The sequence below is a fragment of the Pleurodeles waltl genome, chromosome 4_1, assembly GCF_031143425.1.
Source record: "Pleurodeles waltl isolate 20211129_DDA chromosome 4_1, aPleWal1.hap1.20221129, whole genome shotgun sequence".
Lineage (NCBI taxonomy): Eukaryota > Metazoa > Chordata > Amphibia > Caudata > Salamandridae > Pleurodeles > Pleurodeles waltl.
The window spans coordinates 598,948,313-600,046,485 of NC_090442.1; the positions used below are offsets into that span (position 1 = coordinate 598,948,313).

Here is a 1,098,173-nt window from a genome sequence, read left to right on the forward strand (position 1 = left end):
CATCTGTTTGATTTTCATAGGCGGGAAAGGTGCACGTAAGAGCACTTGAGGTCATTTAGACAGCAGATACATGTTGGCAGTTTGCATTCCTAATGCAGTTGCAAGCTAATAGATCTAACACAGCCTGAGGTGCTGGCTGCCCCTCCATCCAGTCTGCCACCAGTTGCTCTGCACCCTTGTGTTTTTCCAACTTCACCCTCTCCCAATTGGACGAGGTGTCTTTGGATCATTCAGAAGACATTTCTTGCTTATAGCGGCTTGATAATGTGCACATTCAGAGTGTTTCTTCAGACAGTCCCTGCAAGGTGGAAGTTGTTGACTGTTTATCTCACCCTTCTTTGCGCAGAATAGGTGCTATCTGAAGTCATTCATTTGATGAAACGAAGATTTTGGTGTATACAGAACTATCTTTTTCACCAAAGTCTTTGATTCCCTTATCAGCTCTGACTGTTTCAAAATTTCAGAAACAGTTGTCAACTCAGTTGCAGGGGCATTAACGGTGGGCAAGTAACCAATGGAATCCATTGATACACTAACTAGGTCTCTAGTACTGATGTTAAATCCTATCCAACTCAGTATTATCTGTGCGAGGCTCGCTTCTTGTTTTGTAACAACCTAGATAAGTAACAACCCAGATTATGTTCGTATTTTGGGTAAGCTTCAATTGGGCAACACATTCGGGCATGACTTCGGTACTTGTCATCAGCATCTGAAACCCCATTTGTTCACCAGAAACATACATGAACAATTCTTTAGCATTTGTGGTGGTCAATGTTCTTTGCTTTTGTTTCTCAGTGCTTGGAAGAGGAACTTTTAAAGGTTGTGGTCCAAACAATTGGAGCTGCACAGCTATATGGTTGACTCGATGAGTTGTCCCCTTACCAGTAAGAGTCTCTTCCAGTCTATCAATGTAATCCCATGTTAAATTAGTGAAGACATGAGGCTGAATGTCAGCTGGAAGAACAATTTTCTTTTTTAAGGTAGCAGCAAGTTTCTGAAGACACAAGACAGTATCATTTTCTTCCAGTTGTGAGTAAGAAATCCCATGACTAAGACCCTCATTACGAGTCTGGCGGTCTGGAGACCGCCAGACTCGCCGTGGCGGTCTCTTCGCAGAGCCTTCCTTGCTTGATGAAGGCGATTAATGCATAAGTAGATAAGCAAGACACCAACCAAACTGTCCCTGACATTAAGGAAGAGAAAAGATCCAACGTCGGACACCCAATAGAAGATCCAAAGGGAATTCTAGCAGTGAGGAGCAAAAATCAGGGCCAAAATAGTAGTAAGCTGGTGATGCATATGGGAAAAAATAGAGGAAAAATGTTTGATGCTTTCATCATTCTTTGATATCTCCTTACATATAGTTCAAATATGGACTGACATCACATGGATAGATACAAGTTTATCTTGGATTGAAAATACAGGAATCCTAAAATAGACGACCATCTTATAAAGGGCATTTCATAAGGCGTGTTGACTCCCTTTTCTTCCACAAATGAATGGCATCAATGAGGCACAAAAAGAAGACCAAGTTTGACAACTTTCTTCCAATGCTGAACTCTGCAGTCCTACCTCAGTTCTCCCTGTCTGATGTTTTATCGCACATGGAGGAACACCCTTCTGGTTGAAAGCGACAATGGAAAGACTGGTGAGGTTTAAGCTGCAAGGGCACCCAGCCATACATTCAGCATGGATCCCTGTAACACTCTGCCTGACTGTGCAGTAACCACCCCGTGCTCTCCAGCATGCTCACCCCCAAATGGATGTAGCGCTTAGGGACTTCATTGAAATTACTGGCTGTTACCTGCTAGTGCAACTACACCATATTGTCACACACCCTTGAGACATCCTTTAACCTCAGCCCAGTGCCAATTTCCTATGCCCATCTTGCATTCAGTGCTGCATTAGTTAATCCTTTCTGTCTCTTCTCACCTTTTATTCCACATCATCTCGTTCTTGGTAAATCACTCCTAATAAAATCTGTGGCTCCACTGGTAAAAAATGCCTGGCACACCTCCCTCATAAAAAAGGGGGTGGGTCTTCCAGGCAGCATGGCTAATATATGGATCTATTACATAGAATTGGGGAATGATTGCATATGCAGTTGCCATGTGAACCAATATTATGTTGTTGTTTTGGGAACTGAGGTATCAGAATGCCTCACAGTGCACCACTCGGTCATCACTGGAAGACCCTCTCAAGGCTTGTGAGGACTGGCTCCCAGCCGAGCCTCAGTGAAAGGGTCTCCCTCCGCACCGGGGGATCGTGTCATCATGGTTCATGCTTAGTGGAGCATCCTTACACAGGGCGCATTGTCCTTTGACTGGGTTGGTGCCCTGGGCTCGTCTTACCTGGTTACCAACTTCCCAGCTAACTGAGGATGTGTGAAGACATCTTTGGGCTTCCTGGAGAAGGATAGCCATAGAAACAGAAAGAGTATTTACCCCGCATTTTGACAGAGCATGGGTTATGCCTAAATTAAAGTGATGAATTGAACTTATGTGCTGGAATTCTAAATATACATGGTGACTCTAAGTGAGCAACTTTTCTTTGATGATTCTCCATGTGCTGAAATCCTGAACAGTCATGTACTTGAATATATAATAATAATATCCATGGACACTGCAAGAGGTATACCTTTTTACAAAGCACCTCTACATAGTTGAACTAGGTGCTGGTACTATGAATAGCCATGTGCTTTAATTTTGAATGTCCTTGGTCACTGCAATTTCTTTGATGAAACTTAATGTGCTTAAATTATGTGCATGAGTTTTGAACAGCCCACAAACCTCAAATTTGTGACTGCACCCCTCCTACTTCAAAACAGTAGGCCTGCTCAAGTGATACAAAGAAACTTACAAAGGATCCCTTTAGAAGGCTGCAATACATATAGAGCCTAAGTAACCACACTCAACATACTCATCTGATGTTCTTCTCAAAACAAAAGACAGACTCTCAAGCTACAACCTCCCTCCCACTGAGACTTTCCACAGAGGCTCAGTCTGCTGTTTTCTCTACGGCAATCTATCTCCAGCTGGTCCTAACTCATACTTTCCTCACAATCTCTAGAAGAAAGGTTCAGAGAACTTCAAATACATAGTCACTAGAGAACTACTGGTGATACTGTTCCCTGACCAATTCCACTAGAGTTGTAGAGGATGCCTAAAACAGACCTCTTATACTTCCCCCGCCAACCATCACTTTAGGAAGAAATTCTCTCCAAAGAAATGGCAGAGGTAGAAGTTAAACAAAGTCCACATAGAAAACATGTGTTATTCCCCCCTCCACACCCTTCAGTGGAAAGTAGTCAATCTCAGTCCTGGCAAGATAGTGATTCAATCAAGGGAGGAAGCTCAGGCATTTTTTACTTGAAATTTCAGTCACTCTGACTACCCTCTCCATATGTGCCTCCTGTCACTAAACTCACCCAACGCTGCTTCACCTTATCCACCTTTTTCCTCTAATACTCTCTCAATCCCTCACAACCAGCACTCCTCATATCTCTTCCCCCTACCTACAAAGGCTCTTTAACCCCCCCCCCTTTCTCCTTCTACCTCTATCACCTCTTCCCCATCTCTTTCCCTGATTCTCCCTCCAGAGCAAACTCATACTGGCGAAGTCTCCACCATCTTGTCTATCATGTTCTCGATAGAACATACTCTTGTTCCCAAAACACTTTCACCATGTCTTCTTTACAAAGACACACTAATGCAGATCAGACCCTCACAATTCCAACTAAAGAAATATATCCCACTATCTCTCAGATAGAATGATCTGCAGCTCCTGAACTTCCTCTACATCTATAGACTCCTTCACCAGATTCACTCCTCTTAGACACTCTAGCACAGATCTAGCACTCGGACTCCAACCAAAGTAACTTGTCCTCCCACATATAGTTGAATCTCCCTGTATTGCCCTCTTCCATCCTAACTGGTCTCACAAAATCAGTAACATACAGCCCTACTATCCTGACTCCCCCTGCCATATAAACACTGTTCTGACACCCATTAACAGAATGTCCTCATTGACAAAACAGACTCTCTTCTCTCCAAAATAAAGCTATTGTCCTTGTTCAATCTGCCTTTGACCAATGCTTTAAAGTCCCTTGAAATAAATATCAGCAATCATTTTCTCTCTCAGATCTCCCCCAATCCCTCTGATGGATCTCTAGAATCCTGTTCCCAGTCCAATACAACCACATTCTCCATTATGTCTCACCACACTGTTGCTAAGGTTGACACCAACTCCCTGAATTGTTCCTCTTAATTCCTACAGATTAAGTAGGACTGTTTATCGGGTCAACAAAACTTCAGGATATAGGGACTCAGTCTGTCTATACCATCAGGAAATATTGACACAATTCCTAGCTAGCTCATAGTGCCCCATCGGAACCCCTAAACTTACCAGGGTATCAGATGGTATTGGCAACCTCAAACATGACTACTCGGAATGCCAAGGAAATCTTGGAAACAGATCTACCCTTTCATTGTTACTTTGCATGCCCAAGGTAAGGCACAAAAAAGATACAAAATTGCTTTTTCAAACATTTATTGAAACAATCATATTCTTGTGTACAACCCACGAGCTGTGATTATTAGGCAGATGAAACAAAGCATGGTGACCAGCGTTATAAAAATGGTAAAAAAGATAACCAATTCAAGCATGATAACGTTATTCCGTTGTTACACTCCTACTTGTCATTACCAACATTATGGAGAGCAAAGTGGGAGTTCCCTTTGTCAGATCAATTGAGATAGCGTACCCCCCCAACCATACCTGGGTGAGATGTAACAGGAAGTCAGTCTGGTGTAGTGCAGGCTATCATCCTTTGCAGGATAGAGTTCAGAGTCAACAGGGCTGCATCTCAGTCACAGTGCAGCATGTTCCAGGATAATCTCAGCAGAAGTGATCCTCTGCCGAATGTAGCATACAGGCAGTTTATATAATGAAAGCACCGTTCATATCGCACTGTGTCAGAGGTGCTGAGCTGATGGAGTGATTTGTCTGTAGCTTTGGAGCTGTCTCCAACTGACAATCATGATACAAGGGCATCTCATTCTGGGTGCCTACCATTGCACAGAGTGTACAGCCAGCATGGCAGCAATGCGTACAAGGAATAAGCTGCATGTTTAGTGTCTTCTCACTACATTATTGCATAAGTGTAAAACCATGTAAAAAGTCACCTTCAGAAAAAGATAGCAAGCTAAAATGTAGTATCAATCTGCATGGGCCATAACATGCTTCTCCACACCCTCTCCTTGGCTGTTGGCGACTTAGCTCAAATTAAAATAAAAGCATAATATTAGTGTTAAATTAATGTAGATATAAAATGTAAGTGTAAACATACTTTAATATTAAAAGCAGATGAAAATCATATTAAAAACATAGCAATTAAAAAAGCACGCCACCAATAAAATCTAATAAAAACAAACTGCTTAAAAACAAGGGGCTGCATCAGAAGACTAGGAGGCTCCCGAAATGTTTCCATGTCCAGTGTCAGTTGGCTCCAGGATAGAACCAGCATCCACAGATGACAGGTCCACAGTGACCTGAGAAACAAGTTCCAATGAACAAACATGGTAATATCCAGCCCAGTCAGCATATGCTGAAGGCAAGGTAGCCGGTAGTTTAACCATAATGTTAGAGCCAGATCCCAGGAATCCAAGGGCTGAAGCATGTATGTTGACTGGAAGTATTGGCTCATACTTCACTTCCAGCAACAATGGCAGCCTCATAGGACAGCACTGAAGTTGGGTCCTCAACAGATGCACATGCAGATCAATATCCACAGATTGAGACAATTGCATAGCTAGACACAAGTCTAGTGCACACTTGAAAAGGCACAACACAGAGCTGAGCACAGGCTAGACACATTGTAACCACGTGGGTCTAAAGGCCAACGACCAGTTCACTTTCAGCTCCTGGATCAAAGACACTCTGAAGTACCAAAGTACTGTATCATATGTTCAAGACACAGCAGGACGTGTGGTGATTCATCACCAGTTGGCCTCAAGGTGGAACATCCATTGTGGAGTAACAGAAATAGGACGAAAATAACAACGACGAGGAATAATGCAACCAGTATACCTACAAAAACACTGCAAACCAAAGAGTTCAGACATGCTGGTATCACTCTGAATACAGTCTGGAACATGCTCACAAAGCCATATCCAGTCACTTTAAAAAAAGTGTACCACTCCTGTGGTATTTGAAGAATTACAAGTTTACCAAAATGCTGCAGCAAGTTTGTGCACAATAGCGATTGAATTTCAGAGAAGACCTTGCAACTTGAAGATCAAATGTTTCTGAGGCAGGTGTTAATGCAATGTCCTTCGGAAACAATGAGGCTTTCAGTCAGCTCAGCTTATCAAAGTTAACATTAAAAATAGAGATGGAAGGCCATAAGGTAATTTCCATAACCATATGTGTGGGTGGAAATAACATGTTATTAGAGCAGGTCACGACCCTGGAAACAACCACCACATATGGGACGCCCAGTTTCAACCACAACCTTGGTCATCCAAGACCAAATAATAAGCCAAGTTGGCAATGGGAACATTACACACCATGTAGTGTCACCTCTTTACAAATTAATAAATAGCGGAACGAAGTTTCACATTCATTTCCACTAACGAATACTACAGTTTCCCCACTCACACATTTATAATCGAAAGGTAAAACCCAGGACTCGTGAACAAAACTCTCCCCCATAGCTTCATATGTGCCTAGTTGGGAATGTGTCAGACAAGATGTAAACTGGAATGTAGAGATTGGCAGCGATATAAGGCGATGGATCAACCACACAGCAGATGGTGTTTCAGGTACAGAAAACTGCAATTTTTCTAAAAGCTCAGTAGTCAACTTTGTATAAGTTGCATCCTTTTTTGCCATCAGTCTTTGTGTGGGTGTTAAAGTTTATGGCAAAAACAGCTCTGTTGCATTCATATATTTCCATGGAACATGGCTGGAATTTAAAACCAAAAACACTGTTCCCCAGAAAAAAAGAAGAACAACACAGGGCAACCTTTATGCTAGAAGCAACTGCCCTCACACATCCAATTGGATGACATGCTTCATCATCGGGCAAGCTCCACGTCAGACCGGCGCTGCAATGTCTGACGGGCACCCTTGTAAGAGGGCTCTTTGCCGGAGATCTTTTCTCAGTGGCCCTGTGCCGTGGTGAAAAAAAGTAGAGAGATCAATGCCCACCTACAGGCACTACAGAAAGTAGAAGAGAGAAAAACGGAATTAAAATTGGCTCAAAACCCAAACAGGACACCACAATTTAATGATCAAAGAAGGGTGATGGTCAAAGCAATAAAAACACAGAAAGGAGAGTAGGGAATGAGATAATGCTCAGACACTCTCATAATACAAGTGAAGACACGGGGTAAGGAACTATCTTAAACCCCTGAAGACAGGGTCAACATGTTTCGTGTCTCAAGGGTCCATATGGATCCATCGACACTTCAGTCAGGACCAAAAAACTATACTCAACACTTCTCCTATTGATTCAATCTCAAGACCTCAATGTGTCACAAACTGTCAGTCTAATTAAACTTCAGTCACTTACTACAAGTAAACTGCATGTCAGGCTAGTCTAATGCAAGGGTCGACCGTCTCACATCTAGGATCCGGCTCCATAGGTAATCACAAGCCAAGGGGAAAGCATAGTCAATTAGAGTTGGCGTTCCCCAGCACGGGACCTACCCGTGGCTGTGCTCCTGGATATCCAGATCTTGGATGGGTGAGAAAGCAAATCCTGATGAACTACACCAAAGTTATAGTTTACACAACATTTGGCGCCCAACGTAGGACTTGTATCTTATGGTTATGCCCTGAGTAGTTTTTTCAAACACATGTGAATTATTACATCATTACGAAGACATCCATAGTAATCATTGTTACCTCCTACTGGGGATAAGAGACCACCTATTTCCATAGGTTTGTCAAGCTTGATTTTTAAAAGGTTATTCCTGTTCTGTGAGTTTTCTTATTCTTTATTTCCAATTTCTATGAAACTGTTCACCATGGCAGCACCTATTGTGATAGGGGCCTATTACATGGAAGCAGATCTCAAAGCTCGAGGTGTGCTTGATGAAGGTGGGTAGTTACTTTTGTAACAACTACACATGTGGTATATGCGTTCGAGAGATTTTACTAATAGGCAGAGTTTAAGCCTCTTGATGCTGCCTCACAGCAATTTCCTGCCTATACAGCAGTAGACCCACTAGCACATTATAGGGCTTACCAAGGTTTGGTAATCAGTTTGACTTACCAGAAAGGGTTTACTGATAAGTTGCCACATAGGCACAGAAATGTCCATCTGGGCCTCTGAGCAATGAAGGGGCTATGTGGCCGGTCTTGGCTGGCTACACGAGCATTCCTCGCCCCATCAAGCTAATACTCGCTGAGGTGGTTTGGGTTCTAAACTACACACCTGCTTTATACAGGACACTTGTACAGTTTATACAACATAATTTGAGCTCAAGACCTGATCTTGCACCAGGACAAGCCACTCCTATACAACTACAAATCCTTAGTCCTCAGGCTAATAACGGTATCGTGGGAAAGGCACCCACAGAGTGTGACAATGACAAAATGTCTTTCTGGATTCCTTGCAAGACCAACCAGCTAGCAGAGTGTACCCATACACTAAAGCCCAAGACAAACATAGGTGGTCATTACAACCCTGGCGGACGGTGTTAAAGCTGCGGAAATACCGCAAACAGGGCGGCGGACAAAAAAAGGGAATTATGACCCTGGCGGTACCCGCCAACAAAGACAGCCACTTTAACACACCGCCCGCCACGGTGGTACAGACAAGCAGCGCGGCGGTCACCGCCAACAGACAGGCGGGAGACAATGTACCGCCCACACTATTACAACCCGCCAATCCGCCACCTTTTCCGGGGCGGATTCACCGTGGATAAAAACACGGCAGAAACATCTTTTGCTATGGGAAAATGCTCACCTCAACATACTCCATGAGGAAGGAGGACACCATGGAGGCCGAATTACAAATCCTACCTGCCCTTGTCTTTCTGCTCCTCTACGACCAACAGCTACGTAGGCGCCGAAGACACCGGTGAGTACTGCATCTATGACACGGGGGAGGAGGGAGGCAAAAGTTAGGGGGACACCCACTAAACACCCCCACCCTCGCATATTACAACATACACACCAATGCATTCACAAAAATGACAGTAACAACCCACAATCCCCCCGGAAGAATGAAAAGACAATGCGAAATTCGGTCAAACATTGTAATGTGCCAATATACATGTCATACAAAAATATACAGATATATATATATCTCAAAATCTCTCTTATTTACACATACAATCCAAGAAGTAGTGCAGATATGTACACAACAATGTCCGTGCACCAACAGTCCAAAAATGCATGGGCGAGGCCCACAAACTATACCTGACCAAAATCGGAGAGAACACTGCCGGGGCATCAGATAGAAACACTACAGGCACCTCAGGGGGAAGGAAAGGGGGTCACCTCAGCCAGATGAATGCGAAGCCAGATCCACGACGGGGCTCCATGCCCATTGATGTATCCTGGGGAGTGCAAAGCCACAGTCTCTCAAGTCTCTCCAGTGGGTGGGTTGCCCATTATGCCATCCTGGGGAGTGCAAAGCCACAGTCTCTCAAGTCTCTACAGTGGGTGGCTTGCCCACTGTGCCATCCTGGGGAGTGCAAAGCCACAGTCTCTCAAGTCTCTACAGTGGGTGGCTTGCCCACTGTGCCATCCTGGGGAGTGCAAAGCCACAGTCTCCCAAGTCTCTACAGTGGGTGGCTTGCCCACTGTGCCATCATGGGGAGTGCAAAGCCACAGTCTCTCAAGTAGATGCAGTTCTGTACTGGTACTGGGGGGGACTGGTGCCCAGACTGGATGAGTCTCCCCGTGAAAGTTCATGTCCGGTCACTGTCCTAGCTGCACATGGGAGAAGGATGCCTGATGTGGCGGCCTTTTCATTCCTACACGGTGCATGCCCTGTTCAGCGGTGCTTTGCCATGGCGGTCTTTGCCCTGTTCAGCGGTGCTTTGCCATGGCGGTTTTTGCCCTGTTCAGCGGTGCTTTGCCATGGCGGTTCTGGACTGTTCAGCGGTGCTTTGCCATGGCGGTCTTTGCCCTGTTCAGCGGTGCTTTGCCATGGCAGTTCTGGACTGTTCAGCGGTGCTTTGCCATGGCGGTCTTTGCCCTGTTGAGCAGTGCTTCGCCATGGCGGTTCTGATACGGACATTGGTGTGTGGAATGACGATCTCTACACTGGGCATTGGTGTGTGGCATGACGTTCTCTCCAATGGGCATTGGTGGGTGGCATGACGTTCTCTACAATGAGCATTGGTGGGTGGCATGACGTTCCATCATTGCCCAGCGGGGCTGTGGCATCCGGGCCCCTCCTGGGCTGTGACTCCGGCGGTGGTTTCTTGACCAGTGACGATACTTGGGCCCTCCTGGGCTGTGACTCTGGCGGTGGTCTCTGGACCAGTGATGATACTTGGGCCCTCCTGGGCTGTGACTCCGGAGGTGGTCTCTGGACCAGTGACGATACTTCGGCCCTCCTGGGCTGTGACTCTGGCGGTGGTTTCTGGACCAGTGACGATACTTCGGCCCTCCTGGGCTGTGACTCTGGCAGTGGTTTCTGGACCAGTGACGATACTTGGGCCCTCCTGGGCTGTGACTCCGGCGGTGGTCTCCTGACCAGTGACGACGGTGCTGGCGGTTGTGTCTGGACCGCCGGAAATGATGGCGCACTTCTCCGCCGTGACACTCACAACAGGCTGGGCAGACTTCCTCTGGACCTTCCCCACCTTTGTTGGAGTTGCAGCTGACTCACCAATCCCCTTCAAACCCATGTCACTTGTTGTCCCACCAGGAGTCTTAACACGGTCCCGTCGTCCACTCTCCAATTTTGGAGCCTTTACAGGGGGTGGGCTGCCAGTGCCTTGTCTCCGGGTCCTACTGCCTGCCCTGGTGGCCGGTGCACTCCACAAACCTTGAACAGGCACCACTGGTATTGGAGGCTTTTTGGCTGAGGCGCTACGACGGAACTGATGAATTGGAGGGGGGGCGCAAAAAGGTAAATTTGACATAGGGACAGTTTCTGACGAACACTGGGATGGGTAGCTGGAGGGGGTCTGGGAGTGGAGGAAGAGGAGGTGGTTGTAGGAGGTGTCCCTTTAGGTGTTTTGGGTGCAGGTGCAGGTACTGGAGGCTGTCGTGAGGTGGATGGATGTTGGGTGAGGGATTGCCGGCGTTTGTGTACTTTGGGAGGGGGTGTCACAGACACACTGGGAGAGGACACAGGGGACGTGTAAATGGCAGTGGTGAGTGCAGGTGAGCGGCTTGTGGTGCTGGGTGTCCTGGTGCGAGTCCTAGTGCCTGTAGATGTGGTGCATGCAGGTGTGTGTGTAGACGAGACTGGGAGGGAGGAGGGAGAAGAGGAAGAGGGGGACACAGTGGAGACAGTGGATGTTGCTGTGTCTGTATGTGGGTGAGGCTTGCGTGAGTGCCTGTGGTGTGTGTGGTGCCTATGTTTGCTTGAGCTACTTGTGTGTGTTGACTTGTGTGCATGCTGGTCTGTAGGTGTGCTTGGGATGGGCTGGGGTACAGGAGATTGGGTCTGGGTGGAGGAAGTTGGAGGGGGGAGGCTGGACACAGGGACAATGGCTGCCATCAGTGCTGAGGCCAGAGATTGCAGGGTTCGCTGAAGGACAGCCTGACTAGAATGAATGCCCTCCAGGAATGCATTACCGCGTTGCAACTCTCGTTCTACACCCTGGATGGCATTCACAATGGTAGACTGCCCAACAGTGAGTGACCTGAGGAGGTCAATGGCCTCCTCACTGAGGGCAGCAGGGGTGACTGGGGCAGGGCCTGAGGTGCCTGGGGCGAAGGTGATGCCCACCCTCCTGGGTGAGCGGGCACGGGGCGAACGCTGAGGGGCTGCTGGGAGGGCGGTGCTGGTAGGGGAGGTGGCGGCTGTACCTGTAGAAGTGGGACGCACAGATGGTGCCACCACCACAGGGGAGCTCCCATCGGCGGACGAGTCCGTGTCGCTGGTTGGTGATCCGGTGGCCGACGTGAAGCTCCCCTCGCCCTCCGTCCCACAGGTGCATTCAGAGTCTGTGGTGTGGCCCTCCATGGCCATATCGGATGCAGCTCCCTCGTGCTCCGGTGCCACTGTACCTCCGCCTGATGATGCTGATGTACAAAAGGACAGGGAGAGCAGGAAAAGGGGGGGAGACAGAAGAAAGAGAGTTTTAGTGCATGGCATTCCGGTACCGTTGGCGGACAAGACAGACACAGCAGCCCCCTGCATTATGCCGTGCTCCTGCCCTCTGCACATGCAATTTCTGGGATATGGCCTACATCGCATTGGTGATCATCTGCGCACATGGATGCCACAGGTGCAACTATACCTCATCTTGGCACTCTGGTGAGGTGGGGTAGAGTGCCACATGGCCTACATTACGGAGGGGCCTTGCCTACCGAATTCGCCCTGGCCTAGGGACACCCACAGCCCACCTCCCCCACCCAGACCCCTCCACTGCACGCAAAGTCCGCTGAATGAGGTTGTACTCACCCCCTTGGGTCTGCTGTGATGCCCTCAACCGCCCATCCAACTCCGGGTAGGCCACCGCCAGGATCCGGAACATCAGGGGGGTCATGGTGCAACGGGCACCCCTCCCACATTGGGAGGCCATCCCCAGCTGAGCCTCCGCCGTCTTCTTGCTGCAGCGGCGAATGTCCTCCCATCTCTTACGGCAGAGGGTGCCCCGTCTCTGGTGGGCCCCCAGGGTCCGGACCTCCTTGGCGATGGCACACCAAATGTCCCTCTTCTGGTGGGCGCTGGCCTACATGACATGCACAAGGGAAGAGGTACAGTCATTACCAACTGCACCGTCAATGTGAGTGGCCCCCTCCCTTCTCTGGCCATGTGGCCCATTCATTCCCATGCATAACTGTTCTATGTACTCTGCCCCCTTCCCTCTTCCACCCAGCCCTCTCCACCCAGGCCTAGCCCATACAACGTGCTCCCTGTGTACTAACCTGTTGGTCTGGAGGACCGTAGAGTAGCGTGTACTGGGGGAGGACCCCATCCACAAGTTTCTCCAACTCCTGTGCAGTGAAGGCAGGGGCCCTTTCCCCAGACGCAGCAGCCATCGTCGCTTCCAGACCGAGGTCACAGCTGCACTAGCAGTGTAGGTCCTCTCCTGTCGAAGGTCAGGTATCTAGTGAGTAAACAGATAGAAAATGGCGGTGACGACCGCGGCGGTGCGCATCATCACCGCCAGCGCACCTGTTCATTGGCTGCTGTTGGATCCCTATTCTACTCACCGAAGAAGGTGTGCGACATCATCGTCGCCTGCTCCATGCTCCATAATTTGGCATTGCAATGCCAGGTGCCTTTTCTGCAGGAGGATGATCCAGATGACGGTGTTGTAGCAGCTGTGGAGCCTGTGGAGCCTGTGGACAGTGATGAGGATGAAGCTGAGGAAGAAGAAAACAACAACAGGGATTCAGTCATACAGCAATATTTCCAGTGACACACAGGTGAAAACATTTTCTGGTTTAACATTACATTAACTTTCACACGTCTACCTCTATCCTGTACCTACATTTCACTCACTATTTGTTAATTGAGTTGTACCCTTCCATTTCAGTTTCACAAGTGTGGTAACCTACGTGTCAACTGCTTGCATCCTTCAAGGGCTTTTGATGTGTGACATAGGTATGTTAGCCTTACAATGGGTAACCCATGATGACACTGTGATTGATAATACAAAGTACCAAATAATAGACTGACTCCAAATTTTTGTGTGTTTCAAGGGTGTTTATTTAAGTGCTCAAAAAATGAAGGGGGGTTGTAAAATGGTGATGGGTGATGGTGGAGGAATGTCCATGGCAGAGTCCAGTCTATTAGTCTCCCAGGTGCACTGCCCATCTTGGCATAGGAAGTGGAGCTGGGGCATTTCGAATATGGACAGGGTAACAAAGTGGGACAGTGGGAGGACAATCAGGGTGGTCTTATTTCCTGGCGGGGGTCTTGCCATCTTGCTCTGTCCTGTTCCTGGATCTCAGGGACCGCTTGCGTGGTGGTTGTCCATCTGCAGGGGGTGGGGTGCTGGTGTGGTGGTCCTGTGGCGGGGCGACCTGTCCACTAGCGCTGGCGGAGGTGGTGGGCAGTTCATCGTCCATGCTAGTGTCAGGGGCCCCTTGGAGTGCCACAGTGTCCCTCAAGGTCTTTTGAACCAGGGCCCAGGGCGGAGCCGATGGTCCTGAGCTCCTCCCTGAACCCCAAATACTGCTCCTCCTGCAGGCACAGGGTCTCCAGCAACTTGTCCAGGACCGTCGCCATCGTCTCCTGGGAGTGGTGGTATGCTCCCATGATGGAGGAGAGGGCCTCGTGGAGAGTTGGTTCCCTTGGCCTGTCCTCCCTTTGTCGCACAGCAGCCCACCCAGTTCTCCGGTGTTCCTGTGCCTCCGTGGACCGTGTGCCCACTACCACTGCCCCCAGGTCCCTGTTGTTGTTGAAGTGGTGGGTTAGCCTGGGTGCCCTGTAGTGGTGGACACACCGCTGATTGACCTGCCCTGGGTAGGGAGGTTTGGGCCCGCTGGTCATCAAGATCCAGTGGGGCAGATCTGCTGTCGTCACTGTGGGCCTCTTCTGGAGGTGGAGTGGTGTTGTCTGGACCCTCTGGTGTGGTGACGGTCCTTCGGGTTCCTGCAGGGGTATGAGAACATGATTATTGCATGTGTGTGTTTCATGGTGTGCAATGGGTGGGTGTTTGTGTACCCCAGTGCAAGCATTCCTGTGTGGGGGCTTGTGTGATGATGGTTGGGGGGGTGTTCTGGGTATATGCAGTGAGCATGCTTTAGTGAGGGGTGCCCATGCTTAGTTGTGTCATGCAGGGCTTGGTGTTGGGATGGGTGGTTTGTGGTATGGGTAGATTAGTGAGGATTTGGGGTGATAGGGGAGGGTGTGAGGGTGGGGGTGTGTAATAGCATGCAGGTAGGGTGGGGGATGTGATAGTTAAGATTTGACTTACCAGTGTCCCATCCTCCACCGACTCCTCCGAGGCCCTCAGGATGCAAGATGATCAAGACTTGCTCCTCCCATGTTGTTAGTTGTGGGGGAGGAGGTGGGGGTCCGCCGCCAGTCCGCTGCACTGCGATGTTGTGCCTGGATACCGTGGAACGCACCTTCCCCCGTAGGTCGTTCCACCTCTTCCTGATGTCCTCCCTATTTCTTGGGTGCTGTCCCACGGCGTTCACCCTGTCCACTATTCTGCGCCATAACTCCATCTTCCTGGCTATTGATGTGTGCTGTACCTGTGAGCCAAATAGCTGTGGCTCTAACCGTACGATTTCCTCCACCATGACCCTGAGCTCATCCTCAGAGAAGCGGGGTGTCTTTGGCGTGACATGGGGTGGTGTGTGTGAGGTGTGTGGTGGTGTATGTGGTGATGAGTGTGGTGAGTGTAGTGGTATGTGGATGTTGTGTGGGTGATGGTGTTGTGTGCCTCTGTGTGATGGGGTTGTCAATAGCTGTGCTCTCTCTCAGGCCTTCTCTCAGAATTTCTGGTTGTAGGGGTTTGTGGGTGATGTGGGTGTGTGTTTTATATTGTGTTGGGTGTGTGGGAGTGTTATTTGTATGTGTATCAGGTGTGTGTATTTGGAATTGTCCAATGTGGCGGTGTTTTGTAGATGTGTGTGTATTTTGAGCGCGGCGGTGTGTACCGCCAATGGAATACCGCGGTTGAAAGACCGCCGCGTGGATTCGTGGGTCGTAATAGCATGGGCGTGTTTCTGTTGGCGTGGAGGTGGAGGATTTGTTTCCGCATGTTTATCGCTGACCTTTGGTGTGGCGGTGTTGTGTGGGTGTCTGAATTTCGGCGGATTCCGTGATGTGTGTCATAATAGCTGTGGCGGTCTACCGCCGCCGCCGCGGTGTATTGGCGGTCTTCTGCACGACGGTAAGCGCCTCTTACCGCCAATGTTGTAATGACCCCCATAGAATATTAACTATGTGCCTTCCTCCTGTGATGGTACCTCCCGTAGAAGAGTGTAACGCCTGAAGAAGCATCTTTGCATGCATTTATACTAGCACACATGGACATACCTTAATTGGCAGTTCTGTCTGACATACTTAAGAAGGAACAGAGTGAGCATGGAGCTGCACTAGCTCTGGACTTGGGAATGAAGTTAATGAGGAACTGTCTCCTCCATCATCTTAAGTAACATTAAGGGAGAAACCTCCGTTTTGGGCATATGACTGAGACTGGACACAGTTCCAGTTCAAGATAGCAAACAGGAACTACCAAAGGTAATTGCAGAAGTTTATATCTTTGTTGGGTGTGATACCTTGGGTACACGACCCTATAAAAGATATTTGAAGCCTACCTAAGAATGACACTGTGGGTGTAGTTAAAGAAAACTCTGCAGCAGAAGGGAAACAGAACAGAAGAACAAAGAGAAAAGATGTCTGGCTCGCCTGCTTCTCAGGAATTTGGTTTCGGTGGTTACAACTTAAGAGACTGTGAAAAGAGTAAAATAACTTGAATAGTAGCAGTATTCTGATAGCCAGTCTTCATGTTCTTTTCAGGACACCAACGATAAATGAATAGAGAGGGGGAGTTGATCTGAGTACCGAAGAACAAGGGGTACAGTAGGAAAAGTGAAGCAGGACGCAGGACTGACATCAGCGTAAAGAGAGAGGAGAACGGATTGGACCCCAAAATCCCATTAAAGAAGAAAGCAGCAGGACTTTCTAAAAAGCATGCTGATACAGCTAAGAGTTCTCCTGCAAAACAGAACTTGGGTGAGAGTGCTTCTAGACAACACAGAGAAGTTACAGTAGTGCATCAGACACTTCAAAGGTTTCTGGATGCAAATCCAACTGATTATACAAACTGAAACCCAAATACACATTTAAATCCTCCTGATAGGGTTTATAATTTCAACATACAAATTGCAAGGGATATACTATGTACCATTAAAGCAGTCGTCTGGTCACATATGTCTGATGATTATGACATCATCCTAGCCGAAGAAGACTGGCCTCCAGTCTTTATTATTGAAGCACCCCACAGTAGGAAGTATTAAGGGTAGCTTTCTCTCCCATAGTACCTGAAGACATTAGGGAAATCTACAGCAGTGTATAGTATGTAAGACAGGCTCCGGCCATATACAGAAATTAAGCATGGTGGGACAAACCTTCAAATCCACATCATTCCCTTACGCAACGAGCCTCAAGCGCAAGCACAATACCCTTCAAAGCCAGAAGCAAAACATGAGATAAAAGCAATACAGATCAATGATAATAATACCATAGCATAATAGTGCTGTATCAGTCACCAAAAAACACACCCCTTTTCCCCCCATCTTCGAACCAGACGGTTTGTATAGGATAGCTTTAGACTATAGGAATCTAAATTCACATACGAAACTTAGCAACGCAAAATGCGCATAGCACAGGTTGAATGACTAACCTGGTGCAGAAATAAAATTCAGAAAGACCCTGGATATTTCCAATGGGTTCTTCAGTCAAAATATTTACGAATTATGAAACTTTTAGACTTTCCAACTGGCTGGTAATTCTTACTCACCTACTTTCCTCCTGTCAACCCTGCAGCTAGTGTAGAAAAACCTGTCTCTGCAACATCAAGATAGAGTTGTGCTGTTCCTCAACTGAGGGGATCTCATTGTCGGAGAGCGAGGACTAGTTGATGTTTCTCTCATTCCCTGTTTTTCCCCAGATTCCTACCAGAGGCAGCAAAGATCACAGTTGCCTACCTGCATAGGTATTTGGGGACTGGAGGGGCTTCAGCGGGTTTACATATCTGGAATCTGGCATATACCTAGGGATTCTAGCATCTTGTACCATTGCTGTTTTAAGGGGAGTTAACCATTTGAAAACTTTAATCAGCGTCAGTAGAAAGACTAAATGATGGCTTACAATATAACTGTCAAAGATTGCCCTTATTTCAAGTTTAAAGGCTGTTTTGTTCCCCAAACATTTGTTTATATTTCAGAATGTCCCCATCTGGGTCCAGTAGAAGCTTTATTGAAAAGGTTTGAACATCACTGACTCAAGTGAAATATAGGCAGGTGCTCAGGTAAGGGTTAGTTTGGAGGTACTGGTAGAACCATAACATCGAGGTGGATTCACTGCCTCCAATTTAGAGGATGACTGTATAGTAACAAAAAGGCAAAATGTGAGGTTATGCTACACTGACACTTGCAAATACCACAAAATGGGGCTAGTGCTAGAGTTAAGGAAGTGAATCAGAATCTGGAATCCTATGGAGTTGTAGGAATATAAAAAGAACACTAGACTAAATGATACTCATGAATGTAACAAATAGAAAATCTAATGTGGAGGGAGGCCATGCAGGGAGAAGGTATTCATCTGTAGATATTGTTGTTGTATACAAGTTCATATACTTCATCTGAACACCCTACATTCTACTTAACAAGACCATGCCAGGGCATTGTTGGATATTAACTGGCATGGATCCCAAGTATTATAAGGAGCACATACCCTCTGTGATCCATTTAATAGTGTGCTATAAGAGCAATACACAGGGTCACTGGAATTATGTGCTAGTGCAGCCGCGTGTTTTTCGCATAATTATGGATCTGCTGCATTTGCCACATCCTCTGCAGATTTTCAAAAAAAAACTTGTTTCTAACTCAAACAGTTCAAAAGTTACTAAAATCAAAGCGGCACGTTGTTGCACAGTGAAACATCCTTTGCAAAGGTTAACTAATCACCTTTCTGTTGCTTATGGCTATGTTTGGGGGTTGAACTGAGGTGCACCCTATGCTCTGACAGTGTTAACAAGTGTAACAAGCATTTGCTATACAATGGGTCTCGCGTTTACTCGAGTTAAAGCTTTTAGCGTTGTAAACTCCTAACCTGACTTTTCTTGCCACATAAACTGAAAAGTAAAACAGTTTCACAAAAAGTCAGCTCGACTATGGCAGAGGGTCGGCGCCCCCCCGCCAGCAACAGGAGCTGCAAAATGAAAAATTAAAATGATAATAAACAGTGTTTATTATATTTTTATTTTTATGGAGGCGGGGCCATGGGCAATGACAGGGACGGAGGGGAAGTGCACAGCACTCCCCTCAATGCGCATGTATGTTTGGCCGTCTTGGGCCAGCCAAACACACATGCACACCAGGCTCTGTCCAACACGGCATTGTGTTGCCAGGTTGGAGAGAGCAGGCAGAGGTTCCCACTCTGCCTTGGGGCACCAAGCCAGGGCACTCCGGCCAATCCTAAAACTGCTCTCATGCGAGAACAGTATTAGGATTGGTCGCTGAGCAGGCTGAGAGCCTGTGCCTGCAGCGAGTGGAGCGGGAGCCAGAAGAGCAACAAGGTTGCGGCGGAGGAGAGTTTCTTTTTTTTAAAATCAGTTATGTCGTTGTGCCCAACCCTGCAGCTTTGCCCCTACAGTAGCCGCCCTGGCTGGCACATATTGTTAAAATACATCATATGACAAGCAGATCGTATGAGAGTGGCTAAAGCGGCAGTGGAAAAAGAGATCAGTACAGATTGGTATGATTAATAAATGAGAGGAACATAATATTTTGTAAATTTTTTTACATTTTTGGGGCTTTCAAAACAGCGATGAAAGAGAGTGTGTGTACTCGGTCAGTGTGTGCGTGAATAAATCCCAGGTGAAACCCGACAGACAAATCACCTTACCCAACTGAAAGCACCTGTATCCAACAATTCATTGGAATATACATTTATTAGTAGGGGGTGTAACACCCCAAATACCACCCTGAAGCTATGCCCCTGAGTGGGAGTGAGGATGAGTAAGTGAGAGAATGTGAGTTAGAGTGAGTGAGGTACCTGACAATTTAGAACTGCAGAGACAGAAAGCGAGGAAGTAAACGTGGCTGCCTTTTCCCAAACACCCTTTATGAAGCAGAAGCAGGTCTAGAACATGCAGGACACATTTTTAGTGTTCTGCCAAAAAAAAAGGAAAAGATTGAAACAAATTGCATCTACTAAAATATCAAAGGGGCTGATCCACCTAAAACTGATAGCATGCGTGTGTACATGGACAAAGAACAGGGAAATACTCAATAAAAATCCTGAAATGCTGGACTTGTTACAGCATACAAAATATTATTTTATGAAAATGAAAGCGTGTCTTTGCCGGGGCACAGAATGGTTTAACATAAGAATGGATGCAGGAAAATGAAGCGCTTGGTGTCTCTGCCACTTGAGAATGCTACAGTCCTGTCTGTGCCAAGGCCTGGGTCGGACTAATGGACAGGGCAGGCCCTTGCATTGTAAAGTCCAACTGGACCACCATGGGACAGAGTGGAAGAGTCCTGGTCCTCCAAAATATGTACTGGGGGACTCACTGGCACCCCAGGCGCAATGTAACCACTGGGTTAAAGAGGGGGCACTGTATGGCCATAATGATAGGGTGGTGGGTAGTTATAAAGTAAGATTTCATTTTAAGGTGTAGGTTAGTATAGGGTCAGTACACTTACTCTTGAATCTATTTTACTCAATGTAGTGGTAATCTCAGAAGTGGTAATCCCTGCAGTGGTAATCTCAGCGGTAGTAATCACAGTAGTGGTTATCACAGTAGTGGTACTCTCAGCAGTGGTAATCTCAGAGGTAGTAATCACAGTAGTGGTAATCTCAGTCGTAGTAATCACATCAGTGGTAATCTCAGCAATGGTAATCCCTGCAGTAGTAATCTCAGAGGTAGTAATCCCAGGAGTGGTAATCTTAGCAGTGCTAATCCCTGCAGTGATCATTTCAGCTGTGGTAATCTCAGCAGAGGTAATCCCAGCACTGGTAATCTCGGAGGTAGTAATCACAGTAGTGGTAATCTCATCAGTGGTAATCCCTGCAGTGGTAATATCAGAGGTAGTAATCACAGTAGAGGTAATCTCAGCAGTGGTAACCCCTGCAGTGGTACTCTTAGAGGTAGTAAACACAATAGTGGTAATTTAGCAGTGGTAATCCCTGCAGTTGTAATTTCAGAGATAGTAATCACAGTAGTGGTAATCTCAGCAGTGGTAATTTCAAAGGTGGTAATCTCAGCAGAGGTAAACTCAGAGGTAGTAAGCACAATAGTGGTAACTTCAGGAGTGGTAATCCCGGCAGTGGGAATCTCACAGGGACTCATTGCAATGTATTAGATTCTATGTAGAAGTATATGGACTATGTTGTATTTTGGGTGGTGACATACAACCCTTCGTGCTGGGTCCTGGGTCTGATATGTTCATTGCATTTGCGTATGAATAACGCTCAAACATTTTGGGTTTAGAACGCGCTTACCTGAAGAACATGTTTTAAACCACTTCCTCTAAGCGAGAAAAAGGACCTCTGAACTAAGCACAGCACAGCGCCTTCCTGAGTGGCACCATCCTCATCTAAAGGGAAACATCTTCATCCATTTAATTTTTACTCAGCAGACTAGGGCCTTATAAAACAATGGGACTCAGATAGAATCTATTTCACAAGCATTTGCAATGTAATGGGTCTTGCGTTTACTCGAGTTAAAGCTATTAGCATTGTAAACTCCTAACCGGACTTTTCTTGCCACATAAACTGAAAAGTAAAACAGTTTCACATAAGCGAGCAGACGGCCACCATGAGCACAAAGCAAACACACAAAAGGAAACAGAAGTCCGCTAGCAGCTAAATTTATTGGCAAAAGTGCAATTATAATTCATATAGCCAGGTAACAGGGTCGATGTCATGCAAAGCGCTCAACTTCTGCCCAGCGAGATCGCGCTGCCTACGAAATAAAGAGAAAAAATAATGAAGAAACCATGCTGAAAACATGGAGCCTCGTATGTTTTCAGTAGTTGGATGGTGCTCTTGAGGCAGGCTAAACACCGGAAGAGGCATGATGTATGCATGCCTTCCACTAATGAAATCAAGCTAATTTTAAAAGGCAATCCAACCAAACGAGGGGCTTGACATGGGTGTGGTTAAAAGCCCACAGAGAGATTACACCAGGGACGGAGCGCTTTGCGCTCAACCCTAAAAATGACATAAGTAATGTAGTAATAACTATTGGAAAATAAGCCACATTACACACCTAATTTGACTTTTCCTGCCACATATTATAGTCAACCCTTATGCATAATATGGCCCTCTTCTGACGCATAATTCCAGTTGCCCTGGTAATACATCACAAATGGGCAAAAATTTGATAAAGTGCTTGGGGGCATATTACTGAACATACCAAACCAATATTCGAGAGTGGCCTCAAACAAAAAACTATAAGAAATGCAAGCCAGTATCTCAGAAGATACGAGAAATTCGTTCATGCAGATACCATAAAGACTGCCTGTGTCAACTCCACACCATTACTTGGTTCAACTAAATCAGGTGGAATATTTTTTTTTTTAATTGGATTCCAATACATTCTTTAAAACTGTGCCCTGATGACAGTGGCTAGCTTGAGGAAAGATGAAGAGTAAAGACTTAACACTCTAAACCTGAGCTTACCCAGTGCCTGTACTTAGCTGTTCACACATAGAAAGGAAACAGATGTCCCTAAGGTATCCCAGACTACACATCTGATAGACTGACTGCACTGATCAAAACACATAATGACCATCATGTTTAGAGAAAGACACTTTCAACGTAACATGGATAACTGCTCTTCGCAAACCATAGTAATAGTATGGTTATGGTGTGATCTGCAAAATAATGGTTTGTTTTTGCAAACCTTTAAAGACATGTAAACGTGTTTGGCCATCTTTGGTACTGTACCCAGCAAGCTGCAGTGGTTCGGCCCTTCTGGTAGAGATTTCTTTTTCGACTATTAATTGATCTGAAGTAAAGTAATTTTGTGCAGAAATACGAGGCTGAAGGTGTCCGATGATGGCACAATGTCCAAGGAATAACTGCAGGCAAGTGCCTCGTTTTGTTGAAGAAGCATAAAAAATGGACTGTAAGCATGAATCTTATTTTAGAAGTTGTCCATAGTAGATTCAGGTTCTCTGCATCTATTTGATAATAGCTCCTGGTTTCTCTGAGAGCGTATATCTTCTTTCCAGTGGGAGTTGTTGCTGAAATGATCCAGTAAAGAAGCAAGGTCTTTGATGGAAGCCCATGATACCTTTTGTCAGTTTCAGGAGGTTGGGCCAAAGTATTAAACAAGGTGGGAAGCTAGTACCAAAGCTGTGGATCACCAGGATTTCAAAACATACCCTCTGAAAGAAGAGCATTTAGGTAACCTTGCTGTCAATTGCTAGTCTCATAAGGGGTAGTCTGCCTTTCTTTCCAGTGAAGAATGTTATCTGCATCCAATAGCCAGTATGATCCGCTGAAAAGAAACACGGAGGGGCAATATGGAGCTAGAAAATATACTGCAGAATGGTTCCAAGAGGAGGATATACAAATGGAGTATAGAAAAATCCTAGAGGAGGAGCAACGTTACAAGAAGTTAGGAAGGGAACCATGAGTCTAGCCAAGAGACCAACAGCAGAGTAGCACGTCTGTGTCAGGGTACAAATAGGTCAATAAGGAAGAAGTGGAAGTGAGCAGTAGCAAACAGAACAAAATGCAGCTGAGATTTAACAAGACACAGTGTAGTCTTTCTATTGTAGTGCTGATTGCCCATATTGATCTAGGCATGTATTTCTGTCATTTTGAAGTGGTAAGAAGTACAGCATAATGAACAAACAACAAGCATGTTATGGTATTTTCTGGTAATCCTGTCTTTAATAGCAAATAGTGCCTCTGCCAGGCAAGAGGCTGAAAACACCATCAGAAGAATACGTTTTGGAAACCTTTATGAATAAAATCAAGACAAAGATGCATTTGAAACATAGATATGACCTAGAGGTAACAAATACAACTGGAGCCCAAGAAACACATTCATGTGCATTTTTTCTGGAAATGCCGGTCTGCTACAACTACAGTAATTTGTATTCGTATGAGCTTTAACTTTTGGAACAAATAGGCTGATATGTTTTAGCCAAGCCAGGAGGTCTAGCATTAATGTGCTAAAACACGGAAATACCATTTGTGGAGGTCTGTGTTATCACATTACAGCTTGACCTATTGCCTGTGCCAATAAATGTTTATATGATAAACCATGGCAAAAAATGTTTATCAGCTTGAGCTTTTGAATGGTTCATATTCTAAGTTTGTTGTGTGGTTTCAGAGAAATTACTGCATCTCGTTGCCGAATACACATTAATGCTGTAGGCAAACTTCACAGTGGAAAATCCACGAACACAGATACATTTCATTTGTACAATAATATGAAGTGATCAGAGTACCCACCTCTATCAAAGTGTGTGATAGTGATAACGCGTCCACCCCTTATAAATTACCTGTACCTGGACACGTTGGAGGTCGGTGAATCTTTTAACCGAGTCGGGCTCTCCTCATCCTAAAATAGTCGAGTCACTCAGATCAATAATCAATAACTATTGCAATCGGTAATCAATACTCAATTAATAGATCAATATAGCACATCAGAAATCAATAACAGTTGGTATTTTGGCGTACCATGACCTTTCAGTCATGAATAACCACACCAGTTTATTAAAAGTTAGTGAATTTATTTCCCTATATTAACAAAGCTAACACAATGTATATATGTCTCAAAACAAAATGATATATGTATATGAACATTACTGGCTGTCCATAACGGCGGAAGAAATGCAATCTACGCAAAATCTGGATAATGATACACTCAGTTATCGCAATGCAAATCACTAATATGACTAACTGTATTTGACTAATTTCATACATTGGTCAGCATAACAAGATTTCAATTTAGCATGGTACATTGAATGAATACCTCGACTAACCTCTAATTAGCATTGGCATGTGGGGCTTCATGCAAAACGAATTTAGTCAACACAAATTTGGAAAACTTCTAGCTAGGACCCTATCAAAATAGCAGTTGGTACCTAAAAGGGAAAAAGAAACAATGCATAATACATTTATCCTTTCATATTTACCAAATACAATCAGCATTCAAGAAAAGTCTTCGTCTTCAGGTACCGGTTCGATCAGCATGGGGCAAGTTTCAAAGGGGCAAAGTTAAGGGCAAGCTTCCTTGCAGCGGCAAGGAGAATGGGGCAAAGTTACTGCATGGGTAAGACGGGGCAAATCAAAGTTAAAGTCTCTAGGGTGAGAATTCTTAAAGTCTCTTTCTCTCAGTTAGAGAAAAGGGCATCAGGGTGTCATCCAAAATGGAGTCTGGCATCTGGCTTCAAACTGGCATCGAGGAAAATGGCTGACTTCTCTTTGTCCAGTGGGTTTAAGTAAGAAACATTCCAAATTCTGCAGGGTCTTCCATTGGAGGGTTCATAGGTTGGCTTCAAATTGTCCAATGAAAATTGTCTTTTACTAGCGCTCATTTATGCATACACTGTCCTTGGGGCCTTGGAACACAAATTGTAACATGGTTTGCCAATTATTTTACTATCTGTACCTTCATTGTCCGCACCTGCAGACTGACCTTGTATCAAAGGGGATGAAACCGGCCTAGTATGAAACCTTGGAGATAAGTGTATCAGTCAGCTCTACTGGAAAAAAACAACTTCAAGCAAGAATATATGTTTCATTAGTTCAAGGAAAAGCCACGCAGTTAGAATTTGAGACCAGGCAACTAGGCCAAAGCCTGTACTAAATTTAAGCTAAGCAAAACAGTTTTCAAACAAGAAATCATGGCATACATTTGCAATTATGACGGATTACTACATTTTCAATACTTCATGATTAATAAAGCTCGTTTACAATGATGGCGAACTACCCCGAGGGCACAATTTCTCTCGTACTTTATTTTCTTTACTAAAATCACACTACATTATACGTTTTGATTACACGATATGCATGAATATATGTTGGACCCTCTTTTTCTGCGTCATCAATCCCTCCTCTGATTACTAATTATGTCATCACATCAAATCTACCCACAAATTTTATTCCATTAAAATTCTGTATAGTAATTTGCCACTTCAGTCAATTCCCTTTTTCTTTTAGTCCCTTTAGATTTTTCTCTATATATTTCCACCATTTTGTTCTCTATTTTCTCTTCTCTTTTCCTTTTGTTCCTTGCTTTTAACATTTTGATAGCTTTCCATATTCCCCAAGACCCTAATAGACAAATTAATATTATTAATATTCCCTTTACTATTTTTAGTAACAATCCGTTCCAAACGTTGCTGAGCCAATTTCCCACAGAAGCAAATCCTTTTCCAACTTTCTCCCAAACTCCTGGTTCTTTCAATTCCTTTAAATCCACACTTTCTTTAGTTAAATTTGTAAGCATCGTTCTAATTTTCCCACTGCTGTTTGGTATATATGTACAACAGTGACGTGTACCAAGCATTTTGCAAACGCTGCCATCCTTTGCTAAAAGAATGTCTAAGGCAAGCCGATTTTGAAGAGTCATAGCTCTTTCTGCAGCGAGTTCAGCATCCATCAGGATTATAGCTCCTGAAAACTTAGTCAGCATGTTATCCACAATAGTAGACAACTTTCGTATTTTGATTGAATTCAATATGACTCCCACTGAAGGAATCAATGCTCCAAATATATATCCTACCACACCAGAAGCTGTCTCTCTCTTCTCAACATGATGTGATTCAGACAGCTTTGGAAATTTTGTTAAGTCATCCAGTTGGTAAATCTTTGGGAACACTATTCCCAAGTAACATCTCCCATACCATCCTTTAGGAAGACGATAATAGGCGTTGAGTCCACAAATATAATATATCCCAGGAATAACTGGGTCTTGTCCATTCAGCATGAACGTCCACTTAGGTTGAAACAAAAACGTATGTTTGCATTCACTCGTTCCCACAAAAACTGTGTCATAGTATGATTTATGTCTATGTATACAAAATCTCCCTACATGCAATGTATCTAAAGCTATTTTCCCTTGTGTCTTTATTGCGGCAAAAGCATAGTTATCTACGGATTTCCTTTTGTGTAATTCCTTTTCTAATTCCTCCTTCATTTCTTTCCTCCTATCATCAGTGCGGTCTAAGAAGTTTATCTCTACCTGTGAAAGCAAGCATGTAAGGTTCTCTCTATGTGCGTGTGCTGTGTGAAAAGGTGACAACGGCTCAAAGAATTCCCTCATTAATTTGAAATAATAATCTCTAGCTATTTTACTCCGGTACTCAATTATGGGGACATATGCAAATGTAACATCATAATTAGAGTAAAAATAATGAATGTACGTCTGACCATAAAATCTGGACGTTATTATACTACATGTAATTCCGTAAGTAAGAGGCATGCTGTGATACGTTACCCCTTCCACTACTGAGGTAGGTATTTGTGTACACACATAACAATCTTTCGCATCCATGGTCTCAACATACTCACTCAGCAAGCAATAGAAAACGTTAGATGAAAGTTCCTTCTTATCATGCAAATGTCTCTCGTCTTGTTCGAGTCTCTTCAGAGCTGTTAGTTCAGTAACAATAGTAGGTTTAGAAGTAGAAGCATCATTCGTCTCACTCTCATTTTTACCATGCATTCCAAGAACTATTGCTACAATGATTAGTACGCATGCGGTTATTAAACCTATACACACGTATTTACAACACTTCATTTTACGCCCCTGTGTAGTGAAGCTAGTCATGATCTGTATAGAATCAGAAAGTTGAAGACACTTTATCAAAACGGATTTGCAGATATTTACAAAGCTGAACGAGTTCAATGTTCACACAGTTTTCTTTAGCAGCTTAGTCTCTTATCGGTTAGCAGCGTTGTCTCAAGATCGGTTTCAAAGTCAATCAAGTTAGCAATGTCTTAGCCGGTTGAAAAGTCAATCAGGTGATCAATGTCTTTAATCAGTAAAGTTCATGAAGTTTTATTTCTCATGTGCCAAAATGAAGTTCTGCCTCTTCGTTCTCGAGACTGAGGGATACGAATTCGGCTGACCAATCGTTATTGGTTAAGTATGCCCACTCCGGACCAGAATATCTTTTGCTCGGTATCCTTTTTCTTTTCAATTTTGCATCTCTCTTTGATTCTTTCTCGCTGTTACTTTCTTCCTTGGCCAAGTCTTTCTCTTCGCTTGGTGCTGCTATTGCGTCAGATACTTCCTTTCTTTTCTCTTTCACTCTTGGCCCTTCACTGTCGTTCAACGTTTCTCTAATTCTTAATTTTACTGGCGATATGCTTGGTCTTCTTTTTGCACTGTGCCCACTTGATGGACCTACAATCTCTTCTGAAGGAGTTTGAGCAGTTTCGTTCTGTTCTGCCTTGTCCCCTCCTTCTGGGGAGTCAATCAGGTTTTCCTTTTCTTTTCCTGTATCGTCTGCTTCTGGGAAAGCCCTCCTCTGATCAGGCTCTCCTGCTTCTTCACCTGTTTCGAGCCCTTTGTCACCGTTACTTTCTTCAGGCTCTTTGTCACTTTCAGCTGTTTCAGGCTCTTTGTCACCTTCCGGGCCTTCGTCACTCTCTGAGGCTCCTCCTTGGTCTTCCCCAAATGAATCAGTTGCTTCGTCCTCAGAGATTATTTCTCCCTCCTCTATTTCTGCCTGTTCGCTTCTAGTTCCCTTTCGTTGTTTCTCGGCGCTTGGCACTTTGTTATCAGACACTGGTGATTTCAGCGCTTCAACTTCTTCATCTGTGGGACACAATACCCTCTTTGTGTGACTGGCGTGAATCCAGTTGGGAACTCCCGCACACTTTACAGCGGTGGTAGTCGTCAGAATCACTTGAAAAGGTCCTTTCCAACAGGGTTCCAAACACGACTTCCTCACGTGCTTCTTTATCACGACCCAGTCACCTGCTTTCAGGGCGTGTCCTGGACCTTGGATCGGTGGCAAGGTGGTTGCCTCCACCTGGTGAGAGAAAGAGCGGACCACATCAGCTAGACCTTTGCAATAGTCTAACACCATATCATCTGTAATATTCAAAAGAGCATTTGCAGGGACTTCTGGAAGTCTCATGGCTCTGCCCATGAGAATCTCGTGCGGAGACAACCCAGTCTTTCTGTCAGGGGTGTTTCTCATTGACATTAGCACCAAAGGCAATGCGTCAGGCCATTTTAAGTTTGTTGATACACATATTTTCGCCATCCTTGATTTCAATGTGCCATTCATTTGATCCACTAGACCTGAGGCTTCAGGGCGGTAGCTACAATGCAACTTTTGCTCAATGTTCAGCGCTGCACAAAGCAATTTTTATTACTTCGTTATTGAAGTGACTTCCCCTATCTGATTCTAAGGAGATCGGAAATCCGAAACGTGGTATTAACTCTCTCAAGAGTAGTTTTGCAACTGTGAGACTGTCATTTCTGCGTGTAGGGTATGCTTCAATCCAGTGACTAAAAATACACACAACCACCAACACATACTTCAAGCCTCCATGCACAGGCATCTCAATAAAGTCCATTTGCATCCTGCTGAAGGGACCCCCTGCTCTTCCAATGTGGCTCAAATTTACTACGGTTCCCTTCCCTGCGTTCATCTGTTGGCAAATGACGCAACAATGGCAAACTGCTTCAGCAACTTGACGGAATTTGGGGTTAAACCAATCAGTTTTAAACAATCTAATCATGGCATCCCTCCCAAGATGAGCTTGTCCATGGTAAAATCTGGCTATCTGTGTCAAAAGGCTGTTTGGTAGAACAAATTTCCCTTCACTTGAAACCCATAATTCATCTAGTTTCTTAACACATTGTGATTTGGTCCATGAGAGTTTCTCATCCTCACTGACATCATTCTGTAAGGATTTCAATTCGTCCATTGTATCTACAACCTTTAGAGCAAAGATTTAGCTTGGTTCGAGTTCTGGCTCATTTATCAAATTCCATTCATCCCTGAGCAATATACAGTTCAATGCGCAAAACCTTGCGACTTGATCCGCATATCCATTTCCCAGAGAAACATAGTCTTGTCCCTTCGAGTGTGCACTGCATTTTACCACTGCTAGTTCCCCTGGCAATTGAATGGCATGTAACAATTCTCTTATTCTTTCACCATTTTTCACTGGTGATCCTGAAGAGGTCATGAAGCCTCTCTGTGACCACAATTGTCTAAAGTCATGCACTATTCCAAATCCGTACTGACTGTCAGTGTAGATGGTGACTTTCATCAATGCAGAGAGTTGGCAAGCTCTAGTAAGGGCTACCAATTCCGCTACTTGTGCAGAGTAAACTCCTTGAAGCCAAGATGCTCCCAGAACACCTGTTACCGTGCATACAGCATATCCTGCTTTTAATATTCCCAGGGCATCTCTCAAACATGAACCATCAACAAAAATGACTTGATCATTTTCTTCCAATCGGGTATCTTTGATATCAGGTCTTGGTTTGGTGCAAAATTCAGTCACCTGAAGACAGTCGTGCTCGATGTCTTCAGCGTTCTCAATTTCGGCATTTTCACTGGGAAACAAGGTTGCTGGGTTCAACGTAGTGCACCTTTTCAGCTGCACATTAGGTGATCCCAGAATTATTGTTTCATACCTTGTGAGTCTAGCACCAGTCATGTGTTGTGTTCGGGAACGTGTCAAAAGTATCTCGACTGAGTGAGGGACCATGACTGTTAAAGGGTGTCCCATCACTATTCCTTCACTCTGAGTGAGGCTGATACCAACTGCGGCTACGGCACGCAAGCACCCTGGCAGTGCTGCTGCGACCGGATCCAAAGTAGCTGAAAAATATGCTACTGGTCTGTTTACGCCGCCATGGGCTTGGGTCAAGACAGACAAGGAACACGCATCACGTTCATGACAAAACAATGTGAAAGGCTTTGTGTAATCAGGCATACCTAAAGCTGGAGCCCTGCACATGCACTCTTTCAATTCAATAAAAGCATCCATCTCATCTCCTTTCAGCTCTATTTCATCTAGCGCATCCTTCTGGGTCAGTTTCAGTAAAGGTTTTGCTAGGGTTGAGAAATTGGGGATCCATTGGCGACAGTAGCTCACCATTCCCAAAAACTTTCTCACCTCCCTCCTCGTCTTTGGGGGACTCATTTGAAGTACACTTGTTATCCTTTCCTTCATAATTCTTCGTGACCCTTTCTCTATTTGGTGACCCAAATATTTCACTTTCTTCTGGCAGAACTGTAATTTTGAAGGAGACACACCTTGTGTCCATTCCTTCCCAAATGGTTCAATAGGGCAATGGTGTCAGCTGTGCAGTCGCTTTCTGTCTTGGATGCAATCAGTAAGTCGTCAATGTACTGTACTAGGGTTGACTCGAATGGCAACTCCAACGCTTCCAAATCTTTCTTTAGAATCTGATTGAAAATTGACGGTGACTCCGAAAACCCTTGAGGAATTCGACACCAACTGTAAACTCTGTCTAAGAATTTGAAACAAAAGAGAAACTGGCTGTCCTCATGTAGGGGCACAGAAAAGAATGCTTGTGATAAGTCGATAACTGAGAACCACTCAGCATCACAGGGAACTTGAAACATTATCACAGCTGGATTCGGTAGTACGGGACAACATTTGATTATTATGTCATTTATTTTCCTCAAATCCTGAACAATTCGGACCTTCCCACTCGGTTTTATTAGTCCCATAATTGGTGAATTACATGGACTGCTTAACACCTCTTTCAGTACTCCCTGTTTTACAAACTCATCAATGAGTTGGGCGACTTTCATGAGGGTGTCTTGTGCCATATGGTACTGTGGGGTCTGGGGAAAGGTTACATTGGGTTTTACAGTCACTTTCACTGGTTCCACTCCTTTCACCAATCCCACCTCTTTTCCTGTCATATCCCACACTTCTTTTCCGACTGTTTCCTGTAACTCAGCAGGAATATCTGCTTCAGTGATCATCGGATAAAGGGTAATCAGAGGATACTCTTCATCGACAGTCTCTACCTCATCCCCTCCTACACTGTCCTCTTCTTCCCCATCACTGCTTGTCTGAATTTTAATTCCATCGTTTGAACACATAATCGAACATCCCAATTTGCACAATAGGTCTCTCCCTAACAGTGATATTGGGCTTGAGTCACATACCACAAACTTATGTGACCCTTGGTAGTTACCAATTCTGACTTGAACTGGATCTGTGATTGGGTTCGTCAGGTACCTGTTTGCTACTCCCACTACTTGAACTGTTCTCCCTGAAAGTGGCAAATTCGGTACTTCAATGCTCCTGACAGTGGAACGTGTAGCTCCTGTGTCAACCAAGAACGAAACGCGATGACCCATAACTCTTCCCTCCACATACGGACCCTTTTGATCAACTTCCAAGGATGCTGTAAGCACACAATTTTCCTTCTCATCTGAACTTTCACTCTCCCATACATCGTTTATTCCATTCTCGCTGTGTAGTGGAAATTGGTGTACTGTGTCATTTTGACTCATTTCCTGACCCGTGACCTGTTGAGGAAGCATTGCTTGCTGTTGATTCATTGGTGCTAAGGGTATTTGCATTTGCTGATTAGGTACCATAGGAAACTGCTGTTGCATTGGCTGCAATTGTGTGATTTGCACACAGGGCATTTGCACCTGTTGCGGTTGCATGGGTTGTAAACCCTGCAGCTGGTTTATATTGTTTTGGAAATTTGGATTTGGACCTCTCAGTTTCGGTCCTCTCATAGTCTGGAATGCATTGACATCATTGTTTTGCTGACCTACACCTTCCTGCACCATCATTGGGCACTCCCGTTTCCAATGCCCGACAATTCCGCACGTGTGACATGGCATCACCTTCTTCATTGCCTGTATACCATTTGGAATCATAACGGTATTCAAATCAGGACCATTATTCACAAAACCTCCTCGGCCTCTGCCTCTCATCTGCAGCTGAAACATAGCATTTCCCTGCTGCTGCTGCTGCGGCATCTGTTGTTGGAAACCTTGTAAACCTTGCAAACCTGTCTGAGCTGCTCTAAGCTGCATCACCATCACCTTTTCTTTCAATCTTTTCTGCTTGGTCTCAATCTCATCACTGCAGTATTTCGCATAATTCAACACTTCATCGATCGACTTCGACTGCCAACAAATCAAATGCGTTTTAATCATCTGGCTGATTTCGGGTCTCAACCCTTCCACAAACCTGAACACAAAATGGAGCATGTCCTTTGCCTCAATCGTTTCCGTGCCACTATAATTCTTAAACGCTTTCAACAACCTCTCATAAATACACATGTATAGACTCTTTAACCTCTTGGGCGGTCCTGTCAATCCTTTGCCAATCCACATTTTTCGACGCAACCTTGGGTTTCAAGTGCTCGATCACCTTGTGGTACAAACTCATTACCGTAGGTGAAGGCGCACCTGTGTCCCTATCTCTCTCTGGTTCACTCGTCGGCCAACCTACAGCCCTTTTACAATCTTCCCACAAATCTGCCGGAACCACGATTTCAAATAAAGTATTCAGGTCTTCCCAGAGACATTTCGCGAGTTTCACAAATCTATCTGTTTGTTGATACCACTCAATCGGCTTCTCTCTCAATTTGGGAAAGTCATCCGTAAAGGATTGAATATAGCACCTGTGCCATGGTACATGTACAAGTTTTCCCCCTGCTGTCTCTCTCATTGGTAACATAGTTATCAGATCGTCATTCTGTTGTTTTTTCTCATTCCGCTCTGGAGTATTTTCTTTCTTTTTGTCCTTTTTCTTAACCCACCTGCTTTCCCACTTGTCTAAACATCTCCAGACCTGTGCACTCTGCAGTATCTCTTTAAGGTGTGTTTTCATCCCTGCGGATCTCATGTGTTCAAAATCTTTTGTCTCAAAGTCTAACCTGTAACTTCTGCTCAGGTGTTTAGTCTTACTTCTATCGATCTCGTTTCTGTCTGCAATTTCTTGTAACTTCTTATGTATGCTGCTTACTTCTCTTGTAATCCTAGGGCACATGTATCTTAGTTCTTCCTCTGTGTATGATTCTAATCTGTTCAAACCCATTGTTCCCTCTACCAGTTCATCTGCCTCCATACCCAACCTTATTTTATTCAGGTATTCTTCTCCCTTCCCGCTGGATGTACTCTGTGGGGAGTTCAGGCTGTTGAACCATTGTGTTAACTGTTGCGCGTTCAGTCCCATCAGTGTAGCAGTTACATCAACTGCTACTGATGGTTTCTGTAATGTTTCAGTCTCTGAGGTTAACGGTACTAATAGTGGTGGATGTGACCTTACCACGGTTGATGGAGCACAAATTGGAATTGGACTGAATTCCGACAAGGACCCAGATCCATTTGGCAGTGCTGCTATCGGAGTTGTCTCTGGAGTGGTTTCTATGCATCTTCTCCCTGTCCCATTCTGTATCATTAACCCTTGGTCGATTGCGCTTGAATTTGCCTGTATGTACAGTGGTACTGGTGGACCTACAGTGATAGGCAGAGGTATCGCGTCTGGATTCTGTCTGTTCCCCGAATTCTGTGGCATGTTAATCCCCACATTGTGGTTCATCATTGCTGGCATACTTAACTGGCTTTCTATTACTCGCACTTCTTGTGTCTGCTTTTGGGGCATCGAGAACTGTGTTGATTCAGCGTGAATCAATGTCGGTCTCTGATAGTTTTGTCCTCCCTGCGCCATTGAATCAGAAGTCATTCCCATGTTATGCTCATCACAGCAGTGCCTTTGAACCTGTGGCTGATAGTTATCAGCAGGTTTCAATGTAGGCACGTCTGGGTATATTCTCTGAATCTGTGGTATTTGTGGTGAGAAAGGCATGTCGGAGCTGCTCGGCCTCTGAGATATTCTCAAATTTGGTGTTACATTACCCTGTACTGGTTCTGGAGGGGCAGTACTAATGCTTGAGCCTTTTTCGCTTTCCACATACGGTGGCGGGCGATCATTCAGCAATTGTATAATGAACTCCTCATCATCTGACTCGTCTCCCCTTTTCGAGTTTCTATTGTTCTCTCTCTCTCTGGACTGACTCCTGTTTGTCTTATAGGTGGCTTTCCTTCCTTCCGTCTCCGCTTCATCAGTAATCGCTGGAAACAATTTAATCCCCTGCAATACGTCTGATCTCCAAACCTTTTGTGTGCTGTCCCATCTAGCATCCGCTAGTGTCTTTTCTACTTTTCTTATTCTGGTCTCGAACTTCTTTTGTTGTTGGTTTCTAGCTATTAGCTCCCAAATTGCTAGTGCCTCAAACTGTGCTGGTCTTGGAGGTACTTTCATGTCGTATAGCGCAAATCTCAGATTTTCTAAAACTCTTAGATTAAACGACCCGTGGATAGGGAACGCTACACTTCCATGTTTCTCTGTTAATTTGCACCATTGTTTTAACCAAAGACATGGTGCTACACCCTTTTCTTCAATGACAATGTAAGCTGGTGTACCCTCAGGCGGTGTTTCTTCTCCTACATTTGCTTTAATATAAACATCTCCCCTCATGGCACTCTTAAATGCTTTGAAAAATTTCATCTTTCCGTCTTTTGTTTTTTTCTAAAATATGTAATCAATAAGCGACTTTAATTCCTGGAATACTCTTCGCTTGCCTTTCCCCTTCCAATTGCGCTTCACGGACTGCGTCCAATCCGTGCGCGACCCTTCTCACCAACCGACCTATCCCAGCGTGGCTCCTAGTGACGTCACACTCACACACTGCGGCTGACAAAGTCCCGCGGCTTGTCCTCTTTTCATTCAGCTTCACTCATAAACTAATTTCTGCAATATAACGCGAGCACTTAACCAAAAGAATAAACAGATCTGTCTGTTTACTACAGGAAAGGTAATACAATCGCTTCAGAAACCTTAGGGATTTTTCACTAGCCTCGGCAGTTATTCCATCTTTCTCGGTTTCCCACTTTCGCAAGCAAAATTTGACCCGCAAACTTTACTCTCAACTGATCAATGAACTATTAAAAGCGCTACACACACGTGAAGTTCGACGACTTCCCTACTCTCACACTTTTGGAGTAACACTCCTCTAATATCTTTTAACCCCCCTAAAATCCTCACAAACTTCTCAATTGATCTGCGGCGATAAGCTGTGCAAGCGCGAAACCCTAACTTCACTCATACCGTCACTAGAAACGCCGAAACCATTCTCATACCTCCATGTTCTTCATTCGCAAGCTCCGAGATTCCGGGAAAGTCATTGGGGACTTAGGGCATCATCATCCCTCCAACTTGTTTTATCAAAGAAAATTCTAACTTGACTCTGTCTATTGGTCGGATGGGGTCCCAAAGGGCTAAACCATCAATCTCTGCTACCATCTACTGAAAACGCGTCCAGCCCTTATAAATTACCTGTACCTGGACACGTTGGAGGTCGGTGAATCTTTTAACCGAGTCGGGCTCTCCTCATCCTAAAATAGTCGAGTCACTCAGATCAATAATCAATAACTATTGCAATCGGTAATCAATACTCAATTAATAGATCAATATAGCACATCAGAAATCAATAACAGTTGGTATTTTGGCGCACCATGACCTTTCAGTCATGAATAACCACACCAGTTTATTAAAAGTTTGTGAATTTATTTCCCTATATTAACAAAGCTAACACGATGTATATAAGTCTCAAAACAAAATGATATATGTATATGAACATTACTGGCTGTCCATAACGGCGGAAGAAACGCAATCTACGCAAAATCTGGATAATGATACACTCAGTTATCGCAATGCAAATCACTAATATGACTAACTGTATTTGACTAATTTCATACATTGGTCAGCATAACAAGATTTAAATTTAGCATGGTACATTGAATGAATACCTCGACTAACCTCTAATTAGCATTGGCATGTGGGGCTTCATGCAAAACGAATTTAGTCAACACAAATTTGGAAAACTTCTAGCTAGGACCCTATCAAAATAGCAGTTGGTACCTAAAAGGAAAAAAAAAACAATGCATAATACATTTATCCTTTCATATTTACCAAATACAATCAGCATTCACGAAAAGTCTTCGTCTTCAGGTACCGGTTCGATCAGCATGGGGCAAGTTTCAAAGGGGCAAAGTTAAGGGCAGGCGTCCTTGCAGCGGCAAGGAGAATGGGGTAAAGTTACTGCATGGGCAAGACGGGGCAAATCAAAGTTAAAGTCTCTAGGGTGAGAATTCTTAAAGTCTCTTTCTCTCAGATAGAGAAAAGGGCATCAGGGTGTCGTCCAAAATGGAGTCTGGCATCTGGCTTCAAACTGGCATCGAGGAAAATGGCTGACTTCTCTTTGTCCAGTGGGTTTAAGTAAGAAACATTCCAAATTCTGCAGGGTCTTCCATTGGAGGGTTCATAGGTTGGCTTCAAATTGTCCACTGAAAATTGTCTTTTACTAGCGCTCATTTATGCATACACTGTCCTTGGGGCCTTGGAACACAAATTGTAACATGGTTTGCCAATTATTTTACTATCTGTACCTTCATTGTCCGCACCTGCAGACTGACCTTGTATCAAAGGGGATGCAACCGGCCTAGTACGAAACCTTGGAGATAAGTGTATCAGTCAGCTCTACTGGAAAAATACAACTTCAAGCAAGAATATATGTTTCATTAGTTCAAGGAAAAGCCACGCAGTTAGAATTTGAGACCAGGCAACTAGGCCAAAGCCTGTACTAAATTTAAGCTAAGCAAAACAGTTTTCAAACAAGAAATCATGGCATACATTTGCAATTATGCCGGATTACTACATTTTCAATACTTCATGATTAATAAAGCTTGTTTACAATGATGGCGAACTACCCCGAGGTCACAATTTCCCTCGTACATTATTTTCTTTACTAAAATCACACTACATTATACGTTTTGATTACACGATATGTATGATTATATGTTGGACCCTCTTTTTCTGCGTCATCAATCCCTCCTCTGATGACTAATTATGTCATCACATCAAATCTACACACAAATTTTATTCCATTAAAATTCTGTATAGTAATTTGGCACTTCAGTCAATTCCCTTTTTCTTTTAGTCCCTTTAGATTTTTCTCTATATATTTCCACCATTTTGTTCTCTATTTTCTCTTCTCTTTTCCTTTTGTTCCTTGCTTTTAACATTTTGATAGCTTTCCATATTCCCCAAGAGCCTAATAGACAAATTAATATTATTAATATTCCCTTTACTATTTTTAGTAACAATCCGTTCCAAACGTTGCTGAGCCAATTTCCCACAGAAGCAAATCCTTTTCCAACTTTCTCCCAAACTCCTGGTTCTTTCAATTCCTTTAAATCCACACTTTCTTTAGTTAAATTTGTAAGCATCGTTCTAATTTTCCCACTGCTGTCTGGTATATATGTACAACAGTGACGTGTACCAAGCATTTTGCAAACGCCGCCATCCTTTGCTAAAAGAATGTCTAAGGCAAGCCGATTTTGAAGAGTCATAGCTCTTTCTGCAGCGAGTTCAGCATCCATCAGGATTATAGCTCCTGAAAACTTAGTCAGCATGTTATCCACAATAGTAGGCAACTTTCGTATTTTGATTGAATTCAATATGACTCCCACTGAAGGAATCAATGCTCCAAATATATATCCTACCACACCAGAAGCTGTCTCTCTCTTCTCAACATGATGTGATTCAGACAGCTTTGGAAATTTCGTTAAGTCATCCAGTTGGTAAATCTTTGGGAACACTATTCCCAAGTAACATCTCCCATACCATCCTTTAGGATGACGATAATAGGCGTTGAGTCCACAAATATAATATATCCCAGGAATAACTGGGTCTTGTCCATTCAGCATGAACGTCCACTTAGGTTGAAACAAAAACGTATGTTTGCATTCACTCGTTCCCACAAAAACTGTGTCATAGTATGATTTATGTCTATGTATACAAAATCTCACTACATGCAATGTATCTAAAGCTATTTTCTCTTGTGTCTTTATTGCGGCAAAAGCATAGTTATCTACGGATGTCCTTTTGTGTAATTCCTTTTCTAATTCCTCCTTCATTTCTTTCCTCCTATCATCAGTGCGGTCTAAGAAGTTTATCTCTACCTGTGAAAGCAAGCATGTAAGGTTCTCTCTATGTGCGTGTGCTGTGTGAAAAGGTGACAACGGCTCAAAGAATTCCCTCATTAATTTGAAATAATAATCTCTAGCTATTTTACTCAGGTACTCAATTATGGGGACATATGCAAATGTAACATCATAATTAGAGTAAAAATAATGAATGTACGTCTGACCATAAAATCTGGACGTTATTATACTACATGTAATTCCGTAAGTAAGAGGCATGCTGTGATACGTTACCCCTTCCACTACTGAGGTAGGTATTTGTGTACACACATAACAATCTTTCGCATCCATGGTCTCAACATACTCACTCAGCAAGCGATAGAAAACGTTAGATTAAAGTTCCTTCTTATCATGCAAATGTCTCTCGTCTCGTTCGAGTCTCTTCAGAGCTGTTAGTTCAGTAACAATAGTAGGTTTAGAAGTAGAAGCATCATTTGTCTCACTCTCATTTTTACCATGCATTCCAAGAACTATTGCTACAATGATTAGTACGCATGCGGTTATTAAACCTATACACACGTATTTACAACACTTCATTTTACACCCCTGTGTAGTGAAGCTAGTCATGATCTGTATAGAATCAGAAAGTTGAAGACACTTTATCAAAACGGATTTCCAGATATTTACAAAGCTGACCGAGTTCAATGCTCACACAGTTTTCTTTAGCAGCTTAGTCTCTTATCGGTTAGCAGCGTTGTCTCAAGATCGGTTTCAAAGTCAATCAAGTTAGCAATGTCTTAGCCGGTTGAAAAGTCAATCAGGTGATCAATGTCTTTAATCAGTAAAGTTCATGAAGTTTTATTTCTCATGTGCCAAAATGAAGTTCTGCCTCTTCGTTCTCGAGACTGAGGGATACGAATTTGTCTGACCAATCGTTATTGGTTAAGTATGCCCACTCCGGACCAGAATATCTTTTGCTCGGTATCCTTTTTCTTTTCAATTTTGCATCTCTCTTTGATTCTTTCTCGCTGTTACTTTCTTCCTTGGCCAAGTCTTTCTCTTCGCTTGGTGCTGCTATTGCGTCAGATACTTCCTTTCTTTTCTTCACTGTCGTTCAACGTTTCTCTAATTCTTAATTTTACTGGCGATATGCTTGGTCTTCTTTTTGCACTGTGTCCACTTGATGGACCTGCAATCTCTTCTGAAGGAGTTTGAGCAGTTTCGTTCTGTTCTGCCTTGTCCCCTCCTTCTGGGGAGTCAATCAGGTTTTCCTTTTCTTTTCCTGTATCGTCTGCTTCTGGGAAAGCCCTCCTCTGATCAGGCTCTCCTGCTTCTTCACCTGTTTCGAACCCTTTGTCACCGTTACTTTCTTCAGGCTCTTTGTCACTTTCAGCTGTTTCAGGCTCTTTGTCACCTTCCGGGCCTTCGTCACTCTCTGAGGCTCCTCCTTGGTCTTCCCCAAATGAATCAGTTGCTTCGTCCTCAGAGATTATTTCTCCCTCCTCTATTTCTGCCTGTTCGCTTCTAGTTCCCTTTCGTTCTGTCTCGGCGCTTGGCACTTTGTTATCAGACACTGGTGATTTCAGCGCTTCAACTTCTTCATCTGTGGGACACAATACCCTCTTTGTGTGACTGGCGTGAATCCAGTTGGGAACTCCCACACACTTCACAGCGGCGTTAGTCGTCAGAATCACTTGAAAAGGTCCTTTCCAACAGGGTTCCAAACACGACTTCCTCACGTGCTTCTTTATCACGACCCAGTCACCTGCTTTCAGGGCGTGTCCTGGACCTTGGATCGGTGGCAAGGTGGTTGCCGCCACCTGGTGAGAGAAAGAGCGGACCACATCAGCTAGACCTTTGCAATAGTCTAACACCATATCATCTGTAATATTCAAAAGAGCATTTGCAGGGACTGCTGGAAGTCTCATGGCTCTGCCCATGAGAATCTCGTGCGGAGACAATCCAGTCTTTCTGTCAGGGGTGTTTCTCATTGACATTAGCACCAAAGGCAATGCGTCAGGCCATTTTAAGTTTGTTGATGCACATATTTTCGCCATCCTTGATTTCAATGTGCCATTCATTTGATCCACTAGACCTGAGGCTTCAGGGCGGTAGCTACAATGCAACTTTTGCTCAATGTTCAGCGCTGCACAAAGCAATTTTATTACTTCGTTATTGAAGTGACTTCCTCTATCTGATTCTAAGGAGATCGGAAATCCGAAACGTGGTATTAACTCTCTCAAGAGTAGTTTTGCAACTGTGAGACTGTCATTTCTGCGTGTAGGGTATGCTTTAATCCAGTGACTAAAAATACACACAACCACCAACACATACTTCTAGCCTCCATGCACAGGCATCTCAATAAAGTCCATTTGCATCCTGCTGAAGGGACCCCCTGCTCTTCCAATGTGGCTCAAATTTACTACGGTTCCCTTCCCTGCGTTCATCTGTTGGCAAATGACGCAACAATGGCAAACTGCTTCAGCAACTTGATGGAATTTGGGGTTAAACCAATCAGTTTTAAACAATCTAATCATGGCATCCCTCCCAAGATGAGCTTGTCCATGGTAAAATCTGGCTATCTGTGTCAAAAGGCTGTTTGGTAGAACAAATTTCCCTTCACTTGAAACCCATAATTCATCTGGGGCCAGATGTAGCAAAGGTTTTTACCCATTCTGGGTCTATGGGAAAAAGTGTTCGTACATATGGCCCCTAGTCTCTTTACACATTGTGATTTGGTCCATGAGAGTTTCTCATCCTCACTGACATCATTCTGTAAGGATTTCAATTCGTCCATTGTATCTGTATTTCGCTTGGTTCGAGTTCTGGCTCATTTATCAAATTCCATTCATCCCTGAGCAATATACAGTTCAATGCGCAAAACCTTGCGACTTGATCCGCATATCCATTTACCAGAGAAACATAGGGGGTCATTCTGACCTCGGCGGTAAAAGGCGCTTACCGCCGGCCAGAAGACCGCCATAACATCGCCGTGGCCGCGGTAAACCGCCACTGTCATTCTGACCCGCAACTGGCAAACCGCCAAAAACCCGACATCCACAAAAGTCCGCCACACCAAAGGTCAGCGAAAAAAAGGCGATGTCCAAACCTCCACCGTCACGCCAACAGAAATACGCCCATACCATTCCGACCCACAAATCCACGCGGCGGTCTTTCAAACGCGGTATTCCATTGGCGGTACACACCGCCGCGGTCAAAATACACACACACATATTGAAAACTCAGCCACATTGGTCAGTTTGAAATACACACACCTGATACACATACTAACACCACTCCCACACACCCAACACAATATAAAACACACACCCACATCACCCACAAGCCCCTACGACCTGAAATCATTACCGAAGGCTAGAGAGAGCACAGATTAGACAATCCCACAACACCATCACCAACACAGAATCCACGCACCAAACACCACACACCACCATACGCACCACACTCATCACCACAAACGCCACCCCACACCTCAACCACACCACCCCATGGCACCCCAAAGACACCCCAGGTTCAGTGACGCAGAACTCAGGGTCATGGTGGAAGAAATAGTCTGTGTCGAGCCCCAGCTCTTCGGGGCACAGGTGCAGCACACTACAATTGCCAGGAAGATGGAGCTATGGCAAAGGATAGTGGACAGGGTCAACGCGGTGGGACAGCATCCACACAATCGGGAGGACATCAGGAAGAGATGGAACGACCTACGGGGGAAGGTGCGTTCCATGGTATCAAGGCACAACATTGCGGTGCAAAAGACTGGCGGCGGACCCCCACCTACTCCCCCCGAATTTACCGCATGGGAGGAGGAAGTCTTGCACATCCTGCATCCTGAGGGCCTCGCAGGAGTATCTGGAGGAATGGACTCTGGTAAGTCAAATCTTCACTACTGCTTCCCACCCCCACCCCACCTGCATGCCAGCACATACCCCCACCTCACCCCCACCCCCATCACCCCAACTCCTTGCAAATGGCTCACCATCACAACCCACCCATCCCAACACCAAGCCCTGCATGCGACCACAAAGCATGGACACCCATCACCAAAGCATGCCCACTGCACACACACATCACCCCCACAAGCCACCCTCACAAATGCCCCCACAAGGAAATGCCTGCACATGGGTACACGGACACCCACCCATCACACAAAATGCCACACACAGAAGCAATAACCATACCTTTATACCCCTGCAGGACCCGAACGCCACCACACCGCCACGGAGGGTCCAGAGATGTCCATCCCACCCCCAGAAGAGGCCCCCAGCGATGACAGCAGCTCTGTCTCCCTGGAGCCAGACGACCAGCCCGGCCCATCGGGGACCTCGTTCAGGGGGCTTCTGTGTCTGTCCTCTCCAACAACGGTGTTGCCAATGCATGCACTCAACCTGTCTTCATTTCTCCCCCCCCCCCCATTTTCTATGTCTTCCTGTTCATGTGTGCATTAGCATCATCAGGCGGAGGAGAAGTGGCATCGGCGCACGAGGGAGCTGCATGTCACATGGCCCCGGAGGGCCATACAACAGACTCCGAGTACACCAGTGAGACGGAGGGCGAGGGGAGCTCCACAACGGGGACCCGTGGAGACGTCAGCGACACCGACACGTCCTCGGAAGGGAGCTCCCTAGCGGTGGCGGCAACATCCGTGCCCACCGCCACAACAGGTACAGCCGCCACCCAGCGCACCAGCCTCGCCCTCCCAGCAGCCCCTCAGCCTTCGCTCCGTGCCCGCTCGCCCAGGAAGGCGGGCATCTCCTTCGCCCCAGGCACCTCAGGCCCTGCCCCAGTTACCCCTGCTGCCCTCAGTGAGGAGGTCATTGACCTCCTCAGGACACTCATTGTTGGGCAGTCTCCTGTTCCTCTGCCTATCCCATCCACACCATCAGACCAGCCTGCACACACCTCAACACCCAAGGGCAGCTCATCCAGACATAAGCACCACAGATCACACAAGCATTCACCCAAGCAACATCCAGATGCAGACATGCCAACAGTCACTACCACCTCTGTGTCCCCCACCTCCTCATCTCCCTCCTCCCTCCCTGTGACGTCTCCACTCACACCTGCATGCACACCACCATCAGCCAGTACTTCCTTCACCAGCACACCCTCCATTACAGTCCGCACACGTGCAGTCACCACCCCCACTGCCATTTACACGTCCCCTGTGTCCTCTCCCAGTGTGTCTGTCACCCCCTCTTCCAAACCACACAAACGCAGGCAGCCACCCACCCAACAGCCATCCACCTCACGACAGCCTCCGTCACAGGCACCTGCACCCAAAGACAGCACACTTGACTCTCCTACAATCACATCCTCTTCCTCCACTCCAAAACCCACTACACCTACCGTCCCTGTCCTTCCCAAATCCTTTTCCTTTCCAACCTTGAGCTCCTTCCAATCACTGACCCACCCCCTCCATCTGGTAAGAGTAAAATAAGCACCTCAGCCACCACCAGCCCTGCATCTACTGTCACCAAAGTGCATTGCTATTCGAGTCCACCAGATCCTAGGGCAGGAACATCGGCCAGCAGCAAGGGGACAGCCAGCCCACCCCCTGGGAAGAGGACAAAAAAAAAAAGGCCCGGCGCGACAAGAGTGAGACGGCTGCCACCAAGGACAGTAGCCTTGCCCCATCACCTGCCACATCATCCAAGGGAGGCAAGGGCCACAGAGCTTCAGCGAAGGAGGGCAAGGGCAGCAGGGCGGAGATGTCAGGCAGGAGGCGAGCTGCCCAGGAGTGCCCCACCAGCCCCATTCCGGGTGTGATAGACGACACCCACGGGCCCAGGACTCCATCACAGGAGGGCGCCGCGACCGCAAGTTCGGATGGTGAATGAGCGGGAAGTCTTGCCCAGGTCTGGCTCCCTAGACACACAGGACATGCACCGCTGAACAGGGCCCCGCCGGGAAGAGCACCGCTGAACAGGGGCCCGCTGGGACGAGAACCGCTGAACAGGGCCCCGCCAGGACAACATCCGCTGAACAGGGCCCCGCCAGGAGGAGCACCGCTGAACAGGGCCCCGCCGGGAGGAGCACCGCTGAACAGGGGCCCGCTGGGACAAGAACCGCTGAACAGGGCCCCGCCGGGAGGAGCACCGCTGAACAGGGGCCCGCCGGGAGGAGCACCGCTGAACAGGGGCCTGCCGGAACAAGAACCGCTCCGCTGGGGCCTTCATCTCAAGCACCGCTCCGCTGGGGCCTTCATCTCAAGCACCGCTCCGCTGGGGCCTTCATCTCAAGCACCGCTCCGCTGGGTCCCGCCGTCTCTGCACCGCTCCGCTGGGTCCCGCCGTCTCTGCACCGCTCCGCTGGGGCCTTCATCTCAAGCACTGCTCCGCTGGGCCCTTCATCTCAAGCACCGCTCCGCTGGGCCCTTCATCTCAAGCACCGCTCCGCTGGGTCCCGCCGTCTCTGCACCGCTCCGCTGGGGCCTTCATCTCAAGCACCGCTCCGCTGGGGCCTTCATCTCAAGCACCGCTCCGCTGGGTCCCGCCGTCTCTGCACCGCTCCGCTGGGTCCCGCCGTCTCTGCACCGCTCCGCTGGGTCCCGCCGTCTCTGCACCGCTCCGCTGGGGCCTTCATCTCAAGCACCGCTCCGCTGGGGCCTTCATCTCAAGCACCGCTCCGCTGGGTCCCGCCGTCTCTGCACCACTCCGCTGGGTCCCGCCGTCTCTGCACCGCTCCGCTGGGGACTTCATCTCAAGCACCGCTCCGCTGGGGCCTTCATCTCAAGCACCGCTCCGCTGGGTCCCGCCGTCTCTGCACCGCTCCGCTGGGTCCCGCCGTCTCTGCACCGCTCCGCTGGGGCCTTCATCTCAAGCACCGCTCCGCTGGGCCCTTCATCTCAAGCACCGCTCCGCTGGGGCCTTCATCTCAAGCACCGCTCCGCTGGGGCCTTCATCTCAAGCACCGCTCTGCTGGGTCCCGCCGTCTCTGCACCGCTCCGCTGGGTCCCGCCGTCTCTGCACCGCTCCGCTGGGGCCTTCATCTCAAGCACCGCTCCGCTGGGCCCTTCATCTCAAGCACCGCTCCGCTGGGGCCTTCATCTCAAGCACCGCTCCGCTGGGTCCCGCCGTCTTTGCACCGCTCCGCTGGGGCCTTCATCTCAAGCACCGCTCCGCTGGGGCCTTCATCTCAAGCACCGCTCCGCTGGGGCCTTCATCTCAAGCACCGCTCCGCTGGGGCCTTCATCTCAAGCACCGCTCCGCTGGGTCCCGCTGTCTCTGCACCGCTCCGCTGGGGCCTTCATCTCAAGCACCGCTCCGCTGGGGCCTTCATCTCAAGCACCGCTCCGCTGGGGCCTTCATCTCAAGCACCGCTCCGCTGGGGCCTTCATTTCAAGCACCGCTCCGCTGGGGCCTTCATCTCAAGCACCGCTGCGCTGGGGCCTTCATCTCAAGCACCGCTCCGCTGGGCCCCGCCGTCTCTGCACCGCTCCGCTGGGGCCTTCATCTCAAGCACCGCTCCGCTGGGTCCTGCCGTCTCTGCACCGCTCCGCTGGGGCCTTCATCTCAAGCACCGCTCCGCTGGGCCCTTCATCTCAAGCACCGCTCCGCTGGGGCCTTCATCTCAAGCACCGCTCCGCTGGGGCCTTCATCTCAAGCACCGCTCCGCTGGGTCCTTCATCTCAAGCACCGCTCCGCTGGGTCCCGCCGTCTCTGCACCGCTCCGCTGGGTCCCGCCGTCTCTGCACCGCTCCGCTGGGGCCTTCATCTCAAGCACCGCTGGCCCATTGACAGTGCCGGTTCTGTGTCGACCAGGGCTTCAGGAAGCACTCTGGGCACCATGCCTCCTCCATTAACAGTGGAGTCGGTAATCCATCTGATGGACTGTGGCTTTGCACTTCCCAGGATGGAACAGTGGCCAACCCACCCACTGTAGAGACTTATGAGACTGTGGCTTTGCACTCCCCAGGATGGAACAGTGGGCAAGCCACCCACTTTAGAGACTTGTGAGACTGTGGCTTTGCACTCCCCAGGATGGAACAGTGGGCAAGCCACCCACTGTAGAGACTTGTGAGACTGTGGCTTTGCACTCCCCAGGATGGAACAGTGGGCAAGCCACCCACTGTAGAGACTTGTGAGACTGTGGCTTTGCACTCCCCAGGACGGAACAGTGGGCAAGCCACCCACTGTAGAGACTTGTGAGACTGTGGCTTTGCACTCCGCAGGATACATCAATGGGCATGGAGGCCCCTCGTGAATCTGGCGTCAAGGACTCATGTGGCTGAGGTGCCCCTCCTTCCCTTCCCCCTGAGGTGCCTGTAGTTTTATCATCTGATGCCCCAGCAGTGTTCTCTCCAATAGTATCTGGTCTCCTGTGTGGGCTTTGCCCATGTGTTTGTGCACATTGGCCCACGGACTATGGAACTTTGAGGGTATGTGCAGGACTTATTGCCTATGTATATATTGTTGACTCTGTTCATTCCTTATTTTTGTATCTTTTATATGGCATATTTCACATACATTTAATGGAGCTATTTCTACATATATTTTATAGATCATTTTAATTGTGTCTTTGCATTATTCCGGTGGGATTGGGGGGTGTCACTCTGACTTGTTGCTCGGCATTGGGGTGTAGGTATTTGTGGGGGGGGGGATTGGCACATGTGTGTGCGCGTAAGCTTTCCTCCTCCCCCCTCGCCTGTGTCGTAGGTGCAGTACTCACCGCTGTCGTCTGCGCCGGCGTTCGTACTCCTGGTAGATGAGCAGGTAGACAATAGCTGGTAGGATGTTTAATTCGGGTTCCATGCTGTCCTCCTTCCTCGTGGAGTGTGTATAGGTGAGCGTTTTCCCGTTCGTAGTCTGTTTCCGCCGTGTTTTTATCGGCGGGGCTCCCGCCCCGGAAAAGGTGGCGGATTGGTGAGTTGTGATAGGGTGGGCGGTACATTGTCTGCCGCCTGCCTGTTGGCGGTGACCGCCGCGCTGTTTGTCTGTCCCGCCGTGGCGGTCGGAGTGTTAAAGTGGCGGCCTGTGTTGGCGGTTCCCGCCAGGGTCAGAATTCCTTTTTTTGACCCGCCTGCCTGTTGGCGTGTTGGCCGCCGCTTTATCACCGACCGCCAGGGTCAGAATGACCCCCATAGTCTTGTCCCTTCGAGTGTGCACTGCATTTTACCACTGCTACTTCCCCTGGCAATTGAATGGCATGTAACAATTCTCTTATTCTTTCACCATTTTTCACTGGTGATCCTGAAGAGGTCATGAAGCCTCTCTGTGACCACAATTGTCCAAAGTCATGCACTATTCCAAATCCGTACTGACTGTCAGTGTAGATGGTGACTTTCATCAATGCAGAGAGTTGGCAAGCTCTAGTAAGGGCTACCAATTCCGCTACTTGTGCAGAGTAAACTCCTTGAAGCCAAGATGCTTCCAGAACACCTGTTACCGTGCATACAGCATATCCTGCTTTTAATATTCCCAGGGCATCTCTCAAACATGAACCATCAACAAAAATGACTTGATCATTTTCTTCCAATCGGGTATCTTTGATATCAGGTCTTGGTTTGGTGCAAAATTCAGTCACCTGAAGACAGTCGTGCTCAATGTCTTCAGCGTTCTCAATTTCGGCATTTTCACTGGGAAACAAGGTTGCTGGGTTCAACGTAGTGCACCTTTTCAGCTGCACATTAGGTGATCCCAGAATTATTGTTTCATACCTTGTGAGTCTGGGACCATGACTGTTAAAGGGTGTCCCATCACTATTCCTTCACTCTGAGTGAGGCTGATACCAACTGCGGCTACGGCACGCAAGCACCCTGGCAGTGCTGCTGCGACCGGATCCAAAGTAGCTGAAAAATATGCTACTGGTCTGTTTACGCCGCCATGGGCTTGGGTCAAGACAGACAAGGAACACGCATCACGTTCATGACAAAACAATGTGAAAGGCTTTGTGTAATCAGGCATACCTAAAGCTGGAGCACTGCACATGCACTCTTTCAATTCAATAAAAGCATCCATCTCATCTCCTTTCAGCTCTATTTCATCTAGCGCATCCTTCTGGGTCAGTTTCAGTAAAGGTTTTGCTAGGGTTGAGAAATTGGGGATCCATTGGCGACAGTAGCTCACCATTCCCAAAAACTTTCTCACCTCCATCCTCGTCTTTGGGGGACTCATTTGAAGTACACTTGTTATCCTTTCCTTCATAATTCTTTGTGACCCTTTCTCTATTTGGTGACCCAAATATTTCACTTTCTTCTGGCAGAACTGTAATTTTGAAGGAGACACCTTGTGTCCATTCCTTCCCAAATGGTTCAATAGGGCAATGGTGTCGGCTGTGCAGTCGCTTTCTGTCTTGGATGCAATCAGTAAGTCGTCAATGTACTGTACTAGGGTTGACTCGAATGGCAACTCCAACGCTTCCAAATCTTTCTTTAGAATCGGATTGAAAATTGACGGTGACTCCGAAAACCCTTGAGGAATTCGACACCAACTGTAAACTCTGTCTAAGAATTTGAAACAAAAGAGAAACTGGCTGTCCTCATGTAGGGGCACAGAAAAGAATGCTTGTGATAAGTCGATAACTGAGAACCACTCAGCATCACAGGGAACTTGAAACATTATCACAGCTGGATTCGGTAGTACGGGACAACATTTGATTATTATGTCATTTATTTTCCTCAAATCCTGAACAATTCGGACCTTCCCACTCGGTTTTATTAGTCCCATAATTGGTGAATTACATGGACTGCTTAACACCTCTTTCAGTACTCCCTGTTTTACAAACTCATCAATGAGTTGGGCGACTTTCATGAGGGTGTCTTGTGCCATATGGTACTGTGGGGTCTGGGGAAAGGTTACATTGGGTTTTACAGTCACTTTCACTGGTTCCACTCCTTTCACCAATCCCACCTCTTTTCCTGTCATATCCCACACTTCTTTTCCGACTGTTTCCTGTAACTCAGCAGGAATATCTGCTTCAGTGATCATCGGATATAGGGTAATCAGGGGATACTCTTCATCGACAGTCTCTACCTCATCCCCTCCTACACTGTCCTCTTCTTCCCCATCACTGCTTGTCTGAATTTTAATTCCATCGTTTGAACACATAATCGAACATCCCAATTTGCACAATAGGTATCTCCCTAACAGTGATATTGGGCTTGAGTCACATACCACAAATTTATGTGACCCTTGGTAGTTACCAATTCTGACTTGAACTGGATCTGTGATTGGGTTCGTCAGGTACCTGTTTGCTACTCCCACTACTTGAACTGTTCTCCCTGAAAGTGCCAAATTCGGTACTTCAATGCTCCTGACAGTGGAACGTGTAGCTCCTGTGTCAACCAAGAACGAAACGCGATGACCCATAACTCTTCCCTCCACATACGGACCCTTTTGATCAACTTCCAAGGATGCTGCAAGCACACAATTTCCCTCCTCATCTGAACTTTCACTCTCCCATACATCGTGTATTCCATTTTCGCTGTGTAGTGGGAATTGGTGTACTGTGTCATTTTGACTCATTCCCTGACCCGTGAACTGTTGAGGAAGCATTGCTTGCTGCTGATTCATTGGTGCTAAGGGTATTTGCATTTGCTGATTAGGTACCATAGGAAACTGCTGTTGCATTGGCTGCAATTGTGTCATTTGCACACGGGGCATTTGCACCTGTTGCGGTTGCATGGGTTGTAAACCCTGCAGCTGGTTTATATTGTTTTGGAAATTTGGATTTGGACCTCTCAGTTTCGGTCCTCTCATAGTCTGGAATGCATTGACATCATTGTTTTGCTGACCTACAACTTCCTGCACCATCATTGGGCACTCCCGTTTCCAATGCCCAACAATTCCGCACGTGTGACATGGCATCACCTTCTTCATTGCCTGTATACCATTTGGAATCATAACGGTATTCAAATCAGGACCATTATTCACAAAACCTCCTCGGCCTCTGCCTCTCATCTGCGGCTGAAACATAGCATTTCCCTGCTGCTGCGGCATCTGTTGTTGGAAACCTTGTAAACCTTGCAAACCTGTCTGAGCTGCTCTAAGCTGCATCACCATCACCTTTTCTTTCAATCTTTTCTGCTTGGTCTCAATCTCATCACTGCAGTATTTCGCATAATTCAACACTTCATCGATCGACTTCGACTGCCAACAAATCAAATGCGTTTTAATCATCTGGCTGATTTCGGGTCTCAACCCTTCCACAAACCTGAACACAAAATGGAGCATGTCCTTTGCCTCAATCGTTTCCGTGCCACTATAATTCTTAAACACTTTCAACAACCTCTCATAAATACGCATGTATAGACTCTTTAACCTCTTGGACGGTCCTGTCAATCCTTGGCCAATCCACATTTTTCGACGCAACCTTGGTTTTCAAGTGCTCGATCACCTTGTGGTACAAACTCATTACCGTAGGTGATGGCGCACCTGTGTCCCTATCTCTCTCTGGTTCACTCGTCGGCCAACCTACAGCCCTTTTACAATCTTCCCACAAATCTGCCGGAACCACGATTTCAAATAAAGTATTCAGGTCTTCCCAGAGACATTTTGCGAGTTTCACAAATCTATCTGTTTGTTGATACCACTCAATCGGCTTCTCTCTCAATTTGGGAAAGTCATCCGTAAAGGATTGAATATCGAACCTGTGCCATAGTACATGTACAAGTTTCCCCCCTGCTGTCTCTCTCATTGGTAACATAGTTATCAGATCGTCATTCTGTTGTTTTTTCTCATTCCGCTCTGGAGTATTTTCTTTCTTTTTGTCCTTTTTCTTAAACCACCTGCTTTCCCACTTGTCTAAACATCTCCAGACCTGTGCACTCTGCAGTATCTCTTTAAGGTGTGTTTTCATCCCTGCGGATCTCATGTGTTCAAAATCTTTTGTCTCAAAGTCTAACCTGTAACTTCTGCTCAGGTGTTTAGTCTTACTTATATCGATCTCGTTTCTGTCTGCAATTTCTTGTAACTTCTTATGTATGCTGCTTACTTCTCTTGTAATCCTAGGGCACATGTATCTTAGTTCTTCCTCTGTGTATGATTCTAATCTGTTCAAACCCATTGTTCCCTCTACCAGTTCATCTGCCTCCATACCCAACCTTATTTTATTCAGGTATTCTTCTCCCTTCCCGCTGGATGTACTCTGTGGGGAGTTCAGGCTGTTGAACCATTGTGTTAACTGTTGCGCGTTCAGTCCCATCAGTGTAGCAGTTACATCAACTGCTACTGAGGGTTTCTGTAATGTTTCAGTCTCTGAGGTTAACGGTACTAATAGTGGTGGATGTGACCTTACCACGGTTGATGGAGCACAAATTGGAATTGGACTGAATTCCGACAAGGACCCAGATCCATTTGGCAGTGCCGCTATCGGAGTTGTCTCTGGAGTGGTTTCTATGCATCTTCTCCCTGTCCCATTCTGTATCATTAACCCTTGGTCGCTTGCGCTTGAATTTGCCTGCATGTACAGTGGTACTGGTGGACCTACAGTGATAGGCAGAGATATCGCGTCTGGATTCTGTCTGTTCCCCGAATTCTGTGGCATGTTAATCCCCACATTGTGGTTCATCATTGCTGGCATACCTAACTGGCTTTCTATTACTCGCACTTCTTGTGTCTGCTTTTGGGGCATCGAGAACTGTGTTGATTCAGCTTGAATCAATGTCGGTCTCTGATAGTTTTGTCCTCCTTGCGCCATTGAATCAGAAGTCATTCCCATGTTAAGCTCATCACAGCAGTGCCTTTGAACCTGTGGCTGATCGTTATCAGCAGGTTTCAATGTAGGCACGTCTGGGTATATTCTCTGAATCTGTGGTATTTGTGGTGAGAAAGGCATGTCGGAGCTGCTCGGCCTCTGAGATATTCTCAAATTTGGTGTTACATTACCCTGTACTGGTTCTGGAGGGGCAGTACTAATGCTTGAGCCTTTTTCGCTTTCCACATACGGTGGCGGGCGATCATTCAGCAATTGTATAATGAACTCCTCATCATCTGACTCGTCTCCCCTTTTCGAGTTTCTATTGTTCTCTCTCTCTCTGGACTGACTCCTGTTTGTCTTATAGGTGGCTTTCCTTCCTTCCGTCTCCGCTTCATCAGTAATCGCTGGAAACAATTTAATCCCCTGCAATACGTCTGATCTCCAAACCTTTTGTGTACTGTCCCATCTAGCATCCGCTAGTGTCTTTTCTACTTTTCTTATTCTAGTCTCGAACTTCTTTTGTTGTTGGTTTCTAGCTATTAGCTCCCAAATTGCTAGTGCCTCAAACTGTGCTGGTCTTGGAAGTACTTTCATGTCGTATAGCGCAAATCTCAGATTTTCTAAAACTCTTAGATTAAACGACCCGTGGATAGGGAACGCTACACTTCCATGTTTCTCTGTTAATTTGCACCATTGTTTTAACCAAAGACATGGTGCTACACCCTTTTCTTCAATGACAATGTAAGCTGGTGTACCCTCAGGCGGTGTTTCTTCTCCTACATTTGCTTTAATATAAACATCTCCCCTCATGGCACTCTTAAATGCTTTGAAAAATTTCATCTTTCTGTCTTTTGTTTTTTTCTAAAATATGTAATCAATAAGCGACTTTAATTCCTGGAATACTCTTCGCTTGCCTTTCCCCTTCCAATTGCGCTTCACGGACTGCGTCCAATCCGTGCGCGACCCTTCTCACCAACGACCTATCCCAGCGCGGCTCCTAGTGATGTCACACTCACACACTGCGGCTGACAAAGTCCTGCGGCTTGTCCTCTTTTCATTCGGCTTCACTCATAAACTAATTTCTGCAATATAACGCGAGCACTTAACCAAACGAATAAACAGATCTGTCGGTTTACTACAGGAAAGGTAATACAATCGCTTCGGAAACCTTAGGGATTTTTCACTAGCCTCAGCAGTTATTCCATCTTTCTCGGTTTCCCACTTTCGCAAGCAAAATTTGACCCGCAAACTTTACTCTCAACTGATCAATGAACTATTCTAGTGCACTTTAGAATTCGTCAAATCTCAAAGTCGAAGTTTTCTTTCACTCCGCAACATTCATACCGACTTGTTGACCACGCCCGATCAACCTATTAAACCTGACCAGATCACAACATCAAACAAGAGTCACATACACTTTTCAACATACTCCGGAGTCTCTTGACCTCGCAGAGCCCGTCTCAACATCAACAACCACGTGGACAATTTTTCTGCTCAAAGCGCTACACACACGTGAAGTTCGACGACTTCCCTACTCTCACACTTTTGGAGTAACACTCCTCTAATATCTTTTAACCCCCCTAAAATCCTCACAAACTTCTCAATTAATCTGCGGCGATAAACTGTGCAAGCACGAAACCCTAACTTCACTCATACCGTCACTAGAAACGCCGAAACCATTCTCATACCTCCATGTTCTTAATTCGCAAGCTCCGAGATTCCGGGAAAGTCATTGGGGACTTAGGGCATCATCATCCCTCCAACTTGTTTTATCAAAGAAAATTCTAACTTGACTCTCTCTATTGTTCGGATGGGGTCCCAAAGGGCTAAACCATCAATCTCTGCTACCATCTACTGATAACGCGTCCAGCCCTTATAAATTACCTGTACCTGGACACGTTGGAGGTCGGTGAATCTTTTAACCGAGTCGGGCTCTCCTCATCCTAAAATAGTCGAGTCACTCAGATCAATAATCAATAACTATTGCAATCGGTAATCAATACTCAATTAATAGATCAATATAGCACATCAGAAATCAATAACAGTTGGTATTTCGGCGCACCATGACCTTTCAGTCATGAATAACCACACCAGTTTATTAAAAGTTTGTGAATTTATTTCCCTATATTAACAAAGCTAACACGATGTATATAAGTCTCAAAACAAAATGATATATGTATATGAACATTACTGGCTGTCCATAACGGCGGACGAAACGCAATCTACGCAAAATCTGGATAATGATACACTCAGTTATCGCAATGCAAATCACTAATATGACTAACTGTATTTGACTAATTTCATACATTGGTCAGCATAACAAGATTTAAATTTAGCATGGTACATTGAATGAATACCTCGACTAACCTCTAATTAGTATTGGCATGTGGGGCTTCATGCAAAACGAATTTAGTCAACACAAATTTGGAAAACTTCTAGCTAGGACCCTATCAAAATAGCAGTTGGTACCTAAAATGAAAAAAAAAACAATGCATAATACATTTATCCTTATATTTTCCAAATACAATCAGCATTCAAGAAAAGTCTTCGTCTTCAGGTACCGGTTCGATCAGCTTGGGGCAAGTTTCAAAGGGGCAAAGTTAAGGGCAAGCTTCCTTGCAGCGGCAAGGAGAATGGGGCAAAGTTACTGCATGGGCAAGACGGGGCAAATCAAAGTTAAAGTCTCTAGGGTGAGAATTCTTAAAGTCTCTTTCTCTCAGATAGAGAAAAGGGCATCAGGGTGTCGTCCAAAATAGAGTCTGGCATCTGGCTTCAAACTGGCATCGAGGAAAATGGCTGACTTTTCTTTGTCCAGTGGGTTTAAGTAAGAAACATTCCAAATTCTGCAGGGTCTTCCATTGGAGGGTTCATAGGTTGGCTTCAAATTGTCCAATGAAAATTGTCTTTTACTAGTGCTCATTTATGCATACACTGTCCTTGGGGCCTTGGAACACAAATTGTAACATGGTTTGCCAATTATTTTACTATCTGTACCTTCATTGTCTGCACCTGCAGACTGACCTTGTATCAAAGGGGATGAAACCGGCCTAGTACGAAACCTTGGAGATAAGTGTATCAGTCAGCTCTACTGGAAAAATACGACTTCAAGCAAGAATTTATGTTTCATTAGTTCAAGGAAAAGCCACGCAGTTAGAATTTGAGACCAGGCAACTAGGCCAAAGCCTGTACTAAATTTAAGCTAAGCAAAACAGTTCTCAAACAAGAAATCATGGCATACATTTGCAATTATGACGGATTACTACATTTTCAATACTTCATGATTAATAAAGCTCGTTTACAATGATGGCGAACTACCCCGAGGGCACAATTTCCCTCGTACATTATTTTCTTTACTAAAATCACACTACATTATACGTTTTGATTACACGATATGTATGAATATATGTTGGACCCTCTTTTTCTGCGTCATCAATAGACTACTGAAATTTACAGGAGCTTGCCATCCACGGACAAAACTCTTCTTTCTTCTGATATTCTGTCACTGGCACAGAATCGAAGTTAGTCCCTTTTCTCTTTTTACTCAACTTGGCTTGATGTCACCAGCAGCTGAAGTGTAGATACCTATTAGCACACCATGCCTCTGTCTCCTTCAGCTCAAAAAGTTGGTGTGAGCTCATAGGTCAGCTAGGGATAGTGCACGTTGTCGGCCATGCCTATGACTAAAAGATAAAAGCTGAAAGGTTTAGCTGGGACTAGAACACAATGCCACCCCAACTCCCTTCGTCCTTCTACTCCCTGTCAGTGACAGAAATGCAAATCAGGGTGCAGAGGGAGATGGGGAGGACGGCATTTGGAATTGAAGAATATGAGTCCTGTGGTCCTATGGTACCAAGTGGCAGTGAGTGATTTAGATACGCCTTCTCCATGCAGCCTATATGTTGTTACAGTGGGAGGGGACTAAAAAATGCAATCTTGTTTTCATAGCTAAGAATAGTACAGTGTTTGGGGAAGCGCTGCTGCAAGATACAGACAATAGTGTTGGAAGAGCTTAATTTATGGAAAGAATTAAGTGCAAGTACCCAAAATGTTTCTTAGGAAGCCGCCACCCACTTCCCCTTATTGCACTGCTCACTGCTGGCTGGCACTGCCCATTCACCTGCTGGCTCTGTTGCTCCTCTAACCCTAGCCACACCTCGTGTCTGCAATTACAATGCCCAACGTTGAAGTGCAGTGAATGAGCAACCCTGCCTTTCATATAGGAGGGCTGGAGGCAAAAATGGAGAAAAGTAGGGCAATATGCACCCGAAATCTCGTTTGTTTGCTGAAAGGCCATTAGCTCTGAAAGGGTACCCTGAAAGGGCACTCATGAAATATTTCAATACTTCTATGGTTTATTTAGGGGAAGACAATGGCTGGTGTAAATGAAGTCTATGGTGCTGTCTTGAGGTCCCACCCCCCAGTGAGAAGCCAGCAGTGCAGCTTGGAGTACACCCATTGCATACATATTCACAGTGTTGCTAACTATTAGTAGGAAGTTCCTGGGACTTGGACACAAGTGCATCACAGAGCAGTACATGAGGAAATAACTGCAGGTTGAGGGAGTGACCAGGGGTGGCTCCTTCTCAATGGCGAAGGAGCATCCCCCTCTCTGGCTAAGGCAGGAGCTGAAAAATTAAACAATATATAATTGTTTTATTTTTCAGCTCCTGTGTCAGCCAGGCGCATCTGAAGGGAGGGGCGGAGCTGGGCCAGGGCCACCTGAGAAAGGAAAGGGGAGGGGGAGTGGAGTCTGTGCACTTCTAAGTGCGCATGTTTATTTGGCCAGCCATCTCAGGCTGGCCAAACACACATGCACACTTAGGTTTCTCCAATCTGGCTGTGCTACACTGTGACCATGGAGACTGCACCAATTATAGAGCAATGAAAATCTGCCTGGCATGCAGTTAGGATATCAGATGCTCACTGGTGAGCTGGGCTGTTGTGGGATTGTGGCTTGTTATTATTCTAATGTATGTCCTGATTCCAATTATGTCATTCACATTCAAAAAAAGAATGTGGTGGACGGAGGAGCTGTGTAGATGGCTCATAAATTGCTCCTGCTGTGGCTCTGTACATTGGGAATAAAGTAGTGTTTTGTAAGCACCTGTATGAAGTGATTCAATACAAATTAGCAACGAGGAGCCTAAGGTGCAACTGCGAACCCACTGGGTGATTAATGGGAGCCTTATTGTGGGAAACTGCCATTGGGTGGTAAATCTCCATGGCAACTGCCACATTTGAAAGCCAATGAAGATGAGCCTCCTCAGCTACACTGCTAGGCAAGGTACCATTAAAGAATTGTTACATTCATCTTTTTGTTCCTTCTTTGGGGCTTAAGAGCTGGCAGAGTGACGGTCATGCGCTAGCTATTTCAGTACTTAACGTTGCCACACAGGTGATAGAGCATCTTTTCCAACAGCCCCGTGGGCATATTCGGCTCGCGCAGACAATCACTGATTATGTGCTGCACTTTGCTTGAGCGCTGATGCATGGATCCACGCTGCTGCGAATACTACGAGATCAAGCTGTGTGACCCCCCTGTAAGCACACTTTTGGAGGAAGGTGCGGGCTTGGCAGCATTGGTCATGTTGGAATTGGGAAGAGTGGAGTTCTTCCTGAACAACTGGCCACGGCAGGCAATACTTTTTTGAATATACTTTTACAATAAGCTACTTTCTTTTGCTTATTAGGGCAATCTGGAATGCAGTGCTGAATGGTATAGCATGGACAGTGTGGAATTCACTTTACTAGTCCATTTACAAACAGGAGCACACAGAGCATCAGTCCCCCTCAGGCATCCTTCTCTTATAGTTCAGAACCATCGTTAAGGTGGCCAGAATGAAAGGATTATTTTATAAACTATATTGTGGCTATTGATGATGCAGAAGGGATGTCGGCTGAGTAAAAGAAAATGATTTTGTTACATTTTCTTGGACCCACAGGGTTAAAAATGTATAGTTGCATGTCCAAGACACCTGTTGTTGGGGACATCAATGTATTTGAGGCTGCAATTAATGGTTTAGTTGAGAACGTGTGTGTGTGTGTATATATATATATATAGATATATATATATATAATATTATTTTTGTTCAATGAAAAAAACAAAGGTTACAGGGACGTTATAGTTAGGCTCACATTTTAAACATAGAAAACCATAGAAATTCACCTTGCGGGCTAAGCCATACACAGCTTTTTCTTCAATAATTTGTCTTCTAATGTTTCATTGATATTTTTATTGATGTTATAAAAGTTGTCTTGAGTGCTGTAATATCTTGGGTAATTAGCAATGCATGGTGAGGGAGCGTGTTATAGTTACCTTAGGCCGTGAGTCATAGTTACCTTTGTTTATGTAATTGAATTTCAATTTGAAAAAAAATTCTATTTCTTAACTATGATGTCCCTGTAACCTTTGTTGTTTTTTTCAGTGAATTTCTTAGTTTTTTTTTAACGTAAAGTAATTTCCATTACTATATGTTAATACAACCACCAGTACGCACAGCCATTGTCCATGCGTGGTGGCAGTTGGCCACAGGGTGGCAGGGCCAGGCTGATCTCAGCCCCAGGTACCCCATTACCCAGGGCGTGGCCTAAATATTTTATTAGGAGGGGCAGAGGGCCGTGTGGACCACCTCCCCAGGTCAATCTCAGCCCGGGGGACCCCAACCCCTGGCGCCAGGCCTGAATATTTAATTGTCTTTTGGAGAGGGAGCTATGCGGCCCCCTCCCAGTCTGATTTTGGCCCCGGGGACCCCATCCCCAAGGGCCCGACATTCATATTTATTTTTTAGGGAGGGAGGGGGGCCGTGTGGTCCTTCCACCCCAGGCCAGTATTGGCCATGGGGCACCCCTCCCCAGGCCAATCTCTGCCCCGGGGACCCCTGTCCTCTGGGGCCTGACCTAAATATTTCTCTTTTTTTTAAGGCAGGGGGGCTCTGTGGACCACCTCCCCTGGCCGATTTCGGCCCGGTGATCCCATCCCCTGGAGTCCAGACATCAATCCTGGGTGCCCTTCAGGGCACACAGTGTGCATTGGGGAACACTGGGGAACCTCAAGGCCCCTGCGGGCCCAACTGACTCCCCGCTTCCTGCGGAGGCCAGCACTGCTTTTGCACACAGGGAGTTAGAGCTCCCTGTCTGCAAAAACTATTGTTTCCTTTGTTTCCCTGCCCATGGGCAGGAAAACAGCGGAAAGCTCCGCAGGAAGCGAGAGCTGTTCGAGAGCTCTCCTTCACTGCAAGTGGAGTGTTTGCTGTGACTTAGCAGGAGCTGTCAAAGCTGTCACCAAGTCACAGCAAATAGCTATGTTCCGGAGGTGGGCACCCCAGAACACAGAAGGAGCTGGCACTGGGGGGAGGAGGGTCCCCAGGGCCATTAATGGCTCCGTGAGGGGGGCCGCCCAGCCCCCTTCCAACAAGGAAATAGCCCTGGAGAGGTGGCGATCCCCAAAGCTGGGAGTCCGCAACGGACCCCCTTCATTCTTTTATTGACACCCCGGGGAGGTGGCTGTCCAAGGAGCTGCGGGGGGCAGGCGCCCCCTATTTTCTACTTTACTAATGTCCCACGAAGGTGGGGAGGTGGTGGTCCCCAGGGTGCAAGTGCAGACATTGGGCCTTCCCTACACACACAAATAATTTTTGTCTGGGGAGGTGGTGGTCCCTGGGTCGTGGAAGGGCCATGTGCCCCCCCCTTCTATAACATAAATCGTCTCTGGGAGGTGGTGGTGATTGGGGCTAATTAAAGCCCAAGGAGGAACGGGGTGTGCACTCCCTGTCCTTTCTGAATGCCCCTGGGACCTAGTCCACCCAGGGGTCACATAAAACAAAAGGGCGGGAGACTGCCCTTTTTTTATTTTTTTTAAATCTCAGAATTTTCAGAGATTTTTTAAAAAAAAATGCTTTTTAGCCCGGGTGGAGGTCCCTCCGGGACCCCAGCACCAAAGCTAAGTGGTCAGGGTGACTCTACCCTGGCCACTTTTCTTAATTTTTTTTACTTTTTTACTTTTTTCCCTGGGACTTGGCTGAAGCAGAGTCCCAAGATGGCTGCCAACACTTCCTCGTTAAAGTGTTGGCAGCCAATCATAAATCAGCACAGGGGCTGTTGGATCCATGGAGGATCTGCATGCCCAGATATCTATATATTTTTTTCCTTCAATATTACTAAAACTACTGAACGGATTTACACCAAATCACCAAAAGTGTGTTTTCGGGACCACGTCCTAGCTTTCTGCCAAATTTGATGTAAATCCATTCAGTGGTTCAGGATGTAGTTGTGTTCAAAATTTTAAAACGTTCCATTGACAAAGAATGGGGAAAAAATGTTTTGGGACCACCCCTTTTTCCTCGGGCCCCGCTTGACAGTTCACTACAAAGCTTTCAACACAGCAGCTGAATGGACCATAGCAAAGGTTTTGAACATTTTGTGAAGATTTGTCAAGCGATGCCAAAGTTATTGGCAAAACAAAAAACGCTCTGGAAAAAATGGTTCTAACTATAACTACCTAATGGCAACCACCACTACGTCATATATATATATATATACATATATCTATATATATATATACATATATCTATATATATATATGCATATATATCTATATAACAAGATACAAATTCTTCCAACATATACAGACCAAACTTGAAACAGCAGAGGAGTATGTAGACGTACAACGGAAATACAAAATCTGTGGTCCTCATTATGAAGCTGGTGGTCCTAGGACTGCCAGCTTTGCAGAGACTGGTAGACTGCAGCAACTGTGTCTGTCTAATCGCCACATTACAACCCTGGCATGCGGACCCACCAGGGTACTGCTGTCCCCGCCGGGAACATGGTTCCCGATGAGGGGACGGCTGTCGGAGTTGCTAGGGTGGCGCTGAACTCCACTTTCTGCCAGCTAGCTGGTGGAAAACCAGTACCAGGGACCACAGGGGGGGCTGCATGGGCAGTGCAGAGGCCACGCCTGTCCAGCACCGTCGGGATGAGCACTGTCCCAATCCGAGGGTGCTGGAGTGCTACAGTATTGACCTTGGCTCCCTTAAAGGAGCCGAGGTCAATATTGTAGCACTGTTCCCAGCAGTCAGCCTGACGGGAACAATGTTCCCGCTGGCCAGCCCATTGTAATATGCTGGGGAGGGTGCCACTGGTATGATGGTGGTGTCCTCCCCACAGCTTTGGCGGTCTGCTTTTAGGACCGCCAGAGTCGTACCGAGGCGTTAAGTTTTGATTGCAAATTCCGTACCTTGCAGGAGGATATGATTAGTGACCAGGTTGTCATGCATGCTAGCAATCCGGCTACACAGGAATGATTGATTATGAGTGCACAGCGACTAATCAATAGAGGATATATTTGCAATTGTCAGGAAAGCACAAAATTCTGAAAAATGTACAGTGGCATTGTAGCAAGGAGAGAAGGAAAGTGACTCAATTAACAGAATGTATGACAGCTCTGCTAACAAACTCAATTGTGTTAAAAGCAGGGACAAATTGAAACTGAAGGAAAAGGCAGGTGCTATCCCTTCAACAGTATTGAGCATTTTGCTTACAGCAAAAACTGCCCTGCCCTTCAGCAGAAGTGTAGTAATTGTGGTATTAAAGGTCACTGTGCAAAAGTGTGTAGGAAAAAGAAAGGTTTTAAATGTATCTGTGAAGAATCTTGTAGTGCAGAGAGAGGTGGATCAGACACCGGGTCAGACAATGAGGAATTTAATATGATCATGAATGTTAAAGTGAAATTCATACTAAATATAAACATTGATACTTGTAAGGGTAAGCCGGAAAACTTGATGACAATTGGTGGTGTTTCGTTGAGCATTTCAGCTAATGCTGATCAGGGTCTTACCACAGTTGTAATTATGCTGGATCTTAGTGCAGCTTTCGACACTGTTGACCACCGAGTACTCATTAGGAGGTTGAGGGATATTGGCATCAAAGATCTGGTGTTGGCTTGGTTCACATCCTTTCTGAAGGATAGAACCTTCCAGGTGTTAGACAGATCTCACCTATCAGACATACTGCAGAGTAAGTGCGGGGTACCCCAGGGCTCCTCTTTCAGCCCGACGTTGTTTAACATTTATATGACCCCTGTAGCCGCATTGGTTGAGTCCTTTGGTCTGCCCATGGTGTCATATGCCGACGACTCCCAACAGGTGGTATCTTTCTCGGCCAATGAGACACTGGAAGGCTCTAGATTATCCTCCTGCCTTCATGCAGTATCTGGTTGGATGATTAAGATTAAATTGAAACTTAATGAAGACAAAACCGAGGTGATGATTGTAGGCCCGGAGTCAAGACTCGGAATCCCGCATCCACTCCCATTAGTAATGGATGACTTCCCTCCACCTAAGAAACAGATTAAAAGCCTGGGGTTCTGGTTGGATCCAGCTCTGACAATGGATATTCATGCTAAGCATCTATCAGCTACCTGCTTAGGTCTTCTTAGATTATTGAGAAAGGTGTTTCATATTCTTCCGGTATTGGCCAAAAGACTTATTGTTCAGGCCACAATCTTATCCAGGCTTGATTACGGAAATGGACTCTTTTTAGGATCTCCATTATATGTCAAGAAAAGACTACAAAGAGTCCAAAATGCAGCAGCTCGCCTGATACTTGATATTCCAAGATGGACCTCAGTTCGGGCTGGCCTGATCTTGTTGCATTGGCTGCCAATAGAAAGGCGGATCGAATTCAAGGCCCTATGCCTGGTGCATAGGTCCCTCCATGACAGGGGTCCTCCGCTCCTTAAAAATTTGGTTACTTTCTATAGGCCGAATAGAGACCTCAGATCGTCCTCCTCTGCTCTAGCCAGAATTCCCAGAGTAAAGAAAAGCAAATGGGGTGGGTCCACTCTATCTTTTCTGGGAACCAAGCTATGGAACTCCCTTCCTGTTAGGTTGCGTCTTATGAATCAGGAACTGATGTTCCGCAATGCACTCAAAACCTGGCTTTTCTAGTCCCCTTCCATAGTCTCTGTTTACTGGCCTGTCGTGTTCGCGAGTTCCATTAGCGCTGGGAAACCTGTTGGTAGCCATGCGCTTTACAAACTGCATAACATAACATAATTCTGGTTCATCCTACACCGTAGTTAATAAGGATGTTTGGAAGGAGAAGTTTGTGAACAAGATAGGAGAATTGTTACGTGAGTCAGATATACATCCAGAAGGGTATGGTGGTGAAAAGATTGATATCCTTATATTTAAATGGCTGGCCTTCAAATTCAAGCATAGGTGTACACGAGGGAAACTGTACACGGCTAAAAAGGGGGCCATCCATGCTGGGATTGTATGATCAGAGGAATTTGTACATTATCCTGAATCCCAATTGCAAATAACAAGTTTTCATAGTTAACAAAATCATGGAAGAAGGAGACTTTATGTTAAAAAAAAAAAAGTCTTTAATAAAAGATTGGGTAATCTAATAGGTCTGAACACAAGATTCAGCTGAAAAGTGATGCCTACCCAAGGGTGCATAAAGTCAGGAATGTGCCTTTGGTGGTAAGGGAAGAAGATTTGAAGGAGTTGGGGAAGTTAGTGTCCTCAGGTGTAATCGAACCAATGAAGGGATTTCTCCATTGGTTGTGGCTCAACGCAGCAATGGCAAAATAAGGCTATGTGTTGATTTGCATCACTCGAACAATAACATCATCATTGGCAAATTCTCCTTACCTAAAATCAACTAAATGGTACATCTCTCAAGGGTGCAAAATGGTTCTCAACCACTGGCTAGTCATCTGCATACCAATGAATCTCATTAACATCTGATTCTTTGTTTTCAATTTAAATGTATGCCATTTGGGTTAGCATCAGCTGTGGCTGTTTGCTCAAATGCTAATGTTTAATTTGTTTGTTTGTCAAACAGCAAGGCCTAATGTTTTTTCAGGACGACATCTGGATATTTGGGGAGAGCAAGAGTAAACATGATTCCAAATTGGAGAAGGTGTTAAGCATTCTTGAGTCCAAAGGGTTGGCAGTAGAATTTACCAAATGTAAAATTGTGTAAAACAGTGTAACATTTTTAGGACGTCTAATTGATGAATATGATGTATTAGTGCAAGCTAATAAGAGTGCACCTACTCAGAGAAGTGAGGATGATGTTAGATATTTGTTAGGTCTTGCTGAATTTTGTGCTAGATTCATTCCTACGTTCACTGAGAGGTGTTATAACATTAGACAGTTGTTGAAGAACAGGAACAAATTTGAATGGTCACCACAGTGTGAGGAAGATTTTTGCAACATAAGAAAATCCAATTACTAATGCAACTAAATTGCATTGTTTCAATCCTAACGCAGACTGTGTCATAAAAACAGATGCTATTAACAAAGGGTTAGGTGCAATGCTTTCTCAAGTGAATGCTAAAGGTGAAGAATGTGTTATAGCTTGGCTTCTAGATCCTTAACCCCAACTGAAGAAAGGTACCCTACCTTAGAAACAAAAGCTTTGGCCTGTGCTTGGGCTCTTGAACGTTTTAGAGCATTTGTGTGGGGTGAACCGATCATCATTCATTGTGATCAGAAACCACTGGTGAAATTGTTAACAACTGAGAGAACAATTAATGCTTCTGCAATAATAGCTAAAATATTAATTTGTATGCAGGATTATTTTTACAAGATTGTGTATGTTCCAGGGAAGGATAGTATAGTAGCAGATTTCTTATCTAGAATACCTAAACAGTTAAAGGAATGTGAAGAACACCGGTGGAATGATTTCCATGTCGCTCTTGTACATGATAATGGGTTGCCTGCTGTGAATGAGGTGTGGGAGGATGAGTACTGGAAGGATGCTGTCCTACAGGAAGGGTCTAAGTTCATTTCTGACAAATGGCCTAAAAGGTAGTACTTGGCTGAAACCATTAAGCCTTTTTGGGAAGTAAGATTAGAACTTTCCTTTGACAATGGTGTAATTTTGAGGGGTGACAGGATTATTCCTCCATCAAGCTTATGCAGTACGATCATACAACGTCATTGTGGAGCAAATCAGTGGTCAATAAATTGTTTTGGTGGCCTGGTGTTGATGTTGCAGTGGACAAATAGTCAGGGAATGTGCTTAGTGTTCCAGGGCAGACAATTTCTTTAAACCCCAAGGTCACCAATGAGTGAATGTCATAACCACAGCAATCCTTGGGAATCCATCACCACTGACATATTGGGAACTGTTGGATCACCTAAAAAATATTACTGTGATTATGGATTTGTTTTCAAGATGGCCGGTAGTAAAAGTAGTGATGGCAGGCAGTGAATCAGGGTTGATCTTCCTTAACCACGTTATTTTGTTCTAAGGGAATTCCCACTACTGTATTGAGTGATAATGAAGTGCAATTTAAGTCTCATGCATTTCAGTTACATTTTAAAAGATTTGTGTGAAACACAAAGCCACTTCCTTGTACAATCCCAGTGGCGATGGTATGGCTGAGAGATTCAACTGTGTCACTCAAAGTGTGTTTCAATCCACGTGTCCCAACAAGCTGGACTGGGTTGTTCAGCTGAAGAAAGCTGTGTGGGCTTATAGAGTTACGAGAAATTAAGCTACTGGTTTACTGCCTTTTTTGATCATGAGAGTAAGGAATCCCAGGACTAAGTTCAATCCTGGTTGGTTATTTACTACCCATGTTGAGTTTGGTCTGCAGAGTCAGTCAGGGAAACTATAACAAGGAATCGTCAGAAAAGTAAGAATTATTATAATAACAAGAACAGCACTAAACTTGCAAATATAAAAGTAGGAGATTGGGTTTGCATAAGGAAACCGGGTATGGTGACCAAAAGTGAAAGCAAATTCTATGACCCTAAAGAAGTTGTGGAGGTGTTACATAATGCTGTCCGTCTGGGAAATAGCAAAGTGTGGAATCTCAAACGTGTGGTCATGGGAATGAAGGAAATGTGAAAGGACTTCTGTCAAAGGTTCAATGAACGTGATTTTGATTGGTTGGAAGAGGAATGTACTATAACTGGTTTGGGTGAAGAGGGAGAAGTGGATGGAGGAGTCAAATAACTTGTTCAACCACAAGGAGTGACTCAACTACTTCATTCTTCTGTGGGTATGAGTGACGGCAGGGCCAACTTTAGGGAGTTGCGACCGGTGCGGCCACAATGGGTGCTGACCTGGAAGGTGGGGCACTGATATCAAAGGGGGGGGGCTGTGTTGAGCAATACCTACTGGTTTAAAAGCACCTGCTGCAGAGTTCCTTGCTCATTCAGCTTCCAAGCAGCAATAAAAATGTCAAGATAGCTTGTGTGATTAGTGTTCCTGTTAGAGAGTGAGAGATTTGTCTAGTGTCAGATTTGACTCACCACAAAGTGGCGCTGAGGGTTAATTTGCCTGCTGCAAAGAACAGGTCTTTATATTATGTAGATAGCTGAGTTGATTAGTAAAGTCAGCATTTACCATCACTTTAAAACAAATTACATTTATGTGAGAGAGGGGTTGTGGAGAGATGAGGGGCACTTTTGGTGGGTGGTAGTGAGGGAATCCGAGGAGGACATGGGGTGGTGGCGCCAAAAAAGATTGTCGCACCGTGCGCAACCAGTGCTAAAGACGGCTCTGAGTGATGGTGTGGAGTTTGACTCTAAGGATTCTAAAGTAGTGCTTGAAGAATTTCCGGATGGAGGTGTGTTGTCGTCAGGAACCATTTTAGCTAATCTTGTGAGCGTAGATGCAGAACTAGTGGGGGATAAAAGAACCAGTAAGACACCAAAATGGTTAGATTATATTCAAGATAGTAGTGCTGAAGCAGATGTCTTAATTAGAAATTATTAATGAGTGTATTTTGAATAATGAATTCTGTAGAAAACGAATAACGTAGAGAAAAATAATGCACAAGTTTGAAATTGTGACCTCGGAGAATGGCCACCAGTGTTCACGAAATGTACTAATTAATGATTGATATGTATGAAATATTGAAAACGTATTAGATTAATGTAGTAATATGCCATAATAAGGGTTATAAATTATGCTCTAGCTTATTAGTTGTAGGCCTTAACTTAGCGAGTCTCTTAGCCTAGTTTGCCTGGCCTCATGCAGAAGCTGTATTTCTTAGCGTTTAATTAAAAATGCTGACCGAGTGAACTGATTGTGAAATGTTCATTGTTTTAATAAAATGCTTAGCCAAAGCTTTCTATGGGAACCGACCGATAGGAGATGATGTCTCTAGTAATGTATCAAAATGTGTGCAAGAGGTTCTTTTCCAGGACGTGAACAATGAAGACACTGACTGGAGAGGAACTAATTACATTCCTGACAAGCCAGATGATGAGAACATCGTATGGCAGACCAATCAACAATGTTTGAAAGGCAAAATATTAGAATTCATAGATTTGGTATATGAACACTATTGGGCAGAGTAATAACGTATGATTAATTGACAAATTAGGAGTTAGGGGATAGTTTGGGTGACTTTGTTATAACAACGTGGCAGATTAGACCTTATTCAGATTTTTAGGCAGACCACTGTTGAGAAGAAGAGACTTGAGATTCTTTCATTGGGCTCATACTGTCTGGCTGAGAGCCTGATGTGTTGCTGATCGATTGATGACTTGAGGACGAAGACTGATTCTGTTTGCTTGCCCATACCGACGATAGGTAGATATGACAGTATGACTGAATTGTACTTTTGTGCCTTTTCTTTCCAGGTACCAATTCCGTTCTCTTATTTGTTTTCTTTAGCTAGATGTTTCCTAAATTTGTGTTCTAAATTGTTTTGCATGAATCCTAACATGCTGATGCTAATCTGGATTAGTTGCGGGTATATACATGACTACTGACAAATTACAGAGACAAATGGTTGACAGACTACTTTGTTGAACCTTATGGACTATGTAGCCTTATTGAAGTTAAATTTGCTAACGATTTGCACTGATGCTTAAGAATGTATTGTGATTCAAGCTTTGATTAGGTTATGTTTCTTGCATCTTTTGGTTAATTAATACTGTTCTCATATGTGTTTTGAATTGATATTGAGAATAATCTACATGAGTTCAGTATTGTTAATATACGGGAAATAAAATTACTAAACTTTCACTAAAGGTGTGGTTATTTATGGCTGGAAAGTCATGGTGTGTGGCAATGACTGCCTCCATTGATTATTGACTTGACTAATGATTATTGATTATTGTCTACTGATTGTTGTTCCCTATATTGGAGCTATGGTAAGAACATCTTTAACGAGTCAAAAGGTTCATCAACCTATACGCGTCCCCTTGTAAGTTTACTTATTAAGGATCGACGAGCTAACAGTAGTATGTACTTTTTTCACTAGTAAGGTATTCTTTCATTTAAAGTCATATTTGTGTTCCACAGCTATTGAACTTTTTTATAGTCCTTTGCATAAGGATGGGGAAGTGTTGTGGGCTTGTGTCTTGTTATTATCCCGATGTATGTTCGGATTCCATTGAAGTCTTAGACATTCTAGAGGTGAATGCTGTGGATGGAGGAGCTGTGTAGGGTGCTCATACATTGCTCCTGCTGTGGCTGTGTACTTTGGAAATAAAGTAGTATTTTCTAAGCATCTGTGTGAAGTGCTTCACTACATGGGCCATGCACTATCACATAACAACATCAGCTGTGGCAGGATGGATGGACTGATCCCCTTGCCACTCAGCACATATTCTCAGCAACAGAAAGACTGATAAATAAATGTCCTACTTTCTATTGCCTTTATGAGATGGAATCAGCATCATGTTTCGAAAAGCCCTATCACCCCTTGTAGTATTGCAATATGCTGCGGACTCCTGTTTTTGAGAGTGCACCTTGAGAGAGCAACTAACTCAGTTCACAATATGCGCTATACAAGTCCTGTGTTGCATGTAAAACAATTATTTAAACAACAGTCAAAAAAATGAATCCCATTTCAAAAATAGTCTAATTTTGACATGATATGCCCCACATTTAAACACCCTAATGCAGTGATACATTTGACAGTCTTATCCCAAAAATAAAAACATGTATTTTCTTAAAATGTGCAGCCAAAGTGTTTCACTTTAGTACATTCACTTTAGCGTACTAAAGTGAAGCGCTACTGCTACACAGTCTAAAGAAATAAACTTTATTTTATAAATTTAGAAAGATTTCCTTTGATGGCGTTTCTTGCGGCAACACTGGTATGCTGCGGGGACCGTGTGCCCTGACTGGCCTCTGAGGTGAAAAGGGACTACCGCCAGTACTAGCTGGGGCACCGCTGTTATCCTGTGCCCAGGACAGTTGGCTCACTGGCATGGGTGAGCTGCTCCTTTCAACGCCCGGCAGAAAGGCAGCAGCGGGGATTGTTATACAAGGGAAAGACTAACAAGGCAACTAACAGCACAAATAAGCCGTACTGTGCATGTTGTAGTGATGGTCTCCAGACTCTGAATGTATACGTTAACAGGTTTATTGGGGAATAGGAATGTATGTCTGCAGCTCACGGAGATCCTTCCAACTGTCATCCCATTCCCTAGTTACATTCTAGAATTCCCCAGCCTCACTGAGCATGCAGATAGTATCTTAGATCTCCTCTCTTTAAACAATTAAAGAACAAATCGCAATATATGAAAAATTATACAATAAGATTAAAACTATATACATTATCTTAAACCTAGGATTCATAAGGTGGAGAAACCTACATACTCAAACCATATTTTCATTCATCACATAATCACCGCTATAATTTGCTAGGTAATATAACAGATCTGCCAAAACGAGTAGATTTGCAAACCTGTTAAATGCCGCTCCCAAAACATCAGTATCTACCTTTCCAGCAACCACATCACTACTGTTGTTTCCTTCATTATTCTCCCCAGACACGTGTACTGTTCAAATTGGAGACATTTGATGTATCTTCACCCTTATCCTGTATCCAATCATGAGTTAGGGAAAGGTTTACCTTCCTCTTATCTTGTTCCCAATTCAGAATCTTGTTGCATCTTGATATTCTGCTGTCAACAAAGCTGATCTTACATAGACTTTCTTTACTTGCAATGGTTTTCGAAAATTTGCTGTTGCCTTTTCTTACTCAGTAACCTAATTTCACCCTAACCCAATCACCGGGTTCTAGGCTGACATCCTTCAGTCCATGTTTTTATCATCATACTATTTTTCTTCACCTCAGATGAAGACCATCTGCTGCACAATCTCAAGTTCATCCATGTACTCTTGTCTTTAGTAGACGGTTTTCTCCCTCTCACGATAAGGAAAGGATTATACCCAGTTGCTGTGGGTGTTATTCTATAAGCTCAAATGGTTTTAGCTAACTCCATCTCCCAGTCATTGCCTGCATTGATAGCTGCTTGCACACTCCCCATCAACACTCTATTGAACCTTTCCACCACTCTATTGCCTGCTGGATGGTATTTAGGTGTATTCTTCCCTTCAATCCCATTCCTTGTTAGGAAATCAACAAACTTCTCTGCTTCGAATTGTGGGCCATTATCACACAAAATTGATTTGAGTATACCTTCATGCAAAAATATTTTCTGCAAAAAAAGAAAATCACGGTACCCGCCTCAGTACTCTCAGAAATGTTAAATTCTGCCCATTTTGAGTAGTGGTCAATAACAATGAACATATGTTTGGGTACACCCCACAAATCTAGAATGGGTCCCAAAATGTCTACACTAAGATCCTCCCATGGACTTTCTGGGCATCCTCTATCTTCTAATGGGGGACGAAACATTGATTGGCACAGAATTTGCCCAAATTTGACAATCTCTTGAAAACTTCTCTTCATCTTTATCAATACCTGGCCATATGTCTGATGATTTCACCTTTTTCCTTACGTTTGATGATACCTAGGTGTCCTTTGTGACTAATTTGCATAATTTGATCTTTCAGCCCCTTAGTTGGTAACACTCTCTCTCCTCTAAGAATGTGAACTGTATCAGTAAGAGATATTTCTTCTCTGATATCCAGGAACCTTTTACACACCTTTCATAACTTACTTTTCTCTGACCTTCCCTTGACAGTATATGATCTGACCGCAAGCAATTCCTCATCCTCTGTGTAATTGGTCTCCCAATCTTCTTTTGGTACAGCTTTGTCACCTTCACTAATTATCATCACACTGTACTCATCCCAAGTGTTTTTAATCTGTTCACTCAATGGCAAAGGAGAATGACTCAAATAATCAGCCAGCTTGTTTCTATTCCCTGGTAAATACTCAGACATAAACTAAATCTAGCAACCTAAGTGTCATTTTTGCTATGCGTGGTGTAGCTGTCCCTATCCTTGTAGATGTGAGCACCTTAACTAGGGGTTTATGATCCGTGTGTTTCTCAAATCTGATCCCCCACAAATATTGCCTGATTTTTTTTTTCTAAGGCCCACACTGCTGCTAGCATTTCTCTTTCAGTTACGGAAAACGTATCTTCTGCTGGAGATAAAGACCTAAAAGCATATGGAATTTTTTTTTTTTTCCTGTTACTGAAATTTGGGTTAAGACCGCTCCTAATCCTTTACCACTGGCATCAGTGGTTACTATGCTATGGGCCCCAATTTCAAATCCTTGAAAATGATTAGCTGTGCTTATGTCACTTTTGATATTTTCAAAATCTTTTTGTAGTTCTTCATTCTATTTGAACACTTGTTTGGCTATTAAATGCTGTAGACTATGAGTTTTAATGGTAAAATCATTTACAAACTTAGATTAAAACTCTGTTAAGCCAAGGAATGATCTAATGTTATCTTTGGAAGTGCGGGATGGAGCATTGCCAATGGCTTCAATTATGTTTTTCTTACGTGATATACCATCCTTACCAACTTCATGTCCTAAGTAAGATATGGACTTTAATGCAAACTTGTATTTGCTCATTTCTGCAGTAAGCCCTTTGGCAGCTAATTTTTTAATCACAATATCCATTCTCAAGTCTTGCTCTTTGTTCTATCGACCCATCACCAATATGTCATCCTGAAAATATGCCTTTGGAAAACCTGGGCATGAGTCTCTGGAAGACTGCAGCAGCTGAAGCTGAGCCAAATGGCATTTGTATCTACCTGTAGCAATCAAAGGGAGTAATAAACAACATCAAACTAGCACTAGAGGGATGTAACATGGTTTGGTGATAAGATGACGTTAAGTCAATGGTAAAAAACCATTTACATCCTTTAAACTGAGAAAGAAGCTTGTTGATCCTGGGAAGGGGAATGCTGTCCATCACAATGTTCTTATTCAAATCCCTAAGTTCAACACATAACCTTATATTACTATTGGACTTGTGAGCTACTACTACCGGAGCTATCCACTCCGCACTCTCCACTGGCTCAATTATGCCTTTGCTCTCCGAGTCATCGAGATGTTCCATAACACTGTTTCTGATACTTAACAGTATGCTCTTTGCCTTATGACTAATTGGCCTTGCCCCTTGTTCAAGTACTATTTTGGAGCAAAATCCATCCAAGTTTCCTACTTTGCCTGGAAACACGGTAGGAAATCGCCTGATTAGTTATTCTTCCATAGTGATTACAGGTTCGCCTAACATCAGATTGCCTTGGTCAATCCATCCTAATACAGAGGGACCTTTCTCAGCTACATATAATTTTCCTTGTGTTGCCCTGCCTTTGAACTCAAATGTGACCTCTCTACATCCTACCACAGGGATTTCCTCACCAGTAAATGTAACAGGATGTACATCTGTGGGTTTTCATTCTTCACCTAGCACCCCGGAAAATTTGTTTTCCCACACTGAGCGTTGAAGGTTGGTGTAGCGTGAGTCTGAATCAGCCACAATTCGTAATTCAATTCCACCATTGGTCATGTTATATACCGGTTTCTTCATGGCGCAGCCCACACCTAGTACCGCATCATCTACACTTAAAATACTATCAACCCTTTGTAATTCACTCTCTTTCTTATGTTCTTCGTCCTCATCTTCTATTACACGTTTGACAGAGACACCTTTGTTTTTTTTCTTTCAATATACCTTAGCGAAGTGACCTATAATGCCACAGAATGAACGCTTAGTTCTGATGGCGGGGCAAATCTTGTCCCTCGCTATATGGCCCTTGTTTCCACATCTGAAACATACAGGGTGTTTGTCATCATACCCATTCCTTTCAATCCTCCTACTGTCTTGCATCTTTCCTCCCTCCTTTCCATTTGTCCTCTTACTTCCCTTACTATTTGTTAATTTGCAAACTGACTCAGGTTCACTTGCACACTTGAGTGCAGCTGTGGCACACCTTTTGACAACTCTCCCTTTTTCACTATTGCAATTATTTCGTTCAAAAGCGCTTCTCCACACACCCATAACTTTACTTGAATACTACTATTATAACAATGCATGAGAATTTGGTCTCTTACTAATTCATCATATAGTGTATTAAATGTACATGTTATTGCTAACTTTTTCAGTTCAGCAACATAATCCGCTATAGAATCAGTTTTAAGTTGTTTTTGTTGAAAAAAATGGAATCTGTCAATAACCATGCAAACTATGGGTCTATAATAGACATCTAAATCCTCAAGAACCTCTTTAAATCCGCGAGTTCCAACATCTGGTCTTGTCTTCTTTATAAGATTGTAAACTCTTCGGCCTTCTGGACCTAGGTTAAGCAGTAAAATTATTTTCTTCCTCTTAGCCGAATATTCTTCTATATTTTTACTCTTCAATTGCCGAAATGTACTTAAGGAACTAGTCTTTCCAATCTGACCACTTCATCAGAGGTTCTCCTGATCTTGGAAGAAATGGTACAGGAGGCGTCAGCCCATTGTTTGGTGTGGACATTTTTAAATACTATTATTTTAATTATTGTAGAAGAACCGCTAACAATATGTCATTTGCTATACTTGTTATCCCTGTATTCTCGTGATCTCCCCATGTAATGTAAACACTGTGGTGTGTAATACTGCTGAATAATGTTTTATTCGTGTAGGAAAGTCCTCCTTTTTTCCCTGGTCACCCCCACACTTTTTGGACAGGTACTGGTGGTTACTGACTCTTGGCTGTGCCCTGGGTACTGCTTACCAGTCCCAGGGCCAGTGCTCTGTGTAAAATGGATATGCAAATTAGGCTAATTATAATTGGCTAAGTTAACCTACCTATAAGTCCCTAGTATATGGTAGGGCATGTACGTTTAGGGACCACAGCACTGCTGAGGTGCCCAGTGTCATTTTAAAGGCAGGCCTGCCTTGCTGGCTGCTTTTAAATTAAAGTTATATGCAAATTCGACTTTGGAATTAAAAGTAGTTCCAAACTCTTAAACTACCTTATGTTTACATATAAGTCACCCCTCAGGTGTACCCTATGTGCCCCTAGGGCTGGGTGCCATGTAACTATAAGCAGGGACTTTATAAAAATAGTTTTATAAGCCCTGGTGAGGTAAAAACAGCAAAATTCGTTTTTCCCTCATTGTAGTAAATGGCCTTCATAGGCTAGAATGGGGAGACTTTATTTTAATTTTTAAAGTCTCCTTAAATGATGCATACCAAGAGTTTTGTATCAAATTAATTCTTATAATAAATCTCACAACTTCCAGTTGTGGGATTTAATATAACTTGTTCAGGTAAAGAGTTTTAAACTTTACCTGAAAAGTTGCCAATTTTAGTCCTGCATTGTTTTTGCTGCTGTGCTCTGATTGGCCAGCCTCTAGCAGCCTGGCCAGGCTGCATTCATGAGGTGTGAAGTGCCCTGGCTTCACACAAAGGAATGTGCCTGTGGGAGGGAATCTCCCCTCAGCAGATGGTGAGGCAGGAATGGGGAGTGCTGCCAAACTGGTCTTCAAAGGCAGAGAAGGACATTTGGAGCAACCAGCAACACCCCCACGTCCTGCATCCCCAGACAACTAGGTGCCCCCTTGATTAGATTAGGAGAGGGCAGGAGAGGGGTGTGTTTATGATTTTTAGCCACACCAGTGGGTGGGCTCAGCCAGATGTAACCCCCAAAAATCAGATTCAGCCATGATGGATTTTTGGAGAATGTTGCCTCCTGTGATTGATTTTTGCCACACTTCCCAGGAAGTGGTCATCACAGGGTGAAGGACCCTGCACCTGATTGGAGAACCAGGACCCCCCTGCTTTTCACCCAGAAGCAAGGATAAAACTGGCAAACCTGCACCCACACCTCAGATCCCCATCCAATTCCAACAAGGAAGAACCAAAGGAGAAGAAGAACTGCCCTGCTGGACCCCTGGCCTGCACCTGAAACCTGCACTCAGAAGGACTGCACCAGCTGCACACTTGGGCTTCACCACAAGAAGGACTTTGCCTGGCTTCAACTGGTTCAAGGAGGGACTCCCTGTTTGCTACAGGTGAAACATTGCTATCCAGAGTCACCTGCACCAACTCCTGAAGAACTCAACCAGCTGGCCACTGCCCAGTGGCCAAAAAGGAGTTTGCGCCAGGTGCATTCTGGGAGTTGTAGTCCGCACCCCCAAGGACCATCTCAGAACTTCTGGACCCTTGGGGTGAGCTGTGGACCTCAAAAGAACCTTAAACGGACATCTGGGAGAAGCCCCAGAAGTTTGGAAAAGTTTGGAGAACTTTTGTAAAAAAGCTCCATAGAGGGACCGACCCGACGCGGCAACTCTAGCCGGCTTGCCTCAACTGCGACCCGGCCTGATTTGCTGGTTCGTCCCGGTAAAGAAAATCTCCGAAAAAGAGACTAAGTCCGAAGGTAAAAAGTTGACCGGGACCTCCCAGCCAGCGTATCCGAGGAGGGCTCCAGGGACGTCGGATCAAGATCCAGGTTTACCCCGGTCGAAGGATTTTCACCTCGAACAAATGACTAAGTCCGAAGGTAAAAATCTCCACCGAGGATTCCCGCATCGCGAATCCGGAGAAGGGCTCCAGGAGGTCGAATTGGACTGGCAGGTTCGTCCTGCTGAAGAAAATCTTCGAAAAAGAGACTAAGTGTGAAGGTAAACTTTTAACCGAGGCCTCCCGCAGCCTGTAGCCGAGCAGGACTCCATCGCGGTCGGCCTTAAACTTTGACTTTGCCCCGGTCGAGGTGCAACCAGATGACCCGATTGGTGCTTTTTGTTTCTAGGCACTAAGAAAATAATAATTCTTTAAAAATTCATATATCCGGTTCCCCTTATCTGATTTTATTCGTTTTGGTGTCATTTTAAAGATAAAAATATAATCTATTTTTATAAATTGGTTTTGGATGTTTAAACTGTTTCCTGTGTTCTATTTAATTACTGTTTTGTGATATTTGAATGCTTTACACTCTGTCTCCTAAGTTAAGCCTTGACGCTCATTGCCAAGCTACCAAGGGTTGAGCTGGGGTTAATTTACTGAGACCTAACTGGACCTTAGTGGAGGTTAGTGGCCTACTGCTAAGTGTAGGTACCTACCTGCCCTTACCAATAACCCATTTTCCAACATTTTTGGTGAGCAGTGGTGGGATCCTGTACTTGTGTTCAGTATCACATTACAGTTTTAAGTAAAACAAATTAAAAATCCTTTAAATTGTCCTAATGCAAAAAATTGTTTGTAATTTTTAATTTGGATTAATTTAAATGATTGATTTTTTGTGATTTTTCTAAATTCTTGTTTCCAATTTTTGCAAAAAGTTTTTGTTGACACAAAACTAGGGAACCATGGAGCTTGATCTGGCTAGCCTACTCACACTGACAGTAGTCCAGCTTGGGGGGGTTGTGTACTGAAAGAGGGTTGCCTGCAACCACTGACCTCAGGAAGCATGTCCTGATCAAATCCCTGACAGCATGGGCTGAGGCCCAAGAGGTGGACTCAGAAGAAGCTCCAGAGGAGGGAGAAGTAGGGGAGGATGCTAGCTCCAACCACTCAGGGGAGGGAGGGCATCTGGGCCTAAGTGAGGATAAGAAAGACCGGTCCTCATTACATACAGTCACTAGGGGCAGACCCAAAGCTAGTTGGGGGAAGGGGGTCCCTTCAGGAGGAGAGAACCTGTCCCTCAGGGAAAGAGAGCTGGAGGCCCAGCTGGCATTCATAGCTTTGGAGGCAGAGAAGCTGGCCCTAGAAAAGAAAAAGTGGGCAAGGGAAGAGAAAAGAGATGGTGGCAGCGACAAAGAAGCTGAGGTGTCCATGGGTGGGGGGTTTTGCCCCAGATTACCCAAGGGGGTGGTTCATGCCTATGTAGATGGGGATGATATAGATAAGTGGCTGGGGGCATTTGAGAGGGCCCTCCAGATGAGGAGAGTCAAGCCTCAGTACTGGGGTTCACTTCTTTGGGAGTTGGTTCCCAACTCTGGGAGGGATAGGCTCCTAACCTTGAGGGGGGAGGAGGCAGACTCATACCCCAGTATGAAGAGATGCTTGACTAAAAAGTTTGGTCTGACCCCAGAGCAGTATAGGCTCAAGTTTAGGGACACCCAAAAGACAAGCACCCAGTCCTGGGTGGACTTTGTGGACATTTCAGTAAAAGCACTGGAGGGCTGGATACAGGGCAACAAGGTAAGTACCTTTGAGGGGCTGTACAATTTGATTATGAGGGAGCACCTTCTAACCAATTGTGTCCAAGAAAAACTCAGCCAGTATCTAGTTGACTCTAAGTTGACCAACCCCAGAGAGCTGGGGGAGGCAGCAGATGACTGGTTAAGAACTAGGGTTAACCAGAAACCCCCAGGGGGTGATCAGAAAAAGGGAGGACATGGTTCTTCTCAGGGGAAGAACCAAGGGAAAGATGATAAAAAACCCAAGGAGTCTTCACAAGAGTCCCCAAAAACTTCTCAGGGTGGGGGAGCCCTGAGCCATTCCACTTCTAAGGGGAAAGTTTCAGGAGCTTGCTAAGGCCGGCAAGTGTTTTGAGTGTCATCAACCTGGAGACAAAAGAGGAGATGCTATCTGCTCCAAGAAGCCCCCCCACTGGTGGGCAATCCCATGGGATTTCTAGTATAGGGTTGGGGGTGGAAGTTGGCCCAGGGCTGGGATCAGGGTACACAGAGGTCACCTTAGTATCCGTGGGTGGGGTGGACATTGCAACTATGGCCACCTTACCTCCCAGCATGGAGAGGTATAGGCAGAGGCCTAAAGTCAATGGGACTGAGGTGGAAGCTCTGAGAGATACAGGAGCCAGTGTGACAATGGTCACAGAGAAGCTGGTTTCTCCAGAACAGGTCTTACCTGGTGTCTTCCACCAAGTGACTTATGCAGATAACAGAACCAAACTCCATCCCGTGGCCATGGTGAGTCTGGAATGGGGAGGTGTGACTGGCCCTAAGAAGGTAGCTGTAGCTCCTGCCCTCCCAGTAGAGTGTCTGCTGAGAAATGATCTTGAAGCATCTGAATGGTCAGAGGTGGAGAGAAGGGTCTATGCACAGATGCTGGACCTCCCTGAATGGGTGTGTGCTGTGACCAGGTCACAGGCAGCACAACAGGGAAGTGCTGGACACTTGGACCCTGGAACAATGGGCCAAGGCTCCAAGAAGAAGAGAAAGGGCACTGGGTCTGGCTTGCCAGCCCCTATAAGTACAAAGGGTCAAGAGGAATCCAACCCTGAGTGGGAGGATCTGACCTCTGAGGGAGGGACGCTTCCCCTGCAAGCTCTGCCTGACTTGGCAGAACTGCAAGGGGCAGGTGGGCCCTCCAGAGAAGAGTTGTGCCAGGGACAAAGAGAGTGTCCCACTCTTGAGGGCTTGAGGCAGACTGCTGCCAGGCAAGAACAAGGTGATACCAGTGGGACCCACAAAGTTTACTGGGAGGATGGAGTTCTCTACACTGAGGCAAGGGCCATCAAACCAGGGGCCACCAGGAGAGTAGTGGTCCCCCAGAAGTATAGAGAATTCCTCCTTACCTTAAGCCATGATATCCCCTTAGCTGGACATTTGGGACAGACCAAGACCTGGAACAGGCTGGTCAACTATTTTATTGGCCCCAAATGTCAGAAAAAGTCAAAGAGTTTTGCAGCTCCTGTGTCACCTGCCAAGCCAGTGGCAAGACAGGGGGCAAGCCAAAGGCTCCCTTGATACCACTGCCAGTGGTTGGGACTCCCTTTGAGCGGGTGGGGATTGACATTGTTGGTCCCCTAGACCCACCAACTGCCTCAGGTAACAGGTACATTTTGGTGGTTGTGGACCATGCCACCAGGTGCCCTGAGGCAATACCCCTCCGGACAGTCACTGCTCCCACAGTGGCTAGGGCCCTACTTGGTGTGTTCACCAGAGTGGGGTTCCCAAAGGAGGTGGTCTCAGATAGGGGCACAAACTTTATGTCAGCCTATCTGAAAGCCATGTTGGATGAGTGTGGTGTTACTTATAAGTTCACCGCCCCCTATCATCCACAGACCAATGGTCTGGTGGAAAGATTTAATAAGACCCTGAAGGGCATAATCATGGGTTTGTCTGACAAACTCAGGAGGAGATGGGATGTTCTCCTCCCATGCCTGCTGTTTGCCTACAGAGAGGTGCCACAGAAGGGGGTTGGATTCAGCCCCTTTGAGTTACTGTTTGGGCACCCTGTAAGAGGCCCATTGTGCTTGATGAGAGAGTCTTGGGAAAAGCCTCTCAGAGAGTCCAAGGAGAATGTGCTAGATTATGTGCTGGGCCTGCGGTCACGCATGGCGGAGTACATGAAGAAGGCAAGCAGAAACCTGGAGGCCAGCCAGGAGCTCATGAAGCTCTGGCATGATCAGAAGGCTAACATGCCTGATTATCACCCAGGACAGCTGGTGTGGGTTTTGGAGCCCATGGCTCCTAGGGCACTTCAGGCCAAATGGACTGGGCCCTATCCAATTCTGGAGAAAAAGGGTGAGGTCGCCTACTTGGTGGACCTTGGCACCCCCAGGAATCCTCATAGGATCCTGCATGTTAACAGGCTGAAACCCCACCAGGACAGGGCAGACATGACCATGCTGATGGTCACTGATGAAGGGAAGGAGGAGGAGAGTGAACCTCTGCCAGACCTCCTGTCCTCAAATGCACAAGATGGTTCACTGGAGGGAGTGGTGCTCTCTCCCAAGTTGACAGACCAGCAACAAAAAGACTGCAAACAGGTTTTGGAACAGTTTGCTAGTCTGTTCTCCCTGACCCCTGGACTCACCAATTGGTGTGTCCATGACGTTGACACTGGTGACAGCTTGCCTGTCAAGAACAAGCTATACAGGCTGTCTGACCAGGTCAAGGCCGACATCAAAGCTGAAGTGGCTAAGATGTTGGAGCTCAAGGTAAATGAGCCCTCTGACAGTCCTTGGTCCAGTCCAGTGGTACTGGTGCCCAAACCTAACCCCCAAGGTGGGAAGAAGGAATTGAGATTTTGTGTGGACTACAGAGGTCTAAACGCAGTCACTAGGACTGATGCTCACCCCATACCTAGAGCTGATTAGCTCATTGATAGTTTGGGGGCTGCCAAATTCCTGAGCACATTTGATCTGACCTCAGGGTACTGGCAGATTGCCTTAAGTCCAGGAGCTAAGGAGAGGTCAGCATTTTCCACACCAGAGGGCCACTTTCAGTTCAAGGTGATGCCCTTTGGCCTGAAAAATGCTCCTGCCACCTTCCAACGGTTGGTGAAGAGTCCTGTCTGGGTTGGAATCTTTCAGTGCAGCTTATCTGGATGATATAGCTGTATTTAGTTCCACCTGGGAGGACCACCTGAAGGAAGTGCTTCAGGCCCTGCTTCAAGCAGGCCTGACTATCAAGGCAAGCAAGTGCCAGATAGGGCAAAGCTCAGTTGTGTACCTGGGCCACCTTGTTGGTGGAGGCCATGTACAACCTCTCCAGCCCAAGATCCAGACTATCCTGGATTGGGAGGCTCCTAAAACCCAGACTCAGGTCAGGGCCTTTCTTGGCCTGACTGGGTACTACAGGAGGTTTGTTCAGAATTATGGGACCATAGTGGCCCCTCTGACTGAGCTTACCTCCAAGAAACAGCCCAAGAAGGTCATTTCGACCCCAGAGTATCAGAAAGCTTTTGACACACTAAAACAGGCTATGTGTTCAGCACCAGTGTTACTGGCCCCTGACTATAGCAAGGAGTTTATAGTGCAAACAGATGCTTCAAAGGAAGGGATTGGGGCAGTGTTAGCACGAGTTAATGAAGAGGGCCAAGATCAACCAGTTGCCTTCATCAGCAGGCGACTACTCCCCAGAGAGAAAAGATGGAGTGCCATTGAGAGGGAGGCCTTTGCTGTGGTCTGGTCCCTGAAGAAGTTGAGGCCATACTTGTTCGGCACTCACTTCCGTCTACAAACTGACCACAGACCTCTCAGATGGTTGATGCAGATGAGGGGGGAGAACCCAAAACTGTTAAGGTGGTCCATTTCCCTACAGGGGATGGACTTCACAGTGGAGCACAGACCTGGGACTGCCCATGTCAATGCAGATGGCCTTTCCAGGTTTTTCCACTTAGCTGATGAGGACTACCAGGCTGTAGGTTAGTACCCATCAACTTTCATCTGGGGGATGGGGGGGGGGGGAGGGAGGAGTGTAGGAAAGTCCTCCTTTTTAACCTGGTCACCCCCACACTTTTTGGACAGGTACTGGTGGTTACTGACTCGTGGCTGTGCCCTGGGTACTGCTTACCAGTCCCAGGGCCAGTGCTCTGTGTAAAATGGATATGCAAATTAAGCTAATTATAATTGGCTAAGTTAACCTACCTATAAGTCCCTAGTATATGGTAAGGGATGTATGTTTAGTGAGCACAGCATAGGTAGTGCACCCATAGGTGCACTGCGGAGGTGCCCAGTGTCATTTTAAAGGCAGGCCTGCCTTGCTGGCTGCTTTTAAATTAAAGTTATATGCAAATTCGACTTTGGAATTAAAAGTAGTTCCAAAGTCTTAAACTACCTTATTTTTACATATACGTCATCCCTAAGGTGTGCCTTATGTGTCCCTAGGGCTGGGTGCCATGTAACTATAAGCAGGGACTTTATAAAAAAAGTTTTATAAGCCCTGGTGAGGTAAAAACAGCCAAATTAGTTTTTTCCTCATTGTAGTAAATGGCCTTCATAGGCTAGAATGGGAAGACTTCATTTTCATTTTTAAAGTCTCCCTAAATGATGCATACCAAGAGTTTGGTATCAAATTAATTGTTGTAATAAATCCCACAACTTCCAGTTGTGGGATTTAATATAACTTGTTCAGGTAAAGAGTTTTAAACTTTACCTGAAAAGTTGCCAATTTCAGCCCTGTATTGTTGTTGCTGCTGTGCTCTAATTGGGCAGCCTGGCCAGGCGGCCTTGATGAGGTGTGAAGTGGACTGGCTTCACACAAAGAAATATGCCTGTGGGAGGGAATCTCCCCTCAGCAGATGGTGAGGCATGAAGGGAGAGGGCTGCCAAACTGGTCTTCAAAGGCAGAGAAGGACATGTGGAGCAACCAGCAACACCCCCACATCCTGCAACCCCAGACAACTAGGTGCCCCCTTGATTAGATTAGGAGAGGGCAGGAGAGGGGTGTGTTTATGATTTTTAGCCACACCAGTGGGTGGGCTCAGCCAGATGTAACCTCCAAAAATCAGATTCAGCCATGATGGATTTTTGGAGAATGTTGCCTCCTGGGATTGATTTTTGCCACACTTCCCAGGAAGTGGTCATCACAGGGGGAAGGACCCTGCACCTGATTGGAAAACCAGGACCCCCCCTGCTTTTCACCCAGGAGCAAGGATAAAACTGGCAGACCTGCACCCACACCTCAGATCCCCATCCAATTCCAACAAGGAAGAACCAAAGGAGAAGAAGGACTGCCCTGCTGGACCCCTGGCCTGCACCTGAAACCTGCACTCAGAAGGACTGCACCAGCTGCACACTTGGGCTTCACCACAAGAAGGACTTTGCCTGGCTTCAACTGGTTCAAGGAGGGACTCCCTGTTTGCTACAGGTGAAAAATTGCTATCCAGAGTCCCCTGCATCAACTCCTGAAGAAATCAACCAGCTGGCCACTGCCCAGTGGCCAAAAAGGAGTTTGCGCCAGATGCATTCTGGGAGTTGTAGTCCGCACCCCCAAGGACCATCTCAGAACTTCTGGACACTTGGGGTGAGCTGTGGACCTCAAAAGAACCTTAAAAGGACATCTGGGAGAAGCCCCAGAAGTTTGGAGAACTTTTGTAAAAAAGCTCCATAGAGGGACCGACCCGTTGTGGCAACTGTAGCCGGCTTGCCTCAACTGCGACCTGGCCTGATTTGCTGGTTCGTCCCGGTAAAGAAAATCTCAGAAAAAGAGACTAAGTCCGAAGGTAAAAAGTTGACCGGGACCTCCCAGGCAGCTTATCCGAGGAGGGCTCCATGGACGTCGGATTAAGATCCAGGTTTACCCCGTTCGAATGATTTTCACCTCGAAAAAACGACTAAGTCCGAAGGTAAAAATCTCCACAGAGGATTCCCGCATCACGTATCCGGAGAAGGGCTCCAGGAGGTCGGATTGGACTGGCAGGTTCGTCCCGCTGAAGAAAATCTTAGAAAAAGAGACTAAGGGGGTCATTCTGACTTTGGCGGGCGGCGGAGGCCGCCGCCAAAGTCCCGCCGTCAGAATACCGCTGCGCGGTCAAAAGACCGCCGCGGTAATTCAGAGTTTCCCGCTGGGCGGGCGGGCGACCGCCAGAAGGCCGCCCGCCCGCCCAGGGGAAAACCCCCTTCCACGAGGATGCCGGCTCCGAATGGAGCCGGCGGAGTGGAAAGGGGGCAACGGGTGCAGTTGCACCCGTCGCGATTTTCAGTGTCTGCTATGCAGACACTGAAAATCTTTGTGGGGCCCTGTTAGGGGGCCCCTGCAGTGCCCATGCCAGTGGCATGGGCACTGCAGGGGCCCCCAGGGGCCCCACGACACCCGTTACCGCCAGCCAGGTTCTGGCGGTCAAAACCGCCAGAACCAGGCTGGCAGTAAGGGGGTCGGAATCCCCATGGCGGCGCTGCCTGCAGCGCCGCCATGGAGGATTCTGCAGGCCAGGGGAAAACCGGCGGGAAACCGCTGGTTTCCCTTTTCTGACCGCGGCTTTACCGCCACGGTCAGAATTGGCCTGGATGCACCGCCAGCCTGTTGGCGGTGCATCCACGGTCCGGTCGGAATGACCCCCTAAGTGTGAAGGTAAACTTTTAACCGAGGCCTCCCGCGGCCTGTAGCCGAGCAGGACTCCATCGCGGTCGGCCTTAAACTTTGACTTTGCCCCGGTCGAGGTGCAACCAGATGACCCGATTGGCGCTTTTTGTTTCTAGGTGCTAAAAAAATTATAATTCTTTAAAAATTCATATCTCCGGTTCCCCTTATCCGAATTTATTCCTTTTGGTGTCATTTTAAAGATAAAAATATAATCTATTTTTATAAATTGGGTTTGGATTTTTAAACTGTTTCCTGTGTTTTATTTAATTACTGTTTTGTGATATTTGAATGCTTTACACTCTGTCTCCTAAGTTAAGCCTTGACGCTCATTGCCAAGCTACCAAGGGTTGAGCTGGGGTTAATTTACTGAGACCTAACTGGACCTTAGTGGAGGTTAGTGGCCTATTGCTAAGTGTAGGTACCTACCTGCCCTTACCAGTAACCCATTTTCCAACAATTCATATGCAAGAATTAAGACTAATTGGTGCTTCAATCTATTCTAATTGGTGTAGGCATCACCGGTGCACTGAAATATAAAATAATTGGTGTAGATACCCCAATGCACCTTTCCTCCGTGTCTCTGAATACTCTCTCTATTAGACTTTACATCCTTGGCGTGGTCTCCCTTAACTTTGTGCCTTTGTTTCCCAGGTTGTTGATGTGTGCTGGACTCTGTGTTATTCTGGGCACTTTACCACTGCTAACCAGTGCTAAAGTGCAAGTGCTCCTTTACAAAATGTGTATGTAATTGGCTTATCCATGATTGATATATTTGATTTACTAGTAAGTCACTAGTAAAGTGCACTAGAGGTGCCCAGGGCCTGTAAACTGAATGCTACTAGTGGGGCTGCAGCACTGGTTGTGCCACCCACATATGTAGCCCTGTAATCGTGTCTCCGACCTGCCACTGCAGTGTCTGTGTGTGCAGTTTTAACTGTAAATTCGACTTGGCAATTGTACCCACTTGCCAGGCCCAAACCTTCCCTTTTCTTACATGTAGGACACCCCTAAGGTAGGCCCTAGGTAGCCCCAAGGGCAGGGTGCACTGTATGGTTAAGGTAGGACATATTGTAATGTGTTTTATATGTCCTGACAGTGAAATATTGCTAAATTCATTGTTCACTGTTGCAAGGCCTGTCCCCCTCATAGGTTAACATGGGGGCTACCTTTAAATATGATTAAAGTGTAGATTCCCTTTGGGAGCGGATAGACATGTGGAGTTTGGGGTCTCTGAGCTCACAATTTAAAAAAATACATGTTTTAGTAAAGTTGATTTTGAGATTGTGTGTTTTGAAAATGCTACTTTAGGAAAGTGAGCATTTTCTTGCTTATAACATTTCTGTGACTCTGCCTGTTTGTGGATTCCCTCTCTGGGTCAGTTTGACAGTTGAGCTGGTTGCACCTCACACTAGACAGTGACAAAAAGGGAGCTGGGGTGTAGTCTGCATTTCCTGATGAGCCATCTGTGCCAGAAGGGATGGGAGGAGTGATCACTCACACCTGGAAGGGCTGTGCCTGCCCTCACACAATGCAGTCTCCAACCCCCTGGTGAGTATCTGGGGCCAGGCCTGGGCAAGGCAGGATTTCACAATGAAGAGAGACTTTGCTTTGAAGTAGGCCTACTACAAAGGAGAAAATGGGTATAAGAAGGGCATCCAAAAGCACAAACTTTACAACACTTCTGGAAACCAAGAGGAACCTCTGCCTGGAGAACAGCTGAAGAACTGAGGCGGAAGAGCTGCCCTGCCTGTGACTGTGCTTTGTGGAGCTATCCTGCAGTTGCTGCTTTTGCCAGAGTAAGAGGGCAAAGACTGGACTTTGTGTGCCTTCAATCTTGTGAAGATCTCCAAGGGCTTGATTTACAGCTTGCCTCCTGTTGTTTGAAGTCTCAGGGACAGCAAAGACTTCTCTCTTCCAGCACCTGGAGTCTCTGGAGAGACTCCTACCCTGCCAAGAGGTGCCCATCCAGTTCCTGGGACCCTGAAAGGAGAAGCTGGCAGCCAGGAGGAACAAATCCACGCACTGACTGCTGTGTGGGGAAAAGATCGATGCGACTGCAGCTGAAACTTGACGCTCGCCTGCAGCGCGACCGGAAGATCGATGCACGGAGCTGAGGAAACGACACACAGCTTCGCTGACGGAGGCTGGTGAGATCGCAACCTGTGCTGTGTGGTTTTCGGATCATCGTGCGGCTGGATTTCTGACGCAAACACCACTGGGCATGTAAAAACGACACAAGGCCTGCCCGGACCCGAGAGTGCTGGCCGGATCGACGCATCGCTCTCCTGCAGAGAAAAGAAACAACGCATGCCGAACCTACTAAAGGAGAAACTACGCAAGGTCTGGCTCGTGAGTGATATCGACGCATCGCAAGCCCTTTTTGATGCACACTCGCCTGTGCAGGGTTATTTTCAACGCACCCAGCGTTAGTGTGTGTTTAAAATTACATGAAGACTCTTTTTGCATTTTAATTGATAACTTGACTTGTGTATTGTGGATTTTTGTCGTTTTGGTTTTTAGATAAATATTTGCTATTTTTCTAAACCTTTGTTGTGTCATTTTGTAGTGTTCTCATTGAGTTACTGTGTGTGTTGGTTCAAATACTTTACACCTAGCACTCCGAAGTTAGGCCTACTGCTTGTGCCAAGATACCAAGGGGTTAAGCAGGGGTTAGCTGAGGGTGATTCTCTTTTACCCTGACTAGAGTGAGGGTCCTAGCTTGGACAGTGGGGTAACCTGACTGCCAACCAAAGACCCCATTTCTAACAGTCTCCTAGTTCAATAAGTCTCTTTTATTCATTTGGTGTGCGCCCACATTAAAATGAAATTGATTTCAATCCAGGAGCATTATAACAATATGCCAAGTAACATTAAATTAAAATCTTAGTGTACGCCGGGAAGTAAAATTACCTTTGATCTGGCAAAACCCCCAGCAGTATGTCAAACCTGACTCAATTGCAATATCATAAAGTGTGTGCATCACTGATGCATACCTAGTTTGAAAGTTGTGCACAGATGCGCTTATTTTGAAGGTTCAATAGGTGTGCGCATAACCAATGTGCTTTCTTTGAAGTTTTAGCAGCGTGTGCCCATCACATGTGAGTGTAATTTAAAGGTTCCCAGGTGTGCGCATCACCACCAATACGCTTGATTTTGAAAGTGTAACAGTAGACAAATTCACTTCCAATAAAGCGACATCAACGTCACGCTGATGAAGAATGTCGATATTTGCTGTAGACCTGATGACGCAATGGTTCCAACTTGTGTGAGGCCAAAGGAAGGTGCGTGCTACGCCTTCGCTCGAGGATATCTTCCCAAACTCGTGGATTTACGCTGTCTCCAAATCCGTTCTTCGCCGGACCTTGCTCCAATCGCTCCCACCACATTCACATAAGCAGGCTAGTGCCGCTGACTCACATAGAATCGCACGTGAGACTTCTAAATTAAAATTCGAGTTTTTTTCTGTTTCTGTAAATTACTTGCTTGTTTATGTGGGTCGGCATCCAAGTTCTGCTTTTCCCCAAGTGTATGAGGGCTCGGACCAAATCGTCTCCAAATTGTAGTGACGGTATCCAGGCGCTGAATGTATAAGTTAACAGGTTTATTGGGGAACAGGAATGTACGTCTGCAGCTCACATAGATCTTTCCTACTGGCATCCGATTCCCTAGTTTACATTCTACAATTCCCCAACCTCCTTGAGTGTGCAGATAGTATCTAAAATACCATACCGGTGTTAGCCTCACTGAGCGCGGTGCGTTGTCAAGTCACCAGTGAGCGTCGATCACGCCACATCTAGCACTGGGTGGGTTGTTACAGCGGGGAGATAGCAACAGGCTTTTACAGATGAAGGCCTGGTCCTTTCGATCGCTTTATTGCCAGGCAGGCCCGTGTTACAGGGCTGCGGGACAGAGTAAGTGCTGGTCCCCAAAACTGAGTATCAGTAGGGTCGAATGGCACCAACCTGCTAAAATTAACCACTGAGTGATATCACTCTTTCCGGGAAAGGGAATTACTAGAGGTGGCTGTCTTCCAGCCCATGTGGATGATCTGTGCATTTTTGAGTCCATGATTAGAAACAATACTAATTGCTTCTGTTTGTATGGACAGGTGGTGTGAGTGAACCACACAGGATTAAGTTGAAAAGGTAAAGCATATGTTATAGCCACAGAGCCACAACTCCCATCCATTCAGTGTCCATGAAATGGTGTGATGAGAGGCACTTTAGGATGGGGTCTAATTAGTGCCATTAGGTTAGAGGGACAGGGGGAGTATCTTCATAACAGCAGTCTCGACTTTTGGTGCTGATATTACGGAGGTCAGAGGTCATATGATGACACTTCCTGTGATAGCAGGGTCAAAGGTCATATGATAGCACGTCACATCCTCTGTTATCACGTATATTTAACAGGATACCACCCGAACTGGCAATGCTACCTACATTTATCTCGCACAGAGAGGAGACTCTGGAGACTGGAGACTGTTATTCCGTTATTTTCTGTTGGATCTTTTTCTGTGCTGAGCTTCAATTTATGTTGTCTTAATATTTTTACAGATCAGTTCAATTGTATTTTATGTCAAACAGCTTCTGGGAAAAATCAAGCTATAGTCCAATAACTATGACTGGGTTAATAGATCCCTTGTTTCTTTGTTTACGTTTCATGCGCTTACTTTCGCTGCATGTATTTGATACACTTCCTTGTGTTGCTATGACAACAACACGTTTTTTAACGACCTCTCTGTGATTTATTGCAGAACGAAATGCAAAACGTCCCGCGCCTTGGACTAGAGATGGACTAAAGTATTTTGCAGGCACAGTCCCTTCTATTTACAAAATTGGAAAATGACAGCAGTATTTACTAAAACTCCCCTTTACAATAGGGAAAAGCCTTACCGATTTGCCAAAGGGGGTTTTAAGTCTCATCTCAAATCACAATTAGGAAGGGGCGTGACAGAGGCGTGCCCTCCTAATTGTTAGCTCCTACGCGCCACAAGGATTCATGGTCTTTGCAAATGACATAACCTTAGGCCAACCCCGAATGCACAATTTGCTCCTAGGATAATTGCATTTACCATTCACAATTGCGTGCATGTGAAAATTCACGAAACGGGCTTGTGCAATTTATTCTTTTCTGTTTTTGAAGTGGACTATATTTTGTGAGTTTTTAATAATGTTTGTGCATATTTCAGGTGATGTGACCATGTTCCATGCGGAGTTGGCGTTGTGCACGTTTTATATGTTGTGTCCTTGCTCCGACTGTTATGGGTGTTTGCAGTTGCAACTTTACACGTGCTGCTTTTGGAGTGTCAAACCTGAGTAGTTTTTAATCAAAATTAAAACGACATATGATCCGTGATGTATGTTTGCAACCGCATTTTGCTTTCAGTTGTTTATGAATTAAGAAACAAACAGAAAATATTATAACTACTCCAGAGCATATTCTGCCGCAACATTTAGCACCAAATGCATACAGGACAGCAGCTATCAGTCTCCAAACAAAGATGCCTCAATCCGTCTCAGAGGCCAACAATACACCTTCAAGTCAAGGGAGATGATGGAATCTTTACTGAGGCCAGTAGTTGGTGATGCAGGATCGGAGAACAGAACCTGATTTTCTGACCGTGAATGTACTGTTATGGAAAATAATGAGTCATGCAAATGACAGAACTGATACGTAAGAGGGATGTTCAGAAATTCTTCACGAGGCACTCGTTGCAGACATAAATGCGAATGAAACATTGATAATGCCAACCAATGTGACCTCGCGCACTCTTCTTGAGTAGTTTAATTCCCTCAGAAATTGAAGCAATTTTTTCACGTTCCTCTTCCACCTTTTCTAACGACAGCTATGGGATCGACGAATATATTTTAGAGAATGAGATGTGGACACTGGAGGGCGCAAACAGCTAAGATATCCAAAGCTCCTGTTGGGATCGCTTGAGACTTTGTGAGAGCAGGTGATACGGGTAAAACGTATAAACAGCAGGGCAGACTTTTGGCATGGGCGAGTCAGGCTCAGGCCCCAGGCGCCAAGATTTAGAGGGGCGCCCACAGCGGACCCTGCGAGTTGCCTTAAATGTTTTCATTGGTTTATTCCATCCAAGCTGGCTATACATTTTTCTTTCCTTGTCTTAGCCTCTCTCTAGTGGTGAGAGATGGGTGCACCACATATCACAGACCATTTGTTGTATCAAAAAGGCCGCTTTGTTGAAACAGGTGAACATCACAAACTTTAACCTGGCAAACAGCCTTAGAAAACGAAACCTCGCTGAACATCAAGTGTTACTAACCAATGTCCTTCACGTCCACCCATAGGGTCCCCTCACAAACCCATGCCACAGCTATCTCATTTAACTGTAGTGCATTTCAACATTTAAATCTTTACATTTCCCCTACAGCCTATGACTACATACATGAACCCCTAAGTAACTAAAAGTCTTAAAATGAACCTTGGACTACCTGTCTACCCTCCCTTTGGACCTGTTTACTAACTGCCAACACCAACCTAACTTCTTACAAGTCCTGCAAAACTTTCAAGAACTCTGCCACCCAGAAAAAGAGACCCTGTTAGCTTTTTCTGCCCCCTCCCTTCTCGACCCTTTCGTGAACGACCTCATTTTCTGATATTGAGAGTTCTAGACAAGGCCTCTCTCATTTACAACAAATACAGGTCCATACTGACCCGCAACAAATGCACCCCATCACTGCAGAAAAACTCTTTCTTTGTATTCTATATCACAACATACTCTCCTGAAGCCAACATCTCTGCAAAAACGGGCCATTTCCCGATTGATCTTCCTGAGTGCTCTATCAATGGCAGCAGGCTTAAATGCCCCCCTCCAAGACCTTCTAGGGATAAACTCGGTCCATAAGACAAAGCAGCCGGACCAATTCGCTTTAATTTCCCTTAAATCCATTTTAATAGCCCTCATTAAAACACCTTTCTCCTTCATAAGGTCATTCTCTCCTAAGTGGATAATCAGCACATCTGGACACATATCCCTGCCATCATACCACTGAGGCATTTAACTAAGTTTTTCCAAAGCATTCCCCCTTTTCCTTTGCAGGTGATAGGAAGCACATTTCTACTCAGACCCAAATTCTTCCCAAACTCTCTCTGATGAGCCTGGACTTCTGCCAACTTGATGAAAGAATGGCCCACCACTCAGATAGCCCCTCATCCACCACCGGCCCTGCCGCGGATCCTGAAAAGAAATAAAACAGCAGTAAGGGCTTCAACAAGACTGACCCCTGCCCTCTGTTCCTCCCCCAATACCTCCACATAGCGCCTGTTGCAATCAGAAGACCAACTCCTAATGCACATAATATCCTCGCACGACCAGTCTGATCCACCTGCTTCTGACAGAGCACCAGTGAGGAAGGAGTGTGTTTCAAAATCTGCAGGATGCAAACTCAATTGGACAATAGCTTTCTCCAATTTTCTCCAATACTGCTAGCAGCTGAAATGCCGATACCCTCCTCCCTGAAGTGTTTCAAAAGCAAACCAGTACTAGATTCACTGCATGATACTGAACGCACCCCCCAAACCACCAGGCACTGTCCCGGGTAACCTATTTCATGCAAAACTACTTGCTTGCCCTGTGCTCTTTGGTCTGCTTGGAGCTCCAAAGACAACCTCCCAGCTACCTGTCCACAGAGATACATCTTCCCACAGCACCCCCCCCCCTTGATTCCTGCTTCACAACAGTTCCAAAACCTGGAACACGCCAAAGAACATCCACAACATCACGGCCGAGAATAAGCAACATTCCAACTCCTTGCTACATACCCTCGGCAATTGCCTTGAAACGCTGCATAATAGTTGACATGTGATAAGTTTTCAGGACTGCCCTCTGCTCCCCAGATCCCTTGCCCACCCTTCCAGCATCCTGCGTCCCAGCTCCCCCACGGAGGGGACGTATCCCCACAACAGTTTTCCCATGAAGGTCACTCCTGCCAATTTGCCTGTGATAGCAACCTGGGATATAGGCCCTTACCAATTAAATCCAGTATAAACTGAATCAGATCCTCTGTTTGCAACCAACAATCTACCCTGCACTCTGCTACCAAAGCCAAGAACTCCAACTATGTCTGACCGTATGCTCTTCTTGTGGATTCTGAAAGGGACCCTACTGCCAGCTGTACCATCCTGTGTTGCCTACCACCGTAACACCTCTGGCACAGGCGTATGGAGTCTGCCAGCATCCATGGCCAACCCACTGACTCTCCCTCACTGTGAACGAGACAAAGCATGTCACTGTCCGTGCCCTGAATGGGCTGCGCTCTAAATGAAATATTATGATGCAAGCAAACCACAACAAAGACGTGCAGCAATTTAAAAACTTGCGCATCTCTGGTTGACCGTCTGTTAACCTCCTCCACTACTGACATGTTATCAATTCTGAATAGCACCTTCTTGTGTGCCAATGCTGCACCCTACAAAGTCACTGCAACTGCTACAAGGGGTAACAACTCTAAAAAGGCAATGCTCCTCCCCCCGTTGCTCCACTGCTCTGGCAATGGCTCCTGCCTTGCCCAAAAAGGTCAAACCCAAACCCCCCTGCCGCATCAGGAAATATCTGTACATCCCAGTGTAAGTTATCCTGGCGTGCTAGTGGGATTCCATTAAAAGAATACAAGAAAAAACACCACATCCACAGGTCCTTCTTAACCCTGCTGAGAGCCATACATGATGAGGTAATGAGAGGCTCAGTGGGGCCAATCCCAGCCTTCTGCACTTCTGCAAAAGGTCCTGCCTGCCCTCACAACCTTACATGCAAAGTTCAGGTGACCTAGGAAGTCTTGACCCTCTCTCACTTTCACCTTTTCTACACGAGCATGCATTCCAACAGTCTTAGCATCTTTTCTTTTTTCTCCTGTGATAACCTCGCCTCCATTTGATCAGTCAATTTTGATGCCCAGAAAGGAAGAACTGATTGTGGACCCACTGTTTTCTCCTGCACCAAAGACACCACAGGTTGCCTATGAGGTCTTGGAACCTTGCCAGTGATACTTTGGAGTCCGCCAATCCAGGTCCCCCCATGAAAAACAAATCATCCAAGTAATGGGCTACTAAATGATGGCCCGTCTGTCATATAAAGAGCCATTGCAAAAAGGACCTGAAGTATCCAGACTGCATGATATCGAGCAAGCCATGGGTAATCCCTTATCCACATACCAGCATCCCTCCAATTGTATACCCAAGAGCTGGAAGTCATCAAGACGTACTGGATGCAGTAGAAAAGCTGACTTCATGTCACACTTTCCCATTAGCGCCCCTGGGCCCGCCATCACTACCAGTGACATAGCCACATCAATGGAAGAATGTGATACCAAGGCCTCCTCTTCTGCAATGAAATCATTCACAGACCCTCCTTCTGGCCATGACAAGTTTCCCCTCTGCCTAAAACAGTTGGTGAGGGGATGCCTGCCTGCACAGTTGGAGCACTTGTGGTGGAATTTATAGTATTCCTGAGTGCACATCTCCTTATTAAAGTCCCAACAAGTGCCCCCTATGCCAGTCTGGCTTTTGTTTGTGAAACTCACCCATCCCCGGATGTGTTTCCCCTGACAGAGGGGATAGATGATTGGTAAACCACTCACCATGAATATGGTTTTGCCCATCTTTGCTGCCCCCATACTGTGCTGCCACAGGTCTGAATCTAACTCTCCCCACTTCACCTCAGGATGCCAATCATGCTAAAAATTCCCCTTCATATTGTGCCCATGCATAACCTCTCCCAGTAAGTTTGGCTTTCTGAATAACATCCACGTATTTAAACATGGCCACACAGTGCTCTGTATATTTTTCGCAGTAAACGTTGGCATACATTAAAAATGTTGCGGTCCAACTTTCTATTGTTAAGGGTACTTTTGGCCATTTTGCCAGCTGATACTCTTCCTCCTTTGAACCTTCTTTTGAGCGCACTTCTCAATGTAATAGCTTGAGCATTTCAATGTACTCCCCTTTCCATATCTACTTCTTTGTGGCTAGCATTAAATGCGCCCCAAACGATTTTATGACCCCCATGTAGGGTAATCTCTTCATCTTAACCTCCTTTTTCTCAGATGATTCCTTTTTCCCCCCTTCTCTTGTGATCCCCCCACTACCTATCACTTCCCCGCTACCTATCCCGTTTTACCCTGCTCCCCCATGTTCTCCCTGGCTGCTTTTGTGTCTTCCTTCCATACCCAACACCACATCTGTGACATATTTCCCTTTATGCAGGTGCACCCGCTCTCCTCCCAGGAACCCCCCCTCATCCACGCCTGTGGACACCACTGCTGGACCCCCATCACGGCCAGAGCTTTACCTGGCTCCAAGGACGGTGCCCGTGCTGTTGCATGCCGCCTCACCAGTAGCCTGTGCTCTTCCATCATCCTAAGTGGCTGCTCCACGCCTGCCTGTGATTCACTGGACAGAACATTAGTTATACCCCGCCATTTTCTTGCTCTTCATCCCACACCTCACCCTCCTCCAGGCTTCCGGGTCCACCAGACCGCCATAAATGGGGCCCGCACCTGCATCCTGCCTGCTAAAAGCTTTTTGGTTGTAAGTGGTAGACCGACGTGCAGCTCCCAGGGGAGCCAAAATAGCTGCCCCACCAACCCTACCTGTTTGTACGCCAAATTGAAAGTACTTGAGGCTGTCGGACACCTACAAGTCGGTGGGGCAAACAAGGTCATACTGGACCTTCTTCTGTCTGCCTTGGCGAGATCCTACGATGATGTCAAGTGAACGGCATGGGGTTCTACCCTCTCTTCGCTCGGCGCCCACAAGTTGCTCCTAGCTCTAGCTAGTCTGGAAATCTGCGCCGCTCTGTGCCTGTTATAAAGAGAACAGGACTGATGTGTTGTGCCCCTGCCACATATAGCCTTCCGCCCTCTCTAAGACTGTAGTCCCTACCATATATTCATCCATTACCCCCTTGTCTTGTGTAATCCCCTTGTTCGCCGTTCTTCTCCTTTAGTACCTCTGCATTCCCCATGTTTTTCTCCCCACTCCATTTTAACATGGCCACCTCTAAAGCGGATGAAGGGCCCTGTCCCTGCCACAACCCCTCCGGCGCTGTATCTTCCAACCTGTGCCAAGTCACCTCCAAAATTATGGTCTCTCCCCTTGCCCCCCCCAGGAGCTAACTATACCCTCAACTCTCTGCTGCATCCCTGCACTCCTGCCCAAATATTCGTACAGCTGTAAAACCATGTCCCCACCCCCATTTCTTAAATCATCCCGTGTAAATTCTGCCAAATTTGAAGACTTTCTGCCAGCCTCTTCTGACAGTCCTTCCATGCGGCCCCCCCTTGGCCTCTTGGCCTCACTAAGGTCAACCAAACTGTCATCCATATCCCCTTCTTTGTCCATCATGTGGGGTTTATTTATGACGACCCCTTGCTCTTCCCCCTTTGTGGGAGGCCAAAAATACCCCCAAGTAAGCTTTCAACAGCATCTAATAGTGTGCCTTACTTCCGCCTCTCCCCTCACCGTGTCGCCTCATGTGTTATTAAAGGTGCTGGAAGCGGGACAGGAAATGCTGCCCACTTCCCAGCTCTAAAGCATTCCTCAGTCAGTTTTAAACTCGTGTGCGGCTCCACTGATGCAGCAAGCCTCATCACATGGGGCTCCTCACAGCCCCGTACACATGTTGCAGGCACTGTGATCCCACAGCCATCACTGCCCGTTGTGGGATGATGTTGACTCACGAGCCAGACCTTGCGCAGCCTCTCTGGCCTCCCCATCATGCCATGCCCCTCCTTCGTGCTGCCCCCAAGACCATGGGTACATGCTCAGGCAAGGCCACCCAGCCTGTCCCGGCCTCAGACGCTCTACTCCTACTCATGCTCAGAGGGACCGCTCTCCTGGACACAGAGCAGCCCCTGACACATACCGTAACTGGGGATGCCACAGCTCTCTATTTCCTCAGCAAGGAGCAGGCAACCACTGCTGGAGCGACCCACGCCAACGCTTGATGTGCAGGGTGGGCCACACTCGCCACCGTGTTACCACACCGCTCAGGAGGTAAAGACGCTCAACCTCACAAAGCAACCTCATTGCTTCGGACACCTTGCTATTGGTTGCCAACATCCTTCAACCAGTGACTGCCTGTACCATATTTCTGCCTATAAGTGCTGCCTAATGTTCAAACTAGTGATGCACAAAATTAAAAAAGCAATGATTAGCGGCCCAAACCACCACCAGATCATCTGAACACAAAATGGGGGCAAAGGGCAACACAAACTCCAATATATATTTATTGGGCTATCTTGGGCTACAAACATAGCACAACTCCAAAATGGCTGCTCATGGGCTGCACCACCCTCCCAATCTGCCCCGGTTGGGGGGGGGGACAGACCTCCCAATCATCGGCTGCCCCCCAAATCCCCCTTTTCTTTCTTCCACATTTCTCTCTTTCGCCCTCTCACACTTGCCCCCTCCCATGGACTATCATCTCCAGTTTAACAATAGGTGATTCTATTGCAGGTACAATGCGTATATGGTTGTGTCAGTCTGGTCACTGCTCTGAGGTATTCAGCTAGGATGTGACCTGTGAGCACAAACTGGCTCCCCACTAAGATCACAATACATGCCAATCGACCAGATTCAGACGGGAGACTCCCAATTTTGCAAAAACTGCTTAATTTTGGCTGTCGCCACTTGAAATTGTCTCTGGTCCAATAAAACTAAATGGGAGAAATATATTCTTCAGATTATTCTCTTACAATCTCCAACTTACCTCTTCTAAAATGTTGCCATGTGTGGATAACCAATGGGAGGGGGCGGATTAGGAAGGGCTAGAGAAAGATAATTAGCAGGGGTACCAAACATATTTTCGCCCCGTGCGCAGTCTGTTGAAAGGCCGGCCCTGACAAGTAGGCATGCTCAAGCGTGTGTATTTGTTAGCAATGAAAAGCCAACAAAGGGAGAATCATAGAAATGTAAAATAGTTCCTCATACTTTACAGTGCATGCTTTCCCTTGGTGACAGATAGACAAGTCCAAACAGCTCATAGAATTAGGTCAGAGAGTCAATTTGTCTGAGCTAAGCCAACATTTGATTGGTAAAGTGTCAGGCCTCTGGCTGAAAGGAGCTGGTTCAAAAAAAGCTAGCGCTGAAAGGTGTGGGTTCAAAGCCCACTATATGTACCTTGGAAACAGTAGGTCTATGAGACACCTGGATTGTTAAGCCCAGACTGGAAAATGTTGCCACGCCTCTACGTATGATGCTAAGAGGCTGAAAATGAGTCACAAAATACAGGGCAGTGTGTCATAAACTACTCAAACACTAAACTTTATTGACTCATTAGCCCAAGACAAGTTACGCTTATGCTGATTTGTGTACATATCAGTGTGTCATTAGTAATGTAAGCATTGTGTACATCACATATGCAGGTGCAAGGTACATTGTTGATCTGTGGTCATTTGATAATACTAGTATTGACAGTGTACAGAGTGCATATTTATGCTTTTGTAGGGTTAGAAAGAAATCTTAGTTTTAAAGTTTTGTTTCACTGTACATTATTTATATATATCTTTTTTTTTCCCATGAAAAAACTCATGACCGGGGGCATCTACTTATCCTTTCAAATCAACATATGCATTCGTGTGTAAGTTTAGTTCTGAGATTAAGGTAGGGCGTGCATGAGCTAACCTATGAAAACACCACAAAACATCACTTTAAGGTGATGACCATTTTTGCAATGCATGTTCTTAGCCCTCAAAAGTGGGTACATTCATGTATACATCAATTCTAAAAATACTTGTGTGTAGAGGTAAATGAGCACATGCACTGCCTGTAATACAATCATGTACTATCCAATACTTCTATAACACATCAACTCTCAGGGAGTGGAAATTTGATATCACTTAATACATCCTCAGTGTTTTTGCTTGCGGCTCCTAGCTTTGGTTCACTGCTTGCATTCCCTGTAAGACACCCAGGGTTGTGGAACTGACTTCTTCTAAATAAGGGTGTGTGACATGCAGAAACCACTTTCCAATCACTTTCCCTCTAAGGCCCTAATTCTGAGTTTGTTGGAATGACGGTGGTATTTATTGCAACCGATGATTAATGATACCCCGTATATAAATAGCACCTTTTATGAGTTTTTCTGGAATAACATGCATATTTTGTTGATTCTACAGCACTAAAATTCTATTTGTACAGTAAATACCCTACATTTTTCCCCTGTTAAATACCAGCAGGGTTGACAAAAGATGAGATATTTAGCACAACCCATAATTACTAAAATTCAGTAACTACCACCTTGTTCCGAACTCTGATCACTGCGCAAACTGGGATTTTACACAGGGTTGGAAAATTCCAACCAACTCCTAATCAGGGCCTAAGCCTTTAGCTGGCTTTGATGCTGAGACAATCTTTGCGTATTTGATGTCTTTTGGGTGGCAGGGGACAAAGGGAGGTTGGATACCTTCCTGGTACGTGGTACCAAGCAGATTTGTGTAAAACATTATGCCTACTTGACCCTACTTCTGATCTGCTGGTGGGGCACAGGGATTCAACAGTACTAAGAGGGCCTGAAAAGGAACTTTCAAAAGAGCTGCTGGGTCTAAAAACAATACTTCTCCTAGAAGTGGTGGTCATTGCTCTTGGTGCTGACCAGCAGACTTGACTCACAGATGGCACCACAGACCTTGACAGAGTTTCATTTATGGACATTTCGTAATGTTTGCTCTCTTTACTTAGGGTTTCATAACCACTAACAGCAAGCTGTGTAGGACTGGGAAAAGTTTCATTTTCAGAAATTCTGGACCTTTCCCCTAGTAAGTTATTCCATGCCTCATCGGGTGAAGTCAACAGTTCAATGGATGCCTTGCTCCCAGTTCCTTGAGAGTTCTGAGTACAGGAGATAACTGGAGAGCTTGAGCTCGGAGTACTTTGAGGTCTCCTTCCGTACTTGGATGTTGCAGCTTGTCGTTGTTCAGCGTGCCTTGCAGAGCTAATCCGCAGCCAATTGACAGTCCCCTCTGTCTTCATCTCTCTCAGCAGACTAAGTAAAGGAGAGGTTACACAGATTTTACTGCAGGCAGTAGGCTGATGTCAACGAAAAGCTTATACAAAGCCACAGAACTGTTCAACTCACCACTGGACGTCCAAAGTCAATGGGTGATCAGGGCCCAGATGGCAAATCCTTAAATCCAACGACTTCTGCAGAAATTCTCGAGCTTCGGCTTTAACTTGGTGCTTCAATGGATCTTGTAATAGCTTGCCTGTCAGAAGTAAAACAGAGAACTTGAGAACAGAAAAGCCCATTAGGAACACATATTATAAATGTTTTAATTTTAGTGTTCTTCAGTTTATTTTCAGCAAATCCAGTGCCAAAGCTTTAAAAAATCTCCTTTAATTTAAAATGAACAATTTTATTTTAGTCTGTTTGCTAGACCTCCTCTTCACAGTGACAACCAGCCCTCCTATAAAATTTCTTATAACCACACTACAGGCCCGTTTAAGTTTAACCAAGGTAACAAAGTGGCATTTCAGCACTAATGAACCGAGTGCAATGTTGTAAAATAAAAGTAGCAACTGCAAAAGGCAATGGTAATCAAGGAGGGCAAAAGAGTGCGTATTTGGGATTTTTCTAAAGCATCATATATTCCACTTTTACATCATTTCTACGCACTCAATAGGTTGTTGTGAACCTGCCTCTTCACACCACAGCGACCACCAGCGACGACCTGCAACACAAGATCCATACTTTGCGCTACTGCATTGACTGCCCGCAGTGACCGCCAATGAGAAGCTCCAGCAGCGACCGCCTGAGATGCCTGACAGGATCTTCATGCTACAGCGATGACCATCTATGATGCTCTTCTGCTCCCTGCAGCCCCTCCACAGAGAACAGAACTCTTCACGCTGGACTGTAGAAGGTAACTCTTACAGTGGAACTAACCTGGCTCCTGTATCCGGCCCGTGCTCTATCACGGTCGGCCTGTACTTATGACTTTCACCCTCTCTCGCACGACCAGATAACTGCGAGTGGAGCTTTGTTTTTTTAGGAGCTATACTTACCTGAAATCTTTAAAATTGCATATTTCTGGGTCTAATGAATGCATTTTTGTCATTTTGGTCTCAAATACTTAATTAAATTTTACTTTATTTGTCTAAAGTGGGATAGGATTTTTCATGTGTTGTGTTTTCACTTTATTACTGTTTGAAGTGCTGCGTAAGTCCTTTACACATTTCCTCTATATTAAGCCAGACTGTTTTGTGCCAAGCTACCAGAGGGTTAAACACAGTCTAATTTGTGGATTGCTTGTGTTTCACCCTGACAGAGATCTTGGTTGCTGCTTGGGTAGGGTTTTACCCCACTCAACCAGTAACTCACTTTCCTATAGTTATTTTACTGTTTTCTTCATTTGTACTGCCTGATGTAATAGCAGAACACTTTCTACCAGATGAGAGCACAGGGCACACTGCAGCTCTATCAGTTCCTGTCTCCTGCCAATGCTGTTATAAATTCCTTTTGAAGTATCTTTTTCACACCATAACAACAGCTCACATTAACTCTGAATATAAGCTCATGAGGCTGTTCTAATATTGCAAACCCTCTATGTTCATCATTCATTTCATCTTTCTGATTGAGTCTCTAGTTGGCAGAGGTCTGCACACTGTCTAAGTAGGAAGCACAATCCTAGTCAGGGCAAGCACATTAACGTTTATCTGTGCCCACCCTCTGGTAGCTTGGCACAGAGCAGTCAAGCTAAACTCAAGAGGTAATATGTAAGGTATTTGTGTGCACACCCAGTGACACAGTGAAAACCCCACAGAAAGACTCCACACCAGTTTAGAATAATAGCCAATATTTATCTGAGTCAAACACGATCAAAATGCACAAATCCAACACAGACAAGTCAAGTTATGAATTTTGAAAGATTAGATCGAAATTCAGTGCTTAGAAGACAAAAGCTGCAACTGGAACTATCTGGTCGCGCTGGACTGGGGCACATCCAAAAGTGCAGTCCAACCGTGATGGAGCGTGGGCATGGTACATAAGTCATGAAGACCCACTGACAGTAACTTTGTTGCGTCAATACTCCGTGACGATGTGTTGATCAAGAGGAGGAGATGCATTGCACTTCAGGTGACGCATTGTTTCCTGTTTGGGCAACGTCGTTGATGCGTCAATGTCTAGAAGCAACGAGTACTGGTTCTGATGTGTTGTGCTACATCAGCCAAGCCTTGGTTGTGTTGTAAGTGCGGTCTTTGCATCGCGCAGTTGGTGAGCTGCGTCCACAGCTTTGGTGTAGGCAGCAGGATGCGTCGGTTCTAGTGATGCGACGTATCGTTGAGTCAGTTCTTGTGTTGCAGCACCATATTCACCTCCAAAGGCCCAGGACTTTGGCACCACTTGTCAGAGCAAGACTCAGTGGTAGCGAGACGCAGTTGAAATCTTTGATATCCCTGAGATTTCAGAAACAGGAGGCAAGCTCAGTCAGGCCTTTGAAGAAACTTTAGATTGCAAGATGTAGAGAGTCAGATCTAGTCCCCTCACTCCCAGGCAAGAAGCAGCAGGCCAACACACCCGACCAGACAGGAAAGTGACAGTCCCTCCTGACAGCACAGCAGTCCTTCTTCCTGGTAGAATGTCCTCAGTTTGGAAGTGTTCTGAGTTTATGATGACAGAGGCCCAGTACTTATGTCCAAAATGGCCTTTGATGTAGGAATAACCTCAAAAGAATTCTCTAAACTGCATGTTTCCCTTACGACCCACCCCTGGCTCCAGACTACCATTATGGGGTAATCAGCCCTTTGTGTGAGGGAAGGACACAGCCTATTCAGATGTAACTGCAGTGCCTCTCCCTGCCCAGGATGACTATCAGTATGCAGATATATCTTTGGTCACACCCAGCCCTTCCTGTTTGTGGCTATCAGGAGAGAATGCACACATGTAGCTGTCACCTAAAGCCAGACGTGTATCAGAGACCGGCCAGGGCACAAAATGGTTAAAGTAAGAAAATGCCATCCTTCTAAATGTGCCATTTTCAGACCTGCAATTTAAAAAACAAATGTACCAAAATATGTATATTTAAATTGTGAGTCCAGAGACCCCACCAAACTCCATTTTCTCATATTTTCCCAATTGAAAATTACACTGAGATGTTCCAAGGTAACCCCAAAGTTACCCTATGGGAGAGATAGTCCTTGCAATAGTGAAAAACATATTTAAGGGTTTTTCACTACCTGGACATGTTAAACTTAAAAGTATGTGTCCTACTTTTTAAATACACTCCACCATTTTCTTAGGGCTAACTAGGGCCTACCTTAGGCGTGACTTACATGTAATAAAAAGGAAAGTTTGGGCCTTGCAAGTGGGTACACTTGCCAGGTTGAAATGGCAGTTGGGTAGACTTGCCAGGTTGGAATGGCAGTTTAAACTGCACACATAGGCTCTGCAATGGTAGGCATGATACACATTCGAAAGGCTACCATAGTGGGTAGCACAATCATTGCTGCAGGCCCACCAGTAGGGTTTGAATTAGAGGCCTGGGGATAACCCTGCAGAAAGGACCATTTCCAGCACAACCCTCCCTTCAACCTAAAGCCAGGGTAGACTAATCAATACCTTGATGGGCTTCCCTGCTTAGGGCAATAGAACATGGATAAAGACCCACTACTGCAGCTGCACTTGTCCAATCTATGCCTCTCTGAACCCAGTTGGATCACTTTGTCTATACTCTCAGGACCCACTGAACTGACCCCTAGGGAACCCTTCTTCTCACCTGTGGACCTCATCTGTGGACCTCATCTGTGTAGCACTTGAACTTAACTTGTTTACAGATGCATCCCAGTAGGCAGACAGTACCACCATGTCCAACAAAGTGACGTGGCCCGTTCCACCCCTCGGGTTTGACATCTATCCCCAACCGAGGGAAAACTCTGTCCACAAGGCCACTGACAGCTATCAGTGTCAAGAGCCAGGGCACAGGCCATCCAGGGCTGTCTGACCTCTGATGCTTTTCAGAGTGGGGGCAGTAGCCCCAGGTGCCTTGCACCCTTCTTCCACTCTACCTCCCTCCAGTTCAGGGGTGGTAGCCTGAGACTGGTCAACCAACCTTGGGTCTGTACCCTGAGGCTGGACAGGAAACAGGGGTGGGTTCCCCCTCACCCTGCACCTCCCTCTGGGATCCTATACCCTCCGCTTGGGAGTGGTATTCCCAAAAAACTGAACTGTTAGGGCGCTTGTGGCAGCTGCCCCACCCAATTCTCCTGACACCGGGGGAAACTCACTCCCCAGAAGGCAGCCCATGGGTATCTGGGGACTAACTATGAACCTCCTCTGGGTCACCTCCTCACCCCACTCTAGGAATACCAGGGCCAAAGGGCAGACAAAATCCTTCCTATGGGCTGGTGTTGCTTTACACGCCTGACTGGTGTACTGCTCTGGGGAAACTAGCCTTTTCACCATCATCGTATGGCTAGCCCCCACAGTCCCTCAGAGCAGTGACTGGGACCCCATCCACTGTCACCTGGTGGAAGTGATAAATCCCACCCTCAGGGATCACCAACTCACCCTTCGAGCCCACCTCCTAACTAAGGGAGATCACAGCATGGTCTATAACCTGCTGTAGGAAGCTGGCCTGGTGTATAGTGATCACCTATTGTGTTATCACCTTATACCAGGTCCAGGTATCCCCTATTAGTGAAGTGTAAGCAGTGTCTAGGAACCCAGGGCTCTCTAAAGGTAGCTGTGGATGAGAAGGCAAGATGTATCTAGCAGAAAGGCAAAGCTTATGCAATACCACTATAGTCACACAGCACTTACACACATGAAAGAACCTCACAGTGTTACAAAAAGGTGCTTTATTATGGTAATACAAATGATAAAATACTGTATAGGCAATACCCCAACTGGAGGTAAGTAAACACACTATTATATATACATTAGCAATCAGGAAATAGTATAGAAAGGAACAGGCATTGGTAAAAGCAACAGCAAACAGTGAGGATCCTAGGGGAGGGCCAAACAATATACTAAAAAAGTGGAATTGGAAAGGCAGCCTCCCATCCAAAGAAGTGGAATCAGTAGAGGGGAGCTGAAGGAACTAGGAACCCCAAAAGGTAAGTACTAGGGTGCCCCCCGGCAACCAGGAGAGAAGAGGTAAGTACCTGGTTTTCCTTAAAACCAACATGAGGCCTTTGGAAAAGAACTGTGCAAGACCCAGACAAGACTGGAAGAAACCAAAGGTGGTTTGTGACAGAAGAGGACCTGCAAAACAAGGGGGACAGGAGAACCAGTAAGGTCCAGGGGACTTGACCCAAGTAGGGGAGCCTGAGGGGACCCTCAGCAGCTGGGAGAGTCACAAGAAGAGGAGGCAGCCCCCACAGGGGACCCACGGGCAGCAGGCACAGGAGTCACAGTGAGGCCCACTCAGCACACCTGAAGAGGAGTCTTGTGTCGCTGGAGCAGCAGGTAGAAGACTGTGGTTTGCAGGAAGGAGAGCTGGGGGTCACGGCTTCATGGAGCCTGAAGATCCCTTGGAGGAGGAACAAACAAGCCTTGGTATCTGCAAGAGTTTTAGGGCACAGGGGTACTGTCCTGCAACGAGAGGCAACGGCTTACCATCTCCCAAGTTGGATAGCTGGTAGAGAGGAACAAGGGGACCACTCCAGACCACCACCTGTGATGCAGGATCTGCGCAGCTCCAGAGGAGAGAGGATCCACGCAGCCGGTCGTTATTGCAGTTGGTGTCTATGGATGTAGGAGAGTGACTCCCCCACTCCAAGGGAGATTCCTTTTTACTTCTTGTGCAGGCTGAAGACTCGTTGCCCTCAGGGGATGCACAGCCAGGGAAATGTTGCAGTTGCTTGAAGGAGCTGGAGAAAGAATGTTGCAAAGCAGAGTAATTCCTGGCGTTGCAGATTGTAGGTTCCTGGACGGTCCAGTTGCAGTCCCGGTGGCCAGAAGATGAAGTAAACGATGCAGAAGAGTCCTGCTGGAATTTTACACTTAGAATCTGAGGACCTACCCAAGAGGGAGACCCTCAATAACCCAAGAAGGGGGACTGGTCACCTAGCAGGGTGACCACCTATCAGGAGGGGGCTGTGATGTCACCTGCCCTAGCTGGCCCCTCAAATGCTCCCAGGGGCCTCAGCCCACCTTGGATTCAGGATGGCAGAATCAAGTGGCCACCTGATGGAGCTCTAGGTATCACCCCTGGGGTGGTGATGGACAAGGGAGTGGTCACTTCACTTTCCATTGTCCAGTTTCGCACCGGAGCAGGGACCCGGGGTCCCTGGACTGGTGCAAACCATTTTATGCAAGAAGGGCACCAAATGTGCCCTTCTAACCATACAGGTGGCTTGGGGAGGCTACCCCTCCAAAGACATGTAACACCTATTTCCAAGGGAGAGGGTGTTACCTCCCTCTCCCATAGGAAATTCTTTGTTCTGCATTCCTCTGCCTGAGCTGCTCAAGCAGTAGGAGGGCAGAAACCTGTCTGAGGGATGGCAGCAGCGCGGGCTGCCCAGAAAACTCCAGAAGGCTAGTAGGAGCAATGCCGGGGGTCCCCTAAGGAGCCCCCAGAGTGCATGGAATCCTACAACTAATACTGGCAACAGTATTTGGATATGATTCTGAAATGTTTGCTACCAAACATGCCCAGGTTCGGAGTTACCATTATGTAGCTGGACAGAGCCCAGACCACAGCAAAGGCCTCCCTCTCTAAGGCTGACAACGTTTTTCCCTGGGGGTCAACTTTCTGCTAATGAAAGCTAAAGGTTGGTCTTGGCCCTCTTCATTCAGTTGAGATAGTACTGCCCCTCTCCCTACCTCAAATGATCTGTCTGCAAAATAAACTGCATGGTGTAGTCAGGCCTTCCTAATATAGAAGAGCACATGTCCTGTTTAAAGTCATCAAATGTTTTTTGGCAGCTAGTTCTCCACAAAACCTTCTTGGGCATCCTTTTAGAGGTGAGGTCATTTAAGGGGGCTACACTGAAGCTTTCCAGGCCCTGGAGAACTTTGTTCACCAAACTCTGGAATAAGGCAGGTGCATTATTTAGTCCCAAGGGCATCACTGTGAAGTGATAGTGTCCACTAAGAGTGGAGAATGCAGTTTTTGGTTTGGCATCTTCTGACAACTTGATCTGCCAGCAGTCAGGTCAAAAGTACTCAGATACTTGGCAGAAGCCAGTGTATCTATAAGCTCATCTGCCCTTAGGATAGGATGAGCATCTGTTTTAGTCACAGTATTGAGATCCCAGTAGTCCACAAAAAACCTCATCTTCTTTTTTACCATTTTGGGAGTTTGGTTTTGGGACAAGGACTTTAGGACTAGCCCAGGGGCTGTCAGAGGGCTCAAAAACTCTCAGGTCTAACATCTTTTGCACCTCAGAGCTGATGCATTCCCTGACATAATCAGGCAGTCTGTATATTGTACTTTTAACATGCAGGCTGTCACCTGCCTGTGTCAATGGTGTGTTTACATCATGTAGTTTGACCAGGGGTCAGGGAGAACAGATCAGAGAACTGCCCCAGGAGGTTTCTGCATTCACTTTTTTGTGAGTCAGAGAGTCAGCCTGCAAGCACAGCCCCATCTACTGAGCCATCTACTATATTGTGGGAGAAGATATCAGGGAGAGGGTCACTCTCTTCTTCCTGTCCCTTATCAGTTGCCTTGAGCAGGGTCATGTCAGATCTGTCATAGTAGGGTTTCAGGCGGTTCACATGAAGCACCCTGTGGGGGCTTCTGGGAGTGCCTAGGTTAACCAAGTAGGTGACCTCACCATTTTTCTCCACAATAGTGTGTGGTCCACTCCATTTTGTCTTGGAGTGCCCTGGGGGCCACTGGTTCCAGGACTTACACCTTCTGTCCTGGCTGGTACACAGTCAGCACAGCCTTTTGGTCATGCCATTTTTTTTTGCAACTCTTGGCTGGCCTGAAGGTTTTTGGAAGCCCTCTTCATGTACTCGGCCATTCTACATCTGAGGCCTAGTACATAGTCCACAATGTCTTGTTTTGAAGGTTTGAGAGATGGCTGCCAGCCTTCTTTTACAAGAGCAAGGGGACTCCAAACAGAGTGTCTAAACAGGAGTTCAAAGGGGCTGTAGCCCACTCCATTCTGAGGAACCTCCCTATAGGCAAATAGGAGGCAAAGTAACAGGACATCTCACCTCCTTCTGGGTTTCTCAGAGAGTCCCATTATCATGCCTTTGAGAGTTTTATTAAATCTCTCAACTAGTCCATTTGTTTGTAGATGGTGAGGGGCGGTAAATTTATAAGTTACACCACACTCCTTCCACATGGCTTTAAGGTAAGCATACATGAAGTTTACAGCCCTGTCTGATTCCACCTCTTTAGGAAAACCCACCCTGGATAAAATTCCCAGGAGGACTTTGGCTACAGCAGGAGCTGTAGTGGTCCTAAGAGGAATAGCCTCTGGATATCTGGTGGCATGGTCCACTACCACCAGTATAAATCTATTACTATTGCCAGAGGCTGTTGAGGGGCTAGGGGGCAACAATATCCACCCCAACCCTTTCAAAGGGCACCCCAACCACTGGTAGTAGAATTAAAAGGGCCTTTGGGGTGCCACCTGTCTTGCCACTGGCTTAACAAGTGACACAGGAGTGACAAAACTCTTTGGTGTCTTCCGACATATGGAGCCAGCGAAAGTGAGGGACAAGCATGCCCCAGGCCTTGCTTTGCCCCAAGTGGCCTGCAAGAGGAATATCATGTGCAAGAGTTAACAGGAACTCCCTAAACTTCAGAGAGATAACCATTCTCCTGGTGGCACCAGGTTTAGGGTCCCTTGCTTCTGAGTATAGGAGGCTGTTATCCAAGTACATCATGTGTGGCACTGATATTCCCTGCCTTTTGTGCTGCAACTTGCTGACCTAGGCTCTCCAGTGTTGAAAAGGTTTTATGTTCCATACTGAGTTCCTCTCTGGTGGGCGCTCCTGCACCGAAAGCTCGTTGTGCCAGCGTGGTGCTCCTCTGGTGTAGGTTCAGAAAGAGTAGATTCTTCTCCCTCAGGAGTTGAATTCTCACTGAAGGCTGGAGCAGGGGGTACCTTTTCACCCTTTTTGCTCTTGTGTTTTTGAGCCTCCTGGGCCATTGTTCCAGGCTCCAGGGTTCCTTGTCCCTTTTTGTTTCTTAGCCTGTGTTCAGGTGAGGGCAAAGATATGCCCAGGAATGCCCAGCATTGCTGAATGGGCCTCCAATTCCACTTCAGTCCAAGCTGAAGTCTCCAACTCATTACCTAGCAGACATTCTAGAGGTAGATCAGAGGACACTACAACTTTTTTTTAGGGCCAGTAACACCCTCCTCCCCCTCAGCTGATATCAATAACTGCCATGGGGTGGCACAAAGTGTTATTATGAGCAGCAGTCACTTGGTACGTATGACCGAGTAGGAGTTGCTCAGGAGACACCAGTTTTTCAGCCACCATAGTGACAGTGCCACCTTTGTCCCTGTAGGCCTCAGCCTCAACACCATTATTTAAGGGATGCTGCCTGTACTTACGTATATTAAGGGGACAGGCAGCTAGGGTGGCAAAGTCAATGCCCCCATCAGAGACCAACACAGCCTAAGTGGTCTCCCTCACTAGCCCACATCCCACTACAGTCCCAAGGTGAGCATAGCTACACTTCTGGACTGACAACTGTTATTTCTGATACCACCACTACTGCTATTGCTAGTGGTGTTAGTAGTGGTGGGGGGCTTGGTGCCTTTCTTAGGACAGGAGCTGTCCCCTGCCCTATGGCCTTTGTTTTCACAAATGTAGCACCAAAAGTTCCTAAAATTTGAGGAAGAGGATTTATTTCCACCCCGGAGGAGTTTTGTGGGCCTGATGAAGACTCCTTAGTTTTATCTTTGCCCCCAGTCTTATCCTGATGCTTACCTGCTTCCTTCTTTTTGTGGTCTCCAACCCCCCCACCTATGTGAGTTTTCCTACTCACCCTGGTGCGGAAGCACTTGTCTGCCTTCTTTCCCAATTTTTGGGGAGAGGTCAGATCAGAGTCCACTAGGTACTGATGCAGCTGATCAGATATACAGTTATTCAAAATGTGCTCTCTCAGAATCAAATTGTATAAGCCCTGGTAGTCAATTACTTTGCTCCCATGCAACCAGGCTTCCAGAGCTTTAACTGAGAAGACCACAAAATACCCCCAATCCTGGGAGGACTCCTCTTTGGTTTCCCTGAACTTGATCTTGTATTGTTTAGTGGTCAAACCAAAACCATCTAACATGGCACTTTTTAGAGCTGTATAGTTGTCTGCATCTTCCTCTCTGACAGCTAGGAGTTTGTCTCTGCCTTTGTCAGAGAAGCAGAGCCACAAGATTGCCACCCTCTACCTTTGGGGGACCTTCTGACCTTTACAGGCCCTCTCTAAAGCAGTGAACCATTTGTAAATATCATCTTCCACCTTGTAAGGTGTGACTATCTTGCTCAGGTTCCTAAACTCATAAGAGTCCTTCCTGATTCTGGTGTCCCTAAAGCTAGGACTGCTGTCACCATGGGGTGATAACCCCAAACCCTATCACTCTTTCCACTGCCAAGGCCTCCCTATTTAGAGCCAGCTGTTGCTGGTGCAGCCTCAACTTGGCCTCCTCCAACCTCAGTTTCCTAAGTTCCCTATCTATGGAATCTTCCACTGAGAGGGAGCAGTGGGTCCCCTCAGATACTGAAGAGACATGGGTATTGACTGAGGAGAATCTATCACTCTTGTTGTGAACTCTCTGGACCAATCTCATAGGAGTGAGGTTGGGCCTACAGACATGACCCCCATCACTACCAGCGGTGTTCCTTACAGGGGTGTGGTGTTCCCCAGGTTCTTTCTGACCCTCCCCAATGTTGCCTAAGTCTACCCTGTTTAGGACTGGGGTGTCAGTTTCTACGTCTTCCTCCTCCTGGCTGCCTGCGTGTCCTTGTCAGCCTGGGGGAGTAACCCTAGAAGCAGACTTATTGGGATTTCACCCTGTCTTCAGTTTTCTAGGGGCACATATCTCCCTCAGCTGTTGGATGGTAAGACCCTCATCCTGAGAGTCTGGGGCCTGAGAGTTGTGCTCTACTGAAGACATTCTTGCTAGAGTGATGTAGGTGTACCTAGCTACTCTAACAACTAGGCTCCCTGGGAAAGTTTGGAGCAAGGGCTATGCTAGACCCCTAGCTTACCCAACCGTAGGAAACTAGAAATACTGACAACTAGGCTAGTGTTAGTCTTTCCCGCGGAAAGTGATAATTGCTAGTGTTTTATTCCACAGCTGCACCACCAATGTAGGTGATCACCACACACCAGGCCAGATTCCTACATCTGCCCCCGGGTACAACCTACCCCTAAGGCCACATAGGCTCCCCTTGTAGAGTTCCCTCAAATGGGTAGCTTCTTTGGCCAGACAGAGTCCCACTGCTTGTGTCCTAGCTGCGAACACTCAATGCAGTAGGGTTGGAAATGGGGCGCCCTGGGCCACCGCCCACCAGTACCTCCCTACTTCTTCTCAGAAGGGACTTGGGAACCCTTTCCTTCCCCCTAACCCTGGTTCTTGCCTGGGTTTTCATTGCCTTCCCCCTCACTCTGCTGGGGGAACCTGAACCACTCTTTTTGGAGTCACTTCCAGGTTCCTGGTGCGGACCCAGTGGTCCGCCTTCTTAGCAAGCTCCCTGGGGTCAGATAGCTTACTATAAATCGAGTGCTGGCGCAGCTCTGTAAAACAAAGCCTAAACATGTGCTCTTGTCTAATCAAATTTTACAGCCTCTGATAGTCTGTCACATTATTGCCCTTCACCCAACTATCCAGTATCTTGCAGAAAGAGTCTACATAATCTATCCAGGTCTGAGGAAGAAGATTCACTCTCTTCCTAAATGTCTGCCTATACACCTCCGGGGTCCACCCTTATTTTCTGATAAGGGCCCCCGTCATGGCGGAATACTTCATCTTATCCTCCCCCTGTAGGGTTAGTAAGGTGTCCCTCAGATCTGTTGGTAACCGCTTCCACAAACTAGCCCTACAATCCTCCTTAGGGATCTTGTGCATTTGTAATGCAATTTTATAGGCCTCAAACCAGCAATCTGTGTCCTCCCCCACCTTGTAGTCAGCTATCAGACTCTTGGGTATATGTACTCTCCTATCAGACAATATTCTCCTAACTCCTATCATTGAGAATATGCTGCCACCATCTGCACAGAACTCAGCCTTCGGGGATTTCAGGTCCAGCTCCTTAATGCTCAGCTCATAAGCCAAAAGAATTATCCTTTCCTCAATGGCCAATTTCGTTTCCTCCATAGCTCCAGATGCATATCCTCCTTATCATCTACAATACTGCCCTCCTCTGATCGCACATTTGCTTTCCTGGCTGCCAGCCAGGCCCTCAGTGCCTTTTGCAGCTCCGCCTATTTTAGTAAGAGCTTTAAAAGAATACTTGACATCTCTGCAGTAACCTTTGAGCTGGGACACTGTGTAGATTTCCAGTTTCTCCTGCTCAAATTGCACTCCTGCAGTTGCAGCTGTTGGCACTCGAGTTTGAGACATGGTTGTGGTAAAAACCCAAAAAGTTGCAAAAAAGAAAAATAACGTATATTGGTACGTGATGGTCTGAGATACGAAAGTAGTGTACACCAATCGCTGTATGAAATGAACAAATACAAGCTCTATCCTCACCGAAATTGGGTCTCTAGTTGGCAGAGGTTTGCAATCTGTCCAAGTAGGGACCACAATCCCAGTCAGGACAAGTATGATACACACTCCAGTAGCTTGGCACAGAGCAGTCAGGCGAAACTCAAAAGGCAATGCGTAAAGTATTTGTGCACACACACAATAACAGTGCCTCCACATCAGTTTAGAAAAATAGCCAATATTTATCTGAGTCAAATAAGACCAAAATTACACAAATTCAACATACATAGGTCAAGTTATGAATTTTTAAAGGTTAGATCGAAATGCAGTTGTTTGAAGACAATAGGAAATATTGCAGGATGTAGAGAGTTAGATCCAGTCTTCTCACTCCCAAGCAAGAAACAGGAGGTCAGTAGAGCAGATCAAACAGCAAAGTGGCAGTCCCTCCTGAAAGCACAGCCGTCCTTCTTCCTGGTAGAATGTAATCAATCCAGAAGTGTTCTGAGTATATGTTGTCGGAGGCCCAGTACGTATACCAAAAATGGCCTTTGATGTAGGAGTAACTTCAAAAGAATTCTATGAAGTGCCCACACGTTTCCCTTTCAACCGAGCCCTGGCTCCAGGCTAACAGTAGGGGTAAATAAGCCCTTTGTGTGAAGGCAGGACACAGCCTATTCAGATGTAAGGGTGAACTGCCTCTCCCTGCTCAGGACGACCATTAATATGCAGATTATCTGCTGTCACACCCAACCCTTTCTGTTTATGACTGTCCGGAGAGAATGCATAAATGTAGCTATCACCTAAACTCATACATGTATTGAGAAACAGACTAAGGCACAAAATGGTTAAAGTAAGAAAATGCCATCTTTCTAAAACTGGCATTTTCAGACCTGCAATTTAAAAAACAACTTTACCAAAAGATGTATTTTAAAGACATCCAGAGACACCAAACTCAATTTTCTATCTTTTCCAATTGGAAATTACACTTAGAGGATGGTCCAAGGTAACCCCAATGTTAGGCTATGGGAGAGATAGTCTTTGCAATAGTGAAAAACTAATTTAAGGGTTTTTCGCTATCTGGACATGTTAACCTTAAAAGTAAATGACCAACCTTTTAAATACACTGAACCCTGCCCTTTGGGCTAACCAGGGAATACCTTAGGGATGACGTACATGTAATAAAAAGGAAGGTTTGGGCCTGAAAAGTGGTTCGAAATGGGAGTTTAGACTGCACACACAGGCTGTGCAATGGCAGGACAGAGACATGTTTGAAAGGCTACTGTAGTGGGTGGCACAACCAGTGCTGCAGGCCCAGTAGTAGCATTTGACTAACATGCCCTAGGCACACATAGTGCGCTTTACTGTGGATGTACTAGTAACTCAAATCTGCCAATCATGGAGTCACCAATGTTACTATGTTTTAGACACAGAGCATATGCACTTTAGCACTCGATAGCAGTGATAAAGTGCCCAAAGACCTAAAGCCAACAAAAACAGTGTTAGAAAAAGTGGAGGAGGAAGGCAAAATGTCTGGGGATGACCCTGTGGAAAGAGCCATTTCCAACAATCTTTCTTTCTTTCTGACATCCAGCAGCATATCAGCGTCAAGTGTTTGTACAATGCTGAAGAGTATGTTCTAACCACATTATTCAGCTTATGTGAACAATAAGCTTTAAGATTTTTATCAAAGCCTCAACAATATCCTCAAAAGTAAGTTTGTCCACGTGCTTCTCACACCTCTCAAGGTGTCCACACCACCTGTTACTAAAATCAGCTTAATCATCCCAAGCACCGGGCAATGAAATGGTGAGCCATTGGTGTGTGTCTTGCTCCAAAGAGAGGGCTCTTTGAGAGCAGGTGGTTCTTTCTTTGGATTTCTTGCTACATGAAATCACCAAAAAACATTGAGTCAGTCCTACTGAACTTGGAGATCTATTTCTTCTCATGGGGCCCACAATCCCTGGTTTTCTTTCCTGAGATGCAATAATCCACATTTAGGGATGCCACATCTTCTCACTTCTTTTGGACACAGTATATTCACTTCTCCCTGCTCTCTTCCTCTTTCAATTTCATTTCCCACGTTAGTCCTTGACTAAGCTACTGGGATTTTTGATCTGTCTGTCTGGAAGTTGGCAATCACTTTCTCACCTGACCAGGGTGCACCAGGCAATATCTTGGTTGAAAACTATCCAGATTTTACACTGGATTCATTCATTTGGCTCTGGAAATAACGATCAAGTAAACAGAGTAACAAAGCGTAAGATTACCTGGTATCATGGGCATCTCTGGCACAAGAACTTCCTTTAGAGAGCACAAGTTCACTGTATTTGGCATGGTGGCATTTTTGACTTCAATGAAAACCCTAAGAATGCCCCACACATGGATTTTGCAATGCAACCTACTACGCTATGATTGGTTTTGTGACCAATGTGCTCAAGCTGTCTCTTTTATTGTTGGAAGAAATTCAGTTGACTCAATTCTTGGGCAAGCTGGTCAGAGACACCGGCTTCCTCCTCTAGAGATGCATGACCACATCCAGTATTTTTTAAATACAGCCTTGCACTGGCACAAGGTGGAAGATTCAGGGAACAGTTTGTTTCTGCTATGTTAATTCATCAATGTAGGACAGGCGTAATCCTGAGGTTCCAGCTGGGGGCAAGGGAAACCAGGCACCTGTATGAAGTCTGGTGCCTACGTAGCTCTGGAATAGAGGGGCCACTAGCACATACCAGAGACTGGCAGACCTGTTACTGTCAACGTTTTTTTGCAGCAATGGTATTATCCCGGGCATGGATATGGTAAAATAACTATTTATTTTTCTCCCACATTTGGCATGCATGACTGACAATGGGTGGCCTAGGGATTGCCTGACATCATTGATATTATAATTTATCAGTGTTGAAAGCAAACGACTATTTGGGGCATGCCAGGTGGACTATATAGTGTCCTTCTGTGGCCAACATTGTAGCAACTACAGTCATTCAAACCTGTTTGATTGGAATTTAGGGCCAGATGTACAAAACATTTTGCACGTCGCAAACAGCTAATTTTGCCCCACCTGGTTACCGATTCATAAAACGGGACTGCGAGTCGCAATTAGGAAGGGGTGTTCCCCTTCCAAATTGCGAGTCGCAGCGCAATGTTGTATTGTTTTGTGACTGCGAACGCGGTCGCCAAACAATCGCAGTTACCACCAGTGTCACACTGGTGGTAACCCATTCGCAAAAAGGGAAGGGGTCCCCATGGGGACCCCTTCCCCTTTGTGAATGGCATGAAAAACATTTTTTCAGAGCAGGCAGTGGTCCAATGGACCACTGCCTGCTCTGAAAAAATTAAACGAAAACGTTTCATTTTTTTGTTTTGTAATGCATCTCGTTTTCCTTTAAGGGAAACAGGCTGCATTACAACAACAAAAAAACACTGCTCTATTTAAAAGCAGTCACAGACATGGTAGTCTGCTGTCTCCAGCAGGCCACCATCCCTGTGAGTGCCGCAAGTCTCAAGGGGGTCGCAAATTTGCGACCCACCTCATTAATATTAATGAGGTGGGCCTTTGCAACCCCCTTGCGAGTCGCAGATGGTGTCAGGGACACCATCCTACATTCTGAATTGCGACTCGCAATTTGCGACTCGCAATTCTGAATTTTACTACATCTGGCTCTTAGTTTGTAAATTGCATCAGTGTCCTTTCATGTTTTCATACATTGTATGCCTATCCAATTAGTTATAAAGGATCAAGTAGATCATTGTTTTATGATATTGTATGAATGAGTCAGAGATTATGTAAAGTAAAAGGAGGGAGACCAGTTTGCATGGCTAAAATTACAGTCATTCTTCTGTGGTCGGAGGAGGAAATAAGCCAAATGTTGTTTACTAGTTATTAATCTGTGGTTTAAAGACCCCCATCTTACTAATGAGAAAGCGGTTTTGAATGTTGAGTGTTAGTGGGTACCTCTAATATTGGGTGGAAAGACATAAATTATGAATAGGATAGTTTGGTTATAATATCCCATCCTTATCTTGTTTTGGGACATAGCTCCTAACTGTGTGATAGAGACAGAAGTGTAAGAGGCAGGTGTAAAAATTATAAATGTAATAAGGTCTAAAACATATAAGAAGATACACAGCAACAACTGAGACATAGAGGCACTGGAGTGCTTTGTGAATGTACACCAAAAACGGGGGTAATCGGAGATGGCTGAGTAATCCATATGGCACCATACCTAAGGAAAAATACAGCCAAATGAGTGGAACAGTGGTTTTTAACCTTTTAACTTCTGGGGACTCCCACCTTACGACTACTGTAAACCTGGGACCCCTCCTCAATCATTACTGGAACCCGTGGGACCCACAAACACCCCCACCCCGAGACTTTACTAGATCTCCGGGACACAATTATCCGGGATAATTTGAAGCACAAAAACACAAAAAATACAGAAACAAGCATCCATCAAATAAATACACAAATGATGAAATATTACATTTAATCCACAAATTTAAAAAATCAAAAATGTCATTTTAATTAGGAGGATTTTTATTGGGAGGATGGAGTTTTTCTAAATTCAACTGAGATCACTCATCATCCTTACTATATTCTGTTTGATACACTTGCACTGCTCCAACAAATCATCTGAGGATACTAACTTGCCTGCACATATTATTTAATTTTCTAAACAGTGGCAGTCCCACTAATTAGGCTTTGCAGACCCTGAGGGTTCCAGGACCACAAGTTAAAAACCATGCCATAAGATGCCATAAGGTTAAGAATGGGAATTGGGGATTTGAGCAGTAGTCATGTATCTTAAGTATTCTACATACTGCATACTACTGAACAAATAAACCTCAGGAACAAGGAAAGAAGTGGAATAGTAATCAGGGCTGGAAACCAAAGCAGGAACTACACAATCTTTAAAAGGCCTGAATTCCACCTACTCCTGCTAGGCTGAAGAAAGCCTACATTTTGAGAGAGGTTTATGCTCTAGCCCATTCTCGGGCTCCGAAGTCTCCCAAAGGTGGACAAGCACCAGTCGGGCAAGATCTCAGAGTTAGTCCTTCATAATCCTTGTACGTCAGTGATGGATTAGACCCATGCGAGGGTGAGCAGAAGGAGGCTTAGAAGGTTGCTTCCCTGACAGCATAGAGAAGAGTGAATTGGCCTGCCTTGTGTTACTCTTCTGTTCTCACCCCTCCATGTAAGTCCAGAACTCTTTGTAGATGCCAGGCCAGTTTACATGAGGACATCCTCTACACCTTCTAGAATTTCCTCCCAGACAACTTCCACTTTAATTATTGATGGTTAATGACATTACACTGTGAAAAAGAGATAATGTGGTGAAAAGAGACTTACCCTGATTCGATTATTGCAACTAGGACAGCAACATAGCAGATTTGGTAGTTCTCATTTTGACTAATCTTAGCCCTGCCCTTCACTGATCTGTGAGCCTTGAGGAATATGGTTTATATATGTCTTTGCAAGTGAACTTTAAATCCAATCTCTTCTGCCTGGTCCCTTCCTGCTATCCCACTCGCTTGTTAGTAACTTGCTTTCACAAAATGTAGGGAGGCTGTTACGCACTTCCAGATGTTACGCAGCAACCTGTGGTCTGGGGACCCCTGGGGGTCCGCAAAGCATCCTCAGGGGGTCTGCGACTGCTTGGGAGATTGAATAACATTAACAGATTAGGTCCTCAGCTTTCATTAATGACTAAGTGTGGGTCCCTGGGTCCACAGAAGTCAAAAGGTTGGGAACCACTCATACGCTATAGGAAAACGATGGAAGAGTAATTTTTAATGTTTTTTATTGTTTTAGTTCAATTAATGCTCTTTATTATTGCCGTTTATCCTGTACTGATGTGATTACTTTTAACACATCTGTACCAATGTTTTTTTAATTGTGATTTGTGCTTTTATGATTTTTACTGAAAAATCGAATAAAGGCATTTTGATTTATTGATTGAATTCTGCTCTGACCTCTAGTACGACGCCTATGATCCAAGCACATGACTTGTACCCAGGTAACAGGGCAGAGGTACTCAATGGAGGTAAAATGTGTCAGAATTAGGAAACAATAGGAAAGATAAAGATAATGATAACAGCAAAAGGGAGATAGGGGGGATGGGAAAATATAGGTATCTAAATGGAACAACTAGTGCAAGGGAAAAATAGACAAAGAAATATGCCAGTCTCAGAGATTCCAATTAAACAGTAATTATGGACAATATACATCAACGACACATCACAGATGTTCACTTTTATAAGAACTCCATTTTGGCCTCAGAAGCCATTTTGTCTTGTGCACGCAAATACAAGCCTAAACCTCTTTGAATGAAAATCCCTGACATTGCCCTGCACTTGTAATGACTTTTGAGAGGGATTAGAACATTGGAATGTTAGAGGTTCCATTGGAGACAATGAGTGCTCTCGGCTTTTACTGGCTAGTAAACAACAACTGTGAACAAAGGCCTCATGGAGCCAAGGGGATTTTAATCCCATTGGGCTTCTTGAGGACTTTGTTTTATTTATTAGAATATTATGCCATCTAGTGGCCGAATGTTCTAATAGCCTTATAGCCCTTTGTAGCTGGGCTATACCAGCAATTGAAGTCCTGCTCTCTTGTTAAAGGCCTTTAACGCTGGAGCGGACCTTTAATGGCTGGTATAACCGCTATGGCGGGCTCTAAGGCTATATTACAATACTAGAATGTTGGGAGCTCCATTGAAAATATTGAAGTGCTCTGGGCTTCTAACGGCTGATAGAAGCCCGGAGCTCCAACATTCCAATGTTTTTCACACAGCAACAGCTTTTGAGTAAAGGCCTCATGGAGCACAAGAGGTTTCAATCTGTGCCACATTATGCCTGTTTAAATATTCATGAGTTCCAATGCTGTTTTGCCACTGGTACAGACATTTCAACAGATGCCCAGACAACCACTCTCCTCATGGTTAAACTTCTTAAATATAACTAACATTGGCAGAAAAATACAGACACCGAAATCAGTACAAAGCTTTGATTCATAATAAAATGTAAAATTTTTAATTGAAACGGGGGGGCGTGGCTTGGCCACCGGGCAAGATGGCCGTCACATCGTGAGGCTCTGCCGGGGCCGGCCAATTCATCCGATGTAACTTATCCTACAGGCGGCATTGACGGGAGCGGACCCCTGAGACGCCCCCCTGGGGACCCCAGCGACACAACGCGAGCCTGGTTTGGCTGCTGTGAGCGCCTGGAGGCCGGATCTGTGTTGGTGGGCCTGGCGCCGGCGGTCACCCGCGCGCGCTGGCTTCGGCAGTGCGCGTGGGGGAGGGGAGGCGCTGCGGCTGCTCCCAGCCGAGAGGGAGAGGAGACGAGAGTGCAGGGGAGCCTCGGGGGGCCTGATCGGCGGCTGCTTCGGGCCGCGGCTCCCCCCCCCTTTTTTTTTGCTTCTGATGAGCGCGGCGGCTGGGGGCACCGGCCCTCTGGGCCCCTTCTGACCCTCGGCTGGGGAGCGCTTCCTGGCCTCCCGATTTCCGGGCCCCCGGCTGGCGCGTGCTGGGCCCGGCCGACAAGAGGCGCTCGGAGGGCGCGCTGCGGTGGTGACTCCTGGCCCTGAGATCGCGAGGAGATTAGAGGAGGCGGGGGCCTGAATTCGGGGCCCTGGTGGAGGGACGACCTGAGAGGACTTCGGCTTGGCCCCCGGTTGCCTCCATGCGAACACTGCTGAGGTCCTGCGGATTGCATCAAGAGCCCTGCACTGCCCTGGCAGCACAGAATCAAGTGGAAGTCGACGCGAGAGGTGAGGCGGGGGGCGGAGGCTCGGGCTGGTGTGGCAGTGTGCTCCTGAGATACCCCCTGGTGTAGGGGACATAAACATCCTGGTTTTGGAACCTGGTGCCTGCCTGGCTCCCCTCCCCCTCCCCTCCTGTGCTGTGTGGAACTCCCTGCTACTGGTGAAATTTGTGGAACCCCTATACAGGAAACGGATTTGACCTGGGAGACGGAGAGACTGTTCAGTGCGCCTAGGGGCCGCCTGGTGGCTCGGTGAGGAGAACGGAGTTGCCGGCCGGGTGATTTTTTCGGAGACGAAGGCCCGCAGTCTTGGTTAGGTTCACTTGAGCTGACGCTAGCTGCATTACTCGTGAAGTACTGAAAGATGGGCAAGGCAGATAAGCGACAGGCTAAACTTTCCTTCTCTGGAGGGGAAAAACGTGGTGCCCCTCCCGCCTCCCAGTCTGGGGACGCAGACGCCGAAGGGGAGCCTCCAGAGATGTCTGTGAGATCCATGTTCATGGAACTTAAGACCAGCTTGGCAGGTATAGACGCTAAGCTGGACCATGTGTCGGAGCGGCTGGACCGCATCAGAGCCCGGGTTGATGACCACGATGCCAGGATTGAGGCTCTGGAGACTCGCACATCTGAGGTAGAGGATGCGCGTAGTGGTGACAGAGAACAGATTGCGCAGATGGAGCGTCTCCTGGAGGTGATATGAAACAAAAATGAGGACCTGGAGGCCCGGTCCCGACATAACAACATCCGTATCGTGGGGCTGCCGGAGGCAACTGACATGGGCCGCATGGAGGACTTTGTTGAGAATATGTTACAAGAGCTGTTTGCTGGCGAGCTCTCTCGGCTGTTGGTGATTGAGAGGGCACATCGTTCCTTGGGTCCTCGCCCTCCTCCTGGCACGCCTCCACGTCCAATTATTGCACGACTATTGAATTATAGGGACCGAGATGCTGTGCTCCGGTTAGCTAGGGAGAGAAGACCTCTAGTATACAAGAACTCCGAAATTAACTTCTTTCCCGATTATACCCCAGGTGTACAGGCCCAGAGGCGGGCTTTTCTGCCGACAAAGCGCCTGCTTAGCCAGGCTGGAGTTGGGTTTGCCCTGTTATACTCGGCTAAACTGAGGGTGCGACATGAGGGCAAGGTGCTGTACTTCTCGGACCCAAAGCAGGCGACTAAATTCGCAAGACGATTACCAAAACAGTCGGGGCGGGGAGGTTGGGGGGGGGGAGGGGGGGCAGGCGGGGGGGCGGGAGCTGAGGACGCCTCTCTTAGTGATGATTAAGTGACATGTGTGGGATACTACTAGGTCTGAAGCTGTGGGTGCGTGTGGGTCCGCTCCGTGATCGGGCCCCTGATCTGTAGCTGTTGCTTGGCCCATGGCCCCTCTCCCCTAGAACATCTGGGTGGAGAGCTGTTTGGCAGGCTTCTGCCCCTCGGATGAGTCCGGTTACTACCTGTTTTATGTTTGCAGTGTGGGCTTTGAGGTTGGTCGGGTGGGTCACTACGAGGGTCCGATTGGGGGGCCTGTGTGGGTGGTGGGAGGACTGGGCCTATTGGGTAATGTTTCAGGTTTCCTTTTTGTTAAGTTCTTGGCAGGTGGAGAGCTGTGTTCACGTGCAGTGCTGTACGACTGCGGTTCTGGATGGGGGATGATGTTACCTCTGCTGTGAGATGCTTGACATGGAATGTGCGGGGGCTTAATGATAATCGGAAGGCCCGGCTGGTGACGGCTTATGTTAAGCGACATGGTATTGACATCTGTATGATACAAGAGACGCATTTGATGGCATCTGCTGTTGGCAGGCTGAAAGCTGGCTGGGTCGGGGAGGCTCACTGTTCTACATACTCTAGCTACGCGCGTGGGGTTGCAATCATTATCCGTAAGGGGCTGCAGTGGCGTATGCGCGAAATTATTACTGATCCCAATGGCAGATACGTGATACTGAGTGGAATGTTGTTGGACAGGGCTTGCCGGCTGCTGGCTGTGTACGGGCCGAATGTCGATGACCCAGAGTTTTTCCTAGAGGTATGGCACCTAGTGGAGTCGCTGGGAGCCGGAGCTGTGATCTGGGGCGGTGATTTTAATGTAGTCCTAGATGCTAGGCTGGACCGAGAGAGCGCGGCTAGGATGCAACATGTTTCTTCGGCGAAATCTTTGGCGGCAGTGATGGATAGTGGTGCGCTGGTGGATCTGTGGAGGCAGAGACATATAGGAGTGCGAGAGGGCTCCTGCTTGAATTACTTCCATAGTAGTTGGTTTCATATTGATCGATGGCTGGGCACTAGAGATGTGGAGGCTTGGACTAGAGCGATAGACCATCTTCCCCGTACGCTGTCAGACCACTCACCGGTGTTATTAGACCTGGCGATACCTAGTGAGCTACGATCGATGGTGATGTGGCGGTTGCCCAGCGGTGCTCTCCGAGACGAGATCTTCCGAGAGGAGGTGCAGGAGGCTGTTCGGTTATTTTTTTATGAGAATCGTGGTTCGGTGGAATCCCCCGGCACTGTATGGGAGGCATTTAAAGTGGTTATTCGTGGGGTGTGTCTCGCAAAGCAGCATGGGATAGTGAAAGTTTTAAGGCGGGAGATGGCTGATATTGAAAGGAGGCTCGGCGAGTTGGAACGGCGCTTAGAGGCGACATGGTCAAGTGAGGTACTTGCCGAAATTAGGCGTGAGGTGTCCTTGTATGAGGAGGCCTCTCTAAGAGAGGTATGTTTCCTTGGGAGACACGCACAGGCTCGCAGGTACGGAGAGGGTGAGAGAGACGGGAGGACACTAGCGGGATTATTGCATAGCCCCTGGGCCAGTAATTACGTTACTGAGGCGATAGATACTGAGGGCGGCAGGGTGACCGGATCGAGAGGCGTGATGCAGGTATTTATAGAATATTTCACGCAGCTATATGCGCCCCCGGTGGGTCTTAGGGAGGCAGATATGAGGGAGTATTTTGAGAACATCGCGCTAGTATGGTTTGAGGAGGCACACAGGATGTACCTGGATATGCCGTTCACAGTAGAGGAGGTGGCGGCGGCGATTCGAAGTCTACCCGGAGATAAGTCTCCAGGCACAGACAGTTTGACCCCCGCTTTTTATAAAGAATATGTGGATATCCTTGCTCCCTATTTGTTGGAGGTGTATGAGGAGTCTTTGGCGGCTGGGTCACTCCCAGCCTCCCTCCGGGAGGCCTTAATAATAACTGTTTTGAAGCCTGGGAAGGATCCGACACGATGCGATTCACATCGCCCACTTTCCATGATAAACAATGATAACAAGATTCTTGCAAAAATGATAGCGAGGCGACTACAGCCACTTCTCTCTAGATTGGTGCTTCCGGATCAATCAGGCTTTGTCCCTGGGAGGTCCACGAGTCATAACCTGCGTACTTTCTTTGCGGTGCTGGGATCATTAGAGACGGACGATGATGTAGCTGCGGTGTTTCTTGATGCAGCGAAGGCCTTTGATTCCCTGGCTTGGGAATATATGTTTGCGCTTTTGAACCGAGTGGGTCTTAGCCCGCGCTTTGTGAACTGGATCAGGCTGCTGTATACCCTGCCCACTGCCAGGTTGCGCCTTAACGGGGGTGTATCGGCTCCATTCCCGGTTTCGCGGGGTACGCACCAGGGCTGCCCGCTGTCTCTGCTTCTTTTCGCGGCTGCGATGGAGCCGCTGGCGGCAGGACTGCGACAGAAATATAGCAATAGCGGCTTACAGTTCCGGCAACGCCCTGTCTTGATATCTTTATATGCAGATGATATTGCGGTATACGTGCGAAACCCGGGGCAGAAATTAGACATCTTACTAGATGAAATCGAGCGCTTCGGGAATTTTTCTGGGGTCACTATTAACTGGTCGAAATCGATGATCCTGCCACTAACTCCCAGCGTGGAGAGATTTGACTCGCGATACCCTTTGGTTTGGGCAGATGGACCAGTGCGTTATTTGGGCATACACCTGTGCTGTGACGCGGAAGCGCTACGTCTTGCTAATTATGGGGCAGCGCTGACATGGCTAGAGGAAAAGGTGGAGGTCTGGAACGCTTTGCCACTTTCGTTGACTGGTCGCATTGCTATTGCCAAAATGGTGGTACTCCCTAAATTTCTGTATTTATTCGTGAACCTTCCCCTTCCACTTGCTAGGAGGTATTTCCGGCGCCTGAGATCTGCGCTTGTTCGGTTGGCATGGGCGGGGCGGCAGCCGCGCATCGCCTGGGAGAAAATGACGCTGCCATTTGAGCGGGGCGGATTGGCAGCCCCAGACCTGGAGTTATATTATCACTGTGCTCAGGCGCATTTTGCGTACTATTGGCTGAATCCGACCCGTTATATGCCACACCTGGCACCTGAAAGTGATTCTGTCTGGCCTGACGGCTTGGTATGCGTGCTCGGTGGGCGGGTTCCGCCCCGCTCTAGGGGAGTTGACACAGTCGCCTGCGTGGCGGGAGCACGGAGAGCGCTGATGCAGCGGTCTGGGGTATCTGCACCCTTTGCTCCTTCGCTGCCTGTTATGGCAGTGGCTGATGCTCAGATGTTCCGTGATGGAGGGGTGCGCGGGTTTCTACGAGACGCTGGCTTGATGGTGCTGGGAGACTGGATAGTGGACGGTCGGCTGTTGGATATTCCTGATACACTTTCGGATTGTGATGGTACTCCGTTGCAACGTTTTTGCGCTCTCCGGGTCCGCGCTTTGCTGCGAGATCGATTTTTTGAAGCGTCGGGTACTCCCTTGGAGTTTCGTGCTCTGGAGGTACTTTGCAGCGCAAGATCCCCCACTAAGCTGATAACAAAGCTGTATAATGCTATGCAGGAGCAGGGGGGTGGCCTTGTGGTGTCCTCTAGGACTGCATGGGAGAGAGATGTGGGGGAGCCTATCCCGGAGGCAATGTGGCGTAGCTGTTGTGCTCATATGAGGGTACTATCCCCGAATTACAGACTGCGCTTGCTGCATTTTAAGTTTCTGCACTGACTATATTATACGCCCAAGAAACTACATTCCATGGGGTTGCTAGCGGATACATGCTGCACTCATTGCGGGGCTCAGGATGCGGGCTTCTTTCACCTGGCATGGGAGTGCGCAGAAGTGTATAAGTTTTGGGAGGAGATAAGACGGTCGATTGTTGAAATGATAGAGGTGGAGGTACCCCTTCTCCCCTAAGATAGCGCTGTTGGGATATATGGATGAGGTCCAGGGCCCGCATAGACGCTTGGTGGGCCTTCTCATGCTGCTGGCTAAGCGTAGAGTTGCTATGTGCTGGGGTCGGGGGAGAGCTCCCCGTAGGTCCGACTGGTTACGAGATGCTGCTTTTTGCCATGATCAACTGTTAGTATTCTGGGAACTTATGCCAGAGGGATCCCGCCCTAAAGATATTTGGGCCCCTCTAAATGAATATCTGGCGACACAGACAGAGGGTGCTGCGTGACTGATGACTCCCATTTGCACGGTTCTTTCCACCTCGGATCATGCGAGTTACCTTGTTGTATGATAATCCTGCGCGATGTGACTGTGTGCTCCACCTGCCTTTTTAGTGGTTTTTGCAACTGTTACTTTCTGCAGTTCTTCCTGCTCGACGATGTCAGATTAGTACCATTGGCGTGTATGTCCTTGTCCTACGTTGGGGCGGCGGACTTCTACGCTCCTCCGGTGTGGAGGCTCCTTTTTGGAACGGATCCCTTGATATCAGCATATAGAGAGAGACTCTGGCAGAGAGCCGCTTGCGACTTGGGATACCACAGTAGCTGTATGGTTTGTAATGGTTCTCATCTATCCCTATCCTCTTGTCGAGAGATCTGCTGTATTAATGTATGTTTTTTTGGTTTGTGCTCAAATGAATAAACAATAAAAAAATAAAAATAAAAAAATATTTATTGAAACGTTTTTGGAAAAACATTAATACCCAAGGAATGGTGGTTTAGGAAGAGACACCTTTTTCCGACCAAACTTGCCTTTACAATTGGCTCACTTTATTTGAACAACGCCTGATCCATGACTATAATTTTCCAGGGGTGGGAGATGAAGGATACAGTTTGTAGCCTCAGGGCATGAGATGGGAGTTTAAGTTTTTTTGACACGAGGGTACCACTCCTGTGTGACTCAGGTGCCTTATTTTCCAAGATAGCGGAAACGATTATTATAATTGTAAAAATGTTATTAATATTTTTTTAATGTTCCAAGAAACTACCACTAAGCATCTTACAGTGGCTGCAACTGCTAACACAAATGAAACAGGAAAAGGAAAGCCTTAATCAATACATCTGGATGTAATAGCCTTGTGCAACATGTGGTGCCTCTGTAAATTATGACATCCTGGAAATAATCTAACAAGCAAAAACTAACAGAGATTGAGCATTTTCAGGATGCATCTATGCTAAACTGCTTTTACAGGTGCAATGCTTCACTGAGCATTACTCCTTTTGAGACTGGATAGCTATGCTATTATGAGTATAGGAGGGTGGTTTTATGGTCTGGAGCCCCCTCCCTCTTTCACTCAGCAGCATCTGTGAGACTCCTCTCTAAAGACAAACTCAGGCCCTTACCTTCAGCACCACACAGAACATCTCTTCCAGGATTGAGAACTGCCCTTGGCCTTTGCATGTACATAGTAGCCATTTGTCTAGCTAAAGGATCCTCAGCATATTGCTTGAGGGAGCATGGAGATGCTGGGGTACTGAAAGGTAGGAGACTGTCTGAGAAGGTAGAGTGGTATTAAAAGAGATTGTGGGTAATCTGTAGTCTTTTTCAGCATATACTAGTGGCGTCTCTGAGATTCCCCTCACGGTGGTGGAGATGGAGAAGAAAAAACATTCACACCCGTCATGAAGGTTTTAAGTAACATGTGGTTAAGATGCTCCTTTTCAGAGGGATACATGTGGGGCTGATTCACCCACCACATAAACAAAGGTTGCTGATTTGTGTGCACATACATTCTGAGTTCTGACTGAGCCTTGTTTCCCCAAACCATTCTATTTGCCTGCTGGCCTGTGTTTTCCTTCACCTTCTTCACATGGCATACAGATTAGCAGCGCTTTCTTCTTGAGGGCAGCAGAGCGTCAACCTTCTGCCCTGTGCGAGTCACGCAGGCAAAAATAAAATGGCAAAAAACGAAATTCATTGCCATTTTATTTTTAAATAAGCAGAGGACTAAAGCAGGGCTGACTGGATGCTCCAAAGTGTGCTTGTCATTCTGGCCTACTATTTTGTGCCGGCCAAAGTAACGTGCGCTTTGAAGCTCTCCACTCAGCTGTCTTAAGACACCTGGGTGGGAACCAAGCACAGGACTCCAGGGCCTGAAGGATCGTCCAGCAAGCCCACTCCATCCAATCCGGGGTGCTTCTCTCATGCTGGTTAAAAGCACCAGAGCAGCGTCTGGATGGTTAGGAGAGCTCTTGATGCATCGGAGAAGGAAAAGACCACCGAGCACGACGCACAGCTCATGGGTAAGTGCTGTTTTATTTTATTTTATTTGATATGTGTCATGCATGTAAGTGTATCTTTTTTGTAGTTAGAGTTATGCTTTTATTTGTTCTTTTGGAGGTAGGGTGTGTTTTATTTTGGGCTTTTTTAGGAAGGGGTGGTTTACTTTGGGGTTATATTTAATTTTCATCCAACCCCTGTGAGGACAAAAAGCTGAAAATGTGGATATAGCAGTCAAGATTATGAATCAACAATGCATCCACCTGCCACAAATTGCTTGTTCCCTGTCTGGCTAGCCCATTAAAGCATGCAGTGTTAAACCAATGCCGTTGTGCCCTCTTACACTGACTCTGCACAGCTGTAAGTCGTACAATTGAATATTTTGTTTAATCCTATTTCTTGAGATGTGCCCTTCACTCTCAGACATCTACAGAAACTGCCCTCTGACATTTCTTCAGATTTTACCCACCTCATCCAACTGGCCACTTCTCTGTTAGTTTCATCATGAAGGCTAAAAAATAAACATGAAATATGGGTTGAACTGACACTTCCCACAAACCAACCAGCTGAGGCCATAGTACACGTAACTGCTGGGACATTGTCGGGAGCGTGAACTGCTCTATCTGGAACTCTCATCCAGGTTTCTATGCACAGAAGATGTATTTACTTTTTTACTTATTGTTTTATGTAACATGGACCACGCTGTGTCAATGTCAATCAATCAATCAAATCATATTTATAGAGCACGGCTAATCACCCTTGAGGTTATCTAGGCATAGGGAACATAGCTGCTAAGTGGCTCGGTTGAACAGCCAGCTTTGTCGGATGCAGGGGTGTATGTGCGAGGGAGAGAGAAGAGGAGTGCAGGTGCCTGGGAGGTTGGTGTAAGTTTAGACAGTGGTTGATATATACTGGTCCTTGGTTGTGAAGGACCTTGAAGGTGTGGATCAGCATCTTAAACTGACATTTTTCTAAATGGGGAGCCAGTGGAGCTTCTTGAGGTTGGGGGTGGTGTGAGTTTGTCTGGTGAAGGCGAGAATAATTTTGGCCGCTCAATTCTGTATGGTCTGTAGTCTCGTCAGGCATTGCGTGGTGATTCATACATAGTGTGTGTTGCCGTAGCCTAGCCAGCTGATGACATCAGAGTCAGGGTGCTTTACATAGATGACGCCATACAAAACGCATAATTCAAAACAACATAACTATAAAAAAGTCAAAGAGATAAGTGAACAGCAGGCATCTTACAAAAGTTGCTTTATAACCAGGTTAGCTTTGTAACTATTGTAGAAGGAATGAGTGATTCAGAATGTTGACAGTAAAATATGCTTTTGGCTTAACAGATAAACTAAATATTCTTACCATAAGAAGTATGAAGGAATTTTTAATTTTAATGGTCGTAGTCCACTATTCCTGCAAAAGCCAATAAAAAACATAAAAAGAACTGCAGACAGAAAGGAGGTGATGCTGTATGTTACTCAGTCACTCCTGACATGTTGAGATCCCTAGCTTGTTTTTGGTTCTTTTTATTTACTCAGACATTCTTGAATAAAATGGACGACAATTCCTCACCCATTTAGGTGGCTAGCTTCATTTTCACCCCCTTCATCACTGCAAACTCAAGAAACCATTTGGGATGGCCTCCATTTGCCTTGAAGCTCTTGGGAATTGAGTTTGATATCTGAGATGGCCCTGATTGATTCTCCATGTTATCACTTAGTGGTTCTTGGTAGTACACTGTCCTCCAGCTGCTTAGCTTCTTATATCAACTTATCTGTTACAATTACCTGAGGCAGAGTAGACCTTGATTTCGTTTGTATTCCACTGGGGCCAATATATAAATAAGAAGGCTTGTTACGACCCTTAATGTCCAAGTGACCATATGTTTCTTACCTATTTTCCGCTCTGTGGCAATTCATGAAGACTATAACTGATGGAAAGAGTCACTCTCATATGAGTCAGAGCATCACTACTCTCATTGGAAGTGGACAACAAACTTCCCCACATGTCCCTCCCATGATGGTGAATAACCTGATTTAAACCAGAGGGCTTGGGATCCATAGATTAGTGAAGTACCAGCGTGCACTCAGGGGTGTGAACTGATAATCCTTCCACACAGCAATGGCCTCACAGCTGTTCAAAATCACACCACTCTGTAAGGAGGGCCTGAAACAGATGCCTCTTGTATGAGAAGTGTTGAGATCTTCTACATGACAGGCACAATGTGGGAGACCCATGTTATTCATGCCACACACCCTGATGCCTTTGCACCAAAATCCACAAAAATGGAAGGTCAATTTTACTTCTGTTTTTATATTCTACATACAGAAGAGGCACACTGTTATGTATCAAGCCAGGGGCAGGGGCCCTTATCGTTTAAGGGACCCCCACTCAGTGCCAAGCCTAGGAATATCTGTAAGCCTAGGAATATCTGTGAGGTATGGGGCAGTCTGGGGCCCACATCACATTCTGCAGGACAGGCCTACCATTTTGCATCACACCAGTGGCCAGGAGTGCCCTTGATGGTGACTCCATATGTCATAAATACAGAAGTGAGATACATGATAGTAGAAGTCTCACTCAATGGTTTACCCATGGAAATACGAGTGTAAATGTACCCACTACCTCACAACTCAAATACTTGGATATACTAACACCAAACATGTTTAGGCTTTTACAATTAGTGTCTGTATTGGGGGTGCAATTAAAACTGTGCTCAGGACATCATGCTGGACAGATTGCTTTTTATATTGTCCAGCAAATGAGTGGTGGAAAACGCAGCAGACTTTCCAGTCTGGGTGCATCATTGAAACCTGACAGACACTTGGCACACCTCATAGTTGGGGGGAATTAAATATACATTCTACCCCCCCCCCCTGGACAATCTCCACTTCAGCTAGACATGGTCCTTTATTCAGAACACATACACAGAACAGTGAAATACACCCAACACATGGATGTATGACTTCTGACCATAACTCGGTCTTGGTGAATCTGACATGCGTTTTTTGACTTAAAAGTATACCAAAGGAGGTTACAGCAGTCAGCCTTGCAAGATGTAGCATACAGAGGCAGTGTTAAAATCCTTATGGAATGGCACTACTCCATAAACAAGGGTTAAACAGATAAATCATTGACTGAATAGGGAGCGAGTAAGCAATTGGATGTCAATAACCACAATCCTTGTAAGGTCGAACCACAGAAGTCACTAAATAACCTGTGGTTAATCCTCTGGTAACTTGCCACAAAGCAGTCAGGCTTAACTTGCAGGCAAAGTGTAAAGTATTTATACAGCACCCAAACAGTAATAAAGTGAAAACAAAACACAAGAAAAATACCCAAACAATTAAGAAAAATACATTAAATTTTAATAAAATGATACCAGAACGACTAAAATCAGTAGAACAGTAGATATTCATGATTAAAGTTTTTGGCAAATATAGAGCCTAAAATCACAAAGTGCCACTTGTGGCATCTGGTCGTGCTAGAAAAGTCACAAGATCAGGCTGACAATGATAGAGCATGGGCCGGATAAATGGACCCACTGAAAAAGCTGCTTTCTCAAAGTCCAGTGTGCAGAGTTTTGTTTATGGTGGAGGAGGCTGCAAGGAGCAGGGAGAGCATTGTGAATGGACATTGCTGTAGCATGAACAGCAGGGCTGGTGTTGAGGAAGGTTTTTGATGTAGTGCGAATATTCCGTCGGGCATTGCAGTCATTGCTGGAGCATTGCATTGGCAGTCTGATGGAGCACGAAGTGTAGATTTCACATTGCCAGTCGTTGCTGGTGGTCTCTGTAGCACAAAGAGTCAGGTTCACTGGAGCTTCGTGTTGGCAGTTGTTGCAGGTGGCAGAATCTCACTGCGAAGGGGCCCGTTCACAGTCGCAAGAGCCCTAACTTCAGGTTTTCACCTGTTCTTTGTAGGAGAAGCTCAAACAGATGCCTGCCAAGGGCCCAGGGTAGAGGGAGGTGTGTCTCACTCCAACAGGGGCTAGCACTGCTCAGGCAGGTCCAGTTGCAGCAGGACAGCTGAGCAGTTGCAGGGAGTCCTCTGGACCTTGTTATGTCCCTGTAGCTCATACTGGAGGTCAGCCAACTGACTCTTTGAGTCACTCAGGTTAGCCTGGGATGAAGATAGGCAGGTCCAGTCTTCCTTCTCAGACAGCAAGGCAGTCCTCAACAGCAGGGCAGTCCTCAAGCAGCAGGCCAGTCCTCAAGCAGCAGGGGAGTCCTCAAGCAGCAGGGGAGTCCTCAAGCAGCAGGGGAGTCCTCAAGCAGCAGGGGAGTCCTTCGTCTGTAATGTCCACAGGTCGAGGAGTGTTCTTATGAATGGCTCCCGAGGTCAAATATTTACACCTGGTGCTACCCTTTTTTGTTTGAGGGACACCCTGTCTTACCCCCCACATCTGGTTCTAGAAAGTTCATCCCTTCCCTCTGTTAAGGCTTCAAACTGTCTGGAGTGGCAAAAGGCTAGTGTCAGGGTCTTTTGTGTGTGCTGGAGGAAAGCCTTTTACTTGTGACTGGGACAGGGCACAGTTTTTCTGTCACCTTTGCAGGATGCCCCATGCTGCCCACACCTAGGGCCAGATGTACGTAGCTATGTCGCAAACGGCCTGGTTCACAGAGTCAGGCCGTTTGCGACATGAAAATTGCATTTTGAAATGTATCTATGCTTTTTTGGGATTCGGTAATCTATTTATCAAATCACAAAATAGTTCTGCAAGTTGCTATTTGGAAGGGACGTGCCAAGGGCGTCCCTTCCAAATAGCGAGTCACAATGGCATGTATGATTGTTTTGTGATCGTGACAGCATTTGCAAAACAGTTGCAGTTACCATCAACTTCAAGTTGGTGGTAACCCATTCACAATTGGGAAGGGGTCCCCGGTGGCCCATTCCCCTTCCCACAGAACACTGCCTACAATGAAAAGAAAACTTTTATTTTTTTTATTTGAAATGCATCCCCTTTTCCTTTACAGAAAACAGACTGCAGTTCAACAGAAAAAAATGCTTTATTTAAAAGCAGTCACAGACATGGTGGTCTGCTGTCCCCACCACCCATGTGAGCGCGACCATTCCCAATGGGGTCGCAAATTGTGACCTACCTCATGAATGTTAATGAGGTGGGTCATTTGTGACCCCATTGGAAATCGCTATTTGTGTCTTAGACTCATTTGTACATTTCTATTTGCCAGTCTCTAATTGTGATTCGCAAAACGTTGCAATTAGAGACTCACAAATAGAAATGGACCTACAGCTGGTCCCTAGTCCCCTTTGTGTCACTGTCTGGGAGGAATATATAAACCTTAACTCCAGAGCCATTCACAGTTATGTGACCCAGGACATTGATAGAAAGTACAAATGGCTAGGACAAGAAAATGACAGCTTTCTAAAAGTGCCATTTTCAAAACTCTAACTTAAATTCTTACTTCACCATTAAAGAGGATTTTAAATTACAATTTATTTCAGTCTAAACAGCATTATCTCTATCTGCTCCCAATCCAAAGTTAGCACGTATTAAACGTATTAAGGTAACTCAGTGTTAATCAATGGCAGAGATAGGCATCACAGCAGTGAAAAACAATGTTCAGAGTTTTTCGCTGCCAGGAAAGGTAAAACTGAAACCCACATTTTCTACTTTTTAAATACAATGCACCCTGTCCTTTGACCCTGTGGTGCCTACTTTAGGGGTGAATAAGTATTAAAAAAGGAAGGGTTAGGCTTGGCAAAAGGCTGTGTTTGCTCCTACCTGGCTGGAGCATTTTCAAAACTCCAGCCAAATGTGAGCAAACACAAAGTCTGCTCCCTGTGGGTGGTAGCTTTGAAAATGCTCCGGCTGGCTATGAGTCAACTTTTGATCTATTTAACTGCCTGCACTGATGTGGGCAGGGAAAGATATCAACAGATTGCTTCTGCCTGGAGGGAGCAGCATAAATTGCTGCTGCCTGTGGGTGGGAGCAGTGCAAGCTCCTGCACCATGTGGAGAGCCAGATGGGAATGGGGAGGGGACCTTAGAAATTCACTGAAAAAAGGTTAAAGTAACATTATAGCTAGGTGAATATGTCAGTGACAGCAATAACATTTTGAACTAAAAAGACACAGAAATTCACTAGTCATAGTTAGGAAAGCTGACTATGATTTGCATCCCACCATGCACTGCTTATGACCTCACAAATTACATCACTCATGAAATGTTCCATGACATCATCTATGACATTCCTCATGGCATCTCAAATGACATCACAGAAAACATCATCCAATGAGTGTGTTAGTTTGTTTAATAGTTTACATAGAGGAAGGTACCTACCATATAACTTTTGTACCTAATTTTGGACAGCCTGTGTACAGCTAATGGGTGTAAGGGTTCCCAAAACCGTAAGTTCAAGAGAGTAATGGAAGACAATGTGAGATGTTATGTAGATGGGGAAAGGGTGAAGAAACTGATGCTGGCATAAGCCACAGATTTAGATGCATCATTGACCGTGGATATGATTAAAACGGCTATGATGCTTAGGGCAACAGGTAAGAACCTGGTAGCAATGGACTCCCATCCGATTTCTGTGATAAGTGCCCCCTCTTCATATGACCCACTCTCATTTCTTAACTTGGACGGTAAACTACTGGGCAAAGAACATGTACACAGGATTTCACTTTTCTTGGCCTTTATGGTACAAAAAGACCAATCTGGCATTGTGTCTCAGAGAAGTATTGTGGCGAATATGAGGAGGCTTGTCTGGCTGTATGCGGGAGGCAACGCTTTTTTTAGCTGTGTCATCCATAGATATGGAGAAAGCCTTCATCTCTCCAAGCAGGAGATAATTATTTGAAGTGGTCCTGCAAGTGATGGGATTCAGCCAAGAAATACTGATATGGATATGTTTGACATATTTAACCAGAACTGCTAGAGTGAAAACAGGGAGGGTGGTATCAGAATAATTCCCAGCTGGGCAGGGAGTACACAAGTGGTGGCCCATGTGCAAGATGATGGGGGAAATATTCAATAGTGAATGTAAACACAGTGGATTAGAGGTTGGGACACACACACAAATGCATATCTACTTCCATGTGCACACTGGCGTTGGAGAGAATGAGGCATATATTCAATAGTGAATGTAAATACAGTGGATTAGAGGTTGGGACACACACACAAATATATATCACCTTCTTATACACAGAATATGTACTGATATAGCTTAATGACACAGAGAACAACCTGCTGCTGTCACTAGAGAGACTGTGAAGCATCAAGGTGATTTCGGGGCTGAAAACAAACATGTGAAAGTCATGTTGTACCCACTGAAGACAATGGATGCAGTTGGGTCATGGGATTTGTCCTCCATTGTACTGACATGGTAGCACAGAACATCTAAGTGTCTGTGTGCACGGAATGGACACAGACCAAGTGACCAAGTGTTTAATGAGAACATTGCCATCCACCCATGATCTGTGACAGTTTGGAAAAAGTTGGAACTCTGCTTTGGGCAGAATAGCCATTGAATGGATTGTATTGTGACTGAAATTTCTTTATCTTTTTACTACCATCATAATGTTCTTGGCCAGCCGCTTCTTTACAGAAGATACAGTACTGGCTTATTTAATTAGTCAGACATAGTGTTCCTTGGCAAATTGCAGTTCTTGCCCCTATATGGAAAAGTTGGTGTGCCAAACCTGGAACAATACTAGCTATCTATACAGCTATCACAGGCCTAAAACATCCATAGATTATATTCCCACATACAGAGTTGCGTGGGAGGTCAATGACCTATGTCTTCTCACATCAGGACTCAGTGAAGTGCCCAGGGTCCATACTGCTTAACACCCACCAGATACCGCTGGCACAGAATACTAAAGAAAACAGCTACTAAATGGCGTATGTGTTCACTTTTCTATTGTGGAGCATACCTCAGCTCACCAAGTTGTGGAGAGCACCCACCATAATGATATGGATAGATTCATAATGATGGTGTAGGAATGATGGGGGCTCTATATAACAATAAAACACTATATTCACCTTTGTCCTACAACTGACATATGCTGTTCTCTCAGGGCAGTTTCCAACAATTAATGGGAAGATCAGGATGATAAAGAGGAACTGGTCCAATGGAATGAAGAGCCACCAACACACCTGGTACTGGAGACAATATATGGATTGAGCATTGGTAGGACAGCAGGGACAGGGTATGCTAGCCAGCAAGAAGAATGACAAGGATTGCTCTTCATGCTCGGCATGATGCCTCGTTGGAAGACTTAGAAAAGGACCTAATGGATCTAGAATGGTTGACAATCCTAGGGTAAATGGAAACAATTCTATACAATAGACTGCCCATACATAACACCCAAATGGCTACACAGAATGCCCCAGTCGGACCCTGACAAATGCTTCAGATGCTGTTTTGGAAATGCTGAACTGATGCATATAATCTGGAGCTGCGCCACTATATGCATGTTCTGGACCAAAGTAATACACTATGGAACTTTTGACAGGTACCACACTTACTGTTTGCCATGGCATGCCTACAAGGCGTATAAAAGAATACAAAGAAGAACACACCTCAATGCATATTTGCAGACCTCACACTGTTACTGGCCAAATGAAAACTTGCAATGGCCTTAGAATTAATCAGTCTACTCCAGATAACACACTGGAGAGGCAATCTACTCAAGTGGGCAGAGATGGAAAACAAAATACTGACAACACAGCATGATATGGGTTGGAGAATTAGTCATATAGTGGGTTGGGACACAATAATCCTTAAACTCAGGGAGGAAGACAATGATAAAACACCTGAATTATCATGCAGAGTAGAGTCCCACAAAGATACCCTTCCTATTCTCTTGGTTCCACCAGTGAAAATGTGCTTGGGCCGTAATGATCACAAGGCTCAATAAGAAGTACACAGGCTCTTGGCGGTGCATGTTTTTGCATATACTTGATTCCTTGAAGTAAAAGGTGTCAAAAGTCTTCATGTCTATAGCATTACGACACCTACATTACAAATCCTCATAACTAGTCAGACAGAGATTTGTCACTAGTTCTTCGGACTGACAAGTTGAACCATTACAAGTTTGATTTTTCAGTCCTGCTTTGTGGAAAGACTTTCTCATTAACTTTACAGACTTAGGGGCTCATTACGAGTTTGGTAGTCGTCAAGCCGACCGCCAAACTCGCGGGGATGAGGCTGCCATAAATCGGCTGTCTCACCCCCACCGTAATATGATGTTCTCACCAGGCTGACCAGCGGGAACATCATATTACAATGTTCCTGCCAGTCAGCTCGGCGGTAACAGTGCTATGGTATTGTTCTCTGTTAGAAATGGGGTCTTTGGTTGGCAGTCCGGTTACCCCCTGTCCAAGCAAGGACCCTCACTCTAGTCAGAAAAAGGAGAATCACACTCAGTTTACCCTGCTCACCCCCTTGGTAGCTTGGCACGAGCTGGCAGGCTTAACTTCAGAGGTAATGTGTTAAGTATTTGTACAAACACAGTAATACAGTGAACCACTACAAAATGACACAACACAGGTTTAGAAAAATAGTTATTATTTTATCTAACTAAACAAGGCCAAATATGACAAAAATTCACAATACACAGTTAAAAATATGAATTTAGCTCTTAAAAGCACAAAAATAGTACCTAGAGGCACAAATGCTCCAAGTTGATATTAAGCGGCATCGTGACAGAGTTGTTTCCTACAATGCGACGCCAATGGCGCCGTTTACAGTCGTTCGACCCCCAGGTGCAGTACTGTAGCAAACAAGTAGAAAACAGGCCGGTGCACAGAGTCGGGGAGCGAGGCATTGCTGGATCCAATGCAGCATCGGTTCCGGTGCTGCGGGGCAGAAGGGCCAAGGCAGCGCACAGTGGCGTCGGGTCATTACTGCAGAGCGGTGGAGGTGAAGCGGTGTTAGTTGCAAACGGCGGTTCCTTAGTTCCGGCAGGTACGAAGTTCGGCGAAGTCATGATGCTGCGGGGCAACCTCATGGAGTCGCGATGACGTTACAAGGCCACAGGCGCTGGTATGGTGTCAGATGTCACCGACGTCAGACTTACGGCATTCTGAAGTCAGCAAAGTCAGGCGGGATCAGCGGCTGGAGTGACACAAAGCCTACAGGGACGTCGGTGTCGTCACACTTCTGCAAGGTCCACGGCCTCGGGGCAGGCGGCGTTGTGTTTCAGGAGAGCAGCACAATTTACAAAGCCGCATGGCATCACCTGGCGTTGTTAGACAGGTTTTTCCTCCACAAATTCTCTTCCAGGAACTGGAATGGCACCCTCAGGCAAGCTAGAGTCCACTGCAGTCAGACTCAGGACAGGGTGGTGAAGCCTTTGCTATTTCTGAGGCTTCAAAACAGGAGGAAGCTCTACTCCAAGCCCTTGGAAATACCTCTCAAGCTGGAATGCAAAACAAAGTCCAGTCTCTGTCCCCTTGCACAAGCAGCAACTGCAGGACAGCCCAACACCGCACAGTCACAGGCCAGGGCGACACTTCTCCTCAGCTCTTCAGCTCTTCTTCAGGCAGAGGTTCCTCTTGAATCTTTGAAGTAATCTGATTTGCAGGGATTTTGGGTCCAATACTTATAGCCCTTTCTGCCTTTGAAGTTGGTAAATTTCAAAGCAAAGTCTCTCTTGTTTGCAAGATCCTGTCTTGCCCAGGCCAGGCCCCAGTCACACACCAGGCGGCTGGAGACTGCACTGTGTGAGGGCAGACACGGCCCTTTCAGGTGTGAGTGACCACTCCTCCCTGCCCTTCTAGCACAGATGGCATATCAGGATATGCAGGCTACATCCCAGCCCCCCTTGTGTCTCTATCTAGAGGAGAGGTGCACACAGCCCAACTGTCAAACTGACCCAGACAGGGAATCCACAAACAAGCAGAGTCACAGAATGGTTTAAGTAAGAAAATGCCTACTTTCTAAAAGTGGCATTTTCAAACTCACAATCCAAAAACCAACTTCACTAAAAGATGTATTTTTAAATTGTGAGCTCAGAGACCCCAAACTCCATATTTCAAATCAAATCAAAAACATTTATAAAGCGCGCTACTCACCGGTGAGGGTCTCAAGGCGCTAGGGGGAGGGGGTTACTGCTGCTCGAAGAGCCAGGTCTTGAGTTGCCTCTGGAATCCTGGGTGGTCCTGAGGGTGGTGGGGAGGGAATTCCATGTCTTGGCTGCCAGGTAGGAGAAGGATTTCCCACCTGCTGTGGTGCGGCGGATGCGAGGGACGACGGCGAGTGCGAGGTTGGCGGAGCGAAGTTGACGGGTGGGCGTGTAGAAACTGAGGCGACGGTTGAGGTATTCGGGTCCCTTGTTGTGGAGGGCTTTGTGTGCGTGGGTGAGGAGCCGGAAGGTGATCCTTTTGTTGACGGGAAGCCAGTGCAGGTGTCTCAGTTGGGCGGAGATGTGGCTGTTGCGGGGTATGTCGGGGACGAGGCTGGCGGAGGCGTTTTGTATTCGCTGCAGACGTTTCTGGAGTTTAGCGGTGGTTCCTGCATATAGGGTGTTTCCGTAGTCCAGGCGGCTCGTGCCGAGGGCGTGGGTCACAGTCTTTCTGGTGTTGGCGGGGATCCAATGGAAGATCTTTCGGAGCTTGCGGAGGGTGAGTAAGCAGGAAGATGATACAGCGTTTACTTGTTTGGTCATGGTGAGAAGTGGGTCCAGGATGAAACCGAGGTTGCGTGCGTGGTCTGAGGGGGTTGGTGCGGTGCCAAGGGCCGTGGGCCACCAAGAGTCGTCCCAGGCGGACGGGGTGTTTCCGAGGATGAGGACTTCCGTTTTGTCTGAGTTCAGTTTCAGACGGTTGAGTTTCATCCATTCTGCGACGTCTTTCATTCCATCTTGCAGGTTGGTCTTGGCGCTGGTGGGGTCCTTGGTGAGGGAGAGTATCAGCTGAGTGTCCTCGGCTTAGGAGGTGATGTTGATGTTGTGTTTGCGTACGATGTTGGCGAGGGGGCTCATGTAGACATTGAAGAGAGTCGGGCTGAGCGAGGAGCCTTGTGGGACGCCGCAGATGATCTCGGTGGGGTCTGAGTGGAACGGTGGGAGGTAGACTCTTTGGGAGCGGTTGGAGAGGAAAGAGGTGATCCCGTCCAGGGCCTGTCCTTGGATACCGGTGGAGCGGAGGCGGGATATTAGGGTTCTGTGGCAGACGGTGTCGAAGGCAGCCGAGAGGTCGAGGAGGATGAGGGCGACTGTTTCTCCGTTGTCCATCAGAGTTCTGATGTCATCTGTGACTGAGATGAGGGCGGTTTCTGTGCTGTGATTGGCTCGGAATCCGGACTGAGAGGGGTCGAGTAGGTTGTTGTCTTCAAGGAAGTTGGTAAGTTGCTTGTTGGCGGTCTTCTCTATGACTTTGGCAGGGAAGGGGAGGAGCGAGATGGGGCGGAAGTTCTTCAGGTCGCTGGGGTCCGCTGTAGGTTTCTTCAGAAGGGCATTGACTTCTGCGTGTTTCCAACTCTCGGGGAAGATGGCAGAAGCAAACGAGCTGTTGATGATGGTCTGGAGATGCGGGGCGATGATGTCGTCGGCTTTGTTGAAGATGAAGTGTGGGCAGTGGTCCGAGGGGGCACCGGAGTGGATGGAGTTCATGGTAGCTTTGGTCTGCTTTCAAATGGAATCTGCACTTTAATAATATTTAAAGGCAACTCCCATGTTAACCTATGAGACAGATAGGCCTTGCAACAGTGAAAACCGAATTTGGCAGTATTTCACTGTCAAGACATGTAAAACACATCAGTACATGTCCCACCTTTAACATACACTGCACCTTGCCCCTAGGGCTACCTGGGGCCTACCTTAGGGGTGCATTACATGTATAAAAAGGGGAGGTTTAGGCATGGCAAGTGGGTACACTTGCCAAGTCGAATTGGCAGGTTAAAAATGGACCTGAGTGGCAGGACTGAGCCATGTTTACAGGGCTACTAATGTGAGTGGCACAACCAGTGCTGCAGGCCCACTAGTAGCATTTGATTTACAGGCCCTGGGCACCTCTAGTACACTCTACTAGGGACTTACTGGGAAATCAAATATGTCAATCATGGATAGCCAATTATACATACAGTTTATACAGGAGCACCTCCACTTTAGCACTGGTTAGCAGTGGTAAAGTGCACAGAGTATCAAAACAGTAAAAACAACACATCAACAACTTGGGAAACATAGAAAAAGGTTAGGGGAGACCAAGCCAAGGATGCCAAGTCTAAGAGTCTTTGCTCCCTTAAGGGTGCCAAGGTCAATATTGTAGCACACCAGCACCCTCGGAATGCCCACTCATTCCTGCCCTGTGTTTCCACCAGCCTTTTCATGACAGGCCCCTACCATGAAAAGGCTGGCCGAAACAGGACTCATGATCAGTGCGGTGGTGCTAATCTCAGCTCTGCCGTGGCAGACCACAAGTCCGACTGCCATCAGCCCATCGGGAAGCATGTTCCTGGTGGGCACAGCGGTACCCTGGTGGTCTAACCACCAGGGTCTTAATGTGGCGGTCGGACAGTCTGGAGTGTGTGTCCTAAGACCGCCAATGTCGTATCAGGCCCTTACTTAGGATTACAGTATTTTAAAAGGCATATTCAGCAGCATTAAATGTCTATGCCCTACCACTCTACACTTGAATTCTTTTCTAACATTTGATCAGCATCTCAGAGAGATTCCCAAGCTCCAAGTGTCCAGAATAACCTACATTTGGCCTACATCAATGCTGGTCAATCTCTTCTACCTGTAAACAGTTCTAAGTCTTCTTTTGCAAATCTCCAGCAATGCATTTGTGAGGATGATCATCACCTAAGGATGGTTCAATCAGCGAAGTGCACTGTAATAGTGAAATTATTTACTAATTTATGTAACTTCTTGAAGACATTTAGCTAATGGATTCATGGCAATTAGGCCTGTTCTATAAAATGAATGGGAGAATTGAGAGGAAGATGCTCTTTTGCATTAATGTGGAGATCCATACATTGGAGTCAAAATAAAAGAAATAAATGCCTTTTTTTTGTAGTTTAAATCCAGACATCATTTTAGCTCACATGCACTTTCTTCTAAAGGTTCAAGGAATTGATTCATACCCAGCTTGTACAAAGTTGTGCTGAGGCTCAGCTTGAGCTGCTTCTTGTCTTCTGAAAAAGACTTTACGGCCTCTGTTTCTTCCTTTATTTTGACCACTTGTCTGTAGTTTTCAACAGAAAGTCTTTTATGGAAACTGGATCTAAAAAATATAACATGGTTGAGTTTGATGCTGTTAAATGAGAAGCGATTCTCTATTACAGCAAAGACATAAATGTAACACGCCCGGAATTAACAACCTTAAGTTTGTACAAACCTGAATACACATTGACAAAGCCAATAGGCTTGGCTTTCTTATGCGGGGTGCATAGGTACACACACTCATCCCCACCCACACCTACCCACCCACACCGCTGCGTCCCTGCGGCCCCTCCCGCCTCCCCCACCTCCTTCTCCATCTGTCTTTCCTTTTTTGAAATACCCCTGCCGCTGCGTCCCTGCGGCCCCTCCCGCCTCCCCCCACCTCCTTCTCCATCTGTCTTTCCTTTTTTTAAATTCTCCTGCCGCTGCGTCCCTGCGGCCCCTCCCACCTCCCCCGACCCCCCACCTCCATCTCCATCTGTCTTTCCTTTTTAGAAATTCCCCTGCCGCTGCATCCCTGCGGCCCCTCCCACCTCCCCCACCTCCTCACTGTCTGTTTTCCTTTTTGCCCGCCGCTGCCATCCCCTGCGGCCCCACCCCCCCAGCCTTCCCATTCGCCCAGCACTCCCTCCTCCCAGCTGCCACTCCCTCCCTCCTCCCCATTTTTGCCAGCTGCGGCGCTGGCGCGCCAAAGGCAAGCCCGTCCACGCCACCACCTGGGCCCCCACCACACACGATGAAACTGAAAAAACCATAAACTCCATCCACTACGGATCCCCCTCCGACCCCTGTCCACATCGCACCTACAACAAAGCCAGACCAACCATCGCCCCCATACTCCGCGACACAATCAACTCCTCTTTCGACTCCGCCATCTACCCAGACCCCTGGAAGCACGCGGAAATCACTGCTCTCCTAAAAAAAAAACAAAGCTGACCCGGAGATCCTCCAACTATCGCCCCATACCCCTCCTCCCTTTCCCCGCCAAGGTTTCAGAGAAACTAGTCAACACCGCCTATCCCACTTCCTCGAAGAAAACAACACTCTTGACCCCTCACAATCCGGGTTCCGCAAGAACCACAGCCCGGAAACCGCCCTCATTGCATGCACTGACGACATCAGGACCAAAGTCGACAAAGGCGAGACCGTTGCACTCATCCTCCTAGACCTCTCCGCAGCCTTTGACACTGTCTGCCACCACACACTCCGCACACGCCTCCACAACATAGGAATTCGCCACAAAGCCTTGGACTGGCTCACCTCCTTCCTCACTGACCAGACCCAGAGAGTCCGCCTTCCACCTTTCCACTACACCGCTACCAAGATCATCTGCGGATTCCCCCAAGTGTCCTCCCTCAGCCCCACACTCTTCAACATTTACATGATCCCCCTAGCCAACATCCTCCGACCACACGGAATCACCATCCTCTCCTACGCAGATGACACCCAACTCATCCTCTCCCTCACCCGCAACCCCACCACTGCCAAAACCAACCTACACGCTGCCCTCCTCGACACCGCCAATTGGATGACAACTAACCACCTCAAGCTTAACTCCAACAAAACCGAGATCATCATCTTCGGCCCCAACAAAACCATATGGGCCAACTCCTGGTGGCCCACTGCCCTAGGCCCCGCACCCACCCCCACAAACCATGCACGCAACCTCTGCATCATCCTGGACCCCTCCCTCTCCATGACACAACAAATCAATGCACTAACCTCCTCCTGCTTCCACACACTCCACACTCTAAAAAACAATCCTTCAAATGGATTCCCCCAGAGACCAGGAAGACAGTCACCCATGCACTCATCAGCAGCAGACTTGACTACGGTAACGCCCTCTACGCTGGCACCACACTCAAACTCAAACGCAAACTCCAGAGAATCCAGAACACAGACGCACGCCTCGTCCTTGGCCTCCCCCACCACAAACGAATCTCACCACACCTCATATCTCTTCACTGGCTCCCTATAGACAAGAGAATCACTTTCAAGATCCTCATCCACGTGCACAAATCCCTCCACAACACCGGCCCCACCTACCTCAACGAAAGAGTTAACTTCCACACTCCCACCCGCAAACTCCGATCAGCCGACCTCGCACTAGCTACAGTCCCCCGCATCCATCGAACCACCACAGGAGGCAGGGCCTTCTCCTACCTCGCCCCACAACCTGGAACTCCCTCCCCACCAACCTCAGCAAAACCAAAGACCTCCTATTCTTCAGAAAAAACCTGAAGACATGGCTGTTCGAACAGTAAACCCCCCCCCCAACTAGCGCCTTGATACCCTCACGGGTGAGTAGCGCGCTCTATACATTTTTTCGATTGATTGATTGATTGACACGTTCCCCCCAACACCGACATATCATCCCATGGCAATCCATATACATTATCACTGCCCACAAAGAACCTATAGATTGTTTGCATAGCCACAGTTGACCTCCTTGCAAGCGAAGGACCCTCCAAAAACATAATAGTTACAATGGTTTTTATACAGGAAAAAACACTGTTTTTCACTATTTCTTATAGCAGAATTCATTAGTACTCAATGGGCCAGATGCACATACATTGATGTGCTAAAAGTGGTCGCAATTTGTGCACAGACCTTTAGTGAATCCAGTGCCACTTTGTGAATTGGCCTATGTACTAATACGGTGATTCACAGAATAATGAATCAGAGTGAATCACAATTCAAACTACCTCATGAGGGAGTGAATTATATCAGGGCATGAGATATAGTTTCTTTAAATAAATTTGAAATAAATATAACTATAACTGCTGAATTTCTATGGTTTTGCGTGTGTAAAATCTGAACCTACCTCTAACAATATATTTGTATATATATATATATGAATATATATATATATATAAGTATAAATATATATGTATTGTGTTGAAGGTTAACCTCACCATTTCACAACCGTGGGCAAGTTGGCAGCTGCATAGAATGGACTGAATCTGAAACAGCTATGGAGTGAGAACATATGGAAAGTAGGATTTGCTTTTAAAGGGGCAACTCTTGTTAGCGCCACTGCCTTATAATGACAGCTGCTTTAAGAAAGTGCAGAAGTACATACAGGCTAAGTTTTCAGCTTGCTTATGTATGACATTTACAACTTTCTAGTGCTTTTATGAGTGACATTTGCCTTACATGTGACATTTTGAGTGACAGTTTGTTGCAAGTTCAACAAAGTAGTTATTTAAATGAAATGAAGTAAATATCAGAAAGAGCATATTTTGTGTAAAACGTGACATAGTTGAATCAGCCTCTGAACATGTGTAAGGCTCCTGATATTTTGCGATCCTAATTATGCCTGTCCTTACTGGATATAGGCCAACTCACACCAATGTTAACCAAATTCTCTTTCCATTGTGTACATCTGTCCCTCTGTTGGTGAATGATTTTTGACCACAATTATGACTAGTGACACCCTGTTCAAAAGAACATACAAGGCAGCAGTCAGTGATTGCTGCCTCTATAGCTGCAGGTGTGAACCATTCTCCCTATACTTCGAATGGTTTGTTGTTTTGAGTTGTAAGCACCTTGAATGTCTCAACCTTCTACAGGGGAGCCAGGGAGTGAAGGGGTCTGTTTTAGGTTTTGGCTGTGGCAAAATCTTTTGTCCTTGAAATAAAATCTGAAAAGGGACTTTCAGCCCGCCCACAGGCTTCCCATTAACTACCATTGGTTGGCCTCACGTCACAGGTTGTAGTTCCTGTCTTGTCCTTCGGGCTTTGGCTGTTCTCTGGAGCTTCAACGAAGCACTCCTTCTAGTTGGCTATCAGTGGCTGGCCCCAGTATCCTTCCATATGCTGCGGGCATCTGAGGTGCTTTTTTTTTTACTATCTGCCCAACCGTCTGTGCGCCTTCAATGTCGTCATTTGTCATCGTGCTCATCCAGGCCTTCAAAAGCGCTGACCTCCTGTTTGGCTCTGCAGTAACTGCTGCCCTTTACAACCGCCTCTTGCAGGGTGTCATTGAAAGTGCCTCTGTGTTCTGTAGACTCCAACACCTCACTGCATCAAAAGGGCGGTGGGCTGCCAGCAGGAAGGCAGAGGCTGAGAGGTCTGCAAGCATTCTTGGAAGGCTCAAGAAACAACAGATCCACTGGGTCTTCTTGGTGAAATCAAAACAGGGTGGCGAAGCTGGAGATATACCACATGCACATAATGGACAACGCTGGGAAGGGGTGTTATAGTCCGATATAGTGAACATAGAGCTTGGCTAGGAACTCCCTCCTGGCGTGCAGCTGAAGCTAAAGGCCACAGCTAATGCATAGCCTCGGTAGGAGTGTGAGGAGAGACGATGCACGAGACAGCATGTAGTGAAGCTGGGAGCATTGTCAGAGTTAATGTTATTTCACTCAATTTTTAGTCTTGTTAGTTGGGTGGAGAATGCAATGCTTAGGGGATAGCAAGCGCAGTGCGCAGCGCGCAGCTGGATGTAGTGTTACATTTCTTACTGATCCCCGTACCTGGCATGTGTTGTGCCAGGAAGGTTAAACGCCAGCTACATGGCCACCATTCAGGTAGCACTCCCACAGCATCTGCACGCGGGGACAAATACTGCATACATTCACCATAGAGTGCATGCGGTCACTTGTATGGTTGTTGGAGTAAGTGGTGTCAGTAAAAAAAAAGCATAGTTTCGGTTTGGGAGTTAAAAGCTGAAACGTCAATATCACAGTAGTCGGAAATAAATCTGGTCTTTGTTTATAGTAGCACTATCTTTATTTCGTCTAAGGATCGTTAAGGGTAAAATCAGTGCTACCGGCCCATTTAAAGCACTGGGTAAAATGCTGCATGTCCATGTTTTTCCCGTTTGGCTCATACCATCCTATGTAAATTTTAAAGCACTCGGACGCTACGGCAAAGTGGTTTGCAGCGCTTTAAATTACATTCTACCTCTGTGGAACACTGTGCACATTTACACTGGCAATCTAAAAAAAAGTGTAACATCTACGACAAAAACACTTGCAGTCCCATGAACACGTTGGCCAGACCCTTCACTAGGCCCTGCAATACTGATAATCCACTCTACCAGACACAGTTAGCTGTTTGTTATATCCCCACCCAGCCTTATTAACGTTCAGCTCCCTTTGACCTAAACATGCCCCCCTGAGGCAGATGCAGTGACATTCTCAGCAGTAGAAGTCTTATTTCTGATAACCCCTGTGGTATTTCTGACCAAGGCCACTGCTTTTTTCTCCCAGTGCGACTGCGTAGCTAGGCCTCACTGACCCTTTATTTATCATTACCACTTTCGGGAAAAGCTTCCTTTGGAATGCATGATTAACTATTTTACATCTTAAAAGTACACCCATCACCCAGCTGTCCCTGAAATATCTTTACATGTTGGGTGCATAAAGCAATCCTCTTTTTACGTTTCTCAGAACTAGCAAACCCAACATGTAATGGTTTCATGTGATTAGCCGCTTCTCTAAACAAGCATTGGCAAAGCCAATAAGTTTCGCCTTTGTTTTTTCTTTTGCATTCTATCTTACTATCCAGCTGGATTATAAATATTAGAAAAATGTCATAATAGTGTTTGTTTTAAATTTGATAACCCAGTAATAGTTGTTTATGTTGTTGTTTATTAACCTCTTAGCTGCTGGGCCTTTCCCCCACCCCAGTGCTAAACCCTTTTTTTGGCTATTTGGGGTAGTTCGCGCTTAGGCCTTCATACCTTTTTGTCCACATAAGCTAACCACGCCAAATTTGCACCCTTTTTTTCCAACATTCTAGGGATTCCAAAGGCACCGAGAGTTTGTGGGTTCCCCTGGAGGAGACCAAGAAATTAGCCAAAATACAGCTAAAAGTAAAAACTATTTCAGACAAATTGGAAAAAAGGGCTGCAGAAGAAAGCATATGTTTTTTTCCCCTGAAAATGGCATCAACAAAGGGTTTGGAGTGCTAAAATCACCATCTTCCCAGCTTTCAGGAACAGGCAGACTTAAATCAGAAAAACTAATTTTTCAACACAATTTTGGCATTTTACTGGGACATACCCCATGTTTACTATTTTTTGTGCTTTCAGCCTCCTTCCAGTTAGTGACAGAAATGGGTGTGAAACCAATGCTGGATCCCAGACAGCTAAACATTTCTGAAAAGTAGACAAAATTATGAATTTAGTAAGGGGTCAGTTGTGTAGATACTTCAAGGTATTCCTGAGGAAAGTAACAGCTGAAATAAACAAAATATTGACATTGAGGTGAAAAAAGAGCAATTTCTGTCCACGTTTTCTTCTATAACTTTTTCCAGCTATGGCAGACTTTGAAAGCAATAAACCGTTACATCTGCTGGACTTTTCTGGTTGTGGCGATATATAGGGCTTGTAGGTTCATCAGGAACCCTAGGTACCCAGAACCAATAAATGATCTGCACCTTGCAATGGGTTTTCATTGTATACCGGGTATACAGCCATTCATTTGCTGAAGTATAAAGAGTGAAAAATAGGTATCAAGGAAACCTCTGTATTTCCAAAATGGGCACAAGATAAGGTGTTGGGAAGCAGTGGTTATTTGCACATCTCTGATTCCGGGGTCCCCATACTAGCATGTGAATTACAGGGCATTTCTCAAATAGACTTCTTTTTTACACAAAGTCTTACATTTGGAAGGAAAAAATGTAGAGAAAGACAAGCGGCAATAACACTTGTTCTTTTATTCTGTGTTCCCCTAAGTCTCCCAATAAAAATGGTAGCTCACTTGTGTGGGTAGGCCTACTGCCCGCGACAGGAAACGCAACATGGACACATCACATGTTTACATTGAAATTAGACATGTTTTTTGGAAAGTGCCTAACTGTGGATTTTGGCCTCTAGCTCAGCCGGCACCTAGAGAAACCTACCAAACCTGTGCATTTTTAAAAACTAGACATCTACGGGAATTCGCAATGGGGTGACTTGTTGGGCTCTCACCAGGATCTGTTACCCAGAATCTTTTGCAAACCTCAAAATTTGGCAAACAAACACTTTTCCCTCACATTTTGCTGCTGCAAAGTTCTGGAATCTGAGCGGAGCCACAAACTTCCTTCCACCCAGCATTCCCCCAAGTCTCCCGATAAAAATGGTACCTCACTTGTGTGGGTAGGCCTAGTACCCGCGACGGGAAATGCCCCAAAATACAACATGGACACATCACATTTTCCCAAAGAAAACTGACCTGTTTTTTGCAAAGTGCCTAGGTGTGGATTTAGGCCTCTAGCTCAGCCGGCACCTCAGGAAACCTAGCAAACCTATACATTTTTTAAAACTAGACACCTAGGGGAAACTAGAATGGGGTGACTTGTGGGGCTCTCATCAGGTTTTGTTAACCAGAATCCTTTGCAAACCTCAAATTTTGGCAAAAAAAATCACTTTTTCCTCACATTTCAATGATGGAAACTTCTGGAATCTGAGAGGAGCCACAAATTTCCTTCCACCCAGCTCCCCCCAAGTCTCCCGACAAAAATGGTACCTCACTTGTGTGGGTAGGCATATTGCCCGCATCAGGAAATGGCCCAAAACACAACATGGACACATCACATTTTTACATTGAAATTAAACGTGTTTTTTGGAAAGTGCCTAGCTGTGGATTTGGGCCCCTAGCTCAGCCGGCACCTAGGGAAACCTACCAAACCTGTGCATTTTTTAAAACTAGAGACCTGGGGGAATCCAAGACGGGGTGACTTGTGGGGCTATCACCAGGTTCTGTTACCCAGAATCCTTTGCAAACCTCAAAATTTTGCTAAAAAAACACTTTTTCCTCACATTTCGGTGATAGAAAGTTCTGGAATCTGAGAGGAGCCACACATTTACTTCCACCCAGCATTCCCCCAAGTCTCCTTATAAAAATGGTAACTCACTTGTGTGGGTAGGCCTAGTGCCCGTGTCAGGAATAGATCACACAATGGTCAATGTTAGTGCTTGCATGAGGGCAACTGTTGACCCTGGGGTAATCCATTCCAGACGCAGGCACTAGGTACAGGCACTCAATTGGGGTAGCGTTTTTATCAGGACAGGTGGGGAAACATTGTGTGGTAGGAAGTTTGTGAATCCCAGCATATTCCTGTAGTTTGTGTGTCAAAAATGCAAGAAAGAAATAACGTTTTTATTCAATATTTCATCTTTGCAGGTATTCTGGGGAAGAAAACTTTGGGGAATCCACACGTCTGTGGACTCCCCTAGGTGTCTAGTTTCCAGAAATGTCTGGGTTTGGTAGGTTTCCCTATGTGGCCGCTAATTCCAGGACCAAAAACGTAGGTGCCTGCCTTATAAAACTAGGTTGTTTTGTGATAGATAATCTTGATGTCTCCACAATACGATTTGGGCGGTGGAATTTGGGGCTGAACTAAATTGGGGAGCTCCCAAAAGAGCAATCTCTCTGTGCTTCCCACCGCGTGCACCTGCTCTATGGATTGGGCTAACCCGATATTGTCCTGCTGCACAGACTGTGCTTGCGAAGGTACAGCAGGACTGTCCTCATCACCTCCCTCAGAATCACAGGAAGAGGTGTTGTCGGATGGGACTCCGCGGACTGAAAAATCAATCACAGAGTCTGCAACATTGTCCTATCCCTCAAATGCTGTCTCAGTATCTGCTGCCTCAGTCTCTTTTCCTACGTCAGTGCTGTCCTCTATAACCCGAGTTAGTGCTTGAACAGCAGTCATCCAACGAGACACCATCTCTGCTAATGGCTAAACTGTCTTTCTAAACACTAGCCTAAATAGACAGTCACAAAATTGCTGGTGGGTGTGTGTGTGATGCGTGCAACAGTAAAGGGCACCTTACCTTTTCTTCTTCCCTCAACTAGCACGTTCTCTCACGACACTCAAAAAAAAAAAAAAAGACACACTATTACTTCACCTTGTCACATACCAATCGTCACAGTCTTTAGCGCCTCTGGCACCCAGTCCAATAATCATTATTGGTGCTCCCACTCCCATGACCTCCTCCTCCTCGGATTCCCTTACTACCACCCAGTAAAAGTGCCCTTCATCTCTCCATAGCCCCCCTCACACATACATTTAATTTGTATTATAGCGCAGGTAATGGCTGGCTTTACTAATCCACTCAGCTATTGCCATAAAATACAGATTTGACCTTTGCAGTAGGCATATAAACCTTCTGCGCTACTTTATGGCATCAAAACTGCCACTAGACAAAAGTCAGATCCTTTTCTAGCATAATCACAAGAGTTACTTAACTTTTTTATTGCTTCCTAAAAGCTACAGTTGAAACACATCAGTTGAAGTATGTGCATTGCTTTGAAGATGCAAGTTGCAAGAAAACTTGTGGCGAATAAATATATATATATATGGAGAGAGAGAGATCACTTTATGTGTGGGTGTGGTTTCCCTGGGGGCCGATTGCAGCCCCCAGGGAAACCACACATGCATTGACAAAAGTGATCTCCCTATATATAAATATACATATCTATATATATATCTATATATATCTTTTTTAATAATAGCTGTATGGTTTCCTGGGGGTAAAAGGGGGTCATTGTGGCTCCCAGGGAAACCATACAGCTGTTAAAATTGTTTTAAAAAATTGCCCCCACAGGGGGTCAGCCCTGCTCACGGTTGACCCCCTGTTAGTTTCAATTTTTTTTATTTTTTATTTTCAGTTATTTTATATGTTTTCAGGCCTGGAGGGGCACAATAGCGCTCCCCCAGGGCTAAACAAACATTTAAAAAAAATAAATGCCTGGGGGGAGGGGGGTGGCCCGTTTTCAGAAGCGGCCGACCCTCCCAAGTGAAATCCCTGGTGTCTAGTGGGGTTTCCTGGAAACCATTTCAGGAAGGCCTCGTTTGAAAGGGGAGAATCACCCCGTTCAAACGAGGCCTTCACGAATGGTGGGGAGGCCAGTTCGGGCCTGTTTTCCCAACCAGAACAGGAAGCGGGCTTACCTGCTGGTTCCTGCGCTGGTGGGGAAAACAAAATGTGACGTCAGTGATGTCATAGAGGGGCGGGTGGAGGGCAGGGGGAGACTCGAGTCTCCTGAGAGGGATTTTTTTTATTTTTTAAATCCTTCGGTGCAACGATTTTTCAAACCGCTCCCTGGTGTCGGCCACTGGTCATGACCTGCAACAGGGAGGGTGTGTGGGCATCGGCCAGTTGCCGACGCCCGCACTTATGGGGTTAACTCAACATACACCACAACATAAACAACTATTAATGGTTTATCAATTTTAAAACAAATATGATTGTAATATTTTTCTAATGCTCTCCTTTCACATCTCATCCTCCTCTATTTATGCACCTCATCACCCTTCTAACTCCTCTAACTCCTCCATGTGTGTCTCTTAAGAAAGAGTGTTTTTCTCAAATGCTTTTTTCATGCAAGGAAGGAAAGGAAGAATAAGCAAAGCTACAGTGTTTCTTTATTATGTGTAATCTCTGAAATTATGCTTTAACACATAATCACGCAGTACACCCCAATCCACCCCACTCAAATCCCGCCCCACTACTACCCACCCTCAATCTAACCCACTTTACCCTACATCAATCCACCCCACCCTAGTACAGTCCACTCAAACCCACCCCACTTCAATCCTTCCAACCCACCCCACCTCATTCCTCCCACCCCAAACTAATATGCCGAATCCAGGTTGCCCCCTCTAATACAAAACAATCTGCACCACTCCAAAGCAATCTGCCCCACTCCAATCATATCAATATGCCCCACTCAAATCTTCCCAATCCAGAACAATCTGCTCTGCTGCAATCTGCTGCACTCCAATCCAAAACAATTTGCCCCACTTCAATCTGCCCCACTGTAATTCACCCCACTCCCATCTGCCCCACTTCAATCCAAAGCAATCGGTCCCACTCCAATCCGCCCCACTCAAATTTGCCCCACTCCAATCCAATCCACCTCACCCCAATTCAATCCACTCCAGTCCATCCCAATTCTCCCCACTCCAATCCCCCACTCCCATCCAATTAACCCTACACCACCCCAATACATCCCACTCGAATAAACCCTAATATAATCTGCCCACTACACTCCAGAACAATCTGTCCCACTCCAAACTTCTCCACTCCAATCCAGAACAATGTGCCCCACTTCAAACTGCCCCACTTCAATCCAAGCCAACCTGCCCCACTCTAATCCATTTCAACCTGCCCCACTCCAATCTGTCTCACTTGAATCTAAAACAACCAGCCCACCTACAATGCCAAACAACCCACGCCAATCCAAAACAATCTGCCCTACTCAAATCCAATCTACCTCACCTCACCCCAATCCAACCCACTCCCTTCCAGTTCACCCCACTACAACCCAGTCCACCCCACCCCACACCATTCCAATCCAATCCACCCCAATCAAGCCCAGTCCAACCTACACTACTCCAATCCAATACATGTTACCCCAATCCACCACACCCCAGTCCAATCCAGACCACCACATCACACCACACTCCAGTCCAATCCACTCCACTGCAGTCCGATCCACCCTACTCCAATCCAACCTACCCAAGCCCACTCCAATCCAACTCACCCCACTCCAATCATCCCATCCACTTCAAACATCCCACCCCGGTTCAATCCAAACCACCCTGCTCCAATCCAATCCAACCGACCCGCTCCAATCCAATCCAATCCAGTTTTTAATCCATCCCTCAGTGCAATCTAGTCCACATTATTCCACCCTACTCCAGTTGAATCCACCACACTCCAAACACCTTAAGCTAACCCACTTCAATCCATTACACCACTCTCCAATCAATCCACCCTACTCCAATCCAATCCACCCCACTCCATTCCAATCCACCACAATCCACTCCAATCCACCCAACCCAATCCAATCCACCCAACCCTAATCCAGTCCACCCAACCCTAATCCAGTCCACCCCACCCCAATCCAATCCACCCCACTCAAACCAATCCACCCCACCATACCCTAATCCACTCAACTCTTTCCAGTCCACCTCACTCCACTGCGATACAGTACACTCCAGTCCACCCCACCCCACCCCACCCCATGCCAATCCAATCTATTTGACCTCTGTGCAATCCACCTCAGTCCCATCCATCCCAGTCCACCCACCCCAAACCAATCCACTGACCTCCTCCATTCCACTCACCCAAACCACCCCACCCCATTTTGATCCACTCCACCCCACAGCAACCCACCCCACTCCAATCCACCTCACTCCACTCCAATCCACCGCACTCTACCCCAATCCAGCCCACCTCATCCCACTGCAGACCAACACACTCCAATCCAATCCATCCAAGCTACCCTACTCCAATCCAGTCCACCCCACTACAATTCACCTCAGCCCAGTCTAGTCCACCCCCCATCCCAGTTCAGGCCACCCCACTCTAATCCAATCTATCCACCCTACTCCAATCCACCCCATTCCAATCCATCCCAATCCAATCCACCGCAATCTGATTCAAAACACACCCCACAGCAATCCAATTTACCCCACCCCAATCTAATCCACCCCACCCAAACTCCAATCCAATCCACCCCACCCAGCCCTATCACTCTAATTCAAACCAACCACCCAATCCAATCTAATCCACCCCACTCAAATCCACCTCAATCCTATCCACACCCCATTTCAATCCAACCCACTCCAATCCAGTCCACCCCACACCATTCCACCCCGCTACACTCAAGCCATCCCATTCCAATCCACCACATTCTACTCCAATCCACCCCACTACCTCAATCCACTCTAACGCGCTCCACCCTATTCTACCCCACTCCACAACACTCTCTGCCACTGAATCATACTCTCCTCTACTTAACTCTACTCTAACACTCTAAACCTCTTACTCCACTCTACAACATTCAGCCAAATTCCCTCTAAGACACTCTACTCCCCCACTCCACTCTGCCACTCCACACCACTAACCTTTAGCCATGCTGAACAGGGGCCACACTGGTTTACAACATGGCAAAACAAAGCCCATTGGTCCTTGCATAGGCGAGACCTATTGGCTTTGCCAATGCTTGTTTTATAGACCTGTTAATTATTGTGGTCAAAGAGTGTCAGCTGTCCCTAGCGCTGCTGTGCTCACTTCCGCTGCTGGTGACGCAAATAGTATTATATAAGCAGTATGTGGACGGGGCCTCCCAGCTCCTGTGCACGGCCAGTGCTCACCTTAAACAGTTTAATTTCAAACCAGGGACAGGCATTGAACAGCACTGGGACATGACAAATGCTGCTCACAAACTACAAGAAGAAGAGGAGAGTTGTTTTCCATCTAAGGCAGTGATGTTATCTGCCTGGGGGTAGAGGAGGGAAGAAGATAGCTGGTCTTTCAAAAACACCCTGCCTCGAGCCAGTGAAGCGCGCTTCCCTCTGCCACAGAACAGCACTTAAGGGTTGTGCATGGACTGGCAGAAGCACCACACTGGCAAGGAAAAACAAAGCTGTTGCTTAAAGGGTCAATAACACACACACAGCATTGTCACAGTTAGGGGTTGCCATGCCTGAAAGAAACAGTTAAGGTGCAGATCTCTGAGGCAGTTACTGCCACGTCCAGATAAAGGCTTGTGCTTGTTTACCAACCAAGTGCTAACAGACTAGTCGGTACACTAGAGCGAGAGGTGGCTGAAATCACCATGATTTAAGCCCTGATGCCAATAATATTAAACTTTGCAAGCAGCCACTCCCATTCTGCATTGAAACGCTGCACACTCAATATGTTTGGAAGTTTTTGGCCGCAGCTATATTCACAGCAATATTGTACAATTTATTAGGGATCATAAATCATGCTGCACATCCATTGGTCATAAAACACTCATTATTAGCTATAATTGTAATCATAAATCACAGATTGCTCCTTGAGGCTACATCGTCATCATAAATTGTGCATAAATCGAAACAGCCTGGCTTGTCGCAGGTCATAAAGCAAGTCATAAATCAAAAGTGCAGGTCATAAATCAAGTCCTAAATCAAACGTGCACAAATATTGTTGCCTTGTCATTAATCACCATAAATCACTCTGGCTTTTAATGCTGTCAACTGGAGTCTTTGGGCTGGAGTTTTACCACCTATGTGGGGGAGCAGGTGTACAGTGGAGGGGGGGGGGGTGGATTCCACAATCTGTTTTTAGGCTTTTAGGCCCACCTTGCTACCTTTTCTCATTCTGTGTGGTCCCCCGACTGGCTGGCTTGGGCTGTAAGTGCCATATTATGTGTCCCCTCCCCCACTCCAAGAAACGTTGGGCAGTGCAGAAGATAACTATCTCCAGAGGGGATGTTCTCTGCATTAAAATGTGCTACACACTGGATAAAAAGCAACCCTCAGAGGGTTTGCACGCTCACTCTACCAGAGCAACAGCTGCAACCACTGTGTTAGCACGAGGAGTTCCAGTCCTGGACATCTGCCAGGCAGCAACGTGAGTATTACTGCACATGTTCACAAAATACTACTGCCTGGACAGTCAGGTCTGCAGTGATAGGTACTTTGCCTGTTCGGTCTTGCAGTTCCTAACAGATGAACAAGTTACTTACCTTCGGTAACGCCTCATCTGGTAGAGGGATATTCTAATTGCAGATTCCTTACCAACCCACCCATCCTCCCCGCTCTGTTAACTGATTTCTAGGAACAGGGATTTCCTTTTCTGGCCCTAGTTCTGACGCACCAGTGGTCATTGTTTTTCATGGCTCTGCACTTCTGGTGTGGAAAGTCTTGAAAATAATCTGATGTCAGCATCTATATAGGTTTGACACCATCATATCCAGCGCACACAACACCGACAACGGATGCCGAGCCGACTGATGCCATCTAATGGCACTCAGGGGTACCGCTTGAGAAAAATCTCCAGATCCAGAGCAACACCTGGGGGAAATTCTAAGGTAAGGAATTTGCAACTAGAATATGTCTTTACCAGATAAAGCATGACCCAAGGCAAGCAATTTGTTCTCTAGTTACATTTTAGATGCAAGTTGCTAGGTTTGTAACAGTTTAATTATTAATGGTTATTTGATTATTAATTATGAAAATTGTGTAATACTTATGAGTTATATTTTAGGTGCAGGCTGTTGGCTTTTTTAAGGGTATAGGATGGGAAGTTAAGTAATAAATAATTAACAATTAATTTATAACTGTTAATTATTTAAATTAATAACAATTATGTTAATTGTGGTATACTTATGTATTTGAGTTTCATTTCAGATATGGGCTACTAGGTTTTTTGGTATATAGGGTGTGGATTTAAAAAACAAATAGTTAATTATTTTATAATATTTTGTAACTTTTAATAAAGCATTAAGATAATTTTTATATTATTAAATAATTATGATTAAATGAATAACTAATGATTATTTAATTGATTTATTATTAAATATATACATTAATTGTGTTTTATTTTTAAAAATAAGTATACATATATTTGTTAATAATAATTAGTGATGTTTATATTAAGAGTTTAATATTTTTCCTAAATTAATAGGATTATTCAAATATGTAATGTGTTTGAAGTAAAGTACTTTCCCTACTGTTGCACAGACTAATGTGAGAACAGTAAATTTAACTCCTCCAAAGTCCAACACTTTCCCTACTTTTAACTCGACTGGAGTTGGGATAGTAAATGCAACCCCTCCAAAATCTAACACTTTCCCTACTGTTGCATAGACTGGAGTGGGAATAGTACATCTAACCAGTCCGAACTGCAACACTTTCCCTACTGTAGCAATGTTTGGAGTGGCAATAATAAATGTCACCCCTCTGAAATCCAGAGCTTTCCGTACTGTTGCAGAGACAGGAGTGGAAATAGTAAATTTTGCCCCTCCAAAGTCCACCACTTTCCCTACTGTTGCGCTGACTGGAGTCGGAATAGTAAATTTCACCACTCCGAAAACCAACGCTTTCCCTACTGTTGCACAGACTGGAGTAGGAATAGTAAATTTTAGCCCTCTGAAATCTAATGCTTTCCCTACTTTTGTCTTTGGAGTGTGAAAAGTAAATTTCACTCCTCCAAAATCCAACACTTTCCCTACTGTTGCAAAGATCAGAGGGATTGATAAATTTTACCCCTCCAAAGTCCAACACTTTCCTGACTGCTGCATTGATTGGGGTGGGAATAGTACATTTTATCCCTCTCAACTCCATTGCTTTCCCTACCGTTGCATAAACTATAATGGGAGTAGTATACTTAACAATCATAGACTCCAATAGTTTTCATAAAATAGAAATTATAGCATTAATTGTTTTGTTTTTTATATTTTATATCATTTGCTTTTATTTTTTAATTTCTTTTAATGTTTATAGTATTTTCTGTAAATGTTTTTTTTTGGGATTATCCAATTTTTTATATTTTGTTTATTGTCGATATTAATATATTTGTTCTTATTCAGTTGTTTATATTTTTTATGGTTTTATTGTATATGTATTATCTATCTATCTACATATATATATATATATATATATACACACACATATATAAATATACAGTAACATAATACAAATATTAGTTTTATGCTACATTAGTATTGTTAATATGTATTTGATATATATAATATATATTTTCATATTAATGCAATTAAAATATGTAAACAAAATTATATATTGTAAAAAAAAAATTTATTAGTTATGTATAATATATATATTCACAGCAATGAATATAGTGTAAAATAAATATATGTATAAATTATGTTACACCACATATATTTTCATATAAATAGAAACATATATATATATATATATATATATATATATATATATATATATATGTGTGTGTTTGTATGTGTAAATAGGTATATATGTATATATAATTTTAAATATTAGTGGAATACATTTAATTTACAGTATAATAAATGTTTATATGAAAACATTTATTATTGACAATATTGGTGTCAACTATATTTTTTTCCATTTTTTTGAACTTACCATTATAAGTATAGGAGCATGATAGTGTGGTAAATGGTATTTGTGACACAATGGGCCTGATTAGGGGTTCGTCGGACGGGATGACCCATCCGCCGAACTTCCGACGGAGAGGTTGCCTCTATGCTGGCTACCTTCCCACTAGACCCATTATGACTTTCCCGCTGAGCTGATGGGCTGACTTCAGCACCACCATGGATGATTCGAACCAGCACCCATCGTCAGCCTGTTGGGATCGAAGATCTTCGCGGGGATGGTTGGCGGGTCTGCCCGCCAACCTCCTAATGTGGCGGTCGGACCGCCGCAACTGCAGCGGTCCGACCACCATCGCAGCATTTGCAGCCCTCAGACCCCCAATTTCGTAATAAGGCCCTAAGTTTTTGAAAGGTGTTTAAGGTTTAATAAGTTGCTGATGTAGTTCATTTCTATAAAGAGCGATTACATTACTTATGCACCTCAAGACCACCAAAAAACAGCATAATATCTACTTAATGTGTGTGATGTCATAGATATGCTTCCTGTTCTGCTTCTTCTGCATGTTGTGAAAGGTTACGCACATTAGTACTAAAGATTTTATTGAATTTTGGTCTACATGTACCTTGCTGAATACCTTCTACTATGAAAAGCCTATAGCAAACAGTCATATCTGTTGGATGATATTTGCAAGTTCAGAAGCACTGCCTGATGGGGGCGTAAGTTATAGTCAGGTCAGTAAAGTATAATTTGTCAATTTCAGTGTTTTTTTTCCTTTTAAACATAAGCCTTTATATGATTAAAATACCAACTCTCCCATGATACTGCAGTTGAAGCACCACACAAGGGCCCCACTCGGTCCTGCAGGAGTACCACAGGACCCGTGGCCTGAAATTGTTTTAATTTTGGCTCCCTAGGAGAGTCCCTCTGGGATCCCCACCCGACAAGAACTATAGGTTCTGCGTACTCCTACAATGTCCCCTTGTATATTATTGTTTTTTTGACTCAGGACATGGGGACAGAGTCCCCAAGTCCTGAAATGGCAATTGTAAAATTTCTGTACATGTTGTGGCAAGCCAATCAGATTGCTTGATCCCACACGACCAGTACTGATCTTGCAAGACTGAAGGTACTGATGCAAAAAAAAAAAGCCCTCTTGGCCAATCAGAACTCTTTGTTTGATAAAAGTGTTGTATTGCAGGAGCACTGTGGGATCAGATATAATTATATTTTGAACCTTAATTTCCCATAAACATCTGAACAGATTTTACCAAACCACAAAAAGCATGCTAAGTAAAAAAATATATAGCTTTCTCCCACATTTGATGTTATTCTGTTCAGCTGCATTTTTATGTATCACTTCTCAAAACTCCTATGGGAATTTACAGTGGAAAACCAATTTTAGGATCTCCTATTTTTCAGCGCCCACTTGACGAATCACCCTAACACTTCCCAGGAAGGAGCTGCAGCAGATGAACTTGTTCTTTGGAAAGTTTTGTGACGATTTGTTAAACAGGACCAAAGTTATTAGTAAAACAAAAAGTGCTCTTTCTACAAAAACTTTGACCTGACGTATAACCTCACAGTGCCGATATATCTATATCTATATATCTATACAGCTATAAATACATACAGGGTCTTTTCAGTCAACGCGTGTCATCCATAGGTCTACTGTGAGACATTCAGATTTTTTTGTGTCTACCATAACATACATCATGGGATTATGAGTCATTCTAAAATGGCTGTTCATGGGTGTGCATGCCCAGGAGGCCATCTCTGAATGTTGTTTCTAATAAAGTTATTATAAAAACTCATTCATAAACAAAACACGCTTAGGCAAAGCCAACAGGTCTGCAACCAACTTAAGACCAATTGGCTTTGCCAATGGCTGTTTTGATAAACTGACTCCACTTCCAAATATGTAAATATTTTAACAGTAGCTGGGTACTACAGTACCACATGAGGTTGGTTTTACCATGTACTAAGACTATGTTTTAAGCCTTATAGGTGTTTATTTTAAAATGGTTCTATACTCTTTCAGAACACCCAACAATCTTTGCAAAGTGAGCAGGTTGGGATCCAGTGGAGCAGCAACAGTGGGCGAAACCAGCAAGAATTTGTGTGAGCACATCAGGCCTGCAAAAACTTCATGGATGCCAGTCTTAAATAAGTTGAATTGTAAGAGTACCGGCACACATCCCTTTTTCAGGCAGTTTTGTGCTGCAATCGTAGGGGAGATATAGTTTAAACATCTGATGCTCTGAAAGCTAACCTTACCTTCTTTATTAAAAATGTGACATTCTTAATATAGACAATATGTGACTCCTTCATTACAGGGAAAAAAAAAACAGACACCATTTTGCTACAAAATACTCACTTCCAGCTTCTTCGAACAACCCTGTAAACTACACATAAACCTTTAAGATGATGGTGACATTGTGGTGTAATTAATGGACATAAATCTCCACCTTTCCAACACATTAAAAGCATAGAGGTTAATCTAACTTCAACCCCTCTGCTCCTGGTCATTTACACCAAACACTCCCATCCCGCAAAATTTCACTAAACTTAGCTCCAGTTACACTGACCCAAGATCATTTTCTTTCATAATCTCACTGAGGGGGTGCCACCCACTCATCTGAGTATAAGATCAGCTCATCAGCGTTCCAAACCAACAGCAGTGACCCACCATTACCTACTGTGGCCACCACTGCTGTCTCTGAACCCCTACATGACAATTCAAAATATCCCCTGCCCAAACATCAAAACCCATCACAAAAGAACTTTACAAGAAAATGATCCCATTGATTAATGATCACATTATGACTCTTTTATCTCTTTATCTAAGGCAATATAATTTAGAGAGCTGTGCTAAATACCCTGAACCCTGACAGTCCCCACATATAAATCTACACATGACTACAGCTTGAATGACAAGAGATCTAGGAACAACCCACCCTAACTTGTTGCACACCATTTCCTGACCCTTTCGCCTACTTCACTTAACCAACAACGATCAGACCCGTAGAAATCTACCTCAGTTCACAGACTTAGACATTGTAGGATATAGATCAAATTAGTGTGTCAGAAAAATCCATGGCTAATATCCTCCTGAACATCTCTGATGGAAAGCATATATCTGAATTGCGCTCTCGTAAATTGTGTAATTAGTATCCCGATTAATGCAGCTTTCTCTACTATCCTTAAATGAAAAGATCTGGATAGTATTGCTTTCACTGGTACTTAGTTCAAATGATCCTCCCATCCGACTGGATTTATTATCTTATGCAAAGATACACCTTCAAAAACAGGAATCTGTGTTGCTATTATCCTAAAAAATGTATTTACTTTAAAGCCAAATGCCTCACCATTAACATCTTCACCAACAAAGTCAGACTATGTAAAATAAAACACATCTATCATCCTCTAGGAAATGGTGTTATTTTAAGAAACCTCAGCTCTACTACGTTTGCCAGTGAGCCCACGACAACTGAAATACTCTGAAGAAATGTAAACAACATCAGTCAAGCAACCCATAAAGAGCCATTAGTCTTGTCTAGTGCCTCCAACACAGATAATAAGGGACCCTTTAAACCTAGCATAACCATACACTAAAGGATATTCGCAATTGCATTGCATCCCTTGAAAAAAACAATATGCAATAAGAAAATCTATTTCTAATATACTCAGCAAGTACACTCTCAAATACTCATTGTATGAAAAATGGAATGTACAGGAAATAAATACTCCACTAATTCTAGTTTTACATATCTCAGAGCTAAAAGGAGCTCCAACAAAAAGTCGGTCTACAAAGCCAAACATTCCTTTCTCACAAGCAAATGCAACAATGCCAATAACCACTATTAAACATCCCAAAAGCAGCAGTTCTCTACACCTGTCAATCAGCCAGAAAAACATAGATATGTAGAATATGCCAGCTTCTTTCTGAACAATATCACTAACCTCACGCAAAATTCAACAACGATCCCACTGCTGCCAAGTTAACAGAGACATTCACTCCCAGAAAACTCCAAACTTCGTGGAACACTTTTGACGCTTCATCCCTTAGAACTTTGAAAAAGTAATCTCCTTCATTAGACCCTCACACTATGGTGATGACCCTGTCCTTGCTCCAAAGGCTAAAGGATTTAGATACACCATCTCACCAATATGGCCACGATGTAGTAATGCTTTTTTCCAGACATGTTCTGTACCATACTTCCTTAAAACAGAAAACATAAAAACATTAAAGGACCATTTCAGAGCTCCTTCCATTTTCTAGGCATTAAAGGGGCTACCCCTCAAACAGATAAAAGCATGTAAAATAGGCAATTCTACACCCAAACCTATCCCATCAGGGTTTGAAGTATCACTAGGCTATGCCCTACAACACATGCTTTTTAATCTCTGTCTAGCATTCTTACACAATCATGGTGTATCCTTCCAACAATATGATGATGAACCCATTCTCTCACTCACCGATGACCCCACCACTACCAAAGCCAACTTCCACAGATGCACGGCAAGCATCACCACCTGGATGAAAGCCAACTGCCTGCAGCTGATCACAGACTGAAGTTATAATCTTCGGCAAGAGCAGCAACACCTGGAACGACTCCCGGTGGCCTGTGGAACCAGGACTCCCCACCCACTACCTCCAAATATTTCTTCTTATGTGAGTTAGTGTCAAACCCCCAAAAATCATGCAAAAAATGTAAAAGTCTTACTCCAAATTATTCTTTGGGTGGCTCTGCACATCAGCCAAGTACTCTTGTGCTTCTCCAACAAGGATGTGGGTCTTTCCATACAAACTGCGCCGGATATTTAAACATTCTTTCAGGAAACATTCAGATGCATCGAAGTCTGACATGGAATATCTGAAAGCACAGCAATAAGAAATAAAATATTTTGACAAGATTATGGCTGACAACAGTGTAGAACTTTCCTTAACACACAAATCACTATGCTATGCCTTATTAGAAACAATAATAATACTAATATGTATAATAATAATAATAATATTGTTATTTAGTTCCTATAAGGGCTGAGTTTGATATCTGACAGCTATGTAATTAGAAGATGTACCTATTACCCAATTCAATAATACAATTTTTTTTGAATTTCCAAAAAAAAACAAATGACTGAGCTGTTACAGCAGGTATTCTAACCGTTGTCATGCAGGTTAAAATCAGATATCAGAAGCAAGCACTAACACTCTTACAAGCCTGTAGACAATTGTATAAAAATATTGCTGTACTATAATGAACTGATTAACTTACTGCGCAGTACTTTTAGATCATCTTATAAATATAAATGGTGATGCATATCCTACTATTTTACTTAAACTGTTTGATTGTATAAATCTCACCCTAATTGTAGCAGAGTAATATTACCTGGTTTACTATGTTGAAGTTGTCCTCATTTTTTAAGCTTTTTTGCACACTCAACTTAGCCAACTCAATGTGTTTTGCTTAGGGGAGCAGGTATCATGTGAGGATACCAACACACAGCCTGATATGGCTGTAACAGTGTCTAAGCAAGCGCCTCTGTAAGTCAGGAAGGAGACAATATCCTATGGTACGATTGCCATGGGTAAGTTTGAGAGATGAAGGGTCAGTGTGAGCTGCAGTAATATATATATATCCAATAACTATACCTGCCTTCCTAAAACATATGTGGGTAGCTGTGATTAGCCAAAAGACTATTTTTCAATTAGACTCAGTTTTATTCTAACATGACTCATCACTGTTGAAGGGTTTAGAACAGGGATTTGGAATCTTTTTTGTAAAGAGAGATACTTCTGATCAAAGAAAATAGAATGGCGCTACTAATGGTTTCACCTTTGTTGTAGTAGTGACCAAATACAATCCCAATAGTGACCACACCTTGCAGGATTACTGGTAATGAACCCCCACCCCACCCCACCCCACCCCGAAGTATGTCACATTAATGGGTAACAAAAACACTGTCATGCCAAAATATCATATTCAGGATATTGATCAACACAATATCACAAAAGTGTATAAATGTAAGTACAGGTTTACTTGTCTTAACTCCAGATCTACGTACCTTGAAGATACATATATCTTCAAGGTAAATAGATGTGGTTTAAGAATGTAAATGAAATTAAACTTATATTAGTGATATTGTAATTGATATTCTGAACACAATATTTTGGCTTGATGATATTTAAATCTTGATAATGCAGCAGAAAAGCAACCATATCAATTAATGTGATAGAGTTATGACAGCCATATAAAGAAAATTTTATCAATATTGTAAGACAGTTACTTATTAATTGGGGTGTATGGTAGTCCACCACAAGTAATAAAGAAACTAGCCTGCTAGATCCAGCTAAAGGTTTCAGAGATTTAAACCTGACTTCGTAACTTTTTGAGAGGAAAAATCTTCCCTATGTGGGTCACCTCAGAAACTGTAGCTACTTCCATGGAACCAAAGGCGAGATTCCTGAAGCAGGTTGGTACTGCTGATGCTATGGAATTGTGGTGATTTTTCACAGAATAGGGCATAGTTGTATTCTGAGATAAAGGGATCTTTGAGCGGGGGCAAAGCTCAAATCCAATTTGATCCTGTGGGACTGCCAGTCAGTTTGTTCTGACGGGTGCCACTGAAGCTCTAGAGACGTGGAGGAGAAATTTTCAAAAGTTCCCAAACTTTCTTCTGGTGCCCAAACAACACGATGGTTCACTACTAAAGCCTCCAGAACCTCAGAGGAGGCGTAGGCCACTTTCAGGTCCACTTGCTACGGGTCAGCTGGGCACGTCAGGAAAAATGCTTTTTGCAGTTTATTGTTGACTCGTGTCTATAAAGGAGGTAAGGCAAATGACCCTGGAGACCCCTGCTTTGTCTTGAGTGCAAGTGGAAACAGGTCCGCCCCTCAGCTCTACTCACAGATTTCAAACAGATGCCGTTCTCGTTTTGTTCTTCCATAGGTCCAGAAAGATTTCTGAGGAGGTGCCTTGGGTGCCACATTTATGCTAGGTACCAGCTAGTGTGTGGGGTGGCTCATGGCTCTTCCTAACCAATGGGCTAAAAGTTCTCAGGGGCAACCATATCCACATTTTACAGCAGTGCATGTATGCTCTGCTGCAAACAATCCCACAGTGTACCTTATCCCCAAAGTCCAAGATGGGGAAACCCTTCTCCCCTTGTGCAAAGCCTGTGTGTACCCACGGTAATGACCAGTCCCCTCCTGTGTGGGCACTCAAAACTAGTTCTGAGGGTAGCTTCACTCTGACTTGGTTTGGTGCCAGCCTGACTATGGGGACAATGGCAGGGCCTTTCTAGGTCTCACCAGGCATGTACATGTAAAGATAATTAAGTTCTTGGGTCTATCTCAGCTGGTGCTCCTGCCATTGTAGCCAATCTGGGGGCAGTTTTTCACTTCATTAAGCTCAAGCACTTGATTGACAGATTGGAAAGCCAATGTAAATTAGCCTTCAGAAGTTTCAGGCACGGAAAATGTAACGTTCTAAAAGTTACTTTTCCTAAAAATGTATTGAAAATCCAACTTCACCATGGAATGGGGTTTAAATAAATATTACAAAGAGTGGTTGAATTATTTTTCTAGCTGGCTTCTGACCACACACACAGAGTCAATATTTTAAGATGTCCTCTAGTTTTCCTTTTAAGCAGCCAGAGCCTTCCACAGTAAATATAGCTTTTGGAGGCTTCTCACTGAAAAGACATGGTAACAGGTAAATTTCTACATGTCCCATTTTTAAATATCATGAATCCTACCTTGTGTGCTACAAGACCTACATACGAGTGATTTAATAATACTTCAAAGGAAGGTTTCTCCCTCTGTAAAGAGGGTTATTTTGACAGGTCAGGCTGCAGATTTAAACTGCAGGAGTCAGGCCAAAGTAGTAGGCCTAAAGCATGCTTTCCTTGTCACACACCAGTTTCTACAACAAATACTACGGTGAGTCAAATAAACCAATCAGGGATTATACAAATTCTACATGTTTTAGAGGTCAGTGCAAATACACTAGGCCAGGGGTCTCCAAACAGTTGCTCGGGGAGCTATTGGCAGGTCACCAGCTCTCTGGGAGTAACTTATGGAAGGCTAGCCTAGTGCATGGGAACATTGAAGGAGGAAATCAAGCCAGCCAAACCAACGGCAGGTATACACACTAACAGATAAACATACACTATGACAGCATGTAACATGACCACCTATTGCAGTCTTGCAAGGTGGTATGAGATTGGCCATGTTGAAGGTCCGGCTCTAACAATCACACTGTGTGAATGAACACTCAGTCATAAAAGAATGTCAGAAGGAGCAAGTAGAGAGTCACTTGAGTGCAGGGATGCAGGAGGTGGTAATTATCAGTAATGCTAGAAGGGGGAAGTCAGAATTGGAATCCTATTGGACATGCTTGTATTGTAACTGTTAAATATTCATGAGTAGCACAAAGCGATATGCATTGATTGGACGGATCTCTCATAGAAAAGGTTAAAGACTTCTAGACTAGGCAATGGATAGCACAATGGAAATAATAATAACTATAAATCTCCTCAAATTTGTTTGTACTATCAAACAAAAAGCAGCTTCTAATATGTTTTGATTTATAATCATTTTATTTTCAAAATCAGCATATCAGTTTCTCAAAAACGTGTTTTTCTATCAATATGCTCTTACCATGATGGATTAACAAACAAAAAAAATGTAGTATTTTTCTGTAAAAATAAATCTATATATATATACATGCATACATACATACACACCTACTCCCACCATCTCAAACAAACAAGACCATTACTTGTTTTCTCAACTGAGCCTCTGCTCTTTTGGCTATAGGCCTGCTAATGCACTGTTATTCAAATTTTTCTACTCTGCCTGCCACAGCCCATCTCTAGTGACTCCACTCTGACTATTGCTGACACTTCTTTTCTGTGTTTTTGATAGAGTAGGGCTTGCAAAGTGACCAATCTCCATGTGACTTTTCTAAAATTAGAGTGGAGACAGGTTGTCATGTTAGAGGTGCCGCAGGCTGTCACTGGGTGTGTTTGTAAGCATGTGGTCTTGACAATGGTTTGGTTTGTGGCGAATCAAAGGATACAACATGTAGCGATGACATTGTCAAAATAGTTGGACCCCATAAATTATGTACTGTCCTCGGCTGCTTTTCAGGGAGCTACTTCCTTACTTCCTTACTTCCTGGATACTGGTGAACTACCAGTAGGTCCAGAGCTACCCGTTGGAGACCCCATTATCTGCAATGTAATCATAAGCTGTTAACATAACAGGCTCTTTTATTTAGTCTGTGAATTTTTTATTAGCTGCTTTTACTTTTACTTTTTTTTACTTTAAATATTTGCATTTGATTTTTAATTAATGTTCCTAAATGGTAAAAAATGAAGGCACAGAAATGTCCTTAATCGCGGTAGGTATATCATGCAATAAAGGTATGCACAATATGTTGTCAAGCATACAGCAAGGAATAGTATTTGGCAATATGTACAAAACAATACAAGGGAGTGGGAGGTGCAGTAAGGCAGATGAGTTTCCTTCATGCATGTGCAAAGGGACAGGTGGACCATCACTCTGAGTCAGAAATTCAGGCAGTCTCCATCAATTCTGAAATGTCACCAGAAAATGGCATGATGCTCTTGCTAAGCGTCTGTATTTGAGCATATCTTTATAAAGAGCCAATTAAAATACTTGCTTTAGGAGTGTTATACAGTCAAGGAGTAAAATACTAAACAAGTAGCATTACTGAGAGTAAGTGGTTCAGATTTCTCTGTGTATTACAAAGGAAAAACACGTTGCCCATTACTTTTTAAAAAAAAACATGTAATTCATATAAAGTAAATGGGAGAACAATTTAAGAAGTAAAGTGAAACAAATATACAAGTATACATATACAACTGTATCTAATTTACAGATTACAATAAATTGCAAACAAGTATGAAACTGAAAAGTATAACGTGTTGGTGATAGTAGAACAAGATACAAAAAAATAAAACTAGTGAAAACCATGAAGCAGAGAGCATTTAACAGACAAATACATCTGAATATTGATAGTTTAATGTGTTATACTAAGTACAATAAAATGATATTGACTAAGAAACCCATGGAACTAAAATTTCACAGAACCTTGCAGGAAACCTATCGTTCATCATATAGGTCTAAATAGTTTTTCTAACTAGATATAAACACATTCTTTGAGTGATTCTGAATATGTATCATGTCGATTGAAGCAAGAGCAGATAATGGATGTGTCATTCTGCAATGTTTGGTTGTATCTGAAGTTTTCATTTTCTCCAAATGTTCCTCTTGTCAATCAACAGTGACCTCCAAATACAAGCTAATGATCCTATGTCAGGAGAGACTGTGGTAAAGCGGATGCTTTTAGGACCATCTTGACACAGTGACCAGTCACCAAGTACATCCTTAGATCAACATCTCCCTAAAACTCCGACACCTTACCGCATACATTTTTTGCAGTATTTTTTTTTACAACCAACTTTATTGATTTTTAGTAATAGTGGTACAGACTTCTCAGAAATCTCGATAGGGTACATTTCAAACAAAATATGTGACAATCATTTAGCATCAGTAATGCGTCGGTGACCGGTGCGCAACAAGAGACAGCAAAAGGAGGGCATAAGTGCAGCTCTCCACATGAGGAAAACCGTCCTAGTCAGAGTTGGGATAGTGGTAGGGATAGGGGAGCAATACAGCGTCCAGCATTGCCATGATTTCGGTAAAGCCAAGGATGTTGGCTCTAGCTGATTGGCTGGATCTGTCCACCCCAAGAGAACCAATCATTAATCACTAGGAGTTGAGCCACTAGATAATAGGAGTAAAGATTAGTTGACCCTGTCGTAAGGTGCACATTGGCAGTAGACAAGAGCCAGGCGAGGCCTAGAGTTGCCCCAAAGAAACATAGTGGCAAGTCGATCTAGGGCTTGAAACCAGTGGTGTGGCAGATAAATCAGGAGGTTCTGGAAAACGTATAAGAATCTAGGCAGTATCATCATTTTATATAAGGTTATTCTCCCCATTACATTTAATAGAAGAGATTGCCAGCGGAGGAGGTGTAGGAGGCTGGCCTGGCTTATAGTGGGTACCAATGGTACCTACACCTTGTGCCAGGTCCAGTTATCCCTTATTAGTAGAGTGTAGTAGTGTTCTAGCAGCTTAGGCTGACAGAGGTAGCTATAGCAGAGCAGCCAAGGCTGAACTAGGAGACATGCAAAGCTCATGCAATAACACTTATATCATATAGGTACTATATCATAAGAAAGACAATACTCATAGTTACTAAAAATAAAGGTACTTTATTTTTGTGACAATGTGCCAAAAATATCTCAGAGGATATACTCCCTTAGGAGGTAACATATGCAAAATATACACAACAAACCAAATCAGGTAAGTAAAACAGTCAGAAAGTAGTGCAAACACTGTAGAATAGAATAGGATGCAATAGGCTTAGGGGCAACACAAACCATATACTAAGAAAGTGGAAAGTGAACCACTAATGGACCCCTAGGCTAGTGTAATGTGTAGAGGGTCGCTGGGAGTGTAAGAAAACACTAAAGGTGTAAAAGATACCCCACCCCAAGACCCTGGAAAATAGGAGTAAAGTACTACTATTTCCCCAGGAACACACTAAAGTGGTGATAAAGGATTTTGCAAGGACCACAAGAGACTGCAAAGCATTGAAGACGGATACCTGGACCTGAAGACCTTCAAAGGAAAGTGACCAAGTCCAAGAGTCGCTAAAGTGCCTGGGGGGGGGGGATTCAGGAGCCCACTAAACCCCTGATGAAGGTGTCAAATGGCTGCCACCGGTTCGAGGAAGCTGCAGGTTTTGCAACAACGGAAGGCGGTAGCAAGTTCTTCTTCATGCAGAAGATGTCTCACAGCGTGCTGGAGGATGCGATTTGTTTCCTTGGCAAAATACCGCAAACAAGCCTTGCTAGCTGCAAGAGTTGCGGTTGGAGAAAAAGGGTGCAGCCCGGTCCCAGAAAGGACCAGGTTGTCGCCACTTGGGAGTGGAGACAGAGGGGGCCTTCAGCAACGTAGAGAGCACACACACAAGCAGGAAGCACCCGCAGAACTCCTTGAACACAGGTTTAAGAAGTCTGAACACAGCGGTCGTCTCAACACTGCAAAGGGAGGTCTCACGACACCGGAGATCAACTCAGGGAGCTGAGCATCGCAGGACAGAGTGCTGGGGACCTAGGCTCAGCTGTGCATGCAGGATTTCTTGGAAATGTGCACAGAAGCCCTTGTAGCTGCAGTTCACGTGGTGCACAGGATTACTGTGTGGAAAGGGGAGGCAAGGACTTACTTCCTCCAAATTTGGACAGTTGGACCACTGGATAGTCTTGGGTCCACCACCTGTGTTCCAGGGGCCACACTCGTCAGGATGAGAGGGGACCCAGGGTACCAGTGAAGCTGAAGTTTGGTGCCTGCTGAAGCAGGGGGAAGATCCCACGGGAGATTTCTTCATGGCTTCCAGTGCAGGGTGAAGGCAGACAGCCCCCAGAGCATGCACCACCAGGAACAGTCGAGAAAGCCAGCAGGATTAGGCGCTTCAATGTCGCTGGTAGTCTTCTGGCTACTTTGTTGCAGTTTTACAGGCGTCCTGGAGCAGTCAGCGGTCGATCCTTGGCAGAAGTCGAAGAGAGAAGTGCAGAGGAGTCCTGCTGGATTCTTGCAAGTCGTTATCTGAGGAAAAACCCACTGGAGAGACCCTAAATAGCCCTAAGGGGAGGATTGGCTACCTAGTCAGGTATGCACCTATCAGGAGGGGTCTCTGACATCACCTGCTGGCACTGGCCTCTCAGAGGCCTCCAGAGTGCCCTCACACCTCTGGAAACAAGATGGCAGAGGTCTGAGACACACTAGAGGAGCTCTGGTCACAACCCCTGGGGTGGAGATGGACAGGGGAGTGGTCACTCCCCTTTCCTTGTCCAGTTTCACGCCAGAGCAGGGACTGGGGGTTCCCTGAAACGGTGTAGACTGGCTTATGCAAGGAAGACACCATCTGTGCCCTTCAAAGCATTTCCAGAGGCTGAGAGAGGCTACCCCTCCCTTTAACACCTATTTCCAAAGGGAGAGGGTGTAACACCCTCTCTCAGAGGAAATTCTTTGTTCTGCCTTCCTGGGACTGGGCTGCCCAGACCCCAGGAGGGCAGAAACCTGTCTATGGGTTGTCAGCAGTAGTAGCTGTAGAGAAAACCCCAGAGAGCTGGTTTGGCAGTACCGGGAGTCCACTTTGGAGCCCCCGGAATGCATGGAATTGGTTCCCCAATTCCAGATTTGGAATGGGGGGACAATTCCATGATCTTAGACATGTTACATGGCCATGTTCGGAGTTACCATTGTTAAGCTATATATAGGTATTGATTGACCTATATGTATGTATTGACCTATATGTAGTGCATGTGTGTAATGGTGTCCCCGCACTCACAAAGTCCGGGGAAATGGCCCTGAACTATGTGGGGGCACCTTTGCTAGTGCAAGGGTGCCCTCACACTTAGTAACTTTGCACCTAACCTTCAGCAAGTGAAGGATAGACATATAGGTGACTTTTAAGTTACTTAAGTGCAGTGAAAATGGTTGTGAAATAACGTGCGTTATTTCACTCAGGCTGCAATGGCAGACCTGTGTAAAGGTTTGTCTCAGGTCCCTATGCGTGGCAAAAGAAATGCTGCAGCCCATAGGGATCTCCTGGAACCCCAATACCCTGGGTACCTAGGTACCATATACTAGGGAAATATAACGGTTTTCCAGTATGCCAATTGAAATTGGTAAAAGTGGTCACTAGCCTATAGTGACACATTTAAAGGCAGAGAGAGCATAAGCACTGAGGTTCTGATTAGCAGTGCTCCAGTGACACAGTTAGGCACTACACATTCAGGCCACAAATTATGAGCACTGGGGTCCTGGCTAGCAGGATCCCAGTGAGACAGGCAAAAACATACTGGCATACGTGTAAAATGGGGGTAACATGCCAAGAAATATGGTACTTTCCTACAGGAGGTTCTCCTTCTCCTACTTGATCAATGGGGTAAGGTTGAGGGACATGTGAGCTCTGGAAGGCGCGCCACCCAAATCCCTAGATACTGGAAACTGAGGTGACGGACATCAATTTCAGTTTGCAACACCACACATTCAGAGGACTCATTGAGCAGTACCAAGATTGATTTGGCCGGGTTGACCTGTAAGCCTGATGCCTCGCAAAAGAACTGGAGGACCTGGAGGTATTGGGGGCCCGTTGCCTCGGGGTCAGCTCGAAAGAGCAGGACGTTGTCTGCATAAAGCACAATACGGTCCTCCTGAGCATCCTCCCAGCGCCAGCCTCAAATCTGAACATCTCATCTACTAAGGCGTGCCAATGGTTCGATAGCTAGGGCAAAGGGCATGGGAGACAGGGGCAGAACTGTGATGTCCCTTGCCTGGTAGGAAAGGTGTCCAATAGGACTCTATTGACCTGTACTCAGGCTGTGGGACTTGAGCAGAGCACATGGATGAGGCCAAATGCTGCCCTCAACAATACCCGCACGAGATATCCCCAGTCCTAAATATTGAAGGCCTTTTCAAAGTTTATAAACAGTAAGGCCAGGTTGGCTGGTAGGAGGTGACAGTGGGCTAGAACAACGTGGAGCTGTCGAAGGCAGTACCTTGTGCTTCTGTAGGGCATAAAAATGCATTGGTCAGGGTGAATGAGTGTGCTGAGTACCTGCCTAAGGTGGGTAGCCAGTATTGTGGCATAAATCTTCACCTCGTTATTAAAGAAGGAGATCAGATGGAAGTCGGAACAGGAGGATGGTGGTGTTTGTGTTTTCAGAGTGACTGTGATCATGGCCATATCAATGTCAGAAGGGAAGGCACCATTCTTTGCCACTTCTTGATATAAAGCATGATGCAGGCGTATCAAGGTGTCCCTAAATGCAGAGTAATATTCTGCGGGAAACCCATCAGGACCCAGGGTCTCAGTTTGGGATAGTCGTGGGAGAAGCACCTACTCCAGGAGGTGGGGATCTGGTTTAGGCTCTCCATGGGACATCACAGTATAGAGGCAGTGATAGTATTCCACAAACGACTGTGCATTATCTCAAAGGGTATGCCAAGTGTGCCCTTGGGTGTCTACTATTTCTGGTACTATTCAGTTTGCTAGGGAGCGGGAGGCGAGCCAGTATAGGACTTCACTGTTTTTGTCACCCCATCCATAAATTCTGGTCATTCAGGCCGTCCACATCTGTTTCACAGTTTCATGCGACATGTGACGGATCTCCTCACGTATGAGCTCAAGCTAGCAGGAGACATCATCGCAGCCACTCGAGGCCATTTCCCCTTTAAAGAGGAGAGCTTGAGCCTCCAGCTGTGGGAGATGTTGGGATTGGGCATGTTCTTTAGCTCTAAAACAGCCCACAAGGTCCCAGCCAACTGGACCGAGTTGTCGTTGAGCTGGAAGTAGGTTTTGAGTTCCTCACCTTTTGCAGTTTTATATAGAGCAAACTCAAAGGTATTGAAACCCTTTACATGAGCACCATTTACATTACACAAGGACACATTAAATTTTTTTTTAGGGTAAGGGAGATTATGTGATTTGCTCAGAATCATAAGATGTTGACTCAAACCTGGTTACCCAGTTACACAGTCGGCAGCTCAGGCTGTTATTCCACATCCTACCCCTTGATGATTGTAGAGCCTTTGTTCATCACTCAGAACACCACAGAATGACTTTGACTGAACAAAGATGGGCTGAAGGGAAATTAAGATACGGGAGGACTGGGTGATGCCTGCTCAGAAATCCTAATGCTCTGCTGAGATTAGCATTTTTTTAAAAGAAATATTGCTTATTTTGCATATCTTTTGCCCCAAATTGGAAATGTTCTGTTTCATTGTGTCATATCTTGTGCAGCTCAAACATTTGCTGAACAGTGCAAACTCAGAGCTAAGAACCAATTCATTCTATACTTTCAATGATGGAATCACAATGTGTGCAGTTCAGAAACACTTGTATCAAGCAGGCTTTTGTAGGCAGAAAGAATGTCAGCTGGTTTAAAGAAGGGAAAGTTCCATACTATTTTAATTTTTAAAGGCTATGTTGTATTAAAAATTAACTTCAATGATGAAGCTGAAATTTAATATAATGGGGAAAAGTAACTTTTAGAGAGTTTCCTTTCCCTTACTTGAAGTTCCTGGAAGCTATCTGCATTAGCTCTCTAGCTTCTCCCAGCCAGTAATTAGGATTGAATAGGTGTGAATAAGTGTGAAATGCCTCCAATGAAGAAACAATAGGCTGACCTAAATGGGCAGAGATGACTTGGTGGGCAAAGGGTGAGGCATATTTTACCACACTACAGTGTCAAATATTGCTTGTGTGTCAAAGCAGCTCTGCTGGGTTCACATATACCACTTGGAGGAACACTTGAAAGACAAGAGAACAGGATGCTAATACAACTCTTGTGAAACCACTATCTGATTGCTGAAGGACTCTGCCTTTGTGCTACCAGACTTCTATCTCTGGATTTATCATAGGTAAAGTTGCTGCCTCAAACTGGATTTTTGCTTTAGAAGTGGGAGGACACTAGGATTATGAATCCCCAGTACTAAGAGCCCATGTCTAGTGTGGCCAAAGACATTCACTATATAAAATATGCCTAAGAAGGGTAGGGTTGGCCCAGGGAAGTTTTACCCCATTGGTTAGGCTGTGCTAAAGAGTTATTCCTACCCGCTAGCTAGCACCAGACATAAATGAGTGCTCATGAGGAAGCAACTAGAGCAGTGGCCCCCAACCTTTTGACGTCTGTGGACCCCCAAGTTATCATTAGTGGAACCCAGGGACCCCCACTGAATCATTATTGTAATCTAGGGACCACCTTACTGAGTCATTACTTAAAGCTGGGGAACTAATCTGTTAATATTATTTAATTTTCTAAGCAGTCGGGGACCCCTTGAGGAGGCTTCGCATTTCCCAGGGGTCCCCGGACCACAGTTTGGGAACCACTCAACTAGAGAAAACGTCTTGGACCTGTGAAAGATCAGAAGAGGACTGGACATTCTGTCTGTGACCTGAAAAGAGCCCTGAAGGACTGGACCTGCTCCTTTTTGTAACATGGAAAAAGAAGTGGACTTCAAGGGTCATACGACTGATCTGTTGTTCAGGCTACAGGGATACAACAAGCTACAAGAAGCCTTTTACTGGATGTATCCAGATGACCAGTGGCACTGGACCTGGACTGGACCCTGTTGTTGTTCTCTGCCTGACACACCGTGAGTCTCCAAGTGTCTCCTCTGAGGTCCTGGGGGATTTTAGGCCCTGTGGCGATTGGGATTTGGTGGACTAAGTCAAAAGGTAAAATGTTTGACCAGGACGAACCCAGTTGTATCGGACCTGCGCTCCGTTGCAGTCAGCCTCATATTCTGCCTATGTCCCGTCTACTGCAGCTGTTGACTAGCATTGACACTTCGTGTTTTTTGGTGCTATTTCTACTTTAAATTTTATGAATTCATAAAGTCATATCTCCAGTTCCTTTTATTGAACTTTTCATCATTTTGGAGTCATTTTGTTTATTAAATGTTACTCTTTTTTCTAATTTGGTTTGGGATTTTTATTGTTCCTTGAGATGGGTATTTACCCACCCCAAATAATAATCCAATTTCTTACAACAGGCACACCAACTCTTGGATGAAGCACTGTTTGCACATAGTGTCAGGTTGTGCTTTGCCTGATTTTAACATTGGCAGTAACCAATGAGGGCCAATATAAAAGGTTTTTCAACCTCTTTTTCTTCCAGGCATTTTTCATTTAAAAGTTATTAGTAACTACGCATAGCATGCAGCAAAAAGATATCTTTTTCAATGACATTACCATTGTATATAGGTAATTAAGCAATACTCAATTCTCAGCTCAGGGTCACTACTCCTACAGGCACAACATGCCTGAGGGCCATCACTGGAAGGATAGGGCACAGAAACAAGCCCAAGAAGAAGCAGTTAACCAGACCTAAAATTAGCCTTCCTCTCTTTATATTCTTATTGGAAGCAAGTCCCTGGCCCATCAGTCAATAATCATGCCTCCTCTAAAAAATATCAATCACCTTCCATCAGCCCACATTGTCTGCAAACAAACTTTCTGAGAAATTCTTACCCCACTCAATTTGTGGGAAGACTATGGGCAACGTGTACGATATTTCCAGATTTGCAATTTTCAAATTGCGAATCAAGAGAAATCACTGTTTGGGAATTGCAAAATGGTAGATATGTACCCGCCAATTGCAACTAAAAGCGATTTTTATGGGTTCACATTCACAATTAGGAAATCACAATTTTGGAAATCACAAACTTGAGATTTCCTAATAGGAAATCGCAAAATAGGAAAGTCACATTTTGAGGCAGAATGATGTCAGACCAGGAAGTTGTCCAATACAGGATGTGGCCACAACCCAGTAGCCTAGGAAGGTGCTGGACGTGAGTAATGCTCCTGACTTACTACCTGGAGTGGTTTGGGCAATTTCAGGATAACACCATGTTAAATGAAGATGGGACAAGGTTTCAGGGAGCAGGAAGAGGAAGGTTAAATTCTCTGAGAAGGAGCTGGAGCTCCTGAATGAGGAATGTGCCTCCCATATGGAACAACTTTTTGGGAAAGCCTCCTTCACAGTACCAGACAGCCAAAAGACAAAGGGCTTGAGTAGGACTTTGGAGGTCCTGGGACTGCCATGGTGGCGGTGACAGTCACCCCACTGCAGTGTTGGCGGTCGGACTGCCGTATTACGATGCATGCGGTTACATAGACAAAAGACCGCTGCAGACCCGCAGACACCGCTAGAAAATCTAGACTGCGGCCTTGGCGAGGTAGGCCAATGCACCTGTCGGAGGGCGGATCACCAGTGCAACTGCTGGTCCAATTACGATGTGGCATTCCACTGACATGACTGAGACCGTCCAATCACCACACCCAAGCAGGCGGAAAATGAGGCATTTAAGGCTGAACCTCATCAGTACTCATTTTCACACATCCGGTGCTGCCATGGAGCTGATCGCACACGCACTGCTGCTGCTTGTGCTGCTAGATGATGCACAAAGCCGATGCTGTTGAGGACGCAACTGACGGTAAGCCAAACACTTACCTGCTGCCAACAACTCCACAGCAAATTGATGCCCGCAATGGTCCTGGCATGGGGTCTGTGGGCAAACATATTTTGTGTGCCCCTGTTTGGAGTACTTCACAATGTATAACCCAAACACAGCCCTATGATGTCCCCTTTGGCCAGGTCACTGACACTGCACAAGCACAATCTTCTAAATTTTAAATGGGTGCATAAACAATATTCTGGGAAAGTGATGTGCCCATAACATTGTGTCACACAACAGCAGCTCATTATCAATATCACACCTACAAATTTAAATGACACCCTCACATAGTACACATGCCATTGCCTGTTGTGATTTAAAAGATACATCTGTATGGATGTGTTATGAAACTGAATCCCATCTTCTCTGCTAAACCTCTGTTATGGGATTCCACATATCATCCACAATTCATGATAATGCAAGGTTAATGGGATGCCAAATTATCAGTGTGAGAAACATCTGAAGTTCACAATGTAAAGAATCCCTGCAGAATAGGAATGCCTCTACCGGGGGGGGGGGCCTGGAAGACTGGTGCCCTGGACCACATACCACTTTGCACATCATTCAAAACCAGTATCTGCACAGGGACTGTGGTTTGATGTATATCAGGCACAACCAATATTATAACCAAGTGCCATGCATACGTGCAAAATGTGTAAGTGCCAGTCATGAAAGCAAATACAGCAGTAACAGCATGGTTCATTAAAATGTATACAAAGCTATGACAATTGAGCACCCTACATGTCTGGGCAAACAAATCTCTAGCTTTCACACATTAAACAAATGTCCAGCCTACATCATGTGGAGAAAGGGAACCCAGCTGATGTTGACATTGGCCAAGCCAAGATTAAATACTTACCATATGAAATGCCACCTAATGAAATGTCAGCCACAATAAGATTACATCCCACATATCCATCCATTGTATATTTCTCCTTATTCTTGGTGACCCCAGCACTGGATCCAAGGTAAGATCATACCAACCACTTCAAATGGATCATCAATAAGGGTGAAACAAACACAACTATACTCGCATATCCTGAAGTATCCATGAACATCAAAATGATAGAAAAGTAATAGCAGAACTAAAGTGTAAGAAAACTAGCAATCTGTTTTTTTTTTTTTTTTACAAATAAACACATGTATGTAAGGTAAATGGCCAGTCCAACAGTAATATTGGTTGTCAAGCACACTGCTTTGCCACTTGCTTGGATACTGCCATGGCAACCTCACCAGGAAGAGGCATCTAGTGGGCAGTCCAGGCATCTCAATGATGGCCTTTGGAGGGGGGTCATTTTTGGGATGGGTGGGCCCGGGTTTGGGAGGGGGGGGGGTCCTTTTTTTTTTTTACTTTCTTAGGGGTAAGGCCAGGTATAGTGGGTAGGGATCAGGGGTCAAAGGGGAGGACTTGGATGTTGGAAGGGATGGGTTGGGGGGTAGACAAGGTCACTTTGGCGTAGGGCAAGGATAAACAATAGATTTCTTTAGGGAAATGGGTAGGGTCCCCAGGAGTGATCAAGGGTTGGGAGGTTGAGGAAGTTGAAGTGTCAGGTGTGTGTGTGTGTGTGTGTGTGTTGTTGGTGCCAATGTCTATGGGTTTGATGTATGGTGTTTGTGTTTTGGAGGTATCTGTTATGTGGGTAACTGTGGGTGTTTGTGTTTCTTTGTGGTGTGTGATATGGATATGCTGGGTATGCTGTGAGTGGGGGGTTGTGTCTGTTGTGTGGGTGCAGTGTCGGGGTATGGTGGGAGTGGTGGATGTGTATGTGAGTGCGATGTCTGGGGGTATGGTGGGAGTGGTGCCTGGGTCTGTTGGTGTGGGTGTGGTGTCTAGGGGTATGGTGGATTTGTCTGTTGGTGTGGGTGTAGTGTCTGGGGGAATGTTGAGGGTGATGGATGGGTCTCTGGGTGTGGCTGTGTGGATATCTGGAGGTATGGTGGGGTGATGATAGTTGTGAGTGGTGTGAGTGTTTGTTGAATGGTTGTGTGCATGTGTGTTTTGTGGTGTTTTTGTGTACGTGTGCTGCTTGGTACTGTTGAAGTGTGTGCGTTATGTGTGAGTGTACCCAGAACAGGTATGGGAATAGAGGAACAGGATGAGAAAGAGGCAGGTGGTGGGGTAGAAGTATAGAATGAGTGGAAGGCTGTAATGAGGGAGGAGGCCAGAGCCTGAAAAAGATCTCTATGTGGCAGACATGGGACTATGGATGCCTTCCAGGTAGGCCACCATCTGCTGCAGATAGCTACCCTGTACCTGGATGGCATTCAGTAGTGCCGCTTGATCCACAGAGATGTTTCTCAGATGGTCAATAGCCTCCTCACTCAGGGCAGTAGGGGGAAAAGGAGCAGATGCTATGCATGGAGCGAAGGAGGCAGCTCCCCCTTGGGTGTGTGGGCCTGGCTGTCTGGGTGGGGAGCAACAGGGAGGGTGAAGATGGTAGTGGGGGTGGTGGAAAAGGATGTTGCAGGAACTGATCCTGCATGTTCCACCACCACTAGGGAATGTCCACTGGAGCTTGAGTCGGTGACAACGATGTTGAGTCAGTCTCCTCCGTTGAAGTCCCCTAATCCTCTGGCCAGTGGCTCCCTCTGTTTCTGTGGTGTCCACACCGGTGGTACTGTGGCCAGTTGCTTCCCCACAGATGTCAGCCCTGTCTCCTCTGCTTGCTTTGGATGATGCTGAAATGACAAATACAAATAGGCTTATTGCATGTGCCAGAACACACTTGACCAACAGTAAGGATCACAGAATATTACTATAATGTGCAGTAGACCCCAGCTACAAGGTCCACAAAGTGGCTTCAACCTTTGCAAGACCACATGCATGCATGCTACGTGAACTGTAAACAGCTTCCCAATGTAAGGTCAGAATAATAGACAACTCCAATGGCATTAGTGAAGTTGTGCAATCACAATACTTGTGTATCAAGTAGGATACCTTGTCACCTTGAATGGTTTGGGTCTTGTAGCAAACCTCAGTAACCTGTTGTCGTCAAATAGTATGGCAATATAAAAATGTATTCCACACAAGGCCCTGTCATCTGCAAATGTTAATATACCACATATCACATCATGATGAAATGATGATCACCTAATGCAGCTATGTTGCAGCAAGATGTACAGTAGCTGGAAAAAGGTGACATGGTAAAAAGTGTGTCACACCTTAGAAACTTCCCAATTGTAACTTCCTAATATGTCCATTGTCAAAATAGTGTCATGAACGAAGTACTAATGTAGCTTTGCAACATAACACATGTCAAACTGAAAAATACACTGGAGATAATCTGCTGAAAATGTCTGGGAGATTTGCCTACAAATATCCCCAGCACAATGAATCAGCTAAGCCTAGGCAAATCACCAGTTGCGATTGGTACTGATGTGAACTCCATTCTAACATTGCATAGCTGAAAGCCAATAGTCCATTGAATGTTTTTGAGGCTCAGGGAAACTCCATTACCTGAAGAGGTGGTTTAATCTGTTTTACAATGGGAAGGCACATCACTGTACCTAATTTTCATGCAAACACAGATTCCAATGTTTTACTGGGGGTACACGCCCACATATGATTGACACATTTCTACTTGTCACAACCTGATGCATGTGAACAGTCAATTAAAGATCCTTCACCAATAAACATGTGCAAAACACTAAGCTTGATTTCACATCAACGACATGGAAATACACCCTCTGGATAAGTACTGTAGGTCTACCTGTCATGTCCTTCATTGCTTCAGCAAATATCTTTCATTGCTTCATCAACTGGACATGACAAAAGACATTGGGGCATATTTATACTCCGTTTGCGCCGAATTTGCGTCGTTTTTTTCGACGCAAATTCGACGCAAAACTAACTCCATATTTATACTTTGGCGTTAGACGCGTCTAGCGCCAAAGTTCCTGGAATTAGCGTCATTTTTTTGCGTGAACACCTTCCTTGCGTTAATGATATGCAAGGTAGGCGTTCCCGTCTCAAAAAATGACTCCGATGCTATTGCGTCGGATTTATACTCCCGGGCAAAAATGACGCCCGGGAGTGGGCGGGTCTAAAAAACCCGCATTTGCGCCGGATTTTAGCGCCTGGGTCAGGGCAGGCGTTAAGGGACCTGTGGGCTCAGAATGAGCCCAGAGGTGCCCTCCCCTGCCCCCAGGGACACCCCCTGCCACCCTTGCCCACCCCAGGAGGACACCCAAGGATGGAGGGACCCACCCCAGGGACATTAAGGTAAGTCCAGGTAAGTATTTTTTTTAAAAAAAAATTATGGCATAGGGGGGCCTGATTTGTGCCCCCCTACATGCCACTATGCCCAATGACCATGCCCAGGGGACAGAAGTCCCCTGGGCATGGCCATTGGGCAAGGGGGCATGACTCCTGTCTTTGCTAAAAAAATGGCGCAAACCGGGTTAAGACTATTTTTTTGCCTCAGCCTGACTTGCCCCATTTTTAGACGCCCAAACGCCATTTTTCCCTACGCCGGCGCTGCCTGGTGTACGTGGTTTTTTTTCACGCACACCAGGCAGCGCCGGTCGGCTAACGCCGGCTAACGCCATTCAATAAATACGGCGCCCGCATGGCGCTTCAGAATGGCGTTAGCCGGCGCTAATTTTTTTGGCGCAAAACTGCGTTAGCGCAGTTTTGCGTCAAAAAGTATAAATATGGGCCCTTGAGTAATGGATTAGGGTATGTGTGACCCACCAACCAATATTGACACACTCGTGTCTGTGGTAACACCTGAACTGTATACCCTGCACATACAACTATTTACCAATTAATTCTTACATGCACACATACATGATGGAATTATACATCATCCCCTGAAGACAGGTTGATCCTGTGGGAAACACTAATGTAAATGATACTACTAAAGTGAAAGGTACACATGCCAACGAACAAGTTACATACCTTCAGTAACACATTATCTGGTAGACACTCTATCTAGCTGCAGATTCCTTACCTTACAATTTCATGGTGTCAGCTTGGAATCCAGAATTTTTTGCTGAGCAGTCTCCTGCGCACGCCGTCGGGTGGCATCATTCGGATCCGCATGCCGTCGTCGGCGTCATTGCAGCAGCTCTGATGTCACAGTCGCCTAAAAAGGCACCACCCCAGCACACGTACGTCAGTTCTTTTACCCACGAACTGCCACGCCAGAAGCACAGAGTCATGGATAGAACCGACAGTTTGTCTGTGCAAAACTAGGGCCCTGAAAGGGATAAAACCTATTAGACAAATCCGCGGAGTGGGGAGGCATGGGTGGGTTTGAGGAATCTGCATCTAGATAGAGTTTGTACCAGATAACGCTTTACAGAAAGTAACTTGTTCATCTGATGGAGACTTCTAGCTGCAGATTCCTTACCTTAGACTAGATACCTAAGCCACAACCTCCTGCGATGGGCTGCGGATAAATCTTCTCACACTAGAAAGTCCTTTAGGACCAAACGGGCAAAGTGTCCGTCTCTTTGGACCTGATTGTCCAGGCAGTAGTGTTTTGCAAATGTGTGCAAGGATGCCCACGTTGCTGCCTGACAGATATCCAGGACTGGAACACCTTGTGCTAGCGCAGTGGTAGCAGCCTTACCCCTGGTGGAATGAGCCCTCAGAAGGCTCCTTCTTGGCCAGTGCATAGCAGATCTTAATGGAGAGAACGACCCAGCCCAAAATGGTTCACTTCTGCACTGCCTGACCCTTCTTTGCTCCCACGTACCCCCCAAAGAGTTGGTCATCCCTCCAAAACTCTTCTGGGTGGTCAAGTGAGAATGACAACGGATCCAATCAGTGGAGTCGCTCCTATTCCTTAGAGGGATGCGGTGGAGCAAAGAAGGTGGGCAAGGTGATATTCTGACCCAGATGAAAGGGGGTCACCACGATGGGAAGGAAAGAGGCATGTGTTCTGAGTACCACCATGCCTGGATACATAGAGGGTCATTCTGACCCTGGCGGCCGGTGGCCGCCAGGGCCACCGACCACGGGAGCACCGCCAACAGGCTGGCGGTGCTCCAATGAGCATTCTGACCGCGGCGGTTCAGCCGCGGTCAGAAGCGGAAAGTCAGCGGTCTCCCGCTGACTTTCCGCTGCTCTTTGGAATCCTCCATGGCTGCGGAGCGCGCTCCGCAGCCATGAGGATTCTGACCCCCCCTACCGCCATCCAGTTCATGGCGGGAAAGCCGCCATGAACAGGATGGCGGTAGGGGGGGTCGCGGGGCCCCTGGGGGCCCCTGCCGTGCCCATGCCAATGGCATGGGCACGGCAGGGGCCCCCATAAGAGGGCCCCGAAAAGTATTTCAGTGTCTGCCTTGCAGACACTGAAATACGCGACGGGTGCCACTGCACCCGTCGCACCTTCCCACTCCGCCGGCTCGATTACGAGCCGGCATCCTCGTGGGAAGGTCGTTTTCCCCTGGGCTGGCGGGCGGTTTTACTGGAACCGCCCGCCAGCCCAGGGGAAAACTCGTAATACCCGCCGCGGTCTTTTGACCGCGGCGCGGTAATTTGGAGGGCGGGATCCTGGCGGGCGGCCTCCACCGCCCGCCAGGGTCATAATGAGGCCCATAGTGAGATACAGTGGCTTAGATGACAGTGCTTGCATTTCACTCACCCTCCTGGCACATGTTATTGCCACTAAGAAGGCTGTCTTGATGGCGAGCAGCCAGAAGGGACAGTTGTATAAGGGCTTAAAGGGAGCACACATAAGAAATGTGAGGACAAGAGTTAAGTCCCATTGTGGCATAACAAAGGGCATGGGGGGAAACATATGTACAAGGCCTTTGAGGAATATATGTGCAATGGGAGATTTGAACAGAGAAGGCTGATCGGGTAGCCGAAGGAATTCCGATAAGGTTGAAAGATAGCCCTTGAGAGTACCCAAGGCAGAACCTTGTAGGCAAGGAATAGTATAAAGAGAAGGATATCAGAAAGAGAAGCAGAAAGAGGATCAATGGATCTTTCTGCACAATAATATACAAAACGTTTCCAATGGCAGGTGTATACCGTTTTAGTGGAGGGACGCCTAGTTGCCGAAATAATGTTACAGACTTCGGGAGGAAGGTCAAAAGCCATCAACTGCCCCCACTCAATCTCCACTCCTGAAGGCACAGAGTTGACAGGTTCCGGTGGAGAACCTTCCCTGCTGCTGCGACAGAAGATCCTCCAGAAGGGGCAGCCTGATCGGAGGATTGATGCTCATTTTCAGAAGCTCAGCATACCAGACTCTCCATGCCCAGGCCAGAGCCACTAGGATTAGTTGAGCTTGGCCGTTCTTGATCTTCTTGAGAACTCTGGCATTCAGAGAACCTGTCAGGTGTTGAACCACTAGGGTTATGCCCTGCTGTTCCAGCCATGTCCAGAGATTCAGGGCCTCTTGACAAAGGGTCCACGACCCCACACTGCTTTGCTTGTTGCAGTACCACACTGCTGTAGTGTTGTCCCTGAACACCTGCACAATCTTCCCTTTTACAACAGGAAGAAATGTTTTCAATGCCAGTCAGATCACCCAGGGCTCCAGTAAACTGATATGAGTATGGATTCAACTGTAGACTAGAAGCCTCTGATCTCCACCTCTCCCAGATGGCCGCCCCATTCCAGAAGTGATGCATCTGTCACTACTGTGAGATCTGGCTGGGGAAGGGAGAGGAGTCTGCCTCTGACCCAATCGCAGTTCAATAACCACCAATTCAGATCTTTTGCAGTTACCTACGAGATTTGAACTGTGTCAGTGAGATTTCCCTGATGCTGTGCCCACTGGAACGTCAGGTCCCACTGCAGAGCCCTCATATGCCATCTGGCCTGTTTGACTAACAGGATGCAGGAGGCAATGAGGCCCAGCAGCCTCAGAGTCTGTCTCACCAAAATCCAGGACAGATGCCAAAACATCGGTATCATAACCTGAATATCCTGGACTTGCTGTTTGGGAGGATAAGCTTGAAACTGCACTCTGTCCAGATGGGAGCCTGGGGCGTAGGAGCCTTCAACAGCGAGTCGTCTAGGTAGGGGAAGACTGAAACCCCTAACCTGCGCAGATGAACTGCTACCACCACCATCACTTTGGTGAACACCCGAGGGGCACTGGTGAGACCAAAGGGAAGCAGAGTAAACTGAAAGTGCTTGTGGTCCACTTTGAACCGCAAGTAACGCCTGTGGGCAGGCAGGATGGGGATGTGAAAATACGCATCCTGCAAGTCCAGCTCTACCATCCAGTTTCCTTATTCTAGGGCAGACAAGATCTGAGCAAGAGTGAGCATCTTGAATTTCTCCTTCTTGAGGATGAGATTGACATCCTGTAAATCCAAAATAGGGTGAAGACCATTGTTCTTTTTGGGAATCAGAAAGTAGTAAGAATAACAACCACTGCCTACTTCTGACATTGGGACCCTTTCTATGGCTCCCTTGGCCAAGAGAGCTGCAACTTCCTTACGGAGCAATGCTAAAAGATCCTCCATCAGCCGTTCTTTTAATGGAGGTATAGAGGGAGGGAAAACCCCTTCTATATGAGCAAAAGACCCATTTGTCCGATTTTATGGACCACCAGTGAGGGAAATGAAATTGAATCCTCCCTCCAACTGGACGCGAGTGGTCTTTTAGAATCATACTAGGAGGACTTGGGCGCTGTGGAGGAGGGGGGCTGTCTGGTGGCCCACCTTTGGTTAGACCCTCTAGGTCTGAAGGTACCACAACCTAGTCCTTGTACTGGATGTTGAGTTGACGGAGGACGGTGGATGATTTGTCTGTGGTGTGGTACCACACCGCTTCCAAAGCCTTTAAAGGGGCAAAAAGCAGGCTGCTGGCGAGTGGGCGCTGAGAGGCCCAAGGATCTGGCCGTAGCTCGAGAGTCCTTGAACCGCTCAAGCACCGAGTCTGCCTTTTCTCCAAATAGGTACGAGCCATCAAAGGGCATGTCCATAAGGTTTGCCTGGACATCCCCCGAAAAGCCAGACATACGAAGCCAGGCATGGCGACAAAGGGCCACCGTCTAATAAATCGCCCTATCCAACAAGTCAGTTGTGTCCAAACCACACCGTATTGTAAACTTGGCTGCATCTCTCCCATCTTTAACAGCTTGTGAGAGATTGTCCCGCATGCCCTCTGGGACCGGGGGCAGTGTGTGTGCCACTGTATCCCATAAAGTATGGGAAAAACAGCACAACAGGCATGAGGTGTTTACAGACCTCAATTCCAGGTTAGAGGAAGAAAACAATTTCTTTCCAAGCTGGTCCAGCCTCTTGGATTACCTATCTGGGGGAGCGGAAGGGAAGGCACCATGGAACGTGGAGGCCTGGACCATCAAGCTCTCTGGGGTGGGGTGCTGCGTGAGGAAATTAGGATTATTAGGAGCTGGTCTATGGCGGCGGCTGACTGTCCTATTTACAGGAGCCACTGTGCTGGGTTTGGACCACATCCCCAGCAGGACATCAGTGAGGGGTCCTGTTGGAAAATGGGTTATTGGTAAGGGCAGAGAGGTACCTACACTTAGCAGTAGGCCACTAACCTCCACTTAGGTCCAGTTAGGTCTCAGTAAATTTAACCCAGCTCAACCCTTGGTAGCTTGGCAACGAGCGACAAGTCTTAACTTAGGAGACAGAGTGTAAAGCATTCAAATATCACAAAACAGTAATTAAATAAAACACAGTAAACAGTTTAAAAATCCAAAACCAATTTATAATAATAGATTGTATTTTTATCTTTAAAATGACACAAAAACGAATAAAATCAGATAAGGGGAACCGGAGATATAAATTTGTAAATAATTTTTGTTTTCTAGCGCCTAGAAAGAAAAAGTGCCAATCTGGTTGCACCTCGACCGGGGTAAAGTCAAAGTTTAAGGCCAACCGCGAGGTAGGCCTCGGTCAAAAGTTTACCTTCAGACTTAGGGGTCGCCCGCCGCCCGCCAAGCGGGAACCGCCACTTGACCGCGGAGGCCATTCAGACTTTCCCGCTGGGCCGGTGGGCGCCCGCCAAGGGAGCGCCCGCCGGCTCAGCAGGAAAGGCCCTGCAACATTGAAGCCGGCTCCGAATGGAGCCGGCGGTGTTGCAGGGGTGCGACGGGTGCAGTTGCACCCGTCGCGATTTTCACTGTCTGCTATGCAGACAGTGAAAATCATGCTGGGGCCCTGTTAGGGGGCCCCTGCACTGCCCATGCCAGTGGCATGGGCAGTGCAGGGGCCCCCAGGGGCCCCACGACACCCGTTCCCGCCATCCTGTTTCTGGCGGTGAAAACCGCCAGAATCAGGCTGGCGGGAAGGGGGTCGGAATCCAAGCAGCGCCGCCATGGAGGATTCTCCCAGCCGGGGGTAATCCGGCGGGAAACCGGTCGGAATGCCAGATGAAGCACCGCCAGCCTGTTGGCGGTGCTTCTGGCGACCTCCACCCTGGCGGTCATAGACCGCCAGGGTTGGAATGAGCGCCTTAGTCTCTTTTCTGAAGATTTTCTTCAGCGGACGAACCTGCCAGTCCAATCTTACCTCCTGGAACTCTTCTCCGGGTACGCGTCGCGTGAACCCTCGGTGGAGATTTTTACCTTCGGACTTAGTCGTTTTTTCGAGGTGAAAATCCTTTGACCGGGGCAGACCTGGATCTTGATCCGACGTCCTTGGAGCCCTCCTCGAATACGCTGGCTGGGAGGTCCCGGTCAACTTCCTACGTTCTGACTTATGTACGAACACTTTTTCCCATAGACACAGAATGGGTAAAAACCTTTGCTACATCTGGTCCTTAGTCTCTTTTTTGGAGTTTTCTTCACCAGGATGAAGCTGCAAGTCAGGCCGGGTCACGGTTGAGGCCAGCCGGCTAGAGTTGCCGCGGCCAGGTCGGTCCTTCTATGGAGCTTTTTTCCAAAACTTCTCAAAAACTTCTCCAAACTTCTGGATCTTCTCCCAGATGTTCCTTTAAGGTTCTTTTGGGGTCCACTGCACACCCCAAGGTTCCAGAAGCTCTGAGATGATCCTTGGGGGGTGTGGACTAAAACTCCCAGAATGCACCTGGCGCAGACTCCTTTTTGGCCACTGGACAGTGATCAGCTGGTTGATTTCTTCAGGAGTTGGTGCAAGGGACTCTGGTTAGCAAATTTTCACCTGTAGCAAACAGGGAGTCCCTCCTTGAACCAGTTGAAGCCAGGCAAAGTCCTTCTTGTGGTGAAGCCCAAGTGTGCAGCTGGTGCAGTCCTTCAGAGTGCAGGGTCCAGGTGCAGGCCAGGGGTCCAGCAGGACAGTCCTTCTTCTCCTTTGGTTCTTCCTGGTTGGAATCGGATGGGGATATGAGGTGTGGGTGCAGGTCTGCCAGTTTTATCCTCGCTCCTAGGTGAAAAACAGGGGGGTCCTGGTCTTCCAATCAGGTGCAGGGTCCTTCCCCCTGTGATGACCACTTCCTGGGAAGTGTGGCAAAAATCAATCCCAGGGGGCAACATTCCTCAAAAATCCATCATGGCTGAAAGTGATTTTTGGAGGTTACATCTGGCTGAGCCCACCCACTGGTGTGGCTAAAAATCCTAAACACACCCCTCTCCTGCCCTCTCCTAATCTAATCAAAGGGGCACCTAATTGTCTGGGTTTGCAGGATGTGGGGGTGTTGCTGGGTTGCTCCAAGTATCCTTCTCTGCCTTTGAAGACCAGTTTGGCAGCCCTCCTCCTTCCTGCCTCACCATCTGCTGAGGGGAGATCTCCTCCCACAGGCACATCTCTTTGTGTGAAGCCGGGCCACTTCACACTTAATCAAGGCAGCCTGGCCAGGCTGCCGAGGCTGGCCAATCAGAGCACAGCAGCAAAAACACTGCAGGGCGGAAGTTGGCAACTTTTTAGTTAAAGTTGAAAAATCTTTACCTGAACAAGTTATATTAAATCCCACAACTGGAAGTTGTGGGATTTATTATAACAATTAATTTGATACCAAACTCTTCGTATCTGTCACTTAAGGGGACTTTTAAACTTAAAATAAAGTCTCCCCATTCTAGCCTTCGGAGGCCATTCACTACAATGAGGGAAAAACTAATTTGGCTGTTTTACCTCACCAGGGCTTATAAAACTATTTTTATAAGGTCCCTGCTTATAATTACATGGCACCCAAAGGGCACACCTTCGGGGTGACTTATATGTAAAAATAAGGTAGTATAAGACTTTGGAACTACTTTTAATTCTAAAGTCAAATTTGCATGTAACTTTAATTTAAAAGCAGCCAGCAAGGCAGGCCTGCCTTTAAAATTACACTGGGCACCTCAGCAGTGCACCTATGGGGGCACTACCTATGCTGGGGTCCCTAAACCTCCATGCCCTACCATATACTAGGGACTTATAGGTAGGTTAACTTTGCCAATTATAATTAGCCTAATTTGCATACTGATTTTACACAGAGCACAGGCCCTGGGACTGGTTATCAGTACCCAGGGCACCATCAGAGTCAGGAAATCACCAGCAAAAAGTGGAAAATGGGGGCAAAAAGTTAGGGGGCCTCTGCAATCATCCCTGTTCTCTCACAGGTTCGTTAAAGGGTAACATCAGTTCTAATGTGGAAGCCCCCGGCTGAAGCACTGCAGTCAGGAGGTTAGTCCTGACTGGCTCTGTAGGCAAATCTAGGTCCAAGACCTCAGCTGCCCTATGCACCACCATAGCATATGAAGCTCGCTCCTCCATAGCCACACTAGGAGGTGAGAGCATACCAGTATCTGGAGAAGTATCCAGTGCATTGGCTTCCACTAGTTCATCATACCAGTCCATATGCTCCACACCATATTCTAAAGGGTCATGGGACCCCGCCCGTTCCTCACCTGTGCCTGGCTGATCAAAATAAGCCTAAGGCACTGATCTGGCCCCTGTTGGCACTGTTGAAGTCAGAATCTGTGCCGTATGATATTGTTTCAGCTCCGGATCATCAGGAATGAGGATGGGGCTCACATCACCAGTGGGCGCCAGTGAAATGGGGAGCGTTGATATCGGGAACGATGCCAGAAGGGGCCGACTGTGTGCACTGGCCATCGTTACGGATCCGGTATTGGATTCTGGAGTCCCGAACATCGTCGAGGCCTATGCCCCATGGGGCGAAAGAGCACCAGCGGGGTGGCCCGCTCCAATACGAGGCACATGGTGTCATAAAACTCCTTCAGTTGAGCGGAGGATGGTCTCAGTCCTAGAAAGGGGGGGAGGGCAGGGGGAGACCTGAAGTCGGCCCTGGCATCCGTTCCGTGGAACCGTGCCTGGAACGTCGACTTTCCCAAGACGCCTCGTCGGCCGACGGGCATGGCAAAGTCGAAGTTCACTGGGACTTCTTATTCTTTTTGTGCCTCTTCCGAGTGCCCAGAGGACCTCGAATGCAGCGAAGAGGACTTAGGGCTCCTGGCGCGGTCTACTCGATTGGGGCCGTGACCTCTTAGGAGTCATGCCAACTGAAGTCGACTGCTGGGCCGTCATGAGCTTCAGAGACTGCTCTCTCAAAGCTTTCAGGGCCATGGCAGTCGGAACACGACTTCAAGTCGTGGACTCTGTCGAGGCACCAGTGACATACCTGATGGGGGTCCGTCACCGACATGGCGCGATGGCATGTACCACATGGCTTGAATCCTGTCTTCTTCGATTTCATCCTCGCACAGACTTGAAAATGCGTCAACAAAAAGGTTGAAAAAAGGCCTGCCAAAAAAGGCAGAGTGTAGCTCGAAACTGGACCTGCGCTTAACTGGCGCAGAAGGAAAGGAACTGACGTACGTGCGTCGGGGTGGTGCCTTTATAGGTGACCATGGCATCACAAATGGCTCCAATGACGCAACGCAGATTTGAACAACGCCACCTGACAGCACGCACAGGGTACTGCTCAGCATAAAAATTCAGGATTCCAAGCTGACGCCAAGAAATTCTAATGTAAGGAGTCTGCAGCTAGAAGTCTCTAACAGCTATGTAGAGTCAATTACTGTTGGCAACAGTGATGTAAGCCAACTCATGTAACTGTACATTCCCCACCTACCAAGGGAAATCATTGCTCATTACCTGCACCCATAGTGCACTATCTGCCATGTCACATGAATGAGGGCCACCATCACATGAGACACAGTAGTGTGGTACCAACACTCATGACGCACTGAAGGCAAGTGGCCTGTTGGGTAAAAATGTCACCCACAACATCAAACAAAATGAGCTGATTGAACACTATACTCAGCCATGTATCTGTTCAATATAGCATATTGGTGGCAGACTGGACTCTGTTGTGTCTCTGGTCATTTGGATAATAGGCAAGGCACATCAGCATGCACCTACTACCAGAATACATAAACATCAACTCTTCTTGTTAGTTGCACATGATCCACCTCCAATATTCAGGGGGAGATGGCTACTTCTAACACATAAAGATGACAAAGTAACATGTATGAATCTTTCCAGGACTCACCCCCTCGTAGCTGCAGTGATTCCCTCAAATGCCCATCAAGCTCCAGGTAGGCCACTGCCAGTATGCAGGCCATTAGGGGGGTCAGGGACCAGCGTGCACCACGTCCACTTTGGGGACCTCCGTGACCTTCTGGGCTCCAGCGTCTCAGGTTCCCCCCTCTCCCAACAATGGACGCTGCATCGGCGATAGACCCCCAGGGTCCTCGCCTTCCGGGCAATGGCTCGCCAAATGGCATGCTTCTAATGGGCACTGACTTTTATGGATACAATAGACGAAATAAGACATCATATTTCAATCATTTAGGATACATGTTCGGTTAACACACATTTTGTAGACACCTCGCACAAGCATTTCTGATTTGTTAACACAATACATGTGGAAATTGCATATGTTGCAAAGTGCAGAGACATACATACATACTTTTGTAGTCATCTTCTGACTATCCACAGCACTGGTCATAACCTACACTGACTAACCAAGCCCACCAACATCAAGTAGCCCAGGGCCAACCAACATGTTCTGTGATGTGAGTCACTATGAAACACAAAAGCACGATTGTGAACTTCTAAAGGGTAAACTACTTGTGCATGACTGTACAGACACCTTTACATCCAGGCAGAGTGAATTGTTGCATACAGACTACTACCATAGTCAAGACTACACTCTGAGACTTAGGTCACAATGAAAGGGCTGGCATGAGTGTCACTGAGAACGTCCTCTCAGTGGATGTGTGGACATGTGGACTGTATAATGGGATCTAATGCCACATCTGATTGAGTTTGTGTGGTATATACTGGTGTCACAGGACACACCTTTTTCCACATGTGAAACTCTTACAGAGATGACATTCAACATACCAAGGTATGTTTGGTCTGATTGGTTCAATGTAACAAAGCTAGTGATTCATATGTAAAGATGTCTCCAGAACTAACCAACTATCTGCACTGTACATTTGTCACACATGCAAGAGGCCAGTACAGTGCAAACATGACTTAGAGAAAAGGGATAACAGACCTGTGGGAAAAAGGGGCCTGTCAGTACTAAATGTCACACATTGACAATGTGGTTCAATGGAAAGATGTATCAGATTAGGGGCTTACCTCAGTCACCATTCCAAATGCAGTCTATATAAAAGCATGCAGGCCTACTATTAGTTCTGAAGACTCATTTTGGGAACATCCAAGGGTCCGCAGGTCTACAGGGAGCTTACCCTCTGCATCAGTAACTCTGCTCCAGCTGTGGCCATGTCCCCTAATGGGAAAAACTTTGACTAGCTTTGCTTTCTGCTGGTTGAGCATACTGAACATGAACATCACATTTCCATCATTTCAATGCATAACAGTACATCTTTGTGGCCATCCTATATGTGTACTCGCTGTTGTGTGACACTCTGAAGGGGTTATTGAGGCTTAGCTAGCTCTCAGATAACAGTCTGCCAAGGCCTGATCTGGGCTGAGTGATACATGGGATTGTACACATTGCTAATATCCTCCTCAACTGCTTCTAACAGCATACATACATAGGCCGTGATGTAATGCAAATACAATTTTTTTCTCATTTACCATCATCTGATCATCTAATATATCATTGTTACCTTGAAAAGTGTACTTGCACAGACGTGAATGCACAGAATGAGGATCTAGGGATTTTCACACATCACACAACACAACGGGCATTTGAAATTCACAAAGTACATGGCTTCACAATCCATGATATGCATATCCTAGGTTTGGACCACAATATGTAACTACAGTCATCCAAAAAGATATCTGGGACTCAGAGGCACATTGTAGCCTGTGGGAAAGGATGATGTTGAACATAGTCAAATGTATGTGTTCCTCTGGTAAGCCATAGAGCTGACCATACAGGGGAAGAACCTTATCAACAAGTTTCTACAGCTCCTCTGGAGAGAAGGCAGGGGCCCTTTCACTTGCTTTGCCTGGCATGATTGCTCCCAGAGGCGCCACACAGCAGCTAAAGTGGTGGAAGTATTTATGGCAGCAGTGTCAGGAGGCAAGTGAGTTATTTTTCAAACCACAGCGTACATGTAAGCCGTGTACGCAGTCACCACCATTCATGGGCACACCCATTGGTCTGCAACCATCACAGTCAAGAACGTTAGCCTAAGGCTGGGACCACCATAGATAAAACCACCCACCGTGCTGTCAACTTCCACCGGCTATGGAAGCTTCCAAAAGTTCAATATACGAGGTCAGGCATCCACCATTTTAGCAGTTAAAACTACAGTACTGCTGACTGGTAAAAGAATCACTACCACTACAAATATTTCATAACATGTACACATAGGTGATACACTATTGATGTGTAATTTCAAGTACACAATCATCAGTGTAGTGCGCTAATGGTCATAAATGCCATATAACCGTGGTGCAATGTACACTGCCAGTGATGCTATTTTGGGAGGGGAAGACTTATTTTTCTATGACAAGGTGCACATGAGGACTATATAGGTGTGTGATGTGCACATATATGTTGTGGAAACGTGTAGATAACAATGAGAATAATAGCTGGATCTTGGGAGTAGAAAATGGAAATGTAAAACGTGTGTAATGGTTTTTCAGCCAGTAATGTTTTGTCACATCACTTTTGTATTACTCATCATATATGTAGCACTGGACACTGTAACTGATGCACCTATTTATTTTATTCCACACATAGGTACCTTGGGAGAGGGAGGAGATGTACTGTCTATTTCCAGACCTTCAGACCATGGAAGAAAGGGATGTAGGCAAACTATACAAAATCTATGTTGTTGGTTGGAGCCAGATCTCATGCCTCAAAACACTAACCCAACATGTATACCACCCATTGTGAGACTCATGGAAGTATTACACTTTATGTCAACAGGGTCCTTTCAGTATACAGTGGTCATAGCTGGTTGTAGTTACAACCTATGTTCAGTGGTGTTTTAAGAGACGTGCTATCAACAATGATGAAACACATAGACAGCTTCTTCAGGTTCCCCAGACGCAAGGATTTAGCCAATGTGAAGGTTGGCTTTTATAGACTTCGTTGCCTCCCACATGTGCTGGGAACCATTGATGGCGCCCATATTGCATTAGTGACATTGCATGCAAGTGAACAAGTCTATCAAAACAGGAAGCACTTCCATTCTATCAACATGCAAGTTGTCTGCTTGCCAGATCTGTACATTTCAAGCATCTGTGCCCGGGTCCAATATATTATGTGTGTCATCATGTTGTCAGCACTTAAGTAGTTGTAGGCCAAATCCATGTTAGTTTTATTTCACATTGGCTAAACACTCTTTTTGTTCAAACTGTAAGTAGTTGTTGATATTTTTCATCATTATAGGCCAAGTTGCCTGTCGCACATCACTGGCATTTGTTGTGTCATACCACCAGATACAGAAGCACTGGATTGTAATGACCCTATGATCAGGAACGGTTGTACTGCCATCTGTCTGAATGTTGCAATTTGTGATGTTGTATTCCTTTTGTGAGGTAGGCAATATGGCCCCAGCTGATGACAACCAAATTAATGTTTGCCAGCCTATGATTTGAACACTGTAATAAAAATCATCTTAGACAAAGCACTTGTATTTCAGTGTTGGTGTGGCACGGTTGTGATCCTGAGCTACACGTTGTGTAAATGCAACATATACATGCTTACACAAGTAGCTTGTTTTGTCATTGTATAGTTCACATGGTCTTACATATCTATTTTGCTAAATGTAAAATGTACTACAGTAATGAGTCTGACTTGTGAGTTTATTAAAGTGATAAAGATGAAGACATACTTGGTGCAAAAACAAACTTAAATAAAAAGTTAAGGAGTCGGTCATGGTGAATGAAACCACAGATGTAGATGCCAAATCACCTAAATTCCAAAGTCCAAATTACTCCTCCCATTAGGAATAAAAAAGTAACCAGAATTAGTCCACAGAGTGAATGTGTGATACACAAAGGAGTACCTTAAGGTTGATGTTTCTTTTTGGCAGTGGTGGGTCTCTTGCCATCTGCACCTCCTGGATATTTCCATGGATATCCCTGCTTGTGAGGTGGGGGAACGGGGTTCAGCTGCTGCAGAGGTAGGGGTGTCTGACAGTGTTTCTTCCTCTAGCATGGCCTTCCTTCCTGTGTCTGCGGCAGCTGTAGATGGCATTGATGTTCTTTCACCACAGGAAGGGGTAGAAGGTGGTGGAAAAGCCCTGCTAGGGGTTGTAAGGATGTCCATCAGCACCACTCTTAGGCTGCATATGTTGGACTTATAGGTCTAAATCTGTTGGTGCCTGTCCCTCTGCAGCTGCTTGATTTCCCAGAGTTTGGTCCTGATAGACCCCACATGATTTGGCTGATGGTGTCCTGGTCATGAGTGGCCCCAGTGGCCCCACTCTGCTGGCCCACAGCACCCCTTTTATAGACTCTACCCCCATGAGCCTGTGCCCTTGGCCAAGGGTGCCCGCTCCAACTAGGTCCTGGTCCCTCTGTGTCAGGACTGGTGATTTGCACTTCAGGATCCAGGACTGGAGGGCACAAGATAGTACTGACTGTGCTAGGTACACAGGTTGGGGGGGGGGGTAAATTTCTGGTTGAGTTGTTGTAGCAGCTGGGGTGGGAGGTGTTGACGTGGGCACAGTGAGACTCATAGCTGCCGTCTGACCTGGCTGCCCAGATGGGCCAGTGCCATCATCCATATCCACATGTCCAGGAGTGTCATCATCCCTGAGGACTTCATCTGAAGGTGAGTTGAGAGTCTGTTCAGTAGGCAATGTCTGCCAGGTGCAGTGCCAGATCAACCTGTTGGGAAATTGAGTACATTGTTATTGGTGAAGTGTGGGATCTACATCCAAATGTTTATTCTCACAGTAAGTAGGGTCCAAGGAAAATGTTAATAGGCAGGGTTTACTATTGTAAAGTATTTCCATTGTATTGAAGATTGTAGGAAAGTCTTCCTTTTTGCCCTTGTCACCCCCACACTTTTTGGACAGGTACTGGTGGTAACTGACTCTTGGCTGTGCCCTGGGTACTGCTTACCAGTCCCAGGGTCAGTTCTCTGTGTAAAGTGGATATGCAAATTATGCTAATTATCATTGGCAAAGTTAACCTACCTATAAGTCCCTAGTACATGGTAGGCCATTGAGGTTTAGGGACCCCAGCATAGGTAGTGCCCCCATAGGTGCACTGCTGAGGTGCCCAGTGTCATTTTAAAGGCAGGCCTGCCTTGCTGGCTGCTTTTAAATTAAAGTTACATGCAAATTCGACTTTGGAATTAAAAATAGTTCCAAAGTCTTAAACTACCTTATTTTTACATATAAGTCACCCCTAAGGTGTGCCCTATGTGCCCCTGGGGCTAGGTGCCATGTAACTATAAGCAGGGACCTTATAAAAATAGTTTTATAAGCCCTGGTGAGGTAAAACAGCCAAATTTGTTTTTCCCTCATTGTAGTGAATGGCCTCCATAGGCTAGAATGGTGAGACTTTATTTTAATTTTAAACGTCCCCTTAAGTAACAGATACTAAGAGCTTGGTATCAAATTAATTGTTATAATAAATCCCACAACTTCTAGTTGTGGGATTTAATATAACTTGTTCAGGTAAAGGGTTTTAAACTTTACCTAAAAAGTTGCCAACTTCAGCACCGCAGTGTTTTTGCTGCTGTGCCCTGATTGGCCAGCCGCTGGCAGTCTGGCCAGGCTGCCTTGATGAGGTGTGAAGTGGCCTGGCTTCACACAAAGAGATGTGCCTGTGGGAGGAGATCTACCCTCAGCAGATGGTGAGGTAGGAAGGGCTGCCAAACTGGTCTTCAAAGGCAGAGAAGGACACTTGGAGCAACCCAGCAACACCCCCACATCCTTCAAACCCAGTCAGTCATGTGCCCCCTTGATTAGATTAGGAGAGGGCAGGAGAGGGGTGTGTTTAGGATTTTTAGCCGTACCAGTGGGTGGGCTCAGCCAGATGTAACCTCCAAAAATCACTTTCAGCCATGATGGATTTTTGAGGAATGTTGCCTCCTGGGATTGATTTTTGCCACACTTCCGAGGGAGTGGTCATCACAGGAGGAAGGACCCTGCTCCTGATTGAAGAACCAGGACCCCCCTGTTTATCACCCAGGAGCAAGGATAAAACTGGCAGACCTGCACCCACACCTCCAGATCCCCCTCAGATTCCAACCAGGAAGAACCAAAGGAGAAAAAGGACTGCCCTGCTGGACCCCTGGCCTGCACCTGGACCCTGCACTCTGAAGGACTGCACCAGCTGCACACTTGGGCTTCACCACAAGAAGGACTTTGCCTGGCTTCAACTGGTTCAAGGAGGGACTCCCTGTTTGCTACAGGTGAAAAATTGCTAACCAGAGTCCCCTGCACTAACTCCTGAAGAAATCAACCAGCTGACCACTGTCCAGTGGCCAAAAAGGAGTCTGCACCAGGTGCATTCTGGGAGTTTTAGTCCACACCCCCCACGGATCATCTCAGAACTTTTGGAACCTTGGGGTGAGCAGTTGACCCCAAAAGAACCTTAAAGAAACATCTGGGAGAAGATCCAGAAGTTTGGAGAAGTTTAGGAAAAAGCTCCATAGAAGGACCGACCCGCCATGGCAACTCTAGCTGGCTTGCCTCAACCGTGACACGGCCTGGCTTGCAGGTTCGTCCCGGTGAAGAAAATCTCCAAAAAAGAGACTAAGGGCCAGATGTAGCAAAGGTTTTTACCCATTCTGTGTCTATGGGAAAAAGTGTTCGTACATATGGCCCTTAAGTCCGAACATAGGAAGTTGACCAGGACCTCCCAGCCAGCGTATCCGAGGAGGGCTCCAAGGACGTCGGATCAAGATCCGGGCTTACCCCAGTCGAAGGATTCTCACCTTGAAAAAAAGACGAAGTCCGAAGGTAAAAATCTCCACCGAGGGCTCCCGCGACCCGTATCCGGAGAAGAGTTCCAGGAGGTCGGATTGGACGGGCAGGTTCGTCCCGCTGAAAAAAATCTTCAGAAAAATGACTAAGTGCAAAGGTAAGCCTTTGACCGGGGCCTCCCGCAGGCTGTAACCGAGCCAGGCTCTATCGCGGTTGGCCTTAAACTTTGACTTTGCCCCGGTTGAGGTGCGACCAGATTGGCGCTTTTTGTTTCTAGGCACTAGAAAACAATAATTCTTAAAAAATGTATATCTCCGGTTCCCCTTATCCGATTATATTCGTTTTTGTGTCATTTTAAAGATAAAAATATAATCTATTTTTATAAGTTGGTTGTGTGGTTTTAAACTGTTTCCAGTGTTTTATTTGATTACTGTTTTGTGATATTTGAATGCTTTACACTCTGTCTCCTAAGTTAAGCCTTGTCGCTCGTTGCCAAGCTACCAAGGGTTGAGCTGGGTTTAATTTACTGAGACCTAACTGGACCTAAGTGGAGATTAGTGGCCTATTGCTAAGTGTAGGTACCTACCTGCCCTTACCAATAACCAATTTTCCAACAAAGATGTTGACAAAACATTTGTGGAGGTTGCAAAAACAATAGGATTGAGAAGCTCATTAGATGTGCTGATAACTTGCATTTTGCAATAAGGAATGAACATGACATCTAACAAACAGTTAAGGCAACACAGTGGAGAAGGCCTACTTGTATAAGCTGCAGGCGAACACACAACTGGGTCTTATAAGGAGCAGTAGACATCACGTCAGCAGTGCAGAGTTAATGGGTTACCTGCCACTTCCAATCAGCTGAAGCAGCTTAATGCCTTACAACTACTTGATGTACACAGTTGTTAAGGTGTTATTCATGGCATCAATAGTGTCATTTGGAGGTACCACGACAATATCAAGCTAGGTAGGCATACACGTCTCAGAGTTAAGCATGAAATGCAGATTGTTCAGTCCATGATGAGTGACATGTTGTGACATGGCTAACAAGTGTCTTTGGGCAAGTGCACAAGGGCCTCTTGTTTTGAGTTACAGAAAGAGGGTCTCATGGTAGTTGTAGTCATGTCACTCTCTCTACTTCCCAACACTTGACAAATGTTTAGTCTGACATACCTGTTCCCACACTGCAGTTAGGTTGGATCATACATTTACAGGTTGACACACACCATGGGTCCTGGGATGATCTTTTAATATTAAAACACTTATAGACCCCATTCCAACATATGGCATATGATGGAGATTGATACATGTAATGTTATGTTCGACAATACACATTGTCAGTCTTCGGTCTCTGAAACTTTGGGTATTGCAGGTTATGAAAGCAGATGAACAACACAATGGCAAAAGCTGAGATGTGAACATACAAGACAGGAAGTATTGTGACAGTTTTTGTGGTGTGACTTACCAGACTTGACTCCCCTGGCTATTCCTGTCAAGCCCTCAAGATGCAGGATGGCCAAGACTTTCTCTTCCCAGGGAAAAAGTTGTAATGGGGCACTGGGAGGACCACTCTTCAGGTACTCCAGGTGTTACCTGTATGCCAGGGAATGCACTTTCCCACTCAGGTCATTCCACCTCTTCCCAATGTCCACCTTTGTGTGCAAGGTGGTGGCTACAGTATTCACTCTGTTGACTATCCTTTGCCACATTTCCATGTTCCTTAGAGGAATATGTTAGACTTGGGCTCCAAACAATTGTTTCCCTAGTCTTATGATTTCATCCACCATGACTCTCAACTCATCCTCTGAAAACTGTGCATTTTTGGGCTGGGACATGACTGAAAATAAAGTGAGTGACAGTGACAAACTAAACAAGACAAGTGATATATGAGACAAAAAATGAAAAAAAAAAAGTGTGTAAAAGGTGAAAAATGAGATAAGAAAAAAGGGCTGCCCTATGTGACATAAATTACAAAAAGTAGTGTGGTTTCTGTCTTGCTGTGCTTCAGTGGGGAGGCAAAGGATCATGGTCTGAGATGGGGTGTTTTTATAAAGTAATTTGCAGGTGTGTCGACTTGGCTAATGGATGCCAGCTGTTGTTTTCTAATTCATCCAGCGGCCACTCTCCTGGTGCTTTGCTGTGAATGTACCACTACGGCCGACCGCTGTCAGCTAACCGCCTCAAGAGAGCCGCCATATCAGCGGTGTTTTTGTAATGTGCTCAGTGGTTGGCCGTGGCCATGATGGTGACAGAGTATACACTGACAACACTGCATCCCGCCGCACCGCTGGTGGTCTTCAAAATGTCTATGCGGTTCAACCTGCATACATCATAATATGGCGGGTGGGAGCCGTCGATGCAGCAGTCTTCTTGGGACCGCCACCACGGCGGTCTGGCGGTCCAACTGCCAAACTCGTAATCAGGCCCAAAGATCTAGACCAGCCTACTGGAAAAGGTGAAATCTCTAGGTGCCACCAAGAGGACCATCCCAGAGATACGCAAGCGATCGTGCAGCCTGCGGTCTCGTATTAAGGAGAATGCGGCTAGCAGAATTGCTGAACGTCATGGAACAGGTGGAGGAACCGCAACACCCCCTCCTCCCACTTCCATGGAGACACTAATCGAAGGGACCCTGGAACAGACAATGTGGTGGAAATGTCCGACATTGGCACCACCTATTGTGCCGGCACCAGCCAGGGTAAGTCATCTTCCCTTTACTTACTTAACATAACATAACATTAGCGAATCTAAAAATCAAACATCAGAGCATTAATAAGTCCATTGAGATGCTTGTCCTACCCTGGCAATGTGTCATAGGAGTATTAATACAAATATTTTGCTTGCTGTACTGTGTGCTGATGACTTCACCAAACTTATATGTACATCATAAACATGTCACAAACACATGCAGCACATTTACAACATCACACCCAGGACTTGTCAGAAGGATTTGATGCTGAAGGGGCTACAGACACACATGTTGAAGTTGAGGACAACATCACCACCTACTCAGCCCATCACACCAACTGCCAGGAGAGCAACCATATCACCACTGCCCGACTTTGAGGACAGTGACGAGGGACCATCATACAGTAGGGACACCACAACATCTGTGGGCACGACACACAAACAGCGCAGAGGCCAGCGATCAATAGTCCACAGTGAGAATGAGTCAAATGACATTTCAGGGTGTTCTCCTGTGTTTGGTGGCTTGGAGAAGTCCAACATTCTCAGACAAAACAAGGATAGGCATCTACTATAAATGTCTCAGTTGATGCAGCAATTGGAGAAAGGGCAGGATAATGGATTGTTGCCATGGAGAGGGAGCACTGTATGCAGAGACAGAGGCACAGGCAGTACCTGGCAAGATTTGATGACTTCACACAGGCTATCAACCGATTCCACGACCACACTGGCTAGAAGAACGGTCAGCATACAGACTGACATGGGACACTGCTGTCAAGATGTAGTACATGGGCTAATGCAAGTGTCCACAGCCCTTGAGAATATCCAGACCCACAACCTCTGTGTCCCTAACATTATGCCCCCACCTGATTGCGAAGATGGCTCTAGCCTCAGTGGCACATCCATTCCGGAGGCATGCAGTTCCAGGTGTTCACTCTGACACACTTCTTGGAGTGACATGTCAACACTCTCCCAGACCAGTTTTGCTGACAAGGCACCCAAGCCCAGAGGCCGAAAGAAGTGAACCACTAAACACTCAGAGGAAAGAGTCACCTTTATTTTGCTTGATATTACTTACTTTGTTATTTACTTTTAATAATGTTACATCCACAATGATACAGTTGATCCCTGAGTGAAACAGTGTTGTCTCACCCTGAATAAAAGGTGGTCTCTCAGGTATGCACCAGACATTACAATAAGTTGTGCTGTCTCATAATTAAATGTTTATATTACTCTTACCTCAGAAATAGTTGTTGTTGATCTGTGTGTTTTACTCGCCCCTCTGCTGCATGTGTATCCTCTGACACTGCACCTGTAGTGGTGGTTAGTCATCATCAGAGTCGGAATCAGTCTCTATGGGGATGTTTTGCAGACCATTCCTCCTTGCAGTATTGTGCAGAATGGCACAAGTGGCAATCATCTTGCAACATGTCTCCGTCTGTACAGTAGTGCTCTGCCGTTTTTGTGTAGGCAGAGAAACCAAGACTTCAGGATCCCAAAGGTCCTCTCTATAATTGAACATTTTGTCCTGTGTGCCCGGTTGTACTGCCTTTCACTTCTTCTTGTTTGAGCCAGGTATGATGTGAGTATCCAGGGAAGCATGGCATATGCATTGTCACCTTAAGAGCATGAGAAGCAAAACCATTAGGTCACATTACACACATCAACCTGGCCACTGTATTTACTGAGTCTGTGATTCTCTTACCTACTAGGAAACCATCACCAAATTCACTCTGTCACAGTCGGTTTTGTATTCCACTTTAGCAGGACATGAGTGAGTTGTGGGCACTGCCTGGGAATCTGGCCACAAGGTCTGTTATGTTTCATGAGGCATCACACACTACCTGCACATTGAGTGTGAGCTTTTCTTCTACCTATAAAAGAATTAATTTGCTGATGAGGGACATATGGCAATATGTGTGCCATCAACACAGCCTTTGACATAGGGGAACTGTGTTACCCTGTAGAACATCACTTTGGTTTGTTGCAATAATTAAGGGGCATTGTAAAAAGATATATAGTGGTTAGGTTTGCTTACCAAGATGTCCGGAAACCTGAGAAAGAACCTGAAAAGGGCCCTTTGTGAGATTCCACCCCCACCCCCGCCACTGGTATGACCCCCTGGTAACAGCCAGAAGCTAAGAGGTGTACGCAACACAATACTTGTACATGTGGTTGGACTGTGTTGCTTCTGAGTTTTGGGGCCTGTAACTGAGGTTGCAGCTCAGCAATTAAATCAAGAGTTGACCTGACTATTGAGTCTGTACCCCTCATAAATCTCTTCCTTACTCGGTTCAAACAGGGTGACCCCCATCCTAAAAATCCTCTCCTGTATCCTCCTTTCTGCCTTCCAGCAAAAATCCTCATCCTTCACACTAAGCTGCCATTGTGAAGGATCCTGATGTATTCTGGGTGCCTTTTTGGGTTGAGCGTAAGCTTTCTTATGGCTTAAAGCAATTTAATTTGTTGGTTGCAGTGTCCTTTAAAACTTCTGGCTCACTAGTGGTCAGTTCTGCCTTTTTCTCCCTTCTTTTTCTGTTTCAGAGCAGTGACCAACTACAGTATTATTCCACTTTGGTTTCTTTATCTGTTGCTGTGACAGCCTACTTTTGACATTTCTTTGTTGCTCACTTTTCACTGTGGGTGTTTTAGGCTGGTAGCTGCCTGCCTTTTATTGCATACCTCCTCCCATGTTGCTGACATTTGTTTTAGCTTTATTCCAGTGCTGCTGTTGTTCACCTCTGGCTTCTAAAATAAGCTTATTTTTCAAAAGAAACACCCGGTTCCTAAACCTTTAGCTCACTGCTCACGAAAGCCACAATATGCCCTTTATGGTAGAATGTAGCTAAGCCTAAAAGCAATGATGTGAAACTTGTTGAGCCTCGCATCTGGAGTCCCTTTCTCCAGGCTGCCTCCCTGCCAACCCTCAGAGACATCCACACACAGGGCATTGCTTATGTCTGTTATTAGGGCCATAAATCTTATCAGGCTCTTCTGCTGTTGTTAACTTCATCAGAGAGATTTGCAGGTGGTACTCTTGAACGTCCCCCTAGGCCCCACAGTATAAATTTCGGCGAAGAAAAATCTTTGCCCTAGAACAAATTAAAACATTCAGCCTAATGTTTGGAAGAATATACATCGTATATAGACGTGGGTAGTATCGATCGTAATGGGAACTACTGTACTTTAAAACAGTGTTTCAAAGGTGGCAAATACTGTCTAGATTTTGGTGTTGGTTATTGTATGCATTTGGTCAACTGACAGTTTCTACTGTTGTGTGATACAAAGTAGTGTCTTGTCTTTAAAAAAGAAAGAAATAATAATCTGTTTTTCACTTGCTTATATTGCTTGCGCCTCAAGGTGCTGTTTGCTGATACTTCCCTGCCAGCTTGTTTCTCCATAAACATTTGCCGTTTCTGTGGTCAGGTAGATGACGTATCCTTGTAATTTATGTGAAGCACCTCATTTGCGAAGTTTCTATGTGTAATGACCGACTGTAACAGGTTTTTTTTTATCTGTCTTATATGGTTGACTCCTACGCAAAATCGGGTTTGCCACTGTGCTTCTTTTTTGTGTGAATTCTGATACTGCTTGAAGGCAGAACAAGCTAAGTAAGTTAAAGATGACCAAATTGGTGTTGTTAAGAGTGGCCATCAAAATAGTCTGTTCCCAAATTCTTCACCCCATGCCTTCAGTTTCAAAAGGAAATATTGGTTAACTTGTTTGTTCTCATTGTAAGTGTGCTTTTTTTTACTGTTACTTTGATTTCCCCATCAGCAGCTCGAAGTGTTTTTACTTTTCATTAAGATTTAAGACATTGTTAATATTTGATACCAAGGCTCTCTCACAATGGGCCCTGCTAGGTGGATATATAATACAAAAGTCGACTGTTACCCTTCACGAACGTTCTGTATGTAAGCAGCAGACGTTGAGAAATAACAATTCTTTCCATAAATAAGTGTCCCGACACATTTGTTCGTGTATGCATGCAAGTCAAAAGTGCAGCACGACTCCACATGAGAAATGTAAGGTAAAGAGCCTTTTGTTAATGTATTTCTTTTAATACAAATGCGTTGTTTATTGGGAGGATATTTTTCCATTCCTTCAAGCATCAGAGAGTATTTACATCGTTAGTTAATATACTTTTTAGTGATTAGTGAATAATTTCACTGAAAAGTTGAGGTTTATAGGCGAGCATGATGCTCTGACCTTCAATTTTAGCGCACTAAGATTTTAGTGCACTAAGCCGTGCTTATTACATGTTTAAGACAAATATATTTCACTGAGAAAGCGTGAAAAGTACCAGTTCAAGTACTCTGGAAGGTTGCAGACCACAAGCAGTTTTGTTGGCCTCCGTGATGTACAAATAATGCTCCTAATTTAGTTTCAGAGTGCTTTTCAAAGAGATTGACTTGATTGGTGGCGAACGTAAATATCTAACTTCCAAAACGAGAACCGCTGAGTGCTTGTACCTGCGCTGTTGCAGCAAAACAGATTATGGTGGTCATTACAACCCTGGCGGACGGTGTTAAAGGTGCGGTAATACCGCAAACAGGCCGGTGGACAAAAAAAGGGAATTATGACCCTGGCGGAAACCGCCAACAAAGACAGCCACTTTAACACACCGCCCGCCGCGGTGGTACAGACAAGCAGCGCGGCAGTTACCACCAACAGACAGGTGGAAGACAATGTACCGCCCACACTATTACAACCCGCCAATCCGCCACCTTTTCCGGGGCGTATTCACCGTGGATAAAAAAATGGCGGAAACAGTTTCTGCAATGGGAAAATGCTCACCTGAACACATCCCACGAGGAACGAGGACACCATGGAGCCGGAATTACAAATACTCCCTGCCCTTGTCTTTCTGCTCCTTTACGACCAACAGCTACGTAGGCGCAGAAGATACCGGTGAGTGCTGCACCTACGACACGGGGGGGGAGGCAAAAGTTAGGGGGACACCCACCAAACACCCCCACCCTCGCATATTACAACATACACACCAATGCATTCACAAAAATCACAGTAACAACCCACAATCCCCCCAGAAGAATGCAAAGACAATGCGAAATTCGTGCAAACATTGTAATGTGCCAATATACATGTCATACAAAAATATACAGATATATAACTCAAAATCACTCTTATTTACACACACAATCCGAGAAGTAGTGCAGATATGTACACAACAATGTCCGTGCACCAACAGTCCAAAAAAGCATGGGCGAGGCCCACAATAGATACCTGACCAAAATCCGAGAGAACACCCCCGGGGCATCAGATAGAAACACTACAGGCACCTCAGGGGGAAGGGAACGGGGGGCACCTCAGCCACATGAATGCGGAGCCAAATCCACGACGGGGCTCCATGCCCATTGATGTATCCTGGGGAGTGCAAAGCAACAGTCTCTCAAGTCTCTTCAGTGGGTGGTTTGCCCACTGTGCCATCCTGGGGAGTGCAAAGCCACAGTCTCTCAAGTCTCTTCAGTGGGTGGTGTGCCCACTGTGCCATCCTGGGGAGTGCAAAGCCACAGTCTCTCAAGTCACTTCAGTGGGTGGGTTGCCCACTGTGCCATCCTGGGGAGTGCAAAGCCACAGTCTCTCAAGTCTCTACAGTGGGTGGTTTGCCCACTGTGCCATCCTGGGGAGTGCAAAGCCACAGTCTCTCAAGTCTCTACAGTGGGTGGTTTGCCCACTGTGCCATCCTGGGCAGTGCAAAGCCACAGTCTCACAAGTCTTTTCAGTGGGTGGTTTGCCCACTGTGCCATCCTGGGGAGTGCAAAGCCGCAGTCTCTCAAGTCTCTTCAGTGGGTGGTTTGCCCACTGTGCCATCCTGGGGAATGCAAAGCCACAGTCTCTCAAGTCTTTACAGTGGGTGGTTTGCCCACTGTACCATCCTGGGGAGTGCAAAGCCACAGTCTCTCAAGTAGATGCAGGTCTCCACTGGTTCTGGAGGGGGACTGGTGCCCAGACTGGATGAGTCTCCCAGTGAAAGTTCCTGTCCTGTCACTGTCCCAGCTGCACATGGGATAAGGATGCCTGATGTGGCGGTCCATTCATTCCTTCACGGTGCATGCCCTGTTCAGCGGTGCTTTGCCATGGCGGTCTTTGCCCTGTTCAGCGGTACTTTGCCATGGCGGTCTTTGCCCTGTTCAGCAGTGCTTTGCCATGGCGGTTCTGGACTGTTCAGCGGTGCTTTGCCATGGCGGTCTTTGCCCTGTTCAGTGGTGCTTTGCCATGGCGGTCTTTGCCCTGTTCAGCGGTGCTTTGCCATGGCGGTCTTTGCCCTGTTCAGCGGTGCTTTGCCATGGCGGTCTTTGCCCTGTTCAGCGGTGCTTTGCCATGGCGGTCTAGTCTTTGCCCTGTTCAGCGGTGCTTTGCCATGGCGGTCTTTGCCCTGTTCAGCGGTGCTTTGCCATGGCGGTCTTTGCCCTGTTCGGCGGTGCTTTGCCATGGCGGTCTTTGCCCTGTTCAGCGGTGCTTTGACATGGCGGTTCTGATACTGACATTGGTGTGTGGCATGACGATCTCCACACTGGACATTGGTGTGTGGCATGACGATCTCCACACTGGACATTGGTGTGTGGCATGACGTTCCATCATTGGCCAGCGGGGCTGTGGCATCCTGTCCCCTCCTGGGCTGTGACTCCGGCGGTGGTCTCCTGACCAGTAACGATACTTGTGCCTTCCTGGGCTGTGACTCCGGCGGTGGTCTCCTAACCAGTAACGATACTTGTGCCCTCCTGGGCTGTGACTCCGGCGGTGGTTTCTGGACCAGTGACGATACTTGTGCCCTCCTGGGCTGTGACTCCGGCGGTGGTTTCTGGACCAGTGACGATACTTGTGCCCTCCTGGGCTGTGACTCTGGCGGTGGTCTCTGGACCAGTGACGACGGTGCTGGCGGTTGTGTCTGGACCGCCGGAAATGATGGGGCACTTCTCCGCCGTGACACTCACAACAGGCTGGGCAGACTTCCTCTGGACCTTCCCCACCTTTTTTGGAGTTACAGCTGACTCACCAATCGCCTTCGATCCCATGTCGCTTGTTGTCCCACCAGGAGTCTTGACACGGTCCCGTCGTCCACTCTCCAATTTCAGAGCCTTTACAGGGGGTGGGCTGCCAGTGCCTTGGCTCCGGGTCCTACTGCCTGCCATGGTGGAAGGTGCACTCCAAAAACCTGGAACACGCACCACTGGTACTGGAGGCTTTTTGGCTGAGGCGCTACGACGGGACTGATGAATTGGAGGGGGGTGGGGGCAAAAAGGTCAATTTGACATAGGCACAGTTTCTGACGGACACTGGGATGGGTAGCTGGAGGGGGTCTGGGAGTGGAGGAAGAGGAGTTGGTTGTAGGAGGTGTCACTTTAGATGTTTTGGGTGCAGGTGCAGGTACTGGAGGCTGTCGTGAGGTGGATGGATGTTGGGTGAGTGATTGCCGGCGTTTGTGTACTTTGGGAGGGGGCGTCACAGACACACTGGGAGAGGACACAGGGGACGTGTAAATGGCAGTGGAGGTGGTGAGTGCAGGTGAGCGGCTTGTGGTGCTGGGTGTCCTGGTGCGAGTCCTAGTGCCTGTAGATGTGGTGCATGCAGGTGTGTGTGTAGACGAGACTGGGAGGGAGGAGGGAGAAGAGGAGGAGGGGGACACAGTGGAGACAGTGGATGTTGCTGTGTCTGTATGTGGGTGAGGCTTGCGTGAGTGCCTGTGGTGTGTGTGGTGCCTATGTTTGCTTGAGCTACTTGTGTGTGTTGACTTGTGTGCATGCTGGTCTGTAGGTGTGCTTGGGATGGGCTGGGGTAAAGGGGATTGGGTCTGGGTGGAGGAAGTTGGAGGGGGGAGGCTGGACACAGGGACAATGGCTGCCATCAGTGCTGAGGCCAGAGATTGCAGGGTTCGCTGAAGGGCAGCCTGACCAGAATGAATGCCCTCCAGGAATGCATTACAGTGTTGCAACTCTCGTTCAACACCCTGGATGGCATTCCCAATGGTAGACTGCCCAACAGTGAGTGACCTGAGGAGGTCAATGGCCTCCTCACTGAGGGCAGCAGGGGTGACAGGGACAGGGCCTGAGGTGCCTGGGGCGAAGGTGATGCCCACCCTCCTGGGTGAGCGTGCACGGGGCGAACGCTGAGGGGCTGCTGGGAGGGCGGTGCTGGTAGGGGAGGTGGCGGCTATACCTGTAAAAGTGGGGCGCACAGATGGTACCGAAACCACAGGGGAGCTCCCATCGGCGGACGAGTCCGTGTCGCTGGTTGGTGATCCGGTGGCCGACGTGAAGCTCCCCTCGCCCTCCGTCCCACTGGTGCATTCAGAGTCTGTGGTGTGGCCCTCCATGGCCATGTGGGATGCAGCTCCCTCGTGCTCCGGTGCCACTGTACCTCCGCCTGATGATGCTGATGGACAAAAGGACAGGGAGAGCAGGAAAAGGGTGGGAGAGAGAACAAAGAGAGTTTTAGTGCATGGCATACCGCTACCGTTGGCGGACAAGACAGACGCAGCAGCCCCATGCATAACGCAATGCTCCTGGCCTCTGCACATGCAATTTCTGGGATATGGCCTACATGGCAAGGGTGGAAATCTGCGCACATGGATGCCACAGGGGCAACTATACCTCAAATTGGCACTCTGCTGAGGTGGGGTAGAATGCCACATGGCCTACATTACAGAGGGGCCTTGCCTACCTAACTCGCCCTGGCCTAGGGACACCCACAGCCCACCACCCCCACCCAGACCCCTCCACTGCTCGCAAAGTCCGCAGAATGAGGTTGTACTCACCCCCTTGTGTCTGCTGTGATGTCCTCAAGCGCCCATCCAACTCCGGGTAGGCCACCGCCAGGATCCGGAACATCAGGGGGGTCATGGTGCGACTGGCACCCCTCCCACGTTGGGAGGCCATCCCCAGCTGAGCCTCCGCCGTCTTCTTGCTGCAGCGGTGAATGTCCTCCCATCTCTTCCGGCAGTGGGTGCCCCGTCTCTGGTGGGCCCCCAGGGTCCGGACCTCCTTGGCGATGGCACGCCAAATGTCCCTCTTCTGGTGGGCGCTGACCTAAATGACATGCACAAGGGAAGAGGAACAGTCATTACCAACTGCACCGTCAATGTGAGTGGCCCCCTCCCTACTCTGACCATGTGGCCCATTCATTCCCATGCATTAATGTACTATGAACTCTGGCCCCTTCCCTCTTCCACCCAGGCCTCTCCACCCAGGCCTAGCCCATACAACGTGCTCCCTGTGTACTAACCTGTTGGTCTGGAGGACCGTAGAGTAGCGTGTACTGGGGGAGGACCCCACCCACAAGTTTCTCCAACTCCTGTGCAGTGAAGGCAGGGGCCCTTTCCCCAGACGCAGCAGCCATCGTCGCTTCCAGACTGAGGTCACAGCAGCACTAGCAGTGTAGGTCCTCTCCTGTCGAAGGTCAGATATCTAGTGATTCAACAGATAGAAAATGGCGGTGACGTCCACGGTGGGGCGCATCATCACCGCCAGCGCACCTGTTCATTGGCTCCTGGGACCCATAGGGTCCAATGTTAACCAATGCAGCAGTGCGCCGCGGTCTACGACCGCCTACCGCGACGGTGTGCAACGCCAGCGCAGTTACCCCACAATCCCATTGTCCCAGTTTAGAGGTCAGGCAGCCGCCATTTCAGGGGCCCACATGGCTTCATTTACTACTGCGTCACACATAGCTAGGCCTATACTCAACACACATACAGGAAGGGTTTATTGTCTGGTGTAGTCTGGTGTGTAACTGTGGGTACATACCTGGAGGAATAGTGACTGGTTCTTCGCTGTTGTCCTTCTTAGGCACCGTCAGCTGGGACATATGAGAAGATGGCGGAATCCTCCGGTGTACCGACCGCTGGTGGACCTGTTGACAATGGAAGAGAGACATGTCATCGTCACCTACAGGTTTGACCTTGCCACAATCCAGGAACTATGTACCCAGTTGGAGCCAGACCTGATGCCACCAATCCGCCATCCGACTGGAATCCCCCCTGACGTGCAGGTGCTGTCAGTGCTCCATTTCCTTGCAAGTGGGTCTTTTCAGACAACTGTGGCCATGGCATCGGGGATGTCCCAACCTATGTTTTCCAACATCTTGTCCAGAGTGTTGTTTGCCCTGCTGAAACACGTAAGGAGATACATCATTTTCCCTCAGGTGGAGGATTTGCCTACAGTGAAAGGTGACTTCTATGCCCTTGGACATATCCCCAACGTCATAGGTGCCATTGATGGGACCCATGTAGCTCTGGTCCCCCCGCAGGAGTGAACAGGTGTACAGGAACAGGAAGAGTTATAATTCGATGAATGTCCAGATGGTCTGTTTGGCAGACCAGTACATCTCGCAGGTAAATGCAATGTTCCCTGGTTCTGTGCATGACGCCTTCATCCTGCGCAATAGCAGCATCCCTGATATGATGGGTCAACTCCAGAGGCACCGTGTATGGCTATTGGGGGACTCTGGTTACCCCAACCTTTCCTGGCTATTGACCCCAGTGAGGAATCCCAGGACCAGGGCAGAGGAACGTTACAATGAGGCCCATGGGCAGACTAGGAGGGTAATCGAGCGGACCTTTGGCCTTCTTAAGGCCAGGTTCAGGTGCCTCCATATGACAGGTGGATCCCTATTCTACTCACCGAAGAAGGTGTGCGACATCATCATCGCCTGCTCCATGCTCCATAATTTGGCATTGCGACGCCAGGTGCCTTTTCTGCAGGAGGATGATCCAGATGACGGTGTTGTAGCAGCTGTGGAGCCTGTGGACAGTGATGAGGATGAAGCTGAGGAAGACGAAAACCACAACAGGGAGTCAGTCATACAGCAATATTTCCAGTGAAACACAGGTGAGTACATTTTCAGGTTTAACATTACATTAACTTTCACACGTCTACCTCTATCCTGTACCTACATTTCACTCACTATTTGTTAACTGAGTTGTCCCCGTCCATTTCAGTTACACAAGTGTGGTAACCTACGTGTCAACTGCTTGCATCCTTGAAGGGCTTGTGAGGTGTGACATTGGTATGTTAGCCTTCCAATGGGTAACCCATTATGACACTGTAATTGATAATACAAAGTTCCAAATCATAGACTGACTCCAGTTTTTTTAGTGTTTCAAGGGTGTTTATTTAAGTGCTAAAAAATGATGGGGGGTTGTAAAATGGGGATGGGTGATGGTGGAGGAATGTCCATGGCAGAGTCCAGTCTATTAGTCTCACAGGTACACTGCACAGTTGGCCATTGGAAGTGGAGCTGGGGCAGTTCCGATTTGGACAGGGTAACAAAGTGGGACAGTGGGGGGACAATCAGGGTGGTCTTATTTCCTGGCGGGGGTCTTGCCATCTTGCTCTGTCCTGTTCCTGGATCTCAGGGACCGCTTGCGTGGTGGTTGTCCGTCTGCAGGGGGTGGGGTGCTGGTGTGGTGGTCCTGTGGCAGGGCGTCCTGTCCACTAGCACCGGCGGAGGTGGTGGGCAGTTCATTGTCGTGGCTAGTGTCAGGGGCCCCTTGGAGTGCCACGGTGTCCCTCAAGGTCTTTTGAATGTCCGTCAGCACCCCTACGATGGTGCCCAGGGCGGAGCCGATGGTCCTGAGCTCCTCCCTGAACCCCAAATACTGCTCCTCCTGCAGACGCAGGGTCTCCTGCAACTTGTCCAGGACCGTTGCCATCGTCTCCTGGGAGTGGTGGTATGCTCCCATGATGGAGGAGAGGGCCTCGTGGAGAGTAGGTTCCCTTGGACTGTCCTCCCTCTGTCGCACAGCAGCCCTCCCAGTTCCCCTATGTTCCTGGGCCTCCGTCCCCTGGACCGTGTGCCCACTACCACTGCCCCCAGGTCCCTGTTGTTGGGGTGGTGGGTTACCCTGGGTGCCCTGTAGTGGTGGACACACCGCTGATTGACCTGTCCTGGGTAGGAAGGTTTGGGCCCGCTGGGTGGGTGCTGTGCTGGTGTTACCAGAGGGTGGAAGGTCGGTGTAGGGCTGTGGCTGAGCAAGGGGAACCGAATGTCCTGAGGCCCACGATGGTCCGGGCTGGTCATCAAGATCCAGTGGGGCAGAGCTGCTGTCGTCACTGTGGGCCTCTTCTGGGGGTGGAGTGGTGTTGTCTGGACCCTCTGGTGTGGTGACGTTCCTTCGGGTTCCTGCAGGGGTATAAGAACATGATTATTGCATGTGTGTGTTTCATGGTGTGCAATGGTTGGGTGTGCGTGAACCCCAGTGCAGGCATTCCTGTGTGGGGGCTTGTGTGCTGATGGTTGGGGGGGTGTTCTGGGTATGTGCAGTGGGCATGCTTTAGTGATGGGTGTCCATGCTTAGTTGTGTCATGCAGGGCTTGGGGTTGGGATGGGTGGTTGGTGTCATAGGTACATTAGTGAGGAGTTTGGGTGATAGGGGAGGGGGTGAGGGTGGGGGTGTGTGATAGCATGCAGGTAGGGTGGGGGATGTGATAGTTAAGATTTGACTTACCAGTGTCCGTTCCTCCAACGACTCCTCCGAGGCCCTCAGGATGCAAGATGGTCAAGACTTGCTCCTCCCATGTTGTTAGTTGTGGGGGAGGAGGTGGGGGTCCGCCGCCAGTCCGCTGCACCGCGATGTGGCGCCTGGAGACCGCAGAACGCACCTTCCCCCGTAGGTCGTTCCACCTCTTCCTGATGTCCTCCCTATTTCTTGGGTGCTGTCCCACGGCGTTGACCCTGTCCACTATTCTGCGCCATAGCTCCATCTTCCTGGCTATGGATGTGTGCTGTACCTGTGAGCCAAATAGCTGTGGCTCTACCCGTAGGATTTCCTCCACCCTGACCCTGAGCTCCTCCTCGGAGAAGCGGGGGTGTCTTTGGCGTGACATGGGGTGGTGTGGGTGATGTGTGGGGTGGTGTATGTGTTGATGAGTGTGGTGAGTGTAGTGGTATGTGGTGTTTTGTGCTTGGATGTTGTGTGGGTGATGATGTTGTGTGCCTCTGTGTGATGGGGTTGTCAATGGCTGTGCTCTCTCTCTCGCCTTCTCTCAGAATTTCTGGTTGTAGGGGCTTGTGGGTGATGTGGGTGTGTGTTTTATATTGTGTTGGGTGTGTGGGAGTGGTGTTTGTATGTGTATCAGGTGTGTGTATTTGTAATTGTCCAATGTGGCGGTGTTTTGTAGATGTGTGTGTATTTTGGAATACCGCGTTTGAAAGACCGCCGCGTGGATTCGTGGGTCGTAATGGCATGGGCGTGTTTCTGTTGGCGTGGAGGTGGAGGATTTGTTTCCGCATGTTTATCGCTGACCTTTGGTGTGGCGGTATTGTGTGGGTGTCTGAATTTCGGCGGATTCCGTGATGTGTGTCATAATAGCTGTGGCGGTCTACCGCGGCGGTGTATTGGCGGTCTTCTGCATGGCGTTAAGCGCCTTTTACCGCCAATGTTGTAATGACCCCCTATGTCACCTAAAACATTTCATGAATGTTGTGCAGCAAAACAAGCATTTCCTGCATTTATGCAGCAAAGGCCGTACACAGCATGTTTATGGATGTCGATGCCACCCGCGACCCAGGATAAAGGAGCAACGTATCCTTATAATAAGTTTGCCTGGCACAACTGTTTGCGAAAATGGCGGAATGTCCGTTAAATTTAAGAGAACACTGCCCCTGTCATAGTGACTGAAGAATGATTACGGCACTTTGAATGCATGTTCAAGAAAGGGCTTAATGGCATTCCGGGATCGGAACTTCCCCTCCGAGTTATTGTCGACATGTTGCACCACCTAATGTCCCAAAAATACAGATCTATCCTTAGGCAAAGGAGTCCCATGGACTGCTTTTTTAGAGTCTGCTGATTCTACTACACGCTTTGGACTTTTAGACGGGGTCTGAAACTTCCCTTTTGTTGATCCTATCTTTACAGTGCTTAGCTGATATTCCTGCCTTGGTTTGTGGTCTAGACGTTGTTTGTTAAATGATCGACTCTTACCATGTAAAGACTTTATATATTTGTGTATGCAGACCTTTAGTTCTTAAACCTCCCTCAGTGGCATATGGGGTGCTGTGGAAATACATTTAGATGACGTTCATTTTTTGAGGCAGCCTAGTGGCTAATGGCTTTAAGTATACTTATTTTTAACTGTTTCGTGCCTAGATTTTGAAGTTAGATGTGGTCATGTGAGTGGGACCATAATGAAAGAGTAAATCAAATGGAAAGCCTGTTGAAATATGTTAAGCAGACATGTATTTCGTGAGATCGTATTGTGGTGGCAGACTTTTCTAAATAAAATTCTGTTTTAGAAAAATGTATGCCACCTTTGTCTAGGATAGAAACCGATGATATTTACCAAGGCGTTTTTTGGTACAGCCCTCGAGATATTGGATAGAAAGGGAAACTGGACTTTGATTGACATTGGGTTCTAGCAGTGACTAGTTTCCCAGTGGTTGAGAAGAGGAGTGGTTGTTGACCAAGCATTCAAGGAGTTTCCCTGGGATGGATATGTTGGGGTGGTTATGTAGCTGTAAGGGTCATTTGTGTCTAGCAAGGGATTTGATCAATAGGTTTCACTTGTTCAATAACGCAGACTGTCCTCGCAGATTTTATATTTGGGGAGTAAGATAGGGTATAAAGAGGATGTAATTGTGAATGGCTCACTGCCAGTGATCTAAAAGGCATCTTGACTTTCTACTGCTCCTAATATTTCATGGCATTGGGTAGGGCAGTAGGGGACAGATGGATTGAATCCAGTAGTATGAGCGTTGATAGCTTATGTCTAGTGGAAATGCTTAAACAATATTTTGGTTCGGTTGTTGGAAGCTTATTTGAGACATTGGTTGATGATTTGACTTTTGTAGAATTGTTCTCTAAGCGTGCTGCATCATTCTTGACCAGGCAATGTAGCCGGTCAGAGTATCTGTGTTACGGAATTCAAGAGACTCAGCTTACAGATTGTTTGCTGTCTAGGTTTGAGAGTACAGACATGGATGTTCTCTGTAGAGGTCTGTTGTGAGAAGAGTTGCCATGTGGTGATCCTGGTAAGGATAGCATCTGGAGTTAAAGGGCCTTGTAGCCTGTGTGATTTAATGAAATATCACCTGTATTAATGTTTGCATATTGCCCAGGAAGATGGATAAAGATTTGTGTGTGATGCCAACTAATTTTAGCATTTGATGATTGACACATAGCCTGTTTAGAATACAGTCCCACATGCATGTCTGTAAAATTGGTGTTTCATGGTGGTGATTTGTATCGAATGGAAAAGGGTGTGCAAGATGGATTATAGACTGAGCCAGAGCTTAAAATGGCAAGGAGTTTGGCTTTCTTTGAACAAAGGGATCAACATGGTTATCGAACACATCTAGTGACCCAGAATCACGAATTCTTAACATTAAGACTGAATGATCGCTTCATGTTGCTTTATACGTGATTGCTTGTCATTCATAAAAAAAATCTAATTTCTTGGAGTAATTCTTAAATGTTTATCATTGATTAAATGTTCATTACATTCATGCGCAGATTTGCCTCCCAATTACCCTTATTTGCTTCCTTTTTTAATTCTATTCTAATTGTTGCCTTCTGAATACAACAATGTAATTGGTTTGATCACTGTGCTTGTTAATTCAATCTAATAATCACAACACAGATGCCTTGCTGACACATGTAAGAACATCGCTTCATCAGGGCATTTGGAATAATGAAAAATCCTAACATTCATGAGTAAATGGGCTGGCAAAGATTAGAGCATACACTGAAATCAAAAGTAGTGAAAAGACTACGGCCCGTATTTATACTTTTTGACGCAAAACTGCGCTAACGCAGTTTTGCGCCAAAAAAATTAGCGCCGGCTAACGCCATTCTGAAGCGCCATGCGAGCGCCGTATTTATTGAATGGCGTTAGCCGACCGGCGCTGCCTGGTGTGCGTGAAAAAAAACGACGTACACCAGGCAGCGCCGGCGTAGGGGAAAATGGCGTTTCGGCGTCCAAAAATGGGGCAAGTCAGGCTGAGGCAAAAAAATCGCCTCAACCCGATTTGCGCCATTTTTTTACGACGCCCAACCCCCATTAACATGACTCCTGTCTTAGCAAAGACAGGAGTCATGCCCCCTTGCCCAATGGCCATGCCCAGGGGACTTATGTCCCCTGGGCATGGTCATTGGGCATAGTGGCATGTAGGGGGGCACAAATCAGGCCCCCCTATGCCACAATTTTTTTTTAAAAAAAATACTTACCTGAACTTACCTTAATGTCCCTGGGGTGGGTCCCTCAATCCTTGGGTGTCCTCCTGGGGTGGGCAAGGGTGGCAGGGGGTGTCCCTGGGGGCAGGGGAGGGCACCTCTGGGCTCATTCTGAGCCCACAGGTCCCTTAACGCCTGCCCTGACCCAGGCGTTAAAATCTGCCGCAAATGCGGGGTTTTTTGCCCCGCCCACTCCCGGGCGTCATTTTTGCCCGGGAGTATAAATACCACGCAAATGCCTCGGAGTCATTTTTTTAGACGGGAACGCCTACCTTGCATCTCATTAACGCAAGGAAGGTGTTCACGCAAAAAAATGCCGCTAACTCCATGAACTTTGGCGCTAGACGCGTCTAACGCCAAAGTATAAATATGGAGTTAGTTTTGCGTCAAATTTGCGTCGAAAAAAACGACGCAAATTTGGCGCAAACGGAGTATAAATATGCCCCTACATGTAAAACATTTTGGCGGCTATCCTTCTCCAGGCAACTATTGTGCTTTTTCCTCACATTTAAACAATTGGTCCTTGAATGTACAATGGATAACATAATTGCATGCAAATCAGAGTTAATTTTGGGCACTGTTTTCTGGTACTTGCTGATTAATCGTTATAGGGTAATGACTGAGCATCTCAGATAAATGTTGTGACTCTTGGATCTATTTTCGCATTGCTTGGCTGAGAGAAAATCTTGACTTGTAATTTTCTTTCAGTATTTTTCTGTATTTCAGCGTACAGTTTGTTCAAAAGCTCATTAACTTTTGAACAACTACTATTATTGTGAATACCCAGAAAATGCGGTATTCTTTAGGAATTGTGAAAAGTGTCAGAGTGGTATCTTTTATTGTGTTGCTATTAGGATCACCCAATATAAACCGTGATGGCACCACATGATAATTGTGTATTCAAAAGGCGGATATTGGCAGATAATCAAAATATTGTCAGGTCTGTTTGGCGATAGCAATGCTAGTCATGAGCTGTTGAACCTTAAATCAATATAATCAATAATAAGGCCCTCATTACAACCCTGGTGGTCGGTGTAGAAGTGGCGGTAATACCGCAAACAGGCTGGCGGTAAAAAAAAATGAAATTACAAACTTGGCAGTTACCGGCATACCAAACCGCCACTTCTACACTCCGACCGCCAGGGTGGTAATGACCGTCATTTGACCGCCGGCGGTATCACGACCCCGCATACCGCCATGGATTTCGTGGGGTTCTGTACCGCAACTAAGTCCATGGCGGTAGGCACTATCAGTGCCAGGGAATTCGTTCCCTGGCACTGAAAGGGGTCTCTCCCACCCTCCCTCCCCAGAGTCCTTCCCCCAAACCCACGACCCCCATACCACCCCCCAAAGGTGGCAGGACCCCCCTCCCACCCCACCAAAACATTGACACACACACCCCCACTCCCCTACACACACACAACTACTACACATACACGCAGACATACACGCACCCATGCACACAAACATATACGCACACATTTCCCATACACACAACACCCCCGCATGCATACACGCACTCAGACACCCCCTCTGCACACTCACACGCACACCCACATGCACGCACACAACACCCCCCACCCCTCTCCCCTAACGGACGATCACCTTACCTGGTCCAGTGATCCTCCGGGAGGGAACGGGATCCATGGGGGCTGCTTCACCGCCAGCTCCCCATCACCAGAACACCGCCACACCGAATCCTGAGTTGTGATTAGGCGGGTGGTGTTCTGATGACGTGGCGGTGGAGGTGGAACAGCCTCCACTTCACCGCCGACCGCCAGTATAGCTGCTGGCGGCTCTCCATCCGGAAATGAGCAGAAGGCTGCCAGCAGTCTTGATACGCTGGGCAGAAAACCGCCTGCACTGGTGGTCTTCAGCACGGCGGTACCTCAGCGGTCTTTGAAAAAGACCGCCGAGGTACAAATGAGGCAGTAAGTCTTTAAGGATTATACAAACAAATATATGAAATACATTTTTCTGAATTACAATGAAAATATTGTTATGGCGCGCACATTTGGTGTTCACTTTTCTGCAGAATGCTGCCCCCTTATGCGTGTTTGTGAACATTCGTGCTTCAGTCACACTTGTGGAAGTGGTAAATAGTATTGGTGGCAATTGATACATGTCCTGCTGGTGTGTCTGTGTTAGAATAAGCAAATGGTGTGAGACAAAATAGGAGTACCTCAAAATGACTGGTCTGTGGAACTTGTTGCACGGGTGATGTTAGTTGGAATTACTTAGATGGTGGATCTAATTTCTTCGCAGCTGTGTCCTTGTTTGAGCGAGTGTCTGGATCAATATGTTATGCTTCTAGTGTAAGCAGATGCATTCAGGGGCTTTAGGGCGTTGCACAATGCCTGTTTTGGCTACATGGCATGGCATACTTAAATCGTTTAGGTGATAAACTAATGTTAATGAAATCTCTGCATGAAAATCCTCATTTGCGCCTGTCACGACCAAGAGATTGGCACAAACGTGTCAATTCAAAAGTGTGCAGATGTCTTTTAGTACTTCTACTGGTCAGGTATTTTGAATGCACCAGTCACTTCCAGTTTCTTACTTAATGTTTACTGACCCTGCATGTCTCATGTTTCAACCTCCTTTTCCGTTTAACCACAACTGAAGAGTATTAAAAGGCAATATTGTAAGCAACCATTCTCATACCAAAAATACGTGTAATACAAACAGTCTACCAATCTTTTTGCCTTGCGAGTAGTCTATAAATCCGGTACACTCCTAAAAAATGTGATTCATACCCGCTTTTGCAGTAAATTCCACAGCTTTGATTTTCGGGGTGCCCTTTTGAGATTTTCTACAAATTCACCCTGCAGCTATTGGACAGATGCTGCACCTTCTATGTATTCCTCATTGAAACTGACTGAGCCTGCCATCAGTCACTAGTATTCTAGTATTCTGTATCAGTTTCTGCCTCCCTTTTTTTCTGCCTTGAAGCTTAGTTTAAATGTTTGTCTCTCTGAGAGGGATATGTGGTGGCTAGTATAATTCTTAGGTCTGCTTTGACAGCACAGACTTCACTGATCTGGAAATGTGGTAAGCTTGCATCTGTTCACTTCTACTTCAAGAACATTTTCATTTATGCCATAAGAGAATGTCCTCTGAAAAAGATGTATGAGAAGCTAATCTCCTGTGGCTATGGCTTCGGAATGCCCCAGTTGATGCCTTTCCTCAACATAACTAGGAGTGGGTATTATATATTGCAGAATTTTGGTCACTCCGCATTGCGCTTGTAAGGATGAGTGCCAACCAAATTCTGCCAACTGCAGAGTGGCAGTTTTTTTCTTGCTCACGGCCCAAGCAGTAAGATGGCAAGCGAGATACAGCGTACCCTAGCATGATTTTTGGTCACTATGAGGTCACCCGGTGAGATTTCTCCAACATGGGCAATTGCAACCGTCTGCAGTCAGAAAGCTGCTGCTCAAGTAGAAAATCTACTTGAGCGGCAGTAAAATCAAATCAAGAAGCTGCCCTCTCTGGCGTGCCACGTAGTACAGTTTGTGCAGATTTTTCGGTGGAAAGTGAGCTTCTGGCGCAAAATCGCAGTACAACATGCCTATTTCCACTCATTTGCAGAATTACATGGACTCTTTTTAGGTCAAGCAAGCAAGCTCTTTAACCTGTTGTAAATATTGTGGGCTTTTAACCACACCCATGTCACGCCCAACACTTTCACTCATTCGTGGCTTGCCTTTCAAAAATCACTTGATGTCATTGGTATTTGCTTTACGTTTGTCCCGCCTTGAGTCTTTATTTGTCAAGCCTCGCAGACTGCCCCTATTACATGGATTATTGCACGATTGCAGATATACTTCAGCGTGGGCAAACTATTTTTTGTCTCTCCCCTTCGTGCTGGATTGCGGTCATGGCGCTCAAAGTGCGAACAAGCACAATAGTGTGAACTCAATTGGCGGCATTGAAGCGTTGGTCATATAGTTCACAGTTAGCTAATCAGAGTCATTTCTTGTGGCTTGTGTGCTTTACATAAAACACAAATCCTCAAAGTGGAGGCAGCTCTCCCGGCACAGCAGGAGAGCTGATATTCACTGCACTCGGGAAAACTAGGGAAAACTCGACCAATAATGCTTTCTTTTTCACAACAGTTTTGCCCATAACTCAGCCTGTGGTGGCCCTGGGACCACCAAAACATTCAACACAACACACTTTTTCTGTCTAGGCCATCTTTGGGTTCCCACACTACGTTAATAATAACCCCTCCCACCATTCAGTATCTTTTTAAGCATTCTCATGGTTGGAACTTTTGTTTTCCAGCTGGAAATAGCTTGCTTTTTAAGCGCCTTTTATCTAATATCATTGCTATAGGCCTGCTACCCCTAAAAATATGTATTGCACTATGCAGTATGTGGTTAAACTGCATTATTTATTGCCATTTTCTTTATGTATTATGTATTGCAATTTCTTGTGTGGTTATGCCCTGTAGGGGCTAACTATATAGTTACAGGACCATGTTTCTTACAAATGCGGTTTACATTGTGGTGTCCTCTAGGGGCTGTTCTAAGCATTACAGTCATATCAACATATTAAAATATTGGTGGCACAGAAACTTGACCCATAATGCTTTGCAGGGCATTACTTTTACAACATTTGTTTGCTCATAACTCAGCCTATGGTGGCCATAGGGCAGTGGGACCACCTTCAAAACATTGACCACAATGTACTCCTTCAGTCTACATCATCTCTGGGTTCACACACTATGCTAGTGGGGACTCCAAAATAATAACCCCTCCTGCCATTCAATGTCTTAAGTTCCCTCATGGCTAAAACTTTTGTTTTACAGCTAGGAGAAGTTTTGTTTTAAAGGCCTTGTTTATAATATCATTGCAGTAGGTATGCTAGCCCTAAAAACACTATCTAGGGGCTATGTATACTGTTATCCCCTTCTGTGCTGCGGACGTAGTGGTTACGTCCCACGGCACAGTGCTCCTGTGCCGAGGACGTAACCATTATGTCCTCGGCACGGAGCCCGGAAGGAGTGCTAGTGCTTCCCTCCGTGGGGTTAAAGGTGGGGATGGAAGGGGAAGACTGTCCCCTGCCCTCCCCACCCCCCTGTAATGACGTCAGCACGCAATCGTGTGCTGACATCATTACCCACTGCCGGTTGCACTGGAAGCCATTTGCTTCCAGCGCGATATCAGGACAAACAGGTGAGTTTCTCCTCCGGCAGGTGGGGGGTTTGGGACAAGTGGGGTTTGGGACAAAGAGGCACCGGGGGAAAGGAAAGGCTTTTCCTTTCCTCCGGTGTCCCTTTGAGCATTCCTGCTGCCCGATCGCACTGCGATCGGGCAGCAGGAATGCCCACTAGACGCCAGGGATTTTTCTTTTTTTTATGTTTTAAAATGTTTACGTGTTTGGGAGCGGCCCCTTGGGCAAGGGTCGCTCCCATTTGGGGGCCTGTTTGAATGGCCATTTCGGCCCCCTTGGGGGCAGATAGGCCTAATATTTTTAGGCCGATCTGCCCCCAAGGGGGGCAGAAGCCACTAGACGCCAGGGATATTTTTTTGTTGTTGATGTTTTCAATTTTTAGCGTTGGGGAGCGGCCCCTTGGGCAAGGGTCGCTCCCATTTGAGGGCATGTTTGTGTGGCCATTTCTGCCCCCCTTGGGGGCAGATCAGTTTATTATTTTTAGGCTGATCTGCCCCCAAGAGGGGCAGAAGCCCTTTAGACACCAGGAATAGTGTGTGTGTGTTAGTAGAGGGGGGGGCGGCCCCTTGGGCAAGGGTCGCCCCCCCCCCCCTTTGGGGGCACATGTACCAAGGCCATTTCTGCCCCCCTTGGGGACAGATCAGCCTATTATTTTTAGGCTGATTGGCAGAAACCACTAGAACGGCAGGGATTTTTTTTATATGTTTATTTATGTGGGGGCGTCCCCTTGGGCAAAGGGCGCCCCCCCCTAAGGGGGGCATTGAACTGTTGGCCATTTCTGCCCCCCTTGGGGGCAGATGGCCTATTTTCTTTAGGCCCATCTGCCCCAAGCCACGTAGGCACCAGGGATAGTGTGTGTGTGGTTTTTTGTTTTGTTTGGGGGTGGGCCCTTGGGCAAGGATCGCTCCCCCTGGGGACACACTAATAAAGGTATTTTCTGCCCTCCTTGGGGCAGATAGGCCTATTTTTTTGTGGGCCCATCTGCCCCTATGGCAGAATCCACTTAGGCACCAATTTCTAAATGCTTGATGGTGGGATGTTTGTCAACTGATGAAGCATTTGCATTTGTGATAATTTTTTTCCTCCTTTTTGTTCTAGTTCAAAGCTTTTGCTTTCTTTGCTGTGGCCCCTTGCGGTTTTGGCGGTGGTTGACCTGCAGTTTGCATAGTTGCATGTTTTAGGTAAGTAAAAACAATTTACTACAAAGGAGTATTGTTGCCATGCATGAATGACATGTTTGTAGGTTGTGTACTAAATGCAGGTTTGTGTGCAATTGTCCTTAGAATTGTACACAATGATATTTGTGTTGTCTTATTTCTAATTTGCTTTTCTTTCTTTCTTTTTAGTGGGATATCATTGGTGATTGCTGTGTCTGTGCAGAGTAGTTGCTGGTGATTCAAGCTTTTTCAGGCAAGTGAGCGGTATAGTTTTTGAGTTTATAACTCTTACTAATAAAGCTACACTTTATTACTTATCTTACACAGTGCTGGTTGTTGGTGGTGCATTTGTCCAGTTAATTTTCGTAGGAAACATCATGGCTAGCCGCAGGATGACCGCTCAGCAGGTGGTTGGGATGCTTTTTGAGTCATTGTCTGATCATGATTATGAGACGGACTCTGCATCTGAGGCAGAGGAGGAAGTGAGAGATTCTGGCAGTGAAGTTTCTGTCGGAGAGGAATCTTCTGATGAGGAAGCCACACTCAGTGCAGATGAAGGGCCTGTTTCAGAGGACAGTGATGTGCCATTAGTGCAGCAACCTGGGGCTGAAAGGTTTCCCGTTAGAAGACCTGAACTCTGGGTTGCCCCAAACATGGAGCAGCCAGAGTTGCCTGCCTTTACTGGTCTACTGGGGTGTAGAGTCAATACTGAGAAATTTTTGCCTGTCAATTTCTTTGAGTTATTTGTGGATGATATGTTTTTGGAAGAGATTGTTGAGCAGACTAATTTGTATGCGGAGCAGTATTTGAGGGACAACGCTGCTAGATTTAGGCCGCACTCTAGAGCTGCCCAGTGGATTCCCACAAATTTGGAGGAGATGAAAAGGTTTTTAGGTTTGACTCCTTTGATGGGGTTGATAAGGAAGCCATCACTGGCTTCTTATTGGTCTACTAGTCCCTTGATGGCAACAACTATATTTCCTGCAACAATGAGTCGTAATCGGTATTTGCTTCTTCTTAGGATGCTGCATTTTATTGACAATGCATTAGCCTTGCCACGAGATCCCCCTGATTCTGACCGTTTTTTTAAGATTAGGCCTGTCCTTGATCATTTTGTAGATCGGTTTTCAGAGGTCTATGTTCCAGGCAAAGAAATAGCTGTGGACGAGTCTTTGGTCCTCTTCAAGGGTTGTTTGGTTTTTAGGCAGTACATTCCTAGCAAGAGGGCACGATGTGGAATTAAATTGTATATGCTGTCTGAAAGTAGTACAGGATATGTGTATAATTTCCGTGTCTACACTGGTCCTCCCACTTTTGGAGTTACTGAGAAAATTGTGTGGGAACTTGGTAGACGACTGTTCAACAAAGGTCACCATTTGTATGCAGATAACTTTTACACAGGAGTGCAGTTGTTCAAGGAATTGTTTAGAGTGGACACTGTTGCTTGCGGCACAATTTGTTGTAACGGGAAAGGCTATCCAAGGGAGCTTGTCTGTAAAAAACTTCAGAGGGGACAGTGCAGTGCCTTGCTGAATGATGAGCTGCTAGCTTTGAAGTTTTCAGACAGGAGGGATGTCTACATGCTGAGTACCATCCATGATGAGAGTACTTCCCCCGTGACTGTTTGGGGCCAGGTTGCTGAAGTGCGCAAACCTGTGTGCATTTTAGATTATAATAAGCACATGGGAGGTGTAGACTGAGTTGATTAAAGGTTGGAACCTTATACTGCTATTCGTAAGTCTTACATTTGGTATAAGAAGTTAGCAATTCACCTCTTCCACTTAGCAACTTTTAATGCTTTTATTGTGTTTAAGGATAGGTCTCCAGAGTCAAAGATGACATTTGTGAAATTTCAGGAGTCAGTGATGGAGAGCCTTATTGTGGTGGAACAGGCCAGAGTTCCTAGAGAAGCAGTAGTGGAGGATGTGGCTAGATTGAAAGATCGCCACTTTGCTGAGCACATTCCTCCCACGCCCAAAAAAGACTTTCCAGCTAAGAAATGTAGAGTGTGTTTTCGAAGAGGTACCCGGAGGGAGACTCGAATGTACTGCCCAGATTGTCCTTCAAAGCCAGGGCTTTGTGTGGGTGGTTGTTTTAAGAATTACCACACCCAGAAGAATTACTGGGAACAACCATGAGTGTAAACTCATGTCTGTTTTGTATTTTCATGTGTTCAGTTTCATGGTTAGCATTTCTGTCATGTACTTAGTTAGAGCTTTTGTGTTTGTAGTTTTGTAATTATTTCTAATTAGTTAGGGGTTTCTTTGTTAAAAAAAAAAAAATGTGATGCCATTGTGTGTGGAGTGGGGCTTGGCTGAGAGTGTACATATTGACTTGCTGTTGGCTACTGCAACACACTGCCAGCCAAACACCAGTCCACACACTACCATCAGCTGGTGTGATTTTTGTATCAGGCATGTGGGCGTATGTAAGTGATGGGCCCTTGAGTGGCGCTGTCTGTTGATGTGAGTGTTGCAATGTGCTTGGCCCGTGGCTGGCGGCGTGAATGGTCTTGTGCATGTCATGTATGAAAGGTGTGTGAATGGACTGTAAAGCGGTTGGTGCCTTGCTGTGGCTTTACAGCTCACGAGCTGTGAGTCATTGGTGCAGTTTTTTGGCCTTTCAGTTATTAACAGTGCATTTCATTTTTGGGAAATCTCTTGTTAATAAAATTTTACCCACTGAACCATCACTCACCCTCGTGCCAAATCCAACCAGTATGTGTGGTAAAAATGACAAAATCTGCTCCACTGTAATCAGGCGTTGCAGCACACCTGTGACATGCTAGGTGCCTCGGTGGGACCCCGATGATAAAGCATGCCACCAACTTGGTTGGTGGGTGAGGGGTCTTTTTCACATAACCTAAGTGCATTTCTTTTTACAATTTTAGTGTTTGGCACATCACAAACGTATGTGGACACATCAAAATGATATATTACAAAACTACCTGTGTTTGGGGGGAGGGGGCACCTATGTTTTTGGTCCTGGGTGCGGCCTTCATCTAGGGAAACCTGCCAAACCCAGACATTTTTTAAAACTAGACACCCCAAGGAGTCACGGGAGGTGTGGCTTGCGTGGACCCCCCAACATTTTCTTACCCAGACTCCTCTGCAAACCTCAAAATTTGCTTAAAAAAACATATTTTACTGACTTTCGTTTGTACGATCACCGCTCCAGCACAAAATTCCTACTCCCCAGCATTCCCGTCAGTCTCCCAAGTAAAATGACACCTCACTTGTGTGGGTCCCCAAAGCAGAGTCAGCCTAAATATGTATAAAAGAAGAATATGTCCTTATCAACTCACTGTGCTATCCCCTCTATCTCTACAAGTTTTTGGCCTTATTCTGTTGCAGGCACCTGGCCCACCCACACAAGTGAGGTATAATTTTTATCGGGAGACTTGGGGGAGCGCTGGGTGGAAGGAAATCTGTGGCTCCTCTCAGATTCCAGACTTTTCTGTCACCGAAATGTGAGGAAAGTGTGTTTTTTTAGCCAAATTTTGAGGTTTGCAAAGGATTCTGGGTAGCAGAACCTGGTCAGAGCCCCACAAGTCACCCCATCTTGGATTCCACTAGGTCTCTAGTTTTCAAAAATGCACAGGTTTGGTAGGTTTCCCTAGGTGCCGGCTGAGCTAGAGGCCAAAATCTACAGGTAGGCACTTTGCAAAAACACCTCTGTTTTCCACACAAGTGAGGTATCATGTTTATCGGGATACTTGGGGGAACGTAGAATAGCAAAACAAGTGTTATTGCCCCTTGTCTTTCTCTACATTTTTTCCTTCCAAATATAAGAGAGTGTGTAAAAAAGACGTCTATTTGAGAAATGCCCTGTAATTCATATGCTAGTATGGGCACCCCGGAATTCAGAGATGTGCAAATAACCACTGCTCCTCAACACCTTACCTTGTGCCCATTTTGGAAATACAAAGGTTTTCTTGATAGCTATATTTCACTCTTTATATTTCAGCAAATGAATTGCTGTATACCCGGTATAGAATGAAAACCCACTGCAGGGTGCAGCTCATTTATTGGCTCTGGGTACCTAGGGTTCTTGATACAAGCCCTATATATCCCCGCAACCAGAAGAGTCCAGCAGACGTAACGGTATATTGCTTTCAAAAATCTGACATTGCAGGAAAAAGTTACAGAGTTCAGTTGTTATTTTCTGTAGGAAACCCTTGTAGGATCTACACAAATTACCCCTTGCTGAATTCAGAATTTTGTCTACTTTTCAGAAATGTTTAAGTTTCTGGGATCCAGCATTGGTTTCACGCCCAATTCTGTCACTAACTGGAAGGAGGCTGAAAGCACAAAAAATCGTAAAAATGGGGTATGTCCCAGTAAAATGCCAAAATTGTGTTGAAAAATTGGGTTTTCTCATTCAAGTCTGCCTGTTCCTTAAAGCTGGGAAGCTGGTGATTTTAGCACCGCAAACCCTTTGTTGATGCCATTTTCAGGGAAAAAAACACAAGCCTTCTTCTGCAGCCCCTTTTTCCCATTTTTTTGAAAAAAACGAACTTTTCACTGTATTTTGGATAATTTCTTGGCCTCCTTCTGGGGAACCCACAAAGTCTGGGTACCTCTAGAATCCCTAGGATGTTGGCGTGGGTAGCTTATGTGAACAAAAAGTTATGAGGGCCTATGCACGAACTGCCACAAATAGCCAACAAAAAAAGGCTCAGCACAGGAGGGGGAAAAGGCCTGGCAGCAAAGGGGTTAAACTGCGTTACCTTCTCCTGATTTTTTCATGGGGTTATGCATTCTAGGGGCTAACAATATGGTTACATGACCATGGCCCTCATTACAACCCTGGCAGTAGGTGTTAAAGCAGCGGTAAGACTGCCAACAGGCCGGTAGTAAAAAAAGGGAATCACGACCATGGCGGAAACCGCCAACATAGACAGCCACTTTAACACTCCAACCGCCACGGCGGTACAAACAAACAGCATGGCGGTCACCGCCAACAGACAGGCGGAAGACAATGTACCGCCCACACTATTATGATAGGCCAATCCGCCACCTTTTCCGGGGCGGATTCAAAGTGAACAAAAACACGGCGGAAACAGGACTTGGAAGAGGAAACACTCACCTCTACACAACCCACGAGGAACCGGGACGCCATGGAACTCCAAATCCTCCCTGCGATAGTTTTCCTGCTCCTCTACCAGGAGCACGAACGACGGCGGCAACGACCACGGTGAGTACTGCACCTACAACACAGGGGAGGGGGGAGGGAAAAGAGAGTGACACACACACACAACACGCAACACCCCCACCCTCACCCACAACAACCCATACACGAATACGTGCTGCAACAATAGATTTACACCCCCAACCCCCTCGGAAGAACGCAATGACAAAAGGAAATGATTGTAACGATTGTAATCAATAAAAATCCATTAGTCAAAACTTTAAATACAGTATAAACAATTATGTACACTAACTATACAAGTCCGGATCGTGCACCATTCAAAGTCCGTGGACCACTAGGCCCAAAATGCATGGGCGAGGCCCACACTCAATACCAGACTACAAACGGAGAGAACACTCCTGGGGCATCAGATCGAAATGAAACAGGCACCTCAGGGGGAAGGGAAGGGGGGGCACCTCAGCCGGATGAGTGCACGACGCCAGCTCCACGAGGGGGCTCCATGCCCATTGATGTATCCTGGGGAGTGCAAAGCCACAGTCTATCAAGTCTTTTCAGTAGGTGGGTTGCCCACTGCTTTATCCTGAGGAGTGCAAAGCCACAGTCTCTCAAGTGGATGCCTTTCTCCACTGGTTCTGGAGGGGGCTTTGTGCCCAGAGTGCTTCATCCTGCCAAGGACTGAGGTAGTGGATGCCTTTCGCCACTGGTTCTGGAGGGGGCTTTGTGCCCAGAGTGCTTCATCCTGCCAAGGACTGAGGTAGTGGATGTGATACTCCACTGGTTCTGGAGGGGGCTTTGTGCCCAGAGTGCTTGTTCTGGAGGGGGCTTTGGGCCCAGAGTGCTTTATCCTGCCAAGGACTGAGGTAGTGGATGTGATACTCCACTGGTTCTGGAGGGGGTTTTGTGCCCAGAGTGCTTCATCCTGCCAAGGACTGAGGTATTGGATGCCTTTCCCCACTGGATCTGGAGGGGGCTTTGTTCCCAGAGTGCTTCATGTGCTTCATCCTGCCAAGGACTCCGGTAGTGGATGTGATACTCCACTGGTTCTGGAGGGGGCTATGTGCCCAGAGTGCTTCATCCTGCCAAGGACTGAGGTAGTGGATGTGATACTCCACTGGTTCTGGGGGGGGGGGCTTTATGCCCAGAGTGCTTCATCCTGCCAAGGACTGAGGTAGTAGATGCCTTTCTCCACTGGTTCTGGAGGGGGCTTTGTGCCCAGAGTGCTTCATCCTGCGAAGGACTGAGGTAGTGGATGCCTTTCTCCACTGGTTCTGGAGGGGGCTTTGTGCCCAGAGTGCTTCAACCTGCCAAGGACTGAGGTAGTGGCTGTGACACTCCACCTACGGTGGTGCAACATGCAAGCTGGCCAGGCTCCTGAAACTGACCACCAGCCTCGTACGACTGACCACTGGGGATGGCAGCCATATCTGCGGTGGTGCCACTGGCTCAGGATGTCGCGGGGCCGCTGGCGGTGCTGGTGGTGGTGTCAGTAGTGGCGGTGCTTGCGGCAGACTCTGTGGCATCGGAGCTGGTGGCGGGCTCTGTGGCATTGGTGCTGGCGGCAGGCTCTGTAGAAACGGTGCTGGCGGCGGGCTCTGTGGCGCGGTGCTGGTGGCGGGCTCACTGGCTGCAGTGCTGGTGGCGGTGTCAGTAGCGGCGGTGCTGGTGGCGGGCTCAGTGTCTGCGGTGCTGGTGAAGGGCTCCGTGTTTGCGGTGCTGGCGGCGGTGTCTGTGGCGGCGGTGCAGGTGGTGGTGCCAGTGGCGGTCTTGTCCACCGTGCAGGTTGGCGTTGACGTGGACCTGCCTTTGATTTTTTGGCCCTTCCCCACCTTGCATGGTGACGCAGCTGTCTTGCCACTTTCCACTTTTGTTTTGCCTGAGCCCTTGGTGGCAGGTGTTTTCGCCTTCTCCCTCTGGGATGTGGGCAACGTTTTCTGTTTTGGAGGTGGGGGAATGCCCTTGCCCTCGCTCCTTGGGACACTGGCAGCCCTGTTGCTTGGCACACTCCAAAATCCCTCTATTGCTGGCACCACTGTGCCCGGTGATGTGGTGGCTGAGGTGCTGGGTTGAGACCTGGAAAGGCGGGCCCTAGAGGACGAACAGACGGATGGGGAGATGTAGATAAGTGGTCAAAATCTGATAGGAAAAGCTTTTTAGACACACTGGGATGGGTAGATGGAGGGGGTTTGGGATTGGAGGAAGAGGTAGTGGTGGTAGGAGGTGTACGTTTGCTGACTCTGGGTGAAGGTGCATGGGCTGGAAGCTGTTGTGAGGTGGATGGCTGTTGGGTGGGTGTGTGACTGCGTTTGTGTACTTTGGGAGGAGGGCTCACAGACACACTGGGAGAGGACACAGGGGATGTGTGAATGGTAGTGGGGGTGGTGAGTGCACGTGAGCGGTGTGTGGTGATGGGCGTGCTGGTGATGGAGGTAGTGGCTGAGGATGTAGTGCATGCAGGTGTGAGTGGAGACGAAACAGGGAGGGAGGAGGAGGACATGGAGGAGGGGGACACAGTGGAGGCAATGGATGTTGCTGTGTCTGCATGGGGATGGTGCTTGTGTGAGTGCTTGTGGGATGTGTGGTGCTTATGTTTGCCATGTCGGAGGGGGGAGGCTGGACACAGGGACAATGGCTGCCATCAGTGCTGAGGCCAGAACCTGAAATGCTCACTATTGGGCTTCCTGGCCAGAATGAATGCCCTCCAGGTATGCATTTGTTTGTTGCAACTGCCTCTCTACACCCTGGATGGCATTCAGAATGGTAGACTTCCCAACAGTGAGGGATCTCAGGAGGTCAATAGCCTCCTCACTGAGGGCAGCAGGGCTGACTGGAGCAGGGCCTAAGGTGCCTGGGGCAAAGGAGATGCCCACCCTCCTGGGTGAGCGGCCACGGGACACAAGCTGAGGAGCTGCTGGGAGGGCGGTGCTGGTGGGGGGGTGGCGGCTGTACCTGTAGTTGCGGTGGGCACAGAGGGGCTGCAAGGGAGCTTCCATCAGAGGAGGAGTCGGTGTCGCTGGTCTCTGCTCCTGTCCCCGCCGTGGAGCTCCCCTCACCCTCCGTCCCACTGGTGACTTCAGACTCCGTTGTCTCGCCCTCCAGGGCCATGTGGGATGCAGCTCCTTCCTGCTCTGGTGGCACTGCTCCTCCGCCTGATGATGCTAATGCACACAAGAACAGGGAGACCACAAAAAGGGGGGGGGAGGAAGAAGAAAGACATGTTCAGTGCACGCAATACCGCTACCGTTGGCGGACACTACAGACACAGCAGCCCTCTGCACTACGCCATGCACTTAGAGTTCCATAATTAATCACAGGGACATAGGGTACAAGGCCTATCCCCGATTGCTGCACACATGGAAGTCACAGGAGCCTGACTAGGTGTAGATGGCTCTTACCACTGGTGAGGTTGGGGTGCCACATAGCCTGCCTCACAAAGGGTCCTTGCCTACAAACCTCTCCCTGGCCTAGGGTAACCCACTGCCCACCTCCCCCACCCAGACACCTCCTAATGCGCGCAGAGTCAGATGGATGTGACGGTACTCACCCCCTTGTGGCTGCTGTGATGCCCTCAAGCGCCCATCCAACTCCGGATACGCCACCGCCAGGATCCGGTACATCAGAGGGGTCATGGTGGGACGGGCACCCCTCCCACGTTGGGAGGCCATCCCCAGCTGGGCCTCCGACGCCTTCTTGCTCCAGCGGCGAATGTCCTCCCATCTTTTCCGTCAGTGGGGTGCTCCGTCTGTGGTGGACCCCCAGGGTCCAGACGTCCTTGGCGATGGCACGCCAGATATTCTTCTTTTGGTGGGTGCTGACCTAGAGGAATAGTACAGGGGAAAAGGATGATCTTTAACTGTCTGGACCATCATAGTCATTGGCCCACGTTCCCACTCTTGCCCTGACACACATACATTCACCGTCCGCTCATGCAGGCCTCAGCCCCCCGTATCTTCCATCCACACCACTCCAAACAGGCATTGCCCATACAGCATGCTCACAGTGTACTCACCTGTTTGTCTGGAGGACCGTAGAGTAGTGTGTACTGGGGAGGACCCCATCCACGAACTTCTCCAACTCCTCCGAAGTGAAGACAGGGGCCCTTTCCCCAGACACATGAGCCATCGTCGCTTCCAGACACAGGTCACAGCAGCACTTGCAGTGTAGGTCCTCTCCTGTCGAAGGTCAGATATCAAGTGAGTGAACAGAGAGAAAATGGCGGTCACGTCCGCGGCAGTGCGTACCGTCACCGCCGGCGTACATCGTCATTGGCTCCTGGGACCCATAGGGCCCAATTTTAACCAATGCAGGATTGCACCGCGGTCTTCGACCGCCTACCGCGACGGTGTACAACGCCAGCGCAGTTACCTCATATCCCCTTGTCCCACATTACAGGTCAGGCAGCCGCCATTTCAGGTGGCCACATGGCATTATTTTTAAATGAGTCACACCTATCTAGGCCTTGCATACACAGTGACAGGCACATAGCGGATTGACAAATGTGTGCAATAAAATCTTTTTTTACTACCTCAGTGTTGGCTGACTCTGTGCTCGCTGTTCTCGTCCATAGGGCACGTCCGCTGGGGCAGGTGAGGAGATGGCGGCATCCTCTGGTGTACAGACCGCTGGTGGACCTGTTGACAATTTTAATACTAATTACTGATTGCCCATACTCCGCATGTGATACAGCATTTTTCACTCTATAATTGACATATTTAATAGTATATAGGTTGCTATGTTTATTTCATTATTTATTTCGTTTTTTTTTATATTAGCAGCCCCAGTTTTAGGCCTCCTCTTCCCAGGGAGCCATGTCCTAAATTTGGGATGGTAAGCCTTAATTCTTTTGAGTGTGCGTGATGGTCTCCACATTCATGTGTGCACTTTTTAAACACGGGTTATGTTTGATTTTTTAACACACCCTTCTCCTTATCTAAATATTTTTTTACAGGGTGACAGTATGTTTAACTGACAGGACGGACAATAGGCTTCAATGTAAGTTACTTGAAGGTTAACCTAACCTTTCTTTGTCCTTTCATAGATACCTACAGGGCTGTTTTTCAATTTTTCTCAGGAGAAGGCCCTTTCTTTTTGGTCCTGATGAAGCGTCATTGGATCCCCCCGGACCACTAGAAGCAAAACATGTTGACCCTAGTCTAGAGGCCTAGTGATAATTCTCTCGCCCTGACTCATTTGCAGAAAGTGGTTGAGCATTATATCTCACATGGACACTTTCACGTTGTTTTTAATCTTGGTCTAGACCCCAGATTTCTGTTAGTAAATTACCTAGACATTGAGGTTTAGAGCCAATTTTAATCTTCTCTCTCCTGTTGTTTGACGCAGGTCTGCCTAGACACCCTTTTCTTGGTGACCTGTACAAAAGATCTACGGCAAAGAGCCCCCGTATTGGGGAGCCCGTCAGACATTGCAGCGCCGGTCTGACGAGGAGCATCTCCCAATGATGAAGCATGACACCCGACTGGGTGTGTGAGGGCTCTTGCTCCTAAACCTTTGGGTTCCCTGTAAACAAATAACCCCTCTTTCTTCCCTGGAACAGTGCACTCTACTTGTTATTGATTATCTGTTGGGAGATAGTGCACTGGACCATAACTCTCCCTGTCCCTCCTTTTGAGATTGACAATGGAAGACAGACACATCATTATCACTTACAGACTTGATCGTGCCACAATCCAGGAACTGTGTGCCCACTTGGAGCCAGACCTGATTTCAGCTATCCGCCATCCCACAGAAATCCCCCCCTCTAGTGCAGGTCCTGTCAGTAGTCCATTTTCTGGCAAGTGGGTCTTTTCAAACAACAGTGGCCATTGCATCAGGGATGTCCCAGCCTATGTTCTCAAACGTGTTGTCCAGAGTGTTGTCTGCCCTGCTGAAACACATGCGCAGCTACATCGTTTTCCCTCAGGTAGAGGATTTGCCCACACTGAAAGGTGACTTCTATGCCCTGAGACATATCCCCAACATCATAGGTGCCATTGATGGGACACATGTGGCCTTGGTACCCCCAGCAGGAGTGAACAGGTGTACAGAAACAGGAAGAGCTACCATTCAATGAATGTGCAGATGGTGTGTTTGGCCAACCAGTACATCTCCCATGTGAATGACAAGTTTCCAGGCTCAGTGCATGACGCTTACATTTTGAGGAATACCAGCATCCCTTATGTGATGGGGCAACTCCAGAGGCACTGTGTGTGGCTAATAGGTGAGGACAAGGACCCTATACCCTGTGAATAGTTTTCTGGGTCTGGGGTTGTCCCTAAGGGTTAGTGTGTGTCTAACAGTTGTCCCTCGACATTTGCAGGTGACTCTGGGTACCCTAACCTGTCATGGCTACTGACCCCAGTGAGAAATCCCAGGACAAGGGGAGAGGAATGCTACAATGAGGCCCATGGGCGAACTAGGAGGGTGATCGAAAGGACCTTCAGCCTCCTGAAGGGCAGGTTCTGGTGTCTCCATATGACAGGTGGTTCTCTCTACTACTCACCAAAGAAGGTGTGCCAGATCATCTTGGCCTGCTGTATGCTGCCCAACCTGGCTTTGCGACGACAGGTGCATTTTCTGCAGGAGGATGGTCCAGAAGGAGGTCTTGTGGCAGGTGTGGAGCCTGTGGACAGTGAAGAAGAGGAGGCAGAAGAAGAGGATATCGAAAACAGAAACAACGTGATCCAGCAATACTTCCAGTGAGACAAAGGTAAGAAGACATCACTGCCTCCTACATCTCATACAATTGTTAGACCTATCATATGTCTGTCACTTTCACCCAGTGTATGGACCCTGACCTGTCACTTTGTCTTTCCATTTCACAGATGTGGGTCCCACTGTGTGACCTCATGGACTAGAGCTGTGTGACATAGGTATGCTGACGATACAATGGACATTGCTATTTTCCTTAGTTATTGCAAATACACATTTGTGAAAGCACAGACTGACTCCAGATTGTTTTGTGATTGAAGGGTGTTTATTTAAGTGCAAATTAGTGGAGAGGGTTGGAAAATGGTCAGGGGTGATGGTGGAGGAATGTCCATGGCAGATCCAGTTATTTGTCTCACAGGTGCATTGTCCAAAGGGGCATAGGAAGTGGAGCTAGGGCAGTTTAAGGATGGACAGGGTGACGAAGTGGGACAGAAGGATGACATTCAGGGTGGTCTCATTTCTTGGCGGGGGTTTATTGTTCTCTGTATTTGTCCTGGATCTCAGGGACCGTTTGCTGGGTGGTTCTCCATCTGCAGGGGGTGGGTTGCTAGTGTCGTGGTCCTGTGGTGGTGCCTCCTGTCCACTAGCGCCGGCGGAGGTGGTGGGCAGTTCATCATCGAGGCTAGTGTCAGGGGCCCCTTGTTGTGCCACAATGTCCCTCCTGGTGTTCACAAGGTCCTTCAGCACCCCTACAATGGTGACCAGGGTGGTGTTGATGGACTTGAGTTCCTCCCTGATCCCTAAATACTGTTGGTCTCCTGAAACTTGGCCAGTACCGTTGCCATCGTCTCCTGGGAATGATGGTACGCTCCCATGATGTTGGAGAGGGCCTCGTGGAGAGTGGGTTCCCTGGGCCTGTCCTCCCCCTGTCGCACAGCAGTCCTCCCAGTTCTGCTGTTTTCCTGTTCCTCTGTCCCCTGAACCGTGTGCCCACTGCCACTGCCCCCAGGTCCCTGATCTTCTTGGGTTTGTGGGTTTGCCTGGGTTCCCTGTAGTGGTGGACACACTGCTGCTTGACGTGTCCTGAGGACAGAGGGATGTGCCCGCTGGGTGGGTGCTGTGCTGGTGTTTCCTGAGGGGGGAAGCTCTGTGGTGGCATGTGCCAGTGTGTGGGGAACCGACTGTCCAGAGGTCCCAGATGGGCTGGGCTGGTCATCTAGATCCAGTTGGACAGAGCTGCTGTCATCACTGTGGGCCTCTTCTGTGTGTGTGTGTGGGGGGGGGGGGGGAAGGGGAGGGGGGGGCAGACACATTTGGAAAATCCTGTTTGGTGACGTTGGGTAGGGGTCCTGCAGGGGTGTAAAGGCATGATTATTGCATCTGTGTGTGCCATCGTGTGCAATGGGTGGGTGACCCTGTACACTAGTGCTTACATTATTGTCTAGGACCTTGTGTGATATTTGGTTTGGGGATCTGTGTGGGTATCTGTAGTTGACATGCTTTGGTGATGGGTGTCCATACTTTGGTGTTGCATGCAGGGCTTGGTGTTGGGATGGGTGGTTTGTGATAGTGGGACATATGTGAGGTGTTGGAGTGATGGGGGTGAGGGTGAGGGTGGGGGGATTATGTGATAGCATGCAGGTAGGGTGGGGGATGTAATAGTTAAGATTTGACTTACCAGAGTCCATTCCTCCTGCTACTCCTGTGAGGCCCTCAGGATGCAGTATAGCCAAGACCTGCTCCTCCCATGTTGTTAGTTGTGGGGGAGGAGGTGGGGGTCCGCCGCCAGTCCTCTGAACCTCAATCTGGTGTCTTGAGACCACGGAACGCACCTTCCCCCGTAGGTTGCTCCACCTCTTCCTGATGTCATCCCGTGTTCTTGGATGCTGTCACACTGCGTTGACCCGGTCTACGATTGTGCGCCATAGCTCCACCTTCCTAGCAATGGAGGTGTGCTGCACCTGTGATGCGAATAGCTGTGGCTCTACCTGGACGATTTCCTCCACCATGACCCTGAGCTCCTCCTCAGAGAACCTGGGGTGTCTCTGCGTGCCATGGTGTGGTGTGGGTGATGTGTGAGGTGGTGTGTGTTGTGATGTGTGAGGGGATGTGTTTGTGTGTGTTGTGTGAGGTGCTTGAATGTTGTGTGATTGATGGTGTTGTGTGCCTGTGAATGCTAGTTTGTTGATGGTGGTGTCTCTCTCTGTGCTTTGTTCTCAATTTTTGTCGTAGGGGTTTGTGGGTGATGTGGGTGTGTGTTTTATATTGTATTGAGTGTGTGGATGTGGTGTGTGTATGTGTATCAGGTATGTGTATTTTGATTTGTCCAATGTGGTTGTGTTTTGTAAATGTGTGTGTATTTTGAGCGTGGCGGTGTGTACCGCCAATGGAATACCGCGGTTGAAAGACTGCCGCGTGGATTCGTGGGTCGTGATAGTGTGGGCGTATTCCTGTTGGCGTAATGGTGGAGGTTTTGTTATCGCCAGTTTATCACTGACCTTTGGTGTGCAGGACTTGTGTGGGTGTCTAGATTTTGGCGGATTCCGGCCTGTGGGTCGTAATAGCTGTAGCGGATTTCCACGGCCGCAGCAGTGTGTTGGAGGTCTTCTGCACGGCGGTAAGCACCATTTAACACCAATGTTGTAATGAGGGCCTGTTTCTTACAAATGATATTTTTGTCATGGTGCCCTCTAGGGGCTGTTGAATAGCTGTGGCATTATTACAGTCTAATGCCAAAAGTGTTATTCTGATAAAAGTTTAAATAATAATTGTAAATGTTTTAATAATATCTCCTTATTACAATTATGACCCCAATTCAGGCCAACTTGACATCTTATTACTATGTCACTGTTTTAACACTCTTGATATGTTTGGGTGACCCTTCTAGCTTATTTCTCCTCTGTGGCTGACTTTTGTCTTTTAACCCCTATGGTGGGGTGGTGAAAGTGATATTCTTTCGGAATTAGCATGGCAGATTTAAATTAGGATAGTAAGAAGGTAAATGGAAGTGCTTTAGTTCTATGCAGGGCCACTGGGATTATACAGCAGCAAATTTATGAGGCAGGGCTGACCAATTTATGTGCCAAGAAAAGTCCAGTTATGAATTTACAATCCCAATAGCTCTAACTCAAGCAAATGCAAGACCTATTGCATTGCAAATGCTTATTATATTTTGCACCTGGTTACCACCTGATCTGAATCAATGGTAAATGCATTTCCTAAATGTCCATTTTGTGACTAGTCGCAATTAGGAAATCTGTTGTACATGCGATTAGGGAATCACAATTTGGAAATCCCTATTTCCGGTTTACTATTTTGTGATTTTCAAAATGAGATTTCTAAAGGTAGAAATCGCATTTTGCACCACCGCAAATGCCTTTCGTACACAGTGAAATGGCATTTTGCATTTTCTAGCAGCCCGAAACTGTGATTCACATTATAGTTATTTCCTGCAAAGTCCCTCTTTAGTCTCATTGGAGAGCCAACAGACATAGTAATGCCCCTTGCTCCCAAGTGGCTCTGGACTGAGATTTGGGAAGAGAGGAAGCCTGGCATTTCCCATCATTATCTTACCCTTTTTGATATCTCCTCTCAGTATTTTTTCCTTCACTCAGCAGACAGTGGGGTGACCATCATTGTGCCACATGTATCATTGTCATCTCCTCATTGTTTCTGAAGTATTCAGAACACATACTCCACTACAGGTTGTATCATCTGCATTTCATTACTCAGTACTTCTCCAAACACTTTGCATAGTTCTGTTCTCAGTGACACCACACACTCTCAAATGGCATCCTTGGCAGAAATGATCCCCACATCAGTCTAGACGTTTAGTAGTCTATTAGTCTAGTAATGTGACATTGTTAATCACATTTGTCCTGAAAGCTTCAAGTTCTCTCTCAGCCCCTGTACCTGGAATCCCCCTGTTCACAGCTTCTCCTTCACCATCTCCCCATCGTTCTCAAAACTTGAAATTCTGTTGGGCAGTACCTGTTGCTTGTCATCTACTGCTCTCAATGCACATTTTCAGTGTTAGTCATTTTTACTGCCTACTCTGAGTGCATCACATCAATAAATCGCAGCAGGGATTTCTCACATGGGGTAGACACTATTTCTTTCCTGGACATTGTGTGTCAACCACTTTCACTTGTAACCCGGAGACTACTTTGAGGATTGAAGTCCTATTTATGTCATCACTTATCAGAACAGCACCCAAAATGTGTAAAGCCAAGAGATGCTGAAGTAATTAAGGAGCAACTGCACCAGCCCGGTTTCTAGAGTGGATTGGGCAATACAATTCAGAATAACTCTTCAATGTATTTCATATGTCACTGCTTCCGAGCAAGACAGCAGGGTCACCTGGCTCCTGGGAGGTGTTGTTGGGCTGCTGTGATCCTTCTGAGGCTGCCCTCCCTGGGTGTTAGATGTTGGAGGAGATGGTACTCTGTTGCAACCGAGTACCCTCTATACAAAACACTCAGGGCCTGATTCTAACTTTGGAGGACGGTGTTAAACCGTCCCAAAAGTGGCGGATATACCACCTACCGTATTACGAGTTCCATAGGATATAATGGACTCGTAATACGGTAGGTGGTATATCCGCCACTTTTGGGACGGTTTAACACTGTCCTCCAAAGTTAGAATCAGGCCCTCAGTCTGCCCAACCAATTTGGCAGACTGGCAGGTTTATGTTGATTAAGTAAAATGTACATAATTAGTGTCACCATTCCTCCTACGGCCCAAGGGAGTAGGGGCTGTAGGGCACGCCACATGACTGTCTCCTATTTATAGCGGGAGGCTGAATTACATTTTTTTCTGTCGCTCAACACTAGATATAGCCTGTCAGTGAGCCACAGTAATAAAAACAAAAGATGACCCCCACACCATGGGGAAAACCTCCCATGGTGTAGGGGGTCACTATTTTTTTATTTTTCAGAATCAAACTCGGGTTTTGGGAGTTTGAAAAATAAAAAACTTTGGAAAAGTTTGATGGCTAGGCTTCACTTTTGATGGAGCTATCCATCAAATGTCTCCTATATTGCAGGAACTGCCATGATGCAAGGTGCTGCCAATGTTTAGAGATGCCCCTGGGGCTGGCGGACATCTTTAAATTTATCTGGTGGAGTAAAGGCAAGGTTGTGGGAGTAATGTGCTCTGCGAATCTCTCTGCCTTTACTCTGTCCGCCAAAGCGTATAACTTGACAATGAATGCTAGTCTACTTATCTTGTAATACCACTAAAGTAAAAAACACAGTTGCAAAACATTTCTAGTGAGGCGAGGATCCAGCATTTGAAGAACCAAGATCTAGAAGAAGATATTGCGCAGAATTATCAGGCCAAAGGAAGCACCAGTCACAAATGAAATATCCAAGGAATACTGTCTGCAAAATGCATTGACATTCCCCAATGGGTATCCTGCAAATTTCTATTCTTGGAACATGATTCAGAAAGGCTAACAATACAGCTTAAAGTTCTGAGAGAGTATGCCTCAAGGTCTTGTGTCGCTGGAACTACTTGGGTTTTATAAGAATCTTAAATAAACTTAACTCCCAGCTAAGTATGCTTTGAAAGCCTTTTTACTAGATGAAAACACAGAGACAAAGACAGTGCTCAACTCTCTGTAAGGTTAGGGTGTCAGTTAGAGGTTGGCAGAAGGACTTCTGCCAAAAAAGTGGCAAATCACCTGTGTGCTAAAGTGGCAGCTCCCCCGCTCCACTTACAGTCACAGAAGCACCATGTTTATGAGGCAGAACCTATGCTGGCTCCAGAACCCTTCTACCCAAGCCCATCTGACGTCGGGCCGTCAGTCAGTCTGCCCACCGTATTTAGAGCAGACGTTCTGTCTTATGTTTTTCTTTTCCAGGACCAATGGGGAGAATCTATCGTTCTCAAAAGGGAGACCCATGAAATGACCTCTATGCACTGGGAGAAACTTCCCAGAGTGTCAGGGACATTATCTTTTAGTTTTTCAATAACAAACTCTGGCTTTGGAGGACTGTATTTGAGAAACAAGAAACTTTGCTGAGTGCATTAAACATGGCACTTGCTCAGCAAAGCTTCAGTGTCTTCAACAGAGCCTCTACAATTGTGGCTATGCTGAAGGCAAGAGATATCTGCCCACCTGCCATAGATCTCTAAGTAGGGGCACTGGTCTTCCGCCAGATCAGCAAAGTACATCCTTCGGCTGACCAGGTGGACCAACGATTGCTCCATAAAAAAATAAAATTTCCTAGTCTGCAAATCAAACAGATAAGTGAATAAAGTCCTTAAAATAGTGAATCCTCATCTGTGCTAAAGAACAAGTTTGAGAGCCTTATATATAAAACGTACAGGTCATGGGTACTGCTCGTGTGCAATCACTGATGTGACAAAACGCAGTACATAGACAAGCACAGTCTGCCCTAGGTGTGCATACAGCTACGAATCAAGGAAACAATCACAGCCTGATCAGGTATGAGCCTGCCGTCCTACAAGGGGACAAACAATCGATGTTCACTTTATGAATGCAGACCAGGAGGAATAAGAAAGGACAATACACACACATTAATAAACATAATCATTATAATGTTTTGCCAAGTTGTGTACATTTTGGAATTCTCAGGTGCTCTGCTCAGTGCTTAGATGCACAAAAATACAAAAATACAACAGAATTACAAGAGTTGTGTAATCATATGAGCATCCAACTCATACAAGTTACATGCTGCCCAATATAAAACAAGCCGATTGGGCATATTGTACTTGTACTTGTTAGTGTTTCAACCCAACTGGAGATATGCATGAGTTATCATCTGGACATTTTATAAAAAATGTGCACGAGTTATCATCTGGGTATTTTATAGTTTGAGACCACCAAGGTCCGTACTCTAAAACATTACATTCACAACATATGCAGATATCTGTAGGGCAAAAACCATATAGTGTCCAAAAACGATGCTTTCTGAAACGTGACTGAAAGAAAAAGAATAACCACATATATCTAGTATGGGGGGGTAGTTGACCGTGGAAATGGATTCAGCTAATTTCTGCACAATTACAAAAATAAAGGTGTAGGCTTTAGTGCTTTAGTTGTCTTTTACATTTAATGCCCAGAGGACAGAGCCTATCTGCTTCACTCATTCCCTTTGTGTGGCACAAGTAATTCTGTGCCTCCCTTGGGGGATGTGTCCTGGCAACATGGCCGCCCACACGTAGTGAACTTCACTCCAGAGGCCACGCTTGGGTTCCTGCTCCATGCTGGCAAGGGCAGGCCCTGTGTAACCTGATAACACACTTCTGAATACTATCAAGTGTACTCTTGCCTCCTGGTACACAGGATTTTGGAAATACACCTAGAGACCAAAGATCATAATCACCTACCAGACACTATGAGAGAAGCCATCACTGGGATAGTGACAAAACTCAACAAAGACCCGAAAGACATGGGAGCGTACGGACCACTGTCCATGCTTATAACGAAAACTAAAATCCTCACCAAAACATTAGCCATCAGATTACTGCCCAGAATAGGAACACTAGTACATGAGGATCAATGAGGCTTCATGCCAGGCTGCAATATGCTTATGAACATACCGGGTCTCACCCATGTCATGGCTTCAGCACAACAGATTCTGGACGAGTGTGCCCTTGTGTCACTTGACATTGAAAAGGCATTTCACTCCTTGAGATGGGACTATATGTTCGCGTTCCTTAGAGCGATGGGCTATGATCCCAACTTTGTTCGCTGGGTCAGACTGCTGTACAACGACCCAATGGCAAGAGTGCAGACGGGTGGTCATACATCCTGCACCTGGAAGGTGGAGACGGGCACCAGGCAAGGTGGCCCATTGTTGCCTCTGTTCTTCACACTGGCAATAGAGCCATTGGAGATCTAGCTGCGATGTGAGATCGACCCATGGGGCACATGGGTGGGTGGGTGGGAGAGAACATTCAATATCCCTATATGCGGATGGTGCACTAGTATATATCACATGGCCTCGGGAGTCAGTCCCTATGTTACTGCAGGGATTGGAATCCTTTGTGAATGTCTTGGCCTGTGTATAAACAGGCACCCAACTCTGCTTTATCCCCCGGCATGGCTGGCAGCAGTGGAACAATCATAGCTGCCTGAACGGGGCATTACATGGTAGAGCTCGACTTTTAGACACCCTGAAGTGTATGTAGACACAGTACCGACACATCACGTGCAAAGTTTGGGTAAAACACTATAGAGGCTTAGAGCCGCTGTACAATTTTCGATATCCCTCCAACCTTCAGGGTGGCTCTGGCAAAAACGATCCTGCTAGCACGCTGTTTATACGTCTTACAGAACTTAATGTACCTGATGGACCGGTTAGTATTTATTTAGGGACATTGGTGGGTTGCTAACTCACCTGGTTTGGGCAGGCAAGAGAATTAGAGTATGCCTACTAGTGCTGAAGGTGGATTGGGTAGCTGGGGTTCTGGGGCTACCAGAACTGCAGCTCTACTATATTGCAGTGTGCACCGAAGTGATGTTCTGGGGACCCGTACTTGGAAACCACACTGACGGAAGAGACACTCCCACGGGGTACCATACCGACTTATCTGATGGGAGGAGCTCATCAACCTCCTCGCACACAATAACTGATAAAACAAGTGACCTCAGCATTGGAAGTGGTAGCCCAAAGTGTATTTAAATGCTTACACTTTAGTAGGACGCTTCCGACAGACTGGCTACCACTGTTTAGGTGCATACTTGAAATGATGTTGTTGACAGCATGGACAAATAGATGGTGCCTAGAACTGGGCGGCCTCTACCTGAGAGATAAATTCATAATGTGTGAAGAGGCCCGCGAGGTGTTTGGGTTTGGCCCAGGACAGTTCTTCCAGTTTGCCAAACTGTTATGGACAGCTAAGGGGGTGTGCACCAACTTCCCAGATATGCCACCCCCCTCTTTAATCCTGGACATATTGCTGAAGGGAGGAGGGTGACGGAGACTGGTGTCACGGCTCCACACAGCACTAAAAAGTGATAGACCCTTGACTCCACTATGAGCTCCGCTGGCTTGGGATGAAGACTTATCGACTCCAGTAATTGACAAAGAATTGACCACAGTTTGCACGCAAGTGCAGGAGGTGGTGAGCAACGCTCGTTTTATACTGACGCACTTCAACTACCTTCATGGCACCTCTCTGACCCCAGTGAGATTGCAGAAGATTACCCGGGTAGAACCTCAGACTGCCCACATTGCGGTGAGCCCAGTTCCTGCATATGGCATGGTCCTACAGAAAACTGCAAACGTACTGAGGAGTACTGACACAACAACTGAAGAGAGTGACACATATTGCACTAGTCACAACCGAAAAACAATGTTTGTTGGACATAATCTCCAATACCAAGTGCAGCAAAAGTCAGTACAGATTTGCAACACTGGGCCTACTATTGGCTAAGCGCAGAATAGCGATACATTGGCTCTCAACAAGGGGCTCTCCCCTCTCCATATGGTGGCTAGACCTGGCAGAGAAGGAGCTGGAGGAGGAACTTAGACTTAACAAAGTATGACGAGGTGGCAGAGGAGGACCTAGCATGTCAGAAGGCGATGATGGAAGCCCTCCTTCACGACCACCAGGGAGGCAGTTCTGCTGAGGACAGTCCTGTGACCTGAAGACAGCTATGAGATGACCACTGACTCATGGGCGGACATGTGCCGCACAACAGGGAGAAGTGCCGGGAAGGACTGTTACACCCAGTAGACACTAGACTATTGGAAAGGATAAGAGTGGGTGGGAAATAATACATGGGTCAGGCTGAAATGTGGTATGATATGATGTTTACAACTGCTGCTGATGTATCACTCTTTGATAGAAGGTACACAAATACTGGCAATATTTAATGCTTTACTGGTCTGAGTAGACGTTGTTGTGTTTTTAGCAGCTAATGCAATGTTACAATAACACCATAAAATAAAGAGGTTAAAAAAACTCTATGCCTCCATTTAAATTCATCCCATGTGCATGGCTACTGACATCCGTTTTATTGGAGTACTTAATTGTTGTAGAAGTGTCTTCTTTCTAGCAGCTTCTGAAGGACGTGATAGATGATACATATTTTTCCTGCACCATTAACTGCAATTTTACAATACGCTCCTAGTTATTTCATTGCATATCTTCTACACAGCATTGTTGGCTACAACTCCTTGTACGTTCATTGGCCAATATATAGCACTATATAAGTGAATTTTATTTTTGTACCCAACCAAAGATTTATTTTGATAAACCGTTAATACTTCTTGGTTGACCATTTCTAATGAAAAAAGGTGTTTAGTAGTGTAAATTGGTTCACCTCTCTTCAGAAAATAATTTTGCCTATTAGCAGTTGAATTTATAAAATTAGAGTTCACCCAAGTGGTTCTTGTGCTTGGGATATAACTTTATTAAGAACCTTAATGGCACTGCCAACTATAGATTTACATTTAGAAACCAAATGAAATCTATGGCCCACAATATAGTCCAATCCTTCCGATACAAATGGCACTTACATCTGTGGATTTTCTGAAGTTAAATGATAGGCAAAGGTCATAAATACAATTAAAAGGAGTCTGTGAAGAACACGATGGATTATGTTCAAGAAGTGATTCTAGACTAGATGTCGGCAACTATTCAACATAACCAAATATTTCCTAAAAGCAGACATTGTCAAGAATCCAGTGTGAGATTATTTATTTATGAATTGTGGAAGGGCAACTTAGTCAATGGCAGCCTGTTCAACTGGCAACTGTTCAGTGTACCACAAACACACATTTTACAGCATTTGACAAATCAGGAAGAGGAAAAAACAAATAAATGGCATCATAGCTACATTGTTTCAAGGATCCGTGAATTGAAGATCATTGGCTAGGGGAATTGGGGGAGTTTTCAGGTTTTTCTTTCAAAATTAGCACTGAAGGAGACAGTCTGCTATGTTCCAGACAAGTTCTAAAGCCTTGAATCTGCTGACAAATCTTGCTTTGTTCCATGTGGTTAGAGCTACAGAAATACTATATACCTACATATGTGAATATGTGGTTTCCCAATCATTAATGAGCTTAATGCTAATGGATAAACTGCAAGCCTTTCATGTTAATACTCCCATGGCCTAACTAGAACCTAATTAGGTTCTAGGTGTTTTTTTACTGATAACAAAATGCCAGTCATGGCTAGTATGCCTGATCAGACCTATCTGGAGTAGGAATGCAAAAGAAGAGAACAGTACTGCGTTTGAGGCTTAATCTACATATTGCTACACTCGGTGCCACTATTGGTGCCTTCTTTGGGATCCTGAGGCTGTAAAGCAATCTGTACAACTACATGTTTCTGAAATAACATTTTACTTCATGGATATCACAAACTGTGGGACAATGACAATGAGAGCTGAATTATGGCTGCTCTTTGTAAACCACCATTCATCAGGGTCAGATTGGAAAGGCGGTCAGTAGGACATTGGCCGATGGGCCAGTGCTTCAGGGTCACCTGTGGGCAGTTGTTTTAGGGCTTCTGTAAACCAGCACACAGAGACTTAGGGTCTTATTAGGACTTTGATGGATGGGACATCCTGCCCGCCATTTTACAAGTTCCATAGGATATAATGGAACTTTTAATACGTCTGACGGGATATTTGTCACGTTTGTGACAGAGTATCCCATCCGCCAAGGTCAGTATCACGGCACTCCCGTGCCATGCCTTCAAATTGAGGCTGGCCCTTAGGGCATTCTCACCTCAGCCCTCTGCCTCCTCTGGCCGACTTGGCCCAGAAACATCTCCCCTGCTGGGCCATTACTTTCAAGCCATGGTGGGCATGGTGAGAGTGGGAATATGCAGGGGCCTCGCAGTGGGGGGGGGGGCACGGAGGCACTCGTATCAAAGCCCCCTGGAGTAGCAGCAGCAGCCCTGTGTTTTGCGTGACCCCCTCCCCCCCATTGAGTCCCTGAGGTTATAGTGGGCTGGACAGGAGGTTAGTAACAGAAGTGGCCTTGCCAGGTGCCAGGTGTTGTCTCCTGGTCCTTGAGTGTTTTAGTCCTTGGTGGAGGGGTGGGAGACGGTTTGCATATGCCTCGCTGTGAGGTCAAATTTCTCAGCGAAAAAAACAATTGGGCTGTAACGTTATGATCCCAGAGCTGCTGAAGTTGGAACTGGGGAAATATGTTTAAGTTCTGTCGTCAGTTCAGCATCCAGTGATTCTGCGCAAATCACTTAATCTCTTTATCGAAAATAAAAATGAATTTAATCTTGTGCAATGTAGCTGGTGCCCACTGTAATTGCTCCAATGTCTTTGGTACGAGCTCTCGCTATCTAAAACTGCAAAAAAAAATATATATATATATATATATATTAACGATTTGAGAATGTGGGCCACTTTTTTTTTAATGCACTCAGGCCGAATTCTGGTCCCAATCCGACCCTGCTAGAGATGATAACGGTCTTCAAAGTGAAGTGACTGAATGGACGTGATTCCGACAGAACGTTTCTTTATGAAGCCCCAAAACCACAGCTCACCAACCAACATCCAGAGCTCAACTCAGCTCCCAAAACGTCCTTATTCCAAATGACAGACGATCTTTCCAACCTAATGTATGGTTCTAAGATCTGTTGCCAGGCTGACAGACCAATAACGGTGGCAATCAACAAGTACGAAAATCACACAAAGTGATGTTCAAACAAAAAAGGTCAACTCTCATTCTACCACGGACTGCATTAAGGAGGAAAAGAAGGATCGGTTGAGGATGGAGAGGTAGACAAGTTAAATAAACTCATTACATTCAGTCTAGAGAAGAACATCAATATCCAAGTCATAAAACATGGTGTGTTGCTTTCAGTACTGTAATGACATTATACAATTGAAGTTTGGCTTACGTGCGAAGGCCCTCCAGGAGCTTTAAAGTAGCTTGTTCAAAAGGGCTGGCAGCGAATGTCTCAAAATGTCGAATCGCCTCATTTAGCAACTGATGGTGCTGCTCGGATTGCACGGCAGCCAGGGCCTTTGCCAGATGACACAGCAGTGTTCCTGCAGGAGCAAAGGCGTGCAAGGTAATACATGGGAGCAAAACTAGCGCAACAATAAGAGAATTAGTAATGTAAACGTGATACAAAATAACACAATAAGGGAACGTTTTAGGTACAGACCCGACCACTATTTACAGTATGTGATAACGGGACAGTTTTCAGCCTGAGAAAATTCCAGGTCGTTAATCCTTTAATGTTCACACCCTATATGATAGGGTCATATAGCGTGTTTGTCTACGCATTTAAGTATAGAAAGCCCTCATTTAGAACCGCGTGGAGGCAGTGTCAAGGGTCAGGTCTAATCCCCACCACCCTGACATTCCAGGGCGGGAGCAAATGCCCTTGATTACAGCATCCCGTTTTTGAAAAGTAGCAATTTATGATTTGCACACCAAATCTTTTGAATTGTCTCAGTTATGGTTTGTTTTACCAGACTTGTGTGGGCAGCTCCAGCGTGTACGCCCAGCAATATTGGTTCCTATAAATTGCCTAATATAGCAGATCCCGTAATCTGTGGTGTTGTGTCTCCTTTTTAACAGACATCATAGTTTCAGCTCAATCGGATTGATTTGGGTGCACTGAACATTTGTGCCAGGGAGCTGAGGCGGCAACAGCCAACAAACTAAAACACATTATCGGATTTATCGGACTTTAAACTGGTTGGAATTACTGATGTTTTGAACACTTGCTGCAGTGTCTTGACAAACCAATCTACATGCGAAAATTAATATTTCAGAAGCGATAGAGCTTGATTTTTTATTTCCTACCATTTAAGAATCAATGTTTTATATGTAACATATTAAGGATTCCAATGTATTTATAATAGATACGACCATGATTCACAAAAATCACATAAATGGGGCACATAAAATGCAAGTGGTGCGCAAATTGCTTATTTCAGCATTGTCACTTCATGTTGTGTATTCACAAGGCATTGATTTACATTCATAAATGGATTTAAGCACACATAATATTACACCACTAGAGTGTAAAATTACTTACGGTGCAGAAGTCAACTTTGCATTGTAAGGATGGTATGAAAAGTTGGGGAACGCCCAAAAATGTATGAGTTTGCGAGTGTACATAAACTTTTGTCCGTCAGATCTATTACAATGTACACCAGCAAAGCGCCCCCAAGCCTCTGCTACAAAGGAAAGGATGATAAAGTGTTTTAATAAAAATGAGAAGAAGGAAAATTAGAATTATGGGGAAAAAAGATGGGAGCAAAAAGATTAAAAGATGCAAAGATTATGTAGATTGCAATGCAACTAGAGAAGCCCGGTGCAACTTATTTGGCCAGTAAGAGACGTCCCATGAGACGACCCATAGAGAGGGCTTACTATGCAAAGAAAGGCGCACAGCGCACTCCCGTATGAAGAGATGTCCTCTAGGCAACAGAGGGCAATTGTTGAATGAGAAAGATAATAATAAGATGCCGGAAGCAGTGATTCACCAAGGACCGTTTCCAAGCAGGAGCAATAGCCCAACAACACCTACTGTAAAAACTAATCCTCCATTAAGACCCAAAGCTGCTGAATTCAAGGGAATTTCCTTGATAAATAAAACACTGGTTCTCATTAAGAAGAAACGCATGGAGAGCATAACATATCTAGCAGTAAGAATACTAATAATTCTGTGGATATCGAACTATCTACGGAAGGAGAAAGCGAGCGCAAACAACATTAGGAGGATGCAGAAGCAATGTCAACCAAAAAAGACTTGGAACATACCAAAAGAATTTGACACAGATGGGGACCTGAATGAAGAGGGCACTACAAACACAAACACTAGGTGGAGGACCATCAAATACGTGAATGAAAATAAAATACAGGTTTTCACACCATTGTTCTCCTCGCATGGCCTACATGACTGTAGGAAAATGCCACTGTTGGCATAGCTCCCCCCCCCCCCCACTTTTTGGCTAGTGTTGATGACAACTTTGATTACAAGTGTGCTTGGGACCCTGCTAACCAGCCCCCAGCACCAGTGTTCTTTACCTAAAACTGTACCTTTGTTCCCACAATTGGCACAGCCCTGGCACACAGTTAAGTCCCATGTAAAATGTACCCATGGTACCAAAGGCCCTGTGGCCAGGGAAGGTCTCTAAGGGCTGCAACATGTATTATGCCAAACTGGGTACCCCTCACTCAGCACATGTACAATGCCTTGCAGCTTGTGTGTGGTGGTGAGGGGAAAAGGACAACGTTGACATGACACCCCTCTCAAGGTGCCATGTCCACAAACCACTGCCTGTAGCATAGGTAAGTCACCCCTCTAGCAGGCCTTACAGCCCTGAGGCAGGGTTTACTATAACACAGGTGAGGGCATAGCTGCATGAGCAATATGCCCCTACAGTGTCTAAGTCCATACTCAGATATTGTAAGTGCAGTGTAGCCATATTGAGTATATGGTCTGGGAGTTTGCCATTATGAACTCCACAGCACCATAATGGTTTCACTGAATACTGGGAAGTTTGGTATCAAATGTCTCAGCACAATAACCCCACACTGATGGCACTGTAGGATTTATTGAAAAATACACACAGAGGGCATCTTAGAGATGTCCCCTGTATGTTAGCCCAACTGCTAGTTTAGGTCTGACCAGTCTGTGCCAGCCTGCCACTTTCAGACGAGTTTCTGACCACATGGGGTGAGTGCCTTTGTGCTCTCTGTGGTCAGAATCAAAGCCTCACCTGGGTGCAGGTGCTTCACACCTTCCCCTGCAGGAACTGAAACACCTGGAAGTGAGCCTTAAAGGCTCACGCCTCAGATTACAGTGCCCCCGGGCACTCCAGCTAGTGGAGATGCCCGCCCCCCGGACAATGCCCCAATTTTGGCGGCAAGCCGGCTGGAAAATTAGGGAAAACAGGGAGGAGTGACCACCCCAGCCAGGACCACCCCTAAGGTGTCCAGAGCTGAGGTGACACCCTCCCTGCAGATGCCTCCATCTTGGTTTGGAGGACAGGGACCAATAGGGATAGGAATGTGCTCCCCTCCCCAAAGGGAGTGGGCGCAAGGAGGGTGTAGCCACCCTCCGGGACAATAGCCTTTGGCTACTGCCCCCGGACCCTAACACACACCTAAAACTAAGATTTGAGGGCCTCCCTCAACCCAGGTCACCAGTTTCCTGATGACCTCAAGAAAGAAGAAGGACTGCTGAGCTGAAAACCCCACAGAGAAGAGAGGGAGAAAATAAATGACTCGCCCCAGCCCTACCGGCCCGTCTCCTGCTTCAAAAAACCTGCAGAAGAAAAGCGACACATCCTGCAGGTCCAGCAACCCCTGAAAGACCTCCAGAGGACTGCCTGCATCACAGAGGATCAGGAAACTCCCGTGGACAGCGGCCCTGCCCAAAAGAAAAGAAGAAGAAACTGCTTCTAAAGGACTCCCACCTCACTCCAGAAGCGTGAGTCGACTTCCACGGCCCGAGTCCAGGTGGCCCAACTAGCCAGAGAGGATCCCTAGGCAATTCCGACTGAGTATCCACCCCGGGCTGACAACTCCTCCCCTCCACGATTATGCCTGAAGAGGGAATCCCGAGTAACCCCCTGACTGCGACTGCCCTAGACGAAGATATCCAACGCCTGGAGACGCACTGCACCCGCAGCCCCCAGACTCGAGAGAAACCGACCACCTGTGCAGATACGACCAGCAGACGGCCCTCCTCCCTATCCAATTGGTGGCTTGCCCAAGAAGCCCCTCTGTGCCTTGCCTGCAGCACACCTAAGTGACCCCCGGGGTCTCCCCATGGAGTTCCATTGGAAATCCAACGCCCTGTTTGCACTCTGCACCCTGCTGTCCCTGTGCTGCTGAGGATGTGGGATTGGTGCCTACTTGGGGCCCCGCCAGCGCTCCTCTAAAACCCCCTGGTCTGCTGTCCGACAACATGAGTACTTACCTGCAAGCAGACCGGAACCGGAGTATCCCCTGTCTCCATAGGGGCCCATGTTATGTTGGCTCTTGTTTGACATCTGCACCTAACTGGCCTCGTGTTGCTGGTGCTGGGTGTTGGGGTTAACTTGAATCCCCAACGGTGGGCTACCTGTGCCCTGGAGACTAAACCTTATAAGTTTGTTACTTACCTCAGAAATAGTGCTTTACTTATCTCCCACAGGAACTGTTGAAAATTGCAGTGTCCACTTTTAAAATAGCTTTTTGCCATTTTTAAGAAAACTGTATGTATTGTCGATTTGATTTAAAGTTCTGAACTTACCTATACAAACTACCTTTCATTTAATGTACTTACCTGCAAACTGAAACTTATGCTTCTAGAAATAAGTTAACAAAATATATTTTTCTATATAAAATCCTATTGGTGTGGAGTTAAGTCATTGAGTTTGTGTTCCTTCTATTGCTTGTGTGTGTACAACAAATGCTTAACAGTACCCTCTGATAAGCCTAACTGCTTGACCACATTACCACAAATAGAGCATTAGTATTATCTATTATTGCCTCTGTCAAGCCTCTTGGGGAACCCCTGGACTCTGAGCACACTATATCTAATTTTGAGATTGTATATACAGAGCCAGCTTCCTACAATGACATTCTAAACAGAAGTCACATTCTAAAATTAATGAATGCCTTTTAAGATATAGCTCACATCGCCTTGGAAGAGATACACTCTGTGAATTTCCAACACAAGGGATGAGGAGACCTCGAGTAGTCGACACAGGGAAGATGAGACTGCAGCAGTAGCACATGCAGGCGCCTGTACTCCAACTATTATTGGGTTATTTCCTCACCAAGGCCAGGAATCATACCCCGACATCCTAGCCACATACCAAGAAAGCTACAATATTATGAACATACGCATATTAGCTTAAGGGGATTGTGCAGGCATAGCTCGAATGACACTAAAACGTTGGCCTGTTTACAAGTGAATCTGGACCACGTAAGTGGAATGAAATATGTATCCGCAATTAATAGCATGGGCAAGATAGAATGCCCTGGAAATAATGATTGGGCATGGGGTGCTGTATCACGATTGAAACAGTGCATCAGTATAACATTGGATTCACAAACAATATCCCCTCAAACCAGCATGAGGCTAGTAGAGCCAAAGAAAAGTGGCATGTGCTGAATGGTAAAGTGGAATATTGCCGGTCTGCCACGTAAATTAGAAGATGAAGACTGGGTAGGATGTGTAAAATTACGACATATGCAGCTTAGCTTCAAAGAAACATGGGCAGTTGAACGATGATGAAAAACTGATGTACTTTGAACCAGTAATAAAAAGTTTAAAAAAGGAGAGCAAACGGTAGTCTAGTAATATGAATTTATTTTGGTATTTTCCCCCCAAAAATACACTCCATAAAAATAATAGTCATAAACAAAGAAAAAAAGAACATCACAAGCACAGTCGAACACCAAGCGGGCGTTCTAAGAAATGATGTACCATGTGAAGTAAATCAAATGACATGGTAAACAATATATGTATTCAATGTTTTACTTTTCCCCTTGTCTTTAATTTCCCTGCTCCTTTCCTTTGACTTAATTATCACAAGTCAACTTTATACATGCGCATGAGTGACTATAAGTTCCCAGATTTGCTTTAAGTGTTTGCGCTCACTGTTGTTCTCAAAGATAGACATCTTGAGCGCACAAATATCTAGAGTTCTGACGTTCCTATTCCTGCACTTTTAGAGGTTCCTACCTAACCATAGCCTCGCAATTTGTAATCTGACTAAAACTATTGTGGCAAAAGCAATGTCTGTTTACTGCAGAGGTACCAACGGGCCTAATAATATGTTTTTTGTTGTGGGGAAGAGGCAGGTATCAATCAATTTGCTAATTACTTCAAATACTTGTGTCCAATAAATCTGAGTTGTAATGCAGTAGAAAAATATTTGAGGGGAGTGACTGTGAGATTAGAGCCGCAAATATCTTTCTGACAGCCTCAGATGTGGAGCCTTTTAGGAGTATATATTATGTATCCAAAATTACGTTGTAACGGTAAAATTTTAGACGAGAGATGTTTAAATTCTTATACCTATTAGCAATACTTGCTGACACTTGATGGTTAGTCCCCTGTTCGCCAAATCTTGTAGTCCACCTGTCAGCTGTAAACTTCAAGTTATCAGCCTGTCCCTACTGTAAACGTTGATACATTCTACTTAACCATCCCTTATAATTTGAAGTAGCTAGCAAATTCAAAACCTTAATCTGTGTCAAAAGTAAATCATCTTTAGGGACTGATCTAAAATACTCATGTACCTGCAGATACTTAAAAAACGTGCTCAGACCAGAATATTGTAAGACTAGTGGTGAAATACTAAAAGACACACTCATTCTAAAGCTGTCCCAAGCACTGTAAGTGTGTGACTACGCGACTAAAAATGAGTCATAAGAAACGCTGGGTAAGGATGGATTGTACCAAGAGGCCAGCATAGCATGTGTATTGGGGCATTCCAAATTTAAAAACAATGAGTGATCACATATGTGCATATACTGAAAGTGTTTTGAATCAAGGCCCAGATTTACAGGTAAGTTCAGGTGAGTATTTTAAATTTTATTTTAAAGTGGCATAGGGGGGCCTAACTAGGGCCCCCTACATGGCACTGGGCCCAATGGCCATGCCCGGGTGACATATGTCCCCCGGGCATGGCCATGGGCTGTTGGGCATGACTCCTGTCTTTACTAAGGCAGGAGTAATGTCCATGGGGGTTGTGCGTGAAAGGATGACTCTAGTTTGGTCAGAGGCATATTTATGCCTCTTACCAGACTAGCGTCATCCTTTGATGCACAACCTCCTGTTCCCCCTACGCCTCCCCCACTGGGCTAGCGTCCTTTTTCAGGACACTAGCCGGGCCTTACCACCGGCTACCGTCATACTATAAATATGACGCCCGGACGGCGTCTTGGGATGGAGCTAGCTGGTGGTATACTTTTTCAGTATAAATCAGGGCCCAAGTTTTTTAAAACTAGGATAGATCAAATAAAGCCGCTGGCTCATGATAAATCCCAATATACGTCCCAAAAGGCCTTGGAACATTTTAAATCCCAATTACTTGTGGTAGCCTTGGAGCAAAATACAAGCAGAGTACAGTTTGGGAGAAGGAAGTGCCCAAAAAACCTTTAGCAGATGGAGCTGAGGTTGTTTATTTGCCTTTGGAACTTCTCCTATTGTCAAGTATAGCCGAACCATGAAGATTGAACTTTTTATAGGAAAGAAAGAGGATTGGATGAAGAGCAGCATGGCATAGTATAAACCAAAAACGTTGGCAGTATTGCCATTTTAGTGCTATTGCATATGCTATGAATCCCTAATTGAAGTGTGCTTCTTTTCGACAAACTTGAGGTGATAGAGCTCCATAGTGCTTCATAGTTGCACTGAAACATCTCATTCAAATGCAGAGATTTTAAACCAAAGACAGTTCACTGAGGGCACATAACCCGGAGCTGTGGTGGTTAGTTTTTGAATGCATGTTTTTTTCCGACATTTAAAAGATTCTCTGTAAGGGCACCAAACAGTGTCACTTCCTTTCCAATTGCTGTAAAGGCGGAAGGGGCTTTGGGTGAATATCACAATGTCGCATGCATGAGATGCAAGCTTTAGAAATAGTAGATGGATAATTGGTGATTGATTTATATGTTTTGGATAGGGTAAAACGCAAAACGTTGTGGTGACAGAGGGCACCCTTGATAGGTAGCTCTCTGAACTGGACAGGTACTCAACACTATAATCATACTAACAACATTAGGTGTTAGGTAGCCCTTATACAGTGTTTTAGTTCTGTTGGTCATTGAAAGACTGAAGCCAGAATGGCTCCAAACATGCCAGAGGAGTAGCCAGGATTTCCTATTAAATACCTTTTCCGCAGCAAACAGGATCATCCAGGCAGCTTTAACCTGAGTTGTGAAAATATTGGCCGGAGTGGTATAATGTGTAGTGTACCTTTCATGTAAACAATGTTGCACAGAGTCTACCCACTGCCCAAACTACAGAGACAGCCTACCTGCAACAATCTTAGAATACATTTTGGTATCAAAGTTAATCAGTCATATACAATGCTAGGAGTCACAGTTGAGGGGATCTTTGTCCTTCTTAAGTACTACTAAATGTGTTTCTTTCCAAGGGAGCCTGATTTCTTACCCAATTTTATCAAACGTGTTAAAGACAGTCAATAAAAGAGGAGCAATAGTTAAAAAAATGTGACTTTTAACATCCAGCATGAATCAAATCTGGACCCGATGCTTTTGAGGAGGAGCCTATTCATTGCTCTTTTTATCTCTTTGAAGGGGAGTTTCCAATAAGTGGCACAGTGATTATGTTACCTCATGTTTCCTTCATTGATATACGAAGTAGTGTGAGATGTCTCGACCTGCTGATGTGTCTGACATAATGCTATATAATATTAGCAGAAAGTGAAGATAACAGGTTATTGTTTCTTACTATAGTACCCTGTGAGTCTTGAATGGCTACAATATGATTCTTTGCTGATTGTTCTTTTAGTCTTAGGGCCAGAATCTTTCTTATGTTCTCGAAGTTCTATATAAATATATATTTCAAGTGGCTTTGGCGGAACTGGCGTACCGATCAATGCCATAACTGAATTTTAGTAGTAGTAAACTGGTTCACTCAAATTTCTTGGATTGATGCATCAGCATAGCTATATAAGGAGCACAAAAATTCAATTTATATCAATATTAATTATGTCTTTAACTGATCATGAGTGGACCTATCCTTCTTATCACTAGTGATTGTAAAGGACAAGCTTGACCCCCCCTCCCCTTCCTACACACTTAAGGTAATCCCACACGGTAATAGGTGAAGCTGAGAGTTCATTAGGATGTGATCTGAAATTACTTTTCTCATATAAACTTGATCCATGTCATATAAGCTTGGTAAATGGAATCAATTAAGAGATTTCTATCAAATGTCGATGATTTGGGGTTGACTGAGTACCTCTTCCAGATATATGAAACATTAAGGGGTTATGATCAAATACCACACACAGGTGTAGCTGAATGACTATTTATGGAGAGAGGTTTTGTGATACCAAGAACACATCTATCCTTAAAGAAGGATTCACGTTGGGGTGAGTAGACGTCAAATCCAGGGTGTGTATCATGAGAATGCAGCCAAGTATCCAATACTCCTAATGAGGTCTTATCCAGTAAAATAGCAGCATGAGACTGTCACTTGTGATGCTGAACTCAAGGAGTCCCTGCTTGGTCTAATCTATCAATCTATCTATCTATCTATCTATCTATCTATCTATAAAGGTAGTTATAGTTAGGACCATGTTTCCATAGAAAAAGCATTTTTTGGCTTCCCTATATCTTTGGCACTGTTTGACAAATCTTCACAAAACTTTCCCCAAAAAAGTGTGCCAGTAATTCTTGTTGCACATGGAAATTTTCAAGGTGATCATCAAGCAGGACCTGGGAAAAAAGGGGGGGTCAAAAACATGCATTACCCATGTTCATTCCCATAGGAATTTTGAACACGACTACAGCCGAACCAATCGACAGAATAACAAATTTGGCAGAAGGGTAGCTTTTGGTCAGCAGATTATGCTTTTTGTTATTTGGTGTAAATCTGTTCAGATATTTAAGAGAAATTAAAGGAAATCCAAATTTGTATATCTATTTCTATATTTAGGGTTGAGGATCCTCCCCAACAACTTCACAAATAAGAAGAGCTTGTCCAGTGCTCTGATTGGCTGCCAACACTTCAACAAGGAAGTGTTGGCAGCCATCTTGGGACTCAGCCCTAAAAAATGTGAAAAAAAAGAAAAGGGGGCAGGGTCGGGACACCCTGATACCTTAGCTCTGGTGCTGGGGTCCAAGAGGGACCATGCCAGGGCAAAAAGGGACTTTTTTCTTTTAAGAACATTGCAAATTCGTGGCAATTGCAGTCTTGTGCACTTGTTTTTATAAAGCCCCCAGGTGGCCCAGGTCCCTGGGGCATGTAAAATATAAGGGAGGGGGCAGATGGGGCCCCCCTCCTGGGCTTTTTTAGACCCCAGGGACTGTCACCTCCTCTGGGCTTTGATTCAATAGTATACTGTGGTGGCTGCTCAGCTCCCCCACACCCCAGGGATCACCACCATTCCTGGGGTAGAAAGAAAATGATTAAGGGGGGGGGGTCAATCAATTACTAGTAAGGTGGGGCATTGGCCCCCCACAGCCCCGGGGACCACCACCTCCCAAGGGCTCAATATTAAATTTATGTGAGGGGCCTTCGTTCTAAAAAAACTCATGCCATTAAGTAACTTTAGGGCACAAGTTATAATTTCTTAACATAAGTATATCTATACATATAACTATAGCTACTGAATGTCTATGGTTTTGTATGGGTAAAACACCAAACTACAACATTCCTGTAATATAAATATATATATATATATATATATATATATATATATATATATATATATAAATAAAACCTACCTGCAGTCGCCAGAAGGTATAGTTAGGACCATGTTTCCACTGAAAAAGTGTTTTTTGAATTGCCTATATCTTTGTCGCCGTTCATGAAATTTTGCAAAAAAGGTATTCTAGTGAATCTTGCTGTACATGGGAAGTTTTCGGGTTAATCCGTCAAGCGAGGACCGAGAAATAAGAAGGGGTCAATTCCATTGTAATTCCCATAGTGATTTTAGACAAGATTACAGCCCGAACCGCTGGACAGAATTACACCAAAATTGACAGAAAGGTAGTTTTTGGTACAGAAAGAGTGTTTTTTGTTATTTGGTATTTCCGTTTTTGGAATATTAAAAGAAAACTAAATATATATCTAGAGGTGCTAAGGGTTCGCAAATAATAACCCTGTGAAGGGAAATGGAGAGCTTAGATTGGCTGTTGGTAGCCATCTTGGACCTCGGCTTTAGCTCAGTCCACAAAAAAAAGATTTAAAAAAAAAGAAAAGGGGCAGGGTAGGGTCACCCTGACACCTTAGCTCTGTTGCTAGAGTCCCAGAGAGAACTCCCAGGGCAAAAAAGCATTTTTTTTAAAACATTTGCAGCAAATTTGCAGTAGATCCGCATTCCTCTTAGGGCAGTTTGATGCCCTGGGGACTGCCTCCTCCCGGGGCTAATTTATAATTAATGCGGGGACGTGTGGCCCCCCCCCCCCCACAGCCCCGGAGACTGCCGCCTCCATGGGCTTCAACCAAATACAATGCGGGGGCTGCGCGGCCCCCTGCTGCCCCAGGGACCGCCACCTCCCCGGGGCTTCAATCAAATGTAATATGATGGGGTCAGCCCCATCTGCAGCCCCAGGGACCGCCAACTCCCGGGGCTTCAACTAAATACAATGCAGCGGGTGTCCAAGCCCCGCCACCCCCCGGGGACCACCACCTCTCCAGGGCTCTAATAAAATGTAATAGGGCATCCAACCCCCCCTCCACTGCACCGGGGACCACCACCTCCCCGGGGCTCCAATAAAATGTAATGCGGGCCGCCCAGTGGTCCTGTCCCTCGCTCCTCCATCCCATAATGGGATGGAAGAAAGAGAAAGACTGATTGTTATTGGTCTCTCCATACAATGACTTCACAGAGTCAGAGTAGCAAGATGTTTGGTATGAATGTTATAGCTACATTTGGATGCAGAACAGAGTCCCTTCTGGCCTAGAGGACAAGGTCTTGTGCTGTCACTCAGTAAACTGAAGGTTCAAATCTTAGTATTGCTTGGCAGTGTGTCTGTTAATTTTCTAATGTTTTTACTGTTAAACATTCCTAGTGATAGAACATTGAAGACATTTCCCCTCAAAATCTATGGGTTGATTGTCATAGCTTAGTCTGGACACTGCATAGTAAGGAATCATCTCTGGCCTAGAGGTTAAGGTGTCAGACATGCACACAAAAGGTTAAGGGTTCTAGTCTAGGTGAGTCTGTGGTCATTTTCTACTTTAGTTTCTTTTTAACTATACATTTTTAAGTTACATACTGAATGGTGGTCTCACTCTTTTTAACTAACAAAAACATTTTTCTTTACAATTTGTCCAGAAATATCTCATTTTAAGTATATAATTCATCAAAGCCTAAATCGCTCTCTCTCAATCTCTCACTTTCTCTCTCTCTCTCAGGGTTGGGTGGTTAGAGGGGTTGGTAGAAGGGACTTGCGACAAGCTAGTGCGCAGCAGTGGTTGGATTAACGTAGAGTAAGGAAAATGACTTTATGTTAAAAAAAACATAGAAATTCACTGAAAAAAACAAAGGTTACAGGGACGTTATAGTTAGAAACAGAATTAAAAAAAACATAGAAATTCACTTAAAAAACCAAAGGTTACAGGGACATTATAGTTAGGTTCTGAATGTACTTGTACAAAACCTTAGAGATTCACCAGTTAGAGTTAAAGTTATTTCAAGCAGCTATAACTCGTACCCTTTGGTAACTGTGACTCACACGCCCGACATGCACTGCTGATTAACCCAGATATTACAGCACTCATGATATATTCTATAACATCATTGATAATATCACTGTAACATCTGTTGTAAAATTATTCTTTAAAAAACTGTGCATGGCGGGGGCGCGAGCTACAGTTACCTTAGGGCACGAGTTAGTTACTTTTAGTTTTGTATGAGTAAATTCATAACCTAACTACAACGTCCCTGCAACCTTTGCTTTTTTAAGTGAAAAAAATATATGTATATGTGTGTGTATATATATATATATATATATATATATATATATATATATATATATATATTTTTTTTTTTTGTTTCACTGAAAATCCCAAAGGTTAAAGTAACATAATAGTTAGGCAGCGCTAACTATAACTTGCGGCCCCCCATGCACTGCTTATGACCTCACATATAACATCACTCATGACATGTTCTATGATATCATTTATGACATCACTGATAACATCTCAAATGACATCATTGATGATATCACTGATGACTGGTGAAAGTTATAGTTAGCTAGGTGTGATGAACCTAATCTGCCAGTACCATGTCCATGAGAAGTGACCCCAATCCTTGTTATCTTGGAATGAGGTCTCTAGGTCAGACTCTGTGGTGACACGAAGGCCGAGTTCTGCAGCAAGGTGATGTGCAGCATGGATGGCGTAGATGGCATCTAGAAGGAATCTCTCTGATAATCTTGTCTGTGTGAGATGTATTTATACAGATCATGTAGGACCACTGACTCAGGTATGTTCCCAAACAATTGATAAGGAGGCAGACTTGTGGCGGCAAATATGTAAACAATCCCCAATAAGTGTACATTATATTCTTGTCACACGTACGTGAGAAAGGGGCATGGTGTGAATACCTACGTACATCACTTGATTATGACCCTAATAATGATGCCTTCACAGAGTGGCACTGATAATGCAAATCAATACATTTTTATAACTATAAACAATAGCAGCCTTCTTAAAAGAAATAATAAAATAAATGGGCTAAGACAGAGCAAGCTAAGTAGGTTAAAACTCACTAGCTGACAGGGCCACATGCCTGCAAGCCAAAAGGCTAAGCTACTCTCCTGAGTCCCAATAAAAGCTAATATGGATTCACTACACCCTCCCCATTGCCAGAACAAGGATACTAATATGCTATAGAAGGTGCATGAGTCCATGCTAAAAATGCTCTGGGCTAAAAACACATTTCAAACTATGCTAAAATCATACAAAGAGACAAAATGTCGACCATGACAAGCACAGCAGGCCAAATGTGAATCAAGTTAAATTTGGCATGAACTTTTGAAACTTTTATTAAGGCCAGTGGTCAAATTATCTAACAGTAGTCGTGATTTTGTAGACTGTCTCTGAAGTCATCGAATGGGAGCACCTCCAGGAATGACTCCACATCATCAGATGTCAGATTGATGACAGGGTTGGCAGATGGATCCACTGAGCAGAAGTGTGCAGAAGCCTCAAGTGTAGGATCACCCGCAAAGGCAGCACCATCCAAAGTGCCTGAAGGAGTCAAATAGTTCACAAGAGGTGGCCCATAAGTGTCCTTGCGAACCAGCCTCAGTCTCATGGATCACTACCGTGAATTAACTCTCATCGGAAACATCAGTAGTTCTTTATCCACAGGAGGCACTGGCGGAATATCAAGACACACCGATGCTAGACACTTGAAGAGGCACCAGGTGCAGTGAAATACAGGTTGCACCCACCTTAGAATAACAATGACCAATCATGCTCCAATTCCTCCAGCAATAGAGCACCAAAGAACTGCACCATGCAGTCACGGCACAGCTGGGCTGGTGGTAGGAGCTCAATCACTTCGCTAAGCTGAGAAGGCACAACCACTGCATATCAGCAGCATTATCCCGCCAATCAGTGCCAAAGTCACAGGAAAGCCACCAAACACACTTGAGAAGAGTGAATGGATGGCTGATGGAATGGCTCTGAAGACAGTCTGGAAGATGGAAACAAATTCAGACCAAACAGCCTAAAAGAAGTATACAATGCCCATAGTGCTTGAGGCATTGAAAATTCCAGAGACCAGCTCTCCAAAGTGCTTGGGGACGTTGGTATTTAATAGTGATTGTATCGGCTGATAATCTCACTATCTGGCGAGCATATGTCCCTCTGGCTGATGTAAATGACACTTGGTTTTGGAACAGTGGCGCCTTTAGTCTACTCAGCTTTTCATAATTTACATTAGTAATATCAATAAGAGGCCACATTTCTGCTACTCTTATCTCTTATGTGGAGGGGACTAGATCATGATCACAACAAGTTACAATTTTGGAGACTGAAATTGCATAGGCACTTCCTGGTCCCATTCCGCAACAACTCTGATCTTTCAGGACCACATAACTCCCATTCGAAAGTGTATGAAATGCTGGATGAATCAAAGGGATGGGAGTACCCTTCAGAAAGTATGCCCAGTTCGCGACCCCCGCATTGCAAATGCCGTGAAGTGACACCTGTTTTCAGATCATTGAATGGCTAACAGTAGTCTCACATTCGCTTCTGCTCAGAAAGACCTCTGTTTTGCTGTTCAGACATTTGAACTCGAAAGGTAGTTCCCACTCTCCTTTAATATAGCTATCTCCTAACCGCTAATATCTGCCCACAGCAAAATGTGTCAAACATTTGGTGAAACGAAAGGTGGAAAATGGCAGATTTATGACACCATGTACGAGCCATACTGTGGAAGAACTTTCTGCTACTGTGAAAGGTGGCTTTTCTAACCTTTCTCTATTAACCATGGTGTAACTCACTTCCTTTTTAGCCATTATCTGTTGTTCCCTGGACAAATTAAAAGCAAAAAACAAGTCAGTACTGTGTTTCCATGGGACGCAGCCATGCTTCAGAATCTGTAATGTCCTACGAAACAGCATGATGGAATGCAGCTGACTTTGCCTTTGTTGTAAGAGGAACATGTCATTCTGAATTATATCAATTGCAGGAGACACAATGTTAATAAGTGTGTATATTCTGTTGGACAGAGTATTCATGCCATTATCGACAACAGCTAAAGCCTTTTCCAGATTTTCCTTATCCATCTGCCTTAAACGTGCAGCTGCTTCCATTTGAGAAAGCTTCCATCTTTCATTCTATACAAATTACAGGAATCATTTAGGGGAGGGCTTTCTTGGACCTAGCAAGAAATATTGCAAGTCTGTTTCCTCTGAAAGGAGACTAAGATGTTCCTTAACTGTTGCTAAGGTGTTAGTGTGTAACCATTGTTTACCCACACTCTATGTGGTAACTATACCCAAGTGTTGACCTGAGACATAGCGAGGGTCCGGACGGCTAATCTTGAAACCCCTTAATGAATTGACAAAACACGCCTGAAACCCATTTGTGTCTATTGGCCACAATATCCACCAGCCGGGACTTGAGGGTGTAGAATTATAGGCACCATTCTGATCCCAAGCATTTAGTTTTTCCTCTGTGATATTTAGGAATGCTTGCCAATTGGTGAATTCGGCTGGTGTGGGAATACTGGGCACAGGCATGCTCTAAACAAAGCTTCCCTACCCTGTATTTGCAAATCTTGTGTTTCCTATACACTGTTCACATCTATAGTGCTCTTCCAGTATTGATGACCTTCAACAGCAAGCCGGGAAACAAAGGAATCTGAATAGAATAATTTGGTGTCCATCACCAAAACCTTCCGTATTTTGGATGGTGGTAGTTAGAAGTGATATGACTCTGCATTAATAGTGTTATGCCCAGAAAAGTATGCAAATTTGTATTTATATATTTTGGGACTCCCTTCAGATGGTGTTGAACAGTGTTCCCACTGTGTGTAATTAAATACTGATCTATGTCTAGTTGCTCAGTGCAGATAGTAATGTCCCCAATGATTATAACAGGGCATTTCCCCGTAATTCGCTGTGTTCATGTACACATTATCACTTTCAAATACAGTGTAATCCTGCAGCTCAGCAAGCATTGAATCAACTGTTTTAACATCCCAGTCATCAGAAACAACACCAGATGTAATTACATCAGTTATTGACATTTTGAATACATTTTGAATTTGGATAACCTCAATAGGCCCATAAATATAAAAAATAACTTAATCCCCAACAATCCCATCTGGAATTGGTACTGCTGAAATGTTCACACGGGACAAGTCTCTTTGGACCTTATGTGAGGAAAGATATGGCTTTAGAACTTCATCCACTGGCTCGACAGAAGAGCGTTCAGGAAGATAATGACCATTTATCAAGAGAAAGAAAACAATCACAAAACAAATCCATAACAGAAAGGTAAGCAATGTCAGAACTATCCACAGATAATTTCATGGATAAACCAATTAGTTATTTTTAAGCCATATGTACAGCTTACATGTCTTTGAAACAGTTTCAGCTGCAAATGTAGATGAAGCTGTAGAGAAGTCATCTTGGTTGATGAAGTAACCATAAGCAGTCTCTGTGAACACAGGAGCTGGTGCATTACTGGTGGATGGATCCACTTTGCATGGATGTTCATAGTAGACTGTGTCGTCAGTTTGCGTTGCAATGAAGTAAAAACCAGGCCACATCTTGGAAGTTCTTGTTGGTGAATTGGTAACAGGAATCAGCAGAAGCTCATTCTCCGCCCTCCCTATGCTCGAGGAGGCATTTGTAGCATTATTGTACATGCTGGTATATTCAGAAGTGTTGTTGTTTCTTCTTTGAAGAGGTATGTCTTGTTGGGCAGTAAGAGAAAACCAATGACTACCCAAGTGACTTCTGGATCTACTGTGCAGGATCGGCCACATGATGCAATTTGATGTTGTCGATGGAGACAAATCTGTTCCCCTTGTAACCTGGCAGCGGTAGTAAAATAGCAGTTCTGGTGCCTTGTATTCACCAGTACTGGAACCGGTGCTCTGTAAGATGAACCAGATCCCCAACTTTAGGAATCTAGCTTTTAGAAGTTGTTGGAAAATCCCTTATTTCTAAGGTGGCAGCGCTGATTATCATCACAGAATTGCTGAAGCTCCTGTAAGACAGTGAGACATTCATATATGTCAAAAGGTGTTTCTGCTGTCACCATACCAGGGCCATCTAGATCTGAGACATACATAGGTATCCCAAAGAGGACCTCATAAGGAGTGCGTCCTCCTAAGTACCGTCCTGGCAGATTATTCTGTGCATTCTGGACCCCATATAGGTGATGAAGCCAACTGAGGCCTGAACCTAATACTCTAGTGGTTAAGGACTACTCTAGGTCACGATTCCTCCTCTCCACAACACTATTACCCTCACAATGATACGGACAAGAGTAATAGAGTGCAACACACATCATCCTCATGGTGTCCCTGAATGTCCTTGAGGCAAAAGCAGGGCCCTGGTCCAAGTGGAATGCTGCAACCGCATATGTAGCGATAAAGACCAGCAAGTCTTTTGTAACAGTTCGAGCGTCAGACGACCGCAGTGGCCATACCCACAGGAATCTGGAACAAGAATCAAAGGTGACCAAGATGTATTTGTATGTACCATGAGGTTGTACAATGGTACAGGTACACGCATTGTAGTGGCCTACTGGACATTATGAGGGATGTCTGGGGTGGGTGTTTGATGTTAGAACCCTTTATTTGCTGGCAAATGTCACAGCGAAGGACATATTGCTTAGTCTGTTTGCATAGACCTGGTCACCAGATGCGTTTCTGTAAGAGTGATATTGTGGCCGCGGCACCAGCATGTGCAGATGCGACACCCTCATGCACTGCTTTAATGAGATCTAATCTCCGGTCTTCATTAAAGATCACTCAATCTCCAACTCCAGGAATTGTCGCAAAGGCATGAACACAACAGGTATGGAGGTAACGAAAAATGGAAAAACTGGCAGATACAACCTCTTTGGTTGTGGTCAAATCAGTATCCTCTAAGAGACTTCATGAATACCATCAATTTGGAACCTATGTTGGGCATTCCTCCTTATGGAATAGGTGTCTCACACATATAATAGTGTCATGCTTCATCATCGGCCACATACCCCCACCAAGGTAGGACAGTGCCACCTGGGCAGATTCAACCTCGTGGTTAAATAAACCCAGAGGGAGTTCTTAGATAAAGTTATTCTGGATAATACAGGAATCCAGTCATCTTTTAAAATTACCTAACAGATAACCAGTGTAAATTACACCTTTAATAGTGGTGTCTGTTGGTAAGAATAAAAACAAAAATCAGACTTTTTCCGTCAATGCAGTCATTAGGGCCAACATGTTTCTGCCCTCGAGTTAGGCCGTAACTGGTCAGGGGCATTCTTCAGGGCCAAAGATCCCTATCTGTGCTTCTGTGAGGTGGAACCTATCGTATTCTACTGATGAGAAGCTCTACTTCACATCCAACATACTCAAGGCCTACCTGAGTGTTACTGAAAAGTTGGAAGTACTCTAAACATTAAGGGCTGTACACCCCTGGTCTGAGGTGTGGATAATGCCCCTTGTAGTCACACATTCGTCAAAGGGAGCATCATTATCAGGCACCTACTTGGACCTCATCTCAGCCGCTTTGTATAGCAAAGGCAACATTCTGTGCACTGATATGATAGGAATACTTAGTAGGGCATGCTTTTGAAACAGACTTGCCTTCAGCTGAAGCTTTCACAGTAGCCTGAATTTCATTATCCAATATAATGTGGGAACGAGTAACTGCAGCAACGGAAGCCGTAGCTACTGCAGATTTGGCTGCTTCATCAGCCAAGGTGTACTCCCACACGTTGGTGGCCCAATTTATGTTCTACATGAGTCTCTGGTAGCTTATCCTTAAGTTCAGCCGCCCTCCCCCACAGAGGTCTGTGTTTAATGGTGTTCCCCTTTAAGTCTCTGAACCCATTCAACCACCAGATAATCATTGTAGGACTGGACAAAGTAGTACAAATCACACACAATGTGAGCTGTTCTGGTTCTGTATGTTCCAGTGCCAAGATAAGTACTTTAAGCTCAGCTAACTGTGATGTGCTGTCACCCAAAGTCTGCATGTAAGTATTCTGAGGGTGGAATACACCATCCTTCATCCTTCTATTCACACCTGTGCAAGCGGATGAGAATTAATGTTTTGTGCATACAGCTGATTGTGCTGAACCATCAGTGTAAATTACAGTGTGGTATCTGTCAAGTGGCAAGATGTTAGGAGGTGCAGGTTACTCCTGTTCATATTGGAGAAATTCTTGGGTTTGAAGTTTTGGATCAAAGATGTAATCAACATCAGCGGCAGTCAGGGAGGTTGCCCATTGAATCTAATGTGGATATAATGTTTTATCGTGGGTAACGCTTCCTTTGGTGACAGCCTCTAAAGCCAGCACCGGGGTCATGACAATAATGTGTTTCCCTTGGGCAAGTGGCCTCTCCTTGATGACAGCCATCTGTACAGCAGTCAAATTTCTTTCTGTTCAGCATTGAAATTTAAATGTGATTAATATGCTATGGGCATCGTGTCACCCTCCTTAAAGGTGACATGGGTGAACCCAATGACACCAGCAACTATTCTGAGGACCACATTTGTTTTGTTGGCACGTGTGTGAAAGTGTTTTTCTTCTAGCATGTCTTGTCGCAATCCTGTAGTTTCTTGATAGTGTTTGGTGGTTGTAGTTGAGTAAATTTTTCTAAAAAGTGCGGGGCCAGGCTCTTGCCCTCATTTGATAGCTCGTATGCCAGGAACAATACACTGAGAAACACTATCTTAGTTTTCCTAAAATTATATTTATAGCCAAGGGCTGCGAAACCTAAAATCATCCGATCGATCCTCGCAAGATGAATGGTGAGGTCGTCATCTGTGAGATAGATGTCATCCACATAGGACAACGCCTCGGGGTCAATATTGTGCAATATTGATGTTACATGGCTGAGAACAACCCCTGGGCAAATGACAGAAGCGTTTTTGTGAGCCAAGTGAAAATGCACTAAGCTTTGGCAGAAAAAAACGTTGGAAATATTCATGGTTGTTTTGTATTTTTTATGTACTGTGTTGTTAATTAGTGCGGTGCGCATATTATATTGCATATGTTCATGTGTAATTGTCTAGGTGTCTGTAATCTAAGCCTATTCTATTTGAATGGTCTGGTTTTGCAACAGGGAATAACGGGTTATTCATTGCAGAGACACAGGGCTCTATTACTCCCTAGCTGACTGAGGAGCTCCCTCACCGGAGCTTTAGCCTTGTGCTGAACAGGGTATCTGGGCTGAGGCTGAGGCTGGGGTGTAGACCCAATAGGTATTACATGGTAGGGGGAATCTCTATCCCACTCTACGTGATGCGGTACAGCACAGGTGCCTGCGGCAAAACCCAGTCTACAGCATAGGCTTCTTTTACTACTTCCGGAACAAGATCTGAGAAAGAAGGCAAAATGACATCTTCCCCATGTGGGAGCTTACAGACATGTTTGGGTGGCCAGTCTCTTTCTACCAAAAGGATATCACAAGTAAGTTCATCCCAAAAAATTACACTAATGGTGCGCTCTATGACTCCTTCAATTTGAATTAAATCATAATCCCTGTCAGGTGGGAGAACGCATCAGTCCGCAGTTTCAACTGCAAGAAAGTCATTGGTTGCTGTCACATCCAGATGATCTTTCAGAATCTGGCGACATAACGTGACTTCTGCTGCGCTGTACAGCAGGGTCACTGTCCACATCTTGTTCCTCAGCAATATTCTCAAGTTTGCTGGCATGTTTAATTGAAATTGCTGCCACCTTTTTCTTTTTAAATTGTGGCTTTTGTTGTGGGGATTTGTCTTCTTTTGTGTCTGAAGACTGCTGTAAGTCTTTCTTCTGTTTCACGAAGTCAGGACGCTACTCTGAACTGCCCACCCTTTTACTACGTCTATCCACTGTGTCCTGAAAGGAATGAGAGGGACATGAATCAGTATATCTGTCAGGAGCCTTTAAAATTTCTCTATTTCTGAGATTATACCTTCTTACAGAGCTCTCCAGGTGCAGAGAGTCTGCTCTCTGACTTTGTCTGTTCTTATTATGTTTTTGCTTATCCTTGCGTTTTTAGAACACTCTTGTGCTTGTTTAGTACTGTCCATAGGGGTGGTACTCTGAATTTCAGGCTTTTTCGGCTTGACTCCCAAACTATCCCATCCTATACCAGTGTAGGTGTCAGAAATACTTTTCGGTAGTTGAGGCTCCTGTTCCAGTTGTGGCAACTCCTGGAACCGCTGGAATATAGCCAATGCTACCGCTTCCCCTTTAATGTTACTCAGTATTATTGAGGAGACTGCGTCGAAGTTACGCATCAGTTTCATCCCCAAATCTAGGGCTGGAGCAGCTCCATACTCATTTTGAATTTTTTTTAACACTTCTGGTAAATTGCCATGTGTCGGGTACCATGCGTGGTAGTGTAAATTGCAGCGAAGACTGTGCCCCATGTGGTGTAGTTGTCCACTGAGGGAACCATTCCAAATGGCCAGCACATTGTGAGAATTCTATGTTTATCTTGGACGCCCGTGTGGGGAAACACTGCTTCCAGCTGGTTTGTTTTCTGTACTATCCAGAACAGAATCTTCTCACGTTCTGTGGGTGCTTTGCCATTGATAGAATGTATCATTTGTGGGTTAATCCCAGTAATGGGCAATTGGTGACCAGCTGTTGCAGCCTGTGCTGGGGCAGTGTTTAAGGTCCGCATAGCGAATTGTACTAATCCTCTGTAAAGTTGTACTAGCTCATCATAAAGTGTGTGTGCATCAGCTGTTTGTAGTGTCTATACACCAGGATGTGGTGTGTATGTGGCAAACCCAGGCCATGTTGGTACGTCATTACTTAAGGGACCTAGGGGGTGATTCTGACTTTGGAGGAGGTGTTAATCCGTCCCAAAAGTGACGGAAAAGTGACGGATTTACCACCAGCCGTATTACGAGTCCATTATATCCTATGGAACTCGTAATACGGCTGGTGGTATATCCGTCACTTTACCGTCACTTTTGGGACGGATTAACACTCCTCCAAAGTCAGAATCACCCCCCTAATCTCATGGGTTGTATTACATGTGGTAGGGTGCCACTGAACCAATCTTGATGTTCTTGATAGGAAAGGGGTAGGTCAAGATACTGATATGCTTGGTACCGCTGTGGTACGTTTGCTATTTTGTATGTGTGAAATGTATATGTGTTCTTATCTTCTTCAGGAAAGAAGACCTAGGAACAGAACGTTTCTGCTTGGTAAGCTTCATAAGCTTCCATGATAAATATGACATCCCCGCCCCCATCTTTTAAGCCATGGGCTATTAGATGTTGTGTTAATGCGTGTCTGACATTTTAATGAATGTCTATGGCGTCAGCCATGTTGAATAAAGGGTGCAGAGGCAGAACACATAATGGGGGCAAGTCCTGTTATGAGTTCATGCTTGAACAACCTACAGCCTAATTAGGTGCTCCCTATTCAGCTAAGGAAGATTATCCCTAAGGCCACAGACGTCTCTGTATTATGGTACTTAGTGTACCTGCTGTGTGTGAGACACTAAGGAGATCGGTAAATTAGTGCCAAAACACCATTGTTGTTGGCGCCATGTCATAGTTGGACTCTCGCTCCTAGGCGAGACTGCTGGTTTAGGGATGACAGCACTTTTGTTTGTACGCGACTAAGCCTTTTCTACAACAAGTCGCAACTGTCAGCCCAACCCTCCTGGCTCACAAGCAGAACCTCACAAAAAACCCAACCAGTAAAAGGTGATTTCTGATCTCAGGGGAGTCGTGGTGGAACAGAAGTTATCCTTTTCTCAGGTTAGCAATAAGTCTCAGTCACACACAGGCAATGAAAGAGATGCAGGAGAGTTTTCAGTAGGTTTATTGAAAAGACTGCAATCTATGGTAAAATGCAAGAGCTGCAATGATTAGGATAACAAGCAGTAAAAGAATCATAATTGTGAGAATGAGAGTCATGAATACAAAGACCCCCAACATCTTACAATAACCGTGAGATGTGAAAACCCTAGCACAGAGAACGTAGGGCCAGATGTATAAAAAAAGCCTTTTGCGAATCGGAAATAGCAAATCTTAAAAATCACAAATGATATTACCGAATCGCAAATTGCGATACCGGCCCACATTCGCATCTATGAGCCTGTCAGCCCATATTTGCGAATATTTTGCATGTCCCAAATTGTGAATTCCTAACTGAAATTCGCAATTTTGGGAAATGCAAAGTCCAGGGTGCTGGGGGCCTAAGGCCCCTCTGCTGCACCACAAAACATTTTTTAACAACATGTAAGGTGCACACATGCCAAAAGAGCATGTGTGCTTTACATGTAAATTTTAAAAAAGCATTTTAAATGCATTTTTAAAATTTGCACATGGTTACCACCAAGTCCAACTTGGTGGTAAAAGCGATTCCTTAATGCCCAATTCGCATTAAGGAATTGCTTCATACATGTGCTTTAGAAATCGCAAATAAGGATTCCTTATTTGCGATTTCTTATTTAGAGAGTCGCAATTTGCGACTCTCGAAACAGGGTCGCAATTTTAAGGAATCACTATTTTAGCGATTCCTTAAAATTGCATTCAGAATGCCTTTGATACATTCCGAATGCAAAAAGCTTTGATACATCTGGCCCTTAATCCCTAACCTAATGAGAGCTATGTGTGAAAAACCGAATCTGCCAATACCATGTCCATGCGAAGCACCTCCAGCCCTCATTACATTGGAATGAGGTCTCTAGGTCAGACTCCGTATTGACACAAAGGCTGAGTTCTGCAGCAAGGTGACGTGCATTATGGATGGCGTAGATGGCATCTAGAAAGAATCCTTCTGATAAACCTGTCTGTACAGATCATGTAGGGCCCACGAGGCAGGTATGTTTCCAAACAATTGATAAGGAGGTAGACTTGTGGTGGCAATTATGTAAACAATCCCCAACAAGTGAACATTATGTTTCTGTCACACGTAAGTGAGACAGGGACATAATGTGAAGGCCTATGTACATCACTTGATGATGACGCTGATAGTGATGCCTTCACAGAGTGGCACTGATAATGTAAATCAAAACATTTCTCTAACTATAAACAGTAGCAGCCATCTTAAAATAATGATAAAATAAATAGGCAGACAGAGCAAGCAAAGTGGGTTAAACGTCACTAGGTGACGTGGGCATTGGCCTGCAAGCTAAAAGGCTAAGCTAATCTCCTGAGTCCCAATAAAAGCTAATATGGATTCACTACATGGTTTAATAAAGAAAGCACAGAGTAATTAATTCAGTGAGAGTTCTTGAATCCTCATCAAATTCAATCTGGTGATAGGCATTCTGTATGTCAAGTGTTGAAAATGGTCCAGCACCATTCAACACCATCAGAAAGGAAAGTTTATCTACTACTATGCAAGCTTTGTGAGCTTTCAAGTGCACCTATATACACAAGTCCCAATTTTCCTTTCTAGCCAGTTCAACTGGTGAGACCTAAGCTGATAATTCAATTCCTTAGATTATGTTATTGCAATTGAGTTGTTCCAAGATGAGCTGGAGTTCCTTTGTTACACAGAAAGGTAATCCTCTTAGTGCTATCAGGTGTAGTTTGGACACAATGACTTTAGTGATCAGGCTCTGGAGGCAGTGAATAGGTCTTGGGCAGAGTTGGGACTCATGATCCCTGTGTGACTACTGGGCACACTTCCCTCCAGAGATCCCTATGGGGCACCAGGCGTTCACTAAACAAGATGACCCACTTCAAAGAAAGGTTGTGACGTTTGTGTACCGTGTATGTGTGTCGCATGGTATTAATGATTAAATAAATAACCAGTCGCATTTTCTCAAAAGGGTATTAATAGAGTCATACTGACTCTTAATGAAAGCCACTGGATTGGAGTATGTGGCAGAAAGTAGTTCATCACACTAAAAAGCCCAGGAGTGATAGTAACCTCAACTAGCCTACTTTCCCCAGGTTTTAAGCTTGCCTGATGGACTGGAGAATAAATACTGATTTGGGCACCACCAAGGCAATTTTAATGATTATCTCACATAGATGCCACACCGTTTTTCCTTAAGAAGTGCTCCCTTGTAAGGAAAGAAGTTGCAACATCCCCATCCCTCAGAGGGTCGGGAAGAACTTGATGATGAAGCATGTCACTGGATAGCATTCAGCGAGTGAGAGTTCCTTTCAGAAAAATGTCTTTCCCCTATTTCTAGTCGGCCCACCGTAGATGACTCAGGGTTGAGTATCCAAATGACACAGTTGCCCTTGTGGATGCCATTATACATGCCCCACACTACTGACTTGAAGGAAAAACTATAAGACTATATTGGGCTTTGTGAATATTGCAGCACATTTAACAGAATCTTTTCCACTGTCACAGAGCTACTGAGAATGTTACTGCACAAGGGTCTGGATTTTGTATTGGGTAAACGCCAGGAAGAAGCATTTAGCTTTAAGAAACTGATTATTTCTGCCCTGAAATTTCTTCCCTTGGAAGCGACAGTCAAAAATGGGTGGTCGCATATTCTTCAAGAACATTAGGTGACTTATAATGATGCTATGCTGTGATAGTGGGAACTTTTAGCATAAGTCTAGATCACAAACCCTTTCAAGCATTTTATCAAGGTAGCTAGCAAGTACAAAGTAAGTCACCTGATGGTGAACTTTCGTCTCCAGCAAGCATAGTAAAGTTATGTTAGAAAATGCAGGAATATTGTTTTGAGGTAGAATATGTTCTCACTAGGAAGAACCAAATGGCTAATTGCTTGTCTCACATTCCCTAGCCGAGTGTTGATGAAAATAAAGAAGATGACAAAACTGACATTTTAGTGAGCACATAGGATGTGTTTGGTGAACAATAGTTACTGTGGTCTGAAGAACAGTGGCTTACTAAAGCTAAAGCTATCCCCCTCAATCAAGTTAAGAGGTGCATTCTGGAAGGGTGGACCTTGTGTAAAAGCATAATGGTCCCATACATTCTTTTGCACAAGTTTCTCCTGAGTTGCCTTGGTTAGGGGGTGTTTAGGAATGAGAAACGTGTACCCCCTGAAATAATATCTAACATTAGCACAGAGTAGTCATATGGGTATGTCTGCCCTTAAGAGCCTTCTGAGGACTCTACATTGGTGGACAGACATGGATGTTGAAGGCAACTGCTGGATTAGGAAGTGTGAGGTATGCTCTGCTAGTGACAGAAACTTAAAGACAACCAGCAGCTTATAACAACCTGTACAGTGGCACCATAAGGCTTGGAAAAAAAAGACCTTGGATATTGCAGGGCCTTTCAAGAAACAGATATCACAAGCAATTTGTTCTGGTTCTTATCGACTGTCATTTCATATGACCAGAACTGAAGTTTGCTGAGGAAGCTATTGAAGTTCTTGATTTTCTAATGGAATTCTTTAGTAAGGAAGTTTATCCTAAATGGACGGACAGTGGTGAGCAGATTGGTTCCAAAGCCTTTGCTGGCTTCCTATCACAACACTGCATGATCAGAACTGCACCACATGATGTAAGATGAAATGGTTAAGTTGAGAGGTTTAACTGCTCTATGAGGGAAAACCACTCATTTGGCACTTCAGAGCCAAAGCCTACTGTGGATTTATAGAGTCACCTCTCATTCTATGACTGGGGTTAGCCACTCCAGCTATTAAGGGGTAGGATTTGATCTTCTAACGTTTGTCTGGTGGTTGATGTGCAAATTCCCTAACGAGAAAATGTGTGATGTCTGTATGAATAGTCAAGAAATAAGGAAAGCTGTTGAATCCATGCAAAGAGAATCCAAGAGATAAGATGTTGTACACACGTTTCATACTGCCAATGTATTTCTAAGGGACACTGTTAGAATTTGTTCTTCTGGCCCCACTGAAAAGAGAATATCCAAACATGTCAGAATAAGTTTGGCATTTAATTTTACAATAATTTATGACAGATCCGAAAGGTGTTGAGCCAGAACCCAGTAAAGGTCAGACACTCCCACTATGAAAGAAGGTCCCTCATGCTGCAACTTCTAAAAAAAAAGATGATTGTGTAAATACAAATGTCTTGAGGTGTGTCTTGGAGTGGTACATAGTATGTTTGGTGCAGGAGTGAAGTACCAAAATAGGTCATGGTGCAGGCTTCAACAACCAGGAGTTGTCCTTAACAATGTATTCCCCATGGCTTGGAGAGATTGATGGTAGTTTAACTTGTTACTCATTGTACAAGCACTCTACATACTCGGTATCACAGCCACCTGCCTCAGTGAATGAGAGTCTGCAGTCAATTTTCCACTTGCTTCCCCTTCTTTTTGGTTATTCCCTCACTGTTGCACTCAGTGTCCTTTTGTTTGTCTTGTTGCAGGGGTTCCACAAACGCATAATGTATGAGTAGGTTTTGTGGTGTTCTAGACTCCCAGGAGGGCTCTATGCTTATTCACTAAGCTTTTACTACTACAGTCCATGGATATGTGAATGCTGACAGGAATTGGTTGTGGCATCAAGCCAATTCACCTCCCCGGTGTTGGCCTGAATCAGAGCAGCATCCTCTACAGTAGAGCTTTGACTTGAGACTCCTGTTTCCGGCCTCCACCCCTGCAGCTGTGCGATCTTGTCAGTGCCTTCAGGTATGCACTGCACTCATATCTCCTCTCACAAATTAGCCTGCACTGTGACACTTAGGCCCATATTTATACCTTTTTTAGCGCCGCATTTGCGCCGCTTTTTGACGCAAAAGCGGCGCAAACGTACAAAATACAATTGTATTTTGTAAGTTTGCGCCACTTTTGCGTCAAGAAATGATGCAAATGCTGCGCTAAAAAAGTGTAAATATGGGCCTTAGTCTGCCCAGTGACTCTGCCATAACCATGGGCTGGCCTGCCCAGTCTGCAGTACACTGCTTCCCGGTCAGGAGGATCATCAGGGTCAGGAGGATCATCACAGTCACTCAACCCCTCCTGCTGTTGGTTTTACTGGTTGTCACTGCCTCTTTTGCTTCAGTGCAGCTCAAGTTGGTCCAAGTCTGCCCTGCATACTAGTGTAGGTCACGATTACACTGTATTTTTCTGCCTTGGTGAACAGTTATTCCATGATCTTCTGGTATTTTATATAGAAACTCACTTGTGTCATGTCATATCATTCTCTACAGTTAATTACATGAAGGATGTTATGCAGTGTAAGAAATTTGATTTTTATTTGGGGTGGGTTACTGCCCACTTCAAGGAATAATCATGTTTGTTAGGGTAAACCTTCAAAGCCACTAAATTAACCTGAGCTCAACGCCTTGGTAGCTATGGCACAGAATAGATAGTCTCAACTTAGGGCAGTGTAATGCATTTAAGCAGTACCAAAACAATAATAAAGTCAACAAATCAACCAATGAAAATCCAAAACCGAATTAGAAAAACAGAGTTAAATTTAATAGAAACAATGACACCAAAAAGACAAAAGGGGAACTGGCAATATGAGTTTTTAAAGATTTAATTAGCAATACCTCCTAAAAGCAAAAAAGTGCCAATGACAGTCTAGAGAGGAGTTATCTTTGCCCATTCAGGTTAGTCTATTGTTTGCTCCTGGGAGGTATTACAAGACTCTTTCACACCTATTACCAGACTAAGTCCAGGCTGAGAGTTACTGATTGTTAATGCAAAATAGCCTACAGGAACTTCAAGCAGGGTGAAGGTAACTTTCCAAAAGTTGAGGGCATGGCTACTCAAGATGGTTGTCGATGCCACCTAGGAGGCTCCTGCTATCCCCAATCCAATCCTGCATTATCCTGCGGCACCGACTATTTGCCCCAAACGGTCCGGGGGGTTGATGTGCACTGACCCCTGAGCAGGCTGGCTGCCTCCCTACGGTCCCAGGGTATTGCCTTGATGGAGGAGAAGAGAGGGCCGGGCAAGACCTGGTGTGTGGTAGCTGCCTTAGTCCTGGGTGGGGCCTCCTGTGCTCCCCCTGCCTGTGGGTTGAGTCCACGACGTGGTGGCTGGAGAAGTTGTCTGCCTGCTGAGAGGCAGAGCTGAGGAGTGGCAACTAATCGAGTTGGACAGCCCTGGGAGGTTTCTCCAGGACCGCAGAGCTGAGACGAGTGCTCTGGCTGAGCATGGCTTGGTCTGCAAGGCCAAGGATATAGAATCTGCGTTTACTAGGCCACCTGGCCAGGACACAGTTGGGAGGCCCTCTCCAGGACAGAGGGAATCTAAGGGGCCACCGTGGCCTGTAGCAGCTACAAGAGGGGTCTGATCTGAACATACCCTGGCTGGCAATGTGTGACCGGGGGCTCCCTGCAGCACTGGGCCTGATAGCTGCAGGACACTTGAGTGCAACTGTTTAACCCGGTGGGGGGCGAGGCCTACCTGCCTGCCTGCTGTCTGGAAAATGGGGAGGGGGTGGCCCCTCTGGGTTGGAGCAGGGGCGGGAGCCCCTGTAGTGTTTTGCAGCTGTGGCTGGGGCCCAATCTGACCCTAGAGGCACAGCAGCATGGGACCCAGTGCTTTTTTGCACTGTGCCAGGAGGTAAGTGGGGGACAGTGTTGGGTCCTGCAGTCGCAGGGGCCTTTCATGGAGCTGATTGGCCCCGTAGAGAGATGAGACCTCCCGCTGGCTGTTTGGGGTGTGGGGGGCTGGCCTGTGCCGTCCACGCTTCCACAGGACTCTACAGCGCATTGGGCTCTTAATCAACCACGGCCCCTCTCCTCTGGGGATTCCAGAACAGTGGCATGCCTCCGGTGGGGGGACTAATCAGTGTCACAGACAAGTGGGCTGAGAAGAGATGGACTGCACAATCCCACCTACGAGTGTGTCAATGACCCACTTAGGCTGAGCTCCTCCAGATTGCAGATGATCACCGGGGCATCTTGTATTTCTTTGAACACCATGAGGATGTCTGGAGGTGACTGGAGATCTGGCAAAGGGGCCCAGAGGAGGCTTCGGGACTAGAGGGACCAGGCACAGAGGAGCGGGGGGTTCTGGCAGGGTCTCCTGGAGGAGCAGAATGGACACGGAACCTGGGTGTGGGTGATCTCCTCCAGCAGATAGCCCCCCAGAAGTACCCATTCAGGAAGATGCCAGGAAGACGGCACCATGGCCCTAGTCTCAGCCAGTGGACCCATGGAGGAGATGGGAGTGGAGAAGAGTTCGAAGGGACTGCCATCACAAACTGAATCTGTAACCTGAAATTTTGTCTTTGTATCAAGCAGAGTGTAGGGTTGACTAATTGTTACTGCTTATTTCTATAGTGGGTTGGGGGATTGAGGCTAATTCACAATACTACATCTCGTTCTCCTCCCCCTTCTGTTTTTTTGTGTTGGCACTACATTCGGTCTGGGGGTATTTGGGGACTCCTTTCCACTGATTACTGGTAGGAAATGGTTGGAGGGGGAAGGGGTAGGCTGCAGGTCCTGGCAGAAGGTACAGTATTGGATTTACAGCATAGCAATCTGTTATTTTGCTGTTCATCCGGGGTGGGGGGGTTATGACTGTTCATTTGAAATGAAATGCAACTCCATGGGGTCTCTGGTTTGTTCTCTCAGTGCTGAGCTATAGCAGACCCATGGGATCCCTTGAGGACGGAACACTGACTAGGAGGAACTGCATGGACGATTGCTGGGAGGGAGTTTAAATTTCCACATATTTCCCACATGGCTGATCGATACAATATTATTACCTGGAATGTAAGAGGGCTAAGGGATTACTTCAAAAGATTCAGGGTCCACTCATACCTTAGGCATCACAAAGTACAGATAGCCTGTATCCAAGAAACACATCTCGTGGACTCTGAAACGCGGCAACTAGAAATGGCGGGGTCAGCTTCTTACTCCTCATATGCCAGGGATTGTGATATGGGTAGCCACGGGTGTTCCCTTTAGGCACACATACAGTGAAGCAGATGTGGAGGGGTGCTTTGCTGCTACATGGTACCCTTGATGGATGGGAAATCATCATACTGAATTCCTATGCCCCAAATATTTATGACTGACAATTCTATAATGAAAAGCAGGGACCTCTGGAGGACGGGATGGGATTGCCTATGCTCTAGGCAGGAGATTTTAACTATATACTGAATAATGAAGAGAATCGGCATCCACCCAGGAAGGGTACCAAACCACTGATGGTGGGGACACTGAAGACAGTAATGAGTAATCAAGGCCTAGTACATAGTTGGCAGACCTTACACCCGGGGTGCCCAGAATACACCTGCCACTCACTAACACATAACACTGATAGTCTCCTGGATAGGTTCCTGGCAGGAGGCATAGATCACACATCCAGTGAGGCAGCTAGGGTGGTTTCTTTTGGCTCATGCCCCAGTACTGTTGACGCTCCAGAAAGAAGACAGCCCGGGGAGATGGGGGGCATGGAGGATGCCTGCTGACTTCCTGACTGACGCTACCTGTCGGGAAAGTCTAGCAACTTCCCTTCAGAATTATGTGACGCAGAATAAGGGTACTATGGATACCAGAGGAGTCGAATGGGACGCCCTAAAGACAGCGATGAGGGGACAGTGTATGGGTACAGTCACTGGGGTGCAAAGGAGGTTTGCGGCAGATCTCAAGGAGCAAAGGCTGGCAGACCTTCAACGAGGTAAGGTAACCTTGACTAAGGTGCATGCCGTAATGCCAAGAGTGCACAGGGAACTGCATAGCACATGGAATGCCTTAGAAAAGTCAGGTCTAAAAACATATTGTCAGCTTCTGGATAGGGAAGGGGACAAATCAAACTCCTGGCTTGGATTCTCAGGCGTGAAACAGAGATACCTCCCAAACTACATGTAAATAATCTACATAGTGAACCACAGACTAGGTGATGTGATATTCTGGATACCTTTCTGGAGCACATCAAGAAAGAATATCGTGCAGGCCCCCAAGATGTGGAGGGGAGGAGAGAGTTCCTGGTGGGAGTTGGACTTCCTGGGCAACAGCTGGAACAAGCACAGGATTTAGAGGAGGAAATCACAATAGAAGAGCTGGGAACAACTATCAGGGCACTCAATAGATCCAAGGCTGCCGGGGGCGGGGTGTTTCCCTGTAGAGTTTTTCCAGACCTATTCAGCAATACTTACGGAGCAATTGGTAGAGGTCTTTCTGGAAGCCAAGGGTACCAGGTGTTTGCCCGAGACAATGCGTGAAGGGATCATGTGTTTAATGCTTAAACCTGAGAAGGACACAATGGATCCCTCCTTTTATCAGCCCCTCACCATGCTCAATTCGGATCTAAATATCTTATACAAACTCTAGCGCTCTAGGCTGCAGATGGTGGTCCAGGATCTGATGCATGAGGACCAGTGTGACTTTAATCTGCAGAGGCTGGCACGTGTCCTGCATGAAACTGCAGACTGAGAGGAGGAGTAAGCACTGGTCTCTCTAGAGCTAGAAAAAGCGTTTGAGAAAGTAGATTGGGGATAGTTAGTGGCTGTATTAAAAGGTATGGGAATGGATACAATTGTTATATACTGAACCCGTTACATGGGTTAGGGTGGGTGGGGACATATCTGAGCCCTGGATGGTTGAGAGGGGAACTTGTCAGTGGTACCCCCTTGAACCTCTCCTTTTTGCACTTGCGATTTAGCCCCTTGCTATACTTCTGCAGAGGGACATGGGTCCCTGGGGAATCCAAGTGGGTGAGACCTCACACATAGTATCAATGTATGCCGATGATGCTCTGGTGTATGTCTGATCCAGAGTGGAGACAGTCCCTTGGCTAATGCAATTATTGACCTAATTTGGAGAGGTATACGGCTTCTGCGTCAATGCACACAAATCACCTTTTTTTCCCATTAGGGAACAGGGCGACCACACACCCAATTGCCACCAGTGGGGCTTTCTTGGGAGATTGGAGGGGGGTTTGATACCTGGGAATCTGGGTCACAAACACAAAGGGCAAAAAACAAGCACAAGAACGTGGGCAGGGTTCTAAAGGGGCTTGAAGACTCTGTAGAGTCTTGGAATAGGCTCCCGCTGTCAATGATGGTTAGAGTGGCAATAGCAAAGATGGTCTTTCTCCAACAGTGTTTATATATGTTTCAGCTTGAAGACCGATTATTTCAACGATTGGACACTCTAATGGTGTCCTTGATATGGGCAGGTAAACGTAGAAGGGTAGCCCTGGACATCCTTAGAAGAGATCTAGAGGATGGAAGACTCGCTGTCCCAGGTATACAATACTACTATTATGCAGCCCATCTGCAAGATGCCGCTGGTGGTTAACAGACACAGACAGCTGGGAGAAGAGACTTCTGGGAACCCAGCAGGATGGTGAAACACTGCCCAGAATACTGATACGGGGAGGAAGATCAGCGCAACCCCTGCCTTACCTGATTAGGCACACAGCTGAGCTCTGGAAGAAGGTAGTAAGGAAGGTAATTGGGTGGTGGGCGAGCTCCCTTCGCCAGGGAGCTATGGTTATGGGATCTAGAGGCCTTCAGGATGATGGACGCCCACATGTCCTTGGAATGATGGAGGGCAGAGGGATGTCAGTTTGCAGGAGACTTGTGCCCCGGTGAGCAGTTTATGTCCTTTCAAGACCCCCAGGAAGTGTTTGAGGTGGGCCTGACTAGTTTCTCCACTATGCTAGGCTCAAGAGAGTGGCGCGAGACCTGTGAATAACTTTTCCAGAAGTCCCTCGTCCCTCAGCGGTCCTTAATGGTCTACTTGCGTGGAGGCAGGGGAGACAGTTAACTTATTTTACATGGCACTTCAGAAGGACAGGAAGATGTGCCCCTTTCCAGCACATGGAGCCTGGGTAAGGGAACCGGGAGAGCCACTCAAGGCTATTGACTGGCACCAGGTGGCAGCACAGGTACGCTCGATCTCCTGCAATAACATATTTAAATTATTGCACTTAAATTTTCTGCATTGCACCTACATAACCCTCAAAAGTTAAATAGACTAGACCTCTCTAGAGATACTAGGTGTACGCAGTGTGGGGCACTAAATGCCACCTTCTTGCATCTAGCTTAGGAGTGTGCAGAGGTGCATTCCTACTGGGCACAGGTGATATCTCTTATTCGGTAGGCCACAGGGATAGATACTCCTTTGTCACCTACAGACTGCCTATTGGAAGTAGTGAGGAAACACAAAGGTTGCAAAATACTGCACAAGCTTGCACTACTAGCTCTACTCATAACAAAACGTAGGATTGCAATCGGGTGGATGGGAACTAGGCACTCCACTGGTAGATCACTGGTTTCTGGACCTATTAGAATGAGGTGTAGCAGAAGAACACCACATGCGTTTGGTTTGAACGGATGAAAAAGCATCAGATGAGCTAAGGCTCTGGGCCCACTTACTTGTCAAGTTTAACAAAACGGATGATAGGTCCACGGATGAGGACACTGGGGCAGAGTGGTGAGACCCAGTGAGTCTCTCTTGCTGGGGATTTGGTGGCCAGGCAGAGGAGCACCATTGAGATAATGTACTGACTCTAGTTATTTTAGCTCACAGTCTTGGTCTAATTGCCTTTGATCTCATGTAATAACTTTAGGACCTTACCTCTTATCCATATATATCATGCAACTGTTACCATCTAAAGCGAATGCTTTGAGTATGTTTTCATCAATGTGACAGGGGCGCTGTCGAATCTCATGCACTGATTATTTTGATTGTAGTTGTGTATTTTAAAATCTATAAAAATAAAGATTTTTAAAAAACTTTCTAAAAGTTACTTTCCTTAATATTTATTAAAAATCTGACTTCCCCATTGAACTTTATTGTAATAACTATTACAAATTGTGGTTTATTTAGTTTTCTAGTTGGTCCCTTTAATGAGTTAGCAGTATTAGTATTTTAATCTGCATTCTGATTGTCTACATAGGACAGCTAGACCTGCCATAATGAAAATAGATTTTTCGGCCTTGTCACTGTAGGGACATGGTAATAATAATTTACTACATGTCCACTTTTAATACCATTGCCTTACCTCGTGGGCTACAAGGCTTACTTAGGAGTGACTTACTAATATTTAAAATGGAGGTTTTTACCTGTCAAAAAGGGTTATTACATAATGTCTTAATGCAGGCTTGCTTTACACAGCAACAGTCGGGTATAGAGGCTAGGTCTATAACCATGCTTGCAATACTACTGTAGTGGAAGGCATAATAGATGCTGCAGTTCACAAGTGTCATTTAACCTAAAAGTCTTGAGTGCACTTTCCAAACTATAAATTAGGGATTTAAAGGCACACACATTGCACCTATCAAATATTTAACAATTATGTACATTTTTGAAATGCATATTTTAAATACAATTCTCATCTTTAATGCTCCTGAATAAACAGGAATGTATATCACACCAAATAATGCAATTCCTGATATTTGCAAATAATTACTCACCTTTCTGCTGCAATAAATCTGGATTCCTGTTTAAGACATCTAGTGGAAGACAGACAAGTGTGTCCAGGGCTTTCTGGAGGTAATGGATCCCTCTGGAGAATAATCCGTATTCAATGAACATGTCTCCAATGCCCTTTTGTATTCTGAAAAGTACTTCTACTGTCATTGGATTCTCCAATGTATCCTGAAAATAACAAGCATTTCTAATCATATTTCACAGATATTTTTGTAAGTGATGCAATGGTTATTATCGTAAAGCCAATCTTTCCAAACATACAGTAAACATTATTTGTAAGTAGATATGGTAAATGAACAGTCAATGTTTACAAAGGAACTATGGGTATTGTGTTACTGGCATGTAGTACACGTTATGCAATCTGCTACACTAGAATGCTGACTGCAAAACACAGATGAGAAGCGCAAAGGAAATTGAAGTGACATTAGGAATCCCAACTGCGCCATGATATGAGGCGTGTCCTGATATAAACACCTATTTATCGCTCATCACTGCCACCTACAGCCTAATTCTCTTTCTGCCTGGTTGATTTAACCAGATAGCTGAAATAAAAACCTTAAATATTTAAATGTAATTCAAAGAGGGCAGACAACATGATTCCTTCTCGGTCTTTAGTTTTATAATACAACTTCATGTTCATATCACAGACAAAGTTCTGAAAGGTGTAATTATTTCTACAGATCACCCCCGATTTAGAAGAATGGCAACCATGTGGAATCTCATTTTAGGTTCCATGTATTGAGTCCTAAAGTTCCTTTTAGAGAGACTCATACATGATCAATAATGTACCATACTGTACTGAGGAGCTATTTTTAAATGGAAAGAGGTACCACATATTTGCTACAAAATTTGCCTTTTCCTGTCGGTTAGTCAACCCTGCCACATAATTTGGGACAAATGTACTATGAAAAGGCTCTGTAATAGGTGTTGCAAATTGTGTACTGACATTTTCCGAATGCATTCTGTTTTTGTGAACAGACCGATGGACTAATATATTGGTTCACAAAACCCAATTCATAGTGTGCCACAACTTGACCTACTTCATGAATATTGATAAAGTAGATCGCAAATTGCAACTTACTATGAATCGCAACCATCACAGGGATGGTGGCCTGCTGAGGTTAAATAAAGCAATTTAAAAATAACAACCCAGAAAAACTGAATGTGTTTAAAAAAAAGGAAATTAAACTTGTAACTAACATTTTTTAAGGGTATGTTACTCTAAAAAATATTTTTTCCAAAATTCACAAAGGAGAAAGGGTCCCTTGGGATCCCATTCCGTTTCTGGATGATTTGCTGTTACCTTTCAGTAGTTGGTAAAACAATAATGTTTTGCAACCGGATTTCAGTTGCAAAATAATAATGCGAAATGGATGGATAGAAAGAGAGAGATCCACTGCAATTCACTATTTGGAAAGGATGCCGTAACATTCCCTATCCAAATTCTGAATCGGTATATAGTCGCAAACCTAAACAGTGATTTTGTAAAGTGTTAATGAATCACAATTTGGGTTTCTTACATAGAAAAATACCGTGTGGTGGCTACAAACTGCACAATTTTGCAAATTGGCCATTTGTGACCACAAAAAAAATTGGTACATCTTGTCCTGGGTTCTTTACTGCCACATGATTCCAGTGGCACTGACTATAACCACAGTTCTGGCTTGTAATATGGGTGATCCATCTTAAACATTACTTCATAAAATGGTGATCTCTTTATTGAGTGCACTGCAAACTATTGCTTACCCCGCTTACCTTTATACTCTTTCGTGGTACACTTTAAAATTACCAAGACATATTCACTTAAACGGTACTCTAATAACTTCATCCCACCACATCTCAATTTATGGAAATAAAGGGTCTCTCAAATAGCCACTTACCAGTTTTCTAGCAATAATGATTACAAGTAAATAAATGATGTATCTTTAATCTTCTGACGGCCTCCTCTCTAGCTGAGGGAATCTACACTTTACCTGTAATTTCTTTCACTGTTCTTATAACCACTGCCCAACATTCAACTATCACGGGGCCCTGTATCACTAGGTCGAGCAAGGCACCAGGTTCCACACAACTGAAGCATGTATGTGACATTCATGTATGTTTATCAGTACAGTGCATGAATCATTATAGTCTGATGAGAGTACAAATACATCACTACATTTAATTACATAGAACAAGACACAAATATGGCTATCCTATATTTGAACTCTCCCAGCACTCCATGCTCATCTTTTTATCGGCATCTTTGCAGGAACAGCTAATATCTCCTACTCTCTGCTGACCATGTTTTTGTGAAAACGAATACACATTTTTACTGCCACACATTGATCATAATAATCAGCAACAGCCTTATTTTTGACATAGAAAAGAAAATGGATGTTTACTAATGGTGATGAAAATTTCTGTAATATGGTCAAGTGAGTCTGCAGGAATAAATAGTCCAATATGGGGGGCAAGTGAATTACCAATATAGTTGAGGTAGCTAATTGATAGCAATAAAGTTGTGATATTTATCGCAAAGTTAAAGTTTATCTCCACATAGGCATCTGAGCCACACAAAAATGTAAGAGTGACAAGTTCAGAAGTTCAGTAATTTAATTCTTCCTAATCCTGCCCCACCACTAGTAGCAAATAAATACTATTTTAAGTAATGATATTATTACTGGGAACATCTGTAGTATCCAAGGAGGGAGTTAGAAGAGGATTCGTCTCACTTTTCATTCACTTGATCCCATTTAACTTTAGTGGGTGCTCCTACCCATGACATAAAATTGAATGATCTTTCCCTGCCGGTTCACTCCATCATAGAAATAAGCAAATGCTTCATCAATTTAATTCTAGTCAACTTCAGTAATGTTGTTGCAAAAATTCCTCTTACACAATGTGACATTAGTATAATTCACACGCTGATGAACAGAAATAAAGATGATTTTAACATAAACAGTAGCAACATGTGGGGGAAAAACAAAGAATAAAAAGAACTAGACTTGCATAATTTACAGAAATACAGCAACGTTCTGTTAAAACCAGAGTTTTGATAGAAGGGAATGCTAGGCTTATTAAAGGAAGCTAGAACGCAATGCTATTTGAGCAGTACTAGTTTTAAGGTCTTTGTAAACCTAAAGGAACGTGGTATATTTTATTTTGAATATTTGATATAGAGCAAATCTATCTCCCAGAAGAAAGCAAACACTTTACAGAGAACGTTTTCATTGTAGCAGGAGCATCTCAAAAGCCACCATATGTTAAAAAGTATGCAGGCCTAATTAACAAAGGTAGAAAGCTTACTAATTTTTTGGTATTCACAAACTATGAGTTTAATATTACTAATAGTAATTTTAAGACTGTAGAGGCTCACTACTCGTGGCAGAGACTCTGCGTTAAAAAATAGACCCGTCCTTTAATTATTATTATTTGTTGAAGCTCATGCGTGTATTGGTGCTGTAGTGGTACAAGCAAGATGGAGTTGTTTTTTATTGTCCACAGGCAGACATCAAAAAGTCAATGATGACCACCTTGGAGTTAAGAATGATGCAGGCAACTCAAACTTCCGTTTTAATGTCATCCCATCAGGCCCCTTGTTGATAATTACCTGTGTACACAGCTAGACTGGTAGTCAAAAACAGCCCGGCAAAAATATTGAAACTAGAACATCCCTTCTTCCCCTCTATCTCTCTCTCTCGCTCTTTCTATCCATCCATTTATGTCTCTCTCCTTTCCCCTCTCTCCTCCCACTCTTATTTCTCTCTCCCCCTCCCTTGCTCCTGAAATCTCCACTGTGCCTGCTGTAATTTAGGTCTGCAAGCTGAAGAAAGTGATAAAGGCAGCACCAACAGCAGCCACGGGCCTTTAAAAAATGCTTCCAGTTGCTACACGCCCTGGAGAAATGCCCCATATGGTAAATTGACAATCTAGCCCTGCCTGTGTACACTTCTGTAAGACCATGTGAACATTTGTGGTTCCTCAAAAGTGTCATTAGGACTCCAGTGTGCTATTTTTACAGCAGCTTCATGTTCATAAAGCAGTGCAGTGCTCCATACATGCATCCTGTGAACTGAGTAGTTCCCAGATTTAGGTGGAGAACAGCTCCTTCCTTATATGGACCACCATCCAACACCACCAACACTCTGAATCTGCTCACCTAAAACACCTGTTTCTCTAGCAGATTTTTTAAGCATAGGATTAGCAAGTGCCATTCACTTGAGCTGAAAATGGCAAATGCCTTTTACCCCTTTAGGCACAGTATTACAGCTTTGGAATGGTAAAATACCATCCAAAGCAACCTGGAATTAATAAAAGCACCCCCTGGCATGTGGTTCGATCTAGTTAGAGCTCTTCAGAGTGGTATATCTTTGTCTAGGCACAAGGGAGCACAGAGAATAAGTCAATACAATGCCCTTGCAGGTATAGAGTGCCATATAAATTATGAAAAAATAGAAGCAGCAAACTATGGGTAGTTCCCAAGTTTAGGTAGAGAGCAGCTCCTTATATGAAGCACCCTACCTACTAAACACGTGTCAGAGATTGCTTTTATTTGTTCCAGGTTGGCTTGGATAGTATTTTATCATTTCAAATCTGTAATAGTGTGCCTATTTTTAAAGTTAATAAACCTAATCTGAAAAAATGAATTCAGTTTTTATTTTTATTTAAAAAAGATTTAAATAATTTAAATAAATACATTTTAACAAAAATTTAATACATATTAAATAAAAATAAAAAATGAAATTGAGGATTTTTTAAAATCGATAAAAAATATTATTTATAAATTAAATGACTTTTTATATTGGGCATTTATTACACAATTTACTTGCTGCATTCCTTCTCATATCTGCATGTCCTCAACATTAAATTGCCTTCCAATATTATTCTGTGATGGAATGCATTTGAATTCCAGGTGTATGGAAGTATTTAACGTTATTGTTTCCAACCATTCTGCCAGGACACACGTTGAGTTGTTTGGAGCCTCCTATACACTAACGGCCCATGTGCCCACCTGTAGGAACTTCAGTGAGGGCTGGTACAAGCACTGATGATCATTTCATATTTATTGTCCATTGGTTTAAAGCATTAAGTGAAAAATTCCATTGGAATTTCCTTTTCTTCAAAAATTGCAATGATAAAATTACTACAATTCAGTTTTCTTTGTACACACTATGCTCACTTGTAAAATGTTTCCAGTTGAGTCCTATCACATTGAAGAAACTAAAATCACGGTAATCTGCCCACCTACTGCCATCTACAAAAAATAATGCAGTTTCAATTAAGGCTTCATCACCTGTTGCCAAACAATCATGGGGCTATTTGCACATATTCCATCTTTAATCCCAGTCCATAAACTAAATCCTATGGTCGCACGGACGTTTTACATTGTTCACCTTCCCTCGGACCTATTCTAGTAATATCTGTTAGTTTGAATAAATACTAATGGAACGATTCACCAAAGCATTTATGAGCATGGAAAATAGTACTACGTCTTTTACGTTTTTTTTACACACCTTTGTGAATCAACCCCAACACCTTGTTAGAAGTGCAGAGAGGGCACAGCCCTTTCTAGTTTTAATCATTGTATATGACTACTCCTTCAATAATCCCATTTTATTCCTGTTTTAGATGTTTTGGGACCCATTTGCAAAGGCACTTAAGAGTATGTAAAAGAATAGTACAGGAGTATCACCTTACGTGCGCCTTTATAATAGGCTCCTCATGCTTCCTTATCTCCTCTCCTGACAGGGAAAATCTAACAGCTTCATTACCCAAGTCTATACTATGTTGCAGAAATTGTAGCTAGAAGAAACCCTGCGCGCAGAGTCGAATGACAGAGACATGCAGACAGGGCCTAATTAACAAACATTTTATTGAGAGTAGGTCTGACTTCTGTCGCACTACTCCATGCCTGCCACTGAATTACAGGAGTAACTGCAAAATCGTTGTTCATTGAGGCTGGTATGTATGATATTCCCTTTCTCAATGAGAGTTGCCTGCAAAGTTCATCGACTGATGCAGGAGGTTCGTGAGCTCCTAATGTCCGCTTCAGACCCAAGTACCTACGACTCTGAAGTCTATGAAGTTTGTGAAAAGCTCTCTTTAGTTTTTGCAGTAGTAATCGCAAGGAGCAAGTAACACTATGAGCATTTAATTCCAAGACAGATACTGATAACGTAAGTCGTGAAAAGTTTCTATACATTTCTCAACATTTCTCTGTACAAATGTACATTTAAAGGGTTATCTTGTGCCCCTTGAATTTATAAAAGAAATAACAATATTATTGACAAGATTCAAGAATAAAAACCGCAGTTGGTTCCTAACACTTCTTACATTTTAGAGCAGAAGCTCAGGCTGCATGAACATTGAAAGTGGGAGAACAGACTCGTGGCCTCCGCTTCTCTTGCATCCCTTTTGGAGATTAGACGTGCATTGTTGTGAAATCCTTGTTTTTGAAGTGACGTCCTTCACAAGAGGGGTGTGGTGTGACTGACAGGCAGACGAGCTAAAGCACAGACCTTCAAATTACAACCTGCGACTCACAGGTAAGCAAACTGGTTGGACCGGAGAGGTGGATTCTAATCAGACGGCTTTCTTCACTGTGGTCATACCCTGAAGATCTGCTCATCACACAAGAGAGCAAGGGAGGAGGGCCCAGGCCGTATCTAATACATGGCAATGCTGGAATCAATGGCCAATAAATGTTCATAAACTAAAAGGTGATGCTGTTCCATTGCTTATAAAGGGTTCAAGTAGCGCATAGGATTATTACCTATTGAGGCAAAAAGACCGCCGAGCCTTCAACGTACTCCTGTACCTCTTTGCGGCGAGAATTGCCATGAACACACAACATTGCAATATACCGATCATTTATGGTGAAATCCCTTCCTAATGAACATAAACATTTCGGAAGCATGGACAAAGGCTGCACAATCAGCTTCGACGTCAGTCTATTTGGGAAGTGGACTTTTTATAAATAAGGTACAAATCTATACTGCTTAAATCTGCACTTCGCACATGTGTTCATTCCTCTGTAAGTCTGTCCTATGATGTTATCTTTACTTTTTCATCTTTGACAGTTACGCTAAGGCTATCACTAGAGCCTAGGTCCCCAGGTTTCAAGGCCAGCAGCTCTAGCCACCATGCCACATCTACTCCACACTTGTTAAGACATTTTTCCCAGTTTGTCCATCTCGTACTTGTCCCTCCCCTGAAGCGTAGCCTCTTTACCATCAGTTTGCTTGGCTTCCAATGTTCACTTTTATGGAGCTACTTTGATCCTTTTCGCTTATGCACTCAATGAAAGTACATGTGTTTTCCAGCTCTCTCCCTCTTGGGCTTCTAGCCCACCCCACTCTGCAGTAGCCGTGCCATCTCACTTGTTCTGCTTATTTTATTCTTTTGTCATGCTGACAAACATCACCAAAAGGCATTGGGAAAGACAATAGGTCCAAAAGCAGAGATTAACTGGCGTGACGAATACTTATTTTGAATGATAGCTTTACTTTCCTTCCTTAAGTGTTATTCATTTCATGTAGACTGATAAATAGAAAGTGATGGATTTTTGTGGCTAAAATAAAAAACAGGCCGATGAGGCTAGCCTGCAGCCAACAGATTTGATTATTAGTAGCATGGACTCAGAGGGTAAATCTTTAAAAGTTGAAAAAATTATTATCAAAGAGAGAGGTAGTAGAAATATCTGTTACTGGTGCTTTCAGACTCATGCGAGTTGTGCAATAAAGAATATCTGTTTATACAATATATTATGTATAGAGGGTGTTGCTGGCCTTTGGTATAAGAGGCCCTGCACTATTAGGATAATTGCAAAATTCTGAACAAGAAAGGAATATGCGGGAACATATCAAACATATAACATTTTAACCAAAAGCAGGAATAATATAAACACAGCAGAGCCTAGTGCCACAGTTACATTACATATCCCCGTTCTGCTGCGTGACCCAATGCGTTAATATACTAGAATGGTCAAGGAAAACATTTTGTCCTGATTTATAAAACTATTCTTGGGCAAGCTTTGCACTGACCATTGTGGATAATAACAAAACTCCTAAAGACCTTATTGGGACCTTCATCTTTCATGGACTCCTGTGAGAGAGAAAATATGCCATAAAGGTCAGGATAACTTGTAACGTCCTTGCTCCTCCCTTGGTACTTAGTACTTAACAGCAGACAAGGTGGGGACAATTTCAAACTGAAATGACACATTGGGAAGCTGGCAGTGCATATGTTCAACTGTATGGCACACATTCAGCATACATTCTCCTGCAATTTTCTTAGTCTGATGCCTACATTCGTTGCAAAGGAAGAGCTATGGTCACTGACCCTCAAGCAGTGAGACCTACTCTCATGTTTACCAATCGCAGGACCATCAGCCACGACAAAGTACCTAAGCCGACATCATAGATGGGGTTCTGGGGAGGAGAGCAGGGTCTAGGTGCTAGAGGCCACTATGTCACTCAAGTGCATATAGCGCTTGCTCTGAGCCAGCAGGTACATGTGTCTGTGAATAAAATGTCAAGGAATAACAACTCCCTCACAATGAGCAGCATTAGCGCCATAGTCAATATGTACAGGTTTGCGACATAAATGCCAGAATGTTTCATTTCATAAATTACAGGTTTATTGAATAATAGGAGGTCATTTAAGGTTAGTGTTTTAAAGTGTGAGGGTGAATGTGGCGTAAAGACCCGTTGTGGGTGCCGCCCTCAGACCACTCAGTAGCAGAAAGTGAGGAGGTCACATGTCCATTCCTGGGCTGGGTGCACACACCCACGTGGCAGATAGGGGGCAGAGGAAGACACGAAGGGAAGTGGAGCTACAAGTGAAGGCATGGACATGGGTGGAGACTGGGAGACAGGGGCATGTGAGTCACGGCACATCAACACTGTGTCCCACCAAACAGACTCTGGCTTTAGGCAAACCCCTTACTCAAGGAGATTGCACCTTCTGCAAAAAGGTTACAGTGTTAGCAGCGTGAAAAGTATCTTAACATTTGTGAATGTAGCCTAGCAGCTTTGAACATTGCACACAAATAACTAGCTTCTCAAATTACAACATTCATATTTCCACGTGGAAATGCCTCCATTGTTGAGAATCTAAAATCAATTCCCATTTTAAAAATCACAAAATAAATGCCATAAAGGATACTTTGTGAATGTGCACCATACGTCCAAAAATTCAGAGATGTTCGAAGCTCTTATGTAAACTAATTTACCTTGGAAAGGAGCGCTTCAGCTGACAGAAGCAGTTCTTCAGCGCCGCTCGTTTTGCCGATATCTTTCAATATTTCTGCTGCACAGCATAGTAATCTGCACATATCAAGTACATTTGATTCAGGTGATCCACATCTATTTTCTGCAATAAAAATGCGGGATTGGTTTCTGGTTTGGTACACATGGTCAATTTTAGTGAACGATGCAAGTCAATAAAATAAAGAATTAGAGTCGTTTCTGTGCAACAAGTTTAAGTACATTTCCTATTACGATTGTTAGGTTCTTCTGTATCCCAATGAGAACATTTCAAGTGATTTAAGGGGAAGATGTGTGTGTGTATATATGTATGTATGTATGTATATATATATATATATATTATTTCTTCAACAGATGGACTGATAGCCATCTGACGGCTGCACCGATCCCATCACGTATCTCCCAAGTGTCGAGGTCAATTGAGTCCAAAGCGCTCGTATTTAGTTGATAAATTTATTTATTTAGCTTATATAGGTAATTCAGAGTCCCGAATGAGATGTCTGTCAACGCGTTTCGGCAAAACGCCTTCTACTGGACAGTTTGGCTAATTATCCGGCATCATTTACATATAGTTATTACGTCCTACATTTATTTATATATATATATATACACATACAAGTGCCCATTATCCGGCACCCACATTGGCGCAAGAGTCAATGCTTCATCTGCCATTCCTGACTTGTACATCTTTCTAAAGGGAGAAAGATTTTCCTTAAACCCAAAGGCAAAGGCCTTCACTGCAGCAGGAAGGTTGACTTCCATCAATATTAAGTCTGCATCTAAAAAGCCAGTGATTTTCCCTCAAACATCTAAAGCCTGCAGTAGGAGTCCTATCCCAATGATTCACTCGCATGGTTATATCACTCATAAATATCCCCATTATATCTGAAGGACAGGATCAGCTAGTGGCTCATGTTCGGTTCACAATCAGTTTCCTTAAGATGCGAGGAGTTACCAAAAGTAGTGGGTAATCCGTAAAACCGCAGTCACAGGTTTTAGTCATCCTAGGCTTTGTAGTCAGCATCAGTGATTGCTCCCTTGATTTTCCACATTAGAAGAGCCATTCAATTAAGAAAGAAAAATGTCTCGTGCTTGCAGCATGAAAAATCCTCCTTCATTCCATTGCCTAGGCCGGAAGTCACCTTCTCACAATCGGTAATTTGTACATCCCAAAAAGCCTTCGTACATCTGGCTCTTAATCTTTTATTTCTTGTAACTGTAGCCATAGTGTTATAAAATATGTATGCATTACATCTACAGTGCAGAGACCCACTCTAACCATTGATTGGAAGAATAGGGGCCCAAGTACGTGGTGATAAACTTAAGCAAGCATTTGCAATGCAATGGGTCCTGCGTTTGCTTGAGTTGGAGCTATTAGCCTTTGTAAATTCCCAACTGGAGTTTTCTTGCCACTTAAATTGAAAATGAAAAGTAAAACAGTTGAAATAAGCAAGCCGATTCAAAGTGCCATGGCTGCCATGAGTACGAGAGTGAAGGAGAGACACAAAAAGAAAAATAAGTTTGCTCGCAGTCAAACGTATTGGGAATCATGCAATTATCCATGTAACAGGGGCAGTCTGCAAGCCAGTAACAAGACCTCTCCAGGGAGGGACAAGCATAAAGCATTTACCAATAATAACAAAGGGTTTTTGAAAGGCAAGCCCACAAACGAGTGAAAGTGGCGTGGTTTAAAGCCCACAATTCTTACAACAGGTCAAATCGCTTGTGCGCTCAACCTAAAAAGCAGGTCCAGAAGACTTAAAGGAGGTAGCACATTGTTGGATTCAGGATGAACATCTGAGAGATCAAGATACCTATCCTAGTGGTAAAGCCATGTCCAGAGGCCATTGCGTGTCTCTCGGAGACGGATGTGCCTAACCCTGGGGTCAGAATCCATTAGGCACATCATAAGCAGTGTTAAGCGTGCCCACTGCAAGAAATGTAGCTCATTGAGTTAAGATTCTTTGCAGATATCTGTGAGTGATTTTGAATTCAGGCGCAGCAATGGCAAGACAGTGGTATTAGGCACTATGGTTTATATCTCATGAGTCATGCGCTCAGTGCTTTCTTGGTGCTGGGCGTACCCCAAGGCTATGAAGGGGCTTACTCCGGGTAAGGTGCATGACTGAGATGCCCTGGTGCATGTTGTAAGGATACAAATGCTTTCCCCAAGTGTTCAAGATGCAAGAGCTGTATGGTGTATCTCAGAGTCAGAGCACTTGCCACAGGGCACAAGGCTGCAGGTCACAATGAGTCATAGTCCATAACCTCTGGGCTGGGGCCAGGGAACATGCCTTGTGGGCACACGACACATGAAGGAGGAGTCCAGTAAGACTCAGGCCTCATGTCTCAGGTAGCTAAGATGCATGTCCAAATGGGTTTAATTCAAGGTGCATTTCCCACAAGGCAAGGAAGATGACAGGGTAGGTGCAAAGGCCCGGGTCCCAGCGCATGTTCAAGGAGAGATGGGCCAAGAGCATGTCCTATGGTCTGGTGACATACATGCATATAGAGCCCCAAGACATATATCCCAAGAAGCCAGAGCCCAGGCCCTACTTGGGAAAGGGTCAGAGTCCCATTGGCCAGTGCTAGCTCCCAGGGACTTTATCCCATGTGCCAAGGACCAAGGTCATGTCCCTGAGTTTAAAGCTGAATAACATTTTTGTCTTTTAATATTAAACGTTCGAAACCAGATCACATCTTACACAATGAGAACAACCGTTTCTTTCATCTCTCATTTATATTGACATGTGAAAGTCAGATCAATTTACCGAAACAAGTGCAATTTACATTTATTTAAATTAATATTTACGAACTCGTGTTTATTACCCAACTGTGTGGTACTCATTTTACCAACATAAGAAAGAAGGAAGGTTTAGCCCTCTGCTGCTCATTGGGAATCAAATAGGTGACCATAAGTTTCTATGCAATTCTCTGTATTAGTATCTGCACAAACATATCAGCACTTTTACATCCCTCATAGAGACAGATAGACATACATAACATGTATTGAGTAGGCATCATTTACATGACTTAACCTGGTGACAGGACGCAACATATGTTAAAGCTAATATACTCTCATTTGCTAGCATCAGAGCACTAAGAAAGCAAAGACAGATCACCACTAAAATACATGCACCTAATAGCCTGGATAATTATTTATTTATTATTTTTTTAAATACATCTTATGTCATTTTAGAGAACTTGAAACATGTTGCCTTATTTCCTTTATGTCTCAGTTGCTTGATATGTTTCATCCATGGTACCAGGTGTGAATTTCTTTTTTATCCAGTATGATAAAATGCATCACTACCAATTATTACTTACCTTTTCGCTCTCTATAGCACCATTACAACAGAATCATGGCAGACGCTGTATCAGCAAACTAGGCAGTCAAATTCCATTGCAGTCGAATACCTGCCAAGCCTAAAGTTTGCTCCAATAGTTAGGGCAGTGATTAATTGGTGAAAGAATAAAGTGCCGGTGCCCACGCCTCTGCTCAGAAGCCCAAGGCCGGCCCCAGGAAATGTAGACACGCGAATATCGAAGCTGCGTAGTCTTGAACGCATCACATGCCTTTTTAATCTGGTATCAGACACGCCATGCCTTTTTATATCACCCCTGCTTTCTCCTGTTGTGACAGGTTTCTAGTCTTTCTCTTCCCCCTGCTTTCCCATTAGTTTCTTTTCCCTCCCTTGCTTGGTCTATGTTTGATTAGGAAAAGCATGTGCCGCTCCCCAAAAATGAGTTCTGGCAGACCCCACTGGCACAAGAGAAGCATTCTGCAAAAGTCAGAAACAGTAAACTGGATAAGGATGTGTCAATGAGCACTCTTAGATATCAGATTAGCCCCTTTCGCCCTCCAGGAAGTTTAGTGCATTTTCATTAAGCAATTTGCTTCTCAGAAGTCGGAGCAGAGCTTGGATATTTGTAGCTTCAGGTAAAAAAACGTTTCACCTCTGCAAAACTCCCTGCCAACTAACAACAAGCCGATTTAAAGCGCCAGGGCCGCCATGAGCGAGAAGGAGAGAAACAAAAAGAAAAAGAAGTTTGCTTCCAGTCAAACGTATGGGCAAACGTGCAATTATCCATGTAACAGGGTTGATGGCCAAGGCAGTAACAACCCCCCCCCCCCACAAGGCGGGACAAACTTAAAACATTTGCCAATGATAACAAAGGATTTTTTGTTGTAAGTTATTTCCTTTGAAGAACCTAAACTTCTAAATGTGTTTTACTGTCTTTACCAATGAAAACAAGATCTGGAAGACTACAAGGTCTGGAGGACTAAAATGGATGTCAAATTACCGATTTGTTGATTATAATCCCTTGCCACTTAAATTCATATTGTTAGTGCAGTGCGTTGGTATATTTTATTTTTTCATGAACAATGTGTGCAAACTGTTACTGCTATCACAGTGGTTTGTCAAACCTGTGGCTTCCAATAAGCTGGTCCCGCTCTCTTCGCGGCCCTCCTGGGCAAGCGCCACGGGTTGTAGTCTCTGCAGATAGGCCGCCGCAGGGTCATAGCCAGCCGCTGACAGCACCTGCCAGTAATGTACAAGCTCTGCCTTCATCTTGTCACCGAGCCTCCTGCTTTTGTTCACTAAAGCGATAGTGCTAGAAGAAAATATACATGCTTTCAATTCATCGTGCAATCAAAATGCCTTTACCTTGGCTAAATACATAAAGCAATCATTCATTTACAGTCATAGGGGTTTCTGCGCTCAAATGAAAAAGCTTTCTTCCTAAACTCGGGCACAGTAACTATCTTTACTCTGGATGTATCCCATTTATCCAAAGTGGCCCTGAAAATTGTCATTGAGGCTCTCCTTACATGAGCACAGGAGATTCAAGAGGCACACACAAGTTTGCTTCAAGCTGTAGGCCCAGCCCTGTGGTCTGATGCTGGTGAGCCAAATAAAGACATTCAACACCATTCTTGTAGCTCAGAAGTTGAGAGAGAGAAAGAAAGAGCGCGAGAGAGACGAAGAGAAGTTTGTTGGATAGTGGGGGGTAGAGCATGAGCTCAGCAGACTGCAATTGTCATGGCCACTGCTATTGCGGCATGGAAAGATGCACAAGGAACTGGTTCACGCAAAGGTAGACGAAGATTTGTCTGTCCCGAACCCTACACTTACTTATGCCAGACTCATGGCTGCTGCTATTAAATAGGAAGTATCATACTCGATCAACCCGTTTACCAACAACTTCACTTAAAATAGTCAATTGCAGCACATAGGAAAAAAGGAGGCAACGCCATCTACGCTCGTTAAAAAATGATTAGGTTTATGTTGTATTTATTTGTTGGGTAGCTTATACAGAACAAACCAGACCTGCTATGGGGCACAGCATTTTACATACGATCGGGTGGACGGATGGACTAAGTAAGGAAAAGAATCAAAGATATTAAAGTTCACATAAGGAAATATACATAGTTAAAGTTAACATATGATGATAGACTGCCACGGGCCATCTAAGCATGTGGAATACATATTGAAATATACGAGATACAGTGGTAAAATTAGCATATAAAAGTAAATAGAGCTCAGAATCACTCATAAATTCTAAAACCTTGGGATATCTTTACAAGTACATTTTTCAAATTTCCTTCAGGATGGTTCCAGATTTACAGCCCAATGTGACACTCCTGTGACAGGTCATAGCTGGAGGTGGTGTTGAAAACATATTTATGTAACTGCATTTTGGAGTACTGCAATCATATTACTAACGTACTACAAAATGTGGTTACCAAACCTATGTATTGTAGTCCTATCTCTCCTATCATTGTCTGTACAGAGATCTCCACTCCTACTACAAAGTCTCCCCTTACGCAAGTATACATTTTAGTAGTAAATGTGAGACGGAGAAAGCGGAGTGGCTTGAAAATGAGGAATACTTACTACAAAATGTTGAGGTGTTAAAGGAGGACTAAGAAGGGGTTTTACGGGTACGTCCAACCACCCACAAAAGAATAAGCCCAATCCTAGTCACAAACTGCACTTCTAAAGTTAAGACAAAAAGGACCTAAAACAGTTGTAATGTGCTCAGCTCAGAGCTGGACTAAGATCAGAACCACACATGGCCAACCTCTGGAACTGCAACACCCTCTCATAGAAAATAATGAAGGTAGGGGCTTAACATAAAACCCCACAGGAAATATTATTAGATGAAAACAAAATATTAACTTAACATAAAACCCCACAGGAAATGTTATTAGATGAAAACAAAATATTTAAACTAGTTAAACAGATACATTAATTTAATGTAATGCTAAAACTAATCTAAAAATAAAACTGTCCTTACTTACAATTTTACATAGTTTCATAAACTTCTTTAAATTAGAAAAGTAACATTCATTTTAATAAAATATAATAGATTACTTTTTATTAATTCTATTTGTCACTTTTAAAATTATTTTTACTTTAGGTACAACTTTTGTTTATAATTTATACTTCAGAAAATCAAATCTTACTTTATCACACTAAGATAATTAAACTTTGAATTTAAGGTAAGTTGTTAATGCTGTAAGTTTTTTTTATTGTTCCAAAATAAAATAAATATATACTATTAGTTCACATTAGTAGTTTACATTGAATAAACTGTTAAATTTTTCCCTATGCTTTACCATACAGAGGTCCTGCCCTAGTGGCCAAGACCTCCACCTACATGTGAAACGTTACTAGTATTAACTGTAAATTAGTAACTTATTTTTACTTAATTATTACTAACTGTTTAGTTAATTTAAATAGAGTCAGTTTAATAGAAATTAATGTTAAAGATTGATTTTAAAAAATCCCATCAAAAGTAAAACGTTCAAATGTAATTATTATGTAATGAAAAGTACAAACATTTAAGTACAGAATTAACTGAAATTCATTTACATTTTTTCTTGACAAATTAAAGCTACATTTATTTTTAAAAATAGGAAATGGTATTAAGATATTTTATCATTGAAAACATTGATTTACAATTATATACCGTTTTTGATGTTCAATTTAATGTAGATATGTTTTTAAAAAGTCAAAACAAATGATGTTAATTTACCAATATTTTCTATAGGCCTCTGTTTTAAGTCCCTGCCTCCATTATTTTCTATGAGAGGGTGTTGCAGTATCAGTGATGGGCCGTACGTGGTGCTGGCCTTACTACTGCTCCATTTTGGCCCTAGGTGGCAAGTGGGTGCATTTGGCTCCATCTCTGTTGCAGGGGGTGGAGACATGCAGGGCTACACCTTTGAAGCCTGCAGCCAAACTTGGGCCCTGATTTAGAGTTTGGCTGAAGGTTACTCTGTCACAAATATGACGGATATCTGGTTAGCCATATTATGGCCTCCATAGGCTATTATGGCATCGCAATAAGGTGGATAGGATATCTGTCACATTTGTGGCAGAGTGACTTCCTCCGCCAAACTCTAAATCGAGCCCTTAGACAGCATCATGCGAAGAGAGGACTGCACTTTAACTCTAGATACCTCATAATATTATCATGTACTGATGACATCTCCCTCTGCACAAGACACCCTGATAACAATGCTGCACCATTAATAAGGGATTTCTTAAAATTCACCTCACTAGCCGGCATAATTATTAATTGGGCTAAATCACTAATTCTACCCCTGACCCTGGCAACCCGCATTAGAGAGACCTTGCTAAAATACCTAGGAATCAAGATGCAATGAAATATTAAAGATATAGTAAGGGAGAACTGTGGCAAGGCTGCACTCAAAATGGAACAGAAAATAGAGAAGCAGATAAAAAGGTGTCTCTTTCATTGGCTAGTTGGCTGGCACTGGCAAAAATGGTGCAGGCCCTTAGGCAGCATCATGCAAAGAGAGGACTGCACTTTCCCTCGAGGTACCTCATAATATTGTCATATACTGATGACATCTTCCTCTACATAAAGCAGCCTGATAATAATGCTGCACCGATAGTGAGGTCTTTCTGAAAATTCACCTCACTAGTCAGCATAGTCATTAACTGGGCTAAATCATTCATTCTATCCCTGACCCAGAAAGCTAGACAACCAGAGGCGGCTCCTCCACAATGGGGGAGGAGTGTTGCCTCCCTGGCTAAGAGCCAGCAGCAGAAAAAATATATATTTTCATATTGTTTTATTGTTTTTGCTGCTGGCTCAGCCTGCAGGTGTAGGGAGGGGCGGGGCTGGGCCACAAGAGGTGGGAGGAGGAGTGGAGTGCACTAAGTGCGCATGTGTGTTTGGCTGGCCATATTAGGCTGGCCAAATACACATGCACACTTAGGTTTCTCCAGCCCAGCTGTGTGGTACAGCCAGGCTGAAGAAACTGCACAGACCCCAGTGCAGTGTCTGAGCAGCAGTCCAAGCTGCTCAGACCAATCCTGACACTGCTGTCATGCTAGGCTTAGCATCGGAGCAACACCAGGATTGCATGGGGAGCCCGTTTTGGTGTCCCAGTGAATGCTGGGACACCATCAGAAGAGGAGCGTGGCGGCAGGAGGGGGCGGAAATGGTAAGTGTTTTTTTTTGTTTCGCTGGTCCCTGTTGTCTCCCCCCACCTTGGGGACCCGGTGTAGACTACCCCATGCAATGGAGGAGACCTCGCTGGAATTCCTAGGAATCAAGACGAAAATAAATATTAAAGGTATAATAAGGGAGTACTGCAGCAAGGCTGCACTCCAAATGGAGCAGCAAATAGATAACAGGATAAAAGTGTCTCTCTCACTGGCTGGTTGGCTGGCACTGGCAAAAATGGTGCTACTGCCCAGATCCCCATACTTAAATAATAACACCCATGTCCCTTTGAATGAAAAATTCTTTGAGTGGTTGAGGGTGAAATGTAAAATCCTCACACTTCCCTTCAAACAGGAAGCGATGGCAGCACAAGACTGTGGGCTGTTCTACTTACGGGGCTCAAGTGCAGTACATTCACTCCTGGCATTTCTCTACACAATATCACCCACATGCTGTAGACTAACTTGACAAAGTAAGACTACTGTGCCTCAACACGTTACTATGTTCTCCTATAAAAAGCCCAGTAATTACAATAGAGACTCCAAGGTGTACAACGTGGGCCTGGGGTAGGGTCAGAGATCACACAAATCTAGACTGAACATATGGTCACAGCTTGACATTGGCCTTTAATCCAAGCATCTCACTAATGTGACCAAAAGGCAAACAACCTGAACAGTATGGGGACAATACCCAAGCAAGGCTTTCATAGAACCAAACACAGTGCTTGAACATGCAGGGCACATAGCACTTGACATTGGTTTACATTATAGGCAAAGATACTGTGAGCTGCATTCTATATTATTCAAGGGAGCTGAAGGATTAGTTTTGTACAACTATATCATTACGCTCAGAGGAGTTAGACCTCAGGCTAATATTTTCAATTATATGTTGCAGGTAAATCATTTTGTATTCATGAGCACATGTAGCCGAAGTGTTCCCCTGTTATAGTTGGACTCTTGCTTTAGGCAAGACTGCTGGTTTAAGGATGACAGTACTTATGTTTGTAGGCGACTATGCCAGTCCTAAAATAAATCGCATCTGTCGTCCCAGTCCTTCCGGCTCACAAGCAGTACCTCACCAAAAACCCAAAACAGTAAAAAGTGATTTGTGGTAGCCTTTACACATGGACTCAAAAGTATGACATCTCACAGAGCGACGTGGTTAAACAGAGATTACCTCATTCTCACATTAACAACATGTCTCAATCACACACAGGCAATGAGAAAGATGCAGTAAAGTTTCAATAGGTTTTTATTTTAGTAAAACTGTAATCTGCGATAAATTGCATGGGCTGCAATGATTTGGAGAATGAACAGGTCAAGAAATAAAATGGTAAATACAAGAGTCATTAATTCAAAGACCCCCACCATCTTGCAATAGCATGAGATGACATGAAGTGTGTAATATGTCCTAATACCTAGCATGATAGGCCTAACCTCTAACCTAGAAGAGATGGTAAACCTAATCTGCCAATGTCATGTCCATGAGAAGACCCCCCAATCCTCGTTACCTTGGAATGAGGTCTCTAGCTCAGACTCAGTAGGAACACGAAGACTGGGTCAGCGTCAAAGCGACTTGCAGCATCGATAGCAGCGATGGCATCTGGTTGGAATCCCTCTGACTATCTGTTAAAGTGAGGAGTATTTATACAGATCTAGTTGTACCCCTGACGTATGTTTATTCCCAAACAATAGATAACAAGGCATCCTTGGGATGGCAATTAATATAAACAATCCCCTCAAAAGCATGAAGGGGAAAAGTACCTAAAGTGAACACCTACAGTTTGTTTGTCTTTGTCACTTGATCTTGGCGCCTTAGCGCGGTGGCAGTGATAACGCAAACTAAAACATGGACCTAACTCAAAACAAGGCAGCCATCTTAAAATATTTAAATAAATAAATGCGCTAAAACAAAGCAAGCTAAGTAGGGTAAAGTCACTGGGTGACGGGGGCACGAGTCTGCAAGCCACGGGCTAAGCAAACTCCTGTATCCCGTTAAAACAAACTAGGATTCACTACAACCCTGCTTTAAGAGGATTATCGCATACAGTATGTTACATAGTTCAACTCAGGACAATGACTAATACAGTTGTTTGTATACTCTCTTCAGGGCTTAAACTTATAAGATAAGTCCATAGAAACTCCAAGATCGGATGCTACGCAGTTACATGTGTTTTGTCACAATTCTCCTTTGCTCCTGTTTCTCAGGATTGACTTTTAGCCTCCTTAGAGTACAAGGTGGGCAAAACTGAGCGACATCATAGTTCAGACATTCCTGCAGTGGAACAGTTAGTCTGACAGTCAGCCACAGGTGATGATAGTAAGGAATTACCCACTAAAGACACAGACTGAATTGCACAATACTATATACAATATGCTTTGGGCATGCATATGATATCCTCAGGGGTCAGTAAAAGGGGGTCACAGTGGTGGGAGGGAGCAATGATCCCACCTTTGCAGAGAACAATAACAACTTGTGGGCGGTTGCTTCTGTTTAGGAATATCCTACTCTGATATACATTACACATTTTTCCTTGCTTTGGGGTTACATGCTGAAGAACCTTTGGGGGTTTTGAGTCTGGACATACACCTAAGTTTTTTTGCAACTCTGAGTCCTCAGCTGGGGACAAGGTTACAGCATTAACAGGGGCATAAACTGTGCAGTTTGAGGTGCAGTATAGAGGGGGTAGTTCTAAGGTTTTGTCTGTAGCGCGTTGGCTGGTTAACTTTGAAAAAGTGATCAGTATCAACATGTGTAGTGGATCAGACAGAGTAACACTGCTATAGAAAGGATTATTAGAACCATTAGAATTTATGCTTACCACCTAGAGAATAACAGGACTTAATGATGCCAGGAAGTCTAGACGAGGACACTCAATTAGTGCTTTGGCTGAAGGGTACCTTTGCCAAGGGGTGGAATTCACATTGGTATTTCTCCGCATATAGTACACACTAGATGTGAGTTGTGATATTGATTCACAGTGATGTTCCATTTCATAACATCAATAATATTTAGGGCCTCATTACGACTTTGGTGGTCTTGTGGCAAGACTGCCACGGTGGCACCCGCCAAAAGACCGGCATGTTGGCAGTAATATGACCACTGGATTAAGAGTCACACAATGAAGATCGCTAAAAAAAGACACAAATACGACACCACTAGGACTCAGGAGGGCGGGAAAGAGATTGTTCAACCACCAGCACCGCCACGCCGACAACCTTCCACCCACCAGATTACGAGTCACAAATCAACATGGTGGTCCTTCCATGGCGGAAAACCATTGGCGGTCCAAACCGCCCCACAAAGAGCTCACTCCTGTCAGAACAGAACACCACATTGGACAGTTCGAATCCTCCACACCTGACACACATACACACACTTGGCACACCTACTGACTGCACTATATTACACACCCACACACAACCCACAATCCTATGTGACGACAATGACCAGCACAAACACCGAGAAGCCACAATCTGATAACTTAGCACACATAAACCATACGTACATTCACACTCACCACACAACTGCACAAACAACACTATACACACATCACAACTTCACACAAACACCACAACGTACCAGCACACACAACCAAACACCCACACCCCACCAAGCACCCTACACCTCACCCTCCACACACAACACCCACTCCCTAGCCACAACACAACCACCATGTCACGTAAAAGACACCCATGCTTCAGTGACGATGAGTTGAAGGTCATGGGGAATGAAATCCTCAGGGTAGAGCCACAACTCTTAAGAGCATAGGTACAGCAAACCACAATCGCCAGTAAAATTGAGTTATGGCAGAGAATAGTCGATAGGATCAACTCAGTGGGCAACCATCCATGCACAATGAAGGACATCAGGAAGAGGTGGAACAATATATGGGGGAAGGAGCATTACATGGCTCCACGACATCAGATAGCCGTGATGAAGACTGGTGGTGGGGCCCCACCTCTTACCCAGAGTTCACATCCTGGGAGGAAATGGTCTTGGACATACTTCATCTGGAGGGCCTGACAGGAATACCCTGAGGACTGGACTCTGGGGAGTATCTACCACTCCCCCGGCACTAATTAGACCAGTCCAGCATGCCTCCTCACCACCCAAACACTCCCCAATTCACCCCATCTCCCGCTACACCTCCCACCTAATCACCTAATGCGCCTCTCCTGCATGCCACACCACCTCCCTGCCCCAATCCCCACACAGTCCCTGCCAAGTGCACAGATAGCACAGCCAATTGCCATCACTACAACTCCCACAGTGCAATAGCCCATTTACATCAAAACCTGCAATGTGCACTTCACATCACATCGCTTGCATGTATGACTTTTGCACTAGCTGCACCAACTGGATGCTTCGACTGAGGACCATTACATGTCAATGACAATAATGCAATGGTACAACACAATGCCATACAACACCAAACACAGACACAGCACTATCATCAAATCTAAGGGCCGCTTATCCAGAGCAACAACCCTAAAATGGACTGATCATGGGCATGAAACTAGGAAGGTGCACTCCATGCACAACATGCACAGACAGGACGAGCAACCTTGCATACACACATACCCTCCTCCCACCTGGACACTATGATGCAATTTACAGCCATTCCCACTCACATCTAGCAGGCCAGAATGGCCACCAGCTAACAAACCACACCCATCATGTGAATCATCACACAGGAACAGAACCCACCCACCGAGCTAAAGTTACAAAGCCTGATTCACAACCACCCTTATGGAGCATGGTACATACGTCACTATCTACTATTCACAAACTGTGTCAGCACTGCTGCACCTGTCCTTGCCATTGCTGGGAATCAAGTCAAGCCAATCATACCTCCACCATTTAACCCTCTCTCGCTCCATTCACAGGTACCCCTGCCACTGCCACCACTGAGAGGATTCCAGAGACAGACAGCCCTCCTCAGGTTGAAGGCCCCAATGAGGACAACGCCGCTGGATGTACCTATCTGGCCCATCTGGGACCCCTGGTCAGTCAACCACTCCCTGCCTCACCTTGCCCACATCAAACCCTTCCACCTCCTTTGGAACAACCATCTCAGCCAACCCTACCTCCCCAAACCTGTACTCCAAAGACTGTTCAATCAATTGTGTGCCCCACAGTAGAGGGACCTGAGTCAACCCCCCCCACACACCCGAGACAATGAAGGTCCTGCTGACACTGGGAGTAGGCACACTCTCCCTACCAGGAGCACATGCACATGGGGGCAGGGGGTGTGGGAGGGGCCCTTTGGGTCTAGGACAGGGCACCCAAGGGAGTCGTCTGACCAGGAAGCCATCACCCAAGTCCCAAGACAGGATGGGCCAGATCATAACCATGTTGGGGGATAACCAAAGGCTGCAGAAGGAATACCACCAGGAGGTCATGCAGCAGGGGCAGGCCCACAATGCCACCCAGGGATCCATTGCAGGGGTGCTCAGGGACATTAACACCACCCTGCATGCTTTCTCCACCCACCAGCAGGCTGCTAGTGGAATGGAGGCCCTGCCAGAGGACCAACAGGCCTCAGACACCCCTCCCTCTGTCGCCGAAGAACCGCCCCACAAATGTGGACGTCCACCCAGACATCCAGCTGCAGCAGATGCCAAGACTAAACCCACTGCCAGGAAGTGACCCTCTCCTGATTACTCTCCCTTGTGTGCCACTGAGACACTCTGTTGACTGCTCAATTACATAACTCCATTTTCCAATGGTCCATAAACACTGGGCCTGTGCTACCTACAGCTGTGCCACCTACTCTGAGATTTCCATCTACCATGACCCCACTCATCACCTGTTTGCCACTGTATGCACAATTTCACAGCTACTGCATTTGTGTCTTTATTTGTACATATACAAATGTTTGGTCTGCAGAATGTTATGTGGGTATGGCCCCCTAATACAACAGGCAGTGTAATGGACTGTTGAGGGAGGCATCCTCTGCAGGAGACACAGTACAGCAGATATGTCCCAGGGTAGATGTAAGGGAGTCACTAGTACAGCCACACACCAGAGTATATCCGCTTATCCAACCTGCAAAAAGACCATGACAGAGACTCCCATCAGGATAGTAGGCATGGTGCCACACAAATCACATATGCAGTTCATAGTTGTCATGTCCAATGTAGATAGCCATCAAAACAGGGCACAACAGATATCACTTCTACATCACCAGTTTCTTTTAATACATCACAAAACACTGTTGCTGGCATATGTCATGGGCAAAACTCTATTCTGTGAACAGTAACCAAAGGCTAATGAACATGAATGGCTCAAGCCATAGGTAGGAGAGCTAAAGATAAACAGTACACAGTCACTCGCTGGAATGACATGGGAACAGGAGCGGGACACACAGCACAATACAGGCCTGTCCAATAGGAGATGTGAATCTTGCAACCTGCAGAGACTACACATTGGAAGAGATGATATATTTTCAGTCAGCACCTTACATGCATTCAGTCACCTCCCATAACACACACATATGTGACGCTGCGTGGAACTGTGACACCCCACTTGCAGACCACGGTCAGATCAGCAGTCCAAGTCCTGGACGCCCGTTTCTGCCGCTGCCTATTTTTCGGTCCACAGTGCGACTGGTACATTTTTCTTTGGGTGCTGCTTCTCGCTGCGCCAGCTTTTTGCCCTTATAATCTCTCTTACCTATTATTTCTGAATTTTTCCTTTTTTCTTGTTTTCTCTTTCTTTATGGTTTTCCTCTTAGCCATCTTTTCTTCTTCCCAGGAATCTGTGTTTCCTTCCCTGCATGCTTTGCTTCCTCTTTTACACCATGGCTATTTTTCCATTCACCCAAATGTGGCTTTTCCCAATTCAAGATTGTGTCTTCTGAACTTCCTGCGTTTCACTTCCTGTTCACCAGTATATAAGCACAGTTGGTCTTCTGTTCTTTGCGTTGGAAACACTTCCGTTGTGGTGGTGCTCCTCGCTCCTATATCTGGGGATTTTTTGGACTTCTCCTGTTATTTCTTGTTTGCAGTTTTTTGCTGTTTCCAGCTCATATTAGGCTCCTCTTTTTTCTTACTTCTTTTTCAGTAGTTCCTTGCTTCGGAGATTTTTTCCCAAGATTGACTTTTTTCTCTGGGACTCCTTCTGGAGGTCACTGTCTGCCTGGTGTTACTCTATCAGCAGCACTGTGACTACTGAAAAGCAAGAGACCAGGTGGTGCCTCGAGATTGACAGACAATCGCAGTAAGAAGCATTCAGATCAGCAGCACCGTGGCTACTGGAAAGGGTCACGCTTACCTTGGTCAGTCCAGAACCAGCAAGAGACCAGGTGGTGCCTCGAGACTGACAGACATTTGCGGTAAGAAGCATTCAGATCGTGACAACATAGGGATAGGAACAATTACATCACCACTAAGAATCCAAATCAGGAGGACCATTGACAGCAAACCATGTTGAAACAGTACACATGGAAATGCACACACAGCATACCTGTATGTTACTAGAAGTACTGATTGATTAGCTGAGCCCTAGAGTCAGCTGCACTTTCCTAATCTGCCTCCTCATCAATTTCCACTTCTGCATCACCAGCCAGTGGTCCAGCTGCCTCCTCATTATCAGCTAGTAAGGGTATCTGACATCGCAGGCGCTAGATTGTGGAGCATGCAGCAGGCAACTATGATCTGGCATTCCTTTTGGGGACTGTAGAGGAGGAGTCATGCACAGATCCAGGAAACTTGTCTGTCACCTGGGAGATGTATTGGTCTGTCACACATACCACCTGAACATTGATGGAGTGGTTGTTTTTCCTTTTCTTATGCACATGTTCATTGGCACTGGGAGGGACCAAGGCTACATGTGTGCCATCTATGACCCCTATCAAATGAGGGATATGTCTCACGTCATAGAAGTCAGCCTTCACATTCTCCGAATCCCGTCTTTGGGGGAACCTCATGTAGCTATCCAGGTGTTTCAAGAAAGCACACAGTACATCCTTCAACACAAGACTGAACAAGGGCTGTGACATCCCTGCTGCCAAGCCAACTGTAATCTGAAAGGAGCCTGTGACAAGAAAGTGTAGCACTGCCAGAACCTTAACTGTGGGTAGTATGGCATAGGGATTACGTATGGCAGGAAATAGATCTGGCTCCAACTGGGTACACAGATCCATGATGGCCTGATGATTCACATGACAGGTCTGAAAGATATACCTCTCCTCCAGGCTTGCAAGGTCTACTAGCGGATGGTACACTGGTGTATGTCTCAATATCCTCATGACAGGGTATCTAGGATAAAGAGGAGAGAATACAATGTGATATGCACTCCACACGTTAGCAGAACATATCATTATCAGTTACACCGCCTCTGAGCCGATGAGTATCCGGACATACCCGTCATATGACAACCAGCAATAAAAGGCCACTGTGTCATGCATGTCACATGTATAAGCAAAACCATGATGCCACTACATAGGCCAACTCTGCATTCAGGTGAAAAAAGTGTATGGTGCACCTATTTTCATGCATTAAGGAATGATATGTGCATAAAATGGCAGCCGCTTGTACTGCAGCACTGGACAGACGGAAGTGACCTAAGTCCACTGGCGTCTGTCATCATGGCGGTAGGCGTTTGCAACCGCATTACAACCTCTCATTGGGTAACATTGATGCCTATGAGGGACTGGAGCCATGGCGATCACTGCCGGCGGTGACGGTCCTGTATGCAGCAGATGTGACCGCCATTTTCTGCAGCCTTGCAAACCCTCCATGAGCTTTGCTGCTGTGTATTGTCTCTAGGAGGCATCATGACATGTCCTGCAGTTTATAGGGCCCCAGCCTTTACCCAAGAAGAGCTGGAAAAGCTGGTGGAAAGGGTCCTACCTCTGTATGGGGTGTGTGTGAGGGTGAATGGAATACTTGTTCCCGTCAGGGAGTACATGCATGCAGGGGACATAGTGTTTAGGCGTGTGAACTGGGAGGTTGGATATGTGTGGGCATTTGGTGGGTCTGATGTTAATAGTCCCCTGCTGTTGGTATGGTGCCAGTCTACATAACCTTCTCCTTCTTTCTGTGTCACCCATGCAGGTCAACGCCTATCAGAAGAAGGGGATCAGGCGTACCATCGCCAAGCATGGGCGGACCCTGGGGGTCCATGCCCGGCAGAGCACCCATTGTCGCAAGCGGTGGGAGGACCTGAGATGCTGGGCCCGGAAGACCGTGGAGGTCCAGCTGGGGATGTCCTCCCAAGAAGGGAGGGGTGCCCGTCGAACCCTGACTCCCCCTAATGGCACGCATTTTGGTGGTGGCCTACATTGAGGTGGATTGGCATTTAAGGGCAGCACAGCAGCCAAAAGGGGGTGAGTACTGACTGCATCCTGGCACTTGGCTGGCCTTAAATTGGATTGGGTGCTTCACTGCAGGCAAAGTGACACTGAAGTTAATGCTACATGGAAATGGGTACTAGGCACTCTGAAGGAATATATTTTGTAGATTTGTCTCCATGCTTTACTGTCAGTGAATGTACATTTCCCATTTCTATACATCTCCATGTCTGTAGTATGGAGATGCACTAATGTCATGGGCACATGTGTAACTCCATCCTTGCCGTAAAATGGATGTGAGTGTTTGTATGAACCTGTGCATTGTGTATGAGCAGTTCCAGCCAACTGCATTAGTGGCTCTTAGGTGTCAGTCCACTCTCATCTGTGTAGCCTATCCTGTATATGTGACTGTGTCACTCTCTTGATTTCACTGGGACTATATTCACCATGTACTAGTTATGGTATTGACAATTTGTGAGGCTGCCATTACAGTTACACCACAGAACTGGCTTTCATGGGACATGAGTATTGGCCTAATAGCTGACTAGGCAAATATATAGTTGATCTGCTGACTGTAGGGTATGTGTAGGTATCCAACATGGGATACTGTAACATGTTGAATTGATGAGGTCTGATAGCACTGATAATGCGTTCCCAGGAGCTATACTTGTGGGAATGTGGCCTTCCAACCTATGGTTTGGTACTGGAGGTGGTAAAGTGCCCTGGGAGATCCCTTATTTGTCAACATGGTGTGTACATGGCATGCAGGACAAAGTCCTACCCAGTCTTATTCTGCATTGCTGACTGACTGCCTACATCATGTCATCATGGATGGTTGGGGGCACATCTGATGGCCTGTGACTATTACAGCTTGCCTTGGCTATTGGGTAGTGGCCAATTAGGAGTGGTTTGGGTACTGCATGACACATGGCGTGTTGATGTGAAGGACATTTTGTCTTCAATTTCCCCCAGACTGCTTATGTGGTAGTGGGATGTGTATTTGGTGTATTGGCAGTAGTGTCTGTCAATGTGTGCCTCATGCGTGCAAATATATACCCCCTGAAATATGTGCTGTCTGGGCTCAGTGACAGGTTTTGCCATTTGTGGAATGGTGTGTGTGGAGCTGGAGTTGTCATGGTGCGTAGTCCAACTGTTGTACCTGCATGTGTGGTGGCATTGGAAGTGGTCCATGAAGTAGTATGAGTGTTCCAGAGGTACATCTGTTGTGAAAGTGCACTCAGTGGATGTGTTTGGATGCTTGACTTTTTTTTTTTTAAACACATTTTTATTGATTTCGGTATGAGTCAGATACAGTGGCATTCACAATATATTTCAGAATAACATTTTTCATAGCACATAATACATAGCATTATTATCTCAGTGACACAGTATTATATTGTATAGTTCTGGTATATAATCCTGTTTCCAAATTCTACGCCTAAGTTCATTCTTGACTACCATTTGGATATATAGTGCTTATTTGGTATATTGTATCGTACCAGGTGAGATTGTGTTCTGTTTAATACTTTTTAACACGTAACAATTAACATTTCTCCCCTCCCTCCGTTTTTTAACTTGACATCTCGCTCTCATAAGGGAAATTTAGCAGTGGCGTGTCATAATTTAGCCGTTTGTCGTCAATGCATGGTCACTGTTCAATTCTATTTTGGAAGAGATCCTATCGAACATCTGTGCCGAGTGGCACTACTTCAGTGTCAGATTTCTGCTATTAGCAAGTCATCATCAGCAGCAGCTAGGCATTGTCGTACATAGTAGCTCAGCACGTGCAACTCTACACTTGCAGCTGGACCCCCTCCGCCTCACATGTTGTTTTAAAATAGTCCATCTTGTGAGAAGGTAGCCTCTTTCTAGCCTTGTTACCCCCACTTTTGGCCTGTTTGTGAGTGTATGTCAGGGTGTTTGTCACTGTTTTCACTGTCTCACTGGGATCCTGATAGCCAGGCCTCAGTGCTCATAGTGAAAACACTATGTTTTCAGTATGTTTGTTATGTGTCACTGGGATCCTGCTGGTCAGGACCCCAGTGCTCATAGGTTTGTGGCCTATATGTATGTGTCACTGGGACCCTGTCACACAGGGCCCCAGTGCTCATAGGTGTGCATGTATATGTTCCCTGTGTGGTGCCTAACTGTCTCACTGAGGCTCTGCTAACCAGAACCTCAGTGGTTATGCTCTCTCATTACTTTCAAATTGTCACTAACAGGCTAGTGACCAATTTTACCAATTTACATTGGCTTACTGGAACACCCTTATAATTCCCTAGTATATGGTACTGAGGTACCCAGGGTATTGGGGTTCCAGGAGATCCCTATGGGCTGCAGCATTTCTTTTGCCACCCATAGGGAGCTCTGACAATTCTTACACAGGCCTGCCACTGCAGCCTGAGTGAAATAACGTCCACGTTATTTCACAGCCATTTTACACTGCACTTAAGTAACTTATAAGTCACCTATATGTCTAACCTTTACCTGGTAAAGGTTAGGTGCAAAGTTACTTAGTTTGAGGGCACCCTGGCACTAGCCAAGGTGCCCCCACATTGTTCAGAGCCAATTCCCTGAACTTTGTGAGTGCGGGGACACCATTACACGCGTGCACTACATATAGGTCACTACCTATATGTAGCTTCACAATGGTAACTCCGAATATGGCCATGTAACATGTCTATGATCATGGAATTGCCCCCTCTATGCCATCCTGGCATAGTTGGCACAATCCCATGATCCCAGTGGTCTGTAGCACAGACCCTGGTACTGCCAAACTGCCCTTCCTGGGGTTTCACTGCAGCTGCTGCTGCTGCCAACCCCTCAGACAGGCATCTGCCCTCCTGGGGTCCAGCCAGGCCTGGCCCAGGATGGCAGAACAAAGAACTTCCTCTGAGAGAGGGTGTGACACCCTCTCCCTTTGGAAAATGGTGTGAAGGCAGGGGAGGAGTAGCCTCCCCCAGCCTCTGGAAATGCTTTCTTGGGCACAGATGTGCCCAATTCTGCATAAGCCAGTCTACACCGGTTCAGGGACCCCTTAGCCCCTGCTCTGGCGCGAAACTGGACAAAGGAAAGGGGAGTGACCACTCCCCTGACCTGCACCTCCCCTGGGAGGTGTCCAGAGCTCCTCCAGTGTGCTCCAGACCTCTGCCATCTTGGAAACAGAGGTGCTGCTGGCACACTGGACTGCTCTGAGTGGCCAGTGCCACCAGGTGACGTCAGAGACTCCTTGTGATAGGCTCCTTCAGGTGTTGCTAGCCTATCCTCTCTCCTAGGTAGCCAAACCCTCTTTTCTGGCTATTTAGGGTCTCTGTCTCTGGGGAAACTTCAGATAACGAATGCATGAGCTCAGCCGAGTTCCTCTGCATCTCCCTCTTCACCTTCTGATAAGGAATCGACTGCTGACCGCGCTGGAAGCCTGCAAACCTGCAACATAGTAGCAAAGACGACTACTGCAACTCTGTAACGCTGATCCTGCCGCCTTCTCGACTGTTTTCCTGCTTGTGCATGCTGTGGGGGTAGCCTGCCTCCTCTCTGCACCAGAAGCTCAGAAGAAATCTCCCGTGGGTCGACGGAATCTTCCCCCTGCAACCGCAGGCACCAAAAAGCTGCATTACCGGTCCCTTGGGTCTCCTCTCAGCACGACGAGCGAGGTCCCTCGAATCCAGCGACTCTGTCCAAGTGACACCCACAGTCCAGTGACTCTTCAGTCCAAGTTTGGTGGAGGTAAGTCCTTGCCTCACCTCGCTGGGCTGCATTGCTGGGAACCGCGACTTTGCAGCTACTCCGGCCCCTGTGCACTTCCGGCGGAAATCCTTTGTGCACAGCCAAGTCTGGGTCCACGACACTCTAACCTGCATTGCACGACTTTCTAAGTTGGTCTCCGGCGACGTGCAACTTCGGCGAGCACCGTTTCACGCATCCTCGTAGTGCCTGTTTCTGGCACTTCTCCGGGTGCTACCTGCTTCAGTGAGGGCTCTTTGTCTTGCTCGACGTCCCCTCTCTCTTCAGGTCCAATTTGCGACCTCCTGGTCCCTCCTGGGCCCCAGCAGCGTCCAAAAAACGCCAAACGCACGATTTGCGACTAGCAAGGCTTGTTGGCGTCCTTTCAGCGGGAAAACACTTCTGCACGACTCTCCAAGGCGAGAGGGATCCGTCCACCAAAGGGGAAGTCTCTAGCCCTTTTCGTTCCTGCAGAAACCTCAGCTTCTTCTGTCCAGTCGAAGCTTCTTTGCACCCGCAGCTGGCATTTCCTGGGCATCTGCCCATTTCCGACTTGCTTGTGACTTTTGGACTTGGTCCCCTTGTTCCACAGGTACCCTAGATTGGAAATCCACAGTTGTTGCATTGCTGGTTTGTGTCTTTCCTGCATTATTCCTCTAACACGACTTCTTTGTCCTTAGGGGAACTTTAGTGCACTTTGCACTCACTTTTCAGGGTCTTGGGGAGGGTTATTTTTCTAACTCTCACTATTTTCTAATAGTCCCAGCGACCCTCTACAAGGTCACATAGGTTTGGGGTCCATTCGTGGTTCGCATTCCACTTTTGGAGTATATGGTTTGTGTTGCCCCTATCCCTATGTTTCCCCATTGCATCCTATTGTAACTATACATTGTTTGCACTGTTTTCTAAGACTATACTGCATATTTTTTCTATTGTGTATATATATCTTGTGTATATTTCCTATCCTCTCACTGAGGGTACACTCTAAGATACTTTGGCATATTGTCATAAAAATAAAGTACCTTTATTTTTAGTATAACTGTGTATTGTGTTTTCTTATGATATTGTGCATATGACACTAAGTGGTACTGTAGTAGCTTCACACGTCTCCTAGTTCAGCCTAAGCTGCTCTGCTAAGCTACCATTATCTATCAGCCTAAGCTGCTAGACACCCTATACACTAATAAGGGATAACTGGGCCTGGTGCAAGGTGCAAGTACCCCTTGGAACTCACTACAAGCCAGTCCAGCCTCCTACACATCTCATCCTAATTTAGAGCCATTGGTAGCCTTCTCAGTTCTCTACTCTCCTCCCTTCTGAGGGCGGCACTCTCAGCCCTTCCCCATTCCAACACTTCCATACCCCATTGCGCTACAGAGGGGGCCAGAGTGGCCTTCCAGCGCTTGGTCAGTAGGCGTTTGCCAATAAGAGTGACAAGTCTGCTAACCGAGACGGCACGCTCCCTTTTCTTGTGTGGAGAAACAACCCAAGCAAGCACACCTCTGCTGTTCTCCAAACATTGCTTTCTGTTACCTTCTCCAAGATGGTACCCACTCCATTCCAGTACTGGGAGATGTTAGGACAGCTCCAGAGCATGTGTAGTAGTTCTGCCTCTTCTACCCCGCATCTGGGACATGTTGATGGTAATGCGGGTATAGTATATGTAACTTATGTGGTGTGAGATACGCTCTATGTAGTATAGCATATTGTATAAACTTAAATCTTGTGTTTTGGGATATCTGACTAGGGTATTCTAAGATTGAAGACCACTCTTTGTCCGATAATTCTTTACCCACGTCCATCTCCCACTTAATTTTTAGAGCTGTCAGGGGTTGCAGTAAGTGTATTCTAAGTCCCTGGTCAGGCCATTTTATTAAGTGTTTCCCATGTTCTATGGTATACATAGTATGTATAAGGTCATGCGTGGAGGGTTCTATGCCATCCGGGGCCCAATGGTTCTTTACGTAGCGTATTATATTTGCATGCAGTAGGAGGTTGACAGGTTGTGTTCATGTATGAAGTCCATATGTGTAAGTAAGTGATGGTCTTCGAATAGCGACCCAATTGTGTCCACTCCTTCCTGTGTCCATCTTTGTATTCGGCTTTGGGTTAATGTTCCAGCATTTACAGGTAGTCCCAACAGTGAGATATTAGGGGCGTAGGGAACCGCGCCAGCTGTATATTTAAGCGCAAGTTTCCAGTATTGTAAAGCCACTCGTAGCAAAAATGGCATTCTCTCAGGGGAACGGGATCCAGGACATATCAGGGAGTGGAGACATCCCTTATCTAACATTGCCTGGGTGAACTCTATTTCCTGCAAGTTTCGTCCGGACAGCCAGTATGCGAGCCATTGCAGTTGGCTTGTCACACAGTAGGCTTTAAAATCAGGTGCACTCATGCCCCCCTGGTCTACCGGCATTTGCAGCTTTGCCAAGCCAATTCGGCGCCTTCCACTCCCCCAAATAAGATCAAGCAACATAGAATGGAGTGCTTTAAAGTAGATATCAGGCACTTTCACCGGTAGATTCATAAAGTAATATAGGATACGGGGTAGCATCACCATATTGGCCAGCGCAAGTCGGCCCGCGATGGATATTGGTAATGTTATCCAGAACTGAATCTTGAGTGCGGTCATCGCTCTCCGTAAGTTGCCCTCTAACAGGTCTGGTGGGGTTCGATAAATATGTATACCTAGCTATCGAAAAGTGTCTGTAGCTACTCGCAGTCGCATATCACCAAAGTCCACTGTGTCTCCTATATCAGATTTGCAGAAGGAGAATGCTATGGACTTGTCATAATTTATGACCAGCCCTGACAGTGGTGCAAAATCGTTAAATATCTGCGCAGCAGTACCCGGGTTGTGGCTAAGGTTTCTCACATATAAGATAATGTCGTCGGCATACAGTGATATCGAGTGCATTGTTCTCCCTGCCTCGATTCCCCAGGACTCGCCGTCTCGTCTCAATTGTTGTGCTAAAGGTTCCACCGCTACGACAAACAGCAGGGGAGACAATGGGCATCCTTGTCTAGTACCCTTATGAATATGATAGGAGTTTGAAATGTTCTGCCCTGTGCGCGCTCTTGCCGTAGGAAGCAGTCGGACCTAGAGTATATATTCATGGGGAAGCCCAAATCGTTTCAACACTTCGAACATATAGTCCCAGTTTAAGGAGTCCAATGCTTGACGGAGATCCATGGAGAGACAGCCCGCTTGTGGGTATCTCTCTCTGGCAGAGTCTATCACATGATATAGCTGGCGTATATTTAGGGAGGTATTACGAGATGGTACGAATCCGCATTGGTCTGTATGTATCAGGTTGCCTATAAAGTTAAAGAGTCTTTGTGCTAATATTTTTGCTAGTATTTTATATTCTGTGTTCAGTAAAGATAAGGGTCTATAGGACGATATATCTGTTGCAGTCTTTCCAGGCTTTAACAGTGAGGTCACTATTGCTTGTTTAGTAGTATCTGGGAGGTATCCTACCGTCAACGAGGCATGGTATAGTTTTTCCAGTTGAGGGGCTAGTTTTGAGCTACACAAGGAATAGAATTTGGATGGTAGTCCATCCGAACCTGGTGATTTATTACGCGCCATATCTTTAATGGCCGCACGTATATCCCCCTGTGTTATCTGCGCTCCTAGGATTTGCTTGGCTTCGTCATTAAGTGTTGGTACCTCAATGCCAGAGAGGAAGGAGCTAAGGTGTACTTGATCTAGTATTGGTGAAGCAGAATACAGGGTTATGTAGTAGTCTCGAAATGCCGCGTTCATCTCTAATTGAGTAGTTATATTAGTTTGTTGCGGCGCATTTAAGTGTAAAATGGGAGGGGGGGATGGCTCTTCTTTTATAAGGTGCGCCAAGAGTGCACCCGCCCTATCCCCTTCACTGTCTGTACATTCCTTGTATTTTGCATAGTCTATTTTTCGTAGTCGTTCGAGTAGCTCTGCGTGTTCGGCCCTGGCTTCTTCCAACTGCTGAGCTTGGTGGGGTTGCAACACTGCCTCTTTCTCTAGGGGCCCCAGTCTGTCTTCTAACTGTTTTAACTCCCTTGATATTACCATCCGCGCTCCAGTCATTGCTCCCATCATTGCTCCTCTTATCACAACTTTGAACGCCTCCAATTCCTTCAATGGAGAGGATGCGGTACCAGCGTTGTCAGTGAAGAAATTAGTTATTACCCAGGCCATTTCCTCTTTCAACACCGCATCGTCTAGTAGTGATGGCTGCAGACGCCATGTTGGGATCGGTGTAGACATCCTCCCCCACATCAAAGTCAATTCTAATGGGCTATGATCCGATAGTGTTTTCCCTAAGTATGTATCATGGGTCATCTGCACCTGCAGTGTAGTGGTGCATAAAACACAATCAAGTCTCATGTGCACTCTGTGTGGGTGGGAATAAAAGGAGTACTCTCTCATCTCTACATTTCTGGCCCGCCATATATCCGTAAGTGCCCAGCCTTGCAGCCAATTTCGCAGTGCTTCTACTTGTCTTTTTGCATTAGTGCCTGATAGTGGGGGGGGTGGAGCCGTCTAGGGTGGTGTCTAGCACTGTATTAAAGTTCTCACCTAATATCCAGGGGATGTGCGCCCATTGTGTGAGTACCATCGACAGGCGTTCTAGGAAAGCGTCCTGGCCGCTATTTGGAGCATATATACTGCCCAGCACCACGGGTTTCCCATCCAAGTTACCTCTGGTCAGAGTGTACCTGCTTTCTTCATCTATCTCTGTATCCAGTACTTCAAAGGGGACCCCAGCCCATATCCACACAGCCGCTCCTCGAGCACACGCAGAATATGATGTGTGTAGCAGTTGCCCCGCCATTTTTGGCGGAGCTTCGCTGCCTCATGAGTGGTGAGATGCGTCAATTGGGCCAGTATTCTGTGCTGTTTATGGATAGATCCCATTCCACGTACATTCCAAGTAATAATATTGTAATCACGTATCGACAACATTATGGAGCATTAATAGAGTAATCCCTCTTCCAGTCCATGCCATGCTGCTTCCCCCCAGATGTATTATGCATGATGTGTTTGTTGATGTCAAAACTTTGAAACAATAAACAGTTCCTCCAACGAAACCCAATACTAGGCAAAGCCAAAACAGACTCTGCCAAACTTTTACACAATAAAAACCTAATCGGGTTATAACCATTACTATGAAAACGATCAAATAAGCCTATGCAATGGAGGTTGTACAAGATGTAGGTTTAGTAGTTCTCGCCTGTGGTTAACAGGTTTCCCTATATAAGACAGGGATCACAGAGATCGATCGTCCGGGCGGAGATATATGATTCCCCACAGGAGATGGGGACACATCCACTAACAATGAGGAGGATTTTTCGTCTGTGTACTTGCGAGTTCGATCCTCGCAGCCAGTCTCTTCATCTTGTGGCAGTCAGTGTTCTGGCGAGGGTGTGATTCGTCTATGTTAGAGCTGATCATTCTAAGTTGCTACCTGGTCCATGCGGGCATTTTGTGATTGTTCATAATTCTTTTACTGCAGCACTTGGAGAGGACCTTTAGAGGCTCTATGGGGGTCATTCCGACCCCGGCGGTCAAGGACCGTCGGGGCCGGGGATGCGGGAGCACCGCCAACAAGCTGGCGGTGCCCCGCAGGGCATTCTGACCGCAGCGGTTTGGCCGCGGTCAGACAAGGAAAACCGGCGGTCTCCCGCCGGTTTTCCGCTGCCCTGGGAATCCAAGCTGCGCCGCCATGGGGGATTCTGACACCCCATACCGCCAACAGGATGGCGGTATGGGGTGTTGTGGGGCCCCTGGGGGCCCCTGCAGTGCCCATGCCAAAGGCATGGGCACTGCAGGGGCCCCCGTAAGAGGGCCCCACTTTGTATTTCAGTGTCTGCTATGCAGACACTGAAATACGCGACGGGTGCCACTGCACCCGTCGCACATACCTACTCCGCCAGCTCCATTCGGAGCCGGCTTCCTCGTGGGGAGGGGTTTCCCGCTGGGCTGGCGGGCGGCCTTCTGGCGGTCGCCCGCCAGCCCAGCGGGAAAGCCAGAATGGCCTCCGCGGTCTTTCGACCGCGGAGCGGCCATATGGCGGCTCCCTCCACGCGGGCGGCGACTGCCGCCCGCGGGGGTCAGAATGACACCCTATGTTGCTTAGGCTATTCAACAGAGTTCCTGCGCTGTCTGTGGGATAATGGAGGGGAATAATGCCAGGCTTCCCTCTGAGCTGGATGTGACGGCGCTATCCACTGAGGAGGCAACACCATGAAGAGAGGAGCCTGCTCTTTGTATGGATTATGCTGACTGAATTACATCATTCTGACCCTCCAGTACTTGCGAGAGCGATCACTGACTAGAATACTTTTTTTGCTTGTTTCAGGGCCTTAACATACCTACGTCGGGTATCTTTGATAACCTCTTGGGTGGAGTTTTTTACAGCCTCGTTTAGGTTAGATATTGCTCGCTCACAGTCCTTATTATACCAATCCCTACAAGGGATATCAACAGGTCTCGGTTTAAAAGGAATTTCCCTGTAGAAAATACCCTGTAGGGAATCAACCATTTTGTTGTGGTTAGCCATTATAGGAATATCAGGGGCCTCTTGTTCCTCATAATCAGCAAAGAGTTTTAAAAATAATAAATAAATTTCCCTAATCAAATACAAGTTGGATTCAACCTTCGGCCAACAGACCCGAGAGCGTCTATGATTCAGGCAGGGGAGTGGAACATTAGTGATTGTTGTATGCTGGACTCTTGCAAATGTATAGTTGGTCAGTACAAGGCACATAATATTTCCATGTCCAGTGCCTAATGTCCACCAGAATATAATCAATAGTACTAAAAGAAAACCCTTGCTTGAAGGTAATAGCTTGCTCTGGATCAGATTTAGTGCGCCGTTACATTCTCTCAGGCCATGTTTCAGACAAAGGGAGGACAACTGAGTTGCAACACGGGAAGCAGGCAAAGGCACCATTTCCTTGAATTGGGGAGTACCCCAATATTCGTCCTCCTCAGTAGTCAGATTGCTGATGGTATTGTCCAACACAAAAGAACAATTGAAGTCACCTGCTATGATCAGATAATCTGAAGAGTCCAAAAGCTCTATATAATCAGTCAGCTGGGTGAGAACAGTTGATTCTGACCCACGGGGAACAGATCTTGCATAAGTATTCAGAACTATCATCCTAAATCCAGGTCGGAATGTGAGTTGCACATCCAGCAAATCATACGAATTGAACTTTATCATTGAGTGATCACATTCTAGATTATTATTCAACAAAATCATTAACCCTCCTATCCGTCTTCCAAAACCACCAAAGGCAGGTTGGGCAGCAGAAAAATTGGTTGTAAAGCCTTGTATGAATATCTGTTCTGCAGTCCAAGTTTCCTGAAAAAGACAGATATCTTGTTTATTAACAAAGCTTACCCATTCCGAATCACCCAACTTTGACTTAATTCCTGCAACATTCCAAGATATGACATTGATTTTGGGAGGCGTAGATATTAACTTAGTTCTCAATAGGGAGGCAGTGGTTGGAATCCCTATAGGATGACGCTCATCGATTGCTATTTTAGGAGGTTCTGTGCAGGGAGCAATCAGTCAGTCCAATTCAGAGAGTGAGTGGGAAAGATTCTCAGGTTTAGATGGTAGAGAGTTCACAGAAGAAGAAATAACCCTGTCTACGATAGTTCCAGATGTACAGCATCCTCTGCATAATGGGACCCCAGGCGGCTGACTACTAAGTCTGAGATTTGTTTCCCTGCCTGTACTTAATGTACCTGTCCGTGTGTCAAAGGCCAGGAGATCACTGACTAGACTACTATCATTGAAGAGAATCTAAATATTATCACATCCGACCCCAACTGATTATATCTGCGGACCTCACAAATATCGGACCGGATAACAGAGAGGCTATTCCTCTGGGAGCGTATGCAATGAGTAACTTTGTTAATTAGAGAGTCACTCGACTCTCTTTACCCTGAGGTAGCTTCAGCACCCTAGTCAAGTATATAAGGGCATCTTCCCTCCTCCTTCTTGACCTTCCCTTGATGTCATGGGTCTGTGTGAATGTCGAATAGTCAGAGTGTGTAACTGAAAAGGGACTAACAAGAAAACTTGCTGTAGAGGGCCTACCTCCTGAATTTAACTGAGTGGTTTTTAGACAAGGAATACCTATTTTCCCATGTCCGGAGGTGTATCCACACTTTTTTACACCTAATTTTGGGACTCGCTCATTGATGGTAGAAACGGTCGGACAAGCAGACCTGCCATGCCATGGTGTACTGCCATTACTTCCCCTAGCTATATTATGTGTAGAAAGAGAAGTTGTTTTGTCACCTAGGGTAAAGAAACTAGATTTGTTGGGTTTCATCAACGGATCAGAGGAAGGAACAGTCTCGTACAGCACAATGCAATTACAACCAGGCTTTTGGTCATAGAGTCCAGAGATTTTGTTCATAAGAGTTACCAACAGACACTTAACATCGTCTAATTTCTGAGAAATAGTAGCTAATTGAGAAGCTTCATTACTGCCCATCTTTTTATCCAAAATATCCTTGTCAGTCCCTTCTGCTATTAAAGTTTGTGAGTGTCGAGGACTTACAGAATTAGAGGACAAAACCGAAAACCTATTTGGGCAAGAAATGGTAATAAGAGGCGGAGAAATGCACCTCTGGGAAGGTGCACCTTCCACAGGAGAACATCCGTTTGTTTCCACCAATAATGGTGAGATCTCCAGAAGTGAGGGAATTGCAACCTGGGGATGAGGAGAAGGGTGCAAATCCGCCTTAACCTCTAGTCTGTGCATCAGTGATTTTTTCTTAAAGAGTTCAGGAATCTTTTTAGGAGCAACAGTATCCGGAATAGAAGGGCCAATAACGGAAGGACTCCTCAATATTGCCTCAACCTCTTCAAACAGTGAATCAATTGTTTTGAATTGCTGTAGATTTGTAGTAGGACATCCATCCACTTTCCCAACGGGACGTTTTTTGTTTTTTTTAACCCGAGAGTAGTATACTGATACATCCTCGGCCTTCCGCTTCCCCATATCGTATTTCCAATAACCAAGCAGGAAGAGGGAAATAATAAGATCAATAGATGATCACAGTAGAGCTAAGACTATCAATAAGACTCCTTACCTAGATGATTCCAAGCACGTCTGGAAAAGATAGCCCAGCCCTATTTCCTGCTATCAGGTGCAATTGGTATCAGAGGGGAAAGAAGCCCCTGAGAGCAAGGGATGATGGAGACTTGCTCCGCTGGCCCCTTTGATGCCGGGTGTTGCTCGTAGTCAAGTAGAACTGATCAGACTAAACAAACAATGTTCCTAAATACTCTAAACCAAGACCAATAACTAAACAGACGAATCTTTAGCGGGGTGGCCCAGCCCAGTCTCCTCCTGGCGATGACGGGCGCAAGACGGGCCCGCCCTTGGCCCGCACTTCGTCCGGGCGCGTCCTGCACCGCGATGAAATGCGGCGTGCTACATAGCGCCCGCAGAAAGGGAGCCTCCCCCTGTCAGGTGTCTGCTGCTGAAGGGATCCTGGGACTGGAAGTCCCACCAGGATCCTTACAGCCAAAGTACAGGCAGCGGGATTGTGCCGCGATGAAATGCGGCACGCTATGTAGCGCCTGCAGAAAGGGAGCCTCCCCCTGTCAGGTGTCTGCTGCTGAAGGGATCCTGGGACTGGAAGTCCCACCAGGATCCTTACGGCCAAAGTACGGGCAGCAGGGATTGAGTGGGCAGTTATGTAAAATGACAGGTAGGTTCTGTGTGGTCTGTGAGTGGAGTTGTCGTCACTGTAATGGACATGTTACAGAGGACATGGACTAATCAGGTGTTGTGCTTGTAGAGGCCTGATCTGTTGTGCCTAGTCAGATTCACATCCAATGGGTGAAAGGGATATTGAGGAGTAATATGTGTGTTCAGGCATACAGTTGCTACTGCATCCAGGGCATGCAATGCGAGCTAAAGAGCTTTGGTTGGCATCATAGGGGAGAGGCTAGTAGTGCAGTCCTACTTAGGTATAGCTGTAGGTGTGAGGGTTGGCATGCAGGTGTAGGTAGTAGTGACTTGGCATGACATAATGTAGGTAATGTGTACTGGCAAATGAGATGGCCTAGCTATGATATGCATTGTGACACATTTGCATGTGTAGTTGTGTCAATGGGAGGTATATGTTAACCATTGTGCCCCCTATCTCGCTCTCTCTCTCTCTCTCTCTCCCTCCTTCTCTCTCTCTAATTGTGTGCAATAACATCATCTGGTGAAGAGGAATGGCACAGGCGAGTGGGGGAAGCAGCAGCCCATGGAACCCAGGAAGCTGGCACCAGCAACACTGAGGGACCCAGTGGGATGGAGGGCGAGGGGCATGCCACGGGGGAGACTGGATCGAACACCTCATCCTTGGAATCCTCCTTCAGTGGACACTCCCTGGCGGTGGCGGACCCATCTGGGACCACCCCAGCTCCATCTTTGTTTGCCAACCCCCTTACTACCACCGCCCTCCCTGTAGCTCCCGACCCAGTTGCCAATGCCCGCTCACCCAGGAGGGTGGCGTGTCCTTCACCGCAGGCACCAGTGCCCCTGCCCCAGTCAGCCCTGCTTCCCTCAGTGAGGAGGCTATTGACCTCCTGAGGTACATCTCTGTCGGTCAGTCGACCATTGTGAATGCCATCCAGGCACTGGCAGCTCAGGTCCAACAGAGCAGTGCGTTCCTAGAGGGCATTCACGGTGCCATGGCTGGCCTACAGAGATCCTTTCAGGATCTGACTGCACCCAGTGTCCCTCTGTCTTCCATCCCCCTCCAACTACCTCTTCCCAGTCCCAGACCCCTCAGACACACACGTACACACAGGCATGCATCCACCTCAACAGACCAGGGTAGCTCAGACAAACACGAGTACCACAAGACCTACCACCAGCATGCACACAAGCAACACCCACCTGCAGACACACCAACATCCACTTCCTGCACTGACTGCCCTGCCACCCCCCGCCCCACGGACACAACACCAGACACACCTGCAGCCGCCACACCATCATGCACAGATCCAGCCACCAGTCCCATCTTACCCTCAGTCAGCACAATAGCAGACCCATAGACATCTACCCCAGTCACCACATACGCACCCATCACAACCGACACCCCCACATGCAGCACATGTACCATACCTGCAGACACCACCCCAACAGTCACCCATCCACCACAGCAACTCCCAGCACCTCCTCCCCGTCCTCCCAAAACACCTAAACGCCTGCACTCGCCCACCCAATAGACACCCCGCACCCACAAGCACTCCACGCACGCACCTACACCCAAGACATCCACATCTACACATTTGACAACCACTCCCTCACCCTCCTGTGTCTAAGAAGCATTTCCTCGTGGAGTTTTCCCTGTTCACTACCCCTCTCCAACCCCGTGAGACCCCCAAGCACTCTCAGTGTCCCTGCCCAAGTCCAGCCCTTCCATTTCCCAGTCCTCTCTTGCCCCCCCCCCCTGCTAGTGCCCATGCCCCTCCCAAGCCCAGGCCCAAGGACCCCCCCTCCCAAGGTCAAGCCCAAGGACCCCCCCAAGCCCAATGCCCCCTCATCCCCTAATCCCTGAGGTGCCTGCCTGCCCCCTTTCTGCCCCTCCCCTGTGGAGGTCATTGTGCAGTCAAGTTGGGGCACAGAGTGGTGCCATTTGTGCCTTGGGCACCTAAGACTATGGACTGGCCAATGGCCTATCTATATGTATATAGTTATTTTTAAATCTTTTAATACATCTGGTCCAACCTGCTGTTGGAATCGATGGTAACATACTTGTCCTGCCTTTCTTTCTACATGGCTGTTTAGTGTTCGTGGGCTTTGGTTGTGTGTGTGTGTTGGTTGTGCTAGCTGTTGTGCCTCGGCTGCATGTTTGTATGTGGCTCTGCACTTGTCCCACTGTCATTACAGTGTTTTGTGTGTAGGATATTTTTGTGTTTGGTACATGCATGTGTGTAGCCAAATTGTGTATATTTTGTGTTGGCATTTGTAATGGTGGTGTTCTGTGCCCTTGTGTGGTTGTTATGTGTGCGTCCATGTATGTGGTGTTGGCTATGTCCTATGCTTTGTGTGTGGTGTGGGCATGGTGTGACAAATGGCTTGTTGTATGGCAGTGTGGTAGTGTTGATTGGTATTGTGGTGTTGTTAAGTGTTGTATGTATGTGTTGTCATGTGGAGGTGTGCAATGAGGGTACTTGGTGAAGCGTTTGTGTAGTTGCAGTTGTGATGTCGCTGTGTGAGTGAGTGGTGTTGTGTATGATTGTGTTAGACAGTAGCGGTGCTGTGTGAGTGCGTGTTGGTGAGTGTATGGCATGTGTGTGTTGTGCATGGTGTGTGCAGTTTGGGTGTGCATGTGTGTAGTGTGTGTGTGTGCGTGTATGTATGTAGGTGTGTGTGTGTTCGTATGGGTGTGTAGTTACGTGTGTCCCTCGCAAGCCGTCGGATGTGTGTTGTGTGTGCATGTGTACTAATAACTTTCCCTACAGTGTGTGCTAGGTGTGTGTACTTACAGTTGTTGTCACCGTCACTGGTTCCGAACTCGTTGGGCAAGCAGGAGCAGTGGGAGAACTTCGAGTTCAGGCTCCATGACGGCTCCGGGCAGGTATGTGTTCCTAAAGGTGAGTGTTTCCTTTTATAGAGTTGGTTTCTGCCAGGGTTTTGGTGGCGGTGTGACCGCGGCAGAAGGGCTGGCGGTGTGCAGCCTCGTAATGTGTCCGGCGGAAATATGTTCCCCACAGGTCTGAAGGTGCCTACCACCATCTGCGGTGGCCTGTCTGCACTGGCGGTACTGGCGGTTGTTTGGTTGTGTTAATTTGGGAACACCGCCATGGTCATAATTTGGCGGTCTTCACTGCCAGGCTGTCGGGCGTACGACAGCCACTGCCAATATGGCGGTCTTGAAACCGCCAAACTCGTAATGAGTGCCTTAGTGTATTGTAGGTAGGTATATTATCATTCAAGGTAGACTGGGCATGAACTATGCTACATTCATGAACATATATGGCTCCAACATAGACTATAACAGTTTTTGAGAAGATATTGTCTACAGTAAGTCCGTCCCAGGCACATTATTCTAGGGATGTGGATTTCAGCATGGTCTTTAATCCATTGATTGATATATCTAAGCAGAACATACGTTCTCACATAGCAGCCTTGAAGACCCTTAGTTTGCTCATCCAACACCAAAGATGATGGATATTTGGAGGCAGAAGAATTTAGATGCCATTGCCTACACATACGTCTTAATAGTGCATGATACATCATCCTGATTAGACTACTGGTTCCTGTCCAGAGATGCATGTAATGGAATGGCCAGATCAGGGGTTTCCAACATTTTCTGTAGTAAGAGCTATGTGTGTGTGATGAAAATCTACCTGACAGTGCTGTTAGTGATTCAAATGGCGTCCCTGAGGGCAGCCTTCCCTCCACGACTCACAGAGTCACTGGAAGGGGCAAGAGATGGGGGAAGACAGGGGCGGATTTAAAATGAGAATATTCAGCAGCAATGGCACAACTGAAGGAGAAGGTAGCACAGACTCCCAGGGTACGGGAAACCAGCAAACCTCAACTCTGGAGGCCATTTTTCAATGTGTTATGGTACACAGGGAGGAGACCCAAACTGACGGCCACAGGGCCCACAAAGCAGTTAGGAAGCTGCAGGGCATGGTTCACAAGGTAGCCAGAACATGCTCTGCTATAGCTAAAGAATGTCTAAGCAGGGCCTCCAAGTTAGGGATGGATGTTGCTGAGGCCTAGGGGCAGATGGAAGCTCATGAGGCTCAGCTGACCTTCAGTGGAAGCTGAAGGACTTTGAAAACCGACAACAGTGGAACAATCTTCGAGTCCTAGGGGTAGCAGAGGACATGGTTGGGAAGGATGAAAGACTGTTTCTGGTTCATTTGTTCCAGAAAGCCGTTCTGGAACTGGAGGGGTAGAATTGGGATCAGGAGATCCAAAGAGCACATAGAATCCTCCTGAAAAGGAAGCAGGCGAGCCAGGAGGCAGATAAACCCAGGGCCTTACTGGCCTGCATGTCCATGAAGAAATGCAATTGGTTTTGCTTGACCTATTTCTTTGAGTAAGAAAGGGGGTTACCAGGTGATGGGATGATGATTCACTGCTTGGCTTATGGTGTAAAGCAGTGCTTAATTTGCGAACAAGTAAGTGCCTGAACCCTTATCTGGAGGCTACTGAGCTTCCACCACCTCTTGCCCCTGCCGGCGCTGCAAAAGACAGTACCAATGCAACTACTATCCTTCACACTTCTAAAAGTGTGACAGTTCAGGTTATTCCAGACCCCAAAGCTATAAGAATGGCTTGGGTGGCAGCTATTAGTCATTTATAATGTATATTGGGTAGATAAACAACTGTTGTATCTGCTGATCTCTAAATCAGATGAACAGCGCCACCATGAGGCAGGCTGTAATAAGTGCTAGTATTAGCAAATATGTGGTGGTGCCGAGCACTGGAAACCACTGACACAAATTAAGCACTTGTGTAATGTTGTGGAATCGCATTTTACAGTTCTTAGGTATGCTATACCTAGTGGCCCCTGTGATACACAATGACAATCTCTGCACAGGCCTATCATTAAGTAAAGAGGCCTACAAATGTAATTCGCTACTGCTAGGAACGCATTATGTTGCAAGGCTTGCTCTCTGAACAGCCACCATGAAATATCATCGTCATTGCATGCTGACTGAAGCAATATCCATTCTGGAAAGTACCAGTCTGAGTACGTGATGTTTTCAAGTTCTGTCACAAGATGGAGCATGTGATATTAAGCACGTAGGCCACCTTGTGTAAAATCCTTGTCAATGCTTTACATTACTATATATGGTGTGATAGGAAGAACCACCTTCCCCATAATGTAGAAATAATCATACGTCAATGCCTAAGAACCAATAGAGCGTCAAATTATGTTTGTGGTTTAATGCTATAAAAGATTGTGTATTACTTCCTTTAATCAGGCTGTTCGTGTACAACTAGTACCGAGCATTCTCCATGTACATGTCTTTCCATCTCTAATAAATTCTTTATGTTTACCTAGAAGAGCTGGCTAACGGTCGTTTGTATCCTGGATGGGTGCTGAATAATTAGGCTTCTACAATGTAACATTAATGTTTGGGGGCGCACTTCTCATGTTTACACAATGTACACAATGAGTGGTTAAGACTGTAAATGTGATTCAAGGGGCTTGATTTTCTGGTAATGTAAGGATCTCTGGCAGATAGACAGGGAGAGTGAGATCACCGCTAGCAGACCTATGGAAGGTCTGTGTGCTCTGCATGGGGAGAAGGGGGGTGCGGGGGCAGGTCTTGGTTTTGGGAGTGAGTGGGGGGTGTGGGCAAGAAGTGGGGCTGGTAGGCGTGGGGATGAGTGTTGGAGGTAGGGAGGTGGTCACTCAAAAAGGGGGAAAGAGAGGGAGAAACAGATGGAAGAGCTGATGGGAGGCCTGGATAAGGCATCCCGCATACATGCTGATATGGAGGGAGAAAAGGCAGTGTAAAATAAGTTGGCAGAAGGCAAGGGTGGAGTTTATTCCCCCTTCCTTTTGTTTTTGGTATCTGTTAAGGGGTCAAGTGATACAGGGCAAAGAATATGCATTTACTCAGTTAATGTGTGAGGGGTAAATGATAAACATAAGAGGCAATCTGTTGCGGAAGTGTTAAGGATGTGGGGGGCAGATTTCTCATGTGGGCAAGAAACTCATATCCCATGGGACAAGAACAATTTGCCGCAGATCAGGGGATATTCTCTTCCAGTTTGTACTTCACAAAGTTCTTCTACTAGGGGGATGGCAATTTTAGCTAGGAGCACTATTGGACTGTCGGTACTTGTTTTGGTGGACAAATCGGGTAGACAGGCAATAGTCGAGTGTCAGGTCGTGGGAGCTAAGGTGAGCCTGTGTTCTATTTATGGTTCTAATCTAGATGAGGCAGGAGTCCTGGAAGAACTGATAGTGGAACTTGCCTCTTGGCCCACCCCTAAGGTAGTCTGTAGTCATTTCAATCTTCGTAGAGATGTGGGTATCAGGGTAAGTTGACATTTGATAGGAAATTGCTGCTAGATGTAAACTATTTTAATCATATGAGAAAGTGGATAACTGGGTTTTCTGGAAGTGAACAGAAATAGTGCACCAGGAGGGATAGTTTTAAAAGGATGGGCAAGAGAAACCATTAGTTGAGCCTCTCATAAAATGAATCAGCAGTCCAAGGAGGTCAGAGGGTTGTATGATGAATTGGCAGGAATGGGAGCTCAACATATAAGGCTCATCATTAGTGGTCAGGATGACCAAGAGGTGCAGATAAGAGCTAGAATAAATAGTTTTGTTGCCAGAATATTGGCTGAAAAATTCCAAACCCATAGGGCAGAGAACTACAAGTATGGGGAGGCGGTGGGGCAGGCTGCATGATCTACGTACTGGCAGTAAGTGGTGAATAGGGATATCATGGGCATAGAAAGGAAGGATGCCATTGTGGACACCGTCCGGAGGCTGTAGTTAATGTCTGAGGAATATTATGGTGATCTGTATCAAGAGGACTCCTATCCCTCAGTGGGCCAGAAAGAAAACGTCCTAGAAGGTGAGAGCAAAAGCCCCCTAGAGAGAGATGACACAAAGCACTTGATGCTGTTATTACCTTGGAGGAAGTATGTGATGCCTTAAAGTCCTTAAGGGAAAGCGGCTGGCCCAGATAAGATACCTCAGGAATTCTGTTGGGCATTTCTCCAGAGTTGGCCAAGGATTTGAGGGAAACGGTCCTCGGGGTTCAATGAACAGGCACCCTACCCAATTCATGGAGGGTACTAATATTGTGGTTTTCAGAAGAAGGGGGAGCTACCAAGAAAATCCAGGTCATATGAGCATGGATTCATACCAGGGTGGGAGGGCACGGAGCACATCAGATGGGTCGATGCACTCTTTGACATAGCAGAGATTTCTAGGAACCACTTGGCCATAATTTTACTTGATAAAGAGAAGACTTTTGATTGGGACTTCTGAGGGGGCCCAGGGGGTTTGCTTAGGTGTATGGGGTTTGGGCCTGGTCTGACCAAAGCTGTAAGGGCATTGTATCAGAACCCTACTGCTCAACGTCCAATTATGGGAGTGGAGTCAGGAAGGATTTTGATGACAAGAGGTACTAGGCATGGGTGTCCCTGCTTCCCTCTGTTGTTTGCCCTTTATATCAATCCAGTACTCACCCATCTGTTAGAGAATCCAGCCATTTAACCAGTGAGGGTGAATAGACATGACACAAAAATCTTAGTATATGCAGATGATATTGCATTGCTAACAACTGAGCCCCAAGAAGCATTCAGTGAAGTCAAATAAATGGTGGAAAAGTTCAGAGCAATTTCTGGGTATCATCTGAACAAGGTTAAAACCCAGGTTATATGCACTGGGAATGTCGATCTAGTAGACCATCATATGGTGGAAAGTGTGACGTATCTAGGAGTAAGGATCGTGGCCAGCATGGGTACGACCTATAAGATAAATTTCGATCTGATTCTGGGGAAAACCAGTTAGGATTTAAGGCGGATTAATGGTTTACGTCTTACCTTAGTTGACAGATGCAATGTGCTGAAAATAATTACCTACGGTGTTATACATATTCAGATCCATACCTTTGCAATTGGATTCAGCCTGGTTTAAGAAACTAGATGTCATCTGAACAAATTTTATTACACAATATAAGAGATTTTGATGGCCGTTGAGATATCTGGTTCTACCTAGAGAAAGAGGGGGCTGGACAGTCCCCAACTTTAAGCAATATTACTGGTCAGCAAACTTGCAACATATGTGGATCCTCATTAGAGCTAATCAGGACACTAGCCAGAGGAAGTTTGAACTCCCAACTACCCATGAGCTGTCTTTGGGGGAGTACGCAAGAGGTGCTGCCTAAAGCACATTGAGCACAGCTACTAGAGAAAGGTGAGGTCCAAAATGTTTGAGGTTGGGGCAGCCTATGAAATCTGGAAACAGATACAAACGTAACAGGAGTGACTAGGTATTACAACCACACTCCACTCTGGCGATCTCACATTTTTCCAGCACGTTTTCATGACCAGGTGTGTCATCTACGGGAACAATCTTGGGTGGCTAGGTTGAGGAATTTATTCTGCCATGGCCAACTATGTTCCTTCAGTGATCTAAAGCAGGACTTTGGATTGGAAGAGAAAACCTTTTTTTTAAACCTGCAGATGAGGGATTATCTGTTAGTAAAATCCCCCTTTTAGATTTAATCATGCAGCGGGCAAACAGAATTGGGCAGATTTATAAAATGCTAAATAAATTGATGTAGTAACCCAGGGGGACATTTGGGGGGAGAGCCTGAGGATGAAGGATGTAAATGTCCAGGCTTCAATCGAGGTTGCTACGAAGGTGCTGCTCACTACAAGCCTGAGAAACCTGCATAATAAAACCACATGTAATCCCTGTCACACTCCTGCTAAGTTGTTTAGTTGGGGCAAAAGAGTAGATGATAAATGCCCCTGTTGCGGGGAGGATCCCACAGACATGGCTTATATGTTTTGTGAGTGTGGTAAACTGCAGGCTCTGAAAGGAAGTATTGAGGTTTTTCTGCAGCAGGCGCTCAAAGAAAAGGTTGATATTACTCCATCATTAATGCTATTTGGCCTGGACCTCGGGTCACTAGGAGGTATGGGGAAGACCTATTTTGTTTTTGTATCTATGGCAGTAGTGCATCTGCTTATAGCATCGTCAGCCCCCAACAACACAACAATGGTTTCACATATGTTGAGTATGTACAATCTTGAAAAATCCCTGTATGATTGGAAGGTAAAGCATTCTAGGTAACAGGGGTCCCGGATTTAGTTGCCGATGACAAGCTGGTTGGAGAACAGACTTGGAATTAAGAACTGGCTGGCACTGGAGGAATAAGTGTCTTGGTTGAACTCTATTAACCTGACTGGGGGTATGGTAGACTACTAGTCCGCTCATGGCTTTTGATTACAGAGTGTAGCACTCATGATTATGATTATGGCAATGAATTCGTCCAGCAGGATGCTGAACAGAGGGGACTATATTAGTTAATTTAATGGTGCTGTATTGCTAATATGAACAGTATGGGTTGGGGTGGGAGGTTGAGGGCATGGTTTTTGTTTGTGTGGGCTTCCTTTTTTCCCCCTAAGTTGAATTTTTTTCTGTGATCTGCTCTCCTCTGAATAAAAAGCAAACAATTATTTAAATACTAATACAATCAGCAGTAATCACCACAATTCATCTGGCAGAATTACCAGAAGTAATGCAAAAAGGCATTACAAATTTACAATGCCTTTATGTGGTTAATCCATAGTGTATTGCCCCTAGCACCAAGGTAGTAAATCTCCCCAGTGCTGCATGATTTCTCACTCTGAAATTAACTTTAAATATACCATAAAATAAATAACATGTGAACTTGTAAAGGGTATGTGCAACCTAGAAGGTATATTGGTCTTGAAATAACAGAAGCTTATTGTTACATAACTCAATGGTTGGGGTCGATCAATAGTAAGCCAGGTTGCATACAGGACAGCTACTTTCAGGTAGCTAAGAGAGCTACGAATAGCTCATGAGCTACTTGTTGGAGAAGTCTGGGCTAGATATTTAGCCACATACTCGATCAGACCACTCAATGGAAATACTGTGGGTGGTAGCTCCCTCACTTGAATCAGGAAGTAGGGATTGGCACTTCCTGTGTGAGGTCATGCAAAACCCTGCATTTATGGATTAAATTAGGCTGTTAATCATCAAATACTTTATTAATAACACATCATTGGTGCCCAGCCTAGTATGGGAAGCCTTTAAGGCTTATGTTAGAGGTACATACATGTCTAGCGGAGTTCTTTAGTCATCACGTTGCACACTAGGGTTCTTAGAGGATGAGATTTGAGGTTTGGAAGAATCCTAAACACAGGGTCACTATAATTATGCAGCAAAAGAGGGCCAAAGTCATTCAGCAGGGTTGTGTAAATTATGCAGCAAGAAAAGGCAACTTATGCAACATATTATTGCACATTTTATAATAGTATTACTTCATTATTTTGTAATTTTTAAGATCAGTAACACTGTCTGGGCATTGGCTGCACCTCATTAGTACCAGTTTAACACCCAAGTATAGCAATAAGCAAAAAAAGGTGACAGATCCAGCTTTACAAAGGGTTTTCCATTGCACAGCAACATGTCTTGGCATTTTTAGTAACTTTTGAACCATTTGAGCTACAAAAAAATGGATTTGCAGATTATGCCGCAGATGATGGATTATGTGGCAAATGCAGCAAAACAATAATCATGCGGAAATAGAAGCAGTCACACAATCGCATATTTCCAGTGGCCCTGTCTATAAATTAATAATTAGGGACAAGGAAATCCCATGGAAATTAATGGGTTAATTAAAAATTGCATGGGTTTCAGTTACTGCAAGAGACCCACTTGATGGGCTCCAAATGCCCCATACTCGCCCGTCAGGGCTATGACAGAGTCTATCGTGCAGGATTCACCAGAGGTTTCCGAGGAGTGGCGCTTCTGCTGCATCGCACCTTCCCCATTATTGTAGCCCAGACATGGTCTGATCCTCAGGGTCGCAATGTTGCCCTGGCAGGTACAGCTGTCCGCTAAATCTCCTGCACCTTTACGCCCTCCACCGCGCTAGAGTCTTTCCTGGATACTCACCTCGGCATGGTAGCACAACTCCCCCTGGGCCATTACACTCATAGGTGGCGACTTCAATGCGTTCCTTGATCCTTCTATGGACTCCATATGTCCCCTGTCTAATAGGTTGTTTAAAGCAGGACTCCTGGCTGACTCTGCATGTACTAGCTGCTCACAGGTCCTGGCTTACTTCTTCCACATGACCTGGTCCTGTCCTATCATAACATACTACTGGGAGGCAGTATTAGCAAAAACCTCCAACATCCTATGCATTGAAATAGAAATGTCTCCACTGCTGATCCTACTCGGTGTTCTTGAGGGGGCTGGGGTACCGGGGCAGACCGAGCTTTCCTGGGGATATCCATGCTGGTTGCTCAGCTTGACGTTGCAGCTCACTGAAAGGTCTCAAAACCCCCAAAGATGTCACAGTGGAGATGTGGGGCAGACTAGTGTGCCCAATTGTTTATATCATTAAATTGCATGGTTAATTACAAAGGTCACAAAGCAACAGACAAATTCCTTAGTAAATTGGCTATGGCCAAAAAATATGGGGAGGAGAATGGTCAAGCAGAACACTGTTGTGATTGAGCCACTCATTCCCATTATATCCTTGAAGTAGATGGCCCCCTGGAAGGGGGGCACATAACAACTCTGTGATTCGGGGTACATTTACACAGTATTATGGGAAGTCATTCATAGAACTGTCAGAGACATATCAAACTGACATAAGAGAGTATCTGGAAAGGGCCACTATGGCATAGCTTGAGCATCATGAGCTTGTCCAGGATAGGATGTAGAGATAAAGAAAGCAATCTGTAACTTACTATGGAACTGGGAGTGATGGACTGTCAGCAAATATTTATAAAAAATACTGTGATAACTTAGTCCTTCAAATGTTGAAGATGTTTGGGGAAGTGAGACAGAAGACTTTGCCCACAATTCACAAAGCACTCATAATTACTCTTCATAAGACAGACAAACCTCCAGCTCAGCGCAGTCATCATACGAATTGCTGACACTGATTTACTTAGACACTAAGGGCTTGATTATGACTTTGGGGGTCGGACTGCAATACCGCCAAGGCGGCGGTACCAAACAGACCATCAAGTTAACAGTCTCTCACCCACCATATTACAACCACACCACTGTCCCAGCGGCAGTGTGCATGACAGCAATACAAGGTATATTTTTAAATTTGTGTTGATGCAGATGTGTACATTTGGACCAAAAGGTACACATGCGCATGACACGTGTACAAATATGTTGCGCATGTCCCATTCCATTGGTGTTACTAGGTCATAGTTGCCCAGTCCAAATGGCAGGAAAATGCAAAATGTACTTACCTGTATTTTTATTCTTTTTTTTCAGGGGTGCAGATGCTGCCGTGGAAGGGGGGAGCTGGACAAAGGGGTCTATGTTGAAGACTGAAGGGATAAAAAGGAAATGGGGGAGCTAGCACCCCATTTCCTTTGATCCACCATCTCATAGCAGGCGGTCTCTCCCACCACGGTTGGCTCGACAGAACATCACATCGTAATGTGCATGGTGGTATCCTTGCCTATACCGCCCTGTGACGGCTGCTTTTCCCCAGCCACCGTCTAGGGGGTGGGCGGATGGCTGGTGGCATCGGCAGGACTCCGGCGATCTCTAGATCAGCACACCACCAACAACGTAATTCAGCAGTTGGACCGCTAACACATCAGTGGTCGGACCACCGCCGCCGCCATGGTGGTCCCTGGACCACCAATTTCGTAATCAGGCCCTAAGGTACTACAGTACTAAGGTACTGGCAAGCCACCTGCTCTGTTATATGTCGGGATTGATGGTACCTAAAGAGGTTGAATTTATCAGTGGGTAGTCCATGGAACATGAACTATGTGTCCTATTTGACCTTATAGATGAAACTAACACTGTGATCTCAGTAGCTGCAGCATTTTTAGAGGCCACAAAGGCCTTCAATTCCTTGGCATGCAGCAGTATGTTCAGTGAGCTTAGACAGCTAGGGGTCTGATTTTGAGTTTGACAGACAGGTACTCCATCGCAAACGTGAAGGATATTCCGTCCACCTTATTAGAAGTGCCATAATACACTTGTAGTAGGGCAGACGGGATATCTGTCATGTTTGTGATTGAGTAACCGATCCTCCAAACTCTAAAAAAAAGCTGTGGTTCTGGGGAAGTGTTTACTAGATGGCTAGCCTTACTATACAAGGCTCCAAATTATTGAGTTAGAATAAAAGAGTGTGTTTTGGGGAGTTTTGCCAGGAGCACCAAGCAAGGATCACCATTATTATTTGCAATTGTAATTTATCCCCAAGCACATTCCCTCAGAAGTATCACTCAGAGAGCAGAATTTTAATTGTTGATTTTTAATTGTCAAAATGTTAATGGTCTTTATTAAGCCCACTGTTTACACAGGGGTATCTTGAAGCTGAGAAAACATGCAACAAAGAACAGAACTAAAATAGAAAGAATTAAGATACCAAGGTGAAAAACCATGTTTTAAAGCTTTCATACACATTAGTAGATCAGACATTATCTCAGATACAGAGGGTGTAAATTCCACTTCTTGGCCACAGTAAAAGAGTAGCACATGTTACGTACCTATGGTAAGGCTCTTTCTGGTGTATAAGCTATTCAACTTTAGGCAAAAAAGGCAGTTCTGCTTCTCTACACCAGTTTTTTTCTCGAAAAAGGTGATGTAGGTTGGCTGCACTGAGAGAGCCTGAAGGTTACACATGCAACAATAATTAAGGTCTTCAGAGTTAGGAGACGTAGAGAGCAGCTGTGCATTGGCACTAAGTGCACATGAGGAAAGTGAGGACCAAATTAAGATCCCACTGAGGCATCACAAAGGGCTACAGGGAAACATATGTGTCAAATATTTGGAAACCTCAAAACAAAAGATGATTTAAACAAGGATGGCTAGTTCAACAAACACAGACAAATAACCTTTAATAGTGCCCACTGTAAGTCCTTCCTGTGCCAGAGATAAAACAAATACGACTTCAAACAGTTTGATTTGTAGCAGGTCCAAACTGCAGGCGCCACATCAGGCCACAATAGTGTTCCAGCAGCGGGAATAGATATACTTTGTAGAGGGATGTCTGGCAGCTAGGATGACATTCACAACTTCGAGAGGGAGATCAAATGCAGTCAACTGCCACTGCTCAATCAACACGCATAGAGGTGAAAATTGTGAAGGCCCAGTTGCAGAACTCTGCCCCACTGCTGTGACAGAAGGACCTCTCGAAGCAGTAGCCTCATCAGAGGACAGATGCTCATGCCCAGAAGTTCCAGGTACCACACTCTTCTGGACCAGAGTGGAGCCACTAAGATGACTTGGCCCTAGTCATTCTTGGTCTTCTACCAAACTCATGAGAGGCAGGGGTGGGAAGTCCCATGCTCCACTCTAGCCAGAATCAATCCCAGATAGACAGCCTTCTTTGAAACTTGAACTTGCTAAAGTTTTGACATTGCACCTTCTCGACTGTGGCAAAAAGATTTATCTGAGGTTCTCCCCTTTGCTGGAAAATGCCCAGTGTCACCTTGGGATGTAATTACCATTCATGAGCTGTCAGGGGTTGTGAGTTTATTCATCAGGGTGTTTAAAGATCCCACTAAGTGGTTCACGACAAGGAAAATACCCTGACGCTCCAGCCAGCTCCAGAGATTTAGAGCAATCTGACACAGGACCCAGGGCACAGTACCAAATGTCGGTGGTGCTATCTGTGAGAACCTAGAGCCTTCACTTGACAGCTGGTAGGAAGGCTTTCAGCTCCAAGTGAATGACTCGCACCTCCAACAGATTGATGTGAAGTTGGGTCCCTGCCAGAGACCAGAGTCCTCTGATCTCCACCTTTTTTAGACAATCACACGGCCCAGCAGGGATGCACCTGTCACCACTGTGAGGTAAAGGTGGCGCTGCTACCATCCCAGTTGTGGTCGTGCAGCCACCACCTACTCCACTGTCATTGGAGCTGGCGTATACATCAAAGAGAGCAGAGTGGATTTTGGTGCCAGATTGTAAGTCAGCTCTGAAGCCACAGCAGAACCTCCGATGGATTCAGGAGGCACAGACTGTGCAGAGGACAAATTTGCAGGTGGTAATCCAACTCAAGATCTCTGCCGATCCTTGAGTCCAAAAGGCGTACCAGAAGGAGCCAAAGAGTGCCAAAGATTTGCAAAATGTCCACTTTAAAGGCTTTGATCATTTGCAACATTGTTGATGGCCCAGAAAACTTGTGGTGCATCAGGATCAGTTGCGGAATCTACTCCTTGACAAGGGACAGGGTGCGAGGCCGAGAGGCACCTTCTTTTGTGGTAGGGAGTGTCAGGATGCAAGTGAGTCCTGCGTGGCCTTGTTGCCCTTGCACTTTGACTTCGGCTTACTGACTGTGACAAGGATCTGTTGCTAGAATGGCCCGAGAGTAGGAACTGGTTGGTGCCCTTGAATTCGAGCAGGAGCTTCATGACTTCTTTCGGTGTTCAGCAATGTTAGTCTTCGCTTCGCATTTCCAAATCACTTTTGAAATCATAAGGGCATGCTCCTCATACGACTTGGAGTTGTGCTGTGAACTGAAACACCAGAGGCTTACCTCGTCTGAGTCTGTCACAGATATTTGTTTGTGACAGTCCCTACAAAGTTTAAAACCTGGCGTTGTTGGTGGCAAAATAGTTTTTTTCCTCACTAGTTTAGAGAAAAAAAGAGAAGTTTGAGAAAAAAAAATTCAACTAACAAGAAGAATTAGAAACAAGCTCCGAACAGGTGAACGAGGACATGGGAGGAAAGAAACTGATGTTGGTGCACCGGGGTGGCACTTATATGCTCCTCTATCGTCACCTTCAGGGTGGAACGAAGTCATCATGCCGCTGCATGGCGCCAACTACCAGTGCACAGAAGCAATGCAGTTTTAAATCTTTAGGATTCAAGTCCGACCCCTCGGGATATTCTAAATATGAGGAGTTTGCTTTTGGAATTAACTATCAGAAAACAAATCCAGCAATGATTATGAGGTGGAACCTGCAAACTGACCGCAGATTCTTGTCTTGTAATCTCAAAGCACGAGAAGGTTTATAAACAGAGAAACAAGAACTAGGAGGGGAGTGCTCAGCAGGTTGTAGTCTCTTATTTAAAAGGTACACAGACTTGAAAACAATGTGATGTTTCACAGTAAGACAAACCAGAGGAGATATGGTCTCCTGGTTTTATTAGAAGGACCAAACTTCTGTTAAAGCCTTAAACTCGTTATTATTTTCAGATCAGAAAATTAGGCAGGTCTAAATACACTGAATTTCAGTAAATATGACATTATTAACAATCTGCATCTTCTGCGTATGATAAGCATTGAAATGTGAAGCTGAAACCAACGGTTCTTCATTACTGCATTAATTTGGTCGCATATGGTCAGATCTGAGTCAGTCTTTATCCCAGGATTTGTTTATACAGTGAATGGAGCGGTTTGGACCAAAAAAGGAGAGCCCAAACAATAGTTCCCAAAAAGGTCACAGTATCACAGGGAGTACGGTTTCAGTTATCTCACCATTAAGCTTCAGGTGGCTTTGACTAATTTTAAAGGTTTGCCAGGCAGTCATGAACCTCTGTAGCTATATACTTAAAATCACCTTCAACTTGCAAAATGATGTGCGTTATCTCCGTAGATGGATGCGTCAAAACCACTAGTGTGAAGAAGATGGGAGGCATACATATGTTGAATAACACTGGCTACAAAATTGGCCATTGAAGCACTCTGCACATCAGGGTTCTGGTTGTAGAGTGAAAAAAGATATTGAAACCAAAAAACTATATTCCCTAAAAAACTAGAGAGCTAATAAAACGTTGTGCCAGTAACATCAATTTCAGATAGTCTAGTCAGACAAATATGGTGACTAACTGTGTGGAACGCTGGAGAAAAGGTCTAAAAAGATCACTGTAGTGAAAAATAGCAATCGCCACTAAGATGTAGTTCATCCAAAACAGTGCATGTGGCAAACTCTGTGCTGAGGCTGGAAGAAACCAACTTTGCTAGGGTAAATAAAGGTGTATCTAGATACATTATCCTGTAGCTGCGGAAAGACCGAGCACTCAAGAAATGTTGCCAAGTAAGGCAATTGTGAAATAAGGTGGCAAAGTAATAGAACTTTGGGGTCTAAGGTTGGTTTCGTCAATATAACGGTCACTAAAACATGTTTCAAACGCAGGAGAACTGTCCTAGGTGCTAATGGAGGAGCTTTTGAAGCAAATTCTTCCAATGGGGATAATACCCTTGTGAAAGTTAAGAGGAAGAGGGTCAGCAGGAGACAGTAATGGCTTAGTAACGCTGACTGGGGGATAAAGTAACCCCTTAGTGGCAGACCAAAGAAGAGAAAAGTGGGGGGGAGGTCTGGAAAGCATTGTGGTCGCGCAACTAATATCTAAAACAATGCCACACAAAATGGGTAGGGAAAGGGGTGTTGGGGATCACAAGTAAAATTCTCAAAAAAACTTGTTTTAAAGGGTAGATGACCTTCTCTCAAAGTCGGATTTCAAGTCACCTAGAGGCACCAGGTGAGAGCTGACTGATGCTGCCTGTAAAAGTGACTAGGAGAGTAAGCCTAGCCTTTCTAGTTTCTGTTGAGGTAGGCTTTGGATTAGAAGACGGGACCGAAAGGTACCAGAGTTATCTTTACGTTTATCTTGTCATTTCTCAACCCACAAAAAAATGCAAATACCTGAAAATGAAGTGTATAAAAATGAAGCACATTTTGTTGTAATTCTGAAGTGTGATGGAAACAAAGATTGTATTGCTTTTACATGCCAAACAACAGCAATTGCCACGTTTCACCACAAAATCACAAATTAATTGATCCAACACAACAATACGCCCCCAGGACTAGTCTTGGCTCTCATTGCTCATTGTCTGAGAAACAAAATGTTGAGGGTTAGTTAGCGCATCAGTCTGTGATAGTCCCACCATTTCTTCCATACCTTTTTAAATTTCTTGCTTTGTATATGGTTTCCTCGAGTTCACCACACCAATCCATACGCTCCTCCATGCCTCCAGAGAAGCAGCTGTGGTGGATGTTCGTTTTCGTACTATGTCTCTTTTCCCAAGTAAGGTGCCCAACCCAACCAGCGATCTATCGCCTCAAGGCCCACCCACATCTTCCATAATGCCCAGCAGAGCAATCCGGGGTTGCAATTCGATGTCCCTATGACTGTGGAAAGTTTCCTTTAAGTGAGCTGCCTACCCATGTCAAACAGGATTACTTTAGAAGCCATCCCAGAGTAATTGGATGATCATCAAACTATCTTAGAAGTCATTTTCTCATCATCCGACATCATCAAGCTCTTGAAGTCATCAGCAGAGTTTAGAAATGTGTGCTGGATGATTTGAGGATGCCTTGAAAATGACTGTCCGATTACTTGGCAAGCTAGGGTTGTTCTTGATGGTTTCAGGATGACTCAAAAATGAGTATCTGATGATTTCACAAAATGGGATTATTGCTGATGATTTGAAATGAGTATCTGATTACACCACGAGACGGGATGGTTCTTGAGGATTTGAGGCTATTTTAAAAACAGACTATCAGATTACTTCTTAAGTACTAACAAATGGAAATGCTGCGTGATGATTTAAGGATGCGTTACTAATTACTTCAGGACCATGACTATCATTCTGTTTTCACTTTTGTTAGAAAGTTTTAACCTGTGGCATGGTTTCAGAATTATTTGTGGATTATTTCAAATTGAAAACCATTTAGATGGTATATACGTTTTACACTAGAAGCAAATAAGCATGAAATATGCTTCCGAGATCGATGTGTAAGGTTAATAGATTTATTGGCTTGTATGCACACTTTGAATGAAACCTGTGATTTCAAATTTGGTTTCAAATTGTGTTAGCACCCGATTTTAAGTGAGGATGTAGCTCTTTTAGAAGACCGTTTTTTCGTACGTCAATGAAAATTGTGCCAACCATTCTCTAAGTGTTTACCAAGTTGTTCTAGGCTAGCTCAGTAGGCTGATTGCCTGCTGCAGTGAACTGAATAACTGCAGGCTTCTGGTTTGGATCTCAGCATGGCGATGACTCTTATTTTCCACTGCACAAAGTGGCTAAATGAGAACCTTTGGACAGTGATGCTTTTTATAGGTGCCACTGAAATGGTCTATGGAGTACCACACTATGTAGCAAGGATAAATATATAATGTAATGGCAAATGATGCAAAACTGTGCGGCATGTTCTGCGCCTGTCATTGTTTAGACATGATAACACACATTGAAACATAAGGGATCCCAGCACTACAGAAAATATAAAGATTTTGCAGTTAAAATTATGAATATTAAGTAGTGCACATTCTAAATGTTATCTACCAACAATAATTATGTCATGAATTTTCTCCTAAACTAGAATTTAAGTCAAATAGTTTTAAGCAGTAGAAAGTTAAAATAGTGCTATAACTTGCTGTAAAAATCACTAGTCTCCTACCTAAATGTAGCTTGTTGACATAAATGACTAGGAGATTACGAAGACAGTGCCTGCTGCGGTAATGTGTGTGTGTGCAGGTCACTTTGAATTTGAAACAACAAAATGAGCATATTTGTGGTGAATAAGCATGCCATCTTATAGTGCGATCCCAGCATATCGCAAAAGATATTTAAAATTAGGAAATTGTCTGGGAAATAGAGTGTGAAATAGTCTCAAAAATATAAAGCAACACAGCCCTTCCTGATAAATGAGCAGCATCTACACGATTAAGTTCATTCTCAGCAAACAACAAGTAATTCTTTTCTGGGGCGTTCCCGTTTCGATTTTCACACCTCTGCGCAGTGTGAATGCTTTCTGCCAGCATGGAGCCAGCACCACACACTCCCCGCGCCTCCCCCTCCCTTCCAGCAACAACAAAGCATTTGTTTCTATAAGGATTTTGGCGCCAGGACTGTGGGCTAAACCAAAGACACGGAAAAACAGGAACATTATTACAAAGGTTTCTTAGAACATAAAGCAGTTTGTACTTCAATGGTACTTTCAAAATTGAAAGCAAAACACAAATAATTAAGCATTATGAGTGTGCTGGTGCCCCATTCTAAGTTTACAATTAATGGAACACTCCCCCCCCCCCCTCCTTCAGGAGGCTGCTGGTATAGCCCAGGCTTCCTTTCCCTGAATGAACTTTAATCTTCAATTGAGATTGAGAATGAACAGATTCACCATGCAGACGGGAAGCATTGCAGTGCCTGGTGACACAGAGATTCTGAGCTCCGTGAAACATGGAGGCCCACAACAGACCGAGAGAGACGAGGAGACAGACAGATGCAAGCCCCCCCGAGGGACTGAGGGAGACTAGCGGAGAGGTCTTCAGGGCAGAGGTGCCACGCAGCACAGGGGAGGAAGAGGTTGTCTTTGGCCAGTGTGAAAGGTATGCAGGTCCATGCTAGCACAAGTGGGCACATGTGTGACGCCTTCAGCTGCTCTGGGCTTTTTCCCCCCATCAGCATAGCCAGTCCAGGTTTTTATACAACAGTACTTTGCATATTGGGATTTCTAGGTGCATACTACAAGTCCCAGAATGCAAACTGTCCTTGTCAAAAAGGCAGGACTTGCTGACCTATTACACATGCACCTCCCCAGCCAGCATTACGTCACTAACTAGCTTGAGGCACCCCAATCCAGATTTGCTGACACCTACTCATAAGGTTGCCACTTTTCTAGAGACAAATACTGGCCCTTTGTTCATGTTTTAAGATCCTGCGAAGCCTCGAACATGATAAAGAAATAAAACTTTTTATAAAAGTGTCTGAATTCGTTTTTAATACTGCTTTTTCTGCCTTTGTTTACTTTTATTATCAGAGAGGGCATTAAGGTAGCTCTACAACACGTATTTAAGTGATTTCTTCTTATGATACAGTTTAAAGTATGTACTGATGAAGGGAAAATACTAAATGTAGGTTATCTTCCTAATTTTTGTAATACGTTAGTACTGACATGTTGTAGTCCTACGTCTCCAAAATAATGGTCCTGCCAGTAAAAAAAGGGCTATGTGGCAAACTAGCTATCCATTAGCCAGCACAATGATTCCCTTACCTATACTTACCAGATTTTCAGTACTGAAAACCAAGACATGCTACAGACAGATGTAGGATTACAATATGTCAGTAATAGCATAGAGTAACACAAAGCATCTGTAACATTGCTGTAGACACTTTATTAAAATCTTACATCAACATATCCACTTCAGTTGCAAAACTTAAGGGCATTTTCATGGCAATCACAGAGTAGAAAATAAAGGGAAAATCTGTGATATACTTTAAGTGTATGCATTTCTGCTAACACATGGCAACGAGTTGACGAGTGGGTTAAGGTTGTTATTCTGGGCCTAAGGAGACTGCTGAACCTGTCATGTTACCAGATATTCCCTGCTTTGTGCCCACTGCCAGTCGTTTATAGGTCAAAGTGTACCAGACAACACCACCTACTACACTCTACTCTGTCCAAAACTACCCCTCTCCACTTCACTCCAATCCAACTAATCTACCCCACCCCACTCTACCACACTTCATTCCAGTCTACCCCACTTCTCTTTTCTTCACTCTACCCCATGCTACCCAAATCTACCCCACTCCAGTCCGATCTAACCCACTCTACCCTAATCCACCCCTCTCCAATTTACCCTATCCCACTCCACCCCAAACTACCCTAACCCAATCTGCCAAACTCAAATCTATCCCACCCTAACTCAGTCTACCCCACTCCAACCTACCCTACCGTAATACTCCCAATCTACCAACTCCATTCAATCCGAATTTACCACACTCCATTCCAATCTATCACACTCCACCACATGCTACCCATATCTACCCCACTCTATCCAATCCAACCCAATCATCCCACTCCAATTTACCCTACCCAAAACTATCCTACTCTACCCCAGACTACCCTGCTCCAGTCTACCCGTCCAATCTGCCCCACTTCAATCTACCCTACTTCACCCTAATCTACTCCACTACAATCTAACCCTCTCCACTACAATCTACCCCACTCCACTCTACCCCACTCCAATCCACCCTAATCTACTCCGCTCCAATTTACCCCACTCCACCTCACTCCAGTCTTCCCAGAATTACCCCACTCCATCGCAGTATATCCCACTCCACTCTGCTCCAATCCAACCTGCTCCACTCATTCCTCTTCAGTGTACCCCACTCCAATCTACCCTAATCCACCCAGTCTACCCCTCTCCACCCTAATCTACACCACGACACTACTCTTTCCTCAGTCTTCCATTCCACTCCAGTCTCGACTCCAATCTATCCAACTCCACCCCAATTTACCACACTCCATTTCACCCAACCCAATCTACCGCACACCACTTTACTTCACTCTACCACATGCTACCCAAATCTGCTCCACTGCATCCAATCTAACCCAATCGACCCCACTCCAATTTACCCTACCCTACTCCACACCAAACTACCCGATTCCAATGTATCCCATCCAGTCCACCCCACTCCAATCTTCCCCACTCCACCTCACTCCACTCTTCCTGAATCTAACCCTTTCCACCCCACTCTAATCTACCCTACTCCACCCAAAGCTACTGCAAGTCAACTTACTTCACTCCTATCTAATACTTTGATCTGCCCAATACCCCCACTCTAATTTACCCCTTTCCAATCTACCCCATCCCACGCCACAAACATTTAGTCATGCTCAACAGCAGCCACACTAGTGTGTATATAAAGGCTACAGCACATTGCTAAAATCAATAGTTCTCGCATAGGGGAGGCCTATTGGCCTTGCCAATGCTTTTTTTAATAGGAAGCAACACTTTCCAACCAGCAAAAAAACATTATTTACAAAGGTGCCTTAAATGGGACTAGATCATAAGTGGCAACAGACCCAATTCAGGTGAGAGATTTTCACTTTCTCACTCTTTCCTCTTAAAATGTTGGTATGTAGGCGGAGCATAATCACGTGATAAGCTATGCCATGCCACAAGTCAGCTCAGGTGATACCACTTCTGACAGTGACAGGAGAAATGGCAGCAGGCAGCTGTACTGATAAAGGACTACCTGCTTTCCTACTACAACAAAGTCAGAGGTGTGATCATGAGCAACATTTACTTGAATTGTTCATGATAACCCCAGCCACAGGTAGCCAAGCCTGGACACTTTAAGCAGTATTCTAGGCCCAGAAGAGAACTACCAAATACAGTGGAAACGGCTGAGCTTTAAATACTATTAACTTCTACCCATATTGGCATATTTAAGTCTTGGCCTGGTAATGTTGAGACCTGTTGGCATATTTTTTTGCTGGTAATGGTGAAACCTGTCCCTGACAGCAAAATAACTGGCAGAGATATCTTCAAGAATGACAAGGATATGCAAATTATTACATGAATAGATGCCAACCTTACAGCTGCATCCCCCGGTAAAACCTGAGATGTTTTCCTAATTATGTATTGAGTAGAAACTATGTGTAGAGTAGAAGCAGTCTGCTTTGTTCTTCCATGCCATAGACGCATCACAGTCTCTGTAGTCACACTCCTCGCATACACAAGTCCTGAAGTCTTATCCCTCAGCACACTGCACAGATCCTGGACTCCGACCCCTCATCAGACAATGCAGGCCGTTGACTGCCCCATTTCCTTCCCAACCCCATCCCTCATACTCCAGAGCAGACCACGCCTGCCCTGGACTTCAGCATCCTTTCCTTGATACACTGCTGCTGATACACTACCATTCCAGCAGACAACACATGCCCTTGGCTCTCACTCCAGCAGTTAACACAGGTCCTGGATTTAAATGCTCTTCCTCTGACTGAAGGGCACAGGATTCCCACCCTGACTTACAGGCCCTGGACTCCGAACTCCGCAGTTCAGGGCCTGGACTCATCCCAACAATCATGAACTGGACTCCAACCCTAATACTCATCACAGGCAATTCGCATACACCCAACACAGCACAGGCTGTGGACTCCTGCCTTTCTGTATGCATGGAGGTTTTAGACTTCAATCCCTACATGGAGGCCCTAAACTCCTACCCCATTATTCAACCACAGGCCTTGGACTCACACCCAGCACCCAACACGGGTCCTGAACTCACACCCTGGTCCATAACACAGGCCCTGGATTCACACTCAAGCACACAACAAAGGCCCTGAACTTACACCGTCTGGCAAATAAAACAGTCCCTAGACTTCTACTGCAGTACACATACAGGCCCTGTACTCCCACATCAGACACAGAACTCTGGCCCTGAGCTCTTTCCCAGCACACCCACTGGTACACAACACATGCCCTGGCCTCAAATCTCCTGCTCCTGAGAGACGATCACTGGATTCCTGCCCTTGAAATATGGGTGCTGGGCTCCCACCTCTGAGGTACAATACAGGCCCTGTCATAGCTTGGCACACAAAACAGGTTTCGGGTTTCCATCCCTCGGTAAACACAAGCTCTTGTTTCCCATCCAAGCAAACAACAGGGCCAGAATGAGTTACTAGCATGTAGTCACCTGATCTCTTATCACCTCCGTAGAGGCTTTCAAATAGTTTCTCCTGACATCAGTAACCCACCTTCTTGCTGCTTATCTCCCTTGCAACAGTTCATCTGCTCACAGTTTCCACCATCTATAACAGGACCCTTAAAGCTTCCCTCAGCCTAAATTGTTCACTTACTGAACCATTTGCCATAAACTGCTCAACCAACTGACACTTTGCCACAAGTGGAGCTTCCTGTGTCCCAGTCACCTGCCTACAAGCAGCCATTTGCTTATAGCTTCTCTTGCACTCAAACGCTCACCTAAGGATATTCTGTCATTCATAGTATCCATAATGTTCCAGTGTACTCCCTTAGCCACAAACACACTACTTCTCCTATAGGTAATGTGTCACTTATCCCATTCACAGGTCTTCTTATCTGCATATTCTCTCATACATAAAGCTACATATTTACAGCTTCAGTGCTGTTAATTGTACAGCCATTTACAGCATCTCTCATCTAGCAAGTCCTCATGCACAGCTTTCCTTCCTAAGGCTGTTTTGCTTGTAAACAGTCAGCCACCCATAGCCTACCACATCAACTATCCTAAAGACAATCACTCACATCTTCCTCTGCCCTCAGTCACTATCCTGCTGAAGTTGGACAACCCACTCAGCACTTTTCCCTCAACTGTTCAATAATGGATGCATAACCATTTTCTCCCAAATTTGATCATCGTCAATATTTGACCCAGAGTGACTCAGGCTCTCACAGCTTCCCCCACTCCCAGCAATAATCTGCAAACACTTTGCCACTCACATGTTCCGTCAGGCGAGCATCTGCAGACACTCAGCCCCCTTGCCCTCAACTGTTCACATCTTGCCATGTATTATTGCTTGGCACACATCTTCTTATGGCTCCTCATAAACAAAACACTCACCTCCTATTAGACCTTCATCCATGCATGCCATTTATCATCTTTTAATTGTTCCACCATTTGAGTTTTCCCTCCGTTGACTTTGCCCTCAACACTATGCTTCACCTGGGATGTAGAATAGGCAACTGGCAAATATTGGTGACTTCTCCTCGTAGGACATAGATCAAAGGTTAAACATGGTTCTGCTAAACGGAGGGGGTGGCAATGGTGGTGGTGCGCCTCGAAGACCTCTGGTTGAGGAGATGAAATGGCTGCCATCATGAACAATCTCCAGGGACAATCTCCAGCAAAAGGTTTGGAACCACATAGTAAAAGTTCAGATCTATCTTGAAGTTTTTTGTTTTTTTTACATCATCAAGTAGTAATCCTCACTCATACTGAAGCTATCACAGTTTCATCTCTGATTATTCGAGGCTTATTCTGAAGTTGTCATACAATCATCCTAAAGCAATCCGCAGGCTTCTTCAGGTTGTCGTAGAATCATCTTGAAGTAATCAGCACTTATCCTGAATTTGTTATAGTCATCCTGAAATATTCTGAGCTTATCTCAACGTTTTCATATAATCATCAAGGAGCAGAGTTCACTCATCCTGAAGTTGGCATAAGGTAATCCACACTCATTCTCAAATTGTCCTGAAGTCATTTTGTATTGATCTGCACTAATCCTCAAATTGTCCTGGCATCATTTTGTAGCAATCTGCACTAATCCTCAAATTGTCCTGGAATAATTTGTAGTAATCTGCACTAATCCTAAAATTGTCCTGGAATCATCTTGTAGTAATCCACAGTCATCCTCCAATTGTCCTGGAATCACTTTGTAGTAATCTGCACTAATCCTCAAGTTGTCAGCTGGTACTCCTGGAATTGTAAACAATCATCACACACTTTCAAATTAAGTCATCAGGAACTCATCCTAGAGTAGTTCTTGTGATGACTCTACAGTCATCTCATTTAAATATTTCGCCCTATACACATACTTCAGGATGGTTTCGGATGACTTCCCCAGATAATTACAGGAATAGCTCAGCTGAAGTCATCAGATGACTTCAGAATTACTCTAGGATGATCTTCCTTTTTGACTTGGGTAATATGCTTGTATGACAGGGCAACTCCAAACAACATGATAACAAGCAAGTGAGTTGCGAAAGCCCGCCCACCACAGGCACATAGGTGACATATATACCTGCCTTGTGCAGGTACTTGAACTGCACCAAGTGAAGCCTAGCGGACATTGCCACTATGCGGAGCGCCATACAAGCGTCTGTTTGGTCAGCTTAATCTAACTCCCCAACCCAGCCCTTTCACCTCCTTCTCAGGGCATCCAGTGTTGTGGGGGAGTGCACCAACAGCGAGCAATAAATCTGAGGCACACCCTCTTTACTCATTTAAATTTAGTCTCTACTGCTTCAGCCCTTCAAAGAGTTAGATGTGACATGTTGTGGGGATCCCTAAAGCGGTAGCATCCCAAAATGATATACTGATTTTTTGTGAAAGTTTACTTCCGCATGATGTGACCGTTGAATGCGTCTTGGAAACTTTACAGAGAAGATCTGTGACTTTACGTAGTGATAAGTGTGTGTTCAGGGATTCTGCAGTTATTTGTTAATCAGTAATGGCATAAACCCCAAACCAGAATTAGAGAACAGTTTTGTCAGTGCTTGCATTCCCACTGATTCAGAGCAACTCGGATACTTTCTTGGCATGTGTGAGTTCTACTCGGAGCTCCTAAAAGGGTTTGCAAACTTGACTGAACGTTTTAGACTGTAGCTAGAAAGAAAATACTGGTTTTGTACGGAAAGAGGAGTGCGCTATTGCTTTTTTTGTTTTTGTTTTGCTAAAATCAAAATAATGATCTGATTCTTGCACTGTAATCCTTCACAGAAAGGAGTGTCAGTGACGTAACAATGGATGCTAGTTCATATGGGTTGGATGCAGAACTTTCATAGGTCGAAGGTCACAACAGTACAATATTGGTTTTCCCTTCCACATATTAGGGCCTTTTGAGCACAGATAATGATATAGATAATGAGCAAGAGATATTGGCTTCAGCGTGAAGGGTGGAAAAACCAATTTCGAAGTTAAGGAGCGACAATTCGTGATTAAATCACATTATACACCGTTAGTAGATACTGTGTCTGGTTTCAAGATGAAGTAAACCACTGCAAGATTGTCTAGGTTGGCCACCCAACTCTTGGAAAACAATGTCAGAATCAGTATGTTCCAGGACAGCGCATTGTGCAGGCTGACTGCCTGCCGAGGTTTCGCACTGTCAGTGACTTAGATGAGGTTGTTGATAACATTGCGCAGTATGTCATTGTAAGCCGTGAGGTCAACTCCGTAGTTTGTGAGAGCATTAATGAATGGAAAAGAGAATTTGCTCACAATGATAGTCTTCAGAAAGTACTTGATTTGACGTCTAACGGGAAGCTAAAGCAAAAAAGCCTTGAACCGGCCCTGCAGGCCTGTTGGAAATTTGCTGCTGAACTGTCAGAAATACAGTAGATGGTTTAACGTTTGAGGTGAGAGACTAGTAACCTCTTCATCAGTAACACATAAAATCATAGAAACGGCTGATAAAGGCCATCTTAGGTGCAGTGTTAGTGGAACTCAAACATGGAAATAGAGCTTTGGTTTTTTTGGACCTTTCCACATCCTGTCTATGAAGTGAAGGTATATGTTAACACTGGTTGACCATTTGACTCAATGGATCTAAGGTAAGTTTCTTTGAGGACCTACTGCTGATGCAGCCCTGTGTTTTTTTATGAGATGTTTTGTTAAGGAGGCAGACCACGATGTAATTCCACAGATAACAGCATCCAATTCACCTCATAAGTACTGTCGGATTATTTGGTTCCATCTGGTGTGAAGCACTTAAAAACTCCCATATGTAGGCCACTAAGTCAGAATGTGCTTCCCCTGACTTTGAAGGTTGGGTCACATTGGCCTCAATTGTCAGTGCATTCCACTGTCTTCAATTCGAAGCAATGCTATCATTTCAAACCTGTCTAATTATAAAGAAATTAATTATGGTTCCCCCAACATCTTTGAGAGAGGGTTAAGGAATCAAAGTGTCCCGAAGCTAAATTAGTAAGGCTACTCTATTTTGGACATCCCCAAGATTCTTAAAGTGCAAAACATTAAATCAATCTTTTTCAGAACTCAGGGCTGATATACAAAACAACATGCTGCAAACGCTCGACACAAACTGCGACAACGGCACATTGTGTAAGTACATATCACAGCGTTAAAAGCCATTTAGCATTGACAAACCCTGTGATTTTCGAATTGCAGGGTGTGTGAAGTCAAAATGGTTTTGAACATCTGTCCCTTAGTTTTAAAAATTGAATGTTTTGGCTACGATGCCATTTTGTTAGTAACTGATGGAGTGATAAGTAAAAATGTGTTCAAAAACAACTGCTCCCCCTTTGGACAATTTTACATAGATTTGCAGTCATTTCCTCATAGGCAAAAACACTGACACACTCTTGAGGCAGGCGTTTATCCCACGATGATTGTTGTTTTTTTAAACAGGGTACCCACCCCACCCCACATACACCTGTTGTAATCCCCTCGCTGCCCAAGGGTATTTTGCCACCTTCAACTGTAGCGCTGCTAAATTAGACCCTGCAGTGTAGACAGCGAAATGCCAGTTAGCAAACTAAACACCACACGCAGTGCACATTCATTTTTCAAAAATGTACATTTTAATTTCCCATATCTATTTTTTTTTGTCATGTTCTATGGTTGTGCTGCTCTGTGAGGCACTATGGTTAAGTTTGTGCTAAAAAGTTAAACTGATGTTATAGTTAGGTCAAACGTAACATTTTAAACTCTAAAAACCACTGAAATTCACCAGTTATAATCATATGAAGTAGCTATACCTTGTGCTCATGCCATGCACACTGTTGTCATAAATGTCATTTCAGATGTCATCAGTGATGTTATCAATGACATTATAGGACATACCATGAGTGATGTAAAAAGTGAGATCATAAGCAGTGCATGATGAGTAAGTGAATTATTGCTATTTCAGTCATAACTACAGTTCCCATAAAAATGCACAGTGCTTACCTGGGATATGAAAGAAAGCCATGCAGATCGCTCCAGTTGCCACTCATCTTTAAGTGCCAGGCTAACTCATGAAAGACTCTCCTAGACATTGGCTGTTTCTGGAAATACTTCACTAGAAACTGGTGAAGAATTGTCTTTCTCTGGTTTGTAGGATTCCGAAACGAAATGGTACTACTTTCCTTGACAGGGGTAATGACACCTACAATGAATGAAGACAGAGAACACCTTGTAATTTGAGTGAAAAAGCAGTATACAAAATCAGCACTTTTTAGTTGTACAAGAACACAACGTCTAACTTACTAAGTAACAAAGAGGGCTCACCAATGTAAAACCCAGCATTACCTTTGCATAGCAAAGTCTTAATGGTTTCTTCTCCCCCTTGGTCAATTGGTCAATTTATAAATAAAAACATGCTGGTGCCTAAAGCTCTCCTCTGAAACACGCGGCTGCTGCAATTAAATGGGCGAGCACAGAATACTGAAGCAGCTTAATCCGAAAGCCATCTTGGGCCTCTTTATTCCATTTACAGCCACTCCCTGCTCCTTCAGCTCACTCTTGCAGCTTTCTGCTTTCTTCCATTGTGACACTTTTCTGTCTTTCTCTTCCTCCATTTTTCCCATATATGTCTTTTGCTCACAGTAAATGCCTGATGCTGAAAACCAGTGCCTGGCCCTCCAAAATAAGGGCCGGTGCTCAAATTAAGCACAGCTTCTCCTCCCCTATCATGGACATGATGATGCCACAACCATTCTCCTTTTCTAACACCTCTGCAAACATGATGCCTTTCCACATTTGTCACACAGCCAAAAAGACAGCCTCTTTTAGCAGACATGCCTGCATTTATGATGTTGGAACCAGGACAAAGGGAATACAGAAAGCCAGGCTCCATGCCAGTCAAGGGTCTGAAACTTCGAGAAATGCCTATGTGTTTCTTAAATCAAGAGCAGCACACCAGATCTAAGGGTTGAGCACAAGGAATCCAAAGGTTACCATGTGACCCTTGGCAACCAGAAAATGAGGGCACAATAGGGTACAGTCCCAAATATGTCCAGAGTAAATAGAGGAATACTATTAAGAGAAAGTGAAAAAAGCACCGAAAAGCTTAACCCTTCTTTGGAACTTTCAAAATCATCCATCTAAACCCATGTCACAATCTCTTCTAAAGAAAGCCAAAATATTTTCCTCTTTCTGGGAAGGACAAACTGTTCAATAAGATTCGTATAAATAGATGCCTAGCTTCTATTGTTTATATAATGGGTCACTAGTATTTACATTGTTAGGAGACATTTTTTCTTCTCTTGTAGCAGCCTGCTGCCTTCTGCTGGTGACGTGCTTGTCCAAACCACCGACACGTGTTACCAACAGCTACATTACTTAGTTCTGATTGCAACATGTGGGCTGTTAGAGCACTGAGGATTAACACAAAAGAGACAGGAAATAATGAGAGAATGTGCAGGGTGCCACTTTTCCTAAATCCAATTACAAATGATAGTTTAAAAATACCAATGTCTAGGCGAGGGCGCTCCGTTTTGTTTATAAGAAGAGCTACTTCTAATCATTATGTTGGTGCCAACATTATATCGGTAGGATTCATTGTCATGCCAGAGCTAACACCTTTATTTTGGGGGGACCATATACATGACACCAGGACTGACTTCAAGGGTGAGACAATGTCTTTCAAATAGGGACACAACATTTAAACAAACAGTCACATATATACACACACACCACTCCCATCCACTCTCAATCCATTCTCCGCTCTACTTGGCTAGAGGCCTTCTAATGCACGTTTATCACATACTTCACTCTGTGTTCTTGCAATCCCTATTCTACCAACTCCACTCTGGCTACTGCAGGCACTTCCTTTCTGGTTCCGTTTTCAAAAGTACTGCTTTTTCAATTGAGTCGGGCCTGTAAAGTGATCTATCTACATGTGACTTTGCAAAATTGAGAGTGTAGACCGGTAGTTATGCTGTAGGTAGCACAGGCTGTCGCAGTGTGTGCAAGCACATGACCTTGTCACTGCTTTTGCTGACAGCCAATCCAAGGATAGGAAGATGTGTAGGGCTCCTATCTTCAAAATGGCTAGGCCCTCTAAATTACATGCAGCCCTGCCAAGTGCCACGCATCACAGGTCATACCAACGCAAACTGTTACTTATTCCTGCATTCCCGTACTGGCACCACAGTCACGCAATTCACAGAGCTCTTGTGAGCTCTTCACCCTTTGTTTTCTTTGTTCCATTGTTTTTAAAAAGGTATTAGACGTTCTGAAAGCGTTTTAGCCCACCCCGATAACCAGGGCCCTAGCAGAGGGCAGAGTTGTCATGGTTAACTGACGAAGCCTGTGATCGTGTCCTTGCCCTCTGCAGATTTCATTAACGAACAGCACTACAAGCAGCATTTGACAGTAGGACAAATGCTTCACTTGCCAGAGCTCACATTAAGGCGATAGGTGAGGCTCGAGTATGCCAGATAAACTGATTGCTGAAAGCACCACCAGGCTTCATGCACTAGCGAAGGAGTAGAGGTGGGTCAGCATAAAAATTAACAGGGAGAGCTGAGCTATGAGGTTGTACACATGCTAAACCCGAAATTTTTGGCATGTAAATCAAGCAACAAACATCTGATAAAGGGCCTGATTACGAGGTTGGCGGCCCTAAGACAGCCAAACTCGCTGTGGCGGTTCGACCACCGTAATTGTGGCAGTCTGACCTCCAGGAGACTGCCGCCACCGCCGGGATCAGGGATCCCGACAGGTTGGCAGCGGTGAAAGTCGTGGTCAACCACGGCAGTGGCGAGTTCATCACCACCGTGCTGACCACAACTTTCCTTTCTGCCAGCCTTTTCATGGCAGTGTCCCCCCCATGAAAAGCCTGGCGGAAAGGCAGAGTTGGGGGGGCCCCCTGTCAGCACGCTCAAAATGCTCTTAGCAGACAGTGCGCATTCCGAGGGTGTTATGTGCGACAGCATTGGCCTCGGCACCCTGAGAGAGCCAATGCCGCCACACTGTTTCCGTTGGGCTGACCAGCGGGAATGTCATAATAAGATGTTTCCGCTGGTCAGCATCATGTAAACATCGTAATACAACAGGTGTGAGGGTGTCTGCTTGACGGCCGCCTCACCACTGCCCTATTGGAGTTCGGGTGGGTCAAACTCCGAACTTGTAATCAGCTCAAAGTCTTTTCAGAATTCAAAAAAGTGTCATTCTTTTAACATGTGGAAGCATTTCACCTTGGAACAACTGATTTGATTATTGTGCTGAGAATCATTCACATAGAAACATTCCTGCCCAGCCCTCAGCCTTGATGACGATAAAATTAGGGAAGTAAAAAGTATTTCACACTTGAATGTGCTCTCATATGTCATAATGCAGAAAAAAGAGACTCTGTGAAATTAAGTATTTGCCTAGAATAACAAAATGTGACCAAGCCAAGTGTGGGGTGTGAGCCAGGATTGGTCCCAGGTTTTCCGATTTTATAGTGCTTGACATTAGTGTCTGAAGATGGTACCCCCTTCACCAGGCCACTGATATCCTCTTCACAGCACATAGCCTGGTTGATTCTTTTACGGCTGTTTTTGGCTGTCCCTGACTTCAGTGGTGTTACAGTGGGTTAGGTGGTATGAAGGACTCCGAGACTCGAGTGGGTGTAGGTGATCATTTATTTAAGAGTTTTGTGCAATATGAAATTGGTGCGTTGGTGTGTTCTTCTCCCGTAATGTCTCTCTTGTTGTTCCTCCCAGGTTCCCTTCTTGACTGGCGATGATTCCCTGGTGGACTCCCCAAAGCGTACCGGAAAAGGAACGAGAGGAAAGTTAAGTCAGGGTATGTAGGAATATCTCTATCGTAAGAGTTAGACTAGAAGGGGGGAGAGAGAGAGAGAGAGAATGAGAGAGAGAGAGAGAGAGAGAGAGAGAGAGGGAGAGAGAGGGAGAGAGAGGGAGAGAGAGGGAGAGAGAGATAGAGAGAGAGAGAGACAGAGACCCGAGTGTGTGTGGAAATGGAGGAATCAGGTGGTGTTCACTCAGTCACCCCTTTCGTGCTTCCCAAGAAGAGTGTTTTGAACCTACGAACTCTCAAAGGGTATTGCCTGGAGTAAAGGCTTCTATTTGTTTGTAGTGCCCTTTTCCCGTTTCTTCCTGGACCTTTGTGTTTCCTCCCAGCTGCTCCCCTCTCAACCCCTCCCAGCTGCTCCCCTCTCAACCCCTCCTCACCGTCCCTGCCCTTCTCCCCTCTGTCCCAGCTCTTCTGTGTTTTGTTACGCTCTCCTTTAAACAAAGACCGTACCTTGTTCAGCCACGCCCCTCCTGGGACGTGGCGGTGTTTGTGCGTCTCCTCGCCGCTTTCCTCCTGCACGTGGTCCGTTGTCTCGGTGGGAACGTCGGAGTTCTCAGCCCTTCCTTCTGGTCGTGCTGTTCCGGCGTCCGTCGTCTCTTTTCCTTCCTTCGCGTCCTCGGTCTCTTTTGCCTCCTTCGCGTCCTCGACGTTCTCCTCCTCCCCGTCCTGTGGTCCGCTGTCCTGTTTTACTATCCCCGGGACCCGGAAATCCGGGGTCATGGCGCAGGCGCCATCCCCCTGGTTGCCATGGGAACGTCAGACGCTTTCCTCCGACGCGCGTGAACAGCGCCAGTCGGAGGAGTCCAAAGCCGCGTTTGACGATAACCGGCTACACACCCCATCCCAAGATCGGGACTGATACAGTACCGTAGGATCTGGGAAGCGGGACAGGAAGTCGGCCGGGCCTTGTTGAGAACCTGGAATATGTCAGATCTGAAAGGAAAAGGGTTGGAGTTCCATACACCAGCGAAGCACCCTGGAGTTGGAGTCCTTATGAGAAGCCAACCAAGTTAAGGGTGCATGGTCGGTGAATAGCACAAAAGGGCGACCCAGAAGATAATATTTCAGATTTTCGACTGCCCACTTGATAGCCAAGCACTCCCGCTCGATAATGGGATGTGAGAAGGTAGCCTCTTTCTAGCCTTGTTACCCCCACTTTTGGCCTGTTTGTGAGTGTATGTCAGGGTGTTTGTCACTGTTTTCACTGTCTCACTGGGATCCTGATAGCCAGGCCTCAGTGCTCATAGTGAAAACACCATGTTTTCAGTATGGTTGTTATGTGTCACTGGGATCCTGCTGGTCAGGACCCCAGTGCTCATAGGTTTGTGGCCTATATGTATGTGTCACTGGGACCCTGTCACACAGGGCCCCAGTGCTCATAGGTGTGCATGTATATGTTCCCTGTGTGGTGCCTAACTGTCTCACTGAGGCTCTGCTAACCAGAACCTCAGTGGTTATGCTCTCTCATTACTTTCAAATTGTCACTGACAGGCTAGTGACCATTTTTACCAATTTACATTGGCTTACTGGAACACCCTTATAATTCCCTAGTATATGGTACTGAGGTACCCAGGGTATTGGGGTTCCAGGAGATCCCTATGGGCTGCAGCATTTTTTTTGCCACCCATAGGGAGCTCTGACAATTCTTACACAGGCCTGCCACTGCAGCCTGAGTGAAATAACGTCCACGTTATTTCACAGCCATTTTTACACTGCACTTAAGTAACTTATAAGTCACCTATATGTCTAACCTTTACCTGGTAAAGGTTAGGTGCAAAGTTACTTAGTGTGAGGGCACCCTGGCACTAGCCAAGGTGCCCCCACATTGTTCAGAGCCAATTCACTGAACTTTGTGAGTGCGGGGACACCATTACACGCGTGCACTACATATAGGTCACTACCTATATGTAGCTTCACCATGGTAACTCCGAATATGGCCATGTAACATGTCTATGATCATGGAATTGCCCCCTCTATGCCATCCTGGCATTGTTGGTACAATTCCATGATCCCAGTGGTCTGTAGCACAGACCCTGGTACTGCCAGACTGCCCTTCCTGGGGTTTCACTGCAGCTGCTGCTGCTGCCAACCCCTCAGACAGGCAGCTGCCCTCCTGGGGTCCAGCCAGGCCTGGCCCAGGATGGCAGAACAAAGAACTTCCTCTGAGAGAGGGTGTGACACCCTCTCCCTTTGGAAAATGGTGTGAAGGCAGGGGAGGAGTAGCCTCCCCCAGCCTCTGGAAATGCTTTGTTGGGCACAGATGTGCCCAATTCTGCATAAGCCAGTCTACACCGGTTCAGGGACCCCTTAGCCCCTGCTCTGGCGCGAAACTGGACAAAGGAAAGGGGAGTGACCACTCCCCTGACCTGCACCTCCCCTGGGAGGTGTCCAGAGCTCCTCCAGTGTGCTCCAGACCTCTGCCATCTTGGAAACAGAGGTGCTGCTGGCACACTGGACTGCTCTGAGTGGCCAGTGCCACCAGGTGACGTCAGAGACTCCTGCTGATAGGCTCCTTCAGGTGTTAGTAGCCTTTCCTCTCTCCTAGGTAGCCAAACCCTCTTTTCTGGCTATTTAGGGTCTCTGTCTCTGGGGAAACTGCAGATAACGAATGCATGAGCTCAGCCGAGTTCCTCTGCATCTCCCTCTTCACCTTCTGATAAGGAATCGACCGCTGACCGCGCTGGAAGCCTGCAAACCTGCAACATAGTAGCAAAGACGACTACTGCAACTCTGCAACGCTGATCCTGCCGCCTTCTCGACTGTTTTCCTGCTTGTGCATGCTGTGGGGGTAGTCTGCCTCCTCTCTGCACCAGAAGCTCCGAAGAAATCTCCCGTGGGTCGACGGAATCTTCCCCCTGCAACCGCAGGCACCAAAAAGCTGCATTACCGGTCCCTTGGGTCTCCTCTCAGCACGACGAGCGAGGTCCCTCGAATCCAGCGACACCGTCCAAGTGACCCCCACAGTCCAGTGACTCTTCAGCCCAAGTTTGGTGGAGGTAAGTCCTTGCCTCACCTCGCTGGGCTGCATTGCTGGGAACCGCGACTTTGCAAGCTACTCCGGCCCCTGTGCACTTCCGGCGGAAATCCTTCGTGCACAGCCAAGCCTGGGTCCACGGCACTCTAACCTGCATTGCACGACTTTCTAAGTTGGTCTCCGGCGACGTGGGACTCCTTTGTGCAACTTCGGCGAGCACCGTTTCACGCATCCTCGTAGTGCCTGTTTCTGGCACTTCTCCGGGTGCTACCTGCTTCAGTGAGGGTTCTTTGTCTTGCTCGACGTCCCCTCTCTCTGCAGGTCCAATTTGCGACCTCCTGGTCCCTCCTGGGCCCCAGCAGCGTCCAAAAACGCCAAACGCACGATTTGCGTGTAGCAAGGCTTGTTGGCGTCCATCCGGCGGGAAAACACTTCTGCACGACTCTCCAAGGCGTGGGGGATCCATCCTCCAAAGGGGAAGTCTCTAGCCCTTGTCGTTCCTGCAGTATTCACAGTTCTTCAGCCTAGTAAGAGCTTCTTTGCACCAACCGCTGGCATTTCTTGGGCATCTGCCCATCTCCGAGCTGCTTGTGACTTTTGGACTTGGTCTCCTTGTTCCACAGGTACCCTCAGTCAGGAATCCATCGTTGTTGCATTGCTGATTTGTGTTTTCCTTGCATTTTCCCTCTAACACGACTATTTTGTCCTTAGGGGAACTTTGGTGCACTTTGCACTCACTTTTCAGGGTCTTGGGGAGGGTTATTTTGCTAACTCTCACTATTTTCTAATAGTCCCAGCGACCCTCTACAAAGTCACATAGGTTTGGGGTCCATTCGTGGTTCGCATTCCACTTCTGGAGTATATGGTTTGTGTTGCCCCTATCCCTATGTTTCCCCATTGCATCCTATTGTAACTATACATTGTTTGCACTGTTTTCTAAGACTATACTGCATATTTTTGCTATTGTGTATATATATCTTGTGTATATTTCCTATCCTCTCACTGAGGGTACACTCTAAGATACTTTGGCATATTGTCATAAAAATAAAGTACCTTTATTTTTAGTATAACTGTGTATTGTGTTTTCTTATGATATTGTGCATATGACACTAAGTGGTACTGTAGTAGCTTCACACGTCTCCTAGTTCAGCCTAAGCTGCTCTGCTAAGCTACCATTATCTATCAGCCTAAGCTGCTAGACACCCTATACACTAATAAGGGATAACTGGGCCTGGTGCAAGGTGCAAGTACCCCTTGGTACTCACTACAAGCCAGTCCAGCCTCCTACATGGGATAGTTGCATTCTCGGGAAAGTAACTTCCTATTGATATACACAATGGGGTGGTCATGGTCCTCATCGTCAGGCTGAGTAAGAACAGCCCCTAGCCCTACATTGGAAGCATCAGTATACAGATGGAATGTCTTGGAAAAATCGGGACATCGTAGTATTGGCTCCGCAGTGAGGGAATTTTTTAGTCGGTGAAAACTAGACAACTGTGACTCCGAAAAGGGAGGCAATTTCGACGGGTAATGTTTCTTAAGGAGATCAGTGAGGGGAGCGGCTAGAGTTGAATACTGGGGAATAAAACGGCGATAGTATCCCACAAGACCCAAAAAAGGGCAGAGCCCTTTTTTTGGTAGTGGGTATAGATACCTGTAAGATAGACTCTACTTTATTTTTTTGGGGACGTAGCAGACCCTCTCCTATGAAGTATCCAAGATAGGCAATGTGATTGTTCCCTAGATTGCATTTCTTCTGGTTGGCCGTGAGGCCTGCTTTGTGTAAGGTGTGGAAAATATTGTGGAGATGTTGTAGATGTTCTTCCCATGTATTACTGAATATTACAATATCGTCTAAATATGCTGCCGCAAACGATTGGAATGGTTTCAACAGGTGGTCCATTAAGCGTTGAAACGTGGCCGGAGTCCCGTGTAGGCCAAAAGGAAGAACTGTAAAGTGATAGAGCCCCGATTGCGTGGAAAATGCTGTTTTCTCTTTATCTGCCGGCGCGAGTGGAATTTGCCAGTATCTCTTTGTCAGGTCTAGGGTTGACATATACCGAGCTTTTCCCAATTTCTCGAGTAAGTCGTCAACCCGGGGTATGGGATAGGTGTCGAAAAGGGATATTTCGTTAAGCTTGCGGAAGTCAATGCAAAAACGGATGGAACCGTCGGGTTTTGGTACTATGACCACTGGAGAGCACCAGGGGCTAGTTGAAGGTTCAATAACTTTTAGTTTTAGCATCTTTTGTACTTCCTCTTCAATGAGGTGCCTACGTGCCTCTGGAATTCGGTAGGTTCGTAACCGGATAGTTTTACCCTCAGGGGTTCTAATATGGTGTTGAATTAGTTTGGTTCTTCCGGGGCTTCCTGAAAAAAACTGTGAATGTGCTTTTAATAAGCCTTCAAGCTGGATTTTTTTCTTTTCTGTAAGGTCGCTATTGATATGGGGTATTTCCCCTATCTCTCCCAGATTAGTAAGAAATAATTCCATTCCCAGGGTTGTCGCTGGGGTTACTAAAAACCCCGTAGCTGTGTTTGTTGCAGTCTCATCGGGTTCTTCCCATTTTTTTAACAAGTTGACATCATATATTTGTGTTCTTTTGGGGTGTCGGGACAGTTCGATCAGGTACGTGACCGCGGAAATGGGTTTTAAGATAGTGTATGGTCCCTGCACCTGGCTAAGAGTTTGTATTCGGAACAGGGCCTTAATATCAGGACTCTTTCGTTTGGTTGAAAGGAACGGGTTCTAGTTCCTTGATCATAATAAGTTTTTTGGTTGCTCTGGGCTTTTTCTTAATGTCTTCGGACATCGTCCCACACGGACTGGAGCTGGGTTTTTAATTTGTTTACGTATTCTAACAGGGGTTTCTCCTCCCCTCCCTCTTCTTCCCACAATTCCGCTGCCATGTCTAATAGATTGCGGGGCTGTCTCCCAAAGACTAATTCAAAGGGGCTGTGTCCGGTGGAAGCCTGCTCATGGGTCCGTATAGCATTGAGGACTAGAGGGAGTTTCTGGTCCCAATCCCTTCCTGACTCAGAGACAGTCTTTCGAAGTAATGTCTTAATAGTACTGTTGTAGCGTTCGACTAAGCCAACAGTTTGAGGATGATAAACCGAGGTTCTTAACTGCTTGATCCCAAGGGTTTTACAGGCCTGCTTCATGAGGGCGGACATAAAAGGTGTTCCCTGATCCGTCAGGATTTCCTGTGGAAATCCCACTCTAGAAAAGAAGGTGATCATGGCTTGGGCTACTGCCTTAGTGGTCATGCTAGAGAGAGGAATGGCTTCAGGATATCTCGTAGCATAATCAACTAAGACTAATATATATGTGTATCCCTTGGTGGAGGGTAATAGGGGCCCCACCAGATCCATACCGACTCAGGAGAAGGGAATATCGATAATAGGGAGTGGCTGAAGTAGTGCTTTCCTGTGGGGTCCTGGGTCTATCATTTGACACCGAGGGCACTGGGCACAATATCGTCTGAGTTGGGCATAGACCCCGGGCCAGTAAAATCTTCTTAGTAGGTATTCCTCTGTCTTCTCCCTGCCATAGTGCCCACCCCCTGGTTGGTTGTGTGCCAGGAAAAGGACTTTGCTACGATATGGTTCGGGTACTACTAGTTGTTTCTTTTCCCCATTGTTAGATTTGACGACCCTATAGAGGAGGTTCTTTTGGACCAGAAAGTAGGGACCCACCTCATTCGTGGATTCAGATTTTGCGGTCCTCCACGCATGACATGGCGTAGGATCTTCTCGCTGACTACCTCGGAAGGCTAGAGAAGGTGTAGTTGTGCTGGTCACCATTTTCTCTGTAACCTTTCCTTGTCCCACGGCTTGATAATTTTGCTTTTCCCGTCTTGTCAGTTTGATCCGGCATGGGGTGTTTTCAATATGGCTGTCATGAAAGGGTGCTTCAGTCCACCAGTCAGTGGATAGGGAGTGAGACTTCGCCTTGTCTAGAAGTTCAGAGAATCTTATATATTCTGTCCCTATAACACACTCTTCTACTAAGCGATCCATGACCCCAACCGGCAGGAAATCTTGATGCTCTTCCCACTCTACTTGCACAAGTGCCAAAGGGTAGTTGTTTTTGCCCCGTGGATGCAACACCCATTGGTTGGTGGTTTGGTCTGAGAAATGTAATATATCCGCTTGCACCACCGACTGGCTGCACCCCGAGTCTATGAGAGCCAGGATGGGTTTACCATTTAATTTGAGGGGTTGTTTGTACTTGAGATTTCCCTTACCGGTGCACAGAACCCTTCCCCTAGTGACCCCGATTTCCATGGGCTCTGCTCTGTCTCCTTTTCTCAGGCACATTCTGGCTATGTGGCCCCACTCCCCACAGCTGTAACATTGTGGTTGTTGCATGGGAGGGACATCTCCACTACGGCTAGGTCCTGGCTCTTCCTGTATTCTTCGGGAAAGATAGTTGAAAGGTACAATAGTTGGTTTGGTTGTTACCTTAGGCCCGGGGTTCTTAAACTCAGCCGATCTATGGTAGGCACAAGCTAAATCTACTGTCTTGTCTGTGTTCACATTTGGATGTTGTCTTATCCAACTCCTAGTGGGGGAGGGAAGGGATTCTAGGTATTGCTCCAATATTACCACCTTGATAGCATCCTCCCTCTCTGTACCCAGGGGACCTAACCATTTCAATCCGAGGTCTTTAACTTTAAAATAGAAGGTCCTGGGATCCTCGCTCTGTCTCCACTTGATCTTCCGAAATCTCAACCTATAATACTCGGAGTCATGGCCTACCCTTTCTAATATACTTCGTTTGATCTCCTTATAGGGTGTGGTACCTCCCGGGTTGGCGGCTTGATACGCTGTTTGCAGAATACCGGTTAAAAGCAGTGCAATGTATTGTCCCCAACGCTCTTCTGGCTATTGGGCAGAGGAGGACACCCGTTCAAAGTTCGTGAAGAACGCGCCAGGATCCTCCCCGTCTTGGAATTTCTGGAGGACAGAGCTAGGGACATTAGGGTGTACTTTACTCGTGGCGATGGTATCCGTCAGCTTCTGTAGTGCCGTTTCGTGCACTAATTGATTATTAGCCATGATGGTGGCTTGGCTTTTTAGGGCAGTCTGTAAGGCTTCCCGGTCTTCCTTTGCCTCCCTCTGATGTGCCTCCCAAACTAGCTGAAGGTGCAGTTGGCCCTCGGATAGTTGCTGGATCATGTCCTCCAAGGTTGGCTTCTCCCCCATGTTTTCGTGTCTCCTTCGTATCACCTTTTAGAATCCCACTTTTGACACCATTGTTACAGTGGGTTAGGTGGTATAAAGGACTCTGAGACTCGAGTGGGTGTAGGTCATAATTTATTTAAGAGTTTTGTGCAATATCAAATGGGTGCATTGGTGTGTTCTTCTCCCGTAATGTCTCTCTTGTTGTTCCTCCCAGGTTCCCTTCTTGACTGGCGATGATTCCCTGGTGGACTCCCCAATGCGTACCGGAAAAGGAACGAGAGGAAAGTTAAGTCAGGGTATGTAGGAATATCTCTATCGTAAGAGTTAGACTAGAGGGGGGGGAGAGAGAGAGAGAGAATGAGAGAGAGAGAGAGACAGAGAGAGGGAGAGAGAGAGAGAGAGAGGGAGAGTGAGAGAGAGGGAGAGTGAGAGAGTGAGAGTGAGAGAGAGTGAGAGAGAGTGAGAGAGAGTGAGAGAGAGTGAGAGAGAGTGAGAGAGAGTGAGAGAGAGTGAGAGAGAGTGAGAGAGAGTGAGAGAGAGTGAGAGAGAGAGAGAGAGAGAGAGACCCGAGTGTGTGTGGAAATGGAGGAATCAGGTGGTGTTCACTCAGTCACCCCTTTCGTGCTTCTCAAGTAGAGTGTTTTGAACCTACGAACTCTCAAAGGGTATTGCTAGGAGTAAAGGCTTCTATTTGTTTGTAGTGCCCTTTTCCCGTTCCTTCCTGGACCTTGGCGTTTCCTCCCAGGTGCTCCCCTCTCAACCCCTCCCAGCTGCTCCCCTCTCAACCCCTCCTCACCTTCCCTGCCCTCCTCCCCTCTGTCCCACCTCTTCTGTGTTTCGTTACGCTGTCCTTTAAACAAGGACCGTACCTTGTTCAGCCACGCCCCTCCTGGGACGTGGCGGTGTTTGTGCGTCTCCTCGCCGCTTTCCTCCTGCACGGGGTCCGTTGTCTCGGTGGGAACGTCGGAGTTCCCAGTCCTTCCTTCTGGTCGTGCTGTTCCTGCATCCATCGTCTCTTTTCCTTCCTTCGCGTCCTCGGTCTCTTTTGCCTCCTTCGCATCCTCGACGTTCTCCTCCTCCCCGTCCTGTGGTCTGTTGTCCCGTTTTACTCTCCCTGGGACCCGGAAATCCGGGGTCATGGCTCAGGCGCTAGCCCCCTGGTTGCCATGGGAGCGGCAGACGCTTTCCTCCGACGCGCGCGAACAGCACCAGTCGGAGGAGTCCAAAGCCACGTTTGACGATAACCGGCTACAAGTGGTTCTAGACAGACTCTGCCCTGCCTCATAGCCCTACTGATACATTCCAAATTGTCCTCCTCGCTTGTTAGTTTCAGGTGCCTTCAGGGCACGCTCTCTGTTGCGTTATTTGAGACAGCCCTCCAGTAAGCTTGAAGCAGATCATGCACCTCTGAGTTTAACAACTTGTTAGACCTGGCATCCTTTGCGTGGTCTCCCCTGTCTTTATTGCCTCTGCTTCCCATGTCTAGACTGTGTGCTGGACTGGTTTTGCTGTTTTTGGTACTCTGGGCACTTTACCACTGCTAACCAGTGCTAAAGTGCAAGTTCTTCTCTGTAAAGTGTATGTGTAATTGGCTTTTCCATGATTGGCATATTTGATTTACTATTAAGTTCCTAGTAAAATGCACTAGAGGTGCCCAGGGCCTGTAAATCAAGTGCTACTAGTGGGCCTGCAGCATTGATTGTGCCACCCACATCAGTAGCCCTGTCTCATGTCTCAGACCTGCCAGTGCAGTGCCTGTGTGTGCAGTCTTGCACTGCCAATTCAACCTCACAAGCGTACCCATTTGCCAGGCCCAAACCTTCCCTTTTTGTACATGTAAGACACCCCTAAGGTAGGCCTTGGATAGCCCCATGGGCAGGGTGCAGTGTATGTTAAAGGTGGGACCTATACTGATGTGTTTTACATGTCTTAACAGTGAAATACTGCCAAACTCGGTTTTCACTGTTGCTAGGCCTATCTCTCTCATAGGTTAACATGGGGGCTGCCTTTAAATATTCTTAAAGTGCAAATTCCCTTTGAGAGCAGATAGAAATTTGGAGTTTGGTGTCTCTGACCTCACAATTTACAAATATATCTTTTAGTGAAGTTGGTTTTCAGATTGTTAGTTTGAAAATGCTACTTTTAGGAAGTGGGCATTTTCTTGCTTAAACCATTCTGTGACTCTGCCTGTTTATGGATTCCCTGTCTGGGTCAGACTGACAGTTGGGCTGTTTGTGAATACCCATTAGACAGTGACACAAAGGAAGCTGGGGTGTATCCTGCATATCCTGATGAGCCATCTGAGCTATAGTGGAGGGAGGAGTGGTCACATACACCTGACTGGGCTATGCCTGCCCTCACACAATGCAGTCTCCAACCCCCTGGTGTGTGTCTGGGTCCTGGCCTGGGCAAGGCAGATCTTGTGAACAACAGAGACTTTCCTTTGAAATTTGCCTACTTCAAAGGCAGAAAGGGGTATAAGTAGTGGACCCAAAACCCCAAACCCCAGATCACTTCTGGAACCAAGAGGAACCTCTGCCAAGGGGAAGAGCTGAAGAGCAGTGCTGCCCCTGCCTGTGCTTTGTTGAGCTATCCTGCAGTTGCTGCTTCTGCCTGTGAAAGGGGACAAAGACTGGACTTTGTTGTGCATTCCTGCTTGAAGAAGAAAATCCAAGGGCTTAAACTGAGCTTGCCTCCTGTTTTGAAGTCGCAGGGCCATCAAAGGCTTCCTCTGCCAGCACTTGGACTCTCTGCTGACACTCCTGCCCTGCCAAGTGGTGTTCTATCTTGTCCCTGGGCCCTTTAAAGGTGAAGTTGGCAGAACAAGGACTGAAATCCACGCACAGAACACTGTGCAGGGAAATTTTCTACGCAGCTGATAAACAACACGCCATCCGCTTTGCGGCTGAAATCAACGCTCAACCTGCATAGCGGCTGGGAGATTGACGCATTGCGGCAGAGGAAATGACACAAAACCCACTTGCGGCTGCTTATAACGACGCAAGCCCCAAGCAGCGCGTTTTTCCAACACCATGCAACCAGATTTCTCACGCATCGTCCCTAGGCATCAAAGTCATTGTGAACCTGTGCAGATCCGAGGTGCCCTGTCCGGAAATCGATGCATCACTCTCTTGGAGGGGAGAAAAACTATGCATCGCCTACCCGACTGGAGAAGAAACTATGCACAGCCTCATCTGCAAGTAAGTAATCGACGCATGCTCGCCCATGCGGCTTTATTTTTGACACAAACCAGGTACCTTGTTGAAAATCAATGTTCCATTGTTTTCCATGGAGTAAGACTCTTATTCTTTTGAAAATTCATATCTTGACTTGTGTATGTTGGATGTTTGTCATTTTGGTCTTGTTTAATTGAGATAAATATTACCTATTTTTCTAAACTGGGGTGGTGTCCATTTTGTAGTGTTTTCACTGAGTTACTGTGTGTGTTGGTACAACTACTTTAGACATTGCTTCTGAGATAAGCCTGACTGGTTGTGCCAAGATACTAATGGGGTGAGCAGAGGTTATCCAAGTGTGTATCTCCATTGCCCCGACTAGCGAGAGAGTCCTTGCTTGGACAGGGGGTAATCTGACTGCCAACCAAAGACCTCATTTCTAACACAACTCTTGTGTTAGTACCCCTAGCCAGAGGTTAGACTTTATCAACCTGAGCCCAGATTACTAATGCTTTGCTCCAGGTTTGCATTACATTTGTAACACAAACCTGAAGCATAGTGTTATGATGGAATTTATTATCCAACAAAAATGAGAATTTCTATTTATTAGTTTCCCAAGATAAAGTAAGGCTGTGCTAAGCGCTGCTTTGCAGTACTTTGCACCAAGGGGGAGCTCCACAAGTGGTACATGAGTGTTCTAATGCAACCAATCATCGGTTTTGACACAAACCCCTATCTACAAACATTCGTAGACAAGGATTTGCGCCAAAATATTACACTTCTGTGAGCCAGGCATAAACGAAGATACATTTTCTATTCTCATCTTTTTCCTTCCTTTGAATAAGTGCTGCATTGTACAACACACATACAGCAGAGGAAAAGTGCAAAAGGGTAGTTTTTGTGCTGTAAGGGTTCCTTTTCAGGACACAAACTATTCCTTACACAACGCACTGTAGCATAAAGGTGTGTGCACTGGCACATGGCAGTCTTAATTGCGCCAGTGCTTGGAGAGAGGAAAACAGCATCATATCTTAGTAGGTATGGCACTGTTCTGCTCTCTCCCTTTCACACAATGCAGTATAGAAACTTGAGTTGCTGCACTGCACTGGTTGAATTTTTCATGAATCTGGGCCCTTGTTTCTGCGTTGAGAAGCACTGTAAAATGCCAGCTGCACCTGGTCGTCTGCAATGTTATGCTATGCAGATTTGTATCGTGCACTATCACCCGGTAGAGTAGCCTGGAGCCGAGCAGGTGTGAATCTTGGCACACCCAGGGTCTGATAGAACAGGTCTGCAGCTTCTTGTGGAATTCATCAAGTGACGAGGAGGCTCTTATGTGTAGCGGCAGGTCATTAGGAGAGGCGTAGAGGACTAAATCACTCAATCTGGTTTTCTGTATGCGTGCGATTTGTGCACTTAGGAGTCCGGGCATGTGGAGGTGTCTGGAAGGTTTGTGAAGGCAAATTTGATTGTTAAAGTATGCTGAAGCAGTGTTATGTAGTGCCTTGAAAGTGTGGGTGAGGCGTTTGAATTGTGCTAGTTTGTGACTGGGGAGCCACTGGAGTTCCTTAAGGTGTGGTGTGATGTGAATGTGGCATGGGAGATTTGAAGTGATTATGGCCGTTAAGTTCTAAATGATCTGCATGCTTCTGGTGAGTTGTTTGTTGATCCTGGTATGAAGGGTGTTCCCATAATCCAACTGGCTTGTAACTAGGGTGTACACAATGCATTTCCTGGTGCTGGTTGGGAGCCATTTGAAAATCTTCCTCATCATCTTCAGGGTATGAAAGCAGGAGTCGTTGACAGCATTAACTTGGGTGGTCAGTCAAGTGTGCTGTCGATGATGATCCTGAGGACACTGGTGTGGGTGGTGGGGATTGATGTCGGTCCTAGCTCTGTTGACAACTAGGTGGAGTTTCACAGTGATGTGCTCTTCCCAAAGATCATGATTTCGGTCTTGTCAATGTTCAGCCTTAGACAGTCGATCTATATCCAGTAGGTAATTTCAGTCATGCGTGCACTGAATTTGCTCCAGGTACTGGGCATCTTGTTCATGAGGGAAAGAATGAGTTGTGTGTCATTGGCATAGGAAAGGACATTGATATAGTGAAAGAGGATGATGCTGGCTAGAGGGATAATTTTTGCATTAAAGCACTCCTTAGATGAGGTCTCAGGCATCTGAGGTGTACGGTGCCAGGCTAACGTACTTGGTCCTTCAAGTCAGAAAAGAGCAGATCCATTGGAGTGTGTGTCCTTGGACTCTGATGTGGTGTAGGTGTTGGATGAGGATTCTGTGGGAGACACTGTCAAGTGCTGCAGAGGGCCGCCATGTCTCCTCTGTCCAGAATCATGAAGATGTTATCCGTGGCAGCGATGAGGGCAGTGTTTGTGCTGTGGTTGGGTCTAAAACTGGACTGAGTGGTGTCAAACAGTTGGTGGTCATTGAGCTATTCGGTGAGGTGTCTGCTGAGGAGACTTTGACCAGGAATGGTAGCAGGGAGATTGACCTGTATTTGATGAGTGTTGAAGGATCTTTACAGGGTTTCCACAGCAATGGGAGGACTGTTGCCTGTTTCCAAGCTTCTGGGAAGGTTGTCAAAGAGGTGGAGGCGTTCGGAATGGGTGTGTGCATGGTGTTAATGGGTTGCAGTCCTCTGGGTCAGGGACTTATGGAGCCCCTGTTTGGATGGACTTCATGGTAGCGGCGGTTTCTTATGGGGTGATGACAGGCCATGTGGTTAGCATAGGTTCTTTGGATAAGATCAGGAGGCGTTTGGAGAGGTCTGTTGGGTCCAGTTGCTTGCTGAAGATACTGTAAATGTCAGTGATTTTGTTGCTGAAGAACTCAGAGAGATTGTTGCAGAGGTTCTGCAAGGGAATGATGGAGTTGGAGGCAGCCAACAGTGAGGTGAAATCTTTCCAAAATAGATGGTGCTGGCATCAATGCAGTCTGCCAGAACCATGTTTGGTGGTTCAGATAATTTTGTGGTAAGAACTCAGGGATGATTTCAGAGTGCCCCAGTCTGCATTGTCTTGGCTCATTCCATTCTCCATTTTCAACAGTCTGAGTTCTTCCATGTGCCAGCTGGCATGGGGCCTGGATCCTGTTTTATTGTTGTGTTTGTGGGGGTCAGGGGAACCAGAACAGGAGGTGACCCAATTGTTGAAATTCTTGATGGCTCTGGGGTGGCTGTTGCTGTGTTTGGGTCGTGGGTGTTGACAGCAGTGTGAGTGATGCTGTTCCAGTTTTGGCCGGCTGGTCTGGTGGTGCTGTGTGTGCAATGGACTGGGACGGGAATGCCAAGCTTGACATGGGTGTGGTCTGTCTAGGGCACTGGTGTGGGCTTGTCGGCTTGGATGTTGCAGAAGTTGGTAAAAATAGGGTCCAGGAGGTATCCAGTGACATTTGTAGGTCACTTTACTCATTGGGTGAGACTCAGGCTTCCAAGGTCTTTAATGAAGCTCTTGAATTGGGATCAGCGTGGTCTTCCAGGTGGAAGTTCAGGTTTCTGAGTGGGATGTAATTGCCAACACCAAGGGTGAGTGGTGCAAAGGAGTTTGTGATTGTGTCAGTGAATTTGGTACACGGTCCCAGTGGTTTGTAGATAAGACTGCTGTTTAGGGTGAAATTGGCTGTGATGAGGAGCTTGAACTGCAGATGTTACATGTTGGAGGGTGGCATGCCCATGGAAGTGGTGTAGCTGATGGTAGTCTTGTGGATGAAGGCTATTTTGCCTCTGTGCCTTAGAATGCCTGTCTTGCCTGGCAATCTTGTAGTCAGTTGGATGGCTGTGGCACTTTCAAGTGCCGATGAAGGGTTCAGCCAGGTTTCCATAAGAAAAAGGTGGTCAGGAGCATTGTCATGCAGAAGATCCCAAATCTCAGTGGTGTGTATAGTGAGTGAGCGTGCATGCAATTGTGGAGGTGTGCAGTAGGTTTTGGGTGTGGGTAAGTGTAAGGAAATGCCTCCTTGGCATGGTTGCCCCCTGACTTTTTGCCTTTGCTGATGCTATGTTTACAATTGAAAGTGTGCTGAGGCCTGCTAACCAGGCCCCAGCACCAGTGTTCTTTCCCTAACCTGTACTTTTGTATCCACAATTGGCAGACCCTGGCATCCAGATAAGTCCCTTGTAACTGGTACTTCTAGTACCAAGGGCCCTGATGCCAAGGAAGGTCTCTAAGGGCTGCAGCATGTCTTATGCCACCCTGGAGACCTCTCACTCCGCACAGACACACTGCTTGCCAGCTTGTGTGTGCTAGTGAGGACAAAACGAGTAAGTCGACATGGCACTCCCCTCAGGGTGCCATGCCAGCCTCTCACTGCCTATGCAGTATAGGTAAGACACCCCTCTAGCAGGCCTTACAGCCCTAAGGCAGGGTGCACTATACCATAGGTGAGGGTACCAGTGCATGAGCATGGTACCCCTACAGTGTCTAAACAAAACCTTAGACATTGTAAGTGCAGGGTAGCCATAAGAGTATATGGTCTGGGAGTTTGTCAAACACGAACTCCACAGCACCATAATGGCTACACTGAAAACTGGGAAGTTTGGTATCAAACTTCTCAGCACAATAAATGCACACTGATGCCAGTGTACATTTTATTGAGAAATACACCACAGAGGGCACCTTAGAGGTGCCCCCTGAAACTTAACTGACTATCTGTGTAGGCTGACTAGTTTTAGCAGCCTGCCACAAACCGAGACATGTTGCTGGCCCCATGGGGAGAGTGCCTTTGTCACTCTGAGGCCAGTAACAAAGCCTGCACTGGGTGGAGATGCTAACACCTCTCCCAGGCAGGAATTGTCACACCTGGCGGTGAGCCTCAAAGGCTCACCTCCTTTGTGCCAACCCAGCAGGACACTCCAGCTAGTGGAGTTGCCCGCCCCCTCCGGCCAGGCCCCACTTTTGGCGGCAAGGCCGGAGAAAATAATGAGAAAAACAAGGAGGAGTCACTGGCCAGTCAGGACAGCCCCTAAGGTGTCCTGAGCTGAAGTGACTCTAACTTTTAGAAATCCTCCATCTTGCAGATGGAGGATTCCCCCAATAGGGTTAGGATTGTGACCCCCTCCCCTTGGGAGGAGGCACAAAGAGGGTGTACCCACCCTCAGGGCTAGTAGCCATTGGCTACTAACCCCCCAGACCTAAACACGCCCTTAAATTTAGTATTTAAGGGCTACCCTGAACCCTAGAAAATTAGATTCCTGCAACTACAAGAAGAAGGACTGCCTAGCTGAAAACCCCTGCAGAGGAAGACCAGAAGACGACAACTGCCTTGGCTCCAGAAACTCACCGGCCTGTCTCCTGCCTTCCAAAGATCCTGCTCCAGCGACGCCTTCCAAAGGGACCAGCGACCTCGACATCCTCTGAGGACTGCCCCTGCTTCGAAAAGACAAGAAACTCCCGAGGACAGCGGACCTGCTCCAAGAAAAGCTGCAACTTTGTTTCCAGCAGCTTTAAAGAACCCTGCAAGCTCCCCGCAAGAAGCGTGAGACTTGCAACACTGCACCCGGCGACCCCGACTCGGCTGGTGGCGATCCAACACCTCAGGAGGGACCCCAGGACTACTCTGATACTGTGAGTACCAAAACCTGTCCCCCCTGAGCCCCCACAGCGCCGCCTGCAGAGGGAATCCCGAGGCTTCCCCTGACCGCGACTCTTTGAACCTAAAGTCCCGACGCCTGGGAGAGACCCTGCACCCGCAGCCCCCAGGACCTGAAGGACCGGACTTTCACTGGAGAAGTGACCCCCAGGAGTCCCTCTCCCTTGCCCAAGTGGAGGTTTCCCCGAGGAATCCCCCCCTTGCCTGCCTGCAGCGCTGAAGAGATCCCGAGATCTCTCATAGACTAACATTGCAAACCCGACGCTTGTTTCTACACTGCACCCGGCCGCCCCCGCGCTGCTGAGGGTGAAATTTCTGTGTGGACTTGTGTCCCCCCCGGTGCCCTACAAAACCCCCCTGGTCTGCCCTCCGAAGACGCGGGTACTTACCTGCAAGCAGACCGGAACCGGGGCACCCCCTTCTCTCCATTCTAGCCTATGTGTTTTGGGCACCACTTTGAACTCTGCACCTGACCGGCCCTGAGCTGCTGGTGTGGTGACTTTGGGGTTGCTCTGAACCCCCAACGGTGGGCTACCTTGGACCAAGAACTAAGCCCTGTAAGTGTCTTACTTACCTGGTTAACCTAACAAATACTTACCTCCCCTAGGAACTGTGAAAATTGCACTAAGTGTCCACTTTTAAAACAGCTATTTGTGAATAACTTGAAAAGTATACATGCAATTTTGATGATTTGAAGTTCCTAAAGTACTTACCTGCAATACCTTTCGAATGAGATATTACATGTAGAATTTGAACCTGTGGTTCTTAAAATAAACTAAGAAAAGATATTTTTCTATATAAAAACCTATTGGCTGGATTTGTCTCTGAGTGTGTGTACCTCATTTATTGTCTATGTGTATGTACAACAAATGCTTAACACTACTCCTTGGATAAGCCTACTGCTCGACCACACTACCACAAAATAGAGCATTAGTATTATCTATTTTTACCACTATTTTACCTCTAAGGGGAACCCTTGGACTCTGTGCATGCTATTCCTTACTTTGAAATAGCACATACAGAGACAACTTCCTACATTGGTGGATCAGCGGTGGGGTACAAGACTTTGCATTTGCTGGACTACTCAGCCAATACCTGATCACACGACAAATTCCAAAATTGTCATTAGAAATTGATTTTTGCAATTTGAAAAGTTTTCTAAATTCTTAAAAGACCTGCTAGGGCCTTGTGTTAGATCCTGTTTAGCATTTCTTTTAGAGTTTAAAAGTTTGTAAAGGTTTGAATTAGAATCTAGAACCAGTTGTAGATTCTTAAAAAGTATTCCAACTTTTAGAAGCAAAATGTCTAGCACAGATGTGACTGTGGTGGAACTCGACACCACACCTTACCTCCATCTTAAGATGAGGGAGCTAAGGTCACTCTGTAAAATAAAGAAAATAACAATGGGCCCCAAACCTACCAAAATACAGCTCCAGGAGCTTTTGGCAGAGTTTGAAAAGGCCAACCCCTCTGAGGGTGGCAACTCAGAGGAAGAGGATAGTGACTTGGAGGAAAATTCCCCCCTACCAGTCCTATCTAGGGAGAACAGGGTCCCTCAAACCCTGACTCCTAAAATAATAGTCAGAGATGCTGGTTCCCTCACAGGAGAGACCAACACCTCTGAAATCACTGAGGATAGCCCCAGTGAAGAGGACATCCAGTTAGCCAGGATGGCCAAAAGATTGGCTTTGGAAAGACAGATCCTAGCCATAGAGAGGGAAAGACAAGAGATGGGCCTAGGACCCATCAATGGTGGCAGCAACATAAATAGGGTCAGAGATTCTCCTGACATGTTGAAAATCCCTAAAGGGATTGTAACTAAATATGAAGATGGTGATGACATCACCAAATGGTTCACAGCTTTTGAGAGGGCTTGTGTAACCAGAAAAGTGAACAGATCTCACTGGGGTGCTCTCCTTTGGGAAATGTTCACAGGAAAGTGTAGGGATAGACTCCTCACACTCTCTGGACAAGATGCAGAATCTTATGACCTCATGAAGGGTACCCTGATTGAGGGCTTTGGATTCTCCACTGAGGAGTATAGGATTAGATTCAGGGGGGCTCAAAAATCCTCGAGCCAGACCTGGGTTGACTTTGTAGACTACTCAGTGAAAACACTAGATGGTTGGATTCAAGGCAGTGGTGTAAGTAATTATGATGGGCTGTACAATTTATTTGTGAAAGAACACCTGTTAAGTAATTGTTTCAATGATAAACTGCATCAGCATCTGGTAGACCTAGGACCAATTTCTCCCCAAGAATTGGGAAAGAAGGCGGACCATTGGGTCAAGACAAGGGTGTCCAAGACTTCAACAGGGGGTGACCAAAAGAAAGGGGTCACAAAGACTCCCCAGGGGAAGGGTGATGAGACAACCAAAACTAAAAATAGTAAAGAGTCTTCTACAGGCCCCCAAAAACCTGCACAGGAGGGTGGGCCCAGAGCCTCTTCACCAAACAATGGGTACAAGGGTAAAAACTTTGATCCCAAAAAGGCCTGGTGTCATAGCTGTAAACAGCATGGACACCAAACTGGAGACAAGGCCTGTCCCAAGAAAGGTTCCACTCCAAACTCCCATCCAGGTAACACTGGTATGGCTAGTCTCCAAGTGGGATCAACAGTGTGCCCAGAGCAAATCAGGGTCCACACTGAAGCTACTCTAGTTTCTGAGGGTGGGGTGGATTTAGCCACACTAGCTGTCTGGCCGCCTAACATGCAAAAATACAGACAGCAACTCTTAATTAATGGGACTAGAATAGAGGGCCTGAGGGATACAGGTGCCAGTGTCACCATGGTGACAGAGAAACTGGTTTCCCCTGGCCAATACCTGACTGGAAAAACTTACACAGTCACCAACGCTGACAATCAGAGAAAAGTACATCCCATGGCAATGGTTACTTTAGAATGGGGAGGGGTCAATGGCCTGAAACAGGTGGTGGTCTCCTCAAATATCCCAGTGGACTGTCTGCTTGGAAATGACCTGGAGTCCTCAGCATGGGCTGAGGTAGAACTAAAAACCCATGCAGCAATGCTGGGTATCCCTGAACTGGTGTGTGTGAAAACAAGAGCACAGTGCAAGGCACAGGGTGAACAAGTAGAGCTGGAGTCTGGAAGAATGGCCCAGCCTACCAAGAGAACAGGAAAGTCAGTGGGGAAACCAACTGCAACACAGCAAAAGAAAGGGAAACTCTCTTCTCAGGAAGAAGTTCTGCCCTCTGAGGGAACTGAGCCTTTGGAGCTTGAACCTTATCAGGTTGAGCTCTTAGGCCCAGGGGGACCCTCAAGGGAGGAGCTGTGTAAGGGACAAGAAACCTGTCCCTCTCTTGAAGGCCTTAGGCAGCAAGCTGCTGAAGAGTCCAAAGGCAAGAAAACTGGAACCCATAGGGTCTATTGGGAAGATGGACTCCTGTACACTGAGGCCAGAGACCCCAAACCTGGTGCCACTAGGAGAGTGGTAGTGCCTCAGCTGTTCAGAGAGTTCATCCTAACATTGGCCCATGACATTCCCCTTGCTGGACATTTGGGACAAACCAAGACGTGGGAGAGGTTAGTCAACCACTTCTACTGGCCCAATATGTCCAACATGGTTAAGGAGTTTTGCCTCTCCTGCCCCACCTGTCAAGCCAGTGGTAAGACAGGTGGGCATCCAAAGGCCCCCCTCATTCCACTTCCAGTGGTGGGGGTTCCCTTTGAAAGAGTGGGTGTGGACATAGTTGGTCCACTAGAACCTCCCACAGCCTCAGGAAATATGTATATCCTGGTAGTAGTGGATCATGCTACCAGGTATCCTGAAGCTATTCCCCTTAGGTCGACTACTGCCCCTGCAGTAGCCAAGGCCCTCATTGGTATCTTTACCAGAGTGGGGTTCCCTAAGGAGGTGGTGTCTGACAGAGGTACCAACTTCATGTCAGCATACCTAAAGCACATGTGGAATGAGTGTGGAGTGACTTATAAATTCACTACACCATACCATCCACAAACTAATGGCTTGGTTGAGAGATTCAACAAGACATTAAAAGGCATGATCATGGGGCTCCCAGAAAAGCTCAAAAGGAGATGGGATGTCCTCTTGCCATGTCTGCTTTTCGCTTACAGAGAGGTGCCACAGAAGGGAGTAGGATTCTCACCCTTTGAACTTCTGTTTGGTCATCCTGTAAGGGGACCACTTGCCCTTGTTAAAGAAGGCTGGGAGAGACCTCTCCATGAGCCTAAACAGGACATAGTGGACTATGTACTTGGCCTTCGCTCTAGAATGGCAGAGTACATGGAAAAGGCAACCAAAAACCTTGAGGCCAGCCAACAGCTCCAGAAGTTTTGGTATGACCAAAAGGCTGCACTGGTTGAGTTCCAACCAGGGCAGAAAGTCTGGGTTCTGGAGCCTGTGGCTCCCAGGGCACTCCAGGACAAATGGAGTGGCCCTTACCCAGTGCTAGAAAGGAAGAGTCAGGTCACCTACCTGGTGGACCTGGGCACAAGCAGGAGCCCCAAGAGGGTGATCCATGTGAACCGCCTTAAGCTCTTCCATGACAGGGCTGATGTGAATCTGTTGATGGTAACAGATGAGGATCAGGAAGCAGAGAGTGAACCTCTCCCTGATCTTCTGTCATCAGACCCAAAAGATGGCACAGTAGATGGAGTGATCTACTCAGACACCCTCTCTGGCCAACAGCAAGCTGATTGTAGGAGAGTCCTACAACAGTTTCCTGAACTCTTCTCCTTAACCCCTGGTCAGACCCACCTGTGTACCCATGATGTGGACACAGGAGACAGCATGCCTGTCAAGAACAAAATCTTTAGGCAGTCTGACCATGTTAAGGAAAGCATCAAGGTGGAAGTCCACAAGATGCTGGAATTGGGAGTAATTGAGCGCTCTGACAGCCCCTGGGCTAGCCCAGTGGTCTTAGTCCCCAAACCTCACACCAAAGATGGAAAGAAAGAGATGAGGTTTTGTGTGGACTACAGAGGGCTCAATTCTGTCACCAAGACAGATGCCCATCCAATTCCAAGAGCTGATGAGCTCATTGATAAATTAGGTGCTGCCAAATTTCTAAGTACCTTTGACTTGACAGCAGGGTACTGGCAAATAAAAATGGCACCTGGAGCAAAAGAAAAGACAGCATTCTCCACACCTGATGGGCATTATCAGTTTACTGTTATGCCCTTTGGTTTAAAGAATGCCCCTGCCACCTTCCAAAGGTTGGTGAATCAAGTCCTTGCTGGCTTGGAGTCCTTTAGCACAGCTTATCTTGATGATATTGCTGTCTTTAGCTCCACCTGGCAGGATCACCTGGTCCACCTGAGGAAGGTTTTGAAGGCTCTGCAATCTGCAGGCCTCTCTATCAAGGCATCCAAATGCCAGATAGGGCAGGGAACTGTGGTTTACTTGGGACACCTTGTAGGTGGAGGCCAAGTTCAGCCACTCCAACCCAAGATCCAGACTATTCTGGACTGGGTAGCTCCAAAAACCCAGACTCAAGTCAGGGCATTCCTTGGCTTGACTGGGTACTACAGGAGGTTTGTGAAGGGATATGGATCCATTGTGACAGCCCTCACTGAACTCACCTCCAAGAAAATGCCCAAGAAAGTAAACTGGACTGTGGAATGCCAACAGGCCTTTGACACCCTGAAACAGGCAATGTGCTCAGCACCAGTTCTCAAAGCTCCAGATTATTCTAAGCAGTTCATTGTGCAGACTGATGCCTCTGAACATGGGATAGGGGCAGTTTTGTCCCAAACAAATGATGATGGCCTTGACCAGCCTGTTGCTTTCATTAGCAGGAGGTTACTCCCCAGGGAGCAGCGTTGGAGTGCCATTGAGAGGGAGGCCTTTGCTGTGGTTTGGTCCCTGAAGAAGCTGAGACCATACCTCTTTGGGACTCACTTCCTAGTTCAAACTGACCACAGACCTCTCAAATGGCTGATGCAAATGAAAGGTGAAAATCCTAAACTGTTGAGGTGGTCCATCTCCCTACAGGGAATGGACTTTATAGTGGAACACAGACCTGGGACTGCCCATGCCAATGCAGATGGCCTTTCCAGGTTCTTCCACTTAGAAAATGAAGACTCTCTTGGGAAAGGTTAGTCTCATCCTCTTTCGTTTGGGGGGGGGGGTTGTGTAAGGAAATGCCTCCTTGGCATGGTTGCCCCCTGACTTTTTGCCTTTGCTGATGCTATGTTTACAATTGAAAGTGTGCTGAGGCCTGCTAACCAGGCCCCAGCACCAGTGTTCTTTCCCTAACCTGTACTTTTGTATCCACAATTGGCAGACCCTGGCATCCAGATAAGTCCCTTGTAACTGGTACTTCTAGTACCAAGGGCCCTGATGCCAAGGAAGGTCTCTAAGGGCTGCAGCATGTCTTATGCCACCCTGGAGACCTCTCACTCCGCACAGACACACTGCTTGCCAGCTTGTGTGTGCTAGTGAGGACAAAACGAGTAAGTCGACATGGCACTCCCCTCAGGGTGCCATGCCAGCCTCTCACTGCCTATGCAGTATAGGTAAGACACCCCTCTAGCAGGCCTTACAGCCCTAAGGCAGGGTGCACTATACCATAGGTGAGGGTACCAGTGCATGAGCATGGTACCCCTACAGTGTCTAAACAAAACCTTAGACATTGTAAGTGCAGGGTAGCCATAAGAGTATATGGTCTGGGAGTTTGTCAAACACGAACTCCACAGCACCATAATGGCTACACTGAAAACTGGGAAGTTTGGTATCAAACTTCTCAGCACAATAAATGCACACTGATGCCAGTGTACATTTTATTGAGAAATACACCACAGAGGGCACCTTAGAGGTGCCCCCTGAAACTTAACCGACTATCTGTGTAGGCTGACTAGTTTTAGCAGCCTGCCACAAACCGAGACATGTTGCTGGCCCCATGGGGAGAGTGCCTTTGTCACTCTGAGGCCAGTAACAAAGCCTGCACTGGGTGGAGGTGCTAACACCTCTCCCAGGCAGGAATTGTCACACCTGGCGGTGAGCCTCAAAGGCTCACCTCCTTTGTGCCAACCCAGCAGGACACTCCAGCTAGTGGAGTTGCCCGCCCCCTCCGGCCAGGCCCCACTTTTGGCGGCAAGGCCGGAGAAAATAATGAGAAAAACAAGGAGGAGTCACTGGCCAGTCAGGACAGCCCCTAAGGTGTCCTGAGCTGAAGTGACTCTAACTTTTAGAAATCCTCCATCTTGCAGATGGAGGATTCCCCCAATAGGGTTAGGATTGTGACCCCCTCCCCTTGGGAGGAGGCACAAAGAGGGTGTACCCACCCTCAGGGCTAGTAGCCATTGGCTACTAACCCCCCAGACCTAAACACGCCCTTAAATTTAGTATTTAAGGGCTACCCTGAACCCTAGAAAATTAGATTCCTGCAACTACAAGAAGAAGGACTGCCTAGCTGAAAACCCCTGCAGAGGAAGACCAGAAGACGACAACTGCCTTGGCTCCAGAAACTCACCGGCCTGTCTCCTGCCTTCCAAAGATCCTGCTCCAGCGACGCCTTCCAAAGGGACCAGCGACCTCGACATCCTCTGAGGACTGCCCCTGCTTCGAAAAGACAAGAAACTCCCGAGGACAGCGGACCTGCTCCAAGAAAAGCTGCAACTTTGTTTCCAGCAGCTTTAAAGAACCCTGCAAGCTCCCCGCAAGAAGCGTGAGACTTGCAACACTGCACCCGGCGACCCCGACTCGGCTGGTGGCGATCCAACACCTCAGGAGGGACCCCAGGACTACTCTGATACTGTGAGTACCAAAACCTGTCCCCCCTGAGCCCCCACAGCGCCGCCTGCAGAGGGAATCCCGAGGCTTCCCCTGACCGCGACTCTTTGAACCTAAAGTCCCGACGCCTGGGAGAGACCCTGCACCCGCAGCCCCCAGGACCTGAAGGACCGGACTTTCACTGGAGAAGTGACCCCCAGGAGTCCCTCTCCCTTGCCCAAGTGGAGGTTTCCCCGAGGAATCCCCCCCTTGCCTGCCTGCAGCGCTGAAGAGATCCCGAGATCTCTCATAGACTAACATTGCAAACCCGACGCTTGTTTCTACACTGCACCCGGCCGCCCCCGCGCTGCTGAGGGTGAAATTTCTGTGTGGACTTGTGTCCCCCCCGGTGCCCTACAAAACCCCCCTGGTCTGCCCTCCGAAGACGCGGGTACTTACCTGCAAGCAGACCGGAACCGGGGCACCCCCTTCTCTCCATTCTAGCCTATGTGTTTTGGGCACCACTTTGAACTCTGCACCTGACCGGCCCTGAGCTGCTGGTGTGGTGACTTTGGGGTTGCTCTGAACCCCCAACGGTGGGCTACCTTGGACCAAGAACTAAGCCCTGTAAGTGTCTTACTTACCTGGTTAACCTAACAAATACTTACCTCCCCTAGGAACTGTGAAAATTGCACTAAGTGTCCACTTTTAAAACAGCTATTTGTGAATAACTTGAAAAGTATACATGCAATTTTGATGATTTGAAGTTCCTAAAGTACTTACCTGCAATACCTTTCGAATGAGATATTACATGTAGAATTTGAACCTGTGGTTCTTAAAATAAACTAAGAAAAGATATTTTTCTATATAAAAACCTATTGGCTGGATTTGTCTCTGAGTGTGTGTACCTCATTTATTGTCTATGTGTATGTACAACAAATGCTTAACACTACTCCTTGGATAAGCCTACTGCTCGACCACACTACCACAAAATAGAGCATTAGTATTATCTATTTTTACCACTATTTTACCTCTAAGGGGAACCCTTGGACTCTGTGCATGCTATTCCTTACTTTGAAATAGCACATACAGAGACAACTTCCTACAGTAAGTGCATGAAAACTTGCAGGAAGTGTAGAAGAAGGCAGAATTGTGTAGAGCAGTGGTCAGGTTGAAGAAGCAGAGGGTTGCAGCATGGTACTGCTGGGTGGGGGTATGAACAGGGTTCCTGCAGATGGGCTTAGTCCAGGTGCGGACAGGCACAGGTGAGCTTGCAGCAGCTCACCTGCTAAGTATGCCCACTGTGCGTCCACAGTGTGGCAGCCAGTAAGTAAGCATTGGGACAGAAGATAAGTGATGTCACTTCCTGTGCTTCTGGATGATGGGAAATCCAGTAATGTGACTCCCTGTGCAGACAGATGATGAGAAATTCAGTAAAGTCATTCCATGTGCAGATGGATGTTAGAAATTATTCCTCTTGCTTGGCTTCTTCTCTTAAAGACCGTTTTGGTGTAAAACCAGTGATGTCACTTACTGTGCAGATGGATGATGGGAAATCTAGTAATGTCACTTCCTGCGCAGATAGTGGATGACAAATTGTTGGCTGGCCCTCAGTACTACATCAGACATGAGCAGGCTGAGACCCTTGAAATGTCACACATTTAGCAGCAATGTACATACTGTGCTGGGCTGTACCAGTAGCTCCCGAACTATCAATTGGAGACTCCTAGGACTTGTTCTAACTGTTAGCTATCTAACCTTCCAATAGCAAAATATGCAGCTGTTGCCTGAAATAAGAAGCTTGAAAGGCCGTGGTCAAACAGTTCAAATTGTGTCCATAGGAAGGGGTAAGGATCTCTGATCTCCTTCTCCTGTTTGGATTTTTCTGGCTCAGGGAGTTGTTGATCACCTGACCAATGAATTGTTTCCAAACAACTCTTTTTAAATTCCATCCAAGCAGATAGAGGCATCAAATGTAGGCCAGATCTTGCCTGTGATAAGTACTTCCTGATGCACCAGATCAACTTTAATTTGGACTTTTGTGTCCTTTCGAAATTTCATGCAGATATCCCCATTAGGCTTTATTAGCAAGCTGTAAATGAATCAGTCTGTGAATTTGCTTGCTGGTAGTGCTGCTGTTGCTACTACCACAGTGGCTTGCATTGTTTTGCAGGAGCAGCACCAGGTTCATCAAAAAGGCACATTGACAAAGGCAACCCTGGAAAACAAGAGACATTTTTGGATTGTTTATTCATTTATACATCTAATATTATGCCAAGATTCCCAACCTTTTAATGGATAGTCTGCATAGGCTCAGTGTTCTCTGAAGATATTTTCTATGAGGCTTCAGAAAGGAGCTGGTCTTCTATGAAGGCAAAACGGCAAAGATAGTCTTCTGTTCCTTTTGCTTCTACTACTATTTGATAGGGTAATTGGTGAATCCTAACAAAAGGTTTAGCAGTTATACCATATTTTATTAACTTTTTGTACTCTTTGATAGTGTTGAAGTGTGTCTTGATTCCATCATGTGAAATGAATTACATTGTTTTGCTTGAAGCCGTTAGTCACTGAAACAAGCTCTCCAACTGCTAGCTTCTCACTGATGTAACATATCATCCACGTCTAGAGTCCCATAGGTTCTGGGGTGTTCTACTAGCGGAGGTAGTAAATTAGAGTCTTATTCATCTGTGAATATGGGCTATCTAACAGGATACATCTCCCATTGGATGCTCAATAGTACAGGCCCATGCCACTGGCCCAGCATTTTGTTACCTATGATGAAACTGTTTGAAAAGTAGGGGTATCCTTAAGATTGTGTATATTAATTACATCTCATTCAGTTTCTGAAGGCTTATATGTGATTTTACAATTTCTTGACATATTCCCTGTGAGTTTACTTATGGTTGCCATTCTCAAAGCTCCTTCCCCCCACATTTGCCATCACATAAAGAGGCTACCATGGAGTCCCACAAGGATCCATTTAATTACTGTTACTCTCTATTACATCAACCAGGTATTAATTATTTCATGTATGTTCATGATAACCAGTTGATTTTTAGTCAGTCACCAGAAGCAAGCTCATCTAAAGAAAAAGGTTACATTATTTAACCACATATCTTAAGGTGATAAGATGGTGAATGTCTGCTAATTACTTGAAACTTAACCATAACAACATGTAACTGCTACTATTATGACCAGGGTTGATGATTTACACTGGCCTATCATTATAAGCACATCTGTTGATGTTTTATTAATGAATTTACCTCAATTTCAATATCAATATTAGACTGGTAACTCAGGTAACCAACACTACAAAATGCTGCTTTTTTCAGCTGACTTTGCTTGTAACAATCTTACCAATTTTGTATAAAGATTTAAGAATCCTGGTGGTCAATGCCCTAATTCAATCAAGAACGATTTGGTATCTCAATCATATGGGACACACCAACAGGTGTCTTACCAAAATATTGAGTTGAAAATGGTGTCTTAACATAATACCATTGCCTTGATATAGTGATATCTAAAATATCGTCATCTAGAGTAATGTAGGTGAGAATATAGTTTTTTAGTGTTGTATTTGTTGTTGCTATTACAAATATCATTGTGTATTATATATATATATATATATATATATATATATATGTGTATATATATATATATATATATATATATATTGTTTTACTTTTGTAGGGGTGTGAGGCAGATACTTTTAAAAAATGTCTTAATTTTTCTAAGTTTAAATTAGATTTTTGTATTTCTTTTTGATGTTTTTAGCATGTCAATGTAATTTGTTAGTTTTTTTTTTTTTTTTTTTTAATCACAGGATGTAGAGTTAATAGGGGAATTTATTTTTAATTTTTGTTTTAAATTTCAAACTATATTTGTAAACGTAATGTTAGTTTCTTTATATTTCCATGGTCTGACTGTCATTAGTTTTTGTTTTTTGTTTTCCAAAACCAATACCCTGCTTTGGGATTTTGTTAAAGTTAAAAGTTTGACAAGCGGCAGTCATATTTGACAAAGTCGTCCATCAAGCTTTTGACTCATTGACAGGAATCACCATAACAGTAGTTCCTGCTAATGACCAGAGATATCTGCTGGTGTGGCGGACGTCTATAAATTCAGAGTGTGGGTCCTTTGTGAGGGAGACAGAGCAGTTTATTGCAGCACTCTGACAGAATGCAATCTGTACTATGAACTATAAATCTGAAATTTCAATTGGTGTGGGAATAGTAAATCTAAACCCTTTAATGTATAACACATTTTCCAATTTAGCTTAGAATGGAATGGGAGCAGTTAATCTACCCCCTTAAAGTCCACAATTTTCCCGATTGTTGCTTAGATTGGAATAGTAATCTAACCCTTTCAATGTCCAGGCTTTCCACAATGTAGCCTATATTGGAGTAGAAATGGTAAATCTAACCCCATTAAAATCTAACACTTTCCTCAATGTAGCATAGATCGGAGTGGGAATCGCAACGAAATCCTCCTGCAAGTGTAAAGATTTCATCAATGCAGGTTATAGTGGAGTGTTGTGGCAGTTTTAAAAACTAAATGTCACACAATGTTTTTTTAAAAGGCCTTTTATTTATGCAGTACCACTCATTTTTTTGCAGAAATGATTGCATTTTTCTATACTTTTAATATATTTTCATAACAATGTATTAACAATCATTGTCAAACATTTATATATTTGTTTTTACATTTGTTTATAAATTTAACTTTTAAAGACATTTTCTCAAACGTTACACATTTTTACATGTTGTACTATTTTTATAACATATTCATACAATAACTTTTTACTAAAGAAGATGTATTTTCACAAAACATTTTTATTGAATTTTTAAAAACACATGCTTATTTTTTATATATTAATAAATACTGAAAATTAATAGATATAATTATCTCAATACAGGAATACAGGAGGAGCCAAAATGGCGGCAAGGACGGATGCCTAGACGAACGCTCCGTCCAGGGCCTGCCTGCTTACATCCTTTTGGGCGCCTCCCGGTGCTCCAAATTGTGACTGTGCGTGGCGGACCGCCCGGGGAGTGCCGGAGCTACGGGCCTTCACCCGGCCGGAGCAGCCACGAGGAGGAGACGCGGCAGCAGCCTCGGGCGCGCCGCGGATCGGCAGCGCCCGGGCTCGCTTGAACTCGGCTTGGCTGCTGGGCGCTCGAGCGCACCGTGGACTGGGGGCTTGAACCTCCGCCCTTGCCCATCGGCACTGGGAACCGGGGGCTGGGCTCCGCGCCCCTACGGAGATGGAGGTGCTGGCCCGCGCATTACCGCAGGATCGGGCGGGGCTTGGGGCCTTAGGCTGCCCCCCCCAGGGTGTGCAGGAGGTGTGGGCCCACCTCCCTGCTTGGACGATATCCTCCGCGGATGGCCGGCCCGTGCCCCGCGCTGCGGATCCTGTCCTGAGTGGCCCAGAAGAATGGACGGCTCCGGGTGCTGAAAGAGGCTGAAGGTGAGGGAGAGCGCTCACGGGGAAAACACGGCCCAAGCGGGGGGGAACCACCAGTAACTCCCCCCCATGCTTCTCCTGCTGCTTTGGGCCCCCAAAATGGCAACGGGGGCCATCTGACTTTGAGAGGAGCTCTATCTCTACGGCCCTTAGCAGAGACACAGTTGATCCTGCCCCGCAGAGTTGTTTCGCTTCAGAGGGGTGTACGTGCCAGGGACGCAGGATACTTATCTGGGCCCCAGCGGCATAACCCCAGAGGGCTCCCTCCCACTCCCTCGGATATCAGCCAGCGATTACTACTGGGATCACGTAACTCGCCCATAGGTCAAAAGGAACATTTGCTCCACAACGTTGCTTCGCCTGCTTGCGCTCGCCGCTGCCTTTTGCCCATCCCGACGGGGCTACCGCCGCTGGTTGGCTTATTTGCTACACACCTGGAGACCTAGATCCTAACTCAAGGGTGACGGTCCTACCTGCCTACGCGGAGGGTGCAACATCCTGCTTTCAGGCGGCCCGGCACTGGGGGCGGTGTGTGCATTGTAGCCCCCCACGCCGCATTGTAGCCCCCCACGCCGCACGCGAGCACTCGGACTTACGGGATGGTCACTCAAAGCCAAGAGTAAGCCCCTCCCGGGCTCCACTAATTACCGTTAAAACTGGTCTGGCACATGTCCTGGCACACTGAGCACAGCAATCAAGAGGCCGACCTCCTGAGCAACCTGCGCCAAGCTGCGTGCATTAACTCCTTACAAGGCAATTCTTAAATTAAGTTTCAATGGCAGGCAGGGCCAAAACATCCAAGAACCAGGACCGCAACACTCTTGGGTCAACATCTAATGACCTACAGACAAATCTGTCCCTACAATCATTGGAGAACACCCTGATGTCGCATTCAGCACAATTCGAGAAAGTGTTACAGGCGATAATGGACACTAAGGGCCTGATTCAGACCCTGGCGGCCGGTGACCGCCAGGGTCACCGGCCACGGGAGCACCGCCGACAGACCGGCGGTGCTCCAAAGGGCATTCTGACCGCGGCGGTTCTGCCGCGGCCAGAAAGGGTAAACCGGCGGTCTCCCGCCGGTTTACCGCTGCCCTTGGAATCCCCCATGGCGGCGCAGCTTGCTGCGCCGCCATGGGGGATTCTGACACCCCCTACCGCCATCCTGTTCCTGGCGGTTCGCCCGCCAGGAACAGGATGGCGGTAGGGGGTGCCGCGGGGCCCCTGGGGGCCCCTGCCGTGCCCATGCCAATGGCATGGGCACGGCAGGGGCCCCCGTAAGAGGGCCCCACTGTGTATTTCAGTGTCTGCCTAGCAGACACTGAAATACGCGACGGGTGCAAACTGCACCCGTCGCACATGCCCACTCCGCCGGCTCCATTCGGAGCCGGCTTCCTCGTGGGGAGGGGTTTCCCGCTGGGCTGGCGGGCGGCCTTCTGGCGGTCGCCCGCCAGCCCAGCGGGAAAGCCAGAATGGCCTCCGCGGTCTTTCGACCGCGGAGCGGCCATATGGCGGTTCCCTCCAGGCGGGCGCCGACCGCCGCCCGCCGGGGTCAAAATGACCCCCTAAGTCTTCACTGGAGAATAGAATAGATGCAGTCTCACAAGACCTGAACCTCTTACGAGTGGACCACCGTAGCCTAGCGGAAAGAGTAAAAGCGGCCGAAGTAGGACTATCCGAGTTAACTCCCACTGCCCAAGACAATCATAAACAGATCCAGCGCATAGACGCAGAGTTGAAAGTTCTCTGGAGGAGATCTGAGGAGACAATGTGCGCTTCCTGGGGTTTCCGGAAACTATGCGGCAACCGGATGCAGAAATCTCTCTTGAACAATGGCTCATCAAGGAGGTGCTGAACGGAGCCCCATCTAAGCCCTTCTCTGTTGAACGGGCGTACAGAGTCCCGGGTAGACCCCCGGCCCCGGGCCAATCACCTAGACCTCTGATCGCCAGATTTCTCAACTATAGGGATCGCGACTCAATATTACAACAATTCCGCAACAAAGGCCCATATAAGTATGAGGACTCAACCATCAATGCCTATCCAGATTTCACGCAGGAGATGCAGAACCAACGGAACTCCTATGTAAAAATCAAACTGCGCCTGCGCGAACACAATATAAAGTACGCTCTATTATTCCCTGCGAAATTGAGGGTGATATCGGAGGACCGCACCCATATATTCACCACCCCTGAGGACGCGTGGACTTGGCTGCATGCTAAGGGCCTTGCCCACCCAAGGGAAGACTTGGAAGAAGACGAGGAATGGCAAACATCTGCCTCAAGAAAACGGACCAGGAGGCGCGCCAGGGGCCAACCCAACGACCAACAAGCAGCAGAGGAAAGCGCAAGAATACTGAAAGAGACTCCACTGCTCATGCAGAACAACTTCTCGTCGGCCAGGAAGCCCCCTGAGTCGGGCACGGACTCGGATGCGGCAAGCTCCGTATCCACAATAACAGGCGAGCTGGGTGGGCCGAGGATTACCCCCAGATCTGCGGACGAAGTCTATATGCACTCAACTGTTCACTCGGCCCGGTGACACTAACATTGGCAGCCTGATGGAACTAATGGGGACCCCCGGGCGACGGTGGAGACGGTGGTGTAGGCACAGCCAGCAATGAGTAACTTTGGGTACAAATGCACAATTCACCGGGACGGGCGGACTGGGGGGCGTAACGGGGTGGGCTGGGTTGGAGTGCGATATATACATAACACCGGGGGGCGCCCAACGGCACTAGCAGACTTAGGGGGTCATTCTGACCCTGGCGGTCTATCAACGACCGCGGGAGCACCGCCAACAGGCTGGCGGTGCTCCCAAGGGCATTCTGACCGCGGCGGTATGGCCGCGGTCAGAAAGGGAAAACCGGCGGTCTCCCGCCGGTTTTCCGCTGCCCTGAGGAATCCTCCATGCTGCGCCGCCATGGGGATTCCGACCCCCATACCGCCATCCTGTTCCTGTCGGTTTCGGCCGCCAGGAACAGGATGGCGGTATGGGGTGTCGTGGGGCCCCTGGGGCCCCTGCAGTGCCCATGCCACTTTGAATTTCAGTGTCTGCCATGCAGACACTGAAATTCGCGACGGGTGCAACTGCGCCCGTCGCACACCTTCCACTCCGCCGGCTCCATTCGGAGTCGGCATCCTCGTGGAAGGGTGTTTCCCGCTGGGCTGGCGGGCGGCCTTTTGGCGGTTGCCCGCCAGCCCAGCGGGAAACCCAGAATACCTGCGGCGGTCTTTTGACCGCGCAGCGGTATTCTGGCGGTTCCCGCATGGCCGGCGGCATCCGCCGCCGGCCGGGGTCAGAATGACCCCCTTAGTCTGCGGAAAGATGTGAGCCCCGCAAAAGAGCCACATCTGGTAGATATGATTACTCCACCATCGAAATCCAATCGGATAGGGGTTTTATTATACACTTATAGGTTAAGTAGTTGCACACAAGTTATTAGAAGTGTTGGGGTTCTTGTTGGGGTGGTTGGGGTTAGTAGCTTAGCACACGCACACACGCCGGAATCACTTGAAAAACAGAGGGAACTGCTGCATACGCCCCTATCAACAAATAGTCATGCTAAAGGGGCAATGATCAAAAGGGCCAAGGCCGGGAACCGGGTCCCAAGCACAGTGGGCTACCCCAGATACTCTAATGGCGCCACATAGGAGAAATAACATAGTCCAGTATGTCATGGTAACATGGAATGTGAGGGGACTGGGAACGCCGAGCAAACGGTCCAGAGTATACGCACGCCTTAGGCGAATAGGAGCACACATTGCTATCCTGCAAGAGACACACATATTAGATGCGGGCCTGCGGGAACTGCGCGCGAGCTGGGGGGGGGCAGCTCATAGGTACTACATACTCAGCTTTTGCCACGGGTGTGCTGATCTGGATTGCACCGGGGGTCCCATACCTCCTGTCAACCCACCAGATAGACCAAGGAGGGAGATACGTGGTAGTGGAAGGCAGGCTGGATGGCAGACAGTTGGCAGTAATCAGAATATATGCTCCAAACACAGGGATAGCAGGATTCCTGAGCTCTCTCACACCGTCACTGTTGACAAACCCAATGGCTTCGGCCATCTGGGGAGGAGACTTCAACAGCACCCCAAATGCAGCATTAGACAGATCCCACGTCCAGGCGAGCTTGATGGTAAATAGGAAATCCCCAGGCCCGCTACAGGAATGGGCAGGTGCTATGAGACTACATGATCTGTGGCGCTTGGGCCACCCACAGCAGAAGCAATACTCATTTTACTCTGCCCCACACAAAACTCACACTAGGATAGACATAGTATGGTGCACCCAGGATATAGGAGCATTGCTTGGGGAGGCAGAGTACCTAGCAAAGACACTGTCGGATCATACACCACTGAGAATAGCATTAAATTGGGGCAGGTCACGTCAGGCAATCCCCACTTGGCGCTTGCAAGTAGAAGCTCTACAGGACCAAGCATTCGCCGAAACACTGAAATCCACACTAAGCCAGTATTGGGCGGCAAATGCCATGACCGCAACTACACGAGCTATTGAGTGGGATCCACACAAGCTGAGATTAACAGAACATTTAGAGAATATTACTTACACTTATACACCAAACGCACCTCATGCACCTCCACGCAACTCGAGTCCTTGCTCGCGGGCTCTTCCTTATCACAGCTCACACAAACTGACGGGGAGGCAATAGAAGCCCCCCTAACAATGGAAGAAATAGAATTAGCTCTTGCACAGATGCCCAGGAATAAAGCGCCTGGCGCAGACGGCCTCCCACTGGAGTATTACACTACCTACTCGTCCTGCCTAAAACCCCACCTGCTGAAGGTGTTCGAAGAAGCGTGGACTAACGAATGCCTACCCAGATCACAGAGAGAAGCTTTGATAGTGGTGCTCCCTAAACAAGGCCGCGACCCTACAGATGTTAAATCCTACAGACCACTATCGCTTCTAACTTTAGACTGCAAAATATTAGGAACAATTTTGGCAAATAGACTAGCCCCTATCATACACACCATTATACATGATGACCAAAACGGCTTTATACCAAGGCCTAACACCTTCTTAAAAATCCGTAGATTATTGAGCATAATGGGAGATACCCCCCCAGATGCATACGAAGAGATGGTCCTCTCGCTGGATATTGAAAAGGCGTTTGATACGCTCGAGTGGGACTTCCTGTTCTCCACAATGAGCCGCATGGGAATAGGCCCCAATTACATACGCTGGGTCCGTACATTGTACGCTGGCCCACAAGCTAGGGTAAAGACGGGCGGTGTGATCTCCGACAGCTTCCCGATTACTAGGGGCACGAGACAGGGCTGCCCATTATCCCCGCTGTTGTTCGCAATAGCAATGGAACCATTAGCAGCAAGAATACGCTCCATGGCACACTGCTGGGGAATACACAGGGGCGGGGCCCACCACTCAATCTCACTATACGCAGATGATGCGTTAATATATCTTAGGGAAGGGTGCGAGGCTGTCCCCTCAGTAATATCTTTACTAGCTGAGTACGGTTCCCTATCGGGCCTGGTGGTGAACTGGGAAAAGTCATGTGCGTTCCCGCTCGCAAAGTGGCCGCCCGAAAGACAAGGGGCCCCCTCACTGGGGCACCTGAGGTGGTGCTCTGCAACATTTAAATACCTCAGGATAAATATATACCATAACACAGAGGACCTCAGAGACGGTAATCTGGGCAGGGTGCTGTCCAATATAAAAGGCTCGCTGCAGTTTTGGAACAGGCTACCGCTCTCTCCACCAGGGAAGGTGGCGATCGCGAACATGCTGATTTTGCCCAGAATTCTATACTACTTTGCGGCTTTACCGATCACCATCCCCAAAAGCTTCTTCGGCAACTTGAATACGGCTCTGCTGCAGCTCATCTGGGGCAGCGGCAGAGCCCGGGTGGCTCTATCCACGCTGCAGCGGCCGGTGGATGTGGGGGGCCTGGGAGCCCCCAATTTTGAACGCTACTACGCAGCTGCACAATTACAGTGGGTTCAGAATTGGATACACAGCCCGGCGCTGGCGGAAGCCGTGCGACTGAAGGCCTGGTTAAAAGATACCCCCCTGCTACAATGGCTGTCGTCCAAACGCCCCAAGGCAAACACTGCTAACCCATTGTTGTCAGTCGCACACGCCTGTTGGGTTAAATATGTGCAGAACGGGGGCTTTAAGCTCCCCTATTCCCCATATATTCCATTGGCTCATATCCCGGAATGGACCGGGGCAAGCAAGCAGGTGTCGGAAGCGTGGTCTGAGGCGGGGGTGCAGACAGTGGGCGACTGCTTCGAGGACGGCAAGTTAATGTCGTTTGAGTCCTTCCAGGCACTCACTGAGATAAATGCTGGTCAATTTCTGACATACCATGCCATATGCCATGCAATTAAAAAAACGTGGGGGACAGGCAGTATGGAGCCAGAGTCCTCTCCTGCAATTCATCATATTCTACAATACGACGCCCAAACAAAAGTAATATCTAGCCTATACAAAATTCTTAATAAAACCCCCGAGCCGCATGTGGAGAAAGCCAGGGAGAGATGGAATTCCGTCCTTCCTGCCCCGATCACGCTAACTGAGTGGCCGTACGCCTTGCACCACACTCGTGGAGTGTCAAGGAACCCCAGATTCAGGTACACCCAGTTCAACTACACACATCAAACATATTTGTCCCCTGCTAGGATAAAGCGTATGTTCCCAGACTCTGACCCAACATGCCCTAGATGCAAAGCGCCGCTAGCACACTTCTATCACATGGTCTGGGACTGCCCTAATATACAAACAGCATGGGCAGAGGTGGTCCAGGAGATCTCCGAACTAACAGGGCTAGCACTGACAGTAGAACCCAAATCCTGCCTACTGGGGCTTAGGACAAGATCTAAAAAACAAAGACATTTGCACAGATTCGTAGACCTAGCCTGCTTAATGTACAAAAGATTAATAGCTATGCACTGGAAGGCGTCCATAGCACCTGATCGGAAATCCTGGTACACACTAACACTACGCTGGGCCCGCACGGAGCACCAGGTGTTAAGGAGAATGGCGAGGGCGGGACAACAGTACACAGGGTGCGCCGCCTGGGATGCACTGGTAACTAAACTGGAGGCCAAAAACGACGATAAACCCCCATGAATAGGAAAAGCCGCTCCTCCCACAAAAATATAATATACGTGCGGCACATAATACCTAATCGGCTCGTACACCCTATCCCAAACACGCTAGCAGCCAAATAGCTCACCAGCACGAGAATAATTATAGCACACAGGGTGTACATCCAATTTTCGCTATAAGTAGTATTGGCTGCTCCCACTCCAAACCTCCACCGGGCTACAAACAGTACAGATCCAGCTGCAAAAGGCCTACATTAGCTACCAGCGAGACCCCCCCTGTTAGCTACTTAACATACGCTACAGCTTTCTCAGGTAAATGCAGCAAGCAATGATACTGATGGTTAATTAGTGTTCCAAGGCGTGTTTGGGGAGTGGGGGCTGGGGTGGTTTCATGTTTTCTTTTCTTTTCATGCAGTCAAGCGGAATCCTGTGGTCGATAATTGAACAGCTTGTAATGTACAGTTGAAATATAAAACCAATAAAATATTAAAAAATATATATATATAATTATCTCAGTACTGTTTATTATGTTTTCACTTTACTATTGTACATTTTCCAAACATTTTCATAACATTTCTTTTCAACATAGAAAAATAGATATTAGACTTTATTATTTGCTTTCTATGAACAGGTAGGGGCTGAACGGAGTAACCATGGTGGTGACTACTCCGCCTTAGCCACGGTATACAGGTCGGTTTTCACTACCTGTCATTTCCAGGAAAACTTTGGTGGAGGGAGGGAAAACTTTCTAATGCCCCTCGAAGCATGGGAGGTAACTCCAATGGCGAGAATGGGTTTCTTTTATCTATTTTTAGAAAGTAAATTCTGCTTCGGGATTTTCTTTTTGAAAAAAAAACAACTTTTTTGACAGATGGCTCCATCGTTTTGACGGAGCCCTGTGTCAAATTTAAGAAAGCATTATTCAGAACTGTTGTCATGACGGTTCCTGCCACAGCTTCAAAAATGGCCGCTGGCTTGGTAGGCATTTCTAAATTTGGCAGACGGTTACACTGTCAGGGAAATGGAGCAGTTTACTCCTTTGCCTTGATGGAGTAAACTCCGTCCACCAAATATTAAATCATTTCCTAAGTACCTGTAGCAGGATGTGTTCACCTTGGCCTGTCGGCGCTCTTCTTGATAATAATAAAATGACCAGGGAGGCTTGAATATTGCTTTTTGTAGGTGGCTTTATTTTTGGTCTTTTATTTGTACTATATATGTTCACATCGTCTCTCTTTATAGTCTCTTTTATGTTGTTGCTATTATTTGAGCGTCTGTTGTACTGCGTGTTCTCTTAGTTCTCAGTTTTCCTTCTTTCTTTTGTAGGTGGACATGGGTTTCTTGGACCGTTATGCTGGTCCTGATACCTAAGGAAGAAGGTAGAACTGCTGGTAAATGAAAACTCTAATATCCTTTGAACTTGAAAGGGGGAGAAGAAGAAGGGGAGGAGTGAGGGATCACAGTGTAAGAACTGGACCCAACCAGCGTTTCAGCGTAGAGTCGTGGGCTCCTTTGCCCTCGTTAACGCCAGATCCCTCCCCAAACACAAATTTGAAATCAGTGAACTAATTTCCACCCTTATCATAGACTGTCTCTTCTTAACAGAAACTTGGGCGAGGCCAGACTCGGATCCTGACTTCATTGAGGCTGCTCCCATAAGCTTCTCCTTTCATAGGGTAGACAGGAACACGGGCAGAGGAGGAGGCCTGGCTATTATCTGCAGGTCTGATCTCACCTGCATTTGGAATAGCGCAAGCCACACATCAGAGATCTGTGAAACTATGGCCTTTAAACTTCTCTATGGCAATTCCTTGGTCTCTGAAGGCTTGCTAATTTATCGCCCCCCTGGCCACTCTCTAAGTTCCTCTCTACATGGACCTTCCTGTTGGAACCCCTTATCATGGCCCCTAAAGCAATTATTTTAGGAGATTTTAATATTCACTTTGGTGATACGAGCGACCCGCTGGTTATTGAATTTCTTAACCTCATGGCGGCTTTGGACTGGGTCTTAAAAGATGGGTTGGCCACTCATAGAGCTGGCCATACCTTGATGGGATTTTCACCCGTCCCGAGGAGGAACTTAGGGGGTCATTCTGACCTCGGCGGTAAAAGGCAGGTACCGCCGGTCGGAAGACCGCCATAACACCGCCGCGGCCACGGTAAACCGCCAGGGTCATTCTGACCCACAACTGCCAAACAGCCAAACCGCCAAAAAGCCGACCTCCAGTGAAGGCCGCCACATCAGCGATAAACTGGAGATGACCAAACCTCCACCGTCACGCCAACAGAAATACGCCCATGCCATTACGACCCACGAATCCACGCAGCGGTCATTCAAACGCGGTATTCCACTGGCGGTACACACCGCCGCGGTCAAAATACACACCCAGCACCGAAACACAGGCACATTGGACAATTTGAAATACACACACCTGAAACACATACATCCACCACTCCCACACAATCAATACGATATAAAACACACACCCACATCACCCACAAACCCCCACAAATCGAAATTAAGAGACAAGGCGCAATACACATAGAGAGAGCACAGGGAACGCAAACCACTACACACACAGGAACCCAAAATCATCACCCACACCACATCCACGCACAAAACACCACACACCACCACACTCATCACCACAAACACCACCCCACACCTCATCCACACCACCCCATGGCACCCCAAAGACACCCCAGGTTCTCGGACCAAGAACTCAGGGTCATGGTGGAGGAAATAATTAGGGTAGAGCCCCAGCTCTTCGGCACACAGGTGCAGCACACCACAATAGCCAGGAAGGCGGAGCTATGGCAAAGGATCGTCGACAGGTTCAACGCTGTGGGACAGCATCCCAGAAATCGGAAAGACATCCAAAAGCGCTAGAACGACCTACGGGGGAAGGTGCGGTCGATGGTGTCAAGACACAACATCGCTGTGCAGAAGACTGGCGGCGGACCCCCACCAACTCCACCCGAATTCACAGCATGGGAGCAAGAGGTCTTGAACATCCTGCATCCTGAGGGCCTCGCTGGAGTAGGCGGAGGAATGGACTCTGGTAAGTCTAATCTCAACTACTAAATCCCCCCCACCCCACCAGCATGCCAACCCACACCCCCACCCTCACCCCCAACCCCCCATCACACATCCTCCCTGCTAATGTCTCACCAGCACAACCCACCCATCCCAACACCAACCCCTGAATGCCAACACAAACCATGGACACCCATCACCTAAGCATGACCACTGCACATACCCATCCCCCCCCACAAACCACCCTCACAACTCCTCCCACAAGGGGATGCCAGCACTGGGGGACAAGGGCACCCACAAATCGCATGCCATGGCACACACAAAAGCAATAACCATACTCTTTTACCCCTGCAGGACCCGAACGCCAACACACCGGCCAGGAGGGTCCAGAAATGTCCATCCCACCCCCAGAACAGGCCCCAGTGATGACAGCACCTCTGTCGACCTGGAACCTGATGACCAGCCCGGACCATCGGGGACCTCTGGACAGTCGGTTCCCCTCAGGCAGCCACAGGCCACAGCAGACCTACCCCCCTCTGGAAACACCAGCACAGCACCCACCCAGCGGGCCCATGCCTCTGTCTCCAGGACAGGTCAAGCAGCGGTGTGTCTAACACTACAGGGCACCCAGGGTAACCCACCACCCCAACAACAACAGGGACCTGGGGGCAGTGGTAGTGGGCACACCGTCCAGGGGACAGAGGCCCAGGAACAAAGGGGAACTGGGAGGGCTGCTGTGCGACAGAGGGAGGACAGGCCTAGGGAACCCACTGTCCAAGAGGCCCTCACCACCATCATGGGAGCGTACCACCACTCCCAAGAGACGATGGCGACGGTCCTGGCCAGGTTCCAGGAGATCCAGGCCATGCAGGAGGAACAGTACATGGGGTTCCGGGAAGAACTGCGCACCATCAGTTCCGCAATGGGTACAATCGTGGTGGCACTCAACCAGATTGTCACCACATTGCAGGACCATGTGGCCCCCCAAAGGGCCCCTGCCACTAGCATGGACGAAGAACCGCCCACCACCTCCGCCGGCGCTAGTGGTCAGGAGGCCCCGACACAACAACAACGGGCCACCCGGACCCCACCCCCTGCAGAACAAGAACCACCCCGCAAGAAAGGCCTGAGATCTAGGAAGAAGACAGAGTAGGATGTCAAGACCCCCGCCATGCACGGATCCCCCCGGATGTCATCCCACTGTCCCACTTGTTCACCCTGTCCAACCTTGAACTGCCCCTGCTCCACCTTCCACAGGCATATGGACAATGCACCTGTGCGAACGAGAGTCTGGACTCTGCCATGGACATGCCTACACCATCACCCATCACCCTTTTAGAACTAATCACTAATTTTTCAACTTCAATAAACACAATTATTGCACCAAAACCATCTGGAGTCTGCTGTTTTTTTTTTTTTTAACCAAATGTATTCGAAATAACCAATCAAAAATGTCCAATTACATTGTGATGACAACATACCAGTGTCACACAGCGGTAGTCCATGGGTAAATAAACCAGAGGGCACTCCGTGGGGACCAGATCACTGAAATAGGAAGGGAAATTCTCAACTAAGTAACCATACATTGGGGGGAAAGATCAGACAGTAGAGAGCCAGTACTGTTAAAGATATCATAAAATGCTGGAATAGATTCTTACCTGTGTGTTACTGGAAATACTGCAGTATCACTCTGTCCCTGTTGTCTGTGTCGTCCTCTTCGTCTTCCTCCTCTTCACTCTCCGCAGGCTCCACAGCTGCCACAACACCACCATCTGGACCATCCTCCTGCAGGAAAGGCACCTGGCGTCGCAAAGTCTGGTTGTGAAGCATGCAGCAGGCCACGATGATATGACACACCTTCCTTGGTGAGTACATTAGGGATCCACCTGTCATATGCAGGCACCTAAACCTGGCCTTCAGGAGGCCGAAGGTCCGCTCGATCACCCTCCTAGTACGCCCATGGGCCTCATTGTACCGTTCCTCTGCCCTTGTCCTGGGATTCCTCACTGGGGTCAATAGCCAAGGCAGGTTGCCCGCTTCCAAACCACACAAACGCAGGCAGGCACCCACCCAACAGCCATCCACCTCACGACAGCCTCCAGCCCAAGCACCTGCACCCAAAGACACCAGACTTGACTCTCCTACAACCACATCCTCTTCCTCCACTCCCATACCCACTCCAGCTACCCTTCCCATTGCTCCTAAAAAACTTTTCCTCTCTAAACTGAACCTCTTTTCCTCACCTGACCCACCCCCTCCTTCTCGTAAGAGTTCTAAAAACACCTCAGCCACCACCAGCCCGGCGACTCCCAAGAACGTCGTGCCAGGTTTTTGGAGTCCGCCCTTTCCTTGGGCAGGGACATCGACCAGCAGCATAAGCACAGCCAGCCCCCCCATGGGAAGAGGACAAAAAAACTGAAGGGCAGGCGCGACAGGCCTGATACGCCTGCCCCCAAGGAGAGTAGCCAAGGGCCACGGCGAGTCTGCCAAGGAGGGCAAGGGCAGCAAAGCGGAAAAGGCAGGGAGCAGCCGACCTGGCCATGAGGGCCCCACCAGCCCCATTCCGGGCCCTAGGACTCCATCACAGGAGGGCCCCGCAAAGGAAAGGTCCGATGCTGACTGAGCGGGAAGTATTGGCCAGGTGTGGTTCACTTGAAACACAAGACAGGCACTGCTGAACAGGGACCGCCGTGGCAAGCACCGCTGAACAGGGCCTTCAAGGCAAGCACCGCTGAACAGGGCCCTTCAAGACAAGCACTGCTGAACAGGGACCGCCGTGGCAAGCACCGCTGAACAGGGCCCTTCAAGGCAAGCACCGCTGAACAGGGCCCTTCAAGACAAGCACCGCTGAACAGGGCCCTTCAAGGCAAGCACCGCTGGACAGGGACCGCCGTGGCAAGCACCGCTGAACAGGGCCCTTCAAGAGAAGCACCGCTGAACAGGGAACGCTGTGGCAAGCACCGCTCCGCTGGGCCCTCCTGTCAAGCACCTCTCCGCTGGGCCCTCTTGTCAAGCACCTCTCCGCTGGGCCCTCATCTCAAGAACTGCTCCGCTGGGCCCTCATCTCAAGCACCGCTCCGCTGGGCCCTCCTGTCAAGCACCGCTCCGCTGGGCCCTCCTGTCAATCACCGCTCCGCTGGGCCCTCATCTCAAGCACCGCTCCGCTGGGCCCCTACTGTCAAGCACCGCTGGCACATTGGCAGGCCCGGATCTGTATAGGGCAGGGCTTCACGTGGCACTCTGCCCACCATGCCTCCTCCATGACCTGTGGACTCTGTAATCCACCTGATGGACTGTGGCTTTGCACCCCCCAGGATGGCACAGTGGGCAACCCACCCACTGTAGAGACTTGAGAGACTGTGGCTTTGCACTCCCCAGGATGGCACAGTGGGCAGCCCACCCACTGCAGAGACTTGAGAGACTGTGGCTTTGCACTCCCCAGGATGGCACAGTGGGCAGCCCACCCACTGTAGAGACTTGAGAGACTGTGGCTATGCACTCCCCAGGATGGCACAGTGGGCAGCCCACCCACTGTAGAGACTTGAGAGACTGTGGCTTTGCACTCCCTAGGATGGCACAGTGGGCATGGAGGCCCTTCGTGGATCTGGCGTTGTGGAGTCATGTGGCTGAGGTGCCCCCCCTTCCCTTCCCCCTGAGGTGCCTGTATTTTATTTTTGTGATGCCCCAGCAGTGTTCTCTCCAGTGGACTCGATCTCGTGTGTGGGCTTTGCCCATGTGTTGCTGCACATTGGCCCACGGACATTTGAGCTTTGCAAAACTGTGCCAGACTTTTGCTACCTGTTTATATTTAGTTCCAGATGATTACTAATTTTTAATAGATTGCTAAGTTCACTATACTTAATTATTGCTATAATATAGTTCTATTTTTTCAATCATTGCCTTTTGTCTTTGCATTTTTGTTTTGGGGGTTTGTGGGCGTCACTCTGACTTTTTAATCTGCATTGGTGTGTAGGTATTTCGGTGGGGGTGAGGGTGGGGGTGGGTGTGTCGCGTATGTGTGTGCCCGTAACCTTTCCTCCTTCCCCCTCCCCTGTGTCGTAGGTGCAGTACTCACCGTTGTCGTCTGCGGCGACGTTCGTGATCCTGGAAGAAGAGCAGGAAGGCAATGACTGGGAGGATGTGGAGTTCCGGTTCCATGCTGTCCCGATTCCGCGTGGAGTGTCTCGAGGTGAGCGTTTTCCGTTTGGAAAGTCTGTTCCCGCTGTGTTTTTATCGGCGGGGCACCCGCCCCAGAAAAGGTGGCGGATTGGTGAGTCGTGATAGTGTGGGCGGTACATTGTCTCCCGCCTGGCTGTTGGCGGTGACCGCCGCGCTGTTTGTTTGTCCCGCCGTGGCGGTCGGAGTGTTAAAGCGGCGGCCTGTGTTGGCGGTTCCCGCCAGGGTCAGAATACAATTTTTTTGACCGCCAGCCTGTTGGCGGGTTGGCCGCCGCTTTAACACTGACCGCCAGGGTCAGAATGACCCCCTTAATCTTTTAACGACCCCGTTAGAGTGGACTGACCACTCGCTCCTGACGTTCAAATTTTTGGTTAGACACCCATTCCCCCGAAAAAACTACTAAGACCTTGGAAAAGTATTAAGGCAGAACCTTTGGAAACGGCATTAATACAGAGCTGAAATGATCCGAAGGCGTCTACTCTGTCACCACTTGCCAGGTTCAATCGGGGCATTGCGCTGGCAATGGACTCATTACTGCCGACGAGGGCTTCTGCTCCACGCAGTAGGAAAAAACCCAGCCAACCATGGTTCTCTCGGGACCTCAACATTTTACAGAGAAAATACCGACAGAAGGAGCGCTGCTGGAAATTGAATCCTAGGGACAATGAGAGAGCGGATTTAAAATTAGCCCTAAACACTTACAAAGAAGCTTGTTTGGTAGCCAAATCGGACTATTTTACACTTAAAATCAGGGAGGCAGCTAACTCTTCCAGAGAGCTATTTAGAACCATCAGTGTTCTCAGTACTCCCTTAGGCACATCTAAAGTAGAGAACTCCCAAGACTTCTGTAACAAAATAGCCAAATTCTTTGAATGTAAAATTCATTTCGGACAAGGAACAGGTGAACTCTCCCCCCTGGACAGCTATGCCACTGCTCCCTGTGGTGGCACCTAATGGGGCTCCAGATAAGCCATATCTACTTTCTAGGTTTAAAATGCCATCTCAAGAGGTCATTTGCAAGCTGCTTTTGGAATGCAAATCAGGTTCCCCATTGGATCCCTGTCCCCCCCGCCATCCTTCAATTAGTACCGGAGTTGGTGGCATCCATGATGGGCCCCCATTTTTCAGGAGGTCCTTATATCCTAAGGCATGGAAAGAAACCATTATTATTCCCTTAAAAAAGAAGGAAACGGGTAAACCTGATGATCTGACCAATCTACGCCCAATAGCCCTGCTCCCTATGTGGCCAAAATTCTGGAAAAATATATTAATAAAGAACTGGTCGATTTCCTGTTAGCCTCAGGGGGCCTAGACAGCTCGCAACACGCTTTTCGGAAATCCCATAGTACTGAATCAGCTCTCATTGCATCATCTGATACCATACGCAGATTGGTTGATGAGGGGCAGGGGGTCTTCTTGGTTCTATTGGACCTGTCGGCAGCATTTGACACCATTGCCCCACACATCCGGTTAGAACGTTTACATCAGGCAGGCATTAGGGATCAAGCTCTCAAGCTGATTGAGTCCTTTCTATCAGATAGATGGGCCACAGTCAGCAGTGGTGATTTTAGATCCCCTGCCTACCTCCTGCCGTGCGGGGTCCCTCAGGGCTCTTCTCTCAGCCCGACGTTATTCAACGTGTACGTGGCACAGCTGGCAGAGCTAATCCGCTCTTTCAGTTTTATTCCAACTTCTTATGCAGATGATACTCAGATTATCATCCCGATTAACAAAGACATGGAGGAAGTGGCGACCCGCTTTAACGCCTGTATGATAGCAGTGAACAGCTGGATGAAGGCCAATTGGCTAAAACTGAATTGCGAAAAAACTGAGATCCTGTGCTTTGGGATCAAGAGGGAATACTGGTCTTCCATTTGGTGGCCCGACGAGTGTGGCACTCTCCCTGTGCCAGGGTCTACCTCCAGGAATTTAGGATTACTGTTCGACGATCAACTGTCCTTTAAACCCCAGGTTAATCAGATAATCAAAACCTGCATGTGGACTCTGAAGAAATTAAAAAAAGTTTTTCCTTTTATTCCACAACCTTGCAGAATTACTGCTACTCTGGCTCTGGTCATTTCCAGATTGGATTATGGGAATGCGCTTCTGCTTAACCTGGATAAAGAATTGCTAAATAAGCTGCAGTTGATGCAGAACACTGCTGCTAGGCTTCTATTGAAGCTGCCCCGCGCAGCCTCTGCAAAGAAGTGCCTCAAAAATCTACACTGGCTTCCGGTGGCCCAACGGATCTCTTTCAACGCTCTCTGCATTACTCACAAGGCCGTCCATGGGATTGGGCCTAAGGCACTGACCACTAAGCTGCAATGGTACAGACCTAAAAGGTTGTTGCGATCTGTCACCGCCTATCGAATTCAAACTCCCCGTACCAAAAAGGCGAAGTGGGGCGACAGAACGTTCACTATCGCAGCTGCTAAAGTCTGGAACTCACTTCCACTGGAACTAAGGCAAGAACATAATTATCTGACATTTAGGAGACTGGTAAGACCTGGCTATTCCCGCGATAAGATTTGGAGTCTCCCCTTTAGCGGACACAGCCTCACCCAGTTAGCGCTTCGATGCCCTTGGGCCGGAATGCGCTTTGTAAATACTCAATACATACAATACATACATACATACTATATTGTTCACCCCAGTAACATGCTTACTGCCGTTTTACGCCCTTTGAGCTCATTCACTTGTGCACTCGCCTCAATGTTGTGGTTCACGCACAGTTTTGACCTGTGCCATTAGTACTGTGCAGCCCCCCCTTGTCTTCCCCTCCACCCAGGAATCACCCGCTATGACTTCCTATACAGTCATGTACCTTGGTAAGCCACGTCCCTCCTGAGACGTGGCTGGATGTCGCATTCTTCTCATCCTCTTCACGATAGACAACAGTCTGCTCTCCAGTTCTGCCTCCAACACGTCTCCAGTAAAGACAAACTCTTCTCTGTTTTCCGCTTTCTCTTTATGCGCTCTTGAATCTCCGTTGCTCTCCCTCTCGGCTGGCATCTTCTGGGATTCAGCCTGTGTCTCTCATGCCTCCACCCTCCTTATCTACTCCTCCAGCCAATACCTTTTTGCTGGAACTTTTGGGTTGTCAACTTTTCGTGACATAGTTCCCTGGTGGTATCCTTCGTTGCCCAGAAGTGACTAAGCCCAGATCGACAATTCATTTGCTCCCAGAGATCCTCTCATAGTCCCCTAATGAACTATTTTGATGGTAGTTCAGTTGGCAGACTGCACTGTTCTGGTCACATATACCAACTCAAGTTTCACATACCTTGATGGAACGTATATTTCAGTCCCATTGCACAATAAGCCAAAAGAAAAAAGACAGTGGAAGGGTGGCCCAATTCCTTCCAAAAGACAGTAGGCTGAAGCCACCCTAAACTACCAATTTCTAGAAATATTAAAACAAGCATTGCAAAGCCCATGCAAGAGTAACTGGGTTTGACAGTCTCTCTTAGCTGTGTTGTACAGCAGCGTGGTCACTGTGCAGCATTGTTAAAGGTTAGGAAAACAACAGCTGTATGATGTTGACAGCAATGCCCTTGTTTACATTTTTGTATCTGGTGAGGTGAGTGTGGCAAGCAGCAATAGGGCCTGGGAGGAAAGGGCAAGCAAAGGTGGAGTAAGAGGGAGTTACAGAGCAAGCAACATAATAAGGTGATATGACGCGGCCAGGGCTGGCTGCGTCAAAGTGCTTTTTTTCTGGTCAGTGGCGGTGGAGAAAGCAATAGTGAGGGCGAAGAGGAAGGGACAAGCAACAACAGCAGGGATGGGGACTACAGGGCAAGCAACAGGGCAAACTAAACAAAAAATAGTGACACTGCCAGCGCTGTCTGCATTATATTGTTTTTTTCTGACATTAAGATAACTGGAGGGAATGCAAGCAACAATGTTGAGGCATGTATCAGACAATGGGGAAAGCAACAGACAGTGCGGTTAGCAACAGATATGGAGCAAGCAAAAATCAATGGGCAAGCAACAGACAATTTGGCAAGCAACAAACATAGGGGAAAGCAACAACACAGATTGAGAAGGGGAGCTGACCTGCAAAAACATGCACTGTTGCAACTGAAAGAAAATAAAAACAAAGTCCAACAAGCAGTGGAAGGACACCCTGGGAAAGGAATGTTGAGCCATGCTCCAGAGGAGGGACAAGCACACAAACAGGAAGTGAAGCCACCCCACTGTAACCAAGGAGAAGCAAGAAAGCGACAAATAAACCAACTATGGTAAGCAATGGGCAGGCTCTAAGTCCTCTGTAAGTAAATGAAATGTCACACAAGCAACAGAGCATGCACTCTCAGGCAATACTTAAAAAGAACTAAACTACCAACAACTTAGAATAGAATGGCAGATAACCCAGCTAAAACGTAAAGTAGAACTACAAACCAAAGAAATGTAGGAAATACTACAATGCAAAGTGCCAGTAATTGCTAACAACCAGTGTCTACCATGTGTAGAATTCATAGGAAAAACACTAATCTTAAAAAATCCAAATATTCGAACTAAGGGCCTCATTACGAGTGTGGCAGTTCGAGGACAGCTGCACTCATGTTGACGGCTGGACCGCCGCACTTTAGGCGGTCCGACCACCCAATTACAACTTTGGCAGGTGGACCCGTCTAAAGTCCTCCGTCCCAGTCAGGATCCTGATGGCGTGACGGAGGTCGGGCTTGTAACCAGCCATGGCAGCGCTGAACTCAGCGCCGCCTGGCTGATTTCAACCACACTTTTCGCAAGCCTTTTTAATGGCAGGAAATCTGCCATGAAAAGGCTGGTGCAAAGCCAGTGTGAGGGGCCAGATGGGGGCCCTTGCACTGCCCATGCCCCTTAAGGGAGCCAAGACTCATATCGTAGCACGGACTGACCGGTGGGAACGCTCTATTACAATGCTCTCGCTCGTCAGCCCAGTGGGATCATTGTAATAGGACGAAGAGGGGGAGGGAGATGTCATTGGTATAACTGTGGCATCCTCCCCACGGCATTGATGGTCGGGTGGTCTGACCTCCAATGTCCTAATGAGGCCCTAAACCTCATGTACAACTGTAAACAACAAAAACCTACCAAACTAACTTATTTATAAATGTTATTTAGATAACTTTTTCTAATCAGTCAAAATACATATTTTACTATAGACAAAATACACTCTTACTGAAAGATAATAATCATTAAAATAAATATTAATAAAAAAGAATGAATATGCAATAAACAACACAATAAAAAAAATTAAAAAAATTAATATACAATAAAATCACACAAATTACGCTTTTTTAAAACTTAAAAAACACAACAACTTATACCAATTATTAAGAAGCAGATATATTAAATAACATATAACAAACCATTACGATAACAGAAACAACTTTAAAGGAAATAAACATTTTCCACCCATTAAAACTAAACATTACTTTCTATAACTATTATTGTATTCTCATGGGGGTCTCAATTTCACGGAATGTCAGATACTTGATTGGACTGATCATAGTTTAATATCCTTTGAGGTTTGGGAGGGGGATTGAGTACAGCATAGGAAATTGACCACCAAGAAAGTCAGGAATTGGGGACAAAGCTTGCTTGCTCTTGATAAACGCCGGGAATTGAAATCAAGGGGGCAAGTCACGCTACCACAGAAATATGACCAATAGGTCAGGGCTGCGGTGGAGCAAATTGCCACTATGAGAAAGGAAAGATCTCATGGCAGCAGCAAAACGTACGCCCCCAGGTTTACCAAAGAGCTTAAGGAGCTCCAAAGATTGTACAGACATCAGGAACATAAATGGAAACAGTATCAAGATTTGACGGAGAGAGCCAAGCTTAGGGTACTTCTGCGCAATTATAAACAGGTTATTAGAGACGCCAAATTAGGTTTCTTCTCACAAAAGATTAAGGTGGCAGTCAACGTCCCCAAAGAACTTTTCAAGGTGGTACGTTCTTTGGCATCCCATTTTATCTATCAAGATCTTGAAAATTCACAATCTTTCTGTGATAAGGTTGCATGGTTCTTTAAAAATAAAATCTTGCAGACACACTCTGATTTTACCGTGCTTTCTTTGAATCTCACCAATTGCGTAGAGGCAGATGGAGGGGTTGATAGTGAGCCGTCTACGGCTAGGTTTGTTCCACTTCCAGCTGATAGGATCAAGTCTCTTCTTGTGGGAATTACCTCTGGCTCTCTGGATGATCCCTGTCCACCTAGGGTGCTTCATCTAGCCCAGAATCTTATTTCTGAGGTTCTGGAAGCTTTTTTGTAGAAGTGTTGGATTTGGGGGTGTTTCCTTCGACTTGGTAAGAGGCGGTTGTTATACGGCTGAAAAAGAAACCTGGGGAGACCCTGGTGACCTTAAAAATCTTCATCCTATCTCACTCCTGGCTGCCCCAGTTAAGATTCTAGAAAAGCACATCAATTATGAACTAGCTAACTATCTCTTGGTGAATGGCTGTCTTGATCCCCCCAACACGGGTTCTGACAATATCACAGAACAGAATCCACCCTTATTGCCACTTCTGATCCTATATGTAGACAAGTGGACCAGGTGGGAGTAGCTATTCTGGTACTTTTGCTTCTGTCAGCCACATTCAACACCATCTCTCCTCAGTTGATGGTGCAGCGGCTGCAACAGGCAGGGGTAAGAGATGTTGCTTTAGGGGTGCTGGAGCCATTTTTGAGTGGTAGATCTATTACAGTTAGCTGTGAGGACCGAGCTGCTCTGTTCCAACTACTCTGTGGTGTTCTTCAAAAGTCTTCCCTCAGTCCAACCCTTTTTAACTTGTATGTAGCACCGCTGGCAAAATTGGTCAGTTCATGCGGTTTCCAGGTTTGTTCATATGCAGACAATATGCAGCTTATTGTGTCCATCAGCGAGGATTTCGAAGAGGTTGCAGATAGGTTTCACAACTGCATGAGGGAAGTCAGCCAATGGATGAGCCAGAATTGGCTGAAAATGAACAGGGAAAAGACTGAGATCTTGGTACTTGCGTCGGTAGGTCGAATTGGAGTAATCATTGGTGGCCTGAATCCTGTGGGGCTTCACCATCCCCCATAGCAGTTGCCAAAATCTTGGGCATCATGTTTGACAACTCCTTGACTTTTGGCCGACAGGTCAATCAAAGAGTCAGTGCATGTTTTTGGATGATTGAAATCCTTAAAAAATGTCCTACCGTTCCTTCCCAGAGATCTCAGAACATTTGTGGTTCTTGCTCTCATTATATCCAAACTTGACTACTGCAATGTATTATACTTGAACATCAATCAACTTTCTCTGTATACGCTTCAACATAAACAGATTGCAGCAGCTCATTTGCTGCTAGGACTACCCACGTCTGCCACTGCCAGGGAGAGTCTAAGATAGCGTAATTGGCTCCCTAAACATAGTTTCCGCCCATTAGCCCAGCGGGGAATGGCCTACAACATTGACGCTGGCTCATAATCAAGCCGGCAGCAATACTTTAGTGCATAGGGTGCACTAGCACCCATGGTGAGTTTCAAAAACCACGATGGGGCTAGCCAGTGGGGCCTCTGCACTGCCCATGCCAAGTGCATGGGCAGTGCAGGCCCCCACGGGGCACACTGCACCCCGTCTCCACCAGCCTTTACATGGCGGGGCTACCGCCATACAATGCAACGGAGAAGGAACTTGTAATTCCCAGGGCTGCACTGCCCTGGTGGATTAGGACTGCCAGCACTGCCAGCCCCTCCAGTGGAGGAGAAGTGGCAGTGCAGGCGGTCCAACCATGGTGCAGCCACCACAGTTGTAATGTGGCTGTCGGACCGCCACATTGGCAGCAGTCGAACCGCCACCGCGGCCCCTGCAGTCTTAAGACCGCCAGGGTCGTAATGAGGCCCTTAGTACTGAAAACTTGCAGCTTTCAGGGAAAAACTAAATAGAAGCCCCTTCAAAGTGGCCTTAATATCCCAAAATGAATCCACTGGACTACTGTTGCCTCCTCAAACGTGCAGGGTCCTGCTGAGTGTTGTTCATCCTCCACTGAAATTTAGAACTGAAAATCCTGTGGAGTCCCAATCCTTGTACTTCTTAGGAACTTTAATTTATATGAAAGTGATCGATTTACCCCCCAAAAAACTGCCTTCAACATTGTAACTGGTGTTTCGAAGTGGCTGCCTTTCACAAGCCATCTCTTTATGAATCAATTAAATAAACAAATACATCTTCACAACAATAGAACAATGTTATATAAGGGTTGTTAGGTGTTTTAAGTTGAGTATAGTACAGATTTTTTCCATCAAACTAGAAATAAAATGTGGACCTTTGGTACAAAACTAATTTGGTAGAGCAGAAATAAATAATTCTATCACACATATATGGTGGATAGTCGTCCTCAAAGGGAATGCATCCAAATAATAAGTTGCATGATCAACTATGACCTTGATATGCCAGACATCTTAGGCAACATCTCATGATCTAAACTGCATGGCCTTCATCTCTAACCACCTTTCCTAGAATTTTCCATGCTATTATGGCCTACCATGCAAGGTCTCTCAGCCAGATGTCAATTCTCTAAGATATTAATCACAGAATTATTTTCAGACATGTTTACTAGCATGCCTGCAACAAGGGAATTAGTAAGGGCTCCTATAGAGAATCCTTCCAACTTTCTCCAGGGACTTAACAACACACATTCACAAGTCACGTGCAGGACAAACTATTTGTAGTTATGAAATTCTAGCCTATTAGAATAGAAACCCTGCAGGGTTAATTGTTTCCTTTCATGTGCACAATAGTAATGAAGCTTCTAGCTGGATTGATGTAGTGAAAACGTATAGATAAAGAAATATGTAACACAAAGGTGCCACTCAGTAGTTCATAGTTTGTTGATGGCAACTTGTTACGCACCTAGGAGCATCTGTAAGTACAGCTGATGTGCTGGAATATATGAAATCATTTAGAATGCCTTTGGGTTTGTGTATCTATGTTTCTACATTAGTGTTCGGTAAGTATAGGGCTGTCAGGTGGAGGGCTGCAATTGGACTAAATACTTCTGGAACAATATGCTTTCTGACCTTGACACGGTGCACAATCTAAATGTGCATGCCTTGAATTAAATTTTACAGTACATTTCAGGTACTCTTGATGGGCAAGCTAACAATTCTTAAAGGTATATTTACTATAGCATATGGTAACACCTGAGTTAAGGTTCCAAAGGTTAGCCTTCTTACAACTTAACATATTAAATGAGTAAAGGTTTCAAAGGTTAAATACAGGTAACAGATTTAAGGATGGCTGCTCCACTAGAGCAGCTTCAAAATATTGCCAAATAAAAACGATGGGGTAAGTGCTCTTTGAAAGAAAACAGGGTTTTTTGCAGACCCTCCCCCCTTCACACACACACGTTTTGCCCCCATTTGGTCTACTAGATGCTAGCTTTCTGGCACTGATTGTGCCCTGGGCTCTGCCAACCAGGCCAAGGGTTAGTGACCTGTTTAAAAGATATATGGTAATTAGGCATAATTACAATTGGCTCTCACAACATACATGTAAGTCCCTAGAATATAATAGGGTATGAAGGCTTTGGGACCCCAGTGGGTTTAAGGCACTTACGGGTGCAATGCTGTGGTGTCTGCTGTTGCAGGCTCCCGTTAAAATAAAACTAAGTCCAAATTTGACTTAGGAGTTGACAGTACTTCCAAAGTCTAAAACTACCTTTTCATTGCATATAAGTCACCTCTATGGACTGCACTAGGTGCTTCAAAGGGAGGGTGCCTTGTAATTAAAAGCAGGGACATTATAAAATATGTTTATATGCCCTGGTGAGGGGAAAACTGCCTATTTCATTTTTCCCCATTGTAGCTCCACTGGCTAATTTGGAAATGCTTTATTAAACTTTAATAAAGTCAAACGTTTGGAAGGAATGGGCTAGAACAGTGATTCAAAGTATCACAATAATAGTTACAATAAATCCAACAATTTGCCAAGGTTGGATTTATTACAGGAAAAAAAGTTTTAGAACTTATTTCCTAAAGTTACCTAAAACAGTTGTGTAGCAGCCTCTTCTGATTGGTCAGCCTTTGGCAGGTTGGGCCATGCTGCTCTGTTGAGGTTTGAAGTGGCCCAGGCTCAAACAAAGGGACCATCTGGTCATTGGAGATCTGCTGCTGCTGATGTCAGTACAGGTAGGGGGCTGGCTACCCAAACTGATCTTGACAGGGACAAAGACAGATAGTGCAGGACTTAGGCCCACCCCCACTTCCTGTACACCTAGCCAGATGGGAGTCTATAATTAGATTAGGAGAGGGATTGGAAAAGAAGTGTAGGGAAAGGTTAGCCGCACTTGTAGATCGAGTTAGCCGGACCTGAACTTCCAGGGGAGATTTCCTCCATTTTGATTTTTGTTGAAGAAGTGCTTTCTGGAATGAAAATATGCCACACTTCTAAGGAGGGTGGCATCCTGCACCCCATCGGTCAGGGTGCCCGCAGTCTTGCCAGCCTACAGAACATAATATGCCCAGCAACTCATATTACTGCCTGGAAATATCAAGAGAAGAAGTACTGCCCTGCTGAACTCCTAGTGGACTTCCTGAAAGCAACAGGTACAAAAGGGCTTCAAGAAGTCACCTGCCTTAAGACACGCCCAGCTGACCAGCTTCACCTGGACTTTTGTGAACTTGACCAGGTGCACTGTGGGAATTGTAGTCCTGAACCTCCAAGAGGCAAATCAGAGCATCTGGACTTTTGGCTGGTGTTCTGGACCATTCAAGACCCCAAAAGGACCTTCTGGAAGAAGATCAAGAAGTTTGGAATCATTTGGAGAATTTTTGGTAAAAAGCTTCATAAGTTGACCGACCCATCGTCAAGAGTGAAGCAGGTGACGTCAAACTGTGACTCTGCCTGAAATTCAGGTTTGCCCCACTAAAGTTCCAGAGGTCTTTGCCACCGATGACGAGAACCAAGACCTCCAGGAATTCACTGCAGCCTCGAGCTGAAGCAAGTCGGTGTTGTCGATCCGCAACTCAGCCTGCTGAGAAGACTTGCTGCACATCAAGAGAAAAAGCTCCACAAAAGTGACTAAGTGCTAAGGTAAAACTTGACCAGCTCCAGCCACTCGCTGTATCTGACCCATGCTCCATCGCAGTCGGCCTGAAAGTTTGAGTTGGTCCCGGTCCAGTACAACTTGATGGCCGCACTTGGTGCTTTTCACTTTTAGGTGCTAGAAATCACATTTTTTTATTTCATTTTTTAAAATTCACATCTCTGGTTCCCTTTTTGTCATCCGGTGTCATTTTAAAAGGTAAAGATATTGTCTATTATAATAAATTAGTATTGGATTTTTATAGTGTGTTGCTGTCTTAGGTATTTATTGTTTTAGACGGGCGGCATACGGCCGGGCACGTTTTCATTGTGAATTCCGGCCTTTTGATACTTTTTAATGTGCCCCGCGGCGTTTCTTTATCGTGTCTTCTTTCCAAACGGTGGGACAGGTGGCCTAGGACTTGGCCTGCCTGTCCTCTTAATCACCAGTTGCAAACACCACGTAGTCTGCTGGGCAGCATCATACTGCAGAACTTTCACGCAGGTAAGGCCCCAGCTGCCTTCAGCTGCGTCTCAAATATGGTAACCATTTGGGTGACCCTTTACTGATTATTGGCACTTATGGATCTATCTAATGTCCGTCTCTTTGCTCTCTTTATTATATAATAAAGTAACAAAAATGTTGTTCTTCGTGGGGAGAATAATACTACATATATTATTTTCGGTTTTGCATACAACTTCTCCGCCCCCCCCCCCCCCCCCCCTGTTTTTCTTTCTTCTTTTTTTTGTTCTTTCTTTCTTTTTCCTTTCTTTTTTCTTACTTTTTCTTTTTATATATATCCTCCTAGGCTCTTTTTAGGTCCTTTTATGGTCTTTTTACTCCTTGTTCTCCTTATTTTTACTAGGATTACTTCATACCCTTGTGCACTTGCCCTTTGCAAATCAAAGTTTTTCCTGCTCCATCAGGAGGATGACTCTGGTATGTTTCTCGTGACTTGAAAATACCTCTGGCCTTTTCACTTTCTGCTTCTTTGGTATTTTTGGAAATCTGGACCTATTGGTAGTGGGATTTTTCGTCTTGCATCTACATAAACACAATGCTTGTTTCTCTCACTATGGGAAGAATTACTCCATCACCTTTGCACATGTAAACTTCTTACGTTGCATTTTATCTTATTTTTGACTGTGTGTACTTATCCTTGCTAGTTCTGGTCTATTAATTATGTTTGACCTGACATTGGTCGGGACATTTTGACTCCTTAAACTTTGTCTTTCTGTTGTTATTATACTCACAGAAGTAATCTTTTGTTTGTTAAAAGTATACAAGATAGCTTTTTTTATGTTAGAGTATCTTTCCCTTTTTCTGCTACTTGATCTATGTTGTTTCTTTACACGTTGCTGTGGTTATATGTTACCTTACAGCCCTGAAGAAGCCCTTTTTGTGTCAGGCGAAACACGTTGGCTGTTCCGTTGCTGTATCAAATTCTCTATACAAATTAAAAAACTTCGGGAAGAAATCCACAGAAGCTTTCCATGATTATTTACCGAATACTATTGAACTTTTTACTTTGACTTGTTTTTAATTGGATAATTTGGAGTGGTGCACCCCATATGTCTTACACTGTTGGGGCTTTCTTTGCCTCTTAGGTCCTTTCTTGCAGCAGGGGCCTTGGTGGAGCTGCACATCAAAGGATCGTATTGCTACTACTGTTACACGTATTGCGATTTACTGGGTATAATTAGGAATTGTTGCGTTTTTGCCTGGCCTGCTGCATTTTGTTCCTTTCCGTATTTATTGTTTTGTTGATATCAAATGCTTTACACTCCTGTCTTCTAAGTTAAGCCTGACTGCTCATCAGCCAAGCTACCAAGGTTTGAGCAAGGATTAATTTATTGAGACTTTGACCGGACTTTATTTGTGATTGTGGTGTTATTACTAGCTGTATGTACCCACCTTCACCTACCAATAAACCAATTTCCAATGCTCTCTATTTCAGGAGTTACTTCTATTAAATACAGTTGCACCATTCAATACAGGGCTTAGTTGGTGAACAGAACTGGCTAGTGGGTGATTTAACAACAAAAATGATGCACAATCGGCTTGCCACATATAAGAAATAGAGAGTTTATAAAGCGTGGCTAATCACTCAATAGGGTATCCAGGCGCTTGCAGGTCCTGGAGGCTTATTCGAACAGTCAGGTGTTGAGGGCCATTCGGAATTCCGGAAGTGAGGTGACGGTCCAGAGGTGCGTGGGGAGGCTGTTACAGGTTTTTGTTGCGATGTGAGAGAAGAAGTGTCCTCCATTTCTGCTTCTGTAGATGCAGGAAGTAGGGGCAAGTGAAAGGGAGGCAGAGAGTAGTCTTCTCGATGGTGGGTGGAAGTTCAGGAAGTGGTTAGTGTACTGCGGATTCTTGGTGGTGTAGAGGCTTGTGTTCAAGAGTCAACAGCTTTAATTGGCATCTCTTCTGTAAGGGAATCAAGTGGAGTTGCCTAAGGTGGGGTGTGATGTGGGTTTGTCAGGGAAGACCGAGAATGTGTTTGGCTGCGGCTGTATGGTCTAAAGTCTCTGTAGGAGGTGTGCAGCAATTCCTATGTAGAGGGTGTTGCTATGGTCCACTTGGCTGGTGATTAGGGCCTGTGTCATGGTGTGTCTTGTGTGTAGAGGTAGCCACTTGAAGATCTTACGTAGCATGTGCAAAGTGAGGAAGGAGGTGGAGGAGACGGCGTTGATCTGTGATTTTACAGTTTGCTTGTTGTCAATGATGATTCCGAACTTTCTGGCGTAGTCAGAGGGAGTAGGTGTGGGTCTTAGGTCTGATGGGCACCAGGAGTTATTCCATGTGTTGCTGCTGTTGCCAAAGATCAGTACTTATGTCTTGTCTGTGTTTAGCTACAGGCTGTTTTTCTTCATCTAGTCAGTGACGCTTGTCATGCATCTGTGGAAGTTGGTTCTGGTGGTAGAGGGGTTGTTGGCAACTGATAGGATGAGTTGGGTGTTACCTGCATAGGAATTATGTTGAGACTGTGAGATCTGACGATGTTGGCCAGCGGGGTAATATATGCGTTGAAGAGTGTAGGGCTGAGGGATGAGCCCTGGGGGACACCACAGGTGATCTCCTTGGCTTTGGAGGTGAAAGGTGGGAAATGGATCCTCTGGGTTCTTCCAGTGATCCATCTGAACACGTCCCCTTGTATGCCGATGTGGTGGTGTCTTTTGATCAGCATGAGGTGGGATATGGTGTTAAAGGATGCCGAGAGGTCAAGGAGGATTAAAGCTGATGTTTCTCCTTGGTCGAGGAGGGTTTAGATGTCATTGGTGGCTGCGATCAGCGCAGTTTCGGTGCTGTGATTGTTGCGGATGCCGGATTGGGAGGCGTTGAGTAGCTGGTTCTGCTCCAGGTATCTCATGAGTTGCTTGTTGATGATCTTTTCCAGTACCTTGACTGGGAACGGGAGCAGGGAAATTGGCCAGTAGTTTTTGGGTTTGTTGGGGTCGGCTGAGGGTTTTTTGAGTAGTGATCTGACTTCGGCATGATTCTAGGCATTGGAAAACATTGCAGTGGTGATAGAGGTGTTGAGCTGGGTGAAGAGTTTGTGGCCGATCTTTTGGTTTCCAAGGTTGAAGATGTGGTGCTGGCATGGGTCTGTGGGAGCTTCCGAGTGGATGAATTTCATGGTAGATGTGATGCCCTGGGCAGAGAGGATGTGCCAGGTGGTCAGTGTGTGGTTACTGACAGTTACGGTGGTGGCATATTGGTCGAGGAAGTCCGTAGATGCGGGTTGGGGTTTGAAGTTTTTGTATATGGTTGCGATCTTGTCATGGAAGAAGTAGGCAAGTTTGTCGCACAGCTCCTGTGAGGGTAATATGTTATTTTCGCTGGTAGCTGGGTTGGAGAATTCCTTAACGATGTTGAAAAGTTCCTTGATGTTGTTGGCACTGGTCTCGATGTGTGTGGCAAGGGCTGTCTTCTTTGTTTCTCTGAGCAGGTGGTGGTAGTGTTTAAGGGAGGTCTTGAAGGCTCCTCTGTCATAGGTGTCCTTGCTGGCACGCCATCTCCTCGCCAGCTGTTTGCTCTCTCGTTTTGCTGTTCTGAGTTCTTGGGTGTACCACCTGGCCTTTTTGGAGAATTTTTTTCTCTAGATGCTGTTCTTGATGGTGATAATGCTGTTGGAGCAATTAGTCATCCAGGTGTTGAAGTTTTTCCATCCTTGCTCAAGGTTGGTGGCAGTAGTGGGGCTGGAGGTGTTTAGGGCATCCACCTAGGTAGTCTCTGAGATTTTGGCCCACCTCCATTGGGGGGCACTGGTCATCTTGGTGGTGGAGGTGCAAGGGCTGAAGATGCTGAAGTGGACAATAGAGTGATCAGTCCATGTGCGTTCTGTGACACCGCTGTATTTGACGCAGTTGCTGGAGGTGAAAATGGGGTCCAGCATAAGTCCTGCAGTGAGTGTAGGGTCTTGGATGATCTTGTTCAATCCGAGGCTGCTCATACTGTCGAGGAGGTGTGCAGTGTTGTTGTTGTTGGGGTCATCGATGTGGCGATTTAGGTCGCTGAGGAAGATGTAGTCCTTGGAGTCTCCGGTTGGGGGGGCAATGAAGTCTGAAATGGTGTTGCAGAACCTGGAGCACTGGCCTGGGGGTCAGTATGCGAGGGTGCCTTTGACGGTTGTTTTGTCATCTGTATGGATATGGAAGTTGAGATGTTCTGTGGGGGTGGTGGTGTTGTCAGTGGTTGTGGTGCCTTGTATGGTCTCTTTGTGGATGATGGCTGTTCCTCCTCCTGGCATGTTGGTGCAGTCCTGGTGAGTGATTTTATATCCATCGGGGATCGCTGTGGCAATGTCTGTGGCGGATATCGGGTTAAGCCAGGTCTCGGTGAGGAAGACAATGTTGGGTGTGAGGGTGGCAAAGAGGTCCTATAATTCAGTGAAATGCGTTCATAGTGAGCGTGTGTTGAGAAGGGCGCATGGAGTTGGTGTTTTTGTTCAGGTGTTGTCTTGGTGTGTTCAAGGTGGGGCTGGTCGGTTGGCTGGTGTGTGTGCTGTGGCAGGTGAAGTGGCAGTGGGTGCAGGTGAAAGGTCCTAATGTGGAGATGGGTCGACACGGTGGCAGTGTATGTTGTGGTGTCTGGGGTTAAGGATGTAACAGAGCTTGGCGATGGTGTATTTTCGGGTGGTGGGAGGGCCTGGGGTTATGGCGCTGGGTGCGGTCCAGGCACAGACAGGCTTGTGTTTGGCACATTAGCGGCTCACCTGCTGCGAGCAGTCGCACTGCGGCCTGCATTAAGTATGTCCTGGGGTGGGCGGGGCTTCTGTTGGCTCAGAACGGTGGGTGGAAAAACCCGGTTGGGGAAACCGCAGTGGGAAAACACAGGCAGTTGCGGTGTTTCTGGATCACACTGGAACAATCAGGAACTAGAAGCCACAGGAAACAAGTTATGACAACAGGTATTGCAGTTCCCTCCCAACTCCTCCTGCAGAAGGATATGAAGCTGTCAGATGCATCAAACAGCATTGGGGCTTCTTATTGCTTGCCTAGATATTTTGTATCACTGGGTACTCTTTTTATAATGTGCAGATGGATCTGCACGGTAGGATATGCCAGGACACTATTATACAAAAGGAAGCTTTTCTTCATTAGTTCCCTATCAAAGAACAACAATGTGAATGTGTAACCAGCTGCAAGCATCTCAGCTCAGCTTCCCTGGTTAGCTACTAATTCCTCCATATCCTCACCCTCAATAAACGGCAACAAACATCAGAGCATTTTATACTGAGCAGGAGGCGCACAAGGACACAGGAGGACAGGACAATTGAGGTCTGGATTATGCAGACTTCATGAGCCGCATATTTTCAATGACTTATTTATTCATTCTACGAACAAGTATTAGATGAATGCAGTCCTTACCTAGTAATCTGCTCTCCACGGCATCCTGTATTGTCCAATGACTGAAGTGCAGCAGGCCATCAGGCTTCTCCTGGATCCAACGGAAGGTAGCAGAACGAAACGCAGCCCAATGGATGGGGGTTACTTCATATCCATTGCTATACCCAAGGGCGTTCAACAAATAGAATATTTCAGATTCTGCAAGCCCACAGCGAGAGACGCTCAGCAAACACAACAGATCCACCACCCAGCCCTTCAATCCTACAAAACAAAAAGTTAAGCGATTCCAACGATAAGCGGTGTAGTGCACATTATGACAATACTTCTGAATTACTCATGCATTCATCTTTGTCACAGGTTTCCGGATCAGATAACCATTTTTACTGTGCTTGTATGCTCTTGTCATTCGAGGAGTTACATATTGAGAGGAGATTTAACACGATATATTTGTTCAAATCGGAATGGAAAACAAAATCAACGTTATAAATGTATAATATATGCACTTGGAAAAATGGAGCTTCAGAACCCCGTGATGCCTTTCCGTACAGCCTTCAACAAAGGTGGAACTGTGAACTATCTCAGATAGTGATGTTGGCCTGGTTCAGTCTCAGAAGCCATCCCACGATCCTAAGAGACATCTTACAGAGCATGTTGAGGGGTACAGACAGCATGAGCCTGAAGCTGAAAAAAGGACAGTATAAATACCAATATGACATAAACCTGCTTCTAACATGTCTTTCTGGTGCATCACCCTTTTCCAAGACCAGGTGGTTTGGTGTGGGGTCCGAATCTAACAGCAAAACAAAATATCTGCAAATCTCCCTAAAGGTCATGATCCATAATCAGCAGAAAACCCATAAGTACTTGCGGAAGGAGCCTCAGCCCTTGCATCTATTCAAAAGCAATTCATTGCAGAGAGGGAGCTGAGACCCAGCCTTCTTTTAAAGATCTGCCATTAACTTGGAATTGTTAGCAGCTGGTGTATGAGCACTGTATAGAAAGCCATCTTATACTAACATGGGAACATGGTATTCCATAGGTAGGAGCGAAAAGGAAGCAATCATGGCATTATTTCTCATTCCATAAAGGGCCCACCACTGTGCAGGTGCCATCTTGAAAGGGCAGTGCTAGAATGCCTTGGTAGCTGGCGGTTTTCGGTGGAAGTCACCCATCCACAGAGCCTCATCTGATTTATCCCTCCCCTTCGTACTGTTGCTGGTGGTCTTCCTTTTAAGACCATGCAGTGGCCACTCAGAGGAGGCTGCACCCACGTGCCTAAGTACCTTCTGATTAAATTATTCGAGTATCAGAGTATTACTTAAATACCTTATTGTTTTCGACACAGCATACCTAATGGACTTCATTTGTCCACCAAGTCTGTTTAACTAAAAAAAAATCCAGCATTGCTGAGAGGCATTATTTCAACAGGTACATCCCTTATGTTGGGACTATTTTTCAAGCAAGGTATTTCTGCAGCACATTTTCGTTCACGGTACGGTCTTCGTGAGATACAGAATTTCACATGAGTTCTTTAACATGCAACACACGCAGAAGGAGTGTCAGACTTACCACTGTCGGGTCTTTTCTTAGATGAAGAAGCCTTTTTCCTTTTGCTGCTCCGTTTCTTTTCACACGTCCATCCGTAGTCTTCCACCCAGCGCCTCAGTACCAAAGCCCACATGTCCTGGATGGACTGTGCCCCCGAGTACTCGTCCATACACTGAGACTCCTTCCTAGACAGGCCACACACTCTCAGCTCGCTGGCCCAGACGGCAATCTGTAAAGGCAGCGCACTTAATTTGCCACGAAGGAGCTTCTCGAGATGGAGCTGGGGCATGTCCTTGTATGGCAAGGCCAGGTGCTGCTGAAGGATGCACATCCGCGTGCCATCGTCTAACACAGGAGGAAGCTTTAGCGTGTGCACGTCAGAACGTGCAGTGAGCGATTTGAAGGACAAGTGAGAGGACACTGTGGTAAGGATAAGTTTGAAGTGGAGGGGTAGGGTCTTCGGTAACCAAGAAAATTCTTTTACCTAAAGCAAATGAGAGATTAAGAAAGATGACAAAACTGTAGGTGTCCTGACAAAGGGATTGTTGTGCTAGAAAGTTTTTAGCTTGCAAGCATAGTTTGTGCAAAACTGGTGAATTTGTGGTTACAAAGTGCACACTTGTAATATGCCTTGGGAAATGGATTTGTGCATGGCCGTGTCTTCATTGAGACGCTGGGGGTTGCAAGGTTATGTATCAATAGTACATGACTGCGGTCTTTGACAACGTAGAATTACAATACAAACTTAGTAACATTAAAAACATAATAAAAACGTCAATTTAAAAAAGATTAAAAATAATACACATCAACATCACATCACATCAAGGGGATACGTCCATTAAAACACAACACACACCTAAATTAACAATTCAGCACTAATGTGCTAGAAAAAGTCAGCATATATAAAGCCCGCACATTTGTAAGATACCAAATGTAGCTTTTGCAAGAAGTTCCCAGATCAAAAGGATATTCCACATACAGCAGCAAACTCATAGTTCAGGGTTACAGATCAAATGGTTCAGAAAAGCAGCAATCCCAAATCATTTTCATTTGCACGCTTGCCCAGTTAAAAAAATCGTACGACTGAAGTGACTAATGTGACAAATTATAAATAACTAAAGAAAAAAAAGAAAGTGCATATATACTCTTGCCACATACAAAGTAGTAACCAGCCCCACCAAAAGAAATGCAGTGGATTAGCCCCAAAAGCCAGCCTCTGCCCCATGCTTACATCGAGCGAGATCCTAAGGACCATGCCACTCGAGCAGTCAGGAAAGTGCAAATACAATTAGTTCTGATTTATCCGATTTTAGTAAGCGCAATGCCTCCATGTACCGGTTCACACCTAAATTGCGACATAGTGAGAGAATCCACCAGGATCTCCGGATTTTGTACTTATGGCAAAAGCATGGAAAATGTGTCTCAGTTTCCAAGGTGTTGCAGCAAATGGGACATTCTCCACCTACTTCTCCCACTTTTTCCCATCTGGCTGTAAAGTAGAAATCGACCTAATCTAAAACAAAGGCACAAAGTCTTTGGCTCAGAGGGAGTAATTCTATCAAGAAATAATTCAAATTTCAGGCTACATTTATGGCTCAGGAACTTGTCAGTCAAACTATCTGGCCTCACCTCACCTTCTGGAATACATGGGGGAAGATTTACAAGAAACTGGCGCATCAGCATTGATGCACCAGTTTTCTTGCATTGCCCCTGCCCCACCTAATGAAACCATGGGGCTGTCGCATTTACAATATGGCGCACCATGGCGGTCAGTAGGGCAATAGGGTCAACATTTTTTACGCTAATCTGGTGCTTTGCTGCACTAGCATCAAAAATGTTGACGCTAGTGCAGCAAAATGCAGGGAGGCCCATTGATTTCAATGGGTGCCTCATTTTGACGCCTGCTTTTAGCAGGCATTAAAAATGACGCCAAAAATGGTGCAGTGAAATCTTGTAGATTTCACTGCGCCATTTTTGCAGGCCTCCTAACGCTGGAACGCTCCCCTTGCATACATAATGCCTGATGCAGGCATAATGTGGTGCAAGGGGTCGCAATGCATGCATTGCGCCACTCTGTAAAAATGGCGCAGCGAAAATTGCCTCCTTGAGCCACATTAGCATTAAACAAAAAGATGCTAGTGTGGCGCAAGGAGGGACTAGGGCCTTGTAAATCTGGCCCATAGTCCCAGTAAATTCCTTTGATCGAACTAGATTAACTTTTCCCCAGTTTACTAGGTTCCTCCCACACGTCCTCTGTCTTTAGCTGGCTACACAGGACTTTTACAGCTCTCAACCAAGGAGTAATACAGCACTTATCTGGTATGATTAACTCCGCCAGCACTGCTTTGTATGGCGTTCAGTTCGGGTGTTGTCCAAATTCTGATCCAGTAAATCAAGATATTTTCGGCGGGCTATATGGCCAATCCATTTTAGACTGAGATCCCACCCGAGCGGTATTAACGTGGTAGTACTACTGAAGTCTTCAAACCATTGATTTTAAGCCAACACTTCAATGAGGATGCTATCAATTTGCATAATAGAAGAAGCTGTTCAGGAGTGATAGCTTCCACTTTAAGAAGGTGCACTGCAGCCTTTGGAGACAGCGAACAGCGATCCAGTGGAATGCTACATGTCCAACCTATGACCCTTTGCATCATGGCTTTGTTTTTAATTGCAGTTTCCTGTTTTTTTAAGGGACAGTGGCAAAAATGTTGGCATTGCCCAAATGTGAATGCAGAGATACAAGTCTGCCTCCAGTCGCAGGCCACCATTCCTCGCTTGAAAACAGTTGGCAGGATTCACAGTGGGATTCACACCTCATTAATATTAACAAGGCAGGGTTTATGCAAATCCTAACAAATGTCATATTGGTGCTCTGAGAGATTAGTACAACAGTCGCAGTGCAAAAATATCCAAGGATGATGATGCACATACTGCACAAAATAGCATCTGCAACGGGACCCAAGGACAGTACATGAGGACCACTGTTCTTACATTCTTAAAGATCGACCACAAAAAACAAAAACCCTGGTCCCCACAAACATTTATATACCCACCTGTGGCTGCAGCACTATGTGATTCTTTATTGCTTATTGTTCAGCTGTTTACTGATTTCTATTCCTAGCCACATACAGAAAGACTTTACCAAGTACGGGGACCCTTGTCACATTCAAGAGACGTTTATGAATTTTGGTACTGCTGGTTATAGCTCTTTGGCGGTGACCATTCAGTCAGGGGGCTTCAGGTCTCTTCCTGTCTCATTATGTTTTCTATAAGAGCATTGTGAATTTCTGGCTATTATGGCTTAGTATTACATTTGTGTATTCTCCATCAACATGTACACATACTCCCACTCCATATTGGCTGATGTGAATTATTTTGCAGTTTTACACTACCTCTCCTTTCTCCACATTATTAACACTAGGTCTTATTCTCATCTGATATTATTGATTACCTAGTCTTAGTTATATTTATTTATTTTTCATGCCTTAGTTTGTTTTCTTCTTTTCCCTCCCCCACATTCTGACTTATAATGGTCGTTGTTGTACTATGGAGTGTTACTTGCTTTTATTATTTAAAGTAGTGACCGGTTTCTTACTTACCCTATAGTCTCATTTATTATCAATGAGGTGAGCAGTTTTTGCCCATCTACACATAACTCTCACAACTGCTCCCCTCTTTTTCCCCCGGTTTTGATTTTGTTGTTTTATTGTGTTGTTTTAGACATTGGAGTGCTCTTCCCTATGGGGTTGATGCTGCTTTTGTGATAGTTATGTCTCTTATTTAGCTAGGTACTCAGTTTTCCTTACTTTCTTCCTTGACTCTCTGGTTCGGTTTCTGAGGATATCGCGCTGGTATTATTTTAGCATCTATCTGCATCCATACAGAACATTTTAGTCGATTAACTTGATCCACTTTGGTTTGGGCTGATTGAGTCTAATCTTCCATGTCTTATTCACTGGATAGACGATGGGTTGGACCACATATGTGCGCTTTTGACATGCTTCTTCTCTGAATTAAAAAAGTTTTTGTATCCAAACTTTCACTGGTCTAACTTTCCATCACAAACTAATCACAGGTTTTTTGATCACTTGGCTTCCTCCTTTGCATGTAGAGGCGTTTTTATCTGTATTTGGGGACATTATGCTCTCATCCTCCACATTTGTGTACAAGGTTTGTCATACACATTTCTATGTATTTTTACAGCCTTGAAAAAGTCATGAGTGTGACAAAACACGTGTTGGCTGTGATTGTGTAACCATGCTCATATTACCACAATGACTTCCAAAACAAACAATAAATAGATCTTACTACAACCAAACTTATCTGGATGACTTTGTTATTATAGACTGCTTGGGAGTGCTGCTGGATTTCTAGGATCATATGTTTGGTGTCACCTCGTGGGCACCTGTTACAAATGAGGTCACTAGTTGGCAGTCAGTTTGCACCCTGTTCATGTAAGGACCCTCACTCTAGGAAGGATGAGGGAGATACCCGCTCAGATAACTCCTGCTCACCCCCTTGGTAGCTTGGCACGAGCAGTCAGGCTTATCTCAGAAGCAATGTGTAAAGCATTTGCACATAACACACAGTAATAAATGAAAACACTACAAAAGAACACCACACCAGTTTTAGAAAAATAGCCAATATTTATCTACATAAAACAAGACCAAATATGATAAACATCCAACATACAATAATAAAAATTTGAATTCTGTAAGATTTACTCAAAAATACAGTTCCTTGAAGTCGACAGCTCCACCTGGGGCTATCACGGCATTGTGATCAACAAAACCAACAGTTCAGGCCAGCTGCGGCGTCCGTGGCCATCTATTGTGTCGGGGAGACCCGCAAACAGTACCTTTGGAATTGCAGGGCATCGTGATCCTCGTGGTGAACTCCAGAAAGCAGCGTTGCAGTGTCGAACTACAGGTTGATGAAGTCAGGAGCGCTGGCGCGGATGTCATCGGGGCTGCGGTGCAAAGCGGAACGATGTGACGTGAGGTGCCCAAAGGTCACCGTGCGGACAGTGGCTCGGCGACGGCGTCCACGGCGTCAGTGAGACCAGGGCTGCGGTGTGAAGCAGGGCAGAGCGACGTGCGGTGTCACCAGGTCACGGTGTAGGCAGCGGCCTCGTTGTCGATGAAGCGCTGTTGTCGGTAGGCCCAAGCCAGAAGTGTGGGACGGGACGGAGCTTTGTGTACCTCCCGAGCGGTGTCCATAGGCCATGGTGCAGGCAGGATCCTGATGACAACACTGGAGTCGATGATGCTGGCGTCGGTGGACCGGGGCTACGGTGCGGGACGGGACGGTGCTTTGTGTACCTCACAAGTGGTGTCCACAGGCCACAGTGCTGGCAGCAGCGTCGGTGTCAGCAGGAGGGCGGCGTCGAGGATGCCCAGGCTGCAGTGTGAGCTGGAGATGCCGGTGTGTGAGGCTTGGAGAAGTCGTCCAATGACGGCTTCGGTGAGACCAGGGTCACGGTGCGAAGCGGGGCAGTGCGGCTCCGTGAGGCGTCAGCAGGTCACAGTGCATGCCACCGATGTCACTGGTGGCGGCACAGTGGTTTCTCCTCTTGAACAGCAAAAAACACACAGTTCCCAGTGTTGCAGGTCGAGGAATCTGTAGTCTTTGGTGTCCTTGAGACTTCCAACAGGAGGCAAGCTCTACTCCACGCCCTTGGAGAACTCTCTCAAGCAGGACACACAGCAAATTTCACCCTTTCCACTCTTTTTAGGCAGAAGCAGCAACTGCAGGCCAGTCCAGCAAAGCAACACAGCAAAAGAACAGTACTCCTCTTTCAGCTCTTCTCCTGGGCAGAGGTTCCTCTTGATTCCAGAAAGAGTCTAAAAGTCTGGGGTTTTGGGTTCTTATAATCTTTTCTGCCTTTGAAGTTGGCAAACTTCAAAGCAAAGTCTCAAGTGTTTGCAAGATCCTTCCTTGTCCAGGCCTGGCCCCAGACACACACCAGGGGGTTGAAGACTGTATTGTGTAAGGGCAGGCACAGTCCTTTCGGGTGTAAGTGATCACTCCTCCCTCCACAAAAAAAAACTCAATATTTTTATCTGCCCTCAAAGGGAATCTGTGCTTTAAAGTTATTTAAAGGTAGCTACCATGTCAACCTATGAAGGAGATAGGGCTTGCAACAGTGAAACCTGGATTTGGCAGTATTTCACTGTTAGGACATGTAAAACACACCAGTACATGTCCTACCTTTTAAATACACTTCACCCTGCCCTGCCCAATGGCCTACCTTAGGGGTGCCTTACATGTACCAAAAGGGAAGGTTTGGGCCTAGTAAGCAGGTACACATGCCAGGTCGAATTGGCAGTATAAAACTGCACCCACAGACACTGCAGTGGCGGGTCTGAGCCATGTTGACAGGGCTACTTATGTGGGTGGCACAATCCGTGCTGCAGGCCCACTAGTAGCATTTGATTTACATGCCTTTGGCACCCCTGGTGCACTTTACTAGGGACTTACCAGTAAATCATATAGGCCAATTATGGATAAACCAATCAACAGTATAATTTACCTAGGGAGCACTTGCACTTTACCTCTGATCAGCAGTGGTAAAGTGTGCAGAGACAATAAACCAGCAAAAACAGAGTCCAGTAAACCATAAAAACAGGAGGTCAGAAAGCAAAAAGACAGGTGAGACATGCCAAAAAGCTGCCAGGTCTAACGGCACCTATGTATGTTTTTGGGTAGTAAAGCTTACACTACCGTTCAGCACCACGCTTCACTTTATTTGGACTGTTCCTGACTCTAATTATGTGTTCAGTACTTTGGATTAACTGCAGGAAGTGAACCCATTGGACCACTACTACCCGCATTCTTTTGTGTAAACTTTAAAACACACTATGGCTTTATACATATTAAGCAAAAGAGCAACATTTCGATCCAACTATTGTCTCAGCAGTTTGCTTTATTTGCCATGCATGTTGGGATTAACTTCTTCATATGGCTGAAAACATTTCATCACATGGTAAATGTTTCAGAAAACAAACCTTTTATATATTTACAAATCAAGAATTATTGTAATCTTTGGCACCCCGCCTCTCGTCTTTATTCCCAACCACAACAGGGAACCTAAACGGAAGGTGGACAGTCCCTCACCAATAGCAATTGTGGGGATGCAGGTAGGGCATCCACGATAAATGTAGTACCTTGTCAACATAAACTAGGCCATTTTTTCAGTTAACCTTAGGTCTCTGGCATTTTAAGCTTATCTCAGTCCTGCACAGCCTAAAATAGGCAATGCAGGAGTGGGAAAACAGGGTGTTGGACATTAGCTCTCTCATGTGTAGCGGAACTGTTTTGCCTGGAGTACCATTACCTTATATAAGAACTCCACCTTTGGCCTCATTTCTCTGTATGGTCATTGAACTCCTCGGTGACTTGCAATATCCTTATAATATATGGCAGGGGGTACTATATCCCATATATCATGGCATTTACTGTACAACAGAGTCTGTGCTAATCTTTGGGAGATAAAGTTCTTCTGGTTAACATCCATGTCTAGCAGGCACACTTTACAATGCAAATATGAAGCAAAAGTACTTAAAGAGACACATAACGAGTACTTCTGCAATAGTAGCTGAGCAAGGGAGCCTGATCAGTTATAGGCAAGGCCAACTCTGACACGTCTAAGTGCTACAAAACAACACATAAAATAGACAGACAGAATATAGCATAGGATATTACCAAGTAAGAAACATAAATAGACAGGAAGATTTAAATACAACTAAAATTAAAGTTTGGGATGAAAAACAAAGGGAAGTGAAACAGAGACTAGGCAGCAAGACAATCAGGTGTAAAGGCTTCAATAGTGCTTCTATGACCATGAAGTATAGGTCTGAAGAGATCCTCAGAAAGTACAGTACACGTAAACAGCATGTATTGACAATAACTCTTTCTTTTATTCCAGGATCTCTGGGGCACTTCCTGAAATCTTCATAAGCAAACAAAGCACTTGTTGGACCACATATTAACATCCACCCTCTTGTCTATTCAGTAATTCCCTCCTCTCAAGCCCTCTCTTTTAGCTCAACAGCCTTGATGACTTGTCTTTGCAGTGAGGATACCAGCTATTTTACTCCTAGCACAGATTTTAACAAGGTCACTTCTCTGACTCTATCAGGTCTTTATCTTCTTGGCATCATCTGAGGCTCATGTGGTATCAGGACACTAGACTTGTGGTGGTGAAAAGAGAAGGTGTGAGAAGTCTGTTTTTCTAATGTCCTATATGTCTATTATAATGCTGAAGCTCAATATAAGACATTCACTAACACGAGGAAAGGAACTGTGACAACTAAGCCACCAGGAAGATCTTGTACATAGAAAGAGCCTATCCACGGGTCTGAAAGCAATTACAGTTTAAAGCTCTCAGCATTAAGGTATACGTGGGAGACCCACCACATTGTTGCCCCTGCGGGATACCCACTGCAGCCAGGTCGTAGTCTAAGTGTACCCATGTTCCTAGTCCTATCAAACCTCGGGATTGTTACTCTGCTTCTTCTTCGGGGTTGGATTCCTGCTCATCCCCCATCAATCATGCAGCGATCTCCTGCTGCACTTCTACTTTCCCCTTAGAACGCCTCGTCTCAATTGTCTCACCATGAACCTGGGTATCTATGCTGGGGATGAAAGTCAAACAATTGCTTGGCGATCCAAGCAAGTGCAGCCATCTCCAGCTCTGTCGAGCCCTACTCCTAAATAGTTTGTTTAAAAAAATGGCTATCTTTCTTCATAGTTCTAATGCTTCTCAGGAAGGAGAAGCTTACACCCTGTAGTTATTACTTGCTTTACGCAATGTCTATTTAGAATGCAGTTGCTGGCCACGCAGTCAGGGTATTTAGATGACTGAAAAAGAGCAAACCTGCATACCTAAAAGATTGCTTTATTGGGCTATACAACACTTTTGAGGATGTTGAATAATACTTCAGAGAAGCACTCGTCTCAACTTACTAGTCCAGAACTAGGAAACCCTAATTCCCCCCACGCCGCCCCATAGATTTCCCCTCAGGTCAACATCATGGGTGGTGAAAAAGGATCTGGAAAACGCGTGTACACTGGGTCACTATAGGCTTACTTCAAGGCACAACAGGCCAAGAGCTTATGAATTCTAATGAATTCCAATGTTGTGGTGACACAAAGAATCACAATGTGCAGATTTGTAAAGAGATGAGGCTGGAAACGTCTGCATCCAGCTTCACTATTGTGGAAGCCGAGTTGGTGCAGCTCTGTCCTATGCAGGAGCTGTGCATTTTGCCCTCAGCCAAAATTCTATTCTTTGATTTATTTACTCCTAAAAGTATTATAACAATAGAACAAATGTTCAAAGAAAACTATCAAGTACATAAACGGAAAGACAGTATAAGAAATCGTCTACACGCTGTACACACAGCTGAATACAGGAATCGAAGATGTTAGACCTGACATGCTTTAGGGTGGTCACCCCTAACTTTGTGCCTGCCTCCCTCCAATTTTTGGACTCTGTTTTTGCTGGCTCTTAGACTCTGCGCACTTTACCACTGCTAACCAGTGCTAAAGTGCATATGCTCTCTCCCTTTAAACATGCTAACCTTGGATCATACCCAACTGGACTATTTAATATACTTATAAGTCCCTAGTAATGTGCACTGTATGTGCCTAGGGCCTGTAGATTAAATGCTACTAGTGGGCCTGCAGCACTGGTTGTGCCACCCACTCAAGTAGCCCCTTTACCTTGTCCCAGGCCTGCCATTGCAAGGCCTGTGTGTGCAGTTTCACTGCCACTTCGACTTGGCATTTAAAAGTACTTGCCAAGCCTCAAGCTCCCCTTTTTCTACACATAAGTCACCTCTAATGTGTGCCATAGGTAACCCCTAGAGCAGGGTGTTGTGTCGGTAAAAGGCAGGACATGTACCTGTATAGTTACATGCCCTGGTAGTGTAAAACTCCTAAATTCGTTTTTACACTACTGTGAGGCCTGCTCCCTTCATAGGCTAACATTGGGGCTGCCCTCACACATTGTTGAAGTGGCAGCTGCTGATCTGAAGGGAAGAGGAAGGTCATATTTAGTATGGCCAGAATGGTAATACAAAATCCTGCAGACTGGTGAAGTTGGATTTAATATTACTATTTTAGAAATGTCACTTTTAGAAAGTGAGCATTTCTCTGCACTTAAATCTTTCTGTGCCTTACAATCCACGTCTGGCTAGGTTTAGTTGACAGCTCCTTGTGCATTCACTCAGACATACCCCAAACACAGGGTACTCAGCCTCACTTGCATACATCTGCATTTTGAATGGGTCTTCCTGGGCTGGGAGGGTGGAGGGCCTGCTCTGACACAAAGGACTGCCACACCCCCCTACTGGGACCCTGGCAGACAGGATTGAACTGAAAGGGGGCCTGGTGCACTTCTAAGCCACTCTTTGAAGTCTCCCCTACTTCAAAGGCACATTTGGGTATAAAACAGGGCCTCTGCCCTACCACCTCAGACACTTGCTGGAGAAGAAACCTGAACCAGAACCTGCATCCTGCCAAGAGGAACTGCCTGGCTGCTCAAAGGACTCACCTGTCTGCTTTCTACAAAGGACTGCTGCCTTGCTGTTGGCCTGCTGCCTTGCTGAACTCTTGTCTGGCTGCCAAAGTGCTCTCCAAGGGCTTGGATAGAGCTTGCCTCCTGTTCCCTGAAGTCTCAGGACCAAAAAGACTTCCCTTTTTCATTTGGACTCCTCGTGCGCCAAACAATTCGACGCACAGCTTGCTCCGCGGTGAGAAAATCGCTGCACGCCGACGCTGCCCGACGCGACGCCTACGGGGCGACCGGAACTTCGACGCACGGCCTTGCATGGACAACGCCGCCCGGCTTCCAGAGAGGAAATCGACTCGATGCCTGCCGTGAGAAGGAAAATTCCACGCACAGCCTCCTGGAACGACGCGCAGCCGGATAACAAGCTGAGGAACCCACGCACAGACCCTGGGACATCTGGTAATCCTGCGAACCGTGGAAGGAGTCGGCCCGCATGCCGGAAAACGATGCACGTCTACCCCGAGTGAAAAATAACGCCGCAAGTCCATGTGTGAAGGGGCGAAACCGACGCACACACCATTTTTCTTCCCGCAGAACGACGCACATTTCCCCGCGTGAAACATAACGACGCAAGTCCGTGTGTGATGGGGCGAAACCGAGGCACACACCATTTTTCCACGCATCTTCTCCTCTGCGGCCCTCTGCGGAGATTTTCCACTCCAAACCAGGTACTTTGTGCTTGAAAGAGACTTTGTTTGCTTTTTAAAGACTTAAGACACTTTATGTCAATTTTCAGTTATATTCCTACAAATTCTTATTGCATCTTTTATTGTGTTGATCTACAAATATCCAGATAAATATTCTATATTTTTCTAAACACTGTGTGGTGTATTTTTGTGGTGCTATATGGTGTTATTGTATGATTTATTGCACAAATACTTTACACATTGCCTTCTAAGTTAAGCCTGACTGCTCGTGCCAAGCTACCAGAGGGTGAGCACAGGATAATTTGGATTGTGTGTGATTTACCCTGACTAGAGTGAGGGTTCTTCCTTGGATAGAGGGCAACCTGACTGCCAACCTGCCAACCAAAAACCCTATTTCTAACAGAAGATATACCATTCCTCAGTCATGGTTGTAGCGAGGAGTAAGTGCGGTTGTTGGAAGGACTCCTGGAGAACAGGTAGGAAAAGAGCGATTATTTCAGCAACGTATTCTCCTTTTGTTGCTTGCATCTGCTGCTTCCCTTTTCGACCGCCCTATACTTCAGCAGTAGAGGAAAAAGGGCATATTTCACCCTAAAAATTATCAGCCCTCAAACTACTAAATACCTGGGTAAAGGATGAGGGGTGAAAAGAAAGCAGACGTGCATGGCAGAGTTATTAGTGGATAACAGGGTTTACATGTTTGCTATTTATGGACTAAGTAATGGCTATTCCACTGTTTTAAGTGAATTAAAGGGGAGACAGAGGCATTATTAATTATTTGCTTTCATTTTTTAGTCTGTATTGTAACGGTATTCATTTAATGGAGTGCAGTCTGAAATCTTCACGACCGGACAGTGCGCGTTTCTCTGAATATGTATTGGATCTGAGGCATATGTTATGTTATGACAATTTATAGAAAAGGGGCTCCTCGCCCCAGGTCACAGCACCCAAGGGTCCGCTGAATTCTGAATCACAGCGTTAGGCTCAGGGGCCCTTTCACCGGAATCATAGGTGTTGTGAAAGTTTCAATTATGTATTTACTTACATAATGATCTATTTAGCTGTAGCACAGACGTGTTCCCTGTGGATGTGGATAAGAGAGGCACAGGGCAGTCTTACATACAATAGGATACATAATCGTTACATGACATATTTATATCAAAAGGTGCATCACTAAACAAGACTTTGGTTAAACAGAGGTAAGACTGCAGTCCATATACATTCCAGCGAATCACACAGTGCTACGCTTGACGTGACACTGCATTCAATTGAATTCTTCGATGAAATCACAGGAAGTAATAGCACATGACATTCGACCCCAATGACACCGTAGTAAATGACACCACTTAGCTTTAGGCCTTGATTTAATAACAGGTATTGGGATAGAAATTCCCTACTTAAAGGGAAAAGTTAGCAGACAACTTTATAATCGGACTCATGAGCAGATTTCAAAAAAATTTGTCACAAGGGGCAGCAGGGTCCAACTGGACGAGCCAATGATTTCCTGTCCTGGCGTTGCGGTTGCTCTAATCCAGAGTTGTGGTCTCAGTGTCAATGACGTGCAGTAGTAGGGCAAGTCAGTATCCTCTACCCTATGTATGTCTGTTCCTTCCTACTAAGTGTGACTCTCTGTCTCTTGGTGATTCGCTATCTTTCTTTCCCAAAGTTTCCCTGTATCTCCTATGTCCCCTGATCTTCCAGTGTTTCCTTGTCTCCCTGTCTTCTATGTCTCCACATATTTCCCTCGTCTGCCTCCCTTTGTCTTCTTTTGGATCCCATGATCTTGCTGTGTCTCCTCATTAGTCTCCTGAATGCCCACCAAATCAACCATTTCTACCCAAGTTGACTAGTATTTCCGTACATATGTCCTCCAGTGTATCCATCTTCTAGTGGTTCCTTGTATCTCTTTGTGTCTTACTGTACTTCCCAATATCGTTAAACATATCACTATGAGCCTTATTACGAGTCTGGCAGTCCAAGGACCACTAGACTCACGGTGAGAGTCAGACTTCCCCACTACAGCAGTAAGGCTCGAGGTCAGCCACGGCGGTGCTGAACTCAGCACCGCCATGCTGATCACAACTGTTGTTTCTGCCAGCCTTGGAAAGGCTGGTGGAATCCCAGTACTGGGAGCCACAAGAGGACCCCTGCAGTGCCCATGTACATGGCATGGGCAGTGCATGACCCCCGCTAGCACCCTCGGAATGCACACTGTCTGCTAAAACAGACAGTGTGTATTTCAAGGGCCTCTGTGCAATGACATTGGCCTCGCTCCATTAGGAGCCTCAAAAAACTCTGTGACCCTCTTCTCTCCACAGGGCTGGCAGCCCAACAGGTGACCCCTGAACCTCATAACGAGGCCCTATGTCTCTCCACATTCCCCAATACCTTACTGCATCTCCATGTCATGGTATGTTTCTTGGTATCTGCCCATGCCCATGTCCCTTGTATTCCAGGTCTCTGTTTACCTAATATATGTATCTTCCAGTGCAGTGGGCTCCACACCGAGTCTCCCTGCTCACCACTGGTGTCTCCATTTGTCAGTGTCTTCCAAGTCTTTGTCTCCCATGTCACAGTTTCCTCTTTTGCCCTGCGTCACTTTCCCTATTACAGTGTCATTCTGTGTCATTTGTCAGTGTTTTCCAGTGTCTGTGCATTTCTACGACTAATGTCTGTATCTCACCTTGTCAGTGTCCACAGCTATATCGCCCAATGTCCATGTTTCCCAATGACTGTGTCTCTCAGTTCGCGGCTGCCAGTGTCCATGTCTGTCAGTGTCTTGTTTTCCAGTATTGGTGTCACTAGGTGGCCGGTCTAACAGTGTTTGTGCCTCAAAGTGTCTGTGTAACCCAGGGTTTGTGCCTCTAAGTATCTGTCTTTTCCAGTGTCGGTGTCTGCTAGCATTCTTGCTTCCCCGCACCATTGTTTCCCAGTATCTGTGTTTTGCAATGTGTTTCTCCCTATGTCTCTGTGTTTCATTCTCCATATTCCACTATATGTGATGCCCAGTGTCCATATCTTCCAAAGCCTGCACCTGTCCATGTCCGTCTACCAGTGTCTGTGTGTCCCTGCCTCCCTGACTTTAGGTCTGGCTGTCCCTATATTTCCCAATCTCCATGTCAAGTTTTATCTCTTTCTCTCAGTACATCAAGTTAAAATGAAAGGGACTTCGAGATACTGGACAGAAACCCAGTGCCCATGTTACTTTCCCAAGCAGGAATGTGCATCAATACCCGTACAACCGTGTTATGGATCAACACGCAACATGTGCAAGTCACAACAATCACTTGCTTGCCAGCCATCGTACTCGATGGTGACCTTCAGGGACTGTCATCTGCCCACAGCAACTGTCAAGCAGGGTCATGGATGGCACACAAACCAGGGCAGGAGGATACACCATGCCTATGAAACCAGCAAACTCCATCGCCAACAACAAGCATCCAAGCACTGTGCGCAACCCAGTACAGCAGACAAGTACTCAACAAGACTCTGAGCACGTATGTAGTACACAACAGTCAGTGTATTAGGTGTTGTTTCATATGCCCTCGGAAAATGCTGAACAGAGAGAAGTATACACATTTCAAAGATCCTACGCCTATGGTAGGAATAAGTATCTTTCCGTGGATATGATCATTATAAATGTTTAAATATATATAAGCTTTGCACACATTTGGATGGTTCTGGGGATTTTATAGGCTGATCAAAATAGCTGTCCTGCCCATAAACCCCATTCAGACCATACTTAGGGTATATATTCTTACTGCTGTGATGAACAATTACCAATGAAATGCAATATGACACATGAACCAGCCCCTTGGAAAAAGCACCAGGACAGAATAGAATATGCAGCCACAGAAAAGAAACGTGACAAGGTTGGTGGGATGCAATATCACCTGTTGGGTGGAAAGGCCATACACTCCACTCAATTCGTCAATCCCGTCAAGGACCAGAATGCACCGCTGTAAGTTTATGGACGCGAAAAAAGCTTCTACAACCTGAGGAAACTCCCACATATCGGCGGTGTGTTCACTAAATGTGACAATTCCACGCTCTGTGCCTGCAGCCCAGGGATTTAAAATGGAAGCAATTACTTTAAAAAACTGAAGTGACCGAGTGACACATTTAAAACTTCATTAAAGTAAACATGATTATTTGAAATCGCAAGTACAATAAAAACATGACTATTTACATAAAATAATGTTAAATGTTCTGATTCTCAAAATAAATCTATAGTGTGGATAAATTGTCCGAGTTGGAAACAAATAGTTGTCATTTTTTTTATTAAAAAATATGGAAAACAGTGGCTCTTTGAATACCCTTCCCTGTGCCAAGTTGGCGCTGTTGATAAGAGGCAAGGTATTAAGTGACAAGTTCTTGGGCAGCCAGGTATAGTATTTTATGCTATTGACACGTGTACAGCACATCATCTGCCACTCGTATGGTACTGCAGTGTTGTCGCTAGGCTGGGGATGACCTCCAAATGGATCAGAGGTTTCAACTGCAGACTATATATTGTATGCTTCAGTTACGTATATCCTATATCAGTAGTGACTATGTTACAGGCAAAGTTTGATAGATAAGAACAAAGATTTTACCAAATTGCGTATGTGTATTCTACGCCAATGTGTAATTCACAAAAACGAGATGTGTGCGAGCCCAATGATTTCCTGAGAGGGTTACACTCGGTGCTCTCCCTGCCAGCACTGCGCACCGCCACCGCGGGAGCCGTCCCTATTGTTCTGTCCTCCTGTCAATCACATTGTTGTGGGTAGGCCTTCATTGCTCTGCAGACAGGTTCACACGATGCTATAGAAATATCAATTGATACATATCTTGTTTTCCGTGTTTATTTTTGGTGGATTTCAGTGGTGTTTTCTAAGTGTCTTCCAAACTTTTTCAAATTCAAATCCGTGTTTATCTGTGCTTATTTAGTCCCAGAAACAAGAACAAAACAAGTTGCCTTTTTCAGTGATTTTTATAAGGCACATATTTAATGCAAAAGAAAAGTACAGAAGGATATGTAGAGTCTCCCCCACTGCAGTGTGTCCAAAAGTCTTCTGTGCTGAGTACAGAAGTCGATGTATTGCACTCTCACTGACACTCATAAACACTTGCATGCCTTCTCACATCTCTTTATCTCTCACACTCACTTTTTCTGGGCTCTCTCTGGGTTACAAGACTATCATTGGGTTAAGAGAGTAAAAACGTTTTATATGCATATGTTTCAATAAAAAATTTAATTGACACATTTTTTGGGAAGTGAGGGGCGGGGGTAATCCACCTGCTCTTTATTAAATATTATGATACACAAGGGATGATCAACCCTGCCAACAGCTCAAAACCATGCAGAACTTTTACAGTTTCAAATTAAACCAAATCAATTTAAAGCACTGCATTGCAAAACACATGAAACCTGATGCTTTCAGCATGCTTGACACTGCTTTTCTTCAATCTTTGCCTGACTACATGAAAATGCTACAGCTATTGTTGTGTTGATGTTTAAACTGACAGCACATTGTATTCTGGGACTTGAAAAATATGCAGTGAGCATTGCGGGTATGAGATCAAAAACCCTATCGATAGAAGGTACTTGGATAAAAAGTCAAGATTAGCTGAATGCATCACATGGGACATGCTGAAGCTATTAATTTTTGTTGTTATGCTGTTCTGATATATGGTCAATCTTGTGAAATGCTTTCACCATTGTCCGATACACCTTGCAATGAATGTGTAAAGGCTGATGTTTTAATCAACTGATCTGCTAGCAATATTGACTTGTGAGCTGTGGGACCAGCCACATGAAAGGATTTTATTCATGTGTGTCTGTGGGAAGATTTGATTGTACATATTGACCAAAATTCCTGTGAGCCAGCAATTTCCCCAATCTCCTATAGAATTAAAGACAGCCAAAAGATCAAACATGATGTAATATTTCCATGCTCCCTGAGGCGTCTGAAATAATAAAATCGGCCCTGACAATATTCTGCCCTGTTAATCCCAGTACACAAAACCGGACAAGTCAAAAGGAAAAAAGGTACATTTCAGTGATATTGCTGAACAACAAAATGCAAGCAGACGAATATTAGGACTGTTTTTTCTGCTGCTGTCTCGTATAACAGTCTCATTGTGCTGATCCCTTTAAGAATACATAAGAATAAGAAAAAAATCTTCCTCACTTTATTTTCTTTAAGTAGCATTTTAGTTTGTGGACCTGCAAGTCTCTATCAGTTTTTTATATATTTACACTGATATGGGCAATTTCCCTTTTGTAATGGCTTTATCACTTCCTATAGGTTTAAATGTAAAACAAAGTAGCATACTTGTGTTTAATGAGCACTGTTGGTGTGGTGCAGATATTCAGCGAAATAGATCTATCATAGTCAGGAACACAATAAGGAGAGACTTGTAGGTTAAAAAAAAAACAAGATGATGACTGGATAAGCCTGAGCTAGATAGACACATAGACACACACAAACAGACACATATACACACCCTGACCAATCAGCAATTTCCTCCCTCTCCGGTTTCCTCTCTCTCAGCTCCTGGTACCCTGATGCGTTTCTAAATCCCTGGCAGTACTTTGTGTTTACATGTAAAACAAACTGTCTACAATAATCTATTCCTTCGTTGGGTGGGAAAGAAGGAATATTTCTTTCGATTGTGAGTGATTTGTAGTTTGGAAGGGTGTTCCATCATATATTGGATTTTATTATTTTAAACTAATCTTATTTCTGGTGAACGCCTGTTTTGCCAATTGGACTGCTCTTGTTAAATGAACATATGTAGATCCCGCTTCTCTTTGTGCTGTTATCTTTAAAGTGCATGTGTTTGCAGGTAAAAAGTAAGCTGTGCAATGATCGGTCTCAAATGTGTAATAGATGCTGAACTTTGGGGGTAACCACTTTATAAAAATACAGTCTCCTGGACCACACCCAAGCCAGCTTCTGAAGCAACCATAGCCGGAGAAAGCACTCATCGCAGCAACAGTTGAGATCTGCACCATACTGGTTCAAAGAGAAACCGCTGCCCTCATACTGTTGGACTTCTCTATTGCGTTCAAGACTGTGTCACACTCCAGGCTCATCAAAAGACAACATGCAACAGGCATCCAAGGTCCAGCCCTCGAATGGATATGCTCCTTTCTCACAGGGAGAACAGAGAGAGTCAGACTCCCACCCTACACATCAGAGCCAAGGACATGATCTGCAGAGTCCCTCAAGGACCATCTCTCAGCCCTACTTTGTTCAACGTTTACATGACACCACTCACTAATGTCCTCAGATCTCATGGGATCTCCATCATTTTCTACACCAATGACATCAAGATCATCTTCTCCGTGTCTTACAAGTCCTACACAACCAGATCTAACTTCACCAAATTCATAATCTGCATAGCACAATGGATGAAAACCAACTGCCCGAAACTCAGCGTGGACAAAACAGAAGTGTTGATTTTCAGAAACAAGAACTCCACCTGGTGGCCATCAGAGCTTGCTCCAACACGTATACCCACTAAGCAGGAAAACTGGAAATCATCTTAGATAACAAACTCCTATGCTCAACCTCACTTTCCCTCACATACCCACGCCTCCTGTATCTGCCAAAGCAGAACAGGCAGCCTAGCCTTCTTTTACATCGCACCCAAAAAATTAAATGACCTCACTCCACATATCAGGCCCTCCTCCCCACTTCTTGAATTTCGTAGGGGGCTGAAGACTTAAAATACTTTCCAGCAGGTGACCTACAGACCTGCTCCAGCATCTGGATACCCTTCAGGTGATAAGTCACACTTTACAATTCCAAATAGCATACCATAACATAGCACTGGAGGCTCTGGCATCTATGGTATTTGCAGGATCTGAATTTTATTTTGTGGTGTTAGCTGTTATGGCCATAGCTTGTGACAAAATGGGATCTGGCAACATCCTTCCATACAGTAAGACAATATGGTAAGCAAACTGTTCATTATAAGTTTCTCAGCACAGTAAAATGGATTGTACTGCCTAATGGTACTCCGAGTCCTACAGTCAATTAACATTGGAAACACAGTTATAGTTTCCTATGGTATGACTCAGTTGGTCCTGATATAATGGAGTCCAAGTACAAGATACGAATCGCTGAATAATCTAGACAAACGTTGATACACCCTATGGTAAAGTTTTTGCACATGACCCTACACAAGTTATTTAAGAGGTATATGTACACTGGACTTCGTTCTTATAACACCATCGGACCCGTTCATGATACCATCAGCACTGAAACATGTTGACTGACTTTGATCTTCTGTTTTTAACCTTGTGCTACTGAGGCACCAATAAAAGAACTTTTGTCTACCATCATGCAGCTATGTAATTAGGATCCTGCCGTACTGTATCCTTTCGCAATCCCCCTCTTCTAGAGTTATTTTTTATTTAAAAATATCAAAACGATCCTTTGTTCTGCATACTCCTCAACACACGTTCCCTTGTCAAGCACGTAGTAGAAGTCTGGGACCTCCTCAACTCAACAGCCCCAGACATCACCTTCCTCACAGAGACTTGGATCACCCCCACCGCTGCCCCAGGCATTGTCACGGCCATCCCAGACAACTACAAAATCATCCATAAAGACAGAGACAACCGGCTTGGAGGACGCATTGCCATAATCTACAAGAACAACCTCCACCTGACTACCACCATCGAGCTGCAGTCTCCGTCAAATCACAGGCATCTACACATTCAGATCCAGACCAATCCAAACACCACTCTATGTAGCACCCTCATCTACAGGCCACCCGGATCCCAATTTTGCGAAGACATCACTGACATTGTCGCCCCCCAGCGCTCACCTCCTCCAACTACATCCTACTCAGTGACCTCAACTTCCACCTTGACCCCAACACCTCAAACCTCCTGGACAACCTCACAACTCTCTGCCTCAAACAACTCGTCAACGTCCCCACCCACATAGCTGGACACATTCTCTACCCCGTTTTCTCAGCAGGGGACTACATCATCATCTCCCACACCTTTGAACACCATTGGACTGACCACAAGTGCATCCACTTTACCTACACAAAGATCACCGCACGCCACTACACCCGCCGGCAGATGCTGGGGCTAAGTCACGGAAGCACAACTCACCAACGCTCTCAACCACTCCCTGCCACCAGATGCAGCAGACGCAAATGAAGCTGCAAGCAACCTACACCACTGGCTCTCATACTGCACCAACAAGGTAGGCCCCCTAAGGAAAACAGCAGGGAATCGACAGAGCAAAACACCCAAGTGGCTTACGACAGGCCTACAGGAATCCAAGCGCTCCTGCAGACGACTGGAATGTAAATGTAGGATCAGCAAATCAACCAAAGACCGCACAGCCTACAAAATGCAGTCATCACGCACTACCAGAACATCAGAGCCACCAAAAAAAGCTTCTTTTCAAGCACACCTCTATACAGGTGCTCACAACAGCAAAGAGCTCCTCGCCATTGTCAAAGAGTTCACAAACCACGGGACAGACACCTCTTCCATCCCTCCCTCCCAAGTCATCTGCAACCACCTCACCGCCTTCTTTCACCGTAAGATCCAGGACATCAACGAAGGCTTCAGGAACCAAATCCCACCAGCAGCGCTCACCCCCACAGACCTAGCACCTCACCAGATACTTAAATCCTGGACCCCCATCACCATAGAGGACATCCAAAGACTGATGATCTCCATCCACTCGGGAGCACCCTGGCATCCATGCCCTCATCACATTCTCAACCTGGCCAGTGCCACCATAGCACTGGAGCTCTGACAAACCATCAACCGATCCGTTGAGACCGCCACATTACCCTCAGACTGGAAGCATGTCTAAATCAGCCCACTACTCAAGAAACCCACCGCCGACCCTAGGGAGATGAAGAACTACAGACCTAGCTCTTTGCTCCCTTTCCCAGCCAAGGTAACAGAGAAAGCTGTCAACCAGCAACTCACAGCACTGAAACCAGACTCTTAGCAGCCACCGACGACATACGCATCATACTGGACCTTGGAGGCACAGCCGCACAAATCCGCCTTGATCTCTCCGCCACATTTAACACTGTCTCCCACTCCACCCTCTGCGACAGACTTCTCCACGGAGGCATCCGAGATAAAGCCCTGGATTGGATTAGGTCCTTTCTTACCGGAAGAATAACACAGGGTCAGCCTACCACTGTTCACGTCAGAACCTAAAGACACTTGCTGCAGACTGCCCCAAGGATCTTCACTCAGCCCGACGCTTTTTAACATCTACATGGCCCGCTTCCCAAGATCACCAAACAACACAAGCTAAACATAGTCTCCTACGCCGATGACACCCAACTGATCCTCTTCCTGTCTGAGGACTCTGCTCAAGCCAAGAGGAATTTCCACAACGGCATGAGAGCAGTCCACGCCTGGATGGAGGCCAGCTGCCTCAGGCTCAGTTTGGACAAGACAGAAATCCCTGTAATCTGCTCCACCCCTTCTGCCTGGAATGACTCCTGGTAGCCCACCGCTCTGGGTAATGCCCCCACCAACACTGACCATGTGTGCAACCTGGGCATCATCCTGGACTCCCCTCTATCGATGACCCACCAAGTCAGCGCCGTCTCTTTGTCATGCTTTCACACCATCCGACTCCTGCGGAAGATTTTAAAATTGACAGTCACCCACGCACTTATCACTAGCAAACTGGACTACGGCAATGCACTCTATCCCGGCATCACCAAGAAACTTCAATCAAGACTACAAAGAGTCCAGAATGAAGCAGCCAGACTCATCATGGACATCCCCAGACACAGCCGCATTTCCTCCCACCTCAGATACCTACACTGGCTCCGAGTCAACAAGCGCATCACATACAAACTCCTGATCCACACCCACAAGGCACTGCACAAAATCGGACCAGCATACCTCTACCACTGCCTCACCTTCTACGTACCCAACAGACGTCTCCGTCCCTCCCAGCTCGCCCTTGCAAGAGTCCCCAAGATCCAGAAAAGCACAGAAGGAGGAAGATCTTTCTCCTACCTAGCAGCCTGGACATGGAACACAGTACCTCTCAAGCCACATTTAATCTGAGGTGTTACGTCGCTTGCAGGCAAAATGGCAGAGTGAATGAGTGACAAGGCTAATGCCTGTGTCTGGAGCGCAAGAGATGACATATATAACGAAATAAAAATACTGACATGACGGTACTAGTACCAATATATTTAGAGCTGAGCACATAAGCAGATTATAGGGAAAATAACTTGATCCAGTCCTAATGCTAGATAACAGAGCAATAGAAAGAAACAAATACAAACTCTACCTAGATTTGGGAGGAGACAAACCAAAAGTAAACAGGGTGGATAAAAATTAAAGTGAAACCAGTGGTGTAGCAAAAGCACTGCAGGCCCTAGTGCAGGAAACAAATTTGGGTATTCCGTACCCAGGTTTGATAGTAAAATACAACCAATAATCAGGATGTATAGGGCTGCTTATGTCCCCGGGTTCCGGCTCCACTGAACCTGTAGCTCTATTGAGAGCTACGTCAATGAGTGAAACTAGGTTGAAAACTACAGTTAGACAGTAACTAAGAAAGGGAGCAGGTAGACTGAAAAAAACTAAAGTGAACTCAGAGTGCTTGCAAAAAACAGCTAATTCCAAGGGTTACCCAATACATCAAACTAAGCAAGCAGTGCTGTTACTGACTCTCCAACTTAACGGTAATCTTCATTACTCTGAGTCCAGATCTTTCTCATCACACTCCTTACACAATTAGGGCCTGATTTATAGCTTGGTGGAGGGGAATACTCCCTCACAAACGTGACGGATATCCCGTCCACTGTATTACGATCCCATTATATCCTATGGAGATCGTAATATGGGGGACAGGATATCCGCCATGTTTGTGACACAGTATTCTATCTGCTAAGATCTAAATTAGGCCCTTAGTAATTCCCGAGTCACAAATAAATAGTTTACCTAGCCTGACCAAAACTCCACTCTCAATATGGTGCTGTTACTTCCTCATCCGCCTTCCTTGCACATTCCTTACATGATGAAGCAGTACCCATGCAGAAAATCTGATTGATGTATTGATTCATTCTTATAAAAGGACAAAACAATAGAAGTTGAATGCAATTTTTTACACCTGTGAATTTATGATACCTTTGTGAATATGCTCCACTTACGTGTTTTGTACGGAAGATAATATATGTATGCCAAAATCTGAAGTAAAGCAACCACTTAACTGCAGATGACAATGAACTGTAAAACTATGATGAGAAGGCCTCATCATCCTGGACCTTTCTGTAGCATTCGACACGGTCACATAACCTATCCTCTTTACAGGGCGACACAAGATTGGTATCTAACCACATGCTCTCCACTGACTTTGATCATTCCTAACAGACCGTACACACACTGCCAGCCCAACATCCCACTCCTCAGAAGCCCAGAAACTCACCTGTGGAGTGCCTCCAGGTTTGCCCCTTAGCCCCACCCTTTTCAACACACAACACAATCCCTCTGGCTAATGTAATCCGCACACATATCAGCATCCTCTCCTACGCAGTGAACACTCAACTTATACTCTCCCTCTAGAATGAGTCTTCCAACACAAGGATCAGGTTCCCCACCTGGAAAACCTAAGTCACTAACCTGATGAAAGCCAGGTGTCTCAGGCTCAACACTGACAAGACAGTAGTGATCTTTGGCAAGAGCACTTCAACCATGGGATTCCATATTGTGACCAGTGAAATGTGGACCCACATGCATGCCAAACACCTACATCAGGAATCATGGGATCATCATTGACTACAAATTGGACATGACAGCACAAGCCAGCACCATCACTGCATCCTTCTTTCTCACCCTGAAGATGCTTAGGAAGATCTTCAAATGGCTCCCAAGAAACACCAGAAAAACCATCACTCACGCCTTTGTCACAAGCAGACTGGACTATGGGAATACCCTCTACGCCAGCATCACCAAACAGCTTACCAGAAAACTACAAACCACCCACAACTCAGTAGGCAGACTCATCCTTAACCTCCCACACAAAACCCACATCGCACTGCATCTGAGGGAACTCCACTTGCCGACCTAAACAGTCACATCTCCTTCCATCAACACCCAGACAACTACGATCCACATGACTCCTACTTACTTCTCTCTTATACACAGAACTAAATCCTGAGGGTGGGTGTTCTCCTACATCACTCCTAAAGTGTAAAACCTCCCACCTCACAACAGAGCCTCCTCATCCATTCTTCAATTCCACAAGAGGCTAATAACCTGGCTATTCAATTAACAAGCCTGCCCTAGGCAAGAAAAGACACTCACAGCTGATCAGGGCCGTGATACCCTTTGGGGTGATAACGTGCTTTACAAATACACATAACATAATAGAGCATCCACTGTCTGGCCCTCTCAAATGAACTCGACTGCACAAGTGAGAAAGAAGGGAATTATCTTTGCTGACAAAAAGAACAAACCCTGGCTAGCCAATTTTTCTATGGTCTTCTGGAAGAGAAAAGGACAGAGGAACAGCCACCAAAAAAGGCAACTTCAGACTGAGAAGGTCTGCAGGTCCATTCTCCTTTCTTGGAAGATACACTCCTGAGAGAGACAGGAAATTCTCTTCCACAGAAAAAGGAGAGATAGAGACAGAGCCCCCATACCGACTACTGGCTGATGCAAGGCCTCATCTCTGGGTGTTCAGTCTAAACACAAACCTCCTGAAGATTGATCAGTGTGGAGAAATGAAGGAAAGTTATTAGCACTGCAGCCAATTCCTTCTAATTGGAAGATGTACTCCTCTCTTTTTATTTGCAACTGTCCTGAGCGTTGTTGCTTCGAATTGTGTCGCAACCTGGCATCCATTGTCAACATTATCAGAAGGAGGTAAGTCAACTGAAAACCTCTGTCTAAATTTGTCAGATTCCTCCCCCAGTGGCAATTCTGCAGAATCTCTGAAGTCGCTAGAATGAGAACCTCGTTGTCCTCGGAGACTGAACCCCAAAAGTGGAGAAGGTGCTGTAGCAAGGGATGGAGATAGAGATGACTCTAAGAAAGGGAGAAAAAAGAGTGTATACCATTTCCACTTGACTCCTGAGCCAACCTCTTGCAGATCCTTGATTATTTGCTAGGAGACAGGACAAATGAGACATACGTTTTCATCTGTCAAAAAATAATTGTCCCAGATTTGTCTGGAACAGGGCTCCTATACACTGGAGAAATAGTGAGGGGATGAGGTGAGACATCTTGTAGTACCCAGAATCCCAGGGCCTTAGAGAATTATGCAAAAGAAGAAGATGATATTAGCTAAATATGGGTACACCTGAATTTCTCTTGGTTGCAAAATACCAACCAGAGGACCTCAGAGCGTCATAAAACATGTTGGAGCTGAAGCAAGACGTAATCCAGTCTGGGTCTTCCGCTGACCCGCGTACAGGCACCTGTTCCGGAAATCACACTTTGCTGTAACACACCCAACAACCAAACTAAATTCTTTATATAGTACAATAGCAGGAAAAGGAAATGACAATCAACGCCATATGACAGGAAACATAATGGTTTGGTTTAGACAGGTAGGAACCAAGAATGAAATGGCCATAATGGAAAAGGAAAAGAAAAGAGAAAGAAAACCTGAACTTGACTAACAGTGAAGCAGCTTGAAAAGGCAACTGCAGGATCTCTGCATAATACACTCCGTAATGCCCTTTTTACCATATGGTTCCTCCTCAATATGTGTATGCTCATTGTAGCTAATGACACCCTGATATGATTTACACACACTAGCAGAGTGATTTCAAGATGTACTAGCTTCCTTATTTTCCTCTCCCCGCTTTTTATGCTTTTCCCTTTTTTCATTCTTATTATTGTTATTACTGTTGGTATTTTGTGCTTTTAGTACAAGCACTATGGGGGTCATTCCAACATTGACGGGCGGCGGAGGCCGCCCGCCAATGTTCCCCCAACAAAATACCGCTCCGCAGTCGCAAGACCGCTGAGGGTATTTTGGGATTTGCCCTGGGCTGGCGGGCGGCCGCCAAAAGGCCGCCCGCCAGCCCAGGGCAAATCAACCTTCCCACGAGGACGCCGGCTCAGAATTGAGCCGGCGTAGTGGGAAGGTGCGACGGGTGCAGTTGCACCCGTCGCGTATTTCAGTGTCTGCAAAGCAGACACTGAAATACTAAGTGGGGCCCTCTTACGGGGGCCCCTGCAGTGCCCATGCCGTTGGCATGGGCACTGCAGGGGCCCCCAGGCACACCCTACCGCCATCCTGTTCCTGGCGGGAGACCCGCCAGGAACAGGATGGCGGTAGGGGGTGTCAGAATCCCCATGGCGGCGGAGCGCGCTCCGCCGCCATGGAAGATTCTGATGGGCAGCGGAAAACCGGCGGGAGACCGCCGGTTTTCCGACTCTGACCGCGGCCAAACCGCCGCGGTCAGAATGCCCTGCGGGGCACCGCCGGTCTGTCGGCGGTGCTCCCGCCGACCCTGGCCCCGGCGGTCTGAGACCGCTGGGGTCAGAATGACCCCCTATGTGTCTATCTATACTATCCTCATTCATAGTGAGCATGCCTAGGTGTTTGCCTACAATCTATTTAAGTCACCCAGTTTGATTGTCTTACTCTGGCTACTCCCTGAACGACCCCATCTTGTCTCTAGATAACAAACTATTTCAACAACTCAAAATCATGAAATCATTCTCTTTGTGGTTCATGATATATCGTACGGATAATTCATGTTTAAGTATAGTCATGTCCCCCAAAACAACACAGGAGAGAATGAGATGGAACAACTACCTCCTTACCTTCTCATATACATCATAACCAAAATCAACCGAAGCAGGTGTGCAATAAAAGATGACTCCTATGTTCCTGTCAGAATGTTTTGTTCTTGTAAAAAGAACCCTCACCCACCGACCTAGCTGGTGGCATGCTCCATCATCGGGTCCCACCTCGGGTGCCTAGAGCCTCTGGGGTGTGCTTCTATGCCTGTTTAGGGTGGAGCGGGTTAAGATGGTTCTTAAAGTGTCAGTGCACCTAGATTCTGAGATGTGCAGAAAACCAAAGAAAATGAGTGGCATTAAAATTGTCTAGAGGGTGCCCTTCTACCAATGTACCTACTTCATTATTGGTGCTCTTTGACAAGAATAAAAAAACAAATGTGATGTATCTGGAGTTATTATGTATGCCTATATCTAGCTCAAGGTCAACATGTTTCAGCCACCAATCACTATGCTCCAAAAAGAGGTCGAAATTGGCTTTCCTCAGGACCTAATACATCAGCAGCTCACTAAGACGGATGCATCTATTTTTAATCCGTATTACTCATGGAACCCTCCTTTGTGTGAACACTGCTTCACTTGAGATTTTGTGCCCTCTTTTTGTTTTGCTTCATGGAGGTCCCTGGAGGGGTGTCGGTAGGGGTGAACCCTTTAGTCACACATTTATCGAGGGATGTCACCTGCCATTCGCCTAGGGTTGGGTGTATTACTTGGTATGGTGTGAACTTACCTTTTAATATACTCACAAAAACTGTCTTGGGTCCAGTCAGGCTCAGTTGTAAAACCTTAAGTTCAACCCTGGGTAGCTATGGCTTCTATGAACAAGGCTTAATCAAAGGAACTAGTGTAAAGCATTCAACAGTACCGAAACAAGAAAGCCACATGACACAAAAGAAATCCAACACCAATTTATAAACATAGATTATATTTTTATGAATTTTTAGAGTCCAAGAATAGCAAAATCCAGCGGAGTGTTCCTGAGATACAGATTTTTAAAGAAATCTCAGTTTAAACGCAAACAAGCATTGGTAACCAGAAGATTTCTAAACTTCTGAAAAGTTTGTATGAGTTGTGTTTGGTTACTCCAGTCTGACTTGGGAGACCAAATCCGACAAGGTGAAAGTCTTGGGGGCCAATAAAACATATTTGGACAGTTACCTGTCCACCAAAATGTTTTATAGTCCAGTTCCAAACTTTACAGTACGATCGTCATAGGCTTTAATAGAGTGGTGATGATGCTGCAGAAGATGCTCAAGGATGCTGTGGGTGCTGTGCAGTCGATGGCGTGCTTTTGCAGTTATTCCTCAGTCCACATGTCAGGTGGGGTCCCTTAGGCCATTGAGGTAGGGGTATCACAAAGTCCTAGATGAGCCAGTAGAATGCCAGCTGCTGTTGGGCTACTGGTCTCTGTCCACAGTGGTCTCAGCGATATCCTTTGGTTGAGGTTGGAATCCCTCTTTGATGATCAATCTGGACTCAAATGACCCTCCTGGGTCAGACAGGCTTGAGTGCAACTTTTCACTGTGAAGGATCAGTTTCTTGGGGTGCCAAGCGGCAGTCAGCAGTGATTCTTCTGAAGTGGCTACCGACTTGCTGAGTTGGGCTACTTCAGCTTTGATGGCCTTGGTGATGGTTCCAGGGGGTCAGCTGACTGAACCTTGGAGTCACTTCTTTGGTCTGTGGCTTGGGAGAGACTTTCCCTCAAGCCATGGGCCGAAGTCAGTCCTGGTACAGTCCGGCAGGCGGTGCAGCCTCTCTTTGCCAAGTCCAGGGGTCAGCAGGACAGTCCTTCTTTGGTCCTTTCTCCAGTTCCAGGGTGACCTGAGGTTCAGGGAGCCAGGGGTACCATATTTATGCCCAGAAAGTGCCCTGGGGGGATGATGCCATCATTAGCCATTGGGCTACCAGATCCCCTCCTGGTCTGTGACCACCTTCCGGCTATGTGTGGCATCTAGCAATCCCAAAGTGCACTATTCTGCCCATTCTCAAGATGTCTGAACCTTTTCTCGGATGTTAGGAGCTTGGCTACTCATGAGATACACCCCACAGGAAAACCAGTATGGGTACTGGTCTCCCCTCTCTGGTCCCGCCACCAGCCTGTCTCCCTAAACAAAGGGCATCTTCTCAAGAGTGTGATCACCATTTGCCCACCAAAGGCAGCTTCACCTTTAAAGCTTGCCTTTTGGACTACCACCCTGAGTGGCTTCCTGAGAAGGGGAGGTAACACCTCGCCCTGTATCTGAATGCTGTGGTTCCTATGCCTGGGAGTTGTTCACACTACTCCCCAGTAGGGCGGAAAGCTGTCTGGGGGCCCAGTGACCGTTTGAGGTCACTGGACAAACTAGATCACAGTGACAACTTTCAACTTTGGGCATCAAGTCAAGTTTACTGCCACCAATAATTTAATACCTTACAATACTCATCTCAGAACTCCTATTCAGAAGTTAGCCGGGCTGAGTGGTCAGCCAGTAACCCCATGGTTGTCAATGGGGCTACTAACTCTACCACAGCAAAAGGACAACTAAATTGTTCCGGCAGCCAGCTTGGAACCAGGACACGGGATTCTGGAAATTCTAAGCATCTCAAAGAGAAACCTCTACACATTTCTCCTAACTTCAAAAGCGGAAGCAGGTATAAAAATAGGGCCTTCAGACCCACTCTTCAGTTCACTTTCTGGACGTGTGGAAGGACTCTTAGGGAACCAGCTGCTGCTGTGGCCTGCTGTGTACTAGACAAGACTTCTTTGCTGCACTTGGACGGACTGCTTTGCTGCCTGGAGCCTGCATTGAACCATCAGAGGCTTGCCCTGCTGTTTAGCACAGCATCAGGACCTGAATCCAGGATTACCAAAGGGACTCCAAAGGCCAATTTACTAGGCTTCTGTTCAGAGCCATGGGGACATAACAGGCTCCAACTATTTTGGACCAGCACCTGCACCTATCTGGAGTGAGCTCCGGACCCCAAGCAGTACCACTCAGGTCCTCGACCCCTGGTGTGGCATCATTTGAGCTCTCCTGAAGTCTTTGGGCACTTCGCAAACACAAACTGGCCAGTTGAAACCAAAACCTTGCCATCAGTGGCAACCAGCAACCCAAGATGCCAGCGAAACAACTCTTCATGCTACAGCATTGACCCCTCGCTGTGACCTGCCAGGATCTTAGCGCTACAGTGATGACTGTCCACGATGCCCGGCCTGCACTTTGCACTAGTTCAATGGCCAGCCGCGACGCTCTCTGTGTTCATCGCAGCCGCTTCTACAACAAATTGAATTCTTTGCGATGGATTGCGATTGTAACACTTTCAGTGGGACTAACCTGATCCCTGTATCCGGCCCACACTCCTTCGCAGTCGTCCTGAACTTGTGAACTTCACCCTGTCTTGCATAACCATATATTCGAAGTAGAACTTTGTGCTTTTTGGCACTGTTTTTACTAAAATCTTTAAAAATGCATAACTCTGGTTTTCCTGATAGGATTTTTGTTGTTTTGGTGTCAAATTATTTATTAAAATGTACTCTATTCTTCTAAATTGGTGTGGGATTTTTCTTGTGGTGTGTTGTTACTTTATTACTCTTTGTGTGTTGTTATTACTGTTTGTGTGTTGCAAAAATACTTTACAGATTGCCTCTGAAAGCTACCCAGGGTTAAGCACAGGTTAATTAATGACTTTTTGTGGTTCACCCTGCCAGGGATTGTGGCTGTTGCTTGACCATGACTAACACTCCAGTCAACCAACAACTCAAGTTTGTTTCTGCACAAGGTCTCTGCACATATTTACTCTTGTTATAAGTTAAATGCCATGGAATCTGTAATACCTGTGCAGATCTGTGTTTTTTTCTTCTGGCTGGAGGAGGCTGGAGTGTGGTGTGGTAGTGAGTGTGAGGAGGATGGTGAGGCGATAAGGAAGGGTTCAGGAGAATGCCATAGAGAATGCTGAGGAGAATGCTCCCGCTATGCATTGGAAGGAGTCCGAATAGGCAGCAGGAAATAGGTTTTGTACCTCATTCCTTAGGCGAGTTTACTTGAGGAATTTTTCAGCTAGTGAAATTGGGTCTGCTGTTCCCACACTAGAAATCAAGTTTTGGAAGATCAGCGCACTTATACCTGAGCAAAGCAGACATCCACACAGAAATTACACTGAGCTCAACTTGATGGGCGCCATAGCGTTCAGGCGAGGGCTATGGGCATAATACTTACTCGTAACTTGAGCCCAGAAGATTCTCTAGAAAAAAAAACTCCCACATACCGCCCTCATAGGATATTGCAATCCCTCTTTCTAAATACATGTGTTATGCTACTAGGTGCATACACGTCAACACAATGCAACCAAAAAGAGGGAGAGTTTGAAAAAAAAATCAGGGGAGTATATTTTCCCCATTGATGTACATTGAAGCAAAGGTAATTTTAGACTGGAAACAGCTAAAATAGTCACATGTGAATCTTTAAAAGATACTAAAACTGGAGAACCACAGTTGCAGGTAAGTAACTCATTTTATTCTCCAGTATTGGATCTTTCATAGAGTCACATGCTTGAATCAGAATAGTTATCTGTAAACAGTAATTAAAAACAATAGCATAATAAAATAGCGGACGGTGGGGGAAAAAGTATCAGAGGCTCAGCTTAATGGAACAGATATCGCAACACTGCTTGTCCCACAGCTGCATCAGCCTTGTCAGTTGCTTCTAGGCAGTAATGTCTGGTAAAGGTGTGCCTGCTGGACCATGTTGCTGAACATCAGATGTGTTGGATGGACACACTGGCAAATAGAGCTGTGGAGTGTGAAACAACCCTAACTTTACTTCACAATGGTCTTCCCGCTTGTCTGTGACAAAACTGGATGGTGGATGCTATCCATCTGCCAATGGTCTATTTAGAAACTGGAAAACCTTTTCTGAGTTCTCTATAGGTCACAAATAATTGATGTGCCTTGCGTATTTGATGGGTCCTGTGTAGGTAGAATTTGAGATATCTTTTAATGTCCAAAGAATGTAATGACTTCTCTGCACCTGTTTGAGGATTTGGAAAGAATGTCTGCAGTAGCACTGGTTCATTCAAGTGGAAGTCCTTGGGGACCTTTGATATAAACTTAGGAATGGTCGTAAGTGTTACAATGTCTGACCTGAATTGAAGGAAATGTTCTTTATGGTGAATGCTTGAATGTTGCTCACTCTTTTGGCTGACGTAAGTGCTACTAGAAGTGCTGTCTTCCGGGTGGGATATTTTAATACTGCTTTGTGATTTGGCTCAAAGAGGGGTTTCATGAGCTGTCCTAGCACAACAATGACGAGCCACAATAGAGAAGGTCTTCTCGCTGGAGCAAATGTCCTGAATAGGCCCTTGAGGAATTGTTTTATTACTCTGCTAGACCATAAAGAAGGTGTGTTACTAGATCATCTAGATCTGGAAATTGTAGCCAAATGAACTCTGGTGGAGAAATGGATTAATCCGGATCATGCCAAAAAGAGTCGATATGGATGAATTTGCTCTGGTTGTGATGTGAAAGAGTGAACCTTGGATCCTACAAACCAGATGCAAAAACTCTTACACTTGATCTTTATGTTCTGTTAGTGATCTCTGCCCTTGCTTTTGCAAGGATTTCTCTGCAGTCTGAAGGGATATCTAGCATGGCAAACTCATTGAATTCAGGAGCCAGGTCAATAAGTGTAGTGATGTCGGGTTGGGATGATGGACCTGATCCTGGCTGATTGTCAGAAGTGTTGGTATCAGTTTGAGCTGAAAGTGAGGTTGTTCTGATAGGAGCAGGAGCTCCATGAACCAAAACTGCCTGGGCCACCTGGGAGCAATGAGGAGAATCCGGCAAGGCTCTCTCTCCAGCTTCTTGAGAACACTTTGGATCATTGGGATCATTGGGATCAGGGGAACAGCTTAAGCATAGATTCCTGCCATCACATTGAAAACGCATTTCCCCACAATCCCTCCTGTGGATGCCAACTTGTAATGAATCAGCATTTCCAGTTCTCTCTTGTCATAACAGGTCTAAGCTTGGTTTGCTCCAAATATGAAACAGGTTGTTCAGAATGTGCGGGTTGAGCTCCCATTCGTGACAAGAGGTGTTTGTCCTCCTTGATAAGTGTGCAAGGATATTGGATACTCCTGGCACATGTTTTGCTCTTAGCGTTCTCTGGTGTTGTAGAGCACAGTTCCAGATTTCCTGCGCTTGATGAGATAGCGCTGGTGATCGAGTGCCTCCCTGCTTGTTGATATAAAACATGCTGCTGGTATTGTCTCTACTAATGAGTACCGATGAGTGTGCTATCCTGCGAAGAAAGATTTTAATGCCAAGGCGTTTGTGCACTTTTGCTTGCGGGGGAATCCTATTTGCCACTGATTGTTAGGTCTTGGAGGTGAGCACCCCAGTCACCCAGGGATGCATCTGTTGTTATGACATATTCAGGAATTTGAGCCAGAAGTGACAGACCCTTGGATAGATTTGATGTTTGTGCCCACAAAAGTATGGCTGGGGTCATTTTTGGTGTTGTTCGAACAACATCGTTGAACGATCCTTGGGCTTGCAGCCATTGCATGTCCAGTACCTCTTGAAGTTACCACACCTGGAGACAGCAATTCTGAATGAGTGGGATGCAAGAGGAAAGCACTCTGAGGAGAGATTTGTATATAGTGGCCGAAATTGACTTTTTGTGCTGTCAAATTTTTGTCTGTCTGCCTTGCGAGGCGCATGCTTTGTTCCGATCTGTGTCTAGGATCGCTCCTGAAAATGTCAAGTTTGTTGTTGGACTCAGATGAGATTTCTGGTGGTTGACTGTGAGACCTGGTCTGTTAAATGATGATAGGCAGCGTGCTGTATCCTCTGCTGTTTGCCATTGTATGGGTGTCTTTATCAGCCAGTCATTTAGGTATGGAAAGATTTGAACCCTGCACTGTCTGAGATAGGCTGCCACTGAAGCTCATATATCTGCGAAGATGTGTGGTGCTGATTTCAGTCCGAAGGGAAGTACGTGAACTGGTAGTGGGTGCCAGCTACCTAGCACCGCAGAAATTTGCAGTGCTTTGGGTGGATTGAGACAAGAAAGTATGCATCTTGTAGATCGAGGGCTGTCATATGATCCCCTTGGTTGAGAAGGAGAAGTACATCCTGAAGCTTCACCATGTGGAAAGATTGTTTCTATAGAATTTTTTTAATTTCCGGAGGTCTTATATAGGATGCCAGTCTCCTGATTTTTTCTGGTTTAGGAAGAAGCAAGAGTACAAACCAATTCATCTCTGTGGCCTTGGATCCCTTTCAATCACCCCTTTCTCCAGCATGAATAATAATTCTACCAGGAGTTGATTAAGGTCAGGAATGGGTGTTCCTTTTGGTGGGTTGTTGGGTGGTGTTTTGATTAACTCTAGGGTGTGTCCCCGGGCGATGACATTGAGCACCTATTTGTCGGAAGTTATACAGGACCATTGGTGGAGATAATGTGAAATTCGACTCTCAAGTTGTGTTGGTGAGTTCTGAGGGGCAGCCAGAACCATGCAGAGGTCACTGCTTTCTGATGGAATCCCTGCCTCAGGAAGGCAATTTTCCCATTGATGAGTGTTTATATGCCACTGCTGGTAGATACCTATAATATTGCTGTTGTTGTGAGTACTTTGGACTGTACTGAGATTGAGCAGACTGGTACTGCTGTCTGTAGGATTGGTAACCTCCTGTGAGGGAGTAAGCTCCTCTGGCTCCACAAAAAGGCATCTTTCTAAATTGGAGAGTTACGAGCGACTTGGCTGTATAAGGGTCAGCTTTGATGGACTGCAGCGTTTCGTCCATGTGTTTGCCAAACAGCGATCCACGATCATAGGGCATATCCAATATTTTACTCTGGAGTTCTGAGCGGAAAGAGGTGTATTTCAGCCATCCTTGTCTGCGAAGTGCAGCAGCCCTCGCAAGCTGCCTAAATCCTGTAGATGAGACATCAATGGCGCAGTCTATGATCTCTGCCAATATTCTTTCCCCCTCTGGCAGAATTTTACAGGCTTTCAGTTTGTCTTCTTCTGGTAAAAGGTCGAAATATGGGGAAATGTTGGACCACATTTGGTGGTCATAGTGATCTAATACTGCAAGAAAGTTTGCCACTATAACTGTTGTGGCTGCCACAGAAGAAAATCGCTTCTCGATGTTGTTAAGCCTACACCCATCCCTGTCCAGAGGAGTGGATGGATTTTTAGAGTGGCGTTGTGCCGCTTGGAATACAACTGAGTCTGATTTAGGTTGGCCAATCGAACATGTTGGGAAATCATCAGGGGCTTTCCATTTTCTGTCCAGTCTAGGGATGACTCCTGAGACTGTAGCCAGATTTTTCATGGCCTTGAGGCCCTCCTCCCAAATAAAATCAATGATTGGAAGAACCAAACAGATTTTTTGGTGGCTTCTTTAAAATCGTAAATGAAACAGTCCGCTAGTTTAATGAGGAGTGCAATTTGAAATCTTTTTGCAGCACGTTCCATCAGGTTATGGAAGCCGCCGATTGCCTCTGGCGGGGAATCCACTGGTGCTGGAAGATAGGGGGTGGGGATAAGATAGTCATCCCACTCATTGGGAACCACTGTATTGTCTCTGATTTCCCCTTCCTCTCTTTCTTCGTCCATGGTTGGTGCATCATTTGCTGGGGATTCAGCTAGTGTAGCAGGTAACATTGGTAGCAGAGTTGCGGGTGTGGAGAACAGCTGCAATGACCACAGAAGTGGTGTGCAAGCTTGAGGAGATGGCACTGGTTGCAGTGTCTGAGGAGTTGGGGCCGTGGTTATAGATTCTGGAAATCTATGGAAGTAGTCTTCAAGCATATTTTGCAGATTGCTTACCAGTGACATAGGCATCTGAATAGATAGCTGTAGTTCCTCGGGTGGCTATGTGAATATTCCTCTTGGTAATGCTCAGAATGCTCCTCGCAGTATAGCATTGCTCTTCCTAATGTTGGTTTTCATTGTCTTCCTCTTTCTGGCATTTGACATGAAGCTCGGAAGCTCTATAAGCCGATCCAAAGGGGCCCTTGTCATTAGATTCATCATCATCCAAGAGATGCCTCAATGGGTAAGGCTGCACTGTGCTTGGTGATGTGTGTGATGGTAGGTTTGTCTCTGAGGCAGACTTATGCCGTAAAGTAAATAAATGATAGTGGAAGAAATGCTGTTTATGATGACGTTTTAGTTACTGTCGATAGCTCTGTCGTCGACAGTTTCCTCTTCCACGGTTCTCTGGTCAACGGTTCTCTCACTGACGAGTCCCTTATCAACGATCTCGTCGACTGTTCCCTCGTCACCGGTGGTGTTGTCGGCAGTTGTATTGTTAGTACTTCCCACATCAATGGTAGTTTTGCCAACTGGTCTCCTGTCGACTGTAGTGTCATTGATGATACCTTCTTGGTCAATGGTTGTTTTGTCAACGAGACTTCCATGGTCATCAGGTATACCATTGTTGAAGTCAAAGTTGCAGTAATCAGTGGTGATGTTGTGTTTGATAGTACCTTCATCAGCGCCTGCTTGAGAATTCTCACTTTTATGATCATCGTTGACAATAGCATAGATAAGGAAATAATCATGGGTGATGATGCCGTGATGAACGTCAACATTGCAATCGTCGTAGTCACTGCCAACGCTGTCGCCGACGAGATGGTCATCGACGGAGTCATTGTCGACAGGAATGCAGATTTGGTACTAGAAGTTACAGTTGGTTTGGTCATGAATGGTAACGACTTTGAGGCTTTTAGGATGAGCTTCTTTACCGGAAGGGGGTCGTAGGTTCTGAATGAACCTTCTTTGAGGCAATTTTTTTTTTTAAGTTATAGGACTCTCTTAATGCCTATTTAAGTGCCCAGTAGTGGTATGGTGAGATTTCTTCGAGGCTTTAGAAGGCAAATCTGAAGACTCTTTTTCAGTACAACTTTCCCTTTTATGAGATGGCTCAGTCTTTGAAAAGTCCTCACTGTTGTCTTCAGATAAAAGGCACACCTTAAACATACATTTTTGGATCCAAATGTCCAAATCTTCAATGTTTGCTGACAGGAGGTGCAACAGATCGAACAATCTCTCACCTTATGTTCTGGCTGAAGGTAGTGAATGCATTTCTTATGCGGGTCCTCAGGGAGGAGCCTCTTTTTCCCACATGTCTCAAAGGATCTGAATAATCCTTTTTAGTTGGTTGCAACATGCTGGTTTCAGTCAGAATATCTGTACAAAGTGTTGGAAGTAATGTCCTAAAAAAATTCTTCTCAGGGAAGGAGAAAAAAAGCATTAAATTGAGCAGACGTCTAGGGGACTCCCATCACACAATGTGCAGGAGAATATCTGAAGGATTCATTGTCTCTTGGGAGTGATCTAGAGTAATAACATCTGACTGGCTTAAGTTTGTAGTTTTTAAAAAAGGACATAGATAGGATTTAATGCCAATGGTTCACTTCCTTTAGGGTCTATTCTAATGATGTACATTGCTTTATTATTATACCGAGGGACTCCCACTGCGACGACGGAGAATGATTCAAGCATGTGAATCTATGAAAGACCCAATACTGGAGAATCTTTGTATCTCCACTTTTGGTTCAATGCATAGCTAACATTCTGTAGTAGTTAATGGTAATAGAATTAGTTGGAATAGAATTGAGAATGTTGGGGAAGAAGGAGTAGCTTGTGTGAGCGCTCGTTATGTAAGGGCAGCGGTTGGAAGGTGCGGATTAGCTGGAAGGTGGCTCCTATTTCTGGGACAATAAACTTACATCAGGCAATATATTGTGGAGTTTATTTATTACTTACCACATAATTTTTGTAAAAAGGGACCTGAGCCACCTTCGGAACCCACGCAGCAGTCTTGATTTTGTCAGATATTGGAGCGATGAGAATGGAAGCCTGATCGGTGGTTGAGCGAGCAGGGGAGTATCGTGACTAGTTGTGGATCTATGAAACAGTAACGGAGGTGTGGAAGTGCGGCGAGTTCTCTGAAGCTGCGCACCCTTGTAGAGTAAGTACTCATTAGCCCATGCACAGTAACCAGCTGGCTAGCTCGGCACTCCTCACACGCTCCGTTGCACAACCATGGCTTCCCAACGTTTGACGTTGCTACGTTGTGTCGCTTAGCAACGGCTTATATGGATGTGCTCCAGCCTTTTCATTGACACATTGTCAACCACGCTGATACGCACAGCTTGGTGTATTTGTGGATTGAAGTTCATCTTGTATTTTACGGACTTTAGTGTATCGCCGATACACACAGCTGATCCTTCACGTTATTTAACTGAATTTAGTGTGTCGCTTATACACACAGGTGATTCTTTTGACATTCAAACAGATTTTAGTTGTAACTACTACATTGATGCCCACAGTTTGAAGTAATTGTGTGTAACTACGATTTTACCAGATTATTGTTTTCGCTGAGACGCAGGGCAGTTTAAATTTACATTTCAACAGAAGTTGTACTATTAGTGTGTTCAAACATTTTCTATTTTTACAGGTGTCTTTACCATGCAGTCTGTAAATACACCACCGCTTTATCTGGAAGCACCTGGGAATCCTCCTGTTTTTGGGAAACAGTGGTGGAATGCATTTGAAAGGTATTTAGGGGCCATAGGGGCTTCATGATTCAGGCCTGAAAAAAAAAATGTTTATTGCTTCACACACTTGGCGTTGAAGGCAGAAAGATTTTTAAGCATCTTCCGGAGCTGATTCCTGGTGAGGAGGAAGAGCTGGATGAATACCAAGAAGCAGTAAAGAAACTGTTGTTAAGGTTTGACAGACACCTAGCATTGTTGTATTGCGTCACAAGTTATTTAAAAGGGGGCAACTACACAATGAAAATGTGGATGACTATATTGGTGCCTTAAAGAAATTCTGTTTGCAATGTCAGTTTGGGACATTGCATGATCAGTTTTTTAGAGATCAGTTTATTGGTCACTGCTCTGACAAACACATTCAGCAAAAACTGCTCACGTTGGGGGACCTATCTCTAGAAGAGGTGATCAAGGTTGTAAAGTGTATTGAATTGGCACAGGTTTTGGAACTTGGATTTCAACAGAAAATGGACGAAAAGGTTAATGCTATTTCAAATGTGCCTGTGCGTAAGGACAACAAAGGTAGGGATAAACAATTTTTCAAGCACGCTAACATTTGTTTTAGGTGTGGCAATGCTCCTCATGGGAGGGATAGTAAGGGCTGCCCAGCAAAATCTGTGGTTTGTCGCAGATGTGGCAAGTTGGGTCATTTTGCTAGCATATGTCAGAGTGGGTCTATTAAAAGTGGGAAAGTCAATAGTATTGTGGAAGCTGAACAGGTTACTGGCCAACAGTTGGCAAATGAATTTCAGGACATGATTGTTGTGGTGTCGGAAGATGGTGTAGTTTCAGGAGATCCTGGGGAGTGTGTTGATCCGTATGTGAATGTTGTGGTTGGTGGTAAGTCTCTGCATTTATTAGTGGATTCTGGTGCACGTATTACGATGGTGACTTCAGATTTTTTTAATGAAGACTTCGGGTAGTAGGAAATTGTTCCCTCTGTATAGAGCTCAGGTGTCTTATAAAGAAAGGGGGATTGAATTGGAGGGTTACTTTGAAGATGTCATGAAATTTAAGGGCCGTAAAATCCAGGGAAAGGTCTATGTGGCAGTCAAAGGACTCAATATTTTGGGATGGTTCCACCAAGGTCTTTTTGGAATGGTGCTGAAGCCTGGCATTAGTGAACAGGTTATGGTAGTTTAGGAATCATTTGTTTCTGATATTGACTTTTTGTATCAAGAATTTCCTAAGGTTTTTGAGGGCAATTTAGGATGTATCGTGGGATTCAAGCACAGAATCAAAGTCAAACAGGGGGCTGTTCCTGTTAAGCACAAACTTAGGGCGATTCTGTTTAGTTTGAGAAATTAACTTAAACAGGAGCTGGAGAAGGGCGGAGCTAGCCTGCCAGCAAGATGGCCATCACATCGTGAGGCTCTGCCGGACTAAGGGCCTTACTCGTCCATTTCTCCTGGCCTGGCGGTGTTGGAAGGGCCCCTCTGGTTTGTTGCGGTGCTCCTGTCTGCTGCCTTTGCTCCGCATCGGGTGCTCCAGCGGGGGAGAGACTCGGAGCGGGCTGGCTCTGGTTCGGGCCTACAGTAGAGGCCTCCCGGCAGAGTGGGCTGCCACTCGTCTACGCGGGCGGCCGGAAGAGGCTTTTTAGCGGCTGGGCTTACCCCCTTTTGCGGCGACGCGGGGGCTGCTGTGCTGGCTCGGTGGTGGCTTGGGGGCCCCTGGTTCGGCGCTCGTGTCGGGGTGCAGGGGGGCCCCCTGTCATTTTGCGTTGTGGTGCCGCTTGGTTGGGCCGTGGGCTGGTCCTGAGTGTTGACTGGCCTGCTGTCTTGGTCAGCCTGGCCCTGGTTGGAATTTTTTTGAGGCCTTGTGTCACGGAGTCACGTGGGACCTTGGATAGTGGTGCAGACGGAAGAAGCCAGCGTGCTGGTGATAGAGATGGTTGTGTGATGATGCTCCTGGCTGACCCTCAACGCTCTTGTGGAGCCTCTTAAGTGTATTGAGGCCCTCTGGAACTTACCTGTTTTTGGCTGGGCGTTGCCTGGTTAAGGTGGTTGGAGTTTTTTTTTTCTTACTGGGGGCCCTGGTTGCGCCTTGCGCCATTTGTTTGATCTGAAGGGCCCCTGGTGCTTGTGTGGTTCGCTGGAGGCTGGCTCCCTGGTGCGGTGCGGTATGGGCAAGGCGAAGCAGCGGCAGGCGAAGCTCTCTTTTGATGGAGGTAGACGGAAGGGGGGCGCCCCGGATCCTCCGACTGGAGAGGTACAGATGGAGGCGGGGTCTTCGGACGCTTCGGTTAGCTCCATGTTCTTGGATATCAATGGCAACTTGGCGGGGATTGACGCCAAGCTAGATCATTTGGCATGATGCCCATTTTGAGCAACTTGAATCGCGCATTGGAATTGGAGGACCAGGGACATGGGGGGAGAGAGCGACTGTTGCAGATGGAGCGTGTTCTGGAGGTTATCAGGAATAAGAATGAGGATTTGGAGGCGCGCTCTCGGCGCAACAATGTCAGGATGCTTGGTCTACCTGAGACTACAGCCATGGGGAGAAGGGTGGAGTTCATGGAGAAGCTGCCTGCTGACTTATTCCCGGGCGAGTTGTCTCATATGTTGGTGGTGGAGAGGGCTCATAGATCGCTGGGCCCTCGGCCGCCGCCTGGGAACCCCCCGACATCCTGTTATTTTTCACCTCTTAAACTACTGTGACCGGGAAACTGTGCTGCGACTGGCCCGGGAACGCCGCCCAGTGCTATATGGTAACACAGAGTTATCCTTTTTTCCTGATTATACTCCGACTGTGCAGGCGGCACGCAAGGCCTTTTTGCCTGTGAAGCGCTCATTGAGCTTGACAGCGGCTTGTTTTTTGCTTATTTACCTGGCGAAGCTGCGGATTCAGCATGGTGGCACACTACATTTCTTTACTGACCCGAAACTAGCGGCCAAGTTTGTTAAAACGTTACCACGGTGCTCTGTGTCTGATGGGGCTGGAGATGCTGGGCCGGAGCGGGCGGCCCTTAGTGACACTGATTAACTGCCTCTGCGTCAAGACGCTGATGGAATTGGGCTCCTGCCGGGAGTGCTTGTTGTATTGGATTTAAGATCCCTTTTTGAAGCCGCTATGCCTGCATCTTGTTTGTCCTTTTTAGCCCTTCGTCCTTTCTGGCCCGTTCGTTTTCGGATGGTCTGGATGGCTAGCTCTCGACCCTTGGATGAGTCCTTTATTTATGTTGTGGGGCCCCTTATGTTCTTATTGGGGGTTGGGTGGGGGTGTTTCTGCTTTGACCCGGTTGGGGGGTCGGCGTGGGTAGGGGGGTGGAGGGGGGTTTGGTTGGGTGTTTCATGGCTGAGTGGAAATATTGTTCTTGTTTTCCCGGAGTGAAGGAGTGCAGTAGGCGTTGACGAGTGGCACGCAGGTGGGGCATAGGGAGTGATTGCTGGTTCGTGGTAAGGACTGATGGCGACAGTTAACTGTGTTACATGGAATGTGTGTGGCCTGAATGATCAGTGTAAAGTGCGACTTATGTCTGCTTATCTTCAGCATCATCATATTGATATATGTATGTTGCAGGAGAGGCCCTTGGATGGTTCCACGATGCATCGGCTGCGGGCTGGGTGGATTGGTGAGTGTCATGGTGCAGGGTTTTCACGCTATGCTAGAGGAGTGGCGATTCTGCTACGTGAAGGGCTGCAGTGGCGTACTCATCGTGTGATAGTGGACCCTGAGGGGCGCTATGTGTTGTTGAATGGCACCCTGTTGGATCAACCTTGTCGGCTGGTGGCAGTGTATGGCCCGAATGCTGATAACCCTGTTTTTTTCTGCGAGCTGCGGCGTCTGATTGACTCACTGGGACATGGCTCTGTGATCTGGGGGGGGCGACTTCACTGCTGTTCTGGATCCTGAGCGTGATCAGGAGAGCCCGGCTAGACCTCGGCATTCTGCTGCTGCTGCGGCGTTAAAGACAGTCATGTGTGATGGCGCCCTGGTAGATTTATGGAGGGTGAAACATGGGTTTAAGAGAGAAGGCACTTGCGTTAACTATGTTCATAGCAGCTGGTCACGCTTAGATCGATGGTTGGGCACTCGGGATGTTGAGATGTGGACGTGGTCTGTGGATCATTTGGCTCAGACCCTATCAGACCACTCACCGGTCCTACTGCGGCTTTTCATACCTGGAGCCCCGAGTGCTGCGTTTGCCTGGCGCTTGCCATGTGGGGCGCTTCGGGACGAGGCATTTTGAGTAGAGATTTGTGAGGCCATTGTAAAAAAAATTGCGGAGAATCGTGGGTCGGTTGCTTCGGCGGGAACACTCTAGGAGGCCTTTAAAGTGGTCATTTGGGGAGAGTGTCTTGCTAAGCAGCACAGGGTGCTTCGTGCGCTGTGGAGGGAATTGGCTGAGCTCGAGGGGCAGATATCGGAGATGGAGATGAACTTGGTGACAGACTGGGCTAGTGAAACGGTGGTGGCTCTGCGAGAGGTGGTTTCTAGATATGAGGAAGCGGCTCAACGGGAAGTTTGTTTTCTGGGTAAATATGCCAGAGCCCGGCGTTATGGGGAAGGGGACAGGGCCGGTCGGATACTGGCGAACATGCTGCGCAAGCCTTGGGCGAGTGGATATGTGACTGGCATCGATGGGCAGGGGGATGAGCGGGTGCTGGGCACTGAAGGTATAAATCAGGTTTTGTAAACTATTTCGCGGATTTATATTCTGCTCCCTCTGAGCACAACCTTGATGCGGCTCAGGCTTATCTTTCAGAGATCAGTTTGCTTTGGTTTGAGGAGGCTCACAGGGCCTATTTTGATGAGCCCTTTTCAGTGGAGGAGATTAAGGCGGTTATTAGTGGGTTGCCTGGTGAGAAGGCCCCTGGTTTGGATGGACTGACCCCTGCTTTCTATAAGGAGTATGCTGATATTCTAGATCCTTATCTGTTAGAGGTCTATGCTGAGGCCCTGAAGACAGGTTCGCTTCCTTCATCCTTGAGGGAAGCGTTGATTGTTACGATCCTCAAACCTGGCAAGGACCCATACAGCTGTGACTCGTACCGTCCACTGTCTATGATCAACGTGGATAATAAAATACTCGCTAAGCTGTTGGCACTACGTTTGCAGCCCTTGATGTCGCGCTTAGTGCTACCGGACCAGTCTGGCTTTGTGTCTGAGCGGTCGACAATGCATAACCTTCGCACCTTTTTTGCGGAGCTGAGTAGGCTCTCGGCGGGCGACGAGGCTGCTGCTGTGTTTTTGGACGCGACTAAGGCGTTCGATTCTTTGGCCTGGCCTTATCTGTTTGCGCTCCTGGGCAGAGTGGGCATGAGTGCCAGATTTATTAAATTGATCAGATTGCTGTATTCGGGCCCAGTTGCGCGGTTGAGGTTGAATGGGTGTATTTTGGAGCCCTTCCCTGTGGCCAGGGGGACCCATCAGTGATGCCCTCTGTCCCCGCTACTATTTGCTATCGCCATGGAACCGCTGGCGGCCTATCTGCAGCAACATCACAATCATAGAGGTCTGCAGTTTCGGCAGCGACCGATTTTAATCTCGCTGTATCCGGATGATATTGCGCTATGTACAGGAGCCGGGTGTGAATATGGATGTCCTGTTGACTGAGGTCGTTCGCTTTGGTGGCTTTTAGGGCATTACGATGAATTAGTCTAAATCGGTGGTGCTTCCCCTCACTAGTGGTACGGCACGCTGCTCGTCGTGGTATCCAGTTGTATGGGCGGAGGGCCCGGTTCGTTATTTGGGAGTGTGGCTCAGCTGCGATGCGGAAACTTTGTGGCTTGCCAATTATGGCAGACTGATGGCCTGGCTGGAAGATAGACTGGAGGTGTGGCACACACTGCCGCTTTCGGTCAGTGGGCGCGTTGGCATCGCTAAAATGGTTGTTTTGCCAAAGTTTTTGTATCTTTTTGTCAACCTGCCGCTGGTGCTTACTGTGACTTTTCTTAAGAGGCTTCGATCCGCTTTGGTGCGATTGGTGTGGGCTGGCGCACAGCCTAGGATTGCTTGGGAGAAGCTGACGCTACCGTTCGAAATGGGGGGCCTTGCTGCCCCGGATCTGGAACTTCATTATTATTGCGTGCAGGCCCACTTTGCGTATTTCTGGATTCATCCTAGACGGTATTTACCTCACGTTGCGCCTGAGAGTGACTTGGTCTGGCCGGATCGGCTGTCGAGGGTTCTTGGATGTCTGTCTCGAACTCGTGCGAGAGGGATAGATACTGTGGCGTGTACTTCCAGGGCTTGGGCGGCTTTGGGGCGTAGATCTGAGACGGGCTGCTTTTTGCCCCTGCGATGCAGGTGTTGGATGTGGCGGATGAGCGGATGTCTCGTGACGTTCGCCTATGTGAGTTCTTTGTAGCATCTGAGGTGTCATTGCTGGGAGCTTGGTTTGTGAATTAAGGTTTGCTGGAGCTGGAGGAGGTGCTGCGGGCGGGTGCTGACAACCCGCTGCATAGGCTATATTTGCTGCGGGTTTACGCAATGCTTCGTGCACGGTATCCTGGTCTCCCAGCTGTGCCTGAGACTTGTCGAGCACTGGAGTTGTTGTGGCGTGCGCAGTCTTCTCGTAGGCTTATTACTCGATTGTATGGGTGCATGCAGGAGCTGCAGAGGGCGGGTGCATGCAGGAGCTGCAGAGGGCGGTGGTGGTGGCTGCTAAGACTAAATGCGAGCTGGATGTGGGGGAGGTGCTTACCGAGGAAATGTGGCGGAGTTGTTGTGCGCATATGCGAATGTTGTCGCCCAATTATAGACTGTGGCTCATCCACTTTAAATTCCTGCATCGTTTATATTACACCCCTTGCGGTTTATGTGCTATGGGTCTGCGGGCTGATGCGCGCTGCGACCGTTGCCATACTCAGGACGCTGACTTCCTGCATCTAGCGTGGAATTGTGCTGGGGTGCGAGCCTTTTGGGAGGAAGTGATGCGTGACATTGCCGGAATGACGCGTCTGGTTCTGCCTTTTTCTTCTGTGATGGCGTTGCTTGGCCTGCTGGATGGGGTGCCATCGGCTTGTAAACGACTGATGGGCATGCTGCTTCTTCTAGCGAAGAGAAGGGTGGCGATGTGCTGGGGGCGGGGGTAGGGCGCTGCGTAGAGCTGACTGGCTGCGGGATGCTGCGTTCTGTCAGGAACAGCTGTCAATTTTCTGGGAGCTGGCCCCTGCGAATTCTCGTCCTAGAGTTATCTGGGCGCCTTTCCGCGCTTTTTTAGACTCTCAGAAATGAAGGCAGTGAGATGATGTTCTCTAGGTCATGCCACATTCTGACATTGCTTGAATTGGTTGGGTTGTCGTACGCCATGTATGAATTGTCTGATAGTGAGCCCTTGCTGTGCGTGCCTGCTCTGCCGCCTTTACTTTGTTAGTTGAATTGTGTTGGTTATGTTTGTGCCCAAGTGAATACTTACGGAATTTATTCTTGTGGTGCGCTCCTTGTGGTTGTGCTGCTGGATGGATGGGAGGCTGCTGACTTGGGTCAAGCTTACATTAGAAGAGATGTTTGGTCAGGTAAATTTGCCTCTGATCATTTCTTGCGTTATATTTGGTACACTACTTTATCTTCCTTGTTTGTTTTGAGACTCGCAGGGCGGTTATGGTGTTGTATTGTAAATTGTGCATAAATAAATAAATAAATAACATTTTTTTAAAAACAGTAGCTGGAGCTGGAGAAATTACAGGAGTGCGGGGTGATTGAAACCGTTGTTGCTAATTTGTGGCTTCCACCCATAGTGGTAGCATGTAAGCGTAATGGCAAAATAAGGTTATGCATTGACTTAAGGATCTTAAATAAGGACATTTGTTATGATTAATTTCTTATACCCAGGATTAATGATCGTTTGGAAGCTCTAAGGAGGGCTGGGTGGTTCTCAAAAATTGATCTGGCGTCTGCATACCACCAAATTGTTCTTGATTAAAGTTCTAAGCATTTCACAGCGTTCAACACATCATTTGGCAGTTTCCAGTTTTGTAGGATGCCTTTTGGTTTAGCTTCTGCGGCTTCTGCCTTCCAGCGAGTTATGGTTCAACTTCTTAAAGATGTTAGAGGCATTTTGATTTTCCAAGAAGATGTACTTATTTTCGCAAAATATCTAGCGGAACATGATAATGTGCTCAGGAAGGTTCTGCACATTTTGTTAAATAATGGGGTGGTTGTGAAAAGGGAAAAATGTGAATTTTGGAAAAAGAACATTAGATTTTCAGGACATTCTGTATCTACGGAAGGCATTAAACCTAGACTGGGATTGGTCAAGGCAGTCAATGAATGTCCTGTTCCCAAGAATAAGGATGAGTTACGCACCTTTGTGGGATTGTGTGAGTTTTATGCCAGGTTTATTCCGGATTATGCTACCAAAATGAAGTCATTAACTAATATGCTTAAGAGTAAGGTGACATTTGTGTGGAATGAAGAGTGTCAAGACACTTTCGAGTTGGTAAAATCAGAGATGACAAAAGCTAAGGGATTGTGTTCCTATGATCCACGTTTGACATGTACGATCACTATGGATGCTAGCAAATATGGTTTGGGCGCAGTTTTGACGCAAGAAGCTACACAGGTTGAAGTCACAATTAGTTATGCGTTGAGAGTGCTGAGAGAAGCTGAATGGAACTATTCTGTCACTGAGAAAGAATTACTAGCATGTGTTTGGGCTAGTGAAAAGTTTAGAAGTTTAGAAGCTATGTTTGGGGCAGAAGATTCGTAATTCAAACTGACCATAAACCTCTTGTGTATATTTTGAGAGGTGAAAGAATCAATTATACTATACCACACACTGCTAGATTAACCACAAAAAGCCTTCAATATGACATAAAAGTTACGTATATTCATGGCCAAGAGAATGTACGGGTGGATTTCTTATCTAGATTACCTATTTGTAACGTCGACAAGGTGGATATGGAGTAAAATAATGAAAACTGTTTTGTTTCAAGTATAGATTTACCTGTGGGATAAGCATTTAGTGAAACAGATTGGAAGAATGCTGAGGAAGAGGATGCGGTGTTGTCTAGAGTGAAGGAATTTGTAGTAAATGGTTGGCCGAAAGAGAGGAATTTGGATGTGTTGTTGCAACCATTTTGCAAAGTAGTGGAGGAAATATCTATTGACGATGGGGCAGTGATGACGTGTGAAAAATGTATTCCAGCATATGGTGTCCGCATGGGTTTAATTAATGCAACCCATGATGGTCATCTTGGAGCTACAATGACGAAGCGCAGATTAAGAGAACATTTTTGGTGGCTTCCCATGGATAAAGAGGTTGATGCAATAGTAAAAGGGTGTGTGGTCTGCAGCAGTGCTGAGAAAGGTTTTAAAGTTTCTACACCGCCTTTACAACCTATAGAATTTCCTGAGAAACTGTGGGCGAAACTGGGCATTGACATGGTTGGGCCGTTAAATTTTCTGCCTTATAATTTACACTATGCATTTGTTTTGATTGATTATCACAGCAAATGGCCACAAGTGCGTTTCTGTGCCATGCTTTCGGCGTCTAGTGCTGTGAAGTTTCTGAAAGACATTTTCATGAGGTAAGGTTTTCCAGAAGTAGTTATAACAGATAATGGAGTACAATTTGTTAATTTTGAAATGGAAGGTTTCCTTAAGCAATCTGGGATCAAGCATCTAAAGAGTTCTCTCTATCATCCATACACTAATGGCTTGATAGAGAGAATGAACAGAGTGATAGGGGAATATATAAAATGGGCCAGGACCAACAATTTTGATACAGAAGAAGCAGTTAAAGCCATGTTGTGGTTTTAACGCACTACACTGCATTCTTTAACCAAGGTTTCTCCTTTTCAAGCTTTAAAGGGTGGCAAAGCAACATCCATTCTTTTTCCAGCATCGTTGGCCAGATATGTTAGGGAGATATATCCCAGTGATGAAGAGTGTGGAATGCTCAATGTAAAAAAAGAGATGGCATCTCTTTCATCACTCAGGGTTGAGAGTAATGTACCTGGGAAGAGGAGTGTACGTGGATCTTCCCATGGAAATTGAAACAAGATTTGTAGTTTTCTTTGTAGGTAATTGGCTTTGAAATTAAGTAGGGTTGTCCTTTTTGTTTTTTTTAATTCTATATTTTTCCGTATTTTTTTAAGGTTATATATAAATATGGTTTCTTGTGTTCGATTTGTGATTCGTTATATCATGTTAAAAAAAGAGAGATAATGTTGTAGTTAATGGTAACAGAATTAGTTGGAGTAGAATTGAGAATGTTGGGGAAGAACGAGTGGCTCGTGTGAGCGCTTGTTATGTGAGGATCAGCTGGAAGGTGGCTCCTATTTCTGAGACAATAAACTTACCTCAAGCAATATATCGTGGAGTTTATTTATTACCTACCACACATTCTCCAGGATCGCTTTCCTTTTCTCTTCAGGTCCGACAGCCACTTTTCCAGACTGCCTTGGCAGGGTCCATACTTGCTAGTATTTGTTCAGGTTCTCAGGCAGAACTTGCCACTTCATTCAATATTGATCTATTAATGACAAGCGCAGGCATTATAGCGTTGGATATCATTTGTTTTTTTTAGCATCCCCACTTGCTTGCATGTTGGATGGTTTTTGTTGAATAAGAGGTCCTGTCTCCACATCATAGTGGTAGTCACCACGTTTCCCAACAAGATGTGAGCTAGATGTTGCTACAGCTACAGGTTGTTGAGGAGAGCTCATACGGCAGATTCCACAGAGGTCCTTACAAGGCAGAAGTGCCTATAGTTTTTATCAACAGAAGTCTTTCTGACGGCTCTGAGATCGAGGCCCACCTCCACCTGCAGGCACCCGCCTAAGCTGCATCCCTGGTGGCCTAGTGGTCATCTGCTTCTGTCAACCTCTGTCTTTCCTGCATTTTTCTCTTTTTTCACTCTTTATGTCTGTTTTTGCACTCTTTAGCGATTCCACTGTGTGCCGTCTCCCACGCTCCATCCCTGCCACTGCTTCTTCTATGGCCCGCCCCCTCCCTTCAAAGTGCTTTCCTGCCCTCTCGCCTCCCAGCTGACCAGCCCCTCCCACTTCCCTCCCTTTCTTAAAGGTCGCTGCTGCGCAGTGAGAGGTGACCCGACTGACCTTCTGGTCAGCGTCTGTTCACACCCTCCTGCTCAGCTCCACCTGCTGCTACGTCCAATCTCAGGCTCTGAGATCGAGGCCTGCCTCCACCCACTGGCACCGACCTGCACCTCATCCCTGGTGGCCTAGTGGCCACCTGCTTCTGCCTGTCTCTGTCTTTCCAGTTTAAAAAAATCTTTTTTCACTCTTTTTGTCTGTGCGTCTTTCACTGCGTGCCATTTTCCAGCGCTCCCTTCCTTCCGCTGCTTCCTCTGTGGCCCCACACCCATTCCTGGGAAGCGCTTTCCAACCTTCCTTCCACCCAGCTCGCCAGTCCCTCCCTGTCAATGCCCGTCTGCGCCTGGACTGCTCCCAGCGGCACAGACCCTGGTTCCCACGCCACCCTTCGATACAACACCAATGCACTGCACGACCTCAACCCTGGAAGGTCCTCAGCCTATCACCTACCTGACCGGAAGAACACTAATGGTCCATTCTCCTACCACTTCCACTCCCTCACCTGCCTCAACCTGCTGCACGGCTTCGTACCAATCTTAGCCAGACTCCTCAAGTGCATACTCAACACCTGCTCCCTCGTCAAACATGCAGTAGACGTTTGGGACCTCCTCGAATTAATCGCCCATGGCGTTGCCTTCCTCACAGAGACCTGGATCACACCTACCTCATCCCTAGAAATCACCACCACAATTCCAGACGGCTACAAAATTGTGCACAAAGACCGAGTCAATTGACCAGGAGGAGGCATCATCATAGCATACAGGAACAACCTCTGCCTGTCAACCACCATTGAGACACACAACCAGCCAACTACCCTTGAACACCTACAATTCCAGATCCAGACTGACCCAAACACCTCCCTCTGGGGCACGCTTGTCTACAGTCTGCCGGGGCCCTGGCCCCAGTCCAGTGAAAGCATCATGGACCTCGTCACCCCTCACCCATTAGCCTCCACCAACTCCAGCCTACTCGGCAATGTCAACTTCCACCTCGATAACCACGATGACCCAAACAACACAACGCTCTTAGACAACTTCGCAACCCTCGGTCTCAAGCAACTAGTCAACCTCCCCACCCACTCAGCGGGTCACTCCCTCAACCCCATCTTCTCTGCAGGGAACATCACCATCTCTCACATCTCCGAACTCCATTGGACCGACCACCGATGCGTCCACTTTGCTTTCACAAAGATCATCACACGCCACCACGCCCCCAGTCTCCCCGGCAGAAGCTGGGGCAAAGTCCCTCTAACTGAATGCCGCAAATTACTCAGCACGCAGCCTGCACTGCTGGATCACAGAATGCGCCAACAGCAAAGCCCCCTTCAAGAAACCCGCCAGAAACCAGCACTGTAAGAAACCAAGCTGGTTCATGACAGAACTCCAAGACTCAAAACTTACTTGCAGACAACTGGAACAAAAATGGAGAAACAACATAACAATTGAATACCACACAGCCTACAAAAACGCAGTCACCATGCACCACCAACTCAACAGAGCCTCCAAAAAAGCTGGCGTTCAAGAACACATCAGCACCAGCGCACACAACAGCAAGGAGCTATTCACCATAGTCAAGGAATTCATGTACCGCGGAGCATACCCACCTCAGACATTCCCACCTCTAAAGACCTGTACAATGACCTCACCACCTTTTTTCATCTGAAAATCCAGGGCATTAATGAAGAATTCAAGAACCAAAACTTATTTCCACCACCCACCAGCACCACCATGGACCCCATGCCGCACCAGACCCAGAACCACCAGAACCCTATCTCTGTAGAAGACACCTGGAAACTCATGAAATCCATCCACTCAGGGGCACCCTTAAACCCATGCCCACATCACATTTTCAACCTGGCCAGCGCCACTGTCGCACCAGAGCTCTGACGGACTATCAACCTCTCAGTAGAGACTGCCACCTTCCCATCCAACTGGAAGGACGTAGAGATCAACCCGCTCCTCAAAAAACCCTCCGCCGACCCAAGGAATTTGAAGAATTATAGACCCATGTCTCTGCTCCCCTTCCCAGCCAAGGTAACTGAAAAGGCCATCAACATACAACATACAACTCGTGGAGTTCCTCAAAGCAAACCAGGTCCTAGACCCCTCCCAGTCCAGATTCAGGAGCAACCACAGCACCAAAACGGCCCTCCTCGCAACCACTGATGACATCTGTGCCATGCTGGACCACAGAGACATGGCTGCCCTCATCCTCATCTCCCACTCCACCCTCTGCACCAGACTCCACAGTAAAGCACTGGAATTAATTAAATCCTTCCTCACCGGAAGAACCCAGAGTGTCAGACTCCCATCGTTCACCTCAGCACCCAAAGAAACATGCTGTGGAGTACCACAGGGATCCTCACTAAGCCTGACCCTCTTCAACATCTACGTGGCCCGCTCACCAAAATCGTCAGACAGCGCGGCCTAAACATCGTCTCCTATGTGGATGACACCCAACTGATCCTCTCCTTGACCGACGACACATCAACAGCCAAAAGAGACTTCCATAGCGGAATGAGAGCAGTTGCTGCATGGATGGAAGCCAGCTGCATCAAACTCAACTCAGACAAGACAGAGATTCTCGTAATCAGCTCCATCCCCTCCACCTGGGACAACTCCTGGCTGCCCACCCCCCAAGGAAACACCCCCATCGGCCATGCATTCAACCAGGGCATCATCCTAGACTCCACGCTCTCCATGAACTGTCAAGTAAACGCTGTCTCATCATCATGCTTCCAAACCCTGTGCCTCCTTCGGAAGATATTCAAGTGGATCCCCACTGAGAAAAGAAGGTCACCCATGCACTTGTCAGCAGCAAACTGGACTAAAGTAACGCACTCTATGCCGGCATCACAAAGAAGCTTGAAACAAGACTAAAGAGAATCCAGAACGCAGCAGCCAGACTCATCCTGGACATCCCCCATCACAGCCACGTCTCCGTCCACCTCAGGGACCTGCACGGGCTCCAGATTGACAAACCCATCACTTACAAGCTACTGACACACACCTACAAGGCACTGTACAACATTGGACCAGCCTACCTCAACCACCGCTTGTCCTTCTACACCCGTACCAGGCAGCTCCGATCCTCCCAACTCGCCCTTCCTGCCAACCCCAGAATCAGAGAGAGCTACAGCTGGAGGCAAAGCCTTCTCCTACCTCACAGCCCATACCTGGAACACAGTCCCACTCAACCTCAGGCAGGCCGCCTCACTGAAGCAGTTCAGGAAGGACCTCAAGACCTGCCTTCTCGAGTGAACAGCATGCCCACAACAGCACCTTGAGACCCCAAGGGTGATAAGCTGCACTATACAAGTGCCTGAATGATTTATTGGTTGGAATAACATATGACCCCCGATGACGTTGCCACCTGGACAATACTTTACCAGTTTTGCGTATATTTTTATATAAAGGCTGGTAAAACAGTAGGAAAACAAGCACACTTTGGTGTTTTTCCCCTTTGAAATCTAAATTGAACGCAGCATATACCTACAGAAATTACTTCAAATATATTCGAAAGCTTTCTAAACTATTCCTAAATGACTATGAAAATAAATGGTAAAAATTACCATGCTAAAAATAATTCAGGGAATTGTATACAAAATCCCTTTCAAGTAACAACCACAAGCCCTTTTCAAGTAACAACCATAAGCACTTTTAAAACCTGAAATATTGAACAAGTTATGTTTTACCTGTGAAAAAAAGGCAGCAATTAAACTTGTCAGTTATTAAATCCGAGATCGAGCAGACTCTCAAAGTCGGCAGCCACGTTAGGCTATCGCTCTGCCAATGAGATATCAATGTTTTGAGGACAATGACTTCATTCAGGTATTTCTTGTATTTTGCAATTAGCCGGGGTGTCAGGGCTACGTGTGCTGCCATTGCAAATTACAAATTTCAATCACGATTTAGGGGAATGTATTACTTTCCTCAGTATATCTCAGGACAGGAGTTAAAATGTTAAATACCCCGCTTGGACTATTGGGGTGGGGGCGGTTAGAGAGCGCCTCGTTAATTCCATTCCTTCTTCCCGGTTTCCTCCAAACTATTTCTCATGTGTCCTTCCACTCAGCACTTCAAGTTGCCCTCAAAGCAGTATAAAGCGTTATAGATCTTTTAAGGGTATACAGCAGACTATGTTTCAGTAGTAGATTTCGTTAGAGGATAGCCACTAGGTGGCAGCCCAATACTAACTTTGCCATTTTTATTTCGTAATTCCTACCTGTTTACAATGACGCTAGTTTGCACCGTTTACTCCAGTTTTAATCTTTTTAATTCGATTATTGTAAGAAATTGGATTAAGGGAGTGGTGAAACCCTACTCAAGCAGTATCCACAAACCTTGTCAGAGTGACGTCAGGAGCAAACCACAAATTAACGTGTGCTCAACTCTCTGGTAGCTTAGCACTAGAGCAGTCAGGCTTAATTTAGAGGCAACGTGTAAAGTGTTTATGCGGCACTTCAAACACTAATAAAATGAAACACAAGAAAAATCCCACACCAATTTAGAAAAATAGAGTCATATTTAATATATAATTTAGGACCAAATCAAGAAAAATCTAATCAGTAAAACTGGAGATATGCAATTTTAAAGATTTAAGTGAAAATAGCACCAAAATACACAAAGAGCTAACTGAGGTTATTTGGTCATGCAGGGGAAAATCACCAGCTAAGACCCACCCTGATTGAGCATGAGATGGCTACAGGGACCCAGTTAGACCCCCTGAACAAAGTACCTTAAATCCTGGTTGTGGAGTGTTGCAAGATGCCACGTTGAGTATGCGTCACGCAGCTGCAGTTCTGAGGAGCTGCAAATCTGCGTTGCAAGGTCACATATCATCATCAACAAGGTAATTGACAAGGGACTTGCTCTGCAAAGTCCTGCATCTATAATGACAGGACTCACAGCTGGCAGAGTCTAGGTGTTGGGTTCAAGGTTTTTGAAGCCTGTTCTGTCCCTGAGGTTCCGATAAGGAGGCCAGCCAACTAACCCTTAGAGTCACTCTGGAGAGGCAAGATACAGATCCAGTCCTTCTCAAGCAGGCAGCAGGACAGCAAATCAGCAGGACAGCACAGCAGGGCAGCAGCATCCTTCTTGCAACAAAGCAGCACAGTCCTTCTTTTGAGTCTTCCACAGGTCCAGATGTGTACTGAATAGTTGGGTCTGAAGGTCCAATATTTATACCAGTTGTCCACTTTAAAGTAAATGTTTCAGGGGTTTCTACACCCTTGAGGTGTCAGCCATCCCCTTCCTTCCTACCTTCCCTGGCCCCAGCCTATCTGGAGACACAAAAGACTAGGAACAACCCCTTTGTGAGTGTGTTCAGGCATGGCCTTTGCGATGTGCAAGTATTGTAGGTGACATCTCTGCCACCTCGTTAGGTCAAAGTGGCCCATCCTGCCAACACCAATCTTCTCTTTGTCTCACTGTCCGGGAGCAATACAAAAGGACCAACTACCAGGTTCACCTAGTCATGTGACCCAGGGACAGACTGCAGGCACCGAATGGTTAAGACAAGTAAGTGCCAACTTTCTAGAAGTAGCATTTTCAGAACTGTGATTTAAAATCTGACTTTCAATTACATGTCTTTAGACTTCAACCTTGACTTATCTACCTGCTCCCAATTGAAAATTGTACCTAATTAAATGTAATAAAAGAAACCTAATGTTATCCTATTGGAAAAGGTATTCCTTGAAGTGGTGAAAAATTAATTCACAAGTTTTTCACTTCCAGGACATGAAGCTGTTAAGGGCCTACTCTAGAGGTGACTTATATGCATTAAAAAGAAAGGTTTGGACCTGGCAAAACTTCTACTTTGCAAGCTCAAAAAGCAGTTTAAAACTGCACACGCAGGCTGCAATTGCATGCCTGAGACATGTTTACAGGGCTACTTAAGTGGATGACACAATCAGTGCTGCAGGCTCACAAGTGACATTTAATCTACCGGCCCTGGGTACATGGGGTACCACTTTACTAGGGACTTGCAAGTAAATTGGGTACTATGCAATTCTACTATGTATAGGGAAGGGTGCATAAGCACTTTGCCACTAGTTAGCAGTGGTAATGTGCACAGAGGCCTAAGGCCAACAAAAACAAGATCATCAGAAATATGAGGGATGAAGGCAAAATGTTTGAGGGGAAAGACCGCCCTGGGGCTGAGTGGTCTAACAATTATTAGCTTCTGTTCAGTTTCTGCAGAAATAATGATGGGTTTGCATTTCCTAAGTATAAGCTAGTGTGGTTGTCCACAGTGCAAATAACACACTTTGTGCTTCTGAGCAAATCACTTAATTTCCGCATGCCTAAAAAAGCAAATAAAATGAATGTGTCCTTGTGTAACGTAAGTGGTGCTCATGCAAAGCACTCCAATATCTTTGAAGTGCGTTTGCACTATATAAAATTGGAAAAAAAAAAAAATGACACATTCAGTTTTGGACAAGTACAGAAATACTTCTTCCACTCATTTTAATTGTCATTTGAAATCATCTTTAATGGTAAAGTGGGAATTTAAATTAAATTAGTTTGAAAATGACACTTTTAGAATGTTGCCATTTCCCTGCTTCACGTTTCTGGGGCCTTCCTGTATGTGTCCAGCTGTCCCTGGATTGTTGATGGCTCCCTCACCAGGAAACGTGTATTTACCTGACAGTTTCACTGGATCGGATACAGAGCTATGCAGTGCGACACAGGGACTCGCGTTGCAGCACTTCACAGCTCCTGATTGGTGGCTCCACCAGATTGGAGACAGAGTGACGCAGAGCCTCGCATCACAGCACCACACTGCTCCTGCTCTGCAACTTCACAGGATCTGACTTCAACCACCCCTTCAACCAATAATCTAATTACTTACATCTACCATATAAATATACCTCTACGCATACCTATACTTAGTTCCTCTTTCTCCTGTGCCTCTACGCCCACCATATCACTTCTCCATACGCCTTCATAATAATACCTCTACTCCCGCATATACCCTCCAACTTATCTACACCCTAATATATCTTCCTCTTCCTATGTCATAAGGGCTCTCATTCTCTGACAAGACTGCTGGATTTGGGATGGCAGCACCTCTGTGTCATAGGCAACTGAGTCATTCCAGATGACAGCTGTGGGCCCAACCCTACCAACTCACTAGCAGTACCTCACCAAAACCCAACCGATGAAGGTGATTTGTGGCAGCCTTGCATAGACTCCGAAAGCCCCACAGGGAAATCATGGTGGAAACAAGACTTATCCTTTTCTCTCTACATACAAGTCTTTTACACACACACACATAGGCAAAAACAGATGCCGGACAGTTTTCAATAAATTTATTGAAAGGACTGCAGTCTGCGATTAAATGCATACACTGCAATGATTAGGATAATTAGGAATAACACAATTAAGATTGTGAAAATCAGAGATGTGAATATAAACAACCCCAACATATTTGTAATAACATGAATACACAATTCCTACCTAAAAAGCCTAATCTCTAGCCCCTAAGCGAGAGCATGGCAATGCAAGCCAAATCTGTCCTTACAGTGTCCATGAGAAGCACACCTCACCCCGATACCTTAGTACAAGTTAAGGACAACAGTCTCCAGATCAGGATCGTTGGAGACACAAAGTCTGAGTTCTATCAAAAACCGGCAGGCTGCATGGATGGAAATTCTGGCTGGAAGCCCCTATGATGCCTTTTGTCCTACAGGATTGTTTATAGGGCACACGTTTATGTTGAAGCTTGACGCAGGTATGTACCTAAGTTCTGGACTGTTTACGCAGTCTTGCAGCCAGCAATACCAAAATATTATTCTGTGTGCCTCGCAGTCTGTTCTTGCAATTCCGAGGAAAGAAAATGATGGAAAGTATGTCACCCATAGCACTGATAACTATGCTTTCACAGAATAGCAATTGATAATGGAATTAAAACAATGCCACTAAAAAGCAATAATAAAACTGAAACAGATATACAGAGCATGAATGCTGGTTAAAAGGTCACAGGCCGCAAGCCTAAGCTAAGCTATCTCTGAGCCCAAGCGACTAACTAAAATGGACCCACAACACCTATACCCCATTACCACTACTCCACCTGTACGCTTGTACCTGTGAAATAAATCAGAAATTCAGGAAAGCTCACAGAAGTCTAATACTTTTAATGCAAAAATAACCAGAAAGTTACAACAACAAAAAATCCCAAGTCTAAATTGCCATGTCAACGGACCAGAGTTCCCCCTATGACCAGTTAGAGCTATTACACTAAATTCTTTACATTTCCGCACTACATTTATGCAGGTCTTCTTAACACAGTACGTGGTAGAAAGGATGTGATAAAACCAAAACTACAAATAGGCACTAACATGCAGGTACCAGGCCTTCTTGTGGGAAGAAGGCCAGAAGGCTGACTTCATTAAATCTCACTTTGTTGTCCGAATTTCAGAACGAGGCTACGCTGACTAGAGCAGTTCGGCTAAACGTGCATTGTACAACAAGGGATAACAAAGTAACAATGCATTTAAAATATGTGTAAGTGTGCAATTAATTCACGATTGCTAAAACACAGAGCTAGGTATATAAAATGATGAATTCTCATATCTAATCCCTAGTTCCTCTTCCAGCTCTCCCCCTCATACTCCCTAAAACCTCAGTCCCTTCCCATACTCAAGACATCTACAATTTCTTTATACGCTAGTACCAACCTATGCCCTGATACTTCAGCTCGTACCAACACACTGTTATCTCTTTCCTGGTCACTTTACATTATTCCCTGCCTTTTTTCTCAAATGTCCTGCTTTGAAATTTTCTTTGCTGCTTTTTCAGTTATTTAAAATGTTTTCAGAACTTTCAAGAACAATAGATTTCTTGATTTTGGAAAGAGTTTCACCAGCCTAGGAAAGTCAGGCTGCCATTCTTTGTTTTAGATTTTCTCCAAATTGAGGTCTACACAAAGGTAAACATCTTGCTGTGTCATCCATAATCGAGAGACCTCTTGATTATGACAGCATGCGATATCTTGAGTTAGTTAAACTTTAGGACCTGTCTTAGGGTACTCCAAAACACTGTCGGCAGGCTGGTGATTGGTGTGCTCAAACACAGCCTTGCCAAACTTCATTGTCTTCCTATTCAAGCTAGTAATTAATGCCCTATTTAGAAACACACCTTATTTTCTTTACTGAGCAGTAGAATCAGTACTTCACTTCTGGATCGCTCTAAATCACCACTCAACTCTTGTTTTAAGAAATATAGGACCAGCAGGAAGAGCTTCTTGTTGCTCACTCTTTCACTCTGGGATACTTTTCCCTTCCATCTTAATTCCATTACAGATCTTCCCTATTTTTGACATATCTATGTGTAATATTTCCAGTCTGGGTCCAAGGCTGGAGTTTTCCACGCTCTTAGGCCCTGACTACCAGTGGCAGTATTCAAGGAAGAGCAGTAACTCTAGGAAGAATTATGCCACTAGACATTATGAGAGACCTGGTGTCTCCAAATCTGCTATTACTGGGTCTGCAAACTCCAGATCCTACAATTCCAACCCACAGACACTGGACCCAGTTTCACCAGGTGGTGATGTACACTAGATGAGACAACAGCAAGGGCAACCAACCAGCCCATCTCCCAATACACCCTTGCACCACCAAAAGGTTGAACATACAATGCTCCCCAAGTCAGGCAAATTCATATTCCAGATTTCCCTGATCCCATGGAAGGACAGGCCTGGGCCAATAGCACAGCCAAGGGCTGAGTGATCCCTCTCAAGCACATTACCGTCAGCCGGAGCACAACACAGGAGCAGACAATGCTCAGCCTATACTGCCCCTATCCTACTCTAACCTAACCTTCCCACTGACATTTTCTGAGGACGGGCTAGCTTGTCTTCTGGTCTATGCCAAATTAATAGGCTATAGCACCTCCCCCTCCTAGGGAAAAATGAAGAACAATGTTGTGAGCCATATGTGTTTTACACTTGAGCAATGTCGTGAGCCAGGCACTGCAGAGCCTGTCTGTAAAATCTGAAGGAAGAACTCTACCATTTCCTTGAATCAGAGAACAACCTACAAATGGACTACCAGGACAAATTAACAAGTTTCGACACTTCCTTTAGTTTCCTGTGTAGACCTACCACCAAACGTGCTGTCAGGACTAGAGGAGAGCACCAAGCCCACGTAGAACATACAGAGGTTCACTTCTACAAGATGTTTCATTTGCATAACATATAAGCCCAAATCTTAAAGGACAGTAGAACCCCCTAGTATGTCACTTCAGCTTGGCCTCCTCTGAACAGGTAAGAAAAGAAATGACCTTTGGAACAATTAATATACCGAGCATATTCATGTGCTCAAGTTGGGTGGGGTGTTCTGATGTTATCACATTCTGATTCTCATTGGCTGTCCAAGTGTTGTGCACAAGGCACAGAACCTTGACTCGGGGCATGCAGGATGGAGAGAATGAGATCGTCATGGACAGTGACCAGGAGATCTGACATGGAAACACACAGACCTGTAAGGGTATATCTCGACTAAAGGTTAGGGTGAAATTTGGTAACTAACGTAATACTGCTATTCCTACAAAGAGTGAGAGGCGCATGGAAGTGGACAACCGTGGCATTGCTGGATATTTTAAGTTTATAATGTTTTCTAAGGTTAAACTGTCAGGAATAGTATTGCCTAAAGCACAAGAGTGAGCTGGATGCGGGTGGATGGAGTCCCCTACTAAGTTAAGAAAGTGAATGCACACCTCCCTCAACCGGAGACTGAGGGAGGCTTTGAGACATCTATTTTCTGGGATCTAAAGAATCAGGGTGTCACCTTATTTATACCTGGCAATCTCAAGCTGCTCCTAATTGCAAATATTGGACTGTAGGCTCCAGGGGTAATTTTAAGGCATCATCCTCTATATCTAGGAGAACTGCTTAGGAGAGTGTTCCCTTGGCTTTCCAATGTTATTATCAGGCACTGCACGCATGGTACTACGTTTAATTCCCCCTTTATGTGTGGAAAACATATAAGTGATTTAGTAAAGGTGAAACTTAAATTAAAAATTGTGTTTTCGCAGTTCCATGTGTAAGTGATTTTATTTATTAGATGTTTTTGTAGTGTGTTCATTCAGTCTTCAGGCCTCTGATAAATTATATTATGATCATAAGCCTTATTGCATGCCACATTTTTTAATGTGTCATAAATAAATATATTTGACTTAATATGTAATTCCTGCTACCACCTTAATGAGTGAAAAATATGACTGATAATTCTAAAGGCGCAAAACTCCTAAGGCACTCTTCTCATTTCTTAGATTACATTCCAAGGCACAGCAGGTATGCACTCATACTCACGATTTCATTACACGCAAATGATCCAATATTTAAATTTGTATCCACTATTCTTTCAAATTGGGTACAGGTACTACAAAAAACATTTACTCCTTCGCAATTACAAACTACATGTATGTATATACATTTGTGGTGATTTAGCTCTGAGTACATGCATTGAAAGCACACGCTTACATTCTTCTCTCCTATACAGGGAAGACTGCATCTCTGCTTTGACCTTAAAATTGGCCCAAACTCTTAAAAGTGAGGAAAGTGATAGGTCTGTGGCATCACTTCCTGTAATGCCATTCTACATGACGACGTACAGTGCTTATGCCAATTACTCCTCCCTCTTTTTTAGTTCTTGTGCCCTCATGTCCACAGCAGTATGACATAAAGAAATTCTAGGATTCTCATTAACGGTAGTAATCCTGAACATTTGTTATGCCATGAAGACTGAAAAAGGACGAAGGAAGTTTAAAAAGATTTACCAAAGTGCTGACACCGGAGTTCTGTGATGCAATATTTCATAAAAGACATGATGTCATCACCGGCTCCACTGCTGCTGCCAACATAATACGAAATGACTTTCATGTCCAGGTGCCTCTGCTTAAAGGACTTCGCCCAGCTTGCCACGAGAGCTGATTTACCGCTGCCACGCTCTCCACTTAACAGCAGGATGGCTGCGTTTGATACCACAGACTTCGACCTAAAATAGAACGCTTGAGAGTTTTATCATCGGCACAAAACGTTATCAGTGCGCATTTATACCGTATCTGCATCACTGCTCTTTAATGCTGCATGCTGCCAAAACCTCCGAAAGCTGGCTCCGTCACAGACCGGACGGGCAGTAAGAAACAGGATGTGAAATGTCGAGTAACAACTCACTAACAATAATAGCCAGCCTCTTCCCCAGGCCTAGCGCACGATTCCAAAGAACGAGGCCGAGAGGTTGCAGCAGAAGCCACATGACCTTGGCTCAGCTCGCGCGTGAATTAATGTCCTAAATAACAGTGCTTGTAATAACAACTGGCTGCTTTCCTAATTAGGGGAATACAGCTTGTTGCTGTTTATATTTTGTGTTAATGTACAATCTTCATATAAAACGGGTATAAGACTGATAAAATGGAAACAGTTGTTTTTTGTATAAAGTAGCCCCCCCGTAGAATATAAGGATATTGCAAGTCACTAAGGAGCTTTATGCCAATATACGGGAACAAGGTCGAAGGCTGAGTTCCTTTATAAGGTTATAGAACTCCAAGGTGGCTTGGAATATCCCTCTAACTTAAGGCAGAGGGTATTTCATTCATTATAGTACATGGTCAAAACCTCACTCTTCCCACAACCTGCTTAGATCTGTAGGGCCCGATTCACGAAGGTACTTACGTGTAGTGAAGTTACGAGTATGGAGTCTCCATAGTGTGGCAGAGTCTCCTCACTATGAGCTGAATCTCCGCACTCGCGGCAGAATCTCTGCACTGTACACTCTGCAGTGCAGTGTGAGGAGATTCTGCCTTGAGTGTGGAGACTCGGCTCTTGTAACTTTACGACACGTAAGTACCTTTGTGAGTTGGGCCCTTAGTGTCTTACACTTTCATTTGAACAACATAGTGTGGTTGCAGACCTGAAGAATAAAAACAGAATCTGTATGCATGTGACAATTCTATGTCAGGACCGGAGGCTCAGATTATGCTTCTCTTTCCATGCTTTATTTTAACAGCAGCCAATGAAACTCATGGAAAGTAAAAAACTACATGACCCAACATCAGTCATATGACGTGATCAACCATAGAGGAGGAAGCCTATAAAGTGTTGCATCACACCCAGCCACTCCTCTTTCTTTGCTGCTTCGCAGCCAGATAAGTGTGATTTACTTTACTTAAACTGTATAGATGTTTTAAAAGTGTTGGAGCGGGCTTTTCCCCTCCCCCTTTAAGCGTCCCTCGGAATGCTTTCACATATAGTGGAGTGGGAGCAGGGAGCGTGGACTCGCGCTTCCAGCGCAGTCCTTTATCATGCCGGTGAGGTTTTTCTTCCCTTTCTCTTTTCCCTTCTTTTATGACCTGCGGTCAGCGTGAGCGCGTTTTATAACCCACGTTTCATTGTTTCCCCTGCTTCACCGCGTGTACAGCCAGACGCGTGTGAAGCCTTTCCCCGAGCCGCCTGTGTCTTCCGAGTTATTTTTCTTCATGCTCGATCGGAGCGCTTCGGATTTGTGCACTCACACCGGCTAATCTTTCACGCTTGGTCGGAGCGTTTCTGCTTGTGTGCTCTCGCGCTCACTCGGAGCGCCTCTATTATTTATTTACATATCCCCCGGGGGGTCAGACTTAAGCGCTCGCTCCGGAGCGCAACCTGGATTTTACTCTATTCCCCACAAGGGCGTTTATGAGGCGCTGCCGCATGTGAAATTGCTCAAACAAAAGTTTAGCAGGAGAGGGACAAATTAAGTAATTATTACACGAAACCAATATTAACTCTTGGTTCGGAGGGATAAAACTATTTTCCTTATTTATTACATTTGTAAATATACACACACGTATAAAGGTCAGAGTCAGACTTCCTACCTATACACAAAAGACACTACAGTGGAATATAATACACTTATATGTACATATTTACAATAATACCAAACATGCAAAACACATAATACATACAATATAACTAAATATGTGCCTACTCCAACGATTTCTAGAAAAGTCACAACACAGAATATTATAAACAAAGTGATCAACAATTATGTGGTGACCAAGGATCTTGCACCCAGCTGTATACTGCCTTAATTCTCTTTATACAAGGTAGTAAGTAGTGCTATATAGGTTTCTTTTGGAATCAATTGATTATTTGCTCAGACTCCTTGGACCCATTGGAAATATGTCGACGTGTTTCGGCCTAACAACTATAGGCCTCATCAGGACTGTCGGAGAACACTGGCAACACTATAAGAATAAAAAACACACATTATACGTAACCTCTTACATTCTTTTCCACCACCTAACACCAAATGTGTCAAGTATCCGTGTCAGAATACCTCTACTAGCCCCTTATTTGCAAATCCGTATTACTATTAGACACCACCTATCGTGCCTAAATAGTCACTCTGGGATAAACAATGAATTCACAGTGCATGCCACTAAAAAATATATCCACCTAGGTGGCTCAAATGATCAAATAAGCAAGCTATAACGTCAAGTGACCCTTGCAAGTTATAATTCATACCTTTCCTTTCAATTATAGGGGGTGTACAAGCTTAAAAACTCAATTTTTGAATGCTAAAAAACAGAACAGAAGAACAGGGCAACCCGCCCGGTTAATCTTTAAAAGAGCGGCTGCTATGCCATCTGAAAAAGTGTTAAGGAACACCAAATGGTGGCTTACCTAACTACTGGCGCCCCTCGTTTACAAACCGGCGTCTGTGTAGTGATTTCACCATGTTCTGAAAACATCAAAATATCGAGCGCATAAAGATCTATTGAAGTCTAGACATAGCTATCTGCACGCGCTACATAACCTCCACAACTCCTGCATCACGAACACTTACTTTTTAAGTTTTTGCCAAACGCCGCGAGTCCGCACTCTCGGTGTCAAAACACGCAGCTGTAACGCTGCTCCTACTCTTTCAAGAGTATCGGGAACTCTGGCGCACCCAGAGGGGTCTATAAAAACAAAAGACGGGCTACCGCTAGCCCGCGTCCACGTATTCAAATGGCCTGATCTAAACACCATATTGTGGCGACCGCGTTGGTACTCGCCTAATTCTCACCCCTACGATAGTTTGATTCTGTGCTCATAATCTAACAAGGAAGACAAATATCTAGGAAAACACAATGCTATAATTCAAATCCGCACTTTGCACAGGTGCACAATCCACAAGGGAGTGCCAAGCTCTTATTGCACAAAAAATTAGCTATTTTAAAATTGTTTGGAACTCAATAGGAGACTACCCTTACTCTTAAGTTTTATTCATTATTTCTGAATATGTGCTCAGAGTCAAACTATCATAGTGTCTCTGGGGACATCTCTTAAAACTTGCATCTGAAACACCTCCCAATGGTTATACATACATCTGATAGTTTAGAGAATATCCAAATTTTTATCAGACATACTGTCATTTCACCTTGATTGTCACAATACCAGTATAATTATGACTCTACAGAAATGGCAGATTCACACAGTTCGATATATACACATGTTGCGTCACCTAATTAGGGACCACGTTTCATCACAATCGTTAAGTCCTGTTTTGGCTGTTTGAAATTTCTCGATCATTCTTGCTTCCAGCTTCAATAGCCTTGACGTAGTTGGAGGACCATCCATCTTTGGTTGAATAACAGCCAGCACTGTCCATTGAATGTCATCTGCTTTATGTTGAAGTTCCACAAAATGATCAACTAACGGTGCCCCTTTTATGGTGCATTTAATCCTTGATCGATGTTGAAGAATCCGACTTTATACTATTTGTGAAGTCTGCACAATATATGTTCGATTACATGGACAAGAAATGCAATAAATGACATTTTTGGTGTTGCAATTTGAAAAAGCGACTTGTACATGCTTTCTACCATTTATTGTTACTTCTTTTGAGTCTAGAGTGAATTGACATGCAGTACACTTCCCACACTTAAAGTGCCCCTGCAGGGTTGGCAACTGAAGCATGGTCCTTAGATCTTTTTTCTCTGTTTTATTTTGGGCGGCTTGTACGAACTGATCTTTCAAACCCCTCGCTCTCTTAAAGGAGAACAGTGGTTTCTCTATATTAAGATCTTTAATGATCCGCCAATTTCTTTCGATAATTGTGTGTACTTTATTAGCCTTTGGGCTAAAGGTCAACACACACGTGAGTGGAATCTCAGTCGTTTGTTTCTTAGGTACCAGGAGTGTTTCTCTGGGAGTAACCCAGGCTCTTTTAGCTGCATTTTTGACTAACTTCTTTGGATACCCTCTCGCTGTTAGTTTGGAAACCAATTCTTCAGCATGATTATAGAAATCGTTCCCATCTGTACAATTTCTTCTTATCCTGAGGAACTGGACATATGGTAGATTTTCTTTGAGAGTTCTCGGGTGGCCACTAAAGTAGTGAAGAAGTGTGTTACGGTATGTAGGTTTTTTATACAGACTAACTTCCAATCTATCATTCCTGGCTAGGATCACCAAATCCAAAAAATTGATTTTACATCTAACCTTACTCATGGTAAATCTGAAATCAGCAGTTCGCTGGTTGAGCCATTCAAAAAAAGTTATTAACATGTCTTCCGTCCCTTGCCAAATCATTAGGATGTCATCTATATATCTGAACCATTGAGAGATGTTAATTTTAAAGGGATTAGACTGCTCGTAGATCCATTTATGCTCAAAGCAATCCATAACCAAGTTGGCAATTTCTGGGGCAAAGCTGCACCCCATTGCTACTCCTTTTACTTGTCTATAAAGTTTTTCATTACATTTGAAAAAATTGCTTTTTAGACATAATGAGGCCAGCTCCACAAGAAAATCTGTGGGAGCGATGACTGGTTCCGTATTAGCATTTAGTATTTGCCTGATGATCTCTAATGCCTCATCCTGTGGAATATTAGTATACAGAGATTCTATGTCAAAGGTGACAAGAATTTGATTATCCTCACTATATGCTAGATTTTTAAGCTTGTTGATGATATCCATGGAATCTCGAACATAAGCTGGCGTTTTCACTACGAACGGTTTCAGAAATACATCCACAAATGGAGCAAGAGGTTCCAAAATGGAGCCGCATGCAGAGACTATTGGTCTACCTGGTGGGTCTTTTATATTCTTGTGGATCTTTGGGAGAATAGAAAAACAAGGGATCCTGCCCTCACTTTGATTAAGGAATTCAAATTCCTTTTTGTTAATCCAACCTTGGTCTCTAGCTCTCTGTGTCATTTCAGTAACCAAGTATTGAACTTGTTTTGGTGCATTAGCAGGCAAAACCCGGTAATGTGTACTATTATTCAACTGCCTCATCACTTCTTCATTATACTGTTCTACTCCCCAAATCACAATACCACCACCTTTGTCCACCGGTTTAATTACGATGTCCTTATTTTCAGCGAGGTGGGCAATAGCTACTTTTTCCGTTTTAGAACAGTTGTCTTGAAAATACGTTTTTTTAGAGTTCAGGAGATCTAGTTCTTTGAGCACTAGATCTTCGAACACTTTAATTTCTCTAGGCATCTCATTTCTATCTGGCAGAAAAGTAGATTTAGGTTTAAGACCACTACTCGGACTAGCTTCTATTGGAGTAGTAGAGCTGAAGAAGGATCTCAATCTCACTTTCCGCAGAAAATTCAATACTTCTATTTTACTTTCTATGGGGTCCTGATTTCTCATTGGCACAAAGGACAATCCCTTACTCAAAATCTGTTTCCCTACCTGTGAAAGGGAGTATGACGACAGGTTATAAATAGGTATGGCATCTTCTGATTGCCTCATTGCCTCCTGTAATCTCTTCTCCTTGTTCTGAAGAAATTCTGTTCTTGAAATTGACCCCTTGGAATCCCTCCTCCTCTGTTCCCTCTGCGGTTCCCTCTGCCTAAAAAAGGGTATGCCGGATAGGATATTGCCTGTGATTCTAACTCAGAATCCGAAGAGGTGTCTGAAAAAGTGATGAATCTTTTGCATGATCGCGTTTGGTACTGTAAATTTAGATTACTAGGATTGTTATTCTTGTAAAAATCTGCTTTTAGATAAGGGTAAACATTCGTTATGTCAAAATTTTTTAGATCTCGTGACAATTTCGTAATTTTTTGATTGATCGTGTTTGTTTTAAACTCTAGTATTATTTTGTTCACAGATTCCAACAATTGTTGAGCATTCTGTATTGTTTTATCTGAAAAGATTTCGCTTTCCAATTAAGCAATTTCCTTTAACTCAGCTTCGCTAATCCTCAGTGCTGTCTCAACTGAGAGTGCTAGCCAGTCTCTTGAGCATTTAGTCCCTACCCCACTAAATTGGGACAGATATTTCGGGTCACCCGTAGAAATTACGGGAATGTTTTTAACTTGTAAGCCCTGTGGGATAGTGTTATTCTTAAGGTGTTCCAATAAAACCTGGGCATGCAATTGGGTTCTAGTATTCTTTTTCTTAAGTTGTTTAAGTCTTTCAATTTTATCTGTAGGGCACATATTTAGTTATATTGTATGCATTATGTGTTTTACATGTTTGGTATTATTGTAAATATGTACATATAAGTGTATTATATTCCACTGTAGTGTCTTTTGTGTATAGGTAGGAAGTCTGACTCTGACCTTTATACGTGTGTCTATATTTACAAATATAATAAATAAGGAAAATAGTTTTATCCCTCCGAACCAAGAGTTAATATTGGTTTCGTGTAATAATTACTTAATTTGTCCCTCTCCTGCTAAACTTTTGTTTGAGCATTGTTTAATTAGTATCCTAAGCAGTTGAGGGTGATAGGATACTCTCCTTGTTTTTTGATTAGATTGTTGTACACCTTTTTAGGTGTGTGGGATCTTTACAGGATATAAAGGCTGTTGTACAGCAGGGTCTCGCTGCTTGTGTGACCGAATTAAGTAATGAGACTATAACACACACTTCAGGTCAGATGTTAGACGTCTTACAAGTAGAGGATTATTTATCAGATTATCTTCAAGTACCAAGATGTCAGAATCCCAGGCAGTCTGTTATACAGAAGAACAGATTGCCAAATTATTGGAATTACCTTCATTGTTAAGTGGTGATTCACCATTGAGTGATATCCCAAAATCAGATAAAATTGAAAGACTTAAACAACTTAAGAAAAAGAATACTAAAACCCAATTGCATGCCCAGGTTTTATTGGAACACCTTATGAATAACACTATCCCACAGGGCTTACAAGTTAAAAACATTCCCGTAATTTTTACGGGTGACCCGAAATATCTGTCCCAATTTAGAGGGGCAGGGACTAAATGCTCAAGAGACTGGCTAGCACTCTCAGTTGAGACAGCACTGAGGATTAGCGAAGCTGAGTTAAAGGAAATTGCTGAATTGGAAAGCGAAATCTTTTCAGATAAAACAATACAGAATGCTCAACAATTGTTGGAATCTGTGAACAAAATAATACTAGAGTTTAAAACAAACACGATCAATCAAAAAATTACGAAATTGTCACGAGATATAAAAAATGTTGACATAACGAATGTTTACCCTTATCTAAAAGCAGATTTTTACAAGAATAACAATCCTAGTAATCTAAATTTACAGTACCAAACGCGATCACGCAAAAGATTCATCAATTTTTCAGACACCTCTTCGGATTCTGAGTTAGAATCACAGGCAATATCCCATCCGGCATACCCTTTTTTAGGCAGAGGGAACCGCAGAGGGAACAGAGGAGGAGGGATTCCAAGGGGTCAATTTCAAGAACAGAATTTCTTCAGAACAAGGAGAAGAGCTTACAGGAGGCAATGAGGCAATCAGAAGATGCCATACCTGTTTATAACCTGTCGTCGTACTCCCTTTCACAGGTAGAGAAACAGATTGTGAGTAAGGGATTGTCCTTTGTGCCAATGAGAAATCAGGACCCCATAGAAAGTAAAATAGAAGTATTGAATTTTCTGCAGAAAGTGAGATTGAGATCCTTCTTCAGCTCTACTACTCCAATAGAAGCTAGTCCGAATAGTGGTCTTAAACCTAAATCTACTTTTCTGCCAGATAGAAATGAGATGCCTAGAGAAATTAAAGTGTTTGAAGATCTAGTGCTCAAAGAACTAGATCTCCTGAACTCTAAAAAAACGTATTTTCAAGACAACTGTTCTAAAACGGAAAAAGTAGCTATTGCCCACCTCGCTGAAAATAAGGACATCGTAATTAAACCGGCGGACAAAGGTGGTGGTATTGTGATTTGGGGAGTAGAACAGTATAATGAAGAAGTGATGAGGCAGTTGAATAATAGTACACATTACCGGGTTTTGCCTGCTAATGCACCAAAACAAGTTCAATACTTGGTTACTGAAATGACACAGAGAGCTAGAGACCAAGGTTGGATTAACAAAAAGGAATTTGAATTCCTTAATCAAAGTGAGGGCAGGATCCCTTGTTTTTATATTCTCCCAAAGATCCACAAGAATATAAAAGACCCACCAGGTAGACCAATAGTCTCTGCATGCAGCTCCATTTTGGAACCTCTTGCTCAATTTGTGGATGTATTTCTGAAACCGTTCGTAGTGAAAACGCCAGCTTATGTTCGAGATTCCATGGATATCCTCAACAAGCTTGAAAATCTAGCATATAGTGAGGATAATCAAATTCTTGTCACCTTTGACATAGAATCTCTGTACACTAATATTCCACAGGATGAGGCATTAGAGATCATCAGGCAGGTACTAAATGCTAATACGGAACCAGTCATCGCTCCCACAGATTTTCTTGTGGAGCTGGCCTCATTATGTCTAAAAAGCAATTTTTTCAAATGTAATGAAAAACTTTATAGACAAGTAAAAGGAGTAGCAATGGGGTGCAGCTTTGCCCCAGAAATTGCCAACTTGGTTATGGATTGCTTTGAGCATAAATGGATCTACGAGCAGTCTAATCCCTTTAAAATTAACATCTCTCAATGGTTCAGATATATAGATGACATCCAAATGATTTGAAAAAGGGACGGAAGACATGTTAATAACTTTTTTTGAATGGCTCAACCAGCGAACTGCTGATTTCAGATTTACCATGAGTAAGGATAGATGTAAAATCAATTTTTGGGATTTGGTGATCCTAGCCAGGAATGATAGATTGGAAGTTAGTCTGTATAAAAAACCTACAGACCGTAACACACTTCTTCACTACTCTAGTGGCCATCCGAGAACTCTCAAAGAAAATCTACCATATGGCCAGTTCCTCAGGATAAGAAGAAATTGTACAGATAGGAACGATTTCTATAATCATGCTGAAGAATTGGTTTCCAAACTAACAGCAAGAGGGTATCCAAAGAAGTTAGTCAAAAATGCAGCTAAAAGAGCCTGGGTTACTCCCAGAGAAACACTCCTGGTACCTAAGAAACAAACGACTGAGATTCCACTCACGTGTGTGTTGACCATTAGCCCAAAGGCTAATAAAGTACGCACAATTATCGAAAGAAATTGGCGGATCATTAAAGATCTTAATATAGAGAAACCACTGTTCTCCTTTAAGAGAGCGAGGAGTTTGAAAGATCAGTTGGTACAAGCCGCCCAAAATAAAACAGAGAAAAAAGATCTAAGGACCATGCTTCAGTTGCCAACCCTGCAGGGGCACTTTAAGTGTGGGAAGTGTACTGCATGTCAATTCACTCTAGACTCAAAAGAAGTAACAATAAATGGTAGAAAGCATGTACAAGTCGATTTTTCAAATTGCAACACAAAAAATGTCATTTATTGCATTTCTTGTCCATGTAATCGAACATATATTGGGCAGACTTCACAAATAATTAAAAGTCGAATTCTTCAACATCGATTAAGGATTAAATGCACCATAAAAGGGGCACTGTTAGTTGATCATTTTGTGGAACTTCAACATAAAGCAGATGACATTCAATGGACAGTGCTGGCTGTTATTCAACCAAAGATGGATGGTCCTCCAACTACGTCAAGGCTATTGAAGCTGGAAGCAAGAATGATCGAGAAATTTCAAACAGCCAAAACAGGACTTAACGATTGTGATGAAACGTGGTCCCTAATTAGGTGACGCAACATGTGTATATATCGAACTGTGTGAATCTGCCATTTCTGTAGAGTCATAATTATACTGGTATTGTTACAGACAAGCTGAAATGACAGTATGTCTGATAAAAATTTGGATATTCTCTAAACTATCAGATGTATGTATAACCATTGGGAGGTGTTTCAGATGCAAGTTTGAAGAGATGTCCCCAGAGACACTATGGTAGTTTGACTCCGAACACATATTCAGAAATAATGAATAAAACTTAAGAGTAAGGGTAGTCTCCTATTGAGTTCCAAACAATTTTAAAATAGCTAATTTTTTGTGCAATAAGAGCTTGGCACTCCCTTGTGGATTGTGCACCTGTGCAAAGTGCGGATTTGAATTATAGCATTGTGTTTTCCTAGATATTTGGCTTCCTTGTTAGATTATGAGCACAGAATCAAACTATCGTAGGGGTGAGAATTAGGCGAATACCAACGCGGTCGCCACAATATGGCCTTTAGATCAGGCCATTTGAATATGTGGACGCGGGCTAGCGGTAGCCCGTCTTTTGTTTTTATAGACCCCTCTGGGTGCGCCAGAGTTCCCGATACTCTTGAAAGAGTAGGAGCAGCGTTACAGCTGCATGTTTTGACACCGAGAGTGCGGACTTGCGGCGTTTGCCAAAAACTTGAAAAGTAAGTGTTCGTGTTGCAGGAGTTGTGGAGGTTATGTAGCGCGTGCAGATAGCCATGTCTAGACTTCAATAGATCTTTATACGCTCGATATTTTGATGTTTTCAGAACATGGTGAAATCACTACACAGACGCCGGTTTGTAAACGAGGGGCGCCAGTAGTTAGGTAAGCCACCATTTGGTGTTCCTTAACACTTTTTCTGATGGCATAGCAGCCGCTCTTTTAAAGATTAACCGGGCGGGTTGCCCTGTTCTTCTGTTCTGTTTTTTAGCATTCGAAAATTGAGTTTTTAAGCTCGTACACCCCCTATAATTGAAAGGAAAGGTATGAATTATAACTTGAAAGGGTCACTTGACGTTGTAGCTTGCATATTTGATAATTTGAGCCACCTAGGTGGATATATTTTTTTGTGCCATGCACTGTGAATACATTGTTTATCCCAGAGTGACTATTTAGGCACGATATGTGGTGTCTAATAGTAATACGGATTTGCAAATAAGGGGCTAGTAGAGGTATTCTGACACGGATACTTGACACATTTGGTGTTAGGTGGTGGAAAAGATGAATGTAAGAGGTTACGTATAATGTGTGTTTTTTATTCTTATAGTGTAGCCAGTGTTCTCCGACAGTCCTGATGAGGCCTATAGTTGTTAGGCCGAAACGCGTCGACATATTTCCAATGGGTCCAAGGAGTCTGAGCAAATAATCAATTGATTCCAAAAGAAACCTATATAGCACTACTTACTACCTTGTATAAAGAAAATTAAGGCAGTATACAGCTGGGTGCAAGATCCTTGGTCACCATATAATTGTTGATCACTTTGTTTATAATATTCTGTGTTGTGACTTTTCTAGAAATCGTTGGAGTAGGGCACATATTTAGTTATATTGTATGTATTATGTGTTTTACATGTTTGGTATTATTGTAAATATGTACATATAAGTGTATTATATTCCACTGTAGTGTCTTTTGTGTATAGGTAGGAAGTCTGACTCTGACCTTTATACGTGTGTGTATATTTACAAATATAATAAATAAGGAAAATAGTTTTATCCCTCCGAACCAAGAGTTAATATTGGTTTCGTGTAATAATTACTTAATTTGTCCCTCTCCTGCTAAACTTTTGTTTGAGCATTGTTTAATTAGTATCCTAAGCAGTTGAGGGTGATAGGATACTCCCATTGTTTTTTGGTTAGAGCCTTGTGTGAAATTAGCGCTTCTGTGCCAGTAACATCCTCTGTTGGGGATTGTTTGTTAGAGGTTCTGCCTCGTAAAATCAAAGCGTTTTAAACGCTCTTTAGACCCTCTTGAAATACCTCCACCGGCTTAGCTCCCATCTACGCCCCAGTGCATGGACACTGTGGTTGAAACAATTTTGACTCAGGCTGGGCCTGGCTTAAGGATTTTAACTCCTTCAGGGCAGCTCCCTCCACACCTTAAAGACTCTTAATTTTGTGATTCCTGCCCTGATTTATTCTTTATTATTTTATTTCTTATACTGCTCCCTGGAGCTCCTCTCTGCTGTAACTCAGTATGGCTGGCTATGATGACCCAGCCGAAGAGCTGTACTATATGGATGATACTGCTGGCTCGTTTGACCAGGACTTGGTTTACGCTCTTTACGCAGGTGTGCGTCACTCAGTTAATCAGGCCTTAGCTCAGGCCATTCAGCCCATCAAGCATCACCTTTTGGGCCTGGTTGATCAACAGGCTTGGGCAGCGCCAGTGAGCGCATCTACCATGGAGGACCCTTCTTTTGCGGCAATCCCGCAGACCGAAAAACAACTGTCTAACCCGCATGCTGCGGATTTCGAATCCCTTATAAGGAATATGGCAAGAGAGCATGATTACAATGCAGGTTCACATAAGAAGGGTAAGGATGATCCACCCTCTTCGTCTTCTTCCTCTGAGCCCTCCTCCGAACAAGAGGACGCGCCTCCTCGTAAACGCAAGAAGAAAGCTCATCACCAGGAGGTTCCCACCCCTAAGGTGTTGACTTTCGAACCAGAGGACATCATACACCCCAGATCTTCTCTGTGACTACCGCCCCCTGAGGTGGCGGATTATGTAGAAGCCCATATTAGGCATGGGTTTGATAAAGATATTCGTTTGAGATTAAGGTCTGAGTGCCCCATGCCTGATTTTCCATCCAAGTTTACAGAGACTCCGGAGTTAGATCCTACCCTAGTAACCTTTCTCAAAAAATCCGCTAAGGATCCTAAGAAGGGTATTGATCGCGCATGACGTGGCTGCCAAGATAAACTCTTAGACATTTCCTGTCCTCTAACCAAGATCCTCGAATTAGCTTTCAAGCCAAGAAATCGGGTGATCCTATTAACCCAGATATTCTGGTAGGCTGGGCTCAGAAAGCTCTATATTTCTTGGGCAATGCTAATTGCGCCATTTTGTCTGAGCGACGCAGATCGGTTTTGATGAAATTGGATCCCAAACTAGCAGACCTCGCTGCTTCAGAATCAGGACCCGTGGCCCAGGGTTTACTTTTTGGCTCGCCTTTCATGAAGGAACTGTCTAAGTTTGTATCCACCTACGCCAGTCTGGACAAGGCACAAGGATCTATCCGGAGAGTGCTACGTCCACTTTTTCGAGGGGCCGGATGCTACAGAGGGCGTGCCTTCGGCTGTTTCAATCAACAAGGCCCCCATCGTGGATCCTTTCAACAAAGAAGAGGGGGTTATCAGAGATACGATTCCTCCTCATCTACCTTCTACCCGTCAAGACCTAGGTACGGTCGAGGCAGATTCCGCAGAGGGAGATCCAAAGGTCAACAATCTTTCTCCCAAGAGTCGGGAGCCACAGGTGAGCCTGGTCTTGAATTCAGAAGTGATTTTGGGGGGCAGAACTCAGAAGTTTTTGGGGAATTGGCGTATGATTTCCTCGGATGCTTGGGTCCTAGAGACCGTGCAGGGGTTCAAGCTAGAATTTTACGAATCCCCTTATCAGACATGCATTCCCAGGCAGGGATATTTTTCCCTTCAAGAACACAGTCTTATTTCCGCAGAAATTTCGGTTCTGCTCAAGAAGGGCGCCATTATCAGAGTTCCTCGTCATCCGTCAGGGTTTGTCAGCCCTGTATTCCTGGTAGACAAGAAGGGAGGCGGTTCGCCCCTAGTTCTAAACTTAAAAGACTTCAATGGTTTTTTGATATATCGTCATTTCAAAATGGAAGGTATCCATTTACTGAGAGATGTGCTCCAAGAGGGAGACTGGTTAGTCCGTTTGGATCTAAAGGACGCCTACTTGACCATTCCTATTTTTCCTCCTCATCGGAGGTTTCTTCAGTTTTGTTGGGGGATCGAATATTACGAGTACAAGGTACTCCCCTTTGGTCTGGCCTCTGCCCCTTGGTGTTTGACAAAAGTTATGCGCCCAGTAGTGGAATTCCTTCGATCCCAAGGGGTCAGGTTGATTGTATATCTAGACGACATTCTTATCATGGCTCAAGATCGGGAGCTCCTGTTAAATCATCTCGATTGGTCAGTGTCTCTGCTCCAAAGTCTGGGTTTCATAATAAATGCCCCAAAATCCGTGCTAGTCCCCTCTCATCGGATAGATTTTCTGGGATTCCAGATAAACTCGTTGCAATCTCTGCTGATTCTTCCGTCTGTGAAGAGCCGTTCAATCAAGAAAAAATGTAAGTGTCTATTAGCCAAACAGACTGTCTCCTTGAGGCGGGCCTGCTTTCTTCTTCGATTCAGGCGATCTTTCCGGATCCCTTGCATTATCGAGCCCTTCAACGTTTGAAGATTTCTCACCTTCAGAAGGGTCTTCGTTATGCATCATATGGAAGCCTGGAACGGCAGGGCCATATTCAGTTCTCTCCCGGATGTAGTGATAGAGTCCGATGCCAGTCGGTGGGGCTGGGGAGCCCGTTGCGGATCAGTGTCCACGGGGGGCAGATGGTCCAACTCGGAGTTGAGTCTCCACATAAATTGTTTGGCACTCCTAGCAGGCTCTTTTGCAATCAAGAGTCTTTCCCCGTCAAGACGAATTGTTGTATTCTTCTTCGCATGGACAATATCTCGGCAGTGAGATATGTCAACAAGTTGGGGGGAACTCGTTCCCGCATTCTGGCGGAGATTGCCAAGTAATTCTGGCATTTTTGCCTTCAACACAGGATTTCAGTGGTGGCGGAATACCTTCCCGGAGCCAACAATTTAGTGGCCGATTGGAACTCTCGTCACCTGAGAGTTCAGCGATTGGAGGTTGCACCTCAGAGTTTTCCGAACTCTCTCTGCGAGGTGGGGTCCCTTCTCGATCGATCTGTTTGCATCTCGTCTCAATCAACAGATGAAGCGTTTTTTCAGTTGGAGACCAGATCCGGAGGCGTCAAGGACGGATGCGTTTCTTCAGGACTGGTCTCAGGAACTGAGTTATGCATTCCCCCCTTTCCTAATGATTCCCAGGGTTTTGGCTCAGGTCAGACGTCAGCAAGCGGAGTTAGTTCTGGTGACGCCCCTTTGGAGATCTCAAGCTTGGTTTCCAGTAGCAATGGAACTGAGTTGCGATCATCCGATCCTTCTTCCTTTCCGGGAGAATCTTCTCCAGGACCCTCGGGCCTGTTGCATCCGTTGATCCTGTCAGGCAAGCTATCCCTGATGGCATGGCGTCTTTCAGGGAAAGATGGGTCATCCCAGGACTTTCGCAAGAGTCTTCCGACTTCATTGCGGGTTCCTGGTCCTCCAGCACTCACAAAAGATACGCTTCGGCATGGAAGCGATGGAGTGCTTGGTGTAGTTCTAGGAGTGAAAATCCTTCTTCAGAAGGTAGCTGTCTGGTCTTGAATTTCCTTTCCTCCTTAGCAGCGTCAGGTCTAGCTTACCGTTCTATTAATAATTATAGATCCGCTATTTCCGCAGGCCATTTACCAGTAGAGGGTAAACCCATAGGTGAGTCTCCTATTGTGTGTAAATTAATGAGGGGTATCAGGTTATCTAATCCCCCTCGTCCCCGTTATTCGTCCCTTTGGGATGTTAATGTTGTCCTTCGATTTTTGGAATCCTGGCCTGCTAATAGGTTTTTGTCTAGGAAACAGTTATCAGCTAAACTCACCATGTTGTTGTGTTTGATATCCTATAAGAGAGTTTCAGATGTTAGGGCTCTCGATTTAGCTAGGAGAGTTTTTTCTCCTGAAGGTGTATCCTTCTCCATTTCACGTAGAACAAAATGCAATTTGAAGTCAGTTTCTTACCCCTGTTTTGTGGACAATCCCAAGCTTTGTGTGGTGCAATGCCTTAAAGCCTACGAGGTGAGTACAGAAGAATTTCGTACTGATATGGGGGGTCAATTACTCATTTCCTTAGTTAAGCCTTTTCATCCTGTTTCCTCAGCCACTCTCGCTAGATGGATGCGTTGGTTGCTGAGTGAGGCAGGTATTGATGTTTCTATGTTTGGTGCGCATTCGGCCAGAGGAGCGATGGCATCAAAGTCTTTAGTTTTGGGTTCTCGTTTGGAAGACATTTTAAAGGCAGCGGATTGGTCCTTGCCTTCAACTTTTAAAACGTTTTATTATAAACCTATTGTTGATATAGCATCTGTGGTGGTGAATCAGCTTTGAACAAGCATAATCTGAGCCTCCGGTCCTGACATAGAATAAAATAAATTCTAGCATTCGCGCTAAGAATTTTTCAATTCTATTAAGGACACGGAGGCGAGGATTATCCCACCGCACTGTGTATATATTTATATATATGATTGTACAGTTCATGTTATTGATTGTATGTACAAGTTACTGTATTCCAGTGCTATCCCTCCCTTTTGAATAGTAGATATAAGTATTTAATATGCTTTCCAGTTTTTATGGCCTGGATTTTTTCATTTTTCCTAGGAAATGATGAGAGGTAGTTCGGACTGCTGAGATATCATTCGTCTTCCAGTCAAGTGGGATGCCAGTTCATCTTTTTTCAGGATTTCGTTTGAGAATTTATGTTAAAACTTTGACTTTTCTGTTGCGAATTTTGGGACAAAGAAAGAGGAGTGGCTGGGTGTGATGCAACACTTTATAGGCTTCCTCCTCTATGGTTGATCACGTGATATGACTGATGTTGGGTCATGTAGTTTTTTACTTTCCATGAGTTTCATTGGCTGCTGTTAAAATAAAGCATTGAAAGAGAAGCATAATCCTCGCCTCCGTGTCCTTAATAGAACTGAAAAATTCTTAGCGCAAATGCTAGAATTTTTTTTACTGTATAGCACGCGGCTATCTGAAAGAGTAGAGGAACACTGTACAAGGATCGTGGTATGCCCAATCAGTGCCAGAGGTTGGGGGGCGGGGTCAGTGTCCTTATGCCACTTACCTTTCCTCCTGTAGGGAAAAGAGAGCCTCAAGTTGCATGAGGTTGCTGGGGGTGACTAGGCATTATAGAAATCATCTCTAAGAGTAGCAGAATAGATACAAATGGTTTCCCACAGAGAGCCTTATTTTCCAGCATAGCCTGGAAACCGATTTTTGGGGATTACGTTGATGCTCACGTTCGTCGAGGTTTCACTTATGGAGAGTTTCACGCACACAGGAGTTAGGTGTTAGTCGGAAGAATGGCAGAATCAGAATGGAGGGTCAGATGTGAAGCTAATGCCCATAGCACAATTAAAGCATGAGGGCCTGATTTAGAGTTTGGCAGAGGGGGTTACTTCACCACAAACATGCAGATATCCCATCCGCCATAGTACGATCCCATTGTATCCTATGGGAATCATAATACAGCAGGACGGGATATTCGTCACATTTGTGATAGAGTAAAACGTCCACCCAACTCTGAATCAGGCCCTGAGTCTGAGAATAGAGGTGTGTGAGAAGTGTGTTATTCAGGATACCTAGTAATGAAGTCCCTCTATATATTGTTACAGGAATTGTTACAAAATGTAAATACCCATAGTTACACACATGTATGCTTCCCAACAAATTTAAGATTGTATCCTGGTTTAGTGTATTCTTCTGTTTTCTTTCAATGGAGACTGAGCCTAATTCATGTTTTGTTTAACATGACTCTTAGGCCAATGCAAACACCTCTTGGAGAGTAGAAACAAGCATATATGCTTGAGGGTGGTGGGCATGACAAATGAAATGATATTGCACTAGAGAGCATAAGCCTAGTCACTCCGACGGGTTATAACAACATGTGGTCATAGTGTGTCTTCCAGCATGGCATCATTGAGACCATGTCGTACCTCAGTCGATTTGTGACATGGAAAACATGCAGGTGCACAGTAACATAAGATACATCCAAGCATTCTGTAGAAGCAATAAGGGTGATCTCAGGCGGAACACTGAGCAAAATCAGTCTGGGAGGACCGAACAAGCAACCTCTGGGTTTACAAGAAGCCTGCCATCCCAGTGAATGGCAATTCTGAGCAGCCCACAGAGGACACAGATGCTGAGATCACCGCTGGCCAGAGTGGACGTGCAACCAAAGTAAGGACATTGGTTAAGGGAGATGAACTGGACAAGGGTTCAAATCTGCTGCCAAACTTCAGGATAATGTTCAGGGCTATGGTTTAAAGCTAACGACGCTACTAGCTACTGAAAAGGGCATGAAAGCTGCGCCGTAGTGCACCACCTTCATTTTACTATTTTTGGGTTTTGTGGGAATGTACAGTATTTCAGTTTGTTACCTTGGTAGAGACGTGCAGAACATGCTCGGCGCCTTCTTGTCGGAGGAACATGATTCTTGCTGAATGTCGTTCACTGCAAAGGCATCTAAGTGTCCGAATATTTCCACAGACTTATCAGACGACACAAACTCTTTACAAAGCTTCTCTTCAAAAGCTTCATGGTAAGCCCGTTCAAGGTTATGTTCGTGACCTTCAAATAAATAAATAACATCTTATTGCACTAGAAAGGTAAAAAATCAAGAATATGGTGTACTGCTGAAGAAAAACGAACAGGCCTCTTGCATATTGTTTAAATATATATTAGCACTGGACAAACAATGTGCGCGTGTGCTCAGTACAGCGACTCTTGAGGGGACATTAATGGAAGCAAACAGTAACTGCAGCCAGTTTAATCTGTCCAGCAACTGTACACCGCAGAATTATATATTCGGATTGAAGCATGACCTTCTGAAACAGAAGGATAACAAGTATAGGCACATGTTTTTTTCACATTATCTTTAGCAACTTTTAACAATACCATTCAACAAGCATATGCCGATCTCCCACGGCATGGGCAGAAAAAGAAACAACCTTTTACAGTGCAATAGGTCTCGTATTTGAGAGAGATAGAGCTATTGGCGTTGTAAATGACAATGTCTATCGCCCATGTGTTTTGTTTTGGGGTGGATGCATGTGGTGTGGCCTGGAATTATGTGGCTTGGACTGGAATGGTGTGTGGTGGAATTGTGTGGTGTGGAGTGGATTTGTGTGGTGGAATGGTGTGGCATGGTGTGCAGTGGAATTATGAGGATAGTAATTATGTGGTACTGAGTGTGCTGGATTTATGCGGAGTGTTTGTAGTGGAGTGTAATTATGTGGAATGGTATTTTGTGTTGTGGAGTGGAATGCAGTGGAGTTTACTTATGGGGTGTGCTGTTGAATTTTGTGGCATGATGTGGAATTCTGTGGTGTGGGTTGGATGTATGCGGCGTCTTGTGCAATTGTATTGAGTTGAATTATGTGGATTGTTGTCAAATTAAGTGGTGTCGAATTAAATTTAATTGTATGGTGTGGAAGTGTATGACGCTGAGTGAAATTATGCTGACTGGAATTATGTGGCATAGTGTGGGGTGTATTTGTGTGGATTCCGTTTCCAAGTTTAAAAATGATGAAACATAATTACAAATAAAGACGGCCTCTCATCACGCACACATTCACAAAATTAAAACATGTTGCTTTCACCAAAAATTGTCAGAAACAAACAAACATGTGCCAATGTAAACGAAAAGTGACTTTTTTTCTTACGTATTTAACAAACATTGTCCATATCAGATTTTTATGGTTACACAACTCCAAATAAAACAAGCTTTGGCAACGCCAATAGGTCTCGCCTATGCTGGATCTATTGCCTTTGTCAATGTTTTTTTTGTTTAGTGACGTGTTGTGTTGTGGTGTGCAATGGTCTATCATTCCATAGTGTTGTATGGTATAGCCTGTCATTCTATGGTGTAATATGGTATGACCTGTCATGTTGTAGTATGCTATGGACTGTCATTCAATGGTACAGCATGGTATGGCCTTCCATTCTGTAGTATGGTATGGTATGGCCATTTATTTTATGGGATGGTATGATATGGTATGGCCTTTGATTGTATAGTATGGTATGGCCTGTCAGGTTATGGCATGCTAAGGTATGGCCTGTCATTGTATAGTATGGGATGGTTGTCATTGTATGGCATGGAATGGTATAGAATAACCTGTCACCGTAGAGTATGGTATAGACTATCATTGTATAGTAAGGTATGGCCTGTCACTGTAGAATGTATTATGGTATGTTATAGCCTTGTATCAATCAATCAATCAATCACTTGTTAAGCGCGCTACTCACCCGTTAGGGTCGCAAGGCACTGGGGGAGGTGGGGTGAGGTTGCTACTGCTCGATTAGCCAAATCTTGAGTCATTTCCTGAAGGTCAGGAGGTCCTGGGTCAACGTAGGTTGACGGGGAGGGAGTTCCAGAGGTGGGAGAAGGATCTGCCGCCGGTTGTGGTACGGTGGATGCAGGGGACAGTGGCGAGGGCGAGGTTGGTGGAGAGGAGCTGGCGGGTGGCAACTTGGAAGCTGAGACGCTCGTTGAGGTAGGCAGGGCCTGCATTGTGGAGAGCCTTGTAAGCGTGGATGAGGAGTTTGAAGGTGATCCTCTTATTGACTGGGAGCCAGTGAAAGTCTCTGAGGTGGGGTAAGATGTGTTTGTGGCATGGGAGGTTGAGGATGAGGCGTGCAGAGGCGTTCTGAATGCGCTGAAGTTTCCTCTGGAGCTTGGCTGTTTTTCCCACGTAGAGTGCGTTGGCGTAGTCCTGTCTGCTGCTGACAAAGGCATGGGTGTCCGTTCTTCTGGTTGCAAGGGGATCCATTTGAAGGTCATGCGAAGCCTGCAGAGGGTGTTGAAATATGAGGATGAGACGGCGTTGACTTGCTGGGTCATGGTGAGCGATTACTCTAGTATGAAGCCAAGGTTGCGTGCATGGGTGGTGGGAGTTGGTGCGGTTCCTAGTGTGGCAGGCCACCAGGAGTCGTCCCATGCTGAGCGGTTGGAGCCGAGGATGAGGATCTCAGTCTTATACGAGTTCAGTTTGAGGCGGCTTATCTCCATCCAGTTGGCGATGGCATGAAGTCCGTTGTGGCGATTGATCTTAGCAGTGGCGGGGTCCTTAGTGAGTGAGAGGATCAGTTGGAAGTCATCCGCGTAGGAGATGATGTTGAGGCCGTGGGATCAGACGATGTTGGCGTAGACGTTAAAAAGGGTTGGGCTGAGAGAGGATCCTTGGGGGACTCCGCAGATGGTCTTGGTGGCTTTCGACAGGAATGGAGGGAGGCGGACTCTCTGAGTTTTACCGGAGAAGAAGGATGTGGTCCAGTCCAGGGCCTTGTGGCGGATCCCAGCGCTGTGTATTGTATAGTATGGAATGGCCGGTCTTTGTAGTGCATAGTATGGCCTCACTTTGTATGTATGGTACAGGCTGTCATTGTATGCTAGGGTGTGGTCTGTGATTGTATAGTATAGTATGGTTCGGCCTGTCACTGGATAGTATAGGATGGGCTTTCATTGTATGGCATAGTATAGTATGGTCTGTCGTTGTATAGTATGGTATGGTATGGCTCGTCATTGTATTGTTTAGGGTGGTATGGTATGGTCTGTCATTATATAATATAGTATGTTACGGTATGGCCTGTCTTTGTATGGTACAATATGGCTGTTATTGTATGGAATGGTGTAGAATGGCCTGTATTTGTATGGCTTGTCATTGTATAGTTTAGGGTGGTATGGTATGGTCTGTCATTATATAATATAGTATGTTATGGTATGGCCTGTCTTTGTATGGTACAATATGGCTGTTATTGTATGGAATGGTGTAGAATGGCCTGTATTTGTATAGCATGATAAGTTGTTGTACAGTATGGTATGGTATGGCCTGTCGTATGGCATGGTATGTTATGATTTGGTATGGTATGGCCTGTCATTTTAGAGTTTGGTATGGTATGATACGGTCTGTGATTGTATATTATGGCATGGAATGCCCTATTATTGTATAGTATAGTATGATATGTCATGTCATTGTAGAGTTTAGTATGGTATGGCATGTCCTTGAATAGTTTAGTATGGTATGGAATGTCACTGTATAATATAGCATGGCCTGTATAGTATGTTATGGCATGTCATTGTATGGTATGGCCTGAATGGTATGGGCAATCAATATAGTATGGCCTGTTATTGTATAGTATGGTATGGTATGTCATTGTATAGTCTAATATGCTGTGGTATGGCTGCCCATTGCATAGTATGGTATGGTATGGCCTGATATTGTATAGTATGGTGTGTCATTGTATATTGTAGTATGCTGTAGTATGGTCAGTCATTTCATAGTACGATGTGGTCTGCCATTGTAGAGTCTAGTATGGTATGGTATACTTTATAGCATGGTATGTATTTGTTTGTCTTGCAGTTGTGTAATGTAGTATATTATGGTATGGGCTGTCATTGTATGGTATTGTATAGTATGATCTGCCATTGTAGAGTTTAGTATGGCATGGCATGGGCCTTCATTGCATAATATGGTATGGTCTGTCATTGTAGAGTTAAGTATTGTATGGTATGGCCTGTCATTGTACAGTATAATATCGCTCAGTATTGTACGGGCTGCCATTATATGGTATGGTACGGGCTGTCATTGTATAGTATATATATATCCCAGGAGATACCTAAAAAAAAAAGTCAATATGTCTGAGACAGGCCCAGCTCTGAATTACACAATTCACTGAATGCTCAGACTTCAGACAGACACAGTTGAAATTTGAAAGAAACAAGTTTGCATTGGCTTCAGATGGTATTTACTGCTTGATGGATTTAGTAGCAGGCTCAGTACAGTCATACCGTATTGAACTATTGGCCTCTATTTAGCTGTGTATCTGTCAGAGCTTGAGTGTCTATTTAAGTGTAGGTGAGCTGGAGCTGAGCCAGGGCTTTCTGTGGCTGTGGGCACGGAGGAGGCGGTGAGCGCATGGCGAACAGTTTGAATAACAGCGATCACAGTGTGGAGAGGGGAGACAACAAACTGAGCCAGGCTCACTAATAAACGCTAATGCTGCAACAAATATTATTGGTAGATGTCCTATGTGTTGGTTTTAACAGCTCTGGTTTTTCATGGCGTTTAATGCTGCAGTTGGCTTTGTGGAACTTATCTTTGGGTGTTTTTCCCTCTTTGCTTCTCGCAGGGAGGCTCTAAGGACGGCCATGAGAGTAAGTTTATGGCTGTTAGTACTAGCTCGATCCAAAAGTACCGTCATGAAGTCATTAGAATATTAAGTGATTTGCCCAGAATCACAGGATGTCGAGCTGACGCCGAGACTTGAACCTGGTTCCCCAGCACAACGGTGGCACCTTGCCCAAAATGCCACATATCTCCTTAATGAAATACAATTATTAAACTAATGAAAATCTTTTCAAAATAGTGTGTGATTTTAGCACAGCAGCGCGCGGCAGTTGTGATTACGTGTTCTTTGCGGTGCTTTGATGTGGTGTGGATGTTCAGCTGAAAAACAGCATTTTGTGGACAATGAGACGGACTAAATCCATGTAAAATCCCTTTGGAGAGCGTTTAGAGATTAAATAATTTGGCAAAATGGCAATGAAATAGCCCTGTGAGACTAAGCCACAATAAGGCAGCCCGCAGTCCATTCTCGATGAGTGCAATAAAATGTCATTGTTATGTTACATTCCTCTCCAGATGGGAATCTTGGCAACAGAAAAGACAAGCTGCTGGAACTTGGAACTGAGAAGTGGCTAGGGGAATGGCAGATGGGGTCAGTGGGTGAAGGGCAGCCCCTATACAACAGTGCCTCGTGGCACTCATTTTCATCCCGATTCACACATCTTTTGAATAATGTTTATGTGCATTGCACAGCGTAACATTCCTGCCAAACACACCCCTTTAAAAGGACACACTGCAATCTGCTTAAAACAACAGCTGGGAAACTAGCTGAGGGGAAGAATGGAGAGTGGCAGTGGATGGGGTAGGAGTACCTCAATCACATCTGGAGCAATGGTTGGGCACTGATTAAATTTGATTAGTCTGTGCTTGGTCCCTGCTCCACCGAAGCAAACGGAACTGATGTTTGGGTTGTGCTGGGCAGTTAGGAGGCAGCAAAGAAGACAGAAACTGGAGACAACAAATGGTGAGCAGTGGCCGAGCTGCAAGTCCTTTACTGAACACAACAGTGTCGCAAGCAAGCAAATGCGCTAAAAAGGCTCGACCCTAAAAAAAGGCACAATGACAACTGGACCAACGAGGAAGATGGCAAACCCAGGGGCGTAGCTTCAGGGGGGTGTTTAGTGTAGGAAAGTACCATCTTGCCTGGCATGTTACCCCCATATTTCACTGTATATATGTTGTTTGAGTGTATGTGTCACTGGGACCCTGCCAGCCAGGGCCCCAGTGCTCATAATTATGCCCTGTATGTGTTCCCTGTGTGATGACTAACTGTCTCACTGAGGCTCTGCTAACCAGAACCTCAGTGGTTATGCTCTCTCTGCTTTCTAAATTGTCACTAACAGGCTAGTGACCAATTTCACCAATTCACATTGGCATACTGGAACTCCCTTATAATTCCCTAGTATATGGTACTGAGGTACCCAGGGTATTGGGGTTCCAGGAGATCCCTATGGGCTGCAGCATTTCTTTTGCCACCCATAGGAAGCTCTGACAATTCTTACACAGGCCTGCCACTGCAGCCTGAGTGAAATAACATCCACGTTATTTCACAGCCATTTACCACTGCACTTAAGTAACTTATAAGTCACCTATATGTCTAACCTTCACCTGGTGAAGGTTGGGTGCTAAGTTACTTAGTGTGTGGGCACCCTGGCACTAGCCAGGGTGCCCCCACATCGTTCAGGGCAAATTCCCCGGACTTTGTGAGTGCGGGGACACCATTTCACGCCTGCACTATACATAGGTCACTACCTATGTATAGCGTCACAATGGTAACTCTGAACATGGCCATGTAACATGTCTAAGATCACATGATCCCCCGAGTCTCTAGCACAGACCCGGGTACTGCCAAACTGCCTTTCCCGGGGTTTCACTGCAGCTGCTGCCAACCCCTCAGACAGGTTTCTGCCCTCCTGGGGTCCAGCCAGGCCTGGCCCAAGAAGGCAGAATAAAGGACTTCCTCAGAGAGAGGTTGTTACACCCTCTCCCTTTGGAAAAAGGTGGCAGGGCTGGGGAGGAGTAGCCTCCCCCAGCCTCTGGAAATGCTTTGATGGGCACAGATGGTGCCCATCTCTGCATAAGCCAGTCTGCACCGGTTCAGGGATCCCCCAGCCCTGCTCTGGCGTGAAACTGGACAAAGGAAAGGGGAGTGACCACTCCCCTGACCTGCACCTTCCAGGGGAGGTGCCCAGAGCTCCTCCAGTGTGCTCCAGACCTCTGCCATCTTGGAAACAGAGGTGTTGCTGGCACACTGGACTGCTCTGAGTGGCTAGTGCCAGCAGATGACGTCAGAGACTCTTTCTGATAGGCTCTTACCTGTGTTGCTAGCCTATCCTCCTTCCTAGGTAGCCAAACCTCCTTTTCTGGCTATTTAGGGTCTCTGCTTTGGGGAATTCTTTAGATAACGAATGCAAGAGCTCACCAGAGTTCCTCTGCATCTCCCTCTTCACCTGCCAAAGGATCGACCGCTGACTGCTCAGGACGCCTGCAAAACCGCAACAAAGTAGCAAGACGACTACTAGCAACCTTGTATCGCTTCATCCTGCTGGCTTTCTCAACTGTTTCCAGGTGGTGCATGCTCTGGGGGTAGCCTGCCTCCTCTCTGCACCAGGAGCTCTGAAGAAATCTCCCGTGGGTCGACGGAATCTTCTCTCTGCAACCGCAGGCAACAAAAGACTGCATCACCGGTCCTCTGGGTCCCCTCTCAGCACGACGAGTGTGGTCCCTGGAACTCAGCAACTCTGTCCAAGTGACTCCCACAGTCCAGTGACTCTTCAGTCCAAGTTTGGTGGAGGTAAGTCCTTGCCTCCCCACGCTAGACTGCATTGCTGGGTACCGCATGATTTGCAGCTACTCCGGCTCCTGTGCACTCAGGATATCCTTCGCGCACAGCCAAGCCTGGGTCCCCGACACTCTAACCTGCAGTGCACAACCTTCTGAGTTGTCCTCTGGCGTCTGGGACTCCCTTTTGTGACTTCGGGTGGACTCCGGTTCACTTTTCTTCTAAGTTCCTGTTCAGGTACTTCTGCGGGTGCTGCCTGCTTTTGTGAGGGCTCCCTGACTTGCTGGGCGCCCCCTCTGTCTCCTCATCCAAGTGGCGACATCCTGGTCCCTCCTGGGCCACAGCAGCATCCAAAAACCCTAACCGCAACCCTTGCAGCTAGCAAGGCTTGTTTGCGGTCTTTCTGCGTGGGAACACCTCTGCAAGCTTCTTCACGACGTGGGACATCCATCCTCCAAAGGGGAAGTTCCTAGTCCTACTCTTTCTTGCAGAACACCAAGCTTCTTTCAACAGGTGGCAGTTTCCTTGCACCCTCAGCTGGCATTTCCTGGGCTCCTGTCCACTCTCAACACTGTCGCGACTATTGGACTTGGTCCCCTTGTCTTACAGGTACTCAGGTCCGGAAATCCATTGTTGTTGTATTGCTGGTGTTTGTTCTTCCTGCAGAATCCCCCTATCACGACTTCTGTGCTCTCTGGGGGTAGTAAGTGCACTTTACACCTACCTTTCAGGGTCTTGGGGTGGGCTATTTTTCTAACCCTTACTGTTTTCTTACATTCCCAGCGACCCTCTACAAGCTCACATAGGTTTGGGGTCCATTCGTGGTTCACATTCCACTTTTGGAGTATATGGTTTGTGTTGCCCCTATGCCTATGTGCTCCTATTGCAATCTACTGTAACTTCACATTGCTTGCATTACTTCCTTTTGCTATTACCTGCATAATTTTGGTTTGTGTACATATATCTTGTGTATATTTGGCACCCTCATACTGAGGGTTCCCACTGAGATACTTTTAGCATATTGTCATAAAAATAAAGTACCTTTATTTTTAGTATATCTGTGTATTGTGTTTTCTTATGATATTGTGCATATGACACCAGTGGTATAGTAAGAGCTTTGCATGTCTCCTAGTTCAGCCTAAGCTGCTCTGCTATAGCTACCTTCTATCAGCCTAAGCTGCTAGATACACCTCTTCTACACTAATAAGGGATAACTGGACCTGGTACAGAGTGTAAGTACTCCTTGGTACCCACTACAAGCCAGGCCAGCCTCCTACATTTAGGATGTAACATCCCCCAATAAATGTATTTTGCTGAAAAATAGTTGGGTACAGGTCCTTTATGTCAGGTATGGGGAGATGTCTGTCGGATTTCACCAGGAACTTTTCCATACACAGACAAAAAACACTCTGTTTTGAAAGTCCTTGAAAATGTTGGTTATTTTACTAAATATTGTCTTTTCTCCTATTTAGTGCTCCTACCAATCCACATTCCTCTCAAGCCCAGCAAAAAAAGATGCAAACATTCAGTGCATTAACCCAATGGTCACAGACGAATCAGATAGATCTTCACAGTCGGAACAAACAGCGTCTACCAATTTGGAGAGTATAATTGAACAGCCAGCTCCAGCACTGAAACCCCTAACAAAGAGACAAAAAAAGCGAGCAAGAAAGGCAAGGAAACAAACACGTGCCAAAGCTATTAATGACAATCTGTATCCCATATTTTCAACCCTTCGGCAACCGCAAAATCGAGCTTTAGGAACCGAAAGCAGCATGCAAATCTCAAATAGCTTCAAAGCCATAAGGGAGGGGGTAGTCACCAGTCCAGAACAACAATTCACTGGAGAACATCTACCTGCTGACTCGCCAATGTCGCCCAAATATAACATGCCACACCCAACATCCCAAGACCAATTGACGGGCACGCTTTGGCCACGAGTTTGGCAGCTCCGTGTCAGGGAGACCTAAGGGCAGGAAATTGCATCTACAAGGATAAATCTGAAATCCATTTAGATGCCCAATTACCAGTGAGGATTCCACCAGAGCCACCCTCCTATGCAGCTGTCGCACAAGCCACTTCCTCACTATCTACAATAACCCTTCCGGACTGGACCCAGGGCATCTTGTCGAGTCTCAAAACATCTTCCAGGCAAAGATCGTCCGCCCAGGTCAATGCGCAGCAGGTTATAGTTATCCCCGCAGGCACAAAGAACAATAAACTCACTCCTTTAGCAGACGACTCGCAGTCCAGACTCAATCCTCGCACCAGAGAAACACACCTGTCACCGACCCTAAATCTCAAATATCCTTCTAGGGAGGTCGCAACTACTCATCATGATGGACAAATAAAGTAAAAAGTAACGATTCAAAATACTCAAATAGCCGCAACAGACCTTGAAAACAAAGCCTTTTTAAGCAAACAACCAGCACGCTCAAAAGGGCCCCAAGTAGAAACAAGTCGGAGGATTGTCAATGGAACAGGCCTATGCCACACAGAATTATAGAGCATTACCAATCTAGTCATGTTATTGAAAATGATAGGGAATCAAAGCAGGTCATTCTAACCCCAGATTATTACTCACGCGGCCAACAAGATAGGCTGAACAGGGGCAATATTCTGAGGCTTTTGGCAGAGCTTCCTTCAACTAAGAAAATCATGTCCCCAGATTTAATATCACTGAAATTCCTCTCCAACAGCACTCAGAATGACCGGGAACAAACTCTGACTATGTGGAGAACAAGCAAAATCGCTGCTTCAATTATGGCAGTTAAGCAACAGTTTGAAATCTGGGGTATACGGCTATCACAACCAACCAGCCCACGTTATCCTTTTCCCCTATTGTTAAATCTGAAAAATGAACCAATTCAAAAAACTGAATCACAGGCCCGCAAGCGCGAATAGGGCCCGGACGTCGGGGAAGCGGAACAGCGTCAATCCAAATGCGGGGGAAAAGATTCAAATACCTCTATTGACCCCCTAATTGTAGGGAATGGAGCACAAGACGAATGGAGATGGATGGCACGTACCCTAAATTCAAGGAGAAGTAATTGACCCACCATACGTAATACACCAGATACAGATCAAAGGCCGACCGTTACTATTATGTCCTGGAACATTGCGGGAGCAAAAGCAATTATTACAGAAGGATTTACAGTAATGTCCAGTTGCAACTACTCGATAATAGTGCTGCAAGAAACATGGCTGGTAGACCCGATAGAACTAGGAGGCTATTCTCTACACCACATTGGAGCTGAAAAGTCAAACAACTCAGGCAGGGCAAGCAGTGGTCTAGCCACATACATCTCTACGGCACTTCAGGTCACAACAGAACAGCTGGCCTTCTCATCAACGGACTTACAGGCAATAAAAATCAATTTCAGTTTCAATCGTCACGCTCCACTAATTATCTTTAATGTCTACGCCCATCCGCGGAAACATCGCAAAGTACTTCTCTTCGAGAAGTTACTACAAAAGGTAGAAGAGATACGGTACGCTAATCCATCATGGGACATCTTAGTAACAGGCGACTTTAACAGTACTCTGATATATACTCCAGAACCGGACGAGCAATTGGCAGCAGAAAACGCAATTTGGTCAGTGCTACCACAGTTATCTTCAATACAGATGAAACTTGATATAAGGGGCAAGCAATTGGTCGAGGCCTTAGAACATCTGAGTATGAGGGTGCTAAACGGCAGGGTGAAAGGTGATGTCCCGCCCAGCTCTACTCATCATAGTGCAAAATCTGCAACTACAATTGACTATACTGCCGTCTCTCTTCCCCTGCTGGCACATGTTAAAAAATTCAAAATCATACCTACTCTTCATAGTGACCATTCGCTTCAGCACATAGAATTGGCTTGGAACGCTTCGTGTTTTCGTCCAGCCATGAATGAATTAGGAACAGTAACCTCTGTCAATCTAAACCGCTTGTTTTGGACGGAGTCCTCTTTACCACAGCTGTGCAAAAATATAAAAACCCTGCTTCAATCAACAGCATGCCAAGATCTCTCAACTGGGGAAGTGTGGGCCAGCTTTCTACAGTTAGTACCATCACTTGGCTCGGCCAGGCGTCAAGCTCCAAATCATAACCAGAGGCCACTAACTATGCCACCAAATATCTTAGAATTAAGAAAGGATCTGAGACGTAAACTCAGATCCACAAAAGATAGACCTCCTACAGAATCTTTATGTGCCCAAATAAAAACCCTTCGGAAAAATTATAAGAAACAGCTATGGCAAATACGAACCCAAAAGGAGGATAATTTCTGGATCAAACTACTTTTCAACTTAAGAAAGGCTAATACTAGAGAATTCTGGATGTCAGTGAATGAAATAGCAGAAAAGCTATGGCAAATACGAACCCAAAAGGAGGAGGATTTCTGGATCAAACTACTTTTCGACTTAAGAAAGGCTAATACTAGAGAATTCTGGATGTCAGTGAATGAAATAGACAGAAAAGCAAGAGTAATTTCAGAAGATAAATGGGTGGAGTACCTGTTAGACATCTTTTTTAAGCCAACCCCTCCTGTAGAAAATCAGCAATGGAAGGCTTCACTAAAACCTACAGACGTTCCTCAGAGTGATATGAAATTCAGTGTCAATAAAGTAGCTCAGGTGATCAGAAGGAGCCGTAGGGACGGGGCTCCCGGCCCTAATGGTCTCCCCCAAGCTATATTTAAGGCGGATCTCGATTATTGGCCAGCCACTCTGTCAATATTATATGCCGAAGTCGAACGTAACAGTACCATTCCTGATAGTTGGAAAGGATCCATCATTAATCCTATATACAAAGGAGGCAGCAGGGCAAACCCAGCTAGCTATAGGCTGATAGCTCTAATTGACAGTGAGGCCAAATACTTTGCCTCTTTAATCCTAGCAGACCTGCTCACCTGGTCCAATTTAAATAACTTGGTCCCTATGAATAAAACTGGTTTCCGGAAGGGCTACGGCACAGTGACTAACATTCTTGCGCTAGGAGATATAGCCAACCGAGCAAAGTGCTTAAAGAAAAATTTACACATATGTTTTGTGGACTTCAAAAGTGCTTTTGATTGTGTGGACAGAGCAATTCTCTGGAACAAACTACGGAGTTGGGGTTTGCAAGAACGTATTTTGAGGTGTATAGAAATGCTGTATGACAGAACCTGGGTACGAATCAAGGTAGCAGACAGCTCAAAAGTTTCCAGGAGAATACCAACAAATATAGGATTAAAGCAAGGCTGCGTGTTGGCCCTGCACCTCTTCAACCTCTTCATGGCTGATCTCTCTGCAAAACTAGACGCAACCAACTCACATTCTCCAAGGATGGGAAGTCTGGCTATAACACATCTGTCATATGCTGATGACATTGTTCTGTTAAGCCACACAAAAATAGGGTTGCAACGACTGGTTACTGCCTCGGGCGAATTTGTAAAGACAAACAAACTAGAGGTTAACACTTCAAAGACAAAAACAATGTCAATAGGCTGCCCTTTGAATCCTGCAAATAAAACTAAATTAAACGGTTTCACTCACGATACGATCTGCAGCTACAAATATCTTGGATTTACAGTAGACAATAATTTTGTGCCGCAAAACCAGTATATTCTACAGAAGTCAAAAGCCCTGACGTTCGCTTTCTGCACTCTTGCTAAAAGATTAAAGGGCCCATCATATAAACCACTAATCTCGGTTATGTCGGCCAAACTCCTTCCAGCAATTACGTACGGAAGCGCAGCCCAATACGGGAAAGATGCTAGCCTCCTGGAAAGGCAGCAAATAAAAATCTATAAGCAAGTCTTCAATCTCCCTCGCTCTGCTTCCTCTGCACAGATAAGGCTGGAATTTGGTCTAACGCAACAGCACCTCGACAGAAAGGCCCACACAATAAAGATCTGGTACAAAATAAGTAAAAACACTGTCAGCCCGCTAGTAGCGGCACTATGGAGGTCAGTAAACGGCAATCCTAATTCAGTATACAATAGATACCTGAACAACTCCTTGCAAGAGACGAAAACAAATTACCTTTGGGATTCCAACATGTCGTATTCCCTTTTGTGTTGAGCGATAAAAAAGGAAATAAGTATCCAATCTTTTCTAGATGATAAAGCTAAACTTGCGCAACGCTCACACGCCTGGCTGGTAATGCACACTTATACCACCATGGCCTCGTCACAATACTTGGCCGAAACCTTCGCACTTCACATCAAGCATCGCTTCTTGACTCTGCGTTTGGGAGCATTTCCTGCTAGAGCGGATCAACCATCGTGGAAGAATAGAGGAGAGACATCCTGCAGGCTATGTAAAGGCCCGAAGGAGGATATAGTTCAACTGATTTGTATCTGTCCAGCCTTAAAAGAAACCCGCAGACAACTATTAAAACCGCTTTTTATGAGGAATGGGACTCGCTCCTGCCGGTCAGCGGTGATGTCAATGTTTGATCCAAATGATGCACAATCAATATGCAAATTTATCAAATTCTTGACTGCACACACCAATGACGTAAACCAGCCATCCGGGACGCATACTTAATCACACACTTTTTTGCATCTTAGAATTAAGAAACTGATTTTAGATCCTCGCATGGTTTCACGGCCAAGGAAATTACGGAATTTTATAGAATTTTTTAGAGATGTTTTATCTTTAAACATGTTGTATTATGAGATGATTGTTATGGTTTTTACTAACTAAACAATAAAGATGATATATTTACATCCCTCTCAATTTCCACTGTTCCTTAGGCCTGTCTCATCCACCCTGCTTGTTGTCTGATGTATTTTAACATTATATACCAGCGTGATAGTTGGAAAATCTGAAGCTCCCACCTCTCTAGTCTTACTGACCAAGTGACGTCCCTGGGCAAAGCCTGCCAAAAAATGAAAATAGATTTGAAAAAAAGACCCCAAGGTTAGGTCACAGGGTTCTTCTAACCGTGATATGAAAAAAGAATACAGGTAATTTTTGGTGTCCCAAATTCCCTACAATTAACGTATTTAACTTATGGCTGGAGAGCGCACAGACCGTTGGGCTCAGCATATTGAAACACACTTAATAGAAAAAATATACTTTTTACTTCTTACTGAAATGAGGCAAAGGCTCCAAGCCCCCCCGCTCAATCGGCCCTCGTACAGACTATTTTTTTTGTGTTTGTTTTTTAACCATGTCAAAAAGTTGAAGGCACTGCACCAGCCAGAACAAGAACGCTGGTCGGCTGCTTTATGCTGATAATAATTTATTGTACCCTTGTTTATGTGAAAGCACCACAAGATGGGGACTATAAACCATCCATCCTTACCTCATCGTAGTTGGGCAAATACCACTACTGATTAAATAACTTCCATTCTTAACAATAGTGTTCCACCACTGAAGGATCTATTGAGGTGGACTCACAGGAAGCTAATGCTTGGCTACGATAGGCATCAGATACTGTTGCACATTTTATGGCACGGTTCCGCCTTTTAAGATGCTCCACTGCTCCTTGGTTTAATGACAAGCTTAGAAAAAGGCGCAAACTATGTAAAAAAAATTGAAAGGTCTGGAAAAAGTTCTATCTACCTGCCAAATAACTTTACAGAAAGAAGCTAAACATCAATCAACAAAAAATTAGAGGGCACAAGCTAATTCTTTTGCAATTGAAATTGCTATGTCCAGTATCAGCTAAAATCAAGAAGGCACCCTGAAATAAAGGAACTTCCTTTTGGTGTACCCCTAGTTATTTTTAATCTTTGAGTTTGTTTCTGGCCCAATGAATTTGTCTTGAAGAATGATAAACAAGAACACCCAAATCTTTCTTTTGGTTGAGTCTACTGGGGTGGCACTGTCCTACTCCAGTGTGACCAGTTGGCTGTGAAAAAGCATGCCATGATAAGTTGTGGGTGAGGCGACCTTTCAAATATCTTTTTATGACCCAGCACAGCAGTGGCTTTGTTGATACAGAACAAATTGGTCTTTGGCTCTACATACTCAAGTACCTTATGTGTTCTAATATTTACATTCACCTGAAATAAAATTGATTGTTTACATGCTGTATATTCCAGCACAATAAGAGCCCCAGGTGTTTGGGCCCCATGATGAGAACGTCCACCACCCCCCTCCCTCATCTGAGATGGGGCTGCTGGCTGAACACAGGCTACACTTTGCAAGGAACTCACAAGCTTCACCTACAGTAGCCTTCTGTCATTCAGACATGTTTTTCGTTTTCACAACATACAGGAACGGATTTATATTGAAGGAAAACTTATGAAATTGCTTACCCTAGCAATTCCCTCTTAGTTTTCCTCTGTGTCAGAAGAAAAAGAAGCTTCAGATGAAGGTTTGGGAAATGCACAGTTGTAGGTAGACAGGTGCAGAACTCGAGTCAGTCAACGAGGTAGGATGACAAACATGGAGATTAGCACAATGTATCTCTGTGTCTTAAAAGAATGGGATTGAAAACACTCACAATAAATATTGATTTAGAATAATAACTCTCATAGCCCTGGTAATAAAGACTTTTATCGCTTTCCCAGCAGTACAGGATAACGGCCAAGGCTATCTAAAATCCTTGTAACCATCAATAAAAATGAACAAAGAATACAATTAAATAAAGCACACTATTGTCACAAAAACTATCCTTAGCTGATGTGATGTGCTGCATTTAGATTTGGGACAACACGTGAGCAATTCTTACATTACATTCCCCAAACATGAATTTATGAATAACATTTTTCATTTAAGAGATTCAATAAAATATCTACTCTCATTATTTTCCATTGGCATAACTACAGTGAATGTTGGACTTGGTCCTCTCTGCAGGGTCTCCCCCAAACATTTTGTCTTCATCCCTCTTGTTTTCTGACTTTGTGCACAATACTACTGTTAACCAGTGCTAAAGTGCTTGTGCCTTCACCTCTAAACATGGTAAAATTAGCTTACACCTTACTGGCACATTCAATGTACTAGCACTTCCCTAGCAAAGTGGTACTACATGTACCCAGGGCCTGTACATTGTGGGCAAGCAGCACCCATTGTGCAACTCACTTAAGTAGCCCTTTTAAACATAAACATGTCTCAGGCCTGCCTCTGCAGCCTGTACTGCAGTTTTAAATTGCCATCTCAACCAGCGAATATAAACCTTTTGCTAAGCCTAAATCATCCTTTTAATACATACATGTCACCCATAACGGAAGGCCCCAAAGAGTCCCTAGGGCAAGGTGCACTGTATTTAAAATATAGGGAATATGTTATTGAGTTTTACATGTCCTGGTAGTAAAAAACTCCTAAATTCATTTTCCCTACTATAAGACATATCTCTCCCATATGATAACATTGGGTTGCCTTATTACATGTAACAAGGAATAACTTTCAATTGGAAGCAGGTAGGAATGTTATGTTTCCACTCAAATTAATTGTAATTTAAAACACATTTTAATGGTAAAGTCGAATTCTAAGTCATAATTCAGAAAATAACACTTTTAGAAAGTTGGCATTTTCTTGTCCTATTTTGTGCCTGCAGCCTGTGTCTTGGGTCACATGACTGGGTGTAGTTGACAGCTGGCCTTTGCACATTCCTCCCAGACAGTGAGGCAAAGGGGACCAGATGATGGCAGGATGGGCCCAGCTTCCCACCTTCTCCTCCCAGGATGGGGGAGAAGGTGGGAGCAGTTCCCTTCCCCACTTATATTTCAAAGGGGCTGCCTCCGGCACACTCACAAAGAATTTAACACCAATCATTTGTCACCATGGACCTACTGGAGCCTAGGCAGGGGAAGGGGGGATATTTCCAGAACCAGATGTAGAAAGGCCTAGAGGTTTCTCCTACTTCAAAGGCTGGTAACAGGTATAAATATTGAACCCTTAGACCAACTCTTCAGTACACTCTTGTGCCTATGGCAGACCTCAGAAGGACTGCCTTGTATTTATTTATTTGTTTTTATTCATCGTCATTTCAGATACAATGTCCGTTGACATCAGTAAAATTACAAAACAATTAAACAAATCTTATAATTAGTTAAAAGCAGTTACATTAAATACATTGTATCTTTCCCATTCTATCATACTCTGGCAAACATCAATTTATCGTAATTCGATCCAGTGGAAAATAACAAGTAAAGGACCCAATTTCCGGTCATCAGTAAAGTGAGATCGTGCAAAGCACAAAAGTCTGCAAACAACTGTTAAAAGGATAAGTGTCCAGGAATCATTTTAGAGGCTTTACATCAAATGACCCTGGCAGACTATAAGAATTTGCCTACTGCAAAGACAATTGCAGGGTTAGTTTTGGTCTTAAACATTCATAATGCACAAGATATCACCTTATCCCATATAATTTACAAAATGGCTTTATCCATTTTGATCCTGCACTAATATATGCTTTACAAAAAAAAAAAAAGATGTCCTGTTCCATCCTGGGGCTTACAAGATGGACAAGTGCTGGAGATTTGACCCTCAGCTTGCCAGTTACTGCAAAAGGAGGCCGTTGGTAAAGTTCCCAACTTTATGTAAAGGGTTCAAGCTAACCTTAGTTGAATATAATCTAAATAAGACTCAAATTTGTAGTCCGATTTAACTAAGAGAAAATCACTGGTCACTCGACCCAGGGAAAATGAAGAAATACATTTTTCATGATTTCTATACTATAATCTATCCTTTACAACTTGTTTGGCATTGTCAGGCAAAAAGCCCATGTGTAGCCAAAAGGCTGAAAGCCTCAATTTGATAAGGGACTTCCTTACATAACCTAACTAAGGAATTTTAGATGCACTTGAGTTCTCCAAAACATCTAATAAACTCTCTCTCTGTAGGATGAGAGATTATCTACCGTCCAAATTCAAACCCAGTACAAAATTGGCAGCAATTTAATGTGATCTACTGTAGATTTCAGGCCCAAGCCTAGTTCAATTGGTAGCATAAGGGAGATCTGGGGGAGTGTCTAAAGAGAGCAGAGAAAGGTATTTTCCACTTTTTCAAGTTCTCTGCTTATGCACTATAGGGCCATGAGACAGGATGAGTAGTGACTCTCAGCAAAATTATTTATAGAAAATGACCTAAGGTTAAGTAAAGCAGTCCTTTTATCAATTTGTTTCAACCTGGAGCTAGAGTCAGGGATCCATATTCCAAGATAATCAAACTCCCTAACTGTCTCAAAGGGGATCCCACCTAGAGTAATTTTAGGACAATACTTCTTATTAGTTTTGTTGTGTGTGTATTTAACTCCAAACTACAAGTGGAACAAAACAACAGGAACCTGTAGACCTTTTTCAGTTTTTGACATCAGCAGATGTCATCTGCAAAAAGGAGAGCTGGCATTTTATTTCCCACCAATATGGGGGCATCGTTAGTAAAGAAATCTATACACCCATTATTAAAAATTAAGAACAAGGTAGAAGCCAAACACACCCATGTCAAACTCCTTTCTTTACTGCAGTGCTAGGAGTAATTGGAGCCCCATCTGACCTGGGCATAGCTATCAGAATTGAATAATTTGAGTAAGTCTAAAGGAGCCAAAGGGATTCCTAGGACCCACAGAACTTCCCACAACTTGCCCCTTGGGACAATTTCAAAAGCTGTGTGGAGCTCAACAGAGGCAACATAAAGCCTAGCCAATGGGAGATCCACATTCTTCCATTTTATCAGGAAAAAAAACTGAAAAACTTGGTCAACTGTACTTAGTTCTTTCCTAAAGCCAGTTTGGTATTGGCTAATGATATCGTTTTACAGCAGCCAAGTTGTTAATTTATCAAAAGCCTGCCCACAAAAGGTCTTTTGAAGGCTATCAATTAAGATGATAGGACACTAGTTACTAGCATCTGTTCAAGATCCCTTCTTGTGAATTGGAACAATCAATGCTCCCTTCCAGGTTTCTGGGGTTGGAGCATCTCAAGCTATAGCATTCAAAATTGCATTAATATATGGGATCCATATGTCAGGCTCTGACTTAAAAAGGTCAACTGGGTTTTTATTTAGGTCAGACTCTTTTCTCGCCTTCCTGGCTGCTAAAGCTTCCATTGTATCCTTTATGGTAAAAGTAATTCTTGACACACATGGAGCAGCCACTTCAGGCCAGGCACTGTCTATGCTAGAATCTAATTCTATAAAGCACGTAGGGTCGTCATAGAGGCCTACAAAGTACTTAAGCCATTCATCAGCCTGTATGAGCATTTCTGGTATCATTTGTCTATTACTTCCTCTGGGAGGTACAATGTGCCAGAAACATTTCAAGTATTTAAAAGAGGCAGCTTCTAGAAGATCCTGACAAATGCCTGCTTTCCTTTTTGATCTAGCCTCTCTGATTGCAGTTTTGAATGCAGCTCTAGCTAATTTGATTTCATCTTTATCACCTGTTCTAATAGCTGCTATAAGATCATGCTTTCTATGGCGGCATTCCCTAGTAAACCATTCCTTTCCAGATCTTTGTGATTCCCATTCCTAACACTCTTTTTTAAAAACTCTTTTCAATCCTGAAACAATAATAGCTGCATATGCATTAAAATATGAGATTATCTAAATTAGTACTGGCGATTTCCAATTTCTTGCTTACTACATCATAAATGAAGCTTATAACTGTTGTGTTGCTACAGATGCTAGCACATTTAAAATGTTTGCAATTATTAAAAACAAGAGGATGAGCTTGTGAACTTGAAGATTCAAGCACATCAATCACTACAGATTCATTTAAATATAAAGGTAAAGGATTGTGGTCACTTTCTAGTCTCTATAGTACTTTCATATCCTTCAGCACATGCCACAAAGAAACATCAATAAATATGTAATCAATGGTACTTTGATAGGAACCTCCCTCAAACGTAAGAGTCACCAGACAGTCTGAAAGAGTACGACCATTACAAGCATGAACTCCAAACGATAAAGATATATATGGTAGTTGCAGGTCCGATTTAGAGGGATTTGTTTCTTGGAGTTTTCAGATCCAGGATGCCCCAGTAATAATTTTCTTCCCTAGCCACCTCCATAAGTAACCTTGATGGTTAAGAAACGGTATGAAAATTGTCCCCAATTATAAAGACAGAATCCCCTCTGTGCGTACTAATAACATTCCTCAGACAATTTAAAGTGACAACCTCAGTAGAATATGGAGAACATCTATTATACATATTAAGTTAAAACAAAAATGGTCTGCTCGCCCTCAGTTTCGGGACATTAACCATAAAGATATCAGACGCAAGCAAGAGAGATGATGCGACCTATGCCGCATTACCTCCAAGTGATAGTGCACTGGGTGATGAACTCTCAGGACCGAAGCTCTATCCACCATCAACAGGAACAGCTCCTCCCTAACTGCAAAATGCCCTGTCAAACTGCAAGATACCTATTGTAGAAGAAGAGGTAATCTTCCCCTCCCCCTTGTCGCTTGACCTGAAAAATTATTCTCCAAACATTTTAGTTCGGGGCCCGGACTGTACGTTTATTTATTTAAATTTGTAACAATATCCAGTGGCTAACAAACTGTGATAGTCTCTATTATACATATCGAGTCCAGGTTTCCTAAATTTCAGAAATATAAAGTCCTCTTCTGTCATGTCTTCCTCCCACCAGCACCCAAAAACTACAGGTAAGTAACTGGAAGTCTTATTTTGTATGCTTCCCTTTCTTTATCTGTGCTTTTCCTCTTTCTTGTCCTTGTTTTTATCTATTCTCGGTTTATTAATAACTCCTTTGCTTTGAAATAATCTTCTCTTGCTCTGTACCCTTGCCTATGTTTTCCCCTCTGTAGCTTATTGTTCCTTTTTTAATATCAGCGTTCTTCTAAATATTACCTCTCTCAGCAAGATTCTCATTAACCAAGAGAACTTAGATTTGTCACCTATGTTTTATGAAAGAAGGCTTAACTGAAATTAAACTAAACTAAACATAAAGACAAGAGAAAAAAACCCAAACTCTCAGCGTTTTACAATCAAGCTGCTTCTTAATCATAGTAATTCAAAGAAGCGTCCTTATCAGCCTTTTGGGAATACTGTAACATTCATGGGGTGGGGTTTGGGCACTCTGATAGTCTTAAACAGCCCCCTGGTCTCTCATCTTGCTCCCCCTCCAAGGCCAATTCAGTACGCGCTAACACACCGGGGTGAGCCACGTTCTTCTTGGAAGGTGCGGGTAGTTCACATAGCCGGCGGGTCTTGAGGTAACTCCGACAGTCTGCTTGGACCACTGGAACCTCGTCTGGCATTCCTCCCTCTCTGGTTCTTCCAGCGCTGCCATAGTCTTGTCCGGTCCTCTGATTTGGCCAGGCCCCACTCTGGTCACACCCGTTACAGCAGAGACATGCTCCTTCCGCGAGACTCCCAGCGTGTATCTCCAAGATGCTATTTTCATTCTATAGCAGGACTGGAGGTTCGGATTATGCTTCTCCTTCTTTGCTGTTTATTAATTTGCAAACCACAGCAGCCAATAAAATATAACTTTTACAAAAACTACAAATCCTATAAACCTGACGTCAAGCCTCACTACTAATGGACATCCATACCACCACATTTCTGCTCTAACCGCCATACTCCCTTCTCTTTCTTTGCCTCTCGGAATACAGATAAGTGCCTTTATTGTGTTCTCAAGGTTTCCCCGAACTGTTTGCCTTAACCTTTCTTTACAGTAATACCGCTGTGACCGGAGTCTCAGTGCACAGTGAACCTGCTGCTTGACCTGTCGAACGGCATGCGACCGGACGTTTTTTAAGTATTTTGCACCAGGCAAGGAGGCAAGAGGAACGAGCGCTAACATATATATATATATACATATATATATACATATATATATACATATATATATATATATATATATATATATCTGTGTGTGTACGTCAAAATAATACATCTTCCCCCTCAGGAAAAGCCTGTGCTAGCCAATTTTTCAGCCCTGGCGAGTGGGCGTGTGGGGAATGCTTCTGCCTGACCGGTTAATAAATTCGGGAGCCGACCAAATGACAGCCGGGTATCTTGGCGTGAGCACGTTGTCAGAATACGAAACTGACAAGAAGCCGGTGGTGTGAGGAGCACGTGAGCGGGAGAGACCTAGAGAGGGGACTGTCGTCCTTGCGCTGTTAGCAGGGGACCCTTGCCGTTGGCCTCTAACTCAGCAACAAATTTGTAAAGGATTTGGGCACATTTGTCCATACATTTACTGCGCTGGATAAAGCCCAGACCTCGATGAACAAGGTCTTTCGGAATTGGGTTTTTGCCAGGGCTGGCAGACTTCGAGGGCGCCTTTCCGGCTGTGCCATCTCCAATGGTCCTCAGTCCTCCTACAACACAACAGGTAGGGGATTCTCAGCTCCCCGAGACACCTTTTACTCAGCCAGAGCCCGAGCAGGCCATGCCCGCTTCAACAGAGGTGGCTCCAAGACCAACTCCAACTCCAGCTCCAACACTCAAGATAAGCTTGATTTCATCGCCTCATATAGCCCTAGGGGGGAGGACCAGGTTTTTCCTAAACAACTGGTTGGCACTAACATCTGACCAATGGGTTCCAGAAACAGTTGCAGGCTTCCACCTAGAATTCCTTGGGGTACCCCAACAGAGGTCCTTGCCGCTTCCTATCCATTTTTCCCAACTAGATCTAATTTTTATTCGGCAAGAAGTCCAACAGTTGTTACTTAAAGCTGCTGTTGCCATAGGGACTCTAAGTCCCAGAAGAGATTGAGGAGGCCAGGGGGCAGGGCCAGACACCTGCCCAGTGCTTGAAAGCGCCGCCGGTTCCCCGCATCGCGAGCCGCGCCCGGGCAAAGCCCATCGGAGCCCGAAGGAGGCCGGGTTGGGCCACCCCCCTAACAACAAACACAGGAGACAACGGCTCTTGGAGAAAGGAACAGGATACACAAGGGAGAGTGGCTTTTATATAATATATGACTTAATTCTATGGACAAGGTGGTTTGTAGTGACGGCCTCTGATTGAGACTGCGTACATACAACTGGTTTAACAAGGTAGTTATTGGGGGTTGGGCTGAGTTTTGTGTAACATTATATGAGGGGTTTGGTTGGCTGGTAAATTAACTTAACCGAGAGAAACTATTGAGGGACCCTGGTATGATCAGTAGCCCATCCAGGGAAATATACTTGAAGTACAAGAACAGAAATTGAGCTACTTAACCAATACTACACACTAACAGGATAATATATAAAGCAAAAAACAATGCAATAAATTCTAACATGATATTTATTAAATGTGTATGTCCATCAGAACAGAAACATATGTCACAAATTCATAAATGTACCGAACCTGTGCAAAACAATATTTACAATTTCAAAATCAATATATATCTAATCTATACAAGCCTAATTCATTCATAAATATTAAAAAACTACATATTAGATACAAAAACCAAATATCCTGCACAAAGGGACATTTCATAGCTTTGTAGACAATATATTTTTCCCTTTAAAAAGGCCTACCCATATCTACTTAAATTATGGGTAAAAGAAAGCATTCAATGCCAAATCCTCCCCCAAATGTAAAAGACAGAACCTCCTTAATAAAATATATTTCAGGAACGATGGGGGTGATAGATAAGCAAATTTCCAATGTCGAAGAAAAACTGCTGACTTCTAGCAATTATACTATTCCCCGTCAAGGAACCTAGAGATACAGGTTGGTTGTAATAATAGGGGCATTAGGGCGGAGGTAAGAGAGAACCAGGAAAGCAAAAATGGATGTATTCAAAACATCTCGGACTTAATTTATGTCCCGGATGATTCTTCACCATCGCCTAAGAGCCCAAGGAAACCCTCGATACAGGGGGTAGATAACTCCACTAATAAAAACTTAAAGAATGAGCTAGCAACTATCACTGGAAGACAGCCATCAAAAAAAGTAACCCGGAGGAAAACTCTAAATAAACCAGCGGACACAACTCGAAACCTTCTTGTTAATATCTACGAATCAACAAATGGCCTGAAATCCTCAGTCTGGGCCTCATTGGACTTCCTTTCAGAATGTTTAAGAGTGGTAGAGAGCAATCTTGAGGCAGGCCTAGTAATCATGAAGTCTCTACAGCCCAAGGACCTACATCCCCCGAGAAAAGATCCTAGTGTATCATTTTTAACTCCAAACATTACGTGTAACTCACAACCCATAATACAAATTAGAAAAACTACTACCGAACCGCACCCAACCCTAAATCTTACGAGTAATTCACAATCTTTAACACTAGCACCAACTACCAGACAAACATACGTAAAGACGTTGAACAGTGTCCCGAATATAGATAGGATAATTCGGCATGCTACAAACTCCGCCGGGGAACAATATATAAGAAGGAGAACCTCTGAGCCTTCGCACACACCAAGCAATTTTTTACATCTCCCCCCGGAGGCGACACCATACGTAGTGGTCCTGGCTAACATTCCCCTTGTGGCTAACCAGCATCGGGAAACATGGACAGCCTTGAGGAACAAGTCCCTCAAATGGACAGGATCGCGCTTGGATCCCGGAATGGTGGGGCCCCTTTTTGATGATATAAAAATGGTAAGGAGAATCAAGTGGTTAGGAAGCAGCCGGAAAGCACTGTGGTTCTTTCGTTTAAATCCCCAGACCTAGTGGAGAGAGTTATTCGTGAACTTGGGGCAAGGCATGTTACTCATCATGGCATCCCATTATTACCTTTGGGATATTTTTATCAAAGTTTTTGGGACAAAATCTTAACAGTGTTCGACCACCCAACACAACAGTCTTACCTAGTCCTGACTCTATTCTTTCTTGTAACAGATTCCAAGCCCTTTCAATGCTAGAAGACTTAGGTGGTCATTATGACCCTGGCGGTATTATGACCGCCAGGGCCAAAACGACGGGAGCACCGCCAACAGGCTGGTGGTGCCTCCCGGCGTATTTTGACAGCGGCGGTAACGCCGCGGTCGCACCACCGGGGCCGGCGGTTTACCGCCACAATGGCCCCGGCGGATGTAATCCACCAGGGCAGCGCTGCTAGCAGCGCTGCCCTGGGGATTACGACCCCCTTACCGCCAGCCTGTTTCTGGCGGTTTGCACCGCCAGGAAGAGGCTGGCGGTAAGGGGTGTCCTGGGGCCCCTGGGGGCCCCTGCACTGCCCATGCCGAACAGGGCCCCGGCTCGCTTTTCACTGTCTGCATAGCAGACAGTGAAAAGCGCGACGGGTGCAACTGCACCCATCGCACGGCCGCAACACCGCCGGCTCCATTAGGAGCCGGCTCCTATGTTGCGGCCTCATTCCCGCCGGCCCAGCGGGAATGTCATAATGGGGGCTGCCTGAGTGCGGCCGCATTGGCGGCCGCATGGCGGTTGCCGCCCGCCAAGGTCGTAATGACCCCCTAAGATTGACTCAGTAGGGTCGAAGAAAGATATCTAATGAGATGGCATCGGAAATGAATATAGAACGGGGGCAGATAAGGAAGGGAGACCTGCCCAGGACATCAACCCTTATAACTCATAGTGGTATACCCCCCTGACTATAAACAATGCACAGGGACAGAGTCAACAGAAATTGGAAATAGTTTTACTTTATTGGAATGTGGCAGGCCTAAGTAATAAGCTTAGAAATGTAGACTGGATGAATTTTATTGTGGACTTTCCCTTTTTATGCCTTCAGGAAAGTTGGCTCTTAAATCCTATTCATATAAATGAATATAAAACATACCATACACCAGCAGTATCCACAGGACATTGTAGGTCAAAAGGGGGCTTATGTACATATATATCAAATAGCCTTTCCCTAACAAACTTAAACATGTAAATCTCGAAGGTATACTACCAAGTGATTATGAGTGACTTAGATCAGAAGACCCAGCTAGTGGTTACTTCACCAGCGGGTGAGGTCTCCATTATTTTAACACAGCTGGGAGAGAAACTAGAGAGAATCTGTACAAAATCTAGGCGAGAAAGTCTCATTCTGTGGGGTGGCGATTTTAATGTCCATCCATGTCAGGAAACCTCTGAGAAGGTGAGTGGTTTGTATGAGGAAGATATTGGCTCGAGGCCTCATTTTACACATAACATTCAAGGTGATGCGATGAATATACTGGCGCATAAATTTAACTTGTCCTTTATAAATGAAATTTATTTTGATGATCCGCAGTTTAATCCAACTTTTAATGAAAGGGGTGCAGATACAGTAATTGATTATGTTTTAATGTCTATTCACTTCACACCTTACCTTTCCAAATATTTACTTTATGATATTGCAATAAGTGACCATTTCCCGCAGAGTTTAAAGATCTCATTAACATCTCCTACCTTCACACAGCAGGATAAAGCTGTTTTGGCAAATGATATTGAACTAGCCTCGCTTAACGGGTAGTCATTACGATGGTCCCAAATAGAGCCAAAGGACCTTCTGACGCAGTTAATTTGTGAACATAAGCAAGCTTTTGCGGACTGCTTCAGTGATGACATAGATCCAGCAAAATGCCTAAGTGCTTTTTCTTCGATAGCGCAAGGTGTGAAAGAAGCTCTTACCAACAAAACGGGAAAGATGGGACAGAGGGGAAAAACGGGCTGGTTTGACCTCGACTGTACAAAAGCACACAAGAGATTAAAAAAGGCCCTAAGTGCCCCAATAAGATGTAGAACTGAGATACGCGCATGGTGGCAGGAATATAAGGCGGATATTAAAAAAAGGAAAATCACCCTGAAAGAAAATACTTGGGAATCCTTACACAAAGCTAGTCTTATAAAAGATAATATCTTCTTTTGGAAAATGATAAATACTCCTATGTCAGGGGTTAGACATGATCCCAGAATGGAAATTGCAATAACAGAAGGGGATTGGATTGGTCACTTCTCCGAGATATATACCCCGGCTTCTGACATAGAGCCACTTGATTTCTCAACAAGTTATGCCACTCAAAAAAATGCACGTATGCTTATAACACCTCAGTTCAGTTTGGAGGAAGTACTAGAAGCCATAAATTCAAGTAAAGCGGGAAAAGCACCGGGCCCGACGGTGTTCCGGTAGACTTGTATAAGGCAAATGTACAAGTATGGGGCCCCTTTTTGACGCGGGTACTGAGGGCCTGCAGTATTCAAGGGCCCCTACCATCTTGGCTAGATTCCATCATTGTCCCCATATACAAAAAAGGGTGACCGTCTTAACCCAGCCTGTTATAGACCTATCTCACTACTTGATACATTAGCTAAAATAGCCGGGAGAGTCATTTTGAATAGATTACAGGGCTGGGCAGAGGAAAATAATATCTTATCCGAATTACAGTACGGTTTCCGCACAGGAATAGGCCTTGTGGATCAAGGACTGAATTTAAGTATCATAATTGGGAAATATACAAAGATTAGAGAGGGTAACTTGTATTTGGCCTTTATAGATTTATCTTCAGCATTTGACTGTGTAGTTCATGAGAAATTATGGGAAATTCTAAGTAGTATAGGGGTAGAAGTGACAATAACTCAGTTCATACGGGAACTGTATTCAGGGAGTAGAGCGAGGGTGAGATATGGGATAAGAGGGGAATGTTCTAGGCCTTTTGGTATACACAGGGGAGTACGTCAAGGCTGTGTATTAGCCCCATTCTTGTTCTCAATATACATAAACAAGCTGGAACTAGAATTAACAAGTAAATGTAAAGATCTCCCTCAAATAGGCCATCGCCCGATTCCGGTCCTACTCTATGCAGACAATGCTGTACTTATGGCCCGGACTCCGCTAGTCCTCCAAAGACTCTTAACAGAGTCTTACATACATGACAGACTTGGGCCTTACTGTTAACCGCTCAAAAACCTTTATAATGAACTGTGGCAGGAAATCAATTAAGACTCATGATATCATTACGTTAGGCGGAAAGATTGACATAACTCCAACATTTTCTTATCTGGGCATAATGTTTGACAAACAAGGCTCCTGGGCACAGTGTGTAAAAACTAAGAAATTACAGATCACGAAGACAACAACAGCCCTGAAGTTTTTTTCGAAGAGGCTAGGGGTGATCACCCCACAGAACACCCCACAGAGATAAATGTATCCCATCCGCAACGTATGGAGCGGGTGTTTGGGGGTATACCAATTGTAACCCGATCCAAAGGGTGGAAAATGATTTCTCGAGACATTTGCTAATGGTACCAAACTGCACTTCATCATTCATTAGTCATTCAGAACTAGAGGCCCCATTCCTAGTTGACCTAATAAAGATACAGCCAATATTGCTATGGCAGAAAATTTGGACTTCAGAATACACTGGCCTAAATAGGGCAGTTTTACGGGAATGCATGGCATCAGCTTTTTCTTTAAGAGTCCCATGGTTGAGGTATATTGTTACCTTTTTTGAAAATATGGGCCACAAAGAATACTACGCAAACCCAGAATTATTGGAGAGATTAACCAGGAAAGAATTGAGATCCCTGTCTCTGAAATACCTAGAAGATCAGAGGTGGATAGTAGAGGCAAAACAACACAGTGTCATGTCTAATCAATTGATTTTGTCCACGGAGGGCATGCAGCCTTACTTGGTAAATGTAGTAAATCCTCAACATTGTTTTGTTCTTACTAGGCTAAGGCTAGACACGTTCCACCATCTTGTAACTTTTCCGACCATGAATGATTGGAGCACAATACTAGGGGTGTGTCCTTGTGATACAAAGTCAGCTCAAAGTACAATACATGTGGTTCTCTTTTGTAAATTTTATGGAAACCAGAGAAAGCGCCCTTTAATGCCTTTTTTAAGATTTACCCACATGCGACAATGTTGCCCAGCGTATCTTTATCTACAGATGTTACCTTCTATTGAAATATGTGGAATTTTAGCACATTTTTTAAGTTCTATAATTACTGTAAGAAAGTCCCTTGGTGGATTGGCAACATGATAATTTGGCCACCAAAACATTTATGATTGATTGACTAATATGTCACTGTATTTTAATCTCTTGTATTTATTGTAACGTTTTTAACTATGTGATTTTTAACATATTTGTTCTGAGTATCCTTTATCGTAAGATGTGTTTTATGTGTTGCTTTTATGACTTGTTGAAAAGTCGAAATAAAGCCTATTCTATTCTATTCTACTCAAGGACGCAATTGCTCAGTGTCAGCTGGACCCTTCAGGCTACTGCAGCAATATTTTTACTTTAAACAAGAGAGGTGGAGGGTCACGCTTCGTGATTAATCTGAAGGAGTTCAATACCTGGGTTCTATAATGACACTTCAAGATGTAAGGGATCTACCTGCTCAGGGATATTCTCAGGGAAGGCGCCTCGACCTGAAAGATGCTTATCTCAGAATCTCGATATTTCCCCCTCACAGGAAATATCTGCAATTCCACTGGGACAACCAATGGTTCCACTTCAAGGTTCTCCCATTCGGCCTTTCCTCCGCACCCTGGTGTTTCACCAAAGTTATGCGTCCCGTAGTAGAGAGTATTCTAGCCAAATGGGTCCGGATGATTGTCTATATCGACGATATGTTGCTGATGGCACAAGATGCTCATCTCCTCATGCAACATTTATATTGGACCTTTCAATTGCTTCCAGAACTGGGACTCATGATCAATGTGTAGAAATCTGACACCATCTCATCAGATGGAATTTCTGGGTTTCCAGATCAACTCCATTTCTCCTCTCCTATCTCTTCCGGCCCAGAGGTTACAATCGATCAGGAAGGAGATCAGGTCCACTCTCCAGAAAGACAAGATATCCCTAAGGGGTCTGGCCAGGATAGTGGGGCTTTTAGCGTCTTCTATACAAGCCATATTTCCAGTGCCCCTACATTACAGGGCGCTACAGCGGCTCAAAATTCATCATCTTCAAAAGGGTCTTTCGGACACAGAACTCATTACTCTCAGTCATGAGACATGGTGCGAGCTTCAATGGTGGCTCGACCACATGGCAGCGTGGCATGGCAGGGCAATCTTCAGAACTCGTCCAGATATCATTCTGCCAGCAAGTGGGGTTTGGGAGCCAGATGCAATTCCATCTCAACCGGAGGGCGTTGGCCACGCGAAGAGTTTCAGTTACACATAAATTGCCTGGAGCTTTTTGCAGGCTCTTCTGCCATAAAAACTCTGGTCTCTCGCTGCAATGATTGCGTTCTGCTGCGTATGGACAGTGGTGCGATACGTCAACAAGCTAGGCGGACAAGGCCTTGGGTCCTAGCAGAGATAGCAAAGGCATTTTGGCACTATTGTCTTCAGAACCACATCTCAGTAACAGCAGAGTACCTGCCAGGTCAGTTCAATACAGTAGCGGACTGGAACTCCAGATTCCTCAGGGATTCCAGCAAGTGGAAATTCCATCCCTTGGTCTTTTGAGCCCTCCAAAGCAGGTGGGGACAGTGTCACATAGACCATTTTGCGTCCCACCTCTCCCACCAGCTGCAGCGGTTCTATTAGTGGAGACCAGATCCCCTGGCAATTGCCACAGATGCCTTTCTCCAACAGTGGACAGGGCCACTCCTGTATGTTTTCCCCCCTTTGTGATGATACACAGGGTGGCATCTCAGTCGGTCAAGCAGAAAGCAGAATTGATTTTGATCACTTCCTTTTGGGGAGCTCAGACTTGGTTTCCAGTTTTTCTGAAAATGTCCAGGGATTTTCCAATCCAGATTCCCCATATCCCGGAATTGTTGCTGGACCCAGTGGGGCAGACACAACCTCTTTTGATCCAAGACAAATTCCATCTCATGGCTTGGTGCATTTCAGGCAACGTTGGCGCCTGCCAGGCCTTTCGGAGCAATCTGCTTCTTTCATATCAGCGTCTTGGTCAGACTCCACCCATAGACGTTATGCCTCGGCATGGCGCCGATGGGTGGGTTGGTGCATCCCTCTGAATTTGGATCCCTTGGGGGCCCCAGTTGTTACTGCAGTCACTTTTTTGGCGGAACTAGCATCAGAAGCACTACGTTTCTGCACAGTAAATAATTACAGATCCGCTATCTCAGCGGGTCATGTCTTCCTAGACGGGAAGCCAGTAGGGGAGCACCCTCTTGTGTCTAGAGTCATGAAAGGTATCTGATTGGCTACCTCAACCGAAGTACAGGCACCTGTGGAATGTAAATATCAACCTCATTTTTTTGCGACACTGGCATTGTAATGCGGATTTATCCAGAAAACAGTTATCAGCTAAATTGACGATCTTATTGTGTTTAGTATCATGCAGACGGGTGTCTGATGTGAGAGCTTTAGATATTTTGGGTTGTTTGTTCCCAAATGTTACTTTTTTGATTTCCGGGAGAATGAAGACTGGTTCAAGGCACGTAACCTATCCTAGCTATCCAGACGATTCTAAACTATGTGTGGTACAGTGTTTAAAAGAGTATGGGGACCGTACCAGGGAATTTCGTCAATCTCCTGGTGGCCAAATGTTAATTGCACTTCAGAAACCTTTTCATCCAGTGTCTTCTGCGATCTTAGCTAGCTGGGTGAGAAGGATCCTGTCTGAGGCAGGAATAGATACTTCTGTCTTTGGAGCTCACTCTGTGAGGGGTGCCAAGGCATCAAAATCTTTTTCTCTCGGCTCTCAGTTACAGTAAATAATGAGGGCAGCAGACTGGTCATCCAATTCTACATTCAAGACGTTTTAATATAAACCAGTTTTGGACGTAGCCTTGGTTGTGTTCCAACAGCCTTAAACAAGCATAATCCCAGCCTCCAGTCCTGCTATAGAATGAAACATTTTTGAGCATACACAATAAGAATTTCCAATTCTATTAAGGACACAGAGGCAAGAAATATCCCACCCAATGGATATACCTTACTGTAAGGAAATGCCTCCTTGGCATGGTTACCCCCTAACTTTTTGTATTTGCTGATGCTAAGTTAGGATTTGATAGCGTGCTGGGTCCCTGCTAACCAGGCCCCAGCACCAGTGTCCTTTCCCTAAACTGTACCTCTGTCTCCACAATTAGCACAACCCTGGCACCCAGGTAAGTCCCTTGTAACTGTTACCCCTGGTACCAAGGGCCCTGATGTCAGGGAAGGTCTCTAAGGGCTGCAGCATGTCTTATGCCACCCTAGGGACCCATTACTTAGCACATGCACACTGCCTCACAGCTTGTGTGTGCTGGTGGGGAGAAAATTACTAAGTCGACATGGCACTCCCCTCAGAGTGCCATGCCAACCTCACACTTCCTGTGGCATAGGTAAGTCACCCCTCTACAGGCCTTACAGCCCTAAGGCAGAGTGTACTATACCACAGGTGAGGGCATATGTGCATGACCACTATGCCCCTACAGTGCCTAAGCAAAACCTTAGACATTGTAAGTGCAGGGTAGCCATAAGAGTATATGGTCTGGGAGTTTGTCAAACACAAACTCCACCGTTCCATAATGGCTACACTGAAAACTGGGAAGTTTGGTATCAAACTTCTCAGCACAATAAATGCACACTGATGCCAGTGTGCAATTTATTGTAAAATACACCTAGAGGGCATCTTAGAGATGCCCCCTGAAAACATACCCGACCTCTAGTGTAGGCTGACCAGTTCCTGACAGCCTGCCACACACCAGACATGTTGCTGGCCACATGGGAAGAGTGCCTTTGTCACTCTGTGGCCAGGAACAAAGCCTGTACTGGGTGGAGGTGCTTCTCACCTCCCCCTGCAGGAACTGTAACACCTGGTGGTGAGCCTCAAAGGTTCACCCCTTTTGTTACAGCGCCCCAGGGCATCCCAGCTAGTGGAGATGCCCCCCCTCCGGCCACTGCCCCCACTTTTGGCGGCAAGGCTGGAGGAGATAATGAGAAAAACAAGGAGGAGTCACCCACCAGTTAGGACAGCCCCTAAGGTGCCCTGAGCGGAGGTGACCCCTGCCTTGAGAAATCCTCCATCTTGAGTTTGGAGGATTCCCCCAATAGGATTAGGGATGTGCCCCCCTCCCCACAGGGAGGAGGCACAAAGAGGGTGTAGCCACCCTCAAGGACAGTAGCCATTGGCTACTGCCCTCCCAGACCCAAACACACCCCTAAATGCAGTATTTAGGGGCTCCCCACATCCCAGGAAATCAGATTCCTGCAACCTGAAGAAAGAAGAAGGCCTGCTGACCTACAAGCCTGCAGAGAAGGAGGAAGACGACAACTGATTTGGCCCCAGCCCTACCGGCCTGTCTCCAACTTCGAAAACCTGCTCCAGCGACGCATCCGACAGGGACCAGCGACGTCTGAAGCCTCAGAGGACTGCCCTGGACTACAGGACCAAGAAACTCCCGTGGACAGCAGCCCTTGTTCAAAACCTGCAACTTCTTTGCAACAAAGAAGCAACTTTCAAAGACTTCACGTTTCCCGCCGGAAGCGTGAGACTTCACACTCTGCACCCGACCCCCCCCCCGCTCGACTTGCAGAAAACCAACACCTCAGGGAGGACTCCCTGGAGGCTGCGAGCCCGTGAGTTACCAGAGATGACCACCCTGAGGCCCCACAGCGATGCCTGCAGAGAGAATCCAGAGGCTCCCCCTGACCGCAACTGCCTGTAAAAAGGGACCCGACGCCTGGAACCAACACTGCACCCGCAGCCCCCAGGTCCTGAAGGAACCGAACTTCAGTGCAAGAGCGACCCCCAGGTGACCCTCTGCCTAGCCCAGGTGGTGGCTGCCCCAAGGAGCCCCCCCCTGTGCCTGCCTGCACCGCTGAAGAGACCCCCGGGTCCCTCCATTGTTTTCAATCTAAAACCCGATGCCTGCTTTGCTCCCTGCGCCCTGCCGCCCCTGTGCCGCTGAGGGTGTACTTTGTGTGCCTTCTCGTGTCCCCCCCGGTGTTCTACAAAACCCCCCTGGTCTGCCCCGAGGACGCAAGTACTTACCTGCTGGCAGACTGGAACCGGAGCACCCCTGTTCCCCATAGGCGCGTATGTGTTTTGGGCACCTCTTTGACCTCTGCACCTGACCAGCCCTGAGATGCTGGTGTGGTAACTTTGGGGTTGCCTTGAACCCCCAACGGTGGGCTGCCTTTGCCCCAAACTTGAGACTTGTAAGTGTTTTACTTACCTTCAAAACTAACCTTTACTTACCTCCCCCAGGAACTGTAGATTTCTACACTGTGTCCACTTTGAAAATAGCTTATTGCCATTTTTTCAAAGACTGTATATGATATTGCTTTCATTCAAAGTTCCTAAAGTATCTAAGTGAAGTACCTTACATTTAAAGTATTACCTGTAAATCTTGAACCTGTGGTTTTGAAAATAAACGAAGAAAATATATTTTTCGACATAAAAACCTATTGGCCTGGAGTAAGTCTTTGAGTGTGTGTTTCCTCATTTATTGCCTGTGTGTGTACAGCAAATGCTTAACACTACCCTCTGATAAGCCTACTGCTCGACCACACTACCACAAAATAGAGCATTAGACTTATCTATTTTTGCCACTATCTTACCTCTAAGGGGAACCCTTTGACTCTGTGCACACTATTTCTTACTTTGAAATAGTATATACAGAGCCAACTTCCTACACTTTCCCACCCAGTTATGTTATATCAGCTTAGTGTTCACTCTATTGTTCATGTGATTCAATGCCATTTTGATCTCATGGTCTTGTAAATCTCGCTTTATTTGCTGCAATGTAAATTTTTCTAATATTGCATGGTGTATTGCATGTATTCACACAATATACAATTGCGTATTACGTATGCATTTCTTTCTTCTGTTCCAGCATCCGATCAGAAGACTTTGTGATGCAATTAATAAAGAATGCCTCTCCTTTCCACTGTCGGTCTAACATTTTGAGGACTCAGCTGATTCGTCGTTGGATCCAGTGGCAAGGTTTCGTTAAGACTGTCTGTTTCTCATTTTGAGACTTTATTCCTCACTGCAAAGAAAGAGGACGGAGTATGGTGGTTAGAGCAGATATGTGGCAGTATGGACGTCCATTGGTAGTGAGGCTTGATGTCCGGTTTATGGGCTTTGTAGTTTTTGTAAAAGTTGTATTTTAGTGGCTGATGTGGTTTGCAAATTAATATACAGCACAGAAGGAGAAGCATAATCCTCGCCTCCGTGTCCTTAATAGAATTGAAAATTCTTATTGCATATGGTTGAAAAATTTTCACTGTCCGTGGTGTCTTCCTTGTTCTCCTCCCTGCATTCCTGCAAGTCTTTTTTCTCTCTCTTTTTCTGGTGCAGGCATCAGTGAAGATGCAGGATGGAAGCCGGGCAAGTCTTACAATCTCCCACCCGGACTCTCTTCCTCCTGACACCCCTCTTACTATGATATCACTAGCCTTCTCAGTACTATCACTGGCATGATGGAACTGCGTTAGTAAGAGCAATAGGGTAACAAGATTTTTGCACATTGGGAGCAGTCCATGTCAACCCCCTTATTCTCTATGCAATTTATGCTTTGTTGAATGGGCGCTAAAACAGGTACATAATCTGGGTAACTTGCAATATGAATGGCATACTTAGTATATGTTTCAGAGTCTCAACCTAATTTTTCAATGATGCAATCAAAGTGACGATTTCATGAGAAATAGACATCAAGTAGTCCTGTGACATGTACGCAGTTTAGGTCTCGGTGCAACACATCAAAGTTGAGGAGTGCTCTGACAGCTCCCTACTGGAGCAAGCCGCAACCAGCAACAAAGGGGTAAATCTATTTGTATGTGCAACATTAGTATGCTGATAAAGATTATCACTGCAATAAGGAAAGGGGCACCACTTGGACTTTTCAAAGGTATTGGCGGCTTGCAATTCTGGGCAGAGGGAGATTTAATATTTTCCTCACAGAATTTAGTGCATGCAGTTTGTTTTGTGTTTTGGCCATTAGGTCTTCCACTAGTGCACAGAATGGATTCCAATTCTTCTATTAAGTTGCCATTTTCTTCAACCACACAGTTAGTAGCAGAATGTTTAGCTAATTTATTCTGGCTTTGTTTGGCTCTGGGACTGACAGCAGCTTTCCTCTTCTCCATATGCAGCAGATATAGTATAATAATGCCACTCCTAGGAAGACAAAACAGACCCTGAAATGGCAGCAAAAGCAATATAAATAATCTCACTGGGCTTGGCCCAATACACCAAGAATCTCTATAATAATCTTATAAAGGCTCACCAAATCTCAGCCACTCATGATTGAACTTAGCTCAGCAGCTAAGAGACAAATCTAAAAAAAGAACCTTGAGATACCTGTGATAGAAAAGTAAAGTGAAAAGCGGGGCTCCCTGGACCTCCTGGATTCAAGCCAAGAGGGATGGCCCAGACCAGTCTCTTCTGGGCAATGACAGGGAAAGACAGGCCTACCATTAGCCCTGGCACAGCCTGTGGTCCCGTGCTGCGGGACAACAATCAGCGATAAATAGCACAAACTGGGAGGGCCCCGCTTCCTGACTTTGTGGCTCCTGGTAGACGGAAGGAATTCTGGGAAAGGTAGTCCCTGCAGCTGATAAGGTGAGTAGTTTGCAGTCTGAGACTCCTGCACTGCGGGACAGCAATCAGTGTTAAACAACACAACCTGGGAAGGCCCCGACTACTGAACTCGAGGCTTCTGTTAGAAGGAGGAAATGCTGGGACAGGAAGTCCCTGCAAATGATGAGGAGAGGGGTTTGCAGTCTGAGAATCCAACGTTGTACTTCAGAGGACTGCCGCGCTCTATCGCGGTAGGCCTGACCCAATCTAGCGTGACCAGATACCCACAGGTGCTTCCTTCTTCTTGGTACTATTTTTACTTGAACCTTTAAAATTGCATATCTCTGGTTCTACCAACTGGATTTTTTGTAATTTTGGTCTCACCTTATTACGGTTTATGGGCTTCATAAATACTGTACACATTGCCTCTAAGTTAAGCCTAATTGCTTTTGTGCCAAGCTACCAGAGGGTTATGCACAAGTTGATTTAATGACTTTTGTAGTTCACCCTGTCAAGGACTGTGGTTGTTGCTTGAGAAGGTTTCAGACCCCTCTCAAACAAAACCCAATTTTCTATAATTAGTCACTTCTTTGTAGTTTCTGATGCAAAATATGGGAGCACCCCCATTTAATTAATCTTGTGAACCAATTATAAAAAAGTGGGTCAAATGGCAGAGATTATTTCATAAATTTGCCTAAATGTGCCAGGCAAATTGAAGTGTGGAAAGTAATACATTTCTATTGGGCCTTCCTAATAGAAGGCTACACACTACATGCAGCCAATACCATTACCCAGGATAAGGGTGTGTGTGGTAAATACCAGTATTTGAATTTTCAACTTTAAGATGAGGCCTAACATGCAGAATCAATATTTAACATACCAAATTGCATGCTTTACCTCGCTATAGGGCTTCCCCCCAAAATACATTTTGGCTGGTTTGACCTGTTGGAATCTACCAGGGAAAAACTGCAAGGGTTTGATAATTGTCAGATGTTGGACATTAATATGTAATGAGTGCATTACTGCATTGTTTATGTGCAGCAGGCAAAGAGTTGTTTGTTAGTTTGCCAGATGGATCAGAAAAACATGCAGTGGTATTTAAAGAATGTGAAATATGTGGGAAACGTTAGTTTTACATGGCGTACCAATTGTCAGTACTCTCCTTGAAAGGTACCACATAGGCATGAGGGTGTAAAAATGGAGAGAGTGTAGAGAATGATGTAAAAGCTTTATTTAAAAAAGTGTAGTAGTTTGATTTAAATTTGAAGTGGAAGAAATAAGGGACCAATTCATGTAACAGTGATGTAGTGATAAGATCAGAAAAGTGGTAGGTAAAAGTCACTCCCTGTTGAATGAAATGATGATTGGAGCCAAAAAGATCGAACATTCATTGGTTTGTGTGGAAGAGATTAAAAAGAAAATTGTAAGATTGGTAGTTATAAAAATAAACCTCTGCAAGTCTTGGAAGCTTAAAGAAGTCAGTGTTACATACAGGGAGTGCAGAATTATTAGGCAAATGAGTATTTTGACCACATCATCCTCTTTATGCATGTTGTCTTACTCCAAGCTGTATAGGCTCGAAAGCCTACTAACAATTAAGCATATTAGGTGATGTGCATCTCTGTAATGAGAAGGGGTGTGGTCTAATGACATCAACACCCTATATCAGGTGTGCATAATTATTAGGCAACTTCCTTTCCTTTGGCAAAATGGGTCAAAAGAAGGACTTGACAGGCTCAGAAAAGTCAAAAATAGTGAGATATCTTGCAGAGGGATGCAGCACTCTTAAAATTGCAAAGCTTCTGAAGCGTGATCATCGAACAATCAAGCGTTTCATTCAAAATAGTCAACAGGGTCGCAAGAAGCGTGTGGAAAAACCAAGGCGCAAAATAACTGCCCATGAACTGAGAAAAGTCAAGCGTGCAGCTGCCACGATGCCACTTGCCACCAGTTTGGCCATATTTCAGAGCTGCAACATCACTGGAGTGCCCAAAAGCACAAGGTGTGCAATACTCAGAGACATGGCCAAGGTAAGAAAGGCTGAAAGATGACCACCACTGAACAAGACACACAAGCTGAAACGTCAAGACTGGGCCAAGAAATATCTCAAGACTGATTTTTCTAAGGTTTTATGGACTGATGAAATGAGAGTGAGTCTTGATGGGCCAGATGGATGGGCCCGTGGCTGGATTGGTAAAGGGCAGAGAGCTCCAGTCCGACTCAGACGCCAGCAAGGTGGAGGTGGAGTACTGGTTTGGGCTGGTATCATCAAAGATGAGCTTGTGGGGCCTTTTCGGGTTGAGGATGGAGTCAAGCTCAACTCCCAGTCCTACTGCCAGTTCCTGGAAGACACCTTCTTCAAGCAGTGGTACAGGAAGAAGTCTGCATCCTTCAAGAAAAACATGATTTTCATGCAGGACAATGCTCCATCACACGCGTCCAAGTACTCCACAGCGTGGCTGGCAAGAAAGGGTATAAAAGAAGGAAATCTAATGACATGGCCTCCTTGTTCACCTGATCTGAACCCCATTGAGAACCTGTGGTCCATCATCAAATGTGAGATTTACAAGGAGGGAAAACAGTACACCTCTCTGAACAGTGTCTGGGAGGCTGTGGTTGCTGCTGCACGCAATGTTGATGGTGAACAGATCAAAACACTGACAGAATCCATGGATGGCAGGCTTTTGAGTGTCCTTGCAAAGAAAGGTGGCTATATTGGTCACTGATTTGTTTTTGTTTTGTTTTTGAATGTCAGAAATGTATATTTGTGAATGTTGAGATGTTATATTGGTTTCACTGGTAATAATAAATAATTGAAATGGGTATATATTTGTTTTTTGTTAAGTTGCCTAATAATTATGCACACCTGATATAGGGTGTTGATGTCATTAGACCACACCCCTTCTCATTACAGAGATGCACATCACCTAATATGCTTAATTGTTAGTAGGCTTTCGAGCCTATACAGCTTGGAGTAAGACAACATGCATAAAGAGGATGATGTGGTCAAAATACTCATTTGCCTAATAATTCTGCACTCCCTGTATGTGCAGTAACAGAAAATATGGCAAATAGTAAAGAGTGTCTTTCAGTGAAAGTAAACTGTAAACATTATTGAAAGAAGGGGCATTATGCGAAATATAACAGCCAGAAGGAAAATAAAGACAAAAGTAATAGAAGGTTGCAGTGAAATTATACTGAAAATTATAGGTGAAAAAAACAGTTTGTTTGGATTAGTAAAACTTGACAAGGTACATGTGCAAACTCTCATAGATTTTGGGGCTAAACTGATAATTATATGTAAAAAAAACATCTTTGAAGAGAAATGTGAAAATAAAATTAAATTAGCTAAACTAAATCTTCAAACTGGGAGATATAGTGGAGACCCTATTAAAGTCTGGGTGCTCCCTGAAGCATGTATAGACTTGGTCGGTTCATGGTTGGAACCTCCCGGGCCATATACGGCCCTGGGAACCACCACCTCCCCGGGACAAGCCTGTGCAAAAGAAAGGGGGTTTGGTATGTTCATGGTAGGTAGGTTCGTAGTTGGAAAATCACATGTATTGCTCAAGTGTGATTGTATAATAAATTGGCCACAGAAATAGCTTTGAGTATGAAACTAGTCCCCACTGTTAATTCCCCAGCAGGGAGAATAAAAGGAATGTACATGAAGTGATTTTTTAAAGAAGAAATTCCCAGAAGTCTTCAGGGTCACATTGGGTTATCCCAAGGCGTATGATTGTAGAATTAAGATCAGAGATGGATTAAGACCAGTCGCTTGCAAAATTAGGAAGATTCTAGTTAGTATAAGAGGAACAGTATCAGGAGAGTTAAGAGAGTATGCAAAATTGAAGTTATTGAACTTGAGTGGTTGGTCACAGTGGTCACCGTAAATGTATCCATAGACTTTAAAAACTTCATAAAAGCTTGAACGTAGGTAGTTCTCCCTTACTGAACATTGGTGAGATGGTGCCACTGTTGCACAGTGCCAAAACATTTACTACACAGAATTGACAAATTAATATAATGAAATTGGATTTCATGATGAGTGTATGAATTGCACAGTTTTGGTAACAAAGGAAGAAGTGCTAATATTCCTTTTGGTGCGCTTTGGTTTTGTGTCTGCAGCATTCGTTTTTCAGAAAGCACTGAGCAGTATATTGAAAAGATGGAGGGAGTGCAATTTTTCCAGAATGATTTGCTAATATTTGGTAAAAAGCAGAAAGAGCACAAAGAAAGGATAAGGAAGTTACTTTTTATTATGCTGAATCATGGACTTACCCAAAAAGCAGACATGTTCAAGCTCAGTAGGTTATAGATGGGTTAATTGGGTATATGAATATCTGAGGGTAAGGTAGGACTCAAAGGTTTGTTGCTAACACAATACAATAGATCATGCAGGGTGTACAGCTCCAAAAACTGGTGTTTCTGTGCTAGAAGCAAATGAGGCCAACCACAATTTAGCGCAAACAATAAATAACCAGGACTTTAGTTGATTTCTAAACTGATTTTAATTGGAATTCTGATGAAGGAAGGGAGGCCTCTCATGTCAAGCCTTGAAAGCCAGATAAGTGAAAGAGCGGCCACTCGCGGTTTTGAGACAGAAACCTAGGGGTTTTAGGCAGAAGGACTTCTTTTGGTCTAAGAGAGCGAGAGGGCACATAGGGACAGAGCCTTCTACATAGCTAGTTGGAAATAAAGTAAGGGAATACTTGTTTAGCTCAGTATCATTTGGGAAGGAGATGTGGCAAAAATTGAGGTAGAGAGACAGCGAGAAGGGACAAAAAAAATTGTGTGTTGTGACTGTTGGAAAGTGGATTATTGGTAACGGCAGGTAAGTACCTGCACCTAGCAATAACCCCCACTAGATCCAGTTAGGTCTCAATAAATTAATCCCAGCTCAATCCTTGGTAGCTTGGCAACGAGCGACAAGGCTTAATTTAGGAGACAGATGTAAAAAATCACAAAACAGTCAATAAGTAAAACACAAAACACAATAAAATCCCAACACAATTATAACAATAGATTGTAATTACATCTTTAAAATGACACCAAAATGATTCAGATCTGATAAGGGGAACCGGAGATATGATTTTTTAAAGAATATATTATTTTTAGTGCAAAGAAATTAAAAGCACTACTCGGGATATATGGTGGCACCTCGACCGGGGCAAAGTCAAACGTTAGGGCCAACCATGATGGAGCCCGGCGCAGCTGCAGCAGGTGGTAGGCCTCTGTCAAAAGTTTACCTTCGGACTTAGTCTTTTTCTTGAGGATTTTTGTCACCGGGACAAAGTCACCAATCTGAACCGACCTCCGTGGAGCCCTCTTCGAATATGTGTTGTGTCGCAGGAGACCTCGGCGAAGAATTCTACCTTCGGACTTAGGCGATTTTTCAGGACGGAAACTTGTTCCAGGCCAAAGTTGAATTTGGATCTGACGTCCCTGGGGCCCTCCTCAGATACACGTGACGTCGGGTCGGTCCCTTTATGGAGCTTTTTACCAAAAGTTCTCCAATCTTCTCCAGACTTCTGGATCGTCTTCCGGAAGGTCTCTGAAAGTTCTTTAGGGGTCAACAGCTCACTCTAAGGTTCCAGAAGCTCTAAGTTGCTCCTTGAGGGTTAGGAGTCCAACTCCCAGAATGCACCTGGCTCAAAGTCCAAAATGACCACTGGACAATGGTCAGTTGGTCAGTTTCTTCAGGATTTGATGCAGGGGACTTTGGTTAGCTATTTTGCACCTATAGCAAGTAGGGAGACCCTTCTTGAACCAGTTGAAGCCAGGCAAAGTCCTTTTTGTGGTGAATCCCAAGTATGCAGCAAGTGCGGGCCTTCAGAGTGCAGTGTCCAGGTGCAGGTCATGGGTCCAGCAGGGCAGTCCTTCTTCTTCTGTCACTGTTCCTTGTAGGGATCTGAGGTGTGGGTGCAGCTCTGCCAAATTTATCCTTGCTCCTGGGGTGGAAAGCAGAGGGGGGGCAACTGTCCAATCAACTTCCTGGGAAGTGTGGCAAAAATCAATCTCAGGGAGCAACATTCTTTAAAAATCCAAAATGGCAGAATATACATTTGGGAGGTTAGGTTTGGCTGGGGCCACCCACTGGTGTGGCGAAAATTCCTTAACACACCCCATTCCTGTCCTCTCCTAATCTAATCAAGGGGGCACCTGGTTGTCTAGGTTTGCAGGAAATATCGGAGGTCCTGAGCTGCTCCAATGTCCTTCCCTCCTTTGATGACTAGTTTGGCTGCTCTCCCCCATCCTGTTTTACCATCTGCTGAGGCATATCTCCTTCCCCATCCCTTTGTCTTCAGCCCAGGCCACTTCACACCTCATCAAGGCAGCCTGGCCAGGGTGTCAGAGGCTGGCCAATCAGAGAAGGGCACTACAGAGCTGAAGTTGGCAACTTTCAGGTAGAGTTCTAAAACTATTTCCCTGAACTAGTTATATTAAATTTACCAATGGCAAGTTCTTGGATTTAGTATAACAATCAGTTTGATACTAAACATGAAATATTTAGCTCCTTTTGGGACTTTATTAATTAAAAATAAAGTCTCCCCATTTTAGCCTATGGAGCCCATTCACTACAATGAAACAAAACAAATTTGTCTGTTTTACCTCACCATGGCTAATAAAACATCTTTTATAAGTTCCCTGCTTATAGTTACACTACACCCAATGTGGGGAAACCTAGGGCACACCTTAGGAGTGACATATATGTAAAATGTAAAAAATAAGGTAGTTTAAGACTTTGGAAGTACTTTTAATTCTAAAGTCGAATTTGGAGGTAACCAGACAGCAAGACAGGCCTGTCTTTAAAATGACACTGGGCATCTTAGCAGTGCACCTATGGGTGCACTACCTATGCTGGGGTCCCTAAACCTACATGCCCTACCATATACTAGGGACTTGTAGGTAGGTAGGTTGACACAGCCAAGTATAACCATTTTAATCAGGGCACAGGCCCTGCGACTGGTTAGCAGTGCCCAGGGCACCATCAGAGTCAGGAAAACACCAGCAAAAAGGGAAAAATGGGGGCAAAAAGCTAGATGGCTTCTGCAATCAGCCCAGTTTTCTCAGAGACAGGATGAGTAGTGAGAGAGAAATAGAACAATAAAGTTTTGAGGGGTGATGTTCTGGTGGAAAATTTTGTTTTAGAGGTACACAGATAGTTCCTTCAAATAATATTTGGAAGAGGCTTTTGTAGGAAGTCATACTATACCATGGGAAAAAGTAGCACTGCATATTTTAGGTCCAATAAGAGGGGAAATGATTGAATGCACATATGATGTATTAAATTATTTGAAAAGGACTCGTACTCAAAAGCTTCATGGCACTATCCAAAACACAATAACATTCTTAAAGTTCAATAAAAGAAAATTAATTATTCAGCATGCAAAACAAGATTATCGATCAACTAACCATGCTTCCATACTTTTTTTCTGTAGGAAAACAAATGTTCATTTCAGTTTGCAGAATGAAGGAACATGCGTTCCAGCATCTGGCACCAGCAGTAGAAAAATGTTGATCTCAGTATGTGGCCATTCTGGACATAGGTACTCATAGCAACCCTTGAATGGATGAGTAAAGGGGTGAAGATTGTCCTATTGTTTGCAATAAAACTTTGGGTCCATAAAATCTGGGATATTATACCATATTTCTTTATCTGCAATGATTATAGGTTGAAAGCATAGTCTACTAGGGATGAGTAGGCAATGGAGTGATTGAAGATGATAGCTTATGTAGTGAAGGCCTAATAATTAATCTAGTCACAGCTTTTTTTTACCAGCCAGAGAGGACCAATGTTCCTAGATAAACAGCAATGACGTAGAACAGTCAAATCTGGATTATGCCATTTCTTATGGTTAGGCAAACCTGAGAGTAAATAAAAGGCAAATCTCTCTTCAGGGTTTGTACTTAGAAGAAACACTTATTGGCAAAAGGCTCATCTATGTATCTACAGGAAGACTGGAATAAATATATTAGCCAGACTGGGAGGAGGGGGAAGAGGTCCCATTGGTTTTGACTATTCTGTGATGTTCCATCAAAGGTATCCAGGGCGGTACTTAAAAGCTTAGCTTTGACAGGGATGACCTTCTGAAAATTCAGTGACATCCACCACCAGGTAGTAGGCAGAAAGTTGCAGAGACAAAAGTGCCCTTCTCAGACCGTCTGCAGGAGGGGCCAAGAATGTGTGTCATCAATATACATGTAAAAACAAGATGGGAATGTATAGATGGGGCCATGAGCCTCATTTATACATCAGAAAAGAAGAGAAATAACATACAACATTGAAGGGCACCACACCTGAGTTCTTTGACCCCAGAAGTGATTGGTGGTAGAGTGGCTGTTTCTTGCCTGTCAAATAAGAATGACTTTTGCCATTTGAGGAGCCACCCTGAAAAATCTGCCTCAGCCAGGGTGTTTATCAAACCTTCAACAGTATTAGAGGCTGCACACCGATATAAAGGTATAAGTGCCCAGCACCAGTGCCATCCACCAGCCTCCTCAGATCGTTCAGTACTGTAAGTACTACCCAGTAATGGTCTAGATTGTTTTTCATATAATTTGTTTACGTATGGCGATAAGGAGATTGGTTGAAAATTACTATGGTCTTCTTCGCTCTGTAAGGATTTTGTAAGCAACATCTGACTTCCAAATTGCTGGTCGATATCAGAGTCCAATGAACTGTTGAAGAATAGTAGCAGCTCTTGAACTAGGAATGCACAACATTGTTCCATAACTCTGGGGAAGCAACATCATCAGTAGACACAGCCAGAAAAGTGACTTTGCATGATAATAACCATGAACGGAGGCTCAGTTAGCACCTTGGTAGAGGCCCCTCGTAGTGTTCTCCTATAAAAACTGTACTGATAAAGGTGGGGATGGGCAGAGTTTCAGAGAATATATTATGGAGAATATTTTAAATATTTTCTTCAGGGAAAACTGAGAAGTCTTCGCAAAGCTGGAGTGTGGGCGGGGGGATTAGCTAGATAAATATCCATAGGAATCTGTAGTTTTGCAAAATGTGAAACAGTTCCTTTGAAAGATCTGTGAAATTACTAAAACACTCCACAAATATAGTATGTGGGGTTTATATCTTGCAGCCGTAGTGACATATTGCACTATCAGTTCTGCCATACATAATATTCTTCACTTTCTTTCCCTTTCAAGGATTTCAGGAAAAAAACAGCACTGTCTTTTGATGTGGACTTTATGCGATTTTACATTTAACCCAATGCATTGGTTTCCTTGTTGTTGAATAATCTGAAAAGGGCAGTGGTTTCTGATTTGGAAGATAAGGTCCTCACTCTAGAGAATTCCTTGAAAAGATGCAGCGTGATAATCTATAAGTGAAATGTTGTCTAGTCTCCCAAGTTTTGTAAAAGAGGAGAGGTGAGCTCCGCTTTACAGCCATACACTAATCCATCGAAAGGTGCAGCATCCCCAATTATGAAAGATCACAGATGGGAGATAGGTCTCAGTATATGCACATCACTGTAAGTTGGCTTTGCATTTAGCAGTTAGAAGATTTAAAAAACGGGTTGCTATTCTTAAAATTAAGAGCCAGATAATTTAAGATCACCTAAAGGCATATTTCTTTAAAAAGATTATATTGCCCAATCTCTTCTGCTAAGATTTGCATTGTAGACATCGGCTCATTGTTTGGAGGGAGGGAGGAAGAAATTAAAAAGGGCCAGATGTACTTAGGTAATTGTTTGCGATTACCAAATAGCACATTTTTGCAATCTTCTATTTGGAAATCGCAAACACCCATGTACAAATGTGTGTTTCATGCTTTGTGAGCGTCTCAGTGGGTCACAAATAGACCAACCTCATGAATATTAATGAGGTAGGACTGGCTTTGCGACCCCATTGGGAATCTCTAAAATCACATGGATGGTGGCCTGCTGGAGTCAGCAGACCACCATGTCTGTGATTGCTTTTAAATAAATAAATATTTTTTTTAATGCAGCACGTTTTCCTTAAAGGAAAACAGAATGCACTTCAAAAAGAAAAATTAATAATTAGCAGTTCATTTTTTACGATCAGGCATAGGACCACTGCCTGATCTTAAAAAATGTTTTTGCAAACATTCACAAAAGGGGAAGGGGTGCCTTGGGGACCTCTTGATATTTGCCAATGGGTTACCACCAACATGAAGTTGGTGGTAAAATGCAAATGTTTTGTGACCACATTTAGGTCGCAAAACATTCACACATACCACTGTGATTCGGTGTTAGGAAGGGGCACCCTAAACACGCCCTTTCCTAATACCGAATAGGTTACCGAATCACAAATAGGACGCCAAAAAGCATTTTTCTGTTTGCAAACGGCCCAATTCTGTGAATGGGGTTGTTTGTGAGCACAAAAATACTTTGTACATCTGGCCCAAAGTTCCTAACCCTGAAAAGTGCTGGAATAGCATTCTCAATGCAGTTTACAGGTCTCAGTAGTGAGGGCAGATACCAATAAACCAATAACTGCAACTCCCATGCCCCAGGCAAAGTAGAGATGGCCTTCCTAACGATTTTAACATTTTCAAGGAAGAGTTTATTAATGATTTGTATGCTGTTTACTGCCAGCCACGCCTCGATTAAGCACAATATGTCAACAGTATAACGCGAGAAAAGATCAGGAACTTGATGTCTATGCTGCAACGATGACCTTGTATTGCATAAAAGTATCTCTAGTTAGAACAAATTGCTGAGTCTAACACTCGGTAGGAAGATGTTTTTTTAAATATTAGCAAGTTAAGTAAACTCTCATGCTTCAAAGGAATTGAGTCCCAGAGTGTAATGCAAAGAAAAGAACAACAATAGTGCCTTCCAGAAAATAGGTGCTAGGAGAGTTACCTGGCCTTGAATTTAAGGGTTCAACAACAAAGTTTAAAACACAGTGTGTATGGGATCAGGCAGATTTACCATATGCATTACCATGGCACATCCACTACAAACGTCTGCTGGGTGGCAGCTGGCAATATGGCCTTATGTGTAGGTCTGCTGTCCAACACATTGTATCAGAACACAACAAGTAAACCTCTAAACTAAACAGCTAAATTGATGGCTGCAAATGACACAGTTGCTGTGAGCCCTCTAAGCCTGGCTGCCAAAGCTGCAGTATGGTATGGATTAATAGATTAGAATTTTTTTGACCCAGAGCAACTATCGAACTTAAAACACAGAGGCAAATAAAATGCAACTGCAATTAGAAATGGGTACATACTGCTATGCCAAAAAATAATGGTCAGCGGGCCTTTGTAAAAAAAACGCACACAACAAATTAAAACCTACATAAAGTAAAAGCTCAAGCACAACGAAAAAGAGCGAAATTGTGTGTTTTGTACACAATATGTTCTTGTTTTGATGTTTTTTTAAGAGGCCAGAGATTGCATGGGTCAGTGACATTAACATTAACGTATTTTTTAAATCAAACATTTGCAATAGAAACATTTCTTATGTATATTCTGACAAACAAGGATGTCCAATATTGGGCCATCTGAAAGAGCCTGTCAGCGACAAATGTATTTTGTATAAAAGATGTGCTTGTACCATTCGAAACTCAATGAATGGTCAAGGGAAGTATGGTAATTGAAAGCAGTTTAGGGAAGAAATGGATTGAGCAATTACAAGAACATTGGTTGCATACAGAATATCCTCATATGTCACAACTGGTAAAGCTTGATTTCAAATCCTCAAATGAAGCAAACCCAGCGTCAAGGTTTACTCAGGATGGATGAGCTGGAGTAAGGGGTTGGTAAAAATGGACCCATGTGGTGAGTGGCAAGAGCAGTGGCGTGACAAAACTTGAGGGGGCCCTCCTACAAAGTACATCAAGGGACCCCATTCCCGATGCACTCAGGTCTCAAGCCACGGTACTGTGCTGAGGGAACCCCCTGGAGCTCAGCACCTCTCTCCCCCCTCCCCCATTGCGGGGGCTGCAGGGGCCTTTGTTGCCCCACTGGCAGAGACAAGAAAAAAAGAAAATAGCTTGCAAACAGAAATGTGATAAGACGAAGGTTGTTTGATCAATATTGTGACATATTTTAAATAACGGTTTCATGTAGGGTTACAAAAAAGGGTATACATTTACTAAACCCATAAAGTTTACCTAATTGCCATATATGTTATGTTGGAGAATTCAGTGGTGTGAGCTAAGTCCTTGCTTGTTTGACAGGGCTATGGGTGGGGTGTTAGTACCCATTAGAATTTCGGAACAACTCAAAATGTGTTTGCGTGGGATGGGGAGAGATTTATGTTTGTTGTTGCAGAATATGTCATGGAATTTATACTGAAATCCCATCACACAAAGATCTGAGATCACCAACATATGGGAAGCAGCCAGAATTCTTCCTGGCTCCAATCTTCTCTCTAGCTACGTCTTATTTATTTTCTTTATGTGTAAATGTAGATTGGCAAAAAGGAGCATCCCCAGTCAATTATGTCCATGTACACCATTACCAACTCTGAAATGCTGTACTTCACAGGGCTGTTTCCTACAACACCCTCTCATCCACATGAACACATTGACAAAGGTTCCATGAGTTTGCAAAGATCTACCTATTTGCTACTGATTTACTTCATTCTGAATTCATTTTTCTGAATTATCTTATTAAATCACACTTTTGATTATCGATAAGGTCTGGCTAAACATTTTTATGGTTTCATTATGACTGATCATTGACTTACTTTCTTACTTTCTCGCTCCCTGATTTAGTCAGTATGTTGTCAAACTGAGCGCCAGTGGTTAACATTTTACGTCATTCACTGATCTTTATGAACATGCTATTATAACATTTGAGCAGACACACTTCTTTGCAATTTCAAATTGAGGGACAGCAAGAAAGGAGCTTGAGAATGAAGGAAGATGAGCAGTTAGGCAGAATAAATATAGTTGGAAAAAGAAAGTAGGAAAGACACTGACAGAGAATAATAAGGTGAGAACCGAAAGAAAGAGTGTGACAGGAATTTCAGTATCATGGTGTATAGCAAACTCACCATGAGGTCCCAAATCAACACAGTATCATCCTCCTGCTTCTTCATCCTGTGAATGTTATGTGAACTTTTCAAGTGGTGCCCCCAAAACACGAGATGCACCACCATCCAAGCCATTGCCACCAGTCGACTGGACACCCTCTTTATGGGAATCGAGGTCCACCTAGTTCAAAGACTACAGATCATCCAGAACTCTGCAGCAAAACCCATCCTTGATCTCTCTCGTCGCACCCACATCACTTCCCACCCCAAAAAACTCCATTGGCTCCCGGTTCAGATGAGATGCATGTTCAAGCTCCTCACCCACATGTCCAAGGCCATGCATGACTCTGGACCCGCCTACATCAACCACTGTCTGAGATTCCACAAACCCTCCACAAACCTCCACTCGGCCTCCCCCATGTTGGCCCACACCTCCACATACAACACAGCAGAACAGGATGCTCTTCTCCTATCTCACAGCCAACGTCTGGACTTGACTCCCCCTGCACCTCAGGACCTCTCCACTCTACAGGAGTTCCATAGGATGCTGAAAACCTGGCTCATCGACTGAAACCCTGCCAGTGCCTGGATGCCCTCATGAGTGACAAGTCACACTCTACAAGTCGACTGATTGATTGACAGATCAATGGATAATAAAGGAGCACTGCTCCACTATCAAATGACGTATGCATGTTGTTTGTCCCAGGAATACACCTTGACTAGAGTGACAACTTATGATCTTTCAAAGTCAGTTTGTACCAATGAGGGCCCAGTGTTTAATCTTTGAGAAGAGGGGAACTGTTAGAATAGCTTACTGGAGGGATAAATCTACATAGGTTTTAAACACAAATGATGAGCCACTAGGTAGAATCCCAGCTAGAAGGATCTGCAGAAGACCTGTAGATCACAGGTTTGAATCCAGCCATCTACGTCTCCAAGATCAGTGAAATAAGTATCAGCTTGTGGCATAAGAATAAATCATGTTGATAAAAGCCTCAAGAGACAATACGCTTTGTGGTGTGTGTTAATGAAATGACCAATAATCATAATAATATTTAGAGATACTAACCTATATTTCCATTAATTAAGTTGGCAGGATAAAGATGCTCAATCACAGCAGACCAGTCTTTCAAAACCAATTCCCCAAGTTCATGTAAGCTTTTGAAGAATCTCACAGGTAGGCCTTTGTTCACAATTCTGGCCTTCAGATCTCTTATCCTTAATTCTTCGTATTGACTTTCACTTGTATACATTGATAACACACATTCCTTTTCCTGATCATCCACATTCTGTAGTTTCTCTTCAACGTACAAAAAGTCTCTAAAATAAAAATACTGAAATGGCGATCCTTTCAGAAATGATGCTAGAGTTATTTCCAGTTCAGTGAAGCTGAGGCTTGGATCCTGTAGAACCCATGGGTACCCACTTCTTGCTGCCAAATATAGATTCCTTTCCACCTTGGACATACCTCGCTCATCATGGTAGCCAGCAGGTAGAGGTCCAGAGTGTTCTGGCCTAAACTCCCCATATGTCTGACCCAACATGCATATAAAGAAAGGGAAGGCGTTGTTTATGAAGTCCAGGGAAAGTTTGAGCTGCTGATCGAGGAGCTGGGAGTGAGGTTTGAGAGAGCTAGCATGGTGATTGTCCCACTTCTTAGGAGGCCACATCAGATTCACAGATTTGAAGTAAGTCCCTCTTGCACGGCAAAGCTTATTTAATGAAGGAAAAATGTGGCGTGCCAAATAATCTCTCTCTTCATGGAAATCGTTTGGGGTGCAGCACAGGTAAGGTTGGATAGGCGGCCACTTAGTGAAATAGGAATAAAGCTCATGTTCTATTGTGTCACTAAAGAGCTCTCGATCTTCAGTGTGTAAACTCATTTTAAAACAGGTCTTAAGTTAAAGAGCTAGGGAAAGGCAGCTTATGTAACAAAGTTTTACTTCTTTAAGCTCACTGCATTAAACCTGCGTATTTTTCACCCAGTAGTCAGTGGCAGGCATAGCCAACAATGGAGAATGTATGACTGTAGATAAACAGGTATAAATAACTCACGGGGATTTTGTCTTGAACCAGTCCCTTTTTGAACCACACCAAGCACTAAAAGTCCTGTTTACGTTTCAGCGGGCATGAAGTGGAAAATGGCAAACAGTTTTGTAAGTTTTGAGGTGCAGAAGCTCCAAACGTTGCTAGGTCCTTTGAATGACGTATTTAAGATGTCCTGAAAACAGATGACAAAACAAATTAAAAGACGCATATCTATCTATTCCCTATTCCCAATTGTATTGGTAATTAATGCCAACATGCCTTGTTTTACATTTCCAAGCATGAGTTGAACTTGTAAAAAATAGGCATAATAAAATATTAAATTCCATGCTAAGAAACAATTTAGAATCCTACCAAAATCATCACTTCAAAATGAAGCAATCATTAGATGATTAAATTCTATTTAAAGGAAAATACAATAATTAATTTATCATATACATTGTAGCAAAGGAAAACACTACATCACACTGCTGTAGCAATACACTTCTGCTCCTAGGATCCAGCAACCTATCCTGTCACTCGATGACTACATGCTTACCTCTGAGCCTCTACAGTTTTCCACTTCCTTTAAGCTAGGCGTGCACTATACAAATATCATGCTCATACATAAATGCATACACATGTAATTGTTTCCATACCTAAAGTAAAAAAATTGAGTTTTCAATGTGATTTCTATTAGAGATGAGATGTGTAAAATTTAGGGTAAGCTGGTGTTTGGAGAAATAAATTCTAAAATACATTTGAAGTTGATATTTGAGTGTTAAGTCACATGGTGTTGGGGAGACGTATTACAAACAATATTGCCTTGGTGCAGGGGCATTGCAGCTATGGTTATTATGTAATACCCATGTAGAGGCATTCAAAATTGACAAAGCTTTTTACATTACTCCTGTCAACTCTGCCAAATGCACTGAGTCGATCGCTGCTAACAATCTTGTATATGTTGGCCACTAATGTAATCTTGCCCGATGTATCACTTTTACAACAATAATAATGTTAGTAGCTAGGGATGATTTTCATTGAACATAAGAATTTCCTATTACAGAAAAGGTGGTAGAACCCTTTTCTAGTGTGACTTTAACAAATCATAGTTTGGGGCAAACCCACAAACATATTATTTTCAATGTGTTACATTTCAAATAACTGTTTTGCTAGACTTACAAAAGCTATTCTTGTATCTGTAACTAAAGCGGAGTCTTCAATTGACCGTTTGCCGAGCTGGATGAACCCAGGTGTAACCTGGATAGTAACCATCACAACCACTGAATATCTCACAAGTACACCCAGAGTCGATACCAATCTAAACATAGCCTTTATCATCCATAGTGTTGTTGTCACTGTTTCTAGGTGCTTATGTAGCTGGGATAGATTAGAATATGTGTCTCTGCATCTTCCAAGCAGGTTGTACCTTTAGTACCTGTAGTAGACCAATTAAAAGGGCTGACATACTGTTTGTACAAGCAGCTTCTCATCTTTTAGACATTAGGGAGTGCCTCTTAAAAAGATCTTTCCTCTGCTTTGCACTCGTACATGTTCAAAGCCACTGAAGTAAAATGTGTTTATACTAATGCTGTGTATAATGGGCTTTGAGAAATCAGAAAATGTAACAATCAGAAGATACTGATAGAATGGTCTGTAAGGTTCTTTAGTACCCAAAAACAGACATTGTTACAACAAGACCAAGTGGCTGTCTCAGGTATAAACCCAAAGGTATCCAGAAGCTTACGCACATAACCCAGGGACCAGTTGAACAGCAGCGTTTCAAGCTAAATTTAAAGCTGCCTAAATTATTGTATGTTCCAGAACCTTCTAGTTTCTACCTGCAGCTTTATAATCACAAATCTGATTTTGTGAACTCATAGGACCCTCAGCATGCTCTTGTCCACACAGTTGAAAATTCTGGCTTTCCAGCATTTTTGATTCTCATTCTGAGCTGTTTAAAAGATCCAGGCCCTCATTACGAGTAGCCTGTTAAAATCCTCATTATCTCCCAGCTCAGGGATTACTTTTACTGGGGACTGGGGAAATAACCAGGATTACGGGTTTTTAGGTAATACATGTTTTTCTGTGAGAATTCCTGCATGTTTTTTCCCAATATTTCAGACAGAGATCAAATTCTTATTGGTCCTGTAAGTTCCATTACCGGTCCAACTGGAATTCACATGCCTCAAAGGAGGGTCCTTTTCTCCGCAGGTAGCTAGTGCAGTCTTTGAAGTGTAAGGGAGATAAACTGCCTAGCTCAAACATTACCTGGCCACCTGGCTCTGTGTGCACTTAGCAAGTTTAGGATTTTTTGGGAGAGGAGGGCTCTCAAATATATAGCTCTGCAGTGATCTAAATGTAATCTATTGATGGCCTTTGCTTGTTCTTTCTAGATCTGACCCGGTGATGATCCTTTCCATTGCAGCCATATTGTTCATTTCTGAAGAAGACTGCAATTTAGCCACTGTAAGCATATAATGTCTGCACATACTGGTTAAATAACATGCACATTCTTCTCCGCTGATAGCTGTTCATCCAGTATGGCACCCAACAAATTAACAGGACAGGCTTGTATTTTGATGTTCTCAAATCAGAATGATTTTATAATTGATAACTAACTATTTATAAACTGTCCCAGTTTAGCAACGGCCATTTTAACCCCGACCAACATAATCTCATTTCTTTGTGTTTAATATCAGTCACCTGGCGAAGGCGTCAAGATGGCGGTCGCACTCTTGTAGTGCCCCGGACCCCTCCGTCATCCGCCTTAGCAGCGCCTGTCACCTGCCCGTCCCGGCGGCAGAACAAGACCATGGGGGATTGTTGGAGGTTCCTGGGTCATCCTGGCCATACCCTGAACCTCGCGGCTCGGCAAAACGGGAGAAATACTTGGAGCGGCCCGCTTCCAAGATGGTGGACGGGCTCTCCTGAACAGGAAGCTGTCGGCGGTCAGACAGATATAGCGGCGAATCACGGCAGAGTGAATAGCCCCGCCTGATGCCCAGGCGAGAGTGGGGTGAAGGGGCCTCCTGGATGGTGAGAGCGGCGGCCGGTGGCAGTAAGGGAGATGGCCTGAAAGGTGCTGTGGCCTGAAGAGGCAGGGACAACTGTGGGACGTCCAGCCCAGCCCGGAATACGTCGTCCATCCTGGCTTGGATGACTACAGATGCCGTGCTGTGGCCTGGGCCTCTCCCGGGTTGATAACAGCACCGGGGGAGACGGCCGTCCAGGTCAGCGGTTTTCCACTCCACCCCCCCCCTTGCCAGTTGCTGAACTAGTGCCGGGTCTGGACGGAGGAGGATGGCACCGGGTGGCTGTAGCCCTCAGGGAGTGGATCTGCAGAAACTGAGACCCAGCTATATAGACTCTTGTGCGTCACTCCATGAAGTAGAGAGCAGGAGTAGACTAGACGACAGCCAAGACTGCTTCTGCTGCAATGGGCAAAGACAAACAGGCGCGACCGTCCGCTGCGCAAACACGCATAGACCAGTTCGCCACTGGCCCAGGTGGATATTGTAAAGAGGACCAAGAGCCGGGTGGAGATGGCGGGAAATCGGCGGCGACTGGCGATTTGGCGGCCATCCTCCAGGCTATTCAGGCGTCCCAGACAGCGGTGGAGGCCAAGATCAGAGAGGTAAGGGTTGATGTGGCATTAGTGCGCCGGGACCTCCGCAACGCAACGGCCAGGATCACAGAGGCAGAATCAAGAATATCCACTGTGGAAGACGACCTGACTGCCTTAAAAACACAAATGTCTACACTAACAGCCCGCATATCAGAACTATACCGTAGGGCTGAAGACGCTGAGAATAGGTCTCGGCGCAACAACCTTCGTATCGTGGGCCTGCCGGAGTACACAGCGGCCTCCTCCCTGGCCTCCTTCTTGGAGGAGTGGTTCCGCTCCTGGATGCCCAGGGACCGTCTCACTCCGTGGTTTGCGATAGAGCGAGCCCACAGGGCTCTACAGGCCAGGCCGCTGCCGAGTTCCCGCCTAGGCCAGTGATACTCCGCCTCTTCAACTTCAAAGACAGGGATGCGGTTGCAGGAGGCGCGCTCTAGGGATGACCTACATTGTGGAGGAGCAAAAGTCCTTGTGTTCCCAGACTACACGAGAGACATGCAGTTGCAGCGCCTCTCCTTTATAGATGTGAAACAGAAACTGAGAGCGATGGACGTGCCCTACCGCCTTCTCTTTCCTGCGAAACTTAGGGTGGCCCACAATAATAGGACCCCGGATGCGGCCTGGACATGGCTTACAGAGGAGGTCCCGTTGGGCCTCGCTGGAGGAGGCCTACGGCAAGCTTGTGTCAAACGACAGACGAACAACCAGCTGCACCGGCTGCCTGGCTCACGCTCCGGCACCCCTGTGGCGCCTACAACAGAGACAACCTCGGATACAGGCCCTGGGGGTAGTGGGGAGGACTCACGGATAGAGGGCCCAACACAATTACGCCTGGGGACGGCTGAAGACACCGATTTGTCCCAAAGTCCGGTGCTGTACATCCTCATATGAGGAGGGGAGGGCGAAGCCAGTATGGCTCACAAAGATGATGTTGTCGTAATATGCCTGCCTACTACTTAACATTCTTTAATCCGTAGAGATGGAGGGGTCCACCACTGCTCAACCAATTAGTGTTTCAAACTCACTATGTTAGGAAGTGAGCTGTTACATAAGGGCGACAGATGCTTCTTCTGGGAAGTATGGGGTGGGGTGGGAGTTGGGGGGTATGGGAGTTCAGGCCTTGTAAGAGGGCGCTTGTTAGTGTTAATTGAATTTAGTGTTGATTTGTTCTTTCTCGCAACTGTACAGGAGGGTGGATCAAGGATGTCACGGAATGGACATCGCACAACACAATGGGAAGTGGTATTTACATGAGGGGGAGAAGAGCCCAGGGGCGCACAAAGGGAGTTAACTGATATAATCGAGGTGAACAAACACGTACAAACAGATGGGTCTAACACATATTATATCATGGAACGTTAATGGTCTCCTAGACAGGATCAAACGCACGGCTGTACTTGCATATGTCCACCAACACAAGCCTGAAATGCTCATGATGCAAGAAACTCACCTCCTAGGGAATCACTGCCCCTTTTTGGCCCGCAAGGGTTTTGACAGAGTATATCATGCAGGGTTTGTACGGGGCTCACGGGCGTGGTGATACTGCTTCACCGCTCATTTCCCATGATGGTAATCCAAGTATGGAGGGATTCACAGGGGCGATATGTGGCGATCTCTGAGGAACTAGAGGGTCGCACGATTAATGTTGTTAGTGTTTACGCTCCGCCGACGGTGGTGCGCGGGACCCTTAGGGATCTGACTCAGCTGCTGCTGGATTTTCCCCCAGGGATCACAATGTTGGGAGGTGACTTTAATGCAGTTCCCGATTCTAGCTTAGACGCGGGTGGGGCGCCATCGGCACATAGACAAGCAATGGCTGATGGCCTCTCCGGGTGGTTATCGGCTGCAGGGCTCTGTGATGCATGGAGGATATGGCACCCGCGGCGCAGACACTTTACGCATACTTCGGCGGCCCACAATACGCAATCTAGAATTGACCACGTGTTCGTGCTGCCCACTGACTGCTGCCACCTCACACACATTGAAAATTTACAGTGTGGGATCTCTGACCATGCACCACTCCGGTTCATTATGGGTCCTGCGCATTCGGTGGTCCGACCCATGTGACGGTTCAATGCGTGGTACCTGCAAGACAAGCCTTATGCTAGTCAGTTACAAAAGACGCTGCGTGAGTACTTCACCCTTAACGAGAACTCGGTGACGTCATCCGGGGTACTGTGGGCTGCGAGTAAGGCGGTGCTGAGGGTGACAGCCAGGAGCTTTGTCCGCGCTCTGGAGTGCTCCCTGACATCCCACATTGTCCAGCTGGAGGTGCAGGCCCTGAGTTTAGAGGCGGAACAGGGTGTTCAACCCAGTGAGAGGGTGACTAAACAACTCTTGTTGATACGAGAGGAGATTCGCAACCACTCTTTAGAAGCGGCTAAGCACCTTTGGCGAGCATCTACTGCTAGGGTATATGGTTGGGGGGATAAGTCTGGGAAGGTGCTGTACTGGCTGACGTCCCATCAACAGACCTCTAGAATCATCCCCGAAATCTGTAACACTCACGAGGAACACTTCTCCAAACTTCAAGAGGTGGCTGAGGCTTTCACTTCTTACTACAGGGTATTATACCAGGCTACAGCAACGACTATTCGGGGTCATGCCAGTCAGTTCTTGGTGGATGTTCCCCTCCCGGCATTTCCCCCGAGGGAGGTACAATTGTTGGATGAACCTTTCACTGAAGTGGAGGTCAGAGAGGCCATCTCTGCGATGGGAATGGGTAAGACACCTGGGCCCAATGGGTTTCCGCCAGAGTACTATAAGGTGTTTTGGGATGACCTGGTGCCACATCTCTCAGCTTTGTATGCGGAGGTGAGCCATCTGGGCTTCTTCCCAGAGGTGCAGGATGTAGCCACTATTTTGTTTTTTACCAAAAACCCAACCCCCATCACTCCATTGTGCTGACTACAGGCCCATATCCCTGATTAATAGCAAAGTGAAAATCTATGCTACGATTCTTGCCTCCCGCCTTAAGAAGGTGATGCCATTACTGATACACCCAGACCAGTGTGGATTTATGACCGCCCACAGTATGCGCCATTGTATACGACGGCTCCACGTGGTTCTTGCAAGGCGTCACCGGATGCCTCGGAGTCTCATCCTCCTACTTATTGACTTTGAGAAGGCCATTGACACTGTTGACTGGGGGTTTCTTTTTCCTGGTGCTCCAGCGGGAGGGCTTTGGGCCGAGGTTTCGCCGAATGGTCCAGGCCTTGTATGCCAATCCTACGGTACGCGTGCAGGTTAACGAGACCCTGTCCTCGTTTTTTTCTATCCATCGGGGAACGCACCAGGGCTGCCCCCTGTCCCCTCTCCTTTTTGCCCTGGCCATTGAGCCCTTGGCACAACTGATAAGGGTAGATCCAATATACCGCGGTTGGAAATGAGGTTCTTCGTACGAAGACTGAGTGGCCCTATATGCAGATGATGTCCTGCTCTATATGGAGGAACCCAGCGTGACGGGTCCCAGAAGTTTTCATCTTCTGCGTTGTTTCGAGGAGGCCTCGGGGCTCAAAATGAGTCCCGCCAATTCGGTGTTGGTCCCCCTGGCAATTTCCAGAGACTTTGATTGGCAGGAAGTGGTGCCCTTGCGCCGGCTGAGTTCTAAATACCTTGGTGTATGGGTGACACTCCTTCCGGAACTTTCTTGGACTCTGAACCTTGTACCGCTCATGTCCTGCGTCAGGTCGGATCTGCAACGGTGGCAAACATTGCAGCTGAAAGTTTTGGGTAATGTAGCCCTATTTAAAATTATGGTTTTGCCACAACTTCTATATGTGCTTCAAAATTTGCCTTTTGTGATCCCGCATTCCTGGATCCGGGCGCTGGAAAGAACCACCACTTCATTTCTTTGGGGTGGAGTGAGGCATCGGGTGGCGTTGCAATGCTGTCAAAGGGGAGAATACGATGGGGGACTGGGTATGGATAATCCCTATCTGTATTATTTGTAGACTCAACTCCTGGTTGTTCATGATTGGTTCAATGGGGGATAGGCGGACCCAGCTTATCAGATAGAATTAGAATCACTGGGTTTTCCTCGTATCCTAGACTTCCTCTACGGCTCGCCGATCCCCCGGGACATGGAACCGGTAACTAAAGCGGTCTTCCTTGCTTGGCACGCGGCGTTGCGACACACCAGATGGAACAATGTTGTCACCCAGCAGACCCCACTGTGGCAAGGTAAATGGCTGAGTGAAACGCCTTCACTAGAAGGCTTCACGGGGTGGGACACGCTGGGCATCACTCTGGTGGGAGATGTCTGGAGAGGGAATGCACTGAAATGGTTACAGTTCTTTAGGTACCTCCAACTCTGACATGGCCTGGGCGTTCACTTGACCTGCTCTGACCTGATACCGGAATTCAGCCCACTCGAGGCTAAGTTGCTTATGGGTAACTTGGAGAAGAAAGGTGTATCCCAAATTTATAAAATGTTAATAAACAACGCCCCTTGTAACCTAAATCAAATTAGGAGTAGGTGGGAGGCTTGGCTGGGGCCTCTTGAAGAGACTGAGTGGACGGAGGCCTTGATGGCACCTCGAGTGTTGGCGGTGTCAGCGAGGCTGCAGGCGGACAAGTTTATTTCTTACACAGGGCATACTTGTCTCCCGACAGACTGCACCGGACGGGAATTTGGATATCTGCCCAGTGTCCACGATGTGCCGGGGGCCCGGCCGATTTCTTTCACATGGTGTGGCCACGTCCGGTGATACAGGTTTATTGGAGAAAGATAAATCAAGAGCTGAAAAATGTGTTGGGAAAGGAACAATTGTTGTCCCCAAAACTGGTCTTATTGGGTACGATGGAAGAATTGGAGGGCTCTAGATCAGACTGAAATTTGTTGGCACGACCCTGCTGGTGGCTAAGAGAGACATTGCAGCCGCCTGGAAGTCCATCATGGGACCTTCCCTCCGGAAATGGAGGCGTGGAGTAGACTGGTGAGCAAATCAAGAAAAAGTGGTGTATGAGTCTAGGGGTTGTCCCCACAAACATGGGAGGGTGTGGGGGAAGTGGCTGGGCCTACTTGAATGAATTCATTTTTGTGGGTGTGCTTTCCAGTGAATTGGCATGTTAATAGCGCCATTAATAACCTTTGTGTTCCTTATCAATCTAGATGCAACTCAGATCAGGTTGTACTTGATCATACCTGTGCAGGTTATCTTGAGTTTTCTTTTCTTCGTTAACTGTGTTTTCTCTCTTAAAATCAATAAAATTTGTTTATAAAACATATATATATGTATCAGTCACCTAATTCACAGCCAGTGCTCAGTTTTCCCCATGATCTCATTATATGAAGGTCCCTTTTAAAGGCAATATCCGTTGGGTATAGCCAGTATGTTATGAATAGGTCATAGAGAGATTTAACATAAATAATTACTGGCAGTAATTTGGTTATACAATAATTACGGGGCTCTTGTAGTATTTATCATTTTATTTTCGGAACAAAGTGTCAATAAGGAATTATTTAAAATAAAATGAAAAGAAAACTCACAAAATGAAAAGAAAACTACTGGTGACTGTTGGATCCCAGGGGGTCTCCATAAATCTAATAGGGAGAAGTTGCTGATAACTTGGGGCTATTGAAGATTCAAACAGGACACCCTAACTATTCTTCTCAGTTATTTTACCTGGATGTCATATTGAAAGGAACAAATATGTTAAACAGTACTAAGCTTACTAACATTGTGTGCTAAGCAGAGGTATAAACCCAAAGGTATCCAGAAGCTTATGCTCATAACCCAGGGACCAGTTGAACAGCAGCGTTTTCAAGATAAATTTAAAGCTGCCTGTGTACTGACCAGTACTAAGATTGTCCCTTGTTGATCGTCCTCGGGAGTCCCTCTTTTATATCCACCAAGGCAGACTCTTGCTCTCTACAGTATGAAAGTCTGACTGGTATACCTTGCTGGGTCCAAAAGGTTTTATAGTAGTGGTGTTTTACCTATGCCTGTTTAAAACATGTGAACACGCCCTTCTGTTATGGAAGTGTGTATAATGCTTGCCATTATAATAAGAGCAGCTGTGCCAGTCTTTTATAACTTTATTGGGTCATGGATCCACGAGGAACTGGGTGATTTCAGTCTCTTTATAATGTATTCCACTTCTTGAGAGGAAACCTGGTTAAGATCACTTTCTTCGTCTACCCTATTTATCCATTACTTCAGTTATTTCCGAGTCAAAGGAAGAGTTACTCGCCTTTTTTTCTTCCTGTTTATCTTTGTAATTTATTATTTTCCACAAAAAGTGCACTGGATACAGCCTCCATCACCAGGGATGGAATGAGACTGTCTTCGAACTCACACTTGATTAAACCAAGTTTGTGTGGCGTTTGCTCATTCTTTACTCCAAAACTTTTTTTAGTCGTCAAGGAGGTCTACAAAGCGCTGTTAGGGCTGAGTAATAAAATTCTGTCATCTCTTGAACTTGTTGAAGGTTTTCATATACACCAGGAGTTTGCAATCTAGAAATGTTTGGCACCATCCGCGGGCCACCCTTTTCGATATATACTGGAGGGGCAGCCAGACACACTTCTCTTGAACTTCCTGAGAGTGCAGGTCATTATAAGCAGAAAAGATCAGCAGTATACGTAGAGTGTGTGTGCCACTTGGTGTAAAGTTTTTCACCTGTGATGTGTGCACTTCATGAAGCACACAGTTAAGGTTAAGACAGGCTAAAAGTAACAGGGTGCCATGGGGCTCTCATGAGGTTTGCAGTCTTGCTACACACCTTAAATTCATAGAGGGTAAGTTCCTCATGTTTTAGAGCATTCTTTATTAAGCAATCAAACCACTTTGGGGGTCATTATGACTTTGGCCGTCCCACAGCGGGACCGCCAAAGCTGCAGGGAGGACGCTGCTGTCATGCCAGCGACATCCCCCGGTCGTAATATAGTGTTCCTGCCGGGCTACCCGGCTGGAACATTGTATTACAACGTTCAATACTGAGGCCAATAACGCAGCACACAAGAACCCTCGGAATTCGCACTGTCTGCATTGAGGATAGTGCGTATTTCAAGGGTGCTGGGCAGGGGCCACTATGTGGCTCAGCACCGTGTTTCCGCCAGGCTTTCTATGGCCGGGTCCCTGCCGGCGGAAACAGGAGTCGTGGTCAGCATGACAGCCCTGAACCCAAGTCCGACCGCCGTCAGCCCATCAGGAACGTTGCTCTCAGCAGTGACGGCAGTCCCCTAGTGGTCCGACCACCAGAGTCAAAATGTTGGAGTCAAATCGCCTGGAGTGCACCAGTCCGATCGCCACTGCGAGTCTGGCAGTCTTTGGACCGCCAGACTCATAATGAGGCCCTTTGTCTCCAGGCCCTTGTTGCCAGAGTTTGGAACTTAAAGCACCTGAAAAATTCAAAGACCTGCTGAATTCAGAGAAGCATTTTAGGTAATATTTGAATATAAGTATTTATATTTTTTATGTTTGCACATTATTACTGGACTCATTCTTTCAAGCACTGTGAACACTAATTGCTCTAATTGTTCTGCGTGAGAAACCAGTAGAAATGCGTTTATGTTTTCTGTTGACTTATATATGGTATTAAGGTATTTACAGTGATGGGAAAGAGATTGCCTGTTGCCAAAAGAAAAATACAATATTAATGTGTCTTCGTTATGTTACAGCTGATGAATGTGTTACATTAAGAATCATTCAGATCACAGACTTATTCCATGAATCACTGAAAGCAGTTATTAATATAGAAATGTGTGTTCTAGGTCTGGTATTTTCTTGCATCCATTATAGAGGTTTCCATTGTATTTCAGCTCTAGGAAGTAACAGAAGTTCAACCATCTCTGGAAAGTCAGAAATAGGCACATTGTCGCAATGTGTATTGACGTGCACTTTGAGTTTTCTAATAGTGCACCCTTATTGCTCAGCCTGGTCAAGGGAAGTAATCTCCTTTTGGTTGGACACAGTGTCCATTCCCTCACACCTGTTGGACCTTCTTAAGTTGCTATTAGTTTGAAAGGGAGAGCGAATTAGGGTCCACATGTTATTATCAATCTCGTTAGGTGTACGGAAAAGATGTGGAATGCCACTGTCTAGAAAGGATTTTCTAATGTATTCCAACTAAGTGATACTGTTTCAATGAGCTACAGTGATGCAATCAGCTAAAACAAGGTATGAGTATTTGGTGAGTAGTAAGCTCCAGATTTTGACCCTCAATAGGACTGGTGCCAATTTAATTGTATCCTCAAAATAAAGGTGGCCAACTTCAGTATGGGTAATGATGTTGGCAGTACTTTTTGGGACTGCCAACAATCTGGCTAAGAATGTATTTAGGTGTATTGTAGGTGGGTGCAGTTCACATACCCCTAAACCTCTGCCCCGTAAGTGCCCACAGAAACGCATTTTGCTTTATAAAGGGTGATAAGATCAATTATCGATTTCTGTTTAAGCTTCCTAGCAAATTTAAAAATTGCATCAACAGCCGTATTAATTTTGAGCCCCCTCTATGTGCCTGAAGCATGTCTAATTGGAATTTGAGCCCAACTAGATCCAATAATAATTTAAATTTAAAACATTCTTAATGGGGATCTTGTCAAAGGTGAACCTGTGAGAACGAGTGTTTGAAGGGCAGGAAGTCATAATAAAAGATTTTTTGTGATTAACCCTTACATTCTAATCCACCACAAAAACATCGAAAGAGTCCAACAAAATCTGGAGCCCATTTGCTGTATGTGATAATAGCACAGTATTGTCAGCGTACAGCAGTATAGGTACTGGCCGATCCCCGATCTCAGGCAGATAAATTCCTTTAAGTCACAAGAATTGGTCTAAGGAGTTAATATAAAAGAGAAATAAGAAGAGGCTAGTATGCACCCCTGTCTAACTCCAATATAAACCTTGAAGGTAATTTAGATAATACTTGAGTATAAGGATTTATACTTTTGATGCTTGCACATTTTTACTGGACTAATTCTTCCAAGCATTGTGAACTCTAATTGCTCCTACTGTTTTGCTAGAGAAACCAGAAGAATCCTGAACTTGTAGAGATGTGTTTATATTTTCTTTTGGCTCCTGTATGGTACTAAGGTATTGACAGTAGTTGCAAAGTGATTGCTTGATGCCAAAATAAAGGTACAATATTACTGTGTCTTCGTTAATTTACACTGATGACCGTGTTATATTAAGATTCATTCAGAGCACAGACTTATTTCATGAATCACTGAAAGCAGTTATCAATATAGAAATGCATGTTCTAGTTCAGGTATTTTCTTGCATCCATTATAGAGGTTTCCTTTGTATTTCAGCTCTAGGAAGTCACAGAAGTTCAACCCTCAGTGGAAATGTCAGAAATACACGGATGGTCACAATATGTATTGAAATGTGCTTTGAGTTTTCAAATAATGCACCCATGTTGCTTTTCATATAGCTATGTATTCAAGTGCACATTTCTAGTATATAAATGAGTGCTTCGTTTATTATTAATTTCTTATGTATAACATATACCCTTTTGCTTTAATATAGATTGATACTGCATCAATTGTTCATCTATATGTATCAACATGATTTATATTTCATTAAATGTTCAACATAATTTGTATGCTAATTCTTGCACTTTATATTGTGCATCACAAGGGTATAGTAATCAGCAAAGAGTATTTAAGTCTACTGTAGTACAGAACCTATTTGGGGAGAGACATCTTCAGCATTCCTTGAGAGTTTCCATTGAGCTGTGCACTATAAGAAACTACATTGAAGTCCAGGGGCCCCTCTGAGCTAGGCCTTTTTTGCATTTTCTCATCATGGGAGCACCATACTGGACAGAAAACGACATTCTTAAAGCACAGTAGCTGACTAGAAACAATTATACTTTTTGTCAAAGGTATGCGAAACACAGGCCACCTAGGTAACCCAGGTGGACACTTTAGTGCTAAATAGGTTTTAGAAAAGGGCTAGGAAGGGAGAGGTTAGTTATCAAGTGTTGATATCTTCATTTAATGCTTTGATGTCATGATTGTCATTTGAACATTATCAAAAATGTTGCAATTATTTTTAATATATTATTTGATAACTACTATTTTGTATTTTTTATACCTACACATACTTGTATAATTTGCACTAGATTAGGGCATTACGTTTATTAAAGTCTTAAACTGTGGAGTGTAGATTTCTTGTGTGTGTGGAGGAAAAGAGGCAACAGAACTCACTAATAATACACCTAGTCCTGTAGTCTCACAGGACTGATTATTGACCTATGCGCTCCATCTTCAAGAAATGCATGGGAGGTTCATAGGTTATAGCCCGCCAGATTCCCTGGCTCATGCTGATAAACTAGTTAAGTATCCACTTTGCCGGGGTTTTAAGGGGAGATCTAAAACTGGGCCATGTTTGCTGCTAAAGAAGCAAAAACCTATCAGTATCACATATAATGCTAAAAGTATAGATTTGCTAAACAAGTTATTTCTTGTTTTAGATATCAAAACTCTGAGACCAGCTATAAGAACAGGCAGAGGGAAGATAACCATTGTCCCTGTTTCTTTGTGTTATCCCATTCCCATTTTCCTGGTTCTACAGGTGACCAGAATATTTATCCTTTGTTGTCTGTGGGTTCAGGGAAGTGAGGAGATTAACATAGCTCCAGCTGAATCCCGATTGCAAGGTTGGTGCAAACGTGGCACCTTTGGCCTCTGCATGCAGAAGGATAACACAATATTGGTTTATCATATAATTTGCCATATTATGAAAGCTCATGGGTTTGTGATGTTTCTATTACGTCTGAGTCACATTCATATATCATTATGGATGCCTTGTTTATTAAATAAATGTAAAAGCCATAAGAACAGAACTCTTGTTGCTAATATATGCCTTACATGCATACTATTCTCATCTCTCATTTTCACTAACACAAAAGTGGGTACTATTTGTTCGAAGGTTGTTTATTAACAATGACCCAGTATCAAAAGCACATATTTTTTGCTTCTAGCTAGAAAGGAGCTAGTGGTGCTAAGAGCTCTTCTGAGGAACCTGGGGGCCCTACCAGACGTTTCTAGCATGAGCGACAAATGATTGAGCTGCTGATACATGGGGGGAGATGGGGGGAGAAGACAGGACTTAGCCGGTGTGTTAGTATCTACTGGCATGGGCCCATCGGTTGGTAGGATGTCTGCATAGTAGCAGATGATCGGCCCATGGACTGCATGTCCCAATTCAGTGGGGAATACGATAGGAACATCATCACTTTATATTGTGTATTTCTCCATGTATTCATAATTGTCTCCCTGACTGCTTACCTTATCATTTAGTTGTCTGTACTCATGACATTTGAATTGTATGTAACTCGCCAGTGATTAATGTGCCATTATTTGCTATATGGTTGTTAAAATTGAAAAAAAAGAGATATAATCTGAGGGACAAATACTATATTTGTCAGTCCATGGACTCGAAACAAATGTGGGGCTGCACTCAAAACAGACAGCATTTGGGAGGTATGTTGAGCTGAGGGGCATTTTTCTCACAGTAGCAGAAATACTAAACAATTGTATTATTATATTGGTTTTAATAACTTTGAGGTATTGCATTGCATCTGCAATGTTATCATTCCCCTGTGTCAATGCTCTAATAATCATTACTTCAAATGATCACCATTTATTCTACACTAGGATCATTTATAATAAAGATGTATCGCTACAACTAGGTCGTGTTCTTTAACTTCTCAGAACCAAATTGAAGGCCTTGCATAGCAACACCCCTGCTAAGATCTCTGACATGTCTCGATGGTCTTCAGACTGACCCATTCTGTGCAGTTCCCTACAAGTACGTCAGTGAGACTCCCGTTGATTCTCACCACTCTGCAGCTCACCTGATTTTGGCATGAGTTTAAGGTTGAAGGAAGATTTCCAGGGAGGGCCATAATCTTTGAATCACATTATTTGTGGGTGTTGATATCATCTCCTTATCTGAGATCTAAATTCGTAGTCTTCAGCAATATTACATTGCTTTAAAAAACATTTTCTAGATTATGTGATGTTTTTCCCTTATTGTAATACTACAGATGATTAGGTCATGATCTGATCACTGAACTGGGGAAACCTTGATTTCCATTATGTTTACATCATTCGAACCCAATCCAAAGTGTGTTGCTTTTTGAGTGCTGGGACGCCTATATGATTCATTGATTAACTTCTGTTGGTTCTCATATTTATTTAGCTGCTTGTAGAAATCTCATAACAGTAGGACACCCATTCAAAGTTATTTGCAGCATTCAAATAATTGTTGGGTTCCAGTGGTCTATGTAAAGTTACTACAGGCCATATTTTGGTACTTATTGCTGCTTTACAAGCAACCACTTCAAACAATGAGAACTCGTGCATTTTTATTAGGGACCACCTCTTATCTATATTAAATGCTACTTCCCCCTTTCTGTCCGCGATAACTCAAAGATCCAGAATTACTTGGCATAGGGCAGAAATGTGGCGAAGTGACTAGAGCTGCCAAATTTGGATCCTAGGGACCCTCGGCAATTGGTTCACTTCTGTGTGATTCTGTGCAGATCACCAAATCTCACTGTGCCTAAAAATTTGAAATATATTGTGCAGATTTGTGTAAAGACCACTTGATTTGTAGTCGTTTAGATTGTGTCTCACATATCCCCAATTAACTTACAGGGCTCCGTAGCATCGTTGCTGGGTCTGGGCTATATAAATACCAATACAGGACACACATAGCACGTCGTTAGCAGAGAACATCATATTTATATCAACCCCTGAGTGTAGGCATTTCAAGCAGCAAACTCCTTGTAGCGTACCTATGTACTACTTATAAACTAGAACCTAGAAACATGTTGCTAAGGTGAATCCTAGACAAAGGACTACTGTCCCAAAATCAGTTGTTAGCTTGTTTGCGCTGATAAAAATGTAAAAAGAAGTTTGGTCCATGTATTAACCCCTACTTCCTTCCCGTTTCCGCCTCCATGTTCCCTGAATTCAGAGAGAAGCGAGTTGTGCCTTACGGCCTTGCAAAGGCACAGCACTACAATGCAACATGTATGGGAAAGTATCCAGCTGCTAAAAGTGCATCAGTAACAGGCCTTCTCTTACAACATTCCAAGTTGGTGCTGGGGTTTCCCTATGGTCAAGCATGGAGAGTGACCCCAAATGGAAAACGTCAAAAGAGGTTAACACTCTGCCTTCAGCTCTCCAACGAATGTGTTAGAGATTAATATCTCACTCTTGCACATGTCCTTTAATCATAATATCAACTAGACTAGAGTAAGGACGTGCGCACATGGTATTACATCCAGATTCCTGCAGAAAAAGGTAGACAGATGCCTTGTCATTCAGTTCATAGCTGTGATTTCCTGCAGTTATACAAAACTTTGTTCCTGGTCCCTGTTGCCTACATTTCCCCTTACAGTACTGGCTTTGCCATGGTCCTCTGTTCAGCAGCCTGCCTTCCATTTGCCTGTCAGGCAGGTTTTTCCTGCCTTCTTGTCTGCCTTAGCCAACAACCCAATCTCTCAGACGTTTCACCTCTAAAGACACCCTCCTTCCAGGACTACACCTGCCCCTGAGGCTCTTCCTTCCCCTTGTGTTCAGTTCCTGGAGAGAGAGTGCGAGCCATAGAGATCAAGGCATCCCACAACACATCCGTTTGCCCTCACAGAAATACGTAGACTAATTTTATGCTCTCGCATGCTTAGCAGAACTAAACTGACATCTATCTTAGTTAATTGTGCTCTCAGAATTCCCATATATATGTGGATATAGTTACAACCAATTCTAAAGTCTGCTGGCGTAATTCACCCTCCTTGCCATTTGGACGGCCTTCAAAAGAGACCTCACAATCATCTCCAGGCAGATGGGCTGACTGGAGCGTTCCCAAGACTGGGTGTTGCATCTCTCATGGAGAGTCCTCCCGCCCTAGTTGATCTCCAGTCTCCAGTTTTTTTCCTTTTATATATGATAACTGTAATCACCTGCTGACACAAAACGCCTTGCCTAGAGCAGCTTCTTTCCTCCACACAAAACAACTAATTGTCTAATGTCAATTTCCTTCTCTATACAGAATTACTGGTCTAGGCAAGACAAGACATGACAACTTTACTGCCCAGAACTGGTCCAGGATTTACTTTGCACTGCATTATGTGCCTGTTAGTACCAGAGCACAAGCAAAAAGCTGGTACTAATTGTATAACATTTATGGGCAAACAGACTGAAACAATACTTACACATTTATCTGCAGTAATGTCATGATTACTGGCTATGGTAATGCTATTGCCAAGTCATGGTATAACAGCAGAAACTCTACTTGCTAATGACTCTAACAGTGGAGCGGTGCTCATTTTGTTCAATGGCAAAGCATAGCAGCTCCACTGTACATAAATAGTATAACATATTTCGTCAGAGTCCTGAACGCGCTTCCACTAATGTCCTAATAACATTCTTCTAGCTCTTTAAAAAAAGAGGTAAGTTTTTAGTGTTGCTTAAAACCATTATAGGCCTTATAACATCACTAACATCACCCTGTAAATGTTACGTGGACTTACTGATATTAGGGGTATTGATAACTGTGAGGAGGAAGATAGCCATTGAAATAATGGGGACTGCAAGAGGGATCCTGAGGATCCCCTTAAAATGAAGATTTACCTTGGGAATCAGTAATTCATTTCCTGGTTTTCACAGTATTTTATACATGGGCTCTCCCTGTGTTCAGCAGGCAAGGACCCTGTGTGAGCGTTAAGGCATAGTAAGGAGTTTGTAGAGTTCAGGAAAGGGTAACGGTAAGGAGTCTTAAGGGATTTATAGGTTTCAGAGAAGGGTAGCATTAAGGGGTAGTAATGAGGTTTTAGGGTTCCGGGAAGGTTAACGTTAAGGAGTAGTAAAGGTTTTTTAGGCTTCAAGGAAGGGTATCAGTATAGGGTAGTAACAGGTTTTTAGGGTTCAGGGAAGGGTAGCATAAGCAGTAGTCAGGGTTGTTTAGGGTGCAGAGAATGGTAGCATTAAGGTGTGTGGAAAGTTAGCATGACAGGGAAGGAAGGAGTTTTTAGGCTTCAGAGAAGGGTAGCATTGAAGGGTATTAACGGGGAATTAGGGTTCTGGGGTGGGTAGGGTTAACAGTATTAACTGGGTTTTAAGGGGGGGGCGTGGCCAAGATGGCGACGTGAAAGGACGCTCTAAAGAGAGCTCCGTCCACAGCCGGCAAAAGATCCTGATAAAGCAACAAAATCCCAGATATTGCACATGAAAACTGCTGAAAATGAATGCAATATGGAAAATACAATAAGTAAGACCGTACAACGGAAACCCACAACACAGTCAGCGCAGACCGGACGACCTGCAGAGGAGCCGAGGCGGCGCCCACACGCAGGCCTACTCGAATCGGGTGAAATCCGGCTGCCGAAACAGGACAAAACGGAGGTGAGGAGCGCACGACCCCGAGACATATATCAAGGCCCTGACTCGAGCCGCTGCTAACGCCACCACAAACGCCGAAACCACTAGCGGAGCTAGACCCTAGGCGAGTGGAAACGCCTAGCAACGCGGGCTCAAAACCACTTAGGCATGAACGTGATCGGCGGGGTGGTACGGAGAAAAGGGCCTAAAGAAATGGTGGAGGTGAGATCGTGCCCAGGCTGCTGAATGCGCAGAAACCTGTAGACGACACCGACATCGGTAGTCGTGCGCAATAAGTACCAACGCTTAAATCAACCCGATAAATCGGACGAGACACGCGTGCGGCGCCGCCACACTATAATTGTGCATTTCTACAGCTCTTTTACGGCCGACAAGGAGAGGCTCACTAGTGCGAAAGTTATCGAGGGGCACAGACCGGATGCCACAGAATAGACACGGCCGAGAGTGGAGCTGGATGTCCCGCGGAGCGACCACTACAAGCATGCACGGAGAGGCGTGGATCTCGACCTCATCTAACCCCCTATTCGGGGCATAGCACCAAGCACACGAGCAGTCGCAATTATAAAATCAAAACCACCGGATAGAGCGACGCTATTAATCAACGGTCTTGAGATGAGTTGATACAGCGGAGGACAACCCGCATAACTTAAGGTTAATATAAAAATGGTGAAACCGAAAGCACAAAAAACACAAACTGAAACTGGACCCTCATCAGCCTCAGAAATGGACGTAGAACCTCACCCAAATGTCCTACACAGAGTAACAGAGACCCTAGCCGCCCACTCCGTGCAAATGGAAAAGGTACTCCAAGCAATTCTTGACACCAAAACATTGTTAGAAGGAAAAATAGACACCGTAGTGGCTGAAGTCAATACGCTTCGAATGGAACAACGAAAACTCACAGAAAGGGTCGCAACAACTGAAATAACACTTAAATCGACGCAACCAGACATAATAGACCTAAAACAGCACCTTCAACAACAAGAAACTGAAATACTACGACTAAACAAACGGGCCGATGAAGCGGAAGGACGCTCTCGCCGCAACAATGTAAGATTCCTCGGTTTCCCGGAGAAGATCGAACTCCCAAATGCAGAACTATTCCTGGAACGCTGGCTTAATGAAAACATATTTACAAACGACCCCCCACCACTATTAATAGTGGAAAGTGCACACCGAGTTCCAGGAGGCCCTCCCCGTCCGGGAGCCCCACCGAGACCACTAATCGCGAGACTTCTCAACTACAGAGACAGGAACCAGATACTAAGAAACTTCCGCACAACAGGCCCAATTGAAATAGAGAATACCAAAATCACGGCCTACCCGACTTCACAGCTGAAGTCCAACGCAAACGCGCTACCTTCAACACAGCAAAACAAATATTGAGAGATAAAAACTATTCATACTCATTGATGTACCCAGCTAAACTGAGGGTAGTGGACGGCGAAAGGTCACATATATTCCCAACATCAGAAGATGCATGGACTTGGATACACGCGAAAGGACTGATAGACCCTACAGCTGAGACCCGAAAACAAAAAGAGTGGCTGACTCCACAACCTCGACACAAAAGAAAATCAACACGTAAAACAGAATTGGGTCCAACAAAATCACAAGTAGAGGCGGAACAGCTCCAAGTCTTAAAACTGGCGAACAGGTTCTTATCCATTCAACCACGACCCAGCCAAGACACAAACAATTCAGATTCAGACTCAACGAACAGTCAACAAGGACTAACCGCGGGACCAATGATCACCCCACACTCGGCGGACGACCTTTAACTCTGCAATAGTGAGACTTCCTTAAGACGCACTCGAGAACTCAAGGAACAAAAGCAGAACAATGAAAATATCGCAGAAACTCTTCCCCTAAAAATCAAGTAAGCCTGGAGCAAAAACCAGACTTGACATAAATAGAACACGTGAGGGGATGCAAGTACCAACTACCGGGCTGGAAATCGGAGACACTCTAGGAAACAGTACAATGCCCCTCCCCCCAACCCAATGGGTAACTGAAAGGACCTTGCAGAAGCAAATGTAAAAAGTTGCACCAGTTGTGCATTGCAGCCCCCAGTAAGATTAACCAATGTAAGTTCTACTCTCTCTTTTACTTTTATTCTTTCACACAAGATGCTTAATATCCCACACAAAGGAGATTTGGGGCGTGACGGGTGTAACGGCCTGGGAACCGGGACACGTGAAACACACTATATTAAGCAAACCACACAAAATGACAATATAGTAACCTGAAATGTAAGGGGATTAGCAAATATGTCTAAAAGACATAAGATACACTCATACCTTAAATGACACAAAATACATATAGCTATCCTACAAGAGATGCATGCCACAGCACACGAACTGTCTGAAATAGATAAAAAATGGTTGGGAATAACACACGGAACCAAAACCTCGACATATGCGAAGGGAGTATTAATATGGATAGCTCCGGGTGTACCGTATACTGTCAAAAATGTACATACAGACAACAATGGAAGATACACTAGTCTAGATGGAGAGTTAGACGGAAAGCAACTAACGATAATAGGACTATATGCACCCAACATGGGACAAGGCGAATTCCTCTGAACTATTACCACGCAAATCCCATATGATCCAACCATACCTACTATTTGGGGAGGTGACTTTAATAGTGTAATTGAGATGTCATTAAACAGATCACACCCCCCAATGAGAGACACCCAATGCAAGACACTGTCCTGTGCACTTAATAAATGGATACAAGAAAGAGAACTACAAGACATATGGCGACGCCTACACCCCACAGATAGAGAATACTCTTTCTACTCACCAGTACACCATCTCCACACGAGAATAGATTTATTATTATGCACTAAAGGGCTAGCGCATATGATATATAACGCAACATACCTCGCCAAAACCCTATCAGACCATTGCCCGCTACTAGTAACATTAAAATGGGGAAGACAATTAACATGCATACCAACATGGCGTCTACAACCCACCCAATTACGTGATCCCCTTTACGCGCTAAAATAGCAGAAGAAATAGAAACATACTTCGCAATTAATACAAAGACAACAACATCACACGCTGTAGAATGGGATGGTCACAAGGTAGTTATAAGGGGCATGTGTATAGCAACAGCAGGAGGGGTCCGCTGAGCATTAAGTACAGAACTGCAAGAAACAGAAAACAAAATTCGCAACATAGAATGTGAAATGGCTTTGGGGAGAGGCTTTGGGGAAATGGCTAACGCGCTATCTAACCTCAAAAATCAATGGAACGCAACCGAGACACGATTGCGCAAATTCGATCATAAACACTACATAGCACGTCTATACGCTGAAGGCGACTGCTCTACCAGATTGTTAGCGTGGCTAGCAAAAGGGACACAGAAAGTCACTCCCATAATTGCTATACGCCAAGACACAGGCACAATGATAAACACGCAACTAGAGATAAACGACACATTCAAACAATACTATAGTAAACTATACACAGCAGAACCTCACCCACACCCGACACAACTGGCAAAGTTTTTTCAACAAGCCCCAATGAAAAGACTAACGGCAGAACAAACAACCTACCTTGATAGACCAATCGAAAGGGAAGAGATACTACAGGCATTAAAACAGTTGGCACACAATAAGACTCCAGGAACAGATGGTCTCCCCATTGAATACTACCAAACATTCACACCACAGATAATTACATCACTCCAAAATATGCTACAAGAAGCATATGAAAGAGGACAACTCACAGAAACGCAAAAGGAGGCGACAATTGTAGTCCTACGCAAAAAAGGTTGTGACCCTTTAAACGTCCGCTCCTATAGACCCTTATCTTTATTAAACTCGGACTATAAAATTCTGGGGAAAATCCTAGCAGAGCCATTAGATCAATTAAAAGCTCAATACCCTTCTGGTGCTCACTACCCCTCTCACCAATGGGAAGAGTGGCTCTGGCCAAAATGATAGTACTACCTCGACTACTCTATTATTTCACAACCGCTAATATTACCAAAAACACTCTTCACACAATTAACCAAACTATTGATTGAACTGATATGGGCGAATGGTCGTAGAAGAGTAGCTATTGATAAACTCTACCTCCCAATGGAAAAGGGAGGAATGGGGGTACCGCACCTCGAGAATTACTATGCAGCAGCACAGTTACATTGGATCATGACCTGGATACAAGACCCCCCAAGCCTGGAGGGTCATAAAGTGAGAACACAACTAGGGAGAATAAAGATACTAGATTGGCTCATAGGAGGGACACACACCCCACATCACAAAAACGTACTAATGACAGTTGCCATACGCACCTGGAATCGATATATATCTAAGGGAACCCGCGTACCACAATACTCACCAAAGATTCCCCTACTAGCCATACCAGGAATAAATAAATTGCACGAAACACTATATCTAGCGTCGTGGATAACAAAAGATATACAGCAGGTCGGAGATTTATATGTAGACGAGCAATACATAACATACACAAAATTGGCAGAGTCATACAACTTAGGGCCAGGGGAATTTATAACATACAGGGCAATCAAAGGACTGATACGTAAAGTATGGGGCCAAGGCAACTCAGAATCACCAACAGCCCCTGCCCTACACGAGCTACTAGCAGGTATTAACACAACACCAAGTATATCGCAAATATACCACATACTACAAGCTTACCCTGCAAAAACACAAACACAAGCCAAATCATACTGGGATAAGGCTCTACAAACACCTCTCAGAGAGAAACAATGGACCATGGCCCTAACGACCACCCGAGAAATTTCTCGCAATGCCCGCTTCAGATACACCCAACTAAATTGCCTACACCAGACATATTTAACCCCACTCTGTATAAAAGCATGTTCCCACAAGCAACATCTGAATGTCCACGTTGCGGAACCACGGAGGCAGATTTTTATCACATGACCTGGAGCTGTCCACCACTACTTCGTATATGGTACACTGTCATACAACCGACAAATAAATGGACGGGACTAAAACTGAATCCTACACCCGAATCCTGCATATTGGGCATACGACATAGACGCAATAAAGATAGGCAAAAACATAGATGCGCAGACCTAGCGTTTATTATCTTTAAACGCCTCATCGCAACACAATGGAAGTCTCCTGGCACTCTGGATATAAACAGATGGCATAAAGACCTAATACACTGGACCAACGCAGAAAAACATGTATTGGACTCATTAAAAGATATAGGGATTATAGTCAAACATGCGGAGACATGGGACACCTTCCTAGAGCAGTTACTTGAAAAGGATGATTCCCGCCCACCTTAGGAAAATGCTGCAAGATAACGACAAATAACTGCAGCAACAAGACACTACAACCTTAACCATATACAAGTACCCGAAATACTCCTCTAAAAGAAGTAACACAGAATCCCCCCAAACCCACACAGACCTCACCAACCTAACAAACATTCACAAAGAAACCGTCAACTCCCCCACCATCGCATCTACATCACTAGCATCTTTCCCACCTCCTCCCAACCCATTATATATATAACCTTGTCTTCATAGCCCTATTTTGGCTTCTTTACTTTCTGTTTTCCTTTTCCCAGTTTTTCTTATTACTTATACAATGCTCTTTGAACCAAACGCAATAAAGTGTAGTTACTGTTATGTATTAAAACAATAAAGCTTAAAAATCGAAAAAAAAAAAAAACTGGGTTTTAAGGTTTCAGGGATTGGCAACTGTAAGGAGTAGTGAGGGTCACCATGGAGGTTTTAAGATATATTAATGGGTGGATTTTATGGGGTAGTCCAGGTATTTCAGGGTTTAGGGATGACTGACATTAAGGAGTAGGAAGGGTTTTTTGGGGTTCACGGAAGGGCAGTATTAATCTGTAGTAAAGGCTTTTCAGGATGCAGGGAAGGGTAGCGTTAATTAATAGTAAGTGGCTTTCAGAGGTGGGGAAGGGTAGCTTCTTGGAGCAGTAATGTTTTTTATAGTTCAGGAATCAGGAGAATTAAGGGTAGTAAGGTTTTTCGAGTGGAGAGGAGGGTAATGGTATGGAGTAGTAAGGTGTTTTTAAGGTTAATTCAATTCAATTTATGTATTTTATGATTTGGAACTCCAAAGAGGTCCACATAAGAATTGAAATACATAAAACACAATGTATACTCATTTAATGGAATCAACATCAAAATCTATGTCATTTACAAAATAAATTGCATCCATATAACAAACTATCAAATTTATATTACGTCTTTGCCTTACAGTATATCAAAATTCAGAATATATACGTCCATTTAAAAAAATACCTTCTAAAAAGTGCACCTAAGCACAGCCTCTTTACCTTGTGATACAGTACAGTTCGAATAAAGTGCATCATAGTATACAGTACATTAATCGATTTGAATAAATATGTTCTTTTAATAATCTGCCAATAGTTTTTAAAATCAATTTAATTTACAAATGTCTTAAAAAAATTAAAAATCCTAAAACAGAATATTTCATTTGGAGGGTTGAACATTGCATCCAGAGCCTCACCTGATGAGTGTATATTGAAATTCAAGTAAAGAAGTTTCAACCATTTTTTCCGTAATTAAGTTAAAAAGGACAAACAAATAGCTGTTGCGGTTCTCAACGGTCTTACCCTCGCAGCGGAGAGGCGTAGGGGAACGGTCCTTGTTCCGACGGGTTCTGCTCTGGCCGAGGTAGGGGCGACCCCTTCCGGTAGCCACGGTGCTGTTTGGTATGAGCGAACCACTACAGTCCGTGCCCTCCAGAAGGAGTCCCAGAGGAAAAACCCCAGTAGGGTAAAAAACCTCCACAGGAACTCCCCTGAAACGAAAAGGAGGACACCAGGGTATTAGGACCGCAGTTCAGGAAGGCAGGAAAACAAGGCAAATCAGGAACAGACAGGATTCGCAGAAGGATATCAAATAGGAGCGTGACTATCACCAAGGAGTGGTGCAACGCAATGAACAGGCAGTTGGAATCCCCTTACATACCCCTGGACAGGAAACAGGAAACAGGAAGTAGAACACCGCCATCTTGGATTGGGGAAGAGATACAATAGTGAATTAGGTATGTGCGTAAAACAATGCATGCTGGGTAGAGAGGGAGTGGTCAGCATGCTGAGAGGAAAAAAAAAGGACAAGTATAAAGTGCACCATGTGTAAGGGTTCTGTTTCGTTCCCAGGATATCGGTAAGTGAGATATAACATGCAAGAAAGCGCATCCCCGCTGTAAGCGGCCCTGCCGCGTCTGTTTTTATTGTAAAATGTATAATAGGGGAGGCGGCGAGTGCCGCGACCCTTAAACCGGCTCCTTGGAGCCTCCCTGGTTTTCGCCTGAGCCGCGGCATCCCCCGCGACCCAAGCGTCAACCGTGGTGGGCGTCGAAACCCGAACGCCGGCCGCGGCGCTCCCCGCAACCGGGGCGTCGGCCGCGGCGAGATTGGCGTGCCGCGGCAACCGGGGCCCGCGGCCGCGGCGAGCACCGCGGTGAGAGCCGCGGCGTAACAATAGCACATGTATATGATCCGCCACCCCCACCTGGCACAAATCAAAATTTCTTGAACAGCCATCCCATTTATAATTTAGATCTTTTAGAGGCAACATGTTTAATCTTATCAGAATACAGAAACGCCTCACCCCTTGTGGTAAATTCCAAAATAGGTAGGGCTGAGGGTGTTTAAAAATCACCAAATTAATCAGAACCTCGAATCTCCTCTTTTGGCAATATCTGTCAAAAAACTTTTACACATTCTAGCCTCTTTTAAATTCTGTTTAAATACAGGAGATGGTCAGGCCAAGATGACATCAGAGTCCAACTCTAGAATTTGCAGGGCAAAGTTGTAATTTCTTTAAAAAACTGGATTTATCTCTTAGCATACCAAAAACTTATTTGTACACCTCAAGTCTTAGAGAAGATTCAGCGCTTTGGAATAGGCAAAATGCCCTCCGAACCACTGCAGCTAAATCTTGTATAAAAATATTCTTAATGCCAAATTCAAGCCTTAAAGCTGCAGTAGGTACCATAGTATTACAAGGAACCAGACATCTTAAAATGTGTTTCCTTTTGATCTAAAAACTTCCAATTTAATATCTCTATGCAATTGCATACAAAATAGTGGCTGGGATCTTCGCTTGGTAAACTGATGGTAGATAGTTAAAGTGCTGCCACCCAACTGCTTTATGAAAAAATGTTAAACCTTGTGCCTGGGAGAGGGCCTTGCTAACATTATTTCATACATGTTCTTGGTCGCTAAGTGAGAGGGACAATGTTTTCCCCAAAAAGCAATAAGCCTTTACCCGCTCAAGCTTATGTTGGCCCACAAACCACAAGAAGTTTATTCTCTTACGAGATTTTTTCCCTAGAAAACAAACTATTTGAGATTTCAGAGCATTAGTTTTTAGATAATGTTGCTCAGTATAGCGATTAAGAGGATCCTTTTGGAGTAAGATCAATCACCACTATATCGTCAGCATATAAAAGACAACATATCTGATGCCCTCCGATTTTAGGTGAAAAGCCCTCACTATTCTCTAAGGCACTAGGCAAATCATAAATATACAGCGAGAAGAACAGCGGTGCCAACAGACACTCCTGCTTTAATCCATTTTTTGTAGGAAATTCAGAAGACAGACCCTGATCACCGCCTAACAATACTTTACGCCAAGTGAAAGAGTGTAAGGCTATAATCAAAATTAATAGGTTTACTGGAATACCTAGCTTAAATACCTTCCTCCACAGGATCTCACGGTCAACCCTGTCAAAAGCTGTTGAGAAGTCTACAAATTCAACAAATACCACTCCACCTTTAATCTGAACATATTTGTCATTTAAAATGTGCATTACTAAGATATTATCAAGGGTATTATGCTCCTACCTAAAGCCAGTCTGTTCCAAAGCGAGGACAGAGTTTTCCTCAACCCACGCTTTTAAGGTTTAGTGGAAGGGTAGCATTAAAGGGTTGTAAAGGTTTTTAGGATTTATTAGAGGTAGCTTTAAGGGGGTAATAAAAGATTTTTAGAGTTCAGGGGTGGGTAGCATTAAGGGTAGAAAGTTTTTAAGGGTTCATGGAAAGGAAGTGATAAGCAACAGTAAGAGCATTTTAGGATGTCAAGAAGGGTAGCGTTAAGGAGGTAAGAAGGAGTTTTTAGGCTTCAGGCAAGGGTAGGTTTAATCAGCAGTAAGAGGTTTTTCACTGTTCAGGGATGTTTAATATTAGGGTTAGAAGAGGGTTTTTAGGGTTTAAAAAAGAGTAGAGGCTAAAGGGTAGGGTGGTGTTTTTATGGTTCAGGGAAGGTAGTGATTAAGGGTTTTTAAGGGGTGTTCATGGTTCAGGGAAGAGTAATTTAAAATTACAGTATTTACATTAATATTTAGGAACTATATCTGAAGTAAATTAAATAGTATAGCACTGTAATTTCTAAAAATGAAATACAAAATTATAATTACATTATCTGTTTGGAATTTAAATATATGAAGCTAGTAATAATACTTGCAAACCTACCTGCTGAGTAAAGGCACAGAAGATGTAAAATTGTGATTTAAAGGTTCTTTTGATGTGATTACCTTGATGAAAGAATTCCCATGTAAAGGTTGATGAAGGGATGACAGAATGTAGAGAGAGTAGTAGTCAATGGCGAGCCAAATAGCATCAAAATATTTCTACTTGGATGTCTTTCAAGACCCTAAACCTGTAAGCTAGGAATTAGGAAGAAAAACACTATTCTCTCAAGGACTGCCATTTTAAGGTATCTCTGAAGTTGATGATGATGATGAAGAGGAAAGGGAGGGCTTGTACTGCAATGCAGCAATACATTCCTCCTTATGGACCACCTCCCATCTGTGCTGCTGCCAGAAAACTACAGTGGTATGTGTGTGACCTAAAGGAACTTAGGTCAAGCTCTTTTTCCAACACAATAGTTTGACTTGATAAAGAGCCTTTGCTCCCACCGCTTGCTACATAAACAATCACAGCTGCTTGAAAGTTGAGCAGTCTTTCTGTGGAAGTACACACATTTGGCTGAATCAAAAGTTGTACTCAGATGAATCAACATCTGGGCAGAGCCACAGTCCATCTCCGTATTACTCCTGAAAGTTCTTTTTTTATCACATCACATTCGGTGACAGCTACGTTGTCAATGCAAATCTAAAAATGATGCTTCACAATTAGCCAAAGGCAGCAAACTAATGACTGCTGCTGTGGAGGAGAAAGCTATCTTCAGGCTGCACTTATATGTGGAACAGTCATCACACTTTAGAAGGCACCTAATGAAAGATCTCATGTTTTTTTATTGTTGCTTTTTATCCTCTAGCAATGTTCCTACATTCAAATCAGTGCTATTTCACTTTTATCTTTAGGCACTTTCTGTGTAGTCACATCAGTGACTCTTTTTCATTGCTATACCATTTTTATCTCCAAGCATTTTCTGGGCAGTTAAATTAGCAACTCATTTTCATTGCTATATCATATAAAAGAGATTTGTTGTATCTGCAGTTTAACTTTTTCTATATGTTGGCAAAGGCCCCTCAATCCTCAGTAAAACCCCTTTCTCCCTGCCTAGTGCAGTCCGCTTCTGCACTGTTACACCCTTCCTATGCCCTGTCTGTCCAACACCCATCCTCTTTCCCGCTCAGTCACTCTTCACTGTGCCCACATTAATTTCCCACCTTCACATCGCCCTACTGTCTCATTATTATGTTTACGCTTTCAGGGCATATCAGTACCAGAATCATATTTTTACTAAGGGGAAAAAAGCAGAAGACAAACATCAGCAGTCAAATTAAGTCTGATAAAAACAATGGGGCCTATTGAGAAAGGAAGGCTTAAACATGAGTTACTCTACATATGTAAGTGTACTCTTGCAGTTTTTAGTAACTTTACTACTTTAGAATATTTTCCATTTATATGTATAAAGCTACTCAAAAGTGTTGACATATGTCTCCATTCCTGAAACAAAGGTTGGAATCAAATTTACAAGTGTAAAGTTACTAATGCCAGAAGGTAGCAGTAGTAAGTCCAGCACCACATATGGCCAACCAGTGCTGCTGCTAACCCGTCCCCATGAAAATAATGAAGGCAGGGACTTAAAATAGAACTCCATAGGAAATATTCTTAAATTAAATTATGTAAAAAAGGTAAAAATAGAAATATATTTAATGTAATGTTTAAAGTTATGTAAAAACTAAAATATATTTTTTAATGTATGTTAACATATGCTAACCTTTTTTGAATGTACAAATTAATATAACATTAATTTTGTTAAAATAAAATTTAATTACTCTTAATAAGTGATATACATCATTTCGAATAATTATTAATACATAATAATACATATTAAACAATATGTATTTTACTTTAGGTGGGTATTGTTACGAATTTAACATGAAAAATATTGTTCATTTAATTCACAATACTTATATTATTAAATTTCTAATTAAAATTTGTTAATAGTGATGTACAATTTTTATTTAGTCCTACATTTAACATGCATATAAAATTACTTTACATTAATATTTAACAGAAAAAATATTTTTACAATTTTTCTTCATTCATATTTATAAAAACAACAGGTTATTGAAACATTTTAAAATAAAATAATACATACTTTTCCTTTTTATAAATAGTTGTTAACATTAAATTACGTGTATTTATAATATTATCTAGTTTCTGTAATTTCATTTAACAATATTTCCTAATAAGTTGTATTTTAAGTCCCTGCCTCCATTGTTTCTATTGAGGGTAATGCAGTTCAAATGGTTGGACTTAAGTGATGCTGGACTTACTTGAGCTTTGAACCAGAGTACATTTACAACAGTTTGTGGGTCCCTTATGACTGTAGTACCTTTAAAAGTACATTTTGTGAATACAAATGGGATTACTCTTTTGTGGGTTTCTCCCTAGACCAGTCAGTTAACCCCTTAAACCTCTCCTCCTTACACTTCTATAACAACCTCCCATTTAATTATAAGTATGCCTCCTTTTCCAGACACCTTCTCCGGTTTCTCCCACATTTACATGTGTGAGGGATCTCCCCATGAAATAAATAGGAGAGTTGCAGGTGGATTTCTACACTTATATGTTTATGAAGTGCATTATGTAGTAAGGTGTAGTACTGTAGTACTACTTTGCCTACTACAAAATGCAGTTTGTGAATCACACCAAATGTTTGGTGTTTATGAGGTACAAAGCATGACTGGATGACCTTTTGATGTAAACAAGTCTCCTGCTAATAAACAAAGATATGAAATCAGTTGTGAGCTCAAATTTAAGCAATTTCTTGATTTGCTGGAAAACATATTGTTGGACTCCGTATTGGTTACCCACATTTTTACTTTTGAATTATTTTGTAGTTGTGTTGTGCTCCGGTTTCAATTTTGACATTGATGCAGTAAGCACTCTGATGCCTCTTTTGTGAGCATTTTGCAAGAAATTGATACAGTTACCTAAAATTGATCAATAGGAAATATTAAACATGAAACAATAGATGCTAATTAGGATATGGTTGCAATCTATATACATGTAATTACTTTGTACTTAAAAGAAAGAGTTACTTCCTCACAATGAAACCGAGTTATAATGTTTTTACATAAATACTTATATTAATGTGACTAACAAGTGCAGGTACCAAAGAATAAAATGCTTATTTCTGCACCGCACCAAGATGCTCAGCATTTTTCAGCATTTTTGTTTCCAAATGTAGCTCTTGATATGCTTTTGAAGGTTTAAATCATGAATGCACAGTGTGTAAAAGACCATATTCAGAAATCAGTAGCTTGCATTCGCTTTTCCAATTCACTATCAGGCCTTCAAAAAACCTACTCTGAGATTAACAACTTATTGTAAGCGATTTCAGTAGAACACAGGAATATGAAAAGGCACTTTGGGTACAAAATTCAAGCTTTAAACCTATGCTTTAACATTGTATTTGTTGTGTTTGGAAAGCTGTATTTCCAAACTTCTCATCCAAAAGGTGCAACCCCCGTAATTCAATTTATAACCAAAAAGGCTGGGGACTGGAAAGGAATGAATAATAATTGCTATGGAAGCGTTTTTTCAAAATCTATATTTTTATGCAATAAATAACAATAATGAATAATGATTTGTATGATTAATCCAAAATGCATATGATAAGCTAACATAATTACAGCTGAAACGAGTTTAATATGACATATAGAAATGTGTTTATTGATATAGATATTAGATATTCCACCCTTATATGAAAACCCTATCTTGGATATTATGGCTGCTGTGTCTGTCATTCACTTCTGTGTTCACTCTCTCCCATTGTGTCCCCCTGGGCATCTTCGCTCCTCACAAGCTCTGCAGAGCAAAGTCAAGCTAATGTAATTTTTTTCATGTTGTGCATTGAATGAACATTCTAGTGTGCTAATTGTTGCAGGCTTCAAGGTTCTTCTGCAGTAGGTCTGTTGCAGAGTGTAGTCTTATTCATTTGTGTCTCGCCTCATTGTTGAAATGTTTCATATTTTGTTCGAACACTTCTGGATGGCAGTATCACAGGAGATGCTGGATGCTTTCTAAAAATTGAATAGTGCTTATGTATTTAGGTAATGATGCTGAAACTTTTGATTTGTTAAAGAGTTGTTATTTTAGATGGTACAATGATGATTCTGCTATTTTACTAATTTGTTGTGCAAGAATTGAATATAGTAACCCTTGATTCTAGAAGTGAGCCAGAATTTTTGCTCCCACACAGCCCTAAAGAAATGCACTTGGCTTTGTGTTTTTATCATTAGGCGAGCCTTCTAAAACATGCCCTTGCATTTATCAACACAACAGGTGACTGGTTAGTTAGGGGTCAGGCGACCAGCTGATTTGTTGATGCCTCCTAATTCTGCTACAGGCCATAAAATGTATCTCAAAGCCGTCAGAACAGGAAACCCAAGGTGTGTGGTAGGGTTGGATAAGAACTATTGTTTGTAGAGGAACAGTTATTACTGATGAATGCCTTGTGACAATACAACCCTTGGGGACAACTCGAATTTCACAGGCTTACAGAATCTTTGCCATTCATCACTGAGATGGGAGCATAACAAAAAGATGTAAAATAAAAATAATTGAAGTACGTTATAAACCGTCACATATACCGTGTTATAAGGCCTGGCATACATTTACAGAAACACGTAATTCTGCACTGGAGCGTTTCGCTGTATCCTCAGCTTCCCAGAATTACATCATTATGACAACGCCAAGAACACCTGGCCTGGGGAATAATGTTTCATGAGCTCAGCGTCGCTTTTCAGCAATTAGACATACACTTCCAGACATTCCCGAGAGATCCAGGCGAATCTTGAGATAGAGACAGTGAGGAGCACACACGTACACCTTCACACACACAGGCACGAGTGACAAACACAAGAACCCGCTGAGAGACAGGTGTACACAAGCAGGCATACAGACATGATTAACACCCGTATTAATACACAGAAGACAGTGAGGCATACACGACAAAACACACATACAACCTTCACTCACAGTCACTAACGGGGCAAACACACATGCACCCACTAAGATGCACGCGTATACACAAGCACATATACAGACATAGCTCACGTGCACCATACACACAAATAGGATCAGGTGAGACACACACATAGAAACACGCAAATGTAACCTTTATACACACAAGCAACCTTCACAAAAACTCAAGCACACGCACTAACAGACACAACTAAAACCCGAAAATATAACCTTCGCAGGAACATACACCCAACCTACATAAACATACAGATGACAAACACAAGTACATATGTAAATATCACTCGCACATACAGTATGTACGAATGACACAAGACGTACGCTACACACAAACATGCGCCCTTTACCCATGCAGGGAAAAGTACACCACCCTCGCGCTCAAACTAAGAGACGCATAGAAGCGCATGTATAGACGCAAAACGACAATCACGGTTGTCGCCTTTGTTTAAGCTAGATCCTGATAAATGTGTATATTCACACAGATGGCAACGACACTCGACCAGACTCTGCCGCCCTCAATTTACTATAATGTTTCCATAAAATATGCAACTGTCTTCATGTTACTTCGTCACAATTTCCAAAGCTGGGAAATGCAGTTTCATTTCACTTTCGCCAGAACTAAACATGACCATAGATGACAAGTTTCCCAGGTCCATGCGTGGTGTGCTGCTCCAGTCCAGAGTTTTTCCTTTGAATTCTGGGACTTGTTTTAGAATGGAATTATAAAAAAAACTACAACTCCCAGAATTCAAAGAAAAAAAACTGGACTTGGGCAGCAAATCATACACGGACCTAGGAAACTTGGCATGGCTGCATGACTCGTATCCTAACATGAGAGTTGGCATCTTTAACCAGATCAAAATATATCAGCTGCAAAATGGAGGTCACTGAGACAATACCTGAGCGCCTCAATATATCTGTAATTTAAAGCAGTGTTATCTTCACAGCGAGCAAGAGTGATTGCAAAGACAAATAGGAATGCACGACTTCATTGCAACTCCTATAATTTCTTTAATTTGCTATAAACACTTCCAGTTAACAAGTCTATAATCCCAGTGAAAGAGCTATAACAGTTTTGTGCTGATCTCGACAGAGACAGAATGTTTTCGTCTTTGATTTATGAAAGTTGCACGTATATTTGCTTGGCTTGAGAGCTTTCCACGGTCCTGAAAATCTACAGTATTGTTATTTTATTAATGTATTTATTTTATTTCTACAATATGTATAACATCCACGAACAACCCAATGAGAAAGGCAGAGAAAGCGGGCATCTAAACTGCAAAGAGAAAGGGATGGTTATCAAAATAGAGGAGTTAAATAATTTTTGGAATCAAACATACCCAACACTAGAGGGAGGACATTACAGTTTGGTAGTGGAGTGTGTGGCCACCCAACCTGGAATGTTTCACCTTGGTTACATGGTAAAAGGTAAGAGGAGAAGACGTGACTTGGCAATCTCACAGTAGGCTTTGTGTATGATACACAGAATTCTGAAATGAAGACTTTGCTTCAGCAGAAGCCAATGCAGATTTTATGTCAAGATAGGGGCTAGCATTATGCATAGAGCTTTTATTCACCACTTCTTCTGTGCAACTCCTTTACTTGAAACAGGGTAGAATTTCCTGTGGCCGGGGCTTGTTGTAATAGCCATTTTAAGAATCCCTTGGAGTCTATGGAGTGCCACCTCCGAAAGGCCTAAATTAAGTCCCGTACTTTAGTTAAACTAGGCTGGAACCGTTGTAGATACTGCTTTAGCATGCAATGAAATGAAAAAAAAAATGAAAAAATATTTATAGAGTGCACTTATACTTAAGGGCGTCTTGGCGCTAAAAAAACTACAAGGAGTAAAGCAGAGCTGAGGCTAGATACTTAGCCAACTTTTAAGAGCCTTTCTAAACTAATTTTGAGTAGCAGTAGATTTAAGGTGTAGGGGTAGATTACTCCACTTTGTAGCAGTTGCCCAGGAGAAACCTCTTCGCCACAGTGGAGACTGGGCACTCTGGATGCCACCACATTCTTAGAAAAAGTAGAATGAGATATCTATTAGGAACATGCCATTGAAATTTAGACCTGAAGGATGCTGGACCTAAATTATGCAAGGCTCTATGTGCTAAACATAAAGGTTTAAGGGTAATATGTTTCCTCACTGGAAGCCAATGGGCCTTGCGCATTCTTGGGAAACGGACTGATATATGGGTACATCTAGTATTTGTCGGGCAGCTGCATTTGCCCATTCTGAAGTTTATGAAGCAGCTGCTGCTGTGCATTCAAATAGAATCAAGGTTACCACTATCTTTATTCCACAGGTGAAGCAGGATAGGGTGAACATTTTTCTTGAGGATTCTAATAATAATAAAACATGAAGAATTTTCCTTAATCTGGGCAGCAAAAGTAAGCACGTCACCAAAAATCCCCCCCAGATTTCTTGCTGCACTGGTACGTAGAGGAACAAGGGCCATCTCGCAGGGCCGCAAATAGGGGTCAAGGAAGATATACTGTTGCCAAAAAGAAGGACCTCTGTTTTTCAGCATTACGTTTAAGACAATTCCTGCATGCAGTTACGAAAATTAAGTGCTTCCTCTTGTTCATTACTGGAAATTAAGACAATGATCTGGGAGTCATTGGCATAAGACACCACAGAAAAGTCAAAAGATTGAATAAAACTACCGAGAGGTGTGACATAAAGATTAAACAGCGTCATTCTAAGGGATGAGCACTGTGGGATTCCACATGGGAGAGAGTAGGTCTTAGAAGAGAAATTGTTGAGGGTGACACATTGCTCTCTAACCGAAAGACAGGAGATAAGAAAATCTAGGGCCTTATCTCTAGTACCTAGATTAAATAGGTGGGAGATCAACACCGAAAGACTAACAGTGCCACCAAAAGTCGAACAAAATGATGGCACCCTTGTCACCTCCATCTACAATCGATCTGATTTCGTCAATAGCAGGAACCAACGCTAATTCAGTATTATGGCCACTTCTAAAGCCGGACTGGAAGGAACAAAGGGCCAGATGTAGCAACGTTTTTGCATGTCGCAAACAGCGAATTCCACTGTTTGCGACTTGCAAAAACCTCATTGCGATGCCCAATCCCCGTTTTGCGAGTCGGTAACCTGGTTACCGACTTGCAAAACGGGACTGCGAGTCGCAATTAGGAAGGGGTGTTCCCCTTCCTAATTGCGACTCGCAGCGCGATGCTGCATTGCTTTGTGACCACGAACGCGGTCGCAAAGCAATCGCAGTTACCACCAGTGTCACACTGGTAGTAACCCATTCGCAAAAGGGAAGGGTCCCCATGGGACCCCTCCCCCTTTGTGAATGGCATGGAAAACATTTTTTCAGAGTAGGTAGTGGTCCTATGGACCACTCCTATGGACCACTGCCTGCTCTGAAAAAATGATGAAACAAAAGCGTTTCATTTTTTCGTTTTGTAATGCATCTCATTTTCTTTAAGGAAAACAGGCTGCATTAAAACAACAAAAAACTGCTTTATTTAAAAGCAGTCACAGACATGGTGGTCTTCTGTCTCCAGCAGGCCACCATCCCGGTGAGTGCTGTGAGTCGCAAGGGGGTCGCAAATTGCGACCCACCTCATTAATATTAATGAGGTGGGCCTTTGCGACCCCCTTGCGAGTTCGCAGATGGTGTCAGGGACACCATCCTGCATACTGAATTGCGACTCGCAAATTGCGAGTCTCTCTGACTCACAATTTGCAAGTCGTAATTCAGTAATTACGTACATCTGGCCCCAAAAGTTCATGTTTTTCAAAAAACAATGTAAAGTTCCTGATTGATCACCTTTTCAACTGTTTTAGCTGGCTAGGACAGAAGAGAAATGGGGTGATAGTTTTTTAATTTCAATAGACTTTCAAGAATTTAGGGAGCAAAGGAAATGCTCTTTTTTATTTCCAATGGAAATACAAGAATTCACGAAGCAAAGAAAGTGCCTGCCTCCGCATCTGAAGAGTTAAAAAACAAGCAGAAGAAACAGCACTGATTTGTTCATTTTAGAGGAACTTTTCATCAATTCAGAACCTCACGGATTTGCCCTTGGGGCTGTAGTATGAGTGGCCTTAAACACGAGATGGGCTAAGACAGAATCATGACATTATTGCTTATGTTTGCCAAGAAGAAGCAAGCAGTTTGGTGTTGCTACTGAACTTACGAAATTCTCACCTATCCAAACTTGGCTGGCTCACAGTAAGTGTTTAAATTAAAACCTAAACTTGGGAGAGTATTTGCCCAATTAAACAAGGAGTTGGATATTGTCACCATACATTAATCCTTTGCAAATGTGTTTAATAGGATTGAGTAAGGGGCCATCCTAGTCATTAAAATGTAAAGTGGAAAGTGAGGAACCTTGTGGATTTACCAAACTGTTGGATCGATTTAGAGGTAGAGGCTTGCTTTGGCTGAGATTGGTCAGAAAGGGGGCAAAGCCACTAAGCCAGTAGCTCAACAATTCCCAGTTCACTAAGCGTGCCTAGGAGGATGGTGTAGTCCAATGTATCTAAAGCGGTGGAAAGATCTAACAATCTCCCACCAGCTGCAACCCCAATGTCCAGGGATTTCCTGAGATCACCTGTGGCCACCAGCAGGACAGATTTTGTGCATCTATGAGAGTGAAAGCCTAGGTTTTTGGGGGGTTAAAATTTCTGCTTTCTGTAGGAGGCTGGCCTGGTTTGTAGTGGGTACCTTGGGTACTTACACCAGGTCCGGTTATCCCTTATTAGTGAAATGTAGAAGTGTGTTATAGCAGCTTAGGCTGATAGAGGTAGCTACAGCAGAGCAGCTTAGGCTGAACTAGGAGACATGCAAAGCTCCTGTAATACCACTTATAGTTTCACAGTACTTATACACAAGTAAAGACAATACTCAGCGTTACCAAAAATAAAGGTAGTTTATTTGGGTGACACAAGGCAAAAAATATCTTAGAGGCAATACTCCTTCTGGAGGGAAGAATTGTACACAATATATGCACTAAACACCAAAATAAGGTAAGTAATTAGACATAGGATAGTGCAAACAATAGGAAATGATATAGAATGCAATGGGAGATAATAGGTCTAGGGGCAACACAAACCATATACTAAGAAAGAGGAATGTGAATTACAAATCCCCCCCCTAGACAAGTGTAGTGTGTAGAGAATAGCTGGGAGAGTACAAATACAGCAAAGATAAGTAAAATGCCCCACCCCAGGGCCAAGGAAAGTAGGAGTAAAGTATTGCAAGTTTCCTTATGACACACTACAAGTCGTGGTTAGAGTTATTGCAAAAACCAAGCAAGACTGCAAACAGCAAATGGTGAATTCCTGGACCTGAAGACCTGCAAAGGAAGGAGACCAAGTTCAGAAGTCAGAAGACGTTCCAGGAAGCACAAGTGCCCCTGCCAGCCTAGAAGAGGGTGCAAAAGAAGAGTCCCCGTTTGGACGAATACTGCAGAAATGCACCCAAGGAAGCTGTCAGCAGGTTCCTGCGTGATGCAATGGATGTCCCACAAAGAGATGCTGGATGCAGGCGAGTTTTGGCGCTGGATTAGTCCAACAAACCTAGGTTCTGGCAAAGTCGCATTTTGCGTCAAAGTGGCGCTGTCTGGACCTAGGAGGGACCACGGGGCCTCAACTCTGCGTGAGGAGGAAGATGAGGCTCAGCACTTCAGAGAGCTCTCAGTCGACCACACAGCACCCACAGGAGTCCCAGGACACGGGGACAATGGAGGTGGAAAATGCGGTTGGTGCAGCACTACAAAGGAAGGTCCCACGCCGCTGGAGGTAAACTCAGTGAGTTGAGCATCGCAGGATAAAGTGCTGGGGACCTGGGCCAGGCTGAAAGGAATTTTGCAAATAGTGCCCAGAGGCCTCAAGAGATGAGCAGACGCGGTGCACAGGGGTACTGTCGTACTCGGGGAAAGCAAGCTCTTACCTCCTCCAAATTCGGACAGCAGGACCTTAGGACACTCTGTGTCGAAGGGGTCCACCACCTGTGTACCAAGGAGCACGCTCGTCACCAGGAGAGGAGTCCAAGAGAACCAGTCGTCGACTCAGCTGGTGCCTGCAAGAGCAGGGAAGTGACTCTATCGCTCCACTGGAGATTTCTTCGGTCCTTCTGGTGCAGGGTGAAGACAGGGAGTTCCCAGACTGTGCACACCGTGGGAACTGTTGCAGTTGCTGACTGGAGCTGATGTTGCAGAGGAAAAGTAGCCCTTCTGGATACTTTGTTGCTGTTACAACGGTTCCTGGAGCAGTCTGCAATCGATCCGAGGTCAGAGGATGAAGTAGTAGTTGCAGAGGATTCCTGCTGGAAATTTGTCAGTAGAATCTTAAGAAAAACCCACAGGAGAGACCCTAAATAGCCCTGAGAAGGGGATTTGCTACCTTATCAGATATGGACCTATCAGGAGGGTTCTCTGACGTCACCTACTAGCAATGGCCACTCAGAGGCCTCCAGAGTGTCCCCACACCTTGGAAAACAAGATGGCTGAAGTCTGGGACACACTGGAGGAGCTCTGGGCACCAACCCTTGGGTGGTGATGGACAGGGGAGTGGTCACTCCCCTTTCCTTTGTTCAGTTTCACATGTGTAATGGCGTTCCCGCAATCACAAAGTTCTGGGAATTGGCCCTGAACTATGTGGGGGCACCTTTGCTAGTGCAAGGGTGTCCTCACACTTAGTAACTTTGCACCTAACCTTCAGTAAATGAAGGTTAGACATATAGGTGACTTATAAGTTATTTAAGTGCAGTGCAAATGGCTGTGAAATAGTGTGTGCACTATTTCACGCAGGCTGCAATGGCAGGCCTGAGGAAGGGTTTGCCTGAGCTCCGAATGGGTGGCAGAGGAAAAGCTGCAGCCCATAATGATCTCCTGGAATCTCAATGCCCTGGGTACCTAGGTACTATATACTAGAGACTTATAAGGGGGGTCCAGTGTGCCAAATGAAGTTGGTAAATGAAGTCACTAGCCTAGGGTGACAAATGTAAAAGCAGAGAGAGCATAAGCACTGAGGTTCTGGTTAGCAGAGCCTCAGTGACACAGTTAGGCACTACTGACAACACACACATTAGGCCATAAATTATGAGCACTGGGGTCCTGACCAGCAGGACCCCAGAGAGACAGTCAAAAACATACTGACATACAGGTAAAAATGGGGGCAACATGCCAAGAAAGATGGTACTGTCCTACACTTTCCAAAGATTGCTTTCGAAAGATTGAGCATGCACACTGATGAAAGTATGATAATAATGTTTTTGATAGTCCAACCACTGATGATGTGTCCAAGGAATTTAACAACCAAAATGGGGCACAAATGCTGCAAAAGATGAGCCTCATTTAAGGCTATATAAGGTTGCTGATCTGCACAAGAACTGTGTCCTGGGTGGCCAAGTAGAATATGGACCAGTTTGTCTTAGGTTAGACAGAGATGTGGTAGGAGCAGGGGGCATGGACAGCAGGGCAGCCTTGATGCCATGATCTATGGTTTTATCTTTCAAAATAAAATAGAGGCATGTTTATCACAAAAGTCTTGAGAGGCTGAGGACCACAGTTTTGTGCATTTAGGGTGAAGGGAAGTATTGAATACTGGTGTATTGCTATCTTGCAAAATATTCACAATTAGGTAATAAAACCTGGTTTACCTTTAGGGCGGGTTTGTTTATAACATATGTCCCTATAATATTGGAACCAAAGCTAAGCTATATCAATTTAATGACGGCATGTGTAGTGGCAGGAGTAGAGCACCGGAAATTATCACCAAAGGCAATGGTTATCTATGGTCCAGCTTTTTCTTTTAGTCAAAACTTAATTTTGACATTTGTTCTTTCAGTCACATGACAAGTGTTATTCAGGCTTTCAATGCCAGTGGCCTTACATATACAATGGGAAATACTGTTTGTGCCCGTGGGATACTTTGTTATTGCACTATCAGACCACGTTTCTGAGGAAGGGGAGAAAGGGTATTGGGCAGAAGAGTTCTGTCCTGGTTTTTGCTGAAGAATCCTTAACTGCCAGGAAAGGAGGAGAGGATGTGACCCGGCTCCCAGCTGCTGGTTGTCAGGCGTTCAAGGCAGAGGAGCTCCAGGCTGCATCAAGGACAAACGAAGCCAGCAAGGTCTCGGTCATCGGCTCTCCTTTATTTGCCAGCCGAGAGGAGCTCCGCGGTGTGCAAGAAGCGTGTGGGAGTGGAGTGAAATGGGCGAGGCCTCACAGGATATGCAGCTTCACGGCCTCAGAGCATCAACTTGGTCAGTCCACGCGGGCTTGGAAGGTGAGGCTCTGGGGCAGGGTCAGCTTGGGATCATAATTAGGCCCGGGCAGTCTAAAAAAAAGTGGCCCACATTCCTGAACTAAAAGGTTGTCAGGGCACTCATGATCGTACAATTGAAGGTACGTAATTATTCAAATCTTCAGTGTGGAATAACACCATAGAGAGTTCATATGTTCTTTAATTATAGACATACAGAGTCCACCTTGATACAAGAAAATCGTCCTTAAATTTCGATAATATATACAGCAAACACAGCCAACACATGTTTCGTCTTATGAGAATGTATTCCCACAGACTTCATCAGGGCTTATAATCAAGTATGTATTATGTGAAATCTACTCATTTCCAAGCATTATCTAGTAGAATCTTCATTACGTGTATAAAGTCCTACATTAAGTCATCTCATACAGGAATCTGCTTGTATTCCCTATCTATCAACAATATCGTCTAGGAATCAAAAGGAGAACTCCGTGGTGCGAATATAACCACAGCGTTCCCAGTATCTGAAAATCTCAGATTCCTGTATGAGATGACTTAATGTAGGACTTTATACACGTAATGAAGATTCTACTAGATAATGCTTGGAAATGAGTAGATTTCACATAATACATACTTGATTATAAGCCCTGATGAAGTCTGTGGGAATACATTCTCATAAGACGAAACACGTGTTGGCTGTGTTTGCTGTATATATTATCGAAATTTAAGGACGATTTTCTTGTATCAAGGTGGACTCTGTATGTCTATAATTAAAGAACATATGAACTCCCTATGGTGTTATTCCACACTGAAGATTTGAATAATTACGTACCTTCAATTGTACGATCATGAGTGCCCTGACAACCTTTTAGTTCATTGTTAGTTTCCCTTGAAACATTGGAGGATTAAGGAAGATCCTCTTGCCAGGAGCACCGTGACAGATTTGGATTGTCAATATGATTTATGGACTCACTGTGAGCGCCCAATTCCTATGACTTGCTTCCTATGTGCTTTTGTCTTAAATTGTTGGCCCACATTCCTGGACAGCTCCCTTCCATGAAATACTGTTTGCTTAGCCTCACTAGAAAATATTTTGGAGAAATGTGACAGGGCAGGGGTCAGGTAAAGCACACAGCTGATATTGCTCCAGTAACAGAGAGGTAGAGGCCAAAGGATACAAAATCACCTCACTGGAGATTGCCTGGCAGGGGAGGGGTTAAGAAAAACAAATTACTGCTTCTCTGTGGGACTAAGGTGAAAATTACCCAATGGTCACAAAATCACCTGCCCGCACCCTCTTCTCCAAGTAGGCCCTGCATACAGCCATGCCCTGAATGTAATGGCCCAACTGGGATGGGAGCCAGAGAAAAAAGATTGCTTCTGGGCATGGCCGTCCCTCAGGGGGCCAAGGTGAGAATGGCCTGGGGGCAATAGCAATACCTGGCTCCTAGCCATCTCAGCCTAACCCCTACCGCACCCATCATATCCTGAAGAATGATGCTCGCCTGGCAGGGGAGTAATAAAACAAATGGCATGCCCTGGGGCGGTTGACAGAGGTCCTAAAAAAAACGGCCCACAGGTCACCCTTAGGCATCGGCCCATCGGCCAATGTCTGACTGCCCACCTTACCAATCCGACCCTGCTCTGGGGCCCAGGGCATGGGAGCACGGCCTGAAATCTAGTAGGGGCCATCTGCTTGCTAGTCTGCTAGCGCTTTTGCCAGAACCATTACTGGATGCTGCCGTCCTGTGGTGTGGCCACCTACCCGGAGAGCTGGAAGCATGCCAAACTCAGCGCCCTCCTGAAGAAACCATCGGCAGACCCCACCGACCTCAAGAACTACCGCCCCATCTCGCTCCTCCCGTTTCCTGCCAAAGTCATCGAGAAGACCGTCAACAGACAGCTGGCCGCCTTCCTCGAGACTAATGGATCCCTCGACCACTCACAGTCCGGCTTCCGAGCCAACCACAGCACCGAGACCGCCCTCATTGCAGCCACTGACGACATCCGAGCCCTGCTCGACAATGGGGAAACAGCGGCCCTCATCCTCCTGGACCTCTCCGCAGCGTTCGACACGGTCTGCCACCGCACCCTAGTGCAGCGCCTCAGCAACATCGGAATTCAAAAGAAGGCTCTAGAGTGGATCATCTCGTTCCTCACCGGAAGAACCCAGAGAGTTCGCCTCCCCCCGTTCAGATCCGAGGCCACCGAAGTCATCTGCGGCGTACCACAAGGATCCTCACTCAGCCCCACCCTCTTCAACGTCTACATGAGCCCCCTCGCAGCCATCGCACGCCATCACAACCTCAACATCATCTCCTACGCCGACGACACCCAGCTGATCCTCTCCCTCACCAACGACCCAGCCACCGCCAGAACCAACCTGCACGAAGGGATGAAAGACGTAGCCGAGTGGATGATGAACAGCCGCCTGAAACTAAACTCAGACAAGACGGAAGTCCTCATCCTTGGATCATCACCCTCTGCCTGGGACGACTCCTGGTGGCCCCCTGCCCTGGGCAGCGCACCCAAACCAACGGACCACGCACGCAACCTGGGCTTCATCCTGGACTCCTCCTTCTCGATGACCAGACAAGTCAACGCCGTCTCTTCATCATGCTTCAACATCTTACGCATGCTCCGAAAGATCTTCCGATGGATCCCCACCGAAACCAGGAAGACGGTCACCCAGGCACTCGTCACCAGCCGACTGGACTACGGTAACACCCTCTACACCGGAACCACGGTCAAACTACAGAAAAGACTCCAACGCATCCAGAACGCCTCCGCATGCCTCATCCTTGACATCCCCCGACACAGCCACATCTCCGGACACCTGAGAGACTTGCACTGGCTCCCCGTCAGCAAGAGAATCACATTCCGCCTCCTCACCCACGCACACAAGGCCCTCCACGACCTGGGCCCCAGGTACCTCAACAACCGCCTGACCTTCTACACTCCCACCCGCCAGCTACGATCGACCAGCCACGCCCTCGCCGCCGTGCCACGCATTAGAAAAGCCACCATGGGAGGAAGATCCTTCTCCTACCTGGCAGCCAAGACTTGGAACTCCCTCCCCATCCACCTCCGTCTGACCCACGACCACCTCTCCTTCAGGAAGCAACTCAAGACCTGGCTGTTTGAGCAGTAGCGGTCCCCCCTCCCCCCCCAGCGCCTTGAGACCCTCCGGGTGAGTAGCGCGCTATACAATTTTTTTGATTGATTGATTGATTGGCAGCTTTAGCAGCCGTTACCATCTTTATTTGCACTATTAGCTCCTCTGTTTTGTTTGGCAAACTGACATCCGCCCAGAGGGTAAAGACGTCTGGACACTGATACTTGACATTAGTCCTTTGATATTTGTAATTTCTTACATAAATATGCTCCACACTTCTGCCCATAAGAGACTGAGACTAACACCATTTTGCTCACCTGTCATTACAGTGTACTCATGTCCCTGCCTTGTTCTTTGTTGAAGGCTACCTTGCAAGGTGGGCAGCTCAGATGCTGGGAGACCCAGTGTAAGGCTGGAGGCTAAAAGAAAAGACTAAGGAAGAAAGCTTCAGCATTTCCCCCAGAGGTTACAAAAATGTGAGCAAAAAGCTCAGGCATTCAAGGATCCACTTGGGGACTGGCTTGACTGAGAGAGCTACCATCCACTTGTGGTGTGCTTACAGTGTGTCCCTCCTGCATGGAGGGTACGGCATAGGGTAAAGGGAATTACCAGATTTACCAAACTCGCTAGGACTCACCAGCCTGAACTATTTACTGTGTTTTGTTGCTCCTCACTCCTCATTCCCACGCTGCTAGAGGTGAGGAGCGATATGCGAGGTGAGTGCCGGGCTGAGCGGGGTTGTGTTGTGAAAGTCTCTAGAGAGTTGGTGCTAGTGAGGGAAGGCGCAGAAGCAGACGAAGGTAACCTGGTGCGGCTTGCACCCAGCCCACAGCCCATTACCCCAACCTGACCCCTTAACTCTAGTCCACCCAAAGGACTCACACAGGGGCTCATTAATCATCATGTAACCTGGCAAATCTCGAGGGCCAGTGGTGGCCTGAAAGAAAAAAAGAAAGCAGAAAGATTTATTAGCTCATCTTGCCCCTCAAGACCAGATTCTACTAATAACTCTGATAGCACTGCAGCCTTCCACAGGTGAATGTGTGGGTGCAACTTGCTATCCGGGAGAGGCAAAACCAAGTTGCTTCCACCCCAAATCACGACAAAATTCAACTTTTTGAAGGACAGCAGGGCTGCTATTTTCTCCAGCAAGTCTAACATAGAGGGGCTCCCTGTACCCTAAGAGTGCGACCAAGCCTTTTGGGGCAAGGAAAAGGGGAAGAGTCCTAAAATTTGCTGTAATAATTCTTTTACCCTCTTGACCCATGAGAATTCAGGGGCACAAGAGGCCTAAACCACAAAAATCGCCTTCAAACCCATGGACGGGGAGACTTGCCGCAGCCTCTGCTCAGCTCATCGCTGGGTGGGGAAGATGTGTCTCTCCTAATCAATTAGAGGAAGACGAAAAAAGAGCATTCCATTCAGGTCTGAAGGTGCCGCAGCTCACATAGTAGAACATATTGGGATCAGCCCACATGTATGCTCAACCACGGAAACAGGACACCAAGGATGCAAGAAACTGCAGGAAAATTGAGATAACCAAACTGTCCCATTTGAGGATTATTTATGTGTCTTTTCGAAAGATCTTTCTTATCTACATTCCAACAAATGGGAAAACATGTTGGCCACGTATGGTAACAAAGCACTGACAAACCCCAGCCCAATTATAACTGGCAACAAAGAACCCTGAGGGCCCAAAGAGTCGCTTTGGATAACAATGCTCGGACTCTTGCCGAGATGAGTGGTGGCAATACATTTCCAGGCGAATAAAATGGGCTTACAGATTAGCCTCCTGAATAAACTAGCAATATATGTAGCTGGAATTGACGAAAAGATTGCCAACTTAAACAATTTAATCAAAAGAGCACAGAAGGAAATAGAATTCTTGCAAGAATGAAGTGATGCCATTCTTGGAAATTAGCCAGGGCACAAAGATACTAAAAACCAGCCAAGGTACATAGATGTTACAAATGAGGCAACTATAAATGAGGCTGGGGTATGGTACTTGGAAAACTCCAGGGACAGCACCAATGAATGCAGTGGTCAGAGACAACGACCAATGGTTCCGGCCCCGGAGAGATACCAGCCTTGATCACAAGCACTCAGGAACCTGGCAGGAAACATCCTCTAACGAAAGGGGAGACCAAACGAAAGAGAGAAAAAACGGAAGGGTTACAACAAAAACTTATCTCAGGCCCAGAACTTGGCAGCTAACCCAATTTTTCACTCACGGAAAGCTCAGCTCTCTCTGCGCAGGATCAAGACCAAGAAGAATCAATCAGGCCCCCGTGGAGGCCATGGCAGAAACGGGCCCATCTCTAGTGACCGCCCAAGGGAATCCAATGAGGCCGAAATAGCTCAAGCAACTGCTTCCCAGGATATTATGGAGTCAGTAATAATTGGCAAATCGGATCTCCACGCAACCCTCGCTCGGCTGACAGCCCAGGGAATACTGTCCACAGGCGTACATCCTTGCTCTGAGAGGCTTCACCATATCCCTAGCTCTGAACATAGCAACATGAATGAGGTGTCTGCCATATGCCTAGGAATTAAGAGGGAACTATTCAACTTGCAAGCTCCTCCCCCCCTCATTACAAGAGAACCTGCAGAAGACCCCCCCACAGGCCTTCAGAGGACAACTCTCACCAGTGCAACGTGTAGAGCCTCAGGAGAATCAGCATTTTTTAACATCTGCAGCTTGCACGTTACTCTACCTCCAGGGGACCATTTGACATTTTAAATAGGGGCAATATTATTAAGCTTGTTTAACCACTTGGTACGCTCAAAAGGTTTATCAAAAGACATCCTCTCAATTGAATTTATAAGTGCGTGTCCAGGGCAGAGAAATTAAACAACTAATGTAACCTGGGCAACATATGAGTTGGCCCACAAGGTCGTGGAAAATGCTGAGACATGTAAGCACTAGGGGATCATTATTACCCCCCCACTAAGGAACCCATGATACCTCCATGTCCTGGAATGTTTGGGAAAACAAGGCACTGCATCGTTTTGAACTAGACCAGTCTATTCAGTCCTAAGAAACCGCCTAAGCAAATCACCAGGTTTCCCGATTCAACAAACTGATGGGCCTAAGGGCAAGCCAGCCTCAGGCTCTGAAGTAGCCGCTAAATGGTGCTGGCTGTCGGAAGCCCTGAACTCAACTAGACGTTTACAATGACAAAGCACTCCTGTGATTGACTCCACAGACCGGGTGGAATATCAACAGGCTGGTTCACAAGCTAGAAGACCCTAAAACCAGATATTCTCTACGCTCATTCCATTTAATGTTCCTACAAGAAACATGGTCACAGATGGCGCTTCACCTGGAGGGCTACACAAATTATTTTATTCCAGCAAACAAGGAACGCAATTATAGGTGCAGCAAGGGCGGTCTTGCCATTTACATATCTGCCACCATATCTGCCACCAGCGCAATTAATTGTCAGGGACAGGATTGCAATGACACAGGTCTGCAGGCAGTTGAATTGTCACTCAAAACATCTAATAGCCAGACTAAGAAAATCACCATGGTAAATCTTTATATACATCCAAGTGCAAGATCACGGTTCAAGTTCTTTGACAAGCTGATCGACATCATGATAGCTTTAAGGTCTGAGAGGCCAAGTCATCATATCTGGGGATATCAACATGTAGCTAATGAACACAATCCTACCAAACAAAGTCACAGAGGTGCAAAACGGGCAGTGGATAAAACCATCTCAAGACATCTCAGGTTGGCACAAAGAGGACAAGAGAGGGAGGGCTCTACAAGGCTACCTTGAACTTCTTGGTCTTAGGGCGCTCAACTGTCGTACATCCCCAGACAAACCAGCAGGCCTTTCATATTTAACGTCTCTGGAGCATCTCTAATTGACTACATCCTTGCAAGCTTCTCCTTGCTCAACACCATCTCCTCCTTTGGTTTTGCGGAGAAATTGGAAAGCGATCATCGTCCACGAGAGATAGCCCTTGACACTGGGCTGAATGACTACGCAGTTGCAGCAGATCAAGGGATCTAAGGGCAGACAATTAATCTCACATCAGATGCACCACAGAGTCTTGCCCAGCACTGGTACTTGCAGCAAAGCAATTAATGGCATCTACACTTACGCCTAGGGAAGACCCTCTGACCAGCTGGGAAATATTCATGCAAAGTTCTTCAACCAGTATGCCAAGCCGGTCAGGGCTAAGAAAAAGACTCAAGCACACAATATGGCCCCTCCTCTAGGGTGGGGAAATAATAATCATATTATAAGGGCCAAAAGGAGGGCAAATCAACGTGAAGAGCACTTAAAAGGTCGCCAGGGGAGCTCACAATACTGTACAACCTACGAGAGGTGAGAAAAACACAAAAAAAGGAGAAAAAGAACTGCTATTGTGAGGGATGGAACTCCTTTCTGGCAAAGTTGCTGCAAGATATCGAGACAAACAACTCCACTAGCTTCTGGCGGACCATAAATGGAGTTTGCAGACACCTTCTAAAAGTGGCTTCCTCCAACATCATAGTCAACCTGGTATCAACCTCTGTACGAACATTACAACCCAGCACTACAGGCAGCTCACCATAGCGGACAGACAGATGTCTGGGAGCCCTCAACATCACTGCCAATGCTCTCTATAGGGAATGAATGAAATACAACTTGGGGCCAGATGTAGGAAACTGTTTGCGACTCGCAAACGGCAAAATTTGCTGTTTGCGAGTCGCAAAACGCAGTTTCCTATGCAGAAATGCATTTTGCGAGTCGGAACCAACTCGCAAAATGCAATTCCGACTCGCAATGGCATCGCAGTTACCATCCACTTCAAGTGGATGGTAACCCACTCGCAAATTGGAAGGGGTCCCCATGGGACCCCTTCCAGTTTGTGACTGGACCCACAAATATTTTTTCAGGGCAGGGAGTGGTCCAAAGGACCACTCCCTGCCCTGAAAAAATACCGAAACTAAAGGTTTCGGTTTTTTTTAAGTGCAGCTCGTTTTCCTGTAAGGAAAACGGGCTACACTTAAAAAAAAAAAAAACTGCTTTATTTAAAAGCAGTCACAAACATGGAGGTCTGCTGACGACAGCAGGCCTCCATGTTTGCGAGTGCCTATACTCGCTATGGGGCCGCAATTTGCGACCCACCTCATGAATATTCATGAGGTGGGTCATTGCGACCCCATAGCGAGTCGCAGTCGGTGTCTGAGACACCGTACTGCATACCAAATTGCGAGTTGCAATTTGCGAGTCGGATGGACTCGCAAATTGCAACTCGCAATTTGGTTTGTTGCTACATCTGGCCCTTGGTGCGTTGTTTCTACAACAAACAATTTTGCAACAAATCGCAAAGGGTCTCAGAGAGGGGGTGCCTAGTCCGAGTGGAATTTCACCAGCCATCTCTAAGGCAGACACAACATTTTGGGCCACCGAGTTAACACCACTTTTTGCCTCCATCCTTCAGCTTAATCGTATACTCACCCTTCATGGCAAGGCTCAATTTTGGCTCCAATCTTTAAGGAGGGGAGACAAAGGGGACCCTGGGAATTATCGCCTGTGGCTTTAACCGATAACAATGCTAAATATTTCCCAGGGGTGTTACTAAAGGAGCTGCATGTTAGGGTTTGTACACAGCAAAGAGCATGTCCCCTCTCACTGCACTAGTGGGTTCTGTAATAGCTCCCTTTTAAACTTACTATTGAAAGCCTTTCTTGTTATCTCACCTTCCCCCCCCTAGGCTTCTGTGTATGTTGTTTAATGTGCTGTTTTGTTTACACATTGGGCCTTGCTTTTACCAAGGCTTCTTTAAAACACTCCTCCCTAGGCCATGTGTTAATCCAACTCATTTGCATAATAACTGAAACTCTGCACACCTTTCAAGAACATGTGCAGCATGTGAGGACCACACCCAGCTCTTCAAACCACACCCAGCTCTGCACACCTTCCAAGAACATGTGCAGCATGTGAGGACCACACCCAGCCCTTCAAACCACACCCAGCCCTGTCTATAAAAGGCATCCCCGAGCCTCACCCAGTGCTTGTGCTCGTCTACCTCCCGCTTACCTGAGAACAGATCCCTCGGCGCTGGCACTCCTGCTCTTTACAGACTTTCATTGACTTCAATGGGCGCAGCTTCTGGCTCTTCCTTCTTCTGGTTTCTGGTTCCTCCTTGCTTCAGCCTCTCTCCTATGAGTAACCTGCAAAAGAGAAAGAAGACAAGGTTAGACTGATCAGTATCTCTTGCCAGCAACAAGTAAGTGCAAAACCTTTTATTACCTGAAAGAACTTTGACAACAATTTCTGGATTCGTGTATAGACAATTTGAAACGAAATACCTTCCACGAACATTGTGATTCAAACTCTTTGTTACAAGAATATTTTGCAGAACTTTTGTGAAGCAAACATTGTTTTTTCTCATGGAACTTTTAAGAATCGAACAGTGGAAACCATTAACAGCAAGGCAAACAGTAAATCAAGGACTTGCACAAATTACATGCTGTATTTTGATGTAAAAGTACAGTATTTGTTTTATAAAAGATTCTGGAAATATGGGAAAAGTGAGTCTGCTATTGGGAATTTAGGCTTTAGTTATATTATGATGAATGTTTGATATTGGTAATTCTGATAACGGTATTTGTTTAATGTTTTAGAAGCTTTACAGTAATAGAAAACACATCCCAGAGCAGTAACACATTCCAAACCTGGAAACTAGAGACCAGGATCCAAGAGGTACTTTTAGAAGAGAATTTCTAATAAATAAAGGGATAGTCAGGAACCCATTTAGGAATAGGTTGCACTTATCTGTTCTTTGTTTATGTTTCATTAGGCACCAGTTTCTACAGAAGTCAGAAAGGGTCGCAGATTTGTGCAGCACTTCAACAGTGGAAACGCAAGAACGGTGTTGTCTCTTTTTTTTATTTTATCCACTTCCCCCCTTCCCTTGAGCTTCTGTTCTTAGTGCACTGTTTTAAAAACTAGTGTGCTGGAACAAGCAGTTTCAGGGTGGGGTCGGATTGTCTTCAACCTCCATCAGAACTGAACAAGAACTCAGGTGAGCTGGGCTTTGACAGAAGCACAAGCCTTAAAAAATTTCAGTTCTGGTGGACGATGAATACCGGGGAAGAAATAGAGGGCATTGACGTCACGGATATGGCGCAGGCCCTAAATGAGGACTTGGCTCATAATGAATCAGTGTCTGGCATCTTGCAACATATGCAAGAGGAAATAGAGAGATTAAAGATGGAGAATACCTCTTTAAAACAGGATTTAAGCAGGTATAAATTTAGGGGATCTCAGTGGAACACAGCTTCTACGCCTTTGTTTAAAACCTCCTCGGAGACAGGGGCGCCATCAAAACATACAACTTTGCCTTCCCCAGTTGAGGTTACTGTTAATGTTCCTAATGTTGTGCCCTTAGCAGCACCTGAACGTTTTCATGGAGATAGTAACAAATTCCATGTTTTTATCAATCAATGTCAATTACACTTCATTTGTAAGCCACAACAGTTCCCTACTGATGATGCGAAAGTGGCATTCGTCTTGTCTTATTTGGGTGGCACAGCAGCCAATTGGTCAATTCCTTTTGTGGATAGAGATAATCCCATCCTCCATAATTGGAATCAATTTAAACGTACCATGACCAGCCTTTTTGCAAAACACACTTTCATGCAGGCAAGTGATAATGAGCTTTTAAATCTTAAACAAGGTAACAAGGATTTATTGACCTATCTCACTAGTTTTAATCATTTACTCACCGAGACACAGTGGCCAGAAGAAAAGCGTGTCTCCCTTTTTTATAAAGGTTTGAGAGACGAGTTAAAAGACGCGCTGGCTCATATCGTTGATTTGCCAAAAGACTATTCGGACTTTGTAGATTTAGTTGTGAAATTAGAACATAGACTAGGAGTAAGAAAGGGAGATAAATACAAACTGGAATCACGGTTAACTTTTATTAGACACGAGAAGAAAGACACAGATAATAAACTCCCTGAACCAGAGCCTATGCAAATAGGGACACTCAGAGGTCCACTCACATCAGAGGAAAAAGAAAGAAGGAGAAAATTTCAATTATGTTTATATTGTGGCAGGGCAGGTCACTTTGCCAGAGAATGTCCAGTAAAGCCTAAAACTCCACGAAAGGGTGCTGTTTCCTCCACCTCCTCAACTGAATCGGGAAACGATTAAGCTCGACAAGGGGAGAGGTTACTTGTTCGAGAAAACATCTTAATCAAACCTCTAATGTTGCAGCCTTCAGGGTACCGCACATACCTAGACATTTCATAATTCAGGTCGTTTTAATTGTTACTACCCAAGTGAGGCATTCTCTCCCTGTCCTACTGGACTCAGGCGCGACAGGAAATTTTGTGGATAATAAGTTAGCTGAAATCTTAGGACTTCCTATGTGCCTAAAGCCTTGTCCAGAAGCAGTATGTGCAGTGGATGGGTCAGAATTGACCTCTGGATTAATCACAAAACAAACAAGTCCACTTGTTATGGTCTGTCAGAACGGGCACACAGAGGTGATTAGCTTTGATGTGATAGATACTCCTAATTTTGGTTTGATTCTCGGGGTACCCTGGTTAACAACTCATAAACCAAAAATTGATTGGGTGAATAGAACTGTTACTTTGGATTCCTCTTTCTGTAGAACCAATTGCTATCAAGAAGCAGGTACAGAACAGAGCACAGTATTACACTGTGCTAGTGTTACACAAGATGAACCAAGTCTCCCTCCTGAATATTCTGACTTTAAAGACGTCTTTGATCCAGTAAAGGCTAGTGTGCTGCCCCCACATCGGTCTTATGACTGCCGTATAGATCTTATCCCAGGGGCCCCTTTACCTAATAACAGAGTATATGCTTTGACTGACGAAGAAACCAAATACTTAAGAACCTACCTAGATGACCTACTACAGTCTGGGTTCATCCGTCATTCCACATCTCCGGTGTCATCTCCACTCTTTTTTATCCCGAAGCCGGATAAATCCCTGCGCGTGTGTATCGATTATAGAGGACTAAATAAGGCTACAATAAAGAATAAATATCCTCTTCCTCTAATACCTGTGTTGTTGGATCAATTAAGACATTCTACTGTATACACTAAACTAGATCTGCGGGGAGCTTACCACCTGGTCTGAGTAAAAGAGGGGGATGAGTGGAAGACAGCTTTCAAGACAAAGTTTGGTTTATTTGAGTACACAGTAATGCCCTTTGGGTTATGTAATGCCCCTGCGGCCTTTCAGTTCTTTATAAATGAGGTCCTACACGAATTCCTGGACGTTTGTGTCATAGTATACATAGACGACATCCTCATTTACTCTAAGAACTCAGAAGAACATACCCAACATGTTCGTGCAGTATTATCAAAGTTAAAAGAAAATCATCTTTTTGCTAAGTTAGAAAAGTGTACTTTTAATGTTAACAAGGTGGACTTTTTAGGATACTGCCTGTCACCTCAAGGAATAACTATGGATGTAAAGAAAATCAGTGCTATTGCTGATTGGCCAGAACCATCCTCTGTAAAAGATATTCAGAAATTTCTGGGTTTCGCCAATTTTTATAGGAGGTTTATTGCACATTTTGCAGACATTGCGGCCCCAATAACTACCTTGTTGCGGAAAGGGCAACGATTTCTTTGGACTGATGAGGCGGCACACGCCTTTCAACTCCTAAAACAAAAGTTCACTTCAGCCCCAATTCTGAAACATCCTGATCCTGACTTGCCCTTTTTTGTTGAAGCGGATGCTTCACAAGTAGCTTTAGGAGGAGTTCTCTCTCAACGAGATGCAGTAGATGGCCAGTTACATCCTATAGCCTTCTATTCCAAAAAGTTATTGCCAGCTGAACAAAATTACACTGTGGCTGAAAGGGAACTACTAGCTATCAAAGTAGCCTTTTCAGAATGGAGGCACCATTTAATGGGAGCCAAGTACCCAGTTATAATCTTTTCTGACCATAAGAATCTACAGTTTTTTGGATCACTTAAAGCACTAACACCACGTCAGATGCGCTGGTTAAATTTTTTTAGCACATTTGACTTTGTTATAACCTATAGACCAGGTGCACAACAAATTCAATCTGATGTGTTATCTAGATACGGACATACCTCAGACATGAAACAAGATAAAACAGGAGAACCCATTATTCCTCCCCAAAAGTTGTTGGCACCAGTACAACAGAAGGATTTCATCACAGATCTATATAATGCACATGTAAATGGGTCCGTTATCTGACATATGCAAGATATTGGAAGAATACGACAGGCACTGCTATTTGAGGGAATATTATTGGTTTATTTATATCTTGGCCAGTCCTCTCTTGTTCTTCTTCACAAGATCAGCCCTAGTTTCTATTTCCTCAAAGCCCCTTTTCTTTTCTCTTTCCAGGCTCTGGTGGCGTCTTGGCTCCGTCTTGAGGCGGTCTGGTTTCCCGTCCTCCGGTCGCCCGTATTCCCCAAAAGAAAGGAAAATAAAAATAATCAGGTAAGTGAAAAATGAATTAGGGCTAAGGTAAGGGGTCAGATAGGGGTTAGTAGGGGTGGTGAAACAGGTAGGGCGGCGGTGCTGGTTGTGGTGGGTTTCTCTATTTATTTATTGTGCCTTCTCTCCCCTGTGTCCCGGTCAACCCCTTCTCTTCTTTCTAGGGTTTCTCCGGAGGTGTCCCAGTCCGTGGGTTAAATAAACGGTTTTCCCCTCTCGCTGCAGGTCTATGCCCTTCCTTTGAAGAAACCTCCCCGTCCTCCCTTTTCTCCCCCCACCTCCCTCTTTTCCCTGTGGGCCAACCTGACAGAGTCTGCCAGGCAGGGTATAGTCGTACCTGGGAGGGCCACGTCCCTCCAGGGGCGCGGCCGGCAAGTAGGTGGTCCCCCGATTTCTCTTCGGTCGGGTTGGGGGTCGCCCACTGGTTCCTCCTGTCCTCGAGGCGTCCCGCCTTCCGGGTCTCTTCCTCCGTCTCGATCACGTTGCTGGCGGTGTCTTCCTCTCCCTTTAGCTCCTGGGTGAAGGTGGGTTCTCTTTTCCTGTTCTGCTCTCCTGCCCCGGTGTCCTCTCGCTCTTCCTCCGGCTCCTCCTTGGTGGTGGTTTCCTCTCCTCGGCTCTTCCGCGTTCTCGGCTCCTCCTTTTCCTCCGACCTCTCTTTTCGTCCGTCTTCTCTTTTCCTCTTTATGACGCCCTCCGCGTCATACGTCATTCTAGGGGAATCCTCCTCCGTGCCCCGGGGGTATCGATTTTCTTCCCCGACGGGAGCTTCGGACCCGGGATCGGCACCTCGCCCGTTACACATCCCCTCCCTTGGATGGGGCTGTTCGAGCCCCCCAGGTCCCGGAAATCGAGACAGATAGTCCGCTTGCCCCATAAGGTCCCCAGGGAGATGACAAACCTGGAAGGAGAAAGGTTGAAGCTCCATAAACCATCTTAAAATGCGAGCGTTGGTATCTTTATACCTCGAGAGCCAGGTAAGAGGTGCGTGGTCGGTGTATAAAAGGAAGGACCTCCCTAGGAGATAATACTGAAGACTTTCCACAGCCCATTTAATGGCCAGGCACTCACGCTCTATTATGGGATAGTTCTGTTCCCGTGGAAATAGCTTGCGACTAATGAAGACCACTGGATGGCTTATCTCATTTTCATCTTTTTGAAAAAGTACTGCACCCAGGCCTACGTCCGATGCGTCCGTTTGGAGGTGGAAGGGACGGCTGAACTCAGGACATTTTAATACCGGTTGCGTGGTTAGACATCGTTGTAAGGTACGATAGCTATGGGATTGTAGAATAGTTAAACTTGGGATGTTCTTAGGTTGACCTTTCCTCAACAGGTCAGTGAGAGGGGCGGCTACTGTAGAGTAGTGGGGTATGAATCTACGATAATATCCCACTAGTCCGAGGAAGGAACGGATCTCCTTTTTTGTACTGGGTGCTCTTATGCGTAAAATGGCTTCAATTTTACTCATTTGTGGTCTGATATTCCCGTTTCCAATATGATACCCCAGATAGGGAATTTCATTGAAGGCTAGTCGGCTCTTGGAAGGATTGGCGGTCAATCCGGCCGCCGCCAGTGCTTTAATGATCAGTTCTAAATGGGATAAATGGTCTTCCCAGGTTTCGCTATGAATAACGATGTCATCCAGATAGGCGGCTGCGTATCGGGTATGTGGTCGCAATATAGTATCGATCAGTCTCTGGAAAGTGGCGGGGGCCCCATGTAGTCCAAAGGGAAGTACGTTAAAGTGATATAAACCGGAAGAGGTGGAGAACGCCGTTTTTTCTTTATCTGCTTTAGCTAAAGGAATCTGCCAGTACCCCTTGGTTAGGTCCAGGGTAGACATGTATTTAGCTTTACCCAGCCGTTCTAGAAGTTCGTCTACCCTGGGAAGAGGATACGTGTCAAATTGGGACACGGCATTGACTTGTCTAAAGTCGATACAGAACCGTATAGATCCGTCCGGTTTTGGCACTAATACAACCGGGGAGCACCAGGGACTTTGGGACGGCTCTATAATACCCATGTCTAACATCCTTTTTACCTCCTCTTCAACTATGACCTTCCTTGCTTCGGGAATGCGATATGGGCGTAACCGGATTATTTTTCCCGGTTGGGTTATAATCTGGTGGTGGATTAGATCTGTTTTACCTGGCATCGGGGAGAACATGTGGGGCTGCTTATTAAGGAGTTGGTTTAGTTGTTGGTTCTGTTGCACTGTTAACTCTGCATTTCGGAGGGGTACCTCGCCCCTTGGGGTGGGGGTCCGTGGGGCACCACCCTATTTCTAGCTCTTTTACTGTATTAATTAAACAGTTCATATTTTGATCCACCTGTGATTCCTCCCATCTTTTTAGTAAGTTAACATGAAAGATCTGAAATCGGTTGGGATTAGTTGTTAGTTGTAGTTTATAGGTAACGGGAGTTACTGTTGCTATTACTTTATAGGGTCCTTGCCATTTTGCCAAGAGTTTATTGTCTGAACTGGGTAAAAGCACTAATACTCGGTCTCCCTCTACAAAAGATCGCACTTGCGTGTTCCTATCATAGTATCGTTTCTGTTTCTCCTGGGCTTTTTCCATATGCCCTCTCACATCTTCCCATATTGTTTGTAGTCGAGACTTTAACTCGCTAGTGTACTCTAGGAGAGGCTTTTCCCCGTTTTCGTCTTCCTCCCATAGTTCAGCTGCCATGTCCAATAGGGTTCTAGGCTGTCATCCAAACAGCAGTTCGAATGGACTATGCCCTGTAGAGGCTTGTTCATGGGTTCTGACCGCATATAACACTAGAGGAAGTTTCTTGTCCCAATCTTTACCTGACTCGGAAATCGTCTTTCTCAGGAGGGTCTTCAGGGTGCGATTATACCTCTCTACTAATCCGTCTGTCTGGGGATGATAAACCGCTGTCCTTAGCTGTCGTATCCCTAATATTTGACAGATCTGAGCCATTAGGTTGGACATAAACTGGGTCCCTTGGTCCGTCAATATTTCTCGGGGAAACCCTATTCGTGAGAAGAAACTTATCATGGCGTTGGCGACACTTTTGGTGCTAATACTGTTCAGGGGGATAGCTTCCGGATATCTAGAGGCGTAGTTGACCAATACTAGGATATATCGGTATCCCTTGGAAGACGGTAGAAGTGGTCCGACTAAATCCATTCCTATTCTAGAGAAAGGTACGTCAATAATGGGCAGAGGATGTAGGGGGGCTTTTTTCTGGGGTCCGGGATCGATTAACTGACATCTAGGGCATTGTTGACAGAACTTTCTGATATGAGAAAAAACCCCAGGCCAATAGAACTTCCTTAATAGGTACTCCTCGGTTTTCTCTCTCCCATAATGACCACCCCCCGGCTGACTATGGGCTAGGTGCAACACCTGCTGCCTATAGGGTTCGGGAACCAATAATTGTTTCTTTTCCCCTCTCTCGTTACTGGTGACCCGATATAGCAGATTTCTATTTATTATAAAGGAGGGACCCTTATCCTCTATGGTTCGAGGTTTGGCGCTTTTCCAGGCATGGATCAGACTGGGATCGTCTCTTTGACTACAGCGGAAGGGTGGAAGACCAACGAGGGCGAGTACCTGTGCATTAAGACTATCGTGGTTCATATCTCCTCTTTCATAGGACTTCCTGGCTTCTCGTTTCTCTCTTTTAGTGGGTTTATAGCGGATCACCGGGGTTGGTATGTTTAGTTCAGAAAAAGGGGCACTTCCCAACCAGGCATCCAGGTCATTCTTACTCTGTGTGCTGTCTAAGAGGATCGGAAAGTCTTTAAAGTCTGTTCCTATGATGGCTTCTTCCACCAAACCTTCAACTACCCCCAGCCGTATGGGGGTCTCTTTTCCTTTCCAAAAAAGGGTAGTCCATATTAGGGGGTATTCCCTTGTTTCCCCATGAATGCAGCATATGGATACCGTGAAATCCGGATCAAGGTTATGCTCAGTAATTAGGTCCGCTCTAATTACGGACTGGCTACATCCGGAGTCGATGAGCGCCAACGTATCCCTTCCATTAATGGACACTATTTTTTTGTATTGAGTTTCTTTCCCCCCGGTGTAGAATACCCGGCCTCTGGTAATCCCTATTTCCATGGGTTCGGGTTTCCCGGCCTTCAAAGGACAAAAGCGGGCAATGTGTCCCCACTCCCCACAACTAAAACATTGGGGCTGCTGCCCATATGTTTTTTCCATCCCTCGTAATCTTCCCGGTTCCTCTATTAGCCTTTTCCCTGTGGCTGCGGATTGTCCTGGGTTTTGCCTAACGGGTTGAGGTAACAACCGCGGGAGTGGTGTTTTAAATTCGAGGGAGCGGTGGAAAGCGCAGGCCAGCTCAATAGTAGTATTCGTGTCGGGGTTTGGGTGTTGCTTGATCCAATGGCGAGTATTAGTGGGTAGGGCATCTAAATATTGTTCTAGGAGGACGGCCTCGATAACGTCTTCCCTATTCGTCCCTATGGGTCCAAGCCATTTGAGCCCTAGGTCTTTGACCCGGAAATATAAGGCTCGAGGGTTCTCAGCGGGGCCCCACTTGGCCTTCCGGAAGCGAACCCGATAATGTTCTGTATCAAAACCGACCCTTTCTAGGATGCTCTTCTTGATGTCCGGATAGGGCGTTGTTCCTCCTGGGTTAACCGCTTGATATGCTGCTTGAAGTGTCCCGGTTAACAGGGGAGCGATATATTGACCCCATCTGTCCTGCGGCCAGGTGGCTGAAAGGGCAACGCGTTCAAAGTTAGTAAAGAAGGCGTCGGGATCTTCGCCTTCCTGATATCTCTGCAAAACGGAACTCGGTACATTTGGATGTACCCTAGTTGCGGCAATGGTATCAGTCAAAGTTTTTATGGCGTTGTCATGTACCAACTGATTGTTGCCCATGATAGTGGCCTGACTTTTAAGTGCATTTTGCAGAGCCTCCCTTTCCACCTTGGCAGCCTTCTGTTGTTCCTCCCATACAATTTGCAGATGGCGTTGGCCCTCAGCCAGTTGCTGCATCATGTCGGCCATTGTGGGTGCACCCTCCATCTTCTAGAATTCTCCTGTCGCTTGTTCCAATATCCCACTTCTGACACCACTGTAAATGGGTCCGTTATCTGACATATGCAAGATATTGGAAGAATACGACAGGCACTGCTATTTGAGGGAATATTATTGGTTTATTTATATCTTGGCCAGTCCTCTCTTGTTCTTCTTCACAAGATCAGCCCTAGTTTCTATTTCCTCAAAGCCCCTTTTCTTTTCTCTTTCCAGGCTCTGGTGGCGTCTTGGCTCCGTCTTGAGGCGGTCTGGTTTCCCGTCCTCCGGTCGCCCGTATTCCCCAAAAGAAAGGAAAATAAAAATAATCAGGTAAGTGAAAAATGAATTAGGGCTAAGGTAAGGGGTCAGATAGGGGTTAGTAGGGGTGGTGAAACAGGTAGGGCGGCGGTGCTGGTTGTGGTGGGTTTCTCTATTTATTTATTGTGCCTTCTCTCCCCTGTGTCCCGGTCAACCCCTTCTCTTCTTTCTAGGGTTTCTCCGGAGGTGTCCCAGTCCGTGGGTTAAATAAACGGTTTTCCCCTCTCGCTGCAGGTCTATGCCCTTCCTTTGAAGAAACCTCCCCGTCCTCCCTTTTCTCCCCCCACCTCCCTCTTTTCCCTGTGAGCCAACCTGACAGAGTCTGCCAGGCAGGGTATAGTCGTACCTGGGAGGGCCACGTCCCTCCAGGGGCGCGGCCGGCAAGTAGGTGGTCCCCCGATTTCTCTTCGGTCGGGTTGGGGGTCGCCCACTGGTTCCTCCTGTCCTCGAGGCGTCCCGCCTTCCGGGTCTCTTCCTCCGTCTCGATCACGTTGCTGGCGGTGTCTTCCTCTCCCTTTAGCTCCTGGGTGAAGGTGGGTTCTCTTTTCCTGTTCTGCTCTCCTGCCCCGGTGTCCTCTCGCTCTTCCTCCGGCTCCTCCTTGGTGGTGGTTTCCTCTCCTCGGCTCTTCCGCGTTCTCGGCTCCTCCTTTTCCTCCGACCTCTCTTTTCGTCCGTCTTCTCTTTTCCTCTTTATGACGCCCTCCGCGTCATACGTCATTCTAGGGGAATCCTCCTCCGTGCCCCGGGGGTATCGATTTTCTTCCCCGACGGGAGCTTCGGACCCGGGATCGGCACTTCGCCCGTTACAGCACACATGCAAATAGCACCTCAGGATTGGTTAAAGGATTCCCATAACACAATACAACGAGGTTTATTGTATCACGACAACATGCTGTTAGTGCCCACCTCTGAATTACAAACACAGGTGATAATTTGGCATCACGCCTCACCGTTGGCAGGTCATCCTGGTTGGGTAAAAACCCTGGAAAATGTGCAAAAACACTTTTGGTGGGACACTATAAGAAAGGACATTAAGCAATTTATCACTACCTGTCCAATTTGTGCAAGACATAAATCTTCTCATAAGGCTCCTGACGGCTTGTTAATACCAATGCCAACACCCAAACAACCTTGGCACACTGTGAGCGTAGACTTTATTGTAGGTTTACCACCTGTAAAATCCTTCACAACAGTGTTGGTTATAGTGGATTTTTTATCTAAAATGGCACATTTTGTACCATTACGGAAATTACCCACGGCGGCAGAATTTGCCGATATTTTTATAGGGGAAATTGTGCGTTTACATGGTTTGCCAAGCAAAGTGGTGTCAGACCGAGGGAGCCAGTTCAACTCCAGATTTTGGAAAAAATTATGTGGAAAACTGAAGATAGATGTGGCCTTATCCACTGCTTTCCACCCAGAGACAGATGGACAGACTGAACGACTAAACCAAACCTTACTTCAAACGCTACGTTGTTTATTGGCTGATTATTCTAGTGAATGGTTGGAAGCTCTCCCTGTAGCAGAGTTTGTTTATAATAATACTGAGCATTCAGCTCTACTTTGCTCACCATTCTATTTCTTGCAGGGGTATCATCCAAGAGCTATACCCATTTTGTTAGAAGATTCCCTGTTGCCTACAGTAACGGATAGACTAACGAGGTTAGGTGACATACAAGACAAAGCCAGGAAACATTTATTAAAGTACAAGGAAAGCATGAAAAGACAAGCAGACAAACACAGGTCTGAGGCCCCAATGTATAAAATTGGTGACAAGGTATGGCTCTCCACAAAGAACCTAAACATAGAGGGATCCCGAAAGCTGCAACCACGTTTCATTGGACCCTTTAGTATAACTGCCATATTAAACCCGGTAACAGTAAAATTAGATTTACCAAAAGAATATCCAGTACATACCACATTCCATGTGTCCTTGCTTAAGCCATACAACTCAAAAACCCGACCTGAACCACCACCTCCACCCATACCAATTAAGGGAAATCTGGAATAAGAAGTGAAAAGCATAAAAGACTCAAAAAGAATTAGTGGACGTCTGTTTTATTTAGTAGAATGGAAAGGATATGATGAATCTGAGAATTCATGGGAACCAGCATCATATGTACATGCCCCACAGCTGATTAGACGGTTTTATTTAAAAAATCCAGGAAAACCCCGTCCTGTAGGAGGGCCTTTGAGGGGGGCAACTGTTTAGGGTTTGTACACAGCAAAGAGCATGTCCCCTCTCACTGCACTAGTGGGTTCTGTAATAGCTCCCTTTTAAACTTACTATTGAAAGCCTTTCTTGTTATCTCACCTTCCCCCCCCCCTAGGCTTCTGTGTATGTTGTTTAATGTGCTGTTTTGTTTACACATTGGGCCTTGCTTTTACCAAGGCTTCTTTAAAACACTCCTCCCTAGGCCATGTGTTAATCCAACTCATTTGCATAAAAACTGAAACTCAGCACACCTTTCAAGAACATGTGCAGCATGTGAGGACCACACCCAGCTCTTCAAACCACACCCAGCTCTGCACACCTTCCAAGAACATGTGCAGCATGTGAGGACCACACCCAGCCCTTCAAACCACACCCAGCCCTGTCTATAAAAGGCATTCCCCGAGCCTCACCCAGTGCTTGTGCTCGTCTACCTCCTGCTTACCTGAGAACAGATCCCTCGGCGCTGGCACTCCTGCTCTTTACAGACTTTCATTGACTTCAATGGGCGCAGCTTCTGGCTCTTCCTTCTTCTGGTTTCTGGTTCCTCCTTGCTTCAGCCTCTCTCCTATGAGTAACCTGCAAAAGAGAAAGAAGACAAGGTTAGACTGATCAGTATATCTTGCCAGCAACAAGTAAGTGCAAAACCTTTTACTACCTGAAAGAACTTTGACAACAATTTCTGGATTCGTGTATAGACAATTTGAAACGAAATACCTTCCACAAACATTGTGATTCAAACTCTTTGTTACAAGAATATTTTGCAGAACTTTTGTGAAGCAAACATTGTTTTTTCTCATGGAACTTTTAAGAATCGAACAGTGGAAACCATTAACAGCAAGGCAAACAGTAAATCAAGGACTTGCACAAATTACATGCTGTATTTTGATGTAAAAGTACAGTATTTGTTTTATAAAAGATTCTGGAAATATGGGAAAAGTGAGTCTGCTATTGGGAATTTAGGCTTTAGTTATATTATGATGAATGTTTGATATTGGTAATTCTGATAACGGTATTTGTTTAATGTTTTAGAATCTTTACAGTAATAGAAAACACATCCCAGAGCAGTAACACATTCCAAACTTGGAAACTAGAGACCAGGATCCAAGAGGTACTTTTAGAAGAGAATTTCTAATAAATAAAGGGATAGTCAGGAACCCATTTAGGAATAGGTTGCACTTATCTGTTCTTTGTTTATGTTTCATTAGGCACCAGTTTCTACAGAAGTCAGAAAGGGTCGCAGATTTGTGCAGCACTTCAACAGTGGAAACGCAAGAACGGTGTTGTCTCTTTTTTTTATTTTATCCACTTCCCCCCTTCCCTTGAGCTTCTGTTCTTAGTGCACTGTTTTAAAAACTAGTGTGCTGGAACAAGCAGTTTCAGGGTGGGGTCGGATTGTCTTCAACCTCCATCAGAACTGAACAAGAACTCAGGTGAGCTGGGCTTTGACACTGCAGCAGTGGGCTGAGGTTAATGCCATCATCCCACCAAATCAAACTGGCTTCACTAAGAACACAGGAACCTCAGTTAACATCATGATACTTGCCCTGTTAACCGACTGGGCAAAGTCCTACAGACAGCCAGCCAGTATATCTGGGATTCATTCACTACAAGTCTGCATTTGATAGACTCAATCAGGGGAAGTTCTGGCAGAAACTGGACAACCAAAACATCCTAGATAACCTATTAAGGAGCTCCTGAATACAGATACATGGGTCACAACTAAAACTGGAAATGGCTCCCGACTATTCAAGCCAATTAAAACTACGCAAGGCCTCAAGCAGTGGTGGGTCCTACCTCCTACATTATTTAACCTGGTCCTATTGGATCTCATTCTAACTCTAAATGCAATTAATTCTCATCTGACTAAATTAGGGGGCCTCCGGCTTTCAAATCTGCTGTATGCCAATTACCTTGTCCTGATCAGCAGAACTAAAGTCAGCCTGCAGCGCCTTCTTGATGCTACCTCGGCCTACTCCCTAAGGAATGGACTGGCAATCAACAGAAAGGAGACAAAAAATCCAGCAGTTCAAGGCTATAGAAATCAAAAGCCCATGTAGTTCCTGGACCAAGAAAAACGACGAATGGTAAAATGTTTTAAGTATCTCAGTGTTTGGGTGGCGTGGCTGGCAAGATGGCCGATCGGCAGCACTATATGAGTGCTCCTGATCCTGGCTCATAATCCTCCCTGATCCTGTTGCCCCTGACCTCCGCGGACCTAGCAGCTGAGTCCTGGAGTCCACAGGAGCAGAGGAGTGTACGGGGAGCTGCGGGGGAGACAATCAGAGGCGCCAGACGCCGAAATTGAGCAGCACAGGGGTGCGCAAGAAGAGCACCTGACCCCAAGATGGCGTCCGCGATCACGGACGCGATCTGAACACGGCAACAATAGGCGTAAGAGACACTGGAGCAGCACAAATCTGAGGAGGATGTTTCCTAAGGGGGGCCACTCAAGGTGAGGTGTTGAGTGGACTTTGACACTGCGCCCTCCCCTCGCACCCCGTCCCACCGGGAGTGGGTACAGAGTTGGAGTTTGGGCATTGGGCATACAGTGGCAGCTAGAGTCGTCGCTGGACTGGTTCTTGAGGAGTAACTCCACTGCGTTGGAGATCTGCTAGAGATCCTGGGTTGCCCGGCTCTGGAGTGCGGGACTAGCAAGCTGTGCATTGGATCCGTCGGCTCGGGTACGACACTTGCGCTGCTTCTACATATGCTGGCACCCCCACAGGGGGCAGGGGGTTAAGAGACTGAGTGGTGTTGGGCAGCAGGAATACGGAGTTCGACTGCCTGCCTCGCGCCTGGAGGGCTTGAGTTTGGCATTTCGTGTGTTCCTTCGTGACTGCCACTCCAGCAGGTGGATACCATGGGCAAGGAAAGAACGCAGAAGAGTACACAGCAAACTCGGATGGATCAATACACAGCGTAAAGTTCAGGTATGAGTCTACAAAAAGATTCCCCAGGCCTCTTGGAGAAAGGTGCAGAGCCCACCGGGGCGCAAATCCTGGCTGCTATTGAGTCCTCGCGGCAAGCAATGAAAACTCAGATTGTGGCCATAGCGGTTGATGTCAATCTGCTCCGAGCGGACCTAAGAGTGGTGGCGGAACGCTCGGTGGCCACTGAGAAACAAGTGACATGCCTGCAGTCTGAGATGGATACGCTGAAGGCCTCGGTGGCCACCCTTGAAGCTAAAACGCACAAACTGGAAGCGAGGGTCGAAGATGCAACGGTAGGGTGAGACGGTGTAACCTTCGCATAGTGGGCTTTACCGAAGGAATGGAAGGGAAGCATGTGGAGGCTTTCTTGGAAGACTGGATCCGTAAAACGTTGCCTGAGGCACCCTTATCGGCTGTATTTGTGGACAGAGCCTTAGCAGCGCCGCCACCGCCGGGAGCCCCTCCATGAACGATTATAGCAAAGGTCCTTAACAACAGAGACCGAGATGTAATTTTGAAGGAGGTGCGCAATTATGGAGATCCTACCTTTGAAAATCACACCATCCGTTTTTTCCCTGACTATACCAGCATGGTGCAGCTCCAGAGACAATCCTTTGCTGGTGTTAAGCGCAAGCTTAAAGAACTAGGCTATACCTGTATGCTGTTGTTCCCAGCTAATTTGAAAGTTCTCCATGCAGGTCGCTCTCACTTTTTTCAATCTCCTGAAGCAGCTTGGGACTGGTTGGAGCGGAACGATGTGGTGGGAACGCCAGACTTCCTGGTTGGAGAGAGTGACAGAAGAACCAGAGGGACAGCAGAGGTGCATACTGCACCCCGCAGGAGCACCCGCAGATGCCGTGCCGGCCAAGGAGGCCGGGTGATTGTTCGTTCGGACGGCACCCTGAGTCTTGAACATTGAAGACAGGAGCTAGAGGAGGCTAAACTGTTGGTTCAGACTATCACGTTGGATGCGTCCTCTCGCTCCGGGTCTCCCTGTGTTGCAGGCAGACTGTCTCCGGAATTGAGCCCTGAGGGCACCTGAATGCTTCATTGGCCCTCCGGTCGGGGCTGGAGCCACGTACTTTGGTTTTGGAGGATTCTTTGAGATATTCCCCCTGTTGTACCCTCCTTCTCTCTCTGACCCTCCCCCATCCTCCTGCTGCTGCCTGTGGATGAGAAGTGACGGGGGTCTGGGTCAATGATTGTTCTGGGAGTAGTTGCGGAGTGGTGGAACTTAGCTAATCCCCCCCAGCGATCTCCTCCCACTTGTGGACTATAGAGGTGATAGCATGGTACACACTCGATTGGGGAGACACTAGTTGTGGGAGGTGTTTACCCGGGGAGGGATGAGAAACTTATCTGTGGGTTCTTGTTTGAGTTGGAATTCTGTATTTGACACTGTAAGCACTGTGAGTGTCCTTCTGCTTAGGGGCATCGACTTGCCTGGTTGCGCAAGCACGAACCGGGGGATTATATGGTGGGGGCTGTGGGTGGTTGGGGTGGAGGGACGACCCGGAGGGGTGGTGGGGTGTGTAGGACGGATTAGACTATGGTGGGTACCTTGACACGCATAGTTACGTGGAACGTTAGGGTGTTAAACTCCTATGTGAAGCGCTATAGAGTGCATACGTATCTTTGGCGGCATGGCGTAAATATTGCTCTCCTGCAGGAGATTCATTTGGTTGAGAATGAAGCGCAAAAAGTGCAGAAAAAGTGGAGGGGGCAGCTATATTCGGTGACCTATTCCTACTACGCTAGAGGGGTTTCTGTCTGAGTGGCCCCTGGGACTCCCTTTGTATTACAAAGTCTAAAAGCAGATGTGCAGGGGCGTTACATATTTCTTCATGGCTTACAAAATGGCTGTGAGATCTGTCCAGTGACTTTAATTGCGTCCTCAATGGAGTGCTAGATAGGGACCCCCCGAAGATGAACACAAAAGCGCATGTGACTGCCAAACTGCGAAACGTTATGAGGAATCTCCACTTTGTGGATGTGAGGAGAGAAATGTACCCCTCATCTAGGGTGTTTTTGTGTTACATGCCCACCTATGGGCTTACAGCCGTCTGGATAGATTTCTCCTAGCCAATGATGGCTCCCTAGATGTTCGCCAAGTTGTTTACCAGGCCTGGTTTTTGTCAGACCATGCCCCCCTCCTTCAGGAGTGTGAAACACACATGCCCAGACCTGCGATCCCCCTGTAGCAGCTGCGTCCAGACTTACTAGGTGATCCGGAATATAAAAAAGATCTCCGAGATGTGCTAGTTGGATACTTTCATACAAATTGGGGTACGGCAGGGGCCCGAGGCTTAGCATGGGAGGCACTGAAAGTTGTTATTAGAGGGGAACGCCTTAGTAAAACATATGGAATTAGGCAGTGCCTGGACCGGGAGCTCACGCATCAAGAGGAGGTGTTGGCTACTCTACAGCGCCAAGTTGATAATGGCGACGCTTCGGGGGCGGATTGCCTTGAGGTGAGAGGTAGAACTATGGACCTATGGGATAGGCTAGAGAATTATGTTTGCCGGAATTATAGGCAGCCACTATTCCGAGAAGGCGACCGCTCTGGGCGTATGCTGGCTTGGCTCCTCCGGTGAGAGAGGCCAGACCCCATTATTCAGATGCTCCGCTGCTCCTCTGGGGAAAGGATTTTAGGGTAGTTGAGGGTGAATGCACACCTACGTGAGCACTTGCGAGTTATCTATGCCGCACCACAGACAGCGGGCGAGACACAGATTCAGAAGTACCTGAATGGTCTCTGGTTACCTCGCCTTATGGCAGCACAGGTGGAGGAATTGGAAGGAGAGGTTTCATTGGAAGACCTCGGAGAGGCGCTGAGTGGTATGGCGACTGGGAAAACACCTGGTCCGGACGGGCTGCCAGTCGAATTTTATCGTACATTTACTGCTGTGCTTCTTCCTCGATTGTTGGAAATACTCCATGAGGCGCAAGAGGAGGGTCTGCTACCGGTGCATATGCGAGAAGCTTTGATGGTTATGCTACCAAAGCCAGGAAAGAAGGTTGACGACCTGGGCTCATATAGACCGTTATCCATGCTGAATGTTGATGTTAAATTACTCGCTAAAGTTTTGTCCTCTCAGTTGAGTAGAGTGGTGAAGCATTTAGTGCAGGTAGATCAATGCGGTTTTGTGCCCCTGTGGTGGATCCGGCCTTTTGCTAAAGCTGCTGAGGTAATGTATTTTGCACAGTAGCCTGCAGGGGGTTGTAATAATGCTGGTGACTTATTTCATAATGGCACGTTCATTACGAGGGATGAAGCAGACTCCTTGTTTGGAATAGATCCAAGACAGTTCTTACAATATGCGAACACCACGCAGATGGTCAGAGACATTTGGACGTCCTTTCCGGAGGAGCCCGTTGAATCTCGCATCCTGGCGTCAATACTTGATCCCGGAGGTGATTGAGGTCTGCTATCCCAAACTTACAAAGCTCTCAAGGGTGACAGACTGACTGGCCTTCAGGAGATTAGAGGCCAATGGGACACTAGTCTTGGAGCGGCGCTCAAAGATGGGGAATGGAATAGGACCCGTTCTTTGGTGCGGGATGCGACTAGCAATGCTAGGTTTAAGTTGACGCAGAACGAGTTACTTACCTTCGGTAGCGACTTTTCTGGTGGATACATTAGCTACCTGTGGATTCCTCACCTAATGAATACTCCCATGGCGACAGCATTCGACAGAAATCTTCTTCCTAGCTTCTGCACGTCGACGAGGTTCGTCACATTTGTCCACGCGACGCCGTCTGACGTCATACAGGCAATAAGAAGTCCTCGCCGACGTGCCGACGTCAGTACCAACATTTTTTACGTGCCTGAGAACAATAATCTAATGTGATGAAAGACAATAGCAACATCTAATAACATTGTAAACCACACATCATTGCAAGAAGATGGCTATAAATTTAATATATATATTTTTCTTTAAAATAAATAAATATGTACACTAAATATATATATATATATATATATATATATATATATATATATATATACAAATATATATATATATATATATATACACACACATATAAACATATACATATGCCCATATATACATAATCTATTGCAGCCCTCAGGACCAAGAGGAGCACACCCAAGAATAACTTGGTTAGACCAGACAGGCAACGGGGAGGCGGGTGGGACCGTGAGGAATCCACAGGTAGCTAATGTATCCACCAGAAAAGTCGCTACCGAAGGTAAGTAACTCGTTCTTCTGATGGATACAACTACCTGTGGATTCCTCACCTAATGAATAGAGTCCCAAAGCAGTACCGCGCTCGGTGGTGGGTGCCTATATGGTCAAACCAAGAAATCCTGCAGCACTGACCGTGCAAAATGGCCGTCCCTTCTGACCTCTGAGTCCAAGCAGTAATGCTTCGCAAAAGTGTGAAGGGACGACCAAGTTGCGGCCTTGCAGATGTCGACCACAGGAACACCTCTAGCCAAGGCCGAAGTGGCCGACTTAGCCCTGGTGGAATGAGCTCTAATACCATCAGGAGGATCCTTCTTTGCTAAAGAGTAACACATTTTAATGCAAAGAACAACCCACCTGGAGAGTGTTCTCTTGTGGACTGCCTTTCCTCTCCTCTTGCCCACGTATCCGATGAAAAGCTGATCCTCCACCCTGAAATCCTTTGTTCTGTCTATGTAGAAGCTTAACGCCCTCTTTGGGTCCAAGCGATGTAGTCTCTCTTCTTCTTTTGAAGGATGAGGCGGAGGATAGAACGTGGACAGAGTAATTGACTGGGCCAAATGAAAGGGTGAAACAACCTTCGGAAGGAAAGCAGCCTTGGTCCTCAACACCACCTTATCCCCGTAAAAAATTGTATAAGGGGGTTTCACTGACAAAGCCTGCAACTCACTCACTCTCCTTGCAGATGTTATAGCAACCAGGAAGACTGTCTTAAGAACTAACAATCTTAAGGGGCAAGAATGCATAGGTTCAAAAGGAGACCCCATAAGGAAAGTTAGGACCAAGGACAAATCCCATTGAGGCATAACGAAAGGATTTGGAGGATATTTATTCATAAGGCCCTTTAAGAATCTAAGTACTATAGGAGATTTAAATAACGAAGGTTGGTCTGGGAGACAAATGAAGGCTGACAAGGCAGACAAGTAACCTTTAATAGTAGCCACTGCACAACCCCTCTGTGCTAAAGACAAAGCAAATGATAAAACATCTGACAAATGAGCACGTAAGGGATTAATCTGTCTCTCTCCACACCATACCACAAATTTAGACCACCTATTAGCGTAGATAGATTTAGTGGAGTGTCGCCTGGCCGCTAAGATAACATCCACTACATCAGGCGGGAGAGAGAAGGAACTCAGGTTGCCCCGTTCAATCTCCAGGCATGTAGGTGCAGACTCTGGAGGTTGGGGTGTAAAACCTGCCCCTGCGACTGCGAGAGGAGGTCTGCCCTGAGAGGGAGATGGAGCGGAGGGCACAATGACAGTTGGAGAAGGTCGGAGTACCACACCCTCCTTGGCCAATCCGGAGCTATTAAGATTACTTGGGCCCGGTCTTGGCGAATTTTCCTCAACACTCGAGGAATCAAGGGTATGGGGGGAAACGCGTAAAGCAACTGGTCGCACCAAGTTCTCTGAAACGCGTCCCCCAAAGCTCCTTGCACCGGATACTGGAGGCTGCAGAACAACGGACAGTGCGAGTTCTCCCGGGTGGCAAACAGATCTATCCGAGGAAACCCCCACATCTGGAAGATCAAACGGACTTGATCTGGATGGAGATGCCACTCGTGGTCGGCCGAGAACCCACGACTGAGACTGTCCGCACGTACATTCAAGACTCCGGCCAGATGATTTGCTACCAAGCAAATCTGATGGTCCTTTGCCCAGGACCATAGTCGAAGAGCTTCTCTGCAGAGAAGGTACGACCCCACTCCTCCCTGTTTGTTTATATACCACATCACAGTAGTATTGTCCGTCAGGACCTGAACCGACTGACCGTGAAGGGATGGGAGGAAGGCCTTGAGAGCCAGACGTACAGCCCGTAACTCTAACAGATTGATATGAAACATCTGTTCCTCTGGAGACCAAAGCCCTTTGATCTCCAGGTCCCCCAGATGAGCTCCCCACCCTAGAGTGGAAGCATCCGTTATAACCGTGGTCACTGGTGGAGGCTGCGTGAACGGCCTTCCCTGGGAAAGATTGTTGTCCGCAATCCACCACTTCAAATCCGTGGCAGCATCTCTGGAGATCCTGACAGAACCTTCGAGATCTCCTCTGTGTTGAGACTACTGCCTTCGGAGGCACCACTGAAGAGTCCTCATGTGCCAGCGAGCATGCGTGACCAACACTATGCATAGGGGCAAACAGACGGAGCAGACGAAGGACCTTGAGGACTGGAATGACCGCTCCACTTCGAAACATTGGAACCAACTCCTGAATATCTTGAATCCGCTGTGGCGGAGGAAAGGCTTGATCCAATGTTGTATCCAGTACTGCCCCTATGAACAGGAGGCGTTGAGAGGGCTCTAGGTGAGATTTGGGCACGTTCACCGAAAAGCCCAGGTCGAACAACAACTGAGTTGTCGACTGCAGATGATGCAGCACAAGCTCCGGAGTCTTGGCTTTTATCAACCAGTCGTCCAAGTAAGGGAATACTGCTATCCCCTTCCTTCTGAGCTCTGCCGCAACCACCGACATCACCTTCGTGAAGACTCGAGGTGCTGAAGTAAGACCAAACGGGAGGACCGCAAACTGATAGTGCTGCGACCCCACCACAAACCGGAGATACTTCCTGTGCGACTTGAGAATCGGGATATGAAAATAAGCATCCTGCAAGTCGACAGACACCATCCAGTCTCCCTTGTTCAATGCCAAAAGCACCTGAGCTAGGGTCAGCATCTTGAACTTTTCCTGTTTGAGGAACCAATTCAAAATCCTCAGGTCCAGGATTGGTCTCAACGACCATCCTTTTTGGGAATCAGGAAGTACCTGGAATAACAACCTTGGCCCTTTTCCTGCTCTGGAACCAACTCCACCGCGCCCTTTGAAAAGAGGACTTGAACCTCCTGTTCTAACAACAGGAGGTGTTCTTCTGAACAATAAGATGGGCGGGGCGGGATGGGTGGAGGAAACTCCCGAAAGGGAAGGGTGTAGCCTTTTCCCACAATGCTGGTAACCCAGGTGTCTGATGTGATGACACCCCACTTGTGAAGAAAATGCAGTAACCGTTCCCCTACAGGAGAGGAGTGAGTGGGAATTGGTGGACGCCTAAGGCTGCTTCCCCTGCTGCACCCCTCCAGAGGACGAGGAAGAGGCAGAGTGCTGCTGAGAGGATCCTCTGGTACGGACCCTACCCCTCCCTCTAAATGATCTAAAGGTGAGAGAGGAGGTAGGTTGTTGGAATCTCCCCTGAAAGGAAGAGGAGGATGAGCCACGACCAAATCCTCGAAACCTCCTAAAAAACCTGGAGGAGGCAGAAGAAGCGGCTTGCAGTCCTAACGACTTGGCTGTGGCCCTACTCTCTTTAAACCTCTCCAAGGCCGAATCTGCTTTGGCACCAAAAAGTTTATCCCCATCAAACGGGAGGTCCAACAGGGTCGACTGCACATCCGAAGAGAACCCTGAGTTGCGAAGCCAAGCCTGTCTCCTCGCAACCACCGCCGTGCCCATTGCTCTAGTCACCGAGTCAGTTGTATCCAACCCAGATTGGATAACCTGGGTTGCAGCAGCCTGAGCATCAGACACGAGATTCAAGAGTCCTTGAGGAAGCTCTGTATGCGATGATGTTATCTCGTCCATAAGAGCATAGATGTACCGCCCCAAGATACACGTAGCGTTGGTGGACTTTAACGCCATGCTACAAGACGAAAATACTTTCTTCGACTGTGAGTCCAACTTTTTGGAGTCTCTGTCCCCCGGCACTGTTGGAAAAGATCCAGGCGCAGATCTAGCAGAACAGGAAGCCTGGACCACCAAGCTCTCCGGCGTAGGGTGTCTGGAAAGAAAGCCAGGGTCAGATGGTGCAGCCCGACACCTCCTGGCCACAGACCTAATAACAGCAGAGGAAGATACCGGCTTCTTCCAGACCTCCAATACCGGTTCAAGCAGAGCCTCGTTAAATGGCAAAAGAGGCTCTGCCGATGTAGAGGCCGGATGTAAGACCTCAGTTAGTAAATTCTGTTTCGCCTCAGCCACCGGCAAAGGCAGTTCGATGAAGTTAGCCGCCTCCTCGAATGTAACCTCTCCTCAATACGTGGCGTCGACATGGCGTCTGCAGAAGTCGAGGAACGACGCCGATCACCGGATCCGTCCGACGCCATGTCAGGCGCCACAGGAAGCTTCGACGCCGAGCCAGGCGCCGGACGAAGAGAAGTGCATCTCGGAGTCTCAGATGGTCCTGCCGGGGTCACTGGCCGAAACCCTGAAGCCGATGGAGCCGAAACCTCCGGGGCCGAAACCTCTGGAGCCACCGGAGCCGACACCGGAGCAGACACCGGCGCCGAGCCCACATTCCCCAAGGGGAGAAAGGGCATGAAGGGTGCTGGCCGTAGCGGCGCCGGAGCACCCAAGCTGAAAGCCAACGGGCCCGAAGGACTAGTCGGAGCACTGCCTGGAGCCATCTGCTGGAAGATGGTAAACATCGCATTTAAAAATGCGGTATTATCGGCTCCAGGAGCCGGGAAAGCCGGATACTGGGGTGCCTGGATCGAAGGCGACCCCGACGCCGGCCTCAACGTCTGCGACGTCGGAGAGAACACCTGAGGCTGTGGCATCTCAATCACTGAAGACGTCTGCCCAGGCGAAGTCGGCGAAGTCGGCGAAGCCGGAGAAGGCAACGTCGTCGATGGATGAGGAGTGACTGTGGGACTGACCTCCCAAGTCTTCCGACGCCAAGCCGATGGCGACCTCAATCGAGACCTCTCCTTGCTCGAATGGCGCCGTGAGTCCCGACGGCGCCGGGAGTCTCGATGACGTCGATGCGACTTCGGCGAGGAGGATTTTCTATCATGTTTCTTCTCCTTTTTCTTCGACTTCGCCATAAAGAGTTTGGCTTCTCTCTCCTTCAGGGCTTTCGGATTCATGTGTTGACATGAATCACACGTGGCCACGTCGTGGTCGGAACTTAAGCACCACAAGCAGTCCGAATGTGGGTCAGTAACTGACATCTTGCCCCCACACTCTCGACAGGGCTTGAAACCAGACTTCCTCTGAGACATAGTAACCTCAGAGAAAAAGACACGCAGCAGAAAAAAACACACTGTAACTCGAAAAGCAACAGTAGCTCCCTCGCAGATAACCGTTTCGAATGGCACAGAAAAAAGGGAACTGACGTCGGCACGTCGGCGAGGACTTCTTATTGCCTGTATGACGTCAGACGGCGTCACGTGGGCAAATGTGACGTCCTCGTCGACGTGCAGAAGCTAGGAAGAAGAGTTCCGTCGAATGCTGGCGCCATGGGAGTATTCATTAGGTGAGGAATCCACAGGTAGTTGTATCCATCAGAACTTTTATTACTTACATAGAGCAAACCTGACACCTCAACGGTTAAATAGGATATTTCCTTCAAGGCCTGACAGTTGTAGCCGTTGTGGAGAGCAGTCGGCTTCATTAGATCACATGGCATGGGTCTGTGGCTCTATCCAACCTTATTGGCATCAAGTGGTGAAGACGCTGAGGGAAGTTACGGCTGTGAGAGTGCAGGTGACAATAAAGCACTACCTACTGGGCCTGATCCCACTCCCCAAAAAGGGTCGAAAAATGGCATACAGATTTGCACAGCTGGGGCTTTTATTGGTGAAAAGACGCATTGCGATTCGTTGGGCCAGCCGACCCCCGCTGCATGTTACCTGGCTAAGTGATTTAGATGAATGGGCTACTGCAGAAGAATGCCGTTTGTGGAAGGTTCGATTACATGAGTATGCTGACCGAGATTTGGAGCTCTGACGTGCCATGATTAATGAGTTAACTGGTGTGCAGGGGAGCGAGGGAGAGATTACTTTGACTGATGCTTCTGCTTGTTAAGCCCTGGCCGTGGTTGAGCCTTGGAGTACTGGGCCCGGGGGTTTCTGCGGCATGGATGTGTGTCTCGGTGTTCCTGGGAGGGCATGCTTCCGGTCTTGCTACATGAGGGGGGCGTCGCCGTGGGTGGCTCCAGTCCCACTCCCTCACCCTGGCTACTGTGTTACTCTGGGATGCTGCTGTGTTCCCTTACCGAGTGCCTTCCTCCCCTCCCGGCCATGCATGCCTGTTGCACCAGATAAATGACGATCATTCGTAGCACTATCCACTGGTCTGTCGATGCTTACTATACTTACAGTGTACTGATGTTGGTTAATATGTTATAGTGTACTGCATTGTCCCTGAAGGGGTGGGCTCTTCTCTGTCGGGCTGCTGTGAAAGTCATGTTGGTTGGGTCCTCCTAATCTAACATCACGGGTGCCTTAACTCCTTATGCGCGCTCAGTCGGATCAGTTAAGTGGACCTGGAACTGGACTCTTCAAAATTTTATTGATATAAAAGGTGCGCTTGGTCTGATACTCCCCCCTGAAAGCACTATGTAATAATGTAGTACACAGTTGTATGTGTTTATCTTATGCATAAATAAACAAGTTTAAAAAAAAAAAAGTATCTCAGTGTTTGATGAGAATGGGAGGTATGGCAAACAGCTTGAAGAAATTAGGAGAAAGAGCAATGCCCTAGCTTTCAGCCTTAGGTCAATTTACAGAAAGTTGAAAAGTCCATCGCTCACGCCAATTCTGTGGATGGCTCAAGCAAAGGTTCTTCCATCTATGGAAGTGAGGTACTCAGGGGATGGGACAGCACAACACTAGACAAAGTGCTACTTAAGGTGTACAGGACAATCTTCCAGCTACCCTCCTATTAATCACCTGCCCAGATCAGGCTGAAGTTTGGCATTGTTAAACAGTCACTTACACGAAGGCCGCCTTCACAGTGTGTTGCCACAAACTTAATTTGGCAAATGAAGGCTCCCTGGGCCATTATATCTTGTCAGAAGTTGAAACAAGGCACAGTTCCCTGGCAAGGTCTTACCTGCTACAGGCCTGAGAACTCTTGGCCTAACCATCTCCCGGGACCTATTGGTCACCTGGAGTTTAAAAAAGTGGTTAAAACAAGTATGCAGCTGTTGTCGCTTCTTGAGGACAAGGATTGCCTGTCCAGAAGAAAGCATGGCTGATTGACGCTTCACAGTTACACCAAGCTGAAACCTCAGAGCTACCTAAGCAAACCCTATAGTGAACGGATCAAGGCACAATTTTTTTAATATAGGCTAGGGATACTGCCTATCTCAAGCCTCTATCCCACTTGGACCAGGCGGGAGGTGTAAGTTAACTGCCGGCTATGTGATCAAGGTTGAGAATACATCATTCACATCCTCTGCTTGGTCACCACCCTAAGGGAGGACAGGCGCAAGCTCCTATGGAGATCATGGACTGAGCACAGCATAAGGTCCTGCAGGGAGGCAGTGATGGCAGGAAAAGACTGAGGCTAGAAAAGGTACTTAATTGGCTGAAATTATTGCACCATCACTTTCTATCGACAATGTCCATATAACTTGAGACACCCCATCACTGGACGTTGCACCTAACTTCCGTTGTTTTATCTATTACTTGATATATTTACTACTATTGTAGCACTCTTTCATAACTGCTACAAAACACTGCACTTAAGTTTCTGCCTTCGCATTTTCAAGTCACAAAGTCCATAATAACCACCTTTTAAAGTAAGAGAGCAGTCTTGGGGACGAGTGGGCCGTCATGGAAAAAGACTTTACATCAAGGCATTATATACTGACACGTTCCTGCTGTTAATTCACTTGGCTTAAAGCCTAAGGGCCAAAATGTATTTCTCATTAAGCCTCTGGGCAGGAAGCTAATTCCTCTTGAACCTCCTCAAACTTTTTGATTTATGTGTGTTCCCTGCTTTTAACAGATGATGATATTGTTTTTAATGTTAATAATTACTCATGTATGTTTGGTGTAATTTACCAATTGCCTTTATTGTGTATTATATTGCAATGGTTTTAATAAATCAAGCAGTAAAGATTTATTTAATTATTTAAAATTGCAGAACAAATATCCCTTAACCCATCAGGCACAACCAGTACAAGATTGACACAACCCAACCTCCTTCATTGCATAACTGTGTAGTGACGGTGCTCCTAATGTACGATTACAGAAGAGTGAGGTGTCACTCTATTAACTGTCTATGAATAAGTAAACTTGAGCTCTTTTAAAAAGCTTTTTTTTAAATGCTTTTAACTGTGCTAAGTATTCTCCTCATATATTTTTGGAAATGACAACCTTTTGTGTGGCACTCCCCCATATCAGATTTATGCCTTCTTTTTTGGCAACAGGACTCTGTGCACTTTAACCCTGCTAACCAGTGATAAAGTGTATGTGCTCTCCCTTTCAAACATGTTAAGCCTGGTATACACCCGGTTTGCACATCAATTTACTTACACTTCTAAGTCCTTGTATACAATACTACATATACCCAGGGCTTATAAGTTAAATACAATTCAATACTACCAGGGGGTTGCAGCACTCACTTATGTAGCACAGCAAAACCCTGTTGCCTGGCCTGCCACTGAGACTGGATGTGACATTTAAAACTGCCAGTTCAACCTGTCAAAATACCCCTTTTGACAGGCCTAAGTCTTCTTGTTAACACTGATAGGCCACCTCTAAGGTAGGCCTTAAATGCCACAGGGCAGGGTGCTTGCTATTTACAAGTAGGACCTGTATGTTTAATGTTTTCTATGTCCTGAAAGTGGAACATCTCCTAAGTCATTTTTCACTGTGGCAAGTCTGGCTCTTCCCTGGGCTAACACTGGGTTACACTGTTGCCATTAATAAGTGTTCCATTCTATTTTGGAACAGCTAGTTGTCTTTTTCCTGACTAAAATCAAAAGGCTTTTCTGCCAATGTCCAACTGTCACCTGACTACTGATGGATACTGTGCTGTGAGATGTGGACTGCACACAGAAATTAGACAAAGGGCACTGGGTCTGGGAATGGAGGTTCTCTCCTTGAAAGGATGGCCTGGGGGTGGAGCCCAGCTCCCTTCCTGAGTTTCAAAGTATGCCTACTCAGGCACAGGTAAATAAAGCTTCCGCCAAGGCCTACTCCAAGCATGAGAGAGGTTTAGCTTCGTCCAGACATATGACTTATACTGGGTGCTCCCTTGAGTCTGGACGCAGCTAAACCTCTCTGATGAGCTCTAATGAGAGCAAAACACGTGTCAGGGGTTGCATTTACTTATTCCAGGTTGGCTTGGATGGTATTTTACCAGTCCAAAACTGTAATACTGTGCCTGGAGTGGTAAATGGCTTTTGTCATTTTACAGCTCGGCAAGGTTGACACTGTGTCAAACCTATGCTTAAAGACTTTGCTGTATAAAGGGCAAAAGACTTTGTCCTTATCTAGCTCGGCAGGGATAGCACTGTGCTGATCCTATGCTTAAATACTTTGCTAGATAAACAGATATTTGAGGTGAGCAAATCTAGAGTGTCGCTGGTGTTGCAGAGTGCTCCTTACTAGAGCTGCTCTCCACCTAAACTTGGGAACTACCCAGAGTTCTCTAATCTTTTTTGCATAATTTATGTGTCACTCTAACCCTGAAAGGGATTTGTTTTGACTTATACTAGGTGCTCCCTTGTGTCTGGACGAAGCTAAACCTCTCTGATGAGCTCTAATGAGAGCGAAACACGTGTCAGGGGTTGCATTTACTCATTCCAGGTTGGCTTGGATGGTATTTTACCAGTCCAAAGCTGTAATACTGTGCCTGGAGTGGTAAATGGCTTTTGTCATTTTACAGCTCGGCAAGGTTGATACTGCGTCAAACCTATGCTTAAAGACTTTGCTGTATAAAGGGCAAAAGACTTTGTCACTATCTAGCTCGGCGGAGATAGCACTGTGCTGATCCTATGCTTAAATACTTTGCTAGATAAACAGACATTTGAGGTGAGCAAATCTAGAGTGTCGCTGGTGTTGCAGAGTGCTCCTTACTAGAGCTGCTCTCCACCTAAACTTGGGAACTACCCAGAGTTCTCTAATCTTTTTTGCATAATTTATGTGTCACTCTAACCCTGAAAGGGATTTGTTTTGAGATATATATATATATATATATATATATATATATATATATGTATGTGTGTGTGTGTGTGTGTGTGTGTATATATATATATATATATATATATATATTATATAATGAAAAAATGGTAAAGGGACGTTATAGTTTGGCGAAAATGTCAGTTTAAACACACAGTTTTCAACAAACAAAACCACTGAAATTCATCAGTTATAGTTATCTCAAGTAACTATAATCATGCTCTAAAGTATGTATAGCTTGCGCCCCTGCCATGCACAGGATTGTGATCAATGATGTAATATCAGAAGTTGTAGTGATGCTATCAATGATGTCATAGAAAATACCATGAGTGATGTAATTTGAGGTTTAATTAGCAGTGCATGGCAACAGAGCAAGTTACAGTGCTTAGGGTTGTGCTCAAGGCCTGGAGCCCAAATCCCCACAGCTGACCACGGCTGACTATGTAATGTTAGAATAATAAGCGTGTCATTTTAAGTAAGGCACACCTAATGACTTTGTGAAAGGCCAGTGTTAGACCTGTCGGCCTTGGGTTGGTTGTCCCCCAAAACCTTTTACTTACCCTTTCCTATTTTTCTGATTGTTTTTGTTGGCCTTGGGTCTCTCTGCACTTTACCACTGCTAACCAATGCTAAAGTGTGCTTGTGCTCACTTCCTAAAACATGGCAACATTGGCTTATACCTGATTGGCATATTTAATTTACTTATAAGTCATTAGTAAAGAGATAAACCATACACCGAGGGTCTGTAAATTAAATGCTACTAGTTGGCCTGCTGCATGTATTGTGCCACCCACAGAAAGAGCCTTTTAAAACATTTCCCAGGTCTGCCATTTCAACCTGTGTGTATAGTTTTAAACTGCCAAATTAACCCTTTCGCGAGCCTAAAACATCTTTTCTAATGCATATAAGTCACCCCTAAGGTAGGCCCTAAAATGCCCATAGGGCAGGGTGCAATATATTTACAAAGTTGGCTTTGTACATTTAGGTTTTACATAGCCTGGTAGTGAAAAACTCACAAATCAGTTTTTCACTACAGTGAGGACTACCTTTTCTATAGGATAACATTGGGTTACCTTATTACGTTTAATAAGTGCTAACTTTTGATTAGGAGCAGGTAGAAAAGTCATGTTTGGTGTGTAAGGAATCGTAATTTAAAATTCTCTTTAATGGTAAAGTGAGATTTTAAGACACAATTTTTTTTAAAGTTGTCATTTTTCTGCGCTAACCATTTGGTGTCTGCAGCCTATCCCTGGGTCACATAACTAGGTTTCAGTGGCAGTTGGCCTTTGTATATTCCTACCAGACAGCCACACACTAGAAAGACTAGGTCTGCTTGAATGGCCATCTTAGGCAGCATGAGGGAGGAGCTGTGGGCAGCCCCACTTACACTTCAATAGGCTCTGCCCTGCTCTCAATCAAAAAACTCAGACTCACTCTTCAGTACGCTTGTGGACATGTGGATACTACAGAAGGATGCCCTGCTACCCTGCTGCTTGAAGCCTGCTCTGATTTCTCAGAAGGAAGACTGGACCTGCACCCTTTATCCCAGGTGAAAGTACTCCAATGGTCAGCTGACCGACATTCTGTTCTGAGTTGCAGGGACATAACATGCTCCAGAGGCCTCTTTACAACTGCCCAGCTGACCTACCGCACCTAGACCTGCCGGAGCTTTGCCAGTCTTTGCTTGACTGATTCCCAAGAGGTGCCTCCCACATCCTGGCCTCTTGGTGTGTGTTCAGTTGAGCTCCTCCTAACAGAAAAGAAGAAATCCTGCAGTTTTGGGCTCTTCTTGACCATGAATAGTCCAGTTCATGCCAAGATCTTGCCACCAGTGCCGACTGCCAACACAAACCTCTGCTGAACCCAACCCTTTGTGCTACAGTGACTGCCAGTGATGACCTGAAACATGAGTTCTGCCCTTTGCACTACTGCTCCAACACCCCGCGGTGACCGCCAACGCAAATCTCTAGCAACGATCGTCCACAATGCCCAACAGTATCTTCACGCTACAGCGATGTTCAGGGTGCTCTTTGAGATACACGACAACCATCCGAACTGAACCGTTCATGCTGGATTTAAGAAGGTAACTTTTTCAGCAGGACTAACCTCGTTCCTGTATCCGGCCCACACTCCATCGTGGTTGGCCTGAACTTGTGACTTTCAACCAGTCTTGCATGACTAGATAATGGTGATGCTTTGTGCTTTTAGGTTTTACACTTACCTTTATCTTTGAAATTGCATATCTCCTGTTCTACTGATTCAATTTTTGATGTTTTTGATGGTCTGGTATAAAAGAATTTATTAAAAGTTACTCTGTTTTCCTAAATTGGTTCCGGATTTTCTTGTGTTGTACTTTCACTGTATTACTGTTTGTGTGCTGCAGAAATACTTTACACATTGCCATTAAGTTAAGCCTGACTGTTTTGTGCCAAGATACCAAAGGGTTAAGCACAGGTTAATTTAGTGACTTTTTGTGGCTCATTCCAACAAATATTGTGGTCATTGCAATAGAAGGGTTTCACCCCCTCAACCAATAACCGAATTTCTTACAATAATTATATCAAACAGCAATTCATAATGATTTCTCCAGTCCATTTCATGCTGGATACCTGATCATATCAACCTCAGAAGTAACGATCTGCCCTTTGACCTGGGTAGATTTAACAGAACATTGTGTGAAGCCTAGATCGTCTAAGAACTGTCAAAAGATGCTTGGCCTGAAATCCCACATTAAAACAATCAAGTACCAATACTTCAGAATTTTGGAGTTGGGCAGTATAGAGGACATGCAGGCATAATTCGCTAAGTAAAGCATTTTTGGGGCCAAAAACATAAGAAGAAACATGGTAATTGTGTCAGTACATACCATCACTTTTATCTTAAGATACCCAAATGTGATGGCATGATTTAGAAGGAACAACTGATTTTTAGTACAGAAGGTAATAAATAGCACCGCCACCTAGACAATGAGCTCTATCTGTTCTAAAGAAGGTAATCAATAATAAGGGTCCAGAGGTTACTTTCTGACAGGTCTCTGTGACTACCAAGATGCTCAAAGTGCAATTATGAATCATTTCTTTGTGCTCAATACCTTGCATGGAATTAGCACTAATAACTGCACATTTTAAGATGCTATCCTGGAAGGTAGCAAACAAAAGGAGAAATACTTTAAAGTACTCACAGCCTTATTTAGAGTTTGGTGGATGGGTGCTTCATCACAAACATGATGGATATCCCACCTCATTACAAGTTTATTAAATTCTAATGCACTTCTAATAAGGCAGACGGTATATTATTCATGTATGTAAGAGAGTATCCATCGGTCAAACTCTAAATCCGGTCCTGAATTTGTTGGATGCAGGATGAATTCACATGGGCAGATGTTCTTGAGAACTGTGCCACGAAATACAGTCCACAGTTTAAGGTAAACAGATCTCCATAATTAAACCTGCTTTCAATAGGAGATCTTGTCTCAAGTGATAATGCCTGTGAGGCAGTTTCCAATGGTTTCATAAAGGGGAAAGTGAGAAGGTAATTGTGTCATGGTGATACCTAGCCTCTAAAGAAGCACCTCCCACTCAATTTTCCTAAGCACAAGAGCCCAAAGTCTTACCCTTACTTTGCAAGACATACCCGTTTGAAATCACTGATGGGAGAACTGCAGACCACCAAGTCAGCAAAGAGTCCCTCCATTACTTATGTACCGGTTCTGTTCTCTTTATTTACATATAATTGTGTTCTACTTTTTCAACATATTTCTTCAGAACCACACTAATGATCACCCGCTTTTTGAATTATAAAGATCGTGATGCAATCTGCCAAATTTACTTGTGAATATGGCTCTGTCCACTGAGACTCACGCGAATCATGATCTCCCCTGATTACACAAAGTTGGTACAGCAACAACGAAGGACATTTGCAGCAGTTTAGAGAAAGCTATCTGCTATAGAGATCGGATATATGCCACTTTACTTGGCTAAGCTTAAGGTGCTCTTGGACTGAAGATCATTCTTTTTTTAGACTTCGGAGACATTCTGGGAATGGGTGGTGATGAGACACAATGTCAGGCTGCATAAGAATCTACTTTCCCCAGTAAGTTATCACTTGCTGCTGAGGGAACAACGCCAGGAACCCCCAGACAGGAAGTGTTGTAGGTCTACCAACCAAAAGTGCCCTGGTACACCTCCTCGTTCAGATTCTGAACATGATGTTGCCTCGAGAAGCCATAAATCCAGTGACTCAGCACAGGATAATTTCATTTATCTAATGGACTGAACATTCCTGGTGTTAGTTACAGTTTGGTAGCTCTAGTGTTTTCATGAGGTGGGTGTTTGTGGGGGTCGATGGACGGTGGTTGTACTTCAGCTTAAGGACCTGATTCACAAACCACATTTTGTAGTAAAGTAGTATTACAGTCACACTACTTGCTCACTACAAATGTAGTTCACAAACCTAGGAGTGTAAATCTCCACCTCCACCTCTCCTAACCTTCTGTGGGGAGATAATCACACATGTAAGCATACTATTTAGCAGTTAATGTGGGAGGGACCAGAGAGAGTGGCTGGAAAAGGAGGCATACTTACTACTAATTGGGAGGGCTTTAGGGCCAGATGTAGCAAAATCCGTTTTTGCGACTTGCAAATTGCGAGTCTGAGCGATTCGCAATTTGCAAGTCGCAAAAACGGATGCAGAATGGTGTCTCAGACACCTTCTGCGAATCGCTATGGGGTCGCAAAGACCCACCTCATCAATATTCATGAGGTGGGTCGCATTTTGCGACCCCATAGCGAGTCCCTGCACTCACAGGGATGGTGGCCTGCTGTAGTTAGCAGACTCCATGTCTGTGACTGCTTTTTAAATAAAGCATTTTTTTTTTCATTTTGCAGCCCGTTTTCCTTAAAGGAAAATGAGTTGCAAAATGAAAAACATACCGAAACCATTTGGTTTCGTTTTTTTCAGAGTAGGCAGTGGTCCATTGGACCACTGCCTGCTCTGAAAAAATATTCCTGTCGACATTCACAAAGGGGAAGGGGTCCCCTAGGGACCCCTTCCCTTTTGCGAATGAGTAACCACCAGTGTGACACTGGTGGTAACTGCGAGTTGGTTTGCGACCGTATTCGCGGTCACAAAGCAACTCTGAATTGCGATGCGAGTCGCATTCCCAAATTGCGAGTCAGTACCGACTTACAATTTGGGAATGAGCATCGCGTTAGGCTGTTTGCATGGCGCAAACTGCGATTTTCGCAGTTTGCATCATGCAAACAGCTACCTACATCTGGCCCTTAGAGTGGTTCAGGAAGAGGTTTTGGAAGGGACATTCACCTACCCACAAAAGAGTAAGCTCATTGCTATTCACAAACTGCATTCAAAAGTTACTACAGCCAAAAAGGAACTAAAAGTGTATTCAAGCTCAGAGCTGGAGTAAGTCCAGCCCCACACATGGGTTACCACTGGTACCACTGGTACTGCAAAAACCTCCTGTAGAAAATAATGGATGTAGGGACTTAAAATGACACACTGTGGGAAATAATATTAAATTACATCATTTAAACTTTTTAAAAATACAAATATATTTAATGTAATCTATTCAAAATAATTATGTTACATGAAAATTACATTAATAGTGCTGTAGCTTTTTTTTTATTTTTTTAAATATTTAATTATTATAAATATTTTAAATTAACATTAATTTTCTGATGTTTAAGTAATAAAAAATGTCAACTTGAAGTAAAAACACACAGACACACATATATATACAAATATATATATGTATATATATATTAACAAAAGTGATGTGTAGTCTTAATTAAAAGAAATGTAACTATATTTTGATAAAATATAATGTTACGTACATTCTCAAATACAGAAAAGTTATAAAAATATGTCAACATATGAAAATGTTTTATTTTTACATACATTTTTAAACATTAAAATAAATTTCCCTATATTTTAACTATTTTAAATGATTTAATTTAATATGACTTCCTACAAGGTTCTATTTTAAGTCCTTGTCTCTATTATTTTCTATGATAGGATGTTGCAGTATCAGTGGTAGGTCAAGTGAGGTACTGGAATTACTACTACTCCCTTTTTGCAGTTGTAAATTTACCTTTTTAAACTTGTCTCTACCACGTTTCATAATGTGGAAACAAGCAATTCTACATGTTTGAGTAACTTTACACTTGAATTTCATGAATGGCCAAAGTAGTAAAATTACCCAAACTTTAACAACACTAGGAGTAAATTGACACAAGTAGATTTACCCTTTTGAATAGGCCCCAAAGTACCCATGATTGGGGAGTCGGATGTTGGTGACTTCTTCCGCTTTATCCTGGGACAGATACTTCATCTTTCCTAAGGGCTAGGAGGTTGGTGGGGCTGAGCCACTTTTGGGTAGTTTTGTTTATATATATTGGCAATTTGAAGTCACTAATGAGGAAGCAATGAATCAGGGTCATGACACAAGAAGTCAAACTTTGCCATTTGGTTGATCCCGTAAAAGACGCTGGTGGAGGCCATCTCCTAATTCTCATGGGTAATATTAATGGTTTACTTAAAAAATTAAAAGGGGGCAGTCCTTAGGCTAAACCCTGACATACTCTTGTTACATGGAACCCACTTAGTGGTTAGCAAGTGTCTCCTTTTAGCATGATATTGTTTTTGCAGGTATTCCATGCCGGCTATACTAGAGGATCTAGAGGTCCTGCCATATTAATCCAGAATCAGGTTCTTTTTTATTCATTGAAGAAATCGAGAGACATTAAAGGGAGTGTAAGAAAATACCTCTTTTTGCATAATCACCCCCAAAGATTTTGACTGATCATGATGGTTTTTCGACTCTGAGAGAGCACTGAGGCCTGCTAACCAGAGCTCAATGCCAGTATTCTAACCCCTTACAAAATATAGGCTGAATTGGCTACACCCAACTGCCATAAGATAAATTATTTATAAGTCCCTAGTATATGTTACCAGGGGTATCTAGGGCATCTAAGTTAAAGTGGCCACGCAGGGATGCAGCACTGATTGTGCCACCCTCAGTGTGACAAAGCACAACATGGCTCTGGAGCCCAGAAGAGGGGTTTTTGAAATGTTAGTTCGCCTTTGCCATTTAAACCTATGGCAAAACCCATGCTTCTTTAATAAAATATATAAGCCTCTCCTAAAGAGGGCCTATCAAGCCCTAATGCAGGGTGCTGTGTATTATTACGTAGGACATGTACTTTAATATGTCCTAATAGTAAATCCCCCAAATTGTCATTTTTAAGAGAGTTACAGGATGGCATCTTAACTTCTTAATGAACCTACTAAAGTGGTACTTCAAGGTATGAAATTAATTGTGACATTACACCCAACCTAATCCCCAAGTGGAAAATAATGTCACTTATAAGGAAAAGCAACTTTTAGAAATAGGCCACTCTGCTACCCAGTTAATCCAGTGGCCATTCAGAGATGCTAATAACCAGACAGCCTTCTGACCTCCTGTAAACAACTTCCAAGCAAAGAACAACACAGGCCAGCCGGAGAGGGAGTATTACCTCTCCCTCATAGAAAGCCACACAGTGTTTTAGCCCAAAAAGCAAGCTTCAAAGGAGAAGCCACCTTTGATGGTAAAATGGCAACCACACCAGAGTCGCTGGCTATTTGTTCAGGGAGACGGGCTGGAGGTAGGAATAGAAGAGGGAAACCAGTTTCCAAACCGTTTTTTCAGTGGGCGTGTAGCCCACAGGGAGCCACACCTCTATTTTGTCAACACTTAGGCAACACTGTGTTTGAGACTAGATTGTCATCCTGTTTCATTGTATAATGTGTGCACAAACCTTTATGTCTCCTCAGCTAGTTTAACAGTTCCTAGAGAACCATTAATGAAGTGGCCACAATGAAAAGCGTATTTCCTTCATTATATTTCTACATTAGAGGAGGTTAATAGGGAGGACTAAAAGGAAAAGGAAAATATTTTTGCATACTTTGGGTTCAGAAAGGTTAATGCTGTATGAACAAATGGATAAGAAACCAAGACCTGAGGATGATATGGATGTGTTGGCTCATGCTTGAGAAGACATTGGCAATTATTTTTCACCCTTTGCATGCATATCTGTGGATAGATTGAACTTTCTTTCATGCCATCAAGGTAGTCAACTATCTATTGATGAATTTGTGGCAGATTTTAAAAAGTGGCTATTCCTTTTAAATTGTGGAACTCACATGATGATCTGATTAAGGATCAAACTGTTATGCACACCATTGATCCTCATGTCCAGGAACAGTTATGGGCTAATGGAAATACAACATGAAAGGAAGCTATTGAGATTGTAAAAAAGTAGAAATGTTATAATGATGTGTCAAAGCAGCCTTAAGTAAGATGGAAACAAAGAACACTGTTAGTATAGTGAAACCTGCAAAGTCTGGCTCCAAAGAATCTATGAGGTTTAGGGAGAAAAGCATAGAGGGAGGAAAAAAATAATAAAAATACAAAACTTGTCAAAGAGGACAACAATGGAAAAAAACTCTAGTGAGGCTTGTTATAAATGCATACGTTAAGACCATTTGGCCTATGATTAGAAGTGTCCTGTGAAAAAGCAACAGTGCTCATACTGTGGAATAGAGTGCTACTTTGCTAAAGTCTGCTGCTGGAAATGGACATCATCTTCTGGTAAGTGTATTGTTGATTCAGATTCCTCAGAAGAAGAGGGAGATGTACAGTGTATTATATGTATTGAATATAATATTCTGTGGCTGGACTGTGGTAAAAAGTAAAAGTCTACATATGCTCTGACGAAAGAGGTGTTTGCATGGCTATTGTAGCTGACTCAGGTTCTCCCTACACTATCATCATTCATGTGGTATGGATGGATACGTTCGGGGAAACATTGGGTGATATCCTAATACCCTTTGATGTGCACCCTGTGAGTTTCACAGGGAAACCTATACATACGGAGGATTATTTATTTCTCATACTAGAGTTCAAATGAAGGAGAGCTGAAGGTAAACTGCTTTTAGCTGAGAAAAGTCAATCAGTACTTTGGTGGAATGTCAAAAGGAAACTTGGACATGATTCTTGACCCTTCTAATTCAGAAAATGTTTTATTTGCAGAGGACTCTTGTGCACTTTCTTTGTGTAAGCGATTTTTTTTCTGGAAATGTGGTGTGTATCAAAGGCTTCTAACACAAGATAATTTTGGAAAAGAATCACAAAACCATAGCACACAAAAGCAAGAACCTCCCCCTTCGTGTCAGAAAGGACGTGAAACAGGAATTGGCCAGAATTGTGGTTGCAGGTATTATTGACAACATTGAATCTAGAGAATGGTTATCTCCCTTGGTAGTGGCTTGGAAAGCCAATGGAAGATCAGGGTGTGCACTGACTTAGATCTAAATGTGAATATTTGCATAGATAAACTTCCTCTTCTGAAAATCAGCAAAATTGGTTATGACTAAGGGAGTCAAATGGATCTCATCTCTAGATTTAGCCGCAGCGTATCATCAGGTTCTTTTACACCATCACATTTTCAGTGTGAATAGGTTAACTGCTGGGATTGAGAAATGCAAATTGGTTGTATCTAAAGTTATGTACTTAGGGCATGTGGGGAGTAAGTGGTGGAGGGATGGTTTCCAAAGCAGGATTGTTCGAAGCAATTCACTGTGCTCCGTCATCCACTTCTAAGGATGTGTTTAGGTCCTTCTTGGACTTAGCGGAATTTTATTAAAAGTTTGTTAGAAATTATGCTATGAAAACTTTTAATTTAAGGCAATAGCTGAAAAAAATATATTGTATCTGTATGGAATGATAACCATCAGAGTTGCTTTGAGAGTATAAAATATGACATTTGCAATGCAGTTCCTTTTCAAGGATTTGATCGGTTAGATAAAACAATCATAACAACTGACGCAAGTGTGAAGTGGTTAGCTGCAGTCTTGTCCCATATAAGTGCAAATGTGGGAGAAACTACCATTTTATTTGCTTCCCGCTTGCTGACTAAAGCACACTAGAAATTTTCCACAATAGAAAAGAAGGCGTTGGCATGAGTGTGGGGTATAAGCAAATTTAGGCAATATGTATGGAGGTCTCAGTTTAAGTTTCAATATCTTTATTCAAAAGATCATTAAAAAAAAAAAAAGTACAAACAACCCAACAATATACATAATTAAATATTAAAATCAAGGCAGGTTTGGATAAAAACGTGGAAATGATACAAGGCAGGTACCTACATCATGTAGTGTGAACACTGTGAGGACAAACCGCCACAATCAGTATTGCTCCCAAGGCAACCTTATCAATATATAAAGACAGTTCATCATATATACACACACATCAAATAACAATAAAACCACCATTTAAAATCAGTAACAATCATAAATCAGTGCAAAGTGAACTGTCCATAAAGTGCATTATCAGGGTACTAAGCCGTCTTCACAGTTATTGCCCCTCCATAGTTTTCCTACTGCGCACAGGCATCTTCTGAAAGCTACAAGCACTAAAACATATACAATGGATACCTAGCATCTAGAGATACATTAAAGCCTCTCTCCACTTCTTAAAGGCCAGTAATTTAACTAGGTGCTTGAAGCAAAGTATGGAGCTAGGACACCTCGTGATAAAATAATTATGGGTGGATTGCTTGCTGTAAGCTTCCTCGATTCTTTGGGAAAAAAAAGTAAATTCTGTGTGGCAAGACCTAAACAACCTCTTGTCTAACTTAATTTGGTTGTTAGGAGCAGGAAACAATTCAGAGAGACCAATATCAGAAAAGGACTTACTGACATAATTGAGCCAAGGGATGGAAAGACCCTTAGCCTGTATAAGACAATCCAGGATAACCTCCCTGTAAAAATGAACTTTGTTGTTGGTATTTAATAGTGTCTGAAACAAAATCTAGATTGAGCTCAGAATGCAAAATAAAATTGGGGCTACAGGGAGGAAGATTCAGCAACCTCCTACAAATTCTATTTTCCTCTGCCTGTATAGAAGAAGAATTGTGAAACTCCCAGACCCCCGCTCCATGGGTGGCTGTGGGTAAGCACTTAACTTATAAATCTAAAGGTTGGAAGAAATAGATAGACTCTGCTGCCCTCCTCAATTTCAACCATGCTACATTTACTTGAAGCTGCAATGAATTGGCGGCATCAAAAATGACACCCAAGTAACAAAAATTCTGAGCCGAATATCAGTGGTGTTGAATGTTATGTGGTGGTTTTAGTGGATCTTTTCACTAAGTGACTAGAAATGTGTGCCTTGAGTGTACCTAATTCTAATGCTGTGATTAAATTCATGGGTGATGTGTTCTTGCAGGAATGATACCCAAATCGATTCTGAGTGACTTTGGAACACAATTTAAGTCTCAAGTGTTCCAAAGTTTTTTTAAGGAGGAATAATATTAAATGGAAGCTGTTAGAAATTGGGTCTCTAGTTGTCAGTTTACCCCCTGTCCAACTAGGGACTCTCACTCTAGTCAGATTAAGGGAGTCACACTCCTAAAATAACCCCTGCTCACCCCCTTGGTAGCTTGGCATGAGCAGTCAGGCCTATCTCAGATGCAATGTGTAAAGTGTTTGTACACAGTAACACATTGAAAACACTACAAATGGACACCACACCAGTGTAGAACAATAGCCAATATTTATCTAAGTAAAACAAGACCAAAACAACAAAAATCCAGCACACACACGCAAAGATATGAATATTTAAAGATTAAATTCCAATAAAGCACTTAGAAACACAATAGCTCCAACTGGAGCTATCACAGCATTGTAACGGAGTCGTTCCCAACAGTCCAATGCCACTCATGAGAAAGTGCAGCGCTGGTCACGAAGTCACAAGGACCCCCGGTACAATACCTTAGAAACGAGGCAGAGTCAAAGATGTAGCACAGTGCCAGAGAGCTGAGACGTCGGCGGAGCCGGTGCGGCATAGGTTTAGTGCTGTGGTCAGAGGTGAGGCATCGGCTTCTTATGGAGCAGAGGCATCAGTTCCTTAATAAAGGCAGCAGAGGTGAGGCGGCGGTGGTGGCAAGGCGTTTGTTCCTGGTGATCCGGTAGGGTCGATGAGTCCAGGGGGTCAAAACGCTATGAGGTAACTTCACAGGGTTGCGGTCACACCACAGGGCTGCAGGTGTCGTGGCAGAGTCAGGTGTCACGGATGTCAGTGAGACCGCACTCAGCAATCACGATGTTGTGGGACTTCAGAGGTTCTGTGGCGGTGCCGGGCCAGTGGCGCCGGGCCTGCAGCGTTGGTTGTGGTTGTTGCTCTTCAGTGGGGACAACGGCTTTGGGTGCAGGCAGCGGCACGGAGTGGGCAGTAGCGCCGGTTCTGGAGTCGTCCAGAGTCAATGTGCCTGGTTCTTCTTGTTTTTATGCGAGCTTTCACTCCCAAGGGCCCAGGAACTGGAGTGGGCACCCTTCTGGCGAGTCAGGGTCCTCAGCATGAGAATCCAGAGACTGGTAGGTGAAGTCTTTGCTGTCGGATGTTGGCTGTTGTCTGTTATATTGAAGAGAATAAAAGATCCCATTGGAGCAACACATTTGGATGATTAGGTCCTATATGAACTTTGTCGGTGCCCCTCCAACTGAAATTCACAAATACTGGTAGGTGAAGTCTTTGCTGTCCCTGAGACTTCTTAACAGGAGGCAAGCTCAGTCCAAGCCCTTGAGAAACTTCACAAGTACAATTCACAGCAAAGTGCAGTCTTTGTCCTCTCCAAAGCAGAAGCACAACTGCAGGCCAACCGAGCAAAGCACACACAGCAAAGGGGCAGAACTCCCCCTCACAGCTCTTCAGCTGTTCTCCTTGGCAAAGTCTCCTCTTGATCCAGACTTGTTCTAAAAGTCTGGGGGTTTAGGTCCAATACTTATACTCATTTCTGCCCTTGAAGGAGGCAAACCTCAAAGGAAAGTCTTGGTAGTGCACAAGATCCTGCCTTTCCTGCCCTGGTCCCACACACACTATAAGGGGTTGGAGACTGCACAGTGTAAGGACAGGCACAGCCCTATTCTGGTGCAAGTGTCAGTTCCACCCTCCCCTCTAGCCCAGGAACATCCATCAGGATATGCAGGGCACAACTCAGTTTTCTTTGTGTGACTGTCTAGAGTGAATTCACAACCATCCAAACTGTCATCCTGACAAAAATGTGTATTCCACAGCGAGGCAGAGGCACGAAATGGTTAAGCAAGAAAATGCCCACTTTCTAAAAGTGGCATTTTCAAACACCCAATTTAAAAACCACCTTCACTAAAAGATGTATTTTAAAATTGTGAGTTCAGAGACCCCAAACTCCAAATCTCAATCAGCTCCCAGTGGGAAATTACACTTAAAAGATATTTCAAGGCAATCCCCATGTTAAACTATGGGAGAGATAGACCTTGCAATAGGGAAAACCGGGGTTGTGAGTATTTCACTATAAGGTCATGTAAATCATACCAGTACATGTCCTACCTTTTAAACACACTGCACTCAGCCCATAGGGCTACTTTGGGCCTACCTTAGGGGTGCCTTACATGTGCTACAAGGGAAGGTTTGGGCCTCGCAAGTGGGTGCCCTTGCCAAGTCGACATGGCAGTTTAAAACTGAACACACAAACACTGCAATAGCAGGTCTAAGACGTGTTTACAGGGCTACTCATGTGGGTGACACAATCAGTGCTGCTGGCCCACTAGTAACATTTGATTTTTAGGCCCTGGGCACATATGGTGCACTATACTAGGGACTTACTAGTGAATCAAATATGCCAATCATGGATAACCAATCATAATCACTATTTACACAAGGAGAGCTTGCACTTTAGTACTGATCAGCATTGGTAAAGTGCCCATGGTACTAAAACCATCAAAAACAGGTAAAACAAAATAGGAGGAAGGAGGCAAAAAGTTTGGGGATGACTCTGCCAAAAAGTTTACTTTAACATTCCACTGGTAATGGTGCTGTGGAAAGCTTCAACAGAATGCTTATGGGAAGTATGTGTATGGCAATTAAGGATTGCAAGAATTAGGAATTGGAAGTTAGATGGTTATTGTAGGAGTATCGTACTTCACCAACAGTTACAGGGTAAAACATATTTAAATTGTTAAAAGGAAGGGAACCATGCAAGAAGGACAATTTGGCTTCAATGAAAAAATAAGCTGATAAATAATTGGCCTCTTGAGGAAGTGAGAGGAAACATAAAGAAGGCATAACATGTGTTCAAGTCAAACTATGAAAGCATGGAGTGAAAATGTCCAATTTGAAAATCTGGGATTTTGTCATGGTTAAGGTTCAACAGATGAAAAGTAAAGGGAGCTCTACATTCCGAGGTTCATACCAGGAAGCAGAACTGACTACTAACTCAATGAAGTTGTTCAATGGGGAAGAGTGGCATTTGAGCAACTCGCCAAATACAGTACATCCAAAGGAAGAATGGAAAAGTTGTTGACTGCTAAAAGTTAGTTGTGGGATTTTGAGGACTGTGTGAATAACGATGCAATTGGTAGAGGAGAGAGGTGTGAACAAACAACTGGGGATGGTGATGTTGAGTTAAGTTGTAATACTTCTGTAGTGATGGTTGATGTCACCATTCTCGAATGCCTCACGCTCGTGTTGGCTTCACGGCCGTGATGGTGACAGAGGCATTAAGAACAGAACGGAGTGGAGAACGGCGGTTAGTCGGCTGGCTGTCTCTGCGCGTCTCCTTATATCGTGAAGATGTATTCTTACAAATAAAACAGCTGATTGAAACTACCTCTGCGTCAACGCTGCATCTTTACAAAATTGGCGATGAGTTTTTTAACCCACCTCTGTCTAAAGAAAAGCCGGAGGAGTGTAGAACTCTCTATCCAAGTCCAGCAGAAGGTTGATACAGGCGGCTCTCTTCAGCTGGCAGTCCTGTTTTACAGTGAGTCCCATCCGAGTCTCCATGAGTGCTCTCAGGACTCGGCAACTGTTTTTGTGAAACGCACAACAGGTGTCTGCGTTTCAATGGCAGGAAGCGGAAACACGTCATTCTGACGTGTTACGTGCCACCATTTTGAATTGGGAATAAGCGTAAAAGCAGGAAGCACAGCAGGAACAGTGAACGCGTCATTCTGATGTGTTAAGTGTTGCCATTTTTGATCGGGTTGACAACAACTTAAAGGACTTATTTTTTTATTTTTTTTATTGGAAAACATGTACATCTGATTTCTTTATGAATCGCATAACTGCATTGTGTGGATTAAGACATTGATACTAGCACACTATATTATGTCATATTGGAGGTGTTTTAAGGGGAATATATATATATATATATATAAATAAATTAAAAAACAAAAAAAAGAAAGATATATAGCAAATACAACTGAACTTTCACCTTATTTAACAGGAATTGATACAGTGATAAAGCACTTACAATTAATCCACATTTGCAATTGCAGTTTTATAAAGGAGACTGTGGAGCGACGGAATGGCTTCGAGCAATCCATGGAATTTATCACCTCCCCAAGCATTCATATCTGTTTCTGGCACACCTATTTTGAAATGGGAGGAGTGGTGCAAATATTTCAAAAATTATATTTCTGCCATTGATGACGAAGAAGAACTTTCTGCAGACAAAAGTATATGATTCTTCTACATTGTTTAGGGCCTGGAGGTTTGAAGGTTTTCAAAAACATTAATAAGAAACCAAGACAAGAGGGTCAAGGAGACTTGTATGTTAATGTGCTTGAAGACTTAGATAACTATTACAGACCTAGGGTCTGTGTGGCGGTTGATCGCTACAAGTTCTTTCATCGGAAACAAGGGAAGGATGAACCTGTGGAGGATTATGTATCTGCCTTAAAGAATTTATCAATCAATTGCAGATTTGGCGATTTGCATGATGAACTTATACGAGATCAGATTGTTATGCAATCATCTAATTCGAATATCCAAGACAACTTATAGGCTAAAGGAGAGAGCTTGTTGCAAGACGTTATTGACATTGTGAAAAGGGTAGAATTAACTGGAAGGTGTGCCAAAGACGTTTTAAGTGAAAGTAAGAGTGACGAAAATATAATTGCAAGAGTGAAGGGGAAAAAATCCTCTAAAGAACATAAAAAGAAGTGGATGGGAAAACCAGAAGTCGAACAGAAAAATTATAGACTGGACGATAAAAGGAAATGTTACAGATGTGGCAGTTATGACTACTTGGCAAATGACAAATCGTGCCCAGCTAAGAAGCAGAAGTGCTTGAAATGTGGTGTAATAGGTCATTTTCAATGGGTGTGTCAGAGGAAAATTGGAAGCAGTAGCAAAGTGTTGGAACTGGAAGACACTAAGGGGGTTATTACAACTTTGGAGGAGGTGCTAATCCGTCCCAAATGTGACGGATATACCACCAGCCGTATTATGAGTTCCATAGGATATAATGGGCTCGTAATACGGCTGGTGGTATATCCGTCACTTTACCGTCACTTTAGGGATGGATTAATACCTCCTCCAAAGTTGTAAAAACCCCCTAACTCTTCAGATGAAGAGGATTTAAATAAGTGTGTTTTGTGTATGGACACTTCGGATGAACACACCATTTTGTGCACTGGGGAAGAAGACAAGAAAAGTAAGAAGAAACCAAGTTGCGAAACCAATTTGCGAGATAACCTTGAATGGAGTGACCATATGTATTGTTGTAGATTCGGGGTCTCCTTATACTATTGTTAATCGTAATGTTTGGTAAAAGAATTTCAAACATATTGTGGGTGAGGAGTTATGCTTGCCAGACATAACAATTAAGACGGTTACTGGTGAAGTCATTGAGTTATTAGGTTTCAAGAGGTTGAAATTTCAATACAAAGATAGAGAAACAATAGGAAAATTGTATGTCGCTGTAACAGGTCACTTTGTTTTGGGCTGGATTGATCAAGGTAAATTAGGCATAGCCTTAGATCCTAAAAATCCTGAGCCAGTATTGACTGTGCAAACGGACTTGGAAATTGGCAGGTTAGTTTTGCAAAAATTTCCAAGGGTATTTTCTGGGTGGATTGGAAAAATGAAAGGGTTTATGCATCTCATTCATTTAAAAGAAAATGCTGAACCACAGGTGTACAAAGTAAGGAACATTCCTATTCCCTTAAAAGAAAGTGTTAAATTGCAATTGGATAAACTGCAAGAGGAGAAAATTATAGAACCCATAGAATCGTCAGAGTGGGTAGCTCCATTAGTAGTAGTGAAAAAAGCTAATGGGAATTTACGATTATGTACTGACTTGAGAGACCTTAACAAGAACATACTAGTCAATCAATTTCCATTACCTCATATCAATGAAATGCTATCACGCACTAGGGGCATGAAATGGTTTTCTTCTATTGATTTAAAAGCAGCTTATCATCAGGTATGGTTGCATCCAAATAGTAGGGATTTGACTGCTTTTGTTACACCCTTTGGGTGTTATAGATTCAGAGAGGTACCATTTGGTTTGGCATCAGCGGCAGTTATGTTCCAAAGACTAATGAATTAAATTTTAGAAGGGATTTAAAATGCATGGTCTTTCAAGACGATATTCTCATAATGGGAAGATCAAAAGAAGATCATGATCAAACGTTGTTACGAGTACTAAATGTTTTAAATGAGAAGGGATTGACAGCAGAATTCAGCGAATGCAAGTTTGCATGTGATCACGTTAACTATTTGGGGCATGTAGTGTCTGCAGATGGTATCAAACCAAAGGAGGAGTTATTGTCAGCAATATGTAAGGCGCCCAATCCTCAGAACAAGGATGAGGTTCTGCTCTAAATTTGTTTAAAATATTTCAACGAAGACGTATTGTTTAAGACAGTTGCTGAAAGTAAGAAATAGATTTGAGTGGACAGAAATGTGTCAAAATGCCTTTGATTTGTTAAAAAATGACATTTGCAATGCACCTCACCTTGATGTGAACCTTAAATGTATCATTACTACAGATGCCAGTTGTAAAGGAATTGGGGCAGTCCTGACATAGGTAAACATGGAGGGCAATTAAGATACAATTGCTTTTGCTTCATGTTCACTGACTCCGGCTGAAGAGAACTATTCAGTTATTGAGCGTTAAGCACTTGCGTGTGTGTGGGCATTAGAACATTTCAGACTGTATGTGTGGGGAATTAAAGTCACCTTGAGGTGTGATCATAAGCCGTTAGTGAAGGTCTTAACTACGAAGGGGTTGAATAAAGCTTCTCCAAGGTTGGAAAGAATGTCAGTACGTTTGTTTGAATACAATTATATTGTGCAATATTTGCCTGGTGTTAAGAACATTATTGCAGACTTCTTGAGTTGCATGCCTTTACCATCCAAAAATATAGAGGAAGAGATGAAGGAAGATATGTGGGTGGCTATTGTGGAGGAAGGTGTGTGTCGGGGCATTACACGTGATGAATGGAAAATAGAACAGGATGTGGATAAGAAGCTAAGAGATTTGAGCGTTGTAATTGTGAAGGGGTGGCCATTAAAAAAAATGGTTAACAAAGCTTTGTTGCCTTTTTGGGAAGTGAGGAATGAGTTGTCCATGGAAGATGTTTTGATTCTTAGAAGTGGGAAGGTGATGCCCCGTGCTACCTTAAGAAATACATTATTCGAAATTTGTCATGAAGGCCATCTTGGCATTGGAAAAACAAAGAATAGAGTGAAGTTTTGGTACTGGTGCCCTGGGTTAGATAAAGATGTAGAAAGGATTGTTAGAGACTGCCTTGTATGTGAGAACGCAGATAAAACGCAGGTAACGTTGAGACCGCCTTTACATCCTATTCCTTGTCCTAATATGGCTTGGGAAAGAGTAGGTATCGATGTCATGGGACCCATTGGTGAGGATGACAGGTTCCAACTTGTGCTTGTGGATCATTTTTCCAAATGGCCAGAGGTGGGAATCGTAAAAAAAGCTGACGCAAGTAGTATCATTAAGTTTATGGATAACATTTTTGTGAGAGAAGGCCTACCAAAATGTATTGTGTCTGACGAGGGGTCACAATTTATGTCATCAGCTTTCCAAGAATATGTAAGAAGTAGTGGATTTAAGCATAGAACTACCTCAATATATCACCCTGCCGGTAATGGTGATGTTGAAAGATTTAACCGTGTACTTAAAGGAATGATTCAATTATCTAATTGTAATCATTTACTTTGGGAAACAGAGTTATGGAAAACTTTGTGGGCATTTTGGGTTACTACATGTGTTAGTACTAATGCTAGCCCGTTTGAACTTATGAGGGGAGGAACACATATGTCAAGGGACAGTGTAGGTTGACTCAAGACTGCTAAGAGAGTGGAGTGGTGTCCTGAAGAAGTGAAGAAGAATATTGAAAAGGCTCAGGATAAAAATAAAAAATACTTTGATGACATCCACAAGAGTGAAGAGATTAAATTATGTGTTGGTGACGTAGTGAGAGTTAAAAGCAGTAAATACATGGGTAAATGTCAAGGTAGATTTTCTTCTCCCTTGAGAGTGGAGGCATTGTATAATAATTCTGAAAGACAAAGTGATGGCAAAGTATGGCACATGGCTGCATTGTCGATGTGTAAGAGAACCTGTGTAGACATGAAAAAGGAGAATAGTACTCTGAGAGGTCAGAAATTGAAAGAATGGTTGGAAGATAAGGATGAGAGGAGTGAGCATGAATATCAGGGTCAACATAGGATAGTTTCTAGTTGTCCTAGTAATGCAGACAACATGCAGACAACAATGTCTTCTAGTAATTACAGTGGCCCTGAGGTTCTTGGTAGGAATTAAAAGTAGAGTAGATCTGGCAGGAGAATTGTTAAACCTAAAATATTGGATGACTATTACTCTTAAAAATAATTTGTGTTAAATATGTTCTGTTGTTTATAACTTTTAGAAATAGTGTATACGTATATATTGTCTATTTTGTTTCCTTTCTATTCTATTATAAAGAGGGAAGATATGTAGTGATGGTTGATGTCACTGTTCTCAAATGCCTCACGCTCGTGTTGGCTTCACGGCTGTGATGGTGACATAGAGGCATTCTAGAACGGAACGGAGTGGAGAACGGCGGTTAATCGGTTGGCTGTCTCTGCGTGTCTCCTTATAGCATGAAGATGTATTCTTACAAATAAAACAGCTGATTGAAACTACCTCTGCATCAACGCCGCATCTTTACTACTTCTTACTTCAAAAGTACTAGGAGAGACGTATGCAATTATACTATTGTGGCTGGAGGGAGTAGGACAGATGATGAAGTGTGCGACAAGGGAAAGACTACTGGATCTGGACGGAAGGAAGCACCTGAGAGAGCGCAGCTTATATAATCATAATTAACATGAAATGCTTATGAACTAATGTGTAATAATGCCGCAGAGAAAATGTATTAATGTATTTTGCTATAACGTGCGCTTGAAATGTCCCCACGTGGAGTGGCCGCCAATATATACGGGGACTAATGAAAGTGACTAATAATTATAAAATGTTATATTAAGAGATGATTTGAACTAATAATAATAAGTTATACGTTAAGGTTTTGCTAATAAATCATTAGGCCTTAGTTAGCATGAGTCGAGGCCTAGCTGCCTGGTTTTCATATTAAATGTTTTTTTCTAAAAAAGCAGTGTGCTGACTTGCTGAAGGACATGAACTCTTGTTTTCCTCCAAACTAGAAGCTGAATGTAACGGTAGTAGATCCGTTCTCTTGAAACTCGACTTGCTTGTAGAAACATTTTAGCTGAATGCAATAGTGTAGGACTCTGGCAGGTACAAGGTCGCCTGAACCGGTACAGACAATGGAGCCACTGACCGAAGATGCGCAAAGGACCACGAGAGTATGAAATCATACCGGACATTCCACCCGCTAAAGACGTCAATCATAAGGACCAATAAAATACGTGAGAACTTTATGGGGTGACAAATTTGAGGAAGTAATCGGAACTGTATTGGAGGGAGATAGTGGGGTGCAACCCCTTATCCAACCAAATTTTAGGGGAATATACAACAAAATTGGGATAAAAACCCTTGACACCAGGAAGTAAATCAGAACAGGAGAGAATAGCAGAGAGTTAGGGGAGATGCTGATGCGATTTGCTATGACCCAGACACTTTGTCACTCTGCATAGAGACGTTGCTGTTTGGTTCTTAAAACCATTCTTGCCTTATATTGCCCGTTTACACTTTACCTCCTTGTAACCTGGTTGGCACGGAGGGATCACTCAGTACTCGCTTGTCCTATATACAAAGGTTTTCTTGATTCAATTTGGCAATTAGTGAGTTAAAGTACAGGTACGTTTTTAATCTTGTCTTCGGGTACGGTGGGTGGGATGGCTGTTTCTCTCGTGGTTCGTTCTTCACTCTTTTCTCCCTCTGTCTCCTTGTCTCACAGGTTTCCCCGGGAAGCACATGTGGAGAGAACAAAATAAATACGGTAAGTGGTCAGGGTCTCCTTTGTTTTAGTCTTAATTTGTCTCTCTTCCTGTCTTTTCTCCTTTCCTCTCTCTCAGAGTTTCGTTATCTGTCCCTTCTCTGTTTTTATTTATGTCTAGGCGCTGTCCTGTTGTACTCCGTTTGCCTTGTTCTATTGCTTCGTGCCTCTTTTCTTTATTTTGCCAGTATTGATCTTGTGCCCGGTGCCTTTGGTGTGAAATACGCTAAATACTGTGCTTTATTGTGATTGATGGTGTTGTTTCCTTCTCCCCCCCTTCTCAGTGTCCGTGCCTTTCTTTCAACCCCCCTCCCTCCCCTTCTCTCTTCCCGTTTTCTCTCACTCTCTCACTCGTTCCTGACAGGGACGTGGTCCCACGCACCTGGAACAGCTGATGTCTTCACGCTTCTCCAGAAGCGTGGCGGGCTGGAACATTCCGTCCTCCCGGTTGCCTGTCTTCGCTGTTCTCGACCGGCGCCTTCGGATGTCTTCTCGCGTGGAAGACTGGATTCGCTGTCTACGTTTCCTGGGCTAACACCGTTCTCCTTCTCCCTCGTCCTGTCTGGTTTTCACCGTCTCCCTCCTCCTGTGGCCGTTCGTCTTCCTCCTCCTGTGTTCATTCGTCTTCCTCCTCCTGTGGCCGTTCGTCTTCCTCTTCCGAACCTCCAACCACTGCATGTTCTGCTAGTGGCAGCTTTGATCTCCCGACGGCCCGCCACCATTGATCGTCCCACCAATCACGGGACGAGAGGCTTGCAAGGTCGAGGGCGCCAGCAGCAGAGTCAGCACAAGACAGGGCCATGTGCGGGCGATCAGGATCCAGCCCGTCAAATACACTCCCCCTAGAAAGCAGCCGGTCGGGACGCTCAGATGCCGGATACCGGGATAGAAAATCCGCAGTCACCGTTTGTTTACCCTGGAGATGTTGAATCTGAAACGAAAAAGGCTGTAAGGAAAGGAACCAGCGGAGAACCAGCGGAGAACCAGCGGAGAACCCGGGAATTAGTGTCCTTATTGCGGGCGAGCCAGGTGGGAGGAGCGTGATCAGTAACCAGGGTAAAGGTCCTGCCAGACAGATAGTACCTGAGTGATTCAATAGCCCATTTAATTGCCAAACATTCCTTCTCTATAGCCGGATAATGCCTTTCCCGTGGTAGAAGTTTCCGGCTGATGTACAATAGGGGGTGTAAGGTTCCATCCTCCTGCGGTTGGGACAGTACAGCCCCAAGTCTCACCGCAGAGGCGTCAGTCAGTAACACAAAGGGTTTATGGAAATCAGGGCAACATAGCACTGGTGCAGAAGTGAGAGAGGTCTTTAGACTGTCAAAACTACGTAACTCAGATACTGACGGGGGACCAAGGGTATTGGGACATGTCTTTTGTAGCAAGTTAGTAAGGGGTTCTGCCATCGTGGAAAAATGGGGAATAAAGCGTCTATAATAGCCAACTAAACCCAAGAAAGCCCTGATATCTTTTTTCTTCTTTGGGAATGTCATTTGGGAAATAGCTTCTAGTTTTTCTACTTGGGGACTAATCTTACCACCCCCTACAATGTATCCTGGGTATTTAATACTAGATTGCCCCAGTCGACATTTCTCTGGATTGGCGGTTAACTGGGCTTTCCTCAGGGCACATAAAATGTCATCTAGGTGCGACATATGTTCAGCCCATGTTTTGCTATATATAACGATGTCATCAAGATAGGCTGCAGCATACTGCCTCTATGGTCGTAAGATCTCATCCATGAGTCTTTGGAAGGTGGCAGGGGCCCCGTGGAGCCCAAAGGGGAGGACGGTGAAGTGGTACAACCCAAAGGGGTGGCAAAGGCTGTTTTTTTCTTTATCCTCCCCTCTCAAGGGTATTTGCCAATAACCCTTGGTGAGATCCAGCGTGGATAAGTATCTGGCTTGACCTAATCTCTCAACCAGCTCATCAATTCTAGGCATGGGATAGGCATCAAAGTAGGTTAGGTTATTGACCCCCCTATAGTCTACACAAAACCTGGTACTGCTGTCTGGCTTGGGAACCAATACAACTGGCGAGCACCATGGACTGGCCGAGGGTTCTATGATACCGGCCTCTAACATGGCCTGGACTTCTTTCTCTATAATCTTCTGTTTGGCTTCTGGGATGCGGTATGGCCTCTGTCGGGAAACTGTGTTTACTTTGAGGCAAATGGGATGCTGGACTAATGTGGTTCTTCCCGGGTATTTAGAAAATACGTCTTGGTTCAGGTTTACCAAGTGGGTTAACTGGCTAAGATGCAACCCGGTAAGAGCGGGATTGATCCACGGTTTTGCCGGGTTGGACAACTCTTGGTTTGGGAAGAAGGGATAAGAGATATCTTCATTAACATCGGAGTTTATGTAGTTGATGGATTGCCCGCCGGTGGGAGCTAACCATTTTTTAAGAAGGTTGATATGATATATCTGTTCCCTTCCGCCGCTTTGGGGTATGGCCAGTTTATAAGTGGTGGGGTTAATCTGTGCAATCACGTCAAATGGACCCTGCCAGCGAGCCAATAATTTGTTCTCAGTGCTAGGGAGTAAGACCAGTGCTTTATCCCCTATGGCTAACGTCCGAACAGCGCTTCTGGTGTCATATATTTGCTTCTGCTTGTTCTGTGCTTCACGTAAAGCAGTGTGGGCTTCCTCCCATACCGTATGAAGATTCTCTCTTAAATCTCGAGTATATGTTAACAAATCTTTAATCTCTTCTTCAGTGTCCTCCCACTGTTCTGCTAACATGTCCAGCAATGTACGAGGTTGTCAGCCAAACAACATCTCAAAGGGGCTATGACCTAAAGAGGCCTGTACGTGAGTACGGATAGTGTATAGAACCAAAGGAAGTTTATTTTCCCAATCCTTACCCGCCTCAGATATGCTTTTTCTTAGAAGAGATTTAATGGTCTTATTGTATCTTTCCACTAGCCCATCTGTTTGGGGGTGATATACTGAGGTACGGATTTGTTTTACACCTAGCAATTGACACACTTCAGTCATCGGTCTGGACATGAAAGGAGTCCCTTGGTCAGTCAATATTTCTTTCGGGAAGCCCACCCTTGAAAAAAACTCTATCATTGCCTGGGAAATGGCTTTAGTATGCATACTAGGGAGGGCAATGGCTTCCGGATATCGTGTGGCATAATCCACCAATACTAAGACATATTGTCTACCCCGAATGGAAGGGGTGAGAGGACCAATGATATCCATCCCAACTCTGGTAAAGGGAATATCGATAACCGGAAGAGGTTGGAGGGGAACGGGTCTTTGTGGGGAGGGGTTGTATAGCTGGCATTTGGGACACTCGGAACAATGTTTGCGAATCTCTCCATAAACCCCAGGCCAGTAGAACCGTCTAAGCACTGCTTCCTCGGTTTTGTCCCTCCCCAAGTGTCCTTCCCCGTTATCCCCATGGGCTAACTGTAACACCTGTTGGTGGTGACTTCTAGGCACAACTAATTGTAGTTCATTTCCCCTTGTGGTGGTGGGTTTCCGGTACAATAGATTATTACGTATCAGGAATCTGTGACCTACTCCTTGTACTGCCCCGGATACTGCCTGTTGCCATGCGTGTTTCAGTGAGGGGTCCTCATTCTGACTCCGCCGGAAATCACCTGTGACCGTGCAAACCTTCCCGGTGACTATAGGTTCATCTTTGGGGGGGGGTATTTAGAGCATAAGAACGCCGTTGCTCCCTTTTTTGTCTCCTACTGAGGGTATTCCATACGGGTTTGTGCTCCTCCAGAACCACCCCACTGGGTGCCTCCTTCCACCAGTCCCTCAGAAGGTGCTCTTGCCCGGCTTTCTCTAATAAAGAGGGAAAACCCTCATAATCCGTCCCTAGGATAATGTCCTCATCTAATTTGGAGAGTACCCCGACCTGTAGACTCTCGGTTCGGTCTCTCCACTTCAACCTTATAGTGGCAAGGGGGTAATATCGCTGATCGCCATGTACACATGCGATGAGGACTTGGGTTTCTGTATCTTTCTGGCCTGGCAGCACTAGATCCCCCCTGATCACGCTCTGGCTACAACCTGAGTCAATTAGAGCTATTCTTTCTACGTCATTGATGATGATGGGGAGGGTATATTTTGTTTTTTCTCCTCCGGTCCAGAACACTCTCCCTCCTGTCAGACCTATCTCCATGGGTTCTTCTGCGTCTTTCTTTTGCGGGCAATACCTGGCAATATGTCCCCACTCTGAGCAGTCATAGCACTGTGGTCTGGTGCCTGGGTGCCCGAACGCCACCGGGCCCGTGGGTTGGGTACGGTCAGGGCCATGGATCCCTACTGCCCGATGGGTGACATTCCGAGTTATGACCGGTTGGAGAGGAGGTGGAGGGGCTCGCCTTACGGTAGCACGAAGTCCGGACCTCTATGATAAGCACAGGCTAGATCCACAGCTGTTTCATTAGTTAGACCGGGATGTTGCCGTACCCAGTTGCGGGTGGTAGATGGTAAAGCATCCAGGTATTGCTCTAAGACTATGACATCAAAAATTTCTTCCCTGGACTTTTCCGAGGGATGTAACCATCTTCCAGCGGCGTGTTGGACTCTGTAATATAAGGTGCGGGGGTTCTCCTGGTGTTGCCATTTCATTTGTCGAAATCTGGAGCGATATCTTTCGCTATCTAAACCCACTCGTTCTAAAATGGTTTTCTTGATTTCTCTGTAAGGAAGGGTTCCACTTGGATTGATGGCTTGGTAAGTAGACTGCAGGTGACCAGTGGGAAGAGGGGCGATATACTGGCCCCATTTTTCCTCAGGCCAATTAGCTGTACTTGCTACCCTCTCAAAGTTTGTGAAGAAAGAGTCAGGATCTTCCTGCTCCTGAAAACGTTGCAACACACTACTCGGTACATTGGGGTGTACTTTGGTATGAGCGATGGTGTCGGTTAGTTTTCCCAATGCTGTTTCATGCACCAACTGGTTGTTGGCCATAATTGTTGCTTGGCTCTTAAGAGCAGTTTGCAACGACTCACGTTCCTCTTTCGCTTCTTTCATTTGTTGCTCCCATATCAACTGGAGATGACGTTGTCCTTCAGCCAATTGGGCTATTACATCGGCCATGGTTGCCTTCTCTTCCATGGTGGCGGATGTCCCCTAAATCCCACTTCTGACACCACTTGTAACCGGGTTGGCACAGAGGGATCACACAGTACTCGCTTGTCCTATATACAAGAGTTTTAATGATTCAATTTGGCAATTGGTGAGTTAAAGTACAGGTAAGTTTTTAATCTTGTCTTCGGGTACGGTGGGTGGGATGGCTGTTTCTCTTGTGGCTCGTTCTTCACTCTTTTCTCCCTCTGTCTCCTTGTCTCACAGGTTTCCCCAGGAAGCACATGTGGAGAGAACAAAATAAATATGGTAAGTGGTCAGGGTCTCCTTTGTTTTAGTCTTAATTTGTCTCTCTTCCTGTCTTTTCTTCTTTCCTCTCTCTCAGAGTTTCGTTATCTGTCCCTTCTCTGTTTTTATTTATGTCTAGGCGCTGTCCTCTTGTACTCCGTTTGCCTTGTTCCATTGCTTCGTGCCTCTTTTCTTTATTTTGCCCGTATCGATCTTGTGCACAGTGCCTTTGGTGTGAAATACGCTAAATACTGTGCTTTATTGTGATTGATGGTGTTGTTTTCTTCCCCCCCCCTTCTCAGTGTCCGTGCCTTTCTTTCAACCCCCCTCCCTCCCCTTCTCTCTTCCTGTCCTCTCTCACTCGTTCCTCACAGGGACGTGGTCCCACGCACCTGGAACAGCCATGCTTCTCCAGAAGCGTGGCGGGCTGGAACGTTCCGTCCTCCCGGTTGCCTGTCTTCGCTGTTCTCGACCGGCGCCTTCGGATGTCTTCTCGCGTGGAAGACTGGTTTCGCTGTCTCCGTTTCCTGGGCTGACACCGTTCTCCTTCTCCCTCGTCCTGTCTGGTTTTCACCGTCTCCCTCCTCCTGTGGCCGTTCGTCTTCCTCCTCCTGTGTTCGTTCGTCTTCCTCCTCCTGTGGTCGTTCGTCTTCCTCTTCCGAACCTCCGACCACTGCATGTTCTGCTAGTGGCGATTTTGACCTCCCGGCAGCCGGCCACCATCGATCGTCCCACCAATCACGGGACGAGAGGCTTGCAAGGTTGAGGGTGCCAGCGGCAGAGTCCGCACAAGACAGGGCCATGTGCGGACGATCAGGATCCAGCCCGTCACACTCCTTATGAGGGAAGTGCCCCCTTTTTACCCGATTGCTGAATTTCTGGCTGATGGCGAATCAACTGATGTTCTGAGGACGAAGACCGAACCTGAGTGCTGACCCAAATACGGAGGGTAACTATATGACAATGAAATTGTAATTGTCTGTTTGCTTTTCCTTTCTAGGTACCAACTGCTTCTTTTGACAGAGTCCATAGCTAGATGTTTTCTAAATTGGTGTTACTAAATTATTCTGCATGAAGCCCAACATGCCAATGCCAATTCGAGGTTAGGAAAGGGATTTACTAAACTGACGCAAATAGACAAATGACTGAATCTATGCTCTGTTGAATAACATTATGATGATGCTCTGCTAAGGATAACCTATGCTGACGCCGTGTTATATTCTAATGTTTGTGATTGTTGCTTTGATCAAATCTTATCAGAGTTGCCATATAGTGACTATACTAATGTGTTTCTTGGTTTTGAGACTAATAAACTTGCTAGTAGAATTGTAATCAATAGGGACTAAACTTCACAAAATCATACTAAACTGGTGTGGTTATTCTTGACTGAAAGGTCATGGTGGTTTGAAAGTTCCATTAAATGTCTTTGATTAATTTGAATTGTCGTATTACTGTGAACTTTGATGACAATATTGACATATTGATTGACATACTGATTAGCTATCTCGTCCTAAGGTGTCTTCCATCAAGGTCAAAAGATTCATTGGCCTAAAACGAGTCCCAAAGTGAGTAAATTAGTCATACTGGGACGCGTTAGCAGTTCTGGTAGCAGAGGACGGTTTAGGCCCTTTGGGGCCCTAGGACAGAGGACTATTGTTTAAATTTCGAGATAATGCAAATTGGAGGTATGATGTTTTTCTAAATTCCCCGTGACTTTCCCGGAATCTCAGAGCTCGCCTAAGTGAGTTGGGAATGTTCTCAGCGTTTTTTTTTTAGCATGTGTGGTGTAGAATTTGCGCTTGCTCAGCTTATGCATATTGCAGGTGTTTTGTGAAGTTTGTGTGGATTTAGGTCAGGTAATGTTGTTTTAGTAGGAGTGGGCGTACTCCGCAGTATGAGAGTAGGGAAGTCGGCGAACTACATGTGAGTGTGGCGCTTTGTGCTCAAAATTATCCATGTGGTTGTTGGTGATGTACGGACCCGTCGTGGTCTAAGACTCCGGAGTATATTGACAAGTGTAGGAGACACTTGGGTTTATGTTGTAATTTGTGCGGTTTAATAGGTCAATTGGGCGCGGTTGACAAGTCGAGTTTGAGTCAATTGTGTGAATGAAACCTTCGATGGAGATTTGGCAAATTCTAAAGTGCACTAGGACGAACCATTGACAAGTTGAGAGTAGGATTTGCAGGTCGAATTCTGCTTACGAGTGCGGGAGCTGAGAAGGAGAGAGTAGCGGCCGAGGCTTCAAGTAAAATCTCTGTAAAGTTTTGAAGTGAATGTGTTACCCTTCCTGTAGTAAACCGGCAAATCTGGGTTTTTGTTGTTAAAGGTGCTCGCAATATATCGCATTAGTTTTGTGTGAGGAGGACAAGCCGCAAGGCTTTGTCAACTGCAGTGTGTGTGACGTCAGTGGTACCGCGCTGGGATAGGTCAGTTACTGAGAGGGGTCGCGCATGTATTGGCAGCCGTCCGTGAGAGGCAATAGGTTGAGAAAGGTGGGTGAAGAGTGTTCTGGGAATTAAAGTCACTTCCTGATTAGATTCTAAACAAAATAAAAGACACAAAAACGACGTTTTTTAAGGCTCTAAAGAGTGCTTGGAAGGGGGATACATATATTACAGCGAGTGTGGGGGAGCCTACACCACCTGAGGGGACTCCAGCTTATATCGTAATGGAGGAGAAGGGAGTCGCGCCATGTGTTTGAATAAAACAATTGTGCAAATTGACAGAGAAGGAAGGATGTTTAGCGTTTCCAGAATACGGAACGTTTAATACAAGAAATTTAGAGAACTTGAGGTGGTTGTTAAGTGTGCAAAAACCGCCTCCAAGACCAGCTCAGTATGAGGCATTAGCAATCTGGGATTTAATGGCCATACGACAGAGACAGCAGAAATTTGAAAGAAGAATGAAAAGAGCAGAAAAGACTTTAGCTGAGGCTGGATGGATTAATGAGACCAAGATTTGGAGAAGAGGAATAGTTGACGGACTTAAATTGTTCCCGGCAATAACACAAGAAGATGAGACACAGGGAAAGAAAGCCACCTGTAAGGCAGACAAGGGCTCTAGTAAGCCAAAGGAGACTCAGAGGTCTTGGGTAGATGAAGAGGATTCAGACGATGAAGAGTTTCTTAATCAGTTGTTACATGATCGCCCGCCACCATATGCCATAAATGATAATGCACAGAGCACTAGTGTAAGTTCTGAAGAACCAGCACAGAGTAAGGGCGTCTCAAGTACAGTGCAGACAAGTGATACAGTTCTGATACAGAATGGTGTCAGTGTACCCAGTGCGCCAGAGACACAGATACAGTTGCAGCCACCACAGATACAAAGAATTTATCCAGATGTCCCAGTACTAGAGACAAATACGAGTCTGATGGTGCCGCCTGATTCGATACATACGAGATCAAAGTTAGTGCAGATTGAGCCAACTCCACAATTGCTGCCCCAGCCGCAGCAACAGCTAGTTCCGAGTTACACCTCAGTCGCAGGACCACAGTCAGTAGCTACAGCACCTATGATGAATCAAGCTACGGGAGTTAATGCTCCACAGGGTTTGGGACCAGGTCAGACACCAGCTGCCATATCATTGCCAATTACTGTGGGTCCACCAGTACCGCTGTATGCGTGAGGTAAGCCTGGGGGATGCGATCAGGGAGTAATGACTCAAGAGGCAATAAGAGGAGGGTTCACAGAGACTTCCTAAGGAATGACACAAGCAGCAGAAGGATCCAGATCTCTATTAGACTTTAGTCCGATTGTGGTTCCATTGGAGACGATGAGGCAAGCAGGGTTGGGAATGCTAACCCCACAGGTAATTAGTACAAATACGACACAGACACCAATGGTGCAGTCTGGAAATATCTTGTTGCAAGGTTTGACAGCGCAACAATTAAACGTGTGGTTAGACAAATTCAACACTCCACAAACTACTGCAGTGACAGCAAAGAAGTCAGAAAGGGAAGAATACCTGAATTTTGTGAGACTGGGTGTAGAAGCCATGGAACTAGTGGAAGGAACAATGGGGGTGAACAGATTAGAGTTGTACACAGAAGCAGAATTGAGGTATCTGTGCCCCAAAATAACTAGAGAAGTGGGCAAAGTGCATCAGAGGTTGGCAAACCTGGCAGATAAATATGGCATAGACATTGAAAAGACTAAACATTTGAAGAGAAGCTACAGAATAGATTTTGAGTCTAAAGACTTCGAGCACATGAGATCTACCGGAATGAAAATGCACCTTAAAGAAATACTGCAGAGTGCTCAAATTTGGGGAGCCTTAGAGAAGTGGGAAGGCAGCTGGGCGAAAAAGAGAGATAAGGAGAAAGGCGAAGGTCCGGAACCAAAACAGGCTAAAGCCGCACCTGACACGGGGACAATAAAAATTTTACCAATGAGAGAAACAGCCGGAGGGGTTCTAGTCCATGTACCGTGGTCTAGGGGTGACATCCTGTCATTCACAAATGACTATCCCAGGTTGAGGGAGAAGCCGATAGAATGGTATCAGAAGACAGACAGGTTTGTGAAGCTTGCGAAATGTCTCTGGGAGGACTTAAATACCCTGTTCGAGATTATTGTTCCACCTGACTTATGGCTTGAGTGCAAAAGGGGTGTGGACTGGCCGACAGAGGAGCCGGCAAGGGATAAGGTGACTGGAGCACTATCCGCAGAAGTGATGAGGTATTATCACAAAGTGATTGAGTTTTTGAAGCAGAAAGTGTCGCCGAAAGTGACAGATTGGCAGAAAATCGATCGAACCTCACAGGAAGCCAAAGAGTCGATTCATGCTTACTATGAGAGATTGTTGAAAGCATTCAAACAGTACAATGGCACTGAGGTTATTCAGCCGAAAGACATGAATCATCTTGTATTCAGGTTTGTTGAAGGGCTGAGACCAGAGATTAGCCAGATGATTAAGAATAATTTGATCTGTTGGCAAGCGAAGCTGATTGATGAGGTGTTGCAGTATGCGAAATACTGTAGTGATGAAATTGAGTTGAAGCAGAGAAAGTTGAAAGAGAAGGTGATGGTGATGCAGATTAAGGCAGCGCAAGCAGGGATGCAGGGAAATGGAGTACAGCAGGTGATACAGCAACAACCGCAGCGGAATGGAGTGTTTCAGGCTCACCGAGAGGCCGAGGACGAGGAGATTTTGTGAACCGTGGTCCAGACTTGAATACTGTTGTGGTTCAAAATGATGTGCAAGGGATGAAAAAGGTGTCACCATGTCACACGTGCGGGGGCGTGGGGCATTGGAAGCGGGAATGCCCAATGGTGGTGCAGGATGGTGTTGTTCAACAAAGCAATGATATCAGTACTTTTCAAAATGTGAGGGGTCCAAAGATGAGGGGCCAAAATCAAAACTTCCAGAATAACATGGTTCAGATGCAGGGGTTTCAGCCCGTGCAGCAAATGCTGCATGTTCAGCCAGCACAAATGCAGCAGATACAACAGCAGGTTCCTATGGTACCTAGACAGCAAATGCAAATACCATTAGCTCCAATGGGACAGCAACAGGTGATGCTTCCTCAACAGGTCACAGGCCAAACGATGAGTCAAAATAACACAGTACAACATTTCCCATTGCGTGGTGAGGATGGAATAAACGATGAATGGTCGGATGATTGTTCAGACAGTGAGGAGTGCAGGCTTGCAGCGTCCTTAGAGGTAGATCAGAGGGGGTCCCTATGTAGAGGGAAATGTGATGGGTCACAAGGTCTCGTCCCTAGTCGATACAGGAGCTACACGCTCTACAGTCAGAAGTGCAGAGGTTCCGAAATTGCCACTTTCAGGGCGTGCCATAAGAGTGGTAGGAGTAGCAAATCAGTTCCTGACAAACCCAATTACAGACCTGGTCCAAGTTGAAATTGACAACTTCCAGGGATTACATACATTTGTAGTCTGTGATTTGAGTCCCGTATCCCTACTGGGAAGAGACTTATTGTGCAAAACGAGGTGTTCGATTACTTGTTCCAATTAAGGAATTGAAGTGCAGACAAACAGTGAAGATGAAGGGGACGATGGACAATTTCCAGAGTTAGAGCCGGAGATTGCAAATGAGGAATACCCTTTAATAACATTATTCCCAATGCTTACAGTGAATGACTTACCACCTGAGTAGCAGGGAACAGTGACAGAGAAAGTGTGGGACCTGACAGGAAAGGAAGTGGGACTAATAAAAGGAGTAGAACCAGTCAAAGTACGGGTAAAGCCGAATGCAGTGTTTCCTCAGGTACCGCAGTACCACATGGCACAAGATGTCCTCATTCAAGTAGTGCAGATAACTGCGGACTTTGTAAAGCAAGGGGTTCTGAAAGAAGTGCTGAGTAGCCCGTGTAATTCACCAATTATGGGTTTGAAAACGCCTTGTGGGAAGGTTTGAATTGTGCAGGACTTGAGGAAAATAAATGAGATTGTGGTAAAATGCTGCCCCATAGTGCCAAATCCAGCAGTAATCATGTTTTAGGTTCTGTGTGATGCAGAGTGGTTCACAGTTGTGGACCTGTCTCAAGCATTCTTTTCGGTTCCTCTTCATGAGGATAGCCAATTTCTCTTCAGTTTCAAATTACTGGATAAGGTGTACAGTTGGTGCAGAATTCCTCAAGGGTTTTCTGAGTTACCTTCCATCTTCAATCAGATATATATTGAAGAAGGACTTGGAGTCATTGGAACTGCCTTTCAGTTCAACTCTAGTACCGTACATTGATGATTTGTTAATCGCGTCCAGAACAAAAGATGACTGCAGGTATGACACAACTGCCTTACTGAACCATTTGGGAAAGAATGGACATAAAGTGCCCCCAAAGAAGTTGGAATACTGTCAGAAAGAGGTGAAGTACTTAGGTCACTTGATTGAGAAAGGGTCGAGAAAAATATTCAAAGAAAGAGTGACAGCCATACTGCAGATGAATCCCCCAACAACCAAGAGAGATGTCAGAATGTTTTTGGGAATGGTGGGCTACTGTCGTCAGTGGATTCCCAATTTCTCAATTATCTCTAAACCGTTGGTAAAACTGACAGTTAAGGAAGTTCAGGATGACCCGGGTACCATAACCATATCTGAGAAAGAGATGGAGGCATTCATGGAATTGAGAGAAAGCATGTGCAGGGCACCAGCTTTAGGTATGCCTGATTACACGAAGCCTTTCATACTGTTTTGTCATGAACGTGATGCTTGTTCTTTGTCTGTTTTAACACAGGTCCATGGAGGTGCAACCCGCCCAGTAGCATATTTTTCAGCTACTTTGGACCCAGTCGCAGCAGCCTTACTAGGTTGTTTGCGTGCAGTTGCAGCAGTTGGTCAAAGCCTCGCACAGTGTGAAGGAATAGTGATGGGGCATCCTTTAACAGTAATGGTCCCCCATTCAGTTGAAATTCTGTTAACCCGAACTAAAACACAGCACATGACAAATGCACGCCTTACAAAGTACGAGACCATTATACTGGGGTCTCCGAATGTGTCCCTCAAGAGATGTACTGTATTGAACCCGGCAACTTTACTTCCTATTGATAATGCAGACATTGATTATGCTGAGGAAGTAGAACATGATTGTCTTGAGGTAACAGAACTATGCACCAAACCAAGACCTGACATTAAAGATACCCAAGTGGAAGAAAATGACTACATTATGTTTGTTGATGGTTCATGCTTGAGAGACTCAGTAGGAGTACTGAGAGCTGGATATGCCGTGTGTACAATCACCGGTATTTTAGAAGCTTCCTGGCTCGAAAGAGTGTACTCTGCTCAAGTGGCTAAATTAATTGCCCTTACTAAGGCCTGCCACGCAGCTGAAAATCTGAAAGTCACTATCTATACTTATAGCAGATACGGATTCGGAATTGTACATGACTTTGGCCAGTTATGGTCACAAAGGGGTTTCATGACCTCTTCTGGTTCTCCAGTGAAAAATGGCGAAAAGATTAAGGATTTGTTGCATGCGATTCAGTTACCTCTTGAAATTGCCGTGGTGAAATGCAATGCTCACGTTAAATCACAAGACTTTGTGTCAATGGGGAAGGGATATGCAGATCAAGTCGCAAGGTTTTGTGCATTGAACTGTATATCTTTTCAAGATCAGTGGGAGTTGTTGCCTGAAACTTAAAATAATACATGCTTAAACTTTGCATTAAGAGTGGTTGACACATTAGATGAGCTAAAATCACTGCATGGACGTGCCAGCAAAGAGGAGAAACGCTCCTGGCAGAGAATGCAATGTGTACAGAGAGCTGAAGATTTATGGGTCTCAGAAGAGGGGAAAATGGTTTTGCCAAACAGTCTTCTGTCACAGTTTGCAAGGTTTTATCATGGCCAAGCCCATATAGGGAGAGACGCAATGATCAGGTTGTTCAAAATCGATTGGTTCAATCCGAAATTCAGACAAGCTGCAGAGGTTATCTGTCACAGGTGCATACTCTGTCAACAGATGAATGCAAGGAAAGGGACCGTGGTGAATATGAGCCACGTTGGGAGAGCTGGTGGTCCATTTAGCAGGATGCAGATGGACTTCATTGAAATGCCTGTGTGTGGAGGACTGAGGTATGTATTGGTGATTGTGTGCGTTTTCAGTCACTGGATTGAAGCTTACCCTACACGTAGAAATGACAGCCTCACAGTAGCAAAGCTGTTGCTCAGGGAGTTAATACCACGTTTCGGATTCCCGATCTCTTTAGAATCAGATAGAGGCAGACACTTCGACAATGAGGTGATTAAGCTCTTTAGTGCTGCATTGAACATTGAGAAGAAGCTGCATTGTAGCTATCGCCCTGAAGCATCAGGACTAGTGGAACAGATGAATGGTACTTTGAAGTCGAGAATGGCAAAAATGTGCGCAGCTACCAATTTGAAGTGGCCAGATGCATTGCCCTTAGTACTGATGTCAATGAGAAATACACCTGACAAGAAAACAGGACTCTCTCCACATGAAATTTTAATGGGCCGAGCTATGCGATTGCCCGCAGTGCCTGCAAATGCTCTTGTGAATATCACGGATGATATGATGTTGGACTACTGCAAGGGTCTGGCTGATGTGGTCTGCTCTTTTTCTCACCAGGAGCAGGCTACCACATTGCCACCGATAAGTGATCCAGGTCACACCCTGAAAGCCGGTGACTGGGTGGTTGCCAAGAAACACGTGAGGAAATCATGTTTGGAGCCACGTTGGAAGGGGCCATATCAAGTAATACTGACAACAACTACTGCTGTGAAATGTGCAGGCCTTCCGAATTGGATACATGCCAGTCACACAAAGAAGGTGACGTGTCCAACTGATGAGGAGCTTGAAGTGTCCAAAACAACAGCTGCAGAGAAGGAAGTCTCAGGGCCGGAGAGTATTCAAAGGGGAACTGAGACTGAAGGAGAGCCCGCTGAGGACAGCTTAGACACTCAAAACGAGTACCAGAGGGGTGACAGTGAGCCTATCTCAGCTGAGGTAAGAGGGGAACCGACTCAAAGAGAGGTTTTCCCAGAAGCAGACGGATACGGGTTTGAAGTTGAGCCCGTAACAGACCCTGAAGCGAAGGGAGTGAGACAGAAGGAAGTCAAGGTGTTCTGACTCCTCCTGAGCCGCTTGCAGGTCCATCAGGAAAAAACACCATAGCACAGGAGAAGGGTGCTGTTCAACATTCTGAAAGGCCAAGCAGGAAGAAAACACATAAGGGAGATAACTGGCCAAAGCCACAAGCTGCAAGAGAGAAAGTGGTCTCTAGTGAAACAATAGAGGAAGAAGTTGACACAACCAGACAATAGGATCTCAGTGAAGGAGAGTTGCAAAGTGAACGTAAACTTTGAGCCGACACTGACATTTGGGACAGCTTATGCGCACCGCAATAATCTAACCTGCTTTCTAACACCTGTAGAAAAGAGCTTCTTAGATCACAATGGTGATAGACGAAAGGCATTAAAAGAAAGGCTGGAAAAGGGATTAGAAAAATGCACACTTGCAAATGATTATGCTTATACCGCAATAAAGACACAGGGTAAATTAGCTATAGATGCATTACATGTAGGTAGGCTTTGTATATATAGGCCAAAATCTGATCATGACACTTTATTTGTGGGAACGAGTGAATGCAGGCATGTGTTTTTGTTTCAGAGTAAATGGACGTTCAAGTTAAATAGACAAGATCCAGCGGTCCCTGGGATCTATTATATATGTGGGCTTAATGCTTATTACCGTCTTCCAAAGGGATGGTATGGGACATGTTATTTGGGAATAGTTTTCCCAAAGATCTACCAGATTGATGACTTAAAGCAAGTTCCTAAAATGTCTGAATTACAACATACTAGACAAAAGAAAGAGACAGCAGCTGCTGTCGTTGGTGACATATTTGGAGCCATAATTCCTTCAGTAGGGGTTATCTTAAACTCCATAAAGATTTGAAAGTTGTCTACTATTGTGGATAACATGCTGACAAATTTCACAGGGGCTATACTCCTGATGGATACTGAACTTGCTGCGGAAAGAGCTATGACTCTTCAAAACCGGCTTTAGCAAAGAGTGGTGGAGCCTGTAAAATGCTTAATGAGCGCCATTGTTGTGCGCTCATTCCTGATAACAGCAAAATGATTAGAGGTATGCTTACTAACCTGACAAGAGATAGTGCAGATTTGAAAGAGCTGAGGGAACCTGGAGTTTGGGAAAGAGTTGGGAAATGAATTACAAAAGTAGGGAATTGCTTTAGTAGTATTTGGAACGGGGTTCTTGCAAAAATATTAGGGAGTCTATTGATTGTCCTGATATGTTTATTGGAATTATGGTTATCATGTAAAGTTAATGAAATAATTAATAGAAATTTGGCAAAACGAAACAAAAGAAATGAAGAAAGAGAAAATTAGAAAATGTTCAAAGAAATTTGGGAAAAATCACACAGGGGGGATGATGTTGAAATGCGCATATTGAGAAAAATGAAAGATTGAGAAGGGAAAGGTTTGTGTGATGACAAGTGTCATCAGAGGAGGGACTGAGAGAGCGTAGCTTATATAATCATTATTAACATGAAATGCTTATGAACTAATGTGTAATAATGCCGCATAGAAAATGTATTAATGTATTTTGCTATAAGGGTGCTTGAAATGTGCTCACGGGGAGTGGCCGCCAATATATACAGGGACTAATGAAACTGACTAATAATTATAAAATGTTATATTAAGAGATGATTTGAGCTAATAATAATAAGTTAGACGTTAAGGTTTTGCTAATAAATCATTAGGCCTTAGTTAGCATGAGTCGAGGCCTAGCTGCCTGGTTTTCATATTAAATGTGTTTTTCTAAACGTGCAGTGTGCTGACTTGCTGAAGGACATGAACTCTTGTTTTCCTCCAAACTAGAAGCTGAATGTAACTGTAGTAGATCCGTTCTCATGAAATTCGACTTGCTTGTAGAAACATTTTAGCTGAATGCAACAGTGTAGGCCACTGGCAGGTCCAAGGTTGCCTGAACTGGTACAGACAATGGAGCCACTGACCGAAGATGTGCAAAGGACCACGAGAGTATGAAATCATACCGGACATTCCACCCGCTAAAGACGTCAATCATAAGGACCAATAAAATACGTGAGAACCGTTATGGGGTGACAAATTTGATGAAGTAATCGGAACTCTATTAATGGGAGATAGTGGGGTGCAACCCCTTATCCAACCAAATTTTAGGGGAATGTAGAACAAAATTGGGATAAAAACCCTTGACACCAGGAAGTAAATCAGAACAGGAGAGAATAGGAGAGAGTTAGGGGAGATGCTGATGCGATTTGCTATGACCCAGACACTTTATCACTCTGCATAGAGACTTTGCTGTTTGGTTCTTAAAACCATTCTTGCCTTATATTGCCCGTTTACACTTTACCTCCGTTTGAGGGAAGTGCCCCCTTTTTACTCAATTGCTGAATTCCTGGCTGATGGCGAATCAACTGATGTCCTGTGGAAGAAGACCGAACCTGAGTGCTGACCCAAATACGGAGGGTAACTATATGACAATTAAATTGTAATTGTCTGTTTGCTTTTCCTTTCTAGGTACCAACTGCTTCTTTTGACAGAGTCCATAGCTAGATGTTTTCTAAATTAGTGTTACTAAATTATTTTGCATGAAGCCCAACATGCCAATGCCAATTCGAGGTTAGGAAAGGGATTTACTAAACTGACGCAAATAGACAAATGACTGAATCTATGCTTTGTTGAATAACATTATGATGATACTCTGCTAAGGATAACCTATGCTGACGCCGTGCTATATTCTAATGTTTGTGATTCTTGCTTTGATGAAATCTTATCAGAGTTGCCATATTGTGACTATGCTAATGTGTTTCTTGGTTTTGAGACTAATAAACTTGCTAGTAGAATTGTAATCAATAGCGAATAAACTTCACAAAATCATACTAAACTGGTGTGGTTATTTATGACTGAAAGGTCATGGTGGTTTGCAAGTTCTATTAAATGTCTTTGATTCATATGAATTGTGGTATTACTGTGAACTTTGATGACATTGTTGACATATTGATTGACATGCTGATTAGCTATCTCGTCCTAAGGTGTCTTCAATCAGGGTCAAAAGATTAATTGGCCTAAAACGAGTCCCAAAGTGAGTAAATTAGTCATACTGGGACGCGTTAGCACACCTAAGAAGCTTAATGACTATATTATTAACGTCACACGTCAGTGCATGTTAAGTACAAGCATCTGCTACATTTTAGATTCTGGTTCTTCTAATCTGTGATTTTTATTTTATAATATACCGTAATGGTTTAGAAGTTGTTCTTCATCGTGTTTGATTTAGTTTTGGTGTATTACATATTTATTTTATTTACTTTTTTCCTTTTCTTTTTTGAAACAGGAAGATGTGTAGTGTTGGGATGTGTAGAATGCTATAATATAGAATGCTATTGTTTGCCTTGCTTGCGCTCATCATTAGCTTATAAGAACGTGAAGACAAGATTCCAGGAGGCAGAGAGCGTTGGTGCAAAGAAGGTGGAAGACGTTTATTCAGCGCTTTCCTGGTTGGGGTTACTGGACTAAGTTTGTTTTCACTTTCCCTGCTTTCACGTGAACATATCTCTGGCACCAGAAAATATGCAAGCGGGTAATATTGCAAATTGCCTTTATACGTGTGCGGTAAAAAGGTTAAACTTGAGTAAATAATTATGAAAATGGGGTCATATTAACGAAAACTGTGAGAAAGACGTCCAGGGCATTTGAAACGGGCCTGTTAAAGCCTATGTGGCGGAATAAAACTCCGACACGCTGGACGCTCTAAGCCTGGTACTTATTTTAATAAAAGCAAAATTAAAGCGCGTTTAGCTGCCCACATGCAGGCCAACGATACTTACAGTGACGCGGTGCTCAGGGAGAGAGTGAGTTGCCAGTGTGCCGAAAGGCACATTGAGGCTCTTCACTGAGTCTGCAGCACGGGGGTTATTTTCTTTGAGCCCAGGGACCTGAAGCCAGCTACCAGTTGACTGTTAAGAGCGTCTGGTTACCTTGGGAACGCTACACTACCACGCATGGACACCAAAGAAGGACATTGGCATTATTCTTGGGCATGAACCAGAAGTATGAGTTTTCCAAATTAATCGGATTACCAGGAGGACCCTAAAAATACACTGTCCACTCCCTCAAATTTATTGTAAAGTAGGTATGGTTCATGCCATGAAATGTCAATCAACATAAATTATATATATATACGTTTAGAAATACAAGAAAGACTTCAGATACTTCACTCGAAGACCATAACAAAATGATAATGATTAATACGAATGTATAAGAGTACTATCTGGGGTGGTCGTACCTTCTTTCTAAAATGGCAAACGCAATCACGAGATTAATACCAGGTTTTGAAATCTCGTCCGTTTTCTATGTTAATAATGCAAAACATATTACACTCATACTTGCTGTACCCTGTTATTGGACCTGCATGTCCAACTCAGTAACTAAGGTAAACATTCATCTTGCCCCGGAAGTAAAAGTAAGCGAGCTGTATGTAGTATGTAGAACTAGTATGTAGTTCTTCAGAAGACGATTTCAGCACAGGTCCGATTAAACACCATGAAATAGAGGTGAACTCCTTAATACCTTCCAGCCCCGTCCATATAAAAGACGTACTTGAGATCTGTCAGTGTCATATCGCAGCCAATCAGAGGCAGCCACGCTCCCAGCCCAGGAAACCGTACACGGACGTTTACTATTGGCTCACGTCGGCATAGCCATCTAGGCGAAGAGGCAGTGGATTCGTCGGTCAAGTTGCGTGGTGGGAACTGATTGGTCGGTTAATGTTGTCCCTGCCCCTCCCTTCTCAATCTATATTAAAAGAAACCGAAGGCGCTTGATAGGTTCTTCTTACTCACGACACGGACATTCTGGGAGCAGGCAGTGGGCCAGGCTCTTCGCCTGTATCCGTAGCACCATGAGGAAGGCGTGGGTTCTCGCACTGTGCTGTGCCGTCCTGGCGTTCGGTGAGTGCGCGCGAGCCAAGACCGGAGCATAGCCTGCATTGCTTAGACTCTATTTTGGTGGCCCTAGAATTGAGCTCCATCTATGACCCCTGGGAGTCTCTTGCTTCTTGCCTGGCAGTTGTTGATGCAGGAGCCAGTCTCAACGCCGCGTTCTGGAAGGTTCTGTGTGTTCTCCACAGTTGAGGAAGGGGTGTTAAAGCCAGCTTTTTGCTGTTGACGCAGCGTTTTCATATCTGTCTATATATCGGTGACTGTCACGGGAGAGCGTATTGTTCTAAATCCAGTTCTCTAGAGTAGTTTTGATTACGTTTACGCCCTAAACAGTATTTACGCCGCTAAAAGCTATTAGTCCTTTCAAAACTTTATTTTTGGGGGTTAACTTGGGGTCGCATAGTATACACAGAATGTGAGTTTGTCACGTTTGTTGGTCTCAGTAATATTCTCGAAACTGACTGTACTAAACATTCAGTCACAAACTTGGAACGATGACCATTCTCCCGTTAAAAAAATCATTACCGGGATTTCACGACGCTTCAGTGTGTTTTGGGGGGTTTGTGAGGAAAAAGCGCAGACCTCGACAACAAGTAGCCGGTTTTTACTATTGGTACAAAGAGAGATGTGCATGCTTAACTTCCCCAACGAAACGAAGAGCAGGTTGCAGAACAGTGTAGTTCACTAAACTGTAAATCGGCGTTCTCCCATTCTGTGACCTGTTCTGCTGCGAAAGGCACTCTTCTTGTGGTAGTTTTACTTGACTAATATTGAATTATTTGCCTAATGTTGTTGTACTTGAAATTATTAATTTCAGTAACATTTGCTTAACTAGGTGGTCATGCCTGTCGATCAAATGTTGGATTACGCTGCTTTTACGTTTTCATTAAATTGCTTAGCCCCATTACTGCTTTACGGATCATGTCGCTACATTATTGTGCAGGTCGGAAATGTACAAAATCACAGTAGCAGTCCGTGCTCAGCTTTGAAACCTTGCATTAAGTACCTACGTTGCCAGCAAGTTATCAAATTGTATTCTCCAAGTTCATCATGTATAATGTGGAATAGTGGATGATGTGAAGATCTAGCATTGTATTTTTATGTAAGTGAGCATGTTTAACATACAGGCTTTTAAGGATAGTCCGATAGCCTTCTGTTTCTTCACGTTGCTTGTCTCTGTACAAGACTCGTGTATTGAAGTCTAGGGTTATGTCCCAGAGAATCAAATATAGAGCTCTCATATGTAATGGTAACCCCCCACACTCTGTTTTTAGGCTGGGAAGGGGGTTAGATGTCATGTCTCAATTCGCCGCCGTACTAGAAAGCACCTCCACTTTTTGACTGTACTTAAATATGAGCACCTCCTTACAGGGGGGTCAGGTAGTTAAATAATTGCCTATTACCATATCTTGCAGTTCATATTCGCCGCTTACCAGCTATTGCAGTTAATATTCCTGTTGTGTTTCCTTAACGTGATTACACGCGTTTAGGACAGACTCAAGTATACCATGAACAACTGCTAATACTCTTATACAGCAAATGAACAAGGGCTTCCAAGAGTTGTTGGCAGCGTTGTACTCCTGATTATTTAGCCCTCTATTCCATAATTTGGTGCTGTTGAAGGCAGCGATTTTATCCTAGCCCTCTCTTAGGGACCTAGCACAATGATTTGAACCTAAACTGTTGAAGATCACTGCAACCCACAAGCTCAACCCATGTATCAAAATGATGATCACGGGTGCCTCAGCCTTTGACACGTTTCTTTAATGATGGCTATGTATTGGCAGCTAAATTGTGTATGAAATCTTTTACCCTGCAAAAGGTCTGTTATATCACATTTACATTTCTGTAACCAGTTGAACATTCTGAAGGATTTCCATCTGACCATGCCAATCCTTTGTACGTGGTAAATCGTTCCAGGTTTTTTCGAAGCGTTATTATAGGTTCCACACCCTTTGTAGATGCCCCTTTTGTATGTGGGCATCTAAAAGATGTGTGCCACCTAGAAAGGGTGGGATATGCTAGTGCTACTTTATATTCACTTTTTAATTTGCTTTTGTAAAGCAGTATCTCCTTTTCCAGATATTGGAGAACTAAACTGTGGAAAGCGGCAGCGGATGGGGAGGTTCGAGTGGAGTTGAACAAGTGCCTAACAATGTAGGACATATCAGTTAAGACTCCTGTCCCGAGTTAAGTTCAGTTAAAGGAAAATCTGACAAGTTCAGTTTCAAGAGTTTACTGAACTGTTTATGGCTGTGTTTATACCCTAGGTTGTAGCTGTAGAATTGTTTTTAGAGTTTAAGTCCTTGATCACCCATTGATTTGCGCTTCTTTAAATCTCTTGATCAGTCATTGGTTGATCCAATGAGCTGACAGTTTGTGAATGAAGCCCAGTCTTCCCTTCTGTTTTCAATAGTGCTGAAATCCACAGCTATCAGAGTGTTCAGTTTTCAGGCTTTGCCACATGGACTTCTAAGTTTAGACACTTAAGAATGTACTGCTTGATGCTAGGCCAACTTTGGACCCAAGTCTGCTGGCACCCACAAAAAACGTAATAATCGAACAATACGAAAAAGGCCTTCACTCTCAAACTGTGTGACAGTTTGATGGCCAGTTTCCTGGCTACAGCAGTCTTTCCATGCAGTTCTTATGCTCGGTCATCCATCTTGTCTCGAGCAAGATGGCGTCAAAGAATTGGGAGGCTTTGAATTTTAAAGTCTCGCCTTCCCCAACCCCTTTTAAACTGATTAGTCTGTTTCCTGATGGATGTCCTGTTATTAAGCTGCCATTTTCAATTTCCTTTCATGCCTGTTACAATACAATAGCAAATAACTCTTGTCTGAGGCATATTGTCAGAAAGCTTTAGAGTGCATTGAAAGAAATTTGAACCAAATATTGGCTTGGTTGTTTGTCCCCGGTCACCTGCACGTGGTACAATCGTGATTTCACATCCAGCCTCCTTGTATTCATGTTGTGCCATGCAGCCTGAAATTTAGCTGGCAATCCACAAAGTGGATTTCTGATTGTAGTTAGCACTTTATTTTGTTTGATTATTTACTGTTGTACATAATTGGTGCATATTTTAGTCTACAGCGCATTCTTAATCCATGTGTTTCATACATTTGTATTGTATGTTAATTTTAGCTTGTGTTCGAGCTGAAGATGAACCAGATGTGGATGGCACTGTAGAAGACGACATTGGAAAGAGCAGAGATGGCTCCCGGACAGATGACGAAGTTGTGAGCAGGTTTGTACTTAGTTCTGAATGATAAATCTGGTTTGTAGCCACTTCATGTGTGGGTGTGTTTTTTTTTTTTTTTTTTTTTTTTTTTTTAATACTGTTTCCTCTTGATTGCTGTGCCTTTGCTCAGGAACCCCAAGTTCTTATGTCCTATGTTATCTGTAGTCTTGATGAACTACTTATTCAATCACTCCAATTTAAGGTTAGCATCCAGGAGAAGTTAATTCCATTCACCATGTCCACCCTTACATCCAGCACCACAGCTTCTGCCACCTAAAATTCTTCACTTGAATCCACCCAATAAGCTTACTGAAGTCACACCTTGTCTAAATTCTAAGATTTATGTTCCTGTTGAGTTTTCTTTCATTGAAATTTTTGCTTTTGGTTCTTAGTGCTTCTCAAGTCCAGCCATACTTGCAGTACTCCTGGGCAGTGGCGTCCGGCAGCTTTAGGAGGGAGGGGGGCGGGTGGGGCACACACACTCATTCTTTCACACACGTGCGCACGCACATCCATTAACAACATTCATACCATTCAAACATGCACGCACGCACCAAACATTCAATTTGAAACATCACACACATACACACACACTTACCTTCGGCCTCCAGGTCCTAGGAGGGTTGGGGCTGCTGCCTTCCCTAATTCATTGACCTTAGATCTGCCAATGAGGGAAGGCAGCAGTCCCAGCCTCGTCACAGAGTGGGATGGGGTCAGTGAGGCTGCTGACCCCACCCCACTCTGTGACAAAGTGTCACTGATTGACACTCGCCCTGGGCACTTCAGGGCTTAAACTGAAGCGCCCAGGGAGAGTGTCAATTGGTGACACTTTCCTCGTCACCCAGGGGAGGGCCTTGAGGCACCTTTGCTGGGCTGAGGAAGTCACGCCCACAGGATCTGTGATCTCCTCAGCCCTGCAAAGTTCAGCTCAGGCAGCCAGGAGTCTGCGCAAATCACACGTCGGCTCCTGGCTGCCTGACCTGAACATGAAGAGTGTGTCAGGCTGACCTTTGTTCAGCCTGACAGGCACTCTTCATGGGGGATAAAGGTGGGGGGGCGTGGCCCCTCCGCCCTAAAGGACGGGCATCAATGCTCCTGGGCCTGCTAACATTTTCGACTCTGGTCCGCAAAGTTATTGCTCGTGTGAACATCCAAGATTTATGGCTGTATATGATCCCACCGTATTGTTGAATGTTGTGATCACCATGGTGTTGATTCCTCCCCCCCCAACCTTAAACAGTTGGGCTTTCTTTGTCCGCTCCTGGCTTGCAACGTTCGTGACTTTCCAGACAACTTTCTGAACATCACACCCTATCTCTGTAGCCTAAACTGATAATATTGGGGTTCATTTACCTAGACCTGAGCATTTACAACCTGCCAGAAACCCTGTGCCCTTTGTTCCAAATAGACTTTCCAGTTTGAAGGAAGTAGAAATGTGCTCTGTATGGCCACGATTCCCATTTGTCATCCCTGACTTACAGCTGCAGTGGTAATACTGCTCTTATTCCGCAAGACCACCATACATTTTCATGCTCTAAGAGCATGATTGGCATACTTTCAGCCACTCCTGCCATGAGTGATAGATGGTGGGTATCCTGGCCGTTACGGTGTCCAGTCTTGGCACAATGATAGACATTATTGGCATATTACAGGGATCCTTGGTGTTATGTGAGAAACCATGACCTACAGTTATAATTCCTGATCTTTTGAGGCAGTTTGTCCAAGTGAGGCATTTTTCCATATAAAGCACTTAATAAAAATTACAAGCTGATGTTAGTGAACGGGTTATTAAAATAGAAAACTGATATTTTAAAGGCAAAACAATTTTCTGTAAAAGATTTTCTTATGGATTTTTGTTGTTGCCCAAAATGGAAAGTGATATTTGATACAGTGTCCGTTTTTAAAAACGGATATGCATATGAAGGCACACTGAGAATTGATAGGCTACTGATTAGTTGAGTTGGGGAGACTTATAGCTGAGGTTATGCCGTTTGTGCCATAGGACGCATGATTCTTTGGCTTACTTAATTAGTCTGGTGGCGGTCATTTAGTATTGATAGCTATTTTAATAGCTTTTCTGATGCTAACCTTGCTAGAACCGTTTGGTTAGTCACTAATGATGGTCCTGGTTAGGATGGCCATATTGTAACAAAACACTACTTTACAGTCAAAAAAGTTGCTAATGGCTCGGGAGTACTTTCTTTCAGCAGAATTAGCTAGGTTGGAAACCCCTACTTTAAGCTCTGACTGATCCATTCTACAACGAAAATGGATACATTTTCAACTTTTGATTTGTGTAGCCTCTTGGAGAAGATAGCTCACAGTGACTATTATTTCTCTTGCTAGACACCATTCATTTCTTTATTATAAAGTCTAGCTCTTCTCTTGATTTCTGCCCTGCTCATATCCCGATTCTCTGATCGCCAACCTCTGACACATCCCTTCTCGATACTGGTTTCCTCAGAATGGAAACCAGCTCTTATAGCTTCTCACGACTGCTGACCTTATCTTCTAAATATTGGCTGATGTATGCTACCTCTTGCGCTAAAATGCATGCAAAAGAAGTTGTCCGCTTTCTTATTGAATTAAAAGCAGTAACTTTCATGTAGCTCAGTTGGGTTTTTGGTCCTTGCATGCCACTAAATCTGACCTGATGCTAATGTCTTGAGTTCAAGGTGGCAGTGGACCAGGGCAGTAGGCCATCTTATTCCTACTTGACATGTCCGGTCCTATCCCTATTGGTAGTCTTGCCCAAATATGTATCCATGACAGTGATGTTGCTTGGCTCAAGCCTTTTCTAACTGTTCTCAAGCTGTGTATTGCCTGCTTTATTGCTTTTCCTACATTGCTATTTTCATAGCTGCTCAACACTCTAATATGTCACACTTTTCACCCACCTTACTTGTACTTGTAGTTTCTTTTGGCCTGTCCTTATGAACCCAAATAGTCTTCAAGGAGAATGACTATCTGAGCTCAACCCAACATCTGGGGTTATATGCGAGTTGGCTTCTCTGATGAAATCGGCCTCTTTGAAGTTGAGGTCCGATAATACTGGCTATAATCACTGTTTCTTCCACCGTTGTGCCCTTGTAAACTCATCACGCCTCGTAGGGCTGAAGAATACAGGCTTTTACTACCGCTTCAGTCCTCCCTTTAATGCCCAAACTGGTTGTCTGTTTTGTCCATATCCACGTGCTGTCTGAAATAATCTATTAAAGAAAGGTTGAAAATCGTGCCAGAATCAAACGTGAGAAAATGAATTATGGTAGTGCTGTAAAACGATTTATCTGGCTCACCTAGAATAGTTCATCCAGAATGTGGCTACACACCTCACTTTCTGGTTCCCTTCCTGCTCTTCTTTTGCCCCTGCCTCTCTTGGCTTTATATTGACTCCTCCTCGCCACGCTTCCCGTATTGAAAGCACTTTGAGGCCTAGCATTCTATAAAATGATTTCTGTGTAGCTGAGGAGGCGTTTTACTTCACGGTGGTTGCTTTCTGTCAACCTCCTGCACGTTCGCCACATCAGATAATCACAGTAGTAGATAATTATTGGTGCAAGATATCCGTTATCTTTATACATCTGTTCTTTTCCAGACTGTCTTCAGTGCTGTAAAGAACTAACCTGGATGCAGTATGGGGCATCGGTGTTCTCTGTAAATATTGTTATATAATTATTTCAGACAAGTAAAGTGTTGATGTCCGGGTCAATAAAGCATATTCTCGTTCTTGTGCTTGGACAGTCTCTGATTTGGAACGTATTCAAAAGCCTTCTTGGGCAGTAGGAAGCCTTGATGAGATTGTGTTAAATGGTGTTGATGTAGGAAGTTGGCTCTGTCTGTGCTATTTCAAAGTAAGGAATAGCATGCACAGAGTCCAAGGGTTCCCCTTAGAGGTAAGATAGTGGCAAAAAGAGATAATACTAATGCTCTATTTTGTGGTAGTGTGGTCGAGCAGTAGGCTTATCAAAGGAGTAGGGTTAAGCATTTGTTGTACATACACACAGGCAATAAATGAGGAACACACACTCGGAGACAAATCCAGCCAATAGGTTTTGTTATAGAAAAATATCTTTTCTTAGTTTATTTAAGAACCGCAGGTTCAAATTCTACATGTAATATCTCATTTGAAAGGTAGTGCAGGTAAGTACTTTAGGAACTTTGAATAATTACAGTAGCATATATACTTTTCACATAAAACACAAATAGCTGTTTTAAAAGTGGACACAGTGCAATTTTCACAGTTCCTGGGGGAGGTAAGTTATTGTTAGTTTTAGCAGGTAAGTAAATCACTTACAAGTTTCAGGTTTTGGTCCAAGGTAGCCCACCGTTGGGGGTTCAGAGCAACCCCAAAGTTACCACACCAGCAGCTCAGGGCCGGTCAGGTGCAGAGGTCAAAGAGGTGCCCAAAACACATAGGCTTCAATGGAGAGAAGGGGGTGCCCCGGTTCCAGTCTGCCAGCAGGTAAGTACCCGTGTCTTCGGAGGGCAGACCAGGGGGGTTTTGTAGGGCACCAGGGGGGACACAAGTCCACACAGAAAGTGCACCCTCAGCAGCGCGGGGGCGGCCGGGTGCAGTGTGCAAACAAGCGTCGGGTTCTCTGTAGGTTTCAATGGGAGACCAAGGGGTCTCTTCAGCAGTGCAGGCAAGGGGTGGGCTCCTCGGGGTAACCACCACCTAGGCAAGGGAGAGGGCCTCCTGGGGGTCACTCCTGCACTGAAGTTCCGTTCCTTCAGGTGCTGGGGGCTGCGGGTGCAGGGTCTTTTCCAGCCGTCGGGATTTTAGAATCAGGCAGTCGCGGTCAGGGGGAGCCTCGGGATTCCCTCTGCAGACGTCGCTGTGGGGGATAAGGGGGACAACTTTGGTTACTCACGGTCTCGGAGTTGCCGGAGGGTCCTCCCTGAGGTGTTGGTTCTCCACCAGTCGAGTCTGGGTCGCCGGGTGCAGTGTTGCAAGTCTCACGCTTCTTGCGGGGATTTGCAGTGGTCTTTAAATCTGCTCCTCTGTAACAAAGTTGCAGTCTTTTTGGAGCAGTGCCGCTGTCCTCGGGAGTTTCTTGTCTTTCTTGAAGCAGGGCAGTCCTCTGAGGATTCAGAGGTCGCTGGTCCTGGGGAGAGCGTCGCTGGAGCAGGTTTCTTTAGAAGGCAGGAGACAGGCCGGTAGGTCTGGGGCCAAAGCAGTTGGTGTCTTTTCTTCTTCTGCAGGGGTCTTTCAGCTCAGCAGTCCTCTTCTTGTAGTTGCAGGAATCTAAATTCTTAGGTTCAGGGGAGCCCTTAAATACTAAATTTAAGGGCGTGTTTAGGTCTGGGGGGTTAGTAGCCAATGGCTACTAGCCCTGAGGGTGGGTACACCCTCTTTGTGCCTCCTCCCAAGGGGAGGGGGGTCACATTCCTATCCCTATTGGGGGAATCCTCCTTCTACAAGATGGAGGATTTCTAAAAGTCAGTCACCTCAGCTCAGGACACCTTAGGGGCTGTTCTGACTGGCCAGTGACTCCTCCTTGTTTTTCTCATTATCTCTCCTGGACTTGCCGCCAAAAGTGGGGGCTGGGTCCAGGGGGAGGGCATCTCCACTAGCTGGAGTGCCCTGGGGCATTGTAACACGAAGCTTGAGCCTTTGAATCTCACTGCTAGGTGTTACAGTTCCTGCAAGGGGGAGGTGTGAAGCACCTCCACCCAGAGCAGGCTTTGTTTCTGTCCTCAGAGCACAAAGGCTCTCACCACATGGGGTCAGAAACTCGTCTCTCAGCAGCAGGCTGGCACAGACCAGTCAGTCCTGCACTGAACAATTGGGTAAAATACAGGGTGCATCTCTAAGATGCACTCTGTGTGCATTTTTTAATAAATCCAACACTGGCATCAGTGTGGGTTTATTATTCTGAGAAGGTTGATCCTAAACTTCCCAGTATTCAGTGTAGCCATTATGGAGCTGTGGAGTTCGTTTTTGACAGACTCCCAGACCATATACTCTTATGGCTACTCTGCACCTTACAATGTCTAAGGTTTTGCTTAGACACTGTAGGGGCATAGTGCTCATGCACATATGCCCTCACCTGTGGTATAGTGCACCCTTCCTTAGGGCTGTAAGGCCTGCTAGAGGGGTGACTTACCTATGCCACAGGCAGTGTGAGGTTGGCATGGCACCCTGAGGGGAGTGCCATGTCGACTTAGTCATTTTCTCCCCACCAACACACACAAGCTGGCAAGCAGTGTGTCTGTGCTGAGTGAGGGGTCCCTAGGGTGGCATAAGACATGCTGCAGCCCTTAGAGACCTTCCCTGGCATCAGGGCCCTTGGTACCAGGGGTACCAGTTACAAGGGACTTACCTAGGTGCCAGGGTTGTGCCAATTGTGGAAACAATGGTACATTTTAGGTGAAAGAACACTGGTGATGAAGCCTGGTTAGCAGGGTCCCAGCACACTTCTCAGTCAAGTCAGTATCAGGCAAAAAGTGGGGGGTAACTGCAACAGGGAGCCATTTCTTTAGTCGACATAACTTGTTTGTGCAAGGATGACCAAATTAACTGTTCACGAACAATATATACTGTCAGAGTAATTGAAATCCCCAACATCCTGGCACCTAATGGGCACAAAAAGTAAAGTGTGTGGCTTTTTTTTTGTTGTTTTTTTTGTTTTTAAATAAATATCTTACCTTGTATCAGTTTGCTTGTATCCTTTGGTCATACATTCTGTGTTTAATATGTGGCTTCCTACCATATTATCTCTCCCCCCCCCCCCCCCCCCCCCAAAAAAGAATGTTTAGCAGGATGCATTGAAATAGATGCGGAAGATACTCGATAAGCACTGCTATTTTATCAGGATCTTCTCGTGGGTAATGTTTCTGGGCCTTAAAAAAAAAAAAAGTGGGGGCTCTCCTCTGTACTACCCATTGCAATTGTCCAGCCAAGTAGTTAGAAGTATTGGTGCTGACTAACGGGTCCTGATTTAGGGACCCTTATAGCTTGACCAATGCTAGTTGATGCCCTTCTCCACCCCCTATTAAATCCTCAGGACTTGATCTGCTACTGGGAGTAAACTCCTTCGGGGGTATACTGATGTTGTAGCAGGTAGAGGAAGCTTGGGTGATTACCAATGCGTTACAAATGATTGATTGAAGCTTGGGGTCGGTGTCATCTTAGCTAAGGCAATTCTACCAGTTGCTGAGTGAACCCTCCCCCTTAGAATAAGTGATGCCCGAGTGCTAACAATAGTCCTCATCCGTTATCCATGTAATATGTCGAATGAGAAATTCAACCCGTTTGGATTTGTCACATGACCATTGTAGCAGGCGGTTTGGGGCTCTTCATATAAAGTTTAGCGGGAACTGGGACGACTCCAAATTCTGTAATTAGGATTTGGAACCGAATGTTTCTTGAAATGAAAGCCGTGTATAACCCACATAAAGGCAGCTGGTGTTAACTTACTCCTTGCTCGATGAATAAGTAATCCCAGTCTGGGAATCAAGACTTTTTACATGCTTGCTGTTTAAAAACTGCAGGTATGCCAATATTGGTGGTCCTTTTTCTCATAACATGAAAGTCTTGGGTCAGTCCTCTGTTTTTATGTGCGATAAACCCAGGTTGGTCTGGGTGTATTACTACTTCTTCTATGGCATCATTCTATTTGCAAGGACCTCAAGAATGGATTGGGGTAAGGGGCCAGTAAGTTGATACTCCTACTGGGCCTCCATAAGGATTCTGTAATGGAAGAGCAGTATCACTTCTCTGCAGGTCTTAAGCAGTGATACAGATGGTGCTGCTTGATAGAAGTCGAACGGCTTGAGCGCAGGTGCCGACACTGTTTCATAAGAAATTACCTGAACCAGTCTCAGTCTGCTGTTTAATCAGGCATTTGTTCTTTTATTGCGATTCTTGCCTCCTATTCTTAGGGGTTCGTAAACGTCTGCTATTATGTGCGCTTGATAAATGTCATCCATGTGTGGGTTTTTTTTTCTCTCATATAAATGTAGAAGCCCCACTTTGTTTATCCCAAGGTAACTAGTTCTCCTCCTTCTGGGGTCCTTAGTGCAGAAGGTCGGTGATCATTCAGGCTAGCAGGCTGTTTTTGTCTTTTCAGCCTACCTTTTTTGCCAACCTATATATTGTGCATGTTCATCAAGGTCTAATCCTTTATTGCACTGCTGATTCCCCTGGTGCATTACAAACGTACCCTCATTTGCTGTTAACTGCCACTATTTCCAATTGCTTAAACTGACCCCAGCCTAAGTAGGTCTCTCCTAAGAGCAGAGCTCACTTCATAAGTTGATTGTTTCGCATGCCTCTTGGTAAAGCACTAAAGGGGTTCCACTTCACCAGAGTGTTACTGGCTGTCTTAGGACACAGTCCAATTCTTTAAGGATCATACTAATGGTTTCCCTGAATAGAGGATAGGACCAAGTAGAGGGATGTTGGCAGCCTACAGGTTGGAACGGCTTGATGTGGTTTCGTTTATTCTATTTGTCATTGTTGATTAAAAATGAGTTTATTTTCTAAGTGCTGCTCAAATTGGTGGAAGATGCACAGCTCATCAAGGCAAATATGACTGTTATCGGATATTGCGCATTTTTCTAGATTTTAAAACTAAACCCCCAAAATCCAGTCTCTAAGAGTGACCTTAAGATTAATTGTTATGTGACAATCATTAAAATGTTTATAGCTGGTTTAGTATCCAAATATGTTATCTTGCACATGTTTACCAACGTTTATTGTACATCTTTCAACAGGGAGGAGGAGGCAGTTCAATTAGATGGTCTAAATGCTGCCCAAATCAAAGAAATTAGAGAGAAATCTGAAAAGTTTGCATTCCAGGCAGAGGTTAACAGAATGATGAAGCTTATTATCAATTCTTTATACAAGAATAAAGAAGTAAGTCCTGCTAAGATCTCAGTTATTGGTTATTTTCATTGTTTGCCTTTACTGAAGCAAGTCTTGAATTTCTATTGTTCCAGATTTTCTTGAGAGAACTTATCTCCAACGCTTCAGATGCTCTTGATAAGATTAGATTAATATCTCTGACTGACGAGCATGCCCTGGCAGACAACGAAGAATTGACCATTAAAATAAAGGTATGTAAAATATTAAACTTGGGCATAAAATATTCATGTCGGGCAATATTAAGTTTTCTTCATCTTGTACCTCTGGTATTTAAGGTGAATTTAGTAAACCTAGTTGTAAGTAGGCCTTTGTGAATAATTCAGAGTAAAGATGTAACATTTTATGACTGCGTGACTGATATTCACACCAATTCCCATCAGCTGTATTTGAAATATGTATCCATTAAAAAAGCACACTGGTGGTTAAAAGGCATCATGGTGCTGTAAAACTGAGACAGATAAGTGCAATTAAAACAGACCCAGTCAACCTTTCATCCAGGCGGCTTTAGTCACTCAATTGATGTGGGGGGAATTGGATCCGATGGCAGTCTTGCTATTAGTAAAGTCGGCGTGGTTCAGGGTTGCACTTGGAGCACCATTATTATATTTATTTGTTGTTGGTGTGTGTCTTTTATTGTACAAAAAATAATTGTTGGAGAATCATTGTTCCCTTGATACAACCAGGCTTTCGGAAGCAGATAACAGGTTTCATGTTTGTTGCTGTAATGGTTATAAACCTGCCAGTGGATTCTTATTTGACACATGCCCCTTGAAAGTGCTCTCTTTGAAGAAAACTTATTTATTTCCATAAACGTTCTCTGGTTCAGTCGCATTTACCAAATCGTTTTTTATTTATAGTGTGATAAAGAGAAAAACATGCTGCATGTCACTGACACTGGAGTTGGCATGACGAAGGAGGAGTTGATTAAGAACCTGGGTACTATTGCCAAGTCTGGGACAAGTGAATTTTTGAACAAGATCACCGAAGTTCAAGATGATAGTCAGTCATCCTCGGAGTTAATTGGGCAGTTTGGTGTTGGTTTCTACTCTGCCTTCCTGGTAGCAGACAGTGTCATAGTAACATCAAAGCACAATAATGATACTCAGCACATCTGGGAATCCAACTCCAATGAGTTCTCCGTGATCGAAGACCCCCGTGGCAACACTTTAGGAAGAGGCACTACTATAACGTAAGTTTCTGTGCTGGCCTGGACTCATGCTAAGGCTGGAATGGTGGCTTTGAAATGCGCTGTAGCTTGAAACTGTCTCTCAACCACATAGTAGAATACCTTTTTACCTACTTCTAATTTGTCTTTTGTACAGCCTTATCTTAAAGGAAGAGGCCTCTGACTATCTGGAACTAGAGACTGTTAAAAACCTTGTCAAGAAATACTCCCAGTTCATCAACTTTCCCATATATGTTTGGAGCAGCAAGGTACTTCTATATTTATTTTGTTGTCATGAACGTTGGCTCTCACTCTTATGAGTGGTTACTTGATTTAGGGGATGTAAAGAAATAGTTAACTCTTAATGAAGAAGGATATAATGTTGTGGCTACCTTCTCAAAAATTGTCCATAAATTTGTAACTGTTCCTAGACTGAGACTGTGGAGGAGCCTATTGATGAAGAGGAAGAAGCAAAAGACAAAGAAGATGCTGATGAGGAAGCTGCAGTTGAAGAGGAAGATGAGGAGAAGAAGCCTAAAACAAAAAAGGCAAGTATCAGACTGTGGGAGTCTTACAGTAGGAGTCTTTTAAACCCTTTCTGGTCTATCCATCTTTAATGTTTGTGCTTTGGTCAGGTCAAGCAGAGTTAATATGAAGGTGATCCATGCATAGTTACATTTATTATCCATTAATATAGTAAATATTCAAGACAGTAAAACCAGTTTGTAGTGTTAATATGTAATGGTTTTAAATTTTAAGATGGTAAGATTGATCCCTCGAGACTTAGTTATGGAAGCGCCTCATCCTTATGTTGCAGGAGGCATGTGGCTTCGTTCATATACCTCACTGCTAAACATCTGTGCAGCTTCACCATTCAGTGCATAAGTCTGGGCTTCTGTGACTTGGAGGCAGCCTTTTTTTATGGACAACTGAGCTATTTCCCCTTTTCTGGTAAAAGAGCTGGGCAGATGAATGAGGTATAGTTTTGTGTTCCTATCCACATAAGCAACAGCAAATCAACTGTTGGCCGCCCATCATGTCAGTACTGCATTTTTACACATGAGGCAAATACAAATGAAATGTGTGATTAGTTTTGCCATAGGGGTTGAAAAGTAGTTTCCATCTCATTTTTGTGAAAGTTCCCTTCTCTTAAGTTTTTAGTGATGGTTGCTGCGGGTTGAATTCTATTCTTGCCTGCGCCTTGGTTAAATTGAGGAGATGACAAATATGCCAGAGGATAGAATATGCGCTTGCAAGCCATTGGGCCAGTCTTGCATGCAACACTACTAGGGCCATATTCAATGGTGGGTAGAAACGTTGCATTAATGATAAGGGTAGGTAGGGATATTGAGCGTGTCTCTACATTGTTGTAGAGACAGTGAATGGTGTAAGCAATTTTAACTTGCTGCATGCCCTGTGTTCTTTTTGGGAGCAGTTGTCGTCTAACCACACTGCAAGAACAATATGCACTTTCCCCTCTACCCTAGGTCTCGCACCCCCCCCCCCCTTTCCATTTGCCAACTCTTCAGGTTATAGCACTTACTGCTGTACACCAACACTGCAAATTTAGTTTGATTTAATGCGCAGGTAGGTGCAACCCTACTGTAATCCTGTTTAGCTCTTTCTTGCTGTGTGTTCTTGGGTAGATTAAATAGCCCTCAGCAGGGTAGGCGGCATGCCCAAACTTCTAGTTTTGCCTGTAGTATTAGTATTTTCCAGTAAACCCAGTCAAAGGCCATTCAGTAGTCTGTAGCAAACAAAAAAGCTGCAATTCTTAACCTTTAGTGCCTTCTGTATTAGCACTGAGAGCCCTAGAATATTTTGTGGTTTTAGTTGCACCCCTAAAGTCTGTTTAAATCGATATGATTACGTTATTATGCGCAGCCCAGGATTCTAAATCTTTCAACGAAAGTTTGGCATAAAAGGAAGTTTATTTCTGGTTAGTTTACTTTACAACAAAAAAAAAATCTCCTTATGGGCTGACAGGATTCTGAACCTGTAGTGCAGCCCTTCATCCTGTCTCCTGCATTTATCGCATGGCCCCATTGGTCTGAATCTTCATTAAGTCCATCAATGTCACCCAATACCGACCTGTCGTACACTGCAGTTACTAATCTATGCTCTAAGTGTTATCCTGAAACTGAGAAGGGGGGGTGGGGGGGGGCTTGCAATCAATATAATTGATTTGGCGGTGTGTGGAGTAACCGAAAGTAACACATGCTGATTAGAGAGCATAGTGTGTAAGTGTCGTGCTGTTGTAGGCATAACATAAAGAAAAGCCATTTATATTGGCCTTTTCTATTTAGCGTGGTAATTCATAGCTGTTTTAAGTACTCTCACACATTTCCTTACTTACAGGTTGAGAAGACTGTCTGGGACTGGGAACTCATGAATGATATCAAACCAATTTGGCAGCGACCAGCTAAGGAAGTAGAAGAAGACGAATATACAGCCTTCTACAAGTCATTTTCAAAGGTTAACTTTACAAAAACAAAAATGATTTGGAAGGATGGCTTTTTGGTGTTTCATGTCCTTGCATGTTTAAAATGAGAGCAAGCCACATGTTAAATCAAACCGTCTAAAGCTACGGTCAGTATTTCTTCTCTCCCAAAAGTTTTGAAATTAAATATTCTTCGTTATTTGCTTGTGCTAGGAAAGCGATGATCCTTTGGGCCACATCCACTTCACTGCGGAAGGAGAGGTCACCTTCAAATCCATCCTGTTTATTCCCAGCGTTGCCCCTCGTGGCCTGTTTGATGAATATGGCTCTAAAAAAAGTGACTTCATAAAGGTATGCATATCTGCTATTTAGTTTAACAGACATAATTTTTTTTTTGTTTGTTCCTAAAAATCTACTTTTACTTTCTCCCCCCCCCCCCCCCCCCCCCCCCCCCATAGCTGTATGTCCGCAGAGTATTCATTACTGATGACTTCCATGATATGATGCCAAAGTACCTTAATTTCGTCAAGGGTGTGGTAAGTTTATTATTATTTTTTTTTCCGTAGGTGGCATTGTTTGGAGACTTCACATCGTGGGTTGTTTTTGTGTTCTTTTAATTACTTTTTTTCTTTTAGGTGGATTCCGATGACTTACCTCTGAATGTCTCTCGTGAAACTTTGCAGCAGCACAAACTGCTTAAGGTAATTTAGATGAGTTTGACAACTATAGAAGCCCTGGTTAGTTTCAAGGGTGCCAACGGGACAGTAAGAACTGTCACTGTTAAAAATGAGTGAATACTTTGTGGATTAGTCTGTTCGTTCTCAGGTGTGGTTTAAAATTCCATTTGTTCCACCTTTTTCAAAATTGATAGCTTGCAGATCAATATTGACTATACATGGATGCAGCTAGTGTCACTAACCTGGGTGACTTTTTATGTTACTAACTAAAATGGCTCATAGTAGCTGGTTATGTGGCCAAAACCAGAGATTGCAAGAATCTTCCGTTAATAAACAATTGAAAATAAAACAAACTGCCATGTACTAGGGTGAGCAGGAGTTGAAAGGGTTTCAGCCTAAAGTGGTATAATTTTTTTTTTTTTTTTTTTTTTTTTTTTTTTAGACCTGCATAGAATCAAACAAGTAGCTAATCGGAGATGTAAGGGGAGGTCATTCCAAGGTTTTACTGCCCATGTAAAGACACTAACTGCGTTCTTTGGCCTTTAGGATTACCACTCTGGCCCAGGATGTGCTTCTTGTAGCATGAGGACCACCATACATTGTTTTATTATCAAAGATAGTCTCTCTGGTTTAGATCGCACAACTTTTAAAGTCCTTCTCTCAGGGTAGATGGAGCAATTGAAGGTGAGATGTACTTTAACATTGATTGCTAGTTTTACTGCTGCTTGAGGAATAGCTTTGATTAGTTTTGAAACCAGTGAGTAGAGTGATGCTTAGATGAGTTTGTAGAAGAAGAAAAAGTTGATTCTTTGCTGTGATGTAAGCTTGTTATCACAACATGAGCCCGCTTGGAAACAATTATAATCACAAACATAAACCTCATACTAGAACATGCAGTATTACCCAGATTACAGAAAACATCCTTTATTACATGTACATAATACATTCTTTCTTCAAATATATACAATCCCCCACATCAAAACAAAAGGACAGAACAGAATGCAAATAGATGAAGTGCTCGTGATTCAAAGAGAAACAAAAGATAATTAATTTCCCATTCAACCAATCATCAAAGGAAAATCCCTCAAAAGATATATAACAGCCTGTTGGTTATTCCTTTTACCACATTGAATCAAAGTATTTCACAAGCGGAATTAAACCCCCCAGTTTGAGTCCTTCTAAAAAGAAAAAAAAAAAAAATCCAGGCTAAAGCTTCATCGTCGATGTTTCAGCACACCACCCCTTCACCCCCCTCCGCTCTTAGGCAACTCCCGCATCCACAACGGGTCTCCATCAGGAGACTAGTTGATAAGGGACAGCCACATTTCTCCATGTTATATTAGAATATACATCTTCAGCAATATCACCAGGACAATCCACCAATCCCAAGTCCTCACAATTATCTTCAATTCAGAACACACCAAAACCTTCCATTTGTCACTGCTTCCTATTTGGTTTCATTGCCCTCCAGTGGCCTATACTTTTTTCAGCCATCTGCGAGGCTGAACTCTGCCTTTTAGAAAAGAATGAAGTACGGTAGAGCACACGGTTTGTGCTTGGTTTCCCTGGAAGCCCATCAAACAAGGGGAAGATGAGAAACCATTGAAGTTGATTTTGTTTTAATGCATGGTCAGGAATTTTATTTCCTTATTTTTGGGTGAGGACTCGGTGACCAGGCGAAGAATTCAATAAACAGGACTGATGGTAAAGTTAAATTTTATTTCCGGTCTTCAAACACTATTTTTGGATAATGCACTCTTAATGTGTATTGACCTATTGGAATTCTGCCAGAGAATTTGTTCCTCCTTGCTCCCTGTAGCCATCTGGCTTACAGGTGTTAGAGAATGTAGTAACACGACTGGGTTTGTTCAAAACTTTTTCCAGCACCAGGTTGCTCTACCTACATAATATGATAACAGGTTGTGTCTAATATCTTGAGTGATTTTTTTTTTTTTGCAGAAAATAGTTTTCTGCTGTTGTCCTTTCCGGTTATAAAAAGCTGTTGCTCTGTTCTTTCAATTAGTGACATTTCTTTGCATCTTAGGTTATTAGAAAGAAGCTCGTACGTAAAACTCTAGACATGATCAAGAAGATTGCAGAAGACAAATACAACGAGAAATTCTGGAAAGAGTTTGGCACGAATGTGAAGCTGGGTGTGATTGAGGACCACTCCAACCGAACCCGACTAGCTAAGCTGCTACGCTTCCAATCTTCACATTCTAGTGAACTCACTAGTCTGGAGCAGTATGTAGAGCGCATGAAGGAGAAACAGGACAAAATTTATTTTATGGCTGGAACCAGTAGGAAGGAGGTACAGCTCTAAATTGATTTGATTATAGCCTATATTAAAGTTCTATTCTTTATTGCATGCAATTGTAATTTTACGCTATTACAAAAAAAAAAGTCTGTCCTGAAAAGTAGGGTTCAGAGGTACTGTGGGGCTGAATACTTAAATGTGCAGTGCTTTCTACAGATTTCTGATGGGTGTCTTATTACATAGATTTTAGCGTTTCTAATGTAGTGTTGTTGGATGTCTTTATAGGCAGAGTCTTCTCCCTTCGTTGAACGGCTTCTGAAGAAGGGCTATGAAGTCATCTTTCTAATTGAGCCTGTTGACGAGTACTGCATCCAGGCCCTCCCAGAGTTTGATGGAAAGCGATTCCAGAACGTTGCCAAGGAAGGTGTAAAGTTTGATGAAAGTGAAAAAACCAAAGAGGCACGTGAAGCTTTAGAGAAGGAGTATGAACCGCTTTTGAACTGGATGAAGGACAAGGCTCTTAAAGACAAGGTATGATGCGATTTATTTTTAATTGTAAGTTTGCGGTATGTTTTGTAGTTTGTTCTGCTTTGAAAACTAGGATCATCATGTTCAGTGGCATGTGTAGCTGCAGATACACATGCTGTGCACAGTCCGCCGTCTGGTGTTGGGCTCGGAGTGTTACAAGTTGTTTTTCCTCGAAGTCTTTTCGAGTCACGAGACCGAGGGACTCCTCCCCTTTCGATTCCATTGTGCATGGGCGTCGACTCCATCTTAGATTGTTTTTTTTTCCGCCATCGGGTTCGGACGTGTTCCTTTTCGCTCCGTGTTTCGGGTCGGAAAGTTAGTCAGAATCTCGGAAATTTTTTTCCGTATTGTTTTGTTCGGTATCGGGTTAGTTAGAACAAATCGACACCGAATCTTGAAGAGCTCCGGTAGCCCTTCGGGGTAATTTCGATCCCCCGTCGGGGCCTGGTCGGCCCGATCACGTGCAACTTCGAGACTGATGGAACGGACCCGGTTCCGATTCTGTCCTAAATGCCATAATAAATATCCTTATACGGATCAACATTTGGTCTGTAACTTGTGCCTGTCCCCCGAGCACAAGGAGGATACGTGCGAAGCCTGTCGTGCGTTTCGGTCGAGAAAAACGCTCAGACCGAAGAGTCAGGAGGTTGCAGATGGCGTCCACGCCGACAGGACAACAACGGTTCGAGGAGGAAAAAGAAGAAACTTTCTCCATCTACGAGTCGGATTCCGAAGAATTCAACGTCGAAGAAACGCCAACCGTGAGTAAGACGTCGAAACAAAGCTCACGAAAAGACTGACAAAGCCCAGGGGACGCCACCGCCAACAAGCCATGGCTTAACCCGAAAAGTAGGTGACCGTCCATCGGCACCGAAAAAGGGCGCGCTGGTGTCGAAGTCATCCGACTCCGGTCGAGATACAGGCACGCAGCACTCTCGGGACCGAGAGTGGCGCAGAAAAAATTCTACACCGAAGTTGGTCGGCACCGAGAGAGCACGACGCTGAAAAGAAAAAAGATCTTGTCGGAGCCGAAAAAATCCAGAGACACGGTTTCGGTGCCGAAACATCCGGCAACCGAACCGAAAACTGGTTCCTACTCAGAGGAACAAGGACTGTCCTCCTTAAAAAAAAAAAAAAAAAAAAAAAAAAAAAAAAAAAAAAAACACAGATTTGAGGAGCAATTACAAACAATAGAGCCAGATCACACGCAAAAGCAGCTCTTTATTCAAAAAGATACAGGGAAGATCAGCACTCTTCTCCCCCCCCTCCCCCCATCAAAAGGAAAAGGAAACTTGACTTCCAACAAGGAGACAAGCAACCACAAGCAAAGGTGGTAAAGAAGGTAACTCCACCACCCTCTCCACCACCATCAACTCATGCATCACCGGCACAAACTCCACCATTAACACACTCACCAGCTCATACCACAATGAGCCAGGATGATCCAGATGCATGGGACCTCTACGACGCTCCAGTATCAGACAATAGCCCAGAGTCGTACCCAACTAAACCGTCACCACCTGAGGACAGTACATCATATGCACAGGTGGTCGCTAGGGCAGCCAAATTCATAATGTATCACTACATTCAGAACCGATCGAGGACGACTTCCTCTTTAACACCCTGTCCTCCACCCATAGCCATTACCAAAGCCTTCCCATGCTCCCAGGAATGCTAAGGCACGCGAAACAAATATTTCAGGAGCCAGTTAAAGGCAGAGCTGTAACTCCAAGGGTGGAGAAAAAATAGAAGGCACCACCAACAGACCCTATATTTATTACAACACAGCTGACACTGGACTCTGTAGTTGTGGGGGCAGCTCGTAAGAGAGCCAACTCGCATACATCAGGCGACGCACCACCTCCGGACAAGGAAAGCCGCAAATTTGATTCAGCGGGAAAAAGGGTTGCAGCACAAACAGCAAATCAGTGGCGTATCGCCAATTCGCAGGCACTCTTAGCGAGATATGACCGGGCTCATTGGGATGAAATGCAACATTTCATCGAACACCTTCCCAAAGAGTTCCAAAAACGAGTGCAACAGGTGGTGGAAGAGGGACAAAGTATCTCGAACAATCAGATACGGTCTTCCATGGACGCAGCAGATACAGCTGCAAGGACAATAAACACTGCAGTCACAATAAGGAGGCACGCATGGCTGCGCACATCTGGGTTCAAACCTGAAATCCAACAGGCTGTGCTCAATATGCTGTTTAATGAACAGCAATTGTTTGGGCCAGAGGTGGACCCTGCCATTGAAAAACTAAAAAAGGACACCGATCCAGCCAAAGCCATGGGCGCACTCTACTCCCCGCAGACCAGAGGCACATTTCGGAGGACACCTTTTAGGGGAGGGTTTCGGGGTCAACCCACAAAAACCAACACTTCACAAACAAGACCACCTACCTACCAGGGTCAATTTCAAAGGGGAGGTTTTCAGGGGCAATATAGAGGAGGCCAATTCCCAAGAAGTCGGGGAAAATTTCAAGGTCCCAAAACCCCTCAAAATAAACACTCACAGGTCACACAACCCCATCACACAACACCAGTGGGGGGAAGACTAAGCCAATTCTACAAATCTTGGGAAAAAATAACGACAGACACTTGGGTCTTAGCAATTATCCAACATGGTTATTGCATAGAATTTCACACATTCCCTCCAAACGTCCCACCGAAAACACACAATATGTCAAAACAACATATAGATCTTCTAGGACTAGAAGTTCAAGCATTACTACAAAAGGACGCAATAGAACTAGTACCAAGCCCACAGAAAAACACAGGGGTTTACTCCCTGTACTTTCTAATACCAAAGAAGGACAAAACTCTGAGACCAATACTAGATCTCAGAATACTAAATACCTACATCAAGTCAGACCACTTTCACATGGTCACATTACAAGACGTAATCCCACTGCTCAAACAGCAAGACTACATGACAACATTAGACCTAAAGGATGCGTATTTCCACATACCAATACATCCTTCACACAGGAAATACCTAAGGTTCGTATTCAAAGGAATACATTACCAATTCAAGGTGTTACCATTCGGAATAACAACTGCGCCAAGAGTCTTTACAAAATGCCTAGCAGTAGTAGCTGCACATATCAGAAGGCAGCAAATACACGTGTTCCCTTACTTAGACGACTGGTTAATCAAGACAAACACGCTAACAAAATGTTCACGTCACACAAAGTGTGTCATACAGACCCTTCACAAGCTGGGTTTCTCCATCAACTATGCAAAGTCACACCTTTTGCCGTGCCAAACACAGCAATACTTAGGAGCGACAATCAACACAACAGAAGGGATAGCCACTCCAAGTCCACAAAGGGTTCAAACATTTCACAAGGTGATACAGGCCATGTATCCAACACAAAAGATACATGCAAAGATGGTATTAAAACTCCTAGGCATGATGTCCTCATGCATAGCCATTGTCCCAAACGCAAGATTGCACATGCGGCCCTTACAACAATGCCTAGCATCACAATGGTCACATGCACAGGGTCAACTTCTAGATCTGGTGTTGATAGACCGCTAAACATACATCTCGCTTCTATGGTGGAACAGTACAAATTTAAACAAAGGGCGGCCTTTCCAAGACCCAGTGCCAAGATACGTTATAACAATGGATGCTTCCATGACAGGGTGGGGAGCACACCTCAATCAACACAGCATCCAAGGACAATGGGACATATATCAAAGAAAGTTTCACATAAACCACTTAGAACTGTTAGCAGTATTTCTAGCGTTGAAAGCATTCCAACCCATGATAACCCACAAATACATTCTTGTCAAAACAGACAACATGACGACAATGTATTATTTAAACAAACAGGGGGGGACACACAACACAGTTGTGTCTCCTAACACAAAAAATATGGCATTGGGCAATTCACAACCACATTCGCCTAATAGCACAATTTATTCCAGGGATCCAGAACCAGCTAGCAGACAATCTCTCTCAGGATCACCAACAAGTCCACGAATGGGAAATTCACCCCCAAATACTGAACACTTACTTTCAAATTTGGGGAACACCTCAAATAGATCTATTTGCAACAAAAGAAAACGCAAAATGCCAAAACTTCGCATCCAGGTACCCACACCGGCAATCCCAAGGCAATGCTCTATGGATGAATTGGTCAGGGATATTTGCGTATGCTTTTCCCCCTCTCCCTCTCCTTCCATATGTAGTAAACAGATTGAGTCGAAACAAACTCATACTAATAGCACCAACATGGGCAAGACAACCTTAGTATACAACACTACTAGACCTGTCAGTAGTACCTCATGTCAAACTACCCAACAGACCAGATCTGTTAACACAACACAAACAACAGATCAGGCATCCAAACCCAGCATCGCTGAATCTAGCAATTTGGCTCCTGAAATCCTAGAATTTGGACACTTAGACCTCACACGAGTGTATGGAGGTCATAAAACAAGCTAGAAAACCTTCCACTAGACACTGCTATGCAAGTAAATGGAAAAGATTTGTTTGTTACTGCCATAATAATCAAATTCAACCATTGCATGCATCTCCAAAAGATGTAGTAGGATATTTACTACATTTGCAAAAATCCAATCTAGCTTTCTCTTCCATAAAGATACATCTCACCGCAATATCTGCTTACCTGCAGATTACTCACTCAACTTCACTATTCAGAATACCAGTCATCAAAGCGTTTATGGAAGGCCTAAAGAGAATTATACCACCAAGGACACCACCTGTTCCTTCATGGAACCTCAACATTGTCTTAACAAGACTCATGGGTCCACCTTTCGAGCCCATGCATTCTTGTGAAATGCAATACTTAACGTGGAAAGTTGCATTTCTCATTGCCATCACATCTCTAAGAAGAGTGAGTGAGATTCAGGCATTTACCATACAAGAACCATTTATTCAAATACATAACAATAAGATAGTTCTAAGAACAAATCCAAAATTCTTACCAAAGGTTGTCTCACCGTTCTACTTAAATCAAACAGTAGAATTACCAGTGTTCTTCCCACAGCCAGATTCTGTAGCTGAAAGAGCACTACATACATTAGACGTTAAAAAAGCACTAATGTACTACATTGACAGAACAAAACTAATTAGAAAGACAAAACAACTATTTATTGCCTTTCAAAAACCTCATACAGGAAATCCCCCCCCCCCCCCCGCACTAGCCAGACCAGAGGCAGATTGCCCCCGACCCTGGGGCCTACCCCACCGTGCACTACCCGTTCAGGTAGGCCATACACATTTTTCGCAGTGTTAAGTTTGAAAATGGGGTCAGGTTTTGTACGGACGCCTGTGCCAAGTATGCAATCCAAGCTGATCTGATGGTGAAAGCAGGACTGGTAGTAATAATGACTTTCAAGGGGTTTTGAGTGACACCAGACCCCCCCCCCCCCCCCCCAAAAAAAAGTAGGAAGCTGCAGTTTACTAGATCGGTTGCCCGGACGTAGGCTTGCTGCTGCTAATTTTCTCCTCTTAAAGATATCTAGTTTAAACTGAAGTTTCTTTTTTTTGGGCTTTGTTTGCCCAGGGTTGCAGTTGTAGAATACGTTCGTCCTCGACAGACACATAACCAGTCAGCCTTTCACCCCTTCCTCCCCCCCCCCCTTCAGTTTTAAACCGAGCATGTATTTTAAAAATACAGCTGTAGCAAACATTATGAACCGTTCTGCATTGTTTTTTGGAGCAGTCAGAAGGGTGGAAAACAATGTTAAACACATAAAATGGAGATGGAGTCTTTTGGCATCCTCTGTAGATGACAGGATAATTGTACTTGAGAGTATTGTGGCTGTAAATAAGGTACTGAGTGCGCCAGAATGTGCTCTCATTAGGAACACAAGGTGCACCTTCCTTTTATGCCCGATACATTTCTTTGCTGTTAAACAGGTTTAGCATAAAAATAAGCTTTCTGGACCCCCGTGGGAATTCGTTGCTGATGAGGAATGCCATAATGGAGAACTACACCATACGTTGATGTTCCAGAATTTAACCTTGATTAGCTAGAAATGTAGTCCCTTCGAAAGGTCTGTCTTCTGGCATGTCACTTAACTGGAATAGTTTAAAGAGATTTCAAGCATCTAAATTGGTGGGCATCAACCTGATTCAATGAAACTCATCAACTTTTGATGGGTCAGCTGTGGATTGTTTCACATCCATTATCTCTTACCATGCTAGACTGACTCTAGCCACGTGTACTGCACTTTGTACTTGTGATTTTTGAACTGATCAATATGGAAATTGTTAGCTCAGATGTATCTCGTGCTAACCAGTCCGTGGTGTAGTATTTCTGTTTTTCGTAACTGCATTAATCTTCCACTAGAGAACGGATGGACTCCAGAAGCAAGAGTTGAGAAAATGTAACCTCATTGAGAATGTGAGTACTTGGTTACTGCCTGTTTTTAAAGTGGTCTTTTGTCTTTTATTTTTTAGATTGAAAAAGCCATCCTTTCCCAGCGCTTAACTGACTCTCCCTGTGCTCTTGTGGCAAGTCAATATGGATGGTCTGGAAACATGGAACGCATCATGAAAGCACAGGCTTACCAGACTGGGAAGGACATATCCACGAAGTAAGTATGACGTTTCTCTTTGCATCCACTGGGATAATAAACTGCGGGGCATTTTAAGGATTTTTTTTTTCTTTTTTGCCCTTTACCGAAAACCCACTCTTCCTCCCCACCACCACCAGCATGTGTGCAGTGCATTTAAAATATGATGCAGGATAGGGGGCAATGGCAACATTTTTCATGACGCTATTGATGTACTGTGAAGGAGTTTGCCACTACTCATGCAGAGTACATAGGGGCCCATTATAAATAATGGAAGCCCCCTTTAACACCTGCTCTGAGTAGGCGTTAAAAGTGCTATACAAAATGATGTGCCATTAGTTTCAGCCCCCCTAACTGGGAACACCCCCTTGGCATACATTATGCCTGGTGCCAGGCATAATGTAGGGCAAAGGGTTACAAAGTGGCTCAATGCATGCATCGCAACACTTTGTAAATGCGGCGTGAGGATTTTGGCCTCGTTGGGCCACATTACCATAAAAAAATGCTAAGGTGGAGCTAGGGGCTTATAAATGTGCCCCTTAATGTGTTGTCTTGTAAAGCTACAAATCATCTAAATTAGTTAGTAAATTAACATAGGTAGGTGTGTTGGGATGAAACTCCTCTATAGAGATTTAAAAAGCTATGCTTCTTTGCCCTTGTGTGCCTTATGGGTTACCATACTTTTTCCTCCCGTGGATTCAACATCTGTGCAATCCACCTTGGATGCTTCATGTTTGTGGACATGGTAATATTGAGTGAATGTAGCCACCCACCAAACCTAGGGAAGCTCTGACTGTTGGTGGTCTTGGTATTTTATAGTTAAAGGACTCTTGTCTTAATTCCGGTGTCCATCTAGTCCTCATGACTAATGAATGGTTTGCAACCTAGGAACAATCTTCACTTGATGCATTGCAGGCCCTTCTAGGAAAAAATCCTCGGTTTACATGTTTAAACATTTCCTGGTTTTAGTCTACCATTTTGAAAACGTGCAAGACCTTGCCACTACTCATGTAGCCTAATGAAGGAGTTGATATTCGGTGAACCTGGCTTTGGCTTGATCCTTTCATCTTTATTTCAGCACCTCTCAACATCTAGGACAACCTCAGTAAATATTACATCAAGGGCAAGCCTTTATAATGGCAACCCTAGCAGTGTGCCGAGAACGAGAGATTTGGGTTAGAATCTGTTTCAGTTGTAGAAGAGGTTTTATCTTGCGTCTGTTTTTGAAAAGCAGATTGTAAATATTTTTACAGGATTGAGTGCCACTAATAGACTTTGTGGGCTAAGATTTTGTTTGGGGAACCTTCAACCTATGTAAGGTATGAATTAGTTTGTTGCTCTTAGTATCAGTGTGCTGACGGTTATGCTCATTTATATATAATTTGTCTTTGCTAGTATCATATGAGTGGTAAAAATAAATTAATAGTTTATTCAGAGCTGCATTCATGTTTAAAGCGCATTATTTTCCAGTGTTGCACTATGTAACCACTTCTGTTTTTATTTTTTCAAGTTACTATGCTAGCCAGAAGAAGACTTTTGAAGTGAATCCTAGACATCCACTAATCAAGGATATGCTCAGACGAGTCAAGGTGAGGGCAAAGAAATGTAAATTCACACTTTTGTCTTACTCCACTATGTGCTGTTTGATAATTTAATTTACTAATTCTGTTTAATCAGGAAAATGAAGATGACCAGACTGTATCCGACCTTGCCGTGGTCCTCTTTGAAACTGCAACAATAAGATCTGGCTATCAGTTGCAAGACAGCAAAGAATATGGAGATCGAATTGAAAGAATGCTTCGGCTCAGCTTAAACATAGACCTTAATGCAAAGGTAAGTAGTGAGAGGAATGTGGTAGTGGCTGGAAAGGCAATTCTAATCTAAGCGTGGCTCATGCTCCTAAGCTCACCAGTTAGCAGCATTATGCAAACTGGTACTGTCAATTTATTCTGTTTAGCACTGGATTGTTTGTCTACATAGAGCCATAACATGCCAACTGAACTACATTTTATGTAAGTAACATGTGTGCTGTAACCTTTGGTAGGTTGAGGAGGAGCCTGAAGAGGAACCAGAAGAGCCTGCAGATGATGGAGAACCAGATGAAGAAGAATTGGACATGGAAGCAGATGGTGATGAACAGACAGACTCCAAACCCGAAAAGACAGACACACAGGTCAGCGTCGAGCTATTATCTGGCTATTACATAAGGCCATAAAGCTTTTGGGGTCTCATGTACTAAAGTGTTTTCCCATAGACACATAATTGGTAAAACCCTTTGATACATCTGGCCCTTGGTGATTGTAAGCGGTTTGTAGCAAATGTTCATAATCCAGTGTTCGATGGCATCTGTCGCTGTAGATACGCATGTTTTGCAATAGCTCGCCATCTGGTGTTGGGCCGGAGTGTTACAAGTTGTTTTTCTTCGAAGAAGTCTTTCGAGTCACGGGACCGAGTGACTCCTCCTTTTGTCTCCATTGCGCATGGGCGTCGACTCCATCTTCGATTGTTTTTTTTCCGCCATCGGGTTCAGACGTGTTCCTGTCGCTCCGAGTTTTGGAACGGAAAGATAGCTAATTTCGGAAGATTTTCGTCGGTATTGTTGCGTTCGGCGTAGTTAGATTCAACACCGCATCGAAGATCTCCGGTGCCCTTCGGGGTAGTTTTTCAATCCCCCCGTCGGGGCCTGGTCGGCCCGACCGCGTGCTGAAGAACGCCGATGGAACGGACCCCGTTCCGTTTCTGCCCCAAATGCCACAATAAATACCCCTATACAGACCAACACTTGGTCTGTAACCTGTGCCTGTCACCTGAGCACAGTGAAGACACCTGCGAGGCCTGTCGTGCGTTCCGGTCCCGAAAAACACTCCGAGACCGTCGAGCCAGAAGACTTCAGATGGCGTCCGCGCCGACAGCCCACCGAGAGTTCGAGGAACAAGAAGAGGAAGGTACCTTCTCGATCCAAGAATCGGACTCCGAAGGATTCGACAATACACAAACCGTGAGTAAGACGTCGAAAACCACACAGAGGAAGATTTACAAGGCCCAGGGGACGCCACTGCCATCAGGCCATGGCTCCACCCATAAATTCGGTGACCGGCCGTCTGCACCGAAAAAGGACCAAACCGTGCCGAGATCGTCCGACTCCGGTCGAGACACCGGCACGCAGCCTTCTCGGGACCGAGAAAGTGCTGGAGACCAGCCTCGACACCGAGATGCCGGTGTGGACATGGCTCGATGCCGAGACAGTGGCACCGAAGAAGATCGACGCCGAGAGGTTTCGGCCCCGAAAAAGAAAAAAGTCACCTCTGAGCCGAAAAAACACGCAGACAGGGTTTCGGTGCCGAAACAAACTGCAAGCGACCCAGCTTCAGGCTCTTATACAGAAGAGCACTCGCTAACCTCCCAAATGCAAAAGCATAGGTTTGAGGAAGAGCTACAATCAACTGATGTGGACCATACGCAAAAGCGTATTTTCATACAGCAAGGGACAGGAAAAATAAGCACCCTTCCCCCCATTAGAAGAAAGAGAAGGTTAGAGTTCCAAACTGAACAGACACCACAACCAAAAGTGGTGAAAAGAGTTACCCCACCGCCCTCTCCTCCGCCCGTGATTAACGTCTCACCAGCACAAACTCCATCACACGCCCCAGCTCACACCACCATAAGCCAGGGTGACCAAGATCAAGACGCATGGGACCTATACGACGCCCCAGTGTCGGATAACAGTCCGGAGGCATACCCTACGAAGCCATCTCCACCAGAGGACAGCACCGCGTATTCTGAAGTAGTGGCTAGAGCAGCACAATTTCACAACGTAAGCCTCCACTCAGAACAGGTCGAGGATGATTTTTTTTATTCAACACTCTCCTCCACCCACAGCTCATACCAAAGCCTGCCTATGCTCCCTGGTATGCTCCGGCACGCAAAAGACATCTTTAAGGAGCCGGTCAAAAGTAGGGCTATCACACCAAGGGTGGAAAAAAAAGTAAGGCGCCTCCTACAGACCCGGTTTTCATCACTACACAGCTGCCACCAGACTCTGTCGTTGTAGGAGCAGCTAGGAAAAGGGCCAACTCCCACACATCTGGAGATGCACCACCCCCAGATAAAGAAAGCCGCAAGTTCGATGCAGCTGGTAAGAGTCTCAGCACAAGCTGCAAACCAGTGGCGCATCGCGAACTCCCAGGCACTACTTGCGCGCTATGACAGAGCCCACTGGGACGAGATGCAACATCTCATTGAACATCTGCCCAAGGACTTACAAAATAGGGCAAAACAAGTGGTTGAGGAGGGACAGACCATTTCCAACAACCAGATCCGCTCCTCCATGGACGCTGCAGATACAGCTGCACGGACAATTAATACATCTGTAACTATCAGAAGGCATGCATGGCTCCGAACGTCTGGATTTAAACCGGAGATTCAACAAGCAGTTCTCAATATGCCTTAACGAAAAAGAACTGTTCGGTCCAGAAGTGGACACAGCGATTGAGAAACTCAAAGATACGGACACTGCCAAAGCCATGGGCGCACTCTACTCCCCGCAGAGCAGAGGCAATTACAGCACATTCCGTAAAACACCCTTTCGAGGGGGGTTTCGGGGTCAGAGCACACAAGCCAGCACCTCACAAGCAACAGCCTCCAGTTACCAGGGACAGTATAGAGGAGGTTTTCGGGGACAATATAGAGGAGGGCAATTCCCTAGGAATAGAGGAAGATTTCAGAGCCCCAAAACCCCTACTACTAAACAGTGACTCACATGTCACTCACCCCCTCCACACAACACCAGTGGGGGGAAGAATAGGTCATTATTACAAAGCATGGGAGGAAATCACTACAGACACTTGGGTTCTAGCAATTATCCAACATGGTTATTGCATAGAATTTCTACAATTCCCTCCAAACATACCACCAAAAGCACAAAATTTGACAACACACCATTCCAATCTCCTGGAGATAGAAGTGCAGGCACTATTGCAAAAGAATGCAATCGAATTAGTGCCAAACACACACACACAGGAGTTTACTCACTGTACTTTCTGATACCAAAGAAGGACAAAACGCTGAGACCAATCCTAGACCTCAGAGTAGTGAACACTTTCATCAAATCAGACCACTTTCACATGGTCACACTACAAGAAGTATTGCCATTGCTAAAACTACACGACTACATGTCAACTTTAGACCTCAAGGATGCTTATTTCCATATACCAATACACCCATCGCACAGGAAATACCTAAGGTTTGTATTCAAGGGAATACATTACCAATTCAAGGTACTGCCTTTCGGATTAACAACCGCACCAAGAGTCTTTACCAAATGTCTAGCGGTGGTCGCTGCACACATAAGAAGGCAGCAAATACATGTGTTCCCATATCTAGACGACTGGCTAATCAAGGCCCATTCGTTAATAGAGTGCTCAAATCACACAAATCATATCATACAAACCCTCTTCAAACTAGGGTTCACCGTCAATTTCACAAAATCCAAAATTCTGCAGCGCAAGGTACAACAATAACCTGGGAGCCATAATAGACACATCAAAAGGAGTAGCCACTCCAAGTCCACAAAGAATTCAAAATTTCAACACCATCATACAACGCATGTATCCAACACAAAGGATACAAGCAAAGATGATACTACAACTACTAGGCATGATGTCTTCATGCATAGCCATTGTCCCAAACGCAAGACTGCACATGAGGCCCTTACAACAGTGCCTAGCATCACAATGGTCACAAGCACAGGGTCACCTTCTAGATCTGGTGTTAATAGACCGCCAAACTTACCTCTCGCTTCTGTGGTGGAACAACATAAATTTAAACAAAGGGCGGCCTTTCCAAGACCCAGTGCCACAATACGTAATAACAGATGCTTCCATGACAGGGTGGGGAGCACACCTCGATCAACACAGCATACAAGGACAATGGAACGTACATCAAACAAAACTGCATATAAATCACCTAGAACTTCTAGCAGTTTTTCAAGCACTAAAAGCTTTCCAACCAATAATAGTTCACAAATACATTCTCGTCAAAACAGACAACATGACAACAATGTATTATCTAAACAAGCAAGGGGGGGACGCACTCCACGCAGTTAAGCCTGCTAGCACAAAAGATTTGGCGTTGGGCAATTCACAACCAAATTCGCCTAATAGCACAATTTATACCAGGGATCCAAAATCAACTCGCAGACAATCTCTCTCGATCACCAACAGGTCCACGAATGGGAAATTCACCCCCAAATTCTGAACACTTATTTCAAACTCTGGGGAACACCTCAGATAGACTTGTTTGCGACAAAGGAGAACGCAAAATGCCAAAACTTCGCATCCAGATACCCACACAAACAGTCCCAAGGCAATGCCCTATGGATGAACTGGTCAGGGATATTTGCTTACGCTTTTCCTCCTCTCCCTCTCCTTCCTTACCTGGTAAACAAACTCAGTCAAAACAAACTCAAACTCATATTAATAGCACCAACTTGGGCAAGGCAACCCTGGTACACAACGCTGCTAGACCTATCAGTAGTACCCTGCATCAAATTGCCCAACAGGCCAGATCTGTTGACACAGCACAACCAAAAGATCAGACCCCCAAATCCAGCATTGCTGAATCTAGCAATCTGGCTCCTGAAATCCTAGAATTCGGGCACTTACAATTTACCCAAGAATGTATGGAAGTCATAAAACAAGCCAGAAGGCCATCCACCAGGCACTGCTATGCAAGTAAATGGAAGAGGTTTGTTTGCTACTTCCATATTAATCAAATACAACCATTACACACCACTCCAGAACATGTAGTGGGTTACTTGCTTCACTTACAAAAATCTAACCTGGCTTTCTCTTCCATTAAAATACACCTTGCAGCAATATCTGCATACCTGCAGACTACCTATTCAACTTCCCTATATAAAATACCAGTCATTAAAGCATTCATGGAGGGCCTTAGGAGAATTATACCACCAAGAACACCACCTGTTCCTTCATGGAACCTAAATGTTGTCCGAACTAGACTTATGGGTCCACCTTTTGAACCCATGCACTCCTGCGAAATACAGTTCCTAACCTGGAAGGTGGAATTTCTCATCGCCAGTACTTCCCTAAGAAGAGTAAGCGAGATTCAGGCGTTTACAATACAGGAACCTTTTATACAACTACACAAGAATAAGGTCGTCCTAAGGACCAATCCTAAATTTTTGCCAAAGGTTATTTCACCGTTCCATCTAAATCAAACAGTGGAACTTCCAGTGTTCTTTCCACAGCCAGATACCGTAGCTGAAAGGGCACTACATACATTAGATGTCAAAAGAGCATTGATGTATTACATTGACAGAACAAAAAACATCAGAAAGACTAAACAACTATTTATTGCATTTCAAAAACCTCATGCAGGAAACCCAATATCAAAACAAGGTATAGCCAGATGGATAGTTAAATGCATCCAAATCTGCTACCTTAAAGCTAAACGACAGCTGCCCATTACACCAAGGGCACACTCAACCAGAAAGAAAGGTGCTACCATGGCCTTTCTAGGAAACATCCCAATGCAAGAAATGTAAGGCCGCCACATGGTCTACGCCTCACACATTCACCAAGCACTACTGTGTAGACGTGTTATCCGCACAAGCCACAGTAGGTCAAGCCGTATTAAGAACATTATTTCAGACTACTTCCACTCCTACAGGCTGATCCACCGCTTTTGGGGAGATAACTGCTTACTAGTCTATGCAAAACATGCGTATCTACAGCGACGGATGCCATTGAACTGAAAATGTCACTTACCCAGTGTACATCTGTTCGTGGCATCAGTCGCAGTAGATTCGCATGTGCCCACCCGCCTCCCCGGGAGCCTGTAGCAGTTTGGAAGTTACCTTCAACTATTTATATATGTATCATCTCAACCTTAAATAGGTGCATACTTAATCACTCCATTGCATGGGCACTATTACTACAATTCAACTCCTACCTCACCCTCTGCGGGGGAAAACAATCGAAGATGGAGTCGACGCCCATGCGCAATGGAGACAAAAGGAGGAGTCACTCGGTCCCGTGACTCGAAAGACTTCTTCGAAGAAAAACAACTTGTAACACTCCGGCCCAACACCAGATGGCGAGCTATTGCAAAACATGCGAATCTACTGCGACTGATGCCACGAACAGATGTACACTGGGTAAGTGACATTTTCATTACTCGGCCCCAAACATTTTGTGCTCTTACATCTCCTCCTCTTCCCCCCCCCCCTCCCCCCCCCCCCCTTTCTCAAAGCATGGTCATCTGAGTGCTTAATTTTATATCCGAGAAATTTGGTGCACTTAAGTTCTGCCTTGGGTACCAAAAGTAAACTGCAATGTATACAATCCCTAATCTTTTCAATTTAACATTTCATGGATTCTGAAATTCAGTCCTATGCTTCTGCCTGTAATGGGGTGTTGCCATAGGATTGTGGATAATTTCACTTTTTTGCAATATATTCTCGATCCTGACAATCTCTATATTGTTAGCCACTATGTCTGTATGTGCGGGACTATGAAATATCTTTTCTGCAGAGAATATAGTACAATCTCCAAACGATGCTCATAGAAGCGCCACTTCCTTTGTGTTTTGTTTTCTCTTGACCCCTTATAGAAAATAGAGTTACTGTATCGTAGTTTTCCATGTCATTCTGCAGTGTATTTACAGTCTAAAGTCATAGCAGTCAAATACAGTGTTGGCACATTAAAATATTTTATAAAAGGTGGTCTCCTTAGTAGCCTTTCGGCTTATGTTAATCATTTTAACACCCTGGCTACTTGTAATTGATTTTTATTGCTGGTAACCTTTTTGATATGTTTTTTTTCTCTTCGTTTTTAACAGGAATCCACAGATGTGAAGGATGAATTGTAATTGCTGAACTCGCCGTTGGAAATTTGAGTGTCCTGGGGGGAGGGGGTGGGGGTCTATGGATACTGTTTCAGTGTAAAATGTTGGGATGGGCAAGGATTTTTTTTTAAGTTCAACATTCCACCAGAATGTAAATTTGTACTATTTATGATGTAAAATCCAGTCGTGAACAAATAAATGTTCGAAAACACCACACTTGTTTCGTTATGCTGTTCCACTACAACCGTCATTTTAGGATTTACAGAGCCTTCTTGTGAACAGCACTAGTATTTTAAAGGCATTGCAGTCATTTCCATCACAAGTTGACGCAGACACTGGAAACCGGACTTATGTGTTTGTTTTAGTATGAATGCGATATGTAAGGTGTTCAAGGCAGTTTGTGAATTCATGTCGACTGATTATTTTGTAACTTCCACCACTGTAGCATTCATGAAATAAAGTTTGGTCTTTTGTACTGAGAGCGTCTTTGTGGCATTCGGGGGAGGACGCTGCAGAGGAGCAACCATTTAAAATATTAATTGGGCATTCATTGTACTTAAGTGGCCAGCCTGTGCGCTCTGCCTTGCGAGAAGTTCTTGTGAAACGTGTTGAAACTGCTGTACTCATCATGCCATCTAGCGGCTGGATCAGACATCCCACCCCTCCATTCTAGCAAACGTTTTCGAAGTTTAGCTAATTAGATGTGTGTCATTGCAGTGACACCGCCCTCTGACCAGTTCTACACATTGGTGGCACTTATATCATTTTTTTTAGAGAGGACTTAAATTTCTCCCCGAATTTAAGGCCGATGACAAATGTTTTGGAAAGATTGTAACAGCATTTGTCCCTCAAAACCAGGGACCATAGTACAAATGTGGGCACTCTTATTTATATTTGCACTACTGCGCACCTAATAAACAGATCATTGGGGACAGTTAGCCTTCTGATGAATGCACTGCCCTCATGGCTGGGGCACAACAGTCGGTGAAAAGCAGAGATGCTGCTTCAAAGGTGCTCGGTTTCTCTGTGCAGGTTTCACCTGCCTATACTTTGAAGACGGGAGAGATCACCTTGCAGGCAGGTGCAGTGAGTTACTGCACCCACCTGCAAGGGGGGGATGTCTGCTTTTTTTGTAGTGCACTTTCAATGATCCTCCTAAGGACGTGTTTGCCTCTATAAAAATGTTGCTTGCGCTGCTTGTGCGCCTGTGCTATCTGTATTACAGAAGGGGCTGCACAAGCATCTGGCCTAGTCTGTGATAAAGTGCCTTGCAGAGCACAAAGGGTGGTATGGGGTGCTGTCCCTTCACCCCCAGCCAAATAGGTTCCAGTCAGTAGTCACGCATCCTCCCCCCACCCCCTTCCCAAACCACCCCACCACCAATTGGTGTCCAATCCTGCTAGACAAGTCTTCTGGATTTCTACTGGCCTTGAGGCACCACTTTATCTACCTTGAGATTTCGGTTTGACTTGGTTGCCTACACTTTTTTTTTTTTTCTTCTTTTTTTTTTTTTTTTTCTTCCAGTCTTCCCAAATGCGCTCTTTCTCTCTCAGGTCTTTGATTACCCTCAAGATCGAGGCTGGTGTTGAGTTTGCCTCCAGCTGTGCCATTTCTCTTGCACCCGTGCAGCTCTTTCGGCATTGTTTTGGCGCGTCAACCTTTAACATTAATGTATGGGGTTTTGTGCTTAGAGTCTGATACCTTAGGCTTGGCTGACCATCATCCCTGTGGCGTTATCTTGTTTGGTTCCACAGCGCTTTCTGCGTCTCGTGGTCTTTCTGATTGGACCTCCTCTTCCTTGAGTTCCTGTTCCCTTTGTGCCTCCTCTGCGTCCTTTCCACTAGACAATCCCAGTTCTCACAAGTCCCCTTGCTTCCCCTCGGCCCGTGTGGGATAGCAGTGTAGTAACACACCTGCCCTAAAGCCATTTCTAGATGATATGCTAAATGTAGCAGAAGCAATAAAATGCAAGCCTATGTTGGCGAGATTTCTAAGGTAGATCTCATGCTCTGCTGTTCTCGATCGCAGCATGTCTGGGAAGTGACAAGCTGTGCTAGGCTGAAGGTCACTTCTCAGCACTGCACCCAGCGTTGCCCTGACAGGGCATTGCTGGAGCTGCAACCCACCGTGACCTCTGGTTTGATAATACTAGGGTGAAGTTCTTCTAACGGAGTCGGATATCTAGGTTTTTATAGTACGATGATTCTACTTGTAAAACATTGCTTTTGCAAACACTTTAAGTACCAACATGACTAAACATGGTGTTAAATGTGTCAACTCGAGGCATGGTCACGGGCGTCAAGATGGCGGTCGCACTCTAAGAGTGCTCGGGACTCCTTCGTCATCCGCCCGAATCCTGCCACCATAACTGACCCCCTCGAGTCTTCAACTGAGATTCAGGGGCAGAGGGTCCTTTCCGAACCCTGTAGGTCCGGGTCCGAGACCCGAGGACGCCGAATCAGCGCGGGGGGCAGAGGCTGACGCGGACCCCGGGCCGCGCGGCAGAGGAGGCATCTGGCACTCCGGACCGGAGCACGCCCTCGCGGGTGGACGAGCATTACCGGCCAGGAGCTCCTGGGACCAACAGAGCAACGAGGAGAGAGGTACCCTCCCCCTCCAGCGTGCCTAGTGGGAACCACGGCTGTCAGAGGCCGCGAGGATCCACAAAAGAAGACAGCGGCGCCGCGCCGTGGAGCTCTGTGGTCGGAGCGCCTGAGAACGGGTGAGAGCTTGAGACTCGGAGGAACGGGCACCCGAGGCCCCACTCTAGAGGCAACAGAACGCTGCGGTAGGAGAAGATCCAGTGACCGGGAGGTAAGAGCGGAAGAGCCCTGGGCCGGGACCCCTAAAGCTGAGGGGAGACTAGTGGGAGCAGAGTTGCTGGCCCGGGCGGGTGCGGTCTGAAGAACGGAGTGCTCACAAGTCCCGGGACGTTGACTGAGGGACTAATAGAGGCAGGCGATCATACAGAGAACCTGCAGCAAGCGAAGGGAAGGAGAGGAAACGTTTGAGGCCCACCGCGAGGGACCACGCAAATGTAAAAGGTCCTGAAAACCAAGGGAGACCTGGGTGCGCGGATGGGCGAGCCCCAACCGGCATGGGCCCGCGTGGGAGAAACAAAGTCGTGAGAGGACCCGTGCCCTCCCAGGCGGGGACAGGGAGGAGGAGGCCGAGGCGCTGGAGGGGCCCGCCTTGTGGCCTGCACCGAGTAAGACGTCAAGTGCCTGGGGCTGGCCGCGGGGCGCTACCCTCTGGAGGCGCGAAGAGAACTAGAGGGCTGGCCAAGGAGAGTCCGAGGTGCTCAAGAAGACCAAAAGAACGCCAGGGCCCTTGACTTCCAATCGAGGAGGGAGGACCGGAACCACCCCCCCCCCCCAGCATGGTCTGGGGGCTGCCGGGCTGTAATCTGGTCAGCCCTCTTCCCCCCCCCCCCCCCCCCCCAATGGGCTAGCGTGAAACCCAATGTTCCTGGATGGAACCAACTGACTAACGAACCCCCCTGCTGACCATGTCCCCCCCCCCCCCCCCCCCCCCCACAGATGATCACATAGATCCGAAGCGGCCCCGAAAAGAAGAGGCGCGAAAACCCTCGAGACAACTGAACTTCACCCACATAAAGGCGTAACTGCACAGAATAGGCAACATGGGGAAAGACAGAGCCTCCAAGCAAACGCAAGCATCCCAACAGAAAATAGACCAATTTACCACGCCGGCGGCTCCCCGGACCGGAGGTGACACCGCGTCCTCTGACCAGACCGCAGAAGGGGTCAGCACCATCCTACTTGCGATTCAAACCTCACAGCGGGCAGTGGAATCCAAAATTGGGGAGGTGAGAGAAGAGATGGGCCTTGTGAGGCAAGACCTTAGAAATGCTGTGGGTCGCATCAGAGAGGTGGAGGCCCGTGTCCCGCAAACCGAAGACGACCTGGCGGATCTAAGAACTAAAGTGGCCCAGCTGCAGAAGCGGACTGGAGAACTCCACCGCAGAGCCGAAGATGCCGAGAACCGCTCCAGACGCAACAACCTGCGCTTCGTAGGCGTACAAGAGGGAGCGGAGGATGGCAAGCCTGCCGAATTCCTAGAAGCATGGATTAAATCCTGGATGCCGGAGAACTCTCTCTCGCCGTGGTTTGCAATAGAGCGAGCACACAGGGCCTTGGCCCCGAGACCCCCACCGGGGGGCCCCCGAAGACTAATGATTGCACGCTTCTTCAACTCTAAAGATCGAGATGCCATCCTCAGAGAAGCCAGACGCACCCCCAACCTCCTTTGGGACAACCAGAGACTCTTGGTCTTCCTGGACTACACCCGTGAAGTCCAAACTAAACGCCGCTCATATGAACAAGTGAAACCGAAACTGAGAGCGATGCAGCTCACATACATGCTCCTCTTCCCGGCGCGCCTGAAGGTAATCCTAGCGGGCAAGGCGCACATCTTCGAGTCACCCGAGCAGGCATGGGACTGGCTGACGGAGGAGGGCTTGGGAAACCGACGGGGCCCAACCGGCCCGCCCAGGAATTCGGGTGGGACACAACCAATTACCCGGATGAACACAAGAAGGGGTCGGAAGCGAACCAGGTCCAGGCGGGGTAGGCCTGGAAGCCCCAGCCACCGAGTAGAAGAGGAACCCCATCTTAACCGAAATCCCTCGCCAGGGGGAGACCCGACTGACTGCCCAAGAGACCGAGCTGGGGGAGAGGACATACTAGAGGATCGTTTGAGCCAGTCCCCCTGAACTTGGTTGATGTTGCCCCCGTGTGTACCGAGCTCCGGCTCGCTTGGACCTACCGGTAACCTCGGATACCGCCCCACATCAATGAGACAAGGTGACACTAATTTTCCAAACTTGTTGTACACCCTAGGCACTTTACCAAAGGTGGGGGCTTCGCACTAACTAATTGCAACTGATCCGACACACAGGAGGGGTCCACCACTCCACTCAATGGCAGTCTATACGACTGTATTGCCCCAGTTGGGCTCTAGGGCGACAGATGCTTCAAGGGTAGAAGTATGGGGTGGGGGGAGGTTGGGATGTTTAAAGCTCATGTTGGGGCTTAGCATAGTGGTTAAGATAAGTTACCGTAACAACACCGACACCTATTGTATAAACTCTCCTCAGTCAATATGCCCATCTCTGGGTCCCAGGTCAAGTCCTGTAATCCCCACCACGCAGATATGGCACAAACTGGTCCCCCACTGACACAGATCCTGTCTTGGAATGTTAACGGCCTTCTAGATAGGATCAAAAGATCTGCAGTGTATAGCACGCTGCGCAGATACGCCCCTAAGGTGGTCCTTCTGCAGGAGACCCACCTACTTGGAACCAAATGCCCCTTCCTAGCGCGAGGGGGTTTTGACAAGGTTTTCCATGCAGGATTCACTAGAGGTTCCAGGGGGGGTGGCCATCCTACTTCATCGCTCACTTCCAATAGTAATCACCTCTACCACATCAGACCCGCAGGGTAGATTCGTAGCGGTGACTGGAACACTACACGGATCGACAATTAACTTCGTCTGTACATACCCCCCCCCCCCCCCCGACCCCCCCCCCACCACCACCACCCAAGTTGGTTTTGACAGCTTCTTGTTAAAACTACGCCGGACGCTCACTGATCTCCCACAGGGACTCACACTCATAGGGGGAGATTTTAACTCTGTCTTAGACCCCAACCTAGATGTTTCTGGTCCTGTCAGAACTGGGAGAGCATCCAGTTTAAACGGATGGGCTACTAAAATGGGACTCTGTGAGGTATGGAGGACATGGCACCCTAGGACAAGACAATACACCCACACCTCGGCGGCTCACCACTCTCAGGCAAGAATTGACATGGTGTTCATGCCCGCAATGGACATCTCTAGAGTCACTGGCGCAGAGAAATTGGCCCGAGGAATCTCCGATCACTCCCCAATACGCATCCGTTTGGGGAGCGCAACCCTACATGGCGCATGAATGCATGGTATTTACAGGACGAGGATTACACCTCTGAAATAAGGGAGCACCTTACCCAATATTTTGATCACAATGTGGGCTCAGTTCAATCTCCGGGCACGATCTGGGCGTCATGTAAAGCCACACTTAGAGGCTACGCGAAGCATCGCATTCGCGCCCGAGAGAGAGCTCTGGACCAGCGAGTGACAGCCCTCGAGATAAGGGCCCTTGCTCTGGAAAGATCTATGACCACTGCCACATCAGCTTCAGTTCTGAGACGCCTAACTGCAACTAGGGAGGAAATAAAGCAGACAGTACTTGAAGCCGCGAAACACGCTTGGAGGGCATTGGCGGCCCGTGTCTATGGATGGGGTGATAAAAACGGCAAACTCCTGCATTGGCTGGCCTCGAGCCCCTTGGCCAACAGAGTTGTCCCTGAGGTGGTGGATGAGACAGGCTTGGTTGAGAGAACCCCTAGTGGAATTGCGAGGAGCTTTGCCTCCTATTACGCTAAGTTATATGCGGTGCGTCATCGCCCGCTAGCTGAAAGGGAGTCCCCGCTCTTGAACGATATTACTCTCCCTAGTATCTCGCATACGACCAGGATGAGCCTAGATGAAGCCATAAACCTAGCCGAAATTACAACGGCCATAGCTGCCCTGACATCGGGTAAAACACCCGGACCGGACGGCTTTCCGGCTGAACTCTAAAAGATACGGGGATATCCGGTCCATTCCCCATCCGTCGAGGGACACGGCAAGGATGCCTGCTGTCCCCGCTGCTCTTCGCCCTATCAATCGAACCGTTGGCCACAATGGTCAGAGAGGACCCACTGGTGACGGGCTGGACATGGCCAGAGAGCCCGGAAGACCGTGTAGCATTGTACGCTGACAACGTTCTCCTCTACCTCTCCAACCCAGGGACGAGTGGCCCCCGTGTCTTGGAACTCCTGGAACTCTTCTCACAAGCTTTGGGTCTAACCCTAAATCCTAGTAAATCCTTGCTGACCCCCCTACACCCCTCTAGAGATTGCATAAACTGGCAGGAAAACATCCCAATCCGTCGTAACAGTTTCAAATATCTAGGAGTTCATATAGTGCTGCTTCCCGAACTAACGTGGGAGCTTAATATCACACCACTTCTTAAAAAGACCAAAAAGGATCTTCAACGCTGGCGAGATTTACCACTCAACATACTGGGAAGAACCGCATTGTTTAACCACTTCGCTTCCAGGCCTTTTCCCCCTCCTGTGCCAGGCCTTTTTTTGCCTATTTGGGGCAGTTCGCGCTTAGGCCTGCATAACTTTTTGTCCACATAAGCTAACCAAGCCAAATTTGCGTCCTTTTTTTTCCAACATCCTAGGGATTCTGGAGGTACCCAGACTTTGTGGGTTCCCCTGAAAGAGGCAAAGAAATTGGCCAAAATACAGGGAAAATTTTGTTTTTTTCAAAAAAATTGGAAAAAGTGGCTGCAGAAGAAGGCTTGTGGTTTTTCCCCTGAAAATGGCATCAACAAAGGGTTTGCGGTGCTAAACTCAGCAGCTTCCCAGCTTTCAGGAACAGGCAGACTTGAATCAGAAAACCCAATTTTTCAACACAATTTTGTCATTTTTCTGGGACATACCCCATTTTTGCCATTTTTTGTGCTTTCAGCCTCCTTCCAGTCAGTGACAGAAATGGGCATGAAACAAATGCTGGATCCCAGAAACCTAAACATTTCTGAAACCTAGACAAAATTCTGAATTCAGCAAGGGGTCATTTGTGTAGATCCTACAAGGGTTTCCTACAGAAAATAACAAAAGAAAAATATTGAAATTTAGGTGAAAAAAACATAAATGTTTCTCTACGTTTTACTCTAACTTTTCCCTGCAATGTCAGATTATGGAAAGCAATATACCGTTACGTCTGCTGGACTCCTCTGGTTGCGGGGATATATAGGGCTTGTAGGTTCATCAAGAACCCGAGGAACCCAGAGCCAATAAATGAGCTGCACCCTGACGTGCGTTTTCATTCTATAACGGGTATACAGCAATTCATTTGCTGAAATATAAAGAGTAAAAAATTGCTATCAAGAAAACCTTTGTATTTCCAAAAAGGGCACAAGATAAGGTGTTGAGGAGCAGGGGTTATTTGCACATCTCTGAATTCCGGGGTGACCATACTAGCATGTGAATTACAGGGCTTTTCTCAAATAGATGTCTTTTTTACACACTCCTATATTTGGAAGGAAAAAATGTAGAGAAAGACAAGGGGCAATAACACTTGTTTTGCTAATCTATGTTCCCCCAAGTCTCCCGATAAAAATGATACCTCACTTGTGTGGGTAGGCCTAGCGCCCGCGACAGGAAACACCCCAAAGCGCAACGTGGACACATCCAAATTTTTGGAAGACAACAGAGGTGTTTTTTGCGAAGTGCCTACCTGTAGATTTTGGCCTCTAGCTCAGCCGGCACCTAGGGAAACCTACCAAACCTGTGCATTTCTGAAAACTAGAGACCTAGGGGAATCCAAGGAGGGGTGACTTGCGGGGCTCGGACCAGGTTCTGTTACCCAGAATCCTTTGCAAACCTCAAAATTTGGCTAAAAAAAACACATGTTCCTCACATTTCTGTGGCAGAAAGATCTGGAATCTGAGAGGAGCCACAAATTTCCTTTCACCCAGCGTTCCCCCAAGTCTCCCGATAAAAATGATACCTCACTTGTGTGGGTAGGCCTAGCGCCCGCAACAGGAAACGCCCCAAAGCGCAACGTGGACACATCCAAATTTTTGGAAGACAACAGAGGTGATTTTTGCGAAGTGCCTACCTGTAGATTTTGGCCTCTAGCTCAGCCGGCACCTAGGGAAACCTACCAAACCTGTGCATTTCTGAAAACTAGAGACCTAGGGGAATCCAAGGAGGGGTGACTTGCGGGGCTCGGACCAGGTTCTGTTACCCAGAATCCTTTGCAAACCTCAAAATGTGGCTAAAAAAACACATGTTCCTCACATTTCTGTGTCTGAAAGTTCTGGAATCTGAGAGGAGCCACAAATTTCCTTCCACCCAGCGTTGCCCCAAGTCTCCCGATAAAAATGATACCTCACTTGTGTGGGTAGGCCTAGTGCCGGCGACAGGAAACACCCCAAAGCGCAACGTGGACACATCCTAAATTTTGGAAAAAAACAGGTGTTTTTTGCGAAGTGCCTACCTGTAGATTTTGGCCTCTAGCTCAGCCGGCACCTAGGGAAACCTACCAAACCTGTGCATTTCTGAAAACTAGAGACCTAGGGGAATCCAAGGAGGGGTGACTTGCGGGGCTCGGACCAGGTTCTGTTACCCAGAATCCTTTGCAAACCTCAAAATTTGGCTAAAAAAAACACATGTTCCTCACATTTCTGTGGCAGAAAGTTCTGGAATCTGAGTGGAGCTACAAATTTCCTTCCACCCAGCGTTCCCCCAAGTCTCCCGATAAAAATGATACCTCACTTGCGTGGGTAGGCCTAGCGCCGGCGACAGGAAACACCCCAAAGAGCAACGTGGACACATCCTAAATTTTGGAAAAAAACAGAGGTGTTTTTTGCGAAGTGCCTACCTGTAGATTTTGGCCTCTAGCTCAGCCGGCACCTAGGGAAACCTACCAAACCTGTGCAGTTCTGAAAACTAGAGACCTAGGGGAATCCAAGGAGGGGTGACTTGCGGGGCTCGGACCAGGTTCTGTTACCCAGAATCCTTTGCAAACCTCAAAATTTGGCTAAAAAAACACATGTTCCTCACATTTCTGTGTCAGAAAGTTCTGGAATCTGAGAGGAGCTACAAATTTCCTTCCACCCAGCGTTCCCCCAAGTCTCCCGATAAAAATGATACCTCACTTGTGTGGGTAGGCCTAGTGCCGGCGACAGGAAACACCCCAAAGCGCAACGTGGACACATCCTAAATTTTGGAAAAAAACAGAGGTGTTTTTTGCGAAGTGCCTACCTGTAGAGTTTGGCCTCTAGCTCAGCCGGCACCTAGGGAAACCTACCAAACCTGTGCATTTCTGAAAACTAGAGACCGAGGGGAATCCAAGGAGGGGTGACTTACGGGGCTCGGACCAGGTTCTGTTACCCAGAATCCTTTGCAAACCTCAAAATTTGGCTAAAAAAACACATGTTCCTCACATTTCGGTGACAGAAAGTTCTGGAATCTAAGAGGAGCCACAAATTTCCTTCCTCCCAGCGTTCCCCCAAGTCTCCCGATAAAAAAATGATACCTCACTTGTGTGGGTAGGCCTAGCGCCCGCGACAGGAAATGGCCCAAAACACAACCTGGACACATCACATTTTTTCATAGAAAACAGGGCCTACCTGTGGATTTTGGCCTCTAGCTCAGCCGGCACCTGGGGAAACCTAGCAAACCAGCGCATTTATGAAAACTAGAAACCCAGGGGAATCCAAGATGGGGTGAATTGTGGGGCTCTGACCAGGTTCTGTTACCCAGAATCCTTTGCAAACCTCAAAATTTGGCTAAAAAAACATGTTTTCCTCACATTTCAGTGACAGAAAGTTCTGGAATCTGAGAGGAGCCACAAATTTCCTTCCACCTAGCGTTCCCCCAAGTCTCCCGATAAAAATGATACCTCACTGGTGTGGGTAGGCCTAGCGCCCGCGACAGGAAATGGCCCAAAACACAACGTGGACACATCACATTTTTTCATAGAAAACAGTGCCTACCTGTGGATTTTGGCCTCTAGCTCAGCCGGGCCCAGGGGGGGCAGAAATGGCCTAAAATAAATGTGTCCCCCACCCCCCCTGCCCCCCTGGGAGTGACCCTTGCCTATGGGGTCGCCCCCCCCTTGCGTGACATTGGTGCCAAAAAAAAAATCCCCGGTGCCTAGTGGTTTCTGCCCCCCTTGGGGCAGATTGACCTACAATCGGCCAATCTGCCCCCAAGGGGGGCAGAAATGGTCTAAATACAATTTGCCCCCCAGGGGAGCGACCCTTGCCTAATGGGTCGCTCCCCATCTCTACAAAAACAAACAAACAAAAAAAACCCACAAAAAAAACAATTTGCCCTGGTGCCTAGAGGTTTCTGCCCCCCCGGGGGCAGATCGGCCTAATACCAATAGGCCGATCTGCCCCCAGGGGGGGCAGAAATGGCCTAAAATAAATTTGCCCCCCCCAACCCCCCCCCGGGGAGCGACCCTTGCCTGCAAGGTCGCTCCCCTTGCGTGACGGCGCAAAAAAAAGATCCCTGGTGCCTAGTGGTTTCTGCCCCCCTTGGGGGCAGATTGACCTACAATCGGCCAATCTGCCTCCAAGGGGGGCAGAAATGGTCTAAATACAATTTGCCCCCCAGGGGAGCGACCCTTGCCTAATGCGTCGCTCCCCATCTCTAAAAAAAAAAAAAAAAAAAAAAAAAAACCACACAAAAAAAAAATTGCCCTGGCGCCTAAAGGTTTCTGCCCCTAGGGGGGCAGAAATGGCCTAAAATAAATTTGACCCCCCCCCCCCCCCTCCCTTTGAAGCCCCTCCGGGCCTCCCCCACGTGATCGAAAGAGAAATGCTGAGCATTTCTCTTTCGATCGCGCTGGAAGCTCTGCTACACGGAAGTGGGACAACATAGGGATATCCACGCTGGGGGATGTCTGGGGAGACTCACAAATCCGAACTTTTGAGGAACTTCAGAGGTCACATGATCTGAATAAAACCCAATTCCACAAGTACCTTCAACTAAGGCACGCCCTATCAGTACACCTGCAACCGGGGGACAACATTCCAGAACATAGCCCTCTTGAAGCAAAGGTAATGATGGGACACATAAATAAAGGAGGGATCTCCCAAATATATCGAGTCATCCTAACAAACACCTCTCCCCCCTTGAGAAGCTTCGCCGGAAATGGGAGGGTTGGGTGGGCCCCTTCGAAGAACTAGACTGGAGAGACGCACTGGCAGCACCCCGAACACTGGCCATATCTACACGATTTCAAGCGCTACAAACCCTCTACTTACACACAAGCCTACCTTACCCCTAAAAGGCTCCATCAAGCTAACCTCTGCCCCACAGATGAGTGCCCCCGCTGCCTTCAGACAGGCGCTGACTTCATCCATATGATCTGGGCCTGTCCAGTTATAGAGTCATACTGGGGGATAGTCCTGGGAGAGATCTCAGAAACCCTACAATCTAGGATAGAGGCGTCCCCGATCCCGATTTTGTTGGGGGCCATGGACGGAATGGGGCTGGGCAGAGCGAACCGCACTTTCCGAGGGGGAGAGTGTTTGGTGGCGAAGAGGGACATCATGTCAGAATGGAAGGCAGCAAAAGCTCCGACCCTCGCCAAATGGAGACGAGGAATGGACTGGTGCGCAAGATGTGAAAAGCTGATATATGAAGTGAGGGGATGCCCAGACAAATACAACAAAATATGGGGGAACTGGGACAGTCAACTAGACAGTTGAATAACTTATTAGAGCAGAACCCCCAGAGACTCCCTGGGCAAACCGTTTAACCCTGGGAGAAGGGACGTAGCTGGCTACAAACCCCGATTAGTGATAAAAGAGGGACCAAACCCACAAAGGGTGGTGTGATGACGAAGTGGAACCCTAACAAATAAGGTGGCAGCGAAGACTGCAACCCCGCACTCGAGTGGTGGGACCAAACCCAGACTATAATCCACATCCGAGACCAAAAGGAACTGGACAGGGCCATTAAGATTATTAAAGTCATTTAGACCACTAAGAGGAACACTTAATATGCAGAAGATGGTATATCTCAAAGATTGTGTCAATTTGTCGGTAACTGTTGATATCACCCTTTTTTTGTTTTTTTTTTGTTTCCTTACTCTTTTACTGTTGTAACTTGTTTATGCTGTTCCATTCAGATAAAATGAATAAAAAATCTTTATAAAAAAAAAAAAAAAAATGTGTCAACTCAGTTCACATATTGATTAGGTTTAACATGACCAACACTACAGTGTTGGTCCATGATAAACTGGCAACTTCCATAGCTGAAAACAATCAAATGTATTGGCCTAGACAGTAAGCAAATATGATGCCACCATTTCTGTGTCTTAAAAATTCCTAATTTCCAAAAAGACTGAAAGCAGACATAGAGGTAACTATTATTCTTGAGACTCAACAAAGGAAAGATAGCCCTGAGTGCAGACTATAACCTCTACTACAAATTGGAGACTTCAAAGCGTCACGTGTTGCTTTAAAAAAAAAAAAAAAATTGTCCCTTCATTGCCAAATCTTCATTTTCTGAATGCAGAGGATATAAGAATATAAGAGAAAAATGCCACTGAAATTAAATCCAGCAAACTGATATGTACTGCAACAATGTCCATGCATTATTGCCTTATTTATGTAGCACTTCATAACTTAGTGTAGGTGTGTTTAAGCTTCTTGGCTCAGCACAGTAGGCATTAAGCAATGAAACTGATAACCTATTTTGTCTGCCTCGGAGGGAGCGAAGGCTGAAAACTTCAGCCAGAAATTGAACCTAGTATTAAGGAGACTGGTAAAGGCTTTCCTTCTCCAATCCTTATACTGCTGGGTTATTCTGTCAGGCTTGAGTGAGCCTACTTATGCCAACTTAGGAAGAGCACTGGCACTCACCTGAACAACTGTTCGAAATAGTCCAAAATTTGTATATTCAGTTACGAAGAGAAGGAGCTCCACAAAGTCGGGTATCCTTTTATTAGTGAAGTGTAGGTATTGTCTAGAAGCCAGGCTCCCTGGAGGTAGCTGTGGATGAGCAGCCAAGGCTTAGCTAGGAGACATGCAGAGCTCATGCAATGCCACTGTAGTCACACAGCACTTGCACACATGAAAGAACCACAGTGTTACTAAAATATACTTTATTTTAGTGACACATACTAACTTAATAATCAGTTCTCCAATAGGAGGTAAGTAAACTCACTATTGCATGTATAGTAGTAATCAGAAATAGGCAAAGCAATAGTAAACAGTGAAAAGCAATGGGCAATACTGAAGGCCTAGGGGGAGAGACTATCATATACTAAAGGTGGAATGCAAAGGTCTGGTCCCCACCCAAGGAAGTGGCAGAGGGAATCTAGAGGTACTGGAAAATCCTAAAGGTAAGTACTAGAGTGCCCCCCTTGTGACAGGAAAAAAGAGGTAAGTTACTGGTTCAACCCAAAGGACTTTAGAGAAGGATATTGCAAGACCCAGACATGACTGCTAAAAATCAAAGGTGGATCCTGAAGAGGAAGACCTGGAAATGAAAGGGGCCAAGTCCATTTCTAGTTGGGGTGGCAGAAGCCACTACCCACCCATCTGTGGATGCAGGAGTTGGTCAGTGGGACGGAAGACGGTAAGCAATGCAGCACTGGAGCAGATAGTTTCTGGATAATGCAGTTGCCGGGAAGAGTTCCATGCAAACCCTCAGCAATGCAGAGTCCAAGGAAGAGGAGGTAGCCCCACAGGCGAGGAGCCTAGGAATTGCAGAGGCCTACTCAGCACACCTCAGGAGAGGTCCCACGTTGCAGGATAAGCATGCAGAAGGCTGTGCATTGCAGGGAAGAGTGCTGGGGCTACACAGAGCCTGAAGATCCCAACAAACCTTGGTAGCTGCAAGAGATGCTGTGCACAGGGGTACCTTCCTGCGTGATAAGGCAAGAGCTTGCCTTCACTAAAGTTGGACAGCTAGCAGAGAGGACCAAGGGATCACTCAAGACCACCATCCATGATGCAGGATCCACGCAGCCAGTCGTTGCAGCAGCTATTTTGCCACCCATAGGGAGCCCATGCAAAGAATTCTGCACGCCTGCCATTGCAGTCTGCGTGAACCTGGTGCATGCACCAGTTTTGACTATAGCTCACTGCACCAGGTCACAATGTCACCCCTGTGGTAGACCCTCTTAGTCCAGAGGGCAGGGTGCATGTACCTGTGTGTGAGGGTACCCCACAAACGGCAGACCCATTTTCCTGGACTTTGTAAGAGCTGGATTCCACTTTACATGTGTACTGGACATAGATAACTAATGTCCAGCTACATAATGGTAACTCCGAACCTAGGCATTTCTGGTATCAAGCATGTTGGAATCCTACCCCAATACTTTTGCAAGTATTGGTTGTATGGGTCCATGCACTCTAGGGGCTCCTTAGAGGACCCCCCCCAACCCCTGCATTGTTCCTACAGCCTTATGAGGTTTTCCAGGCAGCCCCAGCTGTGCACCTCAGACAGACCAGCTTAAGCCCAGGAGGGCAGAACAATGGATTTCCTTTGGGAGAGGGGTGTAACACCCTCTTCCTTTGAAAATAGGTGTTACATGGCTTGGGAGGGGAAGTCACTGGTATGCTTCGAAGAGCACATTTGGTGCCCTCTGTGCATAAACCAGTCTACACCAGTTCAGGGACCTCCAGTCCCTGCTCTGGCATGAAACTGGACAATGGAAAGGAGAGTGACCACTACCCTGTCCATCACCGGCCCAGGATGGGGGTACCCAGAGGGTCTCTGGGTTTTGCCATCTTTTATCCAAGGTTGGCAGGGAACTTTGGGAGCATTTGAGTGGCCAGTTCAGGCAGGTGACTTCAGAGCCCCCTCCTGATGGGTGGTCATCCAGCTAGGTGACCAATTTCCCCTCCTCCCCCCCCCCCCCACCTTTCAAGGCTATTTAGGGTCTCTTTTGGGTGCTTCCTCAGATTTGGCTGCAAGATTGCAGTAGGATTCCTCTGCATCCCTTACTTCGACTTCTGACCATCTGGTCATTGGAATCCGGACAAACTCGACTGCAATCTTCCTTCCAGTGTGGGACATCACCTGCATCCCCCAGGACCTCAACTCCGAGTCCAGTGCTGACTCTTCTTCCTCATAGTCAACCAACTAGAGTGATCCTCTGCTTGCTGGGTAGGGGCTCCTTCCCCCCTGGACTCTGCTGTCCCTTCTGGACTTGGTCCCCTCTTTTGGAATCCACCGTTGGTTTCTTGCAGTCATCTCTGGGTTTTGTAATTCTCTTTTCTTCTACGTGGGTGTTCTGGGAAAATTCTAGCAATTTACTCCTGCTTTCCTGGTCGCTGGGGGGTGTTGTGGTACTTACCTTTGTGCTTTCCTGGTACCCGCAGCGACCCTCTAAACACTCCACTTACCTGGGTGGGGGTGACACTCTTGCATTCCATATTTTTTTTATTTTTTTTTTGTATCTGGTTTGTGCTCCCCCTAGAGCCACTACTCTCTATTGTGGTTTACACTATTTGCACTGTTTTCTATTTGTATGCCTATTTCTGACAACCAGTGTATATAACTTGTGTATTACTTACCTCCTAAGGGAGTATTGCCTCTATAGTAATTTTGGTGGTGTTACCATAATAAAGTACTTTTATTTTTGCAACACTGACTGTATTCTTTCATGTTTAAGTGCTGTGACTACATTGGTATTGCATGAACTTTGCATATCTCCGAGATAAGCTTTGGCTGCTCATCCACAGCTACCTCTAGAGAGCTTGGCTTCTAGACACTGCCTACACTAATAGAGGATACCTGGACCTGTAAGTACCTTAGGTACCCACCACACACCAGGCTAGCTTCCTACAAGCATTGCAAAGGATTCCTGTTGGAGTCTTGCAAGTTGAATCTGAGGACCCACCCAAGAGGAAGACTCTAAATAGCCCTGTAAGGGGATTGGTCACCTAGAGATGACACCTATCGTCACCTGCCTGACCTGGCCACTCCGATGCTCCCAGAGGTATCTGCTCACCTTGGATTCAAGATGGCCGAATCGAGGGACCCTCTGGAGGAGCTCTGAGCACAACCCCTGGGGTGGTGATGGACAGGGGAGTGGTCACACCCTTTACCATTGTCCAGTTTTGCACCAGAGCAGGGACTGGGGGCCCCTAAACCGGTGCAGACTGGTTTATGCAAGTAGGGCACCAAATGTGCCCTTCAAAGCATACCAGTGGCTTGGGGAGCCTACTCCTCCCAAGCCATGTAACACCTATTTCCAAAGGGAGAGGGTGATACTACTGCCCCCCACCCCACCCCAGGAAATCCTTTGTTTTGCATTCCTGGGCTTGACATGGTCAAGCAGGAGGGCAGAAACCTGTCTGAGGAATGGCAGAAGCGTGGGCTGTACGGAAGACCCCAGAAAGCTGGTAGGAGCAATGCTGGGGGTTCGATAAGGACCCCCCAGAGTGCTTGAATAATATAACCAATACTGGCAACAGTATTGGGGGGTATGATTCCGAAATGTTCGATACCAAACATGCCTAGGTTCAGGGTTACCGCTATGTAGGTCGACATAGGTATGACCTATGTCCAGCACTAAAGTAAAATGGCGTCCCTGCACTCACGAAGTCCAGGAAAGTGGAGCAGGAATTTGTGGGGGCACCTCTGCTCATACAGGGGTGCCCTCACACACTGGTACCTGCGCCCTATCCTCTGGGTTAGGAGGGCCTACCATAGGGGTGACCTCAGTGACCTATAGTGAAATGGGTGCATGCACCCTTTCACGTAGGCTGCAATGGCAGGCCTGCAGATACACTTTGCATGGGCTTCCCGTGGGTGGCATAATACATGCTGCAGTCCATGGGGACCCTTGGTGCCCCAATATCCTGTGTACTATATACCAGGGACTTATAGGGGAGCACCAGTATGCCAAATGTGGGGAGTTTGTGGTTCAAGCAACCAAGTTTGAAGGAAGAGAGCATAGTCACTGGGGTCCTGGTTAGCAGGATCCCAGTGAACACAGTCAAAACATACTGACAACAGGCAAAAAGGAAGGGGGGTAATCATGCCAGAAATAGTGTACTTTCCTACATATAGGTGCTACCCTGGTACGCTGATGTCAGTTCTTTTCTTTCCACACCAGCTTACACGCAGATCTGAGCTACCCCTATAGTTGCTTTTTGATTGACCTTTTGTCAAAGATTTTTTTACTTCTTTGTGCATCAAGGATCTTGTCACGAAAGACCAGTTTCAAGCCCTGCGGCTCCTGTCACCAGATGATGTCCATGACTGGGCGGCACCTTGTGTGAATGTGGTTTTTGAAGCGCAACCACGACCTGAAGTCATGCTCCGAGTGCCGGCCCATGAACCTGAAGGCTTTGAGGGAGTGGTCCCTAAAGCTGCTTGCGGCCCGGTTCTTGGCTCCGCATTGCTCCCAGTCTTAGTCCAGAGGAAGGTCCCGAAATCATTTGCAGAGCCCTCACCACTCGTCATCCCTTTACAAATTGTTGGAACCCTCGGGTAAGCACTAGAAGAAGCAAAAGCGCTCTTCCACTTCACCTAGTCAGTCGGACGATGAGACGTGGGAGAAGTGTCTTCCCTCTAGGCCTCCGTCCTCTGAGTCCCTGAGTTTCTGGGAGCTGGAGCCACACCTGCCCAACTAAAGGAATTTTACAAGGCCATGTGTCTCATCTTTGGGCAGTCAGCCCCTGTTGGAGCGCCTTTGGACCCCACAGGGTCGGCAGGGGCCCCTTTGGGTTTCGTGCTGGCGGCTATAGCCTCGGCTCTTGGGGGTACTCAGTCATACCTTTGCGACCTTTCCTGACAATGATTCTGGCATTGACGTTGATCCCACACTCATTGCTAACACAGAGCTGGAGCAGCATCGCTCAATGCCGATTCCGACTTCGGCGGGGGCTTGCTCCCTGGGTTGGACCCTGACCGTTATTCGTATGGATTCAGTGAGTATGGAGGGGTCGCTGGACCCTTCAGAATACCAGATTGAAGACCTTATGGGCTGGGCTCAGGAACTGGGTGAATCCAGCACTCTGGACATTTCCCCTGAAGCTGGTATGCTTTCTCCCCCAACTGTGGCTACAGAGGAGGGGTCATCTTATTCCATGGTGGTGCGGAGAACAGCCAAGATCTTGGTCCTCGAGCTGCCTTCGGTGGCTGTCAGGACCAACTTCCTGACTGAGGTGCTTCAGCCTGGGGGTTCTACATCAGAACCCCTTTTGCCCTTTAATGAAGCCCTCACAGATTTCCTGCTGGGGACCTGGTCCAAACCCATCACAGGGGCTCCTGTCCAAAGAACAATAGCCTACCGCCATAGGCCTGCGCCTAACGACCCAGCGTTCCTGAACCAGCATCCTTCCCCGAGAGCTTAATCATCCAAACTGCAACATCCCATGGCATGTTCCTTTCTGCTCCCCTAGGCAGGGAATCAAAGAGGTTGGATCACCTTAGGAAGAAGCTGTTTTCTTCCTCCAGCCTGGCATTGCAGTCTGTGAACACCACATGCCTTTTGAGCCGTTACAACTGTACTTTATGGGACACGGACGCGCAAGTGCTGCCACAGGTCTCAGAGGAGGCCCTGGCTATTCTCTCTCAAGCTGTTGCTGATGGGAGGGACGCAGGTAAGTTCGCAATAAAATTTGGGCTGGATAAAACCGACTCTCTAGGCAGATCGGTTGCCTTGAGCTGTCACGCCTGGTTAAGGACATTTGGCTTTTCAGGGCATGTCTAGTCCACACTGAAGGGCATGCTCTTTGATGGCACCCATCTCTTTGGAGACAAAGCAGACTGCACTTGAGCGCTTTAAAGATTCCCGGGCTACGGACTGGTCCCTTTGCCTCGCAGCTGCCATCCACCCCCCTCAGTCTGCTTTTTGCCCCTTTCATGGCTACAGAAGGGGCTCCCAGCCACGTCTGTTCCCCGCCAACCACTGTGATGCACATGCTGCCCAGCCTCTGTGTGGCCTGGGACGTGGGATCCAGCGTCTATGTGAATCAGGGAGCCAGCGGTCTAGCCAGTCCACTCCCCAGCCTCCAAACCTTCCTAATCTGACGCTTTCCCACCAGAGACCAGTCGACAGCAGGATTCTCAATCACCTGGCCCACTGGCACACCATCACGCCAGAGAGGTGGGTTTTGCAAATAGTCCAAAGGGGCTACTCCCTCTCCCTAAAGACTATCGCTCTCCCTAAAGACTATCCCTCCCCCTAAAGACTATCCCTCCATCCATGCCACCATCCTACAATCAGATGACGGAGGATCACTGGCACTTCTCCGCAAGGTAGTCATGGCTCTCTTGGCCAAGGGAGCCACACAGGGGGTTTCTGTGCCAGAAGTAGGTCATGGTGTTTATTCGTGCTACTTTCTGGTGAACAAGAAAGACAAAGGCTTCCGCCCTATCCTAGACCTTTGGTCCCTCAATCTCTTCCTGAAAAAGGATAAGTTCAGAATGTTCACTCTGGCTCAGGTCCTTTCTGCCCTGGACCCAGAAGACAGGATTGTAGCGTTGGACTTGCAGGACGCATATTTCCATATTCCCATCCTGCCTGCCCAAAAATGTTACTTGCAGTTTGTGGTAGATCACGAGCATTTTCAATTTATTGTGTTCCCCTTTGGCCTTACCAGCGCCCCTTGGGTGTTCACCAAAGTGATGGTGGTGGTCGTAGCTCATCTGCGCAGGTTGGGGGTTTCAGTTTTTATCTACCTCGACATGCTGTTCAAGACGGGCTTGCCCGAGGCTGTCGTCTCTCACCTCCAGACTACAGTGGACCTCCTGTATTCGCTGGGGTTCACTATAAATGTCCTAAAGTCACACCTGAATCCTCTCAGATGCTCCTTTCATCGGAGCTGGTCTGGACACAATGCGGTTTTGTGCCTCTCTGCCTGAGCGGTGAGTCCAGGATATTCAGGCTATGATATTGATGTTTCAGCCTCTATCCTGGATTTCAGTGAGAATGACTCTGAGGCTGCTGGGCCTCATGGTCTGCTGCTTCCTGCTGACACATGCCAGATGGCATATGTGGGCACTGCAGTGGGACCTGAAGTTCCAGTGGGCGCATCATCAGGGGAATCTCCATCATGGTTCAGATCTCGGAAGGGACTGTGCAAGATCTGCAGTGGTGGCTTTTGAACTGCGATCGGGTCTGAGGCAGATCCCACTCTCTTGCCCAACCAGATCTAACTATAGTGAAAGATGCGTTTCTCCTGGGATGGGGCAGCCACATGGGAGAGGCGGAGAAAGGAGGCATCTGGTCTCCAGAGGAACCCGAGCTCCATATCATTCTTTTGGAGCTCAGGACGATCAGGCTAGCATCAAAGCATTTCTTCCCTCTCTCAAAGAGAAAGTAGTGCAGGTGTTCACGGACAAAACCACTGTAACCACTGGTACTGTAACAAGCAGGGTGGGGTGCGGTTGTGGACCCTTTGTCAGGAGGCTCTGCACCTCTGGACATGGTTGGAACATCAGGGCATATGCCTGGTGGTTCAACATCTGTTGGTTTCTCTGAACTCAAAGGATGAACCCAGCCGTCAATGCCTGGTCGGTCATGAATAGTGCCTTCATCTGGAGGTGGTGCATGGTCTCTTTCAGCAGTGGGGAAAGCATTGGTTAGATTTGTTTCTCTCCACAGAGAACATGCAATGTCAGTTTTTTGTGTGCTTTGGAGTTTCCAAGGAGGCACTCGCTCGGCGTCGCTTTTCGTCTTGAATGGAACTCAGGGCTCCTTTACGCCAATACCACTTCTACCCAGAGTTCTCAAGAAGATCAAGAACGATCGGGCCCAAGTCATTCTTGTGGGTCTGAACTGGGCATGAAGAGTATGGTATCCCGAGCACTTGAACATGGCCATCGATCCTCCAAGCAGACCGCCCCTTTGGAAGGATCCTCTGTCACAGCAGCGGGGTACTGTTCTCCACCCAAACATGCCCAGTCTCTGCCTTCTTGCATGGAGATTGAGAGGCAGCAGTTGACAGCTTTTGATGTTCTGCCTGAAGTTTGTAACATTATCTTGGCAGTCAGGCACCCCTCCACCAAAACGGTATGCGCCTGTTGATGGAACAAATTTGTGGCTTTTGTTTGTTGCTCTGGGCACCCTCAAGGGTTACTTGTCTGCCATCTCAGCTTTCCTCAGATTGCGTGACCAACCCTCCTTGTTGGAAGATTTCTTAAGGGTCTTACCCATCTCCTTCTCCATTCATAATGCTCCAATGGGATTTGATCTTAGTTCTTACTTCTCTGATGTGTGCTCCATTTGAGCAACTTTACAACTGCCCACTTCGCCTGCTTACATTTAAAACAGTCTTCTTTGTAGCTGTCACCTCTGCCTGCAGAGTGAGCGAGCTGCAGGCTCTTTCCTCAAAGCCACCTTTAAACTCCATCCATCCTGAGAAGGTGGTGCTTCTTACCATGGTTTCTTTCTACCTAAGGTAATCACACCCTTTCACGTAAGCCAATCAATCACCTTGCCTACTTTTTACGCACCCCCACATCCTTCCGAGGTAGATAAGCAACTCCACTGCCTGGACCAGAAAAGACCATCAGCATTCTATCTTGATCGCACCAAAGAATTCTGGGTGGATGATCAACTCTTTGTGGGTTATGTGGGTGTGAAGAAAGGTTGGGCTGTGCAGAACAGAACCATCTCTAGACGGGTTGTTCTCTGCATTAAAATCTACTACGCATCGGCTAAAAAGCAACTCCCGGAGGCCTTGCATGCTCACTCTACTAGAGCATAAGCTGCAACCACTGCGTTAACTTGCAGAGTTCCAGTACTGGACATCTGCCAGGCAGCAAAGTGGACCTCCTTGCACACGTTTACCAAACACTACTGCCTGGACAGTTGGGTCCAAAGGGGTGGGTACTTTGCCCATTCGGTCTCGCAGGACTTTCTAGTATGATCTTGGTTCGCAGACCCTCCTTCAGGGATGGTATTGCTTGGGCAGCTATTCTAAGGTAAGAAATCTGCAACTAGGAGTCTCTATCAGATGAAGAAGTTACTTACCTCTGGTAATGGATTATCTGGTAGAGAGATATTCATTCTAGTTGCAGATTTCTTACCAACCCACCCATCCTTCCCGCTCTGCGAACTAATTTCTAGGGACAGGTACTTCCCTTTCAGGGCCCTAGTTCTGGCGCACCAGGGTCAGTGTTCTTCATGGATCCGTGCTCCTGGCATGGAAAGTTGTGAAAAGAAACTGATGTCAGGATGCCAGGGGTGGCGCCTATATATGACCTGCAACGTCATATCCTTCGACCATGACGCCAACGACGGACGCGGAGTCGACCAATGCCACCTAAAGGTGAGCAGGGGTACTGCTTGAAGAAAAATCTCTGGATCCAGACTGGCGCCTGGGGGAAATTCTAAGGTAAGGAATCTGCAACTAGAATATGTCCCTACCAGATAATCTGTTACTGAAGGTAAGTAACGTGTTCATTATGTAGAAAGAGCAAGTCACTTACCAGATTTGATAATAAGAATTTCAGTTCTTGATTCAGAGTGATTATGCTTTTTGGAGTTAATAGCCAGTCGTTTTCCAAAGCTTTCACGCTCTTATATTTTTAAAGATCGATTGGTTTGCATCTATTACAGTTCCAGTTTTTGCATACATTTGCAGTGGTTGGACAATCCCACCACATTTTTTCAGTTACAGAGAATTTTTTGTGAAGTGAGAACAATAGCATGTCAGGAAGGATTTGTGAAAATCTCCACTATTAAAAGACCCAACATCAAAATACTTAATATCGAAAATGATCCAGAAAGCTGTGTTTTGAGCCTTGTCAACATGGCTCTGAAGATTTCTGGGTAATGAACACCTATGGTCGCCCTCCAGTAATTGCCCTTTTGTCGAGCACAGCTGGAAAGAAAACCACTCGGCCGCAGGCTAGATTCATCTTAGGTGGGCCCACTTTCTTTGCTATGGATCATTCAACTGACAGCCAACCACAATGAAAAGTTGACAAGAAAAGTCCCTAAGAAGGCAACACTGTTTTGCAAACACTGCATTAAAAGATCCTTAGATACTGTAAGCCTGTGGTTATTGGGAGTCTCAGCACTGACTCTGGCAGAGAGGAAACTGCCATTTAACCAAGCGTTGGCAATGCCAGTAGGTCTTGCTTTAAAGGTCTGTTGCATGATGATGTAAAGCATTTGAAGTAAGTAGCATGGAGAAGGATTTGTATTTGTGTGGAATCAAGGAACTGTTAAATAATATTGGTGCGGGTGAAAGGTTCAGGTGCCATTTGCACTGCCAAGCCAAAGCTAAAACATCCATGCAGGGTATTGACTACCCTCCTTATCTGTGCTGCTGCCAAAGAATCTGTATAAATTAGCTATTTATCTGCGACACTATAATATGTTGTGTGTGCCCATGGAGGTTCAAGCTCAGGCAGTAGAAACAAGACAAGCAATTGTAAAGCCAACAGGTCTCATCTATGCAAGAAGTATTGGCTTTGCCTATGTGTTTTAGCCATGTTGTACACCAGCATGGCATCTGTTCAACATGGCTAAAAGTTAGCGGCAATGGCAAACAGTGGAGTAAAGTGTTGTAGAGTCGAGTGGCATAGTGTAGAATCTCATACAGTGGTATATGCTTGAGTGGCAAAGTAGGCAGGACTGGTGTAGTGTTGCAGAGTATATTGGTGTTGAGGGCAGTGGCATTGAGTGCAATGGCATTGAATGCAGCCAAGTACAATGCAGTGGCATAGATTAGAGCAGTGCATAGTAGAGTGCAGTTGCATAGAGTGGTGCAGAATGGAGAGGCCAAGAGCTGAGTGATGCAGAGAGCAGTGGCGTAGAGTCGACTGACATAGAGGAGAGTGGTGTAGAGTATAGTGCCGTGGCATAGAGTGGAGTAGTGCAGAGTAGACTGGCGAAGAGTGCAGTGTTGCAGAGTACAGTACAATGACGTAGGAAGCAGTGACAGGGTGCAGTTGTGTAGAGTGCATTGGCGTAGAGTGCAGTGGTGTACAGTTGATTTTTTCAGAGTAGAGTGCAGTGGCTTAATGTGGAGTGGTGCAGGGTAGAGTGCAGTTGCGTAGAGTGACATAGTGCAATGAGGTAGAGTAGATTAGAGTAGCGTACAGTGGATGCGCGTAGAGTGCATGGGCATAAAGCAGGGTGTTAGAGTAAAGTGCATTGGCATAGAGTAGAGCGTATTGGCACAGAGTGCAGCTTTGCAAAGTGGCGTATAGCACAGTGGCATAGAGCGGAGTTGTTGAGTGTAGATTGGTGTGGTTTAGACTTTAGTGGTGTAGAGTGTAGTAGCGAAGAGCACAGTGGTGTGGAGTAGAGTGGTGAAGAGTGTATTGGGGTAGAGTGGTACATGGTAGAGTAGAGAGTCACAGCATGCATGTGGTGAGTGGACTGGTGCACAGGCGTAGAGTGGTGTAAAGTGGAGTAGAGTAGCACAGAGTGGAGTATTCTTGGTGTGGTAGCACACTGCCATCACAGACACATTTTCAATTGAAATGATCATTACATTTGCATATGCTTACAGTTTTACTAATAATACATTGCACAGATAGAAATATGTGGAAATTCATCATCTAGTGTAATGATCTGTTTTGCTGCTAGGCTGATACCTTATTTGTGTGGGTAGGCCTAGTGCCAGCAACATGAAACAGCCTAAAATGCAACATGGACATTTTTCCATTCAAAACTGAACCATGTTTTATGCTAAGTGGGTAGCTGAGGTTTTCGGGCCCCAGCTCAGCCAGCACCTAGAGAAACCTAGCAAATCTGTGCATTTTTGAAAACTAGACACCTATGGAAAGCCAGGATGGGATGACTTGCATGGCTCCTAGGAGTTTTTGTTTTATTATCCACAATGCCCTGCAAACCTCAAACTTTGCCTGGAATCATGCATTTTCCTTAAATTTCTGTGACAAAGACATCCGGAATCCGCAGGAATCCACCACATTCGTACGACCCATCTTTACCCCCACTTCTGCTGATAAAAATGCTGTGCAACTTGTGTGGCTGGGCATAGTGCCAGTGACAGGAACGGATCAAACCAAGGACAATGGGAGCTCTTCCATGGGGACTCCTATTGACCCCTAGATGTCTAGTTTTAAGAACTGTCTGGGTCTGGTAGGTTTTTCCAGGTGGCAGCCTACCCAAGTCCTAAAAGTGCAGCTGTTCATCATTGCAAGTGGGATGATACTAGGAGTTGGCCAAACGCCCCTAGCCCGTTTGTAAAAACAACACCCAAAAGAATAAAATATCCTCTTGCTTGCCATTGTGATGAGATACTTTAGTCCGAAGTTTTTAGGGGTGAGGGTGTGGCCTGATGTTAGGCTGGGAAAGACCCACCCCTTTATTTTATTAAAAATATATATTGCTGTCATACAGTGAGCTTTCTGGGGGGTCGATGGGAGGGGGGGGTGGACTGACCAAGGGTAATTACCCCATCTGCCTCAGGTGGGGGAGCAGAAAATTGTTTTGGAGGTGATGGTATGGCCATGCCACCACCTCTACAAATAAAAAATAATCCCTGGTGTCTAGTAGGCTTTCTGCCCCCCCCCCCCCCCAGGAGGGGGCAGAAAGCCTACTAAACACCAGGTATTAAAGACTGCAGTCATTATTAGGTTTTGAGGGAAGCTCATGCCTTCGGCCAAGGGGCCCATCCCTAGTGTCTATGGGTGGATTCCTGCTTGGGCATCACCCTCCTGCCGCGATCCCCAAGCAGGGATCGACTAGGGAATGGTACTATTAGAAAGGGGAGATTCTCCCCTTTTCAATTATACCTACCCCAATAGAAAATCAATGCTCTGCGGGCTGAGATAGCCACCAAGCACCAAATACACTGAAATTAACCGATCAGCTCATTTAACTTTCATTGAAATGACATCAGCGCGCCATGTGCGCCAATTGTCATTTCAGTAAAAAAAATGAAATAGCCTTGGGTGCCGGGGAAGCTCTTCCTCTGCTCCCGAAGTGTATTTTCAGTTGGAGGAAATTCCTCTGGTACCCCTACCAGAGGGATTTCTTGCCTCATTTGCTGAGGCCAGCCAGGAGCCATCCTCGACACACACGCACCGTGACTGAGGACTTCTCCGAGCCGTTCACAGCACGGAACTGGTTGAAGTATTTGTTTCCAACACACTTCAGAAATAACTAAAAATGTGCTTAATTTGTGTTCCTAATTCTGATATAATCCCAAATACTTACACAGTTCACTCAAATGTCTTGTGATAGAAAAAACTCTTTCCTACCCCCCCATGTCCAGCAAGATTGTTACATAAATTCCTCTTACTTTGAAGTCAGAGAAAGAAAAGTAAACAAGCGCCCTCAGAAAACAGCGCCCAACATTTGACTTCAGTCTTTGAATGCACAGCAAATGTGACAAGAACAAAATGTACAGGTCTGTTCATAGAAAGAGAGCACTCTGAAGGATACTGTAAATAAGGTTTGGGCAAGGGAAGGTGCAAACTCAAGCTGAACCAAATAAAGCCAGCAAATGGAAAGCAAGAAAATGTGAGCTGCAAGTCCCACAACCAATGGTAAGCAATTGGCACAATGCAATCCTAGGCCAGCTTCTAAGTGTCCCCAAGATGTTTTTAGCAAACCAGACAGATGTGCTGTCTGGTAGGCTGTGACTTAAAGATCACAGTTGTGTGGAGGGCAAGGACGTTTTTGTGGAACCACATGTGCCCAGTCAAACATGTACTTCTGACTCACAATGTGAGGGTGGAGCCAAAGACCCACTCTAGTGATGCTCACATAGTTGTCTGGCAACAGCTGCCCTACCCAAACCGGACCATAAATATGAAAACTAATCTTGCTTACTACTATTTTAATGAGAATATGATTTACTTCTTTCCATAAATTATGGCTAATTCCATTTAATGTCATGGATAACCTCCCAGCCTTTTAAAAAGTATTTTTTTTAGCATTTTATCCAAATAGTACATAGCATCAATAGTGCAGAAGAAAATGCAAACATACAAAAGGAGTAACATTATAGCTAGCCTGTTAAGTAAAACATCCAAACAAACAAAAGTAAGGAAAGAAGCAAAGACGAAAACTGGCACTTCATGTCTTTTCACTCAGACCACTACAGAAGACTGCATCAGTGGCACAAGTGGTCATGCACAATACATCAACAGTTTTGCCCTGATTAATCATGCTGCATGCAATATGATGAAAGGCCATCCATGCTACCCAATTTCAGAAGAAACTCATCCTGTTCTGTTATGCTAGGCTGTCCTCTGCCTCGACAAAGCAATACTTTCAAATACACCATGGTGGTGCCAGAAACAAAAGGAGCAACAATACTTTTTAACCAATCACTGATGTAGAGTCTAAGTGCAGAGCATGTAAGCATCTTAAGAATGCTGTGTGCTGATCTAAAACGTGGCCGATATGCTATCAAGTTAATTGTCCATGGAGCTTCTTGTTGGCCATCGTCATGGGCAATCGTTGTAGCACAAAGCGCAGGTCTTCTGTTAGTTGTCACAGACAGCCTCTGTAGTGGAGAAGAGCAGGTCTCACCAAAGTTTTGTTTTGGCAAAGGTGATGGACAGAAGACATTTGGCGTGAACAGGGCAAGTCATGAGGGGCCCCAAGCTTCAGGAATGTCACATTTTCTTCTTGAGGAGCTTCCACTGATGCAAGGTAAGGTTCCGGGACCTGGGGAAGCACGCTCATGAAGATTAGGACTTACTCCAACAGAGGCCAACTGAGGGCTCAGACATTCCCAGTTGCAGCTGGGCAGTTGCAGGGAGGCCTCTGAAGCTTATGTCATGTCCTTGTAGCCCACACAGGAGTTCAGCTACATAACCAGAGTCAATTTTGATAGCCTGGGGGTACGGCAAGCAAGTACAGTTTATCTAGTTCAGATAGCAAGGCAGTCCTTCGAGCAGCAGGGCAGCCCTTTTAAACAATTCACAGGCCAGGAGTGTTCCAATGAGGGGGTCTGGGGATCCAATATTTATACCTGGTGCAAGCTTTTGTGTCTTCACCCGACAACACTGGCACTGGAACGTTCTTCCCCTTGTCAAGGTTCCAAACTGTCTCCGGTGACAAAAGGTAGGGCAGGCCTGGAGTCAAGTGCATTTGTGTGTGTTCTGTAGGCAAAGCACTTCGAAGTGTAAGTTGGGCAGTTCCTCCACAGCTAATCTGTCGGAATGGCTCATCTTGTCCAGATGTCAGCACTCTTTGCCTCACTGTCCTGAAGTAATACACATACCCCAAAGAACAGCAGGGCCACTCAGAGTCATGTGACCCAGTGCACTGGCAGAAATTCACAGTTGGTGGAGACAATAAAATACCAACTTTCTTAAAGTGGCAATCTCAAAATTGTAACTTAAAATTTGACTTAACCTTTAAAGAGGATTTAACATTACAATTTGTTTGAGTGAAAACAGCATATCTCTATCTGCTTCCAATCTAAAGCCATCAAGACAAAAAAAGGACAAGAAGCAGGATACATTATTTTGACACTACACTTTTCCTCAACAACCACCAGTAAACGTGTTTGGAGCACAACTCAATTGTCAAAATACAAAAATGAATTTAAAAAATCACTTTCTTCTGGTATCACATTCATCTCTCATAATCATTGCATTCAGTTATACTTTTATTTGTGTTTGGAATTTTTAACAACGTGGGGCCAACTTTTTCACCTTCAAAAATACCATACAACAAACACATCTTATACAGTATACATATACATTCAAAACATTCCAAAAAATATTCGTTTAGCTTATTAATCCATTGTTTTTAGTTTTTTTTTTAACACCAGCACTTGATATAAGGTGACCCGGTGAATGGGAAAGCTAGGCCATAAGACTGAAAAACAACGTTAGGACACGTCAGGATATGTAAAGATTAAGTACAAATGTCTTACTTTACACATACAATGTGCCCTGTCCTGTGAGCCATTAGGCCCTATTTTAGTGGTGACGTACAATTATTAAAAAATAAAGTTTAGGCTTTGCAAAAGGTTTAAATTGCTAGGTCAAAATGGCAGTTTTTTCAAACTACACTACAGGCTGCAGTGACAGGCCTGAGATGTTTTTAAAGCACTTCTTTAGTGGGTGGCACAATGAGTGCCACAGATCCATTAGTAGCACTTAAAACACTGGCCCTTAGTACCTGTAGTTCAATTTACTAGGTACTTACAAGTAAATTAAATGTACCAATTAGGTGTACGCCAATTTTACCATGTATGAAGGACAGAGGGCGAGCATTTTAGCACTGGTTAGGAGTGGTAAAGTACATGGAGTGCTAAATGCCAACAAAAACAGGGGTAGCAATAGACCGCCACTAGCTGGGGGCTGTTCCTGTAAAAACGGATGGGTCCAACAGCATTATCTAGATTTATGCACCACCGCATATACACCACCATGAAAAAACACACACCATGCCACAAATGCTCGTCTGCACCAACACATATCACACCAGCACACACCAAAGATATACCATTGCAGATGCCATGCAATCTATCAGCAAATTTTCTGTTGTGCTAAAGACACTTCTTTTAAAGTGAAAGGGCACTCTTTAAAAGCTGAGGGGAGAGTGAGTATCAATACAGCCCAGATGGCTCGAATACAACTTGCCTGCTTGGCCAGGATGCAGCCTTGTCTTTCATAAGGCTGCAAAGAAGAAGTGACCCACATCGGACATCAAAATGTAGATTACTCCTTTCTCCATGAAAATGCTAAAAAAAGCACTATGATGTGGCTAGTGGTGGCTGCATCATCGCACCTTTTTTGCGAGGGCGGGGGGCCTCAATTGACCCCAGGTGAGGCACCAGGCTCTGGTGAAAGGTACCATTATGCTGATAAGAGGGATTTGTTTTAAGCTGAAAAAAAGAGCAGCAGTAAACCGCTCTGTAATGGGCCATCACTAGCATGTTTTGTCATTTATATCAAAGCTGAGAGTATGTATCAAAAGGGACGGGACTCCAAATACTCTTCAGAACACCCACCCTCACTTCTAATAATGACACTGTGAATACTTTTAAACGATAGTAAAGCCTGCCTGACCAGAATAGTATATGTTTGGCATCACGTATTTGATTGCATTTTTAAAACAGTAACAGAACTGAAATGTTTAAATACGTGTAGACATATTTAAACATTGCCAATTTAATAGAGTAATTGTGAAACATTGGAAGGGGGTCCGATGAATTTTTTTTTACTGGATGGGGGTGCGGCATTAAAAAGTTTGAAGACCACTGGTGTAGGGGGATCGAGAACAACAACACGGACAAGTGAGGTGGGAGGGAAAGCCACATTACAGACAGTGGGCAGGATGGGAGGTGACAGGAGTGAGAAGAACAACAGACAGCGGATGGTGGCAAGCAACAAACACAGACCGTGTGCGGGGGCAAGCAACAAACATGGACAGTCGATAGTGCAAAGTAAACACCGACAGCAGGAGAGGGCAGGCAACAAACACGGACAGCTGGAAGGGGGCAAGCAACAAACACAGATGAGAGAGGGCAGGAGCAGCACTGATGGGGGAAAATAAACCAGGGAGCCAGCTGAAAAAGACACACGCTAGTGTCTAAACACAAAGAAAAATATAGCAGCTAACAAAAAGTGTAGTGGAATGATATAAGTAATGCTTCCAAGCTCTAGGGAGGGACAAACACATGACGAGGAAGGAAACCTATGACAGCTGACCAATAAGGACAAGCAAATTATTCTGACCATGAAGGTAACCAATGGTAAATGATGGGGGGTTCTAAGCCCACAGAATAGTGAACAAAAGGTCTTACAAGTGACAGCACATGTGAGACCTAAAATGGACAAAAATGAGATAGCGTTTATGGCCTACAACTATATGGCATGTTATGCATGGTAGGTGAATGTATACCTATTCAAGTAGTGAAAAACCTTTGTAACTTTATTCCTTGAGAAAAGTCAGGCACAGCCTTTTATGGAAATACATAGGATGTATGTGTGGTTTTCTTGATTAAGGAGAAGCTATTCTGTTTACACACAGTGGACTCCTATACATATTAATACGTCTGTGCACACAAAAAACACCCAGCTGCCCTGCACACCTAGCGCTGGTGTTGGAACAGGGAGATACCTCTTCAGGACAGTAATATTGTTATATGTATGACCTTGATACCACACGTCTACACCTTCAAAGTACTGTAAATAATGGGTTACTATTACTCAACGCTGATGTCTGAAGGATGGAAGGTGGGTTGGCCTTGCTGGCATTCAGAACCGTAACCTGCAAATGTCAACTGTAACTGCTTAACTCACTGAGCAATCCTGCCAGCTGGGAATAAAATGCACATGGCTGCCACATTTTGAGATTGCTCACGAGTGACATTTCCATAATTTCAGTGCAAGTATGAGTAACATTCTAATGTCAAATGTGACACCATGAGTGACACCTTCCCACGTATAAAAACAAACGATGAAGTCTATGCAAAGAGATAAGTATCTGAAATTACCCCTTTTAAGCAGTGAGATGCTAAAAATGGCCTTGAGTCTGCTGCAAACCCCCTGAAACGAGATTACTAATATAAGTCTACTGATCGATTTTCATGAAGTAGGGTAGTTACTTCATGATAATGGGACTAGCGAATTAGAGTCACAGAAGAACATTTCAAGGGTGACAGAAGTATATCAGGCACGAGGGTCAGACATAAATATGCTACCATATGATTTCTTACAGAGTGTGCGTTCCTGATTGCAAAGTGCCATAATAGAGCAGACACGAGGGAGTCTATGGGCTAACTGAGAAATTCCTTTTTACAGTCTAAGGTTTGGAACAAGAGATCTACATAACTCCTTCTCACCATGGCTTCTTATATACATGAGGTTAAAGAATTGGGGGGCATATTTATAATGCCCTAGCGTCACTTTGCATCACATCAACGTCATTATTTTTTACGTTAATGTGGCCCAACGAGGCCGAAATCCCCACGCCGTATTTACAGAGTGGCGCAATGCATACATTGCGCCACTCTGTAACCCTTTGCGCTACCTTATGCCTGCACCAGGCATAATGTATGCAAACGGGGCGTTTCCCTGTTAAAGATGCCGGAAAAATGGTGCAAGGAAATCTATGAGATTTTGTTGCGCCATTTTTTTATGGCACTTTTAACGCCTGCTTAAGAGCAGGCGTTAAAAGGGGGCTTCTATTACCTTAAATGGGCCTTTATGTACTTTGCAGGAGTAGCACCAATATTTTGGCGCTACTCCTGCAGAGTATATCAATAGCGTCATGAGAAATTACGCTATTGGCCCCTACCCTTCGCCATGGTGCACCGTATTTTAAATACACATGGTAGCAGTAGGGGGGTGCTAAGGGGCGCGGGGAAAGTGGCGCTGCACTTGGTGTTAAAGAAGATAGAATCACTCAATTCAAACCAAAAGTCATGCCATAAAACTTTGCTCACAAAGAGGAAGACTGAAAAGGTGCCTGTGTGTGTGAAACAGGTTTGATTATTAAATAATATCTGCCTCACATCATGAACATTTTGCATTAAAAACACATTTTACAGAACTTTACTTTCCGGAGCTAGGCCAATCTATTCCTAAACTAGGCCATGATCCATATTGTATTCCCACGCAGCCATTTTTAAAAATGTCTTCTCTCATCTCACATAGCAAAATGTGCATTATTAAAATGCTATGTTAACATACTGATGTTGATGAACTCTGGAAGAAGCTTTCCTTCCAAATTTAACTGTTCAGGTCTTTCCAGTCTGTATTTCATTAGATCTATTCATTATATTGGGTCTACCGTTGTTTTGTGCATAAATGGATTTGAACTCTCACATCCAATGACATTGGTTCAAGAGGAAACTAGTTATTATACATTTAGGCCCATATTTATACTTACTTTGTGCCGCATTTGTATTTTGTAAGTTAGTGCCACCTTTGCGTCAAAAAATGACACGAATGCGGCTCAAAAAAGTATAAATATGGGCGTTAGTGCATGGTGTTTAGTGTTGTTGCACTTATTTCTCTAATGTAATAGGCTGATCTTTGCAGAATTTCGTTCACCTAATGCTGACTGTGGTTTTTCACTGTGTATTGTCACATAACAAAGGGCTCATTTTGTAGCTGACTCACAAATTATCTCTTGATTTTAGACAACATACTCTCGTCAGTCTGTCTCATGATTAGGACTCAAAATAATTGTAATATTTTTTCTGAGGCTTGACTATATGTCAAATCTCCTGCTAGACTTGACTGAGCCGTTATGCAAACTTCCTATATTTGATTTATTAGGCATTTTGAATGATTTTGAGACTAATCTTATTTTACCTCCTGGAATGCACTTTATTTCCGTAACAAACATTTATGGTTTCAAACTTAAACCCTGTCTCAAGTAGGCTTATTTAGTTGAGTAGGCTGCCTGTTTTAGTAACATTTTTGACTTTGTTAGGGGCACATTACCTCATACGTTATTGCAGCTAACACCGTACCTGATCCTGTGATAGCGCTTTATTTCACATCTTATCACATTGTCAACAGTTTTGGTGGAGAATGTGAGCAATGTAAATATAAGAAATCAGGTAAGAACAAAAGATAAAAATATTTCCCCTTCATTGGAATCTGTCTGCACTCTTCATTGACAAAATGAACCACATTCGTCAAGTTACATAATTTCGCTCACCCAGTGGTTATGGCTTCAGAGCTAATTCAGGATTATTGTATCTAGATACTGTTATAATGTGTGTCCATTGTGATTGCAAAGTGACATATTTGACTATCATACACACGTGCACATAAGATACTGCATATAGCATGTATCAGATAGTTCATTTACATGTTTTCTTGTGAAAGTGTATTGTTTTAATATATGAGTTACTATACAGAGCTGCCTGATGCCCCCTTATGACCCGTCTCTCAACCTATATCATAACTATACTTATAGGATAAGTCTAGCTGTACTAATTCACAGCCCAATAATGCTTATAGGGCGTGGCACTCCACCTTTGACTCTGGACTCGACCCCTTGTGGCCTCCATTGCCTTATGTCTCGTTGCAGTCAGCAGTCCACCTGAGTGCCTCTTCATATACATGGATTTCTACTCTTATTTTCATTTTCTTCTTTATTCTTCTCCATCTGTCCTTCTTCTTCTCTCTCAACTCTCTTGCTTCTCCACCCTTTCTAATTCTCCACACACTTCCCTACCCTATTTACTCCCGTCCCTACATCCCCTATATCCATTCCACTCCCACCTTCCCTCTGTTTTTCTTCCTCACCTGTTCCTTAACTTCCTCAGCACCCCCCCATTGGGTGGCGTCTACACCATCATGCCAGCCTAACTCATTATTTCACATCTACAGACAATCTTTACAAAATATGCATAATAAAAATATATCATCCTTTAATGTGAAGGGATTGAACCACCCCATGAAACACCAGAAAAGTTTAGACTAAATACACACACTTAAGGGTGACCTAATCCTCCTACAGGAGACAAATGTTTCCTGGAAGGAAGCCACACTCTTCCATAAACTGTGGGTGAATTACCAAAAACAAAAATGGCCTCATTAGCCTTAAAACCAGCGCCTCGGGCCTCCACATCACGTCCTCTGAAGCAGATCCAGAAGGCAAATGGCTAATAACAAATCTCCAAAAAGATGATAACGAGTTTGTCGTAGTAAACATCTATGCTGCCAATAATGATCTCCCCTCCTTCTGGCTACATCTACACAAACAAATTACCATACATCCCCCCAAATGCCAGACTTATTATGGATGGTGACATCAACTTCCCCTGGGACGGGACCCTGGATAGGAACTCCTCTTGTCCGTTTAGACCAAGCAAATCTCACAAGCAAATGCTTAATCCTTGCAAGGCTCTCAAGCACAAAGACACATGGAGACTATCTAACCCTACAGGTAAAGATTATACATTCTTTTCTCAGCCACACAACTCCTTTTCTCGTATAGACTACGTCTTAGTAGATGATAATCACATCCACACAATTGAGCCAATCCTGATTTCTGATCATGGCTGCATTTCCATCCTATACGTCATCACCCTACCCACAAACAAACTAAAAACATCAAGAATAAATAGTCTCCTCACAGAAGGCCTTATGTTCAGAGAAAAGATTAAAAATGAAATCACTCAATTTATAGAGATGAATACAAACTCAGGTCCTAACCCTCAAATTTGTTGGGATGCCCTGAAATCCACCATATGAGGCTATATGATTAAACTGATGTCCTGGAAGAACAAACCGGATAACTCCAACTTAAATAAACTGGAGCACCAAATAAAAACGCTAGAGAATTACTTTAAACTAAACCCATATAAATCACAATTCAACCAACTAATGAAGTTGAAATACGAATTCAACAACATTTTAAGCAAAAAGGCCAACGGAATCAAACAAATAAACAAAGGTATCTCCTTCTGCAGATGTAACAAAGCAGAAACAATTCTAGCCTCTTATCTTAAACAAAATTACCAGCGGTCCAAGATTATCTCTGTTACTAAAGAAGACGGCTCACTATCCATCAAGGAAGAGGAAATACTAGTTCCCTTCGAATCCCTTTACAGCAAACGCTACTTTAAAAGTAATCACACTCCCTATGAAACTTACTTACAACCCGCCATTATGTCCTCCACCTTCTACAACCCTATATATATATATATATATATATACATATATATATATATATATATATATATATATAATTCTCTCCTCTGTCTCCTTTCTCTTTCCTTTCTCCCCGCCCATGCCACAATACTGCTTTGGGGTATACCAACTCACAAAATGCCATCTAAAACAACCATTGCCACTCATCATACCCAAATATGCGCTGTCTTTATTTCTTCCATCTGTGATGTATTTGTACTGTTTGTTTTATTAAATCTCAATAAAACAAAACTTGAAATTAAAAAAGGAACCATGTGTGAGCGACTCTAAAATAGGAATGGTTGTGTCTGGATTTCCTGTGCATGAAGTGCATGGAGGTGCTTATGTGGATTGTCTTTGGAATCTGTCTAATCTCTCTGCATTTACAACAAACTTTCCAAAGCTAAGGGAAGAACCAGATAAACGGTATACAGAAATGGAAAGATCAGTGATGATTTCAAACTTGCTTTGGGTAAATCTGAATCTGTTGTGTGAAATTATTGACCCAAAGGATATGTGGGCTGAATGCAAAGCAGCTGTTACATGGTCGACAGAGGAACCTTAAAGAGTTCCTCCTCATGATGGTCCATTATGGATAAGGAATTGATAACATTTTGAAGCAAAAGGTGCAAGAAAATTTAGTTGATTGATCGAAAAGTATATGAGCTACTCAAGAGCCAAAAGAATCAGTGCATGCTTCTTATATGAGGTTTTAGGCCTGACATCATTGGTGTTGTTTCATCCCTAACGTTTTACCTTCAGACCTACTATTTGCTGACTTTTTTTTTGCCGGTTTTAGCACTCTGCACACTTTACCACTGCAAACCAGTACTAAAGTACTTGTGCTTTCTGCTTAAAACATGGTAAGACTCGCCTATATCCAATTGGCACTTTTAATTTATCTGTAAGACCCTAGTAACTTGGCACAACTGTGCCCTGGGCCAGTACATTAAATTCTAGTAGTGCACCTGCAGCATTGATTGTATCATCCACTATATAAGGCCTGCCATTGCAGCCTGTGTGTGCAGTTTTAAGCTGCCATTTCTGCCTGGCAAAATAAACATTTTGTGAGGCTCAAACCTCCCTTTCTAATACATATAAGTCCCCTAAGGTAGGCCCTGGACAGCCCAAATGGCAGAGTGCAGTGTATGTAAAAGTTTGGACATGTACATTTAAGATTTACATGAACTGGTAGTGGAAAACCCCTAAAGTTGTTTTCACTACTGCAAGACCTACCTCTCCCATAGTATAATATTGGAGTTACACTATTACATTTTGTGAGTGAAATTTTTGAATGGGACCAGGTAACCAATTCGTGGTTGGCGCCTTTGAATTTGAAATGAAAAATCCTAACATATAGTGAAGTATGATTTTAAGTTACAATTTTTGAAAATGCCACTTTTAGAAAGTTGGCATTTTCCTCCCTTAGCCATTTGGTGCCTGCAGCATGTCCCTGGGTCACGTGGCCTGGTGTAGTTGACAGTTGGGCTTTGGGTACTCCTCCTAGACAGCCACACACAATGGAGAGTTTATGTGTGCCTGGATGGGCCATCATTGGAAGAATGCCAGGGAGGATCTGGACCCAGCTCCACCTACACTGGGATGTCAGGCAGGTGCGCTCCTAACTGTTTGTGACTTTAAAGGCTCCCTTGAGCTACTGGGCTGACGAGCTCTGGAGCAGGCACCAGCATGCCAGGAAAGAGGTACTGAAACCGGGTGATTTATGGCAGCATTCCCAGCACCCCACAAATATGTTCTCTGCTGAAGAAGGGACTAACCCAGAAACACATGTGTCCAGAGATGCACAGTAAAGGCTGTACCTACTTAAAGGTGAAATATTTAAAAATTAATGGAGTTCGTTTTTTGAAGATACTACATCTACCATGATGCAATGGGGCAGATTAATTGCTGGGATGTCAGGCAGGTGCGCTCCTAACTGTTTGTGACTTTAAAGGCTCCCTTGAGCTACTGGGCTGACGAGCTCTGGAGCAGGCACCAGCATGCCAGGAAAGAGGTACTGAAACCGGGTGATTTATGGCAGCATTCCCAGCACCCCACAAATATGTTCTCTGCTGAAGAAGGGACTAACCCAGAAACACATGTGTCCAGAGATGCACAGTAAAGGCTGTACCTACTTAAAGGTGAAATATTTAAAAATTAATGGAGTTCGTTTTTTGAAGATACTACATCTACCATGATGCAATGGGGCAGATTAATTGCTGGGATGTCAGGCAGGTGCGCTCCTAACTGTTTGTGACTTTAAAGGCTCCCTTGAGCTACTGGGCTGACGAGCTCTGGAGCAGGCACCAGCATGCCAGGAAAGAGGTACTGAAACCGGGTGATTTATGGCAGCATTCCCAGCACCCCACAAATATGTTCTCTGCTGAAGAAGGGACTAACCCAGAAACACATGTGTCCAGAGATGCACAGTAAAGGCTGTACCTACTTAAAGATGAAATATTTAAAAATTAATGGAGTTCGTTTTTTGAAGATACTACATCTACCATGATGCAATGGGGCAGATTAATTGCTGGGATGTCAGGCAGGTGCGCTCCTAACTGTTTGTGACTTTAAAGGCTCCCTTGAGCTACTGGGCTGACGAGCTCTGGAGCAGGCACCAGCATGCCAGGAAAGAGGTACTGAAACCGGGTGATTTATGGCAGCATTCCCAGCACCCCACAAATATGTTCTCTGCTGAAGAAGGGACTAACCCAGAAACACATGTGTCCAGAGATGCACAGTAAAGGCTGTACCTACTTAAAGGTGAAATATTTAAAAATTAATGGAGTTCGTTTTTTGAAGATACTACATCTACCATGATGCAATGGGGCAGATTAATTGCTGGGATGTCAGGCAGGTGCGCTCCTAACTGTTTGTGACTTTAAAGGCTCCCTTGAGCTACTGGGCTGACGAGCTCTGGAGCAGGCACCAGCATGCCAGGAAAGAGGTACTGAAACCGGGTGATTTATGGCAGCATTCCCAGCACCCCACAAATATGTTCTCTGCTGAAGAAGGGACTAACCCAGAAACACATGTGTCCAGAGATGCACAGTAAAGGCTGTACCTACTTAAAGGTGAAATATTTAAAAATTAATGGAGTTCGTTTTTTGAAGATACTACATCTACCATGATGCAATGGGGCAGATTAATTGCTGGGATGTCAGGCAGGTGCGCTCCTAACTGTTTGTGACTTTAAAGGCTCCCTTGAGCTACTGGGCTGACGAGCTCTGGAGCAGGCACCAGCATGCCAGGAAAGAGGTACTGAAACCGGGTGATTTATGGCAGCATTCCCAGCACCCCACAAATATGTTCTCTGCTGAAGAAGGGACTAACCCAGAAACACATGTGTCCAGAGATGCACAGTAAAGGCTGTACCTACTTAAAGGTGAAATATTTAAAAATTAATGGAGTTCGTTTTTTGAAGATACTACATCTACCATGATGCAATGGGGCAGATTAATTGCTGGGATGTCAGGCAGGTGCGCTCCTAACTGTTTGTACCCCTGAGGTTAGTCTGGATCCCGAGTGGGGAAGAAAGGGCATCTGTGCACTTCAAAAGCCTGCCTCCAGAAGCTTCTCCCCACTTCAAAGGAACAACTGGGCGTATATATACTGGACCTCAGACACCACCACTTCTGTAAACCTCTGGACCTGTGGATATTCTGCCAGGTCTATGCTGCTAAAGAACTACCATTCTGCTGGACTGCTGCTCTGAAGGACTGCTGCCCTGGTGTGCTGCCTGTTGCTCTCTTGCCTGGGTGAGAAGGACTGCACAGAGTATTTCTTGAACACAGTACCCAAAGAGGCTCTAAGGGCTAGTTGGCTGGCCTCTTGATCTGGAGCTTCGGGGACACAAAGACTTCCAACAACTTGCTACTGCACCTGGACTCTGTCTTTTGTGAGTCTACCCTGCCAAGTGGTGCCACCCCAGGTCTGGATAATTGGAAGAGGGCTGAAGGTACCCTGCCGGCCTTTGGGGATCAAGCAGAACTAACACATCTCCTCAGCAGTGCGACCCAAACCCGAGCAGAACCAACGCATCACTGCCGTTGGATGGATTGGACCCATCACAAAGACCTGCATTGCAGTCGCAGCAATATTGGAACCACCACTGTGCATCGCATTCTTAGTGCAGGCCCTCGCGTCCCTCTTCGATTGCAGGCTTGACGATACTGCCAGACTCAGCATTGTAGCCCCGTAGCTCATCGGAAGCAATGCATCACCCCAACTGTGCACTGCAACCTCTATGCCAGACTTTGCATTGCAAGTCCTGTCATCCGTACTGGACTGAATCAGTCGAAGTGGGAGGTAGATTGCATGCTTGGTTCAGCCCTCGAGGTAGACAAGAGAGGTCCATATATAGAAAGTGAGGTGAATGGCCACACAGTATAATTTCTGATACTGGTGCTAAGCTTTCCATGGTTCATCCCATGGGGCTTCCCAACCTATCTCCCTTTGAAAAAGAAGGCCAAGTGGTAGGCATTAGCAATAGGGAGATTACTAATAAGGTCCCAGCAAATGTTCCTGTAAAAATGTACACACTTGAAAATAATAATGGATTAATTATGTGTGACAGGAGTCCTATTAACTCATTAGGTAGAGACTTGCTCTGTAAGATGATCTATTGCACACCAGATGGCATGGCAATTCGAACACAGAAGGAAGACTTTAAATTAAAAATAAGAGTCAAAAATCCATTTATTTCCAGTTCGCTCAAAAGAAGATTTACCTCGATTTAAGATCCACAGTGAAATAGGATTTTACATGCAAATAAACTGGATTGATTAAAAGTGCATAGCTAGTAAAAGTTACAGTGAAACCAAATGCAGCTTTCCCTCGAACTCCTCAGTACAAGCTTACAAGGAAAGCAATTGAGAGTGCCAGAAAATAAAGATAATTGGTTGAAAATTATGAGAGCTATTCAGGAGCCAATAGAATCAGTGCATGCTTATTATGAGAGGAGGATGCAGATTTATACAAAGTATAACAAAGATCCGATGAAAGAAGGCATTACCGGTTTTATGTCAGTCTTTTTATTAGGTTTGCACTCAGAGCTTAGTTCTCATATCCAACAGAATGTCATGAGTTTGCAAATTAAGGGGCTGATTTAAGAGACCCTAGCGCCTCCTTGTGCCACATTAAGGCCAAAATCGCTGCGCCAAATTTACAAAGTGGCGCAAAATGCAGGCATTGCGCCACTTTGTAACCCTTTGTGCTACATTATGCCTGCACCAGGCATAATGTATGCAGAGGGGGCATTCCCCCATTAGGGTGGGGGGGCTGAAAAAATGGTGCAAAGAAATCTAAACAATTTTTTTGCATCATTTATTTCTGCACTTTTAAAGCCTGCTCAGAGCAGACATTAAAAGGAGGCATGCCATTGTTTTCAATGAGCCTCAATGGGCTTTGAAGGAATTAGCTTAACATGTTTTATGCTAATCCTGCAAAGCTCTGATCTAGCATATAAAATGTTGACGCTAGTTCTCCTAACTACCGCCAGGTGTGCCGTATCTTAAGTATGGTGCACACAAGGTGGCATTAGGGGGGCGCTAAGGGACATAAGAAAATTGGCACCACTTTTCTTAAATCAGGGCCTAAGAGTATCAATTAGATACTGTAGGAGGCTGGGTACCTGATGGTATTTACACCCTGTGCCAGGTCCAGTTATCCCTTATTAGTAGAGTGTAGTAGTGTTCTAGCAGCTTAGGCTGACAGAGGTAGCTATAGCAGAGCAGCCAAGGCTGAACTAGGAGACATGCAAAGCTCATGCAATACCACTTATATCATATAAGTACTATATCATAAGAAAGACAATACTCATAGTTACTAAACATAAAGGTACTTTATTTTAGTGACAATGTGCCAAAAATATCTCAGAAGATATACTCGCTTAGGAGGTAAGTAAAATACACAAAATATACACACAAACCAAAATCAGGTAAGTAAAACAGTCAGAAAGTAGTGCAAACACTGTAGAATACAACAGGATGCAATAGGCTTAGGGGCAACACAAACCATATACTAAGTGGAATGCGAACCACAAATGGACCCCTAGGCTAGTGTAGTGTGTAAAGGGTCACTGGAAGTGTAAGAAAACAATAAGGGTGTCCAAGATAACCCACCCCAAGACCCTGAAAAGGAGGAGTAAAGTGCTACTACTTCCCCAGAAACACACTAAACTCGTGATAGAGGAATTTTCAAAGACCACAACAGACTGCAAAGCACTGAAGACGGATTCCTGGACCTGAGGACCTGCAAAGGAAGGCGACCAAGTCCAAGAGTTGCAAAAGTGTCCGGGGGGGCAGGAGCCCACTAAACCCCGGATGAAGGTGCAAAATGGCTGCCTCCGGATGGAAGAAGCTGAAGATTCTGCAACAACAAAAGGTGCTAGGAACTTCTCCTTTGTGCAGAAGATGTCCCACGGAGTGCTAGAGGACGCAGAGTTGTTTCCTTGGAGAAAGACCGCAAACAAGCCTTGCTAGCTGCAAAGGTCGCAGTTGAAGAAAAAGGTTGCTGCCCGGGCCCAGGAAGGACCGGGATTTCGCCACTTAGGAGAGAAGACAGAGGGGGCCCTCAGCAACACGGAGAGCCCATGCACAAGAAGGCAGCACCCACAGAAGTCCTTGAACATGGGTTCAAGGAGACTGAGCACGGCGGTCGTCTCAACACTTCAAAAGAGGGTCCTACGGAGCCGGAGGTCAACTCAGGGAGTTGAGCAATGCAGGACGGAGTGCTGGGGACCTGGGGTTGGCTGTGCACGAAGGATTCCTTGCAAAAGTGCACAGAAGCCCTAGCAGCTGCAGTTCACGCGGTGCACAGGATTACTGTCTGGAGAGGGGAGGCAAGGACTTACCTCCTCCAAATTTGGAAAGTTAGACCACTAGACAGTCTGGGTCACTTGGGTCCACCACCTGTATTCCAGGGGCCAAGCTCGTCAGGATGAGAAGGGTCCCAGAGTACCGGTGATGCTGAGGTTTGGTGCCTGCTGGAGAAGGGGGAAGATTCTGTCAACCCACAGGAGATTTCTTTGTGGCTTCCAGTGCAGGATGAAGGCAGGCAGCCCCCAAAGCATGCACCACCAAGAAACAGTCGAGAAAGCCAGCAGGATTAGGCGCTACAATGTCGCTGGTAGTCTTCTTGCTACTTTGTTGCAGTTTTGCAGGCATCCTGGAGCAGTCAGCAGTCAGCAGTCAACCCTTGGCAGAAGTCGAAGAGAGAGAGGTGCAGAGGAACTCTGGTGAATTCTTGCAAGTCGTTATCTGAGGAAAAGCCCACAGGAGAGACCCTAAATAGCCCTCAGAGGAGGAATGGCCACCTAGTCAGGTAAGCACCTATCAGGAGGGGTCTCTGATGTCACCTGCTGGCACTGGCCACTCAGAGGCCTCCAGAGTGTCCTCACACCTCTGGATTCAAGATGGCAGAGGTCTGGGACACACTGGAGGAGCTCTGGGCACCACCCCTGGGGTGGTGATGGACAGAGGAGTGGTCACTCCCCTTTCCTTTGTCCAGTTTCACGCCAGAGCAAGGGACTTGGGGTTCCCTAAACTGGTGTAGACTGGCTTATGCAAGGAGGGCACAATCTGTGCCCTTCAAAGCATTTCCAGAGGCTGGGAGAGGCTACGCCTCCACAGCCTTTAACACCTATTTCCAAAGGAAGAGGGTGTAACCCCCTCTCTCAGAGGAAATCCTTTGTTCTGCCTTCGTGGGACTGGGCTGCCCAGATCCCAGGAGGGCAGAACCCTGTCTGTGGGGTGGCAGCAGCAGTAGCTGCAGAGAAAACCCCAGAAAGCTGGTTTGGAGCCCTGGGGATTTATGGGATTGGCACCCCAATACCAGATTTGGCATGGGGGGACAATTCCATGATCTTAGACATGTTACATGGCCATGTTCGGAGTTACCATTGTGAAGCTACATATAGGTATTAACCTATATGTAGTGCATACGTGTAATGGTGTCCCCGTGCTCACAAAGTCCGGGGAATTTTCCCTGAACTATATGGGGGCACCTTGGCTAGTGCCAGGGTGCCCTCACACTTAGTAACTTTGCACCTAACCTTCACTAACTGAAGGTTAGACATATAGTTGACTTATAAGTTACTTAAGTGCAGTGTAAAATGGCTATGAAATAACGTGTGCGTTATTTTACTCAGGCTGCAGTGGCAGTCCTGTGTAAGATTTGTCTGAGCTCCCTATGGGTGGCAAAAGAAATGGTGCAGCCCATAGGGATCTCCTGGAACCCCAATACCCTGGGCACCTAGGTACCATATACTAGGGAATTATAAGGGTGTTCCAGTGTGCCAATTAGAATTGGTGAAAATGGTCACTAGCCTATAGTGACAATTTTTAAGGCAGAGAGCATACCGCTGAGGTTCTGAGTAGCAGAGCCTCAGGGACACAGATAGTCACTACACGGGTACACACATTCAGGCCACAGACTATGAGCACTGGGGTCCTGGCTAGCAGGATCCCAATGAGACAGGCAAAAACAAACTGACATACATGTAAAAATGGGGGTAACATGCGAGGCAAGATGTTACTTTCCTACAGATACTCAATTAAGCAAAGTACTGCAGTGACTGCTTCAACGCGAGACAGAGGAAGCTGAAAGAAAAATTAGTGGTTGCCCAGACAAAACATTTTCAGAAGATTGCTAGAAACTGGTAATGGATTTGGGTTTTGATTCTGGTTTTACTGATGGTGCAATGCAAGGAGTAGATGTGCATGGGAATAATGCGCTATCTATGCAAATTGGAACTGATGTGCTAAAAGATAAATGTTTTGTGAATAAATCTATAGAAATGAATGAGTATATTAATATGTTGAAGAAAAGTACTCCCTGTAATTATTGTGGGTCGTCTTGGACACTAGAAACAGGAATGTAGACAGAATCCAGATCGAATTCAAAATGATGTTACCCAAAAGCAACAGAATGCAAATCAGTTAACCCTTTCAATGATCCCAGCCCAACTGACTTTTGTGCACAACATGCAGAATCAAGGGCAATTCAATATGAATATGCCTGTATTTAAAGTGATGCAGCACAATACGTGAAATAAAATGTCATCTTTCCAACAGAGTTCTAATTTTCAGCAAAACCCTTAAATGATTATTAATGATTTAACCCAGATTTTGATTACTTTCGGACTTCGTACAGGACTGAATCAGTCGAATTGAAGGTCCCTGAGGGAAGATGAGGATTGCATACTTGGTGCAGTTCTAGAGTTAGACCACAGTAGAAGAATGTGAGGTAAATAGCCACCCAGCATAATTTTTAATTAACACAGGTGCTACCCACTCTACGGTTCGTGCCATGGACCTTCCCAACTTACCTCTCTCAGGAACAGAATCACAAGTTGTAGACATTAGCAATAGGCAGATTACTAATCAGGTCTCAGCAAATGTTCCTGTAAAAATTAGCTCACTTGAAAAAAATTATGAATTTATGATATGTGAATCGAGTCCTATTAGGTAGATGCTTGTTCTGTTAGATGTACTGTGTCAGCCATTACACAGTGGATGGCATGGCTATTCAAATGCAGGACGATGACTCTGAATTTAAAATAAATTGACTTTTAAGTCCATTTATTCCCATTTCTCACAGAAGATTTACCTCCTGATTGAAGGCATGCAGTGAAAGGGGAGGTGTGGGATTTTACAGGCAAACAAACTGGATTGACTAAAACCGATTAGTTAGTAAAGGTTACAGTAAAATTGAATGCAGTGCTCCTCAATATAAGCTTCTACTGGAAGCAGAGGAGGGGATGAAACATGCGGTCGAGAAGATGATTAAATAGGGAATTTTAAAAGACATACTAGGGAGTCGTTGCTAGTCCCTGATAATAGGCTCAAAGGAGCCAAGCGGAAAAGGAAGGGTAAAACCAAGGAGTATAATCATTAACAATGTAGTTCCATGTTGTGCTGTGGTACCAAATGCTGCTGTGTTTTTGTTTCAGAATTCTAATTCTGCTGATGCAGAATGGTACACAAATCTACACAAGATAATGGGAGAATTGCTTGCAATAAGTCTAACCACAAGAAATCGCTCAGGGTAGCATTACAACCCATCATTCTTTTGACCACCATGCCACTTCAGTTTGGACCCAGCCATGTGTAAATCAGTCTTACCTTGCTCCAATAGGAACAGTCCAGCCCTAACTGCCAGGCTAGCTGCTCCCTGAACCAGAACTGGGTATGCCCAGACATCGATCCCTTACTCAATGTTCCACTGAAGCCAAGATACAATGAACCACACAAACAACCCAAGACCGGGTGGGCCCTGATTTAGACTTTTTACATAGGTATAACACAGTGAGCAAGGGACCCACGTCTGAGCATACCTTTGGCCGCTTAGGATGTTACATCAAACACACAAAAGTTGATGGGAGAAATCCTTGCAATATGTTGCTTTCAATATGTCTAGTCCTTTTTTACAGTAGGGTCAGTTTCTCAATTGCAATTTTTTTATTATATTAAAGGGTGGCATAGGCTCACTTTGTGCTTTACTGGCATCTCCCCTTGCCTTCTCTACCACATATCTCCGAGGCTGAGGCAGTCAGACAAGGGACTTTGGCAACATCTTTATATCACCAAACTAGTTTCCCTACAGTGGAAACGTGAACCGTAAATACTTTGTGTAAGGCTCATGACTCCCTCAGCAGGAAAGTGGAATTCCCTGTTTTGCATTCGCTGGATTGCCCACTGAAGAGCCTAATAAAACTGGGGGATCCTAGGGGATGAGTCACCAAATGATATAGATGTTTCCATGCAAAGCTAAATTATGTAATGGTAATGGAGAAGTGAGCTGCAGATATTGGAGAGCAGTGGTAGGAGGATAAATGTGCATTTTGCTGCACCGAGACTACACTTGTGTCATCAAATCACAAGCATAGATTGATGCACTCAAAGTTCCTCCAGAGTATATGAATGTCTTCTGAGAGAATGCATAAAATTACACTAAAGATCATTCATGTACACATTGTGAAGCACCCCACACAAAGTTCATGCACATGGTACTGCTTGAGGGCAACTGACTTCTGACAGCTGGAGGAAAGGTAATTAAACAAAATGCTTCCATACACATTACCAATCACCCTAATGATTATGCTTCTTGGAGACTTAGTGAATGTCTCTCAACCAGAAGGCTAGCTGCACTGTTACTTCTCCTGGCAAAGAGGCAGATGGCATTAGGATTGTGGAACAGATCGAGTCCAAAAGATAAAAGTTGTATACAATATGCCATCTGGTATAAGTCCAATTCCAAAACCTATAATACACTAATACCAAAAAAGAAGAAGCCTAAAGCTATATGGGTACAGTTTTTAGATTTTTGTCAGGTTTTCTGACTGGACCAGGCAGGTGGATTAGATCCTGACAATGATGACCATGGTTAGTCCTGTGTGGGCATCCTGACTTGCTACATGTACAATATTGACTGTTACTCAAGCCTCTGGATCATTCTGATTGTCTATCCAGCCTTCTTGATGTATGTATGGGATTCTCTAACATTAATGTACTATAACTAATATGATGATTGCCATCAGGTTATTGTAACTTTATCTGTTCTCTTGCAATATTAATGTAATAATAAAAAAGAGTGATCCTCCCTCTGAGGTATTGCCATCTGAAAATCCTATTCTTGACTAAAATTTAGATGAAACAAAGGTTCTTCAACCCTTTAAGTTTACCAGTAATGAAAGACTCCAAGCTATTGAAAACAGATGGGTGCTTATGGAGAGCAGATGAACGATGTGCAGGATATTACAAGTAAAGTTGCTGGATTGGAATGCTACATTCAAACTTTGGAACGCCATGGAGACGATTTAGAGAATTGCAATAGATGTAATGATAAAATAATCCATAGCTTGTCAGAAGTAATAGAGGGTCAAGATTTCTGAAAACTACTCTCCCTGAGACAGTAGGTCTAAGTAATTCTTTGAATATAACAAACAAAGAGCTCGTAGACTTGGTAAAAGAATCCTTTATGCAGAATCTGATTTTTATTCATGAGTTATCATATTCTTTTTGGAATATACTGATGTGTTAAAATAATCAGAACAAGTAAAGATTAAATAGAAACGTATGTGGTTAGAGCATCAAGTGTACATCTCTCAGAATACTTCTATGGCCACGCATGCCAGGAAGAAAGACTTTCTTGCCATGAGGTCAACACTGCGGCAGCTCAATGTTCAATATGGTGTTATTCATCCTCAAAAAGCCAAGATAACACATGATGGAGCCTCAAACTCATTTGACAAACCATGCTATATATGGGAATACATCAATATTAACTGCTCTACTACTGGAGGTTTCTGCTACAAACTCCAGCTGATTGTTCCTCCTCTTCTGATTAATGATAATGCATTAATATTCTAACAAATAATTTTTTATCCACGGGCTGCATTCTTGTTTGGCTGCAATGCTCATAGTTTGATTGATGCATTTGTAGTTAGATATATTTTTTAAAAATGTCAACTTCCAAAAACGTTTTTAAGTCCAAAAGTAGGGAGACTTTACCCAGGCCAACACTGAACAGCATCCGACTGCCAACAAGAATCTCCTGGGTATGGATTCAAAACTTCACCTACTCAAAGCTTTCCCCCTTCTACATAAACTGCACCAAGTTTCCCACAGAAGTTGATCTCCCACTGTTGTCAAGACCTCCTTCGGACACGGCTTGCAGCCTGATCCACCAACAAGGACTTTTCTAAAGAAGACTTTCTAAGTCAGAAGGTAAACGTTGAACCCAGTCAAGCCCAAATACCCTCAATTGGCACTTTGCCCTTTTAGGTGCTATTTTGAGTTGAAAAGTCTACAAATCATATCTTGGGTTCCCTGCATCCGATTTTTGTCATGCTAGTGTCTATTTGTTCATTAAAGTTTACTCTATTTTTATAAATTGGAGTACTGTTTTTAATTGAGTTGTGTCTTCTACTTTTTAACAAGAATTGAGTTAAGGTTTAAATTATTGTGATCTAACTGGACCTGTGATGGAATTGTGACATTATTTCTTGGTGAGTAGTTACATCCCCTCCAACTAACAATCAACTTTCTCACACCATTGAAATGGTTTCTAAAAATCTATACAAAGACGATTGTAATTCCATTTTACTTAAATATCCTTGCTCTGTGAATACTAAACCTTAGTCATCCAAATTGATTTTCAATATTATTTGAACATTCTCTTTAGATGAGGTATTTAGGGCCAGATTTATACTTTTTGATGAAAAACTGCGTCAAAACCTTTAGCGCTGGCTAACGGCATTTCTTAACACCACCTGTGTGTCAAATTTATACTTTGACACACGGTGGCGCTAAGAACAGGTTAGAGTCATTTTTTCTGATGCTAATCATTGCGCCTTGTCGTAAGGCAAAATGACGTTAACGCAGGAAAAATGACTCTAATCCGGTTTGGCAAAACAAAAGGATGATGGACGGAGTGCTGACAATGCAAACACTCACCCCCAGTCACAGATCTGGGTTTAATCCATCGTTCTTTTGCTCACCATGCCACCCGAGTTTGGACCCAGCCATATGCAAATCAGTCTTGACCCTGTTCCTCATGGGAACAGTCCAGCCCGAACTGCCAGGCCAGGTCCTCTCTGGACCGGAAACAAGCATCCTAGGACCAGTTTCGGGGTTTCACCCCTTATCAGCCAGGCTAGCTTGATTCCATTGGCACAGTGAGCAAGGGACCCACGTCTGGGCATACCCTTCCCACTTAGGGCAACTTTAGCAAAACAAAAGGATGATGGATGGAGTGCTGAGAATGCAAACACTCACCCCCAGTCACAGATCTGGGTGCTGACAATGCAAACACTCACCCACAGTCACAGATCTGGGTTTAATCCATCGTTCTTTTGCTCACAATGCCACCCCAGTTTGGACCCAGCCATATGCAAATCAGTCTTGACCCTGTTCCTCATGGGAACAGTCTAGCCCAAACTGCCAGGCCAGGTCCTCTCTGGACCGGAAACAAGCATCCTAGGACAGGTTTCGGGGTTTCACCCCTCATCAGCCAGGCTAGCTTGATTCCAGTGGCACAGTGAGCAAGGGACCCACGTCTGGGCATACCCTTCCCACTTAGGGCAACTTTAGCAAAACAAAAGGATGATGGACGGAGTGCTGACAATGCAAACACTCACCCCCAGTCACAGATCTGGGTTTAATCCATTGTTCTTTTGCTCACCATGCCACCCCAGTTTGGACCCAGCCATATGCAAATCAGTCTTGACCCTGTTCCTCATGGGAACAGTCCAGCCCGAACTGCCAGGCCAGGTCCTCTCTGGACCGGAAACAAGCATCCTAGGACCGGTTTCGGGGTTTCACCCCTCATCAGCCAGGCTAGCTTGATTCCAGTGGCACAGTGAGCAAGGGACCCACGTCTGGGCATACCCTTCCCACTTAGGGCAACTTTAGCAAAACAAAAGGATGATGGACGGAGTGCTGACAATGCAAACACTCACCCCCAGTCACAGATCTGGGTTTAATCCATCGTTCTTTTGCTCACCATGCCACCCCAGTTTGGACCCAGCCATATGCAAATCAGTCTTGACCCTGTTCCTCATGGGAACAGTCCAGCCCGAACTGCCAGGCCAGGTCCTCTCTGGACCGGAAACAAGCATCCTAGGACCGGTTTCGGGGTTTCACCCCTCATCAGCCAGGCTAGCTTGATTCCAGTGGCACAGTGAGCAAGGGACCCACGTCTGGGCATACCCTTCCCACTTAGGGCAACTTTAGCAAAACAAAAGGATTGGAACATGGAAAAACATTGCAAAACGGATATGCACCATTTTCACCGCAATAGTGTCAAAACGCGACACAAACGCAGCAAACAGTGCTAAGGAGCCCCAAAATGGATCCCAGAAGCCAGGAGAGACCCCCCAGGGAGACCTCAATCAACCCGGAACCAGCCAGGAGGACACAGACAAGACCCAGGGGAGAGACAAGAAGAAGAAGAAGTCTTGTTTCAGCGCAGAGAAGCATGAAATACTGGTCAGAGAGGTGATGGAGCACCAGCATCCTTTATTCATTACCTCTAAATTGCCAATTGGGAGGAGAGAGGCAATTTGGCAACAGTGTGGCAGACGTCAGAACGGTCACTGAGTGTAAGAAACGATGGCATGACTGCAGGCGCAGGACAAAGGAGAAAGTGGCAAGGAACAGGAAGGCAGCACTGCAGACCGGAGGTGGAAGTCCAGCACCTCAAGAGGACCTGGACGTGATGGAGGAGATGGTTGTAGCCATCATCCCGGAGGAGATCGTCACAGGAATCACAGGACAGGACAGCACAGAATACCAGGAAACAACACATATGCAGGGTAAGTTGCATGGGGGACAAAAATGCCTAAATGTCAAGTGCAAGAAGGGGGAGGCACATACCTACTACACAATGCATGTCAGCACTGAAAATCAGGCAGTGGAAAGGGCAAAGGGGCACGGCACAGGTGCATGGGCTGTACAGGGGCATCCAGGGGCACAGTACAACACAACACCAACAACCTTTGCATGGGGGTACACCGCCATGCCAAGGCAGCTAGAAATGCTGAAGCAGACCAGGAGGGTAGGGAAGAACGGAAAACTGGGCTGCTGTCCCAGGACATCTGGTATTGTCAGAATGTAGCTAGGGGACAATGCCCAGTCTCAGGCCATTGGCAGAAGCGGCATGTACCATTGACAATATTTGCCACTACTATCTGTGCTGTGTGTGCCGGTCAAATAGGAAATGGCAGTTAGGTGCCCATGGCACAAACACACCCAAAATGAGAGATCAGTATGACTACATGACCAATCCCCATCAGTTCCTACCCAAGTGCAAATCCTGTCAACTGCTCAGGTCTATAGACTCAATAAACATCAGGCACTGTTACATACATTATGAAGTACACAGCAGTGATCTCATACCCATGCTGCCTATTCCAGGGTCTACCCCTGTGCCTGTGTCACAATAGCTGCAATGCCACCATGCAACATCTCAGGTGTCATAGTGCTTAGACAACTGCATTGAGGGGGAGGACATATGTGTGTAGCTATGAAATCACACCCGCACAGTCATAAGAGGAAATGGAACTCTGCCATGGCCCATCAGTGCAATGCAACATAGCACACATACGCAAACATCAACATGAGAAGCTACCAATGGTGACACCTGTATTGTTTAATGGATATGCAATACATGGTATGGTGCTAGGTCTCAGCACCATATAGGTGTATGTGAAATATGATAGATTGGGACAGGGCCACATTTTTATGTGTGATGCATGTGGCATCAACACACCAAAAGGCATTGCAAGGCCTCATCATGCTAATGGTAGCAGAGGGAGGGTTGATTAGGACAAGAAGGTGGCAAGCCACAATTTGGACAGAAACCACACCTAAAAGATGTGACGCAGACAAATCCACCAACTGCCCACACTACATGTGACAGGCAGGTGGGGCATAGGCCTGAGAGACTGTAAACATTAATGACAGGACAATGAGTGGGAACCCAGATTACAACGTGCCACCAATAGGAACTCAGTCACGTCACACTACAACTGCCACAACACACTAATTGTACAATATCTCATTGCAGAGGACGATGGCTCTCCTGTGGATCTGTCTGTCCTGGACTACCCTGATGACATGGATGACCAGCTGACACCCATCAGCCAGAAAACCCTCCAAGATGTCCTGGGAACCCTCCAGACACCACCTCCAGTTGCAAGGAGGAGCACACATGTAGCAGCTATTCCAGAGGAACCACCCACCACCCCAATTGTACGACCTGCCAGCTCAAACACAGCTGAGGACTCTGATGATACTGGGACCACCTTTGAGAGGACAGTTGTGGGAGTACAGTAGAAGCTGACCAAGGAGGTGCGGGTGGGAATGCAAACTATGGCAGCCAGCCTTGAGGGGATGCGCATGTGCATGATGACATCCGCAGAACAGTCAGCACTCATACAAGTCACCCAATCACAACTGCAAGGAGTCCAACACTGTGTGAGGGACCTCACCACTGATGAGAGGAAGTTGCAACAACACCTGCCCTCCCAATCTTGCAGCTGCATGCATGAAAACAAGCTGAACTCCTTCAGGGCAGACATGGCTGCCTACCATAGGGATGTTGCTGCCATACTCAATAATCAGCATCTCCTCCTTGCTGCAGTTATGCCATATCTAGTTCCACAGATGGCAGCTGCTGGGAATTTGAGTCCACTTCTCTAACCACTGAAGTGTGTGTTGCCCCCTCAAACCCACCATCAAGGGCAGAGGAGACGACACACACATCAGAGGATGAAGATGTGGAACAGATCAACTTCACCCGTAGGAGTACCCAGTAGCACCAGCCCTTGTCACATGGGCAATTTTTTTCCTTTGTCCTGTGCTTGACAACATGCCAGTGTTGCTACAGTTGGTGACATGACCTGTTCACCCACACACTGTTAACCTTACCACTATGTACTGCAATTGTCTCTCCCTACCCAATTGGTAATTCATGTTCCTCTGCACTGAATGACACTTCATCTCAGCATGTCCAATGACATGTCCCTCAACCTTGCACTTGTGTTGTGTCACAATAGAATGCTTTATACTAATGGGCTCACAAACCTGGACTAAGTAAATATTGCACTACAACACTTTAAAATAAGCAGCGCCTACACAACCACTTTGTCTCTGTGTAATGTGACACATCTACTTTGCTGGAGATTTGTGATGCATGTAACATGCCAATGGTCACAGAGTGTCAATACCAGAGTGCAGAAATAATGTTGGCAGATATTTACGCACAAGGGCCGGGACTTCTAAATCTTCTGTGCTGCCTGTGCCTCATTTCTGAAGTAAAAGCAGCACAAACTTACAAAATATCATTGTAATTTGTAAGTTTGCGCTGCTGTTGCATTACAAAATGAGGCAAATGCAGTGTAAGAACAGTGTATTTCAGGCCCAAGGTATCTACAAGATGAAACTCAATGCTGGCCACATCCCATACAAGACAGTCATTGTGTATGTGACATCTGCCTCAAAACATACATGCCACACCCACAACATACAGCAGGAATGGCAGTGTATGAGTGCTTGGCCAATAAAGTCAGCTGTGAGTTCAATTAAAACACCTAGGCATGAATTTTGTATACTTGACCTCATCAGAAATTGACACTACTCAGTTTAGCAGTGTTCACATGAACATCAGGCTGCAGGCAGACGTCCCACAGTGCCCAACATTCCAACACAGGACCCAAACGATGACAGCTTAAAAATCACATCTACCTGTCCAATACATGGAAACCATAGTCACCTTGAATGGTGGGTACAATGGATGGCAGATGCATAGAGATTTAGATTTGTTGTAGCTGCCAATGAAACAGCTCAGCTGGAAGTGGGAATTAACATGTCAAGAGTGGGATGTGGATATAGGACGGAATACACTGGGCAACAGAAAATTGGCACTGTACACTCATGCAAAGACCCAGATCCCCAAGCATATGACACATGCATAAAGGAGTGCCTAAAACTTTAATAACTATGTATAAAAGAGAACTTAAAACTATCTCACACACCTATACTAACCTAGCCTATCCTAACTATACATTACCCACAAATGGCCCTAACTACCCTAAGCTGAACTTACATACCACATTTAATTAAACACTCTAAACGTTTCCCCCAACCCCCTTACATGACGGGACACATGTAGGACAACATATACTAACCTATACAGATACTAACTGATACCAAACAAATATATATCTTTTTTTAATGTTATTTTTTTAAATTAGAATACGCAAAAGCTGCAACATTAACCCACACAAACTAACATGGAATAATATGACCCCCCACCCCCTAGCCTACTTATCCTATCTAAACTACTACTCTACTCTAACCTATCACTAAACCCCCTAAACCCACTATAAAACTGGATAGGGAAAGGGGAGGGAGGGGACGGAATTAGGGGTGAGGGAAGGCAGGAGTTCAGAGGTTTTCCCTCTTCAGAGTTTTTTTGATTGCCTTTAGGCTCCGGCTATTCCTGTCCATGTCCCGCTGGAGAGTGTCAAGCTGTTTTAGGACTTTCCTCATGTCACTCTGTAGCTGTGTTATTGCGGCAATGTCCAAAGCAGCTACTGTGGTGGTCTGTGTCCCTGACGTAGTTGCTCCTGCAGGTGTCGTGGTTGGGGGTGCTGGAAAGGAAGATGCAGCAGGTGTTGTGTGTGTTGCTCTCGAGGTTGAGGGTGCAGCAGGTGGTGCTGAAGAACTGGTGGCTGCTGTGCTACTGCCTGCAGTCGTGGCTCCACCTGTTGTGGCCAATGCCGGTCCCCCTTGGCTGAAAGCCCGCCATGCTCCTGTAGCTCTCTCCCTCAGTTAGAGTCTTGCCATCATCCTGAACCAAGACTCTATATCCAGGATGTGCCTGTACCTCACTGCCCGCCTCTGGAAATCCCTTATCTCCGCAGCATTCATGTTGGCAGCTGAAATGAGACAGGCAACCATTAGTGTCATCATTGTGTGAGACATGTACAGATGTTAATCTAACACTCTCCCTCAAATTGCACATGCAGTCCGAATCACAGTACAGATGATATATTGTCCCTGAAGAATGACATGGCAACACTGCCAAACCATCAAGTATTTAACAGCACAGCAAAGGACAAGGGGTGTACCAAATAAAGTGATCTGTGCATTTATGTAGTGCAATGTGTCACAATGCAAATGCAGAAAATACTTAGGCCGACTAATCCCTATCATCTGGATCAACTTCAAGGCACCAAAACCCAGTAATTTGTAGATGTAATTGGCAGGATGGTATGCCGTTGCCAATCGTAAGGGGTCAGTGTTGTTTGGGACACATGCATGCCTGAATAAGATGACTGTCATGTACACTGTGACCATCACACCTACCTACATATATGTTCTCCGCCTACCCCTGTGCCTCAGGGGGGATGGGCATGCAATACATCATCACAATTGTCAAGGACAACCACGAAGCCATGTCCACCTGTACATGGATTTAGTGAGTGGAACACATGTGGGGAGGCATGCCAACTAGGAGTGAGGTATCCATTGGTCAATCAAATCTGCATTCATGTTTCCATCTGTGGACAACCATCAACACCTGATCTTCCAATATATTTTCCAAAATCACCCACATTGATGCCAGCACATATCTGGCCTTGACCTGCATGTACGCCTATAACATACCACATAAGTGTCCCTTAAATGGAGTACAACATATGGGGCTAGATGCTGTGGGACAGTTACCCATAGAGTCCTACATGTACATTACAATACAGGGATTCACAATTTTGTGTTGAAAATTGATGCATCACTGTCTTGTCAAAATGAGGGTATGACTTACTGACAACATTCTGACACTGGAGCACTTCCAAATCAAATGTGGGCCTACATGTGGCTACTAATCACCTTGTTCACATGCTGCTGCCTATTGTGCAGCACACGACTCCCAGGATATGACTCTCTGCCTGTGAATGTCTATCCCTTGCATGGAACACTATGGGCCTTATTACAACTTTGGAGGACGGTGTTAATCCATCCCAAATGTGACGGATATATCACCTACCGTATTACGAGTCCATTATATACTATGGAACTCGTAATACGGTAGGTGGTATATCCGTCACATTTGGGACGGATTAACACCGTCCTCCAAAGTTGTAATAAGGCCCTATGTCAGCCTCCAGTCAAGTAATATATCATATCACGTGTCAGCTCATCATATCTTGCAGTGAGTGGAACACACAAGAGTCACTCACACAACAGCTGCAGTCACTACACAGGGCAGACATTTTCACACTTACTGGATACGTCAGGGTCCTCAAATACCACTGCAAACTTGCATTGACACTGACACTCCAGTGAGTGATAGACACACATATGCACACATGCACTGGGCCTAACAATCATGTGGTGCTAAACCTGACTACAAAGATATGTGGCTAATCCAATTCAGATGGTACTCCATGTCATGATTGGTAATCGGGTGACAACTGCAATGGCACTTCCCTGGTACACTGCAATACAAGTGACTCAGGTATTGTGGCTTGTGCATCATGGGAAAATGATTTACTGTGTGTTGGACATGTGGGTCAATTTTCAGTCAGCAATTGTGCATTCAGTGGTCCATAACAGATGTGGCACAGTTGTATGTAGGTAACAAATGCCCCATTGGCAGTGTCCCCTAAGCCGTATATGCCCCCTATGCCAACATGATGGCAGTGATCATGTGTGTGTGTGTGTGTAATGATGACAATGTAGCGCTAAACATTGTCCCACTTTGCTGTCCCAAAACAGTGAAATATGGTATGCTGACAGTGTCTTAGCTGATCACCATTGACAGAATGCATGGGCACAGGTGTTGTCATTGCACCCAAAATGTGTTCTACTGTACACATTTGTCAATGTGATACTCACCAACAGGGCAACCAATCACCACACCCAGGTGGTCCAGCAGGTCCTGTTCTCGGGCCACCAGGTCAGCCCAGCGATGCTTCAGCTGGTGCTCGTTCCTTACGGTGTTGAACAAACGTTTCAGGTGCAAGAGCACCTTGGCCCAACGCAGCCGCCTTGCCTCCATGTGGGCCCCCGCCTCCAGCATCATTGGAAGTGGCACACCAGAAACACAAAAGACTCAAGCTCCTTCTCACCCAGCGCCCTTCCTGACATGTTATAGTACAAAATTTCAAAAATAAAAGGGAAAAATGAAGGAAAAAAAAGAAAAAGAAAAAAGAAAACTTACAACCCAAATTACAAACCCCAACTAGCCCAACTAATCTAACCCCCCAAACACACACCCGATAGTACAAATACAATTCAGACAACACTAAAATATACAAAAACACTTACACAGGTACAATATTCAAATAGAATACATCAAAAGACAGACACCACAAGATACAATATACGCAATCCAAACAAGAGCAACACCAAGACACAGCCACACAGTCAAGAAAAAGAAGACTGTCAAGTGAAAGTGAAAGTACACCCACTGTACCATGTCTATAAACAGGATTTTCTATTACATCAATTCCTGTCCCCTTTGCGCCCCGCTTTCCGTCTTGCGTGTTATTTCTTTTTCACACATACGTAGTTTGCGTGAATATATTCGACGTATAACCTACATGTGCAGCAAAATACCACGCATTACCGGGAAACTACTATTTTTATGGATATTCGCATGCGTGGGGAGCGCTGGTGAAATTAACACTATGGGCTCACTGATGTTTAGTATGCGTTTGTGTGATTTTTCAACATATTTGCATCAAAATGTCAGACTCAAACTGTGTTTGTATGAATTTTAATTATTTAACATGCATGCACCCTGTATTTAGATGAAGATAGGATGGTATGGCCTGCAGTGTGTGTCATAGTGTTTGGCCACATGTGGTAGACCATGCAACCGCTGACCACATTTATACTATCTTTGCGGAGCATTTCCTTTTTTTTTCTGATGCAAAAGCAGCGCAAAGTTAGAAAATTCTATTGGAATTTGTAAGTTTGCGCTGACTATGCGCCACAAAATGACAGCCAGGCTGTGCTACAAAAGTTTAAATCATGGTCTGTGTGTTTTGTGTATGAATTGACTGTTACAACTATATGTGTGCTTCTGATTAAACGGCATGCAATACATTTGGCTTAATTGTCATGTATGAATGTGTTACAAATGGGTATCAACATCAGATGCCAATCGATGATGTACAACAGTCATGATATGCGTTGACTAATTTGATATGTTTAGTTGTTTGACTTTGGGGAGATTACATTTCCCACAATAAACAATACACAGGGATGATCGAGGTTGCGGGCTATGTTGGATATGTTACCCCTCACATGTCATTAATTGTTGGCTACGACTTCATGGTGACTTGTGTGTAAACTACCCATATGTCAGGCATTTGTACATGTTTGGTAGGTACAGTGTTTGCGACACTGAGCCTCAATTCCAATCATAAAATTGTTATGTACACGTCAGTTTGACTAATGTTAATTATCTATGTTACTCATGTGGCTGTGGTGGACCTGCAGCCATGGTTGCATGTGTTCACATATTTTCTGAGGTGCATTGCACAAAAGTGTCAAGTTCAAGTGTGTGGGCATGTGTACCCTGTGTCAGTATTGGGCTCCATTGGTACGGTTTCGTGTAGGTCTAGTCAGGAGTCTGTTGGGGCAACCCTTGAGTTCACAGAATATCTTGCAAGGCAGATTTGTCCTAAAGCTGTCAACACCAGGGCAGTGCGCGCTCTATTGGCGACCAGAATGCAAAAACCCAGCACTCTCAAAACAATGTAATTTATGCATTGTGCAGATATGTTGTTGTTTAACCTTTTGCATTGCAGAGTTCAATCCTGAAGACTTATTTTTAATGTGCTTACAAATGGTGTTCATATGCAATGTATTGATGCAGGCTTTCAGAGTGTGTTAGGGTGGGGTCCCTTTCCAGGGCCATCTAGAGACTTTCCCTGCAACATGCCTGGGTGTGGTTGTGGGCTGGGCCAAGACTCTATAAAAAGGAGCCAGCCCAGATGCAAGTGCTCACTATGCAGAGCAGAAGCTACTTCCTGAGCTCCTGTCCCGGTGGCCTATTTGATCTTTCAGACATCTGACTTTCATTCTTCATTTGGAGATCCTTGTTCTGGGTGGTAAGACGGTGGTTGGGCTGGCCTCCTGACGCCGTTATCGATAACTCTCATGTTCTTGGGCCTAATTCTTTTATGATTTGACAGAGTACTTTGCGCGTGTGAAATATGCGCTTGAGTGTTTGTGACATTTGCAGGGTGACTTGCGAATCGGCAAGACGCGCGATTCGTTTCATGATAATTTAATCTTGTTATTCATTGCACGCTACCATTTCTTGACAGTTGCATGGTGGCTTAAGAATCGGCAAGACGTGCAATTCGTTTTATGGTGTTTTAACTTTGTTGTTCATTGCGCGCTACCATTTCTTGAGATTTACATGGTGGCTTAAGAATCGGCAAGACGCGCGATTCGTTTTATGGTGTTTTTACTTTGTTGTTCATTGCGAGCTACCATTTCTTGCCATTTACATGGTGGCTTAAGAACCGGCAAAAGACGCGCGATTCGTTTCATTGTACTTTGATCTTGTTATTCATTGTGAGCTGTTATTTCTTGGCATTTACATCGTGGTTTACGAATCGGCAAGATGCGCGATTCGTTTAATGATAATTTGACTTTGATATTAATTGCGTACTACCATTTCTTGGCTTTTTACATGGTGACACTCGAATCGGCAAGACGCACGATTCTCTCCTCAAGTTTAATTCATGTTGTTTATTGTATGCCACTATTCTAAGATATTTATCATGTAATATTCGAGTTGACAAGTTATGTGATTTGTTTTTCCTGAATCCATATTGTGTTATTCACGATGCACAATCCTTTTATGGTGGTTAATATATATATATATATATAAAAATCTACAATATGCGCAATTTGTGTTGAAACATTTTAAGAGTGCACAGAAGATCAGAGTGTCTAGATGCAATATTGTATGGTCCTAGTATGCATTCTCAAAAAAGGATTTATATGACTGGTTTAAAATTTAGTCAGAACGTTTTTCTGATTCTCATGTAAAGGAAAGTACTCGAATAAGAAAGTTTTCATTTAATCCATCTTGATTCCCTTACAGGTACCCAGCCATCTTGAAACTTAGTCATTTTAAACTTAATTCTTAGATTGTTCATGTTTTCAGAATGACTATGCTTAGAATCATAGTCTAGTATTGATTTCAGGAGATATAATTTTTATATTGTGTGTTCTAACCTTTTTCTTCCTACAGGTCTCCTTCCCAGCTGTTTCCCTTCCTAATCCCCTCTTTCCCTCTTGAACTCTCTTAGCCTCTGTGATTTATCTCTCAGAGTCTTGGAGCTGTTCAGTGGTGGACGTGTTGGGAACGTGCGTAGACCCCGAGGATCTGGTGACTCTGACAAAAGCAGATCAGCTAAAGGCATCCACGGGATAGGGCAGCTATGGTACGGCAGATAATACAGAAGAGTGAAAACAGGGCAACCCTAGTGTGGACACATATGTAACGGGTCAGTAATGGACAAACATGCAGGGCTCATCACTAAGATTGTACACAGGGTAGGGCTCAGAACTTCCCACAGCAACAGGGAACGTCAGTGCCTCTGTGAAGATTAATCTCAAAGCTAGTCACCACGCAAGCCCCATAGAAAGCTCCACAGAAGTGAATCTGTGTCTGGACCCTCAGGGCACAAACATGGATTGTCCTTACATACACGAGACTAGCCCTGGTTTGTCGGGCTGGAGACACAGTAACAAATCCTGGAATACAGCCATAGCACACTATCACTGTTAGGCACTAATGACTACATGCAAAACTAGACAAAGGATGGGGGTTGGATTAACCTTCTGGAAACCAGGTACCAGAACAAATACAAAGTTAAACAATTCAATACAGTTGAGGACTGATAGTACACTTACCAGACATGATACTCCAAGAGGAAGCAGAGGGCAAGGAAACCAACTAGGAGGAAAAAGCAGGCATAGGGAACAGGCTTTGGTTGACGCAAAGACTGGAACAGGCCTGGGTAACAAAAAGAGGGCTCTGGCAGAAACAAACATGAACAAGGCTGAAAAACAGGGAGCAGAGTCTAACCTGAACAAGCAGCAACAGCACTGTGTAAACAGAGAGCTGTTTCAGGCATAATCAGGACTGTAACACAATCCAGCAAGGGTTCTGGTACACAAATGAATTGTACTCCGATGCATGATGAGGAGCTTCAGGTAACTGCAGCTTCTAAGTAGTTCCAGGCAGCAGCAAGGCCAGGGCAGAGTCACATGGCTGGGCTGCACGAGAGAGCTCACAGGTGTGTGCAGCTTCAGTCTCTCACAAGTCCTGGAGGAGAGAATCCAGTATAAGGGGACAACCAGACTTTTCCCATAGCTAGCTATGGACAGATTATTACAGGTCTTACCAACTACCACGCAGTGTATTATGGGACCTGAAGTCCATGCAGGCTAATGTAGTTCTTCTATAGCATGCCATATAGAAAAGGGAAGCAAGCATGGGTCAGAATCGGAGTCTGGGTGAGTGTTAATGATGAGTCCCAGGGTACAGATAGTCCATTTACAGCGCACCTTGGATAAGGGAGGGCAGAGACTTAACACATGGCAGTGACAAGACCTATTACCAGGGAAGGACGGCGCAGGGCATGTGTTGTGACCATTGCTTGTCATACCTGGGACACTCATGCTATCCATTTTCGGGATTGATGCACCTCTTGTCACACAAGCTCCTTGAAGAGATAGCAAACATCATACTTACTCATGTCAGGGGTCTGTTCACACATTCCTGTTACCACTGATATTTCACATCCACTGTCTCATGTATGAGGCACTTATTTACCTTATGATTGGAGATGTCATAGTTGTGTGTCATGTAATACAGTAGACCATGTTGGCAACGTGGATGTGTGTCATATTCTGTGGTCCTATGATTTTGTCCTTCATATGTGAAATTGAAAAGATTTTTTTTTTTAATACTGTGCGTGATGTTAGCTGTACAATCATACGCATCACGTGATGCTACATCAGAAGTAATCAGATTTGTCTCTGTGACATGCTCCCTGAGGTAATACTCACATTCCTAAATAACATGTGATGAAGAAATAAGTAACCAGAGCAGGATTGAGTAATAAAGTGAGGTGTTTAATTACATATCGTAACAATGTGTTTAGAGTGACTATTGGTGAAAAAAGTTTTTAACAATCTGCTGTCTACAATGCATTCCTGCAGCTGTGTTTGGATGTTCCCCCTCATTTTCCCTGGCACCATTGCGCCTCCTCCTCCTCCTCCTCCACAGGCATTTCTTGTTCGGGTTCATATAGGGGGATGTTCCTCCTAACACAAATGTTGCGCAGGATGGCACAAGTCAATATGATCTTGTAGACCATTTCTGGGGAATATAGGAGGCTGCCTCCGGTGATGTCCAGGCACCTGAATCTGGACTTCAGGATGCCAAAGGTCCGTTCCACAAGGGTTCTTTTCCTCCAATGTGCCTCATTATAGGCCCGGTCTGCTGCTGTGCTTGGGTTGGAGAATGGTGTCATGATACATGGCTGGATCCCGTAACCCTGATCAGCTGATAAAGAAAATAGGAGTACTTTGTTGTTGCTTGCACCAGGAATGTCATGTAGCATAGCAGTTGATATCTTGTGTCATCTGTGACTCATATGTGTTTGTGGCATTGTGTGAGATCCTGGGCTTCTGTGAGGTTCTTTCTGCATTGGGTTGTTTGACTTGACAACTTGTGTTTGGCTCATTGAACTGATATCTATGGTTTAATTTCCAAACTGCTGGACAGTATGTATGTACCATACGTTGTGTAGGGAGCAACATGTTTTAGTGTGGTTTCACTGGAGGGGACATGATACTTTCACACACACAATAGATTGCGATGTGGTGGTAACATGGTTGCACTACATGGCCTGGACATCCCATCCACTTAGACATATGTCATTGCTGATGAAATCCAGAAGTGAGGCCCTTCAATTAGGCTTGGTGACAATGCCCAACACAAACTCCCTAAGTTGGCAGCACGGAGGTGTTCAGTATTGACAATGCACAATTGTCCCATATGTGACTTGGTTCTATGTAGACCTTTGTGGTTCCCTCTGCCAGTGGCTCATGTGCAACCTGCTCCAGGTAACCTGGCTAAATGCCTTGTAGAGGTGGATGTATCTGTGTAGGAAGGACCATCTCCCTATACATCTGTTATTTTGATGGACAATTGGCTCTTTCAGTGTGTGCAGTTTGTATTAGTGGCACATCAATATGTGTTCATAGCACAGTCCACTTCCTTTTTGTTAGCTGGCAACGTCACCCCAGGAGTGATGTGTGATGTTTGGTATGCCTCAAAATTTCCATGTCACCTACATGAGAGTCAGTATCATCGTGCTATGTGTCTCATGGTGTTTGACCTGCAGCAACACACATTGCACACCCCTTCCACAGTACTTATTTTTTGGGAGGGTGTGGAATTGACTATGTGGCCTAATGCAATAGTATATCTTTCATCTTCCAAATTGTACTTCCAGGGCAGGCAATGTCATTGTCACTGTGTGCTTTGACATTGGTCCCGTGTAGCTCTAGAGTGGCATCTATAGTTACTGGCAGCCATCATTTGTCCATATGTGTGTATCCCATTGTGTCAGGGCGTACAACATAACTACCTGTGTCACACCTCAGTGCCGTCCTGCCTACGTGTTAAATGTAGTGGTGTATGTATTGTGTGTCCTACATGGTTGCTGTGCCATGTGTATATTGCTAGGTTTATGCACTTACCAACAAGAAGGCCATTGCCATATCGTCCGTCCTGGAAGTGCAGATTGATGGTGCTGTGGGGGAAGATGAAGGAATCATGTACACTCCCAGGATACTTGGCCAAGATGTTGTTAAACAATCCCTGGTGGTCAACTATGGCCTGCACATTTATGGAGTGGGTGTGCTTTCTGTTCCAGTATAGATGCTCTATTGCAGTAGATGGTACAATCCGGACATGGGTGCAGTCAATAGCACCAAGCACATACGGGAAGCCATGTATTTGGTAAAACCCCTGTTTGGTCTCCTGCTGCTTCTGCTGTGTGCTGGGGAAGCTGATGTGGCGGGGTGTGAGGGACATGATGGCTTCTAGGACCTTAGGAAGGAAGGCAGAGAATGAGGGCCTAGCGACCAGGGCACCCATTGTTTGGAATGAGCCACTTGCCAACATGTGCAGGACAGCTAGCAGCTTGGTCACCGGTGGTATATTGTGTGGTGTCTGCAGGCTGGCTGTTACTTGTGGCTCAATTTGGCGCAGGAGGTGCTGTATGGCTTGCCAGTTGAGTCTGTACCTCCGTACGATATCCTGTTCCCTGAGGCCCTGGAGGGTTGTCTTGGTCCTGAAGACCCTCTCCTGCCTTCTGCGTTGCCTTTGGGGGGGGCCACGTTGGGGTGGTGGCTGCTGCTGTTGGTCCTGTGCTATGTGTCGTTTGGCATGCATCATCAATAACACCTCTATGTTGTCCTTATTGAGCAATGATGTTGCTTGTGTATGTTTTCCTTAAGTAGTGGTGTGTTTGACCCATTTTAACGCCTGCCCTGACCCAGGCATTAAAATTTGATGAAAATTGGGATCTGCGTCATTTTTTGATTCTGCATCCCACCCATACGTCATTTTTGACCTGTTGGATAAATATGACGCTAGGGTGTTTGAGTCATTTTTTGGGATGAGAACGCCTACCTTGCATCTCATTGACGCAAGGCAGTTTCACGCATCTTTAAAATGACGCAAACTCCAAATTTCTGATACTAGACGGGCCTAGCGTCAAAATATAAATATGGAGTTAAGTGTGCGCTGGATTTGCGTAAAAAACAAAACGCAAATCTGGGGCAAACAGAGTATAAATATGCCCCTTAATGTCAGTAAATAATCGCATAAAAGTAAGGCCCCTGAGCCAGTTGGTTTTTCCTCTGATTTATTTTCCTACTTTGCATAATTTGTCCACCAATATTACTGGAATTACACAATTGGTTTAGTAATAATTTGTTTATAGAAGCTCTTATAACCATTATAAACTAAACTTGATAAAAATCATAAAATTTGTAGGAATTATAGACCTGTAGCTCTATTTAACAGAGACTGCAAAATGTATTTTGAAATCTTATCTCAAACGATTGCAATCGATAATCCCATATCTTATTAAACCTGGCTCTGTTAAGAGCAGGTTAGCATCAGATAATGCTAGAGTGTTTTATAATATTATAACATCATTCTTCAAGTCTCTAAGTGAAATAACCCAATAGCTGCTTTACCACTTGATGATGAAAACGCTTTCAATCAAGTTAACTGGAGCAATATGTATACAATCCTTGCCTGGTTTGGTGATAAATGTAATAATTTTATAAAAGCTCTATATTTAATCTATATATTCTTGCTTTTTTCATACTAATCGTATATGCTCACCTTATTGTCATCTGGGTCTCGGTAGTAGACAGGGTAGTCCACTTTCACCTTTATTATACATTCTCTGCCTTGATCCCTCTTTGGAAAGATTATGATGTAATGTGTGTATTAGAGCTTGATCTTGGTGAATCTTCCTCAGAACTTGAGGAATCAAGGATATGCAAGGAAACGTGTAAAGCAGTTGGTCGCACCAGGACAGCTGAAACGCATCCCCCAACGCCCCCTGCACCAGATACTGGAGGCTGCAGAACGACGGGCAGTGTGCGTTCTCGTGAGTGGTAAACAGGTGTATCTGAGGAGCTCCCCACATCCAGAAGACGTGAAGAACCACATCCAGATGGAGACGCCACTTTTAATCGGTGAAGAAGTGCCGACTGAGACTGTCCGCACGAACATTGAGAAGTCCGGCCACATGGTTTGCTACTATGCAAATCCAATGGTCCTGCGCCCAGGACCAGAGACGCAGAGCCTCTCTGCAGAGAAGGTACGACCCTACTGCCCCCTGCTTGTTGATGTACCACATTGCGGTAGTGTTGTCTGTCAAGACTCGTACTGGCTGACCACAAATGGCCGGGAAGAAGGCCTTGAGAGCCAGACGTATCGCCCGCAGTTCTAACAGATTGATATGAAACATCTGTTCTACAGGAGACCAAAGGCCTTTGACCTCGAGGTCCCCCAGATGAACTCTCCACCCTAGAGTGGAAGCGTCTGTTATGACCGTGGTCACCGGATATGGAACACAAAACGGCCTTCCTTGAGAGAGGTTGCCATCCATAGTCCATCGCAGATCCACCGCAGTGTCTCTGGAGATCGTAATGGACTCCTTGGGGTCCCCTTTGTGTTCAAATCAGTGCTTGCGGAGGCACCACTGGAGAGCCCTCATGTGCCAATGTGCATGAGTGACCAACAGAATGCAGGGAGCAAATAGAACGAGCAGACGTAGGGCCTAGAGTACTGGAACAGCCGCTCCCTTTTGAAACATTGGAATCATCGCCTGAATCCCCTGTGGAGGAGGGTAGGCCCGATTCAATGTTGTGTCAAGTACTGCCCCTATGAACAGGAGGCGCTGAGAGGGCTCCAGGTGAGACTTGGGCACATTTACCGTAAAGCCCAGGTTGAACAACAGCTGGGTTGTCAACTGCAAATGATGCAGCACGAGTTCTGGGGACCTGGCTTTGATCAGCCAATTGTCCAGGTAAGGGAATACAGATATTCCCCTCCTTCTGAGGTCCACTGCAACCACTGCCATCACCTTCGTGAAGACTTGAGGTGCGGAAGTAAGACCAAAAGGAAGGACCGCAAACTGGTAGTGTTGCCACCCGACCATGAACCGGAGATACTTCCTGTGTAACTTCAGAATAGGGATTTGAAAATCAGCATCCTGTAAGTCGATAGACACCATCCAGTCTTCCTTGTTCAAAGCAAGAAGCACCTGTGCTAGGGTCTGCATTTTGAACTGTTTGAGGAACCAATTAAAAATCCTCAGATCGAGGATAGGCCTCAAACAACCATGCTTCTTGGGAATCAGGAAATACCTTGAATAACATCCCTGACCTTTTTCCTGCTCAGGAACCAACTCCACTGCACCTTTTAACAAAAGGGCATCCACCTCCTGCTGAAGCAACAGGAGATGCTCTTCTGTGTAAAATGAATGACGGGGAGGGAAGGGGGGAGGAAACACCCGAAAAGGAAGGGCATAGCCTTTTCCCACTATGCTCAGTACCCAAGAGTCTGATGTAATTAACTCCCACTCGTGGATAAAATTTAACAGCCTTCCCCTTATGGGTAGAACATGATGGTATATGGAGTGAAAACTAGGGCTGCTTTCCTGGCTGGAATCCCCCCAGAGGAGGAGGATAAAGCAGAAAGCTGTTGTGTGGCTCCTCACATCCTAACTCTCCCACAGCCCTGATAGGACTTGTAGATTGGGTTGGCAGATCTATTGGGCACTGGATTGAAGCCTTCCACAAAAGGACGACCCACAGCCAAACCCTCTGAATCTCAGGAAAGATCTGAAGGGCGCAGAAAATGAAGCCTGGAAACCCAAAGATTTTGCAATAGCCCTGCTATCTTTAAATCTTTCCAAGGCTGAGTCCGCCTTAACCCCAAACAGTTTTGCACCATCAAAATAGAGGTCCATCAACGTAGCCTGAACATCAGTGGAAAAAACAGAACCTCTGAGCCAAGCATGCTTCCTAGTCGCAACAGAAGTGTCCATGGCCCTAGCAACTGAGCCTGCAGTGTCCAGACCTGATTGAATGACCTGCTTTGCTGCCGCTTGACTGTCCTGCAACAGTTCACTAAAGTGCCCCTGCACATCCTGTGGCAATTTTGGAATGACTGCTTTTGCTGTATCCATTAAGGCATAGATTTATCTCCCCAGCACACATGTAGCATTTAGAGATTTTAAGGCCATGCTGCCTGAGGAGAAGCAATTCTTAGCAGACTGCTCCTTGTGTTTCGACTACCTGTCAGATGGTGTAGTAGGGAATGATCCTGGAGCCGACCATGCAAGAACAAGAAGCTTGCACCACTAAGCTCTCAGGTGTTGGATGCTTGGACAGGAACTGCAGATCAACCAGAGCAACCCTGTACCTTCTGGCTACAGTCTTAGAAACCACTGGTGTTGTAAATGGTTTCCTCCATATCTCCAATATGGGCTCTGTGAGGGCATCATTGAAAGGGAGGAGAGACTCAGAAGAAGAAGCTGATGGATGAAAAACTTCAGTCAAATTATTGTTTTTCAACTCTGAAGCAGGAAGTGGTAAGTCCAAATAGTCTGCCGCCTTCCTTATCACCCCGTGGTAAGTAGTTGATTCTGCTGTGAGTTTACCTCTAGGGGATAAAAGCTCCCATTCAGGGGACGTATCCAACCCACTAGCAGAGTCTAAGCCCTGAAAATCACTTAAGGATCTGGAATTTCTCCTTCCTCCAACAGCTGTTCTTGATACTCTTGCTCTTCCAAAAGTCTCAAAGCCCTCCTTCTCGACCTCAGCCTGGATTCCAAATGTGGCATTGATAGTTAACCGGCGTCGAAGAGGCAGGCTTCAAAGTAGAAGGTAACACTGGCGGAGGAGGAGAGGGAAGCGAATCCACACTCCCCACTGATCGGGATCCATCCGGCACCGGTATAGACTCTGTCGGCGCCACTAGCTCATCATTCAGGGTAGAGGTGGTGACATCGTGGGCGCCGAGCTAGTACCGACACAAGGAGTTGCTGGAAGGAAGGGCACATATGTGCCCTGCTTATATGGCACCGGAAACCCCAGACTGAAAGCCAACTGACCCGAGGGACCAGCAGTTGCACCAGAGGGGACCATCGCCCTGTTAAAAATGCTAAACATAACATTGAGGAATAATGATGGATCAGCTCCCAGAGCCGGGAAGGCAGGGTACTCTTGTTCCCCTTGCGGTGGGTGAGCTGAATCCGTCGCTGGAACACCAGACTCCTGACCATGAGAGGATGCAGGAGAAAAATGAGCCACTGGACTTGCTCGGGACTTGGAGATCTCGATCGAGGTCGGCGCCGGAGATGCCTGCTGGCTCTGAGGCTGAGGAGACACTGTAGGGCTGACCTCTCACGCTGTGCAGCGCCCTCTCAAGGAGACTGAGACCGATCTCGGGATGAACGGTGTCGTGACTCATGCCATCGGCGTCACTTCTTATGAGACCTCAAAGATCTGTGTGACGAAGTATCCCTTGTCTTCGATCTTCGGCGACCTCTCTTCTCTTTCTTAGTTTTGCTAAGAAAAGCTTAGCCTCTCTTTCCTTCAAAGCCTTCGGGTTCAGATGCTGGCAGGACAGGCAACCTTCCACATCCTGATCAGAGCTCAGACATCAAAGGCAATTTTCGTGGGGATCCGTCACTGACATGGGGCCACCGCACTCGCTACAAGGTTTCAATCCCGATTTTTTCGGTGGAGACATACAGGGAGTGCAGAATTATTAGGCAAGTTGTATTTTTGAGGATTAATTTTATTATTGAACAACAACCATGTTCTCAATTATCCCAAAAAACTCATTAATATCAAAGCTGAATATTTTTGGAAGTAGTTTTTAGTTTGTTTTTAGTTTTAGCTATGTTAGGGGGATATCTGTGTGTGCAGGTGACTATCACTGTGCATAATTATTAGGCAACTTAACAACAAAAAATATATACCCATTTCAATTATTTATTATTACCAGTGAAACCAATATAACATCTCAACATTCACAAATATACATTTCTGACATTCAAAAACAAAACAAAAACAAATCAGTGACCAATATAGCCACCTTTCTTTGCAAGGACACTCAAAAGCCTGCCATCCATGGATTCTGTCAGTGTTTTGATCTGTTCACCATCAACATTGCGTGCAGCAGCAACCACAGCCTCCCAGACACTGTTCAGAGAGGTGTACTGTTTTCCCTCCTTGTAAATCTCACATTTGATGATGGACCACAGGTTCTCAATGGGGTTCAGATCAGGTGAACAAGGAGGCCATGTCATTAGATTTCCTTCTTTTATACCCTTTCTTGCCAGCCACGCTGTGGAGTACTTGGACGCGTGTGATGGAGCATTGTCCTGCATGAAAATCATGTTTTTCTTGAAGGATGCAGACTTCTTCCTGTACCACTGCTTGAAGAAGGTGTCTTCCAGGAACTGGCAGTAGGACTGGGAGTTGAGCTTGACTCCATCCTCAACCCGAAAAGGCCCCACAAGCTCATCTTTGATGATACCAGCCCAAACCAGTACTCCACCTCCACCTTGCTGGCGTCTGAGTCGGACTGGAGCTCTCTGCCCTTTACCAATCCAGCCACGGGCCCATCCATCTGGCCCATCAAGACTCACTCTCATTTCATCAGTCCATAAAACCTTAGAAAAATCAGTCTTGAGATATTTCTTGGCCCAGTCTTGACGTTTCAGCTTGTGTGTCTTGTTCAGTGGTGGTCGTCTTTCAGCCTTTCTTACCTTGGCCATGTCTCTGAGTATTGCACACCTTGTGCCTTTGGGCACTCCAGTGATGTTGCAGCTCTGAAATATGGCCAAACTGGTGGCAAGTGGCATCGTGGCAGCTGCACGCTTGACTTTTCTCAGTTCATGGGCAGTTATTTTGCGCCTTGGTTTTTCCACACGCTTCTTGCGACCCCTGTTGACTATTTTGAATGAAACGCTTGATTGTTCGATGATCACGCTTCAGAAGCTTTGCAATTTTAAGAGTGCTGCATCCCTCTGCAAGATATCTCACTATTTTTGACTTTTCTGAGCCTGTCAAGTCCTTCTTTTGACCCATTTTGCCAAAGGAAAGGAAGTTGCCTAATAATTATGCACACCTGATATAGGGTGTTGATGTCATTAGACCACACCCCTTCTTATTACAGAGATGCACATCACCTAATATGCTTAATTGGTAGTAGGCTTTCGAGCCTATACAGCTTGGAGTAAGACAACATGCATAAAGAGGATGATGTGGTCAAAATACTCATTTGCCTAATAATTCTGCACTCCCTGTAGTAGCACTACAAAACAATTCCCTCTATATAGTTTAGTACGAAGAGGTAGAAAAAAAACAGCGCCAAAAGCGCAGAAAAAAGGAAACTGACGTCAGCACTCTGGCAAGGACTTCTTATGGCTCCAATGACGTCAGACGGAGTCGCGTACAGAGTCGTTCAGTTGTGCCATCCTTGTCAATGTAAAGAGCTAGGGAAAAAATGTCAGTCGAATGCTGCCGCATTGGTAGAATTCATAAAGTGAGGAAACCACAGGTAGTTGTATCCATCAGAACAGAAAATCAGTTTACAGGCAGAGTATTTGACTGGAAAGGCAAATGTCCCTGCGGATTGGAATTTAAGGTTTTTAAAGTGAATGGAAGCTTAGAGATAGACCTCTTTGCGAGCAGACTGATGTTTCAACTGAAGACGTATTACAGTTGGATGCCAGATCCAAGAGCTCTAGCTGTGAATGGCTTCCTTCAGAACTGGAAAAGGGTAGACGCTTATGTTTACCCCCCCTTTGCAATAATTCAGAGGGTCCTTCAGAAAGTAAGGCTAGAAAGATATTCCCTTGTTCTAGTAACTCCGTTTTGGTCTCACAGTTGTGGTTCCCAATGACTTTGGAACTTGAAATACCATTTTTTCTTCCTGCTACGGAGGGTCTATTGAAAAACGGAGATGGAGATGAACATCATCTGGTTCAGTCAAGGACTTTGAGCCTTCTTGCATGGAAAATATCAGGAGATCTTCAGAGATGGGTCTCTCGGGAAGAGCTCCTTGAGCAATCTTGGGCTCCAGGAACCCGGTGTAGGTACAAAGGAATCTTGAAGATCTGGGTATGCTGGCGCATGGAGACGAACTTGGATCCCATGGAGGCTCCTATAGTAGAGGTGGTAAACTTCCTGGTGGAGCATTTTGATTAGGGTCTCTGTTACAGAACCAATAACTGTTATAGAACTGCAATATCTGCAGGTCACAGTATGATTAATGGCAAGAGTATAGGGGAGAATATGTAGAGTGCTTAAAAGCATCAGAGTGAGAAGACCACCAAGACTAAGATACCAAACTTTATCGGATGTTAATGTGGTACTGAGCATGTTTTTGTCATGGCAAGGAAATAAATCTTTGGAGTTAAAGAAACTCTCTATGCAACTAGCTACTTTATTTTGTCTGATCTCTTGTCGCAGTTTCAAATGTTAAAGCATGAGAGGCAAGCCTTTATGACCCTTTCAGGTGATTTTTAAAATAACTAGAAGAACTAAAACCATGTTGGATACAATCTTTTACCCAAGATATGATTCATATAAGAAATTGTGTGTGGTGGATTGCATGAAGGAATATGATTCTCGTATGAGTGAATTTCGTCCACATGGAACCAATAAATTGCTGATTTCTTTTGTCAAACCATTTAAATTGGTTACTTCTGCTACCACCACCACTAGGTGGGTGAAATACATTATGGGGGCTAGTATTGATTTGTTAAAGTTTTTTGAGCTCATTCTATAAGAGGCGCAATGGCTAGTCAAGCCTTTTGGAAAGAAGGTAGATTAGAAGACATAATGAAGGCTACGAATTGGTCTAATGCAACCACATTTGCTAAACATTATTGTAAACCAATTGAGCATATGTCTGATATGGTTTTGGAGGGCTTCCAACATGCATAATGGTAGCTTACGGTCTTGCAATGAAATTTTCAAATCATGCACTGGAAAGAACACAATGTCCTCAGTGACAAAATAAACATTTTATTTAGCAAGTGATCACCCAGTGCTGTATAAGCCAGGCAGCCTGCTGATAAGCATGATTTATTGCCCTGAATGCTGCCCAGTGCCCTCCAGCCTGATGTAGCTGAACTCCGTGACCTGCTGTAACTCTGAGGCCCTGAAAAACCACAAACCTTATTCACTGTGATTTCTACTCTGGATGGACTGCCGCTGCTTGTCCTGCGCTGCTGCACAGAGAGCATATTTTCGAGCTGCTTGCTTTTTAAATGCAGCACTGACAAAAGGTTTCACGCTCTTTTGCGTGATGCAGGCAGTGACGTAGTAGGAAAGGTAGTGCTTTGCAAACGTGCTGAGCGATGGGGAAAGGCATGCTGCACGCACGCGCACCTTAAAGGGAACATTAGTTGGAGATCCAAAGTTGCTCCTATTTTCCTGGCAGAAAAGGAAAGAAACATCCAAAATCCAAATACAACACTTCAGGCGAACATTTCTGTGAAGTTGACTTATTCGTGATTATTTCTAAAGATAAATATAATTAGAGAAATCTATGGCCTTGGAATTTTTTTTTTTAGCAAAAACAATATCATTACAATCAAATTTCCTAAATTCAAAATGTACTTAAACTGTACAAACCCACAAAACCTTTTTTTTAACAAACTTATAATGAACCAAGTGGTGTGGGAGGGTGGGATAATGTTAGCCTCTGTGTCTTTAATGAAATCAAGATTCTCTTGGCATTTAATTTGGAGACTCGCTATTCTGACTCATACTTTCTTGCATTCTTCTGTTTCTTTGTGGTCATAGGAGTAGGTGATCTTAGTTGAAAGGAGACTGGTTTCACGCAGACCTTTTACTCTTCTATCCATGTCTTTCATTACCATTCATGATGAACCTCCTCTTGTTGAGGTGGAGTTGGTTCTTCATTCAGTCGAACAGCCATTGCTACTCCATCAACAAAACTAGGCCTATGTGACCTGGCTATCCGCTTTACACTTTGGATCTCATATTTGTTGCTGGTTGCCCTGCTGTAGCAACTGCATGATAGTAACCAGATGTGTGGTTTGTGATGTGCCAGAGAGAAGGAATCTTTCTTTTGGTCAAGCCAATCTGTTGGTTTGGTCTGAATTAACCTTTAACAAGCACAGTTTTGCCGATGCTTGTCTTGTTTGCTTTTGTCCCTTTGTAAGGCTGACTCTTGTTTTCTCTTTTTGAGCAATTACCAAATAGATCCTGGTTATTGTTTTTGATACATCACAGACGGTTGCCTTTATGACTGTCCTACTTGATGTCTGAATATTTCTGGTGTTTTAGTTTATCTGATATATATCAGTGTTAAAGGTTTAATGGATGCTTTACCCTTTGTAGTGTTATTCATGATATGTTGGTGGTACTACCGTGGGCTTAACTTTTCCATACACTACCCATGTCTTATTGATACTGGAGTTTAGATTCTTGGATCTTAATAATGTACTGAGTGGCCTTTTCTTATTTTAATTTGATTTGGCGAGTTATAAAGAGCAACAGCTAGTTCCGGATACATGTCCTGGCACTACAGGAAGAAAGAAATAGCTGAATCAATAACACACAAAGCTAAGCTTCTTCAAAGTGATAAAAAGATAATTCAAATGGATCCGCTATCCATGGGAGAATGGTGGGCCAGACATGGACTTTGGTCCAGCCATACTAAAAAAAAAAAAGTGCTTTTGGGTACATTCAGGCCCCCTGTACCATGACAAGAACCATTTATTTGGTGTTTTCCTGGTGTGTTTGGGTCTAAGATAGTGTTATGCTGTGAAGTGGGACTTGGGTCACAGTTTTGCCAGACATTACTGTCTCTGTCCTGCTTGCAGGAACAAACGCTTCAATAAGCCTATGTCACTAGTTATTTGATTGCTTTATTTTCTCAGACCCATCTCCTGGGGAGTACTGCTTTTATTACTGATTCTTGAGGCGAGGATCTCTAGGTAGAAACATTCACCAGTTGAATGAGTTACTATCCTTTGCTAATCATCCATCTGGTGGATTCTCTATTTGCAGATCCTTCGCCAACCGGCCCACCTCCCGTTCTGAGGAGTAATCTTACATGTTTTACAAGGTTCCTAGTTAATCTTCTTCACTGCATTTCAGCCAGTTTCATCAGTCTTAGGTCCAGCTCTAAGGGCATGTGCTGGTGAAATGCATAGCCCTGGGACATAGCATCCAGGGAGGCATGGAGTTGAACTGGTGTAAATGCAGCATATGGGGCACAGGAGAGCTGTTTCAATTTCTCAGATCCAGTCTGGTTCCTGGGAGATTCTTGAGGTGATGAATCTGGAGGTAAATAAAGTATCCACGAGAGTGATCATTACTGAAGGTAAGTAACTTATTTTTACAGGCCAATATCATATTTATTGTATTACCACCCCACTTTTTAAAAATCTGGGCAATGATCTGCTGTACCTCCCATTTGCGATTTGAAGATATGAGATGACTGTGGATGTATCCTGTCTCTTTCTCAATGCCGGTCAGAAATGCTGCTGACAAACAATTTCCCATGTACACAGCCCTCTGCCAAATATCTCTTGGCACATTGCACACTTGTTGTCTGTCAAATCCTTTATTTGTCTGTACCAGACGTGAGGCAGGAACATCTTCAGGGCTAGATGAATTACTCTCAAGTATTCAGCAGACTGAAATGTAGTCCCGTTTCTTTCTGTGACCATCGTACGTTGAAGGTCTAGGTGTCCTGATGCAGTCCCTACCCAGTAAGGGTTGAATGTGTCACTGAAGAAATGTTATTGTTGAAATCTTTTTATTAGCAGCAAAGTTATAATTGCATGGCAGGTAAACAAAACAACCTAAGGAGGCGAACCATCATCTCATGAATTACTTAACTGTATAACATTGAACGTTCCCCCCTCAAGGAGTACTCAGAACGAGCAATCTTACGTTAAAGTACATGTTCACTTGATGCGAACCCTCTGAAGCAACCCTGTGTTCTGTGTTGGGGTATTGATGTCTGTGAGCCGTAGGAGCCTAAAGTATTTAGGGCAGGTCAACTCCCAGAATTCCCTAGAGAGAAGATCCAGGCTGGTGGCCAGAGTTTCCAAAAGGAATCTCCCTGAGCACTGAGGACCAGGGTGAGCTTCTCTATACCCAACACATACCATAATCACTGAAGCCACCTCAGGTGAGTAGGGAGTGTACCCGTACCCCAGTGTGCAAGAATGTTTTTGATGGCCACATTTAGTGCCAAGCTGATCTGCCAACCCCTTCGAGATTTGAGCATGTAAGTAAGGGCATTGGAGAGGCCCAGAATTACATAAGTAGGAACTCAGGGAAGTGTGTCCAGGTAAGCGTCTATATCGTTCAGCACTCCCTCACAGTCCTTGTGCAAGTTCAGGGCATTCCCAAAGCAAATATACCAATGTTCCAGGGGAATACACATTGACTCCAGCAATCTGGGCTGTGAGTGGGGATACCCCTGTGCAAACGCACCAGAGTAAGGTACCAGTACGTAGCGATTTTTTTTGCAGTCCCGATACTGGGCATATTCAGCACAGTGTGGCGCACCCTGTAGTATACTTCATCTCACTCTGTGGTCGTGTGCGACCTTCCCAGCTACGTTTCCCGGTGTTTCTGCCCCAGTGTCTTGGTCTATGTGGGAGTGCTTTTAAAAATTCTGTACAGTTCAGTGATGAGACCGTTGTCTGTAGTTTTCATCAGGAGCTATTTAAAAAAATTGTGAATGGTCTTTGTGCTCCATCTTGCGTGGTTGGTTGCATCACCCACTGTCAGATCTGCAAGCATTGCATTCTCTCTGCCTCTGGGGTGGGTAGTCGTCCCGTAGGCACTTGAAAGAGAGCAGGCCGCCTTCATCAAAGAAGTGTCCAGCCGAGCAACACCCGACCCTCAGCCATTCACTAAATGCGGTCTGGTCCAGTACAGGTGTAAAGGCTATGTTGCTGACTATCGGGGTCAGTGGGGATGGGAACTTGGAGAGGCTTTTCTGCTTCGCTATGCGGTACCAGACTTTTAGTACTGTGCTTGTGACTGGTGAGGAATAAAGGCCCCCATGGGCTCTGCGGACGCCTCAGGAAGCGGATAATCCAAAGGGAAGTACCCGTGATTACCTGGTCCATAAATAGCCACAGCTTTTCCGATTCCTCCCTGGACCACTCCACTAGGTAGCGGAATTGAGTGGCTTGGTAATATTGTAGGAGGCTCGGGATCCCCAGGTCCTCTTTCGATAGGGACCCGTAACTCACTGACCAAAGTGGTGGGATTTGCTCTGTAAAGATTGAAGTATGCCTGCTGGGGTGCGATTGGTAGGCCTTGGAAAAGGAATATGATTCTCAGGAGCACCTTCAATGTGGCTATCTGGTCCATCTAGGTAAGTGGATAAAGCTTACACTGAGCCAGATCTTGTTTAATGCGTTGGAGGAGTGTTTGATAAATGAGAGACGATATCTTGCATATAGTCAGGGCGAGTTGTATTCACGAATATGGGATAGAAGTGGGCTGCCATTTTATCAGATAGAGGCATGCCAGTAGCGTCACCGTCTCCAAGGGGACCAAGAGATTGAGTGCCTGAGACTTCTGGATATTAATCCAAAAGCCTGCAACACTGCCGTCGGCATCTATCTCATCTATAAAGGCTGGGAGAGCCTCCTGTGGATTGTCCAGGGCCCCACACTTATGTTGTCGGCGTAGAGGGCAATGCTATGCATCTCCCTGCCACATGTGATGCCCCTAATGCTTGGGTAGTCCCGAACCCGTTCAGCGAAGGGCTCCATATAGAGGGCAAAGAACAGAGGTGACAGTAGGCACCCCTGCCATGTCCCTTGACCATTAAGAAATGGGGACGAAATCTGGCCATTGACAACACTGTCGCTCTGGGCTGGCTGTAGTTGCTGAGGATCCAAGATCGAAATAGAGGGCGACAGCCAAAGTGGGCAAATGTTGCCTCCAAATATGGCCAGTGCACCCAGACGAATGCTTTCTCTGCGTCGATAGCCAGAAGAATGATTTCCCACTTGAAATGCTTTGTCAAGCAGATGTAGGATTTGTTTTTTATTATTACTGCCTGTGTGGGACAAAGCCGACTTGATCGAGGTCAATCATTCCAGACATGAGTGGGTTCAGTCGAGATGCCAATTTACCAGTGAGGAGCTTAATGTTGACATTCAGGAGAGATAAGTCTATAAGACCCACATTGTTGGAGATTTTTCCCAGGTTTGGAAAGAACCAATATTGACACCTCCATTGTAGAAGGTAGGACCGAGCTGGGTCTGGTGATCGCATTAAAAAGGCGGGTTCAAATGAGCACCAGCATCTGGCAGAACGTTTTATAAAATATAGCCGGGAACCTATCTGAGCCTGGCAATTTAAGAGGCTTTAATAGTGAGACTGCCGATATGACTTCTTCTGTTCTTATCAGACGATCTAACGATTTGGCCTGCTCTGCAGTCAATCGCGCAGTAGGGGCACCTCCCAGGTATGCCTCCTGGTCTTCCCCTGTTGAAGCTTGTCAAGAGTAGAGATTTTCATAGAATCCGCAAAAGGCAGATGCGATTGAAGCATTCCTTATGATTTCAGTACCATTTTGCATTCTGAGTGACTCCACCCGTCTGTTTCAGCTCGGAGCCGATTAGCCAGCAGGCAGGGGTGGCTCCTCAGCTAAGGTGGAGGAGCCTTTCCCCCCTGCTTTTAGCAGAAGGGGAGGAAAAATAAAATGATAATAAAAATGTATTAATATCATCTCATGTTTTCGGTGAGCTGGGTTAGGGTGGGGCGGAGCTGGAGGGAGGAGTGGTTGGTGCACAGTGTACTGAACAGCCGGGAGGAGAAAGTGCACAGGGTGCAACTCCATTTGTGAGCACCGAAGCAGGGCGCTCACACTAATCACAGCACTGTTGTCATGCTGATGACAGCAGTGTCGTGATTGGAGGGGAGTCTGGAAGCCTGTGTGCTTCCGGACGAAGACGACGCAGGAGACTAATCTGTCTCCGTAGTAGAGGTAAGTGTTTTTTTTTTCTTTCTTTCTTTCTTTCTTTTTTATTCCCATCTCCCACTGCAGCCCCGCCCCACCAACCCCATTCAGTAGCAGCCGCCACTGCCAGAACGTGCCCACATTTATTCCCCCCCCACATAAAAGGAGTGGCGAAGTCTAAGTAGAGTGTATTCTGCCCTGTCCAGATCCAATCCTGTGAGCTGAGTTCTAGCTGCCTCCAGATGTGCCAGTGCATTTGTGTATTCTTTCTAACTCCAGCACTTGTTGGCATTGCTATTTCCTCTTTTCCTTACGGAGTTTGTTAACAGCTGCAGAGATCGCTATTTACTCTGCCTGTATTAATGCTTTTAAGGCCTCCTAGAGGAGGGGGCTCGAGGTGTGAGCGAGGCCATTCAAGTCTAGATAGAGTGTGATGGCTTGAGTGATTTGATCCACTGCTTTAGGTCTCTTTAGGAGAGTTTCTCTCATTGTCCATAGCCGAAAGGCCAGTTGCAGGGGTGGGAGCCCAAGAGACTGTGGCATGGTCAGATAGGCAGTGAGGTTCTATACGGACGTTGTGGGCTTGTAAGTCAATCTACTGTTTGCTGAGCTATGACGTCTTGTTGGAGGTGTTCGATTTCTTCATCCAGCGAAGTCTCATGTTCTTCCAGGGTGGAGACCCTGTCGCCCATCTCTGCTGCCTTGTGACAAACTTCTTTCAGGTCCCTCGAGAGGTCCTTCTTCACTATCTGCAAGTCCTCCCTGAGGGAGGCGAACAGGGCCTCTAGAAACGTGCAGGGAACTGGCCTCTAATTTCCATTCCTGTTGGCTTGCTGTGCTTGGCTGAGGAGGGTAGGTCCGTCGTCCACATTGTCTGCAGTAGGTTTAGTTAACATCTCCTTCAGGGTACAATCCTTCTAACTGCAAGCCACTGCCATATCCCCATGTAACTTACTGTAGTGGTCACTGGGAAGTGTCGGCATCCCACCTCAAAAGTGCCTGCTTGGGGAGGGCGCAGTACAGACGAACATTGGGAGGGATTCTGAGCTGATGGCCACACAGAGACAACTCTAATGTCCTACGACTCTGCGAATTAAGTGCACAGATGATCTCTTGCCCGATGCAGTACTCCATCTGTTAATTTGGAGATTTCAGCGGCGCAGGCGACAAGTCCGTAGGCGACAGGACTTGGGGATAGCCAGCAAAGCAAGCAAGCTGCCCCAGAGTGGGAGAGAGAATCAGCGGTATGCTGCTCACAGGTAGTTGTAGCCTCTCTAACTTCCAGGGACTATACTTCAGGCCTGTTTCACTTCAGTTCGGTAAAGGGCCCCTCCAGTCTTGCAGGAGATGGGGCAAACGCAGATACGCTGTGCATTTGGGTATACTGTAAAAAGGAGGGCCCCTCGATGTGGAACCCTACAGCCCCCTTATCGACGCTGGGTGCACGCATGTAGAAATACCATTCGCTCTGCACGAGTTCTCCCTGGATGAGCACGGTATGCTGGGGAGGGCTCGGGGCAGTTTATTACCTTGCAACCTCTGCCTTAGGCGTCTGATCTGTAGGGCTCCTTCACAGAAATCGCCCCCCAATGGCCGGTGGGGAGCAAGAATGCAGGCGTCATAGGGCCCGCTGACACCAGGGATCGCCACAGGCTCCAGCATGACATGCGGCTCCTCTTGTGGGGGGTGGACCTCCTCGTGGGTACCGGATCTGCAACGCTTAGTAGGTGTGGGCCCAGTCCTTCGCTGTGATCTCCCGGGGGCCAGCAGGGATGGGAGCGCGGATGCCACAGGGCCCACTTGTACCAGGACCCGAGGCGGGCGACATCGCGACTGCCCCGCGGCTCCCCTCGTGGGTACAGTCCCTGCTTGAAGGCAGCCTACTGCAGGCCCGTGCTACTCATTCTCCACTGGCACCTCGACAGCAGTTTCTGTCTTCAGGGCCAGGGTGCTCCCTGCTGCAGCCATCACCAGCCCCTCTGTGTCAGACCACAGCCTGCGTGAGCAGGGTGCATCATGCTCCAACTTTTAGGGCATCTTTAGCTGCTCCCGGCTGCCGCCATCTTGGCTCCACAGATTGGCCACGTCGCGAGCCAAACCTCCATCTCACCGCATCACAGGACTCATCCGGACAATCTGTGAGCTCTCTGGGCTGTTGCAACTTTGGGAGGAGGGATTTGGGAGTTCAATCAGGCCGACCAGGCAGGCATTTAGATGGGTCTCACGGCGACCAGGATGAAATGTCTCCCTTTTAAACAGATTCTCTGGTGATGTCCACCATGCTAAAGAGTGAATCATCTGGAGGTCTGAAAGGGTAATGTCTTGCAAGTTGCCATAAAGCCCATTACTCTGGCGCACAGTACCAATAGAAATGTCCTCATCTGTACACAAGCATCTGGAACTAGGACCAAAGAGGCCGGAACACCCAGCAATCTCGGTACCACACTGGCTGACTGAGTTGGAAAGACTGAAAACTAAGACACCGTGACCTGAATATGAACTAGCGGCTCGTGGGAAAGAAAGCTTTACTATAGTGGATTCTGGACAGATTGGATTTATCTCGATTGATGACAAATCCAAACTATGCAAAAGCGAGGCTGTAATTTCTAAGTTCTTCAGAAGGAAAGCTTGCCTTCAGCAGCTACTGACTGAGATATGGACAGACATGGATGGTGTAGATATGGAATGACCATAGCCATTACTTATGTAAATACTCTGGTTATTAATGTTAGCCAAATTGGAAGCACCCTCAACCATAAGTGCAGATCTCTGACCACAAGGATGCAGTATTGCCTGTCTTGCAAGTCCAGCAAAATACATCACGTGTGACTGAAGAGCAAACAGAATATGGAGAAGTGTCACCATCTTGCACTTTCAAACTTTAAAAAAAAAATCTTTTTAAGTATCTGAGAGACTGAAATGGTTTTAACCCCACTCCTCATCTGGGAATGAGGAAGTCTCTGCATCAAAAACATCGACCCTCTCACCCCTCCCCACCCCGCCCCACTCTTGGAAAGAGGAATGAGCTTCACTGCTCTCCATGGCTGGAATAGAGGATCTTTTTCATTAGGATTTTTTGTGTGGAAGGTGGAAGGGGTAGGATTAGCAAAAGAAGGTTTCTTCACAAATAGTGTGTCAAACTGAATCAGCTGCAGAACACACCGGCCTGAGGTTACCCTCAGTTACGTGGGAAGAAACTGAAAAGGTCTACCAAGATCTTGTGTAGGGGTCTTTGTTGAACCAGACTTGAGTTTGTAGATACCAACTATTGGTCTACTGGGATGTTTGCACATTTTCTGTTTGGTGGGGTTTTAGTCCAAGCAATTCAGTCCTGAGTTCACCAGGGTTGGGAGGAACGTTGGACATGCTCTGTAAGGCAGCAATTATGGGCTAGAATTACCTCAGCCACCTAGGGGAAATTGAAAAAGTCTCCCACTGACTGGCATCATATGGTGCAGGACACACAAGTCAAATGTGCTTATTTGTTGTAGTAAAAGAGAGTGAAGAGGAGTAAGGAACTTGCTTGATCCTACAAGGGCATTTGCTTCTGTACTGTCTGTAGGAATATTGATGCTGTTGCGGCAAGGAAGCCTGCATTAGATGGCAATCATGTAACTTAACATCAGTCCACAAATACTTTTAAATTTAAATATCGTAACATGTTAAATAATAGAAAGTTTGTGCCAAAGTACTTTGTCTACTTAATAGAAATGCTAGAATTCACTTACAAAACACAAACCAAAAAACTACGGTTGCATCTCAGCAAGCTGCCCTCTTTCCACTGCTTTTAGCAGAATTTTCACTGTTCAGATTCAGGAGTAACATAAGGAATCTGTGATAAAAATCCACTGCCACCCAAGAAACAACAGTGTAACAGAAGGAAAAATGTGAAGAGAAACTCACTACTATGCAGTAATTTCTTGGGAATAGTGCTCCAATCTACGATTTTATAATGAGGCATCATCATTATTTTTACAGCTCAATTTTTGAAACATATTGGATACAAAAGCCATAGAGTTAGGGCAGTTTTCAAGAGACACATGAGAAATGTTCAAATACCTCGTCGTCTGGCATATTACACAGGTATATTACTTCACAGTAGCAACAAATCATTTGCATACAAGAACATTATATAGTTTATAAATTAAGTAATTTTCCCATAAAGCTAATTTTGGGGCTAAATGAGCTGAGGAGTCCTTGAGCTCATCCAGCCATGAAGGAAGCCTGATATACTCCAGCATCCTGGGGTGTTAATTGGTGGATCGCTTAGCTAGTCCTTCCTGACTCCAGACGGCCGAGTCATGGTTCCAAACAGAAGGCAATTCTTTTTTCATTTTGAAAAACAAGATTCAAGACATAACTACACAAATAGGTGAAGGTACATTCACATTTTACAGGTAAAGAATGTTTATGAACAAGCCACTATACAACTAGATAATGATGAAGATTATTTTACATTTCACTCAATAAATATACTTCTTAGAAGTAACATATTTTAGCAGATCTACAATTATCTTAGATGGGGTTTAAACACTATGCATGAAAATCTATGCAAGGACAATTTCTAAGTTTTTTGACCCTCTGTTAACATGGTGGTAGGCATTCACCTCAAAAGGCATTTTGTATTATAAAACATCTTTTGTAGGAGCCTTTGTTGAACCAGGCAGTAATTTGTAGATACCAACTATTTGTTTATTGGGACGTTTGCACTTTTTCTGTTTGGTGGGCTTTTACTCCAAGTAGTTCAGTCCTGAGTTCACCAGGGTTGGGAGGAACATCGGGTATGGTCTGTAAGACAGCAATTAAAGGCTGGAATTAGCATGTGCCCAGGGGAAAATAAAGCCACTGTATCATTCTGAGCAAAGGAGGTATTATTACCTGGGAAGAAACACATTTATTAAACATGAATAAACAAGCATCTATTGGTATTGGAAAAGTGTACTTCAGAACTATCAACGTTGGTAACTCTATGAAAGCTATATTTACTGTTCAAAGCAGAGACAACGGGTTTGTACAGATTTGCAGCTAATTTACTGATATATATGATTAGCTAATTTCTACTACCTTGCTGCTGCAATATTGAACTTTTCAGGCATTAATCGATATTTGTCAGTAACATCTTTGGCCAAGAGCTTAGCAGATGCATTCAATCTATGGAATGATACATTCTCCTTTGCCTTTTCTGTTCCTTAACCTTGAATGGTTTTGAAAAACATTTTACTTTCACAAATCATTTAATACTGCTTAGACAGGGGAAGATGCACCAAATACCAGTAGCTTTTTTGCCAAGGCTATCTAATATATTTTTAAAGACAAGCAAAAATGAAAAGAAATATCGGATACAAATTAGCTGGCCTAGGAGATTATGAGATGGACAAGTGAGGATGTAAACTTTTATAAATACCTTTATATGTATTACCAATTGTGATTTCACTATTTTATAACCTGCTTAAATCTCACTAAAGCCTTAGCATTAATCCACATTTATCTGTGTTTTAAATGCTCTGCCATTTTGTTATCCCATGTTGTACGTTACTGATTTTAGCCTAATTGTTTCACTAAAGCATAGCTTCGCACTGATGTTGGTACAAAGAAGGAAAAGCTGCAGTAATTAGTGACGTCAAATGTTTTCCCTACCATACTGTATCAAGCAGTCAAGGTCTTCTTGCATTCTTCCCACGACAAGTGCCAACACCTCCTTATTGATGCCTAGCTGTAGTTTCATTATGCCATGTGATGCTTGCTGGCTATTCTGCATTAAACATATGTTAGACTTCTTTGAGCCATCCAGAGTGCCTTTCGTGTACACGTTTCAACAGACATTCTCAGAAAAATGGCATACTTCCAACCCTGGAAAAACAAGTCAAAAGCCTTGGAAATGTTTCCATTAACGCACTTTAGTTAAAACACAAATATCCTAATAGGAAAAGCATGAATGTCAGATTCAAGAAATCATAACAAGAAAACCCATTATGTTAAGACTTACTTGAAGAGCACTGTACAAGATGGAGTAAAAAAAACTGAATTACAATCCTAATGCTAGAGACTACTGAAAACCTGCCTGTCAAGAAGTCTCAGCCTGCTGAAACTAGAAACTAGAAACTAGAACAAGTGCTGCATATCATAAAACTATGCAGAGTAGAACACTGCATTGGTGTCTGGATAGAAGAACCAAAATGTATTGTAACTTGTACTTCGGAATTTTACTCCATTCTAACAAGCTAGGACCAATTGGTGACAACAGAAGAGAAAAGGGAAGCCTTAGTGCATGCCACATAGGTTCAATATCAAATGGAAAAGACAAAGAAAACAGAAGGCTGGAAAGGCATTGCCTTCAAACATGATCTTAAAGTACTTGGACTTAAAGATCTGAACATTGCTTGACTGGCCAGGGATGGCTGTGTGACCACCATTGTGTAACACCTCACTTCTAGCAAAGTGATGTTCTTTTGCATACTCAATGATTTATAATGATAGACCATAGAGTTGACATGTTTGCTGGTTCATGACATCAGGATACAGGGAACTCTTCAATGTCAAACTATTCTCTGGCCTATGCATAAGGGGGCTATTGTAAATGCTAGCCTGTAAATATTTGGCTATACTTCCATAACTCCTTAATGAATGCTGAGAAAAGGTTGACTAAAAAGGGATAACAAATTTCCAATCACAATTATACAGTGCTCTTCTAGACTAGGTAAACTTTGTCAGACTTCCTGAATATGAGGTGCACTGCTTTAAGAAACACTTAAACGACACAAATTATCACAGGGGTACATTGCATATATTCCAGGAGGAAGACTAAACATTGTTACCACCAAAAAGCAGCAGCTTAATTCCTCCACTCAAACTTCGAAGTAAAGATTATCAAAGTAGGCGTTTCAATTGAGGATTGTGCATGCATTCACTGTACCACACCACTGCTTTGAATGTAAAATATCTGGAAAACAGAAAGAGTAAGAACTTTTTTGGGACAAATGCTATTTTTCTGGGGGGAAAAAATGAATTACTGTACTAGAGACCAAGAAAGACGTGTGTGTGATTCAGAAATCCATTTTATATTGTGGGGAAGAAAAGACCGAAAATAAGCCTTATGGTTCCAAAGTATGTAACTCAGGGGTGTGGAATTTCCATGGCTCGACACCCAGGACATATGGTTTGTGGTCAAGGACAACAAGTGTTCATGTTTATTTTGTCCTTGGGACAAGCAGGCCCAACCCCCTGCAGCACAAAGCCTTTGACTGCCGGTTTTCAGTACCACATTATGGAGCATGGAAGGTAATTGTCAGCAGTTCAGGTAATATTTGTGTCCATATGCTAATACTATTCGAGCTTGTATTTATGGTTATTAATACAATGCCTTTATTTTTAGGGTAAGTGCTCTAAATACATGTTGTAAGCTCAGACTGCAGTACTAACAGTGGTTCCAGGAAAACAAAATGTGTACACGTTTGCAAAGTTTAACAATATGAGGCTACATGTAATGCTCCCTGATTACATGCAAATATTTGCAGAAGCTTGAAAGCAAGATTGACAATTTTTTGCTTTCAAAATCAAATGTTCACAGAAAGAAAACGTTTTGCTAAATGATTGTGAAATTTTAGGTACAATTTCTTTGAAGCATCATTCAGTGAAATGTTTAGATGCATGCTAGTATTTCCAAAAAATATTCAAAATGGAAAATCAGTGAAACCACTTTCAACAAGATTATAGAAAAAATGAAAATAAACAAGTATTGGCAAAGCCAATAGGTCGGACATTGGTGGTCAGTCTTTTGGTTTAGACATAGCGTGTTTTATTTTGATTTGGCTTTTGTAAAACTTTATTTTTGTGGGAGCTGTTGGGCCCGCACCATTGTAAACAAACCTTGGCAAAAAGCAAAAACATTTTTGGTCTCAGAAAAGCACACATTTCCTCAGTTTCTGGCACCAAGCAAAACTACTTTGTGAGCCAAAATTATCATTGTAAAAGAGGAGATTGCTATCAATCACAGTGAAGCCAGCCGATAAATGGATAGAGAGAAAGAATACATTTTATTTAAAACGGTCTTGGTTAACGCCAGACCTAATAAGGGGCATAATTGTTAAAGAAAGTCACAAAAGTGCACCCATGCTATGTCTTTGCATTAGTGCAGATTTATGTATTTCATGAATTCACATGAAGATACAGAAGTAGTCCAGGAAATCGTACTCCTAGAAAATATTTGGAAACTGCATTCTAACACAAGCAAATATGCATGTGTAGATTGCTCTCGTGAAAATATGTTGAGTGTTTAGAGTTTCACTTTACCTTTAACCACTTTTTCCCAACCGTGGAAGACGTTTTGCTCCTGCCCTTGTCAGAAGTAAATTTCCAACCTTTCCCAGTATGAGAAAAGATTAAGGAAGAGCTTGTGAAAGCCCATAAAACATACATACATACAATGAGCATTCCAACCCTGGCACTTTTGCTTACTACTGCCTCCAGCCTCAGTATGAAGATCAGCAGAAAGGTAGCAAATTAATGAAATTGCTAGTATTCAAGCCTTACAATAGTATTAGCCCTGGCATAATCAGAGAGGCTATTATCAGAACTCTTATATAATAAGATTGCTGCCATAATGCGTTGTCGCTGTACATGGCACCTAAGGGATTAGCAGATTCTTTTACAGGACAAGTAGATTTAATAAGGAATATGTACTGTGAATGAGTAGATATTTTATTAAATTCCACACCCCTGGTAACCGTAGGTCAGATGTACATACCTTTATGATAGTGAATTCCAAATAGTGATTTTTTTTCCAAATCACTATTTGGTAATCATTATTCTAAATATTTGAACGTTTTATTTCCAGTTTAGCGATTCCTTTCGGGTCTCGAATCGACCTACCTCATTAACATTAATGAGGTAGGTCACAATCTGACCGTGTGAATTAGGCCTTTTGCGACCTCAAAAAACCTTTGTACATCTGGCCCAAAGATGCTAAACTGCATTTACCACCAGGTAATGCAAGTAAACCTCCCAAAGACTCATTAACATCAACCAAGACTCTTTAACATTTAGTTTTTCTGTTTGGAAGTCAAAGAATGATACCTAGAAAGGGTGTAAATGCACACTTTTAATATTCCAGTTCTGTAAAACTCTTCCAGAATAATTGTTCTAAACAGCCAGTATAAAGTTCAGTATCAAATATTAATTTATTTTTTATATTTTTTACTTTGATAATAAATCAACAATACCTCTTAGCTAAAACATAAACATTCAAAGCAAAAGGACATTGATTGAAGAATATATTTCCAGAGATTTGAATACCTGGAAAGGCTTACAACAGATTACAGTTTCCCTGCATAATGTTGCTAATCATGCAGAGAAATTTGTCAATTTTTTTCTTATCCCACATAAAAAAGCACCAATATAACACTGGCTGAAAAAGCAGAGCCAATTTATTATGAAGCAGACTTCGACCCTGCACAGTGGGCAAGAAGATGGCTGCTCACTAACGCGGCTCTTGCCATCCACAGGCTGAATTCCTGTCAATCCTCTACATAATCAGACCCTAGTGTGCCGGAACCCCTTGTTTTAGAGGCAGTGGTGCACAGGATGCCAAAGGTGCCATTTACGAACTGCTAAGCTGCTCCCACCCTGAAACGGAGGATCTGGTTTGTGAACTGATGAGGAGCCGCTGCCTGGGGTGAAAAGCTGCAAGCGAGTGGGCGGAAGAGTGGAGAATGTAACTAGGTACTGCGACCGCACCCACTCGCGTGTCTTGGAACTCTGGCGACGCAGACTTTCACCCCCTGATGCCGACGGCTGGAAAATAAAGTGAAAACGTCCCCACCTGTAATGCTGAGCTGCTGACTGGCCGGTCAGACAGAATCAGGTGCTGGGAGCAGTGCTGGAGGCGGAAAAGTGTGGACATTTTGAAAAGTAACGCGGGCGTGCCATTAAGCAGCATATACTTTATCCCAAACAATGCCATCAGGAATTGGTATGGGAGTAATGTTCACTAGAGACAAGTCTCTGCAGACTTTGTGCGAAGAAAAGTGTGATTTTAAGACCTCATCCAACAGTTCAACTGTAGAGCGTTCATGAAGGTAATGACCATGTATTAGTAAGAAGAAAACAATGACAAACCCAATCCAAAGGATAAAGACAAGTACAGTTAGTAAGAGTCATAGATAGTTCCATGGAAGAATGAAATAGTTAATTTTGAGCCAATTTATCAGCTTACGTGCTCTTAACAGTTCTGTTGCAGTAGAGGCAGATGAGTCAATAAAAGTGTCATTGATGTCGGCAAAATATCCAGAAGCAGTTTGTGCAAAAACTGAAGCCGTGTTCTGAAGAGAACTTGCAGAAGATACCCTCGGTGGTTCATAGTAGACTACACCATCATTTTGTGTAGCATTTGAATAAAAGCGATCAATATGAATGGTGTTATTTGTTGTAGAAGTTAGTGGAACCAATGAAAGCTCATTTTCCGCCCTCCCCAAGCGTGGGGAGGTGTCAGCGTTGCTGCTTAAAACCTGTAGAGGAACATCCTGATTTGTAGTGAGAGGGTTTCGGGTATTACACAGGAGTCCCCTAGGTCTACTGTGCAGGATCGGCCATATGGTGTAGCTTGACATTGTCAATGGAGATAAAGTGATTTTCTTTAGATCCAGTCAGCGGTGGTAGAATGAAAGTTCTGGTACCATGTATTCCCAGAACTGGAACCGGTGCACGATAGGAAGGACCAAACTCCTTTTTCACAGCAATCTTCTCACACACTAGATTTCCAACTTTTGGAATCCAGCTGGTAGATGTTATTGGTACATCCCTTATCCCCAAGGAGGCGGCACTGGCAGATGCGTTGTCGTCATGGAACTGCTGTAAGTCCTACAAGACAGTGACACTTTCATTTATGTCAAAAGGTGTATTTGCCGCCTCCACGCCAGGACCATCAAGGTCTGGAACACACATTCATGTTCCAAACAGGCATTCGTATGAAGTACACCCCACAGGGACATTCTGGGCAGATTGTTAAGTGCTCTCTGGACTCCATACAGGTGTGTAAGCCAACTACGACCCATGCCTAATAGTCTTGTTGTTAAAGACTGCTTTAAAACTGGGTTGTCGCTCCACGACACTATTTCCCTTGGGATGAAATGAAGCAAGTAATGCAGTTGGACCCCTAACGAAGGCATGGCATCTCTTGAGGCAAAAGCAGGGCCCTGGTCCGAGGGGGAAAGACACAAGAGCATATGTGCCGATACAGACTTGCAAATATTTAACCCCTTAGCTGCTGGGCCTTTCCCCCCCCAGTGCTGAGCCCTTTTTTGGCTATTTGGGGTAGTTCGCGCTTAGGGCTTCATAACTTTTTGTCCACATAAGCTAACCACGCCAAATTTGCGTCCTTTTTTTCCAACATCCTAGGGATTCTAATGGTACCCAGAGTTGGTGGTTTCCCCTGGAGGAGACCAAGAAAATAGCCAAAATACAGTGAAAATTTTGTTTTTTCCAAAAAAATGGGAAAAAAGGGCTGCCGAAGAAGGCTTGTGGTTTTTTCCGTGAAAATGCCATCAACCAAGGGTTTCTGGTGCTGAAATCACTATCTTCCCACCTTTCAGGAACGGGCAGACTTGAATCAGAAAACCGAATTTTTCAACACAAATTTGGCATTTTACTGGGACATACCCCATTTCTACTATATTTGGTGCTTTCAGCCTCCTTCCAGTTAGTGACAGGAATGGGTGTGAAACCAATGCTGGATCCCGGAATGCTAAACATTTCTGAAAACTAGACAAAATTCTGAATTCAGCAAGGGGTCATTTGTGTAGATCCTACAAGGTTTTCCTACAGAAAATAACAGCTGAAATAAAAAAATATTGAAATTGAGCTGAAAACAACAGCCATTTTTCTTTATGTTTTACTCTGTAACTTTTTCCTGCGATGTCAGATTTCTGAAAGCAATATACCGTTTTGTCTGCTGGACTCTTCTGGTTGCGGGGATATAAAGGGCTTGTAGGTTCATCAAGAACCCTAGGTACCCAGAGCCAATAAATAAGCTGCACCCTGCAGTTGGTTTTCATTCTATACTGGGTATACAGCAATTCATTTGCTGAAATATGAAGAGTGAAAAAGAGGTATCAAGAAAACCTTTGCATTTCCAAAATGGGATCAAGATAAGGTTTTGAGGAGCAGTGGTTATTTGCACATCGCTGAATTCCGAGGTGCCCATACTAGCATGTGAATTGCAGGGCATTTCTCAAATAGACGTCTTTTTTTACACACTCTCTTATATTTGGAAGGAAAAAATGTAGAGAAAGATAAGGGGCAATAACACTTGTTTTGCTATTCTGTGTTCCCCCAAGTCTCCCGATAAAAATGATACCTCACTTGTGTGGGTAGGCCTAGTGCCCGCGACAGGAAATGCCCCAAAACACAACATGGACACATCCTATTTTTTTTATAGAAAACACAGCTGTTTTTTCCAAAGTGCCTACCTGTAGATTTTGGCCTCTAGCTCAGCCGGCACATAGGGAAACCTACCAAACCTGTGCATTTCTGAAAACTAGAGACCTAGGGGAATCCAAGGAGGGGTGACTTGCGGGGCTCGGACCAGGTTCTGTTACCCAGAATCCTTTGCAAACCTCAAAAAGTGGCTAAAAAAACAAGTTTTCCTCACATTTCGGTGACCGAAAGTTCTGGAATCTGAGAGGAGCCACAAATTTCCTTCCACCCGGCGTTCCCCCAAGTCTCCCGATAAAAATGATACCTCACTTGTGTGGGTAGGCCTAGCGCCCGCGACAGGAAACGCCCCAAAGCGCAACGTGGACACATCAAAATTTTTGGAAGAAAACAGAGGTGTTTTTTGAGAAGTGCCTACCTGTAGATTTTGGCCTCTAGCTCAGCCGGCACCTAGGGAAACCTACCAAACCTGTGCATTTCTGAAAACTAGAGACCTAGGGCAATCCAAGGAGGGGTGACTCGCGGGGCTCGGACCAGGTTCTGTTACCCAGAATCCTTTGCAAACCTCAAAAAGTGGCTAAAAAAACAAGTTTTCCTCAGATTTCGGTGACAGAAAGTTCTGGAATCTGAGAGGAGCCACAAATTTCCTTCCACCCGGCGTTCCCCCAAGTCTCCCGATAAAAATGATACCTCACTTGTGTGGGTAGGCCTAGCGCCCGCGACAGGAAACGCCCCAAAGCGCAACGTGGACACATCAAAATTTTTGGAAGAAAACAGAGGTGTTTTTTGAGAAGTGCCTACCTGTAGATTTTGGCCTCTAGCTCAGCCGGCACCTAGGGAAACCTACCAAACCTGTGCATTTCTGAAAACTAGAGACCTAGGGCAATCCAAGGAGGGGTGACTCGCGGGGCTCGGACCAGGTTCTGTTACCCAGAATCCTTTGCAAACCTCAAAAAGTGGCTAAAAAAACAAGTTTTCCTCAGATTTCGGTGACAGAAAGTTCTGGAATCTGAGAGGAGCCACAAATTTCCTTCCACCCGGCGTTCCCCCAAGTCTCCCGATAAAAATGATACCTCACTTGTGTGGGTAGGCCTAGCGCCCGCGACAGGAAACGCCCCAAAGCGCAACGTGGACACATCAAAATTTTTGGAAGAAAACAGAGGTGTTTTTTGAGAAGTGCCTACCTGTAGATTTTGGCCTCTAGCTCAGCCAGCACCTAGGGAAACCTACCAAACCTGTGCATTTCTGAAAACTAGAGACCTAGGGCAATCCAAGGAGGGGTGACTCGCGGGGCTCGGACCAGGTTCTGTTACCCAGAATCCTTTGCAAACCTCAAAAAGTGGCTAAAAAAACAAGTTTTCCTCAGATTTCGGTGACAGAAAGTTCTGGAATCTGAGAGGAGCCACAAATTTCCTTCCACCCGGCGTTCCCCCAAGTCTCCCGATAAAAATGATACCTCACTTGTGTGGGTAGGCCTAGCGCCCGCGACAGGAAACGCCCCAAAGCGCAACGTGGACACATCAAAATTTTTGGAAGAAAACAGAGGTGTTTTTTGAGAAGTGCCTACCTGTAGATTTTGGCCTCTAGCTCAGCCGGCACCTAGGGAAACCTACCAAACCTGTGCATTTCTGAAAACTAGAGACCTAGGGCAATCCAAGGAGGGGTGACTCGCGGGGCTCGGACCAGGTTCTGTTACCCAGAATCCTTTGCAAACCTCAAAAAGTGGCTAAAAAAACAAGTTTTCCTCAGATTTCGGTGACAGAAAGTTCTGGAATCTGAGAGGAGCCACAAATTTCCTTCCACCCGGCGTTCCCCCAAGTCTCCCGATAAAAATGATACCTCACTTGTGTGGGTAGGCCTAGCGCCCGCGACAGGAAACGCCCCAAAGCGCAACGTGGACACATCAAAATTTTTGGAAGAAAACAGAGGTGTTTTTTGAGAAGTGCCTACCTGTAGATTTTGGCCTCTAGCTCAGCCGGCACCTAGGGAAACCTACCAAACCTGTGCATTTCTGAAAACTAGAGACCTAGGGGAATCCAAGGAGGGGTGACTTGCGGGGCTCGGACCAGGTTCTGTTGCCCAGAATCCTTTGCAAACCTCAAAAAGTGGCTAAAAAAACAAGTTTTCCTCAGATTTCGGTGACAGAAAGTTCTGGAATCTGAGAGGAGCCACAAATTTCCTTCCACCCGGCGTTCCCCCAAGTCTCCCGATAAAAATGATACCTCACTTGTGTGGGTAGGCCTAGCGCCCGCGACAGGAAACGCCCCAAAGCGCAACGTGGACACATCAAAATTTTTGGAAGAAAACAGAGGTGTTTTTTGAGAAGTGCCTACCTGTAGATTTTGGCCTCTAGCTCAGCCGGCACCTAGGGAAACCTACCAAACCTGTGCATTTCTGAAAACTAGAGACCTAGGGGAATCCAAGGAGGGGTGACTTGCGGGGCTCGGACCAGGTTCTGTTACCCAGAATCCTTTGCAAACCTCAAAAAGTGGCCAAAAAAACAAGTTTTCCTCACATTTCGGTGACAGAAAGTTCTGGAATCTGAGAGGAGCCACAAATTTCCTTCCACCCGGCGTTCCCCTAAGTCTCCCGATAAAAATGATACCTCACTTGTGTGGGTAGGCCTAGCGCCCGCGACAGGAAATGCCCCAAAACAGAACGTGGACACATCACATTTTTTCATAGAAAACAGTGCCTACCTATGGATTTTGGCCTCTAGCTCAGCCGGCACCTGGGGAAACCTAGCAAACCAGCACATTTTTGTAAACTAGAAACCCAGGGGAATCCAAGATGAGGTGACTTGTGGGGCTCGGACCAGGTTCTGTTACCCAGAATCCTTTGCAAACCTCAAAATGTGGCTAAAATACCACGTTTTCCACACATTTCGGTGACAGAAAGTTCTGGAATCTGAGGGGAGCCACAAATTTCCTTCCACCCAGCGTTCCCCCAAGTCTCCCGATAAATATGATACCTCACTTGTGTGGTTAGGCCTGGTGCCTGCGACAGGAATAGATCACACAACGGTCAATGTTGGTCCTTACGTGAGGCAGCTGTTGACCCTGGGGTGATCCATTCCTGACACAGGCACTAGGTGTAGGCACTCAAGTGGGGTAGTGTTTTTATCAGGACAGGTGAGGAGTCACTGGGTGGTAGGAATGTTGTGGATCCCAGCATATTCCTGTAGTTTGTGTGACAGAAATGCGAGAAAAATAGAGTTTTTTCTCAACATTTCAGCTTTGCAGGGTATTCTGGGTAAGAAAACTTTGGGGAATCCACACAAGTCACACCTCTGTGGACTCCCCCGAATGTCTAGTTTCCAGAAATGTTTGGGTTTAGTGTGTTTCTCTATATGGCCGCCGAATCCAGGACCAAAAACACAGGTGCCTGCCTTACAAAACCAGTTTGTTTTGCCATAGACAATTTTGATGTCTCCACAATATGATTTGGGTGGTGGAATTTGGGGCTGAACTAAATTGGTGAGCTCCCAAGAGAGCACTCTCTCTCTGCTTGCCGCCGCATTCACCTGCTCTCTGGGTTGGCCTAACCCACTATTACCCAGTTGCACGAACAGCTTGCGAAGGGACAGCAGGACTGTCCTCATCACCTCCCTCATAATGTACTGGAAGAGGAGTTTTCGAATGGGACTCCTCTGACTGAAAAATCACTCCCAGAGTCTGCGCCATTGTCCTATCCCTCAGATGCTGTCTCAGTATCTGATGTCTCAGTCTCTGATCCTATGTCAGAGCGGTCCTCTATAACCCGAGTGCAGGCAGCAGTCATCCATCAAGATGCCATCTCTGCTATTGGCTAAACTGTTGCTCTAAAACACTAGCCTACGTAGACAGTCACAAAATCGATGGTGTGTGTGAGATACGTGCAACAGTAGAGGCCACCTTACCTGCGCTTCTTCCCTCAATCAGCACGTACTTTCAAGACACTCAAAAAACACCTTGTCACATACCATTCGTCACAGTCTTTAGCACCTCCTGCGCCCAGTCCAACAATCATTATTGGTGCTCCCACTCCCTCCTCCTCGGATTCCCTCATTACCACCCAGCAAAAGTGCCCTTCATCTCTCCATAGACTTTACTAATGTACTCAGCTATTTACATAAAATACAGATGTGCTCTTTGCAGTAGGCATATAAACCTTCTGCGCTTCTTTATGGCACTAAAACTGCCACTAGACAAGTCGGACCCTTTTCCCCCCAGGGAAACCACACACATATTGACAAAAGTGATGTATATATGACAGCCAACCACCTGAAACTCAACTCAAGCAAAACCGAAATAATCCTCTTTGGCCCTCACCAAAAAAACCTGGGACCCCCCATGGTGGCCCACCACGCTAGGCCCTGCACCCACCCCCGCCAACTACGCACGCAACCTCAGCATCATCCTAGACTCCTCCCTCTCTATGACCCAACAAATCAACGCTCTTACCTCCTCATGCTTCAACAAACTCCGTATACTGAAAAACATTAAAATGGATCCCCACAGAGACCAGAAAAACTGTCACTCACGCACTCATCAGCAGCAGGCTTGATTACAGAAACGCCCTCTACGCCGGCACCACTCTAAAACTCAAGTGCAAACTACACGCATCCAGAACTCAGCAGCACGACTCATCCTCGACCTCGACCTCCACCGACACGAACACATCTCTCCACACCTCAAATCCCTCCACTGGCTCCCCATTGACAAAAGGATCACCTTCAAGATCCTCATCCTCACACACAAATCACTCCACAACACAGGCCCTGCCTACCTCAACGAGAGTCACCTTCCACACCCCCACACGAAACGTCCGTTCAACTGACCTCTCTCTCGCCTCTGACCCCCGCATCAAACACACCACCACCGGGGGCAGATCCTTCTCCTACATTGCACCCAAAACATGGAACGCACTCACAACTCACAACTCACATTCGCAAGACCCAAAACCTACTTCTTTTCAGGAAGGGCCTCAAAACCTGGCTTTTTGAACAGTGAACCTCCTAGCCCCTTTCCCTCCCCCCCGTCCCCCCCCCCAGCGCCTTGAGACCCTCACAGGTGAGTAGCGCGCTTTATAAATCTCTTTGATACAGATCTACCTATATATATATATATATAAATATATATCTACATAGATATATCTATAGATATATCCATGTACCTAGATATATCTATCTACATAGATATATATATATAGATATATACATATATTTTTTTTTAGTTGTTGTATGGTTTCCTTGGGGGCCAAAATGGCCCCCAGGGAAACCCTACAACATCTAAAAAAAAAAATGCCCCCACAGGGGGTCACCCTGCCCACGGGCGACCCCCTGTCATTTCATTTTTTTATTTTTTTTTTTTTTTTTTGAAAAAAAAAAAATCCCCTGGGGGGGGGGGGGGGCGCGATCGCGCGATCGCCCCCCCCCCCCCTCCCCAGGGGGCACCTACCTTTTTATTTTTTTAGGAAAATTATGCCGGGGGGGGGGGGGGCGGCCCGTTTTGCTGTGCTGCGATCGGGGGCCAGGAAACACTTTCAGGAAGGCCTCGTAAGAAAGGGGAGACTCTCCCCTTTCTTACGAGGCCTTCCCGAACGTGAAAAAGGCCGTTTTCCCCATGAAAGCAGGAAGCGGCCGCAAGGCTGCTTCCTGCTTTCATGGGGAAAACACCTTTGCAACGTCAGCGCGCCTCGCGGCGCGCTGACGTCACAAAGGGGCGGGTGGGGGGCGGGGGGAGACACGGTAGCTTCCGTGTCTCCCGGGGGGGGAAAAAAAATAAAAAATAAATCCTCGGGTGCGACGCACCCGAGGATTTATTAATGCCCTTCCTGGTGTCGGCCACTGGTCGTGACCCGCACCAGGGAGGGTGTGTGGGCGTCGGCCAGTGGCCGACGCCCGCATTTAAGAGGTTAATAACAGTTTGAGCGTCAGCCGAGTGTTGTGGTGAAACCCATAGAAATCTGGAGCGTGAATCAACAGCTACTAAGATGTATTTATATGCACTATTAGTTGTTAGGGGACCACAATGGTCCAAGTACACACATTGTAATGGTTTGTCGGATATTAGGAGGGGTGTCTGTGGAGGGCAATTGACAGTGGATCCATTTATTTGTTGGCAGATGTCACAATAAAGGACATACTGCTTGGTCTGTTTGTAAAGACTGCCACCAGTAACGTGCTTGTGACAATAAAATTGTAGCCGCCAAACCAGCATGAGCAGAAGCATTCCCCTCATTCGCTGCTTTGATCAATTCTGGTCTTTGGTCTTTATTGGGACTCACACGATTTCCCACCCCTGGTATTACTGCTAGGGCTGTATTGAGACATGATATGCGGTAGGAATATTGAGAAGGATATGCTTTTGGTAAGGGCATGCTGTCAGCCGAAGCTTTCACAGCTGCCAGCGTTTCATCATCTAATTTCATTCTAGAACGAGTTACTGCAGCAACAGAAGCCGTAGCTACTGCTGATTTGGCTGCTTCATCAGCCATGGTGTTGCCTGCAACATGTATTCCAACACACTGATGTCCTAGTGAATGTAGAACATAGACGTTGGGTAGCGTTTCTTTCAGAGCTGCTACTTTCCTCCACAGAAGTCTGTGTTTAATGGTGTTTTCTTTTGAATCCCTGAACCAATTCTGGCACCAGTAATGCAGATATTCTTTGAAGGACTGGACACAATAGTACGAATCACAGACAATAAGCGTCATCTGCTCAGGATCCGTATGTTCCAGTGCCATCACCAGAGCCTTGAGCTCTGCAAGTTGTGCAGTGCAGTCCCCTAGGGTCTGCGTGTAAGTATTGTGTGGATGGAACTTGCCATCTTAAATATAAACACTCGCGACTGCTCATGCGCCGGAATATTGATGTTTAGTGCCTATTGCTGGTTGAGCTGAACCAACAGTATACAAAATTGACTGACATTGTTCAATAGGCAATGTGTTTGATGGAACTGGATACTTAAGTTTGTATTGCAAAAACTCTTAGGTTTGTAATTTTGGGTCAAAAATATAATTTACATCAGTGGCCGTCAGAGACGTTGCCCATTGGCTCCATCGTGGATGTAATGCTTTAGCGTTAGGAACGCTAGCTTTGGTAACAGCTTTAAGAGTTGGAATAGGGGATTAGACAATGATACGTTTGCCTTAGGCCAGAGGTCTCTCTTTAATGACAGCCAACTGAGCAGCAATAAGAATTTTCTCAGTGGGAGCAAAGCGTTGTTCTGCTGTAGAGTACAAATATGATTTGTATGCGCGTGCCATATACAGTTTCTTCGTGAAAAATTTTACTGCAAAACTTACATTGATATTATCAATGATGTTATCAAAGATGTCATGAGTAACGTGATATGAGAGGTAATTAGCAGTGCATTGCGAGGGCGCGAGTTACAGTTACCTTAGGGCACGCGTTGTAGTTACTTGAGGTAACTAACTAGACCTGGTGAATTTCTATGGTTTTGCATGTTTAAAGTGTGAGCCTATCAATAACGTCCCTGTAACCTTTGTTTTTTTTCAGTGAATTTCTATGTTTTTTGTAACTAATAATAATTTTCATTACTATACGTTAATTCAACCACCACAGTACACAGCCAGGGCATGCCCTGAGGCCTACCCCTTATAAGCACCGAACCTTGCACCGTGCACGGACTTAGACTGTGCACAGTAGGGGTCGACCGCAAGGGCTGGTCTGCAGCCAGTCCCTTCGGCCGACCCCCAGAACCACCCAGCTCCATGCTGTGGATGAGGGTGGCTTTGACAGTGTCTGTCTGGGTGTGAAAGTGCGTACATCAGTGTTTTAGTGGGTGCATCAGTATGTGCACGGGTCCGTGATGGGTCCAAGAGGGTATCAGTGGGTCTGTGAGTGGGTGCTTTACAGGCCCCATTGTCAAAACCTGAAGTGTTTGCTGTGGTTTGGCTGCAGCTGCATAGCTGCAGCCAAGCCACAGTAAACAGCTATGTACCGGGGGTGCGCACCCCGGGACACAGCAGGAGCCAGCCCTTGGGGTGGGAGGGGGCAGTACCCAGGGTCATCAGTGGCTCCTCATTGGGGGGGGGGAGGGCATGTGCCCCCCCCGCCACGTGCACATAGCCCCGGGGAGGTGGTGGTCTCCCAGGGCTAAAGGGGTTCAGAAACGGAGCCCTTTACTTTATTGAGTACGGGCACTGGGGAGGTGGTGATCCCCAGGGCATGGGGGGGGGGGCCATGTGCTGCCCCCGCTCATAACTGATTGTATCCCTGGGATGTGGTGGTCCCCGGGGCTATGGGGGAGGCCATGAAAAAGAAAACAGTGCTCCCAGGACCTGGTCCACCTAGGGGCTTTTTTAAAAACAAGCTTATTTATTTATTTATTTTAATTTTTACTGAGGATTCGTGACCCTGTAGTGATTGTGCAGTAAACATTTAAAAGAAATGCTTTTTTAGCCCTGGGGGGTCCCCAGCATCTGGGCTAAGGGTCAGGCCCATTTTGTATTTGTCATTATTTTTTTCTGGGACTCGGCTCAAGCTGAGTTCCAAGATGGCTGCCAACACTTCCTGGTTTAAAGTGTTGGAAGCCAATCCAATCTCAGCACGAGATCGGGAGGGGTTGCGAATCCTTCGTGTCCCTATATATACAAATTTGTCAAGTGACACTAAAGATATAGGCAAGCAAAAAACAGCTTTTTCTATTGAAACTAGATCCAAACTATATATGTGTGTCAACGCTTCACTGTGGGTGTACCTCCTGCCATGTGCCCAATCCACTATAAAAACAGGGCTGATGCACAGATGCGCTGAAGGCCAGCCCAACAGAGCACATGCGCGCCGGGACAGCACAAGGGGCCATGCTCCCTGTGCGTGCGGATCCTATCCCTCTATGATATACTGCTATAGAGGTATTGAGATTGGCCCCATCTATACTATGCATGTCCTTCTTTATGGGATTTAACCAAAGAGAACCCACTCTGCGGGAAGTGCAGATTTGCACCTCAGGCCTCGCTGATAAACAATGCTGATATAAGTGATTGATTACAACCCTCTATGGGGGCGCACTTTTATTCTCTCAATTGTTGTTCACTAGTAAGGCACAAACTTGAGATATTTGACTTCCTGACTGACTATTCGCCGAATGCAATCTTCTTTTAGATGACAAAGATGACCGAGAGCTCAGACCCTGACATTCTGACAGTCGTTCCCCCAGGGTATGCGATTGTCAGGCTCGATAGGCAATCGCAGGGGGGGGGGGGGGATTGCGATCATTTTCAAACAGTCTTTCCAATGTACTTTCATGGAAGTTAAAATAGCAGGTAGCTAGGCAGCTTTCTTCTCTTTTGCCTTGTGCAGTAATTTTACTTTATCTGGGTTTTTGATCTATCGCCCTCCGGGCCTAGCCTCTAATTATATCACTTCCCTAGCAGATACATTGCCACCTTTTGTTCTACATTACTCAAATGTTATATTCATCGGACATCTTAATCTTCATTTTGAGGATGCTGCATGCACGAGCGCAGGTGGATTGGTTTCAGACTAGGAGGCCCTAGAAGCAGTTCAATTAGTCAATGCTCCTACTCATAAGTCGGGACATACGCTGGACCCCATTTTTTCCAATGTTACTAGCCTTGTAGCTGATCTCCCACTTACCTGTTCAGACCATCTTGTTATACTGTTCCTGATCCCTATGACGACTTCTGCACTTGTACATACCTCTGGTCAGCTGGTTAAGACACGGAAATGGGCTAAAGGGACTTCTGCTGCTCTCACCCAAGCCCTGGCTACAATTCATCACATTTTATTAAAGGCCATGGATTCAGCTAATTCTCAAGTAGAGGGATGGATCAGGATGCGCTTGATCAAATCGCCCCACAGACTGTCCATATTATCAGAAAAACCAAACCCTTGGCAGAGTTGGTTTATGATGAGCTACTCACTTTGAAAAAAAGAACAAACAACTGGAACATATCAGGTGGAGGAATTTAAACCTTATTGACAAAGCCAGTTATCGAGTGGCTTTAAAGGATGATCACAGACAGATCTTCCCAGCAAACTTTCTATTCCAGGAGAATTGAGATGGCCCAGAATTCTTCTTGTGATGTTTTCTCAATTGTAAAGTCATTATCATCACTAGAGTGTATTGCACCCACCACCACCTTGTCTGAAGAACAATGCAATGATATTGCCCAGTTTTTCTTTGACAAAGTAGCCTCCATCTATTCCTCCTTCCCGGAGAAAGTCAGAGACACTCCTTGCCTTGAGAGCTGGTTTGAATTTTCTGCTGACAACTCAAGACTCTCCACTTTTGGCCCAGTTACCACCAACGAGCTGCTTTCCGCAGTTCAGCTGTACTGGTCAACCCCCACCTCTCCTGCAGTCTTGGAACGAGGGAGGACTGTTATGCTACCTGTGTTGTGTGATCTTAATAGCTCTTTGAAACTGGCCGGGTCCCTCAGGGCTGGAAACATGCCTCCATAGTCGTGTTGCTGAAAAACACATCTTTGGATCTTCTGAAAATTTCAGGCCCATCTCACTGTTGCCTTTTTTCTCTAAAGTAGCTGAGAAATGTATCAATCAACAGTTGTTGTCTTTTGTTGAGGCAAAATAACTCTTTCGTAGGACTCAGTCCAGTCTCCCCCTTGAGTACAGTACAGAGTCTGCGCTACTGATGACTCAGAGTCTATCCGTCAGGTTGTGGACTGAGGCAAAACAGTGACAGTGCTGATGTTGGATCTTAGCGCAACCTTCGACACCGTCTCTTACAGTCTTCTCCTTGAGTGGATGTGGGGTTGCGGGGTCATATTTAAGGCTCTGTGGTTGGCTCACTTCTTTCCTCCAGAACCACACCTTTCGGGTAGCCTTAAAACCATTTACATCTAAGGTTTTTCCTCTGCAGCAGGAAGTGCCTCAGGGTTCCTCAATGAGCCTGATTTTATTTAATCTTTATATGCACCACCTAGCTGATTTCATCGAGCGTTATAGCTTTAATATTGTGTAGTATGCTGATGATACTCAACTTATCATTACTGTATCCCAGGATGATGTCAATACGGCGGCACTGTGAAGATCGTGTCTGTCGAAGTGACTGAGTGGATGGCTCTCAGCTGTCTTAAGCTGAATGCAGGGAAAACTGAGGTCCTTGTCATAGGCAAGAAGCACTTTAATTGGTCCTCTGCTTGGTGGTGGTGCTCATTAGGGCTGTTACCAGCGCCTAAGGCTAAAGTTAAGAACCTGGCATCTGGTTTGATGCTAAGCTCTCATTTGACAGCCAGATCACTACCCTGGCTGGAAAATGTTTTGGAATTTTAAAAATTCTTAAAAGGATTCTTAGTTTCCTTGTGGAAGCCGCTAGAAAGACAGTGGACCAGGCATATCTAGGCTAGACTAATGTAATGTTTTGTATTTGGGAGTCTCACAGTCTTGATTGAAGACACCCCAACATGTTCAAATCCCAGCAGCTCGCTTGTTGCTAAAACTACCAAGGTGACGGCCCGTGGGCCCTGCGCTCGCTAAGTTGCAATGGCTGCCTGTGAAGAAAAGGCTCTTCTTCAAAGCAATGTGTTTCTGCCAGTGGATCATCAACAGTACAGGCCCTCGATACCTGCATCCTCTGGTTGTGCCATACCATCCAAGAAGGCATTTAAGATCAGCAGGTGCCTATTGGGTGTGTGTCCCTGTTGTAAAAACAGTGCACTTCAGGGGCTGCTCTTTTAGCTCTGACATCCAAAATGTGGAGCTCGCTCCCCCTCTCACTTAGACAGGAAAACTCTGAACACTCATTTTGTGAAAATGTTTAAAAAAGTGCCTATTTAGGTCGTGTTGAGTGGGTTGACCGTGACTGGTTGCCTTTTCTGGAGTTATTTTTAGCGCTGAGATATTTTGTCAGAAGTTACTATGAACTTTATAAATTGCTTTTTTATTAATATATCCTACTGGCCAGTTGGTAGTTATAGTTGGGACCAACTTTTCCGATATTTTGATTTGCTAATAACTGTGGTATGTTTTGAGAATCTTCACAAAATATATTTAAAAAAAATTAAAAAAAAGTGTCCCAATTTGTCTAGTTCTGCATGGAACATTTTGGGGTGATCTAGCAAGCGGGGGTCGAGAAACAAGAGGCGGGGGGGGCAAAATGCTTTTCCCCATGCAATGTCTACAGGGATTTTGCACTTTTTTGAACATGACTACAGCCCAAACTGCTCAACAGATTTCCACCAAATTTGCCAGAAAGGTAGATCTTGGCCTAGAAAGAGCCTTATTTGTAATTTTATATAGATCTGCTTAGTAATGTGGGCATTATTAAAGAAATAAAATATAGATATCTGGGAACACAGATTCTTTGGGGTACACTTGTGGGGGATCTATGGATCTCCGGGAAAAGCAAGGCTCTGATTGGCTGGCTGCAACCTGACCGGAAAGTTGTGGATGCCATTTTCATTCTCGCTTGGACCGGGGGAAAAAGACACAAGGTGTCAGGATACCGATATCTTGACCCCATGAGGCACAGTTAGGTGTGGGCAAACTTTTTCCAGCTGAACCACAGATCCACCATGGGGCTCAGTGTGACCACCCCCTGCCACCAGTCTAAATTCACGATGAATCCGCAGATCCAAAGCAGACTTTAAAAAAATACACCCATTCACACACAAAATCTTCGCCGCGCACGTCCAAAGGTTGTGCGCAGTGTGGATGCATGCATAAGGGTTAGTGGTGGTTGAATAAATGTACAGTAATTATGTATTGCTTCATGTTGAAAAAAACTTATACATTGACTGAGAAAATCAAAGGTTACAGGGATGTTAAAGTTAGGTTGACGTTTTACCCACACAAAGCCATAGAAATTCAGCAGTTATAATTATACCTATAGTTATACTCACCTGAAGAAACTATAACTTGTACCGTAAAGTAACTTTAGGCCACAAGTTATAGTTTCTCAACATAAGTATAACGATAAATGCTGAATCTCTATGGTTTTGTGTGGGTAAAACATCAACCTAACTAATATGCCCCTCTAACCTTTGGTTTTCTCAGTGGGAAATATATATATATATATATATATATATATAAATAAAATCCACAATGGAGAGAAACCGCTCACCAAACGGCTGCACCATATCAATCACCGATCAGAACTGAGGAGAAGACAATGTCTCTTTCATAAATGTTCATCTGCTTTATTAAAAATTTGTTGTGAATTCAACGCTGTCTCCAAACAAAAATGTCTACGTGTGTCGACTGACGCCTTCTACTGGACATTTTCACCCCACATCGAAAACTCTACAAATACACACCTTAAACCCTTATCTATTTCCATTATTCACTAGTGCAAACTAAACAGGCGGCCATCTTTAAACGTACAAGTTATTCAGTCATCGTCTATTATGCCTAATGTTTGGATGTTCTCTGTCAACATGTATTTAATGAGCAACAGTGCAATTATGAGATAATTATGACATTCTTACTTAATATGCATCATATAATCACTATTGTGAACAAAGGCCACTAACATTTATTCAAGGCTATATTGAATTAGCTAATGCAATTGCTGTCATCAAAACAAATACTCTAACCGATGTTTTATGCCCATGAATTAAAGTGACTAGTGCCTTGTATGTCATTAACAATATAAAATTACTCAAATGGCAATAGATAAATATACACATTCTTATAAATAGTTGTATCCATAAATTCTTCGCTGTTTGACATAAAATGTATCTTCACATTATTGTTGACAATAAAAACTCATAACTCCTGTTAGACCTGACAGCCTTAGGGTGGTCACCCCTAACTTTTTGCCTGCCTCCCTCCACTTTTTGGACACTGTTTTTTCTGGCTTTTAGACTCTGCGCACTTTACCACTGCTAACCAGTGCTAAAGTGCATATGCTCTATCCCTTTAAACATGGTAACCTTGGATCATACCTGATTGGACTATTTAATTTACTTATAAGTCCCCAGTAATGTGCACTATATGTGCCCAGGGCCTGTAGATTAAATGCTACTAGTGGGCCTGAAGCACTGGTTGTGCCACCCACTTAAGTAGCCCCTTTACCTTGTCCCAGGCCTCCCATTGCAAGGCCTGTATGTGCAGTTTCACGGTCACCTCGACTTGGCATTTAAAAGTTCTTGCCAAGCCTAAACCTCCCCTTTCTCTACATATAAGTCACCTCTAATGTGTGCCCTAGGTAACCCCTAGAGCAAGGTGCTGTGTGGGTGAAAGGCAGGACATGTACCTGTGTAGTTTACATGTCCTGGTAGTGTAAAACTCCTAAATTCGTTTTTACACTACTGTGAGGCCTGCTCCCTTCTTGGCTAACATTGGGGCTGCCCTCATACATTATTGAAGTGGTAGCTGCTGATCTGAAAGGACTAGGAAGGTCATATTTAGTATGGCCAGAATGGTAATACAAAGTCCTGCTGACTGGTGAAGTTGGATTTAATATTACTATTCTAGAAATGGCACTTTTAGAAAGTGAGCATTTCTTTGCACTTAAATCTTTCTGTGCCTTACAATCCACGTCTGGCTGGGTTTAGTTGACAGCTCCTTGTGCATTCACTCAGACACACCCCAAACACAGGGTACTCGGCCTCACTTGCATACATCTGCATCTTTAATGGGTCTTCCTGGGCTGGGAGGGTGGAGGGCCTGCTGTCACACAAAGGACTGCCACACCCCCTACTGGGACCCTTGCAGACAGGATTGAACTGAAAGGGGACCTGGTGCACTTCTTAGCCACTCTTTGAAGTCTCCCCCACTTCAAAGGCACATTTGGGTATAAAACAGGGCCTTTACCCTACCACCTCAGACACTTGCTGTAGAAGAAACCTGAACCAGAACCTGCATCCTGCCAAGAAGAACTGCCTGGCTGCCTAAAGGACTCACCTGACTGCTTTCTACAAAGGACTGTTGCCTTGCTGAACTCTTGCCTTGCTGCAGAAGTGCTCTCCAAGGGCTTGGATAGAGCTCGCTTCCTGTTCCCTGAAGTCTCAGGACCAAAAAGACTTCTACTTTTCAACTGGACTCCTTGTGCGCCGAAATATTTGACGCACAGCTTGCTCCGCGGTGAAAAATTCACCGCACGCCGATCCGGAAAGAGGCCGCTCGACCCCACAAGGAAAAGATCGATGTGACGCCTGCGGTGCGACCAGAAATTCGACGCACAGCCTGCCTGGACAACGCCGGCCGACTTCCAGAGAGGAAATCGAAGTGACGTCTGCTGTGAGGGAGAAGATTCCACGCACAGCCCACCGGAACGACGCATAGCCGGATAACAAGCCCAGGATTCCACGCACAGACCCTGGGACATCGGGTAATCCCGCAACCCACAGAAGGAGACTGTCCGCGCGCTAGAAAACGACGCACGACTTCCCTGGGTGAAAAATAACGACGCAAGTCCGTGTGTGAAGGGGCGAAACCGACGCACACACCATTTTTCCACGTATCTCCTCCTCTGCGGCCCTTTGCAGAGATTTTCCACTCCAAAACAGGTACTTTGTGCTTGAAAGAGACTTTGTTTGCTTTTTAAGGACTTAAGACACTTTATATCACTTTTCAGTAATATCTCTACAATTTCATATTGCATCTTTTATCGTTTTGACCTGCAAATACCCAGATAAATATTATATATTTTTCTAAACACTGGTGTATTTTTGTGGTGCTATATTGTGTTATTGTATGATTTATTGCACAAATACTTTACACATTGCCTTCTAAGTTAAGCCTGACTGCTCAGTGCCAAGATACCAGAGGGTGGGCACAGGATAATTTGGATTGTGTGTGACTTACCCTGACTAGAGTGAGGGTCCTTGCTTGGACAGGGGGTAACCTGACTGCAAACCAAAGACCCCATTTCTAACAACTCCGTGTTTGGGTATAAGATTCTAGCCGTACTACCTAAAGTGTTTTGTGCAAAAGTAATGCAACATCAATGAATTATAGTGTCATAAAACCAAGAATTATAAAAGAAAACATTTTTGAAAAAGATAATCACAATTCCAGCACCACCAGCATATACATTTTAGAGAAGTCTTTAAGAATATCAATTATATAAAATATGTATCAATGCAGCATCACTATTCACAGCCTCTTAACTGTATCAGATCACGACATGAGGAGATGGGAAAATTTGGAGTATAGCAATGATTGAAACTGTTCTGATGACTATGTTCTATCAATTCACCATAAATGAACATATAATTCTGCATCAAGAAGATGTCCCCATGGATTTTCCGAGCCAAGTAATAAAATCATCTTGGATTCCATTTGTCTTAACTCTGATGTTCTATCGCCTAATCTAGGGCCCAATTTGATCGACTTGATTCCATAAAAGATTTACGTGCTATAGTCTCCCATATGTACATCCCAAAAGTGTTTGGCCAGAGGATAGGATCTATCATGATTCTTGATTGCTCTAAAGTGTTGTAAAAACCTGATCTTAAGTTTATGAATGGTGCTGTCTACATATTTCTTTCGGCAGCCACATTCAATAACATACTCAGTTTCACAAGTGATACCATCTTTGATCTCACATTTTCTACCATCAAACGTCTGATAATTCTGTACATTTTGTGCATATCTAGATGCCTTACAATGGCCACATTTCCAAAAGCCTAAGCCTTTTTTGGTCAACCATAACTTATTATCGTTTGTAACAAATAGCCGCCTAGTCAAATGATCTCCCAATGAGTCCGTTTTGCGATATATACATACATACACACACTGTGGCTAAACTCAGACACAAATATTCTAATCCAGTGATCAGGCATTTCCTTCAAGGCAGAAATATCCAGCAAGTATTAATACTAAAGAAATGCCATGATGGAGAAATGAAGTAGCAGGTGGGCAAAATCTCTTCTCTGTCCTGTTCGTATGATAGCCTCTAGGTGAGTGGTAGGAGATTCAGTATGATATTAAAGTAATTTTAGAATTTTGGCAGCACACTCGGATATGGAAATTGAAAAATGCTGGAAGAAAGGAACCCAAGACATACATTGTTCCAAGAAATGCTTAAAACTGTTAATCAATATAGGTCTGACTCCCAGTCACATATTACTAAAATATTTTATATTGAAGTTACTTGTTTAAACTGCATCAAGGCTTCCAACTTGGATACATTATGAATATCCCAGGTTGCAGTGCTTAATTTAAACTGGTGGTTATAGGTGGGGCACACTGGCATTAATTTTTGGGGACAGGCATTTTTTTAAACTCAAACACAAAAGCGGTAAAGAAGGAGTAAGAGAAATACGATAAAAAGAGTAAGAGAGGGAGTATGGAGGGATATAAAAGAACATACAGAAGTGAGAAGAAGTGGCAGGTCTGGTGGTGATTTAAAGAGGCATGAGGTGTAATCAAAACTAGGCAGCCCTAATATTTGCCACCCAGCCTTTAAATAGCATGGGCTCTAGGCTTTGGTGCATACCTTTGGGCCCCAGCAGTTATCCTTTTACAGATTAAGCACTGCAGGTTTGCCTGTGAATGACACTGGATATCCATTGAGCATTACCTGGAAAGAAAGGGCCTTTTGGAAAGTCAAGAAACATTATGGTTGATGTAGAGTTTTGTTGCAGACACTTTCACAAGAGCAATATGTAGTAGAGCCCAGCACTGGAACGTTATGGTAATTAATGACATGTTTTGCCCCAATAGCTTTACTCTAGAAATTACGTAAATGGAGATTTGGTCAAAAACAAAATTTTAATTGTTCTCCGACATCAAGATCTCTTTTTAAGAGCTTGTCACAAACCCAGCTCTATTCAGAACTACACTGTTTAGGACCCTGGAGAGGTCTTTGACCTGCAAAATGTGCAATTAAATATGATAAATGTATAATATGCCATTAGCTTTAGTCTCAACATTATTCCTGAGCAAAGTAGACCTTAGAAACAGGGGACAAACATTTTTTGCTGCTGTGAATAAATTGCTTAATAATGGATTAGTCCACATTACTTACTAAATCAGGCCTATAATATCTGTGTACAACCTCAGCTCCTGCAAACATGGACAGCACACTTGCAGTTAGCATTTTCAGGTAACGCGTCCATGACACCCCAGCCGGCATTGTAAGGGGGGGTTTGTTAAAACACTGCACCTGTGAAGGTATAAGGAAATTACATGTACATCAAGATTTTGCACAATGAGTGATATATAGCACATTAATACTGAGTCAAAAGATAAGAGAGAAAACAGGTGCATTGAGGCTAACTGTGATACATACTTAAACCAACAGGTATACTGTGTTATATGTTATTTTAAATCTATTATCCAGCATAAGAAAGACATCATAGGTTAGAAGGGGAAAGAATTGGAAAAGGGACAAAGGGCATGAGAAAAATTATGTAAACAAAATGAGGAAGGGAGACGTATAGGGGCATCCATACAAATCAGATCACTTATCAAATGTACAGGCTGCCTATCTAGGCCTCTGTTTGCCAGGTATGTCATCTTGTCAATAAGTTATGTGAGATCATATTCAGTTACTGAAGTTCTCTTAACTTCCCTTAATAAACACAATATCTTGTTTTGCCCCAGTTACTTTTATAGCCTGAAAGGGAGGAAAAGCTGCTAATAAGTCTCATCAATTGAGGGAGCAACAACTTGAGGTCTGTCAAGTTAGGCAGGATACTGTCAGCATGCAGAATGAATTTAGACTCTCCTGGGGTGGCTATGCCATTAATGTCTATGGCCTGCCTTATGGTGGATGAGAGGAGTTCCAGACAAGCAATGATAAGAATAAGGAAAAGTGGTAACCTTGCCTAATACCATTACAGGAGGGGAAAATGGCAGACTTAACAGCACAGTTGATTTGTGCTAAGGACTGAGTGTAGAGCCATCTGACTACAGAAATGTAATTATTCTCTAGACCTGTCTGTTCTTTTCATGTTTCTGAAGAAGAAACCCCAATCTATGCACTCAAAGTCCATTTTACATCAGTAAAATGACAACAAAGCCTTTAGTATCGTCTTTCACGTGCCATACAATGTTAGAATATGAAATGGTTTAGGGATGATCAACCAGGCACAAATTCTCCTGATCGGTCACGGATACGACTAGGAATGATTCTAACTAATTTATTTGCTAGTACCTTGGCCAGAATTGTCATGTCTACATTTTTAAGTGAGAATGTGCATTAGCTGGCACACAACATCAGATCTTTCTAGGCTTCAGGAGGAGGGTAAAACTGGAATTATTACATTTTAGCCAGCAAGCCCATGACTTCTGCTTTCATCACAGCAACAACGGGTTTGTTTAATTTAGCATGCTGGGGTCTCACAAAGTATTTAATGATGGATTTTGATGCAGAGTATTTCATAGGGTGCGAGGGATGGATCACGTAGGCTCATTGCTACAAGTTTAACTTCGCAAAAGCAGATACTGTCCCTTAGAGAGTGATCTAACAATTTACCATTTTTGCTGACAGGGAGCGACATATTTTGGTCCTAATCTGATGTACTGATAAGGCAGTTCTCTTCCGCATCCAGTTAATTTTCCATAGCCTTCAGTAGTTGATTGAAAGGGTCAAAATACAATTGTGCAGATTTAAGTGTCTTTTAACACTTTTCCAATCTTTCTTCCTTTCGCGAAAGAGGTGTATGACAAAACATTCATTTATAAGTGTCACAGTTGCCATCTCAGGGGATTTGGCCATTATGGCTGAAGATGAGGGAGTGTTTCTTACACCCATAAATGCCTCAGAGAACTACAGCTGTCTTGAGGTCTTCAACATCTATTGGTGTAATTGCATAGGAAGTTCCTTCACAATAAGAAATCCAACACAGGTGTCTTTCTTCGATGGCCCCTAGGAACGTATCTATGGCCCCTAGGAATGTATCTGATGCATCTTGGTGAGGAGCGCTATTAGATTATTTTTTTCTTTCTCCTTCAGGATGTCAGAGGAGCTCTGCAGCTCTTCACCGTCTCCTTAACTGTGCTGACACACTTGCAAAGCTGATTAAGCTGACTAATACTTCCAGGATGTTCAGCTTTTGGAAGGTTTGTAGAGATCTATGCATTGCTAAGAATCTCTAGCTCTCTCAAAGTTTCAGTTATTCAGAGGGGGAAATATTTATAATGTCAAGTGTATACCTGATCATGCAAGGCGGTGTCAAGATAACAGGCATTAATTTGAGGGTCAGATTAGAGTCAAAAGTAAGCATTTCGTAAATGATAATGATTTCAAGGTCTCAGTTGAGTTTGGTTTCTGCACCGGACTGAAAAATTGCATCAATTCCTGCAATTATCGGGCAAGATTTTCCGGGTCTGGTAGGGACTTAGGTAAGGGTTGACAGCATAGTCTCCCTATTTTTAATTTGCAGGCGCATTCTTAATCTAGGGGCTACTGGCAGGGGGCACGGCCTGAACACATGAGGCTTGTCCTAGAAGCCTGTTGAACACAGAGCAGCACTCAGTCCTCAGCCATACAGGTATTCAGCTCGCATTACCTGGATTCAGCCACACAACACAGCATGGGTCAGAGATTCATCCAGACAGGATCCACAAAATAGCTGATGGTATTCGGCATCTATTTGTGTGTATGCTGCCAATCATATGGGGATCCCACTTGCCACCTCACCCCAAACTGAATGTGGGCCGTATATGCATAGCAAGCGGGGCTCTGCCGTGTGCTATTAAACGTGTATCCATAAAAGTAAACAAACAAGCTAATAACAGCAATCCGTATTGCTGGATCACCTGCTAAGCTCTGCCTCCTCGGAGGTAACTCTTCAGCCATACCGGCCAAAGCAATAATTAACAAACTTCTGTCATCATGAGAATTGCCCAGGCAACTAATAAGTGTTACATCAAGTCAATCATGATGAACCAAGGGCTAGACAGAGAGAAGCCAACAAATTACAGATCAATATCAAATGAACCATTTTTGAATAAACTAACTGCAAAGGCAGTATTCATTCATGCCCCAGATTTCCTCAAGAAACCCTGAATAATAAACAGGTTTCATAGTTCCTATCGGAAGCACTGACTGGGCATTAATTGCAATCTGGGGTGAATACAAGAACTCCTTAGACTTTAACAGAGGCACGGTCACCATAACAAATCCCTCAGCAGCCTTTCTTACTGCAGACGAGGAACTGCTACATAAAAGATTAAATAATACAGAAACACAGAATACGCCCCAAAACATGACTTTGTTGTACCTGACAAAACACAAATTGTGTTTCTATCTCCATACCTATCTCTGTTTGTCCCCTAAAAGATATAAGTAATCTAAACCTCAATCTGCCTTCTAATTCAATTTATACATGGCACAGCTTATAAACTCCTTTCAACTCACCCATTACAACTAAGCAATGACACCCAAGTTATTCTTAAACTGGAAAACTCAATCTTGAAGACACCTGGACCTACAAAATATATGTAGCCAATTAATAGTACCTAACAACACTCTGCGACCAAAGGGAGGTATGTTTTTTCAGGTTTCAAAATGAGCAGTTAGCAAAACAAATATATTACTAGGAACTGCATCATATGAACTTTGCCTCTATGAAGTGATCACAAGACATTACCTTGCATGTCACAAAGGATGAAGCCACTCCACCTGAAGTCCTGGTGCAGACTGTGGTTTGAATTGGCTAGTACAAATGCGTTTCTGGCAACAGTTATTTTGGCCTATTCAAGAGAGGCAAACCTTCATACAAGCAAATGTGGGAGGTTGACCTTTCTGTCAGGTCCAAGACAGATCTCTAATTGCAGCCCATATTGCCTCCTTTCACATAAGCAGTACAAGGCACTGGTTCTCTCTCTTTATGGGTGGAGTAGCAATCTCAAACTGCCCCTCATCTGTACTGTATACAGCCTCCCTTCACAAGAAAAGTACAAGTCTTACAGCGCCTCCTTTCAGTATCCAGCCTGCAGTTGAACATGCAGGTAGGGATCTAGCTTGTGGCAAGTCCAGAAACAAATGGTAGATGAACAAATAATGAAGACGGAGCACCATTAACTACCAGGAAGGATAATATGAAGCAGGTGGTTATGTTATCAGGGCCTCCTCTACAACCTATGGCCAAGGCTAGACTAGGGCAGGGTGCGTATTAGGTGTCCAATGAACAATACCAAGACCTCGTGCACTGCTAGATTTTCAAATCACACTGAAAACTCCGTTTTTTGACAGTGCAGTGGATTGTCATTGTCATCACTGGCCGACATGCAACAACGGTGAGGAACTGCCCAGCTACAGATTGCATCTCCAAACAACGTCCAGTGACACATAAATAAATGCAGCCACTCAGAACATCTGGTCACATTCTGCAGTCGAGTGCGAGCACACACAAAGGAGATAGGATATTGTGCCCTGCCCAGCCCTTTTAAAAAAGCATTGGATTGGAGTACTGAATCGCTAGGTGAAACTCTTATGACCCAACTACAGTCTGGCTGACAGAAATTGAATCTCCTCATACTACATTGACAGAAGTAAAGAACTGAGGAGTGATCATGGACTTAAACCTCTCACTCAAAAGACAGGTCAGGAATTTGACAAAAAGCCTTTAAAATATATGAGAGCATTCCAATGGATTTTTTTCCTACCCTGGCTACCCCCACAGCGTCCCAGCCTCATCAGCCCTAATACTGCCATGCCTATACAATTCCAACAGACTCTATATTGGGCTCACAAAACACCAAATCAAGAAACTTCAACAAATCCAAGAAGGCTAGCTGCAGAGAAGATTTGAGCTTGAACTGGTTACCTGTTCCAAGAATATCCTTCAAAGCTCTCTGCATAGCCCACAGGGCAAATCACAGCACTGGACCAATTATTCTTCAATCCAAAGTCAAACTCTACAATAAAGGAGAAACGTTTGATTGAGTATAGTGCCTTTTCTATCTATTCTGCCAGAAGACTTTGTATTTGTGGAACTATAAACCAGCAAACAATGGCACACCCTACATTAACCTACATTTATTTAATTTTTTTATTTACTTGGAGTTTCTGTACAGAGAACCACCAAATGGCGACCTCAGAGCAAGTTAGTGGAGGACAAGTGACATTGCTGCACTGTGCAATAATCACATTCGGAAATCTATAGCCTATCAGTTAACTAACTAAGAGCGATGTTAAATGAGCCATTGTCACATGGGTCCTAGAACATGTCTTTCCTGCTGCGGGAAGATATTAAAATCTTCAAGAGATGTCCAGTGGCCAGTTGGAGGACATGGGATGTCTTAGGCATCTGACCGGTAAGAAATACAATTCCAAGTTCAGAAGTTAGGTCTGGTTAGTGTCCAAATGCCTGTGTGAACAAATAGGTCTTAAACAATCTTCTGAATTTCAGGCACCAGTGATTTTCCAATGTCAATTTGGTTAGTAGGGATCTACAAAAGGAGAAGCCCTGTGAGTGGAAAGATAGGATTAGGTCCACAATAGTCTTTTGTTTGCAGATCCGAAGCTTCTGGGTGGTTGGTATAAAGGTTTTGCCAGGTTATTTGGTGAGCAGCCATGAAACAAATTGTGTTCATGGCAAAGGGCTTTGAAGGTAGAGCTGTCTTTTATAGGTAACCAGGAAGGAATGCAGGGCTGAGCTGATATGGTCATGGCTCTTCAAGCCAAACAATAGGTGAACTGCACAATTTTGAACTGTCTGGAGTTTAAAGAGGGAAGTGCAAGGCAGGTCAGTATGTAAGTTGTTGTAGTAGTCTGGATGGGAAATGACTGTGGCTAGGATTAGGGTCATATAGAGGAAAGGGGGCTGGCAAGGTTTGGAATTGTCAAATGCTATGTGGGCTTGGATGATCTATATCTTATTGTTGAAGATGGACAGAAACAATTGCACAGATCTGAGGAGGTAGCCTAGGAAATGGTTTGCTGGAATTGGCAGTGAAAGTCTAAATGAAAGACTGAAATGAATGTTCTTTGCTCTGTCTGGCATATGAGGCTTTTAAGAAAGTTAAAGTTATTCAAGTACCTCCCCAGGCTAAGCTCTTAACTCCATGTAGCTGAAGGAATGGGTTCAAATGAAGACCTGCTAGAGAAGAAAGCTTGGCCCATGACTGAAAGAAGTATTAGGTGAGATTCCAGGACATTGTGCCTCTGTGCCCAGTGATAGGGCTAGTTAGGATGGCATAGTGTGGTTTGGTGGATAAGTCCGGGAAAAGTAATGAGGCCTGTCACCAGGTTGTGGTCATATGGCAGGAGACTGTGGAGTGTGTTTATTCCGGAAAGGCAAGGGGCACCTAGAAATTCCAAGCAATGTTCAGTGATCAACTGACATCAGTGATGAACCTAACATCAATGGGAGTTCTCACAAAGGGACAATCGAGCCCAGCCACACAAGTGGGGCAGAGTTTAGGCTTCCCTAGATGGCAGTTGATCCCCAGGCAAAGAAATTGCTGCAACCCCCAATGCTAAATAAGATTTTTGTGACAAGAAATATTGATGTCTCCACATTGTATTTGTGGGCCTTTCCACACAAGTGAAGTACCATTTTTATTGGAAGACTTGGAGAAATGGTAAAGAAATTAGTTGCTCACTGCAGGTTCCAAAACTTTCCTTTACAGAAATGTGAGGAAAATATGTTTGTTTAGTCAAAGTTTGAGGTTTGCTTCTGGGTAGGAAAACCTGGTGGGAGCCACACATGTCACCCCACCCTGGATTCCAGAAGGGTGTCTAGTTTTCAGAAATGTGCAAGTTTGCTAGATTTTCCTAGGTGCTGGCTGAGCTAGGCTCCAAAATCCACCATTTGGCACATTGCAAAAAAAGGGTCAGTTCCAAGGGTCAGTGCATTTTGGAGCCTCTCGTTCCACTGGTACTAGCCTTACCCACACAAGTGAGGTACCATTGTTATCAGGGGAGCTGGGGGAATAGTAGGTGGTAGGAAAGTAGTTGCAAAACCACAAAATAAAATGATGGCGGGATTGTTGAAACTTTTCAAACACTCACCCCTAGTCCCAGATCTGGGTTTAATCCATCATTGTTCGCCCCATTACTCCAGTGTGGACCCAGCCACATGCTCCCCATCAGAACAGTCCAGCCCGAACTGCCAAGCCAGGTCCTCCCTGGATCGGAAAAAAGCATCCTGGGACCAGTTTCTTATATCACTCCTCACCAGCCAGGATAGATCAAATCTGGTAGCGCAGCAAGCAAGGGACTGGCTGGGTCCAAACTGGGGTCCAAACTGGGTGAGCAAAAAAAAAACAATGGATTGAACACAGATCTGTGACTGGAGATGAGTGTTTGAAAAGTTTCAACACTCCGTCCATCATTTTATTTTGTGGTGTTGCTATGTGCATCTTAAGTGGCTAGGATATGCCCAGACGTGGGTCCCTTGCATGCTGCGCCACTGGACTCAAGCTTGCCTGGCTGATGAGGGATGATACCCCGAAACGGGTCCCAGGAAATTGTCAAACTGCAAGCCAGTGTGTAAGAAAGAAGATGTTTCGTAAAATGTTCTCTGAATCCCTTGTACCCATAAATTCAGAGATGTATAAATAGCCACAGGTCCTAAGCTCTGTATCTAAGTGTATATTTCAGAGGTACATAGGTTTCCTTGCTACCCATTTTTTAGTCATTGTATTTCATTATCAGGTACACAACGAGAAACCTATTGTAAGGTGCAGTTCAGACGTTGACTCTGGGTACCTCGTGTTCTTGGAAAACCAACAAGCCCTATATATCCCTGCAACCAAAAAGGTCTAGCGGAGATAATGGTATATAGCTTTTGTAAATCAGCCATTGTGACAAAAAGTTACAAATTAATGTTTTTTGTTTTTTTATTTCAACGGTTAGATTCTTTGGGAAAACCTCGAGGGATCTACACAAATGACCCATTGCTGAACTCAGGATTCTGTCTACTTTTCAAAAATCCATAGCATCCACGATCACCCATGGGTTTCACCCTGATTTCCACCACAAATTGTAAGTAGATTGAAAGTACAAAAATTAGGAAAAATGGGCTACCTCTTAGCAAAATGCCAAAACTATGGTGCAAATATCGTTTTTTTGATTCACCTCTGTATGTTATCGAAAGCCAGGAAAATTGTGACTTTAGCACAGCAAAAATGTTTAGGCAATTTTTAGGAAAAGAAACAGACACTTTTTTGCAGAGCTCTTGTTCCCTATTTTCCCCAACCTACGTCCCGCTCCCCAATCCCACACCAAGCATTTAGCTACATTTTGGATAGGTTTTCCATCCCCTCCAGGGGAATCATCAAACCATGGGTACATGTGGAATGCCCCAGATGCTGGAAAAAAAGAAGCAACTTTGGGGTCGATATCTTATGTGGAAAAAAGTCATTGATGCTTAAGTCAAATAGCCAAAAAAGGGCTCAGCATTCAATGGGGAAAAGGGTAAGCAGCCAAGGTGTTAAGGATACGGAAGCATCATCAAGAAGGAAAAATGCAGGTTATATGGCAGAGACACTTTCTGGTAGGAAATTGGTCAATTACGTCTCCTGTTTCCTAGCCCAACGCATGAGACACCGTTTTATTCAGATTCGCTTTTCTATGCCTTCCATTATTGGAGTTTAGATAAGCATGGTTGTCTCATAAAAATTGCTCGAAACAATGTTGTTTGTGTAACCACAAGCTAGAGTCATTGCTGCATTTCTTTTGCATTCGCCTTGCACTCCTACCTGTGTAACAAAGATGGCTTAGGCCGCTCTTCGTAAAAAAGTGACGCCCCCAGGTAATGGATGCAATTAAAATAAGCACCCAGCAGAGAGAATCTCAAATATTAGCTTTTGTTTTTTTTTTACTTTTACAAAAAGCATTGGCAAAGTCAACAAGCCTACCGTGGCAAGGGCACCTTCTTATGTATTTGCAAAATATGTGGTCTATGCAAAACATCTTAGAAAAATATGAAAAGCATTAAAACAACCAAGCATTTGCAATACAATGGGTCTTGCATTTGCTAGAGTTAGAGCTACTAGCGTTGTAAACTCCTAACCAGAGTTTTCTTGCCACATAAACTGAAAATGAAAAGTAATACAGTTTCACATAAGCGAGCTGACAGCCGCCATGAGCGTGAAGGAGACATACAAAAGGAAACAGAAGTTTGCTTGCAGTGAAACGTATCGGCAAAAGTGCAATTATCCATGTAACAGGGTCGATGTCAAGCAAAGTGCTCGACTACTGCCCAGCGAGATCGTGCTGCAAAGGAAATAAAAAGGGAAAGTAGTCCAAAAACCATGCCGAAAACATGGAGCCTTGTATGTTTTCAGTAGTTAACTGGTGCTCTCAAGGAGGGCTAAACACCGGGAAAGGCACGATGTATGCATGCCTTTCACAAATGAAATCAAGCAAATTTTAAAAGGCAAGCCCACGAAGTTAATTAATGAATTACATTAGTTAACTTTTGGTTACTTTAGGGTTAGTATTAGTGCAATTATTTAGTTTAATTAAATAGCATTTAGTATACATCAATAACAGAAACAGATATTTTAATTTAAGATTACGTTAATAATTAATTTAATACATATTAATTTAATGTTATTTAAATCAGTTAAATGTGAAAAAACAGAATTGGGGTTAGAATTGTGATTTTAATAAGGATGTTTTGCATGCAAATTTATTCAAAATAAGATTAGGATTTTAGATTTGATAAATTTGGCACAATAAAAACAGTTTACTATGAGTTACTTTATTTTGGGCTGGGTTAGGAGTATTGTGATATTAAGGTAATTTACTAATTTATTTAGTTAAGGTTTGAACAAAGGCTGACATTCGTGAAATGTAATGTAGCTAATGTAACTAAATTTAATTTAAAATAAAATTAAGAAATTGGATGGTATTCTTGTAAAGTTTGATTGGGGTGTGGGATGAAGTGAAGGTAGCACAAACTAGGTAGATGAAGGAAAAGTAATTCCAATGTTATGAATATGTGGAAGAAGTAAAAGTAGGTCAAAGCACAGGAAGTGGGGGGGAGTAAATGTTGGTCCTATGTGAAATAAATTGGTTTGGGTTAGTATTTGAGAGGAGCACAGCAGGAAGATGTCATTCTTGGTCAAGGTTACTGGAAAAAAAAAACCACCATGCATTTCACCAAAATATCTGGCATACAAAGTAACCACAGAAACCGCAACTCAGAACACGTGCAGTCAGAGCAACTTGAATTTCAGTCCAGATGTCCCTGAAAACCTGATATCCTAGAAGTCTAATTTTTTTAAAGACTAAAATACGTGTAAAAACCCTTCTAAGTTACAACGGAGCTTGAGAAAATAGCTGACAGCTCCCTCGCCATCAGTCCTATAATGCGCCTAAAGTAACAGTTTGCAAAAACAGGGCTCTGTGTCCCTAAGCATTGCTGTTAACTATGCCAATGTCGAGAGTGGCACACTGATCAAGCATACTCTTTTGAGTCTACAACGCGTGACATTTTGGGACATATAGTTCCACTTTTAACAATGTATGACCTCAAATATTATATCATAATGCGGCTGGCTGATAAGCCAGGACTGACTGAAGCTGTCACTCAAGCCATGAAGCCGCTTGTCATGTGTATGTTAACAGCACAGAGTTAATGTTACTGTAGAAGTCTATGTTGGTGCTTTCTTGGTGATGGTGATGAGGCTTTGGACTTCAAGGAAAATTTCTGCAGCCTGTGGAACTCAATACAGTAGATAACTATAAAATTACACCACACATGTGCCTATCCATGTTACTGCTGATGGATTTGTTGGGGGAAATGAGCACTAGTGGTAAAAGCAGTGGGTACAGAGGACAGGAAGCTAGGTTTGGATAGAGGCCTGCTTCTAGGGCGGCAGGAAACCACACCACAGAGCCTACACTTATCTGGCTTTTAGAGGTCATAGAACAGAGCTGAGTTAATATCCAATTGATTCAGGGGTAATCCCAATACATTAAAAGGCCCAAAGTGCAAGAATGAGGCAGTTATATAGATGATTTATTTTTATAAACTCCCAAAGTAGAAACCATATTGTTTCACTAGTCCAGCCAACACGTGTTTCATCCCCTATGGCCTGCAAGCCTGGGGCTTTTTCAAGGTGTATTGGTAATATGGCACTAAACTTCGGTGTATAACTGCATCATTCTTGCACTTTGGACCTTTTGATCTATTGAGATTACCCATGACTAAATGGGATATTAACTTAGCTCTGTCCTATACCCTCTAAATGAATAAATGTCTGAATGGGTTAGAGGTTCCTCCCATTCCTAAGGACATCTGAAATTTGAATCTCACCCATTCTTAGGACGTTCATCCCCTGTGTGGGAAGCCGGCTCTTTATGTAGTATACCAAAAAGAGGTATGCTGTGTATAGTCCAGGTATTCCCTTAGAAGAGGCAGGGCTCACTTTAAAAATCAAAATTGCTCTATTTGTGGTAGTGTGGTCGAGCAGCTTAAGCTTATCAAAGTGGAGTGTTAAACGTCTGCGGCATGCACTAAGTCAATAAATGAGGCACACACACTCTATAAGGAGATCCATGCCAATTTAGAAAAATAATACTTTAACACCAAGAATTCCGTTATTGGGTAAGTGCTTTTTAAGTTAGAAGTTTTGAAGTATAGAGCTAATACACTTGCATTGCCTTTAATGCAGTAACGTTACCCTATGGGAAAGAAACAGATACTACATACGGGTACGTGGGTACAACTTACAAGACTGTTCTTCTGGAGGTAAGGTAAGTTTGGAACAAGATCCAAGCCAGCACCAACAGATCACTTTGGTCAGCTCTGGGGCATCCGGGTGCAGAGGTGCTTTTCAGCATTGGGTTCCCTAATGTTTTCTCATGAGAAAGGAACAGATACTGCATACGGGCACTTATCAACAACTTACAGGATCAGTCTTCTGGAGTTAAGGTGAGAGTGGGGTACGGTCCGAGGCAGCACCAAGAGTTTGCTTTAGGAGGAAGTAGGGTGTCAATGGTGCAGAGGTGTGTTACAGCCGTGGGTGTCCCATTCACTTCAATGGAAAATGGTCCTGGGAAAACCGGCTGCAAGTGGGGACTGGGTGACCAGTCCGGATAAACCCAAGGGGGGGGCTCAGGTCTGGGGTGCCTTGGTTCACAGCAACTCAGGCTTGGGGGCTTGTGTGCAGTGGGTCGTTTTTCCAGCAGGGTGGCATTACAGGAGACACTTGTGTTTCTTGGTAGCCTGCAGAAACAGGCTGCAGGGAGGTATTGGGGACAAGTTTGGCCAAACCCAAATGGGGGCTCAGTTCTTGAGGGTCCCAGGGCCACCTCTGACACTTTGACTCGGGCTAGAGGGATCGGGTGCAGTGGTGCTTTTCAGTGTCAGGTTTTTGGGCGTCGGAGACTCTTGCGTTGATCTTTGGTGCCCGCAATAGGCAGGGATGCAGCTCCTCTGCTCCAAGGGAGATTGCTGTTGGTCCTTGACGTGCTGGCAGTCCTCTAAGGCTTTTGGAGGACAAAACAGCTACCGGATGAGATGGCTTTGGCGCAACTGTTGAGTGCAGCAGGCAGGCCAGCATGGTGGCACCAAGTCAGTTGCTGCTCCTCATTTCTTGCTTTTCACAGCTCTTCTGTGTCCTTCTCGTAGATTGGTAGAATCTAGTTTCTCGTAATCGGGGTGACTCCTAAATACTCTATTTAAGGGCGTTAAGTGGAGTGTTGGATAGTAGCCAATGGGCTACCTACCTTTAGAGTGACTACACCATCTATATGACAACTATCTGTGAGGGGTGGGCCTAACCCTGACCCAGTGAGCCTATTTACATCAAAACCAAGAAGGTGGAATTCTGAAATAGGTTGTCAGAAATGCAATTGTGGTTGCAGGCTGGCAGGGAAAAGTCAGCCAGCACACTAGAGGCTGGTAGGCTTTTCGGGGGGCCCTCTAAGGTCTTCTCTAGCTGTATGCATTAATAAATCCATCACTGGAATCAGTGTGGGTTTATTAATAAAAGTTGTTTGATACCAAACACCATAGGTTTTCAGTGAAGCCATCATGTAGCTAGGGATCTACCAGTGTCCAGCACATGGACTTAAAAAGGCTTCCCTGTTTACTTACAATGTCCCTGATTTGACAAAGACAGAGCAGGAGCATATCCGATTGTGCAGATATGTACACACATGTAATATAATGCACCCTGCTTAGGGCTGAACGGCCTGCTCTATGGGTGATTTACATATAATGCATGCATGGTCAGTGGGCATGGCCATGAACCAAGTGCACTTCAGTCAATGTTGCATCAAATACCAGGCACAAAGTGGCAGTGAGGGCTACTGCAACAAAAACCCAGTCTCCTGCACCTTGGGACATTAACCCATTGCTACTTATATAAACTTGCCTGTGCCATCTATATCATCTAGCCAATCAAAACACTTTGCCTATTGAGTAGCTCATGGCTAAAATGGACAACTGTAAGCATATTCCCTATTGGTTGGCGATAGAGACAAATATTCCTATGGCTTTCACAAGGTGGTCATGCACACTTCAGCATTCACTATAGTGCTATGACTTCAGAGAGAGGTTTGTGGCCTGTTCTTGTAAATTCACAGAATGTCCTTAGAGGCTACATAATGATTTACTCTTTTCAAGTAGCATGTTATGCGATTTAAGGTTTGCAACCTTATTAGAAGCTTAAAGATTAGGTGATGTAATGTCCTGTAAGGTTATTATGCTAATTAGTAATTGTAAAACCTGAAAAATCCTACCTCTTTCTGACCTTAGAATATTGGCAAATTCCAGGTTACTTACCAGTTATTTTCATTATCCTTAGTCCTCATTAAAGTCAATTACTTGTGAGGTGAATCCACCTTCTTGACAGGACCAAAAGCAGGAAGTAGGAGTGGACTTTCCTTAAAATTTAACTTTCCCACTGAATTAGAATTCTTCTTCCTGAGATACCAAGCCCTGAGGCCAGTGACACCAGGGAGGGCCATAATGACTCGGGCGGGGGCTACAGACCAAGGATAATGAAGATTACTGGTAAGTAACCAGGGCATTATCCCTACATCCTTTTCCCAGTCACATATGTAAGGAATACCAAAGCCAATACTGGCCTACGTATCACAAAACTCAAGTATGCTACTCAGAATGGTCCTCAGTTTAATACTTAGACACAAGTATAAAAAGAAGAGAACCAGAAAATAAAGTACAGAGAGCATTCAAGAATCCTTAACTGATTCCAGCACTTTGTGACCAAAATAATTCTTACCAACTCCACCCCTGAATCCTGCAGTGTTGCGAGAAAGTGTCAGAAGTAGCCCAGGTACCTGCCTGACTGCCATCCCCATTGTTGAACGTCCCTCGATAGGAAGGTGGGGGAGGGAATACCTTAGCGGACTCATAAGCAACAGAAATAGCTTCCTGTAGCCATCTACGAATGGTCATAATAGAAGCTTTGCTACCCTGGTTGACTGCACGAAAGGCAACAAACAAACAATCGGATATCCTGAAGGACGGAGTACAATCAAAAGAAATTAAAATGGCTTGTCTCCAATCCAACAAATACAGCAACCTCTCTAACTCAGAAGAAAGATTGGTAAACAAAGAATGGAGATAAAATTATTGTTCCCTGTGAGCCAGGGAATGAACCTAAGTCAGGAAAGCGGGATTAGTCCTCAATATTACCCCATCGTCCATAACCAGCAAACCTGAGACTTACACAATGCTTCCAATTCTCCCATTCGCCTAGCTGAGGAAATCACAACCAAAACATCACCTTCAATGTCAACCATTTTAATTCCACCACGTAAAGAGCTTCAAAGTGAATACCATGAAGTGGAGTAATAACCAGGGGGTGATCCCATGGAGGACAAAATGATCTTGTAACAGGCTAAAAAATAGCAAGCCTCTTAAGGAGTTGGACCACCAAAAAACATTGTCAAAATATCCACCACCAGGACCACAAAATACCTGAATTGCAGCCCACTGAGCCCTTAAAGTTGTCACTGCAAGACCTTTATGAAAATCATGCAAAATAAATTGTAACACTGCCCCAGTTTCTCATAGAGAAGGAGAGTGATGCGTCTCATCACACCATTCCAGAAAATTCTTCCAATGCTTAGAATAACAGTATAGAGTGGAGGGACACCTGGATTGCTGAATAATCACTGCAATATAATCAGGAACTTCTTTCTTCCTTAATCCTTCCCTTTCAATTTCCAACCCAAAAGAGAAAGATGAGTTACAGGCAAAGACCCCAGAGGCGGAAGTGACAGAGGAATTACCTAGTGAATAAGAATAAACATTGAGAGAAGAAAGGGGAAACAAGATCTCCTGGGCCAAAAAGGTACCACTACTATAACCTCTGCTCCTTTCCTCTGAATTTTCAACAACTTGCTGATCAGAGGAAAGGTATACAGGAGTCAGTGGAAACAGGAAAGTGATAAAGAATCCACTCCTGAAGCTCCCTGCGATGGAGCCCGAGAACAAAATCTTGTCAGTTACATGCTCTCTGGGGAGGCAAACGGGTCCAGGAAAGTCTCCCTGAACTTATGACATTTCTCCTAAAAAACTTCCTTTGAAATACATAGATTTTGAGATGTGACAAACTTCCTGCTTAGAGAGTCCACTTGAGTGTTGGCCTTTCCTCTGATGAACATGGCTTCCTGAGATAGGAGAAACTGTTTTGTCCAATTGCCTATCTTCATAGTCAACAGAGTGAGGTAGGAGAACCTTGACCCCCTCACCCTGTCTATATTATATATATATATATATAAGCCATTGCCACATGATTGTCTATCCTTACCAATACATGATGGTTTAGAAGTTGTGGTTAGAAAAATCAAAGAGCTGCCCAGATTGCTAAGAGTTCTCTCCAGGTGAATGATTGAAGTCTCTGGATTCATGTCCATAAGCCTTGAGAGGAGAGAGCCCCCAAAGGCGCACCCCATACGAACAGACTGGCATCAGTCATCAAGACTAGAGAAAGAAGAAATACCCTGAGAAGAGATTAATCCTTTAGCCACCACTGAAGTTGAGATGAGATCTGTGATGTCACCGGAACTGGTTTTTTATATTCTATAGATGCAGGGTTCCAAAACTTGAGATGTGCCACCAGTGGTCTCATATGCAAACTCACCCATGGAACTAGAAACGCACTTGATGCAATGTGCCCTTGAACCTTTAGCCATCGTCTCACTGACGCATTGTCACTTGATTACAGATGAGTCAAAGTCTGTCTCAACCTCACAGCTTTGCCTTGAGGGAGACAGACCATGCCCTTCTGGGTCTTGAAGAAAACTTTAATAAAATCCTCTCTTGGGAAGGCACAAGATGGCATGTTGCATAATGCAGAAGAAGATCATGACTGTGAAAACATTTTCCATCAGATTGAATCCCTCCGTTGCCGTCTTTATCAAATCTGCCACAGGAAATCATTGACCTAGATATGGAAAGGTCCTGAGACCTTTCAAGTGGAGGGTGGCAACCAGAAGAGTCATCACATTTATGAAGTCCTGTGGGGCAGATTTGATGCCTAGGGGCAGTACCTAGAACTGATAGTGGGTACCAAAACACCAAATCTCTAAAACTGCTGCTGGTTCAGTGCCATCTGGATGTGGAAATACACATCCATCAGGTCTATTGTAATACAATAGTTCATAGGATATATCAGGGAATTATCTTTTGCAAGTCTCCATCTTAAAATGTGTGTTTTGAATCCATTTGTTTAATTCCTTGAGGTCTGTGATGAGGTGGGATCCTCCTGTGAGCTTCAGCACTTGAATAATCATCGAGTAGGTTCCTTTCCCCTGTTGATTCAGTGGAACTTTTGTTCCTGCCCCCTTCAGAAGTGTGTGGACAGCAAGCCTCGGAGACTGTAGTTTGTTTTTGCCATTTAGGTTCTTGCGTAAGAATGGCCCCAGACTGTGGAGGGATGGAGAGAAGTTCTATTTTGTAGCTAGTCTTCACTATCTGCAAGACCCTAGTGTCAGAGGTAGCTAGCTTCTATGCATGCAGAAAATGTGAGATTCTATCTCTGGCAGGCCATTTCCGGCATGGTCAGGACTTCCCCTTAGAAGTGCCAGAGGGAGGTCTAGTCTAGCCATCATTTTGTGATTTAAAAGACTTTCCTTTCCGACGTCTCTGTCCCCGCCCCTAATTATATTGATGTTGAGATGGATTGCAAAAAGATTTGGACAATTTAGTAGGAGAAGAGAGGGATAACGAAGGCTGAGACTGACGAAAAGAAGAATGTTTCTTCTCCTTAAACATCTTGTGTACTTTCTCATCTAACTCAGGTCCAAAACATTTCACACCCTCAACAGCATGCGAAGTGCTGCATTATTTTGTGCATAATCAGTATGCCAGTCTCTAAGAGAGACATTCCGTCTAGCAGTGACCATGACCCATTCTGATAAAGTTGCACCCACACCACATCAAATGAAATGTCTGATAAAAATTATTTCTGTTGCTCAAGGCTTTCAATCAAGCAAGAACACTCCTCTCCCTCTTGAAGGGCTTTAAATAAATCTTTCAAGTCAGCCAGCATAGTTTGAGCAATATATGCTCCATAAATTTCAGCACATATTGTTAAATTTGATCCTGCATAAGAGTTCTTGAGAACAGAATCGATGTTTTTGTCAACCGGATCTTTAATAATATTTTCTTCAGCCATAGAGGTACGACCCACAAGACTGGCCACTAAAGAATCCACTGAAACAACATTTGGGGATTTTTTGTCAGAATTCGCCAGAGGGTATAGTTTGGACATAAATATAGGAACTATAATTCTGTTGGGATTTTTCCATTCTTTGAAAATCACATCTGTAACATGTTGATGAATAGCCAGCAAAGGATTCTGAGATGTGCTGAACTGACACAAAACTGTCTCAGTATAGGTAAATTGTAATTCTAAAATAAAGAATCCCATATTGACACATACTCTCTACAAGATTTCAGGTAATAAGACTTTATCTTTATATATACGCTTTTAAATCCAGACACAGCTGCAGCTTCCTTTTCTCCCTCCTCTGAAGGACATGAAGAGGATCCTGTTCTGGGTTTATCCACCTTCTTAGGTACGTTCTTCAAATCACCCAAGGTTTTTAGCAGGATCCCCTTGGTCGCTTCCTCTAAAGAACCAGCACCATGAGGAGATCTGGAAATTCTAGATCATTTTTTGTGAAGGAGATCTGGCTCTAGAAGATGAATATTCACTGGTGGAAGAACTCAAGAGTCTACTCTTCTTCAAGTGTTTCCCCATAATAAGAGAAAGCCAAGCACTGCTAAGCAAAAAGTCAAATGCCATAATACCAATTAAACTAGCACAGTACCTTATCTGCTGCCAACACCCCATTTAAATGGGGAGAAATGGCAACAGAAGGAAAGCGCAGGTAAGCGTGTAGCTACATTTCCCAAACATGCATGCTCCCAGGTAAGACAGAATCCCCTTCGCACATGCTCTCTGCACGAAGGGGAAAATACACATAAATACAGCCCAATGTTGTGGCTGACGAGAGGAAAAAATACCCGGCCTACCAGCCAACTACCGCAGGCAAAAGGAATACAGCCTTACTGCCATCCTATGCAAGTGCTGTCTCCCTGGTAAAAACCTCTCCCCTCTGCCCAGTCTCTCAGTTGAGCAGGCAGAAGGCGCAAGCTGAAACGAACGAAGAGAGTCCACGAAGAGCAACTGTCTCTTCCATACATCCATGCTGCTACCACTGTGAATAGAGGTACCACGCCAAAGCAGACAGGAACAAAATCAGGAAGAGGAAAGGAATAGCGATTCTCCAGATGAAATTACAAGAGAATCTGACTTTCAGTAAGGACATGGAGGCTAACATTATGCATAAAGTACTTTAATGCCACTCAACGCAGCACTTCAAAGAAGATAACATCATAAATAAAACATTTCAGAACATACAGTCTCTATATTTATCAACTCCATGGAGACAGTCTTTTGCCTCTTTTAAATGCTGAGTAATCTAGCAGCTAAGACGTCCAGCTTGAAATCAACAGTAAGAAGAAACAGCACAGGACGTTTTCCTGAAGATCCGCCATGGGATATTCTGCTTCCTCCAATTTCCAAATAAGTAGAACACCATGACATCTACAAAAAAGTTCATGTTACTGCAAACTGTCTACAAACTACAAAAAAGTGTTATAGATTTGCACTAAAAAATGTGAAAACTAGACAAACGACACAAGATTTTCTAAAGCAAGCTAAATTCAGAAAACACTTGAACAATTCATTCTAGCCTAAAGTATGATATTTCTTGCATTAATTATTTAGAATGTTTTTTCCATTTGTGTGTGTGTATATATATATATTTAATAAACTAAGGTAGGGGTAGGGAAGAATAATGTTAGCCTTCGTGTACTTAATGAAATTCAGATTCTCTGGGCATTTCATTTGGAGAATCACTATTTCTTTACAGGACTGGAGGCTACCATTATGCAAGTTGGTAGCACCTGAGAACTACATCAGACATGTTCTCAATTGGTTTAGAATAATGTTTAGCACAAGTAGTGGAGTTAGACCAATCAACTGCTTTCAAAATATCCTCTAATCTGCCACCTTTTTAAAAGGACATGCTTGCCATAGCACCTCTCATGGAATGTGCTTGAAATTTCTGTAAGTCAACGCCAGCTGACTGCATAGTCCATTTTACCCATCTAGCAATTGTGGCCGTAGTAACCACCTTAAAAGATTTACCAAAAGAAATCAATAGCTGGTCAGTACCATCTGGTCGAAATTCACTCATTTGACAATCATATCCTTTCATGCAGTCCACCACACAAAGCTTTTTGCAGGAATCAAAATGTTGATAGAAAATTGATTCAGACATAGTTTTGGTTCTTTTTGTAATCTCGAAAGGTAACCCCAAGAGCATCCTAACCTCTGTTACTTACCTTCAAGGCTTTAACATCTGACACTATTCGCAGACAAATTTAACAGAGCAAAGAGGCCAACTTCATAGAAAGTCTTTTGAGATCCATGTATCTATTGCAAAGCCAAGAGATAAACAAAGAAAGAGCCAAGTTAATATCCTGTTTACCTAGAGCTAGAGGGTCTTCTTAGTCTAATGCTTTTAAGCACCCTGCACACCAAGACATTCTTACCAACCAATCTGCCATTAATGAGACTGTGTCCTGCAGAAATCACTGACCTAGTACAGTTTAATGTCCTATAACTAAGACCTTATTCAAACTGTTCCACTAAGAAGCTCACAACCTCTACTAGAGGAGCCTCAAAGGGATTGAAGTCCCTTTCCAAGCAACAACATACCCAGACCTTCCAAATTCCTCTATACCTGTGTTGGGTACCCGGTGCCCATGCTTCATCCAAGAGTTCTCCAGCTCTACCCGAAAGATCTGACATTTCTCTAGATCTCCAGACACTTTCCATGCAAGAAGGTTCAAAGTCCCATTTAGAACCAGAGGATGTTCCTCTTTATCTGCGTTTATTAAAAGGCATTGTGCTGCATGCATCAAGAAGGGGATTTAGCACGCTAGTTCCAGGCACATCAGACAGCAAGCCTGAGAGACCCGAAGGGGAGTTATCAGGACAAGGGAGCACATCTCCTGTTTGACCTTCTATAGAGTACGTGGGATCATTGCGAGAAGAGGAAACGCATAAATGTTTGTTCCCTTCCATGTCTGGAGGAAGGCATTCACTGCCAAAGCACCCAGATCTGGCATCTAACCGAAGTATCTCTCCAGTTCAAACGTCAGTCTGCTTGTGAACAGGTCTATCTGTAGAGGGCCCTAGATTAGGGATATTCTTCTGAAAAAATCTGGACTTAGTTTCCAGTCACTGAAATCCAGTAAAACATTGAATTCCAGACTGCACTGAAATTCTCCATCCCAGGAAAATATTCTGACTTTAGTTCGATCTTGTGCCCCAAATCAAACAACCAAAGCTTTTTGGATAAAGAAGACAGGTCTGAAGATTTTGTTCCAACTAGACGACTGATATACGCCAAAGCAGAAATATTGTCCATCTTTAGCAATACTACGCTGCCTTTCAAACAATCTTTGAAACTCATAAGGGCATACAGCCCTGTAGTCAACTCTAAATAGTGTATATGATGTGACCCCTTTGAATATGACCATAAGCCTCCTGTGTACCTAGATGAGCACCCGAACCAACAGAGCTCATGTCCGACTCCAAGATAAAGTCTGGAGAAGAATCAAAAATTGCTCTGCCATTCCATGGGTCTAGGTTCTCCAGCCACCAAGAAAGTTCTATTCTGGCTTCCCTATCTGGGGCTATCCTGTCTCCATACCATAAACCTTCCTGAAGAGCTTTTGCTTTTATTCTCTGCAACACTTGATAATGTAAGGGACCTGGGAAGATCACTTGGATAGAGTAAGATAAAAGGCCTGAGAGCTTGGCTATTTCTCTCAAGGTGATAGACTCCTGCCTGAGAGCAAATCAAATTTCCTTTCTTATCTTGGTGATCTTTTTTAGGGGCATTTGGAGGACTACGTTCACAGTATCTATCTTGAAATCCAAACATTTTAAAGTCCTGGACGGGGTAAGGACAAATTTCTCTCTGTTTACAATGAAGCCTAAATTCTGTAATACAGAAATAGTCATATCTAAGTCCTTCAAAATCTGTGAATGGCATTGAGACATGATAAGGATGTCGTCCAGATAAATGATCATCTGAATGCCTCTCTCTCAGAGGAAGGATACGACTTCCCTCAGCACCTTGGTCAAACACCAAGGCGCTGATGACAGACCAAAAGGAACTGTGTGAAATTGGTAAAGGGGCCCCATTCTAGGTGAACTGGCGGTATGGTTGGTGTTCCCTGGCCACTGGAATCATAAAATAAGCATCCTTCAGATTTGATTTCAGGAGCCAATCCTCCTTCAACAACATGTCCCTTAGAAGATGGATACCCTCCATCTTAAAGTGTCTGTAGACTAGAAATTTGTTCAAATTTCTTAGATTTATTACAGGTCTTCATCCCTTGTCGTTCTTCTCCACTAAGAACAGACTGCTCACAAAAATTTGTTTTCTAGGGGTTCCTGTAGAATGGCTCCTTTTTGTAACATAGTACTTACCTATTCTTCTACGATAACCTCTTGTGTGGAGGATAAATTTATTTCTTTTGGGGAAGAGGACTGGAAGGTATCTTCCCAGAAATCTATTCTGAAACCTTGAACGCTTTCTAAAACCCACGTATCTTTTATAACTGTTACCCATACATGGAAAAAGAACATAAGGCGACATCCCACATTTACCAGGAATTAATGTAAACTTGTAGTACTCCCTGGTATCCTGCTGAGGGTTGACCACGTGGTTTGCCACGTCTACCACGGAAGGGGCGTCCTCCCTGGGAAACGTATCTGCCTTGATAGCCTCTATAAAGTCCTCTTGACTGCCTACAGGTTGAAAAGTAAGACCTTTGTGAGCGCTGGTCTGCCCTGGGCGGCAGAAAGCCACCTTCTGCCGGCCTGACCAAAAACACCTTGGTTGAAAACCTTATGGATGTTTGTTTGTGCCTAATCTAGGGCTGTAAATGTTGTAACATATTTGTTTAGAGTTTTAATCATGACCTCCCCAAAAAGAAGGCCTTTAGGGTTATTGGAGGGTTCATGTTCGGTAAGATCCTCAAGCTAAGGGCAAATTTTTGAGAGGACAACCCTCTGTGTCTCTAAGTTTAGTCTGGCGTTCGCATCGCAAAGCAAAACCAAAGCCATTTGCTCCATCCCCTTAATAATTCGAGACCCAATGGTGCCTCATTGGCATGTGCATCCTCTAACAAGTCAATTATCCTTGCTAAAGGTCAAACTATATCCAGGAGACGTCCTGGCAAGATTTGAGAGATCTCTCAAGACCTCTCCTTGGATCTCTACCCAGCCTAAAGAGAAAAGTTAATAATTCTGGGTTGAGGGTTGGGTATAAGGCAGGTCTTGTTGTGTATGACTGGTCGAGAACATTTAGGTCTTGGAATGTTTCTCACCCACTTCTCTAGAGGATTACAGATCCATAGCTTGATTAACTTTGCCAAGTGTTCTTGTGAGCACCACTCTGCGCTCCTTGGGTGTTTGATATTATCAGGAGAGAACATGTCCTCACCCAATAGATCTCTAATTACACCCTTTGAGGAGGATGGGAGATCTTCCTGCATAAGGAATTCATCATCATCAAGCTCATCACTATTCAAATCTAAAATATATTCATCTAAAGGCTTCTCATTAGAAGAGTCAGCATCAAATGTATTATGATCTTGGATGTCAGGAGAAACATCAGAGTCTACTGTGCCGTAGGAAGCACTATTCAATTTTGCGTCGCGCAGGGCGCCCAATCTCTGTGAGGTACTTGGACCTCCAACTCTTTTTGAGGTGCTAAAAACCTCCATTGGATGCGAAGTGCTTAGACCTTCTAATTTTCTATAGTCTTTAGCCTCTTTTTCAGTAATGTCAAGGTGCTTAATCTTCCTTTTTTTGCTTACCCCCTTTGTTGGTTTGAGCTGTAACAGGAAGAAGGATATTTTCATCATTATCCAACTCACTCCCAAACATGAATTGGTCTAGTGTGTCTTTAACAGAGGAGCGCTTTTTGTGTTGGATCAGTTTCTTGATTAATTCCTCATTAATTCTACTCTGACAACTCTCAGACGCTTGGTCATCGATTGCAGACATAGTAATTTACACAAATTAATAGGATATTTTAAAAAGCAAGGTGGCACTATTGGAGTCTGGTTCGCTGTTCCTTAGCTTGATACAGTTGCCGGTCTAACATGGAGCTTGAAACTGTCAGTTTGACATCTCAATAGCTCCGTATTGCCACGCATGTTTACCTAAAATAAATAGTTCGTGCCCAAAGGAAAATAGAGGGCAAAGTCTTACATTTGGCCGGGAGACCGTTACTCAATGCATTCCGTTAACCGCCCTTCACCGTGAGTCGTGCGCACTCACGAAGATAGCTGCGTCTACAAGATGCGAGGAAGGGAGTTGGCCCGCCACTCCTGCACAAGCACTGCTCCCGAAAGGAGTCACGCCTGTGGCCTGAGAAGAGGAGACACGACCTCGGGACCCACGCACCTGGTCCCCAGGAAGATAAAACACCTGGTAAGACGCCTAAACACTTAGACTGCCAAATTAATATTTCTCCTCAAACGTTAAGAAAATACTAACTATGACAAGAACGGTTCTCAACAGAAAGACATGATCCCTAAATTGGAACTTAAAACTGCACCAAAAGGCCTCAAAGGAGTGAAGTATAAACAGTGCAATGAAAGAGAATAGGAGAGATTCTTATCTGCATGGGAGCAGCATTTAAAAGAGGCAGAAGACTGTCTCCACGGAGTTGATATGTACAGTAAGTGTTATGTTCTGGAATGTTTTATGTATGATGTTAACTTCTTTAAAGTGCTGCAAGGAGTGGCATTAAAGGAACTTATGTATAATGGTAACCTCCGGTCCTGCAATTAAATTAGCCATTTCTTATTGATGTGTGTGAATTAATGGAAAAGAAAAACTTAGAAACCACATTGGAGGAAATCAAATCATGGAAAAACAATTTGAAGGAAAGACAATTTTAAGGAAACATTAAAAAAAAAAAAATAAGGGAAACATTTTAAAGGAAAGCTAATTTTAAGAAAAAGTCCCAAATTAACTTGGAATGGATGTTTAGGGTGATGAGGGTTTTTTAGAGGTCAGGAATAATTGGAGCTATGGCACAGAAAGGGGATTTTAGGGTTCAAAGATGGGTGGAGTGTAAGAGTGGTGAAGGATTTTTAGGGTTCATGGATGGGTGGTTTTAGGTGTGTGAGGTGGTTTCAGGTGTCAGGGATGGGTGGAGTGCAAGGGTGTTGAGAGGTTTTGGGGTTCATGGATGGGTGGAGCTTAGGGTTGGTGAGGGATTTCAAGGTGCAATTATGGGTAGTGGATGGGGTGGGTTCAGGGTAAGGTAGAGTTTAGGGTGGGAAGAAGTTTTAAGGCTTAAGGGGTGGGTGGGGTTTAGATGTAGAAAGAGGTTCAGGGATGAGTGATTTAGGGCGATGCAGAGCTCTTATGGGCCATGGATGGCTGCTGTTTAAAGGTGGTGAGGGTTTTTTAAGGTTCAGGGTGGGTGGAGTTTGGGTGTGCTAAAGTGATTTAAGAAAAAATTGAATGGGTGGGGTTTAGAAGTAAAATGGGGTTGTTAGGGTTCAGGGATAGGTGTAGTTAGTGGTAGTGGGTCATTTTGTGGTTCATCAATGGTGAATTTTTGGGGTAGAAAGGCCTTTTAGGCTTCAGGGATGATTGGACCTTAAGTGTGGTGGGGGTTGTTTTAAAGGGCAGGATGATGTTTAGGGGTTGATTGGTCAGCAAATTAAAAGCATTCTGAACAATGTAAAAGATATGAGTATGAAGTAATGTTCCCCGAAATAAAGCACTGAAATAAATGTATCCGACAAAACAATTACTGAAAGTAAGACCTGCAACCATTGCATTTGCAATTAAAACATTAAGCCTTCAAAAGCCAATTTTGACCAAAAAGAAATTCTATAAATTGGGTTCCACGAAAAGGTAAATGCCATTAATTCTAAACATTTCCATTAAACAGTTTAGATGAAATAATTTCTCAGTAACAGCATTTCATGAAATTGTGTGTCTATGAAATCACATACAATCCATTTCTTATACCACTCTATTTGTGTGGGCTTAAGGCAAATTCTATGTCAGGACCGGAGGCGAGGATTATGCAGAATCTTTCTTCACTTTTATTGACAGCAGGTTCAAAGTTTAACAAGAAAAAACTACAAAGCCCATGAGACCCGCTCCCATGGCAACCAATGTCCAATCACTCTGCCGTCCGACCGAATGTATAAATATCCTCATGCCGTGACGTTCTTCCTCTTTCTTCACTGCTCTCTGTCAGATAAGTGCCCCTTCTCTGTCTCTGAGTTGTTGAGCTAAGAACTGTTTTGTTTTAAAACGATTTAGTATTGGCATAGCATTGTTGTTACCATCGCGCGCGCGTGTGTTGGTGACTTTGTTGCTTGGCAACATCAACGCGCGGTAGGCTTTTTAGCCCGAGCACGATCGAAAAAATTATCTAGGTCGGGTCCACCAGAGGGCGCTCTTTCGCGCGCTCAGGTGCTCCAGAGCGTTTTTTCCTTAGTGTTTTGAGTCGCGTTTGCGCTCGGACGCTTCGGATTAACGCGTTGGGTTTAAAGCGAGTCCCTGCTCACTTTAAACCCTTCCAACCCCCGCGGACACCGCGTGTCGGTGTTTTTTTTTGTGGGCCGTCAACTTGAACGGGCGTTTCGCTCGTGACGACCCAAACTCTCTGTCACTGCAGGAGTGTGGGGTGGCTGCCCGGTAAGATTAAAAGGGTGTTTCTTTTCCTGCAACTTCCCTACCATGTCCCTCAACGAGCGCGACGCTTTCCCCACCCTGTCCCCGGGAGAGGGCTCATCCCAGAGGGCCTTGGCTCCTGAGATGGACCTCCTGCTGACGCAGGCTATTCATAGGGCTCTAGGGCCCTTGCAAGACAGCGTGGCCAGGTTATCGGACCACGTGTTTAAGGGAACAGGGATGGGGCTGACGGGGACTGACCTACAGGGAGAGGCAGTCCCCAAGAAACCTCGCAAGCATGTCGCGGGGCACCTGGAAGGATTCGGTCGTCTGACTGAATCCTTCCGTAAGAGTGTGCGCACGTTACAGCAACCACCCTTCCGGGAGGGGTCTGAGCCCGGAGAGACCGGTGAAGTGATTCACACCAGATCCGACCCAGCCCAGGGGACCCCCAAGTGGGTCGCGAGGGACACGGATGGGGATTCTTCCTCTGAAGAGGATCAGGAAGCGGGACGTCCTTGGCGCCCGTCTTCTAATTTATCAGACCCGCCTGAGACTGAGGACTCGGAGGCGGAAATGTTCCACCCTGAGGACTTATACCACCCCGCTCTTCGGAGTGGCACCTGGATAAGAGGGTGGCAGACTATGTGGCCAGCAAAATTCGCCAGCCCCTAGAGAAGGAAGTTCGGGCTAGATTGTGGGCGGAATGCCCACGCCTGACTCTTCCGGATCGAGTGGCGGCTACCCCTGATCTGGATCCCAAGATGTGTACTTTCTTCGGGAAGTACGTCAAGGACCCGAAGAAGGGTATCGATCGTTCCTGGAGGGGATGCCAGGATAAGTTACTGGATGTCCTGGGTCCCCTCACGCAGATCATACAGCTCGCCGAACGAGCTAAGCGGTCCAATTCTCCCTTACCCACAGATATCATGGCGGGGTGGGCCCAGAGGGCGGTCTGCTTGTTGGGGAACGCAAATTGCGCTCTCTCTGCGGAGAGGAGAAGGTCATTACTTATTAAAATAGACCCTAAACTAGGAGAACTCTCCAACTCAGAGGCAGGGGCGGTGGCCCAAGGGAACTTGTTTGGAGATCCTTTCCTGAAGGAGCTGAGCAAGTTTGTAGCAACCTTCTCGGCGCTCGATAAGGCGCAGAGCTCAATTAAGAAAATCTTTCCTGGAAAGGTTTTTGGCGGGGCCGGACGAGGCAGGGGTCGCTCCTCCGGCCGTGCCCCTCGCCCTACCCACCGCGAAACAACGGATGGAGGGATGGCCGTCAGGGTACCTTCTTCCCCAACCGGGGTAGAGGGAAGTCCAAGAGATCCGCCCGTGGTGGAGCTAACGCCCCCGGAGGCGTTAACGGTGAGTGTTACCCTTTTTTCCCCTCGCACTCTGGGAGGGCGGCTACGCTTCTTCGCCCACAAGTGGGCCTCCTTAACGTCAGATGCTTGGGTGCTGCAGGCGGTCATGGGGTTCCACATAGAATTTTTGGGGACTCCAGTTCAGGGCTCTCCTCCACGGCCCTTGGTTTTCTCGGACGCGGAAGCAGCTTTGATAGACGCCGAGGTTCAGGAGCTCCTTCAGAAAGAAGCTATTCACCCGTCGACGATCCACCCCAGGGGTTTCGTGAGCAATCTGTTCCTTGTAGAAAAGAAGGACAAAGGGTTTCGTCCCGTTATCAATCTCAAGTCCTTCAACGAATGGGTGGTGTACCGCCACTTAAAAATGGAGGGCATTCACATGCTCAGGGATCTCTTACTGCTTGGGGATTGGATGGTACGGTTGGACCTCAAGGATGCCTACCTTACGGTCCCCATCTTTCCTCCTCATCGCCGGTTCCTGCAGTTCATCTGGAGGGGACAGGCATTCGAGTTTGCTTCCCTGCCGTTCAGCCTGTCGTCGGCCCTGTGGTGCTTCACGAAGCTACTCAAGCCAGTAGTAGAATACCTGCGGGCTCGGGGGATTCGCTTGATTATTTATCTCAATGACATCCTCTTGATGGATCAGTCGCGCTCGCAGCTCGTATCCAATGTGAGCATAACTATTCAACTTCTACAGGATCTGGGGTTCGTGATCAACTCACAGAAGTCGGAACTGCTTCCTTCGCAGTCGATGACCTTTCTGGGGTTTCTCATCGATTCCCAGGCAGCCTCCCTCAGTCTCCCGGGCCCGAAGATCAAGAAGGAGCTGTCCACGGTCTTGAGACGGGACAGGATCTCCCTGAGGCAGTTGGCCAGGGTGGTGGGGCTCCTCTCCTCCTCGATCCAGGCCATCTTCTCGGGCCCTCTCCATTACAGGGCCCTGCAACGTCTCAAGGCCCATCAACTACAGAGGGGCCTTTCGTACTCGGAGCTGATAGCTTTGTCCCAGGAGGCGCGGACGGAGATCCAGTGGTGGCTAGACCACATGGAAGCGTGGAACGGCAGAGCAATATTCGGGGCCGCCCCCGATCTGATCATAGAGTCGGACTCCAGTCGTTTCGGCTGGGGAGCTCGTTGTGGGGACATCTCCTTCGGGGGCCGCTGGACCCAGCAAGAGCTCGATCTCCACATCAATTGTCTGGAACTCCTCGCGGGTTTGTTTGCGATCAGATCCCTGACGCGGGACAAGGTTTCTTGCTGCGTGCTTCTAAGGATGGACAACGTCTCGGCGGTACAGTATATCAACCGCTTGGGGGGGACCCGCTCGAGGGCCCTGGCGGAGTTGGCAAAAGATTTTTGGCATTTTTGCCTCCAGCGTCAAATCTCGGTCACAGCGGAGTATCTTCCGGGGTCCCAGAACATCCTGGCGGACTGGAACTCCAGGTATCTGGAGGATCCCAGCAATTGGCGTCTGGACAGAGCGGTGTTCCTAGCTCTGTTGGATCGATGGGGTCCTTGTACAGTGGACCTCTTTGCGTCCAGGTGGAACACTCAGCTTCCTCGCTATTTCAGCTGGCGCCCGGATCCTGGGGCGAGCGCAGCCGATGCTTTCCTTCAGAACTGGGTCCGAGATCAGAACTATGCGTTCCCCTCCTTCCTTCTGATTCCGAGAGTAACAGCTCAGGTTCGTCGCCAGGGGGCGACAGTCATTCTGATCACACCGCTCTGGCGGTCTCAAGTGTGGTTCCCAGCGCTTCTGGAATTATCTTGCGATCTTCCCATTCTGCTTCCGGTTCGTCCGAACATACTGTCGAATCCAGAGGGGCAATTCCACCCGTTAGCTCTTCAGGGCCATCTCTCTCTAGTGGCCTGGCGGATTTCAGGGAACGCTGGGCAGACCACAGACTTTCACGAGAAGCTGAGGATTTCATCAGACAAGCATGGGCCCCTAGTACTTGCAAGAGGTACAGATCAGCCTGGAACGGCTGGGCTCGTTGGTGTCTGGCAAGGCACTTCGATCCCTTGGGGGCCCAGATTACCGATATCTTGAACTTTCTGGCTGGCCTAGCGGCTTCTGGCCAATCCTATTGCTCAGTAAATTCTTTTTGTTCTGCGATTTCAGCAGGACACCCTCCGATTGATGATCGTCCCGTTGGGGAACACCCGTGGGTGTGCAAGCTATTGAAGGGCATTCACATGGCTAAGCCGCCGGAACCCAGGTATACCTCCCTGTGGGATGTTGATCAGGTTTTACGATTCTTGATCGCATGGCCGGATAATCAATACCTGTCACGTAAACAGTTATCGGCCAAACTGGCAATCTTGCTCTGTCTCATCTCATGCAAACGGGTCTCTGATGTCAGTGCTCTAGATGTATCCGCTAGAGTTTTTTCACCGGAGGGGGTTACTTTCACGATTTCACGGCGTACAAAGTCTAGTACCAGGTCAGTAACCTATCCTGCTTTTGAGCATACACCAAAGCTATGTGTGGTTAGATGCTTAAGGAGATATGAAGAGGTGACGGCGGAACTTCGGCCGTCGGGGGAGAGGCAATTGCTCATTTCCATCAAGAAGCCTTTCAGGGCGGTCTCCTCCCCTTCTATCGCCCGGTGGGTCAGGTGGATCCTGTCGGAATCGGGCATTAATGTCCAGCTATTTGGAGCTCACTCCACCCGAGGTGCCATGGCTTCTAAAGCTATCCAAGTAGGCGGTAGATTGGAAGACATTATGAATGCGGCCGATTGGTCCTCCGGGTCGACTTTTAAAAAGTTCTATTTTAAACCTATTCATGAAGCCGCTTCGTTGGTGGTGAGTAAGCTTTGAACATGCATAATCCTCGCCTCCGGTCCTGACATAGAATGAGAAATTTCCTAGCTAGCGTGAAGGAAAGTTTCAATTCTATTAAGGACACGGAGGCGAGGATTATCCCGCCCGCCACGGTGGCCTTGGCGCCCGCCCGGAGCGAATTTATCCATTGAGAGGTGGTATAATCAGTTTTCTTTATGTAAATTCAAGTTGCGATGCCAGGTGTTTTACCTAATTTGGTACTATTAGCTTTGTTGGCTATGTTGGTCAGGGGAATAACAGTTTGTTTGTATGATTTGTTGACTTTGCGAATTCGATTGCTTACCTATTATTAACTTTGTTCTTAGGAGTGAGTCCTGCGACTACATAGTGACGATCCACGTCGGTTCACAGTGAAGACGAGGAAGAACGTCATGGCATGAGGATATTTATACATTCGGTCGGACGGCAGAGTGATTGGACATTGGTTGCCATGGGAGCGGGTCTCATGGGCTTTGTAGTTTTTTCTTGTTAAACTTTGAACCTGCTGTCAATAAAAGTGAAGAAAGATTCTGCATAATCCTCGCCTCCATGTCCTTAATAGAATTGAAACTTTCCTTCACGCTAGCTAGGAAATTTCTCATCCACGCCTACTTCCAGGTTTTGGTTCTGTCAAGGAGGTGGTTTCACCTCAGGAGTAACTGAGGGGGAGGAGGACGTAAGGATAATATGCAACCCATTTCTCGCAACTGAATCTAACTTATAGCACTGAGCAGATTCATAGCAGTCAACTGGCACCAATATCACAAAGGTGAATTGCAACAGGATCGACACTGGGAGTTTGAATACAATTTTAAGTCCCAGCTCGCAAATATGCCTGACAAGGATCAAGCTTATGACATCAGCCCACTTGATAGCTATACAGAGAGCTAAAATCTTAAGAAAAAAACAAATTTCTCTTTAACAAATACTCTCAGCCTCCCTTCCTTCTCCCCTTCACCACCACCACAAAAAAATAGTTTCCTGACACAGTAGCGCACTTTCCCATGCAGCATCCACGCTTGGACCTTTCATTTTCTTCTCATTAGCTTTGGCTCTTGTAGTTCTAAATGTATACAGGGTCAAGGCCAGTTACCTCGCATGGCTATATACAATCTCACTTTAAAAAACACCCAAAGGCATAGCTGTCAACACGCCCCATGTTACGAGGGTGACTTTAACTCCCGGTTTGTAGTCAACTGCACTAAGGCTTTACATCTTAAATACAAGGTATACAAGTGAGACCATGCTGTAACTGCTGAGAAAAAACTATTTTTGGCATTAAAAATAAAGGTCAAACTTGCACAATGAGTCTCACTGGAAAACTGTGGTTAATAAATATCACACATAAATGAAAAAACAAACTAGATGCATTTTTAAGTGTCATACCTTAAGCTGTTTGTCGAAAAGAAGGGGCAATACTACTATTGTAATACTAGCCGGTTACAAGTTGTACCGATCCCGGACCCGGAAACACTCTGTCAATTTCACTTATGGGAAACTGGACAACGGCCTGAGAAGAAAGCTTGTTCATGAGTAAAGCAGCCATCTTGAAAACTCATTTTCCAATTAAAAGTCAGGGCTTTCGAAAGCCGGATTATCACCGTCGGATAAAATACAGTACTGTAGTACCGAAAACGTGCTAATGATGTATTTTGTGTTTTCCTCGTATGCAACACCTATCACCATTCATGTTTCTACATTAACTGTTAATTGATGAAGAACGCAAATAAACTCAGCCGCATATAGGAAATCTACAGGTCGAAATATATTTCACAAATCTATGTCAACTCGTCTTTTTAATGACCGCATACTACAAATATATAACTTGAGACATGTCTACGGCTAAGCGAGCTTCCTCTGGCAAAACGGCGGCGAGGATTAGGTAGAAACACGCGAGCTCTACCTGTATACGTTGACACGAAGAGCCCAAAATGTTGTCCTTTTACCCTGTCTATAATACTAGCCACGTTAGTCCTATTTCAATATCTATGTCCGCCTATCTCCCTCCCCCACTACAACACCCAGTCAGCAGTGAACCTTTCAGCCTTCTCGTTTAGGAGCCGGCTGAGACCTGGAACCGCTGTAGCATCTGGATACAGCGTACGGTCCTCAGCCTGTTTCTGGAAGTCCCACCACAACAAAAACATGGAGGCACAGGACCCCAACAGGTAAGCGCTTGCTTTATTGTTGTCTGAGGATCGCAAAGTGATACGATATCCAAGCAAGGCGGAAAAAGGGAAAAATGATATAGGACCCACTACGCATGCGCATGGTGCCAGCCTCAGTGGTACAAAGAAACTAAAAGCGCGGGGATAAGCAACACCCCCAATATATAAGTGGAACCAGGACTAGATACTCACTGATCCCTCGTTTTAAAGACACCTGTAAGAGAGGAGGCACAGTGACTCCACTACATAAATGCCATCATGAAATAGGGTATGCCCTAAATAGCTTCTTAGATGTCTATGACACCTACATCCAGATTAGCATTCTAGGAGGTATAATCTGCTATTTTCAACTCGTTGTCAAGTTAAATTCCTAGGCCATCTTGACTAGTGAACTATCATAGTAATACCGAAGGCTTTAAGAGTGAGGTGGTAAAAAATGAGCATAGTATTTCCAATCATTAATAAAAAACAAAAAAAAAACAGAATGTGCTGTATGGAACTTTTGAGGATAGTTCGATGCCTCCCTATAAACTCCCGAGTATGAAAGGAGCAAAACTATGAACGGTGAAGTACACGATGCCTGGTTAAATATCGATAATTGCCAGTTGTCCCTGCATCCCCAAGCTAATGTAGAATTCTGCGAGAGCTGATGGTGATAAGGCACCCACAAGTAGGACAGGCGAAGCGACTGCAATTAAGTTTACGTTTATGGCCCGAAAATACATATTCTTCTTAGAGAGAATAACAGTGCTGAACACAAGCCATATCTCTAGTGCGCCAACATAGTTACTCGTGCTGAACATTAATCTTACCTTTAACTTGTCAATACAGTAATGCGGAATGCTACATCTTAAAGGCCCTCATGCGGAACAGAACTGACTTAAAGAGTTTTCCACTACTTCACGTTATCACATTCTTCCGTGCATACTGTGTGTCACTTGAAATGTGTGGTATTCTTGACATATGGGAACCTTGGTTCCCAGGTCCCATTAGGCATGTTAGGCTTTGGTTTATGATGTTGTCAATTGAGCGCTGGGGCTGGCGAGGGGAGACTAAAGAACAAACTTGTAGACTCAGTTTGTATGTCGTGGCATTATTGAGATTTTTCTGTTCCTGCCCACAAAGTACACACTGCTCAAGTCACATTCAGAGTGAAACAGAGGTCAAGGCTGAAAAGGGAGAAGGGACATAATATACGATGAAGGAATTAGATATGCAAAGCCAGTGAATTTGCCAGTAATAAGGCTCAAGTTCTATACCCATCCGCAGAGGCCGTATGTGACCGTGGAGGTGTTTGTTGACAACTCTCCTAAGCCTGCTCCAAAGTGTCAATTTGGAGAAATGACTGATGAGTTACTAAAGAACCATTTACTTGTTCAGAGGTTTGTGGCAAAGATGTGAATTGAAAGCAAAAGAAACAAACCCCATTTTCTTCAAGGAATTTAAACCGAAGTGTTTGGGTTTATGGAAACAGACATATTGTTTAATGACAGGATATTCTAAGGAAATATATGTGTCTACATCAGGATCCCCAATACTAGGATGGATATACCAGTACGATTCATCTATTGTCATCAACTCTAGAGGGCAGAGAGCTCAAGTTATGGTGGTTGTGGTGTTAGATAACAATGATGTGGAAAGTGTATTGAAATAAACCAAGAATACATGTGAAGAAAAGTTAAGAGTATTGAGAGATATTGCCATAGACTAATTTTAAAGGACAGACCCATTCTGTTGAAGCATAGAATCAAGAGGCTACAAGTGTTGTTTTGACAAGGAGTGAAAGACCTGCTAAGGGAAATGGTTCAAGAACGTGTTGTAGGATCACCGAAGTGAGCTCAATCTGTCTCACTAGTGGTAATAACTAAAAAGGTTGATGAGAAGTTATACTTTTGTATTGTCCTTCGATCTCGGAACCACAGCTCAGTGTTAGATAGTTTCCCACTACCAAATATTACAATAATGCTGCTGATGTTGAAAGATACAACTTGTTTAAATTATTATACTTTAAGACTGGGTACCATCAGATAGATAAATGTACTTCAGGAATGCAAGGCACAAACAGCATTTGTAACCAAAGAGGGAGAGTTTCACCTTATTGTTTCCCTTTTGTCCTTGTGAAAGCTGCTAGTGCATTTCAGCAGATGGTAGCATATGTGTTTAGGGACCAGAATAATGTATATTCTTTCAGAATAATATACTGGCTTTTGGTACCAGTGGAAGAACATAACTCAATTTTTAAACTGGTATTGTGCAAGCAGGTTTAACCCTGAGAGGGGGAAAATGTTGGTTTCTTCAGCAGGAAGTAGAAGACCTAGGGTATGCCATTTGTGCCCAGGGCATGAGGCGAAAGGATGATCTGGTAAATGCTTTAAGGGACGTGCCAAGACCACAATGTATAGACAAACTAAGATGCTTTATGGAACTCACCGAATATTATGCAAAGTTTATAGAGTTATGAATATTATGCAAAGTTTATAGAGGGATTTGCTGATAATACAGCACCCGTGAGGTCATTGTTGAGGAAGGGCAAATCATTAGTATGGTCAAACGAACAAGAAGAGGTGTTTGAACCAGTTAAAAGGGACATCTTACATGCTGAGGTTTTAATACAGTTTGACAATAAGAACATTTGTGTGACGGTGGATGCAAGTGCATTTGCATGGGAGCTGTTATAGCCCAGATGTATGGAGGTGTGGAAAAGCCTGTGGCTCTTGCATCATGTTTAATTGACATAGGCATAAAGGAAGTACTCTGTCATCAGAAGGAAGGCGTTGGTAGCTGCTTGGGCAATGGAGTACTTTAAAACATATACATAGGGTATAAATATCACCCGTAAGACTGATTGTAAGCCTTTGTTTAAAGTTCTGAATGTAGGTGGTCAAACAAATCTTTCAGAGTGTTTAGCAAGATCAACAAGATTGGCATCTAGGTTGCAATATTATAAACTTTAAATTGGAGATTGTCCCGGTGTGGAGCAACAAGCAGGAAGATTGCCTATCACGGTTGTGGATGAAAAAAATGATGTAATGGATGCCGAAGAAGTGATTGCAAGTGTGGGGGATGAAGCAGACAGAGTAAGCATGCAATAACACAGAAGAAATGCATGCAGGTTCTTGAAGAAGATGAGGTTAGCAGGGGTGTGGAATTCCCATACCCCAATACACAGAGGGCATATTGTTTGGGGTCAAGGACAACCAGTTTTCATGTTTATATTGTCCTTAGGACAAGTAGACCTAAACCCCAGCAGCACAAAGCCTTTGGCTGTCAGTTTACAGTACCACATTATGGCTCAGGGAAGAACCCTGCTGCATTTAAGGTAATATTTATGTTAATGCTATTCACACTTCTATTTATGGTTCATTAATGCAAAACCTTTATTATTAGGGTGTGCACTCTAAAGAAATGTTGCAAGCTCGGACTGCCCTATTGAGAGTGGTTCCATCATAAAAATATGTACATACGTTTGCAAAGTTTAACAATATGAAGCTATGTAGCCTGCTCCCAGAATGCTCTACGATCAGATACAAATATTTGAAGAAGCTTGAAAGCAGGTTTAAATCTTTGCTTTCAAAATAAAATGTTCACAACAAAATGCAACTAGGGGAAAAAAGGTTTGGTAATCTTTCTTTGAAGCATCATTTAGTAAAATTTGTTGATGCATTCTTAATAAATCATAATGGAAAATCAGTGTAATCATACTTAACAAGATTGTAGAAACATGAATATAAACAAGCAATGGCAAAGCCAATAAGCCAGACATTGGTGGTCAGACTTTTGGTTTTGTCAGTGCATGTCTTGTTCTGGCATGGTTTTTGAAAAACTTTATTGGGAGCTACCGGGCCCACACCTTTATAAGAAACATTGGCAAAAGGAAAAATATTTTTTTGGTCTCAAAATGCACACATTGCTCAGAAGTTCCTGACACTAAACAAAACTACTTTGTGTGCAGATATGCTCTTTGTGAAAGAGCAGATAGTTGTCACTTACAGTGACGCCAGCAATAGATAGATAGAATTTTTATAAAAACTAAAAGTCTTGGTGAACGTCAGACCCAATGAGGGGCCCAAGCTTTGAAGAAAGTCACAAAAGTGCACTAATGGTTTATATCCTTGCATTAGTGCAGATTTATGGCTCTCATGAATTCACAAGAATTGGCAGGAGTAGGCCAGGAAATCTTACTCCTAAAAAATATTTGTGAACTGCATTTTAGCACTAACAAATATGTATGCCTATATTTGCACAGGCGAATATTTGTTGAGCGTTTACAAGTTCACTTTCCTCCAACCACTTTTTTCCCACCCATTCGAGAAGCTTTACAACTGCCCTTGTCAGGAGTAAATTTCCAACCTTTCTCACTATGGAAAAAGATCAATGAAGAGCTGCTGAAAATTCCTAAAACATACAGTTAGTAGGTTTGCACAGATTCAAATGGGTATTCCATTTCTGGAACCATTGCTCACCGCTGCTTCTAGTATGTGATCTGCGGAAAGGGGGCAAAATTAAATTGCTGGTATTCAAACTGTACTATTGTATGAACCCTGGCATAATCAGACAGGCTATTATCAGAGCCCTTATATAATGAAATTGCTGCCATAATTTGTCGCAGCACTAATTGGCACCAAAGGGACAAGTGTATTTATGATGCAGCATGTCCCATGGACAAGTAGATATTTTGTTCAATTTCACACCCCTGGTGGACCTGTGGTATTCAAGCATGATTGCTGATGGTATGACTCTGGAATTCAGTGTTCACCGCTGAAGCTGTGGTGTTGCAACCCAAATAGTCAGACAGAACATGTACAACCATTGAGTCATTGGGATCCATAAGGTTTTGAGAGAATGGCGATTCTCAAAGTATAATGAATAGAGAATCTAGATTTCATTAAAGACACAGAGACTAGCATTATATCATTTAATGCCACTCAAAGTAGCAGTCCTTAAAAAAAAATATTGTTGAACATTCCAGAATAGAACACTTAAAACATGAATAATCCATGAATAGAATCCTCTTCGTCTTTTGATTCCTAATATAAGGTTCATCCACTAAGCCCAGAACCTATGTCATTCGCCCAACGTAAAAACGTCATTGGTTGTGCTCTACAAAACAAAACATACATATTATATTCTCTTCGTTAAATTACTTCTAAAAATCAAATTCAGTCTACTTAACAACACCTATAACTATATTTCATAAAAATACCAAATAAATACTAGAAACCACTTTCTCCGTTATCTTCGTTCCCTGTATTATTATTCCATTTTCTATTTTGTTTTCTATTTTGTTATTTTTTTTAATTTTTATGAATTTTCTTTACTCATGTTACTCATGAACCAAGAGAGCAGAGGATGGATTAATGCTAGCCTCCATGTCTTTAATGAAATCTAGAGTCTAGATTCTCTACTCATTATACTTTGAGAATCTCCTTTTCATTATAAGACCGGAGGCTGTTGTTATTCATCCAGCATCACATCAATCATATGCTCAAGTGGTTTACAATAATGTCTTACAAAAGTTTCAGCATTAGATCAATCAGCAGCCTGCAATATGTCTTCTAATCTGGCGCCCTTCCAAAAAGCCTTTCTGGCCTTACTGGCAGTGGCACCTCTCATAGAATGAGGAGTAAAGATTTGTAAATCAATACCTGCCTCTTGCATAGTCCATTTTATTCATCTTGCAATATTTGCAGTTGTCTATGCTTTATAAGGTTTTACCAAAGAAATTAATAATTCATTTACTCTATCAGATCATAACTCTTGAGTTCTAGACTCGTATTCTTGAGCATCTTGGTACAAAAAGTTCCTTACGTGAGTCAAATTTTGGATAAAAAATAGTTTAAAACATTGTCTTTGTTCTTTTTTGTTATCTCAAAAGTCACTCCCAAGAGGATCATACAATTTTTTACATACCTCCAAAGCCTTAACATCAGATACTCTGCGACAGGAAATCAAACATAATAACAAAGTCAGTTTTATTGCCAACTTTTTGGGTTCTAAAATTTGTTATTAGGCCACAAAACCAGCAAAGAAAGTATTCTGTTTACATCCCACAAAAGCTTATACTTTGCCACAGGCGGTCTCCTTAATCTAATACTCTTCATAATTCTACCGACCAGAGCATTATTGCCTGCACTATGACCATTCACAAGACTATGTCCTGCCAAAAATGCAGCCCTATAGCAATTAATGGTTCTGTATGTTAAACGTCTCTCATACTGTTCCACTAAAAAATTGACTACATTTACCACAGGTGTCTCCACAGGATCCAAAACCCTTTCCAAGCATCAACAAACCCACTTATTCTAGATTCCATTGTATCTGCGCCTAGTTCCTGGTGACCAAGATTCTTTGAGCAGCTCTTCAGCTTTTCCCAAAAGGCCTGACATCTCAGAAGATCTCTTGACACTTTCCATGCAAGAAGGTTCAAAACCCCCGTTTCTAGCATGAGATGCTCTTCTCCAGCCACATTTTCCAAAACACCTACTGTTGCTGGCAAATCAAAAGGAATTTCTCATGCCTCTTCCAACAGCATCAAAAACCATGCTTGGGATGCCAAAAACAGAATCACCAGAATCCACTGACATTCTTCCCTTCTGACCATCTGCAAGACTCTCAAAATCATTGCAAACTGTGGAAACGCATGTCCTCTCGACTCTGTCCAATCTTTCTGAAAAGCATCTAATGCCAAAACCTGTGGATCCGCAAACCAGCTGAAGTACTTCTGAAACGAGTAAGTCAATCTGCTGGAAAACAGTTCCACCTCCAAAGTGCCAAAATCTTGTCTGTCTTCAAACTCTCTGCAGAGCTTCCAATCTGAAAAATCTTTCAAGTACTAGAATTCCAATCCGCAGTAACATTGTCCTTTCCAGGCAAATATTCTGCCCTCAGACTTACCTTCTGGTCTAAACAAAATACCCACATTTCTTTTGCTAAATCGGAAATAACACATGAACGAGACCCCCCTAACCGATTTATATAAGTCACTACAGAAACATTGTCCATTTTCTACTGTACTGTTCTTCAAAACATTTCTTAAACTCATGAGCACATACAAAGTTGCCATCAATTCTAAACAATTTTATATGAAGATTCCTCTTTACAACTGACCATAAACCATCAGTCTCCTGAGCACCCAAAAGGGCAGCCCAACCTGAGAGACTTGCATCTGTTCCTACAAAAACAATCTGACAAACATCCAAAATTTGTCTGACATTCAAGCATCCAGATTGTCTAATCACCAAGTTAACTCCTCCTTCACCTCACCATCCAAACCTATTTTGTTGCCATTCCGCAAACCTAACTGAAGAGCTATTGCCTTCACTCTCTGAAGAGTCCGGTAGTGCAAAGGCCCTGGAAAGACAGCTTGTATTGAAGATGACAGCAAACCCAGCACTCTCACCAATACTCTCAAGGTTAAGATTTCCTTCATTAACACCTAAAAATCTCCTTCTTTATTCGGATTACCTTTTTACTGGTAAACACAAAATTACCTTCACAGTGTCTATGGAGAACCCCAAAAATTCCATTGTCTGAGATGGACTCAGAACAGATTTGTCTAAATTCACAATGAACCGTAAAGCCTCCAAGAGTCCTCTTGTCAACTGCAGATCCCTGAGAAGCTGTCCACACTCTACGACATTATTAAAATGTCCTCCAAATAAACAATTAATCTCACTCCTCTCTCCGGTAGAAATGCAATCACTGCTGTCATGACCTTGGTGGAACACCAAGGAGCTGAAGATAAAACCGAAAGGGAGACAGCAAAACTGGAAAAACTGACCTTTCCATTGAAATTGCAGATAAACCTGACTTTCCTTGGAGATTGATATAGTGAAATAGACATCTTTAAGATCTAACTTAACTAACCAGTCGTTTCTTAACAGCATGTCTCTTAACAGATGGGCACCCTCCATCTTGAAATGTCTGTAAACGAGGGATCTGGTCAGATTCCTCAAGTTTATTATTGGTCTCCAACCTTTTTCTTTTTTTCTCTGAATCTAAAAATTCTATTGTATAACACTGAATGATTTCCAAAACCCAGGAATCCTGAGTAATCATCTCCCACTGTTTCTTGAAAAAATGTGAACAACCTTTTAACTTTCCTTAGAAAGAACTAGAAATAATCGTTGCGCTCACCTTGAAATCCTAATGAATTTTGTCCTCGAGCACTGTTTGCTCTGCCACGCTGACCTTTCCCTCTTTGTGGGTGGGAATTGGAACTCGCACCTCCTTGATAAGATCGACCTCCTCTTTGTCAATAGTGGGACTTCTGAAATCCTTAGCCAGCAGAAAATCCCCGTCTGCTGGCCCTACCAAACACACTCCACTAAGCATTCTACGCATATTATATTGTGCTTTGTCCAAAGCAGAAAATGTTGAAACATTCTTCCCAAAACTCCTAACTGACTGTTCTTCAAACAACATCCCTTTTGGGTCATCATTGCAATCTTTACTCGCCAAATCATTCAGTCTTGGATTGATCTTAATTAGAATTGCCTGTCGGCATTAAGCGCTGCATTAGCATTGCCTAATAGAATTAAAGCTCTCTGTCTCCAATCTCTGACTAACTCCAAATCCAAAGCAGTATCATTCAAGTAGGCCATATCCGAATTCTGGCAAGTGACCCCAAAACAACCAAAACACTTGCTTAAGAGACCTCTCTAGTCCCTTCTTTGATCCCTTTGCATCTTAAACAGGAACATAATTAATTCTGGATCCAAGTTTGGAGTTACACAAACTTTTCCTTCCAGAACTGGCCTTGCGATCTCAGTCTTTAAAATGTTCCTCATCTCCTTATCCTAAGGAGTTCGAATCCACTGTTTAATAAATTGTGCCACATACTCTAATGGCCACCAATCCACACTCTTAGGGTGCCAACTATCATGAGGAGAAAGCATCTCCTCACAAAAGGGATTTTTAATTACATCCTTCATCGATGTAGAAGGACTTTCATCAACTTGAAACCAATCCTTATTATTCTCATCAGCAGTGTCTAAATCCAAAACATATTAATCAAATTGTTCCTCATCTTTTTTGACATAAATTTGAATGTATTTCATTGTCCTCTTGACTCATCCCTTTCACGCCACAAAGGAAGCTTCCTCTTTTTGTGCCACTAGGAACACCTCTCTTATATTGTGTGTTGCCAAGGACACCTCTGCCCCTCTTGATGCTCTGACCAACCAATCTACCTGTGCCTCTTGACTCCTCATTCAAATGTTTAGCTTTCTGATTTTTCTTACCTGGTTTATTGACTTTAAGTGCCTCCCCATCAGAAAGAGACCAACACTCATTTTCTGAGATTGCTGTCTTCTTATTCTGGTCCATTGCCTTCTCAATAGACTTCTGTATACATTTTTTCAGTTCTGATTGAATTAATGTTTTAATTATTTCCTCACTGATCTTACCCTCTGGATTCTCCACAGCCTCAACCTGACAGCTAGACATTTTCAATCTAAGTTAAACACCAAGTAGCACTAATAATTAGAAATTTAGTTTAAATCAACCTCCCTCACAACACAATGTGTTTATGAATCATCCTTCCCTCAAGCCAAACCTATGATATGTATACTGGAGCAAACGCAAAAAAATATGATCAACTGTCACAATGGAATGCTCACCAAAGAGATACTGCATCTACATTGGAAAAAACTGAAATCTGCTCAAATTAAAATGCCCTCCAAGTCTTGCGAGAGAAGAGGTTACCAATTACCCCTTTCCACTAAAAGTAAAATAAACATCTTATTTCACACGCGAGTGCCTTTACAAGTGAAAGAATGTAATAAATCCCCACACAGAGTCTGAACGAAGTCCCACAGACTAAAAGCTGTGACAAAAAACAACTCTGTGTCGGACTGAAGCAAAAATAACTTTGGCTGCGTGAGGAACAGCGTATGAAAAATGGCCGAGCACATGACCTGGATAATCAGGTAAAGCAGTTGCCGCACACTCTCCGACCGGAGAGAAAATTCTAAAACATATGGCCTTGTCACATCAAAAAACAAAAATATCATTATATTTATGAAAGACACATGAAAAAAAATCGTCAAACTGTTCTACTCAAAACAACAAAAAACTAACAAGACTCTAACATTCAAAATAAAGAAATAAATTATAAGACTATAAAAAATACTCTAAAGTGAACGCACACACAAATTAACAATATCCAAGAAACAGGTTTCCAAAAATTGGAAATGCCTATAAAATAAACAGTTTAAATGTATAATGAAAATGAAGTGCTACTTATCTGAACAGGAGCAGTGATTAGAAGAGGATTCTGTTCATGGACCATGTATGTGGTAAGAGTTCTATTCTGGATTGTCTATGGTATTCTTTAAAGGTCTGCTGCTTGGGGTGACATTTAAGGATATAATGCATAATGCTAGCCTCTCGTCTTGTAACGAAATCCATTTAGCTTCTGTAGTGAACAGTAAGGGATATGTTTGGTATTTCAATAACCCCTGGCAGTGTTAAAATCCCCTGTGCCACCAGGGCAACTTAAGAATACTGAGGGGTGTATATGGAGTGTTGGGGAGGTTGAAGTACTTGAAATGTCAGTTGATGGAGCAGCTGCCCTGCAAGTTGATTATCAGCATCTACAATAAAGTCTGTAAAGTCCCACCTGGACTTTGACTCTTCTTTCCAATGTAGGCTTAACAGGAGTTCCGTCAAAGTTTGAGGGAACAAGGTTGCTGATGTAAGGAGTGAGATGTAATGGTTCTAGCAGGTAAATGTGGAGAATACAGTTGCAGAAGAAGGAGGAGGAGGAACTAAGGGGCGCCTTGTGTGTTGATTGTGGATGGGGTATTTTTATATGAATAAACCTGAATTTTTACTGGAGTTACTTTCGTCATTACCCTGATGATGAGCACACCCAGTCAGAGTAGTGAGAGTAGGAAGTTCAAATTGAAATTAGTGCCTCAACACGAAGAAATTCAAGCTCATGATCACAAATGAATGTATGAAGCAACATGCATTGGCATTGTGAGAAATTGTAATACTATTTGGGGTGTTTGACTACCCACCTCAAAGAATAATCACAGCCCTTGTCAAGGTGAACCCTCAATGTCACTAAATTAACCTGAGCTCAACCCTCTCGAAGCTATGGCACAAAGCATACAGGCTTTACTTGGGGCAATGTGTAAAGTATTTTTCTAGTACCGATAAAGTAATAAAGTCAAGATGCAAAATAATAAAAATCCTATATCGATTTGGAAAAATAGAGTAAAATTAAAAAACAAAATGACAAAAATCCAATAAAGGCTGAACACAATAGAGCGCAGGTTGGATAAACCAACTAGGTTCATCCTGGCCAAAGATTTTCCCTTCTGACTATGAGTTTTAAGACCCAAACCATCCCAGGAATACTCTTCTAAAGTCCCCCAGGACCTTACAGACTCACAGCATGTCAGACCAAGTCAAACAGCAGGATCCAGTCGCTGTCCAATTGCTACTGACTAGGGCTAGCGATGTGCGTGGTGAGTATACTATGGCAATCTTAGTATCCTCCCACATTTAACCCATAAAATTCAGTTTGGGACATTCATTGTACCCTCAATAAACGCAGAGACAGAAGTCTTGTATAACAAAGCAGGGATTTCCAGCAACGAGGCAGTGGATACACAAGAATTGTTTTGGCATCCTGTTCTCACCTCTTCAAGTGTGCTCCAAGTGTCATATGTAAAACACCAACAGAGCTGTCAAGCTGGATTTGACAGCCCAGCAGGATTTGATACTGTAATGTCAGAAAGAATGCTCACAGCCCCACCCTACATATTCTATCAGGTTCAGAGGGGTCATCCCTGCCCATTGGATTGGATTTTGAGCTTTAAAGGTATTATACCTATCACTGTGAAAAACCTCTCTTTTATATATTATTTAATGTACTGATTCCTTTAATTTTTAATACAAAATTAGCAGTTGGAAAATTGATTTCTAATGGAAACCTAAGAATGGTAACATTTTTATTTCCTTTTACAGGTGGTGAATTGGGCATAGTTTTGATTGCCTGTGAAGTGTGGGCGTATACATTGTTTGATTTTATTTTTAATTCACCAAACACGCAGATTCATATTTTTGGTATCTCAAGGAGGTCCAATGTGTAAATGAGAAAAGTAGTAAAAAAAATTTGGGGCATTATGCCCGAGTTTGTGGCACATCGTGGGTGCAGGAAAAAAATAAATCTCTGTTATTGTGCTGCTTGGGAGCACAGGGAAAATATGTTTTTGACCATTTACCAGGGTTGCCACCAAAGGATTCATCTCAATTAAACAAACATGAATTTGTCTAAAAATGTAGTTACATTATCTTTTCAAACTAAGCACAGTTTTAGAAACATATTGTTTTGGTAAATAAATGCAAGGGGATGGCAAGTCCATACAAGGTGATGTCACAGATTTAAGAAAATCCGCCTCAACAAGTACATTTAGTATGTGTGTGGAAGAACGTATTCATGGGCAGTTCATGTTGGGATATAATACAAACTAAGTACAAGACTAGTTGTTGCAATGTGATCATTCTCTTCTCAAAAATATATTGGTTATCCCGAAGAAGATAGAGCACTGTGTTGTTTGTGTTGAAGAAATTAAGAAAAGATGATGGTGTTCAGGAGAGAGGCTGTGGAACAAGTATACATATTGTTCAGGTAACCAAACTGTTCACTGAAAGAATGCAGGAGGGCAAAGATTTCTGGGAATGTGATATCACTGGAGTGACAGGTCGTATGACAAATAGTAGAGTTTGTCCTGCAAAGAAGGTTACTAGTAGACTATGTGGACACAAAGGGCAGCACACAAAATGTTGCAGAAGCAGCAATGTCAACAAAGGTAAAGTCAATGAAGTGGAAGAAGATGAAGAAATAGAACATGAGACTGTTCTTTAGATAATAGGAAAAGTAAAGGATAGCCCCTGGGATAGGTTGAAAACTTAACAAAGTGGGGGGAAAATGCTTTTTTACTCAGGAGCATATTTCAGATTATGTATTTGAACGAGTTATGGGAAGCAAAGTGTCTGGCTATGGTGGAGAATGTATTGATTTGGTGGGCAACTTCATGAGTAAAATGAATATAAGGGAAGACTAGTAGCAGGTAAACTATATGTCTCCACAAAGTGAGATTGTATGATTAGTTGGTCTATTGTTGGGTTCCAACATTGTCCCACCGATAAACGTGAAAGAGAATACCCAGGTGGATGTGGATTAAAAAGTAGGTGTAGTAGAAGTTCTAAGGTATTTAACAGCAGTCCTGGTTGTTTAAAGGGACATGCGCATTGCATCAAATTGAAACATGTTGCAGTTCCCAAAGTTAGCTAAGTCCAGATATCCCTTTTCTATTTTTTTTTTTTTTTTTTTTTTTTACATTGTGACATCTTTTACAGTGATGCATCACCTATCATTCTATAGGTGCCAGCATTTCCATAACTGAGAACTTAAACTGATAACATCCAGTTACACTTTCTGTATCTTCCAGGTTCCTCCAGCCAAGATCAACTCACCAATTGTGTAGTTGAGTTATTCCTCTATTTGTGTTACGCAATTCATGTGTTGTGTTTGCCTGCTCGTACACATTTTATTTATTAAAAAGCCTGTCCTTCAATTGTCCGCTTCCATGTCTATTTCCATGTCCCATCTTTCCCATATTTTTTCGTACTTTTTCATGCAGCCTCTACCTTGGTACACTTCTTTTTCAATAATTCTGCAATGCTCCATTCCAGTCTCCCAATTCTGGTGCCTAGGGATTGAGCCTCATTCCCATCTCTGGGCAATGTCTCTTTTTGCCACTATACAGCCCAAATCAATAATTAATCTTTGATAGCGTATTTGATCCAAATTTTCCCATATGCCCAGCAATGCCAGTTGTGGTGTCAAAGTTAAAGGCATACCTTTTGCTCTAACTAATGATTTTTCCACTCTGCCCCGGAAAGTTTGTATTTCAGGGCAGTTCCACAGGACATGAATAAAGGAGCCTGGTAGGCCCCAATGTCTCCCACAGCCCTCATCTACTATCCGACCTAGTTTATATAGTAGGGTGGGCGTCTAGTATATTCTATGTAATATTGTGAGCTGGATCAGACAAAAGCTTCCTTTTTATAGCCCCTTGCATCGGAAATGCTAGGGCTTTCCTTCAGTCATCTTCATCCAGGTCCTCTACATCTATTGCGCATCTGTCCTGCAGTTTTTGCAGTGGGCTTTGCATGTTGCGTATTACAGTGCCATATGTCTAGGATACTAGTTTTGTCTCATCTCTCCCATCTAGCAATCTGCTCTCCAGTGGGGAATCTTCTTTAGTCTCCTCATCGAGCAGGATGCTCTCTTTAAGGGCATGAGATAGTTGGCCATATTTAAGCCATTGTGTGTTGGACATCTGGTATTCTTTCTAGAGGTGTGAGAAGGGGAACACCCTTTTAGCATCCCATACATCTGCCAATGTGGCTAATCCTATGGTGTTCCATCCCCTACATTCCTGCAGTGAAGAAACCTCTTTTAGTCTAGCTCCCACCCATAGTGGGGTCCTAGCAGTTAGTCTGTTGTGCCAGCCCATTTCTCCTGTGAATTTCCTCCAGCCTTCTATCACCCTGATTGTTGCCGAGCAAGTAGGTGGGGGGAGATGGCCTCCATACAGAGCATGGAGATAACTATACTGCCCTGTCCCTCCACAACGCCGGATGGTCCCCCTCCGTGTATGCCCATTCATTCACTACGCTTGCCTGTGCCACTTCATAATACTTTCTTACATATGGTAGTGCAGTACCCCACTTCGTATTTGGATCTTTGTAGTGTTTTCAGAAAAATCCATGGCTGACCTCCCCCCAGTTTATCTACCTTAGTGAAGAACATCTCTGGTTCTGTATGGTGTATTCAGTATTGTGTATATAAAACAGTTTGAGGAGCGCAATCATTTTAAATATCGCAGCCTTCCCTAGCAAGGAAAGTGGCAGCGATTGCCAGTATCCCACAGTAATGTGGTATAAATTAGCCTCATAATATTCATCCAGAGAGTGGGTTATCCAGACACCCAAATATTTAAACTTGGTTCGCTGTATTTGTCGTGGCAGTGGGTGTTGGGTGTCTGTCTGACTGTCATTCAGTGGGAACAATAATGATGTGTCCCAATGTATAGCAAAGCCCGAATGTGCCCCAAATGTATCAAATATATGGCGGACCCTGTTTAGTGTGTGTGTTGTGTTGGTTAAGTACAGCAAAATATCATCGGCGTACAGCGAAATGCATTCCCCCTCACACCCCAGCCAGCACCACAACTGTGTATCAACTTTTATCAATGCCGCCAACGCTTCTATCGCCAACGCAAATAGCATTGGAGAAAGTTGGCAACCCTGCCTGGTGCTGAATGCACGTGAATTGTATCCATTGACCTTCACCGTGGCCACTTGACGGTCATATAGAAGTCTAACCCACCGGATGCATTTGGGGCCAAATCCCATCCCCTCAAATATCCCAAAAAGGTATGGTGATTCCACTGAGTCAAATGCTTTATTCGCACCCAACGAAACTATTGTTTACCCCTCTGGCGAGTTTCGAGCGAGGGCTAGATTATTGTGTAGGTGCCTAAGATTCAGCCTAGTTGAACAACCTGGCATGAATCCATTCTGGTCCGGATGTACCAAATGTGTGATGACTGGTTTTTAACCTATTCACCAGTACTTTTGCAAGTATTTTAATGCCTGCATTTATCAGGGAAATGGGCCTATAGGAGTCCCATTGATCTGGTGGTTCCCTAGGCTTTGGTATCATTATAACCATCGCAGTGTGCATGTCATCCAATAATGCACCTGTCTGGCGTGCTTCCGCTGAGCACGCTTATAATGGGGCAGTTGTGTGTTTGCGTAGCCATGTAAATAGTGCGACTGGGAATACATTAGGGCCAGGATTCTTCCCCGATTGCATCTGTCACAAGGCGGTCCCGACCTCCTCAACCCTAATATCTGTGTTAAGAGCCGTTGTTTGATCCTCGTTCAGTCTCCCTATTGGACAATCATGAACAAAAGCCTACATCTCTTTGTCGGAGGTAGTTATGTGAGAGTTATAAAGGTTTTTCAAGTATATGGCAAATTTGTCTGCTATTTCCTCACTTATCCAGGTCTTACTCACCCAAGGCTGCACAAGCTCTCTGAGTTTCCTTCTATCTTTCTTTCTCCTTCCCAACCATGCCAGCAATTTGCCTGTTTTTGTTTCCTCCTTCATATAGTCTTTTCTGCTTTGCTAGGTAAGACGGTTTCGCCTTAATCTTGGCTACTGTCAAATACTCCATACTCTTCAGTTCTAGCTCTCTCTCTTGCTATTCTGGTCCCCCGGCATTACATGCATCTCTCCTAGGTGCATCATCTCTTCCTCTAGTTTGGCTAACTTTGCACACCTGCCTTGTCTAGCCTGTATCCCCCGAAATTATCACTCCTCTGATTGTGGCCTTATACGCCTCCACAGTGTCATTATGTTCTGCACCGTTTTATTATTTTCATCTAAGTAGTTTTTAGAGGCCTTTTGGAGGCGTTCCACCTCTTGTTTATTGGTGAGACGCCATGTTTCCATTCTCCACGTGAGTTTGGGCTTGTGTATCGGGAGATCCTAGTGTTATCAGGACTGGAGCGTGATCTCTCAATCACTTAGCTGAATATTGCGCCTCAGTAAATCTAATTAATCCCTGGTTGTGAAGTAGTAGTCTAGACAGCAATGCAATGAGTGGGCTCTCGGAATAAAATGAGTATCTTATCTCAGTAGGATGCAAGTATCTCCATATGTCCTGTAATCCCAATGTCTGTATGAAATCTTCCAGCCAACCTCTTCCAGCGTTCCCATTCCCTCAGTACGAGTACTGTCTCTGTACCTGTTGGTGTCAAGCACCAGGTTGAAGTCTCCGACCAACACTACCAACGCCTGGTTCGCATCCAGTAATATCTCATTCAACTTTCTAAGTGTATTGTTTTGGTGCCCAGGTGGAGCGTACACATTCACCAGCATAAGATCGTCTCCCTCTAGTTCCCCATTTATGGCAGTGTATCTCCCCTGTGTGTCTACCCAGGCTCGGCTGTATCTCCTCCGCTGTTTCACTTTACTGAACGTCAGCCACCATCTTGGTGAATCTTGGCCGGGCACGTCGAAGTTTATTTCCCTTTCGGTTCTGCTTCCATCATGGAGTTGCCGAATTCTAGCCTGTCTCCATACATCCAAGGGTCGTTGAGTGTATTTCTTTAGCCAGAGATTGCTGTTTTACAGGATTAATGGGACTTCATACCCAAAGTCTCTCGGGAGCTGCGTGCTACTCCATGCACGGCTAAGTCCGCCCCCCCACCCCCCCAGATATACCTTTAGTAGTGAATGAGGCCATGACCGTAGAGTTAGATAGGATGTTGGACGCTAGTATAATAGAACTCATGGAGGCTGCAGATTGATTAGCTCTGTTAGTGGTGTCCTGCAAAGCCAGTGGGAGGATAAGCTTTGCATAGAACTGAGACAATTAAAGAAGAAGAATGTGGTAGTTGATAGATAAGCCAGCATTACTGAAATGGTGACACAACTTCTTGGGGCCAATTGGTTTAGCACTATAGATTTAGGGTCGGCCAACCACCAAGCGCATTTACAAAACGACTCGAAAGATTGACTGCTTTTCTTAAGGAGTGGCGTTTCAATCAAACACAGTTTGTGAGAAACAATTTAATGATATTAATGAGTGCTAGCGAAGTACTCGATGCATACAGAGTGTGGATCCTGGTATTGCATCTGTAGGAAATTTGCCCTTTCTGCAGGTTCACTTAGATTTTTCGTCTTTTGCTAGACCCCATATTTTTGCTTGCTTTAGAACTTGATATTTTACCCCTGTTGATCAGTGATAAAGTGCCTGTGCTCTCCCTTCCAACATGGTGAAATTGGCTTACCCCTAATTGGTATATTTGACTTACCTATATGTTCATTGTACCATATACTAAGTGTACCCACAGTAACTCCCATTGTGCCACCTCCTACAGTGACAGTCAAAATGACTGCAGGCCTACCATTTCTAGCTTGGCTTTTGCAGTTTTAAAATGAAAATTCAGCCTGTCAAATAATCCTTTTGACAGGTCAAAATCTTACTTGTAAATGTTAATAAGTCACTACCATGTAGGCCTTATTGCCCAAAAGGTAGAGTGCATGGTGTTCAGAAGTGGGGCATGCAGAAATGTAATGCTAAATATTTCCTTTCAGTGAAAATAACCCAAAAGCTATTTTCACTGTAGCAAGCCAGGCTCGTCCATAGGAAAACACTGGGTTATACTATTGTTTTAATAATTTAAATTTTGTTAGGACACAGCAAGAAAAATAAATAACTATTTTTAATAGGTATTAATAATCTACTCCAATGGTGAAGTTGGAGTTTTGTTAAACATTAAGGAAAAGGTAGAAACTACATTTTCCCTGCCTGAATACTTACGGAGGCCCATTTACTCTCCTACTTCTGCCAGCCAGTAATTAGTATTTTAATTGGTGTGAAATACTTCCCAAGAGCAAAGAATAGGATGACCTGAATGGGCAGAGATGACCCCTATGAACCTGATAGAATATACAGGATAGGGCTGTGAGCATCCTTTTTGATTTGTCAACTCCTGCTAGGCAGGTCTCTGGAGTTAACATATCATTCTTGGGGCACATTTCAAAGAAAGTGAAATGGGCTTCCAAATAATTCTTGTGTATTTGGTGTCTGGTAGAACAACTGAGGTTTTTCCAGCATCCAGACGTTGTGTGTTTATTGGGGGTACAGTAAGTGCCCAAAACTTGATTAGTGTTCAACTAGGGAAGACGCTAGGATTGCCATAATGCATTCCCCATCACACTCTCTTTGTTCTCAGAGCCCAAGTTTAGTATGGCCAAAGACGTCCGCCATCCTGAAAATGCCAGAAGTGGGTAGGGCTGGCATCAGGAACTTTTATACCATTCATTAGGGTGTGATGAGTCCCACACACTAGCTCGTGCTCTCCATAAATGTGGCACCTCCAGGCACCCATTTCAGAACACTTCTAGACCTGAGGAGAGGTCTGAACCAGCGGTCTTCGACCTGATAAAAGCCCTGAAAGGACCTGACCTGCTTTCTATTTACGTAAGACAGTGATACTCACAGTACGGTCCGGGGCTACATGCGGCTCTCCTGACCTTTACATGCGGCCTCCTGGTCAACAGCAAGACTGGGCTGTTGTTTGTTCAACTCAGTACTATGATTAAGAAGATGTTGACTAAGCTGTGAAACATTTGTTCAACTGTTAATGGAAGGTAAAGAAAGGAAGTAACCCCGTTGTCCTGCACCTTTTAATTTTAGGAACACCTTCATTTTATGGTTTAAATCTGTTGATTGTTTGAATTGTAATTGGAGACAATACAACAGCACTCACCTACATCCATTGGCCGGTGAGGATACAGCAAAACAGGGAACTGGGGGTGGAGTGGAATGTGTCAATTGCGCATTTCCATAGTAGTTAGTGAGCTGACCCATTGTTTAACTCATGCATCCCTAATGAGGTTGTGAGTAATTGAGTACATGAATTAATATAGATATATGTTGTCAATCCACTAGTTCCAGCGCCCTGTTGCATCCTCATGGGGAGATGAAAAACGCGTAAATAAGTGGGACAGGTAAGTTCCTGAAATTCTTGGGATATGTATCGCAGACAGGGTTCCCACATTTTAGCAAACTGTGGAAGCCTTTGATCAGTCGTTGCAGTAAGATGTTCTATATCTATGATATCCCAGAGTTTGTGCAACCAATCAAGATGTGTGGGGATTTTTGCAGTGTCCCATTTGGCTAAGAGGACTTGTTTTGCTGCACAGAGGGCTACTGTGATGGCACACCCTTTTGCAGATTTTAGGAGGTAAGTAAGCACGTTCGGAAGCCTTAATATGTAGCTTGCGAATTGGGGGAGTTCGGTGTCAAAAACCTGGTCTGTGGCCGTCAGTATGTCCTCCCAATATTGATGAGGCTTGGGGCATCACTACAGAAGATTGGTTAGTGTTCCCGATTGCCCACATCCCCTCCAACAAGAGCACCTTAATTTTAAAAGACATTTGCAGCAATTAAATCAATCTCAGCAGTGACTTAAGAGGCAAGCTGGTTGTTATGTGCACTCTGGCTGGCCTTGGTTTGTACTATTCATGAACAACTTTATAGTGTATAAAATCAAACACAGGAGAAGGTTTTGTACGGCGCACATCCTGAAATCATGTATTTTGAGGTCCTCTTTAAATGCAATAATGAAGAAAAAGAAAGGAAAGTGAAATAAAAAAATTGCCTAGGATCACACAATTTTGTATAGTGGGGAAGTCGGGATAAGTACCAGGTTTTCTGGTTTCACATTGTGAAATTCAACCACTAGATGTAAATGCTTTGCGTCTCTTACACCCGCCATACTGCTGCCACCCTGCTAGAATCAATTCGGCCCTCTGTCACATCAAAAAACAAACTTTGTGACATCTGGGAAAATGTTTGTGAGTACTCATGACCTAGGGCAAATAAGTGTACTGCATGGGGTCCTAAGGCTGACTTCCTGTTGAAGGCACAGGGATACAAACGGATAGAAGAGACCTTTGCATCCTACTGACAAGCTGATCAATCACAACTGGACCTAGAGTGGACCTGTTGTGTTTTTTTTTTTTTAAACCTCTGCCTGACATCTTTTGATTCGCTAAGTGCCTGTCAGACCCTCAGGAGGGCTCCACAAGTGTACTCCTGCAGTGAATTAGGACTTAAAGGACTAAGTCAGAATATAAAACCTTTGGCCTGGGTGAACCTGGTTACTATATATGACTGGTGCTTTATCGTAGTCAGTGTCCAACTGCGCACAGGTCTGGGTCTACAGCCGCTATTCACTATCATTGTCACTTTATTTTACTTTATATTACTTAATGTTATTCCTACTTGCAACTTTTCATATCTCCGAATCCCCTGATTAGATTTTGGTGTCATTGTGTTTATTAATTTTTACTGTATTTTTCTAATGCTGTTAGGGACTCTTTTTTGTTTTTTCCTTTATTACTGTTTTTGTACTGCATACATATTTTATGCATTGCCCTAAGTTGTACATGCCCTACATTTAAATACTATGCATCCTGCCTTGTGGGTTACAAAGGCCTATATAGGGGTGACTTATTCATATTTAAAAGAGTGATTTTAACCTGTGAAAAGGGTTTATTTTAACAGGTCGAATTGGAGTTTTTACACTGCTATAGTCAGACTACAGCTGTAAGACTGAAGCCATGTATGCACTATGGTGGATGGCAAAAAAAAATGGTTGCTGTGGTCCACCAATAGCATTTAACTTCCAGGTCCTTGGTGCTTTTTTTTTTTTTTTTTTTTTTTTTTTTTTTTTTTACACTATATGGGAATTATAGGCAAGTTAAATGTACCAATTAGGAAAAGTACTTTAACAATGGTTAAAGAGGGAGCACTTTAGCAACACATTGCATTGTTCAGCACTCCGTCCATCATCCTTTTGTGTTGCTAAAGTTGCCCTAAGTGGGAAGGGTATGCACAGACGTGGGTCCCTTGCTCGCTGTGCCACTGGATTCAAGCTAGCCTGGCTGATGAAGGGTGAAACCCTGAAACCGGTCCCATGATGTTTGTTTCCAGTCCAGTGAGGACCTGGCTTGGCAGTTCGGACTGGACTGTTCCCATGAGGAACAGGGTCAAGACTGATTTGCATATGGCTGGGTCCAAACTGGGGTGGCATGGTGAGCAAACGAACAATGGATAAACCCAGATCTGTGACTGGGGATGAGTGTTTGTATTGTTCAGCACTCTGTCCAATCATCCTTTTAGGTTGCTAAAGAGGGAGCACAGGCACTTTACTAGTGGTTAACCTGAGTAACGTTCTAAAGCAAGCATAAATATAGGGTCAAGCAAAAGGCACAACATCTGGGGTGACCATACAATAAAAGCAGATTTCCTATATTAGGTTTTGGACTTATGCAATGGGTGCCTGGTCAGTACTTCTTTAAGTGAATAATGGTTTGATATTCGGTTATTGTTTACTCACTGATCATCAATAAGAAAATCCCCTTAAAATAGGATATTTGTATTGTAAGTAGACTTGCATAGTTTAATGCTAGTTTTGTGCGAAATCAAAGCTAAGAATGAACACCATTAGTAAGTGTACATAGAAGGTTCCAGTGCATGACGTTTTTGGAAGCACATGGCAGAGGGAATTAGAGGGGACAAAATTGACCTTTTTTTTTTTTTTTCTCTAAAATCGGGAAGTGGTATTTTAGCTGACCCCTGGTGTACTTTTTAGTGTGACTGCAATTTGTGTGTTACTTTAGGTTTATATGTAAGGTGTACAGTGTTCTTTGTTTTAGATTTTACTAAGGAGCTTTAAAAACACAGTGACATAAACACTAGTTAAGGTTGGTGTCACCAGTTATTGTAGAAGGGACACGTCTGCGTGTGGAACACACATTGTGTTTCTGCAAAAGTTTGCTTACAAAGTATACCTTGTAAGTGGAAGGAAAGCTAGTTTGGCACTCTTTGTTCAATCTGCACTGCCACAAACGTATTTTGTTTTTCAAGCATGGGACAAGCTCAGTACACAAAAGATGTAAAATATTGCTTTGTATATAATGATTTCCTTAATAGTTGATATACTAAAGACCTGTGTTGATAAATTTTTGAAGACTTGCACAAAAGCAAGCTAACATAGCACACCATCTTCTAACAACATGCCAGCATCTTAACCTAGTTTGCTGCCACTTTTTCTTTTTCCAATTATTGATGTTGGTGAGGTAATTTCTTTTTTTTTTTTTTTTTTTTTTTTTTGCTGCGTAGGGTTCCACATTTCAGCAGCCTGCAACACCCTCCCCCAGAATAAACCATAAACATATATAGCATCATTTTGATACAGCAGCCTTTTGAAATGTTAAAATGTACTCTTTTTAGGTTTGCCATAACAAGACTTAAAAAAGACATGGAATTGCTAAGCCTGTTTAAGTCATTGCTTTCTTTTGCTCACCCAACCTTCAAGCGTTGCTGTGAGACAATATCATTCACATTTTGAATAAACTTAGAGGAGTATTTCTGTGTCACCGTCATGCTATTGTCTAAGCTATTAAGTGTATTTTTCCATTTCCAAGGAATGAATTGGATTGTTTTCAGGTACAGCAGCAGCTGAATGCAGAAGCCATTTTGGAAAAACCCATTCTGCATTAAAAACGCAGATGTCTATTTGGAAAATTATCTGAATAAGTATGTAAAGGCCTCATAATATTTGACAGGTGTTCGAAAAAAAAAATAACATTTTGCATACAAATTAACCTACACCAAAAATGTGATTTTAATGAAAAATACAATTTGATAAGTACCGTCAAGCCCTGCACCCAGCTTCTCCATGGTCGTCCAATCCCCACTGTGCCCAGCCTGTGGCTGTGTGAAGGAGGGGTTGGAAATGAAGTACAATAGGTTTTTAGTTGCAAAGGATGCGAGTCCTGCACAAATAATCCACATTTGTCGTTTACTGGGAACCAGGCACCCCATTGTACATTTGACTCTCTCAGGACTGCTAAGGAGAGAAACCCAAGGCCCACTCAGGGGAGCTGGTGTGACATAGTAATCTCCATTAACTGGCACGGAAAAACAACTCTCAGTAAAGTATTGTCCCGCCATTGCCTTTTCTTTCAAAATGGGAAAGCACATTTATTTCACGCACACACATCCTAAATACTATACATCAAATCACACATATATAGATATATAGCAGGTAAATGAACATAACTTTGGTGACATCCATGTATCCCATTTGACCCCTGGTGGGTTATGACCTCCTAAATCCCAATACCCCCACTTATACCAAATGCAGCATCACAATATAAGGGGCGTTATAGATATATGACAAGCATTTTGGCGTTGTCAAGGGATCAACACATCACTGTATAAGGCAGGCCTGTTTGCTTGGTCAAGGGTTCACCACATCTGTATATAAAGTAAGCCTACTGGCTTTGCCAAGGGTTCACCACATCCATAAACCAACAATTACAAGTTAGTGAATCACTTAATTAAACATTTGTGTTCAAAATACAATTTAACATGTTTGGGTCTTTGTTTTATACAGTTAAGACTATCTGATGCACCTGTATGACCAACCGCATGGAGTCTCCACATTCCAGCTGAAGAGCATACAGCTCAAGCATGGTGTACTGAAAAAAAAAAAAAAAACTGACAGTCACTCCTAGATTCATGCTTATGAGGCCCTAGGAGACTTTGAGCAAGTTTATAGGGACAATGGGTAGGGACTGCTTCACCATCTGCAGTCCCCCAGAGCACAGTGACAGATTATTAATGGTGCACTTACACCTATCTGCAGAATAAAACATATATACAGATTTAAGCCCCTTGTGGGGCTCTAAGGGGCACTCCTTGCTGGGAGCCATGAATAAGAAAAGAGCGAGTTTGTAGTTCCGCTCTACATTTTGTTTTGGTGCTTCGTGTCTTTTCTCTTCATTTGGATTTGGGTGCCCTGGTCCCACCTGGGGCACCCACAGGTTGCTGTATTTGTTAGGGGCCTCACGGGTAGGGAGCCCCAAGTTCCCCACCGGCTCTGCCTGTGCTCCAACCTCCAGTGTGGGAGCTGGCATCTGCCTTTTTGCCCCTGCCATGCTGGAGCAACTCTCTTGTGCTCCTATGGTGGGAGAAAGCCTTTCTTGTGCTCCCACCCTCACTGGGAGCTGTACCCTGCCCATGATGAGCATGGACAGGGCAGAATAGCCTCCACCTCCACTGCCTCCACCCCCTGACATGGGGGCAGTTGGTGCTTTCTTCAGTCCCTGGAGAACCAGGAGGACATTATTCTGCAATGCTTTGGTTTCTGTTTCTTGGGGCCTGCCTCTGGGGAGATAGGGGCATCTTGTGCAGTCCTGTTGATACTAGCCATCCCCAAGCCCACGTATGCACTCTCCAACCCCTCCTGGCTGTCTTGCAGAGCACTTGGGGTGGCAGTGGAGTCCAGGTCTTGCCTCCAACTCATCCACAGAAAGCATAAAGGAAACCGCACCTCTGGTCCTGGAGAGACCCATCTAGTCCTGGGGTTCTGCTGGAGACAAAGTCCTTTGTCCATTTTTGCAGGGCATCAGGTGGCTTCTCTTTCCAGCTGGCCATTCTGGTCACGTCATTCCACTGGCATATGGATGTGGAATGATACGGGCACCATTTGCTTTTTTTAAAAAATTTTATTTACCAATCAAAGATGTTGGACTCCACTTGAGTTGTTAGATAAAATAAAAATGACGTTTTTAACACTAAAGTGCATTCTAAACATAATACACTGTGGGTGTTGGTGATCCATGGGAAGTGGGGGAGCAGGTTGATCACTTTGGGGGAGGAGGGGAAAAACAACGCATGAGCGAGCCAGCAACACAGAGGTGGGGAAGAAGCACTTGATTGAAAGAAGAGTGGGTCTGGGAGAATTAAATGAGAGCTAGAGCAGTGCAGGAGATAATCACATAAGGGAGAAAGCAACACTGAGAAAGGGGGCAGGCGATTTATGGGTACCACACTTGGGAGAAAGCTGGAAAACACATGCAGACACGGATTGCTTAGTGATAAAAGAAAAAACGTTCCCTAAATGTGCAATGGAAGAATACCAGTCAGTCAAAGAGATGCTAATGAGGATATGTTCCAAGAGAGGACAATTGGGGACAGAGAAAGACATCTAAGAAGAAGCAACCAAATAAGCGACAAGCCAACTAATGGGAATAAAATAGTATGGCTGTAAGCCCCCGTAAGCCCATGGTAAACCCACAATGTGGTTTGCAAATATATGGCACGTGTGCTGTCTTGTAGGCAATACCTAAAGAGCATCTGAACCAGCACTGCACAGTGGTGCCTGCCACGTTTTATTAATTACTTCTATAACCTTTTGTTGAGTCTGCATGTTGTTTTGGTTTCAGTATGGAAGATTGCTTTCCCTCCTAGCTAAATCAGGAGTGTTGGCATGTACGTTACAGACTTAAAGCAGAAAGAAGCTTTGCTGTTGTCACACCAACATTATATTTCTTTACGGTTGTTACCAGCTCTCATTAAGATCTCAATGTCTTTCACAGCCATGACTCGAAACTTTTCTAGTAACTGATAGCTGGGATCATAAATACAGATAAGCCCACACAATTTGTTTCATGTTATTTTCTTTTCATAAGAAAGAAGCCATTTAAACTAACACTAACTATTATAAAACACAGTACAACATACGCAACATTTTAAAAAATCATTGAGATTGTGGAACCTAAATATATTCACGTTTTCATTGAAGTTCTGTGCTGGATTAAAATTTTCTGAAAAAACATTCTTCCCTTCTTGACATCGTTGTGAAAATCACATCGGACTGAATAGGCCAAACCCATTCTAATATGGCCCCTCTATTCACATGTTGCAGAGAGGGTTCTTTATGGTGATATTACTTCCTGCTTGTTGTTTTGCAGCACATGGATGTTGTGTATGGACCATGCATCTAAATACTTGGCTACACCATTCCTAAAAATCTACATATAGTCTAGCAAATAATTTTTAGCAGCCTCAATATCCGTGGAATGTTTTGCCTGACTAATATGATCATCCCTCAGGGCACAGCAATTGTTAGCTAGCCTGCAGGTGCACTATCTAGTCTAGTATTTTAACTGAATTGCTGAGCAGCCTTTTTTTTGTTTTTGTCATTTTGATTGTTGGGGTCTGCTGTTTCGGTCTTAAAATAGACAGCCATTGGCAAAACTAGCAGGTCCTGTCCTTCGCATAGCTACTATACCTCAAGTCCTTACTACATATCCCTCTCGAGTCAGAAACATCTGCTTTAAGTCTTTAACAAATCTGCAGTTCCAAAGAGCTTTACTAGACGAACATTTTGAGGCGCAAGCAACTTCTTAAAAAGTCATCCACATGGCTGGCACCTCAAGTCTCAAGTCATTACTAGATGTACCTTTTTCAACTGCTTGAAAAGTCCTTTACCAAGCTAAAGCGTGTGTAGCTTCAATATATAAATGTGCATATACTCTAGTGCTACCCTAATGATGCTTGTGCTTGTTTTCTAATAAATATTCGAAAGCTGGTTTATGATGATGAGTTTGTATTGGGGCTTTTGCTAAGTATCATGATTGTTGTGAAACACCATGATGACATCCTACTATTCATGGGTACTAGCAATCACTGGTAAATAGAAGTGACTTCTAAATTCTAACCATTAGGGAACTTTTTCTCTTTCAGGGGATTAGGAAATCGCAGTTGCTTTTAGTGAGGACAGACTATGGCAGAATTGAGCTGATCCACTGATGTGTGCTCTGTAAGAAGGAAACAACATGTCAATGATGAACAAATAATTTTATTAAAAAAATTTAGGCAAAAATGTGGGTGTGCGTTTGTGTGTGTCTATATAGCTCTATCCATATATATATGTTCGATGGCATGTGTAGCTGCAGATACACATGCTGTGCATATCCCGCCATCTAGTGTTGGGCTCGGAGTGTTACAAGTTGTTTTTCTTCGAAGAAGTCTTTTCGAGTCACGAGATCGAGGGACTCCTCCCCTTTCGGCTCCATTGCGCATGAGCGTCGACTCCATCTTAGATTGTTTTCTTTCCGCCATCGGGTTCGGACGTGTTCCTCTTCGCTCCGTGTTTCGGTTCAGAAAGTTAGTTAAATCTCAGAACATTCGACGGTATTGTTTGCGTTCGGTATCGGGTTAGTTAACGTAGATCGACACCGAATCAGGAAGAGGTCCGGTAGCCCTTCGGGGCTTCGATTCCCCGGCGGGGCCTGGTCGGCCCGACCGCGTGCGTCTTCAAGGCTAATGGATCGGACCTCATTCTGCTTCTGCCCCGAATGCCACAACAAGTATCCTTACACAGATCAACATCTGGTCTGTAATTTGTGTTTGTCCCCGAACACAAAGAGGATACCTGTGAGGCCTGTCGGGCGTTTCGGTCGAAGAAAGCACTACGGGACCGGAGAGCACGAAGGCTTCAAATGGCATCGGCGTTGTCAGGACAACGCGACGTCGAGGAAGAAGAAACTTTCTCCATCGCTGACTCGGACGAGCCCGAAACAGAGCAGGCGCCGAAAACTGTGAGTAAACCAGCCCTGGCCAAAACTCACGCCAAAATCATAAAGGCCCAGGGGACGCCACCGCCAACAGGCCATGGATTAACCCGTACAATTAGTGACCAACCATCGGAACCGAAAAAGGGCACGCACGTGTCGAAGTCTTCCGACTCCGGTCGAGATCCCGGCACGCAGCATACTTGACACCAGAACCTGGCTCAGACCAGACTCGACACCGGGAGACCGGCTCCGAACAAAGTCGGCACCGAGATATCGGCACACCGAAACCTAAAAAAGTGGCTTCGGAGCCAAAAAAAACTGTGGAAAAAGTTTTGGTACCGAAACACCCATCTTCGGAGCCGAAAACAAGCTCCTACTCCAAAGAGCAAGGCCTTTCACAACAACTACAAGGCCATAGATTTGGACAAGAGTTAGAAGCAGGGGAGCCATATTATACGCAAAGAAGGCTCCATATTCAAAAGGAAACAGGGAAAATAAGAACTCTCCCTCCTATAAGGATGAAAAGGAAACTTGCTTTCCAAAACACAGAAAATCAACCGAAAGCAAAGGTGGCAAAACAAGTAACTCCACCACGGATTTCGCCACAACCATCACCAATTGCTACCCCACCTATGATGCAGTCTCCAATGCACACAGGGATGAGCCAGGATGACCCAGATGCATGGGATCTCTATGATGCGCCTGTATCAGACAATAGTCCACACTGCTACCCAGCGAGGCCATCACCACCTGAAGACAGTACTGCTTACACGCAGGTGGTGTCCAGAGCAGCTGCTTTTCGCAATGTGACACTGCACGCAGAACCGATTGAGGATGACTTTTTATTTAATACTTTGTCGTCAACACACAGTCCGTGCCAGAGTCTTCCAATGTTACCAGGAATGTTGAAACACTCGAAGCAAGTATTTCAAGAGCCCGTCAAAGGCAGGGCCATCACACCTAGGGTGGAGAAAAAGTACAAGCCCCCCCCTACAGACCCTGTGTACATCACACAGCAACTGACACCTGACTCAGTAGTAGTAGGCGCAGCACGTAAAAGGGCTAATTCACACACCTCTGGAGATGCACCACCACCCGACAAAGAAAGTCGAAAGTTTATTGCAGCGGGGAAAAGAGTTGCAGCACAAGCAGCCAATCAATGGCGCATTGCCAATTCCCAGGCTTTGTTGTCAAGATATGACAGAGCTCATTGGGATGAAATGCAGCACTTTATAGAACTTCTGCCCAAAGAGTTCCAAAAGCGTGCACAACAAGTGGTGGTAGAGGGCCAAAGTATCTCGAATAACCAGATACGATCGGCAATGGATGCAGCAGACACAGCCGCAAGAACTGTGAATACAGCGGTCACTATTCGGAGACACGCATGGCTACGCACCTCAGGATTTAAGCCCGAAATCCAAAAGGCTGTGCTTAATATGCCTTTTAATGGACAGCAGTTGTTTGGGCCGGAGGTGGACACAGCTATAGAGAAGATGAAAAAGGACACGGATACAGCCAAGGCCATGGACGCGCTCTACTCCCCACCGAGCAGAGGCACATTTAGGAAGACACAATTTAGAGGGGGGTTTCGGGCCCAAAGCACAGAACCCTCAACCTCACAAACCAGACCCACATACCAGAGCCAGTATCAAAGAGGAGGCTTCCGGGGACAATACAGAGGTGGACAGTTCCCTAAAACTAGAAGAAAGTTCCAAAGCCCAAAGACCCCTCAAAATAAACAGTGACTTCAGTGTCACAAATCCCCAACACATATCACCAGTGGGGGGGGGAGAATTACAGATTTTTACCAAAACTGGGAAGAAATAACAACAGACTTGTGGGTCCTAGCCATTATCCAACATGGTTATTGCATAGAATTCCTACAATTACCACCAAATGTGCCTCCAAGAACACACAACATGTCCAAACAACACATGGATCTATTATAGCTAGAAGTCCAAGCGTTGTTGCAAAAAGACGCTATTGAACTAGTACCCAATCTACAGAAAGGAACCGGTGTTTACTCCCTGTATTTTCTAATACCCAAAAAGGGCAAAACTCTAAGACCCATCTTAGATCTCAGAACACTAAATCTTTACATCAAATCAGATCACTTTCACATGGTGACACTTCAAGACGTAATCCCCTTGTTCAAACAACAAGACTACATGTCAACATTAGATCTCAAGGATGCGTACTTCCATATACACATACATCCTTCGCACAGAAAATATTTAAGGTTTGTAATCCAAGGGGTACATTACCATTTCAAAGTGTTACCATTCGGGATAACAACAGCACCAAGGGTATTTACAAAATGCCTTGCAGTGGTGGCAGCCCATATCGGAAGACAGCACATACATGTATTCCCGTATCTAGACGATTGGTTAATCAGGACCAATACGCTGGAACGGTGTCTTCAACACACAAAATACGTCATAGAAACCCTTCACAAACTAGGGTTCTCACTAAACTACCAAAAATCACATTTACAGCTGTGTCAAATACAACAATACTTGGGAGCAACTATCAACACAAAAAAAGGGATTGCCACTCAAAGTCCACAAAGGGTACAAGCATTCCAAAACGTTATACAAAGCATGCACCCAAACCAAAGGTTCCAAGTAAAATTAGTGCTGAAACTACTAGGCATGATGTCCTCATGCATAGCCATTGTCCCAAACCCAAGATTACACATGCGGGCCTTACAACAGTGCCTAGCAACACAATGGTCACAAGCGCAGGGTCAACTTCAAGATCTAGTGTTGATAGACCGCCAAACATACCCCTCGCTTCAATGGTGGAATCCTATAAATTTAAACCAAGGGCGGCCTTTCCAAGACCCAGTGCCTCAATACGTGATCACAATAGATGCTTCCATGGTAGGGTGGGGAGGACACCTCAACCAACACAGCATCCAGGGACAATGGGACACTCAACAGAAACAACTTCATATAAATCCGTTAGAAATACTAGCAGTGTTTCTAGCGTTGAAAGCATTTCAACCACTAATAGCCCACAAACACATTCTTGTCAAAACAGACAACATGACAACAATGTATTACCTAAACAAACAGGGAGGGACACACTCAACACAGTTGTATCTCTTAGCACAAAAGATTTGGCATTGGGCGAGTCACAATCACATTCGCCTAATAGCGCAATACATACCAGGAATTCAAAACCAGTTAGCCGACAATCTCAGTCGGGATCACCAACAGATCCACGAATGGGAAATTCATCCCCAGATACTACAAACTTACTTCCAAAGCTGGGGAACACCGCTAATAGACTTATTCGCAACAAAAGAAAACGCAAAATGCCAAAACTTTGCATCTAGGTACCCACAGCCTCACTCCAAGGGCAATGCGTTATGAATGAGTTGGTCAGGGATATTTGCTTACGCTTTCCCCCCCTCTCCCACTCCTTCCGTATCTCGTAAACAAATTGAGTCAAAACAAACTCAAACTAATACTAATAGCACCAACTTGGGCACGCCAACCTTGGTAGCAATCTGGCTCCTGAAGTCTTAGAATTCGGACATCTAGACCTTACACAAGAATGCATGGAGGTCATCAAACAGGCTAGAAAACCTACTACAAGACATTGCTACGCAAATAAGTGGAAAAGATTTGTTTATTACTGTCATAATCAAATCCAACCATTACATGCATCCGCAAAAAACATTGTAAGCTACCTACTACACTTACAAAAGTCTAAGTTATCTTTTTCATCCATTAAAATAAATCTCACAGCAATTTCGGCCTATCTGCAAATTACACATTCAACTTCACTATTCAGAATCCAGGTCATAAAAGCATTTATGGAGGGTCTAAAAAGGATTATTCCACCAAGAACACCACCAGTTCCTTCGTGGAACCTCAATATTGTATTAACACGACTCATGGGTCCACCATTTGAACCCATGCACTCTTGTGAGAAACAATACTTAACCTGGAAAGTTGCCTTCCTAATAGCTATCACATCTCTCAGAAGAGTAAGTGAAATACAAGCCTTTACCATACAAGAACCCTTTATACAAATACACAAACATAAAGTAGTTCTACGCACAAATCCCAAATTTTTGCCAAAAGTCATATCACCGTTCCACTTGAATCAAACAGTGGAACTCCCAGTGTTCTTTCCAGAACCAGATTCTGTAGCTGAAAGAGCATTACATACATTAGACATAAAAAGAGCACTAATGTACTACATTGATAGAACCAAACAAATTCGAAAAACAAAACAATTGTTTGTAGCTTTCCAAAAACCTCATGCAGGGAATCCAATATCCAAACAAGGCATTGCCAGATGGATAGTTAAATGTATTCAAACATGTTATATGAAAGCAAAGAGAGCGCTGCCTATTACACCAAAGGCACACTCCACTAGAAAGAAAGGTGCCACCATGGCCTTTCTAGGAAATATATCAATGACCGAAATCTGTAAGGCAGCCACATGGTCTACGCCTCATACATTTACTAAACATTACTGTGTGGATGTGTTAACAACACAACAAGCCACAGTAGGACAAGCAGTATTAAGAACATTATTTCAAACAACTTCAACTCCTACAGGCTAAACCACCGCTTTTGGGGAGATAACTGCTTACTAGTCTATGCACAGCATGTGTATCTGCAGCTACACATGCCATTGAACGGAAAATGTCACTTACGCAGTGTACATCTGTTCGTGGCATGAGACACTGCTTCTCAGTGGGTTACCTCTTATTTTTTCTAGGTCCCCTCCTTGTTTTCCGATGTTTCCTCGTTCTGTTCCAAATTTCTTCCCTCTTCCTCGTGTTTGGCCTCTGCCCTTTGGTGTTCTCTGGTCTGCGTGTGACAGTAGATGTTTGAGTGTTGCTCTGGTTGCAAGAGTGGGTGTGAGAGGGTATGTCTGGGTGTGACAGCGTGTGTTTTTAAGTGTGTGTGTGTGTATATATATATATATATATATATATATTTTATAGTTTTGTGAAATCTGCTGATCCACCCGCAAATTTACACCGGAGGCCATGCTGAGCCCCATGGTTGGATCCGCGGGTCTCGGCAAATGACCCAAAAAAAATTGGAGGCATTTGCTGCCCACTACTTTTGTCTTTAGCCACATCTGTCTGATTTATTCCCAGGGTGTCAGGTAACCTCTACTCTGACCCCATAATATCCATTGCCATAATGTTTAAGCCCCAGGGACCGTTTCCCCAATAAAACAAAATGACAGCTGTAACTTCTCTATCAGGTTGAGGCCATCCAATCAGGCCTTTCTTTTCTCCCCCCTGATCCGCGCAATCTCCGCGTCCCTATATATTTAATATTTTTTGTCCTTTAATATCTCCTATACCACTGAACTGATTTACACCAAATTACAAAAGCACGTTCTACGGATCAGGATTTTGTGAAGATTAGTCAAACAGCACCAAAGTTATCAACAAAAAAAAACAAAAAAAAAACTTGGTCTATGGGAAACGTTGGTCCTAACTATAACTACCTATCGGCGAGTGCAAGTAGATGCATATATCACCAGTAGGTGGTTATAGTTAGGAACTAGTTTCCATAGAAAAAGTGTTTTTTGACTTGCCATATATCCTTGGCACCGTTTGATGAATCTTCTTGAAAGTTTCCCAAAAAAAGTACTGTGTTCTTTTTGTGCATGAAAAGTTTTGGGGTGATCCGTCAAGCGGACGGAGGGGGACAGAGAAAAAGGGGAGGTAAAAAAAATTGTGTTTCCCATGTTAATTACCCTGAGGACCTTTAGACACAACTGCAGCCCGAACTAGTGGATGAAATTACACCAAATTTGGCAGAAAGCTAGCTTTCCGTACACTTGTTACACTTCCAGTTATTGGGTCTAAATCCGTTCAGTAGGTTTTGAGATATTAAAGGAAATCCAAATTTGTATATCTGGGCTTGTGAATAATTTAAAAATATTTGTGAATTTTCGCGAATACGCGTGCACAAAAGTGCTGTACTTGGCTGACCTCAACCCTACTAGGAAGTTGCACCCGCCATTTTATTTCATGGGACACGGTCCCCAGGGGTGAAAATCCTAATAGAAACTGGCATAAGGGGTCAGAGTGGAGGGGTGTGATGTAGCTGTGTTTTACAGGCAGATTATGGGTTTAAAATAATTTTGCGTCACCATGCACGATATTCATGAATATTTGTGAATTATTTGCATAATATTTACGAATATGAAAAAAATTGGAATAGAAACCACAGACTCATTCATACACTAATTCATTCACTTATACATGCACTCAGATCCTTATGCATGCACTCACAGACCCACTCAGACTATGATGCACCCACTCATAGATTCAGTGAGACACTGAGGCACCCACACACAGACCCACTGAAACAATTATAAACCTGCACACAGACCACTCAGAGCGTCACACACCCACTCACAGACCAACTAAAACCCTCACATCCACTCACAGACCCACTCAGACACTGGCGTACCCAGTCACAGACCCACTCAGACCCTCTTTCACCCACTCACAGACCCATTGAGACACTGAATGCACCCACTCACAGACCCATTCAGACACTGATGCACCCACACACAAACCAGCTGAGGCACTCATACACCCACTCAGACACCCATTGAGATCCTTACACACCGACTTACAAATCCACTCACTCTCATGCACTCAGTCACAGACCTACACAGACACTGACACATCCTCTCACAGACCCACTCAGACACTGGCGCACCCATTCACAGACCCACTCAGACCCTCATGCACCCACCCACCCACAGACTTATTCAGACCTTCAAGCACCCACACACAGACCCACTGAGGCCCTTACACATCCACTCAATCTCATGCACCCAGTCACAGATCTACACAGACACTAACACATCCACTCGCAGACCTACTCAGACCCTCACGCACCCACTCACAGATCCATTGAGGCACTGATGCACCCACTCACAGACCCAGTGAGACACTCATACACCCACTCACAGACCACTCAAAGCCTCATGCACCCACTCACAGACCCACTTAGACACTGATGCAGACACTCTCACAGCCACTCTCACCCCATATACACCCTCTTACACCTATTCTCACACCCAGAGAGAGATGCTACGGCCAACTCCCTTGGCCGTGTGCAGTGGTGGTTGGATTAACGTATAGTTATGAAAATTACTACGTGTTAAAAAAAACAGAGAAATTCACTGAAAAGATAAAGGTTACAGGGACGTTATAGTTAGAAAATAGTTAAAAAAAATAAAAATAGAAATTCAATGAAAAAAACTGGTCATTTGAGATGTAATCAATGATGTAACTGATTGTCATGAGTGATGTAATATGTGAAGTAATAAGCAGTGCGTTACAAGGGTGCAAGTTATAGTTAGCTCAAGTAACCTTAACTGCTTAATTTCTCTGGTTTTGTGAAAGCAAATTCAGGACCTAACTATTAAGTCCCCGTAACCTTTTCATTTTTTCTGTGAATTTCGAAGGTTTTTTTAAATTCTATTTCCTAACTATAACGTCTCTGTAACCTTTTGTTTTTTTTCAGTGAATATAGATATATCACCATCAGCAAAGTCTCACTCGTGCCGCCTTCTTTACCAAATTGCAGCGTGCGAGTATGTGCAGGATGCCCAATACAAATCAACAAACTAGTCCCCCAAAGTGCTGAAGGAAGCACTCGCCCACAAGTGGGATATGATCTCAATTCCAGCAGTCCTTTATTTGTGTCACTAAATATGGATGATGTTTTGTTAAAAGTCCGGTCTGCACTTTGGTCACTCGTGAACAAGACTGGCTAGTGTTGTTGAAATACGTTTACCCAGAGTGCCTGTGCTTACTTGAGCACTTGAAAGGACTGTTTGTTGATATATAAAAAGTGACTCAAACAGAAAGACTCATCAAAGTACAAAAATATATTTTCACTACAACGTTTCGGCTTCTGTCTTCCTCGGGTAGTTCCAGATGGTTTGCTCTGTGGCTGCACAGCTGACACTACTGGATTTTCAAAAAGCATCATGAGTGAAGATTCCATTTAGATTGTGGAATCCGTGCAGTCCTGAGAACTCTTCAGCTATGCAGTAATTGGGTGGTACTGCCAGTGATGTTCAGTCCATCTGGATGCAGTGATTTTTAAATAGTACATCCAGACGTTTTCTCTAGAGTACAGTAGCTCTTCCTGTAAGATATGTTCCACAGGAAAAATCTTAAAATCTGAGAGTAAGCGATCCACAAGGTTAAAATGATTTGATACAGGCCGGTCAAGTTTCTTACTAAATATTGCAGATTTGTGGTTCCTGAATTATGTACAGGGGCCATTCACTGTTTGTCCTACATATTGTTTTTACAACTTTGGCGTTGGCACTGAATCACATAAATAAAATAATGCATGTTGAGCGACATGTAAGATGCTGTCTTATTCCACATGTCCTTCTTGTAACAGAACTAGTTACTCATTATGTCACAGCAGTTAAACCCTGCATTTGTTACAGCTTGCTTGAGTTCAGCTCTCACAATAAATTGTCGTAAATTGGGAGCTCTGCAGTAAACAATGAATGGCGGTTTTGGAAAAACCTTTAGCAAATTTTCACAAGTGGATCATAAGGGAAATGTTTTTGCATTATATTTCTGTATTGGGAGCTGATGGATCATAGTCAACCACAAATGGGATTATGACAGTTTTATTTCTACTGTTGGTATTCTAATTAAGTGCTTCACTGGGTGACTTCAAATACTTGTCAGTTTGTTGCTGTATGATATGCAGAAGATAACCTTGCTTTTTGAATAATGTAGCAAAGTCATGTAGATGGTCTTTACAGGTGTCCTGATCGCTGCAGATACGTCTTATTCTGAGTGCTTGCCTGTAGATGATGTTGTGTTTAGGGTGGTGTGGGTGCCAACGTCCAGTTGAGATACAAATGAGTGTTGTTATGACACTGTAGTGCTCAGAGTTTCCATAGGAAGAGCGTTTTTGGTTTAGCAAATAACTTTGGTGCTGTTAGACAATTTCCCAGAAAGGTACATCCACCTCAGTTCCTAGCTGAGAGGGCTTTTGTTTCTGTCAGCCAATACAGCACTATAACCGGCCCTACAGTACCGAGCAATTTGATTGGCTGGCCAAAGCAGTGACAGAAATGTTGTGGCTGCTATTTTAGAACTCAGCGACTTGGTCCCCATGTTCTGAGTTTCACAAAACAATTAAGGTATAAAGCTGTAGGGTAGGGGTACCTTGACCCCTGGCCCGTAGAAACCAAAACACCCCCAAGGAGGCCAAAATAAAAAAGAAATGTGCTGTGGGTCCTGCTGCAAAACTTGAGGGACCTTGTTTGCAAGCATTAAAAAGTGAAGCTTGCACTGTGCTGCGGTACCTAGAAGTGCCACGTGTACAACAATACCACAGGAGTACTTGAAAAATATGAAGGTGATCATGGGGTTGGCGTGACTAGGGGGGGTTGACCAGCAATAGGGCATTGGCTGCCTCCAGGGGGATAGCACAGGGCTTGGCTTGAGGCCTGGCTGTGCGGCCAACCCTTCGGCCATGTGTGGCGGAGGTTGGGGCCAGGCACAGTGGCCAGCCTCACGCCACGTAAGCCCCCTGGAGGTTGACTGCAGACCGACCAGCCCTGTGGCTACCCCCATGCCATACATGCCTGTGGGGTAGGGTATGTTTCATGGACAGCTGCCCTCTCGTGGATAGCTGTCTGCACACTGGTGGAGAAGGTTTATTGCGCGTGGTCTTTGCCCTATGCACAACCACTCATGCACAGCCCACTCCCTCTAGACTCAAAAGCCCTTTTTGGTGGCCAGTCCCCTACTATGCACAGCTTTCGCTCTCTTCTGAATCCCTTATGCACAGCCAGCCTTCCAACCGCACATGGGTGGGCAGCCCCCAGCTACTCACGGTCTTCATCTGTGCACAATAGAGAGCCCACTGCTTAAAGACAGTCAAGCCCTTGTATGAGGCCCGAATCGTACTTTGCATGGCTTTCACCCTCTTCTGAACCCATTATGGACCGATAATCCACTGTAGGGGGCCCATTGTATATGGGTGGACAAGACCCTGCTGGGCACTGTCTTTGTGTTATGGACAACCCCTCTAAGAGCCTACTTCCTCCAGACATGCTTCTTTGGTGGGAAAACACCTATTACGCACAAACTTTGCCCTTAACAGAACATTTTGCGGATAGCCAACGTCGAAATAGATGGGTAGGAAAGCACTTACCCAACGTCGAAAGAGATGGGTAGGAAAGCACTTACCTCGGACAGTATTTGCCCTGTGCAGAACCCCTACACGGAAAGCCGTGGCAATGAAGCACACATGGGTGGGCAAATACCTGTTGAATACAGTCTTTGTTTCTGTGTACAGCTTCTCATGCACATCCCACTCTCTCCAGACACTCACGGCCCCTTAGAGTAAGCACCTACTATTTACAACCTTCACACTTTATCAAAAGTATTTACAAATAGCTGACCTGTTGTTGGCAGTAAACAAGACACAAGTTAGCAAGCCTCTGCTGTGCACAGTGTTCACCTTGTGCACAACCACTCCCTGAGAGCTCACTATGTTCGCATACCCAAAACCCATTAAGAGCTCAAGCATATTGCAAAAGTCTACAATCGTTAGCGACGGAGAAGCTATAGAAAAATTACGTCTAGTTGTACCTTGCTGAATACCTCCCGGCATGCTAAGCGTATACCAAACTATCACATTTATTAGATTTCCTCAGTGATGCCATTGAGATGTCATCAGTAATGCCATCAGTGATGTTATATGTGAGGGCATAACATATACATTTGAATTTACACTTTTGCCACTTTAAAAACATGCGCTTATTTTCTGTAGGATAAATAAATGACAAAGCTGGTGTATGCTGATGAGTCAATATTGCAGCTTTCAAAAAATGATTTGATTCCCATGGGGTAGTGTAACGATACCCTACTATCCCTGGGTATAAGCAATCATTAATAAATTCAAGTGCCTTCAATTTATTTCTCAGCAGACTACATTATAAATGGAGGTATGTGTGTGCCAGCGAGTTGTAACACACCCAAGCTTCGTCCATGCCGCATATCGGATAAACTCACAAATCTTAAAACAAAGATCCAAAAAGACTGGTCATATTCACGAGTAAATGCTGCAGGAATTCAACGGAAATAAAGAGCTTAATTCCTGTAACATTTACTCATCTTTTGGGAAAACAAGAGGCTGGGCAAGACATTGAGCCATCACTAGATGTCTTTCTTGAGTTGGACTCAACTGCTTCAAATGTCTTTCATGTAATTGAATTGCTTTCTAGTTGTTGTTAGATGTACTTCTCAAGTCAGATACAACTACTGGAAGACTTCACAAAGCTGCAATACCTCCATATGTTGCCAGATGCCTCTCTTGAGTCCAATTCAATTGCTTGTAATGTTCTTTACAAAGTTGTGGGAGTGCAGCTTCAACATATAAAGTTGCACGTAGTATTTTGCTACTTTAATGTTTTGTTCTTGTTTTCTGTAGGATAAATAAATATGCCAAAAACTGATTTATGATGAAGTCAGCATTGCACCTTTCAGTAAATATATTGATTTCATGGAATCCTTCAATGATCCCTTACTATAGATGGATAGTCAGTAGAACAGTCACTCATAAATTAATGTCCCTTCAAATTTGTAACTAACTTCAAGGGACACATTTTTTAGGCAGATAAATAGATGTGCAGCAGCAAAAATGCAGTCGGCCCAAGTGAAGTCAGCCAGTGTGGAAGTGGGCTAACTCATTGCTCTGTGCCGCGTTCTGACATGGGAAGAAGCATAATTTCAGTGACATGTGAACAAACCATGAATAAAGCAGGTTAATTAAATATTCCCTTTTTAGATATATCTATTGTTGTTATAATTTGTTTGGAAAACTTGAAGCTGGCAGGACAGCTAATGATTTCTTTAGGCTGGACCTAAAAAAAAGAGAAACCCGTAGGCTGCGGTGGAGGAACACTTCGTTTCCCCGGGTAATCCACAATGTCACCCTCAGTGTCTGCTCGGGAAGAGATAGGGAAGCTGCAGCCTTATATACAGCCTGGTGTCTGGGATGGAACTGGAGGTCAGACTGTTACCACCTGTTAGTAATTGTGCACACTGTGTGTGTGTCTTTTTAGGGAAGAAGAAAGCCCCGTTTAACTTTTATATCTGTAGTGTGTGTGTGTGTGATTGTATAGATACACATATATACATTCAGGTGCTCTTTGAATCAGAATATGGCCTAACGTTTCTTCTTGGCTGCGTGAAAATTTGGTATATCAAGAGCCCAACCGGTACCATATGTGTTTCATTCTTTTTTCCTTCAAGTGTATTGCTTTTAACGTTTTTGCAAGAAACAAGGTTAAGAGTGAAACTGCAACTGGCCGTATTATCTGGCAGGCATCCATGCTGATTTTGCGAGCTGCATCCGTGTTATGGAGTTTTTGGCTTGATCAGCTTCAATTTGGTGCTTCAGTGGATGTTTTCGGGTATTTCGGTTAAATCACTTTGCATGATGAGCCAATCCTTCTAAGTTTACATGATGCTTCTGCATTGATATGGGTGCCTTGGTAATACACATAATAATGACAACATAAAGCTGTAAACTTAAACTGGATTTAATGTGAGTCTACAAGTGAGACCTATGTAGAAACATTTTGACCAACATATAAATAAATATAAAAGGTCTAAATAGTCGAAGAAAATGGTTTTATATAGGAAATGCAAATACTATTCAACCATGATGCAGCTATATTCCAAAACACTGGTGTACCTGCTTTTGCCTTGGAGTGCAGATGGCAAAATGTGAATATCTGATATAAATTATTGATGGCCCTGTGCAGTGAAATGTTCATGTTGGCTAAGGACCTTGAGAGGAATATTGACCTCCCTCATATGGCAGATGTGACTAAAAAAAATCACTTGATCCGAGGCGGAGGTAGTTAGTGAGGGTGAAGGGAACAAGGTCCTAGGTAAAACAGTTGCAGTATGGCTCCCCTTCGCCTTAAACTGCATGGCAGATGTTGGTTGTTCTTTTATTACTGTTTTCTTTTGGAATCTCATATTTTGAATGTATCTCTGCACATACATGCCGAACTGAATTTGATTTCAAGCATTAACGACGGGGCAGGGAAGGTCCACAAGTTGTCTGACACCGAATAAATTCATGTTTGTGAAAAAAAGTGACCATCAACACTTCAGGTGTAGAGAATGATAACCTCTAAAAATGTTGCTAAAATATATAACTACTTTTTTCTTTTAGGTACTATCCTCTTCAGCCAGCTCCACCATATTTTACATTCCCATTCCATCAAATGATGAATCCAGCTTCCAGCATGGAAACTATGAGCGAGCAGCATTCTCTTCACACTGTGACGGGCGTCCCAGCTCACGAGTACCAAACTCTCTCTGCTGCTCCTGATTATGAGCACCAGACTCTTCAGACCCTCACTTCTGTTCCGGCGTATGAGCAACAGTCTATGATGGGACTCCTAACATCTGATCTAAAGCAAGAACTAGAAGAAGGTATAGTGTAAATGTGAACCTTCATTCCTGAGCTTACTTCGGTGGTTTGTAGAGGTTTGATATTGATAATTTACTGCTTCTAGACATAGTACATCTCCTGTAGGACTTGTGTGAAATATCTATGACTTGTTGTGGTTTTTGTCCTGTTCATTGATGTGCTTTGTTCATTTTAGGATGTTATCTATCCTGGTAAGGTTCTAAGCATGCATCTCCACTTAGATGATAGCCAACTTAATTGTTCATAATTTTAATACTATGTACCTAAACAATGAGAAACCTGAACATCATTTCTACAAATGTCTTTCCCTTTTTTCTAATATTTATTCATACTGTCTCTTTGTATTTCAAATCCTGACTATAGTCTCAAGTACTGGCAAGAACAACTTTTATAACTTTTCTAAGACACCTTCCTAGGAAACCACAACTTTTACATTAGGAGCATTTGTATAGTACATTCAGCCCATTTCACTTCGCCAGTACAGGCCTAGGCCTACCCTATTTTGGTCTTCTTGCTGTAGATAGATCTGGTGTCAGATGAACGATGGGCTAAAGTGGAGGTTGGAAGCAGCTCCCTTTTCCACAGGCAACTAGTCTAAAGATGGTGCAGTCGGCAGCATGGTGTATCCATGTCTCAACAACAACAAAAAGTCGATTTACCATTGGGGCCATGATGGGTGCCTTTGAGTAGGCCGGATGTAACCGGAGCTCATCATCTTTGCTATTAAAATAATATTTTCACAAAAAAATGCAACTAGGAAAAAAGCTTTGATAAACTACTGTGAAATTTTAGATACTGTTTCTTTGAAGTATCACTTAGTAAAATGTGTTGATGCATGCTAGTATTGCCACAAAATCATAATGGAAAAATCACTGTAACCAGGTTCAACAAGATTATGGGAAACATGAAAATGAGCAAGCAATAGCAAAGCCAATAAGTTTGTCATTGGTGGTCATCCATTTGGTTTTGCCAAAGTGTATCTTGTTTTAAGAAGGCTTTTGTAAAACCTTATTGTTTTAAGAGCTGCCAGGCCCTCACCATCATAGCAAACATTGGCAAAAAGCAAGAATAATATTTTGCTCTCAAAAGGCACACATTGCCACAGTTGTTCCTGGCACTGAATAAAATTACTTTGTGTGCCATAAGGCCCCTTGTCAAAGAGCAGAATGCTGTCCCAGTGAAGCCAGCAGATAAATAGAGATAGAATTTTAATAAAAACAAATGTTCTTAGATAACTAATTTAGGGGCACAATTCTTACAGAAGATTACAAAAGTGCACCCATGTATATATCCATGCTTTAGTGCATATTTTCAGCTTTCGTGAATTTTTAGAAGTAGGCCAGGAGATTGTACTCCTAGAAAGTATTTGTAAAGTGCATTTCATTGCAAGCAAATATGCATGTGTAGATTTTCTCACACGAACATCTGCAGAGAGTTTTCAAGTTCACCTTTTCTCCAACCACTTTTTCTCAACCCGGCAAGAAGTTTTATTTCTGTCCTTGTCAGAAGTAAATTTCCAACATTTCTCAGTATGCATAAAGATTCGAGAAAAGCTGATGAAAACCCCTAAAACATGCAAGTTAGTAGGTTTGCACAGACTCAAAAGGGCTTTCCAACCCTGAAACTATTGCTTACTCCTATCTCCAGCCCCAGATGTAGATCTGCTGAAAGTTGGCAAAATAAGGGCATTACTAGTATTCAGACCCTACAATGAGCCCTGGCATAATCAGAGAGGCTATTATCAGAGGCCTTGTATAACGAGATTGCTATAATGTGTTGCCGCACTACATTGCACCAAGGGGACAAAAGTGGATTGATTTTACGGGATAAGTAGATTTATGACGCAGCTTGTCCCACGGACAAGTAGATATTTTAAAACATTCCACACCTGGCATCTCTGTGCTGCATGTTTTATGATGGGGCTCCCTCCAGCTAAATTCGACCCGCATACAGCAGTAATTGGCAACCTACTATTATTCAGAGGTATTTTTCCCTGGGAATCTCTCCCACGTACCCTCCTGAACAGGCGAATATGTCCAACATTAGGCTCCTTCGGGTTTATTGGTGATTGTTTTGATGCCATAACTTCGGGTGACTGCGGGAGCCCGAACCGGCTGCCCCAGACTTCCCTGCTCCTGTTAACCCAAAGCAGATTCTTTATAATCACACCTGTCACCCAGTGCGCAGGATGTTTTAGCTTTGGGTAATCGTGGGGGCGTGGGCTACCTGCTCTAGACTTCCCTGCTGCTGGAGAAGGAGCCACCATTAACGCTGAATGGGCATTTTATAATCTCGCCTGCCACCTGCGGTGCAGGACAAGTGTCTATGACAGGACTTGGCCAAGAGCAGGGCCCATATACTCCAGTCCGTGGCCTGACAAGGCTGGGCTTGGTCCCCCAGCTCCTTTTGATTTGATTTTAATTCAATAACACACAAAACATGCTTGTTATCACACACTGTCTCTGTGTCTCCTGCCTCTAATTCAGGCCTTGCCCCGAAACAACCGAAAACTAAAGCTAAGACACAATCTAGTATGCCCATAGAATCTTCGCGTTCAACAACATTTCTACATTTGATAAAATGTCTTCATAGATGGGCTTTGGGGTACATTTAAGTCACTTTTACAAGATAGCTTACAGCCATTATGTGATGGTGTAGGTGGCCATCAACCTGGCACTTGGAAGCTTATCGAATAAGCTGGCGGAATTTCATACTGGGGGCTCTGGACCATGCCAACAAGGACTACACTTGTTGCAATCTAATGTTAAAACTGCTGTCCTTTCTCCTTGAGTCCCCTTGTACTGCAAGTGATGAAGATAATGCCCCTTCTGGGCGTGTTCAGGTCCATTGCCAGGCCACAGAGGCTCACCACTGTGGGTTGTAACCTGCCGATTAGGGGAATCCCAGTATGGAGCTAAGTATACAGTCTTCAGATATCCCTTCTGTTAATCCACTCCTCCCACCCCCCTACCCTCCTACCTACCTCCTTCCTCCACCAAACCCTGTGTGATTATTCTAGCAGATGTTCCTTGTGTAGCAGCCTCTGAAACAACAGAGCAACTTGAAAATAGCATTTTTCATTGACCGAGACTCGAAATCAGGTACAGCAGCTATGGGAACAGTGATATCTTAATGGTCAGGAGATGTCCCTGGATTGGTCTGCTGCATAAGGTATTTTCTCAGGATTGTGTATTAGTGTTTTTAGGCACCCCGAGATGGTGCCCTGACCTTTGGATTCAGCCAGTCTGGGACTCTTGTCCCCGTCATCCATCAAGCTGTTTCCTTTGGGCTACTTCTATTGGCACTTGAATAAAAGGTTTAAGAGGACAGGTCCACTGTTGCATCCCTTTATAATAGAGAGGCTTTCGGTGGAACACATCCCAACAGTTAGGATCCCCACATCCAATCGCAATGCTCCGCTCACCAATGCCAACGCCTTTGACTGACTTATTAGGAGCGACCCTTGAAACATGGTTGGCCTTATCAAATTGAACTCTTGGAATTGAATATTCCTGACTGGCTGATATCTCAAGGTTTATTATCTGCCTTCAAGATGCATGTGCTCTGGATACTTGTCATGTTAACGGCTTCGCCATATGTACCACCACTGCCCAACCTTCTGGAGTGGCGTGTGCAAAATTAGGACTAGCTACTTTAGTCTCTCGCCTCTTACCAGTAAAATGTAAGTGGTTTATTTATGACACTCTATTTTGAGTTGCTTTGTTTAGGTCTCACCAAAGGAATTGATTTAGTTTTAATTATTATAATACCTGTCCTGATAAAATCATTATAGGTGTCCTGGATGCCTTAGGTTCAGCCCTAGAGAAACGGACTTCATTGAGTCAGCATAATATGTTCCTTGTTGTGGTTGGGGACTTTAACATTCATCTGTGTGGGTATGACTCGAAGATAATTTGTAGAACTGAAGATGATTTGGGGGAAGGGCAAATTCAATTTCTACACACACCCTATGGTGAGGTCTTAAATACTCTATTTACCTCAGTTAATCTGAGGTTTGGGATTGATTTTCATCCTAACTGACAGGCGCAGCCCGTCCTTTAGGGCAGAGGGGCCACAGCCTCCCACCTTTTGCCCCTCATGAAGAGTGTCTGTCAGGCTGAGCAAAGGTCAGCCTGACAGACACTCTTCATGTTCAGGTCAGGCAGCCAGGAGCAGACATGCGCGATTTGCGCAGACTCCTGGCTGCCTGAGCTGAAATTTGCTGGGCTGAGGAGGTCACAGCTCCTATGGGCGTGACCTCCTCGGCTCAGCAAAGGTGCCTCAGGCCCTCCCCTGGGTGACGAGGAAAGCATCACCAATTGACTTCGACCTGGGCGCTTCAGGTTTAAGCCCTGAAGCGCCCAGGGCGAGTGTCAATCAGTGACACTTCGTCACAGAGTGGGGTGGGGTCAGCAGTCTCACTGACCCCATCCCACTCTGTGACGAGGCTGGGACTGCTGCCTTCCCTCATTGGCTGACATAAGGTCAGCCAATGAGGGAAAGCTGCAGTCCCAATCCTCCGAGGCTGAAGGTGTGTGTGTGTTGATGAGTGTTGTTGATGGATGTGTGTGTGAAAGTGTGAGTGTGATTCCCGCCTGTCCCCCTCCCTCCTAAAACTACCGGCCACCACTGCTAACTGATTAAAATAATTTTACCAATTTTTACAGCTAAAGTTGCTATAGTACCACTGACCATATTGTTGTTTCAGGGAGTATAACACCACTTCTAAGGTACTAAAGTTGTCCCAACATGTTTGCGCAATCATAACATTGTAAAAGTAATTCTATCTGGGGATTCCTGGGAAGGAAGATTTCCCTACAGGAAGCAACATAAGCTCTGTTAGTAATGGAATAGGCATTAAATGGCCTGGGATTGATTTCAAGATTTATCTTTCTGACTTAATGTTTGAGAATAAGAAAAGTTTTGATATTTATTTCACAGACAACTACAAACCCTATTGAGCTGGTTAAGTTATTGGAAGCTATCTGTTCTGCTATTAATTTAAAGTTAAGAAAAACTGCAATGATCAAAGGTAATTATGCTAAAGGCTGGTTTGATGAAACATGAAGAAATGCACACTCGACTCTAAAGAAGGCCCTGAAATCTCATCATACAGACAGCTCTGTAATTGCCCTTTGCAGTAGTCAACGCTGAGGGCCAAACTGGTCCCGTAATTAGTGAATTTTATTTCAACAGTATGGCCTGATGGTGTACCTTCTAATTTATTTGAAGATAACCATATACTCTGGGTTCCACTTTTAACTAATGTGTTTAACGCCTTCGATAGGGGTGGGCGCCCTTCTTCCTGGTCAGTTACAATGATTACCCCTGGTTGTAAAAAGGGGATGGACCTGACCCCTCCGTGTTACCGCCCAATATTCCTGCTCTACAGTTCATTTAAAAGTTTGGATAGGGTCAATCAATCAGTAATTTGTAAAGCGCACTACTCACCTGTGAGGGTCACCAGGCGCTGGTGGGGTGGGGGGCCGAGAGGTTATAACACTGGGTAGAGGAACACTCCATTATCTCTTGTCTGCAATACGGATTCAGAAAAACCTTGAACTTCTGGTGAGCAAGTACACCAAGACTAACAAAAGCATCTTATTTTTTACCAATATGGACCTTAGCAATGCATTTGATTGTTTTAACCATACTAAATTGTGGCAGAATATGTATCCAGTGGGTGCTGATGTTCAGATAATTAATTTACTTAGTCACTTTTATTGGAATGCCACTGCTGGGGTTCTGTTTTGTCCAGGAAGAGACTGTATTAGCTTTTTCGAGTAAATACGGGTGTGTTTTGGCCCTGGTTTTTTTTTTTTTTTTTTGTATATGAATAGCCTGGAAAAAACTCTTGCAATCCATTGCTGGTGTACCTAAATTTGCTCTCAAAGGATGCCTACCCTGCTGTATGCAAACAATGCAATTCTTTTGTCTCGTACCTCAAACGATGTCCAGTTACAGCTATAGTCATATATGGAGGAACTGAACCTGCGAGTTAATTTAAAAAAATACCTATACCATGATTTGCGGGAAAAAGAAGTCCTAAAATAACAACAAAATCAAACATTTCTTAATTTTCATATTTGTGGGTCTTATTTGATAATCGGGGGAAATGGTCTCTAAAATTTGAGTTAAGACAATGCAGTTCAGAAGATGGACACCTCTGTGTTTCCTTCAAAACCATGGAGTAGGCTAACTACAGAGATGCTTACAATCTATAATGGAAAAAGCATTTAATCTTCCATCTATGGAGTTAGCATCTGGGATTACGCTGAGTGTGATACTTTATAATGCTGAAAATGAAACCATTAATAGACTCTTAGTAGTCCCCCAACCTACTCCAACAATTACCTGTCACAAGGAACTCGGGTCTTTTATACATTAAGAACATTATAAAATTACGCCTAGTGCAGCTATTTCACTCGATTTTGGGTGAATCCTGAGCCCACCTTGAATTTAACTTTAGTTGCTGATTGTCTGTCACTTGACTGTTCTTACAAAATCCCATGATTGGAATTTATTAGATCGACCGACAAGCTGAGTTCTTAGAAAGAATGCATTCTCTCCACAGCTATAAAAAACACAAAAATAGAGCTTAAGGAGAATTTGATACCTTAATGACTGTAGCTAGAGACCAACTTCAAAATGCCAAGAGTGTTGTGAAAGCCCACGCTTTTGTTTTAATCTGTTCATCTCATAGCTTGTAGTTCTATCTTCTTTATGTTTTTAATAGTCATCACTGTTATATTTTAACACATTTTCATTTTGGTAAAGCCATTTTATGGCGGGTCATCCCACACGTGGGCTTTGGTTTGAGGATCTTAGAGTGTGCCCATGTGCCTCCACAATCCACTTCACATACCTGTGTTTTTTGTAAGTTCTATACATATCTAAGAGTTTGTTTCTTAAAACAATTTGTATTTCAGTTAAACAATGTAAACCTGCACTTTTATATTCACAATCTCTCCGGTTCTTACCCATGTGAGAAGCTGTGCTCAGTTTTGGTAATAATGCTCTGAGAATTAGGAAATCTTTACCAGATATGTGCACAGTTCGTATTTGATTTTATGTTTATATTTTTAATGAGTTCTGTTTTACTGTCTTATGTTAACTTTTATGGTTATGAAATATTAACCTAATGAAGATTTATTTGACTTGGTGCTACACTGGCAAGCTGAATAGTTTTAGTTCATATTTTGGTGCTATTTTCTATTGAAAAATGCCATGACAACAGATGACCTTTACAAAAAGTACTTTACAAGAAATTTCCTTCAACAAATATCTATAGTGCCGTCTTCTACAATAAAGGCGGGCTTTGCAGCTCTCAGTGTGTTTAGACTTCTGTCAAGAAGGAAGTAAAATCTGCAGAAATGATTGGGTGAAAAAAAGCCTTCTAATATTTCTGAGACTTATTCCAAAAATGAGAAAAGTATATCAAACAACCATCCCTATGTTTATTTTCAACATTCCTGAATGTTTAGAAACAAGTTAATTGAAATAGGTGTGGTCTGTAAAGCAGTCCATCCAACTTATGAGGAGCCACCCTGTGTCAGTTGGGCTTAGCACACTTCTTGCAGGCACACGAAGAAGAGACTTTCTAATGTAGTAAATATGCTGCAACCCCTACATTCAGTTTTTGCAGCTTCTGTGCGTATATGCTGTTCTTTTATGAACCATTGCAGTTTGCGCAATGCCTCCTGACATAAGAAGCAGCCCCCAATTTCCTTTGTTTGTGCTTTGGTGCAAGATAGGTGTGTAGGCTTAGACTGTTTGGCTGCTCTATAGCCCTCTCACCACCATCCTCCATCAAGAATCTTTTTATTCTTTCTCCCCCTTAAAATCACTCTGTGAATTATTTGCCCATTTTTCTTCAGCTACAATTTGTGTCTTTTCCCCTGGGAACAATGCCATCTGAGACTGAAAGACTCAAAATGTATGGTGGCAGGAAGATCTAAATAGAGGGAGTGGTAAAGAAAACATTATCAGTGTTTTGGAAAGACAGCAGAAGGGGGTCTACATCTTTACCATCAGAACAGAGAAGGTGTGACCTGCTGTGCCTGCCAACCTGAAGTGAATGTAATGTAAAATTTGAAGAGGAGACATGATAGAGACATGGATAGAATCTCACAAATCTATGTCTTGTGAATATGGGGTCATTGTAGGAGAGTGCCTGGTAACAAAGGGGAGGGCCTTTTTAATAATGGTGTGGGTGGCAGTGGGCATCCAGCACAGCAATGCTGATTGCAAGAGGCACAGCCATATGCTATGGTCCAAAGTAATAAGTGTGGAAGTATATTTTCATGTTCTTCAGGCATGAAAGAGGATTTTCAGCCTGGCTACAATAGTTCCCCGATTCAGTGTTTTCTGATAAGTTGTAAGGGAGAAAAAAGGAATTTTTCAAAGGCCTTCATTAACAAGGAAATTATTAGAGATTACCTTGTTGACGTGGATTTTGAACTAGATGGCTCAATTGAAACTTGTGTCCACGTTGCTGGTGCAAGCTGTGTATCAGAGACCTGCCAAGTTTCTTGCACCAGCACACACTCAGCCAGCTACTGATCGGGCTGCCGAGAACAAAGACCTCCGAATTGTCAGAATTAAATCTGCAGGGATTGAGTAACATCCTAAACAGCAGCAGGCACTAGCTGAATTTTAAAATCTCATGGTAGAAGACAGACCAGCTTAATGTGTAAAATAATAACATGGTGCCTTTTAATAAAAATGCTTTTCACTCTTCCTCCCCCTTAGAATCGCTCTGTTAACTATATCAAAGTTAGGTGTTTTGCCGCCACACCCCACCCATTTCTCTTCAGCTACAATTTGTAATACCACATGTCAAATTTTCAGTCACTCATTCCTGATGTTTTTTTCCTGGGAACAAAGCCTTTTGTCGTTGAAAGACTCAAAAAGTATGGTAGCAGGAAGGTCTAAATACAAGGAGTGGTAAAGAGGACATTGTCATCAGTGTGTATTTCTGAAAGACAGCAGAAAGGGGTTCCACACCTTTGCCATCACAATGGAGAAGGTTTGGCCTGCCGTTCCTTCCAACCCGAAGCGAAGGTAATGCATAAGTTGAAGAGGAGAGACTATAGAGACTAGGGTAGAATCTCACAAATCAAGGTCTTACAAATATGTGGCCATTGAAGGAGAGTGACTGGAAAGAGAGGAGGGGCCTTTTTAATAATGGTGTGATTGGTAATGGGCATCCAGCACAGCAATGCTGATTGTATGCGTCACAGATATTTGCTATGGTCCAGAATAACATGTGCAAAAGTATTTTTGCATGGTCTGCAGGCATGAAAGAAGATTTTCAACCAGAATGTAATGGTTTCCCGATTCAGTGTTTTCTGATAATTTGTAGGGGGTGGGGGGGAAGGAAGGATCTTTCTAAAGACTTTCATAACAAGAAAACCATTTGGAAATGACCTTGCTAACACGGATTTTAAAAAAGATGGCATAATTGAAAGTTACCATCCAAGTTGCTTGTGCAAGCTGCGTATCAGAGAGCTGCCAGGCTCTGCACCAGCAATCACTCAGCCAGCTACTGATCGGACTGCGGAGGATAAGGACATAAGGACATCCGACTTGTCAGAATTAAATCTGCAGAAATTGAGTAACATCCTAAACAGCAGTAGGCACTAGCAACATTTTAAAATTTTCTGGGTAGAAGATAGACCACCTTTATATGTATAAAGACATGGTCCCTTTATCAAATATGCTTTTAATACAATGTATTTGATAATACAGAGTTCCCTGATTGTCTGGGCTGGTAATGTACACTAACCATTGTGAATCTTGAGGGCTTGTGTGACTTGTTTCACATGTGTTGTTTAGATGCATGTGTAATTTTATGATGATCCAGCTGTTTAGATATTTTTTTACTTTTATTTTTAAGAGTCCCCAAAGACCAAAGGGAAAAAAGGGAAATCAACTGAACCTAAGGCTCCCAAAGCACCCAAAATTCCCAAAGCACCAAAGCCCCCTAAGGCTCCTAAAGAACCAAAGGCACCTAAGGCTCCAAAAGCTCCCAAATCAAATGGAAAACAAGAAAAGATCACAGATGCTTTCAAAGTTAAAAGAAAAGTGGACCGCTTTAAAGGAGTGACGGAAGCTGAGCTGCTGACCAAAACGCTGCCTGATATTCTCACCTTCAACCTGGATATTGTGATTGTAAGTTTATCCTCTTTGTGAAAATGATGTGCTTATGCATGGTTAAGTAAGTTCTGCATGTTCTGTATTTATTACTTATTACTGTCTGGCCTGGGGAAAAATGGAATGCAATGGAGGTGAGTGGGGATTTCCAGGAGTGTTTGTTTATTTAATATGTTGTAGCATTCTTTGTTGGACACAGAAAATGAGACATGATGCATTGTCTAGTAAAACTCTGTGATCATCAAATTAGTAATGTTGTTCTGCATCTACACCTACAATTTTTACGTTATTTTTTTCAATGGTTTATGTGAACACCTGTGAACCCAGGTTTAATACTTATATGACTCACTTGTATGGATTTTCTGATTGTATGAAGAACTTCAAGAGAGCCCACTTTCTCAGTTTAAAATAGTGTTTTTTTTTTTTTAATTTGTAAAGCAAAATAAATATTTATATCTACCATTATTCACTTGTCTGGTTGCTGCATCTTCGTTCTCCTGTATGTATGAGCCATTAATATATCTTTTAATAACATATTTACCACAGCACTCCGCTGTCTCATAGGCTAAACAAAATAATGTAAAAAGACAAGTTTATCCTGGAATCCTAACTTTATTGTGTAAAAGAACATCGAGTAGCTATTTGTTGCAGTTCACTGTTCTGTTAATGTGCTATTTTAAAGGACCTGATGCCTGCAGTGTGAGAGAGTGGGTATTTGGTGACCGAGGCTTGTGTTTGCATATGGCTATGGGCATGTGGTCTGCATGCATGGAAGCTCACCAGACATGCTACTATGAATGTGTCCATTCTACAGTGAATATGTTCACTTAGAGATAAGGAGGTGTATGCCTCTTTGAATAGCTAAAATAAATCTCAGATTTAGTAATACCTGGATTATTGAAGTTGCAAGTATTAGAAATGGAGTCTCTACTTGGCAGTCGGTTTGAACCCTGTCCAAGTAGGGACCATCGCTCTAGTCAGGATAAGGGAGATACTCACTCAGATAACCCCTGCTCACCCCCTTGGTAGCTTGGCACGAGTAGTCCGGCTTACCTCAGAAGCAAAGTGTAAAGCATTTGCACATAACACACAGTAATACAGTGAACACTACAAAAGGACACCACACCAGTTTTAGAAAAATAGCCAATATTTATATGTGTAAAACAAGACCAAAACGAGAAAAATCCAATATACAGTTCCAAAGAAATGAATTTTGTAAGGTTTAACTTCAAAATACAGTTCATTAAATTTGTTAGCTCCACCTGAGGCTATCACAGCGTCGTGATCAACAAAACCAACAGTTCTGGGCGGCCGCGGCATCACGGGTCAGCTACGGTGTCAGGGAGACCCGCAAACAGTACCTTGGATTTGCAGGGCGTCGTGATCCTCGCAATGAGCTCCGGAGAGCGTCATCGGCAGGTCACGGTGCAGGCCAGCGGCATCATTGGTGGCCTCTCAGTAGTTTTTCTTCTGTTGCAGAACAAAACACAGAGTTCCCTGTGCTGTAGGCAGATGAAACTGAAGTATTTGATATCCCTGAGACTTCCAACAGATGGCAAGCTCTCCTCCAAGCACTTGGATAACTTTCTCAAGCAGGATACACAGCAAAGTTTACCCTTTGCACTCTTTTCAGGCAGAAGCAGCAACTGTTGGCCAGTCCAGCAAAGCAACATAGCAAAGGGACAGTACTCATCCTCCAGCTCTTCTCCTTGCAGAGGTTCCTCTTGATTCCAGAAAGATTCTAAAGTCTGGGGTTTTGGCTCTTCTTCTTATACCCCTTTCTGCCTTTGACGTTGCCAAACTTCAAAGCAAATTCTCAAGTGTTTGCAAGATCCTTCATTGTCCAGGCCAGGCCCCAGACAAACACCAAGGGGTTGGAGACTGCATTGTGTGAGGGCAGGTACAGTCCTTTAAGGTGTGAATGACCCCTCCCCCCCTCCATAGCTCAGATGGCTCATCTGGATATGCAAGCTACACTCCGCCCCCTTTGCGTCACTGTCTAGAGAGGTGCAACACAGCCCAACTGTCAAACTGAGCCAGACAGACAATTCGCAAACAGGCAGAGTCACAGAATGATTTAAGCAAGAAAATACCTACTTTTTCAAAGTGGCATTTTCAAACAAACAATTTAAAAACCAACTTCACTAAAATATGTATTTTTAAATTGGGAGTTCAGCGACCATAAACTCCACATTTTTATCCGCTCTCAAAGGGAATCTGCGCTATAAGGATATTTAAAGGCAGGCCCCATGTTAACAATGAGAGAGATAGGCCTTGCACAATGAAAAACTAATTTGGCTGTATTTCACTGTTAGGACATATAAAACACCATAGTATATGTCCTACCTTAAACATACACTGCACCCTGCCCTTAAGGTTACCTAGGGGCCTACCTTAGGGGTGCCTTACATGTAGTAAAAGGGAAGGTTGAGGCCTGGCAAGTGGGTACACTTGCCAAGTCGAATTGGCACTTTAAAACTGCACACACAGACACTGCAGTGGCAGGTCTGAGCCATGTTTACAGGGCTACTAATGTGGGTGGCCCAACCAGTGCTGCAGGCCCACTAGTAGCATTTGATTTACAGACCCTGGGCACCTCTAGTGCACTTTACTAGGGTCTTACCAGTAAATCAACTATGCCAATCATGGATAGACCAATCAACAGTACACTTTACACAGAGCGCATATGCACTTTAGCACTGTTTAGCAGTGGCAAAGTGCCCAGAGTCCTAAAGCCAACAAAAACTGGTCAGAAAAATTAGGAGGAAGGATGCAAAAAGATTGGGGATGACCCTGCAAAAAGGGCCAGGTGCAACGGAAAGGATATGCACCAAAATCACCTGTTGTCCCTGTTGTGCCTGTAGGATATGCCTGTTTACAGGATCCAAGACGCTCACCCACCTTGGTGGCTTGCTTCATCATGAGGATTATAATTGATCTCTACATTCCTTGGTGAGCCCCTTTCAGCCTTCAAAAGTGTTGTAGTCATTCTTTAGGACCAGCAGATACCTGCACAGGGGGTTGAGATTTTTGTCTTATGTGGCAACCAACTGATTGAACATGACTTTGGTGACATTGCAAGTCTGTTGCAGAATTCATTATGCTTGTCAGGCATACAGTTTTGCCGCAAACTACAATATACTTACATGATTGTTCTAATACTTTACCAGTGTCCAATTATAGAGGGGGGCACATAAGTGCTACCTCCACCTTAGCTTGTAGGTGGAAGAAGATATGATGTGTGTCTAATTAGTGCTACACTTTGCATGCTTTGCTTTTGAGTGCTGTGATACACTTGTGGTATATGTAGTTGCATGGAGTGTTGTATACTACAAACTTAGCAATGATTACACTCAATACAGTGTTTTACATACCTGGCATGAAAATATTCCACTATATATTTTTTTAACCTTTTGTATGTGCCTTATCCCCGTCTCCTATTTTGACAGGTGACACCTTTTTAATTGCTTATCAACTGAAAAAATAAAGAAATTCCTTGTCTTGACATTCTAGAGGCCATCAATGTTTTTTCATCTCATACCCTTAACACAAATTCACACATATTGGGGTCAGTGAAGGGATAGTCAGTGTAAGGATCAACTGTTCTGTTGAAAGCCTTGGTCCCTTTTTGGGCTCCTTTATTAGGCCGGGACATGTGGACTAAGGGAAGGAGGGACAAAATATAGTCTCTGTACATTCCATCTTGATTTCCATTTACCCCTACAGTGGGCAATCCCAGTAAAGTATAGTTTTGCAGCATGAATACTTTCCTGGATCCACATGCTGTGCATTTATTCCTCCATCTAGTAGTTTGGTCCAGAATCATGCTTTGTCCTGTGTTTTTTGTGTTTTGTGTGTGGATGTTATCAACAACTATTCATCTGTAAGTCTATCTCTTGTGTGACATCAGACAGCACTCTGTACGTTCCTATGTGTCACAGCCGCTTTCAGATTCTTTTGACCACTGTTGGATCTGAAATCACAAGAGAGGAGCTATGAAGAATCTGTGGCGATGAGAAGGAAAAACAAAAGGTAATGGAAATCACAGGAGGCCATGAGGGACATTGAACCCTGGTAGTAGAGCTCCCCTTGCGACGTGGCTCCCGTTACTGTAGGACACATGGCCGGAGATTGCAGGTGAGTGGGAGGGATTAGAGATCTGGGGATCGTCCCCTTTAAATTATGTCTTGACTGCCACCACAAATTTGCGCAGAAGGATCCACACAAGGTCTGTAACAGGTGTCTTCGATGGATCACAATGCCAAAGACTGTGTGGTCTGTGCTGAGTTCATACAGAAGACTCAAGTCCAGACTGAAGTGTCAGCTTGAACTTGCACATCACATCATGGGCTGCACTCAGAAACCACAGGAATTCTTGAAGGATCTGGGTCTTTCCAGCAACAACGAAGAAAACATTGAAGAAGCTGAATGGGCACAGAGAGGAAAGTTGGACGCCAAAGGGAGCGCTGTCGACATCAAAAGAGCAGAAGCCCTGAGGACAGCGGCAGGGGATGCCGAAAAGATGATTGAAATGAAAGCCCCAAAGACCCTGAAGGCCACCTCAGCATTGATGTCCAAAGAGTCGCTGATCGATGGTCAGCACAAACACAGAGCTGCACGGGTCCCGACCAAAGAGTATTGATCAGGGCAAGGCTCCAAAAAAAGCCTGTCAGCAGGAACAAAGAAGGTGTGGAATGAAAAGTAGGCAAAGGAAATGGAGCTGATTGCCTTGAAGAGGAAGCCCACCTTGATGACCGATGCTGAAAGCTTGCTCGAGGTTGAAAGGAAAATACGCTGACTCAAGGCTGAAATGGCAGCGCTCCTGCAGCAGAAGAATAAAGTGAACACCTACCTCAAGACCTTCCATATCCTAATGAAATCCTTGGAACCAAGCGATTTAGGAGAAGACATAGATCTGGGAGCAGGACACTGAGGCGCCATCGACACTGGAACTGCACGAGGAAGAATAGGACGACCTTTTCGATTACGAGGAGGAATAGTCCAGCAGGGCAGAGAAGCAGAGCTGGTTTGACGCTGAGTGGCAGGATTTGCATGCCGAATCCCCCCCCCCCCACCACCCCAAGGAAGATGTTGACCGCTACCCTTCGAGGCCCTTGCCTCCATATAACCTGTCCATGTATAATGGACTAATAAACAAATTGGGTTCATGTAAGGAAATGCCTCCTTGGCATGGTTACCCCCTGACTTTTTGCCTTTGCTGATGCTATGTTTTGAATTGAAAGTGTGCTGAGGCCTGCTAACCAGGCCCCAGCACCAGTGTTCTTTCCCTAACCTGTACTTTTGATTCCACAATTGGCACACCCTGGCATCCAGGTAAGTCCCTTGTAACTGGTACCCCTGGTACCAAGGGCCCTGATGCCAGGGAAGGTCTCTAAGGGCTGCAGCATATCTTATGCCACCCTGGGGACCCCTCACTCAGCACAGACACACTGCTTGCCAGCTTGTGTGTGCTGGTGAGAACAAAACGAGTAAGTCGACATGGCACTCCCCTCAGGGTGCCATGCCAACCTCACACTGCCTATGCAGTATAGATAAGTCACCCCTCTAGTAGGCCTTACAGCCCTAAGGCAGGATGCACTATACCATAGGTGAGGGCACCAGTGCATGAGTACTGTGCCCCTACAGTGTCTAAGCCAAACCTTAGACATTGTAAGTGCAGGGTAGCCATAAGAGTATATGGTCTGGGAGTCTGTCAAACACGGACTCCACAGCACCATAATGGCTACACTGAAAACTGGGAAGTTTGGTATCAAACTTCTCAGCACAATAAATGCACACTGATGCCAGTGTACATTTTCATTGTGAAATACACCCCAGAGGGCACCTTAGAGGTGCCCCCTGAAACCTTAACCGACTATCTGTGTAGGCTGACTGGTTCCAGCAGCCTGCCACAACCGAGACCTGTTGCTGGCCCCATGGGGAGAGTGCCTTTGTCACTCTGAGGCCAGTAACAAAGCCTGCACTGGGTGGAGATGCTATCAACTCCCCCAGGCAGGAGCTGTAACACCTGGCGGTGAGCCTCAAAGGCTTACCCCCTTTGTTCCAGCACCGAAGGGCACCAGCTAGTGGAGTTGCCCGCCCCCTCCGGCCACGGCCCCACTTTTGGCGGCAAGGCCGGAGGAGATAATGAGAATAACAAGGAGGAGTCACTGGCCAGTCAGGACAGCCCCTAGGGCTGAAGTGACTCTTTCTTTTAGAAATCCTCCATCTTGCAGATGAAGGATTCCCCCAATAGGGATAGGAATGTGACCCCCTCCCCTTGGGAGGAGGCACAAAGAGGGTGTACCCACCCTCAGGGCTAGTAGCCATTGGCTACTAACCCCCCAGACCTAAACACGCCCTTAAATTTAGTATTTAAGGGCTTCCCTGAACCTAAGAATTTAGATTCCTGAAACTACAAGAAGAAGAGGACTGCTGAGCTGAAAAACCCCTGCAGAAGAAGAACAGAAGACACCAACTGCTTTGGCCCCAGTCCTACAGGCCTGTCTCCTGCCTTCCAAAGAAACCTGCTCCAGCGACGCTTTCCAAAGGACCAGCGACCTCTGAATCCTCAGAGGACTGCCCTGCTTCAAGAAAGACAAACTCCCGAGGACAGCGGCCCTGCTCCAAAAAGACTGCAACTTTGTTTCGAAAGAGCAGATTTAAAGACCCCTGCAAATCCCCGCAAGAAGCGTGAGACTTGCAACACTGCACCCGGCGACCCCGACTCGACTGGTGGAGAACCAACACCTCTGGGAGGACCCTCCGGCGACTCCGAGACTGTGAGTAACCAAAGCTGTCCCCCCTGAGCCCCCACTGCGACGCCTGCAGAGGGAATCCCGAGGCTCCCCCTGACCGCGACTGCCTGAACTCTAATTTCCCGATGGCTGGAAAAGTCCCTGCACCCGCAGCCCCCAGCACCTGAAGGATCGGAACTCCAGGGCAGGAGTGACCCCCAGGAGGCCCTCTCCCTTGCCCAGGTGGTGGCTACCCCGAGGAGCCCCCCCCTTGCCTGCCTGCATCGCTGAAGAGACCCCTTGGTCTCTCATTGAAAACCATTGAAAACCCGACGCGTGTTTGCACACTGCACCCGGCCGCCCCCGCACTGCTGAGGGTGTACTTTTTGTGCTGACTTGTGTCCCCCCCGGTGCCCTACAAAACCCCCCTGGTCTGCCCTCCGAAGACACGGGTACTTACCTGCTGGCAGACCGGAACCAGGGCACCCCCTTCTCTCCATTGAAGCCTATGTGTTTTGGGCACCTCTTTGACCTCTGCACCTGACCGGCCCTGAGCTGCTGGTGTGGTAACTTTGGGGTTGCTCTGAACCCCCAACGGTGGGCTACCTTGGACCAAAACCTGAAACTTGTAAGTGATTTACTTACCTGCTAAAACTAACAATAACTTACCTCCCCCAGGAACTGTGAAAATTGCACTGTGTCCACTTTTAAAACAGCTATTTGTGTTTTATGTGAAAAGTATATATGCTACTGTAATTATTCAAAGTTCCTAAAGTACTTACCTGCACTACCTTTCAAATGAGATATTACATGTAGAATTTGAACCTGTGGTTCTTAAAATAAACTAAGAAAAGATATTTTTCTATAACAAAACCTATTGGCTGGATTTGTCTCCGAGTGTGTGTTCCTCATTTATTGCCTGTGTGTATGTACAACAAATGCTTAACACTACTCCTTTGATAAGCCTACTGCTCGACCACACTACTACAAAATAGAGCATTAGTATTATCTCTTTTTTCCACTATCTTACCTCTAAGGGGAACCCTTGGACTCTGTGCATGCTATTCCTTACTTTGAAATAGCACATACAGAGCCAACTTCCTACATTGGTGGATCAGCGGTGGGGTACAAGACTTTGCATTTGCTGGACTACTCAGCCAATACCTGATCACACGACAGATTCCAAAAATTGTCATAAGAAATTGATTTTTGCAATTTGAACTATTTTTCTAAATTCTTAAAAGACCTGCTAGGGCCTTGTGTTAGATCCTGTTTAGCATTTCTTTTAGAGTTTAAAAGTTTGTGAAAGTTTGAATTAGAACCTAGAACTAGTTTTAGATTCTTAAAAAGTACTTCAACTTTTAGAAACATAATGTCTAGTACAGATGTGAATGTGGTGGAACTCGACACCACACCTTACCTCCATCTTAAGATGAGGGAGCTAAGGTCACTCTGTAAAATAAAGAAAATAACAATGGGCCCCAGACCTTCCAAACTACAGCTCCAGGAGCTGTTGGCAGAGTTTGAAAAGGCCAACCCCTCTGAGGATGGCAACACAGAGGATGATGATAGTGACTTGGAGGGAGATTCCCCCCTACCAGTCCTATTTAGGGAGAACAGGGCCTCTCAAGCCCTGACTCCAAACATAATAGTCAGAGATGCTGCTTCCCGCACAGGAGGGACCAACATCTCTGAAATCACGGAGGATAACTCCAGTGAAGAGGACATCCAGTTAGCCAGGATGGGCAAAAGATTGGCTTTGGAAAGACAGATCCTAGCCATAGAAATGGAAAGACAAGCGATGGGCCTAGGACCCATCAATGGTGGCAGCAACTTAAATAGGGTCAGAGATTCTCCTGACATGTTGAAAATCCTTAAAGGGATTGTAACTAAATATGAAGATGGTGATGACATCACCAAATGGTTCACAGCTTTTGAGAGGGCTTGTGTAACCAGAAAAGTGAACAAATCTCACTGGGGTGCTCTCCTTTGGGAAATGTTCACAGGAAAGTGTAGGGATAGACTCCTCACACTCTCTGGAAAAGATGCAGAATCTTATGACCTCATGAAGGGTACCCTGATTGAGGGCTTTGGATTCTCCACTGAGGAGTATAGGATTAGATTCAGGGGGGCTCAAAAATCCTCGAGCCAGACCTGGGTTGACTTTGTAGACTACTCAGTAAAAACACTAGATGGTTGGATTCAAGGCAGTGGTGTAAGTAATTATGATGGGCTGTACAATTTATTTGTGAAAGAACACCTATTAAGTAATTGTTTCAATGATAAACTGCATCAGCATCTGGTAGACCTAGGACCAATTTCTCCCCAAGAATTGGGAAAGAAGGCGGACCATTGGGTCAAGACTAGGGTGTCCAAAACCTCCACAGGGGGTGACCAAAAGAAAGGGGTCACAAAACCTCCCCAGGGGAAGGGTGGTGAGACAGCCAAAAACAAAAATAGTAAAGAGTCTTCTACAGGCCCCCAAAAACCTGCACAGGAGGGTGGGCCCAGAGCCTCTTCACAAACCAATTTTGGGTACAAGGGTAAAAACTTTGATCCCAAAAAGGCCTGGTGTCGTAGCTGTAATCAGCCTGCACACCAAACTGGAGACAAGGCCTGTCCCCAGAAAAATACCACTTCTAACTCCACTCCAGCTAAAACTGGAATGGCCAGTCTCCAAGTGGGATCAACAGTGTGCCCAGAGCAAATCAGATGTCACACTGAAGCTACATTAGTCTCTGAGGGTGGGGTGGATTTAGCCACACTGGCTGCCTGGCCTCCTAACATGCAAAAATACAGGCAGCAGCTCTTAATTAATGGGACAAGTGTAGAAGGCCTGAGAGATACAGGTGCCAGTGTCACCATGGTGACAGAGAAACTGGTTTCCCCTGGTCAATACCTGGCTGGACAAACTTATCCAGTCACCAACGCTGACAATCAGACTAAAGTACATCCCATGGCTATGGTAACTTTAGAGTGGGGAGGGGTCAATGGCCTGAAACAGGTGGTGGTCTCCTCAAATATCCCAGTAGACTGTTTGCTTGGAAATGACCTGGAGTCCTCAGCATGGGCTGAGGTAGAACTGAAAACCCATGCAGCCATGCTGGGTATCCCTGAACTGGTGTGTGTCAAGACAAGGGCACAGTGCAAGGCTCGGGGTGAAAAAGTAGAGCTGGAGTCTGGAAAAAGGGCCCAGCCTACCAAGAGACAAGGAAAGTCAGCTGGGAAACCAACTGCAACACAACACCAAAAAGAGAACCTCTCTTCTCAGGAAGAAGTTCTGCCCTCTGAGGGAACTGAGCCTATGGAGCTGGAACCTTATCAGGTTGAGCTCTTGGGCCCAGGGGGACCCTCAAGGGAAGAGTTGTGTAAGGGACAAGAAACCTGTCCCTCTCTTGAAGGCCTTAGGCAGCAAGCTGCTGAAGAGTCCAATGGCAAGAAAACTGGAATACATAGAGTCTATTGGGAAGATGGACTCCTGTACACTGAGGCAAGAGATCCCAAACCTGGTGCCACTAGGAGAGTGGTAGTGCCTCAGGGGTTCAGAGAGTTTATTCTGACCTTGGCCCATGATATTCCCCTTGCTGGGCATTTGGGACAAACCAAGACGTGGGAGAGGTTAGTCAACCACTTCTACTGGCCCAACATGTCCCAGAAAGTTAAGGAGTTTTGTGTCTCCTGTACCACCTGTCAAGCCAGTGGTAAGACAGGTGGACATCCAAAGGCCCCCCTCATTCCACTTCCAGTGGTGGGGGTCCCCTTTGAAAGAGTGGGTGTGGACATAGTGGGTCCACTTAAACCTCCCACAGCCTCAGGAAATATGTACATCCTAGTAGTAGTGGATCATGCTACTAGGTATCCTGAAGCTATTCCCCTTAGGTCGACTACTGCCCCTGCAGTAGCCAAGGCCCTCATTGGTATCTTTACCAGAGTGGGTTTCCCTAAGGAGGTGGTGTCTGACAGAGGCACCAACTTCATGTCAGCATACCTGAAACACATGTGGAATGAGTGTGGAGTGACTTATAAATTCACTACACCCTATCATCCACAAACTAATGGCCTTGTTGAGAGATTCAACAAGACATTAAAGGGCATGATCATGGGGCTCCCAGAAAAACTCAAAAGGAGATGGGATGTCCTCTTGCCATGTCTGCTTTTCGCTTACAGAGAGGTGCCTCAGAAGGGAGTAGGATTCTCACCCTTTGAACTTCTGTTTGGCCACCCTGTAAGGGGACCACTAGCTCTTGTGAAAGAAGGCTGGGAGAGACCTCTTCATGAGCCTAAACAAGACATAGTGGACTATGTACTTGGCCTTCGCTCAAGGATGGCAGAGTACATGGAAAAGGCAAGTAAAAACCTTGAGGCCAGCCAACAGCTCCAGAAGTTTTGGTATGACCAAAAGGCTGCACTAGTTGAATTTGAACCAGGGCAGAAAGTCTGGGTTTTGGAGCCTGTGGCTCCCAGGGCACTTCAGGACAAATGGAGTGGCCCTTACCCAGTGCTAGAGAGGAAGACTCAGGTCACCTACCTGGTGGACCTGGGCACAAGCAGGAGCCCCAAGAGGGTGATCCATGTGAACCGCCTTAAGCTCTTCCATGACAGAGCTGATGTAAATCTGTTAATGGTAACAGATGAGGATTAGGAAGCTGAGAGTGAGCCTCTCCCTGATCTTCTGTCATCAAACCCTAATGATGGCTCAGTAGATGGAGTGATCTATTCAGACACCCTCTCTAGCCAACAGCAATCTGACTGTAGGAAGGTCCTGCAACAGTTTGCTGAGCTCTTTTCCCTAACCCCTGGTCAGACACACCTTTGTACCCATGATGTGGACACAGGAGACAGCATGCCTGTCAAAAACAAAATATTCAGACAGTCTGACCAAGTTAAGGAAAGCATCAAGGTGGAAGTCCACAAGATGCTGGAATTGGGAGTAATTGAGCACTCTGACAGCCCCTGGGCTAGCCCAGTGGTCTTAGTCCCCAAACCTCACACCAAAGATGGAAAGAGAGAGATGAGGTTTTGTGTGGACTACAGAGGACTTAATTCTGTCACCAAGACAGATGCCCATCCCATTCCTAGATCTGATGAGCTGATAGACAAATTAGGTGCTGCCAAATTCTTAAGTACCTTGACTTAACAGCAGGGTACTGGCAAATGAAAATGGCACCTGGAGCAAAACAAAACAGAATTCTCCACACCTGATGGGCATTATCAGTTCACTGTTATGCCCTTTGGTTTAAAGAATGCCCCTGCCACCTTCCAAAGGTTGGTGAATCAAGTCCTTGCTGGCTTGGAGTCCTTTAGTGCAGCTTATCTTGACGATATTGCTGTCTTTAGCTCCAACTGGCAGGATCACCTGGTCCACCTGAAGAAGGTTTTGAAGGCTCTGCAATCTGCAGGCCTCTCTATCAAGGCATCCAAATGCCAGATAGGGCAGGGAACTGTGGTTTACTTGGGACACCTTGTAGGTGGAGGCCAAGTTCAGCCACTCCAGCCTAAGATCCAGACTATTCTGGACTGGGCAGCTCCAAAAACCCAGACTCAAGTCAGGGCATTCCTTGCCTTGACTGGGTACTATAGGAGGTTTGTGAAGGGATATGGATCCATTGTGGCAGCCCTCACAGAACTCATCTCCAAGAAAATGCCCAAGAAAGTAAACTGGACTGTAGAATGCCAACAGGCCTTTGACACCCTGAAACAAGCAATGTGCACAGCACCAGTTCTAAAAGCTCCAGATTACTCCAAGCAGTTCATTGTGCAGACAGATGCCTCTGAACATGGGATAGGGGCAGTTTTGTCCCAAACAAATGATGATGGCCTTGACCAGCCTGTTGCTTTCATTAGCAGGAGGTTACTCCCCAGGGAGCAGCGTTGGAGTGCCATTGAGAGGGAGGCCTTTGCTGTGGTTTGGTCCCTGAAGAAGCTGAGACCATACCTCTTTGGTACTCACTTCCTAGTTCAGACTGACCACAGACCTCTCCGATGGCTGATGCAAATGAAAGGTGAAAATCCAAAACTGTTGAGGTGGTCCATCTCCCTACAGGGAATGGACTTTATAGTGGAACACAGACCTGGGACTGCCCATGCCAATGCAGATGGCCTTTCCAGGTTCTTCCACTTAGAAAATGAAGACTCTTGGGAAAGGTTAGTCTCATCCTCTTTCATTTGGGGGGGGTTGTGTAAGGAAATGCCTCCTTGGCATGGTTATCCCCTGACTTTTTGCCTTTGCTGATGCTATGTTTTGAATTGAAAGTGTGCTGAGGCCTGCTAACCAGGCCCCAGCACCAGTGTTCTTTCCCTAACCTGTACTTTTGATTCCACAATTGGCACACCCTGGCATCCAGGTAAGTCCCTTGTAACTGGTACCCCTGGTACCAAGGGCCCTGATGCCAGGGAAGGTCTCTAAGGGCTGTAGCATATATTATGCCACCCTGGGGACCCCTCACTCAGCACAGACACACTGCTTGCCAGCTTGTGTGTGCTGGTGAGAACAAAACGAGTAAGTCGACATGGCACTCCCCTCAGGGTGCCATGCCAACCTCACACTGCCTATGCAGTATAGGTAAGTCACCCCTCTAGTAGGCCTTACAGCCCTAAGGCAGGATGCACTATACCATAGGTGAGGGCACCAGTGCATGAGTACTGTGCCCCTACAGTGTCTAAGCCAAACCTTAGACATTGTAAGTGCAGGGTAGCCATAAGAGTATATGGTCTAGGAGTCTGTCAAACACGGACTCCACAGCACCATAATGGCTACACTGAAAACTGGGAAGTTTGGTATCAAACTTCTCAGCACAATAAATGCACACTGATGCCAGTGTACATTTTATTGTGAAATACACCCCAGAGGGCACCTTAGAGGTGCCCCCTGAAACCTTAACCAACTATCTGTGTAGGCTGACTGGTTCCAGCAGCCTGCCACAACCGAGACATGTTGCTGGCCCCATGGGGAGAGTGCCTTTGTCACTCTGAGGCCAGTAACAAAGCCTGCACTGGGTGGAGATGCTATCACCTCCCCCAGGCAGGAGCTGTAACACCTGGCGGTGAGCCTCAAAGGCTTACCCCCTTTGTTCCAGCACCGCAGGGCACTCCAGCTAGTGGAGTTGCCCGCCCCCTCCGGCCACGGCCCCACTTTTGGCGGCAAGGCCGGAGGAGATAATGAGAATAACAAGGAGGAGTCACTGGCCAGTCAGGACAGCCCCTAAGGTGTCCTGAGCTGAAGTGACTCTAACTTTTAGAAATCCTCCATCTTGCAGATGGAGGATTCCCCCAATAGGGATAGGAATGTGACCCCCTCCCCTTGGGAGGAGGCACAAAGAGGGTGTACCCACCCTCAGGGCTAGTAGCCATTGGCTACTAACCCCCCAGACCTAAACACGCCCTTAAATTTAGTATTTAAGGGCTTCCCTGAACCTACGAATTTAGATTCATGAAACTACAAGAAGAAGAGGCCTGCTGAGCTGAAAAACCCCTGCAGAAGAAGAACAGAAGACACCAACTGCTTTGGCCCCAGTCCTACCGGCCTGTCTCCTGCTTTCCAAAGAAACCTTCTCCAGCGACGCTTTCCAAAGGACCAGCGACCTCTGAATCCTCAGAGGACTGCCCTGCTTCAAGAAAGACCAGAAACTCCCGAGGACAGCGGCCCTGCTCCAAAAAGACTGCAACTTTGTTTCGAAAGAGCAGATTTAAAGATCCCTGCAAATCCCCGCAAGAAGTGTGAGACTTGCAACACTGCACCCGGCGACCCCGACTCGACTGGTGGAGAACCGACACCTCAGGGAGGACCCTCCGGCGACTCCGAGACTGTGAGTAACCAAAGTTATCCCCCCTGAGCCCCCACAGCGACGCCTGCAGAGGGAATCCCGAGGCTCCCCCTGACCGCGACTGCCTGAACTCTAATTTCCCGACGGCTGGAAAAGACCCTGCACCCGCAGCCCCCAGCACCTGGAGGATCGGAACTCCAGGGCAGGAGTGACCCCCAGGAGGCCCTCTCCCTTGCCCAGGTGGTGGCTACCCCGAGGAGCCCCCCCCTTGCCTGCCTGCATCGCTGAAGAGACCCCTTGGTCTCTCATTGAAAACCATTGCAAACCCGACGCGTGTTTGCACACTGAACCCGGCCGCCCCTGCGCTGCTGAGGGTGTACTTTTTGTGCTGACTTGTGTCCCCCCCGGTGCCCTACAAAAACCCCCTGGTCTGCCCTCCGAAGACGCGGGTACTTACCTGCTGGCAGACCGGAACCGGGGCACCCCCTTCTCTCCATTGAAGCGTATGTGTTTTGGGCACCTCTTTGACCTCTGCACCTGACCAGCCCTGAGCTGCTGGTGTGGTAACTTTGGGGTTGCTCTGAACCCCCAACGGTGGGCTACCTTGGACCAAAACCTGAAACTTGTAAGTGATTTACTTACCTGCTAAAACTAACAATGACTTACCTCCCCCAGGAACTGTGAAAATTGCACAGTGTCCACTTTTAAAACAGCTATTTGTGTTTTATGTGAAAAGTATATATGCTACTGTAATTATTCAAAGTTCCTAAAGTACTTACCTGCATTACCTTTCAAATGAGATATTACATGTAGAATTTGAACCTGTGGTTCTTAAAATAAACTAAGAACATATATTTTTCTATAACAAAACCTATTGGCTGGATTTGTCTCTGAGTGTGTGTTCCTCATTTATTGCCTGTGTGTATGTACAACAAATGCTTAACACTACTCCTTTGATAAGCCTACTGCTCGACCACACTACCACAAAATAGAGCATTAGTATTATCTCTTTTTTCCACTATCTTACCTCTAAGGGGAACCCTTGGACTCTGTGCATGCTATTCCTTACTTTGAAATAGCACATACAGAGCCAACTTCCTACAGTTCACCTTGTGGAAGAATGGTAGGAATAATGCTTCCTCCTCAAAACCCTCATGCCATCTCAGAATGTAAACCTTTACCTGCCCATGCTCCTCAGTGTTATAGACAAGGCTAAGGAAACCTTAAAGGAACCTGCCAGAGCTCTGGTGATTACTTCTGGATTGAAGAAAAAATATGAACATTTTACACAAGACCCCTTGTACATTAAGCTGAACATACCAGCAAACTCTGTCCTAGTGACCCCAGCCAGAAACAGGAATAATACCCCCCACATCGACCGGTCCATCTCCAGAGAAAGAATGCAATAGGATGAACCTGGTGGGTAGAAAGATGGAAAGGGAGACAGCGACTCAATAGAGAATTGCAAATGCCAGCGCTCTCCTCAACAGATACGGCTATCCATCAATGGTAAGAAATGGAAGGATTGGTGCAAAACCTCTCAGAGGAGTTCAGTAAAAGAGCAAAAGCAGTCATCCAGGAGGGCAAGAACATTGCCAGCTCCTACCTGAAATCTGCTTTGGATGCAACGGACACCACAAGCAGACAGTTGTGCATGGGCACCACACTGAGGAGGCAGGCATGGCTCAGGATCTCCAGATTTAACACCGAGGTACAGTCTTGGGTTGCAAACATGCTGGTAAGGCTCTCTTTGGGACCACTGTAGACAAAGCACTCCAACAAATCAAGGAGGACAACAAAACGGCTAAAGCCGTGGGAGATTTACAGTTCAGAGGGTCCTTCAGGAGGAGACGTGCCTCCAACAGAAGACCAGCAGGAAGAACACGTTTCTTAACAACCTAGTAACAATACCAGTAGCAGGGCTTCAACCAACAGGTCACAGGGCAACACCCTGTGAGGCAGCCTGTTTTCAGAAAGCCCAGAGGCAGGTGACAACCCACGTGGCGGGGGGGGTGAGGGCTGTGGGGACTACCAAGTGAGCTAAAGGACCAACAACCACACCACATACCGCCAGTGGGGGGGAAGAATAGGAGAATTCTTCCAGTAATGTAGTCAATCATCTCAGAAATTTAAATCCTAAACATTATACAACACGGCTACAGCATAGAACTCACCAAACCATCGCCTCATGTTTCACCCAAAGACAAAAACATGAAGGGACCAGGAACTCAGTTTCAAGAAGAGGTAAAGGAACTCGTCAAAAAAACGCTCCATAAAGAAAGTCCCACAGAAGGAAACAGATATTCGCATCTACTCTGCATACTTCCAAAAAAAGATTTAACACCAAGACCGATCCTAGACCTGTATTCCCATACAGCAATGAGTGCAACGAATGGTTAGAAGCCACTGGGAGGATCTAGTGGTTGTCTCATCAAGAATCCAGGAGATAAAATGGTGGAACCTGACAAACGTGAGTGTCAGGAGACCTTTCAAGTTACCAACTCAGAGTGGCCATAACAGATGCGTTCCACTAGGGCTGGGGAGCGAACATCAGGAATCTGAATATCTGAGATTTCTGAAGCTGTATAGAAGCAGAGGAATACATAAACTATCTGGAGCTAAAGACAGTCTTCCTAGCACTGAAAGGCTTTCAGGCACATGTGTAGGGGCGGACAGGGCCAATATAGATGGACAAATCAACAACTATGTTCTACCTCAATGAGCAGGGCGTAACAAAGTTGCTCCCACTTTCAACTGAAAACTAGCACAGGTGATGTGTTAGAAATGAGGTCTCTAGTTGCCAGAGGTATATACCCATGTCCAAGTAGCGAACACCATTCTAATCAGGGTAAGTCACAACACAATCCAAACTATCCTGTGCCCAGGCTCCGTTAGCTTGGCACTGAGCAGTCAGGCTTAACTTAAAAGGCAATGAGTAAAGTATTTGTGCAGAACCTATACCATAACACACTGAAAACACCACAAAAAGATACCACACCGGTTTAGACAAAATAGAGCATATTAATCTGAATAGAATACAGTTGAAACAAGGAAAATCCAACGTACACAAGCAAAGCTATGAATTTTTAAAGATTAAATCCAACTAAACCGCCTAAAAACACAACCGCTCTGACTGGGGCTATATCGGCGTCATTGACAGAGTCGTTCCCAACAATCCGACACCACCGGTGCCGGTCACAGGATCACACGGACACCCAGGTACAGTGCCTTTTGAAAACTAAGAACAAGGACGTCACGCGGAGTCGGTGCTGTGTCAGTCCCTTAGAACTTCTAAGGAATGAGGTGTTGGTTCCGCGCTGCGAAGCAGGTGGAGGTGAGGCATCTGTTCCATCTGGATGCAGGGGGAGATGATGCGGCGGCGTCCGCCATGCGTCAATTCCTTGTGACCTGGCGGGGTTGCTTGTTTCGGTCCGTCAGGACGTGATGTGTCGACTTCGCAGAGTCGCAATGACCCTGAGTAACGTCAGTAGAGTCGCAAGAACATCAGACTTGCGTTGCAGTTCGCGGTCGTTCCGTGCAGCGAGGTCCATGGAGTGGGAGCAGGCTGCGGAATCGCTGAAGACGTTCCAGAGACTTCAGAACAGGAGGCAAGCTCAATTCAATCCATTGGAGAGCAGATTTGGGGAAGGCAGAGTCCTTCCAGCACAGTCAGAGGGCTGCAGTCCTTCTCAGCAAAACAGTCCAGAGAGTCCTTTGGGCAGCCAGGCAGGTCTTCTGACAGAGTTCAGATGCAGAGGTGTCTGAGTTGGTGGGGTTAGAGACCCAGTTTATATACCCCAAAAAACCTTTGAAGTGGGGGAGGCTTCAAAGAGTGGTTTTGAAGTACACAAGATCCCCTTTCAGCCCAGTCCTGTCTGCCAGCGTCCCAGTCTAGGATTATCAGTTCTTTGGGTGAGGGCAGGCCACTGGCCTTTGAAATGTAAGTGTCAAGCCCTCCACCCTTCCAGCCCAGGAAGACCCATTCAGTATGCAGATGAATGCAGATGTGACTGAGTGTCCTGTGTTTGTGGTTGTTTGAGTGAAATGCACAAGGGAGCTGTCAACCAGCTCAGACCAGGCGTTGATTGGGGACAGGCTGTAAGGCACAGATGGTTTTAAGTGCAGAGAAATCACCATTTTCTAAAAGTGGTATTTCTAAAACAGTAATATAAAATCCAACCTCCCCAATAAGCAGGATTTTCTATTACTATTCTGGCCATACTAAATATCACCTGGTTACCCCTTTCAGATCAGAATCTACCACTGAAAAAGTACACGAGGGCAGTCCTAATGCTAGTTTATGAAAGGAGCAGGCCTCACAGTAGTGGAAAACGAATTTAGGAGTTTTTCACTACTAGGACATATGTACATATCCTGCCTTTTACCTACATAGCATCCTGCCCTACGGGTTAGCTAGGGCCTACCTTAGGGGTGACTTGTATTTAGAAAAAGGGGATCTTAAGGCTTGGTAAGTACTTCTAAATGCCAAATCTAAGTGGCAGTGAAACTGCGCACACAGGCCTTGCAATGGCAGACCTGAAACATGGTTAAGGGGCTACTTATGTGGGTGACAAAATCAGTGCTGCAGGCCCTCTAGTAGCATTTAATTTACCGGCCCTGGGCACATGCAGTGCACCAGACTAGGGATTTATAAGTAAATATATATTGGGGTATGAACCAATGTTACCATGTTTAAGGAGAGAGCGTATGCAATTAGCACTGGTTACCAGTGGTAAAGTGTGCAGAGCCCTAAAACCAGCAAAAATAGTGTCAGAAAAGTGGAGCGAGGCAGGCAGGCAAAAAGTTAGGGGACAACCACCCTAAGGCTGTCAGGTCCAACATTATTCAACAGAACACGATCCTGGTAACAATACACCTTCCTGGGAAGTAGAACACAGATGTGAACAGACTGAGCAGGCAAGAGAACACCTCCCATGAATGGGAGATAAAGCAGGAAGTGCTACACAGAGTGTTCAAGCAATGGGAAATGCCAGACGTAGATCTGTTTGCAATTCCGGAAACATGCCTAAACTTTGAGTCTAAATTTCCACAGCACCAGTCCGTGGAGGTTTTCCAGGCAATATACTGGTAAGATTTGCCTATGCCTTTCCACCAATCCCCCCGATTCCAAGAGTTCTGGAAAGGAGATTACAACCAGGAACGTCACTCATAATAATTGCCCCACAATGGTCCAGACAGGCAGTGTTCCGAAATAATAGATACCCAAAGGTAAATCCTATCAATTAACGCAACTCAGGACCTGTTAACCATGCATAACGGGGAAGTGTGTCACTCTGTGCCAGTCACACCCAACCTAGCAGCATGACTCCTGAATACCTAGGGGTTAAGCACCTTCAACTGAAACAACCCCCCCACCCCCAATCCCCGGAGGCAAGAAAACAGAGCACCAAAAAGTACTACGCTGGTGGGTTGACTAGACCATCCACTGGTACAGAGACCAAGAAAGACTAGAGACAAGGACGGAACATAGAACAGTGATAACGTACCTTACCCACCTACTAGCCTGTGGCTTGACCTACCCATCACTAAAGGTCCACCTGGCTGCCATAATCTCTTACACCTAGGAGAACGAGAGGGAACAACCTTTTCACACTACCAATAAGAAAAGATTCCTGGAACGATCGGACAGTTGTGCCACGAAGAGCAGCACCAGTGCCCATGTGGAACCTGAAAATAGCGCTCATGCAACTCATGGTAGAATCATTTAAACCAATGCACAAGATGAAACAGAAAATCCTAACTCTAAAGATAGCGTTCCTAATACCCAACATGCCACTCCGCAGGGTCAGTGAGCCGGAAGCAAAGACAACCCTAGAACCTTACCTTTAAATCTACAAGGATAAAGTTGTCCTGACAGCAAACTTTTAGCTCCATTCAAAAATCATGTTTCCACATCAGCCAGAGCATGCAGCTGCCATTCTTCTTTTAGGATCCAAGGACTCAAGAAAAGAGGGCACTTCATACTTTTGGACGTGCGAAGAGCACTCGTGTACCATCTACAGGAGACAAAGGCAATCCAGAAGGGGAACCAGCTCTTTGTCTCCTTTGCCACGGCTAGCAGTAGTACACCAGTAGCCAAAGGGACAATAGCACAATGGATAGTGGAAGCTATCAAAATATGCTTTTCAAGGGTGGGGAAGTCCTTGCCCAAATGACCCATGGCTCACTCAACCCTAGAATTTCTGGTGAATGGACCGCTTGCTGACATCCACATAGCTGCAGCTTGCTGACATCCACTTAGCTGCAACCTGGGCATCCCTACGCACCTTCACGAACCATAACTGTGTAGACATCCATTTGAATAAGGAACCACAGGTTCACAGGTGGGACAAAAAGTACTACGTGTGTTTACCAATTCACCCACATTGTAACCCATCTTTCCCAGAGAACCAAATACTGCTACATAATCCGATGCACAGCATGTGAATCCAGAAGAGGATGAATGCTGCAAAATGAAAGGGTTACTTAATAGTAGAGGTCATTTTGCAATCTGAAGAGTATCTGGATTCACATGTGACCATCCCGCCTCTCCAGAAATGGGGCAGAAAACAAACCGGCGAGGAGAACAGCAATTCAAGACCTGGAAAGTTTTTTAAAAAAAAGAAAGAAAAGACTTGCAAAGGAGAAAGGAAAAAAGAATCTGAAGAAGGTGGCCACGCACGTGAACGTCCGGGGCACCATCTGACGTCCACAAAGGAAGAGCGCACTACTAAATGGTGGTTGACGACGCCCACAGACCAAAAAAGAAAACCAAGAAAGACAGATTCTGGACCCAACCACTAGGTAGCTGAATAGATACACAGCATTAGCATCCAGGAAACTCTTCAAGCTGCAAAACTACTCCTACTGGTGCGTCACCAGTTGTTTAATTATTAATGTAACGTTTGTCTAGCACAGCAACTGCCTAAGATTTGCCTAAGCTTCTTGGCGCGGATGTTTCCACCCTGGCAAACTGTTGTCTATTGTCTTACTCAAGAAAGAGCTGTGTCTTCAGTATTTTTCTGAAAGCTTGTGAAGTTCAACTCTGCTCACAAATGAAAAGGGAGGGTATTCTAGACTTCGGCTGCTGTGACTAAAAAAGCCATGTCCCCAATTTTGACAGTACTAATTCTAGGGATTGAGATTGAGTTATCTCTAGATCGTAGATCCCTGAGCAGGAGAATGCCACTACAAATAATTCTGCTAAGAACTCGGGCTATGTTGGTAAAGGGCTCACTGAGCAAGGACTGCTGGTAGGCTATTCTCTGTTTCATCAGAAGTCAGTGAAGAGTATGCAAGACTGGATATGTACTCTTCTTGAAACTTTGTTGTCGGGCAAGTGTGCTCAGGGAAAATGACATTGCCATAGTGCAGTCTTGGCTTGATTAACGGGTTGATAACTTGGACATGAAGTTGTTCCTCCAGGAAGGGGAGTAGAATTTTCAACAGTTTGGCCACATTTGCCATTAGAGTTTTATGGGAAAGGTCTGAATTTGTGATGATCACTAGATGCTGATTTTGTTAAAGCTGCTCAAACTCTCTTCTCTTGTAGCCAGTCCATTATCCTACTTTCTTGCTGGTAGTGAGTGGACGACGAAATTTAAATTCTAGGAAAGGTTTATTACAAAAATGAAAAACTGACTTCACCACTTTGTGTAGCTGCGAGGATTTGAGGATAGGCTAAGACATAAACCCTACTTAACAAAATAACGCTCCCTGCCATAGGACTCTATAGGCCTTCCTTAGGGAAGACTTACATGTAATGTTAAGATATAGGGTGGATTTGCTATTGGTTCAAATGGCAAAGTCAAATTGTTAGTGAAAATACTGCCCTTCCAGTCTGCAGATGCACCCTGGGAGTCGTTTTGTAGCTTGTCACACAAAGGGTGGTACAAAGCGTGCAGAATCCCTGAGTGGACACTCTAGGTCTGATTTAGAGTTTGTTGAGGGGTTACTCTGTCACAACGGTGATGGACATCCTGTCCGCCGAAATATCAATCCCATTATATCCTATAGGATATAGATTTCGGCAGATGGGATGTCTGTCACTGTTGTGACAGTGTAACCCCTCCACCAAGCTCTAAATCAGGTCCTCCATCTTAGGTGCACTGGGTACCATATACTAGGGACTTACAAATAACCCAGACCATGCCAATTCAGTGTATCCAGTTGGGCATGCAATTTGTATGGGGCTAAAACACTGGCACTGAGGTCTCGCTAGCAGGCCTCAGTCACTCTGAGTCAAAAACCCAGCAGCATCAGCCCCAAAATGTTGGGGTGAACTTGCAAAAAGAGGCATTTCCTTACAGTAGCAGAGACTTTAATTTATGCCAGGGAGAGCTGGTAGTTGTAGTTTCTTTTGATTGAACACAGAGTGTGTGTCATCAGTATTATATATAAAACCACTTCCAATTTATTGAGGAACATCCCTATTGGATGTTGATAGATAATAATGCAGGGCACATTGTCGACCCTGTGGTACTTCATACTTAAGTGATCTTGGTTTGGCTGTGAACAGTGGGAGATCCACAAACTGGCTTCTGATACCTAATAAAGATGAATCTTCTTCAGATCTAAGCTGCCACGTCTGAAATCTAAGCCAATCCCATAGAATAGAACAGTCTGTGTTGTCTAGTGCAGCAGAGAGGTCAAGTAGGACCAGTGCATTGAAGTTGTTATTCTTCTGAGGTCATCTAAGGCAGAGATTATGCCCAGGTCTGTACTTCTGCCTGTCCGGAGACCAGCCTGATGAGAATCCAAGAGCTTATTACATCCACATATGCACATCGCTAGGCTTATAGCCTTATTTTTATAACTGTATCAAAGAAAAATAGGAGTGAAGTGGGTTTATAATAACCCATTATATCAGCATTTAAATTATTTAAAACTGGTTTCTTCACTGTAGGTGTGATGTTGTACTTTGGACTACTATTAAAAATGGGTAAAAACCATTTGCACGTCAAGAATGTAAAGAATCTAAGCCATCTAACTGGATTACCGTTATTGGAGATTCAGACAGGCACAGAGTGGCTAAAACCTTTCAAAAATAATTTGATTAAAATGTTCTAAATTATATTGTTCTGATTGTTGATAGCTTTTAATAGAATCACCTGGTCCAGTGTTTATCTGGGGATTTCTAAAGGAATCTGCCGGTATCACGGAGCTGATTTTCTTATTAAAGAAAGAGGGCAGATGGTTACAGATATCTACTTTTACCCACCTAGTGTGTGACTGTTAAGGGTAATGTTGCAGTGTATCCAGTAATATGAACAGTTCATTAGACAGAATATTGGAGTTGGCTGTTATGTCCCAAAAATACTTTTTATATCATTTCTTTATATGATTTAGCAAATTCCTTAAATGTATCCCCTATGTCAGTGGTTCCCAACCTGTGGTCCACGGACCCCCATGGGTCCGTGACACATTCCCAGGGGATCCGCAGGCCTGGGCTGGGAGGAAGGCACTTCTCCAGTTGGGGCCTCTGACAAACATGTGCTTGCGTGTTTTCATATTTATTACTTCCTTTGTTGAGCAGTTTTAAACAGACTGCAAAGCTCCTTGTACTGCTAAAATAGAAGCTTCAAGCTAACTCAAGTGATTAATGTATCTGCTGGAGAGAGATGGGAGTTTTGTGCAGTGGTAGTTTCGACTCAAAGGTAGCGCAGATGGTTAATATGCCTGCTGTAAAGGATGTGTATCATGCAAAGAACAGTATTTTATGTGCATGGCACAGTGTGTTATTGCTTTTGTCACAGAGATTCTTTTGTTACTATGCAGTTCATAATCTAGCACAGTGAGCTGTGAACTGCCATTAAAGAGCTGCATGCAAACTGTATGGCACAAATTAGAAAGTAGTTTTTTTCCTAGTCTTTCGTTTTCCTTATGCTGCTAAAAAAGGTTTGCTTGTATAGAAGTACATTCTTATTGCTAACGCAGTGCTTAATTTGTGCTTGTTTTTTCCAGTGCTGAGCACCGGCACTTAATTTTGAGGGCCGGGGCTTATTCTTCTGCCTCAAGCATTTGCTGCGAGAAATAGACACATATGGGAAAGACGGAGGAAGGGAAAAACGAAAAAGTGTCACAAAGGGAGAAAGAAGAAAGCTGCTAGAGTGAGATGAAGTGGCAGGGAGTGGCTTTATATGGATTGAACAGCCCGAGATGGCTTCAGGATTATGCTGCCTCAGTATTCCGTGTACCCACATTTCATTGCAGCAGCCACGAGTTTTAAGAGGGGGGCTTTGGGCACCGGCATGTTTTTATTTACCAAAAACTGTGCTAACGTCCTGTGAATCCTACACCTTGTAGTCCCCTGTAAAGTGCCCTGACACCCTACAGTGGTATGAGAGGTGCTATAAAACAAATGAAGTACATGTGACAGAGAGGCTAAGGAGAGATGAGAGGCCCTTATGGTTTACTTCTATTCCCCTTCACTTATTTATGTGAAAACTTTCTCAGATCTTGCATACCTAAAAAATAAAAACTGAAATTGCTCCGGAAATGTAGAATCTGACCTGAGGATTCACCTTTCCTAAATAAAACCAAACATTGAAAAGGTAGTTGCCGAGATACAGCGCCAACCTTCTGTAGTGCTTTCCTCTTATTTAGTTTCTAAGCACTAACATAACACAACAGAAATGCACTTCTGAGGTCAAAGAAGACTTTTATTGTTGTTATATGAATGACGAATTAGTAGCTTTCAAGTCCGCGTTAATCAAACAAAATATATCAGTTTGCAATATACACAGCAGGTTATATTTATAAGATATTGAATGCAAAGCAAAACAAATACTTCACCGTGTAGGAACTATTTACAGCTACATCTTTCTAAGGTCTGCAAGCTGATGACCTCTGTCAGCCGCGAGAAAGAGTTTCATCTACCCACACGGGATGCTGCCAGCTGGCGCCAAGCTCCAGCACGAGGTCCGGCAGATTCGAATCTGACTCTCTGCAGCCTGTTACATTCGTTACAAAGGTGTGCCCCCTCCTCTCAGACCTGGGAAACTGAGCAAGCCTTTTGGAGACTGGCCAGGTCTCCAAGACTACTCCTGTTCCCAAGCTCAAGCAGAGAGAACAACACCATGTACCCTCTCTTATCAGGTCTAGTCTACTGTGAGAGCAAAACATCTTGGTTCATCTGGTGCAAAAACACAGCTTGGAAAAATACAGCTTGGATTCTCAACTGCAATGTCTAACTCCACGTTAAAGGCAATGGGCAGCTAACCTAAGTATCAAATGCAATGTCATGTTAAAGGCAATAGGCAGCTAACCTAAATATCAAATGCAATGTCTAGTGTCATGTCAAAGCCAATAGGCATCTAAGCTGAATACAAAATGCAATGTCTTATATCATGTCAAAGCCAATAGGCAGCTGAGCTGAATACAAAATGCAATGTATAATATCATGTCAAAGCCAATAGGCAGCTGAGCTGAATACAAAATGCAATATATAATATCATGTCAAAGCCAATAGGCAGCTGAGCTGAATACAAAATGCAATATATAATATCATGTCAAAGCCAATAGGCAGCTGAGCTGAATATAAAATGCAATGTATAATATCATGTCAAAGCCAATAGGCAGCGGAGCTGAATACAAAATGCGATATATGATATCATGTCAAAGCCAATAGGCAGCGGAGCTGAATACAAAATGTAATATATGATATCATGTCAAAGCCAATAGGCAGAATACAGAATGTAATGACTAATGCAATGTCAAAGCCCATAGGCGGCTAAACTGAACAAAACATACCATGTGCTACTGGTGAACATTGAGCAACTAATATGCGCAGTGGTGAAACACAAAGTCATTGGTCAAAACAAACTTTATCAAATGGCAGTACACCTTCCTAACAAAATGTTTTGATTTTTGCATATTTTTTCAATATAAAAGAATTTTATATTTAGTAATTTGAGTATTTGTTTGGTGTGTACTTGTTATATGTTTTGCGAATTACTGTTTTAATGTTTGAAAATTAAATCGTACAAATTGCTGGGGGTCCCCGGCTTCCAGTAATGATTCATTGGGGGTCCTCATGAGTCAAAAGGTTGGGAACCACTGCCCTATGTTATACATTCTTTGCCATTGATGCTCCAACTGGTAAATTAGTAATTTCTCCTCTGCAAGTTCGGCCGTGAACTAAGCGTTATCTTTCAAAGATCTCTTAGATAATTTCAAAGTTACAGGGCAATTTTATCAAGAGCCTCTGTTAATCAACTAAGGAAAAACTCTTGCAAATTAAATGTATCCATATGTCAAAACCAGACAAAATCCTGTTTAGATTGTTCATTAAAGTTACTAAAATATGAGGGAGATATTTTTGCAAATTTCCTAATTTGATTTGATAATTTTTCATTGCTGTTGGCATCTAACTTGAAGGGGATATTAAAAGGAATGGCAAAAAAATCACTCCATACAAGTTCTGTAGCGTCTCCTGCAATAATACAGGGAGTGCAGAATTATTAGGCAAATGAGTATTTTGACCACATCATCCTCTTTATGCATGTTGTCTTACTCCAAGCTGTATAGGCTCGAAAGCCTACTACCAATTAAGCATATTAGGTGATGTGCATCTCTGTAATGAGAAGGGGTGTGGTCTAATGACATCAACACCCTATATCAGGTGTGCATAATTATTAGGCAACTTCCTTTCCTTTGGCAAAATGGGTCAAAAGAAGGACTTGACAGGCTCAGAAAAGTAAAAAATAGTGAGATATCTTGCAGAGGGATGCAGCACTCTTAAAATTGCAAAGCTTCTGAAGCGTGATCATCGAACAATCAAGCGTTTCATTCAAAATAGTCAACAGGGTCGCAAGAAGCGTGTGGAAAAACCAAGGCGCAAAATAACTGCCCATGAACTGAGAAAAGTCAAGCGTGCAGCTGCCACGATGCCACTTGCCACCAGTTTGGCCATATTTCAGAGCTGCAACATCACTGGAGTGCCCAAAAGCACAAGGTGTGCAATACTCAGAGACATGGCCAAGGTAAGAAAGGCTGAAAGACGACCACCACTGAACAAGACACACAAGCTGAAACGTCAAGACTGGGCCAATAAATATCTCAAGACTGATTTTTCTAAGGTTTTATGGACTGATGAAATGAGAGTGAGTCTTGATGGGCCAGATGGATGGGCCCGTGGCTGGATTGGTAAAGGGCAGAGAGCTCCAGTCTGACTCAGACGCCAGCAAGGTGGAGGTGGAGTACTGGTTTGGGCTGGTATCATCAAAGATGAGCTTGTGGGGCCTTTTCGGGTTGAGGATGGAGTTAAGCTCAACTCCCAGTCCTACTGCCAGTTCCTGGAAGACACCTTCTTCAAGCAGTGGTACAGGAAGAAGTCTGCATCCTTCAAGAAAAACATGATTTTCATGCAGGACAATGCCCCATCACACGCGTCCAAGTACTCCACAGCGTGGCTGGCAAGAAAGGGTATAAAAGAAGGAAATCTAATGACATGGCCTCCTTGTTCACCTGATCTGAACCCCATTGAGAACCTGTGGTCCATCATCAAATGTGAGATTTACAAGGAGGGAAAACAGTACACCTCTCTGAACAGTGTCTGGGAGGCTGTGGTTGCTGCTGCACGCAATGTTGATGGTGAACAGATCAAAACACTGACAGAATCCATGGATGGCAGGCTTTTGAGTGTCCTTGCAAAGAAAGGTGGCTATATTGGTCACTGATTTGTTTTTGTTTTGTTTTTGAATGTCAGAAATGTATATTTGTGAATGTTGAGATGTTATATTGGTTTCACTGGTAATAATAAACAATTGAAATGGGTATATATATTTTTTTTGTTAAGTTGCCTAATAATTATGCACAGTAATAGTCACCTGCACGCACAGATATCCCCCTAACATAGCTAAAACTAAAAACAAACTAAAAACTACTTCCAAAAATATTCAGCTTTGCTATTAATGAGTTTTTTGGGTTCATTGAGAACATGGTGGTTGTTCAATAATAAAATTAATCCTCAAAAATACAACTTGCCTAATAATTCTGCACTCCCTGTATGTAAAGAAATGGCTCCCTGTTGCAGTTACCCCCCACTTTTTGCCTGATACTGATGCTGACTTGACTGAGAAGAGTGCTGGGACCCTGCTAACCAGGCCCCAGCACCAGTGTTCCTTCACCTAAAATGTACCATTGTATCCACAATTGGCACACCCTGGCCTTCAGATAAGTCCCTTGTAACTGGTACTTCTAGTACCAAGGGCCCTGATGCCAAGGAAGGTCTGTAAGGGCTGCAGCATGTCTTATGCCACCCTAGAGACCCCTCACTCAGCACAGACACACTGCTTACAAGCCTGTGTGTGCTAGTGAGAACAAAATGAGTAAGTCGACATGGCACTCCCCTCAGGGTGCCATGCCAGCCTCTCACTGCCTATGCAGTATAGGTAAGACACCCCTCTAGCAGGCCTTACAGCCCTAAGGCAGGGTGCACTATACCATAGGTGAGGGTACCAGTGCATGAGCATGGTACCCCTACAGTGTCTAAACAAAACCTTAGACATTGTAAGTGCAGGGTAGCCATAAGAGTATATGGTCTGGGAGTCTGTCAAACACGAACTCCACAACACCATAATGGCTACACTGAAAACTGGGAAGTTTGGTATCAAACTTCTCAGCACAATAAATGCACACTGATGCCAGTGTACATTTCATTGTAAAATACACCACAGAGGGCACCTTAGAGGTGCCCCCTGAAACTTAACCGACTATCTGTGTAGGCTGACTAGTTTTAGCAGCCTGCCACAAACCGAGACATGTTGCTGGCCCCATGGGGAGAGTGCCTTTGTCACTCTGAGGCCAGTAACAAAGCCTGCACTGGGTGGAGATGTTAACACCTCCCCCAGGCAGGAATTGTCACACCTGGCGGTGAGCCTCAAAGGCTCACCTCCTTTGTGCCAACCCAGCAGGACACTCCAGCTAGTGGAGTTGCCCGCCCCCTCCGGCCAGGCCCCACTTTTGGCGGCAAGGCCGGAGAAAATAATGAGAAAAACAAGGAGGAGTCACTGGCCAGTCAGGACAGCCCCTAAGGTGTCCTGAGCTGAGGTGACTCTAACTTTTAGAAATCCTCCATCTTGCAGATGGAGGATTCCACCAATAGGGTTAGGATTGTGACCCCCTCCCCTTGGGAGGAGGCACAAAGAGGGTGTACCCACCCTCAGGGCTAGTAGCCATTGGCTACTAACCCCCCAGACCTAAACACGCCCTTAAATTTAGTATTTAAGGGCTACCCTGAACCCTAGAAAATTAGATTCCTGCAACTACAAGAAGAAGGACTGCCTAGCTGAAAACCCCTGCAGAGGAAGACCAGAAGACGACAACTGCCTTGGCTCCAGAAACTCACCGGCCTGTCTCCTGCCTTCCAAAGATCCTGCTCCAGCGACGCCTTCCAAAGGGACCAGCGACCTCGACATCCTCTGAGGACTGCCCCTGCTTCGAAAAGACAAGAAACTCCCGAGGACAGCGGACCTGCTCCAAGAAAAGCTGCAACTTTGTTTCCAGCAGCTTTAAAGAACCCTGCAAGCTCCCCGCAAGAAGCGTGAGACTTGCAACACTGCACCCGGCGACCCCGACTCGGCTGGTGGCGATCCAACACCTCAGGAGGGACCCCAGGACTACTCTAAGACTGTGAGTACCAAGACCTGTCCCCCCTGAGCCCCCACAGCGCCGCCTGCAGAGGGAATCCCGAGGCTTCCCCTGACCGCGACTCTTTGAATCCTAAGTCCCGACGCCTGGGAGAGACCCTGCACCCGCAGCCCCCAGGACCTGAAGGACCGGACTTTCACTGGAGAAGTGACCCCCAGGAGTCCCTCTCCCTTGCCCAAGTGGAGGTTTCCCCGAGGAACCCCCCCCTTGCCTGCCTGCAGCGCTGAAGAGATCCCTAGATCTCCCATTGACTTCCATTACAAACCCGACGCTTGTTTCTACACTGCACCCGGCCGCCCCCGCGCTGCTGAGGGTGAAATTTCTGTGTGGGCTTGTGTCCCCCCCGGTGCCCTACAAAACCCCCCTGGTCTGCCCTCCGAAGACGCGGGTACTTACCTGCAAGCAGACCGGAACCGGGGCACCCCCTTCTCTCCATTCTAGCCTATGCGTTTTGGGCACCACTTTGAACTCTGCACCTGACCGGCCCTGAGCTGCTGGTGTGGTGACTTTGGGGTTGCTCTGAACCCCCAACGGTGGGCTACCTTGGACCAAGAACTAAGCCCTGTAAGTGTCTTACTTACCTGGTTAACCTAACAAATACTTACCTCCCCTAGGAACTGTGAAAATTGAACTAAGTGTCCACTTTTAAAACAGCTATTTGTGAATAACTTGAAAAGTATACATGCAATTTTGATGATTTGAAGTTCCTAAAGTACTTACCTGCAATACCTTTCAAATGAGATATTACATGTAGAATTTGAACCTGTGGTTCTTAAAATAAACTAAGAAAAGATATTTTTCAATATAAAAACCTATTGGCTGGATTTGTCTCTGAGTGTGTGTACCTCATTTATTGTCTATGTGTATGTACAACAAATGCTTAACACTACTCCTTGGATAAGCCTACTGCTCGACCACACTACCACAAAATAGAGCATTAGTATTATCTATTTTTACCACTATTTTACCTCTAAGGGGAACCCTTGGACTCTGTGCATGCTATTCCTTACTTTGAAATAGCACATACAGAGCCAACTTCCTACATTGGTGGATCAGCGGTGGGGTACAAGACTTTGCATTTGCTGGACTACTCAGCCAATACCTGATCACACGACAAATTCCAAAATTGTCATTAGAAATTGATTTTTGCAATTTGAAAAGTTTTCTAAATTCTTAAAAGACCTGCTAGGGCCTTGTGTTAGATCCTGTTTAGCATTTCTTTTAGAGTTTAAAAGTTTGTAAAAGTTTGAATTAGATTCTAGAACCAGTTGTAGATTCTTAAAAAGTATTCCAACTTTTAGAAGCAAAATGTCTAGCACAGATGTGACTGTGGTGGAACTCGACACCACACCTTACCTCCATCTTAAGATGAGGGAGCTAAGGTCACTCTGTAAAATAAAGAAAATAACAATGGGCCCCAAACCTACCAAAATACAGCTCCAGGAGCTTTTGGCAGAGTTTGAAAAGGCCAACCCCTCTGAGGGTGGCAACTCAGAGGAAGAGGATAGTGACTTGGAGGAAAATTCCCCCCTACCAGTCCTATCTAGGGAGAACAGGGTCCCTCAAACCCTGACTCCAAAAATAATAGTCAGAGATGCTGGTTCCCTCACAGGAGAGACCAACACCTCTGAAATCACTGAGGATAACTCCAGTGAAGATGACCCCCTGTTAGCCAGGATGGTCAAAAGATTGGCTTTGGAAAAGCAGCTCCTAGCCATAGAAAGGGAAAGAAAAGAGATGGGCCTAGGTCCCATCGATGGTGGCAGCAACTTAAATAGGGTCAGAGATTCTCCTGACATCCTAAAAATCCCCAAAGGGATTGTAACAAAATATGAAGATGGTGATGACATCACCAAATGGTTCACAGCTTTTGAGAGGGCTTGTGTAACCAGAAAAGTAAACAGATCTCACTGGGGTGCTCTCCTTTGGGAAATGTTCACTGGAAAGTGTAGGGATAGACTCCTCACACTCTCTGGAAAAGATGCAGAATCTTATGACCTCATGAAGGGTACCCTGATTGAGGGCTTTGGATTCTCCACTGAGGAGTATAGAATTAGATTCAGGGGGGCTCAAAAATCCTCGAGCCAGACCTGGGTTGATTTTGTAGACTACTCAGTAAAAACACTAGATGGTTGGTTAACTGGAAATGAAGTGTGTGACTATGTTGGGCTTTATAATTTGTTTATGAAAGAACACATTTTAAGTAACTGCTTCAATGAAAAGTTGCATCAGTATCTGGTAGACCTAGGTCCAATTTCTCCCCAAGAATTGGGAAAGAAGGCAGACCACTGGGTCAAGACTAGGGTAACCAAAACTTCCACTGGGGGTGACCAAAAGAAAGGGGTTACAAAAACTCCCCAGGAGAAAGTGTGTGACACTAGAAACAAAGAAAAAGAGTCCTCTGTAGGCCCCCAAAAACCAGAACAGGTGGGTGGGCCCCAAGACACAACCCAAAACAAAGGTGGGTACCAGGGTAAGAACTGGGATGCCACTAAGGCATGGTGCCACAACTGTAAACAGTCTGGGCACCACACCAAGGACACTTCTTGTCCCAAAAACAAACCCCAGAACAAAATTCCAGGGGTAACCAGTGTAGCCATGGGAGATGACTCCTCAGATGAGGAGGTCTTCATAGCCTTCAACTGGAAACAGGGCCCAACAGGTGAGTTGGAGATTCCAGAGGGAAGTAGACACTTCCACCACCTACTGGTGAATGGAATCCCAACCACTGCCCTGAGAGACACTTGTGCCAGTCACACTATTGTGCATGACAGGCTGGTGCTCTCAAACCAGTACATCCCAGGTGAGACTGCCAGGGTAAGAGTTCGCCTAGACAGGGTCACTAAGAGGCCTGTGGCTTTAGTACCCATAGAAGTGGGTGGCACTCTTAGCTGGAGAAGGGTAGTAGTCAGTACAGACCTCCCCCTTGATTGTCTCCTTGGAAATGACTACCCAGAGGTTAGTCAGAGCCCAAGAGAGGAACTGGTCCAGTGCCAGTCCTCTCCCAAGGATTCTGGAAGTCCTGCCTCTGCAGTAAATGCAAGCAGGCCCCAGAAGAAGAAGAAAAGAAAACAGAGTAGGAAGGGTGGACAACCTTTAGCCAAGGTTACAGCAAGCCAAGGAGATTCTGCTCCAGTAGGGGAGAACTCCAAAAATGGCCCTGATAAAGTCCAACCTGACCCACAAGAAGTCCTGGCTAGTCAGGCAACTGTTAAACCTGAGTGGGTGGCTCCTCAGCTAACAGAAGAAAGAGTGGAGGAAGGGTGTTTACTACAAGATGTGGTAACCCCCCACTCTAATACAGCAGACAGGCAACCTGAACCCAAAGAGGCCTGTAACTTAGCCCCTTCCCTTTTAGGTGAAGAGCTAAAGGTGTGGTTCTGGGCACTGACAGCTGTCAGTGGCCTCTGCTGGGTGTTAGCCTTTATGGCTGCACTATCCTTAGCATGGTGGTCTGACCCCATGCCAAATAGCAAGTTAGGCCCCCTGACCCTATTGGTCATGGTGGGGTTACTCCAGCTCTGGGTAACCTCTCTGGGTAAGCTAGGGGTAACCCTGGCCAAGATAAGGTTAGCAGAGGTGGATACCTCTAAGACCAAAATAGAAAGAATGGGTGGAGACATTGAAGAGGCAGACAAGAGGCAATTCAGACTAGGTCCTATCACTGTGGAAGTAGGTCAGTTCCCCAAAGGGAATGACCTGAACAGAAGGATGTAAGGCAGAGTAGGCCCTGCAACTAACCAGCCTATTTCTCCTACTCTTCCTCGCCTGACAGACTAGGAAGACTCTCCCAGCTTGGGCTGAGTCTCCTGGCCTGTGGGCTGGGGGGGGCTTGTGTAAAGAAATGGCTCCCTGTTGCAGTTACCCCCCACTTTTTGCCTGATACTGATGCTGACTTGACTGAGAAGAGTGCTGGGACCCTGCTAACCAGGCCCCAGCACCAGTGTTCCTTCACCTAAAATGTACCATTGTATCCACAATTGGCACACCCTGGCATTCAGATAAGTCCCTTGTAACTGGTACTTCTAGTACCAAGGGCCCTGATGCCAAGGAAGGTCTGTAAGGGCTGCAGCATGTCTTATGCCACCCTAGAGACCCCTCACTCAGCACAGACACACTGCTTACAAGCCTGTGTGTGCTAGTGAGAACAAAATGAGTAAGTCGACATGGCACTCCCCTCAGGGTGCCATGCCAGCCTCTCACTGCCTATGCAGTATAGGTAAGACACCCCTCTAGCAGGCCTTACAGCCCTAAGGCAGGGTGCACTATACCATAGGTGAGGGTACCAGTGCATGAGCATGGTACCCCTACAGTGTCTAAACAAAACCTTAGACATTGTAAGTGCAGGGTAGCCATAAGAGTATATGGTCTGGGAGTCTGTCAAACACGATCTCCACAACACCATAATGGCTACACTGAAAACTGGGAAGTTTGGTATCAAACTTCTCAGCACAATAAATGCACACTGATGCCAGTGTACATTTCATTGTAAAATACACCACAGAGGGCACCTTAGAGGTGCCCCCTGAAACTTAACCGACTATCTGTGTAGGCTGACTAGTTTTAGCAGCCTGCCACAAACCGAGACATGTTGCTGGCCCCATGGGGAGAGTGCCTTTGTCACTCTGAGGCCAGTAACAAAGCCTGCACTGGGTGGAGATGTTAACACCTCCCCCAGGCAGGAATTGTCACACCTGGCGGTGAGCCTCAAAGGCTCACCTCCTTTGTGCCAACCCAGCAGGACACTCCAGCTAGTGGAGTTGCCCGCCCCCTCCGGCCAGGCCCCACTTTTGGCGGCAAGGCCGGAGAAAATAATGAGAAAAACAAGGAGGAGTCACTGGCCAGTCAGGACAGCCCCTAAGGTGTCCTGAGCTGAGGTGACTCTAACTTTTAGAAATCCTCCATCTTGCAGATGGAGGATTCCCCCAATAGGGTTAGGATTGTGACCCCCTCCCCTTGGGAGGAGGCACAAAGAGGGTGTACCCACCCTCAGGGCTAGTAGCCATTGGCTACTAACCCCCCAGACCTAAACACGCCCTTAAATTTAGTATTTAAGGGCTACCCTGAACCCTAGAAAATTAGATTCCTGCAACTACAAGAAGAAGGACTGCCTAGCTGAAAACCCCTGCAGAGGAAGACCAGAAGACGACAACTGCCTTGGCTCCAGAAACTCACCGGCCTGTCTCCTGCCTTCCAAAGATCCTGCTCCAGCGACGCCTTCCAAAGGGACCAGCGACCTCGACATCCTCTGAGGACTGCCCCTGCTTCGAAAAGACAAGAAACTCCCGAGGACAGCGGACCTGCTCCAAGAAAAGCTGCAACTTTGTTTCCAGCAGCTTTAAAGAACCCTGCAAGCTCCCCGCAAGAAGCGTGAGACTTGCAACACTGCACCCGGCGACCCCGACTCGGCTGGTGGCGATCCAACACCTCAGGAGGGACCCCAGGACTACTCTAAGACTGTGAGTACCAAGACCTGTCCCCCCTGAGCCCCCACAGCGCCGCCTGCAGAGGGAATCCCGAGGCTTCCCCTGACCGCGACTCTTTGAATCCTAAGTCCCGACGCCTGGGAGAGACCCTGCACCCGCAGCCCCCAGGACCTGAAGGACCGGACTTTCACTGGAGAAGTGACCCCCAGGAGTCCCTCTCCCTTGCCCAAGTGGAGGTTTCCCCGAGGAACCCCCCCCTTGCCTGCCTGCAGCGCTGAAGAGATCCCTAGATCTCCCATTGACTTCCATTACAAACCCGACGCTTGTTTCTACACTGCACCCGGCCGCCCCCGCGCTGCTGAGGGTGAAATTTCTGTGTGGGCTTGTGTCCCCCCCGGTGCCCTACAAAACCCCCCTGGTCTGCCCTCCGAAGACGCGGGTACTTACCTGCAAGCAGACCGGAACCGGGGCACCCCCTTCTCTCCATTCTAGCCTATGCGTTTTGGGCACCACTTTGAACTCTGCACCTGACCGGCCCTGAGCTGCTGGTGTGGTGACTTTGGGGTTGCTCTGAACCCCCAACGGTGGGCTACCTTGGACCAAGAACTAAGCCCTGTAAGTGTCTTACTTACCTGGTTAACCTAACAAATACTTACCTCCCCTAGGAACTGTGAAAATTGAACTAAGTGTCCACTTTTAAAACATCTATTTGTGAATAACTTGAAAAGTATACATGCAATTTTGATGATTTGAAGTTCCTAAAGTACTTACCTGCAATACCTTTCAAATGAGATATTACATGTAGAATTTGAACCTGTGGTTCTTAAAATAAACTAAGAAAAGATATTTTTCAATATAAAAACCTATTGGCTGGATTTGTCTCTGAGTGTGTGTACCTCATTTATTGTCTATGTGTATGTACAACAAATGCTTAACACTACTCCTTGGATAAGCCTACTGCTCGACCACACTACCTCAAAATAGAGCATTAGTATTATCTATTTTTACCACTATTTTACCTCTAAGGGGAACCCTTGGACTCTGTGCATGCTATTCCTTACTTTGAAATAGCACATACAGAGCCAACTTCCTACACTGTAGTTAACTGAGAAGATGGGGGTCCAAGGCACGGCCTGCTTTACATGTTGATTTGTTATTAAGAAGTTCCAAGCTGAAGGTATTCATACTTTATTGGAATTCATCGGCAACGCCCACCACCTGATTGAACCTTCAGTTTAAATCTCCTCCTATAACTGTAGTGTTTTTGTGCTCCAAAGCTCCAATAACAATTTCCTCTGTTTATTTTATCAAAGAAAGTAGCAGAAGTGGTGGGGGAGATGTAGGCTAGAAAAGGCAAATGTAGTATTATTAATAGTCTGTTTAATAAGAGGTGCTAGTGATCGACCTGCAGGCAATATTTTATTTTCTCGTTGCAGCTTTTACTATTGAGGGATTACAGTGTCTGAGGTGTCTTTGTTCCAAAGCTCGCGATTTGTCCACCTTTACTTTCTAGAGCTTACAGAAGTCAATCAAAATATTTATTTTGGTTTCAAAACCCATGATAGAAACAGTACCACAATAAAAAATCATGTAAAATATACCCAAATTTAATATGATCAAGTACTGAACACAATAAATCAGTCATTAATCCAAAAAATTCTTTCTTTAAAGTATTGCTTTTTGCTGATCCTTATAGCGTAAGACATAGAAGATGCAACTGCGAAACAAACTTCAGACGACTATAATTGCTGTTAATCGCTGTCTCAAAAAAGCATTATTAAGCAAGGGTCTTAAATAAAATCTCCTAGGTGCCGTATAAAGCTTGCAAAGCAAGAAAAAAATGAAGGGACCACTGTGTGGAACAACCATCACATTGAATATCCCTTGATCAAGCACCCATGCTTTGACAGGTTTTCAGAAGTTATTCTGACAGATTGTGTGTTTAGAAGTACAAGGGATGAGATCAAAGCCAGAGTCTTGCAGGCATTAAAGCACTGAAGTGAGAAGAGTTCACCACATGCTGGAGCTATTAAAACAATTGTGGCTCATGCAGTGCTCTACTCTGGGGAGTTTTCGTACTTTTCTGTCTGTAATGGTCAGGTATTGTCTAGTTTGATTAAAAGTCAGAAATGTGCAGCCTACGTGCAGTATATTTTGTTAAAGGGTGTCTATAAAAGACCTAGTTGCTTTGTCAATGTTATTTTTTACCCATTTTGCATAGCAGCTCTGCAACATGGCTGAAAGTAAAAAAAAAAACTAAAAAAAGAAGAAAAAAAAGACGGTATGACATGGCAGGTTTTGGCTGCGTCATACTGCTTTCATTTTCTTTACTTTCAGCCCTGATGCACAGTTGCCACAATGCTGTGCAACATGTTTATAAGAAACCCTGACAAGACTAATCGATCTCTTTTTGACGAGACCCATTGGCATTGCCTGTGCTTGTTAATTAAAAGTGATTGCATATTCATGACTGTTGTTTTCGATATCTCATGCTCAAGCCCTGCAAGCAGTAAAACATATCCAGTCTGCCCAGGTTTTTTACAAACATTCTTAATATACTGTAGCCACGGGATATAAGTGGTGTTATCTAAAATAAAAATATATCAGAGGACCAGTCTATTAAACATTTTTGTTTTAGTCCAGACTGCATGCCATTAAAGGACGAGACAAAGCCTTATCCTTTCCTCCAAATAACCCATGCCCAATTTCTCATGGCATATTATATTTGAACAACTGTGAGGGACTGACAGTAATCTCTTCATGAAGACATTTTCAACCATTTGGATTGTCCTGCAGTTTGTGTATCCCCAAAAACCTACCCTGTAACTTCTTATAGCTATACATTTAGCTTTATAGATCATGCGCATTTCCTTAAAGGGCTTCTGACCCAGTTGGGAGGCTAAAAGGCTAGGCTTAACATTTATATTGAGAGATAGGAAATTCCAAGCTTTAGTGGCCACAGTTGCAAACCTCCTTCCACCCCAAGAAGCTCTGTGGAATCCGGGGATGACAACATGCAGAGCTTCATAAGTAATGGATAAGGCTTAGAAGGGGATTCTCTGTTTGACTGGAAGCTGCTGTACTTTCCTTATGGCCTTTAAGGCCGACTGAAATTTGAGAATTTTCAGCAGCCATCGTGCCTCTGCATTGTATACTGTTTGTAGTTTGTTCAATAACTGCTGTTGCATATTTAAATATAAGCTGTTGCAGTAGCCTAATTTTGCAAGAACGAGAGAAGTAACAACAATTTTCTGTAGGTCAAGAGGGATATAGGGAAGAATCTTTTTTTATAATTTTTAAATAATAAAAAGCAGAGGAGGTGACCGAATTAACATGTCGAAGTATCACAGTTTGTCGTCATTTAAAACCCCCAGATTTCGTGCTTTCCTGACTGGGATAGGGTGTGCTCTTCTCATGTGTTTCCAACTGCCAGACTCACCTAATTCTACCCCCAAACAGGAAAAAGTAGCCACTCTGCCAACATTAGTACTTTGGATCCAGTGGGTCTGAGACTTGGTAGCCTTATGGCTGCAGACCATCGTGAAACTCTTGCTCAAGTAAGTTTTTAAGCCCAGATGATGCATAAAAGACGTGAATGCCTCTAAAAGCTTTTTGAGACCATTGGCTGCCCGTGATATGCAAACCGCGTCATCTGCATAAAGCATGGCTGGAATTGAGTGCCCCCCAACTTGGGGTGAAGACTGACCTTTATCTCGAAAGGAAGTTTCTAAATCAGTAATATACAGATTAAACAGAAATGGTGTCTCACCGACCTACCTATTTCAAAAGATATAGTGCACTGCCATATGGACCAAACCGCACCTTGGCAGAAACATCAGTATACATTTGGTGCCAAAAGTGTGCAAGTGCTTCATCTAAACCTCATCCTCCCCTGTCCAAATTTGGGCATTATTAGCCTCAGCTTATCATGATTAGCACAATCAAATGCAGAGGAGAAATCCATACAGGCCAGGAGGAGAGCAGCCTCTATCCAAGGCATATTTTCCAATTAATAAACTTGGATTCAAGCACTGATCCACAGGACAGAGCTGTTTCTAAAACCATACACTGAATTCTCCTCTGTCCAACTAGCCAACCTTGCAAGAAGCATTTGCCCCACTACCTTTACTAGAGACTCGAGTAACAATATTGGGCAGTAACACATTGGGTCTTCTTTATCACCTTTTTTAAAAGATGGGAATGATTTGGGTATGTGACCATTTTTCAGTTCTTTCTATACAAACCAAACTTAAAGTACACAAACGTTAGAAATTGTAAAATTATAGTTCTCCCTTAAATGTATAATTTCCACACGACCTTCAAATTACAATAACTCGCTCATCTCTGTATCCAGTGTTGTCAACTTGTTAGCCATACTTCATTAACTCTAACGCACTCCTTCCCCATGCACAGCTGATAAGCTTTCATATTGATCTCTCATACTAAGTTGTGATAACATTCTTAACTAGACTTGTGACATGTCTAATAAAATCACTTGTGAGAAGCCTGTGCATGTTAGAGTGGGAGAGTTATAATTAATGCATTGTGACTAGCGAGTGGACAAAACTGCGTATGTGTGCAGTGTACAGTAAGTTAAAGGTGGTTTGTGTACTTTAAGGGTGGTTTGTATAAAAGAATAAAAAAAAGTTTAACTATAACTAAGCTTTAACCATTTTGTTTTTTTTTCATGAACGTCTGTTTTTTTATTTTGAAAGAATATTTTTGCAAGATATCACAAGTAAATCCATCTTTTTTTTATTATACAGTGGCTTGGAGTGGAGAATGGTGACCTGCAGTGGATTAGAGTGAAGGTGGGGTTGAGTGAAGTGGTATACAGTTCAGTGGCGTATAGTGGAATAGCATGGAGTTGAGTAGCATAGAGAGGCAGTCAAATAGAGTTAAGTGCTGTTGAATATAATAAATAGCATTGAGTGAGGGGCATAGAGTGTAAGGGCATGTAGAGGTGTGGAGTGGTATAAAATGGAATAGCGTGAAGCAGTTAGAGTGGAGTGGCGTGTAATACAGTGTCTTGGAGTGGTGTAGAGTGAACGGATTTTATGGCATGGGGTAGAGTGGAGTGGCATGGAGTTGTTTAGACCACACTTTGGCGATCTTTTAAAAAGTTGTAATGATGGCCTAAGTCACCCAAAGACCGCCAGTGTTGGTGGTCCAAAGACCGCCGTATTTAAAGTCACCCAAGGATTTCTTCCCATGTAAGGGCAGAAATCCGACACCATCGGCCTGACCTGCAGGTGAAAGGCGGTATCGCCACCAGGACCGCCACGCCAAAAGGACTCCCCCACCGTATTACGAAATATAATACGGCACAGTGGTTCCTGCACGGCGGTGCGGCGCAAGCGGTGGAAACGCCGAGAAACCTATCATCTCCCGGGCGACCACCTCACCCAGACAGGTAGGTGGACCGTCCAAAAGGGGTGGGGGTGTTGTGTGCATGTGTGTGCGTGTATATGTGGTGGTATGGGTGTGCGTGCATCTTTGTATGTATGTGTGCATGGAGGGGTGTGTGCCTCTGAATGGAAGCAGAGGGAAGGGGAGGTGTTGGGGTGCGCATGAGAAGGTGTGTGTGCTGGGATGTATGCGAATAGGGGTGTTTGTACAGATGCGTGCGAGCGAGTGGGGGTGTATGTCAGGGAGTGTGTTGATGAGTGGGGGTGCGTGTATGTCAGTGTGAGCGAGTGTTGATGAGTGCGGGCGCGTTTATGAAGGTGTGCGGATGAGTGAAGGTGTTTGTATGTCAATGAGTGAGCGAGTGGGGGTGTTTGTATATATGCGCGCGGTCGGGTGGGGGACTGTTTGCAAGTGTGTGTACGGGTGGGGGGCTGTTTGCAAGTGTGTGGACGGGTGGAGGGCTGTTTGCAAGTGTGTGGACGGGGGTGTTTGCAAGTGTGGACGTGTGGGGATGTGTGTTTGCAAGTGTGTGGACGTTTGGGGGTGCGTGTGCCGATGACAGGAATGGGGATTCCTGTCGCTGTGTGTGACCACCACAAAAGCCTTGGCTGTGTGCTGACTCGTAATACCGCTGGTGGGCTTACGGCTACCCCCAGGCCGGAGGTGCTCACCTCCGGCCCGGCGGTCCGACCGCCCAGGCGATATCGGCGGCGTTGTGGTGATTTGGCTTTGGCCAAACCTCCGCAGTCATAATACAGCGATCTTCACTGCCGGCATGGTGGCGGTAAGAGGTCATGAGACCGCCACACTCTTAATGAGGGCCTTAGTCTGCGTTCAGTGGTTTAAGTGGAATATTATGTAGTAATGTATTATGAGTACATAGGATGGAATGAAGTAGTTTCAGTAAGTATGTAAAGGTAAGGAAACGTAGTTTTACTGCCCAGTATATTAAGAAAAAAAGATTATGGAGTACCAAGCTAGCATCTAAAATGTACTGCAGTAGTTAAAGAAAAAATACTATGCAGAAAATTTAGAAATACACTGTAGATTTGGAGAGACATGGAGTGGAGTCATGTAGAGCGGAATGCAGTCGAAGAACGTGGAGGGGCATACAGTGGAATTGTGAAAAGTGGAATAACGTGGCATAGAGATGAATAGAGTGGAGTGGCATGCAGCGCAATAGTGTAGAGTGGAGTATAATAGAGTGGCATAAACTGGAATAACGTGGTGTAGAATGGAATGGCGTATAGTACAGTGGCGTAGAGCTCTATGCCGTAGAGTCAAATAGCGTAAAGTGACGTCGAATGTAGTGGAATGATGTAGATTGTAATAGCGTTGAGTGGGATGGAATGACGTGGAGTTGAAGGGTGTGGGATGGAGTGGCATAGAGTGAACTGGGATATTGTGGAGTGGGGTACAGTTGAGTGGCGTACAATGGAAGAGTGCAAAGTGGAATGGTGTAAAATTGTTTAGCCCACGCTTGGTCAGCGTTCTGGGTTTTAAGTGTCAATATAGTGTAGCAAGATATTACAAGTGCAGAGGAAGGAATGAAGCAGTTTACGTTAGTATGTAAAGGTAAGGGAAAGTATTTATTACTTTGTGTATTATTTTTAAAAAGTTTAAGGAGCCCTGCACTAGTACCTAGAAAGTACTGTGGTAGTTACAGGAAGAAAACAAAGCACAAAATATTAAAATACACACCATTTAACCTTTGGATAAAGCGGGTGAGCTAAAGATATCAGTCGTTTAAAAAAAAAAAAAACTAACAAACAGGAGTTCAAATATTTTGCTTGGAATAGAAAAAAGGTTGGTTATAGCTACTAAATTTCCTGCAGTCGAGGAACAGTTTAAAGTTTCCCACTATGCAGTCACCTGGGCAGGATTTATGGCATTTATGGCTGGTTCCCACGCACTTCACCCTTCATACCATTATGATTTCATTGTAAAGGTGCTGAAAATCACCTGCCCTTTTGTCAAACCATGTACAACCTCCCTACTATGCACAAAGCTTGACTGTCCCTCAAAGGAGGAACGAGCCTTAGAATGATTACATTAGGCATCACCTATGGTGGTAAATTTAAAGTTTTTGGTGGCCTTGAATATAAAGTAACAGCCTTGGATAACCCGAATACTAGAGCACTAGCTATAAAGTCCGGCAAGAGGAGTGGGTTTTGCAACATGCCCCTAATGTCAATCTAATGGGCCTTGTAACCGCTGTTGACCTACACTAACTCTTGGGTGATGCAGGGTTAGCGGAAAGCCTGTTCAGCTGGGCTACCGCTACTGAGTCTCGGTTGGTGTGGTTCCCCATGACATCAGACCTGTTAGGGCGGTTACTGCTCCCCAAATCATCATCAGGGTAAATTCTAGCCCTCAGAGATTATCAAGGATGGCATCTTGCATATCCTTGATGCACCATTGATTTGTTGGTGACAATTAGTAGCCACCTCCGATAAGGATTTTTGTAGCACCATACATTCATCCACAAAGGCCCAATCGAAGACCCACAATTATGAATACCAGTCTAAGGTTTAATCATAGTAAAATGTTCTTTTTGGTGTGTATCTCTAGGGGCACCTTTCTTTTTTCCTGGCTGGTGGTGATCCCAATGATCTAGAAGAACTAGTTCAATATGTAATGGATCAATAGAAATACAGGTATTAGACTTGACAACACCCAAATTAGTCAACTCAGCCAAATTCTGAACAGGAGTTAGACTAGGTCTGGTGGGCAAAGTGTTATTAATCAGGGCTTCTGTGACTGCCCATTGAATTGGCTCTAATATTCCTTCAGCATTAATGATCTCTTTATCAGTTACCCCTAAAGCATTAGTCAGGAACATGACAGTAAATGAAGAGCCACAACAATTCTTCCTTCTGGCTGTAACAGATGTTTTCTTTTTCTCATATTATGAAACTTGCAGGTGGGAGCTTCAAAGTTTGAATTAAATAACACAGCCAAGCCCAGCGTCCTTTGACCTATGATGGGCTCAAACAGGCCCATCTTCACCCTGGCACGCACCGTGCAGCGGGAGTTTAAAAGGCAGTTTATAGCACCAAGGCCCCTCCATGTCAGCAGCTAAAGGAACTATGAGGTTGGTAATCTTTAGAGCCCCTAGAAAATCATATTTTTTATGTTGCGCACAGCAGGAGACTCACATGTGCTTTATAGCGCCTCAGCCCAGAAACCCCCCAATCCCCCCACCCCTCCTGCAAGCAGCCTGTGAGAGGACCGTTCTGACTATCTGCTCTGCCCTGGTTTTTCGCTTTTGGATCACTTGGTTTTTGACCTTTTACTGTGAGGGAGCCTCATAGTTTGGGACTCACCCACAGTAAACTTATGGTAAAATTGACTGTGCATGTTTACTGCCGATGCTGCCTTGTTTAGCAAAGGCTGCTGTGAGGCAGCAAGGGTAGGAGGCCCAGATCTGGTTACACGTGAGCACGTGTGAACCCATGTGAAGGCTGCGTGGGAAGGATTCCTGGTGTGCATAGCCCAAGACTGCGATTAGATAGCCTGCTGCAGAAGGGGTCATGCAGAGCAGGTGGTGACCTGGAGTAGGCCTTATAAGATAGATGTACACATGTGAGGTATAGACAGTGTGCTTACTGACTTAATTGCATAAACACTCATTATATGTCAATGGGAAATGATGTCCTAGGGTGTAACTCCGATTCCCTAGGGACCACTGTCTCCAGAGTTGCACCAATGTACAAGGTAATCTGTATGAAAAGAGTAATGCAGTAGGTAAAAAACATACTTGTACAGCTTATTTGTCATCCAAGAATGTCCTCTTTCTCTGACTCAGCTCAGGATTAGGGCCAATTACTGCTCTGTCCAGTTGAAGGAGGAGGGCCTTGCATCAGTCAGACAGCTGACATTCCGTGCCAGAAACTTGGCCTGAGAGGCCCTGGAAGGAATGTCTGGGAGGAGGGGCTAGGTCTTCCAGAGCACATGTGGCAACTAACTCCTGGACGACGCCATTTTGAGCTACCCCAGAAGACTGTGCAGGAAGGTTGGGAGAAGGGCGAAGAAGTGATGTGGCCAGAGGTGCAGCCTTGCTGGGCACTTCTGGCCCCATTTAAAAGGTCTTGCACAGGGGAGGGCATTCTCTCTTGGCTGTGCACTTGGACTGAAGACAGGCATCATGGACAACTGGAAAGAAGAACCCCTTGACTGCCCACTGGGGCAAGGACTCTGTCCCTGAATGACTTCGGACCCAGAGATGCATATTGCCAGGGTCAGGTAAGCTGGCTCCCTTACATCCCCGAGGATCAGTTGGTGGAAAAACTGGGATCTGGTGCAAGGAGGGCACGCTGCCCAGAAGAAAAGAAGGCACCCAAATGAAAGGCTGGCACAGGGAATCCGTGGGACTGGCCCCCTTACCAAGTAGGGGGTCTTTGAGGCCAGGAGGCCTGAAGCCCTTGCCACCAGGAGCAAATGACAAGATCGACCCAAAAAAGCCCACGGGACCTGAATTATGGCTGCTGGAAGGTCCGTGACCTTTGATCTTTCTGGAGTGAGGGTCGAAGCACAAGGGGCTCCACCACTACTCTGGTCTGTGGCCCTGGGGTGGGCTAGGTCCTGGGGGCTGCCGCTAGGAAGAAGGGAGCCAGGGCGCACCTTTGCACGTCCCCGGCAAAACATGCATGTGTGAGGGAGCACCATTGCGGTCCCTTCAAGGTAAGGGGGTGGGGCCCTGGACCTCACCCTGGGGCCCTGCAAGGAAGTAAAGCCAGGGTGTGCCCCGTGAATATGTGGGTGGGGCTGCGGCCCAAAGCATGCAGGGGATGTAGGGGCCCCCTGTGAAGATGGCCACCGGCTGGGGGCGGAGCCGGTGGCCGAAGAAGAAGTTGGGGAGTGCCGTTGCACCACCTGTGAAGGGGCCCGGACCCTATCCCGGGGCCCCCGATGGCCAGAGGAGGAGGGGGGAGTGCTGCTGCAGTCCCCCAGGTGGCCTGTCTGACCGCAGCACCTCACACATCTATCTGCGGGAGCGGGCGGCCATCAACTGAAGGGCTGGCTCCCATGGCACCATGTGGAGGTGCTGGCTATGCGAGGAGTCGGCGGGAGCGGCCAGGGGTGTGCTCACTGTGCCGCTCCTCAAATGAGAACCACTCACCTTTTGTTTCGGGGTGTCCGGGTGGGACTGGGCACCCTCAAGGCGATGTACCCGATCCTGGCAGCTGCGCAGCTCTCGCCAGCGCAGCGGGAGAGATGCTAATTAAATATGCAAACTCATCGAGGTAGCTCCCCATAATGCCTTGGGGCACAACATTTTGGCCACAAAAAGTGCTCGTTTTCCACTCGTGGTGGCGCCAGGAAGATAGGGTCACCACCACCAGAAAGCAATAGATAGGGGGAGCTGCAGTAGCAGCACAGCCCCCCCCCCCCCCCCTCCAGAAAGTTTTATGTCCCCACACTAGGTTGGGCAGGACTTGAAAATTATAATCCCCCCCCAAGGGATCCAACAAGTTTTTAACCAAGCCCCAGCTGGAACTGTTGTTTCATGGTGATGTAACTACACCCTCTAGCGGCCGAGATCATAGCTATAGTCCCTGTGGCCTCACTTGTGATAGCAACAGAACTGTTATAATGGTGAGCACCATCTAGGGGTGAAAGGCTGTAATGATAAGTGTGTTTAGTGTAAGGAAGTCCCTCAGGGACTATATCTAAAATGGTAGCATATTATACTGAAGGTGTTTTAAAATGTGAAGACATAGTTGAAAGATTGTATTACACTGATTAAAAACCAAGTGGTGTACTTTAGGGACTCTGTCAACTGTTCATCATTTATATGTTGAATATTTCAGTGTAGTGTAGGATGAACTTTAGATCATGTTGAGAGTGATCCTAGCAAAGCCAACCACACCAGCCTTCTTAGACATGTTCCTTGTTTGTGCTTATTAGAGTAATAAGTTTGACAGTGTAGGAAGCTGGCTCTGTGTATACTATATCAAAATGAGAAATAGTGAGTCCAGGGGTTCTCCAGAGGCTTAACAGAGGGTAAAATAGATAATACTAATGCTGTCTTTTGTGGTAGTGTGGTCGAGCAGTTAGGCTTATCAGAAGATAGTGCAAAGCATTTATTGTATAGACAGGCAATAAATGAAGCACACACTCAATGACTGACTCCAGGCCAATAGCTTTTATATAGCAAAAATATATTTTGTTACTTTTTTGTCTAGAACCGCAAGATTCAGTTTGTGGTGACCCCCTCCTTGCAAAAGCCTCCATCTTGGTTTGGAGGACAGGGACCGATAGGGTTAGGTCTGTGTCCCCCTCCTCAAAGGGAGTGGAAACCGGAAGAGTGTAGTCCACATCAGGGACATAAGCCATTGGCTACTGCCCTCTGACACCTGTAACACCCCTAAATCCAGGATTTAAGGGCTCCCCTGAACCTAGCTTGTCAGATCCTTGGCGACCTCAAGAAGAAGAAAGAAGGACTGCTAAGCTGTCACCCAGGAGAGAAGACTGAAAACACCAATTGACATGGCCCAAGCCCTTTAGTCCTGTCTTCAGCTTATGAAGCCTTGCTACAAGAAGGCGATGGATCCTGCAGTGACCTTTTAAAAGCCTCAAGAAGACCAAATACCCTGTGGACAGCAACCCTGTTCAAATGAAACTCCAACAAAGGACTCCAGAACCTCCCTGGATCAATGAGCCCTGCCCACTCTGCACCCAATGTCCACGGCCCGTGTCCAAGTGGTCCAACCGACTAGAGCTGGTACACGGGCGATTCTGACCTAGTGTCCACCCTGGATTGACCCCTCCTGTCCAAGGCAATGACGCCTGCAGCCTAAATCCGGAGGACCCCTGCCCCCCTGACAGCAAGAGAACCGGACGAAGATACCCGATTCCTAAAGGTGCCATTGCACCCGCAGCTCCCTGGCCTTGGAAAATCTGATCCAGTGACGTACAACAGGTGTCCCTCCTCCTTGTCCAGCCATTGGTTTTTCACAACCGACCCCCTGGTCTTAAACTGCAGCATCTTTTGTGACCCCTGGGGTCCCCCTATTGGAAAGCATTGGGAGCCAAACACTGTGTTTGCACCTTGCACCCAGCTGCACCTGCGCCGCTGAGGATGTGTATTTGGTGCAAACCTGTGCAGCTCCCCCCCCCCCCCCAATCCACTCCACCCTGGCATCAGCGCTCCCCTAAACCACCCAGGTCTACCATCGAAAGGCACAGGTACTTACCTACAAGCAGGCCTGATTTCCAGTGCCCCCAGTCTCTATAGGGGCCCATGTTAAATCTACCTCTACCTTGACCTCAGCACCCGGCCGGCCCTGTGTTGCTGGTGGTGGGTGTTTGAGGTTAACTTAAATCCCAACCTGTGGACATCCTAACACCTGGAGACTGGAACTGTAAGTCTTGTACTTACCTTGAAACATGTGCTAACATTTCTTCCCCCAGAACTGTTTCTGAAAATTGAACTGTCGACTTTTAAAAGAGATAATTGCTATTTTAAAACCTTATAACTTGCCAAATTGAAACAAAGTGGTGTTAATACATATGTTTGATACTTACTTACAAATGTACGTACCTGCATACTGACTCTTGTGATTTTAGACATCAAGTAACAAAATATATTTTTCTTATATAAAAACCATTGGCCTGGAGTTAGTCACTAAGTGTATGCTTCATTTATTGCCTGTGTGTGTACAACAAATGGCTTGCACTACCCTCTGATAAGCCTAACTGCTCAACCACACAACCACAAAAGAGAACATTAGTATTATCTACTTTAGCCTCTGTTAAACCTTTGGGGAACCCCTAGACTCAGTGCACACTAGATCTCATTTTGATATAGTATATACAGAGCCTGCTTCCTACAGTCATCGACCCAAATATTGTAGTATAGCAGATTGAATAAAGGTTTAGCCGAGGATTGCAGGTTTAGGGCTAAGTCTGGCCACTGCAAAGGAAGTTTTAAAGATGTTTTTGAGGGGTAGTAGATAATAGCACAAAAATTAATTTGTGATTTATTTTAAGAAGAACTTCCATTGAATACCATTGAGGTTTTATTCACAAGTTACTGTTTCTTTTTAATAAAGATGTTTTATTGTTTTCCAAAAAGATATTTACATGAACACTGCCAAGCCAAGTGATACACATTATTGCATAGCGCCCTACTGTGCACATAAAACTTACTTCGGATTGAATAGGATCACTTGAGATGGGTAAAACAATACAAAAGAAACAAACCCAGGGGAAAAGGTGTGAGAGTTGAATAAAGGGAAAAGAGTGAAAAGAATGTCTCCTGTCCACGGGTGATTTGTGATGTGGGTTGTAAATTGTGGGGGCATTTTGGCGCCCTGCGGCCAGTTTCGATCATGAGTTTACCCTCTGTTAATCGAACCCACTCAGCTGTGCGGGGTAGGGCTCCTCTGGATCCAGAACGAGATTGAACAGGGGGTCCGGGTCCGCAAGTATTTGGATCCGTCAATGGATTTGGCTTTTCAAATGTAAGTGTAAATTGGGATCCCATGCAACCTAGTATTCTCCTAAGGCCTCCCAACCTCCCCAAATCTTATTGTATTTGCCCGGGCACCCCCTGGCCTCGTACACCACTCTCTCTTGTTATGCACACCAGTCCATCCCCCGTTTCCATTTATTTAGGGACGGGGCTCCCTCTGTCATCCATTTGGTCATGATATCTCTTTTGGCAACAAAACATGCTATTCCCACGAAGGATCTCTTCATTCTTCACAAATCTGTGTCTCCCGCCACCCCCAGTAGGAACAAGAGCGGTTCGGGGATAGGTCTGTTTGCAGGGCCCCAGAGATTTGTGCAGCAATCTCTTTCCAGTAATCCTCTATGACCGGGCATAACCATATCATGTGGTAGAAATCCGCTCCTGGCTGGGAGCACCTGGGGCAAGCAGCCGTGGAGCGGAGGCCCGCCTCGCATAGTCTCTTGGGTGTCATGTATACGGCGTGTAAAAAGTAGGATTGTACCAAATGGAGCCTGGAGGATATAGTTAGGGTACCAGGGGCTGCCAAGGCATCATTCCAGTCCCCTTCCTCCATTCTACCCACCCCTCCCACTTGTTGCGAAGTCTGGTCATTGGACTAAGGGTGTTGGAGATCAGTGAGCGGTATATTTGTGAGATTCCTCCCTTGCCCAGGTTGCCCATTAGTACTTTTGCCTCCATTGGTGAATGGTCTGGTGTGGGCGTGTCAGTACGCATCTGTGTCATTAGAGCATGACGGATCTGTAGGTATCTATAGAACTGCGACCTGTTCATGGAGAAGGTGCTCTGGAGGCCCTCAAAGGATTTCATGTGTGAACCCTCCCAGACATCTCCGAGTGTGGAGATTCCGATTTCGTCCCATTTCTGGAATCCCTGCAGTTTCTTGACCCCAGTCAGGAGATTACTGTGCCTTAATGGGGTTTGACCGGTGATTCGTTTCCACCAACCGGTAATCCTCTGGGCCTCTCTCCATCCCAGGAGCGCCACCCTGCTCACCTCCGGGGTGGAGTTGGGAATTGGACATCCATAAAGGGCGTCAAATACTCCAGCATAGGCCGGATCGGACCAGCCTCCACTAATCCAGTCGTTCACCACAATAAGTTGCGTCTCAAGGTGGCAGTAGTATAAGATTGACATTGCAAGACCCCCATCGCACAAGCCGCGTTGGCATGTAACGAGTGCCAGCCGCGGGCAGGCATTTTTCCATAAAAATTGGCGGATCATTGAATCCAGGTTTTTAAACCATTTCTTGGGGATTTGGAATGGGAAATTCTGCAGCAGATCGAGAAATTTGGGGAGGACCATCATTTTGAAGAGAGCACACTCGCCCAAGTAAGTTAATGGGCAGGGTTTGCCAACGCAGAAGGTTTGTCTTAGCTTTAGCTACGAGGGGTGCCACATTGAGTTCCCACGCTAACTCTGGTACAAGGGAGACGGAGAGCCCCAGGTATTTAAAACTTTTTCGCCGAATGGGGATGGTTTGCTGCCAATCAATACAATCCCTTGCCGGGTGTAACGGAACAAGTAGGGACTTACGGTGGTTCAAAGTGAGGCCGGATGCCTCCGGGAAAAGATCAAGTATCTGCAGAATACGCGGGGCGCTCGTGGCTGGGTTCGCGACATATACGAGAACGTCATCTGCGTAGAGTGCCACGCGGTCTTCTGAGCCAGAGGGCCATGACCATCCCTCGATCAGAGGGTCATCTCTGAGCAGTTTGGCGAGTGGTTCTATCACTAGCGCGAAAAGGAGTGGGGATAGGGGGCAACCCTGGCGCGTGCTTCTTCTTATGTGAAAAGGGTCCGACACTGTTCCATTCACCTGTACTCTGGCCGTCTGTTGTGAGTACAAGAGTTTCACGAGTCTCCTAAATCTGGGGCCAATCCCGTTGCCCTTCAGGACCTGATGTAGGTATGACCAATCCACTGTGTCAAACGCCTTCTCGAAATCGAGGAGGAGAAGAGCTTTCGATGAGTCGGCTAGGGTATCACGGTGCGCCAGGTGCAGGCGTCTAATGCAGTGCCTGGTGCTACTGGTTGGCATAAAGCCGCATTGGTCCGGGTGGATCAGTGCTGAGAGGGCAGGTTTTAGCCTTGCTGCGAGGATCGAAGAGAGTATCTTAACTTCAACGTTTAAAAGGGAGATAGGGCGATAGTCCGCACAGTTCCGCGATGGTGGCTGGGTTTTAGGAATCACAGTAATTGTGGCTTGGTCGATACCTAGAGGAAAATGGCCCCTGTTCTCGGCCTCCTCATACATGTTAAGGAGGTGTTGCCCTACTGTGTCACTGCAGCTTTTATATAACTCTACTGGTAAGCCGTCTGGGCTGGGGGTCTTACCCGAAGCTAGTGCGATTATTGCGGTTGTCACTTCCTTCAGGGTTAGTGGCTCGTCGAGCGCATCCTTGACTGTGGGTGACACCTTGGGAAGTGTAATTTCGTCGAGGAGGGGGGAGTCCCTCTCTGTTTGTGTCCGTGGGTGCTCTTTGTACAGGTGTGCGTAGTAAACTGCAAAGCTCTGTGCAATGTCCCTAGGGGCTCTGGAGAGCCCTCTGGACCCGTCTGAGATCTCAGGTATAATTCTATTAGCCATAGGACGTGTGGCCAGCCAGTGCAGGAGTTTCCCACTTTTGCCCCCCCCACCCATATACTCGGGCGGTGGAGGCCCTCCACATGAGCTTGGCTGATTCTAGGGTGAGGGCCTTGACCTCTTCGCGCATTTTCAGGAGCTGGCGAAGGCCTTGGGCCGAAGGAGAGGCCAGATGCCTGCATTCGTGGTGTAGTGTCCGCGATTCTAGCTCGGCTATTTGGGAGATACGAGCTTGTTCCCTCACTCGGATGAGGTGTTTGGCGTGGCCTCTAACTGTTGCCTTGCATGCTGCCCAGACCGTGCTCGGCGACTGCACTGAGCCTACATTATCTTCAAAGTACTGTATCAATCGGGTTCTCACTGCCTCTTTATAATCCTCCTCCTGTAGGTACCAAGCATTCAGCCTCCAAGTGGGCCTGTTAGTCGGGTCGGCATTGCCTAGGCGCGCCTGTACAGGTGCATGATCGGACACCCCTGTGTGGAAGGATGTCTGCTCCTGTAACTTTAACTATGTCTAGCGCTGGGGCGAATAGGAGGTCTATTCTGGCATGTGACCCATGTGCCGCTGATGTGTGTGTGTGTGTATTGCCTAGTGTTGGGGTGCCAGGTTCGCCATATGTCACACAAACCGAGACTATCCGCCCAGTCTCTGAGCGTCGATGCTCTGGACGAGCGGCCGGCCGTTTTGTTTCCTGATACATCTAGCTCAGGGTGTAATACTGCATTGAAGTCCCCTCCTATTAATGTGGTACCGTGGGAGAGAGGTCAGCTATAATCTGTTTGAGGGAGGCCAGAAAGGTCTCCAATCCCACCGGAGGGGCGTATACACTTAACTAGGTTTATGGGTCTCCCATGTATCAGCCCAGCCACCATTATGTATCTACCCTGTGTGTCGGCACGTGTGGCTGTTATTGTGATTGGCAGAGAGTGGTGAAGCAGTATAGCCACACCCCTGGAGCCTCTAGAGAAGCCCGCATGATGGACCCTGTCGTATCCCCCTCTGGCGAGCATGGGTCATTTGGTCCCGAGGAGATACGTCTCTTGTAGCATAATCGCAGCGGGGGCATGCCTGCACAGGGTACTATATATCGCTGATCTTTTAATTTTGTCCATCAGGCCGTTTAAATTCCAGGACAGAATTTTAATCATTGGATGCGCCATATGAGTGGGGCTAAGTGTGGGAGCTGGGCCTTGCCAAAGGGGTGCCTCTCCAGGTGTTTTGCAGCGTGGGACAGGAAAGAAGAGGAAAGGAAGGAGAAAGGAAAAAAAGGAACTCTCACTGGTCAAGAAACCTAAGCGTACATTAATTTGTAACTGTGGTGTAAACATAACTCCTCCCAACTCCCCCCACCCCATACTTCCACCCAAGAAGCATCTGTCACCCTAACACCCATTCTAACCAGTTTTATCTACTAAACCTGGTGTTAGTGTGGAGTGATGGACCCCTCCTGAAACACTGATCTCTTGCAATGTTTGTTTAGAAGGTTAGCCTAAGTGCCCCTTTCAGGCATCAGAACTTAGTCTTGCAGCAAATATTCAGTATATACTCGGTGAGCCCCCGTCAAGCGCCCCTCCAGCAGGGCCCCGCCGTCTGGCTCAAACCAAATAAGTACCTCAGCCCAGCGCCTAGGACAGGCCCGGGTCGTCGCCGCTAGGCCCCTGGCTAGTGTCTCTCTTTTCCGGTGTGATTCCCGTCGCTGCCTCTGTGTTCGACTCTGGTGTGACCTCCCGATCTTCACTCATCCGGGTCGCAGGTTCTGTTCTGCCTCGGCCTGCACGTCTTCGGCTTCTCTTCCTCTCCCTCCGGGGGAGCGAATGGTCCCCGGCCGAGGCTTCCGCCTGCTCCTTAGGCTCCCTGCTAGGCCTCGGAGCCTCTTCCATCAGCCATGTCCATGCCTCCTCCGGTGAGTCGAAGAAGTGAGCTTTTCCGTTTAGGATGACCTTCAAGCGTGCGGGGAACAACAGCATGTAAGAGAGCTGCATGGCTCTTAGCTTCTGCTTGACCCGCTCGTAGGACCGGCGTCTGTTCTGTACCTCGCGGGTGTAATCCGGGAACACCAGGATTTTGTGATTGTCCCATAGGAGATCAGTCACTTGTCTGGCTTCTACGAGGACTCTGTCGCGGTCTCTAAAGTTAATAAAACGAGCTATCATCGGCCGACGCGGGCCCCCGGGGGGTGGCCGGGGGGCCAGCGACCTGTGCGCCCTTTCAATCGAGAACCACGGCGATAGCGACTGGTCTGGCACCAAGGATTTGGTCCAGCTCTCCAAGAACTCGACTGCTTTGTTCTCTTCCACTCCCTCCGGAAATCCCACAAAGCGCAGGTTGTTCCTCCTGGAGCGATTTTCAGCGTCCTCGGCCCTTCGATGGAGTTCGCCAGTTCGGGATTGCAGTTGGCCCTCTTTAATTTTAAGTTCAGCAAGGTCGTCTTATGTCTGTGAGACCCTAGTTTTAACCTCTGTTATGCGGCCTACAGCATTCCTGAGGTCTTGCCTAATGAGGCCCATGTCCACACGGACCTCTCCTATCTTGGACTCCACTGCCAGTTGTGAGGACTGAATAGCCATTAGGATTGCGTTTACTCCGTCCGGTGTGGAGGTTCCTGATAGCGTCATGGTCTCCCCATGGGGGGGCGCCGGGACGGTATACTGTTCAATTTTCTGCTGCGAGGCCGGGGGTTGCCTGGTGGCCCTGTCCTTTCCCATTTTGTCTCTAGCTCTCTCCCGGTCTGGGGGCAAGTCACTCGGGGGGTATCGGAGATCTCGCTGCCGGAGGAAGACGGAGAGATGGACCCCGCTTCGGCCCGCCTCCAGCACGTGTCGCCCCGTGCGAAGTCCGCGGCCCACCTCACCTTGGCGTCGGCAAGGTCGATGTGTTAGTATCAGGGTACCCGCTCAGTGCCCCCTTCGCGGCTGTAACAGGATTCTCGCTAGAGTCGGTAGGATCCCGGCTCCAACCCAGGTTCTTCAGATATCCATTCCCTACTAGATAGGGAGTTCATTCCTCAGGTCCCGGACCTCTCTCTCTGATGGCCCTCGTGGGCAGGCCTCACTTCTCCAGGCGTCTCCCCCGCTGGACCAGGGATGTCTTTAATGTCCTCAAGGGGACCGGCCGCTCACCCTCCACAGGGGCAAGGGCCCCATCAGCAGCCCATGACATGTATAGCACTCGTGGCGGGTCCGCTCACCAACCTCCCGAAGGCAAGGGAGCCCAGGATCCTCTCTCATCCGTGGCCCCAGGCCCGGGCCCGCAGAGTATTCCTCGCCGTCCCGGGGGCAGCCCGTGCCAGGGGCCCGCCTCAGCCGCGGGGCCCAAACTTGGGTCCAGCGGCCCTCCGCTCCCCCGGGCCCAGTCGCCGACGAGACTCACCAGCGGCTGGCAGCGCCCGGCTCCGCTCCTCCGGTCCCTCGCTTGGGTGCGGCGTGGCGTCCCGTAGCCGGCGCCCCTACGCGCGGGGCCCGGAGCACCGCACTCGCCCCCGACAGCCCCAGGCTCCGGCCACTGCTCGGCTCCCCGTCCTGCGGGCCGCCTCGAGTCGCGCCGACTCCGCTCCTCTCCCGTCTCCGGGCCCGACCCTCTCCAGGGCACCTTCCAGTGTCGGATTTCCTCCGCTTTTTCAACCTCAGGTCCCGCGGCACCCAAGGACCCACAAGGGGTCTCTTAGGTTTTCGCTACGGTGCGGCACGGCTTGGCCTTCCGGGCGGATGACGGAGGGGTCCAGAGCACTCTTAGAGTGCGACCGCCATCTTGACGCCCTTGGCCACGCCCCCACAAGTTACTGTTAACGGAAATTTATGTTGTCCCACCACTGCCCTGTGAACTACAGATTGTTAGACCAATGTTGAAGCCTGTTGAGTTGACATTGCTGAGAGTTGGTTTCAGAGACTCAGTAAGTAAGGCTACTGCAAAGTCGGGATCATTAGAACATCTTCATGGTGTGATTGGCTTTAGAAACATCTTAATTTGCCAATTTTTGTACTAAGATCATTGCTAAAGGTTGATGGTCTGAGGGCCTTCAGTGTAGTAGGAAGTATGTAGGTAAGGTTGATGGTCAGGGCAAATCATTTAAGCGGGAGGTCTTGGGGGAAGAATGTACAGTGCTGCACTGCTTGGCAGGTGGTGTCATAACCACAGTGGAGTTGGTAGCGAAGTGTAAGATTTGTTTTTGTTTTGTTACTTTCTTTAGTGAACTGGTAGAGGAGGCTTGTAGGAGTCTTTTGTGGGTCTAGGAGCGAGGGAAGAGTGAAGAAGAGGAACTAGAGTTTGTTGGCATCCAGACCAACATGGACAATGAAACACGGGGCTGCAGGTCTGGGATGTTTTGAAAGTTTGTCTTTCCTGATAGACAGGAAACTGGCTTCAAATGACAGCACTGTGCTGTTTGACTTGGATGCTGGTGAGATTGATTGGGCACCGTAAAGAACACTAAAACTGCTTAAAATCCTATAGAGCTAGGCTTGGTGTAAGGAGGAGAACAAAGCCCCCACCCAAAAAAAAGACTTTTAGGAACAAAAGTAATGAATACGTTATTTTGTGATTTTTCACATGTAGCAGTTTAGTAGGAAGTGACAGTTGGAATCCCAGGATTCAACCTAGCGATCTCAACATTGAGCCTTTTCCTTGTACTTTTAAAACTGGTCCTAACTACATTGAACTCCCACAACTTTGAGAATTACTTGTGGTGTTGCTTGAGAATTGTTGGTCGCGCCTGTGTTTTTGATGAATGCAGTGCCTTTAGATAAGTGTATGGCTTATTTAGGAACAATTTAGGAGTTACTGGACCTGAGTAGGTGCGTGACCGGGCATGCCTGCTGACTGAATGTGTGATGATAAGGCTCCTTGCCTGTAATCTCCGATGGTGCTTATTAAAAATCCCCTTTTTAACTAAAATACTGGAAAATTCCCGTCCAACGCAACATTACCCAGAATTTGGTAACAAATGGTAATGCATGTAGAGTGTTGCATGTGTTTGAATGGAACTTTTATGGCTCCCCGAGGACTAGGTGTCATTGTATGACATAATAACTAGAAAAGGATGTATGAGAGTTTGTTTTAGAATGTTGGAGTTCACAGGTACACGCAGAGAAATAAAGACGTGTGATTTACAACTCTGTGTCGACCTAGTCATACTGCGGGTACCAGGCCTAGCAACGAGATAGGAGATAAGTAACCCGAAGAAGAAAGTGCTCTCCTGGAAAGTTTGTCATGGTCCAAGCAAACTGCTTGTGTGTGCCACATGTGCTTCACAGACAAATCTATGCATTGTTGCTCAAGAAACTACATCCAAGATATCCAAAAAGGTCAGTGCTGCCAGGCAAAATAAAGGTATAGAGTGTATGGAGTGGTAGCACTAAAGGTGGACCCCACAGGTGTAAAACAATACAAACTGAAGTATACAAAGAATAAAGTAAAGGACATACTGAGCCCGCTAAAGAGAGCTGCTGCATCACAGCCGAAGCAGGGCCCAAGAAGTGGATGAAGCCCATCAAGGATGACCCCGAGGCTGGGCCATCGCAGTGCCACAGCACAAATGGAACAGATTCTGATTTCCAGTTAGAGAGGAGAGGAAAAGCACTACTCTCATCAGCAGTGGGTACCACACTGGTTTGCAATGCTGCTGCCTTCCTTAAACCATCTACACCAATCGACACTGCCAAAATACAAAATATTAATATTAGATGGACTGCATGGATAGAGAGTCATTTGAAGATTTTATTGATGCACTTGAAGAGACTGATAGAAAGATTATCAAATATGTAAACAATCTTGCTGTTGATGGTGTGAAGGAAGACATAAAGAAATGCAGAGAACTGACGAAGAACTAACATACCTTCAAGTTAAGAATGTGTTGAATCTCAAATTCAATTCAGTACCAAACGTTGATCATGAACGATATGTCTTCAGTCAGGAACATCAGAGTGTTGGCAGAACCATAGATGAAATCGTAGAAAGACTTGACACACTCATCAAGACTGTAAGTTCAATGAGTTTAATGATGAAGAAGCCATGCAGCTTAGTGATCGATGGATGCTTGTCCGATTCACTCAGAAGACGAATGCTGAGAGAAACGCTTAGTCTGGAGCGAGTGGTGATGGCTGCCAGAGCTGAGGAATGTGCTGAGAGACAAGCTGCCAACGTGGAGGCCGGAGGTGCTCCGAGCGAGACAGTCATGAGAGTGAAAAGTAATTTGAAACAAAAGAGTGACAAACACAAAGTGATGTCCACATGCAAAAAGAAGTTGTGTTTCAAATGTGGATTTGCGTTTCCACACGAGGGAAAGTGGCCTGTGATTGGTCAAATACGCAAAGACTAGGGTAAAGAGAACCATTTTGTGATGATGTGCAGAGCGAAGGAAAAAGTAAGTGTGTCATGATGTGAAGACATAATAGCCGCCAGAATGTTCCAGAAGCAACGTTTGACACGTGCCCACAAGGCCAACCGGTGACACCAGCTGAGGCAGATAGATACTAATCGAAGTTGATCGCCATCTAAATCGTCATCAGATAGTTCTTTAGCCTCAATAGTAAGTAAAAGTGAAGAAAGTAATTGTGCTATTGCCAATGCTTACCTCCGAGAAACGTGTATATGTTGGACTGGTTGTCTCTGAGGAGAAAAGTCAGTCAAAGAAAAGTTGACGTCAAAATAATAAAATCATACAAACACTGTCCAAAGATTACAATGAAAATAAAAGGATGTTCAGTAACTTTCATAATCGATAGTGGTGCTTTGGTAAATATACTAGAAGAAGAAAAGTACAATGAACTGTCTCCGTTACCGCGGCTCACACCAACGTATACACTTGGGCTGCATCGACACCCATGAAGAGCGAAGGTTCATTCATAGCGACAGTGAAACATAAGAAAACAAAGATTCAAGGACTGATATATGTGCTTCACGGTACAGCAGCAAGTGCCTGTTTGTTCAGTTTCAACACGGCTGCTGACATGGGACTGATTTCAGTGAATTACAACATGAATGCTCATGAGATGGTAAGTCAGTTCTCTTCATTGTTTCATAGTTTGTGAAGTTTAAAAGCTATGAAAGTAAAACTTCATATTTTTGAGGATATCCTTCCTGTTGCTGTTCTGAAATGTGCCAAGTGAACAAAGCAATTGAATGAGAGAGACATCCAGGGCTGCACATTGCAGATATGATTATGCAATTAAATGGTGTCAAGGTATTTTCTTTACTTGATTTGAGTAAAGGTCATCATCAGTTAGAACTAGAAGACTGGCAATATATTACCACATTTGCTACACGTTTGTTTGTTTACATACAAGAGACTTTGTTTTTGTGTGTCATCAGCTGCATGGCTTTTCTAAGACATCATATGACATGTAATACAACCTGTTGTGAATGCATTTAACTATGGCAATGACATATTCGTTTTCGGGCTACACAAAAGAACCACGATAGAGCCTTCACTCAAGCATATTCATTGATGCAGGTGTGACTTGATGCAACTAGTGTAAATTCAATAAAACAAAACTGAAATTATTTGGCCATATGTTTCCTGATGGGGGCATGACGCCTGATCCTTGGTTGTGATATGGGCTTGTGAACATTTCCATGTCTTCCTGTACGGAAAATCTTTTACACTAGTGACTGATCATCAAGCCTTGCTGACTATTTTTGTCAATCCAAAGGCCAAGGTGCCTCCTCTAATTGAAAGATGAGGACTACGATTGCAAGAGTACGATTATACAATTGTGCATCGATCAGGAAAGGGTCAAAATCCTGCTGACTACTTTTCAAGAGTGCCAATTCAAGGTCATAGCACGCCTTCCAAAATGGATGAGGCCTGCGTCAATTTCATTGTCAAGTAAACCCGCTGCTGTATTGTTATCCCAGATCAGATTGTCTCTGCTTTGAGTTATCATATTGACGTGCTAAAGTTAAAAGACATAATCAAACATCGGTCATGGAATGAAGATGATCGACCACTACGTAATGATGGCGAATATCATGAGTACAAGAATGGCAAAGATGAATTCTTCATAACTCAGGAAACCGATATTCTGCGAAGATAGAGAATCCTGATTCCAGACAGTTTATGACAAAAAGTGATTGAAGTGGCTCACGAAGGACATCGTGGTATTGTTACTACAAACAGAGCTCTTCAAGACTACAATTGATATCCATACCTAGATGAAAGATTTGAAAAGGAGCTCAAAGCCTGTCATATACGCAGTTGCCTTTCAACTAAAGTCGTTGAACATAAGCCTTAGAATTTCCGCCAAGAATCAGACTGGATCTGGAATTTTTCTTCAAGAAGTACCCTTGCGTGCCGTCAAGTGGTGTCAGTCAACTCTGCGTCTGTCATTGGCGTCGTGGTCGCACTGATGACGTTGAGGTCGTAGCATGGTGACATCAGTTCTTTTCTTTCCATGCCGCATGCTGATTCAGAGAGAGCTACCCTGATCGTTTTTTTTTTTTTTACCAATTTCAATACTTTTGTCGTGTTTTTTTGGTGACTTTTGGTGCATCAAGGGATGTCCCCGAAGACCGGGTTCAAACCAGACGAGCACTGTCACCGCACGATCTTGGTGATTGATCCGAGATGGGTCTGCTTATGGTGTTAGGAGCGCAACAACGACCCAAAGTCGTGTTCTGAGTTCCGGGCCATGCACCTGAAGGCTTTGAGGGATCAGTCCATAAAGCTCATGCCTGCCCAGCGTTGGACTCCGCACCGCTCACGGTCTCGCTTGAGAGGAAGGTCTTGAGACTGCTCGCAGAGTCACCACCTCTCGTCTTCCTCGAAGTCTTTGGGTCACTCGGGTAAGAAGAAAAAGAAGTTGAAGAAGGCTAGATGTTCTTCAACTTCAGCCCGACGCTCGGCCAATACGACATGGGACGAGCATCAACATTCAAGGCCTCTGTACGTGGAGCATACTCCAGGGTCCACTCCGCGCCTCCCAGAGTTTCTGGGAGCTGGAGCAACCCCTGCCCAACTATCAAAGAGTTCTTTGAGGCCATGAGTCTCATATTTGGGCAGTCCAACCCCCCCTGCAGCGCTGTTGGGGCCTGGCGGTTTGGATGGGGATCCTTCAGGTTCCACACTGGCAGCTTCTGCCTCCTGGGGCTCCCCCGGATCTGCTGTCGGATCCGTGCCGACACCAGTCGCACCATTGCAACCTTCCCCAGTGCCGGCTTAAGTCATCCATGCTCACGATGTTGGTTGGGCCCACGATTGACATCGACCCAATCCAAATCCCCGACGACCTGGAGCCAGAACGGCATCGGCCGGCACCGCTTCCGACTTTGATGGGGCCTACTCATCCAGGTCAGATTCGGACCTTTTTTTGTTATGGGTACGAATAGGAGGAGGGATTGGAGGGGTCACTGGACCTTTATGAATACCAGCTAGATGACCCTAATGGACTGGTCACAGGAATTGGGTGATTTAAGTGGTCTAGGTACTTCTCTAGATGCTGGCATTCTTTCTCCTCCTACCGTGGCTACGACAGAGGGAGCCTCCTACTCAGTGGTGGTCAGTAGGGTGGCTGAGGTCCTTGGCCTCGCACTGCCCTCTGTAGCGGTCAGGAATAACCTCCTGATTGAGGTGCTTCAGCCTGGGGCTTTCACTTCGGAGCCTCTACTTCTGTTCAATGAAGCCCTCACCGATTTCTTTCTGGGTACTTGGTCCAGACACAGCACTTGGGCTCCTGTGAACAGGACAATTGCCCGCTGTCATTGGGTAGCCCCGAACTGCCCTAAATTCCTGTCCCAACACCCCACGCCTGAAAGCCTTGTGTTTCAGGCTTGCTCCTTTTCTGGCTCCTTTTCTGGCGTATTTTCTTCTGCTCCCCTGGATCAGGAATCAAAGAAACTGAACCAACTTGGGAAAAATATGTTTTCTTCTTCCAGTCTGGCATTGTGGTCAGTGAACACTGCATGCCTTTTGGGCCGCTATACCCATTCCTTTTAGAATACAGTCGTGTAAGTCTTGCCGCAGATCCCGGAGGAGGCCTGGGCTATCTGATGGGAGAGATGCGGCGAAGGTCACTATTTAATGTGGGCTGGACATGACCGACTCACTGGGTAGATTGGCTGTATCAGCAGTGGCCTTGAGGTGCCTCGCCTGGCTGAGGACATGTGTTTTTTTTGGGTGATGTCCAACAAACCCTTATGCACATGCCCTTCGATGGCACCTGTCTCTTCGGAGAAAAGGCCGACTCGGCGCTTGAGAGGTTCAGTTTCTGGTGACACATGCCAGATGGCATATGCGGGCTCTGCAATGGGACTTGAAGTTCCAGTGGGAACAGCATCAGGGTAATCTCTCCGACATGGTCCAGATCTCGGAGGGGACTGCGAAAGACCTGCAGTAGTGGCTTTCGATTCAGGATTGGGTGGCAGATCTCTCTCCTTTGCCCAACCAGATCTTACAGTAGTGACAGACGTGTCACTTCTGGGATGGGACAGCCACATGGGAGAGGCGAAGATCAGGGGTGTCTGCTCTCCGGCAGAGTCTGGACTCCATTTCAATCTTCTGAAGCTCCGGGCGAAGCATTCCTTTCCTCTCTCAGAGGAAAAGTGGTGCAGGTTTTCACGGACAACACTACCGACATGTGGGACTGCAAAATACAGGGTGGAGTTGGGTCCTGGACCCTTTCTCAAAAGGCTCTGCGCCTCTGGATGTGGCTGGCATATCAGCACATTACCCTGGCGGTTCAACATCTGGCGGGCTCTCTGAACGCCAGAGCAGACCAACTCAGCCGTCGATGCGTAGTGGATTACAAATGGCATCTGCATCTGGAGGCGACACAAGGTCTCTTTCAGCAGTTGGGAGAGCCTTGGTTAGATCTGTTCGCATCGGCAGAGAATTCACAATGTCAGGTGTTGTGCGTGTTGGAGTCTCCAAGGAGGCACTTGCTCTGCGATGCTTTTCATCTCAGTGGAACTCGGGCCTCATTTATGCCTTCCCGTCTATACCACTTCTGTCCAGAGTACTGAAGAAGATCAAGAACGACCGGGCCCAAGTAATTCTTGTGGCTCCGGACTGGGCACGAAGAGTATGGTATCCAGAGGTACTGAGCATGGCCATAGATCCTCCAGTTAGACTGCCGCTTCGGCAGGCTCTTCTGTCGTAGCAACAGGTGGATGGTCCTCCACCTGAACCTGTCCAATCTTTGACTTCATGCATGGCGATTGAGCTGAAGCAGTTGACAGCTTTTGACCTTCCGCCCAAAGTCTGTGGCGACATCTTGGCAGCCAGGTGTCCCGCCACCAAAACAGTATGCGCCTTCCGTTGGCATAAGTTTGAAGCATTGTGTATCAACAAGTCAGTTGATCCCCTCTATGCTCCTCTCTCTGAGGTTCTCTTGTTCATCCTTTCTTTACCCCAGCAGGGCTCTGCTATGGGCACCCTTGAAAGTCACTTGTTGGCTATCTCAGCCGTTCTTAGATTGCCAGACCAACCTTCCCTTTTCAAGTCTCCTACTGTTGGTAGATTCCCTAAGGGACTCACCCATGTGTTTCCTGCCCCTCTGTTTATTATGGCCCAGTGGGACCTCAATTTGGTCCTCACTTACTTAACGTGTGCCCCTTTTCAGCTGTTGCACAATTGTCCCTTGCTGCTCCTTACTCTTAAAACTGATTTTCTTGTTGCATCACCTCTGGTCGCAGAGTGAGTGAGCTTCAAGCTCTTTCTTCCAAACCCCCATTTATGTCTGTTCAATCTGAAAAAGCAGTGCTACGTACAAGGGCCTCCTTCCGTCCTAAGGTTAGTACGCCTCTTCATGTAGGCCAATCCTTCACTTTGCCTACTTCTTACGCACCCCCACATCCTTCTCATGAAGAAGAGAGAATCCAACATCTGGATCCAAAAAGAGCATTGGTGTTCAACCTAATTTGTACTAAAAATGTACAGGTGGACGATCAACTCTTTGTTGGATATGTGGGTGCAAAGAAAGGAAAGGTGGTGCAGAAGCATACCATATCACGCTGGGTTCTACTTTGCATCAAAATGTGCAACGCTTTGATAAAGATGGAACCCCCTGAGGGCTTGAGCTCTCACTCCATCAGAGCAACTGCTGGTATTACAGCGTTAGCACGCAGAGTTCCTGTCCTGGATATCTGCCATGGAGCAACATGGGCATCTCTGCACACATTCACAAAACATTACTGCCTATACAGACAGGTCCGCAGAGACTGGTATTTTGGTTGTTCGGTCCTGCAGGACTTTTTAGTATGATCTTGGTTCACAGCCCACCACAGAGGATGGTATTGCTTGGGTTTCTATTCTAAGGTAAGTAATCTGCAAATAGAAGTCTCTATCAGGTGAACAAGTTACTTACTTTCGGTAAAAGTTTGGTCGATGGTAGAGACACATTCTAATTGCAGATTCCTTACCGACTCACTCATTCTCCCCACTTGCGAACTGATTTCTAGGGACAGGGATTTCCTTTTCAGGATGCTAGCTATGGCGCACAACTTTCATTGTTCCTCATGGCTCCGTGCTTTGGCGTGGAAAGAAACTGATGTCACCACGCCGAGGCTGCACCTATGTGCGACCCTGATGTCATCACGGCGACCACAATGTCAACATGATAACCGTTGGCCTGCAGTGGTACTGCTCGAAGAAAAATCTCTGGATACAGACTGACACCTGGGGGAAATTCTGCGGTAAGAAACCTGCAACTTGAAAATGTCTCTACCAGATAAATCGGTACTGAAGGTAAGTAACCTTTTCATTGCATTGTATAGGGCACACATGATAGAAATGTGTGCTCATAAGATAATGTTTACTATTCTCTTGATAACTTCTTGGTTAGAGCAAGAATCAAACAAAGATGGATTAGAAAGTAGAGCAAAAACTGCAAGTCACCTAGCAGAGTTTTGCCAGGAGACAAAGGAAATGCAGAGAACAGCCACCTGGAGGAGTAGAATGGGGTGGGATGTTTAAAAGGTTGAGGACATCCAGGTGGACAGGATAGATCGACTTAATCATGCACAATTTGTACAGCCATAGCAGCAAGGTAGGAAGATGATTGTGGTTGATCAGAGGGGGACAATGAGATAACGCAGTGGTGAGAAGGGGAACACATACAATGGACGATGGAGACATCAAGCCCTACACCGCAATTATTTATGCTGTACACCCATTTTGTTTCCATATCAGCTCAGTAACAGATTAAAAGTAAGAATTGATGACATCAGGGTAGTCCTCAGTATTGTTTGAGGAGGGGTGTCAAGTCCAGTCAAAGAGTGAGGTCTGGTTTTGCAACCTGTAAACTGTGCGTTAGTATGGTGCTATGCCAAGCAACTCTGATGGTCACTTAATTTGGAAGGATATGACCACTGATGACCAATGTCTGAGAATATGGACTTTTGCATTGGAGAGCACTGTGGCCATTCACCTTTGACACTAGAATTTTAGTTATCATTGGTTGAGTTGTGGAGAATTGCCAGTTTCACAAATCGTTGGTATAGATAGTCGCTTCTGTTGTGTAAAATGCGTCAGACATCCCCACAGTAGTCAGTGGAGAGCAAGACCACAAGACGTGCAGCAGGTCACATCCGGGTGCTTTGCATTTCCAGCAGCTGTCATCCACGTTCCCACAGCTCTTGCATTTTCAGTCATGTAAACTTGAGATACTGGATCATTTGGCTACCTTCATTGTAAACTACAAATACCTTGTATTTAGGGTTGTTACTTTTCTAAATGTATTTCTAAAATGTTTTCTAAGTGTATTACTAATTCAAAATGCCTATAAAAGTATTCTGATTTAGAACGCACTTGTGCAGCCGTTCTTTTATTGAAAGCATCATTAAAACTCCAACCAGGTGCATGTTGTATTTAAAGAAGAGTGGTCTCCGCAAATTTTTCCAGTGCTTTTGTAATCCATGTAGCAGTAAATTGCTTGTTCTCTGAACATGTCCAGCACCAATATCGTAATTATGTTGGGGCATTTCCAATACCAAATGCATACTTAAAGGTCGAAATTCATTGTTTACAACCATTTTAAAATGCTTAATTCCTGCTGCAAATTGATGTCCTGTGAGCCGCCTTGAAAGTAGAGAATAGATTTTATTCGAAGAAATGCAGTGCTATTGAGGTGCCATATGTATGTATTTGAACACGCATGTTCGCTTGCGTTCTGTCCCTTACTGTTCTTGTGTTATTCCTGTTCTAATTTAGTTAATTCTACTAAATGATTTGTTTGGTTGCAGATTGGCATAAACCCTGGGTTGATGGCAGCTTATAAAGGGCATCATTATCCAGGACCAGGGAACCACTTTTGTAAGTTATTTTTCATTTTGTCTGTCTGCTATTTAAAACTAATGGAACATAAAAGTCAACTTATATACACATTTAGTGCTTCTGTAAAGAAATGAAAGTAGTCTTTGCGCAAACTAGTCCATATTCTTCTATACCTTTGCTGGGAAAGTCTTTTGCTCAAAAACACCCCTGTATGTTAATATGTTTAACACCATTGTGGCTTTTTTCTTGATATGTCTAATCCTTGCTTTTTAAACCAACTTTTCCCTGTTGCAGAGAGATCTCTGTGACAGCCCCTCATTTATGCTGTACCTGATGCCTATGTATTGATCAGGGAGCAAGTAGGTTCAGCTTCTGTGCCCTCTATGCAATCACAAGCCATACACAATTGGGAGACCAACGTTTCACAAAAAGGCACACAAATAAAAGTCAAAATCCAACTCTTTAACTGTCCGCAGTGGTAGTGGCCCCAGCTCACCTCATCAATAGCACAGTTGTTAAAAAAAAAAAATCAAAAAAAAAAATCAAATGTGGATGTATCTAAAAAAAAAAAAAAAAGTGACATTTTAACATGAATTTGGAAGAAGAGAGACTGTTCATAGAAGTAAACATTGTGCATAGCTTTCAAGGATGAGGATTGTCAGACGAACGTCTGTGCTTGTTTGGGTGGGCCTGGCACACTTAGAGCGGCCTATTCGCCCAGGTTTCTGATTTTAACTTTTTTGTCTGCAAGAATGTGCTCTGCTGTTGTTTATCTTTTTTGGGCGTCCCATAATTCTGGAGGAAGGGGCAGCGAGAGGGAGCCTAGGGATTAAGAGTGCATTAGCAAATTGTGCTTGCACGTATAATTGATGTGTGTGTTTCATTTTAGTAATCTGCAGCTCAGATGTAGATGAAGATTTCTATGCTCCCATTAAAGCAGTGTTTGAGGTTGTTTGTCGGCAAGATGTTGATCCATAAGTGTCTGAACTATGTGTGACAAATTTCCAAAAGGGCCTCTTTATTTCATTTTTATTGAATTCAGCAATTGTGTATACCTGAAATTCGTTTACCTTTCTGAGAGTGATAACTTCTTGTAATTAGGCGTAAAATGTAACTATCTGACAAGCAAGCATAATGAGTCTCTGGCTGCGGATCATTTTAATAACTGAGTTCTCTTTTGGAGAGAAGAGTTATCTTGCTTGAAGAATTGATTTCAATTTATTAGTTTACTGGGTAGCATTCAAGTAAACAGTCTGGATTCTTCACAGGGAAGTGCCTGTTCTTGTCTGGATTAAGCGACCAACAGTTGACTCACACTGATGATCATACTTTACCAGAGAAGTTTGGAATTGGATTCACAAACATGGTGGAGAGAACGACCCCTGGAAGCAAGGATCTCTCGAGGTAGCTTAAGGCCAGCTCCTTGTAAGAACTCAAATAACATGCCATTTTGCTTGTGTATCCTTAAATTCTCCATTGTCATTTTGCAGCAAAGAGTTTCGGGAAGGAGGAAGAATTCTCCTGCAAAAACTGCAGAAGTATAAACCCAGAATAGCTGTTTTTAACGGAAAATGTGAGTGCCTATCTGTCTTGTCTATACAAAAGTCACCTTCCCCATATGGCTTCTTATAAAAACATTATTCTTTACTGCAGGTATTTATGAAATGTTTAGTAAAGAGGTCTTTGGAATAAAAATAAAACAGTTTGACTTTGGACTCCAGCCGCACAAAGTACCTGACACTGATACCGTAAGTACCGGTTGAAATACATTATTTCACTGCTTTGTAGTTGCACTGCTGTGATTTTGCTGCGGGGGGCATTTGTGGGCAGAGGGAGTGCTGAGGTTAAGCAGGGAGAGTAGAATCATTGACACCTACTTTGAAATTCAGTAAATTCCTGCTTTTAATTTGCGATTCTTTGTCTTTGCAAACACGCTCACATTTTCTGTGATGCCACTCTGGCAATGTACCCCTATCATGTTTTTTTAACATGCTTTTGTATATCTCAGTCATCCTGTATCCATAAGTTCGATGGCATCTGTCGCTGTAGATACACATGGTATGCATGAGCTCGCCATCTGGTGTTGGGTCGGAGTGTTACAAGTTGTTTTTCTTCGAAGAAGTGTTTTCGAGTCACGGGACCGAGTGACTCCACCTTCTGTGCTCATTGCGCATGGGCGTCGACTCCATCTTCGATTGTTTTCTTTCCGCCATCGGGTTCGGACGTGTTCATGTCGCTCCGAGTTTCGGAACGGAAAGATAGCTGAAGACGGAAGATTTTCGACGGTATCGTTGCGATCCGGTTAGAGATAGACACATACGACGACGCGTTGAACATCGAAGCGCTTCGGTGCCCTTCGGGGTAGATTTCGGCACCCCGTCGGGGCCTAGTCGGCCCGACCGCGTGGAGGACAACGCCGATGGATCGGACCCCGTTTCGATTCTGCCCCGAATGCCACAACAAATATCCTTATACGGACCTGCACTCGGTCTGTAATCTGTGCCTGTCACCCGAGCACAGTGAAGAATCCTGCGAGGCCTGTCGGGCGTTCCGGTCCCGAAAAACTCTGCGCGACCGTCGAGCGAGAAGACTGCAGATGGCGTCCACGCCGAAAGAGCGTCGACAGTTCGAGACAGAAGAAGAACAGGAGGAATCCTTTTCCATCCAGGATTCAGACTCCGACGAGCTACACTCTACAAGAACTGTGAGTAAGACGTCGAGATCAAACCTTAAAAAAGGAAAGAAGGCCCAGGGGACGCCACTGCCAACCGGCCATGGCTCCACCCAAATTCTCGGTGACCAACAATCGGCACCGAAAAAGGCCCATTCAGTGTCGAGATCGTCCGACTTCGGTCGAGACACCGGCACGCAGCCTCCTCGGGACCGAGAGAGTGCTAAACAGAAGCATCGACACCGAGAGTTCGGTGTCGACACCGATCGACGCCGAGACAGTGGCGCCGAAGACCATAGAGGCCAAGAATTTTCGGCACAGAAAAAGAGGAAGGTTACCTCGGAGCCGAAAAAACAATCGACAGGGCTTTCGGAGCCGAAAAAAGCGACATCAGACCCTGTTTCTGGCTCCTATACCGAAGAGCATTCTATGTCTTCTCAACTGAAGAAACATAGATTTGAACAAGAACTGCAATCCACTGACGTGGATCACACGCAAAAGCGTATCTTTATTCAGCAGGGGACTGGGAAGATCAGTACCCTTCCACCTGTCAAACGAAAGAGAACGCTTCAGTTTACTCCTCAGCAAGACACAACACAAAAGGTAACACCTCCTCCCTCGCCTCCACCTGTAACTCCGGCTTCGCCAACTTACACCCCGTCACATTCGCCAGCTCACACCGCCATGAGCCACGACGACCAAGATCAGGATGCGTGGGACTTGTACGACGCACCAGTGTCTGATAACAGCCCAGACACATACCCAACTAGGCCATCACCACCGGAAGACAGCACAGCCTACTCACAAGTGGTGGCTAGAGCAGCTCTATTCCATAATGTGGAACTACACTCGGAACAAGTAGAGGATGATTTTTTATTTAACACCCTCTCCTCAACCCACAGCTCCTACCAAAGCCTGCCGATGCTCCCAGGCATGCTACGCCATGCAAAAGACATTTTCAAGGAGCCAGTTAAAAGTAGGGCAGTGACGCCTAGGGTGGACAAAAAGTATAAGGCGCCTCCTACGGACCCTGTCTTCATCACCTCTCAGCTGCCACCAGACTCTGTGGTGGTAGGGGCTGCCAGAAAACGGGCAAACTCACACACTTCTGGGGATGCACCTCCCCCAGATAAAGAAAGTAGGAAGTTCGATGCAGCCGGGAAGAGGGTTGCTGTCCAAGCAGCAAACCAGTGGCGCATCGCAAATTCACAAGCGCTGCTAGCGCGATACGACAGAGCCCACTGGGATGAGATGCAGCATCTCATTGAACATCTCCCAAAAGATCTGCAAAAAAGAGCAAAACAGGTTGTTGAGGAGGGTCAAAACATTTCCAACAATCAAATACGCTCCTCCATGGATGCAGCAGACACGGCCGCAAGAACCATTAATACGTCGGTTACCATCCGTAGGCACGCATGGCTCAGAACGTCTGGATTCAAGCCAGAAATTCAGCAGGCAGTGCTTAACATGCCAGTAAACGAGAAACTTCTGTTCGGTCCGGAGGTCGACACAGCTATAGAAAAGCTCAAAAAGGACACTGACACTGCCAAGGCCATGGGCGCACTCTACTCCCCGCAGAGCAGAGGATCTTATAACACCTTCCGCAAAACACCTTTTAGAGGAGGGTTTCGGGGTCAGGCCACACAAGCTAGCACCTCACAGTCCGCACCGCCCACCTACCAGGGACAGTACAGGGGAGGTTTTCGGGGCCAGTATAGAGGGGGGCAATTTCCTAGGAATAGAGGAAGATTTCAAAGCCCCAAAAACACTACCAACAAGCAGTGACTCACACGTCACTCACCCCTCCCACACAACACCAGTGGGGGGGAGGATACATCAATATTACGAAGCATGGGACAAAATAACTACAGATACATGGGTCCTAGCAATTATCCAACATGGTTATTGCATAGAATTCATGCAATTCCCTCCAGACATACCACCAAAATCACAAAATTTATCAAAATACCATTCACAACTTCTAGAGATAGAAGTTCAAGCACTACTGCAAAAAAATGCAATAGAATTAGTACCAAGCACACAAATAAACACAGGAGTTTATTCACTGTACTTCTTGATACCAAAAAAGGACGAAACACTGAGACCAATTCTAGACCTCAGGGTAGTAAACACATTCATCAAATCAGACCACTTTCACATGGTCACACTACAAGAAGTGTTACCATTGCTCAGAAAACACGACTACATGACAACCCTAGACCTCAAGGACGCATATTTCCATATACCAATCCATCAATCACACAGGAAATATCTAAGGTTTGTATTCAAAGGAATACATTACCAATTCAAAGTATTGCCTTTTGGTTTAACAACCGCTCCAAGAGTATTCACAAAGTGCCTAGCAGTAGTCGCTGCACACATCAGAAGGCAGCAAATACATGTGTTCCCGTATCTAGACGACTGGCTAATCAAAACCAGTTCGCTCACACAATGCTCAAACCACACAAATCAAGTCATACAAACCCTCTACAATTTAGGGTTCACCGTCAACTTTGCAAAATCAAACATTCTGCCAAGCAAAGTACAGCAATATCTAGGAGCCATAATAGACACAACAAAAGGAGTAGCAACGCCAACTCCACAAAGGATCCACAATTTCAACAGGGTCATTCAACACATGTCTCCAAACCAAACAATACAAGCAAGAACAATACTACAGCTCCTAGGCATGATGTCCTCATGCATAGCCATTGTCCCAAACGCAAGACTGCACATGAGGCCCTTACAACAGTGCCTAGCCTCACAGTGGTCTCAAGCACAGGGTCACCTTCTAGATCTGGTGTTGCTAGACCGCCAAACTTACCTATCGCTTCTATGGTGGAACAGTATAAATTTAAACATAGGGCGGCCTTTCCAAGACCCAGTGCCACAGTACGTAATAACAACAGATGCTTCCATGACAGGGTGGGGAGCACATCTCAATCAACACAACATAAGAGGACAATGGAACATACATCAAACAAAACTGCATATAAATCATCTAGAATTATTAGCAGTTTTTCAAGCACTAAAAGCTTTCCAACCAATCATAACCCACAAATACATCCTTGTCAAAACAGACAACATGACAACGATGTATTATCTAAACAAACAAGGAGGAACACATTCAACGCAGTTAAGCTTGTTAGCTCAAAAAATATGGAAGTGGGCTATCCACCATCAAATTGGTCTAATAGCACAGTTTATTCCGGGGATCCAGAATCAGCTGGCAGACAATCTCTCTCGAGATCACCAGCAAGTTCACGAATGGGAAATCCACCCACAAATTCTGAACACCTACTTCACACTCTGGGGAACACCACAAATAGACTTATTTGCAACAAAAGAGAACGCAAAATGCCAAAACTTCGCGTCCAGATACCCACACAAGCAATCCCAAGGCAATGCCCTATGGATGAACTGGTCAGGAATATTTGCTTACGCTTTTCCTCCTCTCCCTCTCCTTCCTTACCTAGTAAACAAATTGAGTCAAAACAAACTCAAACTCATTTTAATAGCACCAACGTGGGCAAGACAACCCTGGTACACAACACTGCTAGATCTGTCTGTAGTACCACACATCAAACTGCCCAACAAACCAGATCTGTTAACGCAACACAACCAACAGATCAGACACCCGGACCCAGCATCGCTGAATCTAGCAATCTGGCTCCTGAAATCCTAGAATTCGGACACTTACAACTTAGCCAAGAGTGTATGGAAGTCATAAAGCAGGCCAGAAGGCCATCCACTAGACACTGCTACGCAAGTAAGTGGAAAAGATTTGTTTGGTACTGCCATCATAATCAGATACAACCACTAGAGGCAACTCCAAAACATATAGTAAATTACTTGCTCCATTTACAAAAAGCAAAGCTAGCCTTCTCTTCTATTAAAATACACCTTGCAGCAATATCTGCATACCTGCAAACTACATATTCGACTTCCTTGTATAGGATACCAGTTATCAAAGCATTCATAGAAGGGCTTAAAAGAATTATACCACCAAGAACACCACCTGTTCCTTCATGGAACCTAAACGTGGTTCTAACAAGACTCATGGGCCCACCCTTCGAACCCATGCACTCTTGCGGAATACAATTCCTCACCTGGAAAGTTGCCTTTCTCATCGCCATTACATCTCTAAGAAGAGTAAGTGAAATTCAAGCGTTCACAACACAAGAGCCTTTTATACAAATACATAAAAATAAGGTCGTCCTACGACCTAATCCAAAATTTTTACCAAAAGTTATTTCTCCATTCCATCTAAATCAAACGGTAGAATTACCAGTATTCTTCCCACAGCCAGATTCTGTGGCTGAAAGAGCACTACATACATTAGATGTCAAAAGAGCATTAATGTACTACATTGACAGAACGAAGAACATCAGAAAAACTAAACAGCTATTTATTGCATTCCAAAAACCTCATGCAGGTAACCCAATATCAAAACAAGGTATAGCCAGATGGATAGTTAAATGCATCCAAATCTGCTACCTTAAAGCAAAAAGACAACTGCCCATTACTCCCAGGGCACATTCAACAAGGAAAAAAGGTGCTTCAATGGCCTTTTTAGGAAACATCCCAATACAAGAAATATGTAAGGCAGCCACTTGGTCTACGCCTCACACATTCACCAAACACTACTGTATAGATGTGCTATCCGCACAACAAGCTACAGTAGGTCAAGCTGTATTAAGAACTCTATTTCAGACAACTTCTACTCCTACAGGCTAAACCACCGCTTATGGGGAACTAACTGCTTACTAGTCTATGCATACCATGTGTATCTACAGCGACAGATGCCATCGAACTGAAAATGTCACTTACCCAGTGTACATCTGTTCGTGGCATCAGTCGCTGAGATTCACATGGACCCACCCACCTCCCCGGAAGCCTGTAGCAGTTCAGAAGTTACCTTCAATTTTGTACATTTGTATATATATTACTTAATCCTTTAATAGGTACATACTTACATTTTTCATTGCGCGGGCACTATTACTATAGTACAACTCCTACCTCACCCTCTGCGGGGAAAACAATCGAAGATGGAGTCGACGCCCATGCGCAATGAGCACAGAAGGTGGAGTCACTCGGTCCCGTGACTCGAAAACACTTCTTCGAAGAAAAACAACTTGTAACACTCCGACCCAACACCAGATGGCGAGCTCATGCATACCATGTGAATCTCAGCGACTGATGCCACGAACAGATGTACACTGGGTAAGTGACATTTTCATTTTAGATATTAGTAAGCTACAAAGATGACATCGGAATCTGTAAGCTGCATCAGTTTTTTCCTCAACACATAGCTCCTCAATACAATACCGGCGGTCTTCGGGCTGCCAAGGCAGCGGTTACGGTCTGACCGCCGCAAAAGCGGTTGGGCCACGGGGAGACCACCAACACCTCCAGTTTCCCTCTGCTGGAGGTATTGGCGGTGCTGGTGGTCCTAATCCAACAGGGCAGCACTACATGCAGCGCCACCCTGGGGATTACGCCCCCCCGCCAGCTTTTACATGGCAGTTGCACCGCTATGTAAAAGCTGACAGAGATGGGGATCATGCACTTGGCATGGGCAGTGCAGAGGCATCCTTCGACAGCCCTGTCGCGGTGGCACCCTACGCACCACAACATTGCCGCCAGTTCAATTATGAGCCAGCGTCAATGCTGTGGGTTGTTCTCCTGCTGGGCCAGCTGGCGGGACCCAGCGGGGAAAGTGTAATGGGACCCACGGGAAGACGGCCACACTGGCGGCAACCTGACTGCAGGAGTTTGGCGGGTAGCCTTTTCCACCTGCCAAACTTGTAATGACCCCCTCAATCTCTCTAACATATTGTACCACCCTCCAAACCATGCTGATCATTATTTTGGTGATACTTTTCTTATATTGCAATTGTATTATTTTGAAGACAGCCAGTTGCAACACATTTGACTCATTGCCACCAGTGTATACACTGAACGGCGCAGTCCAGGTAGATCCAGATGTGCATTAGCAGAAACCACGATGTGCCCATCATTTCCACCATCCCCTGAGAGATGGATTAGTTCTTCTTGTTTAGTGCACCAGTCCGTTGCTGCTTGCCAGCTGGACAAGGATGTAGCGGACGGGGTGTTCCAATATTTAGTTATGTCCCTTTTGGCGAGCAGATGTGTATAAAGTCACCCACTTCTAGGTTGCACCTCCAGCATAAGGCTGATGTGCCAGGGTAGATAGTTGATAAGCGGGAGTGTGTGTAATACCACTGGAACATGAGCTTATATGCCGTTTTCCTCAGGGAGAGACTTCGACATATTTTAGGAATGTTGCGCCAAAGGGTGTGATTTCCTCAGCAGATTCTTTGTTCCAGAGTGTTTGATAGGGATGTGTGGTGGCGCGCATTGCATGTGGAAGTGTGTTAGATATTAGCCCTTTCAAGCCTTCATACGTTCTCACCAGATTGTTGAATGGGGTACAGAGACGAGTGACTGCTGGTTAAACGTAGGGATCTAGTACCCGGTGTTGTATCTGACGGTATTGCCGTCTAGCTGTTTCTGGACGTCGGTATTCAGTCCTGTATTGTTCAAAGGATTTCATTACGGGTCCCCTGAAGAGGTCACCCAAAGTCCTACAGTGCCTGACTGTCCATGCCCTGAAGCCTTAGGGAGAATAGAGCAGGAGTAAAGTTGGGGTTACAGGAGATTGGGATGTTCGGGGAGGGAAAGGAGGTCAAACCTCTTGACACTGCAAGCTTGCCCCAAGTATCTAGCACTGTCTTGGTTGGGGTAGCGGCATACACACTACGGGGAGCATGTCTACGAAGCCAACCCAGGTCCCACAGGGCTCTACAGGCTACCACCCTGTCCATATGGAACCAGTGGCTTTTGAATGCTTCCCAAGCTGAGACGCATCATGTAGTGTACTCCAGCATATTAGGACATGCCAGTCCTTCTCTATCACGGGGCTGCATCAGAAGTGCTGTGGAAACACAGGGTTTCCCTCCCACCCTCCTGCCCCCTAAAATAAACGTTCGCTGGAATTGTAGGTTGTTGTCTTGAGCTACCGGGCTGGGGAGAGTTTGAAAGAGGTATAGGTCACATGTGAAAACATTCATCTTGATCACTTTTATTCTCCCCAGCCAGGAGATATAGAGTTTCTTCCAGCGTCTAAGGTCCTCCACTATTGCTTGGCGTAATGGCAGCCAGTTTGCTGTAGTCCGATTGAGACCCAGATATTTGATTGTGCTTGAGGATCAAATGAAGGGCTCCACACTCTGCAATATAGGTACATCAATGTGTGGGATAGTCTGGTTTAGTATGATGGACTCAGACATATTGACTTTAAGCTTGAGGCTGCAGCAAAGTGGTGCAGAAGGACACAGCAGCTGGGAGTAAGGTGTTAGGGTTAGGAGTAGGGCATCTGTGAAGAGGTTGATCGTATGTATCTCCCCTCCAAAAGGGATTCCCTCAATCTCCCTGGTACTGCATATCTGGTAATGGCCAGTGGTTCGACCGCCAGTGAAACAGTAACAGCGACAAGGGGCAGCCTTGTCTAGTACCTCTGTCTAAAGTTATTGGGTCTGTAGTGCGATCATTGACTCAGATAGTGGCTGTCAGGGCGGCACATGAAGCCATAATCCTGGTGATCATGGTGGGGCCTAGTCCGATTTTTCTTCAGGACAGAGTGGCGGAAAGTCCAGTTCACTCTCTCATATGCCTTCTCCAAATCTAGCGAGAGAAGGAAGGCCGGAATGTGGTGACAGTGGACCTTTTTCTACCAGGTGCGCTACCCTATGAACATTATCCTACCTGGTCAGGTAGATCAGGCTCAGGAGGAAACGCTCCAGCCTGGTGGAGAGTACCTTGGTCTAGATTTTTGTGTGGGTGTTTAAGACAGCAGTGGGTGATAGGAGGAACAGAGTGTTGGGTCTTTGCCTGGTTTAAGGAATAATGAGATTTCTACCATCGCCATTTTTCACTGTGTGTGTCCTGGCCTCTGACTTGCATAGTCGACGAACTAAGAACAAACCCACCTTGTTTCCCCTTTATAGTATCGCTGCTTGAGCACCAATAGTGACCTTTTGTCTTTGTTCGTTCTATGGGCATGCATCTTGCCTCGCAGTATGGTGAGTTTTCATCTGTTCTGCCGGTTGGGAATAGCTTTGTCTTTCTGTTCCAAGCTCTTGATATCAGAGGTTTGATCCAGCTTCCACTAGCTGGGCATCCCTACCCCGTGCAATGGCCACCAAGGATATTATTTCCCGTATATTGGCTTTAAACCCATCCCAGAGTGTGGGTAGGGATAAATCTTGCTCACTGTAATGGACGAAATAGTCAGCAATTCCTCTGCGTATTTCCTCTATGTTGACAGGGTTTCGGCGGAGGTGGACCCGGTATGCGCCAACATGTTGGCTCTGCCATCAGGGGGGTCATTCGGGTCTATTTGAGCTTGACGTGGGCATGGTCCGAAATTGAAATATCTGAAATCTCAGCAGAATCTAGGGTTTGGAGGAGGGCATGTGTGACAAAAATGTGTGGAGTAATACTTGGAGTGTACTTGAGAGTAAAAGTAGTAGTCCTTTGAGTCAGGATGTGTGTAGCACCATGCATCAATCAAACCTAAGTCTGTGATCTCCCTCTAACTGAGCACATGGCTCCTGCTCACTGATGAATGGTTGAGTGGCGATCCAGGTTGCAGACCAGATTGAAGTCCCCTCCAACTATAAGATCCCCTTCAGCCCCCTGGAGTTGTTCCCATAAGGTACGCCGGATATAGGCATACTATGCTGTATTTGGGGCGTATAAGTTAAGCAAAGTGAGTCTAGTCTTCCCCCTAACCAGATGTGATGTTAGGAACTGCCCCCCTTTGTCCCTTATTACTTTGGTAATGTGGGGTCCAAGGGCCGACTTGCAAAGCACACCTACCCCCAGCAGTTTGGAATCTGTGAAGGCTCAGTGGCATATTGGGTATTTTTGATGGTCCATTTTATATGTCAACCCCTCAAACATGTGTTTTCTGTAGGAAAACCATAAGGATCATGGTGCAAAATGTAGCCCAAGACCTGTTCGCTTGTAGAGGATAAGGACAAGCCAATGGATAGAATAGGGAAACCAATCTCATCGTCATACTTAATTAAGCCTCTGGCTTGAAAGTAAAAAAGAAAACATAACATACAACAACAATTGCGGACGAACCGGGTCCAGCTTGTGTGACCATTGTCCATGTAGACCGGCACAGCAGTGTGCATCTCGACAGAGGTTTCACCCTCTTGCAAACCGAATTGCTGGGAGGGAGCCATCAGATCAGGAGCAAGAGGGGGTCAAACGGGCATAGGGGGTCTCTCCAGTTCTCCCGATCCCACCGCCAGTATAAGGAGTGGGCAATGGTCCAACATGCAGGCATACTCCATGGCACGGCAGTGCATCGGCCTGAAGTCACCACCTTGGGCCTGCAACAGATGGAGTTGGCGAAGTGGTAGCGTCTATCATGTTGAGCTGTTGAATATAAGGTCTTGCTTTGCTTCCTGGATCACAGACTCATTTGGGCATTTGTCAGGACATCGATACCAGACAGTGGACCAAGCTGGCTTGTGGTGGGGTTTGCTGGAGCTTTCATCTGCAGGAAAGCGTCCCTCTGCCTTAGGCCTTAGCATGTATTTTTATTTCTGTAGAAAGATATCGGTCAGTAGGATGCACAGTGATCGGGCGCTGTCAAGTCAAGCTTTGAGGGAGCGCAGAGATACTTTTTCCTTCCCACTTGAAGAGCAGTGTGAATGGGTGTCCCCACTGGTGTTTAATGTCAATGCTCCTGAGCTTATCTGCCACAGTTTTGAAGTCTCTCCTGCAGTGTAGCGTTGTGAGTGATAAGTCCTGATACATAGCGTGTGTCCTCAGAAGATCAGTTTGGATCTTGTTTTTACTCAAAGTAGAGGAAAAGAGTCAAAATTGCAGGGGTTGAGTTGGTATGTTCCGGAGCACGGACTACCCGGTGTGCGCAGTCTAAGGTTGGCAGGAGTGGGCGTCCAGGTCTCCCTTTATTGATTGGAGTGGGGTTGCTGTGAACGGCATGATTTCAGAACCCTTGGCCCCTTGGATACAAATATCGTTGCGTCAACCACTTTTTTTCAAGGTCCTCCCTTTTAGGTTGTAGCTGGATATGTTGTTCTTCCAGAGTTATGATTTGCTGCCATAGCATCTCTTGATCTTCTGATCTTGCACCAACTGTGCGTTCTAAGTCTTCAGTCCATTCACCTATCTTGGTAACATCCCTCCTAATATCTTTGATGCAAGTTTTTAGATCTATTTCAAGGGAATCGATCTATGTTGGGATTTCCTGAAGGAACTGCACCATGAAGTATTGTGTGATCGGAAGGGCGAGTGGGGACGCATGTCTGCTTCATCTGTGGGGGGTAGCTCTTCTTATCCTTCTTGGCCATAGCAGTTTTGTTCCCGAGCGATGACAGCAGAACCTCTTTGGTCAGCTTGTTGTGGGGCATAGTTAACGAAGAGAGGAAGGTACGCCCCAGTGCAAGAATCCGTGCCAAGGCAGGTCACCGCTGGACGGCGAAGAGTATGAGTGGTTCCCAGTTGACAAAGAGTGACGCTAAAGCCCCATCAAGGGGAGGTATGTGTGCCAGTGTTGTGTCACCTTTACTATGCAGTCAACAGACAGGATCTCGTCTGTGTTGCGTCGTCAGAGTTCTTCCCCACGAGGCCTCACAGCAGAGTCCCGGACACCTATTACACCACAACCTGGACTCCAGTTAAGCAGGCAACCCAGGACTGGTGCCTAAAATTGATCAGGTCTGAGGGTGTGATCTCAGACCCAGGGAAGGTCTCTGTCAGCAGGTGCTCTCAGACAAGAAAGATGGGATGGATCACACAAGGTGGGCAGTCAAGCACTGCTGACAGAGATATTGCTGAGGGGCAGATGTCCACTGCAACATGCAGTTGGAGCTGCTGAGTGGAAACTTACCTCCCCCCACTGTGTTTCTAGGTTGCTGAAGCAGGTGCTAGCAGTGAACTTTTCCAAGCAGTGGCAGCCTATTCGCCCCTCTCTGCCCACCAAGAGGTCTTCACGGGGGCTGGCACACAAGGGTGGGGTGTCTGAGCCTGCCCTGTTGAGTGTTTGGTGGTGGTTATGAACTCCCTGGAGTCCTTACTACAGTGCCCCTGGGTTCTTAATCAACGCGGGCCCACCGTGAGGGGCTGAAGGGTGTGCTTCAGTCCAAGGCTCCAGTGTCCAAGCAGGAAGAGAAGAGCAGCCCAAGTTAAAGGTAACAGAGATCATCAAGGACATACAGGCCCCCTCAAGCGCTGACGGGCATTGTACTGCCTTCTAGGAGGGTCTGTGTCGGGTTCCCCAAATAAGGTGCCTTGGTATTATTGGGCTGCTGGCAGTGCCCTCAGGCAGTGTTCCAGGAAGCTCAGCAGGCAGTAGGTGTGCTACCTTTGTGAGTATGCTTCTCAGGGGAGCAGCTAAGCCCATTTAAGGCTCCGAGGCCCACTGTGTGCTGCAGGTGCAGGCAGTGGCAATGCAATGTCTTTCTCCTTAGGTTCCTTCAGTGTCCGTCAGTGGGGCCTCGCCCCAGTCCAGGCCCAGCTGTGTGAGCGATCAGTTAGCTTCCAGGCCCTGTGAAGGCCAGCGATCTCCAGGCGGGTTCACCTGGTTGTCTGGACTACGCCAGCATTCAGGTCAGCCCCCTCCAGCAGGATGCCTGGACCCGAAGGCCTGCTGGGTCCAAACATCGTCCTGAGTGACTCAGCTGCGTTGGCTCGATAGCCCCTCCTCCATCCTAATGGGCTGCCCGAGAACAGTGAGCATGGTGACCTCGAGGGGCTGGTGTGGCTGCGGTACACAGCTCCCGCCCATGGCTACTCTACAGGGCCAGACAGGTGAGGGAGTACAGGGCCCCGCAGTCGGCGCTTACTGTTGGGCCCCAGAGTGCTCAGTTGACTGTGGCAGTGCAGACGCCCCGTTCGTTCCTCGCAGCCTCTGGCCGGCAGCCAGCCTCAGCACCGCGATCGTGGCGGTTGTCATCTACCGGGGAAGAGGTTGGTGCAGAAAGCCTCCCCGGTTGTTTTGTCGGCTAAGGGCTGGTCCCGCTGCTGCCGATGGTGATAGATGCAGGGCGAAAGGCCGGAGAGACAGGAAAGCGTGTCACACTCCATCGTGTGGTAGGCCACCCCCCTCCCCCGATAACAATGTTTACTTAGAGTAGAGTATATCATTAATGGCTTCCCAATGGGAGTGAAGAGCTGAAGTAATTATAAATAATGGTAGAATTGAAACCGTGGAGATGCCAATGAGGTCCTACCTACCAAATCCTATGAGGAAAGCCCATAAAGACATTCCAAGCGTAACCTTCTGAAACCGTCCAGTCATCTAATTAGGGATTGCCATGCAAGTAGAACTAACCTAGTAATGTGAGGGAGGGTTTGAGGGATAGGGACTTCATTGAGGAGACCTAGAATGTTGTCTCGTCCCATCAAAGCCACTTCCAAAAGGCAGGGATCTTGCCATCCGCCACTCATCCAGTCATTGGGACATCGCCATACCCAACCCTCTGTCAGATGGTGATTGGACACACTTACCAAAGGTCAGACGAGAACGTCTGGTCAACCACGTAAAGGTCTGAATCTTGGTAAACATTTTCTGAAACCAGGCTTGGGGTACAGATGGGGGAAAAGTTTGGAGGACATACAGTATTCGTGGCAGTGCTGACATTTTAACTAGAGCTACCCTGCCAAGAACATTAAAGGGGCGTTTGATCCAAGTGGTGAGATCCACAATCAGTATGGTCATTAAAGGTCTCAAATGCTGGAAACTAAGACCCTTATTATGAATTTGGGAGTCTTGCTACTGCCAAGCTCGCATTGGAGGTCGGACCGTCGCACTCCTGACGGTCCGACCGCCAGATTATGACCCTGGCAGTCGGAACACCAGGGGACTGCCGCCACCGCTAGGATCATGGATCCTGAAGGGGTGGCGGCGGTCGAAGTCATGGTCACCTGCAGCGGCGTATAGTTCAGCGCCACCATGTTGATCACAACTTCCCTTCCCGCCAGCCTTTTCATTGTGGGGTCCCCACCATGAAAAGGCTGGTGGAAAGGCAGTGTTTGGGGCCAAATGGGGGCCCCTGCACTGCCCACGGCCATGTCCTGGACAGAGCAGGGGCCCCCCGCCCAGCTTGCTAGGAATGCGCACCATCTGTCATGGCAGACAATGCAAATTCCAAGGGTGCTGTGAGCCCCCTCTGTCTGACAGCATTGGCCTCGGCCAATGACTGCACTGTTTCCACTGGGCTGACCAGCAGAAACCTCCCAATACAAAGGTTTCCGCTGGTTCGCCCATTGGAAACATCATGATTGGGCCAGGGGGAAGACTGCCAACTCTGCGGCGGCGTTCTCCCCACGGGTCTGGTGGGCCAACAGTCGGCCCACCAGACTCGTAATGAGGCTCCTAGTCTACAGACCTGCAACCGTGTTTGCCAGTCCACCATGTCCGTGTCACCTTTCAGCAGAACCAGTAGAGATTTGGACCAATTGAACTGAAGGCCAGATGCTTCTCTGTAAATAGTCAGCATTATAAACAAACTGGGGAAGTGAGAGAGAGGGTCTGTAAAGAAATGAGAGCATCATCCCATAGGGCTTAATCTGGTCCGCCACTGCCACACCCCAATTAAATTCCCAAATCTGGACGTTGCCTGAGACCCTTAATGCTAAGGGTTCTATGGCTAAGGCAAAAAGAAGGGGGAAAACTGATACTCTTGGCTGTGCTTTGACCAATTGGTAATGAGGAAAAGAGAGCGCTATGGACTCCAATTTGGGCATGCAATCTGAAGTATAAAATACAGGCCTAACCCCAGGCCTTAACCCCATTTTCATTAGTACTCTCTTGAGGAAAGCCCAATCAACCTGTCATACTTTCTCAAAATCTATGAGCACTAAGGCGCCTGGGTCTTTTAGGTCAGGTAGACCTAATGTGCAAGGGACATTTGGACTCTAGGAATACAATGTCTAAAGCTGCGATGTGGTATGAAAAAGCACTGGTCTGGGGAACCAAAGCCAGTAGTATTTTTAGGAGTCTATTTGCCAGGGCCTTAGCATATATTTTTATTTCTGTAGAAAGATATCGGTCGGTAGGATGCACAGCGATCGGGGCGCTCACAAGTCAGGCAAAGGGGGAAGTGGCAACATGTGACCACTTCTTGATACATGCCCAGAAAAAGGGGGCATTGGAGGTGCATTAGGAAAGATTAAAAGTAGCGATAGTTTTCAACAGGGGGAGCAGTCTGGGTCGGGGCTTTTACAAGAGTTCTTATCATTGAGAGCAATTGTAATGGCTTCTTGTGTGCGAGGTTGATCAAGCTCGAAATGACCGCTGAAGCACATCTGCGGTAATGGAAGGTCTCTGAGTGATGTGGAGGCTTCCCATAGGGATCACACTTGTACCGCATAAAGAGAGCTGTAGGATACTGTGAATGCAGCAGTGTCTGCTGCCATAGTAAATGTCCTACAATGTTCAGCTATTAGGGATGAAACCAATCGGGAATCCCCTTCTTTTGTTTCTCACCAGTATAATAATTTGCCTGATTTGTCTCCCCATTTATACGCTATCCTTGTCAAAACCACCCAACACTCGAGAGCCTCTTCAAGGAGTAGCTGTTCAGTTTGCTGACCTTGGTTATTCTGTTTCACCATAATGCTGGCATCTAAGTTGGTTATCTGACGTTATTTCTCCCTCTCCTTACCTCTTAAATGGGATCAAGCTATTCCTTGTAGTGTGGCCTTCCCAAAACATGCCAGGTGACGCTACTGTATCTTTGTTTAAATCAAAGTAGGATTTTAATTACTGGGTGAGAAAGTGTGTGAATTGTTTGTCTCTTAAGCACCAAGCATTAAGCCTCCAGATCGGTCGGGGACCATCTCCTCAGGAGCCAAAACACAATGCTACAGGAGCATGGTCGAAAATATCTCAAGGTAAACAAAAGGAGCCAGTGATATGAATGAAATCAATGGCAGGGAGTAATAGTAGGTCGATACTGGACATCATTTTGTCAGCTGACAAATTTGTATGTGCCCAGTAGTGGGGTTTCCATACCCTCTATGCATCACAGAAGCCTAACCCCTCAACCTAATTCCGTAACCTTCCCCTATGTCTGCCCCCTGTTTCCCCATGGCAGGTAGAATCAACCTCTGGAGTGTCGCTTTCTATAATAGTGGCTCCCTGGGGTAGCCACAGGACCACCTATCTAAGCCCCTTAAGTGCATTCTTAGTCAAGAGTGGAGGAACGAAGACACAAAGTAGATTATAAAGGTGGCCTTCAAGAGTACCTTTAACTACGATGTAGGTTCCCAGGGAGTCTGGCGCCATGTGGTATACAACCAAAGGGAACGTTCTATGAAGGAGGGTCACAATTCCCATGTATCACCTTATGTGTCCGACATGGCAGATCCTGTCATATCCACACTGAGCAGTGAGGAAGCAGTTCTTGCTCCGCAAATGGGTCTCTTGTAGCAGTAAAACAGCTGGGGCATGGCTTTTTGTGAAATGAAGAACTGCTCTGCGCTTGATAAGGTCATTTAGACCATTTATATTCCATGTCATACATGTAAATGCATACATGGCAGTTGGGAGTGGGCTTCAAGTGTCAAATATGGGGTTGTGAATAGTTGCTGCAGGTCCCAGTAGGACATCTGAAGTCTGACTGTTGGACTCCCATGAGTACCAGGTGTCATGGTCTGCAATAAAGTACTATGAGCAAATCCAACAATGTAAAAACTGTGGTCCCGAAAAGGATAAACGGAATAACTTACTCACCCAACATCCTCCATCCCCCATTCTGAATCATCTGTCGCCCTCACAGCAAAGAAAAAACTAGGTGTGGGTCCAATTGAATCTCCCAACATGACCCATGCAGGAATATCATAAAGAAGAGATACTTTTTAAAATCATATTGAGCCTTTATCTGCCTGATCATACCTTCTTGACATAATTTTATCACTTAACACTGAGAGGAGATGGAAGAATGACTGCTGCCTCGGGTCCATCAGGCCCGTCAGCCTCTCACTGCTTATGTTTCCAATTAGATGAGCTCAGAAACCACACATAATCTAATGGGATTTGGGTTTGCTCACAATTGGAAGTGAAATTAACCTCAAAATATTCCAACTAAACTGATGATACTATCTATTTAGGACTTCCACGGTATCCCGTTTTGTATCACAGGTGCAATCAAACCCGAGCAAATGGCAATCATTGTTAGGAGCTTTTTAAACTAAAAAGCTGCTAAGCAGCAATACCTATGACAAATGACAGAACTATGCTCTCACTTGCCGGACATAGGCCCCCATTCGATGAGTTAGTAAATCAAGAAGGTCTTTAATAATCAGCATGTCATTTTCGGCCTATAGAGGCTCATGAAAATGCATGAAATCAACGAACATTTATGCTTGCTTCGAGCATCACTACAGCCTTTCTTTAATTCATATTACTGTTAAACACCCTCAAACAAGCCAACATCTAATTTACTGTAGCACCTGCCAGCTATTAAAAGTTTGCAGTGAGATGTAGAGACGCAGACCCAACATCCTAATGCAGTATTGCGAGTATCAATGTGGTACAAAGGCGTTTCTCATTACATTAAGTGACCAGGTGTATTTATTATATGTGTATTATGGTTCAGACAAAAAAGACTCTTCCATTTACATTCCTGTTATCTGAACATACAAATATGTCCATTAGAAAAAGTTGTATTTATCACAATAGCTATATTAATGCTGGGATTCTACATAGTGTCTGTCATCTCAGTCCCATCAGCTATGTTGTCCGCAGCCGGGGCCATATATTTTTTTAGTATGGGCCTCAAATGCTTCCGGTCTGCTTTTGATTGGCATCAACATTTTATAGTTGTCTGATGTGTCATTACAAAATGACAAATCTCACTGCCACTCCTCTAGCGTTAGTAGTGGGTCTTTGCACCATCAAATTAATAGGCACCGTTTTGCCAGCAACAGCTCCATGGCAACAGTCTTTCTCACCGGTTTAGGCACTTCCTTTATATAGCTGAGTAATGCCAGCATTTGATCGTGTGCTATGTGAGTTTCTGTAATTTTACTGAGTTTGGCAAATATTGTGGCTCCGTATCCATGCATGTGCATGTATCCAGACAGTCCCAATTAACATGTATAAAGCCTGCCTCCTCAGTGGTGCATCTAGAGCAGAGGTCTCCAACCTTTTCTATGACAGGAGCTACTTTTGGTCAATGAATATTACCCTGAGCTACTCATGAATATTATCACTGTTAGAATATGACAAGGCCTGGGTGAAATTTAAGTTACACCAGCGTACATTTGTGGTATGCTTGTTATAACACAAAAAATTACAGCATGTCATGCAATTAAATTGAGCTGAAGTGCTTGATAAATGCAAGCAGACAAATGCAAGCACTTGTTTGCGGCAGCTGTGTTTTTTGTGCTTTTTTTGTGAAAATTGTAACCTAGCATCAAAAATTGACAAGCAGACACATTTCGCTCTAAAATATAGCACCAAGTGATGGATTTGCATTTCAGTAATTATTTGTCCTTTCACGCATTAAAAGCAAATTAGGCGGATTTTGCACACTTCTAAAGATGACCACGTCCTATAAGATTCCAGTACAGTTCTTCCCTTATAAGATTACCAATGTGGATCACTTCTGCATCCACCCCCCCAATGCAAATCTACTCTTGTTCTTTCTCCCATTCTTTCATGGCCGAGTGTTAATTTACACACTGTGATTGACATAATGAGGTACACAACCTGACCAATCTCTATTCAATGTTGATGCTCTTCGAGGGAAAGCATGTGGTCATGTTGCAGATCATCCGACTGCAGCAGACTGTCAGTGTGTGTTTGTGTTAGTCTGGAGACCTGACATTGGTATTTCTGGCTGGGATCTCAAGGGGATGAAAATGTGACTCACTATCTCCTTCAGTGTGCCCAGACCCTCCCTTTGATCTACTGGGATTGGCTTTCAGGAGGCACTTCCAGGGAGCTGGTGAGCTACCAGTAGCTCCCGAGCTATTGGTTGGAGACCCTTGATTTAGGGCAATCGGTGGTACTTCCTAGTCCATGTTGATAGTCTGATCGGAGTGTAATAATATCATTGTACGTATTTAAAGTGTATTAACTTGTGATGACTATTCAATGATACTACCTTTGTTGCTGAGCAGCAATACCTCAATTGCTCATCTTTTATTGTTCTCTAGTTATTTGCCATTTGTGTCTGCTTTTAGGATTTTCTTCGTGCTCAGCTTTTCCAGTTAATGCATATGAACATGATAATATGCCTGGGTCTTGTGTATTAGGTTTGTTAATAGGTTTAGCGGTTTTGGTTTATTTAATTTATTGTCTGTCTCCCTTGAGGAGTGACATATCCTGCAATACATAAATATCTAGTGTGGTGAAGGCCTGTCCTTGTTCCCACAATTGATTCAGTAGCAGCAGTTACTAACCCTGAAAAGTTTTCCCATGTTTACCTGTAACTGCAATTGCACAGTGACTCAATTCTCCTAGCCAACCGGGAGCCAGAGCACCAATCTGCCGGCACTGCTGGTATGTATAGTAATGTTCCCTGTTGATGTTTGAGCACTTGTTTCTGTGGGGGTCATTTTGGCCCTGGCGGTCTTCTGACCGCCAGGGTAAATGTGGCGATCCCACAGGCTGGCAGTGAAGACCGCCACAATATGGGTGTGATGGCCTCTGCCACCCGCCACATCTCCACTCATACCGCCATCTCCGACCCAGCGGTCCACAGAGGACTGCCAGCAGTATTAGGAGGCGGCCTTCCGACGTGGTTTCCACGGCGGTAGCACCGCCATGAAAAACATGGCAGAAGGGCCACCCGTGACAGGGAATTCCTTCCCTGTCACCGGTAGACGGTTCCTCCACCCCCCGCCCCCCAAGAAAGCACTAGACTCCCCACACCCACCTTCCTGACACAGCACCCCTCCCCGCATACATGCACAGTCACCCACATGCGCCACGCATACACCCATTCACCTACACTTAGATACACACATTCACTCACAGGCATCCATGCACGCATTCACAACAACATCCATACACTCATTCATGCACACATACTCACACCCATCCAAACATGCATTCTCACAAGTACACACACTGACATCCATACACGCACTTGCTTCAACATTCAGACACGTATAACAACCATGCATACACATATTCATGCACACACGCAGACACCACACACTCGTACATGCACACAAACCCCCCCCCCCCCAAGTGTGGTGGAAATCCGTCCGTACCCGTGAGTTGGTGGGCGGGAGACTCACTGTCTCCTGGCTCCCACGGCTTTGGCAGTGTTGCTCATAGATTGCCAAAGTCATAATGAGGGGCTATGTTTGTATTGTGATACCTACAGGGTCAGTAGTATTGCAGCACCTTGTAATGCTAAGCTAAGTAGATTGAAGTTTCTGCAGTGCCACTGCATCACGCTCCAACCTTACATGTTGCAAATACGCCAGGTTCTGCAACCAGTAGTGTGCAATGAGCTTTGACACACTCTATAGTATATTTCAAAATCTGTTGCCTTCAGCCCTCTTTTCTCATATGGAAATGTCCTAGTGGTCCAGCTGTTTGTCGTCCACTCATGCCATTCTTACCATCAACTTTTGTAGTGTGTGAAAGAAGACTCTAGGAAGCACTATAGGTCTGTTAAATAGAAACTGGAATCTGTGCAGTACTACTGTTTTCATGATTGCTATTCGGCCGGATAAGGAGAATGGTAGCCTGATCTGTCACCTTATGCTCTCCCTAAGCCTTTCAACTGCCATTTCATAGTTATTTAGCATGACTGCATTGTGGTCTGTGTGCCTTGATTCCCAAATATCTCAGTGGATCCTCAGTCCGCAGCAATTGGAATTTCGCCTCACAGCTTTTAGTGATTTTTTTCAGGGGCACACCAGTGGTTTGTCCCCATATATACGCAGTGCAGATTAGCTGCCAAAACTCACTATTTCACCAAGTATAGGCACCAAATTGATCTCGGGATCTTGCACATGTAGTACCGTATAATCCACTTTATGTGGAGAGTATTTATTTGTAACCTGGGAATCTCAAGCTCATGTATTGCATTATAATATTTATATGGTGTATACTTCCCCTATATGGGATGCTAAAGCGCCTGCCTACATGGATAGCATGATACACCGGAAAGGCTGTGTAGCTGGAAGGATGTTGTCTTTGTTTTGATCCTATGTGGGAAGTGTTTCCATGGTGTGTGTGATGACCACGAAGGTTGTGTTATGAGATGCAGTGCTTAGAAGTGTGGTTGGTGAAGTGTGAGAGACAGGAGCGCAGTTTATGGTTTTCAGGAAGCTGCCAGCTTTGACCAGTTCTTCAGATCCCTTTTTATGGTATTTCTGATTTTGCAGCATAAATCCTTTTGTGGATTCACATGCTTTGCATTATTTCACCATCTATTGGTTGGGTCTGGAATAGTCCTTCTTCCTTCGTGTTGTTTTTCTGTTTTGTGGGCATCGTCAACCAACATTTGGTGGTATGCCTTTCCCCTGTGTGATGTCAGAAGGCACCCTAGATATTCATGTATGTAGTAGCCATCTAAAGATTATTTTTTCCGCCACATTTGTGCCGAAGACTTTGAGGGCACGTTGTAGACAAAGCCTGCAAACAACACTCCATGGCCACCCAAAGATCACAGGTACTGCTGAAGGAATTAGGTCTGTACAGCGACAATGCCGACAATGCCTAGGAAGCCGAAACCTCACAATGCGGGAATCTGACACCAAGGCATACACTACAGACGCAGAGAAAAAACAGGCAAAGAAGGCAGCATTGGATACTGAAAAGAAAACATTTAAGGTAACTAAGATGCCTAAAAGTACCGAATACTACAAGTCTGCTGACAAAAAGTTAAAGAAGGCAGCCTTGGCATCAACAACATTGACCATAGGCCAGCCCAGAACCAGAGGCCCATGGATTCCAAGAGGGGGAATACCAAGAAGTTTAACACACCATTGAAACCCTCGACAACCATGTGAGAGGGGTCGAAGAAGGGGAATAAGACCTCGACAGAACCATCAACACCAAAGAAAAGGCCTTCTCCAATGCTGAAATGAAGGCGCAGGAGGTCAAGAAAAAGTAGAGAAGGTTGAAGGCGAAATGGCTGCACTCCTTCAAAGAACTCTAATTCAATGAGTCCCTAAAAGAATTCTGAATTCCAACATAACCATTGACGACCCTTGATGTTGAAGATGACCAATCTGCTTTGGAAGTTCCAGCAACACCGGAGCCACAGTAGGAAGAATCCGAGGACGGGTTCTTTTACTCGGAGGAAACCGAAGGATCAGTGAGCTTTGACAACCAGTCGAGACAGACTCAGATTCTATAATTTATTCATACCCAACACTAAAAAATAACAACGCTTCAAGGAGTCATTGGTTTCTCACAGCAAGGATTACATGGTAACCATTGATCTTTAGGACACTTACCTACTTTTCCCTATGAATAGCTGACACAAAAAGTATCTCAGATTTGTACTAGACAAAGTTCATTACCAGTTCACAGTGCTCCCTTTCAGCATAAAATCAGCATCACGTGCCTTCACAAAGGGCCAGATGTAGGAAGAAATGGGTTTGCGACTCGCAATTTGCGATTTGCAAACCCATATGCAGGATGGTGTCCCTGACACCATCTGCGAATCGCAAGGGGGTTGCAAAGACCCACCTCATTAATATTAATGTGGTGGGTTGCAATTTGCGACCCCCTTGCGATTCCCTGCACTCACAGGGATGGCGGCCTGCTGGAGACAGCAGACCACCATGCCAGTGACTGCTTTGTTAACAAAGGAGTTTTTTTTTGTTGGTATTGCAGCCCATTTTCCTTAAAGGAAAACGAGTTGCAATACACTCGAGAAAATGAAACCATTTGGTTTCATTTTTTCATAGTAGGCAATATTTTTAGAGCCATTCACAAAGGGGAAGGGGTCCCAAGGGGACCCCTTCCCTTTTGCGAATGGGTTAGCACCCACTTCACATGGGTGCTAACTGCAAATTGCTTTGCGACCGCGTTCGCGGTCACAAAACAATTCTGCATCACGATGCGAATCACAAATAGGAAGGGGAAACACCCCTTTCCTATTTGCGAGTCGCATTCCCATTTTGTGAGTCGGTAACCAAGTTATCGACTTGCAAAATGGGAATGTGCATCGCGATGCGTGTTTTGCATGGCACAAACAGCGAATTTAGCTGTTTGCGCCATACAAAACGTTTCGTACTTCTGGCCCAAAGTGCCTTGCTGCTGTTGCAGCTTACTTAAAGAGGTAAGGTACACATGTATATCCATACCTGGCCGAATGGCTTGTAAAAGCAAAGACAAAGCAGAAATGCAAAACAGTAATGTCAACACTAGAACTGGGATTCGCCATAAATCACAAGAAATCATCACCCCATCCAGAACAAGAAAAGGTGTTCCTGGGTGCAGCCCTAAACTCAAGGACTTCGGAACATACCCTATCCCAAGGAGGAAAGAGGCAATGGCAAACCAACTTCACCTCTACCAGTCTCTGACAGTGAGGACAGTCAGGAAACTATTGGGGATGATGGTATCATGCATACAACTAACAACACATACAAGACTTCACATGCAACCTTTTAAAGAATAGATCTGCTGTAAATGGTCACAAGCCACTGGGAATTGGGAGGATCTAGTGGTTATCACAGCAAGAATACAAAGGGAAGCACTAGGGTTGAAATCAAAACAATTGACCCTAGGAAGAACATTCAAGACACCAACTCCCATAGTACTCATTACAACAGATGCATCCCACAAGGGGTGTGGTGGACATTCCAGGGTACTTAAAAATACGAGGACTGTGAAACAACACAGATGCATTAAATCACATCAGCTTTCTGGCGATGAAAACAGTCTTGCTAGTTTTGAATGGTTTTCAGAATCACATCTGTTGTTCGTGGATGACCGTGCTGATACAGATAACACAACAACTGTGTTCTACCTGAACAAGCAGGGAGTTACAAAAATCATACACGCTGAGCAAACTAGTAAATCAAATTTGGTATTGGGCAGTCTCAAAGATCAGCCTCTTCACCATCCACCTACAGAGAAAGGAAAACACAGAAGTGAACAGTCTAAGCATACAGGAACGCAGTTGACACAAATGGGAACAGAATCAGGAAACACTGCTGATATTCATAGCCTAGGTATGACCAACAGTAGACTTATTTACAACAGCAGAAAACACAAAATGTCAAAACTTTGTCTCCAGGTTTCCGCTCCACCTATCAGAGGAAGTGCCCAGTAACTAAACTGGTCAGGGAGGTTTGCTTACGCCATTCCACCGTTTTTCCTACTACTGAAAGTACTGGAAAAAGCTGAACAACTAGGGGCGAACCTCATCTTCATAGCCCCCACACCCCCATGGGCCAGGCAGTCTTTGACTCAGATCTTCTAGAGTTGTCCAGGGGACAAATGATAAAGATCAAAACAAGAAGGGAACTGTAAACAATGCAGAGGGGAAAGGTGTACCACCCAGAACCAACAACAGCCTGGCAGCATGACGCCTGACTACGTAGAGTCTGGACATCTACATCTAACAACCAGAACAATGGAAATTCTTATAGAGGCTAAAAAAACCACCACAGGAACATGGTACTTGGCGTGATGGAAGAGATTTACGCACTGGTGCAACAAAATAAGAAGATGGAAACAAATTCAACACTTGACAGTATTCTCACCCTATTGAAGGTACATGTAGCAGCAAATAGTATTGTACACCAGGGGCACCTAGTGTGATAGTTTCTTCACTTCACCAATGGTGAATAGATTCCTAGATGGATCAAAGAGAATTGCACCACCAGGATCGGTCCCAGCACCTATCTAGAACCTAAACACAGTATTGACACAATTAATAGCAAAAACACTTGAACCTATGCACAAATCAGACCTCAAATCACTCACTGTTAAGACTGCTTTTCTTAATTGCCATTACCTCACTGCAAAGAGTCAGTGAGTTTCAAGCGCTAACAATACAGGAACCATACACAAGGAACAAGAAGTCCTCAGGACCAACCCACAGTTCCTACCAAATGTAGTCAGCAGTTTCCTTGTTAATCAAAGCATACAACTACCAGTGTTCTTCAAGGAACCACAAACCCAAATAGTAAGAGCTCTACACACATTGGACGTAAGAAGGGCCTTGATGTACTATCTGCATGAGAAATCTACAATTTGTATAATTTGCAAAGGCAATCAGGGGACCGCCAGTAGCAAAAGGAACAGTATCATGATGGATTGTAGAGGCAATACAAGAAGGGTGCAACATTAGCGTTCCTAGCAAATGTACCTGTGGAGACAATCTGCTCAGCAGCAGCATGGGCAAACCCTGGCATGTTCACAAAACACCATTGTGTAGACATTCAAATGAACAAAGGGGCACAGGTAGGACAAAGAGTACTACAACATATTTTTGCAAACACTACCTCTTTTCAACCCATCCAACCCAAAGGAGAGGATACCGCTACATCATTTAATGTAAAGCATGTGAATCCAGAAAAGTACTCATGCTGCAAAACTAAATGGTTACTTACCAGTAGGAGTAGTTTTGCAGCTTCAAGAGTTTTCTGAATTCTCATGCGACCGACCCATCTCCCCAGAAAAAAGAGGTTAATGCAGTCAGGTGGGACAATGTAAAAAATATTTTTAAAAGAAAAAAAGGAAAAAAAAAAAATCTGAAGATGGCTACAATGTACAGGAACATCCAGAGAGCCATCTGATGTCACACAGGGGACAGGCATACCACCAAATGGTGGACAACCGCTCCCACAAAAAACGTACAAAATAAAAATAATAAAAAAAGAAAGGAAGGAAGAAGGAAAATTCCAAACCCAACAACTAGATGGCGAAATAATGCAAAGCATATGAATCCAGAAAACGCTTCAGGCTGCAAAACTACTTATACTGGTAATTGACGATTTCGTTTTCATAGTCCACTGGGCTAGTTACTGCTCTTGGTTGTCCCTTTTGAGATATTGTGTTTATAGTATAAGGTCCTAGGCAGGCGTAGGTTGGAGGGAGACATTGATCAGAGATCTGCTGGAATGGACTTTGCTACTATCATCCAGTATCTCATTGTCATTGTGGGATGTCAAAAGCGGTCATAGTATGTGACTAGTTGGATCAGGAGTGGTGGACCAACAGCATGTGGCAGACGTCTTAGTTGTTCCATGCCTGTTCTGTTGCAGATGAGTGTTTTATTGCTGTGGACTGGTTCAGTACTAGGTGATGGGCATGACCAATAGCGGTTTTGTGTGTAAGAGTGCCAAGCAGTATAAGGAAATTAATTTGGAGTCTGCATGAAGTACAATAGAACTGTCCAGCCGCTCAGTGTTAGAAAATTGGTATTAGTATGGTGCTGGAGGGTTATATTTTGTGTTGTAATTTCATGTATATAGAATTTACTTCCCCTGAAGATGTATCAAAGCACTTTACGCCATGAGCTCGCTGCCCAGGGTAAGTAGTTTTTTTGGTTATTGGGATTCGTTTTGTGCTCTTGCAGAACCCATGCCAGGCATTTACTTCAGTTTGTATATGATATATTAAATTAATAGGAGTTAGGTGTGATCTTGAGTGGGAGAGGGGAATTATATCCACTTGGTTGCTGTAGTAACAGATGAGCTACAGGAGATAAGTGATTAAGTTGCCAGGATATGAAAAGTTGTGATTTTTTTTTAATGAGGTATGGGTAGTTTGCAGAGTTACAGTAATGAAGAATAAGGCAAACATGCATGTGAATTAGTTTAGGCTCCTCCCAGAGAGAGGAGGCATGTAGAGGATGGAAAGGAAGAAAAGTAATTTAAAATAGAAAGAGTTGAGGATTGGACATTTTGAGTCAAATTCAGTTTTCATGCAGGTTTTATTGGATTATCGTTAGCCCATCCGAGCTTGGTGACTTCCCATTTAGCATTCTTTTAACTACATTTAGAATTTCACCTGGCTCCAGGGGCACCATCAGTTTCTGTCTGCTCTCATTTTCTAACTTTGCCATTGTTACGTTCTTGAGGTAATCCTTTATTTGTTTTAGGGTGTGAAGTGTAGAGGTATAGGTAGTAGAGTCTGTCTGCAGTTTGTTCTGGTACGTATAGTGTATACCCGGTCAGAGCAAATACTAATAATTGCATCATCAGCATGCTTAGGGCATATGAGGACAGTTAATGTCGCCCTCAGTCTCTCCTCCTCCCCATATATTCCTGCTGTTGCATATTTACCCAAATGCTTTACCTCCATATGTCCTAGATCTTAGAATTTGACCATCTTTTTCGGTTTGTCACCTAATATAGCTTTATATTGCTGGATTGTGTATGCCCTTACTACTGTTGCTGTCGATTCAATCTATCCCTTACTGACTTTAGTACCCCTAGGTATTTAGATACCCCTTGGAGGTAGACTTTGAAGGCCTTCCAGACTTTTTCAAATCATTCAACTTAGCCTATGTTTTTGTCAAAGTATTCTGTTGTGGAAGTTGCTAGTTCTCTACAAAAGACAATGTCAAGTAAGAAATGGAACAGGAACCTCCAGTGAAACCTTCTGGGTTTATTGTTTAATATAAATAAGACTTAAGTCTAGTAGAGGGTGATCCAAATGAGTTTGTGGCAGATATGTGTGTTGTTGAATACAGGGTTCTATACTCTTGGCAAGCAACCAGTAGTTAAGTGAATGCAATGCTCAGGACTGTTATGCCTGCACCATCTGTGTATCTATGTCTCCATATATCAGTTAAAGCTTCCTGCCTCACTTTTATGCTTGTGGCTCATGCAGCAGCAGATGAGTGTGTGGGCAGACCATAGATCTGTCTTTTCCCAGATCTAGCACACTTCTCCATAGGTGTGCCTGCCAGTGACAGCGAATCACCAACTGGTGTATGTTGTAATAGAATTGTAGGTTGTCATATTGTGGGCCATATATAGCCACTAATATGGATGTCTTTGTCGCTATACCACATTTGGCTATCAAATATGTGCCCCCAGGTTCTATGTTTAAATTGTGTGCTGTAATCCCACATTTCTTTCTGATCCATAGTAGTACCTCTCTCACTTGTGAAATATACAAGGGTGTATAGCATTCCCATTTCAGTTTGTTACGTATGTCTACTGTATTGTTGGGGGTTGGATGTTTCTCCTGTAGGAATGCTATGTCTATTGAATATCTTTTCAGCTATGCCACTACTCTTCTTATCGTTCTGTGAGCATTAAGTCTTTGCATGTTCCATGTAAGGAACTGTTGTGCTAGAGTGTGCAGTTTGTTAGTTTCTGTCATGTTTTTCTTTTCCTGTTAGTTAGCTACCTGTACCCTGCCGGTTAACGTAATCTAGCTGTTTAGTCTTCTGCTTCTCTTTTGCCTCATACATTGTGTTTTGGATTCCCATCACCCACACTGCAATAGGCAACTGGTGGGTCTATTCTTAACCAACCTGCCTCCACGTTCACTCCAACCCCCATAGAAAAATGTAACATTGCTGGTCACACTTTGGGTGGTATGTGCGTGGACCTGTCTCTACAGCATGTGACAATGGTGGCCATACAGATGTTGGCATGAGCTCAGCAAGCTCATTGTACAGGCTGTTTTTTGTGGTCATTGTGTCTGTCGCAGGATTTGTGTCAATATTGACTGATCAGTTATAATATTTTGGTCTAGCTGACCATAGATATCCTGTTACTGAAACTTCATTACATATTAATATATACGCTACTCTTCCCTCCTAGTGCCTGTGAGTGATTAATTCCCATGAATGTGACGGCACTATCCCTTTGGCATATACCCTGTCACCATACTTTCCCTTTGAGTGGTTGTTCTGCCTGTAACATCTTGAGTCCATTTTGAAGGGTTACTATGTGAGGTCAGTCATTTTCATTTTAAGTCTAATTTCTCATTGTTCTTGTCCTTTTGGGTCTTCACCAATATCTCATACTGAGGTCGTCGTTTGAACATCGTTAGCACTGACTAAGACTCACCAAAGATATAAGATTTACCTTTGGTTACTGTAAAGAAATGGCTCCCTGTTGCAGTTACCCCCCACTTTTTGCCTGATACTGATGCTGACTTGACTGAGAAGTGTGCTGGGACCCTGCTAACCAGGCCCCAGCACCAGTGTTCTTTCACCTAAAATGTACCATTGTTTCCACAATTGGCACAACCCTGGCACCTAGGTAAGTCCCTTGTAACTGGTACCCCTGGTACCAAGGGCCCTGATGCCAGGGAAGGTCTCTAAGGGCTGCAGCATGTCTTATGCCACCCTAGGGACCCATCACTCAGCACAGACACACTGCTTGCCAGCTTGTGTGTGCTGATGGGGAGAAAATGACTAAGTCGACATGGCACTCCCCTCAGGGTGCCATGCCAACCTCCCACTGCCTGTGGCATAGGTAAATCACCCCTCTAGTAGGCCTTACAGCCCTAAGGCAGGGTGCACTATACCACAGGTGAGGGCATATGTGCATGAGCACTATGCCCCTACAGTGTCTAAGCAAAACCTTAGACATTGTAAGTGCAGGGTAGCCATAAGAGTATATGGGCTGGGAGTCTGTCAAAAACGAACTCCACAGCTCCATAATGGCTACACTGAATACTGGGAAGTTTAGTATCAAACTTCTCAGAATAATAAACCCACACTGATGCCAGTGTTGGATTTATTAAAAAATGCACACAGAGGGCATCTTAGAGATACCCCCTGTATTTTACCCAATTGTTCAGTGCAGGACTGACTGGTCTGTGCCAGCCTGCTGCTGAGAGACGAGTGTCTGACCTCATGCGGTGAGAGCCTTTGTGCTCTCTGAGGACAGAAACAAAGCCTGCTCTGGGTGGAGGTGCTTCACACCTCCCCCCTGCAGGAACTGTAACACCTAGCAGTGAGCTTCAAAGGCTCAAGCTTCGTGTTACAATGCCCCAGGGCACTCCAGCTAGTGGAGATGCCCGCCCCCTGGACCCAGCCCCCACTTTTGGCGGCAAGTCCAGGAGAGATAATGAGAAAAACAAGGAGGAGTCACTGGCCAGTCAGGACAGCCCCTAAGGTGTCCTGAGCTGAGCTGAGGTGACTCTGACTTTTAGAAATCCTCCATCTTGCAGATGGAGGATTCCCCCAATAGGATTAGGGATGTGACCCCCTCCCCTTGGGAGGAGGCACAAAGAGGGTGTACCCACCCTCAGGGCTAGTAGCCATTGGCTACTAACCCCCCAGACCTAAACACGCCCTTAAATTTAGTATTTAAGGGCTCTCCCTGAACCTAGAAACTAGATTCCTGCAACAACAAGAAGAAGGACTGCCTAGCTGAAAACCCCTGCAGAGGAAGACCAGAAGACAACAACTGCCTTGGCTCCAGAAACTCACCGGCCTGTCTCCTGCCTTCCAAAGAACTCTGCTCCAGCGACGCCTTCCAAAGGGACCAGCGACCTCTGAATCCTCTGAGGACTGCCCTGCTTAGACGACGACAAGAAACTCCCGAGGACAGCGGACCTACTCCAAAAAGACTGCAACTTTATCCAAAGGAGCAGCTTTAAAGAACCCTGCAATCTCCCCGCAAGAAGCGTGAGACTTGCAACACTGCACCCGGCGACCCCGACTCGGCTGGTGGAGAACCAACACCTCAGGGAGGACCCCCGGACTACTCTACGACTGTGAGTACCAAAACCTGTCCCCCCTGAGCCCCCACAGCGCCGCCTGCAGAGGGAATCCCGAGGCTTCCCCTGACCGCGACTCTCTGAAACCTAAGTCCCGACGCCTGGAAAAGACCCTGCACCCGCAGCTCCCAGGACCTGAAGGACCGGACTTTCACTGCAGAAGTGACCCCCAGGAGTCCCTCTCCCTTGCCCAAGTGGAGGTTTCCCCGAGGAAGCCCCCCCTTGCCTGCCTGCAGCGCTGAAGAGATCCCTTGATCTCTCATTGACTTCCATTGCGAACCCGACGCTTGTTCTAACACTGCACCCGGCCGCCCCCGCGCCGCTGAGGGTGAAATTTCTGTGTGGGCTTGTGTCCCCCCCGGTGCCCTACAAAACCCCCCTGGTCTGCCCTCCGAAGACGCGGGTACTTACCTGCGGGCAGACTGGAACCGGGGCACCCCCTTCTCTCCATTGAAGCCTATGCGTTTTGGGCACCACTTTGAACTCTGCACCTGACCGGCCCTGAGCTGCTGGTGTGGTAACTTTGGGGTTGCTCTGAACCCCCAACGGTGGGCTACCTTGGACCAAGAACTGAACCCTGTAAGTGTCGTACTGTAAAACTAACAAAAACTTACCTCCCCCAGGAACTGTGAACATTGCACTAAGTGTCCACTTTTAAAATAGCTATTTGTGAATAACTTGAAAAGTATACATGCAATTGAAATGATTCAAAAGTTCCTAATGTACTTACCTGCAATAGCTTTCAAACAAGATATTACATGTTAAATTTGAACCTGTGGTTCTTAAAATAAACTAAGAAAAGATATTTTTCTATAACAAAACCTATTGGCTGGATTTGTCTCTGAGTGTGTGTACCTCATTTATTGTCTATGTGTATGTACAACAAATGCTTAACACTACTCCTTGGATAAGCCTACTGCTCGACCACACTACCACAAACTAGAGCATTAGTATTATCTATTTTTACCACTATTTTACCTCTAAGGGGAACCCTTGGACTCTGTGCATGCTATTCCTTACTTTGAAATAGCACATACAGAGCCAACTTCCTACAGTTACTACTACAGCATACTGTACTCAATGTTTATCACTTGCTAAATTTTCTTAAAGAAGATTACTCTATAGTGTTTTGATAAAGGCCCACAAAGAAATTAAAGACAGGCTTATGAAAAGGAACATGGCCACCCACACCAACAAGACGTCCATTACCTTATCTTGAAGAGGCCATAGTAAGTGTGAACCCAAGAAACCGACACAGTAATACACTCAGTGTACTTTTGAGACCCAAACAGGACTTAGTTAAAACCAATATTTGAAGTTTTCTTTTTGTACACATTTGTAAAGACGCAGAAGTTCAGAGTGACAACACTTCAGAGTATCATATTACTCCTGATGACAGTAGATTTAAAAAGTAGATACTTTTAAGTTCTGATGCTGCCAGATCACACAATATATTTCAGATTCGTAATGAAGAGCATTCACTACCAATTCCAAGTGTTGCTATTTGGCATAAAGGCAGCTCCATGTTCTCCAGATGCTTGCCATTGGAGCAGCACACCTAAGTCAATAAGTCTTTGTTATTCCTTTACCTAGATGGCTGCAATGTAAAGGGTAATTTCTGTAAAGAATACCAGACAGTTATTAGGAACTCATTAGATCTGTTGCATCAGTTGGGGTTCACAGGCAACATAAAAAAAAGCTGTCTTGGGTATCCTCAGCTAAGAAGGTTATTCTGGGTGCCAAATTAGACACAGAGTTAGAATTATCAATTCTGAATCTCAAAAGATTTTATAGATTTTTTCAGAAGACATCTCAGTCTCTGGCCCTGAGAACTGTAATGAGATTTTTCATGAGACCAGAAGAATGGTTGAAGAGTCAGTGGTCTCAGAATAACGGTGACTGGGGGAATCTAGTGGTTGCCACACACAAATAACACAGGGAGTTGCAATTATGGACACAACCAGTATGACAGAAGGTATTATATTTAGACCTTTGATTACACCAGCACAGCAATTGCAACATTCTCAGATTGGGATATACACCTGTGAACACTTCAAATTCGGGAACAATGGCCACAAGAAGATGCAAGGAAGCCTGTAAACTACCTGGAGTTAATGACAGTGTTTCTGATGTTAGTCTTTTCAGAGTTCCATCCGGAACACAGTAGTGCAGATTATGACCAATAACTTCACAACTATGTTTTATCTAAACAATCCAGGGAAAACTACAGTGCTGTCTTTGAAGACTGACTGAGACACAGGTACTACATTCAAGACGCTTCGTAGATAGAAAGACACAACCATTTTTGCGGATCATGTGTCTGATGGTTTAGAGCTCTAGTAACTAATGATACTCTTAGAAGATAATAGTTATCTGTTGGTCAGTAATACTCTTGAGGTAAAACCAAATGAACACTTTGAAAAAGCAGATGAACATATATATGTTTATTACAAGGTCATCTGAGATTTTAAATAGGGGTATGGTACAAAAAAACTAGTTACTTACCTGTAGCTTTTAGGTCTTGCCTGTGACAGTGCATGGTTGCTCACTTGCGAGAGATATTGTATACAACGAAGTGCTTTCAGCATGTTAGAAATTGGGTCTCTAGTTGGCAGAGATATGCACCCTGTTCAAGTAGGGACTACGATCCTACTCAGGCTAAGTCACAGACAACCTAAATTATCCGGTGCTCATCCTCTGGTATCTTGGCACAGAGCAGGCAGGCGTAATTTCGAAGGCAATCTGTAAAGTATTTGTGCAATAACTCTTACAGTAACACAGTAAAAACAGGACCATAGTATTCCACACCAGTTTAGAAAAATAGATAATATTAACTGAATAAACAACACCAAAATGACAGAGGCCGTACAGGTCGAGATACCACTTTTTAGAGGTTTAAGCAAGTCTTAATCCATAGGAATCAATGGATGTATCGCTTTAGCACAAAGTACCTGGGATGTGTCAAAAACAAAGATGATGAGGGTCACAGGGGAGAGAAGGTGCCGGACAAGCAAAGTGCTGCATCGGTTTCTTACTGCGCAGGGGAGGTGATGTGTTGATTCTTTCCTCGCAGGAAAGACGATGCGTTGATTTCCAGACATGCAACCTCTGTTCCTTACAGTGGTGCGGGGTTGATGACAAATTGACGTCATGGGGTGATGCGTTGAAAATCAAGATGTGCTGTAATGATTGAACCGCTGTGAAACAGGCGCTGTGTAGATTCTGCAGGTGCTGTGACGATTTTTCAGCCGCGAGACAGGTGCTGCATCGATTCTGCAAGCATTGCATACATTTTTCATCTTTCAGACAGGCATTGCGTTGATATTTCCCGTGTGACGCTGTAGGAAGTTGGCTCTGTATGCACTATTTCAAAGTAAGGAATAGTATGTAGAGAGTCCAAGGGTTCCCCTTAGAGGTAAGATAGTGGCAAAAAGAGATAATACTAATGCTCTATTTTGTGGTAGTGTGGTCGAGCAGTAGGCTTATCAAAGGAGTAGTGTTAAGCATTTGTTGTACATACACACAGGCAATAAATGAGGAACACACACTCGGAGACAATTCCAGGCCAATAGGTTTTTGTATAGAAAAATACCTTTTCTTAGTTTATTTTAAGAACCACAGGTTCAAATTCTACATGTAATACTTTGCATGAAAGGTATTGCAGGTAAGTACTTTAGGAACTTTGAATAATCACAATAGCATATATACTTTTCAAATAAAACACATATAGCTATTTTAAAACTAGACACTGTGCAATTTTCACAGTTCCTAGGGGAGGTAAGTTATTGTTAGTTCTTGCAGGTAAGTAAACCACCTACGGGGTTCAAATTTGGGTCCAAGGTAGCCCACCGTTGGGGGTTCAGAGCAACCCCAAAGTTACCACACCAGCAGCTCATGGCCGGTCAGGTGCAGAGTTCAAAGTGGTGCCCAAAACGCATAGGCTTCAATGGAGAATGGGGTGCCCCGGTTCCAGTCTGCCAGCAGGTAAGTACCTGTGTCTTTGGAGGGCAGACCCAGGGGAATTTTGTAGGGCACCGGGGGGGGACACAAGTTAGCACAGAAAGTACACCCTCAGCAGCACGGGGCGGCCGGGTGCAGTGTGCAAACACACGTCGGATTTTCAATAGGAATGAATGGGAGACCAAGGGGTCTCTTCAGCGATGCAGGCAGGCAAGGGGGGGGCTCCTCGGGGTAGCCACCACCTGGGCAAGGGAGAGGGCCTCCTGGGGGTCACTCCTGCACTGGAGTTCCGATCTTTCAGGTCCTGGGGGCTGCGGGTGCAGAGTCTTTTCCAGGCGTCGGGATCTGGGAGTCAGGCATTCGCGGTCAGGGGGAGCCTCGGGATTCCCTCTGCAGGCATCGCTGTGGGGGGTTAGGGGGGACGACTTTGGTTACTCACAGTCTCTGAGTCGCCGGGGAGTCCTCCCTGAAGTGTTTCTCCACAAGTCGAGCCGGGGGCGTCGGGTGCAGAGTTGCAAGTCTCACGCTTCTGGCTGGAAATGCTGTTGTCTTTAAGTTGCTTCTTTGGAAACAAAGTTGCAGTCTTGGATGAACAGGGCCGCTGTTCTCTGGAGTTTCTTGGTCCTTTTAGAGCAGGGCAGTCCTCTGAGGATTCAGAGGTCGCTGGTCCTGGGGAAAGCGTCGCTGGAGCAGTTTTCTTCCGAAGGGGGGAGACAGGCCGGTAGAGCTGGGGCCAAGGCAGTTGGTGTCTCCGTCTTCTCTGCAGGGTTTTTCAGCTCAGCAGTCCTCTTCTTCTTAGGTTGCAGGAATCTGAGTTCCTAGGTTCAGGGGAGCCCCTAAATACAGAATTTAGGGGTGTGTTTAGGTCAGGGAGGGCAGTAGCCAATGGCTACTAGCCCTGAGGGTGGCTACACCCTCTTTGTGCCTCCTCCCAAGGGGAGGGGGTCACATTCCTATCCCTATTGGGGGGATCCTCCATCTGCAAGATGGAGGATTCCTAAAAGTCAGAGTCACTTCAGCTCAGGTTGCCTTAGGGGCTGTCCTGAATGGTCAGTGACTCCTCCTTGTTTTTCTCATTATCTCCTCCGGCCTTGCCGCCAAAAGTGGGGCCGTGGCCGGAGGGGGCGGACAACTCCACTAGCTGGAATGCCCTGTGGTGCTGGAACAAAGGGGGTGAGCCTTTGAGGCTGGTGTTACAGCTCCTGCAAGGGGGAGGTGATAGCATCTCCACCCAGTGCAGGCACTCTCCCCATGTGGCCAGCAACATGTCTCGAGTGTGGCAGGCTGCTAAAACCAGTCAGCCTACACGGGTAGTTGGTTAAGGTTTCAGGGGGCACCTCTAAGGTGCCCTCTGGGGTGTATGTTACAATACAAGGTACACTGGCATCAGTGTGCATTTATTGTGCTGAGAAGTTTGATACCAAACTTCCCAGTTTTCAGTGTAGCCATTATGGTGCTGTGGAGTTCGTGTTTGACAGACTCCCAGACCATATACTCTTATGGCTACCCTGCACTTACAATGTCTAAGGTTTGGCTTAGACACTGTAGGGGCACAGTGCTCATGCACTGGTGCCCTCACCTGTGGTATAGCCTTAGGGTTGTAAGGCCTGCTAGAGGGGTGACTTATCTATACTGCATAGGCAGTGTGAGGTTGGCATGGCACCCTGAGGGGAGTGCCATGTCGACTTACTCGTTTTGTCCTCACCAGCACACACAAGTTGGCAAGCAGTGTGTCTGTGCTGAGTGAGGGGTCCCCAGGGTGGCATAAGATATGCTGCAGCCCTTAGAGACCTTCCCTGGCATCAGGGCCCTTGGTACCAGGGGTACCAGTTACAAGGGACTTACCTAGATGCCAGGGTGTGCCAATTGTGTAAACAAAAGTACAGGTTAGGGAAAGAACACTGGTGCTGGGGCCTGGTTAGCAGGCCTCAGCACACTTTCAATTCAAAACATAGCATCAGCAAAGGCAAAAAGTCAGGGAGTAACCATGCCAAGGAGGCATTTCCTGACAGACGCGTTAAGGCATGGATTTTAGCTGAAGTCTTTGATGGACCTGAGTCTTCTTTACAGGAGGCAAGCTGAGAGGCCATTGGAGATCAGTTGTGGTGGGGGGGAAGCAAAGTCTTTCCAGCAGTGTCAGGGAGCAGCAGGCTACAGGGCAACAAGCAGAAGAGCAGTCTTTCCAGAAAAGCAGTCCAGTTGAGTCCTTTGTCAGAAAGACTGACGGGCTGCCCAGAGTCTAGTTTTAGGTCCAGAAGTGTCTGATTTGAGGGGGTCACAGACCCAGCATAAATACCCAAATGTGCCTTTGAAGTGGAAGATACTTCAAAAAGTGGTTTTGAAGTGCACCAGTTCCCCTTTCAGCCCAGTCCTGTCTGCCCGGAGATCTGTGGGGGGGTTATCAGTCCTTTGTGTGGGGTCAAGCCATTACACTTTAAAGTGTGGGTTAGGGCCCCTCTACCCTTCCTGCTCAGGAAGACCCATCAGTATACAGATGAATGCCGATGTAGCTGAGTGTCCTGTGTTTATAGCTGTCTGGTTTGAATGCACAAGGGGTGCGTTCAACCAGCAAAGACCAGACATGGATTAGAGACGGCTGTAAGGCACAGAGAGGAGTAAGTGCAGATAAATGCCTACTTTCTAAAAGTAGTAATGTGAAATCCAACTTCACCAGTAAGCAGGATTTCTCTCTACTGATTCCAACCATACCAAACCTGACAATGCCACTCCTTTCAGATCAGGAATTACCACTTAAAAATATGTAAGGGTATTTCCAATGCTGGCCTATGAGAGTAGCAGGCTTCACAGTAGTGAAGAATGACTTTGGGAGTTTTTTACTACCAGGAAATGTTAACCTTACAAGCACATGTCCTGCCTTTTACTTACATAGCACCCTGGCCTATGGGCTACATAATGCCTATCTTCGAGATGCCTTGTATGTAATAATGTATATGTATGTATTAATTAGTTTTAAATGCCAAGTCGAAGTGGCAATAACCTGCAAAGGCAGGCCTGAGACATAGTTTAGGGGCTAATTACGTGGGTGGTACAATTAGTGCTGCAGACCCACTAGTAGCATTTAATTTACAGGCCCTGGGCACAGATAGAGCACTTTACTAGGTACTAACAAGTAAATGAAATATGCCAATTGAGTACAAGCCAATGTACAATGTTTTAGGGAGCACTTTAGCACATGTTAGCAGTGGTGAAGTACCCAGAGTCCTAAAGGCATAAAAACGAGGTCAGAAAGAGGAAGGCTAAACGTCTGGGGTGACCCTTCAGAGAGAGCCATTTTTCAACACCCCTCCAGCCTAAAGCCAGAGTAGACCAATCAATACCTTCATGTACTTCCCTGATTAGGGCGATAGAACGGGGACAGTGACCCACTACTGCAGGGTCAGTTCTATGCCTTTCTGAACTCAGTTAGATCCCTCTGTCTATCCTCTCTGGGGCCACTGAGCTGACCCATGGGAACCCTTCTCCTCATCTGTGGACCCCATCTGTGAAGCACTTAACCTTAATTTGCTCACAGATGCATCCCAGTAGGCATACATCATGGCCAACAACATGATGTGGTCCACTCCCCCCCCTTGGGTCTAAGTTCTGTCCCCAACCCAGGGAAAACTCTGTCCATAAGGACAGCAACTAACAGAAGCCACTGACAGTTGTCCGTGTCAAGAGCCAGGCCCCAGGCAATGCAGGGCTGTCTGACCTCTGAAGTTTCTGGGGGGGGGAGGGGGCAGTAGCCCCAGGTGACTTGCACCCTTTCTCCACTCTACCTCACACCAGTTCCGGGTGGTATCCTGCAATGGTCCTCCTACCTACAGTCTGTATCCTTGTGCTGAACAGAGGACAATGGCGAGTCCTTCCTCACCCTGCCCCTACATCTGGGCTCCCATACCCTCATCTAGGGAATGGTACTTCCATACAACTGAACTGTTAGGGCACCCTTAGGCGCCAACCTCTCAGTTCTCCTGCCACTAGGGGTAACTCATTCTGCAGAATGCAGTCTATGGGCATCTGGGGACTGACTGTGACATTTCTCTGGGTTACCGCCCCACCCTAATCGAGAGATACCAGGTCCATGGGGTGGAACAAATCCTCCCTGGGGGCTGGAGTCACCCTACACACCTAGTCAGTGTACTGATCAAAGGGTAGCTAGTCTCTCCACCATCATGGTACGACTAGCTCCAGTGTCCCTCAGACCAGTGACTGGGACCCCATTCACTCCTACCTGGTGGAAGTGACAACTCCCACCCTCAGTGTTCAGCAGCTCACCCTCCGAGTCCGTCTCCCAAAAGAGGGAGATTATGGCATAGTCCATGTCCTGCCCCTGAGGACTACTTGCCCCTAAAGCCACAATGGCCACCCCTGTAGAGGTCCCTCCAGTGGGTGGTTTCTTTGGACAGAGTCCACCTGCTTGTGTCCTAGCTGGGATCACTCAAAGCAGCTGGGTTGGAAATGGAGCACCCTGGGGCACCGGCCACCAGAATCCCCACCCTGATTCATGGATGGAGAATGGGAACCTTTCGGCCCCCTTACTTTGGGACTTGTCTGGGTCATCTTTAACCTCCCCCCTCACTGTGCTGGCGAACGGAAACCACACTTCCCAGGATCACTCCCAGGTACCTTTTTGGACACTGGTGCCAGCCCAGAGGTCTGCCTCCTCAAGAATCTTCCTTTGATCAGTCATCTTACTGTCAACCAGGTGCTGGCTTAACTCTGTAAAACTGATACTGAGCATGTGCTCTCTCAAGATTACATTGTACAACCCAACATAATCATTTACTTTGCTGCCCCACAACCCAGCCATTGGTTGCCTTACTGGAGTAATCAATTAAATCTACCCAGAATCGGTAGGGAAGCGTATGACTGTCACTGAATGTTTGGCGATACTTCTCAGGGTTCAGTCCAAATTTGGAAGGTATGTCAGCTTTCCTTTGGGTGTACTTGGTCTGGTCCCCAATCTCTAATGTTAGAAGTGTGTCCCTCTCAAGTGCTGGCATGTTGTTCCACATGTTGGACCCCCAGTGCTCTTCAGGAACCTTTTGTACCTTTATTGCAACTTCATAAGTAGAAAACGAATTATCAATGTCATCTCACACCACATAATGGGCCCCAAATCCTTGGGTATATGAACCGTCTCGTCTCCAGCAGGTACTGTATGTATGCTGCTACCATCACTGCTGGAATCCACCTGCCTGGCCTTGAGCTCCAGCTCTTTCAGACTCAGTTCATGAGCCAACAAAAGTGTCTTCTCAGCCTCCATGTTTAATTTTGCCAACTGCAGCTGGCTTTCTCTCTTCTCTCTCCTTTCATCTGGGGTCAGGCCAGGACTAGAGACACTGCTTCTTACCCTCACTGGTAGCACACATCCAGGGGTGTCATTTGTATGCTCCCTGAACTCCTCATCCTCTTGGAAGTTGGACTCTGCCCAGGCCCGTGGTGGCACTTGAAACACCACCTTCTTGGTGGCTTCTCGGGCAGGTACACTTATTTCTTTGCAGAAGCTTATGTACTGGGTAACTGTGTACTCCTTCAGCTTAACCAGCTCAAACTCCATGGCTCCACTTGTAGAACCAGCCAGAGACATGATGTATAGGATGTAATAGAAATCCAAAGCAGGAAAAATTGAGGAAGAAGAAAAAATCAAAAAGGTCTTGAAATGTGGGTAGGCAGTGTACACATACCTATTGTATGGTACTGCACAAACACAAGTCTTATCCTCACCGCTGATCACCAATGTTAGAAATTGGGTCTCTAGTTGCAGAGGTATGAACCTTGTTGAATTAGGGATCACAATATTAGTCAGGGTAAGTCACAACACAACCTAAATTATCTTGTTCTCATCCTCTGAGGTACTCCTGTCAGTTTAGAAAAATAGATTTTTTTATCTGAATAAAACAAGACCAAAACGACAAAGGTCCAATATACACCGGTCAAGATAGCACTTTTTAGGGGCTTAAGCAAGTCTTAATCCATAGGAATCACTGGATGTATCTCTTTAGTACAAAGTACATGGAATGCATCAAAAACAAAGACAATGCAGGCCACATGGGAGGTGAGGTGCCGGAAAAGCAAAGCGATGCATTGGTTGCTTAATGCGCAGGAGAGGTGATCCATGGATTCTTTCCTCGCAGGAAAGGTGATGAGTTGATTTCCAGACACGTAGCCTCGGTTCCTTACTTCGGTGCGGGGTTGATGACCAGTGGATGCTCGGGGACAATGCTTGGAAAATCCAGAACCGCTGTGATGATGGAACTGGGTGAAACAGGTGCCATAAAGCCAACAAAAACGAGGTCAGAAAAAGAGGAGGAGGAAGGCAAAAAGTTTGGTGTGACCCTTCAGAGACGCCCATTTTCCAACACAGCCCATCCATTGCTTATGTTTGTTGGCTTCATTGTCACTCTTACTTGCTGCCTTTTAATTGACCAGCATACGTCCACTTCAGTTCGTCTTCTTTTTGACTGGAGCATGATTCTGATTGCTTCAGCTTGATTGCTATTCTGTTCTATGATTGAGGTACTGTTTTTTTATTTATTTTTGCTCTGTGTTGCTTTGTTCCTTCCGACCTCCGTGTTCGTTTTGCTTCTTTCCCCTCCCACCCCTTGTTGTCTCTGTTGCTTCTTCCCTTCACCCTCTTGCCAACCCACAATTTGTGTGTTTTGCTTCTTCCCCTCCTACGAAGTTATCGGTGTTGCCTTATCCTCTTCCACTTTCTTTTTGTCCAGGTTGCTCCTTCCTCATCCCACCCCCTTGTCCGTGTTACCTCTTCCCCTCCCACTCCCACCTTCCAGTTGTCCGTGTTCTTGAAGTGTTCTTTGACTAGCCAGACTCTTTGGTGTAGCAGCAATCAGTGCTCCTGTTCAGACATTAAGCTGCCTTCGCTTCCCCAGTCACACACTGCCTAAATTCTTCCAGTCTACCAGATTGTGAGAAGTTGTATTGAAAAAAACAACACACTTTTCCTGTACTCGTATCGGCTAACTTCTGTCTATGGGCCATCATTCTCTCTAGTCTTAGCTAATGCAGTGGCTTGTAAATCTGCGTTCTACAAACTGTTATTCATATTTAACAGAGTAGCAAACTGCTGCTTGCACGTAAACTGTGCATTCTTAAACAACAAGCATTTAGAACTTCATAGGTTCCCTGTGGAATCGCGTTCTACTCATGAACCCACACTCTTCATCTGGCAACTTACTGCTAAGTACAAACCAACTATATCATTGTAACTTTTGTCAGCCTGCTGAATCTCTGAAAACGTTATGCCTTCCAGCTCAGCGTTTGCAGGGTACCTTCTTTTCAGTATGTTAATGGATCTCTACCAAAATAGCAGCAAGAAAAAACACACCCCATGTTCTGAAAAGTCTTGAAGCGATGCCTCTTACCGAAATTATATCACCATGAAGCCCAAATTCTCACAGTTACAAAATTAACTGCAACAAACATTTGTATGCTTGTGACTACTGCTCCTAAAATTGTACTTAAGTCTCTTTGTGCAGCAGCATTAGCAAGCTACAAACCCACCAATAGGGTTAAAAAATGTAGGGGCATCATTTAGCAATTTCCAGTGGCGCGGTTTCTTCCTGCAGATTCCTCACCTTTTACAGATCCAGTCAGGTGAGTGGAATATTCCAGCTTCCAAAGAAGTAGCTATGTAGTGCCTGTTTGTGGCACCAGGTGCCTCCACACAGCCTTTGGGCATGAAACCCAATTATATTGCATGCTTAAAACCTGCTGATCAAATAGCACGTTATGTAGGAATTCTGATTGTAACTGAATTTTAAGAGTCGTTCATTTGTGGCGTGTTTTTAGTTTTAATGGTTTTTATTGACATTGTTTTCAAGAACAAAAAGACAATTGGATATATCTTGCAAAGATCCCTCCCGGCCCAGTTTTCAATATTATGCATGTCCTGTGTTCTCACACATTAAGGGGAATTTTTCAAAACGTGTTGAGTCTCTTGACCTGAGGGCTCCTCACTTATTGTCTCACCTGTTGATATCTAAAATATTCTATCTCCTGGAGGCCATAATATTCTTCCTTCATTTGCACAAACAATTTCTCCACCTTCCTTGTGATCATGCCGCAAATTGTACTGCAACCCCCTTCTCTCTATGTTCTGAAGTTCTCCATTTCTAGTTTGTCATGAAGTTTGAGTTTTGGTGGCTGATTGTAGAGCTGAGATGCTGTTCAAAACTCCTACAGCTCCTCCATGAGGGCAGAAACTGACATAGAGGTCCATCACTGAGAATAGAATGTAATTAGCAATTAATGTTTTCTTTAATTTAACTGATCCCTGCTTGATGCCCTTGATGGGTTTGTTAACACATTCACATTGTGCAAAGAGGTCCACTGACAAGGTAAACAGAAAGGGCTTTTCTGCCTACTAAGCTTGTGTTCAGAAACAGTTCTGGATAGAGTTCCATTTATTCTGATAATAGCTGCCGTATTTGGACCTTGCCAAGACCCATTTTAGAATCCCCCCACCACACCCTCCCCCCGTACAGCTAACCACTGTAATTTGTCCTCCGGGAAGCTCAGTTCACCATGTCAAAGGCTTTTCTGCATCCATTGAAGAGGAATCCACCCTCCTCTTGTCTTTGAGAGCAGTGTATACTAGGTATAGGACATTTTTCATGTTATCTCCCAAAATACTGCTCAGGATCTAGTGTGCACAGAGTCTGGTGGTTCCCCAGAGGCTAAAGTAGATAATACTAATGCTCTCTTTTGAGGTGGTGTGGTCGAACAGTTAGGCTTATCAGAGGGTAGTGAAAAGCCTTTGTTGTACACACACACAGACAATTAAAGAAACACACACTCAATGACTTAATCTCCAAACCAATGTTTTTTATATAGCAAAAATATATTTTCTTAATTTATTTTTAGAACCACAAGATTCAAGTTGTAGGTAAGTACTTCAATAGATTTGTATTTCAGAACTGTATCAACAGAACTGCTCGAAATCGATAAGTTATACAGTTTTTGAAATATTGACAATAATCTGTTTTAAAACTTGACAGTGCAATTTTCAGAAACAGTTCTTGGGGCGAAGAAAAGTTAGGTCGATGTGCAGGTATGTACAGCATTTACAGTTCTACTCTCCGGGAGTTAGGAAGTCCACAAGTTGGGGTTCAAGTTAACCCCAATCACCAACCACCAGCAACACAGGCCGGTCGGGTGCAGAGGTCAAAGTGTAGGCAAAAGTAACTTGGCTCCTACGGAGATTGGGGGGTACTCGGTTTCAGATCTGCAGGTAGGTACCTGCGTCTTCGGAGGGCAGACCTGGGGTGGGGGTTTAGAGGAGCACTGGGGGGCCACAAGTAGGCACCAAACATATACCCTCAACGGCACTGGGGCGGCTGGGTGCAGGGTGCAAACAAAGGATCGTGTCTCCAATGATTCTCTATGAGGGGACCCAAGGAGTTACTCAGATGCTGCAGTTGAGGTCCAGGAGGTCGTCTTGGGTCAACCACAGGCTGGACAGGGAGGAGGGCCGTTTGCTGAATGTTGCTGCACCGGAGGTCGGGTTCTTCAAGGCCTGGGGGCTGTGGGTGCATTGTGCCTATAGGCATCGGATATCTTTGACGAAACTTTTGCGGTCAGCGGGGTCCTCGGGATTCCCTCTGCAGGCGTCGTCGCAGAGGGGTGGAGAGGTCAACCCAGGGTGAGCACTTGCTCAGACCCACCTGAGGATCCTCTAGCTGTTTGTGCCACTTGGACACGGGCCGTGGGCGTCCGGTGCAGAGTAGTTAGGACTCACGCATCCAGATTGGTGTTGGTGTCCTTGGATGTGGTTTCTTCTTGGACAGGGCTGTTGCCCCCGGGAGCTCTTGGTCCTTTCAGCTGCAGAGCAGTCCTCTGTAGCTTGGCAGATGTTGCTGGTCCCGGTCGATGTGTCGCTGTTCTTGTGCAGGTTTTTTGAAGCAGGAGACAGGCCGGTAGGGCTGGTGCCAAGTCAGTCCCTCTTCTCTGCTGGAGTTTTCAGCTGCGCAGTCCTTCTTTTTCATGTCAGGTCACCAGGAATCTGGTGAGCTGGGTTCAGAGGGCAGTAGCCACTGGCTACTGTCCCTGAGGGTGGCTACACCCTCCTTGTGCCCACTCCCTTTGGGAAAGGGGGAACAACCCTAATCCTATTGGTCCCTGTCCTCCAAACCAAGATGGAGGATTCTGCAGGGAGAGGGTCACCTCAGCTCTGGACACCTTAGGGGTGGTCCTGACTGGGGTGGTCACTCCTCCCTTTTTTCCCTGATTTTCCCACCGGACTTGCTGCCAAAAGTGGAGTTTTGTCCGGGGCGGACAACTCCACTAGCTGGTGGGCCGTGGGGCACTGTAACCCAAGGCTTGAGACTTTGAGGCTCGCCGCCAGGCGTTACAGTTGCTGCAGGAGAGAGGTGTGAAGCACCTTCAGCCAGGACAGGCTTTGTTTCTGACCACAGAGTGCACAAAGGTTCTCACCCCATGTGGTCAGAAAGTTGTCTGAAAGTGGCAGCTGGCACAGAGCGGTCAGTCCTACACTAGCAGTTTGGCTAACATACAGGGGACATCTCTAAGATGCCCTCTGGGTGCATCTTTCAATACATCCCACACTGGCATCAGTGGGGGTTTATTGTGCTGAGAAGTTTGATATCAAACTTCCCAGTATTCAGTAAAGCCATTTTGGAACTGTGGCGTTCGTAATAACAAACTCCCAGACCATATACTCAATATGACTGCACTGCACTTACAATGTCTAAGAATGGACTTAGACACTGTAGGGGCATAATGCTCATGCAGTTATGCCCTCACCTGTGGTATAGTGTACTGTGCCTTAGGGCTGTAACGCCTGCTAGAGGGGTGACATACCTATGGCACAGGCAGTGGTTTGTGTGCATGGCACCCTGAGCAGGGTGCCATGTCGACTTTGTCTTTTTCTCCTCACTAGCAGACACAGGCTGCATAAGCAGTATACATGTGCTTGGTGAAAGGTTCCCTAGAGTGGCATAATACATGCTGCAGCCCGTGGGGACCTTCCCTGACCACAGGGCTTTTGGAACCCTGGGTACCTTTTACAAGGGACTTAACTGTGTGCCAGGGGTGTTCCAATTGTGGAAACAAAGGTACAGATTGTGGGAAAGAACACTGGTGCTGGGGCCTGGTTAGCAGGATCCCAGGATACTTTCAATCAATGTTGACATCAACACTAGGCATAAAGTGTGTGTTGGGGGGGGAAACCATGCCAACAGTGGCACTTTCCTACACCCACCATGCCACCTCAGTTTGTACCCTGCCATATGCAAATCAGTCCTAGCTTGTTAGTTCGGGACTGATTGTTCCCAAGTGGATAAGGGTGAGTACTGATTTGCAAAAGGCGGTCATTTATCTAGACTGGCGTGGAAGGGGTGAAAAAGGATGCATTCGAGTGCGGCCTGAGCGATCGTCAGTGGCTGAGATTAATTCTGGGTCTGTTGCAGTTTATGCATTGAATATTGTCAGTCATGCCTGCTAGACCAATAGCTATGTAAATTTACAGGTAATGGTGTTCCAAAAAGATAGTAGGGGTCAGATGTACTAAGCATTTTAGCAGTGACAAACACTTCAGTTCAGCGTTTTGTGACTGTTAAAGGTTTTTTTTTTTTGATGTTCTAATACCCTTTAAGGAGTCATAATAACCTTTATGACTCCTAAAATGGGATTCTGAATGATACAGATTCGATATCTTGGAGGGGCATGATATAAGCTTCCTTTCTAAATATTGAGTTGATACCATATGTATCAGTATTTTGCAACCAAAATCAAGTCACAAAGCATTAAAGTTTTAACAACACCTCAATGGAGGTGGTAATACATTTGCAAAAGGGAAGGGGTCCCTACGGGACCCCTTTCGTTTTGGTGAATAATTTTTTTATTTTTTATTACAGCCTGTTTCCTTTAAGGCAAAAGGGATCAATGTACAAAAAAAGTTTGCTTTATTTAAAAGCAATCAAAGATATGATATTCTATTGACTCTAGCAGGCCACCATGTCTTTCATGGCCTCCAGTTATAGTGATATGTACCTAATTGAAATTAACGAAGTAGGTCGGATAGAAACTCACTACATTTTGGAATTTTAAGACCTGTTCTATTAGTATGTGGGTCGATTGTTAAAATTCTTCATTACTGGTCTCAAAAATTCTGTTTGCAAATTGCAACCAGTATAGTGCAACCAGTAAATAGTACGTTTTGTGCAAGGTTTCTTAATGTGGCTTACACATCTGTAGTTGTATACAAGGCTGGTACGAAAGTGTGCATGTTTCATAGGAGCAGTTGATTTAGCATATGTGGGTATTCATATCATAGCACAAACTTTGTCAGACATTGAAGTAAGAATGTACATTTATTGGTTAAATAAGTATGGAAATATACTAATCTCAGCTTCATATTTTCGCAAACCCCCAAAATAAATAGGGTTGAAAACAGAAATTTGATTTAAAAAAATCCATAAAAGTGGAAGCCTTAGTCATAATTGTTTAGCCATCTTTGTTATTTCTTAAAATTTATCCAAATAATGGCCCTGTCTGTTCCCAGTCAAATCAAAATACCCTCAACAGCTGCCTGTCCATCTAAGCTCTAACACTCTGCTGTTGTTGGTTCTGGGTCTTTGTCCTATTATGTGAGACAAGAGGGCTTTCTTCTTCTTGATTCTCACAAACATTAGCCTGATTTTCCCAAATACTTAGACTAACTAAAGTGCGCTGTACTTTTTATCCACAGATGTAAAATATTTTTTTAGGTCGAGCACACAAGCGCTCTGACCTGTTGTAATCCATCTGTGCACTTTTAATCACGCTCGACACACTCCCATCACACTACCAGTCGTTCATGGGCTTGCTTTTCAAAAATCCTTTGTTTTCATTGGTAAATGCCTTACGTTTGTCCCTCCTTGGGGCAGGTTTGCTACCGCCTTGGCCATCAACCATGTTACATGGGTAATTGCACATTTGCCGATACGTTTGACTGTGAGCGAACGTGTTTTCCTTTCTCTCCTTCGCGCTCATGCTCATGGTGGCCATGGCACTTTGAATTGACTTTCTTATGTGCACTGTTTTACATTTCATTTTCAACTTACGTGGCAAGAAAAGTCCAGTTAGGAATTTACAGCGTTAAAAGCTCTAGCTTGAGCAAACGTGAGACTATTGCATTGCAAATGCTTGTCTTTCTTGTTTCCTTCATAAGTAGATTTTACACAAGGAATTTTAGAAATTCTAGTTAAAGCACTACATTAATGTATCATAGTAGAATAGGTTTGTCATCCCAGTACGTCTGCTTAATTGTCTTTTCATTTGCTCATGCAGTTGTGCTACGTGATGCCATCATCCAGTGCACGTTGCGCACAGTTTCCTCGCGCACAGGATAAGGTTCATCATTATCTTAGGCTGAAGGACTTGCGGGACGAGCTGAAGGGTATTGTGCAGCCCAGGGAAGTGACAGAGGTTCAGTACACATTTGATCTAGAGCTGGCTAAAGGTAGGCTGTTTATCTCCATCTCTTCACTTTTTGAAGATGAATATCCACAGTTCTAATGTATTTGTGTCAGTGTACTAAATATTTAACCCTTAAGCATTTGTTTACAGCTTTGTAGCTGCAGTGAACAGTTAAACAGAATAGTGTGAAAATGTATTACTATACCATGTCTGAACTCTGCCAACATGATCACTTCATCTGAAAAAGCACTGTTGTTTCATTCAGATGGCAATCCTGAGTGGTTCTATGCTGCTTCAGCCTTTTGAACACAGAAATAAATATTTGTACTCAATAGATGATCATACCAAAGGCACATCCCCTGGGAAGAAAATTTAAGGGGGCTCAGAGTTTATGGCTTTAGGAAGCTGGCTAGCCATGCAGTGTACCAGTGTAGGGGTATACTATGCAGATTGTACAGACAACCCTTATTGGTGTACGGAGGTTAAAGTAATAACCCTGATTGCTCTCTTTGTGGTAGTGTAGGCAAGCAGTTTAGGCTTACCAGAGGGTAGTGCTAAGCATTTGTTGTACACACAGTCAATAAATGAGACAAACACTCAAGAAGAAACTCGAGACGAATTTTAGAAAAATACAACACTTTTATATCATGTTTTGGCACCCGGAAATCTTCAAAGTATGAGAAGTACTGTTGCAGAGCTATGGTTCACAGTGGAGTAAGTATTCACACCAATGCACTTTTACACGGTAATGACCTTCAGTGGGTAAAGTACATATACTGCATTAGGTACATGCAGAAGTATCTCAGGAGGGGGGTGCTTAGGGGGCGGGGTCCCCTTTAAGTTGTTTAGTACTTGGTGTCCAGGACACGAGAAACACCAGCTGTTCAGTTTTACCTGCCTTGGGGAGTCCGGGTGCAGAGGTGCTGTTCAGGCCGGGTGCCTTGCGTTCTGCATGGTTGGCAAGGAGGGAGTCCTCCTCGAAACGTGGTGAAAGGGGGACTTGGGGACAAGTCCAGGAGCTCCCAGTGGGTGGCTCTTTGTTCGCAAGAGTCCTGGGAGCAAGGGGACACAGTCAATGTTCCTGGACTTAGGCTGGGGAGCTCGGGTGAAGAGGGTTTTTATCGACTGGTCCTGAGCGTCAGAGGCGATCATGGTGCTTGGCTAGACCTGCAGTGGGGGAAGAAAAACAGACAGTCGAGCCTCTCTTGTGGGCAGCCTCATCTGTTCCATCGTCTCTGGGGTGCAGGTAGTCTTTGTGTAGTGGTGGTGTCTGATCCAGACACAAACAAGCCTTGGTTGCAGCAAATGCTCCGGTGCCCAAGGGAATTGGTGCTGTGTGGTTCCTCAAGGGGGCAGCGTCTTGAGGCTTGGTAGAAGTGTTGGGGCTGATCTCCTGGTCACACAACAACCTCCTCCTGGTGAGTTGCTCCGTTGGAGGGCCAGATGGGCAGCAAAACGTAGAACCAGCAAACTGCAATCGGTGTCTGAAGTTGCAGGGAAGTGGCTCCTCCACTCCAAGGGAAATGCTGGCTGGTTGGCAAAAGGGCTGGCAGCCCTCAGAGGTTTGTGGAAGATGCACAGCTGCAGGACGTGTTAGTTCCTGGCGATTGTCGGTCCAGCAGCAGGTATGAAGGGTTTGGAACCAAAAGTCCTGGCTGGTCTTCAATTCTTGCATTGGTTGGCTCTTCTTTGTCCTACTTCTTCTTCAGTCAGGTGAATCTAAGCTCCTGGTGTCAGAGGGCCACCTAAATACTCAATTGAGGGGCGTTGGGAGAGGTGTAGGGTAGTTGCCAATGGGCTACATACCCCTGGGGTTACTACACCCCTATATGACCACTTCCTGTGGGAAGTGGGCATAACCCTGCCTCAGAACTCCTAATTCCACCAAAAACAAGATGGCGGAACCCGTCTCTCGTTGAGCAAATCAGGCTGCTCACTGTAGCGGTGTGACTAGCCTGGTAGCACAGCACGCCTCTTTGCAAAGCATATTTCCTGCCTGTACTGGGTAAGGCAGGGGGTGGCAACTCTCAGGTCTGGGGGAAGCCGGGGTTGCATATCAAAGGTGGCAGGAACTTGGTATACAGATTCACTGGCCATCCAGCTGAGGAGGTGATAACACCTTCCTCCAGCTGGATGGCATAGTTTGTGGCCTGTGAGAGCATGGGGGCCAGAAAACTCTCTCAGCCAGCACACTAAGAGTCTGGTAGGTTTCATGTGTAACCTCTAGGGTGCTCTTTTGGTTCTCGTCATAATAAATCCAATACAGGAATCAGCACGGATTTATTGAGATGAAGTGTTTCAAACAAAACACCACAGGTTTCAGTGTAGCCATTATGTAGCTCAGTAACTTGTAATGATGATTGTCCAGTACATACCTTAAGGTGGCTTCCCTTTTCACTTGCAATTTCTAGGAATCGAGCTAGACATTACAGGGGCAAATCTAGTCACGCAGATTTGTGCTCACATCAAATATAATGCACCCTTATGTAGGGGTGACTTACATGTAGTAGATGCATTGATTTGAGCATGGTACACGAGTGTGCCATGTTGTGTTTTCACTCATGGCTTGCACCATGACACGTAGTCTGCAATGGCACCCTCAGTTGAAAACCCTCAGTACCAGTGGCAAAAAAGTGGGCCATGTGAAAAGGGGCACTTTCCTACAATGGCTATATGTTACTTTAAGCAAAGCTTGACCCATGTTGCAAATGTGGGCTAGTGTTCACTAATAACATTACATCTGTTGAAGCTGATAGATAATATGCCTACCACTTTCCACAATGTGCTGGGTCCTAAACCAGTTTCGCTGATTGCTCACAATTAACCCTTAACTGTTTTTACTCAAAAAGCACTTGCTAAAACATTTGCCAAGCTGTAGTTGTGCTCTTCCCTTAGTATGTGATGTGATTGCACCTTTGATGTATGTCAACGTTTGAAAACTTTCAAAATGTGCACACAATCCTTATTAATGTTCTGCATGTCATGCTAGGTATCTCACTTACATTACTGTGTTGTGTTGGGGGCGGCAAGCTCATACAGCTATCTACAAAGATATGGATATGGTTGAATTGAAATTATTGAGTTTTACATACAGTACTTGTAGAAAGCTGGCTCTCTATATAGTGCACTTAAACGAACTACACTGTGCAGGGTCCAGTGGCTCCCCAAAAGCTTGCAGAGGCAGAAATAGAAAGGTCTTGTGCTCTTTCTGTAGTAGTGTGGAGCGAGAAGTTAAGCTTATCAAGGAGTTGTGTACTCAGGAGGCAATAAATGAGAGAGACACTCAAAGAATAAATCCGAGACCAGTTTAGAAAAATAACAGTTGCTTTTATATATGCTTTGAACCGAAGAACTTCTTTACAAAGTAAGAAGTTTTTAAATTAAAAATACTTTTCAGTTAAAAAAATGGACAGTTCAATTTTCAGAGTCTTCGAAGTTAACCTATGGGAGGAAAACAAGAATGTGGTTTTGCAGGTAAGTACACGCCTTACAAATCCAGTGTAAGGGGTTTTAGATCAACACCAGGCAAGATTCAAATTGGTACCAAGACTGCACCCACAGAGGCATTGGGGCGGCCGGGTGCAGAGGTCAGGTTCTGAGTCTGGTGCCCAATGTTAACCAATGGAGGCTGGCAGTGAATGAAGATGCGCTGTTCACAAGTAAGTGAAAGCAGTGTCAGAGGTTGGTCTCCTGGGCTTGAGGAAATCACCTGGGACACAAAGCAGCACCAAACTTGCACCCTCAGCAGCACAGGGGCGGCTGGGTGCAGAGTGCCAACACAGCGTCGGGCACTCAGTGCTAACCAGTGGAGACGGGGTAACCACTGAGGTGCTGCTCACAGGTGAGTAGAGCGGTCCCAGGGGTCAATCTCCTGGAGTTGAGGTAAGTATGGGGGGGCCACAAGGCAGCACCAAACTTACACCCTCAGCAGCACAGGGGCGGCCGGGCGCAGAGTGCCAACACCGCATTGGGCACCCAATGTTTCCAATGAAGGAGATCAGTTTCAGAAACAGTCTACAGGCTCTGGCCAGGAGGCTGGGTGAGGACAACCCATGGCTGCCCAGGTACGTAGAGATGCCAGGGGTCGTAGAGACACTGAGGGCCCAGCTCCCTAAGGCCTAGGGGCTCCAGGTGTGAAGGGTTGTCTTTTGGCATCGGAAATAGCTTACTGTGCACGTCGCAGTCAGGGGGAGTCTTCAGATTGAGGCCACTTAGTCTCTGGGAATGGGCGTCGGGTGCAGAGGTGGTTCCAGAGGCGATTTTGCGATTCCTCAGGCAGACTTTTTCTTCTTTGGAGTTGGTTTCTTTAGGACAGGTCTGCTGTCCACAGGAGTTCTTGGTCTTTATCGAAGGCAGGCAGTCCTCCCAAGGCTTTTGAAGGTCACTGGGCTGCAAGATAAGTCATCTTTTGGGGGCAGATACTTCGAGGGATGCAGACAGGCCAGTAGGGATGGGACAAAGTCAGTTGGTGTCTTCGGTCTTCTCTTAGGCCAACAAGAATCTGAGTTCTAGGGTTCAGAGATGCCACCTAAATACTGCGTTTAGGGGCGTTACAGAGAGTGCCAGGTGGTATCCAGTGGGCTACTCACCTTTACGGTGACTGCACCCTTCACATCACCATATTCCTTCAGGAAGTGGGCATAGCCCTAACCCTATGGGCCTAATTCCTTCCCCACAAGATGGAGGAATTTAAAAAGAAGTGTCCAGATCACTTCGTCCACCTTAGGGGCGGGACTGGCATGAAGTAGGCACTGCTCCTAATTTAACTCATTTTCCCACCAGTACTGCTGCCAAAAGTAGGGTCAGGAACTGGGGGTCAGCCTTCTCTACCATTTGGAGAAGCCTGGGTCGCATTTCAAAGGTGGTTAGGCCTTTGAAGCTCCCTGCCATGAAATGTCCATCCTGACTGGGAGGAGGTCACACCTCTGCCCAGAGCAGGCCTGTGTTCTGAGCCCTCAAGAGTATTGGGTCTCACCTCAGGGGGCCAGAACTCTAAGGTGGCTGCACTGGTTTTGACCAGTCAGTGTCCACGCTAGGAGTTGGTAGGTTTTAAGGGGCACCTCTAAGGTGCCTTCTGAGTGCATGTATTAATAAATCCATCACTGGATTCAGTGAGGGATTTATTAATACAGGGGTTTGACACGAAAAATTCCTATCTTCAGTTAAGCCATCATGTAGCTGGGGAACTCGTACTGAACAGTATCCAACACATGCACTTAAAATGGCTTCCCTGTTCACTTACCATGTCTGAGAATTGACAAAGACATAGCAGGGGCATATCTGCTCATGCAGGTATGCCCTCACATGTCATATAATGCACCCTGCCTTTAGGGCTGGAAGGCCTGTTAGAGGGGTGACTTACATATATTGCATGCAGTGTAAAGGGGACAGGGCACAAAGGCTGTGTGCCATGTTAAGTTTTCATTTTAGTTCTGCACCAAGACACGCAGCCTACGTAAGCACTTAGTGAGAGGGTACCTGAGGGTGGTACAGTTTGTGCTGCAACTGCCAGGGTCCTTCCTTTAATACCTCATACCCTAGGTACCAGGGGTACCATTTACTAGGGACTTACAGTGGTAGGTAGAGGTTTGCCAATTGGGAAAAATGGCTGCACAGTTTTAGGGACAGAGATCTGGCATTGGGGACTTGTTTAGCAGGGATCCAGGGCACTTTCAGTTGAAATTGCACCAGAAACCAGCCACAAAGTGTGGGGGGATGACCGTGTCAAAAGAGGCACTTCTCTACAGTACTATCTGCAAATTTGCCATTATTAACAGTTAATGAATAATGCAGTATGAGCTGTGTGTGTGTGTGTATATATATATATATATATATATATATATATATATATATATGTTCGATGGCATGTGTAGCTGCAGATACACATGCTGTGCATTATCCCGCCATCTAGTGTTGGTCTCGGAGTGTTACAAGTTGTTTTTCTTCTAAGAAGTCTTTTCGAGTCACGGGACCGAGTGACTCCTCCCTTTCGGCTCCATTGCACATGGGCATCGACTCCATCTTAGATTGTTTTCTTTCCGCCATCGGGTTCGGACGTGTTCCTCTTCGCTCCGTATTTCGAATCGGGAAAGTTAGCTAAAGTATCGAAAATTCGACGGTATTGTTATCGCTCTGTACCGAGTTAGTGTTAGTGTATCGGCACCGACATCAAGACCACTTCGGCTGCCCTTCGGGGCTTCCACTCTTCACCGAGGCCTGATCGGCCCGACCACACCTGTCGTCCCAGACTAGTGGACCGGGCCCCCTTCCGTTTCTGTCCTAAGTGTCACGCAAAGTATCCTTATACAGACCAGCACCGGGTCTGTAATCTGAACACAGAGAGGATACTTGCGAAGCTTGCCGAGCGTTTCGATCGAAAAAGACCTTGAGGGATCGACGCGCAAGAAGACTGCAAATGTCGTTGAAACCCAAAGAACAGCTCGACGTCGAAGAGGAGGAAAGTATCCCCATCCAAGAGACGGACTCGGATGAATCCAAAGGTGAATGACCCTCGACGGTGCAACGAACCTGCCCCGTCCCAAACTCAGGGTCACACCAAAACACTTAAGGCCATGGGGACGCCACCGCCAGCAGGCCATGGCTTAACCCACCAAAAGGAAGGTGACCAAACATCGGCACCGAAAAAGGCCAAGGAATTGCCGAAGACTTACGACTCCGGTCGAGAATCCGGCACCGAACGATTTTGACACCAAGTGATCAAATCGACAAAAGCCCGAAAGATCTCCTCAGAATTGAAAAAGTCTATAACGGAAACTTCGGTACCGAAAAAAGCGGCCTCGGAGCCGAAAAGAAGCTCTTATACAGAAGAGCAAGGACTTTCCAGCCAACTCAAAGAAAGACATTGATTCGAGCAAGAGTTAGGTATGGAAGAACCTGACCATACACAAAGGAGGTTACATAAGGAGACTGGCAAGATTCAGACTTTACCTCCACTCAAATCGAAAAGGAAGCTTGCATTTCACGAAACAGAAATGCAACCAAAGGCAAAGGTGGTTAGAGTCAAATCACCACCACCAATGGTCTCACCACAACCATCCCCACTGCACTCGCCACAATTGGCACCAGTGGGAACACTTATAATGCAGTCACCCACACATACTGGGATGACCCAGGATGATGCCGATGCATGGGATTTATATGATCCACCAGTATCGGATAACAGCCCGGAATGTTATCCAACCAAGCCATCACTACCAGAAGACAGTACTCCATATACGCAGGTACTATCCAGGGCAGCTACGTTCCACAACGTAGCAATGCACACAGAGCCAGTGGAGGATGACTTCCTTTTTAACACTCTGGCATCCACCCACGCATCCTATCAGAGTCTGCCAATGCTCCCAGGCATGCTCAAGCACGCGCAGCAGGTATTCCAGGAGCCTGTAAAGGGAATGGCTATCACGCCTAGAGTTGAAAAAAAGTACAAGCCACCCCCAACAGATCCAGTGTTCATAACACAGCAGCTCACACCGGACTCAGTGGTTGTAGGGGCAGCAAGGAAAAGAGCAAACTCTCTATCGTCAGGAGATGCTCCACCACCTGACAAAGAAAGTCGGAAATTCGACGCTGCAGGCAAGCGAGTGGCATCACAAGCAGCCAATCAATGGCGAATTGCAAATTCACAAGCCCTACTTGCACGCTACGTCAGGGCACACTGGGACGAGATGCAAGACATCATACAGCACTTGCCCAAGGAACACAAAAAACGTGCCCAGCAAGTAGTTGAAGAGGGACAGGCCATATCTAACAACCAGATAAGGTCCGCACTAGACTCGGCAGACACAGCAGCACGAACTGTCAACACGGCTGTAACCATTCGCAGACATGCATGGCTGCGAAGTTCTGGATTCAAGCCAGAGATTCAACAAGTGGTGTTAAATATGCCGTTTAATCAACAGCAGTTGTTTGGGCCGGAAGTCGATACAGCCATTGAAAAAAATGAAAAAAGACACGGACACGGCCAAAGCCATGGGCGCACTCTATTCCCCACAAGTCAGAGGCACCTTTAGGAAACCACAATTCAGAGGGGGGTTTCGACAACAAACATCAGAACCTTCCACCTCTCAAACCAGACCCACCTATCAATCACAATATAAAAGGGGAGGGTTTCGTGGTTCCTATAGAGGACAATTCCCAAAAGAACCCAATCACCAAAAAGGAACAGGCGTTTACTCACTATATTTCCTCATTCCAAAGAAAGACAAAACGTTAAGACCTATCTTTAATCTCAGAACACTGAATCTATTCATCAAATCAGATCATTTCCACATGGTAACACTTCAAGACGTAGTTCCCTTACTAAAAAAGGAGGAATACATGACAACATTGGATCTCAAGGATGCGTATTTCCACATACCCCATCCATCCTTCTCACAGAAAATACCTAAGGTTTGTAATGCAAGGCATACACTATCAATTCAAAGTGCTACCGTTCGGAATAACAACAGCCCCCAGAGTATTCACGAAATGCCTAGCAGTAGTAGCCGCTCACATAAGGAGACAGCACATGCACGTATTCCCATATCTGGACGACTGGCTAATAAAAATCAACACTCAACAACAATGTCATTTTCACACGCAATACGTCATAGAAACTCTACACAAACTAGGGTTCTCTATAAACTACCAAAAATCCCATCTGCAACCATCCCAAATACAACAATACTTGGAGCAACACTCAACACACGAAGGGCAATTGCCAGTCCAAGTCCACAAAGAGCCAATCGTTCCAAAATGTAAGATCAAGCATACAACCAAACAAACACTACACGGTAAAGTTTGAAATGAAACTACTAGACATGATGTCCTCATGCATAGCCATTGTCCCAAATGCAAGATTGCACATGCGGCCCTTACAACAGTGCCTAGCAAAACAGTGGACACAAGCACAGGGTCAACTTCAAGATCTAGTGTTGATAGACCGCCAAACACATTCCTCGCTTCAATGGTGGAACCCTATAAATTTAAACAAAGGGCGTCCATTCCAAGACCCAGTGCCTCAAGCTATTATCACATCAGAAGCTTCCGTGTTTGGGTGGGGAGCACACCTCAACAATCACAGCATACAGGGTCAATGGGACAATCAACAAAAACTACTTCACATAAATCACTTGGAACTGCTAGTGGTATTTCTAGCATTAAAAGCGTTTCAACCACTAGTAGCCCACAAACACATTCTTGTCAAAACAGACAACATGACAACAATGTACTATCTCAACAAACAAGGGGGGGACACACTCGTCACAACTGTGTCACTTAGCACAAAAGATTTGGCATTAGGCAATTCACAACCACATTTGCCTAATAGCACAATACGTACCAGGCATTCAGAATCAGTTAGCCGACAATCTCAGTCGGGATCACCAGCAAACTCACGAATGGGAAATACATCCCCAGATCCTACAGGATCACTTCCATCGCTGGAGAACACCAAACATAGACCTATTTGCAACAAAAGAAAACGCAAAATGCCAAAACTTCGCGTCCAGGTACCCACACCCTCAGTCCAAGGGCAATGCTCTATGGATCAGCTGGTCAGGGATATTTGATTACGCTTTTCCCCCTCTCCCACTCACTCCTTATCTGGTCAGCAAGCTACATCAAAACAAACTCAAACTAATACTCATAGCACCAACCTGGGCTCGCCAACCGTGGTACACAACACTGTTGGACTTATCAGTAGTACCCCACATAAAACTACCAAACAGACCAGATCTGTTAACAGAACACAAACAACAGATCAGACACCCGAATTCAGCATCGCTCAGTCTAGCAATCTGGGTCCTGAAGTCTTAGAATTCGGACATTTAAATTTTACACAGGAGTGTATGGAGGTCATTAAACAAGCTAGAAAACCTACAACAAGACATTGTTATGCAAACAAATGGAAAAGATCTGTTTGCTACTGCCACACTAATCAAATTCAACCACTACATGCCTCCACAAAGGACATTGTAAGCTATTTATTACACTTACAAAAGTCTAATCTAGCATTCTCTTCCATTAAAATCCATCTCACTGCAATATCTGCCTATCTGCAGATTACACATACAACATCACCTTTTAGAATCCCAGTCATTGAAGCATTTATGGATGGACTAAAAAGAATCATACCCCCAAGGATGCCACCAGTACCTTCATGGAACCTTAATATTGTATTAACACGACTTATGGGCCCACCATTCGAACCCATGCATTCTTGTCAAATGCAATATCTGACTTGGAAAGTAGCCTTTCTAATAGCTATCACATCACTTAGAAGAAAGTAAAATACAAGCATTTACTATTCAAGAACCCTTTAGACAAATACATATACATTAAGTGGTTCTCCGTACAAATCCAAAATTCTTACCAAAGGTCATATCACCATTCCACCTAAACCAAACTGTGGAACTCCCAGTCTTCTTTCCACAACCAGACTCAGTAGCTGAAAGGGCCTTGCATACATTAGACATAAAAAGAGCACTAATGTATTACATTGACAGAACAAAACAATTTCGTAAAACAAAACAATTGTTTGTAGCTTTCCAAAAACCTCATGCAGGTAATCCTATATCCAAACAAGGCATTGCCAGATGGATAGTTAAATGTATTCAAACTTGCTATATTAAAGCAAAAAGAGAATTACCTATTACACCAAGAGCACATTCCTCTAGGAATAAAGGCGCCACAATGGCTTTTCTTGGAAATATACCTATGACAGAAATTTGTAAGGCAGCCACCTGGTCTACGCCTCATACATTTACTAAGCATTACTGTGTAGATGTCTTAGCAACACAACAAGCCACAGTAGGACAGGCTGTATTAAGAACATTATTTCAGACAACTTCAACTCCTACAGGCTAAACCACCGCTTTTTGGGGAGATTACTGCTTGATAGTCTATGCACAGCATGTGTATCTGCAGCTACACATGCCATCGAACGGAAAATGTCACTTACCCAGTGTACATCTGTTTGTGGCATGAGGCGCTGCAGATTCACATGCGCCCTCCCACTTCCCCGGTAGCCTGTAGCCGTTTTTAGTTGCATGAAAATTGTAAATATGTAAATAAATATTATTTTAATAGACATTAGGTACACACATTACTACTCCATTGCATGGGCACCTCTAGTATACTCATGACTCCTACCTCACCCTCTGTGGGTAAAACAATCTAAGATGGAGTCTACGCCCATGCGCAATGGAGCTGAAAGGGAGGAGTCACTCGGTCCCGTGACTCGAAAAGACTTTGTCGAAGACAAACAACTTGTAACACTCCGAGCCCAACACTAGATGGCAGGATAATGCACAGCATGTGAATCTGCAGCGTCTCATGGCTCGGAGTGTTACAAGTTGTTTCTCTTCGAAGAATTGTTTTGAGTCACGAGGTCGAGTGACTCCTCCTCTCTGTGATTGTGCGCATGGGCATTGAGTCCTTTGTTAGATTATTTTCTTTCTGCCGTCCAGGCTGGACGTGTTTCCTCTCGCTCCAGTAGATCTCGGATCGGTATCTCATGAACTTAATTCTAATTTTCTATAAATGTCGGTACAGTTTCGATCGAGTTTCCCACTCTATATTTAATCGTCAAGGTTGATTTCACACCCTTAGGGGCAACCTCACCCTTCTTGGGCCTACTTCGACACATTGTAGTCGAACGATGTTTGGCTGATGGAACGGACTCTGTTTCGGTTTTGTCCTCGGTGTCACGCCAAATTTCCCTACACCGATCAGCATTTGATGTGTAATCTGTGCCTGTCTCCAGAACACAGAGAAGAGGCCTGCAATGCATGTGGATCGTTTCAATCCAAAAAGACGCTCCAGGACCGAAGAGTGCGTCGACTGGATATGGTGTCCAAGTAGTCAGAACACACACCCGACATCTTTGGAGAACAAACACGGGCAAGAAGAAGTAGGACAGCACATAGCCATCTCCATTGTAGATTCGGATTCGGATCGAGATTCTGATGTCAACAGTCAATTCATCCAACTGGAGCAGTACGTGAGTACATCAGCCCCGTCACACCAAAGAAAGACAATTAAAAAGACGCCTACATTGGACTCCGGTCCTCCACTGCCTTCGGGTCATGGTCTGACCCGAAAAATACATCCAGAAGACCAACCTTCAGGTTCGGCACCGAAACAAAGGACCAAGGTGAATTCGGCATCTACCAAACAGACTGCAACATCTGTTTCAGTACCAAGCCGAAAATTTGACTTTTCCAAATCAAGCTTTCTGTATCGAAACCTTCGGCATCGAAAACTGCTGTGTAGGAAGTTGGCTCTGTATGCACTATTTCAAAGTAAGAAATAGCATGCACAGAGTCCAAGGGTTCCCCCTAGAGGTAAGATAGTGGCAAAAAGAGATCATTCTAATGCTCTATTTTGTGGTAGTGTGGTCGAGCAGTAGGCTTATCAGAGGGTAGTGTTAAGCATTTGTTGTACATACATACAGGCAATAAATGAGGAACACACACTCAAAGACAATTCCAGGCCAATAGGTTTTTGTATAGAAAAATATATGTTCGATGGCATCTGTCGCTGTAGATACGCATGTTTTGCATAGCTCGCCATCTGGTGTTGGGTCGGAGTGTTACAAGTTGTTTTTCTTCGAAGAAGTCTTTCGAGTCACGGGACCGAGTGACTCCTCCTTTTGTCTCCATTGCGCATGAGCGTCGACTCCATCTTCGATTGTTTTTTTTCCGCCATCGGGTTCGGACGTGTTCCTGTCGCTCCGAGTTTCGGAACGGAAAAACAGCTAAATTTCGGAAGATTTTCGTCGGTATTGTTGCGTTCGGGATCGGCGTAGTCAGAATCAACACCGCATCGAAGATCGAAGAGCTCCGGAGCCCTTCGGGGTAGTTTTCGATCCCCGTCGGGGCCTGCTCGGCCCGACCGCGTGTAGAAGAACGCCGATGGAACGGACCCCGTTCCGTTTCTGTCCCAAATGCCACAAAAAATACCCCTATTCAGACCAACACTTGGTCTGTAACCTGTGCCTATCACCTGAGCACAGTGAAGACACTTGCGAGGCCTGTCGTGCGTTCCGGTCCCGAAAAACACTCCGAGACCGTCGAGCAAGAAGACTTCAAATGGCGTCCACGCCGACAGCGCACCGAGAGTTCGAGGTACAGGAAGAGGAAGAAACCTTTTCGATACACGAATCGGACTCCGAGGAATTCGACGATCCACGAACCGTGAGTAAGACGTCGAAAAGCACTCATAAGAAGATTGTCAAGGCCCAGGGGACGCCACTGCCACCAGGCCATGGCTCCACCCATAAATTCGGTGACCGACCGTCGGCACCGAAAAAGGCCCAATCAGTGCCGAGACCGTCCGACTCCAGTCGAGACACCGGCACGCAGCCTTCTCGGGACCGAGACAGTGCTGGAGACATACATCGACACCGAGATAGCGGTGTAGACACGGCTCGACGCCGAGACAGCGGCACCGATGAGGATCGACGCCGAGATGTTTCGACTCCGAAAAAGAAAAAAGCCACCTCGGAGCCGAAAAAAGATGCAGACAGGGTTTCGGTGCCGAAACAACCTGCAATCGACCCAGTTTCAGGCTCTTATACCGAAGAGCAATCAATGACCTCCCAAATGCGAAAGCATAGGTTTGAGGAAGACCTGCAATCCACTGATGTAGACCATACGCAGAAACGTATTTTTATACAGCAGGGGACAGGAAAGATAAGCACCCTTCCCCCTATTAGGAGAAAGAGAAGACTGGAATTTCAAACTGACCAAACACCACAAACAAAAATGGTGAAAAGGGTTACTCCGCCACCCTCTCCTCCACCTATAATTCACGTCTCGCCAGCACAAACTCCATCACATTCCCCGGCTCACACCACCATGAGCCAAGGTGACCAGGATCAGGACGCATGGGACTTATACGACGCCCCTGTGTCAGATAACAGTCCGGAGGCATACCCTACAAAGCCATCACCACCAGAGGACAGTACTGCATATTCTCAGGTGGTGGCTAGAGCAGCACAATTCCACAATGTAAGCCTCCACTCAGAACAGGTCGAGGATGACTTTCTATTCAACACCCTCTCTGCCACCCACAGCTCCTACCAAAGCCTGCCTATGCTCCCTGGTATGCTTCGGCACGCAAAAGACATCTTTAAGGAGCCGGTCAAAAGTAGGGCAATCACACCAAGGGTGGAAAAAAAGTATAAAGCGCCTCCTACAGACCCTATTTTCATAACTTCGCAGCTGCCACCAGATTCTGTCGTTGTAGGAGCAGCTAGGAAAAGGGCCAACTCCCACACATCTGGGGACGCACCACCCCCAGATAAGGAAAGCCGCAAGTTCGATGCAGCTGGAAAGAGAGTCGCAGCACAAGCTGCAAACCAGTGGCGAATCGCTAACTCACAGGCACTTCTTGCGCGCTATGACAGAGCCCATTGGGATGAGATGCAAAATCTCATTGAACATCTACCCAAAGACCAACAAAAGAGGGCAAAGCAAGTGGTTGAAGAAGGACAGAACATTTCAAACAACCAGATACGCTCCTCCATGGACGCAGCAGACACAGCTGCAAGAACAATAAATACATCGGTGACCATCAGAAGGCATGCATGGCTACGAACGTCTGGGTTTAAACCAGAGATTCAGCAGGCAGTTCTCAATATGCCATTCAACGAAAAAGAACTGTTCGGTCCAGAAGTGGACACGGCGATTGAGAAACTTAAAAAGGACACGGACACTGCTAAAGCCATGGGCGCACTCTACTCCCCGCAGAGCAGAGGAAATTACAGCACCTTCCGCAAAACACCCTTTAGAGGGGGGTTTCGGGGTCAGGCCACACAAGCCAGCACCTCACAGGCAACACCATCCAGTTACCAGGGACAGTACAGGGGAGGCTTTCGGGGCCAATATAGAGGAGGGCAAATCCCTAGGAATAGGGGAAAATTTCAAAGCCCCAAAACCCCTACAACTAAGCAGTGACTCACATGTCACTCACCCCCTCCACACAACACCAGTGGGGGGAAGAATAGGTCATTATTACAAAGCATGGGAGGAAATCACTACAGACACTTGGGTTCTAGCAATTATCCAAAATGGTTATTGCATAGAATTTCTACAATTCCCTCCAAACATACCACCAAGAGCACAAAATTTATCAAAACATCATTCCGAGCTCCTGGAGATAGAAGTTCAAGCACTATTGCAAAAGAACGCAATCGAGTTAGTACCAAACACACAAATAAACACAGGAGTTTATTCACTGTACTTCTTAATACCAAAGAAGGACAAAACGCTAAGACCAATCCTAGACCTAAGAATACTAAACACATACATCAAATCAGACCACTTTCACATGGTCACACTACAAGAAGTGTTACCATTGCTGAAACTACACGACTACATGACAACATTAGACCTCAAAGACGCGTATTTCCATATACCAATACATCCATCGCACAGGAAATACCTAAGGTTTGTATTCAAAGGAATACACTACCAATTCAAGGTACTGCCTTTCGGTTTAACAACCGCACCAAGAGTCTTTACCAAATGTCTAGCAGTAGTCGCTGCACATATCAGAAGGCAGCAAATACATGTATTCCCGTATCTAGACGACTGGCTAATCAAGACCCATTCGTTAATAACGTGCTCACACCACACAAATCAAATCATACAAACTAGGGTTCACAGTCAACTTCGCAAAATCCAACATTCTGCCGCGCAAGGTACAACAATACCTAGGAGCCATAATAAACACAACAATAGGAGTAGCCACTCCAAGTCCACAAAGAATTCAAAATTTCAACAACATCATACAACGCATGTATCCAACACAGAAAATACAAGCAAAGATGATATTACAACTCCTAGGCATGATGTCTTCATGCATAGCCATTGTCCCAAACGCAAGACTGCACATGAGGCCCTTACAACAGTGCCTAGCATCACAGTGGTCACAAGCACAGGGTCACCTTACAGATCTGGTGTTAATAGACCGCCAAACTTACCTCTCGCTTCTATGGTGGAACTATATAAATTTAAACAAAGGGCGGCCTTTCCAAGACCCAGTGCCACAATACGTAATAACAACAGATGCTTCCATGACAGGGTGGGGAGCACACCTCGATCAACACAGCATACAAGGACAATGGAACGTACATCAAACAAAACTGCATATAAATCACCTAGAACTGCTAGCAGTTTTTCAAGCACTAAAGGCTTTTCAACCAATAATAGTTCACAAATACATTCTCGTCAAAACAGACAACATGACAACAATGTATTATCTAAACAAACAAGGGGGGACGCACTCAACGCAATTGAGCCTGCTGGCACAAAAGATATGGCGTTGGGCAATTCACAACCAAATTCGCCTAATAGCACAATTTATCCCAGGAATTCAGAATCAACTCGCAGACAATCTCTCTCGAGATCACCAACAGGTCCACGAATGGGAAATTCACCCCCAAATTCTGAACACTTACTTCACGCTCTGGGGAACACCTCAAATAGACTTGTTTGCGACAAAAGAGAACGCAAAATGCCAAAACTTCGCATCCAGATACCCACACAGGCAGTCCCACGGCAATGCCCTATGGATCAACTGGTCAGGGATATTTGCCTACGCTTTTGCTCCTCTCCCTCTCCTTCCTTATCTGGTAAACAAACTCAGTCAAAACAAACTCAAACTCATATTAATAGCACCAACTTGGGCAAGGCAACCCTGGTACACAACGCTGCTAGACCTATCAGTAGTACCCCACATCAAACTGCCCAACAGGCCGGATCTGTTAACACAACACAACCAAACGATCAGACACCCAGATCCAGCATCGCTGAATCTAGCAATCTGGCTCCTGAAATCCTAGAATTCGGACACTTACAACTTACCCAAGAATGTATGGAAGTCATAAAGCAAGCCAGAAGGCCATCCACCAGGCACTGCTATGCCAGTAAATGGAAGAGGTTTGTTTGCTACTGCCATATTAATCAAATCCAACCAATACACGCAACCCCAAAACATGTAGTGGGTTACTTGCTTCACTTACAAAAATCTAACCTAGCTTTCTCTTCCATTAAAATACACCTTGCAGCAATATCTGCATACCTGCAGCCTACCTATTCAACTTCCCTATATAGGATACCAGTCATTAAAGCATTCATGGAGGGCCTTAAAAGAATTATTCCACCAAGAACACCACCTGTTCCTTCATGGAACCTAAATGTTGTCTTAACTAGACTTATGGGTCCACCTTTTGAACCCATGCACTCCTGCGAAATACAGTTCCTAACATGGAAGGTTTCATTTCTCATCGCCATTACCTCTCTAAGAAGAGTAAGCAAGATTCAGGCGTTTACAATACAAGAACCTTTTATACAACTACACAAAAATAAGGTCGTCCTAAGGACTAATCCTAAATTTCTACCAAAAGTTATTTCACCGTTCCATCTAAATCAAACAGTGGAACTTCCAGTGTTCTTCCCACAGCCAGATTCCGTAGCTGAGAGGGCACTACATACTTTAGATGTCAAAAGAGCATTAATGTATTACATTGACAGAACAAAGAGCATCAGGAAAACTAAACAGCTATTTATTGCATTCCAAAAACCTCATGCAGGAAACCCAATATCAAAACAAGGTATAGCCAGATGGATAGTTAAATGCATCCAAATCTGCTACCTTAAAGCTAAACGACAACTGCCCATTACACCAAGGGCACACTCAACCAGAAAGAAAGGTGCTACCATGGCCTTTCTAGGAAACATCCCAATGCAAGAAATATGTAAGGCAGCCACATGGTCTACGCCTCACACATTCACCAAGCACTACTGTGTAGACGTGTTATCCGCACAACAAGCCACAGTAGGTCAAGCCGTATTAAGAACATTGTTTCAGACTACTCCCACTCCTACAGGCTGAGCCACCGCTTTGGGGAGATAACTGCTTACTAGTCTATGCAAAACATGCGTATCTACAGCGACAGATGCCATCGAACTGAAAATGTCACTTACCCAGTGTACATCGTGGCATCAGTCGCTGTAGATTCGCATGTGCCCACCCGCCTCCCCGGGAGCCTGTAGCAGTTCGGAAGGTACCTTCAACTATTTGTATATATATTATTTTAACCTTAAATAGGTACATACTTAGTCACTCCATTGCATGGGCACTATTACTACAATACAACTCCTACCTCACCCTCAGCGGGGGAAAACAATCGAAGATGGAGTCGACGGTCCCGTGACTCGAAAGACTTCTTCGAAGAAAAACAACTTGTAACACTCCGACCTAACACCAGATGGCGAGCTATGCAAAACATGCGAATCTACAGCGACTGATGCCACGAACAGATGTACACTGGGTATGTGACATTTTCATTTCTTAGTTTATTTCAAGAACCACAGGTTCAAGATTTACAAACAATACTTTAAATGAAAGGTATTTCACTCAGGTATCTTAGGAACTTTGAATCAACACAATGGGGGTCATTCTGACCCCGGCGGGCGCCGCCCGCCGGGCGGAAACCGCCCAAACACCGCCCGCGGTCAAATGACCGCGGGGACCATTCCAACTTTCCCGCTGGGCCGGCGGGCGCTCTTCAAAAGATCGCCCAGCGGGAAAGCCCCAGCAAAGATGAAGCCAGCTCCGAATGGAGCCGGCGGATTTGCTGGGGTGCGACGGGTGCAGTTGCACCCGTCGCGATTTTCAGTGTCTGCCAAGCAGACACTGAAAATCTTAATGGGGCCCTGTTAGGGGGCCCCTGCACTGCCCATGCCAGTGGCATGGGCAGTGCAGGGGCCCCCAGGGGCCCCACGACACCCGTTCCCGCCAGCCTCTTCCTGGCGGTGTAAACCGCCAGGAACAGGCTGGCGGGAAGGGGGTCGGAATCCCCATGGCGGCGCTGCTTGCAGCGCCGCCATGGAGGATTCCCCCGGCCGGGGGAAATCCGGCGGGAAACCGCCGGACCCGGCTGGGCGACCGCGGCTTAACAGCCACGGTCGGAATCCCTGATGTAGCACCGCCAGCCTGTTGGCGGTGCTACCTCCGGCCTCCACGACCGCCAGGGTCGTAATGAGGCCCAATATCTTGTACAGTTTTAGCAAAAATGGCAATATGCTATTTTAAAACTAGACAGTGCAATTTTCAACAGCTCCTGGGGAGGTAAGTTTTGGTTAGTTTTGCAGGTAAGTAAACTACCTACATGGTTCAAAGTTGGGTACAAGGTAGCCCACCGTTGGGGGTTCAGGGCAACCACAAAGTTACCACACCAGCAGCTCAGGGCCAGTCAGGTGCAGAGTTCAAAGTGGTGCCCAAAACGCATTGGCTTCAATGGAGAAGGGGGTCCCCCGGTTCCAGTCTGCCAGCAGGTAAGTACCCGCGACTTCGGAGGGCAGACCAGGGGGGTTTTCTAGGGCACTGGGGGGGACACAAGTCAGCACAAAAAGTACACCATCAGCGGCACAGGGGCGGCCGGGTGCAGAGTGCAAACATGCGTCGGGTTTGCAATTGGTTTCAGTGGGAGACCCAGGGGTCTCTTCAGCGAAGCAAGCAGGCAAGGGGGGGCTCCTTGGGGTAGCCACCAGCTGGGCAAGGGAGAGGGCCACCTGGGGGTCACTTCTGGACTGGAGGTCGGATCCTTCAGGTCCTGGGGGCTGCGGGTGCAGTGTCTTTACCAGGCGTCGGGTTCTTTGAAGCAGGCAGTTGCGGTCAGGGGGAGCCTCTGGATTCCCTCTGCAGGCGTCGCTGTGGGGGCTCAGGGGGGTCAACTCTGGCTACTCACGGGCTCGTAGTCGCCGGGAAGTCCTCCCTGTAGTGTTGTTTCTCCGCAGGTTGAGCCGGGGGCGTCGGGTGCAGAGTGGAAAGTCTCACGCTTCCGGCGGGAAACGTGGAGTCCTTTAAAAGTTGTTTCTTTGTTGCAAATTTCAGTCTTCGGGAGTTCTTGGTCCTTTTAGATGCAGGGTAGTCCTCTGCGGCTTCAGAGGTCGCTGGACCCTGGGGGATGCGTCGCTGTTGCAGTTGTTCTCGAAGTGGGGAGACAGGCCGTTCGGGATGGAGCCAAAGCAGTTGGTGTCTCCGTCTTCTCTGCAGGGCTTCAGGTCAGCAGTCCTTCTTCGTCTTCAGGTTGCAGGAATCTATTTTCCTAGGTTCTGTGGGCCCCTAAATACTCAATTTAGGGGTGTGTTTAGGTCTAGGGGGTTAGTAGCCAATGGCTACTAGCCCTGAGGGTGGCTACACCCTCTTTGTGCCTCCTCCCTGAGGGGAGGGGGGCACATCCCTAATCCTATTGGGGGAATCCTCCATCTGCAAGATGGAGGATTTCTAAAAGTCAGTCACCTGAGCTCAGGACACCTTAGGGGTTGTCCTGACTGGCCAGTGACTCCTCCTTGTTTTTCTCATTATCTCCTCCGGCCTTGCCGCCAAAAGTGGGGCCGTGGCCGGAGGGGGCGGGCATCTCCACTAGCTGGGATGCCCTGTGGCGCCGTAACAAAGGGGGGTGAGCCTTTGAGGAGAAGCACCTCCACCCAGTACAGGCTTTGTTACTAGCCACAGAGTGACAAAGGCACTCTCCCCATGTGGCCAGCAACATGTCTGGTGTGTGGCAGGCTGGTAAAACTAGTCGGCCCACACTGGAAGTCGGGTATGTTTTCAGGGGGCATCTCTAAGATGCCCTCTGGGTGTATCTCACAATAAAATGTACACTGGCATCAGTGTGCATTCATTGTGCTGAGAAGTTTGATACCAAACTTCCCAGTTTTCAGTGTAGCCATTATGGTGCTGTGGAGTTCGTGTATGACAGACTCCAAGACCATATACTCTTATGGCTACCCTGCACTTACAATGTCTAAGGTTTTGCTTAGACACTGTGGGGGCATAGTGCTCATGCACCTATGCCCTCACCTGTGGTATAGTGCACCCTGCCTTAGGGCTGTAAGGCCTGCTAGAGGGGTGACTTATCTATGCCATAGGCAATGTGAGGTTGGCATGGCACCCTGAGGGGAGTGCCATGTCGACTTAGTCATTTTCTCCCCACCAGCACACACAAGCTGGCAAGCAGGGTGCATGTGCTGAGTGAGGGGTCCCCGGGGTGGCATAAGACATGCTGCAGCCCTTAGAGACCTTCCCTGACAGCAGGGCCCTTGGTACCAGGGGTACCAGTTACAAGGGACTTATCTGGATGCCAGGGTGTGCCAATTGTGGAGACAAAGGTACAGTTTAGAGAAAGAACACTGGTGCTGTGGCCTGGTTAGCAGGCCTCAGCACACTTTCAAATCATAACTTGGCATCAGCAAAGGCAAAAAGTCAGGGGGTAACCATGCCAAGGAGGCGTTTCCTTACATGCCGGTAGTAAACATTCTGCAGCTACTGAGGAGTCATCTGCAATACAACCTATATTAGAGGTTATGGATGCTAAACAGTGCAAACTTCACATACAGAAGGAAACAGGAAGGTTCACAGCCTCTCCTCCTCAAACAATTAAAAGAAAACTTACATTTCAAGAGACTTTGGACGCTGGGCCTCCACCTGTCAAAGTCTTGAAACAGAAAGAGAAACAACAAAACCTCAGCCTTCACCACCACATTATCCTTGTCTTGCTTCTACCCCCACAACCACCACCTTCACCTATACATTCAACACAGGCATCATCCACACCACCACATAGAGATGATTTAAGTGATGCTCAAGAAGAGGTAGACCAATGGGATCTATATGACCCCCAATCCCATTCTCCCTAATGATCCATATTTATACCCAGCGAGGCCATCGCCCCCTGAAGATACCACTGCTTACAATCAAGTAATAACCAGGGCAGCTGCATATCATAAGGTACAATTACATACAGATCCCATTGAAGACGATTTTCTATTTAATACTTTAACATCTACACAGAAAGAGTATCAATATCTCCCTTTGCTTCCAGGCATGCTTACACATGCTTAAGAAATGTTTAAAGAACCCGTAAAAGCAAGGATCATTACACCCAGGAGTGATTAAAAAAAAAAAAAAATACAAACCTGCACCCTCTAATCCAGTTTTTACTAGGTCACAATTACCACCTGATTCAAGTGGTAGGTGCAGCAAGAAAAAGGGCCAATAGTCAGTCTACAGGAGATGCTCCTCTAGACATAGGAAGTAAAAGATGTGATGCAGCCGGTAAGAGTGGCTACTCAAGCTGCGAACCACTGGAGGATTGTAAATTCCTAGGCTCTTCTAGCAAGGTATGATAGGGCCCTTTGAGGTGAGATAGAAGACATGCTGCAGTATCTTCCACCGGAACATCAGAAAAGGGGGCAACAAATAGTAGCAGAGGGACAGGCTATTTCTAACACCGCAATTAGATGCGCTACTGATGCAGCTGATACAGCAGCAAGGGGAGTCAACACCAGCATAATCATCAGGAGACCTGCATGGCTAAGATCTACAGGATTTAAGCCTGAGATACAGCAAGGTGTATTAAACATGCCGTTCGATAAGGAGCGTTTATTTGGATCAGAGGTGGATACTACCATAGACAAGCTTAAAAAGGACTCAGAGACAGCTAAGGCTATGGGTGCACTATACACCACACCCACTAGAGGCATTTTTCGTAGGCCACAATTTCGGGGCGGTTTCAAACCATCAACCACAGAGCCATCCACCTCACAACAAAAACAAGGACCACACTTCTATAACAGAGGGTCATTCAGAGGCTCTTACATAGGATCTAGTTACAGAGGAAGAGATAAATCATCTGCTCCCAGAGGTTCCTCTACCTCACCAAAATGGTGACTTCTTACAAATTCCCACAGCGCATATATCTCCTGTGGGAGGAAGACTGGTACATTTTTACCCACAGTGGTACAACATCACCACAGATCAGTGGTTTCTATCAATTATCCAATATGGCTATTGTCTAGAACTCATCCCCTCTCCACCAAACATTCCTCCTCGTTCCCACAAACTCTCTCAAGACCATATCATTATGATAAGAGGAAGTACAGTCCCTTCTTCTCAAAGGGGCTATAGAACCAGTATCTACATCCCAACAAGGGTCAGAAGTATATTCACTTTACTTCCTCATACCCAAAAAGGACGGCTCACCAAGACCAATTTTAGATCTGACTTCTCAATCTATACATACTCTCAGAGCATTTCCATATGGTCACTCTCCAGGATGTTATTCCCCTATTAAAACAAGGGCATTATATGACAGCATTAGATCTAAAAAATTCTTATTTCCACATTCCCTTACATCCAGCACATCGCAGATATCTAATATTTTTCATTGCAGGAAAACACCACCAATCCAAGGTACTATGGTTCGGTGTAACAACAGCTCCAAGGGCATTCACAAAATGCTTGGCAGTGGTAGCAGCATTCATCAGAAGATAGCACATACATGTTTTCCCATATCTAGATTGGCTCATAAAAGCCAATCCAATTCAAACTTGTCAGGAACACACTCTGCACACTGTCAATCTTCTGCACAATTTGGGATTCACAATAAATTACCTCAAATCTCATCTCCAACCATCACAAATACAGCCTTATTTGGGAGCAATTCAAAACACCCAGTCAGCATCAGTGTATCCAAAACCAATAAGGATTCAAGTTTTTCAAAATCTAATCTCTCAATTACAGGAGAATCATACTTACACAGTGAAGCTAGTGATGAAACTGTTAGGAATGATAGCTTCTTGTATAGCCATAGCTCCCCCTGCAAGACTGCACATGCGACCACTATAGCAATGCCTTTCCCAACAGTGGTCTCAGTCACAGGGTCAACTTCAGGATCTAGTGTTTTCGGACCGCCAGACTCACCGCCCTCTGCAATGTCGGAATTGCCCCAACCTATCAAAGGGGCGGATCTTTCAGAACCCTGTGCCTCAGACCACTATCACGACAGATGCATCATTAATAGGTTGGGGAGCTCATCTCAACAACCTCACTGTACAAGGGGAATGGGACTCTAACCAACAGACATCATATAAATTACGTAGAATTCCTAGCAGTATTCCTAGCACTCAAAGCTTTTCTGACCCAAATCACTCACAAGTTAGTGTTAATACGGACAGACAATATGAACACAATGCATTATCTGCAAAAAGGGGGGAGAGGGGGGATACTCGCCTCAACTGTCCCATTTAGCACAGACAATATGGAAATGAGCAATTCACAATCACATTCAATTAGTGGTAGAGTAGCTCCCAGGGATAGACAACAAACTAGCGGACCTCTAAACCGGACGCAGCAACAAGTCCACAAATGGGAAATTCAACAATACTTTCAAATGTGGGAAACGCCATACTTAGACCTTTTTGCCACAAAAGAAGACTCAAAATGCTAAAGCTTCACATCCAGGTACCCACACCCTCAATCCAAGGGCAATGCTCTATGGATGAACTGGCAGGGACATTTGCTTGCGCTTTGCTTACGCTTTTCCACATCTCCCACTCATTCCATCTCTTATAATAAAAATGAAACAAACCTCACTCACTATGATCCTCACAGCTCCCACATGGGCATGTCAACAGTGGTACACAACACTATTGGACCTGTCTGTAGTACCCATTCACAATCTCAGAAACAGACCGGATCTGTGAACTCAAAACAGGGGCCAAATCAGACACCCAAATCCCAGCCCAATCAACCTGGTGATTTCGCTCCTGAAGTCATAGAGTTTGGATACCTATAACTTCCATCTGAATGTATGGATATTCTAAAGGAAGCACGCAAACCCACAACTATACAATGTTATTCTGTTAAATGGAAATGTATTATTGCCAACCCAAAAATATTGATCCACTTAAGGTGTCAGTACAAGATATTGTCTCATATTTATTACATTTACAAAAGGCAAATCTGGCATACTCCTCAATTAGGCTTCATTTAACAGCTATAGCTGTTTACATGCGAAACAGCCATCATATTTCCCTATTTAGGATTCCTGTTATAAAAGCCTTTATGGAGGGTCTTAAGATTTATTCCACATATGCTCTGCCAGCTCCTGCATGGAACCTCAACATCGTACTCACGAAACTTATGGGGCCACCATTTGAACCCATCCATTCTTGTACTCTACAGTTCTTATCATGGAAGGTGTCTTTCTTAGTAGCAATTACTTCTTTAAGAAGAGTTAGCAAAATTCAAGTGTTCACCTTAGAAGAATCTTTCTTTCATATTCATAAATACAAATTAGTTCTTAGAGCAAATCCAAAATTCCTACCAAGGGTAGTTTCACCTTTTCATATCAATCATTTGGTGGAGTTGACAGCCTTCTTTCCACATCCAGACTCAGTTGCTGAAAGAGCTCTACACACCCTTGATGTTAAAAGGGCTCTCATGTACTATATAGACAGAACAAAAGATTTTAGGAAATCAAAAAACTCTTTGTGGCATTTTCAGAACCTCACAAAGGCAATCCTATCTCAAAAAATGGATTAGCCAGATGGATAGTGAAGTGTATTCAAACTTGCTATCTTAAGGCTAAAAGACAGTTACCAGTAACTCCGAAAAGCACATTCCACTAGGAAAAAAGGAGCTTCAATGGCATTCTTAGGCAACATCCCAATGGCAGAAATATGGAAAGCTGCTACTTGGTCTACACCACACACACTTACAAAACATTACTGTGTAGGTGTTCTAGCTCGTCAACAAGCAAATGTTGGCCAGGCTGTCCTTATTCAAGCATTCTTTCAAGCTACTTCAACTCCTACAGGCTAGCCACCGCATATTTGGGAGGGGACTGCTTTACAGTCTCTGCAAAGCATGTGTATCTACAGCTACACATGCCATTGAACGGAAAATGTTACTTACCCAGTAGATATCTGTTTCTATATATATATATGTTCGATGGCATGTGTAGCTGCAGATACACATGCTGTGCACATCCCGCCATCTGGTGTTGGGCTCGGAGTGTTACAAGTTGTTTTTCTTCAAAGAAGTCTTTTCGAGTCACGAGACCGAGGGACTCCTCCCATTTCGACTCCATTGCGCATGGGCGTCGACTCCATCTTAGATTGTTTTTTTTCCGCCATCGGGTTCGGACGTGTTCCTTTTCGCTCCGTGTTTCGTGTCGGAAAGTTAGTTAGAATCTCGGAAAAATTGTCGGTATTGTTTGCGTTCGGTATCGGGTTAGTTATAACAGATCGACACTGACTTTTGAAGAGCTCCGGTGGCCCTTTGGGGTTTTTTCGATCCCCCCGTCGGGGCCTGGTCGGCCCGGCCACGTGTCTCTTCAAGGCTGATGGAACGGACCCCATTCCGCTTCTGCCCAAAATGCCATAACAAGTATCCATATACAGATCAGCATCTGGTCTGTAACTTGTGTCTGTCTCCAGAGCACAAGGAGGATACCTGTGAAGCCTGTCGAGCGTTTCGGTCGAGGAAGACATTAAGAGACCGAAGAGCAAGAAGACTGCAGATGGCGTCGGCGCCGACAGGACAAGGGCGTTTCCAGGAGGAAGAAGAGAGCTTTTCCATCCATGAATCGGACTCGGACGAGCTCGATCCCGAAGAAACGCCGAAAACCGTGAGTAAGACGTCGAAACATAAAACTCACGAGAAGACAACAAAAGCCCAGGGGACGCCACCGCCAACAGGCCATGGCTTAACCCGAAAAATAGGTGACCGATCATCGGCACCGAAAAAGAGCACGCTGGTGGCGAAGTCATCCGACTCCGGTCGAGATACCGCCACACAGCAATCTCGGGCTCGAGATAGTGGCTCCGAGCAGGTTCGGCACCGAGACAGCGGCACCGAAATGAGTCGGCACCGAGAGACCACGACGCCGAAAACAAAAAAGGTTTCGTTGGAACCGAAAAAAGTAGCCAAAAAGGTTTCGATACAGAAACATCCGGCTTCGGAACCGAAATCAGGTTCCTACACAGAGGAACAAGGACTGTCCTCACAAATGAAAAAACATACATTTGAACAGGAATTAGAGACAATGGAGCCGGACTACACCCAAAGACGGCTCCACATCCAACAAGAAACGGGAAAGATCAGCACTCTCCCTCCTATTAGGATGAAACGCAAACTTGCCTTCCAGGAGAAAGACTAGCAGCCACAGGCAAAGGTGGCTAAACAAGTAACCCCGCCACCATCTCCACAATGCTCTCCGCAACCATCACCGGTAGCCACTCCACCTATGATGCAATCCCCGACCCACACAGGGATGAGTCAAGATGATCCTGACGCATGGGACCTTTATGATGCACCAGTGTCAGATAATAGTCCTGACTGTTATCCAGCTAGACCGTCGCCACCAGAAGATAGTACAGCCTACGCACAAGTGGTGTCGAGGGCAGCGGCATTTCATAATGTCAGCCTACATGCAGAGCCCATTGAAGACGACTTTCTATTTAATACACTGTCGTCCACACACAGCCAGTACCAGAGTCTTCCCATGCTACCTGGGATGCTCAAACACTCCAAACAAGTGTTTCAGGAGCCTGTAAAAGGAAGGGCCATTACTCCAAGAGTGGAGAAAAAATATAAACCGCCACCAACAGACCCCGTGTACATCACACAACAGCTAACACCGGACTCAGTTGTAGTAGGGGCAGCTCGCAAAAGAGCAAACTCACATACTTCAGGAGATGCACCACCTCCAGATAAGGAAAGTCGCAAATTCGACGCAGCAGGCAAAAGGGTGGCGGCACAGGCAGCAAACCAGTGGCGTATTGCAAATTCACAGGCTTTGTTGGCCAGATATGATAGGGCTCATTGGGACGAAATGCAACATTTTATAGAACATTTGCCCAAGGAGTTCCACAAAAGAGCACAGCAAGTAGTTGAAGAAGGACAGAGTATCTCCAACAATCAGATACGGTCAGCTATGGATGCTGCAGACACAGCTGCTAGAACTGTCAACACAGCAGTAACAATAAGAAGACATGCATGGCTGCGTACATCAGGATTTAAACCAGAAATACAGCAAGCTGTGCTCAATATGCCATTTAACGGACAGCAGTTGTTTGGGCCGGAGGTGGACACTGCTATCGAAAAACTTAAGAAGGACACTGACACGGCCAAAGCCATGGGCGCACTCTACTCCCCACAGAGCAGAGGCACATTTCGAAAAACACAGTTTCGGGGGGGGGGTTTCGAGGGCAAAGCACAGAACCCACGACCTCACAAACAAGGCCCACTTATCAGAGCCAATATCTGCGTGGAAGTTTTCGGGGACAATATAGAGGGGGACAGTTCCAAAAAAATAGAGGAAAGTTCCAAAGTCCCAAAACTCCTCAAAATAAACAGTGACTTACAAGTCACACATCCCCAACACATAACACCTGTGGGGGGGAGACTAAGCAAGTTTTACAAACATTGGGAGGAAATAACAACAGATACTTGGGTCCTGGCAATTATCCAGCATGGTTATTGCATAGAATTTCTCAAATTCCCTCCAAACGTCCCACCGAAAACACACAATATGTCAAAACAACATATAGATCTTCTAGGACTAGAAGTTCAGGCGTTGCTACAAAAAGAAGCAATAGAATTAGTACCAAACCAACAGAAAGGAACAGGAGTTTACTCTCTGTACTTTCTCATACCCAAAAAAGACAAGAGTCTGAGACCTATATTAGATCTCAGAACATTAAATACCTACATCAAATCAGATCACTTTCACATGGTGACATTACAAGACGTAATCCCACTGCTCAAACAACAAGACTACATGACAACACTAGACCTAAAGGATGCATATTTCCATATACCGATACATCCTTCACACAGAAAGTACTTAAGGTGTGTATTCCAAGGGGTACACTACCAATTCAAGGTGTTGCCGTTCGGAATAACAACTGCGCCAAGAGTTTTTACAAAATGCCTAGCAGTCGTAGCTGCACATATCAGAAGGCAGCAAATACATGTGTTCCCGTACCTAGACGATTGGTTAATCAAAACAAACACGCTAGAACGGTGTTCACAACACACAAAGTATGTCATAGAAACCCTCCACAAACTAGGTTTCTCAATCAACTACACAAAGTCACACCTTCTGCCGTGTCAAACACAGCAATACTTAGGGGCGACAATCAACACAGCAAAAGGGATTGCCACGCCAAGCCCACAGAGGGTTCAGGCATTTCACAATGTAATACAGGCCATGTATCCAAATAAAAAAATACAAGTCAAAAAGGTAATGAAACTCCTAGGCATGATGTCCTCATGCATAGCCATTGTCCCAAACGCAAGGTTGCACATGCGGCCCTTACAACAGTGCCTAGCATCACAGTGGTCACAGGCACAGGGTCAAATTCTAGATCTGGTGTTGGTAGAACGCCAAACATACACCTCGCTTCAATGGTGGAACAGTATAAATTTAAACCAGGGGCGGCCTTTCCAAGACCCAGTGCCACAATACGTAATAACAACAGATGTCTCCATGATAGGGTGGGGAGCACACCTCAATCAGTACAGCATCCAAGGACAATGGGACACTCACCAAAAACACTTTCACATAAATCACTTAGAACTGTTGGCAGTATTTCTAGCGCTGAAAGCATTTCAACCCATAATAAGCTACAAACACATTCTTGTCAAAACAGACAACATGACAACAATGTATTACCTAAACAAACAGGGAGGCACACACTCAACACAGTTGTGTCTCCTGGCACAGAAAATATGGCATTGGGCGATTCACAACCACATTCGCCTAATAGCACAATTTATTCCAGTAATTCAGAACCAGCTAGCGGACAATCTTTCTCGGGATCACCAACAGATCCACGAATGGGAGATTCACCCCCAAATACTGAATACTTACTTCCAAAGTTGGGGAACGCCACAAATAGATCTATTTGCAACAAAGGAAAACGCAAAATGCCAAAACTTCGCATCCAGGTACCCACAAGATCAGTCGCAGGGCAATGCGTTATGGATGAGTTGGTCAGGGATATTTGCTTACGCTTTTCCCACTCTCCCACTCCTTCCATATCTAGTAAACAAGCTGAGTCAAAACAAACTCAAACTCATACTAATAGCACCAACATGGGCAAGGCAACCTTGGTACACAATACTACTAGACCTCTCAGTAGTGCCTCATGTCAAACTACCAAACATACCAGATCTGTTAACGCAACACAAACAACAGATCAGACACCCAAATCCAGCATCGCTGAATCTAGCAATCTGGCTCCTGAAGTTCTAGAGTTCGGACATTTAGACCTTACACAGGAATGTATGGAGGTCATAAAACAAGCTAGGAAACCTACCACTAGACATTGCTATGCAAATAAGTGGAAAAGATTTGTTTATTACTGCCATAATAATCAAATTCAACCCTTACACGCATCTGCCAAAGACATCGTAGGATACTTACTACATTTGCAAAAATCAAAGCTAGCTTTTTCTTCCATTAAAATACATCTTACAGCAATTTCAGCTTACCTGCAAATTACGCACTCAACTTCATTATTTAGGATACCAGTCATAAAAGCGTTCTTAGAAGGCCTAAAGAGAATTATACTACCAAGAACACTACCAGTTCCTTCATGGAACCTCAACATTGTCTTAACACGACTCATGGGTCCGCCTTTTGAGCCCATGCACTCTTGTGAAATGCAATACTTAACGTGGAAAGTTGCATTTTTGATTGCCATCACATTTCTAAGAAGGGTGAGTGAAATTCAAGCATTTACCATACAAGAACCATTTATTCAAATACACAAGAATAAAGTAGTTCTACGGACAAATCCAAAATTTTTACCAAAAGTTATCTCACTGTTCCACTTGAATCAAACAGTAGAATTACCAGTGTTCTTCCCACAGCCAGATTCTGTAGCTGAAAGAGCACTACATACATTAGACATTAAAAGAGCGCTAATGTACTACATTGACAGAACAAAACTAATTCGGAAAACAAAACAATTATTTATTGCTTTCCAAAAACCTCATACAGGAAATCCAATTTCTAAACAAGGCATTGCTAGATGGATAGTTAAGTGTATTCAAACCTGCTATCTTAAAGCAAAGAGAGAACTGCCTATTACACCAAAGGCACACTCAACCAGAAAGAAAGGTGCTACCATGGCCTTTCTAGGAAATATTCCAATGACCGAAATATGTAAGGCAGCAACATGGTCTACGCCTCATACATTTACCAAACACTACTGTGTAGATGTGTTAACGGCACAACAGGCCACAGTAGGTCAAGCTGTACTACGAACATTGTTTCAAACAACTTCAACTCCTACAGGCTGAACCACTGCTTTTGGGGAGATAACTGCTTACTAGTCTATGCACAGCATGTGTATCTGCAGCTACACATGCCATCAAACGGAAAATGTCACTTACCCAGTGTACATCTGTTCGTGGCATTAGTCGCTGCAGATACACATGCGCCCACCCGCCTCCCCGGCAGCCTGTAGCCATTTAAAAGTTGATCTTGAACATTTGTAAATTTGTAAATATATTACTTTAAACTTCATTATGTACATACGTATTCACTCCATTGCATGGGCACTATTACTAGTATACACAACTCCTACCTCACCCTCTGCGGGGAAAACAATCTAAGATGGAGTCGACGCCCATGCGCAATGGAGTCGAAATGGGAGGAGTCCCTCGGTCTCGTGACTCGAAAAGACTTCTTCGAAGAAAAACAACTTGTAACACTCCGAGCCCAACACCAGATGGCGGGATGTGCACAGCATGTGAATCTGCAGCGACTAATGCCACGAACAGATGTACACTGGGTAAGTGACATTTTCCATATATATATATATATTCTCTTTGCTTCACCCTCCTGCGTGAAAACAAACTAACAAAAGACTATGCCCATGTGCACTATCACCGAAAGGAGGAGTCATTTGATCTTTTGACTCGAAAAGATTCTTCGAAGAAAAACAACTTGTAACACTCCGAGCCCAACACTAGATGGCAGACTTATGCCAAGCATGTGAATCCACAGCACTATATGCCACAAACAGTTGTCTACTTCGTAAGTAACATTTTCCATATATATATATATATATATATATGTGTGTGTGTGTGTATTTTTTTCACGTACAAATCCAAAGTTACAGGAACGTTATAGTTAGGTTCTGAATTTACTTGCACAAAACCATAGAAATTCAGCAGTTATGGTTATCTCAATTAACTATAATTCGCGGCCTAAGGTAACTATAACTCGCGCCCCCGCCATGCACAGTTTTCTCATCACTAATGTTAATGCAAATGTTAGTGATTTTATAAATGATTTTATAAAACTTGTGAGTGCTGTAATTTCTGGCGTTATTAGCAGTGTATGGCGAAGGCGCTACTTACAGTTACCTTAGGGAGTGAGTTATAGTTACTTGAGATAATCATAACTATACCTGCTGAATTTCTATGGTTTTGATCGAGCAACTTCAGAACCTAACTCTAACGTCCCTGTAACCTTTGTTTTTTTCAGTGAATTTATATGTTCTTTTTTCAACATAAAGTCATTCATATTACTTTCTGTTAATCCATCCACTGTCTCACATGGCCTTTGGCCAGGCCTTGCAGTCAACCCCCTATAACCACCTAACCCCGCCCCACGCATGCAGTGGTGGTTGGGGCAGTCGGGATTGCCCCCTGGGCCTGGCCTGTAGCCATGTCCTGCAACCAACCCCCTTGAACCACTCAACCCCGCTCCATGCTTGGCCTTTGGCCATGCACATTGGGGGTTGGCCGCAGGGCAGGACCTGTTGCCAGGCGATGAAGTCAACCTCCTATAATCACCCTACCCCACGACACTCATGAAGTGCTTCTTTGTGTGGTAGACGTGATCATATTCCTGTGCATTAAGGATGCGTCCCTCAAATCGGTGGTAAACGCGTTTGGGGTGTCATTTTAGTGAGCTGTTTTTTCAGAGAATTTCTATATTTTTTTCATGAAAGTATTTCTAATTACTTTACGTTAATCCAACCACGGTCTTGCACCGCCTTCAGCCAGGCCCTGCAGCCAACCCCCTATAACCACCCAACCTCACGCAACGTATATAGTGGTGGTTGGGGCACGCAGCGGGGGTTTCCCCTGGTCCTGCCGCCAACCCCCCTATAATCATCCTACCCCATGGCACTCATGAAGTGTTTCTTTGTTTGGTGGAGATGTGATTGTTTTCCTGTGCATTAAGAATGTGTCTCCAACATCGGTTGAAAACGCGTTCGGAGTGTCCTTTTAGTAAGCTGTCCATCTTCTTTGGGAAATGGGGGGGAAGATGTTGCATTTCACTTAACTATATGAGCCAGGGCCAAAAGGGTATGGCTTCTAGGCCATTTTACATGCTTGTGTTTTTTAAAAAGAATAACAGAAGCTGTGGTCTCAGCAGCAGATGACAAGAAAGAACCCGTTTGTCACAGTCCTTACATGAGATATTGCACTCCAAAAAACACTTGCTTTGCCTTGGCCATGCATACCAAGTTAGGATGATTAGTGCTTTACAGAAGAGGAGTTTAAATTTGGAAACCTGCTTTGTTTTTATCTGAAAGGGCTTCCCGTTGATGTTTAGTTTCTGTGAAATGAGCTTTGTGCCAGAAAGAATCATGCCCTGCGTATTTATCTTTCATAAATTTTCTTGGCGGGGCTGTCATAGCTGGCCCTGGGAGTCCCCAGGGCTATATATGGCTTCAGGAGAGGGCCTTTGTGGCCCCCTTCCTTTTATGCACGTTCCGGCCCCAAGGAGGTGGTGGTCCCTGGGGCTGTATATGGCCCAGGGAGGGGGGGGGGGGCGTGGCCCCCCACCCTTCATACAAAATTTGAAAGGCCCCGGGAGGTGGTGGTCCCTGGAGCAAGGGGGGTCCGTGCAGCCCTTCACACTAATTGTTGTATTTTACCCGGGGACTTGGGGCCCCGGTAGGTCCGCGCAGCCTCCCTACTATGTTTTTATTTCTTAAAGCCCCAGGGAGGTGGTGGGAGGGGGGTCCGTGCAACCCTGGGGAGTTGGTAGTCCCTGGGGCTTTAAAAAGCAATTGGAGGGGGATCCTGTGTTTTTCCCCCCTTCCCCCCCCCCATTTATTTTTAATACACGCAATGCCTCCGGGACCTGGCCCACCCAGTGGCTATTAAAACAACAAGCACGGGGGACTGCGGTAGGTTTTTTGTTTTGTTTTAAATGGCAGATACATCTGCAGATTTTTTCTAAAATAAAAAAAATAAATAAATTAAAAAAAAAAAATTGGGGCTTTGCTGGGTCCCTGGGGAACTCCAGGACCAAGACTAAGCTGTTAGGGTTTTCGTACCCTGCCCCTTTTTATTTATTTTTTTGGGCATATTTTCTGAGGACTATGCTGAAGCCAAGTCCCAAAATGGTTGCCAATTCTTCCTGGTTGAAGTGTTGGCAGCCAGTTAGATCTCAGCATGAGATCTCTGGGCTCCACAGAGTCTCTGTTTACCTAGAGATCTATATGTTTTAACCTTTAATATCTGTGAAACTACCGAATGGGTTTCAACACAAAGTCACAAAAAACACAATCTATGCACCAAGGTCCGAAAACACTTTTTCCCATGCATTTTCTAAAGGGATTTTGAACAGGAATATTGCCCGAACCACTGGACAGAATTACACCAAATTTGGCAGAAATATAGCTCTTGGTCCAGAAAGCGCCCTTTTTGTTATTTGGTGTAAATCAGTTGAGTAGTTTTTGAGAAATTAAGGAAAAAACTAATTTGTATATATAGGGACGTGAAGGCTCCTCCAACCCTCCTGATATTCTGCTGAGATCTGATTGGCTGACAACCCCTCAGCAACGAAGTGCTGGCAGCCTTTTTGGGACGTGGTTTCAGAAAAATGATTAAAAAAAATAAATGGGGCCAGGATAGGTACACCCACACCTTTAGCTCTGGTGCTGGGGGGATTCCCCCCACCCTCCTCCATCCCCCTCCCACTTCCCTGGGGCTATCATGGAATTAAATGCGGGGCCGTCCGTTTTTTTTCGCAGCCCCGCGGACCATCACCTCCCCAGGGCCAAAAATAGACTAAAATGCAGGGGATGCCCCTCCTCCTCTGCAGCACTGGGGTTCGACCCCTCCCCGGGGCTGCAGGTAGAATCAAGTGTGGGTGGGCCACCTGCTTCCCCACCCCCCTTTTTCCCCCCCTCACCTCTTGTCAGCAGCCCTGGGTACTGCCACCTCCCCGGGGCAGAATACATAATGAAATACATAATGAAAGGCTTGATGCGAAACCTGATAAATTGACCCACTACAAGCTAAATTGTCTGAAGTTGTGTTGTTTGTTCTGTACTATGAACCTGCAGGGCCCTGCCTTGGGCACTTTTAAAGGCCATTTATGGGCTCTTTTGTTTTTTTTGTGGTTGTTGTGTCAGCCTTCTTTATTTAAGTCACCTGATGTGATGACATTTTTTTAAGGTTTGCAGCATTTGTTTCCGCCAAGGTCTTTTGTGATGCTACAGTGGGACTTGAACTTATTTCTCACTCTTCTGATGTGCACACCTTTTGAGCCAATGTACAATTGTCAATTAAGACTCCTGACATTCAAAATGTTTCTTCTCATTGCCATAATATAAGTGAGGCGTGTCAGTGAGCTGCAGGCTCTTTCTGTCAAATCTACCTTCTATTACAGCCTTCCCAGTTAAGTTGGTATTGAAGAGCTGAGATTCCTTTTGGCTGAAAGTGGTAACTCCATTTAATGCTGGACAGGCTGTTGCCCTTTCACGCATTATTTGCCCTAGTTGTCAGGCAGCTTCATGAGCGTTGGTGCATACGTTTACGAAGCAGTACTGCCTCAACAGTTTGGTTCATAAAAAGGGGCATTTTGCCCACTAGAACCTGCAGAGCCATTTCACAGACCCACCGCCTGTGGAGGTACTACTGTGGTATCTGTTCACCAGGTGAGTAATCTGGGGTTAGAAGTATCCATCAGAAGAACAAGTTACTTACCCTTAATGCTCTTTCAGCTGCATTCTCTAACCACAGATTTCTCATCGACCCTCCTGACTCCCCATTTTGTGAACTGTGCTCCTTTTCCATCTGAAAGGTCCCAGTCTGGAGATCTGCACACTGGTCATGCCAGTTTCCAACTGGGCTTTGCTTGTGAGGGTGTAGGCATCCTAAGAAAGCAACTGATGTCCCCACGTGCATGGGTGGCGCATATACGCACTCCACTAGTCACTTCCAGAGTAGAGGTACGGTGACGCAGAGCTGCATGGCACCACCCACCTGTGCACAGGAGGAGTCTTTAAAGTTTCCAGATCCAGGCTGGCAGTTGGGAAATATTCACAAGATGAGGAATCTGCAGTTAGGTAGAGGATTCACCAGAAACATAGTTACTGAATGTAAGTAATTTGTTCGTCACTTTAACTATGTAGCAACTTCGTTCTGCACCAAACTTATGCTTGAGGTACTCTGAATCTTTTATTATTGGATTATTTTGATACAAATGAATGTACGGTCACATTACTGCCCTTTTTTTCAGAGGATGCAAAGAGGCAGGCTGTAAAAGAGGAGAAGTACGATCCAGGTTATGAGGACGCACCCAAGGACCCCTACAGCGAAACAATGCCAGCTGTTGCAGGTGAACCCTGCAATTTCTCTTCAAATGAAACAGGTAAACTGTTTATTTTTCTTCACAAACTTATGTTTTAGTTTTGCAGCATGTTTATGCATATTCTGTTCTTTGTTTTTCTAAGCATCCCGGAGAGAGTCCAACATTATAAATCCTCTGTAATCATCTTATCCCTCTTTAGGCTCCTGACTAAGGACAGGACCCTGGCCTGTTATGCACAGGCTGAGCTGCAGTCTAGTCCTGTACAGTGGCCGTACGATAGTCCTGCTCACAAAACTTCAAAACTGAATTCAGTATCTTCCGGTATGCCAAAGGTGGTTAAACAGTGGGGCATGGCCATGGAATGTTGCGTTTCTTACGTACAGGTCTAATTAACAGCCTGGACTAGCTAGTGGTCCCACCTTACTCATCATTAGAAAACTTCTTACAGATAGACTAGAATGCAGGCTACTTTTTAGATTCATGCCAACCTTCTTGTCCGCCTAAAATGGTTGTGAAAATAATGTATGGATTAAACCTCGGGAACATTGACGAGCGAATCCACAATCTAAGCACGTAAACATGGGGAAAACCCGAGGTATGAGAAAGTGAAATTCAAATTCCTAAACTGCCCTGGCTTGCTTATGTGATGTGAATATCACCATTTTAAATATAGAGGTGCTCTCTGCGATTGTGGGGATGGGTGTATTATCTTAACAGTGGTTAAAAAATATATATATAAATGCGACTTGTGCGCCTCTTGAACTGGGAACATGAAGGACGCTCTCACTGCTTCGAATCTGAACAGATTTCTAATCACAGAAGATACATCAAATAATTCCTTCAATACCTATTTTTTTTTTTATTTTTTTTTTTAGTAATTGTTAGTGGACCCTCGAAGTCCAGCTTCTAATAGGCCGCATTTTACCGACCCCTGGCGTTGCTGGAACTTCCTTTATTGGGTAAAAATCAGGCCCATTCAGAGCCAGTTATAATGAGAGCCCAAATGTGTACTTTAAATTTAATAGCAGTTTATAGTTTTACCACAAGAGGGCAGTAATCCCAATGGTTGATAACTGATAAGCGCAATACAGTAAGAGAACTAAAAAGATCACTTTTAATGACAGTTCTTTTTCACTAACTTGAACTGTTACCATCATTTTCATTAGTTCATATACTTGGACTAAGTTCTAAATTTAACGATTAGTAGTTTATGCCGCTCTACTGTTGTTTTTCCGATACTGTTTTAAAGGTCTTGCATTTTTGTAACTTAACCGTTAAGTTTGAATAAATAGTTGTTTACAATTTATACCCAAATTCTGTCCGTGTGTGATGGGAATGTCATATTGTTGCACTTAACGTTCTCCTTGAGATGTCTACAACAGTAGTCTGACTCGATTAGTTTGCCATACTGATGTCTTTGGGTCATTTTATTTCCGTTGTGATTCCAATTATTGTTAATTTTCTGCGCTGCAATTATTTGTGTAAAACTGTAGTCTTAAAGCCAAAGGACTCTCCAAGCAAGATGTTCTACAAAACACTGAATGTATTCACTGAGATAATCCCGTTTTGTTCTTCGTTTGTTTTCCCAGCATCCACCAGTCCGGAATTCAGTATAGGATCATCATTTGGGCAGGTTCCAAATGGACACTGGATGCCTCAGACTTTTGCAGACCAGATTCCTGCTTTCGGCAACTGTGACACACAGCCAGGCGAGAGCAGTGCATAATGGATTTATGAACCGTGGTGCCAAAATGCTGCAGTTTTATTGCAGTGGTAAAAGAATTGTACCTCAGTTCTTTGGCTGAAGCATTTTGATATTTTACCTCTTATTTTATTATGGTAGTGACACAATGATGTACTAGATAAAACCTCCTTATAAAGAAGGTATGTAGTTTTAATGAAATGTTTGGCATTTTTAAAAATGAAAGCTAGGTAGATAGGTACCTTTTTGCTTTATGTATTTGTTTTATATTTAACTTCAACCGTTTATAGCAGTTGCTAAAACTGCTTTATATTTTTCAAGGAAGATTTTGTTCTGGGAGTTACTGTAACCTGTATTTTTAATGCAGGTGGACTTTTTACAAGTGCTTTTTATAGAATGGCAAATCATTGATCAATTATATTAGTTTTAGTCATGGTTGAAACTGTCAACAACTTAGTTTCAAGAGCCCTTGTTAAAGACATTGTTTTCTTATACATGTCTGCTTGTGCGTTTAAGAGCAAGTCTACATATCTATTTTTCCCCACAAAGAAAATCTCTCTTTAAAGCCTATCACAGATTTGGTAATGTAAGTATTGTTATTCATACGTTTCCCATTCAGGGCAACAATTCTCACAAAACTCTCTTTTTATGTAAAATGGCACTCTTCTAAGAATTGAGGGAGCAGTGTTGGCTGAGCAATCTGGGCCAACAGTTTCTTTATGCCCACATATCTGTACACATTTTCTCTCCAGAAGTGTGAGAAATTCACTAGCATGCCGTGATTTGCTCTCCATATCTTACAAGGGAACAGTGAAAGAAAGATAGTAAAAATTAAAGTTTCTGGGGTGGAATGCATTTGTAGCAATACATTGGCATAAAACATACACTCTCATTTACTATATTGTTTTTATTCTCGAAATTTGTGTATTGTTGGAAGAATCTTTTCTGTCTTCATTTTAACTTGCTTTTATATTTGTTTCTAAATAGATTCTGGGGAACACCTGTTTTTAGGGTGGAACCTACTTTGTATGGTTTTATTTTTGGGTGCTTTATTTTGGAGGATGGGCACTGGGTTGCTACTATCTTTACAGGTTGACATCCTGTCCGAAGCAAAGAGATGACCATGTATTGTCCTCCGGGGTACTGGGACTTTGTTTATTTAGGGTGCCTTCTAATCCTTGGTGGGACTAAAGTGATCTTAAGAGCTCTAAAATAAAATAAGGCAAATACATTGGCAGGGAACTGACAATGCCCTGTTTATCCATGCAGCAAAAAACATGATCAGCTAATTAGACGTGCTAAGAAGAGTCATGCTGTGTGTAGCCCAGGCAATGTCAGGCAGTGTGCATTATTTTCTTCTTTCCGTGGTGCTTAATGGCTGTTTTTCCTGCTGGGTTGTGTTTAAAATAACAGGCTTTGACATTGTCTAAGCAAAAAATGTAGCGTTTTTGTCATTCCAGCTTGAATTTGAACTTGTGGCCAGAAAGTCAAGTATAGTTGCAGCTGCTGAATTTATTGAGCTGGCAAATGTTTATGCTTGAGAACAGGTCCGGGTTAATATTACCTCATGCAGGTATCTAGGCACCCAAGACTCCATTAATTGTTGTAAATGTTAAGAAGGGTCCTTTTTATATAAATTTGAATATACGTAATTGATTTCCCATTACACTATCAAATGATGACTCGAGGACCCCAGACCCCAGCGCAGATACTTCATAACCCCCTCCCCCCACAGCTGTACTTAGACCAACGTTTTATTGTGTTGTCCTATTTCATTACAGAATAGTAAAATGTAAACGTAAACAAACACAAACTTTGTTCATTGATGTATTATTTTTGGGTCACAGCTTCTGCAGCCAATTTGAGGGGGTGAAGAAACGCAGAAACTGATGAGCAACTGCAACTGACAATTCGTGATAAATACTTTGAATGAAAACCGAAAATTTACTTTAAACGCTTTATCAAGGCAAAATATTTAATGGCACATAAGGAAAATGTCTTAAAAAAAATTGAAAAGTGGTATATTTGGAATAGTTGGGTTGTGATGTGTTGATGCCAGTGGCTTGAATTCATGTAAATGGCAAAAGAAACTGTTTTGGCCGTCTTTTTTTTATTTTTATTTTTTATTGTTACAGTGCTATGATTCCATTGGTGCTCACAGGAGAATAAATGTATAATGTAGTCTGATAATTGATTAATTGAAAACATACCCATTCTTATCCACGTCTCTGCCAGCCCTTAAACCCGATTTTTCACCGCGCAGCCAAAGCACAAGAACAAGCTGTGTCCGGAGTGTGAAGTGAATGCTTCATCTTACAGTGTATGTTTTTAGGTTTCACCTTCTAGACAACACAGTTGCGAGAAGTATTGTTAGCTTAGGGCTGTCCATTGCTTATCATTGGTTGGCTTCATTATCATTCTCATTTACTTGGTTCTTATTCATTAACGTGCGTTGGCTTTCCTTCCTCTTATGTTTTTCCTTTCTCTTAGTGCACGGTTGCATTGGTGTGTCCTTTCACTGGTCAGCCTTTCAGGCTCCACTATTTTTTTTTGTTTAATCCCTCTACTAGAGTGCACGTTTTCTAGTTATTTCCAGCTATCCCTTTAGTGTGCTTCTATTTCCTCTCCATGATGTGCTCTTGCCCCCGTGCTTCTCCCCTCTTCTAGCTCATGTTGCTCTCTCTCTTGTTTTCTTTTCTTCTGCTTACACTATGTGTTCTTGCTTGCCAGTTACTCACCCTCCATGTTGCTTCAGCCGCCACCATCCCCCTTGTTACTTCTGCACCCCTGCCCGTGTTGCTTCCTCCCACCTGCTTTCCAAGCAAAAGATTTGAGTTGGATCAGCAGTTAAAAACAAAGGCTGTGTCATTTCGTAGGTTGGCATGTGTAGTGCGCCCACCTACAAAGTGACAGGATCTGCTTCATTTATTTTAGCTCATTTAGGGATGCTGTACAGCATGGCTCAAAGGTATTGGCTAAGCAGATAGGTTCCAAAGGCAAGACCTTATTGGCTTTGCCCATGCTGGTTTCAACTTACCTGCCATATTCTGAAGGTGATTTAAAATGGCCAGTCAGCATTGTAAAAGTAGGTTATAAAGAAGGGCCTTTAATCCAACTATTTTATATATATGCATATGGGTGGGTGTGTGTGTGTGTGTGTATATATATATATATATATATATATATATATATATATATATATATATATATATATATGTATGTATGTATGAATTAATAAGAATGCCTTCCTTCCTTTCTTTCATATGTTTGTAATGGCCCAGTGCAGTGTTTACATGGGCCCAGGGCACAAAATGTAGGGCATAATCCTCGGCCTACTTGGACAACAGTCCTCCAATACCAGCCTATAGCAGATTACTGGAACAAGAAACACCATGACATAAAGATTGCAAGAGACATCACTCACTAATGTTACTGAATTTAAATGTTTGTTTCATGTTGATCAGTCATAATACGCACTGCTTCACCCTGGATAATCTGATTAACATGCTCATTCTACCCCTGTCCTTTGTGCGCTGAATATTTGCTTAAAAGAGAAACAAATGAAACAGTTTTTATTTATAAATGATGTTCTTTGAATCCTCAGGGTGTTGTTTGTTCCACTTTGTAACTTAGGACCTGCAATATATTTACATTATTAACTTAATGTTATTTAAATTAATCTGCTGTTTGATGGTTCACACTTGTTTACAGAAATGTCCTCCGGCAAGTGCTTTTTAAATGTCTTGTTTCATAACCTTTCTAACAGAGGCTGTTTTCATAACCTTCAACATGGCGTCTGTGTGTAATGTGTGTATTTTATATGTAAGAAGACACGTCCACAGTGAAACCGTTTGATCTACCGAATTGTTGTTTTCCACATTCATTATCATGTGCCCTGCATGTAGCTTTCTAGTTTGGCAGTAGTCTATTGTATATTTCCTGTAAACAGTCATAAAAAAAATAAAAAGCATTTTGTACAATAAAGTACAAGCCGGATTGGGAAAATAATAGTGTGTTTATTTCCCCTATTGTGTTGCTGTCCTGTCTGTTCTGCACGTAAAGACTGTTATTGGTATCCTATGTTAATTTTCTTAAGAAGGCATTAAGCAGCCTCTTCTTTTGGTTGGATTTGTACATCAAGTGGCACAATGGAGACTTGTATTGAAAGACCCAGTGTACAGTGATAAGTTAGTGCATGCCTGAAATGATAGAGGAGGCTCTATAGCCACTCATTTCTTATAAAAGCACTATTCTGGAACCCCAACCTCCTTATTTGTGTGCACAAATGTTATTTTTATATGCATTAGGCTTTTATTTTTTGTTGTGTTTTATTTAAGCAAGCAAGTGTAGGAGTTAGTAGTCTACAGGCTGATAGTGACTCACACACCAGCTTATCGAGCTGGTAGTGGAACCTGAAAGAACCATTTCTTTAGCTAGACGGTACATGCCAGGGAAGCTCATGTTTCCCAGAGTTGAGCTTTTGTCTTAGCTACACCTGTCATGAGGCCTGTTAATGGACCCACTATAGTTATGCCTAATTTCTTACCACTCTAGAAATCACAATGCCTTTGCCTTGCATTGTTGTGCTCTTTTTTTGTGCCATTGTTTTGAAACACATTGTAGTATCACTTGCTGTGCAGCCATATTTCTGGCATTTTGTCTGTACATTTTCCGACTATTCAGTGGGCACAACAAGTGCCAGGTGTTATTTACTATCTGTCCAGCAATCATTCCCAGACATAACACAGTAGCTTTTCACTGTATCAGGCTAACGTTATAAATTGGGTCACATAGTGTTTATTTTTACAGAGGAGGATTCAAATAGAACTGACTCGTCTGGGGCAACAGATGCTGTCTGGGGAATGCAGCCTGTTTTAACTGGGTTTCCACTTCCCTATGGAGGACCACTTGACTACACAAACAGAGATATAGGGTTCTCCACTCTGAGAGGTCATAAATTAGAATAGCCTTCATGCACATACAATTACAGGTAAGGCCCAGGCCACTAGATTTGCATTATGATTTTTATAATTCTTGCCAGTATTGTATTTGCATCTAATTTGCTTCATAATAGACTGTTAGTTGCAAGCAGCACACAGTGCTTACAGAATGGACGTTTTTTATTCTTGGGTGAACTTTCCAGCTGTGGGTGCAAATACAAATCACTTTCATGAATACATTAATATTGTACCACAATGCATAAAGAGCATATGCACGCTTAGAAATACCAGTCACACATTGGGAACATACTAATTGGTTCTGAGACACCCTAGAACATGTACTTGCCCCAGCACGCTTGGGACCCCTTAGTAATGAAGGGTCCACTTGACCAGCCTTAGCTGGTTATCCACCCTATCCTGATTTAGGTAACTGGACTGTTGCTGAACTTCAATAGTTAAACACTACACCTGTTCAAATCTACCAATGCATTGCTCAGTTTATGCACACTTTGACTGCTCCTGTGCTAGTGGTGGCATTGGGTGTACCACAGTATGAATATCAGTGCAATAATGGGTAAAGTACCCACAGTTCATGAGGAGATTCCCTTTTGGATTGCCAAAAAAATAGCCCCAATGAGGCCGTGTTTCCCCCTACGGGACCACAGGACAAACATAGAATTTAAATATGTGTTTACCCCATGGGATTGTACCCCAGATAGCGTACTGTAACACATGGCATACATTCTTTGCAGCTGTCTATACCCAGACTCACGGCGCGCCATCTTTGGCAGTTTCACTGGATGCCCTGAAACGAGTGCAGGATGAGTATGGGGCTAGCCCAGCCCTATATTTGGGCATGAAATTAATGGGAAATGTTCCTGTTCTTTCTGAGAATGTTCACTCCAACATCAGAAGTGAAGCTGCATCTCTGGCTATATGTCAAAGGCTCACCGCGGTCACTGCTGCCGACTGCAAACGTGAGCTGCTGACAATTATTGCTGAAGTTTATAGTTCACTTGGTCAGTAGAGATTAGGGCCCTGATTTAGATGTTGGCAAAAACAGGTCCTCTGCCACTTTTTGACAGAAACCCAGTCCACCGGAACGATTTAATGTTGGTGGTCCCATAGACTTTTTCTCCCGCTGACTCCGCCAAGGATTCACATCCGCCGTGACAGTGCCATAGGAATTTGTGGCAGGCGGTGGGACCCCACCCACACTTACTGCATTGAAGATTTGATCGTGCCTTATCGTCAAGCAAAATGTGGTAGTCTGACCTCTGTCTGAGTTGGCAGATTGGGGACGTGAAAGGGGTGAAAGCACACCTTTTTTCCAGTTTCACTTCTGTTTCCGGCTGGACAACACCCTCTGTCACTGCTGCCACTGGACCACAGAGAAAACATGACTCCCCCACCGCTGAACACGAAGGTAGGGAACCAGCATTGGACTGCACATGAGTTTGGGACCATTGCAGACACATACATCTCACAGTGATTTTTAAACGTTTCTGTGACATGCATATGTAGGGGACATGAGTGGGTCAGACACGGATAGGGACACACTGGTAAACAACACATTGCACACATACTCTGCTCTGATTTTGGTGTTCGTATTCATTGTCAAATGAATTCTGGCACCAATATGACGGCATAATCATACTTGTCAACTGTGTCCTCGGACCTCTACCTGTCATGTTGTACCCTGAGTTGTGTGTGCGACTCAGTATGTAAATGTGTGTGTGTGCGATGCAATGGGCTGGGTGAGTTGAAGGGAGCTGGAGTGTGTGATGTAGCTGTGTCAGTATGTGTGCCACTTGCATTTGGCATTGATGTTGTGTATGTTTTGTGTTGTGTTGCTGCGTGCAACATTCAGGTGACTGTTGTGTGGTGGTCGTTGTCGTGATGTGTGTAGTTATGATGTGTGAGTGTGTAGTTGTCGGTTGTTGTGGATATGTTGTGTGTGGGTGTTATATCAATATTTTGTGTATGTTATGTCATGGATGTACGTCAGTGTGTGTTAGCAGCATGTATGTTTTGTGGGGGAATGGCAACGTATAACGGTGTGTATATGGTGTGTTGTCATGTAATGCAGGGGGACACATATGGCAAAGGTACACAGTGCGTGTGTTTCACTTACCTCTTCTCCGTTGCCACTGCCCGATGTTCATTGAGTCCAGCGATGTCCTTCCTCAGTCAGCAAACCGCCGTCAGTACTTCGCCCGCAGGACTGTAACATCTAAATACAGCGGGTGGAACACCGTGTCTTCTGGGGTCCGAAAGAAAGGTTCCAACTCATTCCTGTGGCCGATTATTGTTGTGGTTGAAGTTTTTCGGTAAGTCCAAGAAGCGTAAGAAAATGAAGAAGGAATCGGCCTCTTCCTGCCATTCTGAGACTCCAGTGAGGGATACAACAATGCCACCTGGTCTTGCTCCTGATCTCCATCAGAGCTGATCCCAAGTCTAGTCCCAATGCATCCCAAATTTGTGTGTTCATCAGCAACATCACAGCAAGTGGAGTCCTTTAAGGAGGCTGAACTGTGAATTTTCAAACAATTTACTGGTTCTCTCTGGTGCATTTTCAGTTCCCAAAGATCGTCAAGAGCCTCTGATTGGACTTCCCCTGGTGGGTCCTCCCACAGCGTCACTAGTACCCCTCGAACCTTCTTCGGGTTCAGCACTGGCTCCATTGCAGACTTAGGTTCTCGTGGCAGCCACTGCGCCAGAGGAGGATTTGCTACCTATTGTGTTCTCTGACTTGGAGCAGAATCCACCTGACCCCGACCAAGGCCGCAACCTGTTCCTACTGGAGCATAGCCAACCAGCCAGAAACCATTCTGATTCGGATATATTGCTGTTACCACGTGGTAGGGCTCAGACATTACACAACCTTTTCAGCATTGTCTCAGAAATTGACAGTTTTGTTAAAGGGAATTATTTTGTTCCCCAGTACAATGAGGAATATTGTTAGGAAGCACTACAAAATAGCAGTGGCCTGGATAGTTTTCAAAACACTGGCCTTGATTTTTCTCGCGGCTCTGCCACCGAAAAAGCTCCACCTTCTCTGTTATGTGGTGGGCTGCAGAAGCACTGGACCTAGAACTTCCATTTCTATGAAGGTGAAGACTTATGTTGTGAAAGAGGTAATCCAGCCTGGTTAAGCACCTGTAAAACCTCCAATACCATTTAACAAAGCCCTCACGGATACCCACTTGAGGACCAACAGTCCATACACAGGTCACTCGATGCTAGGTGTCCCTGACCTTTTAATTCAGTATCACAGACTAGAGAATTTCGTGATGCAACCATCTGCCAGTAAGATTAATATCAATGCCATTCCCCACCACACCGCGTGATTGTAGTCGAAGAGAATAGAGGCGTTTGGCAAGTGCATCTTTTCCTCTACAAGTCTTCTCTGCAATCAGTGACCACCAGCTGCCGCCTAGGCCGGTACTCCCATGCCCTACCGGACATAGTGACACAAGTCTTACCGATAGTTCCGGAAGACCTCTAGTCCCCCTCACTTAAGCTATCCAGGATGACAGTGATGCAGCTAAATTTGTAATTCCCTCTGGCTTGAACACTTGAGGTTTATGGGCTTTTCTGGGGCTATCCAAGCTTCCCTGATGGGCATGCTACTTGATGGCTATAGTCTTCTCTGTGCGAAATCAGACTGTCCCCAGGAACATTTAAAACATTTTAACAAAAGCAGGGCCACAGCATATTCCTTGGGTCTGTCTGCCCCACCCAAACAGTTCCATCAGCAACTCTAACCCATTTGGGGCTCAGGTAGGGATTTCCATTACCATCAACGTCAGACCTCAACAAGTCTCCCAGCCTTTTCATAGTCAAGGCTGTGGTTTGAAAAGAAAACGCCCAGGACATCAGGGACAATGTGTAGCGCAGTCCCTCACCCCTCCATCAACCGCATCAACAAAACTGATTTGCTGTGTCCTTTCCAGCACACATCCACCCTGTTAAAGGTAGGATCTGATATTTCCTTCAAGGGTGGCAAGCCATCACTTCAGACAAGTAGTTCTTCAAAATTGTACATAGATATTAATTCCTCCCATTACTTTGCACCCTGCTGCACCTTCCAACACCATCTGCATGGCTGACGGAGGACCACCCGTCTTGCAGCAGGAAGTGAAGGCTTTTTGACCAAAGGGGCTATAGAGAGGGTTGTGGCACAGCACATAGGAATTGAGTGGTACTCCTGCTACTTCCTTGTGCCAAGGAAGGACAGAGGCTTCGTCCTATTTTAGATGTTCACCCTCTCAATGTATTCCTCTGGAAGAACAAAGTCAAGATGCTTAAGCTAACCCAGATCCTGTCTGCCCTAGACTCTGGAGACTGAATGGTGGCATTGGACCTACAGGGCACTTATTTCCATGGCCTCGTCCTGCAGGGTGACAGACCACTGCCTGCTGTTTACAGTAGGCCAGAAGCATTTTCAGTTCTCAGTGCTCCCTCTTGGCCTCACTAGTGCCCCTCCGATGTTCATGAATCGGATGGAAGTGTTTGCGGCATACTTGTAGAGCTTGCGGGTGCCAGTCTTACCCTACCTCGATGAATGGCTGTTGAAAGCTGGCTTGTCCAAGCCAGTTGTCAACCACCTCCAGGCGATTGCATACCTCATATCATTGGAGTTCACTGTCAGTGTGCCAAACCTGTCTTCGTTGCAGAAGCTTCCTTCATAGAAGTTATTTGGATATGGTACAGTTTACATGTCCTCCCGGGCGGATAGTTTAAGGCATTCTGGCTGTGATTCAAATGTTTCAGCCTCTGTCCTGTATCTCAGTGCAGATGACTCCAAAGCTCCTGGGATTGTTTGCCGCTTGCATCTGCTAATAAAGCATACCAAATGGCATTCGTGTTCTGCCATGGGACCTGATGTCCCATTCAGCAGAGCATCAGGGTCAGGTTGTATCCAGATTTTCAAAAGATCTGCATTGGTGACTGCTTGACCAGCATTGGGTCATTGGCAGACCCCTCTTGTTCACTTCTGGGCCGGGGTGGGGGTGGGGTATCTGGTAGAGGTAGAGATCATATGCCTCTGGTCAGAGGCTTGACTATTTCAATATGTTGGAGTTGAAGGCCTTCCTGCCCACCTTCAGAAGAAGGCTGGTGCAGGTACCTACAGACACCACCATATGATACTGAAAGAAGCAGCGCAGGTGGAGTCTTGTGTCTCGTGCCAGAAGCATCCGTTCCTCTGGAATTGATTAGACCACCAGGGAGTTTCTAAGGTGGTAACCTACCTAGTGAGATCTTTAAATACAAGGTCAAACAAAATCAGCTGCCAAATTGTAGTGGACTAGAAATGGTAATTACACTCAGTGGAGCATGGTATCTTCCATCAGTGGGGAGGACGCTGGCTTGATTTTTTTACACTGCCAGGAACAATCAATGCCAGCACTTTTGCCCGTTGGAGCTCCCAAGAAGACTATGTTTTGAAGGCACATTCCTCCTAGAGTGGAGCTCGGGACACCTGTATGCCTTTCAGCTGCTGTCTTTCCTGCCCCAAGTTCTAAAGATCAGGAACATTTGGGCCTGAGTCATCCTAGTGCTACCGGATTGGACCAGGAGACTTAGTACCTGTGTAGTGGATCCTATTTAGTTTTAATGGGAGTCAGGAGTTTAGCTTAGCCTTCTGGCTTGCAGGCCTGTGCCCCCATCACCCAGTGACTATTAACCTACTTAGCTTGCTCTGTCTTGGCCTATTTATCATGTTTATAGTTAGTGAAGATTTTTGCTTTTACGTAATCAGTGCCACTCTGTGAAGGCATCACTATTCGTTTCAAAGTTAAGTGAGATACATACGTATTCACGTCAAGTCCCTTTCCTACTTGTGACAGGAACAAGGAATTGTTTCTGTCATTGCCACTCCAAGCATGCCTCCTTAACTATTGTTTGAGAACATACCTGCATCAAGGGTCCTGCAAGATCTGTATCAATACATCTCACACAGGCAAGGCTATCAGAGGGATTCCTACTCGATGCTATTGACGCCATCTATGCAGCACATCACTTTTGATGCATACCCAGCCTTTGTGCCCCCATGGAGTCTGATCTAGAGACCTCATTCCAAGATAACAAGGGTTGAAGGGTTCTTCTCATGGACCTGGTACTGGCGGATTGGGTTCATTACACCTAGCTCTCATTGGGTTAGGTTTGAGATTGGGTTCTTCATGCTAGGGTTTTAGGGTTTTTAAATTTCATGCTTATTGCAAGTTGGTGGAGTCTTTGTATTCACGACTCTCATCTTCGCAATTCTGTTTCTTTCCTTTAGTTATTATCCTAATCATTGCAGCTCATGCATTTTACAGTAGATTGCAGTCTTTTTAATAAACCTGTTAAAAACTTTTATGCATCTCCTTTATTGCCTGTGTGTGATTGAGACTTACTGCTAACAAGACTCCCCTGAGATGTCGCTCTCTAGAGACCATGCGTAAAGGCTGCCAGAAACCACCTTTTACAGTTCGGGTTTTTGGTGAGGCACTGCCTGTGAGCCGGGTGGGTTGGGCTGACAGTTGCGACTTGTTGTAGGATTGGCCTAGTCACCTACAAACAAAAGTGCTGTCATCCCTAAACCAGCAGTCTCGCCTAGGAGCGAGTCCAACTACGACACCTGAAACTTCTATACATGGGCATCTGTCCTCCAGTCAAGATGCAGCTTGTGGGGCATCTTCTGTCGCAGCTGCAGGGCAGGGTGCTGCACTTGAGTGTGCGCTATCTGCATCTCCATGCTAGTATTTTATCTCAATAGACCTTTCTCCTGAGGTCTTTGATATCGTTTTAGCAGCAATCCATCCCTCTACAAAATCGGTGTGAGACACCGGTTAGATCACATTTGTGGCTAGATACAGCATCTGCAAGTTTGTGATGCCATAGTGGAACTTGAACTTAGTTCTCATGTTTTTGATGTGCTCGTTTGAGGTGCTGCACAGTTGTCCATTAAGGCTTCTGACCTAGAAAACATTCCTTTCTATCGCCTTAACATCAGCTAGACGTGTGAGCAAGATGTATTCTTTTTTTTTCCTTATTCAACATTCTTTCTAGATAAGTTGGTGTAGAGGACCAGAGCTTCTGTCAGGCCGAAAGTGGTCACTTTATTTCATGTCTGGGAGGCTATCACCCTTCTGGCATTTTTTGGCCCACCTAAGTCCTCTATCAAGGAAGAGACTCCATCTTTTGTACCCTACCAGGGTAATAAGCTTTTATGGAGATCGCAGCAAAGATTATCAGGTATCCCAGGAAAAGAAGTGCCAGGCAGTGCAAAAATGTACACTCTCCCACTGTATTGTTATCTGCATAAAGATAATCTTCACATTGCCAAAGCCGCCACCTTCAGAAGGCTTAGGGGCTCATTCCAACAGGGCAAAGGCTGCTAGGACATTTGTCTGGCTGCTATGTGGGCGTCAGCACATATGTTTACAAAGCACTACAGCCTCAACAGGTTTGTCAAAAGGGGCATTTTGCTTGCTCTGATCTGAACCAGCGCCTAGAACCACTACCTGAGGAAGTGCTCTTTTAATGAATATTCACAGTGAGGAACCTGTGGTTAGATGTTTGCATCAGAAGAACAAGTTACTTGCCTTCGATAACTATCTTTCTGGTGGATACATTCTCTAACCACGCATTAGCTAGTATTAAATCTTTCATAGATTCATATACTTGAATCTTCCCCTTCGATGTGGGAGACCCATGGTAGTTATAACAGGCACTATAGAGGAAACCATTGCACAGCTAGCTTAAATAAGTGACATTGTTGGCCAATTCACATCATTTCAATAAGAACCAGACTTCAGCCAAACAGGAAGCAATTCCAAAAGCACTTGTACTTGCAACGGCTACCGTACCTCAGATTTCCTCTTGCACTTTGTGTGAATGGAGTCTCCCTGAGCTCTGCCTAGTTTATTTACTTTATTCCTGATTTTTTATCTTTTGCTTGGATTATATATGGTACAATCCCAGGTTCGCATCTAGTGGGTGTTCATTCTGATGGAAAACAATGTCTGAAACCTCTTAAAAGGTCTTTTTGTTTCTTATTGGTCTTCTGGTAAGCGCAGAGTCTACTCTGAGAACCTCCCACAAATAATTCCTCTATTGTCTTCATCCTCACCATACCCCAAAGGACTTTAAACCTTTATTCAACCTTTAGCAAAGATCATACTAGTACAGAGTACACACACTTCAACAGTAAACATGATAACATTTTAACCCCTTCGCTGCCAGGCTTTTTCCCCCTCCTGTGCCAGGCCTTTTTTTGCCTATTTGGAATAGTTCTCGCTTAGGCCCTCATAACTTTTTGTCCACATAAGCTACCCATGCCAAATTTGCGTCCTTTTTTTCCAATATCTTAGGGATTCTAGAGGTACCCAGACTTTGTGGGTTCCCCTGAAGAAGGCCAAGAAATTAGCCAAAATACAGTGAAAATTTAGTTTTTTTCAAAAACATTTGAAAAAGGGGCTGCAGAAGAAGGCTTGTGTTTTTTTCCCTGAAAATGACATCAACAAAGGGTTTGCGGTGCTAAAATCACAAGCTTCCCAGCTTTCAGGAACAGGCAGACTTGAATCAGAAAGCCCAATTTTTCAACACAATTTTGGCATTTTATTGGGACATACCCCATTTTTACAATTGTTTGTGCTTTCAGCCTCCTTCCAGTCAGTGACAGAAATGGGCGTGAAACCAATGCTGTATCCCGGAAACCTAAACATTTCTGAAAGGTAGACAAAATTCTGAATTCAGCAAGGGGCAATTTGTGTAGATCCTACAAGGGATTCCTACAGAAAATAACAACTGAAAAAAAATATTGAAATTGAGGTGAAAAAAAAACAGCTATTTTTCTCTACGTTTTACTCTGTAACTTTTTCCTGCAAAGTCAGATTTTTTAATTTTTAAAGCAATATACCGTTACGTCTGCTGGACTCTTCTGGTTGCGGGGATATATAGGGCCTGTAGGTTCATCAAGAACCCTAGGTACCCAGAGCCAATAAATGAGCTGCACCCTGCAGTGGGTTTTCATTCTATCCCGGGTATACAGCAATTCATTTGCTGAAATATAAAGAGTGAAAAATAGCTATCAAGAAAACCTTTGTATTTCCAAAATGGGCACAAGATAAGGTGTTGAGGAGCAGTGGTTATTTGCACATCTCTGAATTCCGGGGTGCCCATACTAGCATGTGAATTACAGGGCATTTCTCAAATAGACGTCTTTTTTACACACTCTCTTATATTTGGAAGGAAAAAATGTAGAGAAAGACAATAACACTTGTTTTGCTATTCTATGTTCCCCCAAGTCTCCCGATAAAAATGATACCTCACTTGTGTGGGTAGGCCTAGCGCCCGCAACAGGAAATGCCCCAAAACACAGCGTGGACACATCCCATTTTTTGACAGAAAACAGAGGTGTTTTTTGCCAAGTGCCTACCTGTAGATTTTGGCCTCTACCTCAGCCGGCACCTAGGGAAACCTACCAAACCTGTGCATTTTTGAAAACTAGAAACCTAGGGGAATCCAAGATGGGGTGACTTGTGGAGCTCTGACCAGGTTCTGTTACCCAGAATCCTTTGCAAACCTCAAAATTTGGCTAAAAAAAAGTTTTCCTCACATTTCGGTGACAGAAAGTTCTGGAATCTGAGAGGAGCAACAAATTTCCTTCCACCCAGGGTTCCCCCAAGTCTCCTGATTAAAATGATACCTCACTTGTGTGGGTAGGCCTAGCGCCCGCGACAGGAAATGCCCCAAAACACAACATGGACACATCACATTTTTTGACAGAAAACAGAGGTGTTTTTTGCAAAGTGCCTACCTGTAGATTTTGGCCTCTAGCTCAGCCGGCACCTAGGGAAACCTGTCAAACCTGTGCATTTTTTTAAACTAGAGACCTAGGGGAATCCAATATGGGGTGACTTGTGGGGTCTCTGACCAGGTTCTGTTACCCAGAATCCTTTGCAAACCTCAAAATTTGGCTAAAAAAACACATTTTCCTCACATTTCGGTGACCGAAAGTTCTGGAATCTGAGAGGAGTCAGAAATTTCCTTCCACACAGTGTTCCCCCAAGTCTCCCGATAAAAATGATAAGGAAATGGCCCACAACACAACGTGGACACATCAAATTTTTTCACAGAAAACAGAGGTGTTTTTTACAAAGTGTATACCTGTGGATTTTGGCCTCTAGCTCAGCCGGCCCCAGGGGGGGCGGAAATGGCCTAAAATAAATATGTCCCCCCAACACCCCTGGGGAGCGACCCTTGCCTACGGGGTCGCTGCTCCTGCGTGACATTGGCGCAAAAAAAAAGATCCTGTGCCTAGTTGTTTCTGCCCCCCTTGGGGGTAGATTGACCTAATATCGGCCGATTTGCCCCCAAGGGGGGCAGAAATGGTCTAAATACAATTTGCCTCCCAGGGGAGCGACCTATGCCTAATGGGTCGCTCCCCATCTCTTAAAAAAAAAAAAAAAACACAAAAAAAAATTAGCCCTGGTGCCTAGAGGTTTTGCCCCCCCTGGGAGCAGATCGGCCTAATAACAATAGGCCGATCTGCCCCCGGGAGGGGGGCAGAAATGGCCTAAAAAAAATTCCCCCCCCCCCCCCCAAGCCCCTCCGGGGGCGACCCTTGCCTATGGGGTCGCTCCCCTTGCGTTACATTGGCGCAAAAAAAGAATCCCCGGTGCCTAGTGGTTTCGACCTAAGATCGGCCGATCTGCCCCTAAGGAGGGCAGAATTGGGCTAAATACAATTTGCTCCCCATCTCTTAAAAAAAACATTTTTTTTTTTTTAGCTCTGGCGCCTAGAGGTTTCTCCGCCCCCCTGGGGGCAGATCGCCCTAATAACAATAGGCCGATCTGCCCCTCAGGGGGGCAGAAATGGCCTAAAATAAATTTGCCCCCACCCCCGATGCGCGCTGACGTCACGGGGGTCGGGGTGGAAGGGGTTCCCCTTCCATCCACGACCGGGGGTGTGTGGGTGGGGGGCCTAGGGGGGGAGCGCTAGCACTCCCCCCAGTTCCCGGGTGCAGGACGAGGTGATCTCGTCCAAGGCACCCGGGAACCGGTGTCTTGGACGAGATCACCTCGTCCAAGGCACCGTAGGGGTTAAAAAGTATAAAATATAAAACAGATAATCATGCATAGTTACAGCATTACAGAGCTAAAATGTCACAATGGGGCTTCCAAGTCAGATCGCTGACATACATCAATCAGAACTAGATAGACTGTCAATAAAGTGCATGAACAGAAAGCTGAGAGGTCTTATCAACTGTTACCCTTCCATGGCTTTCCTTCTGCGGATAGATGTTTTAAGAAAGCAGCAAACACTGCAACAGATATGTTGATTACATAATATCTGTAGGTAGGTGAGAGCCTCCCAACACTTTTTAAAGGCCAGGAATTTTACCATATGCTTCATGCAGAGTTGAAAGAATTTACAAAAGAAAAAATACAACAGTGATTGTTCTCCCGTCCCATCACAGGGGCAGGGAGGCATCTTACTATGTCATGCCTTTGCCCCCTCAGAGAAGCACATTAGACTCCACATTGTACCTGTTCTAAATCGGAAAAGAAGGGACCTCTCCCAGCATGGAAGTAGTAATAAGAGTCACCTGCAGAGCGCTGTTTAAAGACATCCTCAGTTATTTGTGAAAGAGCAAAGTCTTCATAAACAGGACTTAACCAGCCCCTCATCAGACTTACTAATGGTATCTTGTGCAGTGAACAAATCAAGAAGTCCAATATCAGTTAAGGACTTGCTGACATAGTTTATCCAGTGAATAGACAGGCGCTTATCTTGACTAAGACATTCAAAAATAACCTTTGTTGAAACTAGCTTTATTATTAGACCACTCACCCATCCAAAACATGAGGGGGGCAGCTTAATATTGTCAGAGACATATTCCAAGTTCAGTTCAGAGTGCAATATAAAATTGGAGCTGGAGGGCAGGAGATTCAGCAACCGCCCACAGAGTCTGTTTGGTTCTACCTGGATGGGGGGTGCGTTATGGTATCCTCCCCGCAAATAAGTGGCCGTAGGAACACATTGCAGTCTACTGATTTTGAGATACGGGGAGATGGTACTCTTACCATCCTACTGGGCAAGGTTTGATAAGGACCCACTTGCCTGCCTCAATTTCACCTTGTGCTACATTCACATGTGTTTGTCATGAGTTAGCAGCATCAAAAATTACACCCAAATAACAGAAACTATGCACCGAACTCAGATGTTGTAAATGTAGCTTTAAGGACAGCATGGTTTCAAGCCTCGCCCACAAGTCATTATATGGGACTTTCCTAGGTTGGTCGTTATCTTGAGGCTGCCCATAAATGCTTACAAATTATTCAACAAGGGTGCACAAAGCACTGGGTGTCCTGGACATTAAAACCACTTCATCAGCATATAATAAGCCGGGACGGAGGAATTAGCAACCTTGGGGATATCCCTAGTACAGATGGATAATTGGGTGCTAAGGCCATTGAGGTAAATAATAAAAAGCAGGGGTGTTAGGATGCACCCCACTAACTAGTGGAAAAACATTGGAGAGCTCTCCTACCCGTCCAAACTGCACTCTGGCCCCTAAATTTCCATGCAGGAAGTGTAAGAAATTAACAAGGGAGACTTTAATCCCTAGGGTAAGTAAAATCAGCCACAATTTGCTTCTGTACACACAGTCAAAGAATGAGGACAGGTCCATAAAGGCCAGTTACAGTGGGCAGTGCCTAGTAATGGTATACTTACTCACGATCAAATGCAAGTTCAGGCATTGCTCCACTGTACCCAGCCTAGGGCGGAAGCCATACCGGCAGGGAGACAGGATGTTATTATCTGCCGAGATACGTAGGCGATTGAAAATTACCCTCCCTAGAATCTTGCCAATAAGAGAAATTGGCTTGTAGCATTTGGGGGACCTTTTATCATCCGAAATATTGCCCATCATGTGTATGGATGTGGGAGTAGGAGTTGGGGGAGCATCCCTTTGTCGGCGACGATAAACACTGTTCTGAATACCTTGTTGCATTTTTTGGGCAGCTGCACGTTTAAGCATTTCCCAATCCCTTTTAATCAAAGCATGTTTCTGCCCCTTAAAAATGCACTTGTATGTTAGCCTAGCCTCCCGAATCTCCCCAACATCTCTGGGGGTCCCTGACAACGCCTTCCTCAGACTGCCGTTATCCGCTGAGCAGCTAGCATCAAACCAGCATCCCTTGACTGCGGGTTATCATTTGTGGTTCTTGTTGTGCCCAATGGACGTGTCTTCCTCTTCCTCTTGCGCCATTAATCCTTTCTCTGACAATATCAGACTTTGGCGACTATACATCAATGATATCCTCATCGTATGGCAGGGGGAGACCCAATTGTTTCCCTCCTTCACTGATTGATTTTTGACACTCCCACTATAGTGTGTTTCACAAGAGTCTTGACTTGAGAGACCACAATCAGTAACAACTTTATAGGGGACTCAGTTTAGCCCCTTTCCTTTCCCCCTATTCGTTTCATCTCTTACTTCTATTCTTCTTTTCTTGCATTCACTTTTGCAATAGCACTTCAAATAGTAGTGCTTTACCAAAGAATTCATTGAGATGAATATTCTTGCTAATTGTCCTGCTTTACCGGCATGCAGGGTCTCTATAATATTCCCATGGTTTTTGTTATAAACACAGAAAGGAAGGGACTTTTAGTCCTTCCTTGTGTTTCTGACCCCTTCCAGTAGGACGTCATCTGACGCCTCCTAACTCACTTCTGATTGGGCGCCTAACTTCCAGCGCCCTTCATCTCCCGGTGACCGTGCTTCCCGCGTAGTTCGACGGGAAGGTAGCACCCGGACTAGACCGAACACGGTCACGGAGGATCTCAATGTAAGTTGCTCTCTTTTGCCGACCACACCATGCGTGTTATCACTATTTTCTTATCGCGTTCTCACATAATCTATTGGGAACGCAGTTTGATGTTCTAGACTAACGAGGTACACGCATCTCGCTGAGTACTTTAGGGAGGCAGCACCCGGATTAGACCCTTCCCGTACTGGGAGATTACTTTTGTAACTTGAGCATCACACTCCAATGATACTAAGCAGAGTGTTTGTATGAGTGGTTGTCTGCTTTTCCCCTTAGCCTATGGGAACGCGGTCCCCGGCTCTTCTTGCTTCACTTTTCCAGTTTGAGGTGTTACAAATGTAATTCTCACAGGGGTTCTTGGAATCTTTTCACTTTGGTAGCCCTCACGGCCCACTCCCCTCTCATTTGATATTTCATTGATGTCTGACTACTGAGCATGTTCTGAGTGTATAATTTGACATATCTCCAGATAAGCATTAGATTATGCTTCTTCTGGGTGTGCCCTCATTGCCTGTTTACCTAATGTGATAACATTGGTTTTTCGACATTTGACAATACTTTCTTCTGACTCCCCTATGACATACTGTTTGATAAGAGTTGTTGCTCTGATGATTATACTATGCAAGTCCTGTTTCTAACATGTTATTATAGAAGCAACGAGTGATTGTAAGTTTGCGCTTCCCATGGAAACTTGCCCTAAGTCAGGGATGGTAAGCATTCTTTTACTTATTTGACACACCGTTCCTCATGTAACATTGTCAGTATGGCCATGATCACTTAGTTATTTTTAACTGATTAACACTAATTGTGTAATTCTCCCACGAATGGAGTTGGGAAATGTTATATTATTTTGTCTTTCTGTTTTTTCATTCTTCTACAGGTATGTCTCAGTTCCTATAAATCAATGTACACTGATGTGAGTATAGTCTCACTGTTATGTCCTTTCATAAGTTTTGAACACAGTGTATGGTTTTACCTACAATTTCTGGAGAAGATTTAGTCTAGTCCTGATGAAGCGCCTAGTGATCCGTCTGGACGTTGTAAGACGCGAAACATGTTGACTTTCTAGAGTGGAAAAAGTAATTGCTTCATACTTTAGAGTAAAGGACCATTATCTCCATAACTCTATTTGTGTTTTTAACCAGCACTTCCTCATACTAAAAAAATTGGTCTTTAAAGGGAAGTGTCAGAGCCAATTTTAACATTTTTCTTTCTCTCCAGCCTTCTTCTGCTCTTTGTCCTTTTTCGAATTTCTGGCAAAGAGGCCCCAACAAGGGTCCTGTCAGACACTGCAGTCCCAGTCTGACATGGAGCAAGCCCAATGATGATACATGAGGGCCTTTGCTTCTGAATTTACTCATACCTGGGACACTAAGTTTTTCTGTGTCGTCTTGTCTTTTTTGGAACAGTGTACTTTGTTGACTGAGGGTATTCCAGATAGCCTGAACAGGAATCTTCACTTACATATTTCCCCCTCTTCCTCCAATTCCCTGAATAATAAAAAAAAATAGATGAAAGGGAAACCATAGTGCATATTCTCTTAGCTCCATCTTGCCCAAGGTAATTTTGGTCTATAGAGTTACTTATGTCAGAACAATAACCTTTTCTGTTTAAACCAGTACTAAACCTGTTGACAACAAACAAGTGCCAGGAGCTCTCAGTTTATCGGCTTGGCTCCTGAATTCAACAAATTGAACCACTTAAACATTTCAGAAGATTGCACAGAGATTTTAACCAAAGCTGTTGCAGAAATGACTAATGGAACCTATGCATCTAAATGGACTCCTTTCTGCAAGTGATGCTTTGGAAATGACGTACACCCTTTTTCAATCCCTGACAGATCTTATTACATCCTTATTACATCTGACATGTTCAGGTCTTCCTCATAATTCAGTCAAGGTCCACCTCATGGCAGTTCTGCTCTTCAGAGGATCCTCAGGGCAATCGTACTACGGTCTAATTGACTAGTTAAAGTGTTCCTTAAAGATGTCTTCTGAGTATATACCCCAATAAAAAACACTTGTTTCTTGGAGTTAAATTCTTCTCCCAGATGAAGAGGAGCGATTTGAACCTATTTATAAAGCAGATCTTAAACACCTACCTTATAAGATAGCTATATTGTTTGCTTTAACTTAGTCTAGAAGCATTAGTGAAATTCAAGCTTTCTCTTTAGAGCAACCATACATGCAGTTTAGAAATCAGTCATATTGAAGACTAACCCTTGTTTCATCCCTTAAGTTCCATCACACTTTCATCTGAACAAACCAATGCTCCTTAAAACCTTTTTCAGAATTCTTTCTAATGCAGCAGACAGCGCTTCATAGTCTTGACAGCAAGAGATGTCTCAAATGTTATATACAGAACTAAAACATTCAGAAAGATCAATCAGCTGCAAGGAAATGACATACACTACCAAGGCACATATTTCAATGGGTTTCAGCGGCCATACTTTTTGGTCATCATAAAGCTGAACATCCTTTGGATGTGAAAGTTAGAGCATAACCCACAGAAGGGGTATCTACTTCTAATCTGTTGCCATGCTGGTCATGTGACCAGCTGCTAGATGGAGTAAAAGGCATACATTTACACATCATTATTACCTTCATGCCTTCGTGATTATTGATGCAGCCGTGTGTCAAGCACTTCTTCATCATCTATTTCAATAAGGTGAGCTACTCTTTGTATTTTGTGATTCCTTTAAATGGCTACTTTACACTATCACTTACAGTATTTTCTGTAAGGTAATAACTGCTTGCTATTTTGGTTCAAAAGTGAATCTATGAAAGATTCAATAATGAAAGAAAACACGTTAACTGTAGTTCTTCAGTATTGTTATCTTTCATACATTCACATGACACTCCCTCCTCCCCAATAGGAGCTCATGATGTTTATAACTTATATCTATGTGCTTTATACTTGTGCTGAGAAATCTGAGGTATGGTGGCCCTTACAGGGAAGAGTGCTTTGGAAGCTTCTTCCTGATTGGCTGAAGTTTGGTTCTCATTAAAATGATGTGAATTGGCTAACAGTGTCACATGGTTAAGCTTGCTATGTAATGCTTTCATTTGTAGTGCTTGGTATAAGTACAGAGGAAATCCCACCTTCATGACAGGCATAATTCAAGCATGTGAATCTATGTAAGACATCAATACTGGAGAACTACAGTGTACAGGTAAGTAACTAGTTTTTTTTTTCCTCACGGGCCCTCCCAGTTCTGTGAACTGTCCCAAACCAAAGATATGCACACTGGTCATTCCAGTCTGCTGATGGGCTATGCATCTGAGGGCATGGACAGTCTAAGAAAACTGACATCAGTGTGCATGTGTGGTACTTGTATGCAGCTCTGCTCATCAGTTCCCTAGCAGAACAAAGTTGGCGTGGAGCTGCACAACACCACCTACTGGTGTGCAGAGTACAGCTTTAGAATTTTCAGATCCAATCTTATGCCTGGGAAATATTCGGAATGTGAGGTATCTGGGGTTAGATAGAGTATCCACCAGAAAGATATCTACTGAAGATAAGTAATTTGTTCTCCACTTTTGATGCAATACTAGCATTATAATAAGTCTTTTTGCTCTACAAAGAACTTTACCATAGGGAATATCGGGACCAATTAATCCCCTCATAAGTTAGCAAGCAAAAGGGCAACAGTGCCCTATGGATATCTCAGTCTGGTGCATGTTAACTGGTTCAATGCAGTAACCACTTCAGTTGGAAGCAGGTTTGGCCTGGCCATTAAGTCAATTTGGCGATCAACAGAAGGGGATCCTTGGTGGTTCAGGGAGATTCACTGTAGCTGTTCACATTCTTCTTTAGCTTCTCTAAATGTAAAAAGTTAGATTTAACAGACATTCTGCATTACATGCCTCATTTACCTAGAAAGCTAGCACTGGCTTCTCACAGGCACCTCTGCCCAGCTCACAATGACAGTTTACAGACATAAAGACATCCTGCCTGGGTGGCTCAAGGCTTTTAAGTGAGTTGGTGCGTAGTGGAACAAGCAAAGTCAATAAATCTCTCATGTAAAAAGTTAATTTTGCCAGCGCTTGCTTGCATGAAAGAGAGAGAAAAATCAGTCCCCTGAAGTGAGCATTGGAAGGGTACAATACTGAATGCTCCTGGGTGGAACAAACAAAAGGACAGAGAAGAAACGTTTCAGATCAGAGACATAACAGACATCTAAACTGTATGGTCATGACCGTACGTCTCATCCAAAGACCATTCTAAGTATATGGCCTGTATTGGGAACAACAGGTCTGCCAGCAGAGAGTTAAAGTTGTTTGAAGCTGTGACCCAATTAACCAAGAGCAGTACAAAGGATACACATTTCATCTGGTTCTTGTTGATGGAACTAGATTGACCTATTGGAGGAAGGATATCAAGGAATCAACAGCTACCATATAGGGTGCTTTCATCAGTACACAGATTTTGAATGCAACAGTGACTCCTTGGCTGAAAGAATGTCAGTTTTATAGAAAATGAGGTAGGCTTTGATAGGGTGCAGAATTGCAAGGAAAATGGAGAGGAGTGCTCAGTGGGAATATGGAAGAGTCAGCCCTAGAGGTCTCCCTCTTCTCTGCCTTCTCAGTAACAGTAAGGGCTCAGCAAAAAAAGATGCACTGTTTTGAATTGAGGCATAGTGTAGTGGAGAAAAAAGGGCATGTTTAAGAAACCAGTGCATAATGAAGGCAATTCCAGTGAGTCGCAGACAAGCAGTCATGGATTTGACAGTTTAACCATGAGAAGCATTACCTGGCTAGATGATATCAGAACCTGTTCTACATGCAAGGAAGCTTACCACTCTCTTATCCAGTGGTGGCAACATCTCCAGGCTATCAGATCAGGTGGTGCAGGGAGCTTGATAATGCCTTCAGCATATTTGTGGAACCAGGAAGAGGTATGCCATCACTGGTCTTTGCGGTTGTACAATGTTATCAGGCATGTCTTTATCACGCATGGTGTACCTCTCTACCTCTATTTCAAATATTTTATATATATATATATATATCAGTCACCAGTAGGTAGTTATAGCAAGGATCTAGTTTCCAAAGTGTTGCCAGTGAATTCAGCTGCTGTCTGGCAAGTTGTGGGGTGATTTGTCAAGCGGGTGCCAAGAAAAAGGGAAGGGTCCCAAAACGTATTTTCCCCATGCAATTTCCCAAAGGGATTTTGAACACATACAGCCTGAATCACTGAACAGAATTAAACCAAATTTGGCAGACAACTAAATCTTATTTGTCAAGAAAGAATGCTTTTTGTAATATGGTGTAAACCTGTTAGTAGTTTTGAAGTTATTACAGAAAAAAGATGAATATATATCTATGGACGCGGGGGTCTGTGGATTCGAAAGATCTCATGGTGAGATCTGATTGGCTGCCACCACTTCAACCTGGAAGTGGTGGCAGCCATCTTGGGACTCAGAACTCTGCCCGTGTCCCTGGAAAACTGAAAGAAAACAGAAGGGGGCAGATTAGGAATACCCTGACATCCGAGGGCTTGAGGTGCGGTGCGGTGGGGCAAAAAAAGGTTTGGTTTATTTTTTTTATTTTTTATTTTGCTGTATTTTTTGCTGAGGTCTTACATGTTTTTTTTTTTTTTTTTTTTTAAATTTTTTTTTTGCACCCCAGTTGGGCCAAGCCCAGAGAGGAAATGGTTTTATTATTATTGGGGAGAGAGGCACACAAGTCCCCCCTCCCTGGCAGATTTCAGCTCCAGGAACCCCATGCCCTGAGACCCGGGCACACTAGTAATGAGGAGGAGGGGGCCACAGCCCCTTCCCAGAGCCATTAATGGCCCTGGGACCCATCCCCAGGCCGGCTCCTGCTATGTCCCAGGTCCCCACCCATGGGATCTAGTGGTTTCCCTACCCGCTCTGGCGCGGGCATGGAAACCTGTATTTACTCTCACTTGGTGGGAGCAACATCAAAGCTCCCGCCAAGTGAGAGCAAACGGGAAGTCTGCTCTCAGTTGGCGGGAGCTTTCAAACTGCTTCCGCCAGCTGGGAGTGGACTTCATATCTGTATCTCTGTCCGCAGTCATGCAGACAGGGAATCGGATCTGAATATTGCTCCCACCCGCAGGGAGCAGCATTTTTAACTGCTCCGTCCAGGCAGGTGCAATGCCCACTCCTGCTGGATGAGGACAGCTGGCTGGTACAGTTGGGGCATTTGGCACCTCCGTGGCCTCCAGGTAGAATACGGTGGATGCCTGGGCTAGGCACAAGGGCACCCACCATTAGTTGTCTGGGCCCAAAGGGATGGGGCATCCAAGGCACAGATCTGCCTGGGGAGGGTGGTCGCTTGGCCCCCTTCCCCTTTAGAATATAGTCGGGCCCAGGAAATGGAAGGAACTATAATGGTGGAGCCCAGGGAGTAGCCACAGCCCAAGCCTTGTGTCCAACCCCCAGGTGAATGATGTTGGCTGCATGCAGGGGTTGGACACAGGGCCTGGCTGTAGCCCAGGCCCTGCGACCAGCCCCCTGCTACGCACACCCAAAGGCCTTATGCAAGGGGGTTGGCTGCATACGGTTGAATTAAAGTATGGTAATTAAATATTACTTTAAAAACTCCTAGAAATCCCCTATGGTTACAGGGACATTATAATTAGGAAATAGTATTAAAAAAACATTGAAATTCACTGAAAAAAACTAAGGTTACAGCGATGTTATAGTTAGAAAATAAAATTTAAAGAACCTTAGAAATTCACTAAAAAAACAAAGGTTACAGGGACCTTATAGATAGGTTCAGGTCTTACAGACATAAAACTAAAGAACTTTAGCAGGTAAAGTTAGAGCCATTGCATAGTTTACTCATCAATAATTTCATTCCAAATGTTGCAGTGATAATATAAATGACATCATAGAAGATGTCGTGAGTGATGTATTATGTAGGGTAATTAGCAGTGCATGGGGAGGGTGTGAGTTATAGACACCTTGGGCACGAGTTATAGTTACTTGAGATCACTCTGGTAAATTTCTGTGGTTTGTAGAGTTTAAAATGTGACCTTGTTACTGAACATTTCACTCAACTATAATTTTACTTTAACCTTTTGTTTTTTAAAATATAAATTTCTAGTTTTTTTTTTTTTTAACCCAACTCCCTGCTGCGCATAGTTAAAGGTCATGTGCGGTGGAGAGCTGGCTGCAGAGCATGCACTGCGGCCAGGCCTTGTAACCAACGCCTCTTATATTCAGCCAACCTCATGCGCATGGCCTTCAGCCGTGCTCAGTGGGGGGGTTGGCCACAAGGCTTGTATCCATCCTGCCCTTACCTCCAAAAAGGCAACCAACCCCATGCTGCACACAGATTTTGGCCGTGTGTGGCAGGGCGTTGACAGTAGGGTCTGATCCCAGGGACCCCACCCATCCAGGGCCTTTTTTTTTTTTTTTTTGTGGTGGAGGGGGCATGCGGTGTCCCCTCCCCAAACCATTATAAGCCCCCCAGGGAAAAAACGTACAAATAAGGGGATGGGGGCTCTTTAGGGCCTGAAGACCCCATTCCAGGGCAGTTTTCTAAATACAAGTGGAGGGAGGCTGCACAAGTCCCGTCTATTAGCCATTATCGTCTCTGGGGACCCCATCCCACAGGGTCCGCTTGATTAAAGGTACACCAGGGCACCCACCATACACTCATTGGGGATGTGGGGAGAGTCGAAAGGCCCCTGGGTCCCCAGCCAGCTCTCTCCATGTAGTGGAAGCTGGCATTGCTCCCACCTGCAGGGAGCAGCTGTTTCTACTGCTCCCTTCACTCAGGAGCAATATTTTGATATGCTTCCCTGCCTTCTTCAGTACGGGCAGGGAAACAGATCAAAAGTGCGTTCCAGCCATCTGGGAGCATACTTTGTGTTTAGCTCCCGCCTGGCAGGAGATTTGAAAAATGCTCCTGCCAAGTGGGAGCAAACACAGTATTCCATGCCTGCGCCAGTCCCAGGTGTAGACTCCTGTGACACAGCATGTGAGCCCGCCCTGGTTAATCGGATCCCTGGGCCATTAATGGCTCAGGGATGGTGACCCCCTCTCCCTTTAACTTACTTTAGAGGCCCCGGTGATGGGGTCCTCGGGCCTTTTGAGACTCAGGGAGGGGGACTGCACATCCTTTCCCCTAAAAAACAAAAAACAAAAAAAATGTTGGGGCCTGGGGGTGAGGCCACCTAAAAAAAATAAAAAAGTCAGGTCGCGGGGGATGGGGACCCTGGGACCAAAAGTGGCCCAGGCAGTGGGGCTGCACACACCATTCACCTTACAAATATGTTGGGCACCGGGGAATAGGCTCTTCAGAGCTGGAAACAGCCCAGGGACAAGGACTACATTCCCCTCTTGTCCTAAAAAAGTCACTGGGCCTCTGGGGATGGGGTCCCCAGGACCAAAATTGCCCCCAGGAGGGGGGGCACATGTCTCCTCCCCCCTAAAAAAACACCCAGGCCCTGGGGAATGGGGTTCCTGGTGCCATATTCGGCCTGGGAAGATGGGGGCATGTGCCGCCCTCCCCTTACATAAACCATGAGGCCCTGGGGAATGGGATCCCTGGGGCCAATTTACCCATCACCAGGCCTAGGGGGTCAGGGTTTTTCTACCCTGCCCTCTTGTACCTTTTTTGTGTTTTTAGGACTCTGGGCGAGTCCTAAGATGGTTGCCACCACTTTCTGAGTTTAGGTGGTTGCAGCCAACTTGATCTCAGCATGAGATCTGCCAGGATCTGTGGAGCCTCCATGTCCCTAGATCTACAAAGTTTTTGAGCAGTAGTTGCTCCAAAACTACTGAACGCATTTACACCGTAACACAAAAAGCACTCTTTTTAGACCTAGACCTAGATCTTGCTTTTGCCAAATTTGGTGTAAATCCGTTCAGCGGTGGCTGTAGCTGTGTCTAAAGCTCCTAAAGGAAAATGAATGGGCAAAACACATTTTAGGACCCCCCTTCTTTATTGGTCCCCGCTTGACTGATCTCGCCAAAATTCCATGCGCAAACTAGTCAGAAAGAAACACTTTTTGAAAAAAGTTTCATGGAGAGTCATCAAATTGAGCCAAAGTTTTTAGCAACAGAATAAATTAATTTCCTATGGAAACATGATTGTAACTATAGCTACCCAATGGCATCTGCCTCTGGGGTGGATGAATATATGTATATGAATGTATATGTCAAAACAACACCCTTTCAGGGTTAGAAACAATTGACGTATACTAGGTGTTCCCTTGTGTCTGGATAAAGCTAACCTGAAGAGATGTAATGACATTGAAACACATGTCAGGGGTTGCTTTTGCTCATTCCTGGTTGGCTTGGATGGTATTTTACCAATCCAAAGCTGTAATACTGTGCCTGGAGTGGTGAAAGCAAACACAAATGATGGATAAAATGCAGAACCAATCAAACCAATCACAAATCTGGGTTTAATCCATCAATTATTTTGCTCACTATGCCACCCCAGTTTGACCCAGCCATATACAAATCATTCTTGACCCTATTCCTATGGGAACAATCCCAGCCCGAACTGCCAGGCCGGGTCCTTCCTGGACCAGAAACCAGCATCCTGGGACCAGTTTTAGGGTATCACCCTTCATCAGCCAGGCTAGCTTGAATCATAGTGAGCCTGGGACCCACGTCTGGGCATACTTGGTGCACTTAGGGCGACAAAAGCATACAAATACAAATGATGGATGGAATGTGGAACCAATAAAAAAAATTCACCCCCAGTCACAGATCTGGGTTGAATCCATCAATTATTTTGCTCACCATGCCGCCCCAGTTTGGACCCAGCAATATGCAAATCAGTCTTGACCCTCTTCCCCGTGGGAACAGGCCTCCCTGGACCGGAACAAGCATCCCGGGATCGGTTTCAAGGAAACACCCTTCATCAGCCAGGCTAGCTTGAATCCAGTGGCATAGTGAGCCTGTGACCCCTGTCTGGGCATGCCCTTCCCACTCAGGGCAACAAATGCAAAAAGAACAGATGATGGACAGAATCCTGAACAATGCAAACATTCACCCCCAGTAACAAAGATCTGGGTTTAATCCCTCTTTTTTTTTTTTGCTCACCCAGGCACCCAGTTTGGACCCAGCCATATGCAAATCACTATTGACCCTGTTCCCCATGGGAACAGTCCCGCCCGAACTGCCAAGACAGGTCCTCCCTGGACCGGAAACAAGCATCCTAGGACCAGTTTCAGGGTATCACCCTTCATCAGCCAGGCTAGCTTGAATCCAGTGGTTCAGTGAGCATGGGACCCACGTCTGGGCATATCCTTTTGTTTTCTACTTCTGGGGCTTTCAAATGGCCTGAGGACCACCACCTCCTCAAGCCAAAGTAAATATTAAGGCGGCTGTGCAGACCCCTCGTCCCTGGGGACCACCACCTCCCCAGGGCCAAATCCCATCTTTTAACTGGGAGGAGGGACACTCAGCGCCCCTCCCGGGCCTTATACAGCCCTGCGAACTACCACCTCCCTAGGACCAGCCCGTGTAAAAGAAAGGAGGGGGCTTTGCCGGCCTTGGGGACTGCCACACCTCAAGGCTGGCTCCTGCTATCTTCAAAGGTGCCCACCCTGGGACATAGCTGTTTGTTTTTGCATGGCAAGAGCTGTGGCTCTTGCCAAGCAAAAGAAAACACTAACTTCGCTCCAAGCAGGTGGGAGTGTGAAAACTGCTCCTGCTTGCTTGAAGCGGAGTTTTCATCTGGTTCCCTGCCCACTGGCATGCGAGCAGGGAAACAGATGAAATATTGCTCCTGCATGCAGGAAGTTGCATATTTAGCAGCTCCCTGCATGCAGGAGCAAGTCCAGCTCCCGCAGAAGGCGAGGAGTCGGCTGGGAACGTAGGTGCCGTGAGGCTCCCTATGCGGTCCCCATCATCTGTAAAGACGTGGAGGAACTATATCATTGGCAAAGTTACAGACATGCAAACTCACTGGACACATTATCTTAGTGTCCTTTACGCAGCGGTAGTGTAGGAGATGCACTATACATTTACCCAACAAGGTAGCACTTATTAATTAGCCAGTAGAAAGCATTCCAATTGGGTAGACATTTTGCACAAAATGGTGGCCTCTTCTTGAATAAATATGCAAGGCAGTGCTCATTATGGCACAATGCTCATTTCACAGAAATTAAACCACAATCGGAAGCACTTCTAAACAAAGAAGGTTCCCAAGTTGAAGCTCCACTTTTGAAAAGTACTAATCATCCTAACTTCCTGCGCATGGTCCTGGCAAAGCAAGTGTGTTTTCTCTGAATTTCCACCTTGAAATGTTCTCTGTAACCCTTGTGTTAGAAATGGGGTCTTTGGATGGCAGTCAGGTTACCCTGTCCAAGCAAGGACCCTCACTCTAGTCAGGGTAAGTCACACACAATCCAAATTATCCTGTGCCCACCCTCTGGTAGCTTGGCACTGAGCAGTCAGGCTTAACTTAGAAAGCTATGTATTTGTGCAATAAATCATGCAATAACAGAGTACAACACCACAAAAATACACCACACAGTTTTAGAAAAATATATAATATTTATCTGGATAAATGCAGGTCAAAACGATTAAAATGCAATAAGTATATGTTGAGATATCACTGTAAAAATAAAGTGTCTTTAGTCTCTTAAAAGCAATAAGTGTCTTTTGCAAGCACAAAGTACCTGGTTTGCGTTCAAGATCTCCGCAAAGAACCAGAGAGGAGGAGATGCGTGGAAAACAGGGAGGTGTGCGGCGATTTCTCGGGCACCACACGACGATGCGGCGTTCATTTTCCACACAGGGAAGGCTTGACGGCGATTTCCGGCACTCGGTCGTGGATCCTCTTCGGGTTGCGGGGTTTTCGTATGCCCCGGGGATGATGCGTTGAAATCCGGCGCTGACAGGACGAAGTCACAGGGGCTGCGTCGATCCGGTGGGCGTTGCATGGAAATTTCTACTGCACGGCAGGCGCTGCGTTGATTCCTCTCTGGAAGTCGGGCTGCATCATTCCGGCTCTGCTGTGTGTCGATCCAGTGGGCCGTGCATCGAATTTCCAGTCACTACGCTGGAGCAGCATCAATCTTCTCATTGTGAAGTCGGGCTGCATCTTTCCGGTTCAGCGTGCAGTGAATTTTTCACCGCAATGCAGGCTGTGCATCGTTTCTGGCGGGCTCTGTCAATTTTCGCCACACAGGGAGTTCTTCTTGTAGAGATGAAGTCTTTTTGGTCCTGAGACTTCAGGCAACAGGAGGCAAGCTCTATCCAAGCCCTTGGAGAGCACTTCTCAGCACAGCCAGAGAGCAGCAGGGCAGCAGGGCAACAGCAAAGCAGCAGTCCTTCACAGAAAGCAGTCAGGTGAGTCCTTTGGGCAGGCAGGCAGTTCTTGGCAGGTTGCAGGTTCTGGTTCAGGTTCTCTTCTCCAGGAAGTGTCTGTGTTGGTAACGGCAGAGGCCCTGTTTAAATACCCAACAGTGCCTTTGAAGTGGGGAGACTTCAAAGGGTGGCTTAGAAGTGCACAAGGTCCCCTTTCAGTTCAATCCTTTCTGCCAGGGTCCCAGTAGCGGGTGTGCCAGTCCTTTGTGTGAGGGCAGGCTACTGTCCTTTGACATGTAAGTGTCAGGCCCTCCACCCTCCCAGCCCAGGAAGACCCATTCAAAATGTAGATGTATGTAAGTGAGGCTGTACATCCTGTGTTTGGGGTTTGTCTGAGTGAATGCACAAGGGAGCTGTCACTGAACCTAGCCAGCCGTAGATTGAAAGGCACAGAAGGATTTAAGTGCAGAGAAATGCTCACTTTCTAAAAGTGGCATTTCTAAAATAGTAATATTAAATCCAACTTCACCAGTCAGCAGGAGTTTGTATTACTGTTCTGGCCATACTAAATATGACCTCCCTACTCCTTTTAGATCAGCAGCTACCACTCAAACAGTATATGAGGGTAGCCCTAATGTTAGCCTATGAAAGGAGCAGGCCTCACAGCAGGTCAAAACGAATTTAGAAGTCTTACAGTACCAGGACATATAAACTGCACAGGTACATGTCCTGCCTTTTGTCTACACAGCACCCTACACTATGAGTTACCTAGGGCCTACTTTAGGGGTGACTTATATGTAGAAAAAGGGGAGTTTTATGCTTGGCAAGTACTTTTAAATGCCAAGTCGAATTTGGCGGGGAAACTGCACACACAGGCCTTGCAATGGCAAGCCTGAGACATGGTTAAGGCGCTACTTGAGTGGGTGGCACAAGCAGTGCTGCAGGCCCACTAATAGCATTTAATCTACAGGCCCTGGGCACATATAGTGTACTTTACTAGGGACTTATAAATAAATGAAATAAGCCAATTGGGTATGATCCAATGTCATCATGTTTAAGGGAGAGAGCGTATGCACTTTAGCACTGGTTAGCAGTGGTAAAGTGTGCAGAGTCCTAAGAGCAGCAAAAACAAGGTCCAAAAAATGGAGGGAGGCAGGCAAAAAGTTAGGGGTGACCACCCTAAGACTGTCAGGTCTAACACCTTGTAATGGGCCTACTACTTTACGTTAATCCAACTACTGCCGTGCATGCCATATATATATATATATATATATATATATATATATATAGCAAAGCTCCAAAGGCTATGGCACTCTTGGGTGGGTGCCTGACACCGTGAGGGTGAACTCTCGTTGAATATTATGCTCCAACAAACTCCAAGTCGGCACTTGTGGAAAAGGTGCTCATTCCTTTACTTAGAATGGATCTGCATACAGATGCGTTTCGGCAAACACCTTCGTCAATGTCCACGCTAGTGCTGACTCTTGGAGTTTCAGATATATATATATATATATATATATATATATATATATATATATATATATATATATGTATGTTTATATATATATTTAGTGGCGGTCCACACTAGGTAATTATAGTAAGGCTCATGTTTCCATAGGAAAAGCATTTTTATGTTTTCCTAATAACTTTCGTGCCATTTGACGAATCTGCACAAAACTTCCCCCAAAAAGTTCTCCACCTCTTGGAAAGCTTCAAAGTGTTCTGTCTAGTGTGGGTAGAGAATAGGGGGTGGGGGCGCAAAATGGGTTTTCCCCATTCATTTTTCTATAGGATTTTAAACACAGCTACAGCCCAAATGGCTGAACAGATTTACACCAAATTTGGCAGAAAGGTACATTATGTACCAGAAAGAGTGCTTTTTATGATTTGGTGTAAATCCGTTCACTAGTTTTTGTGCACGTCCTGCTCAAAAAGTTTGTATATATCATCTTGTGAAGGACCTGTTGGGCCACCAGATCTCATGGTGAGATCTGGTTGGCTGCCACCACATCAAGGATGCGGTGGTACACATCTTAGAATACATAACTCAATCCCAAAACCTTGGGGGAAGGTTAAGGATACTGTGACCCCTTAGGCCTTGGGGAAGGGGGGATCCCAAGGGGACCCTGCTTGGGGCTAAAACTTTTTTTTTTAAAGTTTTGCCATAAATTTACAGAAGATCCAAAAATCTACAGTAACATTAAGAAGCGCTGGAGCTTCTCTCCCCAAAAAATAAAATAAGGCCTGTTTCTTTTTTTGGGTGGGTGTGTATGTGGGGGTAATGCCAAAACATTTCTTTTGGGGATGGAGGTACATGAGCCCCTCCCACAAACCTCTGTGAAGCCCAGGGGACCCCATCCTTATATGTAAAAAGAAATAAAATTGGATTGGAGCATGCAACCCCCATCCATGATCCTGTTAAGGCCCTGGGCATCCTATCCCCCATAGTGGCTCAATTATTGTGTCTTGTGGAGCCACCCCTGGGACACAGTAGTTTCCCTCTAGCATGCAAGAGCACAGGCAGGGAAACATATGTCTTCTCCCACCTGGCGGGAGCTTTTTCAAAGCTCCCGCAGGGTGGGAACAGACATGCCTTCCCTGCCTGAAGGAGCATGGGCAGGCAAGACATATCTGCTGTCCCGCAGTTGGGGATCTACAAATGCTCCCACCCGGTGGGAACAGACATTTATTTTCCTGCCCACTCTCCTGCAGGTAGGGAAACGCATATTGCTCCCACCTAGCTGAAGCAAACAAAAAACAGCTGCTCCCACAGCATTGCTACACTACATTAACTATAACGCACTGTTTATAGCCTTGCTTATTATATAACTAATAGCATGTGAAATCATAGCAGTCATAACACTTATTACATCTGAAATGACATAATTTCTCAGAACAGTGCATGGTAGAGTGGCGAATTATAGTTAACGTAGTTTGGCAACTGATGCAAGAATGTGGACAAAGGTGCGAAACATATTAAATTTACGGTGATGCGTAAAGTATAAATGTAAGTTTTAACTAGTGGTGCATAAACTAGAAATTTAAGTTACTACTATAGCTTTATAATTTCTCAAATTTGTATAGTTTGCATAGAAAGGAAAATTACGTTTTCAAACTATAACCTAGCTTTAACCGGCTGGGAGCCTGTGCCTGCAGCGAGATGGAGGCACAGCACGGCAAGGAGCAAGGCAAGTTTTTATTTTATTAATATTATTATTTTTTTTAATTAAGATTTAGACCCGCTCCTCCTCACCCTCCTTATGAGCGAAGCGACCCGCGACTGGTAACATTATACAACAATATATACCGTGGCATGGTATACCAAGGTAACCGCGGTATATCACGTACATGCTGATAACGAGGCAGTATAAAATTGGCCAATGGCTACCTTTACAAAATTAAAAGGCAGGCATATTTTTTTTAATACACTTTACTAGAGTTCTGAGTTACAGACTTAATTATAGGTAAGTTGTAGGTTTTATAATTAATCCCTATGACCACTTTATGAAAGTATTAATCAGTAGGGAAATTAATTTTTATTTTTCTCTATACATTTTTTAAAGGTTTACAAAGTACTAGACTACTACATAGGAAGTACCTTTTTTAAGAAATGTACCTTTGTTAATTGTTTTTAAGCTGTGTAGTACTTTCACAGTATTTCTGCAGTATTCTGGGCACTTTAAAAAAAAAAAAAATTAAATGTGTAAAAAATAAAAAAAAGACAGCAATACACCATATTTGCGAAACATAGTATATTACAGTATCTTTTTTTTAAGTATTTCAGTTCCTCCTGGGAAGTACTGCGTTACTCTGTAATTTTTTTTATAATGTATAGCCACTATATTAATTTTTTTCCTTACCTATTACCACTTTAATCAATAGTATATGTAGGGCAAAATTATAAAACGTAGTACTTCGCTATATCTAAGCCCTCAACCCATAACACTGGGAAAAACATCATAGCTGCCTTTAACTTTTCTAAAGGCAGTCATTAGCCAATCCATAATGACTTGTTGTCGCTTATTACTTTAGTACTTTTACGAAATACTGTGCAATTACTGTGACAACAAAATACCCCTAAGTTAAAATAGCTTATAACTCAAAACATACTTTTCCTACTTACATGTAGTACCCAAAAGGATCATCTACAAAGCATAATTTATGTTCCTCCCAAATTTCATTCAAATCAGTTCGGGCCATTTCCACGCTACGTGTGAGTACAAAGTCTGAGCGAAATTCATTGTTGCCAAAATGTGTTTTCGTATCCCCCCTTTTTTTATTTTTCACCCCTTTGACAAATCTTCACAAATCCTTGCATACTCCGCCTATGTAGAAAATGAAATAGATGTGTAAAGTTTCGTGAAAGATCCATCAAACAGGCACAAAGTTGTTAACTACCAAAATTCTGAGGAGTTCCTATCTCTGGTAACCCTAACTATAACTACAGAGTGGCTGCCTCCACTGTGTAATATATATAAGTATGTATGTTACACAATGTTGGTCGCCACCAGGTAATTAGTTACGTCTGCTTTTCCATAGAAAGAGCATTTTTTGGTTTGCCTTTAACTTTGGCCCAGTTTGATGAATCTTCACAAAACTTCACAAAAAATGTTTAGCCACCTCAGCACAATCCTGGAAATTTTGGGGTGAACTGTCAAGCAAGAGCCGACAAAAAAGGGAGTCCCAAAATTCAAAATCCCCATGCATTTTCCATAGACTTCTTTTAAGAGGGCTACGGAAAAAACTGTTGAGCGGAATTAAACCATATTCAGCAGGAAGCTAGATCTTGGTCCACAAATTCTGCTTTTTGTGATTTGGCGTAAATCAGTTCAGTAGTTTTTGAGAAATTAAGGGTCAAAAGACTATAGATGGTTGGATTCGCAACATTCTAAAGAGAATCTTGAGGGAGGGTCAATTAAAAAATGGAGCATTCTGATTGGCCCAGGGAGCTTTATTTCCCTTGAGCAATCTCAGTCACACAGGAGTCAACACTCCTGTGAGAGTGAGCGCTCTGATTGGCTGCCACCAACATGAGAAAAATGTTGTTGGCAGCCATTACAGGATTTGGGGAGTTAGTCCTCTGTCTTGAAGTAGAAACAGCAAAACATCTGCGATTCTGGGTGACTCTTCTGGGATCAAAAAAAAAAATATGGCGGCCAGGCCTCACTTAAATTATCTTATGTCCCACGGAGCCTACCCCTGGAGATGATTTCATGGGGAGAGGGGGACTTCGTGGCCCCCCCCCCCCCAAACCTCAAGAGACCGGAGGGTCCCCCCCTTGGGCTGACATTTATTAATATGAGGAGCGGAAGTGTGTCCCCCCTCCCCGAGTCTCCAAAAGCCAAAATTAGTTGTATGGGTTGGGGGGGCCTTGCTACCCCTCCCTCTGAGCCTCGAGAGGCCCTGGGAGTGCACATTCCCGTGGCCTATTACTTGAAGGGAGGGGGGCTGTGAGGGGACTCCACCCCCGAGGTTGTCTCAGCAGCTATGTCCTGGGGAGCCCACCCCAGAACATAACAAATTCCCTTTGTTTTATCTCACTTGGCGGGAGCATATTCAAAACTCTCACCAAGCGGGAGCAAACACAGAGTCCGCTCCCAGTGTGCGGGAGCTTCAAAAATGCTTCTGTCCTCTGGCATTGGACTTGCTGGATGTGGGGAGCCGGCAGGGGCCACGGGTGCCTCAGGGCTTCCTCTGCTGCCCCCAACAACAGTATGGTGTGTGCACTCACCTTTCAGATTTCCCTGCGGGTCCCTAGGGCCAAAACTGACACCGGGGGGGCACATGCCCTCATCCCTCTGCACTATGCGCCACGGATGGGGTCCCAGGGGCTGAAATTCAGCCAGGAAGGGGGCCAAGTACCCCCACCCCGGCAATATGCCCCAAGGGATAGGTTACCCAGGGCCAAAATCAGCCCAGGGAGGAGGGCAGCGTGCCTCCCTCCCCTTGCAATGTGCACCTGGCCCTGGTGAATGGGGCCCCCAGGTCCCTCTCTCCTTTAAAAATACACAACTCTTAGGGATGGGGGTCCCCAGGTCAAGTGGTGTAAGGAAACTTGAGGGGGGGCCATGGAAAATTCATGGAGGGCTCCCCCCCGCCCTGGACCCAGTCAGGAGCACTGAGCTAGGGGCCTTTCACCCATGCCCAGTGACAAGGGGGGGCTCGGAAGCTCCTGGGCCTCCCCGCTCTGTAGCGACTGCAGAGACTGTTGTTATGCCACTGCCCAGGATGTGAAAGGGCTTGGGGAGGGGGCCCTTATGCCCCACCCCTTTTTTAGATATATGTATGGCCCTGGGGAATGGGGCCCCCAGGGCCTAACAATGTTCGGAGTCGGGGATCACACAATGAAGGCCATTGGCATTTGGGGGTTGCATTAATGTATGGTAATTAAGTGTTACTTTGTTTAAAAAAAAAAAACTCTAACGTTAATTAGATGAATATGTCGATGATAACATTAACGTTTTTAACTAAAAAAAAACACTGCCATGCACTGCTTATGGCCTCACATATTATTATATCACTCATGACATGATTTATGAGATCACTGATGACATCTCAAATGTTCAAAGAAGTGAAAGCAGGCCACCGCCTTTCTCCTAAAATGAACAAAGCCAGAATTTCATTGTTTTTTTAAAACAGACAAAAACCCTTTAAGTTTTCCTAGCTATAAGGCCATATTGCTAATTAATGTAGACATGAAGATACTGGCCAAAATATTGTCTAATAGAAGGAGAAGGATATTACCATTGCTGATACACTCTGAGCAGTTGGGCTTTGTCCCACATTGCTCTTCGATGGCCAATTCAATATCACAATTACATATCCTGTGGCAGGTACACAATGATGAAGATGAAAAGATAGTAATCTCTTTGACCGTCAAAAAAGCATTTGATCAGGTAGACTGGGGTTATCTGTTTAGAGTGCGGTCACTCTTGGATTTATGGGCAGGTTTCTTGTCAAATATCAAATGCCTCTGTGGGGTAATGGCATGCTCTGTTTTGGAGGCAAAGAATATTTTGGCACTGATATTCTTGCAGGAGAAATACACTCAATAGATCAATTTGTTAGTATGCGTGCAAGGCAAAATTATTTGCTAAAGCGAGCACTGACTTTGTTTTGCATCAGACACAATGGCTATATAGGCAGTTGTCACACTGCGTCAGCAAATAATGGGGTCCCATCAAAGCAGACTATCAGTATGTAAGTTACTGGCATATTTGAAAGTGAGGAAAACCTATAATTGGGTTTTTTTCTGACCTGCACAAAGTTCTGACTAATCCGTTTCAAGTCCAGTATAGTCTTAACTCAATGAATGGTGATCTCATAGACAGCAGATAAACGTCACAGATTAAGACCGGCCGAGGCTCTCACAGATTCACAATAAATGCTTGAGAGAACCTAGGCTAAAACTATTATGCGCCACTAGCACTGGTCCCTATTGAGACTAGAAGCAGCTAAGATCTGTAGTTGCTCTGAATTTTAGAGGTGCGCCCAACCTAATTGTGACATTGTTCATATAGTTTCAGAATGTCAGAGGTTGAGAACATATTTTGTGGATTTTTGAAAGGTGATGATGTGGGTACTAATTGCCACTGGAGAATTGACAAGCTCTGATGCAATATTGCATGACACGTCAGTATTACCTGAGGTCTCTCCATAATGCGAGTGATGAGTACATTTTGTGATTGTGGAGGGCTGTTGGTAGCCTGAGGGTAGAGATGTGGATGCAAGAATGTTCCATGTAGCCCTGTATGAAAAAATATGTATCAATTAAATAATCAAGTACCCACGTTTGGGATGGTGCAACCCATCCGCCAAACTCTAAATCAGGTCAGCAGTAACCCGTGCGAAGTGAGGGTTATCATGTGTGTCAATGTGGCTCTCTTATTTATGCGTAAACTGCCAATTGGGTGGTCATATAGATTTCTGCTGTAAATCAACAGGATTATCTCTGAAGTACCTGTACCTTGTTACGTTTTGATATATTAATTTTTCTTCTTTACCTACCTGACTACACAGGATGGAGAAATCTCATTCTATTATCCATCAGTTTTCGTTGTCACAAATGTGTTGTGATTCAATGCTATGGAGATACGGAACGTGGAAATGAAGCTCTGGGTGGGATGGGGTGAAGGATCATCATAGGAAAAGAGGACATATTATCTATGACTAAATATATATTAGCTTATATATGTCACACAGTAAATGCCACATAGATGTTTCATTGCTATCTTTAATAGCTCCTTGAACTGTTTCTTACAATAAAGGATTGTTAAAGCATACAAATTATAGCATAATTGGCCAAGGCAATAAAGCCAAAATATAACACTTCAGTATGATCTTGTAGTGCAACTTTGAATGTAGAAGGTGCCTCTTTTATCAGACGTGAAGGTAGTGGTGAGCCACCAACAGTTCAAATCGCTTCAGGAGCCTTCTTCACTTGCATACTTAGTGGCCCAGTCCAGAGGCAGTAACAACTTTTTCTTCTTCTGTTCTACCAATTGATAGAAGGAATAAATCACTATCAATAATATTCATAGAAGATCCAATATAAGTAAGCCAAGGCACTGCTGATTTTGACTATTTATCAGGATATATTTCGGTTCTTCCTACATTCTTCGTAAGCTGTTTGGCATAAACTAGAACCATATGTCCTTTCACTGATATTACTTTCATTTACTTTATTTTTTAAACATAAGTCCCTCTACAAGTACAGGCTCTTCTTCAGGCAGAGTCCACCGAAGCTTCTGAATGACAGGACAAAATACTATGAAAATCAGGGTAGCTTCCTTGGGACTTCCTTCTTTCGCTTTTGTTGTAATTTGTGTTCAAGCAACAGCACTAAACTGATGTGTTCAGAGTATGAAGCAGGTAAACCACATTGACAGGGTGTCATCTGACTTCTTTAACTCCAGGTAGTTTTTGCTTCTAATTGACGAAAATAGGTCACATAAGTTAATACATTTATGTATTACATAGAATGTCTGTATGGACATAAATATGAATAATATATGTAAGGAGCTCAGTTTTTCATAGTAATGAACTGTATATTTCGTATTGCTTTTTTAAGGAATGAATTTTCTAAATAAACTATTTGACGATAATTTAGTACATCTATTCTTCATTGCTGAATATTGAACAATGGTTCCGTAACACAGTACTCCAAGTTAGGATATTTAAACATCTTTTTAAATGGTGGTAGGGAAATAGCATATGTCTCAAAACATGTATCTCGATGCATTGTTGCTGGACCAGACCTTTTTTGCAGGGTCACTTGCAGCTTTTGCTGTCTGCTGCTGAAACCTTTTTTTGTTGTTATTTGGACCCTGTGCACTTTTTCTCTTCTAACATGTGGTAAGTGTGGTAAAGTGCCTGTGCTCTCTCCCTAAAACATGGTAGAATTGTTCTACACCTGATTCGTACATTTAATTTACTTGTAAGTTCTTAGTAATTGGTACTTCATATACCTAGTGCGCCACCCACTAAACTAGTCTTTTAAAACATGTCTCAGGCCTGCCACTGCAGCCTTTAGTGCAGTTTTAAGCTGCCATTTTGATCTGGCAAAATAAATCAGTTGCTAGGCTTACACCCTCCTTTTCAATAATTATAAGCTGTCTGTCAGGCAGGCCCTAAAGGCTCATAGTGCTCATAGTGAATGGTGCATTGCATTTAAAATGTAGGGCATCTGTATTTATGTTTTACCTGTACTAGCAGTGAAACACTCCTAAAGTCGTTTTTCACTGCTTTTCACACATTTATTTCTCCCATTGACTACCAATGGGTTATGTATTACATATATTCAGCTAACTTTAGATTGGGTGCAGATAGAAATATACTGTTTACACTCAAATTGATTGTAACTTAAAATCCTCTTTAATGGTGAAGTCGGATTTTAAAAAACAGTTCTGAAAATGTGACCTTCTGCTATTGTCCTGGGAGAATAAATGTGCATGGCTCTACTGTTGGAGTTTGTGTATTGCTTCCAGACAGTAACACAAAGATGGCTTAGCTTTGGTCAGGATGGGACATCCTGAAAGGATGGATGGGGAAGAGCTATTCCCAGCTTCCCGTACACTACAAAAGGCTTTGCCTACTGCACAATCAAAGGAACCTAGCACCATGTCTGTCCTGTCTATTGTCACCCCAGACAATTTGGAGCCTTGACCAGGAAAAGGAAAAGAAATCTCCAAACCCAGTTTGGGGGGTAGGACAGAGTCCACCCACACAAAGGCTGGCACCAGCTATAAATATTGGACCTTCATAGCAACTCTTCAGAACACACTTCGACCTGTGGAAGATTCAGAAGAAGAACTGCCCTGCTGCTTGAAAGACTGCCTTGCAGCCTAAAAAATGAAGATTTTACCTTCTTGCCTTTATTCCAGGTTACCCAGAGTGACTCCAAAGGTCTATAGCTGACCTTCTGTTTAAACTGCAAGGACACAACAAGCTTCAGAGGCCTACCTGTATCTGCCCAGCTGACCTGCTGCACCTGGACCTGCAACTGAACCGACCTCATCCCTGCTGCTGGCTTCTTCTAGAGTGAACCCTGATCTCAAAGAGGTTCTTTCCCAGGTCCTAGATCATTGGCCAGCATCATTGAGAACTCCTGCTAAAAGCAAAGGTGAAAATCCAGAGGTTAGGACTTCTTGCTGTTGCTAATAGGTCTGTTCACACTGAAACCCAGCCGACCGCCAACACAAAGCTCCAGTGAAACCTGCTGTTCGTGCAAACAAAGACTGCTCACCGCAACTGGCAATGCAAGACCTGCACTTTGCTACAGCACCGAAAGCACGCGATGACCGCCAACGTGAAGCCAAAGCAATGACTATCTGTGAAGCTTGACTGGCTCTTCATGTTACAGTGATGACCGACCTACTGTTTGCACTACAGCCATTACTGTCTGCAACTCTAAGCCTCCTCTAGCGTGAATATACTCTTGAAGCTGGACTTGAGAGGGTAACTTTTCAGCAGGACTAAACTGGTGCCTGTATCTGACCCGTGCCCTATTGTGTGTGGCCTAAACTTGTGACATTCCCCGGTCTAGCACTACCAGATGACCGTGAGTGGCGCTCAGTTGTTTTTAGGTGTTATTTTCACTAAAACTTTGAAATTGATATATCTGATTTTACTGATTGGATTTTGTCATTCTGGTATCATTGTATTAACTAACGCTTACCCTGTTTTACTAAATTAGTTTGGGATTTTTCTTGTGTTTTCACTATGTTGCTGTTTGTGTGCTGCATACATAAACATTGTCCTTGGGTAAGCCTGACTGCTTCTGTGCCACACTACCAGAGGATTAAGCACAAGTTTAATTAGTGACTTTTGTGGCTTACCCTGCCAAGGATGGCGGTTGTTGCCTGAGTGGGGCTTCCACCCCTGTCAGTCAATAACCCTAATTTCTTACAATTACTAAAAGAGTTGCCCAAATCAGTGCTGATCCATTAATGCAACCAATCAAGGAATCCACTGAGTCTATATATAGACTCTGCAGGGCAAAACACAAAATGCACCATATGAGAGAGCAAAAATTGTCTTAACTTCACTGGATACTCAA

The 1,098,173-nt window shown here is 45.1% G+C and overlaps 3 protein-coding genes and 1 long non-coding RNA gene across 4 annotated transcripts; 2 read left to right on the forward strand and 2 right to left on the reverse strand.

Annotated features, from left to right (window-relative positions):
* Positions 1-97,645: 97,645 nt before the first annotated feature.
* LOC138287955 (putative tetratricopeptide repeat protein 41) lies at positions 97,646-672,021 on the reverse strand. The gene is made up of 18 exons (XM_069228994.1): positions 671,890-672,021; positions 615,313-615,446; positions 602,911-603,044; positions 551,091-552,242; positions 500,321-500,510; positions 481,851-482,068; positions 435,643-435,806; positions 420,545-421,007; positions 418,997-419,236; positions 353,840-354,038; positions 297,639-297,826; positions 293,176-293,315; positions 283,946-284,129; positions 248,242-248,392; positions 162,807-162,956; positions 141,187-141,326; positions 99,485-99,611; positions 97,646-99,391 (listed from the first exon to the last, which is right to left on the reverse strand). The coding sequence occupies exons 4-18, from the start codon at positions 551,902-551,904 to the stop codon at positions 98,734-98,736; spliced, it is 4,026 nt and encodes a 1,341-aa protein (XP_069085095.1). The 5' UTR covers positions 551,905-552,242; positions 602,911-603,044; positions 615,313-615,446; positions 671,890-672,021; the 3' UTR covers positions 97,646-98,733.
* Positions 672,022-672,852: 831 nt separating this feature from the next.
* On the forward strand, positions 672,853-708,076 carry HSP90B1 (heat shock protein 90 beta family member 1). Its single transcript, XM_069228996.1, has 18 exons — positions 672,853-673,011; positions 676,147-676,249; positions 684,962-685,103; positions 685,187-685,303; positions 685,970-686,301; positions 686,435-686,546; positions 686,709-686,825; positions 688,636-688,752; positions 688,931-689,068; positions 689,176-689,253; positions 689,353-689,418; positions 691,439-691,705; positions 691,937-692,182; positions 698,621-698,757; positions 700,247-700,325; positions 700,414-700,569; positions 700,781-700,909; positions 707,596-708,076. Exons 1-18 carry the CDS (start codon positions 672,963-672,965, stop codon positions 707,623-707,625), a joined length of 2,415 nt encoding a protein of 804 aa, XP_069085097.1. The 5' UTR covers positions 672,853-672,962; the 3' UTR covers positions 707,626-708,076.
* Positions 708,077-817,329: 109,253 nt separating this feature from the next.
* LOC138287957 (uncharacterized) lies at positions 817,330-849,498 on the reverse strand. The gene is made up of 3 exons (XR_011202301.1): positions 848,963-849,498; positions 821,979-822,069; positions 817,330-817,366 (listed from the first exon to the last, which is right to left on the reverse strand). It is a non-coding gene; the product is annotated as an uncharacterized lncRNA (long non-coding RNA).
* Positions 849,499-849,575: 77 nt separating this feature from the next.
* TDG (thymine DNA glycosylase) lies at positions 849,576-1,057,794 on the forward strand. The gene is made up of 10 exons (XM_069228997.1): positions 849,576-849,744; positions 891,028-891,290; positions 901,187-901,461; positions 967,666-967,735; positions 968,965-969,100; positions 969,187-969,269; positions 969,350-969,444; positions 1,017,337-1,017,508; positions 1,053,833-1,053,964; positions 1,055,494-1,057,794. Exons 1-10 carry the CDS (start codon positions 849,722-849,724, stop codon positions 1,055,628-1,055,630), a joined length of 1,386 nt encoding a protein of 461 aa, XP_069085098.1. The 5' UTR covers positions 849,576-849,721; the 3' UTR covers positions 1,055,631-1,057,794.
* Positions 1,057,795-1,098,173: the final 40,379 nt, after the last annotated feature.

What these genes read in the sequence shown, in the direction of transcription:
- LOC138287955 (XM_069228994.1), bottom strand. Translation starts at nt 551,904, where the DNA reads ATGAGTTTACACACTGAAGATCGAGAGCTCTTTAGTGACACAATAGAA. An exon ending in TTCTGCACGTCTCTACCAAG is followed by an intron (nt 482,069 to 500,320) that starts GTAACAAACTGA and finishes GTTCTATTTTAG; the next exon opens with GTCGAAGTCTGTGGTATCAA. An exon ending in CACCCAAAGAATAATTTGGA is followed by an intron (nt 141,327 to 162,806) that starts GTAAGACTTTTA and finishes TATATTTTTTAG; the next exon opens with ATCCAGTTTCCATAAAAGAC.
- HSP90B1 (XM_069228996.1), top strand. Translation starts at nt 672,963, where the DNA reads ATGAGGAAGGCGTGGGTTCTCGCACTGTGCTGTGCCGTCCTGGCGTTC. An exon ending in CTGTGCCGTCCTGGCGTTCG is followed by an intron (nt 673,012 to 676,146) that starts GTGAGTGCGCGC and finishes TGTTAATTTTAG; the next exon opens with CTTGTGTTCGAGCTGAAGAT. An exon ending in ATATGCTCAGACGAGTCAAG is followed by an intron (nt 700,326 to 700,413) that starts GTGAGGGCAAAG and finishes CTGTTTAATCAG; the next exon opens with GAAAATGAAGATGACCAGAC.
- TDG (XM_069228997.1), top strand. Translation starts at nt 849,722, where the DNA reads ATGGAGGCACAGGACCCCAACAG. An exon ending in TCAACCTGGATATTGTGATT is followed by an intron (nt 901,462 to 967,665) that starts GTAAGTTTATCC and finishes GTTTGGTTGCAG; the next exon opens with ATTGGCATAAACCCTGGGTT. An exon ending in TGATCTAGAGCTGGCTAAAG is followed by an intron (nt 1,017,509 to 1,053,832) that starts GTAGGCTGTTTA and finishes CCTTTTTTTCAG; the next exon opens with AGGATGCAAAGAGGCAGGCT.